Source organism: Diabrotica undecimpunctata, chromosome 5, assembly GCF_040954645.1.
Source record: "Diabrotica undecimpunctata isolate CICGRU chromosome 5, icDiaUnde3, whole genome shotgun sequence".
NCBI classification, from domain to species: Eukaryota; Metazoa; Arthropoda; class Insecta; order Coleoptera; family Chrysomelidae; genus Diabrotica; species Diabrotica undecimpunctata.
In genome coordinates this window covers 141,508,951-142,541,803 of record NC_092807.1, presented here as the reverse complement: position 1 = coordinate 142,541,803, position 1,032,853 = coordinate 141,508,951, and the positions used below count along the sequence as shown (strand labels likewise).

At 32.9% G+C, this 1,032,853-nt stretch overlaps 6 protein-coding genes and 1 long non-coding RNA gene across 9 annotated transcripts; 4 read left to right on the top strand and 3 right to left on the bottom strand.

Annotated features, from left to right (window-relative positions):
* Positions 1-335,529: 335,529 nt before the first annotated feature.
* wb (wing blister) lies at positions 335,530-935,750 on the top strand. Its single transcript, XM_072533566.1, has 37 exons — positions 335,530-335,542; positions 336,411-336,748; positions 571,542-571,784; positions 597,772-598,026; positions 615,683-615,919; positions 622,448-622,747; positions 623,997-624,137; positions 632,898-633,183; positions 633,399-633,716; positions 642,810-642,979; positions 645,847-646,061; positions 650,277-650,401; positions 650,515-650,684; positions 653,049-653,226; positions 860,476-860,582; positions 862,099-862,279; positions 866,625-866,764; positions 870,317-870,544; positions 874,185-874,364; positions 879,186-879,493; positions 881,201-881,450; positions 885,857-886,025; positions 888,451-888,672; positions 890,530-891,481; positions 894,032-894,273; positions 896,541-896,816; positions 901,316-901,500; positions 904,377-904,624; positions 907,900-908,130; positions 909,734-909,887; positions 911,904-912,299; positions 914,286-914,656; positions 918,419-918,710; positions 922,905-923,189; positions 928,557-928,722; positions 934,408-934,767; positions 935,562-935,750. The coding sequence occupies exons 1-37, from the start codon at positions 335,530-335,532 to the stop codon at positions 935,729-935,731; spliced, it is 9,102 nt and encodes a 3,033-aa protein (XP_072389667.1). The 3' UTR covers positions 935,732-935,750.
* LOC140441900 (uncharacterized) lies at positions 683,826-699,276 on the bottom strand. Its single transcript, XR_011951048.1, has 2 exons — positions 699,112-699,276; positions 683,826-684,353 (listed from the first exon to the last, which is right to left on the bottom strand). It is a non-coding gene; the product is annotated as an uncharacterized lncRNA (long non-coding RNA).
* Positions 935,751-947,628: 11,878 nt separating the features above from the next.
* LOC140440814 (uncharacterized) lies at positions 947,629-949,342 on the top strand. The gene has a single exon (XM_072531177.1). The coding sequence runs from the start codon at positions 947,737-947,739 to the stop codon at positions 948,775-948,777; it is 1,041 nt and encodes a 346-aa protein (XP_072387278.1). The 5' UTR covers positions 947,629-947,736; the 3' UTR covers positions 948,778-949,342.
* A 4,127-nt stretch (positions 949,343-953,469) lies between these two features.
* Positions 953,470-957,620, bottom strand: RpL29 (ribosomal protein L29). Its single transcript, XM_072532879.1, has 4 exons — positions 957,489-957,620; positions 957,285-957,338; positions 957,167-957,231; positions 953,470-953,627 (listed from the first exon to the last, which is right to left on the bottom strand). Exons 2-4 carry the CDS (start codon positions 957,319-957,321, stop codon positions 953,508-953,510), a joined length of 222 nt encoding a protein of 73 aa, XP_072388980.1. The 5' UTR covers positions 957,322-957,338; positions 957,489-957,620; the 3' UTR covers positions 953,470-953,507.
* A 674-nt stretch (positions 957,621-958,294) lies between these two features.
* Positions 958,295-958,600, bottom strand: LOC140442497 (uncharacterized). Its single transcript, XM_072533565.1, has one exon. The coding sequence runs from the start codon at positions 958,598-958,600 to the stop codon at positions 958,295-958,297; it is 306 nt and encodes a 101-aa protein (XP_072389666.1).
* Positions 958,601-963,507: 4,907 nt separating this feature from the next.
* Rrp40 (exosome complex component Rrp40) lies at positions 963,508-964,571 on the top strand. Its single transcript, XM_072532877.1, has one exon. It carries the CDS (start codon positions 963,648-963,650, stop codon positions 964,341-964,343), a length of 696 nt encoding a protein of 231 aa, XP_072388978.1. The 5' UTR covers positions 963,508-963,647; the 3' UTR covers positions 964,344-964,571.
* A 7,733-nt stretch (positions 964,572-972,304) lies between these two features.
* simj (transcriptional repressor p66-beta simjang) lies at positions 972,305-1,032,356 on the top strand. Of its 3 annotated transcripts, none has more exons than XM_072532874.1 (10): positions 972,305-973,112; positions 995,596-995,889; positions 996,509-996,824; positions 1,001,165-1,001,359; positions 1,006,998-1,007,066; positions 1,014,002-1,014,094; positions 1,014,151-1,014,361; positions 1,015,725-1,015,864; positions 1,016,876-1,017,137; positions 1,018,352-1,032,356. In XM_072532874.1, exons 1-10 carry the CDS (start codon positions 973,075-973,077, stop codon positions 1,018,576-1,018,578), a joined length of 1,845 nt encoding a protein of 614 aa, XP_072388975.1. In that variant the 5' UTR covers positions 972,305-973,074; the 3' UTR covers positions 1,018,579-1,032,356. The 3 variants fall into 3 exon arrangements, with proteins under 3 accessions (XP_072388975.1, XP_072388976.1, XP_072388977.1); XM_072532876.1 differs by lacking the exon at positions 972,305-973,112 and adding an exon at positions 973,388-973,498; XM_072532875.1 differs by lacking the exon at positions 1,006,998-1,007,066 and having other exon boundaries at positions 972,308-973,112.
* Positions 1,032,357-1,032,853: the final 497 nt, after the last annotated feature.

Here is a 1,032,853-nt window from a genome sequence, read left to right as displayed (position 1 = left end):
TTAACAGTCCGCATCTGTGGTCTTGTTGTCTTGATAAGTCGTTTTAAAAAATATGCAATAAGGCTTATCTTTACACAATTTAATTCCTTTGGTTTGTAACCAACTTATTGTCTCGTTGGTTTTACTTGTTTTTCTGCTAGTGATTCAAAAAATCTTTTTGTGTTATAATATTTACATTAATGGGTCGTTTTTGTCTACAAGTTTTCATTATATTGCTATATTCCCCAGGTGAAAATATATTATGTTGCCTTTTAAGTGCCCATTCCACATATCCAAAATTACTATCATTTGAAAGAAACGTATGACCTGGAACTAAAAATCTCAACCTTATAGTCTTTAAATGCTGTGATTCCTCTAGAAGATATTTTAACAGAAGTACTATTTAATGTTCCTGTTTTGAACCCCCCAAGAGTTGTTTCGCAGAATAATGTGCTGAACTTTATCGCTAACATTACAGAAAATGTATTTTTTTTCCTGCCTGTCCTTCGTGTCATAAATGAAAAGTGGATTTTTGTGCTTACCTGCATAAATTCCACAATTATATACCCATAACTGTCGTTTATAAAATATAATATTGGAAGTTATGCGAGGTAAAGGCAGCGTTTGTTCTAAATCGAAGGTCAGAGTTTCTATTTGTTCATCTTCTATTGCTTTGATTAAGTCAAGGTTCATTTGTTTTCTTTCTAATTCAGCTTGTTCCAAATGCAGTTCCTGTTGTCTAACAATATCCTCTTTTGCATCATCTTTAATACTCTGTATCTTAATTTTAAAGGCATCACATTTATTGCATGTATCTTTTTTTGGCTTTTTTAGCCGCAAGTTAAAAACATTCAAAAAAACTCTTTTAAAAGTTGAGAAATTGGCAGGATTTTTACTTTTTGGTTTGTAAACATTATACATTATTGATAAAGTAGTTCCTTCTTGCAAAAATTCTTGGTCCATTTTACGTGCTCTGCAGTAATGAGATAAATACCGTGGAAACTGGTTTATATGGTTAACTATAATATTTCTTTCATCTTCTGACATTTTGGTGTGCCCTCCGCAGACTCCTCGCTTATCAAGTGTAGTCAAAGTTCTTACTTTTTGAAGAGCAGTATTTATGCGTTTAGTTGACATTTGCAATGTATTGGTATACATATTTCTACAAACTACTACTATATTTATAAATTATTTCCTTGATAATTGTCGCGCTGCAGGATTTGTGGCCTGCAACTTTTTTCTCTCTGCGGGATGTTCTCTAACGGATGTTGATATAAATGTAGTAGAGAACAACCAGATGCAAGAAAGGAGATTGGATGACAGAAGAAATCTTGGAAATGATGGAGGACATAAAAAGGCAAAAGAATATCAACATAACCCAGTATCAACAGCTGCATAATCAAATAAGAAGAAAAATAGGAGAAACTAAAGAGATTTATTTCGCTGGAAAATACCAGAGGGGCCTGAGGGACCTAAAGACGAGGGACCTGAAATAACAAAGTCAGAAGTTACGCATGCAGTTAAGTCCATGAAAAATAATAAAGCTGCTGGTCCAGATGAAATACCAAGTGAATTGCTAAGACTGGTCAATGAAAAAAACATAGATCTTTTATTCCAACTACTGAACACAATCTATTCCACAGGAATCATTCCACGTGAAATGCTGACATCAACATTTATTTGTCTACCAAAGAAAGTAAATGCCAAAGAATGTAGTGATTATCGAACGATCTCTCTAATGTCACATACCTTAAAAACCCTGCTAAAAATCACCCATAATAGAATACACGCTAAGCTGGAGATAGATATTAGTGATTCCCAGTTTGGATTTCGGAATGGAGTGGTCACAAGAGAGGCACTATTTTCTTTTAACGTGCTGACCCAAAGATGATTGGATGTTAATCGAGATCTTTATGTATGCTTTATAAATTAGAACAAGGCATTCGATAAGGTAAACATGACCGACTTATAGAAGTACTCAAAAACAAGAATCTGAATGTGAGGGATGTAACATTGATATCAAATTTATACTACAGCCAACGATCAAATGTGAAAATTGGAAGAGAAGTGTCAGAAGAAGTGGAGATAAGGAGAGTGGTCAGGCAAGGTTGCATACTGTCGCCGTTATTGTTTAATGCTTATTCTGAAGAAATCGTACAAGAAGTTTTTTTTACAGTCATAATAGCCGACAACTTTTAAGACTTGGAAAAAATAATGAACAAAATATTAAGATATCGTGGAGAATACGGACTCTCTCTTGACAACAAAAAAACCAAATTCATGAAAATTAGTAAGAACAACAATACAAACGAAATATTAACGGTAGGCGGTCAACAGATTGAGAGAGTAAAAGGATATACTTACTTGGGAACGATAATCACAGAAAATAACGATTATACTGCAGAAATAAGAGTCAGAATTGAAAAAGCACCTGTCAACTTTGTGAAAATGAAAAAGATTTTATGCAGCAAAGATCTGACATTGGCCCTTAGAATAAAGGTAAATTAATGTTATGTACACAGTGTCCTCTACTATGGAGCTGAATCATGGACATTAAACCGGAATACAATAACTCGATTTAACGCGTTTGAAATGTGGAAATTTAGAAGATTGTTAAGGATTCCATGGGGAGATAGAGTCACGAATGTAGAAATGTTAAGGAGAATAGGCAGAGAGAGGGAAATGGAAAATACACTAAAAGAAAGGAAATTGCAATATCCCGAACATGTGATGAGAGGCGAAAGGTACAACATCTTGAGACTCATGATTCAAGGAACATTAGAGGGTAGGAGAAGCGTAGGAAAAAGACGCGTTTCCTGGTTGAAGAACCTGGAACCTGAACCCTTATATTTTACGAACCCAAGTAGGCAGTGAAAACCAATAAATTTTTGAACTAAGAGGGAATGCAAGAGATGAGTGCAATGTGAATAAGTTAATATACAGCTTTTAATATAATTTTAATAATTTGTAAAAATGTTAAAAAAACTGGATAGATATTTATTGCTTACCACAATTTAAATAAATGATGAGCTTCCAAAAATAAATTCGCCGGCTTTGTTCTATCGCTCCCTAACTGAATATTTACTGGAAAATTTAATATTATTCCGCCAACAGCGTCCATCGAAAAAGTTACTTTGTTTTTGAGTTAGAGAATAACTTCCTCCGGGAATTACGAGGAAAATCGCTGATATGAATATTAAATTCTACAATGTGAACGTACATATTCGCTATATTTCATGACTGTATGTATTTAATTGATGCACATACGTGCAACGGGATTTTAGGACACTCTAATAAAGAACTTTTGCAGATTAAAACCTTAACATAAATTATTTAGGGGATACTTGTGCTTAATTAAAGTCTTTTGCACTTTCTTTTATTTTTATTTTTACACAATGTTGTTCCAAGGTAAGTATCGAATGTTTCTCTAATTCTTAACGCTCCTTAAAAAAAAAACTATTATATGACAGGCACCCAGTTTGTATCAAATAAAGTCACGGAAGGCGAATGATCAGAAGTTCATAAGACATGAGAGGAAGCATATATGAGGAACAGAGAAGATGCAATATTAGTTGCGAAGGAAGATGAAAAATTAATCTTACATTCTACATCAGTGGTGCTTAGACTTATACTGCATGGGATCTACCACATAAACTGCAAGCGTCTGGAGATCGACAGTTATACCCTGATTTTAAACCAGCAGGTGTAATTCAAATTTACCACACCGCAATGTTTGTTTGTAATTGGTCCAACCTCAGGACCACATACTTTACACATACTCTGCAGTAAAATTCATTGTTTATTTTGTTATTAATATAAAAATTACAATACAATAAATACACTGCAACATAATACAATATAAATTAAAATGTAATATTCATAAGTATTTAAAACGTCCAATATACATAACTTACTTTACGAAGATAAAAATGAAAAACCACCAACTCGGATTATGTTGTACATTTTCATTTTATTTTAAAATTTATGTTTTTTGCGTATATTACATATATTTAATAAGATTAATGTGAGGTTTTTAAATATTTCAAAAATAAAAAAGGAAATTCATAATTGGGATTCGAACTCACAACCATCAGCGTATGAACCAAACACGTAAAGGATTTGCCAATTAGACATGACACTAACGGATTTCAAATTTGACAGTTCTCGGTAAAACAGTGATTATTTTGAAATACAAAAGCCTAAAATAATTATAAACGTTTAATTTTAAATAATACAAAACATATCACATAAATAATAATATTAATACATATTATATTATATATATATATATATATATATATATATATATATATATAATATTAAATATATATATACAAAAGGAACATTTTTATTCTCGAGAGAGGAAGAGAGAGAAAATATATCTTCTGTCTCTCTTACTCATTATCTTACATATGTAATGGTTTCACAGATTCACTCTCATGCAAATTTCCAGCGCCGACCGTGCGTATAGAAGTTTAACTTCAAAAAAATGAAATAACCACATAAGCAGAATAGAAGAGATTCGTGTCGTCAAAAGATAGCAAAAGAAAAGTCACCAATCAGCAAAAGAAATATCGTAAGACCGCACAAAAGATGGAGTGATAACCTTCCATAGAGGTATTAATCCGCCAAAAAAAAGCAGAATTGCTTATAAAGAGGAAGAAGCAGAAGAAGAAGAAAATTATCTTTTTTATGTATACTTATGTATATATTTTGCATTATTGTGATAGACTTCTAAAGTTAAAAATGTTTGTATATATATTCAGGGATTTTGTTCTGGCTAATTGGCTTAGTTCCAGTGCCATAAAACAAAACACACACACACATATTTAGGGATTCTACAGTATTCACTGCCTTCCCTCGCTCAACCGTTTCCATCTCTCTCTGTTGTTCCATTCTTTATCGTTTAGGTCTCTTTTACTCATGGTGTCGTCTACTTCGTTCTACCAGGATTTTCGGGGTCGTCCTCCTTTCTTCCTTCCTATGGGGCTCGATTCGGTTATTCTATTGATCCATCTGCTGTCGCTAGTTCTTCTTACATGTCCGTACCACTTCAGTGTTTTTTGTTCTATGTATGTTAATATGTCTGCTTCTATTGATGTTCTTTGCTTTATTTCGTCATTACTTCTCCTATCCATTCTTGTTACTCTACAGCATCTTCGCAGGCATTCCATCTCTTTTACTGCTGTTTTTCTTGTTTATGATCAAATTTTCAGTCCCATATGTCATAATACTTCGCACTAATGTTTTATAAATCTCTGTTTTTGTCTGCATATTTAGGTGTCTATCCCACCATACTGAGTTAAGTTGTCGGATTGCTGTTTTTATTTGTCCTAACCTTTGTGTAATTTTTTCCTCTGTTGTTGCCTTTTTCGTGATTATAAACCCCAAGTATTTGAATTTATGCTTTCCTTTGATTGTTACATTGTCAATCTGTAGATCTTCTATGTCTTCTTCATTTGTGGATAGGTACTGTGTTTTCGCGAGGTTAATATCTAGGCCAGCCTTTTTGTAGTTTCTTCATCATGTAGCTGAGGTCGTCTTGGTCTTGTGCAATCACTACTTGATCGTCTGCAAAGTTTAACGTATATAGGTATTCGTTCCGTACCGGTACTCCCATGCCTTCACATTTTCTTTTCCATGTAGTCAAGGCTTTCTCTAAGTATATTTTGAATAGGGTTGGAGATGTGACACAACCCTGCAGGAGCCCTTTTGTTGTGGTGAAGTCTCCTATGATTCTAATTCCCATTTTAATGGACACTTTATTTTCTTTATACAGAGCTTTTGTAGCTTCTATGAGTTCCATCTGTATTTCTAATTTATACATTGCCTTTCACAGTTCTAACCTTTCTTCACAGTTCTAACCAACTACAGAGTCATATGCCTTTCTAAGGTCCACAAATGCCAAATGTTTGTAATTTCGGATATCTCAGATGTACTTTTTGCCATTTCATGCACTATTTCGTCTGCAGTTTTTCCACAGTGTCCGTTAACCCAAAGTAAAATTACTGTTTTCTTTGCGTATTTTAGATCATATGATAATTTTTAAATGTCAAGAATAAGAGTTTTGGAATTGATCTAATGCAATGTCTTCACAAGAATTCCTGCCACACTAAATTAGTGTTTTTTGTATAGTAGCAACCTCGGCAGTTAAAATAGAACAACAATTGAGAATGCGATATTTTTACCATAATTGTTGTTTTACACAAAAAATTTCTTTAATTTTTGATCCGTCTGTATAACAGTCTGATGGTTAAAATAAATCAATAATAAAATATAACATGTTTTAAAATTTGTATTTTTTTGCTATAATTATTTTATTGCGTTTTGCACTTTCCATTACAATTCATCTTTTTGTTTCAGAGTCGACCGGGTCGTAGCCTGCAGGGTGAGTCGAACGCAGAACCCATCGTTCGACCATTAGCACACTACACAATTTCCCGCTACATCGACAATCCACGGGCAAATTTTCTTGTCTAAGTGCGATTGACTGGATATAATTTTAGTGTAAGGACAATATTGATTATCTAATTAATTGAAAAAAAAACAGTGCAATTTTTGAGTATTTGCCCCACAGCAAACAAGGACTACATAACACTGCATTTCTGTATAGTAATTTTTTTTCTAGTTTCTCGTTTTTAGCTTTTAAAGTAACTAAATTGTTATATAATGTGGTTTGGTTTGATATGTCCAAATATTTAAATATATAATAATACAATATTAACATTAATACACAATACAAGTATGTATATAGTGTGGAAACCACTTATGGAAAAAATTATTTAAGTCCTTATTTTGGAAAACGCTGGAACCGTTTAAATTCAAATTTACGCTTTTTAAATATAAAATTAAATGTGCAACTTAATCTCAATGAACTCTATTATATTGGGTCTATTACGAATAATAAACGATAAAATTTTGAAATTATGTCTAATTTTCTTCAAGACAATAAGATAAATATTCGAAATATTCTCCAACTTTTTGTTTGTAGTAACACAGTCTTCTACAAAACTCGTCCCAAACTTTGTCTAAAATTTAAGGTGAAATCTTCCGTATTTCTGTGGTTATCCTTTCTTTGAAGTTTGCAATGCAAGTTGGCTATGTTTTATATATCTTGAACTTGAGATAAACCAACAGAAAAATCCAAGGGCGTATGGTTTGGCGATCTAGCCGACCACTTAATAGTACCTCTCCGTAAAATTTATTTATTGAGTAACATTTCCTCTTACTATTAACGCATGAAGTAAAGATAAAGAATGGTTGAGTGCTATGTTTGGTCTGTACTTTTGTATGGAGCAGAAGGGTGGACACTAAAAGTATCAGGTATGAACAGAATTAAAGCATTGGAAATGTGGATTCACAGACGGATGCTGAAGATACCTTGGACCGTAAGAAAAACTAATGAGGAGAAGTATTAAGTAGGGTCAACAAAGATAGAGCATTGTTTAGTATTGTTAAACATCGGAAAATGTCTTATCTGGGACGTATAGTTGTACAAATATTACAACTAATCCTTTAACGCAAAATAGAAGGCTGTAGAGATGTAGGAAGAAAACAAGTTTCTTGGTTAAGAAACATTCGTAAATGGACTGAGATATCAAATACAGGACAATTATTTATAGAATCAAAAAAAAGTACCATGAGCTAGTTTATTTCCGTTCAGCTTATTCATAATTTTTTTTCAAAAATGCATTGTACGATCTGGATTGTCTTATTTTAGATTCTGTACAAAAGTCAGTTTATATGGATAAAGTTTTCTTCGTGGGGACACTTTAGGATTCAATTTTGACGTTATATTCTCTGAGACTTAACAAAATATTCAATTTTACATCATCTTCCACAAAGTGCTGTTTTTTTTTAAATAGTAGAATTTTGTACAAAATATTAGACAACTGAGCATACTTCTGATTAAATAAGTTTGCCACTTCAACTTCACTTCTTTAATTATTGTTGAAATATTCCTTAACCGATCATTAATACAATCTCAATTCGAGTTTTAGTTAAATATTTCATTATTATTTCTATAATAAATTAATTTTTAATTAGTAATTTACTTTTTCAATGTAAAATTTTAACACATCAGCAACTGGCAGATAAAAATCCACACTAATTGCCTATTTAGTTTAATTATAAGCATATCTAGACAGGTTTTAGCTGTCTACAGAACATGTGAACAGAACCCAAAGTATTGATAAATAGTTTAAAAATTTGTTGTCCAGATATGGCAAATTAAAAAAAAAAACATTTAAAGCGTGATAAATTATTATTTTAAAAATTTGACCTTGTGTTATTCATAAAAGACCTTATTAGATATAGTTGGTTCAAGTCCAGATTCTTAAGGAATTTTTAAAAACATCAAAACATACAGCGTTTCATCGAATATACTAGCCTTGCGTGAATCAATCTGTACATTTAAATTTATGTTTAAAAAACTCACTTTTGTTTCGTGGGGGGGGGGGGGGGTAGAATGGCTAGTTGTAGCTAGTTGTATCGTCACGTCTGAGGTGTCATGTGAGAGGGTTTAACAAATAGAATAGGATGACTAAGAAAGATTACACTTTGCGGCATGCTAAAGAAGCTTCAGACAGCTTCAGTATCTTTGCTACTATCGGGCCAATCGTGACGTGCGAGGTATCATATGATAAGATTTATTACAAAAATTATTCTTTGCCCCTTTCACAATGTTTTATTTTACTTTATTATCGTATTCTATTTGTTAAACCCTTTCACATATCACCTCATACGTCACAATACAATTATTTGTTCTACCCCCATTACAAAACGTTCAATATGAGCAGAATAAACCTTAGATTTTGGTGGATGCGACGAGGCGAATTCTTCTCGGTGCATCCACCAAATCGCATATTTTGCGATTAAAAAACATAACTCTTAAAAAGTTCTTACCTAATCTTACTGGTTTGCACAAAAAGGGCACTATAAACTTATATTTATTAAATGCTCTCATATCAAAAGCGGGACAAATATTTGACAGATCGTAGAGCACTATTATATACATGTGGAGTAAATCCTTAACGGATTTTTGAGGGTTTCTGAAACAGAGATATTGCTTCGTCCCGTATTAATTTGTCCTGATTTTTGTAGGCCAGGTGTTCGGGAAGTCTTTTTTGAAACTAAATATTTCTTTTATGCACATCTAACACTGTTGTAATTTATATTTACACATTTCGCAACGTTGGCAAATTATGGTCAAAAGTGAAGTTAAACGTTTAGTACTAAATTAAAAATATTTCTAAATAGTTTAAGATGTTCAAATGGATTTATTTGTATAATGGACATAATCTAAAGCGGCTGAATTACTGCGGAAAGTTCAGAATCATAAAACTCTTCCTTTCTGTAGACTGCAAAGCAGGGAATTTGAAACAATCAAACATATCTTACATGTAAATGAGGCACTACCTATATTTGAAAACTACCCAGTAAAAGTAAAAACATATGATACTTATCCACTTGACCTGTACAAGCTGATAAAATATTCCAGAATTCTGTCTGTTATTTTTGTCTGTTATAAATCTTTTTCGAAAATGGTTATTTTTCCAAAAAAAAAGGCCCAATTATAAGTGGTATAGACAAATCAAGATACACAGAAAATCGTTGGTGTTATAAATTTACTATATTTTTTTAATGAACGGTCCTCGGAAACTATTTGTAAAAGCTCTAAAAGTGTTGAAAATTATTGGGAGAAATGCCACAATACAATCAGAATCGCAACGTGATTTTTGGACTCTTAAATATATAAAAAAAAAAATCCTAAAAGGAGTATGCAAAATGTCCGACTGAAGTTTAAACCTTGATCGTAGATAAACAGAATTTTGGCTCAGGATGAGATAAATAATTTTAATAAGAAACTAGTGAAAAATTTATTTTTGTACAAATAGAGACGATTGTATTTTTAAAACATAATTGATTTATTTTATATTAACCCAAGAGGGTAAGTAAAACGTTCAAACGTGTTTTGCTTCTACTTAAATATTACGAAAGATCATTTATAAATGGCTATTAAAATAGCATCAAATTGCGGAAAATAATTTTTTCGTTAATTTTTGCACCCTAAACTCAAATCTACCAGACACCACTGATTCGGTTATTCCAACACAATTGATTTATAATTATCTTTGTTTTGTCAATCTAACCCACAAAATTTGGTAAATTATCATTTCACAATTATTTATCACCGTCTACAATGGGACTTATTGATGTACAGCTGCGATATAATAACAATAATAGTATGAAAATACACACGCTCAAATTTTGGTTTATAAACAGAGATAATAAATGTTTGTTATTCTGTTTTGCAGTGGATTAATTATATATATATATATATATATATATATATATATATATATATATATATATATATATATATATATATATATATATATAACAAGCATAAAGCAGTTGGACAGTAGATGGCATAACAATGGAACTGCAACACTCACCAATATTACTATTGTATATACTAGCAGTATTCACAGAAGCATTTTTCACTTATCACATACTAGATTTTTATGCGCGGTATTTACACGCGGCGCTCTAAAACCAAATTAAGACAAGCGAAAAAACGACATATGTTCTCTACAGAAGCCTACAGGTAAGAAAGGTGAAAAACACGTCTATTCTCTACGGGAACCAAAATCACAGAGAGAGAGATTTTTCGTTTGCTTTGTCCAAGAATCTCTGTACCTCGCGGGTAGGGATAAAAATAGGTAAAAGAGATTATTATTTAGGGTTATTTTAAATAATGCTTTCAATATTGGCGTTAGCAATTATAGGAATCTTCTTTTTAGAGTGCCATATCCCTACGGAACGTCGGCGACTACCATGCTTATAATATTTTTATACTGATCTCGGTCTTGCGCTACGTGTAGCAATTGGTCCGCTGTCAAACCTGTCCACTGCCGCAAATTCCTCAACCAAGAGAGTTTCTTCCGTCCTATCCATTTCTTTCCTTCGATTTTACCGTTGTGAATTAGCCAAAGGAACTCATATCTTGGTCCTCTGATTAAATGTCCAAGATATTCTAGTTTACACCTCTTAATAATATTTAATATAGTTCGTTGATGTCCCATTCTTCGAAGAACTTCTTCGTGTCTAGTTCTGCTAGTCCATGGAATTTTTAGTATCCTTCGTTACAACCACATCTCAAACGCCTCGATTTTATTCATGATATCGGCGTTTAAAGTCCAAGTTTCACATCCATACAAAAGTACAGACCACACGTAACATCTTGTAAACTTTTCACGCATTTCCAAATTTAATGAGTTATTGGATAATAGAGGCTTGAATTTTTGAAATGAGTTTCTTGCCTGTTCAATTCTACATCGAATTTCGAAGGATGGATCTAGATTTTGGGTAATCCAACATCCAAGGTATTTGAATCTCTGAACTCTCTGCAGCGGTTGTTGGTTTAATATCAGTTGGGTTGCGCCGATATCCACTTTACTAGTCACCATGTATTTAGTTTTATCGATATTTATCGACAAAACTAAATACATGGTGACCAGTAAAGTGGATATCGGCGCAACCCAACTGATATTAAACCAACAATTATAGGAATGATACAATGAAAAATACAACATTGTTTTTCGCATGTGAAAAATTAAACAGTCGCACAGTGAATATCACCTCACTGTAAGTTTAATAACAAGATTATGGAGGTCAGCTGCTTAGTAAGTTTGTAGATTTCCACTTGTTCGTTAATAGTTATGTCAGAAGAAGAGAAGACTGCGCTAATATAAAGCTGAGTCCTATATAGATTACTGTATGGCACATGTCATAGTTAGAATATTCTCTAAAATTCTAATAGATATATAATGATTTTATCAAAACAAACCGAGCAGAACAGAACTTTATGCAATAAGCAAAAATAAATTCGAAACTTATTAGAATAGTATGCAAGAAGTTAAAAATTTTTATTATTATAATACTACAGAATGTAATAAACATACAACATACCTAAAAAGACAAAAGCACAATACAACAATATAATACAACAAGCTGTAAATCATAAATTTAATTGCATTGAAATAATTAGCTTGAGTTGAAATCTAAAACAAGCAATTGGACTTCGTAATTTCTAGGTTTTCGACTTTTCCATAAGCGTCGATTGATGTATCATATCTACTATTTCTGTGACTAGAATATGGCACTTCCGGTTACAACTTTTTAACCGGAAGTGATATAAAAATGCGAAGTATATATTTGTTCTCATCGTGTATGTCCACGGATATACAGATGGACGGGAAGACAGGTATGAAACCGAAAGTATATATTTGTTCTGAATGAAACTGAACTTTTATGCGCTGTTACTTGGCAATTATATAATTGGATCTATAATTAGATTTTTAGGAATAAAGGCTTATAAACTAAATTCTAATATTTCTATTTTATATAAGCAAAAAATATAAATACATTTTACGTTTAATCCTACAATAGCCCTTTATAGGCATTGCAAATCCGAAACAATATCCTTATTTATCTATTTTGTTAAAGCGATTCACTTACAGTTGGATCGACATTATTTTACATACTTATTACATTAAGACCCAAACGACATTATATAACTAGAGAAACTTTTTATACTGACTTTTTCTATTCTGCAATCAACTCAACATAAAATATTTTCGTTACAATCTCAACCAAAAAAGTTAGGTCCTAGAATAAATGAAGACATTGTGTGAAAGACAATATGTACTTTTATCACTACTATCTAGTATATCTAAATCTACCTTTATCAATGTGAAGATGTAGCCTAATGTAGCTAATAAAACTAGGTAATTTGTTTTGGCAAGCTCGATTCGGAAGACCTCGTTGTTATCGTTAATATACTATTGAAATGTCATCCACGAATATTTTAAATAAAAAATATTATACATAAAATAATTTTTCAATTTTTTTTATGTATAATATCTTAAAATATTGTTTAAATAAATAAAACTAATACGTATTGTTTATTTATAATTACTTTTTTAAACAAAAATAAAAACTATATTATATTTTCTACAGAAGTAAACAGTTTATTTCGATTCGATCGTATTAGCTATGAAGTAAATTATGACAGAATATAACGATGGGTTTTTGACAAAACAGTGACCAAACTCAAATATTTTTTATGAGACAACTTTTTCTTCTAGTAACTTTTTGGCTTATGCAATGAAACTTCTAAGAATATAATAAATTAGTACAAAAAAAACATTCTAAATTAAAAAAAAATGTAATCTAACATTTTTTTATTAAATTGTGTAAGATACGATATTTGGTTAGACCTTGTTTGTGTAAATTTTAGTTTAAACTTGTCGCTTACGATAAACATACGATAATTTTAAGGTATTATATATATTCTTATCTATAAGAAATAATATAAATAGAAAAATCTACCAAAAAAAGATCTACCATCTGGATTAGTAAACTTACTACAAGTTGACATTTTTGTTGCGAATACAAAATTATTAGTAATTTTATTTTTACCAGTTAAAAAGAAATAAAAAATATAGGTTTTGTTTTTACCAAAGGTAATAAAATACAAAAAAAAGTAATAAAACTTACCACAACTGTTAAACAAGAGATTTTATCAAATCTGCCACTATATATCGGCCAGGACAGTTACTTAATAATATCGTAAGTGACAAAACAGCGAAGGTTACCAAATGGCTTATATTATTTTATTATTAACTATCATATGTCGGTACTACCTTGTTGTTTACGATATAAAAATTGCAACAAAAAAACTGTAAGTAACCGATATCAAAAAGTAAGTTAAAAATCTTATTTTTGTCAAAATTGTCGCTTACGATGTTTTGTCAGAACCCTGATATCTTCTGACATTTTCACAAATATTGTATTGCAGAATTTCTGAAGTCCAGTATTTGAAAGTAAATAAAAATTATACACTTGTAGAACTGTTTAAGGCATTAAAATGAGGGTACTTTTGTTTTAAAGACAATGATTTATTCAATTTCAGCTTCAATTCAGCTTTTTCAATTTTTTTTTTAATTTGAAAAATATGTCCCTTGAACCTTTAAGTATCATTTTTTTTTTATTTTTCGTATGGATTACAATAGTATCATTCTAAATTTTTTATATAGAGACTCATAGGCAAGAAGATTTAGAATTTGTAGACCATAAATCATTGCTTATTATCATCAGAATCATCATTTTCATTCTCTTATATCCCTATTATAATTCTAAATTTTATATTTTTTGTATTTCTAATGTTTATATCCGGGGTTACACCAACCAACAATCATCTCCTTCATAGCTATATCTTTATTGAAATTTTTTTACCAGATATTATTTGGTGTTTCTCTTATACTACCTGCAGGAACTGCAATTCAGCGATTATTTGCATGTGACTATTGCTATTTGTGGCTATTGGTCGTCTTCAGTACGGTGCAGCCAAATTCAAAAAGGAGCATGTTAACTTGGGCAAGGATCACTACAGGAGCAATGCGACCAATTTGTGGCATTGTACGAGTAGTTAAAAGACCCTGATGGTTCCAGGAGTGGGAATAGTAATCAAAAATAAGTGGAAGAACAGGGTTAGAACATGGGAACCAATCAACGAGAGAATAATTAAAATGCATATAGACATATACGGTAAAGAGACAGTGATACTCGGAGTATATGCACCAACAGACGATTCTCCGAGAGTAGAAAAAGAACATTTCACGGAACAATTCCAAAATCAAATAGAGCTAACTAAAAAGATCAAAAAATCAAATAGAGCTTAACGGCAGAACTGGAAGAAAAGAAAACGATAAAGTAGTGGGGAGATTTGGAGAGGATGAAAAAAACGATAACGGAGAACTTCTGATTGAATTATGCGAACTAAACAACCTAAAAATCACCAATGGATTTTTCAGACATAAAAATATTCATAAATATACATGGACGCAAGAAACACGAAAGCTGAAATCGATAATAGACTACATAATAATCAAACAAGATACCACAATAAAGATCAAAGATGTGCGAGTCAAAAGAGGAGCAGAATGTGGAACAGACCATAGACTACTGACAGCAAAAATGAGCATTAATTGGAAACATAACAAGACCCCCTCCACAGAAGAACCGTTGAACACTATAAGAGAAAAACAATACAATATAGAACTACTCCAAGAACAATCAATAAGAGAACTATACCAACAACGTCTAGACCAAAAATTAATAGAATTCAGATATGGCAACATCGAAGAAATATACGAGCATATAAAGGCGAGTATAAAGCAAGCAGCATTCGAAGCACTTGGGGAAAAAGAACACATAACAAATAAACAGCACTATTATGAAATAAATGAACCAACAAAAAGAATAATTCAAGAAAAAAAGCAACTATAGAGAAAATGGCTGACTACAAACAACGATGAAGTTTATAAATAAGATAGAGAAGTGAGAAAAAGATAGAGAAGTGAAAAAACAAATAACACAGCAAAAGAATGAAGAATGGGAAAGAATCTGCTTAAATATTGAAACATATATAGGAGGTACAAGAACTTCGGAGTCATGGAAAGTACTGAGAGGATTGAAACAAAACTCAAAAGAAAAAATTAAATTGGGAAATATACACGACAAAGAATGGAAGGACTACTACAAGGAACTATTAACAGAACAAAGACCACAATTCATTGGAAAAGAAAACAGGCGAAGACGAAGCAGATTCCCACAACAAGAAATAGAAATAACAGATAGGGAAATAAGAACGGCCATAAAAGCAATCAAAAATAAGAAAGCACCGGGACCTGGAGGCATCTCAGCTGAGCTTATAAAATACGGATCAAAAAAATTACACCGGATGATACAATGGATATTTCAGAAAGCCATAAATGGAGAACAGCTCCCAAAGGAATGGACGGCGGCATATATGACATCTATATTTAAGAAAGGAGATAGAAAACGATGCGAAAACTACAGAGGAATAAGCGTAATATCATCAATAGGAAGATTATATGGGAAGATACTGCGAGAAAAGATAGAGCAAGCGATAAAAGGCAAAATCGGAGAGGATCAGGCAGGCTTCACGGCAGGAAGATCATGCATAGACCACATATACACACTGGAACAACTGTTGGAAATGAAAAAAGCAAAAAATAGAGATATACACTTGGCATTTGTGGACCTGAGAAAGGCGTATGACTCTGTACCAAGGTCAGAACTATGGGAGGCAATGTACAAATTAGAAATACAGACGGAACTCATAGAAGCTACAAAAGCTCTGTATAAAGAAAATAAAGTGTCTATTAAAATGGGAACAAGAATCATAGGAGACTTCACCACAACAAAAGGGCTCCTGCAGGGTTGTTCCACATCTCCAACCCTATTCAAAATATACTTGGAGAAAGCCTTGACTACATGGAAAAGAAAATGCGAAGGCATGGGAGTACCGGTACGGAACGAATACCTATATACATTAAGTTTTGCAGACGATCAAGTAGTGATTGCACAAGACCAAGACGACCTCAGCTACATGATGAAGAAACTACAAGAAGAATATACCAAGGCTGGCCTAGATATTAACCTCGCGAAAACAGAGTACCTATCTACAAGTGAAGAAGACATAGAAGATCTACAGATTGATAACAACGTAACAATCAAAGGAAAGGATAAATTCAAATACCTGGGGTTTATAATCACGAAAAAGGCAACAACAGAGGAAGAAATTACACAAAGATTAGGGCAAACAAGAACAGCAATCCGACAAGTTAACTCAGTATGGTGGGATAGACACCTAAATATGAAGACAAAAACGCAGATTTATAAAACATTAGTGCGAAGTATTATGACATATGGGGCTGAAAATTGGATCATAAACAAGAAAAACAGCAGTAAGATAGTAGCAACGGAGATGGAATGCCTGCGAAGATGCTGCAGAGTAACAAGAATGGATAGGAGAAGTAATGACGAAATAAAACAAAGAACATCAATAGAAACAGACATACTAACATATATAGAACAAAAAAGACTAAAGTGGTATGGACATGTAAGAAGAACTAGTGACAGCAGATGGATAAAGAGAATAACCGAATGGAGCCCCATAGGAAGGAGGAAAAGAGGACTACCCCGAAAATCCTGGAGGAACGAAGTAGACGACGCCATGAGTAAGAGAGGACTAAACGATGGAGAATGGAACAACAGAGAGAGATGGAAACGGTTGAGCGAGGGAAGGCAGTGAATACTGTAGAATCCCTAAATATATATATATATGGTTCCAGGGCAACAACTAACAATAACCACGGAGTAAGCTACAGCTACCCGAGGAAAGGAATTCCAAACTTTAAAACGTTAGATAGAAAATAACAAATAGAAATAATAAATGTTAATAAATGTTAATAAATTAACAAATAGAAAAAGTTAATGCGAGTAAATAATAAAAACAAATAATAAAAGTAAAATGTAATGGCATGTCTCGCAAAACAAGAAAACAAAAAACAAAATAGGTTTATCGATGGAGGGCAACCGTATATTACATTTTACTTTTATTATTCACTCGCACCAACCTTTTCTATTTGTTTTAAACGTTTTAGCGTTTGGCATTTCTTTGCTCAGGTAGCTGTGGATTCTTCCGTGGTTATTGTTAGTTGTTGCCCTAAAAACCATCAGGGTCTTTTAACTCTAATGCCACAAATTGATCGCACTGCTCTTGTAGTGATTCTTTCTTAAGTTAACATGTTCGTATTCTTAATTGGCTGCACCGTACTGAAGACGACCAATAGTCACAAACACGTATATACGGTTGCCTTACATCGATATATCTATTTTGTATATATTACTTCCATGAAACATCTGAGCATTCACTTTATCGCCTCAAGGACGAGGTATTGACGACGTATTTAATGTACGTAGAGGCGAAAAACAATTTCCGTGGAGGATTCCAAGACTTTACAACTTCTTTGTGGAAGCACGCTTTGTGCACCGAAAAACTGTTTAAAACTTAAAACTTACAATCTTTTAAATACAAATTTCCCTACTTAAATATTAAGAATGATTCTAGAGATAAAACATTTTAAATATTTTCTACAACTGTACGTGGTTTTATTTTTAAATGCCTGTATTTTATGCCATTCTTGATAAAACCAAAAATGATCTCATGCTCATTAAAATATTAATGCTTTATGAATCGATTTTGTCCATAAATAAAAAGTTTATACTTTGTGATGTACTGGTTCTTCACTATGTAGTTTATCTCAATATACTATATCTTTTATATTTTCTAGTTATATACCAATTTATGCTATTATAAATTTTCTTAAATTTTCATATATTTTTTGGAAATTATTGCAAATATTTTAAATTTATATCTACCTGTAGAATGAGGTCTTCCGAATTAAAAAAGTTGTAAAAGTTCCGAAATTTTTGAAATTTAGGAGATTGCGTTTGTCAAGTCACACAGCTCTGTACTGCCGAAAATTTGAATATTATTATAGCGATGTTGTATTAAAGCAAAATTTTTGAATATAGTAAGAGATAAATCAGTAAAAAATGAAAAGTGATGCTACTTAAACGAGATCAAATCATGTAAAACGTTAAAACTATAAATTTTGTCTATTAAATTTACTTTAACTGAATGTGCCTAGTATTATAATTTTTTTGTTTTTATAACTATCGGCGAATTAACTTTATTACCAGAAATTAAAAATGTTAAATTTGTGTTTAAAAAAGGAAATAATATGAACATGATATTTAAATATTAAAACAGAACAAAAAAGTGTGGTAAGTATATAAAAAGTTACAAAAATTAGCCATAGATATGTAATCGTACGCAGAATACAGGACACAGTTGACAAATTATGTAAAAAAATAATGGTCAAATTAAAAATTTCAGAATAAAATTTAATGTAACAAGACGTACCAATCAACAAAACATCTTGAAAGGAAAAGTCCGAAATAAACAATAAGAAAAAGACTACTTAAGGAAATTAAGGAAACTTAATTATATATTTTAAATATATATATATATATATATATATATATATATATATATATATATATATATATATATATATATATATATATATATATATATATATATATATATATATTGTTGAGATCTGCTTTATGATGTTTTATTATTGATTAACACTAATTTAATTAATCCAATTATTTAATTAATTAATTCACTAATTTATGCAGAGTCATACAATTCAATTACTATTAAAAATTCTCAGGGTGCCTTTTTACTTTTACTTTAATCAGTTTACTTTATATATCTCTTCTAGTGGGTTCAGTATCTCCTAGTTGCTCATAATCGGGATAGAACAGGAAACGGAACTAACATTAAAACAACATAAATATGCACACAAATTATTATTTATTTTCAATAAGCAATACGGTGAATGTTAATAAATAACTTTTTGTGGGCAATTATCTTTCCCAACAAACTCCTATACTCTAAATTTAATTTTAATTAACAAACTATCTATTGATCTGTTTTATAATAATAACTACTAAAAAAAATGTCCATATAAAATATAATTTATTCACAAAAAAATAACTCTTTAAAACTTGGAATCTTAGTTCGTATGCTTATATTTGATTTTATCTTTAGAATATCTTAAAGTTTTCTTTCATTCAAATTATTTGACTGACCTTTATTTTTTACACCAATGATGTCTCCTCTCGATCAAAACACAGTTCCTTCCTTGATTGATTATGTCCGGCTACCATCAAATCTTTCCCGTTCTCAGCATCGATCCAAACCGCATACCAGCAAACTACTCCTCCGAAAACACAAGCCCAAGCCTCTTTTGACCGGTACTCTTTATTCACAAATTCTCCTTTCTTTCTCAATTAGATCTCGTGGACTATGCAGACTCAAAAGAGGTATTAATCTTCTCGTTTTTGATCTGCTCTCAGCTTCCACCTTTTTCACTAACAAACGAAAAAAAAAAACACTGGTACTCCGATTGACTACACGAAAACACGTCTTCTCTTCTGGTCTGCCGGTAACATAAACATCTTTTCAATCTCCCCAGACAAACCTTCTCAACTCTCTCATTCCCCATCATTCCTTTTTAACCAATCATAAGCATTCATTTTTCCCACTTATTTTCGATTTAGAAAATTTCCAACATAATATTTAAAACAAATAAACTACTTTCACTCAAATTACTTTTCAGAAACCATTAACAATTTTGCCTTTTTCAACAGAAATAAGCTTCCAAACTCTTGTTATCTCATATCTAAATCTAATTCTTATTTACTTTCGAAAAATGTCCACCGCAAAATACAATTACAAAGTTTATTCCATAAATCTATAATTATACGGGTCCATTGTCCTTTCACTATTCACTCAGTCTTTCATGGAACAATGTTTTCTCTTATGGTCTATTACAAATAAGTACAGGGTTGTATTTTAACTTATATGCCCGCGGTATACTAAAATAATAAAAAAATTCTTTATTCTATTTCTGATCGATAAACTGATCCATAACAAATCCCCGCCTTGTTTTGAGATACAAATATTCTTTTTTTTTTTAAGTGTAACCAAAAAAATATTATTTTCTCTCAACACAAATTTTTCTTTTGTAGTCATTTTATCCTATCCTAAATTTTTATTACTCCATCTTAAAATCTATACTATTTTTATTCATGGTATTTGTACACATCCTGGATATTGTAAACTCCTCGTATCTTTTCTGATTCTACATGTCTAAGAACATAGCTGTTTATTCCATTTTCATTTTGTATGATGTATGGACCCTTGAAAATAGGCATTAGCTTTGCACACACGTCCTCCGTGAGATTTGATACTCGTAACGCCCTTACAAGCACCTTTTCTCCCTTCTGGAAAGTCACTGGTCTTCGTTTTCTATTCTGGATTTCTGGAACACCCTGTATATTATTTAAATTTTGGATTTCTCAAAATATTCTGAACATATCTTATATACAATACTTGAGTACATAAATTGGCTACAACAACACACTAAAAACCTAATAAGTAATACTGATTATTTCTTGATAATATAAAAAACAAAAAACACATTAATGTCGGTACAGAAGATGTTTTAAATGGTTGCCACGAATGTCTTGGCAATATCCCAATTAGAAATTTCCTCCAACGTTACTTAACATTTTAGGCGTGACCGATCTAATCGCAAGCGTTATTCGACATTTTAAATCAAAAAAGTTAAGGGGTTTAGTTTTGTATATAATATTTTTGACATATCCCTATAAAAAGAAGTCTAATGGCGTCAGATCAGGAAATCGTGTTGACCATTTCATCGATCCTAGCCTTTCTATCCACCGATTTAGAAATATTCGGTACTGGCGAATATTAATTTGGTACTTAATAAGTTGGTGCTTTATCTTGCTTAAGTATTTCATATTCGCTGGAAGTGGTGGGTTTGCTGGATCAAGATATAAATTTTACAAAATTGGTATGACATTATTTTGGAAAAGTGCTAAATAATTATCGACATTCAAATCGCCATCTATGCAAAGGATATAATCTCCAACAAATCCTGTCCATATAACAACCTTTTCAGGATACGGTGTGTATTCTTCTCTCATCTAGTCAGAATTTTCCCTAGATATCAAACACTGGGACTGTTTTTCGACTAGAAGTATGTGGGTTTACCTTAAACTCAAGCATGTTATCCAATTTGGCATCATCACTTTGGCATTTTATTTTACAAATTGTCCCTTAGACATAAATGTAGGCTGCAAATTTGGAAATGTTTCATGAAATAAGCGAGCAACATTTTATTTGTGTTCGTGTGTTGCCTCCATAACCAATCATCTGTAGAACCGTTATTTTGTGCATTAGCTCAAATGCAATCAATCTGAAAACACATGGCTCGCTGCCAAGATATTTGCGGCCAGCAGTTGTGGCTCTCCTATACTCAGAAAAAAATGTATTTTTTTTTTTTTTTTACATTATTAAGAAATAAATAATGTCACTTATTAGTTTGTTAGTTTTCCAGTTTGTTGTAGCAAATTTCTTCACTCAGATATTTTTTTAACGTTACTTTTAAAATACTTAATTCTTCGATTCAATTGTCTAAAATTGTCTTAGAAATCCAATAATTAAATAATATGCAGGATATTGTATTTGAAATAAGAAATTTGGTATACAGCACTAAGACATAACACAATCTGTATCAAAAAATGCCCAATAGTGTAAACGTTTGCATTGAAAACCTCAAATTTTCTCCATTTTCTCTTCATTCAAGTAAAAAACAGCGAAAGAGGTCGATTTTTAAAATTAGCTTTCGCATTTCTGAGATAATTTTAAAATATAACTTTAGCAGCCTCTAATCATGACATCAGCCAAAGTTCTATAAATAAAGTATATGGTTACATGAACTGATGTAATAGAAATCCGTGATAAAAATAGTTATAAAATATCATTAGCCAATATCCAATTACTTGAAAAGATAACGGATATGGGCCCGGAATGATTGGCATAAACATTATAGGCTCAATTTTCGTAGACGAAAATCTCACTGGTCCAAATATTTAGACTTGTTACATAAAGTAGTTCCAGACTAAATTGCACTATTTTCAAATGAAGCTCAGAAACTTAGAAATTCCAAATTAAGCATTGTGGTATTAATAAAACCGAGGTAATTCCCCTTATAATACAACCGTTCATAATTATTTGAACGAAATCCTTCCCAAATCAATTGGAAGTAGGGGCTTTATAAAATAGCCAGCTAAGTCGACAGATTTTTCTCCGCTGAATTTTCTTTTGTTGTGAAGATATATTAAATCAAATGTAAATGATACTTGATTCAATAATATCGACGAACTGACGAGATTAATTAGTACTCAAATTCATTCAATTTAATCTGAAACTGTTGAAAACGTGCTTTATGAATAAACAAGGCTTGGCTTATTGCGAAGAATGCTTTGTTTCTCTTCTTAAAAATTAAAAATAGTTTCTTAAAACTGTCCAACTGATTTTTTGAGGTTTAACACCCTGTATATAAAAAACTAACAATTTTGAAGAAATAGTGATACATATTGAACCCAAACTGAGAGGACTGGAAATAAATGAAAATAAAATAAAACACATGAACCTAGGCAAAAAAAGAAGACCCAAATGACACAACTGACAGTAGATGCACACAGTTTAGAAGAGGTTGAAGCATTCAAATATTTGGGAGTCTGATCAACAGAAGAAATGAAAATGTAGATATGAAAAGAAGAATTCAAGCGGAAAATACAGCGTTTTATAGAAATAAAAAAATGTTTAGAGATATGAAGATAATCCGAAACACAAAAATGAACATCTACAAAACGACCATAAGACCAATAGTAGTATATGCTGCAGAAACATTTACATTAACATCCACAAGGAAACTAAGTTCCTGTAGCTGGCTGTATACCATGTATCACAAAAAATTTAAGTAAAAATCCTTAATAAAAGGTATATATAAATTAAAAACCCAAACGGGCTATGTCATGCAGACAAAACGTTTTCGGAAACTATGTTCCATCATCAGTGTCTAGGTGTACATGTTTTGAGCCACTAAATATCAGGGTAAAAACCCTGATATTTATCTATTAATTATAATAGATACATTTTAACGGATTTTTACCCTGATATTTAGTGGCTCAAAACATGTACACCTAGACACTGATGATGGAACGTGGTTTCCGAAAACGTTTTGTCTGCATGACATAGCCCGTTTGGGTTTTTAATTTATATATACCTTTTATAAAGGATTTTTACTTAAATTTTTTATTTACATTAACAGCAAGACAAGAAGAACACTTAAAAGGTTTTGAGTAGATGGTATGGACACATAATGAAGAGACATGATCAATCCGTTAAGAGTTATAACGGAATGTATACCACCAGGCAAAAGAACCAGAGGCATACCTAAACTAAAATGGAGACAACAAGTGAAAGAAGACTTAAGAAGTATGGAAACTAAAAATATAGAAAACACAATCAAAGAGAGAGAAGAATGGAGAAAAGTAGTGGAAACAGCGAAGTCACACCAGAAACTGTAAGAGGATCCCCCACACAAAAAGTATCTTCAGGTGAAAACAGCTTCAGCTTTGGTATATATATATATATATATATATATATATATATATATATATATATATATATATATATATATGTTTCAATACTTTAATTTTTTAGAGACCCTGAGATACTTTAAAATTGAAAAATTGTTCAGAATATAATCGTATGACACACTATTGGCTTTTATACCGTATTTTTAATGTATTTTAATATTTATTTTAAAACAAACACAGATTTAAAATGGTATGTCAATTTGGATGTTCCAAATGTACATTCAGACTTTTCGTTGCATTCCAAATATCAGGTATTTCATTATTGTGACAGCGGACGTGATGGCAACGGAAGAGGTAAATTTACAATATAACTCCAGCGCATTTTCCATTATCCATATCCAATTTCGAATGGATAAACTAAATTAAGTCAATTAAGAGTTAAAAGAGTATAAAACAGAATTTTTATATCTACTATTTGGACCGACGAGTTTAATAAATAATACAAAAAATAGTTAGTAGCCCTATGATTGGAAATAAAGGTATTTTGAATGTTTTTGTGGAAAGGAAAATTCTTTTAATGATGAAGGTTGGTATTAAAGTTATAAGTTATTATTTATTTTCATTTATTAATTATTTTATCTGCTTTTCTTTCCTTAGACAAGTTATATTTAATGATATATCATTTAATGTAAGTACTCGGTATTAACTAATTAAAAAAATTTTAAATTTTTAGTCAAAATTAATAAGTTTGCTAACCACCAAAAATTTGAAACAAAATTTAAAAATAATTGAAATATTAAAATTAATTATTACAAAATATTTTAACTTTTACATGGTATTTGTTTCAATTGGATCAAATGTAAAATTTGTATCTTATCGGCGACTTACATTTTTTTCTGAAATTTATTAATGTCACAAATTAGAAACACTTGTCCAACTTACCCTTTGTACTAAACTTTAAAGTCCTAAATGTACATAAGTATAAATGGCGTACAGACTGAGATCACAAAAAAATGGAAAGCTCCATAAATGTTTATTTATCCACTAACAAAAATAAGTAAAAATATTAGTCTAATAAGTGGATTCTTTTCTTAACCCTTCCCTCTCTATTTAACAGTTCTTTCTCTATTAGTTGAACTTTGATAAAATAAAGGCAGATATTAAGCACAGTTTTATTAATTAATTAAATCTTGCCTAAGTACTTTCGCTCCCTAAAGCATCTTCAGGGGCATCTGAAATAAGCCAAGAAACGTTTTTGTAAATGAAGAAATTGATTAACCTCGATAAAAACTCGAAGTTAATGGATGATAAAAGTTTGTGATTAACGTTTTAGACTTACTTCGTCAATTTTGAGCTATCTAACAATCTCAGAATGTCATAAACATAAGATTAAACATGAAGTTGAACATAACACTACACTAGACAAGGACAAAGAGTTTAAAATTATTTAAAACAGTCGAAGCTACATTCTGATCGGCAACAGGAGAGAGAATGGCTCCCGGTATTAACGGAAATGTTAAGGTGAGATGTTACATTTATGACATCTTGGATGGACAGTCACAGTCATGTAGATTGCAAAACAAAAGCACATTTCAAAATTTTATGTAACTAAGCATTGACCAAAGGTGCAACTGACACTACTATAGGAAATTAGCTGATGAAATATGACATATAGAATATTTTAACTAAATTGCATAATCCATATTTCACACTTAAACCTGTCTATAATAATTAGGGTTAGTTTGAGAGAAATTGAAGTGGACATAAAGGATGACTGCAAGAAATAGACTAAACAATTTATTAGACAGTGGGTGGTTGACTACAATAAAGGGGTCTACCAGGCACTATCAATACTGTAGAAAAGAAGAAATCTGACTATGAAATTAAAATACTAAAAATAAAAAAATCAAAATTGAAAGCAATGTATAAATTGGGTATAATTCAAGTAGTTAAATTAAATTAATATGTAAAAGCGTTACTCAAGACCAACTGACCAACAGTGGGAGATGTTAAAATATACATCGAGCGAAAGTACTTGGGCAAGATTTAGTTAATAAAACTGTGCTCGATATCTGCCTTTATTTTATCATATATATATATATATATATATATATATATATATATATATATATATATATATATATATATATATATATATATATATATATATACTTACCACAAAATCGTAATTCTTTCATCTAAAGGTCATCTGGTTCGGACAATGTGCCGAAATTCCTAATCGTGCTTCGTGATTTGTATCCATCTTACTCTGAATTCTGCAACTCTAAAACAATGATTTAATGGGGCTCTAGCTTCTTTTGCAATGTGGTCCACATACTTTCACCAGGCTCTTGATTTTTGCACCGTTCCCTACGATGACAACTTCTCTAGACTAATGCATTATTAGCTTCTACATACCAGTAAAGCGATAAATTTTGCACCAAAAATACTGGTAAAACCATGATTTTCACCGAGTTACCACATCAATAAAGGATTACTTTTACATGAAATAACTTTTTTCGTGAAGTAAACGTTAAGATAGTTACAACTTTATCACGGTTAAGAAATATGGGTGCTGCGATATTGAATCACAAAATATATAGAATTAAGTATGAAATAGTACATTAGGCAAATGGCCTCCCTAGCTTTGTTGTCACATACAAATTTTTTTTGTTAAAATTTTCTATTAACATTTTGCATAAATGCAGCTGAATTTTGTTAAGGCAGCGTTAAGTTTCCTCCTTTCGGGTGGTTATATGCTTGTTGGCATAGAGCATTACATTCAAATAACCCAATGAAATTAAATCCAATGGTGTTAAATCACACGATCTAGGGGGCCAATCTTGATTACAGAGACAAGGGAGTACACAATCAGGAAAAGTCATGCGGTTATTGAATTGTTTCACATGCCTCCTGTTGAAAAAAAAAATGTCCTCTATATCAATATCATCCATTTTATGCAGCAGGGAGTCTGTTATTATGTTGCGATATTAAGCATTGATAACAGTCACTGCTTGACAGGCCTCATTTTAAAAAAAATATGGTCCAGTGATACGTTCAGCCCAAAATTATTTGCATTTTTCCATTCCATCATTTTTGCATTAAACAGCTGGTTGAAAACCAGCCTCTATGTAGAATGTTAATGCCAAGACGAGGTAACAGCAGCTAAGTATGCTGCACTTATCTGTTCTACTGATAAACTTTCAGGTATAACACCAATAAATAAATATGTCATGAACAAGTGGTTCAAAAAGTTTGTACGTGCAGGCAAGGAGCGCTATTGGGTTGTAGTTTTGCGGTTGGTTTGCTGGTTTACCTGGTTTTAGTAGGACTATTATCTTTAGATAATAGTCCCCTCGGTTTGCTGGTTTACCTGGTTTTAGTAGGACTATTATCTTTAGATAATAGTCCTACTAAACTCGTTTAAGAGATTATTAGCTGTGAAGACGTCCGCGAAAAATTTTGACAGCCATCTACTTACATGTTTACCAGTATTGATAAGAAATTTTGATCTTTTTAGAAACTCTTTAGAAAATTAAGTAACGCTAAGACGTAAAAGTTTAATGGAAATTTACTAATAAAAATTTTATTGGATTATTAATTAATAATTTGGCGACAATGAGAGAAAAACTAAGAAAGAAAGATGTAAATATGAATTTAAAAATCATACTGAAAAAAGATAACTAGAGAATAGTTTGGGGACAAGAGACGGCATATGTCCAAAAGTGGATAAAATAAGTCACGATAGGCTAGAAGACCAACAAATAAAAATAATAAACAAAATGGCGTAAAAAGAGACAACAGTAAAAGCATTCAATATATTTTAATATTTCGTCACCCTAAAGTGCTAATCTGCTAAGTCCACTTTTAATATAAAATAATATTTTTGCATGGTTAGAAAGCTAGTTTGCTTTTTTCCATGAGCTGTTAACCAACCAACTCCTAGTTATGCCAGAAATACCATCTATTACCTGATACGAAAATCTGCTATCTGTAAGAATCTGGATTCGTAAAGGTAAATACTGCTAAGTCATCGGTGTCACGCCATTTCATGTCTAGACTCGCTACAGCACGTTCTCAAATTTTTGTCGAGAGTACATTCAAGAGATACAGATTCAAGTAGCATCATTGAATACCCAGCAAAGAGTAAGAAAAGAAAAAAAAACGTTTTTAAGTGCACGAATCAACTTGGTTTGTACAAAAAAATAAACGATTACGGGCAATAGGAAAGGGATATTTAGGCAAGAGAAAAAAAGAAGAAAAATGAAACTATGAAAAACCAAGGGAACCTCGAGCTATGAAACCGAGATGCAAAAAGGGACAGCTGCTACAAAATATCTGTCCTTGACAAAACAGGACAGACATCAGATATTTGAAGCATTTTGGAAAATGATCTGGGGGAAAAAGACATTTATAAACCGTCATATTGTTTCTCTCAAAAGGACAAGAAATCGAAAAAAATCCAAGGAGACAAAAAGGGGATAAACGCTGCAATATTTTTGCAATATTTTTTTGCAAAGTCAAAGACTAGAATCTTAGAATGTGTAGAACCATGTTTTTGAATCCGCTGGGAATCAAGAGATGGACAGTTCATCATTAAAAAAACATTTCTGAAGCTCGCGCTCCAAGTATTTTAAACAAAAACTCTTTAGGACACGTAAATGCTTATCTGAATTTTTAAAGAAACACCTATTAATAGAATGGAAATCACAACAATCTCTCTACGAGTTCTATGTTAACGAGTGGTGCAAATTAAAAAAAATGAACCTATTAATAACCACTTTTTCAAATCCCTTTGGAAATGAGAATTTTGCCTTGTTCTACCCGAAAAAGGATGAGTGTAAAAAACGCATCTGTTTCAAGAATGGAAGTATTTCGGAAGATAAAAATAAAGCACACATTTAAAGAAAAACAGAAGCCAGAGAAGAAAAGAAAAAGGACAAAAAGATGAGAAAGTATGTGTTTACAGCCAATTTACAAGCAGTGTTGGTGGCTCCAAAATCAAACGTCAGTACGCTTTATCATACAAAGCATAGAAATAATTTATAATACAAGCTGTGCTTCTACAATCTAATAAATAGTAATGTATTTTGTTATCTTTGGAATGAAGCCAAAGGTGGTCTAAATGCCGAAGAATTTGCAAGTATTTGAGTATCATTTTTGGAAACCCACATTCTTCCTGAAATTGCTATGCAAAAGAATAAGTGTTATGGCCAATGCCCTACTGAATTTAGCAATAAATCATAATATAACAATAGAACAGACATTTCTTGAGCCTGGCCATACACAAATTGAAGTGGATTCTGTCCACTCAGTGATAGAACAAAAGCTAAAAGATAGGATAATAAACGTACCTACCGATTATGTCACCGACTGCCAGCAGGCAAGAAAGAAACCAGCTTCATATAATGTAACTTATTTAAGTTTTGACTTCTTTAAGAAATTCAATGCAGTTCAGTTTTTCAAAAGTACCCAACCATGGAGGGTAAATGGCGATGCAAAAGTTACCGATATTCACCCGAAGGACAAATTCACTATAAGTTGCATTTTACATAAAAATGGACAATCTTCCTCAAATACAATCACTACAAAATCTACACTCAGAAAGGCGTAAAATAACCGCGCGAAAATATGAAGACCTACAAATTATTAAGAAGACTTTGCTCTTTGATTACACACACATGCACACATTTTACGATGATCTTCACCATGAATAGTGAAAAAACGTTCCATTGTTATTTCCGATTAATGATAGTAATCTACTTTTTCAATAACTTTAATTTACGACTTGGTTTTCATTTTGTATTAATAAACTCATTTTATTTTAGAGCAACAAGATCTAGTTTTATTTTAAAAGATCCTTGAAAGCCTGTGAAGTCCATTTTTACTACGGCTTTTAAATAGCGAAAACCTGCTATCTCCAAAATTAGCACTTTTTAGCTAATAACCAGAATATATCTTGTAAATTTCATCAGCATATTGTAAATAAAGACATTTCTAAATGATAAAGTTAGTAGATTGATATTTTAAACAAAAAATTGTATTTTTACAACGTTTTTTTGCTCTCCTGTAAAATTAGTTAACATGGACTTAGCAAGTTAACACTTTAGGGTGACGATTTATTATTCACTGTACCGTTATTATCAACAATAATATTATTTTTTTTTATTATAAGTTAAAAAAACGCGCATATTTTCAGTGTGACATTTATTTGCAAAAATAATTAACTTAATTAATTCAATTAGAACATTTTATGTTAAAGAGGATGACACAGACATTGGTTAAATTATTTTAAATCAATACTAATTATATTAGTTGAATTAATTATTTATGTTTAATTTTATTAATTACCTTTAGTGATCGTTACCACAAATACAAATGTGTCATAATAAATAAACAATGGGTAATGGCGACAAAATAGTATTTTAATGGTAAATCTATATTAAAAAGTATTTCGTATTAAACACAAAAATTCACTTAAAAAAATAGATGAATAGAGTACTAATGTTTTAAATAAAAGTTTAAGTTTGTAAAAATGTAAAGGTAAAAATTCCTGTAATTTGTAAATTTTGGAAAAAAAGTTAATTTCTACATAAACTTCCTTTTAATCTCAATATATCCCAGTTATCCCAGTAAAAATCATACATCAAAGGGTATATAGACTGTGTGAAGAAAAATCAGCCGTGCACAGTTTGGTTTTCGATACACAGTGGGTACGAGAGAGGTTCTCTTTAGCATCTTCTTCTTCCTTTGCCCTATCCGTTTTGGACGTTGGCTATTAACAAGGCTATTTTGACTTTGTTTACGGCACCTCTGAACAGTTCGGTCGATGTTAGTCCGAAACATTGTCGCAGGTTATGCATCCATGAGTGTCGTCTTCTTCCCGGTCCCCTCCTACTGTCGATTCTTCCTTGGACTATTAACTGTAGCAGCCGGTAATTAGTATGCCTCATGACATGTCCGAAGTACTCAAGCTTCCGTTTCTTTACGGTGAAGACTATTTCTTTGCTTTTGCCTTAGTGATGTGGTCTGTCCAGGATATCCGAAGAATACGGCGATATATCCACAGCTCAAAGGATTCTAGTTTCTTCAGGGTGGCTTCCGTTGTGGTCCATGCCTCTGCTCCATAGAACAAGACCGGGAAGACATAACACTTGACCAGTCTTAATTTTAGTTCCATTGAGATTTTGCTTGTGAACCACTTTTTCATATTGTTGAAAGCGTTTCGCGCTTTTTCAATTCGTGATCTTATTTCTGTTGACTGGTCCCATTTTGTGTTGACTGTGGTTCCAAGGTATGTGTAGGTCTCCACTTGTTCTATTTTTCGGTTTTTTAATGTCAATTGCATCGGAGGTTGTTGTGTTCTGCTGATGAGCATGCATTTAGTTTTGGTTGTATTGAGTTCTAAACCATATTCTTGACTTACTGTGTGTATGCTTTGCATGAGTCTTTGAAGCTCGTTGCAGTCATTGGCGATAATAACTGTGTCGTCAGCATATCTAATATTATTGACTACCTCTCCGTTTACTTTGATACCCTCCGAAACTTCTCCCAGTGCTTCTCTGAAGATTTGTTCAGAGTATATATTGAACAGGAGCGGCAAGAGGACGCATCCCTGTCGTACACCCTTTTTAATATCTATTTTCCCACTGTGTAAGTTGCCCATCTTTATCTCAGCACTTTGGTTCCAATAAAGACTGGTTATTATACGCAGATCCTTGCCATCAATATGCATCTTCCTGAGCATTTCCATGAGTTTATCATGTTTGACCTTGTCAAACGCCTTGGAGAAGTCGATGAAGCACAAGTGGACGTCCTTGTGCATGTCTCTGCATCTTTGAATTAAAACTTGCAGACTGAAGATCGCCTCTCTTGTGCCCAATGCCCTTCGGAATCCGAACTGTGACTCCGATATATTTGCTTCGCATTTGTTATATATTCTATTGTGTATGATTTTGGTGAAAACTTTGGTAATGTGATTTATCAAGCTTATTAAGCGGTGTTGATCACAGTGTTTTGCACTTGGTGTTTTAGGTATGGCTACAAAGGTCGATCGAAGCCATTCCTCCGGAATCTCCCCTTTGTCGTAAAAGGTGTTAAAAGGGCCTGTCAGAAAATCGAGGAAGTGGTCATCCGTTTCGCATAGGAGTTTTATGATCTCGCTCTGTATGTTGTCGGGACCTGGAGTTTTGTCGTTTTTTTAGCGATGAAATGGCTTTTTCCACTTCAGACCTTAGTATTTCGGGTCCAGTCATGTCGTCATCTTGGTCCACTGTCGCTCTGCGTTTATCGTTAAAAAGTCGTTCTACGTAATCTTTCCATGTGTCAATGAGCTTCAAGTCGTCTGATATAAGGTTACCGTCTGCGTCTATTAGTGTCGGGTGGGGATTATTGGTTTTCTTTTTAGTTGTTAATTCTTTGATCTTTTTGTGCATGTTGTGGTAGTCATATCTTCTGTCGCACTCTTTGATTTCATCGCATTTCTTCTTCAGCCAGCGTTCCTTCGCTTCCCTTATCTTTGTTTTTATATTGTGACTTGTTTCTTGATACTTCACTTGATTTTTGCATTTGTGTTGTCTTCTTTCTTCCATCATATCAAGGATTTCATCCGTCATCCATTCTTTCTTCTTTACGCGCTCCTGTAACAGAAGTGTCTTGTTTGTCATATCAACAGCTCTTTTTATTTCTTCCGTTTAGCAACTGCGTCTTGTGCGGGTTCACTCAAGTTTCCAATGTTTCTTCTTAAGGATTCCTGTACTTGTTATTTAATGTTGGGATCCTTTAATTTCCTAATGTTTATCTTGGTTTTGTTAGGCTTCCCTTCTATACGTTTTAGTTTGATTTCCAGTTTACCCACCACTGGGTTGTGATCCGATTGAGCGTCAGCCCCGGGATAGGTTTTCACTGATGTGATTGATTTCTTTAGCATACAAATGCTATTTGAACGATGCAGTGGTGTGAATTGAGATATTTACGCATGCTTCATTGATTACCATAAAGTGTTCGATACAGTAAAACATGACAAGCTGATGGAGATATTAAGAAATATTGGAATAAACACCTGTGATCTAAGAATTATTAGCAATCTTTAGTGGAATCAAACATCGTCTATCCGTACAGAGGCAGGAGAATCCGGTGATAATGATCAAAATCAAACGTGGGGTCCGACAGGGATGTATACTATCACCTTTGCTGTTTAATATATACTCTTATGGGAATTCTTTCAGAAAGCAGTAAAGCCGGAATTCGAATTAACGGAGAATGTATCAAAAACATCAGATACTCAGATGACATGGTGTTATTCGCTGACAGTTATGAAGCCCTTCAGGAGTTAATTAACAGAATCACAAAAGTCAGTCACATATATGGACTTTTACTAAACATTAAAAAACCAAATGTATGATGATCTCTAAGAAGGAACAGCAAATTGAAAGAATCAGTGTGAATTATCAATTAATAGAAAGAGCAAAACATACACCTACCTTAATTCGAACGTCAATAAAAATTTGGATTATTCCCTACAAACAAAATGTAGGATAAAGAAAGCAAAATCTGCATCTTAAAAAATGGATAAGCTATTTAAATGCCATGATTTATCAGTACCCATAAAAATCGGGTTACTAAGATGTTATAGTTTTTCTATACTATTGTACGGAGTTACGTACTACGTACGTAGTTTAACAAAACAACCACAAATCTTTTTACAGCAGCAGTTTACAAAATACATATTGCCATGGTGGTCGCCAACATTCGAAACGGATATACACTACAGGAAGAATCCTCGTGTTTGTTTATTTTTGATCCATAAAATAAAATTTCACTAAGAGTACTTCTAGATACTCGTTTTCAAATATATTATTATACATCTATAAGTCATTCCACTTTGTATTCTTTCCTTTGGGATTCTACTTGTGGTCACCATACGTGTCCATCTCACGCGAGCTTGTTGTATATCACCATATTTTTAACTATAGCGTTATGTATACTTGTTTTGTTATCTTTTTTGATTATTCGATTCGTTTATACTTGAAGACTTAATGCACTCTGCCCAAGTCTATTTCTTAGCTTGATCGTAGCATGCAGTGTTTCTTTCTATGAGATTTGTACTTACAAATAATTATATACCGTACAAGCCTTTCATTATCATCATTTTGGCTTTACAACCCTGCGTGGTCCTCTCTCCAGTCGTCCCTATCCATCGCCTTTCTCCGCCAAGCACGTATTCCCATACTACTCGTAGCTTTATCGATGTTAACAATGAACATTGTTCTGGGTCTTCCTCTATTTCTCTGACTAATGGGTCTATCAAGGAGCATTTTTCTAGCTAGGCGTTTTTGTTCTATCCGCATTACATGCCCTATCCACTTCAGACGTCCGATCTTAATATATTTTACGATATCAGGTTCCTGGTATATTCTATAAAGTTCGAAGTTATATCGTCTTGTCCACATTCCATTGTGATTAACTGCTCCATAGATTCGCCTTAGTACTTTGTTTTCATTATATTTTGTTAGAGTCCAGGTCTGTGAACCATATGCGAGGACTGGGCGTATTATGGTTTTGTAAAGTTTTATTTTTGTATTTTTCGATATAATTGTGGATTTAAGGAGATTAAGCCAAAATGGCATCTGTTGGAACTGCAAATTCTGCGAATCTGCGGTAGTATTATTTTCAGTGTTAAGGAGAGCTACCAGGTATACAAATTCGTTCACTGTTTCGATGACGGCGTTTTCTATAACAAGTGTTTGTAGGATTTGTTACAGATACTTCGTTTTGTTGCTGTTTATTAGTAAAACCATTTTAGTAGCTGTGTGTGTGTGTGTGTGTGGAAAGATAATGGCACGGAATCAAGTCCATTTGCCACAGAAAGTTGTATATAAAACTTTTCTTTTAATATAAATACAGAGTTATTAAAATTTCTTTAAATCTGCTTTAAATTTCTATTTTTACTTCTTTAATAAAATTTACTAGAAGCTCTAAGGTGTTTCTATTGGCAGTTAACAAAATGTATGATAGATTTAATGGAAGAAAATATTACGTTTTAATCAGTTTACGAATTAAATCATCGGATTTTTTTAAATGTTTTTTGCAACCGAAGAATATATGGTTGAGATCTCCGTAAGAGTTCTGATCACAACTACAGGCCGATGATTGTATAATGCCCAGCTTAGCAAGGTGCAATGGAAATTGCCCATGATTGTTTTAAGTCGAAAAACACTTGCCGAAAAGAATTTTGAAGTGGAATAGTTAAAAATATATTGGGGTGGAGATGGTAGGGTTGGATGTATTTTAAAATACGTATTTTGTGAGTTTTCTACAACGTTTTTCCACTGTCGTTCCCATTTTAGGATTATTTTATTTTTTATCAAATTAGAGACATTTTTTTTGTAGCTGATTATATTAATGCTATATACGCCTTTCGTTCAGCTCTTTCCGTTCTCCCAACAATATTGATATCATCAGCATAGGGCAGGATTTGCACTGATTTACTATATATTAAACCAGTGGATGTGATTTGTGACATACCTATTACTTTTCCAGAGCCAAATTAAACAGTGTACAGGAGATAGGGTCTCCCTGATGCAGCCCGTTATTTTTGTTAAAGGTTTAGACAGTTCCCCCTGAATTCGTAGTCTACATTCAACTTTTTCAAGAGTTGGTTTTATTAAATTTACCAACTGATTTGGTATTCTTATCTCTTTCATTACTTTGAACATTTCTGTTCTATTCACAGAGCCGTAGGCTGCTCTGTAGTCTATAAATATTAGATGAGTATTAATGCCATATTCCAGTGTTTTTTCCAAAATTTATTTCAGGGTTGCAATCTGATGAACTGTTGATATATCATTTCTGAAACGAGCCGGGTATTTTCCTTACAAAGTACGAGCCTTTACTTCTTGTTAATTTCCTTTTAAAACCAATTGTTATTGTTACACTGCAATGCATAAATAATTCTTGTCTACATATACCTCTTTTTTCTCATGCTCCTTTTGTAATAACCATATGTTCAATAATAGAACAATCGACGAGTAACTTGTTTTCATAACAAAAACATTCATTTTGTATTTTGAGAATGTTTTCCGAAGTGTACATCGAAACGTCAAATAAACGTAATGTTAAAGTAAAATTGTGGCTTGTTCCCAACAAAAGTAGTAAATTCTATGATAGTCGATCCAGATATATAGATACCTACCGAGATATTTGGTGCTATCATATTGGCAATGATTGGTATATAGTATTACTATTTGGTACTTTGTCATTACGGGTTACTTGTACAAAAGACACTTCTGATTGAACTTGCTATTGATCTTTTTGTTGACTTGTTTTCCGTTGTCCAACCAGGAGAAGATGTCCAAAATTGTAATGACATTAAGTAAAAACAGATACTATTAAACAGATACACAAAGCTGGGCAAGTACTGCTATGTAAATGTATGCTTTTAATACAACTGAAACTATAATAAAATTGCGTATTTGCTATTTGAAGGATGCTTAGGAGAGTAAAGTATTTAATACGCACACAGCTCATAGACAAATACGATTGACACTATGTATTGTATAAGATAGACAAGAATCACTTTAATGTGTATAGCACTAAGAAGTCTCAAAAGACTATAATGTATTTAGATTAATGAAAGCAAAAAGATAAACGATAAACTATTTACGGAAGTAGTTAAATTAATTAATTAAAATTATATCGAACTCTATTTTATAGGGATGAATTAAATTGTGGTTATATTCATTTTCGGATGATTTGGCAAATGTAATATTCAAATCCACATCACTTATTCCTGAATATTTCTTACTACTTCCGTAAATGGGGTTCTATCTAACGTAAATGTATAGAAAAATATAAATTTTGTTATACTCATAACTTTTTATTTAACAAGTTTCAGTGAAATTTTGTCGTATATTTGTAAATGTTGCAATCGGCCATGAATAGTGGTTTATTAGAAAGGTGTATTTTCTGTTTAGTATATTTTATTAAAGAGGAATAGAAATAGCAAATGTAACCAACACTGTGAGAAGTCAATTTTGCACCAAAAGTCTGGTGGGAAATCCGGGAAAGGATCAGGTGATTCCGTTATTGTTAAAAGTAAGATCTTCCTTATTATTTTTCAGACTTTTGAAATATCTTTTGTACTGTAAATAGCTTATAATATAAGTTTTAGTTTAAGAAAAATACCGCAGAGTCTGAAATAACAATATTAATTGTAGATACGTATAACAGTTAATAAAATTAAATATTTTGCATTGTGGTCATATAGAGCTTACCAAGGTTGACTGGTTTTTAAAAATAGATATTTATTCGTAAATCAATTATAACAAATTTATTTATATTTTGTTATTAAACTTTTTATTTACAATTTTCAAAATTAGAGTATTTAGCAGAGTATTTATTAAACTTGCAGATAAAACTGTCTTTGTGGGTGTTGCCTAACAGTGTCGGTTCACCTTAATTCATATATCGAGATCTTCAACCTACTTTTGCTTGATTCAAGCTTATTATGTTTGGGGCGTTGACCCCATACTACGATTAGCTCATCGCCATGTGACCTTCATATATATCAAATACAAATTATTATGGGTATAGTACACCATCTTGTCGTATTCCTATATATCATTTGGTAGTTGTGATCGTGATTCATTATCATGCAACCTCTTCTGACCATTGCCGAACATAGATCTCTCCCATTTTTCGCCACTCTTCACGGTTCTGTGCGTCTTGTTGTCATTTCTTAGATATTCGTTTAATGTCGTCCATCCAGCGTGTTGGTGGTCGTCCTTTGCTGCGTTTGTCTTCTCTTGGGCGAAAGTCAATTAGTTTTCTAATTCATCTTGAGTCTTTTAGTATCGCTATGTGACCTACCCAATTCCATGTCCGCTTGGCTACACGTTCGACGACATCGGTGATACCTGTTCTTTTCCTTCGGTCTTGGTTTCTTATGTTGTCTTTTTTTGTCACGCCGAGAATCGATCTTTCCATGCGCTTTTGTGCCACTCGCATTTTTAGTGCTGTTGTTTTTGTGAGAGTGAGATTTTCTACTCCGTATGTCGTAATAGAAAGAACGCATTGATCAAATGTCTTCCGTTTCATAGCTATCGGGATGTTGCTCTTAAAGATATTTCTTAGTACGCTTAGTAGATTTCATGGCCGAGATATAAGTACTTTTCTGTCAATTCTACCACTTGATTTTGGATGGTTAGGTGTTCGCTGGGAACCAAATTTGTCATAAATTTGGTCTTACGGATGTTCATTTTTAGACCTATTGTTGAAGATACGTTTTCTAATTCTTGTAGCATTTATTGTGCTTCACGCAGAACTTCGGTAATAAGTACTATATCGTCGGCAAAACGCAGATGATTGAGCATTTCTCCGTCTACTTTTATTCCTCTATTTTCCCACGATAGCATTTTAGAGGCGTATTCGAGGACCGTTATAAATAATTTAGGTGAGAGAGTTGCGCCCTGTCTCACACCTCACTTTGTATGAATTATATAAATGTTATCGTGATTATTAACCTTAATATCTAAGTATCTGTTGAGTGATATAATTGTACTTCGCATGATTATCTTAAATTTGAATAATAGTACCAAATTCGTAATTTTTCCAATTTCTATTGCATATCTTGTAACAATATAACTACCCTCGGAAAGCTGAGTGACAATGTGCAAGAATAAAACTCTAACTTTCTTGGAGAGTCAATTATTTTGCACTCAACTGACTCTATGGCTCTATTGATATAGATGCCGGGGATCAAACCCGTTAAGTTTCAGGCAGCTGTTGAGTTTTGCATGGTAGCTGTTATGCTGCTGCAATTTTTATCTCATGTGTGCTACATCACGAGGCTCAGGAAGCTTCACCCAACAAAGAGGAACAAGAAAATCGTATTAAGGCCAAAAAAAGTAAAATAATAAACCTTGTGTTAGCAGCACCGTAAGTTTTCTTGCCATATTTTACTATGACTACAACTAATTACAATTTTAACAAAATATGTAATAGGAAATAACAAATGGCAAAGATTAAATAAATACAATAATTATTAAACAATTTAATTAAATTACATTAAAGATTCTAGCTACATATACAAAAGATCAATAAGAGATTTAAATATATAAATAAATTGACTTGCTTAAACATCCATTTAAGTACACAAAACATGCAGAAAAAACATTGTCACCTTCATTATTTGACGGTTTAAAAGTGAATATTTGGAATATATGTGTATTTTCCAAAGAAGATTTGTGTACCTATGATTAATTCGGGATTCTCTAAGCGCTCTTAAGAAAGATCTTTGCTGCACTGAGTCAAATGCTTTCTCAAAGTCTACAAATATTAATACCAATGGCTTGTTGTATTCTATAACTTCCTCTATTAATTACTTTTAGATGTTCATTCCTTCCAAAGTCACTCATATTAGTTTGCTCTATTGGTTGGTGAAAATCCAGCTTAACCCGCGATCGGTACCGCTTATGAATCTCCCCCCATAGATACCGTGTTAGATTTTATCTAACATAATAATGTTTTTCCATTTTTTAAGGTATTTGGTACTTGACAGTATTTTTCATAGCTTATATTGTTATTTTATTTATGTATTTAATATATTTATTGGAAAATTGAACGACTGCTATGATAAAATATAATTTAGTATAACAAATGTTGCAAATGACAACTTTATGCAATTTTTTTAACGGTTTTATTAAAGAACTGTTTACAACCAAAAAAATTAACAACAAAAAATATCAAGTTATTCATTTAGGAATCTTCTCCTCTGTTAATATAGTCAGCGCAAGTCAAAACTGTTTTTGCAATGTGCTCTTTACATACGGATGTCAAACATGGATGACGTCGGTGCTGAGTAAATCTGTTTTTTCTCTTCGGGCAAAAGAAACAACGAAGTTTCGCATTTGCTTCATTTAGTTCGGTAGCATCAACTGGAATGGCTTTATTTCCTAGAATATTTCTAATTGTTTGCCTTAGTGGAATTGACAGTGATGTAATACTTGATCGACGAACAATATGGGGCTTGGTAAGTTGCTTAGCAAGATCTGTCAGATATATTCTTCGTTTAAGCTTTGTGTCTGTACTGTTATAGTAAACAATTTGTGAACGTATGCCAGCAATATTGAGTAAAGAACAAAAAACGGTTAAAGGCCAATGGTTGCTCATGCTTGTAGTCGAATATTCTATCTTTAACCTGTCCACCACATCAACAGCTCCTTTTGTTAGATTATAGAATGTTATGACTGAAGATTTCATTGCATCGCCACTTTCTGGATCAATTTCATCATCTTTGTGAAACGTCGACAGCATCAGAACATTTCTATTAGGTTTTGGTACTTATAAGATAAGAACGCAGTTATTGGAATCGACTCCCCAAGCAAACATGCTGCTATTTCTTTTTCTTAAAAGTATTTAAAAAAATTGGGAAAACCTCTCGCTTGTTCTTACGTAATGTGCTAACTAACGTCATACGGTGGTTGTGTACCAAGTCATTAGCCAAAGATACAGATGTAAAGTAATTATCCATAGTTACATTTCGTCCAGTACCACTACAATATCTTAAAAGTCTTGTTACAACACTATAGGCATCGTTCTTTAGTTCATATGGACCAGTTGGTTGTTTACCTGCATAAATTAAATGTTATGTGTATAAAACATTCGAGAGTCTACAACAGCGTAGATTTTTATGCCATATTTCGCAGGTTTATTTGCAATATACTGGCGGAACTTGCATCTTCCTCTGAAACCCTCAAGCATCTCTTACACTGTTATGTAACTACCCACCGAGTAATGTTGTAAACACTTCCCAACAAAGTTATCCAGAACGTATCGCACAGGCGCCAAATGATCTTCTTGTATTTTTTTTTACTATAGATTCAATATCATCAAACCTAATAGCTTGTACCAAATCGTGAAAACGACGTTCCGACATAGTAGCAGCAAAGTATTCTGGGGCCGTTCCGTCCGTGCTCCAAAGTTCTGAAGTATTTAAATGTTGAGCTCTTTTTACACCAGCAAGATATAAAAGCCCGACAAATGCACTCATTTCGACAAAATCTATAGGACTGTAATGTTTTGCGTTTCTGGTCAGTCTAATTTTTTAAAGTTTCTCGTTGGTACAATCTGTAATATATTGAATGATTTCATCCGAGAAAAAAAGTTTCCAACAATCCAATATTCTTTTGGCTTCTTTTGCAACACCTTTTACACCTGGTATCTGTGTAACAATATTTTGAGGGCTGGTTTTTCCAACTTTGTTTTGATTTTGGTGCACTAACCATTTAGTAACATCTTTTCCAGTATAATAGGGACCACTTCTTTCAGATCTTTCTAAATTTGATTGTGTAGAGGCAGGGCCTTGTACATTTTCTTTATTTATTTCGTCACTTGAGAAAGCGGCCTCTTAAACATATGTGTCCGATTGATCGACTTCATCTTCATCGGGGAAAGAAAAGTAATACAAAAAAAAATTAAAAATGTTAGATAAATTCTAACAGCGGTACTCATCGCGAGTTAAGTTCCAATTTCCAATGTATCGATAGGTTTCTGTTACATAAAACTGATTTCCACGTCATAATAGCCTTACGTGATATTTCGATCCTGGTTATTATCTCTCCATCACAGTCACAATTTACATTTAATTAGCTGCCAAGGTATTAAAAATGGCAAACCTTGATATTTATATTATTATATACTAACGGTATTATAAAATAAACGTTACACCTCGAATAAATCAACATAAATGATTGACATTTTGAAATAATAATTAAAGATTATTGAAAACATTTAATTAAATTATCTTGGTTAAGACAATTTAAATAAATGAATTAAATTGAATCCAATTTTATTAATTGAATTAAATTTAATAGAATTAAATTTTAATTTGATTGAATTATTTTGATTAAATAATTTAATTTAAATAATAAAGTATTACTATATTATTACATAAAAACAGATAGACGTTTCTATTTGAAATCAGCTTAAACATTTAGAAGAAGTACTGAATACATTTTGTTAGCAGTGAAAATAAAACCAAATGGAAAGTAACTAAATGAGCACAATGTAAATTCCAAATGCCAAATATTTAGCTACCTAAAGTTTTCCCACATCTACCAGTATTTTGAATTCACTGAAATTTGTTTAAACTCTAGCTTTAAAAGAAACCTTAAGTCTAAAGTTTTCGTACCATTTTTTACTGTAGTATTCCTCAGTATGTTTATACTTATAACTATAAGGATTTCTAGTAAATTCTAGAGCGCTTTTTAAAATAAATGAATATAGAAGAATGCTTATTTTGGTAACGAATTATTGTTTTTGTGAAGGCTTGTGGGCAAATCCCATTTGTTATCCATATCGTCTGATTTTAGAAGCAATAATAAACATATCAATAATTTTATAAAACATGTTAGAAGTACAAACACTACAACACTTTTTTGGTACAAAATTATTTAAACATATCATATAAGATTTTCATATCATATACGCTTTGAAATTTTTAAACATGCTTTTGTTTGAGTCTATGATCTATTTTAAAATACAAAATATAATTTTATGATACATGCATGATTATTTTTGAACCAAGGGTACTTTGCCCATAATCACTTAAACCTGCTGCTTTTATTTGTTGTTATGAATAATAAAAATCAACGTTTTTTATAATATTCTACATTATTATTTAATGTCAAAATATTTTTTAAACTATCTAAAAATTTAATCAGACAGACGAAATATAAAATTTCCGTCTTGAATATCAAGACGGAATAATGCCACTTTTAGATCGCTACTTCGGGTCTTTAAAACGTTTGCTCACACGTCTTTAGATTTACTAAATTCTTCAATGTTAACATTTTGCACTTCGTTTTTTATCAATTTTTGTCACAAGTGCTTTGTAGTATTAAATGATTCAAGCTCTTGTACTCAGAAGACATCTTTGCACATGCTCTAGATGAAGCACAAGAAGGAATAAAAGTCAATGGAAAAATCGTGAACAATATCAGGTATGCCGATGATACAGTACTGATTGCTGGCAGTGAACAAGAACTACAAATTCTGTTAACCAAAGTAGTGCGAGAAGGAGAACTATACGGCCTTAAGGTGAATGTAAAAAAAACCAAAACAATGGTAATTTCAAAAAAACACACACCAGTTATAAACATACTAGTCAACAACAATCTAGTTGAACAAGTGAAAAAGTTTAAGCATCTAGGCTGTTGGATACATGAAACCTTACACCAAGAACAAGGGGTTAAATGTAGAATAGAACAGGTAAGAAACACCTTCTTAAAGATGCAACAGTTACTCACTACCCGTAATCTTAATTTGTCCCTACGATACCGCATGATAAAGTGTTATGTATATAGTGTACTATTACACGGCGTAGAAGCTTGGACGTTAACATTCAGCTCGTTACGACGTTTAGAGAGCTTTGAGATGTGGGTATTTCGTCGTATGCTGAAAATTCCATGGACCGACCGCGTTAGAAATGAAGAAGTTTTAAGGCGTATGAATAGAGAACGTGAACTCTCAGAAATTGTCAAGAAGCGTAAAACGTCTTATCTTGGACACATATTTAGACACGACAGGTATAACTTCCTTCAGCTCATTATAGAAGGAAAAATAGAAGGCAGACGCGGCCCGGGTAGACGACAAATGAGCTGGCTGCGCAACATCAAAGATTGGACAGGATTAGACTTTCAAAGTTTAATAAGGAAAGCCCAAAATAGGGAAGACTTTACTGAGGTCATCGCCAACCTTCGCTAAGAAGACGGCACCTAAAGAAGAAGAAGCTTATTACGTTTCATCGATAATATTGATGAAACTCAAAGAAATAACGAGAATCTTCTAATAAACGAAACCAACGTCGAACAAGTGGACAAATATGCATGCCTGGGAACAATGATTAACTCCACAAATGATTACAATCAGGAGATAAAAATAAGGATAGAAAAGGCTAGAGCAAATTTCAACAAAATGAGAAGAGTTCTATGTACCAGGGATTTAAAACTGGAACTAAGAGTTAGGTTGGCGAGCTGCTATGTTTTTTCGACTTTATTTTATGGAATGGAATCTTGGACCTTGAATGCGACATCAATGAAAAAACTGGAATCATTTGAGCTGTGGGTGTACAGAAAAATTCTGAAAATATCATGGACAGAACACGTTACAAACAAAGAGGTTCTGGGAAGGATGAACAAAGAAATAGAAATTTTAAATTCAATAAAAACAAGAAGATTAGAATATCTCGGACATATTACACGTGGAGAGAAATACACCTTGCTCCAACTGATTATGCAGGGAAAGATCCAAGGAAAGAGAAGCATAGGGAGGCGTAGAATGTCATGGCTGCGCAACCTGAGAGAGTGGTACGGTAGAAATTTATCCATGCCTATGCCGATATGCTTCATTTTTTATTTAACAAAATTGAATACAACTTTTATATAATTTCTATAAAAATGAAACAGTATAATTAATCGAATTATAAATATCGAATTATCAAAAAAATAGCTAATATATAAATAAAATTGTCCCAAAAAGCGTTGTACTTTGTTGAGATTTTAATGTTTTTACTAAATAGAGTTAATAATAAAAGTATACTGGTTACGGATTTGCCCAATGGCCAGTTTGAAATTTTTGTGTAAAAAAACCTTTTAGCAACTACTTAGATTTAATCTTTTTGTGGGCTTTAATATTTATTACATATCACGTGAAAAGTAATTTAATTGATATCATCTTCCGTTAAAAAATAATTAACTGTTAATAATTCTGTTGATTCTTAAGCTAGTTCTTTAGCTCAGAGGCTGGGGAACTCTTATCGATGTGAGTTGCTAGGAAGCTCATGGATCGAGCTTAACTCCAGTACTTTTTTAAACATTCTAAGTGAATCTGCGACTTTGAATTGGATTTCGAGAGTTAATTGAGTGGTACGGTAAAAGATAGGCTCTTAAGCGGTTCGGTCAAGCTTATTCAACATACAATAATTTTTAGTCGTATTACAGTAAAAGAAAAAGAAAAGACTTACAATGTATGTTAATGGATAAATATTTAGTAGTCTGCAAGAGGAATGAATACTGATTATTTTGTACATATAAATCTACATAAATTGTTGTTAAATTGATGTTGGAGTATATTAAAAACATAACATAACTAAAAAGCATGTTGTCGAGACCAACAAAAAGACCTTTTCGCCGCATTTATAGAGTAGGAGAAAGCTTTCAACAAAGTTAAACATTACATTCTCGAGGAATGTCCAAAGCGGAAAGGACTCGACCAAAATGATATTATTATAGTGAGAAATATACAGGCTGTGGGAATAGCACAAATATGCAACAGATAAGTAAAGATGAAAATCATGCGTGGAGTGAGGTATGGATGTATTTTGTCTCCTCTAATCTTCAATCTGTACTCTGAAAGAATATTTATTGAAGCTTTGCACCAAACTGAAAAAGGTATTCTACTAAACGGTTACCGGCTAAACAACATCAGATATGCAGATGATACCATAGTGTTTGCCGACAACTTAGAAGACCTACAAGTTCTTATGAACAAGATCACATATTACAGTCAACAATATGGACTCAATATAAACGTTAAGAAGACAAATCTTATGATAATTAGCAAGAAAAGGATAACAGAAGGTCAACTCTATGTCAACTAGTCCCCTGTAGAAAGAGTGACGCACTACACCTACCTCGGCACCATATTAAATGAAGAATGGACCAATAACCAGAAGATTAGAGCACGCATCGGAAAAGCTAGATCCACCTTCAATCGGATGGGGGCCTTCTTTAAGAGTCACAACCTCTCTCTCGATACAAAAGTAAGAATGCTGCGATGCTACGTCTTCTCTATTCTTTTTTATGGTGTTAAGTCGTGGACGTTGATCGAAGATATGTGCAAAAAACTGGAAGCATTTGAGATGCGGCTATATCAGAGAATACTTAAGATCCCGTGGAGTGACCGAGTCACAAATGAGGAGGTCCTCAGAAGAATGAATAAAAACCGAGAGGTACTGACCACCATCAAATCTCGAGAGTTACAAGTTTTCGGACATATTATGCGAAATGAATCCAGATATGCTCTCCTTCAAGCCATACTGCCAGGAAAAGTATTTGGAAAACGAGGTCTAGGAAGAAAAAGAACATCTTAGTTAAAGAAGCTCAAAATCGGGTTCAACACAACATCTGTGCAGCTTTTCCGCGCTGCTGCAGATAAGATATGATTGCCATGATGATCGCTAACATTTGTAACGGATAGGCATGTCAAGAAGAAGAAGAAGTAAAGGTGTGAGACAAGAATGTGTACTTTCACCATTACTATTTGATATATACTTCGAAGAGTTATTTAGTGGGAAGAGACAGAGAATCCCCATTAAAAGGATATAGACAGCATATTTGGAGCATAGACTATGAAATAAGAAGTACAAGTTATTGTAGTTGATTATGAAGGTTAAAATTGAAGGAAAACAGGGTCCTGGTAAAAGACAAATATTCTGGCTAAAAAACTTGTGTTCCTTTTTCCGCGATGGTATTAGAATGGATGTTTAATGGGGGCAATGAAAGTATAAGCTGAAATGACAACTGCGATACATAAAAGGATTCTCGTGCATTACCAAAAAAGTACAAATATAGCATAAAAAGAAGGGGAAACATAAAAATGGCTAAACCTTGTAGAGTGCAATGTAAAACTGAGAGACCGGGTGTTCCGAAAAAGAGAACAAAAAAATATAAGAGCAGAAAAAAATTTTGCACAAACATTCACAACACATATTGGGTAAATTTTTTAAGTCTTAAAGACGAACAATCTTATCAAGACGCAACCATCACGGTAGTTCGGCGGTTATCCAACAACTTTTTTTGTTCTGTAGCCCTCAGTTTCCAATCTGGCCAAGTTTCTCAATTTTGAGAATTTTCTATTAAATAAAAAGTGAAATTTTCGTGAACATCGGATCACTTCTTTTGCGAGGAACCACATTCGCATAGATATAATAAATCAATATGTTTAAACACTATGAAGTCTACTTGTAAAGTAACTTACAGTAGGTATTTACTCAACTAATACAGTATACAAAACACAAGAGGGCTGCGTACAAAAGATCCCATGATAATTTTGTTCAAATTTAAGTATTTTGTTTAAATTGCTTAACTGAAGATGATATGAATTATATTACAAATACCTAGCTTCATGTTACAGATCGTCCAAGAGCTAATATTTTTTAAATTGTTTCATTATTTAAGTTAGGTTGATACATAACTAATATTGCTAGGAAATTCGTATAAAATAAGGAAATCATTAAACAAATCATTTTTATACTAAATGAAAATACGGAGATACAGATATTAGTTGGTTATAATACTCCTTAAATTTTATAAATTTTTTTATTGTAACCGTATTAAGTATGAAAATGATATATATTATTCAGGAGAGTTCAAAACTGTTGACCAAATATTAGGAAAAATTTTACGGTCTCTCTTAGCAAAATTATTTATTGAAATGTCCGTGTGTGTTCTAAGTGGAGTAAAGAAAATGTTTATTTAATAAAAAGAAATAATGAGCTGCTTTTGTTTTGTATTTAAATAACCTTTACCAAAACATAGAGCAATATCGTGGAACCTCAACAGAAAGAATGGTGACGCCAAGAGTTCCATGGGATATAATGTCATCGAATGCCATAGTCTGCGGAATAGTACGCATTTCGATGCGCATCGCCCCGCCTCGAATTTTCCCATTGGCTCTTGACCTGGAAATCCCTATTTATCGCTCGAACAGCGCATATAAATATTGGCGATTTTCAGGTCAGCAGGTCAGTTCCTCACGGGCTCTCCGAGAGTTTAGTGCTCTCGGGGCTCTGCTTCCTGCATTTAATTTTCCATACTCTGTGGCTGAGAATTGTTTCAACTTAACTTGGTCTTTTTATTTCGACGAAGAAATTGTCATGTAAGAAATATCTTGCCTTTTTCAATTCAAGACACGAAGATAGATATTTTCCAAGTCCATAACCCGAAAATGGACTTTAGTAGAGGAGCTCTCGACAGTATATTCGAAGCCCTCTACGGAGCACCCGGGGATATCAGAAGGTGGTTAGACCCTTATTTGTTCCCCGAGGTGACAATAAGGCGTAATTTAAAAAAAATCTTGTTTTTAATTTATTGATTACAAATGCTTTTGACTGAATAAAGCATGAATCGCTTACAGATATATTCCAAGACGAAAAGAAGATCAAAATTTACCTCAAATACCTGGTGAAAATCATATCGAAACTAAAAATCTTCCAATATACAGAGGTCTATTTAAAAAAGAACCCATGAGTCCACTGTGGTTCTGTCTAGCGATGGACCCTCTATCCCTTCTACTGAACTCTACTGACTTAATAGACTACAAGGCCATGGGACGTTTTACGGGGTCATTTGACCCACTATGAATCAGATATAAATCAATATTACAGTATGTAATAACAACTTACAGTCAATTTTATCGGTACAGGTGACTACACAGGTGGTTGCACATGAATTGGCTCCCGCTTGCAGGTAATAAGCTCTCTTCAAATGTAGGTAGGTAGGCTTATGCATTTTATTAGGGTGGATGGCCAGTTAAAACTTTAATGTTTCCATCATTCTTTAAATTCGTATACCCTGCCGCAAACTCATTTTAAATTAGTTTACTGATAGTTTTTTTGTCTTGCTTAAACTTCATCATATCGTCGTAGAAAATGCAAACTACTGAAATGTTAAGCGAACGGGGAAAACCCATGCTAGTGGCGAACAGTTTTAAATATAATTTCCACAAGTTATTGTGGGGAGAATCGAAGCGAGGGCAGTGTAAACACCGAGGATGTAAGGCGTATGTGAACATGGAAACTTCCTCACCGTTCACAGTGCTTGACTTTGATGGTGAGCACAATCATGAAAGCAGCAGTCTGGAAAAGCTGAAGCGCCAGAAACTCAATAATTCATTGAAGAGAAAGGCCGTTGAAGATATTTGTGGAAAGCCCATGAAATTTCTTCACAAAGAGGTGAACTGTTCTGGCATTAATACGCTTACTGTGAGTGATGTACATCTAAGGAACTGCATGTACCACAGTCGCAGAAAGCTGTTAATGAAACTACCAACAAGTGTTAAGGAAGTCCATGAAGTGCTAAATATACGAGAAGTCAAATGTTTCCCTCTCCTGATATGTAGCTTCTTCGAATTTATAATAATTTTAAACTGTTTGTTCTTTGTCTCGTGTTGTGTAAAAAATGTATCAGTTAATGTTTATGATATTTCCCATATATTGTTGGATAGCCTAATTTTGGCGAAATGCCCCTGAAGATGCTCTAGGAGCGAAAGTACTTGGGGCAAGATTTAATAAAAATGTGCTCGATATCTGCCTTTTATTAGTTAAAATTCATTTATTCGAGCATTCAATCTTACATCACCTCTATCAAAAGCCTTCTAGTAGTTGATGAAACAGATATATACTTTTTTCTGGCGATCTAGGCATTTTTGAATGTGTTTGAGTCGGAAACAACGTCTTTCTTGTCCCAATGCCTTTCTAAATCCGACTGAGAGTCACTTATGTCTATTTCACATTTTTTTAAAATTCGATTCTGTTTTTAGTTGGTGACTAATTAAGCTAAACCAGCTATGAATTCTAAGTTAAGCCATTCCTTTGGCTTCCACTCCTTTGATACTTTCATATATTGGAAGTTAAAAAGATATGTTGTACTTTTATGTTGTTATCATGAAAGGATTGTTAGTCTATGTGAATTTAACTTTAATTATATGAAACAGGTGGCGAAAGATTCAGAAACTGGGCTTGGCAATGGAATATTCGAAAGAATCAGACATTTCGTGTTACTTCAAATAAGTGTTTGGTCTCTCTTTTTTGGACTCCGAAGACCTAGGCCGATTGTTTTGCAATTGATTTTGTAGGAATCTCACCTAGACCTCCGGCAGTTCAAAAATTTGCAAATTTCTTGGTGGAGAACACATTGCAGAAGACGCCAAATTTCCATCTATCATGTGGACCGCAAATAGTACCTCTCTACAAAGAACGACGAATTCCTGCAAGAGTTTTCATTCAAAATTCAATTCAATTCCGTGTTTTATACTTGCCATCCGAACATTTTCCAATTTTTGGAGGTTCTGAAAAATGTTCAAATATATACCAATATTAAAGAAAGAAGTAGTAGTATCCCTAAAAGAGTATACCGAAAACCAATACGTCTTAAAAGAAATTTCATTGAACGCCAAATACGTCTTTTGCAGGAAAATCGTATAACTGCTTTTGAGTTTATAAAAATTATGTTAAGAATGCATCAACCGGTATAGTCTGTAAGTTGCAGTTTCTTCACTAAATAAATTGTAAACGACTACATTTCTAATTTGTGGTGCATATTATACCTCTTTTTTTTTGGTCAAACATTTTTTTACGGGATTTATAACTTAGGTAGGTAATACAAAAATAATGACGGCGACCTAATGCATTACAAAAAAATTGGTAGCAGTAGCAATTTGATACAGTACAGCATTCATACTTATAGTTTCGAATCGTTATTTATTCTTCTTTTTAATGTGCCTATCCGTTACGAATATTACTGATCATCATAGCAGTCTTTATCTTATCTGTAAGAGCGCGGAAAAGCTGCACAGATGTTGTATTGAACCAGATTCTGAGGTTCTTTAACCAAGATGTTCTTCTGCTTCCTGGACCTCGTTTTCCAAATATTTTTCCTTGCAGGATGGCTTGAAGGAGAGCATATCTGGATTCATTTCGCATAATATGTTCCGAAGAACTGTAACTTTCGAGATTTGATGGTAGTCAGTACCTCTTGGTTCTTATTTATTCTTCTGAGGACCTCCTTATTTGTGACTCGGTCAGTCTACGAAATCTTAAGCATTCTCCGTTATAGCCACATCTCAAATGCTTCCCGTTTCAGCACATATCTTCGTTTAAGGTCCACGATTCAATACCATAAAAAGGACAGAAGAAGACGTAGCATCGCAGCATTCTTACTTTTGTCTCAAGAGCGGTTGTGACTCTTGAAGAAGGCCCCCATCCAATTGAAGGTGGATCTAGCTTTTCCGGTAAGTGCATTAATCTCCTGGTTGTTGGTGCATTCTTCATTTATTATGGTGCCGAGGTTGTTATAGTGCGTCATTCTTTCTACAGGGGATTGCTTGACGTAGAGTTGACCTTCTGTTATCGTTTTCTTGTTAATTATCATAAGTTTTGTCTTCTTAACGTTTATATTGAATCCATATTGTTGACTGTAATACGTGATTTTGTTCATAAGAACTTGTAGGTCTTCTAAGTTGTCCGCAAATGCTATGGTGTCATCTGCATATCTGATGTTGTTTAGCCGGTAACCATTTAGTAAAATACCTTTTTCAGTTTCGTGCAAAAGCTTCGATAAATATTCTTTCAGAGTACAGATTGAAGATCAGAGGAGACAAAATACAGCCTTGCCTCACCCCACGCATGATTTTTACATAGTCAGTGTGTTCACCTTCAACTCTGAGATTTGCTGTCTGATTCCAGTAAAGATTTCTAATTATTTTCAAATCTTGGTTGTTAATTCCTGTTTCTTTTAGTATTTGCATCATCTTGGCGTGCTGTACTCGATCAACCGCTTTCTCGTAATCAACCAGAAAGTTTTGACATTCCATGTACAGATCTTGATATTCTTCCTGCACTTCAATTTATTATCTTTTGGTAAACTCAAAACTATCCTCCCCGGAGACCCAATCGGAGGACTTACTTTGGAATTTATTTTAGTATTGAGCATTGCTATGATTGATTGACCAGGGCGTATCGCTGTCGATTTTTAATGGAGTGTTTGCCCTACTTGTGCTTCCCCATCCTTATGCCGTTGATCAAATCTTTGGTTCATCCGCCTTGGAGGCCGATTTTACAACCTCATGACAAAAGAGTGCCCTACCACTTACCAACTCATCCGCCCGTCAGTAAGTGGGGGAATGACTCGCCACACTAAAGAATACGAGGTAGAAGGAAATATAGTGACCCGTCTGCCCTCGGAGACCTAATAGCCATTCGGGATCGGAAGAAACAAAAGTTTCTTTTCAACAAGTCACTGGACGGTACCTAACTCACGTTAATTTACTTACAGACTATTTACTTATTACTCTGTATATAGAGTAGATTGTAAACATGCAATGTAACAATAAAAAAAATTATCTCTAGATATTGTATTGTTTTTAAAATTTTCTGAGAGTTAAAATAACTGTTATTTCCAAAAATTATTATATTTATTTTTATACACACAAGTTTTTCTGTTTTTCCAAAAAAAAACTAACTTTTTATGAAAACTAACATTATTGAATTATAATTTTTTCAAATTTTTAAAAACCTCTAACGAACTAAAAACAAAAAGTCCTTTGAATAGAAGAAATTGTTTTCTATCTGTTTTATATTTCCATAACAGCCTGATCACCAAAACCAAAATAACTTGTTTGTATGAAAACAACGTCAGGGACAGTGCATGTTGAGTAAAAAAGCTGATGCTGATGGCATATAAATTAATGGAAAATTCAGTAGGAAGGTCCATGTTATGCAAATAGTCGAGAATAGTTAAATTCAGACATCCAGTTTAATTTATTACCTGGAATGTTTGCATAGCTGCTTTCATTTTAAATTTACACAGGTTATTAATAAGTAGATTTTTTATTAAAGTGGTCAAAAAGGTAAAGTGCAACTGTAAAACTACAAAATTGTTTATGTATGAAAATGGTTTATTATTTATGATTTTCCTTATTTAAAGAGCTTAAAAGCAAAAGGCATCCAGTTTTTGTCAAAAATAAGATATTGCCCTCTACCGCATACGAAACCTTTTATGGTTTCAAGATCATAAGAGTTGTAATATGCATAATATCCATCACGCTTCGAAAATTCCTACTTTATCATAACTAATATTCATTATACAGTGCATCCGTATGTTTGGTTGCGTATAGCAGTCAAGGAAAAGATCGTCATAACCTCATTCATTCGTACACGTAAAATGACTTCAGTTTGAAGAAATACTTTTTACCGAAGTAGTGGAGGTATTTGTTGTAAACATTTTTTTTAGAAAACAGGTTTTCTAAAATCCACATTCTTACCTGGTTTTATGCTATCATCTATTATCAAAATATATATCTCGGTCTAGCGCACACAGGCGTTAAGTGACTTTTTTGGCAAAATGAGTTAAATGCATTCAAAAAAAAAACTAGCAAGCATTTTCGTATAGTATTTTTCATATAAAAATGCGTGCACGTCATTCAAGATTTACGACGTCAGAACCCTACAGCGTTGCCAAAACATCAAAACAGTTAGTAAATGAGGAATTTTTAAAATGTCAACTATTTGTCAAACTATTATATAACAGTAAATACAGTTAGTTTTAAGACTACTGCAATACACTAAAATACATAAGAAAACATTTTAATACAAAATTATATATTCTAAATTTTAAACTTACCTCTATTTAGAGCATTAATAGTAAAAACGTCCCGCCATTATTTCTTGTTCAAAATAATCTATCTTATATGAAAGCTTATCAGCTTTCTATAGACTATTTAGTTGTTTTGGCATAGCACAATCACAATATAAAAAAATAATTAGTTTTTAAAGCTATTAATCTAATGTTGATATGTATTTATAAATACAATTTATTAATATATAATATATTATGATCAAATGGTGTAAGAAATCAAAACATAAACAAAATTCTTACTCTAAAAAAGCGGCAACACTTTAAACAATTTTGCCACACGCTGAACTGTCAAAAAATTTGAAGTATTCCTGTATCAGTTGCGTACAATTGTCTAATATATTTAATTAAAATTATTATTTTGTGCAATATTAGACTTGAGTTATTTTATAAAATTTATATTATTAATAATAACAAATGTTTTTGGTTATTTAATCAATATAATTCTAAAATTCCCAATATAATGATGATTACATTTTTCTGACTATTATACCATGTTGACGCCTATAAAAGATCGAGCAGTTCCTTATGGGTTTCGTATTATTAGCTGTGTTAGGAAAATTTGAACTCTAAGGTTGATGTTCTGGAAATTTTAAATATAAGTGACGTCACTTTATATAAATTGTGACGTGCACGCATTTTGATATGAAAAATACTATATGCACACTCGTGCTAAATCCTAACTATAATTTTAAACTAGCTAACGAAACCTAACGAAAGTGGTAAGTAATAATAAATTGTAGGAATCTAGCACAAAGGTTGCAAGAGCACTTAGTACGTTTATGCTTCTTGTGCAATAATTACAAGTGAGTGAAGTGAGCACTTGCCTCTTTTGTATTTTGAGGTTATGGCACAATGATAGTTGCAAAGTAATGTGATTTGATTTGTGAAAAGTGATATAAAATAATTTTAATTATAATTATGACCTTCAGATTGCAATAGATAATACTAATGGCGTTAAATAATGTACGAAACGAGCTTATAGGTATCGTAAGGAGTCTCAGTAAAGACATCTTGTTTCGCTTAAAAATAATTATTTATTTTAGTTGCCACAATAATTTCGGCATTAAAAAAAACCACTAAAGGAGTACCAGATAATGTAGAAGTTGATATAACAGAAACTATTGTTTTGAATCAAAAACAGGAAACTGATGAAGCAAACGAAAATTTGTGTGATGGAAACATTAATCACTAGATTCAAGAAATTGATTCATATAATGGTAGTGATCCTGTTGAATTTTATCCCTATGCTTCATCGGGAAGTTATTATCATTCGTCAGAAGAAGACAAAAGATGACGAACTGAATACAATACCAAAAAAATGTCGACGAAGAAAGGCCAATAAAAAGAAAAAGTAATGATCAATTGCGAAATATTTAGGTATTAGTAATAAAAAATACAATAAACGCTCCGGAAAGGAAATTACAGAAAAAAATCCTCTTCCTACAGATTGCTTAAAGGGCTAGTTTAAATGTCAAAAACTATTTTCTAAAGAGCAAAGAGCACAACTGTGTGCAGATTACTAGAGCTTAATAGACTTTATGAGACAACAAACGCTGTTCTTTAATCCAAATAGTGGCTGACCTATTAGACCCGATGCTGGGGTTTACAGAATCCTAAAATCAAGTAAATAATATAAATAATTTTTTTTCTTATGTTGAATCTATGTGTTGTAAATGCTTGGATACTCTGGCGTAGAAAAAATGAGCAAAATTGTTATATACGATTGTTTGACTTCAAAAAAGCTGTTTCTTAAAATTTATGTTAATCTAGGAAATCACTACCAAGAAGGAGAGGTCGTTCAGTAGTACAAAATCAGACTTTAACGTCTAGTAATCAAAGAACTCCATCTGTGTTAACCAATTTAAGAATTCCAACATAAAAATAAGAACAAAAAAATCTCCTGCAAGGTATCAAGAGGTACCGTCAAATTCTGTGCGCATGGACAACATTGAACATATATGCTAGAATGGCAAAAATATCGCTAACAGTGTCAAATATGTACAAAAAAAAAACATACACCAAATGTGTAAAGTGTAAAGAATTTTTATGTTATAAAGAAAAAATGATTGACCATATACTCATCTCAAAAAGATGGGCAACAGACATAACTAATGTCAGAACGTATCGCGGGGCGAACTCTGACTCAGATCACTATCTTGTAGGGGCAAAATTACGGCAGAAAATAGCGACAGTAGCAAAAGGGAAAAATATTCTAATCAAAAAATGGAATGTCGAGGGATTCAAAAGCGCAACAAAGAGACAAGATTACAGAAATGCTCTCCAAATAAAACTCAACCGAACTAGAGAGGAAGATACTGCAGAGGAGGAATGGAGACAATTAAAAACAATTATAACGGAGTCAGCAAAGGAAACTGTCGGAAAAGCCAAAAGGCAAAGAAATGCGGAATGGTATGATGATGAATGCAGAACTGCAGTAGAGGAAAAAAGGCAAGCTAGGCTTAACCAACTTCAAAGAAACACAAGAAATAGCAGTGAGATTTATAACGAAAAAAGAATACAAGCGACTAGAATATGCAGAAGAAAGAAAAAACAAGTACAAGAAATCGTAAAGCATAACAACAGACGCGAAAGCAGAAAATTCGATAAATTCATAAAAGAATGCACACAGTCATTTAGACCAAAACTAACGATATGCAAAGACAAGGACGGAGAACTACTAACAGAGAAGTAAAAAATTATAATGAGATGGAAACAATATTTCGAAGAAAATCTAAATGCAGACAACAAAAATGAGCAGAACGAGACAATATATTATACGGCGGTGCTGCACATCGAAAATCCGAGTTATGAAGAAGTAGTTCAGATAATAAATAAACTAAAAAACAATAAAGCACCAGGAGCGGACGGAATTTCGGCAGAATTATTAAAGCATGGAGGATCCGAACTCTGGGAAAGAATCAATTACCTAATAACATTAATATGGACGAAGGAGCAAATGCCAGAGGAATGGACAGTTGGCCTCATACAGCCAATATATAAAAAGGAGATAAGAGGGAATGCCAGAATTATAGGCCAATTACATTGCTAAATGTAATATACAAAATTCTTTCTGGTATAATCTACAATAGATTATTAGAATACTCCGAAAATATAATTGGTGATTATCAAAATGGATTCAGACCAAATAGAGCCACTATAGATAACATATTCATACTAAGAACGATACAAGAAAAAGCTTATGAATACGACATAGACCTATATAATATGTATACAGACTTTAAACAAGCTTTTGTTAGTGTGAAAAGAGACAGAATGCTGGAAGACCTTTTTAATCTAGTTATACCTAAGAAATACATCAGCCTCATAAAAATGACGTTGCAGGGTTCAAAAGCCGCAGTCAGAGTAGATGGAGAACTGACCATGCTATTCAACCTAGTTCTTGAGGCAGTCATCAGAAAAACCAATATAACCGGCCATATAAACACCAAATCAGTACAAATTACTGCATATGCAGACGATGTAGCCATCATTAGTAGGAATAAGCCACGACTAATGGAAGTGTTCAAACAAATTGATTCTGAAGCAAGAAAAAGAGGTCTCAAAATAAACGAAGCAAAAACGAAGTATATGACAGTTAAAAGAATATCTGACAATGAAAATAATATCACAATAGACAACTATACTATCGAACGAGTGGATGCCTTTACATATCTCGGCACAGAAATCAACCAGAAGAACTCCGTAAGTAGCGAAATTAATGCACATATTTCCAGCGGGAATCGTACATACTATGCTAATAAAAGATTGATGACATCGAAATTATTAGACAAAGGAACCAAAATGACTATCTACAGAACACTGATTAGACCCGTAGTAACCTATGGATATGAAACTTGGGTAATGACGAAAAAAGATGAAGCCCAACTCAGGACATTCGAGAGAAAAATACTGAGGAAAGTATTTGGCCGGGTACAAGAGGAAGATGGCACATGGAGAATCAGGAGAAACGACGAGGTTAATGAGTTAAATGAAGGTTATGACATGACAAAAGACAGTTAAGATTTGATTTCACGTACAGTGCGTTTGTGTATCCGCTTATACGTATTTCACCCTAAAAGGGATCTTCGAAGCGGATATTCACAACCGCTCTGAACGTGAATATAATCTTTCCTGTCATATTAGAAGCAACTATAAAATTGCTTCGATCTGGACGCAATAACGAGATCTGATAAATAAATCCGTAAACTAATTTTCGAAACCAAGTTCAGATTTCCGCTTTAATCTAGAATTGCAAGGCAAACCAGACGTTGATAAAGATGTTATTAGAGACATGGGGAATCTAAAATTGCATTCCACAACATATCTCCTCAACTAAGCAAAAAATCCTTAGCGAATTGGTTTCTCGTATTCATAAAGAGTAAATCGGAATTAAAAAGAAAAGACTTAATAAGTATTTTTGAAAAATTTAAACGCACAATGAAATAATACATTATTACTGAGGTCCGAAAGTCCCTGAAAACTTCCATAATGTTTATTTGAATAAATTACAGGGGTGAAAAAGAAGAGAAAATTTAATGTGATTTTTAATTTCAAATATCTCATTCAAAAAAACTTTTTCTTTATTCTAAGGGCCTTTCTTCCTCAAAAAAAAACACCCTTTATAAATATGTATTTATTTTTTATATTAATAATAACTAAAAATTCTTAAATGAATTTTGTTGTCAAGATCACAGTAGTTGAAAAGAAAAATGTGTTAAATGATTTCTTAAAAACCTGTCAAACACATTAAATGTGTATTTTAGTAACTTCCAGGTAGGGTTTAATTACAGTATAAAAACTGTAGATAGTAAGATAAAAACAAAGATTTAAAACGGTCGGCGTCTTCTTTGAAATGGAAAAAGTGGTGAAGTTTCTCGGGTTATTTTAGTATGACGATGAAGCCACGTTGCCAAACTTCAAAGATTTGCGTCAACAAACATAAATTAAATTATTTTTTAATTTTTACAGTTTTTATCGTTTTTACTTTTTCGCTTTTTAAAGGCGTTCCATTCAAAGGGATTTAGAGGGGAAATAAATACAGAACTTTTTCTTTACTGTAGGTAATAAAGTCCATATCAGTTATATATGTAAGCCATTATCAGTGGTAGAGATGAACAAGTATAAATATTTTATGAGAATATACTACAATAATCAGGATTAAAGATATTTTAAATTTCTTCTTTTTGTGGTGCAATAGGCTGAGCATCATGTAGGCGTTCGTGCTGGTTTTCGAGTTCACAGTGTTCTCCATCCGCTGTTCTGATTTTTGTCAGAAAAATTCTCGGAAATACAGGGATTAAAATAAGAATTTCATTAAAAAATGTATTAGAAAAAAAATGAAGGCCTCAGTTGTTTGGTGAAAGTTGTAGGTTTTTTTGAAGGCAACTTTTCTGAAGATCTTAGAACATAGCAAATTAGTTTACTGTCTATATTAAAGCATTGCCTTATAAGGTCAGTAGATATAGAACGAACTTTTTCTGTGTCTTAACACATTTTTAGTGACAGATTGCAAAAGTTTTTGATTGAAAATTTTGTAAAAAACGAGTGTGGCAGTCCAGTGGGACCGGGGACCGGGACTTGCCGGTGGAAGTTACACTTCTATACACGCATTCGCCGTTAAAAATTTATTTGGGAGTCAATCTGCACAATCATTACATATGTAATGCTATAGGTAAGATATAGCAGAAAGAGAAACAGAACAACTTACTAACAATTAATAAACAACTTTTGACCTGTAATAAGTAAATGAAGGATTGAATCAATATTTTGATGAAAATGTATATTTTTGTTTTCATATATGTATAAAAAAGTCCTCCCCGACTGGGAATCGAACCCCGGTCTTCCGCGTGACAGGCAGGGATACTGACTACTATAGTACCGAGGACATGACAAAAACGTATTTCAAAATTGACAGTTCTGAATCATACAGTGATTTATTGGGATTATTATTTTGAAATACAAAAGACTAATATAATTATAAACATTTAACAAATAATACAAAACATATCACATAAATAATAATATTAATAAATATTTTATTATACATATATATTTATCTTATATATATATATATATATATATATATATATATATATATATATATATATAAGATTATATGTATATATATCTTTATACAATATATATAATAATAAATTATATATATAAAAGGAACATTTTTATATTCGAGAGAGGAAGAGAGAGAAAATATATCTTCTATCTCTCTCTTACTCATTATCTTACATATGTAATGATTTCACAGATTCACTCCCATACAAATTTCCAACGTGGAGCGCGCGTATAGAAGTATAACTTCAAAAATATCTTTATATATCAAAATCTCGTGTCACGATGTTTGTCCAAGCTAATATTCAAAAACCACTGAACCGATCGCAATAAAATGTTTGTGAAAGTGTATTTGTTGGTCCAACTTAGAAGATAGGAGATTTTTTATCTTGATTAATGACCCTTATTTTTTTTTTATTGTAAATTCAAAATGTTTTATATGACTTCACCTCTACAGTTTTAGTTCATCTGACCCGTTTGTTAAATTTCATTTTACTATATTTTATAACTACATATAACAAACGTCATTTTATGTTTTTGTAACTTTTTTATGAAAAATCGAGAACCACCGAATTTGGCTTATTTTGATTTTAAAATAATTATTTTGGTCCTAGGAAGGTCTAATAAGTGAGAAAATATGATGAAATTACAAGGAGAATAGTAGAAACAACGGTTTTATTTTCCCATAAGTTACATTATACCCTTATAAAAATGTTTTATAAGACACTACCTCTACTTCGTCTAGACACTACTCTACTCTTAACAGCATTGGACGACGCCAGAGTAGATTCAAGATATGCTGCCCTCCTTAAGAATATATACGATGATGCTACTTTTCACGTAAAAATAGATGATGATCTGGAAACTATGAAAATAGACCTTGGCAAAGACGTGAGACAGGGTGACACCATCTCACCCAAGTTATTTACTTTGGCATTAGAAAATGTCTTCAAAAAACTAAATTGGGTCGAAAAGGGATTAAAAATAGATGGAGTATATCTTAACCAAAAGGTGAAAGAAATAATAAGTTAGACTTACTCACAATCAATCACTTGATTGTGAGTAAGTCTAACTTATTATTTCTTTCACCTTTTGAAATGGACTCACACAAGCAACACATTCATGATTTTTATATCTTAACCATTTGCGTTTCGCAGACGACATAGTACTAATAAGCACAGATATCCATGAACTAAAATCAATGCTACAAGATTTAAATCACAAATCGAATCAAATAGGATTAAAAATGAATCTCGACAAAACAAAGATATTAAGCAACAGCCTAGAAAACATCACGATAGATAACATCAATGTAGAAAAGGTAGAACAATATATGTATATATCTAGGACATGCAATTAAAAACGAAAAGGAAAATCAAACCCTAGACATTAAAAGAAGGACACAATTATCATGGGCTGCTTTTGGGAAGTTGAGCTTCATTTTAAAAGACAGAAAAATCCCAATACACTTTAAACGAAAAACCTATGACACTTGTATACTACCAGTTGCAACTTATGGATTGGAAACTATGGCAATAACAAGAAAAATGGCAGAACAATTAAGAGTAACTCAACGGGCCATGGAGAGGGCCATGTTAAATATAAGCCTCAGAGACAAAATTACTAACACCGAAATACGTCGAAGAACTAAAGTAACCGACATCATGGAAAAAATAGCGACATTGAGATGGCAATGGGTAGCACATGTAGCAAGACAAGACACCAACAGATGGTCTCATAAAGTGACATTCTGGAGACCTCGAGAAACAAAAAGAAGCGTGGGAAGACCCAAAAAGAGATGGATAGACGATATAACAGCTGTAGCTGGAAAGCAATGGATGAGAATTGCAAAAGATAGGGAAGCGTGGAAACAATTGGAGGAGGCCTATGTCCAACAATGGATGAATGAAGGCTGAAGAAGAAGAAGACCTCTACTATGGTGGTAGTTCATTTAAACATAAAGTAAGGTTTAACAAACTAACTTTACGTCTATATGCTTTTTTAGTTTCGCATAAACTCTAGGAAAAATGAAATTTTAAAGAAAATGGTAAAAGCAGTTTTATTTTCCGATACAAACATTTATAATCTAGTGATCTATACCATATACCATTAGATAGCTGTACTTTTATAGTGTTTTTTGGAAAAATGCGATTTTTACTAGACAGTAAAATAATTTTATTTTTGACAAAATTATGTATGATTATAAATTAATTTTTTTTTAAACAATCAACTTTTATTTACAATAAAAAACGATTTTTCCGCATTTTCTCTAAAATAAAGTTAAAAATATAGGTTTATGCAATAATTCAATACATTTTAACACTAATAAATATAATGAAAGAATTCTAAATAAACTTAAACTTTAAAATCTAGTGAGACTGTTGAAAAATGTTAAAATCTAATTGAGTATATTAAATCCATAATATTTTCCATACATTTTTGTCGTAATTGTAATATATTTTAAACGTAACTTATGATAATTTATAGTCGTTAAGTTGCGCCAAATGTAGGCAACTTACAGTTGTTGATTTAGAAAACTGTTAGATGGTGGGCGAACAGCACATTTATTACTCAAGCTGCCATTCATAGCAAACCAAATGCAATATGTAACATTAAAAAAAAAAGTGTAATGGTTGCAGTGATGCAAACGAGTTGTTATTATCTGGGATACATGGACAATGGCTCATAAAGATTCACTCGCAGCATTACATAGAAGTATGCATAGATTTAAATGGTAGCGACAAACTATTCGGTGATGCCGTATTACTACTGTCTGGTAACTTCCGACAGACATTACCGGTTGTTTCTCGCTTTACATTTGCGGATGAAATAAATGCATGTTTAACACAATCATAAACGTCAAAATGTCGAAACATATCGATTGACCAATAAAATAAGAGCACAAGTGCTAAATGATGTATCGGCACAAATATTGTCAAAATATTTGCCAAATATTGAAAACTACATCCAAATACACAGTGCATCAAAATTCTAGATAATTTCTGCACTTTTGTTGAAACCAAACATGAATTAATTTTAAGCGTCTTCCCGGCTACATTGAATAATTACTTGAATCATAATTGGCTATTTGAGCGCGCAATTTTGGCGCCGAAAAATTTTAACGTTAATGAAATATTAACTTCCAGATTCAACAGTGTTACCAGGTTATCTGATATCTTTTAAATCAGTCGACAGTATTCTTAATGAAGACGAAGCCGTAAATTATCCAAAAGAATTTTTAAATTATCTGGATATACGGGGGATGTCATCACGGATTTCATGATATTTAATTAACTCTGTTAAATAAATTGAACATAATATTTGCCGTGTAATAACAAAGCCACAGCAAAGCGTGGCTGGGTCAGCTAGTTTAATTATAAATGCATACTACAATGTTCTAGATTCTTGGTTAATATCAGTTTTGTGTGTGATTTTATTTGTTTGTATGTTAAAAATAAATATGTATAAAACATAAATGTTTATATTCAATAATTTTTTTTATTCTTGAGTATTTTTAATATGCATATGCGTATTTTTAGTAAAAGTAATGCATATATTATATGCGCATCTTCTGGTAAAGTTATGTTACATATTTTCTGATTTCTAGTTATCACAAAGTTTCCTATTAACTAAAAAAAGTGTTTTAACAAATTAAATGGTATGTTGACATAGAAAGTAATATAATCTTAGGAACACTTCATTTCTTGCGTGATAATATACACCATTATATTGTATAGTATCGTTATTGTTAGTTGATTTAGATACACTGTGATGCTGGGCCTGTAAGAGATTGTTTGGGTAAAGCCGACAACGCCGCATGTCTTAAGTAACTGGCTAAGAACTCGAAGTCATCTTACCTCAGTTTAAATCTTCTTATCGTAGACGTAGAGTCTGTGACCGCGATCTGGTTGGAATCCCGGCCACGTGCTTTATTTAAAAAACACGATACATAAGTAAACAAAAGACTGAATTTTTCGTGAATATATCGGCAGTGTTGTTGTGACCAACGAAAGCGAGTGATTGTTATGTGTAGTTTACATGGTATTTAATTAGTTTTTAGTGAAAAATGTTTAAAATGTATTTAAAATTTTTCGGTACATTGTTATTGTTCTTACTGATTTTTGGAGAATGCGGTGGTAAAATGAAAAATCGTACAGGAAAACAAGGTGAGTCTCATTTTCTTTATAGTACTTCTTATGATAAAATTATTAAAACATTTATAAAAGAAAAAGTTTTCGATACCTGTAAAGTGTGAAAAGGGGGCATTTTTTAAATATACCAAAAAAATTGATTAAAAATTATTGTAATAATGGCAGCTCGAATCATAACATTTTTGAGAAATAGTGGTCACCATTTTTTTCAATATTGCATTCCAATTCGTTCCAATATTAATTTTTTTATATCACCTTTAATTTGTTTTAATTTCAACCAATTCTTTTATTGATGCTCTGTTTTCGAACAATGATATGTTGTAACTTCAAGTAATAGTCTTCAGTTAAGAACTAAAATTTTATATTAGCGTTTATGAAAATTTGTTTAGCGCCCAAAAGAGATTGAGGACTTTTATACATTACAATATTAACTAATTTGCTGCTAAACTTTTTTACATTTTATAGCGCCTACAGGTCAATTTTATGTTCTGAACTTATAGATTCTATAGAACCTACGGTTCTGAACATTTATTAATAAAAAATGTTAACATTTTGAGAGGATCTGTATATTTTTTTCATAAAACAATGTGAAATAATGAATAGTAGGTACATTAATTTTACAAATACCGCATCCAAAAGTTGTGTTTGTTTTATAAATATTGCGTCTGTTTTGTTTTAAGGAAATTGGGTAATGCAGAACCGAAATATTTTGTGAAACAGATCCTGGAATTTTTCGAAATAATGTTCCTAACTTTGTCTTATCAGGTTTTGGTTGTCGAGGGTTTAGTAGTCTATTTCTTGTAAATCCTTTCTCTTTCAACAAACTTATCCTCGTTAGATTGAATTTTATTGTGGTGTTGAATTCTACATAAAATCTACATGCTTTAGAGATTGAATCAGTACCTCATATATAAGTATTATACTGCTAAATTGCTTTAAGGAACTTCTATCATTATATATTTTTTTTGCTGCAGAATAACGACGTACCCATTTTGTAGGTTGAACGCCATAACAATTTGAAGCTACTAGAACGATGGCATTATCCTTCCACTGTATAATTATTATAATCTTTATCAGACCTTGTATATGAATCAACGGATCCTCTAACTGATTTTGGTATTGAAGTTTTTTTGCCAATTTACTCATGGCCCTTATCAGTGGAAGTCTACTAAAAAGTTGCCAATAAAAAAGTAAAATTTTTGATCTGAATAATGATGCTTCATCCTCTCGGCAAAAGGTGTATCTACAGATCTACCTAGCCCCAAATTACTCTCTCCTAATAAGGTTCCTTTCCCTTGGTTAGGGTCAATACCTACAAGATAACCATTTGATACATTTTTAGACAAAAATTTAAACCCATATCTAATAGGTTTCCCTTGAATACGCCGTTTAGAGCTATGGTGGCTGTAGTACGTTACCATGGATTCATCAACTGATACTGATATGGTTTCACCAACCGGCACATATTTTATAAATAAATTGTTTAAATATTCTATGAGTCATCTTATTTTAGCGAACTTATCATTTTTTTGTAGCTGAGTGTTATCTAAAAAATGTCAATTATGCAAAATTTCTTCTTTGCAAAAAGAATGTTCTGTTTGTGAGATCCAAATCCAAACTCCAGTACATATAACATATTGACGGTATTAGATTTTTGTTTTAATACAGGGCAGCGACAACCGCTTATACGTATTTCTATCTCTTTATGTCTCGTCAAAACGGTATAGCCACTGCTCTGAACCAAAACAAAAATCTCTCCCGTCCTAGACAATAGTTATTAAAATAACTATATACGGACGTAACTACGCCATCTAAAAACAAAAAGAGAAATCAAACGATTTCTACCTAGCGAAACCGAATTCAAATTTTTACCACTGTTTTTCCTAAAACTTACGAAACAAACAGCTGGATAAATTACTCGGCAAGGGAATTTAAAATTGCATTCCACATGCCGTTCATCCTGGTCAATATTCGTAGTGAATTCTGTTTCTGCTACTCCAAACGAAGTAAGTAATAAAACATAATGACGGTATTAGATTTTTGTTTTAATACAGGGCAGCGACAACCGCTTATACGTATTTCGACCTCTTTAGATCTCGTCAGAACGGTATAGCCACTGCTCTGAACGGTATAGTGAATTCACTACGAATTTTGACCAGGATGAACGGCATGTGGAATGCAATTTTAGATTCCCTTGCCGAGTAATTTATCCAGCTGTTTGTTTCGCAAGTTTTAGGAAACAGAGTGGTAAAAATTTGAATTCGGTTTCGCTAGGTAGAAATCGTTTGATTTCTCATTTTGTTTCCAGTACATATCTTTTCTGGGCCTATGAGAATAACAAGAAATCAGTACGATTGCAAAGAATACTGAGTTCTTCAATCGTAACCTCAAATGATGTGTTTGAATTTTTGTGTTGGGCATAGTTTATAGTCTCGTCTTTTATGTATTCAAAGAAAGTCTCACAGCGAAAAAGTGTAAAAAAATCGATTGCACTTTCACAGTGAACATTATTTCGATTTGAAAGTGAGATATTTTCTTTATGTTTATTTTGGGACAAGTAGCCTCTTTCCAGTGGTTTTGTTTATTTGATTTATTCGCTCTTTTATTATATTGAGTCACATTTATTAAAAGTTCATCATCGCTCGTCGAGAACATATCTTCAGCCTCTTGTGTCTTCAAGAAAACTTATTAGAAAAATCAGTGAAATTCACATCATCCGATTGTTTGGAATCTCCATCAAAATCTTCAGCTGGAGGATAAATTTATATGTCTGCAGAATCAAACTGCTTTTCATTTAGGTCATCGATTAGATTGTTCAGAGTATTAGCTCGATTTCTTTCCATATAATGTTTTCAGATCCATAATTCCAAACTAAAAAGAAAAACCTCAATTAGCAGCATATACAGAACAAGTTCCATTTTTGGAACATACAAAAACTAGAGGTTTCTCGGTATATTCAATTTGAGGTTAAGCATTTAAACGATACAGATATATTGTATAGGCATATAATATTACTTAAACTTACCCCTAAACGCTTCAAGGACGGAGAACATAAAATACTTTAATATAAAAAAAACTAAAATGTCAATATTAAGTACCCACATTAATTTTTATAAAAATAGTAAATATTGGTTTAGGACATATCCTTACAACTTAATAATAAATATATTTCGGGTACTAGCTTCATATAAACTTATAATTAGTAATATAAATATATAATTACATACCTAAATACATAAGTTGTCTTTTTCCGATACGGAGGCATCATCATCAGTTTCTTCATATCCCACAGAAATAATAATTGGTTCTATTGTTTCTTATATTAACATATCGAGTTTCCAGAATATTTCTTACTATGCTGTGACACGCCTTATAGCTTTTTGCCAATTGTCAGATGAAAATTTTGATATATCAGATAATAGTTGACGAACAATTATTATTTCTCGCAACCTAACCCTTCATTTGAGCCCAGATTAGTTCTATGGGCTATATATTTGCTATTCCATCTAGATTATACTTCTTTAATTTTGGTGAATACTGTTTGCATAGCTGCAATAACTCTTTTTAGAGTGAACATTTTGCTGGCATTACTATTTCTTTGGTTATTAGCCAATCCAAGAGTTCTTGCTTTTTCCATTTAGTGTTAGGTAACGGTTCTTTTAATCTTGAATGGTAATTGGCATTGTCCCTGACTAGGGATTGAAATATTCCTCAAAAACATCAGCAATCATTGCCTTATGGTAGTCGTTCGTAGAATTTGAAATAAAATCTAGCAAGCCTCCATCAACAAATCCTTTATCTCCTCCAATATGAGTTATAATTATACGCCGACCTTTACCATTTGGAAATTTTAAGCCCATAGAGAAACCTTTTATAAATGCCTGACGAACATTTGTAACCGGTTAATCTTGCCAAACTTTTTTTATAAAATGCCCTTCATTTATCCGTGTTTCATCTAAATAAAAAATATTTTTGCCTTCTCTCCTCGATTTTCAAATTTCCCTTAAATATTGCCTCCTCCAACAAATAATTGATTCTTTCTCTATGAGCGCAGATTTTCTATTGTTATTCTCATAAACAAATTCTAATTCACGTAATGTTTTCCAAATTTGATCTCTTTTAATGTTTGGCAAAGATTCGTCTTCATTAATGTCTACTAAGAGTGTATCTAAAGTAAGAATTTGTTTTGGAAGTAAAATGAATGAACTTTGCTTCGACTCGATTGTTTCACAGTATAGTCTATATCCCCGTTGACGTTTTATGTGCTTCTGTAATACTTCCAATCTTCCGTTACTTTAAGTCTATAAATAGTTGCTTCTACAACTCCGGTCATATCTCAACACTTAGAAACTATACTACAAACAGTACTTGTAAAATGTTCATTTTCAAGAGCATCATGTAAATTTAACACTAAAGTTCTCATTTTACGTTTACGTTATGTCACGTTATGTCGTTTGGACTTTGAAATCCTTTCTAAGAAAGTTGAGAGCTTGTAAATTGACCCTCTCCTTTTCGGAAATTATAAATATTTTGTACAACTGTTCTAGCCACAATTAATAAGAAGACAGAAATTTGGATTTTAAGTGATCTTAATGCAAGAACTGGAAAGAGCTCCAACAGTGAAATAATAGGGAGATATGGAGAAGACATTCTGAACGACAATGGTCAAATAATAGATTTTTGCGAGGCACATTCTTTGAAATTATTAAATGGTTTCTTCCCCCATAAGAATATACACAAATTTACATGGACGCAGCCTACCAGGAATTTAAAATCAATAATTGACTATTTCATTCAGCGTAAAGATTCTAAACTAAAAATGAAGGACGTGAAGGTGTTTAGAAGGCCAGAATGTGGAAGTGACCACCATATGATTATTGCAAAAGTAATGGTGACATTTAAGAGAGAACAATCAAGTCACAAAAATGATGAAGTAACAGACATAGGAACAACCATAGAAAACATAAAATATAACCTGGAAAGCTTTAAACAAGATTCGACAAAGTTCTTATATAAAATTAGAATAGCTCAAAAAATAAAAAATATAGAAACAAAGGACTTAGACCCTGAAAGTCTGTATGAGGTAATTAAAAAATATATTCATGAAGCGGCAAATGAAGCACTGGGAAAAGTTGAAAATCGGAAAAAAGGAAAACCTGAATGGTTGTCAACGGAACTAGAAGAGAAAGTTCTCAAGAAAAAACAAGCATATCACATATGGCTTCAATCCAAAGATCCTCAAGACAGAGAAATATACGCTAAATGGAATAGAGAAGTTAAAAAAGACGTGGATAAGGCGAAAAATATAAACTGGGAGGCTAAGTGTGATGAACTGGACAGATTTATGGGTGGAACAAAAGTGGCACAAGCTTGGAAAACATTAAAGCAATTTAGGAAAAATGAGAAAAATGAAGACAACATTTCTCTCATAAAGTTAAATGAATGGGAAGAATATTATACGAAACTGCTGAAAGAGGATAGAGTAGAGTACAGATGGGAAAAGATAAGGGAATTAATAGACAACAGAGGCGAAAGACAGGAAATCCCTTTAATAACATTATCTGAATTGACGGAAACCTTAAAAGAGGTTAAAAACGGAAAAGCCGCAGGGCCTGGAGACATTCCCATAGAGCTGGTTAAATATGGGCCGACTGCACTTTTAGAATTAATAGTAGACCTTTTCAATAAATGTATGTGTACCAGGAAATTCCTAAAGATTGGAATAAATCTTATATAAGCTCCATATATAAGAGAGGAATAAAAGAGACTGTTCCAATTATAGAGGTATTAGTATGACGAGCTCTGTGGGCCGGTTGTACGGCAGAATATTAAAGAAGAGGGTTGAAAGACAGATACAAGATATTGAAGAACAAAGCGGCTTTCGTACCGAGAGATCCTGCCTTGATAATATATTTATCCTACGACAAATAATTGAAAAGCGTGTCGAAAGAAGTAGAGAGACCCATTTGGTATTTATAGACCTTGAGAAAGCATATGATAGTGTCCCGTTAAAGAAAATGTTTGAGGTCCTCGAAAGGTCCGGATTGGATTCGACGTATATCCGGGCGATATATAAATTGTACGAAAATGCAGTTAGTTGTGTAAAAATTGGAACCAGAACCTTAAATGAATTTAAAGTCACTAAAGGCCTAAAGCAAGGATGCTGTTTGTCACCGACACTCTTTAAAATATACGTGAAGCATTGAGGAATTGGAGAAATAAATGTAGATTTATGGGCTTCGAAGAGGGACAAGAAACTCTGTATACATTGTTGTTTGCGGATGATCAGGTGGTGGTTGCAACCGATGACGAAGATATAAATTATATGAATCGAAAATTATTTGAGGAATATGCCAAATGGGGGCTTACTGTAAACATAAGCAAAACAGAATATTTAAAAATTGGAGGAAATACCACAGATCTGAGGCTTGAAAACGCAGTCATAAAAGGCTGCAACCAGTATAAATATCTAGGAAGCATCATATCAGCAGATGGCAGAGTTAAGATAGATGTACAAAACCAAATAACCCAAGGGAAAAAATACATCCGAATACTAAATTCATTACTGTGGTCTAATAAAATAAAGATGCATACCAAACTTCGCGTATACAGAGCAATTGTAGAACCAATTACCACATATGGTGCCGAATGTTGGACGATGACAAAGAATGAACGAGATAAAGTAGACGTTGTGGAAATGGATTATCTTAGAAGGTCATGTCGAGTATCGAGAATGGAAAGAATCAGGAATGAGGGAATACGAAACCGTACAGGAATTAAGAGATACTCTTAAGACCACCAAATTCCTGGAGAAGAGAAATTACAAAACCAATGCAATCTAGAGGCTTAGAAGAGGGAGATTGGAGAGATAGGAAAAGATGGAGGCTGAAATGCGGGAAGCGGCAATCGCCGTAGGACCCCCGTTATATGATGATGATAAATATTTTGTGCCTGTAGAGATTACATACTTACAGTTACTAAATTCAGTTCGATTTCATTCGATTTTATTCAATTCAATTCGATTTCATTCGATTCCATTCAACTCAATTTCATTTGATTCTATTCAGTTCGATTCAATTCTAATTCATTCAATTTCATTCGACCTGATTCGATTCGATTTTATTTTATTCGATTCCATTCGATTTGATTCCATTTTATTTGATTTGATTCGATTCAAGTCAATTTGATTTAATTTTATTTCAAGTCCGGGGATAGGAGTGGTAAACTTTTTTGTATCTTTTCTAAAGTCTTAAAATTAACATTATCGGCAAAATTTAACTTGTTCATATGATTTTTAGAGGGTCAGTGGTACTTTCGTCTCTAACGACTGGAGTAAAGATTTTTTATAAAATTTTAATCGTTACTACAAATTTAATGGAGTAGTATTTCATTTTTAATAAATAAGATAATACAATTTTTCCACGAAGAAGTATTATAGTACCTATGCCCTGAAAATTAAAAAAAAAAAACATTTTAAATTTTATCCCGAAATACTTCTTTTACGAACTTTTATCATTTAATCCTGAAAAATAATCGATTAAAATTAGTGACAACTTCAAATTTAACAAGGATGGTTCCGATCTAACTAGGCTACATTGTATACTTAATTTGTTGACTCTTTTGAATGTTTTTGATGCTTTCCTCCTGAAGTTACCTGAACTAACGTGGTTAAATTTATCAGCAAGAGAAAATACATAATTAATATTTGGCCTCTAAACAATATTTTAAAATATCTAATTATGAACGAGACAGCCTAATCGTTTTTGAAAAGCAGCCAAATCTTTGTTGTGTCTGCAGATGCAAACATGAAAGAGGACGATAGAGATGTGACGGTATTTTTAAAGACATAGTTAAAACTATTGCCGTGCAGAGAAATAAATAAAACAAAAGTATGCAGGTACACGCCACAAATGCGGTAAATGTCAATATAATTTATTTGAATTGCATTTTAAAATAATATTAAGTCAAAACGAGGTAACGTAATTTTGAAACCTTTGACAGCCATATATAAATTGAAATTTAATTTATATAGCATAGCAAAAACCATTTATTTTCCGATGAATCAAATTGTAAATGAAGATTAGGAAAATTCTAAACCTTTGACAATAAATAAGAAAGATATAAACAAAAATAGCGCATAAAAAGATCCATTTTAATAAATTAGACCAGTATGACATCAAAATATTTTTTTGTAAATTAATAATATCGAAAAAGTTATTTATTGTACAAGACGATAAAATTGTACTTTATCTTCGAGAGCGTTTTTTAGCGTCGAGACGCTAATTATGCTCGAGAAGATAATGCGATTTTATCGTCGTGTGCAATACAACATTTTTTCTATAGCAAGACTTCAAGTTCAGGTGAAAAATAGAATTTCAAAGAGAATTGTAATTTTTAGCACAAAAATCGCAATTGTGTTGCTCCGTTGCTAGGGATATGAATTATTCTGTATCCAATATAAAATCAATCCAGTACCTCGAATCAAGTGTTTAAGCAAACGAGTACAAGTTGTAATGCTCCAAAAATAGATATTTCTAATAATGTTAATTGTAAAATTTCAGTTGTTTCTAATCCTTAATGTGTTTGAATTTGTAAATTTTATTGAATAAAAAAAAAGTTAAAACATTTTATCTACTCTTGCTGTTAAAGTGTCACTTTATCTACCCTTGCGGTTAAAGTGATACTTTATCTATTCAAAACAGTTGTTAAAGTGTTGCTATAATACGTAGAGGTGGTCTACCTCTGTTTTTTCTATCTGCTCGTGGTTTCCACACTGCAATTTTTGGGTCCACTGCTTGTTACTCATTTTGGATACATGTCCTGATCAGTTCCACTATTCTATGCGCTCTATGACATCTTTGACACTTGTCCTTTTTTTTATTTCTTCATTTCTAACTCTATATCTGAGAGTCAGTCCAGCATTTTAGATTTATCTTCTTCTTTTGTCCTTCTCACTTGGGAATTTTTCCACAATAATTAATCCTGGAGGATTTTTACGCAACTTATGGCCATCGTGTTTCTCCTTTCTTAATTGACTGAGTGCGAACTTCAACCAGCGGTTGGAAATTCGAAATTAGATTTGCGTATTTATTTACTTGGTTATTGACAACAAGATAACCACTGCTAAGCTTGTTTAAGCTAGCTTCTTGGTGATCCGCCTTTGTTGAGCTAAAAGCACACCCTTTTTTTTGTTTCCAGAAGCTTCAACACTGGTCTCTTTCACCTTTTTGGTTAGGCTAGAGCCATTTTTATAGAAATCCGCCACTGGTCGTTGAACCGAAGAGACAATGCACCGTACATGGTGTCGACTTATCAAGAGCAACACTTTGCGTGTTTGCTCTCATAGTAGTTAGTACTAAGAAAAGTTCTTAGTTATGATTTTTGTTTGTTTTTTGTTCGATTCGGTTTTATTATGTACTTTAACATCTTTTCATGCTATCTCATAATACTAACGCTGTTACAAAAGCTAAGAAATGCCACTGTTGTTCCAATTGTAAGTTCTGGTTGCCCACGAAAACTGTTCCTACTTGACCAGTTCTTTAACGTGGGCGTTGTGTAGCATTTTCTTTTTCATAAAGTAGGTCACAAAAACCAATATAGTTTATATCTTTTTGCCTTTTAAAATAGTAGTTTAAACCACTTCAAGGTTTTGTTTACTTTAGCAGAAAGTTGTTTTCAAACGGGAGAACTATTTACTGTCTGAGAATATAAAGAGCTTATCATGAGGTCGCTCTGAAGAAGACAAGCGGATGAAATATGCATATCAGCTAAGGGTTTTACACTGTAACGAAATCAAACCTAAACCATCTATTTTATTTTTATATTAATATATACAGTCTGTTTTTTTTCTTTCCGCTTACAGATATTTTAAGAATATTAAGAGTCTTTCAATAAGGATTGACAACTGCTTTGTTTTGAACTCGGCATTAGAAATACAGAACAGCACGACACAGTTTATTTATCGTGTCAAAGGTATTAAAAATCAATGAATTAATATTCCGAAATTTGAGGATAAGGCATCTGAATAATAAAGTAACATTACGTTAAATTTTTTAAAAGAAAAATCTATCATGTAATGACACAATTAAGAATTAGTTGTGAAATGAAATAAACTTGATAATGAGGCATACAGCATATGCAAACGAAACTAAATAATGAATTTTAATTAAGTATATATATATATATTCAGGGATTCTACAGTATTCACTGCCTTCCCTCGCTCTCAACCGTTTCAATCTCTCTCTGTTGTCCCATTCTTCATCGTTTAGGCCTCTCTTACCTCATGGCGTCGTCTACTTCGTTCCTCCAGGATTTTCGGGGTCGTCCTCTTTTTCTCCTTCCCATGGGGCTCCATTCGGTTATTCTCTTTATCCATCTGCTGTCGCTAGTTCTTCTTACATGTCCATACCACTTTAGTCTTTTTTGTTCTATATATATGTTAATATGTCTGTTTCTATTGATGTTCTTTGCTTTATTTCGTCATTACTTCTCCTATCCATTCCTGTTACTCTGCAATCTTCATGGCATTCCATCTCTGTTGCTACTATCTTACTGCTGTTATTCTTGTTTATGATCCAATTTTCAGCTCCATATGTTATAATACTCCGCACTAATGTTTTATAAATCTGTGTTTTTGTCTTTATATTTAGGTGTCTATCCCACCATACTGAGTTAAGTTGTCGGATTGCTATTCTTGTTTGTCCTAATCTTTGTGTAATGTCTTCCTCTGTTGTTGCCTTTTTCGTGATTATAAACCCCAAGTATTTGAATTTATTATTTCTTTTGATTGTTACGTTGTCATCAATCTGTAGATCTTCTATGTCTTCTTCACTTGTAGATAGGTACTCTGTTTTCGCGAGGTTAATATCTAGGCCAGCCTTGGTATATTCTTCTTGTAGTTTCTTCATCATGTAGCTGAGGTCGTCTTGGTCTTGTGCAATCACTACTTGATCGTCTGCAAAGCTTAACGTATATAGGTATTCGTTCCGTACCGGTACTCCCATGCCTTCACATTTTCTTTTCCATGTAGTCAAGGCTTTCTCTAAATATGTTTTGAATAGGGTTGGAGATGTGGAAGAACCCTGCAGGAGCCCTTGTGTTGTGGTGAAGTCTCCTATGATTCTTGTTTCCATTTTAATGGACACTTCATTTTCTTTATACAGTGATTTTGTAGCTTCTATGAGTTCCGTCTGTGTTTCTAATTTGTACATTGCCTCCCATAGCTCTGATCTTGGTACAGAGTCATACGCCTTTGTCAGGTCCACAAATGCTAAATGTATATCTCTATTTTTTGCTTTTTTCTTTTCCAACAGTTGTTCCAGTGTGTATATGTGGTCTATGCATTAACTTCCTGCCGTGAAGCCTGCCTGATCCTCAACGATTTTGCCTTTTATCGCTTGCTCTATCTTTTCTCGCGGTATCTTCCCATATAATCTTCCTATTGATGATATTACGCTTATTCCTTTGTAGTTTTTGCATCGTTTTCTATCTCCTTTTCACCTGTTTTTTTCACCTGTTAATAATATAATTTTTTCACCTGTTTTTGACATCCTTTTCGTGAACTATTAATTGTATTATTTTCGTCCCGCATACATCTAATCGTATTAAAAGATTTTGCTTTCTTTACACTATATTTGGCTAGTTTTTATATTTTTGGTTAACCTTCCCTGGTATTAAGTTAATCGTATAGATTTATATACGTTTGGTTCTGCTTTAACTTCTTCTGCTTATACTTTTGCATCTATACCTTTTTGTCTGTATCTATTTTAGTTAAATATCTATAATTTTAAAAGTGTATATCCCGAATCATCTTTGACTCTCTATATTTAAAACCAGTCTATTTCTGTGGAAGCAATTCCTCGAGTAACAGTTCCTTTTGAACATGTTCTTTCCATCACTAAAGATCATTGACTCGAGTTCCCACCCCTACGCAAATATTAAGGAACCGCACCTGTGTTTTCAGAAGCGGGTTTACATTTATTAGGTAAATAAACGGCATTTTCCCAGATTTTCCTTCGTGTTAATGGCCTAATAACTGGTGATTGGATGACTGTTCTCTGAGAACATGCTTATAATATAAATTAACAATGGTTCTTTAGAAAAAGATGCAAATTGATTTGGTTGTGAAAATTGAACGTGCATAAAATAAACACAGGATTGAAAAATACACTATACTTTTTCTTTTATATACAAAAGCTTACAACTTTATAATTTATTATCTACAAAAAGGTTTAAAAAATAAACGAACCGGAATTTAAATGGTGAATTTGTGAATTGAATGATATTATTGGACGTCATATTGAAAATATTTTAGTGATCTTCCTAGAAAAGGGCAGAGAATGTAATATGATTAATTTCCAACGAGTTACTAGTGTACTAGCAGACTGTATCTCAACCACCGGTACACTCTTCTCCTTTTTCTCGCTTTATTGATAGGCTCATGTCTGTTCTCGTTCGGTTTTAGGCTTAAACTGATATTGTCAAACCACCTTTCCTAGGGCGATCCGTCCTTTGCTATTCTTGCTGTTCTGTTTTCTGACATTTTTTTCTATAAATATGTTGATTCCATTCTATATTTATTCTTCTTTATGTCTTCAGGTTCTATTCCACATCTCGCTCTTATTCTTCCGGCCGTAAACCGTTACTGCTCTTCTTGCTCTGCCATTCTTTCAATTTTTTTTGATGTTGTTGTTTTATTGTTAATTTGAGTTTTGTATTTAAAAGATTTATTGGAATTAATGGGTTTTTTCCTATCTACTTTCTTAAAGGACATCAGCATGATCGCTTTCCCCCCCCCCCCCTTCTTCTGGTATGCTGTTAGTGGTTTTTGCTTTTTTTATGAGAAGTTGATGTTGTCATCCTTAATATTCATCTCCATACTTTAAGGGCTCATTTGTTATCTGATCTTTTCTTGATGATTTCCGATTTTTTAATTTATTTATTTCTTATTTTAAGTCTTTTTGAAATATTTCAACTTGTTCATTTCCTGATAGTACAAAAAAATTAATTAACAGGAAACCTGTCATAGAAAAATTAAGTAACATTAACTGGTACATATTACTATCCTTTTAAAAGTAACAAAAACATAAGCGATTAGTAACCATGTTAGGTAATATGAGTCTATCGTCTATGGGTGCCGAGTTTCGGCACCCATTTTGGAGCCATTATCAAGATTGATACGGTTCGGTTCGAGTTCGGGGTCTCAATCTGCCTACTCCCCTCACTCGAGACGTACCAGTATCGTGTTCTATATTACAAGAACTGTCTCTCGGCACTGAGGTCTCAATCTGCCTACTCCTCAGTGTCGAGTGAGGTTTCATCCATTATCAAATTAAATATTAATGGGCTCAGCGAATCTCCTTGTCTAATGCCAGTTTTATATTTGATGGGTTGCGATAGTTTTCCTTTACATCTTACCATAGCTATGTTATCTTTATATATATTCTCAATGGTTTTTACTAAATCCAGTCATATTCCCTTTTCATATAATAAAGGTATCGCGTCCCGAATTCTCAGTCTATCAAACGCTTTCTTCAAATCTATAAGATACATATATGCTGGTTTGTTGTATTCCAGCGACATTTCCTTTATTTGTCTTATTACAAAAACTGCATCCGTGCATGATCTTCATGTCCGAAATCCTTGCTGTTCCTCTTGCAGAGATATTCGTTCGTTTATTTTTGTCGCTATTATTCTTGTTGTCAATTTGAGTGTTGTATTTAATAGATTTATTGCTCGATCATTATTGGGGTCTTTCTTATCTCCTTTTTTTAAGAAAATCACCATGATCGCTCTCCTCCATTCATGTGGTATTCTGTTCGTGGTGATTATTTTATTAATAAGAAGTTGCAGTTGTTGTACAAGGTGATCACCTCCATATTTTAAGAGTTCATTTGGTATTTGATCTTCTCCTGGTGACTTTCTGTTTTTTAATTTGTTTATTCCTTCTTTCACATCGTTTTGGGAGATTTCGGTCTTTTCCTCAGTTATTATATTTGGCGTTTCTGGTAAAGGTTATTCGTTTTGTTTTTTAAACATTTCTGTCAGGAAGGCCACCCGTGTATCCTCTTGTGTGTGTTCTATTTCAACTAGTTCTTTCATTTCGCTTCTTTGTTGTCTTATGAAGCGCCATACTTCTTTCTGTTGTCCATAGAAATCCATCTCTAGTCCTTTTGTGTATCTTTCCCAGTAATCTGTTTTTGTTTTTCTTACCATTTGATGAGTTTCAGTTCTTATTCTTTTATATTCTTCATATGATTCATTCGTTTTTTCTGACTTATATTATAGGAAAGATTGTCCTCCAGACAAAAGAGACTTTTGAGGGGCATCATTATTCCTTGAACAAGATTCCAGCTGATGGTTAACATGGTCGCCGTTGACAATGATTCCATCTTCAAATTTAATGGGCAAATCCTCAATGTTCAACTAAACAGAATTATTTTCAAGTTGGCATTTTCAGGACTTTCTTCAGATTCGCTTATGTATAAATCATCATCACTATTTCAAAAAGCTGCTATTTTTTATAATTTATCATCAGTTAGAGGTCTACCGGTAGTCATAATTACTCTGCAAAAACGCTATGTATCAGGTCTGATACAAAACTTAATAATCATGGAATTTTGTCGACAATAGTGTAACTTCAAAATAAATAAAAAAATTTATAGATCTCTCTTATCTTTAGATTTGACTTAAACTTTGACATAAACCAGCAGTAAAATAAATAAATAAAAGTTATTATATTTTTTCTTTACTGATAATTTATAACGTTTTAATATTTTTCCTACTCCTTTAAGGTCTAAGTTGAAGTCTCAATATTTTTCTGGATTCTATATTCAGTTTTAAGTTAAAATTATGGCAGATTTACTAGATTAAATTCATGTTAGAACCGGTACGTGAACTATCACGATCTTACGAGTTGGCTGTGAATTCGAAATGCTGTTTATGCAACAATTATGAATTAGTTTTCGCTTGCACATCTGGTCCATTGAACATTGAAGAGCGACGAGAAGAAGAAAACAAGCTAACGTAGACATGGCGCGTCAAAACCATTTAAACTTGTACGGCAACTTTACTCTACGATTTGCATGTGATTATATCGGAAGAAGAACGTAGGAGGCTTTAAAGTTGAATGATACACTAGAAAAAGTTATTTATCGGCAGTGAGTGCATTTATGCACTTTTATAAGTTATAATACAAATGTGTCTGTTTGTCAATGTTTTTGGAGTAATTAAAATCAATTTTTTAATTGTTTGTATAAAAATATTTACGAAAACAAAATTCTAATTTAAAAAATATATTTGCCGTGTATTCAAAAAATGTCTAATAACATGACATCTCCCTTTTTTGGTTTTTTGGGCCCGTCTTATCCCAAATCTTCGTTACCATTGAAGCTTATTGTATTTGGTGCTCATTGTTATTTCCTATACCCAGTCTTGTTATTTCCTATACCCAGTCTACAATTTTTATACTTTCTAGAAGTCTTTTGAGAGACCAAACGGCAGGAAAATGGGGACAGCACGTGCGGGAGGTAACTCGGAAGGCTGCGAATAGTGCGGCTTTGTTTAGAAGGGTGATACCCAATATTTCGAAAGTAGGAGGACCTTACACGGTATTGTGCAGTCGATCGTCCTCTACGCGGCACCAGTCTGAATTAAGGCAGTAGAGATAACGGCCTACAAGAGGCTTATGACACGGGTAGATAGAACAAGTCTGTTGCGAGTGGCATGCGCCTACAGGACTGTGTTTGCGGCAGCCTTGTGGACCATCACTGGATGTGTTCCGTTACATGTTTTGGCGGTGGAAAGAAAAGAGCTCTATAAGAGAAGGGACCTAAACCTCACTATGGCCGCGAGAAGACAGGAAAGGGAAAGGTCAATTAAAAGATTGTAAGAAATAAACTAACACGGAGGATTTGACACAGTGGACAAAGATGATGATCCCGAACATAAGAGATTGGGTGGAGTGTGTCCACATGCACTCGTTTTTTTTCCCAATGCAGGTGCTCACAGGACACGGGGGTTTTAGGACCTACCTCTCTAGGTTCTAAGTTCGGGAAGGCTGACACAGATAAATGTCAATACTCTCGGACCCTGTGACACATACGATTTTAAAGTGCAACAGTTAAATAGTAGGAAGGAACATTGAGAGAAAGGATTGAGGGAATGATTGAAAATAAAGCAAGTTAAACTAGTATACACAACTATATCCGTACAGTGATTAAGAAAAGAAAAAGAAGAAAGACATCTGGACCAACGGCAAAGGTAAACTGTGTGTCAGACTGTGGGGAAGAAGGAAATGCCCATCTGGGAGTAATGCCGTACTAGGAGTGATGAGGCTCTTCCTGGAACAAGACAGGGAGCTCCTTGCTGACAGTCTGTGAATAATTCAACGTAGTGCTTCGGAAGTTATGCCGGCCTTACAGCGGCCATTCCGCTTCCGGATCGCGGGATGACAGAGGAGAGTCTGGTTTAGCAGGTAGTCGTTCGGCGTAGACTGGGCGACGAGAGAGCGTTTTAAAGTACCTCGGTGACTATCGCCGGTAGTACCAACAATGAATCCTACACTAAGGTCAGTCAGGCGAATTCCTGGACTGAGATGTCTTTTGAATATTCCAAACACCCATTTATAAAGGCAAAAAAAGATCGTAGAATATTAATAGGCCGTCCTAGAAAAAGATGGACGGATAATGTTGAAGCCGATGTATCTACGATTCGGGTACAACAATGGGGAATGGAAGCGCAAGATAGTAGAAGATGGAGGGCCATAAGGGATGCGGTGAAGACTCACTCTGAGTTGTATGGCCAGTCAAGCAGAAAATGAAGAAGAAGGAGAAGTTCAAGTTTGTACAGGTCTTTTGCTTGGTGTGTTCAAATATACGAGGGTTTCCTGTTTGGTGACCATATAGTTTTTTCTTTTGTCGTCCAGCGCCTTGCAATCGCATAATACATTTTCCTAGTTTCTGGTTCTTTATCGTAGAATTTATAGCCAATATTTCTTACTGTTACTTTTCTTAGTTTATTCTATTCTTCGATAAAGAAGGTACATCGTACTCCTAGGCATCATTCTTTGTGAACATGTGGGAGAAATAGTAGAACTAGGGTGATAGCAGGGCATCAGGAGAGATATTATGCCTCAACCGGCGGTTCCGTCCTGATGTCTGAAGTGACAGAGGAGAGATTTTTAGTTGGAAACTTACTATCTCATAGTAAGACAAGACAAAGTCTCCTTAGCATCTTGTCCTGTCACAACTTCGTTAAGGTATTAGCAGCTCAACACTATCTAATTACAATTGTCTGTATGCAGATTTTACTTTTTTCCTTTAAATATGTAACAAAATACTTTTCTTAGAAGAAGGTAAAGAAAATTACCCCTCTTCGATTTGAGATATCCAAATCAGAAGGGTTAGCATTGGCAGTAGAGAGTGCTTTTTGAAGCGAGCTCCATCAAATCAGCAAAGGATGTAATATTCATAAGAATAATAAACATATTAGATGCCACATTTGTCTCATTCACCAAGTTTTAACTGATTGCACCCTAAACTGGCAAGAAAAACCAATGTTTTTTTAATTATACATTTTTTTTATTAGTATTACATTTATTTTATTAACTTTGATCAGATAAAATGCATATATCGAGCAGAGTTTAATTTAATCTTGTCCAAGTACTTTCGATCCCTAGATCATCTTCAGGGGCATTTCGTCAATTGCGGCCTATCCGACAAGAACAAAATGTCATAAACATATAAATGTAGACAGGAGACAGAAAATTCTGTCATTCTGTCATTCTGTCTCCGGCTTCTGCAAGTAATGTAGCCTTTCTTAAATAATTTTAAAGTGTTTGTTTGTCCTTTTGTAGTGTAGTGTGATGTACATTTATATGTTTATGACATTTTGTTCTTGTCGGATAGGCCGCAATTGACGAAATGCCCCTGAAGATCATCTAGGGATCGAAAGTACTTGGGCAAGATTAAATTAAACTGTGCTCGATATATGCCTTTTATCTGATCAAAGTTTATTCGAGCATTCAACCTTATATTTATTTATTTTATTACATGAAAAAGGTTTAACAGTTTTTGCCTTTTAATTTTTGGATTATTGTAAAAGAATTATATTATACACAAAGGGTTTAACGTACTCCTGCACCATAGAAATCAGTGTCCTCATTTTGGTCAGATTTAGAATCTGGTTTAGTGTCATTTCGAAATAAATCACAAATGACATAAAATTCAAAATCAACCTAAATAGAAACAAAACGATTGGTTTTATCAAAGATCCTGTAAAATTTCACCACTAAAACATTTTAAAAAATATGTTATGTATGGATGTATTTTTTTTTCAAATAACTCGCCTTATATCCTGAGTTGTCAAAGGAAAATATTTTACGGAATATATTTTTATTGGTCCATTCAAATTTGTGAGTTATGCTGTTTGTTATATTATCGTCGCCTTCAATTTCTTCAGATATTATTGGTTTGCGTCTCAATGTTGCCCTCTTCCACAAAAAATTAAACTTCATCTTCATCCTTCTCTTGTATCAGTTGTAGCAACTTTACTGTACTCAATCCGTTTCTTTCATGAAACATAATTTTCTAATGATTAAATATGATAACACACACAAAAATCAAATTAAAACTAAGGCTGAAAATTATATCTGCACGATATGTCCTCCGTATAATAATAAAGCAAGTCAATTTTTAAGTTTTATTGGTTTAAAATCAATCTGCCGGCCGTAGGTACCGTCTATAATTTTATACATCTCTCATACAGAACTAAGCAAAGGAAATAAAAAATTCCAACATATTTCAATTTAGAAAACACATATTTTTTTATCATTCGTTTCAAGAACATCCAACTATAACTATTTTTTTATATATTTTAAATTATAGATAATTATTACAAAGAAATATTTTTGTCAGTGTATTGAAGGAAGATCCGTAGGAGGGTTTTGGTTTGAGGCCTACAATATCCGACATTTAGTGTGGTTAGCCCACGCGTATTATCGTATTAGCAGATTAACATGACGAACGTATAATCACCCAGGTAGGCACATAAATTACTGTTGTCTGTTATTTCGGGTAATCTGATCGCGATTTTGCCGGTTTTGTAGTGGACGATCTTTCGATTCGTACCTTTCTTAGGCCAGTAATAGAATAATGACGAAAATACGATAAAAGCGTCATACCAAATGTATCATACCACCTTACCAACACACACGTACGTTAAGTTACTTATGATAAACCGGTGTTGGCAAAAATCAAATATATCAAAAATATACAAACTACTAAATTGTTAGCTAAAATTTTAAAACATGTATATAAAGTTAGTTTTACTACAGTTCACATTAAAACGAATAGTACAAAAAATTATTAGTATAGAGTTTACATTTGTGTTTTACGTCAATTGTGTTACAATTTGTGTGTGAGATTTCGTTAGAGAGTAAGATTTTGTCCATAGTGGAATAGGTTCACTTTTCTATACTTTTTTGAACGTCCAAATGGTCCTTCTGGGACAAATGAAAGTTTCGCAAAGAATGTTTTAACAAGTCTATTTAAACAATTACGTCGACTATTTTGGACGTCGATAACTTGCTCACGACAGATGATTTACGAAATTTAGTCGTCTTGAATTTATCTGCAAAAAACCTAGATAACTTATTGGTGATGCGATTGACACTAGTTGAGTAAAATTATTAATATTCCGACTGGGTTAAACTTTCTGAAGTGCAGCTAGCGGAAACAGGAGCTTCGAGCTCATCCAATGATCGATTCGAACTGATCTCAACTCACCCTCTTGACCCTCGACGTATAGGAAGGAACAGCAGTACAGAACCTGGAGGCCTTTGGCTTTGATAGTCTTGACTAGTACTAGTTTTTTCCATTTTTTACGGTTCTTCACTAGTATTTTTCATTCTCTTGTCCTCATTTCTTTTATGTCGGTTCGGATGGCATCAAACCACTTTCTTCTTGGTCTCCCTCTTCTTTTTTCCCTTTGGCATTTCATTTGGCACTAGCCAAAACGTGCTCGTTTATGGCAACATATGGTTATTTATTATGAACCAGCAGAATTGCTTATAAAGAGGAAGACAGAGTTAACTGAAAATACACATGCCACAATGTATAGATTTATTTATTCTTAATCCTATAGATCTCCATAATAAAAAATATAATTAAATAAATGTATACATGTATATATAATATATATACATATAAATATAATAATATATATATATATATATATATATATATATATATATATATATATAATAAATATAATATAAATATTTCACTTCCTACAAAATATACTTTTACTTCATTATTTTATTACGCAATACATAGATTAAAACCTGCTGTAGTTGAACATTGCAGACCTGTTCTATTTTCCATTATAAGTTTGAGATTTGCTGCATAAATATTGGTGAAAGTTTGTAAAGTTGAAATTAATATGGCATTAATATTCAGTATTTGCATAGCTTTTCCTTGTTTATACAGTGAAACTTGGATAATTCGAATCTCAAGGGACCGTTAAAAAAATTCGAATTATCCAAAAATTCGAATTATCCAAAAATTCGAATTATCAAAAAATTCGAATTAAAAATATATCCACAAAAAACAAAGATGCCTACAAAAACATCTGCAAACGATAAAAATCAACAATAGTTGACCATTTTTATCGCTTGCAGAAATATCGAATTATTTTATCGTTTGCAGAATTATCCAAAAATTCGAATTAAAAATATATCCACAAAAAACAAAGATGCCTACAAAAACATTTGCAAACGATAAAAATCAACAATAGTTGACCATTTTTATCGATTGCAGATGTTTTCGTTACAATTTTTGCCCGAATTTTGTCAACCGAAAAAAATGGGCCAACAAAATTCGGCCAGAATACCAATTAAAGCATTTGCAAGCTATAACAAATGGTCAATTATTGTCGATTTTTATCATTTGCAGGTTTTCTCATTGGTATTTTTGGCCAAATCTTGGCCGAAACAATCGGCAGATAAAAAATTCCCAGTGAGAACGCATCAGTAAAACAATAAAACATTTTGTCTCAAAAAATTTATTGAAAATAAGAATACATGTTTGTTACAATTAATGAAAATAGACTAATTTTTTCCGAAGAAATCCGAAATTTTTAGCTGCTTTTTAGAATTTAACTTCTCGGTAATGACAAACGATTCTAAGATGTTCAGTGAACTAAAAATAGAGTGACTTACATCATTTTTACTTTCCAAGTACCGTTTAAGTTGCGTAATATGGTGTGTTGCTTCGGCCGCACTCGGAACATGTATTTCTCCCGCCACTGATGATGCGTCGTCTTCATCACTCTCTTGTTTTTCATCATTGTCCTTAAGCACTTCAGCGATGATCTCTGTATCGGTTATTTCACCACATACTACAACATCTTCATCCACGTTGACAAAATCTTCATAAGAGATGGCAGGATCAGAAATGATGTCCCCCCAGCAGTCAACTGAAAGCAGCTCTTCTGTTAAATTGTCGTCTGTGTTCTCCTCCTTTTTTATAAAACCAGCTCTTTTGAAACAGTGTTTGATCGTTTCAGGTGTTACTTGGTCCCAAGCTTTCTTACACATTCGAGATGCTTGTAGAATGTCTAACTTTATTTTAAGGGTGTCGCAATCTTCCAGCAATATGTTTTCAACCAAAAAACGTCTGTAAAAATGTTTAAAATTTTTTATTACACCCTGGTCCATAGGCTGGAGAACTGAAGTCATGTTAGCAGGAAAAAAAATAACTTTTACATTTTCCATCAGTGGGATAGTGGTGTGTGCCGTACAATTGTCAATAAACAAAATAACTTTTCTTTTTTCTTTTATGAACTTTTTGTCTAATTTTTTCAGCCAGTTCTCGAAAAGATCACTAGTCATCCAAGCTCTTGCGCTGCTCACATATTCCACTGGTTTTGACTTGACGTTCTTAAAACAACGCGGATTAGCCGACTTGCCAATCATCAGTAGAGGCAGTCTTTCCGATCCGTCCATGTTTGCACCAATTAGGAGAGTTACTCTTTCTTTACTTAGTTTTCCTCCGTGACATTTTTCGTTTTTAAATGCTAGCGTTTTGTCAGGAGTGCATTTAAAAAAGAGACCCGTCTCGTCAACATTAAAGATATCTCTTTCATCTATACCCTGAATCATCTCTTCCAAATTTTTTTTCCACTGGTTGGCTTCTTGCTGATTAACGGTCCCACTTTCTCCACAAATGGATTTGAAAGAAATTTTATTGCGTTGTTTAAAGCCGTCGAGCCACCCTGTACTCGCCTTAAAATTATTTTTCCCCATTTCAATAGCAAATTGTTCAGCTTTGCTTCTTATAAGGGGACCACTCACGGGAATCTTCTTATCCCTAGCTTGTTTGAACCATTTTAACACACAACTGTCTAAATTTGGATTTTCTGGCTCCCTTAATCTTTTTCGATCTTTACCGCACTCACTTTCACTGTTGAGAATTTTTTCTTTATTCTTCAAGTAGGTGGATAATGTGTTAGGAGGAATTCCAAAGTCCCTGGCAATCTCAGATTTTTTCTTCGTCCCCTTTTCTACTTCTCTAATTGCCGCTATTTTTTCCGATAACGTTAAAGTTTTGTATGTTTTCGTATTACCATGCGACGACATCTTTACTCAATACGAAGTGACTTGACGTGATTTGCGGTGATTGCAATTGCAACGCCAACTCATCTCAACTGAAGGGGCGTGCCAGATGGGGTAGAACCTAGGTGACAGGTACGGGTACAATGTACAATGGCCTTGAATGCCTTGAAAACAAGTGGCACGTTAGAACAGAAAAGAATACTACCTCTTTTAGCGGAAATTTCCAGCATGAAATTGGCATTTTTAACTTTTTAACTTGTAGAAAAGTTCGAATTATCCAAAATATAATTCGAATTATTCACGACTTTTTAACATTACTTATATAGGAAATGCTAGGGACCAGAATAAAAATTCGAATTAAAGAAGATTTCGAATTAACGAAGTTCGAATTAAGCAGGTTCTACTGTATTGAGATACCAGGTCTACCCCAAATATCTGACTTTCCAGAAGCTTCTGGGTGTATGAGCGTAATCAGTAACCTTTCAAGAACTTACCTTATATCGAAGTTACCAACGAGAAGTGTCTGTAAATAGTTGTATTATCTTTAAACATGACAAAGAGACGCATTTGCATTTAATTTTGCTTTCAATAAAAAAAAATATACAGAAACTATTTACAGGATACAAAAGCATTTTGGTAATGAATTAATGAATGAGCTAATTAAACAGATCTTGATGGTCCCACCAATATGTCCCCATCAGAAAGAAACCATCTTCCAGTATAAAAGTGCCGATGAACGTGATTATTAAAATAAAATCAGTTTGTTACTAAAACAACGTGTTGTAGATAATCAGAATTAAATGCAATAGTATTTGTCATTGCTCCGCAATATTCTATCCGTTTATCTTGTTGTTATTTATTTATCTTCAGTCTCAATGAAGTTACCAACAATCGATTTAAAATTGACCTGTCTCCTGGGCGTTCAGGAATTTAAAATTATTGCCGCTCCGTGGTAATTTGCCAAGCATCACCATAAATTATTATCATTTTTCTAAATAATTACACTATAATAATGCCAAATCTCTTTGTTCGCTTCTAATTAACTTAACGAAACTATTCTGGTTATAATAAATGAACCCCAAAAATTAATGTGATTCCTTGATGAACATCTATGACCTGTATACTTATTTTATAGTTCATTATTCCAACAATACAACGATAGCAGGTTAAACACTTATTAGGGTATACGGGTATTGTACGCAAATGTTTATCTGAAAAGAGTAGTTTAAATTTGAAATATGTATTACCATTGTAGAGCAAATTAGTTTCTTTTTTAATAAGTTACGGCATGTTACTATTAAAGTGATACTATTTTATTGGGAATAAGCCACAATTGAAGGTTAAAATAAGTTTATTGACGTTTCAATTTCCACTTCGGAAATCGTTCTCAAAATAAAAACATTAATAAATTAAACAAATTTTGTTTTTTTTTTAAATTGTTTAACAAGATATCAATGAAGATTAATTAATTACACCTCATTACAATAAGACCCCTCATTTTTATGGAGTACCGAAAGTTCATAAAATGAATATACCACTTAGACCCATTTGTAGTACCATGAATTCTCCTTGTAGTGAACTATCAAAATTTTTATTAAATATTATACATTCATTTGTAAATAAAAATGACACATTTATAAAAAATACACAATTTTTAAATAAATTATCAAATATTGAATTTAATTCAAATAATACTTTGGTAAGTTTTGACATAAATAGTTTATTTACGAATGTGCCATTAGATAAGCCTTTAAATATAGTCAAGACAAAATTAGAGAGTGATGATACATTGGCAACTAGAACAAAACTAAACATATAACTATAATGAAGATATTGACATTATAAACTGATAATACATATATTCAACTAAATAATGAATTCTATAAACAAAATTTTGATCTAGCAATGGGCTCTAGTTTATCTCCATTGTTAGCCGATATATTTATGGAAGATTTTGAAACAAATTTTATTTCTAAACAAAATTTAAAACCCACATTATGGTGGAGATTATGTAGATGATGTGTTCTCAATATGGCCTCATGGATCACAGTTGTTGGACACATTCCTGAATAATATAAACGATAAAGAAGAGAAAATACCAGTTACCATATTTACTACACTATATACATAGCAGATAGATTGATGAATTAACCGAGAAGAGGAATCCACAATTTGCATTCCACGACCTGTCGATCCACCACGGCAAACATCCTACGCGAATTGGTTTCTAGTACTGAAAAACATGAGTAAATAAATAATGCAGAAAGACGTTTGAGATTTAATTTCAATGCAAGGCTCCTGCCATCCCCTTATATGCATTTCGACATTATTAAGTCTCCTCAGAGTGACTTATGCAGAAGCTCTGGTTTGAAAATAAATATCTCCCATTCTCAGATTCCTAAAAATGTAACTGAGTGTTAAATAAATAAGTTAATAAGGTAGGTGGAACACTTATTTCTTGACCAAATGCTACGTTTTAACTGCATTGAAAAAGTAAATAGATGATTTTTGTTTTTAATCTATTTAGTTATGGTGTACCTTTCTGTTATTTTATGTATCGTAGCTATAAAAACTGTGGCATTATAATCTATAATATAATGTAAGCCTAACGTCCGGTCCCACCAACGTGATCTAAGTAAAATCTTACCTAAGTTTTGCTTAGTCCAAAAAATTTCTTAGTTGTGATTTGCGTTCCACCATACAAGTTTTTACTTAACTTAACCAAGAAAAAACTCAGAAAAAAGTTCTCAGAAATGCCAACTTTGCAAAATTGTCCGACATTCTTAAATTCTTGACTCGTTATTAATGCAGAAACAACAAAAAAAGAAGAAAAAGAAGAACATTTGTGTCATTTTTGATGCTGTCTTTAATTCAATATTTATTGTAAATGTAAGTGGTGACCTGTGTTCTTGTGTATTTTGATATTTTATTTTGTAGCTAGTGTAAAATAAATATAATAGTTTAAACTATAGTACACACTATATTGTATATATACACACACGATAAACTACACACTTCGGTGGAATTTACAACAACAAAAAAAATATAAAAATAAAAATTCTATCAACACAAAAACATCTACGTACGCTATATACACACTATAAACTATTATATACTATATACTACTTTTATACTATAGATTACTATACTACGATATTACGATATACCATACTATAGATTAAATAAGAATATAAAAATAAAAAATCAAATTAGACCGAAAAATGCGAGTTAACCTAACATCGACGATCAACAGAAGAAATTTAACCTCACTTATCTGTCAATATCAGAGACTAAACAAAAGCAGAAAAGACTTCAAACCGAGAACAACGATGTGTAGAGATAAGGAAGGTAATATATTGACAGAACAGCAAGAGATACTAAGTAGATGGACAGAACATTTTACGGAAAAGTTTGAAGGAGATCGGAGAGAGACGACCCCTGACATACCATTAGACCAAGCAGACAACAGAGAAAAGACTCCACCAACAATAGCCGAGATTAGAGCAGCAGTAGAAAAATTAAAGAACAATAAAGCACCGGGATCGGATCAAATAGCATCGGAGTTACTAAAGGAAGGAGGAGACGCACTACAAAAAACAATACATGAATTGATAACAAAGATATGGTCGAATAAACAGCTACCAACGGAGTGGAATAGCGGTATTATTGTACCACTACATAAAAAAGGAAATCAGTTAGAATGTGGAAACTACCGTGGAATCACGCTGCTGAATGCAGCATACAAAATAATGTCCAATGTCATTTATGAAAGACTTAGACCACACGCTGAAAAAATAGTTGGCAAATACCAAAGTGGCTTCTGTAGACAGAAGTCAACAATAGACCAGATATTTGTTCTGCGACAGATCCTCGAAAAAACAAGTGAATATAACATCGACACTCATCATCTCTTCATAGACTTTGAAAGCGCATATGACAATATAAACCGAGAATTCTTAATAAAAGCAATGAAAGAATTTAATATACCAACACAACTAATAGAACTGATAAAAGAATCTCTAAAAGTAGAAAGTAGAATCCGGATACAAAATGAATTAACGGAAACAATAGATGTGAAAAAGGGACTACGCCAGGGAGACGCTCTATCATGCATCTTGTTCAACATCGTGCTCGAGAAAATACTGAGGGACACAACAGTCAATACACGAGGAACAATCATTAATAAAAGCGTGCAAATACTAGCATTTGCAGATGATGTTGACATAATCGCAAGATCAAGAAGAGAAATGATAGAGGCATACAACCAAATAGAACGAGCTGCACAAAATAGTGGTCTTAAAATCAATCAGACCAAAACAAAACATATGCAGGTAAGAAAAAACGCAGAAATAGGGCAGCCACAAAATATAACAATAGGAGAATACAACATAGAGGAGGTAAAAAACTTTATATACTTGGGATCCCTAGTCACGTCTGATAATAACGTTACGGAGGAAGTGAAGAGGCGAATATTTATTGCAAATAAATGTTACCATGGCTTAATTAGACACCTAAGATCAGATAACGTCGCAAGAAAGACAAAATGCCAAATATATAAAACCCTAATAAGACCGGTACTCACATATAGCTCAGAAACCTGGACACTTACTAAAAGAGAGGAAACGTTGTTAGCCACCTTCGAAAGAAAAATCTTGCGACACATATATAAGGGCACAAAAGAAAACGGAATATGGCGAAGACGATACAACTCTGAACTATACAAAATATACCAGGATCCGGATATTATAACATTCATCAAAATAGGACGGCTGCGTTGGATAGGACATGTAGAAAGAATGGAAGAAGGCGAAATACCAAACAAAATATTCAAACAGATGCCAGTAGGAAAAAGAACAAGAGGAAGACCGAAACTGAGATACTTAGAACAAATAGAAAATGATATAACAACCTTAAAAATAAAAAACTGGAGAAAAAAAGCACGAAACAGATCGGAATGGAGAAGAATCCTAGAACAGGCCAAGACCCAAAAAGGGTTGTCGAGCCAGTGATGATGATGATATCTGTCAATATATGACAGAAGATGAATTTCAATGCACGCTCCAAGTTAAAATTTTTGCTTAAGTCGTCATAGTAGGTGACTTAAGCTTAAGCAAAAATATTTGTACTTAAGTAAATATTTTTAGTTGGTGGAACGAAACTCAACGGACTTAAGTTAAATTATTTCTTCAGATCAAATTTTCACTTAAATCGAGTTGGTGGAACTGGGCGTTAAGCTTTTAAGAATATATTTAGTTTAAGAGAACTGGCCTATTCCCTTTGTGATTTTGCACACAATCATAGTAATTCACCGGCTCGTGGTCTCTGTACTGCCGCTGACCTTTTTTGCGGAAGCCGAAAGCCAAAGACCGAAATGTTATTGTTGTCCACTCGTCAGCGAGTTTAATATCAACAATAAAACGAAATGATTGCTGTCACCGAAGAAAATTTATCCTTGCAAAGTAGCGGTGCTTCTCGGCACTCAACAAATCAGCACATGTGCGATTATCATTTTCTGATGACAATAGACACGTGAGTAATGGCTGGTATACCGTTATTGTTAAGTTAATTTTGTCCGTTATTTAGTGAGGAAATAGGTCATTATGCCATTATTTGACATATAGTGTGTAGATTTATGGCACAACGTTGATATTAAACGCACAGATGCCATAGTTGGGGAAAAGTAGAAAATCTCCGTAACAAAAGAAACATAATTATGGAATTTTGAATTATTTTTCTAATGCATAAATTAAGGATTTACAATTTATGCAATCTAATAAAGTACAAAATGATACGAGTGGTGCAATCACAAACGGACTTTACAAAAATTAAAAGTTGGTTTATTTCGTTTAAACGCAAATAATTTGAAAACTCCTTACTCTATCGCATTGAGAAAAAATGATGATATTTACGTAAAAAATAACAAAGAATAAAAAAACATGCTGAAATGATTAATTACGACAGTGGCGTATTTTGTGAGAGTGAAAAAAGAAGTCTCTATTCCTAAAGTACGCCTATGGTAACAGCGGAATACTATCTTTTAACACTAGTTAGAGTATTATAACATGTATAAACTGTTTGTCAAGTTTATACAAAAAATATTGGAAGGTGTTAAAATAATGGGCTAAAATCATTTTAGAATTTTTGTAATAAAACACTCTGTACCTCGATAAAAAGAAATATTTGTTGCAGTTTCGCAACGAGATATAAACATTTATATAATACTAACAGACTTTGTGGTAGTTTTGATTCTCCCCGTATATCAAGATTCCATGTTCAAGGGTGCATCTGTGTTAAAAACTACATATTACGAGACGGGCCATCTGCAAAATGACACACATTTGAGATAAGAATAGGAAGAGAGTCGAGTTTTATCTCTCAAACCACACACATGTGTGTGCGTTTGGGTTAAGAGTACCTTAAGACTTTGCATCGGTCCTTTGACCGAGGAAGTCGTTTTGTGTAGAAAAGTTACATTATTATGAATTTGGTGGTTCCTGGTGTACGTCGATGAAGACGTCGTTGGTAGCGGTTGGTGCTGTGATTTATGGGGTAAGCTACAATACACCATAATTTTGTTGCTGCATATATCAAGTACGTTTACTTGGTATATAGATGTCATATTTGCTTCGAACTTTTATCTGTTGTGCCGCGATCGCGATTGAACTTGATTGAGAACATTTCATTACCTTTATGTAGATTTGTATATTTTTCATATTATAATAATTTCACTATTCTTTTTGTATATATATCACAGTGTTGTGTATTTTATTACCTAATATTAACTCATAATGTGTATTATGAGTATACTTTTGCATTGAGTTTAATAATTTGTTTTTATATGACATATATATTCATATTTTTTATTTGTTGTATATTATTTCTATCTATAACGTGGTATATATATACAATCGACAGTTTTGTTTTGTTTATGGTTCTCTTTTTGTGTGTAAGTTTGTACTTAAATATATTCTTCTTCTTTTAAGTTTATATTCTTCTTTATTTATAATTGTAGGTATATTGGGTTATGTATATTTATGATTGCTTTTACTTCGTGTTAAAATAGAGTTTTATACAGTCCACTTGTTTTCATTTCTTTTATTTTAATATACATACCCAATCTAAAAAGGGGGAAACCAGCGTGTTCTAGATTGAACAAAATATCTTCTCTCCCCCTTCAGGATGACCCCAATTGTTATATTGAGGTCATCGTATGTGCAGAACGCAACAATATTTTATTTAAATGTTTTAGGTTAAATCTTCGTATTTTGTGCTAAGGTTTCTCCAGTTACTATATGGACAATTCTTAAAGAAACACACTGTATAAAATCCTTGTGTGATAACATATGGGAACAACCAACTAAGACATACATATTGTATATTAGTATAGCTATAATCTAGAGCCTGTAGAGACGAAAATTTCCTCAAAGAATGAAAAGCGGAACTTACAAATACCAAAAAAGGGTGACAAAAGATATTGCGAAAACTCTCCAGGAAAAATTACACTTAGAAATACCATAAATAAATTAATAGCAATATTTATAAACAACTGATTGACAAAAAGTGTGAAATTAATGTTAAGGAGGCAACAAGCAGGTTTTTGGACCAAACCGATCATGCATAGACTAAATCAATATACTAAGAGTAATCGCAGAACAGTCGCAGTAATATAATTATCCACTGTTCATATGCTTTGTGAACTTTAATAGAGCCTTTGATACGCTCACAAATGGCCACATGGAGAGCACTAAGGCCAAGTCACTATCTGACCCAATAGATGGGATAAATGGAGTAAAACAGGGCTGTGTTTTATACCCTCTTCAGCTTAGCATTGTATTGGATCCATATTAACACAAAGGTTAACCCTAATAGCGGAATTTACTGGGGATTAACCAACAGACTAGAAAAACTAGATAACGCTGATGATATATGTCTTTTAAAGCATACAAAACAGGACATGCAACTAAAAATAAACAAATTAAATAAAGAATCAAAGAAGGTTAGTCTGAAAATAAACATCAACACAGGAAATCTGGAAAGAACCAGCCTGTTGTGATCAATAGCTAGGAAATTTGGAGTGGTGAAATTTGTAAATCTGGGCAGCATCGTTAACCATAATGGTGGTACAGAACGTGATGTGCAGGAAAAAATTAATAAGGCTCGTAATGCGTACAATATTTATACATATAATATATGGAAATCCAGGATTTACCCAACTAAAGTAGCATTCAACACAAAAGTAAAAACTGTATTACTATATGGCTGTGAAACGTGGAAGATATCAGCACCCACAGTATACCAATTACAAGTTTTTATTAATAGAGCATTACAATATTTTAACAATTTCCTTAACAAATGCGAATAAATACATTATGTGATTATTGACATCTTAATTGATACTGTCAAGTGCATTTCAAAGTTTTTCTTAAAAATTTAAATATGTAAACGATAATTTCTTCAGTTCTGAACGTATAAATAGTGAATAATAATAAAATCAAAATCCTATTCGATAAATAAAAATTAGTGAACTTATTGGAGAAAATCTGTAAGTAATTTTAATCTAATTAGATACTTACTTCAGAAGTTCATATTATTTATATTACTTGATGTCATTAAACCATAAAAATGGATGATGTTAATAGTCCAGGGGCATCGAGGCCCCAAACGTTATTGACATCATATAAAACTTCTTCATATTCTGTAGCGTTAATCAATTCAACTCCAAAATTCCCATCCAAGAAACAAGCTATTTTATACAATGCTCTGGAAAACGCCAAACTTGAGGAATATCTACTTGCACTGGGAAAAATTATAGAACCAAGATATATTATTTTTTCATTAAAAATTTCAAATCACCGTATTTGTATCTACCTAGCTAGTGAAGAATTAGTAGAAACTGTCATGAATGCTGACAACGGAAGAATAACTATCAATCAACAAATAATTTATGCTCGACGCTTGATTACACCAAATGAAAGATTACTGATCTCTAATGTTTGCCCTAGTATTCCTCACACCTTCATAGAATCTGAACTTAAAAAGTTGGCCTCAATTTATTAACTCCAGTTAATTTTTTACTAATAGGTACAACAAACCAAGGATGTAGACATATACTAAGCTTTCGAAGACACACATTTATCTCTCGTTTGGAAGCTACATTAATTCCTCCCTGAATTGTCATAAACCACGATCAAACATCTTATCGTATTTTCTTATCTTTAGAAAAACAGATGTGTTACTATTGTAACCAATCTGACCATTTTGTAGCAAATTGTCCATCCTGTACAAATCCAAATCAAAACTTAACAACAACAGTGCCAACTACTAAAGAAAATTTTACAAAACCAATGCAAAAACTGAAAAAATCCAAAACTATGAATAATTCTGAGACTATTGCTAACAGTATGGAACCCGTAAAAGATTTTATTACTAATAAACTTATAACACCGATATTAAATTTTGAACAACTAACTTATTTTTTTGAAATTGCTTTAGGATCTCCAGATAAATTGAGTCTATCTATAAAAAAATACAGAAGACACATTAGGCTTACTTAATCTGTTAAAAGAAATCTATCCCCACGTTATATAAAAAAAAAAATGAAATTGCGATGTACTAAAATAATTAATTCAATTACTCGACAACTAAAGCCTCAGCTCGATAGCGACTCCTCCTTTATTCTAGAAAAAAACTTTCCAAATCTCTTGTAATATCTGATTCACTTAGTTGTCTGACATCAATTTCTCAGACGTATCCTTCTCATCCAACATTATAGCCAATTAAGTTAATTTTATACCGTATATACCAAAACAATTTGATAGTAGAGTTCCTCTGGGTACGGTCACACGTTGGAATAGAAGGCAACGAAAAGGCAGATAGTCTAGCTAGGTCCGCAGTAACCAATACAGCCGCATCAGTGGAAAATGTAACGGTGCATTTAGATTTAAAACCTTACTTAAAATCAAAATTGCACGATGTTTGACAAAACCGATGGAATAGAAGCACCACTAAATTGATAGAAATAAAATCTTCGGTCCTTCCATGGAACTTCTGGCCTTTAAAGTGACAACATCAAGTCCTAATAACACGTCTCAGATTAGGACACACTTCTACAACACATGATTACTTGTTGAAGAGAAAAGAGGAACCTGTGTGTTTTGTTTGTGAATATAAAGTGACAGTGAAGCACATTTTGATTGACTGTCCAATATACTCAGTTGAAATACTATATCACCACATTACTAAAACATTAAAAGAACTTCTAGGAGAATCTAAATACTTTTTTAATAAAATTTAATACAATTCATCAATAATTAAAATATATATTGTATACATTATTATGTAATTGATATTTTGTATATGCCTATGTATGTCTTTATCACTTTTTGTATTTTTCTTATGCTAATAACCCTAAGTGGTTGAAACAAAATAAATAAAAAAAAACATCTTAATTTTTTCTTATAAATACGACATTTTTGTTTGAAATCGATATTGACTATCTGCGCGCTATAAAATTTAAAGTCAACTATAACACAATATTTACAATATTTAACCTTATATACAATATTTAACGTTCTACTACTGAAGTGGTGCCCACATGACCCCCAACTAAATTCAAATTACACTTTGTGACTCCAACTACCTTCAAGTTACAGACGTCGATCGTTTCACTTATTGATTAGTTCTTCAGTAGTGTGGCATTAAGTTTATATCTAAAGTTTAAAATGGGTAGAATCCCGAAGACCAAGCGGAAGAAAAGAAAATGATCCTGCTTTGTCAATAATTGTCATAAGCAGTACTATATTCGTGAATACACTTGTATTGATAAGATGATCATAGGTTTAAGAGGTCGTATAAAGTTTCGCTTGCACATGTCAAATAAACCCAAGTATGGTCTGAAGGTCCTGATTCTAACTGATGCCCGTACTCATTATTTTTTTAATGGATACATTTATATCGGCAAAGGCAGGGATGTCAAATTATTAACAGATGAAGAAAGATGTTTGACTGTAAACCGTATTCATTTTACAAATTCCCAATTGTCAATAGAAGCACGTGAAAGCCAAACAGGGTTGTACTGATGTGTATCATATGATTTTTAAGAATAATTACTTTTGAAACTGTTAGTGTAAGAATTTCTTGAAATTTAATCATTATATCACAATTAATCTAAACTCTAAAAAATAACACGACCAGTAAATAACTTAACAATAACTATAACATAAATATAACACAATATATTAACTGAAAAATCAACACCATACAATTTAAATTTAAAATGCTGGCAAGTTTGGATCTGTAACACGAGAATCTGTCTGGCTTAAGGTAATACATTATATTTAATAGACTCTTGACGAATGAGACCACGAATATCAACACGTGCTCATGTTTACAGATGGGAATTTGCTAAACGAATGTACTTTACCAACCCAATCTGTGGTATCCGTGTATTTTATAATGAAACCAAAGGGGAATAGACACCCTGGATAAAAAATGTACAATTTACAGTTTAAGTAGGCGTTGACATATGGCGGTTTTATATTCCATCATTGATATCGCTGGAGTCATATATATTACACCAAAACTATCTAGAAGTAAACAACATACAACGGGCAGAATTTGTGAAGTTGCTCGCCAAACAACTCGTTAAACGACATTTAAATACAAGAATTACCAACCAAAGACTTCCAAGAGAATTGCAAATGAACATGTAAGTAGAACACTGAGGAAACCGATGATTGATGAAAACTTGCCTTCCGATTTGAACCAAAAACGAAAAAGATGTGAACCCTGACCACGAAAAAATTATACAAAAACTAAGAATTTATGTAATGTTTTTAAGATATCAATGTGTCATAACTGTATAGCTAATGTTTGTAAAGAATGTGCAAAGTAACTTTTTATCTAAATTCCAATATTGCCAAAGTTTATGTGTTAATTTGTTAATTTATTTGGTTTATTTAGTTTTTCATATTTTGTATACTTTATCTACAATTTTTCATAAATATTTTCTTACCATTGTTATCAATAAAACAATTACAATATGTTTAGTAAACCGTTTTATTCTGTAGGATATTTTGGCATGACATTTTTAGTATGTTTGATAACTCCTAACAATATAGAAGTATTATTAAAAAATGCCTACACTAATGTAAAATGTATCAAAGAAATTATATTTAACATAATTTGTCATATTTTTAAAAAATGTTGGCAATACCAAACAAAAATTACAAGGGGTCTACCTGGCACCACAACAGTAGTTATGTTCCAAAAAGTACACAGTCAATAGTAGAAGGTTAATGATTGTAGAAATCTGTAATGCAGTTGATTATTAATTTAACCCAAAGTCTACATAATTATTGTCTCAATGAATCCGTTTTCCCAAAATAAAAAAAACTTACATTGCTAGAAAATTATTGACAGAAATGAAGCGGTTAATGAATCGTTTAGTTGAGAAGCTTTGAAAAACAGAACTCTCGGAAGTTTTTATTCTCGAAATTGTTTCTAAAAACAAAATAGGCAAATAAGCATTTTTGCTATGAGTATTTGCATAAAATTCAGTGTAATACCTATAATATTTTCGATAATATCGTATTGTTATATTAAACATGAATTACTAGGAAACTGGACCAACAATGCATAATAATTGTGGGCAAATTATCAGATAGAAATGTCGTCCTTATATGATACACATTGTAAGTGCTCGTTCAAATAATCACGAATGACAAATGACGTGACAACTTCTTGCTGAAGAAGGACTAATTTACTACTACTAATTTAGGTCTTGATATAAGAAATGAGCAGGAAGTGGGAAGTCCATTATTCTTTATTATTTGGACATTTCCTTTATAGGATATAATTACATGTTTCAGATATTACGGTCATCGTGAGACAACGTAGCTTGAATTTGGTTGGGCAAAGGAATAAAATGCTCAGTATTGATCCAAAGTTAAAAAGTATATTATACAGTATACTCCCTCTATAACGAACATGGTTATTACGAGTTTTCGCTTATAACGAGGCAAATTTGGTTATAACGAGAGAAAATAAGATCGAAAAACGTGTTTTTTTACGTTTTTGGCCCGGCTGTGGCCATAAATAAATACCTTTTTAAACGGCCTGGCAATAAACTTAACTGCCGTCCGCAATAAACTTCTATACAATAAATACAACTGTTTCAAATCTTTAGAAAATGATAGAATGATACTGGTCAATTTAAAACAGTCAAAAATGACAGACTTCTTCCAATTGCAGAAGCAATAGTTTATGTTATCCTTGAAAATACGCTTTATACATTATGTAGTTGGAAAAAAATTTAAGCACAGATTTTTTGTTTTAACGTATATCATTGACAATAAAAGTAAACAACTCTTTTTTCTTTTAATGTATTTCATTGACAATGAGAGTAAACAACTTTTTTTCAAAAACGGATCAAACAATATTTATTAGCATCTTATATTGCTCCGAATGGCATGACCATAGGAAGCTAATGTTTTAGAAAACTACATATTCATATGTATGCACATTATTATTGTTGTCTGATATAACGAGATCGGCTTATAACGAGGTAATTATTCTGCCATTTCAGTTCTCGTTATAGAGGGAGTCTAATATATATATATATATATATATATATATATATATATATATATATATATATATATATATACTTTCGAGTACGACCTTTCTTTAAAACATCTTTCGAGTTAATATCTCATTTCTATTTTGTACATTTTGAGTTGTTATGTAAAATATAACAAGTTGTAAAAAATCGAATAAACATGGTAAAAACTATATATGGAAATATGTGATTTATCAGTTTCGAAGATATATTGGTAATAATACATTCAAAAGCAACAGTCGATAGATTGGAAGAAAATCTAGAGAGCGAGAATGATAATAGAAAAGGCGTCGTATATCATGGAAATTGGTTGGCACTTCAAAAAGTAGAAAGCGGGTATTGGATATATTTGAATTTCATACACTGCGTTCAGAATAAAGAGTTTTAGAATGCTCATTTATTGTTTACAGACAGACGAAAAAAACCATGACATTTTGTTTATTTAGCCCCGAATTGATCGACGTGTATACACCATAGAAAGCAATTTATTTTAAATATGTAAGATTTAGTGAGACAAATTTATATAAAAAAAAAAATCGGTTGCCTGTAAAGTCGGTTTTACGGGCGAAGATTTTACGTGACAACGTCTTTTTCTCGGTAGAATATTTATTGATATGAATATTATTAAATTGCACAATAGGAACAAGGAATTGAATGAAAATAAGAATTGCACAAATTTTAACTATAGAAATATATTTTGTTTACTAAAACATTGTACATGTAAACGTAAACTTAACTAATTTCTATTTGAGTGATTTTGTTGAGGATAGGAGATAATAGGAGAAATATGAAATGAAAGGAAGTGTTTCTGCTGTAATGTGTCTTGAACGCCAAGAACGCTCGAGAAAGACAGAGACACAAGCACGCACCGATTCAACGCGCCTAATTCTCTAGTGCTGCGCGCGCAGCGGACCGATCATGTTTGAGTGGGAGAGAGACGCAAGGCATTCGCCGGTCCGGCGGGCCTCTCTCTCGTTCGGTGACTCATCGTAACAGACGTGAGCGGGCGTTACACTTTTTCATGAATGACTCCGAGCCACAACCTAATTTAAGACGTTGTCAGGTCAAAAAACTATATATTTCGTTTAATCTTGTCAAATCAGCTATAATTTAATACCAGTCATTATTTAAAAACTAATTATTTCATTTGATATTATGCTTTTCTACCTGTTAGTTATAGTCTAAGATCCCACTGCAAGATCACTACGTTCCTAAAGTAGTTATAATCAAATTCATATTTTTACATATAAAGGGTGTTTTTTCAAGTGTAAACAAGTATTCATAATCATTCACATGATTATCATATAATCATTTGGCAATATAATTTAAATATCATTTCTGGCATATGACCGTCATGGCTGGCTCTGACATAGTCTAATCTAGAGGTCCAATTTTCGATCACTTTTTCCAATATTTTTGTCGCCGTATATCGGCAACAAGGCGGCGAATGTTGTGCTCCAAGTAGTTACTCATTTCATGCTTATCGGCGTAGACTACCACCTTGGCATATCCTAACATAAAATAATCTAGCAGTTTTAAATCGCACGATATTGGAGGCCAATTCACGGCCCGAAACGTTAAACTATGAGGTTATAAAACGTTTTCTTCAATAAATTAATTGTGACAAGAGCTGTGTGACATGTTGCGCCGTTTTATTGAAACTACAGCTTCTGCACATCATGGTTGTTTAATTGGGGAATGAAAAAAAGCAGTACTCATGGCTCTATAGTGGTCACCATTGTAACTGTAACGTTCTGGCCAGCATCGTTTTTAGAGAAGTACAGTCAAATGATATCACCAGACCATAAAACACACCAAACAGTCAGTTTTTCTGGATGTAGTAGTTTGTCAACATACATTTGAGGATTATCTTAACTCCAAATAAGGCAGTTTTGTTTGTTGACCTAGCCATGTAACCAAAAGTGAGCTTCATCGCAAACAAAATTCGCTTACGACAATCGGAATCAACGGCAATGTCGTTTTGGATTCCATGAATCTATGAATCTATGCCTTGCTAGTTGATGATGTACCTTCAATTCTTGCGTGATTTAATGAGTTGTATTTTGTAACAACGCAAAGCAAGATCGTTCCGCAAAATCTTTCATAAAGTGGATAGACACGTATTCAACTTCTGTGCACGATGGCAGATAGACTGATTCGGATCTTCCTGTATGCTACGCTCTACAGCAGCATTCATATCATTTAGAGTAAACGTAGTGTAAAAACGTTCCATAGTTAATATCGAATTACTTGTTTTAATGGACTATTATATTGACCATAAAATGGACGTAGTGCGTGATACGTATTTCAAACAGAACCACAATTTTCAAAAGAAATTTGTGCAATTTGGAAGCGTTATTCGTACGTCTAGTCTAGTTATGTTGAAATGCGAAATCGAACCTAACATAAATCACTTGACAGCTGTCAAAATAGCTGACAGTTAAAAAAGTGTTACCAACTTACATTGATATACCTCTAAAAAACACCCTTTAGTACAAGATCCCACTGAAAGATCACTACATTCATAACGTAGTTCATCAAACTCACATTTTTAGATACATTTAAAATTAGCAGAATACATTAATACTAGATTTCCAGTCAAAAAGGGGTCAAAATATCAAATATTTTTAATACAATTGTAATTAGTTTTTGACAAATACTTAGAAAAATAAACAAAAGTAAAAAGTAATAATAGAGTTGGGGCGCAACGACACTGGATTGATAAGTAATGATATGTATATCTTTATAATATCTATTTACTCATGCTTTAAAAACTCACACAACTGACTCTTTAAACCAGTAGCGTTGCGCACTAGCTGTACATTGTTTTATCTTTGATACCTCGGGTTTTTAACAGCTGACAACCCTAATTTTTGACCATTTTTTTTTTCAGGCAAACTTATATCATCAATAAGCTTTAATTAATATATTTAAAATTAGGAGAATACATTGATAATAGGTTGCCAATCAACTGAAGTTGGCTGGTTTTTAATTAAAAAGTTCAAATTGTTTTTGGTCTTATCAGACTATCATCAGTGAAAACATCATTAGCAATTAAAACTAGCCACATAGTAACGTCTAATAATCCTTAGCTTACATATTGAATTAACCTAATTTTAAAATTGATGTGACACGAAAAAAGCTTTCACTTTTAAGAGAACATACTGATCCCACTGATCCCTACTCGAAACAAGGACGTGTGAGTCCAGAGAAAGAATTCGGTTGGTGAGTATCTTTTGCTAGTTTAATGACGTAAATATAAATAAGGTTGAGGGATTCAAATACCTCGGAGCATATTTTAATAAGACCTGATTGACAGAATACGAAATAAAACAAAGAATTCAACAAATGGAATATTTTGGGAAATCGCAATTCAACAGAGTGGGATAAAAATATCTACAATGAAAATAAGAGAAGAGTGATTACAGCCACGCTTTAATCAGTTTTAAGCTATATCTTGGAATGCAGACCCAAAAAGAAGACTTTTAGCCGTAAAATGAGTTATATAAGAAAAAGAATATCAAAAATAGAAAGAGGAATTAATCAGTAAATAACAACTCGAATGAAAGGGCAATAATGGACAACTGCAAGGAGCTTGCGAACTCTGGAGATTATATGACGGTATGGGTGTACTGTAGTGTCTGTTAATCTTCTTCTTCAAGTGCCATCTCCGCGGCGGAGGTCGGCAATCATCATAGCTACTCGAACTTTTGAGACGGCTGCTCTGAAAAGTTCATTTGATGTACATCCGTACCACTCTCTCAGGTTGCGCAGACATGACATTCTCCGCCTCCCTATGCTTTTCCTTCCTTGGATCTTTCCCTGCATAATCAGTTGGAGCAAGGTGTATTTGTCTCCACGCGTAATATATCCTAGATATTCCAATTTTCTTGTTTTAATTATGTTTAAAATTTCTATTATTTTATTCATCTTTCTCAGAACCTCTTTGTTTATGACGTGTTCTTTCCGCGATATTTTCAGAATTCTTCTATACACCCACAGCTCGAATGATTCCAGTTTTTTCATTGATGTCGCATTCAAGGTCCAAGATTCCATTCCATAAAATAAAGTCGAAAAAACAAAGCACCTCGCCAACCTAACTCTTAGTTCCAATTTTAAATCCCTTGTACATAGCACTCTTCCCGTTTTGTTGAAATTTGCTCTAGCTTTTTCTATTCTGATTTTAATGTCCTGAATGTAATCATTTGTGGAGTTAATCAGTGTTTCCAGATATGCATATTTGTCCACTTGTTCGACGTTGGTTCCGTTTATTAGAAGATTCTCGTTATTTCTTTGAGTTTTCGTCTTCTTGACATTCTTGTTAGAGCATACTCTTTTCCATACTCCGCTATTCTGGTCACCAGTCTCTGAAGATCTTCAATATTTTCGGCCAAGATCACAGTGTCGTCCGCATATCTAATATTGTTAATGGGACTTCATTCACCTTTATTCCAGCTCTTTCACCCTCAGGACGTTTTTTAGGATTTCTTCGGAGTAGGCATTAAAAAGAATTGGCGACAATACGCATCCCTGTCTCACTCCACATCTAATTTTAATTTCTTCTGATAGCTGTTCGTTAACACGTACTTTTGCTTGCTGTTTATAGTATAAATTTGATATGATGCTGAGGTCGTTGTAGTCAATCTTCTTTGATTTTAGGACATTCATTAATTGTTTATGTCGTACTTTATCGAATGCTTTATTATAGTCAATAAAACATACATATATATCTTGACTGACGTCCAGGCATCTTTGTATCAGTATATTAAGTGAAAAAAGAGCTTCGCGCGTTCCTAGGCCTTTGCGAAAATCAAATTGTGTATCATTAATGTCTATGACCAGTTTGTGATATATTCGATTATGGATGACTTTTAGTAGTAACTTTAGCACATGAGACATCAAGCTAATGGTGCGGTAATCGCATGTCTGTCAATAGTTCGTCCCAATTCGTTGGAATAAAATAATCATAGACAAAATACGATAAGTAAATAAAAATGCACAAGCAACGAGTAGAGTGACAATCACAGTTGCGGACTCTGTATCTGTCTCAAATATAAAGGAGAAGAAGCACTTGAAAATACTTAGAAAAAGGTTATGAAAGTAGCTCAGAATAAACATGAAGTAAAGAAATTACTAGACCGTGAGGGAAGAGAAAGGTTTTTATCAAATAATACAATTAATACATAAAAAGAGGACAATATGTGTCTAGAAAAACAAGTTATGGTATGTAAAAAAATCCGGTTATTACTATGTTAGAAATTCAAACATTATGCAGAGTCTCACATACTCACATATTCACATACCGACAACTGGCGAATAATACTATAACTTATAGAATAAACTCATCATCATCATCATCATAAGATCTGGAGGAAGACGCTTAGACAGGACATGTCGGTAAAGGGCATTAATATTGATACGACTCAAGATAGAAACTTATGGCGAAATGTAATTGGGGAAGCCTACCCCGCATATGGATAAAGGCAAAGAGAATTATGATAAATACTAGAATTAACTAATGTTACAAATTTGTGGGAGGTTTAATTTAAGAGTTCTTTGAAAATTTTGAGGTTTTGGAAATTTATAATTAGTGGAATCTGTAAGACGCCACCTGACCAATTAAGATCCAATGTGAATTAGAGCAATTTTGCTATGACATGGCCAATTTGTTGCTATTAACTACTACTACTACCTGAGACTCGTAATGGTAGTTATACTTAGGAATATATTAAATCGTACTGAAGAAAAATATGCCTAAAACGACTAATTTTATTTTAATCTGCAACTTTATCTGTATCGATTATAAAAAATTCAGCGTTTATAAAAATGCGCTAATCCGGCCCATTATAACACCCCGAACTTTCTCAAAAAATCTCCACAGTACACAATCGAGTTTAACTTACCTAAGCTGCTTTTATCTTAATGACACGTCATAAATAGAGATGTTGAATAAAGGAACAGGTTTAAACCATTTTATTTTTGTGTAATTGTTTTAGATACTACATTGTTCTCTTTCTACCTGTACCTGTGAAAGGAGATTTCTGAACTGATAAAAGGTGTACATTATTATTTGTATAGGGTGATTTTTAACCACGGTAAATATTTATTATTCAGCAAGTGCATAAGAAAATATTTTGGAACAAAGTTGGTCATCTTTAAAAAAAATGGCAATAAAAATATTTCATTGAAATAATTGTTTATAAATCAATTTCAAAATATAAAAGCACGAAACATTAAGCGTTTGACATGGAGAGTTATGTAAATAGTACCTTGTTAATAAATCTTGGTTATCAGAAAGATGACCGGCTTCTCATTTAACGTAATGGACTAAGTCTGATTACAATGGGCGAAGGTTTTAAAAACCTTTCCAATTTGTGTGTATTTGTCCCATAAGAAGTTAAACATGTTGGTTTTTTAATTATTTGAAGAATAAATAAGGACTTTTGGTTATTAACAAACATTATGTGCGATTGGTAATATTTGTTGTTCGAGAATTTGTGAGGTAAGAATATCAAAGTATTAAAATATTTACTACGAATGTTCGTAATTTATGGTTATGATATTGTTTGATTAAAACTTTAATAATTTTTTGCTTTATTTTAAGGTAGTTTGTTGTTGTTTTTATCAGTATTATTTCAAAATAAATCAATGAACCATTGAATTTATTAACGAAGTTAAAAAGTTAAAAATATTTAAATTAATGTTTTATTATTTTTTAGGTGCCAGCGATTTTATCCTGTAAAAGACTAAAGATATTCGTTTTCTCGTAGTTCAAGTTGTAATATAACATTATGTGGAAACTGTTTTATTAAATTGCCATAATAAGTGTTTAATCAAAATGTTTTTGAATGTTGTAATAGTTTTGAGATATTTTTTAGATCTGGGCTTATAACGGCTAGTAAACAGGTGTTGATGATATCCAGTATTACTGAATTTGTTAGTAATTACCACAAAACTATTATTAACTATTTAAACTACGAGAAAACGAATATATTTAGTCTTTTATGGGATACATCACTAGCATTTTAAAAAGGATAAAAACATTAATTTAATTTTTTTTTCCGTCGACCATCCATTTATGATTAATTTTAACACCCACAAAATCATTGATTAATGACCCCTATTAATGAATGATTTTCTATTAATGAACGATTTTATTATTAGCAACACAACATGCATTGCTTGTATAATAATTTAACCACATTTAACGCTCTGTGATTGGCAGTGACCTGTGGTGTAGGCAACCAAACATATAGGTACCTATTTATATTCCCACTAAAAAATTATTTAAAATGACATACCCGCTGTAAGTACTGTCTGTCATTGTATGTCATTATTTATCGTTAAGTAAATAAAAATTTAAACTAAGATATTTTTATTTCTGAAAAGTTCGGTCGACGGAAAAGTTTTGTAACGAACTCGTGAATTAAAATGGCGATTAACAATCTCGAACATTAACGCACTCGCTTCGCTCGCGCGTTAATATATCTCAATTGTTAATCGCCCTTGTTAATACACTTGTTGGTTAAATAACTATTAAATTCGTAAATAAATTCAATGATTCATTATTAATTTTAAAATAACCCCGATCAAAACAACAACAAAATACCTTGAAATACAATAAAAAATCATTAAAGTTTTAATCAAACTATAACATAACCTTAAAATATCAATATTCATAGTAAATGCCTTTGATATTCTTACCTCACAAATTCACGAACAAAAAATAATACCAATCTTACAGAATGAATGTTCATTACCAAAAGTCCTTATTCATTCTTCAAACAATTAAAAAACAATAAGGTTAATTCGCTTTATTGACCTGAGAAGGGTCTCTGACTGATTACAAAATAAACAACTATTATAGTCTAATACTAGCATATGACACATAAAATCAAACGACGTGAGACGTATAATACATATAATGTATATAGCGTATTACTATACCCTTTATATATATATATATATATATATATATATATATATATATATATATATATATATATTGTTGTACTTTTGAATGTCCATAAGCAATAAAAAACCGATATACAAATTTTATTACTTAAATAAAAATTAAAATTATTGATATTTCATAAAGACACGGGCATATAAATTTTCAAACATCCTGTATAAGACAAAATATGTATTTTAAGTTGTTCGAAGAATTGTTCATTAGGCCTCAGAGACAAGACTTTCAAATATTATCGATAAGAAATTTAAATAAGTCGGTTATTGTGGAATGGATTTACCCGGAATAAAAGTGTATATAGAAAGTGTAAACAATAGACCGGGATTTGCGGTGGTTTTTTCTCCCCGAAAGATTATATCGGTAAAAGTTTATTAACAAAAGACATTGAATTAAGAAACAGGTATCGTTTGTAGCTATTAGTAAGAAATATTTGTAAAGCAGATAGATTTAGTTAGAATAATTAAAGAAGGTTGTTTTCTGGAATTACCCGAATGACGTTTTATAGAGAGAGTTGGTTGGTAACGAGATACGTCACAGAGGTGGATGATTTTTATTGGTCAATTTTTGAATGCAAGGAGGTTGGTTTTGGCTATGAGATAGGAGAGAGAAAAAAAGGTTAGTTAGTCAGTTTTAGTCGTCCAAGAAGGAAGGAGCTTTGTGATTTGTGTTTGTTTGAAGTCCCGAAGACGTAATTTACCGGGTGTGTTTATTTGCTGTGTAAAAGCTGACCAGTGTGAGGAACGGGGTACAGAGAGATAGAAAACCAAAGGGTATAAGAATTTTAATAGCAGACGAAGCCGGAAACATTTGGAGTTGTAAACAGGCGCGGAGATTGGCTCAAAGGGAGGCTGCATAGACTAACACGAGTTGTTGGGTTGCAGATACAGTGACAGATAGGAGAAAGGTGTACGTCATCTGGACCACAATAGGAGCAGAAGCAGAGAAAGGATTTTTTTGTTGTGGCGTGGCCATAGAATTGCAACGGCAGAGAAGGAAAGGTCAGTCAATTTTCATTAGAGCCGGAGTGTGATTTTCATTTATTAATTAAATAAATTGAATAAATAATAGAGACAGTTAATTTTGCGATCACTTAAAAAAAAAAAGAATTATAAAAAGAGCTTAGTTATAACACATATTAAAAATCAATGTAAAATAACATTTGGGTCCATGATAGAAAACAACTTCTCATATATTTAAAGTTAGTATATTGCAAATATTACAGGATTGATTGTTATATAAAATTTCATTAAAATAAAGGACATCTCACATATAGTTCAGTTGAAATTCTATGTATTTTGTTCAGGTCATATTACCTATCCCGATTAGGAAGCCAATTGGAAAATATTTTGAATCCACGATCAAAGGTAAATAGTACAATTTAAATAGCCTGAGATTGTAATTAATTAATGCTGATTTATTGTGATTAATTGGAGATTAGATCATTTAATAAATATAGACAGGATTTTTCCTAAGTAAGCAATATAATACAATTTAAATAGCATAACAATATATATATATATATATATATATATATATATATATATATATATATATATATATATATATGCAATGTATAGTAAAAAGATCATGATGTCAGGTCAGAAGTGCACTAGATAATACTTTATATTTACGTGGATTATATGCAAAACGTTTATTATTTTAAAAATTTAATGACTGACTGTAGATGACAATTGATTGCGACGGGCAAATTTACTAGTAATATTATATAAATATGCGGTTTTTTGTTCTAAAAATATTTTTTTAATACTAAAAAACTAAATACTCTAAACTAAACTCTTAATACTTAAAACTAAACTATTAATACTAAAAAACTGAACCGTCCAGGTACACCCGAAACTAGGTCAAGGCCATAATTTTCGGTAATGGTCTTCCAGGCCTGTAAAACTGACCGAATCAAACCTTCTTTATCTCGTGGCGCTGCTCATCAATCTTCATCAGTTCCCATATGTTTTCAATGGGGCTAAGATCTGGCTACTGGCCACGGAATTGTTGCCAATTCGTGTTCTTGCATTGAAGCTTGAGTATAAGCAGAAGTATGGCATCTTGCATTATCTTGCTGAAAACGCCACACCTCTGGATATAAAACATGAGCCGTTTCAAGAAGAAAACCATTTAGGATGTCACAATATTTCGCACTATCAACAGTACCATTAACTATACAGAGAGGTGTAGCACCACGCTGAGATATTGCTCTCCAAATCATTATTTTAGTGGGAAATTTGGAAATTTGAACGGTAACATTTTCTCTTGATAGGACTTTTAGATGATTTGTACCAAGCTGGAAACAACTTTCATCAGATATAAAGACATTATTAAAATTATCTTCTCGAAAACGTTGACAAAAATCTATTTTTCGTTGCCTTTGCAGAGGTGTCATTGTAGGGATTTATGATTCCTTGATATGTAGCCTTGCTTTTTCGGTGACATGCGGACAGTTTCTGGGCACATTTTTATTCTTCGTTGATTTCCAAATCTGGTCGCTAATTTTCGAAACCCTAGGCGCGAATTTTGTCGTCCTAAACCGACTAAAGCATTTAAATTGTTTCCGCGAATCTTATGCGGTCTACCGGAAACTGGTCTATGTCTCATATCTATTCCATTTTTTATCCTCTTTATTGTCTCATACACTGCACTTTTTCGGAGTTCAGTCAATTGCACTAATTTTTTAACGTTTCGGACACACTTTCTATACAAATATTCCACCAATTTTCTTTTTACTACTTGCGACATTATTTCACAAATCTTGACTGTTTACAAACAACAATATTTGACAGATGGTATTGTTATGCGATTTTGTCCATAACCTACTATCGGCACAACCTACTTGATGCATTACTTTTGTCTTAAAATGTTAAAAAAAGGAAATCTATTAAAATTAGGAAAAATATGTATAAAAATATATATAAGGACTATACATTATTTGTCTTTTCAGTATTTTTGTTAGAATTCTGCAATTTGTCTTTCTTCTGAACTATGAAATGAATCAATCAGAATTCTTATGTTCTCTCAGCAAACATTTTCTATTATTTTATCGGTCCCTGTTTGTATCATGTAAAAATTTTTCTGCATGACTGTCATGTATATAAAATATAACTTTAAATTCCGGTCATTCCAATTTTAAATTTTAAACTCAGGACTGACCCACTAACAAACTTGTAAAAAGTTGAAGTCCACTTTTCGTTCTCCTCGCCGTATTTCTTCCACAAAAAAGGTTGATGGCATTCGAATGTTAAAATGCTGTCGTCGGGCGCCGGGTAGGATATTTTTTATGCAATATCGTGCTTAAGTGTGTCGCCTACCGACAATCAATGAACCTTTCCACATTGACTATTTTCTTTTGTGAGGCACCCCAACAAGTGTTACATTGTCGACCTGTCGTAGTTTGGAATGCGACATAAATTCGTTTTGTATTGTATATTTTTTCTTTTTCTGGACCTTCTTTTTGAAGTATGGTTTCCGAAAGACTAATGGCACGAGGCGCCACTTTAGCATACAAGGTGAAAATATAAATTAATGAAAGAAATTTTGGAAAAATGTTAAAAAAAGACAAAAGGAAAATTGATGAGTTTGATGCAGCTCAATTGTTGGTAAATTAAAAAAAAAACTGTTATTAATAAAAGTTTTTATTTTAACCCGAAAGACATAATACCAATCGATGACAAACAGATTTAGTCAATACTTGAGACTATTTAATAGATAATTTTTGAAAAAATAAGAAAAAAAAATTGAAAAAAGTTGAAAAAAAAATAACTCTTTTATTCGGTTACAACAATCAAACGACTATAGTTTGCCTACTACACAAATACGAAAAAATCTGTAAAAATAAACAGGTTGGTGTCAAAAAAATAGCATTCAGAAAAAAAAAAAAAATAAAACATTAAACACACGGGTAAACACATCCTTCATTCATCTATCTGGTCGTCATCGTCCGTCCCAGATGATTCGGTTTTCAGGTTCTCTGTCATGGCTGCATCACTTGTGACACGGGTGTAAAAAGGCGTTTGGTCCATAGGAACGAATTGTGTTCTCAAGATTTGGAATAAGTGAAAATTTGGAAAACTCGTTTGGATAGCTTACCCAGCTTTATAAAGTATTATTTGTGGGAACAAGTGCGGTCTTGCCTTTCATTAGTCTTTTTTAGAGTTCTTTGAATACTAGTAGTTTGAATCAACCCTCCCAAATAGGTATTTTCAAATTTTTGTCACCTATTTTGTTAAACTTTTGTTGTTTCTTCATCCACTTCTGTATTCCTTTCCAGTTCGTATACATTTTCCCCTCTGTAATAGCTTTTTTTTCATATTTCTTTTCCAGAGAGTGGGGTTTGCACTTTTTCTATTTTTGGTTACAGGAACAACTGGGAGCTCTTCCGTGAGCTCTATTTTGACTACAGGTTCAATGTGTTGTTTTTTTTACAGAGGCACGTTTCGTCTTTGGATGCTTCCTCCTAGTTGAAGGTCTTTATTATTACTATTAAAACAACTTTCATCAGAGATTGTAGGTTCACAGTCTGACGACGTTAAATTTTTACACGAACAATTAAACCGCATGAAAACGCACGCCACGCAGTAATAATAGCGACTAACAAGTCAAAACAAAACAGCTAACCTGACAACCCAGCGCCAACAGAAGATGACCTTGCATTCCACGAAAATCGCCAAGCATTCACAATCGTTTGGTGCAAAAAGGATGCAGGTCCAGAGCTGCACCGTTCTTGCACCAAATGAGTGAGGAGGCATATCCATAAAAACGTATAATTCCCTTATGTATTATCGGATCTGTATCGTTCTTATACCAGTCAACCCGCCAATTTTTTTAATTATGGTATATGTTTCCACCCAAAACGGTCTAAATATAGAGCTGCATCCTTCTTACAACAAACTCCTCAATTTTATTACTTCTGCTGTGATTCGCTTGATAATAGACACTCTTGTCTTTATTTCTTCTATGATAATCGAGACTTTCTCTAACCTTCCGAATACTTACGAGGCGTAATAAAAGTTTAAAAATTTAATTTGCTAAATTTACGGCTCGCTACGCTAAAATAATCTTAGAGCTTTAGACCCTTTTAACGTTGTTTCAAGATTCGGCCCAATGCCGCATAGGTATAAGAAAAAGAAAAAGATTTACCTTTAAGAAACTGACAATTCTAATTGTCCATGTTCATTCGTAATCTCTGAGAGCCTGCAAACATTTGAACTTTATTACAACTATAATAAAAATCCGTAAAATAGTTTCGAAACACAATTCAGATTTCTGCCTTAATCTGAGCCTTCTAAAAATTGCAGGTCAAAGCAGACGTTGATAAAGATGTTAATAGAGACATGGGAAATCTAAAATTTGCATTCCACGACATGTATCCTCAACTAAGCAGAAATCATTAGCGAATTGGTTTCTTGTACTCATACAGAGTAGATCCGAATAAAATGAAAAAGACAGTCAAGATTTGATTTCACGTACAAAGCGTTTATGTATCTGTTTATACGTATTTCGCCTTAATAAGGCTCATCAGAACAGCTATTCATAGGCGTTCTCAACGTGAAAAATAAATCTTTTCTGTCTTTAAGAAGCAACACTAAAATGGCTTCGAAACGGACGCAATAGCGACATCTGATAATAAATCCGTCAAATAGTTTCGAAACACAATTCAGATTTTTGCCTTAATCTGAGCCTTCTAAAAATTGCAAGACAAAGCAGGCGTTGATAAAGATTTAAACAGAGATATGGCGAATCTAAAATTTGCATTCCACGAATTTTCATTTTATTAGGATCTACTCTGTATGAGTACATGAAACTAATTCGCTAATGATTTTTGCTTAGTTGAGGAGACATGTCGTGGAATGCAAATTTTAGATTCCCCATGTCTCTATTAACATCTTTATCAACGTCTGCTTTACCTTGCAATTTTTAGAAATCTCAGATTAAGGCAGAAATCTGAATTGTGTTTCGAAACTATTTTACGGATTTATTATCAGATGTCGCTATTGCGTCCGTTTCGAAGCCATTTTAGTTTTGCTTCTTAAAGACAGGAAAGATTTATTTTTCACGTTGAGAACGCCTATGAATAGCTGTTCTGATGAGCCTTATTAAGGCCAAATACGTATAAACAGATACATAGACGCTTTGTACGTAAAATCAAATCTTGACTGTCTTTTTCATTTTATAATAAAAATCTTGATAAAAAAAATACTTCAGCCACGTAGTTCACCGCCGTGCGTTTGATTTGTGGATACACTGCCGCCAAGTCTAGTTTGATTTTGTGATTTTTAAATTCGTTTAAAAATTTGACATTTTTTAAATCGAGATTGGTATTTTGGTACCACAGTTAAATTTACTCTAAAAGAGCAAGCTAGGGACTAGGGAAAATTTAGAAAAATCGACTGTTTTATTAATTACAAGAAAGCGATACTTCAAACGTTCTAGAATAAGTGAAAAAAATTTTATAACTTTACAAGTTTTTCCTTAAAATATTTATCTCTTTCACGAGCGCACTAACTTAGTTATAGTCCTCACGCATTTATTAAATCGAGAAATAAAACAATAATAAATAATAATAAATAACTCCCTGCAAAGTAATAATTCTTACAATGTTTCTACGCCCTTCCAACAAGTTTATGTTTTTTATGTTTTGTACTCTTCTCGATTTACCTCTAGACCTTAAAAATTAGAACCATTTTATTACTTTTAAAACAAATTATGTTCAGGTGTTCTTTTACGAGTAAAAAAGAGATTGCTAAAACCCTAAACATAAAATTTTATTGAACAGTTAAAGAACCCTAGTAGTATGAGTTAGTTAGTATACGATAAGAAAATTGATTTTATTGGTTTAAACCCACAGCCAAATAATACCATAAAAAGTTAATTTATCTTTTATTGAGTTGTTTATATGTTTAAATGTAAATGTGATTTTTGGCTTATAGATTTTCATACAATATCACAGGTATGTCTTTGATAATTAAAAAAAGTAGAACAGTACGCGTTACTGTCGACTAGCATGTCATAGTATGTTTTCTGTATTTTTTAAATTTAAATAATATATTAAAAATTAAATACCGTAATTTTATTATTTATTTAATTATTTCATTTCAAATCAAACCATAAGCCTGATGTCTCACACACTTAAATTGTTTTTAAAGATCATTCATAAACGCATTTACAAAACACTTGATATGGATATTGAAGAAACTCAATTTGGATTCCGTAATGGCGTAGGTACCCGTGAAGCTCTATTTGCATTCAACGTACTAATCCAGAGATGCTTGGATGTGAACCAAGATATGTACGTCTGTTTCATAGTCTACAAAACAAAGCAAAAGCAAAGCTCAAAGCAAAACAACTACAACACAATGACCTTCGAATTATAACAAATCTATATTATAAACAGCAGGCACACGTACGCATTAATGAACAAACATCAGAAGAGTTCGAAGTTAAAAGAGGAGTGCGACAGGGGTGTGTACTGTCACCACTACTATTCAATGAAGAAGATACTATCCTCTGAAGAAATTAGAAAAGAGCTCTTGAGGGAGAAACAGCAGGAATCAAGGTCAATGGAACACCAATTAACAACATTAGATATGCGGACGATATTGTCATAATAAGAGACAACCTCCAAGACCTCCAAAAGCTAATGAACAAGATAGTTGAGTATGGAGAAGAATATGGATTATCAATAAACACCAAGAAAATCAAATTTATGAGGATATCAAAAACCCAAAATAATGGTGAAAGCCTGACAATTAACGGTAGTGCTTTAGAACAAGTTAAAAACTACCACTATCTTGGCACAATAATTAATCACACAAACGATTACTCCAAAGAAATCAAAGTTCGAATAGAGAAAGCACGTACAAACTTCAATAAAATGAGAAAGGTACTTTGTGCAAGAGAACTAAAATTGGACTTGAGCGTTAGACTGGTGTTATATTTTCTCGACTCTGCTTTATGGGATAGAAGCATGGACACTTAACGCGTCGACTGCTAAAAAGTTGGAAGCATTTGAAATGTGGGTGTATAGAAGAATCCTGAAGATATCATGGACGGAGCATGTAACAAACAACGAAGTCATGAGAAGAATCAACAAAAGAATGGAAGTATTGAAAACCATCAAGACACGAAAGCTGCAATACCGGGGCCATGTTATGCGTAATGAGAGATACAACCTACTTCAATTGATTATACAAGGGAAAATTCAGGGCAAGAGGTTGCGTAACTTGAGGGAATGGTACGGATTCACATCAATTGAACTATTCAGAGCAGCAGCATCTAAGATCAGAATGGCCATGATGATTGCCAACCTCCGTCGCGGAGATGGCACGTGAAGAAGAAGATTGATTCGTCGATGGACTGGTGAGTGCTCTCAATCATCGCCTTTACAAAAGTTTGTTTTAAACAAGAAACCACTTCATCGGGGTAGTATGTTTTTGACGTATTACCATTTATTGTACGATTATTCTAGTATGACTTAAATAGCAGGAGGATACAGCGGTCTCTGGAAATAGCTGTTTTTATCATGGAATTCGAAAGTGACTCGTTTTGCAACCAGTAGTGTGAGGTAGATGGGACTTTATTGTAACACATAACCACAGTAGAACCTACCAGTGTCATTTTGTACATTTCGTGTTAAATTGCTAATTTCATCTTCTTACAAGTGCTGCTATTCTTTGGTTTTCTGGTATTCTTTTCTGGTATCTTTTTTGGTATTCTTTGGTATGTCCAGGAAACAATACGCATAAAAAACTACGCAAAAATAATCATTAGGGCGAGAACTTTTATTAATATTTAGCTTTGTTATACCTTCTCTCTGGATAAGAATTTTCATCGACCAAAAGTCTGTATTTGATATATTCTACTGTGCAGTCAATTTTTCTCTTTTCACCTCATCTTCTCCCTCTATTCTACAGTCTATTACTCACTATCCTACAGTTTTACGTTCATTAGCATTTTGAGATACTAGATCTTTAGAAACCATTGCGAAATTAACGTATTTCACAGCGTCAATGATAATTTGTTTGTCGTAACATTCAGTTAATTTACGAAGCTATTTTGGATTTTATATTGATTTTTCTTTCACCCTTTAGATTAATGAAGTGTTAACTACCTGTAAACGAACTTTATCTTATGATAGTTTATTACTGTCAAGATATCTAATAAAAATTGAGACGCAACAAAGGAGCAGGTTTAGAATAACGTTATTAAGACATAGATAGAATATATTTATACTTATTCCATCGTATGTCCTAGATATTTCGTTCGATACAAAAAATTAATCCGGAAAGTAACATACCGTTAGGCTGTTTTATAGGACCACCCATTAAAACTTTCCGTGGTGTTTAATTTTCGAATTATCCGTGTGAATGCAAGAAGGTCTTGGTAATGTGATCGACGGATTAATGGTTCCCAAAAAAATTAAAGATTTAAATTTATCGACCAACTCGATGGCAATTGATGTATTATAACGTAATTTGTTGCGCAAACCGCTCAATCACTCTATCAGAAAAGGCACTCAGAGGCGTTACTTCACATTTTGGTGGTGAGTTTCCCGACAGTGAATGTTGTAATTGTCAAATTTTGCAACTATGCTGCTTGGTAGTAGATCGGCTATATACTATATGACTATAATAGACTATAAAAAATGTAGGAAGATGAACGATCAATTAGGTTGGCAAAGTTACTACTATTTGGAGCGTAACAAGCAATGTAATAAATTGCAATTCGAAGGACCACCCTCTAAAGTGGGAATAAAAGAATACAAGCATTATCAAATATGTATTTTAATGACTAACTTTGTTACTATAACTAAATTAAGATCTGGTTAAAGTTTTTTCGTAGAGTTCTTATATTTATACCATCTATTCATACAAGTCCGCGAGGCACAAAACACTATAGCACAGTTACAGTTTAAGGTCACTAACTAGGATATGAACTAATGAAGTTTTCTTTAGTTGTAATGAACTTAATTAACAATAAGGGTTTGCGAAACGTGTAGCTTCTAAACTATAAGCGAGATATACAATAACTATATAATATACGTAAGAGTTTTCACTCTCAAATAATTAAAATCAGCGTCCAAACCTCGCTGGGTTTAAGTTGATACTAACTATTAAACGCAGCGTCCACCCTAGGTGGATTCTCGCTTCTTACTAACTACATTTAAATTATAATTGCAATACTTACCTGGGGGTTGGTGGGTGACAACTCCAAAATTTCTATTAGTTAGATGAAACCACCTTTTAAATGTTTGCTATTCGATGATTTCCATAGATTCTAATAAAAATAGCTTAAATTAACAAAATAAAAAATACAGACATAATTCTAAATGACCTACTTCAGACTTACAGTTATCCTCTCCACAACTAATTTAGTTAAAGACTATAAAGTGTAATAAGTGTAATTGCATACCAAAAATAGACCCCTTAACAAAGGCATTCTGCAGAAACAGCTGTAGTGATAATAATTTATAATAAATTCTATGGGTAAGTGTTGAAAACAAAAGTTTTCAGTGTTTTAATATTAAATAAAATGAATTTCCATCAAGTAACGGTCGAATTCAGCACTTAATGAAGTAGCTAGTGCATATTGACAACTAAATATAGACAAATATACTTCTGTTACTTCATAAAGGTACTATAATTTCTTAGTTATTCATTAAGAAACTTTTCTAATAAATAATATGGTCTTTCAGATATATAGACTTTACGAAACTTTACGAAACCTGGTGAAAGATGTTGCAGATTTAAGTTGTAAGGGGAAATGGTTATATATTTTTTTTTTTTGAGAATATAATTGTTCAATTTTTCATATGCGGAAATCCGTGTTATTTTTCGCTGTATTAATTACTGTTGACCCCCAGTAGCAACAGACGTGCTCTCTTGACTGTTGACTATCGCTAGCAACAGAGTTACTCTCTTGACTGTTGACTTTCGCTAGCAACAGACGTACTCTCTCGTTTGTTGACTATCGCTAGCAACAGAGTTACTCTTTTGACTGTTGACTTTCGCTAGCAACAGACGTACTCTCTCGACTATTGACTGCCACTAGCAACAGACGTACTCTCTTGTCTGTTGACTATCGCTAGCAACAGACGTACTGTCTCTCTACTGTTGACTGTCACTAGCAAGAGACGTGCTCTTTTGACGGTTGACTTTCGCTAGCAACAAACAATCTCTCTCTCTCTCTCTCTCTCTCTCTCTCTCTCCTCTCTCCGCGAAAAATCCCTTTTTTTGAATCGTAGAGACAACAAACGCAAATGTGCTCTATCTCGTGATCTTAGTGTTAGTACCGCGAGAGACGTGTTGAGAAGCCGGTAAAGACAGCTTCCCACGTACGAAGAACAACCGCAAGTGAAAGCCTATAAATACCGCAAGTTTGTGTGTAGCAGCAGTATTGGTAAGACTTTTACTTGGTTTGCTATTATCGGTATAACCCTTTACTACCTATCCTAATTTATTCGAAGCAGCTCTACGTAATACAGTTCTCATACACTGAAATTTTATTAATAATTTTACATATGTACACCTTTTTTTGTACAATAATATATGTAAAAGTTTTTAAAATATAAAAAGAGGGAAGCGTTAAAGTTTCGTGTTAAGGGAAGCGTTAAAACTTCTTCAATGTTTTGCTCTTCTGAGGTCAAACAGACACCGTATGGTTCTTTTTTATAAACGAAAAATAACATCAGATTGGGCAGCTGTACTAGACCCAAAAAGGAATACCACATCGAAGATAAGACTCGAACAAAGAAAAATACTTGTTATTTTGGAAGATGCTAAACTGATTTCCTTTGAAACATATCTAACTACATAGCAGGTTAAGGCTAGTTTCTTATCTAACAAATTGATATAAAGGAACCATTTAATGTTGCTATCTGGATGTTATTAACGAGAAATGGTTGAAGAGCTCCTTTATAGGATAAAGCTACTGTCTTATCCACGTTAAAAGAAAGTAAATTAGAGTCGGGCCAGGTTTTTATTGTAAGTAGATCAGAATTTATGGTTACATGACGAGTTGCAATATTAAAGTTGCTGCAGGTAATACTGTTATCATCAGCAAAGAGAAAAAAGTTTCTATCTATTTCTAAATTATTGATGTCATTTATAATGATAAGGAAAAATAGAGGAGCCAATGCTGAACTTTGAGGTGCTGCATATACAATGCTTTTGTGACTAAAGTCAGTATCATTTGCTCTAAACAGTTGTTTCTATTCTTTAAGTAAGAATCAATTTAAAGAAATAGCTCGAATCCCATAGAAATTAGGTTTTTTATCAAAATGTCGTGATTTGCACAATCAAAAGCTTTAGCATAGTCACAAAAAGAGTGGCAGTGTAAAAATTATTGTTTAGTGCTTGGTAAACCTCATGTAGCACAGAAAACATAGCATCGCTGGTACATTAATTAAATAAAAAGCCGAACTAATTTTGTGATTTTTACTTTTAACGAGAAAGGACTAAGTTTCTTTTGCAATACTTTTAGAGCTTCCCAGACGATTTTGATAGTACGCTTTTTTACCTGTTTTGATAAGTTTTCGATAAGGTTTCTCTGCACGTGGTGATATACTTACTGACATAGATTTTGATAATAAATTTTTTGATGTAAAGTAGTGAACGTATATCCTTAGATGATATGCGAATACCTTTGATAGTCCAGAGTTTGTGATATTTTGGCTTAATTGTAATTAAAGAAATGATTTATTGAAAATACAGACATAAAACACTGAAATTATAGTCCACGTACAAAGACAGAAAGTGCGCCCAGAATTCTAGCACAAATTTTGGAATTTACGAAAGTTCTGGGTGAAAAAAATCGTACCTAAACGTAGGAGGGTTTGCTGAGAGTGTTGAACTTGGTATGTACTGCTTCATTAACAGATAGACCAGCATTAATAATTGTAGAACAGACAAAGGGTGAAAAATCTAAGACAATATAATCAATTATGGTAGATGTTGTTTAAATAATGGCTATAGGAGAAATATTGTGCATTATGAGACCATACGATTCCAATATATTGACCAAGGAGAGTTGGGTAGCATAAGCAGCAGCAAATCAAAGTCACAGCATAGAATTTTTCTGCTTTTATTGGACAGGTCATCTAACAAATTTAGCATGTTCTGAAAACATAGTTGCATGGAAAAGTCAAGTGATCTATTAATGCAAAGAATGTATAGATTAAGTTACGTGAGCATTTCTGAATTTCGCCTTTCTAATCGTACGAGCAGATATTCTTCTTTGAATAAAATTTTGTGGTTGTCGAAACTTTCTAGTGATCAAGGCGACAATTTCACTTGTGTTTAGTAAAACTACTATTAACACTACGTTTGAAGTATACACCAAATATATATACTGAACCGTAAATACAAGAAATGTAATGAATTCGTGGATGGGACGATAGTGCTCTTGGATTTTTAGCCGATCCTTGACTAGTGTTACCCAAATTCAAGAACAAGACGAGACTTAGACAGTCTTCGTATTGATCTTGCGGCAATATACCTGGTCTTGGTCTTGGTCTTGGTATTGGACTCCCGGTCTTGGTCTTGGTCTTGCAGCAAGGGTTTTGCAAGTCTTGCAGTTACCTATTAGCCTATTGCTATTTATTAAACGTTACTTTAGATCTTAGAACAAAGTAACAGATTAAGTACGTTTTAAGCTTGAATTAACATAGCCATAATAAAGACCAACCAAATTAATAAATGTCTAAACAACTGGCACAGAGTGGGGTTTGAAGCCACGATCTAAGCGATCCGTGCCTATGCTCTAACTAACTCGGCTATCTACCATGCCCCACGGAAGTCAATCTGTTTCTTAATAAACGTATGCATTTACTAAGCTTACATGTACTAAAACATGGTTAAAACACAAAAAAAAAACAAATTAATGATACAAGCATGCCTGTATTTTAAAGATCATTATCTGGCTAGAAAGGGATTGATGGACATGATGTGCAAAAAATCCACATACATGTATTAAGGACATAGATTTTTTAGGTGATAAGATAACAAACTATAATCCACTTATTAAAGCAAAATAAATGTTTTTACCAATCTTATCTCTACTTTTATATAAAAAACTAACTTGAAAAAATAAAGAATAGGTAAAAAAGCAATGATAATCAAAACAAGTTATTTTAAATTAAGGAGATACCTACTTAATAAATACATTAATTTACCAAAATAAAGTAGTAGGTACATAATATATGTAATTGGTAATAAGGTAATAAGTATATTTTTTTATCTATCCGCTTTTCCCAGCGGTTATTAAAAAGCTTGTGATATCTCCACCGAATTTTGGTTTTTCAGGAAAAAATATTGAAGAAATATTTGTAATTCCTTTTTGTGAAAAGATATTAGATGCTTTCTTAAACCTGGCGTGTTTCTGTTGTTCATTTTCATTTCAACCTTTCTATGTAGGCAAAATTTACACAAAGCAATTAGGGATGCATGAATTATTTCGAAAAACTCATCAAATTTGCTTTTAGGTCTTTTAGATCTATAACTCTAAGGCTCACTACTCCGGCTAGAACTATTTGAATCTTTTTCCCTCATGTTAAATTGTAAACTTGTCACTCTGGGAACAACAAGGATTAGATGAAAAACAATTATAACATTAGACTTAAAGGAAAGCTCAATTGAGAATGAAGTTAAGTGATGTCGAAAAAGTAACGACTATACTACTAGTTACTTTATGTTCGTTACTATCCAATACCCTTAAGACCCGTTTACACGGGTAGAGTAATGATGCAAGTACTTGGTAGAGTAGAGTAACTCTACCCGTAAAAACGCTCAGCGCAGTAGAGTGCATAGTACGTGGTAGAGTAGAGTGACTAGCAACATGTGGCAAAGTAACTCTACTCTACTACCACCACCACCGCCAAAATATCCACTCGCCTGCGCACTCTACCCATGGAACGCGGTCAATTCTGGTAGAGTAGAGTAGGTAGGAGAGTGCATAGGGACGCTGTCATTCCGTCTGGAATTGTGTTTTGTGTAAATAGTGAAAATAAAGTTCACCGAAGATGAACTCCATTTCACTTTCACTTTAAAACTTGTAGACATGTATGGCGAATACCAGTGTTTATGGAATTTAGGTAGTGTACACTACAGAAATAAAAGTATGAGGCAAGCTGTGGAGGATGAAATCGTCGAAAGAATGGCAAAAGGGAGCTTTGGAGTAAACGAGCTCAAGCAAAAAATTAAGAATATAAGGTGCACTTATAATCAAGAGTATTTAAAAATACAAAAATCAAAAAAATGGGGTTCAGGTTCAGCCGATGTATACGTACCGAACGTGATATGGTTCACTCCTATGGAGGCAATCATGAAAGGTGCAAAAAGAAACAAGAAAACTGAAGGCTCACGGGCAAGTTACAGGTTTTTATTACTTGTTAATAAAAAATACAATAAGAAATAAAAAATGTATTATTATCAAGATAAACGAGCTGAGGCCCCGTGTGTCTTCCTTCTTTTAAGCCACTCTCTCATCCACTCTTTTCGTTGTTACAAAGCGACCTCAGTTACAAATGCATTTGCAACAGTAGCTAAACAATTTGGAATCAATTTTCTTTTTCTTGAACTCATTTTGTACTAAACAAACACCTACTCCACAGTATACTAGCAGAAGTACTATACTTGTAACTCTCCTCGTGTGAACGGTATCAAGCCATTTTTGGTAGAATAGCGAGTAGAGTCGACTCTACTCGCTACTCTACTCTCGTAGAGTAGGCTTGTAAACAAGTCTTAAGTATTTAAACAAACCGAGAATTATATATCGTTAATACTTCGTTATTCTAAATACTTCGGTATTTTGTTTGCATGGTAGACGACATTATCTGTTATTAATTTGTCTCGTTACTTTATTTTGTTTAACCGAATGATCTCATCGCACACTCAGCAGAAACAATGTATAGTCTTAGGCCGACAAGATTTGTTTATTTACATTCCTCTTGACTAAAATAATGTGAAAAAAATTAAATTATTAAGTGGGTTTCCGTAACAATTATATTTTTTATTAGCTAATAGGGTGACATATTTTAAAAAATATAGATACGATATTACTGTCGGCGTCGCAATGCAAGAAGATTATTTTTATGATTAGAGCGTGGCTATTCTCAAAATATGGACAATAAATTTTAGAGCGAAGAAGTCGTCTGCTGGAAAAGAATGTACAAAATATTTTATTTTTACATTGTAAGTATGACCTCTGAGCACGTGTTAAATGTGTTTTTTTAATGAATATTTTGATTCGGTATTTATGTTTATGGTATTGTTTGTAATGCGCATAAGTCCAGTTTTTCAAATTTTTATTACATATTTTTTGCGTCTCATAGAGTCTTTAAGCATATACCTACCCGAACTACTATACTCGCTAAAACCACACTTAGTCCTAACTGCAAGACGCAAGAGTCTCGCAGGCTTAGTCTTGTTCTTGCTTAAATCTTGCACGGTTAGTCTTGGTCTTGCTAAAATTAGGCGGTCTTGGTCTTGGTCTTGGTCTTGCAAAAACGCAAGAACAAGACCAAGACTGCAAGACCAAGACCAAGACCGATTTTGGGCAACACTATCCTTGACCCTCTTGCCAGATTGATCGATACAATAAGGATGCTTTGCTTTTTTCAACCACAATATTCACCAATACCTAGAACTAAAAGGTATAAAGTGTGAATCAAAGAAGTATCACAAAACATACGACCTTAATTAATTAGTGTCTAATATGGTATCAAATAGTATTGGATGTTATCTGTTAGTGTCTTATTTTAATGTATATATTAAAGCTTTTCTTATTCTACCCCGCCTATGTTTAAAAGGCATGTATTCATACCTGCATTACTATCACGAAGGTTATTTGCGGTTTTGTTCCGGCAGGAAATAATATCCCTATTTAAAGATTACAACATTCTCAGGTGCTCTGTAATACCATCCTAGCCATAAAGAAATATTCAACAATTTCATACTTATAAAAATTATCATTTTCTAGTAATTTATTTTTAACTCTCTAGCTGCCAGCAACATGCATGTATTTCATTACAAAATAAACTTTAGAACGAGAAAGATGAAAATAAATAATATTGCATAAGTAAAAATAAACTACAGATACAATTTTTTAAGACAAAGAAAAACATTTTCCCCTTGTTTTTCCACTTGTTAATTATTGTTTGAAACATGTTTTATTTGTAGACCAGGGCGAATCTGTGAAAAACCGACTAAATTTGGATGTGAGAGATGGTATTCGCATTTCTGCAGCAATAGTTAGGTGATACCTTCAGTAATGATAATTAACGTATCCTCCCTCTCAAATAGGTCGGAAACATTAATAAAAAAATTAAAGTATTTAAAAATTACTAAAAACATCGATTTTTTTTCACTTTTCTTGCTTTATAACTTTAAAACAATTTATTTTAGAGTAAAGTCGTAATAAAATAAAATAGCGACAACTAAATTTTCTATAAGATACAGCTGTTTAAAAATGTTTTAATTTATTACCCTTGCTGCAAAATAGTAATAAAGACAAAAAACAGAGGGTGAAACAAGCATTTTCTTATTCAGTGCCTTTCAACCACTTAGGACCTTCATAATTTCTCTAGAAAATCTTTGTAACATAATAAAACAGTCCACCAGATTTTATTAAAATCGATTTAACACATTTTGCTTAATAATTTTGCAATCTAAATTTTGTTTAAGTTGAATTGTTTTAAAATAGTGCATAAAAAAAACTAGACCATATAAGACTTTACCATTTTTTGTACTTATAAAAACGAACATAACCTATCTAACGTACTTTATATGATTAAAATCGAATTATTTGGTCGGCCTCGAGAATATTTTAAAAGTATAAATAATTTTTTGGCTTACAAACACATTGAATTTCTTGGTAACTATGAAATTAAATTAAATTAAGGAAACGGCGTTAAAAAAGGCTCGGCAGGACGTTTCTGATAGAAAAAGTAAATTACAAGCAGTAGTTCCCGAGATAAAACCGGTCAAAATTGACCGACATTTGCGCAACATATCTTATATTAATAAAAACCATTGCTGGTATTTTGCGTGAAAAGTAAATAAAAAATAGGTTGGAGCAAATTGAATTTAAAATATCAAAACAGGTATACGCAAAAAATGTATTTTCTCGGATTCACGTGAAGCAATTTTCTTCATTTTTTTTAATCCGACGTAACTTGAATAGAGCGATCTAAAAACAAATTATTAAATGCCGGAGTTGCTGTAAATTGACAATGAAGGGAAAAACAAAAGCATTATTTCAAAAGTTTTAGAAAGTACCTTCGTTTTTGTTTTTTAAAAATGTGTGTAGGTGCTTTTGAATAGAATAGAAATATGCTTTATTGTCACTGAAAATTGTACAATTTTATCGACAAAGCTTACAAAAAGTCAGAGAAATAAAAATAACAAAATTCAAATTTACTAAAATTACATAAATCGCTCATATCACAAAATAAAAGATAATAAAATATACAATCCATTGCAAAACTTAACTAAAATGCAAATTGCATAATAAATCCTTACGAACAAATAAGTTTTAGTTGCTGCATGTGATAACCAAATATATATATATATATATATATATATATATATATATATATATATATATATATATACATATAAATACATTAGTTGCTTGTACCTAAAGTACTGTAATTTCTTTCATTAAGAAACTCTTCCACTGAATAATATGGTCTTTCAGATAGATAGGCTTTAGTCAATTTACGGAACTTGAGGAAAGAAGTTGTAGATGTAAGTTGCAAAGTGAGATGGTTGTATAATTGTTTTGCCGAATATAATATAGATTTCTATACTAACTCAGTGGACGGGATCGGTAAATATACATCACAGGTTGAATTTCTGATGGAGTGGTCATGATTAGGTCTTACTGGAAAACATGTAGGTGTTTAAACGAATTAAGCAAACAGTTTCTAAAATATAATAGATCGGAAGTTATAGTTACATAAGGAGTTGCAATGTTAGAGTTCTTCAGGTAATGCTGGTGTCGTCATTTATAAAGATAAGGAAAAGTAGTGGACGCAATACTGAACCTTGTGGCACTCCACCTACAATGCTTTTGTGACTAGTGTCAGAATCATTTGCTATAGTTGTTTCCTACTCCTAAAGTAAGATTGGAACCAATTCAAGTCTTCTTCTTCTTCAAGTACCCTGTCCTTTCAGAACGTTGATTACCATCATAGCTATCTTTATGGATAGTCCATCGGAATTACAGGAAGATTTGCTTTTGATATTAGTGATTGTTTAGATCAGTTCAGATTTATCAACTGGTCTTATAAAGTATGAATTCGCGACTTTTCCGAATTGGGGAGATAGGAAATAGGATCTTGTTGTGGTAAAATAGTTGATGTTATATTTTTACTTACATTAACGAAGTATTCATTTAGATTTTCAGGAAGAGAAAATGATTGAGCTGTGTTAGTTTTATTTCGAATATCGTTTATATGGACAAAAATTTCTCTTGCAATATTTTTAGAGCTCTCCAGACGATTCTGATAGTACTGTTTCGTTAAGTTCTGAGCGGAAAAAATCTGAGAAAAGGAGTGGGAAATCTGAGGAAATATGATCAATTGTAGTAGATGTTATTTTAGTAATTCTTGTAGGAGAATTAACGTGCTTTGTAAAGCTATACGATTCGAATATATTGACCAAGGATAATTGGGTAGCACAAGCAACAGAGTAATTAATATTCAATTCACCGCATATAATATTTCTGCTTTTATTGGGCAGGTCGTCTAACAAATTTAACAGGTTCTGAAAAAATAGTTTCGTTAAAGAATTAGGTGATCTATAAATGCAAATAATTGAATAGATTCTACAGTGATTTTAATTCGCGACATTTTTACACTCCAAAATCAATATTATTTCGCCTATTCAATTTTTGAAATCTCGCAAAAAAAGGCACGATTATCTTCGTTCCGGGTGGCGGCACTATTTCTTTTATTCAGTTTTGAGTGTTAAAGAGTAAAAAAAAATGGTCTGAAGAGTATGCCCTTAAATTTCAAAATCAATGTGATTGGCATCAAAAAGGTGAATATTTTCAGTGAAATTCGTCATATCTACACTATTTTATTTGTATTAAATATTATTCAGTACATTCATTTGTTATTTTTATCCTTAAAATATTTAATGATCTATTTTATTAATTATATACTGTAGTGATATTTTTGTTAATTAATTTATTTCGACAAGTAATGAAAATCGATTGACCTACAATAAAAATTTATAGATATTATTTGTATAGTAACTCTCAATCAGCTGATTTCTCATTTCTTTTTGTGGACGTCCATGATATTTGAGCCACCTTTTTAATTGCGATCATACTCTCTTCTTACTAAATACTTAATCTTTGTACTGTATTCAATATGTCATGAAATAAATGTTGTGTCTGTATAAATTATAAAGAATATACATTTCTACTTACTATATTACATATATAGATTTAAACAACCTAAGGGGTGTAATTCTTGTTTAAAGAAATCCAGACTTCGAAAATAAATATCCTTCACTAGATATCTTGACGTCGCGTCCGGAAACTAAAAATTCGTTTTCCAAACTTTATCTATTTCCACCTCTTTTCGTGTCGGCTGCAGGTACATTGTAGACTAAATAAAATTTAGGATCTCATCTGTGGTCTTCCTGTGTTTGACAACCGTTTATATAATATTTCAAATGCACTTACGTGGCAAATTGTTACAAATAACAATATCGGTTATTATTGTGGTATACCAGTAACATGTAGTTATAGGGACGTTTTATTAAATTTTCAATAAATTATGTTATTTATACTGCAGAAATATTGATTATAAATTAAATAATATTACCTAAAACTGTATGATCAAATATTCCTTATTCTTCTTTAACGTCTCTTCCTGTCCCTTATTTTTTATTCCTTCTCATAGTTTCTTTTTTTTTTTCTTAAGTTATGGGAGGAGTCTCGTCACAAACGGGCGGCTTAAAAGAGAATTTGTCTCCATAAGGTGACCAGTTAATACCTAGGAGCTTAGAGAAGTCATTAACTAAGTCAAGATTGACTTCTGAAGTGGAGACCATATTACGTTTATCTGAAAAGGCACGAGAATTTGAATATATTTTATAGAGTTGGAAACCATGAGTGTTCAGAAGCAAGCATAGTGGAGAATAGAGTATGTGCAACCTTTCCAAGTTATTGGCGCTGGTCAAGATATTGTCGGTATTTGCAGAATTTTTTAGAGTACAAGAAGACACTGGGTACTTGGTTTGGTTAGCAAAAGTTGGTACCTGAGGGGCAGTAAACGACGGAGTAGGCACGTTACATTAACGTTCACCATATCAGGAGGCGGCAAGACAGACCGAACCATCAAAGCCGGAATATTGTTGGGTCATGCATGGGCTGTTGTTACTTGGCCCTCTACGAATGGTAGAGGTAGAGATAGAGATAGAACAGAAGAAAAGGCAGGTGCGACTAAATCTAATGAATTAGATTGTTGGATGGTATGAGTAAGAACTGTTTGTATTGAGAGAATTTTGATGGTAGCCGTGTAAGTACGATACTGTGAGAGGAGTATTTGATTTTCGTGTATTAGTGAAGGAAGTATAGACGTATTCGAAGGAGGGACGATTTTCAAAAAATCGGCAGATACATCACCTTCTTCACAAGATGTTGCAATTGATAATGAATTGATACATTTTTGTGTTGGAATTTTATTTAAATGTAAAAAAGTGGGAGCGGATATATTTTGAGCTTGAATAAAGAGTTTAGTAGCCTGGATTATATATTGACCATTTAAAAGTTCAAGTTGCGAGATACCTTGAATTTGTATACGAGTTGGGGGAGGTATATTTGCCAATTCCACTGGCACACCGCAAGGAGGCGGTACTGGAGTTAAGTTCTTTGGTCTACTGATTCTACTTATGTTTATTAGTGGTTTTATTTTACAACTTCTTCTTAGTTTTTATTCCTTTCTTGCTTTTCCTTACTTTCCTTTTTTTTTCACATTTTATTTAAAGCAATGGGTTCGTTGGTGGTAGCGTTTATATCAGCCTAGTTGTTTAGGAAACATTTAAATAAATTTTAATAACTTAGAATACATAACCAAAAAAAACCACAAAAAATACAGAAAACGGTTTCGGCCACCAAAAAAATTATAAAAAATACTAACAAAAACGGGCGCAAGCCAACAAAAAAAATTAACAAAACCAAAAAACCCGGCCACGTAGAGCCCAAACCCTTGAGCACGAAGTCTTGATAGCGGAGACTTGAGACCCAAATAAGCAATTTTAGTTTCACGAACCAGTTATAAGAGGATAACAGGACTAAAGCGCCTAACTCTAGCCTGAAGTTAAATCGTACAGGGTACCATGTTGAAGTTATATTACTCAGGAATCCCACATAAAGAGCATTTGGCTGATAGTCGTGCCCCTTTTGTATGTTAAAGAGACTATATGGATAAACTTTACTTTTGAACTTTTATTAAACACTTTAAAGTTACTCTCGTGAATTGAACATTAGAAAAATCTACTTATGAATATTAATAACACAATTATAACAATTTACATTGATATTGTTAGTAATATTAACAGAAGTGGCAGTATTGAAATTAGTCTTAGACTTGTCAGTACTTTTACTATTTTTTGAGGTATTAACTTGGTTGCGACTATTTTCAATCTGTGAAACTATGTGAATTTTATTTCTTAAAGAATTTTCTACGTATCCCTCAGCTACATTAGCGGATTTCCATCCTTCGGGTCTTTTCAAGTTGGTTATAATACCATTAATATCAGCCAGTAAAGTGGCTGAGCTCCTTCGTAGACAGTGCCCGGTGTATTCTTTGGGATGCGGTAATTTAAGAAATTTAGCAGTAGTGCAGGCGATTTTTCATTTATAGTATGTACATTTTTATCATATTTTTTAAATAAATCGTAGACCAATTCATACCTCTTTCTTGACTTTACCGGCAATAATTCATAAATAGCAGCTTAAGCAGTTTCCCTAATCTCATCTGGAATCATTTCGGCTTCACTTTCACTGCTGATTTCCATTTCTTGGAAATGAAAAAGGAAAAACTGAGTGAAAAACACACGAATCTTAAGTGACAAGCGTTGTCATAATAAAATACAAAGTTGATGTGCCATCCCGAAAGTTCTATTTTCGGGATGGCTGCAGAAAAATTTGTAGACAATTTAATTTGCAACAAATAATGTCTAACACAGTTTTCTGTAGGATTGCTAGTTTACAAAATACACGTTGTAACTCTTGGCACCCCTTATTACAAGATGGCGAGTATTAAAGAGCCCAGCTAACTTTGGAGCTCTGTAAAATACAGAGAAATTAATAAAATAAACCAATTAGCAGCGAAAATTATTCTATGAAAAACGTTCTATGATATTGCTCTGAAGTCATTTTACTGTAAAATTACCGGAATTTTTAGATATTTTTGTTTTATAACTTTTTTATTATCCATTTTACGAATAAAAGTAATAAACATTAAGTTGTAGACAATTTAATTTTCTATGACAACATTTTTTGTAGGGTTGCTAGTTTGTTTATGTTTCTTCGCCAATTACGCTAGACCAAGATGATGAAGAGAAGTGAGTGTTGGGTACGCAATGGCAAAATTCAAGAAAGTGGGGAAAGCTTCAAATAGTTTGCCAGTTACTTTTGGCAGTGTAACGTGATATAAAAATGGAAAATGTGCGAAAACGACTAGTTCTATTTATTCAAATGCAAGAAGTAATTTATAATGCTTTAAAATTAAAAAAAAATGAACAATTGTTATTAGATTTAAGGAAAGTGCAAGAACGTGTTGCTGCAATGAAGGGTATTTATGTAGGCACTACTGATTACTGAATATTTATTAGCTTTAACCTAATCTAATTTTAATGTTTAACTCGCTCAACTATAAAAATCATTGTTGAAAAGAGACGGTAAATACTTTATTATTTATTAAGTAATTGCTACGATTTATCGAGACAAGGGCAAAAGCGGTTGAAAATTTTATAACTTTATTTGACTTAATGCAATTGAATATTAATATTGTATTCATTGTAGAATTTGGTGAGTCAGGTAATTTGTTTTAATGTGCATATTAATGGTATTTACATCAGAAAGACAGTAAGCTAAAGAAAACATTAGAATAAAAGACAATTCGGTCGCAAGAAACATGAGAGCTGAAATCGATAATAAACTACATAATAATCAAACAAGATACCACAATAAAGATCAAAGATGTGCGGGTCAGAAGAGGAGCAGAATGGGGAACGGACCATAAACTACTGACAGCAAAAATGGTCATTAATTGGAAACATAACATGACCCCCTCTCTACAGAAGAATCGTTGAACACTATAAGAGAAAAACAATACAATATAGAACTACTCCAAGAACAATCAATAAGAGAACTATACCAATAACATCTAGACCAAAAGTTAATAGAATTTAGATACGGCAAGATCGAAGAAATATACGAGCATATAAAGGAGAGTATAAAACAAGCAGCATTCGAAGCCCTTGGAGAAAAAGAACATATAACAAATAAACAGCACTATTATGAAATAAATGAACCAACAAAAAGAATAATCGAAGAAAAAAAGCAACTATACAGAAAATGGTTGACTACAAACAACGATGAAGTTTATAAAGAATATAGAGAAAAAGATAGAGAAGTGAAAAAACAGATAACACAACAAAAGGCTGAAGAATGGGAAAGAACCTGCTTAAATATTAAAACATACATAGGAGGTACAAGAACTTCGGAGTCATGGAAAGTACTGAGGGGATTGAAACAAAACTCAAATGAAAAAATTAAATTGGAAAATATACAGGACAAAGAATGAAAGGAATATTACAAGAAACTGTTAACAGAACAAAGACCACAATTCATTGGAAAAGAAAACAGGCGAAGACGAAGCAAATCCCCACAACAAGAAATAAAAATAACAGATAGGAAAATGAGAACGGCCATAAAAGCAATCAAAAATAAGAAAGCACCGGGACCTGGAGGCATCTCACCTGAGATTATAAAATACGGATCAAAAAAATTACACCGGATAATACAATGGATATTTCAGAAAGCCATATATGGAGAACAGCTCCTAAAGGAATGGACGGAGGCATATATGACATCTATATTTAAGAAAGGAGATAGAAAACGATGCGAAAACTACAGAGGAATAAGCGTAATATCGTCAATAGGAAGATTATATGGGAAGATACTGCGAGAAAAGATAGAGCAAGCGATAAAAGGTAAAATCGGAGAGGATCAGGCAGGCTTCACGGCAGGAAGATCATGCATAGACCACATATACTCACTGGAACAACTGTTGAAAAAGAAGAAAGCAAAAAATAGAGATAAAAATTTGGCATTTGTGGACCAAAGGTCAGAACTATGGAAGGCAATGTACAAATTAGAAATACAGACGGAACTCATAGAAGCTACAAAAGCTCTGTATAAAGAAAATAAAGTGTCCATTAAAATGGGAACAACAATCATAGGAGACTTCACCACAACAAAAGGGCTCCTGTAGGGTTGTTCCACTTCTTCAACCCTATTATTAAACGAGAAAAACATTACCTACTTCCCAGCTTCTTTAACAAAATTTACAACGAAGGAAGAATACAAGATGATTGGTTGGAGTTACTGTTTATAACATTAGCAAAGAAAAACAAGTCCATTAAATCCAGCGACTTTAGAGAAAATTAGAAAATTTTTAGGGAAGATTAGGGGAAAAACGGCCTAGGACCGAAAAAAGTCGCAGAGAAATCGTATCAGACTCGTCCTAATAACGCAATTACCAAAGTTTGGAGAGAGTATCTATTATAAACTTTTTGTCGACGGGCACTCTAACTATAAAGATAATGGCTTGTTCTTTCTACCGAAACTGGTTTTGTGAAGTGTCGAAGGAGTAGCTTTGCGAAGTATTTTTTTTTCTGCAGACTATTGCGGAATAAGATTTCCATCTTTGGACTTAATTGTTACCTCCATTTGTGTATGTCTTAAGCGCTTAGTACCGCTGACATGCGGTAGACTTATTTGTACATCGAAACGATATGATAAAAGTATTTGCTTAACAGGTATCTTCTTTCAAATAAATGTAAAACTAAAATTTACCAGCTATTTATCTGTCAGTTTTTTTACTAATTCGCACTTATTACTGAAGTCGCTTTGGAGACGTGTTGACTGTTCGAAAGACCAATCACTACCGTTTGAATTATCTGAAAAAAAAAATCCTGGTACTAAAAATACTACTCTGATTAAAGAAGTGCTGTTCTCTTCAGCACTTCCATCATTTGTTCATGCCTGACTCTATCGAAAGCCTTCTTGTAGTCAATCAGGCATGCAAAAACATCACAGCTGACTTTTTACATTTGCAAAATAATACTTGCACGCTAAATAAAGCTTATCTCATACCAACGGCGTTCACAAATCCAAAATGATTGGGCGCAATTTGTTCCTCGTATTTACGGTAAATTCTTTTGTGGGTGACTTTTAAAAACAGCTTCAGCAGATTAGCATTAGGCTTACGGTCCTATAGTGTTCACAAACTTTTGCTCCTCGTTTTTTTTGAGCAATAGTACGAACTCCGATTTGAGCCACTCTACTGGTATTTCTCCTGCCTTGTATATTTCATTAAATATTTCAGTTAATATTTTTATTTGTTCTACATCTAATAGCTTCAGCAGTTCTGCAGAAATTTCATCAAGTCCCGGTGCCTTTCCATCATTCACTTGTCTGACTGCTGCCGTTATTTCTTCTGGTAGAATTTAGGGACCTACATTTTCTTCAATGGTGGGTTCTTGTATTGTTCTAAGGTCGTGGAAAAGTTTCTCTAAGTATTCTTCCCATACCTTCTTTTTATCTTCTTTGGTTATGGCAAGTTTGTCTTCATCATTTGTTATTTTTCCGGTGTTTTTGGAACTGTCCAGCTATTTCCTTCACCTTTCGATGGGCATTGAAGTTATCATATAAACTCTAATACTCCTCTATTTCTTGACATTGTTCTGTTTTGTTTCTCTTTGGCTTCTGTTATCTTTCTTCTGACGATGGTATGTATTCCCTTATATTCTCAGAGATTTTCTTTATTTTTTTTTCTCTGATCCATAAGTTCAAGTATTTCATCGGTTATCCACGATTTCCATTTCTCTGTATCTTTCATCAGATATTGTTCTTTCAATTCGCTCACTGTTTCTTGTATGATGGTCAGACTTTCCTTTATAGTTCCTGCATTTCTGCATTTTAGCACCTTTGTATTGAGGTTTTCACTCACCTCCAGTTTAACATTGGGATCTTTCAGTTTTCTAACATCATACTTTTTCATCGACTTACTTGTAACTTGCCCCCATAACCCCCGGGTATGTTTTGACAGATATACAGCTGTTCCTATAGCTCTTATTTACTAGCATGTAATCAATGATTTCTCACAACCTTTCCCACAGAATCCTGTGGAGATTTTCAGGTGTACAATTTCCTTGGGTGTAGCTTAAACCAGGTGTTCATTATTACTAATTGATTTGCTTCCGCAAAAATCTTCAATGTATCTCCCTGAACGTTCTGATTTCCTAAATGGTCTAACTTCAGGTGATGTTTTGCTGGCCCCAACTTTGACGTTGAAGTCACCTATGACAATTGTTAGGTCTTGCTTTTTCAACCTTTTTACGGCTTAATTAATGCTATGGTATAGTTATTCTACCTCTTCTTCGTTTTTTCTGTTGTAGGTGCATACACTTAAATTATATTGATGTTGATTGGTCTTGCTTTCATTTGTATGACATTCACACTTCTTTTCTCAATCTAATGACGATACCTAATTCAGATTTGCCGTTATTTATTCCAGAATAGTAAACGTGGTGTTCCCAAATATTTGCGGTTCCTGAACCTGGCCAACGCATTTTGCTTATTCCCAGAATATTTAATTTCATTTATGCTATTTCTTGTATTACATTATGGATTTTACCTTCCTGTGCCATGGTTTTCACGTTCTATGTGCCTATTCTGATGTTTTTTTGCATTTTAATCTTTTTGTTATACTTGTAACTGCTCCTCCCGGAGATCCGATTGAGGTGCTTACTCCGGAATTGAATTTCGCTACCAGCATAGCCATTTGGGTATTTACATGTGGGATTTTAATAATCCACGGAGGAATGCTGTGTCAATTCATTCATCCAATAGGGGTGAAGGTGGTGGGGAGATGTTATTTTGAAAAGTTGATTTGAAATTATTACAAAAAGTGTTTTTGTAAGCAAGAATTGATGGAAGCGATGCCACTCTTGAGACACATGATAAACTAAGAATTTGTCGTCTGAAAGATAGTGATGGTTCGTCCAGTTCGCAGTATGGGCTTTCTACAGGCGTTGTTCTGTAAGCTCTTAGAATTAATCTTGATACGGTGTTATATATAGTATTTAAGCATTTTAATATTGAATGGCGGCAGATGCATATGCAACACATCCGTAATCAATTTTCGATCGAATTAGGCTTCTGTATATTTTTAGTAGAATCAGACCCTCAGATCCCCAACACTTATTTGCTAAGCACTTCTTCTTCTTGCAGTACCGTCTCCTATCGGAGGTTGGCTTCCATCACAGAAATCTTTACTTTGTTTGCTGCAGCTCTGAACAACTGTATTAAACTGCACCCATACCACTCCCTTAAATTTCGCAACCAGGAAATCCTCCTACATCCCACATTTCTCTTTCCCGAGATTTTTCCTTGGATTATGAGTCTAAGCAGAGAGTACTTTTCTCCTCTCATTATGTGTCCCAGATATTCCAGTTTTTTCGTTTGTATGGTTTTTATGACTTCGCATTCCTTCCCCATCTTCAGCAGAACATCTTGATTTGTTACTCTTTCTGTCCATGGTATTTTCCACATTCTCCTGTAACACCACATCTCGAATGCCTCAATGTTTTTGATGTTTATCTTTTTCAGTGTCCAGGCTTCCATACCGTACAGCAGAACGGAGAAAACATAGCACCGCTAAGCACTTAATAAATATAAACCCTTTTGGCTATATAGTACTTTCTGGTAATTACTTCTTATAATTTTTTAAGTAACCACGTATTATATAAATTTATATTTCAAAACTATTTGTTACAAGAAGGTATACATTTATAATTTACCTTTTGTGTTTACTTATTTAGTTAGGCTGTTGCTTTATGGACTTTCCTTTCAAGGAACAATATCAGAGAACTTGTTCTCGTGATTTATACTCATTTGATGTCTACATTTTCAAGATCGGAGCAGAAAATAATAGCCAATTGGTAAGGCTGTAATTATCGACAGTCAAAAGAGTTGCATTCGATGGAGATGACTTATAATTACCAATAAAGCGGAGAACAATAGAGAATTTTTCATTTGCAGACCTGACTTGGCAATTTGTGTTGAGAATACGAAAAAGCGTTAGCTTTAAAGGAGTTCGTTCAACATACAAAAGAAACATAAAAGTAGGCCGATTGAATTGTGTGCGCTTTTAGTAGTTTTATTAAAATGCTTTCAGTTAAAATTCAGGTTTAATATTTTAAAACTTTGCTGTTTATTAATTTAATGTCTTGCACTTCCAGTCAACATTTTTCTATATTAGGATTCTGAAACAATTTTATTGTGGCATTTCCATATTATTTAATAAAGGGTATTTGTTTAGAGGCATAAAACTTTGAAATGGAATAAAACAAAGCTGATTTTTATAAATTGACATGAAATTGACAATTGACTTTATTCGAAAGATAACCTTTTGGCATTATAATTTAAATATGACTTCTGGCATATGACCGTCATGGCTGGCTCTGATGTAGCCTAATCTGGAGGTCCAATTTTCGATCACTTTTTCCAATATTTGTCGCCATATATCGGCATTAACGCCTCCAAGTGATCAATCGTTTCATGCTTATCGGCGTAGACTAGCACTGTTCCAGAAATGAACATTGTTTTTAAAATATAAAATAGAATAGTCACTTCATCAAGTTTGTTCGCGACCCCGACTGACTGGCGTCGTCTCACCCTCTTAAATATTTTTTCACACCTAAATAAAATAGGAGTAATCTTCACGCATCAAGTAGTGTTTTATCAGTTCAAGCTCACACATTGCCATGGAGGCATCGAATTTTTAAACACTCTTAATTCACGTATTAAATATTTCTCTCCGCCAAAATCGGGCATTTTCTCAAACCGGTTTTCTTTTACGTGTTATAAATAAAGAATTTTTTGATATTGTATAGTAAGCTACGGCCGTGTTGGGCCTCTCTACTTTTAAAAGATTTAATTATAAATCGATAAACTCAAAAGTGCTTTATTTCTCTGGATATTTGCTCATATTAAGGAATCCAAAGATTTCCAACCCTCTTATGTAGGTAGCCAGTTATAAGGCTCCCTCAAGCACCTTCACATATAGCCTCATAAAATAGTCTAGCAGTGTTAAATCGTACGATCTTGGAGGCCAATTTACGGTCCGAAATGTGAAACTATGCGGTTATCAAACGTTTCCTTCAATCAATCAATTGTAGATTAAGCTGTGTGACATATTTCGCCGTCTTATTTAAATGACAGCTCCTGCACATCATGGTTGTTCAATTGGGAAATGAAAAGGGTAGTAATCATGGCTCTTATAGCGGTCACCATTGACTGTAACGTTTTGGCTATCATCGTTTTTGAGAAAGTACGGTCCAATAATTTTACCAGACCATAAAGCACACCAATCTGTCAGTTTTTCTAAATGTTTTGATTTTTCAACATACATTTGAGGATTATCTTAACTCCAAGTAGAGCAGTTTTGTTTGTTGACGTAGCCATTTAACTAAACGTGAGCTCCATCGCTAAACAAAATTCGCTTATGAAAATCCGAATCAACGACAATCTCGTTTTGGACCCACTCACCGAAACTACGAATCTACCCCTTGCTATTTGATGATATATCTTCAATTCTCGTGTGATTGAATGAGTTAGCAAAGATCTTTTCGCAAAATCTTCCATAAAGTGTATGGACACGTATCCAACTGCTGTGCACGATGGTAAATAGACTAATTCCGGTCTTCCTGTATGTTACGCTCTATAGCAGTAATAACTTTTTCTATACGGACGGCACGACACGTCTGTGGATGCATATTATCATTTAGAGTAAATGTGGTGCAAAAACGTTCCATGGTTAATCGAATTACTTGCTCTGATGGACTATTATGTTGACCAATTATGATAGTGCGCGATACGTATTTCGAACAGAACCACAATTTTCAAAATAAATTTGTACAATTTGGAAGCGTTGTTCGGGCGTTAAGTCTAGTCATACTGAAATACCAAACCGAACCTAACATAAATCACTTGCCAGCTGTCAAAATGGCCGACAGTTAAAAAAGTGTTACCAACTTACATTTTATACCTCTAACCAAAACACCCTTTATATTGAATGGAAATTAATACATTTATTTTAAAATGCGACGAAGAGTATAATTTATAAATAAATAGTACCTAAACTATTATTTAGTTATTCACGGAGAACTATAACCCATAATAAAGCGTCCTCGAAAAGAATTACCCTTTGATGAATGTCCGTGAAATTATATTATTAATCATTTTTGTTTTTGTGTCAACGAAAACTGTTATTACTGAAAAAACTTCCAACGACAAGAAATACTTTTCGATAAATAACAGACAATATAATCACTTCTAGTTCTATGTCCCCAAAGATTCTAATTCCTAATAATGCGCGGCGAAAAAAAAAACTCTAAATAGTAAAAAAAAATTAGTGATAACAATGACGTGAAAAAGAATATTTCTATTTATGTAACCACGAATATTATAGCTTTTCGTACTACTCGGGGAAACTAACTCTACAATGGGTAACGACAAACAAAATCATTTCTGTTTGTATTTCCACTAAAACTGTTATTGCAACCAAAGGTTCAACGAAAAAAATTACTCTTCAATCACTTCTAAGTCTGTGACCGCAAAAACTATAATTTCTAAAAATACACTGCGAAAAAAGTAATTCTCCAATGAGTGAAGGGGAAGAAAGTTTATCCTGTTTGTGTATCTGCTAAGACTGTATACCATTTTCTAGAAATGAGCTGCAAAAAAATTACTCAATACGCTATAGCGAAGAAAATCACTTCTAATAATATGTGGTGAAAACTAACGTACCTGAAAAATTTATCGTGAGAAATATTGCTAAATGATTGAACTTTAAATGTTTAAATTTAGACCTTAATTTTTAGTTCTAATTGCTATTGACCTAAATAATATCAAGCATGAAGTCATCATGTATTTCAAACCAATATTTATTTCAAACCTATAGAAGCATTTTGAAAATACCATGGACCCAACAAGTTACAAATGCAGAAGTGTTAAGAAGGCTTCAAAAGGATTGCGAGGTCATAAAGCACATCAAAACAAGAAAGCTGGAATATTTGGGCCACATTACCAGAGGTGCGGAATATGAGATATTAGAAGCGCTGACATTTCTGCCAGTCCTATAAGCGCGAACGGGTCATTTTTGACCCGTATGATCCAAGTCGAAAATGTAAAAGGAAACTTGAAACAAAATATCATATATTTATTTGATAATTAATAATAGCAATAAACAAAGTGAAAATCTAATATAAAACATTACTAGATAGTGCTCTTAACTATATACATAAGGAACATACACAATATTGTGTAGAAGTGCATTTTTTACAAACAGACAGTTTTTTTACACTCGTGGCATTTTACAAATGATTTGTTTCCAGAGCACTCTGATATAATTTCACAACGTGTTCGCTTTTCTTGAGGTTCATCGATTTCATCTGGGATGGCAGTTCGTTTGACAGCAGCTCAAGTCCCTGCGCATTTTTCTGAGAGTTCTTCTCCTAGCTTTAGAATATAATTTCTGCGACTTATTTAATGATTTATATAAGATCCAGGCATTTATTCCAGCTAAGTCCAGTAAATTGTAAAATGTGTGAAGTGGCCAACGCCTAGACGATGTTCTCACTGATATTTGCGTGCCATTTGGTCCACTACATCAACACCGTATTTTTTCTCATTATAATATTTAATAGTATCAGGTTTCTTTTTGTCAGTGGATGCAATTTGTACATCCAAGTGCATTGTATTAAGCATGACCACATTTTTGTCGCTTTTGGCCTGATAAACGGTTAATGAGATATCACCTGTCTTTAGAAGTATTGTACTGTATAAATTTTCTTTCGCGTACTTTACACAATCCAGGATTTCACGTCGAGCTTTATTCATAGCACCAAGGAGACTAGTACTATTCGCTTTCAAAAATTCAGCCAGTGATAGTGACGTGCAGAAATTGTCACACGTAATATTTCTTCCTTTTTTTAAATATGGTTGCATCAACTTTTTTACCACATAATCACCGAGGCGCTCGTTATTTGGTCTCGCTTCGTCTTTCCCTAAATACGGAAAGGCGTTGACAATGTAGTTTGTGTCTTTGTCCACGGCCATCCAGAATTTTTGACAATATTTATCGGGTTTTGAGGCAATAAACTGAGTAAACTTATACCTACATTTCGATGGAAACAGTTGCTCGTCGACAGTGATGTATGGTCCTGCAAGTGAAGCATTGCCGCTTTTACAAAAGCATTGCCCCACTTCTCGGACCACAGCGAATCCAAATCTATACCTTTAGTACCCAAGGCTCCTCGTACATATATTATAGCTATAAATGCTTCTAACTCTTCTGTTGTTAGAGACAAAGTATTTAAAAGAACTCGGCGTGCTTCTTGAATAGTACAGTCGGTGATATGATTTAAAATTTTATCGTCAATAAGAAGTCGCCAAGCACTGTTACACGTTTCATCGACACGACGTTTGGCATATAGTGTAGGCCCGGAAAGTTCCTTGAACACGTTTTGATGTGCTTTTCTACAAGCAGATGCATTATACAATGCTTCGATCTTCCAAAGTGTACCATCAGGAGCTATAATTTCTGAGCCAACGGGAATTTGAGAAAGAACATCATAATAACATCCTTCTGCTCTGACCGGTGGTTGACTACGGCCACGTCTACTTCCAGGTCCACATAAGAACATATAACATACCTTTAACAACGTTACTCTCAGACTAAGGCACTATCGGTTCCTTGTCGTCGTCTGACGTAGAATCAACTTGGGCTGGTTGTTGCCACTCTTCATCAGATGAAGAGTATAATACTTCGCCTTTTAAAATCTCATTCATTGCATCAACATGTTGTTGTTGTTGTTGATGAGTCAAAGGCCGATTATTGATGGTCACGACACTTTAAATGTAGTCAATAAAAATAAAAAAACACGTACCACCACTTCACTAGTTCAAACTCGACTGAACGGAACGACACGAGAATCACGAGATCGAGATGCGATGGACGATCTGGCGAACGTAAGTATGGTATCCCCTCCATTCAAACGGTATTACATATTTTGACATTCTCATTCTATTGCCATAAGTTATAAGTAGTAAACCCCTAAATTCCAATATAAATTAGTATGTATCAATGTAAATAATTTATACTAATATAGATAGCTGGGTCAAGAATGACCCATCCGCGCTTTAAGGTATTTTCGTAAAAAAACAAAAAATTAGTTATCATAGTAGATATATAGTTTTGTATATATAATGTACCAGATAATTCACAAAATGTCATAAAAATTTAGGGCTATAGCAAGTATAGAATATTTACTGCACAGAGATGAATTTCGAAATACATGGTAAAATCAACGGTAAAAGATCCATAGGAAGACGAAGAAGTTCCTGACTAAGAAACCTAAGAGAGTGGTATAGTTGCAGCTCAGTAGATCTTTTCAGAGCAGCCGCCAATAAGGTACGTACGGATAGCTGTGATGATAGCCAATCTCCGATAGGAGAAGGAACTACAAAAAGAAGAAGAAGAACATTAAGACCTGGGTAAGAAATAGAAGAGTAGAATGGAAACGATCATATAAGTCGAACGACAACAAATAGAGTAGTAATTGCAAGATATGGTTCTCCAATAGGAAGTCGATCAGTAGAAAGACCACGAAAATTATGAAACGACAACTTACTTGAGGTGCATTGAAATACAGACAGTCATCTCTGCATAAAAAGAAGAAAAAAGAAGTTGTATATTAAATGAAAATAAATAAACTTAGTTTTGCGATTAGAAACAAAAACATGTGGGGTTACCGCATATGCAAAGGGAAAATATTATTGGTCTTGTGCAGCAAGGAATGTCTCAGAGGGTCATAGCGGCCATGGTATAGCGTTGTATCAAAAACTTATGCTAAGTACCAGGAATAAGTAACACTTAAGAATAGATTAGGATAAAGTCGTCAAAAAGTAACATGTCGCCATGATCGTTCCATTGTTCTAGTAGCTAGAAGAGATAACCAACAAATTATCACCGACAGCTCCAAAGGAAGCTTTTAGAAGCTACAAGTATAAGTGTTTTAGTTGAAACGATAAGAAAAAACTTCATACTCTAGGATTTTACATCAGTTTAGAGTACGGCTTCCCGAGTTATACAGGCAGCTGAAAATTGATCGCCTAAATTGATGTCTTCAACACCAAAACTGGAATATAGAAAATTGGCAAAATGTGCTATTTTCAGATGAAACCAGGGTTTATGAAAAATCAGATGACCGAATAATTTGTGTATTTAGAAGGCGAAGAAGACAAGCAACAACGGAAATTGCCAGATCTATACACAGATATAAAGCAGGAAGTTTTATGTTCTGAAAAGGCATTATGATCAATAAAAAAACTCCTTTAATTTCCATCCAACCAACTTTAACCGCTCGTAGATATGTTGATTTGGTTCTAGAACCTGCACTTATGCTCTGGAGAGGTGCAATGGGAAAAAATTTAATTTTCATGAATGATAATGCACATATTCCTCCACATGCCAGCAGAGTGACTACAGACTTCCGTGAAGCAGAAGATGTCACCGTTATGGAGTGCTTGCTCATCCGACTTTAATCCTATAGAGCAATTGTGAGATATGCTTAATAGAAGAATTAAAGCTTACCGGAAGAATCCACAAAACACTGCACAGCTGGTACAAGCTGATGAATTTTGAGTTTCTACAAGCAACTGACAGTTGCTATCTCACAGATACTCCGTATAAGTGCTTCGAATTGATCGGAGACAAGGGTATTAATGGCTGAATTAATTTGGAAAGGTGGATGATAAGAGTTGGTATGCAAGTAACTATTGGTATGGGTGTGTTTTCGATAAGAGAGTTATGAAAACCTTGGGATTGGTTTTTCTTTACGATAACGTCGAGAAACGGTAAGGATGAATTAGTTTCTACCTCCATCGTTAACTGGATACTAGGATGTATACCATTCAGATGGGTTTGATAGCAAATCAAAGCATCCTTACCATGGTGTCAAATGACGAATGTATGGTCAACATATCGTAGCCAACATGTGGGTTTGAGCATTGATGTGGATAGTGCTCGGGTCTCTAGTGGGGAATCCATTATGGCACCATTTATTTGTCTGCAGAATTGATTTTGGAAGATAAAATAAGTGTTGGACATACAATGTTTAATGACAGATAAGTGATCTTGCTACATACTCTATTTAGTTTGTAGAATGTTAAGAGTTTCATCTATAGGAATCTTTGTAAAGAATGAAACGATATCGAAACTTACTAGAATGCCTGGCGGGTGAGATAGGGTATTGTTTAAGAAGTTCGATGAGATGAAAAGAATTTTTAATAAAGGGTGAAGCAGTTACGGCGAGAGACTGTAGAGTTTTGGTCAAGTACTTTGTCAATGGTTGAGTAGGGAAGTTTTATGCACTGACAATGGGAAGTAAAGGAATATCGGGTTTGTGAATTTTGGGTAGGCCATATATTCGACGTGTTTTAGTCTTCCAGAATATAACACAAAGTTTGTTCCTAAAATCTAGCTGTCTTTTTTTTACCAAAAAACGTCAAAAATATGTACTTTTTGATTTTATTGGCTGAATACAAAAACCAGCATTTTTAAGTTTAAAATCATCAACAGACTTTTAAATGGCGAAAGGCAAAATATAAAAGTTTCTGGAGTTGTTTGTTGCTTTGTAGACTGCAAATAAGTGGCGTAGCGAAAGAAAACAGGACCAAAGAAGGTGTAGCCCTAGCAATATAAGAAAGTTAAGATCAAAGACAACAACAAAGATTAAGATAAAGATGAAAGTCCTGAACATTATCGGAGTATACGGCCCAGGAAAGTCTCAGACAGTAAGGAAAACATTATATGACGAATTTTTGTTCGAATTGACAACCAAGTAATACCCGGAAAAGACATAACAAAAATATAACGAGAATGTTAAAAACGAGAATGGAGAACTCATGATAAACTTCGGCTGCACATTTTCATATCAATTATAAAAGAAAAATAACAATTAAATATTGTTACCCTTCTTGCAAATAACTTTTATCTGTCATCTTGAATGTTCTGGAACAACTTCTTCTTTTACGTCAAGGGACTTTCTATGTGGGATAACTTTCGTAAAACTATATTGTTTATTTTTGATATTGTTTATTTTGGCAAATAATCTATATTATATTTTTTACTTTATACAATGTTATTAAATTACAACAAAGAATGAAATGTAAAATTTGAATATAATATAATGTTTCTTAATAATAATTTGAATTACACCGGGCAAATTGACTTTAATTATTTGATGAACAGATAATTGTTTCTTGTTTTATTACTAACAAGCCTACGATGATTTGTCAATAACTAGTGAATTCGAAGAAATAAACTTTTATCCTTATTAATAAAAATAGCTTTAAATTGTGTTTCTTCTCCATTGCATCGTGCGGCATTTTTTCATTTCGTAAAATACCTGAAATAACACAACTTTTTCCCCAGACGTGTCTCTTTTAACATTTGAGTACTTTAGCGACTACCATGCCATAACCATCTTTAGCGGAATCCAAAAGAAAGCGAAGAAGAATCAGTCGTGCGAATTCTCGAGATGTTGTTGAAGGCAACAACACAACAATTCCCATGATATCGTAAACATGATCGCTCATCGCTCCTCGTACGGTATGATTCCCCTTTTGGTACCAACGGGACAACATTAAATGCAACAAGAACAAAGTCATCGACCCAGAACCAGTACCAGTATAGCGAGTGCAAAAAGTTCAAAGGATACTTAAGAAGATGATCTGAAAAGATAACACATGCGCCACTAAAAATGTTATCTAATACGAGCTGATTTTTTATTTTTAACTTTCTTTTACCGAAAAATTTTTAATTCGTTCATAAATTTTTTAATTTGATCAAAAAGCTTACTAATTCGAATAAACTAATTTAGACTGGTATAAAAGTTGAATAGACTAGAGAAAATAGACAAGTTAATAAAATGTTCTCTTTAAAATTAAATAGATGTTACAGGATGTCCCGAGATATGTAATAGGGATAATTGTTTGTAAGTAAATAATTACAAGGTTATCTATTAAGAAAACAAAAATAATAGATTCCATGACATAACGTCTTTAAATGAAATCTCATTTAATGAAGATTACGTAAGATGAACTCAAGAGTGCGGATGATATACTCACCTTGTCCGATTTTACCTCGCCTTACATTGATAATTTCGTTGAAAATGTGGATAACTACTTTGCTTACCTGTGGATAATTGCTTTGAACTTACACACGATCAAGAAAAATTTCATGTCTGTCATGTTTAATAGAGCCATGCACGTGTCTGACAAAAAAATAATAAAATGGATGTTTTTTTAGAATTATAGAACTTTGAAATGGAATAGAACAAAGAGGATTTTTTCAATTGACATGGAATTGAATTTATTGAAAAGATTAAATTTTTTGGCAATATAATTTAAATATGATTTCTGCCATATGACCGCCACAACTAGCTCTGACGTAGTCTAATCTAGAGGTCCAATTTTCGATCAATTTTTCCAACATTTGTGGCCGTCTATCGGCAATAACGCGGCCAATGTTATTCTTCAAGTAGTCGATCGTTTCAGGCTTACTGGCGTAGACTACTGACTTCACATATCCTTACAGAAAATAGTTTGGCGGTGTTAAATGTGGTTACCAAATGTTTCTTTCAATAAATCAATTGTGTGACACATTCGCCGTCTTGTTCAAACCACAGATCCTGCATTTAATGGTTGTTCAATTAAGGAATGAAAAAGTAATCATGGCCCTATAGCGGTCACCATTGACTGCAACGTTCTGGTCAGAACCGTTTTTAAAGAAGTACGGACCACCAGCCTAAAAAGCACACCAAATAGTCAGTTTCTGGATGTAATAATGCCGTATCTGAATTATCTTTACTCCAAATATGGCAGTTTTGTTTGTTGACGTATCCATTCAACCAAAAGTAAGTTTCATCGCTAAACAAAATTCGCTTATGAAAATCCCCCATTCACAGAATCTACGCCTTGCTAGGTGATCGTGTAGCTTCAATTCTTGCACGAGTTGGATTTTGTAAGCACGCAAACCAAAATCTTTCCGTAGAATCTTCCATAAAGAGGATAGACACATGGTGGTGGATAGACTGATTCGGGTCTTATTTGATGCTACGCTCTACATCAGCAACAACTTCTTCAGTACGCACTGTATGATGTCTCTGTGGATGCGTATTATTATCTGTGGATGCGTTATTATCATTTAGAGTAAATGTGTTTCAAAAACGTTTCATGGTTAATCGAATTAATTGCTCTGATGGACGATTACGTTGACCATAAATGGACGAAGTGCGCGATACGTATTTTGGACACAACCATGATTTTCAACATAAATTTGCACAATTTGGAAGCGTTGTTCAGGCGTCAGTATATTCATGCTTAAATGTCAAACCAAACTAAACATAAATCACTTGACAGCTGTCAAAGTGGCCGTCAGTTAAAAAATTGTTGCCAACTTACATTTCTATACCTCTAAAAAACCACCCTTTAAATTGCTGCAGAGTCTGTAATACTGATGAAATTTAAGACATTCATAAAGATCTGATCAAAAAATTTACAACTTAAAATTAACTTAAATTTAAAAATAAATTTGCGAGGTCAGTTTGGCCACAACACTAAATTTATTACGAAATCTACCCGTCTTCTTCTAAATATTCTAGATTATAGATTTCAATTGATGGTTTGACCTCGCAGAGCTCTCCACTACATTTTACTCTATATCTATGTTTGTAGTTTTCGGATAGGCTTTAGAAACCTCCTTCCAACCCTCTTCTGAGTCGAGACTTTCGGTTCTTGCTGAGCTTTTCCAAGCTTTTCCTGTCTACTTTTTAGTAATTCATTTTCACCTTCAAAAGCACGGTCTGTAATAGGGTCAAAAGGGTCTTTAAATGAGTGAGACCACGTTGTTCCTCTTCCTTGTTTGCTCCGTTTGTTTATTTCTGGACCATCCTGATCCCACGAGAGGCTAGAGAATGGCTGATCACTTTCGGCACCGTCTGTAGGGAGAAGGCTAGTGGAATCAAGAGGTAGCTTTATAGCGGGAATTCGCACTAGTAGAAAACTAGTGTACTAGTAAACAAACTCTTTACCCCACAATGTAGTTTTAACGCTGCGTTAACAATTTGGATTACGTTGTTTCACTACTCGCTTTTTATGCAGTATTTTCTTTCAGTTTCCATCCTCTTGGAAGGCCAATTAAGTGAAACGTTGTAATTATACAAAAGTTTTAATTCACGTACTTCAAATCCCGTCCTGCATAAAGTTTGGATTTGAGTGTTGCAATTATATATTTGAACGAATGTTTTTTGTTAAAATTTTAAAATCTCCCAATGAGAACAATTTAAGTGTCTCTTGGAATAGAATAAACAAAATTTAAAAAATATTTATTTTATTCAGCCCAGAGTGTGTTGGGTAATCGTTTCTCTGTACATCTTATATATGTATAAGTTCCTAAAATTATTATTAAAATTTCGAACGCCAAAACAAACTAAGTATTTGTTTACAATAAAAATCATGAGATTATGGGCAGAAAATAATAAAATATTGTTTTACAGGCAAAAATTATCCATTACCGATCAAGCTTTCAAATAAGCCAGTAGTCTTGGCATTCTTATGCCAGTCCTAAGGGCTTTGGCCCTTATTACTAAAAATTTTCAGTTTAGTGCATTAAAAGTTAAGTAAAAACGCCTCCTTTGTTCACTCGCCAAAGTATGAGAGCGGATACATTAGTTTTTTTGGTTTTTGATCGCTAGGAAACCTACCATGGTTTAGTTATTATTGGAAAAGTCTTTATTGTATTAAAAGAACCAGCAGGTCTACAGTGAAAGACATCTACAACATACTAAAATACATAAAGAAAACTTTTTAATACAAAGTTATACATCTAAATACTCTACTCTATACTCTAAATTCTTTAACTTACCTCCTTTAGACCATTTAATAGTAAAAACGTCCCGCCATGTTTTTTTTCAAAATAATTTATTAAAGCTTATCAGCTATTATCAGCTTTCTACAGACTATTCAGTTGATTTTGGCATAGCACAATAACAATACACAACAATAATTAGTTTTTAAAGCTATGAAGCTAAATTTAGTATGTATTTATAAATTTTATTTATTAATATATAATATATTGTAAATCAAATTGTGTAAGAAAACAAAGCAAACAAAATTCTTATTCCAAAAAACGGCAACACTGTAAGAAATTTTGCTAAACGCTGAACTGTCATTGAAATTTTAGTATTCCCGTATCAGTGGCGTACGATTGTCTAATCTATTAAATTAAAACTATTATTTTGTGGAGTATTAAACTTAAACGGTTATTTCATAAAATTTATATTATTAATAATAACAAATATTTTTGGTTATTTAATCAATATAATTGTAAAATTCTCAATATAATCATTCACCTATAAACGATTCGTACGATTTCGATACGAAAGTTCCATATAGCTGTCGTATTATTACCTGTGATATGGAAATTCGAACTCTCAGGTTGATGTTCTTCAAATTTTGTATACAAGTAGCGTCACGTATAAATCGTGACGAGAAATGTTTTTACTTTAAAAAATAGTGTAGTTCAGTGCTAATGATTTTTGAAGGAGTACATCCAATAATTTTTATTTATGATTCGATTACTATTATTTTGTTTGTATACAACACTAAATTTTGTCTGTAGATTATAGGAAACAAACCAAACAAAACTACTTATCATGATATAATAATAGCCCAGGGTAATTTTCAATTTCCATTTTTTTTAAATAACATTCAATATTAAAATGATTTTAAAAAAATATGTTTCCCAGGTCATCGAGTGAACTTATATTAAACTTTCTATAAAGATATCCGAAGGCATTAAATTGTAATGGACACTTCTGTTTGTAAGATCTAAATGAATATGTCTAATTAAATCTATGTTTTGTTTAATAATATATATAAATATGGCTTGTAAGAGACAATTTTGTATTGCTTTTAATTTCTCTAACAGCATTCTTTTCTCTTGGACCACATATATAACTAACAGGTTTACTTAGCGAACATAAGAGGTAAGTGTGATTAATACTTGTTATTGGTCTATATATGTATATTGGTTATTGTTTTTTGTTTCTAATCTGTATTGTGGTTTTGAGTTTTCTTTGACTCTCGCAAAAAAGACAAAGTGGCGCCCTTTTTGGCAAAGGAGCTCGCACATATCTTATAGAAAATGTAATGTCACTCAAATGCGTAAAATTTACATGAATATATTCGTCTCGAAATTACAATCACTTCATATCATTGCACCTACTCTGAATTTTGAATAATAATGGCATAAATTGTACAAATTGTAATTAAAGTTTATAAAAATCAGAATTTTAAAGTCCATAAAACTGTCATTCATAAATACTCTGAGTCTAGTCGCTATTGAAAACAACTTAAACCAGCGTGAGCTAAGCCGTTTAGAGGAACTATGTACTTTTGTACTTTGCCTCGTTCATTTTGTGTACCTCAAACAGTCTTCTTCATCTGATGTGTTAAAACGTTCATATCGGTAAATATTTCTTCCACAGCCACCGAATTACCCCTACGGTATAACCCGAAAAGGTTTCCACGACCTAGTTTCCTTTCTTGATCCTGAGCTATTCTTAAAAAATAGTACAGTTACTAGTACCGGTCGATCTTGTTTCACATCAACGTGGAAGTTAGTTGGTCTTTATGCATCTGTCTTCATGTATATATGTATCAATTTATAACATTTCTGATTTTGTGGGTCTTCACTATTTGGTTGTACGAGTACTGTACGCTGCTGATAGGCTAGTACAACTCACAAATAAATTTTAATAGTTGAAAAATGGTGACGCGTTAGTCAATCTAGAAAATAGTGAGGGTATCTATATGATATAATTTTTGCTGTGTTGTCAAGTATTTCTTCAAGTTAGCATAATATAGAGTTGGAATAACGAATTATTTTAAAATTAAAATGACAATCGTTTTGAAAAATAAAAGTTTGGGATCTAGACCATGAGAAATAATTTTTACTTAATGTATTTAAATTTACTACAAAAAGTTGTACAATATATTCCCTATATACTATTATGTATTTTATTATTTTTTATAAAATGAACGAACAGTTATTTAGTTACATTATATTAAGATATTGATTAAACATTATTTGAAATTATTCTCAGCAAACATGATTATTAGAATATGAAGCCAAACTTCTAACTATTATAAAATGGCGAAATAAAATTCCGAATACAAAAATAATATCGGGTTATTGAATAGAGATTTATTAAATCCTTCGAATGTTCAACATAATCATGCATTCCAATGATTTTATTTTTGTTCTCTCTCTTGGGTTAATCAGGAAATTTTTGATTTATTTTACATGAGGTAATCGCCATTTTTTATTTAACATGTGTGAAGCAATTCTTTTATTTCAAAAGGCAAATTGCTCATTGTGACTTCCGAGCTAACAAATAAAAGCAAACAATAAATTTATTGTCTACAGCGGTGTACTAAACAACTTTTTACTATGGGTTTGAATAAAATATTTACAGAAGCAAAATACAGTGTTGGCCACTCAGAAGAGTCCAACCTGATATTTGGCAATATATATTAAATTTTAACCTTTATTATACCTTTATTATACCTTTAATTTTAAATATGGAATATATCATATGTGGCATATCATTAGACATGAATTTCGCTAGAGAATTCAGGCAACCATGATTTTTTTTCGTATTATTTCTATTCTTTTGAAAAAGTATCAATTTTGTGAAAGTGTTAAACGTCTTAAAAACTAATCGTAGTGTCTTCATTTTGCTAGTGTTAATTTCAAATTTTTCTCGTCGCTTCAACAACTACATTAAAACGAAATTTGCAGCAATAATAGGAATATTAATAAAATATTATAAAAACGTGTAGCGGGAAACTGGCTACAAGCTGCCCAGCGTAGAGAACACTGGAAAGAACTGAGGGAGGCATATGTCCAGCAGTGAACGCGATTGGCTGATTGATAATGATGAATAGGAATATTCATTATCAACCAATTATCATCATTATCATTCTGGCTTTACAACACTGCATGGGTCCTAGCATCCTCAAGAATTTCTCTCCAGTCTTCCAGTCTTCCTCGTCTTCTCTAACTCATGGGTGTATTAAGAAGCGTTTTTCTAGCTGGGTCAATTTGTTCCATCCGCATTACATGCCTTATCCACCTCTGATGTCCTATCTTAATATTTTCGACTATCTTATGATTTTCGACAGAACGATGTCTGGACAGAGAGCAGACCAAACAAATCGTGTGATTTAAACCTTGTCAAGACTCAGTAACTATCCGAGCAGTGTAGGGCCGTGCATTATCATGCATAAATATTGCTTCGTCTCCAAGAATAACTATAAACGGTGAAACGTGGTCTTCTATCAGGTAACTATGCGCAGTTAACATATTCTCATTCTCGATGAAGACTAACTTCGTGCGAGCGCCAATCGAGATGCTTCCCTATGCCGTGACTGACCTTTCATCAAATGTTCGTCAACACATGATTGAGCGTATCTCTCTCCTGGACATCACCATACTCTTACACGTTTTTCTGAACCAGTAAGATAGAATCCCCAGTCATCGAAAAAATACACGACTCCTGTATTATCCAAGCGAACTGTTCTATTGCAAAATTCAATCTGCCAATTCGGTGTTCAGGGAAAAGAAGCTGTCGAGTTACTCCAGTTCGAGAAGAAAAACCAGCAGCATGAAGTCGCCTCCTAACTATCCATACACTTACATTTACATTCAATACTTTTTGAAGCGCCATACATACTCGTTGCATATTCGACGTTGCGTTTCTTGCAGTTGCCCTCTTCTAACGCCTCCACAAATCTTGTCGCCACAACAGAACTTCTATTTATATACCAGCCCTTACCCCAGCTTAGGAGCCCTGTTTATCTCAAACCCGTATCGAAACAGTAAAAACAACAATTTTTTTAAGCAGTCCATTAGTAAACTATGTTACAACCGAAAGTAGTTAACAGAGAAATAGAATATTCTAAAATAAATTCAAATTACGGGGTGACCCTAATTTTATGTTTGGCAGTGTATATTCATAAAATTCTGAGCAGAGACGTCCCTCTAATTATTTTATATATTCAGTGCAGTCTTCAGTTTTAAATTGGCAACACGATTCGTCTCTACACTTACCCCCTTTTTTAGTCCTCAGGTCAGAGTACTTTTAATACAGAGGAGAATTCAGCAAAACGTATAAAACATACTTCAGGTTACATGACACTAGGGCAAACGAACTGCGAGTTATTTCAGGAGATTTTCTAAGGAAGAAAAATCCCCGAGCTGCATAACAGGATGTATATAATTTCATCTACAATTCATGAAGCCATGCCAAGTATAAAATTTCGTTTTATGAACAACAACGACGATATTTATTGCCGAACTTTCTTGGAGTTTTCAATAACAGCGGTTTAATAATAGTAACGATTTAACTTTGACTGTACTTTAATGGTTTATGAACAAACAGAAACAATAATCGTTAAAGTAAGTTAAGTTCAGTGTTTTATTGATTTGCTGAACTTCGAAATTAAAAATTAAAATCGACCGAAATGTGTATCAAGTAACTTAAAACGGAGGAGAAAGAACAGACAAGACAAATTTGTAATACGCCAGACTATTATGACTTTTAAGACTCCCTAGTAAATTACCTATTTTATATATAAGTAAATATACAGTGTGTTCCAACAAAAAATTCCCCCCCCCCCCCAGAAACTCAGAAACCGAGAGTTTCTTTAAAATTTCATTTATTATTGGGACGGGGACGAATTTTTGACGAAGTGTGATTGAGTGGCACATCATTTGAAAGGTATTTTTTTCCCTACAAGACACTTTATTTATTTTTTAATATACGGAGTAACTTTTAAGATAGTTTTGGATTTTGCTGATTTATTGGTTGAACATTTATAATAACAAAAAACATGAAATTTCATCAAATTAAACAATTAAATATTCGGAATGACCTCCTCTGGAAAGTAGCGTCTGTGAGTATCCATGGCTTAACTCCCTACAACTGTATAGGAAACAATCTGATTTTTATGGGTACTGATGAGTCATGACATTTGAATAGGTTAGCTATTTTTTGAAATGCTCATCTTGCTTTCTCTATTTTGTTCATTATGAAAAAACATAATTAACTCCTGGAGAGCTTCATAACTGTTAGCAAACACCATCAGCTTTACCATCCTATACTGCTTCTTAAAAGATTTCCTTAGAGTATATGTTGAACAGTAGGGCTGATAGTATACTTCCTTGTCGAACCCCACACTTAATTCTAATACCATCGGATTCTCCTGACTCTGTACGGATGGACGATGTTTGATTCCAGTAAAGATTGCTAATAATTCTTAGATCACAGGTGTTTATTCTAATATTTGTTAATATTTCCATCAGCTAATTTATCAGTCAATATAAACTTGTTTCATAAAATTTAATAATTTTTTGGTTTATAAATTTGTTTAACTTTATCTGTATACAAACATTTATTACATACACACAGTGTCACTCGACACTGAGGAGTAGGCAGATTGAGACCTCAGTGCCGAGAGACAGTTCTTGCAATATAGAACACGATACTGGTACGTCTCGAGTGAGGGGAGTAGGCAGATTGAGACCCCGAACTCGAACCAAACCGTATCACTCTTGATAATGGCTCCAAAATGGGTGCCGAAACGTCGAGTTTTAAATTCTCAACGGGTTCTTCCCGAGAACTCAGTAATTTTCATATATATATATATATATATATATATATATATATATATATATATATATATATATATATATATATATATATATATATATATATATAAATATATATTTAAATATATATATATATATATATATATATGTATATATATAAATATATATATATATATATATATAAATATATATATTTATATATATATATATATATATACATTGTATATAAGTAGCATCCTACAGTTTAGGACATAGTTTCATCTGATGTATATCTTTATACATCAGATGAAACGACTGAACGATAAAATTTATTTTCACCAAAGTGTAATAAGCACCGCTAAAAATTTCTCTGTTTAAAATACTACTTGTTACGTCTATGTAACTGGTTAGGGTATTAAGTTTTCATAATAAACAGGCCTAAAGAAGTATTTTACCTTTCTGCTTTCTTTCTTTGAAAGTGTCGAATATCATAGGACTTGTTGACACCCAAAAGTGCTGTTAAGCGTTACCTTCTAAGAAAAGTCTGGGCCTCCTGGTAGGAGGTCCGTGAAATCATAGATATCTTACAAATTTACTAATATTTTTCTCGGGAGAGCACCTAACGGTAAACAGCTTTAAAATTTATTAGTTTATTACAAAATAATGGGAAGTGACGGAGATTTTTGTATAAAAATGGTTGTATTTTATAGAATGCAATGTATTAAAAATGAATAAGGTAAACACAATAAAAGTAAGTAATAAATAAAAATCTTTGTGGCAAAATTTTTCTAAATTAAAATTTTGTAGGAAATTTTTGCGGGATAACAGAATAATAAAAGCCAATATTTATATATGAAGCGAATATATAATAAAAAGTAATTCTAGAGAAAACAAATACAAAAAGGGTTTTAGAAAAGAAAACATACACCATTTTAATAATTATAATAATAAATTGATAAAGATTATATAATAAACTAAAGTTTTCGTAAAGTTATTTACAAATATTAAAATTTATGTGAACTACGAATGGTTGGAAAAAATAATACAACTGTATAACGTAGTATTAAAGCAAGAATTGTGGAACTATAATAGACAAGGTAAAATGCTAGAGATCGTTCGGAAAACTATTCCCATGAGATTTTTTGCATAATCACTTCCATGAGATACCCCAAAATAATTTTTTTGGGCTCGGATAAATTTTTTTACGTTATTTGGATTATTATGAACAAAAAATATCTGTAGTAAGTTTTCTCTAAAGTTGACCATTTTCGAGTTATAAATAATTTAAAACTGCAAAAAAAAACGCAGTATAAGGATTTCCAAAGCTCAAAAACACAAGTAAAAAATATTAATTTTGTAATTATCAAGTACCTAAATTGAAACTCAAGCCTTCTGCTATCAGCTTCCGTTGAAAATTCTGGGCTAATTTTATTTTAAAACATTGTTTTTAATTGTTAACGAAGCGCCTAAGGTAGGGTGATCGCTCATTTGTACAATGATAATTCAAACCAGCAAAAATGTGTGCCACAGATCTTATTTCTCTCTCTAATACACGCCGACATGCAATAAATATAAATATATACCTTTATGATGGTAAGTGAAAAATCGAAACTATAGGTACATATTAACGAAAAAGTCGTCAAATACTATTGGGATGTCATGAACTCCCTTAAATTTTGCTTATTTCTTTGAAGTATTATTAGATTGAATTTAATATTAGTAAACATAGCGTTTCCCTATCTGATCTTACTTACTTTTTCAATTCAATGAGTATCAGTTTTATGATTTTTATTTAAAAAATAGGGTACACGTAAACTCATCACCAATTACCATAAATACCCTCGTACATAGTACAAACTCATCACCGCCATAAAAGTAAGGATTTTCAAATAGACCCCCAGAGATTGGTAAACTCATCACTGGCCTACCTGCACCCCGTGGCAGGTATACACCATAAACCCCTAGCAAACCGCTAAGATTTGGTAATTTGACAGAATAAATCTAAAATAGATGTATTAAATGCAAATGTAATTTATTGGTTTTTATTTGGGAATTTCACAAAATTCTATTAATAGCTACCTAAAACTATAAGCCTAAAAAAATGTCTCTTCATTTGCCCTTGTTCCTTTAACGTAGATAGTGAGCTGCTTATTACGTTTTGAGCCAAAGCGGATGAAAAATGATAGATATCAATAATTTCAAATTTAGAAAGATTCTAGAATCCATTTGCTTTTGTTGGCAATTGCAATAAGAATATGAAAATTAATATTTACAAAACTGTTAGATACAAACCAAAGTATGTGTATAAAATAATATGTATGTTACTTATGTATTACCCATTTCAGAAAAATACGGTAATAATAATAAGTGTGAATCGGTGTAATATTGAAGATGTTGTTCTATTAAATACTGCCTAAATCATGCCACATGCAATTTTTCGTATAGCCAAAAATAATTTTTGGTGATCGACCACTTAATTCTAGAGAACTTCGCTATTTTTCTTACTTGACACAATTTCCATGTTTCATGAACGGTGGTAGAGTGAAACACCCTGCATATTTAGTAGTTTAAATCCAAACACAAATGTGTATTAATATTGTTCTTTAAATTTTGTTAAAAAATACTTCACATTTCTCTTGCTAGATATTTTTACTAAAAATTCAAAGTGCCAGGATTGGAAAATCATTTAGTATAAATAACTTTTTTTTGTCTTAACCATAAATGGATCATTTTTTATAATTCAATCAAGTAATTTTTCACATGAAACGTAAAAGTATGCAAAAAACTTATTAAAATTTTAAAACTAAAGAAGACTTTATTTTATGTAATAAAATCCAGTTTTCTGAAAATGACCAGTATGTGTTTATATTTCTATAAATATTTTAGTTGCGGAATAAACAGATTTCTAATTAGTTAATAAGTTGAGGACTATTTCCGATATAAACGAAAACAGCACATGCTCATAAATATTTTCAATATAAATTCACTATTGAAAACCTATGCAACTTATTCAGATCTCAAAACCGCTTAGATTGGCAGATACGTCGAATAGGTCACACCGTAAAAAACTCGATATTAATATCTATTTTAAAGCAATTTGCTTAAAATAATTTCTGAATTTAATAAATTACCACATAAACGAGAAGTGTAACAGGTAGCCGGCAATCTTCCGCATTAGAAACCAACGCTTTGGCGCAAAAATACTGGTGATGAGTTTACCAATGTGCGGTGATGAGTTTACATATCTCCAAAGGATGCCGGTGATCAGTTTACTATATCTCGGAGGGTCTAATAATTTTATGGGGGGCTATAAAGTGATGAGTTCGTGCACATCCAACAAATAACTGTTCAAACAATTAAAAGGAAAAAAGAAGAGAAAACATACCACTAAGGAAAAGATCGAGATTATTTGTTTTTCTGCCTTGGGGCCCATCAAGACATATATATTCCTGAACTGTACCCTGACTCGTATCAAAAACTAAAAACATCTTAGAGTTTTATCGATTTAAGTTTAATGGTATAGAAATTCTAACGGACTCTAGATGCACTTTTATTTTTTTCATTATTTCGTCAAGATTTGGCAACAGCAGATATTTTTATAAGTATATTTATCCTATAATTATATATGCTCAAAATATGTGAAATTTCTGAAATAAACAGAAAAGTCGTGATCAATTTTTAAACCGCGAATTGTTATACCATTGTATGGTCAGCTAATAAAAAAAAATACGAAACCTGTAAAGAACCGCAAATTGGCAAAAAATAAATTTCTCAGTCAACTATAATCAGACGTGTCTTTCACAATCACTGATTACAGTGTTGCGTGAAGAAGATAATTTTCCAACTCACAGTTTAAAGAAGGGCGAAGAAGTATCCATTGTTTTATTACTTTATGGTATACGGACGAAAGATTACTTGAAAAGTAATACTCAGTGTTGCCATATTATTAATAAATTCTAAGGATATACACTAGTCACCGTTTGAAAATTATTGATACAGTAGTTGCCAAATATGAAGAACCAAGGGCGCGCATTTATGATACTTCGAGCACGCCCATCGGTAGATACAACTGATACATATACGTTACTTAGAATATTGTGAAACAGTGGTGTGCATATTTTGAGACATGAAATAAATGAGTAACGCTATAGAATAAAATAAAAAATCATTATTTTCAGGTAATATATTTTCAACCATAATTACTATAATAATTTTATTTTTTAAATTAAACCCTCGTTATCTTAATCATTCATTTGGAAAAAAGAATATTTTGTAACGTAACAGAAAAGTGACTTGGCTATTGTATGGTATTTTTATAAAAAAAATACCGAAATTTTATTTTCAATAACTATTTAGATAAAGTAATACAGAGTTATTTATATTTTAGGTTAATATATTACAACACAACTTAAGAAACTAATAATCGCCTTTAAAAAGTATAACAATCTAAATTATCTACAAGTATTAACATTATACTACACTGATATTCATATTTGTTCGTCAGAAGTAGACTCACAGTCACTGTCACTGGAATAGTCTTTAAGATTAATGACTAAAGGATTAATTTCCTAATATAGATCAGTTTGTATTTCTCTTTTGTCTTTTCCATTCCTCAATACCGATTTCATTAAATTATTCTTCTGCTAATTTTCTTACGTCCTCAAGTTTAAACGTGACATTCCTTTGACTGAAATTATTCTTAACCGTTGCCCAAATTAATTCGATCGGGTTCAAGTCTGGGTGATACGGGGGTAACCGTAAAGCGATGTGGCCGTATTCTCGGCACAACTCATCAAATACTTATATTACATATTACTTACTTACTTACTTACTCCGTGGCGTTACAACCCTTGGTGGGTTTTAGCCGACTCGACAACATGCCTCTACTGTTTTCTATCTTGAGTAACCTCTATCCAATTCTCCACGCCTATTGTGCTTAGGTCTCCTGCTATATTATCTCGCCACCGGAGACGAGGGCGTCCGCGTGGTCTCGTTCCAGTTGGGACTTCCTTCCACACCAGTCTTAGTGTTCGTTCGTCAGAATGTCTTCTGAGGTGTCCTGCTCATTGGAGTCTTCTGGACCTTATTTCTTTTATGATGTTGGTGTCTGGGTAAAGTTCTTCGAGCTCTTTGTTAGTTCTTATCCTATACTGTCCTGATGCTTCATCCAGCACAGGGCCAAAGATCTTCCTTAGGATTTTTCTTTCCCAAATACATAGTCTCTCTTCGTTTGCCTTTTTGATCGTCCACGTTTCGCTTCCATACATCACAACGGGTCGTATGATTGTTTTATAGACCTGTATCTTCGTACGTCTTGTTAGTTGTTTCGATTTTATAAGATTTTGGAGAACAAAAAGACATATGTTGCCGGCCTGGATCCTGTTGTTTATTTCTTGTGATCCGTTATTGTGTTTATTTATTGTTGTTCCAAGATACTTGAATTCTCTAACGCGCTCAAATTTAAAGTCATGATGGTGATGTTCTGACCGATTCTGTCTCTGCTTTGGTTATTGCGGCTCATATACATATATTTCGTCTTGTTTTCGTTGATTTGGAGCCTCATCTTCTCTGCTTCCTTCTCGATCGATATCGTCTGCAAATACCAGTAGTAAGTTTGGTCCTTCTCGATAAAATACTGTATTCGGTTTTTCGATTCTTGCACTTCTGATTATGTGTTCCAGAGCTAAGTTGAAGAGTTGTGGTGAAAGTGCATCTCCCTGTTTTACTACATTGTTTATTTCAAATGTCTCCGAGTATTGCTGTCCAACTCTCACCTTACATCGTAACCGTTCCATACACATCCGTATCAACCTGACTAGTTTTTTTGGAAAGCCAAGTTGCTGCATCGCTGTCCACAGTCTGGCCCTGCATACTCTATCAAATGCTTGTTTAAAATCTATGAACATCTGATGAAGCTCACGATCAAACTTCCAGCATTTTTCCATTATCCGTTTTATTGTGAATATTGATAATCTCCAACGATTCCTTCTGTGTATGTTTTGTTTCTTTCTAGCAGGATGTTTGCAAAAATTTTGTAGGTGGTGTTTAGGAGTGTTATTCCCCGGTAGTTAGTACATTGCTTTTTGTTTCCTTTTTTTGTGTATTGGTACAACAAACGATTCTTTCCATTCATCTGGCATTGTTTCTTCTCGCCAAATGTCTTGCATTACCTAGTATATAGAGCAGTACAACGCTTCTCCTCCAAGTTTTAAGCATTCTGCGGGTATACCATCGCTACCTGGCGTCTTATTATTTTTAAGTTTTTTAATTGCCTGTATTACTTCTTCGTATGTCGGGTATTGGTCTTCTATTTCAGCTGTATGTACCTCTATATTTGATATATTTCTTCTAGATTGGTCGTTCAATAGTTGATAGAAGTATTCCTTCCAGGTTTTTAGGATTTCCTTGTCATCAGTGATAAGCTGCCCGCTGTCGTTTTGAAGGAAGTTTCCTGTTCTTGCTTGGTACCCGGTCTTGATATCTGAAACTCCTTTGAAGAATTGTCTCGCTTGTTTGTTGCATGTTACATATTGGTCCTTATGAAATTTAATGAGTTTATATAATTTTGGTTTTAAACTCCAAATTCGGCATTTCGACAATATTCATTCATTGACGACATTCATTCATAACCTTGTTGAGGAGTATTTTCCCGTTGCCCCCGTTGTATCCGTCACTGCTCTATTCAGAGTAATACATAATGATAATACTTACGCAAAATTTACCAATATGTGATTGGTAACAGTCTATATACCAGTCTTGTCATTTAGGTCATCTATTATAATTTTGATTTCATTTTGACGGTATGTGCCATAAGCAGATTCCAATTTTTTATAAAATTGGTCCTTTTGTTCATCTTTCTTTCTTAGATTAATGCATGTACATTGATTATATTCGAATTAAAGAATTTTCTATTTATTCTGTAGTTGATTGGTTTAAAGTCAAGAGTGTTTATCGTGCTTTGGTTTGAAATACGAAAGCAGTTCCGAATTCTTGTGTGGTGTGTTGACAGCTGTACTATATTTTTTGCTGTCTTCTGTATCGTATTCTTTGTCCTATCCACCGCACTTTCTGAATGGCTGTAATATTTGACTTGTACTTGGTTAGCTCTTCACAAAGCGTAAAGTTTCCCTTACTATACAAGTTGATACCATGCTTATACAATCCAAATAAAGATTTTTGGGTCATTTTCCTTGGTTCGTAGTTTCCTTGGTTCGGTCGTTGTCATAAATTCTGTTCGGTACGTTTATCTTTGGATTTCTTATCAATATTTCTTTAAGAGATAATAGTATTAGTCTTATGCCCAGCGTCAAATCTGGAGGGTCGGGGACTTTTCTGTTAGGATTGCCATACTAAATATATTTTGGTTCACGAGTGGTATTTTATTTCCCACCTACCCGCGAATGCTATGACCGGTTAAGATATTCCCCTTTCCGCCACCTGAAAATGCGTCCAATGGGAGATAAGACAACACCCACACGGAAAGTAAAATTAAGAGAAATATAAAAGATAAAAAAAGGGTAATTAAACTAATTACAGAAAAGAAAAAACAACAAATAAAAATAGAGAGAAGATAGTTAATATTGAAACCTATCTACACAGCTAAATATAATATACATTTAAATTATTAGTTTATTCTATAAAAATCACATTTGCCTCAAGTACAACTGTAAGGAAAATAGAGCGTTCGACAACAATGCACCTATTATTTCCATCTGAAATACCAACAAGCAACAGCATCAATTTGTTCGCCAGAAATTAATTAATAACGAACAAGTTCTTGCCACCTTACGCTTGTTACAATCTCATTTTGTGAAATATGGGATGTTGTTTTTTAATGTCAACGAAAGTGACAGTTATGAGATCAAGTTGGCGGAGATGACTCTCATTGAATTAAACTCACCTGGCTTTTTTAACAGGCACATCATCAATTTTATTTTTAATATCTGTTCTTGAATATTAGGTGAAATGCCTAATGATGAATGGCACCAAAGAATAGTTTTAGATACAATTTAATATAGCAGCATTTATAATAAAATTATAATATATTGAATTAATAAAAGATGACAACAATTACATCTCAATAATCGTATACACCTATATTAACACCTGTGTTAAAAAAAGAAATACTTAAACAAATATATAACAAAAATAAGTAACCTATGTTCTGACCGATCCTAACAAACTTCTACCAGCACACACAAGCCAGCGTGTTAGAAAAACGGCCAGGAATCTCCGTAAAATTAGAAACGACGAAATTGCAATTTCCTTAGTCTCCGACAGTCCCTTGCGCATCGCCCCGCCTCGAATTTTTCCATTGGCTCTTGACCTGGAAATCCCTATTTATCGCTCGAACGGCGCATATAAATATTGGCGATTTTCAGGTCAGCCAGGTCAGTCCCTCACGGGCTCTCCGAGAGCTTAGTCCTCTTGGGGCGCTGCTTCCTGCTGTTAAAATTATACTCTGTCCAACCATACCCAGTAAATGGACTTGGGTAGAGGAGCTCTCGACTGCGATATTCGAAGCCCTCTACAGAGCACCCGGGGATATCAGAAGGTGGTTAGACCCTTAATTGTTCCCTTGAGGTGACAATATCAGGCTATGCTAACAGTCTCAGAGGTAGAGGGACAGAGCTACCTTCAAAAACAATAAGATTGGTTTATGGCAACATATAACACCAGAACATTGATAGAGAACGAAAAACTTGTGGAATTTGAAAACGAGCTGCTAAAGTATATAAAATGAGATTTACTTGAGTTATCTGAAGTATGGAGAAAAGGTGATGAACAAATAACAAAATCGTGAGGAAACCGATTGCATTGTAGTAAAAACATTTCTGATGGTGACATCAAATTTATGGTAAATAAAAAATACACAAAGAATATACTTACAATTAAAATTATAGGTTGTAGAGTTATATATCTTATCTATAAAGTAAGAGCACAAATTCAATTAAAGATCCTCCAGGCATATGCTCATACCAGGGCTTACAAAGACGAAGAACTTAAATGGTTCCGCCAACTATTCTATACTGATGGTAAACCTATACGCCAAATTAGGCTACAATCAGGATAATTTGGAGTTTCCTGTTGGACCTCACGAATATGGTGATAGAAACTAACCGGTTCAAACTCTTATAGAATTTCTTCTGGTCAAACACAGGTTATAATATGTCATGAACACTTATTTTAAAAAAGTTCCCAAAGAAAGTGAACTTGGCGGTCAACAAATGGATTAAACAAGAACGAACAGACTTTATATGTACTAAAAAAAAAGACGTTGTTCAAGGCATACCTGTATTAAATTAATTTAAAACCAGAAGTGATCATAGAATGGTTAGAGCTAAAATAGTCTTGAACGTATAGAAGGAAAGAAGAAATAAGGTAATAAGAACTAAAAATGTCACATTCACTGCGATTACAAATACAAGGGCATACCAGGAAAAAAGAAACCTAAAGACCTGTAAAATAAAAAAAAATATTGAGTAGCTTAACGAAACGTTGGTGGACGCCCTGAAGAAAGCACAGAAGAAGTGCCAACAATGAAAAACTTTCAGAAGACACAAGAAATCTAATGGTGAAAAGAAGGGAAATGAAAGATAAGCACACAACGAACATTTCAGAGCTAAGGAATTTAAACAAAACCATTTCATAAGAAGTTCGGAAAGACATAAGGAACTTTCCTATAAACAACTAACTCTGTTCAACTAACATTGAACAAAAAAGCCTAAAAGTTCTAAAACTGGAACGAGAAATATATATAAGTTAAAAAATCAACAAGCACATGACACCTGGAGTGTTTTGAACTGGTAAGTGAAATGATGAAACTAGAAAGCGAATGCATTATACCTGCATCTTGGCCTGAAGCCTGAAGGAATTGTACCCGAACAATAGAATAGTGCTGTTATTATAACATTGCATAAAAAGGAGATGTAACAAAAATTAGACACTACAGACCGATCAGCGTTATCTCATCATAAACTCTTTAAGAGAATTTAGGAGTGGCTTTGGAACAAATTAGCACCTACAAGTAATAACGAATTCCTTGATAGAGAAAGTTATAGAATACAACAATCCGTTGATATTAATATCCGTTATAATAGCACAACAGCTCAACAGCTGCAATAAGAATGTACCATGGGGACACATTTCTCTTGGAGAAGGGTATTAGGCAAGAAGACACCATATCTCCTAAACTATTCACTGCTTTATTACAAAGTGAATGAGAAATATAAAATTGGCAAAAAAATTTTGTCAACATAAATCGAGAGTTTCTGAAAAGCTTGAGGTTTGCAGACGACATCTATCTAAATCTACCCAACTACATAAAATATATAACTAAATAAAGAAGTCAGGGATATTAATGTTCAGGGATGTACAACAGGTCAGGGTGACAGAAATAATGAAGGATAGAGCCAGGATTAAATTCGCATAACTGGAAAACCACCCTAGTCTCATACTGCGAGAGATCATGAGATACGACAAATTCCACCGTTGAAAACATAAAAGGCGTAAACAACAAATAGCGGAAGAAATTAAGGAACTAAAGAAAGGCGAAGACAAACGAAATAAAAAGTAGTGAGAGAAAACAAAACAAATGAGGGAGAGAAAATCAAAAGACCCGGGAACGTAGGCCCCAAACACTTAAGCACCAAGTCTCCGAACTGGACGTAGTCAGGATCATCATAAGTGGCTCGACAATCCATTGTGGATCTTGGCCTGCTTACAAAGAAGTCACCATACCTGTGGATTCCTAGCAACCTCCCTCCATCTTCTGGATGGAGGGAGTTATCAGTCCATATCCTTCGTGGTCGTCCTCTACTTCTTGTGCCCTCTGGTTTTGAAAATATTAATCTCTTCGTTTATTCATGATCTGACATCGTAGCAATGTGTCTAGCACATCTAAATCTCTGCGCTTTAACGAATTTCACAATATCTGGTTCGGTGTATAACTGATATATTCAAAGTTGTCTCTTCGATGCCATAGCCCATTTTCATTTACGGTCCCAAAAATCATTCTAAGAATATTTCTCTCAAAAATACCAAGAAGTCTTTTATCATTTTGAGATAATGTGCACGTTTCAGCCCCATATATCAAAACTGGTCTTATTAAGATCTTGTATATATTGAGCTTTACTGCAAGTTTTATATTTTTATTTTTTAACCCTTAAATGCCCAATCGGGGTCACTATGGGACCCCAGACATACATTTTTGGCTATAATATCTTTATTTGAAACATTTGGCAACCGCGCAATCAGGTATTTGTGTGGACGTGTCTCCTACGTTTTCTGTTAGTATACCACGAACATTCGTGAGGTGCAATGGTCTGTAAGAGAGATTTAGATAAGTGGGGTCTCGCTGTGACCCCGATTGGGCATTTAGAGGCACCAGAATATTTTTATTATTTTTAACATTTTTCGTCAGTTTACATTGAAAAATGGACCGTAAGAGAATGAAAATGACAATAAGCGACCAAGAACATGAAAAAATTATCCGAAATATAGAAGAAGGGATATCAGACTCCGATTTCGACTATGAGATTACCGACGAATCAGATAGCGAAGAGCAAGATGTTTTTGAGGAAAATGTTTCGGAAACTGAGGACAATTTAGAAGTCAACAGTGACGAGGAATCAGATGCAGAACCTACCGAAGTGGACGATAATATTAGTGAGGTTAGTGGTCCAACATATACATCCAAATCTGGAATGCAGTGGAATAGCCTACCTTTCGTGAGATCCAAGAGGCAACAAAAAAATATTATAAATGTACATCCAGGCTTAACAAACTATAGTAAAAATTCCAACACGTTTTTAGACTATTTCAATTTATTTTTGACCGAAGAGATGAAGAATGTCATATGCCTTCATACTAATGAAAAAGCTGTTAGGCGTTATCAAGAGTGGAACGAAAAACATCCGAATAACAAAAAAGAGTGGACGGTACTTACCAACAATGAACTGGATAGCTTTTTAGGAGCACTTATCAAAGCTGGTGCTTTAAGGTGTGGGAAAGAATCGACACGAGAGATATGGTCTACAGACACCTCAATACGCCGGTCATTTTTTACAGCCGCATTCGCTAGGAACCGATTTGAAGAATTATCGAGTTTCTTGAGGTTTGATGACAAAGTGACCAGGGTGGAGCGGAAGGAACAGGATAAGTTAGCGGCGATACGAGTAATTTGGGACATGTTCGTCTCTAACTGTGACAAAGCCTTTGAACCATACGAACATATAACCGTTGACGAACAGTTAGTGAGTTTTAGAGGAAAGTGTCCTTTTAGACAATATATAAAATCAAAACCTTGCCGCTATGGGATAAAAATTTGGGCTGCCGCGGATGTTAAAACATCTTATTTATCAAAACTTCAGGTGTACCTTGGAAAACTACCAGGTGGTAGAATAGAGAAAAATCAGGGATTTCGTGTTGTGAAAGATCTGGTGGAACCATATCATGGCAGTTGGAGAGGAATTACAACTGACAACTTTTTTACCAGTGTTCCTCTTGCTCAATATCTTTTATCTAAAAACCTTACTTTACTTGGGACCGTCCGCAAAAATAAACCTGATACACCACCACAACTAAGTTTGACAAAAAGACCTGCGGAGTCGTCAATATTTGCTTTTACTAAAGAATTAGCTATGGTTTCGTACATACCTAAAATGCACAGGATGGTACATCTTCTTTCAAGTCAACACGATAGTGATATAATTTGTCAAGACTCTCAAAACAAACCCTTGATGATTTTAGACTATAATAATAACAAGGGTGGTGTTGATAATGCCGACAAACTGATTAGGGAATATTCCTGTAAAAGAAGAACTGCTCGTTGGCCATTCAGGCTCTTTATGAATATTATAGACATATGTGCACTAAATGCCTATATTTTATACATTGAAAAAAATCCTGATTGGAAGAAAAATAATTTTTCACGAAGACGTATTTTCCTGTTACAATTAGGGGCTGAGCTTGCTCGAAACAACATGGAAAAAAGAGCGAAATATATAAAACATAAAACCTATGTAAAATCTGCTCTAAAAGATTGTGGCATACCAATGGTAAACCCAACTACCGAAGTTGCAACTCAATCCGTCCATTCAGCTAAGAAACGTGCTCGTTGTTACCAGTGTCCGCGAAACTGTCACAGAAAAGTGAATACCGTTTGCTCTTTTTGCAAAAAATTTATATGCCAGGTGCACAGAAAAGAAGAAAAAACTATTGTATGTAAAAATTGCAACTAAAAGTTATATGCTTATATTAATATTTAATTTTAATTTTGTTCGAATTGAAAATAATTTGTTTCTAGAAAAGCCGTTAATTTTGTATGAAAAATAAATAAAAATTATTCAAATATGCTTAAAATTATTTTTAACCGTGTTTTCCTTTTAGTCAGTGCTAAATGACGTTACTAAATTGAAAATTTTAGTGGGGTCCCTAGGAGACCCCACATGGGCATTTATGGTTATTTTCATATCACGGGCATTTAAGGGTTAAATGTTTCTGGAGACCGTGAACAGTTCTGTTTGCTATTGCTATGCGTCTTTTTATTTCGTCGTTTATTGTTTGTTGCGTTTACTAGAGACACAAGATTGAATTCTTTGACTTGCTCAAAGGTATGGTTGTTAATTTGAATTCTCTGTTGGATATTTCGGGGGTTTTAGAAATCAACATATATTTGGTTTTTTCCTCGTTGACTACAAGTCCTAATTCACTTGCCGCGTCTGCAAGCCTTGTAAAACACTGCTGCACCATGTCTCTCATACTTCTGCCCGCTATAACTATATCGTCAGCGAATGCGAGAATTTGCGTCGATCTATTAAAAATAGTTTCATTCATTCTAACATTTAATTGTCCGATTGCCTTTACCAAGGCAATATTAAAGAGGACACACGCCAGCGCGCCCTCTGTCTTAGACCATTATTAATGTCAAAAACGTTTTCTCCTTTAATTCTAAGGCATGAGCTTACGTTTTGCATTGTTAGTTGGGCCAACTTTTAACTTAGGTGGGGTCTCAAAGTCTATCATTGCATTATATAATACAGTTCTTTAGTCACTGTCATAAGCTGCTTTGAAATCAACGAAGAGATGGTGTGTATCTATGTTATATTCTAGTGACGACTTTTTTAGAATCTGCCTATGTACTTGAATTTGATGTGTAGTTGATTTTCCAGCAGTAAATCCGCACTGATATTGACCAACAATACCCTTTGTAAAATGCTTCAAATAATACATTGCCTAAGATTTTATACGCAGATGCTAACAGAGTAATGCCTCTATAGTTCTTACACTCCATTTGATCACCCTTTTTATGCAACGGACATATTATTCCCTTTAGCCACTCCTCTGGTACCAATTCAATCTGCCATATAAGGATTATTAGTTTATGAATTGCTGCAAAAAGTTGATCACCACCATGTTCATACATTTTCGAACAGATTTCATCGATTTCTTGGGCTTTATTGTCTTTGAGTTATAGGATAGCATTTGACACTTCTTCTCTTGTTGGGTCTTTACTATGCTGTTGACGTTGTAGATTTTGTTTATTGTCTATATTGTAACCTTCTTCAATATCGTTTATATTTAGATGTTCGCTGAAATGTTATGCCCATCTGTTAAGAACTAAAATTTAATGTTTAATCGTGGTTTAAGTTCTAGACGGCTATTATTTAAGAATTCGTAGTATTTCTTCGTTTCATTTTTATCAAATAAACTTTGTATCTCATTGAGACTGTTCTGTTCGTATTCGCTCTTCTTACGTTGATGGATCCGTTTTTTCTCTCTTCTAAGACGTCTATGCTCTTATTGTTTCTCCGTTTACCACCTGCGTCGATGGTTTTTTGATATGCTGCGTTCTTTCTATTAGTGGCCATTCCGCACTTATGATCAGACCAATGATTTCTGTTTTCTAACTTGGTTTTGCCCAATATTTCAACCGATTTTTGTAACACAATATCTCGTGTATTTGCTCATAGTTGGTTAATGTCTTCTTCTTTTGCTAAGTTTTCTGTCCTTATTTGATCTTCTATTTGCTGTCTGTATATATCTGCAATGTTGGGATCTTTTAGTTTATTAATGTCGATTTTTTTCTCCCTTTTCCCGATTTCTTTTTTTAAATTGGACATTTTCTCTCTTTTAAATTTTTATATTTAAATCTTTTTAAAATTGATGTTGTTCTATATAGTCGTTAATTTTATGACATTTTTTGACAAGCTATAGCTAAAGATTATTTTAATATTACCAACTAATTTAATTTTTAAAGCTCTATCTTGACCATTCCCAGATTATTACTAACGTTGTCCGATAAAATATCTAGTCTTAAATAACCTCTCAGCCGGCCTCTCAAGACAACTCACATCATTGTATTTATTGTCTTTATTATACCTCATTTCCGCTGATGGAATTTAATCAGGAGCCCAAAGTAATATAAAAAATTGTAGACGATGCTTTTCTTTGACGATAAATACCTGGAAGGGTCTATACACCAAATGATCCTTAATAAGCTAGTCATTAAGCGTCACGAAAGATGTCCCAGCCATAATAGTCCTTAGAAAATATAAATTTAAATGAGTTATATTCTTTACAGATTTTTTAAAGTGAATTATAAATAGTATACAAGATGTACAACTAAGCAAATTATTTATAATGGATGTTTCAGTTTGCATAACTAGGTATTTAATTTTTTTTCTTTTCCTTTTTTTCATTTCTCTTATTATTTATTATCGTACCACAGCAAACTAGTTAATTGTTACATTTTGTGTTCTCCTCATACCAGTTATCTCTTAGATTGTGCTTAGACTATATTCTATTACGGATCTCATACCCGCATAAGAAAGTCATAAAAAATGAGATAAAGTAATAAAATTAATATCAAAAATTTGTATCAATGAAATAGTTGGTGTGCTGTTTAACAGGTTTGACTTTTGGAGTATTTTAAGAAATATCTACATGACTGAAATAATATTTTAACTTTATCAAATACAGCTTGCCTTCAGACGAGATAAGAAAAATATCCATTCGGTGGTTAATACATATCATTTCGGTCGATACGAGATTAGCGTACTCTGAATCGACCGCGTCGATTATCGTTGAGCCGAGCTCTCGACATCCCCTTTGATGTCTTCTTCAGGGCTTCCGAAGTCTCAGTCTTCCGAGCCTCCAGACACTACTACGCTGATCACTAACCAATGCATTACTGGTGTAATAACTAGTAATGCATTGGTTAGTGATCAGTTAGTAGTATGTCGAAAGTTCTGAAGAAGACATCGAAAAGGATGTCGAAAGCTCGGCGCAATGATAATCGACGCGGTTTAACCCGGAGGACTGTTGAGTTTAATATTAATTCCTGTAATAGTATTAATCTTAGCTCTAGGTTTAATAAATGTATATCTTTCTCTTCTTCTACTTCCTCTTTTTAACCAATTCTGCTTGTTTACATTGTGCACCTGTTCCATTTTCTTCTAATGTCTTCACTTTCTTTCAATCTCTTAGCGTATTTCCTATAATTCATCTCAGTACTCTTATCTCTGCCATCTGTCAAGTCTTGTTTGTGAGTCGTATGTCATTATTGGTCTTACCCGGGCTTTATAAATTCTTGACTTCATCTCAGTCTTAATGTGTCTGTTTCGCCATATAGTTGGTTAATAAGGCATCCTGTCAGTCTATTGGCTGTTTGTACTTGATTTCTCAATTCTTTGTCCAGGTCTCCATAGCTGGACAGTGTAATTGTAAGGTTATATATGTTTATCTATAAGGGATTAAAATAGCTATTGCATATCCACACCTAATCGCCATCTTCGCCTGTCTTGAGCACCCCCTTCTTCCAAATTGTTATGCTTCATGATTTGCCTGGTATTTCTACTTCAGGGGATATTCTTGATCTTCCTTATCTTTATTGAGTCGTCTTATTTCTTCCATTTCTAGATATCTGAACCCTTAAAAGCCTTCCTTTCTATTTTATCAGTTAACGTGTCTGTGGCGTTGAATCTATATATCTAATGACCTCGTGGTAATTCTGTCGTTCCTTAATATTCTGACACTCCTTCAAAGATAGTCAATCTCTACTGCATCTAATTTTCTCTTTGTTTTAGCATTTAAGGCTCACACTTCACATTCATACGGACATAGTCCCTAAATGCTCTTCTAATCTGTTGTATGCCAATCTACCATACCAAATTAAAACTATCAATTACTTTATTTCCCTATTCAATTCGGTGTCTAATTTCCTTCTGTCCTAGACCATCTGTTGTCAAAATTGCCTCTAGATATTCAAACGATTTTACCTGTGTTATCTCCATGTCATTACCATTCAAAAACCTCAAAATAAGCTTCAGAGTTTACCTCTAAATATTCTGGTTTTGGCAAACCTATGTTAAGTTCTCATTCTTTATATTCTCCGTATAATTAAGTGGTTATGTAGCCATCTTCTGCTGGTATCCTCATACCTTCACAGCTGCATTTCCACCGATATGATACTCTTTTTAAATAGTCATATGATGACCAATGAAAAGTCGTAGATTTAGAATTACGGAATAAAATTTTAACATTGACGACCATAATTTTATCTGAAAGCATAGTACACTCAACTTACATACAAGTTATTATTGGGTAAATAAACGCCTTGGAAGCGTTTACAAGAGAAACAGGGACGATGAAACAGAACCTAAAAAATTCTTGTTCTAATATACATTTGTGAGATATCGATACTTTCAACGACAGATAAAAAGAGGATATTAAAATTAGAGGAAATGTCCTCATGCAGATAGTATCGAATAAGAGTATAGTACAAAGAAATCGCTAAATCCAAAGGTGTAATCCTGCAACTAAAATTAAATTTTTATTAAAAATCCTTTATAAAAGGTATATAATTTAAAACATCCCAATCGGGCTATATCACAAAACGTTTTCGGAATCCATATTCCATCATCAGTGCACTAGGTTGGTATACATGTATTGAGCCACTAAATATGTGGGTAAAAACCCGTTAAAAATTGTTATTTAAATTTGGTTTACATTATATGGTAATACATTCTATGATGTTAAAGTTACCGTTGAATAGAATGTATCACCATATAATGTAAACCAAATTTAAATAACAATTTTTAACGGGTTTTTACCCACATATTTAGTAGCTCAATACATGTATACCCACCTAGTGCACTGATGATGGAATATGGATTCCGAAAACGTTTTGTGATATAGCCCGATTGGGTTGTTTTAAATTATATACCTTTTGTAAGGGATTTTTAATAAAAGTTTTTGTTATATATGGTATACAGCCAACTACAGGAAGTTGGATTCTTGTGGATTAAAATTAAATACCTGCGGTTAGAAGTACATCTATCCAAAGCAAACCTCTTTGCACGACTTATTGTATTGACTTAACCTAAAGGAAGAAAAGAAAGAAAACTGGCACCAAGATGCATGAAATTTACTATTTTTTCTTTTTGTTTTTTTGTTCATCTTTAAATTTTCAAGCAAATATAGATTTTCTGTGAAAAATCACGGTTTCTAGTCATTGGAGGATTGTCCTATATACATATAGTTTTTTCGTTGAAAATACTTGCTCTTTGTTCAGTTATATGGTTTTTCAAATTTCTGCCTGTCTGACCTATATAGCGCCTATTTTATACGTATCTGATTTGCAGTTTTTAGCTTGATTATTATGGATAAGCAGAATATTTACCAACGAACTCCCGTTTGTTACTTAACTTTGTTCTTGATATTACTTTTAAGTTTACGCTGTTACATAGACTCATTAATGTGATAACTACTTGCGCTTAAAGTTTTTTAGACAAAAACGTTAATAAATATAAATGATATTATGCTATAAATACACACATCAAAATAATCTAGGGGACAAAAACAAAATGCCAGAATAACAGAAGGATTTCAAATAATTTATTTCAAATATTTTTAATAAAAAGTTATAAGCAAGTGTCCTAAATGTAAAATAAACAATTTTTTTATAACTATCGCAATAGCTCTTAAAAAATTAAACGAGAACTTCATAAATAAAAAAATGACAAACAAAAAAAAATAAAAAAGCTAACTTTTTGCCCCTTAATTCCCAACAAAGTAGTCTTTAGGTTAATTTAGTATACAATATAATCTCAACTGTTGATTACTGTCCTACATCTGTAAGGCAAACTCAAGATCAGATAGTCAATGTCTTCCAATTCTGTTCCACTCCATTGAAAGGCCCTTAAACAGTTGCTTCTTTTATTGAACTCAATCTTTTGTTGTATAATGCGTCTGTCCAATATATCCAATACGTGCCCAATTGGTCTTAAATCTGGCGATTGTGCAGGACATGGTTAAAATCTCAATTTCATTATCTTCAAGAAATGTTCACACGACACGTATACTTGGCAGTATAAGGACGCTGATTGTCGTGCAGTAATTGAAAATGGGGACCAGCTTGTTATGCAAAGGGTACAACAATAGGTTTGAGAATAATAACTCGGTAGTCTGTTGCATTTAGAAACCGTTCCAGACAAATGAGATTAATTCTTCCACCAAGTGTGATGCCAGCCCATACCAGTATACTGCCGCCTTGTTGTCTATGAACCTCCTGCACAGTGGCCAATCGTTATGCATTGCCAGATCGTCTCCACATTCTTGTCCTTCTTGTATGTTATGCAAATCAAAATTAGCACTCATCTATGAACAAACTACAGGCCCACTCACGTCTAACCCAATTTGCGTCTTCTTGTACCCACTGAAGTCGATAAGCGCGATTTTTTCTGAATAACACAGGCACTTTCACAGGTCTTCAAGCATTTAACTTTACTTCATGCAGTCTATGTCTAATGGTTTGGCCACTTACAAACATTTGATGGGTCTCTTGCAGCCTCATTTGTAATTGTGATGCAATTGCAGTGCGATCTGCAAAGACTTCAACCTAATATAATGGTCTTCAATCTGATTGGTTTTTCTTGTACGGCCTGTATGACTTTTAGCAACATCACCAGTTTCTTGACACCCTAACCACAAACGACTAATGACATTACTGTTCGTGTGGAGGACCTCAGCAACGTCTTTTGACTTCTGCCAGCTTGAAGCATTCCGATAGCACGCCACTGCATTTCGCCATTTAAATAATGTCTCTCCATTACTGGCAATTAAAGAACTTACTAAAAATCCACATAGACATCGAAAATCACGTACCAATAAAGAAATATTACTTTATATCTTATAGACAAAAACGCATATTGAAGTTTTGTTAAATTTCTATAGCCATTCTTACCATCATTACCTTTTAAGTTGATACAATAATCGATATAACAACAAAATAGTTTAAAAATAAATTTATTTTTGTATTTGCAGCTAACATTGATTTAAAGCTATTAATATAGATGGCCCCTAGATTATTTTAATGTGTGTATATTTGCATATCAGATTTGTAAAGTTTAACTGGACAAAATACAATCATAGTATCCCTATTTTAGATATCTAAAACCACTAAAGAACGTACAGCTATGCTTACTAAAGCAAACACTATGCAAATCTGTTGATTTTATCGAGTTGAAGCAGCTGATTGAATTCCGAAGATGTCGGACTTGTAATAATGGTGGATAATACTGTTCGATATTATATTGGAAACAAATTTACATAAACTTTTTATGTTTACTATAAAGAAACCCTTTATAGTAAAAAAGTTAAATTATTATCGTTGTTTATTGAATACGATATGGTACGAAATAAAATTACAATATTTGATAATAAATAATAAAGCTTCTTCGGCATTTCTTTTTGATTTTATAAAGTCTACATATAACAACTTATATTCATTTAAAATTTCCACAGCAAAGGGCGTAAATCAGTTTATATTTATTCTTTACAAAATCTTATAGATAACATTTAAGAGTTACCTGGATATTCGCAATTCGCGAATAGTTTTCGTTGAATTTTTGTCCCATTTGGTATATAGGAAATACAATTTTTAATTTTTAGTCTTCTAAATTGACTGAAGGCTTCCACAAGTATTCTAATCCACCGTTATTTATTAGTACTGCGGTTTTTCCGTTTGTGCCAGGCGCTTTGTTATTCTTTAGCCACTTGATAATATCCAAAGTTTCTCCCATTGTTGGTTCTTTTACTTGTTGTTCTCATCATCATTATTCTGGCTTTAAAACCCTACGTGGGTCCTAGCTCCTCCAGAATTTCTCACCAGTCGTCCCTATCCATCGCTTTTCTCCGCCAAGTACGTATTCCCATATTTCTCATGTCTTCATCGATGTTATCAAGGAACCTTGTTCTGAGTCTTCCTCTTCTTCTCTGACCAATGTGTTCTTCTCTGACCAAGGAGCGTTTTTCTAGCTGGGTCATTTTGTTCCATCCGCATTACATGCCCTATCCACCTCAGACGTCCTATCTTAATATGTTTTACGATATCAGGTTCCTGAGTTCGAAGTTGTATCGTCTTCTCCACACTCCATTGTGCACGCAACTGGTACGGCCATTCTGACTGCTCTTTACTGGATGGACAAGATTAATAATTATTTGAACTGGACACGTAAAGTAAGAAGTAAGTTTAATTTGATATAGCTTAACCTTAAAATTCGCATATTCTCTAAGAAAAAAAAAATTATTTTAAATGTGTATGACCCACCAATTCATCAACAACTTTCAACAGTTAGAGATATACTTAGTGACTATGTGCTCCGCAATGCCAGGTGTTCGTGAACGAAACATTACGTGAAAGACATATTTCTAAGAATTAATTCATTAAGGAAAACAATCATGAAAATTAATGACGTCTTTCGGATAAAGGATCATTCGTTCTATTTATACAAGAAGATTCTATGGGTGGACAAAATATTAAACGTAATATGATGATTATTTTCCTTAATAAGTTAGGGAAGTCAATTAAAAAAATTCATTATCGATATGAAAATTAAAGTAAAAAACTTATATTCAACGGTACAGAAAAAAGTATTAGCTGTTAAAGGCAGTATTTGACAAATTTTTGTATTTTGTATTTTCTATTTAGATGGATCCTGGATAAACGAAAATCATACTGTTTCAAAAATATGAATAGATAAAAATATTATATAATATTATACCTTAGTTATGGTTTATAACATATTATTGTGAATATACCACATACTTTGTTTTATATTCAATTATAGTGTATTTTTATGTATGAGAGAGTAATAAAACAATAAATTATGTATGCAAATCCCTAAACTGTTGATACGGGTGACTCAATGAAAAACAGATATTTGTCAACAAGTTTACAGAAGTATATAGGAAAACAATTTTAAATTGAGTATGACCACCAGGTATAACGGTTGGAGCAGAATAGAATACAATAGTTGTGAGTGTTATTAATCCCTAAATAAGGTTGCCAGTGTCGGAGTGATGGAGGTTAACAGGTACTAATGAATTTGCAAGAAATGTAAGATGTTTATTTTATTGGTTATATATAACCAATAAAAGTTTAATAAGTACCTACCTATTTGCAAAATAAAGTTTAATTCTTTAGATAAAATAAAACGTTTTATTTTATCTATTTGCAAAATAAAGTTTAATTCTTTGCCTATTTTCAAAATAAAGTTTAATTCTTTAGATAAAATAAAACGTTTTATTTTATCTGAAATGAGTGCATTCCACGAAGTAAGGGTTTCAACAATCAAACATTTAATTCTTTAATTCCAGGAATCTACGACAGTAATTGACTAGATAATTACCTTCTAAACTTATTCCACAGAAAATGTGATAGTGGGTTTTTCCATTTTGTATATAGGAAGGTCCAAGTGGCGTATTCAAAATTCTTAACAGTTCACTAAAAGTAGGTACTTCAGTTGCAAGGTGCAGTTTATTGTGTATACTAGTGTTATGGAAAATTTGGAAGTGCCGTGTAAACGCCGAAAAATTGGTCCTCTAACAGTTAATGAAAAAACATTAATATTTAATTGTTTTAAATCATTTACAGACAAACGTTTATGTGAAAGTGTTGATAAGACCGTTGAGTTAGTTAGCAGTATACTTGGTGTTGGGAAATCTACGATTTACAGAGTTATTAAAGAAGAGAAATGTGGTAGTTTTCAAATGTCACGTAATGCTCCAGGGAAACCAAAATTTTAAATAGAATATCATTTTAAAGAAGGACTTCGACGGAAAGTGCATGAATTCTTCTTTAGACAAGAATTTCCAACATTGGATAAAGTTCTTGTCTCAGTTCGAGATGATAAGGATTACCCAGAAATGAGTCGAAGTACGTTATGGAAACTTTTAAAAGAAATAGGCTTCCGCTGGAAAAAGAATCCCAGAGAGTCTATTTTATTAGAAAGAAGCGATATTGTCATATGGAGAAGACATTTTCTAAGAACCATAAAGGAAATGAGAAACCAAAAAGAAAAATATTTTATCTTGATGAAACATGGATCAACGAGGGTCATACACCAAATAAATTTTGGCAGGATGAAACTGTTACAAGTCAAAGGCACGTTTTTGTAAATAACTTATCTACTGGTTTAAACCCACCATCAGGAAAGGGACGCAGGCTGATAATAGTACACATTGGTAGTTCAGACGGTTTTGTTGAAGGTGGTTTATTAACTTTTGAATCAACTCGTACCGGTGACTACCATGAAGACATGAACGCTGATGTCTTTCAAGAATGGTTCGAACAAATGATAGATCTTCTTCCTAAGAACTGTGTAATAGTAATGGATAATGCAAGTTATCACTCCAGACTTATAGAAGGACTGCCCACAACCAAGTGGTTAAAAAAAGACTTGCAGAATTGGCTGAGTTCAAAAAATATTACGTACCATCCCGGATCTATAAGAAAGGAACTTTATTCGTTGTGTGCCCTTCATAAAGAAAAATTTAAAAAATACGAAATTGATGAAATTGCCAAAAATCGTGGAATGACAGTACTTAGATCCCCACCATATCATTGTGAATTAAACCCGATTGAACTGGTATGGGCACAGATAAAGAGTGAAGTTTCAAGAAAAATACCACTTTTAAAATTCATGATGTTAAACAGTTGTTTTTGGAGGCCGTAAATAATGTAAAACCTGAAAACTGGGAAAAGGCAGTAAATCACACTATTAAAGAAGAGGAAAAAATGTGGAAGCTGGACAATATTACTGATAAAATGATCGAGCCAGTTATTATAAATCTTGGTTCTGAAAGTTCATCTTCTGAATCTGATTTGGATTTGTAACAAGTAGCTGTAAGTTTTATATTAATATTTTTATTCATCTATTTAACATACCTTAGACGGTTTTAAAAACTCTTTTTCTCTTTTGTAATTTTTAAAAATTAAAAAAAATGTGAATTTTTTAAAACCCTTTTTAATGTAGGCCAGTCAGTTCTAATATAGTGTGTGATAAAAGAGGTCACTTTTGTTTACATACACATAACACTTTATAACACTGAAATAATTCATTTATTTTTTACAATTATTCAAAGTAATTTTTCAATTAATCTTGAGCACGCCCATGGAGTGGTCGGAGCTACCAGTTAAAATTATGCTAATTACTCTCTCGTTCATAAAAATAAACTATAACTGCATAAGTATAATTTATTAGCGGTTAGTCATTTATAAATTGAGGCATACAATTAGTCCAGTTTAGTAATTAGTTAATTATTGTAATTATATGAATTAATAATAATCAGCTTTTAGAAAATTGTAGCAAATAGTAAAAAATATCGTTTTTTGGGTGTAATATATTATAAAACCATTTAATTCCGAATTATCCACTTACCTACCAATATTCTACAGGTGTTTCGTTATATTAAAAAAAAACATGGTCCACTTTAGTGAGTATATGGTACTATGAAGTGAGAATATTTTGTAATAATGCACGTACACTTCCATTCCAATATTGATACATTTTAATGATACGTGCATCTGTCAATTGTTAATTACCTTCTTAACGTTTTCGCAACCATCAATTATTCCCTTTCTATTTAACTAGATTTTTGCGAAAAAGTATCAATTTATTAAAAGTGTTTTTTAAAAACCTCTTAAAAATTAAACGCAATGTGTTATTTCGTTTATTTGTAAAATATGTGTTTATCACATCAAAAAAAAACATTAAAATAAATTTTTATAAAAACTTTGTAAGTAGGTAGTTATTTGGAACGTTTGTATGTTATTTCTGCTAGTACACTAGTTTACAGTGAAACAATGCAAGCAAGTTATTCTCCTATGACCCTAATGCTCCAGATCTTCCCGAAAGCACTCTGATGCGCTATAGAGACTCTATATCAACTAACTGCTTGTCATGTGGGAGTTCTTGGTACAAGAACTCCAACACGAAATCCTACCTCGAACAATGCAGGCCAGCATGATGCGCTTTATTCCCACCATCTCTAGTAATTTATCATCGATTTGTATAGCTTGCTCGGGCTTCGACTATCCTCTCTGGGCTATGCCCAGTTCGGTGACTCAGTGATCGAGTACGTGGCCTCTTTTCCCGTTTTTTTTTGGATTTTTGTGTTTTTTTGTATATATATTTTTGAGGACTGTCTCAAACATATAAAATCAACGTTAGTCACTGCAATGACTTGGGAGATCTTCTAACTCAGCAAATTTTGTTCTGGCTTTTTTCTCTATCATATCCAGTACTCTTATTTATTTAGGCCTGTGAACAGGAACTGTACAGCGACTTATCTGTGCACGTTTGTAGCTTCTCTACTACAGTTGTGTGCTTTTGGTTGCTATGACTTGTGTGTCCTCATGCAAGAAATCCATATATTTAATTATTGGTAGTATGATACTGTTTCTTCTTCTTCTTTTTATGTAGACATGACTCTGTCTGTTTTTCAATGTGCCTCTAGTAAGTTGTCCTTCCATCGTTTTCTTGGCCTTCCTACTGATCGTATTTCTATTGAGGAACCGTCCCATGCCGTCTTTATTATTCTATTTGTTGTCATTCGGCTTATATGATCGTTCCATTCTACTCTTCTATTTCTTACCAAGTTCTTTATGTTCTCCACCTTGCATCTAAGTGTTATTATTTCTGTTGTTTCTAACGTCCTTTTTGTCCTCTCTGCGTCAGGTCCTGTTTCTGCCGCGTATGTTATTATTGGTCTGATGACTGTTTTGTAAATTCTTCCTTTCATTTCTTTCCTGATATTTTTATTTCTCTATATTGTTTCTTTCAGGCAGCCTAAGGCTCTGTTTGCTCTATTCGCTTGATCTTAAACTTCAGTTTCGAGCTAGATAATGTGATGCCTAGATATTTAAACTCCATCACTTGTTCTATTAATCTGACCTTCCAGCTCCAATTTACATAATAGTAAATTTCCTGCTGTAACTATGAATTTTGTCTTTTTTAGGGAAATTAACATGTTAAATTTTCTGCCGGTTATATTAAATTGGTGCAGCATACGTTGTAAATCGTCTTTAATTTGAGAGGGTAGTATTGCGTTTTGAGCATAGTAAATTATTTTAAATTGTTTTTCTCCCATTTGGTATCCGTTTCATGATGCTGTTTATCAGTGCAAATTTTGTTTTCATAGCTAATTTGCTTCTTCTTCCTATGAGTCCTCTTATTGCAGCTCTGGCCTTTGATGTGTTCTGGACTATCGCTTTAACATGTGGTGTGCATGTTAGACCTAGACTCATTGTGAAGCGTAGGTATTTAGCTTCCTTTTGCCTCTCGATGGGTCTGTTTTGTACTGTTAGCTGTTCTGAGTGTTCTCTTCTCTTTTTGAAAAAAATCGCTTTGGATACTACATTATGTATATGCTATATAGGAGAGGTGATAACACTGCCCCGCAGTGGTATTCCAGCTTCCGGGACTCCGTGTTAAGATAAAACTGGACCCATCTTTACCCTGAATCTCCGGTCGCTTAGGTTGTGCCTGAATATTTTTACGCCCTACAAGTACGAACTACGACATTATGCCTACATTAATAATATTATTATAATGATTATAAAATCAGATAAGAATGATTTAAGGATCTGATTTTATGATTATAGAGTCATAAAATCAGAACCTTAAGACCAAAGCGATTTAAGAGTTATGTAAGCCACCACGTCATATGAAATTATAGAGTCTAAAAAACCGAACCCACTTTATAGTACAGTGAATGAAGGTAAAAATCAACTATTACCTCCGATTTCGGTGAACCTCCATCGATTTGCATGAAAATTTGGGATTGAGTATATTTTACCCTCAACTTTAAAAGTGACATATGCTCAACTTGCGCTTTTTGCATTTTATAGGTGAAATCCACCCCTTTTGTTAAAAATGGTAAAAAATGCAGATTTAAGCATTCTGACATAAGTAATCTCAATTAATTAAATAAAATAAATATTTTGCAACATTTATAAGCATGATTTATGATTTTAATTAATTTTTCAACCCTTTTAGCAACTATCCCTTAAATCGAAAATCATGAAAAAATCATTTTTTATATTTCTGAAATATCAAATCGCATATTAATATTACCCAAATAGTTTCTTTAACGTTTATGATATAATTTTTGATTGACTATGAAATTTCAACCCTTAGAAACCACTCCATTAAAGCAGAATCATTGAAAAAATTAATTTCATGAAACTAATTATTTAAATAATACATTCCTGAACTGAAATCTCATTTACTAAGTATTATAGTATTTATTTATTTATTGCGTAATTTTGCACCCTTAAAAACTACCCTTTGTCATAAAAATAATGGAAAATGTTTTTTTATTAGGTTTAATAGCTTTAATTATTTAGAAACTTTTTTATTGGTTATGATAAACTTTATTAATATATTCCATACTTTATTAATATTATTCTTTCCGCATTTTCTGAACAATTTTTTCTGTGCTTATGTGACTTATAAAAATTTAATTTGTTAATTAAGGGGAAAACGTATTAAAATAAGTATTAAAATATATGAAAAGTTCATTCATTTTTTATTTAGCTCTCTTCACCAATTTCTCCTTTTTCATTAATTAGAGGGCTATTTTGGCAATTGTATGATCCGCAGACTGCATTGCAAAATAACCCTACTCTTCGAAACCCGCAAGAAGCGCCGTACCCTTTTTTGCAGTTGCAAAAAATCATTTTTAACAATTCTTCTGGAGCAGATGGGTTGGGATTTTTAGTTGGAAACAAAGACACTTCAATTTTGCACCATCCCCAGTCAACTGGACGAATGTCTTTGTTTCCAAGCCATATCTTGGTTTGTAAATAAACTCTTTTGATGTGTTCATCCAATGCAGCAACCGTTGGGACCAGAGATGAAAATTTTACTGCATTATTTTTAGTGGTAGCCTAAATAAATAACTCGTTACGCATCTGTTCCAGATAAGCTGATAGGTCTTCGATGCGTTGTAGTTTACTTATATTCACATCTTTTGCAGTTCCGTATAATAATATTGTACAGTACCTGCCAGCTTCTAAAATGGCATCGATATCAGCGGCTTTATTATAAAATATATCGATCTTCTCTCTCAAATGAGGTCTTTTGTCTAGGAGATCGATAATTTTAGCTAAGTTATTCGTCCGACTATCCGACAAAGTAGCAAACGCAGTAGAATTTATGTTCAATGCTAAATATATGGATGTTTACGCTTCGGCCGCTTGCATATAACTGAGTTTTTGCTCCTCCCTTTATCGATGAAGTGACCTTGAACGTTGCAGCTGTATCTGTTGAGTTATACTGAAATATTCAATAGACACACAGCATACTAGAAAGTCCCACTATGTTTTTGAGCAGATATACAGAATTCCTTCCACTAGCTTCTATCTTCAAAATATACATATACACATCCACGCATGTATATTTCGTGAGCATATACCTATCGACACGTCTACTTCTTATTACCTATCTTTTTTCCTGTATATACTGTACCGTTTTTAAATAAAACGAGCGGTTCGAATTTATATAAATATATTTATTTATAAGTTTCCAGAACGATTATATCTTATCAACTCTACTCATAACATCATTACATATATATACCAAAAGTTTTATTCTAGAATCATCTACAGTAGTCCCACCTCTAATTCATTGTTTGACGGATCGACCTCACGGTTCGTAGACTTACTACGGTTGCCTCTTCCGCCTAACCAATGAACATTAAGCCCGAAACTGTACTCTCGTGACGTAATTCTTCCCCTTTAACCAATCAACACTGCAATCTACCTGCCCTCTACATTAAGTTTCAATTGCGAATAAATGGGTTTTGTATTCTTGTGTACTCTGGTGACGTAACTCAAGCATCCCCACCCCAGTCGGAAGAGGCAACCGTAGTAAGTCTACCAACCGTAGAGTTCTAGTGGCTTTCAAAATGCAACCGTTACACGGGCCACGCCGAATGCGTGTTCGTAACAATACACATACAAAATCTCTACTCCAAAAATTTTTCTAAAAAAATTTTATTGATTTTTTTTCAATAACTCCGTTAATTTTTATGATATCAGATTCATTCAAAAACCATTTGAAAGGTAATTTCAAAGGCTATAAACTCGTATTAAATTTATTCTTTTAGATCCCTTATTTTTTTAAAGATAAAAGTTTAAAGTGCCCCGGTTACATGGTTCCCGTAGTAATTTTTAAACGTTTTTATCTCAGTTATTTTTTATCCTACAAACATATAAAAAAATTGAAATCTTTGTTAAAAAAAACTTTAAATTTTGTTTTCTATAATTTTTTAAGTATGTTGAGTATATATGGAGTTATTCTCAAAAGAAAATGAAAGTTATGAAAATTTGGAAAATTCCGATTTTTTTTAAATCAATTTTTTTTTCAGAAATATGCATTCCAAACCGGTCAAAATTTTTGAGGTCATTGTTTATGCCAAAAAAAAAGTATTATAGGGATTACTATAAATTTTAATTTTTGTGGAAATGGCGTATGTTTTATTTTTCACTTTTTCCAAAAAAATTCGAAAGGGTCCTCTTATTTTCATCATAGCTTGCTTACTTTTGATGCTATCAACTTCTTCTAGAGCTCATTTTATAGGTATTTCTGAGTACTTTGAAAATTGTTCAATAAATATCTTTTATAAAATGCATTGTTTTCCCGTTATTTAGCTTGAATATTCAGATTTGAGTACTCGCCGAAAAAAAAAGTACATTTAATTACCTATTACTCACTTTGAATTAATATTAAAAGGTTTTTCAAGCAAGGTATTTATTCAATTTTGGCAATGACAACTTTTTTTATAAAAACTTATAGTTTTTGAGTTATTCATGAAAAACCGCTTTAAAACATGAATTTTTTTCACGAAAAATCAAAATCTTTGATTTTCAATAACTCAAAAAGTATTGATTTATTTTTATAAGATAAATTTTGTTTAGATTTGGTTCCTCTATCGATTAGAGGTATTATTTTTAATAAAATAACTTCCATCCCCGAGAAGGGGTGGCATCCACCACCAGGGTAAAAGCGCAATTTGGCACCATATCACTTTTGTTTCTTAAGGTATCCTCTAACTACTCACCAATTTTCATGAAAATCGATGGAGGTTCAACGAAATCGGAGTGAAAACCTTCAATGACTGTACTAATAGTCCTCCATGATGAGCTTTGAGTCGTCACATGTGGGAAAGGGATTGTTGGTTATCAAAGCAGTTCTCGAATAAAAATCTAATGATAAAAATTTCATCGATATTTATGTTTGAGCAGTTAATATTTAGAAGCTTCTTAAAAAACAAATTTACTAAGATATTGTTTAAAAATAATTCAAAAATAGGAACTACTATTTAATAAATTATTGGGCATATTATGAGCAATACTACCAAAGGTAAGATTGATAACAGAAAGTTTCTCTGAATCTCTGACTTGTTTACTTGTGAAAGTGATTTATTGACCAGGTTTTTAACAAATTAGTTCCTAATTTATACACTATCTGAAAGTTTTGTGATTGCTCCATTTTAAATAATGCTCCAGAACTAAACTTAATCAACAGTTTATGTATATCTCTATTTATTTTTAATTAAAGTGAAATAAATAATGAAGACAATTTGTGGATAAGCCAATTCGTTTTAATCTTTTACGAAAAAAACATATCATTAACTACCTGCTGTGGCGTTATTTCTGATTTATTTTCTACCTTATAATACAAAAATTTTAAAATTCAAATTAAAAATAATCATGTAACACGCAGGACCACATCCTACGAGTCATATATTTTCCTTCGTCGATGTTTAAGGTGTAGAAATAACTAATTATTTTATATTTATTTTACATTATCGAGATAATTTAGATTTTTAGTTGCCATTCTAAAATTTAGTGGTTGACATTTAAAATTCCGGCTGTAGAAAGCAAAATTTATAGACGTTATGTAGTAGAATTATTGTGCAGTTTCAATTTATTCGGCAAACAATTTGGTAGTGGTAAAATAAAGTGCTACAGTAGGCAGTTCTGTAGACTAGCTCAGTTGTGGTTTGATTTTATTTGTCCAAAAACGGATTTTTTACATTTTCAAATTTTTACATATAAAAACCATTTTGTTTGTTACAAGATTAGTAAGTAATCTTTTATTATCACCATTTAGCTCTTTATGCAGTGGCATTATTATAAATTTCATTACCGTGAAATTTTCTAATACGAAATTCAAATAATAAAAACAGTTCTGATAACTTCAAAAGTATGACCATCCTTGGACCAGCTTATTTTAGGCTGAAAATAAGCTGGTCTTATATAAGTGATATAAAAGTAAGTTTATACAAATTCGTGTTATATAACAATAAAACACTGAAAATTTTGGTTTTAAAACTTTCACAAAATTTATTACAATATTCTATAACTACAGCTGTTTCGGCAGAGTGCCTTTCTCAAGTGATCTATTTTTGGTATATATTTACACTTAATAGTTTTTAACGAAAAAAGTTGAGGATACGAGAATTGTTTGTCTCAAGTTGGTCATTCAGAATTATATCTGTGTTTTTTAAGTTGTCAATTTCCTTATATTCTAATAAAGATGGCATAAGGCTTCTATTTTATATGTGAAGAATTTGAAATTCGCCATTAAAAGAATGATTATGATCTAGAAGGTGAAGTGCGTATGAAGAATCTGTTTTTATATTATTAAAAGCCCTTTTATGTTCTGCTATACGTTTGTTAAAAGTTCTACCAGTTTGACCGATGTAAGTTTTTGGACAGTCGTCATATTTAAGTTTGTATACACCTCTGTGCAAGTGCTTTTTATTTTCTTTTTTATTTTTAATATATTTGCCTAAGTTGTAGTTTGTTCTCTTTTTTATGTGTTTGGCTATTTTTGTTGATATTTTGCCTGTATATGTAATCGAGCAGAAGGTATTGGGTTTTTTCTCTGGTGGCGAAAATACTAATTTCGGTGCTTTCTTGTGTAGTTTTTGATTTAAAATTTTATTAATTGTTTGTTTGTTGTACCTATTGTTTACTTCTATTGGCTTAATGTTATTTAATTATGCCACAAAGTTGTATTTTGACATCGGCATTTCTGTTAGTCTATGTAATCTATGTTACACCGCATGTTGTTGCCATGTGAAACCTTCCTTCTCCGATACGGCTGAAACGATTTTTATAAAATTTTACATGCTTACTGTAGGTTTGAAAATAGATTGTTATCTATTTTTCATACCCCTAAGGAAAAAAGTATTTCACCCCAAACATTTTTTTTTATTTTTTAAACAAAAAACAGTTACGTTTTTATGATGTGGCAATAAAAAATACATACAGCCCTTAATTTTCACCCCTCTATTACAAATCCTTTTTTTAAATAGCGATATTAGTGTCACAAGGTTAGTTACCATACTTCTCCCAAATTTTATAATTTTTGGTTATTCTTCCTTTTCACTGTATCTTTTAATTTTTCTATATTTGTGGATCATAACTTCCCCTCCTTTAATTATATTGTTTTCCCATTTTGCAAGACATGCCATTACATTTTACTTACATATATCTAGTTGATTTCTGTGTGGTGAATCATTTCATGCATTTGTCTAAAACCGTGAAAATACATCCTTCTAATTATATTTGTTTTAACCTTTTCTTATATATCTTGATATATAAGTAAATTAACTAACCAATTAAGATGTTTAAAATAAATGGAAGTAGGTCCGTAATATAGTGCTATCTGCCAAAAATGATCTTAGTCATTTAGCATCCGTCCTTGGCAGTTAACTAAAGGCTTTATTCGTTTATCTCTACTGTCTCCTGTTTAGTCATTCAATTATCCAGTTTTTATTCAATTTATATTTTGTCAAGGGGAGCAGGATCGCCGGATCTTGATTCAGTTTAGTATATGCAAAATGATCATTAAGTTTGATTATATTTTATTTATATTAATTTATTATTGTGGCTGGTGTAAGAATTAAATATTAAAATGTTTAAATTTTAATGAATGTTAATGATTATGTATAAATTTCAAGAAACAGTACTTAGGAGATAAAAACACAGGGGATAAAAATATTGAAATATTATATTCGGGGCACACCGACGGAAATGATGCAGGAACAAAGCAGATACATTGGAAGGGCATAAAGGAAAAAGGAATACTGATAAATATTTATTGAAACCTAAATATTAGAAATACTATTCTTCTTCTTTGTTTTGATTTAGATCTTTCGATATGTTAATATCTCTTGAGAAAGAGTACTTACAACTATCCTTCTATTTCTTCGGGGGCCTATGTTGCGAACCCTTTCCAATTGCGTAATATTCTAGCGCAATTAAAATTAAATAAAAAATACTCAATTGCTGTTTAATATATGACACTAATAGCACTCTAGTATTTAAAACATAAGAAACGAGTGTATTTATTATATATATTAAGTTATCTGTTCTAGTAAAAAGGCCATCATTTCTAGTTTTATTTTTGGATGTAAGTTTCGTTGTATTCACACGTGTTATGCCAAATTTTTAGACTTTATGTTATGTTATTCTTTTTATATCTTCTTATAGCATTTCTGATTCTAAAAACAAAATCTACTAAAAATATTGTAATATTTATTAACATACTAGCGGACCCGACAGACTTCGTTCTGTCAAATAGATTTGGAATATGGCAGTTTATTTCTTTAATTCTCCTGAACAGAACCGTCACCATGATGATAGGGCGGCTGTGAGGGTCAGCTCGGGTGACCTAAGTATCTTCGCTTCCAGAACTTTGGCCACCCTTTTGGACCCACTAAAAACCCGGACTGGGGTATCTGCCAGAAGGCTTCAAACTAAGAGGGGAACTTAAGGTTCAAACTTGATTGAACAATAATCTAAAGGGATAGTGGGAACCTAAAGGCGACAAATATTTATAAAGTGGGTGCTTCAATGACAAAACATAGAGATAATTAATTATTTATTAATAATATTATTAACATAATAAGACATATATAAGTATTTTCAGTAATCACTTTATTGTAAATCAAGTGAATCATAATTATTAACAAAAATCTGTTTTATTTTTATTGTAGTGCTTTATGATATACAATGTTTTTTGTTTGATTACCTGGTGAATATGCAAACAAATTTGATGGTTTTCCAACACGGGAACAGGCAACATACAATTGACCATGTGAGAAACATGGGTTTTCTAGATTTATATCGCAAACACCTAATGATTGCTCCTGAGACTTATTTATGGTCATAGCAAAAGCAAGCCGCACTGGAAACTGTAGTCGTTTAAATTCAAATGGTAGATCAGTCGGAATCATTGGGATTCGTGATATCAAAAAGTATTCTCCTGTATACTTTCCTTTCAGTATAGTTGCGTCTATCACGTTGTTCAATAATTTTTTTATCGCTAACAGTGTGCCGTTGCAAATATGCGGTTGGTATATTTTTCAACATTATAACTACCGATCCAGCCATTAATTGAAGATTGTGAGGTGGCAATCCTGGTAAATCCAGCGAGTTTAAAAATTCAGGCGGATAGTTAACGACATCATCTTGATTAGTAGCCGAATCAACTGATTTATATATCCTCAATTCGCCTGTAATTTGTTCTTGAATTTTGAAATTTAATTCATTTACATCTATGTTTTTAGCAGCCAATATAGCCCGTTCGCTCGACCAATCATGGTTTCTGTCATTTTGAGCAACATCTGGAAACACCTTTTAAATAAGTTCATCTTCTGATCGAGTTAACTGACAAAAATTTTGAGGAAAGTTAATGCAAACAGTCAAGGTGTCTACAGGAAATTTGCCATTACCAATGTCAAAGAGTTGTTTAGAGAATATGTCTCCAGATTGGTTATTTTGCAACTCGACACGCATATTCTTGCTTAAGTGTAATACCTTGACATGTTTCCACAAATTGAAGGACTTTAAACATGCATTGAGTTCATCAGCTGGCGTTGATCGTGGAATCACTGGCAATGTTTGACAATAATCTCCTGTTAATAAAATCATTGCACCACAAAATGGGTTATGATTGCTCCGTAGATCTTACCTGTTCCCGTGTTGGAAAACCATCAGATTTGTTTGTATATTCACCAGGTAATCAAACAAAAAACATTGTATATCATAAAGCACTATATTAAAAAAAAACAGATTTTTGTTAATAATTATGATTCACTTGATTTACAATAAAGCGATTACTGAAAATACTTATATACGTTTTATTTCATTATTCTTTATTACATCGGTTATTAACCTTATGTTAATAATAATAAAAATAATAAATAATTAATTATCTCTATGTTTTGTCATTGAAGCACCAACTTTATAAGTATTTGTCACCTTTAGGTTCGCACTATCCCTTTAGATTATTTTTTAATCAGATTTAAACCTTCAGTTCCCCTCTTAGTTTGAAGCCCTCTGGCAAACATCTCAGTCGGAGTTTTTAGTGGGTCCAAAAGGGTGGCCAAAATTCGTGGAAGCGAAGATACTTAGGTCACCCGAGCTGACCCTCACACACCGCCCTATCATCATGGTGACGGTTCTGTTCAGGAGAATTAAAGAAATAAACTGCCACATTCCAAATCTATTTGACAGAACGAAGTCTGTCGGGTCCGCTAGTAATTTAATATAAACTTTATTGAATAGCACTAGAGTTCAAATTGACTCTACATTTAGTTAAAAAATATTTGTATGGGAAAAAGATTTATGGACAAATTTTAATTTGATTTATTTATTTATTTATAAATGATTTTATTTATTTATGGAAAAAAGATCATTGCAGATCTATTTCTAAGTAATAACTGTATTAATGCTTTCTGGGAAATGTCAATGTTTTACACATATACGGAGTGTAAAAATAAAGTTGTTTTTTCGACTTATTTTGCAACCTCCTGTGGAATTTATTAAAAGGAACACACCCACATTGTTTGGACAACAGTGAGTGCTTGTAATTTAATATAAACTTTATTGAATAGCAATAAAGTTCAAATTGACTCTACATTTAGTAAGAAAATATTTGTATGGGAAAAAGGGCTGTTTTAAGATTTTCCCGGAAATTACTCGAATTTTTCTTGCCGTAAAAAGCATCCTTAGACTTCAAGGAACATTTTAAAAAAAGAATTGTTAAGATTGGTCCATGCGTTGTTGAGTTATGCGCTTACCAACACATTTTGCGATTCATTCTTATATTATGGATGAAGGGTACAGGGAAAATGACGGACGAAAATGAAATAATTAGACCATATAGTGACACAAACTGGATACTATTTCATGTAAAAAATTCACATTGATGAAAGAGGTTAGTCAGGATGTAACACATATTTTTATATTTGTTATACAGAGTAAAAAAGGGGGCATGTCCGAGCGCTACAGTAAAAAAAGGAGGGATATCAATGTGAAGGACGCCGACGAAGCGGTTAATACATTTAGTTTGTTCGTGGTTCAGAGGTGTTTAGAGGTTATATACGTTTGTTAACTGACCTGAAAGGAGAGTTATCAAGTTGTAAATATGTCTAGTAAGAGTGACCAATTTATGAAATGTGATGTTATGGACACACGGGAAAATAATGCAAAGAAACGTAGAAAATATGAGGTAATTCATGAAGTAGATAAAAAATTAAATAGACAAAGTCATGGAATAGGATCGGATTGTAAGTGCTTTAGGTTTAAGTGTTTTCTACATTAGAAAGTTCAAACTCATGGAGTCGGCAGATACCCAAAATATATACTCATGCGGATTAATTATTGTACAAACTGTACAGCTACGAAGACCACGAGTATCAGAGGACTCTGTACGTATTCATGATGCCTCCTTTAGTTATAGAATCCTTTATAATTTAAATGACGAAACACAAGAAGTTCCAGTATGTCCGAAGGCCTTTTTGGCATTCCACGGAATTGGGAAAAAAAGTTAGAAGTTCTACAAAAGTCACTAAAATTAACAGGTCACGCTCCAAAAGATACTAGAGAAAGACATGGAAACCATCGTCACTAAGTTTCTATGGAAATAAAAAACTGTATAATGCAGCATATAGGGTCTTTCAGGGACAGAAAAAGTTATTATTGTTTGAAAGACTCGTCGAAATTATACTTATCTGAGGATTTAAATATTAACAAAATGTACACAATGTACGTAGAAAAATTTACCCCGAGTAAATGTACCCCGAGACTGTTGCCATACCCTGATAGGGATGATGTTGGTTCACTGCTTCATCACTATATCTACAACTATCTTGATCGAAAAGTACGAAACTTGAATATTTTCTGTGACTCGTGCGAAGGACAGGATAAAAACTAAACTGTTCTTCGGTTTATTCATAACATAGTTCATCATGAGAAGAGACTGGACTCCTTTTCCTGTTAGGGGACATTCCTACCTGGAATGTGACAAAGGTTTTTGACTCAAAAGCCAAACTTTTTCAAGACTGGACAGAAGTATATAAAACTGCTAGACGAAAGCCATCACCATTTTATGTTGAAGAATGTCCTCAAGAGTATTTTCGAAAGTGGACTGAATATTTACGCAAGCATTATAAAAATAAATGTCCTTTTCTAACTCGACCCATCCGCGAGGTAAAAGCTGTTAGGATTCATCCTCGTCTTTTGTACTACAGAACAACATTCAATGGAACTTGGAAGACCACAGCAAAGATTGACTACCTCCAAATTGCCAGAATTGGAATTTGAGCTACCTCCATATGCTTATAAAAGTAAAACTCTCCAATTAATTAGTTTTATAAAGCTTACTTTTGTTATTTTTTAGCACTTCTGCCGATTAGTCAAGCGAAATATGCAGACCTGCAGCATCTAAAAAAATGTGGTTGAGATGCCCAACGTTATTTTAACGAACTTCCGCATCAATAATTTAGAGACCCAATACACCCAAATCGCGTGTAGACGCTATAAAGTTCTTTTACATAAACATTATTTTTATAATAATCATTGTTTGTTTTCTGAAATGAAATGCATTTTTGTAACAACGTTGTTACTACTTTTCTTGACATATCTCCTTTTTTACTTTAATATTTTGAATTAATGTGTAAAATTTCTAAATGTTTGGCAAAATAAAGAAAGTGGAATAATTTATGTTTTTGCAATTCAACTGAAACCTTATATTTAACCTCTAGTAATATCTTGTTCAATGTAAATGACAATACTATAATCTTTGTACCGTTTTGAAGTTATTAAAATCGCCTTACTTCAGAATGTATTTCTGACATACCTGTACCTATTTCCTGTATTTCCTTTTTTCTCTGTACCCTTCATATTAATATACTGTTTTCTAAGATATAGTTAACCGTTTTTACAAAAGTGGACAATGGTAGATCTCTTTTTAAAATCCACCCTGTACCTCCTCTCTATATTTTTTCGATTTAAAAATCAGTCAAGGTGGCGTTTAAAGGATCAACGCATTATCTGAGGTGGAGTCTAGGCAGGTCGGTGTTAATAATAGGCAACACTAATTGGAACATGACGGCTCTATTAATCAAAATACAGAATAAGTAAGGATTTGGGGATCATTAGATAAAGCATTAAAAGCATTCCGAAGAATAAAAAATCTTTAGACGAGAGAGACTATGCGGAAGCCGTCGCGGAAGATTCTTAGATTTCTATTTAAAACGTTTTGTAAAGCAGCATTTAATATTGGGATTTTAGATCGATATGGCGGCATTCAGAAGTATACTTAAAAGATTTTATTCTATAGGATATAAATTTGAATTTTTAAGTAAAATACCATTTATTGAAAATACTTTAGATACAAATATCAAAAGATGTAACCTAGGTTTCAGATCTAAGAATGATGAAAGAAGTTGTCATATATACGAGTATATATATATATATATATATATATATATATATATATATATATACAGTATACTCCCTCTATAACGAACACGGTTATTACGAGGTTTCGCTTATAACGAGATACATTAGATGTCCCGTGAAATTTCTATTGAACTATAACCGTCTGTAGCGAGGCAAATTTGGTTATAACGAAAGATATATTATAAATAAGATCCAAAAACGTGTTTTTTGGTAAGTGTTTTTTACGTTTTTAGTCGGGTCGTGGCTATAAATAAATACCTTTTCAAACAGCCCCTCAATAAACTTAACTGCAGCCCGCAATAAACTTCTTTACAATGAATAAATACAACTGTTTCACATCTTTAGAAAATATATGATAGAATGATACTGGACCATTTAAAGCAGTTAAAAATAACAGAGTTCTTAAAATTGCAGAAGCAATAGTTTGTTATCCTTGAAAATACGATTTATACATTATGTAGTTGGAAAAAAATTTAAGTAAAGCTTTTTTGTTCTAACGTATATCATTGATAATAAAAGTAAACAACTCTTTTATGTTTTAATATATTTCATTGGCAATAAAAGTAAATAACTTTTTTTCAAAAACGCCATTCAAACAATATTTATCAGCATCTTATATTGCTCCGAATGGATTCACTATAGGAAGTTAATGGTTTAGAAAACTACAGATTCATATGTATGCACAGTATTATGATTGTCTGATATAACGAGATCGGCTTATAACGAGGTAATTAGTCTGTCATTTTAGTTCTCGTTATAGAGGGAGTCTACTGTATATATATATATATATATATATATATGAAGAGCTTAATGTGAAACAATGACAAGCCACACACGAGTTCAAAAAGAGTTAGTGCTATGATCGGTTAAAGTAATAGTATAACAAGCCACTAAAAATTTATTTCAGCCCGTCGTTAATAGATGACGCTACAAACCTAAGGTAACAGTGTTGCATAGATCTAGTTTGTCTTAGTATCTACTCGACATAATGACAAGCCACATCAAAATGGCGAACATGGGCGAAAGCGATTCAGATATTTCTGGGAGTTCTGACGATTCTAGTAAGACAAATACTGAAGTTCAGTCGACATTCGATGACAGTGACCGTGATCCTGACTATGTACAATCTAGAAGTGACTCAAGTGATGAAAATACAGCGGTACGTAATTTTTTTTGTTAAATGTGGCTTGTCACATTATTACCATTAAAGATTAAAGTATGATTGTTGTGGCTTGTGACATGGCTTGTTATATTATTGCATTTTGTTGTAGGATAATGAACAAGGTCCGTTAAGAAAAAGGGCAAAACCAAACACACCCGACAAAACTCCAACAAGTCGATGGAGACAAATCAATGAACACTGTTATTCAAGATCAAAAAGAAAAATTCGACGAAATTTAGGGCAACCATATGTAAGCGACAAAATGAAAAAAAATGTGCCTGGTCGAGAATTGGGACCGCCTTGCAGTTGCACTAAGAAGTGTAGGGAAAAGCTTCAGGGCCACGAGAGCAATATTTTTAACGAATTCTGGAACCTCGGTTCATGGGAGTTACAAAATAGCTACTTATTCGGATGTATAGATATTGTTAAGAAGAAAAGGTCCTACCGAAAGAAGAAAAAACATCAAGAATCGCATAGAAAGAGCAATGCAGTCTACTCCATTAATGTTAATGGTGAAACTACACGTGTCTGTAAAACAGAATTTTTAAATATCCACGGACTTCAAGCTTCTAAGGGCAGAGTAAATAACATTGTTCACAAGAAGATAGAAGGAAATCTAGTGTCAGAAAGAGACAACAGAGGAAAGCATACCGTAAAATATTTTGTACCGAGTATAATATTGGATTCAAGCTGCCAAAATCAGATACTTGCAAGACATGCGACGAAATTAATATCCAAATAGAGTCAGCAAAATCAGAAAAAAATGATTATAGCGAATTAACAACAAGACTTAACTTGCACAAGTGTAAGGCTCAGGCAATGCAACAACTACTGAAGAGCGAAACAGCCCAGTCCAAAATTGATAACAGGACATGTGTTATATCGTTTAACTTGCAGCAAGCGTTACCGATTCCCAAATTAACCACTGGTCCTGCATTTTATTGCAGGAAAATCTGGATATATAATCTAGGAATCCATGATTGTGCGGAAGACGCTGGTCATATGTTTGTCTGAGCGGAAAACATTGCAAAAAGAGGAAGTGATGAAATTGTATCAATACTCATAAAATTTCTAAGCTCAAAGATAGGTGAAGTAGAGCATCTCGTTTTCTTCACGGATAATTGTCCCGGGCAAAACAAAAACTGGCTTTTAATGTCTTTACGGTTCCAGCTAGTGAAGGAACAAAAGTTTAAGTCTATTACACACCATTTTTTAGTCAGCGGACACACTCACCTTCCCTCCAACAGGGATTTTGCTCTTATAGAAAAACGACATAGAAAGTATGCTCCGCTTGTGTACTCTCCTGAGGAATGGCAAAAAATTATAAAAGAATCTAATAAAAAGAAGCCCTTCAACTTAACTGTTATGAAGCAGGAAGATTTCCTCAATGTACAACCACTCTTAGAGAACATTAAAAATTGTACTCGCACTGATGACCAGCAATCTTTGGATTTTTCCAATGTTTTTTCCTTTTTGTTCAGGAGTGATAACAGACAAGCATTTTACGTTAAATATTCTGTGAATGGTACCTACAACCCCGTTAGTGTTGTCAAGAAGGGACGTCCTAATGTGCTTACTGTATCTGCTTTAAAACAGAAGTATATTGAGCCCATTCGGATTGCAAAAAAGAAACTCGAAAATGTAAGATCATTATTACCCTACATACCTTCAGTGTATCATATATTCTACAAGAGTTTACAAGAGGATGTCAGCCCTGATGTTGCTGATGAGGTCGCCGAGTTGGTTGATTAAATAAGATTTTGGGTACTTATCATTAATGTAATAATGTAACAAGCCACATTTTTGTTAAATAAAGACTGTTTTTATCTCAACTTTGGAGTAATTTTATTAATATTGTTATAAATATAGTTCCACAGCGCAACATGCACCCGCATATCTAAATTAAAACAACAAAAGTTGTTACTGGAATTTATAATATTATTTTTAACATTCAAAGTCAAATATCTCACTTTTGCCTTTTTGAGGCTTGTCATTGTTTCACATTAAGCTCTTCATATATATGACAAAATGTATATCTCACTTTAAATTCGTACTGATGTGGACTTATTCCTCAATTGCTCAAAATGATTACTGATTAACTACACATGACGGAACCACTCAGTCCTCATGAAGAATCTTTGGTCAGCTAAATGACCACTTTTTCAGAAACTGCACTTCACCAAAGAGTTCAATTTGGCACCTACTAAGTTATCGATATTATTCTGAATCAATTTTTTTGCTACAATTCATGACTATGTGATGACTACTGATCATAACAAATGCATCCATTATAAGATTAAAAAATATACTTAAAATCCCATTGATACGTACGCATACGTATACACATAATAATATACGTTAAACAATTACTTTCCTTGTTGCAGTGTTTGAAATTTTATAGAACTTTCTCATAAAAACTTATCTACTAGCGGAAACGAAAGCAAATACTCTTTGTGTCTCAGATAATAGCCGGTTTGTTACATTTCTTATCTTTATTGTCTTTCAAATTGCTTAAAACTTTACGATATGCACCGATAGACTCCCAGTACTACCTAACATTACGGGGATTACGTTAACCTCGGAAACTTCTAAAGATAAACAGTGGTACTCAGTCTCCGTTCATCCAGTTGGCTGTTACTATTTAAATTCAATGTTTTCCGCAGGTGACTGCATGTGTGTTTTATTTCTAGATTATTATATAACAGGACCGTATTATGTTAAAAATCTTGGTGGCAAATCTATTTGTCATTAATAAAATAATGTCATGTATATTTCGTACATAATCACTAAAAAACGGTTAATTAAAATGTTAGATTTAAGTTTAGTAGACACATAGCGTATACTGTTAAATTAAGTATTTATACAGAGTGGTTCTTTTGGAGTCTTCATTAGACGTTTTGGAGAAACTGGACTGGATGTTTTGTTAGTTTTGTTGTAACTTGTGACGGGTACCTCCTCTAGACAGTAGACTTAGTAAAACTTGGGTTTAATTTAACGAATTAATAAACAATAGCGACACATAGATGCACGCCTTGTATTCGATTATTCGTCTTATGTAGGTCTCGTAGGTGTGCAATAGTATTTTATTTGACTACCGCGTCGACTACCAGACAACGCTCCCAGGAGTTTTGCCCTTTTTCTTACCCTGTCTAGGGTGTTTTGTAGGTCAGTTTCCCAGTTGAGAGTCCTATTAAAATGAATCTCAAATAGGACACCGAGTTTCTAAAATCAAGGTTTTCTCATAGGAGGGTTATCTGGCCCTAGGCATTACGGTTGTAGGAAGATTTGAATAAGATTAGTTGAGTTTTTGAGGAGTTAATTGTCACTCTCCATCTATTGCACCACCCTACAATTCTATTCAGGTAGTTTTTAGCTCTTTCAAATACAGACGGTTGTCCCTGCGTTGCTCTATATGATCCTGCAGTAAGGAGTGCAGTATCGTCAGCATCTCGCTATATAGACACCCATCTAGTTCAAGGATGGGGAATGTTACTGTTATAGACTGTTAACACCATTGGAGCTAGACTTGCGCCCTGGGGGACTCCAGCTTGTGGAGTGAATAGTGTGAATAGCGTGTTGACAACTATGATCCGGATAGTCCAATTAGAGAGATAGGAATGTATTAGACATATAGGAAGGTGCAGTTTTATCGAGTATATACCTAGACTATTTTCTATAGGGTCACTTATAAAAATACCGTTTATAAAACACAACGGGCCAATATTCTAATAATTAATTAATTGTAACAAATATCAAAAAGTGTATTAATTTTATAAAAATGAAATTGATGTCCACACTATGCAGTTGTAACTGTCTAAACTTCTCTGTATTAGCATGGCCGGTCTGTCCCTGAACATCCAGACAGTTAATAACAGATGAAAAATGATCATTCGCTATTATCAGATTATATCTGATTTGTCATTTGTCGTAAATAATGTACCTCTGAATCAGTTTATCTTTGCACAGGATAATCGAACATTTATATTCAACGACCAAACGTTTTTAATCTTATCAAGGATTTAATGATGTCGAATAAGTTATAATATTTTTTTTATTTTAAATACATACAACACAATATTGATGAATAGAGTTCGGATTTAACAGTACAAAGAAATGCAAAAAATGCGCATAAAACATAACAATTTTATGAAAAGAAGCATTTTATTATACTAAAAAAGCATGTAAATTTTTAACAAACCACTTTTTACAAAAATTTTACTAAAACATATATATTAATTTCTAAGCTTAGCTTAAATACTAGTAAGTACCTATTCTAAATTTTAAAATAAAATAGAATAAACAAAAAAAGTAGATAACTGAAACAAAAATTCTTTAACCTAATTTTTATCAACACACCTAAGATAAGGGAAAATATATCATTTGTGTTTAAAGCATGAAATAACGCCTGTGACTCAAAATATTTTTATAAATCGAAAAACTTCTTTCAACGTCCACAATGGTTATCGGTTGTAGCATTTGAAAATTCTTTGGATATGTATTGAAAACCCCTCGTATTTGTTAAAATATCAAAGAATAACCTTAGTGTATTTCTGTTTCCTTTCGTACGTATTAAAACACCGAATTCTTCCAATTCATCTTTACGTCGCCGAAGTTAATGTAAACCATTTTATAGTTTGTTTATATTTCACAAGATGCGTACTTTGTCGGTATTCTTTGATCGAAGCCTTTTTTAGGATATTCTGCGTTTCATGTTTTGTTTATACCAAGATTGTGCGAATGAATTTAAAAGATTATTATATCACTCTCAGTAAAGCTAGCCGCTGATTAAGGCATGTTTAGTTTTGTTGGAGTCCGAGTTTATTTTCAAATTCGTAATCTTTTCGTTTTCCTTTCTTTGTCATGGAAATGTAGTATAAAGTGACAGTAGCAGTTGAATGTGTAGTATTGAGCAGATTTACAACAGTTTTTGAAGATGACGTCATGTTGCCGTTGGACTGTGCCTGTTTCAGTCTTTAAAGGAGTCCAGTTTTCGAGGTTTGTTCCAGCCGGTGCTGGCTTCCACCCTCATCTTCTGGTCCCTGGTCATCCCAGATCTGCCTCCAGAGGTTTTAATGTATCCAGTTCTTGACCCTAGACATTGTGCAGAGTGAGATTTAGTGAGGTTGAAGTAACTTTTTCTGTGTTTAAATTTCAAGTCAAGATAGACATTTTTTTTTTAAAATACTAACTGCTTTCATTATTTAAAAAGATAAATCTTTACTTGTAATAATTTTTTATTTGCCACAGTTTATAGCCCAATAAAATGTGTAAGTTATGTAGCAATGCCCACTTGTAAACGAATAGGACACATGTAAGTTTTTCTTTGTTATTTTTGGTATACATTTTTGTAACTATATCATATATATTTTGTACCATCTAATATTTTGTAACTGTTTGTATTGAGACAGTAATAAATGTTTAATTTATCTCTCTCAATCATTTTGTTTATTTTAGAAAAATCTCCTAACCCCTGTTTGTGTTCTTTATTTTAAGAAAAACGAGCCTTTTTTCCTTTTTCCAGCAAGATTAGGATTCTTCGAAGCAGCGTCCTTATTTCAAATAGCTAGAGGTCTTTCTTGTTGTTTTTATTTGCCATTTTGTCCAGGAGATTTATGTAAGTATCCATTTGTTTAATTTTTTTTTGGTAGTTGCCCCATCTAACCCATTGCCATTTACTTATCCACGACCCAGCTCTCCAAATAAGCCCTGACTGCGTTCGCACAGTTTCGTTTATTTTGCTTGCCCTATCTCTGCCCCAATAATTTCTGTCCCCAATTTTTAACCCTTATAGCCATACCCCATGTGGTAGGAAATACATAAATTTTTATTCTTACTCACCACAAACAGTAACAAAAATACAGATCGTACAAAAAATACATTATTAGTAGTTATACTTATACTTTTATTCATAATTTATACATAATTCAATACATCTTTGAGTTTTGTTAATACTATCTGACCAATTTTTCCAGGGATACCTTCCGTCTTTTGTTTCAAAACTTTTATTTTATTGTTACAGTCCCAAAACAAAAGTGGCTTTTGATAAAGCAAGATTTTTTTGTAATTCTGTTTTTACCTAAAACATCTCGACCATCTTTTATTGATTTGATAGCCAGTATCTTGAAATTTAAATACTAAGCATTTAAAATTCTCGATATATTCGGCTTAGTATAAAGTTTCATCTATCCATATACCCCACCGAGTTAATACTGGTTCAGGTGGTACTGAAACGTTAGAGAATCTTTCTCTAAAAAGTTGCATTCTAAAGCAGCTTTAATGAAAATTGTTTGCCATTTTTTATTAACTCATTAACAAGTGAAAATTGCAGTCATATAGTCTTAGCAACGCGATTCATGCCGTTTGCTAGACAAGTAGCCTGAATTATTTTTGGATAAAACACTAAGATTTGATGCTGTTTTGATTTAATATGGTGGAGCGTCGGAAAACATTAATACTATTTTATTGGTGGGCAGAGGCTTGAGAAGATAAAAATTAGTTAAAGATTTATTTAAGAATATTCCAGTTTTTTTGAGTACATTAAATTACCCTTTGTCAAGATTTCTTCGTGAAGTACGCATATGATTAAAAAAATTAGCAACGTACCTTCGACAAATATCTGTAGTCTCGTCCACAGTAAACAATGTGTAATTGTTCCCCACTAGTGTTTTTTTCCCACTATTGTTGAGAACGATAAAAGTACGCAAGACTGCATACCTTGGACACATACTAAGAAATAATAAATATAGCCTTCTGCAGGTCATCATGCAGGGTAGAGTCGATGGCAAAATGGGAATAGGTAGAAAGAGGAAGTCATGGCTGCGAAATATTCGAGACTGGACAAACATGACTGTAGACGAATTATTCCACGTTGCAAAAAACAGAGAAGCTTTTAAAAATGTGGTCGCCAACCTCCGTTAATGGGGACGGCATAGGAAGAAGAGAAGAGTGTTTTTTTTATGGTTTCCTTGTAAACGCAATTAAATACGCAAAAAAACATAATTTTTTGCAGCGTACTTTCATCCAGCACATGTCTTTGACAGTACTTTTCCAAAAATGATTTAAAGCATTGCACTGCATAAATCAAAATTAAATTTTTGCTATTCGCTATATCGCGAAGTTGATTATAGGGATTCAGGAAATGTTTGATGCTTACATTTATATGTATTTTTTTAGGGATTCTTCTTCTTCTTGTAGTGCCTATCCGTTTCTTCTGGATCATATTATTATGTTTGCTCCATGTTACTTAGCTTTTCTCAAAGAATCCGTGCGACTGTCTCCTTTGTTTCCCTATCTTTTAGTCTTCTCATATCATATTTTTTGTTACTATTCTTTTTTGTAACATGAGCTGACGATACGTCAGCACCGAGGTAACTTTTAACGGATAGGCATCCATTACGGAATCTCTTGTTCACCATTATGTAATCAATTTGATTCTTTCTTATGTTTCCTGTTTGATCTTGCGGAGAGACCTAAGTATACAAGCGTTTTGGTGGTAGTTTGAAGAACGTATTTAGTTTTATAAATTCTTCTTTCTCTACAAATAGTTTTAATCTTTTCATTTCTCTTTCCTAGACCAAAATCACCAATTAATTCACCGCTTTTCCCTTTAAAAATTTTCGCATTCAAGTCACCCATAATAATAGTTATATCTTCTTTTTTTTTAGGGATTCTTAATGTTAATAGATTATTACATGTACTATATTTTATTTTAATTTAATTAATATTACTATTTCATTCTTCAATAACCCTGTTTAGTCTATTTTTTACATTCATACTCTATGTCCACCTTAGTTGCCCCCAAACTTACAGCCAAATTATTAATGACAATTTTGAGTGTGAGATCTGGATTATGCAATCAAACTTTATATTACAAAAAAAATTTTATCAACCATCAACTTTGAGTTTTTTCGTTAGAAAAGATGCTCTTAGAGCGAAAGTACTTGGGCAATATTTAATAAAAAACAGTGCTCGATATCTGCCTTTTATTTGATTAATGTTCATTTATTCGAGCATTCAACCATATATCACTTTAAATAAATATCTAGTTGAATTTAAAAAAATATATATAGTAATTAAAGAATCATCTTATCCGTCAAATCACTAGACAAGAAAATCGTTGTACCTCGTAGAAAATTAATGATTGCATGTGCAATTTCTTACGGAGTGATTATCCTTTTTTCTTCTTATGTATAGTAAAAAGAAATTTCTAAGCTTATACGTGACGTGGAAGTGTACAAAATTATATATTTGTCAGGGATAATTTTCTGTATTGCGTGGTTAGAAGTTTGAATGGAATGGCTAGTATAACAGCAATTTTATATGATACTTAAATAAAAGTATTGGATTTATTGCTACCATAAACGTGATAAAATCCTAAAAAACTTCCTTGTACTCGCACACGATAATAATACGTTATGAAAATATATTATTTTGTAGTGATAAGTAATCCTGAAATAAGTTTCTGGATTTTGTGGTAAATTTCTACTGCAAATTTTATTAAATATTGTAGATTTTCATTATATAAGATATTTCGCACTAAAATAGAATTTATCACAATTAGGTTTAGAAAATCACAACAGTCGTGTGGTACCCGTTTTTGTCGATGCATTGATGGATGCGTTCTTGAAAGTGTAGACTCTCTCCAATATCGTTCTTAACTTGGGCGCATAGGTCGGGGTTTATGCTCCTATACACGAGCCTTGAGGTATCCCCGTCGAAAATAATCGCAGATTGATAAATCTGGGCACCACTGAGGTCAATGAACATTACCAAACCTGGAAATACGGTGACCACGGAAGAGAGGTCGAATAAAGTTCATCGTTGCTCTGGCTGTGTGGGCGGTAGCAATACAGTACTGCAACACTTTTTCTTTATCTGTCCATATGTTTTCCCATTTTCTAACAGCTACATCGTCACTGCAAAGAGAATCATATTCATATGGTTGCAAGGACTTATCTGAGCGTAGTTCACTACTTGGAAAATACTTTGGAATGGATCAAATAGTGCCACATGCAAAAGTATTATAAATGGAAGTTTCGTTAATAACGAAAATTTTGTAAAAACGCTGAACTACATACTAATTTTTTTCCTTGTAGTGCACTAGTTAATTCTAGTAGACTGAAAATTAATATCCGAGACCAATAAAAGCGTAAACTAGGTTTTGGATTCCAAACTATTATAAGATATACTCCTAAAAATGCTTAAACTTGAATGCTTCTGCCACGCATATTTGCTGGACTCGATAACAATAGCGACAGTACAGAGTTCTTCATCAAATAACTTTAGGAATATTGTTAATTTAAAGTTAATATAAATTTTTGTATTTGGTCCGAACACTTCATCAAAATAACTTAATTGTTCTCAGTTTTTTTCACTTTTACTTCATGTGTATTTCGTTTTACTAAAAGTGTCGTTTTTGGACAAAATGCTTGACAAAGGCAAATCATCATCACTAGACGAAAAACTCCAAAACGTAAAATTGTGGAACAGTGAATATTGTTATTTACAGTAATAAAATCTGGATCATTTGTTCAGTCGTTACTATCATACTCATCAAAATAAGTATTCGTTTTCTTTTTGCTCATATTACCATTCTAGTTGCGAGCTCTGTATTATATTCAGGTCATCTAGATCTTCTGACCACAAAAACTGTATAAAATATCATAACATGACCAATACGTAGGGGAGACCGGGGCAGCGAGGACCAGCTAAACAAAATGTCTTTATATAATTTCTGTTTATTGTGGTATAATTATAAAAAAATATATATAAATATAAATATATATATATATAATATATATAAATATGTTATTCTGTTACAAAATGAAAATAAATTTTAACATTTGTAAGATCAACTTGACCCAACATGTTGGGTCAACAAAATTATTTAATTTCACAACAATAAACAACAAGCATCTGTCATCGACACAGAACTGAATTCGATTCTTGCCAACCTACTAATGTCAAACTGCACACGAAATTCAAAATATTTGTATACGTCATGATTCTGGTCCTATTTAGACCGGTGGTCCTCGCTGCCCCGGTCTCTCCTACGTCTGAACCCTACAGTATAAGTCCCTAGTCTAGTTATACAGACACGGTTAAAGACGCGACCTGACAAAATGTGGAGCACCGTTCTTCATTGAAGAAGAGAAAAAGAAAATATAAAAACTGGAACCAACGCAACGTGGAGTATCGTTTTTAAAACGTTCCATTTATGGCCAGCGCGTCCAGTTCTATTGTTTGTCGGTAAATTAATATGGTTCCAAAAAAAGTGGGAAGCTGATGTATAGCACGTACTTATCCATCCAACCCTTCCAACGTGACTTGGGAGAGGTACGGCCAGTGTCTTGTTAATTTTACTATAGAGTGGTCTAACGAAGTTATGTTGTAATTTTTATTCTTCTTCTTCCTTCTTGTATGTAAGCCTTAAAGCCTCTTTTTTTTTCAATATTAGCCTCCTAAATTGTTTAAATTATCGCAACATCTTTTTCTTGGTGTGTTCATTTGGTGACTTATCTCGTGCTATTCGTACTATTCTATCCTCTGCCATTCTACTAATGTGTTCGTTTCACTGACACTTAGATATGTCAAGTCTTGTCTCCGCCGTTTATGTTAATATAGGTCCAATTGCTGCTTTATAGATTCTTGTTTTTGTGTCTGTTGGAATTTTTATCATTGTATAAATTACCCAATTTTTACCGGCAACACTGGTGGACAAAACTAAACTTAATTTTCGTTCTCGAAGGGAGACGCTCCATTGGGTTGCCAACTGTAAGTTCAATGGCCAACTGTGTTCTATTTTCTTTGCGCTTATATCTTTGCTTTTCTGTTTCACTGTCACTGTCACTAGACTGCATTTTAATTTCATACCGGTTGAAAAATTTACCAGTATCTTATAAAGGGTTTTGAGTAAACTGTTTTGATTGTGTAAAGCTTTTCAGTAAATAAATTACCTATAACAGTCACCCTAATTTTCAGCAATTTTATATTTTTAAGTTAAAGTTATAGAACGAACGAGCACTGTTGACCTTTAAACTTTGTTTTAAAGGATTATACACACTCAAGTGTTACTAGATTGATCTTCAAGAAAAAAATGATAACTTGACTAGGCTCCCACACTAAATTATAACGATATGAGTCAGCGGGGACACTGAAGAAAAGGGTGTCTGTTAAGTCTGCAGCTCACGATCAGTCGCAGTCTTTACCATATGTGGGTGGAACGCGAAAATGCCAGACGATTGATCATGGGCGTAATTAAAGGGGTGAAACTAACTCAACTGTTAGTTAACTCAACTAATTAGGTAAAAGAGATTTGTGACAAATTATTTTATAATATTTCTTTTCTTTCTATTATTTTCGTATAATTTTAAAAACATAGTATCTGTTTTAGCAACTTCAAGTAATAGTTTCAATACATGACCAATTACAATAGTATGTAATCCAAACTACCAACTCAATAATTTTGTATCCTACCAATCCAAAACTTACATTCACGAGCCTAAATATGTGTCAATATATTATTATCTAACGGGAAATTTAATCATTAATAATTTATTAGTAGAAAATTGATTTTATTGTGGTTTATTCTAATATTGATTGATATAATTCTTACCTGTAATAAAATAAAATTTATAGAAAAGAAATTAATTATAATAATCAAAATATATTTAGCTCATCTTATCAGATTTATATTTCATTAAGTGACATCTTATTTAAATTCCGTCTGGGTCGTCTACTATCGGAGCTTAGATATCATCATCTGTATAATGTCTTTTTTCTTATCTCAGGCGAAACAATTCATGTCCCTGATACTTATAGCCCAGTCAAGACAGACATTCAAGGTTACAAAAATCGCATAGAGCTAAAAATTGGTACGAATGTTTTTGATACTACTATAAATCAAATGAAAAAAGTTATCAATCTGCACATCTACAAAAAAATATTCATGGTCAAAGGTTGCAAATCTCGATATTTTTTGCGTTTTTTCCCAAACGGTGGGTTTTTAAAAATACATCAGATACAAATTGTAGATCATGCAATTGTATATATAAATTACCTATATACTTTTTCTCTTAAGAGTCACCGTTTTCGATATAATATGATACGCTCAGAAGCACAATGGCCTAAGTGTAAAATTGATGTTTTGAGATATCGGCAACTAAAAAATTGAGCTAAAGTTTTGAGTTTTTTTATACATTATATGAGTCGAATGAGCAAAAGATTAACAAAAAAATCTTCTAATATAAAAAAAGTTAGTTAGGCCACTATGTTAAATATTAAGCTTGTACGAAAAAACATAAAATTTCATTTGGATTTGGGTCATCTATTCATCTGTTTCCGATCCAATATCATTATCTATTGCCTCCACGTTTGTCTTCAGGTTTGTGTAGAATTCAGGAGAGATCTGCGGAATGTAAGGAAGAAGACTCTGAAGGTCTTTATATTTTAGTTACTCTATGGGTCTTCCAGCAGGATAGAGGATGTGCAAGTAGAAGTCTTCTCTTTTTATCTGAAAGACGTCTGTTCTCTTATTGAGTCAACAGAATTAAATAATACACTCTCGTTATTAGAATATTTAAAATAAATTGTGAAGGGCTCTTCTGCTTTGAACATTACCCACTGTATTTTAAGGCATTCTACTTTTATATCTTCCTTTTTTTTCGGTTTCTAAGTAACTTCTTTAGGTTTTCAGGACAGTTGCAATTTTCAGACATCATTTTAAATATCTGAAATTTATTATTCTTTTTGGAATAACTAAAACTAAAATTAACTTTTAGCTAATCGGCTGGCAAAAAAATGTCTTTAAAATATCGTTTTTGTTTTTCGTATCACTTCAAAGTATCTGTCACATGGCAAATGTAAGTGAACGGAAACTAGAAACTTGTGATGTATGACTGTGGGACTGAAAGTATTGGAGACAGTCATGTATGTACAAATAGGTTCCAGTTTAATATTTCGATTCTGACCTTCGCATTGATCGCTTTACAAGATCAAAATCGGTGTATTAACATACGTTTTTACGTAGTGTAAAATGCCAGAACCAATTTCTTGTGGGCCACGTGAGGCTATGCTTCATGCCATACATACATGTGTATCTGACCTGTCGTTAGATTGTGGGATCTAAATACTAGAAGTAGTTCAAGTTTTCATCAAATCAAATCTTATATACTAAAACGCTAAGCCCTTTTCTTGTCCACCACTTTACTCAAAAACCATATTAGATAATTAAAATATTTTTTCAGAATATTATTAGTATTACGTATGAGATTGTCAAGATATACTTTTGGTACAAAAATTCACTTCCGGTTTTGAGATGACCGGAAGTTAAAATTTACTTTAAGTTTTAGACCCCACAATGTATATATGGATCGAAAGGTCTCGTCAAGACGAATCTAAATATGTACTTCCGGTTGCGATCCGACACCAGAAGTGACCTGAAACGTGCATAAAACGTCAAGATAGAGCAAATCTGACACCGGATTCGTGATCAGCATGCAAAATTAACTGCTAAATGATATCCATGTCGACATTGGATGAACTAAAAATTGCATTCCGGTTTTGAGGTCGACTTCCGGTTTCGTTTTTATTAGTCAAGTCAATAGAGAATTCAACGTAGAGTTGAATATATATATATATATATATATATATATATATATATATATATATATATATATATATATATATATATATATATATATATATATATATATATATCAAAAATTTCATTTAAAAAACTCGATGTCGAGTTGGTCCGCTAGTGTAATTAGTATTGTGTTATCTTTATCCTTCACTGCATCCTCCTTTATTCCACTTCGAGCTGCTTCTGCCTTCCGTAGGTGTAACTCTTTTTCTGTTCCCACTATAGCCGCAACAAGAATCCTAATCGACAGTATCTGTAACCTGATTTAAATATCTCAAAACTTTTTGATTTGTATGTGCACAGTGAAGAACCAGAAGTGAAGGTATCCAAATTTGTCTTTTCGAAAATATTTAATAAAGATTTTAATGTCCATTTCCATTATCCTCTTACTGACACGATGTTCATGTTATAAACGATGTGACGCTTATAACATGAAAATAAAAAGCTGTGTAGGTGTAGAAAAAAGGATTCTTCAGAAATGTTCTTTAGAATATACACATTTATTCTGGAAACCTGTGAGGTGGTGTAGTTGGCTGGTTTTTTTCCTGATAGGCTTACTCCACGATCTATTGTGATCTTGTTTAATTCAATACTATTCAATAATAAAAAAACGGTACTATTGGACATTACGAAAGCGGCGTCGATTCTAAGAAATTTGAAAAATTTGAAAGAAAAAGTCTGCCAACCCCGTTCTATTACGTATTCTTATCTAGTTGATTACCAAACTACACTTGGACTTGATAATTTACCCGAAATAGGTGTTAATGAGCAGAAGCAGAGGTTGGAGCAAGACAAGTTAATTGCACTCACGTGTTGTTGTGAGTATATTGTTGTGAGTATACTTTTGTACCTATTTTGGAGCTTTATAGATCGAAGGAAGAAAGCAAATTCGGATGGTGATTATATCTTCTGGAGTAGAGTTAACCTTTTAAAAACTTTAGCACAATGAACTAAATCTTGTTTCTCAAACATTTTAAAAGCTTTTGTTTTACACCTCCCTAAAATGCTGATGTGCCACATTCAATTATTACCTGTAAAACGGTATAACTTCGAAAAAGCAATTACTATTTAAATGGGAATAAGCCACAATTAAAGGTTAAAGTACGTTTATTGACGTTTCAGTTTCCACTTCGGAAATCGTTCTCAAAATACAAACATTAGTGATTTCACTAATTATCACTAATGTTTATATTTTGAGAACGATTTCCGAAGTGGAAATTGAAACGTCAATAAACGCACTTTAACTTTTAATTGTGGCTTATTCCCATTTAAAATGGTAATTACTTTAAAATGCCACAAGAAAATAGCTTCAGAACAATATTAAGAAACCGTTATGGGCCCAGCGTTATTCAAAATTTTCGGAGATTGTATAAATTCTATATTTGAAACAGCAGTTACACTTTTATATTATATTTCCTGACTGATATTCAAATTTACTGGTTTTTATAAAAATAAATATTTTTTTCGGTTTGAGTTCGAGCATTAAGTAATACCATTAAATCAACTTTATTACTGAAAGCAACAGTTGTACTTAATATGTTAGTCTGTAATATTGCTGTATCAATTATCAGGGCATCAGCATCATTATCAGCTTGTTTCGTAAAATCATTTTCATTGGTAAATCTTTCCGCTTCTTTATTCTTTATTACATATTGCTCTATGTATTTACTTAATGCACATTGTAGTGTCAATATATAGCTGTCCTTAACAACCATACCAAATGAGCCTACAAGATCTATAAATATTGTGTCAAATGTGCTGGTTGTTTAGTGTTGATTAAGTGCTTATGCCTTTGGAAATTGTCGCATATACTCACAAATTCCTCTACATATTTCTAACCAAAAATAACATTTCCTTATCTTTTTGTACATTCTATGTATTCCTGCATACCTCTTGTTGGTAACATATAGAAATCAGTAATTATAATTATTCCTAACTTCCAAACTAATCTGTTTTTTACTATATATATTTTTCTTGAAAAATTTTAAGATCCTTTCATATTTCTTCAATAACTGGTCAGTTTTTTTTAATATTACTAATTCCTTTATGTTCCTCTGTGCGCACAGTTGTATCAAGTCTCTCAGCGACGCTCGCAGTGCAAATAGTTATCGAGACTCTTGATATGTTTAGCCTTTGATCGTTAATCGATAATCTCAAATCAAATGAATAATATCTATCTCTTCATCATACAATATATTATGTATGTTCCGTATGTACTTTAGCATCATACTTTTGCATAAGCCCCACGTAGGGAGTGTTTTCCATCTTTGGACATTCACCAACTCCTAATATTTCACGCTTTTCTGGCGGAGATTCCATCGATTTCACGTGATTTACTAACTTTTGTTTTTTTTAAGATCGTGTATCATTTTTTCATGTTGTGCATGTGAAACTAAATATTCTTTTGCCAATTCGCACACGTTTTCTCCAATATCTTACTTTAAAATGTTCAACGGAGAGTGCTAGATCATTGGACATATCGGTTTATTAAAGTGCCGAATGAATGAGAATATACTGAATTCTGCTCTAAGACTGAACAAATATTCAGCTAGTAGGCTGTTTTAAAAAATGGTCTTTGTTAAATTATTTGCTAACGCAGGTGCTCACAGAACACGGGTGTTTTGAAGGTTGAAAGTAAAGCAAATTGGACTAGCGTACACAGTACTCAACTATATCCGAGTAACGATCAATAAGAAAGCAGAGGAAGAAAGACAGCTGGACCAACGGCAAATGTAAGAGGAAATGATGCTATAAGTAAAGGAAATACGTTTTTGATAAGAGACGAAAAAGTGAGTTAGACTGTGTGTGTTAGACTGTGAGGAAGTAGGAAATGCCCGGATGGGAGTGATTTATTACTAAAAAAGCCAGTTTTTGGGACAAAAATAAAAATAAGGAAAAGGGACAGGGTGCTTTCTTGCTAAGTACCTCGAGAACTATCACCGAGATTATGAAGAACGAATTTTGCCTAAGGTCAGTAAAACGGTAAACTGAGAAGATTTCAGACCCTCCTCTATATAGGTGAAAATAAAAGATTCATTCTAAGTAAAACCGTAGCAGATTGTCATTAGTTTAAGTCCTTTCTTCCTGCAGTTCATTTTCTATAAAATATACATAAAAAATAGACATATGGAATAAACATGAAGAACGTATCTTTACTTATCATCTAATCGTAATATTCAGGTAATGACAGATAGTTACTTACATGATGCCTTCTAGAAATAATCTTGTAAACGATACATATTTATCATACTTTTCCACATTTGTAGATATCACAGGCTACTTTTTTCGATACGCTCTCCTTTTAGGATTTATTTTCTATTTAATTGAATTTCCTGACAGGTCGCGTAACTTTATGCAATACTTTCAATATATAAATCATGTTTAATCAATTTAATGCAGAACCAACCGGTATAACTTAGCAATAAACAGGATTAATATAAGTCATTGGCTTATCCAATGCGTTTTGCACAAAGGATTTGGAAAAGAAGATTATTATATAAAGAAGATTACGTAATTAGTTTACGCAGTTGCGGAATTTTATATGCATTATTGTTTTCTGGCGTTGGTGATGCTGCCGTTAATTGTGTTTTATTTACTATATTTTATTTGTGTTCAGTATTTGATCACCCTTTATTATTTAATCTAATTTAATTTTACATATACATGTAATTTAATTGGTCTATCTTGTTGGAGATCTTCCTCGTGATCTTCAGTCTTTCCATGTTTTCTGTGTCTGCTCTCATAACATGTCCAAAGTATTTTAATTGTTATTTTTTTTTTATAGAATTTTCCCTTCAGCTGCAATGGAATTTTTCTGTCACATAACACACCACTAGTTTCTTTCCAGTTCATCTAAACAACCCTTATTCTACTGCATGCATCTGTCTATCTCTATCTTTTTCCTCATTACTCTGTAATACCGATTTTAGGTACTATTATGATCCAACACTAATGAGAACATTTTTAAGTGATTTTGTTCACTTTTGTGCGTAATAAGTTGAGTTTCTTTCTTTTGAAAGAATGTGTTAACAATCACCATATATTGCTTCTGTTGCCTCTTCTGTTGCTTCTTCAAGAATATCATTTATTCAGTTTCATTTCTAGTTCCAAAGTCTAGTCCTCCAATTATTGCTTTAGATTCTATCTTGGATTGGCCCACATGTGCAATATAATTAGCTCCGTTTATGACTTTTTCCTCTGATAGAATCTTCATCATCATCACCCAGTCCTTTGTGTCCACTGCTGGACATAGGGCATCTCATTTTTGTCCATTGTGCTCTATCTTGAGCACTTTTCATCTAATTTCTTGACATTTTCTTGAGATTGTCAGTCCAACGAGTAGAGGGTCCTCCTCTACGTCTTTTGTCTAATCTCGGTCTCCACTCAAGCAATCTCTTTGTCCACCTTTCATCACTGATTCGGGCGTCGTGTCCGGCCCAGTTCCATTTAAGTGTGGCAATTCGGGAAAACATCGGTAACTCCTGTTATTCGTCTTAAGTCTTCATTTCTAACTCAGTTACGAAGCGATATACTCAGCATTGACCTTTCCATTTTCCTCTGAGCCATTTGTAGCATTTTAGAAGTTTAACTGTCAATATTAAAGTTTCGGCACCATAGGTCATCACAAACAACACACATTGGTCAAACGTTTTACATTTTAAAGAAATTGGTATATTGCTTTTAAAGATGTTAATGAGTTTTCCATAGGCTGCCCATGCTAGGTTTATTCTTCTTCCCATGTTCGAATGTTTGATTGTATCTAGTGATCTTTATTTCGTGTCCAAGGTATATGTATTTTTCCACCAGCTTAGCTTTGTCTACAATATTGATATTTCTGCTAGGTACTAGGTTTGTCATAAAGTTTTTTTGGAAATGTTTATTTTAAGACCCACTCTGGCATACAGTAACTGAAGTTCATGTAGCATTATACATATCTCCTTGAGGTTGTTCGAGAATCTCCTTGAGGTTGTTAAAATTTGTTAATCTTCCTTTAAACCGTCAATGTTCAGGCCTTTCTCTTCCCAGTTAAGTTTTTTACAAGCATATTCTAGTACTACGGTGAACAGTTTAGGCGATAAGGTATCACTCTGTCAGGCTCCTCTGCCGATTGGGATATGATCGGTGTTTTTATGTAGTTACACCGACATAGTTGCGTTCTCGTATGCATTGTAAAATAACCTTGTATATCGGTAGTCAATGATCGAATGCCACTGAGTATACCTCACAATTGATCATAGAAAACTCTTCTTTGATTTTGTTTTTGTAGTTTCTCTATATGCCAGTGTTTTTTGGTTTTGCTGCTTGATGCCTTCCTTTAATAACTTGTTTAAGTCCTCCGTGGGTCCGTGCTTATAATCTTATCGGATCTATAATAATTTATTCTAATCTCTGTTTAAATATTTGTTTGTAGGTTCTGAATATTTGGTTATCGAAACTTTTTAAATTATATTGTGGTGTATCTAATTCCATTAGTTTGTTATTTTTCAATTGGTTTTTTTGGTACTTGGTATTTCGAATTATGGGTATTAGCAACTCGGTTTTTATTAAGTAATTATTTCCATATTCCGCATATCGATATACTTTAACGTCATGCCTTTGTATCCTGGTATTTTGTTTCAATATCAAGTCATCTATTATTGTTCTTAAGTTTTTTGTAATTTATGTCCATATGTATTTATATATATATATATATCTTGGTGTTTGTAGAAGCTGTTAATTATGCCAGTTATATTGGCAGATATTTATTAATTTCTTCCCATTATCAGATAATAACTTTGTATAATAACATTATTGAGAAATAATAGTTTTAGATACCCTGGATCGGTATTACGGATATAAAGGAAAGAAAGAAGAATAGCAAATGCATATGGCGGAAATTAGAATGCTAGATGCTGTAACAATTTAATATTTGCTTAAAGGGGGTTGAAAAGGGGGAATAAACAATTACTGGGCTTGGGGATTGGTAAGCAAATAAATTGAAACGTTTGCGAACAGCTACTCGTGTTTTGGTTGGAGAGCTGAGTCATCGATAAGGATTCCTTTATTTCGGGAGGACTGGAAAGACTAACTACAAAAAAAATACTTACAGAGATGTCGTGGGCAACACTGCACAAGAAGATTCTTAAACTATTTAAAATATGACGCCGTTTAAAAAAATCCTCTCATCATCATCATCATCATCATTGGCTTTTACAACTCTTCGTGAGTTTTTGCCGCGTTTACTATTGCCTTCCATTGATTCCGATCCTGTGCTATTATTTCCCATGGCCTTACCTTATCTTCTCCAGGTCTTCCCTGACTGCGTCTTTCCACCTTTTTCTAGGCCTTCCTGTCGATCTTCTACCATCTGGTCTTTCCCAAAACACATTGCTAATCAGTCTGTCGTCATCACTCCGTACCACGTGGCCTGCCCATCTTAATCTATTGGCTTTTATGTATCTTACGATGTTTCCTTTCCCGAAGAGAGTCTCTATTTCATTGTTGTATCTGCTCCTCCATTCATTTGTCACGCTGTCCCTGCAAGGACCATATATAATTCGCAGGATTTTGCGTTCCCATACTAACAGCTTATTGATTTCTTTCTTTCTCAATGTCCATGTTTCACTTCCATATGTCACTGCTGGTCGTATTATGGTTTTGTAGAAAGTAATAGTTAAAGAATGATTTATTCCCCGCCAGTATTCGTATTTCAACCTCCCGTTCTCCTGTGTTTTCACTGGTAATTGTTGCTCCTAGGTATTTGAATTCTTTGACCACCTCAAAATTATGATCGTTTATGATAATGTTTTGTCTTATTCGCTGTCGTTCCTTTTTTGATACGACCATGTATTTAGTTTTTTCTTCGTTTATTTTCAGGCCTACGCTTAGTGTTGCTTCTTCAAAGTTCGATACTATATCCTTAACTTCCAGTGTTGTCTGTGCTACTGCATCTACATCATCTGCAAATGCGAGAATAATCTTTGCTCCTCTGGCAGTTATGTCTGGTTTGACTCTGGTATAGATTTTTCGCATTGCATATTCCAATGCTAGGTTAAATAGTAATGGGGACAGCGGGGCTCCCTGTCTGAGTCCGGTGCTTATGCCGAAAGTCTTTGAAGTTTTGCCTCCTATTCTAATTTGTGCAAAGGAATTGTTGACACACATTCGCGCAATCATGGTCAGCTTCTTTGGTACGCCTCCATCATTGCACTCCACAGTTTTAAACGATCTATGGAATCATATGCTTGTTTGAAATCTATGAAGATCTGGTGTACTTCTTTATTATATTTCCAATACTTTTCTAGCATTTGTCTGATAGTAAATATTTGGTCGATTGTTGATCTTCCAGGCCTAAAGCCGCATTGGTAATCGCCAATAATTTCCTCTGTATATGGCAGTAATCATTTTAGTACAACTGAAGAATATAATAGATAATAATAATAAGAATACAACAAAAAAATCCTCTCGGTACTTGGAAATAAACAGAGCTTTTTCTCTCGTAAAAAAAATTAAGGGTGAATGTCTTTTTAAAAGAAATAATTTTAATCTGCTGACAAGGATATACTGACTCTCATATGTGAAATACCAAACTTTTCTGAATAATTATTAATTATAAGTTTATTTAAAAGAAAACTAAAATATGACAATTAGCTGATTCATAAAACTTATATTTATTTATGAACTTTTTAATTCATCATGAAAGCAAATCTTAGTATATTACAAAAAAATGTTTATTTGGAAAAATTTAACAAAAGTACTTTGCTTCACTCGCTGATTATTTATTTTTACGTTACAAAACTCATTTGAATTAAGCCAGAATTTGCCGATTTTTGAAACTATAACCGAAAATAATGCTTCCTCGTTCAGACCCCAAGCTGTTCTCTTTGACTACCACACTAACGAATTCCCCATGACAAAATTCGTCATGACTTTACCAAAAATTTCGACTGCTCTGGCAGCCGGTCCACCAAGCAGTGGTATCATCCTCAAAAATCATTCTCTTCTTGCCCGCATCAGAGGAAAAATTGTTGTTTATTTTCTGCGTAATATCTAAGCGGAACAAAGATCAATCGAAAAAAAGCAATTATAATTATTATGAAATTATGAATAGACTCGAAAACGTTTACATTACATTACATCGTAAAACGAAAATGGTACAATCTAAGCATTGGTTAAGATGGTTAGGACATGTTCATCATTAGATGTTGATCACACAATACAAATGTTGTTTTGTAAGTTACTAAACGGAGTAGGAAGGACCTGGACAAATAGGATGATGACAAATTCTTAAAAGCTACTTAAAACTTCTGGGCTTTTAGTAATTTTTAGAAACTGCATTTACATTTAAGAAATTAACTCTATCTTGTAACTTTATATATCACCAATTTATATGACCTCCCATTTAATACAGCGCCGCTGTCGAAAGGTTAATATCATTTAGCGGTATTATATTTTTCAACCCGATTTATAACGCAGTACACTGACAATATTGCTACAAATGGATCGTAAAACGTACCGGGGCCATAATAACTCTAATAAACCATATGATGTTAATTTTCAATTATCTTTATGGTAAGTATTACGAGAACATTTGGAATGAAAGCACCTATCTATAAATTTTAAATCGTTATAAATAAAGTTGGCATTTATTAATACATAAATTATCAAGAGGTTAACATGTTAAGATGTTATAAATGGCGATGTTTATAGTTCACACTTTTTGGGTTATATTTATATATATATATATATATATATATATATATACATATATATATACATATATACATATATATATATATATATATATATATATATATATATATATAAAGGAAAAGACAGTTAAGATGTCTCTTAACATCTTTATCAACGTCTGTTTTGCCTTGCAATTCTTAGAAGGCACAGATTAAACAAATAGGAAGATAAATGAAATTCAATAAGTTTATGATAATAAATAATCGTACCATTTATTAAATTAGCAAATCAAATATAAATTTTAATTAAAACATAAACATATACCCTATGCTCTACTACATATGATTAAATCTAAAATTCTTTACTGTTTATACACCAATTATCAATATTATTTTTGATTCGTATACAAAAGAAGATCTCAGAAATTAATCTGTTATGAAAACAAACAAACCAAATTAAATGACAAAATTTACATTGATTGTGTGACCGTTATGAATGTGGTTGAAAATCTTTTATCTATTTTAAATCAGACTGACCTTTTTCAATTCACACACTCTTTCTAATGGCTCCTTAGTTATGTTCTGCTGGCTTGTTGCTGGATGCTTATCCTTGGATGCTGTGCAAAAACCCCGTTCTCCTGAGCTGTTTGAGTCTCTCACATCCACACGAACGCCCCTACAGTATCTCCAACACCTCCTGAGTAATCCTATACCATAGGACACATCTACACAATTATTATTATCGTTCACAAGTAAACTTTTTTTCTTGTTACTGCAGGCTATGGCTGCCCAACTTTCAACCCACTCGTTCCACTCTTCAGAACACAAGGCCGCTATCATGCCAGCAGAACCCCTCGGCGTCTCTCCGGTCTCACTCTTTTACTTTTGACCCGTCATCACCTAGCATCATTTACACCACGCCAGTCTTTTCAACCAATCACATTTCAACTTATTTATTAGAAAACTTTTTAAACGTCACAAATTATATCATTAGAAATTTCCAAGTCCCATAAACAAATCTCCGTTTTCGTGTACATTCTTATCACATAAAAGAATCTGAAAATTGGTATGGATTATCTGCCAAAACGCTTCCGTATAATCTATAGTCTTGAATGTTGAATTTTTGTATACAAAGATTTTTACTTGAGCATTCAAATAATTTACCCATAATCTCTCTGCCTTTTGGAATTTTCAACAAAAACCATTACTCCTTTTATTTACCGGGTTTTTAACAAGACTTATTCTATTCATATTTTAGAAGGTTGAATTTATTGGTCGATAAAATTAAATCATATTCTGATATTATTTTAAATATTGTCGACCAAGTCCAAACTTGTTTGGAGGCGTGTTGGCTAACTATATAACGAATTTTAACAAAACTCCAGAGGAAGGCGTTAATACCAACCTAACCGGGCACCAGATACTCCTAAAGCTCTTGCTGGTATCACATTCGTATTCAGTATCAAAACTCCGATAAGTTTTTTAACTTTGAATAAAAACGCTCTTTTAAAATGCATTTTTCTAAAGCAGTTTGTCATTTCTTCATGATCAGGTACGGTCACAAAGTTTGTAGAGATTACTACGATGCCCAAAACTGCATTCAAATCCAATTTACTTTACGGAAAATCGATAATGCAGAAAAAACATATCTAAAATGGAAATAATACAAAATACAATGTTGTATATTAGGTTGCATAATATATTTCTTCAAAAAACGAGTTATCATTGTATAAATATGTAAAAATAATCATAACGAATATTCGCATTATTGAAAGGCAAGCATTATTGAAAGGCATAAATGAATCTAATTATACCTAATAATTCTAAGCCTCCCCAATTTTTTTACAGTTGCTTATACTTTTATATTTATTTTGCATTTTGTCATTATTGCTTTATGACTTTATAAAACTAATTTCGTTTTATTTTATTTTTCAGGTGGAAAATCAGGTGAGAATTTTATTACATCAATTTCTAATTGAAATAAATATATACATATTTTCTAGTTGGGTATAAAAATATAACATTAAAAAAAAATTAACAAGTATAGACACAGTTTTGGAAATCTATCATTATGTCATATATTTGGAAATAATTATATATAAATACTAGCTGCAGCTTGGACTATTAGAATTCAATAGTGTGTAAAAAACTAACAGATGAAACCTATTTTGACAAAATACTATTGAAAAAAGATAGTGGAAACTTAACAAGCAATAAACAAATAGCTTTTCGCCTTTACAGAATCAAAATCCCACGGCGGACTAGTACGTTGTCGACATTATGCGTGCTTCAAGCGTTTATTGAATTTTTAAATAGCTTTCTAGTTAACAATATTGCAGAATAGGCGAGTCCCGATTTCGTTAAATTCGGATTATCCATTTAAGAGATAGTTAGACAATTCCAGATTTTAGTCCACTATGTATATGTATATCCGTTTAACGCCACACAACAAAAATTAGGGGAGAAAAGGATGACCCAGTTCTTTGAGTAGTACCATAAGACTAAGGAATCTTAGAGAATTACTTTGGCTTATTACAGATATTTATTATTTTACAGCCAGTTAGCAAAGTTTTCAAAGCTATAATGATCTCAACGTCCGATAAAAGGAATATTGTTGAGAAAACGTTTGCTTAAAAATGTACATATATTTGAAAACTATTTTTGTCAGAATTTACTTTGAAACACACCTTTTTTATTCTTAAATTGTACCTCTTTTTCGTGGTATTTGATTTGTTATTTCGTGTGGACAGTAAGAAAATAAACTGTTTTTCTATCGCCCTCTATTGTTTTGTACGTGACCGTTTTAGCTTGTTTGAAATCGAACCATCTTTCAAGATCAACACCCCATTATATTTCTATAAAAATATTTATGAAGCAACTTAAAGGAGCCGAAAAAAAAAATACCGCATTTTATACATTTTTGTTAACCTTTCTCTTCCTCTCTCTTTATATATATATATGTATATATATATATATATATATATATATATATATATATATATATATATATATGTATATATATATATATATATATATATATATATATATATATATATATATATATATATATATATGTATATATATATATGAAAGTAAAAGATTGCATTTCATTTCAATCGGAACTCCACCATTGCTCTACACGTGTTTCGAGTTATTCAACTCATCATCAGGAGCACTTGTGGAAGTTCAACTGAATTTATTATCAGAAAGAGGTCTCTGGACTTCTTGTTACTTCATATATATATATATATATATATATATATATATATATATATATATATATATATATATATATATATATTATACATTCAAAAAATGTACTGTCAATCTTGTACCGAATGTCAATGTAAATAGTCAATTATCACTTCCAACATCAGATTATCATTTAACATTCCTATAGTTCGGATGTAGAAAACTCTTTCGACTAGGGACTTAAGTTCCCTGTAGGCAATCTAAGTTTATCGGCATATAGCCAGATAACTTAATATTTTCAAGTATGGTTTAATCCAGTTAAACACAACCACTGTTTGGTTTTGAGGTTATTTTGCCAAGTACTACACAGTAAGTAATTAACCAAATTTTTTTATGAGGAGCAGATATTCTAAATGCCTTTTATCCACTTTGAAATTTTGACAAATAGAAAAAAACTGCTTTGCATTTGGCAAAAAATTAAACTGATATACCTAAAATGGGGATGAACAAACATTCAAATATTATACCTCTAGGCTAAAAATCTAGTATTGATAATATCCCAAAAAACGTGGAAAAACTGTTGGACAAACTTCATTTAGATTGTCATCCTGGGACAAAACGCATTTTGATTGTCTACACAAAGTAGTATGACTATTTTGGTAGTAACGATGTAAAAAACATAAGTAGTTTTATAAAAATAGTATTTTATTTTTAACTACAAAATAATGTTTTAAAATAAATTCAACAGTAATGGCATTTTACATGTAATGATATGGTCATCATTATTGCAATCGCAGCAATCAGCTCCTCCGATAACGTCATCATTCTCAGTTTCACCAAGGTTAGCTTGATTGTCATTTTGCTCATCACAGTCAGAGAGAATTGGTTGTAACCATGTTAGCTCAGGATCGTTAACCCAATTTGCCCTTGACAGTTTTACTAATAATTTCGAGAGGCTCTAGGGTTTTTTTGCTTTAATTTCGTTTTGAAGTTCTACAGCAGCTAAGTGTAATGTAGAAAGCTTCCTTACACGTTTAAGTAATGTTTGGAAATGGTTAAATGGATCATCATTTCTGTAAAACAGCTCAGTTTTAAGCAAAATTAGCAAAAGCAAAAATAAGCACATTGTTGTTTTGTGATCTTTTAATAATAATTCGTTTGGTTAACGCAGTTTTTATATCGTAAACAATCCAGTCCCTACCTAAGTCCCTAAGTTATTTAACTTCTCCCTTCTTGGAATAAATGTCATTATATTGTCTTGATGTTTTTATTGTACTGTAGGATCGTGTCACTTTTTCTATTGGCAAATATGAATGTCCACGTACCGAAAAAATAACTACCATAGATTTAATATTTTATGGGGCATCTCAGTACAATAATAGCATGAGCATATACACCATGTGCATTTTTATTCTGCCCCGCACAACCATCTGCGAATAGTCTCAACTGTTTTGTATCTGATCCAAATTCAGATTTATTAAGAAAATCACGTAGGGCAGAATTTGTTTCTGCAGATCCCTTTTTTACTTTTGATGTTCAATGTAGGTGCAGAAAACTGCCCTATTTTATGGGGCATCTCTGTACAACAATAGCATGAGCATATACATCATGTGTGCATTTTTATTCTGCCCCGCACAACCATCTGCGAATAGTCTCAACTGTTTTGTATCTGATCCAAATTCAGATTTCTTAAGAAAATCATGTAGGGAGAATTTGTTTCTGCAGATCCCCTTTTTGCTTTTGATGTTCAATGTAGGTGCAGAAAACTGGCTTTGTAATATCCACGTCGGTTACATAAAAAGACAACTGTTGGGCGTAAAATACATCTTTCGCTAAGACTTGAACCCGCTGAAGGTCAAAACAGTGTGTTCCGGTTTTTTCATTTCATTTATTAGCTTAAAAAATGTTTAGCGGGTATTTCATATACAAGTAGAGAAGTTCTTAGTTTGTCAATTTTAGTTTTGTCTCTGTAAAGTCAATTCAACAAATCATGCTCGGAATATCACTGAGAGCCAAGAATAGAAACACTAAGATAAGACGTAGAACGAAAATTAGGGATATTGTGGAAGAAATTACAAAAATGAAATGGCGCTGGGTAGGTCACGTAGCTCGATATAATGACAACAGGTGGACATGGATATTTCTAGAATGAAGACCAAGGACGACAACAAGAAGCATGGGGAGACCTCAAAAAAGATGGATAGATGACATAAGAACAGTGGCAGGCAAACAGTGGATTAGATTGGCGCAAGATAGAGAAAGATGAAAGCAATTGGGAGAGACCTACATTCAGGAGTGGATGGAAAATGGTTGACAAAGAGAAGCCTAATAGAAGTTTGGGTTCTAACACAAAAGCTACATACGTCAGTAGTAGGGCTTCCAAATGCAATATTAAACTGACTACTAAAGATCCTACTAAAACAATGGTAATTTACTTTTAAATTCTCAACAGTACTCTGATTGTACAGATTCCATAAAATAGTAATATTATTTTCAGATGATAGATGATCACGCCCGTGATGACTTTCATGTCCTTTCAAACTGGCTATAAATTTTTTCACAGCTTCAAACTTATTAACATTCCTGAAGGACCGTTTGTCCCCTCCACGCTGCTCAATATAACCACTGCCACATTTCATTTTTCGAGAAATAGTAATTACGCATCTCTGACACACTAAATATGGATAAGAATAATTTCTGGCAGATCTTAATTTTTTGCTCATTCTTTCAAACCTAAAATAAAGAATATTACATTCATATTGTATTTTTCACTGTGTCAAACATCTACACAGCCACCCTTGTCTTGATATGGTCTTCGGATACTTCATTACATCAAAAATACTTTCGATTAGGGTGGGTACAGGAAAAATCAACAAAATGTTCAAAACTAGGATAATGATTTGAATGCCTTGAAAAGAGAATAATATTAAAATATAAACGACAATAACATAAGAACTTAAGGTGCCATTGGCTAAACAATACCATAATACAAATATAACCTATAAATCATTAAGACTTACCATTGATTATACTGGTTTATAATCAATGGACTTACCTAATATTGCTTTTACGCTCTTTAGAAGTGAGATGTCTTTTTCTTTTTTGTTTGCTACCACGATCCGAATCACCAACTACATGATCTTCTGTCACAACTACAACCATTATTTTATATTATTTCGTCGAAAAGCGGAAAAACAAATGTACATAAAACAAACTTGTTCAGACAGCAACTACGCAACGACCGCCAACGACAAACAAATAGCAATTAGTCCACGGCGCACGGACAAACTTCGGTTAGTTCATCTACCGTCAATAGATATACTGCACATAGAAAGTCCAAGATATTTTTTCATTTAATTTGCAGGCAACAAAATGCATTTAGAATGTCTTTCGTGGCATAAAATGGTAGCTCTATACATATAGTTTGCGATGAAAATCTGCTCCTCATAATAATAGTCAGAATTTTACCTTACGTTTTTATTAATGTAGTGGGGTTACTTGCTTTTAGGTTCACTGAAGATGGACTGATTAGTCTGAAAACGTTTTAAACTTACTTCGATGTTCGATTTTTTTAATTATTAACATATTAAATATATTTTTAACATATTAAATTTACCCAGGAGTGACAGTTTTTAGGTTTTATATTCAGTAAAACCTAACACAAAACATTACAATCATAATTCACTACCTACATCAATTGAAAGTTTACTCTGCCGTACTGCTGACTCATTACACAAGAACAATGGGGGACACCCCACATCCTCTACCGAATGTTTTGGAATTCAGCTCCATAAAACATTTTCCAATAAATATTAATATTTCGGTTAAAAGATGACGTAAAAACAATCTAAACCCAAACCCGAGCTGTTTAAAAACTTGACACGCCCGCTGTGATCTGTAAAAGTCTGAAGAAGTCAAGCCCTTTTCAGCGGATAGGTGAACGCTTCTTTTAGTGGTGTCAGGACGACGGCATTGTTTGAAAAAAAGGGGGCGAAAACAGTGACGTACCATGTACCAAGTCAATTATTGATACAATTGAACCGGTAAGATTAAAAACAGTGTAAGTCCAAAAATATGATTTCGAGTAAATAGAAAGAAACTTTTTATGTATCCTAAATATATATATATATATATATATATATATATATAAACTAAGGTACATTCGAAGAGTGGTGGGTTTTTCGGTCAACGTGGAGAAATAAAAGACAAAGAAGGTGGCTACTTCATCTATTTATTGAAGACGTTTCGCTTTCTGTTTAGAAAGCATCATCAGTTCATCTAAAAAGAACAATGTGAAAATACCTCAAAAAGACATGTAGCAGTCAATGATATTAAATTTGTTAAAAAGCTTCCGATAATGGAACATTCAGAGATAAAGTTGTATAAACAATTAATTGAAACTAGGTACAGTTTACAAATTAACAAACTTAGCACAGCAAAAGAACATGTGATACTAATACATGTATATAAAAATTTTGTTATAAAAACTTAAGTAAAAAAGATTAAAATTGATGTGTAAAGAACTAGAAAGATCATGAGATGTACTTCCAACAATGTATTATCAGTAAAATTGAAATTTGACTTTAGGTAACATTATAAATTAGTTGAGATTAAAATATAATATTAAAAATAAAATGAAGTTACCAGTCTTTAGCTTACTGAATGCAGCAGGTAAATGAATTAACAGGTGGTAACACCCACGCCAACACCGTGACAAGACAATGACCTTGAGGTCAAAAAGTGACAGAACATCAAGGCGAAATACCAACCTCTAATTTATGGTAAATTTGGGTGACAACTTGTCATTATAAGTCAAAAAGCCAAAAAATGAAAGGAAAAGGTGGTTAAAAACACCATTTTCCTCCCAGTGATTGGTTCAAAACTCAAAAACAAAGCAAGCGGGGTCAATTAAAAATATCATATATTATAATATCTACGTTGTGACTGGTTAGCCAGCCAACAGGTGAAGATTGATTTTATATATATATATATATATATATATATATATATATATATATATATATATATATATATATATATATATATATATATATTATAAATGTATCATAAATGATACATATGTAAAGATATGTATCATTTTTCGCTAAACATAAAATATAAGTTATAGAGTAGCATTATTTTTTAATTCATTGAACCTATTAAATTAAAAAGAAATATATTTTTTAAGTTTTAACAGCTTTACTGTATCAAATTACCTCAAAAGGGCGTCAAAATTTTTCGAAAATCAAAGATTCTCCCTACTACTGGTACCAATACTTTTATACGGCATTAGGTCGCAGGTCATTATTTTTGTATTACCTACCTAATTTATAAATGCTGTACAAAAATGTTTGACCAAAATACCCCGCCTTGAGTGGTAAGTTTACCTTATCTGTGTAGCGACCTGTGCCGATAAAAATTGATGGCATAGTTTTTAAAGTTGGTATAACATAGTATTGATTTATATGTGATTTATACCGTGTCAAATGACCCCTTAAAAATGTCTCATGGCTTGTAGTCTATTACGAATTTTTATCTGCAGTTTATCTGCGATGATACAAAAGTATCAAAATATGTTTCATAGTTAAATTTATCATATATTTTAGCCTTTAGCAACATTTTTCATTTCGCTGAAATTTTTTTAATGCCTATTTAGACTCCACATCTATATTGTGGACTTCGCATCAAGAAGGGGCAGCTCAGATGCATTGAGTGACGGCGATAAGGAGGAAATATTGTTAAAATTATATACAAATGAGGTAAAAATGAACAAAATACGTTCTTACATAAAATTATAGAAGCTAAAACTATTGTCAGGAGACGGAAAAAGATTGCTGAGAATAGTACGCAAAATGACTTACATTTTGTTTATTATGTCCTTCATGGGTACATGTAAACTCATCACCAATTAGCATAACTACCCTCCTACATAGTACAAACTCATCACCGCCATAACAATAGGGATTTTAAAATAGACCCGAAAGGTTGGTAAACTCATCACTGGCCTACCTGTACCCTGTGGTAGGTATAGTCCATAAACCCCTTGCAAACCAAAGATTTCTCTAAGGAATTCCACAAAATCCTATTGATAGCTACCTAAAACCATTCGAAAAGAAAAATTTCTCTCTTTATTTGCTGTTGTTCCTTTAACATGGATAGTGAACTGCTCATTGATTACGTTTTGAGCCAACGCAGACGAAAAATGATCGTTCAAATTTCAATTGCGAAAGACTCAAATCAAAAAATCAAATTGCCTTTTGTCGACTTGTGTGACGACCGGGTGTAAGGCTAAATGTGATACAACTGGTGAGTAGATTTTATACCGTTTTTTTAGTTGTTTCGCACTGGTGGCGGATCATTCTGATCAAACAGAAAAAAATCAGCTTACTTAATTTCTTTACGTTAACTGTACAAGATGTTTCTTGTAGACAAGGCATAATATTACTTTGCTGCTTTAACTGATAACCCTTTCTGATATTACATTTTTAGATTTCTGAATAAATTATCAAAGTCACATTGTCACTTTACATTAACGGATATCTCTTGTATTTTTGGCATTCTTGAGAATTTACTTTACTTGGCGAAAGCAGAGGCATATTACATGGATGGTACATTTCAATATGCTTAAAATATTTTCTGACAATTATTTACCATCCATGGCTTATTAAATGGGCATTACATGTCTCTTATATTCTGTGTTATTCTCGACAAACACATAGAAACCTACGTCACGGTGTTTACTCAATTAATTCGTTGCTCTGAAGAAGTTGGTGTTGGGTTTTAAGTCCATCAAGACTTATGGCTGATTTTGAAATTTTGATTCACAAGGCCGTAATTGCCGTTCCGCAATCTGCGAAGTGAATTGGGCGTTTATTTCACTTGAAAGTGAAAGTTGGTTTCGCAAAATTCAAAAATTTGGCTGAAATAAATAATTAGCTTGCTATTTTTCGACCCAGAATGAATCGTCGATTGTCTTATTTCCCTCTAACTGTTTGGGCATCCCAGTCGAGCCATATATATCATATTGTCATCCCAATATCCGCCCTTTTGTATTTATGCTTTTACAGTATTAAGAAATGGTGTAAATAAAACTGCAGAGTTTCCATGTACTTGTCCGTACACTCACTAGGAAGGTCAAGCAGACTGAAGTCATCTTACGTGAAAAGTTAGAAGAGCTGAGTAGAGATTTAGAGATAGTGTAAGCACTCCTGACCACGGCGCAGTAGACGAAATTTGGTTTAGTTCCCACTTACATATATACTTACATATATATAATTCCACTTACAATAGAACCTTTCTGCATTTACGTGAATTTGACTCCGCCTTCGCGCAGCTTCATGGTCAGGAGTGTTTGAACTATTTTTAGAAACGAAATTTTCGATTACGAATTTGTGAGATTTGTGTCGTACAGATATTATAAAACCTTGTAAAAGTAAATCATGCTGCAAATAAAATGTTTTTTTTTAATTCTACGCTCATTATTATTCTTATGAAATTCAAAACCCATTTTTTTCAATTTTTCACCGTAAAAAAATTAGGAACGGCTTATATAACCATATTAAGCCGAATGACAACAAATAGAGTAATAAAGATGGCAAGACACGGTTCCCCAATAGGAAGAGAATTATTTAGAGATTATTTATTTTCTTTTGCCTACTCACATAGATTTTCTGATTTTTCAAATTTTCAGATTTCTTCAAATTGGCGAACAATTTTAAATTCAGTTCCATGTTTAAAGTTTTTAAGACATTTAAATTTTTTAATTGTGTTGTTGTTTTTACAGGATAATGTTTTATCAAGTGAGCTTTGACCGTTTATAAAAGCCAGAAAGGTGTACTTGAGCATTTTGATGTATTCTGTCACAATAAATAGATTTCCAATTAGATAATAATTTGGGGACTATTTCCGATATAAACGGAAACATCACATGCTCATAAATATATTCAGTATAAAGTTCACTATCAAAAACCTTTGCAACTGAATTTTTAGGTCTCAAAACCTCTTTAGATTGGCAGATTAATAAATTACCACATAAATGAGAAGTATAACAGGTAAAAGGCAATCTTCTGCATAAGAAACCACAGCCTTGGGGCAAAAATGCTAGTGATGAGTTTACCTATCTACAATGATGAGTTTAATGATCTCCAAAGGATGCCGGTGATCAGTTTATTATATCTCGGAGAGTGTAATAATTTTATGGGGGGCTATAAAGTGATGAGTTCATACACGTCCTTCTCCATCAAACCAAGCGAATTCCAGTATGTAAAGCAGTATTTTTGAGCATTTGAGTTCAGTGTTAACCTAATTTTCACGTAATTTTACAACTGGAGTTGTGGGGTTTTAATCCAAAATAAACATGGCAGATTATGTATTTTAAAATGACGAATTAGGAACATCTTTAAAAAAATGTTTTTCTACTCTCTTACTAGTAAATTGTATATTACCTACTATTTGGATGCTAAGTAAATACATCAAAACAGATACTCACACGTAATGACTAGCACGTAATAAAGAAAATTACGCTTCAGTTCTATAAAAATGTGTAATATCACATAAGCCTTGTAAGTCAGTTGGTCGAGTTACCATGAAAACGAATTAATTAGTGGTAATTTAAATACAGATAAATAAAATGAGTTCATCGAATAGTGAAGATGAATTTAGTAGCACACCACCCAATATTATGCAGTTAGCTGCGAACACTATCGAGAACCTATTACCAGAAAAATCTAGAGGAAGATATATGAAAAGGTATACCAGCAATTTATGGATTGGCGTACAACAAATAATGTAAATTCATTTTCTGAAAACGTACTCTTGGCTTATTTTGGAGAAATCGCTAAGAAATTTAAACCATCCTCATTATGGGCAATATATTCTATGCTAAGAAGTGTTATAACTTTGAAAAATAATGTTAATATTGAAAATTACCCGAAATTGCGAGCTTATCTAAAAAGGCAATCAGAAGGTTTTACAAACAAAAAAATCTAAAATTTTACATCCTGATGAAATAAAACTTTTTTTAAATGGATCCTGATGTACAGTACTTGTTAATAAAGGTATGTTATTTAAAAGTATAACATAAATGTGCCTACTTATAATACTTTTATTTTAAGGTTATTGCAATTATTGGAATATGTGGAGCTTGTAGGAAACAAGAGTTAAAAAATCTTAAAATTTGTGACATTGGCTATTTAAGTACCATGTTATTGGTTAAAATTGCTGATACGAAAACCAAAATATGTAGATCTTTCGTTATTTCCGGAAATTTCTATAAAATCTGCAAAAAATATATAGAAATTCAACTACAGATTAGCGATCCGCAAATAAATCAATTTTTTCTTAATTATCAAATAGGTAAATGTACGAAACAGGGTGGTAGGCTTAAACAATATAGGCGGTGTTCCTAAACAAATAGTCGAATATTTAAAGTTACCAGATCCCAAAATGTACACAGCTCACTGTTTAAGACGAACTTCTGCCACTATTTTGGTAGATGCCGGTGGTGATTTAATGGCTCTTAAACGACATGGCGGGTGGAAATCTTCAACAACGGCCGAAGGATATGTCGATGAGCCAATAAATAATAAGACGTCAATAGTCAATAGAATTATAAATTAAATTGAAAGTAATTTACAAACTAAAATAAAAAAGACAGCAAAGATTTGATTTCACGTATAAAGCGTCTATGTATCTGTTGATACGTATTTCGACTTAATAAGTCTTATCAGAACAGTTATTCATAGGCGTTCTCAACGTGAAAAATGAATCTTTTCTGTCTTTTAAGAAGCAACAATAAAATGGCTTCGTTATGGACGCAATAGCGACATCTGATAGAAAAATCGGTAAGATAGTTTCGAAAAAAATTCAGATTTCTGCTTTAATCTGAACCTTCTAAAAATGCAAGGTATAACAGACGTTGATAAAGATGTTACTAGAGACATGGTGAATCTAAAATTTGCATTCCACGACATGTCTATCAACTAAGCAGAAATCCTTAACGAATTTGTTTCTTGTACTCATACAGAGTAGATCCGAATAAAAATTTGTTTCGAAACTATCTTACTAATTTACAGACCTTTACATACACTGAAAATACCAATGTCCAAAAAGAACACACCGTACAGTTTACGTCATCTCACCATTCACCACTTATTATTGAACAACCGCCAAACTCGGATAAGGGTATAGTTCTAAATAATTGCCAAAATTTTACAATTAATTATTATAAATAAATGTTTAATTTAAATTGTTCCCGAATTTTGTTAAATAAATAAAAGTTGCTTGTTATACTTTTTATTTTTATAAATGAAAATAATCGTAGAAAAAGTATAGTACACAACTTGAGTTGTAAGCTTATTACATGCTTGTAAAATTACTGCGCTCGCCCCTACGCGGCTTGCGCGCAACTTTTTTACTCGCATGTAATAAGCTTCTTACAACTCTCGTTATGTAATACATATACTAATTTTGTATTGTATGTGTATTATAATAAAACGATCAAATATAAAAAATATAAATTTGAAAACAAAACAAAACATCACGATATTTTATATTTGTGTTGAAAAAGGGGCTTAAAATAAGGTTATACAATTTAGGAAATAGCACTTCAACGACATAATAATAATAAAACGAACGGATATAATTTTAAAAATATCTTTTAATAAAATTGAAAATTATTTTTAAAAATTTTAATGGACGGTATCATCCGACAGGAAGTTTATATGTATTAATAGACGGACTGAGATATATATAAAAATATCGTTGCCAAGAAAATTCAGTTATTAAATAAGATCTCGTTTGAAGCTGTCAAGAAGTAAGGTTTATACTCTCCTGGATTATGAATTTTACTACATATTTATTTTTTTGTGATTTATTACTATTTATTTTATCATAATTATTAAGATCATCATAGCTCCTCAATTCTTTTCGATGCGCTCTTTAGTAATTTCATCCATATCTGTTATATTTTTTCTTTTCGACGGTAATTTCTTATTTCCTTCTAATTTCTTCCATCCAGTCAGATTCTTTGGTTATATTTTGACCCTTCACTAAATTTTTTCTTCTAATGCCAAGGGGAAGATTGTCTTATTCGACGTTGTCAGATTCGTCACTCATATTATGAACCCCTATTTCTCCGGGGACATAATTTGGAAAGCTTTGGGTCTAAAGATAATCCTCATCTATGTCCTCATTTTCAGTTTAATAGTCAAACTGAGTGAAAAGTGGAACTCGCTAGGTCATCAGAAGCTATAGCGAGTGTTTTAGAACGTGTCCCATAAAATTCAATGGTAGTTATATGCAGCAATTCTAGAAAATCTTTCTAGAAATTCTAGAAAATATTTTTCCGGAAACCCTCTTTAGACAGATGAAAAATTCGAAAAATATTGATTTTATAGAAAAAAGTTTTCTTATAGCAATGAAATGAAATTAAATTTCCTACGTTCTCATTATGCTGCAAAATTTAAATATTATTTACAACTATGCAAATATTAATACTGAGATATGCAACTGCGGAGAACTATTATTTACTTCCTGCACAAATCGGCGCAAGATTAAATATGTATGTCCGTATTTTTTTTTTTACAAAAATCCCTTATTTAAAAAAAAATTCTAATCTGTAATTTTTACTAGATATGCTTCTATACTAATCTCCTCTAAAATGTTTTTTTGCAGATAATTTTGCCTAGTTTTAAGAACCACTTAGTAGATTTTTTCACACGCTAGAGGACGCCGATCTATAATTCAAATCTATTTTCTTTCCAAAAATTTTGCATGCTCATATATTGTTTATACACTAACCATATCTTTGTAAATTCGTAACTGCTTTACTCATTATCAACTAGCCTATATTTGTCCACTGCTGAATGTAGACCTCCTGTAAAAATTATTACCTATTTAAGCTTCTTGCATGAAATTTGTAGTGATTCACTTTATATCTGGATTGGTCCATCTATCATCCGTCAATCTTGTAAATTATCCGAGCCCATTTAGCCATGGCTATCTTTTCAACTGCATCCGTTACTCCTGTTATTCTTATTATTTCTAGGTTTGGTACTTTATCTCTTATGGTAATACCTAACATTGATGTTTCCATAGCTTATTGTGTAGCTCTCATTTTATTAATTGTTCCTTTTGTCAGATTTAGTATTTCTGTATCATATGTATAATACATTGGTTAAAAACCTTTGTTTTTAAACAAACTGGAATATTAGACTTCAAAATGATATTCAATATACCAAATACAGCCATCCTTCTTTGTATTTCAGTTGTTTGATTAGCTCTGCCTAAGCGAAACTCATGCCCTAGATATTTGTAAGCTATTAATTAGTCGATGCTATGACTTTCAATCTGAATTTTATCGCTGACTACAAGGTTGGTAATAAATTTTGTCTTTGAGGTATTAATTTAAAACCAACTATTTTTGATGCTACATATAACGTTTACAACATTTTTGTAGCTTTATCAACTCTATTAGATATCATCGGCAAATCTTAGGTGGTTCAAATCCTCTCCATTTATATCGCATCCCATAATATCCTCACGCACCATTTGCTTAAACATATATTCGAGTAGAGCTGTAAACAATTTCGGGGAGATAGTATCACCCTTTTTTAATTTCATGTTCTATTTGGAACTTTTTGGTATCTTCTTGAAGTCGGACGCAAGCTGTACCAGTTTCTTAGATACTCTTAATGAAGGCAATATATCGGTAGTCGATACTGCAGTCAACCAACACTCTAAACATTTTATGCTATGTATAGTATCAAATGCCTTTTCATAGTCTACAAATATAAGAAAGATAGACTTGTTGCATTATGTGCACTTTTCTATTAGCGTTTTAATAACTGGTAGATGATCATTTGTCCCCTAACTGGAGCAGAACCCAACCTGTTTGCAAGGTTGCTAACTATCCAGTTTATTCACAAGCCGTTTTATTATCTTCATAAATAGTTTGCATGCATGGGAGAGTAAACTAATAGGTCTGTAGTTCTTTAGATCTAAAATGTGACCTTTATTATGCATTAAAGTTATTATGCATTATACCAAGAGGGTTACTCCTCTTGTCAAACAGACATTAAACATCTTTTACAACACATTTATTAACATTTCTTCTTCTTCTTTGATTTTTTCCATGACTATTTCATCTTCTCCAGGTAATGTATTGTTTTTCATCTCAGAGAGATTTTTTTATGTCCTCTTTTATGATATCTGGAATGTCTTCTCTTTTTTATTAAATTTGCAAATTTACAATGTGTCTTCACTATGTCTACACAGTGTCTCTTCAATCTTTGTCTGACTTCTGGTTGGAGGTGTAGTTGCCTTGCTTTCTCATTGGGGTGGACTGGCAGGTGTTCTAGAAAGTTTCTTGTTAGTCTGCTGATTTCTTCTGCAACACATGATATACCAGAGTCATCATGCAATGTTTTGTTACTAACGTACCACGGGTTGAAAATCATCTTAAATATCTTAGATTGGATTCTCTGAATGATTTTGGTATTAGAAGGCTTGGCATAGCCCCATAGTTGCACTCCATATGTCCATATGGGCTTTATTATGCACTTATATACAAGAAGTTTTATGCGGGACATTTAGCGAGAAGAACTGACAATAGGTAGTCCACTAGAATTGGTATACCGACAAAAGGACGTGGAAAAAAGGACGCATATTATTAATGAAATACTATAAATAGTTTATTTTAATTGACAATAGCAATTACCCCCGTTTATCCCGTATATATAATTACAGAAAATGATTCTACCTAACCTAAAATCGGTTACGGTAAAAGTAAAAAGTGAAAAATATTTATATGAAAAAAACTTACCTTCACACTTTATCCAGGCTTAGGACTGGCAGCAGAAGCTGGCGTGTTTACAAGTTTTTTTTTATTTTTTTTTAATTTTTTCCTTTTTTTGGAATTTTTTTGTCATTTTATTTTTTTTTGTTTTATTTTTGATATTAATTTTTTTTGTATTTTTTTTATGTTTGCAACTAAAAATTGTGAGCAATGCCTCTCAAATATTCTAAAGTTGGCCTGACAGCATAATCGGCAACAATAGCCCTTATCCTGTTTGCTGTATCTTGATATTTTCTTTTGCGTGGAGGTACATTGCCCGAAATGTACTGCTCTATTTTCAAAACATTTAAATCATATTCTTTTTTTAGAGAATTAATAAATTTCCAAATATTCGGATGTGCACTATTGAGAAGAGAAGAAAAGCTGTTGTGCCATCCTTCGACAGCATTATTAGTTCGAGGTATATCTTGGTCTGCCAAATCGTAACAAATCCATACATTTGCTGGAAAAAGGGGTTGTCTTCGATTTCCTCTTCTAGCTAATCTCCCTATCCAAGTGTCTTCAAAGTAATTAATCAGCGGCACTAGTAGTTCTTCATTTTGTGTATAAAAATCGCTATTGAGCAACTCCTCGTACACTCTGACTACATGGTTGTCTGGAACAAACGCAAGAGCTGTCAATTGTCTTAGGTGAAGGGCGAAGTCAGGATTCTCAATATATCTACGTTGCAATCCGGCACTTTGAATATGGCGCCACATACACTGCGAGAAATGAAAAAAACATCCGCGGATTCTCACATTTGGGAACTCAGTTTGTGCAGCATTCATTGCCGCTCTTTCAAAGTCCATCATTATTGTTAGAGGGCGCAAGGCCGGATTCAACACCTTTAGTTGCTGAAAAACACGTGTATAAGTCTCTTGTGTTTTGTTCGTTAGAAGTGCAAATACAGTCGGGATTACATTACTGTATCGCACTCCATGAATTGTGTATATTTGAGAAAACAATGGTGGTGCTGAGTTAAATGTTCCATCGGCATACCAATGATCGCATTGTTCCATAAATCTTAAATTTCTTTGTGTTGAAAATAACAAAATACGTTCTTCTTCTGGCCCGCTATCAAATAATAGAAATAGTTCACCGCCTGTAGTTGTTTTATATTCTTCAGGAAGCACAAGTTCTTCTAAATTTCTCGAATTTGCGGGCGTACCTTCTAGCTCGTTCCGAACTCTTTGCACAGTTTTTTTTTAACGACGACACTGATGGAAGTTGTGCCGTAGCAGCTAAGGAAAGTCCTTGAGAAATTTCACTTACTACACCTTGGGTGGAGTGTTCCAGTTATTGTGCAACTTCTTTCATCCGGTTACAAGCTTCTTTTGCTTCAATCTTTGCCGTGTCTGCAACGTGATTATGTTCTGTGGATTTTGTAATTTCATCCACAACGGTATGCACTCTTTCTGTACATTTGCACTTATTATAAGTAGCACACTTCCAAATTGTCTTTTCACCAATCACTCGCTCTTTTTTATGGAGAAATCCATTATAAAGTAACAAGTTGTTGCCTTTTTGGCTTTTCACAAACGCTAACACCATCTTAATAGACTGATATCAATTTGTAAAATTTTTTCTTGTTAAGAACAGAATAAATTACCTACCGCGACAAGTTTCCCCTATATAAACAATTTGGTTAATGATGTTTTGTTATATCGGACCTTTTGTAATATTCATTTCTTAAAAACAATTATCAAACAATTAGAAAGTTTTATTTTCTTACTAATCGTTTCTATTTACATTCTTAACATTACCTGCGGAATTTACCAACCTTCCGGTTCGCGTTAAACCCTCATAAGACCCCTTACTGGGCTGGTACTTGGGTTTTTCTAATCCCATACATAATTCTGATAATATGGAATCTAACCTGTTTCAATACCAGAAATCTTGAATCAACATTATATTAGTATTTATTATTTTACTTAAGATATTTTAGTCCTAAGCCTCGATAAAATGTGAGGGCAAGTTTTTTTCATATAATTATTTTTCACTTTTTACTCTTACCGTAACCGATTTTAGGTTAGGTAGAATCATTTTCTGTAATAACATATGGGGATAAAAAGGGGGTAATTGCTAATGTCAATTAAAATAAACTATTTATAGTAATTCATTAATAATATGCGTCCTTTTTTCCACGAGTCCTTTTTTCGCGCGTCCTTTTTTCGCGCGTCCTGTTTTCCGCGTCCTTTTGTTGTAGATTCACTAGAATTACACTGTAGTATTCAAGAGGCGTCAAGATCTCAAGACCTCCAAATTAAAGATGGGACTATGACATAAGGAAACAAGCTGGTACAACATGGCACAGAAAAGCGAATTTTAGACAGTCGTGGGCAGAAAGGAAGAATGAATATGTAAGGAAGGCTGCACTATTATCGATAAAATATGCTGAGAACGATGATGATGATGATGATGATGATGATGATGATGCAAGAAGTTTATTATCTGTAGATAGCTGCGATTTTTGGCCGATTAGCCAATTCATTTGACGTATTTTCATATTAATCTTGGTTTTTTTGCCAAGATGTGTGCTCTCCAAGTAAGCTTTTGATCAAGTGTCATTCCCAGGATTTGGCTTCTGTTTTAACTGGTAGTAATATATCGTTCAGTGTGATTATCGGGTATATGGCGTTTCTATTCGTGAATGTAATTTGATTAGAGTTGGTGTTGTTAACTTTGATTTTTCATCTATTCATCCAGTCTTTTAGTAGATTCAGATGTATTTAAAGGTTTCCTGATGCTACTTGAGTGTCATCATCGATGGATAATATGGCGATCTGCGAACATGGCTACTGTAGTAGTATTTGTTGTTGGGATATCAGCCGTGTATATAAGGTACAGTAGGTGACCAAGGGCAGTTCCTTGAGGGACAATAGATTTTATGGGATAGTAATTAGAGATTTCTGTAAGGAATCTGACGTTCCACGTTGGAAATTTGTATGGGAGTGAATCTGCGAAACCATTACATATGTAAGATAATGAGTAATAGAGAGACAGAAGATATATTTTTTCTCTCTTCCTCCCTCGAATATAAAAATGTTCCTTTTGTATATATAATTTAATATTATACATATTATATAAAGATATATATACATATAATATTATACATATAATAAAATACTTATTAATATTATAATTTATGTGATATGTTTTGTATTATTTATTAAATGTTCATAATTATATTATTCTTTTGTATTTCAAAATAACAATCTCAATAAATCACTGTATGATCCAGAACTGTCAATTTTGAAATACAATTGTGTTATGTCCTCGGTAGTGTAGTAGTCAGTATCCCCGCCGGTCACGCGGGAGACCGGGGTTCGATTCCCAGTCGGGGAGGACTTTTTTATTAATGTTATTACATTATTGTCATTTTTAAATACTTATGGATATTGCATTTTAATTTGTATTGTATTATTATATATGGAATTAGGTTGCACTGTATTGTAGTGTATTTTTTTATGTATATTATTGTCATTTTTAAATACTTATGAATATTGCAGTTTAATTTGTATTGTATTATTATATTAATAACAAAATACACAATGAATTTTACTGCAGAGTATGTGTAAAAAAATTTTGCATTCAACTCCTTTTATACATATATGAAAATAAAACTATACATTTTCATCAAAATATTGATTCAATCCTTCATTGTTAGTAAGTTGTTATTAATTCTGTTTCTCTTTCTGCTATGCCTTACCTATAAAATTACATATGTAATGATTGTGCAGATTGACTCCCAAATAAATTTGTAACGGCGAATGCGTGTATAGAAGTGTAACTTCCACCGGCAGTCCCACTGGACTGCCACACCCGTTTTTTTTTTCTTCGAGGCATACATTAATCTTTTTAACAATCGTATGACATTGTTTTGAGTTGAGTTGAGTTGAATGAGCTTTGCGAAAACCAAACTTGTGTGCTGGGATGGAATGTCTTCTAAGTGTATATTTTGAACTTTTGGTATTTGACTTTAATAAGGATCTTGAAGTTCTCCTCGTTAATAAAATTCTGAGTAATATTCCTTATTTGTTTTAGTTTCTTCCTTTTTATTTACAAGTTTGCAGAACCTTTAAACTTTTATTTTTATCAATGGTTTGAGCGATGTGTTTAGTGCTGTAATTTCAGACTGTATATATATGTAGAGTAAAATATGTATTTACTTTTAACACCATACAAGATAATTATAAAAAATAGCATTTTATTGTAAAATCGGACCAGCATCAAAAAGTTATTGTTAGATTTATTTTGTACAAGTTATGTAAATAGATAAGAATGATTTTAACATACAATTCACCAAAACTTATGAAATAACCTCTATAATGTAATAAAACTTTATATTAGAAGTATGGGAGATCTAAGTGTTTTCTAAATTTAAAATTATGTATATGGTGTCCTATTTTAAAAACGTATATTTGGTACAAACTGATAATATTATTTTACATCCTAAATGTATGAAAATAATATAAAGTATAATGTAATGTCCATCCTTGTTATAGTATAGAGCTTGCGAGTTGAAAATCTAACCAACATTCAAAATAAACGGTTATAGACCTCTTCAGTTAAAAACATATTTAGTTGTTTGTTTACATTGGGCAATATTATTAATATTAACTATAAGGTACTTAAATTTTATGAAGATTAACAAACCAGATTGCTGTTACGACGTATCTACTCTCTCGAGAAGATAATGAATACGATTTTCTTCAGCAGGTAAATACGTTCGAATTCTTGTCACGTATACCGAATTAACTCACTTCGAATTAAATTGTGTTTTCCTTTTTAAATTAATTTTAGTTTAATTGCTTAATTTTGCACTGACTCTGCTATAAATAAAACATAAATTTTAATACAAATCGATTTTTATGGTGTTATTAACTAATTAGGCTGTAATTAATCCATAATAAAAATACCAGTGGCAAGATAATTAAACAATTTTTACATTTTGTAAACAGTTAATAAATGAAAGAAGAGAACAAAACAACATTGAAGAAGAATGGAATATCATCAAAACGACAATTACAAATATATGGCAAAGGAAACATTAGGTGAAACCTCAAGCCAAAGAAACGAAGAATGGTTTGACCAAGATTGCCAACAAGTAATAAATAGCAAAAATATAGCTAGACAGAAATGTCTACAAAGGGATTCCCGATCGAATAGAAAGGCATATGAAGAACTCAGAAAAGATGCAAAGAAAATATGCAGAAGGAAAAAGAGAGAAATGTTGAATAGAAAAATACAACAAATTACAGATTATAATAACAGAAGAGAGGCTAAAAAATTTTACAAGGAAATCAAGCAATGCACCCAAGGATACATAACAAGATCAACAGTTTGCAAGGACAAAAATGGGGCAATTATCAGCGAGAAAGAGGAAATAATGGAAAGGTGGAAGGAGCATTTTCAAGAGCTGTTAAACCCAGAAAAAGAACAAAACGAAGATGAAGAGATAATTCACCACACAGCAGAACAACTAGTTGAGCAACCAACATTGGAAGAATCGATAAACGTCATAAAACATCTAAAAAATAACACAGCACCTGGCACAGATGGAATAACTGCAGAACTGATAAAGAATGGAGGACATGCGCTATGGAGGCGTATCCACAAACTAATCGACCGCATATGGACACTAGAAGTCATCCCAGAAGATTGGAAAGTGGGAATCATACTTCCTATGTACAAAGGGGGAGACAAACGACTCTGCAAAAATTATAGGGGCATAACAGTTTTAAATGTCATCTACAAGATATTATCAGGAATTATATATAGCCGCCTGGAATCGTTTTCGGGGGAGATTATTGGTGAATACCAATGTGGCTTCAGACCAAAGAGGTCAACTATAGACCAAATACATATGTTAAGAGGTATACATGAAAAATGTGTTGAATATAACATACCTATTTACAACTTGTATATCGATTTCAAACAGGCGTTTGATGGAGTAGATCGACAAAAGATGTTAAAGCAACTATCTATGTTAGGGATACCCAATAAGTTGGTTAAACTTATACGAATGACTCTGGAGGGTTCCAAAGCTATGGTGAGAATAGATGGAGATATGATGCAGGCCTTTGATATTGAAAATGGAGTTAGACAAGGGGATGCCTTATCAACAACACTTTTTAATCTAACTTTAGAAGTTGTTGTTAGAAAACTGGATGTAAACGGCTGTATTAATACAAGATCTATGCAAATATACGCATATGCGGATGATGTTGCCATAATAAGCAGCAACAAAAGGGTATTGAGCGAAAAAGTCATAGAACTGAAACGAGAAGCTGCTACGTTTGGTCTATATATAAATGAAAGCAAAACAAAATATATGGAGTGCACAAAATCGAATGAACATGAGAATCTGAAGGTAGACAACCATACCTACAAATATGCCTCCACTTTTCCCTACCTAGGCTCAATAATAAATGACAACAACAACATCAGTCAAGAAATACAAGCACGGATTCTTAGCGGTAATAAGTGTTTTTATGCATACAAAGACTTAATGAAAAGTAAGTTACTGAATCGTGAGTCTAAGCTGAGAATCTACAAAACAGTAATTAGACCAGTGGCCACATATGGATGTGAAACGTGGACCTTCTCAACCACTGATGAAAATCAACTGAGAATATTTGAGCGCAAAATACTAAGGAAGATATTTGGACCAACCCAATGCAGCGATAGTTCGTGGAGAATTAAAATGAACCACGAGCTGGATGAACTAATGCAGAGGGCAGATATTGTCAGATTTGTAAAATCACAAAGACTAAACTGGCTTGGTCACCTAGAAAGAATGCCAGATAATCGAGCTGTAAAAGTAGTCCAGAGATGGAAGTCCCAAGGAAACAGAACAAGAGGAAGGCCCCGTAAAAGATGGATAGACGACGTAGAGAGTGATCTTAAAACCATGAACATCAGGCAGTGGCGAAGGAAAGTATCCGACAGGACAGAATGGAAGAACATTGTTAAGCAGGCCAAGACTCACAAAGGGTTGTAGCGCCATTAGAAGAAGAAAGAAGAACAAGAAGAAACAGTTAATATAGTGTTCGATTGGCGCGGTTTTAAAGACTTGGAAGAAATACTACATAGAAGTATATAAAAGAGAAACGTCGAATGTTAATCATCAATCACAGCACTAAGGTGTGCACTTGATAAATCCATAATACACCTTAAAAGAAATAAATTACCTGATTGGTATGATATCACGACTGAGCTTTTACACAGCATGAGTAAACCTTTCTCCAATTAATGTGGAAACTCCTCTGCAATCAGGTATAGATAATAGGCAAATGGCTTAGTGATTGGTGTACTGCATAAGAAAGGTGCACTTACTAATTTCACACTTGAGTAAAATTGTATTGAGAATAATCAAAAACCGCTTGGAGACATATCCAGATAGATTAATATCACAAAACCAAGTACTCTTCGTTGAGCAAAAGTAAAAGACAGCAAACACGCCATAAGTCATTGATAAAGCTCGAGAATACAAATTTTTTATGACTATCAGCTTTCTCGATTACTAGAATGCATTTGACTATATAAACTGGAAAGTTTTGTGGAAAATTCTACGGTATCTCTAGCGCAAGCAAAAATATTTCAATCCTGAGATATGCAGACGATATTACTCGTAACAATTGCTTACTACAGCTAGTGGAAACCGAAAGCAATATATGTGGTCTCAAGACCAATAAACAGAAAATAAATATGCTGATTGATTACTCAAACTCACTGCAAATGATTGAAAAATAACTACAAGAAAGAACAGACAATAGGAAAAGAATTGGCGCCTTCAAAATGTGGAAGAGGAGTATGAAGAACAATACAAATTAAAAAATATGATAAAATGTCTAGACGATGACTAGAACGATGAAATAGAATTTCTAGATCTAGAGGATCTATTAAAAATAGGAACAAGAACTAAGAGATTATAGGAACAGGGTATCTATTTTACAAGAAAAGTCAATATATGAAAGACTTCAAGCTGAAATTATTGTTGTCGACAAGATAAAGAGAGAGAAACAACCAAACTCTCAGCAGAAATTATTAAAGGGAGTTGTTATAAAGAAACCTGAAAATCAGAAAAGGAAAATGGATGAGATTGATAATAGCGAAAAAACAAATGTAAAGAAACAAGCATTTATTGATGTAGGTAGATGATAAATCAACTGTAAATATAAAAACTCCAATTACACAGGAAGCTTCAAATACAGGTTTAAAGTGTGTTGCAATTTTACCAGGTACAGTATAATATTTTTATTAATCTAATTTATTGTCTTTATTTGTTATAAAAATGTTCTAACACTTAGTTTATTTAAAAGTCTTTATTTGTACAATATAACTTATTTATTTCACACTAATAATAATATAATTTATTTACATTTATTCCAATACGCGCGTTACATTTTAAAAATTCGACGCGATATTATCTTCAGACTGCCCCACACAATGAAAGTCCCGCTATATATACCAAAACAGCCGTTAGCATGAAATCTCTCGAAGCCCATGGATGTTGACCTGAATTGCCAATGAACGGGAACCCAGACTGGTTTTTATAGCGGCTCGCAGAAAATACTAGAACAGAAGTGAGAATAAACAATGTTTACAGGTTTTTAATATGACTCATATTTTATCGTAACAATAGGTTCTTACCAGGTTTCATCTTCTGAAAATGACGACAGTTCAGATTCTGATGAAGAACCAACGCCATGTAGAAGAATAGATCTCCTAGGTCTAAAAATAGAAATAAAAGAAGCAGAAAACAAATAGCCTATAACTTGAGTGGCAAGGAGATGAACAGAAATAAATTTTGGCAACTTGTAATTTTTCTAATGAACATAAGTTATGTTGTATGCGCAATTGTATTTATAGAATATTAAAAAATGGCAAATATTAAAAAACTTAATAAAAAGTTTAATTAAAAAAAAATCAATCTTATATCGAAATAGAGAATCTGATAGATCTCAAAGATGTAAACATACATAGAAAAATAAAGATAGAGTTTAATGGAAAGATTTAAGTATAGTCCCGAAAAAAACAGATTAGAACGCGGCTCTAATTATGTTAGTATGTAATGAGAATTGCCTTTCTAAGACAGGAAAAAACAATAAAAAGGGAAAAAGAGAATAAACTAGAAAAATAAACTTACATTATTCTGACTGTAGGCAAAAAGGTTTAATGGAAAATAATCTATGGAGTATAAAGGAAACTTTAGCAAAATGATATCTTTAGTGTAAAAATATTGAAGAAATCCTCTTATATTTTTCATTTAAAGTAATAACGACGTCATTTTTTAAACTTGAATTTGTGATAAGAACATAATCCTAATCAAAGTGTAGAAATTTAATTTTTATTTAGTTTTAGGATTTCTTATATTACCTCGTTTTTTAAACCCAAAAAAACAACTTTAAACATTTTTAACTTTTCGGTAGCATACTCGCAACCGACATCCTATTATCTAATTCTGGAATTTACCCTTTTGAAATACCCACATTCCCAGCAATGCTTGGTTCAAGTGTATCGGGGCCCATTGTTCCCAATAATGGGCGCCAGTCTCTTCAGGACCCCTACAGCCGAACTAAAGCCACTTTCGCTTTGATGTTTATGACCCTCGTAAATCCATGTAAAGATTTTTTCTGGTGGAGCGTTAATTTGTCTCATTCTGAATAATATTGCTTCGACATGCTATAACACTGATTCTTGTGGAAATTCGTTTACTAGGTGTGGATATATATTTACTTAATGGATATGGAGACCCAACAGGTGACTTGTACAATAAATAAAAACTTGTGATATAAGGGGTGTTCATAATTTCAACTTAAAGAAAGGAAAACTACACATGCTACATGTTATTTTTTATCTTAATCTTTTTTTTATTATTTTCAATGTATATTTACAGTCTACTCATAACAATGCATTGAGTAATTAGTAAATGTGATAACAATATTGACATGTTTTGGGTATCGTCCAGTGACAGTTCTCGAAAAGTTTCATTATTTCTTTTTTACCATTTTTCAATTTTCTCCTGAGAACTTTGAGACTTTTTTTATTTACAATCGTTTGTTGGATTTGTTAACTTTTATACTTTCGGTTGTCCATCCTAATAGACTTTTGTATTCTTTTACTTATCTCTCTAAGGGCAGAGAACAACCCAACACACTGTTATTCTAGGCTAAGGGTGCGTTCATAACGGAGACCATCGCACCGTCTCCTCGCCTAGAGCATAGCACTGACGGCGAACGCTCGCATTTAAAGTAATGCATTTATTTTACCGAAAATCGACTAAATGATACCATCCCATGGCCCGAGCGAGGGTCGGCGCCTCGTTATGAACGCACGCTAAGTTTATGATGTTCTTTGCTTCTATTACTTTGCATTTTTCTTCTATCTTCCATTAATGCTTGTGTTTGGGGATTTATTCTTTCGTTATATGATTTCTTTGGCAATGTATCTTCTGGCTTTCCTCTATAGCTTCTATTATAATGCCCTTAAGGTTGTTGATTGTTGTGTATTCTTATTGCTTTCGAGAATGCTGTTGATGCATGCAGGTATGTGTATATTTCTTTTTGATCATGCGATAACTCTCTTTCCCAAGGTTTATTTCTAATGACGCACTCACCATTCTGTGGTCGCTAATTGTTGAAAACTACTTCAAGACTGTAACATCTTTAAAGATTTGCCTCTTGTCAGTGATCATAAAATCGATCTCGTTCTCAGTTTTTCCATGCGGCCTCTGCCACGTCCATTTCCGATGTTATTTTTTGTAGAAGAAGCTGTTCATTTGGAATAGATTTTTTTCCAACAGGAAACCTGTTTCCCAAATTAAATCCTATTTGTTGTTGTCCTGAACCTGACCGTATTGTTTCACTGATTCCTAGGATGTCAATAGAGGGCCTATTCATTTCCTGGATGGTGTTATGGGATTTTCCAACATCGTACATGATGGTCACGTTCCATGTCTCTATATTTATGTTTATTGCTAAAATTTTTACAGTACCACTTAATATTAATGTAGTATTTGTTTTTTCGCAGAAATTTTGCTTGTTGATGACCTGGGACGCTTTGTGGTCTGTTTGAGATATGCCTCACCTGCCGGATCTTGATTTCCGGAATGAACTACGGAACAACAATAGGGTGGTTTCCCGTTGCCTTCCCTATTGCAGTACCACAACCATTTAAACTGCTCCAGGTTTGCTTGTGGTCCTCCAGTTTTAAGCCAATCCAGGATCATTTACTCTGCCCCCTGAGCTACATTTCAGTAGTGCTATCCATTAATAAACTATTAGTAGAGGAGTCCTGTCCAGAACATCTTTTAAATGTATTTTATTTTCTTTTTTTTATATATACACATATTAACTTATTTGTTCAAATATCAGGAACAGTAGATCATATAATAATTATAGTTATTTCTTTTTTCTAATTTTGATCCTTTTATAAAATCTTGCTTGAATCTTTGTAGTGATATTGATACATAACCCGTCGGTCAATAAGTACCGGGTCTAATTAGTAAAACAGTATTTTTTGCAAAAATTATTATTTATTCTTTAAAATAATCTCCTTAAGCGGCGATACACCCTACAATTTTCCAATTTTTCGATCCTACCCTTGTAAAACGATTTATCTTTTCCTTCAAAATTAGCTTTAGTTTCGGTGATTACTTCCTCATCGGAGCGATATCTCTTGCCACGGAGCATTTTTTTAGATAATAAAGAAAGTGGTAATCGCCGGGGCCAGATCTACACTAAGCAGGGGGCAATTCAAAGCCCAATTCCTGCGTTTTTCCATCGTTTTCATTGACTTGTGACACGGTGTATTGTCTTGATGAAATAAGTTTTTCTTGAAAAAATGAGGCTTTTTCCTTGCGAATTTAGTCTTCAAACGATCCAATAAACCAATATAGTAGTCGCTGTTCCTTGTTTTTCCATGTTTCAAATAGCCAATGAAAATAATTCCTTGAGCATCCCAAAATACAGAAGCCATAACGGTTCTGGCGGTTTCTTGTGTGTTTAGTCGCTGTGGGTGGCTTTCTCTGGGTGCTGCCCACTGAGATGATTGACGATTTGATTTGGAAGTAAACTGATGGATCCAAATTTCATTCATGACACACCGATGCAAAAACTTCGACTTATTCCGATTAAACATGTCTAAACAGCACCGAGATTCATCAATGCATTGACGTTTTTGCTCTGAGGTGAGAAAACGTCGCACCCATTGGGAAACCAGCTTTCTCATACCCAAATGTTCATATATAATAGTCAACATGCTACCCTTTTATACCCCATGAGTGTCAGCTACCTTTTGAAACTTCACTTTACGGTTTTCCATAATAATTTTCAACATTTTTTTGTTTTCGGAAATAACTGCATCATTCGGATTTCCGGAGCGCTTAGGATCACTGATTTATCACTTCTCGTCAGTTCCGCTAGCACTTTTTGAGCTATTGCTCAGTTTACCGGTATGCTTTCCCATCAAATAACAGTAATAAATCAACGCACGAAATAGTTTTGAATCCATTATTATGAAAATCATAAAAGCAAATAATAATCCGAATAACATGAACATTTTCTAGGACTACCAAATTATCAAATGGAGAATCATTAGAGTCGCCATCTCATGATTAGCCCCGGGACTTTGACTGACGTATTACATATTAAAAAAAATCTTAATGTTAATTAATCTTAATTAGTGACAATTGTGTTTATTAAGGTATTAGGCGAGACAAACACAAGCAAACTTTCGTTTCAACTACATTAGTAAGCTAATTTTCTAATTTGAATGTTGTTGAAAGGAATGATGGTAAGGGAAAGTTTTTCTCTTAACTGTTAAAGTGGAAAAAACTTTGGTGTCGTTTTTTGTACAAAAAAAAATAAAATTAAAATATCAGATTTTCGTATTGTTTAAGTGATGGCTAAAAAGGAAATAATGCAATATTATTTAAAAACAATAAATTCCTATTTTTATAGTAGGTTACAAATAAGTTGATTGCCAAAAACAGGTGAGTTTATATTAGCTCAACCAAATTAAACTCAAATGCAGCAAAGGATGTAAATAATACCGAAGTGGCAATATAAATTCAACATCATGCCATTATATTGCAGTGCGGACATTAGCCTGTGGAATCATCAACGCCGCGAGACATACTACTCGCTCAACAAAATCAAGCTCTAATTCAGGAAAGTCAAGTAGGGGCACTTAATGAAATAAATTATTACAATGCATAGAAGCACCTAACAAAAGCTAACAAAAATCTTTAGTATACAATTTCTCAAATACAGAAAATTTTTTTAAAAATGTGTAAGCAGCTAGAATACACTAAACAACAACGTGAGACATAAAAGGTACTAAATATTATAATTTATGAAATGTATAAAAAAGAGTTGGAGAAAGAAAATGAGTGGATACTTGTCATGAGTATATAGATTTGACCATTTAAAAGAGTCCACTTTGATATTTCGCCATATTTATTGGATTTTTTGGCAATAAAATGAAATAAATGCAAATTAAATAAATAAATTTTATGCCTCTGCATAATAATTGTTTTTGACCACCCGTTAACTTTCAATTATTTCATTTCTAAAATGTTCCCGATGTTCTTTTGTTAAAATTCTGTAGCTAAAACCCCTTCCTTCGTTCTGCTTACACGGAACAAATGTCCTAGCAATACTTACTTTCTTTTGGGCTGCCAAAATATTCTTCGCTATCGTTCTTCCGATAAATAATAAATATATTTGTACTTACAAATACTGCAAAACTCAACTACAGCTAACTTCACTATATCGGCATTTCTAGTCCAGAAACTGCTACCACTTATTAAACTACAAAGTAAAAGAGAAAGGTCCCAGTACTTGGCTGTATACCATAGTTTAAAAAAACTTACCACGAAGTAAAATCTTCTGGTGTATAACAGTATATTTTTTTTTATTAAAAATGATTAAAATTTATCCAAAAGCATTGCAATTATTCTCGGTCCAGTCGGACCATCATCAGTGAGACATTTTAAAAAATAGTTGAATTTAGCTACTGAAATAGGTTTAAAAATCTTTACATTAGATGACAATCATTGCTATATTTATTACAGTGATGACACAAGGTCCATGTTATGAGATTTCACCTAAAGGAAACATACTTTTTTCCTGCTTGAAAAAGGGACTAATTTGCCAACCGGGTATAACACCGACTAAACCGAAAACATTTTGAAATAAATGTAATCCTTTTGGATAAATTTTAAATATTTTTTAATAAAATACACAGTTTTTTTACTTTTTAAACCCTTATTCATAAAATTACTTTTCACCGTTCAAAAAACTGTCGGTGCTAGTTCACTTATCAGGATTCGATGTTCTTCTCTCTAAGGTCAGCCACAGATAATTTGCTTCATTGCTTTCAAAAATCCATCCAAATCAAAATTCTCCTTTCTTTCTCATCTCTTCAACCAATAATATTATAGTCCTTCCAAACTCACCCAAATTCCTATATTACTAGATTATTACAGTTTACTGTAATGCATTGATTAGTGATCAGTGTAGAAGTGTCGGGTGGCTCGAGAGGCTGAGACCTCGGAAGCCCTGAAAAAGACATCAGAGAGGACGTCGAAAACTCGACACAGTGATAATCGGCGCGGTTCAACCCGGAAGCCTGTTGAGTTTAATATTAATTCTTTAATTCTTGTAGTAGTATTAATCTTAGCTTTAGCTTTAATTTTACTAACAGCGGAAATCTTTCGGAACATACACACAACACACACACATGAAAGTTACTAAATTCTTGGGAAAAACCGCGTTTAGAATGTAATACTCGACGTTTCGGCACCCATTTTGGAGCCATTATCAAGAGAGATACGGTTCCGTTTGAGTTCAGGGTCTCAATCTGCCTACTCTCCTCACTCGTGATGTACCTGTATCGTGTTTCATGCGATGATGATGCTAGTAATTTTTATGTAGCTCACGATAGCCTGACATGCAGTTCTGTAGCTCACGTTGTAATTTAAAGGTTCAGAATTGAGGTCATTGATAAGAAAATGATATAATATTCCATGAACCAAATGCACAACTGGACAAAACCATGAAAAATTAAATTTAAAATCCAAGTTCGTTTATATTGAGATCATTAAGAGGAATAATTAATAATTATATTCCGGTCCAAATAAAACAAGAGCAGAGCGTGTAGCATTTGCATTTTCCTTGATACATATTTTGAAATCCCCTCGTATATGTATTAAATTGCAATCCCCTTATACATTTATGAAAATAACGAAGAATGTTTTCCATGTTTCTCTGTTCCTACCGTACGAGTTAAAACCCAAATAGTATTTCGTTCTTTTTACGTCGCCGAAGTTATTGTAAACCATTTTAAAGTTTGTTTATATCACGGACGCAAATTCTTTGATATTTTTCTTTGATCGAAACCGCTTTTAGGATATTCTGAGTTTCAAATAAATATTCCAGTTTACATGTTTTGTTTATGCTAAGTTAAGCAAATGAATTTTAAAGATTATTAGATCACTCTCGCTGAGGCGTCGTCAAGAGCGGTGGGCCTCAGCGTTATGTCCAAAATTCTACGTCGAATTTGTATGGTTTTCTCATTCTTCTCAGCACCGGATTTTCATGGAAATCTAGTGTGTAGTGGAGTATATAATGGCAGTAGAAGTATATCATAGTAGCAGTTTAATTATAGTTACAGTTAGAGTAAAATTTGAAATGTTACCATTGTGTCCAGCTGTACCTATTCCTGTTTTTTAAGAAGCCGAGTTTCCAAAGTTTGTGTTTCAGTGCCCCAACTTTCTTTTGTTCGTGTTCAGAGATTTCCAATCCAGTTTCTACCCCCAGAAGTGTAAGTGCATTTTTTTTAGTGAAATTCAGGTAACTTTTTGTGTTTTAATTTTGAAGTAACGACAGACATTTTTTTTTAAATAATAATTGCTTTCATAACAATTTAAATTTTGATAATTAATATTGTAGATCTCATGACAGCTATATGACAGCTCCTATGTTTTATTATTTTTTACATTGGTTTGTTGTGTTTTTTAAAAAAGGTTAACCTCTTTATGATAGTTTTATTTAAAAAGATAATTCTTTACTTGTAATAATTTTTTATTTGCCACAGTTTATAGCCCAGTAACATTTGTATGTTTTTGTAGCATCTCCCGAGTTTGTAAAAGGATAATGGCATGTAAGTTTTCTTTATTATTTTGGTATAAGTACTTGTAACTATTAATATAGTGTTTTTTGTGCCATCTGTATTTTTGTAACTGTTTGTGGTGAGACACAATAAATGTTTTATTTATTTCTCTGAACCATTTTGTCTTTTTATTTTAGAAAAGTTTCCTAACCATTTTTGTATTTTTAATAATTATTTCACTAGTTATAACTAGTTGTTATCCACAAGGAAACTAAGTTCCTGTACTAGTTGTTGTAATCGTTTAATGTTTAAATTGCTAGAGGTACTTCCCTCGTGTTTTATTTGTCCATTTGTTCCAAGAGATTCATGTAAGTACCCCTTTGTTTAATTTTTGTAGTTGCCCCAATCCAACCCCCTTGCCATTCAACTTATCCACGACCCAGCTCTCCAAACAAACCCTGAGTGCCGTTCGCACAGTTTCGTTTATTTTGCTTGCTCTATCTCCACCCCAGTAGTTTCTAGCCCCAGTTTTCAAACCCTCTATAATTATACCCTATGTGGTAGGCAAAATAATTCGTTACAAGCGTAGTGCGTGAGTGTATACGATAGTAAAAATGTATAAGTAACTAATAAATGGTTAGAAACTAAAGAAAATAAACAACTTATTCGTTGTTTTAAAGAAATTTCAATAGTAATCGAACAGGAAAAAATATTTAAAAACTGATTAACAGTAATTATCTTTGGTAATAAATTATATATGCAAATGCACTTCTGACCGTCTCGTATATTTATTCCGGCGGCATTTACTTACACGTTTGTAGGTACAAAACGTATTTCTTCTTATTTTACGTGGCAAGTGTCAACGGTGGCAGCGGCACGGCAAAGCCACAAAAAGGCGCACCTCCATTTGTTCTTATTTTGATAACGACCGTTAAAGGCGTCGAGCGTAATTAGCTAAAAAATATTCGGCGGTTAAAAATACACTTCCTGGTAACGTTTCTGTAAGTTAAAAAAAAGATCCAATTAGTAAGTAAAGTGTTCTTTGATTTTTTTATGGTTTAAAGATGTTAATATTTCGTATAAACTTTTTATTACTCGTGTGAGATCACCTGGGAGGTCCCTTCACGTTTATTCCTTCTTTACTGTCACTGGTAGTACTAAATAATCTTGTTTATGATATATATATATATATATATATATATATATATATATATATATATATATATATATATCATCATCATCATTCTCAGCATATTTTACCGATTATGGTGTAGCCTCCCTTATAATATTCATTCTTCATATCTGCCCACGATTGTCTAAAATTCGGTTTTCTGTGACATGTTGTATTATACCATATGATATATAGATATATATATATATATATATATATATATATATATATATATATATATATATATATATATATATATAATATATACAGTAGACTCCCTCTATAACGAGAACTGAAATGGCAGACTAATTACCTCGTTATAAGCGGATCTCGTTATATCCAAAAAAAAATAATATTGTGCATACATATGAATATGTAGTTTTCTAAAACATTAACTTTCTATAGTGAAACCATTCGGAGCAATATAAGATGCTAATAAATATTGTTTGAATGGCGTTTTTAAAACAAAGTTGTTTACTTTTATTGTCAATGAAATGCATTAAAACAAAAAAGAGTTGTTTACTTTTACTGTCAATGATATATGTTAAAACAAAAAATCTGTATTCTGTAAATATGTATAAAGCGTATAAAGTTATTTTGTCATTTTTGACTGCTTTAAATTGTCCAGTATTCTATCATATGTTCTAAAGATGTGAAACAGTTTTATGCTTATTCATTTGCGTTTTGTGCGTTTCAGAAAGCATCATCACAATATGAAAAAACCACACAAGCATGGAAAAGTTGTTACATGTGTTACCATAAAAAGATATGTAGCAGTCAGTGATATTAAAGTTGTAAAGACACTTAAGTAAATGGACATTATATGATTACAATGTATAAACAATAAATTGAACTAAATAAGTTAACAATTTGTTCAAACTAAGCACAGCAAAAAGAACATGTGGTTTTGGTTTTTATATAAAAAATGTATAAGTAAAAAACATTGAAAAAGAGAATAAAGAACTAAGAAAAACCTAGATGCACTTCCAACAATACAGCAATAGTTATGATTTGATTTTAACTTTAGGTAGCATTATTATATTAATTAATATTGAAATTGAATAATTTAATGAAAATGAAATTACCACTCCTGGCTTCTTGAGTGCTGCCGGTAAAATGGTGTTTTATTAAGACAACCACGCCACCAACGCAAAAGACAGTAGAACCTTGAGGTCATTAATTATGACAGAACAGCAAGGTGAAATACCAACCCTAATAATAGAGCAGTTTAAATGATAAGATGAGTTTGGGTGACAACCTGCTTGTAAGGAACCAATAAATCAGCAATCGGTCAGGAAATAAAACTCTATTTGTTCAGTCTCAATATTTCGTCACGATTTTGTGACTTCTTCAGGAGAAAACTGTAAATGTATTAGAATAATTAGTTATTATATGTAAACACAGTGAATATTTTAATACTTATAACTATAAGAATAAAAATTTAAATTTTTTTAGCATGACTTGACCAATATAACAACTTTGAGATTGACTGCAATTTATTCTATAAATTATATTACTCGTTAATGAATTTGGAGTTTTAACTTTTATTTTTGAGAATAACCTTGAATTTAGAAGTGGATTGTATTTAATTAATTTAATGTTCGGAAATGTTTTGAAAAGTGGGACAATTTGGTCTGTTAAATTTTTTATGAAAGGTATTTTTTTATATGAAACTGGTTGTGGATTATGTATTAAAGCTCCATTGTAAAAGTTAGTGATATAAATAAAGTTTTTTAATATATATTTTGGGTAGCCATTGTTTAAAAACATTTCAAAAAGTTTCTTTAAATTGACATCTAGGAAACTCCGATCACAGATTGTCGTTACACGATTTTTCATAGATACAATTGTGTTGAATTTTTGATTTCTATGATGATTAGAATAATAATTTATAAATCTGCCGGATGCAGTATCTTTTTGATACCAATCTAATATCATTTTGTTATCATTAGTTCTTATGACTTTGGTATTTAGAAAAGGTATACTATTTTCATTTTCATATTCGACAGTGAATATGAAAATTTTAGCAACAATTATTTTCTTCGTCTTCTCTCTCAGTTTATTTTGTTTTCTTATTTTTCAAAGTCTTTCTGCTTCAAATAGATTCTTTGTTTTGTTTTTTTTTTCTTTCATCAATTCTAGCGTTTCTGTATAAAATTCCTTTTTGTCTTCACACAGTTTTTGGAGAATATTGGTTTTGGTGACTCATTTTTCTCTCTTTCTCTTTTTCACTAAAGTTTTTCACTTAGTTTTACACTACAAAGTGATTGTAGTGTAGAACCACAGAATAAATAACAATCAGAATGCCCACTCTCAGATGCCGCCTTTGAAGTTTATCAGAACGCCAACGCCATGTTTTAGACGGAAACATAGACTCGAATTGAGAAATTTGTGACAAGCTACGACAGAACTGTAATTTAAATTTTTAGAGATTAATAATTTAGTACATTTGAAATAATTTAATTTATCCTTCAACTAAAAGTACGAATAAAATAGTGCATATTATGTCTGTAGTTGCCGTAAATAAATTAAACCGGGTTAATTTGTCTATGCACACCAGATAAAATGTCACTAAACAGCACTGGTTCCGACTAAAACATGGCTGATTCCGTCTGCGCGAACGAGATGCGCGTACTTATTTTTTCAAGCAGAGTGGGCATTCTGATTGTTTATTATTCTGTGATAGAACTAAGAACATTGGCTTTAACTGTTGCTACATCTGCAGGCTTTTTATCTATGTAATGTGCAACTGTTTCATTAGATAACAGCACTTCAGGATTGATATTACTTTTTTGCCCAATTATCTCATCCAGATAATTACTATATTTAAATGTTTTGTGGCCTCTTCCTGTTGTTTTACTCTCATCTATATATTTCTTAAAATTTCTTTCAATTACTCGTCATCTATTTTCACAGTAACATGCATTCAAATTAACATAATGTAAGGCCGATAAATATACGAAGACGGTTGCGTTTCGATTTAATTTAAGTCTCTTACCACTCCCTAACACGCGTTTCTGGGTCTACCCGTCATCAGAGAGAGTTTGTAAGACGACTCAAACTAAATCAAAACGCACCGACTACTCTGGCAATTATAGGAAAAACAATTACCAAAGTATGCTACTAGAGACCTCTGGTGAGGAAAGAATTGCTATCGACACATTTAACTTCATAATGTAAGGCCTTTAGTTGTTCTGCTACCTTTGCTCACATTATTTTCATGGAATTCATTTGGAAACTCCCTACCCTATCTCGGTATTTTTTTATAAAAATCTATCAATGACAGTGTATGGTTGTGGGTCCAAGATATACTGACTGAAACACTTGGTCGATGGGCTTTGGTTTACAATTATAAACTTCTCTAAATATGAAACAAATGTAAACTTTAAATGCGGTTTAGAATGTGTTTCATTATTATTTTGTTAAACTTTCACTTTAGACGAAGGTATTCTTTTGAAAAAATGTAAGTAGTACTTACCTTCCATATTAGAAATATATTTGTTTGATTAAAAAATTATGAATCTCGATATTAACCAAAAATGTTAGGTTAGGTTAGATTAATTTGCTTTCGATCAGCAAATCGTTCGTGCAGCATAAATTTTGACTTCGGTCAGGAAACAGTCTAATTTCGCGTCTGTGCAGAGTGTATAGTTTACAAACGGTAAGCAAACCACTGCAGAAACAAACCTAATAATTTATTTTGGAAAACGGAGTTTTCATTGTATCATCTAAATCAATTTTCAAGAGACTAGAATAATCGTACTCAACGATGTCACTTTTTCGCTGTCACACTTTATAAAACTTAAGTAATTTTTGTTAATATTATATTTCCTGTAACTGCCAAATACTTATTATATATCCAATATTGTTTTAAGGAGATATTATCTTGATAGATCGTATTCAATTTCAAGCCGTAAAAAATCACCTTATCGTTCTTTTAATAAACGAGAATGTAATGTACCAGGAAGTTAAAAATGTATCCTATCAAAAAAGTCGCAAGAAAAAATGTATCCTTTTATTTTCCTAAAGAAAAAGAAAGTATTACTTTGAAAACAACATCAAATATAATGTGACCATCAGTCTAACTTGAAGAAAAATTACATAACGTTATTTAGATAAGATCGTTCTAATTCTGTACGAGACAAAAGATAACGAAGTTGACAAGGGGAGAAAATTTTGGTTTTTGTAAGCACCACTTACAATCATTCAATTATGTCAAACGCAGACAAGTTAGAGGGCGTTGTGAGTAAAGTTTCATAAGCCGACGACAAGTGTCTAGCATGGACGCCTAAAGCGAAAGGAGGAACTCCCGCAACAGAAACTTTTAATGCAGCCTTTTAACCTTCGTAAAAATTTAACAAAAACAAAACACTTAAAATAATTATTTAATCGTATGGAAATAGGTGATAATGCTCCAATATTTTGACAAATTATAGTGCTCTGCTTGATATGGCATTTAGGACTACTTCGAAGTGGTAGTCGTGGAATTTACTATAGTCATTGATTATAAACCACACCCATGTGTGGTTTATAATTAGACTTAGGCAAATATGCAAATAAAAAAGTATGAAATATGCGCATAAATATGCAGTATTTTATGCAAAAATATGCAGTATTTTATGCAAAATATGCATATTTATCTAAAAAATATGCATGTAATAAAAAATATTTACAATATTTTTTATTTACAAAAATACCTACAATATTATAAATACATAACATATTCAATTATTTTAACATATAAATATTATTTTGAATTGTGGTAACAATAGATTATTAAATGATGTTCAAAATTTTCTAATAAAAACTTATAGCTTCTATATGAATACATATATTTGTAAATAGAAAAACTTCTTTCGACATCAACTGATGTAACTGGGGCATTTTTCAAATTTACTCTAATAGATGGTTCTAAATTAAGTGGTTCGGAAAATGTCCCAGCTAGTACTTGAACTACTTCAGAAACAACCTGGTAACCACTATGTTTTTCCATGGTTACTTTAAATTTTTGAAAAATTTCCTTTCCTATAGTACCTTTAACGTTTTGACACAAAGACTCAAATTCTTTTATTAAAACTACTCTCTAACAATGATAATTTTGAGGATTCTAATTGAGTTATAGTTTTCTGGACAAAACTATAATTTGATTTTATGAATGACAGTTGCTGTTAGAGGATGTTATTTTGAAAGGCTTGCTTAGCTTCTAATAAAGATTGGCAACTATCATCCGTAAAATGGTTAATTATTTTTTTTTTAATCAACAAAATGATCAGCATAGAAATTAGCTTGCTTCCAACCATATTCCCCAACGTGTTAAAATGGGTTGCGGTGGCAGTGGAACAGCAGGAAGCATATCTCTGTAACATTGTATTCTTACAGGTGATTTCAGGAATACCTTTTTGACGCTCGCTATTAAACTGTTAACTAGTGGAAATTATTTTCTTACTTCCTCCGCAACTCTGTTTATTCCATGCGCTAAACAAGTGACATGTATTAAGTTTGGATAAAATATTTTTTAATTTTGTCCTGCTTTCACCACATATGGTGCGGCATCAGATAAAATAAGGAATATGTAACAATAAAACACTGAAAACTTTGTTTTCAAAACTTCCACAAATTTTTATTTTAAATTCTTATCACTACAGCTGTTTCGGCTGATTGCCTTTCTCAAGTGATCTGTTTTTGGCATGGGTTTACACTTTATAGTCTCTAATGAAATAAGTTGAGGAGGGGAGAACTGTTTGTCTCAAGCTGGTCATTCAGAATTATATCTGTGTTTTTTAATTTGTTGATTTCCATAGATTCTAACAAAGATAGCTTAAGGCCTTTATTTTGAATGTGTAGAATTTTAAATTCGTCATCAAAAGAATGATTATGATCTAGATCTTAAAATTCTACACATTCAAAATAAAGGCCTTAAGCTATCTTTGTTAGAATCTATGGAAATCAACAAATTAAAAAACACAGATATAATTCTGAATGACCAGCTTGAGACAAACAGTTCTCCCCTCCTCAACTTATTTCATTAGAGACTATAAAGTGTAAACCCATGCCAAAAACAGATCACTTGAGAAAGGCAATCAGCCGAAACAGCTGTAGTGATAAGAATTTAAAATAAAAATTTGTGGAAGTTTTGAAAACAAAGTTTTCAGTGTTTTATTGTTACATAAAATGAATTTCCATCAAGTAACGGTCGAATCCATCAATTAAATAAGGAATAATTTATCATTAGGCACAGCAGCAGGAAGAAAAAAGTTTGCTAATGCTTCTTGTAGAAACCGTGATATTGTTAAAGCGTTGGTTTTTTCCACTTGCTTACAGGAAATTAAATACGATTTTGGAAAGGTTTCATCGCTAAGTACACTAATCAAAAAGTGCACAATGTATCTTTCTGACGAGTCAGTGGTCTCGTCCACACATATGTAAAAGTAATTATTACCTATTTCGGCTTTTATGTTGTGGATAACTGAGGAGTATAACAACTTGACATTATTTCTCTTTAGAGTTTGTTCACTGGGAATGTTTTGTTTGCAATAATTTTTTAAAAAGAACTAAAGTTTTTATTAGATAATTTTGAAAGCGGTATATTAGAAGATACTAATACACGACACAAGTCTTTGTTAAAAATTTCTTGTTTGGTTTGTTTTTTGAAACTTGACTGAAAGCACTTGGACACTGAAGGTTGATATTTTTCACCGGATATTGTTTTTACTTTTTTAGTTAAATGTTTCGCGGTTCTGACATGCTGATCTATTTGAAATTTTTTTTCAGACAAAATCTAAAAAAGAATATAAATATTCTATAGTTCTACCCATTTTTAAAATCTAAGATTGTAGAAATAAACTAAAAATGAACCGTTTTTGCATAACAATTAAAATATTTAAATGAAATCAAATAAAAATCGGTGTAGTAATCTGGAAAATGTCAAGAAATGTATGTACAAGAAAGAAGAACCCCCAAATATTTACTGTGAGCATAAAAAAGCACCTAATTAAGTCCAATATATATTGTTACGAACATGCTTTCGGCATGGCCCATGTAACAGTTGCATCTCGAAAACGCTTCGAGAACTTTCGCGATGTATCGAGTGCGAGAGAGAACAACCGGTCACGTAGGCGAATTAGAGGTGGGACTACTTTGGATTATTCTAGAATAATACTTTTGGTATATATATGTAACGATGTTATGAGTTAGTTTTAGTTGTTAAGATATTACCGAACTGTAAACTTATAAATAAATATATTTATATAAATTCGAACCGCTCGTTTTATTTAAAAACGGTACAATATGTTTTTGTTTTTAGCAAAATTAAAGCAAACTATGCTATTGTTAGAAAAAAAAAATGTTAGCGACCTTTCAGTAGACTATTGAATGATTTGAATTTTAAATAGGTATCCTATTTTTTATCGCAAGGAGTTTAAAAAATGCTTGAAAAAAGAAAAAATACATCGATTTATTGCAAACTAGCGTTGTGTCGGTACTTTTCTTAAACATAATCTCCAATTTTAAAATCTTTGTTTGTACCACCGTGTAAATTTTTAAAATAAAATAAAAAATAATACGTATGTACTTACAGTTTTGCCACAACATGAGCAATAAACTTTATCCATATCCATAGATAGCTCTTTGTAAGGTTTTATCCAAGTTGAAACATTGCTTATTTTCGGCATTTTCAAAGCTCAATAATTATTCACAATTAAAAATACACATTGTTTACGCCTCCAATTTTACAACAAAAGTGAAAACAAGTGAAACTGACCGTCAAAATAAAAATTTTTACCTAGAGACATAAACTGGCAAACACAAACCCTTAATGCCAGGACAAAACGTGACAAAACTATAAGCCGCTGTCTTTTATTAGTTACTATATCAAGAATTTGAATACCAAGTGATTATAAAACAAAATTAAATATTTGCATTTTCATGCTATCTGTAAGTTTGAATATAAAAATATATAGTTAACACCAAATTTTCAAATTATATGCACTTTATGCTCACTTTTATAAAAATATGCAAAATTGGACATTTTTGCATTTTTTATGCATTATATGCAAAATATGCAATTTGCATATTTGCCTAAGTCTATTTATAATCAATGCTATAGTGGAAATCACATTCAGATGACAGTGTAAGGATATAGGATAACAGCGTTGCCAATTCTACTGCCATTGTAAATTTTGCTACTTTTTTATAAAATAAGCAGGGAAAAACTCAGAGTAGACAGATATGTTTAGGTAAGTTAAAAGTTTTAATAGAATATTTGTGAATAAAATAAAGGGTTATAATTCCTAAAAGGAAGTTTCTAATAAATAAGAGGCAGTGACCTTGGATGTTCCAACTATATAATTTTTTATTATATAATCGTGTCAGGTTGTGTCGAAAGCTCTTGATAAGTCAAAGAAAACCGCTAGAGATTTTCTCCTTAGGGCGAATGCTTCAGAAATGGCACTTTCCAAATCTATGATATTATCTATAGTTGACCTTTGCTCTCTAAAACCACTTTGTTCTGGAATAATTAAATCTTGTCTCTCCAGATGCCATCTTAGTCTACTATTAATAATTTTTTCTGTTAACTTACACATGGCGCATGTTAAAGATATCGGTCGGTATGACTCAGGACTTGTTTGAATACTATTAGGTTTTTGTATAGGTATTACTGTAGATTTATGCTATTTTTCAGGAAATTTGTGCTGTAGCCAAATAACATTAAACAGATCTAGAAGTTGTTTGCGAGCATTAACTGGAAGGTGCTTGATAAAAATACTAGGAATATCGTCCGTGCCAGCGTTAGTTTTTTTGAAATTTGATAATGCTTCTGTATACTCTAATTGAGAAATGGGTAAATTTAACGCTTCATATGTGTTAGGTATATTGCTAATTTTCTTATTTTCTTCTTGCTATTTATAATTAACGAAAGATTTTTTGTAAATAATATTACTGGATCGGTTTTTGTATGTGTTAGCAAGAATTTTGGCAATCTCAGTATTACTACTAACTGCCTTTCCATTTACTCGAGGCTTTTAATATTCTGATTGCTATTCAATCCAGATATTCTTCTGACTTTGTTCCATACTTCAGTCATGGGAGTGTTTGCATTTAATGTTGATATATAATTGAGTCCATGACTGGAGTTTGGCATTTCTAGTCTTCTTGGCTACAGCACGTTCTTGTTGTGTATTCAATTTTATCTCAACAGTTTTGTAGCGCTTGTATTTGTAAAAAGCTCTTTTGCTAGATTCGACTGCATTTTGTATTCCACCATGGAACAGGGTTGCGACAGGTTTTTTCCTTGTTGTTGTATGCTGCTGTAACAAGTTTATTCACTGTCTCGTCTATATTTGAGGTGCTTTTCAATGTGGTCATACCGCTTTTGATTAAATTTGAAAAAAGATTCCAGTTAGGGTTTTTTAAATTTCATTTTGGAGTAAATGTCTATCCACATTGGTGTTTGTTATTATGCATAAAAAGTGGATAGTGATCACTGTTGTATAAGAAGTTGAGCCTATCCCACGTGAGCTATGCGGCCAGACTTGGTTCGCATATCGTAAAGTCTATACATAAAGATTTACCGTATTGTATATTAAATCTAGTGGGCCTGCTGTCGTTTAAGACTGAAAGGTTGGACTGTTCAAATATCTCTTCCAGCAGTCTTCCCCTAGTATTTATAGTAGAAGAGCCGAATAAAAAGTTTTGGGCATTAAAATCGTCCAAAAAGTCTAGGTTTGGAAATTTGTTGTAAGAGTTTAGTTAATGTAAAAATAAAACACTGAAAACTTTGTTTTCAAAACTTCCACAACATTTATAATAAAATCTGTGTTTTTTAATTTGTTGATTTTCATAGATTCTAACAATGATAGCTTAAGGGCTTAAGGCCTTTATTTTGAATGTGAAGAATTTGAAATTTGTCATTAAAAGAATGATTATGATCTAGAAGGTGAAGTGCTTATGTAGAATCTGTTTTTCTATTGTTGAAAACCCTTTTATGTTCTGCTATTCGTTTATTAAAATTTCTGCCAGTTTGACCGATGTAAGTTTTTGGGCATTCGCCACATTTAAGTTTGTATGCACCACTGTGTGAGTGCTTTTTATTTTGGCTCTTGTTGTTTTTAATATATTTGCCTAAGTTATTATTTGTTCTGAAAGCTGGTGTTATTCCTTTTTTTTATGTGTTTGGCTATTTTTGTTGATATTTTGCCTGTATATGTAATCGAGCAGAAAGTACTCTGGGTTTTTTTCTCTGGTGGTGGAAATGCTAATTTCAGGGCTTTCTTGTGTAGTTTTTGATTTAAAATTTTATTAAATGTTTGTTCATTATATCCATTGCTTACTGCTATTTATTGTACTTAATGATATTTAATTCTGTCTCAAAGTTGTATTTTGACATCGGAATTTCTGTTAATCTATGTAACATACTATGATAGGCTGCCAGTTTATGTTGTGTGGGATGGAATGATGAATTGTGTATAGTCGTATCAGTATGGATAGGTTTATGAAATATGGAGAAGTCATGTTTGTTTTTAAGTCTGATAATTTTTTAACCTAAAAAATTTATGGATTGATTTTGTTCTGTTTCTATTGTAAATTCAATATGACTATGAAGTGAATTAATATACGATAAAAATTAGTCAAGTTGCCTCTTAGCTCCTGTGAAACATACCAGTACGTCGTCTACGTATCTCCACCAATATAAAAATTGTTTGAATATGGGATGTTTTGAAATCTTATATGAAAGGTATATACTAGTATTATGGGCTCACATTGGCAACCTTTTCATCATAGGAAAAAATAGTATTAAAGTATAAATATTACAATATTAACGTAAACAGTCGATAGAAAGAAAGGAGAAGTTCGTCCTTACATTAAGATATGTAAGATTTTCATATAATCGGAAAGCGGTAAATTTTCGTAACTAATCTCGCTTGTTAGAATAACATAGTTATTCTCGTTAAGAATAATTTTTATACAAAATGGCTGATATTTCGACAGTAAATGTATTAGAAACAATGTAAATCGCCTAGAGTCATAAACAAGAACCAATTGTTCGCATACGCTACGAATTCTAATGTGTGCGCGATAAGCAACAACCGAGAAAATCGACATGCAGACCACCGCACACTTCTAAGGCCAATAAATTACCGACGTAGTATTTTTTGTTGTAAAGATTTGTAAACAAAACCCTGATATTTAAATGAGCCGGTTCATGTTTGCAACTCGTAAATCTGAATCAATATGCCAATTACCATACGTAATTGGACGATAAAAATTATTTTTTCGTGTATAATTGAAGTTCATTACCGGTTTCATGTCTCGTGCCATTAAATCAGTTAGTGGTTAGGGCATTTCGATTCCGAATCGGTTTTTGTATGATTTTCAATGAATTTATGAGTATGAATGAAGGGGCAAACGAAGTAGATTAGTGTCAACATTCTACAAAATTCCGGGACCGTAAATATTTGATTATAAGGTTTCTACGCGGCTTCGTATCTTACGTCAATTATTTGGTAGGTATGTAGTATAATAATATAGTGTGTAAAAGCCAAATGGAATAAATTCATTATTTAGGTTACTGTACATATTTATTAAAAATCCCGAAACACGTGAAATTTAAATTATAACTTGACATTCTTTAACGTGAAAATGCAACCCCTACCTTCAACCCCCTTAGAATGACAGGTACAACCCCCAATTTTTAAAATAGGAAGTATAGGCTTGCGATATATCGTTTGAAAGGTCTTTTCATTCTCCATTCAAAAATGTTGTCACTTTCAAGTTTATTAAGATTAATTAAGATAAAATAAATTAAAATCATGTGGTTACCGAAATTCGCTAAAATATACTCAAAACTTATTTCCCGTTTAGGTCTTGATAATGAACAAGTGAACAAAAACCATAGCAATGTGGTTTTTAGATGGTAACCATTAAAAATCTTTAAAGAATTTCCGTGGCAACGTTATTTTAACACGCATTAGTAAATTGTTTTATTTAAGTTGTCAGTATAGTCTAGTCGCGGTAAGATGTATGGTAAAACGCTTTAAATACGGCATTGATTAAATCTTGTCTTATCTTTTTTATAACCGACCGCAACCGGACTCTTGTGCGAAACATTTACTCGTATGTTGGCAAACAGTTCGTTTAGTGAAGGATGTTTGTTGACTGGCCTATAAATAGTTCCCCATGTGTATGAAATTATTAATTAATGTAAGGTTCTACATGTGCTGGTTCACTGAGATGTATGCCCTTACCTTATCTCTCAGGTTTTGGGTATCTCTTGCGTAATATGCAGCAACCTGTTACGATAACTTTTGGATATTTTGAAGTCGGTTCCCAGCTCTAGCCTCGTTAAACCCCGTATTAAGGCTTGAAACCAACTCCTACTCATCCAAAAGTTATTACAAGTGTTTAGTTTGTTTTGAAGCCTGTCTTATTTTTAATATATTTTTATATGTATGCTACGAATATTTTATTTATTTCTGAAATAAGCAGTGATAACATAATGACAGCTACAGTTGATTGGATGGTGAAAAAATATCTCTCCTTCTTATTTTTCGATGACGAAGCTACACCAGAATATTTTCGATCGATTGGCCCAAATATGGTGTTTCCTAAAAGGTCCACACTTAGAAGAAAGGTCAAATAGCGATTTGAACAGCTTAAATTAAATCTTAAGAAACGACTACAATAATTTTCATCTAAAATGTTATTTATCATTAATGGATAGAGGTCAATAATTGCGGGTAGGAGTTACTACGGGGTCACTATCCATTATATAGACAACGATTGGAAATATCGATCTGTAGTCCTTGACTTTATAGCATCACGCGGACGACATAATCTGGAAGATATTGCAACGATTTTCCACGAATGTGTATTGGCATATGACATAATTGATAAAATACAGGGTATCACGTTCGACAATGCAACTGCAAATACCAAATTTATGTATCATTATCATCATCCAGCCTTCATTTATCACGTCCACTGCTGGACATAGGCCTCCCTTAAACTCCTCCATTCTTTGCGATTTTGTGCTCTTTAATGGCAATTTTCCGTGATACGCCTGATGTCGTCAGCCCAACGTGAAGGTAGTCTTCCTCTACTACGTTTGTCTGCTCTTGGCCTCCAATGTGTAATTTTGCTCGTCCATCGTGAGCCATGCATTCTCGCTACATGGTCTGCCCAATTCCACTTTAGTTCCGCTAAGCGTTCCACAACATCAGCAATACTCATCCTTCTTCGCAGATCTTTGTTTCTTATTCGGTGCCGTAACGTCACTCCCAGCATAGACCGTTCCATTTGTCTTTGTACCACTCTCAATTTCGAAGCCGTAGTCTTGGTTAGAGTCATAGTTTCCGCCTCATAGGTCATGACCAGTAATACGCACTGGTCAAATACTTTTCTTTTGAAGCTAATTGGTATGTTGGCCCTAAGCGTGTCCCGCAGTTTTCCAAAGGCTGCCCAAGCTAAAGTAATTCATTTTTGGATTTCGGATGTTTGTGTATCCCTGCTGATTTTAATTTCGTGACAAATAATTATGTTTCTCCACCAGTTCTACCACTTTGTTTTGAATAGTTAAATGGTTATTGGGGACCATATTTGTCATAAACTTAGTTTTGTTCTAAATTCATATCTGTATAATATTCATCAGATATGAATGCATGTATGAACTGAGCAAAACGCTGCCACACTTTGATTCAGACAATCAATATTTCCGGTACTTTGCTTACATTTTGAACCTTGGTGTACAATATCTATTAAAGAAACCGGACAAGAATAGTAGTATGAAGCCTATGAAGACGAAACTGAAGAAAATGAAGAATATGAGCCAAATATTGTTGACTCACGTATAGCTATCAATAAAATTACGCAGTATTTTCAGTAAAATCAAAATAAGTGATATATTGAAGAAGAAGTTTCGGTCTGCTTGTGAAGCAACTGCCGTGCTCAAGTCTGAATCACATACCTGACTGTCCAACGAGATGGAATTCCGCACATGATATGATTTGGATTTGGTTAATGGCAAATATTTTTCCCTTTTATTATTCGCAGCGAATAATAAAAGCAAAAGCAGCATTCGTTAGAATGAGAACCATTTTCAACAGTCGAGACATATCATTAAAAACAAAAGGCCGCCTATTGAACTGCTACATATTCACAGTTCTGCTCTACGGAATGAAAGCGTGGACACTGACTGTTGCAACTATGAATCGGCTCGAAGCTTTCGAAATGTGGTATTATAGGCGCATCTTACGTATATCCTGGGTTGACAGGGTTACTAATGTGGAGGTCCTGCGTAGAATGGGGAAAGAATGTGAAATTCTCATGGCCGTCAAAACTAAAAAGTTGAAATATCAAGGACATGTAATGAGAAATCAAGAACGTTACGGCCTTCTCCAGCTGATTCTCCAAGGGAAGGTAAATGGTAAGAGTGGTCCGGGAAGAAGACGCATTTCCTGGCTTCAAAATTTACGAAAGTGGTATAACACGACTACCACTGAACTGTTCCGCGCTGCAATAAACAAAGTAAAGATAGCCGTGATGATCGCCAACATCCGGAACGGATAGGCACTTTAAGAAGAAGAATGGCAAATGCTCGAAAAAATACATAAGTTTCTAATAAACTTCAAACTTTTGTCAACGAAACTTGGTGGAGAAAAATATGTTACATTACTACTAGTCATTGTATCATTCAATCTCTTGCTCGATAAAATTGAATCCATCGTGAAACAATTAGATGAGAAATCTAATCAATCTGAAGTGGATAAAAGGTTTATTCTGGGTTTTTAAGCAGCTCGATCAACTGGATTTATTGTATCTCTTTAATTTTAGACCCAAGACAAAAGGCTCAGACTTTTGACATGACATTATGGAGGAAGCAAATTAAAACAGAAAACCTTCACAAATTTAATGAATTTTTTAAAGAATATAAAACTTTATACCCAGTGAATAAATCTCTAGAATCACAAAGAAATAACAAGAAAGTATGTAAATATGATGAAAATAAAGACTTAATAGACTTTGAGAAACTGTATGCATGCCCCTCTACTTAATCCGGATCTTGCCATCAAGGCTTAGTTATTGACGAGTTGGAGTAGTATCTAAGTAAACCCAGAGTCACTAGCTTGAAAGACATTTTAGAGTGGTGGAGGACGCAAACAGAATATCCGAAGATTGCTGATTTTTTTTCAATACATGCAACTTCAGTACCTACTGAGAGATTACTTTCTAAAGTATTATTAGTAATTAGAAAACATAGAAATAGGTTAAGTGATGAGTCAGCCAGATGGTTACTTTATGCTAATTCTTGGTCAAAAAGATTAATATAAAGTAACAGTAATGTCAAAAGCTCTTGTGTACTGTTCTGTAATTTAAGTTGTGTTGGGACAAGACCAGGTGTATTGGGGCAAGACCATGACTAAGACTGTCTAAGTCTCGTCTTGTTCTTGCATTTGGGTAACACTAGGCCAAATTATAACAGAACAAAACCGACTAGATAATGGATACAAGAAAGGAATGTAGAAGCTGCATAAGTATAATGGGAGAGTGCAGACTATTAAAATTAACACGATATTAATCACGAAACGATTGACGAAGTACCGCCAAAGTTTTTGTGTGGGTTATATACTCTTTTCAATGAAATTCTTAAATAATCTTTTTGAAAACAATTTCCGTAGTGGAAATCGAAACGGCAAATTTTAGTTCATCAAAACTGTTATTTTAATTACATGCCACAGGAAAACAGTTTCAGAACTTTATTAAAACAGTAATGTTTCTAGACACCGTTAAACATAAGGTTAATTTGCCACTTTTTTTACCAATCATTATTAATTTTGCCGTAGATGTACCATAAATGATTAAAATAAAAAGGTGATTTATCATTGTATGTACTATGTATGTATGTATGTATGTATGTACTATCATGCACAGTACTTTGTTTTTATTTTTTATGTATACACGAAATATTTTAAAAATTTATCAATAACTTTTCTACAGATGTACTACTGCTTATCCTTTTTCTGTTAAAACAAAACTTCGATCCAGTTCCTAAAAGTTTCCTCGACTTTATTTTAAAGTAGATACATGTTACCTGATAGGGGTTCATTGATTTTGTGTCCATTAAAAACGACATTTTGTATACGGAAGGAATGAAGGGTAAAAGTAAGGTGCGGTTTTACCGACTATATTTTCCAAAAAGTTACACAAATATAAATTGATTTTTGTAATACGTTTTTAATTATGTATGCCTAATGGTCGCATTTATACAGGTGATTAATAATATAATAGCTAATGAATGTGATGTTTATCTTCATTGTATCTATACCGAGTGCTTAGTATTTCACAATATCGATATAATGGTAGATATTTTCGACCAATAATTGACATCGATTCATTGACATCAAAAATCCTTTTTATCAAGTAAATTTTTCGGAAAAATTAAAATAATGATTAAATTCGATTTATATTAATTTGTCAAAATTTCAACACAGTTTGTATAAGGTTTGTATTTTGTATCTTTTAGGTATCGTTGAATTTCAAAATTTGTAATAAATAGTATTAATTTTTTAAATGCATCTTGCTAAATAGGCACTTAAATGAAATGAAAAGGAACTTCAAGAAATTTTGATTATAAATGACCTTATGGAAAAGTGCCCCCGGTTAAATCTGCCCAAACTTTGCCATGCTGTAGTATTCGACGTAGTCAATAGCACCAAGACAAAGCCTTGGTGCAGAATGCAGACCCTTATGAATATAATTGGACTTTGAGAATGTAATTGGTATTTGCTCTATCGTTGAGATTAATTCTGAAGGTCACTTGGAGGTCAAAATGGCTTCTTTATGAAAATAAGCATTTTTTCGTCATAACAAAGGTCTACATTTTTTAAAAGATCTGTCACGAAGACATTTATCTGAATTCACTTGAAGGTCATCTCAATATTAGATTAAGGATAAATAAAATCGGAAAATGTATAGGTTATTCATGCGACTTGTCCGTTGTCCACGTCGAACTTGTATATTGCAATACAATACTAAATAAAACCCGTCTTCTTCTTCTGCCTCTGTTTTCGCCACGGTACCACCGAAAGGTATTATTTCACGGTGGAAGGATTGAGCAATTGATTTTCCTTTATGTTGTTGAAGTCATTGCTTCTCTCTAAGATCCTTGATGACTTCAATCGCGAATGTGCTGATTGTATCCCAAGTTGCCTTCGATGAAAGCATTTTTTCTACTATGATCTCCGGTCGAATTTTGTGTTTGATAACTGCTTCTAGATTGCGCAGCAAGTTGAAACGAGGAGACACGAAGAACACGTGTTCCGCATCTTTATTGATCCTGAGGCAGTCGTGGTCATTCACTATCCTCCTTAGATATGTCGGTACCTCATTTAGGTTAAAGCTCGCACAATGTCATTCCAGTTGGCAAAATTGAAAGCATTTTTGATGTCCAGTGTGCCCACCAGACAATACTTTTTCGTACCTCTCTTCCATCTAGTCCCTTCGATCGCCACCTTTGCTGTTTTAACGACAAGATCAATCTCATCAAGTGTTAAGTGTCCTTTTTGAAAACCATACTGATTCAACTTCTGCTTTGATTCTTTGATGGATTATCCTTTCTAATATTTTGCCAGCTGTATACAGCATATAGGGTGGATGATAAGATGATGGTCTCTCTGGTGGTTTCTTCCCTTTTGAGAGAAGCACCAATCTTTGTTGCTTCCATATGTGCGGAAAATTACACTCGTTGAGGCATGCATTGTAAACCTCCAGGCACATTGCCGGTAATTTTTTGATGGCTGCATTTAAAGCGATGTTTAGAATTCCATCTAAGCTCGGAGCTTTATTATTTCCTACTCTATTACACGTCTCTATCAGTTGATCTTCCATGATTGGCGGGATTTCTTCAACCTCACACTCCTCGGTTAGATGATAAAAGTTTTGTTAAGGGAATAGCGTAGTAACGATCTTCTCTAGAAGCTGAGGGATGTAAGCGTCGGCAATAAATGGTTTTTCAGGTGAGTCATGACCACCTTATATGACCTGTCCTATGAATCATTCTCCATCTCATTGATAAGTTCCATTCAGCATTGCCTTTTGCTGTGTTGTCTTTGATTGCCTTATTTAGTCTTTTGCGGGCGTTGTTGTACTCTGTTACTAGATCTGCAGAGTTTTATGCTCTCCAGCCACGCTGAGAAGCTCGTTTGATTTTTTATGCAGTCTTTACGTAGAGCAGTGATGCCCAAACGTGCCCAAAAAACCTCTACGATTCTTTTCATCAATTTCTCGGTCTTGTTTTCAGAGTCTCCAGCTGCGCATTTGGGTCGCCATATAGAGCTATTGTGAAGGCAACTGCATCCAAAGATTTCACCCTCTACCTAACTGTATTAGTTCGCGTATGTCTGCTTCTGGTACTCTGTCCAATAGATACTTCCCATATTAACACATTATGGTCACTGGCTGTGCAAGTATCTAATACCTTCCAAGAACAGTTCCCCTTAACGAGGCAGGTGCTATGCAATGCAAGACAACATCTAGCACAGGAAAATACTGTTTCGCATCCTTAGTCAGTCGATCCATAAAGTCAGTAAATTAATAAAGTCAGTAAAAGTCATAGCAACTGTAAAAATGCATACCGTCTACCTTTCCATTACAAAGCCATGTAAAATGTGTGTGTGTGTGTGTGTGTTTGCGCGCGCGCGCCTGTGTGTGTGCGTGTATGTGTATGTGTACGTGTGTGTGTAAGTGTGTGTGTGTGTGGATGTGAAATTTAATATAATATTGCGAGTATGTATTTTTGTTTTGAAAAATTATTTTTGATTTAATATTTTCATGACCTACCTAATAAAATTACACATAATTTTTGTTGCAATTAATGTTTGGCTCAAATAATCACGAATAACTCACAAATTAAAGCAATTAGGTATAAGAAATGATTAAAAAATAATAAACTACCACAATAACATTTCACTCCAATACTAAAATACAGGGTGTTCGATTTAAGAAAACTCAACAAATACTCATTCCAAGTTTCGACCTATCCTGTATATCTAATTAAATATTTCGCTATGTTAATAATTTTGGACATTAGACATTGGTACACTATATTCAAAATCATTCCAATATGGATAGATTTTTTGATGTCAAATCTCTTTAATTCTACGTGTTAATATTGCTTCGAAGTTAATAAAAAAAAATGGGTGTGGCAGTCCGGTGGGACTGCCGGTGGAAGTTACACTTCTATACACGCATTCGCCGTTACAAATTTATTTGGGAGTCAATCTGCACAATCATTACATATGTAATTTTATAGGTAAGACATAGCAGAAAGAGAAACAGAATTAATAACAACTTACTAACAATGATGGATTGAATCAATATTTTGATGAAAATGTATATTTTTATTTTCATATATGTATGAAAGGAGTTGAATGCAAAATTTTTTTACACATACTCTGCAGTAAAATTCATGGTTTATTTTGTTATTAATATAATAATACAATACAAATTAAACTGCAATATTCATAAGTATTTAAAAATGACAATAATATACATAAAAAAATACACTACAATACAGTGCAACATAATTCCATAATATAATAATACAATACAAACTAAAATGCAATATCCATAAGTATTTAAAAATGACAATAATGTAATAATATTAATAAAAAAGTCCTCCCCGACTGGGAATCGAACCCCGGTCTCGCGCGTGACAGGCGGGGATACTGACTACTACACTACCGAGGACATGACACAGATGTATTTCAAAATTGACAGTTCTGGATCATACAGTGATTTATTGAGATTATTATTTTGAAATACAGAAGAATAATATAATTGTGAACATTTAATAAATAATACAAAACATATCACATAAATAATAATATTAATAAATATTTTATTATATGTATAATATTATGTGTATATATATCTTTATATAATATATATATATATATATATATATATATATATATATATATATATATATAGTATTAAATTATATATACAAAAGGAACATTTTTTTATTCGAGAGAGGAATAGAGAGAAAATATATCTTCTGTCTCTCTCTTACTCATTATCTTACATATGTAATGGTTTCACAGATTCACTCCCATACAAATTTCCAACGTGGAGCGCGCGTATAGAAGTATAACTTCAAAAAACCGTATTATCTTTTAAACTACCTCGTATAACATTGCAAAACCTTATATTGTAAAAATGAGAACATCGAGATGAATTTGAAAATATAAAAATATACAGGGTGGTCCATTAAAAAAAGATAAGCAGTTCCACTCTGTCAATATAGGTTGCCTTGTATATTTGAAAATATATTCAAAGTATCCACCTATCTATGCTGCGAACTTTTATCTTAATAATATTTCGTATATTATTTTTTTCGTATATCTTTCGACAAATAAGCAACTGGACTTTCTCGCACTAATGCCACACCCTGTATAAATAGAATAGGTGAAAATTGGCCAACTAAATAAATATCTAATTAAAGAATGGAAAAATAAAAAATATAAGTTTGATGCCTAAGCAACAAGTGCTTAAACCCTTGAACGAACAATAAGAAGACTTTTGTTTTTTTCGTGTTTACTTTTTTTGCTATTAATATTTTTGCGTATATGTAGAAAGTACCATTTTTTATTAGACATTGTTACAGAAAGACCAAATATCCTAACGAATTTCGCCTTCGAATATAAAACGGTATAGACATTATAAAAACTACCCTTTGCACTTTATAATACTCTGAGTTGAAAGCTAAAAGCTCCGTGCAATAACATTAGAAAAGGATTATTTCCTGTTATTTCCTATTGAAACGGTGGTTAATCAGCATATAAAAGTTTGAAAGCAGAAAGAGCTTCATAGGAAAATACTTTGGGACTTTTAGCTGTCTATTGAAAAACGACACGGGCAGTAATAGAATTTTTTATTGGGCCAAACTCGGGGATTAACGTTTAATCGGTTTCATTGCTCTTTTTATTATTGTAAATGGTATAGTTTTATATTGTATCATTTTAAAAGTTCAAAATTGTATGTCATTGATAAGAAGACAAACAAATCTATTCTTAATCATTTTATCAGAAATGACCTGACTATCGCCAGTTGTAAAAACAAAACAAATATAAAAATATTTATGGGAATTGTACGTCGATAATTTATTTTATTTGCGAATAATATTTTTAAAATATAATATGTATTTTATAGATTTGTAATTATAATATAGATGCTAAAGTATTCGTTCTATGAGACTTAAATATTTGAATTATTTAAATTTGAATTTTAATGTTACACATGTCGAAATTGCTTAAGTATCTGGCAGTACCTGCTAAGTAAAATTGAATTTGAGGGATAATGAAATAAAAGATAACGAAGATATAGGATTATATTTTTTAATAATATCTTAACACGTTCGCTGCTATCCAAAAATGTTTATAGACCAGGGAAGTAACCATTTTTCCAAGACACTCTTTGATGCAGATATCTGATGCGGACACTATTTGTTTAAAAATTATCAATAACTTTTCTGGAAATGCAAAAATACTTGAATATCACGTAAGAATGGGGACAATATCACAAATATTCATCAAACTGAATGAAATTATAACACTAGAAGAAGAACAACAAGGTTTTAGGTCAAGAAGATCATGCTCCAACGCTAATTATAATGAAGCAAGTGCAAGAGAAATCATTAGAATACAACAATCCGGTATATGTTTTGTGGACCTTATAAAAGCATTGGACCTGGTGAAATTAAAGCACGTTATCAACTTATTTTACGCAAGAGAGATACCTCTAGGAATAATCAAAGTACAAGAAGAACTAACTGACCCTATTGAAGCTGGCAATGCGATAAGACAGGAAGATTCCCTGAGTCCTCTATTGTTCAACCTGATTATGGATGAAATAATAAAAAAAATAAGAACTAAAAAAATGGTATCAAATAAAAGAAAATCAACTTAATCAACTAAATCAACTCAAAATAATCTGCTATACAGACGACGAGATACTACTATTTCAAAGTAAAGATGATTTACAACGAATTCTGCACCAATTTAATATAACCGCCAAAAAATTTAACATGTTAATTTTTCCAAAAAAAAAAAGACAAAATGCATGGTTATAACAGCAAATTTACTAAGATATAAATTGGAGCTGGAAGGTCAGATAATAGAACAAGTGATGAAGTTTAAATATCTGTGGACTTCGGCCGCCCAAATTCAAAACCTAGTACCTATGTGCTTTTGATAAAAGTTTAGAGGAAAGCGAGAAAACACTTGTTACTTGGCTGTAGAAGATGATGAAGTATATTCTAGAATATTACTGTTACATTTCGTTAACAATTAAGTATTCTTTGTCTTGAGGAATAAATTGTTCTAAATATTCGCTTGGAGCAAGTTCTACAAGCAATACTTTATTGGAAAATTGAAACATGATGATAACTCGGAGTTATTTACAAATTGATAAGTATGTTCACGTACTAGGTTATAATTTTGTATTGTGATGCATTTGTAGATTATTAGTAATATTATTTGGTTACTCGTAAGGTAGTAAGGCGAAATGTGAAAAATTATAATTCCATACATTACATTAAAATATTTATTCTTTCATTTTGAGTTACAACTTGAAACTACATTCTACAATATAAAAAAATATATAAAACAAATAAAATACGAACTTCTTTTTAAATAACAGCTGCTACTTATGGCTGACAAAATAAACCGTAACAATTAAAACGTCGTGAAGTAAAGTTAGCAATGTTCGACCAATTCACCTGTACTGACTAAATCAATGGAATTATCATTTATGGTTAAAGTGATCCAGAATTGCTTTCTGGTTTAGGCAGAAGCTGATGAATAACTTCCACTGTATTTTCCGGACTTGAAGGATTGGCGTTGACGTCAAAATAATCTACAAACTCATTTGATGGAAGATCTATTGGTGGAATAAAAACGGGATCTGCGATTGAGTCGTCATCGGAAAATATATCAGAAATATATTTCTCGTCTTCTTGAATATCTTGTAAACCATCACACCTCTCGCCAGAGTAGTAAATGAGAAATTTTCCACCACTGGGGAATTTCAACTGTGTTTATATCAGGACGGTCAGCTGGTATATAAGTGCTTGTGCTGCATATATTTACATTAGTAGGCAATGTTCTGAAATAAACAAAACCGTCTATAATAATAAGGCAAAAATATCCACCAACTACTTATACAGTAATGAGCGCACTAATAACCGGCAAATAACGCAAAAGATGGAAAACATTAAGTTCTGAGATCAAAAGAGATGAACCTAGTGGAGGTGTTAAATTTAGCGATAGTAACTTATAGATTGACATTAATTGACTGTTTCCCACCTTTAGACGTAGTGGACGAGTTTGAGAAATGCCACTGTCACAGTGACAGTTTTGGCTGACATAATCCATATAATGTCAACATAATATCACATATAACATATAGTGACCTATAATGTCGCAACAATCAATGTAATATCAATCTATAAGTTACTATCGCTAAATTTAACACCTCCACTAGGTTCATCTCTTTTTATCTCACAACTTAATTTGTTTTCCATTTTTTGCGCTACTTTGCCAGTTATTAGCGCGCTCATCACTGTATAATAATAAAAACATATAAAATCATCAGCGAGACGTAATTATTACTTACGATATATCATGATACTATGATTAAGAAGATAAGATATTGCGCATAAGTCGTGACGTAATTGGAGAGTTGCACGTTCGTAATGTCAGTTTTTTGTATGTGTCAATAAATAATCTTTAATAAGTAGTTTGGGGATATCCTTTTGTGTACGATTATTGTAATTATTAAACCTTTATTTAATATTGTTATTTTGCTAATTGAATAATTTCATCACAGAATGCATAAAAATCCCATTTATTTTTAACAAGAATTCAAATTCTACTCTCCAATGACGGCATGCGCGAACACAACCGATTTTGTGCTACGGGAAGATCCTATCTTGTTAGTCATAGTATCATGCGATATATGGTGAGATATCTCAGGTTCTTCGTCTCTATCTAAACCACTCTTGCACCTCCTGGCAGCATCCAACATTAATTGGGTCCGACGGTGGTATTGGGACATTATACTGAATAGATTCAAACACATTGTTTGTGTCTATGCTTTTATAAGCGACTTTCTGAAAGAAATATTCATTAACAGCAAGTTTAGTAGTTAGTATCAGTATCCCGGTATTTGTCAATGGAACATTTCACAATCTGATCCTACTACTCATGTACGGCACAGCGAAAATAGCTTTGCCTCTATAGGTCACGAAATAAACATTGTAGGTACGTACATTGTATTTATTTACTGTGACCTTCAGAGATAGAGCTGTTTATGCTACGCTGTATAATATTATTCATTACATTACTAACAACATAAGGGGATTTATGTATGTGAAAATTTTTAGAATGTCATAATCAATAGAGATCTAGAACAATATTGCGCAATTTCACTCAACTCCGGTGAAAAGTTTAATACGAATTGATTTAAATAATCGCAGTGCCTATGAGCCATCACAGCTCAAGATCAACCGTAGAGTGCGTTCAGCAATTATAATAAGGCATTCCAATCCGTAATAATAAGGTGGCTCCCATTACCCACTGGCTCTCATTACCCCATCAGATATGCCTAGTTACCTATTTTCCAAATCAATCACCTTGACAATAATGAAAATCAATTGTTTATTACATGTTACTAATCGATTTCAACCAACCTGCGACAAACTTAACTTAAACATAGTTGGTATATTTTAATAAAATTAAAATAACAATTTAGCCTAAAAGACGTAAACAAAAATATATTTACGATATATTAGATTTCTCTGAGTAATTATACTACTCCTCACACGCGTTGTCTAAATTACACTGCCCAAACCCCAAACCAAACAGTTTGTCTTGTAGCTTGTAGTCTAACCATAGAATAACCGAACACACATAGAAGCGACACAACAGTCCAAAAGCGTCTACCATTTTTGTATACGCATGCCCGATTCTGGTTGTTTAACTGTCAAAAACACGTGCTTATTCTTTAATTCTGGTTGTTTTCGATAGTCCGTAGGCGTCTATGGTAAATACTCGACACAACAAGTGTTGTTTGTTGTTTGTTTGGGTTTATATGACTGCGGACACTAAATCCATTCGCCAGACACAACAAGTGCATTTGACCATTTATATAATTTATTTATAGTTAAAAGGTTATAGTTATAGTTTATAGTTATAGTTAAATATATAAGTTTATAGTTATAGTTTATAGTTAAAAGTTTAAATTTTTATTTTAAATGTCTGGATATATTTGTGCGATTCGCGGATGTTCATCTGCGACAGGAAAAGGAATAAGTTTATTTAGATTTCCTAAGAATAATAACAGGTAATTACTATTGCTTTGTAATTATTATTAGTTATTACATAATAGTATTGGTTTGACTTTCGAACAGTAAGCCGACGCCGACGTGTCTGTCCGGCAAATGTTTTTTAAATGTATTCATTTTTTTCGAATCCTGAAAAAACTAATAAGTATTTTTGAAAAATTTAAACGCAGAATGAAAGACTACATTATTACTGAGGGCCAAAAGTCCTCGAAAACTTCTATAATGTTTATTTTAATAAGCTACAGGGGTGAAAAAAAAAGAGAAAATTTAGTGTCTGATTTTTAATTTCAAATATCTCATTCAAAAAAGTTTTTGTTTATGCTAAGGGACTTTCGACCCTCGGTAATAATGTAATCTTTCATTCTGTGTTTAAATTTTTTAAAAATATTTGTTAGTTTTCTCAGGATTCCAAAAAAATGTTAAAAAGCATTGGCCCGAAATTTTGCGCCTACGCTCTTAAACGAAACAAAGAAATTACTAAAATGCTCAAACTAAAAATTGTTGGAAACATAATTAGACCGATAATTGGGAAAATTTTAAAATTACAACAGAACAAGACTTCAAAATTGCAAAAACATGGTTGCAAATAAACAAACTTATATTAAATTATGAAAAAACTAAATAGGTACTCATCTACTTTTTGCTATATACAAAAGTTGTCTGCCAATTTTTAATTCGTTAAATATAAATAAAAAAGATCAAATATATGGATCGAAGTACATAAAATATTTAGGAGTTTTAAATGGGAATTACAAATAAAAATATTAAAAGTTTATTTGTTGCATATCTCAATATTTAGTGACATTTTTGTGACTTAGTCAGGAGAAAACTGTAAATTTATTAAGATTAGATATTGACAAAAGTCAAATATTTCATTACTTACAATATACTTAGAATATACTAATACTCTTATAGTTGTAAGTAATAAAATATTATTTACAAATACAGAAAAAGTTCTTTGTTTAAAATTTGTTCTGTTAAAAATTTGTAGTGTCAAAGTGTGGATAGAAGCGTGCAGACGAGAAGATTTGTTATTCAAAATGGATTCACTTTATAATAATTACAGGATTTGTGAACTGCATTTTGAAGATAATGTTATTGTAAAAGGAAATAGAAGAAAAACATTGGCGCATGACGCAGTACCTTCAATGATCTTTGTTATTTATATTTAACGAATTAAAAATTGGCAGACAACTTTTGTATATAGCAAAAAGTAGATGAGTACCTATTTAGTTTTTTCATAATTTAATGTAAGTTTGTTTATTTGCAACCATGTTTTTGCAATTTTGAAATCTTGTTCTGTTGTAATTTTAAGATTTTTAGTAATTTCTTTGTTTCGCTTAAGAGCGTAGGCGCAAAATTTCGGGCCAATGCTTTTTAAATACAATCATTTTTTTCGAATCCTGAGAAAACTAACAAATATTTTTGAAAAATTTAAACACAGAATGAAAGATTACATTATTACCGAGGGCCGAAAGTCCCTTAGAATAAAGAAAAAGTTTTTTTGGAATGAGATATTTGAAATTAAAAATCACACTAAATTTTCTCTTTTTTTTTCATCACTTATTAAAATAAACAATATAGAAGTTTTCAGGGACTTTCGGCCCTCAGTAATAATGTAGTCTTCCATTCTGCGTTTAAATTTTTCAAAAATACTTATTAGTTTTTTCAGGATTCGAAAAAAATGAATGCATTTAAAAAACATTGGCCCGAAATTTTGCGCCTACGTTCTTAAGAATTTATATTGTGTGATATGCCCACTGACTATTAATTTTCTGGTTGTTAGCTGTCATTGGCGGCTTGGCTACGTAACTTCAAAGGACTGTCCCTTCTCTGTGTTCGGTTGTTCTCTGAAAAAAATGAAAAACCAAGTATGGGAATTTTGCTGCTTTAAAACCTAGCACCTCCTTGTATTTACTGGGTTATTAATTTGCAATGGAGCTGTACTGTGTTTTATATTTTTGTAAATGCATTTCAGTCGAGTACTTACTAGGTTTTGACATTGTATATCTTTAAAAATACGATTCCTACGACAACCGGAATAAGCGCATTCGATAGAGAGTTTTCCTAGTATGGGTACACGTAAACTCATCACCAATTACCATAAATACCCTCGTACATAGTACAAACTCATCACCACCATAAAAGAAGGGTTTTCAAAATAGACCCTAAGAGATTGGTAAACTGATCACTGGCCTACCTGCACCCCGGATCAGGTATAGACCATAAAATCCCAGCAAACGGCTAGTTTTTGGTAATTTAACAGAATAATCCAAATCCAGATGTCTTAAATGCAACTGCAATTTATTGGTTTTTATTTGGGAATTCTACAAAATTCTATTGACAGCTACCTAAAATCAGGCGAAAAGAAAAATTTCTCTTCATTTGCCCTTGTTTCTTCAACATGGATAGTGAACTGCTAATTGATTACGTCCTGAGCCAACGCGGACAAACAATTATGGTTATCAATAATTTCAAATCTCAATTGCGAAAGACTCTAAAAAAATCGAATTGCCTTTTGTGGACTTGTGCGACGAAAGGGTGTAAGGCTAAATGTCATACAACTGGTGAGTAGAAATTTTATACCATTTTTGTTTAGTTGTTTCGCACTGGTTTTCGCGAATCATCCTGATCAAACAGAAAAAAATCAGCGTAATTGTTAACTGTATAAGATGTTTCTTGTAGGCAAGGCAAAATATTACTTTGTTGCTGTAGATTACCTTTTCTGATATTACATTTTTAAATTTCTAATTAAATTGTTAAAGTTACATTGTTATATATATATATATATATATATATATATATATATATATATATATATATACAGGGTATCCAATTAAGTCGGCACCATATGTGAAACCTTTTTATTTTTAGTTTTATGAATTTTGTTATATAAAATAATTATGTTACATAAAAAGTTTTGAATGATCTAAAACCTAGAATACAATGATCAGATATTGTTGTTTAACGAACCGCGTAAATGACTGAAGAATACTAATATCTGATTCTGATGATTGAAGTTCTAGATCATTCAGAACTAGAGAATAATTTTTTTTTCATAAAACTAAAAATAAAAAAATTTTCCATATGGTACCGACTTAATTGGACTCCTTATATATATATATATATATATATATATATATATATATATATATATATATATATATATATATATTAAAAAATCGATAAACGCTTGTAGTCAACGTCAACGTCAACGTCAACTTGTGATCAGTTAGACACACAAAACACAACTATTTGGGTGTGCTGCTGAAGATAGGACAAAGAAGTACTCTTTTTAGTCTACCAAGCTTTCGTAAATCTTTATTTGCATCATCAGGGTGCTACAATAAACAAAATTAGTACAAATTACAGAATAAAAATTATTTTGTATCTTACACTAATTGAAGTTAGTTGTCATGATGTTTATAAAATGAAATGAACAACTCATCTGACATGTAAAAAATTTGCTTTTAAAAGCACTCTAATTGTGGGATCTTTGTACAAGTCATTGAAATATAAAGTACAGGAAACTGTACTTAAGCATTTTGATGCATTCTGTCACAATAAATGCATTGCTGATTACTTCAAATTTAAAAATTTCCGCCAATGATGCCATAAAATGTAAAGTTTTGCACGTGTAAAAAATTAAGTTTCCTTCGACTTCAATGCACTAATAGCACACTCAAGTTTTTAGCTTTTCGTATTTTTTAGACATAATATATTTACTTCCTGTCCAAAATCGTCTATTATTTTCAAGATAGTCAAATGACGCCAAAACAGTAAGACTTAGACCGAATGTATGCTTAACAAATTATCTCGAGAATTCAATGAGAAATATAAAAATGCAATGAAAATCAAATAACGAAGTTGGGACTACTTCCGATATAAACAAAAATAGCACATGTTGACCAATATTTTCAGTTTAAAGTTCACTATCGAAATCCTATGTAACTAAATTTTTAGATCCCAAAATCATTTAGATTGGCAGATACATCTAATAGGCCACACTGTGAGACATTGCTTAAAGCCACTTGCTTAAAATAATTTCTGAATTTATTAAATTATCCTATAAACGAGAAGTATAACAGGTAAGAGGCAATCTTTCGCATTAGAAACCAGGCAAAAATCCCGGTGATGAGTTTACCTATCTGCGGTGATGAGTTTACCAATCTCCAAAGGATGCCGGTGATCAGTTTACTATATCTCCGAGGGTCTAATAATTTTATGGGGGGCTATATAGTGATGAGTTCGTACACGTCCCCTAGTATAGGACACATCTGAAAAAAGTGATTATGAAAAATATGTCCCTTACTCGGTTTTGAATTTAGACGGCCGAAGATAGACACCATCTATTCTTTTTAAAAGATTCTTGTGAAATTTGGTACATTGTAACCTTATATTTTAAAGTAGCTTATTCCCTTCCATTTAAATTTATATATTTACTCTTTTATTTTATATATTTGTAATGTACGATCTACATTAATCAATACATTTTTATCTCGTTCCCCCTAAAAAGTATTTACATTTTTTTATTGTTTATATTCGCTGTAGATAGTCATTACTCTATAAATTTTCTTATTTGGTAATGTTAATTTCTGATAATTTATGAATTCATTAGCTGAAGAGAGTCGGCCAATTAAGGAATATAATCAGAACAAGCCGCAGAAATAGCGTCGAATTTTTATTGAACGACTGGTACTTTGTGCTGAGAATCTCTGTGCATGCAATTAAAGAAATGTATTGCATTTTCTGAATCCAAGAAACGGGTTTACATGTACATTCCGCTTTCTTTTATGGCGTCGTAGGAATTAGGAACTTGGTTAAAATTAAACGGTACATTTTTTCCTATATAAATATTACAATTTAGTTAAAAGCTGAAAAACTGTATTTATTGTATCGTTTTATGAATAATAAAATAGAGCATTTTGTAAGTGTAAACTTATGGAGGCAGGATTGAAAAGAATATAGAATTTTAATTTGGTTATACCATGAAATTGATTAATGCAATTTAAGTTGCAAATAGGGTTCAGACGGGACCGGTTTTTGATCAATCTCGTGTTCCGCACTTTTCCATTTGTATCATCCCACAGCTATTTTCCAGCGTCCCGTCCCGTATCCCGCTGTCACGCAAATGTACTTAAATTATATTTTCTAAATACGTAATTATAAATTTAAAATAATAGCATAAAGAAAAAATTAATATTTATATTTTTTTTTGAGCATATTTTGTTTTTACAAATTGTATTAACAATTAAATATCAAAATTAATATTATTAGACCAATTTAATAATTACTTCAGTTTTTACAAGTGGTACATTTTCCTGTACAATGTATTGTGTAAAAAATACTATTTGCTTTGACTTCCTCCCATTTAAATTGTTTCAGACGCAATTGGCTGTGAGTTTCGCCGGTAGCGCTCTCTAGCGGTTTGAAACTTGTACTTTTCTTGTAAAACCGGTGTAAGTGAAATATGACAAAACGAGAAAAATAGATATTTATCTAAAAATACACAAATTAGGAACTGAAATATTATTGTAAACTGATTACTGAACAAATACACAGAATGAATAATAAAAGTAATTACGCTTTTTTATTTTATTTATTATAATTATAATATTTAAGATAAGTTCCTGCGACTGGATGACTACTTACGCAAGAGGCCATTGAGAAAATAAAGAAGTTTATGTGAAAATGTTTAAAGGTTAAAGGTTATTTTTCCACCTGCTGTTTTCATTTTTCATTCAGTTACTGTTTACTGTTTTTGCTCAGCGATATTTTTTGTGTGCGTAGGCCTTAAGGCGGAGTCCCATGTATCCGACTTCCGACATCCGACATACGAAAATCGTCTGTTTTCGTCGTTGCTCTTTGGAAGCTAGTCAGATGGTTGCGATTGTCGTATACGAAAATCCGTATAAACTGTCAACTCTCAATGGTCTATTTTTGACGTGACAACGTCTTAAATTAGGTTGTGGCTCGGAGTCACTCATGAAAAAGTGTAACGCCCGCTCACGTCTGTTACGATGAGTCACCGAACGAGAGAGAGGCCCGCCGGACCGGCGAATGCCTTGCGTCTCTCTCCCACTCAAACATGATCGGTCCGCTGGTGCAATGCTATTTCTCCTACCATCGTCCTATCCTCAACAAAATCACTCAAATAGAAATTAGTTAAGTTTAAGTTTACATGTACAATGTTTTAGTAAACAAAATATATTTCTATAGTTAAAATTTGTGCAATTCATATTTTCATTCAATTCCTTGTTCCTATTGTGCAATTTAATAATATTCATATCAATAAATATTCTACCGAGAAAAAGACGTTGTCACGTAAAATCTTCGCCCGTAAAACCGACTTTACAGGCAACCGATTTTTTTGTTTATTGTTTGGATGGTAATTGCCACTTTGGCGTAGTAAAATAATCCCTTCCCTTCCGCATTGGAAATAATCCCTTCTCCTGCTTTGAATTATTCAGTTTATTATGGATAACGTAAAAGAAACTATGTAGACTCAATAACTTATGTGCAATTAGGCATTCTAAGGTAATTGCAATATTTATCAATATCATTTAGAGTCATTTCCTGCAATAGATTATTAAAAGCCCCTTGTGACTTTCTTTGCTTAAATATTTCACGAACCTAATATTTTCTTTGCCGAATTGTACATTTTGTTTTTTTTTGCGAATTAAAAGAAGTAGATATAATAATAGTGTTTTAATAACTTTATGAACATAGCTTCTTCGATTAAAATTAATGTTTCATTAAATTTAATGTACAGATGTTAAACTATTGGAATACAATTAGGTTACAAAACATTCGTTTTATCGGAAAAAGTTAAAATAATTTCATCTTTATCCGATGTCCGAAGCATAGTTAAAAATTTCGGATGAAATTCGGCGCGAAAATATTCTGATTCAATTCTGACCAATGAGAATACTTTCGGATCATCGTGTCGTCGGAAATCAGATACATGGGACTCCGCCTTTAGTGCTTAGATATCAATTTGTTTGAATGTTATCAAAATGAATATTAAACATTACACTGGATTTAAGTCTATATCACAATATATCCCATTTGAACCAGTTACACCAAAAAAGGGGAAATATTTAGTTGATGCAGGGAATGTACGCAATGTTTCGGAATATAATAGCTGCATCCAGGCCTCAGGTACATAACTTGGGCTCATTCCTGCACCAGATTTTCTTCCCCCAAGAACGTGATCACTGCAAATTAAATGATGACTTTTTGGAGTCCATAATGATCGATCCGCGCTACAAAATCAATTATTTTTTTATTTTACACCATAGAAATATCATGTTGTTTGTATTATAGGTTCTTTCTTTCTTTCTTCCCTTCCTTTTACCCTAATAGGGTGTCGGATTAGGTGTATTATAGGTTATTTACTTAATTTTTCTTATTAATAGCAATAATCCACTTTTATCTTTGAACTGTTTTATGCTTGGCAACAGGAAATGAATAAAATTTACAATCACTGTTATACATAGTATTTTTACATGTATCAATACAACAGCTGCTATATCTTTTTTTTTTTTTTGAAAAATCCATATTCGCCAAATTTCAAAATTTCAAAAGTTAAATGCAGAAAACTGCCACTGGTGAAAACTGTCAAATCCCCTCTACTCATCGGCTCACAGCGAATACTATACAAAATCTTTTGGTGGATGCTCCACCTTCTAATTTAATATTTTTTTTGTTAATAAATTACTTTTGGTTAGACTGAAAATCGCTGTAAGCTTTCCTATTTAAAATGGAATTTTGGAATTATATACGTAATTTTGGAGTAATATTTTTATTAAATTATATTATTGATAACAGTTCCTATTAATTTACAATTTGTCTTAACATCGGTATTTAATTGTGGATGCACTGATGGACCAATGAATTTTTGACAGCAAACATCTAATCGCTAATTCGAATTTATAAAAAGAAATGACACGTCTATTAACACACAATTCAGACCATTTATCATATGTTTCACGTAATGTTGTATGGATGATATAAACCGTAGCTTTTAATTTGAATTAAATTTTCTTAATAACGATTGTCAATATTGTTAAAAATAATGGAACCTACTTTACTCTTCATAAAATTTATATTTTTTGACAAAATACGTAAACGACTGAAATAAATTAATATCTGATGATTGTATTTTAGGTTTTAGGACATGCATAATTTTATAAAGCATAAATTTTTTTATAAAACTAAAAATAATAAATAGTAAAAAAAACTTCCACAAAATGTATTATAATTTATTATCACTACAGCTGTTTCTATTTCAAGCAAGCAATTTAATTAAACCCAACATGTAAGACATGTTCACATTGTTCACCCCTAAGAATTACGTTCGAGTGTAACAATTCATTGGAGTGAGGTGTATTAACTCGAGTAAAGAATAGCTCCGCTGTAACCGTATCTTCTCATTTTGTAGATTAGTCCTTTATGTCAGACTCTGTCGAAAGCTTTGCTTACATCTAGGAAGACAGCTTCTGTGAATTGTTTATCATTAAATCCAGCTGCTATTTACTCTGTTAATCTGAGTACTTGTAGCTCACTGGAGTGTTCTGATCTAAAACCGAATTGGTCTTCGGGTATTATGTCTAGTCTGTCTGTTTCAGTTTGGAGTCTGCTGAGTACTACTCTCTCTACAATTGGCCTGTAGTTTTGCGGGAATGTGCTGTCTTTTCCAGGCGTTGATAACATTATGACAGGGGCTCTTTCCATCTATTTGGGAATTTCTTGAATCTTAGCATCGCATTGATTATATTTATTAGATATACTATGGCTCTCGCTGGTAAGTATTTTAGAGCCCTGTTCGCTATTTGATCGGGACCAGGTGTCTTTTTCGGCGAGCTGTTTTTAATTAGCCCGTTTAATTCCTCCGGTGATCTAGGAGGGACGATTTCGTTTGGGTTTTCGGGTCTTTCTCTTTGTCTTTCGACTTCTTCTATAAAGTCGATGTCCTCGTCTGGGTGGTAATTTAATGTACACTCTCTCTCGAGAGTACTCCTCATTACCTCTGCTTTTTCCACTGTGGTGTAGTGTAGACTATTCCGTGTTCTTCATGTAATGGAGGAATTAGCTTTCTGTCATTTCTCAGTATTCTCTGAAGCCTCCAAATATTTTGCATATTTGCATGTCTGTTATGTGGTTTTCCCAGATTTCACTACGGTGTTGTTGTAGTGCTGTTTAACTCTTTTGATTGCATTTTCTTCTTCCCACGTTCCTAGTTCTAATAGGATATGGTTGTGGTCCGTTGTGCCTATTTTTGGTATGCGTTTACACTTTATAATCTCTAACTGAATAAGTTGAGAAGTGGAGAACTGTTTATCTTAAGGTCGTTCCTCGCTATTTTGGGCATAGCTAAATTCCAATGTAAAAGTTTAAATAAAATAACGCAAAAACTATCGCATATGTTGAAATTATTCTTTTTTTATACGATAGGTCTTAAAAAATTCTAGTTCCCCAAATTTATAAATTGTTTAAAAAATATTTTTTTAAATTGTTTTTTATTTCAAATAACGTTAAAAAAAATTTACGAAACTTACGTCAAGAAAGTTACGTCACTAGATTTTTTTCCACTAACTTTTAACATGAAGTGTAACACAAAGCAGATATTTTGTTTAAACTTTTTAAGAAAAGATCGAAGCTCTGCTAATAGTTATCACTAGACTTCATTGCATATTTTGCATATTGTGCATATTTTATGCAAATATTTCATATTTTGGCATATTTGTATAAAAGTTTGCATAAAGTGCATAAAAGTTCAGATTTTTATACTGTATTTGAAAATTTTTAAACATACCAATTTATTTCAATTCTTGTATAAAATTTTGTAGTCATTTTAATCAAGAAATGATCTAAGTACGTAATCTCTACAGGTACAAAACATTTACAATTTCAAAGAAGATCAATTTAAGTAGCCCTCAACATTCTTAGAAAGTCTCGGTCACTGAGGCATTCAGTTATTGGATAATCGCTAAGGGTTCGCTCATTTGCATTTTATGATCTAATCCCCAAATCTATCTACAATTTATTGTATCTTAACAGCAGGTAAACGGCTAATAGTTTTGTTCCTAATTTAGGGATTTTCCAAAATCTCCCAGTTTATTGAATTAGGTACCTAAACATTTCTAATTTGATGCTCAGATTTGTAAATCATTTTTGTTTTGATATTCAAAGCGTAAACACTCGTTGTGCGTAACAAAAAGGAAGATTGGGATTTTATAATGCCTAAAACAACCAGTGCTTCAACTTGGATTAAACCTTATAAAGAGCTGTCTATGGATATGGGAAAAATCTACTGTTCAGTCTATGGCAAAATTGTAAGTATCTAATATTTTCTATTAAATATCTAATATTTCATACATACAGGGTGTTTCCAAATGACACTTACAACGTTTGACTGTAGATACTTCTCGAAAAATTGAACAAAACGATATAGTTAATGAGGGGTCAAACTTATTTACTTTTCGAGATACAGGGTGTTAAAATTAAAAAAAATTAAATTCTTTTAGTTAATAACAACAATAACTTTAAAACCAATAAACGTATTTACTTGAAATTTAGTACTCGTAGGTTGTTTTTAAATGAAAAATAGCTTCCTTTAGTGAGAAAAAATTGTCCATGGTACAATACAATGGTGTGTATTTAGAAAAATTTTTCACCTTTACTTTTTTTTATGAAGTCAGCTATTCTAAAACACAATTATTTTTATTGTAATTGAATTAACAAAAAAAAAAACTTTTGTTGAATTTTAAAATAAGTTATATGATGTACTAATACTAATGGTTAGTAACAAAAACTAATTTGTGGATTAATACTGCATTTAAAACACTTAGCGAGTTTTTTTTTCCAAACCAGTTATTTGATTAACCAAAAACACCTTGTATATTTTTATATTTTAAAGGTTGGGTTAAAATAAAGGTTTTTATTTTTATTTATAGATAGCATGTGAGAAGAAATTTCAGATAGACCAACATGTGAGAACTGCTTCACACATTGCAAAAAAAGGAAAAATAGGAGGAAAACATCAAACTTCAATGGCTAAATGTTTCCAATCTACTTCAAAAAAATTAGATGAGCAAGAAACTTTTAATGAAGACTTGTGTCGCGCATTAGTGTCTGCAAACATACCGCTTTCAAAATTAGCAAATGTAAATTTTAGTTCGTTTCTAAAAAAATATTGCAAACTTAATGTTCCAAGTGATCGGTCTCTAAGAAGAAATAATGTGAACGGGCTATACTCGTCGGTGTTAATTAATATTAAGGAAGAAATTGCAGATAATTATTTTTACATATCTGTAGACGAAACCACTGATTCCTCAGGAAAGTATATTGCTCATTTATTGATTGGTGTTCTTAAAGAAGATACCTTACCAAAATCTCATCTTATTTCATGCCAGCAACTTGAGAAAACAAATGCTTTAACAATTTCGCGTTTTATACAAGAAACATTAGCAACTTTTTTTCTTCCGACAACTATTCCTTCTAATAAATTACTGCTTATTTTATCGGATGCTGCTCCTTATATGGTGAAAGCAGGACAAAATTTAAAAATATTTTTCCCAGATTTAATACATGTTACTTGTGTAGCGCATGGATTAAACAGAGTTGCAGAGGAAATACGAAAAAAGTTTCCTCTTGTAAATACCATGATATCCAGTGTCAAAAAAGAATTTCTTAAATCTCCTATAAGAATTCAACTTTAGAAAGAAATGCTACCTAACATTCCTCTTCCACCACAACCTATTTTAACGCGATGGGGAACATGGTTAGAAGCAGCTAATTTTTATTCAGATCATTTTGTTAAAATAAAGAACATAATTGATACGTTAACAGATGAAAGTTCCCAATCTCTTTTGGATTCTAAACAAACTTTTCAGAGTAACTTGCTTCAACAAGAACTTTCATTTATAAAATCAAATTTTAGTTTTGTTCAAAAAACAATTACTCAGTTAGAATCACCAAAACTGTCATTGTTCGAAAGTACAGCATTAATAAAAGAATTTGCGTCATGTTGTCGGAACGTTAGAGGTAATATTGGAAAAGATATTTTAAAAAAATTTGAAGCTACTATGGAAAAAAATAAAGGTTACCATATTCTTTCTGAAGTAGTCAGTGTTCTAGCTGGAAATATTTCGGAAACAATTAATTTAGAACCAAATGTTTTGGTTAGTTTGAAAAATGCTCCCGTTACATCAGTTGATGTTGAACGAAGTTTTTCCATATATAAATATATGTACTCAGACAGAAGCCACAAGTTTTTGTTAGAAAATTTTGAACACCACTTGGTCATTTACTGTTACCATAATTCTAAATAAGTTTATTCATACTTAAAAATGATGTAGTTACTTAAAATAAATGTAAATCTTAATGAATAGTAGGAAATATTTAGTTATGTACACTTTTTTTTTAAATAAAATTGTTACTATTTTACGATTTTTTTATTTATTTGTATGCATATTTTGTAAAATATTTGCATATTTTCGGGTAAACACGTGCATATTTATGCGCATATTTTCTACATTTTTATTTGCATATTTGCCGAAGTCTAGTTATCACTCTCGGTCAACACAGGCTGTCCTTGTTGTCGATATTTAGCTACCAGGTATATAACCTACTCTCTGGGTAGAGTCATAAATGGTCATAAATAATGTTGTAACGAAAACGAGAATTTAGTGCTTATTAATTTTTTTTTAAATCTAGACTAGAATTAGTTTTAGAATCAAATTGTATTTTACCCAGTATGCAATATTTACTGTACAAAGACCATTGTAATGATTGTTTTGTATCTTTGTTAATTTAAATAATTTCTGTTCTGTCATTTCCGATGCATTTCAGTGCATTGCTTTATATTAACCCATTCAAAACACCCTTTCTCTGTATAAAATATCAGGAAGCAATAAAAAATGCCGGTGGCTTTAAAAGTTGGTGTTCCCGACTTGTTATCCAATTTCGTTAAAGATCCAAACCGCAATACATCTCGAAAAGTCTTGCAGTAATTTACTGGCTGTCGAAAAATAGGTCTTTCCTTTTAATTGGACATCGAAACCCATGTTCAACTCTCGGCAGATAGCAGTGGCGTGCCGGTCATTTATTATTCTCTACGATTGATTCAATCAGGAATTTAGAAAGTGGTTTTAAACACGCGAATATCCGAACTAAATTCCGAACTAATAGCAATTTAGCATTTATAAGCATGCTTTTGTTTTCATATTAAAGATATTTTGTTTTTAAATAGTTTTAGTGTAAAATTAAGTGTTTGTTTTTATTTAAAGGTTATGTACATTTATAGACTTTGATTAAAAACGAAAATTTCTCAATTTTAAATTGGTAAGATATAAGAGCGTATTAGTCAATTGAAAAGTTACATTAGGGTCAATTGAAAAGTTACATTGCATTTTTGAGAGGACGCATTTTTATTTTTTTTTTGTTGTGTTGGGGGAGTAAGAATAAGCTTAAGTTCAAGTTTGTGAGGTCGCCACCCTAGTCCCCCGGCCGCCATCTTGGAAAAAGGGGGCCAAAGGGTTTTCGCGCTGTATCTCGTAAAGTAGTAAATTTTATTAAGAATTATTTATAGAAACTTGAATTGTCTACAACTTTATACCTATTACTTTTTATCGTAAAATAAAAAATAAAAAGTTATTCACAAAAATAACTAAACATTTTAGACATAGTATAGTATAATAGAAGTAAAGTTATAGACAGCGCGAAAACCCTTTGGTCCACTTTTTTTAAGATAGCGGCAGGGGGAGAAGGGTGGTGAGCTCACAAACTTAAACTTAAACTTAAGATTTTTTTTAATTTAGATAATAGGTTTAAAATTGAATAAAGTAATTTTATTGTTTATTTATTATTTTTATAAACTTTAATAAAATTAATAAAGTTTACATGTTGTATAACGCTCACACCACGTCACGTAAATGTACTCTTCCAATTGTTTACTATGACTATGACTTTACTCATTATAACTGTATATACGGATTTGTCAGTTCTAATGTGCTGTTTGGAATATTACCCGTTTTCCCAAAACTTATTAATTTCCACGGCCGGTCCAGTCAATTTGACTAATTGAGATCTTCATAATTTTGGGCGCTTTTATTTCGTAGAGACTTAAAATACTGATTAATAAAAGAATACAATAATTATGGGAAATTTGTATGTTTATAAAAAGAGTTTTGACATTATGCCTGAATGATAATATTTGATCTGATTATATGTACTAACCTACAGTTGACTTGGCTATATGCCGGTCCTGTCAGCTGGGATAGCTGTGATAATTATACAACAATAGAGTATTTACAAGGGATTATTCAGTTTTACAGCTGTTATTAAAATAACTTTTATAATGAGACACTAAATTTCTGGATACAGTATACTTCCACACTTCGTCTTATGCCGCCAAATAGGGCGCATAACGAATAACACATAGCGAAGTGTGTTGTCACCATAAGATTTTTTTAAATCTAACAGAAAGTACACACAACCAAACTTATATGGAATCACCTTGTATTTTAAACCAATATTTATTTCTTTTGAAAAAACTTGTTATTGTTGCGAATAATAAAGGTTTTTATTAAAAATTAACAAACTGATAAAACAATCAGATAACACAGCTCGGTTCGTTATAGATTATTTACTTTTGTTGTACATTAAACTAATATAAATAAACTTTGCGTTCAAAAACGAAAATATGCCTTATGTGAGGTTAACGCAGGCGCAAAGGGGAAAGATTATTCGTCTTGTGGAATAAGGAATGTCTCAGAGGGTCATAGCGGCAGTGGTAGGCGTAACACAGGGAGTTGTGTCCAAAAATTATGCTAGGTTTCAGGAATTAGTAACACTTAAGAATAGGCTAAGACAAAGTGGCCAAAACGTAACAATGGCTGGCCTCGAAAACTAAACCATTAGAAATTGGCAAAATGTTCTATTTTCAGTCTAAATCAGGATTTGTAAAAATCAGATTATCGACGAATTCGTGTATTTAGAGAGCGAAGAAGACAAGCAAAACCGGAAATTACTAGATCTCTTCACAGATATAACGGAGAAAGTGTCATGTTCTGAGAAGGCATTACGATCAGTATAAACTACTACTACTACTAAGGATTTCCACAGTTTTCACTGTCTTCCTTCACTCAACCGTTTTCTCCAATTTTCCCTGTCATTCCAGTCTCCATCTCGCAGGGTTCTTTTCTCCATAGCCTCGTCGATTTCATCTCTGAATGACCTTCGGGGTCTTCCTCTCTTTCTTCTTCCAATCGGGCTCCATTCTGTGATTTTGTTTATCCAGCGTCCTCTGTCCGCTCTTCTGACGTGGCCGTACCAGGATAGTCTCTTCTCCTCTATATAGTCGATTATGTCTGATTGCACTCCCATTCTCCGCTTAATCTCTGCGTTTTCAATGCTGTCTCTTTTTGTAAGTCTACAGCTTCTCCTCAGGAACTCCATTTCTACTGCTCTTATTCTACCTCTATTTCTCTTGTTTATTGTCCAGTTTTCGGACCCATATGTCAGGATACTTCTTGTCAGGGTGTTATATATTCTCTTTTTTGTCTTTATCGTAATGTTCTTATCCCACAACACTGAGTTTAGTTGTCTTATACAGTTTCTTGTTTGTCTCAGTCTGTTGTTTATATCTTCTTCTGTTGTTCCCTGGTTCGATATTATGGTTCCTAAATACTTGAATTTATCTGTTCCATTTATTTGTCTTCCCTTGTCTATCTCTAGGTTTCTCATATCCTTGTTTTCTGTTGTTAGGTATTCGGTTTTCTCTAAGTTTATTTTCATTCCGTTGTTTTTATATTCTTCTTCTAGTTTTCTGAGCATAAAGCTGAGATCTTCTTCATCTTGTGCGATGACTACTTGATCGTCGGCAAAAAAGCTTTGCCGACGATCAGTATAAAAACTTCTTTAATTTTCATCCAATCAACTTTGATAGCTTGTAGGTATTTTGATTTGGTTCTAAAAACTGTAGTTATAGTGTATTTTTATGTATGAGAGAGTAATAAAACAATAACTTATGTATGCAAATCCCTAAACTGTTGATACGGGTGACTCAATGAAAAACCGATATTTGTCAACAAGTTTACAGAAGTATATAGGAAAACAATTTTAAATTGAGTATGACCACCAGGTATAAAGGTTGGAGCAGAATAGAATACAATAGTTGTGAGGGTTACTAATCCCTAAATAAGGTTGCCAGTGTCGGAGTGATGGAGGTTAACAGGTACTAATGAATTTGCAAGAAAAGTACCTACCTATTTGCAAAATAAAGTTTAATTCTTTAGATAAAATAAAACGTTTTATTTTATCTATTTGCAAAATAAAGTTTAATTCTTTGCCTATTTGCAAAATAAAGTTTAATTCTTTAGATAAAATAAAACGTTTTATTTTATCTGAAATGAGTGCATTCCACGAAGTAAGGGTTTCAACAATCAAACATTTAATTCTTTAATTCCAGGAATCTACGACAGTAATTGACTAGATAATTACCTTCTAAACTTATTCCACAGAAAATGTGATAGTGGGTTTTTCCATTTTGTATATAGGAAGGTCCAAGTGGCGTATTCAAAATTCTTAACAGTTCACTAAAAGTAGGTACTTCAGTTGCAAGGTGCAGTTTATTGTGTATACTAGTGTTATGGAAAATTTGGAAGTGCCGTGTAAACGCCGAAAAATTGGTCCTCTAACAGTTAATGAAAAAACATTAATATTTAATTGTTTTAAATCATTTACAGACAAACGTTTATGTGAAAGTGTTGATGAAACCGTTGAGTTAGTTAGCAGTACACTTGGTGTTGGGAAATCTACGATTTACAGAGTTATTAAAGAAGAGAAATGTGGTAGTTTTCAAATGCCACGTAATGCTCCAGGGAAACCAAAATTTCAAATAGAGTATCATTTTAAAGAAGGACTTCGACGGAAAGTGGATGAATTCTTCTTTAGACAAGAATTTCCAACATTGGATAAAGTTCTTGTCTCAGTTCGAGATGATAAGGATTGCCCAGAAATGAGTCGAAGTACGTTATGAAAACTTTTAAAAGAAATAGGCTTCCGCTGGAAAAAGAATCCCAGAAAGTCTATTTTATTAGAAAGAAGCGATATTGTCATATGGAGAAGACATTTTCTAAGAACCATAAAGGAAATGAGAAACCAAAAAAGAAAAATATTTTATCTTGATGAAACATGGATCAACGAGGGTCATACACTAAATAAATTTTGGCAGGATGAAACTGTTACAAGTCAAAGGCACGCTTTTGTAAATAACTTATCTACTGGTTTAAACCCACCATCAGGAAAGGGACGCAGGCTGATAATAGTACACATTGGCAGTTCAGACGGTTTTGTTGAAGGTGGTTTATTAACTTTTGAATCAACTCGTACCGGTGACTACCATGAAGACATGAACGCTGATGTCTTTCAAGAATGGTTCGAACAAATGATAGATCTTCTTCCTAAGAACTGTGTAATAGTAATGGATAATGCAAGTTATCACTCCAGACTTATAGAAGGACTGCCCACAACCAAGTGGTTAAAAAAAGACTTGCAGAATTGGCTGAGTTCAAAAAATATTACGTACCATCCCGGATCTATAAGAAAGGAACTTTATTCGTTGTGTGCCCTTCATAAAGAAAAATTTAAAAAATACGAAATTGATCAAATTGCCAAAAATCGTGGAATGACAGTACTTAGATCCCCACCATATCATTGTGAATTAAACCCGATTGAACTGGTATGGGCACAGATAAAGACTGAAGTTTCAAGAAAAAATACCACTTTTAAAATTCATGATGTTAAACAGTTGTTTTTGGAGGCCGTAAATAATGTAAAACCTGAAAACTGGGAAAAGGCAGTAAATCACACTATTAAAGAAGAGGAAAAAATGTGGAAGCTGGACAATATTACTGATAAAATGATCGAGCCAGTTATTATAAATCTTGGTTCTGAAAGTTCATCTTCTGAATCTGATTTGGATTTGTAAGTTTTATATTAATATTTTTATTCGTCTATTTAACATACCTTAGACGGTTTTAAAAACTCTTTTTCTCTTTTGTAATTTTTAAAAATTAAAAAAAAATGTGAATTTTTTAAAACCCTTTTTAATGTAGGCCAGTCAGTTCTAATATAGTGTGTGATAAAAGAGGTCACTTTTGTTTACATACACATAACACTTTATAACACTGAAATAATTCATTTATTTTTTACAATTATTCAAAGTAATTTTTCAATTAATCTTGAGCACGCCCATGGAGTGGTCGGAGCTACCAGTTAAAATTATGCTAATTACTCTCTCGTTCATAAAAATAAACTATAGTCTCTGGAAAAGTTCAATAAATTTAATTTTCATGCATGATAATGCGCCTGCTCATACCACCAGAGTGATTATAGACTTCCTTGAAGCAGAACACATCACTGTCCTGGAGTGATCCGCTTGCTCACCCGACCTTAATCCTAGAGAGCAAGCTAGTACAAACTGCTCTTGAAGAATGAAAAAACCTGCCACAACAAAATATTGACAATTTGTTTAGGAGCACACGCAAATTGAAGCTTGCATAAGGTTTAGGGATGGGTACACTGACTACTAAAAAAAACACAAATAAATAAAAACAATTTAAACATTAGCCGTTTCGTATTGAAAATTTTTATGTTATTGGACAGACACGAATTGAGGACCAAAATAAAATTTTAAGTAAGGGTTTACTTTTATACCTGAAAAAATCGCACGAATTGAGGACCAAGACTTCAAGAAGGTATAAAATATTATTAAAAGTACGAATCCCAATAATCGTAGATATTTATTGTCTATTTAAGAAAAAATATTTTAAACATAAAAGCGTTACACATATTTACATTTAATATTTATAAAAATAAAAGAGGTACACATATTTACATTTAATATTTATACTTTATGAAAACATGATGCAAATTTTACAAAATCTATTCGTCTCAACAAACCGTTATTATATTCCGACAATTTAGAAGTTAACATGTCTAATCTTCGCCTAACAATTTTGTTCTTACATTTAACAGGCTCCTTAACGCTTTGAATACGAATGTAAGTATCTGTTTGAAAATTGTTCAAAACGTTTACAAATAAATACAACGAAGGGTGCATCGAATAGAAATTTGAATTAAATCCAGAGTGAAAGGACTCGCATGCATTTGTAGAATTTTCTGTAGTTACAGCTGCTTCAGCCCAAAGTGTTGGTGGAAATAAAGAATTTTCACCAACATAATTGTCTATTAAATAGTCCGCAAAATCTACCGCAGCTTTATGCAGATGATTTGGCTGAAATTCAGCCAAATCCAAAGCAAAACATTCTCCAACCTCCTCTGGTTTTAAAAAAGATAGTCCAAAAAGACACCTCAGCCACTTTCCACTTTCACTGTTTCCATCTTGATATTCTTTAGCCAAGCCTAAACTCTGTATTTTTCTGTACCAAGCTTGGCCAAGATGAAATCTGCATCCAACGATCTTTGTGGTGGGCCATTGTGCAGAAATTGTTTTATGAATAGCTAATTCATAATCAGCTACAATAATTTTTGGAGCAAATATTAAATTAGAATTGCGACACTTTTCTTTAAGAATAACAAAAAGTTTTTCATATGTTGACCTAAGTTTATTCGGTAATAAGCAAAAGGCCACAGGTATATAATGTCCGTTTTCTACAACATGAAGTGTGAACAATTGTAAAAATTATTTCGTACAATATCGAAAAGTTCCATCAAGATACACTTTGTCACAATTACACATAAATTTTAAATTAGTGTCACACGAAAATACCACAATATTGTTAATATGATCAGTAGCCAAGAGAAACGGTTCATTTTTTATTGTGTTTAAATTTAATGTTTGTAAAATATCTAACGCATCGGAAATACAGGTTGGTAAACGCGGTTGGATTTGACGTCTCTTGTAATACATATTATTTCTTACGTAGGTAATGTCTTTTCTTGTCAAAGAATTCATAGCATCACTGTTTTCCCTTATTACAGAATGGATAATTTTTGTTGGCCGCCCTGTGATATCTTCTATGGCTTTCCGTTTGCTTGCCGTACTCAAAATTTGTCTATTTAATTTCTTTATATCATTTTCATGATTGTGCACTGTTTCTTTTCGGGAAACTGTATTATCTACACCTAGCGTAAACAATTTTGCGTTACATTTATTTACCGTACATGTCCAAAACTTTTCACCACTTTTAAGCACTTTTTTTTCACGATACTTATAATCATCCAACACAAGTAACCAGTTTCCCTTTTCACTTAAGATCATTTTAATTTCACTCATGTTGACCACCTTTCAAGACAGCTCAAAATAAACTAAATCTAAAATAATATTTTATTATTAAATATTTCCTTACTCACTTCCTTACTTATTTTGGCTGTTCAGGTAGCGGTCCTCAATTCGAGAACACCGAAATCTCCTTCGGTCCTTAATTCGGTCACTTATTTTTTCTGTTCAGGTAGCGGTCCTCAATTCGAGAACACCGATGTTATTATTCTTAAATCAAGTGGTTTCAGTTTATTATTTCAAGAGTTTACCGTTTTCTTTAATCTTTTTTTTTTTTATTTATTTACGCTGTAACCACCAGGGTTATTAGCAACCTAAATATATAATACAGGTAAAGTTATAAAAAATTACAATAATTGATACAGTCCTGAGTCTTTAAGATAACTTATTGTGTTTTTAATGTTCATGTTTTTTCCTAGGGCTTCTTTTATATTATTTGGTATAGTGTGCTTCTTTCTTGCTGCTTCATATGTTTTGCACTGAGTTAGTATATGCTTCACGGTGAGTGTTACTTGACAATTTTCACACATTGGCGGCACAGTTCGCGTAAAGAGGTGTTTATGTGTAAAGTTACTGTGTCCTAATCGCAAACGTGTTATTCTCACTTGTCTATTCGCTGTGGGTTGGAACCATGGTTTCACTAATTGTTTGATTTCCTTGAGTTTATTTTGTGATGCACTCCACTTATTTTGCCACGCACTTAACACTTTATGTTTTATTTCTGACTTAAAGTCATCTGAAGAAACCTCATTAATAAGAATGGAGTCCTGGCTGAAGGATGCTAAGCGTGCTAGTTCATCTGCTTCTTCATTTCCTTGTATACCTGAATGTGATGGAACAAATATGAAGTCAACAGTGATCTTATTATTATTTAGAATCTCTATTTCTGATTTGATATGTGAGCCAATTGGATTATTGGTATATAAACGTTTGATAGTGTGAAGTGAGCTTAGTGAATCGGTTATTATGAGAGACGGGGACCGTTTTGACTCTTTTATGTGGATAAGTGCTTGTAATATTGCAAACAACTCCGCAGTATATGACGAAGTAATGGGCTTGAATTTAAATTTTAAGGATGTATTGGGTGTAAGGATGGCTGCACCAACACCGTTTGAAGATTTGGATGCGTCAGTGATTTTTATAAGTTTCCATTTCTGTTAAGAATGATTGTTTGATCAGGTCTGTTATAGTCTCACGTTTTTTATATATACTAAGGTTAGTATTAATCTTGGGAATCGGTATTAACCAAGGTGGAGAAGTTAGGAAATTTGTTGGGAGAATTTCAGGAAATTTAAGATGTAGGTCATGAAGGTTTCTTCTAACTTTTTCGTAAAATGGTGGATCTAGTCTTGTTGTAGAGAAAGTGTCTTGAAATCGATCTGTGAACGTATTGGTATAAGTAGGGTGTTCTTTATTACTAGCTATTTTAGAGGCATATGAGAGAGAAAGGTATTTGCATCGTAAACTTAGTGGTGGTTCTCCTGTTAAGCATTGTAAACTTTCAACTGGTGTCGTTCGAAACGCACCTGTAGCTATTCGTAGAGCTGTGTTTTGAACAGTTTCTAATGTTTTCAATACTGATATTTTACTTGATGAATAAACTATCGCACCATATGTATTGGTAATTAAATTGCTTTAATAAAGTAAATATTCTTTGACCTCGTATGCTGTTTTTTTAATAAGAAATATCAGAAGATTCCATATAACTTTAGTTGCGTGTAAGTTGAGATGCTAGTAATTAAATATTTCTTTTATTTCTAAAAATGCAACTTTAAGACTGCAACTAAATTTATTATAGTAACATCTATCTGTTTAAAAATATTTCAGTGTAGATTGTTTTATTAGGATAAAATTGAGGATGTTGAACAAAAAGAATTATGTTAATAGCTTTCTCGAACCTGCATTTATTAACACAAGCATGAAAGTAAAATGTGGAACTTTTAATATTTTATGAACCATTTGTTCTCTCAGCTCAACTGCTTTCCATAAAATTACACCGAGAACTTTCCGAGAAGTAATTCGGTGGCTGGATTGCGATATCGGCGTGTCCATCGTGCACTACGCTGCAAAAAATAAGCTATAAAAACAGTTGAAGGCTTTGTTGCTGGAAACTTCTCGTACTTACAGGGTTATTGTCCGCTAGTTTAAAAAGTTTTTCAGCTTCAAACAAAAAAATGTGTCAGTCACGGAACGCCCGGCGTATGTAAAACATCAAAATTGATGGTTTATTGAAATATTTTATAATTAAGGAAAGTCAAAACATAAATATGGAGTAAAATAATTAAGCATTTAGAGTTTTGTTAATACAATAAATAAATTTTTGATTACAATTTTCAATATTTGAAAATAATATTGATGCCAGATAGTATATTAGGCCAGTAAAAAAAGCTGAAAAAACAGGTTTTGAAGGTTCTAAAAGGTATATAACGGATAGTGTGGGAGCCTTATAACTGGCTACCTACATTCGAGGGTTGGAAATCTTTTGATTCCAAGCCTTACTTCAAAGGACTTGTGAGTGGATGTATCTCCATAAGTTTGGTTCTTCAGTGACCGTTGAAGGATAAGGATTGTTAATGTGAGCAAATATAGCTCCAGAGAAATAAAATTCACTTTAAGTTTATCGACTTATAATTAACTATTTTTAGAGTAAAGAAGCCTCAACACGGCCGCAGCTGACTGTACAATATCAAATAATTCTTTCTTTATCACACGTAAAAGAGAAAACCGTATTTATGAGAAAAATGCCCGATTTTGGCGTAGAGAAATATTTTATACATGAATTAAGAGTGTTTTAAAATGCACATGCCTCAAGGGCGGTGTGTGAGAACGAACTGATAAAATACTACTTGATGCGTAAAAGTGAAGATTACCCCTCTTGTATTTAGGTGTGAAAACTATTTAAGAGGCTGTGGCGCCAATGAGTCGGGTATCCCGAGCAAACTTGATGAAATGACTATTTTACTTATTCTACACTAAGAAAAGTCTAAGGAATTATATTTTAATTTTATATTTTAAAACGATATGTTCATTTCTGGAACATAGACTGCCCGCGTTGAAGTATTTACTTCAAAACGAAAGAGAGAGTGATTTGAGAAAGTAAGCAAACTTAACTTAAATGTAATTTAAGAAATAACTATTCCTAAACTAGAGTAATACATATAAATGTGACAAAATTTAAAATTTTAATTTTCTACTTTGTCCACAGGAAGAGGACAGAGTTTTGTAATGGGTCTGTTAAAATATCCATCTCTAGTCTTTATTTTAATACTACGGACCTTATCGTTCTTACCAGTAAACAATTCAACAATTCTTGCCAATGGCCAGTGTAGGGGTGGAACTTTATCTTCCTTTAATAGATGGAAGTCGTTAACTTCAAGGTTCTTCTGTGGTGTTAACCACTTGGGGCGATTCTGAAGTTGATTAAGGTAATCAATTTTCCAGCGTTTGGCAAATGATTGCTGAATCTTCATGTAGTTTTGCCAAATTGTTAATTTATTGTTAGGTATTTCCGTCACTATCTCTTCAGGAAATGACGTAATTGGTTTTCCTATTAGGAAATGTCCTGGAGACAATGTGTTAAAGTCATTTGGATCATTTGACATAGCACAAAGAGGGCGTGAGTTTAGTACTGCTTCTATTTGTGCGAGAACTGTGCTAAAGGCTTCAAAAGTTAAAGTGGTATTGCCTAAAAGCCTTGATGAAATGACTATTTTACTTATTCTACACTAAGAAAAGTCTAAGGAATTATATTTTTATTTTATATTTTAAAACGATATGTTCATTTCTTGAACAGATAGATAAAGACGTACAGCTGATTTTGCTTTTTTTCAACAATTATAAAAAGTGAAATAATCATTTTTAGCCTACTTATAAAACGTTTTATGCCAAAATCAGGCAGGTTGAAGTCTAGCCTGGAATTTCATTCACGGCCAAACGGTAGGCCATTGAATAGCGAGGCTTTATCTATAACTTTCGGTCTTGCTAGTCCTAAAGCTTTCTGTAGTTCACTGTCTTTCAACCCATTGACAAAGCTGCCTCTAAATAAGTTATCCGCACATCTGCTTCAAACTCCCGTAAATCTTCACTTGCTTGTTGAATTCTACTCCTTAGTTGTGTTTGGTAGACTTTTTGTTGATGGGGATATCATAACGTTTTTCTAGTAGAGTGAACAAGGTCTGGTAACATTTTTCTTGTCTCTCAGCAATCAATTTTAAGATATCCGCAGCATCACTTCGTAAAGCAGCAATCAACGAAACAGCCTTTTTGGTGTTCGGTCCAATCATTGATTGTCGCAATTGCTTCAAATTGTCTAAAGTATATGGACCAAGAAGACTTTCCATCTAATGGTGGTAATTTAAATCACATATGATATGTCATTTCGTCTCTTGGTGAATCTTTTATCACAACAGGATCTAAAACTATTGCACTTAGCGGTGGTAGCACTTTCGTATTAGTTATCATGCTCTCTAATTGTTTGATCTTCTCTTCTATGTTGTTTTCATTTTTCTGTAGTCTATTGAATGTTCTGGAAACTTCTTAAAATTTTTGAGAGTATATACTTCTTTAATTATTTGGGAAGTCTCGTTAAATCGTCTAGACATATTTTCAAATTTCTCGTCGTTTTGTCTAGCTGCTTCTCAAACATTTCACGGCGAGAGATTCTTGGCACCCTCTGATGCTCAAACATCTGCCCGGTATTAAGTGCCGAATTGTTTAGATTTCCTTATATAATATAGAAGACTAAAAAGACAATCTCCCGGGGAAAATAATGCGGTAGACCCCCATCGCAGTACAGTTCAGTACTGTGGTACTACGAAACTTATTTTTTCGCCCCAAAGTCTGATTTTGATAGCCAGACTAAAATAGCGATGGGTAAGACACATGCAAGCCAGAATGACGGATGGACGATGGACAAAGAGTTTATTGGAATGGAGACCAAGAGAAGCGTCGTTCAACGACCTACACGATGAGCTGACGATTTAAGAAGTCAAAATAAAAAAGTGGATAAGAGTGGTGCAAGAGACGGGATTGGAAACACGAGGAAGAGGCCTACGTTCAACAGCGGACTTTTGAGGCTGAATGATAATGGACCAATATATTTTAAAAAACAAAAACAAATACTGAGAATTTTTTAAGTTATCTTTGGATCTAATGAAATCGTAGGCTTCCACGGCCAGAGTCAGAATTATAGTTTATTCGTCTTCCGGGTTTGGACCGTGTCATTTGTGAGTGACCCAAAAGTGGGTTCATCTCATAGAGATGAACCCACTTTTGGGTCACTCACAAATGACACGGTCCAAACCCGGAAGACGAATAAACTATATCTTTGGATCTTTTCTAATATTTCAAGAATTAGTTTTATTTTTAAATAACAAAAGTCTATCATTTATATTTCATAATAACTGATCTTCTATAACAATAAAGAAACCTTTAAATAAATCTTAAATAAATAGTAGATGATTATGAAGAAGCTATTACTTTTCAAAAATTTCAAAGTTAAAACTAAAAAGATAAGTTGAAAAAGTTTTGTTATTCTTCGAAAAATATTTTCTTACAGCCTCTCAGTTTGTAAAACATAACTCTTTGCAAATAAACTGTAAATATATCAAACAAACTGTAGCTGACTATTCAGTTAACGATCTAGAAGCCAACTACAAGTTTTGTTGATTTTCAAAATCTCTTTGTAGATGTGAGCATGTCGATAGAAAATTTTTTGTAAATCTCTTTTAATAGTATATAAAAACTACTATCACCATATTGGCGAATATCTAATTTGACGCTTATTTAAACAGCTTTCCCGAAAACGTCAAACCCTTAATGTCATTTGCTCTTTTGTGGACCTGATCTATTTATTAATACAACAGAATGAGCCTTCCTGTATAGCTGAACAGCTCTTTTGTATTGCATTAACTGAGTCTTGACCATTGATCATATATAGCACAATCTTAAAGAATAATCTAAAATTATTATAAGTTTCCACCGACCAAACTTAATCGATCAATTAATAAATCAACTAATATTTTGCGAGGAACAAAAACAATTGTTCAAATAAAAAATGGATAGTGTAATAAAACATAAATGTATATTCAATTTATTTAAAACACAAGCATTAAATTTTAAATGTCTTAAACATAGTAGTTATATCTGTCTTGTCATATTAATATGAAAAAAATACAGGGCCCATGCATGCATTCATCTTTAATGTATCTTCACAGGAAGAAATTCTGGTTATCAGGCTTACACAGTTCTTTGCTATTTCCTTAGCATCCTTATCTATTTTACCGTCGTAACTATTTAAATCTTCGTCAATTTTTTCAAATTGTAATTTTCCATTGACATCTATCAGACCATCTTTTTCCATTATGCATTTAGTGAAACATAATAGGTCGTTAGTTATTTTTTTCATATCTAAATTTTGCAAATAATCAGAAGAAAGACCATTCGACTGTAGGCATTCATTTATATTATGACTTTTTTTGTTCATATTTGCAGAAATTAAACAAGAAATCTAAAAAAAAATAGATTTGTTTTATGTACAACCTTCAATAGATTCAAAAGTCTTAAAATAATTATTCTCAAGGTGGATTCACAATTCATTAGTTTATAGGCATAGAAAATACTTAAAATAAATTAAATTACATTAACTTTAGTTTATAATCATCATCATTCAATCTTCGCTTATCCACTGCTGGACATAGATCTCACTCATAATTTTCCATCTATTTCGATCTTGTGCCTCTCGTATCCAATTCCTATGACAACGTTTTAGATCGTCAGTCCAACGTGTTGGTGGACGACCTCTGCTTCGGTAGGCATCATCTCTTGGTCTCCATTCCAGTATCCGCTTTGTCCATCTATTATCTGTCATTCGAGCCACGTGACCTGCCCAGTTCCATTTCAGTATTGCTACTCTCTCTACTGCATCAGCCACTCCTGTTCTTTGTCGTAGCTGGCGATTTGGGATCTTGTCTCGTAGTGAAACGCCCAACATAGCACGCATCATCGCCCTTTGACACACACGGATCTTTTGAACTGTTCTCCTTGTCACGGTCAGCATTTCCGCACCGTAAGTTAACAGTGGCAAAACGCACTGATTAAACGTTTTTCTTTTAAGGCATATTGGTATATCAGACGATTTGAAAATATGGTTCAGCTTGCCGAAGGCTGCCCAAGTCAGTCTTATACGACGGAGAAGCTCAACGGTTTGGTTATCTTTTCGTATGCGAATCTCATGACCTAGGTATTTATAGGCCATTACCTGGTCTATGGATCTTGTTCCTACGCATATATCTTCGCTGACTACAAGATTTGTCATTATCTGGGTTTTAGATATATTTATTTTCAATCCCCCTTCTAGCGAGGAAAGGTAGAGCTGATTTAAAAGCTCTTTGGCCTCATCTATCCTATCAGCTATTAGTACAATATCATCTGCAAACCTTAGATGGCTAAGCTTTTCTCCGTTTATGTTTATGCCCTTGTCGGTCAGTTTTGCCCTTTTACATATTTATATTCCAAAAGCGTAGTGAACAGTTTCGGCGATATGTTGTCCCCCTGGCGTACTCCACGTTGTATCGGGAATTTCTGGGTTTGACGATCACCCACTCTAACACTGGCTGTTGCGTTTTGGTATATGTGTTTAATTATATTTATATACCGATAGTCAATTCGGCATTCTGTCAAGTCTTCCAACATTTTTTGTTGATTTACGGTGTCGAATGCCTTTTCATAGTCGACAAATATTAAAGCTAGTGGTTTATTATATTCAGTGCATTTTTCTATAAGATTTTTTATTACCAGTAGGTGATCGTTTGTTTCATAGCCTTTTCTAAAACCCGCCTGTTCTATGGGCTGATAAAATTCCAATTTATTTTCTAGTCGTTTAGTAATTATTTTTGTAAATAGTTTATAAATATGTGAAAGTAGACTTATGGGCCTGTAATTCCTGAGGTCGGTAGCATCCCCTCTTTTATGAAGTATGATAATTTCTGCGTTATACCACTGGGTTGGTGTTATTGCTTCCTGCAAACATCTAGTGAATAGTTTGGCAAGGACCTGCCATAATCTTTTTCCAGCCACTTTCAAGGCATCTGCCACTATTTCATCGCTTCCGGGGGACTTATTGTTTTTCATTTCTTGCACTGACCTTCGAACTTCATTGGGTGTTACGTCCGGTAAAATTTCAGATCCCTGATTGATTATCTTGTAATGATCCACTCCGGTTACATTGCTGTTCTTTGTATAGTTGTCTATAAAAACTCTCTATCGTGTTCATAATTTGAACTCTATCCTCAATGATTTGTCCCTGTTCATTTCTTAATTTGTGGACGTTTTTTCTTCCAATGGACATGCTCTGTCTGAGTACTTTCAAGCTTTTGTTTTCTTCTATTACTCTAGTTATTTCCATCGTATTGTATCGTCTCAGATCTTTTCTAACTTCCTTTTTAATTTTCTTATTCAAAATTCTTAGTTCATTTTGGTTATGATCCTGATTTTCCCTAAGTTTTCTTCTTTCCTCTAGAAGATGTTTTGTGTTGTGGCTTAATTTTTTGTTATTGTTTTCAGGACGAGGACAGTATTTCTTTTCAGCTTCTTTCAATATTTGAGTAATATTATTGTTCATTTCATTGATGCTGATATTCTCTAAGTCGTGTGTATCCAAACTAGTCTTAATATTTTCTTCGTAAAGTGTTATATCTTCTGGGAACAGCCACCTTCCACTTTTCTTTTTGATGATTATTTTTGTTCGTTCAACTTGTGTTAAAAGTGGTTTTTGCTCTAATTAGTCTATGGTCGCTCCCTGGTGAAAATTTATTCAATACTGTTACATCCTGAACAATATCTTTCCGATTTGATATTATGAAATCAATCTCATTTTTTGTTCTTTGCAGGATGATACAGGATGATACATTTAAAAATACTGAGCAAATAATGAATTTGTGTTTGACTTTGAGCAAAATCAATTATTTTATGACAAATCGTTGCTTTTCTATTTTTTTTTTAAATATAAAGGGCGTTGAATTTCTTGGGATTTTCATTAAAATTTGGTTATAACCCTTAAAATAGCCTGTAAAACACAAAAAACTTTATATTATTGTAACTAGGGGTGAACTGGATTTTAAATTTAAAGTAAAATACAGGGTCTTTCAATAAAAAAAAACATTTTTGATGCGGTAGTGTCATCGAAGACCTTGCATATTTGTAACTAATAAAGCTTATGGCTATCTCCTATTTTTGTTTCTTCCAAAGAAGTTTTTTTGGTGCCTCCTATAATAACAAATATAATGAACATATGAAGGGCACACGGCTTAAACCATGAAAGTCCAAAAAACATGGTTTATGTGACTTATATTGTCTGTGGTATGTCTCTGGTATCTCTTTCTTTTGGTTTATCATACATTTACTAAAACCATGGAAGTAACAAGTTATTTGAAAAAAATCAATCGTCGAACAGGGATTAAACATTGATAGTCACAGTGCTGCAACGTTAAAACAATGAAAGTCCACAAAAACACACTGTCAAAAAAGTTAGGTTGGAATTTTTCTATTCATAGTATTGTTATGTCAATTGCGAGTATGACTGACGATTTTCGTAAATCTATTTATAATACACAAAATATCACATTAAACTAAATAATATTATGGAGTGCACAAATAGCAAAAAGCGGATATACACTGGTGAGGGATGTGGTGAAAAAGCTTAAATTACAAGGACATGAGACTTGGGAAAGTTGTGAATTTGTGAATGCAAACGCTTCCAGTGTTTCAAAAATATATCCGACGCAGAGGGGCAATCTATTGTGACTACGTTCAATTTATTGAAAACAAGGTATGAACAAGAAAGTTATCTTTGTGGTCTTTTAACCACACTTGACATACAACGTAGAAGACCGAGAAAACCGGAAGAAACTGCTACATTAAGAACCAAGGTTTACTGCTATAAAATACGAATTGGAGGCGATCATGTACGTGAAATACCAGTATGCTATAAAGCATCTCTTTCCCTGCATGGCATTTCTAGCCAGAGGCTACAATATTTGCAAAATAGCTTAAAAATTGATGGTACTATTCCTAGAGACAAACGGGAATGTCATTCTAAAAGTAATAAATTTTCATCAGAAACCGTTTTCTTAATGAAGCACCAAATTGAGACTATACAGAAGAAAATCCACAAGGAAAATAATTCCTGCAGCTGGCTGTATACCACGTATAACATCTGAGCAGAATCAACATCTGATCATACACAGAAGACATCTGAGCGTAAAGGACATTACAATTTACATGAGAGCCAGAGGATATATCTCTCTGATGAACTGAATGTAAGAAAACTCTGGGATCACTACATTGAAAAAAATCCAGACAATAAAGTATCATATCAAGAATATAGGAAATACTTTAATAAAAATTTCAACATTTCTTTTGGCTATCCGAGGATGGACACTTGCTCCTATTGTGATCAATTTTTGACAGAAATTAAATGTATAAATTCTCAACTAAGAACATGTACATATGAAACTGTGAAAGAAGAATTGGATGAAAAGATTAAAAAATTGGAAGTAGAAAATAAACTACATAAATTAAAAGCAGAGAAATTTTATGCAATAAAAAAGAGTGTTAGATTGTGTGCTCGCAAAGATGATACTGTAACTAGTGTAACTATGGATTTTCAAAAAAATTTGCATATTCCAAACATCACAACGAATGATGTTTATTATAAACGACAACTTAACTACTATTTATTCAATATTCATCAACTGTCTGATGCCGAATCATTTTTTATGTCTATGATGAAACAGTGGGTAAAAAAGGTGCCGATGCTGTGGTTTCACATTTATTTGACTTTATATGCAATTATATATTATATATATGTTTATATACAATGAATTCTCAAGTACAAAAGTTGACCATATTCTGTGACTCATGTGGAGGTCAGGATAAAAATTATACAGTTTTTAGATTTCTTCACTATATGGTCCATGCCTGTCATCGCTTTACAAAAATTATTGTTATATTTCCTATCCGTGGCCACTCTTATTTAGAGTGTGACCGCAATATGGTTTTAATTAATCAAAAAGCAAGGTTTGAGTTACCTATTGAGTGGGCACAGCACATTAGAGAGTCTAGAAAGAAACCTAAACCATTCAATGTCACGGAATGTATTACAAATCATTTTAAATCTTGGACTGCATTTTTGACTTTACAAAAAAAGTGTCCCTTTACAGGCAGATTAATATCTGAGATTACCATGCTGTTTATTTTGTTGTTGATCTTCTCTTTGACTTCTTCTCTTGTGGTTTTATCATTCAACTTCTGGATGTCCGGACTTGTTTGTGTTTTTCTTTTATGGACTATTTTCATGTGGAGTTTGAAGCGTCCTAGTAAAAGATTATGGTCTGATGGAAAATCTGCTCCCGGATATGTTTTTGCGGATTTTATGGAATTCTGAAATCGTTTGTTGGTGATCAATCTCGTTCCTAATCATTTTTTTTTGGACAGTCAGCTGAAGGTTTCCAGGTGTAGAGTCTTCGAGGTGCTAATTGGAAAAAGGTGCTTAGTATTGCACTATCCGTTTCCTGACAGAACTGAACAAAGCGGTCACTTTTATCATTTCGCGTTCCTAGTCCAAAGTGTCCCACAGTATTGCCAACACCTCCTTTGCTCACTTTGGCGTTGAAATCTCCTAGCAGGAGGCCCTTTGCGACCAGTTAAAATTATGCATAAACGTGTGAGTGTAATAAATTGTGTATTAGTGACACAAAACTCAAGTCAGTTTTGAAAAATAGAAAAATTGTAAATAGTGAAGTAAAGCTCGCACAATATAAACCTAGACCTTGTCCTAAAACTAAAGATCTTCCTGGGGGATGTAAGTATAAATTTGGAGACATTATATATAAAACTCGTAAAAAGAAAGAACATGTTTCTGTAGAATAGTGTTAAAAAAATAAAAGACATACACACATTCGAAATTTCCATGGTAAGTATCTGGAGACTTTTTAAACATATTGGGGAAGAGCTAGTATGGTTTATAAAACAATTCACTTTTTATTAAACTACAATAATTAAAAAAAAAAAAAAAGAACAGGCTTCATTTGTTTATTTAGACGAAACGTGGATTTTTTTCTAAAGGTGAGGTACAACGAATTTCGTAGAACGAGAGTATAAAATCAATAAAACACCGAGGAAAAGGGACATATCCTAGTGCATGCAGGTGGAAAACATGGTTTTATTAATGGAGCGGATCTTGTGTTTTCGTCAAAGTCAAAATCGGTGTTTATCACGATAATGAATATGTTTGTGAAATGGTTGAAAACTGCTTCCAACTTTACATGAACCATTGGATATTGCCCCATACCACTCGGAAATTTCAAATTCTTAGACAGTACATAAAATGAAGGAAGATAAAAAATGAAATTATTTAATTTCCTCAGAATTCTTTTAAGTCGGAATTACTACAGTGAAAAAGACCTCCCCCTACCATTGTGAATTTAATCAAATTGATCATATTTGGAGTCATGCCAAACTTACTATGATGATAACTATAAATATTGGACGTAACAGTTACAGTGACGCAGCAGTTTTGGAAACACGGCAAGAAACATAAATACTGCTACTCCTGCAATTTGAGAAAAAGTGGGCGAAAATGTGAAACGTTAATAGAAGAATGTATGAGAAAAAAACACATACCTGGCTAGCTAATACAGCAATTCCTAATAATAATAGTATCAGTTTAGTCATTGTAACAGCGCAATCACAACTCGTTTTATCCAATTATATAAATGTAACTGATATTAAATTTATGTATTTTTTATTTTAAATAGATTTCCTATATCTTGTGTTATTAGGTGCAAAAATGTGGTCATTATCGCAAATTATTACATCATTAGCAAATATTTTATTTCAAATAATCTCGTTACCATATGATAATTTACGTTATTAAAATATATTTAAATTATTCTCTTATTATTCTCTTAAGATAAGTATCGTAAGAAATGGATTATTAATTAATGTACTACCTTATAGAAAGGTTTTAATCCTTCTGAATGTGGACGGCCATAGCTCAGCCAGCGGTAAGATACTGGCTTCATAAGCCAGAACGCACGAGTTTGAATCAGGGTACCATTAACGACATTTCTAAAAAACAATATTAGCCGTTCACCGTTTAAGAGGGCACGCAAAGCCGTCTGTCCCCTAGGATAGTGTGTATCGACTCTAGCTAGTTGAAACAGTGTTAAAGATGCAATTGGCGCCGGAACCTGTCCGAGAAGATCTCACCGGCAAAAATGCCATACGATATTATTATTATCAGATTTAGCCATACGGCTCACACTCCCTCTAAGGGGAAAATTCACTCATCCCAGATACTTACGGTATCAAAAGAATTGAGCTCTGGTGGGACTCTTTCAGTGTTATCGAGCCCTAGGTGACTTGGTATGCTAGAGTATCTCCCAAAAATTTTTGTACACATCTGGACGTCGCAAGGAGTACAGCTTTTGGAGATGGTTTGTTTAAAGAAGCCCCAGTTTGATAGCTATCTCTTGATGAAGGATCTTTCCAACTGAGTCGTGCCGTTCCTTATATTCAGTTGCAGCAAATGCCTGACAGCCCCCGGTAAGATGTTGGATGGTTTCCTGAGCTTCACATCCATATCGGCATTTGTCATTATGGACCTGAGGCTCTTTGACGATATATTTCAGGTAATTTTTGGTTAGTATAACCTGATCCTGAATGGCCAGTAGTGAACCTTCTGTTTCAGGGAACGTCTTTCCTGATGTCAGCCAATAGTTCGACACTATATTGTCGACATGGTTTTGACTGACCTCATTGGGATGTCGCCCGTGCAGAGGTTTACCCATCCAGGTGCGCATTTTTTCGTCCTTAGTAAGATGGTTTATGCGCATTTCTGGTCCCTCAGGCTGATCGGTGTTGTATCATCTACTGCACAAATCGCGCGATGTAGAGTAGATGTCTCAGCCTGCACCTGAAAATAAATTCTTAAAATATTAACCTGTTTTTCTAGTTACTCACTTATATCCACTAGTCCTCGTCCTCCTAAATACCCTGGTAATGTCGTTCTTTCTACAGCACTTCGAGGATGGTGTTTTTGTGCCTTTCGCTGAAGATTTTCTATATCCGTTTTTGTCCACTTAACAAAACAAAATATGTAGCATGCGTAGGTGTTTAGTGCCCTAAACAAATTTTTACTGTTAAGGTGTGAACAAAGCAGCTGTTTTACCCTTCGTATAAACTCAGTAGTTATATCAGTTTTCATTTGCTTATGGTCAATCTTCCGCGCTTGCTTTATTTCAAGGTATTTATACATATCATTTTCACCCATGGCCTCGATGTTCTGGCCGTTTTGCATATCGAATCCGCCGGGCTGAATCTTTCCTTTGATTATATTTAAGACGGCACTTTTTAAGACCAAAGTGCATACTAATATCATTATAGAAATTTTCTACTGTTTTTAACATCTGATCCAGGTGGCTTCCAATAGTGGAAAGCCAATAGTTCTAAATCATCCATATACAATACATGATTAAGATTTGCAACAACAGCAGTGTTATTTTTGATGTTAAAACCTGTGTCAGTTGAGTTTAGTATCTGGGATAGGGGGTTCATCGCTAGACAAAAACCAAAGTGGGCTCAACGAATCTCCTTGAAATAGGCCCCGGTTGATTGCAATATTCTTAGTTTCAAAATTGTTTTCACCAGATATTTAGAGGTGGATTTTTGTCTTCTAATCTGACATTATATGTTTTAAAAAGGTCACTATGGTATCATCGACGTCATATATTTTTAATATATCTATAAGAACGCCTTCTCGGCATTTTCAAAAAGCGTATTGTCGGATTTTCGTTTATTACTAATTTTGTGTCTCCTTAGTCGGCCTGAGTAAACGGAAAGTTTTTGTTTTAATGTATCCAGTCGCTGTTGTGCTGTGTTGTTTTTTGGATTATATTGTGAGTGTTTTGCGGTGGTTAGCATTATTTCTTTAGCTCTTCTGATTACTTTTCTACTTGGTGTTCCTCGAACATATTCCGTGATTTGACCGATGTCCCTACGTAATATAGGTATATCAATATTACAACCCACTATAGCAAAGTGTGCAAGTGCAGCACTTGCACTTGTCAGGTCAACTTATAAGAATCGATAATAACAGAACACCTACAGCAGAACACTTGGTGAAATTCTGGTGGGGTGTCTACCAGTAAAAGGAGTCAGAAAGATGTGCTTAGACGAAGTAAGGACTAATGCTACAGAGATGTTGAGAGTGGATAAATGGAGGAGAACAGACGAAAAAAGAAATGCTGCAGGGGGCCAGAACCAGATTGGGGCTGCAGAACCAATGGAAATGGTAAGACTCAATTGCTAGTCTCTTGGTATTTTCCTGTCCCCTATGCTTATTTAGATTTCTACTAGCAGAAGAGAACTGCATTGTTTCCCACGCTCTTTTATCATTTCTGATTAGGGATTAGGCATTTAGCAAGAGAGCGGGACGGCTCTTTTCCATAAGCTGGAAGTGGAATAGCAAAAAAATTATGGCATCAAATGCCTTATATGTCATTGTACTTCTATGTAAAGTGTCATGAATATCGTCTTTTTCATTTCAAAGATATTTTCTTGGTTACATACTTTATCCCAAACCTGTATGTAGCTGTTTATTAGATTTCTGAAGACGACAGACTAATGTCATATACAGAATACTCCCTTGTGGTTAAAACACTCAAATAATAAATTAATATTTTCTGTTTTCATTGTAGATTTTATCTATATTTCTTTATCGTTCATATACATTAAGTGCTTCTCCAATGACTCTAATCCATGATTTATTTGAAAGGGAAATATTTTCTTAATTTAACAAATATACAATACTTATTTCTACGTATTTTAAATACCTTTAATATTGGTAAGTGAATAAACAGCGAAAACTAATCTTATAATTATCCATTGGTCTACAAACCATAAAAATAGCGACGTTCATGCATTACTGGCGAATAAACACATCTGCCAGACCGTCTGGGATATTTATAACGGCATGTAATATTATAGCTACCTATATCTATAGCCAAGACAAGGTGACTACCTTTTTCCTGCTTTAATAGTACTGGCGCAAAATGTTTAAGTTGTCAGAACAAATTTTGATGTTCCGAGTTTTTATACAAAAATACAATAATATACAAAGTTTAACTTTTAATCTAGAGCTGGCAAATATGGTGTTAAAAGATACAGAATATGCAAAAAAACATTAATTCGGTGTCGAGTCTCTCGATAGCTGTATCTGTTTATGACATTAAATTTTTATCAATGTAGATAGGAAGTAAGTGACTTCTCCTCAGACTTTGCCCAATTGATTTCAGACGTGATATATGTCTGCACTAATGACAAATTTATTCGATTTAGAAAATATTAACGTTCAGACGTATCCTTCAAAATTTGAGCTTAACAAGTTGCAATAGTTTAACAGCCTTAACTTTTGGAATCGTTAATGAGCTATTCAGCCTATATTCTGTCGATACCCTAAAAATAATGCTGAACAGTATGGATACTCAAATTTGTGAGTTGTCCCAGAAACATAAAAAAATCCAAAAACAAAGACTTTCCTTTCAAAGACTTCTAGATTTCTTTTTGTTTTTCTGGCATGACCCATTTATCGCATCCATATCATACTCTTGGTATGATAATAGTTTTGTAGATCGTGTTTTTAGATCTCCAGTGTATTTTTTTGGAGCAGAACACATGGGTGAGTGAAAAATAAGCTTTGTTTCCTTTTACTATTCTTCTTTGAATTTTTGGTCCTTCTATTCTATCCGTGTTTAATACAACTCCTAGATATGTGAAACTTTCTACACTTCCAATATCGTCCTCTAATTCAACTATTTGTCTGTTTCCTCCAGCTGTTGACTGCGTTGCCGTGTCCTTGCTTTAATCCTTCGACTTTTGAAAAGTTCTCAGTAAACTCATTTTGGATTCTGACAGTTGCTGTTGACGAGTCCATTGTTGCTTCTACTAGTCGGATGTATATTTGGGGAATGTTAAAGCTATATAATATTTGATATAACTTGTGTCTATTAATTAAGCCTTCCTTGTCAAAAACTGTTTGATATTCCCCAACAATAAGTTAAGTTAATTGTTATAGTCGTTTGTTGAGTATGCAAGTAAAAACTTTGTACTCTGTGTATAAGAGAGTTATGCCACGATAATTTTCGCATTTCATGTTTTCTCCTTTTTTATAGATTAGGCATATAATTTCGGTTTTACACTCTCTATAGATCTTTTCATCATTCCAAATCTTGTTTATGGGCATATGAATTTGTCATACTAGATTTTCACTACCTAATTTATACACTCCGCGTCATAGAAAACGGGCCACCCCAAATATTTAAAATATTTCCGAAATTATTATTTATTGCTACAAAATTAAGCATTTATTTTTTTGCATATTGATTTAATATTATTTTATTTTTAATGTATCTTGGGTTATTTAAGTTAAATGGGTTGTTGCGAAAGCAAACCGACCCTGTAACTAGATTGACGATATTCGTAGAACCTATAAAACAAAACAATTTTGAAAAAAAGTTGTTTACAACTTGATCAATTTTTGGAGGAAGCGATTGTTTTGAGAAATGTATGATATTGTAAAGGGTTTTAATGAGTTTTAAATGCATCTCAGTATTACAGTAGCCGACTTAGTGTGAAGTAGTCTTGAGTTAATAACGATGGAGAATTTTCAAAAATCGATTGAAATTGTAACGTTACTGGGAAGTGGATTAAGTCAAAGACAAGTTGCAAGACAATTGAATGTTAGTCGTTCGACTGTACAAAGAACCCAGCAACGATTTATTGTGACAAGATCTCACCAACGACGACCTGGTACAGGTCCAAAAAAGAAAACAACGGCTAGGGAAGATCGCGTCAGTGAAGCACATCAATCGGACAGCAGACGATTGGAAAAAAGTATTGTTTACGGATGAGTGTAGAATGTCTATGTATGGTAAAGACGGACGCAGTAAGGTGTACAGATGGGCTAGAGAACGTTTCGCTGGTTGCTCTCGGACACCACTGGTTGCTTTTGGTGGTGGTTCAGTAATGTTTTGGGCAGGAATTTCTTTTGATGCGCATACGGATCTCGTCGTGATCGACAGAGGTGCGTTAACAGCAGTAAGGTACATTACGGAAATCTTACAACTTCATGTGATGCCCTATGCTGGATTTATTGGAAACGAATTCCTGCTAATGCAGGATAATGCGAGACCACACACGGCAAAGATAGTAACGAAGTACCTTGACGAGGTTGGTATTCCAAAAATAGACTGGTCTGCTAAAAGCCCCGATTTAAATCCTATTGAGCATATATGGAGTCTGCTAAAAAGTCGCGTTAGGCGTCGCATAGCTGCTCCAACAACACTTGGAGAGCTTCAGATGGCACTCATTGACGAATGGGCCAGTTTTCCCAAAGAGATATCCAAAACGTTATAAATTCCATGCCAAATCGAATGAGGAGTGTCATCCAGATTCGAGGTGGCAATACCCATTACTGAAAATGGATACTAGCTTTTTTTTAATATACAGTTCATTGTTGTTTTAAAAACTGTAAGTTGATTTTTCCAATAAATTTCCAATTTTTCTTAATTTTTTTTATTTTCCATTGATGTTTTAAATTAAATTTTATGCTAAACCAGTTATTGATTCAATATACAAAAAAATAAATGCTTAATTTTGTAGCAATAAATAATAATTTCGAAAATATTTTAAATATTTGGGGTGGCCCGTTTTCTATGACGCGGAGTGTAGTTCAGAGGGATGTTGTCAATACCTGGGGCCTTGTATTTATTTGTGCCCATAATGCTTGTTTTACCTCTTTCATCATCTGGGTTTCTATATTATATATTTTCGGTGTCTCTCTTAATGTAATGTAAGTTTATAAGGTCTTAATTTTCTTGCGTCCCTAAAAGTGTGAAAATAGGTTTTCAAGACTAATTTTATTTCTTTTGGATCGCTGGTTTGGTTATCTGCTCTTTTGATGTCTGTAAATTTGTTCTGGGTTGGTATCCTATTCTTAAGTTGCTACTTATAGTGCTCAAAAGTGAACCATTAATAATTAGATTCTATGGCGTGCTGTATAGTAATGGGCATACTATGGACAGTATACCGTACCAATAACTCAATACTATTATTAGTTAATATTATTAACAGACGCGTTACAAATATCAATTAAATTATACTTAAATACGCTCTACAGTGTAGTAATTAAGAGAAGATATGGAAATATTGATATTTCCCTTTAAAAGCAATGTACATGACAAAATATTTAGACAAATATCTGCATCGCGATGATTAGGTCAATTAAAGAACATGACGTTACTTATTCTCGGAAGCAAAGCAATAATCACAAGAAATAGAAGAATAAACAGCATCAGTCGCAATGGAAAGCAAAAGCATATAGTTAATTCATATTTCCGAAGGATAAAATAGAGTAGCTCTAAGATGCTGCTTTTTCATTAACCTTGCTTTTGTACATTTCCTACGGTTATATTAATAAACCTGTTGACCCTGTTTTATTTTTCTTAATTTTTTTAAGTACAGTAAAGCCTCGATATAACGGACCTTTATTTAACGGACTTCGGATATAACGGACAAAAAATCCGGTCAAATGCAGAAAAAAAAACGCACTGTTAATACATGCTTAGCCCGTCCCATACCACTGTATTTTACAAAAATTTCAATAAAATTTAGCGTAAGAGGACACATTTCGAGATATTTTCAAAAATTGGTTTTTCAAAGAATTTGTACCTTCAGTGAGAAAATTTCAAGAGAAGAAATTTGGCAATTGGGCCAGCAGAGGTGAAATGTTTATTACTTTTAGACAACGCTTCTGCTCACCCCTCTGAAAATATTCTATGTTCATAAGATGGCAACTTTAGCTGTATGGTTTTGTCAAAAAATACAACATTACTTAATCAACTCATGCATCGCAAGTTTTTAGACGAAGTAATGGTTGTATTGCACGATAGAGATAATGCAGAATATCCAAGAGGACAGCGTAGCTTGCAAAACTTAAGGTCTTACAATTTAAAATCAACAATTTTTAATTTTTCTGCAGCATGGGAGGATGTGAAAGAACAAACATTAAAAAATGGTTGGAAGAATTTGTTTGATGGCCAAGATGCATAAATATAGAAGGCTTCGAAGTTACTGATTTCTGTAGGACAATACATAATAATGCAGGAGAACATGTAGCTGAGGAAGATGTTTTGCATTGGCTAGAAGTAGATCTAAAGAAAGTGACCCTGGGCTAGAGAAGGTGACCCTGGATATAACATCATGACGGAAAGTGAAATAGCAGATGAAGTTATGAACCTAAAAAGTTAGGATGAAAGTGAAGTTAGCGAAGATGACAAAACAATACTGCCAAAATAAAATTATCAGAGGTAAGATCGCATCTCGACGCTCTAATAGCATTTATTGATTATATTCATCAGATAACGAAGTTCAACTGTATTCTAAGCATTTTCGTAATTTTAGAGTTGATCATAAAAAAAACAGCAAACATCAAAATTGCAAACGAAACTTGATTCCTTTTTCAAAACATGATTACCGACAGTAAGCGCGTCGATATCAACAACAACGTCACTTCACGACGAATGTCCGAAGACAATTAAATAGAATTTTGTTTGTGTTTTGTATTTTATATATATATATATATATATATATATATATATATATATATATATATATATATATCTGAATACAGTGTACATATATATTAAAGAAAAAGTGTTTTGATTTATTTTAAACATATTTTTATATAACGGACTTTCGGCTTTAACGGACTCGCCGTTCCCCCAAGTAGTCCGTTATATCGAGGTTTTACTGTACTTATGAAATCAGAAGTCCTTTATCTAGTTTAGAAACCAGTAATTGAGGCGGTGGCTAGAGTAAGGGCCTATAGGAATATGGTTTCTTCTTCCGGAGAACACAGAATTGAATTCTTCATATTGTTTTTGTCAGTCTACTAAATTTTTCTACAATATTACGGTTTTTTACGTTGGTATAACCTTTTTTTAGTGAAGTCTTGAAACAGTTAAGGAAGATTTGTGCCTCTAAAATAACTTTGTTTTTGATGAATTACTGACGATGTGATTGAGGTTATGTTATATTTTTAACTGTTATTTTAAGTGTGTTCTTAAAGCAATGGCTAGTCGTAACGTTATTTTAGAAAATGCAGCGTCAAAAGGTGCCAAAAAGAAAATTATTCAGAAAGACCACTCTTCTAGCAGGTTGTATGGCACTACGGGAGCCTTCAGAAAGATACAGGAATATGAAAAATCGCAAAATTAGCTTTTAGCAAAATTAGCTGGTTGCCTTTCTCAAGCAATCAGTCGAAACAGCAGTAGAGACAAGAATTTAAAATAAATTTTGTGGAAGTTTTGAAAACAAAGTTTTCAGTGTTTTATTGTTACATTTCTAGAAGTTTCTCTGTCTTTTGCAACGTGGAATAATTCGTCTACAGTCATGTTTGTCAGCCATGACTTCCTCTTTCTACCTATTCCCTTTTTGCCATCGACTCTACCCTGCATGATGACCTGCAGAAGACTATATTTGTCATTCCTCAGTATGTGTCTTGCGTATTTTTATTGTTTTCAACAATTTGTCTCGACCTATCCTTCTCAGCACTTTCTCATTGGTGACCCTGACAGTCCATGGAATTCTCAACATTCTCCGGTATATCCAAAGTTCAAAGGCTTCAAGCTTCTTAGCTATTTGCTTTTAACGTCCATGTTTCTACCCCGTATAATAGTTGGGGCCAGACGTAACATTTAACAAACCTCAGTCTCAGCGCAGTATTCAGATTTTTGTCACAGAACAATTGCTTGTATTATAAGAACGCTGTCCTTGCCATTTCTATTCATACCCTGATCTCTTGGTCTGGATCTAATTCTAATTCTTAAGACATATATTCTGTTAAATCTTTAAATGCTTGTTTCTCAAAACACACTTTTGGCAAATAAGCCCTTCGTCTAGCTACAGCCTTAATTTGTTTATTATTCAGATATGCAATATAAATATGAATTCAAACGCAAGAAAGTAACGATACTAAACTAGTAAACTATAAAATGTAAATACAAAGAAAATTGTAGCAAATGTATGTATGTATGAAAAGCAAAAAATCTAAAATATTGGAAAAATGAGAATTGAAATACACTCGTATAAATGATAGAGTATTACGTAGAAAGAATGTAGGAGATATTCGAAGTACTAAACGATTATAGAAAATAAAGTAATATTAACGATTACTAACGATACAGCAGCAATGGAAGAAAAACAAATAATTTTTTATTAGAGCTAAGAAAGTAGCACATTAGATGTGATCTCTATTAACAAAAATAAAGTAACATTTTGAATGAATCAGTTTTTTGTCTGTACATATTTTTGTCATTTTTAAAATTGCCAACAAAATCTATGTGGTAAAAATTATTCAATGAACAACCATAAAATTGTACAGAATACAGATAACAGATTGTAAAGAATAACGTAGTAAGCTCCTGCACTATAATTTTGATCCAATCGAGTCCGCTGGTGAATCAACTCGTTCAGTACAAGTTCAAAAGCAAGGTTGCGTTGGGGTAGGTTATAGATTTATTTCAGCAATCTGGGAGATGGAATTCGTAAAGTTAAACCATAAATTTTGAGACAACATGGCAACTTCCAATAAACCACCATCAATGCCCGCTTTGATGGAAACTTTTTACTATGAAAACTTGAGGTAATTGCCCGCAATATGCATCTGGCGGGATCGTAAAATTAGTGATATATGAATGTGAATGGCATTTAACTACATTTTATTACCTATTTTATAATAACTGAAAATAAGTTTACAGTAGAAACTGATCATTGGGTGCTTGCTTACAGAATAAGTTCCCATAAATGCAAAATAATGCACGAATATTTTTCTGAAGCTATTTTCTTGTGGCATTTTAAAGTAATTACTATTTAAATGGGAATAAGCTACAATTAAAGGTTAAAGTACGTTTATTGACGTTTCAATTTTTGCACGAATGTGATTTTATTTATTAGGAAGTCAACATAACCATTACTAAGGAGAGTTCATTGAATGCTTTGTCTCAGGGCCGCCGCTAAGGTATTGGCCGCCCGTGTGCAACTTAATGCATGGCTGCCCCCCTTCCTACACTTTAGACATACATACTATTATTTAAAGAAATGTGCAGAAGATGCATAATATAACAATAATAATTTGTAAATAGGTAAATACTTACTTGAACATTTAGACTAATCTCCATGATCCAACGTCCATATATTATTCTAATGTATATCCTAATGTGTATCCTAATATCCCATCCCAATATCCTAATTTAAACGTCCATTTAATTAAAATAAACCGTGAATAGAAACATAAACACATAAAAAAACTAAAAACGCACTTTTTGGGATTTCGTCTCGGTCCAATATCTGTCCAATGTCGCACACAATTCATGTTCTATAAATAACATTGCTAAAGCAGAAAGTCTATCTTGCTTCATTGAGGATCGCAAATAGTTTTTAATAATCTTAAGTTTTGAAAACGAGCCCTCACCCGTAGCTACAGTAACAGGTAGAGTTAGGAATATACGTACTATTATAGTTTTTTCCATTATTTGGTTCAAATAACTTATTGGATGATCCTCTAAAAGCTAAACATTGTTTATATAAAAATTTTACAATTGATAATAATCTTTCAACAACAGCGTTCCAATGTTTTTTCTTCATTTCATGTAATTTTTGATGAGCAGAGTCACCTATTAATCCTTTTTTTAATGCTGTAGATAGTTCAAACAGTTTTTGAGAATATTTTATATGAGCTGCATCGGATTCAGATCTTTTTAAAATAATAGCTAAATGTTGCCAGTCACTTACCCCATTTATTCCACTAAGTAATTGTCGGCTGCTTTCATCACAACAAAACAGTTTACAAGGTGCACAAAAAACACTATTTAGTGATAATGAGTAAAGTAACCACGGGCGATGAATTTGGTCTTGATTAGGTAATGTGCGATAATAATAAAATTCTGAAAATTTCCTATTATTTGTATCTCTGGGGAAGGCAATTTTTGTAAATTGATAAGGAAAATTTTCAACAACAAATTGAACTTAACTTGAATTCATATTTGCAGGCCATTTTCCGGGATCATCTGAAACAAAGTATATGCTGGAGCTTCCTACACTGCAAACCAGATTAACTGGAACATTAATTGTTCTGTCTTGGTTATATTCAACTGTTTGGTACTTTTTTCTATGGTTTGGACTTGAACCCGCTTGAAGTTGAAGGTCCTAAATTTATATCCCAGTCTTCTATATTTTCATGTAAGTTTTTCATCAAAGATAATTCCAGTGCACCGCTAAGTTTTTTTTTCTCCTCAGTTTTTGCCTCTTTTATTTTTCAATATTGAAAGCCTGAAAGTCATTTTCTTTTTCTTTCGGACATTTTGAAATTATCACTTAAGAACGAAGCCGGGCGAATTTAACAAAATAAATCCAAAAACACTTTACACACACTAAAACACACAAATAAGTTGTCCAAATAATGTTTCTCCAAATAATATCTAGCCGTAACGCGTATACGAATAAAATTGTTCTGCTCGACGTTACTTCGAAATACAGTACCTACTGTGCAAAAGAAACGGGTACACCACTATATTTTACAAACAAAATCGTTTATCGAAAGCGTGTCTAAATTGATCGAATTCTCAACTAAGACTGAACATAAGACGTAATAACCCATCTATAAACATAACCGTAGGAACAATATTATAACAGAAACTTTACAACCACTTGCCTAAATTCTTGTAAAGTATCTACGTGTGGAATCCCAAATAACCGAAGTCCGACAGCCGCTAGCCGCTTTAAATTAAAAAGTATTTCCGAAACTGCTTTATAACTGTATCTGCAAAAGATCGGCAGTTCATACAATAAATAATATTTTCTGACATTTTTTTTAGATTAGGATGAAAAAAAAAGAAATATACATGATAATTGAAACGCATTTGAGTATTATCACGTACTGAAATCATTACTATTTAATTATTTGAATTTATTTTCGTTTTAAAAAAGTATTATCATCAGTGGACTGCTTTTGGCCGCCCCTGTTGTTGGCCGCCCGTGTGCGATGCACACTTGGCACACATGGTAGCGGCGGCCCTACCTTGTCCAATAACTGAAAATTATTCAAATTTTAATATTGAAATAATTTATATTGTTTATGAATTACCTACAAATAATGTAATTAGAAATGTTTTTAGCCGATATTTCAATTTCCAATTAGTCTTTTTCGACTTTTGTGTTCACCTCTCAGTGCTCATCGTAGCAATATGCATCCCCATCTCGATGTTCATTCTATCATTGTTTACAATATTTCTTTAATTTTTGTCTTTCATAGGATTCATTAATTTGTTTTTCTGTAGCGCATGCTTGTCCCTAATACTGCTTTTTCAATGTGTCATTATATTACTTGATCTTTTTTCTTTATTAATTTTCCAAGTAAAGATTTTCAATCTGTCCTGTTTTGACAATAATCTCATAATAAGTTTTCTTATATTCTAAACCATTTACTTATTAAATATATCTGGTAAGTCCAAGAGTTTCTTTCTCTTAAATCTTCTCACTTTCTTTTTGTTGTCCAGTGTGTTTACAGCACTAGAATTTGAGTAAACTTCTAAACGCTTTATATGTCTCTCACTAAACTTTTTATTTCTTCGCGCACAACACTCGCTGAAATATTACAATGGATGACTTGTACGATTAACAATCTTTCTAAAGCCATTCGATTAAAATCTCACTCAAAATGTACACCCTCACAGTTAAATACCATAGGTCCAATCATTTATTTTCTAGTGATAGTCAAGATTTTGTTCCAAGAGCCAGCAAAGTTATCTGATTTTTAATCCAAATTGTTTTCATTTATTGAAGATGTAGTTCCTCCAAATAAGTTGTGTATCAATATGAATTCCGAGATATATATCGAATTGCGGTATAATTTGATTATTTAGGTATACTGGAAGGCATGGCTGACAATTAATTGTAAAGGTTACATAGTTCGATTTAGTTTCATTACCCCTGATTCGTCATTTTCTTAACCACATCGGAATGGTGTTTAAGTGGTCTTCTAACATTCTATATGCTTCGAAAAGATTTTTGTGGGACGAGAAGATGACGTTGTCGTCAGTAAATGTTGCTAAGAGAGACTTGGCTTTGCTAGAATTTCTTACTGAGCAGAAGAGAGTAGGTCAGTTGTGTTTAATAGGTGTAAAAGTTAACCAAGCACACTACCTTCAGGTACGCCGGAGTTTATAGGTCTCAATGCTCTTATAGTGTATTTTTATGTATGAGAGAGTAATAAAACAATAAATTATGTATGCAAATCCCTAAACTGTTGATACGGGTGACTCAATGAAAAACAGATATTTGTCAACAAGTTTACAGAAGTATATAGGAAAACAATTTTAAATTGACTATGACCACCAGGTATAAAGGTTGGAGCAGAATAGAATACAATAGTTGTGAGGGTTACTAATCCCTAAATAAGGTTGCCAGTGTCGGAGTGATGGAGGTTAACAGGTACTAATGAATTTGCAAGAAATGTAAGATGTTTATTTTATTGGTTATATATAACTAATAAAAGTTTAATAAGTACCTACCTATTTGCAAAATAAAGTTTAATAATAATAGTCTCCCGTTTTATACCGCTGTCGCGGCTTTGGGAGTATAGCAGGGTAGTCTGCTATATCTAGGGCCTACGGTATACAAGGAAGGTAACATGGCCAGTGCTACGCTTCAACCGTCTATTATTACCCCTGGTTTTACCCAAGGTACTCATTTTTATTCAGGCTGAGTCGACCTGGGGCCTATAGACATTTTTAAAATGTCTAGATGTTCTTGCCGGCGGTGGGATTCGAACCCCGGACCACCGGCTTGTCAAGCCGGTGTCAAGCATCCTACCGCTTGCGCTACGCAGGCCCAATAAAGTTTAATTCTTTAGATAAAATAAAACGTTTTATTTTATCTGAAATGAGTGCATTCCACGAAGTAAGGGTTTCAACAATCAAACATTTAATTCTTTAATTCCAGGAATCTACGACAGTAATTGACTAGATAATTACCTTCTAAACTTATTCCACAGAAAATGTGATAGTGGGTTTTTCCATTTTATAGGAAGGTCCAAGTGGCGTATTCAAAATTCTTAACAGTTCACTAAAAGTAGGTACTTTAGTTGCAAGGTGCAGTTTATTGTGTATACTAGTGTTATGGAAAATTTGGAAGTGCCGTGTAAACGCCGAAAAATTGGTCCTTTAACAGTTAATAAAAAAACATTAATATTTAATTGTTTCAAATCATTTACAGACAAACGTTTATGTGAAAGTGTTGATGAGACCGTTGAGTTAGTTAGCAGTACACTTGGTATTGGGAAATCTACGATTTACAGAGTTATTAAAGAAGAGAAATGTGGTTTTCAAATGCCACGTAATGCTCCAGGGAAACCAAAATTTCAAATAGAATATCATTTTAAAGAAGGACTTCGACGGAAAGTGCATGAATTCTTCTTTAGACAAGAATTTCCAACATTGGATAAAGTTCTTGTCTCAGTTCGAGATGATAAGGATTACCCAGAAATGAGTCGAAGTACGTTATGGAAACTTTTAAAAGAAATAGGCTTCCGCTGGAAAAAGAATCCCAGAAAGTCTATTTTATTAGAAAGAAGCGATATTGTCATATGGAGAAGACATTTTCTAAGAACCATAAAGGAAATGAGAAACCAAAAAAGAAAAATATTTTATCTTAATGAAACATGGATCAACGAGGGTCATACAGCAAATAAATTTTGGCAGGATGAAACTGTTACAAGTCAAAGGCACGCTTTTGTAAATAACTTATCTACTGGTTTAAACCCACCATCAGGAAAGGGACGCAGGCTGATAATAGTACACATTGGCAGTTCAGACGGTTTTGTTGAAGGTGGTTTATTAACTTTTGAATCAACTCGTACCGGTGACTACCATGAAGACATGAACGCTGATGTCTTTCAAGAATGGTTCGAACAAATGATAGATCTTCTTCCTAAGAACTGTGTAATAGTAATGGATAATGCAAGTTATCACTCCAGACTTATAGAAGGACTGCCCACAACCAAGTGGTTAAAAAAAGACTTGCAGAATTGGCTGAGTTCAAAAAATATTACGTACCATCCCGGATCTATAAGAAAGGAACTTTATTCGTTGTGTGCCCTTCATAAAGAAAAATTTTAAAAATACGAAATTGATGAAATTGCCAAAAATCGTGGAATGACAGTACTTAGATCCCCACCATATCATTGTGAATTAAACCCGATTGAACTGGTATGGGCACAGATAAAGAGTGAAGTTTCAAGAAAAAATACCACTTTTAAAATTCATGATGTTAAACAGTTGTTTTTGGAGGCCGTAAATAATGTAAAACCTAAAAACTTGGAAAAGGCAGTAAATCACACTATTAAAGAAGAGGAAAAAATGTGGAAGCTGGACAATATTACTGATAAAATGATCGAGCCAGTTATTATAAATCTTGGTTCTGAAAGTTCATCTTCTGAATCTGATTTGGATTTGTAACAAGTAGCTGTAAGTTTTATATTAATATTTTTATTCATCTATTTAACATACCTTAGACGGTTTTAAAAACTCTTTTTCTCTTTTGTAATTTTTAAAAATTAAAAAAAATGTGAATTTTTTAAAACCCTTTTTAATGTAGGCCAGTCAGTTCTAATATAGTGTGTGATAAAAGAGGTCACTTTTGTTTACATACACATAACACTTTATAACACTGAAATAATTCATTTATTTTTTACAATTATTCAAAGTAATTTTTCAATTAATCTTGAGCACGCCCATGGAGTGGTCGGAGGTACCAGTTAAAATTATGCTAATTACTCTCTCGTTCATAAAAATAAACTATAGTACCGTACCGTAATTTATTTGTAGATATCTGTCTGTTATGTGGGATTTGAATATCCTATAGTATTCAGATGGTAGTTGTTTTTTAATTTCATACAGCAAATCGGTATCTTCTTCTTTTGGTGCTTATCCTCTGTGGATGTTGGCAATCACGTTGGTCCATACAACTTTGTTGACAGCCGCTCTTAATAGATCTATGGTTGTCATTCCTGCCCACTGTCTGATGTTCTTCAATCACTATTTTCTTCTGCGCCCCTGAGATCTTTTGCCGTCTATCTTGCCTTGTAAAATTAGTCGAATTAGTTGATCCTTCTCACTGCGCATCACATGCCCTAAGTATGTCATCTTTCTGATTTTCACGATACGCATAATTTCCAGATAAGTATGCCACACTTTATTAGAAGCTTGTGTCATGTCCAAGAAGACTTCAGAACAATAGCGCTTTTCCTCCAGATGCTGATTTATGATATTAATAAATCTGTGCACTTGGTCAATTGCAGCGTGTTTTTGACAAAAACTAGTTTTCTTCTAGGAAAGAACTCAATATCTTAGTTTCTCAAGTCTTACAAGTAAAGTCGTCCCAGGAACGCAACTCAACAATATTGGCAATATCATTTTAAAGTCGTCTACTTTAAAATGTATAATGTCTGTCTGAATTGTCAATATAAATGAGTCAGATAAAATTAAATTATCAGAAGAATTTTTCACCAAGTAACAAAAAAACAAAATTTGTTTAATTTAATAATGTTTGTATTTTGAGAACGATTTCCGAAGTGGAAATTGAAACGTCAATAAACTTACTTTAACCTTTAATTGTGGTTTATTCCCATTTAAATAGTAATAATTTTTAAAATAATTCCTTTGAAATTTAACAGTAGGTATAGAAACAGCATTCCTTTTTTTTTTTTTTAATATAATTTTCTTCTAATCCTATAAATCATAATTTCAAATGCGCGACCACTATGAATACCATATGTTCAGTTCACACAGTGTAGTTTTTATAAATACTTCCAATAAAAAACAACATGTCAAACGGTAGTTTTGATTTGATATGAATCGTTATACCTTCAGATTTTATAGCCTTAGCCGGACGCTCGATCGTATCGTGTTTAATATCTACAAATTCAATTTAGTTCTGTAATTCTTCGATATGTTTTGCTCCTCTAAAAACTGACGATTTGATTCGATTTCATTTTAAGACATCTTTATTTGGAGATGTAATTATCGTTAACGATTTCTTCGCCGGAGACAGATGTCATCTGCAGACCGTGTTATGAGATGATAGTTATGATTGTTTCCATTAAAATTAAATAAGGAAAACAAGCCAGTAGCGTTATATCTAAATAAGTACACTGTTATTAGAAATATAATTACGAGATAAAATATGTTATATGGAATTAAGCCACAATTGTATTTTAATGAAAATTTCGACTTTCATTCCAGAAATTGTTTTCAAAATGGTGATTTTAAAATAGTGAGCTGGTGTAATAATATTACATGTTATATCTTTGGATATCATGATATTACTGATTATTCACCCATAGCACCCAGTATTAATAATTTTAACAACATATGTACATGGGACGCAATCCAAAATGTTTGGATTGCACGTATTTTATCAATTACACAAAATTAGTCAGGAGTCCGGCCCCGATATCTAGCAGATCATACAGCCATATACAGCTTTATATCGGTTCTGACAAATTTGTTAATTACTGGTAGTTAAAATTAAAAATATAATTTAATTTTTATACTGTTTGCAACTTAAAGTTAAATGTGACAGTGTACTGAAAATCGTAGAATTCTGTGAGTACAAAACTGCATTATTAATAACCTTAAAATCAGAAGTTTAAAAGGCAAAATATTTTATCGATTTCAATTCAACTTATCGATTATCGAAAACAACTTTTTGCTGGTTCTTGTTTCTAACAAGTAATTAGGCTAGGCTGCTGTTCAATTTTATTAAGTGGCCAGGTCCGGCTTCAGATCCTCTGTGCCAATGTACATAATTTCTCAGCGGGAAGATGGATGAACCGGAATCAGCTACTAACTCACGAAATATACCCACTACGTCACATATATCTTACTCCAATCCATTAAACAGTTTCAAATATCCTTCAAAAGACCAAGGTATTATACTTTCAACCATACAAGGAATAAAAGTTTTCGAATATATAAAAGCTATACGTTTCTACGAGTAGGCATGCAAGACTCAGAATACAGCCACGTACTCAGCTTTAGGACGCAAATGTTCATAAGTCCTTTAGAAAATGCATCAATTCCTGACTTATTTCTAATCTCATTCGACAATACATCATATCGAAAGGTAAAAGAAACAATAAATTAGACTTACTCACAATCAATTTAATTTAACTATCCAGACGACCGGTTTCGCTTTCTACAATATGCAAAGCATCTTCACGTCTCGATACAAAGTTAAATAAATGATGCTGGTACTCTATTAATTGATGGTCGAAAGAACATGGTTCAAACTATCCTGTATTGTTGTTTGGAGAACTCAAGTCAGCTATTGTAATTGTTTGACAGTAAACGGGGAAGTTCTTGAGGAGACAGATTTTATCCAATGAAGTAGAGATAGGTGTAATGTAATTGTTTGTTTGATGAAAGTAATGTTCTATACCATTGAGTTATTTAAAAGTTATTTATATTTATTCTAGAGATATATTTATGAAATATGTGTTATTTATGGAGATTTTATTTTAGAAGGTGACTGTTGTGAGACAATGAATGAGATTAGATGTACAAATTGTGTGGGTGTGCAATTCTATTAACTTGTAAATATCAAATTTCTTTGATAAAGTATTGCTGTAATATGTGGCAAATGGTTGTAAAGTCCAATAATTAAAGTTTAAAGATTAAAATTAGAATTGAGGACACTTTAACACACACAGAAAACACACAGAAAACACTTAAAAAAGGGGACGAAACAGACATTACATTTAAAAAGGGGAGGATTTGGAAGCACTACATCTCTTACTTGATGTAAGATGAGCTGCTTCTTTGATTTTTATCTTGTGCATGTCTGTTTCTTTCATGACTATTGATCCATCTAGCTATTGTATTCTGAGCTCATTGTCCCAGATATAGTTTTGGACGTTTTGTTCAAACGTCGTAAATAATTTTTATGTTACTATTTTTATGTCGAGATATTTTGTGTTCGAAGACTGTCACCGAAGGATTTTTGCATAGCCAAGTTTACTGCCGGTTACGAAGCTTGTGAGCTTTAGATTTTTGAATGTTTTTGCTTTATATTGATAAGAGCGTAGGCGCAAAATTTCGGGCGAATGCTTTTTCAATGCATTCATTTTTTCGAATCCTGAGAAAACTAATAAGTATTTTTGAAAAAATTAAACGCAGAATGAAAGATTACATTATTATCGAGGGACAAAATCCCTTAGAATAAACAAAAAAAAATTTGAGTGAGATATTTGAAGTTAAAAATCACACTAAACGTTCTATTTTTTTTTTTCACCTCTGTAACTTATTAAAATAAACATATAGAAGTTCTCAGGGACTTTTAACCCTCGGCAATAATGTAATCTTTCACTCCGCGTTTAATTTTTAAAAAATAGTTATTAGTTTTCTTAGGATTCGAAAAAAAAATGGATGCATTGGCCCAAAATTTTGCGCCTACGTTCGATAGCGTAACATATCCTTTAAAATAAAATGTTTTTAGTGCTTAATTCTAATGCAAATAGTTTGCAATGCAAGTTTTGTTTATAATTATTTAAATAAATTAAGGGTCAAATTTAATTTAGCAAGATTTAAATAAAAAAATTTCCTTCAACTTTGCAGAAAAAAATCGTAAAAACCTTGATAAAAACATGAACTACCGCAGCAGTTAAAAAAGTAAATTGTGTACAAGAATGACCGATTTTTCATTATTTAAACAATGATCCCGTTTGGTATCCCGTTCCCCAATGATAAAATTTAATATGTTTTTACAACTGTACCGAATTACATTTTGATTTTATTTGAAGAACACCTGGGAGTCAAATACCTAGAACGAGCTGTAGAAGAAGACCTGATATGTCATATTGATATGTCACCCGCGTAGACGAGACAATACCTATGTAAAAGGGACTAATCAATATTTGTGATTTGTGAAAAATGTACATTTTTTATATTTTTATATATAATTAAATAAAAAACAAACATTTCCACTGGAATAATATAGAAATATTTACTATTTGAAGTCAAATAAATACATCCTAACAGATAAAAATACTACCCTGTATATATTTCGAATATTTTTACTGCATAAAATATGTCTACCAAACATTTCTTCCATCCTTTATGAAATATGATATTATCATTATACGTCTCATTACTTTGTCGGCATATGCCATGTTCCTAATAATCTCATACAAATTTTACTCTATTCGTGATTTATCGTTATTATTTAATAAATCCGAAAGGTTTTAAATATGTTATAATGGAATCATATATACAATTTTGGATGGGAATTTCATTAGCTGATTAAAATATTGTGTTTTCTATTATTATTGTAATAATATGTTAATTTTTTAAATTATATTAAATAATTATATTAATGGTTGTTTTGTTTGTACAAAATAAAGTAAAACACCAGTTTTGTAAATCTTGATGATGCAATTCTGTATAGACACGACGAAAAGCTCGGGTTCGTTCGGAAAAATATTCCCATGAGATTTTTTTACATAATCACTTTCATGAGATACCCCAAAGAAAGGCTGAAAACGTCGCCCAAGCGTAAAGTTGTTCAAATTTTTTCAAACAATTTTTTTTAACGACATTATAACAATAAATTTTTCCGGTGCGGACAATTATTTTTTAATTTTTTGAATCATTCTGAACAAAATAAGTTTGTTGTAGTTTTTTTTTGTAAACCCTATCGTTTTCGATGAATCTTCTTCTTGTGGTGCCTATCCGTTACGGATATTGGCTACTAGCATGCCAAAAAAATGGAAACTGAAAAAAGTCACAGTGCTATGATATACAGAAAACATATATAACAAATAATGGCAACCTGATGTTAAAACAGTCATTAAAAATAATGTTGACTTGGCCTCAGTTGTTTCTCTCAAAACAGCAACAGGATTAGCTCAATTTATTACTAATTTGATGATGAACTAATAGTAATGCGAGAAAATCTCTCCACAGTCAAGATAATTGCTGATGTTACAAAGGAATATAGTGAGTATAAAAAGTTTAAGAACTACAAATAAATCTACAAATCACAGAAATAAATTTTAATAAATATTTTACTTCAGTAGCTAAACATATTAGAAGTTCTTTTAATTATATAAATGAAAATGATTTGTAGAAAGATGTACACTCTCCTTGCGACTCTTTATTTTTATTACCTGTTAGTGATACTGATATCAGAAATATTTTGCATAGATTGAAAAATTCACACCGATTTTTATTTGTTAAACAAAAAAATAATTGTGGAAACAATTGATACAATTATTGACAAATTAATTATACTTTATAATAATTGTCTTACTGAAGGGATTTTCCCAGATGTATTAAAAGCAACAAAAGTGCTACCAGTGTTCAAAAAGGGAGCTTTAGATGAAATTGGAAATTATCGCCCAATCTCAATCATTCCCATTTACGGCAAAATTTTTGAAAGTATTCTCAATAGTTCGTTTGATAAGGTATCTAGAAAAACACAAAATACTTCACTCTAATCAATATGGCTTTAGAAAAAATTGTAGCACTACACTATAGTGTATGTTTATGTATGAGAGAGTAATAAAACAATAAATTATGTATGCAAATCTCTAAACTGTTGATACGGGTAACTCAATGAAAAACAGATATTTGTCAACAAGTTTACAGAAGTATATAGGAAAACAATTTAAAATTGACTATGATCACCAGGTATAAAGGTTGGAGCAGAATAGAATACAATAGTTGTGAGGGTTACTAATCCCTAAATAAGGTTGCCAGTGTCGGAGTGATGGAGGTTAACAGGTACTAATGAATTTGCAAGAAATGTAAGATGTTTATTTTATTGGTTATATATAACCAATAAAAGTTTAATAAGTACCTACCTATTTGCAAAATAAAGTTTAATTCTTTAGATAAAATAAAACGTTTTATTTTATCTGAAATGAGTGCATTCCACGAAGTAAGGGTTTCAACAATCAAACATTTAATTCTTTAATTCCAGGAATCTACGACAGTAATTGACTAGATAATTACCTTCTAAACTTATTCCACAGAAAATGTGATAGTGGGTTTTTCCATTTTGTAGGAAGGTCCAAGTGGCGTATTCAAAATTCTTAACAGTTCACTAAAAGTAGGTACTTCAGTTGCAAGGTGCAGTTTATTGTGTATACTAGTGTTATGGAAAATTTGGAAGTGCCGTGTAAACGCCGAAAAATTGGTCCTTTAACAGTTAATGAAAAAACATTAATATTTAATTGTTTTAAATCATTTACAGACAAACGTTTATGTGAAAGTGTTGATGAGACCGTTGAGTTAGTTAGCAGTACACTTGGTGTTGGGAAATCTACGATTTACAGAGTTATTAAAGAAGAGAAATGTGGTAGTTTTCAAATGCCACGTAATGCTCCAGGGAAACCAAAATTTCAAATAGAATATCATTTTACAGAAGGACTTCGACGGAAAGTGCATGAATTCTTCTTTAGACAAGAATTTCCAACATTGGATAAAGTTCTTGTCTCAGTTCGAGATGATAAGGATTACCCAGAAATGAGTCGAAGTACGTTATGGAAACTTTTAAAAGAAATAGGCTTCCGCTGGAAAAAGAATCCCAGAAAGTCTATTTTATTAGAAAGAAGCGATATTGTCATATGGAGAAGACAGAAGAAATGAGAAACCAAAAAAGAAAAATATTTTATCTTGATGAAACATGGATCAACGAGGGTCATACACCAAATAAATTTTGGCAGGATGAAACTGTTACAAGTCAAAGGCACGCTTTTGTAAATAACTTATCTACTGGTTTAAACCCACCATCAGGAAAGGGACGCAGGCTGATAATAGTACACATTGGCAGTTCAGACGGTTTTGTTGAAGGTGGTTTATTAACTTTTGAATCAACTCGTACCGGTGACTACCATGAAGACATGAACGCTGATGTCTTTCAAGAATGGTTCGAACAAATGATAGATCTTCTTCCTAAGAACTGTGTAATAGTAATGGATAATGCAAGTTATCACTCCAGACTTATAGAAGGACTGCCCACAACCAAGTGGTTAAAAAAAGACTTGCAGAATTGGCTGAGTTCAAAAAATATTACGTACCATCCCGGATCTATAAGAAAGGAACTTTATTCGTTGTGTGCCCTTCATAAAGAAAAATTTAAAAAATACGAAATTGATGAAATTGCCAAAAATCGTGGAATGACAGTACTTAGATCCCCACCATATCATTGTAAATTAAACCCGATTGAACTGGTATGGGCACAGATAAAGAGTGAAGTTTCAAGAAAAAATACCACTTGTATGCCAAATGTATACCATGTACCAAATTCATGATATTAAACAGTTGTTTTTGGAGGCCGTAAATAATGTAAAACCTGAAAACTGGGAAAAGGCAGTAAATCACACTATTAAAGAAGAGAAAAAAATGTGGAAGCTGGACAATATTACTGATAAAATGATCGAGCCAGTTATTATAAATCTTGGTTCTGAAAGTTCATCTTCTGAATCTGATTTGGATTTGTAACAAGTAGCTGTAAGTTTTATATTAATATTTTTATTCATCTATTTAACATACCTTAGACGGTTTTAAAAACTCTTTTTCTCTTTTGTAATTTTTAAAAATTAAAAAAAATGTGAATTTTTTAAAACCCTTTTTAATGTAGGCCAGTCAGTTCTAATATAGTGTGTGATAAAAGAGGTCACTTTTGTTTACATACACATAACACTTTATAATACTGAAATAATTCATTTATTTTTTACAATTATTCAAAGTAATTTTTCAATTAATCTTGAGCACGCCCATGGAGTGGTCGGAGGTACCAGTTAAAATTATGCTAATTACTCTCTCGTTCATAAAAATAAACTATAGCTATATAAAAAATTGTGAGAGATATAGTTGATGGCTTGGAGGAAGGTAATTTTCTGTCTTTGACATTGTGTGACTTCTTCAAACCTTTTGACTGTGTTTCGCAAAAATTACTGTTGAAAAAAATGCATAAATACGGTATCAGAGAAAACACACTTAATCTATTTAGATCATACTTAACAAATAGAAAACAGGCAGTTTTTCTTAATAACAGCTATTCTGAGTTTACCACTGTCGAATATGGGGTTCCTCAAGGTTCAATATTAGGACCTACTTTGTTTCTTATTTACCTGAACGATTTATTTCACTATACTTTTCCTATAAAATGTGTTTGCTTCGCAGATGATACTGCGAAAAGCAAAATACGCATATAAGCAAAAAACTGGTTTGTACATAATGGGCTGAAGCTAAATGAAGAGAAAAATCATAATTTGATTTTTAGTTCCGATTGGAAGTATATCTGAAGAAATAGTGTTAAACTATTAGGAATCTTTCTAGATGATAATTTGGATTTGAGTGTTCATACAGATTACTTAAATTCTAGACTTGCTACAAGTATATTTTTAATACGCACCTTACTTTATATGATTCTTAAAAGTACCCTTATATGTTACTTTGCACTATTCTATAGCCATTTACAGTACGGAATAACTGGGGAACACTGTAAATCTTTATTTCTGGATTTAGGTAATATGTCACTATCTTCACTCTATATATAGACGCTGATTGAAATTCATGCCAACAAAGGTAAGTTTAACATAAACTCCAACTTCCATGATCACGATACAAGATCTAAAGATGCTATTAGAGCACAACGTTTTAGGTTGACAAAAAGCATAAAAAATTCGACTGATGTTGGTTTGTATAACTTTTTGCCAGATGAAGTAAAAAGTCTTTACTTGTTATCGTTTAAGTTTAAAATCAAATCACACTTTTTGAAATATTGTTTTTATTCAAAAATGGTGTACCTATGTAAGTACAGCTTTTACACAATAGTACTAGTTTGGTCAGGGTATAAGCATTGTTATAAGCCTATTATGATGATATTTCATGTTTTTATATTTATATTTAGTGTGTTTGTCGTTTCTTAAATTGTTAGTATTAAATATCTGTTTGTAATGTTTAAATTCGCAAAAATTTTATATGTATGTATGTAAAAATTTTGACTATTCCTTTGACTTGTCAAAAACAAAACTATTTTTGTATATTGACTAAATAAATTCTCTTTTATTCTATTCTATTCTATTCATTATTTTATATAGTGTAACAAAAAGAATTTATCTTAAATTTATAGGATTGTAAATTGATATTTGAATAAATTATTTATCCAAAATGATAGTTCTGCTTATTTTTTTTTTATAAAAAAATTCCTCTTACCTCTTAACTTTCTACTTTAGCTTTAGCATAGACCTTAAGAAGGGAGTCCGCTATATTTTCAAAGCACAGTTAGGGATAATCGAACAAATATAGGTTGAGAATGGTTGAACATATTTTAAAATCTAATGAAAGTTTAAAGTAAACTGCAACTGTCAGAGATAATCAAGCACAGCACTATCCTTCTGTTAGATCGAACCACATGCAGATGTTTTGACTCTAAAATAATAACTTTTGTTAGTTTAATACTTCCCGTTCAAAGTCTATTTATTTGTATCGACTAAAACAAATTTAAAATAATTATAACATATAGCATAGCTCTACTAATCGCTACATCTTAGTCACGTTTTTATATACACCAATTATTACTGAAAACATTTCGTAGATTTCCCAAACTGATATTTAACATACTTTATAAAAAAACCGTTATTAAGTATTCTCATCTAATATTAATTGAATTTTTCAGGGCTAAAATTTCTGAAAAGCCATCGTGGAGGCATCGGCAGCCACCCCCCTCGACGTTCCACCCCTCTAGCAGGTCTCTGGCCTTCAGTTTTTAATTTGGCCACAAAGGCTGCGATCACCGCTAACGCCACTTGTGGGGAAAGGGGCCGAGAGGAGTTCTGTCGAATAGCGGATAACGGCAAAGGACGGTGCGGTATTTGCGACAATTTCAGCCCTGATCCCGGTAAAAGGCATTCTATTAATTTCGCTATTGATGGGAGTAATCGCTGGTGGCAGAGTCCTGCGGTGTATTATGGACCTCACTATGAATACGTCACAATAACAATCGATCTTAAACAGGTAAGTTTTCCTTTACGTAGTGTGTACGTTGGAAACATTAATTTTGAGAAATATTTACTCAACAATGTATACACCATTCTGTCTAAACTAGGCACCATAAAGAACTTAAACAAATTGTGTATCATTATCATTAGTAAATTATTTTAACGTATATCAATTTTAACCTTTGAGTAATCAGGTACATGCAAATTACATGAACAGTCGGTGGGGTCTGTGATGCCCAGCTTTTATTTTACACAATACATTAAAGAAGATTAAAATGAAACATTTTGATATATTATGTACAATCTTCTTTTATTTCATTTCTAATACATTTTAACCATTTTAAACCCAATGATAAAATAAACATCTTTAAGAAAATGCAAAAAAAGTTAACAAAAATGTACTTCTCTTACATTTAATAAACAAAATTTTAATCCTAATTTCAATTTTTATTGCAGTCTTCGCAAATCGATTCGACGTGGTCTAAGCATAGCCATTTTTGTTATTTAACACAAAAATATCGTGTTATGATTTGGACAATAGATACAACGACCTCGTGTATTTGGACGCAAAGGCGCTGGATCTGCATGTACTCTGCTTAATTTTTGGTCGATATTTCTTATATCCTTTTGTAAATGAGGGTCTCCCGCTCTAGTTAGCATATTCTCTCTTGTCAAGGCTAAGCCAATTAATTTCAGAAACAATCTTCGTTCCGAAATTAGGTAGTTTTCATTTGCATTACATTTATGTATGAGGTGAGAGTTTATGCCTGCAATGTTGAGTAAATTATAAAAAATGACCATTGGCAATGTTTGGTTGTTTCTACCTACGTTATAAGCTGCACATTTCTATCGACTGAGGTAACGCCCGATTTTGTAATGTTATAAAAAGTAATAATATTGAGCCTACACGCATCTCCAGAATCTTCATCAATTGAGTCATCATAGTGAAAAGATGATAACAGCGTCACGACTTTTTTTCTTTGGGATATACGACACCAAAGTAATGGATGTGGAAAATGCAAATATAGACGAGTACTGTGGTCTGCTGGGATCAAGAAGTTCCTTTGGAATCTCCCTTTTATTTTTTCGAATTGTTCCAACAATTGTATACAATGGTTATATTTCTAGACGATCGAAACACATATTCTTTCCACTAAATCGGTGGTTTTAGTACTAACGCGATATGGCCCTGGAAGCTAAGCTCCAACGTATACTTTCATATTTACCGTTTAAAACTATTTGGCGATCACTAAGGAAAATATTTTTATGCCATATTTGGCTGGCTTATTCGTGATGTACATGCAAAGTCCGCAACGTCCACGAATTGCAAAAAGCATCTCTTCTAATGTTAAGTAGGATCCAGGAACGTAATTAAGTTTGCATGTCTGATTTAATTGGTCAAAAACGTTTCTTATTGGTACAAGTTTGTCTATGATTCTTCTTTCTTCTCTAGTATTTACGTCATCAAATCGCAAGCAACGTAACAAGAATACAAATCGCCTATGAGGCATAGTAGCTCGAAACACCTCTTCGCCAGTTATATCAGCAGCCCAAAATTCTTTACAATTTCGGCGGCTTGCTTTGAAAATCTCAGCTAGGTATAGTAGACCAATTAACGCCTTTATTTCCACAGTATCTGTAGGTCTGGCTTTATTCGGATCTGCATAACTGTTTCTTAGTTTAGAAATAAATATGTTTGTGTTCTGTACAATGGTTTCGAGAATCTTATCATCAATAAAACATTTCCAACACTCTATTTCCTTTTGAATCTGGTTAGTATGAAATTAAATTAGAACTTCTCGTCCGAACATTTTTTGTGAGCGCATGTTTTCTCCAGGATACCCCATCTTTTGCATAAGTTGCAGGTTCCTCCCGAAATCCTTCCTACAATTCTGTTTCCAATTATTCCTCTCATTCTTATGTGTCTGTGTTGTGGTCAGTTTCTTTGCACCTGTCTGATTCTGGCTCGCTTTTCAAATCAATATTTTCTTCTTCTACTTCATCATAGAGCTGTTGTAATCTTTGAATTTCTTTCAGGTAAGGATCCATCACTGAAATCTGAAATACAAGAACAAAAAATTAAAGGCTGGAACATTACTATATTTATATATAACCGTAGGAATTAAAATACTTACTTTATGTAGGTTATACTTTCAAAAAAAAAGTAAAAGAAATTTACTTGTCGAACTCACAAAAGTTACTCGAATAGTCGGGTAGAGTCTGACATAACAAAAGTACAAATAACTAGCGAACTATTATACACTAAGGCAATCCCCGTTGTTGATTGTTAAGGTCGCGGCATATTATCGTGCACGTATAGTTTCCGGCACGTAGCGTTTCCACTTCAGCAATTGGGCTGCGCGTTCACATTTTCATACATAGACCGTTTCAGTTTGGTTCGGTGAAGATATGATCTCGCTTTTCTCGAAAAAATTATGTGCAATTTCTCTTCTACGTAACGATGAAGAATGAAAAACTGTGTTAAAAAGAAGGTTTGAAGTACATCCAATGCTAAGAGAAAGGAAGAAGGAATGTGAATACTGGACTTTATACAGAGAATTAATTGATGACGATACAAAATATTATGGAAATTTTAGAATGAATAGGATTCAGTTTAAATATGTTTTAAATTTAATTTCACCTTCAGTTAAAAAACAAAATACTACATTCAACGAAGCCATACATATCAAACCAAAAAGTATTTTTAAAAAGAAGAGGTATCACTTCCGTACAAAAGTCCTAATTGTTTATTACTTCCGTGATTAATTGTCACAAAGCAATAAAAACACATGCATAAATGACAAAATAGCCTCGAAAATTTTTTTTTTAAATACTCTATCAAAATCAAACAAATACCTAAATAAACAAAGGGGGGAAAACGACGGACATCTAATTCACATTATCCTTACCAACCGGTTACGACTCGTTACGTAACCGTCGGCATCAGTAAAATATTGTTTTCAAATATACTGAACGGAAACGAGGACCATGTCATCAACGTTGAGGTCCTACAGCGTATGACAAAAGAAAAAGAAGTGCTTAATTTAATTAAGCAACGTAAGCTTGAGTACCTCGGCCACGTGATGCGAAACGAAGAAAAATATCGAATTCTTCAACTCGTTATGCAGGGTAAAGTATTTGGCAGAAGAGGACCGGGACGCCGTCGTATCTCGTGGTTGAAAAATCTCCGACAATGGTTTGGGATGATCTCAGCGGAGCTGTTTCGCAGAGCAGTCAACAAAACCATGATAGCCTTGATGATTGCCAACATCCGGACCGGATAAGGCACTGAAGAAGAAGAAACATTAAGTGTCTGAAACACTATGTTCCGGACAGTGTGCGTTGTTCATATTTAAAACCATTTAAATTATATTTTTCGGAAACTAAACGCTATGTGCTGGAAACGCAACGTGCACGATAATGCCTTTATCACGACCTTTAAGGTCTTTAATGCACGACCTTTAAGGTCATGGCATATTATCGTGCACGTTGCGTTTCCAGCACATGGTTTTAAATATGAACAACGCACACTGTCCGGAACATAGCGTTTCAGACATTCGACATGTGGACGGAAAGGTACTGACAAACGCAGCGCACACCTACATAAAATAAGCAGTAAGGCATTAGAAATAAATTGTTGCTGGTCCCATAGGCCCCACCCGACTACTCAAGCTTATGGTTGTATTCAAATTTCTCATATTACCTAAATTTTTTCAGTTCTCTAAAAAGATCATGTAAGATAGCAGAGTATTTCTAGATTTTTTTAAGCATACCAGTTGTACGAAGATGCAGATGTGTTTGTCCTTACACCTCGCCCTGTTGCCTTTGTTTCGCGCACCAGTCATAGGTCGCTGATTTTTTCCTTGGAGAACAAGGTTTGTTCTTTTCTTTCTTTTATATTCTTTTTTAATGAATCACCCAGAAATTTGATACAAATGAAAGTTTTGTAAATACCGTTTTAACAAGTATATTTAAAACAGTCACAACTTTGAATGTATGTGCATAAAAAACTAAATAAATTGACACGAGTTGAGTAAAATTATTAATATTCAATTTAGTTTAAACTTTCTAAAGTGTGGCTAGCGAACAGGAGCTTTGAGTTCACCCAATGATTAATTCGAACTGATCTCAACTTGCCCCTTGACCCTCGAGGTATAGAGGATCTGTTTACATTTCGCGACCTTCAACTCTCCTTTCGTTGGTAAAATTACCAAAGTTCTTTTGAATACTTAAACCTTAAAACTAATATACAATGTGACATGATAATATAATACAAAATGGAATAAAAATGATAAATGTTGCTAAAAACAGTAGTTTAGCAGTACGTCTTTTATCATTTAGAAATTTTAAAAGAAATATCCATTTACTCTAGATATGACTTTGATTGTTTACTCAATCTGTAAATATTTAGTTGACAACATATTTCCCATTGCTCGGAACCATTCTTATTTCTGATTTTTTGTTTAATCAATACCTTAAGATTCGTATGAGTTCTCTGTAAAGATCTCTTTGAAGAGTCAGAAGAACATGCTGCTTTGGCGGGCTGGTCTACGTTTCATTGCCCAATATACCAATGTGGGAGGGAGCCTTGGATAATTGTGACTGTGACTGTTATGTTCTCATATAGTCAGTTGCAGATGTGTATCTCTGGGACAAGATTTTTTCTGAAGATACATCTTGTATAATGCATCGAGGAAAGGGAATCAGTGCATATGGCGATAGTTTTGCTTTCATTTGAAGTGGAACGAAGTGCAGTCTTTAATACCTGAAATATTCAATTCAATTCTACGATTTAATCACTGCAGCTTGTAGGTAATTGCACAGATTAGTCGTTATCGATGTAGATAAAATTTTGTCAAATTATGTTGAGGATGTTTTGAAAGGATGCTCTAACGATAAAGTTCATGGTTTCTGTTTTATGGAATCTGCATAAATCAGTGTTGAATGCTGGAAGAATGCGAATCACTGAAGCTGCCTTAGGAATACAATTAGTAGTAGTATTTGAAAGGTTAATGATATCTAAGGGAGATAATATTTGTGGTAACGTGAGTGAGTGATTCGATGCATTTGCTGGAGAAACTGTATGGTATTATATGATTTGATGGTTTAATTTGCAAAGTATGTAAGAAAAAGTTGTTTTTTTCGTCTTCTTAGATGAAGTGGTGGCTGTGAAGATTCGATACAAATACTTTCTAAAGGGCTTGATTCATAAGCATCAAGACACAGTCGAAGGGATGTTTTTTTGGATTGTGTTTAGAGATTTTGGTAAGGAGCTACTGAATATCGTATAAAAAATACTACCATAGTCTAGGTAAGAGCGAATTTATTTTGAGGAATTATGCATCATCTGCTCTTCAAAGAGTAACCAGCAAAAAATTTAAATTCATTCACTTAAATATTTTAAGCTACTAGTCAAAACTGACTTCTGAAAGTATTAAATAGTTAGTTAGTTTCCGAATAAAGTCCGTTTTGAGTTATAGGGTATTACTAAAATAAAAAAGACTATAGTCATTCATTCTAAGTAAAAATAAAGTACTGCTTAAAACAGAGCTCTAAGTTAAATCAATATCTAGAAAGTGCTTCTCAGAGTGATGTCTCACGGATATGGAATAGGTTTCTGAAGACAAATTCGATACAGAATACAGCTCATTCTGGTAGATCCCAAGGTACCAATGAGCAACAGAATAGATATATCAGAATTTCTATACGGATAAATTCTTCTATGTAAAGAGACTTCAAGCATGCAACAAGAATCAGACTATTGTTGGCTACAATAAGAAGAAGAATTTAAGAGCTAAGTTTGAGAGTCTTTGGCCAATAAGAGTTCCTCAGCTACAACCTAGACATATTTTGCACCGTCTTTAGTGGGCCCAAAAATACATACAGCTCCCTCAATAGTTTTGGAATTTTGAGCTTTTTTAAGACGATACCAGAATTTGTTTAAACAGTGATAGCTGGCGAATTCGTGTTTGGCAAGACCTAACTGGAGCTGCACAATCAGCACATGTTCGTCCCATACTTTCTTTCGCTGGTGGAGTGTTTAATTTTGGACAGATATTGTGGCAGGTAAATGCACGGAATTCGTGGTTATTGACGGGACTCTAATAACAGAACAAAGGTACACCACACGTATTTTAGAACATCATATCAAATTTTGGCGAGAAGAGCTGAAGGAGAAAAGTTTGTATTTATGAATGATAACGCCCACCCACATAGGACTTAAGCGATTAATGACTATCTAGAATGAATAAATGAATGTATTCGCCTTTTGGAGTGGTCTGCGATGTCACCAGACATGCCTGAAGGAATTTTTTTAGAACCCATCATAAAGTTACAATTGCCTGTAGAGCAGAATGGAAGAATCTGCCACAAAAAATGATTGATCGACTGGTTAGCAGTATTAGAGGTCAAATCCAGGCTTCTATTGATGCTCGTGGTGAAAATACAGGATATTACAATTTTTTAATATATTTTAATTAGAAATAAATTTTTTAGTTTTTTATTTTTTATTTTTTAAAAAATCAGTATCTCTTTTGAAACGAAAATATAAGTCCACGTTATGTTTTTTTATTATTAGTGATTTGTAACGTATAAATAGTTTATGAAAATAGTTAAGAATAGCGAAAATTTTGGGTGGTACAAATCTTTTGAAACTATTTGTATATTTAAAAATATGATAAGAAAATAGGTAAAAAATACGTTTTTGTATACTGCTGCAAAAAATCATTCCTTTAGTTAAAAATAAGATTTATTTAATTTCAAATTAAGTACTAAAAATTCAAATTGTAGTCTAGTACAGCAAGTATATCCACAATATGTCACCTTACGTTTTCATAATTGACCCTACAATGGACACAATTGTTCTCCATAAATCACTCTGTGGAAGACGTGTCATTAGAATTAGGACATGCACGGGGGACAAAGACGCTCCAACAATGCCAAACAATCTGAATAGCTCTGAGATTTGAAGTGGAGAATACTCGTAGAACTTCCACAGGCGGTTGAAGCGATAGGGTCAAGACTGGAAATAAAGCTCGGATTTAAAATGTTTTAGATATTTTGTTAAAAATCACTTAGATTTTAATACTCATATTACCCACATAATACATTACGGTTTAGGTCAAATTATATGGTACTATATTATAGTTAGGCAGACATCTGAAGTGAAAATACAAGACACCGGAGTATACAGGGGTATAGAATTTGACTGGAATCATTACTTACTGAAATCTCGAGCTCAAATTTCGTATAAATATAAAAACAATTAAATCTCAACCGTAAATAATGAAATAACTGAAAGGAAAGCAGAATTTGATACACACTTTACGATCACAGCACACGAAGACAATATCAGAACAGACTAGACCAGAGACTTAATAGTACATAATATGTAAACCACCTAAAGCTTTGGGAAAAGAACAACAAACCTACCGACAAACAAATAAAAACATACTATGAAGTGCTAAACTAAAATAACAAAAACAGACAACAAGTTGTTGCTCTGGAATCCTCAGAGAATCAAATTGGTCGCATTGCTCCTGTGCAGTGACAGTAGCAAAAGCTAAAGCAGAAGCGTATAATAATATGTACGATCAACTTGATATCAGGGAAGAAAAAGGCAAGATTTATAAAATAGCCAAACTTAGAGCAAATAAAGCAAAAGATTTTAATCAGATTAGATGTATCGGAAATAAAAATAGTAAAATACTAATTCACGAAAAAGATGTCAAAAAGAGATGGAAAAAGTACTTTGACAGGTTATTAAATGAAGAATTTGACAAACAACTAAATGAGTTAACAGAGACAGTAACAGCAATGGGGACCAAAATAACAAACAAAGACGTGTCTCAAGCAATTTAAATAACAGCGAAATTGCAGTGTAATATTCCGTAGTACTTAATGTATGCTGATGATAAAGTGTTAGTAGGAAATAATGAAAGCGACTTAGAACAAGCTCTTGAGGAAAAATGTTTAAAACTTAGTAGGTCAAAAATAGAGTATTTGGAATGTTCATTGAAAGATGGAGTATAAATATTATTGATATGAGTATATAATTGTTGTCAAGAGGAGTAAACATGTGTTAAGATGGTTTGGTCATGTCCAATACGCAGAATTTCTGATCTGCAGATTCGTGGAAGTAGTAGGAGAGGTAGATCAAAAAAGGCCTGAAGGAAAACGCTTAGGCAGACAAGGTCTCTCGGTAAAGAGTATTAATATTGATATGGCCCAAGCTGGACACTTATGGAGAAAGGTAATTAGGGAAGCCGACCCCGCATAGGGATAAAGGCACAAATAATGATGATGATGATGATGATTGTTGACGGTTTTTTAGCCACGAGATACGACGGCGTCCTGTTCTCATTTTGCCAAATAGTTTGCCTTGCACAAAAAATTTGATATCTTTTTTCTTTACGAATTATGTGTCCAATGTCTCTCCATCTACTCATATTCTAATTGTTTGTACCATTTTACCAGGTCTTGTGTCTTAGTATTTTAATTACAGCATCTATTAACCTAGCCTTTGGTCTAACCCTTTTTTGTTTTTATCCTTATAATGTTTATTTTGGAGAGCTCGAGCTCGAGCTTTTTAATGATTATTGTGACAGTATATTTCTGTGTTCGTAAATCTTATATCATTCCAAAATATTTCTTCGCCTCCTTTGTAATTTTTTAAAACGTTCCGTATCATAGCATAATATTTTAACACAATAATTTCCATATAAATTACCCACATTTAAACCACCTAGAATAATGGAACAATACTGAATTAATAAACCCCTAAAATATCCCTTCAGAACCGACTTTGAAATTATAGTACAATAGAACCGAAGAGGCCGAGCCTAATATCAACCTCAAGTGCGTGATGTCTATGTTAGTTCTGGTTAAAACTTATAGCTTAGTTAGGAGTTTCGGCGGTTGTAGTGGTCGAGGAAGAATTTGTACAGGTTAAGGAGTTCTCAACTCACAACTATAATTCTAGTTTGACAACTTATAGAGGAGCGTTTGCTGTTTGCACAGTTTGTGTACATATATTCCTTGCGTTAGTGAAATATATTGTTTGCAAAAATTAGCTATTGACGAATAACGTAGTTATAGCGAAGTTATGTGAGGTGGAATTATAATGAGAAATAAACGCGTGTTAGGCGAAAGTTTCACATAAACAATACCAAATTAATTTACGTAATTTAATAATATTCTCTAAATATAAATCTACATAATTTACATGCAATAACAAATAAACAGGCAATAACAGTTTTACTTTTAAATGATCACAATGGCTGCTACTCTATCCAATTAGTTGATAAAATCTTACACAAAAACCTCAATAAACATTTAGAAAATACAACATATTCAGCACATTTATCAACTACTGCAGTGAATATATTTTTCAACCATAGAAAAAATACTTGTTCAGTCATCCAACCATTTTCGGATAGTAAGACGTCTCTGGATACTCACTTGTACCGAACATGTACCCTTTGCCCTTGTTGAGTATTAAAGTTAGCAATATGGATCCGTTAGCATAAACAAATGCCAAAACTGTTGCTGTTTTCCGTCAGTAAGTGCTCATCAGTAATAGTGTCGGGAATGTTTTTCTCTTCATAATATCGTTTTAACTTTTCAAGATTATACTTTTCTTTGCAAATGGAATCTCGATTTAGAAGAAAAATACCTGTTTTTCTGAAACAATTCACCACAACAGGTTCTCAAATACTACGCCAAGCTTTTTCCAAAAGGTTGAAAAAATCGCATTTTGTTAGTTGTTTTCCTAAATTTATGCGCTGCCAATGTGTTAATAAAAATCAAGTCCCATGAAGACTTGAGTCCTTTAAAGATAGACATATCCAAAGGCGGCAATATTGCAGAAGTATGTGGAGGTAATTTAAGAATAATTACATATTCTCTGATAGCCAATGCATTTAGTTCGGGTGAAATGTGCGATAAATTACCATCGTAAATAAAAAGACCAGGCCTTTCAACGCAATTTTCCAAAAAAAATTTTTAACCATACAAAAAATACTTGTTCAATCATCCAACCATAGTAAGATGTTTCTGAATACTCATCTGTACCGAACATTTTGTCCCATAACCTTTTGCCATTGTCGGATATCATAGGTGGCAATATGGATCGGTTGACATTAGCATATGCCAAAACTGTTTTTGTTTTCCATTTTGAGCCCGCAGTTTGCCTTTTGCCGATTTCAGTTACAACCTAAGTACGGCTCGGGTCATTATTAAAAGCTGTTTCATCTGCATTCCATACCCTAGCAAGGTATTGATGCAGTTCCAAATTATTCATAATAGTTTTCAGTCGATCAAAGAAATCGTAAACAACAAATGGGTGACTTTTTTGTCTTACACGTGATGTTTCAATTATCTCCGGTTTAATAATAGAAAGTCGGTTGTGTTTGGAAAAATTCAGAAACCAATCTCCACCAGGCTTCCATTCTTTAAATGGTGGTTGCAGAATATGTTGCTGAATATATAACTGTACAGTGTTAAGTATTTTTTTGCAAGAAAGTTCAAATCTCCAATTACCCACAGTTGTTATCCAAAAAGCCAAAATGTTTTCATCTTCTTTATAAAGATGGTTTTACCACCTAGTTACACCTATTTAAATAGAATTTAATTTTTTTTAAGTAAACTCTAGTAGGTACTAATTTTGTTATTACCTTGTGCGTGTCCTGCCGCTGGTCTACCTTTCCACCGATTCACTTTTAATCTAAGTGTCGACTTACTGCTTCGTCGAGTTGTAATGCTCCTTGTGAATAACTACTTACGACACCACGATTGAGAGTCTTTTTAATATATTTTCTTGGCAATTTTGAACCCAAAGAATAAGTTGTAAACAAACTAACCTAACAACTCTTGGAACCACAGTTGCCCCGGTATCGCCGTCCACAGTTGCACCGATCACGTGTCATGTCGTGGTAATTAGGGACCCCTTCTCAATTACCAAACTATTTTTCTCATGCTCTGGTTACCACTGCTTCTGTACTTTGAAATTTAACTCAACTCAGGCGCAATTTACCTAAATAAATCCACATGATAGAATTTCAGTTGCTAACTGAATTTTTGTTTTGGTAGCTGAATGTCTCAAGAATTTCTTACTAGTTACTACCAAAGAGATTAAACAAGAATGTACTGTAAACTTTATAATATATTGTTAATTTAAAAAACATTAATGGCCGCCACAGTTACCCCATTTCACCCTAATTATTTTAGTATCAGTCAAATATTCAAAGTTATTTCCACAAAAATATTTGTTTTTGTTGTTTGTTTGTGTATCAATATTGTGATTGACTGGCCTTTATTTTCAATAATCTATGAATCTGTCAACTAATAGATGTCAAATTTTTACTGTATCACGTATTTTTTCTAACAAATACCTTGTGTCCTATGTAGCATGAAACATAAAAATTGTCACAATAATCGACAAAAGCCACAAAATTATTTAAAAATAGATACTTATCACGTTTCTTCTATACTAAAATAGATCAAAAATCCTTCCTGTATCTCCCAATATATAAACATTGACAGAATTACGCTGTTGTTTTTGTTTTGTGGTATACAGTGCACTTAAAGAGAGTTTTATTTTTATTTTCTAGAAGTTAGCTTAAAAAAATCTATCCACACCTTAGGGATATAGGTTTATCCGAAAACAAAAACACATCTTTGTTTACACACATTAGCCCCAGCTCTTGTGTGCCCTCGGATAGTGTACAAACAAGTCTTATATATAATCCGAAAGGTAGTGACTCGTACACGCTCCAGTTTGTAAGTTTATTATCAACTGAAATTTGAGATGGGTTATATAGCGAAAACCCATTCATATATTTGAGTGATAATTTACAGACAAACATTTGGATGCCAAAAAAAATAATCTAATTCCTCTATCATATCAAACTGTGACAGCTTGATCTTAATATCTTATATGGAAACAATTTTAAATAACAATAAAAAACAAAATAGTATATTAGTTTAGTGGTACATTTTTAGCTTTACACATAAAGCTCCAATAAATAATTTATAGCGGAGCTATAAATTATCTTAATATATTATATATAATAGATTAGAGTAAGTTGGTAGAAAGAAATAATAGACACCCGAAGAAAAAGAAGAAAAATAATCAAAATAAAAAATGGAGTAGACAAGGAGATGCGCTTTTAACGGTACTATTTATTCTCTCACTAGACAAGATAATAAAAAAGCTGTCGAATGCAGAAACTATAAACAAGAATGCAGTACAAATAATAGGATATGCGGGCGATATAACCATAGTAGCAACAGCCAGCCAGACAACCAAGCCAAACTGAGAGAACTGGAAATAAATAATGAAAATAAAACAAAATGCATGAAAGTAGGTAAGAAAACGAAGAACAAATGACATAACTAACAATACATGCACACAGTTTCGAAGAGGTTGAAACATTCAAATATGTGGGAGTACTAGTCAACAGAAGAAATGAAAGTGTATATATAAAACGAAGAATTCAAGCGGAAAATACAGCGTTTTATTGAAATAAAAATATATTTAGAGATAAGAAGAAAAGCCGAAACACAAAAATGAAAATCTACAAACCGATCATAACACCAATAGCTAGTATATGCTGCAGAAACATTTACAATAACAGCAAGAAAAGAAGAGTAGGTAACTGAAAATTTTTGAGGGAAAGACTATCAGAAAAATTCTGGGACCAAAGAAAGAAAACGAAGAGGATGCAAGACAATGGACTAATCACGAAATACAAGAATGGACGGGTCAAGAGAAGATAGTTAGAGAAATAAAAGCACAAAGAATTAGATGGTATGGACACATAATGAGAAGAGAGAAGAGCAATCCGTTAAGAGTTATAACGGAATGGATACCACCAGGTAAAAGAACCAGAGGCAGACCTAAACTGAGATGGAGACTCATTACTATTGATTTTACTACACACAAAACACAATTCTTCACTAAAAACTGCCTATTCACAAACTTAAGCACAATGACTTTTGCTCCTACTACATCATTCCACTTGACATTGATGGGTACTAACTGATTTTTCATACCATCTTTATATCAGTTAGCCCAAGACTCCAGAACAAATCAGAGGTAATTTAAGTCGAAAAAACTTCACCAGTTACAGGGGGTCATGTAAGATGCCCCCATCTTCAGTTTTTAATAATCAATAAGTTAAGTAAGTCTATTGCATTTACCTTGATAAAACCATGAGGATTATATTTTAATACGGATGTCCTTCGAAAGTTTTTTTAAGTGGCCATACAATGTTTTTTAACAACTTTTTATGTAAGTAGTAAAAAACCAACGTGTTATTTCTATATATTTAAATTTTAACTTGTGTTTTTTAATATTGGTATTTTTACTCTCTCTTTTAGTTAACTGATGATGGAATGATTTAATTCCGAAAAGATCTTCTTAAAATAAAAATTTAAGCTTGTAATAAGCAATTTTTTTATACCTTAATACACACAAACACCACGTGCTTTATAATGTTAGTTTTCATTGCTCGAGTGCGAATATGATTTTCGGTTAACTGGGATGAAAGTCTATGCAAAAATATTCTCCTATTTATAGTACCTTTATTTTTTAAATAAAAAAATACCAAGGAATTCACCTCAGGCGTATTCAGCATAGAATAAAAAATTACCAATGGCCATCTTGGCGTATTTCGAGTACCATATGAAGAGCACGTTTTATCTAGAGTTTTGACTCCACCTTTACCAATATTGAAATTCATAATCATCTAAGGTCTTCCTGAAACTATATCGATTTTATTAATATGATACATATCGAATTGGATCTCTATTAACTAGTGGTGCTTTTTAAAACTTAACTCCATTAGACCATGACTCTGAGGATGACTTTGTAAGCCGAAAGTGCTCATCTAGGAAATAAATTTTACACAATTAAAAAATACTTTTTTTTGATTCTTGGCTTGTCATAAGTTTGTACAAAAATATATCAGTCTTTTCATTTAACATATATAATTGCTTCTTTATTTATAACTTCGTAATTCATACTTTAATAAATACAGACAATAATATTAACGTATTTTGAGGTGATGCTTACAGAAATATTGTATGCACTAAAATCAACATATATTCTGGCGTTATTTCCTCAGTGACAAAAATAATGCAACTAGGTAGTCTAAGTGGATTACTGTGTGCATGAAGATATATGGTAGTTCCGTGAATTGGGCCAGGAGCCACTCCCAATTTAAAAACGCTCGGAATTTGAACGTGCTTGACAAAGTAACTGGCAGATTTATATCTGTGCCTCTGAGTTGGATTTACCCTTGTTTATAAATAAGTCTTATTCATTTCTTTGCCTCTTGAGGATCTCAGATATGCATGGTATTCAGCAGTTGAACGCGTCGAGAAAAAATAAACAAAAAGATACACCGGGAGTTGATAAATTACTTTTTGGGTGTAATTTGGCTGTTAACGGGATAATATGTTTCCTCCAGGTTGAAACCGCACGCTATAAATAATCTAAAGACTCTATGGTGATCCAGCTGGTTTATCAAAACCACTTTAGAATAAATTGCTTAAATCTAATATAATTTTCAATAAATTAGCCAACATAAGAAAAAAATATATTATTATTTTATATATCGACTACACATTTGTAAAAATTTAAGCCTTAACTGGAGGATCCTTATTTTCATGCACTGACATCTGGACGTATTGTCGTCTACTGTACACATGGACGTATAAACATAGATGGACCCAGCAATAAGATACCTTAAACACACACTGTTTTGAAGCTTTGATATTCCTAGACAAGGGGGTAAAGGGGAGTAAAACGGGTATCGATAGACTGTGATACTTCCTCAATGAGCATAAACGTGCTTGAATTTTTACTCGCGGGGATAATTATTCAGACGTTAATAATTGGAAGTAGTAATAATGTATAAAAACACGTTTTTATAGAAAAAATAAAATACAATTTTATTTGCTTTAAAATTAATACAATAAATATAGTATTTTTAATAGGTATCAAATAATCCTACGATAAAAAAAAACAATTAAAAAATATACATTTGTCAAATTTAAGTACATACCTATATTTATTGATAATTGTATTAAAACATATTTTTTAAAATTGTGACAAATTTGTTTTAATACAATATGAATAGATTCCTCGTAGTAAGGGTTTCTGCTACAAAAATATGTATTGATCATTCCAAAGCTGGAATTTGACATAAAATTATTTGCAAATATACCTACTTATTAAAAAGTAGGCGTGAAAATGTATAAATTATTGGAAAGCTATTTACCGAACAGAAATATTAAAGTAAAAATGGTAAATAGACATAATAGAAGACATTGGTATAGAAATAAATTTTTATTGATTGCGAAATAAAACAGTCTTAGTAAGAACGCTTCTTATGCGCACGGTCTTAGCATCTAAAGTAGTCCTCGTTTCATGATGAATTCCAATTTTAAAATATTTCTCAAGAACCAATTTTAAAAGTTGCATAGAGTGAGCATCGATTGCATCTTCATCATACATATGGTCACCAAAATGCTCATAGATTGATTTTGGGACATTTTGTATGGTTTTATTAATCAAAATATTCATAAGGTTTTTAACTAGTCTGTTGTAGATATTTATAGTTTTATTAAAAAATCTGAAATATTTTTCAGCTTCCTTACAAGTTTAAATAACCAAAAAGGATGCTTTTGAAAGGTTTTTTTATACTGTTTTCTCTGTTGAAGTTTAGAGTAAGTTTCATCATTAATCAATATTATTTGGAAACCTACATAGAAAAATAAATGAGTTTTATTCATTTCACTAATTTATTGTTAATTCATAAGAAATATTAAATTAAAAAGCTACTAAACAGATCTTTTTAATCAGATGATGTCTACTTACAATTTAAAAATGTCTACTAATTTCATGAACTAATATCTTGTTCAATACATTAATTAATATGAATAAACCCAATGGTACGCCTATGAAAGACATATTTTAAAATGTAAATACACAGGCTTCCTCAGTTCCTCATCTTAAATAATGTAAACAAACAGTACTTACAAATTAAATGAGACATTGGGATGTAAATATTTCGTTTTTTTTTGCAAATGCAAAAACTGTAGCACCATTATTATAATTTGTTTGTTTCAATATTTACAAATATCACTTAAAATACAGCCAAAATATCAAAAAACAACTTTTCTTCATCTTGGGTAAAAAGTAAACAAACATGGACATGACATGGAACAGCATTTGAAGTTTGACGTAGAGCCATAAGACATAGAAATGTAAACACCGTTGCCATTAATAAATAGGTTTCAGTGCTTCTACATATAAAATAATTGGTTGATATCTGTTATACGCTATTATTAAATGATATGCACACTATGTGCACATTTGATGTTTTAATTACAATTAAATATATTAATATAAGTAATAAATTATTATTTTGGTTTGATAGCACCTGTAGAGTATAAAATAAATATAGTAATATTTTCAGCGATACGTGAATAAGATATTTTAATAAAAAAATGTGACAACATTTGAAGGTGCTGAGAATGTGACCTAGTCAAATAATTTTGGCTTAACATTTTTATGTAAATAACTGAGTCCATCTGTGTTTATACGTCCATGACTGTACATAACTGACTACACGATGAGAATGGGGATTATTCGATTATTCGACGTAAATTAAGAGAAATGAGGAAGAGTAAGAAAACTGGGTCATCTACGGACAGTGTTTGTGAACCCACCTTGTGATATTTTGACTTAATGTTATACATAAGATCAAGAAGAGGTTCACGCTGGAACATCTTCAATGGAATCCCAGGAATCGGAAGGGGATAGTCAAAGTGAAATAATGGTTAGTCATATATTTATTATTCTTTATTTTGGTCCGTTTTAACAAAGAAAAAGACACATGTAATTTAAAAAAAGATAAATATGGTAGACCTTTTTGATTAAATTATTAATTTTCGTTGATCATGTCTTCTTGAAATGATATTCGTCCTTCATTACTATAGTATTGGGTAAATGCTTTTCTGACATTTTTGGCAATATCATTGTAATAGGTCCTTCTGTTTTGTAAACCTTGCAATTGACGAGGTTCTTCACGCCAGTCACCATCTCGAATGCTCTGATTACGATTACTCTCGTCGAGATCAATAGAGCGACTGTGTATGTACGTAGAGCTATTCCTTCTTAAAAAATTATGTAGAACACAACATGCCATGACTACTGTCAACTTTTTGGACATTATTAAATGAAATTGTGCTCAGTAATACTCTGAACCGAGAAGCCAATATACCAAACACTTTTTCAACCACTCTTCTTGCTCGACATAGGCGATAATTAAAAATTTGTTCATCGCGACTAATACCAGTTAATGAATAGGGTTTCACTATATTTTCTGTGATGCTAAAGGCGTCGTCTCCAATAAAAATGTGTGGAAGTTTAATTGGTAATTTGGCGAGATTATTAGGAGGCGGTATATTTAAAGCATGGTTTTCAAGTTTATCGTAAAAGTCGGTCTCTTGTAGGACACCCCCATCAGAAATTCTACCATTTATTCCGGAGTATACGTATATAAATTCATAATTAGAATTTACAATGGTAAACAAGACGAACCTTTATAACTGTAGAAAAGAGAACCACTATTGCGGTTTTTTAATCGCAACATGCTTGCCATCCATAGCTCCCAAGCAATGTTCAAAGTCGCATAAAGTTTTAAATCCGTCTGCTATTTCCAACCAATCATTTGTGCTTGATGGAAACTGTAAAAAAATTATAACAAGAGTAGGTATATAATAATATAAAATCATTTTTTTTTAAGGATGAACCATCACAATCATTAAGCAAGCCATCAACTCCATTAAGTAGTTGCCGTTTACTGAGTAGTGAAAAAAGAGCAGGTTCACAAACAAAAATACTAGTTTAACTCAAAAAAGCATAGTTTTTAGAAGCAGCTAATATTGCTCTTGCAGCTCCACAAACACCAACATCTCCATATGCTCTGTTTGGAAAAAGTGTAGCACTGAATCTCGAATCCATGGACCTACGACAACGAATTTTTGCACAGAAAATAATTTCCGACGTTTTGTTTTATAGAAAATTAGGAAGGCTTACGGATAACTGTGCCTTTCACTTACCAACTTTTGTATCGTCATTGCCTGCTTATTCTACCCCTGCTGTTTAAGACACCTATGATTACAGGCAAAATCAAATGAATTATTATGGCCATCAGTTTGCAACACGACCGATCACATCAGTTTTTCAGCAAAATTCTTTCCCAGAGCAATCCACATCAACTACACCACACTTATTAGCAGCTAATCAGCCACAACGTGTTCCTCTCTCTCACTCTCAAGGTACATCATCAACAAGTAATACAATAATGGAAGATACTACGGTTAACCTTTCTGAGTTTGTAATTATAAAAAATAATGCTAATAGTACTAAGTAAGCACTTCAATTATTGTACTTACACAATAAAGCTTTTAAGTAGGTAAGTCTTTTAATTTGCTAAATAATAGGTAATATATGTACTTAAGAGAATAAAACATTTTGAAGAGATGCTGTGGGGAGATTGCACAACTGAACTTTAAATCTTCACCACTTTGACCAGTTGCTAAGTATCGTAGCGTGGCGATTAATGGCTCTCTGCTACTTACCGATTCTCTCATGTGTGTGTTCTTTCTTTCGATTCTAGGGCCAATATACCCTAATAATGTTTCAAATGCTTTATTATCCATTCGCAGAAAATTGTGTAAATCAAGCGGTTCTCTTGTTTCGAGTTCTCTAATTAAATTATTATGTGAGTACTTTCTTCGTTCTAATAACCATTGTTTTGACCATAGTCTTTTTTTTTATCATCAAATAAAAATATATATCCTCCAATTATTGCTAGTTGCTTTTTATTATTCATAAAACCAGTAGATCAATCATTCAGAAACCAGTAGAACTGAGAGATTTGTCCGTGAATATGTAGCGCCAACGAATTTGTCTGTAGACACATCTGTCTGTATGTATATAGCTAACAACGGATCTGTCCGCCGGACATATCCTCCGGATAGATACGTATGAGCATAGGGTCCTTAATACTGCGTTTCAAACGTTAAAATCAGTGTAGTTGTAAATTGCACACGGGTTTGCCATATTTCGCCCATTCTGTGAATTATCATAAATAAATCCTCCTTTTGTGTTCAACAGCAGTCAGACTAACAGCGGTAATCCTCTACAAGTACCTGCCTAATACTTTCATTTCCTTCTTTTTCTCAGCAATCATCAAACAGTTAGTAATTTTCCGATCGAATAATTATTTTTTCTTTCAATTCACTCGTGAACGGTCAACAAAAAGAGTGTTGCAGACTATTTTATTGTTAAGAACGGTACAGAACCTGCAACAGATGCGGTAATTTTCACATCTGGTAGTAGTTCCTTTTTTGTGCAACGGAATATAAATTGAGGTACACCAATCAGATGACCCTTTTCCTGAATTCCAAACAGTGACACAGATAGAATGGATGATATGTAATCCTTTGTTACCTATTAACTGTAGTATTTCACCTGGTATTGAATCAATTCCTGGGGATTTATTTCTCTTTAGCGATTTAATTGCATCTTTGACTTCAGCGAGTAAGACAGTCGGTTCTTAAGGGTAGTCAGAGGGCTATAGATTTTCTGCTGGTACCTCGTTATTTTGATATAGCTCGCCACAGTAGTTTCGCCATGTTTCCAATATTTCGGCAGTATCGGTCTATAGATTGCCTTCCTTATCTATTACAGACTGTTGCAGTTTCGCAACGATATATAAACATTTGTAATGAATTAACAGACTTTTTAATAGTTTCGATTCTCCCCGTATATTTAAACTGAGATTTGCCTGTACGAAAAACACAGCGGCTTTAAGAACTAATTTCCAAGATCAGCCATCTGCGAAATATCACCATAGGGATGCATTTCATACACAATCAGAGTCGAGTTTTATCTCTCAAACCACACACATGTGTATGGGCGTTTGGGTAAAAGGTACCCAGAGACTTGGCATCGGTCCTTTGACCGAGGAAGTCGGTTTGATGCAGAAAAGTTGCATTAGGAATTTTGTGGTTCCTGTTATTCGTCGGTGAAGACATCTTTTGCGGTAGCCGGAGTGAGTGCTATCTTTTCATTGGGTAAGGAACAATACACCATAATTTTGTTGCTGCATGGGCTAAGTACGTTTATTTGGTGCCCAATTATTACATATTGTGTCGCGATTTTGAACTTTTGAACTTTATTCAGAACATTAAACGTTATTACCTTTACCATTCCTTTACGTAGATTTGTATATTTATTAGATTATAATAATTTCACTATTCTTTTTGTATGTATATCACAGGGTTGTGTAGTTTATTACCTAATATTAACTCATAATGTGTATTATGAGTATACGTTTGAATTGAGTTTTGTAATTTGTTTTTATATGACATATATATTCATATTTTTATTTTTTTTTATAATATTTCTCTGTATAACGTGGTATATATACCGAATTATTTTATTGCTTTCGGTCAGTAATTTTTTTTAGAATCGACAGTTTTGTTTTATTTATGGTTCTCTTTTTGTGTGTCGTTTCTCGTATTGACTAATAGTTAAGTTTGTACTACATATATTCTTCTTCTTTTAAGTTTATATCCTTCTTTATTTATAATTGTATATTGGGTTATGTATATTTATGTTTAATTTCACCTCTTTTTAAAATAGAGTTTTATACAGTCCACTGGTTTTCATTTCTTTTCTTTATTTGAATATACATACCCAATCCGAAAGGGGGAAACCAGCGAGTTCTAGATTGAACAGAATATCTTCTCTCCCCCTTCAGGATGACCCCAATTGTTATATTGAGGTCATCGTATGTGCAGAACGCAACACAGACCACGTTTGAGATTTAAATTCTCTGGTAAGGAGTTTGATCGTCTGAAATAAATCCCTCGGTTCATTTCGACAGTCATGTTTCTCTATCTTTCTGCATATTTGAGAGACGTAATCAGCTTTGGCTTTGCGGCACTGTTTTCTGATTTCTTTCGATAACGCTCTGTATTCATCGTTTGTTCCGTATCTAGTTTTATGTTCTTTTCTGCGTTAAATCATAGTCCACGTATTATACGGCCCGTGGAAACCACTGTTTCACATTTTTTTGCAGCCTCTCTCGATAGAAGATGAAACTTTTTTAAAGGAAAAATTTTTAAAAAGTTTCTTGAATATTTTTTGTCGATTTTCTTCGTTGAAAATTATGTAAATGCTACCGATATCGTTTTTCATATTGAAGTTTAATAGATAATTTTTAAAGCAATATTTCACCGATAAATCATTTCACTTATTCGGTTAGTATATCAACAACTACACACACAATTTATCATTTGGTAAAACCATAATATTTGACAGAAAGGTAAAGTATCTAGAACATAACTTAAATGCTCGTATTTTTGGGTTAGTATAACAGTATAAAGAATCATCCGAGCGGTAAATTTTAAATTTGGTTCACCAAGAAAACAAATTTATGGGAAAAATTTCATTTATTTACGGTAATAAAGAAGTCGTGTCATAATATTTATTCAAAGGATGAGATAGCGATGTCGCTTCTAACAAATAACCCTATTTCGACGCTCATCTCGAGCACAAAACGGTTCTCACGCACTAACCGATTTTTCTTTTTCGTTGCGTACATCGAAGATGAGGGGAAAATGTGGATGGAAAGAATCCAAATCAAGACTTTTACGAGATGAGAGAGGCTTAACGGAATATTATTATTTTCGTTCTTGTCTTTAAATCTTCTGTTGTTCCAGTAATATTCATTTGGAAAAAAATGTCAAGCTCCATTTTAATATCATTTTAGTATAATTTATAAATTATCTTGTTCATTGTAAAAAATTACTAAAATAAAACTAGAACTTTATTTTAGTTTATAAAATATGTTTTATAGAGAAGTATTATAAACATGTATCCATCATGAGGGGAAAAACATGACAGATAATAGATGGACAAAACGGATACTGGAATGGAGACCAAGAGATGATGCCTACCGAAGCAGAGGTCGTCCACCAACACGTTGGACTGACGATCTAAAACGTTGTCATAGGAATTGGATGCAAGAGGCACAAGATCGAAATAGATCGAAAATTATAAGGGGGATCTATGTCCAGCAGTGGATAAGCGAAGATTGAATGATGTGATTATAAACATGCAACAGGCGCAGTTTCTATTTTTATCAATTTTTATTTGTAACACTGATTTATTTGTCATTTTGTCCTAATTACTTGAGGAGCCATATTGCTCAGGAAATATGTTAACTTTCTAATTAATTTAAAAAAGAGTGCTGATAGCAATATCGAATTTTTCAGTTACATCTCTGAAAGATGCACTCTGGTGACCAACGAATCATAAATATAATAATATCTGTTCATATTCTCCAAGCTTTCCATTACCTCCCGCTTGGTAATGAAAATATTGTGAATATCAAGTGGTTCGCAATATCTTCAGCAACATCACGAATAACACGAAAGTGTTCAATAAATTCACAATAGTTGTAACTTGACACCGTTTCTTCAAGATAATTCTTGAATCTAATTTTTAGGCCTTATGCGGTCATCTAGAATTTGTAACAAATCTTCATCCGACGACAATTCTTCAATATCAAACACTTCTTAATCGGAAGAAGAACTTTCAGAAGATTCCTGAAATACATTTTTTTACAATATGTTTTATAGACCTGACAAATGCTTTCGATCGCATCCACGTCGAAGACGTCTTACACCTACTGTATAAAAGAAGCATACCAAACAATATTCTACAAACCATCGAAAACATCTACTTCCATAATCGAATACAGGCAAAGATAAATGGAAAACTAACACAGTGTATATCAGTACAAAGTGGAGGCAGACAGGGTGACTCGTTAAGCCCACTTCTCTTTAATATAATAATGGACGAAATAATACAAACAGTACGTAAAGGTCATAGCTACAGAATGGGGAACAAAGAAATCCAAATATTATGTTATGCAGATGACGCCGCATTAATCGCCGAGACAGAAGACGAGCTCCAAAGATTAACACACATCTTCAATAAACAGCCAAGAAATACAATATGATAATATCGGCAGAAAAAACCAAATGTTTGACAACATCTAAATACCCACTACGATGTAAAATCGAAATTGATGGGAAGATAATAAAGCAGGAAACATCGTTTAGATATCTGGGAGTAGATATAACTAGTTACGGAGATGTTGAAGAAGTACGACAACAAAGCTTAAAAGCAAGTAAAGCGGCGGGATCTCTTAATGACACAATCTGGAAAATCAAACACCTAAGACAAGGCACAAAAACAAGAATCTATAAAGCAGCAATTAGACCTATATTAACATACACGGCAGAGACAAGACCTGACACATCTAAAACGAGACGACTACTAGAAACAACAGATATGAAAATATTCCGACGAATATCAGGGAAAAGTCGTTGGATAGGGAGAGAAGAAATGGCATGGTATATTACTCCGGAAACAGTAGTTCTCAATACAGACACGGCGTAGCAGTTTTCGTATCTAAGTCTATGATGCAGTCGGTCATTAATTTTACTCCAGTATCAGATCGGCTCTTATTTCTCCAACTACAAACAAACACAAGTAAACTAAATATCATACAGATCTATGCACCTACTGCAGATAAATCCGAGGACGAAATTGAACAATTCTACGAAGAAATCAATCAAGTATTAAAATCGACGAAACCACGAGACATCACCGTAATTCTAGGTGATTTTAACTCAAAAATTAGTAAAGGAAAAGTGGCAAACATGTAGGAGAATACGGACTCGGTAAAAGAAATGAACGAGGTGACAGACTACTTCAATTCTGCCAGGAGAATAACATCTAATACATTCTTCAACTTACCAAAGAGAAGACTTTATACGTGGAAATCACCCCAGGACAATGGCGAAAGAATAATTCGAAACCAGATTGATTTTTTACTGATAAACGAACGATACAGAAACTCCTTAAAATCCGTTAAAGTTTACCCAGGCGCAGATGTCTTTTCAGACCATAACCCTCTAATAGCGCAAATGAGCATTAAACTAAAAAAATTGGAGCAGAAAAGAAGAGCAAATCAGATAGACGATTATGTAACCTGGAGGTAAAGGAGAAACTGCAAAAATGTATTAATAATAATTTGAAAATACTTCATGAAAAAGAAACATCTCAGCTAACGAACAACATAGATAAAAAATGGCAAAGCGTAAAAATGGCGATAACAGGTCCTGCGAAGAAAATTCTGACTAAAGAAAAACCAAAAATAAAGCAAAAGTGGATGACTGATAAGATCCCTCTTCTCATGGACAAGCGGAGAATAATGAAAGGAAAAAAACGAACAAAGGTATAAACAAATACAGAAAGAAATCAAAATAGAAATCAGAATAGCAAAAGAAGATTTTTACAAAAGAAAATGTGAAGAAATAGAGCAATTGCAGGCAAAACATGATATTTTTAATGTACATAAAAAAGTGAAAGAACTTGCAGGTACACAAAAACGTAAGCAGCCAAATACCCTGTATAATGTCAACGGAAACATAATAACAGAACTAGAAGAACAGTTGAAGACATGGAAAAACTATATTGAAGAACTCTTTGCAGATGATAGACAACAATCTAAGCTAAGTAACATACAAGGAGACGAAGGTCCAGAAATAACGGAAAAGGAAGTAATGTACGCACTAAAAAGAATGAAAAATGGTAAAGCCCCAGGTCCAGATGAAATACCAACGGAAATCCTTAAACTAATAGAAAAAGATTCGATTCACATTTTAGTTGAACTTTTCAATAGCATCTATACATCAGGAAAAATACCACAAGAATGGCTTTTATCCACCTTTGTTATTATACCAAAAAAGATAAATGCCAAACAATGTAGTGATTACCGTACAATCAGTCTGATGAGCCATGTACTGAAAATATTCCTGAAAATTATACACTCTAGAGTACACAGAAAACTGGAAATGGACATCAATAACACCCAGTTTGGATTCCGAATTGGACTTGGAACAAGAGAGGCGTTGTTTGCACTGAACGTTATGTCTCAAAGATGTCTTCACATAAATCAAGATGTATTCATGTGTTTCATAGATTGCAACAAGGCCTTTGATAAAGTGCGGCATGATCACCTAATCAGACTCCTGACAGAAAAGAATTTAGATAAACGAGATATCCGACTAATAGCAAATATGTACTACAATCAGAAAGCAGTAGTGATAGTAGAGAATAATACCACTGAAGAAATTGAAATAAAGCGAGATGTGAGACAAGGGTGTATACTGTCACCAACCCTGTTTAATCTCTATTCCGAAGACGTAATGAATAGAACACTCTGAGCAATCCGTAGGTATTAAAATAAATGGTGTTAGATTAAACAAATCTGAGATTTGCCGACGACACCGTTCTGATCGCAGAAACACATGAAGAGCTACAGACATTGGTAAATAAGATAGCAGACTGCAGCAAAGAATATGGACTATCTTTGAACATAAAGAAAACTAAATTTATGGTAATATCGAAATCAACACAAAATGTCCAAAATTTATATTTACACAATGAAATTATCGATCGAGTTAGCAAATACAAATATTTAGGCACTTTTATAAATGAAGACAACGATAGCTCAGCAGAAATCAAAATAAGAATAGAAAAAGCTAGATCCACATTTACTAAAATGAAGAGAGTGTTCTGCGGAAGAGATTTGAGCCTTGAAATGAAACTTCGCCTGATGAGATGTTACGTACTTTCTGTGCTGTTCTACGGAATGGAGTCATGGACGTTGAAAAAGATTGATACCAAAAAATTAGAGGCATTTGAACTGTGGATGTATCGCAGAATCCTGAGAATATCATGGACCAAGAGAGTCACAAATTCGAGGTCTTGAGAAGAATGAATAAAGAAAAGGAAGTCATATTTACGATTAAAAAACGAAAACTGCAATACTTGGGACACATTACAAGAGGCGAAAGATATGAACTGCTTCGAATAATTATGCAAGGGAAAATAGCAGGAAAGAGGTCCATAGGAAGAAGACGAAACTCCTGGCTAAAGAATCTACAGGAATGGTATAGCTGTAGCAACAACGAATTGTTTCGGTCAGCAGTTTCGAAAATACGTATAGCCTTGATGATCGCCAACCTTCGGAACGAAGATGGCACTTAAAGAAGAAGAAGGGAGAGAAGCGAAAACATAAGAAGAGCATGCCATATAGAAGACATAAATGGATGGGTGAAAAAACGGAAACAGGAGTGGAACGAACACATTAGTAGAATGGCAGAGGATAGGATAGTACGAATAGCACGAGATCAGTCACCAAATGGACGAAGAAGTATTGGCAGACCAAGAAAAAGATGGTCCGACAATTTCAGCAATTTAGAAGGCTAATATTGAAGAAAAAACAGGCTTTAAAGCCTACATACAATAATGAAGAAGAAGAAGAAGACTTTTTTTCACTTTATAAGTTAATTATTTAATCATAGTTATATCACGGATAAATAGCATTTTGGATATTTAGTCCAAAAATTTATTCAATAAAAAATAATCAATGTAAATACACCAAACGTTGGAATTGAACAATAACCAATAAATAATCAGTTCAGTATTACTTAGTGAAAAATATTTACTATATTTATAGGTTAAGAATAAAAAACCTTATTCTTAACTACCTACAGTTAGTACACCTGCGTCAAACTATTAGTTACTGCTACTATTTCACTAGACTATTTTTAACTGATAAAACGTCATACAAAGCTTCTTCCTGCCCGCGATTTGTCAGCGACAAAATTATGACAGACCCGTGACAAAGGTGTCTGATAATTCTATTGTTGTCAGTTTGACAAACGTCATTCAATTTTGGACAGATATAATGAATCCAGACGAAAAATCAAGATTTGGATGCCATTTAGGTGAAGAAATCAAAAAATTGGTTACGGAAAATGTCCCATTGAACACGCAGAGGTCCAGAAGCTCTATTTGGACCCAATTTTCGGAGTATCCACTGGTGAGAAATTTTACGCTTTAAAGATGTACTACCATAACGGAACTAGCAAAAATTCTCGAGGATTATGCCTTCAACATGAAAAAAGGCAATGGCGAAGACTATAAAGAGTCGTCTGTAAAGTAAATGTGGAATATTACAGCAAAAATGGTACAAGAAAAATATTTTACGGAGTATGGCATAAAAATCGACCCTTTCACAGATATATCTTTCAAATGTGCAAGATTGACCAGAGATACCAAGCGGAGGCAGTTTCAAAGTATTTAAGATAACAGAAAACTCAGTTCAAAAACAATATCCACCGAAAAACTATTAAAAATCTTCCAAAGCTACGACGAGGAAACCCCAATGGAGCACAAAAAAAGTTTTTTCACCTTTGCTCATTTGAACTTGCTTGGAGAGGCAATGAGGCCGTAAACTGTAAGAATCACTTTTTCCAGAAGGAATTTGATGTTATGGTAGAATTTGTGGGCCGAATGGAATACAACAGCATTTTTTCCAAAACAAATTCAAAAGTTCCAAAAGTTTGGCAAGCAGCAAATAGCTGGTAAGAAATTCATCAAATGAAAATTTATGTCCAGTTAGATTATCTTTAAAATGAATGGAAAAAAGGCGACCAAAGATTTTATCAGACGTCCATCCCAACTGGAAAGATGGATCTTGGTTTAAACACTGTCCACTTGGAATCAACACCACTAAGTGGACAAAAATGTAAAAAAATTGGAATAGACACAAAAAAACATAAAATAACAAACCATTTTCATCGATCCTCAGCTGTGTCAGCCTTGTTCAAGCAAGGTGTTTCTGAAAAGGATTTAATTAAATTAACGAGTTAGTCAAATGCAAGCTTTCTAAAACCATATCTGCAGCTGGATTCCAGTCACCACCAGAAGTTAATCTAAAATCTCAAAACAACAAATGAAGCTGGACCTTCGAGTTCCCAAATGCTACAGGTCAATAATACACAAAATCGTGCTTTGGTAGAAAAGAATGTGCAAACTACTATATCTTATAACAATTGTATATTTAATATTGTTAACAAATAAATAAAGATTATGTTTCGTTGATATGGTTCATTAATTGTTTCATGAAATAGTCTTGTCGAATATCATTCGAGATGATTTATTTACCGGCAAAATTTTCTTATGGTTTTATTCAAGTTTGTTGCCTTTTGGCAATTTTCCCTTATGAAATTTTGACAAATACGATATGTCAAAATTTAATTCGCGAAAATTGCCAGGCAACAAACTTTCATACCAGTCGAAAATATTGCCGGCAAAATTTTCTCTCTTGTGCGTTGTAAAACCGTTTCCAACTACTGCAGAAACAAACCTATTATTATAGGATCTATTCTACTGTCAATACTATCAAATAATATGGACGCATATGCCTCTATATTCTTGGATAGTATGATCCAAGTTCCCACATGCTGCAATTTGTTCCTATGGGCAATAAAAGTTGTCGATTATCGGAAGATAAGCTCTAGGGGCACCTCAAATTGAGGCGTTCTTTGCAAAAACCTCATAATTTCAGTTTTTTTTTTCGGAAATGGACTTTCGCCATCTATGGATTGAAGGACTAATTACCTACGTTCCTTGCGTAAGAAAATTCCATTAAAACCACAGTAGTCCAAGATATAAGCGACAAAAATATAGGCGATTCCGCATAAACCCCATACGTCAAGCGCAAGTTCCTGCAAAAACCGCAGTTTTTATCCCTCGGTTAGTGTTCTGGGGTATACCATACCCCAGGTACCCCTTTTATTTATATAAAATCGAAAGTAGATGAAGTAGCGTCTTCTAACGCCTAGTAGCTGTAGTTTATACATGTTTTCTCATGATGACCTTGTTACCAGATCTACATACAATTTCAGTTTGAATTAGGAGTTGCTCAAAGACGTTTGGGGTGTGTGATACCCAGGTACACTACTGTTGTAACTTTTAGTTGTTTTGTGTTCTAGAGGTAAATTTACATATTTTTGATATTTTTTCGAGATGTACTATGATTTTTATTTTTCTTTCAGCGATACTGAACTATAGAATAATTATTATGTCTTACGAACAAGAGCAGGAAAGGTTAAAACGTTTATGGGCGGAGTTTGGCAGTATTTCTGACGATGATAAATCGTTTATTGATAGTAAATCTGAGGAAGAACAACCTGCATTAAAAAGTCGAGAGACAATCCTATTGGAAGAAAGGGTTCAAGGAGAGACAGCACACAAAAGGGAGGATTCTGAAGAAGTGGAGGCTGAAGAAGAAAGTAATTGGGCCAATTTCTGGTACTAAACATAATATTACTTTCGATAACTGATTTACCAGTTATCCGGTCATGATCAATCTACTTCAAACTCATCATCTTACATCGGTTGGGACAGTTAGGAAGAACAAAAGGCAAATTCCAACAGCACTTCTGAACACACGAGGAAGAGAAATTCACAGTTCAAAATTTTCCTTCAAAGAAGTTATAACGGCTGTCTCATATGTGCCAAAAAAGTCAAAAAATGTAATCCTCTTTTCTACATTGCATCATGATGATATTATAATTGAAGAAACTAGTGAAAAGAAATTACCTGAAATTATCGACTTTTACAATTCAACCAAAGGCGGTGTAGACACATTGGATAAGCTATCTGCTAATTACAGCGTACCAAGAAATAGTCGTCGTTGGACTTTGACACTATGTTTTTCGTTTTTGAATACAGCTGGAGTGAATGCTCAAGTTATATATAAAACAAATATAAAAAACGATAAGTCAAAGCCCTTCCTTGCTTCGACTACAACGTGATAATCAACAACCAGAGGACCTAAGCGACGTAGGACAAGCAGTAGATAATCTGTTTGTCCAAGAAATAAAGATAGGAAGACTTTTTACATATGCATGCGATGTGATATTCCAATTTGTTTGGAACAGGCAATAATGACATGTTCAAATTGCGACAATTTTGAGGAGTCGTAACTTTTTTATTTTTTAATGTATTTTGGCGAACATTTTATTCTTTAGTTTGTAGAATCTTAGGCTATAAGTTTATTTAGAGTTTTGTGATCAATAAAATTTTTCATAATATCTGAGTGTATTATTGTTCACTCGTATTTTTTGACTAGCATAATTACAATATGTTGGATAAATTATGTTTACCATCTAACATAAGACTTTTGTTGATCGGCCTATGGTGGAGCAGTACGGCAAGAGATAAGGGCTTGCGGCTCGGTGATACTCCTCCATAGATCCCTACTTTTACAGTGTCATATTTAATTTATTTGAATCATAAATAAGTAGTGCACCAAGATTAACCATTTTAAATGATTAAATTTTAACTTTAATTTAAACGTTAATTTAGTTTGGGGTATGACATACCCCGGAACACCTCTTGTGCTAAACTATCTAGGCACACTAACGCAGGATTAATGACTACTGGTGTTTTTGCAGGAAATTTTATCGCTTGGCTATCAGTATGTTTTTATAGGCTAACGTTCCTTCGAATAGTTGTGTTGTGTAATTTTATAAGTAAACACCATAAACCAATTTAGAACTAGAACGACAAAGTTCAAGTAAAAATGTGCTATTAAAAAATTAAAGGAAGATGCTGAGACGTACAGAGATAAAACAGGCAAGAATGAAGGGACAAAAACATGTTAATTATAAGTGCATAAAAAAGCACAATTACAAATGGGTCCCAATTGCAGCTACGTTACACATATTAATTGTAAAATGATGAGTGAAACATTTATATTCCTTTTAGGTATTCACGGTTTCAATGTTATTCTAAAATTATTGATTAAGAGAAATCTCGAGTTTTCGATCACTTTTATGCTTTGGAAACTAAAAACGAACAAGATAGTTATTTGGCAGGTAAAATTAATCGCTTTATTTAAACAATTAAAATATTAACAAGCATATTTCATTGTAGGGCTAATATCTTATCACATTCCAAAGAAAAGAAGAAGCCGAAAAAACGCTGAAATTAGGGATGTTGTACTAACAGAAGTAGAAAATGATGCGCTAAGCCAAGGTAATGTTCCGCAAACACTCAAAGACCAACGTTCTGCTGCCTATAATAAATTATAAAATAATGTTGGAAAAAAGAGAAGAACCAATATGTGTAAAGGCTTTTTGCGGTATTCATGGAAAAACATATGAAAGGGTTCGAAGACTACAAAAACATGTCTTTAATGGTGGATCAGCACCAAAAGATAAACGAGGCAAGCATTCAAACCAACCAAATAAAACGGCAGAAAATACATTGGCATTGATTAAGAGCCATATCAATTCTTTTAAAAACCGACAGTCTCATTATTCAAGAAGAAAAAATCTGAATACCTACTACCTTCCTGAGACGCTATCTGTGAAAAAGATGTATAAAATATTCATAGCAGAACATCCCGGTATAAGGTCTTATAAAATATATTGGAAAATATTCCATACCGAATTTAACCTTAAATTTGGCTTACCGAGAAGTGATACATGTGGTACTTATTGAGAAAGAATTCCACTTACGGAAAGCTGAGAAGTTTTATGAACTAAAAAGAAAATATAAATTAAAAGCATGTGATGATTCAGAGAACTACAGTTGCTTGTTATTTGACTATATGCAAAACATTCCAATGCCACATCTCGTACGTACCAATGCAGTATTCTATGCTAGGCAGCTATGGTTATACGTATTTGGTGTGCACAATGATGGAAATACTACTGCAACTATGTTATCTTGCGATGAAACCATTGGAAGAAAAGGACAAAATGAAGTAGCTTTATTATTGTTGTATGAGGTGACGACAAAGAATCTTATCCTAATAAGCGACGGATATGCAGGACAAAATAAAAAATATGTTCTTATGAAATTTTTGTACTTGCTTGTACGTGGTTTACACATGTTCTATCACACATGTATTTCCTACTCGAAGCCATTCATTTTTAAGTTGCGACCAAGATTTTTCGTTGATTGAAAAGCATAAAAAATCTGAAACCGTCGAAATGCCTAAAGAATGGGAAAACGTAATCAAGAATGCTAGGAGCAAACCATCACCGTTTACTGTAACTGATGTAAATCAGTCTATGATATTTAACATTTCAGAAGCAGTAACTCCATTTTTTTCTTAAATCAGCTCGTCCTCCAGTGAAAATCAAAACTGCGCGAATGTTGAGATATTCAGTTGATGAATCTGGGGTTGTTTTAGTAAGACAGACTTTTACAGGTAGCTGGGAAAAATCCCTTATAACAAACAAACGTGGTATACCGAATGAATTTGAATTTAACCCTTTATATAGTACACGTTTTGATATTCCTCAGGGAAAAAAAGAAAACCTTAAAGATTTAACCCAATATTAAAAAAAAAACAGAGGCTCAAAACTTTTATAACGAAATGCTCACAGAATCTGGTCATCAGTCTGAAAAGATTACCGATTTAGGGTATAGAGATATAAGTTTTCGTTCATTTTTTATTTTGGTTTATTACTACAAATATGGTTTTTCCTATAAATTAATGAAAATTTCTTACAAAAACCCATATGTCAAATGAATAAAAAAACCAAAGGAAAAAATAATGTTATTTATATTGTAAACTGTGTGTAATCATCAAAATAATAAATCACTAATTTGAGAATTTCCGTAAACTTAATACGGTTCAATTAAATAACTTTTTTTTTAAATATCTTCAATGCTGTACGCCTCAATTATATTACACATGTTGCTAAAATCGATTGGTTGTTCCTTGTTACGTGAAGAGGTGTAACATGTAGGTACTCTACCACTTATTCTTATCTATAACTGACAAATTTAAACTAAAAATGATAAGTAATAGTAAAAATTAAAAATAAAGCGACTCCTGTCTAAACATTTATTACTTTATAAATTCAACTACTACAAAAAAAAATGTACAGGCCAAACCTTCAAAATTCCCACGTCCAATAAATTCTTGTTGAATCATAAGGTTGTACCTTTTTTACAAATCGTGTCAAATCAAATTTAAAGATAAGGAAGTACTTAAAAATCAATTAGTAACAAACCAGTTATGCATTCTTTAAATAACGAATTAAAAGAATAGTACAGTATTCCTGGTGGGATGATTCTAGTAGTACCGCCTTTATTGTTTATTTCGTCTATTATTATCTATTATATCTTATTATTATATCTATTATCTATTATAGTACCAAGTTAACTCTGTTTAACATTATAGTTCTGTATTAGTTCTGTCAATAATTCAAATAGGCGTATAATTATTTGTAATCTGTAAGCAGAGCAGCATTTTGTTGTGAGTTTTAGTAAATTTATTTTTTTACTTTTTTTGTTTTTTATATAAAATTGTACTAGTCAGTCCAGTGAAATAAGCAAAAAAAGTACCGTGCTTATGACACTGGAACGACCAGGCCAACGATAGTTTCTTTGAATAGATATTTTCAGTAGATTTTTTCTACTTAATTGGCTATTAACTAATTAAGGTCAAAAAATGGTTCAATTAAAAAAAGAAAAATATTTGCAATAAAGTGATTTGTTATATTCGTTCGTATAAATATAAAACAATTAAATACATATAATATGCATATTATACAGTTTGTAGATTATTATACACCTATATACATAAATATAACTAAATATCGTCACACACTATTCCCGTGTTCGACCAATAGGTTTTAACGGGTAATGAGTAAATGTTTTTTTTTGGTTTTTGAGTGACAAATGTAAAATTAACTTTGATCAAATAAAAGACAGATACCGAACACAGTTTATTAATTAAATCTTGCCAAACTTTCGCTTCCCAGAGCATCTTCAGGGGCATTTCGTCAATTTTGGCCTATCCAACAATCTGTTGAGAATGTCATAAACATTCAACATGTCAACAATTGTACATTACACTACACTACACAACGACAATTAGTTTAAAATTTTTTTTAAATAGGCGAAGCTACATTATGGTTGGCATCAGGAGAGAGAATTGATGATTGAACCTTACAGAACTTGCTACCCACAGATCTTCCTCGACGAATAGAATTTCCACAATTTATTATGGATAGGACAAATGCAAATAACAATTTCATAAGCAATATTCTTTTTACTGATGAGGCCACTTTCACACGTCCTCCTCTATATTTTCTCCTTCTCAAGGATGTAGTCATCATCAGTGGCGTTACAGCTCTTTATGAGCCAAAACCTTCTTCAGAACAATCCTCCATTCGCCCCTGTCTCTGGCAACTCTTCTCCATGCTCTAATTCCGATAGACTTCAAATCATTTTCTAGGTTGTCTTGGTACCTAAGTCTCGGTCTTTCTCTTCTTCGTTGTCCGATCGGCCCTCTTCGGTCAAAAACTTTTCTGACTATGGCATCTTGCTCTCGTCTGATTACATGACCTATCCATCTGAAGCGTGCTACCTTAATGAATTTTACAATGTCAGGTTCTCCAAATCTTCTATACAACTCAAAATTGCGCCACAAACCTTGTTCTTTTATGCCTCCATATATTCGTCTTAGTATTTTTCGCTCAAAACGTTTGAGCAATTCTTGGTCATTCTGTGTTAGTGTCCAAGTTTCTGAGCCATATGTTAGCACTGGTCTTATTAGTGTTTTGTATACAGTCAGTTTAATTTTTCTAGGCATTTTTGAGGCCATCTGTCTTCTTAAGCCATAGTAACACTTATTGGCGAGCACTATTCTTCTTTTTATTTCTTCACTGACGTTGTTATCTTTGGTTAGCAGCGACCCTAAGTATATGAAGGTGTCAACACCTTCCAGTTCTAAGTCATCAATTATTATTCGTGTAGGTGTCGGGTTGCTTGACCTAGTGCAACACATATATTTGGTCTTTTGAACATTTATATTTAGTCCCATTCTGTGTGCAGATGCTCTTAACGACCGAAATGCTTCAGAGATTCTGTGGACCTACCTATGATGTCTATGTCATCTGCGTATCCGACAATTTGTACTGATTTGTTAAAGATAGTACCATTCGTAGTAATCTGCGACTCTCGAATTATTTTTTCTAATGCCAGGTTAAATAAGAGACACGATAGTCCATCACCCTGTCTTAGTCCATTTTTGTAATGGAAGGGTCTTGAGAGATCGTTTTGGATTTTTACCATGCTCTCTGCACCTGTGAGTGTAAGTTCAGTTAACCGGACAAGATCAAATCGAATGCGAAATTCTACCATAGCAAGTAGAAGTTTATTTCTATTAACGGAGTCGTATGCGGCTTTGAAATCAACAAATATGTGGTGGGTGTCGACGCCGAACTCTAGGGTTTTTTCAAGGATCTGCCTCAATGTAAATATCTGGTCCGTTCTTGATTTATTAGTTGGACAACACTTTATATGCCATATTGAGTAGAGTGATGCCTCTATAATTATCACACACCATCATGTCTCCATTTTTGTGTATAGGACACAGTACACCTAACTTCCAGTCTGTGGGTGTTTCTTTCTGTTGCCAGATTGCAGTTATCAGTTTATGCATGTGTTTCATGAGGGGGTTGCCGCCATTTTTGAAAAGTTCGGCAGGGAGATTATCCGAACCGGGAGCTTTATTATTTTTCAGTGTCTCAAGGATGTAGTGGCATCATATAATTTGTTTGACCATTTCTGTCCAATTATCTCTCTCCTTCTGCATTCTCTTCTTCTAGCTATATGTCCAAAATATCTCAGTATATTTTGGTTGATATTTGTAATGAGTCTAGTTTTTATGTTAAAGTCTGCTAGTTATTTGTGCGTTGGGCGGTCCATGGTGTGCGCAACATCCTACGGTAGACCCACATTGCGAATACCATTATACGCTTTAAATCGGCTTTTTTTATTGTGCTGAAGTTTCTGAAGCATAGGTGGCGATAGGAAATATCAATGGTCGAACAAGGCCTATTCACACGCAGAGGTGTATATAAATGGAGAAATTGTCACATTTGGGATAACGAAAATCCACATGCGGTCAAAGAAGTACACTTTCAACATGAACTAAGAATAAATGGTTTTGTGGAATTTTTAGATATAATTTAATAGGTCCCTTTGAATTACTTGCAAATTTCAATGGCAATTTTTCTTCTTCTTCTTTTTATTTTTATATAGACATGACTCTGTCTGTTTTTCAATGTGCCTCCAGTAAGTTGTCGTTCCATCGTTTTCGTGGTCTTCCTACTGATCGTCTTCCTTTTGGGAAACCGTCTCTTGCCGTCTTTACTACTCTATTTATTGTCATTCGGCTTATATGATCGTTCCATTCTACTTTTCTATTTCTTACCCAGTTCTTGATGTCCTCCACCTTGCATATACGTCGTATATCTGTACTTCTAGCTCTGTCCCATAGTGTCTTACCATCAATTTTTGCTGTTTCTAACATCCTTTTTGTCCTCTCTGTGTCAGGTCTTGTTTCTGCCGCGTATGTGATTATTGGTCTGATGACTGTTTTGTAAATTCTACCTTTCGTTTCTTTCCCGATATTATTGTTCTGACGCTATTTTCTTGACGCATTTTAAAGTAATTACTATTTAAATGGTAATAAGCCACAATTAAAGGTTAAAGTACGTTTATTGACGTTTTTGTTAAAAAAAAAAACAAAATTTGTTTAATTTACTAATGTTTGTATTTTGAGAACGATTTTCGAAGTGGAAATTGAAACGTCAATAAACGTACTTTAACCTTTAATTGTGGCTTATTCCCATTTAAATAGCAATTATTTCCCGATATTATTATTTCTCCATATTGTTTCATTCAGCCAGCCTGCGGCTCTGTTTGCTCTATTCACTTTATCTTCCTCCTCAGTTTCGAGCTATCCGTAGCTAGATAATGTGATGCCTAGATATTTAAACTCCATCACTTGCTCTATTATCTGACCTTCCAGCTCCAATTTACATATTAGTAAATTTTCTGTTGTAACCATGCATTTTGTCTTTTTTGGGGAAATTAGCATATTAAATTTTCTGGCGGTTAAATTGGTGCAGGATACGTTGTAAATCATCTTCACTTTGAGAGAGTAGTATTGCGTCGTCTGTACAGCAGTTTATTTTAAGTTATTTTTCTCCCATTTGGTATCCTTTTTTAGTTCTTACTTTTTTCTTATTTCATCCATAATCAGGTTGAACAATAGAGGAGTCAGGGAATCTCCGTGTCTTATCCCATTGCCAGCTTCGACAGGATCGGTTAGTTCTTCTTCTACTTCTTCTTTTGTTGTGTTGTTTTGGTAGCTATTTTCGATCGTTTTGATTATTCCTAGAGGTATCTCTTTTGCGTACAGTAAGTGGATAACGTCTTTTAATTTGACCCGGTCAAATGCGTTCTTAAGGTCCACGAAACACAATTCGTATCCGGAATTTCTTCAAAATACACTTTTTGATGAACTGGAAGAATTACCATTAAACCAAAGAAGAGAAATTTGTTTTATGCAAGATGGCGCCCCACCACATTTTCCCTTGGTAGTGTAAAATTACTTAAACAATCAGTTTCCTGATAGATGAATGGGGCAAGAAAGTGAGTTTCCATCTCCTGCTCGGAGTCCTGATTTTAGTCCCTTAGATTTTTATTTTTGGGGACATATGAAGATACTTGTGTATGCTCAAGAAATATATTTTTTAGTAGTTTTGTATTAAGGAGTATGATGCGAAAATATGGAGTTGATTCCAATTTACTCCACTTAGCCTCTTCTAATCAAATCCGACTCTCACCTTCACGTTGGTGTTCCCTGTTAAACCGAGTAACTCAACTGGAGATCCGGTATTCAACCCGGGTGGAAGGTTGGGTCGGCAACGGACAAGAGTGGGTGAACTGGTCATCCAAGTTGGGGGTTGGGCAGTGGGTTAACACCCCCCCCCCCTTTAAAAATTCTTCTGTTATGGAAACTTTAAAACAATCAGCCGGACGGATTTTTTGTCGACGACTTGACAAACAAAATTTTAATGAAACGAAACGAAAGGTTAATGATATTGGTTTATTTACTTGGAATGTGCTATATAGTGCAGGTAAACTAAGAAGTCTGCCCAATACACTGACGTCTGAATATTCAGCAGACATCATAGCACAAGAAATCAGGTGGAGAGTTAGTGCTAGCCTAGAAAAAAAAAGATACACTCTCTACTATAGGGGAGATAAAAATAATCATATTTTTGGCGTGAGATTTATACTGAATAAACGATTGAAATCAGAAGTCAGCTTTCGATTCAATAAGTCCAAGGATATGTAGAATCCGAATTAAAGGCAGGTTCTTTAATTACAGCATTATCAATATCCATGCTCCCACTGAAGGTAAAGAAGACGAGGAGAATGACATATTTTACGAGAAACTGGAAAGCACTTACAGACAATGTCAGAACAACGACATAAAAATTATTATTGGTGATTTTAACGCTAAAGTCGTCCAAGAGAGTATTTACCGACCCACGATCGGTGAGCATAGTCTTCATTTTATTATCATATTAAAATTTCAGAGAAGCATTTATTAGATAAGGAAATTTTTGTATTAATTCTTTTTGAAATGTATTAGCAGCAATTTTATTAACCAAACTAATTTTATTTGGTGAGTTTTTTTTTAACAAAAAATTTTTTTCTTTCTAGTTCAACTTTGTAAGATATTTTGTCTTTTTTAGCAGCTCTTGATAATAATTGTAAACACAATTGAAAGCTCGAGATAATAAATAGTTAACCAATAGCCCCTTTTATTGACTCCAACCCATCCAAAACATTTATATATTTTTTCCAAACGAGTCATATATATATATATACACACATATATATATATATATATATATATATATATATATATATATATATTGTCATACTTTTTCTTTTCCAACCAAAGAAAAATAAATTAAAAAAAATCCATCGAAATAAAATTTTAAGAAATCATAAACAAAAATGTATATATTAATTTAAGATAAGATTTAGTGTAGATAAGAATAGAAATTTGTTTGGCAAACGACCTGTTTCCGTTGCAAACAAAATTATCAAAAAACCTTTGTTTAGAATTAGAAGACATTTTACCTGTAAATTAATCTCTTCATTGTTTGTAGAGTCGAGTATTAAATGACCATATTCTAATCTTTTGAAATATGTATAAATGATGTATTGAAAAAAACCAATTTTAAAGTAAGCTATTTAGTTTTCTCTGAAACCGAAATTAGGCTTTTCCAATATCATAGTAAACACAATTTAAGCTTTTTGATTGGACGGTCGTTTTTAAATGGGAATTTGGGAGTCGATGATGAGACAGGAGAAGTCAGTCATATTTTGGTCATCGAAAGGAAACAGTTGTGTGTCTCAAGATAGGGTGTGGTTCGTGAGTTTGGATACCGGCGTAACGAAAAGAAGTGAATAGTTTGAAGAAGGAGATAACAAGTAGATTAAAAGAGGTCTTTGTATCTACCGTGGGCATTTTATAAAGTATATGTGAAAGTATTCTTACGGCATCAAGTTGACAAAAGGAGGTCCTGGTGTCATAAATAAGTAGCGGAGTTTGGAGAAGTGAATCAGGTGTTTTTTGTGTAGTCTGAAGGAGGTTTGCAGAGACGTAAAGAAGGAGCCGAGGTGCCAAAGAGGGGAGATCACATCTTTGAGGAGACTGGACTTTTCTGGGTATGTTCCAACATACAACTCAAGAAGAAAATAAACTGTAAGTGTTTGTACAATTGAATTTTATATCTGTGAAGGATCGTTTCGACATCATGGTCATTAGCAATAAAATTTAAGAACTGAGGTTTTGTTAGGCTAATCAAAAGTTTAAAGTTTTGTGGTTTCTTTTTTTAAGTAAAGAAAATTTTAAGTAAAATTGGTTTTTCACGTAATATAAATGTATGTAGCTTTATAATCTTCTTATCATAATAATTTGATTTATTTTCTTGTATGCTGATTGATAAGATAACGACAGAATTTAATAATTGTTTTATTCTTTCATATGAAATAAAGAAACGTAAATCTTTGTAATATAATATATTTGTATTCTTATCCTTTTCTTCTCTCCCGATAAAAGACAACTAGAAAATCTTTTGAATCCATCGAACACAGGTAATATAAGGATTATTTTACTTTTGATAACAAATAAGTTATAATTCTTTTTTATTGGCTCAATAAACTAAGTTTGAACTCAAAATAAACAATCATAACAAATGGCCCCCAACGTGTAAGGCGTAGAAAGTATTTCTAGTTAAAATTTAAACGGATAGAGAAAGAAAGCAGATTGATTGAAAATTTATTTGCCGATGGTTAAAGTTTATAATATTTGCTTTTATGACATTACATTTCAAATTTCTATAGGTACAAATTTTTACATGATATAATTTATGATATTTGATTGATTTTTACAACTGACAAAAGTTTTAAAATTTTATTGCATTTATTTGAATTTATTGCATTTGGGATAAGAGGAAAAGTTTTCATCTTTGCAACATTACTCGAATTTCATATTTGGCGGGGATATTATTGCACAAATTTCAAAGCTTCATATTTGGCGGGGATAAATATTCTAACGAACATGTCGACCACAAGGAGTCAAAGCAAAACGCAAGAAAGGAAAGAGGATAAGATAGAAGAGGAAACAATTACTGATGAAGGATCGGATAATGAAGGAAATGCTACAATAATGGAGGAAAGAAAAGAAACAGGGATGTTAGAAAAATTATTAGCAATGATGCAAATACAGACACAAACAATGAATGAAACATCAAAGAAAATGGATAGAAATCAACAAGAAACATCACTAAAAATGGATGAAACAAAACAGACAATGGAAGAAAACCAACGGGAAACAAAACAAACAATGAGCAATATAGAGCAGCGTCTGGAAAACTATGAACAGGAAATTAAAGGATGTGTTGAGGGGATAAAGAAAGAACTGATACAACAAATAGAAGAGATTAATGAAATTAAAAATGATATGAAAGAACAAGAAATGAGAATTAAAGATAATTTGGAGGAATTAGAAAGCAAATTTGAAAATATAATGAAAGAAGACGAAAAAGGTACAATTGAAACAGTGGTATTTGAAGAAGTCTGCGAAATGGAGGAGGCAGAATACAAAATAAATGTGTGTAAAGAAATTGAGGAAACAGAAAGAAAATTGATATGTGGAGAAGAGAAGGAAAAGGAATTGGGTGTAATATTGAGAAAGTATGAAAATTTAATAAATGAAGAAAACAGAGTAACCAAAAAGTATGAACATTCATTTGAGGTGAAAGACTTAGGAAATTTTCGATCGAAAACTTATCCGATCCCATATAAATACCGACAGGAGGTGAAAGGAGAAATTAACAAAATGTTAGAAGATCAAATCATAGAGAGATGTGACTCGCCGTACATCAACCCAATCGTGATTGTAAAAAAAAAGCAGTGGAGAATTGAGGCTCTGTTTGGATGCCCGGAATATAAATCAACACACGGTATCTCAATATGAATCACCTCTCAACATCGAAGCTATTTTTGGGAGAATTACGGGAACACACATGTTTTCTAAAATTGATTTGAAACATAGTTTTTGGTTAATACCGTTAGCAGAAAGATGTAGAAATTACACCGCTTTTTCAATCGATGGTATTGTATACCGATTTAAAGTAGTACCTTTTGGATTACAAAGTGCGTGTGCAGCATTGGTAAGAGCACTCCATACAATATTAAATAAATATGAAGATTTCATAGTGCACTACATCGACGACTTACTCATTTTTTCACCAGATACATCAAGTCATTTGGAACACATAAAGATTATTTTGGGAGAATTGGACAAGGCCGGATTAAAACTGAATATTGAAAAATGTCAATTTTTTCAAAAAGAAGTGATATATTTGGGATTTAAATTGGACACACAAACAGTTAGTTTAGCCGAGGACCGGGTAAAACTCATAGATGAATACCCAAGACCAACGAATTTAAAAACATTGAGAGGTTTTCTCGGGACGATCAACTATTTTAAAAAACTAATTCCTGATTTAAGCCAGAAGGAAATTCCTCTGATCAAATTATTGAAGAAGGGTGTTAAATGGAATTGGAAAGAAGAACAAGAGAAAGCTTTTCAAATTTTAAAAGAGGAATTCTCGAAAGGAACGAAAATATATCACCCCATGTACAATTTGCCTTTCATACTACGAACTGATGCATCCATACAAAAATTTGCGGGAGTTTTGTCGCAAATACAAAACAATCAAGAAGTGCCGATTTGTTTTATTTCCCGGGTGACAAAAACACACGAAAGAAAATACAGTGTGACTGAACTAGAGTTTGCTAGTGTACTTTTCTGTGTAAATAAGTTAAGATTTTATCTGTTGGGAGCAAAATTCACAATCGAAACTGATCATGCAGCTTTGGTACATATAATGAAAAATCGTCTGGTTAACAATCGTATACATAGAGGGCATTTTGTTACTACAGGAGTATGACTGAGTTTCGATATATAAAAGGAAAAGACAACATTATAGCCGACGCTCTCACAAGGGATGAAGACTCGGGGAAAAAGGAAGCAATTGCTTTTCATGTAGGATTGAATATTTTGACACAAGAGGAAGGGATATTTTCGTTAAACGAAATTAGAACAAATCAAGAAGACCTGGAAGAAAGAGTAAAAAGAAGAGCGGAGAGGGAAAACGGTATATTTTTCAAACGAATTGATGGAAAGGAACTATACGTGATAACACAGACATTGGCAGAAAGGATCATACAGAAATTACACGAATACAATGGACATATCGGTAGCAGAAAAGTCTGGCTGGTTTTTCGAGAAAACTATATTTGCCGACAAGATTACCGCATCGCAAAAGAAATTACACAAAAGTGCCAGATCTGTCAAAAATATAAAATTAGAAATTTCAAAAATGAAAACGTTACAAAAAATATTATATCCCGGAACAAATTAGATATTGTAGCAATAGATATGTTAAGCGATCTAATTATGACGACGAAGAGGAATAAACATGTTTTAGTCATGGTAGATGTGTTTTCCAAATACGTAAAATTATACAGTTGCCGTACCACGAAAGGGGAAGAAATAATGAGAAAAATCGACAATTTTATAGCCACCGTAGGAACACCAAGAAGGATTCTTCTAGACAATGCAACATATTTTAGAAATGATCGTTTCAAGGGACAACTTCGAGAACGGGGGATAGAGACAAATTTTGTTAGCATCAGACATCCACAGAGTAATCCTTCGGAACGTTTTATACAGTAAGTGACGAAGTTTCTACGGATTACAACAGAGGGTCAACATCGACGATGGGATAGGAAAGTCGCCGAAGTAGAAACATATCTAAATACCATCCCGAGCACTGTAACGAAAGAGACCCCAGAATATATAATGAAGGGTATAATGCCACTAAGACCATGGGAAGATAGAGAACAAAAGGAATACACACAGATAATGGAAAATGTGCAGAGGAGATTGCGGAGAGCAAACGAAAAATATATCCAGAGGCAAGACCAAGATAGAAAAAAAAGACCAGTTACTTTCAAAAAAGGTGAGAAGGTTATGGTGAGAGCATTGCGCGTGTCCAACATACCTAGCAACGTGTGCGGAAAGTTAATGCCTGTTTTTGAGGGTCCGTACATAGTAAACAATGAGAATGGGATAAATAGTTATGAGTTGAAGCACATAGAATCAGACAAGATTAGGGGAATTTATAATATCAACGATGTTTACAAATATTATGAATAAAATGCTGGTATTGTTTTTGCATAGAGAAAAATCGCTGCATAATTCAGTAATTTTTATCATATGCAAAGGCGGGGATTTGTCATACTTTTTCTTTTCCAACCAAAGAAAAAAAAAATTAAGAAATATATTAAGAAATTAATAAGAAATCATAAACAAAAATGTATATATTAATTTAAGATAAGATTTAGTGTAGATAAGAATAGAAATTTGTTTGGCAAACGACCTGTTTCCGTTGCAAACAAAATTATCAAAAAACCTTTGTTTAGAATTAGAAGACATTTTACCTGTAAATTAATCTCTTCATTGTTTGTAGAGTCGAGTATTAAATGAGCATATTCTAATCTTTTGAAATATGTATAAATGATGTATTGAAAAAAACCAATTTTAAAGTAAGCTATTTAGTTTTCTCTGAAACCGAAATTAGGCTTTTCCAATATCATAGTAAACACAATTTAAGCTTTTTGATTGGACGGTCGTTTTTAAATGGGAATTTGGGAGTCGATGATGAGACAGGAGAAGTCAGTCATATTTTGGTCATCGAAAGGAAACAGTTGTGTGTCTCAAGATAGGGTGTGGTTCGTGAGTTTGGATACCGGCGTAACGAAAAGAAGTGAATAGTTTGAAGAAGGAGATAACAAGTAGATTAAAAGAGGTCTTTGTATCTACCGTGGGCATTTTATAAAGTATATGTGAAAGTATTCTTACGGCATCAAGTTGACAAAAGGAGGTCCTGGTGTCATAAATAAGTAGCGGAGTTTGGAGAAGTGAATCAGGTGTTTTTTGTGTAGTCTGAAGGAGGTTTGCAGAGACGTAAAGAAGAAGCCGAGGTGTCAAAGAGGGGAGATCACATCTTTGAGGAGACTGGACTTTTCTGGGTATGTTCCAACATACAACTCAAGAAGAAAATAAACTGTAAGTGTTTGTACAATTGAATTTTATATCTGTGAAGGATCGTTTCGACATCATGGTCATTAGAATTAAAATTTAAGAACTGAGGTTTTGTTAGGCTAATCAAAAGTTAAAAGTTTTGTGGTTTCTTTTTTCAAGTAAAGAAAATTTTAAGTAAAATTGGTTTTTCACGTAATATAAATGTATGTAGCTTTATAATCTTCTTATCATAATAATTTGATTTATTTTCTTGTATGCTGATTGATAAGATAACGACAGAATTTAATAATTGTTTTATTCTTTCATATAAAATAAAGAAACGTAAATCTTTGTAATATAATATATTTGTATTCTTATCCTTTTCTTCTCTCCCGATAAAAGACAACTAGAAAATCTTTTGAATCCATGGAACACAGGTAATATAAGGATTATTTTACTTTTGATAACAAATAAGTTATAATTCTTTTTTATTGGCTCAATAAACTAAGTTTGAACTCAAAATAAACAATCATAACAATATATATATAGAAAATAGCTTCTTTCGCATAATTTATTTTAAAGTTGAAATGTAAAATCATATAATGAAACCTTCCCTTTATTTAACACCATTACGCATAACGAATTATAAATTTTCGTAACTTACTTATTCGTAATAAGCCCTAATCTTATACAGGGAACTTTGTGGATTTTGCTAACTTTTGTTTAATCTACTAATTATAGAATAACCCGTTTAATTGTGGAATTGTAGAACCTCGAACCAAACCCGCTGAATCAAAACGTTTCAACAAATACTAAGCTGATTAAAATCCTAATCCCTCATACACAAGTGACACACTCTCCTATTTCCATATCTACAATGGTATAGTATGAAGCATTATGGTTGCTTATCAGAGTCGGCTTCTTATTGTTATGTATACTTTAATTCCATATTATATTCTATTTTTTTTTAATTCTTATAGAAAAAGAGAGATAAGGATCGAACCTGTATTAGATTACAATTTAGATTAGTAAGTTAGTAGTAAATGGAAGAAGGATATATTATTTGTGGAGATAAAGAAATCTAGAGAGAACAAAAATTACATGACTGCAAAACTTGCAGATTGGTTTGATTGTAGCTCCTATCAACTATTTTGTACAATTGTAACCAAAAATTTAAACAACTACGATGATCGTCAAACAAAAATTCAATTACAAAAAAACATTGATATGTAGCTGCTTTTCAAAAACAAAACTTTCTTATAAGATCCAATGATTACCAAATTTTCATTGGTACCATTTGGTTTGGTTTGGTTACCATTGGTAACCAAAAAATTAAACGGCTACGATGATTGTCAAACAAAAATTTAAATATAAAAGAACATTATTTATTTTGAAAAGCTAGCTGCTTTCTAAAAACTAAAAACTTTTTTATAAGATCCATTGATTACAGCTAAAGCGTAATGTAAGCTTCCACAGCTAGAGTTACCCGGCTAGAGGTTATGTAAAAGTGGACTCCTTACAATTTGTACCACCATAAAGGTAATATAATGGTAAAAATACATAGGTAAGTGTATATATATCTCTCTTTCTCGCGCCCTCTTTCTCTCTCTTTCTTTCTCTTTTCAGCCCTAACCTCCTTGAGGAAATGTAGGTCTCTGGTCATTTTTGTTAACTCATCTTCTCTTCTTATGGTGCCCTATCTAATTGTGTGGCTCTAAAGAGTGCATGGGCATCGAGGTTCGTCCAATCTCTTATGCTTTTAAGCCATGAGTATTTCTTTCTTCCGATGCCCCGTTTTCCTTCTATCTTCCCTTCCATAATACGCTTTAAGAATTGGTACTTGGAATTTCGAAATATATGACACAGATAAGTAGTTTTTCTTCTTTTTATTATTGGCAGCAATTCTCGTTCTCTGCCCATTCGATTAAATACTTCGACATTTGTTGTGTGATCTGTCCAGGGAATTTTTAGTAGTCTTCTAAATATCCACATTTCAAAGGCCTCCAATCGGTTCATCACATTGGCCTTTATGGTCCAGGTTTCTACACCATATAGCAGTATGGATTAAATGTATCATTTTACAAAGCGATATCGAAGCGTTAAGTTAAGGCTGCTGTTGCTTATCTGCTACGTATCTCCATGTCTGGATCTAGATCTTCAGTTATCCAACTACCGAGATATCTGAATTTGGGGACCTTTTGGATGTTCTTATTGATTATTCTTATATTTAATTGCATATTTCGTGTTCTGCTAACCACCATTACCTTCGTCTTGTCTATATTAATCTTCAAGCCCAGTCGTTCTCCTTCAGTGTTTATTCTATCTATTAGTCGTATGTAGCGCTTCTTGGCTATCAGCTATTATGACTGTGTCATCAGCATAGCGAAGAAAACTAATAGTCTGTGTCTGTTGATTTTGATTTTCCATCTTCAGTGTCACTTAAGGCTCTATCGAAAATCGTTTCAGAGTAAAAATTAAAAAGGAGGGGTGACAGAACACGGAACTCATGGATAGGTTTTTTGGATCCATCTTGTTAGGAATCATCCTCGTGATCTTCGGCCTCCTACCTTTCCTTGTTAAATAAGTCTTTTCCATGTTTCTGTGTCTACTCTCATAACATGTCCAAATTATTTTAATTGTTGGAGATGGACTTTGTTGGAAAGCCGTTTCCTGACCTTAAGCTCATTTAAAATTGAATTATTTGTCCTGTGGTCGGTCTTCGGAATTTGTAACATTCTTCTCCAACAGAATATTTCAGTGGAGTCTAACTTTCTTCTTTTCGCTTAGTGTAAGGTCCAAGAGTCCTTTTATATTTTGGCCGTCTTTCCTACGGCGACTTTTGCTGGATCACATCTGTTGCAGTTTAGCAACTATGTCTAAACATTTGTAATATATTAATAGACTTTTTGCTAGTTTTGATTCTCCACGTATATTTAAACAAGATTGCGTGTACAAAAACACAGCGGTTTTAAAAACTAAACATTACAAGCCGAGCCATCTGCAAAATAACACAGACGTGTATTTAAGATAAGAACGAGTTCCATATGCCAAATGGGTCAGACGAGTTTTATCTCCCAAACGGTACAGACGTGTGCTTGGGTTAAAAGTACCTTACAACACTTTGTTTTGGTCTTGTGAGAGAGACAGTCGTTCCATGCAGTAGGGGTGGAGGCTGGTCCATTATCAATACTTTTGTGGTTCCTGTATGTCCTTGAAGACGTCTTTTCGATAGCGGTTGGTGCTATCATTTCATTGGGGTAAAGTACAATACACCATATTACCTTGTTGCTACATGGATTAAGTACGTTTACTTGGTGCTAAATTATTACATAATGTGTCGCGATTTTAAACCTTTTGAACATTTTACTTTCTTGCTTTTATACATTTAAAACTTTTTTTCACATTTTACATGTTACTAATTGTAATAATTTCATTATTCATTTAATGTTTATTTTATTACTGATTATACCTCTGAATTGATTTTAATAATATTTGTATTACGTTCAATATAATTCATATGTTTTAGGTCTGATTGCATTTTGTGTGCCTTTTATGAACAAGGTTTGTTCATTTTACCACGGATTAATTATACTATTATATGTGAGCATATTTTTACTCTGTAACGTAAATATTAATGTATGCATTATTTTTAATCATACTCAACCATGGCAATCGAATTCTCAAATTCCTTTATGGTTAATGTGTTTTTACAACCGATTCATCGACATCCTGTATCCAGATATTCTTGTTTAGTTATAATTGTGTGTTTGTTTATGTATATTTATGTTTGATTTTACATTTTTTTAATCTTTTTAAAATAGAGTTTCATATAGTCCTCTGGTTTTAATTTTTTTCTATTTTAATATTAAAACCAAAAGCGAAAGAGAAAAACCAGCGAGGTCTAGATTGAAGGTAGATATTCTTCTTCCTTTCTGATGACCTCAATTGTTATATAGAGGTCATCCTATGCGCAGAACGCAACAACATCTACGTTTCATTTGTTCCTATAATGTGTTTGTGATCAATGATCCCAGATATGTATAAGCTCACAACCTCAAACCGGTCAATTGTGATTATGCGTGAAAGATTGTTATGTAGTCACTATTATGTTTAACTGCAGACCAAATATTTACCTTTTACTTAAATATTTACATTTTGAACCAGTAGTACTAGATCAATAAACTCTTCTTGACTATTTGTAACAAGGACTGTGTCGCCTGCAAAACGGAGGTTGTTTATTTTTCGGCCATTTTCAGGGCAGATTTTCAGGGAAAAAGTCAAGATGGTTATGCAAAATGTGGATTTTGAGGCTCTTTAAACATATCTAATAAATTAGCTACTAGAAGCTCGTAATTAGGGTCTTTAACCTTACCTAAAAAGTTGGTTACAACTTCTTTGAATGTAATCCAAGCTTCTGTTTGCTTAGTAGTCATCTTGTTTTTAAAGGTGGAGTCGATCATCAGTTTACTAATATCTGGTACAACAAAAACACCTTCTTTCAATTTGGCTTCTGATAGATGGGGAAACTTTCCACTTAAGTACTTGAAACAAATAGTATGCAAACCACTTTTAAATCTCCACAGATCATCCAATTGTGAGTTGAATAGCTGATTTACTGTAGAAGATTTTCATATGTCTCTTTATAGCAATAGAAAGTGAAGCATATTTGTTTCCATTGTGTAAGAGTAAAGCTTGTTTTTGAAGAGTCTATAAAAAGCCCCCAATCATCCTTAATATACTCAATAACAAACTCATTCATTAGACCACTAATGTCATGACAGTAGACCAAATTCCCTTCCTGCCTAAAAGACTAAGCAAACTGTTGATCTCTGTACCTGTACTTGTAAATAGATGTACCAGGCGACAACAATTTTTTTTATTTTAATCTTGTGCCAAGCAATTCTGATTTTTCCTTTATTAAACTCAAATCGCATACTAAAGTCATCTAACTCAGCCTGTGTAAACAACTGTGTTTGTAAATTTTCTGAAGAACACCGAAATTCACCATCACTTCTACTTTCATCAGATTCTGATTCACTAGTATTTAAAATGTCATCAATACGAAGAGGAGGCTCAGGGAGTGACAATTCAGGCCCATGCTCTATCGGGCGGATAACAGACGGGAGGTTAGGATAAACAATCACTTTCTTATTTTTGGAGTTATATCCAGAAACATCGACAGTACAAAAATAACAATCATTTGAAAAAAATTTTTGCTCCCTCAATATCATAGGCACTGCAAGTCTGAAAGCTTTTTTTCTTTCTTCGACCACTTCCTTAAATCCTAAACACAAACACAACATACATTGTGAGGAGCCCAACCTTTGTCTTGGTCACCAATTTTTACACCAAAATATGCAAAATACACATTTTTTACAAAGTCGTGTCTCTCATATTTTTTTAATAACAAAATCACCACAGAATTGACACGGAACAACATTTTGATGACATTAAATCAAAGGATGAAGTAGATAACATAGAGGAACATCTTTCAGATTCAGATACTGAACAAGAGGACGATAACGATGATTGCGAAGTGGATGTAATACTAGCAAAAGTTTCACGGATTGCTACTTTTATAGGCAAAGATGGAGTGTTCTGGAAATAACACTGCTCGGTACAAACGGTAAGAACTCCCCAATTTAATAAAGTTTTCACTTACCAGGTGACAAAGTATGTGACAAGAATGCCAAATCCATAATTGATTGTTGGAATTTATTTTTTTCCGAAGATATTTTAAACATTATTGTTGAAAGTACGAACAAATATATAGATCAAATGAAAGAGATGTATAACAGAGCCCGTTCTGCTGAAAATACTGATGTAATCGAAATAAGAGCTTTACTAGGATTGTTCTATTTAGCTGGGTGTTTGAAAAGTAATCGGTTAAGCACAGAAGAGTTGTGGGAGCGAAAAGGCAGCGTGGTTGGAATGTTTTGGTTAACCATGTCGCAGCGACGTGTTTTATTTTTGTTAAGATATTTTAGATTTGATGATTTAGAAACTCGAGACGAAAAAAAATTGTCTGATAAGCTAGCGCCTATAAAACAATTGTTTACAAGTTTTGTAAAAAATGGCCAAAATGCCTACACAATTAGCGAGTATGGCACTATAGATGAAAAACTTGAGGCAGTATATTCCTTCCAAAACGAACAAATATGGATTAAAAATCTTTGCTTTAGTTGATGCAAAAACTACATATACATTAAATCTAGAACCATATGTTGGTTTACAACCAGAGGAACCCTGTCATTTAAAAAATGATCTAGTTAGTATTGTCGAGCATTAATTGGTTCAATATCGGGTACTGGAAAAAACCTTACGTGTGATAATTGGTTTACTAGCTTTGAGCTTATTACAAAACTTTGTCGTGATCAAAATCTGACATACGTAGGTACAGTGAGAAAAAACAAAAGTCAATTACCGTTGGAGTTTATAAACACCAAATATCGATCTGTTTATTCAAATATGTTTGGATTCCAAGAAAATACTACAATAGTATCCTATTGTAGTATTTAGTATTTAGTAAAGGTGAGGTGGACACCGTTGACGAACTTTGTGCCACGTATAATGTAGCTCGAAATACCCTGAGATGGCCAATGATGATTTTTTATTCACTTATGAATGTGGCTGGAATAAACACCCAAGTTATATATCTCGCTAATAATCAAAACAATAATTTGCCTCGTAGAATATACATAAAACGTTTGGCTGCAGAGCTAATCGACCAGCATCTAAAGCGTCGCTTCATGTGGAAAATATCTCTCCAGCTATTCGCAACCGACGCCAAGAAGTGGCTGGAACTTCAAGTGAACTTCCAAGAGGTAATCCCGAAAATTTATATATTAAAAAACAATGTAGTTTTTGCGTTAAACTCAGAAAGACTCGTTATTTTTGTCAAAAGTGCAAAAAATGTATTTGTTTAACACATGCCCAGTTTCAGTACCCTGATTGTATATTGCACCCACATAATATTTAAAAGTGCAACTCATAGGATCAAGTTTGACAAATAAATCTTATATTTCAATGTTTTGTACCATCAATAAAATAAAAGTTAATTTGCATGAACCCTTGTTTTATTTTTCACAATTCATGAACATCCATCATTTATTAATTATTTTGGAAGGTTATATTATTTATTGGGCCCAAATTACATTTTATTGTTTAAGTGATATTCATAAAAAAGTAAAGCTAGATAATACACCAGTAGATATTGTTTTGATTTTCTAATTAATAAATTATTGAAATTTTGGGTCTGTCAGACTTGGCGCCACTGCTGGTTTTCCGATATGGGGAGCCACCAGTGCAGAGTTAAATAGCTAATCTTTTGTGACACCCTGTGGTGGTAACACCCTGTATATTCATTAATTTTATTCACAATAAAAAGGACAAATTGATTAAGTATTCCAGCCGTACATTGTTTTAACCTTTAAATAAAAATATCTTATACAAGCACTATGAAACAAAGTTTGGTTTCGGGCTGGCACCGTTTCTGATCTTTATTCCGCTTTTTGGTATACGTCAATCTCGACACTAATTTATTTCATTGGAAATGGGATACGTAGCACTATACCACACCAGAGAAGCGTTAAAGTGAGTCTAACCAGATTCCTTGAAAAGATCAAACAGCCAATTACACTTCAATTCTGTTTAATTATCGAGAGCATCGACCAGGTGTCACAGGTAGTAAGTTGAGGTATTGAAATTCCTTTTAAACCTATTATATATTTGTACAGGGTTGTCAATTATAATTTACTTTCATTAAATAAATACATCTTAGAAAAATATTATATGCAAAATACATTCGGTAGAATAATTAGAGACAGAAACGAAAATATTTAAAAAGGTTCTTCAACTGTTTTCTTGTGGCATCTCTAAGTTAAATGTTATATTTTTATTGGATTAAGCCACAATTGATTGTAATAAAAATTACAAATTTAACCCTTTACCGCATTATGTGCCATAAATAACACAAACCAAAAAAAAAATTTAATATTTTAACTCAATTTTTGTCGTATCTGCATGGCAGCTCATATCTGACACGTACTAATAGTGTACGCGCAAGATATGCGGCTTAGTTCTGACGGCGAGATAGGCAGCCGTGCGCAGTTTCTAGTTCATTCTTGTTGAAATTCTGAACAACGTGAAACAGTGCTCGAAGTTAGAGGTTATCTACCAATGTTTCATAAGATATTAAATGGTTTACTGAAGTATCTTCATATATTCGTCTAGCTGAATTTTTTATATCGTCAGTAGTTACTTTAATGGTTCCTATGTCTGTGACTGAAGACTTTGGTTTTTTAATTTAGGGTCTGGAACGGATTTACTGGAGTATCATTTGGTGGAGGGGTTATAATTTCAGAGCGATTTCGTTTGGTTGAGGGAGGATCGTCGGACATTTGTTGAAAATCATTGCTTTCTGTAACATGAGTAGATGGTAAAATATGGATATCCGGTTTAGTCGATAGTGTAGGAGCCGAGGAAGATATTTTTTGCGTTAAAGGAATGTATTCATTGTCTATTGGATCAGTTGAAGTAGTTGGAGCAGCATTTTGTGTTTGAGATGTTTGAGTTTCCTTAGTAGTTGGGCAATTTTCAGCCGAATGTCCCGCTTGCCTGCAGTTAGTACATAGATCCTTCTCCATTACAAGAAATATACGATATGATGTCATTTCGTAATTCACAATTATTGAGTCGGGTATTGATGAGACTGGGAGAGAAATAAAAGTATGCCTTCTGAAACTGAAAATGTGTTTGTAATTAGGATTTGATGTACCAATTTTTAAAAAATTTATTGGAGTTACCAAAGTTAATCCCAAATTAGAAAGTGCATTTTCAATAATTGAATGTGGGATTGAAGAACAAACATTTTATATCAATAATCTTTCATTTGGTGACATTAATTTACGAGCCTGAATTTTTTGGTGGTTTACAGTAATTATCCCTTTGTTAATTTGTAGAAATTTGATAGTCTTCCAACTTTGTATTTTTCACCGCAGGAAAAACTATTGCTTGTGTTTTGGATGGAAATTTTGATTTGTGACAGTTGCAAAAGATTGTTTTATATTTGTATTTGATGAACGTTGCTCCAGTTCTTGTTCAGGGGCCCCAAGAGGCGAAAAATTATCCATTTTTGATTATTATCATCGATAACTCTCAGTCCTGTTTCCTCGATATCAGAACTGATAAACGGTAGCAGTAAAAAGTTGTTGCTTTATAACCAAAAACTGATTTTTGTTTACGTGGATTTAAGTTAAATGTTAATTATTTAGATTAAATAAATATTTGTACTCACAGATTTTATACTTGTGGTGAGAAAAATCACTTAGATTCACTTTGTATGTAAAAACGTTCAGATCTGAAGAAATAATCAATAGTAATACCACTAGTGATTCAATTTTCGCGATAAGTCTGTTGATTTACTTCTAAACAAAACTGAGTTGCTTCAAAACACCACGAGTCCTACAGATCCTATTTCTTTAAGAAACGTTTAGAAATAAAAGACAGACTTATAAGCTAAATTAAATCACGAGTGGTATTTTATTAGACTATTTCATGAACAAAGTGATAGGTCAAAAATTCAGTAGAATGAGAGGAAGGAATCTAATAATAATACATTTGATCTAGGTAACCCAAATCTACCCATTTTTTGAATAATTCACAATTAGTCATAATCATGAAATATTTATTATAACTATAAATAATTTGTTATAATTATTTTTTACCTATAACAATAAATAATTTGTACACGAAAAAAATACATTATTCTCGACTATAATTATTATAAACGGTGCAATTGTAAAAATTTTGAATAGTATGACCGTTATTAGGTGGATACAATGTATTGTTGCTATTATTACTTGATGTACTTGGAGTATTCCTAAAAGTATTCACTATGTTCTGACGATGTTCAGCACTAAGATGTAAATACTGTTTCATCGAGTTCGAACTTCCATGTCCAGTAATTTTCATAGCTTGTTGTTCACTAACGCCAGATTGTAGTAACTGACTAACTGCAGTGGCACGATTAGAGTGATTCGTTATGTTCACTTTTTTAGTGTCTAATCCTATCTTTTCTGCAGACATTTTTGTCCATTAATACCAATAGGATAATTCTTGTACCAATTACTATTATTATATTTATTCCACTTGCCATTCACAGTCAGAAAAAGTCTATCATTTTTAATAGTTTCCTTTTTCGATATAAGTTTCCGGTATAATCTCACAGGACACATTTCAGGATTCTTCAAATTTTGTGTAAGCCATTTATTATCTGCACAGTTTTTATCACCACCTTGGCGGGTTTTGGAGAATATCGGGTTATATGCAATTCTGTTTGTTAAACAGCCTTTGTTGTTAGTCTCTTCCTTGAAAAGGAAGCTAATTCTTCAAGCTAATTCTACGGCAGCTATATGAAAAAACTTCTTTTGTAGTCCCTCTGGCGTGTCTTCGTCCCATTGTAAGCACATATTTTTATATTCATCCGAAGTCATAGCGACAGAACTCATTTTCCTTTTATCGGGTACAGTTTGCAACAATTTTCTCTTACTATCACGAGCCGCTCTCGCTTCCTTGAAGGTTATATTTTTGAAGGGATCAATATGTCTCTGATACTCACAGAAATATTTTTCTTGTACCAATTTTGCAGTAGTGTTCCATATGGTTTTAATAACACTCTCCTTGTAATCACTACCAACAATTTTTCGCATGTTGAAGGCCCAGTCTTTTAGAATGAATGCTAGTCTTTCGTTGTTATTTTCTGCATCTAATTTGTAGTTGCGATCCACACAGAACATCATAAATTGTTTAGATTTTCTTGTGTTACTCGGTATATTTTCTTCAATGTTTTGGTTTATAACTTCGTTTGAAGTACCACCGAAACGACTCATTTTGACGTATACAGCTACAATAATTTTTTTGGCAAACGTCAAACTTTGCTTTGCGATCGGTATCCATGGTTACGTCGTTGAAAACACGAAGCTGATAGACCAATCAGAATTGAAAGACAGTTGGTGTTTTCGCGATAACACAAGCTGTCTTTGGTTTGTGATTGGTCAGATTATGTGAAAATTTTAAGATGAGTGAAATAGTCGTTTAAATATTTAAGTTTTTAAAAGAAACTTTTAAGTGCGTCTTATTTTTTTTTTTTTTTATTGTATAATGGCTTTGGCATAGCCAATTAGCCAGACTATTTGTGGTAATTACAATTTTTGATTTTATTACCTAAGCCTATTTATAATATAAATTTACAGAAAGTAATATGTTGGTATACACATTCAATTTTTGACATATTTACAAGTTTTGATTTGAATACCTAAAACTAGTTATAATTTAAATTTACAGGATGTTATATATTCGTAGATACATTTTAATATCTGTTTATTATTTGAAAAAATAATTGTATTTAAATTGACAGGCAATGAACAATTTAGCTCAATTAGTTTTTCATACATCATTTTGATACTTTGTTTTTACTGTCCACACTCCAATATAAAGTGCTGCAGATCTCCCACTTTACCACAGGAGCAATAGGGGTTATCAGTAATACCTATGCTGTGTTTGTATGCAGGAGTGAGTGCGTGGTTTGATCTTATTCTGTTTATTGTTTTTATAAATAACCTATTTGTCTCATATTTGTACCATCTCTCATTGGGTATTAGTGGTTGGCAAGCTCTAAAGTTTATTCCAGTTGTACTTTGGTTGTATAAACGTTGCCATCTTTGTTTGCAGTTGTTTCTACTGATATTATCTATGTCTGCTACTGGAAGAAGTATGTTGTTTATATTATGTTTTGGTTAAAGCTGCAGATTTAGCTAATTTGTCGACTTCTTCATTTCCTAATATTCCAGAGTGTCCTTTCACCCAACAAATAATAATCGAGCTACCTGCGGAAATAATATCATAATGTAACTTCTTTATTTCTATTTCAATATGGTTTAGGTTTTTTGTGGTTTTGATAGAAGTGAGTTTGTCCATAATGCTTCTACAATCAGTCAGAATGATATAATTATTCATACCATTAAAGGCTATATATTTTAACGCAAGATATAAAGCTGATAGTTCGGCAGTATATATTGAAGCTTCATTGGGCAATCGACATGATTCTTTGTAATCAGAATTCCAGTGATATATTGCACAACCCGTTTTATTTTGAATTTTAGAGCCGTCAGTAAAAATATATTGAAATGCAGGCCACTTATCTTTAATTATTTTATTGATCATACTTCCTGGAAAATTTGAATCCATATAATATGTTTCTATTATCCTAGAGAAGAGAGTCTTAGGAGGTTGTGTATAAATTGGTGGTATTTTATTTTGATACAATTGTTCTTCAAATATTGTTAGTTTCCGATAACTTTCAACGTATATGGGAGTTTTTTTGTTACGCCAATATTTATGGTTTAAGTCTAATATATTCAAGTAACGAATATTTTTTAAATAGCTGGAGTTTTTTGATATAGCTCTAGCTACAAACTTATCTGTACAAAACTGTCTGCGTAGTGTAAGGGGTGGCTCTTTAGCTTCAATTTCAATAATACTAATAGGAGTAGATTTTAAGTAACCAAGACATAGCCTCAAACATTTATTCTTCTGGGTTTCAATTTTATTAAGATGTTTTGTTGGCGCACACCCATATAAATGACAACTATAATCGAAAATTGGTCGAATCATTGAGCGATAAAATAGCAATGCAATATTCGGGTCAGCTCCCCAATTGGTTTTACAAAATGCTCTAAGGATATTCATGGAGTTTTCCGATTTTTTTATAATAGAATGAATTTGATCCTTCCATAACAGTTTACGATCCAAATATGTGCCTAGATATTTTACACAATTTTTGATTGGAAATTCTATTTTTCCTAATTTAAAGTTACCTTGGGGAGTTTGGCGTTTTTTGGAAAAAAAAAACAAATTTCAGTCTTTGTAGTTGATATTGATAAGCCTAGAGAATGGTAATAACTTTTTACACAATCTAGTGTAGATTTGAGTTGACGTCTACAAATGTCAAGGGTATTATGAGAGGTATACAACACAACATCATCTGCAAACTGCAATATATTAGAGTGTGGAGGTACTATCTGTTCTATATCTATATTATACAATGAAAAAAGAAGTGGACTTAAAATACTACCCTGTGGTATACCTATATTCGTTAGCCTTGGCGTTAAAAGTGCCTCATTTATTTTTAAGTAAGTCCATCTATTCTTGTACAAGGATATAATGAAATCTGAAATTTTAACTGACATTCCAAGATATAACAATTTCTTATGTAGAATATATAAATTTATGTTATCAAATGCAGAGGTTACATCTATAAATGCTGCAGCTGTTGATTCTTGATTTGTGAAATTGACCTGAACAGAGGAAACTAGTGAAGTGAGAGCATCCTGTGTAGACCTGGATTTCCGGAAGCCATATTGAGATTTGGGAAGGATATCTTCGGATTCAAGCCAGTAATCAAGCCGATTTTTGATTAATCTTTCTAGAGTTTTTAGTATACAAGAACTTAAAGATATAGGTCTGTAAGACTCAACGTTGTTATCTGGCTTTCCTGGCTTCTTTATAGGTAATACAATATAGTCCTTCCATGTTTTGGGAATTAAATTCTCATTTTGCCATATATTGTTAAAAATTTGTAATAATAATGATTTGTATTCTGTGGGTAAAAAATATAACATAGAGTATGATATACAGTCCATCCCTGGAGACGAATTATTATTTTGTTCGAGTCCATAATTTAATTCCCACAATTCAAATGGTTTTTCTAGATTTGAATATTCTCTGGAAACGGTGACTGTAACTTCGTTTATTTGATTTGGTACCCAAGGAGGTGAAATTTTCAAGTGGAAATCTTCTATCCATGCAGCTTCGCAGTTTATCGGGAGTTTATTGGACTGTTTTCGGTTTTTGTAGCGATGTACTTTCTTCCAGACGTCGCTGATTGGACTGTGGGAGTTAAGGCTTTCGCAGTAGTTTATCCAACTTTGTTTTTTTCTATTTTTAAAAATTTTCTTTGCTAATGCATCCAATTTTTTGTATTCAATTAAATTATGAATATTGGGATTTGTTTTATAATGTCTATAGGCTGTTTTACGGTTATTTGCAGCTGTTTCACAGTTATTATCCCACCATGGTTTTGGAATCTTTTTTGTAGGGTATATTTTGTTTTTTGATACTTTTGGAATAGCAATGGATGCGCATCTATTTATTTCATTGACTAATTCTTCATAAGTTTGAGGAAGTATTTCTGAAGAAAAGTTGGATGAATACAGATTCCAATTTGCTTTATTTAGATTCCATCTTTTTTGTGTATTGTTACCAGGTGGTGTTGCTTGTTTGGAATTTTCTAAGGAGATGGTCAAGGGTAGATGGTCAGAACCATGTGGATCTTGAATAACAGACCAAGTTAATTTAGATATAATGTCCTGGGTGCAAATTGTTATGTCGATTGCTGATTGACTGGAACTCAGTGCAAGAGTTGGAGAACCATCATTTAAGTATATTAGATTACATTGTTCTATCGCCTCTAATAAAACTTTACCGTGAGTATCATTAGTTTCGCATCCCCATGCCATATTGTGAGCGTTGAAGTCCCCTCCAATGATGAATGGCGGAGGAATGTGTTGAAAAAAATGGATCCATTCTTCAACTGTTACTCTAATACGTGGTTCTTTGTATATGGATATTATATGTATAGGTTTATTGATACAAGAAAGTTTAACAGCCATGCATGTGTAAGTAAAATTATAGTTATCTAATAAATTTATTTCTTCTGCAATTATTTTATCTTTAATTAAAATTGCTGTACCTCCATAGCCATCTGGGCGATCAGATCTAAAGCGTCTTATTTGACTGATTTAATAATATATCTAAGTTCATATTTAAACTTTTCGTAATTTAATATCCCAAATACAACTTAATTTCGTACATTTAATTTCATTTCGTATTAACACGGCAGTTAGTGTATTAAAACGAAAGTTATTTAAATCGAAAGTATTCGTGTTCAGAAAAAACCGATTTTGAAAAAAGTTAATATCAGTTCTCATTATACATAATATATTTTCGCTGTGTCCTATTATTCATAAAACGAATTTCCATTATAATCACCTTAAATGGGGGAAAAATCGTGCGACGGCCTGGCGACGTAAATTGGGAAGAGATCAAACACCAAAAAAAGGAGGCAACCGAGCAAGAGCAAGGGGAAGCCTCCTGACCCATTGGAGTGTAACAATTCGCATTCCTTACGTTTGAACTTTAAATTATCTCCCATCGTCTGCTTTGCTCTGCGGACTTTTTCTACTTAGTTCGGGGATTAACTGAAAAAACGGTAGAAAAATTATTATCTACGTTTCCCTTTCTGCTTACCTTCACTTCCAGGAAAATATTTAAAATTAATAGCAGACCATTGAAAAACATTTTTGAATATTAATTATATAGAGGTATACAAGGATTTTATCAGATTGTTTCATAAAATCATCTCAATCGGCCTTGTTATAATACATCACAAATAACATGGATTATTTATGTTAATAGTCGATCTGTTAGGCATTATTATACACTTAAATGTTTAAATTTCGTCACACACTATTCCCGAGTTCCAATAGGTTTTAACGGATAGTAAGTCATTTTTTTTTTGGTTTTCAGTGTAAAAATGTAAAATTATTATATAGATAAATAAATTATATAAAATTTTTAAAAAATTCCAGAAAATTTTTAATACCAAAATTGTTTTATTTGCTCGTTTAAAAACATTTTATAAATTGCATTGCTGTCTCTTGCTCTTCTTAATGCTTTTACTCTCTCTGGAAATTATTTTTAAATTATCAATAAAATGTTGGAGAAACTTGGTTGTAACATGTTCGCCCAAACTTGTTCGATGTAGTTCATATCCAGAAAAAATGATTGGCCCTCCATTCTTGTAATTCCATGATTATCTATCTATTATTTCACAATTTTTGTAAAGTGAAGATGAGCATTCTCATCGATAAAACCGAATCTGTAACCTATAGCACCAGCATTTTAATGGCACTATTATTGGCTTCTCTATGATCCTGTCACGATATCTTAGAGCCGGCATTGTTTTATTAATCAAAATAACTAAGTCATTGCGCCTATTATTGCGCCGATTTGGCCATTGACCGAAATTTATACCTACAACGCGTTGTGAATTTCGTTTATTTCTCACATCGCGTTTCGGGTATTTTTGACGTACTTCGAACGAATTTCGCTTTATGGCCAATATAAGTACCCACAAAGGGAAATACAGAAATCGCTTATCGAATCTTACCCGTAACACGAGTTTTTTCTCTCTTGTCAAAGAGTAAGTCTCTGTAATTACTATTTAAATGGGAATAAGCCACAATTAAAGGTTAAAGTACGTTTATTGACGTTTCAATTTCCACTTCGAAAATCAAAAGAAATTGAAACGTCAATAAACGTACTTTAACCTTTAACTGTGGTTTATTCCCATTTAAATAGTAATTACTTTAAAATGCCATAAGAAAATAGCTTCAGAACAATAGCTCTGGTAAATTATTGTCAAAAAGTCTCTAAACATGTTTTATTGTTAGGAATGGAGCATGAGTTAAAGAAAAAATAAATAAATATATATATATATATATATATATATATATATATATATATATATATATATATAAACGTCTATTGGTAATATACAAACGCATGAGAGTGCTCTTAAAAAGTGTAAAATTCTATAAGCGTTGCAAGTGTCTGGAAGTTCTATCTTTAGAAAATAGAATCACTATATTAAATTAATATTATATTTATTGTTTATTTGTGTAATTATACAATTTATCTATAAAATCATCAACAAAAAAATAGAAATAAAAAAATTCTAACACATTTAAGTTGGTTTCTTGAAGGCACAAATAAAGAAAATAAAATCTAATTTTTTTATGCTCACTGTTTTATTATATTTTCTTGAATAGTCATATTCAAAAAATTAAAATAGCAGTAGAAACTCACTTAATGTGATAAAAAGTTTTCAGGAAGTAAAACTCAGAAGTACTTCGCAAATAAAATGCTGCAAACATTATTTCCACAACTTTATTTTTCACTAGTAAATATGAAATCTTAAAAAACTTGCAAATGAATCAAGAGGTAATTGCATCTCAGCAGTAGCGTAGTTTCCTTTCGCCTCTGTATTAGAGACCTTTTATTTTCAGCCCCAAAGATGGGTGGTCTTAGCGAATAAGAGTAATTTACATCAATGATCGATGATGATATAGAACTTCCGCACTACTGAGTGCCGAAGAGTGCACATTGTTCTGGAACTGCTTTTCTTTTTGTTTTATATTGACTATTATATTTTTCTGCAAATACACCACAATAATCAAATTTACATATCTTTGACGTTTATATATTATATTTATATACTCTATTGGCACTTTTTGCATACAATTTTAATGTACATAAAACTAAATAATACATACAATTAAATCTAATATAGTATCTATTAAAAAATAAATACGTACATACATAAAAACAAATACATTTATACTTATTTTATTTTTATATTTTATTATACTTATATTTTTGAATATATCCTTTATATACTTATTTTAAATATGCATATAAAGATAAAACAAGCGACTGGTCTTCAAAAATCCAACACAGCTAGCAAACAGGGGAACGTTATTACAGATAAAAATCAAGAAATGTGCATACAATCAAGAAATACATACAAGAACTCTTTGATGATAATAAGTCCACACAACCTACCTGCTACATATGTAATGACCACTTAAAAATCACATCAAAAAAGTGGAAAAAGCAATATCACAACTAAAAGATGGCAAAGCTCCTGGACCTGACAATGCATATGCTGATCTCATAAAGCTATTTAACACCGACGGTACTCAACGACTAACAAAAATATTCAATGACATATATTTAAACGGAGTAATACCAAGATCAAGTTTCAGAGAAACCTAAGGCCAACGAAGCATTGGGACAGTGGAACATCGAGAACATAAAAAATAAGGGAATCCGAGAAAATTACAAACAAGAAAATACAGTAGACCAGAGCAATGATGTCGAAAGGCTGTGGCAACAAATGGAAAAATCAATTATGGAGTCAGCAGAACTAATAATAGGAAAAAGCAGGAAGAGAACAAGGAAATGGTTTAATATATAATGTCAAGAAAAACTACACGACACACAGATAAAGCGAAACATTATAAACAAGGAACAGCAGAAAGTAAAGAAAACTATGCAACTTCACGTCGAGAAACAAGAAAATTAATTAGAGAGAAAAAAAGGAAGTACGAACAACAGATATATGAAGAAATGGAAAGGAATAGGCAACAGTCAAATAGTCGAGAACTGCTCCAAACATGGCAAGAATATTTCAGAACTTTACTAAACATACATCAAGAGGAAGAACATGGAGAAAATATATATTTTTGGGTGGACCTACCGGTCTTCTTCTTAAAGTGCCTTAGTAACTCTGTCAACCCAGGATATACGTAAGATGCGCCTATAACAGCACATTTCGAAAGCTTCGAGCCGATTCATAGATGCAACAGTCAGTGTCCATACTTCCATTCCGTAGAGCAGAACTGTGAATATGTAGCAGTTCAATAGACGGCATTTTGTTTTTAATGATATGTCTCGACTGTTGAAAATGGTTCTCATTCTAACGGATGCTGCTACCGGTAGAGAACCCCAAAATAGATGAAACATTGCAAGCAATTAACAAATTGAAGAACGGAAAAGCTCCAGGATCTGACAATACACTGGCTGAATACCTTAAGTACGGAGGAAAAACTCTACATAGACAAATACACAAACCAATAATACTTATATGGAAAGAAGAGAAAATACCAACAAAACGGCACAAAAGTGTAATAATCCCCATCCATAAAAAGGGAGACAAAACCAAGTGCTCTAATTATAGAGGCATCTCCCTACTTAATACGGCATATAAAATCTTAGCGAACATCCTATTAAGTAGGCTGACACCGTTTGTAAACAATTTCATGGGGAAATAAAAGCCGGCTTCAGAAAACAGATCGACCATAGATCAGATCTTTACTCTTAGACAACTGCTTGAAAAAGGATGGGAATTCAATAGAATTATCCATAATCTCTTCATAGATTTCCGGCAAGCGTACGACAGCATTAAAATCAGCATTAAAAAAAGCATTAAAAGGGATCAGATGTGGAATGGAATGGCAGAACTTTCAGTTCCAAAAAAACTTATCCAGCTTGTTAAGTTATGTGTGAATAGCTGTAAATCCAGAATACGGATAGGTAACAAACTCTCAGAACCTTTCGAAATAATCAGTTGCCTGAAACAAGGAGATGCGCTATCACCTCTCCTCTTTAATATCATCCTGGAGAAAGTAGTAAGAGCAGCATAACTTAAAACAGAATTACTGACAGTAAATGGACCAAAATTACTACTAGCATACGCAGATGACATTGATATTGTGGAAAACACAGTCGCCAATGTGAAGGAGACTTTTAATAAATTGGAGGTAGAGGCAAAGAAAACTGGTCTAAGGGTAAACGAAGAGAAAACCAAATACATGTGCATCAACAGACAAAAGGGACTAGATGGAATAGGGCAAAATGTTACAATAGACCCATATAACTTTGAAACAAATGCTGAGGTCAAGCAGATATATAGAGTGAGCGATATAGTCCAAGAGATTAAATCCCAACGTCTAAGATGGGCTGGCCATGTCCATAGACTCCCTAATAACCGCCTTGCCAAGCTAATATGGGAGGAAGCCCCCACAGGAAGAAGGCGCTTAGGACGTGACGAATGCGATGGAGAGACAATATATGGTCAGATCTAAGAACAATGGGGCTACCCATTGACCCAACTATTATGGACGACTGTTCAGGATGGAAGCAAGTTGTGGAGTCAGCCAAAACCCACCCCGGGTTGTAGTGCTACGAGAAGAAGAAGAATACTAAGATCATGGCCGAAGTCAATGTTTATTGCTCTACCAAAAAAAAACAAAATCCGTATCCTGCAATGATTTCCGGATCATCAGCTTAATAAGCCGCATTTTAAAGTTATTTCTAAAAATCATACATCAAAGATATAATAGACTATGCGAAGAAAAAATTAGCCGTACAGTTTGATTTTCGGAATGCAGTGGTTACGAGAGAGGCTCTCTTTAGCATATAAGTGCCATTTCAACGATGTGAATTGCGATATTTATGCATGCTTCATTGATTACCATAAAGCATTTGATACAGTAAAATACGACAAGCTGATGGAGATATTAACAAATATTGGAATAAACACCTATGACCTAAGAATTATTAGCAATCTTTACTGGAATCAAACATCGTCTATCCGTACAAAGGCAGGAGAATCCGATGATATCAAAATCAAACGTGGCGTCCAACAGGGATGTATACTGTCAACCTTATGTTTAACATATACTCTGAGGAAATCTTTCAAGAACTAGTAGAAGATGTTGAAGCCATAATTCGACTTGGCAATTAAGGATGTGGCATGTGTTTTATTAATGTTTTTGGTGGCCGAAGCCGTTTTTTCTTAGGGCTGTTTGAAACATTGTGGTCTCTCTCATTATTGCCTTGATTTCTTCTGTTAATAGAGCTACGATTATCTAGACTTTATTATATGTTGGCCACTATTTGCTGTTTGGGTCTTATGTGCTTTCATCGATGGAAAACCTAAATATCTCTAGCAATATCGGACTTGGGTGGTTTTCAACCTCAGTAAATTTTGTTCTAGCTTTTACTTTTATTGTGTCTATTACCCTTATTTGTTTTAGTTCTTTGAACATTAACCGTCCAGCAACATATCTGGGCACATTTGCTGCTTCTTTGAGGCTGTTGTTATGGGCTACGTGTATCCCCTTTTTGTTGCTGTTACTTATGTGTCCCCATGCGAGAGATGTACATGTATCACCACTACCACTACAATAATGATCAATCTTAATTTGATTTTTATTAATAATTTGCTTCTTCTGCCTTTGAGTCCTCTTATTGCAGCTCTAGTCATTATCCTTTTTTGTGGATTGTTGCATTGACATGCTGCGTAAATGTCAGTCCTAGGTATTTTGCTTCTCTTTTCAATTCGATGGGACTATTTTGCACTGTTAGTTGTTTTTCTGTGTTATCTCTTCTCTTGTTAAAGATAACCGCTTGTGTTTTCTCTGGGTTTAAAGATATTTTCAACTGGGTACTCTATTCATATTATCTAATGCCGTCTGTAGATTATTTACCGCTATCTCTAGGAGCTGGAATACCTACCACTACAATAAGGAGCTGAAATACCTGTGTCATCTGCATAAAGGCTTAGTAGTGTCCCTTATGCTTTTGGGGCGTCGGCAGTGCATATTGTCTACAGTAGGGTGACAGGACAACAGTGAGGTACTTCAGATTCCGGGGATACGTGCTCAGATAGTCCTTACTGGATCCTGGTCCAAGTACGAAGAGATTATTCTCGTCATAGCGTCACTGTATTCGTAGTCTCCCAATTTGTACGTCATTCCTTTATGCCACACTATGTCAAAGGAATGCTACTCCTATGTACTCCCTGTCGTTGGATCCAGCTGTTATGTACTCTGTTGCTCTAAGTACTTGCAGTTCGCTAGGGTGTTCTGCTCTAAATCCAAATTGAGCTTTCGAGATTAGTCCTAGTCTGTCTATTTCTGATTGGAGTCTGCTTAGTATTACTCTTTTTACAATATTGCTGGAAGTAAGCTAATCGGCCTGTAATTCTGTGGGAACCGTGAAAAATAGACGCACACACAAATATAAAATACACATAATCAATAGACAGTGACATAACTGACTCATTATACATTGATATTTTGTTCTGCGACTACTGTACTAAAAGTTTTGCCTAAGCAATACCCCGGAGAGCTAGAGCTTGGCACGAAATGTGCGCACTGTGATATCTGACAACGATTTCCTCCCGACTTGTGGGATTAAAATGAAAAATAGATGACCCTAGAAGAGAACCAAGAGTCACCAATTAAGTGACCTTTCTGATTATATAAATAAATATATAAAGTGAACAAGTGCAAAGGTGATTTGATTTCAGACTTTGTCACTGCTCCTAATTAGTCCTAATGACCTCAACAAAGTCCTTATATTGATAAGAATGTTCAATATCGTCTGTTGCTATTAAAATAATACAAGAGCTCTGGGTATCTCGACTATCCAAACAAAAAGGGATGACCCCAAAAGAGGGCTAAGAAATGAATGAATCTTTTGATTCTATTAGCAAAATATAAAGAGAATGAACAAAGAGGAAACCTCAGTTTGATACTATGTGTCTGCTCCAAATTGGTCTTAATGACCCAAACAAGGATCCTACCATTGTTATTGGAATGTTCGATGTAGAAATTTAAACATCTTTTTAATGTGACTACAAGCACGTGATAATTAAAGCTCACTTGTAATGATCTAATAGGACCAAAAATGGGAAAACTTATAAATTTAAAAAATTGTTTACATTTAAATGTAACTACTAAAAAAAAAGAAATTTCTATACATTATTTTTATTTTTATATTATGGTCGTGAGAATTTAAGCCATCCAGTGAGAATTTTCCCGTGGTGATGTCAGGTTTATGATTTACTTTGTTTTCCTTTATTGTATTCAATTTTATTTCATAATACATAATACACACATGTTTGAAAAAGTGCTTAAAATTAAACATATATAAAAACGAATCAATATGTGATGTTATTTGCATTATTGCCTTAAAATATTCGCTCTCTAATTACAAGGTATTTAAAATTTTAGGTCTTATTTTACATACAGTTCAGCCCTCAAAAATAGATTTGTTTTTTACTCCCTACGAGGTTGTTCTAGCTAATATCTGGTATAAATTACGCAACAGGTGATTCTATTCCTGAATAACTCAAAATAATATCGCCATAAACCCACTAAGAAGTCATATAGGATATAAAATTAACTATTACGTTTTTGGAAAACTGCTCTTAAAGCATATTAGATCAGTGGTGGCACGTATTGCAGATATTTTAGATAGTATATTGGAGAGCGATTAAAAACTTTTTGATTATTGTAAGTTATTTTATTCCCATATGGAAAAATACGACTGAACACAAGAAAGCGTATTTTTATCACTTAATTTATTGTTTAAAAAAATTTAGATCATTTTATCTATTATTTGTCTTTAGGGTGCGCAGCATATTTGTTTGACGACTCGTTTTGAGTTGATCTTAACTTTTCGCTACAAATATATACAGAGTGTACCAAACCTCTGCTTTTCTTTTGTTATGGCTAAACTATAGAGTATATAAAAAATGTTTATAGTAAAACTGATATACAGAGTGTCCAGAAACTCTCCTGACAAACGAAGAACACAGATTACTCAGATAATTTTAAGACAATTTAACCTAATTCACCTTGTCCGAAAATGCTTCCAAGTGAACTAGAGCTGTTTAAAGATGGCGCCTTGTAATTAGTTTTTTTTTAAATACCTCCAGAACACTTCTATTTAGAAAAACGCAAACTGGCACGATTGTTTATCCTCCATAACTTTTTTGTCTTTATATTTTAAGCATTCGTTATACTAGAATATTAAATTTTCAGGTATTCTAGTACTAAAAGGTACTCTTACTAAGGTAATCTCTAAGTCGATAGGATACACCGTTTTCTACAAAAATCGATTTGAATATTTTTCGTTTTTTCGTCATGAAAGTTAAATAGATATTTTTTGTTCTAGTTGGCTGTGGACCTGTCAACAGAAGTATAAACTACGTTTTTCAGTGTCAAATTGTGGTCAGTTCGAGAAGTTTGCCTTTTAGTTTTTTACTTTGTGGCATTCAAATATAACAATTTCAATTTAACAAAAATTGTTTTTACTAATAAGGAATACGCTAATATATTTTAGTTTGTGGTGAAATGAGGTGTAACGTTCTAGCAGGACAATGTAGATATCTTGAAAAATTCTCCTATCGTGATTTCACATAGAAGTTGAGAAAATATATTAATCAGATCTAAGTAACCCAATTCAGTTTAAAAATTTAAAATCTTTTAATAATAATAATTATTGCTTATTGCTCAATGCGATTATTTGTTTATGACATTGAAAATATCGGTGTAACTAGAACACGCTTACCGAGACGCTGACCTAGTAAAATTTGCAATGTAATCAAAAGCTTATTTGTTATTGTGTACAAATTATATTAGTAAAATATGAATGGATAAACAAACGCACGTGAGTTAAATACCTGGAGAATGACGGAGGTAGATCATTAAGAATTAAGAGTTAACAGTCGAAGCTAGTGTTGTCATCTGTCAACTGGGTACTCTCTTTATTATTGTACTTAGAGAGCCGATAAAGTAATTATGAGTATCCAGTGAGTTCGAGTTAATCAACCCCATGCAGGGGGTAACCTATCCCTAGAGTTCCACTATATGGAACTCCTGATGAAAGCAATATAATAAACATTATATGATTATCCAACATTATTATAAGAGCTTACGTGAAGAAATCAAATGATAATGGGTTAAAACTAATAAACTTTGAAAGCACCAAAAACATAATAGTAGGAGGATCAAGATTTCCCCATAAAATGATACACAAAGAAACATGGAAATTCCCTGATAATGAAACCGTTTACCAAATTGATCAAATCATGATAGATATTCCAAGCAGTCTTCCTTCCGACCTCATGGATGTCAGGAGCTACAGAGATCCAAACAAAGATAGTGGTCACTTTTTTGTTATGGCAAAAATCAGAGAAAAATATGAAACAAAACAGAATTGATCATAAATAGAATGTTGATAATCTGCGTATTGCAACCGTTGCAAGAGAGTATAGGATACAAATGGATAAGGAAATGGAGAGCTTGTAGGCGGGGAAAAACCAAACTAGTTAAACAAAACCAATGATTTGTTGAAGAGTTCAAAGAAGCAACAACAAAAATAGGCCATACCTAAAGACAATTTAAACTGAATCCACAAGAATACAAAGGAGGAATACCAGACCCTAAGAAGAGAAGAAAAAAGATTACATAGAAGAAAAAAATGACAACTTGAGGAAAAGCAGCTCTACAGAAATCTAAACTAAACAAGCAAAGAGTTTAAGCCCAGAATAGGGAACTGTAACATCAACTATTCGTCGAGTTCAAGCCCGCATATGACAGTGTCAAGAAACCAGTACTATACCAGAAAAACTTATCCGATTAACAAGAATGACAATATCTAAGGTAAGACGAAGCCAGTATTGGGATACAGGGAGAAAATTCTCGATCCTTTCATATAAAGGATGGGCTCAGATAAGGGGATGTGCTGGCTTGCTTTCTGTTTAACATTTCTGGGACACACGAAAAATGTGTTAAACAAAAAATGTTACAACAAAAAATGAATCGATGGACAGAATACATATCACAACTTTTTGATGACAAAGATAGACAAGAAATCTCAAACGAATATACAGATGATACAGGGCCTGATATAATCAGAGAAGAAATAGATTATGCAATCAAACAAGCGAAAAGTGGTAAGGCCCCCGGTCCTGATGAAATTCCCGTAGAACTGCTCAAACTTATGGACGATGAATCTATTTAAATACTCCTAGATCTATTTAACACAATATATAGAACTGGAATAATACCTAGGGAATGGCTCCGTTCGACCTTTATACTACTGCCAAAAAAGGCAAATACAAGGGAATGCAGCGAATATCGTACGATAGCCTTGATGAGTCATGCTCTAAAACTGTTCCTGAAAATAATCCATAATAGGATCTATAGGAAATTAGACGTAGACATCAGTAACACTCAGATGGGATTCAGAAAAGGGCTGGGTACAAGGGAGGCTCTGTTTGCAATGAACGTTCTCTCACAGAGATGCTTAGACATGAACCAAGAAATTTACACCTGCTTTATTGATTTCGAAAAGGCCTTTGACAAAGTACAACATGAACCACTAAGACAAATTCTAATAAAGAAAAATATAGACAGCCGAGATATTCGAATTATATGCAACCTATATTGGAATCAAACAGCAAATGTGAAGGTTGAGGGTAGGCTAACAGAAGAAATTCAAATCCGTCGAGGAGTCCGGCAGGGATGCATCTTGTCGCCACTTTTATTTAATCTGTATAGTGAAGCTATTTGTGAACAAGCACTCGAGGAAGAAGATCTTGGTCTAATAATAAATGGTGAGACGATCAACAATATGAGGTATGCTGACGATACGGTTCTAACGGGAACGCTAGTAGAACTACAACATCTCGTTCAAAGTCCCAATATATACTGTAACAGTTACGGCTTGAAAATTAATTTGAAAAAAACTAAATTTATGGTAATCACGAAATCAAAGAACATCAGAGCTAATCTTGTAATAGACAATACAACGATTGAGCGTGTGTCCTGTTATAAATATCTAGGTGCTTGGATCACAGACGATACTGATCAAACAAAAGAGATTAGATGTAGAATAGAAATCGCTAGGTCAGTCTTTAATAGAATGCGCAAACTCTTTTGCAATCGTGATATCAATATAAAGTTACGAATACGAATGCTGCGGTGTTATGTCTTTTCTACCCTGTTGTATGGAGTAGAGGCTTGGACACTAAAACAGTTGACCACAAAAAACATCGAAGCTTTCGAGATGTGGTGCTATAGGCGCATTCTCAGAATATTATGGATGGACCGCGTCACTAACACGCAAGTACTCCAAACTTTAGACAAAAGATGCGAAATTCTAAATGAGATAAAAACTAGAAAGATGGAATACTTGGGGCACATTGTGAGAGGTGAAAAGTACGAACTTTTAAGAAATATCATGCAGGGCAAAATTAAGGGCAAAAGAAGTGTGGGAAGAAGAAAAATATCGTGGCTTCGTAATCTACGTGAATGGTTCGGGTGTAGTTCGATTGAACTTTTTAGGCGCGCTACTAACAAAGTCGCAGTGGCCATGATGATTTCCAATCTCCGCTAGGAGTGGCACGAGAAGAAGAAGAAGGACACACGAATTAGAGACGGCAGTAATATTGACAACAGATCAATATAAATCTTAGCATACACTGATGACATTGACATAATAGGGTGTAGCAAGCGAGGTGTTGAACAATATTTCCAAGAATTGAAAACAACGGCGAAAAAGGTCTGTCTAGTTATCAACGAAGGAAAACGAAGTACATGTTGGTTACTAAGGATCCTTAAACTAAACTAATCCCATAAGACTACAACGGGGAGTAAGACAAGAAGACAACATCTCTCCCAAACTATTTAACCTTGCTCTAAAAGACATTTATAAGAAACTAGAATGGAACAATAAGGGTATCAACTTTGACGGATCATACTTAAACCACTTGCGATTCGCAGATGACATAGTTTTAATAGCCGATAATATCCAAGAACTAAATGATATGTTACAACAATTAAATGCAGTTTTAGGAGCCGTAGGCTTAAAAATGAACTACAGCAAAACTTACAGCAAAAATACTGAGCCGAGACCAGACCATAACAATACAAAATAATACCATAGAAAATGTTGAACATTATGTATATCTAGGTCATATTATCAAACTAGGAAAACTAAATCAAGATGCTGAAATTAAAAGAAGAACACAACTGGCATGGAGCGCTTTCGGCAAATTAGCATATATCTTGAAAAACACCTTCATTCCTGTAAACTTAAGGAAAAAGGCTGCTAAAAAATTAGAAACAAAGCAAAGAGCAATGGAACGAATCATGCTTGGAATATCACTAAGAGACAAGATTAGAAACACCGAGATAAGACGTAGAACGAAGATTAGGGATATTGTGGAAGAAATTGCAAAAATACAATGGCGCTGGGCAGGTCACGTAGCCCGATATAATGACAACAGGTGGACACGGAGAATTCTGGAATGGAGACCAAGGACGACAACAAGAAGCATGGGAATAGCTCAAAAAAGATGGGTAGATGACATAAGAACAGTGGCAGGCAAACAGTGGATTAGATTGGCGCAAGATAGAGAAAGATGGAAGCAATTGGGAGAGACCTTTATTCAGGAGTAGATGGAAAATGGTTAACAAAGAAGAACACTAAGGATCCTATAGCAAATGAGGAACGGAAAACAGTATTGGGAAGTTATATCTTTGAACGTGATACACCTATAGCAGCAGATTCAGAGGTCGATCGTGAATTAGGTGGTTATATGGAGTTGAGACCGACTTAGGGATAATAAAAATCAGAAGATTACAATACGTCGACAGAAAAAGAAAAGAATTGCGACGAATCTTTGCGAGCCAAAGATGAAGATGATGAAAATTAAATGCTTTAGTGTCAAAATTTAACACTGCATTTTACTTAGATCCAAAAACATCGATTTAAGTACTGGCAAAATAAATTTCTCTGATGGATCAGGCAAGCAAAAAATATTTGCAAAAATAAAAAGAGCAGTGATATATTTTTTGTATAGGTAAAATTCATACAAATTGAGTCAGAACATTTAAAAAAACTATCAGCAATATACAAAGTTAAGTAAGCAAAAAAAATTTGGCGTATTAAAAAAATTTAAACTTGCTTAATCCTCTTAGAAATTCCATGTTGAAATTACCCGGCGCTGGTCCACGCCCGGCGATGAGATGAGACATATAAATTGCTTTCAAGACTCGCCGCACTAACGAGTTCGGGAACTGAAAACTTTCAAATCTCAGCCTAGATGCACTTCATAACTTTATGTTTCAAAATAATTTATTCTTCCGCCGCTACTTATAACTTCTCTAAATTGTGCGACTTTAAGGGTTTTAGATGTTTTAAGAGGACTTTAAAAATATTAAAGTATTTTTTAATGTAATGAATATGAATAAAATTATATCATGCAAACAGAAGAAGGTATTGGATAAAGACAAAAATGGTCTGTAGTAAAATAAAAGTTATGTTTATTTATATTATGTAGTTAGTACGCACAACTAACAAAGTTAAGGTGATGTATATATATATACATATTCAAGATTCTTGAACTCCTAACTGGAGCATAGAGCTTCAGTGAAAACACGCCATCGGGCTCTGTTTTGCGCTAAGGCCTTCACCTCATTCCAAGACTTTCCTTGGCCTCTTATCTGGTCCATTATGGATCTTCTCCAAGTTTGTACTGGACGACCTCTTTTTCTTTTCCCTTGGGGATTCCACTCTAGAGCAGCCTTTGCGATACTGGAACTATTAATGGAACTAAGGTGATGTAGTGCAACAAAATTCACCGATATAAACATTTAATAGCAACACGAATAAAGTTTCACAATTCTGAAATAATCACAAACAAGCAAGAACTAAAAAAAATAAACTAATGATCTCACAAAACGTTGCGCTGTAAATAAGAAAGTTTTGTGAAAAGATCTCACAAAACATCACAAACCCTGGACTACCAAAGGTATCAGCATATCGGCCAAGAATATGCGTTCACTACTGTACATCAAGAAATTTACTACCAACGTCTTTGTAACTGAATATATCTCCAAGTACAGGCGAATCTATCTAAAACTTATCAACAAAGCAAAGGTTTGAAAATTTTTATTTCTTAGATAACACTATATTTTTAGTATTACTGGTATAATAATATGATTATCACTTATTGAAATTGTGTCAATGATCCTAAGTAGCTATTGAGGTACGTTAACCTAAACCAAAAAAATTAAATCGAGATGAAAGTAGGACTTCTCTCACAAAAACACAGCTTCGCGTAAAAATAACTTCTGCTGGCAACATATGAATTCATCTATCAATAACTATTTATTTTATCCTATCTCCCCAATTTAAAAAAGATCTCGAATTCATTCTTTATAAGACCAGTTGACAAATCTAAACTGGTTCAAACAATCAGTAGTATCAAAAGCAAATCTTCCTGTAACATTGTAAAACTTAAAAAAAAAACTTAAAGATCCATTAGTACAGGCAGAGCTAGAGAAAATACTCAATGATACACTCAAAGAAAAAATCAGTGAAGCACCTGCGGTAGCAGAAGAATCAGTAGAAAATATTGGCACACCTTTAAAGCAACAATCACAACTATACAAACAGAACAACTACAAGACAACACAAGAAAACCAAAGAATACATGGATGACAGAAGAAATCCTAGAACTGATGTACGTAAGAAAATCTTACAAAAACCGCAAATAAAACCGAAGTAAAAAATAAAGAAATCCAGAGAACCATCCGAAACAAAATCAAGAAAGCCAAAGAAGAATGGATGAATAGCAGATGTAAGGAACTGAGGGAATTACTTAAAATACATGACTACTTAAATGCATACAAAAAGATTAGGGAAGTCACAAAGATGAAGAAAAAATTCACTACAACAACTCTAGCAGATGATAACCACAAATGACAATACTTGATATATTAACATCGGAAGTTACAAAAACAATCAATACGGCAAAGCCACGAAAGGCTTCACGTCCAAATGAGATATACGTAAAGATGATAAAACTTATCAACGAAGAAAATCTTCAGTCCCTACCATTACTATTTAACAAAATGTATACCACTGGATTCTCCCAGAAGACTGGCAAATAAAAATAAAGCAAATAAATGCTCACAGTTCAGATTAATTAGCCTGATGAGCCATTTTCTACTTAATACAGAACTTCAAAAAACAGAAAACTTTGGAAAATACTTATTTTTTCATTAGGCTAAACAATCTGAAATTTTAACATACGATCTCGTCATTACACATTATTCTCTATTTATAAAATTGCTGTGTGCTGTATGCTGTAAACGTTATATTTGTTTTATTTTTAACTTAATTTGAAAGTTTCCTTGAGTTTATTAGTTTATATAAATATAAAAATATTTTATGAAGGTTATATAAATTAAAATGAAGTAAGCTAAACTATTATCATGTTAATGCGTGTATATAGTAATTTGTTTATTTTAGTAAATTCTCGAAATATGAAATGAAGATGGCACTAACTACTAAAGAGTTAATAGCTTTGTTAGAAGAAGTCTGTAAGATTGTAAAAATGCTGACTCACTTAATGTGGTTTATTTGCCGCCGAGATTAGATTAGAAACTTTCTGATGTAGAAGACATTGATTAAAATATTATTTGTGAAGAATCAATAAAATCGGATATTGCAGGTACATATGAAATACAAGTGATTGGAAATTCTGACGATTCTGATTATGATATTCGTATGAACCACAGATAAAACGTCCAAAGAAAAAACCAGGCAAAAATAGTAAACCAAATTTATCTCAAGTTGTAACAACAGATACTCCTTCGTGCTCAGTAGTAATTCAACATCAGTCTGATTGATATTTAGACAATATAAAAGCCAACTATGGAAGCAAGTCATATATTGGAAGTTTTTTCACTCTTTTTTGATAAAAAAGTAATTGAGAGCATTCTATATTTTACAAATATTTATGCATCGCAGAATAACCGTCACGATTTTGAAATGAATAACATAGATTAAAAAAAAAGATTAGCATATGTATATTATCTGGTTCACACACTGCTTTAAGTTGATATGCATTGGTCAAAGGATGAGGATAAAGAAATGCACATTATAAGAGAAAGCATGAGCCGACATAGATTTATATTTATAATTTATAATAGTGAAGAAACCGTTACATCAGTGACAAACTTAGTACATGGACGTCAATCGAAATTTGCTTTACCAGATGAAACCAGATTCGACAATATTGGACACATTAAAAAAAGAGACGATATTGCAAGAATGTAGGATGTGCAAAAGTAATACTATTTATTTATGTAAAAGGTGTAAAATGCATCTACACCCCGAATGTTTCGAAAATTTTCACCTTAAAATTTAATTTACATTTAAGATACAATATTTTCCTTTATTAAAAATTGTACTGTTTTCCTTGAAAATGAAAAAAAAATCTTTTTGGTTGTAAATTAGTCTTAAATTATGTGTTTTTAATCCAATCTAATAAATTAATTGCCAAATTTCTCTTTGTATATTGAGCGGCCGTTAATGGGTTAATACTATATAAAGAATAAACTTGCCTCAAATTTACTTTACTTACCTCAAAACTATTTTAAAGTTAATAATAAAGTCTATTTAATAAATATATTCCCAAGAAATAGAACACACTACGCCTATGCACATATAAAATGTGGAACGAATAAACAAAAATATCATATTTCTCTCATTTCCATTATTATATAGACCAGCAAAATATTGATAAGTTTACCGATCTGTCAAACTATTCAATGAACTTGTCTCACTATACACCAGTGAATCGCACCAATTTATATTGTTACGGGGGCAAATTTTATGGAACTTATCTTACTTTTGGACTTATTTACATGGGCGAAGCATACACAATAAAAATGACCCCGGTAAGAATTTACTGCTGACATTTTACATGGTTGTCGCTACCGTTTAGTTCAGTTTGTAGATTAGTCACCTTTAATTGAAAAATGTTTGACTATATGTCTTTAACTATGGTATTGGGAAAAAATAATTTGGTTTAAAAACAAACAATAATTGTTTTTAAACCTTTAGCTGCTAACCAAGCCCAGGTAGCTTGGTTAACCTTCGTCTTCCCGGGTGGGGTACAGCTGTACCCCAGATACACATTTTTTCTAATATTTTTGAAATTAGCGCCTGTTTCGTTTGGCTAATTTTATTTTGTGTCCATTAGGGTATTGCAAATAATATCCTATTCATAAAATCAGTAACGATGTTTCAAATTAAAAACAAATATGGGAATCTGTATCATCTGTATTATCGGTGGCTTTGAAAATTACAACGCGCATGTCGCAACTCTAAGAACAGAACATCGAACGAAATAGATACCACAGATAAGATGGTAAAGCAATACTCTGCTCGTAGGATATGCAACCCATGACCAATGGCAGTGTTTGGCCAAATATTGGGTATTTCTGGCCTGAACGCTTACATCTTATGGTGTATCAAGTACCCGGATTCATCTAGAGAAAAAGATGATAGACGTAATTTTTTACTAAATCTAGGAGAAGCTTTAGTAAAAGAAAATATTACCAGGCGATATAATGAGGGAGTACGATTGAGTAAGACGTCGAAGCAGTACATGCAAGATGTTGTTCCAGAGTTGGCGCTGGTGAAGATGCAAATGGAAGCAGCCTGTGAACGATCTTCAAGTGGACGTTGCTACTTATGTAGTCGAAATAAAGATCGTAAATCAAGGCAATTTTGTAAGCAGTATAAAAATTTTGTATGTGCAGTACACCATATCAAGGAAGTAATTTGCACCCGATGCCAAGAAACTTCAGACTAGTTTTCGGTCATAAGATTTATTTTTTATTCCTACAGTTAATTTAATTAAATGATGAAAAATATTTTTTTGTTCGATATACCCGTTAATGTAATAAAAATTTGTTAATTTAAGATTTTATTTCATTTTCTTATAATAAAAAGTAAATATAAGCATTTTTTTCTCAAAAATGGGGTACAAATGGAACCCACATGGGACTCCATGTAATTTTACCGACGTGGGAATACGAAGGTTACTATGCTAGCTTGTGATGTTTTTCCTCTAATTATATTAAGTTTGTGTCAGTTCTAGTCTAGTTCTATAGTTAGTAGCTAGTACAGTTCTTCTAGTCAGTTTTCTTCAACAAAAATCAGTTCAGCAGATATTTGGTTAGAAACGGACTGACATTCTTGTTCATCGCCACTTTCATTACAGTGCTCATCATCCACTTCAACTTTCACAGTATTAAGAGCATCGTCCATATTGTCGTCTGTCTACCGGCACTTTCTCATCAGATGGAATTTCTTCGTACCACTTAAGTAGCTTGGCCTCATGTTGTTTATCCATCTAGGCAAATAACCACAAAGCACTTCTTGTAGAACTGTATAGATATCTGAGTACAAAAAGACTCTTAGACACAATAGTAGAAAATTATATTTGGAAATGTTGACCTATATTTTCAGATTAGATTTTATCTAACAGAAAAGATGACATGATTGGTCGCGCATTAGATTAATAATCAAAAGTCAATTCTACTCATTATTTAGTTACGCTGTTTGGTGTCCGGACATGCGCAGTACTACACTCTTTCTTGAGTCACTTACGAGTAGAAAGCTATGTTGCCAAATTTTTTATCAAGTTATCAAGGAAAAGGATAAAATGTTAAATTTTTTCAAAAAGCGCGACGGATCCCGGCTTAACGATATGTGGTTCATAGTATATATTGGACAGTTGGAAAGAATCGATTAATCAAAACAAAACTTAACTTATCTGTTGATTAATTTATTTTTTATCGAACTATATTAAAAATAGTTACTTTTTATCAATTAAACAGCAACATTCAAAGTATGTAAAAAACCATTCAAATAAGATCTGATCTTTGATGTTATGCGTGTTACGGTAGCAAAGAACGTGCACTTTCGCTACAGATTGCAATAAAAACCATATAGCTGTGAAAGTGTCTAACGGTTAATAAGAGTGTATTGCTGCTGATAAAAAGTTTAGTACGTCCATAAATAATTGTGTGGTGGCATAGAACTCAAGAGTTCAATAATGGTCAGATATAGGCTTGACGTATCGTATAATGTTCCCACGTTTCAATGAGTCCCTTTCATCAAGTGTATTTCCCAAAGAGCACTTAAAGTAAGCAAACAGGGTTGGATTTAACGAATTTATAGCATCTATTAATTTCTTAATCTTGCTTTTTATTATTATTTAGAAACATTTATTTTTTTCCACGAGACAATTGTTAGAGATTATTATACAATTATTAGAGTTTGGATAAACACCAGACGGTATTTTTTATATGCAGGTGAAAGCACCGTTGCGTTGATTCAAACACACCCAAATTATTTTGTTGTTAATTATTATATGATTCTTTTTACGTAATTCTACGAATAAAAAATTTTGAGGTTTATTGAACTTTATATGATTGAATATCCGAATAGATGAAGAATATACAGTGTACAAAAAGGGTGTACATATGTGAAATTATAAATATAATTTCAGTAAATGAGGACTGTATTACATAGGGCTGGTTCAAATAAATTAGGATATGTGGTAAAAGGTTATACAGATTATAGCAAATTAAGTTTATATAAAGTCTTACCAATTCTTCTGCTGCACATACACACACTCGCGGTATTTAGAGGCTTTCAGTCGCGGTTGTTCTTCATACGGGGAAACTGTCCGGTTACCGGTTTCTGAAGACGTGTTTCGCGGTACTAACACTTAGATCACACGAGATATAGCACATTTGCGTCTGTACACGATTTAAAATAGTACTTGCGGTATTTTTCGCGTAACTATAAGCGAGAGAGATAATTAGAGTAGAGAAAAAGCGTGGTAAGTCTGTACCAAGCGATAGAGAGATAATACGTCTGCCTAGTAGGACTCAGCAGACGAAAGAGAGGACGACTGTCTCTAGCAACAGTCAGCAGTCAAGAGAGAGTGTCTGTTATCATCGAGAGACAACAGGCAAGAGAGTGTGACTTTCTTTGCTATCTTACAACTGTCTGTATTTCTAATGGAGTGGGGTTAAAATGTGAGTAGGAAGGGTTGGAGAACGGGAAATAATTGTAAAATTGTGGTAGAATGGTAGCTAGTAATACAGCGAAAAAATGACATGATTTTTCGCATGTGAAAAAATTGAACATACAGATCAGGTCAAAATCTTAAGGGGAGTGAGACAGGGGTGCATAATTTCACCACTGATATTCAATCTGTACTCGGAGCACATTTTTGAAGAGGCTCTAAAAGATATGATGAAGGGATCTCAATAAACGGATACAAGTAGAACATATGAACTAAACATATATACAAGCAAAATCAAGCTAATGATTATCAGCAAGGAAAACATAACTGGAGCAAATTTGTATGTGAACCAAATAAGAATTAAACGTGTTTCACAGTACAACTACTTGGGAACTATAATATAATCAATGAATTGTTGGACAATACTCGAGAGATTAAATGTCACATCGCAAAGGCAAAAAGTACACTCTTGACTATGAGCTCTGTGTTCAAGGGCCATGACTTTACCCTAGAAACAAAAATAAGCTTCTGTACGGAGTAGAAACGTAGACATTGAAGGCGAAAACTCAAACATCAAAACTTCAGGCTTTTGAGCTATGGTTCTACAAAAGCAATCTAAAGATACCATGGACAGACTAAGTCACCAATGAAGACGTACTACGGGGATGAACACAACCGCGGATTTGGTCAACATCGTGAAGGGCTGTAAGCTGTAGTACTTGGGACATATAATCAGAAATCAAGGAAGATATGAGCTACTCCAATGCATTTTGCAAGTTAAAATTTAAGGAAAAAGGGCCCCAGGACGAAGAAGAATGTCCTGGCTTACTATCCTGAGAGCATGGTATAGAAAGACTCCAACACAGCTATTCTGTATGGCTACTCTGCGTTGGCTATTATTAAGTTACCAGGCTGCTGGAATGCTTCTCGATCGGACCATAAAACAATTTCTCGAAACAGTATATGACCGAAGTATTCTCGTTTTGATGGTGTTGATCAATACTCGTTATTTGTGCACAGGTTCGTTGAATATATATGCTGGCCTTTTTATATATATATATATATATATATATATATATATATATATATATATATATATATATATTTGACATTTAATATCTAGGTTTTATATCCATAAAGCAAAGTGGACTAGACGTAGTACTTTAGCACTCTTAGACACATGTTCAACGAAAGACTTTTGCATAATACTCCATCTATTAATCATTAATGAATATTTTGAGTGGCAGTTCTATTCTGGTCGAAATTTTCTCTTTGCTCTCAACCCTGCAATCAATCCAACTTCCCAGATATCTAAACTGTTCCTTCTGTACAAAAACGTATGTACACAATAATTGAGATTATTAATTTAATTTCAGAGTATGAGAAAGGGCTGATTAAAAATAGGTAGGAGAGAATTATTAAGGTTATACAGACAATATAATCAAGTTCATAAAATTCTTACCAATATTGCTGCTGTATTCACTTGCAAACTCGTAGTCTGCATATAGGTAGGGTTCACACGCGTGTAAGTAATACCAGGTGTAGAGGAGTCAAGCCACTAAATATCTGGATAAAATCCCTTAAAATGGTTCAGAATTACTTGTTATGTGATTAGGTGTTACGTTTTTGTTGAAAAGATGTTAAAGTTCAATATTAATAGATAAAATGCACGGCAACGTAGATTCTTAAAATGAAACAAAGAAGGGGCAAAAGTATATAAAACCAATAAATTAAATAAATTTTATTAAAAAAAAGGCAGAAAATGTGGAAATTGGTAGTTTTATAATGTCCAACCAGGTGTTAACAACCTAGAGGAGTTCATGTTAAAACTTTTAAAGATATAATCCTCTTCCTCTATCCTTTATCCTTCGTAAGGATGTGGTGACGTTATTGTATTTGACGAATGGTTGCTATCCATTCTTCTCTCTCCTGGAAGCGGTGTGCTGCCTCAGACAGAGAGTAACCGGTAGCGCACTTTATTTGATCTGACCATCGGAGTGGCGATCTTCCTCGGGTTCTTTTACCATCTACCTTGCCTTCAACCACCAACCTCTCCATACCTTCCATTCGTCTGGTAATGTGTCCAAAGTACCTCAATATATTTTGGTTGATGATTGTGGTAAGCCTAGTATTGATGTCGAGTTCTGTCAATATTGAGACATTTGTGCGATGTGCTGTCCAGGGTATGCGCATCATTCTAGGATATACCCACATTTCAAAGGTCATTATACTTCGTGAGACTTTTTAATGGTCCAAGTTCCTGGAGTTCCAGATTTTAGTAAGTTTAAAAGATATAATAGGTATACCTAAATATAAATATTTAAACAAACTATAGAAATATTTTATCAAATTGCTTAAAATAGGAAGGTTGTGCTCATAATTTCCAAATACCTTTTTTTGTGTTTCATGTATACTTAAGATATATCGCTAATTAATCATCAGACCCAAGACACGCTATTGTTTTCAATGTCCTTTTAGGGATTCTTCTTCTTCAAGTGCCATCTTCGTTCCGAAGGTTGGCGATCATCAGGGCTATACGTATTTTCGAAACTGCTGACCGAAACAATTCGTTGCTGCTACAGCTATACCATTCCGGTAGATTCTTTAGCCAGGAGTTTCGTCTTCTTCCTATGGACCTTTTTCTTACTATTTTCCCTTGCATAATTATTCGAAGCAGTTCATATCTTTTGCCTCTTGTAATGTGTCCCAAGTATTGCAGTTTTCGTTTTTGATCGTAAATATGACTTCCTTTTCTTTATTCATTCTTCTCAAGACCTCGACATTTGTGACTCTCTCGGTCCATGATATTCTCAGAATTCTGCGATACATCCACAATTCAAATGCCTCTAATTTTTTGGTATCAATCTTTTTCAACGTCCATGACTCCATTCCGTAGAACATCACAGAAAGTACGTAACATCTCATCAGGCGAAGTTTCATTTCAAGGCTCAAATCTCTTCCGCAGAACACTCTCTTCATTTTAGTGAATATGGATCTGGCTTCTTTTTCTATTCTTATTTTGATTTCTGTTGAGCTATCGTTGTCTTCATTTATAAAGGTACCTAAATATTTGGATTTGCTAACTCGATCGATAATTTCATTGTGTAAATATAAATTTTGGACATTTTGTGTTGATTTCGATATTACCATAAATTTAGTTTTCTTTATGTTCAAAGACAGTCCATATTCTTCGCTGCAGTCTTATTCACCAATGTCTTAAGTCTTCAAGTGTTTCTGCGATCTGAACGGTGTCGTCGGCAAATCTCAGATTGTAATCTCAGTCAAAAATAAGTTTTAAAACTGTTCAAGTAATTATTTTTATTCCAGTTAATTGGTTAAGGTTCCGAATAAAGAGTATACATCTGACCAGTTCAATTTTTACAGCTAAAATGTGGTTTTTCGTTTTCTATTCTTAGCTGTCAGCTATCAATCTCTGAGTCCCATCTTCCATCACTACATTTCTCCATTTCTTTCTTGGGTTTCCTCTCTTTTTTTCCACCCTCTAACCAATATTCTTTACTTTATTACTTTGCATTCTTTCTAGATGTCCATTCCATCCTAATCTACGTTTTTTACTAATTTTGTGATTGTGAAATTAGCATACAATTGGTACACTTCTACATTAGTTCGTCTTCTCCATTCTCCCTCTACTACTTTTCCTCCAAATATTCTTAGATATTTTTTTCTCTCTCATGCTTCCACTCTTCCACTCTCTTCTGTAGGGTTTTTTTCATAGTCCATATCTCGGCAGCGTATAGAATTGTGGGTGTAATTATAGTTTTGTGTACTCTTATTATTGTATTACGAGATATATCTTTGGCTTTAATATTTTGTTCATGGCCCCAGCACATCTGTTGCTCTTGATCAGTCTCAGGTTGATTTCAGTTTCCTTCTTACACGTCTGATTTCAAAAAGGGTACCTATATATATATATACATACATCGTTTCTTATTCTTCCTAGATTGTACATCATCAAATGCAAGAAGTTATGTATAACGTTTTAATTATTAAAAATAAAGCAAAAATGGACAATTTTTAATGAAGACGCAGGAACGTGTTGCTGCTGAATAATTAATAGTTTTAGCCTAATCTAATATTAAGATTAAGTTCTTTCAACTATACAAATGTTGAAAAAAATGGTCAATACTCATTAAGAGTGACTAAGGAGTTCTTATAATTTATCGAGACAAGGACTAAAACCAATTTAAAATGTCAAAACTTTAGATTATCTAAAGTAATTTAATATTTCGTGGGTCAAGTAATTTGTTTGATGTGAATTTTAACGATATTTAACGATTAGAAAAGCATCAAATTGATCCTAAGCTAATTTTTTTCATTTTTCATTTATTGTTGATTCCATCCTTTTTTCAATGTCTTTGTTAATTAAAAGGAAAAAACCGTAACAAACAATAATGAATATTCAAAAGTTGCGTTCTTATTGTAAATAAAATAGTTAACATACCCAACATACATAAGATAACAAGCTGTCAGAACGGACTTGGCAACAATGTTCTGAATTTGTTAAAGACGTGCATCTCCTTCTTGTACTTACTTTTTTATCACCTGCACACTTCGCGGCTCTTCGTCATTTTAGGCTAATGTAATATTATTAAAACGGAATCAATCCTACAAATTTTGATAATCATTTAATTCTCTCCTCAATAAATGATGGGGTTACTACTTCCCTTTTTTCTTTTCACAAAACTGCAATCTGTAGCTTTATAATTCGTTAAAATCTTATTCAAAAGAGCTACTGAGGAAAACTAATTAGTCATAGTGACGTTTTTATATATTACTTGCGAAGGAACTCACTGGTTTTTTTTTGTTGTGTATAACAACTTTAAGTATCATTTATCAATAATATTTTATTGTGTACCTGTATGAGTTAGCGACTAGTCAAATTCGAAATGTACATATGCCTATATTTTCCATAAGCCACTCATGTGTAGTACAATATGAGTATGTTGTGTAAAATTTACGGCAATTGAAGATAAATTTGTTCCATAATCTCTTTATCAGGAGCTACTTTATCAATAATCCGTCATTCTAAACGGGTAAGTATCTCTATTGCCGCAACGTAAACAAGATACTTAAAATTTAAATCATTGCAGACATTACTGCTCTGCATAATAGTACATAAAATATTCGAACATATTTCTCGTCGTTTAAATTAATTTTGACACCAATTCAAAAAAGGAAGCTAATTAAAATACGAATTTCAATTAAAATTTCAAAAAAATTGAAAATTGTTTATTTTATTCTTCCCTTTTACCTATAATTTGTTTAACAGGAAGAACAATTTCTCATCTAAAATCTCTCTATTCAAACAAAAGGAAATATTTGGATTAATTCATTACTTAATTTGATTAAATTAACTTTAATTTTTCTCTTTTGGACATTTCATATGGACGTTTTTTGGAGGTATATTCCTCTTTTTCAGGTTTTTATTTACTCCATTGGTTTATAAGTATTTTTACTCCTAATAAATACCAATACATTTTAACTTGACTTTCTCCTTTTTTGTTGTACGTAATTACTTTGTTTACTGTCTGAAACCTGTTGTTCTTTTAAATATTCTGAGCCTTCATCGGTTACATTAATGAAAAAGTCTTCTTGATTTTCATAATTTTCGCTTTATAATTATGTTAATTTAATTCGTTGTTTAACTCCTATACAATCAAAGGTTTTTATTTTTCAGTTTCATTATTCTGCACTTTGTGCTATGATCTATTTTTAAGCCACAATATGTTTCTCACATTTGCTACTGAAGAAGTGTTGGTAATCACTAGACTTCGGCAAATATGCATATTGCATATTTTGCATATTGTGCATATTTTATGCAAATATTTCATATTTTGGCATATTTTTATAAAAGTTTGCATAAAGTGAATAAAAGTTCAGATTTTTATACTGTATTTGAAAATTTTTAAACATACCAATTTATTTCAATTCTTGTATAAAATTTTGTAGTCATTTTAATCAAGAAATGATCTAAGTACGTAATCTCTACAGGTACAAAACATTTACAATTTCAAAGAAGATCAATTTAAGTAGCCCTCAACATTCTTAGAAAGTCTCGGTCACTGAGGCATTCAGTTATTGGATAATCGCTAATGGGTTCGCTCATTTGCATTTTATGATCTAATCCCCAAATCTATCTACAATTTATTGTATCTAAAGAGCAGGTAAACGGCTAATAGTTTTGTTCCTAATTTAGGGATTTTCCAAAATCTCCCAGTTTATTGAATTAGGTACCTAAACATTTCTAATTTGATGCTCAGATTTGTAAATCATTTTTGTTTTGATATTCAAAGCATAAACACTCGTTGTGCGTAACAAAAAGGAAGATTGTGATTTTATAATGCCTAAAACAACCAGTGCTTCAACTTGGATTAAACCTTATAAAGAGCTGTCTACGGATATGGGAAAAATCTACTGTTCAGTCTGTGGCAAAATTGTAAGTATCTAATATTTTCTATTAAATATCTAATATTTCATACATACAGGGTGTTTCCAAATGACACTTACAACGTTTGACTGTAGATACTTCTCGAAAAATTGAACAAAACGATATAGTTAATGAGGGGTCAAACTTATTTACTTTTAATAAACGTATCGTTAATAAACGTATTTACTTGAAATTTAGTACTCGTAGGTTGTTTTTAAATGAAAAATAGCTTCCTTTAGTGAGAAAAAATTGTCCATGGTACAATACAATGGTGTGTATTTAGAAAAATTTTTCACCTTTACTTTTTTTTATGAAGTCAGCTATTCTAAAACACAATTATTTTTATTGTAATTGAATTAACAAAAAAAAAACTTTTGTTGAATTTTAAAATAAGTTATATGATGTACTAATGGTTAGTAAAAAAAACTCTTTTGTGGATTAATACTGCATTTAAAACACTTAGCGAGTGTTTTTTTTTCCAAACCAGTTATTTGATTAACCAAAAACACCTTGTATATTTTTATATTTTAAAGGTTGGGTTAAAATAAAGGTTTTTATTTTTATTTATAGATAGCATGTGAGAAGAAATTTCAGATAGACCAACATGTGAGAACTGCTTCACACATTCCAAAAAAAGGAAAAATAGGAGGAAAACATCAAACTTCAATGGCTAAATGTTTCCAATCTACTTCAAAAAAATTAGATGAGCAAGAAACTTTTAATGAAGACTTGTGTCGCGCATTAGTGTCTGCAAACATACCGCTTTCAAAATTAGCAAAAAATGTAAATTTTAGTTCGTTTCTAAAAAAATATTGCAAACTTAATGTTCCAAGTGATCGGTCTCTAAGAAGAAATAATGTGAACGGGCTATACTCGTCGGTGTTAATTAATATTAAGGAAGAAATTGCAGATAATTATTTTTACATATCTGTAGACGAAACCACTGATTCCTCAGGAAAGTATATTGCTCATTTATTTATTGGTGTTCTTAAAGAAGATACCTTACCAAAATCTCATCTTATTTCATGCCAGCAACTTGAGAAAACAAATGCTTTAACAATTTCGCGTTTTATACAAGAAACATTAGCAACTTTTTTTCTTCCGACAACTATTCCTTCTAATAAATTACTGCTTATTTTATCGGATGTTGCTCCTTATATGGTGAAAGCAGGACAAAATTTAAAAATATTTTTCCCAGATTTAATACATGTTACTTGTGTAGCGCATGGATTAAACAGAGTTGCAGAGGAAATACGAAAAAAGTTTCCTCTTGTAAATACCATGATATCTAGTGTCAAAAAAGTATTTCTTAAATCTCCTATAAGAATTCAACTTTATAAAGAAATGCTACCTAACATTCCTCTTCCACCACAACCTATTTTAACGCGATGGGGAACATGGTTAGAAGCAGCTAATTTTTATGCAGATCATTTTGTTAAAATAAAGAACATAATTGATACGTTAACAGATGAAAGTTCCCAATCTCTTTTGGATTCTAAACAAACTTTTCAGAGTAACTTGCTTCAACAAGAACTTTCATTTATAAAATCAAATTTTAGTTTTGTTCAAAAAACAATTACTCAGTTAGAATCACCAAAACTGTCATTGTTCGAAAGTACAGCATTAATAAAAGAATTTGCGTCATGTTGTCGGAACGTTAGAGGTAATATTGGAAAAGATATTTTAAAAAAATTTGAAGCTACTATGGAAAAAAATAAAGGTTACCATATTCTTTCTTAAGTAGTCAGTGGTCTAGCTGGAAATATTTTGGAAACAATTAATTTAGAACCAAATGTTTTGGTTAGTTTGAAAAATGCTCCCGTTACATCAGTTGATGTTGAACGAAGTTTTTCCATATATAAATATATGTACTCAGACAGAAGCAACAAGTTTTTGTTAGAAAATTTTGAACACCACTTGGTCATTTATTGTTACCATAATTCTAAATAAGTTTATTCATACTTAAAAATGATGTAGTTACTTAAAATAAATGTAAATCTTAATGAATAGTAGGAAATATTTAGTTATGTACACTTTTTTTTTTTTTTAATAAAATTGTTACTATTTTACGATTTTTTTATTTATTTTTATGCATATTTTGTAAAATATTTGCATATTTTCGGGTAAACACGTGCATATTTATGCGCATATTTTCTACATTTTTATTTGCATATTTGCCGAAGTATAGTAATCACCAATACACTCTTCAAATTACCACACAGAAGGTTGTACACATGGCGCTCACCCGGTGACACGCAATAGAATCTCATAAGAAATCAGATTGACTATATTTTAATAAATAAAAGATTCAAAAACTCAATAACATCAGTGAAAACCTACATCAGTGCAGATATTAAGTCAGACCATAACCCACTTGTCGCTAAGTTTCGTCTGAAATTAAAAAAAATCCACAAACCTAATCCTATAAGATACGATCTCAAACAACTAAGAGATGATGACATAAAGCAAGAAGTACGGGAATATCTGAAGAACAACATATCTAAGTTAGAAGTAGTTAATGATATTGACACAGAAATAAACCACTTAGAAATCATTGGGAAGGAAATATTAGACCAATACCTGCGACCGAAAAAGACAAAAAAGAAAAAACCATGGATGACCGACGGTATATTACTGATGATGGACAGAAGAAGAGAATCCAAGCAAAAAGACTACGTTGCATATCAATTTCTAGACAAAGAGATAAAAAAAGCTGTCAGAGAAGCTAAAAATAGAAATCTGGAAAAACAGTGTGAAGAAATCGAGATATTGGAACGTAAACACGATTCCTTCAACCTTCACAAAAAGATCAAAGAAGCAGCAGGCATCTATAAATCAAAAACGCCGGGACACTTAACAGACGACGCTCAAGGAAATCCAATAGTTGATATTGAATAAACAAAAACAACATGGATGAACTATGTGACAACAACATTTGAAGACGATAGAAATGTCACCATCACACAAAATAAAAATGCCGATACCGGACCACCTATTCTCGAAGCGGAAGTAGAAGCTACTATAAACAACATTAAGGAGTGAAAAGCCGCAGGACCAGACGAGTTCTACTCAGAATTTTTGAAAATTATGGATAAAGACGAAGTGAAAAGACTTACCTTGATCTTCAGCAATATATAGCAAAGTGGAAAAATACCCCAACAGTGGCTAATATCAACTTTTATAACAGTCACTAAAAAACCCAATGCCAAAAAATGTGAAGATTATCGAATAATAAGCCTTATGAGCCATCTCCTGAAAATTTTTTTAAAAATTATACATAAAAGAATATATAAAAAGTGTGAAGAACACATGACAAACACACAATTCGGCTTCAGGGATGCATTGGATACTCGAGAGGCACTTTTTGCAATACAAGTTCTCTTTCAAAGATATGGAGACGTGAATTGTGATATATATGTGTGTTTTGTTGATTACCAGAAAGCTTTCGATAGAATAAAACATGACGAACTGATGAAAATATTAAATTCAATTGGTCTAGACAGCAGAGATCGCCGTATAATAAATAATATCTATTACGAACAAACTGCAGCTGTTAGTGTTGGGGATCAGTTAACAGACGACATAAAGATAAAAAGAGGTGTGCGACAGGGATGTATATTTTCCCCATTATTGTTCAATACATATTCAGAGCACATTGTGAACCTAGCGCTAACGGACATAGACGAGGAAATACTTATTAACGGAGAACGATTGAACAACATAAGATACGCTGATGATACTGTCATTTTTGCAGACAGTCTTGAAGGTCTGCAGACACTTGTCTCTAGGGTGGCAGAAGTAAGTAGCAGGTTTGGGCTTGATTTTAACATCAAAAAAACCAAATACATGGTTATAAGCAAAAATAGGATACCACCTGGTCAATTACTAGTTAACCAACAACCTATAACACAAATCACCAACTTTTGTAATCTGGGTGCAAAATTAAATGAACCAATTAGTTAGGAAATTAACATAAAGATCGAGAAGACAAGATCAGCTTTCGTCAAAATGAAAAAAATCTTTAACAGCCACGATATAAAATTGGAAATAAAAGTTCGTTTACTAAAATGCTACATATTCTCCGTTCTTTTATATGGCGTGGAGTCATGGACCTTAACTGAAGCATTACTGAAGAGACTCGATGCATTTAAGATGTGGTGCTATAGACACATGTTGAGGATTTTCTGGACAGACAGAGTTACCAACGTGGAAGTGCTACATAGAATGGGTAAAGAGCGCGAACTAGTCGTAACCATAAAACGTCGCAAACTAGAATACCTGGGCCATATAATGCGCCATAAACAACGATACAACCTACTTCGGACCATACTTCAAGGTAAAGTGCATGGGAAAAGAGGTCTAGGACGAAGAAGAATATCCTGGCTGCATAACCTGCGAAAATGGTTTAACTTAACCACTACCGGACTTTTCAGGGCAGCAGTTAACAAAGTCAGATTAGCCATGTTAGTGTCCAACATCCGTAACGGATAGGTACCACAAGAAGATGTTTTTCATTAAATGCTGTCTCAGTCAAAGAAGGTTCCCGATTACTTTGGAAACTTGTCTACTGCTCGTATAAGTTTTTAAACGGTTAGCCCGCCCACTGTGTGATGTTTCTCATTCAGGACAATCTGTTTACAGCAAAGAAATGAAAGTCCGTCAAAAATTTGGTCCTTCTAAAGCTTCTATAGCGGATCAAACCCCAATATTACAGATTACATATTATTAAAAAAAAAATTATTTTCCTTGTCACACTTAATTGTTCATATTAAATTTGTTCGTTAATGATAGTGTATTTTCCAGGTGTATTTCATCTCCCGTAATACTTTTCCCCTTCATTTTGTTTTATTGGTCATTTTGATCCATTTTGTCGACTTTGGGAAAGTTTTATTCCGTTTAGCGTTTCCATTAAATATGTATTGCTAAAAATATTTTGAGCATTTTTTTTAATCTTAATTACTTGACATGTTTGTACTCTTATAGGTATTTTTGTTATCGTTAGGATTTGGCATTCTTTTTTGGCTACCACTGAAACTATATCTAATATTCATCGTGAATCCCAGTAGTCTTCTTGTATGTCTCTTATTTTTGAATTAACTTGACATATATATAGTTTTTCTGGTGCTTTCTCACTTTTGTCTTATATATGCCTGACGGTTTTCCCATTGAAAATCTGACAAAATCGACAAAATTCTAAAACCAAGAGGAAAAAAGATAATATTTACCCCCCCCCCCCCCCCCCAACATAAACTTTCATTTCTTGTCCGATCAATCAAAGACAATCTTTCAACTGAAAAACACGAAGTTTATGAAATTCCTTGTGCAGACTGCCCTCGATCCTATATAGGCCAAAACAAATCAGTCCACCCGTCAATCAAAATCCTACTGTCAGAAATGTTCGTGCCAACCCCCGCACCCATCCTCGTGCCAATCCCCACGCTAACCACCACCCAAGCCACATCACCGTCTACGGTATGAATGAACCTTCCTCTATTCCCAGCACCAGTAATGCATTGATTAGTGATCAGTGTAGTAGTCTCTGGGGGCTCATGAGCTGAGACCTCGGAAGCCCTAAAGAAGATATCTTAGAGGATGTCAAAAGCTCGGCGCAATAATAATCGACAAAGTTCAACCCAGAAGACTGTTGAGTTATATATATATTGACTTTTGTGCAGGAGCTAACAGAAGACCATGCAGATCATAGAATGGATTTCTATGAAGGAATGATGCAGAAATGAAATAGATGTTAGATACAATTATTTTTCTGATAAATCAACTCCCACTTTGAATGGGAAGGTTAACCGATAAAACTGTAGATATTGGTGAGCAGAGAATTCTTATTGGATGCCTGAGACTCATACTCAGTATCATCAAAAGATAAACGTTGGGTATCATAGGTGATCATATTATTGGTGCTAGATTTGTAGATGGAAATTTAACAGCCGCAAAATATTTAAGCATGATTAGAAACAAAGTTGTTTCTGCGTTGGCCTACTTATATCCCAACACAATAGATCCAAACCTACCGAAGCAAAATATCTAGTTCCAGCAGGACGAGGCAAGACTCTATTATGCTTTAATGGTAACAACTTACTTAAACTAAATCTTCTCCAATAAATGGATTGGACAAAGAGCTAATATTTAGTGTCCAGCTAGATCACCAGATCTTACGCCCTTGGATATTTTTCCGTGGGATTATCTCAAGAACAGAGTATGTGTAACACAGCCAACTAACATTATAGACATCAAAAAAAGAATAACTACAGAAATATGGAATATTTCACCTTAAACTTTAAACAAAATTCTGGATGAGTTTGCAATAACTAAGTAGGAGACTTAGTTATTGCCAACAATAAAGTGGAGAACATTTTGAGCATTTATTGTAATTAATAAGTGTAATGTAAAGAAAATCATACATAATTTTAAAAGTTAACTTTGTATAATTTATAGAATGTTTTAATAACATAACAATATACAGGGGTTTTATTAAAAATAAAAATATGGACTAAACCAAAATTGCGTGAATCACACTGTACGAGTCACAGCGTTTTTTTATAATTTTGTAATATAAGTACACAAATAATTTTATTCCATAAGTGGTTTCCATACTGTATAAAAATATGAGTTTTAACCGTTTCTAAATCACTGGTTTTAAATCTTTATATAATTTATTTCGGAAATTATTTTTACTGCCTTTTTAATTATCATTCTAATATTTATATATTCTTTTTTTTTGTTTCAGGTACGTTTCTGAAGCCAAGATCTTCCTTTTTGCAACGTGTATGTTACTGAAGTCTTCCAAAGAGGAGGCAGTTTTTTCGTTCTAGTAACAAAATAATCATGACAAAAATTAAATGTAGCAAAAGTAAAATTTTGGTTATGTACTGCTGGTATACTAATATTGTAGATTGTATTTACAGTCGGAAAAATGAAAGAATACTCATGAACGATCATTGATTCGTATGCATATCATCGATGATTCGTATGCATACCTTGGACACATACTAAGAAATAATAAATATAGTCTTCTGCAGGTCATCATGCAGGGTAGAGTCGATGGCAAAAAGGGAATAGGTAGAAAGAGGAAGTCATGGCTGCGAAATATTCGAGACTGGACAAACATGACTGTAGACGAATTATTCCACGTTGCAAAAGACAGAGAAGCTTTTAAAAATGTGGTCGCCAATCTCCGTTAATGGGGACGGCATAGGAAGAAGAAGAAGCTATGACCTTAGTTATATAAATTAATTAGTCACCTCTTTTTCATTTTCGCAGAAACTGCAGTAAAACATAGATCACTATCTGATTTGCCCAATTAATTAAAGTAATGCTTAGGAAGATTGTAACATTTTTTTAAAATCTTTTAATTTTTAATTTTTAATTTACGTTCCGTCAACAAACTAATGATACGCTACTAAGTTTTGCGTTTTAAATTTTTAAACTGCTTTTGTTACTATCTTGTGAAAGCGTGACCGATTCTCATACGCCACTGAGAGCTATATAATTGCAACCCTCTTTAATTGCGGAGGTTTAGATGCCAAAGCATCTCCAATTAGACACCCCATACTTTCTCTTATAAATTTTAGACTTCTTATCATAGGACCATATGTCATCGGTATTTTCTTGGTTCTGATAGAGAGCTGGTACTTCAAGGGTGAAGACCTACCTCCTCTCGCGATATAAGTTGTAACGAAATATTTTGCCTACCACATAGGATATTGCTATAAGGGGTTAAAAATTGGGACAGAAGTTACTGGGGGTGGAGATGGGACAAGCAAAATAAACGATACTTATGCGAACGGCACTCAGGGCAACTACAAAAATGAATCAAAGAGGTGCTTCCATAAATTTCCTGGAACAAATGGACAAACAAAACAACAGGAAAGACCTCTAGCTATTTAAAATAAGGACGCCGCTTCGAGGTGACAAATTATAACGATTACAACAACTAGTTGTAACTATTGAAATAATTATTAAAAATGCAAAATATATCTTTTTAAATAAAATTCAATAAAGGGGTATAAACTTTTTTTCTAAATAAATAACATAAATGGTTAAGAGAAAAAAATCAAACATTTATTGTTGTCTCACCACAAATGGTTACAAAAATAAATGGCACAAATTACTAGATTAATAGTTACAAAGATAAATACCAAAATAACAAAGAAACACTTACTTTGTCCTATTTGTTTACAAACTCTGTTTACAAGTGGAAGGTGCTACAAAACTTACAAAGAAATTGTTAAAATGACAGTTATGGCCACGCCCTAATACATATAATTTTAATTATTACAAATTCTTAAATTTTAATAAAAGCAATTATTATTATTAAAAAACGTCTATTTTTACTTTGAAATTTAAACACAAAAAAAAGCAAAAAAATTGTTTGCACTAAAGAGCACTTTAAAAGATTTCTGGGGTTACCTTCTCTGCCACACGGTCAAATCCATCTGCAAACTGTGAAAGATGCTGTGAGACGGCTTCTTAGGACAAATACAGACTTGAGGTTGAAAGTTTGGGAAACAAACCTTGGAATGGGCTTCTTAAACAATAGGAACAGGTAGAATTAGACTGCAACTAAACATTGAACTTTACAATTAACTTTACTCTGCTACACATTTGCCATAACAAAGAAACAAATAGAAAACATTTACGAATCTGAAGAAAATATTCGTACTAAACGCTGGAAGCAGTTGTCTCTGACAACGCCTCAGCGAGAGTGATGTGATTCTTAAAAATTATTCGCTTCCCAACTTAGTATAAACAAAACATATACGGTTAAGTTCTTATTTCTTTGACGCACAAAAATCCCAAGGCGGCTTCGATTAAAAGAAATGCCGAGAAAAAACGCATCTGTGAAATATAAGAAAAACTTTAAAATGGTTCACGTTAATTCCAGCGACGCAAAAAAGGATTGAAAACACTTTTGGGTATTTTAACTTGTACGATAGGAACTGAAATACACTAAAAATATTCTTCGATGTTTTAAATATATACGAGGGGATTTCAATATATACCAAAGAATTTGCAAATGCTACAAAGTCGATTTTGATCTAAGTGTACTAATCTTGGTGTATTTCTATCAAGAAATATATAGAGGTAATACTTTCAAATTGGTTTCTAAGTTAAATACCGATTTATATATTCCTAGTAATTCTAATACAGTACTAATAAATTCGTTATCAGTTTGTTAGTAATTAGTTACAAGTTCACTAGAGTCAGTCAGTTTTCAAGAAGCAGAGAGACGACAACGTATTGTAAGTTACTTATTTTACCTTTGAAACGCTTAAGAGTTGCTGGACCCTTAACAAATAAAGATCATATCTTTGTCGCCTATTTAATTACTATAAGTCCAGAGTAATTAAGGACGACTACTTTAACTTCAATTTAATATCTTTCTTTCTTTATCGTTTAATAGTGAGAGTAACACACAAATCGTTCTAGCTAAATAGAAATTAATATTTGTCATCTCCATTCATCTTTTTCAGATAATTATCAAAGTTTTGGGTAATTATGTGTGCTTTATCAGCAACTTATAAATTTTCTATTAGTTCTTTCAGTGTAATCTCCATTAAAAAAGCATCAAAAAGCATTCATGTTTGCTGCGGCCATAGAAACCCACTAGTTGTTTCGAACATATTCTATAATTTATTAAGTCCTACAATTGAGAATGGATAACTATTTATAATTTATTATTCACTGAATACGTTTAAAAAGCAAACTCTCCGAGTATGTTCAAAATGCAAACTACAAGTAAACATATTTTTCCCTTTTTTTTTCCTTAAATCCATCATCCGATGCTTAGCAATGTTAATTTAAGAGCTTATTATCCGAAAGACTCTTAAAACAATTCGTGTCTTGTAATTAGGTACATCAACATTATAAAAGCATCATTCAAAAGCAATTACAACAAAAGGAGAAAGAGAAAATGTCTGCTGCAAGAAAATTTCAGGGGCGGTTCCGACAATTTATAGCTTTCGGTGGAGTTAATCTATTAGACTGTTAAAATTGTTAAATTACTATGATTCTTATTAATTACTTAAAAAGATATTGGCATGCGGCTTTAATTATTGAAATGTTTTGTTTTATTGATATTTATATCTGCAGATCTAGGCATATGTCTAGGCCTATGTCTATTTTTTTTATAGATGACATCGGCGTTACAAATTTGAGTTGTAAATTTTGTGATCTTGTCATTATAAAATTCATTAAGATAGTAGGCAGCCTTAGAAGAATAGGGCACGTAATCAGGAGAGAGAAAAGTGCAACAGTCAGAAAAGTTTTTAGTCGAAGAGGCCGATGAGTCAGAGGAAGATGAAGACTATGGTAGCAAAACAAACTAAAGAATGATTTAAAATTTATTAGAGTTAGAGCATGGGAAAGAATTGCAGGGACGAATTGTTCTTAAGAAGGCTTTGGCTCATAACTAGCTGTGGCTGTAGCTGTGATGCTACTGACGATGATGATGATATATCTAAAAATGTTTCACCATTCATTGAGTTGTAAATATTATATCTTATTTTATAAGATTTTAAAAAGTTTAACATATTATTTATTAGATGTCATTATGACGTGTCTAAAAAGTTCACCTCTAATTTTTTCCCTTTTCACGATATTCATGTTAAGAATAACAATATTAATCAATCTGTAGGTGTTTTGTCAGTTTATCTATCAGGTCTAGCCTAATGCCAATGTAGGATGCTCTCTGAGGATTCTTATTATTGATATCCAGAAGCTAGCAGCGGAATCTACCGTGGAACAAAAGCTAATACCTGTCAATAGCTATAAAATACACATTATGAAAATTGTAGAAAATAATTTATGTTAAGGATCACTGCCTGAGGATCGCCAAGCCCCATCTAGAGCTGGTACTAGATGTGACAGCTTACATGTATATATGTACAAACCAATAGCAACACCAGCAAGCGACTCGGTAAAAAAAATGGGCTATTAAAAAAAATCGGTTGCCTGTAAAGTCGGTTTTACGGGCGAAAATTTTACGTGACAACGTCTTTTTCTCGGTAGAATATTTATTGATATGAATATTATTAAATTGCACAATAGGAACAAGGAATTTAATGAAAATAAGAATTGCACAAATTTTAACTATAGAAATATATTTTGTTTACTAAAACATTGTACATGTAAACTTAAACTTAACTAATTTCTATTTGAGTGAATTTGTTGAGGATAGGACGATGATAGGAGAAATATGAAATGAAAGGAAGTGCTGTAATGTGTCTTGAACGCCAAGAACGCTCGAGAAAGACAGAGACACAAGCACGGAAGCACACACCGATTCAACGCGCCTAATTCTCTAGTACTGCGCGCGCAGCGGACCGATCATGTTTGAGTGGGAGAGAGACGCAAGGCATTCGCCGGTCCGGCGGGCCTCTCTCTCGTTCGGTGACTCACTGTAACAGACGTGAGTGGGCGTTACACTTTTTCATGAATGACTCCGAGCCACAACCTAATTTAAGACGTTGTCACGTCAACATATGCATGCCAATCTTGTAGGGAATATCTACGAGTTCAAGTATCTGCACAATTTAAAATCGCAAATCAATACCGGCTAATTAAAAAACAATATTATCTAAAAGGTTAGATGAAATACCATCTAAAGCGAAGCCAAACGGGAGATTCACAACCAAGAGTTAGTTGTAGATTAAGTCGGTAATAAAACACATGAGAACTTTCGTCAGCTCACAGAAGAAGCTCAACCAACAATGATAAGCAAAATCGCACATACTGTATGAGTTTCTTCTTCTTCTTCTTTATTTTTATAAGCAATTCTGCTTGTTCATTGGCAGATTAATACCTCTATGAAAGGTTGTCACTCCATCTTTTGCGCGGTCCTCTGATGTTTCTTCTGCCGATTGGTGACTTATCTCTTGCTATTTTAACGACACGGGTCTCCTCCATTCTGCTTATGTGGTCATTCTTTTTTTCTATTTTGTGTAAATTCATTTATACAATTTAGGTTACATTTTCTTCTAATGTTTACTCTCATCCCTGCTGTTTCCAGTAGCCTTTGCGTTGTGGCTGTGTCGGGTCTTGTGTCTGAGGCATATGTCATTATTGGTCTTACACTCGCTTTATAAATTCTTGACTTCATTTCAGTGTTAATGTGTCGCCATATAGTGTTATTAAGGCATCCTGCCAGTCTATTTGCTTTTTGTACTTGATCTCTCACTTCTTTGTTTAGGTCTCCATAGCTAGACAGTGTAATTCCCAGATATTTTATTTCCATTACTTGTTCAATACTGATGCCATCAATTTCTATTTTATATCTGGTTGGTTCTTTGCTGACTACTATTGCTTTAGTTTTCTGAGATGAAATTGTCATATTAAATTCTTTTGTTCTTATGTTAAATCTTTGGACCAGTCTTTGCAGACTATCTTCATCTTGGGCTATCAATATTGCGTCGTCTGCATAATAGAGTATTTTGATATCTTTGTTTCCCATTCTGTATCCTGTTCCTTTGTTAACGGTTTTGATGATTTCATCCATGATCAAATTAAAAAGCATGGGGCTCAATGAATCCCTTTGTCTTATTCCGCTACCTTTTCCTATAGATTCTGTAAGTTATCCATCTATTCTGACTTTACAGCTTTACAAGGACATCTTCTACATCAGACAAAGACGAAGAGGAAATAGAACAATTCTATAATACTTTAAACGAGGTGATGAGAACAACAAAGAGACAACACATTAACATAGTAATGGGCGACCTGAACGCCAAGATAGGTCAGGGTAAAGTACATTGATAGGTCAACTGGACACAATGTGGTTATCTTTCAAATTTGTTCAAAAACGCCGTTTTACGGATCTCTTGGATGAGAGACGGCATAAAAATAAAACAGTGACTACTCTTATTAAAACTGGTACATTACATTGAGTATAATTCACTTTTTCGCAGCAAATTTGCCGGTTTTTCAACGCCGACCCACGCCGCGTGTTGTCTCTTCAGAAATTCCTCCAAACCTTATTAACTTCACTTACTGCACAATTAACTGCCACAATACTACACATTTTCACATGAAAAGGGACGAAAAACGAAAAAACATTGCGAATTTGAAGCTAAATTCGGAATGACACTGAAACCAACTGCCTTTGACAGCGGCCTCACTGAGAGTCAGTAATTTTTAAAAATCATTCGCACAACTCGGTATAAACAAAACATATAAACGAGAATACTTCTGTTTACTTGACGCGCAATATATCCTAAAGTGGCTCTCTATCAAAGAATACCGAAGAAATATGCATCTGTGATATATAAACAAACTTTAAAATATGTTTGTTATAAATCTCGGCGACGCAAAAAAGGATTGAAATAATATTTCGGTGTTTTAACATACAAGGTGGTTTGAAATGCTACAAATTCCGATAGACCAAACTGATTTGTCCATCTGTAAATTTTGATTTTTCCATTGGAGACTTCGAAAATTTTAAACTAACATTAAAAGCTTGTTTTTTGTAAATTAATACAAATGAATCAATTCACAATAATTTGAATATTATAGTCTGAGACTTTTTCAATAAATCTCAGTGGATAAAACAAATTTCGCACGAATTAAATTTGAATGTGTCAGAAGTCAAACATTGCATTTGGCTTATTATATGTGGAACTCAAAAGATACCTCACGTAACTTCGGATTGTAGTAAATCGGCGAAGCCTAAGTAGGGGTATTACTGTACAACATATTGTACTTTATTTTTATCCGTATTTAGTTATATTGAAACGTCAAGGAATATCTTTTGAGGATAAGGATTTGTAATGACAGTAGATTGATTATGTTTTATTACTTCACGAACCTCATGTTAAAAAGTGAATCGACTTGAATTTGGAATATTTTTTACTCCGTTGCATTCTTAGTAACACGAGATTTTTTTTATTTTGCTGTTAGATATGCGGACTGCATTATTTTATTAACCATTAATCTGAAGGATCTCCAGACATTAATAAGAATTGTAGAAATCAAAATTGTCTAGTTTGATGTAAAAGTCAATGTTAAAATTACAAAATCTATGGCAGTTAGCAGGGACTATGGCATTTATAGCACCTGAATCTACATCAAAAGTATAGTTTGGTTTAAGATATAAGAAATTTGGCCTGAGGCTGGTGGGATGACCCAGTCGACCGCAGTATTATAATAACCTATTAATGTTACTAATCCCTCAATTATTGTCTTTGCGACGGGTAGCAATAGTTTTGGAACAACTTACTAGGATCGGAGTTTATATTATTTACAGAACTGCCTCGTTACCTATTAGAGCAAATAAATTGTTAAAATTAAAATTTCTACACAATGCTTCGTATTAAAAAAATTTTGCTATACACAAATTACTCATCTTTGCTTACTCATCTGATTTACTCATTTGAAATTAAGTAGCTTGGAATCAATTATTACTTGAATTGTATGGAGTAAGAATATTATCTGTTTTATGTCGTTTTCACTTAAATAATGTAGCGAGATTAAATAAACCGAGCAGTTCGAATTTATATAAATATATTTATTTATAACATCGTTATATATATATATATATATATATATATATATATATATATATATATATATAAATATATACCAAAAAGTATTATTCCAGAATCTTCTGGGGTAGTCCCACCTCTAATTCGTTGTTTGACAAATGGATTTCTACAGCGCTCGATACATCGCGAAGGTACTCGATGCCATTTCGAGATGCAACCGTTACATACGCCATGCCGAAAGCATGTTCTTAACAATAAAATGGACTTTCGATAATGAAGCTTTCTATCTTTAAATAAAAGAAAATTAAAAAATCATTAGCAAGTATATTAGTTAAAGATAAAGTATACCTCTTATTATTATTATATAGCTTTACACATTATAATTCTCGTGCTAATAGGTATTTAGGTATAATTAGGTATCATTTATTTATCTAGAAAACATAATTTATGATACATTATGAAAGGGTGCAAACATATTCAAGTTTGACGTTTACACATTCAGGCAGTTATTTGCTTGCATTTAGATGTGCTAGTGCTAAGTGTAACATCTGATGATGTCAAAGAAATTATTAGTAATGTTTATCAAACAGTAAAAGAAGATAATCCAAATCCAGAAGACGGTAAATTTCTCATCAAGACAACATCTCGATTGACAAGGATGCCATATACAACAGTGTGGAAAATTGTTACAGATAGAATTCAACCTCGTAAAAAGCGGAGTGACTTTTCTACATATAAAGCAGTAAATGAAAAAGACGCTGAGATAATTAGAAGAGCAGTTTATGATATATATTCAAAGAACCTAGTTCCAACGCTTAGTATGATCTACGATCAACTTGTTAAATACTATTCTATTACGTATTCGCCTTCAACTTTATCAAGGTTTTCGAATCACATTGGTTTTCAATCCAAAAAAATAATAAGCGATTATCAATAATGGATTCCCCTCGACTTACGATGTTACGTTTTTTCTGTCTCACTATATGGCTGTGAGAGTTGGACAGTGGACTCTGAAATAGAAAAAAGAATAGATGCCTTTGAGATGAATATATACAGATGAATGTTGAGGATTCCATGGGTACAAAGAGTTACTAATGTTGAGGTACTTCGTCGCATGTGTAAACAAAAAGAATTACTTAGACTAATCAAAGAGAGGAGAATGCAATACTTGGGTCATGTGTTGAGAGGCGAAAGATACGAAATATTTCAAGTTATACTAAAAGGAAAAGTACAGGGCAAAAGATCAGTAGGCAGACGCCAGAACTCGTGGCCGAAAGACCTGAGAAGATGGTTCGACCGCTCATCCTCAGAAATCTTTCGTGCAGCAGTTTCTAAAACTACAATTGCCATTTGGATCGCCAACATTCGAAAGGAGATGGCGCCATGAGAAGAAGAAGATTGGATGTATTGGAATTCAAACCTGTAAAAATAATTTCATTTTGGTAATCTTTCTGCTGTACATATTCCAATGCTTTTCGTATTGCTATAGCTTCAGCTGTAAAAGTAGATGTATGTTTATGTAACTTAATTTTGTTTTGTACCTGATTGGGTATTACAAAGGCGCAACCTGTGCCATCAGTATTTTTTGACCCATCGGTATAAATTGCGCGGAATTTTTGATGTTCCGCCAAAATTTGGCATATAACTGTATCATTATAATATGATGTTAATTTGGAATAATCAGGAATATTTACATCATATAGAACAATATAGCCAAAGTTATCAAATTATGTTTGTGTTGTTCGTTGTGGAGTTACATTTCTTCTTCTTCTTTGTCAACCATTTTCCATCCACTTCTGAATGTAGGTCTCTCCCAATTGCTTCCATCTTTCTCTATCTTGCGCCAATCTAATCCACTGTTTGCCTGCCACTGTTCTTATGTCATCTACCCATCTTTTTTGAGGTCTTCCCGTGCTTCTTGTTGTCGTCCTTGGTCTCCATTCTAGAATTCTCCGTGTCCACCTGTTGTCATTATATCGGGCTACGTGACCTGCCCAGCGCCATTTCATTTTTGCAATTTCTTCCACAATATCCCTAATCTTCGTTCTACGTCTTATCTCGGTGTTTCTAATCTTGTCTCTTAGTGATATTCCAAGCATGATTCGTTCCATTGCTCTTTGCGTTGTTTCTAATTTTTTAGCAGATTTTTTGGTAAGGGCTACTGTCTCCAAGCCGTAAGTACAAACTGGTAGTATGCATGTGTTATACACCTTTTTCTTTAAGTTTACAGGAATGGAGGTGTTTTTCAACACCTCCATTCCTGTAAACTCCATAATTTTACATTTCTTAGTCCATCGCAAATAGGAGGAGAGTTTTTTATTTTCTAGAAAGGGTTAATTAAATAATATTCATTTAGCTTAAATATATTGTTAATGATAGGTGATCCTTTCCTTTGTAATTTAATCATCATTTTTTCTGCTAAAAATGATCAGAGTCCTAAGGGAGGTTCGTTGGCTTCTGCTTTTAGGAGTTCGAGAGGGGTAGATTTCATTGCTTCTATACATATTCTTATTGCTTTGTTTCGTATAATATCGAGTTTACGTAGGTTAATTTTATTGACTGTTCCATAAAGTGTACAACCATAATCAATGATTGATCTCACATAAGGTCTATAAAAAAGTAATGCTGTTTGGGGATCCGCTTCTCACCAAGTTCGCATAATGGGTTTTAGGAAATTCAAACCTCTATTGCATTTTGTCTCAATCTGGTAAATATTTGTCTAGTATAATTCTTAATTTGCATTGGTGTCCACTGGGAAATCTATTTCATTTATAGTCACTTTCTGAATTGTTTACATGTTATCTGGTAAAGATTACTACTTTGGATTTTTCTACGGTGACTTGTACACCTAAATCACTTAGAATGGGTCCCATAGTTGAGTTTAAAAGGTTGATATCCTTACTATGTACATAACCAACAAAATCATCAGCGCTCTGTATAATAGTTGCTTTAGATAAGAAAGTGTGTATATAAGAGGTGTAAATATTAAAAAGGATTTTTGCAAGGACAGATCCCTGAGGTAACACCAAAGTTACAGATTGGTATTTTACTTTGTAGCCATTAGGTTCTCTGAGTCCTACTTGTCTGTTTATATAGAGCTTGCATATGGTGTTAGCAACTTGTACTGGAACTTGTAATTGTATCATCTTTTGTCGTAAAATAAACCAGTCAACACTATCGTAGGCTCCTTTATTATTCAAAAACATCGATCCACAGTATTCATTTTCAGTTAGGTTCATTTGGATATCTGTAACCATATGTGTCACTGCATCGATGGTACCAAATCGTTTTTTAAAACTATATTGTGTAGCTGGAAGTGCACAAGTAGTATTTAACAACCATTCCACTTGGTTTTTAATTATTCTTTTAAAGGTTTTAAATACACATGGCATAAGTGCGATAGGTCTGTATCAGTCATATAGATGTGGTTTTTTTGTTTGGCTTACGTATGGGTATTACAGTCGCTGTTTTCTATTGTTTTACATTTTCGCAGTTGATCCATATGTCATTTAAAATTTTGCTTATTAATACCTTATGGAGAATCTTCGTATTCTACGTATTAACAAGCTGTCAGAAATATTTCTACAAAATCCTAACTCCTGACTCACTACTCATTATAATCAATTTAAGCTATTTTTGAACATATACTGGCAGGGCCATTCCAAATTGGACTGAATAATTACATGTTGTGTCAGAATTATAGAGGCATCTCTTTACATTGTTCGGGATACAAGATACTCACAAACATCATTAATCGAAGACTACAACCTCTCACGAAAAAAATCATCGGGAAATATCAAGCAGAGTTTAGGCAAAATAGATCTACCATTGACCAACTATTTACAGTTAAACAAATACTAGCCAAAGCATGGGAATATGACATGGACGTTTACAATCTCTTTGTAGATTTTAAACAAGCCTGTGATTCGAACAAGATTGGAAGAATTTGGCATACCATCAAAATTAATACGACTAGTGCAAATGACAATGACAGAAACAGAAGCACAGGTATGTATTCAGGGACAGATCACTGATGCGTTTACGATAATGCAAGGACTGAAACAAGGCGACGGACTAGCTCCAACCCTCTTTAATCTTATTCTTGAATATGTAATTAGACGGTTGACGGTGAGCGGAAATAACATACATACAAACAAGTCTACCCAATTAGCAGCATACGCAGATGATATAAACATAATGAGCAGAACAGTGAATGCAGCGGAAGAAACCTACGTTAAGTTGAAACAGAGTGCAGAAGCAGTAGGACTAGCAATAAATATAAATAAAACAAATAGACCAGATCAAATAGACCGGTGCAACAACACTTTATTGACTATATAGAACATGTAAATAGATTCACATACCTAGGAATGGATCTGGTCGCAAGCAATGAAGAAGAACCGAACATAAATAGAAGGCTTAGTCTGGCAAATAAAGCCTATTTTGCGATGGCCCACATATTCAAATCGCGAGACGTACACCGGAAAACAAAACTTCGGGTCTATAAAACAATAATCAGGCCCATAGTTAGGTGGTTGTGAAACATGGGTGGTGACACAGAAATCTGCCAATGCATTAGATGTGTTTGAAAGAAAAATATTACGTAGGATACTGGGCCCAATAAGTGAAAACAACAACTGGCGAATTAGGTATAATAGAGAAATATACGAGCAATATAGCGAACCAACTCTAGCACAATACACTAAACTGCAGAGATTATGGTGGGCAGGGCACGTGATCCGCATGCATGAGAATAGAATCCCCAGAAAATTACTAAATGCAAGAATGCAGGGAAAAAGACCTGTTGGAAGACCTAAAAAGAGATGGGAAGACGAAGTCGATGAGGATGCCAGGAACTGCCTGGGAACGCGTTCATGGAAAAGAACAGCGGTAAATCGAGATGATTGGAGAAACCTGCTGAAGGAGGCCAAGGCCCGTTTCGTTCTGTAGTGCCATTGTATGGAATTAGTAAAAAAATAGATAGGAATCCGCCTTTTATTGGAATATATTATAATAAAGTTTCGTTATCTTAGTAAAACATTTAATTAATGATCAAGGCATCAAATACCTAGAACTTTCTATCGCCAAAGTAAAATTTATTAGCAAACAGAAACTTAGTATTTAAAGCATGAAGCACACCCTGTAAAATGCAGAATAAACATCGTAATGCTTTTAAGGAAACAATACAAATTATATAAGCAGTAAACTAGCGGAATAGTTTATCTGAGTTAAGTGAATATGTACGAAGATGCAAGATAAAGTAGAGTTTGATACTAATACCCTTGCGTTCCTGAACAAACTAAAACAATACGAATTGTTTTAGTTGTTGTATAAATAGTAGACCTGTTGAAATGAGAGTTTCTCTTAGATGCCATAATTTGGTTTCCATTAAAAGTATGACTTGGTAATATTAAAAGGTAAATAATAGACAAAATTAGTTTCAAAGTTTTTTGTACGATAGTATATTATATTAAAATAAATAAGAGCGACAGCAGTTAGAAACGAAGACCTAAAAAAAAGTAAATTATTAAGCAAAAAGAACATTTAAATATCGAAGATATAAAATACGGCAACACTTATTATTCAATTTTAATTTTACTAATAAGACCTAGAAGACAATTTTTTTAAGTTTTACTAAAAAGACCTAGAAAACAATCTTTATTTGCTCGGTTGGAGTAAAATCTCTATAAGACATTACGTACACCATACCGGATAATAGTGTGGAATTTCTACTAAATAAAACCTCAACCTGTTAAGAAGGATATTGTAAAAAATCTATGATAGTGCATTTCCATATTTTTCCCTCTATTCCATGTACTTTCCATCGCATCTACTTTACTTTGCTTTATTCTAAACTATAGCATTTTAGATGTGTTCTTCCGCTTCCGCTCCAATCTTATCTTACATTACAATATTTTTTTGCTACGTAGCATTAGTTCAAACAGTATAAGAACTACAAGAATCCATACGTGGTGTAAAAAGAGCACGAAAACAGTGACTCGATAATATTAAAACGGGATTAAGTAGTAAACAATAAATAAGAAAGAATTTGATTGCAGAAATTATTACCGTTGGATACCGCATCTGGTTGATGTGCATATTTTTTTTTAATGTCCTTGGCATAGCTAATTGACCAGACTATTTTGTAAATTGTATTCACAGAATAACAATCAGGGTTCGAGTTAGTACTAAATGTAAGTTAAAAGTAAATTAAAAAATAGATTTTTTTTAAATTTTAATTTTAATTTTTTTTTTATTTTTATTTTTATTTATTTTTTTTATTTTTTTTTATTTCCCTTTATTACTTTTTGAGATTGTATGTAATATGTGTATATATTTTTTATATATTTTTTATTTTGTTTCGGTCATCTGTAAGTTTTCATAAAAACATGTAATATTTCCTTGTTGGTTTACACATGCTAATAGGATATGTGTTAAATCTCCATATTTACCACAAGTACAGTTTAGAGTGTCTGCTAGATTCATTTTGTACATTCTTGAAGGTGTTAGAGCATGATTTGACTTTAGCCTATTAATAGTTTTAATAAAACTTCTGTTGGACTCTGAATGAAACCACCTTTTTTTAAGAAGTGTGGGTTGCCAATATTTAAAGGATGACTGACTTTCGGATTCCGTATAATTGGCTTGCCATTTTAATTTGAGCCGATGTTTACTACATACATCTATATCTGACACTGACACCATCGGTAGAATATTGTTATCTATGGTTTCTCCGCTTGATAATGCTTCCTTTGCCAAAGCATCTGCTATTATATTACCCTTTATCCCACAATGGCATTTGATACATGCGATAATAACTTCTCCTCCGAGCTTTGAAACCTCGTAGTACAATTTTAAAATCTCTATATCAAGATGAGTCAATTTCTTGGATTTATTTGTTACACATAATCTTTCTACTGCACTTTTACTGTTTGTAAATATTACACAGTTCTTCATTTCCTTTGTCAAAGCGTGAGAAAGAGCAAACTTTAAACCCAGCATTTCGGATATGTAGATGGTGGCTTCATCAGGTAACTTATATTTATGCGTTGTCAAGAATTCTGTGGATATACTGCGCAAGCAGTATTATTTTCTTTTTTTTTTTGAACCATCAGTAAACATATACTAATAATTAGGCAATCTCTTCTGAATTTCTGCGTTAAACATGGGGCCTTGGACATCATTGGGAAATTCTGTCTGGATTTTTTTTGAGAACAGCTCGAGGCATTTCAGTATAAACTGGTGGAAGATAACCCTTATAAAGTGACCTCTTTGAATTTAGACAGATTTCTGCAACTTACCGCCACGAGTGGAGATTTTTTCTTAAATCAGTACCTTTTAGTCAAATCTAAAACAGCCAGATTGTGTATATCTTTGAGAAATACTTGGTTTCTGCTAATGGTACGTGCTATATATTTGTCGGTAAAAGACTGCCTCCGTAAATTCAATGGCGGTTCAACAGCTTCAATGTCCATTACATTAATTGGTGTAGATTTCAGATACTCAAGGCACAAGCATAGGCACTTATTTTTCTGTACCTCAATTTTTGTTAAATGGGTGTTCGAAGCGTTTCCATACAAGTGACAACTATAATCGAAAACTGGTCGTATCATAGATCGATAAAACATTAAACTAATGTTGAGATCTGCATCCCAGTTTGTTTTACAGAAAGCTCTTAGGGTATTCATAGCTTTTTCAATTTTTTTAATGATATGTTGAATATGATCTTTCCACAAAAGTTTTCTATCTAAATAAGTTCCCAGGTATCTGATACAGTTTTTAATTGGAAATTTGAATTGACCACAATTTATATACCCTTCTGGAATTCTATGTTTTCTAGAAAAGAAGCAGATTTCTGCTTTGGATTCTGATAATATTAATCCATTTCATTCATAATATGCATGTATTGTTGATATAGCTGTTGTTAAATTATTTTTAAAAACATCAATTGATTTGTCTGATGAATAGATTACCACATCATCTGCAAATTGTAGTATTTTTGTGTTAATAGGAACAATGACTTCTAAATCTTTATTATATAAAATATATAAAAGTGGACTTAAAATACTTCCCTGTGGCAGGCCTATACTGGACAGTCGAGGAGAAAAAATTTTCTCATCGATTTTTAAGTAAATCAATCTCTCTGAGTACAAAGTTTTCAAAAAGGATGTTATACCTATAGGTATCCCGACTGACAATAACTTTTGTGTAAGGATATCCAAATTTATATTATCAACAGCAGATGATACGTCCAGAAATGCAGCTGCTATGGATGAGTTTTCCGTGAAATTGCCTTGAATTGTTACGAGAGCAGTTGATTTGTGGATTTAAATTTGAGTGTGATCGAGTGGATTTAAATTTGCGAAAACCAAATTGGGAGTTTGGGAGAATGTCATTAAATTCTAACCAATGTTCTAATTTATTTTTAATTAGTCTTTCCAGGGTTTTAAGAAGACAAGAAGCTAGAAATATTGGGCGATATGAATTGTGGTCGTCATCACGTTTGCCAGGTTTTCTTATAGGTATTATAATATACTCCTTCCAGCTTTCTGGAATTGGTGCTTGTTTTTGCCTGTTTAATTGCTATTATTTAGAACATTAAGTAGATGGATTTTATATCCATTTGTCAGGTTAGAGATCATAGAATGTCTTTACATAATGAAAGATATATTGTCTTTACCAGGAGCAGTATTGTTATTTTGTTTGAGGACCCTTCTTAGTTCTCATAGATAGAATGGACGATCTAAGCAAAGGTTATCTCTAGAAACAGTGGCTATGGAGTTGGTAATATCATTCGGGACCCAATATGGTGAAATTTTTTGGTAAAACTCTGTTATCCATGATTCGTCCGGGTCAATAGGTAAGTTATTGGATTGTTTGCGATTTTTGAAGCAATTTACTTTCCTCCATACCTCCTTAATTGGAGTATATAAGTTAATTTTCTGCGTCGGGCTGTTTCCTGGCACGTTTTGTCCGACCAAGGTTTGGGAATGTGATGTTTGTTGGTAACATTCGTGTATTGTGGTATTGCTGTATTGGCTAAGAAGTAGAAGTTTTCAATTAGATCACCATACGTCCTGGGTTGGTTTAGAGATGTAAAGAGTGATGGATGTGCATGTTAAAATTTAGAATATTAGTTTAAAATATTAAAAATTTTTATTTAAAGTCCTTTGTAAAAGGTATATAATTAAAAAACCCTTTTGAGCCACTTCACAAAAAAGGTTTTCTGACTTACTAATCCATCATCAGTGCATTTACCAGGTGTACATGAGAGGTCAGTAAATATGTTAGTAAAAACCCTTAAAACATTACAAAATTGGTTATTTGTTTTATCTTTATTATAAACTTGGTGTAAAAGTAAGGATAGAGATTCATTGTTAGTTTGTTAATCGAACACAAAATTGCGAAACAATCAATTTTGAGAATTCGGGTATTTGTTTGGTTTTTGAAGGACGCGAAGACTATTGGTTGAAGAAATGAGGATGGAAGAAGAAATTTGGATGTTTGATGGAATTTGAAAGCCGAGATGAATATGATCAGTTGCTGACCTTAAAAGGAAGAACATTGAAACCTTCGAAGACTATTCCACATCCAACCTAAAAAGCGGTTCTCATGTGTCTCAAGCGAAAGGTTTATAATCAATGTGTTTTACCTGTACAAACTTATGGAGCAAAGACTTTAACACTCACTCAAAAATCTGCGAATAAAATCCAGAGTTATACAACGAGCCATGGAACGTGCAATGCTGAACGTGAGCCTTCAAGACCACATAACAAACCAACAAATCAGGCAAAGATTAGGAGTTCAAGACGTCATCGAAAGAACTACGACGCTTAAGTGGAACTGGGCAGGGTACTTAAACAGAACACAAGATGGACGGTGGATAACACGTATTATGGAATGGAGGACCAGAAACTATAAAAGAAGCCGAGGACGACCACTGACTAGATGGACCGATGATATAAAACTAGAGTAGCGGGGAACTGGCTACAAGAGGCCCAGTGTAGAGAACACTGGAAAGAACTGTGTGAGGCCTATGTCCAGCAGTTGAATGCGATTGGCTGATTGATGATGATGCTTGTACCTACAAACCAGTTATTATTTATCGGGAGAATCATAGACAAGGAGATTTCTGGCAGCCAAAATAGATCGAAAGGATCGTTAGGACGTTTTGAGCTAGATTCCGTCTAAGCAGACCAAAAGAAGAAGTTTAGCTACAGCGTTTTAGATGCACAAATATTAGGGACATATCAGAATTAAAAGTTAACCATGTGTTGTGAGAACAATATTGCAGAGGTATAAAGTTTGAAAAGAAAAAAATTATAAAATAATCTATTTAAGTTTTTCTTTTGTTAATTTTCGAGTAGTATTTGTTGGTTCTAAGTGATTTGTTTATGCGTATAAATTTTTTTTTAAATGATTCTACCATTATACTTAATTGTATTAAGCAGAATTTGAATTTTATTTATTTCCTTCTACCCCTGGTTAGTATTGAACTAGCTAGGCAAAGGTATTTCTGAATTTAAATAAGAACAGTGAGATATAATAAATGTCTATTATTGTTCTGAAGCTAGTTTCTTGTGGCATTTTAAAGTAATTATTATTTAAATGGGAATAAGCGACAATTAAAGGTTAAAGTACGTTTATTGACGTTTCCATTTCCACTTCGGATATCGTTCTTCGAGAAAAATAAATGAAGAAGTTCTGAATAGACTAAATATGGAAAGACATTTATTGAGAACAACTACAATAAGAACAAAAGTTATTTGCATGACTTACTAGGCAACGAAAAGTACTACGTTCTTAAGTTAATCATTAAGGGTAGAATAGAGGGAAAACGAGGTATCGAGAGAAAAAAAATTGTCCTAAATGCGATATTGAAGACAGCGTTGTGATATTCAAATACAAAAATGTGATACGACTTTTTAATCCTTATTCTTGGAATTGGCATATCCAAAACCACAAATTTGTTTGTCTTTCCTTCAAACTGTATTCTATCAAAAGGCTGTTATGGTATATGTTACTTATTGTTACTTATTATTATTTTCAATAACACAGTTTGTTAATTATATCTTTCGGATAGTTTGTGTTAATAATGCTATTTTTATATTTTTCTTTGTGTATACCTTCTTAGAATGGTGCTTCTTTAATTGTTCTCCTATATCTGATAATTTATTTTTGATATTTCTTGTTTATATTTTTAATTATTTTAAATATACCTAAACAATAGTCATGACAATATCCTCTGAACATTAAATAAATTTTTAAAGATGTTTTGAAATCTGAAGAATTTTATTTAGTTGTTTTAATTCCTGCATATTTTATTTTAATTAATTTAAATGTTAGCAGGTGGCAAAGCTAAAGTAAGGAAATAAAGCATGTCTGCAACTGCACCAGTTGGAACACTCGAACAAGATAGATACCGACAACGAATAAAGCTATAAAACCAAAAAAGCGTAAGTGGGTGAGTGAGAGAGTGTTCTTTTCAATATCGTGCGAATACAGTGATTAATGGTTCATGGCTCGCGCGATCTGTGTATGTTTTCTGCGGTTTCGCGGTTATCTAGATTGCGTTTAACTGTTGCCTCGTTTGTTAAATGAATTATAAATAGCCAATCAGATCGGCGGGAGTTCTACAAAGGATGACCTTTTGCAACACGATTTACGCCAATATTCGTTTGTCCTGGAATTTCAACGTAAACAGTACTGTTTTTTCGGCTATAAAAATACTTTTTTTGATTTCGTAATTTTGTAAAAATAACAACGATTTTTTAAATTGAATTAATTTGTCGTCTACCTCTCTCTCTCTCTCTCTCTCTCTCTCTCTCTCTCTCTCTCTCTCTCTCTCTCTCTCTCTCTCTCTCTCTCTCCCTCTCTCGCTCTCTACTACTACTACTACTACTACTACTACTACTACTACTACTACTACTACTACTACTACTACCTTCTCTCTTTATGAAGTATTTGGCGCTCTCGTTTCTTAGCTAAAAGTAAAAGATGGCTAATTGGCTGGGTCAGCCTGCTTGGTTGCTTCTTAGTTTATTATCTAGCTTTGGCTTCATTCTGTTCAATCTTAGATACTATTTTGGATGTGGCGCTGACCAGTGTTATCATCTATTTAGATCGCCTTTTTTTGGTATTTTAATGAATACCATGGTACAATGAACCATTGTTTCATTGTATTCATTGTATCATGAATGAATACACCTCGTTCCATTTCTTTGGTAGATCCTATACATTGTCGGCATCCTATATATGTCGGCCCATACATTGTTAAGGAGTTTGTGTAACATTTCTGTGTTTATTAAATCTATCGGTAGGTTGTCATTTTCCGTGACTTTACCATTTTTTAGTTGTTTCAGTGTTTTTTAATTCTTCTTTCGTAATTTAATCTGTCTAACGTATACCTCCTGTCTTTGATTTTCTTCGTCTACGTCTGGTGTTGTTTGGAGTTTACTTCATCGAAGTATTCTTTCTATTTTTGTATTATTTCGTACTCTGTTTTAATTATATATCCTTTTTTATCTTTGATTTGTTTATTATTTTCTGGCTTGCTTTTCAACTGCTATATATTTTTTTCTTTGTATTCACTTTCTAGCGCTCTTCTCTCTTCAGTTGCTTCCTTTTTTAATATTCCTTCTTTAATTTTCTTCCTTTCTTCTATTAGTTGTAGTGTGCCTCGGAATATTTATATTTTGTTTTCTCTTTTTTCATCCCAATAGTTTCGTTTGCAGTTTTTGACATTATGACCTTAAAGTTCCTCCATGTTTTCTCTAATGTTGCCCGTCACTAAAATTGAATGTCCAAAGGCGTCGCTGACACTTGACTTGAATAATAAATGAGAGGAGTATGTTATTTTTTTTTATTAATTTTCAATATTTTTTTTGTAATATGTTGACTTTCTTTAAAGTTTTTTGTACACCGCCCCACCCAAGAATTTCATATCTAATTCTAGACTCAACTAGTGCATAATATAATATTTGTATTTGTTCTGGCTAATTGGCTTAGTTCCAGTGCCATAAAACAAAACACACACACACACACACACACACACACACACACACACACACACACACACACACACACACACACACACACACACACACACAATATAATATTTTTAAATATTTATAAGTCTTTTTTAGATTTGAGAAATTTAAACTTTGGAACTAAAGCTCTCAAACATTTTGTTATTTCATCTATCTGGACATCCCATCTTAAATAAGAGTCAAATTTTATTCCAAGATATTTTATGGTGTTACTTGATTTTATAATTATATTTTCCCTCGTGTTAATTATTGTTATACAAGTATAAGAAGGTAGTGTTATTAATAGGTAATTAATTGTTCAACTTTTATAATTAAACCGTTTTATTAGTTTAAGCATATTTAATTTAATTTGATTCTTTAAATGTTCCCAATTGTCTGCGCTATATAAAATTATATAGCACAGACAATTGGGAACTATATTATAATTATTATTATTAAAATTCATTCAAATTGGAAATTATATTTAATTTTTTTTTATTTAAAGAGATTCAACCTCATAATATATATATATATATATATATATATATATATATATATATATATATATATATATATATATATATATATATTAGAAATGATTATTTCGACCAAAAAATAATTTATAAATAAGTTCGAATTATCGGGTAAAGTGGTCTGTAATGAAAATCTTTCGTTTTTCTAAATTACTCAATATTTCGCCATTTATTTAACAGCTTCTTCAGGAGTAAACTAAAACAATTTGAACATTACAAAAAATGGCGTACAAATACATTTTAAAACACTTACAGAATTTAAAAGATTTCGCAAATAAAAAATGACATTGAAGTATTTGAAATATTGAATGTCAAGATTAAATTGTCTTAAGCACGTTCGTTACAGCTATACGATAAAAAATTAAAATTATTTCAAATGTAAAAATAAAAGAAAAGTTAGAAGAATAATATTTCTTTGATGAATTATTAAGGTTAGTTATTAAGATGAATGTTGGCTATTTTGAATATTTATAAATTTTGTTCAATATGTTACAATATATGTTACTTAACTGTCCAGTGTCCGTTTTATAATTTAAAGTGTTTTTATTTTTGTTAATGTAATACATCTCAAGAAATAATCTACTTTTGTAGTTATCAGTCTGTGCCAAAATGTGAGCTTTGTTATAGTCTAGCATATGACCAGTGTTTTCATAGTGCTCAACCACTGCACAAGTATTAACATATATTGTAACATATTGAACAAAATTTATAAATATTTAAAATAGCCAACATTCATCTTAATAACAACTAACCTTAATAATTCATCAAAGAAATATTATTCTTCTAACTTTTCTTTTATTTTTACATTTGAAATAATTTTAATTTTTTATCGTATAGCTGTAACGAACGTGCTTAAGACAATTTAATCTTGACATCCAATATTTCAAATACTTCAATGTCATTTTTTATTTGCGAAATCTGTTAAATTCTGTAAGTGTTTTAAAATGTATTTGTACGCCATTTTTTGTAATGTTCAAATTGTTTTAGTTTACTCCTGAAGAAGCTGTTAAATAAATGGCGAAATATTGAGTAATTTAGAAAAACGAAAGATTTTCATTACAGACCACTTTACCCGATAATTCGAACTTATTTATATATATATATATATATATATATATATATATATATATATATATATGTGTGTGTGTGAGTGTGTGTGTGTATGCTAATTAAGGCTTACGCATGGTGTTTAGTATTTAACACCTAATACACGTGTATAATCTAATAAGGAATTATTGGATTGTCGCAAGGCAGTGTTCCAATTAAGACATGAATTTGGATTGGGATTGTCCTCCGTGGTAATCGAAGATACATACCGTGAGCCCATTCCTCTTTGGGCTTGTAATGTGATGTCAGTGTAAATTACCTATATCCTATATCTGATACCATGCGTCGTTCTCACTGTAGTGAGTTCTAACTCCCTTATCCTTACCCTCAATTGATAGTCGGTAATGGGTTCATCTGATCGGACTAATAACCGTCATATTATCTTATCCTAAATTATATAGTCCCCTAAAGATAGACGTTAATACGTAATAAATGTTGGCCTAAAACTATTTAGGCGACCCATGCCGATTTTATAGAGAAGAAAACACATTTTTGGAAATGCCACTTATAGATGATTGAGCATAAATTTTAGGAAAAAACATTAAATGTAGATAAGAAACACAATTCATGCGAAACAATTATGTATTTATAAAAACATATTGCACTATTCGAAAATAAAAAAAATAAAAGTAGCTTTGTTAATTAAAAAAAGTTATAACAAAATAATATATATGTTATTTGTAATTAATGTCTAGTATTTCCTCCTGGAATCCTTATAATAGCCCTTATACATCTTGGCATTGTGATAATTAAATTTTGAAAATGAAATTGGTCCAATTCATCCCATATTGTCTGAAGAGTCAGACTAAGCTCAGAAAATTGTTTGGGAAAGGTAACCAAACTTTTTAGTGTATCCCATAGACGTTAGATTGGATTGATGTCGGGGCTGAAAGCTGGCCAATTCATACGGACAATTCCGACGTCTTCTAAGTATTCATTGACGATTAGAACCTTCATTCACAAAAACTAAGTCAGTAAGGGCATCGGAACTCATACCAACCCAAACCGTAACTGAGCCTCCTCGATAAAATATTCTGTTGGCATTATTGCATTGAGCAAATCGTTCTCGTGCTCTTCTCCAGATTTATTTGCGACCGTCTGGTGACCTCAAGCAAAATCTGGTTATCCTAGAATAAAACAGTACTCCAATTTGCGTAATTCCAATTTTTTGTGTTCCCTTGAAAAAGCAAATCGAGCTCTACGGTATTTCACAGCTGTGGACATTTTGCCAGCTCAATAATTGAAGTAAGATATATGTTTCTTAAAAACAAAAAACAAAAATCGATCATTTTCTGCGGATGTTGCTCTCCTAGGGCTTTCTCATGACCTTCTAATAGTTGTCGTTTTGATTAAACCGCCAAATGGCTCTTTGAACAGCACAACGACTTACACCTAGCATCTGGGCGGCATAATATTGTCTACGACCATCTTACACTAAAGTCGCGGCTCTTGCTGCATCCGTTGGTGTTAATGTAATGTCACTTTGTAATACAAAATTGGTCTGGTTGTTAAAATAAGTACGATAAGAAATTTTCGAAGTTAAATTTTTGAAAAAAACATAAATTCCTATCGTTTGCAAGAAATGCCATAAAAAATTTAAACACAATGTATGTAAATTAATAATTGTACTTATACAAGCTTTCTCTCAATTTGAAAATGCAATATAAACGCGCGTACAGACCAAAATTGCAGTTACTTTAGCGAACTGCTCGCTAACTATTCCCGAACAAGACGTTTTCACGAAAAATGAATGTGATTCGCGAACAGTTCTATTGAAGAGTTGGATGCGGTTCGCATTTCTATTGCTAATAATGGATAATGATTAATTAGTTGGTTGTGCTGCATTTCTCTATATTAAAATGATTTCTGATAAACAAAAGAAAAAGTATAGAAATTTATTTAAAAGTATTTCCGTTTATGGAGGACCTCATTTATTGAGAGATTTGTAAATGGAGGATAAGTGACTATTTAATAATTTTAACCATATGAATGCATCATATTTTAAAGAATTAATAAATAAGATTGGCCCACTTGTATCAAAACAAAATACGAACTACCGCAAAGCAATAACAGTCCAGGACTGACTCTACGGTTTTTAGCAACTGAGGATTGGTTTACTAGCCTGATGTACCTGTTCAAAATATTAAAATAAAGTATTTCAACAATAGTACGAGAGGTATTGTGAAGATGAATAACAATAAAAAACAGCACGCTGAAATGTAACCTCAAACTAAAGTAAATAATAAACATAACTTCTTTTTGGTTTAAGCATGTTTCAACATGTTGTTCGCGAACAAACCCTATGATGCTACCGCCACGCAAGCGAACTTTGACCAAACAGCGAACTGGAGAATGGAGAATATGTCATGGATCGAATTTTTTGCACCTGAGTGTATAGAAATAACCACATATATTTGTAATAATTCACCTTGATCACTTGTTCATAGACGGTGATTATGTGTTTCTTATCAGCGCTACAGATGACGCCGATGACCGATAGAAGTTTCTGTGTTAGCGACGGCGGACACTGGTATCCTCTGGATCTGGAAAATTTCAATGATCTGGCTGGGCTGAGGTGCATTTAATAAAAGGACCTCAGTCATAATCAGGAGAAGATTTTTGCCAATTTCTTCTTCTTAGGGTACATGTCCGTTCCGAACGCTGGCGATCATTCTGACTATGATGGCTTTGTTGGATGCTATACGGAATAGCTGTGTTGAAGATATTCTTCTTCGTCCTGGGGTTCTTTTTCCTTCAATTTTACCTTGCAAAATGCATTGGAGTAGCTCATATCGGCCTTGATTTCTCATTATATGCCCCAAGTAATGCAGCTTACAGCCCTTCACGATGTTGACCAAATCCGCAGTTGTGTTTATCCTCCGCAGTACTTCTTCATTGGTGACTTTGTCTGTCCATGGTATCTTCAGGATAATTCTGTATAACCATAGCTCAAAAGCCTGAATTTTGATAGAGTTTCCGCTTTCAATGTTCACGTTTCTACTCCATACAGAAGCACTGAGTACAAGTAACATTTAAGGAGCATTATTTTTGTTTCTAGGGTGAGGTCATGGCTCTTGAAAACAAAGTTCATAGTCAAGAATGCACTTTTTGTCTTTCCGATGCCACATGTAATCTCTTGGGTATTGTCCCACGACTAATTGAATATAGTTCCCAAGTAGTTGTACTGTGAGACAGGTTCAATTCTTATTTGGTTCACATACAGATTTGCTGTGTTATGTTTTTCTTGCTGATGATCATTAGCTTGGTTTTGCTGGTGTTTATATCCAGTCCATATGTTTTACTTATTCCGTTATTTTGTTCATTAAGTTTTGCAGCCCTTCTATGGTAATGGCAAACACTATTGTATCCTGAGTTGGTTAGTGAACTCCATTTATTGAGATGCTGTCATCGATATCTTTTAGAGTCTTTTCAAAAATGTGCTCCGAGTACAGATTGAATATTTGTGGTGAAATTATGCACCCCTGTCTCACTTCCCTTAAGATTTTAATTTGTATATTCTCCATCTATTTGAAGCACCGTTGATTGATTCCAATACAGGTTAGCTATTATTTTTAGGTCTCTTCCGTCAATCCCTATCTTCTTCGGCACTTCCATCATTTGTTCATGTCTGACTCTATCGAAAGCCTTCTTGTAGTCAATCAGGCATGCAAAAACATCACAGCTAATATCTCTACATTTCTGAAACAGTACCTGCCCGCTAAATAAAGCTTCCCTCGTACTAATGGCGTTCACAAATCCAAACTGATTCTGCGCAATTTGTTCCTCGCATTTCCGATAAATTCTTTTGTGGGTGGATGACTTTTAAAAACAGCTTCAGCAGATGGCACATCAGACTTATGGTCCTAAAGTCTTTTCAAACTTCTGCTCCTGCTTTTTTGGGCAATGGTACGAATTTTTCCTGCCTTGTATATTTCATTAAATATTTCAATTATTATTTTTATTTGTTCTGCATCTAATAGTTTCAGCGGTTCTGCAGGAATTTTATTATTACCAATTGATTTGCTTCCACAAAAATCTTCAATGTATCTCCCCGATCGTTCCGGTTTCCTAGTCCAAATGGTCCAATTGCAGATGATGTTTTGCTGGTTCCAACTTTGGCGTTGAAGTCAATCATCACAATTGTCAGGACTTGCTTTTTCAACCTTCTTCTTCTGTTCCTTCTGTTGTAGGTGCATACACTTGAATTATATTGATGTCGATTGGTCTTGCTTTCAGTTGTGTGAGCATTACTCTTGCTGAGATTGGGATGAAGTTGACAACAGATTTTGCCAATTCTTTTGTCAATATAATGCCGACACCTAATTCGTGTTTGCCGTTATCTGTTTCAAACTAGTAAACGCGGTGTTCTCCGATATTTGCGGTTCCTGAACCTGGCCAACGCATTTCGCTTATTCCCAGAATATTTAATTTCATGTGTGCCATTTCCTGTATTGCATTATGGATTTTACCTTCCTGTGTGATGGTTTTTACGTTTCATGTGCGTATTCTGATGTCTTTTTTGCATTTTAATCTTTTGTTATACTTGTAACTGCTCCTTCCGGAGATCCAATTAAGGTGCTTACTCTGGAATTAAATTTCGCTGGAAGAATACCATTTGATTCTACTAGGACTTATCCAATCCGGATCTATAATGAAGTGTCTTATCCCAATCTTTCTTCCTCATCTCTATGCCGTTGACCGCTTCCACGGTTCTTCCGCCTTTGAAGCCAGTTTCCCAACTTCAGGACAAAGGGATGCACTACCGTTTACTAACTCCTCCAGCCGAAGGTGTTGGCCAGTAAACATTGCTTATATCGGCAATCGCTTGGTGGAATTTTCGTCATATCTGGCTACCCTCACTTAGTTTAGCCCAACGCAGTTGCCCGGGGTGTGGCACGTGAAGCCATAAGTGAGAGTTAGTTGTCTTATGAGGACCAGTTGTCAAAAACGATTTCCCGTCTATCACGCTAGATGTGGTCGTTCCGATAAAAGATGCTACCTCTATAACATAACTCTACACCCCCATCACAACAATATTTTTTTGCCAACACATCAGAACAATACTTTGGCAAACATTTTTTTGTAATGTAATGATGTGCTTTACTTATTTTAATTTTAATTTGTGAGTGTCAGTCTTAATAATACTCGTTTTAATAATATGTAAAATATATTATTATTATATTAATCTTATTTAAAAATACTGTGATTTGGTTTTTATATTTCTACCTACATATTTTTGCCAATCCTGTAACAGATTGCAGATTGCAGATAGCCGAATCCTGTAACAAAAAACTTTCTAGTTTGATATTATTCTATAGAGAAATCACAAAACTTTTCACTTCTTTTATTTTTACTTTTATCTTTTTTATACCAACTTTTGCTTTGCGTGTTTAATAAATAAGAACAAAAAGTGCATGGGTTATCTTTTATATTTATTACATAAATATTATTATGAAGCGCAATTTATTCTGTCTAGTAAAACTTTTACACTTAGTTAAGAACAAACGTTATGAGTAACTTTACGATCCGTGACACAAACACGAAGTAAATAGAGAATGCCTTTCTCGACACTAATTGCATATTTTCTATTTTACGTACACATAGATGGAAAATTTATTTCCAGTTTGAGCTGAATTGCTGTTAAACGATCTTATTTTCAGCCGTGTAAAAAGCAAATTCAGGTAAGAGTGTAATTCCGCTGAACTATTCGGTGTGACCGGTCAAAGCGGCGTTGATGTGGTTTCGATGGACATGTGCATAGTGGACCACACACGAAGTTGTGAGGATGAGGAACGCTGAGATAAGAATACCTGATACAGAAGGGCGGTACGTAACCAAAATCATTGAACTTTATGGGAACTTATACTTTGAACCGTTCGATTAAATGTCTTAATGAGTACATAATTTTTATGTACGCACACGCTATGCGTATATTCATAAATAAATAAATAAAATATTCGGAGAAACTTATTTTGAATTTTTTTCAACGGGGTAAATATGGTTAAAATATTATGGTGACCATACTGTAGAAGTATAAGACATGCTACGAACGAAAGTAAGATATACCTAGTTTTCTATATGTGTGTACTGAAAGATCTCAAGACTTTCTTGTGATAAAATCTATATTGCGGTATAAAGGGTGTCCAGAAACTCTCCTGACAAACGAAGACCGGAGATTTCTCAGATAATTATAAGACAATTTAACCCAATTAACCTAGTCCAAAAATCCTTCCTAAGGGAGCTAGAGCTCTTTGAAGATGGCGTATTGTAATTAGTTTTTTTAATACCTCTAGAACGCTTCTATTTAGAAAAACGAAAACTGGTAAAATTATTTATCCTACAGAGTTGAATCGATTTCATAAATTGCTAATTTCTAGTACCGATCATAGGCGTTCGTTTTAGGTAGATCAACGGTTATTTTAACTCATAACTTTTTTGTCTTTGCCTTTTAAGCATTCGAGATTCTAGATTATTAAATTTGTAGGTATTTTAGTACTAAAAGATACTCTTACTCTAAGTCGATAGGATACACCGTTGTCCAAAAAACCAATTTGAAAATTTTTTAGTCATAAAAGGTAAATTAATATTTTTGCACTAGTTGATTTTGACCTGTCAACAGAAGTATAACCTACGTGTTTCACTGTCAAATTGTGGTCAATTTGTAAAGTTTTTAGTTTTTTACTTTGTGGCATTCAAATACAGGGTGTTTTAAAAAGGTATGTCATAAATTAAATTACGCATTGCGGGGACAAAAATAAATTGATTTAATCCAACTTACCTGAGTACAAAAGTGTACACAAAAAAAAGTTACAGCCCTTTGAAGTTACAAAATAAAAATTGTTTTTTTTTGCATTATCTGCTAAACTACTTGACATTTTGTAATAAAAATGGACACATTACTTTCTTGTTCTGAAAGCATTTTTCATACAAAAGAAACAACAAAATCTAAGGACACAAAAAAATTTTAAGGGGGGTGTGCAGCCCTAAATCCCCCCAAACTTTGGAGTACGTTCAAATTAAATGAATTTTGTGGCATCATTAGTTTAACACATTATTTTTAAAACTTTTTCGCCTCTTATCCCTTTTTTCAAAAAACAATTTTTATTGAGTTACGGCCCTTTTCATTAACCTTTAAAAATTACGTGCAGTTAAATAAATGGCTTAAATGAATTAACAAGTACGAAAAATTCCTATAACCTGGTGTATAAACATGATATTACAATAAATGTTCAAAATTACCCCCATTTTCTTCAATACACATTCGGTATCGTTTTAATAAGGAAAACCGAATGCGCTGAAAAGTCATATTTTTCTGGCAAAATTGATTTGCAGCTTCAATTATTCTAACCGTCAATTGTTGTTCGTCCTCTATTGTTACAGAATACACTTTCTCTTTCATAAACCCCCAAAAGCAAAAGTCCATGGGGTTAAGACATGGACTTCTGGGTGGCCAAGAAATAGGTGCGTCACGACCCCTTCCAATCCACCGACCAGGATACTGCCTGCAAAGGTTTTCCCGGACTTCATTACTTTAATGCGGTGGAGCGCCATCATGTAGAAACCACATATTTTGCCTAATTGCAATATTCACTTCTTAACCAAAGTTAAATGCATATCTGCCATTTCCTGAAATGAGTAGGCCATTGTAATATCAAAATTTTTTATATTAATCTTATTCACACAATAAATGATAGCTTCAAATAATTTACTATTATTGATGGAACTGTTTGTAATTATTTTATCCGTAGAAACTAATTGTAATTTTATGGCCAACTAGGAAAAAACTAGTTTTTCAAAAAAGTGATAGGCAAAAGAGTCAAAAAAGTTTTAAAAATAATGTGTTAATAACTAGATTCTTAAAGACTTCTTAGTTCCGTTCAGGAACTTAGAGAATCAGAAAAAGAGAAATAATTTTACAAAATTATCTAAAGTCTAAATTCCTCGAAAAATACCAAATAAATAAATATGAAAAAATATTCTAAGTTCGTTTATGAACTTAGAAAAATCTGAAAGAAATAACCAAATAATTCAAATTATCCTGTTATTAAATCAAAAATAAATATCTTACCAACATTTTGTCAAAAATAGCCCGAAAAAAGAAGAAAAATATGAAATCGTACTAAGTCGAAAATACGATTTAATTCGAAATAAGATATTTCGCGAGAAATATCCCAAGTCGAAAAAGCTAAAATAAATACAATTTAAATATAAATTAGACTAAGTCTCGCTAGAGAAACTTCTAAAATAAAAGCATAGCGGTGAGGTGCAATAAAAATCAGAGTTTCTGGAAACTAAATCAACCAGAAGGTCTCTAATGCTAAGAAGGCTGGTTCTGCGGAGCCCTGTCCAGACCAGAACGAATTTTTGGCCGTCGTGCACCTATACGTATATGAAATTAAGTAGGTCAACTGCTCCATGGCGCTCTGCCATTGGAGCTTGCACGACAGCCAATGCTCAATTTCGGGCAATACCATTGGCTGCAATTATCGTTGCAATTCGACCAATCGTAAAGCCGGAATTGAATTTCAATTTCGGGCAATACCATTGGCTGCAATTATGGTTGCAATTTGACCAATCGTAAAGCCGGAATTGAGATATTGGCGACACTAGCTCCTTATGGGTCAAAGTTGTCTTTTTGGCATAGCTAAATTCAGTAATAAACAGCGAGTATATACTTATTTCTTGTCGATACGAAATCTACTGCATAACTAACTACTATAAATGAGCCGACAAGATCTAGAAACCCCGCAAGTCACGTTCTAACGCCGCAGTACGATTTTGTCGAATTCTTCAAAATTGATTGTATTGGCACCATTCGACCAAATCGGCGCAATTTTGACGGCAGACAAATAAGTCAGTCTGCAGCAGTATAACAGAGTTGGTTGGGTCGTAAATTTGATCGTGTATATTTTGACAACGACGAAATTTTCGAACATCTTACAAAAGGGGATCAAAAATCAAAATTAGTAAAGAACTGCAGCAAATTCGGTGCAGGATCGAAGAAAATGTATAAGCCAAAGTTATAGTATTGTCAATTGCTATATTTTCGGGCGATCAAGATTTACCAAGAACGTAGAACAATAAAATCATTTTGAGTAGCTCGAAAAGCTACTGTAACTGTTCCAGATTAGGAGTATATACTTGCGGACATTTTATTCTCAACAGATTGTGTAAGACGCAACATGCTATCACTCATATCTCAATTGCTCCTAAATTAACATTTATTGTCATATGAAATATTCGAAGTCTAGCAGCCCGAATTACAAAAAAGTTTTCAATTATTCGACGTGCTCGTGACAGTCTGTAGTTGAAAATAGCTCTTTCTCTGCGTAAATTTCTCTTGCGAAATGGTTTAAGCAAGTTTTTCCCTAACGAATCATCCCCGACATAGGTAAGGTAGTCAGTTCACTGTTTTGTAACTTTTCTGTATTATTGAAGAACGCATAATTGTGTCCTGCTTCTGGATAAGAGGTGTTATTGCTGATGGAGATAACAATTCAACGTAAATAGATGCATCCATTCAAAGGTAATTTCTCCAATCATCTGGATATAATGGCAATTATTCTAATAAATATACGTGACTGTACATGTATGTCTTTTCAGCAACCAACCTTTGCACTAATACCTACGTTTCTTGTATTTTTTCGTTTATTTTTGTTTATACAAAGAACAAGAGCCGCTAAAAGTATATCGGTATCTGACATATTTCTGATTACTTTTTTATTCTGTGTTTATAATTTAAAAGTAAAACTCGTACTGTAAAATCGGTACGTTTGTGTTCCCATCTGATTTTTAATATAATTGTACTGCAATTGCATTAGACAAAATCGTACTGCGACGTTGGAACGTGAATGGCGTGCTCACGTTCTAACTATGGAGTTGCTCCAGGCTAACTTGGAACGGGTAGCTCTTTTGAAACGACAGAGTAAAACACAGGTTGAAATAAAAATTAATCTATTAGTTTTAACGTATATACAAAAATAAAGAAATAAAAATAAAATGTACTCTAGGTCCCCGTCTGGATCCCGCAAGAGTGGATTCCCCGGCGGACGCCTGTAAAAAAAATTATTATTACTGACAAAAATAATGGAATACGCGAATTCAATCGCACGCAGACTTGTGCTCGCCTCCACTTCAATCCAGCGGAAGCGCCAAACGCACTCGCAAAATTCGGTCGTGCAGATCCACGCCATACGGTAACGTTCAATGCACGATACCCACGGGTTCTGCTTGATTGAGGATAGAGTATAATCCTCAGTACGGAAGTCTCTCTGTCCGGGTCGGCTCGCAGATTCAATACACCAGCGAGCCAGGGACCTTAGAGCGCTAGCCACAAGACTCACTTAATTCCGCCAGTCGCTCGCCTTAAATAGCCGCTCCGGATCCCACCTCGTCGTGTCGTCGTGGAAATGAGTGCGCGATTATCGACACTCCCACGGTTCGAACTGTTGAACGTCCAGCGCATCGTTACAAACTAAGGAGTTGCTGCGTACTTATTCATAGATTCCGCCAACGGTGCGCTAACGAATTACCATCTGATTCTTAGAATGACTTGGTCTCACCAAAAATGACTTGTATATCGTTTCAAAACAGTAATAAATAAAAAGCGCGTGAGTCCAAACAAAAAAATATATTCTATAATTTATTTTTAAAGTTATGCCAGTTTTAAAATAATAAAGATTAACTTTATTAAAAAATTCACAGAAAGCAAGAAAACAATAAAAATAAAAAAATAAAATATCGAATCAAATCTTTAAATATTGTACATAGAACTACCACAATCAGGTTTTTTGTTGAAATGCTCTATTAAAAAAATCTAAAAGGTATTAATGCCTATACGCACCATTGGCTGAAAAAGGGTTAAAGCACTGTGTGGTCTCTTTAACATAATTTATGACACTAGCAGATTACACTGATTGACTTAAGTCGACATTTGTCACAATACCAAATAAACTTGCAACTGATTAATCGGCACTATAATAATTAAGATTACTTCTACGTTTGGGAAAACAAAGTAAAAGTACTGTCTTGCTTACTGCCCACCCGATGCTTAAACTTTGTATATTTAAATAAATAAATTATAATAATTACTGCAGATATTGATTAACAATTATTAAAAGTTTAGGTCCTAACAGCAAGCATAGTATGACAGCCTAATCGTTAAAGTTTAAACAGTTTGGATAATGACAGCGCATAAAATAAAGACGGCAAATTAAACCATCTTAAAAGCGTTGCGTGATATAATCCATCTATGTATATCCGAAAAGAGTTTAAAAGCATAACAAAGCTTCATCGCCGTTTTACTTCGGAATTACAGACGTTCACTGTTGTGATGGATCTTTTAATAACCGAATTGCGAAGATGAGTTTAAAATAAAACAAATAAGTAGAAATGTAATAAACGTATTAAATGCTTTTCGAAATAATAAAAAAATGTATAAAAGAAACAGTATATATATATATATATATATATATTATTGTGATCTGCTTTATGTTGTTTTATTATTAATTAACACTAATTTAATTAATCCAATTATTTAATTAATTGATTCACTAATTTATGCAGAGTCATACAATTCAATTACTATTAAAAATTCTCAGGGTGCCTTTTTAATTTTACTTTAATCAGTTTACTTTATATATCTCTTCTAATGGGTTCAGTATCTCCTAGTTGCTCATAATCGGGATAGAACAGGAAACGGAACTAACATTAAAACAACATAAATATGCACACAAATTATTATTTATTTTCAATAAGCAATACGATGAATGTTAATAAATAACTTTTTGTGGGCAATTATCTTTCCCAACAAACTCCTATACTCTAAATTCAATTTTAATTACAAACTATCTATTGATCTGTTTTATAATAATATCTACTAAAAAAATATGACCATATAAAAATATAATTTATTCACAAAAAAAATAACTCTTTGAAACTTGGAATCTTAGTTCGTATGCTTATATTTGATTTTATTTTTAGAATATCTTAAAATTTTCTTTCATTCAAATTATTTGACTGACCTTTAATTTTTTTACACCAATGATGTCTCCTCTCGATCAAAACCACAGTTCCTTCCTTGATTGATTATGTCCGGCTACCATCAAATCTTTCCCGTTCTCAGCATCGATCCAAACCGCATACCAGCAAACTACTCCTCCGAAAACACAAGCCCAAGCCTCTTTTGACCGGTATTCTTTATTCACAAATTCTCCTTTCTTTCTCAATTATATCTCGTGGACTATGCAGACTCAAAAGAGGTATTAATCTTCTCAATTTTGATCTGCTCTCAGCTTCCACCTTTTTCACTAACAAACGAAAACACTGGTACTCAGATTGACTACACGAAAACCACGTCTTCTCTTCTGGTCTGCCGGTAACATAATAATTCTTTTCAATCTCCCCAGACAAACTTCTCAACTCTCTCATTCCCCATCATTCCTTTTTTAACCAATCATAAGCATTCATCTTTCCCACTTATTTTAGATTTAGAAAATTTCCAACATAATATTTAAAACAAATAAACTACTTTCACTCAAATTACTTTTCAGAAACCATTAACAATTTTGCCTTTTTCAACAGAAATAAGTTTCCAAATTCTTGTTATCTCATATCTAAATCTAATTCTTATTTACTTTCGAAAAATGCCCACCGCAAAATACAATTACAAGTTTATTCTTAAATCTATAAAATTATACGGGTCCCATTGTCCTTTTACTATTCACTCAGTCTTTCAAGGAAAAACTGTTCCGTCACGGATCAATGTCTTCTATTATTCTAACTATTACAAATAAGTACAGGGTTGTATTTTAACTTATATGCCCGCGGTATATTAAAATAATAAAAAAATTCTTTATTCTATTTCTGATCGATAAACTGATCCATAACAATATATATATATATATATATATATATATATATATATATATATATATATATATATATATATATATATATATATATATGTATATATACGTATATGTCAAATATATGTAAATTTTAATTTAATGTCGACGACCTGAGCCTAGCAACGCCATCTGATAAGATTTTGAACACCTTATCAATTTTCCTCAATCCTCACCTCCAATATACACGTGAATTGGAGAGTGAGATATGCGATCCCTTTTTTAGATATCATTTACACATAGGATAAAATACTGGGCACCACGTGCTACAGAAAAGAACCGGCTAGCAACCGTTTCTAAAATTACCACTCTGCACATCCAACCAGATATAAACATAACCTAGTACAAGCCCTTAGTCTTAGAGTACATACGTTGACACATTCGCTATACAAAGATGAATCTCTAAATCCACTTAAGTCCACTCTAATTAATAACTCCTATCCCATCATTGTCATTAATAAATATCTATTTTCTCAAAGTTACGTGCATTCTATTCAGAAGCCCTCAGTGGCGAAAACTTAGCGTCCATTTCTGATTGATTAAATCGCTGTCAACAAAAGATGGTAATTAATGTAACAGTGGCCGAGTCACCTGGCCAACTTTTAGATGTAAGTATGGGAAATACATAAGGAATATATATTTAGTGTTGTTTTTCTACAAAATGTTAAAGCTGCAGTAAAATAGACGATATCTACTAAAAACTATACTAAACAGTTTAAAATTAATTGTATTATTTATACGGATATGGAGTGTCAATTTGGAGATACTATTTAATACTAAAATTATTCATATCTTGTAAAATACTTGTAAGTTAGTACAACCCTAGATAAAAATAATCCCCAAGAGCACTTCTATCAAAATGCGAAGTAATATACAGAACGTTTTATTTAAAATAAGGAAGTTTCACTCAACTCCCAGTAAAACCTATCTACCTTTTAAATGCGCTTTACAACAAATACCCTTGTCAAAATAATGTATTATAGAGAAATATTTGAATTATCTTTTTATTGTATTTAAGTTAAATTTTGTAGTGGACAGTTCTACTGAAACCTCACACGTGAATCTGTGCAATTTCTTTTAAACGACCAATACCTCAGCGTTCGCCAGCATCCGTTCGGTGTCCGCCGTCCACGTTGCGCGGGTAATCAGCGATATCAAAGAAATTGAGTTCCCGTTTGTGTTTTTATTGGACGTCCGTGTTTCTCCCTGATTTATGGTTCCGCACACCGCCACTTGGAATGTTATTGTTTCAACAGGCGCACTCTCTGCATGGTAATACTGGTTGGTGATTGCTGGTTGGGTATGTTTACGCGAATCCTTTTGCTACCGTACGGGGTGATACTTTTATAAATATTTTTATGGCTACTTTTTGCGTGAATGTCTCATATAATTTACAATAAACTTGAATGTCTTTTTGTTTCCATTTATGGCAAAATGTGTGTAAATTGGAAAATTCTACGGTTCTTATGAAAAAATTATCCACGTTTGTAAGTTTTATATAGTAAAGTCTTTCCATTGATCTTTGTATTGTTTTATTGCAAAGTATAAGAAAGACAAAATAGTGTTTTAAAACCTTGAAACATTTTTTGGTTATCTTTGAACTTTTTTGTGCTCATTCGTGAAACATTAATACATTTCATTTCAAATCACCCTTCGCTTTACGCCAATTTTATAGGCAACCAGTAATACGACATGGTGTGTTGTTATCTAGACACTGGTCAATAATTAAAACAATTACGGATAATCCTAAAACTGTTGCTTTTGACTACAAGGGTAACAAAATTGAACAAACTACTTCAACCGTAACAAAATCAACAATGTTAACGAATGACGGAGAAAACAATACACCTAAAACTTCTTACGTTACTAGACAAGACCTAAACCCATTTTTCCAAAAAAAAAGAACAAGCAATTATCATACATTCTCACCCCAATCTTGTGTTATTGGACTACGTTAAAGCAGTTGGAAACATCGTTAATCCCAAAAATGTTTATTTTGTATCGAAAATCTCAAACAACTGGATGTGTATCTACTTATCGAGAACCGAGCTTGTAGACCAGCTTATATTAGAGCATTCCACTGTAACTGTAAATTCCGTTGAGCTGAGATAACAAGACTAATTTGTCTAGCTAAGAGAATATTGATATCAAATGTCTGTCCATCAATACCTAATGAGGTCATAAAACAGGAACTCAAAGATTACGAACTTCAAATGGTGTCGAATATATCATTAATAAAAGCAGGTATCCCAGGAGATGAGTACTCGCATATGATGAGTTTCAGACGTCAAGTCTACGTTACTCCAGCTACTGAGAACTACGAGCTTCAAACGTTACTTCTAATACAGCATGAGAATATCGCATATAGAATATTCTTGTCCACAGATCGTATGGAGTGTTTCCTTTGCAAACAGCCTGGACATATAGCAAACAAATGTCCTAACACAAATACACAAAACAATCTCATTGCCGCAATTAAATAATTTATCATCAACATTGTCAACAACTACAATAGTTAATACAAATTCTGAGCACCTTCAAACAACTACAATATTACCAGCACCAGGTTACAAACGACTGCATTTATCAACTAATGACACAGATTCTCTTGAAGACCAGGCATCCAAAATTAGCTAAGAAGAAACCTAGGATGCAGTTCACAAACGAAGCTATTCTATCAACAACACAATTAAGGCAAGACAATTATACAAAATCTCTGTAACACAAATCCGAATGACTATACGTTAACGGCTGATCAGATTATTGAATTCCTCGAGAACTCATTTGGCAACAGCAACCCAATAATGGAAGCTCTGCAAATTATTACAGATATACAGGTCCTGTTGGACGATATGTATAAGATATATCCTTGTTGAACAAAAAGATCTGTTAAGGATAGAGTTACTAGAACAACGAAAAAATTAAAGACATATTTCATCACAGATAATAGCAACGCTGAAGTATCACAATCATCCACTGACGACAATTATCTCTCAGTTACATTACAAAAGTCACAAAAATCTACCTTTTAATTTCTTAGTTACTTTCAAATTATTTTAATGATATGAAAGAATTAAACAATTGATCGCAGAAACAGATGGCACCTCAATTTTCTTTCCATAGATCTGTTTTCTACACATTACATACTCACTACTGGCATTAAAGCAATCGCAGTCTGTATCTGGTGCCCCAGCAAAATTATGGTATGTAGCATTTACGTACCACCCAATTACAAACTTTCAGAAGAGGAACTGTATGATTTAATCCATTAACTCCCCACTCCTTATCTTCTTGTGGGTGACTTCAATGCACATAATATTATGTGGGATTCTGATAAAATATTTGGAGGGCAAAAAGTCATTGAAAATGTATTGAATTGTTCTAGCACTTGCCTATTACATTCTATTTCTACTATTCTGGTACATTTTCCGCAATGGAGTTGAGCTTTTCTGACCCAAAGTCATCATCTCTATTAAACAGGCATGTCCTTGATCGTCTCTTTGATAGCAATTACTTTCCAATTCTGATTTCCAATAGCGAGAATAAATCTAGCAATTATCGTATTATTATATCCAAATGGCGAAAAACTTTAGTTTGTCAGTCAAAAAAAGTATTTCGAGAAAACAACCATTTATTGTTTTTTCAACTCTGGAGGTTAAAAAATAAACAATAAACGTATAGAAAACATTTTAATTAACTTATTGACAATTTTGTTAGTATTTTTGTAGTAAAAAGCCAGAGTAAAACCTAACAAACTATTAAAAAAACGATCTGAAGTAAATTCTCTCCATCATCAATTAGGGGGTCTTCAGCGTATTCGTCATCATTGTCTTCCTGTTGAACAGCGTCAGCAGTAAAATTTTGATAAAAAAGCTTTATTTCGGGGTTTTCGAAATACTGGGATAAATGAAGAAGGTCGTAATATTTTGCAGCTGGTATTGGAAGTTTTCCATTGTACAAATTTTGTAACGTGGTAATTACTGCAGTGGCAGCGCCTTGATTTTTCTTTGATTTTTTGCAAGGTTATTTTTCAAGGACTGAGGATGCATAAGATACGAATCGATCTCGTGGGAAATGGACATTTTCGGGGATAAAGTGATAATGGGTAAACAGTCCAATTTTGAAAAACTACATCTACTTCGCAATCAATCACTGTAAATGGAGAGGGTTTTACCCGAGTATTCCTTAGAACCTCCCTCCAGTCTTCTGGAACCTCTGTATAGGATTTTTGTTTAACACTGCTCATATTCCGATCGCATTCCATGTAATTTAAAACGTTTATATTTTGTTACACCAGATGATGTAAAAACCGGATAAATGTATAATTTTTATTTTGACCCGCACATGAGTTGCAAAATATACAGAGTTCTTTTTTTGAAAGACCATGGTCATAGATTCCATTGTGATTGATATCATGGAAAGTTTTCGGTAAATTTTTTTAAAGTATAAAAACGCTCACCTCTCTTAAGATACACCTATCTTTCTGTCTGTTTTGTTTGCAGATTCTGACTTGTTCTCCTTTCTCAGTGGCGGTTTTAAGCTTCACCTCAAGCGCTAAAATTTGTGATTTAAAGGAATCACATGTACTACAAGAGTCCTTAGGTGGATAACCAAAGGAAAGGTTGAAGTTGTCCTCCAAAAACCCAAGAAATGATTCATACGAAATTTTATGTTCTGGATAGTTAGTTAAGTACATGGTATGTAGCTTTGAAATATTTAATTCAGCAGCAAGGTAAATTTTGTTGGTGCCCTTTAAAGAATACGTTTTGTTTGGTTTCTTGTAAAAGTTTGTGGGGTCTTGTTGAATTTTTTCCACAACAGTCAGTGGGAGATTTACCAGCACTAAGCAGAGCACCCCTTATGTACCTAACCTTATCCTCACTAATACCATGAAGGGACATGAACGCTTTTAAGCAGACCTGAACATCACATACAACATTGTCTTTTACCAAACGAACTCTATATGAAAATGAAGCTGCGTTATATCTAGGATCTGCATTTCGAAGTCGTCTTTGAACTATAGGCAACACTGTAATGAGGCCACTCAAATAAGAGTTCTGCTTTTCTCTATCTCCCAGCAGATTATACTCTCGAATGATTCGTTTTCGTCCCTCTTCTGGTATATTCTGAAAGCATTTAAGTCTTTTGCACAAACAATCCGGCCCAAGCTCCTGAGACGCTGCTCGCAAATCTCTCAGAACATCCCTAACTCGACCTGTTGTTTTTCGTTTCTTATTCATTGGTTTTCTGAACGAGTCATCAGTTTCACTGCAACTGTCTGAGTAGTCACTTTCCATTATTCTTAAACACAGGTACATAAAAAACTGACAAATAACACGCTCTCGACAGTACAAAGAGATAGCTTTGTTGCTGAACAATAACTAACAGACTGATAAGTGTACAACACAAATCCCGGTAACTGATTACTACAATATTATTTGACTCACGGGGTTCTTCCACACACGCGCATTGATATTGACTGACGGGGTTTTTACCCAATGCCGCATATTTTCTAACGTGGATTTTAGTAGATCGACGGTGTTTTGTACAAAAACAAAACAAAGTATTCGTTTGAAGTCACTGGATAGCGTCATCAGCCCGTTTCTTGAAAAAATTGACTAACGGGGTTTTCCCCGTTATATATATATGTATATATATATATATATATATATATATATATATATATATATATATATATATATATGTGTGTCTGTATGTGTGTGTACAACATTTCTTTCGAAATTAATAAATAACGGTACTTTCGGAAAACAGTTGCGCATTCATTAAATTTGCTTGTTTATTTCTTCAAGGAGTGACAAGCTTCTTTAAGAATCTGAGAGCAATTAACATTTCTAGCACTAATTAATGAGATAAATGTTAGAGATTTATAAAGTATCTATGTTTTTGTACCTGAACTAGTACGTTAAGACTGGCAGTTTGATGTTAGGACACTATAAGTAAGTTGTGTGTATTTATTTAAAATAAAAAATACTAATACACAAACATGCGTCATTAAAATAAATTAGTCTAATAAAAAAGTTTATAAGAGCTACAATAAAGTGTACAACTAAAACCTATATAAGTATTAAAACTATATGTATATAAATTTTTCAAAAAGTATTATGAATACAAGAAGTTAAGAGGGACATGAAAAATTTATTTGTGTATTATTATTTTTATATATTTTTTCATTGTTTTAGCAAACGATATAAGTGTGATATTGTTATGAAGCTATTTTCTTGTGGCATCTTAATGCAATTTACTATTTTTGTTGGGACAGCTACATTTTTACTATAAAATAAAATTTATTTGACGTTTCAATGTCTACTTCGGAACTCGATTTTGATAATGATATTATTATTTTGCGATATTATAATCATTTAATTATAATATGTACGTTAAAAGTTATTATCCCTATTTTTTTTTTAGATGAGTTACCCTCCATAAAATTCACTTCGTTGTCTGGTAAAGAGAAATAATTTCTCTTTACCCCGCCTTTTTAATGTACCACAAGGTGAAGAGAATATCCTGTGAGAGTTTTGACAATATAAACACGTGATACTAACGTCGTCGTTTGTTATTAAGATCATATAACGTATGGATTCTAACATTAAATTGTTTATGTATGCAAATACGTGTTTGGATTGAACCTTTTTTTTTTTTTTTTTTTTTTTTCGTCTTTATAGAGGGGGGGTCTGGAATCTTCAAAAGACATCTTAGTCCAGGGCGCCGCCTGACTAACTTTAGTGCAGGATTCGTTCTTCGTACTCCCGGCGATAGTTCCCGAGGTACTTTAAAATGCCCTCTCGTCGCCGAGTCTACGCCGAACGCCTACCTGCTAAACCAGACCCTCCTCTGTCATCCAGCGATCCGGAAGCGGAATGGCCGCTGTAAGGCCGGCATCACTTCCGAATCACTACCTTTATTCATTCATTCTCCATTCATACACATCCACACTCTATTCATCAGCAAGGAGGTTCCCTGTCTCGTTCCAGGTAGCGCGTAGAAGACACTCATCGCTCCTAGTTCGGCATTATTTCCAGATGGGCATTTCCTCCTTCCCCACAGTCTGACTCACGCATTCCAACTCACACAGTGTGACCCACTTTTCTAGCTTCACCTTTCAGCATCATTCACTCTTACCTTTAGCGTTGGTTTAGCAGTCTTTCTTCCTCTTCCTTTTTCTTGATTACTGCACGGATATAGCTATGTATATTAGTCCAAACTAATTTATTTTCAATCATTCTCTCAATCATTTCTCTCACTGTAACAAAATTCACACCTGTCTCTCTCTCCATTCTGTTCCTTTCCACTATCCATCTGCTGCAATCTAACATCGTATGTGTCACAGTGTCCGAGTATCCACAGTATAGGCATTCATCTGTATCAGCCTATTATACTATATATCTGCTCTACCTCTTGCTCTTGTTAACCTTCTTCTCATCGCTATACACACATTTCTTAGTGCCTCGATGTCCGCATTCCACCAATATGGCATCCTGTTGACATCTTGGCGACCAATCTTGCTTCCCTCCATCGCTTCTTTAATGACTCTCTCCAGGCTTTCCACTGTAGGTGATTGACCCTGCATTATGCTCACTCTCCATTTAATTAGTTCCTCGTATACTTTCCAGTCATTCCCATCGCCGCATCTGCCCATCGACGTCCCGGATGCACGGACCGTGTTAGTGGTCCCCTTTCCAGTTATCGAGAACTCAATGTATTGATGTTCAGTTCCAGTGTAGTCTGGCAAAACCTTCCAACCTACTGCTTTCGCCGCTATTTCTTGTGTCGCCATGGTCACGTCGATGTACGTACCTGTACCTCTCCTAACAAACGTAGGTTCCAGACCTGTGTTCAGAACCACTAGGTCTAGAGCACCCACCCAGTCAGTTAGTATCCTGCCGCGAGCATCGGTGATGGGAGATCCCCAGTCCGCTGCTTTTGCGTTAAAATCTCCCAGCACTACGTATTCTCCTCCTGTGTTTCCCACTTCCTGCATGATCTCGTCTATCTTCATCTCGTACTCGCCCACCGTCACGTTTGGAGAAATATAACAGCAGACCAGTCGTACCCCCTCCATCCGAACAATCACATATCCTTCTTTCGGCTTAATTTCATACACTCGCAGTTTCCTATTGTAGATTCGTACAGCAGCTCTCCCGGTCGTATCTACAAACCATCCTCTTCTTTTCACCGCTGTTGGATTTGGTTCCGCCGTCACCAGCACATCGATGTTCTTTTCTACTGCGGCAGTCTCAGCAAGATCATGTGCTAGTCTTGCCGTTCCCACATTAGTTTGGAGCACTCTCAGCTCTCGAGTCATGTTTTCTTTGTTTGCCATTTCTAAACCTTGAATTTCTTTCGCGCTCTCTTTTACACTCTCATACTCTTGGGACTAGTCCTCAGTTATTTCTATTTTCAACCAGTCGGTTGAACTTTGGGCATATTCTTGAATTTGCCACATGCCCATTCACGTCGCAGTTGAGGCATCTGGTTGTTTCTTCCTTGCATTCCAGCGCTATGTGACCCTCTTTGCCACATCGGAAGCAACATCCTCTTCTGTTCTGTCCCTTGCAGTGCCATTGTTTGTGTCCAAAGGCAAGACATCTCAAGCATCTCGGTATTTCTAACCTTGATTTTATCACTCGGCAGGATGTGTAGTCTACTTTTATTCTTTTCATTTGCAAGATCTTTTCGGCAACATCTTCATCCACATCGATCACGGCACTCATCATCCCTCTTACTGCGCCTCGTGTTTCGGTCCAAATTTTTATAATGTCACAGACCCGCTCTTTTCCAGCTGCTTCCTCTGTGGCCTTTTGGATCTCTTCCTTTGTTATATTGGGTGGGATTTCCTGTATTAAGAGTCTTTTCTTCACGATGCCTCCTTTTGCCACTGCTCTCGACACGCATGTATTATCAGAGAGAAGTTTCTTCACTTCCTCTGCCTTTTCCCGTCCTCCGACCAACTCCAGTGATATTCCTTGGTCTCTAGTCTGTCTGATCCTTTTAATGTCAATGTCCTTTCTTCCTGTCAGCTTGTTTTTTACCTCTGTCATTAAATCCACAAAGGATTTTTCTTTGGTTTTATTGATGATTACGACTCCATTTTGTTCTTTGGACTTGGTGTTGATATTGGTCCACCTTCTTGTTGTTTTTTTACCTAGGAGCGTGATCGTTACATCTCTTCCTCTTACAGCCCATTCCATAATTTTTCTCGATGTCTCAACTCCCAGTGCTGCCGGTGTGTGGATTCCCAGGTTTTCTCTTCCCAGCTCCTCCATCTTCTGTACCAGTTTCCTGCATGTTTTCAGGAACTTCACCGGCATAGGTTCTTCCTTTTTGTTTGGGAGAAGTTTAAATCCATACTTCTCCTTGTGGATCCACGTTCCATCTTTATGAACAGACATCGTGACTTTCGTAGTTCCCAGGCCGCCCTCCTCATCCACCTCCGCTGGAGCACCTGGTAGCTGCGGAAACATAGCTTTGGCCTTTTCCATGGCTTTGTTGTCCTCGTCATTGTTGGTGACAAAGACTGCCACGTCTCCTGTTAATTCTGAGATGTTACCTTCTTTCACTATAGTCCTAGTGAAGACCTCCTCTGGCCAGTCTTCATTTAGAAATTCTATTGTTTCCTTCTCTTCCTTACATGTTGTCATCTTATTTGTGATAGCGTCTACCCTTCGTTTAATGGCTTCTGGATTCTCTAGATCCACTTGAACCCCCATTGTCGCCAACTTCTTAACTTTCAAGGGTTCCATGTTGATCTGCACACCTCTGGATGTCATGCATACAGACTTTCTTGGAGCCTCTTCTTCATTATTTTCCTCCACTTCCTCGATATAATCGAGCATCCGATTTCTCAAGATGTCGACCTCCCTCTTTATGGATAGCCTTGTATTTGGCACCTTTCTCATAAGTTTCCCGAGTTCCGCTACGCTGTCCTGGAGACGCTGCAACTTTGATCTAGTTTTGTAGTTCAGTGGCTTCCCCTCTTCCTCTAAACTGGACGTTTCTGTCCTGTTGCTTGTTTTTCTTTTTCTTGACCTCCTTTTTTTCCATTCATCGTCAAAGCTGCATCTGCTGTCTGAGCTGCTTGCTGCTTCGTCTTCCTTTCTTTCGTTTTCTTTCCTTAAAATCTCCTCCCTCATTTTATTTTTTTCTTCCTTCTGCCTGTTTTCCCCTTTCTCTTTTTCTCCTCCCTTTATTTCTTCCTCTCTCTTGGTTTGCTGATTTTCCCTTTCTTCCCTATCCTTCCCGCTATTTCTGTTTGTTTTATTTCTATCTACAATTTCTTCCACTTCTCTTCTCCAGTTTTTCTTCCCTTGAGTTTCATCCCTTTCTTTCACTCCTCCCCTTCTACTTTCTTCTTCATCTCCACTGTTCCCTTTTCCGTCTCTTTTATTTTTCTTTTTCTTTCTCATCTTTCTTCCCACGAGTTGGGTCGTGCTGATCGGTCCAGTGGGGCAGTGCGCCCTTACCCCACCAAGGCTGTTTTCCCCTCAGGTTCGCCACCTCCCTTGGGCATCGCTTGTAGCCCACTTTATTACCCCTGGGCCATGCACCTCTTTGGCACGATGGTGTTACACCTTGAGGTTAGGGAGGCGGTATATTAGGATTATGCATAGCCGCCTGCCCTATGCATATCCGTTTGTATGGATGTTAAGAATCTAAATTAATAAAAGTGTTAATTAATAAAATTGACTTGAAATTTGGTGGATGGCCGGAGATGAGCCACGGTGACCAATCCAGGCTCATCTGCGCTCATCCTACTGTAGGATGGGTTTTATTATATAGGAAGAAATGAAGATTTTTATTAAAGAAATGTGTTTGGATAATTTGGAAAAAAATGTAGTGTCTTGTGCACCCGGTACACAGACGCTGGACGTTAGTTGGATTGTACTTAGCTTTATCGGTCGTGCTCCCCGGGATATATCCCACAATAGAGGGACCAAGACTGATGACTAGCCTTTTCTACCACGGCGAGGTTATTTTATAGCCCAAGATGATTATCTCATTTTGACCTAATTTTCTCGCTACCATTGCTTCTTGGATTTCAACACTTCAAACTTCTATTTGGAAATCTTCGTTTTATTTTTCTAACTATCTGTTAATCCCTGGAGATGTCGATACTACCACATAAGCTTAACAATGTTGTCAATAGCCTTTTGAGGACCATCTACTTTGAGTAGTTTTTCTTTATCATATGGACTAGAAAATACTCATAACAAGTCTGGTTTTATTCTGGACTTCTTTCAGGATCTTGGCCAGTGTGGCATATAATAGTTCGTTTGCAAAGGGTCCATATAAGCCTGCATATAAGCATATCGATTTGCATTGCTATACCTGTAGGATATCCGGGCAAATCACTAAATTTAGTAAATCCTTTACCATGTATTGTTTTTTATGGGGGATTTGGTTTATTATTGCATTCACTACAATGAGTACCACGTTTTCTGATAAAACTATACCATATGTACACATTTTTACACCTAGACTGTAATTTCTTCCCTGAATATTCCTGAAAGAAGTGAATTGTATGCAATGCAGCCACTTCGATGTCGAATGGAAAAACGCCAGGATATGGAGGTATAATTTATCTACCTGGGTATGCAAGACCTAGACAATCGCCTTGTTGTTCTATGAATCGGGGCTTAAATGGACAGCAGTCTGTATGTACATTGATCTGTTTTTGAAAACAACGAATCGTCTTTAGGTGATGAGTTTTTAGCCATCGTAGGTTCGTAGTCGTAGGGATTTCTATACATTGTTTTATCGGATTTTGGTGTATATTTGCTAATTTTAAAACCTTTACCAGCCTTCTTGTATCTATACAAAGAAATTCCTTCTTTGATTTTAACTAATAGACTTTTCGTTTAGATTCATTTGGAAATGCGTCACTATAAGCTTGCCAAAACAGGACATCCTGATGTAGACATCTATTGGGAGATGTTATATAAATTTGCCTCTTAAAAATTGTGTCGTGAGAACATTTTCTTCATCTTCAGTTGAATCAGTTATGCTGGTACCATCTTTGTGTAAATCTTTAAAAATATGTGAAATTTATTCAAAGCTTCTTCAGCTTACTCAGGATACAGAGAAAACAGGCAAAAAAGAGACTTTCCATTTTTTATAATGGTAAATTTTGGGCAATTAGATGATTCAAATCAGTTTCCCATACATCGAGGGGAGCATTATCTAAAAAATTGAATGTTACACATTTTTCATCAAAATTATCATCATTGTTGTTGTATTTTGGATCAAAAGTTATATTATCCATAAAAACTATAACAAAATGAGATTTTCTGTTGCTATTTTATCCATTTCCTTAACCAAATTTCAAATTTTAATATATATGAGATCTTAACGGAATTTTTCATATATTGTCATTTTGACAGTTTTGTTATATAAATAATCAACTGGATGTATTTTCATGAAAAAGGTACTTGGGGGCACCGTAAATAAACCCACAAACTGGCACATATACAAAACGTGATTAAAATGTTCATAAGTAATTGTCAAAAACACTATAATCCCGGTTCTTATCTTACCGTTGATAATTAGTGTCATTGCGTGATATGCTTTCGATGTGGAAATAATTTCGTCTTCACTTAAATCAGTTGTACTGGAAGTAAATTATTTAAACAGATTAGCAATAAAGTTTGTTGCACTACTAATTTCTACATCCGACAGCATCCAATTATGTGGTAACATCTTTTTGTAAGTCTTTACAGAAATATCCAATTTATTCAGATCTTCTTCAGCTTGCTATTATTCATGATCTATTAAATAATGAAAAGTGATTTTCTGTTGCTATTTTGTTCATTTTTACCTTAAAAATTGGATATTTATAAGATCTTAACGGAAAATTTTGATATACAAACTAAATGTCATAATGACATTTGGATTGAACCTGCTACACTGTAGTTTCTTATACTAATATTTGAATAAGTTCTATCAAAGTACAGAAAATTTACTTAAATTTATGATTATTGCACATGCTATTACAAATATTTTTCTTATCTTATGTTAAAAAAATGGAATTAAAAAAAAACGTTAAATATTATGTTTATATGGGGTTAAGTCACAATTGATTGTAATGAAAATTACATTTTTAAATAATGTTTGACGTATCGATTTCCGATTTCGTTTTCCGATCTGCCATCATAGTATTTTGGTTGATAAGTATTTTTTCCACTGGCACAGAGCTACATAAAAAGAAGATTTAAAAAAAAAAACTATATTTTTTATTGTATGGTTTTTTTGTAGTTATACTTCTATACGCGCGCTCCATTTTGGAAATTTGTACGGGAGTGAATCGGTGAAATCATTACATATGTAAGATAATGAGTAAGAGAGATACAGAAGATATATTTTCTCTCTCTTTCTCTCTCGAGAATAAAAATGTTCCTTTTGTATATATATTTAATATTATATAATATATATATATATATATATATATATATATATATATATATATATATATATATATATATATATATATATATATATATATATATATATATATATATATTACTTATTTTTAGTATTATTTATTAAATGTTCATAACTATTTTAGTCTTTTGTATTTCAAAATAATAATCTCAATAAATCACTGTATGACCGAGAACTGTCAATTTTGAAATACGTTTGTGTCATGTCTAATTGGCAAATATTTTACGTGTTTGGTTCATACGCTGGTGTATGTGAGTTCGAATCCCAATATGAATTTCCTTTTTTATTTTTGAAATATTTAAAAACCTCACGTTAATTTTATTAAATATATGTAATATACGCAAAAATGCTAAATTTTAAAATAAAATGAAAATTTACAACATAATCCGAGTTGTTGGTTTTCTATTTTTATCTTCCACAAACGTTTTTTGAAGTTATACTTCTATACGCGCGTTCGACGTTGGAAATTTGTGTGGAAATTTACCATTATCATGGTAAATTAAACATGCGTAAGTTATGTATATTGTCATTTTTAAATACTTATGAATATTTCATTTTAATCTGTATTGTATTTTTATATTAATAACAAAATTAACAATGAATTTTACTGCAGAGTATGTGTAAAAAAATTTATTGGCATTCAACTCCTTTTGTACATATATGAAAATAAAAATATATATTTTCATTAAAATATTGATTCAATCCTTCATCTACTTACTATACTCTCATTACAGGTCAAATGTTTATATACAGCAAACGATGCAATATATACCTGTATACCTAATTCATTTTCTCTTTCTGTTCTCTCTTACCTATAGCATTACATATGTAATGATTGTGCAGATTGACTCCCATATAAATTTGTAACGACGAATGCGTGTATAGAAGTATAACTTCTACCGGCAGTCCCACCGGACTGCCACACCCGTTTTTTTTTTAATGGAAAATCTCAACTTAGGCTAAAGCTGACTTTCTTTTGAACACCTAAAAAGGTATAAAAAATACAAAATAGTTTAACTAAACTATAAAACTATATAACATAAAAAAGAAAATGATAACTCTTGCAAGTAACAAGCAATCATTTAAAAAAAAATCTTTCATTGATTCATATTTGGGTATACTTTCCCTTGATTTTCCGAAGCCGAAGCTTCTGTTAATTCTCTAACGGTCCTCTTGTGCGTGACAATGGTATGCTGTTACATATGCCAAAAGACTGGTTTCGGGATTTTCAACAACTTGACTTAGTTGGTCTTTTGATAGATTTATAGTTACAGGGGGCTCTGTCCATAAAACTTTCTAGCAGTCGTTAATCTCAAAGTGCTCCTTAAGGTCGTGGCATATTATCGTGCACGTTGCGTTTCCAGCACATATCGTTTCCGAAAAATATAATTTAAATGGTTTTAAATATGAACAACGCACACTGTCTGGAACATTGCGTTTCAGACACTTGTTCAGTATATTCGAACACAATATTTTACTGATGCCGACGGCTGCGTAACGAGTCGTAACCGGTTTGTAAGGATAATGTTAATTAGATACCCGTCGTTTTCCCCTTGTTGTTTATTTAGGTCTTTGTTTGATTTTGATACAGAGTATTTAAAAAAAATAATTTTCGAGGCTGTTTTTAATAGCAATTTAATAATAATTAATAGGTTTAACAATTATTTTAGAATGAATAGGATTCAGTTTAAATATGTTTTAAATTTAATTTCACCTTCAGTTAAAAAACAAAATACTACTTAACGAAGCCATACATATCAAACCAAAAAGTATTTTTAAAAAGAAGAGGTATCACTTCCGTACAAAAGTCCTACTTGTTTATCACTTCCGTGATTAATTGTCACAAAGCAATAAAAACACATGCATAAATGACAAAATAGCCTCGAAAATTATTTTTTTAAATACTCTATATCAAAATCAAACAAGTTCCTAAATAAACAACAAGGGGAGAACGACGGACATCTAATGCACATTATCCTTACCAACCGGTTACGACCTATGTCCCGGACAGTGTGCGTTATTCATATTTAAAACCATTAAAATTATATTTTTCGGAAACTAAACGCTATGTGCTGGAAACGCAACGTGCACGATAATATGCCACGACCTTTAGAGTTAAAAAATAATTGTGGTACTACGAAATGTCGTTAATCTTTGTAATTGGCTACTCTTCAAAATTCTTTCTAATTTCAGTTGTCTTATGTGTTTACGTTTGTCAAATAACATTGCCAAAATAATATTCTCTGGACTCCCAAAGTATCCATTTCTTTGAATATTTTATTGAATATATGTCTTGCACCATAAATTCATGATTGTTGAGCCTTAATGCAAAACCACATGGGCGCATACTCTTTCATTACAAAATGGCTCAATATTCGTAAATTTTCTGAGTATTTGTCGGTTGCTACATATAACCAAAGAATACGGGAAGTAGTAGTAAGCCAGCGAGAATAAACTATTTTCCCAGGCTGTCTCTTAGAAAGTTGTTCTGAACAAACACCACTTTTAACTGTTTAACAAATATCATACAGGTACTTTTGATCTGTCCTGCGGAATTCGTTAACTGACGATTCTATTACTGAAAACGAAGCCACAGAAAGAGTTTCGGAAACTTGCAGTCGTTTTCCAAGTTGCCCGGAAAATGCACATGGTCCACGGGTGCTGGCACGGGTCCAGTTTTTCAAATAAATGTCTTAGAAGCAACTCGTTGGCTCTAAGGCACAGCCGACGAACTCTAAGTCATTGAGGTCCAAATTACATTGTTTTAAAAATATAAAATTTTATTTACCATAGTCATAGCAGTGTCAGAAGTAGGACAAATATGACCCAGATACTCAGAATCAGGTTCTTTTAAAATTAAGATATGGTTTTTCACCACAGTCTTTTTTGAATTTTCCTGGAACACTAAAGCCGTGTCTTTTCGTCCATCGAAGTAAAGACCACCAAGAAATAATGGAATGGAATCGTCCTGAACCTCAATTCTTTTCTTTTCTGTTGCTCTTCTTATTTTGTTTTTATCGATGACATTTGTTTTCCTTTGCGGATCTATGACACCAAAATCTAGTAGCATAGCTGATGCAATAGCTGCTCCTGCCCGGTCGGAAATCAAATACCGGTCAAGGGTTTCAGCTAATCTTGGTATTTATTTCAGATTACGTTGAATGTCCTGTGATGTACTGAGCAAATTTGATAAGCTAGATTGTAAGTTAAACACCTCGGGCAACGTTAAAGTACTTGCATACGAAATGGAAAAATCTGCGCCAAAATCTTCAGTGTCAGATTTTTCACACACATCTGTTATGATCCATAAGAAGATTGATATTTTTCGTTGACTATTACAGTATTCGATTCTGAAATATGTGACGAAGCCATTGTGAAGGCTTTTTTCTGCTTTTGCAAAAGTCTCTGGGACTCAACTTTATCAAGGGCAAGGGCAAGTTCTTTGGTAGACCAAAGAACTTGCACAGAAGAGCCAAAAAATGCTCTTTCTAGACGAGGTACCTAAATAAATATTTTTGCTAAGAAAATTTATTAAATTAAAAATTAATGAGAGTTACTTATATTTTTTTGTGTAATTACATGCCATAGTTTCAGCATCCTTACATTTACATGTCAAACAATCTATCACTGCTACTTAAAAATGATTTCAATTGAGATTTGTAACTGGTAACATTTTGTCTTTTCTTGAATGGTTTAAGAATTTGCCTTCGTTGTTCTTGATATTTTCCCAATAAAAAAATAATTCTTTGGTGGCTTATACTTGGAATTGATATTTGATCCAAAAAAAGTATATATACATACATATACATATATTACATTAAATACATACATATATATATATATATATATATATATATATATATATATATATATATATATATATATGTATATTTGTTACAAATTGTGGAATCATTCTATGAGACATTATATAGCAACCAATCTACTCTAGATATAGTTGAATATCAGCAGAAGAAGGTTCAAAATCAGGGTTCCGAAGATATCCCAGAAATCTCCTTGGACGAAATTTACAAGGCTCTAAAAAAGATGAAGAATAACAAAGCTCCGGGGGAGGACGGTGCCGTCACGGAAGCGATAAAGCGATAAAGATAGGAGGCTCAGTACTGATAGCCAAAATTCAAAAGCTCTTTAATCTATGCCTATGGAATCAAAAGACCTGAAAAGATGCAGACCAATCAGTCTCTTTAACCATCTTTATAAATTATACACCCGAATAATAACGAACAGATTAGAGACAAAGCTGGATTTTTACCAACCTCAGGAACAAGCCGGTTTTCGCCCTAATTACGGCACAAACGATCACCTGCAGTGTCTAAAAACCCTGATAGAAAAAACTAACGAATATAACCGTCCCTTGGCATTAATATTTGTAGACTTTAAAAAGGCGTTTGATACAATGGAACTACCGTCCATCTTAAGAGGACTACAAGATTGAAGGGTCGGCCACAGATATTTTAATATAGTTAAAAATATATATGAAAATGCCACAACAACCATAAGTCTACATTCAGCAACTAATAAAATAAAGATAAAAAAGGGAGTCAGGCAAGGTGATCCCATGTCACCAAAGCTGTTCATTACCGTTCTTGAGTATGCATTTAAAAGACTAACATGGCAACAGAAAGGAATATCCATCGATGGAGAAAGATTAAACCATCTACGTTTTGCGGACGATATCGTGCTTCTGTCAGATAATCTGAGAGAGATCAAAGACATGCTCTAAGAACTGAATGACATACTACAAGAAACTGGGCTGGAGATAAATTTCGAGAAAACCAAAATGATGACCAATATGGTTCCCAGCGAAGAGATACAGATCAATAACAACAAGGTAGAATTAATCGATAAATACACATACTTGGGTCATGAAATTAGAATAACCAGAGACAACCAAACCTGCGAGCTAAATAGACGAATCACGTTGGGATGGGCGGCATATGGAAGGATGAGAGACGTTTTTAAAACAAATACCCCAATTCACCTGAAAAGGAAGGCATTTAACCAATGCATCTTACCAGTCTTGACCTACGGAGCAGAGACCCTAACTTTAACGAAAGCTACTGCCGAAAAACTGAGTGTAACACAAAGGCGAATGGAGAGATCAATGCTGGGCCTGACCTTGAAAGATCGGGTGAGAAATGAGGAGATACGCCGACGAACTGGCGTAGACGATATTATACTGCGAATCAATAAACAAAAGTGGAGGTGGGCTGGACATGTTGCTAGAATGGAAGACGGAAGATGGACGAAGAGATTATTGGAGTGGAGACCAAGAGCCGACAAGCGAAGTCGAGGCAGACCACCCACCCGATGGACCGACTACCTAAGGAGAATAGAAACAAACTGGATTGCAGCAGCTAGAGATAGAGAGAACTGGAGACGTTTGGAGGAGGCCTATATCCAACAATGGATGTGAAAATGGGGCTGGATGATGATAATATATGTATATATGTATATATATATATATATATATATATATATATATATATATATATATATATGTGTATATGTGTATATATATATATGTTACGAGCAAAGCCCGAAATTGGACAGTCCTAGCATTGTACGAAAATTATTGTCCACTTCTAGCATTGTACCCCCAAACTGTACAATGTCCGAAATGATCAAAATTAAAAATGATTATCGAAACGTTCATCGATTCGAATCGATTTATTATTGATAAGCGACACACCAAATCAAAAATCGAACATTTCTTGTTAATTATTTGATATTTTTCTATTTTCTATTTATGTATAGAGTTCTTCTTTTGCGAATCAATGTGATAAAAGGCTGTGTCAAACTAAAATATAAATAATAAGAATTTGTTCTGCAATAGAGTAATAATGTGAGTGAAACATTTTAAAGCTTCAAGAGATAGATACATCACTATACTTTAATATAGAGAAGATGTTTGTGAATCGATATTATGTCATATTCTCCCAAACTTTGACGAATGGCTACTTATTGAAATTCGAACATTGTACAGCAATTCTTTTATACAAAGTCCGACGATTATGTCTATTTCGGAGACTGTACAGTAAAGGGGTACAATGCTAGAAGTGGACACGATTTTCCGTACAATGCTAGGATTGTCCAATTTCGGACATTGCTCGTAACATATATATATATATATATATATATATATATATATATATATATCTGTAAAATTACTTAATTAATTAAGTAATTAATGAATACTTAACACTTATTTTGCTTGGAGTTTCACTCGCTATAAACGAAACGAGAAGCACTAATAAGTCTAACTTATTTAAAATAATCTCATTACCGCATTCCACACCTACAAATGAGAAAAGTTAGTAGCGGTGGCGAGTTAGGTCCACGTTCATATCAAGTCCTCTCTCACGGGATAAACTTTTCATTATATTCGAGAAACTAAGTAATTAACATAATCTAATTGAATTACTAAGTAGTTTTAAATGTTTTCAAGTGTCTTTGAGGGTTATAATTATACTGAAGTGTAAGCTGCAATTTATCTAAATGGATCTATCTTGAATGTAAACAAAACACGAAACTTCAAAGCGGCTTTGTAATAAAAAGAAAGCAAAACTTTGCTTCAGCGTTTTCGTCTTTCATGTCGAAAGAGCTTCTTGTTGCACTAGACAGATTTATAAGGTAAACATTAGCCAAGCCAGTAAACAAAAGAAAACTTTGATTAAAATTTCGAACAATAGGTGCGTCGGGAAGCTTACTTGATAGTTTAATTGTGTTTTGTAAGTCTGATAAATACTTTTTCGATTTAAATGTTAAATTTTCTGTTGAATATACATTTTCAATTTTCTGAAAGTGTTCGAATATGATCAAATCTTTTATGGTAAATTCAGTGTTTATTATATATATATAAAAATTGATGTATACTGTTTTTATCGCCTTTTTCTAAAAATTGGGATACGATGTTTTTATAACCATAAAGATATACATAAGGGAACTTGGAAATCTCCTGATAATGAAACGATTAACCAAATAGATCATATAATCATCGATGCAAGACACTGCTCTAACTTATTAGATGTTAGGTCTTTTAGAGGAGCAAACATAGATAGTGATCATTTCATTATCTAGTTAAAACACGATTTAAAGAGAGAATATCCAATTTAAAAAAGGAGATGGGAAGAAGGAGAGAAAAAATCGACATTAATAAACTAAAAGATCCCGACATTGCAAATGTATACAGACAGCAAATAGAAGACCAAATAAGGACAAAAACTTAGAAGAAGAAGAAGATATTAACCAACTATGGGCAAATATACGAGATATTTTGTTACAGAAATCCGTTGAAATATTGGGCAAAACCAAGTCAGAAAAAAGAAATCATTGGTTTGATCATGAGTGCGAAATGGCCACAAATAGAAAGAACGCAGCATATCAAAAAACCATTGACGCAGGTTGTACACGGAGAAAAAAAGAAGAGTATAGACGTCTTAGAAGAGAGGAAAAACGTATCCATCGACGTAAGAAGAGGGAATACGAACAGAACACTCTCAGTGAGATACAAAGTTTATTCGATAAAAATGAAACGAGGAAATACTACAAATCCTTAAATATTCGCCGTCGAGAATTTAAACCACGATTAAAAATTTGTAAAGACACTAACGGTGAAATTCTACATGATAAAAACTCAGTTCTTAACAGATGGGCACAACATTTCAGCGAACATCTAAATATAAACGATATTGAAGGAGAGTACAATATAGAAAATGAACAAAATATACAACGTCAACTACACAGTGAAGACCCAACAAGAAGAGAAGTGTCAAATGCGATCCTAAAACTCAAAGACAATAAAGCCCCAGGAATCGATGGCATCTGTTCGGAAATGTATAAAAAAGGTGGTGATCAACTTTTTGCAGCAATCCATAAACTAATAGTACGTATATGGCAGAATGAATGGGTACCAGAAGAGTGGCTGAAGGGAATAATATGTCCATTGCATAAAAAGGGGGATCAACTGGAGTGTAAGAACTATAGAGGCATTACTCTGTTAGCATCTGCGTATAAGATCTTCGGCAATGTATTATCTGAAAGACTTAAACATTTTACAAAGGATATTGTTGGTCAATGTCAATGCGGATTTACTGCTGGAAAGTCAACTACACATCAAATTCAAGCACATAGGCAGATTCTAGAAAAGTCGCTAGAATATAACATAGAAACACACCATCTCTTCATTGACTTCAAAGCAGCCTATGACAGTCTGAAAAGAACTGCATTATATAATGCAATGATAGACTTTGGAATTCCGCCTGGAAAGTTAGTTAAGTTGACCCACCTAACAATGCAAAACGTAAGCCCATGCGTTAGAATTGAAGGAGAAAACTCTACGTTCTTTGACATTAATAATGGTCTAAGACAGGGGGACGCGTTGGCGTGTCTTCTCTTTAATATTGCCTTGGAAAAGGCAATCAGACAATTAAATATTAGAATGAATGGAACTATTTTTAATAGGTCGACGCAAATTCTCGCATTCGCTGACGATATAGTTATAGTGGGCAGAAGTATGAGAGACATAATGCAGTGTTTTACAAGGCTTGCGGACGCAGCAAGTGAATTAGGACTTGTGGTAAACGAGGAAAAAACCAAATATATGTTGGTTTCTAAAAACCCTCGAAATATCCAACAAAGAATTCAAATTAACAACCATACCTTTGAGCAAGTCAAAGAATTTACATATCTTGGATCGCTAGTAAACGCAACAAACACGACAAGCGACGAAATAAAAAGACGCATAGCAATAGCAAACAGAACTGTTCACGGCCTCCAGAGACATTTAAAAAATAAAAATATAAAACGTGCACTAAAGCTTAATATATACAGGACCTTAATAAGACCAGTTTTGATATATGGGGCTGAAACGTGGATCTTATCTCAAAATGATAAAAGACTTCTTGGTATTTTTGAGAGAAAAATTCTTAGAAAGATTTTTGGGGCCGTAAATGAAAGTGGGCTATGGCGTCGAAGATACAACTTTGAACTGTATTAGTTATACACCGATCCAGATATTGTGAAATTCGTTAAAGTGCAGAGACTTAGATGGGCTGGACACATTGCTAGATGTGATGTCAGATCACGAATACACGAAGAGATTAACATTTTCAAAACCAGAGGGCACAAGAAGCAAAGGACCACCACGAATGAGATGGATTGATGATGTGGAAGAAGACCTACAGATTCTAGGGGTTAGAAGATGGAGGGAAGTTGCCAGGAATCGACAGGAGTGGCGACTTCTTTGTGAGCAGGCCAAGATCCACAACGGATTGTCGAGCCACTTATGATGATGATGTTTTTATAACGGCATTTGCAACTTGCAAAGGCGTGGATTACAATGTTGCCACTAACACATGTTTTTTTTTGTGGATACTTATAATTCTTTAGAAATAAGTTATTGTAAATTTAAGTGGTGATTTCAGCAGAATTTGCTACATTATTTTTTTTGTTTGGAAAACATTGTACAGTAAAATTATTAATTGGGTAAATATGCAAAACTAGTAAAACCATGGCAACAGCACTTACATTAACGTCATAAGTCTTTTGCTATGTCAAACCCCCATCTAACGATTCTAACGTGACTAGTAGCACCGCCGCCATTATAAACGGCTGGGCCCATGCAAATCACTCTCCCCACCCGTCCTATTCTACTTACGCTACTATTGGATTGGGTATATATTGTGTGTATCATTGCAGTGTTGACGCTCGAACTGTAAGTTTGTAATTTGTAAAACCGGTGCAGTGGACCGTGTGCGTCTAGAGAAGTAATAGAATTTTGTGACTTGTTAGTAATTGTTTTATAATAAAACTTTATTTTTCAGATATTATGAATTATGAAAAAGATCAAAAAAGATTGTTAACACTTTTTGAAGAAGTTTCGACGGGTGATGAGTATGGTGATGAAGAGGAATCGGGAGAAAAAGATCATGTAGAAGAAAACTTGGAGGGAGGCTATACGAAATAGGAAAATGAGGAATTAGGTGATAAGACAGATTTTGCCATTGGTACATATTTTTTACTCACTCAAAGTGAAAATATTTTTCTGCAGCTTCCGGGTTCAAAATAATGTGCCTACAGAAAACCGATATTTTAGATGCCTGGAACAATCTATTTGATACTAATATGTTGCAAATAATTGTTGATGAGAACAATACAAAAATATAAGCAGAAAAGTAGAAGTTCAGTCGCGATCGGGATATATACCCTACAAACATTAATGAAATTCGTGCCCTTTTAGGTCTCTTATATCTTGCAGGTGTAAGAAAGTCAAGTCACCTTAATACAACAGACTTGTGTAATAATACAACAGAAATTTACTAAAGTACATGCGAACTGATGATACAATGCATGATAGAGTTAGTTTGGTTAAATTAGCTACAATAAGAGATCTCATTACCCAGTGGAATGAAAATCAGAAAAAATGTTTCTCTCAATCGCTATACGTAACCGTGGAAGAAAAGTTGGAGGCTTTTAGAGGACGATGCTCGTTCTACCAGTACATACCAGGCAAACCCAATAGATACGGTATAAAAATATTTGCACTGTTTGATACGAATATATTTTGTACCAGTAATATGGAAGGATACGTTGGCAAAAACCAATTGGGTGGTCCATACTATCTAGAGACTAGACCTAAGGCAGTGGCGGAACTGGCCTGTCAACATCTCTACGGATCTAAGAGAAATGGTACCACCGATAATCGTTACACCAGCGTCGATCTTGGTTTAATCTTGAAGGAAAATGGTTTAACTCTATTTGGAACAATAAAAGTAAATAGAAGAGAAATTCCTGCATATTTCTCTAACAATCAAAGACGACCTATTGGCTTTACGACTGTACGCTATTACTATACTACTATACGACTATTTACGACTTTACGCTATAGACGACTACATTTGATTTTAGTTCAAGAGGGACACTAGTATCATATAAACTAAAACAGAACATAATAGTCCGGTAAAATAAGGATGCAACCTCGGAATGAAAGATAATAAGCTGAAAATTTGCATACGTCTTTATTTTGATGGTATAAAACTTACCTTAAAAGTCTCATATAATCACGTGTCCGCGACTTAAGATATTTAAGGTCAAAGGTCACGAAAATGAGTTTTCTGTAAATATCTCGTTTCCCTTACACTTTATGACATTTAAGGTGGTAAGAAAAATTGTAGAATGGAAAATTCTCTTCAATTTTTGTCTCAAGTACTTTTATGTACCTTCAACCCTTCTTAAGATAGAGCGCAAAGAGTGGGGGACCGCTTACCTGTGTATACGGTAACGCGAAGTCAGCCAGTAGGATTCAATAAATAATAAGTTATATAGTTAATTATTTACTTAAAATACTATTATTATCATTAAATTTTTATTATTTAATAAACTATATTTATAGATATTAATTATAAAATATATATTTTTTATATAATATATATTTTATTATTAACAAACATACAATATTAAATGAAATATTTTAAATGAACTTTAATGATATTTTTAACAGCTATATATACGATAAATTAAGATCAAGTGCAGAATTCAACAATAATCATTTTTATATTGAATTAAATACTGAAAAAATAATATTTATTATTTTTTTAAATTATATATTTATTTATTAATCCAATAATCGATTTATTAAAGTTATAAATATAATATATATTCTTTTATTATGTATGGTTAATATTTTTGTATTAATTTTCTTCATCATCGTCTTCTTGTTCTTCTTCCTCTGACTGCTCAATATCGGATTCATCATCATCATCATCAAGTGCAGAATTCAACAATAATCATTTTTATATTTAATTAAATACTGAAAAAATCATATTTATTATTTTTTTAAATTATATATTTATTTATTAATCCAATAATCGATTTATTAAAGTTACAAATATAATATATATTCTTTTATTATGTATGGTTAATATTTTTGTATTAATTTTCTTCTTCATTTTAGCGTTTAGACATGATTGTCCATTACACTGCCCACAAATTAAAGTACATTGCAATCCTGATTTCCTGCATCCGCAATTAGAACCACAACTTTTCTTGCAATTGCAAAATATTGTATTCAGCAGTTCTTCTGGTGCTGGCGATAATAATGTTGTTATTGGTTCCAGAAATTCATTTTGCATTACCCAGCCGAATTCTTGGGGTTCTAAATCATTTCCCAACCAAATTTGGGTCTGATAATAGACACGAATGATATGCTGACCAGCTGCTGCACTTGAAGGTGGAAGACTTGATAACTGCACTGGTTTGTTGAGTCTTGTTGATTTGATGAACTGGGTGTATCGAAAAGAGTCTATATCGTCTTCTGATGTTGGAGCATTATACGCTGCTAAGAAAATACGTACTCCATTTTCAAATAATTCTTGTACAGAGCAGTTTTTTTGTTGAAATAGTTGAGGTGACTGATGTAAATGGTGATTTTTTTCGAACATTTTTTAATCGATATTTTACCTTTCCTATAAATCGCAGAAGTCGTATCACATCCACTAAACGCGTGTAAAAATAAGATGTGTTTCTTAGAATGAGGTTATTTATCAAAACTTTTTTAAAAAAAATTTCTTGTTGATGTGATTGAGCTCTTCCTATCAAGATAACTAGCAAATCAATATCTTCTCCTACAATGACGGAAGTTTTTCCTACATGTTCAGACTCTGCAATAGCTGTTTCTACAATGAGAACATCAGCATCATCTCTGGCTTGTTTTGTAGTGATACTAACAGCTTTTAATTTGTCGATAAGCATGTCTATACCGTTACCGTATAAACAGGTAAGCGGTCCCCCACTCTTTTCGCTCTATCTTAAGAAGGGTTGAAGGTACATAAAAGTACTTTAGATAAAAATTGAAGAGAATTTTCCATTCTACAATTTTTCTTACCACCTTAAATGTCATAAAGTGTAAGGGAAACGAGATATTTGCAGAAAACTCATTTTCGTGACCTTTGGCCTTTAATATCTTAAGTCGCGGACACGTGATTATATGAGACTTTTGAGGTAAGTTTTATACCATCAAAATAAAGACGTATGCAAATTTTTAGCTTATTATCTTTCATTCCGAGGTTTGCCCCCTTTTATGCCTTATTTTACTGGATTATAAGTTCTGTTATATTTCACTAAGCACCACGGGGACGACGTTGATTCTGTAACTGGAAAACCGGAAATCATATTAATATATAACAGCACAAAATATAGTTCCTCATAACTTGTAAAATAATTTTTATTTTTACAGAGTAAGAATATAAAACATTGAAATTTTATAATTCAAAAAATGCTTAATGTATATTAATATTTTCCATTAATTTTTGTCGTGTAATAATTTTGAATTTTTTAGAAATTTGTGTTATCGAAAAATTTGATGTAAACAAGGTTTAGCATTAATATGCATTGTTAATTTAAACACTGGTAAATCAATTTAATGCTTTTACCATTTATTGGATGTGTATAATGTCATCAAAATAGAGATTAATTTAAAATTCTTTAAAATGTTTGCAGTTTATACACGTAAAATAAATATTGTGTTGTTAAAATTGATTTTAACTTAAAGCTTTTAAATATTTAACTAATGACAAAGATAGTTTCGAATATACACACCAGATGTAATGACTGCAATGTTCGCTTTTGAATAGCATGTATTGCTAAATCAAACAAATGAATTATATTGAATTAAACATTTTTCAAAGCTTGTTTTAAGTTACAGGGTTAGATATAAATATAATAGTCTAGTAGGGTTCGACGAAAAAAAGGCCTAACTGTGCATGGCGAACTGTCCCAAATTTTATTCTTCTTACTTTTGGGGGGGTCAATGATAGCCTAAATTTAAAATTCGCGACGGAATCCAACTGTTGCGTTAACCGCCATCTTGAATTTTAAAATGAAAAAAGAGAACCATTTTTGCTCAATATCTCCGCTATTTTCAATTTTTCGACAAAAATGGTAGGAACTGAAATTATTGCAAATACGATTTCCTACAATTTCTCTTCACAATTTTTGTGTGCGGTCAATATTTTCCAAATTAAGGGGGAAAATAGTGGAAGGGGGTAGGGAAACCTAATTTTCGAATTATCTCATTTACTTTTAACTTTACGACATGATTTTGCATAAAAATTTTGATTTCTTTAATTTTTTTGCTGAAATCAATATTTAAGTTTATAAGCCTAACGAACCCTAGACGGTGATGTCATCAGTACCAAGCCATAAACAGGAACGAAAGTATGATTTTAAATATTGATCTTAGTAAAAAAATTAAAGAGATCAAAATTTAATAAAATATATTTCTCTTCATTTTTGCTTGTGTACATTAATGTCATAAAGTTAATAATAAACGAGATAATTTGATAATTAGGCTTCCCCTTCCCTTCCACTATTTTCCCTTAACTCAAAAAATATCGACCTGTACGAAAAATTTGTAAAAAAGAAATTGTAGGAAATTGCATTTGCAACAAACAATTTCAGTTTTTACCATTTATTTTTGAAAAAGTGGAAAATGGTGGAGATATTGAGCAAAACGGTTCTTATGTAAAATCAAGATGGCGGGTGACGCAAAACGGTTCTCCTGTAAAATCAAGATGGCGAGTGACGGCGGAATTCAGTCGCAATAATAAATTTACACTACTATTGACCCACTTTTACACTACCTAGGGTAGTTAAAGGTAAGAATAATAAAATTTTGGGCGGATTGCCATGCAAGGTTAAATGCTCTCCCGACTGGACCATAAGATAGGACATATTCATAGGACTATTCGGAAATAAAACGTAATGAAGTCGTTGATAACTTTGCTAATCTTTCATTTATCATCACATAGTCTATTATTGCTTTCTAACTGCATATTTTATGCTTTGTTATATTGTGGTGATTCCCATATATATATATATATATATATATATATATATATATATATATATATATATATATATATATATATATGTATATATATACATTTATATATATATATATATATATATATATATATGTATATATATATATATATATATATATATATATATATATATATATATATATATATATATATATCTTTAAGGAATATGACCGTTTAATTTAATATAAAAAAGTGCACTCGTAAATGAATGGGATATTTTCGGTCAATTTGGAGATAAAAAAGACAAGAGTTGTGATACTTTATCTATTTATTGAAGACGTTTCGCCCACTGTTCAATGGGCATCATCAGTTCACCTAAAAGAGTGTTATTAGCGATACATCTAATATGAAAAACAATTAAGTAAATGATCTTACCTTTAAAAGATCTGTAGCATTAAGATGTTATTATTGTGAAGAAACATCAAAAATTAAAACACAGTGTCACTCGTCACTGTGGAGTAGGCAGATTGAGACCTCAGTGCCGAGAGACAGTTTTTGCAATACAGAACACGATAATGGTACGTCTCGAGTGAGGGGAGTAGGCAGATTGAGACCCTGAACTCGAACCGAACCGTATTACTCTTGATAATGGCTCCAAAATGGGTGCCGAAACGTCGAGTAATAAATTCTCAACGCGGTTCTTCCCGAGAACTAAGTAATTTTCATATCATCATCATCATCATCATGTGCAGCTTTATCAACCGTTTCCAATTACGGTGCAGCCTCCCTTATTTCAATGATTCATAAGGGGTCGCGAGGCATACCTTACCACGCTGCCTCAGGTCGGGTTGGTAAGGGGCAAGTGTTGTCGTACAATGGCTTTTGCCAGTAACCATTGAGTTATATTATATTAATTAGATTTATAGTTCCATCGTTGATTAAAATCAGTTTCCCAGACATCGAGGGGAGCATTATCTAAAAAATTGAATGTTTCACATTTTTCATCAAAATTATCATCATTGTTGTTGTATTTTGGATCAAAAGTCGTATTATTCATATTCATAAAAACTGCAACAAAATGAGATTTTCTGTTGCTATTTTATCCATTTACTTAACCAAATTTCAAATTTTAATATGTATGAGATCTTAACGGAATTTTTCATATATTGTCATTTTGACAGTTTTGTTATATAAATAATTAACTGGATGCATTTTCATAAAAAAGGTACTTTGAGGTACCGTAAACAAACCCACAAACTGACACATATACAAAACGTGATTAAAATGTTCATAAGTAATTGTCAAAAACACTATAATCCCGGTTCTTATCTTACCGTTGATAATTAGTGTCATTGTGTGATATGTTTTCGACGTGGGAATAATTTCGTCTTCATTTAAATCAGTTGTATTGGAAATAAATTATTTAAACAGATTAGCAATAAAGTTTGTTGCACTACTAATTTCTACATCTGACTGCATCCAATTATGTGGTAACATCTTTTTGTAAATCTTTACAGAAATATCCAATTTATTCAGATTTTCTTCAGCTTGCTATTATTCATGATCTATTAAATAATGAAAAGTGATTTTCTGTTGCTATTTTGTTCATTTTTACCTTAAAATTTGGATATTTATAAGATCTTAACGGAAAATTTTGATATACAAACTAAATGTCACAATGACATATTTTAATATATAAATTTTCATATATATATATATATATATATATATATATATATATATATATATATATATATATATATATACGTCTGTTATACAGTTTTAAAAATTGAACTGTATCCACCATATCTTGACAAAATCGAATTCATCACCTCTCCCGTTTCTGTTCTGTGGCCCAATCCGAAAGTTCCCACTAAGAGCCCTGATCAAATGGATATTCAGGGTTAAAAATATTTGCATGCAGCTAAAAATTGGTACAAATATTCGAGTCAACATCTTAAATGAAAGGTGAAATGTCCCCCATCAATCCCTATACGTACAAAAGAAGTTATTTCAGGTCAAATATTCAAGGTTTTATCTCCAAAACATGGACCATCTCCAAAACAGACGCAAATCTTCTGCTCGTCTTCGAAAGGAAGATACTAAGAAGAATAATGGGCGCATTCTGTGAGAATGGTATTTGGAGAAGGCGATATAATTTCGAATTGTACGAGAAGTATAAAAAAATAGTAAATGGTAGAGATGTAATATCCTTCATAAAAATAGGTAGGCTTAGATGGGCTGGACATGTGTCAAAAGCAAATGAAAATTACCCACCCAGACGAACTCTATTATCGGTCCCAGTGGGAAATAGGAGTAGAGGCAGACCACGACTGAGATGGAGGGACGGTGTGGACGAGGACGCAAGGAAAATCGGCGCGGCAAATTGGCAACGGTTGGCGATGAACAGAAACGACTGGCAAAATAGACTGGGGAAGGTCAAGGCTCAACTAGAGCTGTAGCACCACTGATGATGATGATTCAAGGTTTTATGCGTTTTTCAGCCAAACGGTAAGTGTTATGATAAAAATCAAAATTTTCAGACAAAAATTGTGAATCATGAAATCTATAAAAGTTGTCTATATACTTCTTCTTGGGAGTCACCGTTTCAGATATATAACTACTAAAAAAGTTGAAAAATCTGTTTCACCCACAACATGCACACGTTTCCATGTCACCTGCGAGGTAGTGAACTTGGCGCGTTTTTTTAACGTTTTGCTAATAGGCCTACTCCACGATCCATAGTGATCCTGCTTAATTTAATACTACTCTAGTAATTCAATATACTCATATAATACTTCTGCTTGTTCGTATTTGTCTTAGTCTTCGTCTTCTTCTTCTTCTTCCTGCTCTTCTTCTTGTTGTTGTGTTTTTTTCCTGCTGAGTGGAAGTAATTTGTTCTAGTAACGTTCCATCAGATATCTCATCGCTGAATGAGTAAGTTCCATTCTGAATCTCCAGTGGAAAGTATAATTTCATTTAGATTTTAATAGAGGATTTTCACAGCGATTGGGATTAATTTAGCATTATTTGTTAGATGAATCTTTGAATTGTTATGGGGGCTATCTATCCGTTTATTACGGAAAAAAAGTTTGAATCGGCATTCATAAATATTCCTGAGACGCATACTACCAAATTATGCTCAAAATACCGGACAATTGCTATGATGCCATGTGCTGAAGGTGTTCCTGAGGATAATTCATGATAGAATTTATAAAAAATATTATGAATATAGTGACAACCAACAACATATATACAGTGAGGCCATCTTCAAAGAAACTCTTCTTCTTAGAGTGCCGTCTCTCTCCCTACGGAGGTTGGCAATCATAATGGCTATTTTTATTTTTGAACTTGCTGCTCTAAACAAATCAATCGATCTGCTTTGATACCAATCACATAGATTCTTTTACCATGAGTTCTGCCTTTGGCCAACAGATCTTCTTCCTTGAATCTTTCCCTGTATTGTGAGTCCCAAAAATTCATATTTTGGTCCCCTCATCACGTGGCCTAGGTATTCCAGTTTTCTGGTTTGTATAGTGGTGATTAGTTCTGTTTCTTTACCAACCCTCTCCAGTACTTCTTTATTTGTAATTCTATCAGTCCATGATATTTTTAATACTCTGCGGTATAACCAGAGTTCGAAAGCCTCGATTCTTTTTAAATTGCATTTTTTAATGTTCAAGTCTCAGCTCCATATAATAATATTTAAAATATATAACAGCGAATAGTACGTAGTCTGATATCCAAATTTAGATTTTTGTACGTTAGGAGTGGCTTCATTCGTATAAATGCCGATCTGGCAATCTCTAATTGCCTGTTTATTTTTGCAGTATGATCATTGGTTTCATTGATCAGTTTCCAAGTACTGATATTTTTCTACTTGTTCTATCACGTTACCATTGATTGTCAAGAGGCGGTGTATATTTTGTGGTCTTTTTGTAATTAGCATGTACTTCGTTTTTTTAGCGTTTATAGTAATTCCCATCTCAGCATTATTCATACTCAAGCTTTTGATAAGATGTTGTATATCTTCTATACTCGTTGCTATGATCACAGTGTCCTCTGCACATCGTAAGTTGTTAATTAATTTTCCGTTAATGGTAACTTCCGCTTTCATATTATTGAGCGTGTTTTGGAAAACGTATTTATGATTTTTCTGTCAATGCGCTTGAGAAGAAAAAGAAAAAACTCTAAAACTCTAAACTCTTAAAGAAACTCTAGAAGATTTTAAAGCACTGAACGACTGAACTAAAACTGTCACAATATGGCAATAGAATGAACTTAAAAAGACAAGATTAATGGTTATTACAAGACATCTGTGACACAACGAAACAATACATATCAATAATATTTAAATAGAAAGAGAAAACAGTGGTCGCTGGTCCTGAAACAATTGAGAGATGAAAAAATTAGAGACATTTGATCGCTGGTGGTCTCGTAGAATGTTGCGTATGTCATGGATAGACAGGGTTACCAGTATTTAAATCCCACGCAGAGTTAATAAAAGTGAGGAAGTCCTTCAAACTACAAAAACGAAAATTTGTATATTTTAGGCGTATCATAAGAGGTTCAAGATAGAGACAGTTGATTAGAGAAAGTAAAATTAAAATTAAAAGAGATATAGTAAGATGGCGAGAAGGCTTTTGGTTGCGAAATCTGAGACAAATGATTTAGCTTGAGCTGCATTCAACTTTTTAGAGCTGCCATAAATAAACTGAAAATTCCAATATTGATATCCAACCTTCGATAGAAGCCCGAACTTAAGAAGACTCTGATTCTAATGAGTATGAAATCAGTTAACACTATTATTATAGTAAGAATTATTTTAATTATTACCAAGACCATATTAGTTATATATCATTTATAGAACAGATTTTTATAAAGACATTTCATTTAATTACTAACCCTTAACGCGTCTTACTATGTATAAAATGAGACTTTTCTTAAGAAATGACTGCTTTTAAACTAAGTAGTTAACTCCACTTAAAACTTCTCTCAGAGCGCTAATACTAATTTTAATATTGTTCAGTATGAAACCCGTTTATAATTACAGAAGCGCAGGTGTAGGGAAAATATTTACACGTTGCATTAAATGCAAGAGTTATTATACAGACCGCAGTAGCCGCTTGTTTGCTAAAATAGTTTACGGAAACAATGGGCTTTAAAATTAACGTACCTTAAAAGAACCTTTCTCCTAAAAAAACTATAATATTTAAAATGGTTCGAGTTATTTGATTCAACGAGAGGATAATTAAAATGCATACAGACATATACAGTAAAGATACAGTGATAATCGGAGTATATGCACCAACAGACGATTCCCCGAGAGTAGAAAAAGAAAATTTCACGGAAAAACTTCAACAACAAATAGAGCTAATGAAGAAGAACGTCGAGATAACTATAACAGGAGACCTTAACGGCATAACTGGAAGGAAAGAAGACGATAAAGTAGTGAGAAGGTTTGGAGAGGATAAACAAAACGATAACGGAGAACGTCTGATTGAATTATGTGAACTAAACAACCTAAAAATCACCAACGGATTTTTCAGACATAAAAATATTCATAAATATACATGGACGCAAGAAACACGATAGCTGAAATCGATAATAGACTACGTAATAGTCAAACAAGATACCACAATAAAGATAAAAGATGTGAGAGAGATACGGTAACATCGAAAATAACTGAAGAAAAAAAGCAACTATACAGAAAATGGCTGACTACAAATAACGATAAAGTTTATAAAGAATATAGAGAAAAAGATAGAGAAGTGAGAAAACAAATAACACAACAAAAGAATGGAGAATGGAAAAGAACCTGCTTAAATATTTAAACATACATAGGAGGTACAAGAACTTCGGAGTCATGGAAAGTACTAAGAGGATTGAAACAAAACTCAAAGGAAAAAATTAAATTGGGAAATATACAGGACAAAGAATGGAAGGACTATTACAAGGAACTATTAACAGAACAAAGACCACAATTCATTGGAAAAGCAAACAGGCGAAGACGGAGCAGATCCCCACAACAAGAAATAAGAGAAAAGCAATCAAAAATAAGAAAGCAGCGGAACCTGGAGGTATCTCACCTGAGCTTATAAAATACAGCTCAAAAACATTACACCGGATGATAAAATGGATATTTTGGAAAACCGTAAATAGAGAACAGCTCCCAAAGGAATGGACGGAGGCATATATAACATCTATAGTTAAGAAAGGAGATAGAAAACGATGCAAAAACTACAAAGGAATAAGTGTAATATCATCAATAGAAAGATTATATGGAATGATACTGCGAGAAAAGATAGAGCAAGCGATAAAAGGCAAAATCGGGGAGGAACATACAGGCTTCACGGCAAGAAGATCATGCATAGACCACATATACAGACTGAAACAACTGTTGGAAATGAAAAAAGTAAAAAATAGGGATATACATTTGGTATCTGTGGACCTGAGAAAGGTGTGTGACTCTGTACCAAGGTCAGAACTATGGAAGGCAATGTACAAATTGGAAATACAGACGGAACTCATAGAAGCTACAAAAGCTCTGTATAAAGAAAATAAAGTGTCCAGTAAAATGAGAACAAGAATCATAGGAGACTTCACCGCAACAAAAAGGCTCCTCCAGGTTTGTTCAGCATGTCCAACCCTATTCAAAATATACTTGAAAAAAACCTTGACTACATGGAAAAGAAAATGGGAAGGCATGGGAGTACCGGTACGAAACGAATACCTATATACGCTAAGCTTTGCAGACGATCAAGTAGTGATTGCACAAGACCAGGAAGACCTCATTTACGTGATAAAGACTCTACAAAAAGAATATACCTGGCTGGCCTAGATATTAACCTCGCGAAAACAAAGTACCTATCTACAAATGAAGAAGACATAGAAGATCTACAGATTGACAACAACGTAACAATCAAAGGGAAGGATAAATTTAAATACTTTGGATTTTTAAGGCAACAACAGAGGAAAAAATTAAGCAAAGATTAGAACAAACAAGAACAGCAATCCGACAACTCAATTTAGTATGGTGAGATCGACACCTAAATATGAAGACAAAAACACAGATTTATAAAACATTAGTGCGAAGTATTATGACATATTGGGCTGAAAATTGGATTATAAACAAGCAAAACAGCAGTAAGATAGTAGCAACAGAGATGGAATGCCTGCGAAGATACTGCAAAGTAATAAGAATGGATAGGAGAATTAATGACGAAATAAAGCAAAGAACATCAATAGAAACAGACATACTAACATATATAGAACAAAAAAACTAAAGTGGTATGGACATGTAAGAAGAACTAGCGACAGTAGATGGGTAAAGAGAATAACCGAATGGAGCCCCATAGGAAGGAGGAAAAGAGAACGACCGCGAAGATCCTGGAGGAACGAAGTAGACGACGCCATGAGTAAGAGAGGCCTAAACGATGGAGAATGTGACAACAGAAAGAGATGAAAACGGTTGAGCGAGGGAAGGCAAGGAAGGACGCAAGGAATTTAGAGTTGAATCAGGGTGCGTTTTTCTAAAAATCGAATTTTCCTAATTTTTCTCAATTTTTCCAAGGTAAAATTTGTCGTTTCCACGACCTACTGATGTGCCATTTTTGAAAGTTTTTTTTTCGCGAAAGCTAACAAACTTTCAAGTGGCATGAAGGAAAAAATCACGGATATTGACCCATTAAAATTAGATGTTTATGTCATAATTAACACTCTTAGGGCACAAGTAGTTCTTATGTCAAAATTTTTAAAACCAGATTCGATACTCCTCTATCGATTCGTAAAATGGCATAAGAGAAAAATTATTTTACGAGAGAAGATTTTCTTTACAATTGAAAATTTAATTTCCACGAAAATTTCAATGTGGAAACTCCACAGTTTTTACATATTTTAGACTTGATTTCATATTAATTTCATATTTCAGTTCTTTCAAAGGCATAAGGGACAAAATCGTGGTTTAATTTCGTCGGAAGTTCTACGTTCTAAGACTTCTGATTAGGATGCTGGTACACACCTTAACTTTTTTTCTTTACTTTATTATCATCATAGCAATCCCATGGGATTATGGCTCACGCTTGAGAGTGAATGTGGAGAATAAGAGCATTGCACAACCTGAGTTACGTCTTTCTTGTTCTTGTTCGGTGTTTCTATATTTTAATTAATTTAGCAGTTGCGTTTACTGTTATCATTGAAATGTCTTATAAGTTGTTCAAATTCATTTAGCCTCATAGAACTCTTTTGCATAATATGATTATCATCAGAATTCCAAAATATACGTTTATTAGGATATTTTGCATATTTTCTAAGTAACAGCACCAGAGAATAATTTTAGGTTAGTTAGCTTAAAGATTTTTTCGATCTCGTGAACAGCGCACTAGCAAAAATGGGGGGTACACCAAAATTATTCCACTAATTAAGGGTTTTCATTTGACACAAACCTTGAGCTTAAATCACGATTACGTTTTTTTTACCCCCGACTATGGTAAAATAAAAACCTCTTAATCAATTTTTTAATAGCTCTATATTTAAATACAGTACTTTGAAAACAGCATATTAAAAAAAGTTGTATTTTTAAATTTTGAATTCGATATCAAAAGTTGTTGTCTGAATATAATATTTACATTTTGTATACGTCTTCAAAAGACCTCCAAATTGGACATTATTATGTAATAAGTTTTTTGTAACTTGTGTTATATTTTGATCAGATGTTTAAAAAACAGACTTGCTCTAAGTAAATATTTTCCAACGGGGTTTATGTCTTCAGTATATCTCTTTATTAATATGATTTTCCCATCGAAACTAAATCTAGATTTAACGACCAGTCCACAGCCGGTTCACTAACCTGAATAACTTAATTGTATTCTTAGTGTAAGTAAAACTCATCAAACTCTCGGTTCTGGTCTATTATCCATTCCTAATATTTCCAAATGTTGACAACATGTTGCTTCGCAGACTAATAAAGACATTTACAAGCCTAATGGTTTAAGGACCTTCCGAAGTCGTAATGAAATAATTAGTTTCTCTACTACCAACGGTCGTTTATGGGCTTTTTAAAAGCGGGTACCAATAAATTGATGCTAATAAACATAATTTCCCGTTTTAATAATGAGATAGTAATTTGTTTTTATGGGATATATGTTAAAACTTTTAAATATTTGAAGGTTGTAATCAGTTTATTCAAAATTATTTTTGATCATTTTAAAATACACTGACTATTTAAAATCAAAAGCCGGGAACTGGATTTTGCTTTTTGATAAACTCTTTTTTACTATATTATTGGATACACGTAAACTCATCATCAATTAGCTTAAATGCCCTCGAAGATAGTACAAATGCATCATCCGGGATTTTAAAATATACCCGGAGAAATTTGCAAACTGATCACTGCCCTACCTGCACCCCGTGGCAGGTAAATGGTTACAAACCGCTAATTTTTGATAATTTGAAAAAATAATCTAAATGTCAATGTTGCAGTTTCGCAACTGTTAATAAACATTTATTAAATATTAAGACTTTTCTGGTAGTTTTGATTCTCCCCGTATATCAAGATTTCATGTACAAGGGTGCATCTGGGTTAAAAACTACATGCTACGAGACGGGCAATCTGCAAAATGACACAGATGTGTATTCGAGATAAGCGATGCATCTACACAATCAGAGTCGAGTTTTATCTCTCAAACCACACACATGTGTGTGCGTTTGGGTTAAGAAGAGTACCTTACCACTTAGCATCGGTCCTTTGACCGAGGAAGTCGTTTTGATGCAGAAAAGTTACATTAGGAATTTTGTGGTTCCTGTTATTCGTCGGTGAAGACATATATTTTGCGGTGGCCGGAGTGCCATCTTCTCATTGGGTAAGGAACAATACCATAATTTTGTTGCTGCATGGGCTAAGTACGTTTATTTGGTGCCCAATTATTACATATTGTGTCGCGATTTTGAACTTTTGAACTTTATTCAGAACATTAAACGTTGTCAATTGGACATTTTGCTTTTGTTTTGTGTAGTATTTACTCTATTCTTATTTTTTGTAATATGTCATTCCCGATTATAATTTGAATTGAGTTTAAATATTTGTATTTGAATATATAATTTGAGTTGAGTTTGATATAATTCATATATGATATTTTTGATTGCATTTTGTGTAACTGTATTAACGAGGTTTATTCATTTTATTACGAATTAAGTATATTATAATATGTGCTTATATTTTTCACTCTTTCACGTTTAATATCAATTTTTTTATATGACATATATATTCATATTTTTATTTCTTTTTTGTATAATATTATTTCTATCTATGGTTTGTTTATGGGTCTCTTTTTGTGTGTCGTTACGTATTGATTAATATTTAAGTTTGTACTACATATATTCTTCTTCTTTTAAGTAATATATTCTTCCTTATTTATAGTTGTATATTGGGTTATGTGTATTTATGTTTAATTTCACCTTCTTGTTTAAAATAGAGTTTTATACAGTCCACTGGTTTCATTTCTTTTCTTTATTTGAATATACATACCCAATCCGAAAGGGGGAAACCAGCGAGTTCTAGATTCAACAGAATATCTTCTCTCCCCCTTCAGGATGACCAAAATTGTTATATTGAGGTCATCGTATGTGCAGAACGCAATAGTCAATGGAAATAAAATAACGAAGTTGGGGACTCTTTCAAATATAACCGAAAATAGCACATGCTATTCAATTCAATAAAAAGTTTACAATTAAGAAATGTTTACGTCTACGTCTAATTGGCCACTCACCGGAAGACTCCAGATTTAAATATATGAGTTAAATTTTAAAGCATTTGATTAAAATAATTTCTGAATTTAATAGATTACCAAGTAAACAAGCAATGTTTTGCATTAGAAACCCGCGACTTGGGCAAAAATGCTGGTGATGAAATTACCTATCTAGGGTGATGTGTTTACAGATCCCCAAAGGATGCTGGTGATCAGTTTGCTGTATCTCGGAGGGTCTAATAATTTAATGGAAGGCTAGAACTTGATGAGTTCGTACACGTCCATACTATTTGTCTTTTTATGCCATTCCAGTAGAAGTAAGCAGTTATTTTTTCCCTCTATTGAACAGGACAATACCATGTTGTCTCTGTATTACAAATATTTGTTAATTGATGTATATAACACTTTTTGTGACCTCGCAAATGGCCCAAATATTTTTTTCCTTATTTTGATCAAACAGTTAGTTCTTTATATCCAATCTGCTTAATCTTTTGTTTTTAGTGCCATCCAAGGAATATTCAAAATTTATGTTTCGTAACAATGTAACTCAAGATCCGTTATTAAAAGCACATGAATGTACCGCATTTTAAAAGAAATAAAATTACTATGGTTAACAAACAAGTCACATCAGTTTCTATTCAAGATTCATAAGACACAATTATTTTGTTAGATGTTTATTTTCTACCGAATAAGATAAGGCTGATAATTTCAACGAATAATTGTTTAACATTTTAATGGCGGCTTTAAGAAATATTGACTGGCGTCCAAGAGAAGACAAACGCAGCAGAGGACGACCACCAACACGCTGGATGAACGACATTGGACGAATATCCAAGAAATGGCAACAAGAAGTACAGAACCGTGAAGAGTGGCGAAAAATGGGAGAGACCTATGTCCAGCAGTGGACAGAAGAGGTTGCATGATAATGATGATTTAAGAAATATTTGGAGTAAGCAGATAATATGTAATAGGTCTTTTGATTTTGATATATTTTAATTGATTTTGAATTAAAAAAAAAAAATTGCTGCTGTATTTTGTCTTCACCATATTGTTCCCACTTTGGGAACGTTGGCATGTAAGGTACTATGTATTTTCTAAAAATAAAATAATTAACTGTTTTAAAAAAGGTTTATTATTAGCACAAATGTCATAAAATAATTTAAAATAATATAAAATATAAAACAATTATTTATTCATCATCATTCTGGTTTTACAACCCTACGTGGGTCCTAGCCTCCTCAAGAATTTCTCTCCAGTCGTCCCTATCCATCGCCGTTCTCCGTCAAGCACGTATTCCCATATTTCTTATGATTTCATCGATGTTATCAAGGAACCTTGTTTTAGGTCTTCCTCTTCTTCTCAGACAATTATTTATATTAAGTGTATGAAATTGGTCGAAACATTCATTTTTATGAAGTCGCTTTCCACACTTACTGCACTAAAGTCTAGTATTTTTATAGCACACAACACAACGCTCTTGGTTATTGCCTTCGGGAATGTGATTTATCCCGTCAAATTTTATGTCGCTTAGAACAGGGCCAGATGGACCGCCTTTTCTTTTTCTTTCACCTGATTCTGCTTTTACAAGTGCTAGGCCAACGTTTCTGCGAAACTCAAGGTGTGTTATATTTATTCCTGCATTTACATGTTGAAAAAAGCGAAAAGCTACCGCAACCGTCAAATTCAACGCATGAGCAAACAAGTTTCACCACCATTTTTTTGATCTAAGTCGGGGACGATAATCAGCAGCTAAACGATCAAAAAAGTCAACACCACAGATTCCAATTGTTACGAACATGCATCGAGCGTGGCCCGTGTAACGGCTACATCTCGCAAGCGACTAGAACTTTCCAGCGATATCGAGTGCGAGAGAGAACAAATCGTCACGAAGGCGAATTAGAGGTGGGAATGTTTTAGAACATAGTAACTTTGGTATATATATGTAACGATGTTAGGAGTTAGTTTAGTTGATAAGATATATCCATGTAGAAAACTTATAAATAAATATATTTATATAAATTCGAACCGCTCGTTTTATTTAAAAACGTTACACAATGTTATATTGTCTTATCAAATTTGGTTGAGTTACATCTTTTTTATGTTTAGATTTCACTCTTTTGGTTGTATTTTGAACAGGGGTTACTACAAAATGATTACTTGCAACTATTACAGGAGCATTTTCATTCCGATTGACACAAATAACATAAGCCATCTGATTTGTAATCATAGGTCCCTCGATCTTGTTTTTTGATGGTTGACGATGAAACTAAAGGACGTTTGTTGATCATATTTTCTCGAATTGTACCACAAACCCGTATACCAGTTTCTGATAAACTTTTCAGAATAATTACTATTTAAATGGGAATAAGCCACATAATATAAATTTCAAAAAAAAACAAAATTTGTTTAATTTACTAATGTTTGTATTTTGAGAACGATTTTAGAAGTGGAAATTGAAACGTCAATAAACTTACTTTAACCTTTAATTGTGGCTTGTTCCCATTTCAGAAGGAAGTAGCTGGTGAAAAAATTATCAAAATATACAACATATCTGTTCGTACTTTGCAGAATTATTAACATATTATTTACAACTCGAGTTCCTAAGGGAGTGTGAGCATTTCCCGATTTTCCACAGAGCATCCATAGTTCCATAGTTTGAATCCGAATCTAATTAGTTTAATTTTTATAAAAATTTTAGCTGAGTGATGACCATGATATGGAACCATTGATTTATCAATGCTTACATGTTTATGAAAAACTCCAAACTGCTGAATATTAATTTTTAATTTTTCGAAAAGTGGTAAAACTTTAGGTACTTTTGAGTTAGCTAAATTAGATTTGTCAAAAACGTGTTTTCGCAAAGATTGGAACCTGCGTGTCATCCGCCGTTAACCAGTAGTCATTTTAGCCGTGTAGATTATGATATCTGCTAATCAGGCGCAAGCCAATAGACTGTCTTCATGAATGAATATCTTCATTAGAAACTGTAAAATTATGAAAATGTTGATCCCTTCGAGCGGAAGTTTTGCTTTGATTACGTATAAAACTAATAATTTCTGGGGTAAAAAACAAAGAGAATATTTCAAACTCCGTTTTATCCATATGATCGGCTCCTACTTTAGGTGGATCTTAGGCTTCTTGCTGTATTACCACTTATTCAGATTTCCTCCATTTTTGTGGTGCTTGACTTCCAACTGATTCTCCTTCGTCATCTGATTCAACATCACCATCATGAATTTCTACCTCTAAAGGAACCTCTATTGGCATGCCAACCACGTCCAAAATCTGGTCCTCAAGAGTGTCAATATCTCAGTCTCCTGAAGTGGTAAGAAGTATTACAACATCAATGTTGGAGGATATTGAGTTCTCCACATCTTCCAAAGCATTCCGTAATAGTCTGCGTCGGCGTACGGATTTCCTAAAATAATGAAATATCTAAGAAACATGGTTCAACGATTAACACTGTACATGTAAAATACGACTGTATTATTTTACATAATATTTTGTTTTTTTCTCAAATACCTTCGGTGCTCTTAGTAAAAAATATGAAAATATATGTATCAAAAGAAACTAAACCAATAGATTTTTATTTTCGGTTATGTACTTACTTCAAGAAAGAAGAAAGAGTTAAGAAAAACTGAGAAAAATTACTTTTCTAAACTGACTCATAAAATGTTTCTGTATCCCTTCTAATTTTTTAACGTATACAATACAGACAGAAAAAAAAACAAGCGCAGATCTGTTCATCTTGAATAGCTCTGATCGACTATTTGTTATTCCTAAATTCCTATCATCACTTGAAAGGCGATTACACTAATCGCTATTGCCCTTGAAAACTTACGAGCTAACAGAAACGACATTCCCATTTTGGGACATGTCTGATTGAATTTTTTTCAAAAAGTAATTAAAGAATTCAAGCGCAGTATAAACTATTTACTAAGGTGGTCAATTGGCTACCTTACTTAAAAAAATAATAGTAATAGAAGAATTTTTGCGGACTTGATGACAAAAACCGTAAAACGAATAAAAAAATTAAATTTTTGTGCTTTATACTTTTTTTTAAGAAAATGGACTTAAATCTAAGTAAATTTTTTTTGATAAACTAGCAAGCACCTTACCTTTACAAAACATATGTAGTGCAATTTACAAAAAGAATTGCATAAACAATCCTAAAAAAATGTTTTAATAGGTGTTCCCCAAAGTGGAAACGTTGGCAGTTAAAAGGTTAAGATGGTAGGACACCGTTGTATTACTGCTTAGAGGCTGCTCCAAGACTATAAACTTAAACATAAAAAATGGAACCCTAGAATCATAACTTCACGTCTTTAGAAGACCAAACAGTCTTCTATGCAAGTGTGTCTTGAATTCTTTATACACGTGTAAAAGTTACCAACAAACAATACAAGGGAAAACAGAAGGATACATCTGACCAAAAAAAAAAACCAAAAAATTCCAAAATCTATGAACAATCAGCAATTATAAGAATTGCCAAAAGACAGAGACTAGAATGGCCGGGTCATAGTGCTAAAATAAAACCTGTGATAGAATTGTAAAACTGTTGATATCACTGATACAGGTAAAAAGAGAACAAAGGAGAGCACATCAAAAATGGCTAGAGTCGTTAAAGGAAGATCTGAGATCTCTAGAGTTCAAGATTGGTAATGCTAGCGCAGGACAGAACAAAGTATATACACAATATCTAATAATCCAATGACACAAAATAGCATATAACTGTAATGCTACAACTTTCAACAAAAGTCATGTAGAGTCTTGTGACTAATACAGTGTCTGAATAATATGGATACTGTTTTGTTCGCAACTCCCATTCGTTTTAGCTGGTTTTGCTTAACTGCCCGACTAAAGCTAACATTTTATATTTATTCCATTATATACTCATTCAGTTTAATTGGTCTATTTTTCGAGATTGCATTAATTTATTACTTGCTAACCGTGAACTGTAAAAATATGGGTGTAGTTCTAAAATAGTCATAAAGTTAGGTAGATGTTTTATGAAAGATATAATAAGAAATTCAGTGAAATAATGTGAATGCTACAATGCTATATATTATTGTAAGAAGTGGCAAAGACATTTTTTGAAAGAAAAAAATAAGAAAATATCGTAATTAGGATAGGCTTTAAATTTTTATTTAAGATATTTTTTGCTTTATACAAATTTTAAACTAATACAGTACATATCGCTTAACCTCGCAAGTGTCTGTCTTATAATTAATTGACTTTTATTTTTGTTTATAAATATGGTACATTTTTGGAAACAGTCTTTTTTATGGTTATTTTTTATATCCAAGATCTTCTGATAAATTAAATATGTCGCCTGTTGTGTTGGCATGGTGTACTACTGCATAATAAAGTTTCTTTGTTCGGCAATCACTTTTTTGCTACGTTATTCTTTGTTTTAACCACTGCTATGTTTGCCCTATATACTGCAATCATATTCGAGACAAGAAAGTTGGTAAATGAGATGACTGATTTAGAAGCGGTGTCTAATCTTTAAGCTTCGAGAATAATCTGTAATTGAATATGCTAATTCATTTAAAGAAAAATTTAAGTGGGTATTTAATCCAGGAAAAATGCTCTTCAGATTTATGGGTTAATGAAACAGTCAGTGCCACCAACTTCCACTTACCAAGCTGGTAAAACATTTTCAGCTAGCAAAGTATGGCTAATCGGGTTTAAAAAAAGAAATGCAGTTCATAATATCAAGATCACAGGGCAGATAAAGCAGCAGCAAAAATATTTCCACACTATTGTGCCGATCAAGTATTTAACGTTGATGAAACGCATCATTTTGATGAGTCGCCTGCCATAGGTTAACATTACTAAATTAATTTACATCTGACCTCACTCTCAGAGCATTATCCGTGGGGTCCAAAGTCGCTTGAAGTTAGTTTTAGTGCCATATTAAATTGTTCACCAAGTTTGGTTGCAATCAGATGTACGGTTTCTAAGCTACAATTTTCGGCTTCAGATGGACGCCGCAAGGCAACGCAAGGTATATTTTATACCGGATTGTATAGTTTGACGTAAAAATTGCCTCTTGAAAATCAACTTACAAATAAAAATGCTTTTGCGAAATATAAAATTGTAAAAAGTTCTGATTGTCAATTAATTTTAACCCAATAAAATGATTAATTACTAAATTACAATAACACGACCTATGCACAGAAGACTCAGTAACTATATGGGGTGGTCTTTAGGTAATTTTACAAAAAGAAGCAGTAGATTCTACACTTTACGATTTAAGTCAACTTCCTTTTATTGTTGAAAATTTATAACGGGGATTTATATTTATATCATTGTATTCATGATACATTTAAAACCAAAGTTAAAATAATTATTGTAAAAGCTTCAAAACAAAAAAATGTTTAAGTAAAACCCCAAGACAATTTTATCCGGCTATGATTACTCAACGTCACCAAATTACTCGTACAATATCCCCACTGAGGTTGATCTTCAAAATAAATTGGAAGTTTAGGTCGTTTTTATGTGAGTCGGCTGTTGATTTATAGCCTAAATTATTTTTAATACTCACGTTAGTAGGTCTTTTTAACAACCTCATTTGCGTCTCGAAAAGTAGTCCAAATGTATACGTATAGGGCAGAAAATTTCCTAAATAATGAGAAGTGATGCTGTGATAAGCATAAAGCAATCATTTATAGATGTAGTTTCTCTTATCCGCTGGAAAACAAATGAGGCGAGTTGTAAAAATGTATTCAATTTATGTGAGCCACTTGGGGGTCGTAAGAAAGTTGTGTTCTTATACAGTTCTGGTATGAAAGATAATTTAAATAGAAATCCGAGCAATTTAGAGAATATCCAATAAAAAGGTATTAAGGTGTAGGTTTAAATTAAATCAGATTTTTACGTTTACCAAAATTTGTTTAGATTTGTTTTTGTTACAATAAAACATTATAACTTTTTCCAGTAAGATCCATTAGGTGTTGTGGTATGTTTTTAACTGATGGAATTTTTAATTTCTCATATTTTGACTGATATATTCTAATTCTATATTGAGATATTAATTTTATCTTTCTTTGTAAAATCATTTATTTTTATGGGGGAAATTTTGTTGATTCGAAAAAAAGACAATTAGAAATCTGTTAAACCTATTTATTAAAATCTAATTCCAAAAATATGTTTGGAGTGTATCCATAACTAACGCTCCGTATATTGTTTTTTTAAACTGATTAGAGCTATAGAGCAGGCATCATCCATTTTGTCACAATTCTATTCCTGATAAAGCTTGTAAGAGCTTTTAGCTCCTAATATATAATTCACGTTGTTCAGTGAGCGTAGTCTTCGTGTAAACCACCACGTTTATCGGAAATGGATAATTACTGATAACATAACATATTCCACACCATCACATCGTTTATCCTGATAGTCTAGTAAAATTGTATCAAAATAACTTTATAGGTCAAACTATACAGGGTGTTAAGTCATTAAACGGGCCATAGGAAACTCAATGAGAATTTTTAAATTGTTGAATTCCTGCTTCCATGATTATTTTACACAAAGTGATAAGAAATTATTTGTAGAGGACTAAAATATGTATTGAAAACAAATGTTAAAATTGTTCTACGAATGAAACGTATTACAAAATTTTGAAGAAATATAATACATTTTTCATTCTACCCCTAAAACTCAGGCCACACGCAGTGCAAGAATGTGTATGACGTGTTGCGTTTACTCATATTGATGTTTCTGATATTTGACAATATTTGAATTGCCAAAATTTTTATTTTGTGATTTATTGTTTAAAAAAAATCCAGTTGATTAAAAAATGTACAATGACAATTTTACAAAGCAATATTTATCGTTTATAATTTAATCATAAAATAAAAATATTGACAATTCAAAAATTGTTAAACAAACATCTTACATCAATATGATCAAACGCAACACGTCATACACATCCTTGCCCTACGTGTGGCCTGACTTTTAGGAGTGGACTAAAAAATGTTTAAGTGGCCTTAAAAATGTTTTCATTGAGTTTCCCATTGCCCGTTTGACGATTCACCACCCGCTATATACGAGTATCACTAATGATACCGGTTGAAAACAGAATCCTATTAAAGGCATTTCTAATTATTAGAAAATCCTAGAAACAACAGCAATATAATACCATATAATATCATAAGAGTAATAATTATTAGAAAATCCTAGAAACAACAGTAATTTTTATTTTGAATGTTAAAACTTGCTTTTTTTCTATACAACTAGGTATATTAAACATTATTCTTCATTAACAAGACCAGATGCACTTTGTTTGTTGCTCAGCCAGTTTGGTGATGAACATATTTACCCTTCCAATTATTTCGTTTTTTCCTATTTTATTTACATGGTTGTTCTATTTACAGTAGATTTGCAGATATACAGATTCCCTATCCCCTAATCTGCATTTGAAACAAATTTAAGAGTAAGAAACTTATAATTCATATAAAAACCTTTAAAATTGCGAATTTTTAAATGCAAGATAAGTCAAAAATTTCGATTTGTTTTAAATGTTAATCATCATCATCATCATTAACTAGCCTCTAACGTCCACTGCTGAACATAGGCCTCTCGCATGTTTTTCCACTTAGTCCGATTTTACGCCATATGAATCCAATTTGTAGTCACTCTTTTCATGTCATCTGTCCATCTCGTTGGGGATGAATGTTAATAGCCTATTTAAAATGAACTTGAAACTTTCATATTACGTGAAATGTTGCCACTTATGTGATTATTGCCTAAAATATGTTTAAAATTTTAATGCGGTCTAATTTAAAAATTATTTTATTTGTTTATCACAATGAAGCAAAAGGAGTAAAATAGTGGCTGAACATCTTGGTGAGTAGAAAACCGAAAGGACGGTCCGCGTCTCCGATAAACTAGAGATGTTTACAGTCCAATGTCTAGTTTCGGTCTGTGTTCCCTTGGTATGGAATATGCACAAACCCTCTGACCACTCTTCTTAGGCGGTCTGTACGTTAGTGGGGTAAGTGAGGTGTGCATCCCCATAAATCAACGCTATTATATGGTGCTTTTGAAAAGCGGTAGTTTAAATAAATGGTTTATAGAAATATGATATTTTGTAGCGTTTTCTGTGCTTTCGAGGCAGTTAACAAATAACTTAAAGACACGTGAATTTCTTTGAACTTAAAAACAGATTACCCTATGCTAGCCAGTTTGAAAATGAGAATTTACGTAGTGTCGTCTCATCTGAAAATGTAGTGGTCTTCACACCTTTTGATCCTCGTACGCTCTGCAGAGGACTTCGAATATCGTAGTCGAAGAACCCTCTGCCCAAGTCCATTTACAGACATGGGCTTATAAAAATATGACTTCTGGTATCTTGTCTTGAAAAAGACAAGATATTTCTTACATGACAAGTATCTCTTAGTCGAAATACTGACTCTAAGAGAGCCTGTGAGGGACTGACTTGGCTGACCTCGATCCAGGGTTTTTACCTTATTTGGGCTATCGCCTCTTCAAGGAAGGGTACTCTTTTGTTGTGTAGTAATGGGAGTCTGGTAAACGTAATGATGAATGCTTGTGGAGATGTAATGGATTGCTAAAAAGCTGGAGCTTAGAAGGTGGCGTGTGTGTAGACGATATGTTGTGAAGAAGCGCACAAGAAGAATTATTGGCGAGAAGGCCAAACAAGTCGAAGGAGGTACTTCAGGGGTTACCAGCCATACTACGAACGGCTCTTAATCAGCGTTTTTGACATGCACTTGTTAGCTGCGATATTTGATGGGGAATGATTCTAGAATATTAAAATACTCATTGGAAACTTCGTGTCCAGTGTTGTGTAGAAATTTAGCTGGAGGAAAACTTTTCTTTCCTAGCCTATAATAGTATATTTCTAGAATATACTATTAAACAAGATCATATTATAACACCGTAATAAAAATATTAAATGTAAAATAAATAAATACTAAATTATTTCCCAAACACACAATCAATAATAAATCATTAATAAAATTGAAAAGTTCACTTTTAGTCCCATGTTTTATTATAGCACACAATTTTATTATTAAGTCAGTAGCTTTTAATATTGTTACATCGAAAATTCATAAGTTAGTATTTTAATACCTTATTACACTACACAAAGTTGTTTTATTCATATATCGTTGTAATCCCTCTAAAAATTATGGTCTTAAGTATTTATTTCCTAAATAAATTCATTCCTCGCTGCGGTAGAACATTTCTCTAAGGATTATGCAGTATATTAATTAGTTTGACAGGTCTGGCAAACCCAAATCGATTTTCCTAGATAAATCTCGTTTACCAGACAATATGCCCTTTAATCTCGCCTCAACATTAGCTCCCATCGGCGATGTCTCAACTATTATAACCCAGGTAAATTTAAGGGCTTTTATATATTTAAGCAAGATATTCCGGTTATTAGCACACATAGTTGACTATATGTAACATTATATTTGAGATAAACTGTTGCAGATATGGCTTCTGGATTGTATCTTAATGGTGGTTGTATTTATGTTTACTAACCCAGAGCAGTATAATTGTTGTTTAATGGTTTCCATATTTGTTTAATTTCCTCCAGGTACGAAAAAATAAGTTTAAGAGAAAACCTTTCCTTTTTTCTTGATTTTAAATAAAGTTCATATTTTATCTTTATATAGCTACCCACATCAAAAGTATTGGAAACGACCTAATTCAAAAATGAAAGGACGATTTCACTAATTAAGTAAGCGACTGTAACTAATGTTGTATTAGGTATATTATAATGTAATATTTGGTTTGTTAATCATTTTTAGATAAAATAAAGCGAGTTTTTGATACATTATACAGTTCATGTCATGGTCCTTTGAGTCGGATGTCATATTAAAGAGAAGCAGAAGGTCAATCCGGACAAATAATTTATGAGCAATAACGCCATCGTAAGCAATAAGCGGTGCAAGCACCGCTTATTGCTTACGATGACGTTTAAGTCTGTTCCTTTTTTCTTCTCATTCCTAGATTTATACAGAAAATCGTCATGATTTTCCTGGGGCAAACACATCATCATCACATTTGACATCATAATATCAACATTAGTAGAAATAGAGTTAAACGATTTAAAAAATGCACGTAAGCATTTAGAGGTAGCACTAACTAGGCTTTAAACATTTTCAGGTATATTTACTAACAATAAATAAATACAATTTAAAAAACTGGTTGAATAAACGCGAATCGAAGATTTTGACGATTCAGAATCAGATACTGGAGAATTAGAAAACTTTGAGACAAACTATTATGACAAAATACAAAGGGGATTAAAAATTATTAAATTAAACAATTAAAGACAACAATGCCGTCAGACAAATAAAATATGGAAAGGCACCGGGACTTGATGAAACAGTACGGGACTTGAGTACAGCCTCCTTTGTTGGTTATTAATGAGCCCAGATACACAAATTTATCTACAACAGCGATATTGTTTATCATGACCAGATGATTTTGATTGTTGTTAGCTCTGTCAATTATCATGATTCTCGTTTTATCTCTGTTTATTTTAAGGCCCATCGTTAAGCTTACGTCTTCTATCCGTTGTAGCAGGTGAATCAATTCAGCTTCAGAACTAGCGAGGATAGTAGTATCATCTGCATATCTCAAGTTGCAAATCTTCTTCCCGCCAATGGTGATGCCACCGTTCCAGCCCTCAGTAGCTTTCCGCATTATCCATTCACCATAGATGTTAAATAGAATTGGGCTTAGTATGCAGCCTTGTCTCACGCCCTTTGTGACCCTGAAACTATCGGTTAGTTCCCCATTTATTCTAACTCTGGCATAATTGTTATTGTACAGGCTTTTAATTAGCAGTATCAGATGATTGTGAACTTCCATTTCAGACAAAATCCAACACATTTTACTCCAGTTGACCAAATCGAAAGCTTTACTATAATTTATGAAGCACACATATGTTGTGATGTTGAATTCTCTGGATTTTTCTACAATCTGCCGTACGTTTAAAATTTGTTCTCTAGTACCACGTCCGGGGACGAAACCTGCTTGTTTCTCCGCAATGTTAGGTAGTAAAAAGGGCTTTATCCTCTCGAGAATTATGTGTAAGAGTATCTTACTGCAATGCGCAATTAGAGCAATTGTGCGATAGTTGCTACATAAATCTTTCGCTCCCTTTTTATGTATGGGAATATATAGTGATTGTGTCCAGTCCTCAGGCCATTTACCTGTCTCCCACACTCTTTGACAAATTTGATGTATTATATCCACTCCAACGTCATCTAGGGGATTATGATAAGTGGCCTTAATTTAGGCACTTAAATGCCACACTCATTCGTGAGGACTGTAATATTCCAACGGTCAGATTTTCCAAATTCCTATTCCAGATTCTACATCTGGAATTCTGGAAGTCTACCAACGAAAATTATGATGTTGCTAGGAACTCAGTTAAAGATAGATTCTAAATCGAATCATCTAACGTTAAAAGTTGATATAAAAACATTATTCGAGCTACCAGTGGTTTTTAGGAAATATAACTTTAAAAAGACTTTTTTCAGTTTATGTGTAAACAATCACAAGATAAACAAAAATTAGATTCGCATAAATTTGAGCCTTATGAGCATAAATATTAAGATGAAGTTGAATCAATAAAATTAATTGAAGAATAATATTCGGCTTTCGAAAGTACGTGGTCAATGCAATTGTGTGTATTATCGATTTCTTGTATACATGAATGACCAGGAGTAGCAAATTTCATTGTACATAATTTTTTTAAATTTGGATGCTCTTGTATAAAATACCCTAGAACGTGAAAAATCATTGAATTCCTATTCTGCGAAACACAGTTATCTGACCACAAGATTAGTTCTGTTATATTGGGATTATCAGCTAACACCCTGTCTAATATTTTGTAAAGTGCACTAGCGACGTCATTAGCAGATCTTCCCATCCTTTTCTCTGTCCAAAGAGCACAATACACATTCTTGGAATCAAAAAAGTACGCAATAAGATTGTAAATGTTTAAATTTGTAAAAGAAATTGCTTACTTCTTCTTTTGGTAAGCTTAGCACATTTTGGAGATCGGAAGTCAACACTGGAGTGAGTCCTACCCTGTTACGATTTCTTTCTTCTCGAGCAGCATTCTTTTTATCATTATGTTGCTGAAATATGGTACGTTTTTTATCAGAACACCTATTCTTCCTTACCAATAAACGATACTCTTCACACAAATCGCACCTATCCTTTTTGGGAATGTGAAAATATAGGTTAAAATTATTGCAAAATATTTGTCGATATGCAGATTCTAATACTGGATATACTTGTTTTTCATCTGCAAAACTTTTATATAATTGATATATTTTTTTCACATTCAATGATGAATCCGGATACTCCTTTCCTATATCAGCTCTGCAGTAATGTAAAGGAACGTGAGGGAAAATGACTTGCTCTCATCTGACATAAATTTTTTCTTATGCTTGCCTTGATTACTCTTGTTTGTAGGATTTTTTTCTCGTGTGCCGTATATACGAGGCGTGTTTTTTAAGTAAGTACCGTTTTGGAATTAAAAAAAGACGTGCAAAGATATGGCAATAATTTTATTTTTACATGAAAGCGTGTACCTTAATCTACTTTTTTACATAATTTCCGTGAATATTGAGGCACTTGTCATAACGTGGCACCAGTTTTTGAATACCCTCCTGATAAAATTCTGCCGCCTGACTTGTTAACCACTGCATCACAAATGTTTTGAGTTCGTTATCGTCTTGAAGACGCTGACCGCCCAAGTGTTTCTTCAAGTGCTGGAACAAATGATAGTCGCTGGGCTCCAGATCAGGGCTGTATGGAGGATGATCTAGAGTTTCCCATTTAAATGATTTGATGAGATCTTTGGTCTGATTAGCCACATGTGGACAGGCATTGTCATGCAGCAAAACGATACCCTTACTCAACTTGCCACGTCTTTTGTTCTGGATTGCACGACGCAGATTTTTCAATGTCTCGCAATAAGACGCTGCATTGATTGTCTTATTACGAGGCAGAAACTCCACTAGCAATACTCCTTGTCTGTCTCAAGAAACTGTGAACATGATTTTCCGGGCAGAAATTGTTTGCTTAAACTTCACTCTTTTGGGTGATAATGAATGTCGCCATTACATGGATTGTTGTTTCGATTTTGGTGTGACCACTACTGTGTGTAGGCCACCCACGTTTCGTCACCAGTAACAATTTGGTCTAAAAAATCTTCACCTTCACTGTGGTACCGCTCAAGGAAAGTCAATGCACTGCCTAAACGTTGGGTTTTTTGCAAATCCATCAACATTTTTGGAACCCAACGTGAATACAATTTCCGGTAATTCAAGTTCTCGGTAACAATGCGATACAAAACACTACGAGAATACTGAGGAAAGCAGTCGGACAATGATGAAATTGAAAAGCGTCTGTTTTCTCTCACCTTTTCGTCCACTTTCTACACCAAATTTTCACTAACGACCGAAGGACGCCCACTCCGTTCTTCATCATGCAGATTTGTGCGGCCATCTTTAAATGCTCTCACCCATTTCCTTACCATTTCATCACTCATAATGTTTTGTCCGTAAACTTCAACGATCTCACGATAAATATCGATCGGTTTTACGTCTTTAGCACTCGTACAGAAATCGTATAACAGCCCGTACTTTACAATCAGCGTGACTCACGATTGTTGGAGGCATCTTAAACACTGGAGTAAACAAGTATACAATGAAGAATCAGACTGTAATGGCGTCAGCGCGTAGACAAGAGATGTACGTAACCAGCGCTCATGCGTAGAACGCCGACCGTAGCGCTGCGGCGGCGGAATCGCAAAACGGTACTTACTTAAAAAACATGCCTCGGATATAGATTTCTGGCTTATTGATCATGTAGCCGCAATAGAACAATTTACAAACCTGATATCACACTTTTAACTTTGATATCAAAGAAAATACTTAAATGTAAATTTTCTTCGCGATGTGGCTGCTTCTTTTCCCTTCTGTCGTCGTTCTGGTAGAAATCTCTTTTATTTTCTTGACAGACTTTGCTGGGACTATTTTATTTCTTATCGATACATATTCCAGTGCTTGATCAAAGAGTTTCTTTCTCTCGTTGCACTTCCAATTTTATGCGTTTCTGTGTTGCCTACAACTTCTGTTTTCTTCTAAAATACAAAAATATTTTTTTCACTACTTACATCAAAACGATAATATAATAATAATAAAAAATTCTCCATATTTGTAAAAACTATATTTTTTGTTACCAAAAGGGGTTATCATCTTCCACTCTATAAAATAACAACAAAAAGAATAGTTTACGTCTAAATGAATTATAATAATTATTGATGATAATATTTAATTAGCATAACCTCAATTGGTAATTATTATCTTAATATTGAGGTACTTGACAATCTTAATTATTTTATCTTTCAGTTTCACTACTTAAATCGAATGGATTGTAATCCTTGTTCTTCACACTGTCATCACTATTATCTTCAAAAAACATTTTTTGTTGTTTCAACTTATTTAAAAATCATGACACTCAATACATAAACTTATTCACTAATCGCTAGATTATCATTCTGTTTACAACCTATATGTGCTGCCACCTACTAACAAATTCAAACAATATTATCTTCGCACATACAACCTTGTTACATTGAGAGGTCTGAAAATGGAAAATATGTTACATACTACCTTGTAATATTGAGCCAGCGAATATATTCAAAAATTGTTATATTAATATTAATTATGTGAATATTAGATATTAATCAAACTTACCTGGTAATCACATGGACTACGTCGAATTTCAGTGTACTATATGGCGAATGATTTTGCAAAGTATTCACCAGAATATACACTCGCGATCATAAAATCCGGGTCACCTTGAAAATCACCGATATTTCATTTTTAACGAGCTTTATCGTAAATAATAATAACACAAATACAAACTAATGCATGTTTCTGGGAATTGTTGTCGGCTTAGCGGTTTCATTTGCAACAAAGAATTTCAATAGTGCCGATTTCGCGGGAAAGCGCACACTTCCCAAAATGAACGGTACCTGTAACTGCCGCTTGTTTTAAATGTCTCATTTGTACTTCGACTTTCTGTTCAAACGCAACGAACAAACGTTTATTATTGCCACCATTAGTGTTTATTAGTGCCATTATTAGTGTTTATTATTGTTTATTTTTTGCCAAAAATACCCTTGACTGTTGTTAAAACGGCACAAATTGTTGCGCTTGTGAAAGACGGTCACACTCAACGGATAGTCGCAAGCGTAAGCCTTTCTACGGTTCAACGAGTGCTTCAACGCTTTCAGGAGAAGGTTTTGCTATCCAGACGACCTGGCTCTGGGCGAAGAAGAATGACCACATTACGAGATGACCGTTTTCTTGTGTTTCAGGCTTTACGAAACCGGACCTCAACTGCGATTATGCATCGAAATCATCTACAGGAAGTACGAAATCGCAATGTTAGCATTGCAACAGTCAGGAGAAGATTTCGTTCTTTTGGACTATCTTCTCGGGTAATGGCTACAGGACCGCCACTTCGCCTGGCGCATCGAGTTGCACGACTAGCTTTTGCTCGACAATACGCGCATTGGGGAATTAACGATTGCAGCAAAGAGTTATTCTCAGATGAATCTTGTTTCTGCCTAACTGGATCCGATGGACGTGTAAGAGTTTGGAGGAGAACCGGTGAATGATTTTCACAAGCTTGCATTGCTCCAAGAATGCCATTTGGTGGAAGCTCGATCATGGCTTGGGGAGGTGTATCTTCCGATTTCCGCACAGAATTACCCTTCATCGAAAATGGGTCCTTAACTGCACGAAGGGACATTACGGAGATTCTGGAAGAACATGTTATGCATACCATGGCAAGGCTTGAAGAAAACGTCGTTTTATGCAGAACAACGCGCGAACGCACGTTGCCACGATCAGTATGCAATACTTGGATGAGGTTGGAATTACGAGGTTACACTGGCCAGCTAGGTCTCCGAAACTGAATCCCATCGAACATATCTGGGACGATTTGTAAAAACGTATTCAACCCCCAACATCTCCTCCTAACAACGGACAGGAGCTTAAGGATCTGTTAATGAGAGGGTGGAATAACATACCATAACAAGTAATCCGGAGAAAAATTGAGAGTATGCCCCGTCGTCTGCAAGAGGTCATTATTAGAGCAAGTGGAGGCAATGCACGATATTAGTCATTGAAATTTCACTGACATTTTACCACATTCTGTATTTTCCATTTTTTTCGTATGCCTGTTTTATCAACAATTTAGTTTGTTTTCTGCTTTTTCAATAAAAAAATAGTTTTTTTTTCTTTCAAAGCAAACATTGATGGCAAATAAAAAATACGTTAGCCTATGATCGCGAGTGTAGTTGAAATTGATACAACTGCATATCAGTGTATACGTAACACTAAATCGAAGTGTTTATTATCCAAATTGGGCAAAAAATAACCTACAATATATTTAGAAAATTAAAGTTACTACAAATATTATTTGCAGATGAACGGGATAGGTTCTCAACTGGGAATTCACAATTACTAAAACTTTCAATAATATCCAAAATACACGTAGAGTGTTCTTCAAAAAATTTAGTAGTTGACTAGAAAAAACTTTACACCACTCCTAAAAGTGAGTCTTCCTCACCCCCACTCTATTAATTATATATAGTTTCAGGTAACAACACAAATATATAGCCGGTAAGGTAAATATAAATTTGTAATATATGTTCGTATATATGAAAGGACTTATACCCACAAACGAAAAACTCTTTGTTGAAGTAAAGAAACGACATGACAATTGGGTTATACTCGTTTAGTCTAATTGAACTTTACAGGTATAGTCTCGTATGATTCGATACTTTTTACGATAACTTATGATAACCAAAAAACTCTAATAGTATAAGCGAAGAGAATAATTCCACTCGAGTATTCCTTTAGTACCGCGAATGGTCTTAAAAGTAAATCTTAAAAGGATAATGAGAATGATTGGGCATTTGTACGTACCGTTAATTGGTAGTGGTTACCATAATGGGCATAAGTAGTCGACTCTTTGTTCAGGCTAATTTGCGCACCAATTTAAAATAATTTAGGATCAGACAATAGAATGCGTCGTAACAGTGAACCTGTTCGATACTTTTGCGTCGTGCGTTTTACTACAGACTTTCCCTACATGGTACTAACGTGATACTGCATTGTTCCACATAATTAAAATTTTTCGTTTAAGAGGCATTGGGTCCGATCCCTATAGTAAAACTTAAAGAGTTTAATAAGCTTTAGGGATAATATCAAGGAATCTGCGAATCAAAACAGATAACAGTCGGAAAAACATTTAGTTAAAAAGGCTACAAGACAAGAAATTTTTGAACCCTCAAAATTAAAAAGAGAAAGGTGAAAAATGTCTCATTTATAAGACTAATCAGTAATATGTTTTCGGAGAAATAAATAACGTAAATTAATTTTAAGACATAAAAGTCACCGCCAAATACCGTGAAACCCGTAAACGAATAAGAGCTGAGATAAGAAAAACTAAAGAGAAATGGTTCTCGGAGAGATGTGAAGAAATCGAACAGTGCGAAAAGGTATACGACTTTCACAATATGCATAAGAAGATAAAGGAACTCACAACAAAGAAAAGCTACAATATTTTATCGAAAGGGCTATGCGATGATAATGGAAATCTACAACTAGACCCCGACAAAATAGTTAGAATCTGGGAAACTTATGTGGAACAACTGTTTAATGATGACCGTCCTAGTGGGTATACACTGAGCAATGATGATACTGCCCCTTCTGTTCTAAAATCAGAAGTGGAGAATGCTATAAAGGATCTTAAAAATAACCAAAGACCTGGCAACGATAACGTATACGGGGAAGTATTGAAAATGCTGTGCGAAACAAACAGTCAATTTCTAGACTCACTCGTCAGACTCTTTAACAATATTTATAACTGCTGTAACCCAGATTACATTCCGAGAGAAGACAAAAACATCCCTGAAGTAATAATTGAACCTAATAAGAATATAACTGAAGCAACCACAATTGGAAAGAGAAGAAGCAGAGGCAATATAGAGAGAGTAAGTAGGAAAAGAATTAGAGACGTTAGTAAGTGGGCGGATGAAAATTCTAAAACAAGTCTAAACCTGGGACTTGAACATGAAAATCGAAAAGGTATTCAAATTAAAGGAAGACAGATGGGTGCACCATGCGCAAACACATGTAGACTAAAATGTGCTACCAAAATAGCTAAAGAAGATAGAGACCTTTTTTTCAATGAATTTTGGAAGTTAAAAGATCATACGAGAAAGTGGGATTTTATTGCTCGTCATGTGAGACAGGTTGCCAAAAAATAAGTAACTATTACTGCAGAACAACGGTCTCGAAGAAATTACTCTCGAGAATATTACTTCTACATTCGCAATGAAAAACAACGTCTTTGCAAAACTATGTTTTTGGAAACCCTTAATGTTTCAGAAACTTGGATCACTACAGCATTAAGGAAACTGAAAGATGGTGGATCATTAGAGGAAGATAAACGTGGAAAGCACACTAACAGACCACATAAACTATCACCAGAACTTATAGACAATGTAAAAAATCACATAAATCAGTTTCCTGTAGTACCTTCCCATTATATCCGTAAGAATAAGATGAAGATGTACCTTGAAGAAGGGCTAACTATCCAGAAAATGTACCGATTGTACAACGAGCATTACGAAAAAAGTAACATCACTACAGCTGCCACGTCACGCCAGTATAGAGATATTTTCAATGAACAGTTCAATATTGGGTTCTTTAAACCAAAAAAGGACCAGTGTACTGTTTGTTCTGTTTTTAATATGGCTAGTGATGCTGAAAAAGCAAAATTGCTCGAACAATATGAGTCCCATATGAAAAACAAAGAAGTTATCAGAAACTTAAAAGACATAGACAAACAGCTTGCACTAGATGATAAGAGCTTGTGTGTGGCTTGCTTTGACCTTCAAAAGGTTTTAGCTACCCCTTTGTCTAACGTAAGTGATTATTACTACAAAAGCAAATACTCTACATATAACTTTACAGTTTATAATGTTGGAAATAATCAGGGTTACTGCTATGTATGGCACGAGCAGGTGGCTAAAAGAGGTCCTAATGAAATTGCCAGTTGCCTCTGGAAATTTTTAGATCTCAAGGCACAACAAAGTGTTAAAACGATAATATTCTACTCAGACAACTGTGAGGCACAAAATAGGAATCGTTTTGTGTTTTCGATGTTTGCTTTTGCTGCTGCTCATTTTCATATTGATATTGTTCACAGATTTCTGGAAAAAGGCCACACAGGTATGCATGCTGTTATCGAAAATGAAAAGAAAAGGCAATCGGTTGTATATGTGCCAGAACAGTGGGTTACATTAATTAGAATGGCTAAAACTACAGGAAGAGTTTATGATGTTACGGAAATGTCCCAAGATAATTTTTTTAATTTTAAAAAACTGACTGATACCGAGAATTGGAAACTTGACAACGAAAAGAAATCAATAAAAGTTAGCAAAATACGAGAAATAAAATTTTCGCATGAACACCAAAATTCTATAATGTTTAAATACGAATTCGATGATGGTTTTAGAGGTTGTGACATAAAATTAAATCGAAAATGCAGAGGACGGCCTTCCACTACTATCAAATTTCCACCGAAACTGTATGATGCACCATTACCAATTGAAGAAAAAAAGCTAAAAGGATTACTGTGGCTGTGTAATACCGGCAAAATACCCACAATGTACCATGGATTTTATAAAAATCTTAATTTAAAGAGTTATGTACCTCCTAAAGTCGAGCTCGAAGTTGATTCAGTTGAGAGCGAAGAAGAGTCGGATGAGGAAAATTGAATTAAAATATAAAACTGCAAATTATATCAGTAGCTTCTTCAAAATGTAGCATTTTATATAAATAAAGTTAAGAAACAAATAATTCTGGTATTTATTACTTTAAAAATATCTCCATCACATTTTTATAATTATCTCAATTACATAAAAAATGAGTTACTACAGTCTTCGTTGGACCAGTCGATATATCTTCCATTAAATACCTAAAAGATAATTTAGATCAAAAGGTTTCGTTAGAAGAACATATCAACTTATTATTCATTAAGCCTTTTAAATTACTTGGATTTGTCACAAGAAATTGTCAATATTTTTGTATTAGTACAACTACTAAATTCGTTTATTATGGCCTTGTAAGATCCATCTTGGAATATTGTGTCGTTTGGTCACCCTACTTTCGATGTTATATTGACATATTAGAGGCTCAACAATTACAGTTCAACATAGGTTTTGCGATGAATTTGGAAGTCATAATATTGTAAATTATAATTATACTAATATTAAGCAACTACTATTATTATCATCACTTAGTTCGACGGGGTATTTTAGGTATTGTTGCAGTACATTCTATGTTTAACATGGCGTCTTCAAGTAGTTGTACGAATTTCTTTGCTTATTATGCAGAGATTTCTAAAAAGTTGATGAAGTTCTACTTTAAATGTGTAGCACTTCTCTAATATTTACCTCCATATAAAAATTTGATTTGTTTTGACTTTTAACAGCAGAAGCATTGATATTTTACGATTATCTTCTCTGCGCACCATAAGTACAATTTGGTAGAATTTACTTGTCTTTAATTGTAACCACTCCTTTTTCTTTGACATTTTATACTCTTCTTCTGATTGTGTTGTTACTACTCTTTGTTAAAATGTTAGTTCCTTCTTGTTGTTATTTCAGCACCTTCTTTGTCAACACAATGTTCGTGTCGTCACAACTACCTCATTATTTGTTTGTTTTATGACTTTTTCGCACGTTTTCCGGTATTGCTATATGACTTTCTTTGCGCCTACATTATTATGTGTTATTTTGTTTTTATTATTTGTAATTCTTCTTCTTAGTTTGATTTTTACTATGAAGTGATCTAGATTTACACCTCGACGATATCTGAGATATGATTGTAACATAAAATTGAACTCTATCTTCATTTTATTTATGTAAACATGCATGTCAAAACACTGCAAGATATTTAACCAATGTTGTTTTAGTAACTACATACATTCTTTATAAAGTAGATTGTACGTCAAGAGGTTTCTGTAAACAAGATTACCAACAAAAACTGTTATATTAGCTTTTATTAAACTTTATCTTAGTATCCAGTTATCAACTGTCTTGATCAATACCGGCATAGTACAATAAAAACGTAGAAATAAATTTCTGGAATATTATTTCCCACTAACTTTCAAATAATTCAAACGCCACCAATGCCTATTGTGCCTACTTTACTGCAAGGATCAGGGATCAAAAGCTCAATGCCAAGTCGTACAATGAAGAGAGCGTGACGTCACGATCTCTTACCGATGCACGTTTCGATGCGATTCCAGGATGTTGAATATTAAAATGGGAACCGGATAAGTGTAGGCTAAACCTGATAATTTATATGGAAATGTAATTGAAGGAAAAAATTGGGTCCATTGTTTCGAATGCTTTCGTAGAGTTACTGGAATTGAAAGATTTGAATAAAGCGTTTAGGCAAAGTAAGTTTGAAAATAAAAGAAATGGAGTGAAATAACAGTATTTTAGTATTTAAATTTTTACATTTCTGTTTTTGTGCAAAAATACGTACGGATAAAATATACAGTAGGAATTGATTACGGGATAGTATAAAAATTAGTTGTAAAATAAAAAATGCTTATCACAATTTGTACTAAAACCTACAAGAGTGATTTTCTTGGACTATTTGCAAAGCAAGATGGATGGACTTTAATGGGAGGGTAGAAACAAATGAATTTAGCAGTTGAAAAGTCTAAGTCAATTGAAAAATATAAAGAAGTTGTTAAAAATGCTCAGAGCAGACTCAAAGATGTAATACATATTCTGTATAATATAAAAGTTTCCCTAGATATCATAAAAACTATTGAAAACATTTAAAAAAACAATGAAGTCAGCATAGATAGATAAATTATAGAACCTATAGACATAAGAAGCGGAATGAGAAAGGGGGACTGATTGCGGCCTATCCTCTTTAATTTATTTATGGATAAAATCATCAAAAGTGTCAGTAAAGAAAGAGGATACAGAACAGAAAACAAAGAGGTAAAAATACTCTGTTACGCAGATGACGCAATATTAATAGCCCAAGATGAAGGTAGTTCGCAAAGACTGTGGCCACAGATTTAATATAAGAGAAAATTAATTTAATATGACAATCCCAACTCTTAACTTAAATCTAACTTAAACAAGTAATGGAAATAAAATACCTTCACCTTCACCCTACACAGCTAGACCTACACGGTCTAGCTGTGTAGACCCCGACAAAGAAGTGGGTGATCATGTACAAAAAACAAACAGACTGGCAGGACACTTTAATAATACTTAATGACGAAACTGAGAAGATAAAGAAACAGAATTTATAACGCAAGACCAAAGACAGCCACACCACAAAAACTATTGGAAATGGCAGAGATGAGAGGACTTCCCGTGTATATATATATATATATATATATATATATATATATATATATATATATATATATATATATTGATACGATTAGGGTTTATAGAAAATAATTTATAAGTTATATACTACATAATATTAGATATTTGGTTGTTTTAAATAAATTATATACTAGAGAATTTAATAAAAATATATTTATGTGAGGGCATTTTTAATAAATTAGCATATAATAATTGTAAAAAGTTGTATTTTAGTAATTTTAATGTTGTAAATAGATTTAAGTGAGCCATGTGCTTAGGCAACCAACTATACAGTGGATTGACAGATAGAAATTAATCATAATACGAATATAAGTGGGGTTATAATAATAATGTTGGTTTGAGGTGTTTAATTTATATATATTTGATGATTTAAATGTTTATTCTGATCTGAAAAGCCTAAATGTCAACAAAATTATTAATAGAAAAGAATGGAATTCTCTGGATCTCCGGAGATGGCCATGTTTGCGAGATGGTTTGTTCCAGAAAATTCAGACATGTATATAATAGAACAAATTGGAACATGATCTCTTACCAGATGGTTCTAGAAATCCAAAAACATATAAATACCCGTGATTTGGATTCAAGATGGCAGTTTTTAGTTAGAAGTCAAGCAGTTTATTATGAAAGTTAGTAGAAGATAGACACAATTAATTAGTGAAGTCAATTGTTCACAGTTTTAGTAAATCAGTCAAGCAGTTTTATAAGAAATATGAAAGTTAGTTGGAGATAGTCCAATTGTTTAATATAGTGAGTTAAATGAAGATTAAAAATTATGCATATAATTTAATGCACATTTATAATTATACACAAATAATTATTGAAGATTAAAAAAAAGTATATTGGAAGAAATTAAATTATATTATGGTTGGAGATTAGTATAAATCAACTTATAATAAGTGGGTATTGGTATATTGAAAAGAAGAATAAATATAAATGCTGTTTGCTGGTTTGCTTGGTGGTATATAAATGCTGGTGAAGAAAAATATATCTTAAATTGGTAGAAGCTGATAATTGGAAAAAGAAATTGCACAAAAACAAGGATAACCGAAGTACGAAGACATTCAGTGGTGATTAGAATATATATAGTGGAAAACAGTTCATTTAGGCATTCAGTGAAAGAAAGGTACAAAATTTTGTTAATATAATTTAGTTAATGTCATAACAATTTCAATTTTGAAGATAGTTTGTTTAAATTTTACATTGTCTATAGAATTTAATTAGTTTTATAAGAGTATCAATTTAAAGATAGTTTATTTTAAATTTACATTGGCTAGGTTAGATATATATGTGTGTTTCATAATAGTCATAATAAAGATAATTTAAAAAAAGTACTTACAAGCTAATTCTTTGAGAACCGCGATAAAAACCCTATATATTATATTATTAAAAATACTCATTGCTCATCATTCAAACAAAAAACACATAATAACAATTTGGCACCCAACGCGGTGGCTCTCTATTTAAAAGAATTAGTTTGGGAAGATAAGTGCTCTCATATAATTAAATTAATTATCAGTAGAAAGGAAAAATTATAGATTTTATTTTTAATTATATTTGAACAAGTAAAGTCTCAAAATGTCTCAAGGAAAGAAAGGTACAAGAAGCAAAAAGAATGAAGAAGATGTGGAAGTAGAAACACAACCTATACAAGAGGAGAGTTTAGTTCAAGTTCCACAAGATACTGCAGAAATGAATCCAGAAAGAGAGGAAAATGTCAATATGGCAGCTTTGATGTCATTAATGATGCAGATGAACAAGACAATGGAAGAGAATTCAAAAGAAATCAAAGAAGACATGAAAAAAATGGAACAGAAAATGGAAGAGAATTCAAAAGAAATTAAAGAAGACATAAAAAAATTGGAAGAGAATTCAAAAGAAGTCAAAGAAGACATGAAAAAAATGGAACAGAAATTGGAAGAGAATTATAGAAAATTAGAAAAGAAAATAGAAGATAATAATAATAAAATTGTAAAACAAATGGATAAAAAACTTGAAGCTGCAGAGAAAAAAGTAGCAAATGAAATAAAAAGTATACGGAATGACTACAAGAAACGGATAGACAATGAGAGGACAGAAGTAAAGAGGATTATTCAAGATAATAAGATAGATATAGAACAGAAAATAGAGTTACAGAAATGTAACTTAGAAGTAAAAATTAACGAAGACAGGAGAAACACAGAAGAAAAATTAGACGATATACAACAAAATATCCAAATAAATAGTAATCAAATAAGAAATGTGGAACAGAGAATAGATGATATTTCACAAATGAGAGACATAGGGAGACCTTACTTAAATTTAACAAATGAGACTGGGATTAAATTCTCTGGTAATATAAAAAATTTGCATCCAAGAGTATACATAAATAGTTTAAAACATAAATTAAGATTTGTGAATAATATTAATGATATTAAAGATTATATTAGAATGACATTAAATGACAATGCAGCAACTTGGTTTGCTAGTATTGAAAATGATTTAGATAACTTTCAAACATTTGAAAATAAATTTTTAAATTATTATTGGGGTGAATTAGAGCAAGCCAAGTTTAGAGAAATTCTATATTTTGGAAAGTGTAATCAAAATTTAAAATCAAATATGGTAGATTATGCATTGAAACTGATAACAGTTGCAAAATATTTAGAACCACCACTTAGAGAGGATGAAACAGTCTTAAATGTATCTAGACATTTTGATGCTGATGTTGTCCAAACAGTAACTGTACAAAATATTCAAACAATAGATAGTTTTATTAATTTTATTCAAAGAATACAAAGAGGCAATATGACAAGTAATAATAACAACAGAAAAAACAATATTAACTTTCAATATAATAAAAATGATAATCAACAATATAGACAATCATATAACAATAATACTAGGTATGGTAATAATTTACAAAATTTTAATAATAATAACAGTAATCAAATTAGACAAAATTGCAATAACAATACTAGTTATAATAGACAACATTTTAATAACAGTACTAATAATAATAGACATGATTTTAACAATAGAAGAAATACAGAGCGACCTAACTATAACAGACAGGTAAATTGTGTTCGAAGAAATAGAAGCTGCGAAGACAGGGAACGAAGTAGTACAAGTCAGGAAAATGTGAGTAGAAGTCATAGTAGGGAAAGACATAGGACATCAGATCCAAGTGGTCAGATACAATCTGACAATTCTAATAATCAAAATTTTGTGCAGTAAACTTTCTGAATTAAAAGTTAGGCCATTGCTATTATGAAAAACCTTCTGAATTTATTTCTTTAGATGAAGAGAAAATTATTGAATCTATTAATTTAATTTATATAAATGCTTTGGCCAAAAATAAAATGATTAAGATTATGATAGATACTGGTTCAGAAAGTACTTTAGTCTCGGAGAATTTTATTTTTAATACATTAAAATTATCAGATATAATAAAGATTCCAAAAATTAAAATTGTTGGTGCAAATAATAAGAAGTTGGGTGAAATTGATAAACTAGCCAATTTTAAAATTAATATTCTTAATAAAGAAATTAATATGCAAGGATTTATTGTCAAGGATTTATGTGTTGATATATTAATGGGAAATGATGAATTGGAAAAGAAGAAAGTAAAGATAGATTTTGAAAAAAAAATGGTAACTTTGGAAGGGCAAATAATTAAATTTATGCAGAAAGATGAGGTGGAAGAAGGAATAAGAGTTGATAGGATATTATTAAAAGAAAATAATGATGTTTATGAAGAAGAAATGTATTTTGATGATAGGGAAATGTCCCAAAAGAATGTAAAGAATAATTATTGTAGTGAATATTTAAGGAATGGAAATTTTAAGCAGATGGATGCCTACGAGGCGGAGTGCGTAAAATTGGAAGCAAGGAATAATGAGTACATATTGAAGAATAATGTGATTTGTAAAGAAGAAGATATGATGAAAGTTTTAAATTGCCCTGAAGAATATAAATCAATAGTCATTTCCATATTGCAGCAACACAAGGGACTTGTCAATAAAGAAAATAGAATTGCACAGAATTATATCCATAGTATAAGAGTTAAGGAGGAAAAAGATTTTAAAACAAAATCATACCCAATACCATATAAATACAGAGAAGAAGTAAACAAAACAATTAATAATATGTTAGAAGATGGGATCATTGAGAAGGCAGATACACGTTTTATTAACCCCATAGTAGTAGTACGAAAAAGATCAGGTGAAATCAGGTTATGTTTGGATGCAAGGAATATTAACAAGATTACTGAAAAGCAATTTGAAGCACCAATGAGTATAGATGGAATATTAGGAAGAATTACAGGAATGTCATTTTTCACTAAAATCGATTTACAGCATAGTTTCTGGTTAATACCTCTAGAAAGAAAAAGTAGACAGTATACAGGATTTCAGATAGATGGAGTAGTATATCAATTCAAAGTAGTACCATTTGGACTTCAATCATCTTGCAGTGCTCTATGTAGATGTCTTCATGATATTTTGGATCAATATGAACATTTTGTAATTCACTACATTGATGATATATTAATTTTTTCTAAAACGGCTGAAGATCATGAGAAACACCTAAAAATTATAATAAATAGATTAGACAAAGTTGGGCTAAAAATAAATCAAGAAAAATGTACATTTTTTCAAAAAGAAGTAATATATTTAGGTTATAAACTTAACACTAAGGGAATCGAAATGGATCCAGAACGGACACAAGTCATTCAGGAATTTAAAACACCACACAATTTAAGAACTTTAAGAGGATTTATTGGAATAATTAATTATTATAAAAGGATGATACCAGATCTAAGTATAAAAGAAATTCCATTACTTGAACTACTGAGAAAAGGTGTAAAATGGAGATGGGATCAGAGAAGAGAACTAGCATTCCAAGAAATTAAAAACATTTTTCTGTCAAATTTGAAAATATACTATCCTGACTACACACAGCCATTCATATTAAGAACAGATGCATCAATAGAGAGATTATCAGGGGTATTATTACAAATACATGATGGGGTCGAATACCCAATACAATTCATTTCAAGAATTACAAAGCCACATGAAAAGGGTTACTCAGTTTCAGAATTAGAACTAGCAAGTATAATACACTGTGTCACAAAATTAAGATTTTATTTGTTGGGTAATGAATTTACAATAGAAACAGATCACCAAGCTTTAACGTCTATATTAAATAACAAATATGGAAACAGTAGAATACATCGGTGGAGTCTAATACTTAGTGAATACTGCTTTGAAATCAAATACATTTCTGGAAAATCCAATATAGTGGCAGATGCTTTATCAAGGTTAGAAAATACACCACAAAAAGGGCAGCGAACAATAAAAATTGGATTAAATCAATTAGTAGAAAGTACTGGATTATATTCTAAAGAAGAAATTATAAGAGATCAGATCAATTTGAGTGAAAAACAAAAAGTCCTTAGGAAAGATGGGGTATATTATAAAATAATAAATGGCATAGAAGTATATGTAATAACTAGAACTTTAGCAAAGAAAATATTGAAAAATTTACATAACAATTATATGCATATTGGTTCAAGAAAGCTATGGATGCTATTTAGGGACAATTATTTTGCAAAGAATGACATAAGTATAGCAAAAGAAATTACTACCCAATGCCCAATATGTCAACTAAACAAAGAAAAGAATTTCAAAAACCAGAACACATATAAATCTAATGTTGTATATGAAAAACTAAATACAGTTTCCATGGATTTTATTTCAAATTTAGTTCTCAGTCCAACAGGAAAAAAGCATATACTAGTGATAGTTGATTTATATACAAAATTTATTAAACTATATCCCTGCTCTAGAACAAATGTTAAAACATTAAAATTATATATTAATCAATTTTTCGAAGAAGTAGGACCATTTAGAAATTGCATAATAGATAATGCTACATATTTTAACAACCAAAAATTTCGGGCATTTTGTGAGAAAAAGGGAATCAGCATTCATTTTACAAGTATCAGACATCCTCAGGCAAATCCTGCAGAAAGATATATTAAAGAAGTTATAAAATATTTAAGGATACTGTGCCAAAATCAACACGAAACTTGGCAGCAACATATACCACGAGTAGAGTATTTTTTAAATAATACACATAATTTGAATACAGAGGAAGTACCAGAATATTTAATGTTTGGCCATATAGGAAACAGAAAGTGGATTAGTGAATATAATCAGGATATGTTAGAACAAGTAATGCAGAAAGTGAATAACCGAATTAGGAGGAAAGCTGAAAAATATATCAGAAGACAAAATCGAAATATAAAAAAACCAATCACATTTAAAAAAGGAGACCTAGTGTTAATTCGTTCACTTAGAAAAAGTAATGTTAAAGAAAACCGTTGTAAGAAATTACAACCAATGTTTGAAGGTCCATATACAATTGAAAATCAGAATGGACTAAATAGTTATGTGTTAATAGATGCAGAGAACAGACTAAGAGGCATATTTCATATCAACGACATTTTTCAATATCATGAAGAGATTGAATAATATTTTCTATACCTTTAACACAAATATAATAACACTAATAACTTACTGATATATCCATTTTATTCAATAGACTTGATTTGTTAAATGGTAGATGGTAGATTTCATTATTTTGAATCAATTTGACATCATACTTGTTGAATTTTGTATATATGGAAATTAATTTGTACCCTAAAAATCATAATTTGGGGTTAGACACAAAATTGATACTATAATTGCTATAAAAATGTCTTTCTAATATAATAAAGTGAAAAAACTTACCAATTTATATTGATGAAGTTATTTTGAATGGAAATAATTCCTAGATTTTGTCTATAAATAAACAGAACACAATATCTATTATATTTTTAATTAAGGTTATATTTTATTCTCTGATATCGCATCCATTGCTCCATTTGACATGACAGTTTGACCATAGAATAGCCGAACTGTGCTCCGTTGTTCTCTGTTTTGACATAGACAGCGAACAGGGATGTATTTAACACATTTTAAATAATAAAAAAAAAAAAAAAAAAATTAATTTATTAAATTTAATAAGGTATGAGAAAATTAATATTTAAAAAAATAATAAGTAAATTATTTATTTTAAATATTATTTTGGGGTATTGATACGATTAGGGTTTATAGAAAATAATTTATAAGTTATATACTACATAATATTAGATATTTGGTTGTTTTAAATAAATTATATACTAGAGAATTTAATAAAAATATATTTATGTGAGGGCATTTTTAATAAATTAGCATATAATAATTGTAAAAAGTTGTATTTTAGTAATTTTAATGTTGTAAATAGATTTAAGTGAGCCATGTGCTTAGGCAACCAACTATACAGTGGATTGACAGATAGAAATTAATCATAATACGAATATAAGTGGGGTTATAATAATAATGTTGGTTTGAGGTGTTTAATTTATATATATTTGATGATTTAAATGTTTATTCTGATCTGAAAAGCCTAAATGTCAACAAAATTATTAATAGAAAAGAATGGAATTCTCTGGATCTCCGGAGATGGCCATGTTTGCGAGATGGTTTGTTCCAGAAAATTCAGACATGTATATAATAGAACAAATTGGAACATGATCTCTTACCAGATGGTTCTAGAAATCCAAAAACATATAAATACCCGTGATTTGGATTCAAGATGGCAGTTTTTAGTTAGAAGTCAAGCAGTTTATTATGAAAGTTAGTAGAAGATAGACACAATTAATTAGTGAAGTCAATTGTTCACAGTTTTAGTAAATCAGTCAAGCAGTTTTATAAGAAATATGAAAGTTAGTTGGAGATAGTCCAATTGTTTAATATAGTGAGTTAAATGAAGATTAAAAATTATGCATATAATTTAATGCACATTTATAATTATACACAAATAATTATTGAAGATTAAAAAAAAGTATATTGGAAGAAATTAAATTATATTATGGTTGGAGATTAGTATAAATCAACTTATAATAAGTGGATATTGGTATATTGAAAAGAAGAATAAATATAAATGCTGTTTGCTGGTTTGCTTGGTGGTATATAAATGCTGGTGAAGAAAAATATATCTTAAATTGGTAGAAGCTGATAATTGGAAAAAGAAATTGCACAAAAACAAGGATAACCGAAGTACGAAGACATTCAGTGGTGATTAGAATATATATATAGTGGAAAACAGTTCATTTAGGCATTCAGTGAAAGAAAGGTACAAAATTTTGTTAATATAATTTAGTTAATGTCATAACAATTTCAATTTTGAAGATAGTTTGTTTAAATTTTACATTGTCTATAGAATTTAATTAGTTTTATAAGAGTATCAATTTAAAGATAGTTTATTTTAAATTTACATTGGCTAGGTTAGATATATATGTGTGTTTCATAATAGTTATAATAAAGATAATTTAAAAAAAGTACTTACAAGCTAATTCTTTGAGAACCGCGATAAAAACCCTATATATTATATTATTAAAAATACTCATTGCTCATCATTCAAACAAAAAACACATCATAACAATATATATATATATATATATATATATATATATATGTATATATATATATATATATATATATATATATATATATATATATACATCACTACCTTGAATACCTATAGAGCAGAGTATGGTCGCTTGGGACGTCACTGTCGGTAAGCGTTGAATTTGAGTTATTGGCCAAACATGAACCTTAGCCATGACCCTAATCATTTGTCAACTGTCAATTCTTCTTTGTCTGTCAACTGTCAGTTTTACTTCTTTTTCGTAGTTAATGTCGCAATGAAGCCACTGACCAATTGGAACAAAGTCCTGTCCACCGATGCCACAAACGATCTGTTTGCTCTTTCTTATAAGCAGCTGTTAGCTGTCACTTCAATTGTCAAATATTCCTTTTTGCGTCGATTGTCCATTCTTATTCTTTTTTTTTTTCTATCATCTGTCAACGTCAATTCTTCTTTCTGGTCTTTTTGGTCGAGTTCTTCGTCAATTCTTCTTTTTTCTTTCATCTGTCAACGTCAAGTCTTCTTCTTTTCATCTTTCAAGTCCATTTTTCTTTTCCATCTGTGAAGTCTTCTTCTTTTTTCACGCGATAAGTGATAATAACTTAGTGGAAACCCCGTCCGCTCCTTTTATTTTTGCGAATTTTTATTTGTTAAAGTCTGTTTGCAACCTACTATATATTATATCTCGCTACCTTGGAAGAAGACCGTCATATTTTAAAAAAAAGTGAAAAATGGCATATGTTATTGAACATATTTTAAATATAGATTTTATATTTTTTAGTGTGATAACGTCATAAAGTTAGTTTATGCCTCTGTCTGTCAGATGGTAGAAGTGTCGTTATTGTTAGCAAGATAAATAAAACAATTTAATTCCTAATTTTGCACAATAGTGTCATATTTGAAGACATGCCGTCCTTTCTCAAAAACCCAATAAGATAGTTAATACCATACTTTCTGTAAAGAATAATGCATTCTTTTAAGTTGTGTTAGTTTTGTAAAAAAGTTAAGGGTATTTTTAAAACGAGTTGTAGTAATCTTTTGTGTTATATAAGTATTTTAAAAAGGTAATAGAACTTTTTGAATTTTTGAACCCAATTATCTACATTTTATTTCAACTTATGACTAAAAATGCAGTTAGAATTATTTCAGATTATAAAAATGTGTCAATGATTTACGTGTAGACTCATGCTACAGTTAACTTTTGTCAAAAACAATGAAGAGAGTATCTTATGAAAATTTATTGAATGAATTTTTAAATGAAGAAGTATTTTTTTAACTATAAGAGTTTTTATACTATAGCGTCTTTCTTATTTTTTTCATATTCTTATTCTTATTTTTATGTGACAAATTTACATTCGTAAAAAACAAGTAAAACAACTATTTTTTAAGAACAACGTCAAAACTCTAATGCCATAATTTTTATGGCATTAAATAAGATTAAAGAAGTATGGAATTGACCATAAATTTTTACAGGCTAGTACATACCAAAGCCAAAATATTAGCCTGATCTCAGCTATGGGTGACGTTTTATAATATTTTTAAAATTTATCAAAATGAAGCCATCGGTCAAAATTAAATGAACAATAGTGCTCTTTTACAGTTTTTCTTGTGTTTTTTGTTTCTTTTTTCTTGTTTAGTAAGTAAGTTTTAATGTTAAGTTATCGTAGAGTTTTTATAACATCTAGAAAAAACTTACAAATTGTCTTTTGAACTGATGTTCAAAAAAGCGAAACGTATTCAAATAAATCAATGAAGTAGTTGACGACTAAGAAGAAGAAGAATAAAAAAAAAAAGAAGTACTTGTGACTCGTTTGGAAAATTTATATAACTGTTTTGGATGGTTTGGAGTCAATAAAAGGGCTCTTGGTTAACTATTTTTTATCTCGAGCTTTCAATTGTGTTTACAATTATTATCAAGAGCTGCTAAAAAAGACAAAATATCTTACAAAGTTGAACTAGAAAGAAAAAACAATTTTTGTTAACTCACCAAATAAAATTAGTAAATTAGTTTAGTAAATAAAAATTGCTGCTAATACATCTCAAAAATAATTAATATAAAAATGTCCTAATCTAATAAATGCTTCTCTGAAATTTTAGTATAATTTTAAAAACATTTTTTTAATACAAAAACAATTGAATTTATAAATAAGTTAAAATAGCAGCCAATTACAAATAAGCCTCAATGTCATAAATGCCAACTTAAAATTTTTATTTTTCACAATTATATTGCCAAAAATAAAATTTTGTTTAAAAATTCTTTTTTTTTTGTTTAGTAACAAAAAAGAAGAAGATTTATTCACCATTGATAGATGTCTGAAACAATGTAACAGATAGATGGAAAATTAAATCAAAATGTGACATTTAACAAGTTTTATACATAATTTATAAAGAAAGAATATAATTATAAATTTTGCTTAGATTTTGAATTTCTGATCTTTTGTTTAAATTATTATCACTTTTGCTAATACAAACCATTTCCAAAAAAGTCCTTTTGAATTTATTACTTTCACTACATAAAATTTTAATGTTATCAAAATCCATATTATGGTCTTTATCGATTACATGCTCTGCCAAAGCACAAGATGGTTTTTTAATTCTGCAATCAGTTTTGTGAGAAATAATGCGATTTGAAAGATTTCTTCCGGTCTCACCAACATATTCAGCCTCACACTGATTTAAAAAACGAATTTAGTATAGAGCATTAGTTGTACTCAGGAATGTTGTTCGGAAATTTATCCGAACATATATATATATATATATATATATATATATATATATATATATATATATATATATATATATATATATATATATTACTCACTATATACATATGTATGTATATGTATATAGTATATAGTTTCACTGCATACGGATTATTATCCTTAGGTAAAAATTAGTTTCTACGAGATAAATTTTCCTCATCAATGTCATGGTGACGACTATCATAAACAACTTCGTTTCGATAATCCTTAATAGCAAATTCCAATCTGCTATTTCCTATAAAGCCATAAACCCATCACAAACATTGAAAACCAATTTTTGCTGAAATTTAATTTCCATATAAATTATTACGATATACATACATTTCCATTTTGGAAATTTACTTTAAACCGATGAATTATTAGTTGGACCTCCAAAAAATAGCCATATTTTGAAAATTTGTTTTATTAAAAATGAATTTGTTATTTTCTTTAAAGTCAAGTTTATTTAAATTTTATATTATTCATCTTATTAATTGCAATTTACTATTGTTAATGGAAATAAACCACAATAAAAAAAGTGGAACAGTAGGCAGTACTGTAGACTAGCGCAGATCTTCATACTCTGTTTTCCGTATTTTTAAAATTTAAATAATATGTTTAAAATTAATAAAGTAATTTTATTATTTATTTATTTTATATATTTTAAACAAATTTAATCAATTATTATGTTTGCTCCTAACGCCACCTGTTAACGTAATAACCAAGTATACGTTGTTTACTTATGATTGTGACAAACCTGTCAAATTCAGACCAAATATTAATAAAATATAAATAAATGTCATTTAATAGTAAATTTAATTATTATATAAACTAAATAATAGAGAGTTTTCGTGCAAACAAATACGTATACGTAACGTATCTTTTTGACATATAAGCATGCGCATAAATGGTTTAACTAACGTATGTAGATACGTATTACCTAACGTAACGGGCTGGTACGTTACGTTCATACGCATCCCTATCGGGCCGAAGGTAACCGAATGCACAAGGGGATCTTACCCGATTACCAAAATTTCAATATCCACATTTCATAAGCACATGTGGTCAATCAAGCCAATTTGTAATGTTCCAACGAACATTCATTGGACGTCAATCTATGACGTGCCAACGAATATTCATTGGGTGCCAATTTGTAACCCTTCGAGGCTCAATTTGTAACATCCCAACATTGAGCTGCTGTTGTCAACTTGTAACCACAAACCTTAGTTTGCTGCTACAAGTTGACTAACATCACTAACAACGTTGGAGCGACAAATCGTTTCCCGTTGGGACCAATTTTTAACGTCATAACCCCTAATGTATCAATTGCCAAATTGCTACATTAGACGTTATACGAAACACTCCCTGGCTAGCTCACTCAGAACGTGAATATGGCCTACTCTAGAGCAACACACACAAACAAGTAAAAAGAAGAAACAATACACAGTTAAATTAACACATGTTTATTAAAATATTAAAAAAAATGACAGAAAAATACATGTTTAAATATGATATTGAATTTAAATAAAAATTATTCGACTTCTTGCTACAGTGTTACATTATAGTAAAGGAAAATGTTTGTCACCAAATCCTAGGTTTTATCCTGGTCTTTTCTGATATGGTTGTTAGCAAGCCATGTTGTTATCTGTGGATTTTCTTGCCCTGGAGTCAACTCTCCTATCGGAATAATAGTGCCATTCTCAGGCCGGTTGATCTTCTGGATATTAATATAATTTGACCCGCACCTGAGAAATGTATCCCGGAGGTTGACTCCTAATTCAGGAGACGACACAACAATTGGTTATTGTACTTTTATAGAAGTCATGAAGAAAATCGATATTTTTAGAAATAGAAGCCATTATATCGACTTTTGTATCGAACGGGAAGGGGGAAATGTCAACAAAAAGGAGTCTTTGACAGACAGTTAACCAACAATGCAATACAGAGAATAAAGATGGCACTCGTTTTTTCACATTTGTGGTTAAGTATATTTGTTTTGATTTTTATAAATAATGGAAAGTAGTAGAAACCGACGAAAGATGAATTGTTCTTGTTGAAGGAAGTCGTAGGCAAGAACCTTTACGACCATCCAGAAAGGTGGAATTTAATCCAAAAGCGAAAAATATTTTTACATTTTATATAAGACATGGTATCAAAATTAAAGCGGCCGTATAGTCGTGCAAGATGTGGAGAAGAAGGGCATCTTCTATGTTTCGTCTTCTTTATGATCAATAAAGGCACCTACATTTAATATCGCGTCCATCTCAAAAATTAAAAATTATTCAAAATAATATTTGTTATTTATTTAGAATATCAAAAATAGGGTTAAATGACAAAAACAAGACTGGCACTGACAATTTATTAGTTAATCACTAATTCGATGAGGGCAACACCATCGTTACGTTGCTTGCAGAACTTTAACTCTCAACTTAACGTTCATCTTCTTCGATACGTTAGTTCTTCACATATAGGGAGATACGTTACATTAGGTAGTTAAAAAAACTCCCTAATATGTTTAAAAATAATAATTGTATTTATATAAAATTATCTTAAAACGAGATTTATTATAAAAATTTAAACAGATGGTTCAATGTTGTTATTAATCGGATGACATTTATGACTTTTATTAAATTTTGTCAATCGTTACGAACCGAATCTTTTAGCGACAGATATTCTTTTATTTTTTTACTCGAATCTTGTAGCGACATATATTCTTTTAATTGTTTACTTTTTATTTAATATCTATATGTAGTATGTTAATGAAATTGCTAGGTTTAAAGCTTTTTATAGAAGACTTTTAATTTTGGAGATGCCTATGTAAACTTTATTTGTTGGTGAGAGGTTGTGTAATTGCGTTTATAGAAGAATGGAGTGTTTTGTTTTAAGTAAGTCAGTTTTGACTAGGAGTGGAAGGTGGTCTGGCATTATTGAGTCACCTACGATACAGCTGTCTTCGAATTTGATAGATATACCATTGTGGCAAAAAAACTAGCTTCAGTGTTGGTGATTCTATCGATAGGTAGATCTATCTAAAAGAAAATCTGAGATATGTCTGCCGCTAGGATTAGTGTAGGAGTCACCGAATTGTGTATGCCTGGTATTGAAGTCGCCCATTAGAATGACTCTGTTCAGTGTGGAAAAATACTCAATCAAAGCTTCGAAAGGGGCACGTTTGGATGTTTAAAGTAAGCAATTACAGTTGTTGTAGTATTTCTATGGAGCAGGTCTACTGCGAGATAATCGATGTTTGGGAGTTCAATTTTAGTAATCAGAAATAAGAGTGTTGCATAGAAGCAAATAGATGGGAAATGATCTAAAAAACTGAATAGAAATCTACCTCAGGATTCCATCATCTTGATTGTTGTGTATATTTAGTATTAACTATGGTTTTTAGAATTAATTAATTACTTTATTTTGACTACTGTTTAGGAGGTTGATGGATTCAAGATCGAAGAGCTTTTATTTTAGTATTAGTCGTACAAAAAGACTGAAGCTTTAATAAATATATAAGTGATTGCAAAATAGAAAACTTGGAGCTGGGTAAAAAACCAATTTATTTTAAATATTTATTTAAGCATTTACGCATTGTATACAAACATAAATTTAAGATTTCTCACTGTCAGAATATGTTTATTTTATTATCATTGATTGAATGTTAAATGTCAACCACATTTTATCTCGGATATACCACTTTTTAATAATCTTTCTGTATAACATCGATTTAATGCCCTTTTCTACATTTTACAACAACACTATCAAAATGTCCATTTCTACCAATATACTTATTGTAATATGCCGTACAGTTTGCTAAATTAATTCAATAGCGTTGAGTTCACAGTGAAATAATATAGTCTTAACACTTTATCCTTTGTAATAATTCAGATTTTATTAGTTTTGCATCATACTTGATGTAGTTTGTTGTCAACCAGGTAATGTAATAATTTCCATTCTATTTGAAACAGTGTAAGCTTACTTTCCTAAAGAATCACTGTGATATGAGGCATTGTCTATCACAATTAATGATGGCTCTTCTAAATTGGGAACTAATTGTTCACTTATCCTGGAACATTCCTTGTTCATTTTCCCATGATAATCGGCTACTTTAGATTTTGAGCAAAATAATAAACTTGCTTCAGTAACAAATCCTTTGGTAGCGTGAACAAGTATAAAACGTTTATCACCATAATCTTCTGGGTTACGTACACTTTTAAAAGTGTTGTCTTGCCAAGAAATTGTTTTATTTTCTTTGAAAAAGTCGTAGTTTTATCCAATCAATCAAAGTCTCTGGGATACATACTATTAAGATTGTTCATATAATGACGAAGGAACTTGTTCTTAAAACAGCATTACTGGTGCGCTCATATAATGCTCGATTATTGTCCGTTTTGAATTTAAATCTCAATTCCAAAATAGTAACAGATATTTTTTCAATAAACACAACCTTTTTTTCCATTAACACATTGATTTTACTTTGTGGGGTAACATGTTTCTCTAAAAATAAAAACATATACAAGTACAGAATAAATCGCATTGTTTTAACTAGTTCAATGTAAAGAAAAGAAATTTTTTCATGTGCTAATTATATTTTCTTTTTAATTTAAATTTTATCTGTCAAACTTATGAATTATTATTAAGAAAATTGACTTAATATTATGCATTTTAAATAGTTTTGTTTAGTTTGAGAACAAAGCCTTTATTTTTATTGCTTTTTAGAATTGTTTTAATTGAGAAGCACGTGTGAATCTCGTGGCCACAAATAACTTTTGAATTCATGGAGCCATGTGATGCACATGTCTTTGGGATAAAAAATTTGAATTACCTAGGTAGTGATGATAAAACAAGTAGTTCTTCGTCAAATGAAGGTGTTCAGTAAAACAAAAGACCAAAAATGCAAAGTAATGTATAAAATTTCCTTCAACGTCACAAAACAAGACCATCCATTGAAAATGTTTTTTCCTTATATCGACTGCCAGATGATAAAAGCTCTTCAGAAGACGATTGAGCATAACAGACCCTTGGTGGAAAAATATAGATGGCCAGAACTTATTACATATAAGTGTTCAAAACTCGAGTATCAAAGCTGAGTTTTTTGAGGTGTATGATAAAAAACTTCTCGACTATTTTCACTTATTTGTGGATGACGATATTATTGAGTGGATTGTGCAAGAATCCAATTGATATGCACATCAGAAGTTGAATATAGGTGGTCACGGTCCAAAACCTGGAATTCATAAGTGAGTAGATACAAATACCGAAAAAAATGTGTTCGTATTGGTCAAAAAATCCATTAAACGAAAACAAAATAAAGTGTCTTATGTCGCGTAATCGTTTTGTATTATTACTTGCCAACTTACAGTGAAATTACTTTAGTGGCAATGAAAACCGTGACAAAGAACTTCAACTGTATAAACTAGCCTGAAATACACTAAGGGTATGAGATGCAACGATACTTCTTGTGACGTCAATATGTTCAGTGTATGAGATGTACACTAGCTTCTCATGACGTTTAACGTGTTAAAGTACTTTCATCAATATTTTAGCTAGCTGTAGATATCGATCCATTTATGTTTTCTAAGTCGAAATACTTCGTTAAATATAAGTTTAACACAAGTTATTGTGTTTGAGAATTTAATGATTTACCAGGCATACTCTAAAAATAAATATATTTCATCATCACTCGTTGACATAGTTTTAGCCACATTTAAATATCTAAAGGTCATTTTAGAGGTTATAGTATATTATTTTTCGTCATTAGCTAATAAATAAATACCTACCTTAATAACAAGAGCACAAAGGTAAGTGTTAGTAGTTACAACAACCGTTTATTAAAAGATATTTATATTTAAACTGCGGAAATGGATATAATATTTAAATAACATGAACATCATTTATAAAACTACAACCATCAGAACTGTCAAAACAAAACTTACAATTACAAGTAGGTGAATCAATCACCAACAATCTTTGTTCGATGTATGTTGTTGTGTATGAACATGTGGCTCAGATTCATCGTTTTAGTTTCTGTTAGTAGGAAAGAGTCGTAATATAAAAAATAATTCGTGAATAATATTATACTTGTACACAGATCCCGCGGATGATTTGTATATGTTAAAGTTGTAAAATGAATTTATTTTTATACGCCACTGGTACCAACCAACGTAACATTACGAATGCAGCACGAGTACTTTGACGATCTCAAATGTAACGATACAATTTATATTTGTCTTTATGACCCGACGTTTCGTGGGAATCGTTCGGTTATCAGATAAATTATTCATTAATGCTATAATTACTTTGTTAACGTTTATTTGACGTGATAATACGACAGCTTGAAACCAATAGCTTTCTGTACAGGGTGTTCCAGATCGTGCAACATACAGTTTTGCAATTTTATTAAAGCGAATAATGGCACATTGATGTTACAAATATCATAATAAAGCTTAATATAAAATAAAGAAACTATCGCGATAATTCGTTCAATTATTGTAAGGTTATTTTAATTGCTATTGTTATTGTTCTGCAGTCTTCTTGGACATCACACAAGCTTTTGATAAAGTGTGGCATACAGGCTTGCTGTATAAAATTAAATAACAACTACCATCTGAATACTATAGGATATTCAAATCCTACATAACTGACAGACTTTTCCAGATAAAATACGGTACGATAGTAACAGCATTAAGACCTAAAAACTCTGGCGTACCTCAAGGTAGTGTGCTTGGTCCACTCTTATATCTATTATACGCGGCCGACTTACCCAATTCTGATCAGTGTTCCTTGGTAACATTTGCTGATGACACCGCCATCCTATCATCGCACACAAATTCGATCGAAACATCTAGAAGGTTCTTCTTCAGGTTCCTTCTCCTATCGGAGGTTGGAAATCATCATCGCTCTTTTAATTTTATTGGCCGCGCTTCTGAATAATTCTAATGAGCTGCTACCGAACCACTCTCTCAAATTTCTTAGCCAGGATATTTTGCGTCGTCCTGGGTTTCTCTTCCCTTGTATCTTCCCTTGCATAATTAATCTAAGTAATACGTACTTCTCGTCCTTCATTATACAACCCAGATATTGAATCTTTCTAATTTTAACAGTTTTTATGACTTCACATTCTTTCTTCATTCTTTGTAACGATATTCTGTGGATTCTCCTGTAGCACCACATCTCAAAGGAGTTTAATTTTTTGATTTCAGACTGTTTTATTGTCCACGCTTCCATGCCGTATAGTAAAGTAGAAAAAACGTAACAACATAGCATTCTTGTGCGGATCTCTAGATTAAGGTTACGGTTGCAAAGTAAGTTCTTCAATTTTATGGACGTGTTTCTTGCCATTTCTATTCTAGATCTGATTTCTTTTGTTTGATCTCCATCTTCGGTTAGCCACGTTCCTAAATATTTATATGTTGTTACTCTTTCGATCGTTGTATTATTGATGATCAGGTTATCTACATTTTGTGTTTTTTTTACGCATATCATTGATTTCGTTTTCTTGAGATTCATTTGCAGTCCGTACCTTTCACATGCATCGTATACATGTTGTATTATGTACTGTAGATCTTTCATGTCACTTGCAAATATGACCGTATCGTCCGCATATCTAATATTATTAATGCTATTTCCGTTGACCAAAATACCTTCCACAATATCCAATAAAGCTTCTTGAAATATCACTGCACTGTAGACGTTGAATAAGAGTGGTGAAAGTATGCACCCTTGTCGAACTCCTCTAAGTATACTTACTTTCTCTGTCAGTTCTCCTTCGACCCTTATTTTTTCTTTCCGATTTTGATACAGATTCGATATAATTTGTAGATCTCTACTATCTATGTTTTTGGTCTTAAGAATACTTAAAAGCTTTTCATGTTGAACTCTGTCAAAAGCTTTTTTAAAGTCTATGAAGCAAGCATATATGTCCTGATTCATATCCAGATATCGTTGTGTCAGAACATTGACTCCGAATAATGCTTCTCTAGTTCCTAGGCCCATTCTAAAACCCATCTGTGAATCACTTATTTCTTGTTCTAATTTCATGTGGATTCTGTTATGTGTGATTTTAAGGAAGGTTTTCAATGTGTGGCTCATTAATGCAATTGTCCGATAGTCATTGCAATCTTTAGCATTTGTGATTTTTGGAATCGTTACAAAAGTTAAGAGAAGCCATTCTTTGGGTATGTGTCCCGTCTTGTATATGGAGTTAAAAAGGTCTACCAAGACATCAATATTATCTTCATCAATTATCTTCAATAGTTTAATTGGTATATTATCGGGTCCTGGAGCTTTTCTACCTTTTGTGTGTTTTATGGCATGTGTGTAACCTAGAAGGTTACAAGTCCACTTAAACACCATTCAGATGAGGTTAATAAAATGGCGAATCAAGGTTAATGAAAGTAAATCAAACCATATATTTTTTACAACTAAACGTCTGACATATCCACCTGTACAACTAAACAATCAAGATATACCGCAATCCAATAGTGCAAAATATCTTGGTATTCATCTTGATAGACGACTTACTTGGAGAAACCACATCTTCAATAAATGAAAACAACTCGGACTCAAATTACGACAATTTTACTAGCTATTTGGAAGAAGATCTGAACTATCACTAGAAAATAAATTATTAGTGTATAAAGTAATTCCAAAACCCATCTGAACCTATTTAATTCATTAATTAATACCTAATGAAGTCATACATCGTGATGTCTTAGTGAATGTTGTGCGCGAAGAAATAACAAAGTGTAGTGATAGGCATTTAAAGCGGTTAGAAATTCACCCAAATTTTAGTGCGGTAAACCTACTGGACAACAGCAGGGAAGTGAGAAGACTTAAGAGACACAAACCCTTGGACTTACTTGATAGATTTTCATTAGTAAATTGTTTAGAATATAAGGAAAAAAATTGTTTTAATAATAAATTTAGTTAAATTTAATAAGGAAGGTACCAGCACTGGCAGTTATTCTTCGCTCATGTTAATTTCTCTGTTTGAATTATCAAATTTGATTATTGTCCAAACAGGACAGATTGCAAATCTCTATCTCTACAAATAAAATTCTGGAAGTGAGACAATGGGTAAATATGTAAATTTTTATGATTTTTGAGACAAATGTCAAAATAATGTTTAGTTTATTTAATCCTGAGTTTCTTCATGAGTTTCAGGTTAAAACTCATTGGTGCCCCTTTTGTTTCGCAGTTTAGCTATAATCAGTATTTCTTGTTTTTCTTTTGTCACATTGTTATCTAATTATTTATTATCTATCTATCTATCTATCTCACCATCTTACACGAGTGCTAATACATAATCCTGTAATACATAAGGACCGGAAATAAAACAAAAATAATCAAGAAAGATAACGCCAAAAATTATGGTAAAGACAGATCAACAATAATGTACAAAATTAGTGGAACACGCAAAACTATATATCAGACATTCTAAACTGTAACGGCATCCTTCTTATAAAAAGAAAACCCAATTTTTAGGTGGCAAAAGATACAACATTTTTAACTTGTTTCGTTTTATTAGTAGTTATGTCAGAAAATTTCTGTGACTTTTATAATTTCTCATATTCCTCTAGAAGCTTCAGATAAAAGTCGGTGATTCTTCAGAGTAATAATTGGTGTGATTAATCACAAAGGTCAACAGAATAAAGAAGGATATTGGCGTACTACTAAATAGTTGACTTATGATTGCAAATTGATCAATTTTTTTTTATTTATTCTTCAATGCGTTAGGTTTTTACTGTTTTTACTTCTTTACTGTTGAATTTTTTACTCATTATTGTATAATATCTTATATACTAAAACGCTAAGCCCTTTTCTTGTCCACCACTTTAGTCAAAAACCATATTAGATAATTAAAATATTTTTTCGGAATATTATTAGTATTACGTATGAGATTGTCAAGATATACTTTTGGTACAAAAATTCACTTCCGGTTTTGAGATGACCGGAAGTTAAAATTTACTTTAAGTTTTAGACACCACAATGTATATATGGATCGAAAGGTCTCGTCGAGACGAATCTAAATATGTACTTTCGGTTGCGATCCGACACCGGAAGTGACCCGAAACGGGCATAAAACGTCAAGATAGAGCAAATCTGACACCGGATTCGTGATCAGCATGCAAAATTAACTGCTAAATGATATCCATGTCAACATTTGATGAACTAAAAATTGCATTCTGGTTTTGAGGTCGACTTCCGGTTTCGTTTTTATTAGTCAAATCAATAGAGAATTCAACGTAGAGTTCAAAAATGTAAGTTCACGAAATTATCATTTATAGTTTTTGAGTTATTGATAAAAATATTTTTACTTCCGGTCATTGTATATATTGTATATTTTTCTCGCAAAATAAAAATTTCATTTAAAAAACTCGATGTCGAGTTGGTCCGCTAGTACATTATTATTTCTAGACGAGTCCTTTTCCTCCATTTCTTAACCTAAATAATCTAGCATAAAGGTTACAGTTTTGTTGCAATTCCATCGGACTAACATTCTTTATCCATTTCATGATAAACTTTTAAAATAAAATGGCACGGCGGTACCAAAGAAATGCATGAACCCATTACGAGCGCCTGCAGTGATTGAGATTTCTATCAAAATATCTTATTGTTTTTGTTTACTAGTCGGCTTATTTATTTGACTTTATCATTTGATAATACACTTAAAAGCCATTGTTCATGTAATGATTATTTTTAAATCATTAATTTAGAATATTCAACTTTTATAATAAACATGTGAAAAATATTAAATTATAATGAAGAATGCATAGAATGAAGGAGTATAAGGACGTCTTAAAAACAACATTTCAAGAATCTTAAAAAAGATACATGGAACAGACAATTCTTCTATTACTGAGGAAGAAAGCGAAAGCAACTCTATCCAATAACCAAATTCAGAGTTCAATGGAATTTGAATGGCTTTTACAGCCAGATCGAAAACTTAAAAATATTAATCAATGAATTCTCACCTTTAGTAATATGTTTACAAAAAAACGACTTTCTAATAATAATGTAAAATTGAAAAACTATACACCCTACATCAAAAATAGACCGGTGTAGCAAATAGCTAGCGGTGGTGTTGGCATATTTGTGAAATCTACGGACGAGTACAAAGAAATTCCGTTAGATACAAATCTGGAAGCTGTTTCAGTCTCAATAGTTCATCATTTCAAAATTAACATTTGCAGTGTATATTTACCACATCCGGAAGAATCCATACTCCTAGAACTACAAAAAGTGATAGAATAAATTCCATCTCATAAATTAGTTTTTGCTGACACGAATTGTCATAACGAATCTTGGGGATCTGCAAAAACTGACAAAAATGACAAAACTCTATTAGAAATAGTTAACAACCTCAAACTGACGCTATTAAACACAGGAATGTCTAACGGTTTCAACTCATACAGTGGCACGTTTTCAACCATTGATTTATCCCTCAGCAATTCAACTTTAGCACCACTACTTGAGTGAAATACACTTTCACACTTATTTGACAGCGACCATCTACCAATTTTGATTACTCATATTAAAGACACAAACATTAATACAAAACCATATAAAACATGGAAATTATAATCAGCGGACTGGGAAAAGTACACTAGTTTAATATTCAAAGTATTAGAAGAAATAAACATCACAATAACAAATTTTAGTGGTATCTTAATAGATTCCGCCAGAGAAGCAATTGGAAGAACTAAAGTTACCACAAAAACACCTCTACCCTGGTGGAATATCGAAATAGAAACTTCTTTGAAACAAACAAAACACTCCTTTAATATATTGAAAAAACACAATTCCGAAACTAACTTAGCTAGATTTAGAGCGTTAAGAGCCAGATCCAGATTTCTAAACAAAAAATCTAAAAAAGAAAGCTGGGTCAATTATGTCTTATCAATAAATTTATTTACACCAATAAGTGGTATTTGGCAGAAAATAAGGAAAATAAAAGGCTCAACCAAAATTATTCATATCGATACCATTGCTACAGATAACTTAATTACTTCAGATAAACTAGAAATCTTAGCTGATCACTATCAACTATATTCGAACAATGATCAATAAAACCCTACATTCTTAAAACACAAAGAAAAAACCGAATTGTCACAAATCAAAATAGAAGATATTTTATGCCCTCTCAATATACCGATTAGACTAGACGAGTTAAACGAAAACCTAGACAATGCTAAAAAACTTCTTAAGGACCTGACGATATTCCAACAATATTTATTGAGAAACTACCTGAAACAGTAAAGAAAATTTTAGTTGACACAAACAAAACGTTTCCTTCAATATGGCCTCAAGCAATTATAGTTCCTTTTCTAAAAATGAATAAGCCAAAAAACTTACCATCCTCCTATCGTCCAATATCTCTCACCAGAAACATTTGCAAAGCAATGGAGAGAATATTGAGTAAGAGACTGAAATGGCACTTGGAAAGAAAAAACTTTTTACTCTAGTACAAAGCGGATACCGTTCAGACAACTGATAACATTGTTGCACTAGAATTTGAAGTTCATAAAGCATTTATAAATCAACAAAAAGTAATCGCAATACTTTTCTACATCAAAAAAGATTTCGACACAATATGGACGCATTATATCCTCAAAATTATGAAAAACTGAAAAATAGATGGTAACTTTCTCGCTTTCACCAAAAATTTTCTTCAAAACAGGTCCATACAAGTAAAAACGAATGGATTCATGTCAACATCGAAATCACTCCGAAATCAGAATCAAGGATCGGTCTTAAGTCCACTATTATTCCTAATGGCAATAAATAATATAACAAACCACATAAAGTTTCTCGTAAAAGCTAATCTTTTTGCTGATGATCTAGTAATATATGTTGAAAGTAAAAATATGGAATTAGATACGCAAATTTTACAGAAAACAATAAACAGCTTAGAAATGTGGTCTTTTAAGACTGGTTTAACTTTTTCAACTGAGAAGACTAAAGTAATAATGTTTGACAAAACAGAGCAGAATACAACTTAAACTTTTATCTAAATGGTCATTCTCTGAAACAAGTCCGCGAAATCAAATTTTTGGGTGTAATATTTGACTCACAACTCACATGGACTTCATACATCAACAATTTGATGAAATCCTGTAAACAAACAATAATCCGACTAAGAGTTTTATCCAATCATAGATGGGGTTCAGATACTAAAATTCTTCTAAATTTATATCAGACATTAATAAGAAGCAAACTCGACTACGGATGCATCTGTTATGAAACAGCAAATAAAAATCAACTAAAAAAACTGGATGTTATTCAAACGACATCTCTCCAATATGAAGCCTGCAAGTGCTAGCAGGAGAAATGCCACTATACCTCATACCTCAGAAGACAATATATATCACTATGCTACGCTTCAAAAATTCTAAGCACTTCAAAAATATTCCAAGTATTATACCTTTTATGCAAGTTTAGTATCGGAAGAATCACTAGAACAATACACAAATTACACCACCAAGACAGTACTATTTTTCGAACGAGTTAAAAGACTACCGTATTATATCAATCAAATCACCTTGGCATCCATAAAAATATACCAGACACCTCCCTGGACAGTTTCTTTACCAATAGTAGACCTCTCCTTACTTAATTATGATAAGCATTCACACATTTCTGCTGAGGTCAGGCTTCAGTATCATGCAAATTTACTCAAATATTCCACTTACAAATTGTTCCTCACTGATGCCTCCAAAGATTGCAACGGAGTAGCAGCTGCTACTGTATCAGAAAACGAATTTTCGGCCACTAGATTAACTGACGACTGTAGTATTTATACCGCAGAGCTACAAGCAATACTTGACGTACTAAATCATTGTAAAACCACAAATGAAAAACAAATAATAATATTATCGGATTCATTAAGGTCTTTATAGGCTATTAAATATGATTATCATATATTATTTATATAACAGCTCCAATTTTCTGGGAAAACCATATCATTTATGTGGGTTCCATTACATGTTAGAATAACTGGTAATGAGCTAGCAGACAAAACAGCGTTTAAAGCAATAAACAAAGTGAACATTCCGACTACAACAGATATACCAATATCAGATACTAAGACTTTATTCACGACTCATGTAAATAAAATCTGGCAAGAAATATGGGATCAAACAAACACAAATCCTAAAAGAATCAAACCAGACGTATCGTCAAAAAATCTTCCTATACCATCAAAACGAAAAGACCAGGTAATTATCAGCAGACTCCGGCTTGGGCATACACGACTTACGTACGGCTACATAATCTCCAAAGAACCACTACCAATGTGCCAAAGATGCCAAACACCTTTCACAGTCAATCATATAAGACTGTCCAGAGTACACCTCAGCCAAGGCGATATTCAAGATACCCAACAGCCTGAAAGAAGCACTGGTTACAAAATTCAATGATGTTTGTCTTTTTTAAATTACTGTAAACTCTATAATCAATTATGATTATGATGTAGATACATGTACATTTTACCATTTTGTTGTAAGTAACGACTTTTAAAATGTACCTTATTTTCTCTATTTGTATCATAAATCTACCGCTAATAACTCCAGTGGTTGATGCGGATAAATAAAATAAAAAAAGTCCACCCTAAAATTTGACAATATTTCTATAAAAAAGTATCACTTTGTTTAGTTATTTGAATTGTTAGTACCGTTCAAGAGCGATATTAAATAGGTATTTTTTAAGTTTGTTCGAAATGGTCATTTAATGACATTGGTAAAAAAAGAATTACTTAGAATAATCAAAGGAAAATACAATACTTGGGCCATGTGTTGAGAGTTGTAGATATGAATTACTCCAAATCATATTGGAAGGTAAAGTACAGGGCAAAAGATCAGTAGGAAGACACCAGAACTCGTGGTTGAAAGACCTGAGGAGATGGTTTGACCGATCATCCGCAGAAATCTTTTGCACCGCAATTTCCAAATGTACAAATGATATTTGGATTGCCAACTTTCGATATATTTTAATAGTGACCAACCCTAATGGTTCTTATGTCTAGGAAGGAAACCGAGAAACTCACATCTCCTTTCTCTATTTTAAACTGAATCTCCAGAATTAAGCTTAAATGTGTTAACCAATTCATTAGTTTGTTTTAATTGGTCCAGCTACGATGATGGCAAAAAATTATATTAACAGACACATGTAGAAAAAAAGGAGGAAACATTATAGGCGAGCGGTTTACCCCTCAAAAGACGCTTAGAAACAGAATATACCGACTAAAATTCTTTTTGCATTCCTAATGCACCAAACCTTTTTTATTCGATTCTATATATTTTTCCAAGATGGAATGTATTTTTTTTTAATTTTTATAAGTGGGCCGGCAATTGTTATTAACAAATAACTTATACAAAAAAGCGATTTCACCGAATTGCTTCGGAATCAATTTTTTTAGGTGTATCTCATCAAAATAAACACTTTTTCTCTCTTGATAATTTTTCAAAAAATGCTTCCTTTTCGAGTTATTTGCATTTTTTTGTTGAAAAAATGCCTTAATTAGTGATTTTTGGGATTTTTTTTCTAAAAAACTACTAAATGAATTGCAATTCTACAAATAGCTTTATAATCTTTAAACCGTCGAGTACAAGTTAGAATATTTTGACAAGGATAATTTTTTTCTATCTTGCTAAAAACGTAAACCCAAATATTTCGAATATGCCTTTCGAGCAGTCTACCGCTAAGTGTGTACAGCGGTTGCGGCGATACAGGCGTGCGGCGCGTAGAAATATTTGTTTAAATTTAAAAAATTAATTCAATACAAATATTACGTACAATTTATTAAAAAAAAAAGATATTTCTAATTATTTTTATATAGACATATTATAATTAAAACAATTAAAATTAATTTTTTACAATGCTATAATAATCTAATTTTTCTTTTAATATACGTGGTGACTATATTATTGAATGTTTTATTACAGTGAAATACATTAAGCAATATATAATTAATTTTCATTGAAAAATATAATAAAATTAAAATATAATATTAATTATATATCGTTTTCATTGTCAATAATTTGAAAATTTTCGTCAACAGCAACAGGATTTCCATCTAATAAGCTGATTTCATTGTCTTCAATACTTCTTTAACATTTTTACAATTCTCTGGTGTACATGCACATCCTGCGCAGCATTCTAAATTATAGGAAATACAATTACAATTTTTCGTAGAACATTTTCCGGTACATGAGCAGAAATACTTTTGTAACATATCTAAACTAGTTTCGCCTTCAAAATAATTAAAATCGAAACAATTATTTTCCATTGTCCAACCATGGGTTAATGGATCAAGAGATAAAATAATATTGTTTTTTGCATGAATCCATTCATTTATTTGCCACTTTGCTCTTAAGTAATGTTGTAATAATGCTGGTTTCGAAGGTGGTAATTTTTCATTAGATGCATTTTTTTAGCGCCTACAGCACCTCAACCGCTGTACACGCTTAGCGGGATACTTTCGAAAGGCATATTCGAAATATTTGGGTCCACGTTTTTAGCGAGATAGAAACCATTTATCCTTGTCAAAATATTCTAACTTGTACTCGACGGTTTAAAGATTATAAAGCTATTTGTAAAATTGCAATTCATTTAGTAGTTTTTTGGAAAAAAAAATCCCAAAAATCACTAATTAAGGCATTTTTTCAACAAAAAAATGCAAATAACTCGAAAAGGAAGCATTTTTCGAAAAATTATCAAGAGAGAAAAAGTGTTTATTTTGATGAGATACATCCAAAAAAATTGATTCCGAAACAATTCGGTGAAATTGCTTTTTTGTATGTTATTTGTTAAGAACAATTGTCGGCCCACTTGTAAAAATTAAAAAAAAATACATTTTATCTTGGAAAAATATATAGAATCGAATAAAAAAGGTTTGGTGCATTAGAAATGCAAAAAGAATTTTAGTCAGTTGATGCTCTGCTTATAGGGGTAAACCGCTCGCCTATTAGGCATATTGTTGAAGTTCAAGACTATGAGAAATCAAACAGAGAGAGACTATAGAGAATTAGTAGGAATATTCAATTACACAATTCATATCTAATCTTGTGAAAAAATGTTAAATTAATAAATAAAGCCAAACTACGAATTTTTTTCTACTAGTTTTAGTTTATGTTATTATTTCTCAATATCAAGATTTGTAGCGTGAACATTTTAATCGTAGCGTAATATGCTAAACATGTCAAGCAAGAAACATCTTAATACGGCTTGATTTAAATAACAAAACAGAACACAACCCAAAGCACTCAAAACTGTTAATCGAACTCGAGTTAAGAAATACTTGTGAAATATAAAAGGAAGCACTTTTAGACTTCATTAGGTACATCAATATGTATTAATCTTTTACTATAAGTACGTGGTGACAATAGTATTTAGAAATGGATAAAACTGTTTTCAATACGTCAGCGCATTCGCCATTTATTAGGAAAACTATTATGAAAAATATAATAAAAAGAGATTATAACAAAATTTGCTTTTAACAAAATTAAATAGGCAACGTTATAATTTTGGTAACCAATCAATGAAACAAATAAAAAAAGCTAATGAACGTCTAGACGGAACAGGTTAAAATAATAATTATGGAAGCCAAGGTGAAAAGGTCAGACGATAATAAATAAGAAATAACTAAATGCAACTTAAAGTACGACTTCCAAAGTCGAAGTTCCATAACTTCCGACTCCTGATAAAAGAGGAGCATAAGTAACCTAATGTCCAAGCTTTAGTCTTTTGATGGATCCACAAGTCGTCAAACGATGAAACTTGCCTCAAATACGGATTTAGATGATGCTGTATAAGAGTGGTTTACTTCAAAAAGATTCCAAAGAGAACCCATTTCTGGTCTGATTTTGTATGAAAAGCAGTTCAATTCAACGAAAAACCCGGAGAGCTGTCATATTTTCAAGCAAGCACAGGCTGTTTTAAACGATTTAAGTCGACTGGTTTCTTGCTTTTACCAATGACAAGCATGGAAAATCAGTTGCTGCTAGTCGCATTAGCACAAGCTAAGACAGTGATATGATTATTGCTGATTTTAGGTGCAACTGCTACTGATTCACGACTTGATGTAAGAGTTTTTCGTGGCCAAGCTTTTTCATTAAGCCCAGTTTCGTCTGCCTTAAATTAAGGAAGTTACTAAAGGAAGAAACTTACGTCCACCAAAACGTTTACAATGCATTGAATCGTTTCAAGAACAAAATTTGATTGAAATATGGTTCATATTTCTTTCCTAGATGGCGCCGTTAGTTCTAAGAAAGTAGTAACTCGCCAAATAAAATTAAGTTTGTTAATTTGCTGCAAAATAAATTTAAAAATCATTATCAGAAAGACTTTTGGATCTAATAAATGTCTCACCTTTTTTTTTAATTTTTAAAAAAAATATTTAAAAAAAAATTTGAATTTTGATAAATTATAAAAACATTAAACTAGCAAACCAATAGGAAGTACAAATAACCGTTAATGACATGAATGTCAACTTCGAGAGAAAATTCTCAATTCAAGCCAATTATACGGAATCCGAAAGACAGTCATCCTTTAAATATTGGCAACCCACACTTCTTAAAAAAAGGTGGTTTTATTCAGAGTCCAACAGAAGTTTTATTAAAACTATTAATAGGCTAAGGTCAAATCATGCTCTAACACCTTCAAGAATGTACAAAATGAATCTAGCAGACACTCCAAACTGTACTTGTGGTAAATATGGAGATTTAACACATATCCTATTAGAATGTGTAAACCAACAAGGAAATATTACATGTTTTTATGAAAACTTACGAAAACTAAATGTCTGTTTCCCATTTCACATAAATGAATTAATTTTCTCTGGAAACGTAGGAATCTTTAATTGTATTTATCAGTTAATAAAAAATTGTAAATATAAACTTTAAACAATATAATGTACTAACCATAGGATTAAGATGAAACTTGTAAGCAAATTTGCGAACACACCAATCATGTAATAAACCTTTTAATACGAAAAAATGAAAAAAAAATCTTTTGTTTAAATTATTATCACTTTTGCTAATAAACACTATTTCTAAAAAGGTCCTTTTGAATGTAATACCTTCATTATACAAAATTTTAATGTTTTCAAAATCCATTATATTTATGATCTTTGTCAATTACATGCTGTGCCAAACCACAAGATGGTATATTTATTCTACAATCACTCTTGTGGGAAATAATACGATTTGATAGATTTTTGACGGTTTCACCAACATACACAGCTTTACACTGAGTACAATGAATTCTATATACTGCATTTATTTTATCTAATTTATTTATAGATGTGTGCGTATACATGTATGTATTTTACACCAAATCTGTACGGATCATACACCCCGTGCGATAATGACATAGCTGCTGCCCTATGTCATGCACTCAGTTGATCTGCAGATACTTTTTAGTTAAACCTTATTCGTACCTGTCCTGCATATCTACAGAAACGTACCCGGCTAAGATATAAATAATGAGCAACGCAGTTGAAGAGATCGTAAGTTATATAAATTAAATATTTATGAAAAGTTGTGGTAGAAAGAAGGAAAGATAAATTTAAATCAAAGACAAAAGAAAGAAAAGTTATGAAAATAAATTAAAATTATTAAGGCATATACTTAGAATAATTGTTGACAGGTCATAAGTTCGTAAAAAACCTCTTATACCATTCTCAGAAAAATATTGTGGCAAGACTATGATAAAAAATTTTTTAATCCCTTCTACAAACTGCAAAATATTATACTGTAAGACTCTAAATGCTGACACAATGGTAAATAATGAAAATATGTCGAGACTTCTTCGTACAACTTCTTTCCTAGTGTGATATCACCTATTTAAAAAAAAGTGTATAAAATCTCCGACGTAATATTCAGACTGAGCAGCACACGGTTTTACCAAAAATTACAACTAGATACTTGATGCGACATCGTATGTATGAGAGTCATTTGCTCATAGCATGATATGATATAATGTTCATATTTAAATCAATGAGGATGAGAGGAATGTCTGAGCTGACTAGTTTCTTCAAAAGAACCGTTACCTACTCCAGTTCCTAGTTCCTTGCAGTTTTGTTTTCTTTCCATTGGAAACCTAGTTTTATATCGATTGATTCGTGTCTGTGATGTACTGTCCATAGAGGCGATGTAAGTACGCCTCTGGTAAACCTTTTATAATAAGTCTAAATTTATATTAAAAAAAGGTGTCGACCAACTGCTGAGAGATTGTGCAACCACATAAAATATTTTTGTGATTATTTAATTAAAAAGACATTTCTAACTGCGATAAGATGTGGATACGGCCCATAAATTTATTAATTTAGTAAATTGATACAGCATGTCGATGTAAAAATATAAGAATTCAAGTTGAAAGGAGTTCTGAAGACTATTGATTTTGTATTAAAGATTTATGGTTTCCTTAAGCGAATTTTAACGGGAAATATAAAATGTAATGTGATTCCTAGTAATTAGGAAAAAAACAGACAATAGTTGTTATTGAAACAATATTAAGTGAGTACGTATTTGTTTTATTAAAATAATATTTATTCTTTGTTCTTTGTATATTTTCTGCTGATGCTCTAGTCACTTCAAAAAATCTGTGATAAGAATAACCTCACTTTTAAATATTTATGTTGGAACCTCTGACAAAATATTTTGGATAATCTGCCAAAAAGAAAGTAATTGTATTAAAAGATTTTGTGAAAGTGCTGAAGCAGACCGATTTTTATCCCAAAGGATTCATCTTTTAACGATATAAACATCTGCCATGTTTTAACTCTATCCCTTCCAGTACCACCAACCCTTAATTTTATATAAGAAATACAACATCCTTGGCACATCTTTAGATATGTATTTTGTTATAGAATTCAGGCATCCATGATTTTTCTTTTCCATTCATACTCCACATGTTTTACTAGTGTTGACAATTTTTTCCATAGCATAACTATTCTATCGCAGATGTTGAAATTGTATCAATATATTTTGAAAATGTAAAGTGAGCAAGAAAAACAGCGAAATTATTTCTTCTAATTTCATCAAGGTAAGCAACTTATTGCAATTGCAACAATGAATATCACTTGAACTTATATATTGGCTTCGTTGATTATGAAAAGGCATTCGACTCCATAGAACTTTGGGCAATAGAGAGAGCTATGAACAACTGCAGGATAGACTCCCGATACAGAATGCTCATACACAATATTTATAAGAAAGCTACAATGAAAATACAAATTGATGCGAAAACCAAAGCTATACCAACCAACAGAGGAGTTCGCCAGGGAGATGTTATCTCACCAAAGCTATTCACACTTGGACTTGAAGACGTGTTCAAAGACATTAACTGGGCAGATAAGGGAGTAAATGTTAATGGAAGAAAACTGAGTCATTTAAGATACGCTGATGACATTGTAACATTCGTTACAAGTTTCAAAGAACTACAGACCATGATAACGCAACTATTTCAAGCTTCGGAAAAGTTGGTCTTAAGATGAACTTGGAAAAAAAAATAATGACACATTACACCAAACATTCCAGAAATAACATTGAACGACATAAATTTAGAAACAGTAAGCGAATACATCTACCTGGGACAGATAATGAAAATTAACAAAGAAAACCAAACTGCCGAAATTGCCAGAAGAATAAGGTCAGTGTGGGCAGGATTTGGAAAACTGAGTTGGATCTTGAAAAGCACTAAAATAGAACAGTATTTGAAAACCAGAATTTACGATCAGTGTATCCTCCCTATACTCACGTATGGTTCACAGACGTGGACACTCACCAAGTCCAATATGGATAAAATAGTAAAAGCACAAAGAGCGATGGAAAGATCAATGCTCGGAGTGAGACTTATAGACAAAAAAACAAACAAATCGATTAGAAGCAAAACGAAAGTAAAAGACGCAGGAGAACATGCTGCCAAATTAAAATGGAGCTACGCAGGACACAATGCCCGACTGAAGGATAGGAGAGGGAACCACGAAATACAACAGTGGAGGCCATAGTTAGGAAAGAGAAGCAGAGGAAGACCACAAGTGAGATGGGCTGATGATATTAAGAAAATCGGAGGACACAACTGGTAGCAAGTGGCGCAAAATAGAAGACACTGGATTGATTTGGTGGTGGCCTATGTCCAAAGTTGGATTACTGAAGGCTGAAGAAGAAGCATCTTATTACTCAACCGCATTAAAACTTCATGACACAAGATCAGTAACTGATAAAAAAAAGGTGGGAAAAACACATTCTGACTGAAGTGGCACAAGTACCAGTTTTAGGTCATGTTAATTTGAAACCTACTTCAAGTACTAAAAAAAATACCTGAACAATCTGATTTTTCGCTGTATATAAGCTGTTTGTTAAGATAATCACATTGCGACTAACAAACGAACTGGATAGTTCTCAGCCTCGGGAGCAGGCAGGATTTAGAAGAGGTTATAGCACCATAGACTATATACACAAGTAAAAACACTAATTGAAAAATCAAACGAATACAATGTAACACACTGGATAGCTATGATAGATTACGAGAAGGCATTTGACTCCATAGAAATTAGGCCATTCTTAACGCCATAATTAACAATAGCATTATAGCACATAGCACTTAGAAACGGCAAGAGAAATGGTACAGGAATTCGTTGTAGCTACAGAAAATATAGGTTTAAATATAACCATCTCGAAAACAAAAATAATGACAAATTTAGTACCCAACCAGAACATCAGTATTGGTGAGCAAGAAGTAGTACTTGTATGAATTTACAGTGGTGATGTACTTGATGTAGAACTGATGATTTACAGTGGTGTTGCGAATGAAAACAGATCAGAGTGAAAGACCTAGTCGCCCTGTTAATACACAGAAAATTTTTACACCAAGTACAAAAATGTAAATATACCTCTGAAAGAATAGTAAGTGTAAAACTGGATGTCAAACCTCTGAATGTGATAGCAATCTATGTACCAGAGAACAACACAAATATCACCACAAGGGAAAACTTCTACGAACACCTTCAGACTGTAATAAACGAGACATTAAATAATGAATATATAATCATTATGGGTGATTTTAACGCCCTTGTTGGCAATAACATAGTTCGAGGAATAAAACAGTGATATAATTAAAATATCAGACATGAAAACGGAGACTATCCAATGGTTGTACGTGCAAGTCTGTAGCTTGAAAAATATAGAACTTATTACAATTATTGATTACAAGTAAAAAACATATCCCTTTTTCAAACGTCTATTTTGTAAATAATTTCGATGAAAACACAATATGCATTTAACTTTAGTTTAGAGCAAGTTTAATAGTTTAAATATTTATCCTCAGGGATAAACTAATTAAATAACTTTTTATTTTGTTAATAAAATTTATAAATTAGTGCAAAAAAACTGCTTTTTTTGCAAATATCTTTATATCAAGAATAAAGATATTCTTGATATAAAAAAATGATATAAATATTGTTAATGTAAAATATAAGGGAAAAAACTTATAGACAAAAAATCAAATTGTGACCATAAATTATTGTTTAAAAAAATCGCAAGGTAAAAATACAAGTACTTTTTCATCTATTCGTCATCTAGTAACCCCCACCTATGTTTTAAAAGCTTCAGATATCTGCGAAAAATTTTTCGACCATTTTTTAACCAGACTGCGCAAATGATGGAGTGACAACCTTCCATATAGGTATTAATCCGCCAAAGAACAATCAGAAATAGAGGAAGAAGAAGAAAAAGACTGCTGTTTCTTACAGCAGTTTTCTTCAGTAGACAGCAGTAAGATAGTAGCAGCAAAGATGGAATGCCTGGGAAGATGCTGCAGAGTAACAAGAATGGATAGGAGAAGTAATGACGAAATAAAGTAAAGAACATTAATAGAAACAGACGTACTAGCATATATAGAACAAAAAAGACTAAAGTGGTATGGACATGTAAGAAGAACTAGCGACAGCAGATGGATAAAGAGAATAACTGAATGGAGCCTCATAGGAAGGAGGAAAAGAGGACGACCCCAAAAATCCTGGAGGAACGAAGTAGACGACGCCATGAGTATGAGAGGCCTAAACGATGGAGAATGGTACAACAGAGAGAGATGGAAACGGTTAAGCGAGGGAATGCATTGAATACTGTAGAATTCCTGAATATATATAAGAAGAAGAAGAAGAACTCAAGGGAAAAATCGGTCTTGGGTGGGCAGCATATGGAAAACTAAGAGAAACTTTTAAAAGTAAGCTGTCCACATGCCTAAAGAGAAAAATATTTGATCAATGCGTCCTCCCAGTGTTGACATACGGAAGAGAAACATTTACTCTAACAAAAGTCGCGGCTACCAAACTAAGAGTCACATAGAGAAGAATATATATATATATATATATATATATATATATATATATATATATATATATATATATATATATATATATTCTTTATCTCTGATGAATTACTTTAAACTACAAATTGCCTGAAAATATTAAGTATTAATATTTAAAATTCATTTTATTGTTAACTTCAAACTATAAATAATTTTGTGATAAATAAAAATAAATTATCGTTAATTTAAAAAGTTTAAATGACCTCTTGATATTCAAATCTGATAGAATCTAACTGTAGTATTTAACCCTACAATTTTCAAGATACCGCAAAGCTATCTCCTAATTAAATTTTCTTTTTCACAGCGTTATTTTTATTTATTCTAAGCCATGGTATTATTATTTCTAATACTACTTAAAGGTGGACATTTAAAAACGAAGAATGCACCATTATTACTCCACCCAAAGGTAGCTCGGTGGACAAAATTCCCATGAAGGTAACGTTTGGTAAATATTTCTTTTACGAGCCGTCTCAGATGCATACCATAAAACTAATAGGCTATAAGTGTTACTCAAATATTTTTTATTCAGATGGCTTATACAGGGTGAAGTTTGATATATGAAAGGTCCGATGAAACCTAATTAAATTAATACATATAAATGTTAGTTTTGAATAAAATATAATTACTTTTATTTAATGTATACATATATAATTTTTGGAATTTGTTTACTTCCATTCTATCTGCATTTTTTCTTTATTGTCTTTCTTTTTACGTCATTCTTATTTCAGACTATCTGACATTTTTACGACGTAAACCGTGGATGTATTTAAATCCTACACCACATTAAAAAAAAATCTAGTATTATTGTTATTGTAAAGTTAAAAATAAATACGCGTTTTTTTTATTTACATCTTTATTTACAGCGAATAATTTATTTGTTTATTAGTTTATTTGAATCTAACTGAATCTCATATTCTTCCTGATGTTCGAGGAGAAAAGTTTTCTTCGATCCAACTTATGCATCAATGAAATCTGAAAATGTGGACTGTTTATCCAGTTTAAATAATTTTGTTCCTTTTTATGTTAATCAGTGTGAATTAAATTACCGATTTATTTTCGAGTTTATTAGTTTTGGTTTCATAATTAATTTTTCATAAGTTGATTTTTGTGAGTGGAAGAGAGCATCTTTCTGTGCAATATGAGTGGAAAGCGGAAGAGAGTAATTGTATCTTTAGAAACAAAAGTGAATGTGGTAGTGGATTGGCCCGGAAGACTATGAAGAAAGGAGACCATGAACAAACTTCTGAGGCCTTGTTCTTGTGATTTTCACAAAAGAGAGGTTTGGGCAGCCCGATTGAAGAAGCTTGTTGAAGGAGGCCAAGGCCCGATTTGGGCTGTAGTGCCATTGGATGGATGGATGGGCAGCCCGATTAGTGATCCAATACTTCAAGTAAAAGCTATTGACTTCCAGAAGAGGTTTATGGATGGAGGAGAAAACTTTTGTACTAGTGAAGAATGGATTGACTTATGGAAGAAGACACATGAGATCCGACAATTGAATATTTGCAATGAAAAACTTTCTGCTGACTCAACTGAAATTGGAACATTTAAAATTACAAGACATTATCCTTAAAGATGGACTAACTTCAGACCAAATATTTAACTGTGATGTGACAGGCCTTAACTTTAAAATGCTTCCATCGAAAACACTAGCTGCTAAAAATAAGGGAACTGCATCAGGTTACAAAAAAAGCAAAGAGGGAGTCACAACCATGATTTGCAACAATGCTTCTGGTTCATTAAAATTAAAACCTAAAAAAAATGAATGGACTGTAACACTTTTAAGGACTGGTTTTTTAATGCCTTCATGCCAGTCACTGATGCCTACCTAATAAACAAAAATCTGCCCCGGAAAGCTTTGTTGTTGTTGGACAACGCACGATCCCACCCAGATGCGAGTGAATTGATTAGTGGTGACTTAGGAGCTGTGTTCCTTCCATCTAATGTGACGTCTCTCATCCAACCTCTAGACCAAGGCGTTATAGAAGCAATGAAGAAGAATTATCGGCGGAAGCTTTTTCAGGTACTGCTAACTAGCTGGATAAAGGGCTGACTGTAATTGAGGCATTGAAGAAGATCACGGTTAAAGATGTTTGCTATTGGATTGCATCTGCTTGGGATGACGTAAAAGTGTCCACTGTTCAGAAGTCGTGGAAAAAATTATTTAAGATAGACAACAAAACACAAGACGTTTAAAATGAAACTGTAAAGTTGATTTTGTAGCCAACCTAGCCAATCAATTATCAGTGGAACAAACAATCGGAAACCAAGACATCATCGATTGGATGAATCTAGATGTAGAAATGGAACTGACAGATGATGCAATTGGCAATCTACTTCTAAACGTCACTCATGAAGAAGAAGAAGATACAGATGAGATAATTCAAAAGATTTCTCATTCCGATGGATTGATGTCCCTTGAAATAGCTCTCGCATATATCGAGCAACAAGAAGAATCAAAACCATTAAACGTCCTCCATTTTCGACGTTGGCGCATCATCGCCGCCTCAAAAAGAGCAATGAAGTTGAAACAAAAATCAATCAAAGACTTTTTTAAACATTTATAACATTTGTAACATTTATCTTTTATACTACTTTAATATTAGTTTTTAGTTATTAAAATAAATACATTAATCATTATTTACGTAGGTACACATTTTTCTATCAGTATAACCAATCTCAGTGTTAACCGAGTTTTTTCGGAATCCGAGGTAGTCACGATCCCAATTACCTCGCACAATCGCGAGTCTACTGTATATACTATATATTACTATATATTATATAATATTACATACTATTTCTATTCTATTCTATAATGAATGATATAGGTACTTCATTATATAGTATTATTCTTTATTCTTTTGGATTTAAGATATTTGTGCGTTTGGTGAGTAGGTTTAGTTTGTACTACTCATGCTACAAAAAAAATAAAAGAAACAATGAACATATATTATGTCTTATTACAACAATAAAATATATGTAATGATTAATATTTAAAAGCAATAAAATATTTCTTAATTAGATGACTTTAGTAAAGACCATCTGACCAGACAATTAAAATATTGCCACTAAATAAATTGGCCACATTAAATAGTTACTTGGGATAAATGCATCTAGTATATATTTGTCAAACAAACTTAAATAAATCTTTACTGGTATTGCAGAATTAATATTAGAGATAAACAGCTTCAAGCTAATTACATTCAGGAAACATTATAATTAGTAGTAAATTTGCTTCCGTGGTCCATTCCTCATCGATTTAGTTGGTTAATTACAGTTTGATATGATTTGACATTATGTTTTAATAATCTTTTTATTAATTATTTTTGATTGGGGAGAAAACAAGTTTTAAAAATGGTTTTATTAATAATGGTCTCTTCTTATTTCCACTTCCTTTTTGTATTTTTTTTATTTTTATTTAATAATTCCTATATTATTATGTATATGTGCATGCATAAGTTTGTGTATGTGCGCATATGTATATAGTATCCCTATATTTAATATTGTAGCAAACAGTATTTATTATACCATGTGGTCCATATGTATGAAATAAATTCATTTTTAGCGTTATTATGTACTTTTAAAAAAAAACCTGAAAAGGTTGATTTTTATTCTTTAATTGACAATTTACAGTATGAAAATAATATACCTCTCCAGCACCCCCTTTGAATTATGAGCACCCCTTCGAAAATTTTAAATAACAAAGGTGGTTGTATGGCACCTTGTTAGAAAGGAATTTTAGTCCTCTGTTTAGCAATATGAAGTTTTTTAAGTTTGGTGCAATCATAACTGAGAAAATTGATTTTTAAGATGTAAGATAATGTCTCTATCACAAAACTTTAGGTTGAATGAAGATAATAATGTCACATAATATTTAGAATGTAAATTTTTCAATGTAATTTTCAATTAAATTAAATGTTCAAAATGACCACCATTTACTTCTTGACAATGGCCGAGGAGATTTTGGAATTCTCGCACAATATTTGGTACGACTTCGGGGGTTATTTTGTTAATTTCTTCCGTTATCCTAACTTTTAAATCAGCAATACTGTTTTATCTATTAAAATATACTTTAGATTTTATATAACCCCATAAGAATTAATCGAAAGGAGTCAAATCGGAGGATTTAGCTGGCCATTCGATCGTTCCACGTCTTCCAATCCACATATTGGGAAAAACCTCGTTTAAATAATTTATAACTATACGTGCAAAATGCAGTGGAGCTCCATCTTGTTGGTAGTAAATAAATCGATCTATCTCATTTGGATGATTAACATCAGAAAAAAGTCTTGATAATGTAGACACTAAAAAGTTAATCAAAAAAACTAGATAAACCGCACCATCAACTGTGCCCTCAAAAAAATAAGCACCAATCATTTTATTGTTAATGATACCAGCCAAACGTTAACTTTTTTAGGATATTGCCTGTGAGTCTCACATGCCCAGTGATGATTTTCTCTGTTCCAATATCTACAGTTCTGTGTATTAACTGTTCCTTTTAAATGAAACGTCGCTTCATCAGAAAAAACTATTTTGTTTATGAATCATCATTTCACAGAATTCTTGCCTTCTATCAGGATCATCTGCATTTTTACATTATTGACGGCGGCAAGTCCTTGAGTTGTCTTATGCGGATTTTCCTCAATCTCTAGAAGTACATCTAACTTTTTTTCATCAGTAAATTTAACATATCTACCTGGTTTTTCAATATTTTTTTCATCTCCAGTATAACGAAACTTCTTTTCAATTTTGGTAACTATAGACTTCAAAACTTGTTGACCAGGGTATTTATTATTAAACGTTTCATGAACCTCCTTTTTGAGTTCTTGTTTTATTACCATACCCAATCATAATTAAAATGTCTATTCTTTGAGTCTCGGACAAATGATCCATAATTAAATTTAATACGCGCACAAATATTATACTGACGTTTATTAATAACTTTAAATACCTAAATGGCAGCAGCCTACTAGATTCATCTTCTTCTTAAAGTGCCTATCCGTTCCGGATGTTGGCGATCATCACGGCTATCTTTACTTTGTTTATTGCAGCGCGGAACAGTTCAGTGGTAGTCGTGTTAGACCACTTTCGTCAATTTTGAAGCCAGAAAATGCGTCTTCTTCCCGGTTTTACCATTTACCTTCCCTTGGAGAATCAGCCGGAGAAGGCCGTAATGTTTTTGATTTCTCATTTCACTAGATTCATATCAATTGTATATTTGGCTTTTTGACTAATATTTTATTATCTTCAAAGTTTTTTTGGATGACGGAAAAAATTAACAAAATAACTCCTGAGGTTAATAAGACCCATGAACTGAAGAGAAAAATTGGTCTAGGGTGGGCAGCATACCGAAAACTGAGAGAAACTTTTAAAAGTGACAGAACACATAGCTAGAATGACGGATGTGCGATGAACAAACACGTCATTGGAATGAAGACCAAGAGAAGATAAGGGAAGCGTCGGTCGACTATCTACAAAACAAAACAAAAACTGGATGAGAGTGGCTTAAGATAGACGGGTTTAAAAACACAAGAAAGAGGCCTACGTTCAGCAGCGGACTTTTGAGGCTGGATGATGCAATGGACGCAATAGATTTAGATGCAAAAGTTGGTAACGGTACTGTAGAGGGAGTAACTGGTGTGTACGGTCTGGGTGATAGAAATAAACTAGGTGAAATATTAATTCAATTTTGCTGTAACGAATATCTCGTCATTTAGAACACCTTCTTTAAACTACATTCTAGAAGACTCTACATTTATAAATCTCCACAAGAACAACAGCTAAACTTTTGTTGCCATACCAAAGAAAACAATTTCCAAAGTTTGGGAACACCACAGACTAATCAGTTTAATGAGTTATGCCCTTAAGGCATTTCTGCGGGTAATCCATTCGAGGATGTACTAAAAATGCGAGAATATAAGTGGGATTACACAGTTCGGAAACATTAAAGTATTTGGCACCACAAAAGCGTTACTTTCTTTAAAGTTACTTCTACAAAAGTGCTATGCTATGCTATTTTTATATGCTTCATTGACCATTCAAAAACCTTTGATAATATTAGTCACCAGCCACTTTTAGAACGATTACAGAAAACCAGTATTGATAATGTGAGATATGAGAATCAAAAGAAGAACAGTATTGCAGCCAGTCAGCCGAAATTTGCAATAATAACTATATTTTAACGGAAGCTTCTATTTAGTTCAATATTTATGTTGGAAACATGTTTCAACTAGCTTTAGAAAATTTTGAACAAAATTAATGAATACGGTGAACAGTTAGGTCGTATCAGTAAGCATATAATTGAACACGTCATGAGGTTAACTACTTATCTTAAGCTACATTAAATGAAAAATGTAATTGTGATGAATTACATACTAAAAGGTGGGATTAACCATGCCAAAACAATATTTTGAAAATCAAGAATCTTTTTCTCTATAGACATTAACCACTAAGTATAGAATTTTGACGTGACAACGTCTTAAATTAGGTTGTGGCTCGGAGTCACTCATGAAAAAGTGTAACGCCCGCTCACGTCTGTTACGATGAGTCACCGAACGAGAGAGAGGCCCGCCGGACCGGCGAATGCCTTGCGTCTCTCTCCCACTCAAACATGATCGGTCCGCTGGTGCGATGCTATTTCTCCTATCATCGTCCTATCCTCAACAAAATCACTCAAATAGAAATTAGTTAAGTTTAAGTTTACATGTACAATGTTTTAGTAAACAAAATATATTTCTATAGTTAAAATTTGTGCAATTCTTATTTTCATTCAATTCCTTGTTCCTATTGTGCAATTTAATAATATTCATATCAATAAATATTCTACCGAGAAAAAGACGTTGTCACGTAAAATCTTCGCCCGTAAAACCGACTTTACAGGCAACCGATTTTTTTATATAAAAATGATTGCACGTTAATAAAGATTTACGACGTCAGAACCCCACAGCATTGCCAAAACATCAGAATAGTTAGTAAGTGAGGAATCTTTAAAATGTCAACTATTTGTCAAACTGTTATATTAACAGCAAATACACTTAGCTTTAAGACTACTGTAACACACTAAAATACATAAGAAAACATTTTAATACAAAATTATATATTCTAAATTCTAAACTTACCTCTTTTAGAGCAGTAATAGTAAAAACGTCCCGCCATTATTTCTTGTTCAAAATAATCTATCTTATATGAAAGCTTATCAGCTTTCTACAGACTATTTATTTGTTTTGGCATAGCATAATCACAATACATAACAGTAATTAGTTTTTAAAGCTATTAACCTAAATTTAATATGTATTTATAAATAGAATCTATTAATATATAATATATTATGATCAAATTGCCTAAGGAATCAAAACATAAACAAAATTCTTACTCTAAAATAGCGGCAACACTTTAAACAATTTTGCCATACACTGAACTGTCATTAAAATTTGAAGTATTCCCATATCAGTTGCGTACAATTGTCTAATATATTTAATTAAAATTATTATTTTGGGGAATATTAGATTTAAAGAGTTATTTCAAAAAATTTATATTATTAATAATAACAAATGTTTTTGGTTATTTAATCAATATAATTCTAAAATCCCCAATATAATGATGATTACATTTTTCTGATTATTATACTATGTTGACGCCCATGAAAGATCAAGCAGTTCCGTACGGGTTTCGTATTATTAGCTATGTTAGGGAAATTTGAACTCTAAGGTTGACGTTCTGGAAATTTTAAATATAAGTCACTTTATATAAATTGTGTGTGTGCAACGTTTTTACTTTGAAAAATGGTATACTAGAATAAGTGTGCTCAAATGTTATATCTTGCCTATTGTGTTGTATGGAGTCGAATAGGAATAGTGGATAGGATCGAAGTCTTTGAGTTGTCGACCACTGACCTCAGAAATAATGAAGTTTTGAGTCGTAGAAAGACAATTGTTGATACCAAAACATACTTAAAAAATAAGCGAAAACGAGACCTGGTAAAAAACAAGCTAAAAAATTCAAATGTAGACGAAAATTATAATCAAATGAAAAAAATTGATCTCTAAATTGTTTGCGACAATTTTGTAACAACATTATACTACAGCATTGTTTAACATATTTTCTATTTTATCCTTAAATACATATGTAATGTTTCTATAAGATTTCTAGAATAAACAAATAAATTTAATTAACTTTTCAATTACAGGTGTACCAAATTGCCTACGTCATAATTAAAATGGCGAATTCCCCACGACCAGGAACTTGGATTTTAGAACGTTCCATAGACGATCAAAATTACGAGCCTTGGCAGTATTTTGCACGAACAGACAAAGAGTGTCTCGAACGTTTCGGAATTCCAGCTACAAAAGGAAAGCCGCACTACTTTACCGACAACGAAGTGATATGTACTTCTTTTTATTCCAAGTTGACTCCTATGGAGAATGGAGAGGTAAGTTTAGAATAAGCGAAATAGTTTTCAATCGTTTAAAAAAATGTGTGTTACATAAGCAGTTGTAAAGTCTTTTATTTATTTATAATTATTTATATTTTGTTGTGAATTCTTTAATTTATAATGTCTTGTTCTTATCTTAATTTACTAAAGGTTCAATATTTATAACACTTACGAATTTAATTTATTTTCTTTATTTATATTAATTTATCTTACAATAATTTATATATCCGAACGTAACAATTAAATTCGCGAGCGCGTCTTCAGAATTAACTGACTCTTCAATGAAAAATCCATTATTATATATGAAAACACAACGGGCCTAGAATTCAGGAGAATCCCTCTGATTTATACTAGAAGGTAAATGTGGGTCATCGTCTGACCGGTTTTCTTTCTGCCAGCTGGTAGAATTATCTCGTACAATCTACAACATATTAGTGAATAAAAAAACATGTTTACAGGTTTTTAAATATGACTCATATTTTTACCTAACACAGTAATTGTAACACAAAATATGCTTTCAGGATATAAGGAAGGCTTGCAACTGTATTGGAAAGTATACACTATTATATCTCTAAAATAGATCTACATATTGATATTAAAGACAAGGTAACTAACTGTTTTTTGACACTTTTTGATACAGGGATCTAACAACTGTGTTTTAATAAATTTAGTGATAACAATGTGTAATAAAAAAAATATACAAAACATTAAAGTCACTTTTTACTTATAAACAATAGAAAATGGCCATTTGATTTTAAATACTACAGGTAAAGACCGGCAAATTATATGGAAAAGTGACACAATTTTATTGAAAAAGCAAAGAAAAAGTTAAAACTTAAAATGAGAGTTCGTAAAATTATTTTTGTTAATTCATTGCTTAATTATTGAAAAAATGCTTCAATAGTCGATTTTTTGAATAATATTAATAAGTCATCTAAAAATGTACAAAAAACTTGTGAGAATGGGGACAATATCACAAATATTAAGCTTTAAAAAATTCAAGAAGTTTCATTTAATAGTTATTGGAAAGCTTAAAAAAAAGTTTATCCTAAAAAGCTTTTATCTACACTGTTATTATGAGTAAACTATTGGGTCTATATGAATTCTGAAAGCTCCAAATTAAAGAAAAAGGCTTATTTTATTGAATTAAATCATTTAACGATTAAAATGTTAATGTTAAATATTGTAAAATAGGTTTGCATATGGTTTTAAGCTTATTATTCTTCTTATTCTTTTGGCATTATAACCCTGGATGGGTCTTTGCCTGTCTGGCTATGTCCTTCCATGCAGATCTCTCTTAGGTTCTTCTCCTCCATTGCCTTATATTCATGGTTTTCAGGTCGTCTTTCACGTCATCCAACCATCTCGTCCTGGGCCTTCCTTTTTTCCGCCTTTCTACCGGCTTCCACAATAACATCTTCCTTGTCGTTTTCGTGACTTCTTCTCGCTGAACATGTCCCAGCCATGACAGTCTTTGACTTTTCACAAATCTTACAATGTCATACCCTTCATTCAGTTCATTAACCTCGTCGTTACTCCTGATTCTCCATGTGCCGTCTTCCTCTTGCACCGGCCCATATATTTTTTTCAGTACCTTTCTCTCGAATGTCCTGAGTTGGGCTTCCTCTTTGTTCGTCATTACCCAGGTTTCACAACTATAGGTTACTACGGGTCTAATCAAAGTTATGTAGATAGTCATTTTGGTTCTTTTGTCTAATAATTTCGATGTCACCAATGTTTTATTAGCATAGTATGTACGATTTTCACTGGAAATACGTGCATTAATTTCGCTACTTACGGAATTCTTCTGATTGATTTCTGTGCCCAGATTGTAACGAAATATTTTGTCTACCACATAGGGTATTACTATGGGGGGTTGAAAATTGGGGACAGAGGGTGTGAGATAGGGCAAGCAAAATAAACGGAACTTATGCGAACGGCACTCAGGGTTTATTTGGAGTAGCTGGGTCGTAGATAAGTGAATGGCAAGGTGATTGGATCGGGACAACTACAAAAATGAAACAAAGGGGTACTTACATGAATCTCTTGGAACAAATGGACAAACAAAACAACAAGAAGGACCTCTACCTATTTTAAATAAGGACGCCGCTTCGAGGTGTCAAATTATAACGACATATGTGAGAAACAAATTGTTTTGGGGAAACATTTAAAAATTGTAACGAAAAGTAATTAAACATTTAATTTTCAATTTTCAAACAGTCTCACCACAAACAGTTACAAAAATAGACAATACAAAAATACTATATTTATAGTCACAAAAGTAAATACAAAAATAACAAATATAAACACTCACTCTCGTTACTGGGCTATAATTTATAGCAAAAATAAATTATTACAAATAAAAAATTATCTTTTTAAATGATGAAAGAAATTATTAATAAAAATGTTTATTTTTCTTTAAAATTTAAACATAAAAGTTACCTTGATTTCACTAAATTACTTTTGGGGGTGGAAACTAAACTTAACTGGAATTTCTGGGGGGTAGAACTAGGCTTAAACTCTCTGCCATACGAAAAAAAACTGAATATCACACTGCGAATTATTGAGGTTGGAAGTTGGGGCACTGGAACACAAACTTTGGAACTGGAAACTTTTCTCCTTAAAAAACTGGAACAGGTAGAACTTAACACAATAGCAAAATGTGGTTATTTTTCAAAATCTCACTTAGACTGCAACTATACATTGAACTGCTACTATTAACTGCCACAAAACTACTTATTTTCCATAAAAAGGGACAAAAAACGAGAAATTACAAATTCGACGAAACATTTGGACTCACGCTGAAGTCAACCGCTCTTGACCACTCCTCGGCAAGAGTGTCGCAATTATCTTTCCGGCGAAACCTTCTCAGCGATCTAAATGGATGTTTGTTTGAAATGCTGTATCGAGAGGCTTAAATTAAAGAAAAATATCAAAGAATATGTGTCCGTGATATAAACAAACTTAAAAAATGTGTTTATATCTACTCGGAAACGCAAAGAGAAAAACGAACACCAATACTTTGGTGTTCTAATACATATGAGAGGATTTCAATAAATACCAAGGAATTTACAAATGCTACAAGATATGTGAAAGCATCCACACGTTCAATAGTATAGCTGCCTATTGCTATATTATTTTCATTCTCAGATGTTCTTTTGATGGCCATACTTAGTTTTTGTTTCGTTTATTTTAAGCCCTCTTTTTTGTACTTCAGGATCAATTTCCTTGAACGTTTCCATTAGTCGTGTCTTGCTTCTACTAATAATGGCTGGCGACATCGTCTGCATATGCAGAAATTTGTAAACTAGGTTACTTGAATGATTCAAGAACTAGATTGAACAGCATAATTGAAAGTGGTTTCTGTCTCACCCCCATGTTGATGTCAAACAGGGGAGATAGTTCTCCATCTAGTCTAACTGCGGCTTTTGAACCCTGCAATATTATTTTTATGAGGCTGATATATTTTTTTAATATACCTAGATTTCGGAGATCTTCCAACATTTTGTCTCTTTTCACATTATCAAAAGTTTGTTTAAAGTCTATATACATATATATATATTTATGTATATATATGTATATAGATATATATATATATATATATATATATATATATATATATATATATATATATATATATATATATATATATAAGAAAAAAGAAGTACTTGTGACTCGTTTGGAACAAATATATAACTGTTTTGGATGGGTTGGAGTCAATAAAAGGGCTATTGGTTAACTATTTTTTTAATCTCGAGCTTTCAACTGTGTTTACAATTATTATCAAGAGCGAAAAAAGACAAAATATCTTACAAGGTTGAACTAAAAAGAAAAAACAATTTTTTGTTAACTTACCAAATAAAAATTAGTTTAGTAAGTAAAAATTACTGCTAATACATTTTCAAAATAATTAATATAAAAATGCTTTAATCTAACAAATATTTCTCTGAAAATTTTTATAATTTTGAAAACATTTTTTTAATACAAACAATGTTTTCAAATTTGAAAAAACGAATTTAGTATACAGCATTAGTTGTACTCAGTGTGAGGCTGAATATGTTGGTGAGACCGGAAGAAATCTTTCAAATCGCATTAGACCATATTATGGATTTTGATAACATTAAAATTTTATGTAGTAAAAGTAATAAATTTAAAAGGACTTTTTTGGAAATGGTTTGTATTAGCAAAAGTGATAATAATTTAAACAAAAGATCAGAAATTCAAAATCTAAGTAAAATTTATAATTATATTCTTTCTATGATTTATATATAAAACTTTTAAAATGTCATATTTAATTCTCCATATATCTGTTACATTTTTTCAGACATCTGTCAACGGTGAATAAATCTTCTTTATTTTTTTGTTACTAAACAAAAAAGAATGTTTAAACGAAATTTTACTTTTGGCAATATAATTGTCAAAAATAAAAATTTTATGTTGGCATTTATGACATTGAGGCTTATTTGTAATTGATTGCTATTTTAACTTATTTATAAATTCAATTATTTTTGTATTAAAAAAATGTTTTCAAAATTATAAAAATTTTCAGAGAAACATTTATTGGATTAAAACATTTTTATATTAATTATTTTGAAAATGTATTAGCAGTAATTTTTACTTACTAAACTAATTTTTATTTGGTAAGTTAACAAAAAATTGTTTTTTCTTTTTAGTTCAACCTTGTAAGATATTTTGTCTTTTTTAGCTCTTGATAATAATTATTGTAAACACAGTTGAAAGCTCGAGATTAAAAAAATAGTTAACCAATAGCCCTTTTATTGACTCCAACCCATCCAAAACAGTTATATATTTATATATATATATATATATATATATATATATATATATATATATATATGTGTGTGTATATATATATATATATATATATATATATATATATATATATATATATATATTATATGCTTTTATCCAAATTCGTTGTTTTGAAATACTGAATATTTGAAGAAAATGTACTCACATTTTAATTTTGTTAAAGGCTTATGAGTGATCAACCACTAGTAATTTACATCATGTAAGAATTCATTTAAAAGCTTCGAGAGTTGTAAATTATGTTATTCTACATTCTATTGGCTGGTTAGTTTATTAAAAGGCATATTTCGCATATTATTCCACGTATTTTTACCAAGAAGATGAGAAATCACCTTCATTATCGGTCTTATAAATGAAGAATTTAAAAGGATATCTTATCTAAATCAGATCGGCTAATCTAGTTAGATATAATTGGTTTAAAGGTACTTTTTCCAATTAATTATAATCGAACATGAAAAGAATATTCTTGGAACGGATGCTTGTATTCCATGATGCATCTACATATTAATAACTTCTTTATCATGTAATGTTTCTAGTGATAGTTTAATGAAGCCACAAATACATAAAAATGTTTTTAATTTATGTGGTAACATCAACACCTGCAAAACATTAAAGCACTTCTTTTAATCTTTAATTATGCAATTACAATTTCTTATAATTTGGTATACTTTCAATTCATTTAATCAACGGAAGCAAATTATAAGATATTATACGTTATATAGAAAAAATCAACGAAACATAACCTTATTTTAAATCCTTTTTGTTCTGAATTAGATATATAGACAATAAACATGAAAAAATAAATGAGGAATTCATCAGACTGCATATCAATCAATTAATATTAACAAAAATAAAGCAGTCTCAAAGAAAAGTGACAATAAAAACAAACCTAGGTAGTGTTGTATTATTAACTAGTAATTTTGACCGTCGCATGCGACAAGGATTCAATCAATTGCTATCCACAGTTACTCCTCAAATTTCTAAAGTAATAAACTTCTTGCATGTAAGCCAAGTAAATAAAAAGTAGAATATGGTACTCTTCTAACCTGACATCATGTTTTTCACTGTATCCGGTATATATATATATATATATATATATATATATATATATATATATATATATATATATATATATATATATATATATATATATATATATATATATGTATATATATATATATATATATATATATATGTATATATATATATATATATATATATATATATATATATATATATATATATATATATATATTCAGGGATTCTACAGTATTCACTGCCTTCCCTCCCTCAACCATTTCCATCGCTCTCTGTTGTCCCATTCTCCATCGTTTAGAACTCTCTTACTCATGGCGTCCTCTACTTCGTTCCTCCAGGATTTTCGGGATCGTCCCCTTTCCCTCCTTCCTATGGGCTCCATTCGGTTATTCTCTTTATCCATCTGCTGTCGCTAGTTCTTCTTACATGTCCATACCACTTTAGTCTTTTTTGTTCTATATATGTATATATATATATATATATATATATATATATATATATATATATATATATATATGTATATATATACATATATATTGATGACACGCTATATACATTATTATGTACTATACGTCTTACCTCGTTTGATTTGATGTATCATATGCTACGATTCGGCTAGTTGTTTATTTTGTACTCAGTCAAAGGCCTTCTTCAGGTTAATAAATCAAATTTACATAGTGTATTATTATCATCAATAGTGTCATGTCATATCTCGTATGTCGCTATACGTTCATTAATAATGAGTGTCCTTTTGGTAGTCGCCTTTTCTCTTTTTTTTGTTTTTTTCAGAATTTTATTAAGTGCTTTTTAAAGCTTTTTTTTTCTAATTAGTCACGCCTACGTATTGTAAATATTTAATGATCTTGGAAAAATTAGGCGAATGATAAGAAGGTATGGGAGCTGATGTTAGAACAAGCCAAGACTCACTAAAGGTTGTAGAGCCAATGATGATGATGAATTTTTAATAAGAATGGTTTCAACTCAGCTGTTTTTTCTGTTCTTACTTCTTATTTAGATAAAAAGTAAATAAAAAGTAGGATATGGTACTCTTCTGACCTGACATCATGTTTTTTTTTATATCCGGTATATACACTCAAGTGCAAAAAAATCTATCCATTCATTATTTCTTATTTATTTGAAGTTGTATAATTTTAGAGACATTAAATTACGTATGTAAATTTAGGTGTACCCTCGTATACGAGAAATAAAATAATATTTTTAATATTACTTTTTATATTTCTTAAAACAAATTGGTATTTCAGGTTTTTGTCAAAAAGGGTCTGAAGCAAGTAAATATTTATTGAATATTGTTTTTAATTCAACAACCATACTAGTGTAGTGATTTTATTTTCAAAACGTGTTATATTTTTATTTAATTATCCTTCCTAAATGTTTCTAACTCCGACAGATGCTGCAAGGGCAGTGACTTTAGTTCAAGATGGTCGTAGCCAATATTATGCAGCTGAAATGTTGGGTGTTAGTCGATCTTCGGTTCAAAGAGCAGTTCGTCGTTTTAGCGACACCGGTAACTTCACAACAAGACCAGGATCAGGTCGTAGAAGGGTAACATCCGAAAGAGATGATCGATTTCTGGTCTCATCATGTTTGAGAAATCGGCATCTAACTTCAGTTGAACTGGCAAATTGTATGAGCGAAGTGAGAAATGTGGATGTAAGCAGATGGGCAGTTCGTCGACGATTTGTAGAAGGTAATTTATTATCCAGAAGGCCAGCTCTATCTCCAATACTATCCATAGAACATCGCAGAGCTCGCCTTGCCTTTGCAAGAGAACATGAAAACTGGAGTGATGCAGATTGGAGCAATGTATTGTTCTCAGATGAGTCCAGATTTTGTCTAAGGTCACCAGACGGGCGATATTTTTAATGTAATATTGCGGAAAGGATAAGTTATCGGGGGGCTCCGTTATGGTTTGGGCTGGTATCAGTTCAGAAGCCCATATGATTTAGTTATTGTAGATAGAGGTTCTATGACTGCTGCAAGATACATAACAAGTAATTTAGATCAGCATGTGGTACCTTTTGCTCCTTTCATTGGACCTAATTTTATTTTTATATCTATATATATATATATATATATATATATATATAATCAAGAAAGGGGACTGAGCATAGATCATCCTCATGTTGGATTGTGAACTGTAATAGAGGGTCATAACTATTGAATACATTTAAGATTTCTGTAGATCCATTGCTACGAATAGCTAGGATTGTCATTCACATACTTTTTTACAAAAGGAATATGAAAGGAGAATTCTTGGATCACCATATCCAGTAAATGATCCATCACATAACAGGCCAAAATGGGAGAGATAGTATCTCCCATAGGAGTTTCTTGTGTTTGTCTAAACACAGTATTATTGAATGTGAAATAGGTGTTATTAAACAAAAAAGAGATGAGTTTTTTTGAAGTACACCAAGCTGATATTGCAGTGAGAACTAATAAAATTCCAATTGTTTTCAATAGCTATTAAAGCTGCATCTAGATGTACATTGGTGAATAATGAAACTACATAGTAATATTTATTCGAAACATATGCATTGGTTAAGATCTCAGGTAAAAAAGATGCTATTAAATTAGTAGGGGCACCAATACATGCAACAATGGGACGAACTGCAAGCTGTGGTTAATGGATCTTGGGCAACGCGTAAAATTTGGGTATAACACCCTTGTAGCTAGTTAGTTTTTTCTTTGTAGCCTCATCTATTTGCCTTGAGCCACACAATTCCTTAATGAGGTTGTTACATTTGGTTTGAACAGTGTTAGTTGGATCTCTGTTCAATCTCTCATATGCATTATCAGAATTGAGCAATTCAAGGCATAGATCTAAATATCTCTGATTTTCCAGAACTATAGTTACATTACATTTGTCTGAAGGCATTACAATGATGTTAGTGTTTTCACTAAGAAACTTATGAGTTTTTTGTAACATAGCTCTGAAAAAGTAAAAGCTATTTTTGTTATTGTTTTTATGTAAATAATCGGTAATGATGTACGTAGATCCAGCTATAAGTACGTCCCTCTGATGCACATCAGTGATAGAATACATAATTGTTTCAACGTCAGCCAACATATCCTTAATAGGGATGTCTTTCCCTAAGATAGATTCTATGCTAAACTTAGGACCTAAAAACAAAAATCTAGAGATATCATCTGGTAAAGTTACATTGGAAAGGTTCTTAATCCAGCCCGGCTTTGTCTTTAGTTTTAAGTTCAGCTCAAGATTGAATAGCCTATTATATTTGTTAGTGTTACTTAATTTGGTTTTGTGAAAAGTTCTGTTATATACAACTTGTTGTTTACTAGAAAAGTTATTAAAAATGAATTCAGAAGTTAATTGAATGATGTTTCTTTTGAATTTTGATAAGTTAGACTCTAAACTGTGAATGACTTTAATGCAATTTGAAATTTCTAAATTCAAAATTCTGTTTTCTAACCTGGTAAATTGTAAAGTGTCCTTTGTCCTGTCTTTGCAACAATTTTGTGATGGATGAAGTGGAACGTGTAATGTGTGAAGCTGTGATGTTGGATGATCTACAGCGTAATAGAAAACACCTCTTGTTGTATTCTCTTGCAAGTTTTTGTTTGGTCTTAGCCCAATCCTTGAGTGCTTGTACTGCGAGGTCACCATAACGATAAGCGATGTTTTGATAGAATCCCATGCCTTAAAAAATCCATTCTTGCTTCTTATTTAGATAAAAAGACGTTACTTTTTAGGAGTGTTAGATTGGAGACTCTATTTTCACAAGTACTTTCCTTTCCCTTATAGATCCATAGTCGGAATTACTACTGGTTTTATTTGAGTTGTTAGAACCCATTGGTCGCATATGCAAAAAAGCATATCTAAAATATATAACATCCACAACAGAAAGTAGTATAATCACTATAATCATATAAATCAATATAGAACAAAAATTAAGCCGAAAGTAAATTATATAACCATAAAACACTGAAAACTTCTACAAAATTTATTAAAATATCTTATCACTACAGCTGTTTCAGCAGAGTGCCGTTCTCAAGTCTTGAGGAGAGTCTCAGGTCTTCTCGACTTGAGAAAGGCACTCTGCCCGAACAGCTGTATAGTGATAAGATATTTAAATAAATTTTGTGAAAGTTTTCAGTGTTTTATTGTTAAATAAAAAGAATTTCAATCAAGTAACGGTCAAATCCATTACTTATTCGGAAGTAAATTTGTATTAAAGTTAATCCATAACCATAAACATTGTAGAATATTGAGTAACATGCAACTCGTTTTGTAAAAAGTAATAAAGATATGCTATAATATATCTCTAAAAATAAGAATACATCTCCTTCATCATCAATTTTATTGTACCCGCAATTTTGGATTAATTTCATGAAATTTATCACTAATTAAAGTTATATCTGCTGCCATCAATTCTCGAAGTAAACTGTGAGAATTGGAAACAGATAAGGTTTAATGAAGCGAGTCAGAACTAACTACTACGATGTTAAAAAATACTCGTTATAGGAGGTTTCACTATAGGACGAAGAGGTTATAATCTATAACGACTTCAATCGTTAGTTATTATTAATTGCATTTTGCTTCAATGAATTACTCTGTAATCTATTATGGTTTTTTATATCGTGATGGCTATATAAACTTTAAATAGTTGATAGGATAGAAAATTATAATCATAATGTGCCAGATTTTCCAATTCTTAACAAATAATTATAAAATACGTGGGGCAGTAAAGCAAAAGAAGGGAAATGGTGGTAAAGAGGTAAGGAAAATCATTTTGAATGAAGAATACAATTTAAAATGGTCTCCCCTTCTAGAAAATGTTTTGTATTTTTCTTAATACTTAACGATGAAATCTCATCCACCCGTCTAAAAATAGAAAGTAAAACACTAAAAAAATGCAAATAAAATTTGAAACGCAAAAGTTTATTTTTTGGGCAGCGAGGTTAAAATAGAAAATAAGATTCAGATAAATATTTCACCTATTTCAAAGCAATATTCATGTGACGCCTACACTTTAATAGCTTACTCTTTCATACTAAATACGATTGACAGGTCGATTAGTGAAACTATTCTAAAGCATAATTGAATATTTGCTGAACCAGAGCCGCGAGCTGAGGTTTTTGGGACAATGAACGCATACAACAACAAACTAATCCCGTTCTTCTCAAACGTTTAAAATTACATACAACTTCAAATAATTTTAAGGAGTTACTGGTATTTTTATAAAATTACTGCAAAATGACCACTGTTACACTGCATTCATACCATTATTCTGTTTGTCTTTATCACTAGACATGATCGGCTTTCCTTATCGAATGTTTTCTTAAGTTTCTATTTCGGCTTAACATATTGGCTACCAATGTAATTTAGTACCAAATATTTATTGTTTATTGTGTCAAAGACAATGTAACAATAATATCAGAAACACTATTTTTTCTATCCAGGAAGACTACGAAAATGATGGAACGATGGAACTTACTGGAGACACATTAAAAAACAGACAGAGTCATGTCTATATAAAAAGAAGAAGAAGAAGAAGAAAAACTATTTTTGCTAAATATTCAAGTTAGACAAACGTGTACAGGTGACAAGGTACACAAATTTTGCAAAAACGTATATTTAAAATTGTTAGATGCCGACAAACACACAGTCCCTATCCCTTCTACTTTTTTTTTCGTCTTTATAGAGGGGGGTCTGGAATCTTCAAAAGACATCTCAGTCCAGGGCGCCGCCTGACTAACTTTAGTGCAGGATTCGTTCTTCGTACTCCCGGCGATAGTTCCCGAGGTACTTTAAAATGCCCTCTCGTCGCCGAGTCTACGCCGAACGCCTACCTGCTAAACCAGACCCTCCTCTGTCATCCGGCGATCCGGAAGCAGAATGGCCGCTGTAAGGCCGGCATCACTTCCAAATCACTACCTTTATTCATTCATTCTCCATTCATACACATCCACACTCTATTCATCAGCAAGGAGGTTCCTTGTCTCGTTCCAGGTAGCGCGTAGAAGACACTCATCGCTCCTAGTTCGGTATGATTTCGACATACAGTGTGACCCACTTTTCTAGCTTCACCTTTCAGCATCATTCACTCTTACCTTTAGCGTTGGTTTAGCAGTCTTTCTTCCTCTTCCTTTTTCTTGATCACTGCACGGATATAGCTGTGTATGTTAGTCCAAACTAATTTATTTTCAATCATTCTCTCAATCATTTCTCTCCCTGTAACAAAATTCACACCTGTCTCTATCTCCATTCTGTTCCTTTCCACTATCCATCTGCTGCAATCTAACATCGTATGTGTCACAGTGTCCGAGTATCCACAGTATAGGCATTCATCTGTATCAGCCTTTCCGATCCTATAGAGGTAGGCCCTAAAACACCCGTGTCCTGTGAGCACCTGCGTCAGGAAATAATCCAGTCGCCTGTGGCCACAGTCCACCCAATCTCTTATGTTCGGGATCAGCATTTTCTTCCACTGTGCCACATCTTCCGTGTTGTTCCATTCTTCTTGCCATCGTTCAACTGACCTTTCCCTTTCCTGTCTTTTCTCGGCCATAGTAAGGTTTGGACCTCTTCTCTCAGAAAGCTCTTTTCTTTCCACCGCCAAAACATGCAACGGAACACATCCAGTGATGGTCCATAAGGCTACCGCAGACACAGTCCTGTAGGCGCATGCCACTCGCAACAGACTTGTTCTGTCTACTCGTGTCATGAGACTCCTACAGGCAGTTATCTCTACCGCCTCGCTCCAGACTGGTGCCGCGTAGAGGACGATCGATTGTACAACACCGTGTAAGACCCTCCTCCTTTCGGATTTGGGTCCTCCAATGTTCGGCATCACCCTTTCCAACGCAGGCGCACTATTCGCAGCCTTCCGGACCACCTCCCGCACGTGCTCTCCCCATTTTCCATTCTGGTGCAATGTCACTCCTAGATACTTTACTTGTTTCTTAGGTGTTAGACATGCTCCCGCACATTTTAATTCAATATTTTGCCTATTCCTTGTCCCCTTCAGAATGATGGCTTCGGTTTTCTCTGTCGCAAGTTTCAGTCCGTGCTGCGTTATCCATTTCTTTACGACTCCGCCTGCGTTTCTAACCCGGTATTTGAGATCTGGCTCATCCCGGGCCACTACCAGTACGGCGAGGTCATCCGCGAATGCGAAGGGGGTTGTACCCTCTCCGTATTCACAGTGTATAACCCCGTCATATGCCAGATTCCATAGCGTCGGGCCCAAGACAGATCCCTGGGGTACCCCGGCCGTCACGTCCACGATCGTGCCCTTTTCCACCATAATCCTTCTCTCGGACAGATACTCCGCCACCACATTTATCAGGTAACCAGAACATTCTCTCTCCTCCATTGCCTTCATTACCTCGTTCCACTGCAACGTATTGAATGCATTCTTAACATCAAACAACAGCAGAGCCGCCCAGCGATGTTCATCCCCTCTGTTGCGCAATGCTTCGATTATGTTATATGTCGACTGCTCCCGACATCAATACACGAGATCTGGCTATTCATTTGTAGTTTAGAAAAATGGAATATTATTTCTATTAAAACGCTATTAGTCATCAGAGAAAAACAAAACCCCAGAGAGAAAAATAAACAGACCAACAGAGGATAGTTCGTAGCTCTAAAAATTCGATAAACATTGCAAATCGCCACACTGTGTGGTCCCCAAGGGTATAGGACCAAAAGAACATTAATAGAATCCTCACATAGATATTCTACCAAAAAAATAACAAATAATTTAAAAAACGGCTTAGGCCAAAAAAAAAGTTTTAAAAAACTTATAAAATCCGGCAAAAGGCAACCAAAAAAATAAATAAAAAACAAAACACCCGCGCAAGTAGGGCTCAAACACTTTATAACGAACTGGATGTAGTCCGGAGGGGAGACTTGGGGCCCAAGCAAGCAATTTTAGTCACTAGAGGATAACAGGAACAAAGGGCATCCTGATGTCCTGAATTTGAATCGGTTAGGGAACCACGTTGGAGTTCTATGACCCAGGACTCCCACATGAAGAGCATTTGGCTGATAGTTGTGCCCCTAACGTGCATTAGAGTGCTATATGGGGGAAAGGGATAGTCTGGAGCATTGGAGCGCGGTTGTGTGTCTCTTGTTTTTAACTCGAGTTAATACACCTCGCTTCAATGAATTGTTACACCCGAACTTAATTCTTAGGGGTGAACATGTTTCACATGCTGGGTTTAATTAAATTTCTTGCTTGCTTGCTGAAACGCTATTCTAATAGATTTTAAGTGTTCATTGTGTCGAATTGTTTTATAAAATAACATTAAGTAGCTGCAGCGAATTTCTGGTCACTCTTTGTAGTTTCTACTATGTCTGAAAAACAAATGAACCAATGACTGACATGGTATGATAAAATCTTATCGGACGGGGATAATACTTCTGATATCGAGGAACCATTTGAGGACAGCGGACGTGTATATGAGATGTTAGACGACGGTACCGAGGAGAGCAGTGAGGAGGATGTAGAAGATGAACCAAAAAGGACAGAGTTTAAATCTATTGAGGGAGGTAAAGAATGGGGAGAGGTAAATGGTGCAAACTTAAAAGATTTAAACCTTGAATATGTTGCCTGTGAGAGTCCATTTCAAATAGGTAGAAAGAAATAAGAATAAGACTTACAATTAATTTATTCTACCGCCAAGTACCGGTTTCGCATAACATAATTTGCTATGCATCTTCATCATCTTCTTACCATGTATCTTAAGACCTGAAAATGCATAGCAAATTATAGTATGCGAAGCCGGTCGTTAGTGGTAGAATAAGTAATAAGAGTAAGTCTTATTCTAATTTTTTTTTAACTATTTAAAAGATTTAGTATATTCTGGAACGGGAGGAGATAATACTGTCTTAGACTGTGATATCAGTCCAATAAAAATTTTATCTGCTATAATTGATGATAAGTGTTAGACCTAATTAGAATTCAGACGGATATTCTGATAACCACACTAATGATCCCAATGATCGACTAGCCAAAATTAGACCACTAGTCGATATTTTCTTATACACAAATATAAACACTCATAAACTCCCAAAGAAGTTGTCGTAATTGATGAATCGATGGTACCGTTTAGAGGTCGATTAATTTTTAAGCAATGCATTCCTGGAAAAGCTTCCAAATATGGTGTAAAATTATTTAAAATTGATTCTTATTATGTGATTATATGATTTTTAAGGTTATACTTACCGCGTTTAGATTTACGAGGGTCAAATGAAACAGAAAAAAGTGAAGAGAGAACGAGTAAAATAGTTGTTTATGAATTTCTTAAAGAGTATATTGGATGCGGCAGAACTTTAGTAGTAGATAATTTTTATACTAACCAACAATAAGCTCAAATGTTAGAAAAAAGCTCTATTTTTTTTAATTGGAACAATAACAAAAAACGTTAAAAATTTACCAAAGTCTATTCTAGGACCTAAAGAGATGAAACGTGGGGAAATTGTAGGAGAGGAAAGTAAAAAAGGATATGTAGTTGGGAATTGGAAGGATAAGAGGAACGTAAGGTTTCTATCAACAAAACATACATTGAAAATGTTTGAACTTGATTAAATCATTGTTCAGATTTTATAATTTTTTGTAACTTGCCTATCCGTTACGAATGTTGGCGATCATCATGGCAATCTTTATCTTATCTGCAGCAGCACGGAAAAGCCTCACAGATGTTGTGTTGAACCAGATTCTGAGGTCTTTAACCAAGATGTTCTTCTTCTTCCTGGACCTCGTTTTCTAAATTATTTTCCTTGCAGGATGGCTTGAAGGAGAGTATATCTGGATTTATTTCGCATAATATGTCCGAAGAACTGTAACTTTCGAGATTTGATGGTGGTCAGTACTTCTCGGTTCTTATTCATTCTTCTGAGGACCTCCTCATTTTTGACTCGGTCAGTCCACGGGATCTTAAGAATTCTCCGATATAGCCACATCTCAAATGCTTTCAGTTTTCTGCAATATCTTAGTTCAAGGTCCACGATTCAACACCATAAAAAAGGACAGAGCAGAAAAGGATCTAGCTTTTCCGATGCGTGCTCTAATCTCCTGGTTGTTGGTCCATTCTTCATTTATTATGGTGCCGAGGTAGTTGTAGTGCGTCACTCTTTCTACAGGGGATTGGTTGACGTAGAGTTGACCTTCTGTTATTCTTTTCTTGCTAATTATCATAAGCTTTGTTTTCTTAACGTTTATATTGAGTCCATATTGTTGACTGTAATACGTGATTTTGTTCATAAGAACTTGTAGGTCTTCTAAGTTGTCCGCAAATACTATGTTGTCATCTGCATATCTGATGTTGTTTAGCCGGCAACCATTTAGTAGAATATATTTTCAGTTTCGTGCAAAGCTTCGATAAATATTCTTTCAGAGTACAGATTGAAGATTAAAGGAGATAAAATACAGGCTTGCCTCACTCCACGCATGATTTTCACATAGTCAGTGTGTTCACCTTCAACTCTGAGATTTGCTGTCTGATTCCAGTGAATTCCAGAACAACTCGAGTATTTATGTTCAAGTAAATGATACAAGAGGATAATATGGAAATTAAAATAAATGGAAAGGATCTGAACCTCCTAAAATTTGCTGATGACATCGTTATAATATTCGATAGAGTTGATAAAGCTATAATAGTGCTAGAAACGCTTTATGAAGCATCAAAAACAATTGGTCTTAAATTTAACACGTCAAAGACAAAATTTATGACCAACCTTGTAGTCAGCAATAAAATTCCAAATAATAGCTTACAAATATCTAGGGCATGAGATTCGCTTAGGCCGAAATGATCAGACAACTGAAATACAAAGAAGGATGGGTCTCACATGGGCTGCCTTAACATTTTCAAGTCTAATATTCTAGTTTGTTTAAAAAGAAAGGTTTTTAACCAATGTGTTTTACCGCTCTGTGTTACCAATGTCTTTATCGGTACAGAAACACTAACTCTGATAAAACGAACCATAAATAAAATAAGAGTTACACAACACGCTATGGAAAGATCAATGTTAAGTATTACCATTAGAGAGAAAATCATCATCATCATCTTGGTGCTACAGCCCTTAGAGGTCCTCGACCTTCTCAAGCTTTGTACGCCATTCTATTCTGTCCCTCGCTTGCATTTTCCAGTTGCCGACTCCGATCTTCTCGGCATCTTGTGTTACCCCGTCCATCCACCTTAGCTTTGGTCTACCCCGTCTTCTCATTCCTACGGGTTGCGCTGTTAGAATCTTTTTTATCATGTTTGACTCAGGGGCCCGGGCTACATGTCCTGCCCACTGCAGGTGGTTTCGCTTAATTATAGTGGTAATATCTTTACCACCAAACGTATGCTTGTAGATATTCTGCAGTTTAAAGTTATATCTAAGCCTCCATACTCCGTTCTTACAGACCGCTCCGAATATCTTGCGTAGCACCTTTCTTTCAAAAATGGATAGAGCGGATTCATCTGTTTTCGTTAGCGTCCATACCTCTGATCCATATGTGAGAACGGGGACTATCAGTGTTCTATACAGCCTTATACGAGTTTTTTGAGACAGACGTTTGTTAGCTAAGTACTTTGATAGACCATGATAACACCTGTTTGCAATTATTATTCGCCTTTTTATTTCCTCAGATGTGTTATTATTGGGGTTAACCGATGTCCCTAGATATATGAACTCTTTAGAGATTAGAGAGAAAGTACCAAACCTATAAATAAGAAGAAGACTAGAAATCACCGATGCAATTGAAAAAATCGCCATGGTTAAAAGGGCTTGGTCTGGATATGTTGCCAGATTGACGGGTGATAGATCGATTAGAAAGATTCTGGAGTGGCGACCAAGATAAGAGGCATATTGAAGCAGAGAACGACCACCGACTAGATGGACGGATGATATAAAGCGAATCACCAAAAAGTTGATGCAAGAACCTCAAGATAGAAATAGGTGAAAAACTTTACGAGATGCCTACGTTCAGCAGCTTTAGGTATCTTATAAGATGTCTAAAGAAAACAGAAAAATGCAAATAAACGAAATTGGACAAAAAAGAGGAGAGACGATTAAAGAAATGAGAGCAATTAGTGCAAAAGGGAGAAACATAATTAATTTATAAGCGTCCTTACTCGACGCAATGAGTACAAGAATGATGGTAATTTATATGGGTAAATTGTTGATGCATAGTGGAATATAAATATTCCCAGCATCGCTCTGAATGGCTTGATTAAGCTTGGGTATACAATTTATTTTAATTGCTATCGACACATTTAACTTCATATTTCCTCACTAGAGGTCTCTAGTAGCATACTTTGGTAATTGTTTTTCCTATAATTGCCAGAGTAGTCGGTGCGTTTTGATTTAGTTTGAGTCTTCTTACAAACTCTCTCTGATGACAGGTAGACCCAGAAACACGTGTTAGGGAGTGGTAAGAGACTTAAATTAAATCGAAACGCAACCGTCTTCGTATAATTTATAAGCAACAAACAATAAAACAAACAATCCGACGCTGAAAGACATATAGATTAATGCGAAGAAGAAGAAGAAATGTCATCTTGGAATTTCTGTGTTGGCTAATCCAAAACTAATTAAAATAAATAAGAAATAAACACCTGTCCCGTTTTTTTTCTTGAGATTTTATCACAGGAGATGTCAGCATTTAAGTCACACTGTATTCATAAATATATATTTACGAGTAAAAAGTTGATGTTTGGTTCAATAAACATATCAGTTATAATCCACCTTGTAGACGACCGCTAAGCTCTGTAAATTATCCCTCCAAAAAATGTAGTCGATCAATCAAAACTCATTACCGTGTATTAAGCAGTTACAAAATGGATCACTGTTAAGTCTAATAAAAAAATACATCCATGTAGAATCATATCTTAATGCCAAGTCATCTGAACCACTGACAAGAATCAATTATATCGTAATCGGAGAATCAATTTGAGTTCCAATGTAATTGTAATTGGAGGAATTCCTGTTGGTTACACAACGGTGAGAAACGCATTTTTAACTCGATTGTATTTAGATAGAAAACAAGTTATATTAGTGGCAAAAGAAAATAAATAGCTTGTAAGATAGAAGTACAAAGAAGATTATAGTTTATTCGTCTTCCGGGTTTGGACCGTGTCATTTGTGAGTGACCCAAAAGTGGGTTCATCTCGACGTTTCGCTACAATTGTATGTAGCTTCTTCAGGAGAACAAAAAAGAAAAAGAAACAAAAGACAAGAAGATGGGTAGTTAGCAACGGTAACTCAGTTACTCAACGCAACCAGAGGCGAATACTAACTACCAAGATGGGCATTTGGTCACAGTAACTCAACTACTCAACGCAGCCAGAGGTGAAAACCAAATGCCAGGACAGGGATTCACGTCCAACAGCTCAGAACACTAACGCGTCGAGAGGCAGGGAGTGAATCCAACGATTACTCCGCTACCGCTCTATTTATAGTCGCGGTGACCTGTCGTGTCGGGACGTATCGGCACACTCCGTGGCGCGAACGTCAAGAAGCGCGCGCTGGCCAATCATGTGGCTGCATCGTGGTAGCGGGACCGGACGGCGGCTCTAGACTGGGATTCCAGATGGGAGACAAGTAGTATCCTTCCTCTCGATTGATATTATGTGGATTTTTTCGGATCTCTAGAGATTCGCGGATTTTCCTGGAATAAAAGAAGGGGCTCTTAGAAATGATATGAGTTTTTTCGAACAATATGGAATGACCGGTTTCTTGGCAGTGTTCTGCAACTGCAGAATGGGAGAAAAGACCTGATCGAATGCATCTTTGATGCTCTTGAATCCGAGTTTTGACGGAACGACCAGTTTCGCCAATATACACTTGTCCACATGAACAAGGAATAGAATAGACACCACAGGAAGATAGGGGCGGTAATGGGTCCTTAGGAGAGGGTAGATATTGTGAGATTTTCTTGGGTGGTCGAAAAGTAGTCCTGATACCTTCCTTGCGAAGAATTTTGCCAATCCTATCAGTGACACTTCGAATATACGGAAGAAAAGCCACAGGAGTATTACCCGAAGATTCTGAATTTGTCGTCCTAGGGTGTAAAGGGGGATGTAGATGTCGGTGTGTAATATTTTGAATTGTGGACTTGGAGTAACCGTTGGCGACAAGGGTTTTTTGCAGATGGCCAAGTTCTTCTCTAAGGTTGTCAGGTTCAGAAATCGAAATGGCCCGATGGATGAGAGAGTTGATCACAGAATTCTTTTGGGCAGGATGGTGGTGTGATGAAGCATGTAGGTAACGATTCGTGTGAGTCTTTTTTCTATAAACAGAGTGACCCAATCGGCCATTGGGCTTGGAGGCCTACAAAGAAGATAATAGTAAAATAACAGCATAAAATATCTTAGTTATTTACAAGTTCGTCTGTAGAATTATCGGCAATATTTTTTATTATTTTTATAAAACTAATTTTTGATTGTTTTTATTTATGGCTGCAATGCTGGACCAAGCTTTAACAGAGATCTTTTATTATGAACAAATAGAAAATTTATAATATGTAAGAAATTATTAATTTTTAAATTTATCTCATCTAATATAAACGAGTAGATTAAGAATATCAATGACTTTTTCCATTATTCTTGTTATAAGATTCTATTAGATAATACTTAAATAAATCGAGAAAGCAGACAGAAAAACAATAGGATTGTGTAATACAGTGACACTGACAAATACTAAAAATAAGATCATAAGAAACCAGAGAGATTATACAGAGTGTTTCAAAAAGGTATGTCATAAATTATAATCACGCATTCCGGGGACAAAAATAAATTGATTGAATCCAACTTACCTTAGTACAAGAGTGTACACAAAAAAGTTACAGCCCTTTGAAGTTACAAAATAAAAATTGTTTTTTTGCATTATCTCCTAAACTACTTGACATTTTGTAATAAAAATGGACACGTTACTTTCTTGTTCTGAAAGCATTTTTATTACAAAAGAAAGAACCAAATATATGCGCACAGAAAAATTTTAAGGGGGGTGTGTAGCCCTAAATCCCCTCAAACTTTTGAGTACGTTCAAATCAAATAAATTTTGTGGCATCATTAGTTTAACACATTATTTTTAAAACTTTTTTGCTTCTTATCACTTTTTCGAAAAACTAGTTTTTTCCTAGTTGGCCATAAAATTACGATTAGTTTCTACGGATACAATAATTACAAACAGTTCCATCAATAATAGTCAATAATTTGAAGCTATCATTTATTGTGTGAATAAGATTAATATTAAAAATTTTGATATTACAATGGCCTACACATTTCAGGAAATGGCAGATATGCATTTAATTTTGGGTAAGTTGGATCAGATTAAATTATGATTTCAATAAACTATCGGGAATATCGTAGGTGAATGTCAAGGAAATAGTGCAGCAGCCGCAAAGCGTTATGCAGTAAAATACCCCAAATTAAATACACCCGATAGACGATTATTTCTGACCATTGATCATCGTTTACGGGAAACGGGTACATTCCAACCGCAAGTTGCTGGCAATAGTGGTCGTCCAGTAATGGATGCAACTGATGAAGACATTTTAGAAATCATCGAAGAAGTCCCTGGAACAAGTACAAGGGTAATAGCTGCTCAACTAAATGTTCCTCACGTAAGGGTTTGGAGGCGTTTGAAGGATCACTTGCTACTCTCAGTTGGATTTTGCGATTGGTTGTTAATGGAAAACACTCGAAATGTTAATTTTATTTACCGACGAAATATCTTGTTTACCGACGAGGCTACCTTCAGTAGAAATGGAATAACAAACCATCATAACGAGCACATTTGGGTCGACGAACATCCTCACGCCAAAAAACGACTCATCACCAAAGAACTTTCAAAGGTAATGTTTGGGCAGGAATTGTGGATAACAATCTAATAGGCCCAGTATTTCTTCCCAGCAATTTAACTGGTGATAATTATTTGCAGTTCTTGGCAAACGATTTACAAGAGTATTTGGAAGAAGTGAATATTGCAATACGGCAAAATATGTGGTTTCTACAATATGGCGCTCCACTGCATTACAGTAATGAAGTCCGAGAATAGTTTTGCAGGCAGTATCCTGGTCGCTGGATTGGAAGGGGTCGTGACGCACCTATTTCTTGGCCACCCAGAAGTCCAGGTCTTAACCCCATGGACTTTTGCTTTTGGTGGTTTATGAAAGTGTATTCTGTAACAATAGAGGACGAACAACAATTGAGCGTTAGAATAATTGAAGCTGCAAATCAATTTCGTCAGAAAAATATGATTTTTCAGCACATTCGGTTTTCCTTATTAAAACGATACCGAATGTGTATTGAAGAACATGGGTATCATCTTGAACATTTATTGTTATATCATATTTATAGAGGTTATAGACATTTTTTCTACTTGTTAATTCATTTAAGCCATTTATTTAGTTGCAAGTAATTTTTTAAGGGTTAATGAAAAGGGCCGTAACTCAATAAACACTGTTTTTTGAAAAACGTGATAAAAGGCAAAACAATTTTAAAAATAATGTGTTAAACTAATGATGCCACAAAATTCATTTAATTTGTAGATTTATTTGGTTTGTACACGACGTGAATAGAGTAAATATTGTTTATATTATATAATAACATGTATAGCACACGACGAGAAAGTTTTTGTTAATTATAACGTGGTAAAAGTCTAAATCATACAAAGAGTTTATTTTGCAATCAAACTACCAGATAAACTTCACCTCTGTCTTTTAGAGTTTATCGTGATACATCAAAGTTTTTTCGAGAGTCTTTTAACCAAATTCATCAAAATATGGAAAACTGATCCTTAAGTACAACAAAAACGGAACCAAAAACACAATCCGTCAAATAAGGACCAATTGCCAGGACACAAATGTTGGATACTTTGCCGTAATCTTCACTAATTGTTTGGGAAAAGCTTATTGAATTTCTTTCCTCAAAAGGTACAGTATCAAATATTGTAGGAGCATGGAACTCTTAAAAGATATTCCTTCGATATAACTTATAAGACCCCAAGGAGTTTGATTCAGCATGGGTTTGGTTTTATTAAGTTGTACTTAAGAGAAGAATAAAAAGTAATCGATTGATATATCACATTTAATAACAAAAGAATATTTTACATAACAACTACAGTGGAACCTGCGCATGAATAATTCGAATTTGGTATATCTTGGATAATTCGAACTTCTACAAGCTAAAATGCCAATTTCATGCTGGAAATTTCAGCGAAAAGAGGTAGTATTCTTTCCTGTCCTTACGCGCCACTTGTTTCAAGGCATTCAGGGCCATTGTACATTGCACATTGCACCCATGGTATAATTAATACAAGGTATGATATTGCGCATGACATTTGACAGCTGGCCCAGGAGTGTGACGTAGTCAAGACCGCTCGAACCCATTATTACAGCTTAACGTACACATTAATTTTGAAATTATGGTCAAAAATGATCGAATTTTTTTTTAAATGTTTTGTTTTGGTTATAATTGAATAAAAAATATATTTTCAGTAGCGTAAAACCTTTACTTTTCCTGGGGGTTCAGGCAAAATATTTATTTTTGTTTTCATACACATACTAATAATATACGCACTCTTTTTGTATAGGTAAATAGTAGTAGATTTGCGTATTTTGATTCACTGTCACTCATTTCCAAGCAGTTTTTCTGAAATCAGAACAAAATAGATTACAATAAAGAAAAATCTGATTTATAATTATTCAATATGGTATTTTGGATCTATTTATTTTTAAATTTAGTAAAATAAAAAATATACACATTACTATAACCCACCGATTATTATATGCAAAATTTACTTACCAAACAATATATAATATGAAAATAAGGCACAAATTAGTTCAAAAGCAAAACACAATAAATATCGACTTCAGACGACTTTACACCAGCAAGACAGAAGGCTTGTATAAAAACAAAAGTTCGACAATAATATCGATTATCAATGGTGACGACTGCAAATTGCAAGTTATGAGATAATAAATATATTTTAAAGTAACTTAATACTGACTAAGTCATCTATTTTATAATAGAGATAATTTAGATATATGCTGGGTTTTAATCTCTTGATTACTGGTACAGCTCGATTATCTGGCATTCTTTTTAAGTGGCCAAGCCAGTTTAGTATTTGTGACTTTACAAATCTAACGATATCTGAGCTCTGCAGTAATTCATCCAGCTCTGCATTAATTCATTTTTATTCTTCATGAACCATCTCTATTTTTGAATGTTTTTTATGTGTTAAAAATAGGTGCTTTTAAAAACATTTGAATAAACTGAGTGATGTGCATAGTTATGCAACTAGAAAAAACTCCATTATAATATCTTTCATTTTGTAGATTAACGGAGACCCAGAATTCATATGAATATATCTGTTTAAAGCTTTTTAACATGTTACTGTAAAATTGTTGTTATTTTTTTAGACAGCAACCTTAAATGGTTCTTTCATATCGATTTGTATAAGAAACTAGTCTCAGTCTGCTATGCAATTTGCAATAAGATCTGTTTCAGAGAAAATCAATTTAACATCTTCCAAAATAACATATTTTTCTTTGTTAAATCATGTTATCATTATTAAAGTATATAATGTTATCATTATTAAACAATACTAAGATAATTTTATGTGTGAAAATTACAAGAGATGTCATTTAAAATATTGTGCAATATTGTGTGACCTCACTACTACATTCATATTCGATGGCCAGCTAGCTCATCCGATCTAAATAAAGTTAACTTTATCATTATTTATTTTGATTTTCTGTTAAGTTCAGTATATACATACAAATTTTGTGTACCTTCATTACCACTTTTTGTATCTTTTTAAACATCTGAAATATCAAACTCTGTAGTATAAGTTGGTTAACATGTACCTACCTACGTGTAATAAAAGATAATTAAAACTTGTTTTATAAAGGATATCTATGTTAACAAAATAACTGTACCAAAAATCAATAAATTTAAATTAACTTCCAAATTTTATTTATGATTAAATATTATAATAACATAATTTTATTATCTCTTTATAATTACTATAATTAAATTAGAAAAATTATATAAAAACACTTAAAATGAAAAGTCTTTCCTATAAAACTACATTCAAATGTTGCGTGAAGAAGCGGTCTTGACTACGTCATGCGCGACGCGAACCGATTTTGGAACATTATGTATCATACCTTGTGTTCATTGTACCATGCATTGCACCCGTATGTGGCACTTAAATTCTCCCCCACCCGGCACGCATCTTCAGTTGAGTGAGATACGTTGGCGTTACAACCATCGCAAACTTCGAACATTCAAAACTTTGACGTTATCGGAAAAAGAGTAGGCAATTAAAGAAGTAGAAAAGGGGACGAAGACAAAATCTGAGATTGCCAAGGCTTCGGAATTCCTCCACGTTACACCTATTTGAAGAATAAAGAAAAAATTCTCAAGAGTGAAAGTGAGTGCGGTAAAGGACGAAAAAGGTTAAGGGATCCAGAAAATCCAAATTCAGACAGTTATGATAAAATGCGTTAGACTTTCACGGCCATCGTCTACCTTGTTAAACTGTTTGTTCGGGCTGTTAGGCCGTTGTCTTCTGAGATTAGTTCTCGACTTTTCGCCAACACTAGGGGTTGGAATCTTCTGGAGATGTTACTACTTCGCTTGTAAGCTGAAACTGACTGGTCCTATTTAGCATATCTAAATAGAAAAGTTTTTAAGTTATGAGCAAAAGAATGAGTTCGACGTTTTGACTGTTTATTTAAAAATATTTCCACTAAAAAATTGATGAATCTGAAATTGATTGGTCTATAAACCAATTATTAAAAATGCAGTTTGTAGAATCATAAAACCTTTGTTCACAGAACTAAAAATGGGCCTAAAAATGGCTGAGCAAAGGTCGAACGTTTGTAGAAAATCTGCCATGCTATTTTAAAATTGCTTTAGTAGGAAAATATTTCGATTAATTTTTATTTATTATCTCTAATGGAAATTAACGACAATTTGATTTCGAATTTTGGCAGTTTATGCTATTGTTTTTTTAATATAAAAAAAAAGTTTCTTACAGTTCGATTGAGTGAGTCAAGTGTTAGATTTAGGGAAAAATTTCAGTAATTTTTATATGAAAAATCTAATTAAAAAAAAACTTTTTCAGATTCACACATCTTTAATCCAGGGACGACCGGGTGCAAATGAAACTAGTCCTGAGCTTTCTGAATTTACGAAAGCTCGCTTTGTACGACTTCGACTAATGGGCCTTCGAGGAACACAAGAACCAATGCCACGATGGTTGGCGCAGGATATCTGGAAAGAAAAGCGCCTATTTTACTCTATCAGAGATATTAGCATTGGAGGTCAATGTGTTTGCAATGGTCACGCGGAAAATTGTCGACATAACGTTGCATCAGGCGTAAGTATTTTATTTTTTAAATATGAATATTATTCTAATCTCTTTATTTTGTTTAGTAAATGGAAAATATGTAAAACATTATTCCACCTAATTTCATGACGTATATGAATTATTTTCATATAAAAAGGAAACCATTTGCTATTTGACAGTTCACAATTAGCAGTAAGTTCTAAGAGACCAATTTTCTAAAGGAAATTTTAACAAAATTGTTCATAAAGTCCGATATGTTTTCTTCATAAATTTTTTTTAATTAAAATTAATGTACTTAAAAAACAAATCTTACAATAAGTAAATTGTTACAAAATAGAAAATGTTATCGTACACTGAAATCATATTTTATAATATAACTGTAGGGGAGACCGTGGGCAGATGTAACAATTTCTGTATTATAGTTTATTCGTCTTCCGGGTTTGGACCGTGTCATTTGTAAGTGACCCAACAGTGGGTTCATCTCGACGTTTCGCTACAATTGTATGTAGCTTCTTCAGGAGAACAAAAAAAGAAAAAGAAAACAAAAGACAGGAAGATGGGTAGTTAGCAACGGTAACTCAGTTACTCAACGCAACCAGAGGCGAATACTAACTACCAAGATGGGCATTTGGTCACAGTAACTCAACTACTTAACGCAGCCAGAGGTGAAAACCAAATGCCAGGACAGGGATTCACGTCCAACAGCTCAGAACACTAACGCGTCGAGAGGCGGGGAGTGAATCCGACGATTACTCTACGACGTATCGGCACACTCCGTGGCGCGAACGTCAAGAAGCGCGCGCTGGCCAATCATGTGGCTGCATCGTGGTAGCGGGACCGGACGGCGGCTCTAGACTGAGATTCCAGATGGGAGACAAGTAGTATCCTTCCTCTCGGTTGATATTATGTGGATTTTTTCGGATCTCTAGAGATTCGCAGATTTTCTTCCATATCCAATAAAATCCACAGGAATTATTTTCCTTGTGGATTTTATTTTAATATTTATAACCTCCGGGAGAATCAAATCCAGCTTGAAATCTTACTTGAAAATTTTAAAATCAATTAAGTCGAAGAAACCATTAACAATAAAATGAACCCAAAGAAGTATACTGGTCACGATCTCATTACAACTATAATACTGAAACAATTACCCAACAAAGGGCTAAAGTTTTTAACGCAAATCTATAATTCCATTCTAAGGACCGGTCACTTCCCGATACAGTTTAAACTAGTGAAAGTCATACCCATCCCCAAACCTAGGAAACCTTTAAACAGCACCACCTCCTATAGACCAATTAGTCTGTTGTCAAGTCCAGGAAAACTATTTGAAAAGCTCTTTCTCCTAAAATTAGAACCGCTATTGAAAAATCTTCGGATAATATCAAATCATCAATTCGGTTTCCAAATGATATCCTTCTTCTTCTTATTGTGCCGTCTCCTTTCAGTTGGCGATCCAAAAGGCAATTGTAGCTTTGGAAACTGCTGCACGAAATATTTCTGTGTTGTAGTTCTTGTGCGTTGCTTGCTATTAGGATGGTATCATCAGCGTACCTGATGTTATCTATGCTGGTTCCGTTATATCTTCATTTTGTTCTCTGTAGCAAATTCTATCAACTTTTTTCCCTTTTCATTTGATTTCTTATGTAAACTTTATTCCCTGGTTATTGTTCTCTATATTTCCTCTTTTTCCGACTTTTGCATTCATCTCACCAATGCAAATATTTATATCATATATGTATATTCCCTATTAGGGTGCTTAGTTTTTCGTAGAACTCTGTTTTGATTGTTAAATCTTTATCTTCAGTGGGCGCATGTACTTTAATGATGTTTATCTTCGTATACTTTTTTCTTACTCTCAAGTAACATATCCGGTCTGATATTGATTGAAAATTATTTTAAAAAATTAAAAAGCTAAAGCAGTTAGACCAGATTTTTGGCCTTGTAGTTTATATACCCTTTAAAAATTTTTATTGATTTTCTTCCATTATTTCCATTTACTTTCTCATATTTTAGCGTATTGCTGCTTCTTTTTAAATTAAAATTTCAAAGTATGTACATAAGACACAATTAGTTTATATAAACGGTGCACACCTTTTTTCCTAGAATTTGATTAATTTATCTCTATAATCAGACAATGCAATTTAATAATTCTAAGTAACACTGAAATATTTTTTAAAAGCCTATAAATTATATGCTCCACAAAAAATAGCCAACAGTAGTCTCGAACATATCATATTAATTCGTTAATTTAGTAATTAATGAAATAATACCAACACTCAATGTTCACAGCTATGTTGGCCTATTCATATCAACTGCAATCAAACTATTTCAATTTTTTGCAATGACGAAATACACTATCAGTTCGATAAGTACATTGATATCTAGATATGGAGTTACGATACCTACCTCAACATAATAATTGCATTATAGAAAACAAATAGAAAATCTGTTCTCTCAAATATTTTCCACCGTTTTTAAATTCAAAGTCGCTGCTAATAATGTTTGGGTATAGGTTTAGTAAGGAAAAACTCCCGGAATATAGTTTTAATATCTTCATTTCTAAACTTTTAAGTAAATGTTGCTTTCTATTTACTTTGTGAATGATCCCATGATTTTACTGTAATTATATGTTTGGAACACGTAGAATTGGTTTTTTAGTTGTGAAAATTTGCTTTTTCTTTAGTTTAACTTATCTGATCTACATGTATTTTTGAACATTTACCACAAGTGATTTATTGTATGCCTGCACTTCTAATTTTTTATCTTTAAATATTTTTACAGGCAAACCTATCAAAATATTAACTTTCTCATGTTTTGTAAAGTTTTGACGCTTATTTTTTCTGTAAATATCTGGCCATCACAATGGATAGAACACTGTTATTAAAAAAATATCTAGAAAACACTGCTGCCAAAATAAACACTCGAAATAACATCATCCACAAATTATGCAGAACATCCCGGGGAGCAAATGCCATCACTCTCAGAACATCAGCTCTAAGTCTGGTCTCTTCAGTTGCCGAATACCGGTCTCTAGTATGGCTCAACAGCAGCCATGTATCAAAGATCGACATCAAACTCAATCAAACCATGAGGATTATCAGCGGATGTATTTAAAACACCCCTACTCAACATCTCCTTGTTTTGAGTCATATTACACTTACAGACATCAGTAGACAAGAGAGTCTCCTAAAGTAATGTAGAAACCCCCAGCTACCGATACATATAGATGTCCAGATATCGCATGGAAGCGGCTTAAATCTAGATCGCCCCCACTTCTTACGGCTAGACAACTACATGAGGAAGATTTCAGAGCCCAATCAAAATGGAAGGAATGCTGGGAAACGGTAGCACCACCACAAATAGCAATAAACCCCACTAAGCGCGTACCATGATGATTGCCATGATGGTCGCCAACATCCGAAACGGATAGGCTCGACAATAAGAAGAGCGCCTACCAGGTATGGAATTAACTTGCTTTGAGTGTAAGTCTCTAAACACTATTAGAACATCCCATAAATGTTCATGAAATACAATCATGCGACTGCGGAGAACCTCGCCAAACCATTGAACACATTGTGATGGAATGTCCGCTGACGCCACCCTAGAACCCTTTAGAGTCCAATGCAGAGACATCGTCTTAATGTCAATAAGGCCCCAAAGTTGGAAGTCTTACGTTGCCATGCAGGGTATCTGTTAAAAACTTTAATCACACGAAATTCTTAACAAAAATGTAATAAACGTCACTGATAATGGACTTTTTAGTCCGAAAACGTTCTGATGTGATGTAGCCCTAAAGGGTCTTTTTAATTATATACTTTTTAAAAAGATTTTTAAATAAAACTTTTGTGACTTATAGTATATAGAGAACTACAGGAATTTTATTTTCCTTTGGATATTTTAATTTTGTCTAATCTAATAGTTTTATTTGTTGTTTAGTATAAATTGTTTCCCTCCTTTGTCTTATAAGCTACTACTAAATTAATTTTTCCTTTACCTGATTGTATTTTCCAGATTGATACCTTTTCAAATTTCGAGTCATTCATTTCTATTAGACTATCGTCATATATATTTTTTTAATTTTTCCTGCTTTATATTTCCATTCCCAGTTTCGTTATTTTTTCATTTCATATTATAAGTAGCTTATCCATCTTTGTCGTTGAATCCGATATTATGATTTACCGAAGTACATTTTTATATCTCAATAATTATTACTTGTGTTTTGCTGGTTATATCCGTTATTATTTTTGATTATTCTGCCCGTTAAAATATTTAGTAGTGTTAAACTATCTTCTTGTTTATCTATCACCACTTCAAAGTGACTTATCTTAAGCCATTATAATTTTCTACGGTATTTCAAATACTTACTTACTCGGCTCATTGTATCAGTTTCATCAGTTTACGTTACGGAATTAATCCCAGTTATCTCACTGACTGTGGTGACAGTAAGGCTAGAAGAGGTCAAGTAATCAAAGCTAGCAGACTGGATATGGTATATAATACGCGAAACAAGGTAATGAGCAAGAAGATTCGAGTCGAGAAGAAGAGGCACTGAAGAGAACTGTGTAACAAATTGGATAAGGACGTATCTAGTTAAGGGTACAAAATCGTAATGAACCAGTTCAAGCTGTATACTCTGTATAAGATGCCACTGGACAGGAAGGTTGAGGTTAAGCGAAAGCTGTTCCCACCCGGCCACTATCATAGAGTTCAGTGGGACGCCGAAGCTGAACGAATTGTACCTTTTACCTTAGACGAATTTAAAAAGGCGTTAGGTGCCCTAAAGCCACAAATGGCTCCAGGATTTGATCAAATACCACCAGAAGTGGTGAAAAGCATCGACAGTTTGGAGCCAATGTGGTTTTAGAACACATGAATGCACTGCTTCAAACACAGCGTTTTACAGCAAATTGGAAGATCTCGAGGCTCGTTCTAATCCCAAAGGGGGAAGACAAGTGTCGACCAGTTTGCGTTCTTGCAGGTCGTGCATAGGTAAATTATACGGGAGGCCTCTAAGAGAGCGATTTGACACAGTCATTGAAAAGTCAGTACAGTTTCAGAAAAAGCAAGAGTACAGAGATGCGCTGATGGAAGTCTTCCGGGAGTTGTGGGAGATGAGGGCTGACCAGAAGTGGGTGATTCTACTGCTGTTTGACGCCTGGAATGCTTTCAATGCCCTAAAATGAAAAGAGTTAATGTAGGCTTTACGAGAGAGAATGTGTCCGAGTTCCTTGAATAATTTGGTCTCGGATTATCTGTCAGATAGGATAACTGTGGTAGAAAAGGACGTGGTAGTTGACGGCATTGTTGGAGTGCCGCAGAGATAAGTCCTAAGAACCACGCTGTGGAACCAGGCATATGACGGGGTTGTGTGTCAACAATACGGAGAGATTGTATCCCCTTTCGCACTTGCGGAAGACCTCGCTATGCTGGTAGTGGCAGGGGACAGGAAGAACCGTATTCCCCAGTCCAGTGATGGATAAAAATGTATGGTCTAGAACTGTATGGTAAGGAAAGGTGTTTGGAAGGCAGCTCATCCGAGCAGATAGAAATAGTGTGTTGAGGGTGGCATGGAGAACAGTATCTACCAAAGGGCTGGGAGTTATCACCCATGCACATGCTAGTGAAGGAAGTTTGCAAAAAACTAGGGAAAATGGCCCAAAAATGGAGAGATTTATTTTGAAAAATTTTATATCGGATACTAAGGCTCCTAAAGACTTATTTTGAAGAGGAAGGATAGACGTTTTAATGCGTAGCTATGCCTATACATATACCCCCGAATAACGTGTTTATTTGCTTTGTTTTTTTAATATATTTTTGTTAAAAAAAATTATTTTTGACTTTAAAAGATGACATTTTGTTAGGAAATTTAATTTGAACAACTTTTCCATACATGTCTATCTAAAAAAAAGTGCATAGAGTTCAGTCAAATGCACCCTTTCTCAAAAAACGCACTCTTTAAATGGTAGCACTCCGTGATTTTTTCATAATTTGGGTCCATTGATAAAAATGAAACAATAAAAGTCTTTTATTGTAGCCCTACATAATCAGTAACCTACTATGTTACAAACTATTTTAGAATTCCAGTCTAAAATCAGATAATGCACTCAAGTAATTCTTCTTATTTTCCTAATATTCTTTAAACGTCTCTATAGCACATGGTCAAGAAAAAACAGCCAACAGTAGTCTCGAACATGTGACATTAATCCATGAATTTAATAATTGATGAAATAATAGCAATACTCAATGTTCAAAGCTATGATGGCCTGATGTTATCAATTGCAATAAAACTAATTAATTGCAATGATTTTCACTACAGATTTCATAATTATCTCGATATCTACATACTATAATTTTATCAAGTCTGGGAACTACCTAACAATCAATTATTATCATTCAAACGTGTAGTGAATACGATATATATTTTTTTTATTTTTAATCTTTCTTTTACTTAGGTTTATCATGTAAATTTTAAACTGTAGTGACTTACTGGGTGGTCCGATAAGTAACCTCCTTTGAATAAATACTTTTTAGCTCAATATAACGATTACAGCGATTTTTCAACTTGTTTATTTCGCCCGGATAATATGACATTCAGAAGTTCTGTCAGATCTAGAGAATATGCGTTTGTCTCGTCAATTATCTCTCCGTTCCAGCTGATTTTTTTTTATTTACGAGCCATTTCGTCACATTTGGGAACACATAAAAATCGGAGGGGGCCAAATCAAGAGAATAAGCCAGATGAGAAAGCAATTTAAACCCAGACGAATGAATTTTTGCAATTGTCACAATACTCTTGTGAGCGTTATGTCATACCACTTACCACTTTTTCTTGTTCATATTCTCACTGAATTCTTGCTTCAATTTGCGCATTAATGTACAACAATATTGACTATTTAGAGTTTTACCTTTTTTTTAAATAGCCAATTAAAAGTATGCCTTTCTTCTTCTTCAAGTTCTGCTTCTATTGGATATTGGAAATCTTAAACAGTTCAGAAATCAGTTCATATTTTTCACTTCTCACATAGTTGCTATCATCAAGTCCTCGTAGACACTTTGTCCCATGTTATCAAATCCACTGGTAACTTTAACATCTTAAGATATAAGATCGAATAATGTAAAATAAATTTTAACCAATAATTTTTAACGGGTTTTTACCCAGATATTTAGTGGCTCAAAACATGTACATCTAGACACTGATGATAGAATATGGATTTCGAAAACGTTTTGTTATTGTGATATAGTCCGATTGGGTTTTTTAATTATATACCTTTTATAAAGGATTTTAATAAAAATTTTTCTCACATAGTGTCCCAAGTATTTAAGTCTGATTTTCGTTGAGTTTAAATCTCCACATTGTATTCCTAGTTTTTCGAGAACTTGTGCGTTTATTTTGCGATCCACATACCATTCCTATCCGTAGCGTTGATATTGATATTGCATTTACAAAAAATTTTCTCATTCTATTAAACATTGACCGCGCAACTTTTATCCGGCATCTAATTTCTTGTGTTGGATGAGCATCTTGTGTTATTTCTCATCTAGTTGTAGTTTATCTCTGATATTTTGTACTTTCGTAATTATCATGAACTTAGTTTTTTTCAGATTTATTTTTAATCCATAAATGTTGTAATCCATTTTATTGAGCTGTTAAGCAAGGTGTTGCAGTTTTTTAGTGTTTCTGCTACTAGGACGGTGGCGCAAGAAATATCTTATGTTATTGAGTGGCTCACCGTTTGTTACTAGGCTCCCACTGATTTCGGTCAGCGCTAATTCACAGATGGCTTTACCATATAAATTAAACAACTTTATAGAATATATTCTTGGTGCACCCCAGCGAATCTGGATGCCCTCCTTCAGTTCTTCTTCAACTTTTAATTTCGCTGTTTGATTCCGGTATAAGTTACATATAACATATCTGCTTTTTTTGTTTCTGTCTAATACTTTTTTACAAGAATAGAGTTAAAAAATTACGCTGATGCCTGAATTCTCCAGAGGTATATCTATCTAATGATGTGCGACACATCGTATATTCTTTATTTAAAATTAAAGATTTGTGGCACTGGAAGAGAAGGGGTTGACAAATAATAGATATCTATATTGTTAAAAGAAGTCCTCTTTGGAACAAAATTTAATTTGTTTTTTTAGCATTTTTACAAAGTCAAATGAATATTTCCAAATATCAGGATGGACTCTTTTAAGTAGCCGAACCTTTATAATATGTACCTCATCATGATTAACTTGACTACTCGTTACTGATTCGTGTGTCCCATATACTTTGAAAAAAAGTCCCTACAATTAACTTCATTAACCATTCTACAGTTAATATATTTAAAAAGGTAATTTAGAAATCAAAAGATTAGATATGGATCAACTTAGAAATCCCGAGATAAAAGTCAAGCTTACAAATAGCATTAATAGTAATGTTGCTTTAACAACCAATACTGATGATATTGAAAGAGACTGGATCAACTTAAGGGGCGCTATATGCAACGGTGCGAAAGAAGTCATTGGTGACTACGAGCGGAAGAAGAAGAACGAATGGATGACAGATGAAATATTACACCTTATGGACAGAAGGAGGGAAAATAAGAATAATCCCAAACAATATAAAGAACTGGATAGAACTGTCAGCAGAAAGATAAAAGAATCCAAAGAAAAATGATTACAAGAAAAATGTCAAGAGATAGAAGAGCTAGAACGAAGACACGATAGTTTTAATATGCATAAAAAAATCAAGGAGTTTACTTATACTTACAAGAATAAACAGTTTGGTAGGTTAATAGACGAGAACAACAAACTTATTGTAGATAAAGAAGAACAGTTGCAGACTTGGGCAAATTACGTAAAAGATTTGTTTACGGATTATCGTCATATTTCTACGAACACTCTTGATCTGAATGGACCAAAAATATTGAAAAGTGAGGTGATAAAAGCTATAGATCAAACGAAAGATGGGAAAGCAACAGGATGCGATGAAGTACCAGTCGAATTTTTATAAGTTTTTAAGAAGAACAACCTGAATGTAGTATTGGAACTGTTTAATAAGATATACGATATTGGTCAAATTCCATCGGACTGGTTGAAATCTACATTTGTGCCTCTTCCCAAGAAATCGAATTCTAAGACGTGTAGTGAATATCGCCTTATAAGTTTAATGAGTCACACCCTTAAAGTATTCTTGCGTATTATCTATTCCAGAATACGAGCAAAATTAGAACACAGCATAAGTAAAACACAGTTCGGTTTTAGATACGGTTTTGGAACTCGAGAGCCGCTCTTTGCAATACAAGTCTTGATTCAAAAATGTCTGGATCAATAGAAAGATGTTTACGTCTGTTTTATCGACTATGAGAAAGTATTCGATACTATCAAACATGACAAACTCATAGAAATATTACATCTTACAGGACTTGACACTAAGGACATCCCGATTATAAAAAAATCTATATTGGAATCAAACAGCCCACATGAAGAATGGACATATGGTGAGTGAAAACGTAACCATTTCGAGAGGGGTTAGACAGGGCTGTATTCTTTCGCCACTGCTTTTCAACCTGTACACGGAACAAATATTTCTAGAGGCACTGGAAGAGTATAACGAGGGCATCAGGATTAATGGCGTACCAATAAGTAATTTTCGATATGCAGATGATACTGTTATACTGGCCGATAACATCGAAGATTTACAGATGATGCTAAATAGAGTAAATACAACTGGCAACCAATTTGGACTGAAGATCAATAGAAAGAAAACTAAATTTATGGCGATCAGTAAAAAGAATATTCAACATATCGACCTGAATATTGAAGCCGAACGTATTGAAAGAGTACACCGATTTAAATATCTGGGATATACAGTAAATGATAAGTGGGACCCAGACGTAGAGATTAAAATCCGAATTGAAATAGCAAGATCCAAATTCATCAAAATGAGAAAGCTCTTAAGCAACCGCCACCTAAGCGTTAACCTCCGATGGCGCGCCACGAAATGCTAAGTACTCTCTATGCTACTTTACGGAGTTAAAGGGTGGACGTTAACAGCAGCAACTATAAAGAAGTTAGCGGCTCTAGAAATGTGGCTATATCGACGCATACTGAAAATACCTTGGACAGACAGAGTGACCAACACAGAGATATTAAGACGAATGGGTAAAGAGGTGGAATTGTTAACAACGGTTAAAACAAGAAAAGCGTCATACCTGGGCCATGTGTTCCGTATTGATAAGTACAGTCTGCTACAGCTTATCGTGGAAGGCAAGATTGAAGGTAGAACAGGTTTGGGTAGAAAGAAGAAATCCTGACTGAAAAACTTGAGAGGATGGTTTCAAATACCAGAAGCTGCGAACATAATACACGCGGCACAAAACAGAGAAACCTATTGTTTGATGGTCGCCAACCTTCGGTAGAAGACGGCACATAAAGAAAGAAGAAGAATTTAGAAAACTTTATAAACCATTCTATAATTCAGAATAAATATGCTCAATCCCGTTTGGAGGTCTGGCTAGTATATCACAAAGACAAAGATCCGAATATTCCAGTCAAATGTCAGTGTGCTACTCTACAAATGTGAAACCTGGAAAGTAACAAACATCACTATAGACAAACTAGATCTTAGAACTAGAACTAGATCCAAATGGTAATTGTAGCTTTGAAAACTGCTGCATGAAAAATTTCTGTGGATGAGCGGTCAAACCATCTCCTCAGGTCTTTCAGCCACGAGTTTTGGCGTCTTCCAACTGATCTTTTGCTCTGAACTTTACCTTAAAATACGATTTAGAATAATTAATATCTTTCACCTCTCAACACATGATCCAAATCTTAATCCAAATATTGTATTTATCTCTCTTAAATTATGCTGTTAATAAATGGCTACGAAGAATTATTGGTATTGTTTGGGTTAACATCATCAAAATCGAAAACCTGAGAGAGCAGAAGAAAATGAAATTAAAGTCCAGAAAGTTGGTTGGATCGGCCACTAACTTCATAAAAATAGCTCCGCTATTGCAAAGACTGCCTAAGAGTAGAATCCCAAAGAAAAAAAAGAGAACTCCCACCAAAAACTTGGAGATCAATTATGGACAAGGCGGGAGGTGAAGAAAAGTCTTGGAGCGAGTTGAAGACCTTAGACTTATGTCCACTTAAAGGTTCAAGAACCTTAAGGAACGTAAGAGACTAAGAAATGTAATGATACAACTAGTCTCGTACGAACATGTCAGAAGAGCTCGGGCTGGAAATAGGAAGAACCTGAAAATTGTTTGGAGATGAAGTAGATGAGGTAATAGAAAGAAGACAGTACAATTTTGAATAAAAAAATTTTAAAAATTTACTTTTATTTTTTACATATTTTTGAATTTCTATCTATCCGCCACTGAATATTGGGCATGCTGCTTATCTAAAAGTTCAGCGCACGACATGACGTGTGCGATGACAACATTTTTCTGCCGACAACAACTATCCTCATTAAATTAGTAGTTGCTCAACTTTGTGAAATTTCAGGTGAGCACTCGTGTCGGTCGACAGGAGACAAAAAGACCGAAAAATATCCCGCAGTAGAGTCAGACATACCATAAAAGTCGATCGCAGCGCCAATGCCTTTCCGAGAATTGTAGTCTTGCCATCTTTATTTGGTATTATTCGATAGTTATCGTGTGGGAAAGCCATCAATCTAAGGGTTATACCCATCGTACCATCGATGACCATAATTGCCGGGTTGTTCTTACTTGATAAACATGAGAATGGTAAATAAGATTTATTCATTTTTTGTTTTCATATAGTTTTTGTTTTATTTTGTTTGATCATGCATCTAAACAATGGAGTTGCACAATATATTTAACAAATAGGCTTGAGTCGGAAAGTCAACTCGTTGCAAAAAGAAATCGTTTATGCCACTGTTAATAATTATTTTTATATAAAGCTTTTTATATATAGATCAGTGTCGAAGCCTTTAAAAAAGGTTAAAAGTCAAAAAAAATTATAGTAGAATGAAACCTATTGGAAAAGAAAGAGAATATGCTAAAAATGAAAGAAAAAATAAATTCCACTCCATCCGAGGTCAGGGAAGTGAGAGGGGCGAGTTTTTAAGAGTAAAAATCGGTTTATCGCGATTTTCGGCGAAACTACAAGTGCTATGGAAAAAAGTTAAATAGTAAAGTTGTAGGTAACAAAAAAATCTACAACTTTTGTATTTACACTTTTTCACATAACCTCAAAATTTTTGTGGAAAATTAAAAAAACTAAGTTTTTGATTTTTTACTTTTATCTTTTACAAAAAAAATTTTTTTTTACGAAATTTGGTGAAAACTTGCCTTAGTATGTACCAAACACACTGTAACTTTTTGAAATTGAAAAATTTATTTTTTTACCTGATATTCATTTAATATCGAAAAAGCTCCCTATTTTCAATCGAAAATTCACGCCAAGTCATAATATCAGTTTTTTTAAAAAAGTCGGTGGGCTTTTTTTTTGTTGAAATCTCTACTTTCCGATAGTGTAAAAAAATATATAATTACTATGGGAAATGTTCTCAAAAAAATTAAGTTAATAATTGGTTAATAAAGGTTTATATTTGATAAGATATCTACAATATTATAAGAAAGTTGTAGAATTTTCTTTTAATTAAATGCGTACATACTTATTTATTGCAAAACTATCGTAAATTCATTATTAGACGCTAAAAATTTGTCAAGTTTGGCTAACATTTTTTATGAAAAAGATGCAAATAAACAAGATATCGCAAAAAATGGATTACAATTAAACAAATCTATTTATAAGTTTTATTTTTTTTAATTTTAGTTGTTTAGTTTTTTTTTTAAATAAAAGGGGGAGTGCGACAGGGAGACACAATTTCGCCAAAATTGTTTACAACATTATTAGAGCATATGTTTAAGAACGCAAATCTGAGTGAAAAAGGAATTAATGTCAATGGAGAAATGCTTAGTCATTTGAGGTTTGCTGACGATATTGTCCTTTTTGCTGACAGAATCATGATGCAGTATCGCAACTGGAGAAACTATACCTAGCCTCCCTACAAGTAGGATTAAAAATCAACCACACAAAAACACAAATCATGACAAATCTTGTGTTAAGCGAAAAGATTTCAGTAAATGGCATGCATATTGAAGAAACCACCTCATATAAGGACTTAGGACATGAGATACGCATAGGAAGAGATAATCAAACGTGCGAACCAAGCCGCCGCATAGGACTCACTTGGGTGGCATTCGGCAAGGTAAGCTATGTTCTTAAGTCAGAACTGCCTATGTGTCTTAAAAGAAAAGTCTTTAATCAGTGGGTGTTGCCAGTACTTACATATGGTGCAGAGACATTTACACTAACCAAGAAAGTAAGAAATAAAATTTGTGTTACCCAAAGAGCCATGGAACGATCGATGTTAGGCATTTCTCGTAGGGATCGGATCACGAAGAAGGAAATAAGACGGAGAACAGGAGTGACAGATGCCATAGAAAGAATTATGACCCCTAAGTGAAACTGGGCGGGGCACATAGCTAGAATGTCGAATAACAGATGGACACAATGAATAATACAGTGGAGACCGAGACAAGAAGCACATCGAAGTAGAGGTCGTCGACCAACGAGATGGTCTGATGACATAAAACGGATCGACAAAAATTAGATGCAAACAGCACAAAACAGAAATACATGGAAAAGACTGAGGGAGACCTATATCCAGCAGTGGATAGATCCGGGTTAAATTATGATGATTTATAAGTGCAAAAATGATTAGCTAACGCTGAATCAATTACGATTTCAAAAATATCAATTGGCAAAAATCAAATCATCTTTCGTATTGGCAAATCTCCCACCCACAGAAGGTGCAGCAGAACAACATTGTTACAGGGCATATTATCAGTTTCAAACATGGCTGGGCAACGAACTGACAGCAACAGATTGGGGCTGAAAACAACATCAACGGGGCATTATGCCCAAATTTACAGAAAAGGAATTGATCCCGGAAATACTGCTCAAAATTATTTGCTGCAGCTGTGAAACTGGATGTAACAATTTAAAATGTGGTTGCCGAAAACATGGTTTGAAATGGACAAATTTATGTTCAAGTGCTCTAATGTGGAGGAAAAAGCCTACGAAGAAATTAATGATAATGATTCTAAGCATGTGACAGTTTTCCAGTCGGAAATAACTGCAATCCTTCACTGCGTGGAAGAAATAGAAAGGCAGGAAAGAACGTTCTGTTCAGTTGCCATCTTCACAGATAGTCAGGCACTCAATTCTGTATAGGTCAATTCTAAGCTAGTATGGGATTGCGTGTGTGCCCTAAATAAACTAGGAGACCTTAGCAAGGTTACGGTAGCCTGGGTACCACGGCACGGGAGTCATAAGGGCAATGAAAAAGCAGATGAAATGGCCAAACAAGGCTCATCAATGCCATTCATTGGACCGGAACCCTTCTGCGGCGTTGGAAAATCAGTAACAAGAACGGTTACAAGGAAGTGGGTAGCTCAAAAATCTCTGAAATGGTGGAGGAATTCACCAGGACAAAGACAGGCGAAACAGTTCATTACAGAACATTTGCCAAAATTTACGGCAGACCTAATAAGCAAAGACAGGAAAACAGTCAAAGCCATAGTAGGTCTTCTAACAAGGCACTGTAAGCTGAATAGGCACCTGAAGCTGATGGGATTATCAGATGATGACCTGTGCAGATTATGTCATCTCAAAGAAGAAACAGCAGAGCACATTTTATGTCAGTGTGACAGTCTGGCAAATGTGCGGTTCTTTGCATTAGGAGAAGAATATCCACCGGCAAATAGCTACATGGCTACAGTCTCCAAGCTACTAGACTTTATAAAAAGGGTCAGGCTAGAGAATATTATCTAGGACTAGAGGACCACAATAGATCTGAAAAGGTCGCAGTGGAATAGGCCAAAAAGCCACCTCTCTAAATCTAATCTAATCTAGTATCAAAAGCAAATTTTCTTGTAGTACTGAAGGACTATCCATAAAAATTTTCTTAAAACTCATTTGAGTTCATTAATGTCTATGTCCAATTTTACGTTTTGAATCTTGACAAAGGCAAAGGTTTCCTGTCGAAACGTTGATTGCTATGGAAAATAAAATCTAGTTCCACATGTAATATATATCTTATTGAACCTAAACACAAGAAATACTAATTTTATATTAAAATATAGTACGCTTCAAGAAACTCTAAACTAATATATATATATATATATATATATATATATATATATATATATATATATATATATATATATATATATATATATTTACAGGGTGAGTCATAACTATTGGGACATAGACTAAGGACAGGTTATTTGGACCAAAATATGGCTATTGGGCCAAATATGCCTTAATAAAATGTTGCTGAGAAAAAGATACAGGGTGTTAAAGTTAATTTTTGTTTTTCGTTTTTTGCTAATAGTTTCACTGTATGTTTATAAATTGCTATCCAAATTGGCACAGAGGCATAATCTTAGACAAGAAATAGTATTTTATTTACAATTCCACTATCAAATACCAAACTAATAAACAAAGTTGCAACTAACGTAAGGTTTCCGTTTTGACGATAAATCAAAACTAAATATACTTTAACTTAAAAGAACTCACAAAAACTCAAACTAAATGTTCTACATGGTCTCCTCCGATTTCTATGCCTTTTCTAATTTTTTTTATAAAGGATTTTAGGACGTTAAAAAAATATTATTCTGTCCCCTTATAAGATTAGCTGCATTTTGAATGTATCTCCAAAGTTCGTCTCGTGTATTAATTTCATTGGCATAAACTAAGGACCTCATATGTCCCCAAAAATAAAAATCTAGCGGGTTGTACTCAGGACTTCTTGGTGGCCATTGAAAATCATTGCCTCTGCCAATCCATCGTTGAGGAAATACGTCATTAAGATGATTTCTAACAGCTAATGAAAAATGAGGTGGCGCTCCATCCTGCATAAACCACATTTTTCTTCTTACATCCAGTGACAGATCATCTAAAATATCACTAAGAGTATTTTCCAAAAACAATAAATAAGAATCTCCATTTAAATTCGGAGGAAGAACATAAGGCCCTAGTAGTTGGTCGCCTATAATGCCACACCAAATATTCAGTTTAAACTCATGCTGAAAATGTCTAGCTTTAATAGCATGCGGGTTTTCTTCTTCCCAATAATGACTATTTCGCCAATTAAAAACCCCTCGTCTGGTAAAAGTTGCTTCGTCGGTGAACATAATATTCTTAATAAAGTGTCTGTCATTGCGATGTTTATTCAGAATACGTTGGCAAAACTGTAACCGTCGTGGAAGATCTGTTGGAAGTAAATTTTGAACAGGAGTGAAGTGGTAAGGATGGAGGTTCTATTTTTTTAGAATTCTAACAATAGACGACTGACTTACTCCTATTGCTGCTGATAGATGTCGTGAACTTATTTCAGAATTTTCATCTACTCGAACCAAAAGTTTATCTTCTTGATTAGGTGTGATTTGTTTCGGTCGACCACCCCGATTTTTAGTGTGATATGACCCAGTTTCACCTAAACTACGATATAATCTTGCAAAAGTTTTGTGATTTGGTTGCCTTCTGTTTGCGTATAACATTCCATACCTTCTGGCTACCGAGCGACCGCAAAAATTTTCTTGTGCGTATACGCAAATCATATCTCGCATTTCTTCATTAGTAAAATGATTGTAACGAGGCATTTCAATCAAAAAAAGTAATGATTACTTTTAAAAAATGCAATATTACACTACACTGTCACATCAAAAATAATTTACTCTGAACAAATGACATTTACAAACAACAATTTTCTGACAGTCCAAAGCATACTTTTCATAAATGAAATAATATTTGAAATCCTTTTTTAAGACTCTAAGCAGTTCGACTGCGTTTTTATCGAAAACGGTTGAAATTATCATGTTTAAACAAGAGTACCAATTTTACGTAAAAATGATGTTTACGTCATATTTTCTAATAAAAATTACTAAAAAGTTTCATCAGAAAAAGTTTAGACTCAATTTGATCATTAGGAGTGATCCACGTGGCGCCCTCTATGACAAAACGTAAAATTGTAAATAAAATACTATTTCTTGTCTAAGATTATGCCTCTGTGCCAATTTTGATAGCAATTTATAAATATACAGGGAAACTATTAGCAAAAAACGAAAAACAAAAATTAACTTTAACACCCTGTATCTTTTTTCTCAGCAACATTTTATTAACGCATATTTGGCCCAATAGCCATATTTTGGTCCAAATAACCTGTCCTTAGTCTATGTCCCAATAGTTATGACTCACCCTGTATATATATATATATATATATATATATATATATATATATATATATATATATATATATATATATATATATATATATATATATATATATATATGTGTGTGTATATAAATCATAGTTTGGATTAGTTGGGGCGTAATTTGCTAATATATTTTAAAAACTGTATTCTGAAAACAGCTACCAAAGTGTTAGCCGGTGGAAACGTCAAATAACGAATCTTTTTAAAGTAACTTTTTTAAATAATTTACAAATAGACATTAAAAATGCTGAGATTTAAGTAAACACTCTGAGCTATATATGACTATGCAATTGTACTTTCGTTTTCAAATTGAATAATTGTGTTGTATGGTGAATGTCGGCGTTTAAATGTTCTGATTTTCTTATATACTAAATTTTGTATTTCAGCATCCGGAATGTGAATGCAGTCATCATACGTGCGGTCCAAATTGCGAGAAATGTTGCCCTATGTATAATCAACGCCAATGGGGTCCCGGATCCGCTAGAGATGCCAGACAATGCTTGCCTTGCAACTGTCACGGCCACGCTACAAGTTGCCACTATGAAGAAGATGTTGATAGATCCGGCCTTAGTATGGATATCCACGGAACGTATCAGGGTGGAGGTGTATGCGACAACTGTACGGTAAGGCTTTATTAGAAATGTCTATTTTGAATTGTTCAAAATTTTCTGTTAGAATATTTAAATTCAAATCGTATTTAACATTTGAAAAGTCTAACTGCAATAGTTGCGTTCTCCACTTTTTGAAATTTTACACAGACCGAAACAAACAGCTGAAACAGCGAATACAAGATTTTATGGTGTTTTTAACTTTTTTGCTTAATATTAATAAAATATGTTTGAACATTCTTAAAATTCGTTATTTTCTGTGAAACAAAATTGTTGAGGAGAATGTAAGTTATGCTTTCAAGCTTTGTTATATAGCGTATTTGAGATGGGTAGTTTGGCGTATTGGAGGAGGATAGTTTTCATCCACAAGGAAACTAAGTTCCTGTAGCTGGCTGTAAACCATGTATCACATAAAATTTATTTAAAAATCATTTATATAAATTATATACCTTTAATAAAGGATTTTTAAATAACTTTTTTTATGCTTAGTTTTGGTATATCTTGGGACTATAGAACTTTATATCTTGGTAATTAATAAACATGAAAAAATATTTCATTTTTACAGTAAAAAATGCAAAAAATAAGTAATTTAAAGTAAGGATGTAAATAAATATAAAGAAAGAAATAATTACAAATAATTGAAGTACTTATTGACTAGTTTTATCCAAAAGCCACGTCAGTTAATATATATATATATATATATATATATATATATATATATATATATATATATATATAAATTAAGGAACACTCGATGAGTGGTGGGTTTTTCGGTCAAAGTGGAGAAATAAAAGACAAAGAAGGTGGCTACTTCATCTATTTATTGAAGACGTTTCAAGGTAACACACTTATAATAACTTTTCCATGGATGTTTGGTTTTTCATATTGTTCTTTTTAGATGAACTGATGATGCTTCCTGATTAGGAAGCGAAACGTCTTCAATAAATGTAATAAATATCTTACTTATGGCGTTGTCTACTTTGTTCCTCCAGGATTTTTGGGGTCGTCCTCTTTCCGCTCCATTCGGTTATTCTCTTTATCCATCTGCTGTCGCTAGTTCTTCTTACATGTCCATACCACTTTAGTCTTTTTTGTTCTATATATGTTAGTATATCTGTTTCTATTGATGTTCTTTGCTTTATTTCGTCATTACTTCTCCTATCCATTCTTCTTACTCTGCAGCATCTTCGCAGGCATTCCATTTCTGTTGCTACTATCTTACTGCTGTTTTTCTTGTTTATGATCCAATTTTCAGCCCCATATGTCATAATACTTCGCACTAATGTTTTATAAATCCGTGTTTTTGTCTTCATATTTCGGTGTCTATCCCACCATACTGAGTTAAGTTTTTGGATTGCTGTTCTTGTTTGTCCTAATCTTTGTGTAATTTCTTCCTCTGTTGTTGCCTTTTTCGTGATTATAAACCCAAAGTATTTGAATTTATCTTTTCCTTAGATTGTTACGTTGTCATCAATCTGTAGATTTTCTATGTCTTCTTCACTTGTAGATAGGTACTCTGTTTTCGCGAGGTTAATATCTAGGCCAGCCTTGGTATATTCTTCTTGTAGTTTCTTCATCATGTAGCTGAGGTCGTCTTGGTCTTGTGCAATCACTACTTGATCGTCTGCAAAGCTTAACGTATATAGATATTCGTTCCGTACCGTTACTCCCATTCCTTCGCATTTTCTTTTCCATGTAGTCAAAGCTTTCTCTAAGTATATATTTTGAATAGGGTTGGAGATGTGGAACAACCCTGACGGAGCCCTTTTGTTGTGGTGAAGTCTCCTATGATTCTTGTTCCCATTTTAATGGACGCTTTATTTTCTTTATACAAAGCTTTTGTAGCTTCTATGAGTTCTGTCTGTATTTCTAATTTGTACATTGCCTCCCATAGTTCTGACCTTGATACAAGTTTATAAAACAAGATATTCGGTAAGAAAGACAGTTTCTTAATACTGGGGAAAAATCTTATATTTAAAATATGGGCTTCTTCTGCAGCATGACATTCTTCCCCGTCCTCTTTTCGTATTTTAACTTGTGTTCCATCCAAAATATAATTTTAAACATCTACAGTGTTATTTGCAATAGTCTAGCCCAGTATTCAAATTTTTTATGCAGGTTGGAGGTTTTATTCTGACAACCACAACCATCACTTACAAGACGAATAATACTGTAGATTAATAAAGAGCCTTAACCTTCTTAAGCTTTGTGCATCACTTTGGTATGTCCCTTGCTTGATTCTACATTTGATAGCACCGATCTTCTTAGCATACTGTTATGCCGTTTATTATCCTTCAATTTGGTCTACCGGCTGCGTTTTTAAAATATTTTTACACACCTGTCCACCTCAGGTGATTTCGCTTCATGATTTTTTTCCACCAAACTTATGCTTATAGATATTTTGTAGTTTTCACAGGCCGCTCCAAATATTTTGCTTAATACCTCTATTTTAAAATTCGAAAGAGATGATTCGTCTGGTTGGGTGTGGGCTCATATATCTAATCTATATGCAAGAACAAAAACTCAGTGTTCTATACCGTCCTATATGAAAAGACCTGCATTTGTGAGGTAAGTAATTTAATAGACCATGATTTACATTACCTATTTGCAATTATGATTCGATTTTTTTTATTTCTCCTGACGGGATTATTAAGTCCAACTGATGTATCTAAGGTTGGAGATCAAGGCTACATATTTGAACAATCATAGAGGTAAGACAGAAATCGTATTAGACCTTTTGCCGACTTCATTTATAGTCTAAACATTACAAGTTATATTTTCGTTTGTAAGCTTGCATGTAGAATGGCCGTTAAGAACACAAAAGTTCTTCTTCTTATTCTTTTTATGCAGACATGACTCTGTCTGTTTTTCAATGTGCCTCCAGTAAGTTGTCATTTTACCGTTTTCGCGGTCTTCCTACTGATCATCTTCCTATTGGGGAATCGTCTCTTGCCATCTTTACTACTCTATTTGTTGTCATTCGGCAGTTTTTGATGTTCTCCACCTTGCATCTACGTCGTATATCTGTACTTCTAGCTCTGTCCCATAGTGTCTTACCATCAATTTTTCTAAGTGTTTTTATCTCTACTGTTTCTAACATCATTTTTGTTTTCTCTGTGTCAAATTGTGTTTCTGCCACATATGTTATTATTGGTCTGATGACTGTTTTGTAAATTCTGCCTTTCATTTCTTTCCCGATATTTTTATTTCTCCATATTGTTTTATTCAGGCAGCCTGCGTCTCTGTTTGCTCTATTCACTTAGCTATGTGTAGCTAGATAATGTGATGGCTAGATATTTAAACTCCATCACTTTTTCTATTATCTGACCTTCCAGCTCCAATTTACATATTAGTAAATTTGCTGTTGTAACCATGCATTTTGTCTCTTTTTGTGTGAAGTGAATAAAGGAGGGACTGAGAAGGGTAACTACAAAGAAAAAATCAAGAAAATACTTACATAGATTTCCTATGCAACAAAACACAAGAAGGTTCCCAAACTATTTGAATTTGGACGCCGTTTAAAAGAATCCTCTTGCTGGATAGAAAGAGAGGCTTTTCTTTGCTAAAAAATATTAAAGGGTGAAAATATTTTAAAGGAAATAATTCTACAACCCCTAGTTTAGAGAGAAACATTACATATTTATTATTACTTCACATCAACAGTTATTACAAATAATATTAACAAAATTTATCAACAAAACTTACAATGGCGCTATTTGTAGCGATTTACAACAAGCTCCAGACGTTGGGGTCACTTATGGGAATGTAAATTATTATTACCAATGAAAATTATCTAAATTTTTCAATCATCCTAATGACTAAAACCATAAATTTTTCAAGTCCTAGTAGACACTTCGTCTCAGGACCAGCAACTTCATGTGGAGTCATACGTCGCCATGTTATCTTATCCACTGATAACTTTAACATCTTAAAATATAATACCAAGTAATGCCATCTAAATTGTAAAATATAACTTTTAACGGGTTTTTACCCTGTTATTTAGTGGCTCAAAACATGTACACCTAGACACTGATGATGGAACATGGTTTCCGAAAACGTTTTGTCTTCATGACATAGCTTGTTTGGTTTTTTAATTTATATACCTTTTATAAAGGACTTTTACTTAAAATTTTTATAAAGGTTTTTCTTATTAAATTGTTTGAAATTAATTATGTTTTGTAACTCTGGAACACTGTTTGGTATCAGGACGGTGTCGTCCGCGTACCTATTTTTATTTATCGTAGTTCAGTTAATCTTTATTCTACCTTAGGCCTGGTCTAATGGCAAACTTCTTTCTTAAAACTGTTTCTCGTATTTTTTGTTTCTACCTGTTTTTGCTCCAGTTTTGTGCACGTTAACGATATCGTATTCATCGTTTAATGTTGTTCGAGGCAATTAAATGAAAAAAAAAAGAAAATTATTTGAAACATATAACACCTAAAAAAATATAAAGAATACACCCATAATGATATTACAGCGGTTTAAAACTCTCTTGTAGTCGCATGTTTTACCCCAGTTTTTAAAATATATCACATCGCTTAAACTCAATTTGTCCTAAATGTTTTCTATGCTATGCATCAAAGTACGTGTTTGTTTACGTCGTGATGCATTTTATTTTAAAAAGTATGCAATTTTTCTCGATGGAAAAGCACTCTAAATTGTTATAGAGAATACAGCAAGATTTATTCTCAATTTTCGTTCCACTATCACTCAATGTTTTAATGCTCTTTTAAAAGCATAGGATGTAGCATACATCCCAGAAAACTTATAGTAGATTTAGTAAAAACTAAAATGTTTTCGGAGTATTAAAAAGATATAATTTGAATACGAATTGGTATTCTACAAAATACACTTTTTTTTTCAGATTACTGATCAACTCTTCGATTTTATATGTCCAGTCGGTATGTAGAAAAATAGCTTAGCGAAAGGTTGTTTATGAGTACAATATTCAAATGCTCCTGCTGAAAAACTATGAAACAAAAAATTTCAGAACGAAAAATCGAAGTTTTAGGCCTGTATTTTTTAATCTTTTATCCTGAATAACGGTTAATTAGTTAACAATATTAAATTTCCGTTCAAAAACTGTCTTTAACAGAAGTGCCAGACTAACAGGCATATATACTCAATATATACTCAAGGAAAAAACCTCATAATACCATCTATATATTTTTTCCTGGTTTTTCCCTCATAATTTACTATGGAATCACTAACAGGAGAATTTTACTGTCATCATGGCATGTATTTGTCTTTTTAAAGACGAATTACATGTTATGATCTTTTCTGACGGATATTCTCAAGTTAAAATTGATTTCATGTAATCGAATGAACTATCTTATAAGTAAAGTCGTCCCAGGAACGCAACTCAACAATATTGGCAACTAAACAATATACGTATAATGTATGTCTGAATTGTCAATATAGATGAGTTGGATAAAATTAAATTATTAGAAGAATTTTTAACTAAGTAACAAAAAACAAAATTTGTTTAATTTACTAATGTTTGTATTTTGAGAACGATTTCCGAAGTGGAAATTGAAACGTCAATAAACGTATTTTAACCTTTAATTGTGGCTTATTCCCATTTAAATAGTAATTAATTTAAAATGCCACAAGAAAATAGCTTCAGAACAATATTAATGTACACCTAGACACACTGATGATGGAATATAGATTCCGAAAACGTTTTGTGATTGTGATGTAGCTCCATTGGGTGTTTTAATTATATACCTTTTATAAAGGATTTTAAATAAATTTTTTGTGATACATGGTTATACAGCCAGCTACAGGAACTTAGTTTCCTTGTGGATATTAAAAAGACAAACTTCGTATACAGCGATAGAAATGCATATTCCAAATATTTGGTCCCATGTTTTGAGCAAGATAGAATCCATGTATCCTTGTCAAATATACTTTGTACTTGAAGGTTTAAAGATAAGAATGTTTTTTATAGAATTTCAATTTATTTAGTGATAGATTTTTAGAAAAAATCCCATAAATCACTAATAAAAGCTGGTTTTCAACAAAAAATTGCTCGAAATAACTCGAAAAGGAAGCATTTTTCGAAAAATTGCCAGGATAGAAAAGTATTTATTTCGATGAGATACGTCTAAAAAATTACATTAAAAATTAAAAAAATACATTTGAACTTGAAAAAATATATAAAATCGAAAAAAAAAAGTTTGATACGGTAGAAATGCAAAAAATTAGTCTATTTATGTTCTGCTTATAGGGGTAAACGGCTCTCCTATAAGTATAGTAGTTAAGTTAAGGGACGCAATACCTATACAAGAACGACTAGCTGTTACTCAGTTACTCTTTAAGTTTTAGCCACCGTAGAATCTTACCACAGTTTGATTTATTTAGTGTACACAGTATGAGTTTGGTATGACAAATGAATCTAGTGAATATTTCACTTCAAGTAAAGGAAAACTGTCAAGACAGATATATAATTAAGATATATTTTGATTTATTTTAGTTTTTAAATAAATAAATATATGTGTATGCTTCTACTATAGTGGTAAATAAAACACACATATGTTACAGGATTTTACTATGGGTATTAATTGCGAAAAATGCCTCCCAGGATATTATCGACCCACTAACACCCCACCTGATGCGGAAAAACCTTGTGTCCAGTGTAACTGCGAGGTCTCTGGTGCTGCCAGTACTTGCGTACAATATGGAGAGACAGCTGGAAAATGTAGGTGTAAGGAAGGTTATACTGGAGAAAAATGTGAAACCTGTGATGTTGGTTATACAGGTTTTCCCGACTGTCAACCCTGCCCTTGTGATGCTAAAGGAGTTAAAGGAATCGACAAATGCGAAGAAGGATGTATTTGTAAGGTAAGAATTTGTATTTATGGGATCGTAGTGAATAATGTACAATATGCGGACGATATAGAAAGTAATAATATTAATTGCAAGTAATCTAGATAGAAGTAAATTCCTTGTATTCATCAGCAAGTCAACCATTGGCGTGCAAATCATAGTTTCCAGTAAAATTGTTCATCATAAAATACAAGTACTTGAGCACTTACACTAACAGCAATCATGATTTTTCAATAGAATTGAGATCATGAATTCACATTACACGTAGATCATTTTTCAACTAAACCTGTAGTACGAAGCAAAAGTAAATTTGTTAATACAAAATTAAAAATGATTTTATTGAAAAATTTCATGATTTCCTAATTTTCACCTAGAATGGAGAAAAAATTAATAATTTTATTTTTTTTTATGTTTTTCGACGTTACAACGATATACTAAAGAAAGCACGTTCTTTATATAGTATATACAAAGACAACATTCCAAATGAACAATACGGAGTTTATGAAATTCCTTTTGCAGACTGCCCCGATCCTATATAGGCCAAATAAATCGTAGAATCCAAAATAGGATTTATGAACATTCCGTTTCTGTTCGGAGTTCCGACTAAGTTTCAGCTCTAGGTCAACATCATCTTCATACAGGTCACAAAATTGATTTTGAAACCTCCAGAACCATAGCCCCCATCTGCTTTTATAAACCAAGAATTACCCGAGACGTAATATATATATATATATATATATATATATATATATATATATATATATATATATATACACAAACAACACAGTTTATAAGGGTTGCAGTCAGAAAATTGGCCGGGATGTTAATAAAATCATAGACACTCAACATTATTAACATATGCTTTTATAAATAATCTCAACGACTAGTAAGTTGCACTGAAGATTTGTGATATTTTATAAATATTAACATTTTTTTTCTTATTACAGTGTCTTGAAAAAGGAATAAAACCTTTCCGAAAGCTAGACACAAAGTCATAAGAGTGTTTCATTAACATCCCGGTCAATTTTCTGACTGCAGCCCTAATACACTGTGTTGTTTGTTTATATTGACAGTCACTAATATCCAGTAATTCTTATATATATATATATATATATATATATATATATATATATATATATATTTGCAATCATGATTTTTTAATAGAATTGAGATCCCGAATTCACATTACACGTAGATCAGTTTTCAACTAAACCTGTAGTTGGTGAAATTTTTATTCGCTTTTTACACTTTTTTTTATTTTTAGGAAAATGTTGAGGGCAAATATTGTGATAAATGCAAATCAGGTTATTTTGGATTAAGAAATGACATCGAAGAAGGCTGTCTGCCATGCTTCTGTTCTCAAGTAACAACTCTGTGTGAATCGGCATTGATTAAGAAACAAACAGTAAGTGCAAGAAATACTAAACCATTTTACATTTTGTATATTTTAAGCCTAATTAGTTTTAAATGAAAGTTTGTTACCATCGAACGATCCATCAGAAGCAGTGGGTGCCAATGGGTAAGAATATAACTACCTTCGAAAGTTGCGAGCCAATGTAAAACAATATAACTCACAACTTTCTTTGGGAGCCAATTGTTAGGCCTCGTCTACCTTAGTATCTCAGGCGTGAGAACGTCTTATCTTAAAAGTAAATGTGAAAATGAGTTTGGCAGGGACAAATAAACTAAGATATTAACTAATTATATTTATTGTGCATAAATAAAATATAAAATTGAAATTCTAATATTAAATTAAAAAACAACAAAGCAAATCTTGCTTACATCTTTACAAAAAGATTATAAAATGATACTTACGGCAAATATTGTTGTGTCGTTAAGTAGTTGGTCAGGATTGTAGAATGTAGTTGTTGGTTTCATATGTTACTGAATCTAGTTACTTGTGTATATATATATATATATATATATATATATATATATATATATATATATATATATATATATATATATATATATATATATATATAATGTTCCGTTTTTTTAGTTTTTTTAGTTAGTTTAGTTTTCCGTTAGTACAAATATTAGTGAAAGTAAATTGATTGGTGATCAGTGTAGTAGTGTCTGGGGCCTCGGAGAATGAGACCTTGGAAGCTCTGAAGAAGACATCAGAGAGGATGTCGAAAGCTCAGCGCAATGATAATCAACGCGGTTCAACCCGGAAAACTGTTGAGTTTAATATCAATTCCTGTAATAGTATTAATCTAGTTCTAGGTTTAATTGACCTATTATCCTATTTAATGCGGTTTCAAAGATAAACAACCATAAAGTGTATAAGTCCCTCAGTAGTTCCGAGTTAAACAGTCGTTTTCACTTAATACCCAGCAATATAAGTATTATTAGTAGTATTAGTGGAGTTAATATCACATGCACATTTAAGAAGTATTAACTCCATGGAAAGACGTAAAACCGCGGTGTGGCACTGTAGTCAGAGTGTTTATGCTATTTCACATTGATCGTGTGTGTTTAATAACCTTCTAAATAATGTGTACCAGAACAGATAAATTTTGAAAAAAGCTTTAGAAAAGCATCAAAAGGTATGCTTTACTCCTTTGATGCAATGGAGTACTGATTCTGTGGAAAACAACCAAGCATTCTCCTTTTCATCGGCGATAAATGGATCTAACCTCAAAATAGGTACGTCTTAACAAATTTATTAAAAATAAAAATAATTAGTCTTCATTATTACATAAAAACTTAATACGAATTCACAAGGAAACTAAGTTCCTGTGTTTGGCTGTATACCATATATTAAAAATTTAAATAAAATCCTTTATAAAAAGGTATATAACATTTTATATACCTTTTTATAAAGGATTTTATTTAAATTTTTAATACGAATTATTAAAAATAATATGTATTAAAAATGGAGTTAATATACAATAATTACTTTAAACCGACAGACTGTATTAACTCCATAATTCGGTTTATAACTTAAATATTAAATGTACTTATCAAATTAGGATAACAGTAATTATGTTTCAGGAAAAGTCGGCGACCCTGATGAAGGTACAAAAAACCAATATATGCTTATTAAAATGATTTCTAATGTGAAAATTGCGTCACCTGTATATTGCGAAGTTGTTATAGACAATGTTTTGCCATCTGTTTCAAGCAAAGGTATAACACAATTATTTTGGGATTTGTAATTAAATAAAATATGTATATGTTTTATAATTTTAGAAAATAATTTGCCCATATCCTTACATGGAAATTATATGAATCCACAAGTCTTAATACACAAAATGTTGTAGAACTGTCTCAACAACAGGTATATTTATTTATACTTCACAATTGCCTATTTGAATTTAATATTTTTTGTTTAGTTTCAGAAAATGGAATCGTTGCACAGACTGCTTTACCCATTACGTGTAGTCCTCAAAGTATGGCAATTGTAGTGGAAAATAGAGAAGAGGTAGATCATGCAGATTTACGCTTGGAATCCGATGACTCTATCAAGGATAAAACATACGGACCAACTGACAACAAAACAGATAATTCTGAAAAGTCAGATAATCAAAAACTTGGTAACAAACGCCTAATCAAGAATACAGTTTTGCAATCGAAGCAACTTGGAGCTCCATGTAAAGAAACCTGTAGCATTAGGTGCACAAAAACTATAACTGAAGATCAAAGACGTTGCATACATTCTGAATTTTGAGATCCTAATAAAAACATCGACATGAAAAGACAATTTGTAGCAGCAATGGTAGAATGCGTACCAGTGAGACGTATCCGTAAACGTGAGCCTGTCAATAAAATTCCAGAATGCATCAAACAAGGCATTCAAGATCATATTAGCAAGTTTCCAACTATAGAATCGCATAATTCTAGAGAGCGTTCTCAGAAAAAATATCTTGGTTGTGAACTAAATATTACCAGAATGTATGAGATATACAGATCTGAGTTAATGGAAAGCAATACACCCGAAGAAAACATTGCTAAACTTTGGCTGATTTCGAAATATTTAACACAGAATGATGAATGTGACAGATTAAATTTGGCCAAAATTCAGATGGTAGAAGGAAGAAAATATTGAACAAGATTATCAACAACATCTTGTGGAGTCTAGTAACAGGTATGAATTAAAAAGACATGATAAGGAAAGAGCAGCAACAAGTGGTGGAACAATAAAATTATTGACAGTGGATTTACAGAAATGTCTGCCAACGCCTGTTCTAAGTAACCAGCAGAGCTTTTATAAGCTCAAGTTATGGACATAACATTATACGATTTCAGACATTTCAGGTAATGTTACGTCTTGCATGATGTGGGATGAATCAAAGTCTGGACTTGGAGCAAACGAAATGGCTTCGGGCTTTTTGAGGTGGACTGAAGCTATAAATGAAAATGTAAGAGAGATTACTGTGTGGTCCGAAAACTGCCCATCCGAGAACAGAAATATGATAATGATGATGCTTTACTTTTGGAGTATCCACAGATAAAAATTATAAATCACAAGTTTTTGTTACGTGGCCATACCCATTTAGAAGTGGACAGTGATCATTCTCTTATTGAAAGAGAACGAAAGAAAACACCTTTTTTAAAAATCATGACTCCCTGGGACTGCCAGCAGCTAGCACGACTTTGCTGTCGTTCTAAAGCAATCAATGTAATTAATATGGAACTAAATGACTTCAAGGATTTTAAGACTCTTTACAACAACAACTGTTCACCTTTTATTATAAGGAAAAAGGTTCAGCAAAATACAGACTTTCTCATGTCAGATGTTGTCCACTTGCAAGTACGCAGCAGTAATTTAGGGTTTTAAAATTTATCCCACTCCGATAAAGTAGATGAGGATTTAAAAATTTTCCTTTGAGTTTCGTTTTTTTTTTTAAATTTGTTTACTCATTTTGTTTTACAGATATGACTTGTTTATTTCATTTAATCACATAAAAAGAAGTTTCATTTATCGTATTATCTCCAGATTATTTATTCATGTGTGTTAACTTACCATTATATTATATCCTGAATATGGTAATTGTTTTCTTTCTTTAAAAAAAATAAAATTCTGAATATTTTAAAAGGAAACTTTTTAAATTTATTAAGCAATATTAATAATTATCCTTTGACGTTAAAAAAACTATATGATATTTGCAATGTGAATCAGAAAACTTTAATTAATTTTTCTTACAAAAAAATTTTTTATAAAATTTATGGTATTTTAAAATAGCGATAATTTTTGATCTCCTGATGGTATAGTCTTTTATTTGAAACATATAAAAAAAATTCTGTCACAAAAATTATTGACTAACCTTTTAATTCACACACGACGATGTTTCCTTTCGACCAAAACAGCTCCCCCTTGTTGATTATGTTATGTTACCAATCAAAGCCTTCTCCGTTCTAAGTATCAACCTATCAGCATACCAGCAACTCTTTCTGAAAAACACGAGCAGGCCTCTTTTACCAGTACTCGTTCAACAAACTCCAAAATTCTTTCCTCTCTTTCATATACTAACAATCTCCTGAGACCCAAGTAGTTTTTTTACTTGGTGTCGCAAATATTTCTAATAGTTATAGTTCTTGTGACTTACTCACTTGGACTTTATAGAATCAAGGAGGTATTCGACTTCTCAACTTTGACTTATTTCTCGTTCCACCTTTCAGCCACCCACTTCTAACAATTAACACCACTGGCACATGTTTCTTAACTGACTACACAAAACTTCTACTGCTTCTTTCGGATCACCATCACATAATAGTCTTTTCTACTGCAAACTTTTAAAACATTCACTCTCTTTCATCCCCATTCCAACCTATCAGAAAATTCCTATATCCCTCTTCTTATTTTACATCAGAAAAACCCAAGCATCGCTTCTAAACAACGTTCTTTGAAATTGATAACGGTTTTATTTTATACTTTCTAAATACAATAACTACCTGATGGCTTTGGCTTTTCCCGCGAAACAAAACCAAAGGCTTTTAAAATATAATATCTACAAATATCGAGAAACAAATTGTCTATTCACATTTAAGTATTTACTAATGTTTTTTAGTCCGTCAGGGTAAAACTCATTATGGATAAACCCACTGTTTAAAACTAACTTATAACAAATATTTACAAATCGATGTACAGGGCGTTGCAAATTTATGTGCCCGCGTTCTATAACCAAATAAAATTTTTATTCTATCTTTGATTGATAAAATGAAACACAACAATATATATATATATATATATATATATATATATATATATATATATATATATATATATATATATATATATATTTAAGGCTATTTTTATACCTGTTGACATAATAGCACGCCATTGTTAAATTAACACCAACCTTCTTAATTCAAGCTTGGTTCAATAATTTAAATCAAATATTTAAACACTTTCCCCTGTAACTACTGTTTAAATTAAAATTATACGGTTTATTCCAAAACATGAAGCGCACAAAAGCCCAAGCAAACTTCATTGTAACACAGGAAAATCTAATTGCGACTTTCCACGGACAGCGTACCAACAAAGGGCGTCGGTGGGTATAGTTCTTTGTTAAAGTAATGAGCTGAAATAAATTTCGAAATACCTCTTTCATCTCTAGCAACTATAGGTTGGAAATTAAATGGTTGTGCATTCCATTTTTAAATTTTAGCTTTTACTGGATATGCTGATATACAATATCAGAAATATATAGTACGAAGCAAAAGTAAATTTGTTAATACAAAATTAAAAATAATTTGGAGTCAATAAAGGTATATAATAAAACGTAAAGTATATATTTTATGCTCTGCCAAAAATACATAGTGTTGAAAAACATTGGAATGAGATTTCACAACACACTAATATTGACTTATTACATTTCAAAACACTTATCAACTTTGTTTTTGATTCTAATATTTTTATATTTAATGGTGTATTTTATAAACAAATTTTTGGTAGTCCTATGGGATCTAGTCTTTCACCCATTCTAAGTAGCTACGTCATGGATGATGTTATCAGTGATTGTATCAGTAATTGCACTTTTTTCATTCCTTTTATTAAGAGATATGTAGATGATTTAGTTTTGGCACTTCCTAAACACAAAATTAATGAAACAGTCAACATTTTCAACAGTCATAATCAACATATACAATTTACAGTTGAGGAAGAGGTAGATAATTCTCTACCATTCCTTGACATGAGAATTGTAAGAAATACAGACAATATGTTGAAAACCAGATGGTTCAGAAAACCCATATGTAGTAATAGATTTATAAGCTATAACTCTCACCATCCAAATAAGATGAAAATGAACCTTATAACAGGATTAAAAGAACGTGTTTTAAAACTTTCTCATCCAGATTATCTACAAGAAGATCTTCAATTATTAAAAAATATTCTAATTGAAAACTCTTATCCTCCAGATATGCTACATAGGATGCTTTTTTTTAATATTGGTAATATAAATAATTTAACACCATTTTTTGCTCAATCTCAAAACATTGTATCTAACAATCAGAACATCTATTATCATTCACTACCTTTTATACCATCATTAACACCTAAATTAATACAAACACTAAAGGTTATTGACAATATAAAAATAGCAACAAAGAACATCAAAACTATTTCATCTTTATATTCTAAAACTAAATATCCTATAGACAAATTTAAAAAACGAATTTAGTATACAGCATTAGCTGTACTCAGTGTGAGGCTGAATATGTTGGTGAGACCGGAAGAAATCTTTCAAATCGCATTATTTCTCACAAAAGTGATTGCAGAATTAAAAAACCATCTTGTGCTTTGGCAGAACATGTAATCAATAAAGACCATATTATGGATTTTGATAACATTAAAATTTTATGTAGTGAAAGTAATAAATTTAAAAGGACTTTTTTGAAAATGGTTTGTATTAGCAAAAGTGATAATAGTTTAAACAAAAGATTAGAAATTCAAAATTTAAGCAAAATTTATAATTATATTCTTTCTTTATGATTTATATATAAAACTTGTAAAATGTCATATTTAATTCTCCATATATCTGTTACATTCTTTCAGACATCTGTCAACAGTGAATAAATCTTCTTCTTTTTGTTACTAAACAAAAAAGAATGTTTAAACGAAATTTTACTTTTGGCAATATAATGGTCAAAAATAAAAATTTTATGTTGGCATTTATGACATTGAGGCTATTTGTAATTGGTTGCTATTTGAACTTATTTATAAATTCAATTATTTTTGTATAAAAAAAAATGTTTTCAAAATTATAAAAATTTATAACATTTATTAGATTAAAACATTTTTGTATTAAATATTTTGAAGATGTAAGCAGTAATTTTTACTTACTAAACTAATTTTTATTTGGTAAATTAACAAAAATTGTTTTTTCTTTTTAGTTCAACCTTGTAAGTATTTTATCTTTTTTAGCTCTTAATAATAATTGTAAACACAATTGAAAGCTCGAGAATAAAAAAATAGTTAACCAATAGCCCTTTTATTGACTCCAACCCATCCAAAACAGTATATATATATATATATATATATATATATATATATATATATATATATATATATATATATATATATATATATATATATATATATATATATAATGAACCAGAAGTATTTGCTGACAACGTAAGGAAGTAAACGTTAAATAGTGGGTTTGCAGCAATAAAAAATGAAACGTGTACTCTTTTAAATTTTTATTCCAAGCTTTCGGACATTGGTTATGTCCTTCATCAGGGAGCTACAAATGTAATTAATAAATTGTTGGCGTTGGTATAATTAATTAAAAATTACAACCTCATTAAGTTTGTAAGTAGAAACAATTTTTAATTAATTATACCCACGCCAACAATTTATTAATTACATTTGTAGCTCCCTGATGAAGGATATAACCAATGTCCGAAAGCTTGGAATAAAAATTTAAAAGAGTACACGTTTCATTTTTTATTGCTGCAAACCCACTATTTAACGTTTACTTTATATATATATATATATATATATATATATATATATATATATATATATATATATATATATATGCTGTCACTATTTTTCCGGGTTTGACTCCGCGTTGTAAAATGCTGGTTTTCTTGAAAACCATTGTTTTGGCGACGTTTCGGCAAGGTCTCACTTGCCATTCTCAAGCCTGGTGGAACTACTTCTCGTCGTTACTCGATTAGTACTAATTAGTACTAATTAGTAATTAGTACTAATCGAGTAACGACGAGAAGTAGTTCCACCAGGCTTGAGAATGGCAAGTGAGACCTTGCCGAAACGTCGCCAAAACAATGGTTTTCAAGAAAACCAGCATTTTACAACGCGGAGTCAAACCCGGAAAAATAGTGACAGCACATATAGCTCCCGCGGAAACCTCAAAACAAACATATATATATATATATATATATATATATATATATATATATATATATATATATATATATATATATATATATATATATATATATATATATATATATATATATATATATATATATATATATATATATATATATATATATATATATATATATATATATATTTAAACCTAGAGCTAAGATTAATACTATTACAAAAATGAATATTAAACTCAACAGTCTTCCGCGTTGTTTCTCCTTTTGTGCTTGGAGGCACATACTAAAGCAGAAATCTGAAATTGGTTTCGACAATTAGAAATATTCGGATTCCGTTTCGTGATTTATCATCAGATATCGCTAATGCGTCCATATCGAAGCCATTTGTGCTTCTATTATGACAGAAAAGATTGTTTTCACGTTCAGAGCGGTTGTGAATAGCCGCTCCGAAGATTCCTTTTAGGATGAAATACGTATAAGCAGATACACAAACGCACTGTACGTGAAATCAAATCTTAACTGTCTTTCCTTTTATTTCGGTATACTTTTTATGAGTACTAGAAACTAATTGAGGAGATATGTTGTGGAATGCAATTTTAGATTCCCCATGTCTCTAATTACATCTTTATCATCGTCTGTCTCGTCTTGCAATTTTTAGAAGGCACAGATTAAAGCAGAAATCTGAATTTGGTTTCGACGATTAGAAATCTTCGGGTTTCGTTTCGTGATTTATTCCGAAATTAATTACATTTTTCTATAAAATTATCTTTAGTTTTTTATTAAAAAGTTAATTTATATTAGTAGTTGTATTTAAATGTACGTATATTTTCTTGTATTTTCATCTTGTTTAAAATTTTAGGTAAATTCTCTTAAAGAATGGATGATAACCGATTTAAAAGTAACAAAAGTGGTAAAACCAAACTGGAACGGTCAAAGTGTTTTTTCGCTGGGTAACTACGGAGACTTTTCAGGGAATAGCGGTGACGGAATGGGGACAAGATCTTTTTACTGGCTGGCACCTGAAGAATATTTGGGTAACAAACTCGAGGCTTACAACTCCAACTTTCTATTCAAAGTTCAGTGGGTGGTGATGAGGGGAGACACCAGTGGCGAACCGACTAGAGGGCCAAATATTGTTCTTATAGGTAAGCAAATATGTCTTAGAAAGACAAAGGAATTGCTTTAGGTTAGATTAATAAAAATGGTCCAGTAGGAGACGTAGCGTTGCTATGACGTTTTATCAGTTAAAAATAGTCTAGTGAAATAGTCTCTAAAATAGCATGAAAATAGTAAAGTAATTACCAATAAAATTGTTGCATTTTAGGTCGAAATTTATACATACATGATTTGTTTGTTTTAGGAAATGGGATGAAAATAGGTTACGGTGACGATATTCATACTTCGTCCAAGATGACATTCCAATTGAAACTTAACGAAATAGGCTGGTATCACATTCCACAAAATATACGGGACGTTACAAAGATTAATAGTACTGTTTACCATGGTGCATTAGTGACAAGAAATGAATTTTTGAAATTACTTAGTAATGTTTCTAACGTGTTACTAAGATCTACATTTCATACTGACCAGATTGAATCATTATTGGAGGAAGCTGCCTTAAATATTGATGATGATGAATATGGATACAGCAGTGTAGAGCGGTGTTCCTGTCCTTCTGGTAGGTAATTGTATATATTTATGTGTGTAAATCACTCAATACATTAGCGTCCGTTAAAACAACTAAGTTATTATATTACCACAGAAAGCATCGAATCGTATCCAGGCATTTTAAATATCATTAATAGGCCCGATCGTAACTGGCCGACCCAGCTCACATAAGATCCCCGTACAAAATCGTACGGGGGTACGATTGTCGTGTTTATGCTTGCTGTTTAGGCACCAGACGATCGGGCCTACGATGACCATCGTTGTCACTTAATTGTCACGTAATTATCGAATTGTAATATAAATTTTCTTTTAAGTTATGATAAAAAAATATGTAACATAATCTATAATTATTGTAACATATTTTTAAACAAACAACATAATTGCAAACAATTGCACGGTTGCCCAAATAAATTTTAAAAAATTCGTAAAATTCGAAGAAAATCACGTGAGATTATTTTATAACTGATACATAAAAATAAGTTTTTATGACGCTTTACCAGGTTGCAGTAATAAATAGTAATGTTGATAGTGAGTCTTTGGACATTGTTTTTTTTACTATTGGAATCGCCATTATCTAGAAGAACTGAAATTGATAGAAAAAAAATTATTATGAATGAAAGGCCTACTCCAACATTGCGTATTGACCAAAAAGATGGGAAAAAGGTGCGTACTTTTAATTGCTCTTGGTATAATGTCTACAAATGGTTGTCTGGAAGTATTACGAAAAACAGACTATATTGTTGGCCGTGTTTGTTATTTTCTAATAAGAAATGTATATAGAATTGTGAAGGATACTTTGATTTAAAAAACATGTCTGCCTCCTTAAAAAAACATTCCAGTTGCAAGGAACATTTAAGTAATTTCCTGTCCTTTAAGGATATACAGAAGAGGGCGTTTTCTATTCGCGATTTGCTAGACGAAAAATCAAAAATCGCAAAAATTAGATACAACGCAGAAGTTAAAATGAACAGAGAAATCATTAAAAAATTAGTTAGGGGGGGGGGGGTCATGACCCCGTGACCCCTCCCTCTGGATCCGTCACTGATTACTCATAGCTATGTAATTTGCTGGCTTGGCCTACCCAAAATTTTACCACACCAGCCGCCACTGGTTCATTCCCGATAAAAAACTGAGCTTTATTTTTTAAAATGTTACCTGAAATAGGAGCTTGTCTGCTTCGTTGTTGTTTAAACCAGATGTGCAGAACTTTTTCAATATCAGAAAATTCACTCATTTTAAGGGTTTTTCTGTCTTTAGAATCATTATTTACAGATTTCATAAATTTTTCGATTTTGTTTTTGTTTTTCTTAATATCGTACACTGTATCATCACTAATATCTGTATCATCACTAATATCATAGAATCTAGATATCGCAGTCGGCACCACACTCGCATCTCTTAATAATATCTCATATAAGTATCTTTTTGAGAGTCAGCGTTTTGTGCTGAAGCATCCGATAAGAAAGTAGACACGGCGGCAACCTTGACGAGAGGTACGTCGGACTGCCGAGCGTGTCGGATTGCAAAATGCCGGGGTATCACGCGTGTACTGTACTACCTAATGGAAGAGTTCATAACTGTCTTTTTTACCTAACTTCCCGTTAGATCTATTAGTGGAGACTTAGAAATATGTATGACTGTCTCTTGACAATCAAATCTATATTCTAAAACGGTTGATTTCTCCAAAGTTTTTATGCAGTGTACGCTTTCAAGATACACATCGTAAAAACATAAGCACGCATTAGCACGTGATGATAATTTGGAGATCCGTTGTACAGAGTTGGAATAAACCAAAGCGTTCATATTTTAATTAAAGCCTAAATTCAGTTTAAACCTTATATTTCGTAGTACATGCTTCGATGTCATTAATTATTATACATGTTGTTTTAAAAATTAAAAGTCCATCAATCCTATGGCGCTACAGCCCAATTCGAGTCCTGGCCTCCCTCATCAAACCCCTCCATCCGTTACGGTCAGTAGTCATTGTCCTCCAGGATCGACTGATAGTGAGATTTCTAGCGTCCTCGTCCACGTCATTTTCCCATCGCTTTCTTGTTCTTCCAATAGGTCTCTTCCCCTGCATTCTTGCATTTAACAGTTTTTTGGAAGCCTGTTTTCCTGTATCCTAAATACATGGTCTGCCATTGAGGACGCTGTAGGCGGACGTACTAAGATAAAGGAGTTTATACATTATCATATATTTCATATCTGGAACAAGCACTCAAGCTGTGGAAAAGAAAATGCATGGGAATCCCTCTCAACGACGAGACTATACTGTACACCTTATGTTTCACTGATGACCAAATACTGATTGACTTGACTCTAGAAGCTTATAGAAGAATATAACAAATGGGGTCTCGAAGTCAACATTAAGAAAACTGAAACCATGTGTATTGGAGGGACAAAGCAGTCCATTATATTAGACGATGGGGTATAAATTAGACAATGTGATGAATACAAGTACCTGGGTATGAAGATAACTCAAGATGGAACACTCGATGCTGCTATAAAAGACAGAAATATACAGGGTAGAAAAGCCATATCCATGATGAGCGATATTCTGTGGGACCAACCAATATCTAAAGCGAACAAACAACTCATATACAACACCATATTTAAAAGTGTAATCACATATGGCAGTGAAGTTTGGCCAATGAAACAAAGAACAGAGAAACTGTTACTAACAACAGAAATGGACTTCTGGAGAAGAGCAGCAGGCAAATCAAGAAGAATTGGATACCAAATGAGAGAATACGAGAAATGATGGCAGTCAAGCATACAATAGTTGATAACATAAAAACAAAACAGTTAATATGATACGGCCATGTACAGAGAATGCCAGATGACAGGATTCCGAAACAGATTTTGACGTGGACACCACAAAAAAAAAGAAAAAGAGGAAAACCGAGAAGAATCTGGAGAGAGGGAATTGAAAAAGAACTAGAAGAAAGAATCCCTCCAGGCCTATGGTTAAATAGAGAAGAATGACGGTTAGGAGTCGAAAGGCGTCGGAGAACGCTGTGAACCGATAGTAGTAGTAGTATATATTTCATAATTGTATCTGATTCTTCACCTATTGTTCTCATTTATAGGGCCTAATATTCGTCTCAGTACCTTTCTTTTAAAAGCAGATTTAAAAGCTAAAATTCAGAAAGGCAGAAGAAAAAAATCGAATAACAGCTGAAACACTCAAAGAAATGGGAGAATTATTGACGGAAGTAATGCTTAGAATTTGCAATGAGATCTGATATACCAGAAAGTGGCCAAATGACTGGGGTTAGCTCACGTTTTTCTCCATATATAAAAAAGGTTCACCGAAGGATGGCAGTAATTACCGTACAGTAGCATTGATATCACACGCGAGCAAAGTACTTCTAACCATCATCAATGAAAGACTAAAATCAATTCTCTTACCACAAGTTCCCCAAGAAAAATGCGGATTCGTCCCAGGTAGAGGAACAAGAGAACATACTCTTAATATTCGCCAAATTATCGAAAAATCTCGAGAATTTAACGTAGAAATCTATTTATGCTTTGTTGACTATTCCAAGCCCTTCGATACCGTACAATGGGATAAACTATGGCATATACTTTCGAGAAATGGGTACGCCAGAACATCTTATCTATTTATTACAAAAACTATATGTAAATAATACTGCTAATGTAAGAGTTAATAAGGTGGTTTCGAAAAACTTCAAATTAAAATCGGCAGTTCGACAGGGATGTATAATATCCCCTATTCTATTGAAGAGTTAATAATGTGCTTTCGAAAAACTTCAAATAAAAATCGGGAGTTCGACAGGGATGCATAATATCCCCTATTCTATTCAATATACATAGTGAACATATTATGCGTCAAGTTTTTGAGGAATGGCAAGGTGAAGCAACGATAGTAGGAAGAAAAATCAAAAACCTACGTTATGCTGATGACACTGTAATATTGGCGTCATCACCAGAAGAACTGGAACAAATTATGAATAGGCTAGGCACGGTGAGTACAGATTATGGTTTGAAAATACATATACAGTAAACCAAAGTGGTGATCATCGATAGAATCAGAAACAACCAAGCAGAGATAAGAGACATGGCAGGTTACGAAGTGGTCAGGCAATTTAGATACTTAGGCTCCGTTATTACCAACACTGGATAATGCGAAGGCGAGATCCGTCTACGCTTCACAATGGCCAGATCGGCAACAGCCAAATTTGGAAGAACACTGACTTCACAAAAAACACAGAATTACGCCTTGTTCGAGCATTGATATTTCCTATCGCCACCTATGCTTCAGAAACTTGGATAATAAAAAAAGCCGATTCAAAGTGTATAATGGCATTTGAAATGTGGGTCTACCGTAGAATGTTGCGCATACTATGGACCGCCCATTGCATAAATAACTTAATTCTAGCAGAACTTAACATAAAAATTAGACTCATCACAACTATCAACCAAAATATACTGAGATATTTTGGACATATAAATAAAAGAAGAGAAGACATGGAGCGAATGATAGTTGAAGGTAACCTAGCGGGTAAAAGATCCAGAGGAAGATCTTCAATACGATGGTCGGACCAAATAAAGGATATGACTGGTTACTCATTCTCCGAAGCAAAAAAACAACACGCACAGGAGAGAGATAATTGACCAGAAATAGTCAAACAAATTACATGACCCCACTACATCCTTACGAAGGAGAAAAGATGGAGGAGGGAGGACCTTTCTTTCAAAAATGTCTATGCGGTTTACCTATTTTTGAATCATCTCCCAAGTTTCATATCCACAGCTCACTATCGGTCGGATTATGGTCTTGTAGATTCGTATCTTAGTTCTTTAATATGCGTCACGTGATTTAAATATCGGGCTCATACAATAGCAAAGTATGCCCTATTGGCTAGGATGATTCTTCTGCTAAGCTCTGCATCGTCAATGCCACTTTAATTTTATTGTAATACTAATTTTAAAATCGAATTTACATTGTTATTCTTCTGTTTGAAAACAGGACATCGATATAAAAATTTTAGATTTTCACTGTAAGTGTTTAAGGTCAGACTTTTATTTTCAGGCTGTTATTTTCCGACAAATTCCGAAGCTTTTTAATTACACATTAAGTTGTTACTGATTTTTGGATGAATGTGCATTAATATCATTCCGTTGAAGAGGAAAGTATGTCACGGACGAAGTTGCTCGTGCACATGTGGTAGTGCGACTATTCTTTGCCATTCCGAATTAAACGTAATATAGAACTCAATGAGTTCCGTTGTGTATAAATATTTTTATAAATTAAACAAAAAGTTTAGAAGAAGTGGACAAAATGGATGTACAAATAATGGGAATAAGCGAAACAAAAGATAGGGAGAGGACATATCAATATCAACGAGAAATATGGCCTATATGTTTCCGAAGTACCGCAGGGACACAGAGCATAAGGAGTAGGTATAAAAGTAAATAAAAAAGTGACCAGAGGACTTCGCCAAGGCTGCTGCATTGCACCTACACTCTTTAAGATTTATGTGGAGGGGGTTTTGGATATTTGGAAAAGAAAATTTGAACCTATGGGTGTTAAAATTGAAGACCATACACTGTACAGCTTGCATTTTGCTGATGACCAAGTAATACTTGCAGAAGATCAAGATGATATCCACTACATGTTACGAAAAATAGATGAAGAATATACTAAGTGGGGCTTATCAATTAATCCATCAAAAACAGAGTACTTAGTAGTGGGAGGTGAAGGAAAGCACTTAGAACTAGGAAGCAAACAAATTCAAAATACTGATAGCTATAAATATCTCGGTGTAAACATTACAAACAATGGTCGGAATACAAAAGAAATAGCTACTAGAATTGGTCAAGGAAATTCAGCAATACGTCAACTAAATAGTATACTTTGGAATAACCACATCACCCGAAACACAAAAATTAGGATATACAAAAGTATCATAGAAAGCATTGCTACATATGGTTCAGAGCTTTGTGTAATAAATAAAAATGACGCATCCAAAATAAAAGCAATGGAAATGAATTATTGAAGAAGATGTTACCAACTCACTAGAAGAGATAGAGTAAGGAATACTGAAATCAGAGAGCGTATGAGCATAGACATTGACGTCCTGGAAACTATAGAATGCAAAAGGCTGAAATGGTATGGCCATGTAGAAAGGATGAATGATCAACGATGACCAAAGAGAATGTTACAGCGGATCCCCACCAACCGCAGGAAAAAGAGAAGACCAAGAAGATCGTGGAGACAAGAACTAAAAGGTGCAATGGAAGATAGAGGTCTACAAGTAGATGACTGGAACGATCGCAAGCGTTGGAAGCTAGGTTGCGAGAAACGGCGGCAGCTGTAATAAACTCGTTATATCGTTATATATATATATATATATATATATATATATATATATATATATATATATATATATATATATATATATATATATATATATATAAAGTAAATAAAAAAATATAATCAAGGATAACAAACTGAGAAGCAGTATCATCTATAATAATTACAGCCCAAATAGAATTAAAAGACTAGATAGGAATAGTACAAATATACGGACCAACAGAAGAAAATGCAGAAGAAACAATGATAGAACTCTACAACAAACTCCAAAATGCATTAGACAAATTAAAAGAGACAAGAAAAAAATTATCTTAAGAGATTGGAATTCAAGAGTAGGTAAGGACGTAAATAGGGGATTAGAATGTATTGGACACTATGGGGAATAAACATTAAATAGAAATAAAACTAAAATGCTAGAATTCTGCCACATGAATGACATGATAATAGAAAGCACATTCAGCGAACAAACTATTGAAGACAGATATACATTTGTGGTTGAAGAGAGAAATGCGAAAAGCTTAATCGACTATATAATCTATACGAGAAACCTACCGAAAACAAAACATACAAAACATCTTAACGGAAAAAGAGTCGTAACTATCCACACAACACATCATAGTCACTGCCAATTTGAAGATGAAAAAAATGGAGGACGTGGAAAGAAAAGAGTACAAGAAAGTAAAGGTAAACAAACTCAAAATAAAAAATGTGCGGGAACTTATCAAAAATTAAACTAACCAAAAAGATTGATACAAATAGAGGGCCAAAAAGAAACATGGACAATGGAAGAAAGATGGAATACTTACAGTGAAGTGTTAAAGAAAACAGCAACTGAAGTGTGTGGAATCAAAAAATGTAATCAACAGCCGAAAAAGACAAGATGATTCAATAATGAAGTGAAGGCAGAAATAAAAAAGAAATAAATGACATGGACAAAATACATCGGAACGGGATTAGAAGAAGATAAAGAAAAATATTACAGGCAGGGACGAGTGGTAAAAAAGACAGAAACACAACCAAAAGCAAAATCATGGAAAGAATTCGGAGAAGAACTACAAGAAGTATATGTAACAAATAATAGAAACTTTTGGACGACAATACGACACATGAGGGGAGGAAAAAACATAAACGCAGTAAGAGATACATCAAAGCAAATACAAAAAAAAAACAGAATAAATAGCTAGGGTATGGAAACAATATTATGAGAAAAAAATTTACACCGAAGTAATAAAGGAAGACAATGTAATAAATGCAGGCAAAGAAAAGATAGAGCTCGAGCAAATACGTAGAGAAGAAGTACTAGATGGATTATCAAATATAAAAATAGGCAAGGCAGTTGGAGATGATGAAATTGAACCGGAAATGGTAAAGTACATGGGAGAAGGAATCAACTGGCTATAAAAAAATATATAAAAAGGCGTGGGAAAAAAAATAATTCCTGGCAGAACAACATTATCTACAGTTATCTAAACGCTTAAAGCGACCAGCGATTTTGAATATCAGTTGTGCGCGCCAAATCAATTTTTTGGCGTTGATTTTTAATTAGTTAATGTTTGTCAGGGTGTAAGTGAGAACTTAAAGTGTCAAAAAATTTTACAAGTTCTTTGTTGTGGTAGTTTCTTGATTTAAAATGGCAAAAAGTATGCCGGGATCTTCAAAGTGTGAAAAACAGGAAATATTCCTGCCTCCAGACATAGTATTTTAAAAATTCCTATGGTTAATACGGGACGAACAAAGAGAAAGCGTTGCAAAATACACTTCGAAAACAAAATTAGAAAGCAGACAACATATCACTACAAAAAATATCCTGATCAACTCGGATTTTGTGTTGAATGCTTTGAAATGCTTATATGTGAATCAAAATCAATTCAATATGTGAATCTTTCTGTATTTTATAAAATAAATAAACTTATTTCTAAAATTCCGTTATATAATTATTTTTCTAGAAAAACGTTCTAATTTGCCGTGTGCCTATCGGAACCAGTCAGCGATACACCAAAAATTCTTAGCCAGGTGCGCATGACTCCCATCGGAGTCAAAAATTCAAACCACATTTTATAAATAAATATACACTTTATTTAATTAATTTAATAATATTATATATTCTTATATCAATTACAATGATATTTTAGAAAAAAGTTATTACCGCTCCTGGGTAACACCTCTCGCAAAAAGCGATATTTGCCATTTTGTACATTTCTCATGATGATATCAATAATATTTAACGCTTCCATTAACGCTTCCATTAATTTTCATTGTTACAGTCTATTCTTCAAAACCTATGAAATTTCGATTTTAAGATTTGGAAAAAAATACAAGGCATTTAAAATATGCCTAAAAACGCTGAATTTAAACTTTCGCATTACAAACGATCTAAAACGTTTAAAACTGATATTTTTAATTGCACAGGTACGTTTTTTGAAACAATGCTATAAATTTCACCCAATACCGTCTTCGTGGAAGCATTTCCCGTGATATGAGATCAATAGTAATATAAAAGTTTAAATTCAGCGTGTTTTATACATATCTCAAATGCCTCATATTTGTTGCCAAATCTCAAAATCAAAATTTCATAGGTTTTGAAGATTAAACTATAACTATAACTAATATTTACAAGGGAATATATTTTTTCTTGACAAGGGCATTTTAAATATGCCTGTTTCAAATGGTTTACGATAAATATTACTTTTTTATTGAGTTCTCGAAACGATTAGAAAATTTATTGTAGACACATTTCTAAACACGCTTTTATTATTTTAGGTTACACTGGATTATCCTGCGAATCTTGTTCATTTGGCTACGTTCGAATTCTCCCTAACATGACGACAACCAACATCGAGCAAAGCTTTTGCGTCAAATGTGATTGTAATGGTCACTCTCCATCCTGCAACTCTGATACAGGGGAATGTTCCTGTCAGCACAACACTATGGTAATTTCGTAAAACATCTATTATGAAATTGAAAGTGGTTACTTGATTTAGCGACAGTACGTTTTGAAATACAATGGAATCTGATTTGAAAAACTCTAAATAATTTACTTTATTTTTTTACATATAAAGAATTCTTTTTTTATTTATAGTTTGTAATTTGAAATTGGTAAATAAAAGTAAAATACTAGTGACGAGATTGGATAGGTTTGGATTTTTTTTACATTTTTTAAACATGTAATAGGTACTACTTCTAGTCATATGGTCACCTTCATGATTTGCATTTTTTTTATACTGTAGACCAATTGTCTTTCCGTTGCATTTTTTTCCCTAGAAACTACCGATTTCTGAATATGTTAAACTACATATTATATCAATCCAAACTAGAGAGCTACTTCTTTCCCAAATTTTAGATGTAAGCGCAATAACGTCAGCAGGGATAGGAAGCGATTATAACCTAGTGTCAAATCCGAATATATAAATTATATATATATATATATATATATATATATATATATATATATATATATATATGTATATACTTATATATAAGGAGCAACGACAAAATCAATAAGCAATAAAGAACAATGGAATGGAGTGAAATCCTTCTAACACTGTAATTCTTGAAGATCTTTAACTTTTTACGTTTCGGTGTAACGTTTAAGGCTATTTTTATATTACAAGTACATCTGATTAAAGCTGTTTATACATGGATTAAGTAAATTTTACTATTATCTGTCAAATACGAATACACTATGTGAGTTTTTGATTTTCTTAACCATTTTTTTGTAAAACTGGGTTGCTTTGTTTACCATCGGAATTATATTACTTCACATGTAAGTCACTTTTCATTAACTTTTTACATTAATTTTTCACTCTATTAGGAGATGCCATTTTTTATTTGGCATTCGCTTTTAAGTTAAAAGAGCCTTTTTTCCTTCTAAGAGCAGCTTTGATCTTACAAATATGGACTGATGTTATTTTGTAAATACAAAACAAAACGTTTCCCTTAATATATGGAATAGTTAATTATAGCTTGTTTTTCTTTTCTCCCCTTATCTCACTCAGATCTTTAAGAGTTACAGTATGAATGAAATGGATTTCACCCCATTCTATTGTTTTTCACCCAAAAAAATGCACTCTTGCCACACATGTACATGATAATAATTGAGGGAGTCAGACGTAAAAGGGTTTAAGTGCAGTTTTTATAGTTCTGATATATCAGCGTCAAAGTTGTTTGAGTTTTATATATTCTAAGAATGATGAAACTAAAATAAGTCTAGTGTAGTGTTATTACTCTTACTGTATCCATTCTTTTTTTTTTAATTATTGAAAAAATGTACTTGAACTGTTACGTGGTCTTTATACATGTTACTGGTAAAACCGTATAAGTGCAGATGTTAGCTATTACTAATCATCTTTTAAGTATTCAACTAAACTTTATTTTGTAAACTTTTAAGTACAGTATCATTTGTAATCCGACTCTAAGAAAATATCTTCTTCGACATCGTTCCCGTCGGCGTCGTCTCTGCTGGCAGCTGTTTCTGCTAATTCCAATTTTGCATCTGCCGTTGATGTTCCAGTATGTTTCAAATTTCGGTAAAAGGAGTGTTGATATAAGGGAATGTAGTCCAAGAGCAAATTTTTATATTTGGCATCCTTAATTGGTAGCGTCGTGTCATTAATAGGGTTCAATTTGAAGAGCTGGAAAGATGGACGTCCACTTTGTGCTTTTCCCATAGTAGACATCCAAAACTCAATATCCTGGTTTAAAGTATGCTTGTACCTGAAACTTGTACTTTGACCAACGGAATCCTTTTTAGGATCTTTCATTATTTCATATAGGATTGAAAACGAGTAAGAATTCTCTGTCGTCTTGTTGTAAACTACAAACTTTAAGAATGTATTTTTCATAACACGTTTCCAATCTGCTGAAACAAAAACTTGAGGAATTTGTCGTTTCTTCTTTTCAATTAAACCAAAACTGCGGTCACACTCCATATTATAGGTGTGACCAGGTTCCAGAAACTTGTGATGGATCTCGGTGATATGAGTAGCTTGAAAGATGACAGTTTACAGATGTTTTTGTTTCTATTCTGCCCTCCACAAGAGTCAATATTTGCAACTATCTTTGTTACCTTGAGGGGTAGACACCTGATAAATTTTATCAGACATGAGCGTATTTCCTGGGAACCTCTTGCAGCAATTGTTTTATTCCATGAAAACATATGACTTTGTCTAGTAAGTTGTATATATAAAAATTGTACGTCCATAGTTGACGAAGGTAAAGTAGCTTTAATGGTGTTGGCAATGTCTGTTGCAAATCGAAACAAATAACGACAGTATTCTCAACATTTTTGTATTTTTCAATATCTAATGTTTTAGAATCGTTTGCTTCCTTAGCTTTTCTCTGATGTAGTTCTAAATCCCGTTTAGCGTTTGAAATGATTTCCTTATTTTCAGAATATTTTATGAAGTTCTGAAAATTGTCACAGCGACTACATGTATCACTATAAGGCTTATGAAATTTCAAATTGAACTGTGTGTTAAAGATAAATCGATAATATGATTCTTTCACAGGTTCTTCATGTTGTTCATTACAAAATTCCTTATATAGTATAAAAATGGCTCTGATACTTGGCTCCCTCATCTTGGCAACAATTGGTGCCACCCCTAATTACTAGGTTAATTGTTTACTGTATGTAGAAAAAAATGTTTCAAATATGATATCTAAAAATACAGAAATAAATGGTGACTTTGAACCGGAAAACAGTAAATTTTGTAACCCAAACTAGTAGCAGATAAATAATTTCTTTTACCCTAACTTTATTTATCTTATGTGTATGTTTATTTCGTTTTAAAATGTATAGGGAGAAAAATGTGAACGTTGCGCTCCTGGTTTCTACGGCAATCCAATCCGGGGCACTCCCGATGACTGCAAAAAGTGTGCCTGTCCTTTAGAGAACGACGAGAACAACTTTAGCCCCAGCTGTCAACTCGACTACTATGCCGAGAGGGAAGAAGATGAGGGCAATTACGTCTGTACTCAATGTCCGAAGGGATACACGGGGGATCACTGTGAAATGTAAGTTTTATGGTTTTTTTTAGAGGTACGAAATTCCTTATTTTAAGGAACTTTATAAAGTAGTCTTCAGTGAGAATCTGTAAAGTATCTAGTACGTTTAATCCTTGGTTGTTTTTTGCGATGTAATATCAGTTATTATTCTAAATATTTTATATAAACTACCTAATCTAATGAATACTATTTTGCATGTTTTATTTTTATATTTGATATTTTGGTCGAATTTCCTGATCCCCTGATAATAGTTTCTGAAAGTTCTTATTCATTTTCCTTTTTTCTCACTAATTTCCTTGATAAATAATTTACTTATTTCTTGTAAATCCTTTTTTTTTATTTTTTGCCATTTCTCTTCTCTACACGCTCTTTGATTTCAGCAACATGCCAAATCTATAAGTCGCTCGCCTACAATGTTGCTTGATAACCTTGTTTCCACAAATTCTTCTCTAAAGCTTCCAGCAAGCTCTGACCATCTCTAGTTTATCCAAAGTCGCTTTTGATATGTTATTATATTAGCAATATTTCAATATTGAATGACGTAAAAATAATTTCTAAATAAATCTCAAAAGTAGAAAACCGAAGATTTCTATTGATGAAACCAAAATTCAGATTTTTGCTTTAATCTTCGCCTTCTATAAATTTGCAAGGCAAAACAGACGATGCCAAAAGATGTTATAGAAATATGGAGGATCTAAAAGTTGCATCCCACAACATATCTCCTAATCTAAGCAAAAATCTTTGGCGAATTGGTTTCTTGTACTCATACAAAGTATGCCGAAATAAAGGAAAGGACAGTTAAGATTTGGTTTCACGTATATTGCCTCTGTATATTCGTTCCTATTCGAAATCCTATGAAGACATGTTTGTATTGAAGCACTGAGTGACAAATAATCCAAAGAGGCCTGGTACGAAAATTAAAGAAAACTTTCTAAATAAACCAAAAATAGTGAGTGTAAAGTACACCATTAACACTTCAAAAGGAGTATCATAAAACAGGAGTTTTGCCAGTAGAAAGAAGAGGAGGCGACAGTACTTCACAAAAAACAGAACAAAATCAATTTATAAAAAGCAAGCTATAACACATTTCATTGAATCTACTACTTGCTGCGAAACTCATTATGCCAGGAATAAAACAGTTGTGATACGATATTTGCCTTGTGAACTAAATATATCGAAACTGTGGAAGATGTATATTTCTACAATAGAGGAACATCTAAAAGAAAGACAGTGCTTCTTCAGAACTATTTTTATACGACAATATAACATTGGTTTTTGATAACCAAAAGTTGATGTATGTTCACAATGTCACCAATTTTAAAAAAAAAATTAAAAAATCACAAACCCACAAGAAAAAATGAAGATAATTACAAAACAGCCCGTACACATACTGCGTAGTAAAGCGTTTTATGAGTTAAGAGAAAACAATCGCACAGTACCAATATTTTTCTTTGACTGCCAAAAGAATCTACCGCTACCAAAGATTCCAGACGGCCTTCTATTTTAGTAAGCAAATAAATTTGTACAATTTTATAGTTGTAACTGGAAATTCAAAGTCCCTACTTAACCCTGAAATAGTAAAACCGTTTATATGGACAGAGAATGATCGCCAGAGGAGTTCAAATAAGATTGTTTTCGCTGTTTATTATACATTGACAAACCTTAATTTTGATGAATGGGTAGAGAAAGTGCGTTTAGTGGTTGATGGTTGTGGGGGCCAGATTAAGAATATCACAATGGTTGAAATGGTTCAATATTGGCTACAATGCTGTACTCCATATAAACTTCATATAAAGTGTATAGAACTCGTATATACTGTAGTCGGTCATTCTTTCCTTCCCCCTGATCGAGTAATTGCTCAAATAGAAAGAAAAGTTAAAGGTGCCACTATAATTAATTGATCCAGTGACTGAAAAGGTGAGATGCAAAAAGTTCTTAAAAGTCCTGGATCATGACATTTTTGTTTTCAACCATCTAAACGATTACTATTTTCAAAAAAAAAATAAGAACGGGTGTGTTTATGTCACAGGCGAACCGTTTTATAAAAATGTGCTTTCTAAGGCCACGAGCATCTGCAAGAAAGGAAAGAATGTTACTCAAATCCAGTTACAACCATCCTGAAGATCGTCCTGAAGGTACAGAAGGCGAAAGTATATTTCATTTATCTGATACTGAAGACATTAACTTAATAATTTAGTTTTTGTTTATATATTCATTAAAAGCAATATTTTCCAAATTTAGTTTTATTTTATTACGACCCTTTTTTGTTAGTATCACACACGAGGCTATCAATGTTATAAGAAATACAAAATCAGTTGAGGTTCATTAAGATGCAGCAGCAGACATATGCAACTCTCACGTGCAAAAGAAGACATGTCTAATTTGTAAATAAAAATATCTTTTTACTAACAAATCTAATTTATGTTAAAGATAGAAAATTTTTTTTGTTTTTTGCGAATTACTCAAAACAACTTATAGGTCAAATGTCTGGTTTTAAATTTATACGCTTCATTAAATCGCAGAATATAACGAAAAAGTTATTATCCAGATTTAGCCATACGGCTCACACTCCCTCTAAGGGGAAAATTCACTCATCCCAGATACCTACGGTATCAAAAGGATTGAGCTCTGGTGGGACTCTTTCCATGTTATCGAGTTCTAGGTGACTTGGTATGTCGGTATATCTCCCAAAAATTTTCGTACGTATCTGGACGTCGAAAGTAACACAGCTTTCTGCATAATCTTATATAGATGTTCATTTAGACCCAGCTTTTTTATGTTTTCTAGGAGGCTCTTCGGGATGACTCCAGTGGTAGAAAGAATAATAGGTATCGTCTGGGTACTTTCCATTCTCCATTGTTTCCTGATTTGTATTTCTAGATCTCTGTATTTGGCGATCTTTTCGTTGTATTTAACACGTAAATTATTGGTGTTGGGTATCGCCACATCAATAAGTGTTGTTTGCCTAGTAATTTTATTAACTAGTATGAGATCGGGTCTATTATGGGCCACTGGTTGGTCTGTAAGCACAGTGCGGTCCCAGTATAGCTTGTAGTTGTCATTTTCAAGCATTCTATCAGGGACGTATTGATAATAAGGAAGATGGTCGGTTTGGAGAAGTCCCAGTTTGTCAGCTAGTTCTTGGTGGATAATCTTTCCTACTGAGTCATGACGTTCTTTATAATCAGTACCGACAAATGCCTGGCAGCCACCGGTAAGATGTTGGATGGTTTCTTGGGCTTGGCATCCATATCGGCATTTGTCATTTTGGACTTCAGGATCTTTAACAATATATTTCAGGTAATTTTTAATTGGAATAACCTGATTCTGAATGGCAAGTAGGAAACCCTCAGTCTCGGGAAACATCTTTCCTGATGTCAACCAATAGTTCGACGCTGTATTGTCGACATATTCTTGGCTGATCTCATTAAGATGTAGCCCATGCAGAGGTTTACTCATCCAGGCGCGCATTTTGTCTTGCTTAGTCAGGTGGTTTATGCGCATTTCTTGTTCCCTCAGTTTAAGCGGCGTCGTATCATCTACTACGCAAATTGCTCGATGTAAAGTAGATGTCTCAGCCTGTACCTGAAAATAAGTTCTTAAGTTAGCAATTTGTTTATCCAATTGCTCGCCTATATCCATAAGTCCTTTTCCCCCTTGATACCGCGGTAATGTTGTTCTCTCTACTGCACTACGTGGATGATGTTTTTGCGCCTTTGTGAGAAGTGTTCCTACTTTCCGCTGAAGACCCTCTATATCCGTTTTTGACCACTTTATAATACCAAATGAGTAGCTCAGCGCGGAACAGGCGTACGTATTTAATGCCTTAAACAAATTTTTACTGTTAAGATATGACCGATTTAGTTGTCTTACTCTTCGCACGTACTCCGAAGTTAGTTCAGTTTTCATTTGTTTATGATCAATTTTCCGCGCTTGTTTTACTCCGAGATATTTGTACATATCATTTTCACCCATTGCCTCGATGTTTTGGCCATCTTGCATATCGAAACCTCCGGGCTGAACCTTTCCTCTGACTATGTTTATTATACGGCACTTGTCTAGTCCAAAATTCATACTGATATCATTTGAAAAATTTTCTACAGTTTTTAGCATCTCATCTAGGTGGTTTCGAGTGGAAGCCATTAATTTTAAATCATCAAAAAGTTGTTATTATTATTAGTCTCTTAAGATAGATAGAACAATAATATATTATCATTATTACAGTTGTGATGATGGATTCTTTGGAAATCCAATGGAAATAGGCAATAGTTGTCAACCTTGTGATTGCAATGGAGGACCTTGTGATAGAAAAACTGGTCAGTGCCTTAGTTGCAGAGGAAACACTGAAGGTATCTGATATTTAATACTACTTATTCCTTACTCTAAAATCCTAATATATATATATATATATATATATATATATATATATATATATATATAACTAATTGCATTTTGTTTTTAGGTTGGAAGTGTGACAAGTGTAAACCAGAACATTATGGAGAACCGTCACAATTTAATTGCAAGGCTTGCGAATGTGACTCAATCGGGTCCGTGTCAAGGCAGTGTAATAATGTAACGGGACAATGCGAATGTAAAGAAAAGTTTATAGGAAGAATATGTTCGGAATGCGAGGTAAATTTATTTTATGTTTGTATTGTTGCAACATTGGATATTATATACTCTTAGTTCATTACTTAACGCGTTCCAGACAGTATTTTTAAATTACGAACGACATTGTTACAACCAACAATTATTTATATATTAAATTTTATATGTATATTTACAAAATATTACAAATAATATGAAGGCAATACAAATATATTTAAATTCACTGTCAAGTATTGTATATTACCGATTGAGACCATATGCGGAACAAATAGTTAGGGGATATCAATGTGGTTTCTGCACTCAGAAGTCCACAATACATCAGATCTTCGTCTTGAGGCAAATCTTGGAAAAGACCAGTGAATTTAATGTAGACACACATCATCTATTCATTGATTTTGAGAGTGCCTATGATAGCATCCATCAAGAATTTCTGATCCATGCACTAAAAGAGTTTAATATTCCAACTCAACTCATTGATATAGTAAAAGAAACACTTAAAGTACAAAGCAAAATTCGAATTCAAAACGCACTAACAGATGCAATCCATGTGAGAACGGGCCTACGACAGGGAGATGCCCTATACTGTATTCTATTCAACATAACATTAGAGAAAATAATTAAAGAGTCAAAAGGTAACACCAGAGGAACAATAATAACCAAAAGTGTACAAATATTGGCATTGGCAGATGATGTCGATATCATAGCTAGAAGCGAAAGAGAGATGATAGAAGCATTTAATGCTATGGAAAGAGCGGCACAAAACAGTGGCCTAAACATTAACGAAATAAAAACCAAATACACGAAGGCCAGCCAATCTACAGGCCAAAGACACCTACAGAATCTGACAATAGGAGACTATAACATCGAAAGCGTGAAAAATTTTACATATCTAGGTTCACTAGTTACCGCAAATAACAATGTCAGTGAATAAGTTAAGAGAAGAATACATATCGCTAATAAAACATATAATGGACTAATTAAACATCTAAGATCTAACAACATCACAAAAAAAACCAAATGCAAAATATACAAGACCCTGATAAAACCGATCCTTGTATAGAGAGACATGGACACTGTCGAAAAGTGATGAGAACCTATTAGGTACGTTCGAAAAAAAAATCCTTAGACACATAATATATAAGGGGGTGAAAGAAAATGACATATGGCGCAGAAGATATAATTTTGAACTATACACAGCATACAATGAACCCGAGATCATCACATCCATAAAGATTGGACGTCTGCGCTGGATAGGCCATGTTGAACAGATGTTGGAGACTGAAACACCAAAACATATAATGAGACAAACTCCAGAAGGGAGAAGGTCAAAGGGAAGACCCAAACTAAGATACATGGAACAAGTGGAACAAGATCTGAAAACACTTAAGATTACCAATTGGAAAAACAAAGCAAGGAACAGGACAGAATGGCGGAAATCCTAGAACAAGCCAGGACCCAGAAAGGGTTGTCGAACTACTGATTATGATGAAAAGAAATATATATTACAGTGGTACAGTTACGAATTATTGGTGCATTATTGCAATTAGTAATGAGGTTTACAGGTCTCGGTCGTTTCTTAGGTGGAGAACATAAAGGTGCGTTTTTTGTGGCAGTTGAGAAACTCTGCTCACAGTAGAAATACTAAACTTGCAAGCTGATGCAACTCTCTAAAATAGTGTTTTTAGTATACATAATTATTGTATTATCTGCTCTAAAATACTTTCTAAATATATTTAAATAATACGAGACCTACATACCTCTTTTATGGCTTCTAGTGGTAGGTAATAATGGACTACCGTTCTTCTTTTCACTCTCAAAATATTTAATTAAATTTGCAATTAACTGATTGCAATGGCTGGTCAAATAAGACGGCATTTTTGTTGTATAATACAATTTAATTAAAATATTCAACAATTTGAATTAAAATCAAATCGAGAAACTAAAGTAACAGAATTTAGTGTAGACAGTTTATATTTTAACCAACTTCACAACTATAAAAACAAATCTTATATAACCTTCTATAGGACAACACCACATGGGTCTGACACTTATAGTACAGTTCTGACACTTATACTTTCACACTCTTGAAACAAACAAAGACAAAAAGAAACTGTAGCCGGTAGCCGATGTGATAAATACGTATATGTTTTTTTAGGAAAAATTAGTTGAATTTGCCTGCCATCAAGTTTGTACCAGTGGGTTATAATGTCATTAAATCTATGACGTGCATCTCTAAATGTTTGAATTGTCATTTATAGTTATAGTTTTATATTTCCATTGTTTGTATTGTTTTTTAATTTCTTAATATTAAATAAATAATTTCTTTCTACCAACTCTTTTTAATATATACGTTTATCTAATTTTAATTCACTTTATATTTATTTTTAGACAGGTTTTGGAAACGTCACTGCGTTGTGTGTACCCTGTAGCTGTAATGCAATAGGTTCAGTTTCTGAAATATGCAATACGCATACCGGCATCTGTGATTGCAAACCAGGAGTAGAGGGTTTTCATTGCGACGCCTGCCAGAACCTCTTTTACGGATTCTCCGAGATCGGCTGTAAACGTAAGTTAAATGAAATGTTTATTGCATGCATTTATTTTGGTATTTATTCAACTGTATACGAATATTAGATATTTGAAATTCATAAAATATTATACACTTACACGAGTCAGAAATAGAAATAGAAATGTCAAAAAATGTCTGAAATGTAATCTGTGAAACTGAATATTACTACACAAGCTCTACCCATAATAAAAATTATTCTTTGGTACAGTTGGTTGTATACGACATTCAGTTTCTGTACGTTTACTGTTTAAGTTTTAAATCCTGAAAGATCATTTTAATATATTAAATCGGTACTGAATGATAATTATTTTTAAATAAATAATTCAAAACTATATTTTTAATTATCCACATTAGTCATACAAGATTACTAGCAAAGCTTCTTAGCTAGTCTATTAGCTACAAACAAGCAAAGTTCTAATAGTATCTTTTACATATAGTATTGTATAATAAAATCCTATCAATTACTCGTTTATTACAGTAAAATGTATTTACGGGTTAATGTAGTATTGTAACAAAGATAGAAGTGTTTGTTGAACGCTAATGTAACAGAAATAATAGAACATGTAACAAGAATTATTAGAAGTGTGCTCACAACACAAAATATGTGAGATTAATGCACAGGCAGTTGAAAGTAATAAATTGAATTGATCTTACAATAATCGTAAAAATGGCAAAAATCGGGCAGTTTATTTATTAGACAGGTTTATAGAATCTGACTACATTTGCGACAAAATACAAAAATTGCGTACGAAAGCTGCACTCTTCACCTATAAAAAGCATTTTTACTTTGGTCGATAGGACACTCCGATCAAAAGATATCGACTTTTTACTGTCGAGTTGATACAAATTTTATTTAACATTTATTTCGCGCGCGGAACTGACATTAAAAATCGCCTCTTGCTTCAAGCGTTATTTTTGAGAGAACGGTTCGTTCTACGCAAAAAGTGCTAACAAACATTTTTGTTTAAAATTATCTCAGCTACATTTTTTATTGACAATATTTTTTTCTACGGCGTATTTTTGCTAAATCGGTGGATTTTTGTTAAATCGATTTTTTTGCGTTTTTATCCCCCTACGAGGAGGGTTTTAGGGGGAAGCCAGGGGGATAAAGTGATAAACATTATCTTTTTAGAGGTCCCAAAATTGATATTCTTGGCAATATTCAGCTTGTTTGTATGATTTTTAGGGGTCAAATCTCTGACCACTGGACTATTCCTGGTTTAGGCCAATTTTTAATAACTGAAATCTTGTCTGAATCAGTTTTAATTCTTTTTTCTGAGACGATATGTGCTTAATAGTATGCCTTTCTGTGAAATAGTGAAGATTCCATATAAATTAACTTTAAATTGGTATTTTTCAATCTGTCAAATACCTCTCAAAGTTTTTCAGATGTTCATCAAGATGGTTTTGGACATATCATCAAGATGTATTAGACATGTTTTCCAGGTAAGTCCTCTTAAAACCATATCCATCAGACGTTCAAACGTAGCTGGTACATTACAAAGACCAAATAGTAGAATCTGGAACCTGTACAGACCACGACCAGTTGAAAAAGCTATTCTATCTCAATCATTAGAATTAACTTCTACTTGCCAGTAGCCTCTTTTTAAATCTAGATCGAAAACCATTTAGCACCAACCATTAAACCGTGTTTAGTGTATCATCTATTCGTGGCAATGGATAACTGTCTTTTTGTGTAACCTGATTTAATCTTCTATAGTCTACACAAAAGCGACTAGATCCGTCTTTCTTGGTTACAAGACTTCTGGTGAACACCAGGGGCCCGAAGCTTCTTCGATAATATGGGCGTGATGAGTAGTACCAAACCTTTTTCCAAATTCTGCCATTTTCTCTGCCTCTTTTTCTCATAGAAGGTGTTTAAACGGAATAACTTCTCTTTACTGGGGAGATTTACGAGCTTATTTCCGCTGTGATTTCTACATCTCAGTCCAATATATTTGTTGTCTGTTGTTTTAGTTTCTTTTCGTGTTACCGTTAAAATTTCCCGTAATTTTTCCCTCATAAATTTCTCCATCATCTATAGAAGTTGATGCATAACAGTGAATAAGTTGAATGCTATATCTACGATTTATTTCCAGTGCCAGATACATAAACCTATTAGAGACCTTGGAATTTAGTTATTAAATAAGTTTCCAATTTTCGTATGTACCATGTATGGTATGTATGTAAAGCTTACGCCTCCTATAGCTTATTTATTTCCTGAACTGTCCAAGGTGTCTCTTAATTTTAGTTGATTCTTTGCCTATAAACCTCGTTTTGCATAAGCTTAAAAGGTCTCAGTTGATATAAAAATCAAACTTCACCAGAAAATATACGAAAACTTTGATAAATTAGATACTAACACTTACGAGATAAACGAACAATGGAAAACACTAAAAAACTGCCTCCTCGCTCCATGCAAAGAGATATTAAAAGAACCGACACGAAAGAAAGACAATTGGATGACCGACGAGATACTCGGCATGATGGAACAACGAAGACAAGCCAAGAAAAAAGACAGTCATAATTACAAAATCATTAACAACGAAATCAGAAAAAAGATAAGAGAGACAAAACAAACTTACTATGAGGAAAAATGTAAAGAGATATAGGATCTTCAGAACAAATACGACTTATTCAACATACATAAAAAGGTTAAAGAAATAGCAGGACTGCAAAAAAGAAACCACAACACAACTCTTTTAGATAAAAATGGAAATACTATGATAACGACTGACGAAAAACTAAAACGATGGGAAGAGTATATGGAAGAGCTCTTCGACGACGAAAGAGGAAACCCACAAGACTTGTCTTTTGAGGACAGAGAAACAAGTGTAGAAATTACAAAGGAAGAAATACTGTATGCACTAAAGAACACCAGAAACGTAAAAAGCCTGGGGCCAAATCAACTGCCTATTGATATCCTGAAAATAATAGAAAATGAGTACATTGATGTCCTCTTAAAGCTTTTTAATAAGATTTATCAATCGGGTGACATACCCAACGAATGGTTGACCTCAACATTCATTTGTCTCCCAAAAAAGAAAAATGCTAGAGAATGCACCGACCACCGTACCATAAGCCTGATGTCTCATACACTTAAATTGTTTTTAAAGATCATTCATAAACGCATTTACAAAACACTTGATATGGTTATTGAAGAAACTCAATTTGGATTCAACGTACTAATCCAGAGATGCTTGGATGTGAACCAAGATATGTACGTCTGTTTCATAGACTACAACAAAGCTTTCGACAAAGAGCTAATGGACATCCTCAAAGCAAAACAACTACAACACAATGACCTTCGAATTATAACAAATCTATATTATAAACAGGAGGCACACGTACGCATTAATGAACACACATCAGAAGAGTTCGAAGTTAAAAGAGGAGTGCGACAGGGGTGTGTATTGTCACCACTACTATTCAATGCATACTCTGAAGAAATTATGAAAAGAGCTCTTGAGGGAGAAACAGCAGGAATCAAGGTCAATGGAACATCAATTAACAACATTAGATATGCGGACGATACTATCATAATAACAGACAACCTCCAAGACCTCCAAAAGCTAATGAACAAGATAGTTGAGTATGGAGAAGAATATGGATTATCAATAAACACCAAGAAAACCAAATTTATGAGGATATCAAAAACCCAAAATAGTGGTGAAAGCCTGACAATTAACGGTAGTGCTTTACGAACAAAGTTCGAATAGAGAAAGCACGTACAAACTTCAATAAAATGAGAAAGGTACTTTGTGCAAGAGAACTAAAATTGGACTTGAGAGTTAGGCTGGCAAGGTGTTATATTTTCTCAAATCTGCTTTATGGGATAGAAGCATGGACACTTAACGCGTCGACTGCTAAAAAGTTGGAAGCATTTAAAATGTGGGTGTATAGAAGAATTCTGAAGATATCATGGACCGAGCATGTAACAAACAACGAAGTCATGAGAAGAATCAACAAAAGAATGGAAGTATTGGAAATCATCAAGACACGAAAGCTGCAATACCTGGGGCATGTTATGCTTAATGAGAGATACAACCTACTTCAATTGATTATACAAGGGAAAATCCAGGGCAAGAGAAGTGTAGGAAGAAGAAGAATCTCATGGTTGCGTAACTTGAGGGAATGGTACGGATGCACATCAGTTGAACTATTCAGAGCAGCAGCATCTAAGATCAGAATAGCCATGATGATTGGCCTCACTTTATGGCCTTAAGTTCTTCTTACAACTCTTCTAGGTTATCTTCTGCTCTCATGGTTCTGATCTTATATGTTTCGACGTATATTATGTGTGTACTCAGCAAATTTTTAGTAACTTATATTTATTAAATTAATTTCATAGAAAGATGTTGACTTAAATATGCAACTTGGAATATAAAATATAGTTTTTCTAATAAAATAAATTGTTAATGATGCCGTTAAACATTAGCTGTTTTGTTTCGGTACAATTAATGTGGTAAAATATGCAGCATCAATTATATCTACTGCTATGACTTGGATATATGCAAATTTATCACCAACTTGGATTGGAATATGCTCAAATGTAATTATGAACGTGGTTACGGGCTTGAATTTGCGCTTAGTTCATATTATTCCTGTCTTTGAAGGAAAAATATAGCGATTCATATTAGCGATGTGGGAAAACTACAGTTGCTAATATCTTTATAGTTATATCGAAATTAGAATTTATAATGTGGGAAACTACGATCAACTTAAGCGTGTAATATATTTTTGTTGCTAAGGAACTGAAGATCTTTAACAGTTTACGTAATCTTGCATATAGTAATATCTTAATAGCAAAGTATCAGCTGCTTTTCTGGTTTAAACCTATATTTTACTCGTTTAAAGACATTTTTAATAACTTACCTTTATTTCTAAGATTATTTGTACCTCTTGATACCTATTTTATAAAGAACGCAACAGTCCAAATTAGCACAAAGAAAAGATCAGAATCATGCTGCCGACCTCTGGCTATCTTGACGTTTTAATTTTTTTACTCACAACTGCCCTTAACTTTTGATTTCGCTGTACCACGATATTATCTCTGCCATCCCATCTACTGATAAACAGATCGAACGACAATATTCGACAACATACAATGCCGCTATTTAATTTAAACTGAAATCCTTTAAAAACAAGCCGTACATAATGCCTGCTAGGAATATGAATTAAGTAAAAACTTACTTATTGAATATTTTCTATTTACTGGTGAAAAAAATTCTAACTTGCCTGTATTTGAAAGAAATGTAACATGTAACTCTAAATGTGCCTCGAGTATGATTTCACTCATCGAAAAAAATCCATGAAATAAACTATAAACACCCTTATTCTTATCTTTTTGAATGAAATAATATTTTATAGTAATTTTTTTAAAAATAATAATAATTGGAGATTTCAACATTGATTTCAAAAAAGCTTCAAATGAACTAAACAGTTTCCGTGATCTAATTTCTACTTTTGGCTTAACCGTAAAAATGTTAATGAATTTACTAGAATCACAACTAGATCAGCAACTTGTTTAGATAACATCTTAACAAACGTAAGCAGTGAGATAGAATGTTGTGGAATGTTTACCCATATATTTCTGATCAGCTTGCTCAATTTCTCTACTTAAAAATAAAATCTGAAAAAAATCTTAGTGCTAATACATACAGAAGATATATAACGTAAGAAATGGCATCCTGATATTAGAACAGTCGTTAAGTATCGTTGACTGGGCTTCAGTTGTTTCTCTCAAAGTAACTCACAGCAACAGAATAAGCTCAATCTATTACCGAAATATATGTAAAATTAACTGAACTTCATTTTCCAATAAAAAAAATTTGTTGCTTTGTTTGCACTGAACGTTATGTCTCAAGGATGTCTTGACATAAATCAAGATGTATTCATGTGTTTCATAGATTACAACAATGCCTTTGATAAAGTGCGGCATGATCACCTAATCAGACTCCTGACAGAAAAGAATTTAGATAAACGAGACATCCGACTAATAGCAAATATGTACTACAATCAGAAAGCAGTAGTAAGAGTAGAGAATAATACCACTGAAGAAATTGAAATAAAGCGAGGTGTGAGACAAGGGTGTATACTGTCACCAACCCTGTTTAATCTCTATTCCGAAGACGTAATTAATAGAACACTCTCTGAGCAATCCGTAGGTATTAAAATAAATGGTGTTAGATTAAACAATCTGAGATTTGCCAACGACACCGTTCTGATCGCAGAAACACTTGAAGAGCTACAGACATTGGTGAATAAGAAAGCAGACTGCAGCGAAGAATATGGACTATCTTTGAACATAAAGAAAACTAAATTTATGGTAATATCGAAATCAACACAAAATGTCCAAAATTTATATTTACTATCGATAGAGTTAGCAAATACAAATATTTAGGCACTTTTATAAATGAAGACAACGATAGCTCAGCAGAAAAATAAAAAATAAAAAAAATAAATAAAACAAAATAAAAAAAAGTAAAAAAAAGTAAAAAATAAAAAATAAAAAAAAAATAAAAAAAAAAGATACAAAAAATAAAACAGCAAAAACAGAGTAAACTAGTAAGTAAGTTTCTAACATTCCATGCAAAATAAGAATAGAAAAAGCCAGATCCATATTCACTAAAATGAAGAGAGTGTTCTGCGGAAGAGATTTGAGCCTTGAAATAAAACTTCGCCTGATGAGATGTTACGTACTTTCTGTGCTGTTCTACGGAATGGAGTCATGGACGTTGAAAAAGATTGATACCAAAAAATTAGAGGCATTTGAACTGTGGATGTATCGTAGAATCCTGAGAATATCATGGACCGAGAGAGTCACAAATGTCGAGGTCTTGAGAAGAATGAGTAAAGAAAAGGAAGTCATATTTACGATCAAAAAACGAAAACTGCAATACTTGGGACACATTACAAGAGGCGAAAGATATGAACTGCTTCGAATAATTATGCAAGGGAAAATAGCAGGAAAGAGGTCAATAGGAAGAAGACGGAACTCCTGGCTAAAAAAACGGGAATAGTATAGCTGTAGCAACAACGAATTATTTCGGTCAGCAGTTTCGAAAATACGTATAGCCCTGATGATCGCTAACCTTCGGAACGAAGATGGCACTTGAAGAAGAAGAATAAAAAAATCACGAACTCATAGTAAAGCTCCAATTTGTTGGTTTGATAGTGAACTAATAGTAATGCGAGATCTTTCCACAGTCAAGATTACTGATGTTATAAAGGAATATCTTCTTCTTCTTCAGTGCCTTATCCGGTCCGGATGTTGGCGATCATCAAGGCTATTATGGTGTTGTTGACTGCTCTGCGAAACAGCTCCGCTGTCATCCCAAGCCATTGTCGGAAGTTTTTCAACCACGAGATACGAAGGCGTCCCTGTCCTCTACTGCCAAACACTTAATATAACGAGTTGAAGAATTCGATATTTTTCTTCGTTCCTCATCACGTGGCCGAGGTACTCAAGCTTACATTGTTTCACTAAATTAAGCACTTTTTTTCTTTTGTCATACGCTGTAGGATCTCAACGTTGGTGACATGGTCCACATACGATATTTTTAGTATCCTCCTGTAGATCCTCATCTCGAAGGCTTCAATCCGCTTTTCAGTTGCTTGCGTCAGTGTCCAGGCTTCAACTCCACATCGTAACACTAAAAGAATGTAGCACCTCACTATCCGCATCTTGGTTCCCAAACTGAGTTCACTGCAGCACAGCAAGTATCTCAACTTGATAAATGTAGACCGTGCCATTTCAATTCTGGATCTAAGCTCTTGATCGTAGTCCCATTGTGAGTTGAGGGTAGCTCCGCGATAAGTAAATCTGTCGACTCTCTGGATCTCTTCGCTACCTTCCATTAGTGCCCCGGGATCTAAATTTGCACGGCTGACAACCATGAATTTAGTTTTTTTTAATATTAGGGTCTAGTCCGTATGTTACGCTCACAGTTCCCACTCGGTCTAGTAAGGCTTGTAGATCATTTAGGCTGGTTGCTAGTAACACAGTGTCATCGGCGTAGCGGATATTATTGATGTATTCACCGTTCACTCGGATTCCCATCTCTAGGTTTGTGAGGGATTCAGTAAAAATTTCCTCAGAGTATATATTGAAAAGAGTCGGCGAGAGCACGCAGCCTTGCTTTACTCCTCGCATGATCTTCAGTTGGTCAGTCAGCTGGTCTTCGACTGTTGTAGGGCGGCGACCATCTTCTGGTGCTGAAAACGGTCAAATGCTTTGTCGTAGTCAATAAAACAAATATAGACATCACAACTGACATCGCGGCATCTCTGAAGTAGGACTTTGTAAGGTGAAAAGTGCTTCACGTATACCCATGGAATTGCGGAATCCAAATTGCATTTCACTGACATTTTCTTCGCATTTCTTGTAAATTCTTGCATGTATGATTTTAAGAAAAATCTTAAGTGCATGATTCATATGGCTGATAGTTCGGAAATCTTCACACGTTTTCGCAGATCGTTTTTTTGGTAGTGTTACAAATGTTGACAATAGCCATTCCTCTGGGATATTACCTGAATCGTATATGGCGTTAAACAGTTCAGTTAACTCCTTCGTGCTCACTTCACTCATCACCTTAATAAGTTCAACAAGTATTTTATCTGGACCTGTGGCCTTACCATTCTTAGACTGTTTTAAAGATGCTTTCACCTCGCTTTCTAGTATTGTTCTGAAGCTATTTTTTTGTGGCATTTTAAATTAATTACTATTTAAATGGGAATAAGCCACAATTAAAGGTTAAAATACGTTTATTGACGAAGTGGAAATTGAAACGTCAATAAACGTATTTTAACCTTTAATTGTGGCTTATTCCCATTTAAATAGTAATTAATTCGCTTTCTAGTATTGACGGCCCTGCCATGCAATTTATTTCTGGAAGGTTACCTCGGTAGTCCCAGAAAAATTCTTCGATGTACATTTTCCAGGTCACCAACTTCTTCCCGTCTTTGTTTATGAGGAGGTGTGTGTTTCTCCTCTTGTATTGACCAGTGGCTTCTCGAATCTGTCGGTGGATATTTATATAATCGTGTTTCACTTGGAGCTCTTCGATTAGTTTACATTTTTCTTGCATCCATGTCTCCTTGGCTCTTCGTACTTTTTTTAATTGTTTGGTTGATTTCTTGGTATTTCTTCCCGTCTCTGTTTTTCATTATTATCCTTTGGTCTATCATCTGCAGAATGTCGTCAGTCATCCATTCTTCATTTTTTACTCTTATTTTCTTTCCCAGATGTTCTTTTCCCGCATTTAGCATGACGTCTTTGATATAAGTCCATTTTTGGTCTACACTCTGTTCTTGTTGTTTAGCGGTTTCTAGTTTTTCTCTCATTATATCTCTTACGTTCTGATGAACTACGGGGTCTTTTAGAGTGTCATAATCCTGGTTCTGTTTAGGTTTACTTTTGATGAGTTTCTTTAGTTTGAGTTCTCCACTAATTGGTTGTGGTCCGATGAGACGTCTGCTCCAGGGAAGGTCTTCGCCGAAGTCAAGCTGTTCTTGAAGCTTTGGTTAATGAGAATAAAGTCTATCTGGTTTCTGATGATATTGTTGGCTGAATCTGCAGGTGACTTCCACGTATGAAGTCGTCTCGGGGGAAGTCTAAACCAGGTGTTAGCAATGGTAAAGTCTTCTTCCCGACAAAATTGAATAAGTCGGTCTCCTCTTTCGTTTTTCTTGCCTAAGCCGTGTTGTCCGACGATGTCTTTTATTTTGCTTTTGCCAACTTTGTCATTGAAATCACCCATGATGATGGTAAGCTCGTTTTTCTTGGTATATTTTAAGACTTATTGTACAAGTGCGTAGAACTCCTCGATACTCTCTTCTGGCTTTTCTAATGTTGGAGCGTAAATTTGAATGATGTTCGTATTAACGGGTCTGCTTTGCAGCTTCATCAGAATGGCTCTCTCAGAGAGAGGTAGCACGCTGATCACAGCCACTATATTCACAAAAGAATATAGTGAGTATAAAAAGTTTAAGAAGCACTATAAACCAACAATATAATTAAAGAAAAAACTGGCTTATGAGAATTTCTTTTCCAATTCAGAAAATATATCTCGTGACAGTTGAAAAATTATAAATTATTACAGAAATAAGTTTCAAAATAAAAAACTCTATCCAAGCGCGATTACATCAAACGATTTCAATAATTACTTTACTTCAGTAGCTGAACATTAGAATTTCTTTTAATTCCACAAATGAAAATGTAGCCATAGATTTTTTGAAAGATGTACACTCTCCTTGCGACTCTTTATTTTTATTACCTGTTAGTAATACTGAAATCAGGCCTAGATTGAAAAATCCTGCACGGATTTTTATTTCTTAAACAAAAAAATAATTCTTGAAACAGTCGATATAATTATTGCCAAATTAATTATACTTTATATAATTTTCTTACTGAAGGGATTTTCCCAGATCTATTAAAAGTAATAAAAGTGCTACCAGTGTTCAAAAAGGGAGCTTTAGACGAAATTGGAAATTATCGTCCCATCTCAATCATTCCAATTTTCGGCAAAATTTTTGAAAGTATTCTAAATGTTCGTTTGATAAAATATCTCAAAAAACACAAAATACTTCACTGTTATCAATATGGCTTTAGAAAAAAGTGTAGCACTACATTAGCTATACAGAAAATTGTGAGAGATATAGTTGATGACTTGGAGGAAGGTCATTTTGTGTTTTTGGCATTAGGTCACTTATCCAAAGCTTTTGACTGTGTTTCGCATGAATTACTGTTGGAAAAAATGCATAAATACGGTATTAAGGGAAACACTTTTAATCTAGGTAGATCATACTTAATAAATAGAAAACATGTAGTTTTTTTTAATAACAGCTATTCTGAGTTTAACACTGACAAATATGGAGTTCCTCAAGGTTCGATATTAGGACCCACTTTGTTTCTTATTTATCTGAACGATTTATTTCACTATACTTTCCCTATAAAATGTGTTCGCTTCGTTGATGATACAACTATCATTAATACTGATATTAATCAGCATAATTTAAAAATTAAAATAGATAGTGATACCCAGAAAGCAAAAAACTGGTTTTTACATAATGGGCTGAAGCTAAATGAAGAGAAAAGTCAGAATTTGATTTTTAATTCCCATTGGAAGTATATCTCAAGTAATAGTTTTAAAATATTAGGAATCTTTCTAGATGATAATATTTAATACGCAACTTAGTTTATATGATTCCTAAAAGTACCCTTAGAATGTGCTGCTTTGCACTATTCCATAGCCATCTACAGTACGGAATAACTGTTTGGGGTAATTCTTGCCACGCAGATCGAATTTTTAAACTACAAAAAAGAGTAATGAGGATACTTGCAACAGTGGAATATAAGGGACACTGTAAGCCTTTATTTCTGGATTTAGGTATTATGTCACTACCTTCACTATCTAACGTTACTAAAACCACCAGTTTATTAGGGCTGCTTTCAGAAGGTTGGCCGAAATGTTAGAGAAATACTCTTTTGACTTTTTGTCGAGCTTTCGGAATGGTTTTATTCCTGTTTCAAGACACTGTAATATATATAAAAAAATGTGTAAATATTTACAAAATATTACAATTTACTAGTCGTTGAGATTATTTAAAATAAACTTTGACACTCAACATTAAAAACAACAAATATAAAATATAATGGACAAAATATTTTTGGAGAACAGAAAGAAAAAACAATGTGATTAAAGTGTAATTAGTTGTTCTTAATATTGTATTTATTTGTTTTCCAGAAGCAAGAGGCCCATATTTGGGTAGTTTTGATTTTTCATTATTAACCTGTCTTAATGGTATGCAACCAGTTATGCATACAAGAATATTTAGAAGTTAATATTTATTTTATTTTTGATGTTTTTCCAGTAAATAACAATAAATGTTGCTCAATTTATCTATGTCAAACTTTTTATTAATGCAAGATGTACTGGATTTTATGAAACACATTTCCAAGAAAACACGTTTTGCATGGTATTTTTCTTTTGCAAAAATATAGGAATCCTCGAAATTGAACTTGTTTCTCGACTCGAAATTGTTTCCGAGTTATTGCATGTTCTGCGAGTGCACATGCATTTATTTTATTGGTTTTTATGTCACTGCGATGTGATATCACCCTACTGTGGAAATTATAAAATGATTCTTCGACGTAAACGTTGTTGCAATTGGCACACGGTATAGAATAAACAATATTCGATGACTCCTGTATTGTAAACGGATCTTTTGTCTTTGTGTATAACTTCGATACCGTTTTCTCATTCTTAGTTGTAATTTTCAAGCCATTAACATTTTTGAAAATGTTTATTAGCTTAGGCGTCAGACCTGGAATAACTTATGGTAAGGAACAATAAGTTATTTTAGATGGTATTATTGAAGTGTTGTATTTCAATTGTCGAACCTCATTGTTATGAAGATTGTGGTTGTTGGAAAATTGTGAAGGAAAAGGAGAACCGAAAATGAGTTTATTTAAAAGCCCTATGGGGTAGGAGTTCTCTAGTAGTATAGATTTCAACTTTTTTATTCTTTTGTCCCTATTTGATATTTCGTGTTTTTATATTTTTATTTAATGCGTTTGTCGTTTCTTAAATTGTTAATATTAAATATCTGTTTGTAATTCGCAAAAATTTTATAGGTATGTATGTAAAAATTGCCACTATTCCTTTGATTTGTCAAAAACAAAATTATTTTAGTACATTGAGTAAATAAATTTTATTTTATTTTAATAACTATGTAGTAGCGCTTCTCTGTAGCTATAACAAAAACAAAAAACATATCAATTTTTTCATGTCTTTACAATATCAAATAAAATTTTATACTAACTCAATCTTATATTTATTACATTAATAATTATTTTATTAATAGTAAGATATCTTGACGTTCTCGAAATAAATGAGCAGGATGAAAATTTAATTAGCGGCGAACGTTCAACGTTAAATGAACTTCATAATGAGAACATATCATTATGAATCTTATATAACTATAAATATATCTGTAACGAACTTGTTAAAATGAACAATTTCTTCATTCAGGTATAGTTACAGTTACTTTGAAACTTTGATTAATTAAAATCTTATATCAGATAATTTATTTTCTGTAATATGATATTAAGTTCGAATAATAAATTCGGATTTTATTCAATAAGTAAAATACATTGGTGTATCAATAAAATTACATCTTAATAAGGAAATTCAGTCTTTTATGTTCGTAGAAAAAGTTATTAAGATCAACGGTTAACGGTTTGATTAGTCTACCTGCTTTTTAATTTTATATATATATATATATATATATATATATATATATATATATATATATTTATATATATATATATATATATATATATATATATATATATATATATAATATATATATATATATATATATATATATATATATATATATATATATATATAGGTTTAGAGTCTAGAGTTTAGAGTATATATATATAGTTAATAAGGTTTGGAGTCCGTGTAGGGTGTCGTTTGATTCTAAAAAGTATTGTTGCAGAGATGATTAGCCTTGTGTAAAAGAAAATAAGAGATAAGCGGAGAGACCGAATTTGGATTAGAAACTGGGTTGATACAATGTCCTATGTGGTCGTCCTACAGATCCCTTCCAACTGGGTTTTTACTTCTGATTGTCGCGTCTTCTTAGTATTTTCATTTTTGCAGTTTCCAGCATTCTTCTTGTTCGAATTATGTCAGGTTAGGTTTTCGTATTATGTAAACATCCCGCAGCTCTGCTCTATTCACTTATTCTTATACTTATATATTAAACCTTTCGTAAGGTAGAGTGATGTCTAAGCATTTGAACTCAATCTACTATTCTATTACTTTTCCTTTTAGCTCTGATTTGCTTCTCAGTGGGTCCTTTGGCAAAATGGAGCAGGTTTTTGTTTTGCTGAACTTGTAAAATTTCCTATTATTTATCTTATAGTTATTTCTTGAGGATTCTTCTGTTCTTCTTGTTAGAGGTGTCGTTCTCTATCAAACATTAACCATCGTCATCTCTATTTCGTCATTGTCGACGGCCTTTCTGTATAATGTTCTGTTCATTCCTTACCATTGTCATATGTTCTTTGGCTAAAAAGTTCTGCAACAGCCTGCACCTATTTTACCATCACCCTTTCCCTGCATAATCAGCTAAAGAACTTGGTATTTTGTACAGCTTTTTAACTTTCTGAACCAGTACAGCTACATCTCTTTTATTGGTGAAAGATCGATGAACACTATTTTGTATAGAATAGAGATAACTATCGAAAACTATCTACTTTTGAAGGATATGCCCACAAGGTCACTCTAATCGCATTTACACAATACATAACTTCTTTTTTAACAAATAAAAGTTATTTGCAAACAATATATGATAATAAGGGACGAGTGACTAAAAAATAATAAACTGAAGGGTCATTGGTAAGCATCATAAAAACTACTGAAACAACTAGAAAAAGTACAAAGCTTGGTACAAATGAAGGAGAATAAAACATATTGCTGTATAAATGTCTCCCAAAATAATTAACAATCCAGTATTTTATTTAATTCCAAACACACAAAAATATTATGACCTCTTAACCGCCCCAGAACAAGCGCGCTCTCGTCTACCCATGGAAAATGAGAGAGCCTTTTTTCTGTAAGATTAACATATAATAAAATCACATTACGTATGCGACTCACGGCATTATGCTAAAACACACCAACCGCATTACATTTACATTTTGACAAAAACATTTTACACCCTTCTACAAGTTCTACTTAATTCTCCTTCAAAGAATTTTTGTATCCTATCAGACTGTCGAACAAATTTAACTTTATAAATTGATTTCCAATATATAACCAATAACATTCCCTTTAACATGCGAATAAAATGTTCCACTCTTGCTTGGCTTTACATTTACACCTACACCTACTCGTGGTTTTATTCAAAATAAGTGGGAGGATTTTTGTAAAGATGAGAAATCCTTTTGTTGGTTATATTTATAACTGCTATAATATTCTTCATTGTACGTTCACCGATATTTTATAAGAATTAAACACAGTTTAAAAATTGCTATTTTATTATATCTGGTAATAATTGGTATTAAAAATAAGTTTTACATAATAATGCTTTAAAATTCTTAACTTTTTGGTGGCTCAACTGTATTAATATATAGTATTTTTCATATAAAAATGCGTGCACGTCACAATTTATATAAAGTGACGTCACTTATATTTAAAATTTCCAGAACGTCAACCTTAGAGTTCAAATTTTCCTAACACAGCTAATAATATGAACATCATACGGCACTGCTCGATCTACGAATTATATTGATTAAATAACCAAAAACATTTGTTATTATTAATAATATAAATTTTATGAAATAACTCTTTAAGTCTAATATTCCACAAAATAATAATTTTAATTAAATATATTAGACAATTATACGCAACTATAATTGTTTAATTGTTGCAAAATTGTTTAAAGTGTTGCCGCTTTTTTAGAGTAAGAATTTTGTTTATGTTTTGATTTCTTACACCATTTGATCATAATATATTATATATTAATAAATTGTATTTATAAATACATATCAACTTTAGATTAATAGCTTTAAAAACTAATTATTGTTGTGTATTGTGATTGTGCTATGCCAAAACAACTAAACAGTCTGTAGAAAGCTGAAAAGCTTTCATATAAGATAGATTATTTTGAACAAGAAATAATGGCGGAACGTTTTTACTATTAATGCTCTAAATAGAGGTAAGTTTAAAATTTAGAATATATAATTTTGTATTAAAATGTTTTCTTATGTATTTTAGTGTGTAGTAGTCTTAAAACAAAGTGTATTTACTGTTATATAATAGTTGACATTTTAAAAATTCCTCAATTACTAACTACGCTGATGTTTTGGCAACGCTGTGGGGTTCTGACGTCGTAAATCTTGAATGACGTGCACGCATTTTTATATGAAAAATACTATATGTATTTATTCATATCGTGTCGATAAACAAAATAACAAAGGAAACTGTTTATTTTACTAGTATTATTGTATATTGAAAATTGTTGTTGAAAGTAAACTAATTATTAATCAACTTCGTCTGCAGGTGGATTTGTTAAAGATGCTGGATTACTGTTTTCTACGAAATCGAAGAGTGCAGACTGTCATGATTCTATGGATAAAGAGTCTTTTAAAAAGTGGGTCTCCGAAAAGCTGATACCAATGTTGGAGGAACCATCTCTAATTATTATGGATAATGCCTCGTACCATAGCTCTTTAATAGAAAAGTTACCGAATGCCAGTTGGAAAAAATCGGACTTACAAGAATGGTTACGAGCGAAAAAAATAATTTTTGACGACGATTCGGGCAAGACAGAGCTATTGAGTCTTTGTCGCCAGAATAAACCACAAAATACCAGGTACGTTATAGACGAGCTACTCCCAGAACATGGGCATCAGGTTTTGAGATTGCCTCCATATCACTGTCAATATAATCCGATTGGGTTGGTCTGGGGCATTTCTAAACAATACTATGATCGTCATATTCGAGAACATGGACGTGGAGATGAAACAGTGAAAAAAGTTTGGGGCGATGCATTAGCTGAGGCAACACCTGCAGTGTGGGCGAGTTGTGTTAACCATACTGAAAAATTAATTCAGGACGACTGGGCAAAAATGGTCACATATGATAAAAATGAAAGTAGGATTATCATCGATTTGGCAGAAGATTTTAATGATGAAGACAGTTCCAGTGAAGACGCTGACTGATTAGCTAATTAATCAAGATCAGTACGTTGTAACAGTTCAGAATTCGCTACAGTGCTTAAAACTTAAAAAATCTGTATCATTTTTTAATTAAAGTGGGTTAAATAATTAACACTTTTTTGGGTATATTTCAAAATCCTTTTAAAATGTACTTTTCGTTATATCCTGTCCTATTGTACTGCAAGCTAGAAAAATACTTCTTCGCAATGTATACGTATATTCCGTTATTAGAAATTTAATAAAAAATAATTTATAATTTTCTTTTATAACTATTATTTCGTTTGACATGCTACATTTTGCTCCGCCACTGGAGGAGGTAAACGAATCGAGCTTAGACAAGGAAAGACAGATGAAACAACTTATTGCAAGTGTTTTTACACGCACACGCCAAGAACGATGAAAACGATTATATGTACTTTTTATCTTTCAATTCTAAAATTGTGGTGTATTAGTAAATGGAGTATTGCAAATACATGAGAGGAGAAATTATTCACTGATAACACTCTCAATACTAACACTAAAAAATTAAATTAATATAGGATTATCATTTAAAACTAAAATTGAAATGAAAATTAAAATTGAAATTAGTGAATAAAGTCTGTTGGCCACTGTCTCTTCAATCTTCGTCTGACTTCTGATTGGAGGTGTAGTTGTCTTGCAGTAATCATGGCTCTATAGCGGTCACCATTGACTGTAACGTTCTGGTCAGCATCGTTTTTGAAGAAGTACCGTCCAATGAATCCACCAGACGATAAAGCACACCAAACGGTCAGTTTGTCTAGATTTAATGGTTTCTCAACATACATTTGATTATCTTAACTCCAAATAGGGCAGTTTTATTTGTTGATGTAGTCATTTAACCAAAAGTGAGCTTCATCGCTAAACAAACTTCGCTTATGAAAATCGGAATCAATGGCAATCTTGAACCACAATTTTCAAAATAAATTTGTACAACTTAAAAGCGTTGTTCAGGCGTTCTATTCATTCTGAAATGCCAAACCAAACTTAACATAAATCACTTGAAAGCTGTCAAAATGGCCGACAGTTAAAAAGTGTTACTAACTTACATTTCTATATCTCTTAAAAAACACCCTTTACTACTCCAAACCATTGGTCAGCAATTTGACGCGTAGTAGCAAAACGGTCCCACAGAGCCAGTAATCTAAAGCGCCTATCTTGACGCTCTGTGGTACGCCTCGGTTGGCCAGTTGGTCTTCTGCGTGTTCCTCTACCTTCGTTTGTCCACACACGACAGACACGCATAACCGTCATTGCCGTACAATTAACACGACGGCCAATTTCGCGATACGACAAACCCATATATCTATACGCAATAATTCTACTCCCGTCAAAATCGCTAATATGGTGGTAATTTTGGTGTCTTCGAATTAGAGGCATTTTCTTACAATAAATACAATTAGACTGAGAAATAATAACTTAAAATTTCTATACGAACCGGTTTTCACAAATCGGTCTCTTCACAAACAAATTTAAAGATAAAACTTTATTTTTACAAAAAGTAGAAAAGATAAAACATTGGTATTGTTATCATAGCATGTTTTAAATATAGTCATTCTGTTGCCAAAAAATTAAGTTCAAGAAATTATTCCTTCCGGTTGTAACACTTCTAAATGTCACTGAGTATATATATTACAGAACTATTAAAACAGAAAACTGCTCTAACTGGAACACAGTCAAAGAGGTGAATAATACCAATACCCAAAACCATTACAACTACCTCCCCATCTCTAGATAATAGTTTGAAAGAGAATTACTGAATGAAAATCACGTGAGTGCTTTCAATAAATAATCTGGTCAAGTTGGTTATTTGCTTTACACGACTACAGACACAGTTTGTGCTGAACCACTAGTGAATGTAGCTTCAATATCAATATACGTGTTGATTTTGGTTTTGTTGTTTACACGTGAATGAATTATGTGGGATGATACCCTACTACCTGTTTGACTTTTTAATGTAATTACAATATTTCCCTTGAAAAGCATATATATATATATATATATATATATATATATATATATATATATATATATATATATTTTTACTTTTTACTTATTCTTATATATATATATATATATATATATATATATATATATATATATATATATATATATATACCCAGTACCAACCTTATATAAAAGTAATGTCGTTTATGAAATACCGTGTTTAGGATGTCAAAATAGCTACATTGGTCAAACATCACAATGGCTAAAACAACGCATCACACAACATAAAAGTGATTGCCGCTTGGGAAAAAATACTTGCGCAATGGTTGAGCACTATGAAAATACTGGTCATATGCTAGACTATAACCAAGCTCACATTTTGGCACAGACTGATAACTACAAAAGTAGATTATTTCTTGAGATGTATTACATTAACAAAAATAAAAACACTTTAAATTATAAAACGGACACTGGACAGTTAAGTAACATATATTGTAACATATCGAACAAAATTTAAAAATATTCAAAATAGCCAACATTCATCTTAATAACAACTAACCTTAATAATTCATCAAAGAAAAATCATTCTTTTAACGTTTCTTTTATTGTTATTTTTATTTATACATTTGAAATAATTTTAATTTTTTATGGTATAGCTGTAACGAACGTGCTTAAGACAATTTAATTTTGACATTCAATATTTCGAATACTTTAACGTCAGTTTTTATTTGCGAAATCTTTTAATTGATGTGAGTGTTTTAAAATGTATTTGTACGCCATTTTTTATAATGTTCAAATTATTTTAGTTTACTCCTGAGGAAGCTATTAAATAAATGGCGAAATATTGAGTATCTCAGAAAAAAAAAGATTTTCATTACAGACCACTTTACCCGATAATTCGAAAGTATTTATATATATATATATATATATATATATATATATATATATATATATATATATATATATATATATATATATAAACGAAGATGTTATAGAAAGCAATTAATATATAATTTGTATTTCTTTTTAAGTGACATGAATAATCAATAAACATTATACTGAAATAATTAAAAGGTAAAAGAAATAATAAATTAGACTAACTCACAATCGTGATTTATCGTTAATTTATTATTTCTTTTACCTTTTGAAATGGACTCACACAAGCAACACACTCATGATTTGAAATAATTAAATTTTAATAACAGGCACCGCCTCAGCCTGATATTTCAATAAAGAAATGTATGTAGGTATCTTTAATTCCCAATTTGTTGAGAACGATATAGAATTAGAAAGATATGTCCAAAATTATTAATTTAAGATTTATCGATCACAAAGTAAAGTTATAAGTATAAGGAATAAACTTTAGACTCCCAGTGCATATTTATTTACAGTGATCAAATTATTATGATTATTGCAAAAAACGTTGTATTTAGGTGTTTAATAGAGATTAAAACTAAATATAAGCATCTAATGATGTGAATATAATATAAAAATCAGGAACACGTTCTTTTACAAAATTTTAAAATATTTTTTTTCTTTGACCTTAAGGTTAAACACAAACAGAGCGGTTTGCCCCTGGTCGGCTGCCGCGCGGCTTAAAACACATTAGGCGGTTTAACAGTGGCAGTAGTTTTGCCATTGTATTCGGTGTTGTCAGATTTAGTCGAGTTTTGGACGTAGAATGGTATGATGTCTCTAGAATCATCTAGTGAAAGTGACGACGATTTGTTTTTCCTAATAAGTGCAAGTTTACTTCATATTAGATCAAAGAAGAAGAAGAAACGCAGGTATTGGATACATCCCACAGTAAATGAACGAAAAAATAAAGGAATGTTTTACACGTTAGTTAAAGAAATTAAAGATGACCCAGAAAAGTTTTTTAATTTTATCCGATTGTCTAAGCAATCTTTTCAAGAGCTATTAGAAATTATTAAAGAGTCATGTTCAAGAAATAACATCCATATGAGAGAAAGCATATCACCAGAAGAAAAACTAATAATAACACTAAGGTAAGTTAACTACGTAGTTGTCACATACTTTTTAAGTATCTTAAAAATATATTTTATTATGTATGCATTATTTATGTGTTTTGTTTATTTAGTTTTTAACAACGTTCCTCCCGTTTGTTGTATTTTTTAAATACAAAAAAAATATAGGAAAAATACATTTTATAAAATAAATTTTTAATTTTAATTAATTTATCGATATCTATAGCTTCCATAATATGTACAAAATTTGGCAAACACTCACAAAAGCAACCAAATAAAACCGCTGCAAAACAGTCACACGTCTGTGTTGAAGCACGAGATATCTATTACTGATGTGCCGCCAGAAGTCATAAAACCGCCGACGGCGCATGGTACTCAGCATAGGCCGCGCGGCGTATGCTGAGTACACACGGCTCGTCTGTGTTGCACAACATAAATAACAGCCTAAATAACATTTTTTTTTTTAATATTTCGTGTGACCTCCTTTAGGTTCGATGACAGCTTTGACTTTTCTTGGCACGCTTTGAATGGTTTTCAAGCACTTTTCTTTTATTTTATGGTCTCTGTGCAGGTGCCAATGAGTCTCTCAATTAACTGCTACTTATTTGTGACAGTTTCTTGGACAATCCCTCTCTTCATGAGCTCCCATAGATTTTCAATCAGGTTGAAGTCTTGGGAACTACCTGGCCACTTCAGTATTTTAATTTTCTTTTTTTCCAGGTACGATGTTACTGTTTTTGCCTTAGAGGTAATAAACGTAAAATCTTCCGATTCGCCAAACCAGTCTTTACTTTGTGGCAAAAGCTTTTTTTCCAGAACTTCAATATACTGATGTTGGTTCATCCCCCCATACCATACTAAGATCTTGTGAGGATACTTTACTCTCTCGACTATGCAATCCTTGTGATATTTTTCACTCACCCATCTTCGGAGAAGGTCGCTTGTCCATGAGTATCTCCACTGTAGACTCATCGGAGAAACAAACCTATGAATAAAAAATAAAAGATATTTTTTTAGAATAAAAACAGTGGTTATGGGGATTTAAACTTTAGTAGTGATGTAGTTTACTTTATTCCAATCCTCAATTGTCTAATTTTGGTGTTCTTTGGCCCATTGCTTTGCTGCATTGATTATTTTTCATCATTACGACAGTCAACTTTGCCTTTTTGATAGAGCAATATGAACCTTGCTTAGCAAGCCTTCTGCGAACATGTCAGAGACTGGCATCCCAGCTTCACGAATAAGTCCCGTAAGAATTTTTCGTGTTTTCTTTTGTTGTTTACGAAGATATCACTAATTTTTCTCTCATCTCTGGGTGTAGTGACAGACTTTAGACCACATTTTTGGGCACGAGTCAGGGGTTTGTTGGTATCAATTTTTTTCTTGATGTTGCTCACTTTTGCTTGCGCTACTTGATACTGTTAAACTATCTGACGTTGGGAAAGCTTTGTATTCCATAAAAGTGTCTTTATCTCCACTATTTTAGTTTCAGTAATGTCTTTAGCCTTACCCATTAAGATTTTTTTCTCAAAAATCGATATTTTTTGAAAATGTCTATAAAATTAAAACTGATAGGTTTTTTCACTCACAATCATCACTAATACTCGTACATTATTAAAACATACTACATAGATAAAACGATATTAACCTTTAAAAAACAAAATAAAAATAGATATAATAAATAATAAATTAAATTCTAACCTACAAGCGCAAATTCCCCGCAATGTGTATGTTTTGACCATCGAGTTAGAATCTATGGAGAAGCTATGAGCATATTAACGTGTGTATTAAAAACGGCGTAGGTAGGCGTCGCTAACGGTGATACCAATATGGCGGTGGGATCATGGCCGGACTCAATAATATTAAAACTACTATAAAAATATGACTAGTTATTCAGAAGATTTAATCATAATCTACAAAGTGCAATACATTTTTAATAAACTATGATTTATTTATCCCGCGGTAAACACTAAAAACACGATATATTATACATAAAGATAAATTAATACAGTCAAATACTATTAATTTATTCTCTGAAGTACGGGCCATTACTTTGTTTACATATTTGTATACTAACCTGTAGAACGTTATTCCTGAAGATTTTTTATTAACATTGATTCTGCCACTGCAACTACGTTGAGAACAAGAAACCATTATTATGCACTATCACAATATATTATTACAGTTTCTATAAAAGTATTATAAAACTAAAAATATTCGAAAAACAACAAACGTAAATAAACATATACGATCTGTCAAAAGTGTCAAAACAATATGGCCGAAGTGAGGTCGTTTTTAGTCACGTGATGCCCTCTCCATAGATTCTAACTCGATGGTTTTGACATAATTTGACACAAATGACATTTCTAGAGCTGTCAATGTCAAAAAAGTAAAGTTATTAGAACAAAACATATTGGCATCACCTAATTGCATAGCAGTATAAAAAGCAGTTTATTCTGCAAAGCAGAATAAATGTAAAAAACTTAAAATTTTGTGACTGATTATAATAATTTGATCACCTACTGTATGTTATACTTCATAGATACTACACAACACAACAAGTAAGTTGATTCTAATACAACTAATAAAATACAAACAATAAAATAAACTCGTAACCAACATTACTAAAATATCATCATCAACATATTTACATAAAACTGTAAAAGGTGCGAATACCATTAGTTCAGCAGGCGGATAAATGTAAAAAGAGATAAACCGTATATAATTGATAACATAAAATATTTCAACTTGTTCGCAAACAAATATCATTCTCATATTAGACCGAGAAAGAAGGTTTTAAGTTTTATAGCTACAATAGATTATTGTAACGATATATGCTAGATCTTTTAAGAATTATAATTTGCGAAGAAATCACATAAGATGGTACTTTTTCACGAAGGGCTTGAAAGAAGACATCGTTATGAGAGAAGAGAGCATTTGACTACAGCCATAAGAAAATGAAAAAGGGAAAGGTCAATGGAAAAATGGCAGGAAAACTGGAACGGCACAAGGTGTTGTCCGGTGGACTAAGATGCTGATCCCGAGCATAAGGGACTGGGTGGACTGTGGTCACAGGCGACTGGATTACTTTATGACGCAAGTGCTCACAGGATACGGTGTTTTAGGGCGTATATTCATAGGTTCGGAAAGACAGATATACATTGCATTGTGTGAGAATTGCTCACACAATGCTCGAGTGTAATAAATAGATGGACAGTGGAGAGAAACAAAATGTATATAGGTACGAACCCTGTGACTGTGATAGATATGATTGCGAAGATCACAGGAAGTAAGGAATGATGGAATAGTGTACACAATTACATCTAAGCAGTCATTAAGAAGAATGAAGAAGAAGATAAACGGCAACAGGACAAACTACAGAAATAAGTTCTAGATAAGAGAAGAGAGTGTTCGAAAAGTGTCGTCAATCCTATAGCGGTCATCCCACTTTCGGAGTCGGTACGTACGACAGTCAACTTCGCTTAAATAGGAGAGGGTGGTTTTAGTTGGTAGATAAGATAACAGGAATGCATTCGTTTGTAGAACCTCCTTCTAGGGGAAAATGAGCTTGGATGTCCTCTAGCCTGAATCCAATACACGCCAGAGATACATAGGGATGGGTTAACCTGATACGGTTTAGAAAATTTCTACCCCATAAGAAAAAAAAATTGTTTCGCTTATAGTGTAGACATAAGTTGTACAGCTACTTAATATTCTCTAAAAGTCTTTCTTCTCCAATATTTGCGGCTCCTATAACGATATTGTTTTCTTCCGGAGTTTTATTTATTTTCATTTTCTTCAGTGCATTCTGTTGCGTTCTGCACATACGATGACCTCAATATAACAATTTTGGTCATCCTGAAGGGGGAGAGAAGATATTTTGTTCAATCTAGAACTCGCTGGTTTCCCCCTTTCGGATTGGGTATGTATATTCAAATAAAGAAAAGAAATGAAAACCAGTGGACTGTATAAAACTCTATTTTAAACAAGAAGGTGAAATTAAACATAAATACACATAACCCAATATACAACTATAAATAAAGAAGAATATATTACTTAAAAGAAGAAGAATATATGTAGTACAAACTTAAATATTAATCAATACGTAACGACACACAAAAAGAGAACCATAAACAAACCATAGATAGAAATAATATTATACAAAAAAGAAATAAAAATATGAATATGTCATATAAAAAAATTGATATTAAACGTGAAAGAGTGAAAAATATACGCACATATTATAATATACTTAATTCGTAATAAAATGAATAAACCTTGTTAATACAGTTACACAAAATGCAATCAAAAATATCATATATGAATTATATCAAACTCAACTCAAATTATATATTCAAATACAAATATTTAAACTCAATTCAAATTATAATCGGGAATGACATATTACAAAAAATAAGAATAGAGTAAATACTACACAAAACAAAAGCAAAATGTCCAATTGACAACGTTTAATGTTCTGAATAAAGTTCAAAAGTTCAAAATCGCGACACAATATGTAATAATTGGGCACCAAATAAACGTACTTAGCCCCATGCAGCAACAAAAGTATGGTATTGATCCTTACCCAATGAGAAGATGGCACTCCGGCCACCGCAAAAAATATGTCTTCACCGACGAATAACAGGAACCACAAAATTCCTAATGTAACTTTTCTGCATCAAAACGACTTCCTCGGTCAAAGGACCGATGCTAAGTGTCTTAAGGTACTCTACTCTTAACTAGTCTTAACCCAAACGCACACACATGTGTGGTTTGAGAGATAAAACTCGACTCGGATTGTGTAGATGCATCGCTTATCTCAAATACACATCTGTGTCATTTTGCAGATTGCCCGTCTCGTAGCATGTAGTTTTTAACCACGATGCACCCTTGTACATGAAATCTTGATATACGGGGAGAATCAAAACTACCAGAAAAGTCTTAATATTTAATAAATGTTTATTAACAGTTGCGAAACTGCAACACATTCCGTATTTCCTTCGCTGATTTCTCTATTTACTGAATTTTCTAATTTCCTGTCTCATCTGCCATTCTCCTCGTTTCGGCGTTGAAATCATCATACATTAGGATATAGTCTATTATTGTAATATCATTTAGGGCTGAAGTAATGTTATCTTAGAATTAGTATATTTCCTAGTCCGCATGGCCACTTGTTCGGGCAAATTCTAGTAGAAACACTTTTTATTGATATAATTTTGTTTTCGTATTTATTGTGTAATTAGAAGCCAACGCCTCTTATTGTTTCAGTTTCACTACTTACCTGATAAAGCAAATAACCTGATTTCAGTTTTTTCAGGCTTTCCCCTCGTTGTTAGTCCTCGCCAATGCCTATCATAGTTCATTTGATTTTCGGTATTTCTGCTTCCATCTGTAAGATTCTTTCTTCTGTAGCTAGATATCTAGCATTATATGTAGCGAAGTTGAGCTATAAGGATTTTCCAAGTTTAGTACGTTTACCTGTCATAATCTTGTCTCCTTCAGAATCCATGGGACAGACTATCAGATTAGTGCGAGATTCTGAAAATCTTTTTCTACTCGCCTGGCGTTATATAGTCCGTCTAGAAAGTACATATTTGGTGATAAAGATTAAGTTTTCATTTTTATTTTAGGTGTTTAGCGTGCTTTTAAAACCTGCTGGGCTCGCCAAGACATGTTGGCCAGTTTTTAATTTACATTTACTTAATTTCAGTCGTCAAAGCAAACATTTATGATAATAGGGTGCACCAACTTGAAGGTGAGGTTGAAAATTGAGTAGGAGAGACTATTTAATGATCACTACCCCACTAGACTCCCTTTTTCGAGGGATAGCTTTGTAGATTTGATATATAAACGTTATTGCAGAATTATAGTTATGGGTTCATTCAATTTTTTGAGTATTTAATTTTTTTGGAGTTTATGAAGATTTGATGAAGATTTTTTTCCATTTATTAGAATTTCCTTAGTCATGTTATTTTGTCCAAACGTTTTACTGGCACGCTAATCTGAAACGTCCTATCTACCAATTGAGCTATTTTGAAAAAAATGTTAGTTGCTGCGCCATCTGTAACAATAATGATATCAAACTGTATTTTGAATGAATTTGATTTGTATATACAATTTATGGCATGATCCACGAAAGTAATTAGTTTAAAGCTTGCATGAGTTTTGATAGATGGGACGATTTAGCTTGGGATTTTATTAAAAACCTCAGATAGGACAAGATTTTTTATAACTAACTTTTATTGCACTTATAACGAGACATTGTTTTACATATAAAATAAAACTTAATATAGCCCTCCAATGTTGTAAAAAAACCTAAAATTCTCCATTTTGGTCCTCTTCAGCTATCTTTACTAATTCCTCGGTTAGATGTTCGTGTAGGTGGAAGTGTCACACCAGTATTAAATGCCCATTTAATTTTTGTAATTTGTATTTTAAACTGAAATCTGTTCACTCATAGAAATTTCTAATCCCTAATGCTACATCATTCGGTTTTGTTGAATTTAAAACACATTGAACATAGTCATTAAAATCCCAAACAGTTTTGGCCCTCTTTAATAATTTTTCTACCTGGTAGTGAAAATGATCTGCGGACATAAACGTGTGTCAAAGTATTTTATGGTTAATTATTTTAAGTTCTTCTTAGAAGTGTAAGTACTTCTGTAGAATTTACTATATAGACAAAAAAGCTGAACAAACACCAATTCTTGTTCTGTCACGAGCAATTATCCAGCCAAATTGTTAAGGATTCTTTATCCCTGTTTTTTAGGAAGTAGACACTATATGTATCTTCTTTTTTTTTCTTCCTAATTAAATATTCCTTCGTGCCACAAAATTCCTGAAGGACGGACGTTTCTACCTTTCCACACAGTAACAAAACTTTCGTTAAAAGCAGTTATGCGTCTAGTAAAAATATTAAACATACCTGCTTTTGAAAGCATAATCACTTTCTTAAAATCTGCTGAAACTGAGATCTTATGATTTTAGTGGCGATTTCGCATCTCTTTCACACTCTTTCCTGGCAGTAATATATTTATTTCTGTGAGATATATAGATTTCACACACTATTCAATTGTCTAATTATCTGTTGGATTGATATAATTGGTTTCGGTCTTATGGAGATCATATGATGTATACTGGAAGCACTCTTCACAGCCAAGTTACGCAAACGATGTTGAGTTTTGTAATTTCTTGACGATAAAGCTCATAACTACCCTGACAATCAGGATTCTTTATTTTGTGGTCATTGTACATCATTGTAATTGAAATATCCGATGGTACGTATAGACGATTGGGAGCATGCTTCCGACGATAATGGGACAAGGTAGGATGAAAAGACTTTATATGTTCAACGATCTGATGATTGTCAATAAAATTCAGAGCTGGTCGGTGCCCTCGTTGGTCTTGCTTGCCCTATAATAATAATAGCATTATTATTACCAATTCCTATTATTTTTCAAAAATCAATCATTACTTTTGTCATAGCCTGACGTGGCCAGGAAAAAGTTTTACATACTTGCATATCTAATCCGTTAGCATCCAGGTAATATGCTACGCGAATCAGTTCCAACAGTATTTTTTCTTTTGTTTAGTTGTTTAACATTACCGTGCACAAACAAACGTTGTGCTTGCTTGTTAAGTTCCCAATACTGCATGTTACTTTAACATCCAGTATAGAAACTTGGACTTTAAACGCCGATATCATGAATAAAATCAAGGCGTTTAAGATGTGGTTGTATCGAAAGATACTAAAAATTCCATGGACTAGCAGAACTAGAAACGAAGAAGTTCTTCGAAGAATGTGGCATCAACGAACTCTATTAAATATTATTAAGAGGCGTAAACTAGAATATCTTGGACATATAATCAGAGGACCAAGATATGAGTTCCTTCGGCTAATTCTCAACGGTAAAATCGAAGAAAAGAAATGGATAGGACGGAAGAAACTCTCTCTTCTCTCGTTGAGGAATTTGCGGCAGTGGACAGGTTTGACAGCGGACCAATTGCTACACGTAGCGCAAGACCGAGATCAGTATAAAAATATTATAAGCATGGTAGTCGCCGACGTTCCGTAGGGATATGGCACTCTAAGAAGAAGAAGAGCGACAGATGATAATTTCTGCTTTTTTCTTTTGACAGGTCCTTTCTCATTTTTTGTTCTGTTTTTAATAGTTCCCTTTTTGGTGTACATCTTAAAGTGTTTGTTTTCAGCAATATCTATGAACGAAGTGACCATGTAATTGACAATAGACTTCACTAATTGATAAACAGACGCATATTCTTCGACTAAACTTTCATTATCAGACATAGCTGGAGTGTGGGACAGGCAGTGGCCATTTTCATCATTGATAAAGTATTCTTCTGCAGACTCTACAGACGAGGACTCGCTACAAAAATCGTCTTGCTTTGGATCGTAGTCGGGACTATTGTTAACATTTTTGGTATTGACAAGCTTTTTATTTGCATGTAGACGTTCTCTTAGTTGTCTATTTAAGGCAAATTTTAGTCATTTGATGGCCACGACTGGTGAAAGCGTTGGTGGTCATACTAGAATAAAACAAAGCAATACTTGATACACTTTTAATACGTTACTAAATAACTATTAACTAACCTAACTACTGCAATCATAAGTTAATTTGATAGAAACTAAAAAGTGCTAAAACAGGAGTACATAATATGTAGGTTGTTCCTAAATTAATCAGTAATAGAATGATCTATGGATTGTATTATTAAAGTGTTTAAGCGAGTTTTGTATATTAGAGATTTTGCAGTTACATTTATAGTAAGTTCCAGCTCCAGTACAGTAAATATAATGAAAATAAAAATGGAACTAAATATAAGAGGCACTTAAAACAGTCATGGAGGTACTATTATCTGGCACAATATCTACATAATAATCATTAATTGGATACTTACTTCGAAGTACAAATCAAATTTTCTACACTAAAATCTGACATTACCGGAAACAAACCTTTCGATTTTTAGGTCATGTTGTTTTTAGGTGAAATGCTGAATATGTCCTATCTATTACCTAGGACTTGCTAGATTTTAAGTAGCATAACATATTGCAATACTGACAATAGATATCTGTTACATTTCAGGGTTGTAAGGATTAGATAGGACGTAATGCTTAATAATCAGGTTTTAGTTTGAACTTAGGATAACAAGCATCACTTCAGAACAGCTATTTAATGATAGTTATGACAGCTCAGCTTTAAAAGTACCACCCAGGACCGTTAGGAACAAAATTGCGAATTTGTCAGTTAGAACCTTTCAGCGTAGCATTCCAGTTTATTATTATTCATTTTTTCTTAAAATAAAATACCAAATAATTCTAGTTTTTTTTACTATTTTGACATATTGCACTGTAGACCTAATACATCACTTAGTTTGTTGGGTATATTATACAACATGCGCTTTAACGTTAATGCTGGACATTTCTCTAATATATATTTGATTGTTAACTTTTCTTCACAGTTGTCACATGTTGGTTCTTGTTTGTTGGAAAACACATGGCTATTTTAGTTAATCGCGTATGACCCAGCCAGAGTTGCGTTAATATTACCTGGTCTCTCCGACTTGTTGGTGATGTGGGCCAGGGTTTTATAGATTTTTTACTATCGCGTAGCTTGGCCGATGAAACTTTCCACTTTTCTTCCCACATATATCGCACTTTACGTTTGACCGCTACTTTCACGTCCGCATTCGTAAATGTTTCAGTACACTCCGCACTATCACTAGTTGCAGCTTCTTTTGCAGCGTTGTCTGCCTCTTCATTTCCCTGAATTCCAATATGAGATGGTATCCAGAAGAATATAATATTTTTTCCATTCAGTTGTGTGTGTGTGTGTGTATGTGTTTTGTTTTATGGCACTGGAACTAAGCCAATTAGCCAGTACCCCTGGTCCATTCAGTTGAGTGTATGAACTTCTTATTTTATCTCGATGACCAAAGGATTAGTTGGATAGAAATATTGGATTGACTGTACGGAACTTAGAGAGTCTGAGAATATAATATAATTTGTATTATTGGATGCGTTGACAGCAAGGGTGGCCTGTTATAGAGCATATAGTTCAGCAGAGTAAATGGAGTACTTTGAAGCGAGTTTGTATTTATTTGTCGATATTGGGGTTATGACTGCAGCACCAGTCCTTCATTTGATTTAGATGCATCTGTGTATATATGTGTAGAATCCTTGTAATTGTGAGGCATATCCTTGAAGGCGGATTTGATTGGGTTTGTTGAATGTTTGTTGAAAGAAATGAGGCGGGTTGGGCACTGAGGGTTCTTTATTTGCCATGGAGAAATTGAGGACGATTGGAAGGGAAAGCATTCTATGAACGTGTAGTTTAATTGATTTAAGTAGCTTCTAATCCTTGCGTAGAAGGTTTTGGCCGTTCTTGTCTTATTTATGAAGAGATTTGGGAACTTTTCTGTAAAAAAAACTAATATTAATACCGAGAAAACAAGCATTATACCGAGAACATCACTCAACTGATTAAATTTGAAACTAAATTAATAAAAAGTGTGATAATATTAAAAGAATTAATGTACAGATTAAACGAAAAAAAAATATAACACATACCTAAACAACAAAATAGTAAAAATTTGAAGATTTTAACTGATCCTATCCATAACGATAACTGACAATAAGAAGTTTCAGTGATTCACATAAATATGTTTCCAAATTTTGTGATTATTTAAAATTTAATTGGGATAATAAAATGAATGGTATAATAATGCCTGGTCTATATCATATATATGAATCAAACCTACGCATCCATCCACTACATTTTAACATTTTATTAGTATTTACATGCCTTCAACTAAAGTGATCTTGAAAATAAAAAGCAAATTAAGATATCCAATTAGCCAGAATATTAAGCAATCAAACTGATCTAATAGCAATAATTAAAACAGCAAAAACGTTGTAAACTCCAATCTAGATAATAATCTGGTCATTATGTTTATTTAAAGTGATTTAAGATATTTCCATTTAAATACTCGAGAAATAAAATATAAAGTATGTAGTCATAAAATATTGGCAATTTTTTGTTGGTATATCGGTTTCCCAAACCATTGTTACGTGGCCCGGTTATTTTTGTGCTTATCCTTCGTGACCCACCAATTATTGTTCATACCCTGGTGTGTGTGTACTAGAAAACATAGTTAAATATTCATTATAGTGTTATATATTTTAATAAAGAATCATTAGCTCAAACAAAAATGTAATAAAATAAAATAAAAATCAAATACTTTATTAATGAGAAGTGTGCAGTTGTTTCTGGTTAACTAAAAACTTCACGTTTGGAGGAAAAGATGTTAATGTTATCCTCAGGTCCGGTTCGACTTCCAAACGGTTCCTATATTTATTTTTGAGGAAAACCAGTGTTGAAAACACTGCCTCATACTTATAGGCCGTAACAAAAGGAATTAGAAACTTAATCGTTTTTTTCTATTAAAACTGGGTACTCTTGATGGCAAGACAGCCAGAAATCTATCAGAGGTATTTTGTCAAATATATCTTTGAGTGCTGTATATATCACACAATAGTTAAATTACTGACGCAAGACAGCCAGAAATCTATCAGTGGTATTTTGTCAAATATATCTTTGAGTGCTCTATCACACGATAGTTAAATTACTGACTCAATATCTAAATTCGGAAATCCTGTTTTGGATTCTACGTCCATTGTAAATGGATTCCTTATCCATGCTTTGTTGCTGTGTATGGGGGAAAATATTTCTGCAGATTTGCCTCCAATCTTAGCAGGTCTTCCTTGAAAGCCGCTGAAATCTCATCCGGCAATGAATTCACGTTATACTATTTCTGTAGTTTTGTTTGCTTTGTAACTTCCTGCTTCCTCGCGACCTGTCCACAAATTAAGTATTTTGTTGCAGCTTCTATCTTCTATTGTACTTTAAATACAGTGGCATTGCTACCTTATAATGTCATATTTAAATTGTTCAAGAAGTCAAAAGTATCGCAAAGATAGGCTACCTTGATTGACCAATTGATATCATGAAAACTGTCTTTAAATTGAAATATTGCATCCCTAGCCGTTGGGGATGCTGTTCTAAGAATATTGAGATTTCTTACTTTAATTCAATAGGTCTTTTTAAAACATTCCCTTTTAATAGCCAACGCACTTCGCCGTGTAAAAGAAGATGTTCTGTTTACTTCCCATTTCTTTGCACAAATCAGAAAATATTCTTGAGTTCAGTGGGCAAGATTTTATAAAGATTATAAATTTTACACACTCTTGCATACATTCGGTTAAAAGCAGTGGCATTTTTTTGACAGCTAATGCCTCTCTATGGATGCTACACATTCTGGTGCTACGGCTTTGATCCTCGGAAAAAGCCCAGTACGCGTGCCTGCCATTGCACATGTTTCATCGCTAGTTAGTCCCACACATGTATTCCATTTAAGTCCATTGTCATTTATGTAACTATCAATCAGATTAAATATTTCTTCATCCGTTGTTGTTATTAAGAGAGATTTACAAAGTAGAAATTCTTCCTGAATAGTATTTTCAAAATCGTATCTTACAAAACACATTAGATTAGCATTATCTGATATGTTTGTACTTTTATCAACTTGCAAGGAAAAATAGTTACACTTCTTTAAGTGACCTATAATAGGTTTCTCAATATTATCTGTCATCTCCACAATCCTACGCTTTACTTTGTTATTTGATAGAGCCAACGAATTCACTTGCTTTTCCTGCTTTTTATCACATATCCGAGATACTACTATTTTGATTGCTGAAACGATTAATTTCTCGGCAATTATGTGAGGATAACCGGTTTCAGCAATTAATTTTGGTATTTCATAAGAAGCAAGTACAAGGTTTTCAGATTGAGCGTCCTGAGAAAAATTCAAAGATATAGTCTTTTTGGTAACTATTAACTCTCTCTTTTTATTTATAAAAAATCTATTGACTTACCACTGATTTCCTGGTGCTGTAATTCCAAGTGCCGCTTCAAGGTTTCATGGACTCATTTGAGAGTGCAGCATAACAAATAACACCGTTTGTAATTACCAGTCTTACCTGCCTCTGGATGGACATTACTCGATTGTCTATTATTATTGTCGCTCTTAGAACTTCTCGGCTATAGTACAGATCGACGGTCTATTTGTGCAAGTCTTAAAACCTGTACTTTGTTTTATAATCCTATTGTGTTTATCCATCGTCAAATTCAACGTATTCAATACGCACGAAAAATACGCGCTCTCTTGCTTGACACTAAGCTTAAACTGAATGGAATAAAAGAAGCAGAATTTTGTGGATGTGGTAGTATAAGGTTATAATAAAAGCAGTGGCGCCAGTCAAAGCGCGACCTTAAAAAGCAAGATGTGAAACGGCGAGGCGGGACCACCAGGCATTTGGTTTCGTGGTTCGGTTTTGGGTCTCGACACACCATTTGGGAAACTCTCTATATCCTATACTTACTGCTAGTACAAAAAATGTTCATAAAAATAAAATCGCTGTTTTCTGAACCTTCAAACGATTCTTTTATTTTCATATGTTGTAAATGTGCCGAAGCAATTTACGCAGGGTAGGTCTAAAATAGGAACAAATATAAGGACAAAGTTAATGTTAATACTTTCTCAATAAACTAATAAAAGTATTCTAAGATGTAAACTGTATGGATTTTTAAGTGAACTTAACTTCTCCAATAAAATGAGTAAAAGCGCCACTAAATAAGGGGGTCTGCAAGTGAACATACAAAGACGATTTTTCACAAGCTTTTGAAACACGTATGGGGTTACGATAGGTAGAGTCACTGACATACCTACCTAATTTTAAATAAAACGCTGAAGAAGACTGTAAGTGATGCCAATTTATACAATGGGAGAACAAACTTTATTTTAATCAATGCAAATTATGGCATACGCTGATGATCTGGACCTAGTAAATAGTTAGTCGATAGATTTTGTTTATTTCTCGTAATCAAAAATGGCAAAGTATCCTTTTTAAAAAAGAGTCCGATACAATGACCCTAATTTTGAAAAGAAAGTAATGGAAATATTTGATGATGATGAAGAATGGAAAAAAAACTGATCCAGAGGCTGGAATAACGGAATTACTTAAAAATTTTTATCAAAGCTCACAAACCTTATTTTCTTTAGGGTCTAATACAGCTGTTAATGAAATGTTAGTAGCAATTTATGGTCATTGCCGTTTCAAAATGTATATGCAATCAAAACTGGCGAATTATGGATTAAAATTGCAATGTCTTGCGAACGCCAGAAGGTGTTTTATTTATATTTGTATATCATACATATCTATATTGTGGTAAGGGTAGTAATAGTACTGGACTCTCTAAAGCAGAAAAAAAACTTGGCAGTAACCGTAACGTGACTACAGATAATTGGTATACATCAATGGAATTAGCACAAACTCTTAGAACTAACGGTCTCGCTACACGTGCCGAAAAAAAACAAGGCAGTTTTATTTCTTTCTTTCGTTCAGCATTCGATAGTTTTATCGCTTACTGGGAAAGATGAAATAAATATATTTTATAACAACACCAAAGGTAGTGTGGATTCAATGGATCAAAAATGTAGTGTTTATTTTTCAAGTCGCCGAACCCGTCATTAGACAATGGCAATCTTTTTCGAATTCTTGACATGAGTACAACAAATTCATTTATTATACACCAATCACACCGTGATAGAGAACTTTTTACTAAGATGGAATCCATGAAGGTTGTTGCTAAACAGTTGATTGAACCATATATGAGAGAACGCTTTATCGGTCGTACCCTAGAGCAGAAAAATGTGTTTTATGATGAAACTAATGCTGGTTCATCCGACAAACTAATACGAGAAAATCGAAAAACTTGCTCCAAATTTCCACCAAAAAAGGAGAGGAAAACTGCATGTCTGTGTTTTTCTTGCAAAAGACCTATGTTTGGAGTGTTCTAAAAAATTTTGCATAGATTGTGCGGAAAGCCAAGTGCAAAATGACCCGTAAATTACCTGTACACGTTTTTTTACTTTATTTAGGTTTTTTATGTTTAAGTAGAATTTTTATGTTTATTTGTCATTCAACATTTTGTATATGTATGAATTTTTATTATTATTAATGATTTATCTCAAGTAATATCTGCTCGTGTTTTTTCATTTAACATTTTCAGAAAATATATTTTAACAGAAATTTTCAAAACAATTTGATGTCCTAAAAAATTGTTGTCTTCAATGGTTAATTATATTTAACATATAAATATATAAATTATATATTATATGTTTATAACATATATAAATATGAAAATAGCTTTTTTTTCAACAATGCATGTTTTTAATTGTTACATACGAGGTCTCAGGGAAGTGAACGCCGTTTGCGCCCAAAGTATTCACCACGTCAGTATCTGTATATGTATATATATATATATATATATATATATATATATATATATATACATATACAGATACATATATATATATATATATATATATATATATATATATATATATGTATATATATACATATATAATGTCATTGTTACACTTCAACAATCTGTAAGAAGGCATACCTACTCCTATATAAAAATATAAACCCATACAGTGGTTGTTGTGCATGAACCAATTTCTCAACATTAATGACGTAAGTTCAATTAATATCGTTATCTTTTCACCGCTAACAGGACTCGACAGGCGGCACGCAGAGTGCCTGTATTTAAAATTTTCGATAAACCAGCCCACTTGGGTCAATAACATCGAAGTGATACCACCAATAGAAATATTTATGGAGTTTGTACACAATTTTTAAGTAAATGTTTATCATTTTTAATTGAATCGAGATCATTTTCTATTTATATCGTCTTAGAAGGATTTCTTTTCGTAATTGAATTACTTTTCGAGTGGTTGAGAACAGACCAAACACATGCCAATATAACAACTGTGCTTGTGTACAAATTTATGTTGACAAAACGTGAAACTGGTAAAGTTGTGTGTAATAAGCCGCCCTACTTTAAAATATCCAAATAACGCCAGAAATAAAAATAATTTCCATAGTTACATTACAATACGATTTACAAGAAAACAACATCAGAATATCAAATCAATATTAAAATAATTTTTTAAGATTATTCACTTCAGAAGAAATTCTTGACAGTGACTTTCTTCAAATAGTCTATCAAATATAGCTAGTGTCGGACCTTTTCTAACTTGTTTAAAACAATTATATGCTAAAGTAAGGACGTAAAATAAACGATAACCAAATAAGAAATCTACAGAGAGACTAGTTGGAATAACATTTAAGATAACATAAAAAACCTTTTCGAAGTAACTCTATATAACCGTATTTACCCTTCTGTTAGGGGATGGATATCACCTTATCAACATGGCTTTATAGATAAATGTTCTACTGTATCAAACTTGGCTGTAATAACTCAATATATTTCAAATGTTTTGGATGTATAAGGTCAAGTAGATGTGATATATACTGATTTTTCTAAAGCGTTTGATTAGGTTGATCACAAATACCTTCTCTTTAAATTATCAAATTTGGGATTTGCTGGAAACATTTTAAAGTTACTGGAAAGCTATTTAATAGGTAGGAACCAATTTGTATCCTATAATGGTTTCATATCAGAATTAATCTGTACTACATCCGGTGTTCCACAGGGATCAAATTTAGGTCCATTGTTGTTCCTATTATATATCAATGATTTATTTTTAGATACCAATAACAGAAAATTGTGTTTTGCGGATGATCTTAAAATATACTGTGAAATTAAAACAATTGCTAACTGTATAGATTTACAGAACGATCTAAATTATATAGATACTTGGTGTGTAAAAAACAAACTTTTGACGTGACAACGTCTTAAATTAGGTTGTGGCTCGGAGTCATTCATGAAAAAGTGTAACGCCCGCTCACGTCTGTTACAGTGAGTCACCGAACGAGAGAGAAGCCCGCCGGACCGGCGAATGCCTTGCGTCTCTCTCCCACTCAAACATGATCGGTCCGCTGCGCGCGAAGCACTAGAGAATTAGGCGCGTTGAATCGGTGCGTGCTTCCGTGCTTGTGTCTCTGTCTTTCTCGAGCGTTCTTGGCATTCAAGACACATTACAGCAGAAACACTTCCTTTCATTTCATATTTCTCCTATCATCGTCCTATCCTCAACAAAATCACTCAAATAGAAATTAGTTAAGTTTAAGTTTACATGTACAATGTTTTAGTAAACAAAATATATTTCTATAGTTAAAATTTGTGCAATTCTTATTTTCATTCAATTCCTTGTTCCTATTGTGCAATTTAATAATATTCATATCAATAAATATTCTACCGAGAAAAAGACGTTGTCACGTAAAATTTTCGCCCGTAAAACCGACTTTACAGGCAACCGATTTTTTCTTAATGTCAATAAGTGTAAAGTAGTAAGTTACTCTAGAAGGAAAACAAGGTTGATTTTAATTATGTAATTCAGGGGTCAGATCTTGAAAAATGTAATAGCATTAAAGATTTAGGAGTTATATTTGATTCAAAATTAACCTTTAACAACCATATTGAGCAGAAAGTATCCGATGCTATGAAAATGTACGGTTTTATCATCAGAAACTGTAGAAATTTTAGCGATATAAGACCGATTAAACTGCTGTATCTATCGCTGGTGCGAACAAAACTAGAATATTGTAGCTTAATTTGGTATCCCATTTATAAATGTTATATGCAACAGATTGAAAAGGTACAACGGAAACTTAAAATATTTAGCTTTTAAAAGGAGTATATCCTGTCCATGGTTATGATTACGATTTGTTATGTAACAGGTTTAATATTGTAAGTTTAGAGTTAGCAGTAATATATTAGGTCAAATTAGATTTAATGTGCCAAGAATTACTTCCAGGTCGACTATAGTGTTTACTTGTCCACGTGCGAGAACAAATATGTTACTGAAGTCACCCATTTATATTATGTGCAATAATTATAACAAAATATGCAACCATTGTAATATTTTCTCATGCTCAATTAATCATCTGGTGGATACCGCACTGGTTTATGGAATACATTAGATTGTTAATTTTTTTTGTGTATTTTTTTTGTGTATTTTTTTTTATTTCTTGTATACGTAGTAATTTGTTTAATTATATTGTTCTAACTCTTTATTTTGTTTTTCATCTACTTATTTTTTGCACTTATTTTTTTACTTAATATTTTTGTATCACCTACTAATGATTGTATACTAATTAAAAATGTATCTTAAATTTTTACCCTAGAAATGGGAAACTGTTGGGTAATAAAGCTATTATTTATTTATTTATTTATTTATTAGACTGAGAGGCAACAAATAAATATCTTTCAAATATTCTAACTTTGTAAAAATCGATTAATGGACATGTGCAAAAATGTGATTTTGGTTGTTCAAAGACGAATTAAAACAATATCCCGTATTGTGAGTAAAATTATCTATATTACATTTTCTCCTATCTAAGACATATTCGACATTTTATAAATAAAAGCAAAACCTAATTTTCCGTAACGTCGCTGGTAATTCCTTCAGAAAATATGAAACGTCGGGCACGTCCGGAAGACATCATCTGACGTGTAACAAACGCAAAAGGAAGAAAATCGCGAAAAAAGCAGCCAAGAACTCGGGCACAGGCTGTCGACTCATAATCCCCTGAAAATCCCTACCGGTTCATGAATTATCTAGTGTAGTGGTCGCTGCTTCTTTTAATTTCGGCTTAATTCGAGATGAAATCCATTAGAGATGGATAGAGTTACTACATAATGAAAAACTGCTACTTGAATGCATAAAATATATCAGTAATAGGAAAGACAGTTAGGTTTAGGTAGATAGTTTAGTTGAATATACAGAGGCACTATACGTAAAATCAAATCTTAACTGTCTTTTCTATTATTTGTATTTACTCTTTATGAGTACAAGAAACCAAAAATTCTTGCTTAGGTGAGGAGATATGCTGTGAAATGCAATTTTTAGATTCCCAATATCTATCTTTTCATCTTCTTCAACGTCTGTTTTGCCTTGCAATTTATAAAAGGCACAGATTAAAGCAAAAATCTGAAGATTTTTCCGTCAAACAAGAAATCTTTGGATTTCTACTTTGTGATTTTATATCAGTAATAGTTTTAAGAAAGAAAGAAAGAGTTTAGAGTAAAAACAAATCTGAGAGTTTTTGAAAAAAAGGGTAGAAACTGTCTTTCTATAGAAACAAATCGTTTGTCTTCTTCTTCATGTGCCTTGTCCGTTCCGAACGTTGGCAATCAACATGGCTATTCTGACTTTGTTTACGGCAGATCGGAATAGTTCAGCAGATGATAATCCGAACCATTGCCGCAAGTTTTGGAGCCACGAGTGTCTTCTCCTCCCTGGACCCCTTCTGCTGTCTATTTTCCCTTGAACGATCAGTTGTAGTACTCTATATTTATTATGTCTCATAACGTGACCCAAGTATTCCAACTTTCTTTTCTTTATACTTAATTTATATTTAAATGGGAATAAGCCACAATTAAAGGTTAAAATACGTTTATTGACGTTTCAATTTCCACTTCGGAAATCGTTCTCAAAATACAAACATTAGTAAATTAATTTATTTATACTTATTCCTACCTCTCTCTCTTTACCTATCCGGCGTAGTACCTCTTCGTTGGTCACGTGCTCAGTCCAGGATATACGTAATATACGTCGGTAAGCCCACATTTCGAAGGCCTCTACTTTTTTCATCAATGTTGCGGTCATTGTCCACGCCTCCATTCCATATAACAAAACCGGGAATACATAACATTTCAGAAGTCGAATTTTGAGAGGTAGGGTGAGGCTTTTAGAGGTGAAAATTTGCTTCATGCTAGTGAACGATGCTCTTGCCTTTTCTACTCTTATACGTATTTCCTTCGCTTGATCCCAATTTGAGTTACCTGTTGTTCCCAAGTAGATGTACGAATCCACGTGTTCAATTCTTTCATTGTCTAATATCAGTTGCTGTGCTGGTTGTTGGGTTTTGCTTACTAACATCCATTTGGTTTTTGTGATATTTAGTCTGAGTCCGTATTGTGCACTTGTTTTTTGTATCTTACTCATTAGGCAACTTAGTTCCTCCATGCTACTTGCTAGAATCACAGTGTCATCAGCATACCTTATGTTATTAATTATTTCTCCATTTATCTTTATGCCTTCTGTGCTTTCCTCCAGCGCTGTCTTAAATACTTCTTCTGAGTATATATTAAAGACAATAGGAGACAAGATACAGCCCTGTCGTACCCCTTTCTTGATCTCAATTTTATTGGTCAATGTAGATCCTACTTTCACTTTAGCTGTTTGGCCCCAATAGAGACTCGCTATTGTTCGAATGTCTCTGTAGTCGACTCCGATCTTATGGAGAACTTCAATTATCTTTTCGTGCTTTACGTTATCGAATGCTTTTGCGTAGTAACAAAAGTAAATCGTTTGTAACAAAACAAATTAAGCCCAAGTATCTAAAACATAATATTATTTCATATCTAGATTAGTATAATAGACCTGAAATGAGGTCTAATACGTAAAAACTTTTAAATCAGTTAATTAGAACCAGCTGTTATTTCAACTAAATTAAAAGGACTTTAGACAACAAAAGAAAAAAATGAAGCCTACAGAAAGATGCTTACCTGACGAACTAGAACAACTGTAGAGAATTACCAGACAAAGAGAAGAGAAGAAAAGAGGATACACAAAAGGAAAAAACGAAAATACCTAAATAAGGAACTTAAATATATAGAAAACCTCAACAGAGAGAAAGAATTCAGAGCATTTTATAAGAAAGTTAACATCAACAAAAAAAACTCAAGGCAACCACATGACAATGCAGAAGTCATTAACAACAAGGAAAGATGTGTTGAATAGATGGGTGGAATACTTTAACCAGGCACTTAATATAGAGGAAGAAGAAGAAAACCTGGAAGACGAAAGAGATGAGGTAAGGGGAACAGACAAGAGCGAAGAAGAACCACCAACGATTCTTGAAGTTAAAGATTAGCCAGAAACAATTCACTCGGAATAGATAATCTCCCAGCTCAACTATATGTAAGATGACCATGATACCATAATGGCATCACAGCAGCTTATAAAAGAAATGAAGACACAGAAATCCTTCCCCAATGATTGGAATATTTGCACCATACACAAAAAAGGAGATATCTTTGAATGCTCTAACCACAGAAGAACGGATAGTAGGAAACTACCAGGCTGGTTTCAGAGGTAGTAAATCGACAATTCATCAGATTGCAGCCCTGAAACAAATTTTGGAAAAAATACTGGAATGTGGCATTGATATCACATATTTATGGACTACAACGCAGCCTACGACTCTGTGAATAGAAGAGAAATGTTCAAAGTTATGGAATACATTAGAATGCAGAGCTAGGAATACCAAATCAGTTGGTAAATTTAACAAAACTAACTCTTGAAAAAGTTGAATGTAGAATACGAATTCGGGGGGAACTGTCTGAACCTGTTAAAATAGATAGCGGGCTGCGCCAGGAAGACCCTCTCTTATGTATACTGTTCAATCTGGCTCTGAAAAAAGTAATATGTATGTGACAAATCACAACCACTGGTTCAATATATAAACAAATCAGTGCAAATCCTGGACGAGAGGCGTATGTAGCATTAAAAGAACCAGCTACAAAAATGGGTTTAATAGTAAACACGAACAAAACGAAGTATATGAAAATAAGCACGCAACCACAAACACTACGATCACATGTTAAAGAAAACGACGTCATCAAAGCAGTGAACGAATTTATATACCTGGGAGCGCTAATTAACACTGAAAATAATACAACCACAGAGATAAACCGCAGAATTTGCACGGCCAACAGATGCTATTTTGGGCTTAATCTCCTCCTTAAATTCACAATTATATCTAGAAATGCAAAAATAAAACTCTACAAAACAATAATACGCCCAGTCCTAACATATGGTTCAGAGACCTTAACTCTAACAAAATTTAATGAAAACATGAAAAGTACTTAGGCGAATCTATGGAACAGTGAATGACAATGGAGTGTGGAGAAGACGATACAACATCGAACTTTATACCAGGAACCTGATATCGTAAAACATATTAAGATAGGACATCTGATGTGGATAGGGCATGTAATGCGGATGAAACAAAATGACCCAGCTAGAAAACGCTCCTTGACAGACCCATTGGTAAGAGAAGAAGAGGAAGACCCAGAACAAGGTTCCTTGATAACATCGATGAAGACATGTGAAATATGGGAATACGTGATTGGCAGATGAATGTGATGGATAGGGACGACTGTAGAGAAATTCTTAAGGAAGCTAGGATCCGCGCAGGCTTGTAAAGCCAGAATGATGATGATGACAAAAACAGCAGAAGAAGTAATATACCAAATACTACATCCAAGATTTAATTTTAATGAACGTCAATACTGTGGCATGTTTAAGATCATATTTAAGACAAAGAAGTACAAATTTGTAAATGAATTTACTATAAAGTTAAATCGCAGAAACAAATGGGACAAATACACCATTGTAAGCTAAATAAGAATGCCATCAAGGGACTGAAATACAGTGTACGGGCCTAGAACCAGACACTTACCATAGCGTAGACAAAATGCCTGGTATGTTCAAAGCGTAAACTTATCCCATCAAAGCAGTGAAATCACCTATGATTTTTTACAAGATGGTAAGTAAATGCTTAGAAAAAAAACCTCCAAAAAAGAACTCAGAAGATTTAGCATCCATGATAGAAGGAAAAAGAAAGCCTATCTAAGAAAATAGAAAAATATATGTCCGGTTAAACAGAGTCCCGAAAAGAAGACGCGATAGATCAGAATTTGTGGTAAGTAAACTAATTTGTCTAAAACAGTCTAAAGTCATGCCTATAGATCTGGTGAAATATGGTTCAGATCAATTTATCGAATAAATTACAGATATTTAAAAAAAAAGTCTTCGGGATGAAGAGAGCATTCCAAAAGATTGACATTTGTCATTCATCAGTTCAATATATTCAAGAAGGGATATAGAAAGTTTTAAAACCTTTTTAAACTTATTGTAATTACAAAAAACTATTCCAGTGTAATTAAGTAAAAAATATCTTTTATAATACCAAAAATAACATAAAATATAACCGGTTACCATCCATCTCTTACATAAAGTCTCATGGATTTAATTCATTAGGCTCATTTATAATGGTTGAAAGACCAGCGAAGAGCCTTAAAAACTGAATAGTAATGAAAGGAAAATATGATGAGGAGGATTATGACATATTTTGGTATAATGGTAATAAAAAATACGTTATTTTAAATCGGGCTATCTAATTATCAATGACAACTGGGGCGTACTTTCGTAGAAAACAAGACTGCAATTATTCGACATAAGTTACAGTTTTTATATCATTTACATATAATTTCCATTGATGTATCTTTATTAAACATTAAGTATTTAATTTGGAACAACTCAAATACGTTTTGGGCAATTCCGCGTAATCGGAGTGGCGTAATTTCACGCAGCGCAGATTTACCCTATACGAAATGTATAGTAGTGTCCTGAATTTCATATGCTGTAACGATAAGACTACCAAAGAGAATTGAAATACTATTGTAAAAATAATACCTCAATTAACCATGGGAGCTTATCGTCTATACCTTACCTAGCTCAGTATCTCAAGGGTGAGTTCGTCTTGTCTTAAACTAGGGATTGAACCTGAGTTCTCAGTTGATAGCAAATAAGACAAATTTTAACCAAACATATTTATTTAAATGAATAAAAAAACAATAATTAACCCTGCCAAAGCTTAACAGTTAATATTAGTTAATAAAGTGTTACTTATTGCTTCGATGGGCTGCTTGTGTGTTCTAGCTGTTAGGTCCTCCAATTAGAAGTTGTGGCTTCTGGAGAGAGAGCTGCAGTCACACGTGGCTGTATGTCCTGATTAGTAAAATTGAATGTGGCCAATCAATTCAATCTGGTCAATTCAGTTGTTGATAAACCAATATTTCCAATAAATTCAATGAATCCAATAAAATGTCCAATAAACCAGTAAGGTTTTGATATGTCCAATAAACTAAAAGATAAGGAACAACTCGCATTAGAAACACATCAAAAAGAAAGGTTTAACTTCCTTGCCATCTTACAAAATTACACTTAAACAAATAGCATATGGCAAGGATAAAATGAAATATGAATGTTACTACTTAGTTAAATTCTGTTAAAGAGTCCTAATGCATATATCAGAAAAAAAATGTGCTTTCGAAAGAAAGTAAGGTTACAAATATTGGAAATGTGGTCAGAATTATAGAATAAATATTACAATGAAAGTACTTACCCCAAGAGAATTTGTAGATCATAAAAATGAATCTTATAATTTTTGCCTTCTTTTATAAATTTCAAAAAGAGGCAAAAAATAATCCCACTACAGAAAAGTTGTTTTGACAGAAAGTGGGAGACTGAATGAAGTTAGCACAGATGTCATAGAATGTTGCTATAGATATCATGAAACTAGCTTGTCAGTCAACACGGAACAGAATAGTCTGCCGAACAAAAGTGAGAGGGCAAATATTTATTCTATGGGACAGAAAGAGAGAAAATAAACACAGAGGAAGAAAGGAAAAAACATTTTGTGGGCGCCAACTATTTTGTGAAAAATAGTAAAAATTAAACTGAAGATAAAAAAATTAATAAATTAATAAAGAAATTAAAATGAAATATTTATTAAAATATAAATTAATAGAGATGTGACGTTTATAACGTTACAATGCCAAGAGCTTACCATAAAAGAAATAATAAATCCAACTATGAAGAATGTCAATTAATAGCTACAATAAAAGCTGTATCGGAAGTTGACCGAAGTTTTGGTATACTAGAGTCGACATTACGAGGTAGAATGAAAATATAAGATTCCAAAAAAGGAAAGTTAGGCCGAAAGCATGTATTTTTTGACAAACATGAAGTAGGATAGACGAAGTAAATTTTAAAATTATCCAGAATGTTTTTTGGATAATTTTAAAATAAAAACATGTTTTTAATACAGAAAAAAACGACAGGAAGAGATTGCTTAGCACTATTTATAAAGCGAAATACACAGATCAGGCCTGTATGGACACTTTCCACTTGTTCCTCTGTATAGTATCCACATCTGTCCCGTATGCATAGTTTTTCAAAAGTTCCGGATATGTGTTTTTAGGTTATGACTAGAACAAAACTGCAGAAACCTACCTGATATCAAATATGATAATATTTAAAATACGATGCACTTTACAAGGAAACACAGAATGTCACTAAAGAATATTACAATCTCTAAAAAACTGTTTATTTACTTTTACGCGGCAAAAGTAACACAACCTCGTGACACAAACAAATGGCAACTGACATTGAATTTATTTCTTGTTTCTTGGCATAGAACTATATCATCAGTGCCACCTAGGAGAATGAGTTAGAACTACTCGAAAAGAAATCTATACGGAAAAAAATCAACTGTCCACTTGTGCCTCTGTCCACATGTGCCTCCCCTTTCCCTATCTAAATTTATTGCCCAGTTGTTTTCTTTTGGTAAGGATGTGCTTCTGCCATGTTAGTCGTTTGTCAAGATGGATATCTAAGTATTTTGTGTCGTTTGCCTTACTTAATTGCTTGCCATTGAGTGTAACTGGAGGGCATTCACCTCGTTTCATTGTGAAGGTTAGATGTATTGACTTGGTCTCATTTACTTTAATTCGCCATTTTTTTAGCCAAGTTTCTATTTTATTTAAGTGTTTTTGTAAATTTTCTGATGCTTTTGTGGGTCTAGAGTCCATGGTCAGTACTGCGGTGTCGTCTGCAAAAATAGCAACTATTGTGTTACTGCTGAATGGGAGGTCTGCAGTGAACATCAGGAATAAAATAGGTCCTAGTACGCTTCCTTGTGGAACACCTGCTTTGATAGGGTGGAGCTGAGTGTATTCATCGTGTTTCTTTACCAGGAAGTATATATCTAATAGGTAGGGTTTTAGGAGTGGAAAGAAAGGATATGGCAATTGTTTCTTTATCTTATAAAGTAGGCCTTCATGCCAAACCTTATCGAAGGTTTGACAGACGTCTAGGAAGGCCGCTGAGAGGTAGAATAGAAGCTTTTCGAATATCTTGGATATAATCGGCAGCACTTATAGGATTTTAGGTCTTCTGGTTTTTTTTCCAGGTTTTGGTGTCAGGATAATCTGTGAAATTTTCTATTGACTCAGAAAGTAGCCTATTCTGATGATGGCGTTGAAAATTCGCTGCAGATATTTGTACCGTTTTATTGTACATTCTTGCAATAACTTGGAAGTTATTGCAAGTCTGTCTGTTATCAGATCAAACCCTGGGGTTTTTTTAGTTTTATATTTTTCATAACTGTATTTCTCATTTCGATAAGCGTCAAGTTTTTATTCGGTAAGTCCAGTTAAAGCGGGGCTTCTAAAAAGTTATGAATCTCGCTATAATTGGTAGGGAGTTATTTATAATGGTCCGATAATGTTAAGGTAATATATATGTAATAAAAGTGGTACGTAAACTGGGGATTTACTTCCTCTAATATTTTGCATTTTTCGAGTTTAGCAAACAAAAACATTTGTATTAACTCCATACCGAGCATAAAAATTCGAGCACCCTAGTAACTTAAAGCCGGAAACGGGTCATTAAGCTAGCAACATGAACGTCAGAGTAAAACACACTCATTTAATCCCCAGTAACTTATACAGACACGTGCCTAATGCCCGCAAACGTTGCAAGCATAAACTTCCAGACAAAAATAACATAATAAAGCTTCGATATATAAATTTGCAACGTGAATTCAAAATAATATTCGTTGAACATTAATTATTCAGGTTCAAAGTTGATGAATAACTACACGTTAATGTGATACGTGAGATGGGAAAGGTTATATTAAACGACCTGTTATTTTTTTATAAAAGTTGAGATATTATACAAAAATTCTACAGCGATTCTTTTGACTTTTGACGTCGTCTGTCCATCGTATAGGTGGTCTACCTCTGCTTCTTTTGTCAGTTCTTGGTCTCGATATTGTAACTTTTTAGGCCCACCGCTCGTCATTCATTCTGGCCACATGGCCCGCCCAGTTCCACTTTAACTTTCCCCCTTCCCGATTCCCCTTTTACTTGCTCGTCTTCAATAATATTAATTTGTGTTTCAGGAGTCAACTGAACGTTCCCTAATATGTCTTTTCTATTATTTTCTTTATTGACTGATTCCTTTGGTATTTTCTCGCTTTCAATGACATTAATTAGTTTTTCTGGGGTCAATGAAATAATTTTTAAGAAATTAATTTTCTTTCCTATAACAATAGTTTTTGCTGTTTCGTCGAATATTTCTTTCCTGCATTTTTAGTCAGTGCTTTTCTTTTCTTCAATAATTGTTAATTCTTTTTCAGCATATTTCCTAGGGCCAAGAAGTTCTGCTTCGGTTCCAGTATCTTTAACTATATCTTGTATGTCCAGAATTACCCCTTGTAACGTATCATCAGCTTCATATTGCACTTTATTTTCCCATCCATCTTCTAGAATGAGGTCTTCTTGTATATCGATTATAATGTTGGAGGGTTTTGTCAATATTTTGGGATAGTAGAGATTTCTGATAAATATGGGCATAAAGATATAGATATTTGCATAAATATCTGCTGTTTCTAACATCCTTTTTGTCCTCTCTGTATCAGGTTTTGTTTCTACCACGTATGTCATTATTGGTCTAATGACTGTTTTGTAAATTCTGCCTTTCGTTTCTTTCCCGATATTTTTATTTCTTCATATTTTTTCGGTTTTCCTTTTGAGATTTCTGAATCTTCGCTGTCAAAATTTAAACTTTCTTCATTATCATCGATATTTTCATACGATAACTCTGAATTACTCTCGTGATTGGAATAAATATGCTCATTCTATGAAACAGCATCTATGTCACTAACATCACTAACAATCTCATACCACTTCATAACAGTTTCTTCATAACATAACATCTTCGGCCAAAAGAGAAATTTTTTTCAAGGAACTAGCCAACGCTCACAATAACGACTTAGTAACACGAACAGATAGGTGTCTCACAAGCTACGATCACTTTCAGCTTAACAAATATGTAGAGTCAACGAGATCAAGAGAAGCGTGGAAAACGATCAAAAACCTGAAAACAAACAGAAAAGAAGTGAGTAGAATATATTTAATAGAAGAAAGATGTTGAATCGAACATTACTAACAACTTCTGACTGAAACAAGACCGCAATTCACGAACACCATTACAACAATATATGAAGTGGAATACGATGAAGACGATGAAATAATAGTACAGGAAATCGAAGATCGAAGTCTAAACAATCGAAAAACATGACTATGTCTTCACCTTATTAAAGGACATGACTTACCACCAAAGTGGACAAAAGCACATATTAACAACATCTACAAAAAAGGAGATAGAGAGAATTGTTCAAACTACAAAGGGCTAAGTGTCATAAATTTACTTTCAAGACTATGAAAAAATAATAAAAAATAAAATTGAAAATGAGATAACAGATGTAGAAGAGCAAAATGGTTTTCGTGCAGGCAGATCCTCTATAGATAGCATGTTTTCTCTAAAGCAGATTATTGAGAAAAGATTAGCCCACAACCTTTCAACTCATGTAGTCTTTATAGATCTGACTAAGGCACACGATAGTGTACCACTTTTAATGCTCTGGATAGCAATGGAAAAACAAGGAATAAATAAAAAAAATATAAAAGCAGTACAACAGCTTTACAAAAATATGACCAGAAACAAATTAACTAGACAAATTCCTATTAGTAAGGGTCTAAAGCAAGGCTGCTGCATAGCACCTACGTTCTTCAAAATATATCTGAATGAAGAGCTCTCAGTGTGAAGAAGAAAATGCTGCAATATGGGCATTCCAATCGAAGACGAGAGATTGTACACGATACACTTTGATGACGACCAAGCCATTCTAGGTGAAGACGAGAGCGATATAGACTATATGTTTAGAAAACTGGAGGAGGAGTATACCAACTCGGGCCTTACGATTAATATACAAAACACCGAGTATTTAGTTACAAGAGAAAAATGAGAAAGCCTACAAATTGAAATTGAAATGGGAACTATAAAATCAACTGGAACCTTCAAATACTTGGGGGTTCAAATAACATCAAAAGCAGTGAGTAACGAAGAAATACATTCTAGGATTGACCAAACAAGAGAAACCATTAGAGAGCTACACGGACTATTGTGGAATAATAAATTAACAAAAGAAAATTTATAAAACAATAATAGAAAGTATTGGGTTGTACGGCGCTGAACTTTGGGAAATCACTCAAAAAAACAAATCAAGAATTAAAGCAATGGAAACGGACTATTGGAGACGATGTTGCCGGCATACTGAACTTAATAGGGTGAGGAACGTAGATATTAGGAGAGAAATGGAAATTGACCTACACATAATAGATACTATCGAAGTCAAAAGACTAAACTGGTATGGACACCTGCAGAGAATGCCTGAAAATAGATGGCCAAAAAAGATTAAAAAATTGACTCCGCCCACTAGAAGAAAACGAGGTAGACCAAGACGGTCATGGAGAGAATATGTCAAACAAGCAATGATCGCCAGAGATTTAAAAACTGAAGATTGCTTCGACATAAAACGCTGGAAGTTAGGATGCGAGAAACGACGCCAGCTGTAGAAGACTCTAATTTTAATTATAATTTAAAGGTGTTAACAAGCCAATACATTTTTCTTGTACCACACAATAAAACTCTGCTTGGATTTGAGCAGAGGTTTACCTTTTTTTATAAAAATCGCGTATATATAAAAATATGTTAATGCCCTGAAGAACCATAAATACGAAAGGGCATAATTATTTAGTCAATTAGTAATTCAGAAGTTAAAATAGAATAATGTGCTAATATGACAACAATTATTATTAATTTATCAAAACCTATTTTTATGTCTTTATACAGACACGTGGGTGTTATTTCTTTACACCTTTAGGACTTTATACCCGCACAAAATAAGTGTACCGCGGGTGCATAAACAGGTAGCAACATCAGGTGACTTAGAAATTGCCGACCAGAGGCCGTCGCGTTTGTGAGATTATCACCCACAGGACATAAATATATTTTTAATACCCTTGGTACATAAATAACTATCATATCTTTGTAATATTTCACAGTATATGTAACTATGGTTATTATTTTTTCTCAGTTACAAAAATGTTAATATTATTTATGAACGCTATGTTTATGTTGTAAAGAAAAACGCATTAGTTAGTTTTCGTGATGAGAAGCGTTAAGAATGAGCTTTTAATGAGATCGTGCAGGTTACTCGATAAATATACTCCACCTCTTTTCATACAAACACGAAACAATTCATTTTTGCACGGGTCCCAGCAGCCGTAAGCAACAAAACATTCAAGAACATATTTAACATTACATTTGTTTAGACCACCCACGGAAAAACTCAACACCCAAAAGGATTAAGTTAATGTACATATATATGCTCCTGAAATAATGATCGTGATGGCTATGTTACAGTTTAGAGAGAATTAGAAGGCTTAGGAAGATTTAGCAGTTATTAAATGAAAATTAATGGAATTATAAGTGAATAAAGTTTTATGTTTTATGATGATTGTGAACAGTTGCATTAGCATAAGTTTTTGATCTCGTGATGAACAACTTTCAACTGCAACAAAATATGTAAAATGCGTAGGCGTGGCCAGAAATTTTCTTTTTTGAAATTTTGAAAAAATGCATTTTTTCAAAATACCTTAGTAAATACCTAAGTATTAGTGATACAAAAATCTTAAAAAATAAGAAAATATAATCTATGCGAAGTACTGTTTTGTTCACAAATGCAATAGGTCAATACATCATTAGAAAATTCAAGTAGTCAAATACATTATCCTGGCTGAATGGATCAAGTTATTCAAAGCCATTAATTAAATAAAAAAAGAAAATATAGGTTTTGCTTTTCTGGACATTTTGGTTTTTTGTTTTTCTGTAAGACAAAAATTGGTTAAGATATTGCATTTCAAAGTTTGCATACACTCGTGATTATTGACTCGTTCAAACCCTTTTAACTGCAACCATTTAAAAATAAGGGTGCAAAACCTGGTCCAAGTTCTTGCCGACCTGTCTTCTTATTTTCATGTCTTTTAAAAACATTCGAAAGAATAATTAAAAATAGATTTGAACATTGGCTAGAACACGATGGTATACTTCCAAGTTCCCAATATGGTTTTCGTAAGTCAAGATCCACTCAAGATGCAACTACAGCTCTAGTTACTTCAATTCAGCTTAATTTTACATCAAATAAGTCTACAGCACCTGCGTTCCTTGACATTACCTGGAGTATTTTAAGCCAGATTTTATATGACCTGTATAACAGATCTTGAAGTTAGTATACCCAACCATACAAAAATTCTTCAATATGCTATGATGTTGTTTTATATACAGCAGGAAAATTGTTTAATACCTGTTAGGATAATTTGAAAGTCACATTAGAAATCGTAAATCAGTGCTATAAAGAAATAGAATTTTCAATATCTGACACAAAAACTGAGGTGTGTTACTTTTCACAAAAACATAGAGTTCTACAAGGCAATCTTCTTCTTCTTCAAGTGCCATCTCCGCGGCGAAGGTCGGCAATCATCATAGCTATTCGAACTTTTGAGACGGCTGCTCTGAAAAGTTCATTTGATGTACATCCGTACCACTCTCTCAGGTTGCGCAGCCATGACATTCTACGCCTCCCTATGCTTCTCTTTCCTTGGATCTTTCCCTGCATGATCAGTTGGAGCAAGGTGTATTTCTCTCCACGTGTAATATGTCCGAGATATTCCAATTTTTTTGTTTTTATTGAATTTCAATTGATATTGAAGGCAATCTTAATGTAGGAAAATTTAATTTCCCTATAAAAACTGTATTAAGTATCTTGGTACCTATCTAGACAGAAAATTGTTATGGAAAGATCACATTCATCAAATTGTTAAAAAATCATAAAACCCAATGAACATTTTAAGAGCTTTCTGTAAAACAAATTGGGGTGCAGACCCAAATATTGCTTTGATGTTTTACCGTAACATGATCAGGCCGATTTTCGACTATAACTGTCATTTATTTGGATCAGCGGCCAATACACATCTAAACAAACTTGAAGTTCAAAAAAATAAATGCCAGAGATAATGCCTAGGTTATTTAAAATCCACTTCAGTCCAAATAATGGAAAATGAAGCGGTGGAACCTCTATTGCATTTACGCCCCCAATTTCTTAGCGACAAATTTACAATCCGAATTAGGTCCAAAAATTGTAAATACGTTCAAGATCTTCATGAGCTATCAGTTTTAGACCTCACCCATAGGTACTGGAGAATTAAAAAATCTATACCTTTGATAGAAAGCTATCTAAGTATGGTAAAATATGACGATATTCTCTATAAAAGCCAAATTCCGCCCTACTACGGTGAAATGGCAAAAACACTATTTTTAAAAAGGTTAAAATATGTTACTTAAACTCATATTTACTCCCAAATATGTTTAATATAGTTATTAAATAAAAATGGACAAATTATCAGTTCATTTTTACTGAAGGGTCAAGAGATGCAAATGGAACGGGCTCTGCAATGTTACACAAAAATAAAAATTACCATCACCAGTATAGCTTACCCAGTGAATGCTTAATATACGCAGCAGAAATGATGGCAATAATGTTTGGCTCTTCAGTATGTAGTACTGAATCCGACTAGCAACTATGTTATATCTACTGACAATAAAAACGTGGTCGACAGATTTAATAACAGTCAAACACATAAACTATATTGAACTGAAAATTCTTAAAATTCTGTATGAAACTATACAATTAGGATTAAATGTAACAATTACATGGATCAAGGGCCATTCGGGAATAAAAGGCAATGAAATCGTTGACAATTTGGCTAAATCAACATAGGTATATGCTTGGAGAAAAAATAAACAAAAATTTAATTCCAGCGACAGATATTGACACCGTTAGTAGACAAAAACTTAAAAATAATTGGCATTTGCTTTACGGAGAATGTAAGACTGGCTTAAACTTATATCAGTGTAACCCTCAAGGAGATGGTTTTACACAGAATCTAATCGACATTTTATAAAGACCATTAATCGGCTGAGAGCAAATCATGCTCTTACGCTATTTTACATGCATGGAATCGACTTATCAAATACTCCCAATTGTACTTGTTTCAAAATAGGCGATCTAACACATATTATATTAGAATGTGATTTACAAATTAATAATATAAGCGAACTTCATAAGGAATTAATAAATTCTAAGTGTTGTTTTCCAATAAACCTTAATCTTTTATTATTTTCAAATAATATGGAAATTCTTCATTGCATTTACAAACATATTATAATAATGAAAATACAAGTTGTAAATAGTGTATAGGCATCATCTGTTAATATAGTTTGAAAAAAAATGTATACCACAAATTAATAAAAAAACAACAAAAGTATTAAGAAAATAGAACTAGACCAAAAAATAAAAAAAAATCAAAAAAGGAGCTAAAAACACAAAAAAAAACAAAAAAAATCAAAAAAACAAACAAAAAAAAACTGAAAGATAATAAAAGAATAAAAAAACAAAATAAAGATATACCAAAACAAAATTTATGTATCTATAAAAATATTAGTTATTATGTAGTAGTAACATTGATAACTGATAACAAGAAAATTTTGACTATGAATCTGCAATCAATAATAATTAAAATTCAGTCGACTTTAACAACAAACAAAAACAAGTTTGGCTAATTGGCTCTGCCAAAGCCACTTAAAAAAAATGTTAATTGACATTCATTCACTTTAAAAGATAATTTGAATCAATTACGCGCTATAATTTAGAATTAAACGATTTTTTCTCTAATAGCGGTAATTTTCACCCCTAAAAAATAAAAGGCAACCAACGGCACAAATTCAAAAATGAAGTGGAAGGTAAGTAGAACCTAAATCTAAAAACCACACAGAACTCTACTGACCCTTGGCAGATGTAGAAGAATGTGCGGTAAGCAAAGGGGACTTAACCCCAAAATGACCCTATGATTATACACAAGAGTTATTAGACCAATGATAACCTATGGCTCCGTGGCGTGGTGAACAAAGACGCAGCAAGTGGGAGCAATAAGGCTGCTAGGTAATACAAAAAGGCTAGCATGCCTGTGTATTACGGGGGTCATAAAAATAACTCCTACAGCAGCGTTGGAAGTCCTGCTGAATCTACCACCACTTCATATCTTTATACAGGGTGAAGCCAGATCAGGGATGCACAGAATAATCCATAGTCAGAGACATATAAGCCAGATGCATGGTGCTGACAACAGAGAGCTAATCGAGGAGCTAAAAGCCGATATTGTGATGGGGCAACCTATCTATGCAACAGCTACGAGATATAGCTTTAACAATAAGTTCACAAATAATATACCAGGAACGGAAGACTGGAATGAAGGTGTACCTATACAAGCTGCTGCTACCTGGTACACGGATGGCTCAAAAATATCGGGCGAACGTTCCGTTTAGTTGCCATCTTCACAGATAGTCAGGTAGCACTTAAGGCACTTAATTCTGTAGAGGTCAATTCTAAGCTAGTATGGGATTGTGCGTGTGTGCCCTAAATAAACTAAGGGACCGTAGCAAGGTTATGTTAGCCTGGGTAACAGGGCACAAGGGTCATAAGGGCAATGAAAAAGTAGATGAAATGGCCAAACAAGACTCATCAATACCATTCATTGGACCGAAACCCTTCTGCCGCGTTGCAAAGACAGTAACAAGAACGACTACAAGGAAGTAGAAATCTCTGGAATGGTGGACATTCATCAGGACAAAGACAGGCGAAACAGTTAATTACAGAACATGCGCTAAAATTTACGGCAGACCTAATAAACAAAGACAGGAAAACAGTCAAAGCCATAGTAGGTCTTCTAACAGGGCACTGTAAGCTGAATAGTCAGTTGAAGCTGATGGGATTGTCAGATGATGACCTGTGCAGATTCTATCACCTCGAAGAAGAAACAGCAGAGCACATTCTATGTCAATGTGACAGTCTGGCAAATGTGTGGTTCTTTGCATTAGCAGAAGAAAATCCACCGGCAAATAGCTACATGGAAGGTACAATCTCGAAGTTATTAGAATTTTTAAAAAGGGCCAGGCTAGAGAATGTTATCTAGGACTAGAGGACCACAATAGATCTGAAAAGGTCGCAGTGGAATAGGCCAAAAGGCCACCTCCCTAAATCTATATATCTAAAACCTAAATCAAAATTTTCATGTAAGTCGGTGGTGATACGGAAAATTACAGTGTCGCCGTATTTCACGTTCATTTACTGGTCTATATATGATGCTGGTGACAATATTTATGCTGAAATAGTACTGATTCTAATTTGAGAATCGGTAAGAAAATTAAGAATAATAGAAAGAACAAACCAATTCTAGCAACGTTATGTTATAAACGTTACTGACATTTCGCTTAATTCTAATATTAGATTCTAATTTGGCTAAGGATGAATGGATGGCGATAACGATGTTGTTTCTTCTTAAATTTTTACTGTAAAAAAGTTGTTGATTAATTTTAGAAATGTCATTACTGTTATCAGAACAAAAGATATAATAAAAAAATAACATGACATAGTATATATTCGGCTAAGGTCATTTGAGTTTTATTTATATAAAATTAAGTTGATGAACTATCTATATTATACGAAATAAAATCAGTGTAGCTCATTTTATCATAATAAATTTTCCAATTACAAATACGAAAGTTATATTATTGTTCAAAGCAAACACCCACGGCTACCTGATTAATTCGGTCGTTATATATTTGACACCTACTACGGCATCTCATCAGCTTTAAACCAATTAGTTCCAATTAATGACAATAATTAATTCATCAGAATCGGAAAAAACACGTTGTGTACAAACACGTCATATTTGCCGTTGGGGAAGGATTGAGTTATTTGGTTATGTCTAAAAGATTAATTACATAAATTTTAAACAAAAGTTGGTAATTAGACATAAAATGAGTTTTCATAATAAATTACACTGGCCAACAATGAGAAAACTTTTTTCTACAAATTTCTTAAATATTATATGGGGTTAAGCCATAATTAACTGTAATGAAAATTACATTTTTAAATTACGTTTGACGTTTCGATTTTCACTCCGGAAATCTTTTTCAAAAAAATAATTATTTTAAAAAATTACGGGAAAATGTATAATCAGCAAGTTTGTAGGTTGTGTTTTTTAAAATGACAGTTGACTCACTCCGCCTCGTCTTGTAGGTAATACCTAGCCTTCTTTTGGTTGACAAAAAATTTGAGGGTGGTGTCTTTACCCTTGGAATATTGAATTCTGACTGTTTTCTGTGTTTTATGGTTGTATTTATTTGTATAAAGTATGTTTAGCGTAGATTATATGTTTATGTTATGTGTGTTGCATACGTATTGTGTATAATTGTAGATGATGTCTGCTACTTCCTTTAATCCAGGTGTTACAAGCAAAGCTCGGAATTGGACAATCCTAGCGTTGTACGGATTTGAGTATTGACGAACTAAAAGCTGCAATTAACACCTCTACCTCTAGATGTACATGCTACTCCTGGTCATGATTTTATTACATACGATATCATTAAAAATCTACCTAAGGTTGCTCTCAAATATATAATAAAAATATCGATTGGAAAGGATATTGAACAGTTTAAACAAGTCACCATTTGGTTAATATTAAAACCTAATAAAGATAGAAACTTAGCTTCTTCCTTTTGTCCTATATCCTTAAAATCGTGTAGTATATGATAGAGTACAATAATCTCTTATTTACTACTCAATATGGTTTTAGGAGGGAATATGGTACGTTGGATGCAGTAACACATTTAGTTATTGACATTCAAATAACATTCTAATAAGTATCTTGCCTTTATATTTCTTGATATAAAAGAGGTTTATGACACTTTTAACCTAAATATACTTAAACAAAATGGTCGATATTGGTTTGAGTGAAATGACTGCCCTAAATATATTACAATTATATTTCTCTTGATGTATGTATATATCAAAGAACATAGCAATGTATTGCACGGTCCAAGAATTGTTTATTATGGATTGCCTCAGGGATCGGTACTTAGTTCTACATTATTTAATATATATTCTTTCAATATTCATTCTTCTTCTTCAAGTGCCATCTTCGTTCCGAAGGTTGGCGATCATCAGGGCTATACGTATTTTCGAAACTGCTGACCGAAACAATTCGTTGCTGCTACAGCTATACCATTCCCGTAGATTCTTTAGCCAGGAGTTTCGTCTTCCTCCTATGGTATTTTCCTTTTTCCTGCTATTTTCCTTTGCATAATTATTCGAAGCAGTTCATATCTTTCGCCTCTTGTAATGTGTCCCAGTATTGCAGTTTTCGTTTTCTGATCGTAAATATGACTAAATATTCTCAGGATTCTGCGATACATCCACAGTTCAAATGCCTCTAATTTTTTGGTATCAATCTTTTTCAACGTCCATGACTCCATTCCGTAGAACAGCACAGAAAGTACGTAACATCTCATCAGGCGAAGTTTCATTTCAAGGCTCAAATCTCTTCCGCAGAACACTCTCTTCATTTTAGTGAATATGGATCTGGCTTTTTCTATTCTTATTTTGATTTCTGCTGAGCTATCGTTGTCTTCATTTATAAAAGTGCCTAAATATTTGTATTTGCTAACTCGATCGATAATTTCATTGTGTAAATATAAATTTTGGACATTTTGTATTGATTTCGATATTACCATAAATTTAGTTTTCTTTATGTTCAAAGATAGTCCATATTCTTCGCTGCAGTCTGCTATCTTATTCACCAATGTCTGTAGCTCTTCAAGTGTTTCTGCGATCAGAACGGTGTCGTCGGCAAATCTCAGATTGTTTAATCTAACACCATTTATTTTAATACCTACGGATTGCTCAGAGAGCAATATTCATTCACTTTTCTCTAATTTCTTCAAATGTATCCAATATGCAGATGATATCTGTATATACTCCATTCAAGATACTTATTATGCTGGCATTGGGGCTCTAGAAAACGTTATGAATACAGTGGTTACATGGACAAAAGAAATACCTTACCCTGTGTGGGCGTACTCTGTGGGTAGTTAAGGAATATAAATCTTTGGGTATCATACTTAACACAAAATTACTATGGTTCAGTCATATACGTTAACTAATAAGCAAAAGCGAGAAAGGTTTTGCATAACAAATCGAAGTTGGAGCGCAACCCCTAGTATAGCTTTAATGTTCTATAGAGCCTATGTTGCGATCCATCATTGACTACGGATGTTGCTTATAGGATCTTCAAGTAATATCATCCTTTAAAAATTGATAGAGTTCAATATAAATGTCTCAGAACTTGCATCGGTGGGATGATAATATATCCTCACCATTGAATGCAATACTTAAATGTAATAAATTTCCTTTGGATTTACGCCGTCAGTTATTATAGCAAAAATATTTGTTAAAACTGAAAGTCCGGGTTAATTACTATTTAAATGGGAATAAGCCACAATTAAAGGTTAAAATACGTTTATTGACGTTTCAATTTCCACTTCGGAAATCGTTCTCTAAATACACAATGTTTGTATTTTGAGAACGATTTCCGAAGTGGAAATTGAAACGTCAATAAACGTATTTTAACCTTTAATTGTGGCTTATTCCCATTTAAATAGTAATTAATTTAAAATGCCACAAGAAAATAGCTTCAGAACAATAATAAAAGTCCGGGAGTTAAACATGATCAATACTTTAAGTCACATTGTGAAAGGAAAAAGAAAAAAATTCTTCCCCGCTAACACAAGAATTTACTGGAGCACGAATGGAGTCCAAATTTTGTTTGGTATTAAAAAATTACAATACATGTACACCATACCTTTTAAATATTCAATAAAAACACACAGAATTATAATTCTCAAGTTGACTGAATCTCTTCAAATAAATCACATCCTCCTAAAATTCATACTGGCTGATTTCTATAACAAAACTCTTATATTTACAGATGGATCTAAGACGAAGGAAGTTGTTGGTTGTGGGGTAGATATCTAAAATACAAAGCAATCATCAATATATAAATTACCATCTGTTTGTAGCATTTATACTTACTGCCAAGCAGTGTTACCTGCAATAAAATACTCGAAGGAGTAACAGATTGTAAATCTGCATTAGACTCTATAAAAAATACAAAATTTGAAGAAATGGAGTGTCCTATGTTATGTCGTTTAAAAAACAAGATTGCAAATTTAAATATAACATTTATTTGGGTTGAGAGGCCATGCAGATATACCAGGGAATGAAAAAGCAGTACAAAATGGAGCTTGTTGCAATATTTATACAGTAAGGGATATATTTAACTCAATAAAAATAAAATAAGGCTGAAATTAGAACAGCAATGGGAAAATATTGTTGAAAACTCACAAAATACGTATTTCCAGATACACTCCACTTTACCACTCCCACCCCAATACATATTCAATTACTCAACGACCAAATTCTTCTTAGCAATTGTATTTCGCCTAAAAACGAATCATGGTCGATTCCCGTCGCCCTTATTTAAGCTTGGCATATTACCGCCGTAAGATGTTTGTATTTCGTCGTATGCTGAAAATTCCATGGACCGACCGCGTTAGAAATGAAGAAGTTTTAAGGCGTATGAATAGAGAACGTGAACTCACAGAAATTCTCAAGAAGCATAAAACGTCTTATCTTGGACACATATTTAGAGACGACAGGTATAACTTCCTTCAGCTTATTATAAAAGGGAAAATAGAAGGCAGACGCGGCCCGGGTAGACGACAAATGACCTGGCTGCGCAACATCAAAGATTGGACAGGATTAGACTTTCAAAGTTTAATAAGGAAAGCCCAAAATAGGGAAGACTTTGCAGAGGTCATCGCCAACCTTCGCTAAGAAAGCGGCACCTAAAGAAGAAGATATTACCGTCCCCATCCTGAAGTTGTGATATAAGTTCTTACGGAGATCTTAACCATATTTTCTTTGGCTGCAACATATATTTAGAAACACCTAATAAATTAATTAAAACTCTTATTGAAATGAAATATTTGCTTCCGTTAAGTCTATCACACATTTTGTCAACTGCTAATAGAGAAACCTTAGAATTACTAATAAATTTTATTAAATATGTAAAAGTAGAAATATAAATTAGTATAACTTTAGTGACTTATACAAATATATACCATGCTTCGTATTAAAAAAAAATTGCTATACACGAATTAGTCATCTTTGCTTACTCATCTGATTTACTCATCTGAAATTAAGTTCCATGGAATCAATTATTATTAACCATCACAAACAATTTTCATGTTCAACGGACTCATCACTTGAATTTTATGGAGTTGAAATATTATCTGTTTTGTCGTTTTCACTTTAAATAAAATGCTAAAATAATAAAGCTTTCTATCTTTAAATAAAAGAAAATTAAATCATTAGTAAGTATATTAGTTAAAGATAAAGTATACCTCTTATTATTATTCTATAGCTTTACACATTATAATTCTCGTGCTAATAGATTTTTAGGATATTTAGGTATAATTAGGTATCATTTATTAATCTAGAAAACATAATTTATGAAACATTACGAAACGGGGCAAACAGATTTAAGTTTAACATTAGCACATTCAAGCAGTTATTTTCTTGTATTTAGATCGATGGTTAAATCACGACTATTCAAGTAAAACATCTGGAATCGGTGAAGCTAGTGCTAAGTGTAAAACACGTTTACATTTATCTGATGATGCCAAAGAAATTATTAGGATGTTTATCAAACAGTAAAAGAAGATAATCGAAATTTAGAAGACGGTAGATTTCTCATCAAGGCAACAGCTCGATTAACAAGGATGCCATATACAACAGTGTGGAAAATTGTTACAGATAGAATTCAACCTCTTAAAAAGCGGGGTGACTTTTCTAGATATAAAGCAGCAAATGAAAAATACGCTGAGGTAATTAGAAGAGCAGTTTATAATTTCTATTCAAAGAACCTAGTTCCAACGCTTAGTATGATCTACAATCAACTTGTTAAAGACTATTCTATTACGTATTCGCCTTCAACTTTATCAAGGTTTTTGAATCACATTGGTGTTCGATACAAGAAAATCAATAAGTGGTCTTCAACAATGGATTCCCCTCGACTTATTAACTGGATAAACGAATACTTGGATGCTATATCTAAATTAAGAGATGAAGGAAGACCGATATTTTATCTGGATGAAACATGGTTCGATACCCACGATACTGCTCATAAAGGTTGGATAGACGACTCTATTAAGTGTGCACCCAATTATCCATTTAATAGAGGTCAGCGAATAATTATTCTGAACATTGGATCCAAAAATGGCTGGCTTTGAGGAGAAAGTTTTTTACTATCGACAAAAAACATTAAAGATTTAAAGCTGGATTACCATGAAAATATGACGAGTAACTTGTTTAAGGATTGGTTTGAAAAGAAAGTGTTGCCAAATTTGTCTCCAAAAAGTGTCATTGCAATGGATAAGGCGACGTATCACAGCGAACAAATTAGAAAAATCCCCAGTGCAGGCTCGACGAAAAAACAAATACCGGATTTTTTGTATGAAAATGATTTGTACTTTGAAGAAAGATATACAAAAAAAAAAGAAATGTTGGAAGTTCTTCACACAAAAGTATTTGAGAAACAGTTTGTTATAGACGAATTAGCCAAACGTGATGGTCATATTATATTGCGATTACCTCCTTATTACTGTGTTTTCACCCCTATTGAATTAATCTGGAGCCAACTTAAGGTAAGTTTATGGCGAAACAATTGCTGTCCCAAATTTAATAGCCAATCGGTATCACATGTTGTAGAAGAAATAAAAAAGATTTCCCCAACACTGTGGCAAAATTGTGTTTCACGTGTTATAAAAACGGAAGATCATTACAGAACGTTAACCTCACATATTAAACCAATAATTATAACATTAGATGATGACGATTCTACTGAAGATGACAGCTATAGTGACATAGAGTTGTGATTTGTAATTATTTTCTTTCATCTTAACTTCAAATTTTATTTTTTTATGTTATTGTTTCTAATTTTATTATGTTATCTTTTTTAATTCTGATTTTTGCTACCACTCTTTTAATCTTTTACTGTTATTAACATTATTTTCCTTAATTTCTTTAATTTGTTCATTTCTCTTATTTCATTGTACATAATAACATACCTATAACTACATAGATATAAATACGTATTAAATATATGATATTATATTTAATTTTATATTTAATATTCCAACCCTATTAAAATATTATTATGTACTTAAACATTTTTGTTAATTTTAGCGAATCCGCTCCTGGAGGGTCTGTTGTTTGTTATTATAATACTAAATCGGTAGGGTGATCCACCATCCACACCAGCGTCAGGCAAAATTTCTTATATCTTGACGGAAACTATAATAGTCACTGCAACGAACACACTTCGATTACACACGAGGTTAAATGCGAAATATCAAACAAAAGAATACCTATACATCATTAACAATAGATTAGTACAAAACATAAATCCAATATTGTTTAATATGAGTAATGAACGAATGAAACGAATATCAAGACCAAAAATTACACATGAGAGTAGTTAGACAGAGACCACCAACTAAAAGAAGATAAGATAATTTATCGCTTAGTCGCGATCATCAAATGTGGAATTGCAAAACATCTATTAGAAATAACTTTTGAAAATATGAATCTAAATGAGTATACTTTTTCAGATGCCAATTCTAGCATCGCATAAAGTAGATATTTTCTGTGAGATAATCTTAAATTACTATTTGATTTTCTCGAGATGCATAATATTAATCGATTATTAAAATGGATATTCCCATTTACTTCCTTGGTATCTAGTAAATAGTAATTTAAAAAGTAAATTAAAGAAGTGTCATGATTTTATCGCTTCTTCCAGCTAATGTTACCACAATAAAATGAATAAATAAGTGTCAATTATCATATCAGTGGTTCATTTGACATGCAGTGGCCTTAACAAATGAATTTCGAGCCTGCAGAGAGACCACACGTGAATTTAATAGTTTTTATAGAATTGGAATTAAATCCGACCTACTGACTGGTAATCAAAACTGAATAATTTTCACGTACTATCATTTATCTTTTTTAATAATTATTATGGGAAAGAAAAATTATACCCTAAGCGGGATAGATAAGAAATGGGTCATAGAACAAAATCAATGAGAACCAATTAAAACACCACATCACGGCAATAATTAGATAGCATTTTTGATTCATGAAATTATAAGGTCATCTATATATTAATTATTTACATACCAAGGAAATTACTGGAAATTGTAGAAATGAAAAAACAATCAGAAAATAGTCAAATAAAATATCAAATAATCATACATGAACTAATATAAAAATCAAAGTTATATTCTAACCTGAAAAGGTCTGAATAAACAATAATGCTAAAATGAAAATGGTAAATAGGAATCAAGAAATAAAAAAACAATAGCTCAGTTGATACAATATTAGCACCGACTAGGTCTATAGTAGAAGAGGCAAGCTCGACTGACCGATGAGAGAAAATCTACCTTCTTTTATGTAAAACAAATCCTTTGTTTTACGTAGCAAAAGTGGAATTTCCCTGCATCGAGTCAATTAGAAATTTGGATTTGGCCAAACTTGGAATTCCCAAGTATATTGACCAATATCCAAATTCCTTGATGTTATTCCACAAGTTATTGTCGGGAGAATTGAAGTGATCGCACCTTGGATGTAAGTCGTATGTGAAAACGGAAATTTCTGCAACATCCAGAGTGCTCGACTTTGCATCCACAGCAGTCTACAAACGCTAAACCGCCAAAAACTTAACAATCCACTGAAGAAAGAGGCCGTTAAAGACATTTGTGGGAAACTCATGAAACTTCTTAATAAGGAAGTGAGCAGTTCTGGCATTAAAACGCTTACTGCGAATGATGTACATCTGATAAGTAACTTCAAGGTGTTACCGAAACTACTAACGAGTGTGAAGGACGTGCTAGATACAATTGAACTAACGACGAATAAAGGAGAGCAGTTCTTATGGACGCTAATTTCGTGGTGCTTCGTGTATTTTTGTGCAATTTAACTACCATTGGACGAAACCCAAATACTACGATGTATTTTTGTCAACTGTCTACTGTTCGCGTACAGATGAATGAACACTACGTTTCTCTTGTATATGTGTTGCTTCCAGTTCTTGAAAGAGGAGTGTACGAGTAGAAGCATAATTTTTTACCCGGCCGTTCTGTATGTGAATTTTGGAAATAGCAATTTACAAAGCAGTTCGCTAAGTTTTCCCAAATTCTGATTTAAAAGGATACCGTTTTATCCGTAAATAGTACGTCTCCATAAAAACCAACGAATGTATGCGAGATCTTCCATTCAAACATTCATTTCTTTATTTTATACTTGTCATCTGAACATTTTACCATTGTTGGAGGTTCTGAAAATGTTTAAATAGATACCTATATTAAATCCGTAAAATAGTTTCGAAACACAATTCAGACTTCTGCCTTAATCTGAGCCTTCTAAAAATTGCAAGGCATACCATCAAGTGTTTTCATCTCTGCTGTTTTTAACATCCTTTTTGTTCTCTCTGTGTCAGGTCTTGTTTCTGCCGGGTATGTCATTATTGGTCTGATGACTGTTTTGTAAATTCTGCCTTTCGTTTCTTTCCCGATATTTTTATTTCTCCATATTGTTTCGTTTAGGCAGCCTGCGGCTCTGTTTGCCCTATTCACTTGATCTTCCACTTCGGTTTCGAGCTTTCCGTAGCTAGATAATGTGATGCCTAGATTTTAAACTCCATCACTTGTTCTATTGTCTGACCTTCCAGCTCCAATTTACATCTTAGTAAATTTGCTGTTATAACCATGCATTTTGTCTTAGTTGGAGAAATTAACATGTTAAATTTTCTGGCGGTTATATTAAATTGGTGCAGCATACGTTGTAAATCATCTTCACTTTGAGAGAGTAGTATTGCGTCGTCTGCATGGCAGAATATTTTAAGTTGTTTTTCTCCCATTTGGTATCCTTTTTTAGTTCTTACTTTTTTTATTATTTCGTCCATAATCAGGTTGAACAATAGAGGACTCAGGGAATCTCCCTGTCTTATCTCCACTTTTATTGTGTTGTTTTGGTAGATATTTTGGATCGTTTTGATTATTCCTAGAGGTATGTCTCTTGCATTCAGTAAGTGGATAACGTCTTTTAATTTGACCCAGTCAAATGCCTTTTTAAGGTCCACGAAACATATTATGCCGGTTTGTTGTATTCTAATGACTTCTCTTGCACTTGCCTCATTATAAATATAGCGTCGGTGCATGATCTTCCCGGCCTAAAACCTTGTTGTTCTTCTGCTAGTGTTATAATTTCATTCAATTTATTTGTTATCACTTTGGTTGTTAATTTGAGTGTTGTGTTTAATAAATTAATTCCTCTGTAATTTTCCGGGTCCGATTAGTCTCCCTTTTTGAAGAGAGGTATTAGGATGCTTGATCTCCAAGGAAATCTAGTTCCTGTAAATTTAGGCTCATTAGCTTAATGGGTGACTAACTAAAAATATTTTTAAATATCATACAGAATCGAATTTATAAAAAATGTGAAATAAACAAACCTGCGACTCAAACACTCATTTAAAAATGCCTCGATCTCCAGAAAAAAGTATATGTTTCATCGACTATCAGAAGGCTTTTGATAAAGCCCATTATGAAAAATTATTTTATGAACTACAGAAAACGAAGCTAGATAAAAAAATATCCACATAATTCAAAACCTTTATGGGAACCACAAATCAGCCTTAAAATATTCTAGCCACACTACTAAGAGCATCCGTATACAAAGAAGTGTCCAACAAGGCTGTGTCATGTCTCCATTGAGATCTAACTCTGAATTTTTATTCAAACAAGACCCCAGACGATCAATGGTCATGGGGGAATAAATGGTAAATAGAGAGTTAGAACAAAAATTAAGAAAAGAAAGACCTCGTACCGCCACATATTGCGAAATGACAAATATAATCTGTTACGAGTAATAATTGAAAGGAATATAGAGGATATAGTTCCTTACACCATTTACAGTAAGTGTTCAAGCAAGACACAAAACTATCAGTAAACTAATTTGAAATAAGTCTGCAGCGAAATGTATACGAAGTTAAAGGATGATGGATAAATCCAATTTCTAACTGGCCATCCACACCAATAAAATCCATCAGCTACCTACCTAAATTTTTACGCAAACCCCTTTATCGGTAAAGGTCTCCTTACCTGCGAGCGGGAGCCAGTCATGTGCACCCGCGGCAAAAGAGGACGTAGGGAAAAAATTTAAACAACAATTGGTGGAATGAAGAATTAAAGGAACTTATACAATAAAAGAAGGAACTATAGAATATATGCCTAGCTAGCTAGAGCTAGAGAAGACTCAGAAGATCAACGCATGTAGAAAAGATACTGCTATCTAGACAAGAAACATGTAACGAAAACAAAAAACCAAAACTAGGAAAAAAGATGTCATGAGATTGATGGTTTATTAGAGAGTTCCAAATCTAGAATAGCATGACAAACTGTAAAAACTTAAAAGTACAAAAAAATAACTCAGCAGATTGAGAACAAACACGGACAAAAGTGGGAAATATAAACCAAATTCCAGTAGAGGATGGAGTTGAAAAGTGAATAGTTTTACATATATAGGTGTCCAATTAGATATAATCTTCTTCTTAAAGTGCCTATCCGTTCCGGATGTTGGCGATCATCACGGCTATCTTTACTTTATTTATTGCAGCGCGGAACAGTTCAGTGGTACTCGTGTTATACCACTTTCGTAAATTTTGAAGCCAGGAAATGCGTCTTCTTCCCGGTCCTCTCTTACCATTTACTTTCCCTTGGAGAATCAGCTGGAGAAGGCCGTAACGTTCTGGATTTCTCATTACATGTCCTAGATATTCCAACTTTTTAGTTTTGACGGTCATGAGAATTTCACATTCTTTCCCCATTCTACGCAGGACCTCCACATTAGTAACTCTGTCAACCCAGGATATACGTAAGATGCGCCTATAACACCACATTTCGAAAGCTTCGAGCCGATTCATAGATGCTACAGTCAGTGTCCATGCTTCCATTCCATAGAGCAGAACTGTGAATATGTAGCAGTTCAATAGACGGCATTTTGTTTTTAATGATATGTCTCGACTGTTGAAAATGGTTCTCATTCTAACGAATGCTGCTTTTGCTTTTATTATTCGCTGTTTAATTTCTGTTGAGTGGTCCCATTGGCTATTTAAATTGGTGCCTAGATATGTATATTGCTCGACTCTTTCGATATTCTGTTGGTTGATTGTAAGTTGAGCGTTTAGTATTGGTTTAAAAAAAAAAAAAAAAACCAATTAGATATAATAATAAGCGATAATGTTATAAGTCGAAATTACGGGCGACCAGCACTCAATTTGGGCTGTACCCTAAAGAAATTAGAATAAGCGAGAAATTTTCTGAATAATTGTTTGCTAATTTTGTTCACCCTATCACCAGTGGCTGTAGCAAATTTTCACATGTTTACACGTGCTTATCACAAACTATGTATACAATACATTATTCTCATATTTATTAGGGGTTAAAAACTTTGAAGGCACATATCTGTCCTTATGGACCAAATGGCAATCTTCGGTAACCGGGGCGGCACACAAACATAGTACCTTGATGAGATAAGGAACCGCGAGCGAGATCCGCGGTACTCACAGTACCCAACTCACGCGATCTTCAATCTCATGATTGTCTCTCGGTTTTAGTTTAATCTCGAGTTTTACAGCTGCAAGTCACGAGTTGCTCGGTCGATTTCATCTTCCGCGATCCGGTGTTCGCGTTGTGGATAAGTGCGTTGAGGTTTTGACGCTTTTTGTTAAAGTGGTGGTCAATATTGGATTTACAGTGTAGTTTAAGGTTATAGTCAATTGCAATTTTTTTTAATAAGAATAATAGAAAACTATTAGATATGCAAAAAATACATTCTTGTCTTTAATATTTACAAAATTGCAACAAATTAATTAACGTTTTCAGGAAGTAAAAAATAATTGAGATAAAAGAATTTATACTCATATTAACATTTTTCTTCTTTTAAACACTAAACAAAATCTATGTCTCGACAATCTAACCAATATTTATAAAATATTAGAACGAACAATAAACATTCAAAGAGATAATTTCATGTATTGAAATTTAGTAAATTAAAAAAGCCACACATAAAAATAGGTTCAATCAATACCTATTTGATTCCAGAAAAACTAAAATGGTCAAAAATTTTATATACACACTATCAAATATGTTTTTTTTTTTTTTTGTTTAAGTTTAATATTTTTCCGTATTTAAACTTCCATTACTTAAATTTTCAACATAATATTCTTGCTAGTTTTTTAATTTATTAAACGTCATTTTTTGATCGTCTAATAATGCCTCATACTAAGAGATCCATTTATTACATTTCAATGGGTTTTTACAAAGATAACCTTTATGAATGATTTTCGTTATTCATGCATTCCCATTTATGGCTCTTTGCCTCACTATCTTTTTGATTCTTTCTACCCAATTTCTCTACACCACTGCGGTTCTTCCTTTCATTCTCCTATTTAATGGAACATAATTTATTTCCTATTTTGGTCATCATAGGTGTGGCTAGTTTTTTCTAGTGTGGGTTCCAATGGGAAAAATTGTGCCCCCCCTCCCAAATATTTTTTTAATTTTCAACAATGATATTATGAAAAATATGGATGGCCACAGTCACATATATAAAAAATACGTTAAAATGCAGATTGGCATTAAAAATTTATTATATCAACACATTATAGGTAATACCATTCGTCGCTGGAATGGTACGATTTTTTTAAATTATTCAACCACACTATCTTTATTGATATTTGGAGCAAGTTTTTGTTCAAAAAAAGGCACTATTGGATATTCCAAACAGTCTTGTAGCATTGTTGATCGAAATATCGAGAAAAAGTTTTTTGAACAATTGATTTTTGACCACAGCAACTGCCTCAGCCCGACAAGCCCAACGTGTTTAAGATAAAGATTTCAAAGTTTTTAATATAAAATATAAAATATAAAAATAAACGAATGGTGTTACACCAACAAATTCGAAAATCTTTGGATTTTCAATATCATAAGCGCAAGTGGCTACCAATGCTAAAGTAAGACAATCAGCATAGCTCATTAATATACAAAATTTTAATATTTTTCTCTTTACATCTTTTCTGAACACCAGTAAAGTTTCCTGACATCGCCGAACCTCCGTCAAAGCATACAGCTTCAACATGCTCCCAGAAATATTCATATCATGCAATGTAGAATTAATTCTTTCAACATTTCAATATTATTAGCCTTTCAACTGGAAACGTACTATCTTTAGAGATATATGTAAAAACAATAGCATTCTGCTCGTGGCGAGTGACATCAGAAATCTCACTTGCAATCAAAAAGAGGCTGCTATTTTACTTCCTTCTGAATATTCCTTACATTTTTTAGAGAACATAAAAGATCATTTTGAATGTAGTTGCTAAAATAAGTGCAGTTTTTTTGGTGCCGATTCCAAGTATGCCTTAAATGTAAGGTCATATTTTTTAAGAAGAATATTTACTTTAATTTTTAATTAAAAAAAATAAACAATCAAAAACAAATGACTTTAATCTAAATAGATGGTCGTGGTTGATAGTCTCTATTAATTAAATGAAAAAGCTAACCTTTTATCTTCACAACTGTTGACTTCACCTTATTCTGCTTCGATTGTGACCTGTCCACCTCGCTCGTACTTCCAGTTTCTACAAATACGTCTGTTATCTCCTCTGCCTATCCTTTTCGATGAAACAATTCTACAACTGCATTAATCTTTGCCCAACTCATCACTTAGACTCCTAACTCCAGGAACAAACTCCTTCTCTTCAGACAAGGATATCTCAACCGATCGACTTGGTCAAATATAAACTATAAATCTTTTTTTTGCCTACAGTATGTCGTCTATTTCTTCAACTTCTTTTACCTGCTACCAGAGCTGGACCTCTTTCCACAAACACAAAACACAACTTTTCACAAAATTTACTTTTTGGAAATTCTAATTGGCATAGTCGTATCAGAAAAACAGTAGTGTCCGTCTCCGGGTCTTCAATCCACAATCCTTATTTCTTGTCCTGACAGGACTCACATCGACCTCTCAAACCTGTCTCCATGTTTTCTAAACCAATCAGAACTCACAAATATCCCTCTCATTCCAGCCGTTTTCTACCAATCAAATTTGAATATAATTACAAAAAACCAACTGCTACCAAAAACCCATCAATCAAACATTTCTTAATAAAAGGTCTTAAAAATGTATTCAATTTCTAAGAAAAAAGGATATGTAAATATCTGCTTAAACAAATTCACTAATCCTATAGCTTTATACATTTTCTAATTTTTCGTGGTACGCCTTACAATACAAAGGTATTTTACCATTTTATTCAAATTTTCTATTTACAAAATACAAATTGCATAAATGGTCGAACAACCGGTATTGCCCTTTTCTCCGTGAATGTCCCCACAATTATGATTCACTAATAATTCGGAAAAACACTTAATATCCCTCATACCTGGTTTATATTTTACAAACTTAATATTACTGTGTACAGGGTTCTGCGATTTTGTCGGTCGGTAATTTGATTTTGTCTTAACATTTTTTTTTTATTTTTTCAGAAATTATATATATTATATATTATAGATATCATGCAAAATAAAGTATTTGAAAGCTCGAATGTCAGCTGACAATCAGCTGGTGAGATTTAAGGAAAAGTTTTGTAGATGCCAACATAAATGTTATGATATAATAAAAGAAGTTGAAGAAGAAACCAACAATTTAAAAGTAGAATACGGAAGAATCAATTTTGTAGTATTAGTGCATGGTAAATTTGGCTTAAGTTGCAGATATCAGTTCTCTTATTTAATGCATTAGGTTGTTTCAAAATATGACACATCTCCATAAACTGTCTCCTATTAAGGTTACGTTCTCTACAGAGAATTCTAACATCATCAAAATTCACAGTATGTTTGGTGTTGATTGCATGTTCTGCAAGGGCACAAGTATGTTTAGAAAGTTTAATGTCACTACGATGTGAAGTAAGGCGTCCTTTAAGGGAACGGCCAGTTTGACCAATATAACATGCATCACATTCAGAACAGGGTATCTGATAGACTACATTCACTTGTTCCAAAAAGGAAAGAGGCGTTTTAATTTTAGAAAATAAGTTCCTGATTATTTAATAAGTTTCCTTATTTCACATCGTAGTGACATTAAACTTTCTAAACATACTTGTGCCCTTGCAGTATATCAACTGTCTCAATAAGAGACAGTTTATGGAGATGTGTCATATTTTGAAACAACCTAATGCATTAAATAAGAGAACTGATATCAGCAACTTATGCCAAATTTACCATGCACTAATACTACAAAATTGATTCTTCCGTATTCTACTTTTAAATTGTTGGTTTCTTCTTCAACTTCTTTTATTATATCATAACATTTATGTTGGCCTCTACAAAACTTTTCCTTAAATCTCACCAGCTGATTGTCAGTTCTGACATTCGAGCTTTCAAATACTTTATTTTGCATGATATGATCATAACAGTCAAGATCCCTAGCCTTGCCGTTGTTAATATAACATTTCAAAATTGACAATTACATTTTTTGATAGATTTTAGAATCAATCAATGTTTTCAAAAGTTAAATTTAAAAAATTAATATAAAATTACTTTAATTGGGAATCTTCCGGCGTTCTGTGTTTCTGTATTTTTTGCTGATTTATTTAATAGATTAATTTTTTATGTTTCTTCACAATAATAACATCTTAATGCTACAGATCTTTTAAAGGTAAGATCATTTACTTAATTGTTTTTCATATAGATGTATCGCTTATAATACTCTTTTAGATGAACTGATGATGCTCAATGAACATTGGGCGAAACGTCTTCACTAAATAAATAAAGTAGCACAACTCTTGTCTTTTTTATCTCCAAATTGACCGAAAATATCCCATTCACTTACGAGTGCACATTTATATATATATATATATATATATATATATATATATATATATATATATATACTCCGTTTGTGATCACCCTTATTACTAACTTCATGCTCCACATGAACCTTCATTAGTTTACTGTTGATTTTTTTTGTTTTCGCACCATTAAGTCAGTAACAATCCAGTAACCCTTGGTTGAACTTAAGAGACATTAGGCGACAGAAATGTACTTCCGTAATTTTGACTCTGTCTAGAACGCCTTTCTAAACTATATTTAAATACTTCTACGTGCTAGTGCGCTGTAGTACATTAGTTAATTGAGATATTACGGCTTAAAACGAATGTCGTAGATAAATCAAGATTTTTAAACGACCGCCGTTTTCTACTTCTTTAGTGTTCAAGGTGTTGTGTCTAAGTTTTACGAAAATACAAGCAATGATTTATGAGCATGTTCAGAGAAAATATAATAATCTTGTCTTTATTTTTTTTTTATTAATATTGAAAAGAAGAAACTTTAATTTGATATTGATTTATTATCAAATTATTTCTTTATTAATAGTTGTTATTGAAATACATTGTAAATATACTATGAACATGTACCGTAATTTTGGGTGACTTTGACTCATTTTCGAAGTTTAAATGTAGATTTCAGTATTCTGAATATATAACAGTATGTTTCTTTATTTATTTGTATTTGAGTTTTTCAATGTACTTTTTTAGAAAAATTACACAAAACGCAAAGAAGCGCTTACTTTATTATTAAAAAAATAAATATGTGGCGTGCAAAGTCACCTGCCAGTGTCGGGTGACTGTCTTAAGCTACATTTTACATTTATTCTGTATGATTATTATTGTTTGGGCTAAAGTCACCCTACAAGATGAATCAGAAACAAACATTATGTTTGGTATAAAAAATATTTATTTAAATTTCAAACAAAAAAAAACTAAAACTAACATGAAACTCTACATTGGGTCCTAAGTTTACAAAAAACATAATTTCTTATCAAAAAATGAAAGATAAAATGATTTACAAGCTTTTTTTTTAATCTCGAAAGAAATATCGGTTATTTCCAAGTTCCAATGGCTCTGTTAAATCAATATTATCCAAGTGGTAGGATTTTTTTACGGTGGCTTTTTTCGGGCCATTGCCATAAACTTCTTTCACCCAGTACCATTACTTGCACCCAACCGTAACAGTTATTACTACCTCTTACAAATCCATGGAATTTTCCTGGAGCGTCTACAATTACGAAGTCTCCAACGCGAATGGAAAACTCTTGTAGATCTGCATTATTCCTATAGCTCTCATAAAATGCAAAATTAGACGTAGTATCTGCAGTGTTTCCAAAATCTTCTATTTTATTGAAACGTTTACCGTCTTTGTTTCTTTTACCGTCTTATGTTTAGGCAATTCACTAGAACCAGCTGGAGCAATGGTCGCTTGTTCAGAGATTTCTTGATCTAGACTACTGCCAAGTACAACTTCGTTATTAACGTCTCCGAGGACCTCATTTTGTAGATTTTCTTTCTCTGTTTCGCAAATCTGATTATTGGATTGATCTTTCAATGTTACGTTTTGCTGCCATTCCAGTTTTCGTTTTTGATTTTCTTGTAGTGCCATTTTGTTTTACTATCTTCTTCTTAGACGCTTTTTTTGCAACTTTAGCATCGTGTTAGTTTTAAACATCATCAGCACAGATACTTTTTCCTGCTGCTATTTCTATTTTTCTTTTTCTTTTAACAACTCCATTATCTGTGGACTGTAATCCCCTTTTTTCTGCAAAAAAATTTAAAACAGCGTCACTTACTACTTACGTTGTACTCTCTAAGGTACTTGCGCAGCATCAGTTTCATAGTTGAGAATTCTGGTTTGTACTTTCTCTGCATTTCGGAGAAAAATGCCACATTTTCTGAAGCCACTTTTCAAATTTTTTTCGCCATTTACACTAATTATATCAACCAGTTTTTTCACAAGGCTGGGAAAGGTGCTTTTTGGGATTAAGATGGTGTTAACATTCAGTGTTGTGTATTCTACCAAAATATTTCGCCAAGCTATTTTCATTGGTCGAAAGTAGGCGACATCCAATGGCTGTGTTAGGTGCGTAGAATTGGCAGGAAGACACACTAATTTAATTTTTTCTGCTTCAAAAAGCTGTAAAACTTTTAATGATATATGGGACGATAAATTGTCACCAATGAAAACTTTAATGCCTGGAATGTCTTTCAATGTTGGCCATAAAAGAGAAGTGAACCAGTCTTCGAAACAAGCTGTGTAGAACCATCCGCTTTTCGATCTGTTGTACCGTGCCCCGTTTGGGCCAGTTTCTACCCAAGTAGACGACAGTTTATTGGATTTATATACGACGTATGGAGGTAGCATTACTCCAGCCACATTTCCACAAAACATTAGTGATGTTGCCGATTTACTAAAATTCATCATTCTTTCAGGATATTTAGTTTCACGTTTTGTTGAAATTTTCTTGTTGCCGGGGTCGTCACTTAAGTTTCTTTCACCGTAGTTCCAAATGTTAGCTGGGACATCGACGAGTTCATTCTCCAATTTGTTAAAGTAGTCTCTTATAGTGGTTTCACTGATTTCTGCTCTCGATCGTTTGATGTTGCTTGCAAAACGTTGAGTTAACAACGGATTTCGTTTAAGGAAAGCATTTAGCCAGTCTTTTCCTTTTAAATTGCTTTATAATTCGACCATCATGATATAAATAATTTTTCACTAAACTTCGTAAATCTGTCTGATCCAATGGAAATCCGTATAAAGATAAGCTACAAATATCTGACGACCATATTGTTCCGTATGCCTATTTTTTAATCTATTTTTTAAAGTACTTACTGTAAGAAATGAAGCAACTTCATTGGGACCTTTTCTAGCTTGACCCTCGTGGTAGGTGTAAAACATTCCTTGTGTTTTTGCATATTGTGAATTTCAAAAACGTTGTAGATTAGTTGACGTAAGTAAAAAGTATCTTGTACAAGAATAAGTGGAAGTTAATGATTTTGCACATAATCAAACGTCAAGCTACATACAGTGGCATCTGTCTTGCATATCTATGCAATTTTTGCCATTTTATTGTAGAACTTCTTTGCACGTCTTTTATGTACAGATAATTCCGCAACGGCCACGCGTTGCGCTGTCTCGTTTGAAGATGGACTTTTATAATTTTTATTTGAAGATAGTCCAAAAGATAGTGAAAAATATTCCTGGGAAATATTTAAATAAAATTTATACTTTACTGAATTATTATTATTATCAGGAAATTTGACACAAAATAGGTCATACATCATTCGCAGATTCAATTTTTTGTCTAAGTAATGCTTCTCTTTCTCTGTATAATGTTAATCTCTTTAATCTGTTCTAATGTCTCTTAATCTGTTCTATTAAATTTTCAGACTTAGCATTCCCTGAAATATTTTTTCCACGTTTATCTAGTGGTGCTTTTCCTTATACAAGAAGCTTAGAAATTCTTCGAATTTTTTCATGACTCACAGTGTGAATTCCCATGAAAGCTTTTTTACAAACAATAATTTTGCCACCCGAGCCTGTCACGTTGTAATGAATGTTATATCTTCTATTCTTTGGATTTTCAAAGAATACAAACATTTTTAAACTGATTATAGCATTTCTGCAAAAAATTTAATGAAAGGTGTGAATGAAAAATTTTATTATTTGAATGGATATTTCCTTTGTATGTGTACCTATTTGTTGCCCACCTATCTAACCGTGATCTTTGTCTTGTGTGTTACAATAAAGTCGCTCTGATGAACCCCTAAGTGTGAAAAGTGTCCTCCCTGTACAATCCTGAATGAATGAATACTAATATTTGTATGCAATTACGTGGATAAAGGTTCTAAACAAGTCTAAAATACAAAATAAAAAATTCTTGCGGTTCGCTTTTTGGTTGAAATCTCGGTTTTTTCGAAGGTATGTATTGAGCTAGGGGATGATGGGGTAGCTTTTGGGGACAGAAATAAATTTTTTCTTTTCATAATAAATTTGCAATAAATTATAGTGTTCGATTGAATTCGGCCTTATAAAATGGATATGCTAACTTTACAGACATTGGTTCGAATCTACGTGATACAGCTTAATTATTGATTTCAAGTTCGATCTCACTAATCAATGCGACATTGCATCTTGACGTTAAATAGTTTATAATAGACAATTATCATATTCACTAATTAACTAACATATGCACTAATTCCCGAAGGAATATATAAATCGCACGAAGTTATTTCCAAAAATTCAAAAATTGCTACTGAAAAATGGGAACTAACAAAATTACAACTTTTAAGAAATTTGCCATAATTTTTATCGTGTTGCAGGTCATAAAAAATACCGGTATTATTACATAATATATAAATAAAATAACAAAGGTATAAATAATATCAATGATTTTATATTTTTAAAACCATATAGATAACTACATTTTTAACAATCTTGGAAAACATAGTTATCAGTATTTTATTTAGTCCTAAAATATATGAAAAGTTGCATGTTTATTGAAAGTGTTTGATGATAATAATTATTGATTTCAATATAAACCAATAGTACTTGACCTAATTTTACTGCTTCAATTGAAAATTGCACTCATATCAACGTTTTAAGCACATCAAAATCATCATAATATATAAGAATAATAATGTCAAATAAAATTAATTATATTTTAAGAAGAACTAAAACTATCATGAATGTGTTGCTTGTGTGAGTCCATTTTAAAAGAGGTAAAAGAAATAAATTAGACTTACAATCAATTTAATTTTACTACCCAAGACTACCGGTTGAAACAATTAAATTAGCATACTGTGGTCTGTTCGTGAAATTTAATATTTTATTTTATTATATTTTAATTTAGTGTATTCTATTTTATTCTATTTTATTTTATTTTATTGAATTTATCCTATTTTATTCTATTTTAATTTATTTGAATTATTTTACTTTATTTTATTCTATTTGTTTCCTTTTATTTTGTTCTATTTCATTTTAGTTTATTTCATTTCATTTCATTTTATATTTAGTTCTATGTATTTTATTTTATTTTATTATAATTATTTTTATTTTATTCGATTTTATTTTAACTTATTTTAATTTACTGTAATTTTATTTTATTGTATTCTGTACTATTTTACTCTATTTTATCCTGTTTTATTCTGTTTTATTTAATTTTACTCTATTTTATCCTGTTTTATTCTATTTTATTTAATTTTACTCCATTTTATTCTAATTTATTTTATTTTATTTAATTATTATTAATTATTCTATTTAATTCTATTTTACTCTATTTAATTCTATTTTATTTGACTTTATCATAATTTATTTTATTTTATTTTGTTTTATTTTATTCTATTTTAATCGATTTTATTTTATTTATTTTTTTTTTTTTAATAATCAGTTTCTGACTTATCGCTAAACTTAAAATCTACCTACCAATATATACACACACTCAAAAATGTTTTGCATAATGTAATATTTTCAAAATTATCCACCTTATCTGGTAAAATCTATTTTTTTTTTAACAAAATACTTTATTATATATATAAAATTGTATGTTTTGAAAAAAACAATAAACAAAATTTAAAGGATTAACAATTTATTATCATTATTTATAATATGTATTATAAATATATTTTTTTAAATTTGTACAGATATAGGAACCAATACTTAATATACCGTATTTCCACCTCTTGTATCAATGCAAGACTGAATGCGATGTCCCATGCTTCTTATAAGTGTATTAATGTAGTTCTGGTCCATGGTACCCCATTCTTCAATCGCTGCTATTCTAAGGTCTTGTAGTGTCCTTGGGGGTGGCTGCCGAGACTGAATTTTTCTTTTGAGCATATCCCATCCGTGCTCAATGGGATTGAGGTCAGGTGAGCAAGGTGGCCATTGTAATCTGACGATATCTTCTGTCTCTAAAAAATCTGCCACATGTCTCATACGATGGGGAGGCGCATTGTCGTCCATAAAAATAAATTCTGGACCAACAGCTCCTCGCCACAAGCGTAAAACAGGCCTAAGAATGGTATCAATATAAATTTGTCCATTCATGTTACCAACAATAGGAATTAAAGGAGTTTTATTATTTAGCATGATGCCGCCCCAAAACATTATGGAGCCACCTTGATATGGGACTCTTTGGACAGCTTGGTTAAGTCTATCCTGTCGATTTGGGTTCCTCCAAATCCTAATTCGGCGATTATCCGACAAAAGGCTAATTTTGGTTTCATCAGAAAATAACACGTTTCCCCATTTGTTGTCATGCCATTGTAAATGTTCATTGCACCATTCCAGTCGAGTCCTTTTCTGCTCTAACGTAAGCTTTGGTACAAACAATGGTCTTCTTGTAAATAAATTCGCCGAATGTAACCTGTTTCTAATAGTCTGATCGCAAATTACAATATTATGAGCTTGCTGGAGCTCTCTTCTAATAGCTGGGGCAGTCATAGTGGGGTTTTTCCGGGCAGTTAACGTTAAAAAGCGCTCTTGGACATTGGTAGTAATTCTGGATCTTCCGCTTTTTGGACCATCGCTAACAGAATTCGTCTCTCGATTTTTTTTCACAATCCGAGACACATCACTCTGATTAACTCCAACCCGGACAGCAACGTCGACTTATGTGTGGCCTTCTTCAATCAAAGTAACGATTCTAGCTCTGTTGAACTCAGATATCACTTGTCTATTCATATTGTTTACTACAAAGTGAATAAAACGCAAACCAATTTTTACAAATATCGGTTTTCGAAAACTGATGAACACAATATGAATACTGAGAATCTTTTCGACGATTAAGAAACAAAAAACAAGCAATAAAATACATTATTTTAGTAGACAAAAAGAAAACAGCGCAAAAAATTTCAAATGAGAAAGGTTCAGTGGCGTTACAGATAATATGCAAAACATTTTTGAGTGTGTATATATTTATGTGGCAAGTCTCCCCTTAAGAAAAGGTAAATTTCAACGTTGTCGTTGGTGATAGTTCAGCTTTTTGCATTGCGTTTTCTCTCGTGAAATAAAGTCATTATCGATTCACCAGGTGAACAGCTAAATTAACTACAATGTGATGCCGTTTGTGTGTGGAAAATAAAGAGAGCCTCATTGACATAAATATCTTCCCATCTGATATGTTGAAATTTCATCGTTATTATTTGGATCAGCAATACCAAATACTAACAGCTATGTCGATATATCAATATATTAATACTGACATTTATTTTGTTAATCATAGCTTCCTTTATTAGTCATAGTATGCCGCCATCGATTAGTTATTGCGATTTAAAATGACAAAAAAACTGATTTTAAAGTCCATCAGTACAATTTTTTGAAAATTATTTTTTACACAAACCTTTTCCTGATAAACACAACAAAACGTGTGTGGCAGTCTAGTGGGACTGCCGGTAGAGGTTACACTTCTATACACGCATTCGCCGTTACAAATTTATTTGGGAGTCAATCTGCACAATCATTACATATGTAATGCTATATGTTATGTCGTCTTTGCTTTCTGTTAAAATTATTTGATCAAATCCAACAAAAGGCTATGGATATATTTGTCGTCAATTTTTACTCCCATCTGTCCACATTTCTTGTTTCATATTTCTTATTCCAGAAGATGTGACGCATATTCCTCTATAATTATTTAGGTCTTTTTTGTTTCCTTTTTTATGTATGGAGCTTAAGTAACTCTCCATTCTTTCGGTATATTTTCATATTGTTGCATTTGTTAAATATTTGTTTTTCTTTTTGTATCAAGGCCAAAGTTGCGTGTTTTAGCAATTCTGTAGGTATGTCTCCAGGACCTGTTATTTTTTGTTCTTTTTATGGAATTTCTTATTTCGTTTTCAAATATATCTGCAACTTGTATTTGCCTGTCTCTTATTTTGTAAGTTGGGGGAGTATATAGAAATCTTTTTTCTTGTAATAACTATGGATAATATGTTAACAATATATACATATTTTTTTATTTGTGCTAGATGTTTTTCTTGTTCGTAACTGTGACTTTAAAATAGAGTAATTTCCACAGATACATTATCCAAAAGTTTTTTACGTTGTGGACTCTCTTAGTAGGTCAGAGTAGACACTAAATATCTGTGACATTTAGTTATGATATCTTTGTTCCAAACGTTGTCATGTCAATAAACTTCACCAACAACTTTCTTACACGGAACTTAATTAATTTAGTAACTGTTTTCCAATATATACCCACCACACGTCACTTAGTATTTCCTATTCACGAATAACCTATGCAGCATTTTGCATTTCGTGTATCATGCTTTCATCATAAATCTGAGTTCATCTAAAATATAGATTTTTTAATAGTCGTCCTATAACATTATTTACCACATTATTGTGTCTCCATGTGTAATTCCAGCTTGGGAAGACAACTGATAGCCTCTAATAATGCTTTCCTTGTGCTGTTCGGGGCTCCCGTAACATTCCCTAACGGCTGCCTCTGTAGAGCTCTGAGCTCAAGTCTGTGCTGTGCTGTGCTGCTCTTTTTCTAACCACGATACTGATCCATGTGTGTCACCATTGGTCGTATATGCTGTAATCGATAGGTTAATATTTTATTTGTAGCAAACAAAATATAGTTTAGAGAAATAATCTAAAAACGGTCTTGAAGTTTACAATCTCTGTGTTTAAACGTGTTGGATCAACAGGGGAATATTGTAACAGAGCTATGATAATTTTAGCTGTTCAGTTTTTTTCTATTGTAAATTTTAAATATTTTTAAGTCGTTTTCTAAATATAATCCACCGGTTGTAACTTCCAATCATTGAATTTTTATTTTGTACAAGTACACCCCACAAATGAAGTCATCAAAAATACCTTATCGGTTGATATCTAGTATGTACTTAAGATAATTTTTAAGTATAATATGCGTAACGTGTGCGTTGATATGCAAATAAAAGTTTTGAATCAGTTCGTTTTACGGGTTTTTCAAACTAGACTAGCGTATTTTATTTCATTCTTTTAATTTGGATAAATTTTTTAAATATATACTTAAATAAAACTGAATTTGATCAGTAATGTAGTTATGGTTTTTCCAGAAATTGTTTTCAGAAAAGTTGTTGAGTGGATAGACGCCGCTATTCCACACTAACCTTGATCAACTTTTTCCATTCGCAATAATTACGTAGTAATTGATCGTTTACAGTTTATCGTCACTGAAAATCACCTTTAAAACATGACTGTCAGAACTTACCTAAATCTTAACTCGAGCAAAAAATATTAGAGAACAATTTCAGAAGTGGAGATTCAAACGTCACTAAACTTATTTTAACCTTCAATTGTGGCTTATTCCCATTAAACTAGTAATTACTTTAAAATGCTACAATAAAATAGCTTCAGAACAATACTAACATTATTTATTTTATTTCGTTTTCAGTTGCAGAATGTTCTTGGTTATTTTTATTTATTCGCTGCAATGCTTCTATAAATATGATTTCATGAATTTTGAATTAAAATTATTCTTTAACTTTTTTGTTTTGGCATTTTATTCTTGTAATTAGGGCTTACAATACCGAACTAAAATCTGAATACCGGTATTTCATATTTAAAATTTGAAATATCGGGATCCGCACCGGTATTAAAACCGGTATTATTAATAAAAAAATTACTAGTTATATTTTTCTCTTTGACTTATTAACAAAAATAATGTATGAAATCCAATAAATATTGTTCTGAAATGAGTAGATATTATTTATGTTATTACAGATAGAGTAGGAGTAGATAGATACATAAAAACGTGCACGTAAAACAAACATATTAAATTCTATGTTACATTTTACATATATTAGTCTCGTTATAAAATAATATTAATAACATTTTTTTTATAAAAGTATGCTTTTAAAAAATATAAACAATTAATCGTTTCATCATCAAACGAGGACCGCATTTTCGCACAAATATAACCAGCCGCCGAAAAATCTCTTTCTGATTCTACACTTGTCGGCACTATTGTCATTAAGAAATCATACACATTTTGTAAATACGTTCCCTTTGTTGCTGTATTTTCAAAAAAAGTAGTTTCATCTTTTATTTTTTGTTCCAGACCTGAATTTTTTTTAAAACGCAGGCACGGGTGAAGTATTTAATGTTTCATGTATCGCTGTCTCTAGTTTTTTCTTTAATGCGTTTACGTTTACCTTGTCAGATTCTAATACTGTTTTATTACTGATTTGGAAAGATATTGGAAGGGATGTTTCTTGCACAACTTCCATATCTTCTGTCTCTTCTAGATTTTCATGTGTGAGCCGTTTAGTTAAGCTTACAATTTTTTTAATGATTGTAAATTTTGATATGCGTTTAAATACTTCTTTTAGTATTTGTGATAATTCAGCTTGTCGCAGTAAAATTCGAGATTTTAATGCTTCCAATAATTATAATGCAATTGCAGATTTTTGCTGGGAAAGAGTATCTAAGATAAATGTTAAATTTTTTTATACATACTGTTTGTTCTATCTTGTTTGACTATCTAACTTTAGCGCTGGCGCTGTTTCTTTACCTAATTGTTCTCTCACTTACTTTTGTAAATAACTGGGTTTTAAAAATGATAAATATTTATACATACAGCTAGAAATTTTAATAATATCAATGTATTTGCATTGTATTTTATTTCTCCGAAACCGCATAATTGTAACGATGATACCATTATTACATTTAATATAGATATAAATGCAGATAAGAAAAAATATGCCATCAAACGGATATGACATAGTTTTAGATATTTCAAATAAAATAGACAAAGAGTATAAATCGCTTTTCTATCGAAAATTTAAGACCAAAAATGTTTGCAATTATTAAAATTGTTTTCTTTAATGGAATTATTTTTTTTTGAGTGTGTGACCAATCCAACTCCACTTTCTGGACTTTATTTGATGTTCTATCCTTTTTTGTTCGGTCAGGTGTGGTAGATCTTCTTTTCTGATGTTAGGCCAGAAAATACGAACAATTCGTCGTAGAAATTTATTAATAAAGACCTGCAGTTTATCTGTAAGGGTTTTTGTCACTTTCCATGTTTCACATCCGTAGAGTAGAACAGACATGGCATTTGACTGAAATATGCGGATCTTTGTTCTTGTAGTATACTTACCAGGTCTCCAAACAGGGTTGGCATGCTAAAAGCTCGTTGAGCTTCTCGTATCCTCATATGAATATCGTCCTCTGTACCTCCGCTTTCTGTTATGACACTTCCAAGATAAGTAAAGTTTTCCACATTTTCAATCTGCATGTTGTTGATAGTAAATAGCGTGTTGTTTCTTGCATTTACTCTCACGGATTTGGTTTTACTAATATTGATTTTTAAACCAACTTTATTGACTTAAGTGGAAAGTGTTTCCAATTGATCAGCCACATCTTGGAACCTTTGACCCAACAGGCAGATATCGTCGGCATATTCCAGATCGCTATGGCGTGTGGTTAACGTCATTGTATCCCTCTTGTGTCGGAGTCTAGTTTGGAGAGAACATAGTCTACTGCTATATTAAAAAGAAACGTAGAAAGCACGCATCCCTGTCTGGCTCCAGTAAGTATGTCAAATGCGTCGCTGTTGATTCCAGTATGTGTCATGCTGCATTTCGCCTTAGTGTACAGTGACTTTATAATAATTATATTATTAATATATTAATTATTATAGTATAGTATAGTAATTATACTAATATAGTAATTATTTTTTCGAAAGATATCTTTAACTTTTTTAGATTTTCGGAATGATATTGTAGACAGCTTAATAGCTCTGTCAGTAAAACTGAACACAACACTTCTTTTATGCATTATAGATGCGTTGGTATAAAAATTTAGATATCTTCTGGACTAAACATCTTTTGTAAACCAGTTAGTTGTTATCACCAGTTATTGTTGTTATATTCTAGACTTAAATCAAAAAAAGTAATTTTGTTTTCTTCTAGTTGATAAGTAAATGGAATGTTATTATGAAAGTTATTGTCAATTTTTGTGGAATATATTATGTATTCGACATATCGTTTATCTTCTTAACGTTCTATTGACGTTTTCTCACTCCATTGTCTCAGATTCTTCAGCCAGGACGTGCGTCTTCTCCCCTGTCCTCTTTTGCCTTCCACCTTCCCTTGTATGACCAGCCGCATCAATTCGTATTCCTTGTTTCTTAGTATGTGACCAGAGTAGCTCATTTTTCTTTTCTTTATAGTTTTGAGTATTTCTTTATCTTTTTTCATTCTTCGTAGCGTTTCTGCTTTGTTATGTGTTGTGTCCAAGATATTTTCCACATTCTTCGATAACACCACATTTCAAAGTTATTGAGTTTTTTCTCTGTCGCCTCTGTAATTGTTCAGGCCTCAACTCCATACAACAGGACAGAGAACACGTAACATCTCAATACTCTAGTTCTAATTTCTATGTTGAGTTTTCCATTGCATAATATTGCTTTCATCTTATTAAAAGCACTTCAAGCTATCTTAATACGCCGTTTTATTTCCGTTCTTCTATCCCATTGTACTTTGTACAATTCTTCTGAATACATATTAAAAAGTAAAGGGGAAAGCACACATTCTTGTCTTACTCCATGATTTATAGGTACTTCTTTCGATTTTTGTTGGTCTATTTGTATTATGGCTTTCTGATATCGGTAAAGATTGGCAATGATTCTCACGTCTTCGTTATCTAATTCTGTGCTCTGTAGTATTTTTGCCATTCTTCGGTGTTGTACTTTGTCGAAAGCTTTTTCGAAGTCGACTAGACATACGAGTACGTCGCAATCATTTATAGAAATGTATATTTGAAATTTAATTTAGAGATGACAGTTGTCTCTAATATTTCCATTACTAAATTTGTTATTGGTGCTGAGATGGGCAAACTCATGGCTACTCCAGAAATCTGAGAATAGTATTCATTTTCATGTTGGAAAAATGTTGAGCTGCGGCAGAATTTTACACCTTCTAAAAATAGCCATTCTTTTGATTTTGAAAATGTATAGATTTTGGAAAAAAAACAAAACTACAACAAAAGATGCCTATTAGAGATGATTCACATAAAAAAATCAAAATACTATCAATAATAATACTAATATCAAAGATCTTTCCAATGTGTATCATAATTTAATAAATTCAGTTGTTTTTAATTATATTATATTATACTATAAAGATTATGTACATATAAAAAAGTATACAGTTATATGAGTATTAAATCGTAACACATAAAATTAGTAGATCTCAGTTAAAGTAAAATAATTTAAAGTTACACTTTAATATAAGTTTAATATAATTTTAAAAAATTGCAATTGACCTACTGGTTTTTACAGAACAAATGTTTTTAACTATGAAATATGTTAAAAACCCGTTAATAAGATTATAATGAAGGAAGAACTGTTCGCGATAGTGTTGTTTTCATTATTTTTTAATCACCATGGTTACGAAACAATCAAAAGTGTCAGTGTTAGTCCTAATGAATTATTTACTATTTTTGAACCCATATATTACAAGAATTTAAGTTTACCGGAAAACTCTGAAGATTTAGAAGAAAACAGAAACTCAAAGAAACTCTTAAAAAGAATTGCTAGATGCAAGCGGTATGCTCAATATTACCAGCAGCAACCTCATTACCGACATGTGTTTAATTACCAACCAAGTAATGATGGTAATTTTTATCAACTAAATCCAAAAATAATTCCACCACGATATGTCATACCACAGCCACAATATTATGTACCAACCAGATGCAACTCATACTGTTTGCCTTGCCCTACATCTACGTGCGGAAGAAGATGCCCATTCATATATCCTACCAATCTTCCTTATAAAACAACGCATACACCAAAAATGACAACTCGAGCACCGCATACAAAACCTACGATACCTCGTACTTCTAAAACCACGGCACGAACATCTTTAAAAACTACTCCAAGATTTCCCTGGCGAACCAGTTCAAGAATTACTTCCAGATTTCCATCAAAAACCACTCCAAAAACAAAATCAACAACGAGATCGAGATCGAGAGCTACATCCAAGGCCACCTCTAGACCAACTTGGAGAACCACTTCGAAGACTACTTCAAGAACAACGTCCAGGACGAGAACGACACCTAAATATAAGGGTACGATAAGAATTTTTTCTACTAGAAGCAAACCTACCAGTTCTAGAAATGCTCTCATTATTGTACTAAAAAACCGTAAGTTTGAAATTAATAGTAATGGGCAATATTTCCAAGTAAAACTACTTACAATGGCTAATAAGCTTTGCTATACTAATTACTAACAATGCATGCTTTAAAAATTTTTACAGCAAAGTTCTACTTGCAACGTTTTAAATTTCAGCCAATAAAGCAATTTTAATAAAGCATGTCACTATATTAAATTATATTATCTACGCATATGCCTGTTATACTTTGTGCTTTGTTCTAATTAAAGTTTTTAGTATTAAGCAATAGAGACTTAACGTGAAATAAGTAATTAATATTGTTCTGAAGCTATTTTCTTTTTAAATATTAAAGTAATTACTATTTTAATGGCAATAAGCCACAATTGAAGTTTAAAATAAATTTAGTGACGTTTCAATTTCCACAATCATTTTTAAAACACAAACATTAATAAATTAAACAAATTTTGTTTTTTGGTTACTTGGTGAAAAATTCTTCTAATAATTTAATTTTATCTGCCGTATTTATATTTACAATTCAGACATATAATTTACATTTTAAAGTAGATGACGTTAAAATTATATTGCCAATATTGCTGAGTTGCGTTTCTGTGACGACTTTATTGTAAGATAGTTCATTCGATTACATGAAATCAACTTTAACTTGAGAATATCCGTCAGAAATAATCATAGCATGTAATTCGTCTTTAAAAAGACAACCACATGCCATAATGACAGTAAAATTCTCCTGTTAGTAATTCCATAATAAATCATGAGCAAACAACCAGGAAAAAATATAATAAAATCATAATACTATCACGACATGGTGAGTATTTGGTCTTACATTTAATAGTGTACTCTCAATAAACACCAAATTCTGATTTTATATGTATTTTATTTAAAAAACATACATTATGTATTCTTGATATGTTACTGACTTACTAATAGAGGTATTATGCTTTTATTAACTTCCTCTTTTAATATAGGTAACCAGATCCTACTGCATTCTGCCGAGGAATTTGCGACACAATTGGTCTCATTTCGCATAATTAGAGCCGTTTCTTTGATTTTGCTCTTTTTACCATCTGATCTGTTTCTTTTAGGACTATACTTGAATCGTTCCGTTGAACACTATGTTCATTGTCCCATGCGTGTTTACATATTTGAGATCTATCAAATTCTCTATTTTTAATATAAAATTGATGTTCACTTATTCTAACATTTAATGACCTTGATGTTTCACCTAAATAAAACTGATCGAATTCGCAAGGTATTTTATAAATACAATTATTTGTTCTTTCTTGTTCATTATTAGGTTTAGTTTTAGATAAAATAGATCTCAATGTGTTTGTTGTTTTGAATGTTGTTGAAATGTTTTTTATTTCCCATCTTTTAAGTTTTTCTGATAATGCTTTTATGTATGGTATTGTTATTTTCCTCGTATGATTCCTTATGTATGCTGTAATATCTCGTTCTGTTCTGTTCCATTCAGTCAATTGTTGAAAATTCCGTATTTATGAACAATAAAGGATAATCTGTTTTTAGTAAAACAGATGTTAACAAATGTTTCTCCTCTAAGAACGAATTTTTTCGTTAGAACGAATTAGATTTAATGACTCCCCTTTTAATATTGATATTGTGATTTGATTTGTAATTTAGATATCTGTTGGTGTGTGTTAGTTTTCTATACACTATAGATTCTATAGCATATTCAAGGAATAATACAAGGGAAATAACAATACCACATACAAGGGAAAACCCTCACCAACCCCACAGACTACAGACCACCAATCGTACAGACCTATTTCTTTACTGAGCACTTCTAGAATTCCTAGACGCTCACCTTGCCATTCCAGACTACCAATTCGGATTCAGGGCTGAACACTCCACTCAAAATGCATTGGTTGAAGCAACAACATTCATTTTACAATCACTTAACGAAAGGAACCACATCATAGGCATATTCCTAGACGTCCAGAAGGCATTTGATCAGGTCTGGCACACAGGCCTGGTTGAAAAACTCCACCTTGCTGGATTGCCCACACCTTTTGTTAAACTAACCAATTCCTATCTCTCTCATCGGACGTTCAGGATCAAAGTAGACGACTACTTATCCACACCCTTCACGTTACTAGCTGGAGTACCCCAGGCGTCAATACTTGCATCAATATTATACACAGTCTACAACAGTGACATCCCCCGCCCACAGCATAGATCGGAGTCCCTTCTACTTTACGCTGTAGACACTGCTCTCCTCACGTCAGGATCACACAGAGAGCGTAGACAATTGTCTGTATTCGAAAGAGCACAAAACCATCTAGATAGAGTTATTAGTTGGTGCAATAAATGGAGAGTGACCATAAATCCCTTCAAAATACAATTAATTTTATTTAAAACTTCAAATTGTCGCGATGTCCAGGGCCGAATAACCCTGTTAGGAGAGGACCTTATTCTCAGAAACTCGGTTTTCTATTTGGGAGTTCATTTTACCAGGACTCGCAACTGGAAAACCGACATTCAAGATACCCTAGATAGGGTGAGAAGGAGGTCTAAACTCCTAGCAGTGTTAGCCGGTAAACTGGGCAAGACGTCATCCAAAACATTATTGCACACCTACAAAACATTCATTAGACCTATCATCGACTACAAGGCATGCATCTACGCATCTCTTAAGACCTACGAAATCAATGCCATTATGGAAACCGAAAGAAAAATCCTTAGATTCAGCATGAGGCGGAGCAGGCTATATCCATCAGCACACATACATACACTGGCAAACACCAATTAAGGACAGAATCCTATCCCTCAGCAGGAGGTATGTCCTTAGAACCATTCTAGGATCGAACAACCGAGCTAAACGAATACTTAAGACTCCCTGGTCTAAAACATCATTCATCACGTTTGTTACACCACCACTACTCCACAAAAAAAAGGAGTACCCCTTCATTGAAGAAGCGTGAAGCTTAAACAAGGTTAAAACTCTGGAACCAATACCACATACATATCAACAAGTTTTATCACAAAAACTTAAAAAGATAAAAAAAATTCCAAATTTCAAAACAACAACCACATTTGAAATGTGGTCATTAAGAAGAATGATGCGCATACCTTGGGTGGATAGAGTTCGAAACGATGACGTCCTTAAGAGAGCCGGCGTGGAAAGAGAACTCTTTAAATTAATTAAAAAACGCAAGATTGGTTACCTTGGGCATATATTGAGAGGAGCAAAATATGAAATACCACAGTTAATCCTACAAGGGAAGATCGAAGGTAGGAGAGGAGCCGGCCGCAAACACTTATCCTGGTTAAGAAATATTAAAGAATGGACAGGAATACACAATACAGGCGAGCTGTGTCACGCCGCCAAGAACAGAATTCTAGTAATGAGATAGTCGCCTACGCACTTTGGTGTATGGCATGTTAAGAAGAAGAAGAAGAAACACATTGAGATCTATTTTATCTAAATCTAAACCTAACAATAAAGAAGAAGGAACAAAGAATTGTATTTATAAAATAGCTTATGAATGCGTCAATTTTATTTAGATAAAACATCAAGGCCATTAAATATTAGAATAAGTGAACATCAATCTTATATTAAAAAGAGAGAATTTGATAGATCTCAAATATGTAAATACGCATGAGACAATGAACATAGTGTTCAACGGAACGATTTAAGTATAGTCGTAAAAAAAACAGATGGTAAAAAGAGATAAATCAAAGAATCGGCTCTAATTATGCTAAATCAGACCAATTGTGTCGCAAATTCCTCGACAGAACGCAGTAGGCTCTGGTTACCTATATTAAAAGAGGAAGTTTATAAAAGGAAAATACCACTACTAGTAAGTCAGTAACATACCGAGGATACATCTTTTATGTTTTTTAAATAACATATATACAAAATCAGAATTTGGTGTTTATTGAGAGTACACTAAATGTAAGACCAAATACTTACCATGTCGGAATAGTATTATGAGGTTTTTTTCCTTGTTTTTTCCTCATGATTTACTATGGCATCACTAACAAGAGAATTTTACTGTCATCATGGCATGTAGTTGTCTTTAAAGACGAATCACATGCTACGATTTTTTCTGACGGATATTCTTAAGTTTTCTCTCTCAAGATTTCATGTAATCGAATGAACTATCTTACAATAAAGTAGTCCCAGGAACGCAACTCAGCAATATTGGCAATATCATTTTAAAGTGGTCTAATTTAAAATGTTTAATATATGTCTGAATTGTCATTATAAACGGGTCAGATAAAATTAAATTATTTGAAGAATTTTTCACCAAGTAACGGAAAACAAAATCTGTTTAATTTATTGTTTCTATTTTGAGAACGATTTCCGAAGTGGAAATTGAAACGTCAATAAAATTATTTTAAACTTATTGTGGCTTATTCCGATTAAAGTAGTAACTAATTTATAAATTTCTTAATTACTCAATTTAATAACTTTATGTTTCTTCACTAATTTAAACATTTTTATGGTCATTTATGACCATTGTTAAACATAGGCCTCGTGATTCCTTCCCCTATCGGATTATACTTATAGCTATCCGCATCTTATTGGCAGCTGCTTTAAAAAAGTGTACTGAGCTGCAGTTATACCACTCTAGAAGGTTTCTCAGTCAGGAAATCCTTAAAGAGCTTTTGAAACTGTTCTGTTATGACATGTTTGCGTTAAATATTATTTTATATGGTATAAAACCACAATTGATTGTAATGAGAATTACATTTTAAGTTTATTTTGACATTTCGAATTAATAAGTCTTAATATTTCATACGTATTAACTCTGGTAATACCTACACCTAATAGCCCGGTCAATGAACACAAAATAATGTGAATGTAGGAGATGTTAAAAATGCTCAACGCGAACGTCTTGGAATTGTCATCTAACTTTCCTTAACATGTTAGACGTGACCGATCTAATCGCAAGCAATATATATATATATATATATATATATATATATATATATATATATATATATATATATATATATATATATATATATATATTTATATAGGTATAAGTTGAAGTCTAGTGGCGTCCGATCAGGCGATCGTGCTATCTTATCCATCGTTCTGGAAATATTCGATTGAGGCACCGCCGAATATTGATTTACTAATGAGGTCGTACTCGATCTTGCTAAGACTGAAAATGTTCGCTGGAACTTGAGGGTGAGCTGGATGAGGATATGTTTGTCAAAGTTAGTTGTTATTACATTATTTTGGAGAAATGCTAAATAATGAACCCTTGGAATATAGGCCGCTTTGGAAATGTTTCATGAAATAAGTGAGCAACGTACCTTTTGTGTGTATGCGTTATCTATATAACCAATAATCTGTAGAAATGTTATTTTGTGTATTTTTATTAAATAAACCATTGTCCTGATATGCAGTTAACGACTTAATTCAAAAGACTGTGAAACCAAAACTACTGTCATGTAGACAGACAACAATTTGCTAATGTTTAGATTAAAGTAAACAAAAAAAATATTAAAAATTCTTCTTCTTTAAGTTCCATCTTCTATCGAAGGTTGGAAATCATCATGGCTATGCGGACTCTGTTGACTGCCGCTCTAAAAAGTTCTGCGCTACTGCATTCAAACCATTGCCTTAAGTTCTTAAGCCAGGATATTCTTCGTCTTCCCACATTTCGCTTTCCTCGGATTTTGCCTTGAATAATAAGTTGTAATAATGCGTTTTTTTTGCCCTCTCATCACGTGTCCTAAGTACTTAAGTTTTCGTCTTTTGACAGTTAATATTATTTCCACCTCATTTCCTATCTTTCTAGTTACCGTCACGTCAGTGGCACACCGAGGGGGGGGTTTTGGGGGTTAAAACCCCCCCCAAGACCCTATTCCGACACGGTTACTTACACATTTTAGGGACTAAAAATGGAGGTAACACCATAAAAAAAATTTTGGTGACCAACCAAAAACCCCCCCCCCCAGAGGCAAATTCTAGGTGCGCTACTGTTCCACGTTTGACATTAAAAATAGTTTCTTGTATTTAATATCAGTACAAATAAACGCTAAAATAGTTTTTGCTTGCTTTGTGTTGTAACCTCGGAAACCTTTTTTGGATGGTGCTAGAAAGGTCACCAATGGAGACACTGCGGACGGCAGCCAGATGGTTGGTGGAAAGCGAGTCGTGGGTTCGAAACTAGCTTTTGGAACCGGGAATGGGCCCAACGGACGAAATAAGTAAAGATAGAATAAGAGATATTGGAAAAGATGCAGAAATAAACAAAAAGATAGATGGGTAAAATTATCAAAGATAAGATAAGATAGGCCACTTAATTTTTTGGGGTTTAAGGACAAAATTAAGAAACCTTAGAAAAGAAAAGAAATAAAGAAAGATATTTTGGTTCGGAGACCAAATATAAGGAAAGATCTCAACAGTTAACTATTCAATAAATTTGGTCAACACTCTACATAAACAAATAATAAATATATTAGGTGGACTCCGTATATCTACTTACCTACGAAACTTAATCGGCCTGATCTTTTTACTGGTCAAAGGTATAGTATAGTATAGTAATATTTAAAGGTAAAAAGCAAATATTCAGAGTTATGGTTATATCAGGATACTTTGTTAGGAGCCGACAAATAAAATACATACATAAAACAAAAACAATATATTCAACAACACAATGATGTCGGTAGCTGAATGTACATACAAGTAATAAAAATACACCATCAACTATGAAATGGTGGTGTACATATAAAAATAAGCAGTAATATGAATAATAAGTACCTTTACAAATACAACAATATAATAATGCACAGGTTCAATTATCAGCGAAGAGAGCCTGATAGTGAGTAAGAAAAAATTCAACCAAGGTTGATTAAAGGCCTCTCTTTGCTGTTTAATGGCATATCTCGAGACACTGGGTTAAAAATGCATAACAATTATAGCAAATAACAAAAATTAATCAAACATAAATTTACGAGAATACAAAAAGGTTACCGAAATAAAAATTTAACCAAACCGCACTTGGTTAAGTTGATTATCTATCTCGCACTGTTATTCAATGATGGAGAACAAAATGTTCGTAATTATGTTTATTGAAATTTCTTAGTAGCTGGTGCAAAGTTCGTAAGAAAATATTGAATGTAAAAATCAGTAGTTACTCTCAACTACAGGTGAAGACATGGATGAACTTAGATTCGCCCAGATGATTGAAAAAAAATATGATAGAATACCATATTATTCTCCCAGATAAGTGGAGATACTAAGATTATGGTAACTTACAGTAATTCCTGATGACTGCTGCACTATTTCACTGAAGTTAATTTAATTTACTATAATTAACAGATTTAATTTAATTTAATTTACTATAACAGATTTTATTCTAGTAAAAATAATCGAGGTGTCCGAGCGTTTCTTTTGAACATGCTCCCATTTATTCATTATTGAATTAAGTATTCCATTTCGCTGTTCCAGGCTGTATAACTGATTTAAGTTATAAGGTATCTAAGATATAAGTTTATTTAAGCGACTACCCAACATGCAACTATAACATAAGAAGAATCGACATTGACCATTTAATTTTAAATAAATAACACTTTGTTAAAAAAAATAATTTTTTTTTATAAACTGACGCGCCGCTGAACTTGAACACATAACTATCCATAACAATTAGTTAGAAATCCGTAACAGCATACATAGTTATCTCGCAAATATGTATACACAGGCTTGCAACCGGCCATAAGGTTGTCTCTGTCCTTTAGCGTGGATAAAATACATGGCACTTAAGCTACAAGGAAAGTAGAATATAAAGTTGTTTATGTGCCACTTTAAGATATTTTCAGAGCAAATCTTAAGTGTTTCTCCCGCACAATGTAACGAGAAAATAGAAAAGATTATTGTTTGAAACAGTTTGGTTTTAATTTTATATCTAGTTAGTTTAATTGGTAAATAGGTTTTACAAGCAATGCGTTTTTAGGCACATTTCAAATGACTTACATTTGTTGCCAAAACTTAAAACCGAAATTTCAGGCTACATGTTTTGAAAATTATAGTGACTGGTCATATTATTGATCTCATGAGAATGGTAAAAAATTGTAACAATCGCTAAACGTTTATTTATTTAACCCCTTATAGAAATTGAAATCATTTGCGCCAAAATTGAAAAATTGCTATCTATTGCTATCTATTGCTATCTTTACCTTTAAAACGCATTTTGATTTGTGTCGATAGAGCACTCTGATCAAAAGATATCGAATTTTTACAGGCGAGTTGATATAACATTGATTTCGGACGCATATCTGACATTGAAAATCACCGGTCGCTTCAAGCGTTATTTCTAAGAGAATGGTGCATTCTACAGAAAAAGTGCAAATAAACATTTTTGTTCAAAATTATCTCAGCTACATTTTTTATTTAAAACATTTTTTTCTACAGCGTACAGATTTTTGTTAAATCGATTTTTTCCGTGTTTCCCTCACTCCGGGGGGCGGTTTTATGGGAAAACCGGGGGTCAAAAGTGGTAAACTTTTTTACATCTTATTTGGAGACCCAAAATTGACATTCTCAGTAAAATTTAGCTTATTGGTATTATTTTTAGAGGTTCATTGGCTCTAATAGGTATTAAAATTTAAACAAGTTAGTACAAAAAGTCTTAGTCAACTAGGTAGAATATTGTATATATTTTTTTAATATTTTACACACCAATACCCTAACTATTAGGTATTTTGATATCTCATCCAATATTAACAAATTCAGGATCAATTTAGATTATTATGTATTTGTTTTTTTTTCGAAAAATTCGTGTTGATTGGGTATTTTCACGGCCAACCTAATAACAATTTCACCATATTTTTGTTGCTATTATTTTTTGATCATCTAATATAGATGATCTCAAATCACAGCATGAAGCTATACCTTACATTCTTATAAAAAGCAGAGCAAAAAAAATAAAGAGTAATAAGAGTACCGACGTTACAAGTAGCCAGTCTCGTTTCCAAACCCAAATTATGTAATTTCGTTTACATTTTTGTGAACCATTGCACTTTTCACTACTGGAAAAATAATTTTGGCAACTCTTTTATTTCAAGATGATCTTTAATTGAAAAATGAGGACTCCTTGAAATTTTGATATCATTTAAAAAGTAAGTTTTTGTACAAAAAAAAGTTAATAAGTAGTGACCGGCACCGAGTGTGGTACATCCTGTATAATGACTTTTAATATCTACCCACTATTCTAGTGCATAAAATTTCTACTAACGATAGTATTGTTGTACTCAGCATCTAAGATAAGCTTCTATTTTGCAAAGTAAGTGAGGTTGAAATTAATATTATATTTCAGGAAATAATGTAATTTTATATTATTTGATTACAAATTTTGTTTAAAAGCGTTGACCTAAGTAAATATTCATGAAATAAAAGTATATTACATATTCTTATTATCTTATCATTTTATACATATTAATGTAATCATAATCTGTTTTAGGTTCTCTTATTTTCTTTAAATTTGCTCTGTATTTTTAACAACCTGATCTTCCGAGTCACTTACCTGGAAGAATAAATTTCTTATTTTTTTAGACATTCGTATTATTTTATTTCTGTTGAACGCACAATAATAGAGAAACAAATAAACTTATAGTAAAGTAAAAAACTTCTGGTGCAAAATGAAATTTTCTAAATGAATTACCGTTTCATCAGAACGTTTTCGGTCTTATCAGACCTTCATCAGTGAAAATTGAATATGTTATAGAACATAAAACAAAGACAGTTGGCAATTAAAACTAGCCACTCAAAAAGGCGTTTAATTTTGAATATATTTAAAATTAAAATTGAAATGACATGAAGTCGATGTTAATAGATTTGAATTAAAGGGAACATACTGACTCCTACTAGAAACGGAAATGACGTCTGAGTTTTACCGAAGATACCAGCCAACTGGTTGATTGCTGGTCCTAGCAGTTGGCTGGTGAAAAATAGTCTTCCAATTCTCAAAATCTTCTTTAACAGGTTAAGCCCAGTAAGGTATAATGTTCGTGACGCACCTAATCTTTCTCGTTGGACGACGTGGTACACATTTATTATATTGATTGATTTATTGATTACACTCGCGTATGTCAGAAGAGTGCTAGATCAGGACAAAACCAAATGTGTAATAAACTCATTTGAGACATATAAGTCTAAAGAGGATATATCCAATACTTCTTCAAAAGGAAAACCAGCTTCTCTAGAGAAAATTATGTATGATTCTACAGGCTAGCTTAGGACTGGGGTACAATAAAAACTATGGAAGTTCATAAGGGTACCTTTTTTATTGAAACCAGTAAAAATTGGACAGAGAGAACATAATTCCTTAAGATGAATAAGTCTGATATCATTTGTACTAAAGGCTCTAGAAAAATTGCTCGATTGGTACTTAATGATTGTGTATGGGTTGAAAGTATGAAACATCAGGGACAATACGAATCTAGAGCAGGATTCTCTACGGAAACGGAAACGGATTGCATTATCTTGTTTAGAGCGTGGAGTCATCATCATCATCATTTTTGGCTCGACAATTTTCTGTTGATCCTGGCCTGCTCCAAGGTTAATCGTCATTCTGTTCAGTTTCTGGCAATGCCATCTTCTGATTACCTAAGTCGGTCCCAACTCCATCTAACCGTCTAATTCTCGATCAGCCTCTGCTTTCTGCTTCTTCGTCCTATAGGTGTTCCTGTCGTTAGCTTTTTAGCAATCATGTTGTCAGACATTCGTATTATATGCCCGGCCCATCGAAGTCGCTGTGTTTTAGTGAACGTTACATTTGGTTTATTATAGAGATGGAACAATTCAAAATTAAGTCATCGTTTATAACTCCAAATATTTTGCGGAATATCTTACGCTTGAATATTCCCAGAAGCCTTTCATCCTTTTGCGGTAGAATCCATGTTTCCACCCCGTATGTCAGAACCAGCCTCAGCAGTGTTTTGTATATACTAATTTTATTTTTTCTTTGGATATTTCTTGAGTGAAATTGTTCTTGGCTATCTGGTATAGGCGGGATTTTGTTGAAAGGAATAGACGAAACAAACAAAGTTGCTGGAAGACTTAGTGTCACCACAGGTAGCCAGAAGATGTCCACAAGCGGAAGTTTTATTTATTCTCTTGTGAATTCTGGCCACAGATGGGTTAATAATTAGACTCAGCAACGACAGACAGCATGTACTTTTCTATGGGGATGATCTATTATCTTAACCCTCGGCAAATTCAATGGAAGTCAGAAATAAAATGCAACAGGTTCTGGCTGTAGTTACAAAATGGACCAATTTAGGGTTTAATGTAAGCCCCCAGACCCCAAAATCATGAAATTTTTCAGAAGGAATATAAGGCCATTCGATCCTCGAAACCTATCTGGTGAGTTGGGTGAAGTAAAATTCATTGGGGTAATATTAGACTCGGAGTCTTAGTTGAAATCAAAAAATATAACGAATAACCAAGATAACGGTGACCATCCTAATGGTAGCCACATGCACTCATGGAAAAATGTGAGTTTTAAAGCCAGACATATTATACTGGATTTATATTATGGTGGTAAATCCACAAATAAGGAATTACAGGGTAGAGAAGATACACAATCAGGCTGTAGAGTTATACTTGGTACAACACCGTGTTTAAAACCACAGAAGAATTGGGTTTAGGTAAATACAGAGTGGTGGGAAAACATTAATTCCACTAGGAGAATATACCTCCGTATTTTAGACAGATATTTATCAAGCTTACATTGCGCAGGAGCAGCTAACATGAGAGCTTTTGAACTTAAACAGATCAATATATGCGTAGATAGTTAAACGGTTACAAAGACTTCTAAGAACCCTAATGTAGACTCTAGGCTAGTGCGGAAATACCGAGAACTCTATAGACTGGCGAAACATAACAGCGTGAAACTGACGTGGTACCAATATTCTACCAATCAACTAGACCTGTACAAGATGGTACAGGGTTACAGAATTCTGGAACCGATATCATAAATAAATAGAATATGTACAATAAACTACTTGTCTTCAGTACGGCCGGTTTCAGTAAAAAAATATGAAATGATGGGTTAGGACATAATTGTAGGGCAAACCATAAAGAAAAATTTGGCCAATTACACTTCAGTTATGCCTAATGAAATACATTACATTGTAATAAATTTTAAACAACGACATAGTCTATCTACATGGGCTTATTCCGGGTCTTTATCGACAACGTATGCACTCTACTGTAAATTGCAAAGCTTTAAGCAATTTATTGTTATCCTATTAGGTTACATTATTAATGTAGCATGTAAAGTATCTATGTAATAAACATTTTTATTGTCCATCTTGTAAGTTTTCTTGCGGTCATCTCAGTACGAGAATATTCCCTTTCATCAGTTGAAAGAATATTAAATGCACATGTAACACAGACATAATAGACTGTATTCAGTCGCTGATTTCCGTATAGTAAACTATTCATGAAATATGGAGCGTGTTCATCTTAAATGCTGTGTATATTGCCCGAGTAGGCTCTTACTTTAGCATAAGATATTTCTCACGGACAATCAGAAAGTAATTTATAAATGGCACAATCAATAACGTACTGGGATATAATGACAAAATGTTGAAGGAATTTATTAGTATTAGTGTAGTTGTAAGGCGAGTAATTTCCATCTGGTATATGTTTTGTGAGTATATTTATGACAATAGTTGTTTAGTGGAAGTAACCTTGATCAAATTTGTTACATTTTTTGCTGGAAGAGACTCACCGGATGTTGTGATATGTTGGATGAAATAGTGTACATATCTCGTCTATTCTAGTGGTTAACTATTAATACATTAACTATTAGTATAATATGTTGTTGCCATCGAATTGTTACAAGGAGAGCCAAGCTCAATGTAAAGATGATAAATAACAATATTGAAAATGATTTGACATTTAGAATATTTGGAAGGGTATTATACGTAAAAATAAATTAATTTGATATATACAAGGTGTCCTGCATGGATCACAGTAGATACTGTAATGATTATTTTGCCTACCACATAGGGTATTATTAGGGGGGGGGGGGTTGAAAATTGGGGACAGAAATTACGGGGCTAGTGATAGGGCAAGCAAAATACACCGAAACGTTGAGAACGGCCACTCAGGGTTTATTTGGAGAACTGGGTCGTGAATAAGTGAATGACAAGGGGACTGAAATGAGGTTATCACCAAAAATGAAACAAAAGGGTAAATACATGAATCTCCTGGAACACACAAAACGCAAGAAGGTTCTCAAAGCTATTTAAAATAAGGACGCCGCTTTAAAGAATCTTCCTGCTCTTCCTTTCTAAAAACACAAAAAGGGGTTAGAAACTTTTTTAAAATAAATAAACAAAATGGTTTAGGGAAAAAATTAAATATTTATTGCTGTCTCACCACAAACCGTTACAAAGTAAATAGTACAAAAATACTATATTAATAGTTACAAAAAATAAATACGATAACAAAGAAAAACACTTACTATGTTCTATCATTTTACAAACTCTAGAAGTTGGAGATACTACAAAACTTACAATTGTTAATGGGCGACAATTTGTAGCAGAAATGAATTATTACAAATAAAAAAATATCTTTTTAAGTGAAACTATGCATAGAGGTTGACCTTTTTTAAAAACAAAACAAAAACAAGATCTGTTATGATTAGGTATTTACCAAATGTCCAAAAATAAAGCTAGCTGTCAGATGTCTACACTAAATTTTAAAATTGGGAACAATTCATAGACAGCTAAGCCACACCCTAAGATCTACAATTTTAATTATTACAATTTCTTAACCTGTATGAAAGCAAAAAAAATGTATTTTTACTTTAAAAGTTCAAACAAAAAAAGTTACCTGGGTTTCACTATGTCATTTTTACTTTAAATTTCTGAGGTTGGAACTGGACTTCACTGGAGATTTACTGCCATGCAAAAAATCAGAGAATCAGTCTAGAATGACTTTAGACTGTTTAGACAGACAAATTGAGGATAAAAACTGTTCACTATGACGCTAATTTTAGACTCGGCTTCTTAAAAAACTGGAACAGGTACAACTGGATACAATGGCTACATGTGGTTATCCTTCAATGTTGTTGTAGACGACACAAATCTCTTAGAAAACATAGAAACAGTGATTACACTTTCAAAACTGACACAGTACATTGAGTATACTTCACTATTTTCAACAAATTTGCCGGCTTCTGGACGCCGACACCCTCAGCGTGTTCTCTTTTTAAAGTTTCTCCCAAACCTTACTAACTTCACATAAAACTTTACACTGCTACACATTTTCCCATAAAAAAAGGCGAAAAACGAAAATCCAATACTAATTTGAAGCTAAATTCGGACTACGAAATCAACTGCTCTTGACAGCGGCTTTACAGAGAGTGATGTAATTCTCTTTAAAATTCATTTGCCCAACTTGGTATAAACAAAACATATAAACGGGAATATTTATTTAACGAGCAATTTAGGCGGCTTAACGATCAAAGAATACCGAGGAAATATGCATCTTTGATATAAAAATAAACTTTAAAAATGTGTTTATTATCAACTCGTCGACGCAAAAAGGATTGAAAGAATATTTCGGTGTTTTAACATATACGAGGGGATTTTAATATATACCAAAAAAACTTAAAAATGCTACAATACTGATCTAAGAAAAGACATAAGATGTCGCATGCAAGTTGCACGGCCACGTTTAACCTTTCAGGGATAACGTGACATGATGGTACACAAAATGTAACGTCGCGTAAATCTAGAAAAGGACCAAAGAACAAATATTTTCGGAAAAACGGTCTAAGAACTTGTCGATTCTTTAAATATATAATTAAAATAGACAAAAAAACATTTGCACACGAATTTATTATTAACTTGTATTTAAACTCATATTTTGAAAATAAAAGTTAACAGATGTGTCTTTTTCACGTTTTGAGTACTATAAAACACAGACACTTAAATTAAACAAATACAAAACAACTATTTCTAAGAAATTAAACAAAGACTAAATAAAAAACAAATGTTAGAGATGCGCAAAGTAGAAGCATGAATGAACGGAAATAAGTCAGTCTTCGATGCTGTCTTCTGAACTACCGTCCTTTAGGCAGTCGGAGCAAATGCATTTTGCGTGTTCTAAGCATAAAAATTTTTGGCATTTTTGATAGGTATATCTGGTTTGCCTATTTTTTGTCTGCTACAGTAAAAACAACGACCTCGGCCATTAGGTTGTGGATTTGGTGAGGGAAAAATGTTTTCTTCAATCCGGCAAATTTCTTTTATTCTTGACCTAATTGATCTAGGAATACGTTTATTCTAAAATCGACTTTGCAGATGATCGTTTACTAGTTCCATACCAAGAGCTTCTAGAAAATATCTTCTAGGCATTTTATCTGTCTCATTTGATTTATATTTCTTTATTACAAATGAATTTATACCGGCTACATTCATTGCGGAATAAAAAATGGCTATAGGCCATCGGCGAGTGGCTCGAACGCAATTGTAGGCAGCACACATTTTATCAACTAGATCTACTCCTCCTTTGGATTTATTATAGTCATTATAGTGCCTATCATAGTCAGATGATGTTCGGTCAAAAGAAAATCGGCCAAGCTGAGGCCCGTAAAAAAATTGTCCATTGTTACATTTCTGTGACTATTTCACTCATCTTAAAATTTTCACATAATCTGACCAATCACAAACCAAAGACAGCTTGTGTTATCGCGAAAACACCAACTGTCTTTCAATTCTGATTGGTCTATCAGCTTCGTGTTTTCAACGACGTAACCATGAATACCGATCGCAAAGCAAAGTTTGATGTTTGCCAAAAAAATTATTGTAGCTGTATACGTCAAAATGAGTCGTTTCGGTGGTACTTCAAACGAAGTTATAAACCAAAACATTGAAGAAAATATACCGAGTAACACAAGAAAATCTAAATCTTATATATGGAGACAATTTATGATGTTCTGTGTGGATCGCAACTACAAATTAGATGCAGAAAATAACAACGAAAGACTAACTAAATTCCTTCCTCTCATTCTACTGAATTTTTGACCTATCACTTTATTCATGAAATATTCTAATAAAATACCACTCGTGATTTAATTTAGCTTATAAGTCTGTCTTTTATTTCTAAACTCAACTGAGTTTCTTAAAGAGAACACCACTCGTCCTACGGACTCGTGGTGTTTTCAGGCAACTCAGTTTCGTTTAGAAGTAAATCGACAGACTTATCGCGAAAATTGAATCACTAGTGGTATTACTATTGAGAACCAAATATAGGACTTCAGAGGCGAGGAATGAGGGAAATATTGCTCGTATCAACTTTATATGGACCAGGTGGCTGTTGTCCACGTACACCTTTAGATTTGCGGTATAAGGAAACTTAGCGTCTACTAATGCGTAGATTTATACGCCATATTTATTAGGTTTATTGAGCATATATACCCTAAAGCCACACTTGACACGAAAAGCTTCCAGTTTTTTATCTACTATGCTGATAATGAAAAATGTTTAGGTAAATTTGAATTAAACGAATCGAAGAATTCTCTCACAGCTGCCAATTTGTCATATCTTTGCCTCTCTAATCGTGTTCGTTTATCATCAAAACGGATGTGTCTGAGCAAAAAGTATGTGTCTTTTTTGCAGATTTATTACTGAGATTTTAAGAAGACGGTTCAATACAGATATTCGTGTTGTCTACAATGGTTTGCAAAATCTCTTCAGTAAAAAAAAAACTCCAAATCTTTGATGCGCTTTTCATATGTAGTACTTCCGTAGTTACTCCAGAAATTTTTACCTTCATTAAATTGTCACTGCGAGTTCGTATCCGGCGGTTTCCTTCCATTTAGTTGTTCCATCCTTACCAATGAAATGCGGCACTCTTTGTAGAACATTCAAGACTTCTGAGATTGGCTCCTCAATTTCTTCTTCCATGTCGGTGTCGTGGTTGTTTATCTCTTCGAAATCTCCTTTCAAACTAGCATCGTCATCGTCAGGTTCAACTTCTAACTCAGAATCAGAGAGAAATTTCGCATGAAGCTTTTCAAGATATGCTTGTTGATTTTCAAAACTCATATTAAAAAAATCTGTAAAAAAATAAGTATATGTAAAAATAAGTAACATACGAATGGTACGTTTTTGTATTTTCTCCTTCCTTTTATATGAATTTGAGGCTTAGACACTTAGACAATCGAACATTAAAAATCTATGGAACAACCGGTCTAAGTGGCGATCGGAAGTCGGAAAACGGCGGAGAACGTTATAATCCGACAAGTAGTAGTAGTAAATATACAGATATAATTCTAAATGACCAACTTAAGAAATACAGTTCTCTCCTCCCCAACTTTTTCAGTTAAAGACTGTATTAAATTATAATAAATTTTGTGGAAGTGTTGAAAACAAAAGTTTTCAGTATTTATTGCATAATTAATTATTTTTATTTTCATTTCCTTTAGTTATGATCTCGTTTTGTATAATAGTTATTATACAATTGAAATATCCGCTTATGAACTTTATATTCACAAACCACTTTGAAACTCATTTAAAATACATATAAGATATGAGCAAACATAGCAGTTTTTGATATTTAATATAATATAGCACACTTTCCTTTATGATTTACGATAGAATTTGAAAAAATACCCAAATAAACGAAAAAAAATCTGAATTTTATATTCTTCTACTTTGATACAAATAAAAATACAATGCAGGCGAATTTAAAAATGAAAAGTAAAATCTTTATAAATTACATAACATTTGAATCTTGCTGATAAGTACAAACACGCGATTCCGTTACACTTCCTGGTCTACTATTGCACGAGCGTTTATCGCATTTTTGCCGTTTCCTTGTGGTATTAAAGGAGAAAAATAAGCCTTTTGTTCTTAGAAACATGCTGCGCTCGCTGACGGAGAGTGATCAATCAAAAATACATTGCCCTAATGAATGGTCTTGTTTATTTACAATTTTAATTTGGACCATTCATTTGTTGTGGAGTAACAAATTGATCGCCAGAGGCGCTGGCTTGAATAAAGTTTATCGACAACAAATTCTTGATAGGAGAATTCTGAATTAAACATAATTTAAGTAAAATAGGTCACGCAAGCAATATTTTTTGTAAATTGATAAAAGAAACTGTTGGGTACTGTGGTTACCCAAGTATAATTTAATTAAGGTAGATGCAAAGACCTGTGTAAAGTCACTAAATAAACAATTAATTTGCCACGGCACTTTGAACTAGTTAAAACACAGAAAGAATTTAAAGCGTTTTAAACCCATAAACATACTTTTTAGATTAAAAATTGAATGTCAAACCATTAGATTGTAAATAGGATTGTAATTTTTGTAACCTCACCCCTATTTTTTGGGCTAACTTAACCGCCCTAATACAGAATGATGATTTTGATATACAATTTTATATACCCCATATAATGCAATAAATCTAAATTTGTAATAATATATGCATTTTATTAGTTTTAATTATTGTCGCATTTCATAACATGTTTACCTGTGAGAATAAAGTATTTATCTATTTAACTGTTCAGTTCTAATAACGAGTTATAATTAGAAAATAAATCTACTTTGAATGCAACATATTTCGTATAATAGATTGTGCATGTTATGGGAATTACATGGGAGATTAAGCGCAAATACGAGAGATTAGCCAACGTATTCATGTTCGGTTTATAGAAAAGCGATTTACAAAATAAATTCATGTTATAGTATTTTTAATACCTTAGCTGTAATCATGGACGTTACAATACAATATAAATATTTAAATTTTGAAAACTTCTGATAGGTACAAAGTTATGGTTATGCCAAAAATTTCCTTAATTGTAGTTTAAAGTTACGTAATTATAATATTTCCTATCTGGGTTTTAATTGTTTAGGCCTGAGCCTCTTCAAGGGATGGGGTACTCCTTTTTTTTTGTCGGAGTAGTGGGGGTGTGGTAAACGTCGGTTTCTGAATTTGTGAGTGTTGAGGAGTAGTGCACTACTAAGGAACAGGGGAAAGTAGAAGATGGTGTGTGTGTGGACGACAGACGAGCGCACAAGAGGAAGTGGGGAACTTTTGCGTAGCATGCCAGTTCAGGTACTTCGGGGGTTACCAGCCATACAGTAGGAACGGCTCTTTATCAGCGTTTTTGGCGCGCAGTTTCTAACTGCAATATTTAATGGGGAATGATTCTAAGATATCAAAATACTCATCAGGAAGTTCATGTCCAGTGTTGTGGAGAAGTTTTGCTGGAGGAAACGGAATTTTTCTTATGGGAAGCCTGGTGAGTATTTGCCCTCGGCGGTTGCAAGGCGTCTTTAGTGTTTGTTTGGCTCTGTTGTTCGAGCCAGCTATGGTTCTTAGGACATACTTCCTGCTGAGGGATAGGATTCTGTCCTTAATTGGTGTGATGTTGGCCAGTATGTATATGTGAGCTGATGGATACGACCAGTCCTTCCTCATGCAGTATCTGAGGATTCTACGTTCGGTTGCCATTATGGCATTAAGTTGGAGGGGCGTCAGAGAGACATAGACGCATGCCTTGTATTCGACGATTGGTCTAACAAATGTTTTGTTGGTGTGCAATAATGTTTTTAAAGATGTCCCACCCATTTTACCAGATAGCACTTTCAGGAGGTTAAACCTCTTTCTCATCCTATCTAAGGTTTATTGAACGTCGGCTTTCCAGTTGAGAGTTCTTGTAAAACGAACTCCCAAGTAGGAAACCGAGTTTCTGAAAGTAAGGTCTTCTCCCAAAAGAGTTATCCGGCCCTGGGCATCGCGACAATTTGAAGCTTTAAAAAGAATGGTTTGTGTTTTGGAGGGATTTATAGTAACTCTGCATTTATTGCCCATATGCATTTATTTTTGTAATAAGGGAGATGTAGATCATAAGAAAAGTGACTTATTTTTTTCTTCTTTTACGCAAAAAAACAAATGGTTTACTGTTTAGTTAATCCATTTCGATCTAAACATGTTTAAAATAGAGTCTGCAACAAAATATTAATTAACATTATATATTTAATAATGAATAATGAAATATGCACTATAATAATATATACCAAAAGATTTTAAATATTAAATTATATCACATAACTCAATTCAGTGGTTCAGTCTCATGGATTTTAATATAAACATTTGCTTAACTTAAGTAACATCATAATACTCACAATATTTTATATAATCTGTTACTCAGATTAATCAAATTTTAAATAAAAGGAAGCCTCCGTCTGAACTGTGACACAAAAGGGAGCTGCATACTACGATTGCGAATGACCTCCATATCAGGATAGAGGTCGTCCCTGATTAAGGACAGAACTTACATTAAGATGGGATAAATTGTGATAAGACTTCCAATGGGAAAGAAATGAAATTTAAATTATGGGGAGCCTTGATTTGGATTCACAACGCGAAAAACTGGGACCCTAACTAAATGGAGAAAATACAATGTCAAAAATGCAAAGAAGTAAAAGATACAAATATAAAGAAACAAAAGGTATATAAAAGATCATCATTCATCATTCTGGCTTTACAACCCTACGTGGGTCCTAGCCTCCTCAAGATTTTCTCTCCAATCGTCCCTATCCATCGCCTTTATCTGCTAAGCACGTATTCCCATATTTCTCATGTCTTCATCGATGTTATCAAGCAACCTGGTTCTAGGTCTTCCTCTTCTTCTTTGACCAATGGGTCTATCAAGGAGCGTTTTTGTGGCTGGGTCATTTTGTTCCATCCTCATTACATGCCCTATCCACCTCAGACGTCCTACCTTAATATGTTTTACGATATCAGGGTCCTGGTATATTCTATAAAGTTCGAGGTTGTATCGTCTTCTTCACACTCAATTGTCATTCACTGCTCCATAAATTCGCCTTAGTACTATTCTTTCGAAACATCTTAACATGTTTTCATTATATTTTGTTAGAGGCTAGGTCTCTGAATCATATGTTAGGATTGGGCGTATTATTGTTTTGTAGAGTTTTATTTATTTTGTTGTAGAGATTTAATGAGGAGATTTAGCCCAAAATAGCATCTGTTCGCCGTGCAAATTCTGCATCTCTGCGGTAGTATTATTTCCAGTGTTAAGGAGCGGTGCCAGATATACAAATGCGTTCACTGTTTAAAAAACAAAAGATCTTACCCTTTGAAAAGGGTCTCAAAACACACCTAAAACGTCTTTACATCTAGATATGTTAATTTCGTCTTCTCAACGGAAAATAAAATAAAACTGGGAAAGTGTGGCTTTTTATACACCAACAAAATTGCTTGGGCAAAATTTCCGGGTATTATTAAAATTATATAATCGGGTAATTAAAATTCTAGGTTGGTCCGATTTTTCGGTAAATTCTGTAAAGGCATTATATAGAATATTTATTTATTTATTTAATTAACGGATATACCATTTTTACAGAAATATGACGTCAACCTTTACAAAGCTTATATATAGGTTGCGTTAATAAAAAACAAACCAAAATTAAAATCAAACAAAATTCAATTAAAGTAGTAGCCTAAGTTATTAAACAATGCTCAAAATCTCTCAAATGATTTCTTAAATGTTGCTGTAGATATTCCAAATAACTCTAAACTATTGCTGTGCTCATTGGCAGTTCGTAAAATTCTTGTAATGGGTTCATTTTGGCCATAATTCGTAGTGTGGAATGGAATGTTGAAAATCTCAGTGTTACGATTTCTTCTAGTATTAACATTAAAATTTATTAAACTTAGTAACTCTGGATCTTGAACATATCCATTTATAATTTTAAAAAGGAAACATAAATCCGCTTGACATCTTCTATCATGTAGAGATTGGATATTTAGTATTGACAGTATATCATCATAAAATATGTGTATTGATGTCTAATAAAACCAATTTTGTAAGCACATACCCTCAAGAATTTATTTTGAACTCTCTCGATACTGTAGATGTCACTGTTATATGAAGGAGACCAAATGAGAGAACCATACTCCAAAACTGATCGAACTAAACTACAGTATAACATTTTTAAAGTTTGTACTGAAAACTGATTACAGTTTCTAAGAATAAATCCCAACATTTTTAAAGCTTTAGCTGAAGATTCGTTAATGTGATATTTAAAAGTTAGTTTAGAATCAAAATTTATACCTAAATCTTTAATATTATGACGTGCCTCTAAAGGTACATTATTTATACAATAATCATAATTTACAAACTCTCTTGTTCTTCCAAAAGTAATTTTAAAACATTTTTGTATATTTAAGTATAGCATGTTTAATAAATAGAAATTATAGCATTTTATGGTACTACAAAGACGGTTTGGTTGACGGAATTTTCTGTTTAATTCTGTTTTAATATTTTCTATAGTTTTAGAAAGGTATTTTATTAGCCATATTCACATAACCAACTAGCCACAATAAAAAGCTGATTTAATTGGAAACGGTTCTCTATACTTAATCTATAATTAGGGCTAAAATAAGTGTTTTATGGCAAAACACTAACGTTTGCCTGTTTGTAAAAACCGTCTAAATTAAAGTATCTCCAGAAAGATTTACCTCTCTAAAGAAAGACCTTTAATTTGTGGTGATATTTCTCTAAGATACTTTACAGATTACATTATCTATACTTATATTATATAAAATTTACATCATCTTAAACTTGTAGTGCTGTTGTAAACAGTACAAAAAAGTATGTTTGGTTCCATCCTTTTGACTTAAATACTATTTATTAGTTTTTCGCAAACACCCTGTAGAGTTAGTTACCCTATTACAGACAATATTATCCATATAATATGTAAAATTTACATCATATTAAACTTGTAGTGCTGTTTTGTTCAGTCCAAAAATTTTTTTTGGTTCCATCCTTTTAACTTAATACTATTTGTTAGTTTTTCCCATTCCCATGTTTCAATTTTTGTTGTAAATGTATAACATTTACACAATCATCATTATGGCAAATCACTTTCTACACGGAAATTTATAATTTTTCTCTTATTATCTGTACCACCTATGTCGTAAATAGAAAGATATTTTAATGTTGTCCAGTAATCATACATATCGTGAGGAAGTTGCATGCATCTTCAATTAGGTGAGATTAGCTGCTACGTACCTAAATAATTAGATTTTACTTAGCATTAAATGAATTTAATGTATGTGTACAATATTATAATAATTCATGTTTGTAATAGATATTAAAGATAATAAACCTAATCATTGAAGGCACGCATATGCTCCCTATTAAAATGTATTAAGGTTTCGAAAATATTGTCTACGGAAAAATTATAAGATAAGACTCTAATATTATACATAAAGGGTTGTCACTCAAAAGAGTCGATCCTTATATTTTAGCCATATTCATGGGATTCGTCGAAAATGTTAAAACAAGTCGATTTTTATTTCAAACGACATTATGTTTTAACGATATAGATATCTGTCATTTGTCAATCCCCTCTCTTCCAGTAGGACAAACCCTTAATTTTAATTAGGAATATATCATGTGGGGCACATCATTAGATAGGTATTTCGCTAAAGAATTCAGGTATCCACAACTTTTTTTTCATATTAATAATAAATTGCCTTTATTTAGTCTGTAAAAATTTACAAACACGAGATACATGAGGCGAAGTCTAGCTAGAGCTACTCCACTTAACCTCAAGTTTACAAAGTTAGTTTTAAATAAGTAAAAATGAAAAAAAAAAATGGTTTACAAATTGGCATAAATAATAATATAATATTGAAATGATAGAAATAGTCATGTGGCTACTAGAAAAGTAATATAAAGAAAATAATTTGTAATGTTATGTGATAAATAATATGAATGATAAATAAAAACAAAAGAAATTCAGATGCAAATTCTGATGAATTATTATGGATTATGACTTTTTGATAACGATTTACTAAATAAAATTTGAAAAACTGTAAGGAGGTATCATCAAATCCAAAATATTTTAATTTAGCACACAGAAGAGCGTGATCAATAGTGTCGAAGGCTTTAGAAAAATCAAGCAAGATGACTGAGGTTGCTTTTCCTTCATCAAATGATCGAAGTATATTATCTGTTAAGTCAAGAAGCAGGGTCGTTGTACTAAACTCTTTTCTAAAGCCTGTTTGTATATACGTAACTAGATTGTTTCTAAAAATATAATCGTATATCTGTTTATAGATAACATTTTCTAAAATTTTTGACAGTCCCGGTAGAATGCTTATTGGGCGAAGATCATTAAGTGATTCAGGTTTATTTGATTTGGGCAGTGGTTTTACCAAAGCGTATTTCCAAGTGTCCGGAAAATAACCTACCTCCAAACAACAATTTATAATGTGCGTATTATAAGGAGCAGTAATAGAAAGGGAGAGTTGTAGCATCTTTGCATGAAATGTTATCACATCCAACAGCTTCCGATTTTAACCCTAATATAAGTGATTTAATTTCATCAATAGTGGCCATTTTAAATGAGAAAATAATATCTGGGTTGAAAATATTTGACTGATACCATTGGGTTGTCTCAGGACAACAATTTACAGGGCTAAAGACAGATGTAAAATAATTATTTATAGAGATAGGATCGTTAAGCTCCTGAGAGATAACTGATTTATTTACAATTTTGAATAACCTCATAGCTTTCTAAAGATCTTTTTTATTCGAAGAAGCAGACCGATAATTTAAATAACCATTCTTCTCCAGACGGACTGCGTTAGTAACTGCGTTTCGAAGATCTTTATAGTAATTATAGTCTAAGACGTTTTTAGTTTTCTTATATTTGGCTAAAGCAGCATTACGAGTTTTCATCATATTCTGTATTGTGGGTATTAGCCACGGAGCACGGTGGCTTTGTAATTCTTGATTTAACATAGGGAGCATGTTTATCAAACAGCGAAACTAACATATTATTGAAAATTCGAATTTTATTATCTATAAAATTTTCGTACAGTATATTATCCCATTAAATTTTTTCCAGATCTGCGTTAAAAGAAGATATTGAAAAGTTTTTGTAATTTCTATATATTACGTCTAATCTTGTGAAAAAGTAATTTTCATCTGTTGCTTTCTAGACGCAGTACGTATTTTGCGTCTAGAATAATCTAGTTTTTAAATAGAAAACTATTGTATGCAAAAAAATTCCTTGTTACCGTTGTACCAACTATTGGCACCCCTGAAATTATATGCCACTGTGCTTTGTATTTCCGCGCGTGCGTTTTAAGCATACCATACTTCACGGAGCCCCTACTGGAAGCAAAGATGCCGCAACACCAACTGGGTGGATGAGAAGTGAACTGTTTTTACCTGTTTTGCATCATTTTGGCCAACATGAAAGACCGTCAAAGGAGCACCCAAAATTATTATCGACAATCATGAAGGTTACTTAAGCATAACGGCAATAGATTTTGCGAAGCATTGGAAGCATTCCTTCAAGCTTTCACAAAAAAAAAATTATGCAGTGGATTTCGAGCTACTGGCATAGAACTGTTTAATGATCAAATATTTTCTGATGACGACTATTTATCATCATACATAACAGATAGACCAAATCCAGAGAACAGACAACAGACTTCGTCAAACAGTGGTCAAATAGCAACATCAGAGGAAAACTCTCAAACATTACAGACTCCCAAAACTTAAGTATCTCCAATTATTGAAAAAAATGTGCGTTCATCAAATTCAAGAACATCAAGTGAATGCAGAAACGGAATCTCAAAAATCACAGTCGGAATTAATATTAAAGTGGCCACTGTGTTAAGCCCCAATGTCAACAATTTTAACTCCCGAACGGATTTGCCCTTACACAAAAGCCAAGGACTACTAATGGACACACCTTTCAAAGAAAATTTAGAAAAAAAAGCTAGGATTCGAAAAGAAAACGTCAATAAAAAAATTAAAATAAATTTAACTGAGAGACAGGCTGTAAAAACCTTGTATTTAGAGAAAGCAGATCATCCAGTAACGAAAGTGTCGGTTATCAAGAAAGTTTTGATTCGCCAAAAGATTTTGATTTGGTAGAAACCAATCCACCCAAAATTTCAAAAGGAGACTATACTGTTGCAAAAATTTATGACAAGACTAAGGCAACCTGTAGGCATTATATGGTTCACATTGATGACATTTATTAACAAGTTAACTGCAGTGTCGGGCCCATGGTACAGACACCACAATGTCCCATTACGCCACGACGAAAACATTACATTTTATATTTCATGTACCTGTGTAAAAGTATGTAACTTATTAAAACATTGTGAACACAAGAATGGTGTTCCTTCACACTCTGTAGTAACTTTTTTAGTTTTATTCTTTACTATGCTATTATACGACCTTCATTTTTCATATTTGCTTCGTAACATGATTTGCAGTATCTTCGTATTTTATGATTATGTCCCTGGTCCTCACTTAACTCGTGGCATTTTCTTTTCGGAGTGACCAGAGAGATGAGATTTGCTGAACTGCTACAACAGAGAAACTTTAAAATTTCTTTGCGAAATTCAACCACACCTATTTTATTACCAGCATCCTGCATACATAAAATGTATACAATCACTACTAAAGTATTTAGTAATAGCTCTATTGCTATTTTTCTGTACCACTTAACCGTTTTACGTAGTGGACTGGAATATGCTGTCATAACATCTGATAAGTCAACTCCAGCTTTGCCTGTATTGTAAGCTAAACCCATTTTTGGTTTTACTAAAGAAGTTGGTTTTTTTCTTTGTACATTTTCAGTTTCATTTCAGAATGGAATGGCAAGTAGTATTCCTCTTTTATTCTCCATAGCTGCTATTTCACCTACTTTTAGTTTATTGTTAGCTACTTTTTTTATAATTTTCTGTTTCGTCTGATTGTTTCTATCAGATATATATTTATGTCTAGCAGTTTATTTGCTAACTTTATACTGGTATACCAGTTATCCGTACAAACAGTTCTATTCGCATCTAATATTTGTGTGCATAACTTCATAACAATGCCTAAAGGGGTAGTTTTTTCTTATTCTAAGGTTTTACCAGCGTATATTTATAGATTATATGTATAACCATTTTTACAACACAATTTAAAAATTTCCATATTTATATCGTTTTTGCTTGTTGTACTGTTTCACCAGTAGCCCGCCTCTAAAAGGAACCATTGATTCGTCCACACACACAATTTCTCCAGGTGCGTAAACAAATTGATAGTTTTTCAAAATTAAGTTTACTAAATTATCTATTTTGTGTAATCTGTCTCCCTCATTATTTGAAAAGTGAATCATTCGCAATAGAATTTCAAACCTATTTCTAGGCATAACACTTGATGCAAACCCCATTTTGAACAAGGGAACTTGAGTTAAATAGTCTGACAATGTTGGTAATTTTACAAATCCCATCCAAGCTATCAAAGCAAAAAGCTTTTTTATTTCAACAGTATCTGTGAGATTTCAGTTGTGTAGCCTAGAAGATGAAGGGGTGTCGGCATTGACCAGTGTTTGCGTAGGGTATAAGTTTGTCTGATTTGCTATCATTTCAAATATTGAGTCACTAACTATAGCGGAAAAGAACTCTTCTGGTTTACTCACTGCTAACATGCCAGCTACATCACTGTTAACACCAGCTTCAATTGAAAAAATTGTACTTGATTGCTTTTTGGTTCTGCCCAATCATTATCTACTTTCATTGATATTCCAACATCACACGTCGATAGATTCTGATGATTCTCATTATCTTGTATGTTTAGTGCTAAAAATAATAAAGTGTTAAACATTTTCAGCGCATTCATCTTCAACTACAAATATTATAACAATGGGTACAAAAATATATAATACTTAGTAAATCAACTCGATAGCTGATAGGATAGATGAGGCCAAAGAACTTTTAAATCAGCTCTACCTTTCCTCGCTAGAAGGGGGATTGAAAATAAATAATATATCTAAAACCCAGATGATGACAAATCTTGTAGTCAGCGAAGATATATGCGTAGAAACAAGATCCATAGACCAGGTAATGGCCTATAAATACCTAGGTCATGAGATTCGCATAGGAAAAGATAACGAAACCGTTGAGCTTCTCCGTCGTATAAGACTGACTTGGGCAGCCTTCGGCAAGCTGAACCATATTTTCAAATCGTCTGATATACCAATATGCCTTAAAAGAAAAACGTTTAATCAGTGTGTTTTGCCAGTGTTAACTTACGGTGCGGAAACGTTGACCATGGCAAGGAGAACAGTTCAAAAGATCCGTGTGTGTCAAAGGGCGATGGAGCGTGCTATGTTGGGCGTTTCACTACGAGACAAGATCCCAAATCGCCAGCTACGACAAAGAACAGGAGTGGCTGATGCAGTAGAGAGAGTAGCAACACTGAAATGGAACTGGGCAGGTCACGTGGCTCGAATGACAGATAATAGATGGAAAAAGCGGATACTGGAATGGAGACCAAGAGATGATGCCTACCGAAGCAGAGGTCGTCCACCAACACGTTGGACTGACGATCTAAAACGTTGTCATAGGAATTGTATGCAAGAGGTACAAGATCGAAATAGATGGAAAATTATGAGGGAGATCTATGTCCAGCAGTGGGTAAGCGAAGATTGAATGATGAAATCAACTCGAAAGTTTCCAGTGTTCATCTCCAGAATTATCATAGATTTCATAGGAATTAGGTTCATAATTACAATATATAATTGAATCGTCGCTTTCATCTTCTTCGTCGGACATATTATTTAGTATTTGTTTAAGTTCATAATCTGATAAACCTCGTGTATTTCGTGAACTCATTGTGTAACAGTAAATACTAAATTATTTAAGTGATTCAACATGTATCAACAAGTACTCCAGCTACACTAAATCTCTGTGTGGTAGTGGAGTGCCAAAACTCTCTCCCTATTTACCTATTGTACGAAGTTGGATCGGCGTGGCGTGAAGTGACTTTCAAACTCTTTCTAGGCCATGTCGGGCCCATCGGGCCGGCAATCAAATATTGACATTTTTTTCATTATTAAATCCTTTTGGAAAAATTACAACAATGACGTTAAATATCTAACAGTAATAATTGTCAAGGTTCAGTTGGCATGTAGGCCAAATTAAAAATATAGCTTGGCAGTTAACTTGTTTTAAACAACTATGATGTTAGTTTTATGAAACGCCATAACCAAACACGATATTTTTTAGTAAGCGACCCCGGTTTTGTTCCCACAAAAGGCACAGTCGTAGTAGAGGAAGATCACAAAAACGGTAGCTAGACATCAAAGGAAGAGTGAGAAACCCACATAAAATAGCACAAACAAAAAAGGATGAAGAACTCATGGAGAGGTCTTTGTCCAGTAGTGGGTGCAAACAAGCTGAAAAACAAATTTAAAAAAAAATCAAAAATATTAATTTACTTTACATGCCTTCGGATTTCAAAAAGTTTGATTTAAAAAGCTTAGCAGAGAGGGTCTGTAGTTAAGTTTCGCGCCTTTTTATTGAGCCAGTCCGGCCCTGGTAATAATATACTTAATAATATTAAGATTAAATACTGTGTATTCAATGCCAAAATATAAATTACTTCTAAAAGATAAATACGAACAGAAAGTAAAGTGTTCACTCGATATGTATAAAATAAATATGTCTAGCTTTTTTAACTCCTCCTACTAATAGCAACTATTACATGTAATTATTTTTAACAAGCTTAGAGATTCGTTTACAGTTAGACTTACAGTTACATTTAAGTACAATTAATAGGTCAAAATCTGAATAAACTTTTGTTAAAATTAAGCCTCGATAGCTAAACCAAACTTTTATATTTATGAACTGAATACAATCGATCACAACAAACCGTTTCATGAAGTTGTATATATACTTCATGTCTTGTTATAACTCTTTTTAGTTTGAAGGAGCGTTCGTTATCTGATGGCATGCACTTTTTAGTGTCCCGTATCTTAAAAGGAACATTACCTTGCCGTTGTAGCGATTGAAAATCTGATAGGCTTTCACACTGCGATTATATCGATGAGATAGATATTAGATTTATATTAGGCGTGGGATCAATCGATAGATGATACTTTTAAAGTTCAAGCTGCAAGTGTGTCACTTCTTCATTTCGCAGTAATCTGGTTTTTAACATTTATTGAAAGATTTGTTATTCATTTCAGTGATGATTTCAATGACAAATTACTTGATACTTGATTAGTAACAATATTATATTGCCGTATTCACAAGGTGTTGCTGAATGCATTATTGATATGTACTTAATAAAGTTAACCAACAAAGTGATAACTGTCAAATAGAATTTCCATGACTCGCTATACAATAGTAATTAAAATTAGAATACAAACATTTAAAGCTATAGAATTTTTCATATAAAAATGATTGCACGTCATTCAAGATTTACGTCCGAACCCCACAGCGTTGCCAAAACATCAGAATAGTAAGTGAGGAATTTTTAAAATGTCAACTATTTGTCAAGCTGTTATATTAACAGTAAATACACCTAGTTTTTAGACTACTGCAACACACTAAAATACATAAGAAAACACTTTAATACAAAAGTATATATTCTAAATTTTAAACTACCCCTTTTAGGGCTTTAATAGTAAAAACGTCCCGCCATTAATTCTTGTTCAAAATAATCTACCTTATATGAAAGCTTATCAGCTTTCTACAGACTATTTAGTTGTTTTGGCATAGCACAATCACAATACACAACAATAATTAGTTTTTAAAGCTATTAATCTAAATTTAATATGTATTTATAAATACAATTTATTAATATATAATATATAATAATAATAGTCTCCCGTTTTATACCGCTGCGCGGATTTGGGAGTATAGCAGGGTAGTCTGCTATATCTAGGGCCTACGGTATACAAGGAAGGTAACATGGCCAGTGCTACGCTTCAACCGCCTATTATTACCCCTGGTTTTACCCAAGGTACTCATTTTATTCAGGCTGAGTCGACCTGGGGCCTATAGACATTTTTAAAAATGTCTAGTTGTTCTTGCCGGCGGTAAGATTCGAACTCCGGACCACCGGCGTGCGAGGCAAGCATCCTACCGCTTGCGCTACGCAGGCCCTTAATATATAACATATTAATATATAATATATTATGATCAAATTGTGTAGGAAATCAAAACATAAACAAAATTTTTACTCTAAAAAAGCGGAAGCACTTTAAACAATTTTGCTACACGCTGAACTGTCAATAAAATTTGAACTATTACCGTATCAGTTGCGTACAATTGTCTAATTTATTGAATTAAATTTATTATTTTGTGGAATATTAGACTTAAAGAGTTATTTCATAAAATTTATATTATTAATAATAACAAATGTTTTTGGTTATTTAATTAATATAATTCTAAAATTCCCAATATAATGATGATTACATTTTTCTAATTATTATACCATGTTGACGCCTATGAAAGATCGAGCAGTTCCGTATGGGTTTCGTATTATTAGCTGTGCTAGGAAAATTTGAACTCTAAAGTTGACGTTCTGGACATTTTAAATATAAGTGACGTCACTTTATATAAATTATGACTTGCAACGTTTTTAAAAAATGGTATAAATAGCTTAATAACTATTTACTGCAGCCAATGAAGAAAAAAAGCTAAAAAATCTTGTATACAGATATAAGGGGTAGCTCATGAAAAATCCATGAGGATGTACAGCTAACTTTATTTTGTTTATTTTTCTTCTTAAATCTTAAAAAGGAAAAACACAGTTTTTTGCCGATAAAAAGTTTATTATATATTCTAGAGAAAAATGTTTTCAATAAAAGTTGTACATCATAAAAAGTTCGTTATTTTGAGTTTTCAAAATAAAATACACAAACAATTGACCGAGATAATTATAAAAAACACTTATTTTTATAGTAATTTATAAATGGTAAATAAGTTATTCAATTTGTTTATTTCAGAGAGTGATTGTTTCAACAACTCTACTTATCCAAATAGTCACTGTAGAGGTATTTTGTAAATTGTAATTATTGATTTTTTGAGGCTTCGTTTTTAAGGTATATTAAAAAATCTCAAGATTCTTTATTAAAAAACAGTATAAAAAAGGGATAACTTTTTAGCTTATAAACATTTTTAATAACTTACTTGGGCATTTTTATGTCATATAGTTGTATGTAGGCTCAATGAAAAGCTGGTGAAAAAACACACATTTCAAAAAAAACCTTAACCTTCTATGACCAATGGAGAACCAGATAACATTTTTTTTTCCTATAATCATATTTTCATTGTTTATTAACATTAAGAGCTGAAACTTGAACAATTGTAAAAGAAAATCTAAATTTTATGATCCAACTGATAGCATACACAGTGAATAACTAAAAAGTTTTAACCCGTTAAAATGATGGTACTCGTAGAATAACGCCACGGAAAAGTGGAGGGGAGAACTGTCAGCTGCAATATCTCAGCTTGTTTCTTGTTATTGGTCGGTCTGTTAATTGTTGGTGTGCTTTTTTACCGACTCTTCATTGAGCCTACTTACAACCGTGTGACATAAAAAAATATCAAGTTAATATAAATGTTTAGAAGCTAATTAGTCAGCTCTTTTTCAAACTGTTTTTTAACCCTTTCTGTCCCAGCCGCCGTATTTTTATAGACGTTCGAGGTGTTATGGTCTCAATTTATCAAAGCCGAAAATATGCGTTGCTTATAAAATTTTATACCCATTGGTGTCCCAATGCCGTAGAAATATGTCAGAAAATGTTAGATTATTATTCCCAAAACCGCAAAATTTTAACACCTAAGACAGATCATGCGGACCCATTGCCGTATATATTTGTTCACATATTTTAGATATGCTATATTGTAGCACTGGTGGCAACGCTGTTACATGCATAGGTCGAAGGTGAAGCTGCAGGTCCGTCGAACGACTTCACGTATTAAAAATTCAGTTTAAAAAATCATTTTGGGCACAACAGTCGCAATCGTGCGCTTAATATGAGTAAAGCACGTGGTTCTAAGCAAGTGTAAAAGGTATGATGAGTATGGAAACTTTTGTGGGCTATCAAAACAGGACTATGACGATATTTTCGCGATGTTAGACTCCAATGAAGAGCCATATGTCTCTAGTGGCAGTAAGTATAATCCCGATTCGGATGAAGATGACGAGATAAATAAAGTTATATTTGATGAGGTCCAAAATAGCAATAATGAGTTATTTGACGAAGAAAATCCCCTTGATGGTGAAAACAGAAACAAAAATAATAAGTCACCTGAAGTGATTCAAGATAATTTGGCCTCAAAGTAAAATTTGGTTCTGAAATGGAACAAAACTTCATTTATTTCCGTAGTGAATGATTTTTATGATAGAGAGACCGGCGCACACTTTGACTCCATACAAGATAAGTCAGATGCTTTAAGTTATTTTCTTTTATTTATGGACACAAAGATAAATGAGATTATTGTCTCTAAACTAACAAATATGCCTCCGAGGTTTATACAAATAAAAAAAAATAAGTGGAACGAAACTGATATCAATGAATTTTACGTCTTGTTGGGTGTTATATTCCTAGCCTCACGACATGGAAAAATTAGGTAAAAGAAAACTGGTCAACTGATAAGTTGCTTCATACACCAATATTTTCCGAAATAATGTCAAGGAATCGTTTCTAAGTAGTCATTAGCATGCTACACATTTTAGATAATGCTGAGCAAAAATAAGGTGGGTGATTCTTTTCACAAACTGCAAAAAGTGTTCAGTAAAATTACAACACAAAAATCTTGCTATTGACGAGAGCTTAGTTCTTTTCAAGGGGCGTTTGAGATTTAAACAGTACATAAAGACCAAACGCCATCGCTTTGGAATAAAACTTTTTTTGATATGTGGCTGCGAGACAGGACATGTATTAGGTGTTATTGTCTATACTGGAAAATCGACAGATATTACTCTGTTCCAAGATCTTGGAATATCAGGCTCAGTCGTAGCAAATATTATGGAACCATATTTGAATAAAGGCCATAACCTGTATACAGACAACTGGTACACTAGCCCAACTTTGTGTACATATCTGTATAAACATAAGACTAATTCCTGTTGTACAGTCCGTGCTAATCGTAAAGAGATGCCCAATTTAACTCAAAAATTATCTAAATGTGAATCTATCTCGATGTGTGCCGAAAATATGCTCTGCGTAAAATGAAAGGATAGGCGTGATGTTATAATGCTGACTACTTTTCATGAAGATCGCGTGGTTACGTTAGACAAAGTAGATTTCAAGACGAAAGAGCCCGTACAAATAACAGCTGTTGTTGTAGATTACAACGAAAATATGGGTGCAATAGATCGATCAGGTATGATGTTGAGTTCCACGGAATGTGTAAGAAAGACCACAAAATTGTATAAATAGCTATTTTTCCACATGGTTGATCTGTCTCTTCTTAACGCACATGCACTATATTTGACACAGTCTTCAGAAAGGCAGATCTTGCAGATTATCAACTCACCATTATAGGGGTACTTGTTGATAGGTAAATTTGTAATAATTGTTTTTTTATTGTTCACTTATTTCTTCATCCTGTTTTAGACATAAACAAGAAAAAACAACAGAAGTATAAACTCTTTAATCAAGAATCCTCAAAAGGCGACATTTTCCTAGTTCAGTTCCTGATAAGAAAATGAAGTGATGTGTCGTTTGTAGCCACAAAAAAACACCAGAGAAAAAGAAGCGAATCGAGATACATGTGTGCAAGATGCGGAGTCGGCCTTTGAGTAGTAGTTTGTTAAACAAAAAGACTCATTAAAAAACATTTTTTGGTCATTTATTAGTTTATTTATATGCGACGTATATATAAGGCAATGGGACTCTAAGCATGAAAAAATCTTTGGGATTGAGGGACCAACATACAAATTAAGAACCGGGATAGAAAGGGTTAATCACAAATTTAATAAAATGTTGAAGTTTTTTAATAAACCTTATAAATGAAGCCTTAAAGAATCGATTGCGATTTATAAAATACCTCTATAGTGACTGTTTGGGCAAGAACAGTTGTTGTTTAAATAATCACTCTCCGGGATAAACAAATTGAATAACTTATAAAACTATTTGGTCGATCTGTTTGGAATGTGGAATACTTTAACTGCCATTAACTGCCACAATTTTAAGTAGTTAGGTTATATGTGTTGATGTAAAAAACAAAGTTATGAACATTTATACATTACTACAAAAATAAGTGTTTTTATAATGATCTTGGTCAGTTGTTTATGTATACTTTTAAAATAAAGAAGTTTTTATAATCTACAACTTTTATTTGAAAATTTTTTCTCTACAATGTATAATAAACTTTTTATAGGCAAAAAACTATGTTTTTCACTTTTTAAGATTGTTTAGAAAAAACAAAACAAAATCAACTGTACGTCTTCACGGATTTTTCATCAGTTTGTTTTTTATTGAATGGGGTAAAAAACGATCTAATCGTATATATGATGGCGTATTTACCATTTACTAAAAACCTTTCTTAGGTACCTTCTTAAATATCTGTTTTCAAATATTCAAAATTTTTAAATATTTTATGTGAATCGTTTAACTTTTCCATTTACAGCCTGTGCTAGCCGTCAGCTTGTATGTAAATTATAACATACAACAATTTTTATGTTTTGTTTCAGTTAACAACGAAACTATCGGTATGTTAAATATCGGATGTTCTGTCTATAATTTTATAAGTAGTAATTGTAAGTGAGCATAACAAATCTATGGGGATTAACACCTGCATAATTTAAAACTTGGCTACAGCAAATTACAGCACCATATCAAGAGTGTTAATTATTCGAGAAGAAAAACGGTGTACCGACTGATATAAAAAATTAAATATAATTTGGTAACAAGGATTTAACATGCTTTAAATTTATTTCGAATACAAATAATTAATTATAAAATTTAACAACAATTTTAAAACATACAATCTTATTAATGTGCTCATATCACTCTTTCTTTAGTATCCAGTTATCTTCTTTGTATGTGTGAGCTTTCGCTTCCTTCTCTGTCTAGGTGTAAAGTGACACTAGTATATTAACTACTTGGAGGAAAAATGGTTTATAATATAATTTCCACCATTAAAACAGCCTTCAGGTAAGAGAGCATCTTAAGAAATACATAATTTATATAAAAATGATTATGTGGACGCACACAATCGTTTCTAAATGATCGTAGAAGTCTGTACTTTCTCTTTTAAACAAGCATGCTTAAAATTACTCCAGAGAAAAATGTCACAGAATAACAAAAGAAAAAGTCTAAGGCTTAAACTAAAAGTAAGATTAATTTGAATTAACCGATCTAAATTTACCAAAAATGAGTTTGGAAGATCGACAGACAAAAACTATATTTTAATGACATTTTTTTGCCAGATGATTGGTTGAAAGTTATTTGAAGCTCAAAAAAGAATCATAAATTTCAAATAGTTAAAATGACCTTTGAAAATTTCAAGAGTACTAAAAAACTAGAGAAGTCTATCTGCTGATTCAGCTGTTGATTCATCTGCTGTGTTTTATTTTGCTGTGCAAATACATTTCGACATAATGTCAGGATATTGATTAATTCCGTTATTAAATAGATTTCTCGGTTATTTGACACTCAAAAGAATTAAATTTTTTCTCAGAAATAAACTTCGAATCTTAATAATTGCGTTTTGTTGTATTTACTGCCGTAAACGCAATACGTAGAATCAATTTTGTTGAGTATTGTATTTGTAACTATATGATTCATGTAATGCATGACTCGATGTATAACCTCTTCCAAATAAACACGTTTTGGCATGTTTTTGGAAGACATTATGTCCATACAGACCAAACAAGCATCTGAGGTTGCTTGTACTGTTTCTATTGACAGACTAAATAATTGTATCCCCTTCTGAAATAAGAAGAATATAGTAATTTGAGTATTTTACATCTTTAGGTATGTAGTCGACTTCCGCTCAGTCGACACATTATTAAATGTGAATAAAGACCGTTTTTTAAACAAGATCTAATGTATTATTTTTATTAGTATACGCAGAAATATAATATGCTATTGTTATAATGAAAAATGACCAGCAAGGAAACACATTCTTTTACGCGCCGCCAATGAGCGAATTCAAAATTTCCTAGATTTCATGATTGGCACATGATTTCGAATACATTTCACCACTTACGGCGCGTGATTTGGGAGGATGAATTTTAATTTAGTATTTGTCAGACTATATAATATAGTGTGATGCCTAGATATTTAAACACCATCACTTGTTCTATTATCTGACCTTCCAGCTCCAATTACATTTTAGTAAATTTGCTGTTATTACCATGCAATCTGTCTTTTTTGGAATTAACATATAATAAATTTTCTGGCGGTTATATTAAATTGGTGGAGCATCCGTTGTAAATTATTTTCACTTTGAGAGAGTAGTATTGCGTCGTCTGCATAGCAGATTATTTTAAGTTATTTTTCTCCCAATTGGTATCCTGTTTTAGTCTTTATTTTTTTATTATATTTTCCATGATTAGGTTAAACAATAGAGGACTCAGGGAAACTCCCTGTCTTATCCCATTGCCAACTTTAATTGGGTCAGTTAGGTATTCTTCTACTTTTACTTTTATTGTGTTGTCTTAATTATTTCCTAGAGGTATCTCTCTTGCGTACAATAAGTGAATAACGTCCTTTAATTTGATCCTGTCAAATGCCGGTTTGTTATATTCTAATGATTTCTCTTGCACTTGCCTCATTATAAATTTAATGTAAAGTCGCTTCGGCGCATGATCTTCCCGACCCTTGTTGTTCTTCTGCTAGTGTTATAATTTCATTCACTTTATCTGTTATCACTGTGGTTGTTAATATTAGTATTGTGTTCAATAAATTAATTGCTCTGTAATTTTCCGGGTCCGATTTGCCTTCCTTTTTGAAACAAAACAAGAATGTAAGGACTAATTTAAGCAAGATCAAAGCAAAAACTCATATATTTTTGTAAGAGATATGAGTTTGCATAATTATAAGAATTCACTATGAATAAATGTCAGTAACGATACTTGAGCCTGTGATATTATCGATGCATCCCTACGATAAATAACGTAACAATTTACCACGGCTATCTGCAATCTTCCGACCGACAACGCAACGGTCTGAATGGAAATTCCTGGATAATTACCTTGTATGTTGGGCTATGCGCTTGCAGAGAAATACCTTTATTGTTTCTAATAGTGTTAAAACTACACTACTATGTATACCTGGACAGCTTATAAATTTAACCGTATTCACTACATAATTCATACATTGGTATTATCGATCTATAAACAAAAGATGTGTATGAAACAAAAGTAAATTGAAAAACAATGCTTATGACCGGTTTCACCTACGACGAATAGTAGTCTATTCGATGAATAAAGTTATTCGACCAATAACTGACACATCTACATTTTACTAACGTCAATTCAGACTTATTCTATGAATAAACTCAAAATAATTCACTTGTTCATTATCGTCCAAATAGATATTTATTCTTCGAGTAAACTGACAAGTTAACCTTACTTTAAATATCTATAATATGTTATAATAAAGAAAATTCGTCAGTATATTGAATATTCGGTCAAAATATTGAATATTCGGATATTCAATCAACGGTTTAACTTAATTATCAAAATTGTATTGCAGGTAAAAGTGATTATATTAGATGATATGAATTTTGTGTGCATACTATATATTTAATTTAGTAGAAGTAGAGGTAGAAGTAGAAGTAACAATTTTATTTAATTTGACGATGTACATTTTAAAACTAGGTTTAGATTATCTAAAAACTTAGTAGATCAGTTATAATACTTGATAGATGAGCATCAAGATTTCCGGGGGTCCTTGGAGCGATAGATTGCATATATATATATATATATATATATATATATATATATATATATATATATATATATACAAGCCTCTGAAGCGTACATAACACAACAATATTGTTCTGAAGCTATTTTCTGGCATAGTTTCAGAAGCAGTAAAGCAAGTAAAGCGGCGGGATCTCTTAATGACACAATCTGGAAGAACAAACACCTAAGACAAGACACAAAAACAAAAATCTATAAAGCAGCAACTACACCTATATTAACATACACGGCGGAGACAAGGCCTGACACATCTAAAACGAGACGACTACTAGAAACAACAGATATGAGAATACTTCGACGAATATCAGGGAAAAGTCTGTTGGATAGGGAGAGAAGCGAAAACATAAGAAGAGCATGCAATATAGAAGACATAAATGGATGGGTTACAAAACAGAAACAGGAGTGGACCGGACACATTAGTAGAACGGCAGAGGATAGGATAGTACGAATAGCACGAGATAAGTCACCAAATGGACGAAGAAGTATTGGCAAATCAAGAAAAATATGGTGCGATAGTTTAAACAATTTAGGAAGCTAATATTGAAGAAGAAACATGCTTTAAAGCCTACATACCATAAGGAAGAAGAAGGTGAAGTTTCAGAAGTTGAAGCCTGTTTAAAATTTCCTTAAATTATTTCTCTTAGAAAATTACTTTCACACCACCTATGGTATATACTTTGCTAGAAGCCTTAAAAATAACCCATAAGCAACGAGCGATTTGTCATGCCTCTTCTCAACAACGAAATAGCTCGTCATATGTTCCTTGCTCTTATTATCTTTCATTTGTTAAATAGAAACCTTTCCTCTTAACAAAGAAGTTAGTTTCTATTGTCGAACCACCCAGCCTACTTTTTAAGAAAAGCGGAGATGTTGGCTTTTTAGAGAAAGTAGTAAAGATAGAAATAAGACCACACCAGACTTGTCAATTAAGTACCATTTTCGCGTGGCACTCTTCGGCCAATACTCCCACTCTTTTTTTATCCCTAGCTTGTCTAAATATCAAGAATCGAGTTCATTTCCGACGTGGTTCCTGTCGCATGCGGTTGTCTTCATCAAACGGTGGTAAGTGTATTTTCAATTCACCGTTATCCATATATCTTCATACAGCGCTTCCTACATTAAATATTTTCTCTTTTGTCATACAGATGTCTTCCAATTCGAGGACACTGATTCAATTCTGTTTGCCGTTTTTCTTTCCTCCTCCGTCGATTCAGTTCAGTCTAGTCTAGTGTGAAAATTGATTACCTGTACCTACATTAATTTGAGAATAATGTGCTGATTGAAGCCACCGTAATTCGTTACCTTACCTAAATCATCTACGCCGGTTGAGACGTCCCAATATACCTGTTGCGAGTGCAACTTGTCAAGTGCCTTTATCGAGACCATTCTATGAAAGAACGTCATTACCTGTGTCGCCGACGGTATTGTGAGTACCGATATTTTTATGAACTAAAGCTCATCTTCGCTACCTAAATCGTTAGGAATTGATTTATGACTCCAGTTCAGTGCATTTACCTTATTTATGGTTTGTTTAATTTGAATCCAAACGAACGAACTATTAATAGTATAATGCTACTGTGTATATACATACGATTTATGAACAGATTTGTTTTATATGTAGGTTATATTTATGATAGATTTTATACACATATTTGAGGTGATCACAATCAAACATTTTAGTAACCTCATGTTTACGTATTCTCAAGGCATAAAAATCACTTATTTGTATATTTCAAGTTATACCAAATATTGACGTAGATATAACTATAATATTCCTTGCCTTTTTATTATTCTTGGGGATACTAAATTAATCATAATTATTTTTCAAAAAAATATTTTTTGTTGTATTTAATAACAAATTGTCTCGTGCTCTTGTAACTTATCTCGTGCTATTTAACTGTTCAGTAGAATTGTTATAGCGCTTTTACTTTAACTATACCTCAATATAACCTTGTTGATGAACTATTTGCCTTTTATTTTTTTTTTATTATGATGATAATTTACTGATTAAGTAAAGTAAGTTTTTTTTATTATGTATATATATTTATTTCCTGTGCATGGTGTATCTCTTTCAGACATTATTATTGATGTATACTACGATTTGATTAATTATATAAACAGTGTATATGTGGCAAAATATTAAGTGTGTACCGCGTAACCATAATAACTTTTCTCTCACGGTTTATTTTATTCTCGCGTGATTACCTTAATCGTACCTTATCTTTCTCGTTATCCTATTTTATATGTCGTAGGTTTCCCTGTTCCACTAAAAATAGGGTTGTGCTCAATTATTTCCTTCTCTTTATCTTCTAACTTCTCTTCTCTTTATCTTTAGTACTCCACTAACTAATTATTTGCAATTGAGCTGTAATAATAGCCCCGACCAAGAGACCTCTACCAGACTGAAGCCCGAGCCTAGTACCGTTCCCTGGGTAACCTCTACTCTGTCATTAAAGAGTGTACAAAGTATCCTATACAATTTAATATTTTTATTAGGGAATAATCTTCCACAATCTTACTTTAAAATAAGTTTATTTTGACGTTTCGATTATCACTTCGGAAATCTTTCTCAAAAATCGGTATTTTGAGAACTAACAATATTTTACCATGACGCATGTTTGTGATTGAACCAGCCAGTGTCTGTTTTTTGTTTTCAAAAATGTCTTTAAATTTTTAATTATTGCAATCAGATTTTTCTTTTCTTATTCTAAATAATTTTTGGTGGTTTCACGTTTTCTTTCCATTTTTAGTAATCAAACAAAGATCAACCAATAAGAAAGATTATAGGTTATGGATATGATTATCATCAATCAGCCAGTCCCGTCCACTGCTGGACATAGGCCTCCCTCAGTTCTTTCCAGTGTTCTCTACACTGGGCCACTTGTAGCCAGTTTCCCGCTACTCTTTTTATGTCGTCGGTCCATCTAGTCGGTGGTCGTCCTCGGCTTCTTTTATAATTTCTGGCCCTCCATTCCATAATTCGTCTTGTCCATCGTCCATCTTGTGTTCTGGCTAAGTGTCCTGCCCAGTTCCACTTAAGTCTCGTGGTTCTTTCGATGACGTCTTGAACTCCTGATCTTTGCCTGATTTGTCGGTTTGTTATGTGGTCTCGGAGGCTCACATTCAGCATTGCACGTTCCATGGCTCGTTGTGTAACTCTTAGTTTATTCGCAGATTTCTGCGTGAGTGTTAAAGTCTCTGCTCCATAAGTTTGTACAGGCAAAACACATTGGTTATAAACTTTTCGCTTGAGACACATGGGAATTGAACTTTTTAGAATATGGCTTAGTTTGCCAAATGCTGCCCATGTCAGGCCTATTCGCCTCTGTATTTCATTTGTTTGATTGTCTCTGTTTATTTTGATCTCGTGTCCCAGATATTTGTAAGTGTCTGTTTGTTGTATGGTATTATTGTCGATAGTTATATTTCCACTCATTACGAGATTTGTCATAAGTTTAGTTTTCTCAAAGTTTATCTTTAATCCTGCTCTTTCAGACAGACTTTTAAGCGAATGTAGCATAGAAACCGTATCCTGTAAGTTATCTGCGATTAATACGACATTATCTGCAAACCTCAGATGATTTAATCTTTCTCCATCTATATTGATGCCCATATCTTGCCATTGGGTGTTCTTAAATATTGACTCTAGAGCTGCCGTGAACAATTTTGGTGAAATATTGTCTCCTTGTCTTACTCCTCGACCTAAGCTGAATTTTTCTGTGTCTTCGTGTAGTCGTATACTTGATGTAGCGTTCTCGTAGATGTTTTTGATTAGTGACGTGTACCTGTGATCTATTCGGCTTTGATTTAGGGCTTCCAGTACGGTTTCAAACTCTACAGTATCAAAAGCCTTCTCGTAATCGACAAATGCAAGAACCAGTGGTATGTTGTACTCGATGCATTTTTCAATTAAGATCTTTATGGTGTGCAAATGGTCATTTGTGCCATATCCTCTCCTAAAGCCTGCCTGTTCTTTGGGCTGATAGAAATCAAGTTTAGGTGTTAGTCTCTTTGTTAAGATTTTCATAAAGAGTTTATACATATGTGTCAAGAGGCTGACGGGTCTATAATTTTCTAATTTAGTAATATCACCTTTTTTGTGTAACAAGACTATCACTGCATTGTTCCAGTCTTTAGGAATCGTACCCGCACGTAAGCATTTATTAAACAGTTCGCTTACTGATTTTAATAGAATTTCTCCTCCTGCTTTTATTGCCTCAATAACGAGTCCATCGTCACCAGGCGATCGATGGTTCTTCATTTCCTTTAAAGCTGATCTTACTTCTGACACAGTAATGGGTAAAAGTATTTTGGTATTGGTAGCGGGTAAGTACTCCTCCACAATCCCAGTGGAGGATAGACTTATTTCAAGGATGCGACCCTGCCCTACGCGAGCCTTGATTGTCTCTCAACTCCTATGGAGAGAAATCATGTCCTAAACCCATTCCTACCCAATACCTACTATCCTACCAATTTCCCAAACCAACTCACCAACCCGCCTGGCAAGCGTGGTGTTTAAATGCCAAAACCCCTCAGCATGAATGGATATGATTATAGTGGTAAATAAATTTAATGCGCATGCGTCAACGATTATATTTGGTGGAAAAATCATTACACTAGAAATTATTCGACGAATAACTGTGGCGTACAAATAGTTATTGAAGCGCAATAAAATATAATCGACTAATCAATGTTATTCACCGATTAATTTGATCTTAGTGACACCGACCCTTATATTTAATAAGGGTCGGGGTCCAAAATAGATATATTTCAAGTACAGTTCAAAACCAAAAGTAAAATTAACTTACCGGAAAATGTGAATATAACTAAGTTTTTCTCTATGGTAAAGTTACATTGTTGTTGGAGTTTATAAGTCGTGCTCCGAAATTGTTTGTTCCTGACGTTTGGTATGTAAATGCGGCAAACATTATTAAAGGAAGCGCATACAGACGTGACGTCATATCGTTTCCGTTAACCACTGTGGATCTTTCTTGGATTTCCGAGCTATATGTAGCCGACATAATCCTCTGGAATTTATCAATCGAACCGTATCGGTATTGAAATTTTTGGATCCGTCTGAGAAGTTCTTCTAGTTTGTCGTATTAAGTGTCACATCCTGTTTGGATGCAGACCTTCTTCTTTGAGATTAAAAGTAATAATTTTTTTTTTAATTTGCAGTAGGTGAGAGGTAGAATATAATTTGATATATGATTACAGTAGCGATGTGAAACAAAAATCGAAAAAAAGTAATATTATGTGAAGTAATAAACAGAGGCACAACCAAAGGAACGATATCGGACTGGGTAAACAAATGAAGCGTGACCACTGGTACGAACAAACAGACCTCAAACATTCGAAGGCTTTTACGTATACATAAACCTTTGAAGAAGATATCCAAAGATGTACTGAACATGAATGTGAATCATCTGCAAATTATTGTAGGTCTCATAGCAGGACACTATTGCTTCAAGGGACACATAGATATAATCGGACTAACAGAAAGCGTGGATTGCAGATTTTATCAGGCTTTCTGTGTAACTGCCCAGAGTTGGATAGGATAAGACTCAATACATGTGAGCATTATCAACGGGAGTCCTACGACTTAATAGAAGTGTCACCAAAGATCATAATAGATTTCATTAAACAACCTGGGCTGAGAGGAGACCTTTAAACTAGAGATGAACCACAATAGACTTGTTTGGTCGAGTGGAAGGGGGGAGACTGGTTAAGCCCCACTCATATTGAACCTAACACAACCTATAAATAGAACTCTAAATAAAGGAATAAAAGAGAATGCGTAATACTACGTCCGCGCTGAATTAGTGAGATTACGTAGATTACTCCCGTAATGTAAACAGAAACCGCCACAACGGATGTAATAGGTAGTGAGCGTCAAATAGCAAATTGTGGTGAATCACTCACACATTCCATCGCACACGTTTACGCTGAGAAGTTTAATTACGTAATTTCACGTAACCCGCCTAACACTAGTGTCTACTGCTTGTAATATACTAGTTATTATCGCAATTTTAAAAACACCTTATTTCGTCAACCCGGAGTTATGTACCAATCATGTGATACTTATATGTTATCGAAATTGTTTAGAATAACGATTATTATTCTAAACAAATCTTTTCTTCGGGGCTTCCGAGATCTAAGTCTCCCGAGCCCCCAGACACTACTACACTGATTACTAACCAATGCAACACGGAACAGAGTCCGGTTCACTTAAACCGTCGTTGGTGACGTGATTTAGGTGGAGGTTGGCAGCGTGGGGATTGGCGCAAGGGTTGTCGCGAACATTTCTGACAGTAGGATTTTGATTGGCAGGTGGATCTAACGATATTTTGTTTATGAGAAGTCTCCATGTCGAAGACAACCGTATGCCGTCATCTCTTTTATAGAGTAAATTTGGCCTTTTTTTCAATTTCTATGGCTTCTCGGATAATTTTTGGTTTATAGAAGCAGATGGGGGCTATGGTTCTGGATAACATGAACAACCACAGTGATAACAAATAAACTGAATGAAATTATAACACTAGCAGAAGAACAACAATGTTCTAAGTCGGTAAGATAATTTATAATGATGTACTTATAATAAGACAAGTGCGAGAGAAATCATTAGAATACAACAAAAAGGCATTTGACAAAGTCAAATTAAAGGATGTTATCCACTTATTGTACGTAAGAGAGATACCTCTAGGAAATAATCAAAACAACATAATAAAAGTAAAAATACAAGAAGACCTAAGTGACCCAATTAAAGCTGAAAATGGATTAAGACAGCAAGACTCCCTGACTCCTCTATTGTTAAACATAATAATGGATGAAATAATAAAAAAATAAGAACTAAAAAAGGATACCGTTCAAAATCAATTTTTGACCTGTATGAAGATGGTGTTGACCTAGAGCTGAAATTGAAACGGAATTGTGAACGGAAATGGAATGTTCATAAATCCTATTTTGAATTCTACAATTTCTATTTGGATCGGACAAGAGATGAAAGATTTTGTTGTCAGTTAGACCATTGATGTAAGGAAAAATAGCTTTCGTATGATGAGAGTCTGAGCATTTGGTTTGAGATTGAGTGTGAGATTGATGTCTGTGGATGCTCCTATTAATGTGATTTTAGCGGTAACCGTTTTGGGTGAGGGTTTGTTTTAAACTAGAGAGTTCAGCGAGTCTACTTGCATCATCGCAAAGGCGTATTGATCTTGTTACAAGGATTGAATTAATTTGTGAAGATGGATGATGAGAGTTGGCATGCAAGTATCGATTGGTATGGGTGGGTTTTCGATAAATAGAGTGATGAAAACCTTGTGTTTGCTTAAAAGTTTTCGAAAAATTCGAATTGTATAAACATATTTGTTGTTATAGCCTTTAGGAAAAATAAATGAAGACAAAATCAAAGATAATGATAATGATTTGTTTTTATTATCTTTTATCGTTTTATGTGCATGACCAGAATCAGACCTGCTATAATTATATCAGAGGTACGATAATACAACTTACAGTCCTTACGCCCCCTTTTACGATCCTTTCAGCTACTACAATTTATTCCAGGTATCTTAATGGAGGACTATAATAGAGTTGTCGATATGCATTTTAAGATTGCCGGCAAATTGCTTTTTTATGAATCATTTGGTTCCTAATTCAGAATTTATAAATTGCTGTTACGCAATAAATGAGAGTATTTAAATATAAATTGGTATTTTCGTATCTGCTGGATTTGATCTTTTATTAAGTTTTAAGAAATTACATTAAGTTATTAGACGGACAAGTGAAATTTGTTTAATCTGAAAATAGTTTAATCTTGATAATAGACCAAAAATTTGCCAGAAATGGACAGTGAGGTGCACGTTTCCTTTCAAGTTTATCTTTATCAATGGGAGTAATTCATGTTTTATATTCTGAAGAAATTGATGGAAATATTTTCTTGTGCCTGTTAATTACTTCAAAAGCTTTATTAATTTAATCTATTAATTCATTTTACGATTAGTCCACGAAATTTTTGACATGCTCCCAAACGTCAAGGTTTCTTTTTTAACTTTAACCAAAAAAGGTTATTTTAATTGCACAATTCTGCATCTGATTTCTTAAGTATTGTCAAAATCTTCATTTAATCACCAATGTTAAATTCACTAGATCTGGTAGATTTTGGTGTCACCATGGGTTTACCAAACAAATATTTAAGGGCTTCTTCGTGTTATGATTTTTCTTCTAACCATTCTCCTGTTTTAATAGAAATCAGTTCAGAAATTCTTTACATAAGACCATCTGCTACATCAACTAACAAATCCACAAACTGGGAACAATTCAGACAATTACTATGTAATAAATTAGAATTAAATATCTCACTAAAAACAAAACCTGTAAATTGACAATGCCACAGAATACTTTAACCAATCCATACAAGAAGCTGCATGGGAATCAATGGCAATGGAGGAAATAAACCGCCCCACTCATGAACTATCCAATAAAATCAAAAATTACTGAGAAACGAACATTAAGACGTAGATGACAGCTGTCGAGAGCACCGCAAGATAAGACCAATCTGAATAGAGCTACAGCATAGTTAACTGCGTTATTTTTCGCCTACAGAAGCTACCGAGTACTCACTCTGGAAAGCAACCAGGTGAATAGAACGTCTTCAATTCTTCAACCCTCCAATCCGCACTGAAGATCTGAAGATGGCGCATGGGCAAAAGTCAGTAAAGAGATAGCCGAAATTTTTGCTAAATATCTCATAATGATTTTCCAGCTTTTCCTGCAGATGAACGTATTAATATAGATATTGAAATCCAAATTTATCTAGAATTTCTCTATTAACTTGAAATTCTTCTAAAAAAATTACATTGAAAGAAGTCAATAATATTATTTACACTAAATTAAACCCCAATAACCCATGGTATGACCTAATTACCGTAGGAAGCTTAAAGTAATTACGAAGAAAAGCCCTGGTTTATCTCCGACAACTATATAACGCCGTATTAAGAACAGGACATTTTCCTCGAGTTTGGAACTTAGCCCAAATAATATTAATTCCAAAATCCGGAAAGCCTTGGAGGAAATAAAGCCTTACAGACCTATTAGCCTGCTCCCGATTCTATTTAAAATACTGAAAAACTGCTGTTATCCAGAGTATAGCCAATTTTAGCTGACAAACAAAAAATACCTCATCCTCTGTTTGTCTTTAGGCCACAGCACGCTACCTCTAAACAAATTCACCAGGTTTACAAATACGCCAATTACTGGAAAACAGAAAATATTCCCTCTTCCTCATTTTTGATTGGTCAGCCAAACCCTAAACTTTAACCTGTAAACCATGAATAGAACCAGCAAGCGAGGAGCTCCAGTAAAAAATATGAATAAATGGGAGAAAATCGACTAAAGATGATGTCTACTGCAACCAATGAAAAAAAAAATATTGAAGATATTCTCATATGTCAAAACTGTCCCCAACGGTGTATCCTCGAAGATTTATGGTTTAAAAATTAAAATAGGCTGAAATGCTGTAAACAACTTGCCTGTGTGTGAGAAAATAAACCAAACATACGTATTCTTTATTGAGACCTGCCTCTTCTAGCACTTTTCTCGCTTTTGAAAGTTGTATAGTGATAAAATTAAATAAAAAGTATCTAAAGGGTCAAATTTAAGTAAACTGGACCAAGGCTGAATATACAAGTTAATAATCAAGGAAAAATAAATCTGTGATGACACAAAATATTTGGCTGTTGGAGCAGCTAAATATTTTGTGTCCTCACAGCTCCATTGAAGACTCTTTAGAAATGCGAATAATAGAATCAGAATAATTATAAAAGTGTACAACTTCTGTTAAAGAAGAAGCTTTAAAAAATTCTGCACTCGACTACGCAGCTCTCGACCGTATCAGACACTTCACATTCTGCGTAGTTTCTATCCGATACCTTCGCTATTCTTTCTAGATAGGCCCTGAAAGATGTCTCTCTATGCTAGTGTGTCCATTCTTCCTGGCACTCGGTTATGTTGTTATTCACGAAGGTTTCTGCTCTTTCCTTCACGACCAGGTCACCGTTGATGTTGTGCTACCCTTAGCAGTGCTTTTCTTTGGGATTTTTTCTAGCATTCTTCTATATTTCATGATGTTTAACACTTGTTGCCATACCGGTGCCGCATATAGTATAGTAGAGTAAACCACTTCCACTAAAATTCTCCTTTTGGCAGTCCCTGAACCTCTCTTCTGCCTTGCGAACGACGTACTTCACGTGCTCACCAAAGGTTCGCCTCGTATCTAGGACTACCCCCAAGTACTATTATTACTACTTCTTTTTTGGCAGCTAATATGCTTTCTCCCTCCATTGCAAAAACTATATGATCTCTGGCACTTGCACCATTGAGAATGATAGCTTCAGTCTTCTCGGCCGCCAGTATGAGGTCCCTGCTTCCCATACACGTCTTCACTTTACTGAGGGCTCGGTTCGCTCCATGCATAATTGACCAGTTTTCGTTGAGCTCCACCAGCATCACCAGGTCGTCCCCATACGTGATATAATACACCCCTCAAGAATAGAGGACACCATGCACCTGCTCCTAGATATCTTCCACTAGATCCTGCTTATGGCATCTACTGCAGATGTTCTTTTCCTAAACCCAGATTTTAGTGATAGTCAAATATGCCACTTTTTCCATTATCTCTCTCCAACCTTGTCTCACGAGGCTCCTTTAATTCCTTTCCCAGTTTTGGGTTAAGTATGATATTTGCCGTTTTCAGATCTCCTAGGAGATGTTGTCTTCTTAGCAGGTTGTTCATAATCTCCTGTGCCCACTGCTCCTTGATGATGATTTTTAATACTTCGTGTACTACCTTATCAGGTTCAGGCGTTTTACTAGCTTTCGTCACTTCTTCCTCCGTAAATTCAGTCACGGGTGTCTCCACTTGGAGGGCGTAAAACTTACTTTCTCCCTCTCAGTAAAAAAACCCTTGGTCAGTTCTACCCTTAGACTGTCCTTGATTTTAAAGAAGCCTCCTATTTCTTTAAAATCCTTGACAACTATTCGGTAGGCGTCTCCCCAGATATCCCTTTCAACATTTTCGGAAAGTTCTTTCCAACATCTTCTTTGTTTGCCATTTATTAATCGCACCAGCTCTTTCTTCATGGCTTTTAGTCTTTCTACCTGCTCTTACATCGTGCGGTCTCCCTCTGTCTCTCGTAGCTTTTCTTCTTAGCTCGATGCAGCCAGTCATAGTATGACTGTATAGATCTCATACCATTTTTAAACTTCAATACTACACTTTTGTGTCACTTGATACTATATATATATATATATATATATATATATATATATATATATATATATATATATATATTGCTGACCATTTTTTATATTTTATATATTTTTTATGTTGTTTATTGTTTTTATGTAACTAACTGTTGACTAAGTCCTATTATATTCTTTAATTCTCTACAACCTAACACGGATTGTGAGTATAAGACCCTAGTCCCTTCAATTCATTCATATCACATCTTTGTTTCCTGCTTGAACAATTTCCCTTTTCTTCGCTGCTTTTGTTATTTTCCTCCTCGATTCCTGACTTTTTGCTGATTCTAGCATTCTCTTCCTCGATATCAGTCCTCGTAGGTGATCTGCCTAGGGAGCCCTCCTTTCCAAGATCTTAGGTTCCCCTAGTTTTTCAAGCTGTTTCCACTCTGTGTCCTCGTGCAGATCGTCATCGTTTTCTTTTTGTTGTGTTTTATTAAAACTTGTCGGTTGTTTCTTATCCATATCTGTTCCCACGCGTCGGGATGAACAAAGGTTCGTCTGGACAGTGCTCCTTTATCCAGCTAAGGCATTTATCACCCCGGAAGGTTGCCAGGCATCCCGGGGGCACCACTTGCGACTGCTTTTGCGCAGTTATTCCTCCCTGGTCACGGTGGCTCACGAGCCTCTTGATTTGCCACGGTTTTCTCCGTCAGCAGTGACAGCAACGCTTGTATACGGTGTTCCTCAGTGTAGCTGCTCACCCTACACTGTGGGTAGATGGAAAGGATAAAAGATGGATAAGAAGTGGGTGATGCTTTCTGATTGTACTTGGAGTTCAGGTCAGATGTATCTTGGGAAATCTTGGTCGTTGACCATTTGGTGACTGTGATAAATGTCGCAGACATGGAAGGTGACAGTTAAGGGTCTTCAATTTTTGTCAGGGATTAGTACAATCAGAGGAAGGTTTTTTGGGGAGGAAGACGCAGCAATTGGGAATGATTGTTGCGCCTTTTAGCATATAGCGGCGGAGTCCGGCGCCAACCTGATGCACCGACGGTTCTTGGTGGACTGTTCTTGGTTTCATCGGTCGTGCTCCCCTCACATTAGTAGAGATGAAGACCGACTACTCGGCCATCCACCACGTCGAGATCATTCCACAGACCCAAGTTTTTTCCGATAATCCTTTTATGTATGATATTATTTTCGTCGTATAGTGTGTTATTTAAAATAAACTTATTTTAAATCAAAATTGTCGTTAATTCCACGTAAAAATATTAAATTGTTCAAATGACCCTGTAATGAACTTTTATTTAGACTCAAGTTCTATTCATCTATTTCCCAACACTGATAAAAATTATAATTCAATTAAAAAAAAACAAACTAAAAGCAATAAATAGAAGAAAATTGTGTAATCAGAATAGGAATTGTAAATAAAAACTTTAACTACTAACAATTATATTCAATATTTCGTAATATAGTCGACCTAGTTTTAAAGAAACTGTAAAAATCTTTATCAGTAACCATAATACCGATCTAATCTTATTTTTTCAGTATGAAGGGAATTAGTTGATAGTAGATTTCGAATAGAATAGTATCGTTTTTTTTTTAAATAGTTTTTTAGTTGTCAGCCAACGTAGATGTCGATATAATTTTAACGCATAACTTTCTGTAGTAAAAATGTCTAAGATTTATGGGAAATATTTGTCTATATACAGGGTATACCAAGTTATCGTTTCCATGCAATATTCCGCTTTTTTTCAAAAAAGTAGAAAAACGAAACAAAAACCTCCTTTCATTTTTATTTCAATACACTTCTAAAGAGTTACAAAAACTTTATTTTCTATTAATCCCTCTTCAAAATTTCCTCCAAGTATATACACTCCACACAATAAGTGTGTTTTTTAATTACACCTTTGTATGTATATTTTAAATATTTAACTACTTTGCTTTAGATATATGTATATCATAGTCAGCGTAGACATAAAAGCAACAATTCATACTCTGTATGTATTGGTACTATAGTTTATTTTTATGAACGAGAGAGTAATTAGCATAATTTTAACTGGTAGCTCCGACCACTCCATGGGCGTGCTCAAGATTAATTGAAAAATTACTTTGAATAATTGTAAAAAATAAATGAATTATTTCAGTGTTATAAAGTGTTATGTGTATGTAAACAAAAGTGACCTCTTTTATCACACACTATATTAGAACTGACTGGCCTACATTAAAAAGGGTTTTAAAAAATTCACATTTTTTTTAATTTTTAAAAATTACAAAAGAGAAAAAGAGTTTTTAAAACCGTCTAAGGCATGTTAAATAGATGAATAAAAATATTAATATAAAACTTACAGCTACTTGTTACAAATCCAAATCAGATTCAGAAGATGAACTTTCAGAACCAAGATTTATAATAACTGGCTCGATCATTTTATCAGTAATATTGTCCAGCTTCCACATTTTTTCCTCTTCTTTAATAGTGTGATTTACTGCCTTTTCCCAGTTTTCAGGTTTTACATTATTTACGGCCTCCAAAAACAACTGCTTAACATCATGAATTTTAAAAGTGGTATTTTTTCTTGAAACTTCACTCTTTATCTGTGCCCATACCAGTTCAATCGGGTTTAATTCACAATGATATGGTGGGGATCTAAGTACGGTCATTCCACGATTTTTGGCAATTTCATCAATTTCGTATTTTTTAAATTTTTCTTTATGAAGGGCACACAACGAATAAAGTTCCTTTCTTATAGATCCGGGATGGTATTTGGAGCCAATTCTGCAAGTCTTTTTTTAACCACTTGGTTGTGGGCAGTCCTTCTATAAGTTTGGAGTGATAACTTGCATTATCCATTACTATTACACAGTTCTTAGGAAGAAGATCTATCATTTGTTCGAACCATTCTTGAAAGACATCAGTGTTCATGTCTTCATGGTAGTCACCGGTACGAGTTGATTCAAAAGTTAATAAACCACCTTCAACAAAACCGTCTGAACTGCCAATGTGTACTATTATCAGCCTGCGTCCCTTTCCTGATGGTGGGTTTAAACCAGTAGATAAGTTATTTACAAAAGCGTGCCTTTGACTTGTAACAGTTTCATCCTGCCAAAATTTATTTCGTGTATGACCCTCGTTGATCCATGTTTCATCAAGATAAAATATTTTTCTTTTTTGGTTTCTCATTTCCTTTATGGTTCTTAGAAAATGTCTTCTCCATATGACAATATCGCTTCTTTCTAATAAAATAGACTTTCTGGGATTCTTTTTCCAGCGGAAGCCTATTTCTTTTAAAAGTTTCCATAACGTATTTCGACTCATTTTTGGGTAATCCTTATCATCTCGAACTGAGACAAGAACTTTATCCAATGTTGGAAATTCTTGTCTAAAGAAGAATTCATGCACTTTCCGTCGTTTGGTTTCCCTGGAGCATTACGTGGCATTTGAAAACTACCACATTTCTCTTCTTTAATAACTCTGTAAATCGTAGATTTCCCAACACCAAGTGTACTGCTAACTAACTCAACGGTCTCATCAACACTTTCACATAAACGTTTGTCTGTAAATGATTTAAAACAATTAAATATTAATGTTTTTTCATTAACTGTTAGAGGACCAATTTTTCGACGTTTACACGGCACTTCCAAATTTTCCATAACACTAGTATACACAATAAACTGCACCTTGCAACTGAAGTACCTACTTTTAGTGAACTGTTAAGAATTTTGAATACGCCACTTGGACCTTCCTATATACAAAATGGAAAAACCCACTATCACATTTTCTGTGGAATAAGTTTAGAAGGTAATTATCTAGTCAATTACTGTCGTAGATTCCTGGAATTAAAGAATTAAATGTTTGATTGTTGAAACCCTTACTTCGTGGAATGCACTCATTTCAGATAAAATAAAACGTTTTATTTTATCTAAAGAATTAAACTTTATTTTGCAAATAGGCAAAGAATTAAACTTTATTTTGCAAATAGATAAAATAAAACGTTTTATTTTATCTAAAGAATTAAACTTTATTTTGCAAATAGATAAAATAAAACGTTTTATTTTATCTAAAGAATTAAACTTTATTTTGCAAATAGGTAGGTACTTATTAAACTTTTATTGGTTATATATAACCAATAAAATAAAGATCTTACATTTCTTGCAAATTCATTAGTACCTGTTAACCTCCATCACTCCGACACTGGCAACCTTATTTAGGAATTAGTAACCCTCACAACTATTGTATTCTATTCTGCTCCAACCTTTATACCTGGTGGTCATACTCAATTTAAAATTGTTTTCCTATATACTTCTGTAAACTTGTTGACAAATATCTGTTTATCATTGAGTCACTCGTATCAACAGTTTAGGGATTTGCATACATAATTTATTGTTTTATTACTCTCTCATACATAAAAATACACTATAAAAATCTCTAAGTTTTTTAAAGTCTCAAGTCATTTGACATAGCGGTTTAAATTTGTTGTCTTTATTTCAATTTTTTCCGAAAATACTGTACATAATTTAATTGTTATACCAATATTAAGGTCTCTGAAGGATTATTAGCATCTTAAACCATCGTCATCGACAAGGCTTGCATCTCAGCTTCTCCTACAAAGTGATATTGAGAGTCCTAGTAACAAAGCCGGCAATCTCCATCATTTTGACGTTTGAGTAAAACGTAAAACAATGATATGCCTTTATTTTAGGTGCTATTGAAACAAATATAGTTTAAACTTTAAAAAATTAAAGGCAAATATCGAGCACAATTGTAATAATCAAATCTTGCCCAAGTACTTTCGCTTTCTACAGCATCATTAGGTGCATTTCGTCTAATTTGGGCTAGCCAGCAAGCACAGAATGTAATAAACATAAGATTGAAACATAAATTGTACATAACACTACACTAGAACAAGGACAAACAGTTTAAAATTATTTAAAAAGATTCTACGCTACATAGAAATAATAGCCCAAATTTGACGAAATGCCCCTGATGATGCTGTAGAAAGCGAAAGTACTTGGGCAAGATTTGATTATTACAATTATTATGCTCGATATTTGCCTTTAATTTTTCAAAGTTCATTTATTCGAGCATTCAACCTTATATCAAAATATAGTTTAGTTTATAAGACAATGGCAAATGACAGCAAATAGTGAAGAAACTTTACCTAAATTATTAACAGTTTTTTTTTAATTGGAAAAAATAATGGAGAATGCCGGTTTTGATACTAAAAGGTGTATATTACCGGTTTTGATACTAAAATTCGGCAAGAATATAATAAAAAGTTTTTATGTTACCTTGGAGAGTTTTACAGATAATTTTATTTATGATAGCTCCTAAAAATAAAAAACAGTAACAATTTAAACCAAGCAATAATTTAGGAAATAAAATATTATATATTATACTAAAATAGAAGGAAGATTTAAAAAAAATCGCACAAGTTGCTTCCTCTATTATTTCTTCAGTATCTGGAACTGTATCAGCACTTCCTTTCTAAGCCGCTAGCAGCTTTATTTGATTATTATTGAAGATAATATCTTCAAAAAACTTGAGTTCCTCCATGGTTCTCCAAGTATTTCCAAAGTGCTTGATGAGAAGTTTATCACATCTTTAAGATGAATTTACTTTTTGCAGACCACCTTCTATAATAACCGGGTCAATCAAATAGATCGTACAGCCTTTCTTTAAAACACTTTTAAATGTTTGCAAATCATTTCTATATTCTGTATTTATAGTTTTGCATTTTCCCACGGAAAAGCGGTTTGCATTTTTAAAAGAAAAATGCCATGTACCAGCGTGTCTAAAAACACTTGAGATTGTTTCTTTCCAATTAAACACTTTGTAATTTTGCCCTTAGTGAGTAATTGTAGCTATTTTTTAAAACAATTTCAAATTCTTTTTTGAGTGCGATATAACTTCCAGTTTTTTAATATCTTTCTGAATATTGCCAAAGACCCTATCAGTTGGCAAGAAAGATTGGCCTACCACCGGAAAAATTACCTCAATGTTTTGTACTTTATGAAAGCCATTTGCAACATATACCAATTAGCGTAGTGTTTTTATTTTGTCCACTGCAGCCATCTGCCATTAGCCTAATGGTGGTTATTTCAGAGTGAAAATCAATTCTGTTAAGCCTGTCAAAGACAGCGCAAGAAATTTCGTTCGAACCTTTTCCAAATTCGCCCTCCGTCCAATAATACGAAAATACATTTTTTTGAGTAAGCTTTGAATGAGAGATTTCCTAGACTATGGTAAAATTATACAAGTACAATTGCCTAGAGTAGTAGGCACTTTGGTCGGGGACCTTAGGAAGCACAAGGTTTTTTTACAATCGAAAATAGTGTTATCAAATCATCTCGTGACTCTTTAAGCAACTCAAAAACTGCATTAGCTCTTATGAATTTTTCTTTCAACAATAAATTTTGCCTTCTCTTCTTCATCTATACATCTTTTAATTTTTTTCTGCAAACTCTGCGAACTAAAGTATGATGTTTTTACTTTCTCCTCTGGAGAACACTGAGTAATATATATTTGGAACATCTTTTATATTGACAAATCAGAAGAAAGGTACATGTGGAAGAGCGACAGTAATGCGATTCAATACTTTTAAAAGTATTAATAAATTTTTGAACTGATTCGTGTTTTTCTTTAAAATTTGCAGTTTTCCTGATACTCACTCTTTTTTCCGTATGTGCTTCTTCTGTTTTTACAAATGATTTCATAATGTATGTGAGGCGATGTTTCGTAATATTTAGTTTGTTCAAAAAGACTTTTTGGCAAATTGCTAAGCGTTTGTGCCCTCCAATTAAAAACTGGCAGGACCTTGGTCTACCTGGCTTTTCGGCTATACGAACGTTAACGGATCCACTGCCCTTACGAGTCCGACACCAAAATGAAGGTACCACGCCACGTATACCAGAAACGTTTCGTGGGGCTTCACCTTCCCCGTAGTACCTGTGTTGCGATTACCGCACCTACCCGTTATCCCACCCACGGGCGGATAGGCGAAGCAGGCCGAGGAATTTCCACCTCTTGGAATGAGAGTAGAGTGGTCCCACGAGAGTCTCGTCTCGGATACTAGGAATGTAGACCGGTGACCGTGTCGCCTAAGCGACCGTATGCGTTTCCACCAACCCGACACCTCAAGCGACGGCTCTCTACTTCTCAATTCCTACCCATAAGTCGCCTCTTACGACAGGCAGGGCCTTCTGACCTCGGCCGTATTCTTGTCTCCGCGAGCCGAACGAAGACTTTTGGCACACTGGAATATTTTGCTTCATTATATTATTCCTTACAAAGCATTTCACAGACGTTGTTTTGCTTCATGTTTACAGTTTTTTGGACGGCGAAGTTTAAGTAGTTGAACTGTACAAAATTTTAGAATAAAGGAATCTTGTCTAATCTTGTCCTTAGCTGCATAAAACGTATCATGAAAACGCTTGATATCTCTCATTCTTAGAGAAGAACATTTGTAGGCCTTCGTTTTGTGACCGCAAGTAAGGAATTATGGTAACTGTGATATAGAGTACCTTAAAAAATAACATTTTTCAAAAAATATTTGTAATAATTACCTTATAAAATTAACAGTAGCTTCAACAAATCATTAGTTTTTTTTCTTAGTTCTTTTTGATTAGTGATCTGCTATTAAACCTAAACTTTCGAGAAAAAACTACAACTAAAATTTAAAGAACGTACCTCATTTTTATTTCGTACATTTTGCCGCCATGTGGACGGATTGCGAATTCGTTTGCGAGCTTTGTTGTTTTCAACATGAGTTGTAACAGTTTCCATTTTAAAATATTAACAAAATAAAAAAAAAACAAACAGCTTGACACCTTGGTTGAAAAGAAACTACGAGAACTTATAACGAAAACGACTCCAGCCGCCTCCTAGTGATATATCACATGGTCGCTGCGAGGATTCTCATTGGTCAAAGAGGACATTGCCGACTTTGATTCTAAATCGTTCATAGAGATTGCCGAGTTTGATTCTTAGGCTAAATTTATATGGTATTTTATAGATAATTTATTCTTATTCTCTTTATTTTTGTATAATGTTTTAAAATACGAATATTTTGATGTATCCAACTTAATTTTGGTAAAAAGTGGGGAGATTGCCGACTTTTATCCTACGACCCTCATTTCTCTCCTACTTCTTCCATGAACTCTTCACTCAGTGTCAAAATCATCATAAGATGGCTGTTATTAAATATAAACATAATAATATAAAAAGTTACTAAAATAGAGACAGAAACTACAGCTAGAAAAATAAAAACAGACAGAAACAAAAAAAAAATATATTTTTGAAAACAAAAAAGTGAAATAAATGAAGAAATTATAAGATGCGATATCATCATCATCATAAATCATCCCTAATTCATTGTTGAATATAGGCGTCATCTAGATATTTCCATCTATTTCTGCCTTGCGTCTCTATGATTCTATTGGTTACAAGATGCGGTGTTGAAGGAATAAATCAGTTTAACTAAAACAGAATAGCATGGATCAAAATACAATATACAATATATAACTAAAATTACTAAAAGAAAGCAAATTCGTTCGAACAGCAAGCAGCCATTGCCAAACAGGAAAGGGTGGTTGAGCTCGTGGATTTTCTAAACGGCTATGACCTTGACAATATCTGCGCGTCAGGTAAGCGTAAATTTATACTTTGCGCATGCATGAGTCATAGCCATTAAATAATACACTACCTCTAGAAGTTATGATGAAAAGATATATCATACATATATCAGATATATCAAAAATCATGGCCAAGGCGATAAATAAACAAATGGCTTGGGATCTATTGAACTAATAACAAAAATATTCATACTAATTAAAACATTGCTTCCCCTTATAACATGCAATATATAAATACTTTAATTATATTCATATAGAATGTCTTCCGACTTGATTAATGGTATATCGGCAGCCCGTAGGGATATAAATAAAACACCGCCACAACTTTCGTCCAGCTACATTGACATTGCCGATATTTGTAAGAAAGAGGTACAAATCTGTGGTAATAACTACAAGCGGCCATAAATTGTTTCGATTCGATTAGGAAACAAGTGGTGACAACACGGTAATAAATAAGAAACGAAGTGGCTTCGCGATGTCACCTTTTTATACTTTATGACTTGTTTGACTATTATGTTAAATGCTCTATATATATATATATATATATATATATATATATATATATATATATATATATATATATATATATATATATATCGTGTCGTCACGATGTTTGACCAAGCTAATATTCAAAAATCACCGAAAAGATTGTATAAAATTTTATTTCAAATCCTTTATAAAATGTATATAATAAAATACCCAAACGGGCTATATCACAAATACATTACAGAACGTTTTCGGAATGTAAATTCCATCATCAGTGTAACGAAGTATACATGCTATGAGCCACTAAAATATATGGGTGAAAACCCGTTAAATGTTATTAATTTATAAATATGTTACATTATATATTATTGCAAATTAGGATGTTCAAGTTACCGTTGGAATTGCTAACATGGCAACGTATAGCTCTACATGGGTTACATGGTCCTGAGACAAAGTGTCTTCGAGGACCTGTTGATAACAACTTATCATTTTCTTTCTAACGCATTAAGTTAGATGTGACGGAAAAAGCGGTAGGTCTGTGATTAAATACACAAACATTGCAGCGTTACATACATAAGCGGTCTATTCCTAACCTACGTTTGATTCGTTGATATTTAAAATGCGCACTTTCTAAAGCCAATCAATTACGCGAATTACGAACACTTCGTGTAAAACTTCATTCATGTTTGCCATCCTTTCGAAGTGACAAAGAGTGAAGTGATCGTTGTCGTTGAGGTAATATTTGACATTATTTCACAGCGCTGTGCATTATTTTGTGTTTTGGATTATATATTTGTTCATTAAAATATTTTTAAAATACCAAGATATACGGAGAAGGAACTAGTACTGATAGTAAAATTACTGAACTGTTTTCATTTAGAAAAGAAAGCTGGACAAACTTTATTACCAATTTCTGCTGTTCGTGAGGTAGGTTTAAAATTATGCTGAAAATGATATTTTTTTACCTACAGACTGTTTCAAGTTAAGAATTCACAACTGAACAGATAGGCCAGTGCATTTCTTACGGGCGTATGTTGCCAATAGTTCACGGGACTATGCAGGGCCGGCCGAAATAACCCATTCTTTATTTATATTCAAATTTTTATTTATATTTTCCAATGTTAATCAAATTTATTTTAAAAAGATAGGTACGTATCTATTTAATAAGCTTAACGACTACAATTACTTATAAATATGGTTACATTTTCAGGGAAGTGATTTTAAAGATTATTAGAAAAATGTCTTTATTAGTGGTTAAAATATTAGGTTTTACGCAATTGGTTAATTATTATGGCACAGGTAATTCTGACAGCTTAGGTGTCAACTCTCAAAATTATTTATAAAATATTACTTTCACAATAGTTAATAAATAGAAAGCAATAATAATTAAGATATTGTGCTTAAACTTCCATTATCGGGCAAGCCGGGCTAACAGGCCCTAACAGTAAACAATATTGATTACTTTATAATTGACTATTAATAGTTTTCTAATTCTCTTTATGTACTTAGTCATTCCAAACAATAGTGTCATTTGGAAAGCACATTTGGAAAGCAGACAGATTTATGAGTTATAGATAAATGAGCGGTATGTTTTTCAAAATAGTGTAATTAGGTGAAGTGGAGATTATATGTTTGTCTGTATACATAAGCCCAAACTGCCCGATTACGTTTTTAAATTCTTCTGCCCGGACAAGGGTTAAGGCATAACCATCGCGCACTCAAATCTCAAGTGTAAAAAATTATATTGTTAAAATGGATCCAGTTTTGCCGTTTAAAAGTGGTCAAATTTTACATCTGAGTGCTAAAAAAGTGATCTTAAACGTAGTGAGATACCACATTAATTTGCTTCGAGATGAAAGTCAACGTATTGTATTCGACAAAGTATCCGCGATGACAGGAGTGTCAGTTCGTACGATTCAAAAAATCGTACAGGAAGACAAAGAAGGTGAGCTTTCTGAGGTAAAAACAAACAGAAAAAGAACCCGTTGCCGAAACAACTCCAGAGACTATACTTACGATGAAGGTGTTCGTATCGGCGTTCGTCGAACAGTGCATAGTTTTTTTTTTGAAAACATTCCTCCTACTTTGAATCGTCTTCTGCCAAAAGTGAACCAAGACGAAAACTTGCCAAATTTTACCCGCAGTACAATGTACAGGTTGTTAAAAGACATGAACTTTGTTTATGCAAAACGTGATAAAAGTGCCGTGCTAATAGAACGTCCTGATATAATTGCATGGAGGCATGGATATTTAAGGGCCATTAAACAATATCGGGCTGAGGGCTATGACATTGTGTATTTGGATGAGTCATGGGTCAATGTGGGGCACTCGGTTTCCAGAGAATGGAAAGACAAAACCGTCACCTCGGCAAGAGATGCGTTCATAAAAGGGCTAAGTACTGGACTAAAGCATCCCACTCAGCGTGGACCACGTTTCATCCTTGTCCATGCCGGAAGTGAAAATGGTTTTGTAAACGGTGCTGAAATGTTTTTCCTTGCAAAAAAAAACAGCGCTGATTATCACGACGAAATGGACGGTCCGTGTTTTGAGAACTGGTTTGAAAACAAACTGTTGCCCAACTTAGTTCGAAAAACGGTTATTGTTATGGACAATGCTCCATATCATAGTGTAAAAACCGAGTTGTTGCCTAACCAATCGTGGAATAAGAATAACATTATGGACTGGTTAAGACAAAAAGACATATTTTTTGAAGAAAATTATCTGAAGTGCGAGCTTTTGGAGGTAGTCGCGCAATTTAAACAAAATTTTGATAATTACAAAATTGAAGAACTTTGTAAACAACAAAATAATGTCAAAGTGCTTCGTTTGCCTCCATACCATTGCGAATTAAATCCAATTGAAATGGTATGGAGCCAAGTAAAAAGGCATGTGGCCGTAAATAACAGCACCTTCAAAGCGAAGGATATGGAGGACCTCATAAAAAAAGCGTTTTCAAATGTTACGTCTGATAACTGGAAAAACTATATTCAACATGTAATGACTCTGGAGAAAAAATTTTGGGAAGTGGACGGTCTAATGGAAGACGTAACTCCCATAGTTATAGATTTATATGATAGTAGTGACAATTCCGATTTGGATATGGACGAAGAATGTACATAGTTTTTGATAATTGTAATATTGTAAATATATAAATGTCAAACTAAAAAACCAAATAATTTGTTACATTTCTATGGTTCTGTTGTATTTTTTTTAAAATATACAGAAGTTTTTATTGTTTTTTTATGTTTTTTACTGACACTAATAATATCTACCACAATACTCACTCAATTTGTTCATTAAACAATTAAGAATATTTTTAAGAGTCTGATGATGACCTAAGCCGAAATTTAATAAATAACTGTTGTGAGAAAAAGACATGTCTTTAATTTTTATTTTTCAAAAAAACAAAAAAAATTTAAAGTTACCTAAGTGAAAAAACGTCTAATGTGCAATATAACATGCAGTTCGGCCCTGCTTTTTCGCTGCAACTCCACTACTCTCGCCTATCTCAGTCTATCGGTAGTTCTGGCATCACCGCTTCCCATAAGGCTCCTTTATGAATTCTTAACTTGACACAGACAGTAGTGTCAACGTGTAACTGAGACTTTAGGAATTTCTTTGCCAACTATAAGACGATTGGCAAATGAAGGTAACGAAAAAGATTCTGATTATTGGAACACAATGAACGAATCAGTATCCATTAGTCTTGAACCCAAATTGTTAATAAATAAATGAATCGAATCAAATATCAAATCTAATTGAATCAATTATCGAATCGATTATCGATTTGATTCAAATCGAATCGAAACCATTATCAAATAGAATCGATTATCGAATTAAATGGATTATACAATCGAATCGATAATCGAAACGAATCGAAGCGAATAAAATATCGAATTGATTATCTAATCTAATCGATTCTCGGATTAAATCAATCAATCAAAAATTGATTATCAAATCGAATAGAATCGAGTTTATCGAATCGAATCGATTTTCCAATCGAGTCGATTATCGAATTAAATCGAATCTAATAGATTATCGAATCGAATATCAAATCGAATCGAAGCAATTACCGAATCGAATCAAAATACAATAAAATAGAATAAAATTAAATCAAATAAAATACAATAAAATAAAATAAAATACAATCGAATCGATTATCGAATCCAATAGAAATAAAATAAAATAGAATGGAATAAAATAAAATAAATTAAAGTAAATTAAAACCATCGCTCCTTACTTAGACAGTAAGAAAGCTATGTTTCCTCTCCTCGGTCACTTCCGGAGTGCCACATCCCCTTTTTTTGTTTCAGATATATCATTAGTTGATATGTCGCCAAATAATTAAGTATATTAGTTACATAATAAAAATTTTTGAAAACAATTTGTGTTTCCAAAAAGTGGCGGCAAATTATTTAATTGTATACCTAGAAGACGAACCAACTATGCTTGTATTATATACGATTATATAGAAAACAATAAATGGATCGTTTTGTTGTCATTTTTAAATGTTTACATATTTATAAATATAATAAACAATATTGTTTACTACTTAATTCACCTTGCAATAAAGTACTAGTTTAATGCCATAAGCTTTTCACCTGCGCCTAAGTATGATCCTGGCATTTGTCAGATTCTTCAATAATTACATGAAATAATTTTCGAAACATCCAATACATTATGTGACGTCATAATTAATGACGCACTAAAAGACTCTGAGAAGAACCATATATACGTATCTATACCATATACCATCCATCAGATATCAACTTTTATTAGTTATATATGAAGTGTTTTAAAAACTGTGATTTTTATTCGAGGATAAAATATTTTTATTTTTGACATTGAAAATTAATTTAAAGAAATATGATTAGAATTAAAAATAATTTTAAAATGTTCAACATTATTTATTTACAATAAAAGAACTCTTTTTCAACATTTTCTCTGCAATAAAGTGAAACAATTCGAAATAAACTTAAATTTGAAAATCTACTGAGAATATTAAAATTTAATCGAGTATACTAAATCCCTAAAATTATTTTCTATATTATATTTTTATCGTATGTATCGTATGTTAGAAAGTAAGCTCTATTATATCTAAAAAAGTATATTTTATATAAAAAAAAATTATAATAATTTACAGTCGTTGAGTTGCGCCAAATGCAGGCAACTTACAGTTGTTCTAAGCAATGCGGAGAACTGAGATACCATTTTACTTAATATTTCCTTAAAGTAACGATTTAAATTCAATAATATTCAATATTAACATCTCAAATTCAAAGTAATGATTCTAAACTAATTTCAATATTTACTGAAAATCGAGCAACACTGTTTTGTAATTTTATATTTCAAATTATTATACAATTTCAAAAATATAATCATTTAAACTTTGATTTTTTGTATCACGCATTTTTATTTTGCATGTGTTAGAGGAGTGAACGTAGCATACAATAGTTGATGACATAAAAACAAAACAGTTAATATGGTACGGCCATGTACAGAGAATGCCAGATGTCAGGATTACGAAACAGATTTTGACGTGGACACCACAAGGAAGAAGAAAAACAGGAAGGCCGAGAAAAAGCTGAAGAGGAAATTGAAAAAGAACTAGAGGAAAGAGAAATCCTTCCAGGCCTATGGTTAAATAGAGAAGAATGGTGGTTAGTAGTCGGAAGGCGTCGGAGAACGCTGTGAACCGATAGTAGTAGTAGAGGAGTGAACGTTTGTCTTCAACTTTGACGCGTATAGTCCGAGCAGTTATATAAGATCGGACTATTCTCAGGAATGGGATGGGCACTGCGCTCGGTGGAATTTTTCGATCACTCTAATATGCCAGACCTGGTCGAATGCTTTTTGTACATCTAAAAATATGCCAATAGCTTGTCTGTTGTGCTCATTTATTGCCTGAGAAGTGAAGGATGCTGCTTATACCACTGCATTTTGTGTGGAGTGGCTAGTTCTGAATCCAAATTGGAAGTTTGGGATGATTTTGTATGTTTTTAGGTGTTCAATAAGTCTTTTCTTTAGGATCCTCTCGTAGATCCTGCTTAGAGTGTTTATCAGTGAAATTGATCTGTAAGATTCAGCTCTCGTAATTGGTTTTCATGGTTTAGGGATCATGATTGTGCTGGATACCTACAAGGTGTAGGAAAATGTTCCATCTGAAGGCAGGCAGGCTGATAGTTTCGGCTAGTAGCGGGAATATGGCTTCTGGAAGTTGTTTGACGCATTTCCTGTGTATGCTATCTGGGCCCGGGGGCTGTGTTTTTATCTAAGTTACACAGTTTTCTGAAGGTTTCGGTGTCTATTGGCATCTATCTCATGATAGTTGGGCCTTTTTTGGGGGACTGAATTTTTCAAAAGATAGTCGATGTTTTGCTCGGTTACTACACGGAATCTCGTTGTCCGAAGTTGGGGTTTTCAGGAGTGACGAATGGGCTTGGAGTATTTTTTAAAAGATTTCAGCCTTGTCTAGTGGATTGGTGATTATTATATTTTATAGGTAGGTACTTCTATATCTCTCAGGAACTAAATTTATGAAAACTAGAGTTACGTAGAATTTTAAGTGATATCCTAGCTTTTTATTTTATATATCAGATCTACGAGGTCAAGTACCAGTTGAAGCTAAGTTAATATTTAAATAAATTCAAAAAATCCATTTAAAATAGATCTTACTATTATAATAATAGAACTATAATAATCGCTATTATATAATAAAACTGTAATTGAACTGACCAACATTGCTGCGGTAAAAGCCAAATTCTTCAGAAAATATATAACAAAGATTGGGAGTATGTTTTTTTTTCTGTTTTTCCTAAGAATAGTGCAATTATTCAACAACTACTCTACCTACCAGAACCTCAAACAATTTTAATATCTATTTATAAGTCTCGACTACACCTGACCGAACAAAAAAGGGTAGAACATCAAATAAAGTCCAAAATGTGGGTTTGGATTGGTCACTCACTCAGAAAAAAAAATTCCAGTATTGCAAAGATTGTCCTAGAGTGGAATCCCCAAGGAAGAAAAAAAGAGGTCGTCCAGTACCAACTTGGAAAAGATCCATCATGGACGAGATAAGAGGTCAAGGAAAGTCTTGGAATGAGGTGAAGGCCTTAGCGCAAAATAGAACCCGATGTCGCGTTTTCACTGAAGCTCTATGCTTCACTTAGGAGTTCAAGAACCTTATATATATATATATATATATATATATATATATATATATATATATATATATATATATATATATATATATATATATATATATATATATATATATATATTACAGGATCCAACTTGTAAATACAATATATTTTAGGGACGGCTATGACCGTATTCCCGTTCTCCTCCGCCAATCCTCCCGGTCCAAGGCATGCTCCTCCTCCATCGCTCTTCTAATTTCGTCATTCCATGAGCGTCGAGGTCTACCTCTTTTTCTTCTTCCAGGGGGTTTCCATCTGTGAAGTTTTTGGGGCCAACGGTCGTCAGGCATTCTCAATAGGTGTCCAAACCATTTTAAACCTCTTTTTTCTATTCTGTCAATGACCGTTTCTGTAGCATCCATGTTATTTCTTATAGATTCGTTGGTCTTCTTTTCGAGCCTTGATCTTCTAGCACTTTTTGTCAAATAATCCATTTCAACTGCCAACAATCTTCTCTTGAGGTCTGCATTAATTGTCCATACTTAAGAGCCATAACAAAGAACTGATTCAACCATGGTGTGCCCTATTCTTTTTTTGTTCCTTTTGGAAATGTTGCGATCCCACCATAATGAGTTCAGACAACTTACAACTTTACGTCCCTGATTAATTCGGTGTTTAATTTCTGTTTCTCCAAAGGTTTCTGCTCGTTCTCGGAGAAATCGAATTAATTTATATAGAGTAAAAAGACGACGTTTGTGCACAAACAATACTAACTGAGTACTTATATCTATTTTGCTCAAGAGTAATTTTTACAATGCGAAAAAATAACTTTTTTATATTTTTCTTTTTATATCTTTATATAGGATATTCTTGATAACTTTTCCTTTCTGATGTTCATTCTCTTAAGGTGCTCATTCGTTCTTCTTTTATATTCAATAATCAAGTCATTCGTGCCATCGGCTAGGTTGTTCCTAGCTTTTGTTTCCTAGTTGTTGTTCTGATCTTTTCTTGTTTTTAAAAAAGTAGTAGATTCTTACATTTTATTATCTACTATTGTAAAAATCAATAAAATATGAGGGGTAACAAGCTTGTATTACCCACTATATATCCAGGAATATATATTGTTTCCATTTTTGGCCCGATTTATGTTTTACCATAGCTCACCGTCAATAAATGACGACAATCAATATTTTAGATAGGCTGTAATGAAACTGTTGTCACTCTCACAATGTACAATATCTGTTAACCCATCAACCATCAGATGACTAGACAAAATCATCAATCACACCCGCAGTAATTTTCAATCAAAATCTGTCGACACCTAGACAATAAAAGAAATCACAATACATCGGTACAAAATCCTTTTCATACGAAACATAACCTCGATTAATTGAATTATTATTATGAATAGGTTCCGATTTGAGCCAGAGGCGGAGTAAATAAGAGTATTATGTGGAAGTAGTTTATCGTTTAACGACGATTATATATTACACTAAACAAAATATGCATATATTATCTTTTGTTCTCCTAACTAGTAATACAAAATAAGTGGTAAAAAAAGATTAATGAGAACTGCAGAAATGAAAGAATTAAGAACTGTAAGAGGAATTTCTCTGAGAGATATAGATAGAGAAACTGGAGTCCAGGATGTGGTGAGATGTCAGAATAGTATACTCAATCTAAGCAAAAGATACGTTCTCTTCACTATAAACATGCCACATGGACAATAACCAACACGATTTATTGACATTTTACACGCTTTTATTTTGATTTCGGCTTAAAATGATTCCTTTTAAACCCGTCTAAATATTTTGGGCGAAAACAAGCTGTTGCTACAATATTATGTTTTATATTTGTGATAATATAATAGACATTTTATTCTTCTTCTTCTTTAAGTCCCATCTTCTATCGAAGGTTGGAAATCAACTTGGCTATGCGGAATCTGTTGACTGCCGCTCTAAAAAGTTCTGTACTACTGCATTCAAACCATTCCCTTAAGTTCTTAAGCCAGCATATTCTTCATTACTTCACCTCAATACTAATTACATCAATAACATCTTCATCGATGAGTTTTAATAATTCGATTGGCACATCATCTGGTCCAGTAGCTTTACCCTCTTTTGTGTTTTTTTTTATGTACAATTTATGACATTTTATGTACAAGCTTATACAGGGTGTTTCAAAAAGGTATGTCATAAATTAAATCACGCATTCCGGGGACAAAAATAAATTGATTAAATCAAACTTAACTTAGTACAAAGTGTACACAAAAAAAGTTACAGCCCCTTGAAGTTGCAAAATAAAAATTGTTTTTTACATTATCTCCTAAACTACTTGACATTTTGCAATAAAAATGGACACGTTACTTTCTTGTGCTGAAAGTATTTTTCATGCAAAAGAAACAACAAAATCTAAGCGCACACAAAAATTTTAAGGGGTGTGTGCAGCACTAAATCCCCCCCAAACTTTTAAATACGTTCAAATAAAATGAATTTTGTGCCATCATTAGTTTAACACATGATTTTTAAAACTTTTTGGCCTCATCACTTTTTCGAAAAAGTAGCTTTTTCCTAGTTCACCATAAAATTACAATTAGTTTCTACGGATACAATAATTACAAACAGTTCCATCAATAATATTCAATAAATTGAAGTTTTTTTATTACATTTATTATGTGAATGTGTGTATTTCACATTTATTATGTGAATAAGATTAATATTAAAAATTTTGATATTACAATGGCCTACACATTTTAGGAAATGGCAGATATGCATTTAACTTTGGGTAAGTTGGATCAGATTAAATTATGATTTCAATAAACTGTCGGGAATATCGTAGGTGAATGTCAAGGAAATAGTGCAGCAGCCGCAAGGCGTTATTCAGTAAAATACCCCAATCGAAATACACCCGATAGACGATTATTTCTGACCATTGATCGTCGTTTACGGGAAACGGGTACATTGCTGGCAATAGTTGTCGTCCAGTAATGGATGCAACTGATGAAGACATTTTGGAAATCATTGAAGAAGTCCTTGGAACAAGTAGGTACAAGGGTAATAGCTGCTCAACTAAATGTTCCCAACGTAAGGTGTTTGAAGGATCAGCTGCTTAAACCCTATCACTTAACAACGGTTCAAGAGTTATTGGTTGAAGATTATCCTAAAAGGATTGTATTTTGCGATTTTTTGTTAATGGAAAACACTTGAAATGTTAATTTTATTAGAAATATTTAGTTTACCGACGAGGCTACCTTCAGTAGAAATGGAATAACAAACCATCATAACAAGCACATGATCCGACGAAAATCCTCACGCCAGAAAAACCACTCATCACCAAAGGGCTTTCAAAGTTAAGGTTTGGGCAAGAATTGTGGATAACAATCTAATAGGCCCAGTATTTCTTCCCAACAATTTAAATGGTTATAATTATTTGCAGTTTTTGGCAAACGATTTACAAGAGTATTTGGAAGAAGTGAATATTGCAATAAGGCAAAATATGTGGTTTCTACAAGATGGCGCTCCACCGCATTACAGTAATGAAGTCCGGGAATACCTTTGCAGGCAGTATCCTGATCGGTGGATTGGAAGGGGTCGTGACGCACCTATTCCTTGGCCAACCAGAAGTCCAGGTCTTAACCCGATGTACTTTTGCTTTTGGGGGTTTATGAAAGTGAAAATGTATTCTATAACAATAGACGACGAACAACAATTGAGGGTTAGAATAATTGAAGCTGCAAATGAATTTCGTCAGAAAAATATGATTTTTCAGCGCATTCGGTTTTCCTTATTAAAACGATACCGAATGTGTATTGAAAAAATGGGGGTCATTTTAAACATAATTTATTGTAATATCATATCTATAGAGGTTATAGACATTTTTTGTACTTGTTAATTCATTTAAGCCATTTATTAAGTTGCACGTAATTTTTTAAAGGTTAATGAAAAGGGCCGTAACTCAATAAAAACCTGTTTTTTAAAAAAAGTGATAAGATGCAATAATATTTTAAAAATAATATGTTAAACTAATAATGTCACAAAATTCATTTGATTTGAACATACTCAAAAGTTTGGAGGGATTTAGGGCTGCACACTCCCCTTTAAATTTTTCTGTGAAAAATTTAAAGGGGAAAAATCTCTCTTTTTTATGAAAAATGATTTCAGAACAAGAAAGTAACGTGTCCATTTTTATTACAAAATGTCAAGTAGTTTAGGAAATAATGCAAAAAAAAACAATTTTTATTTTTTCAAAGGGATGTACAGGGAACTTTTTTTGTGTACACTTTTGTACTATGGTAAGTTGGATTTAATCAATTTATTTTTGTCCCCGGAATGCGTGATTTAATTTATGACATAACTTTTTGAAACACTCTGTATAAAGAACTTACTTACATTTGCCTAGTTAAAATTTAACAAGCGGGGCTTAGAATTTTGGAGGTGTGTGTATAATTTTCGATAAAAAATCCATATAACTTAAACGATTTTATCAAGTACTGTATTTTGTGGGTTGCGTTGTTTTTACTAATGTCTACATCATTTTCAATTTCATTAATTAGTAATCACTATCTTTACGATTCTCCGAAGCTAATAAATATCTGAAGAATTTTAGTATACATTAAATAGAAATAGTAGTGACTAATGCAACGTTTCTACACAATCTTTTGAAAATAACAGGTTTCTAAATATCCAGTGCTTAGAGTTAACGTAATTAAAGTACAATTTTTATCATTCAAAAATTATTCTTAATATCCGTAGAATGGTATAATAAATACTTTCAAAAAAAAATAGAGTACAGCAAACACTTACTTTGTGCATGCTTATATTCATCAGAAATTGTTTTGTTCATAATTTCCTAGTTGAAAATTAAATAATAATTAAAAAAGTTAAAAGAAATAATAAATTAGACTTACTCACAATCAATTTAATTTAACTATCCAGACGACCGGTTTCGCTTTCTACAATAAGCAAAGCATCTTCAGGTCTCGATACAAAGTTAAATAAATGATGCCAATACTCTATTAATTGATGGTTGAAAGAACATGGTTCAAACTATCCTATATTGTTGTTTGGAGAACTCAAGTCTGCTATTGTAAATGTTTGACAGTAAACGGGGAAGTTCTTGAGGAGACAGATTTTATCCAATGAAGTAGAGATAGGTGTAATGTAATTGTTTGTTTGATGAGCGTAATGTTCTATACCATTGAGTTATTTAAAAGTTTCTTTCAACCATCAATTAACAGAGTACCGGCATCATTTATTTAACTTTATATCGAGACCTGAAGATGCTGTGCATATTGTAGAAAGCGAAACCGGTCGTATGGATAGTTAAATTAAATTGATTGTGAGTGAGTCTAATTTATTATTTCTTTTACCTTTTGAAATGGACTCACACAAGCAACACATTCATGATTTAAATAATAATTGTATTAAATTCCCAAAGAATATAGTAGTTATTCGCGTTCTCAGACGACTATAGGTGGCAGCATTTGTTTTGAAAGATGGCGGATGAAATAGGGATATCGTTTATTGACATTGTAAATTTGATAGGGAATTTTAGATTCCTAGTTGGGCAAGCCATTTTAAATTCCAACCATATTATTACTTGTGGAATATTATCATGTAGTGGAAAAACCGCAGTGATACAAGCATTATGCCTTTAAACGAGCAATTTGAGAGGAGTACCTCACCAACTACAAGTGAAAATTGAAGTGATTGATAATATTAAAAATGTTGTTTGTAATTTTACATGTAAGGCTGGAAATTCAGGCAAATGCAAACATATAATTGACAGATTACTATATATTTTCAGTACGTGGTTACATAGTGATTTGATAAAAGTAAAATAACCATTTTGCTATAACTTCATCTTTATAATTCCTTTTTATTATTTATAGGCATATGAAAAATTGGAAAAATTAAACACTACAAACATCAACAACAGTGGGGAAAATTAAAAAAACATAATAGGTATGAAAGTTTGGTGCCAATTAACCAGTTTTGGTACATGAAAAAAAAACACTGCAAAAAGAGAATTAGATACGCGTCTAGCAAAGCCAGCAGATACTGAGATATTGAAGATATTACTCTCCGGGGCAGAAGATTCAGAATTAAGTATGACTTTAAAAAGTGTGGTTCCTATACATCAAGACACAAAGTTCTATGAGGAAGAAATGCTTCAGATATCTCACAGTCAATGTCACAGTATTATTGGCAACAATAAAGTTTTACCAGTCTTTGCTGATACATGGGCTACTGACATTGTACTAGAATATGATTTAGCTATATTTTATACAAATAATGGTGAAGTAACTACAGTAATTCTGTTGAAATGTGTTTAGCTACGCTAAACCAAACTGGAGAAGTGTGGAAAGACCTGAGGCGACTAAGAGTAACTGCAACCACTTGTTACCATTTAATTACATATAGTAAAAATAAAAACCCAAATTGGCCACTTAAAGTCAACCAATTGTATAATTTGAAATTTTAAAGGAAATACTGCAATATTGCATGGGAAAAAATATGAATGAGTTGCTTTAAAAATGTATGAAAACATAACTCAAAGTAAAGTTGAACATTTGGGAATTCTTATCTCATTATGATGTACCATGGCTGGCAGTAAATGTCGATGGAATTGTTTCAGGAAAATATTGCGTAGAAATAAAGTGCTCTCTGGCAGGCAAAATAAAATCTATACAATCAACTTTACGTGACTTAAATGCATAATTGAGGAAAATAATATTACTTTAAAGAAAAACCATCTGTATTATGGACAAGTACAATTGCAAATGTTACTTACCTGACTACAAATATGTCATTTTGTACTATTTTGTCCATTCGATAAGTCCACAATTATTATCAAAGTACCATTTGATGTACAATTTATACGAAACATGTTAAAAATGTTAGTAGGCGTATATTTTTACAATGTATTGCCAGTTTTATTCCAATTATATAAATAAAAAACTTGTTTTAAAAGATTGTTTTATTTTTTATAGGTACTTTTACTTGGAAAAAATATTTACACTTCACTACACTCACATCTGTTAATTTAGATGTGTACAAATATACAATTTAACTAATAAAACTAGTCCAAAAAATAATAGAACAAAACAGAATTCCTCAAGAATGAAGATCAAGCATCCTAATACCTCTCTTCAAAAAGGGATACAAATTGGACCCGGAAAATTACAATTTATTAAACAAAACACTAAAATAACAAATAAACTGAATGAAATTATAACACTAGCAGAAGAACAACAAGGTTTTAGGTCGGGAAGTTCATGCACCGACGCAATATTCGACGCTAAATCATTAGAATACAACAAATCGGCATATCTATGTTTCGTGGACCTTACGAAGGCATTTGACCGGGTCAAATTAAAAGACGTTATCCACTGTTCGCAAGAGAGATACCTCTAGAAATAATCAAAACGATCGAAAATATCTACCAAAACAACAGAGTAAAAGTAGAAGAAGAACTACCCGATCCTATTGAAGCTGGCAATGGAATCAGACAGGAAGATTTCCTGAGTCAACTATTGTTTAACCTGATTATAGATGAAATAATAAAAAAAGTAAGAATTAAAAAAGGATACCAAATGGGAGAAAAACAACTTAAAATAATCTGCTATGCAGACTACGCAATACTACTCACTCAAAGTGAAGATGATTTACAACGTATTCCGCACCAATTTAATATAACCGCCAGAAAATTTAACATATTAATTTTCCCAAAAGACAACAGCAAATTTACTAAGATGTAAATTGGAGCTGGAATGTCAGATAATAGAACAAGTGATGGAGTTTAAATATCTAGGCATTACATATCTAGCTACGGAAAGCTCGAAACGGAAGTGGAAGATCAAGTGAATAGAGCAACCAGAGCCGCAGGCTGCCTGAATGAAACAATATGGAGAAATAAAAATATCGGGAAAGAAACGAAAGGCAGAATTTACAAAACAGTCATCAGACCCATGCATATGACATACGCGGAAGAAACAAGACCTGACACAGAGAGGACAAAAAGGATGTTAGAAATGTCCACGTAGATGCAAGGTGGAGAACATCAAGTACTGGGTAAGAAATAGAAAAGTAGAATGGAACGATCATATCAGCCAAATGACAACAAATAAAGTAGTAAAGACGGCAAGATATGGTTCCTCAATAGGAAGACGATCAGTAGGAAGACCACGAGAACAATGAAACGACAACGACTACTTGTCGTTATCGTTTTACTAAGTATTAGTGCAGAAAGGTTAACAATACCGGAAATAATATTTATAACAGAGTCTATATAAGGAACTAGGAATAAATTAACTCTTGCTTTTATAATTTTAAAGATCTTGTGTAGTTCTTTCAACGTTTACTCTTGCTGAAGCAATTTCAGCAGTACAAAGAGCATCTTGCATTGATAATTGTGTTCTTTTTTCCAAAAGTGGCGGTCTTATTAATTCAATCTTCTTTTCAATGCTTTATTTGGTGTCAATTTGTCCAATAATCTTGATTAAATAAAAATTTCTTTGTCTGAGATAGAGCCACCATAAACAGGACTTACAAATGTAAATAAACCAGATTGTGCTATCACAATCATAACTTTTAATGTGTGGCACCCTTTGCAGTGAGAATAAGTCATTACACGACACTTGATACACTTGCTTTTGCGTAAAAGTAATTCTGTGTAGTCCAAAACAATTCTTGTTTTAGGAAATTTCTTAAAACTAACAGGTATCCTATTTTGAATCTCTTCTTTTTCTGGCCAGGGGATTGCAGGTTTTAATACTTCAGAAAGAAGTTCCACCGTGTTTTGAAAATAATTTTTACATGTGTTTGCCGAGAGACCAAATATAAAGGCAATGAAAAGTGAGGTCAGTTTTTAACTTAACACTAGAACAATACGTTGTTTTAGCTGAAGGAATAATGATTTCGAATTTTTATTTTCTAACAAACTAGCAGCTTCACAATTTTTTTCCAGCGCAATTAGGGTGGATATTCCAGTGAATGCATTTAAATCACGATTTGTTTGTATTGAATTTTACAAAGTAACTATTTTGCCTTTACTTAATACAGATGGGGTCACTTGGATAACCTTCTCTTCTGTCTTGATTTCCAGTGAGTGATCCCGTTATAACTCTGGACTATTTCGGATGGCTTCTAAAACTGCACTAATCGCTGTATCTGTATTTATTTTTGATTGCATCTTCTGTAATTGTTGACATTGTTGGATCTGAGTCCATCATTACATCTTTTTAAATAGATACTGTACTAGATAGATGCCTTTTTTGGCTCGTTTTGATCTTTCTTGTCGAGATGATTTTTAGAAGAGGACAAGGTCCTCTTTTAGTCCAAAATTTAGTCCAAAAATCGAATAGGTAGATTTTCAGCTGGAAATGGAAAAAAAAAAATTTTAAAATCGTTTAAAAATATGCTTTTTTGACGTGTAATTTGTAAACATTCAGTCACGAATAACTTTCAAAAATAATGACTTTTCGAGAAAACTAAAAAAACTATGGAGAAATGGTGGAACGATTGAGGATCGGGATATATGTATATAAGTGTATATTTAAAGTATATAGAAAATCGCTAAGTTATTTTAAGATTAATTTTAATTGAAAAGACAATAATATAAATTTGAAGTAGAACTGTAAACGCCTAAAATATCACACTTAACTTATTTCGTAAAACCCAATACCGTATTAGTCACTACCACAAGATCTGGATTTTATCTCTAATTGAGAGAGTTCACATTACAATGATAGATTACCATGCAGTTGAAAGAACCTGTGTTGGGTGTTACGTAATAAACTCGAAAATTACCTTCACCTTTTTCGATGACAACTTTATTCTAACAATAGAAAACAGAAGTCGGACATTTATATCTACCTACACTTAAATATAGAAATACAAAATTGGCTCAAAATAGAGAACTAAGTAAATGGTCTTGTATCTAAAATTGTCTGCTTGTAAATTTGTATATCTCTCACCGTTTTATCTCGCATTTAGAGGATGTTGATGTGAATGTTCTATCAAAATTCTTACGCTCGAATATAGTTTCGGAAGATTTAATACCTAAATATCCCCTGTGGTTATCGTAAATAGAATAAGATAGAAACAAACATTTTTCGCTCAGCCATATACAAGAAAAGCAATCAGGATGTAAGCAATAGCGATTATTTTTACAGATGTTCAACCTAAATCTGAAAGACAAATATGCACTTACACAATATAAAAAAAAAACAGGGATAACTATATTAATGAACAATATTGAGAGGTAGTTTTTTATTTGCTTTCTTTAGTTGATCGGCATTTGCGACGAAACGAAGTTACAAACAATAGAATGATAATCTTTCAACCATTTTTTTTCCTTTTTCTTTCGGAGCTATTACTCAAAAAAAATTTTCATATCTTTAAGATATATTTATACCATATAATATATAATATTATTCAAGATATGTATAATATATAAAAAAACCATCGGTATTGCGCGTGAAAAATACCAAAAAAATTAAGTTGAAGGAAAATATCAAACAAATCCAGAACAAGTGATGGAAACTGAATACTTGCGAATAAAACTGTCAATCTACGGAAAAGTGGAAGGAGAAGTACAAAAACAAGTGAACATTGCAAACAGAGCAGCAGGATGTCTCAACAACACAATATGGAGAAACAAAAACCAGGATATATAAATCAACAATAAGACCGATAATGACGTACACAGCGGAAACAAGAGCAGATACGGCGAAAACACAAAGACTACTGGAAACAACAGAAATGAAAGTCTTACGAAAAATAACAAACCAAACTCTAAGAGACAGAGTAAAAAGTGAGGAAATACGAGCGAGATGTGGTATAGAGGAAATAAACGCGTGGACCAAAAGAAGAAAAGTGGAATGGAATCAACACATCGAAATAATGACAGAAAATAGAATAGTTCGAATAGTAAGAGACAAATCGCCAAATGGAAAAAGATCATTGGGACGTCCGAGGAAAAGATGTTCAGACAACGTCAATTGAGGCTAAAAACCGAAGTAAAACAGGCATTAAGCCTATTTATAAAGTAGGAAGAAGAAGAAGAAAATATCAAAATTGCTATACGTAAAAAATATATTTTCTCAGCTTCCAATGAAGCAATTTTCTTCATTTTTTTCTGATGCAACTTAATGAGGGCGGTCTAAAGAACGCATTACCAAATGCTGGAGATACTTTAATTTTGTTCTAAATAAATTTATTTCTTTACATTCCAGTTGTCAGAGTCAATTAATCTGGGCTTGGGTTCTCCTTGAGTCGATGTATGCTCGACGTCCTACTTGAATCGTCAGAGACCAAAATGCCACTGAACTTCTAAAAAGCGTACGAGCAAGCTGAATTTTTCAGGGAATATTAATTTTGGGATCCCAAAAAATATGCAAAAAAGTTTCCCCTAGACTTCCCCTAAAACCACCCGCCTCGTAAGGGAAAAAACAGAAAAAATCGATTTACCTAGAATCTGTGCGTCGTAGAAAAAAATATTTTAAACAAAAACTGTAGATAAAAAATGATAATTTTGAACAAAAATGTTTATCAGCACTTTCTGTGTAAAATAAAGCATTCTCTTAAAAGTATCGCTTCGAAACCAATTATAAATAATATTTGTATCAATTTGACGGTAAAAATTCGATATTTTTTGATCACAGTGTCCTATCGACAAAAATCAGAAAGCGTTTTAAAGCGTTTGTTGCCAAAAATCAAAACCGAAATTTCATGCCATAGCTTTTCAAGCTTGGGCTTCAGCAATGAAAATTCTATGGTCACCTCTTAAAGAAAAAGTGATAAATTTGAATGATCTCATGAGAATCGTAAACAATGGTAAAAATCGCGCAACTTTTATTTATTTAACATTTTTATAGAAACTGACTTTAATTGCGGCAAAATACAACGATTACATAAGAAAGCTGCACTCTTTGCCTTAAAAAGGCTTTTTGATTTTTGTTGATAAGATACTCTGATCAAGAGATACCGAATTTTTACCGTCGAATTGATAAAATTTTATATAAAATTGATTTCACGCGCGTAGCCGTGAGATCGAGAAAACAATTTATTTTACACAAAAAGTACTAATGACCATTTTTGTTCAAAATTGTGTCCATTTTTTAATTGAAATATTTTTTCTACGACTAACATTCATGATAGATCCATTTTTTCGGTTTTTTTTAACCTACTAGGGGGTTAGTTTTAGGGTTCCAAAAAAAATTCAGCTTAGCCTTATGATTTTTTGAGGTTTTAATAAAATTAAAGCATCTCCGGCATTTGGTAATGCGTTTTTTAGATGGCTCTATTCGAATTACATCAGATTAAAAAGAAAATTTCTTAATTGTTATAAGCGAAAAGTTATAAGCGAAAAAAGTTGAAAAAAATAAATGTTTTTCGTAATTTTTAAATATTAAAATTTTTTGAATAATATTTAATATAATGAAAAACGTTGAATAATAAAAGGCTTGTTTCCCCCCCTTTTTTGTATTTATGGCTATTTTGCGGCTAGGGTAATAAATGAAAACATTAATAACTAGCCGTATCTTATCAAAAATTTAGTTGATGCTATTTTATTTTATTACGACTTTGCTCAAAAATGAATTTGTTTAAAGTTACAAGCATGGAAACTAGAAAAAATCGATATTTTTATTGATTTTTAAATATTTTATTTTTTTTTATTAATTTTCCCGACTTATTTGATAGAGAGGATAAGTCAATTATTATTATTGAAGTTATCACCAAACTATTTCTGCAAAAATTCGAATGCCATCTCTTAAATCCAAATTTAGGCGTTTTTTCACAGATCTGGCCTGGTCTAATGCAATTTTTAATATATTTGTATTGCTCTCCCACACTTTCAAATAGAAAACAAACAAACTCTGTTGTCTATTTTTTATCTATCCATTGGTGTCGTTATTTCTGTTTTTAGATAATAATGGTACTAGTGCATGATTCACTCTGATGTACTTTTACATCTGGGAACTGTATACGAGAATTTTTTTTGGACATTATAAAGTACCTATATAATATCTTTATGACCTCAAAATCATTTACCAACTACCGAATCATTTATTTTTTCCTGCATTTTAAATTGTGCCAATTTTCCACACTCACAAATTTCTCACTAAACTAAACTTTTGCCAGCAAATTTCTCTCTAGCTTTAAATGTTTTATCTCTATTCTATTTCTCATACATTACGTGATGTGATTAATGTAATGCTTCTTTTTTATTCATTTCTAATTTACTTTCATTGAAAAAGGCTCATGTCGACTCTGTACTCTTTTGAACTTTTTTAATGTCATTATATTCACATTATACTCACACATGATTTTTTTAAAGTTCCCTTATTTTCATAACTAAATTTGTAAAGAATGGTTACATTATAACACTGCAAAACCTAAAAGTATGCCTCTGGTATATAACAAAATATATATTTGTTACTAACGGTCTTAATTTTTTCCCTGCCAACAATATCTTATCATTTGATAATAGTGAACAAATGTTATCCTAATGAGCCAATAACACGCATGCTATTAAATTCAATAATAACCATAATCCAGCATAATAAATTATCATCATAGTATGATGGAAAACGTAATTTATAACAATATTTGTTTAGTAAACAATTTAGTTCTATTTAAGACGCCGCAGGTGCCTCGGGCTCTTCCTAAAACATCCTTATTCTATGCCTTATTCCTTATTCGTTGTTAATATTCAAATTCAATCTCCTACAGCCTTAATTTCATTCCGTAAGAAACAGGACCGGAGTTTTATTTAAAACTAAGTTGGAACTAATAATAGTCCGTCTAATAAAGACACATATGGTCGTTTATAATTTTAATTATAATTCTAAATAAAATTTAATGTATATCATGAAAATAAGTAAATAGAAATAGAGAAATCGTCCAAATATCGACAAAAAAGACGAAAATTACGGTTTTGAAAGATAAAGACTTCATAAAAAGTAATAATTGAAAATCGTCCATCAGAACAAAGGTCGTTCGAATTACCTAGGACAGCTTTTCCCAAGCGATGGTTCGCGAATCCCTTAGGGGCTTGCGGTCTATATGAAGAAGGTTGTCTACTTCAGCGAATTGAGCGAACGGAGACTTTGCTGGAATGCACAGTTTTGTGCTTCTTCAACTGCTGTTTCTTCTTTAGTTTCTAATTTAAATGCAGCACAAGTTGGTCATATTGAAAGTTATAATAAGGTACCTTCTCGTCATAATAAAAGTAAGTAAGTTTTTTCTTCTTGCCATATTGGCGCAAGGGATTCATTGCAGCAGGGATTTTTGGCTCTATCGTACAATGATTTGATTTGATTTGATAATCCTTGCTATTGTTGTAGTTGGCCAACCAAAAAGATCCCCAGATCCTAAGAGTCTTAGGCCTGCCGCCTTCTTAGCCAATTGGTCAGCAATACGGTTGCCTTTATTCCTATCGTGTCATTTAACTCACCTTAGGATAATGGTATGACCATCCGACGCTTGAGTTATCATTACTAATTATTATTATAATAATTATTACATATTTAGTATTACTAAATCTGATGTGAAACGTGGTTTATTCAAGGTTAGTAGAGCTTATCTGCTATCTGTGCAGATTATTATAACTTTCCCGGCTATACCTTTTTGGGTTATTTCTTTTGTGGCTATGGAGATACCAGGCAGTTCTGTCTGAACTACGCTGGCATTTTTGCCTATACCCCACTGTATTCTTAGATTCAGTAATCTGAAGTATATCCCGCATCCTGAGCCTTCTTCCATTTTGAGGCCATCAGTGTATTTGCAATATTCATTTGCCACGTTTGTCTCACTATACTGTCTTATTTCGATTTTGTAGGGTTGGTCAAAGACAAAATTTCGTTTAATTGAGTGGCAGCCTATCTGTAGCAGGGATAGCGCATCCAGCTCTCTCCGCCAGAAACGAGTTCTCAATTGTCCCATTCCTACATCAAGGTTTGCACCAGCTGAGCGTAGTCGCATCATTGTCACCAGCGCCACCTCTTTGACATATATGTCTAGAGGCGTAATGCCAGTGACCAACTCCATTGCAGCAGTTGGTGTTATTTTCATGGCACCTGTTATATTTATGCAAGCCATCCGCTGAAAATGGTTTAATTTGTTATTCGCTGTTGGCTCTAGAACTTTTGGTACCCAAGCAATAGCTCGCTAGGTTAGCATTGGCCTAATGACAGCAGTGTAGACCCAGGCGATCATCCTGGGCGAAAGGCCCCAGGTGCGTCGACATCTTGTTATGGTGCCTATCCGTTACGGATGTTGGATACTAACATTTCTATTCTGACTTTGTTGACTGCTACCCTGAAAAGTCCGGTAGTGGTTACGTTAAACCATTTTCACAGGTTATGCAACCAGGATATTCTTCTTCATCCTGGACCTCTTTTCCCATGCACTTTACCTTGAAGAATGGTCCGAAGTAGGTTGTATCGTTGTTCATTGCGCATTATATGGCCCAGGTATTCTAGTTTGCGACGTTTTATGGTTATGACTAGTTCGCGCTCTTCACCCATTCTATGTAGTACTTCTTCGTTGGTAACTCTGTCTATCCAGGAAATCCTCAGCATGCGTCGACTGTTCGTATATAACTGTATAACTGGTCGAACTGTATATGCTCTTTTAGCTCTACCATCTAAGTGTGAGTTCCATGTTAACTTCCGGTCAAGGGTAATACCATTGTACTTCACTTTGTCAGAAAAGTTTAGACTGTAGTTTAGTTGGAGGTATGAAGCTCGTGATTCTTCTTTTTCTAGTGTACAGGACCATCTCTGTGTTCTTATAGAGCATCAGGGTTCTTAAGCATACCCTGATATTTCAACATTACAGTAACATCTAATCTATTTTCACAAACACTAGCACATTTGCCATATATCTATTTACTATTATAATAAACTTTTATCTAATCCTTTTAACACATTTTCTTCTGGTTCGTGATTGGTGCTCTGGATATCTCAGTTTCTTTTCAGTTATTTCATCACCTACTATACTAATATAAAATCAAAAATTGTTCTTTAGCTTAATTACGTCTTATTTCAGACGTCAATTTTGCTGGTTTTCCATAATATAATTACCATACATAAATCAGTTAACACTTAATTCTTTAACATTCAACTACACAACAACTGTACAACCAATCAACACAAAGAAAATTTTTCCAGGTACCAAATGTTATCTTTTAACATAAAGGGCTTTATTATCGCCTATGTTTACATTTAACCAGCTTTCACAATTACAACCCACTACATAGTGTTATACACATACATTCATACCCTGTTCTTTCATTTACCTTTGCCACTCTTTCATTTGCTTTGTCTTTATTAATTAATACAACTCAGCATCATACACATAACTTCCAGTTAATTTTTAGGTACCAAATGTTAATTTAAAACATATAGGGCCTTATCAATATTTTATTCTATCCTTGTTCCTTTAGGTACATGTATTGACACTTACCTACTTCAGATTCAAATACTTTTTAAAGTCATTCCGTACATACAATTGTTTTACAATGTTTTAACATAATTTTCAGGGTACATTACACGTCAAGCCCAACATATTGATGTTTACTACTGTCACAAGTAACAATCAATAAAATTTTAACATATTCCTTTAACATATTGTTGGCTAGTGTCTTATTAAGACACTACAAGTTACATTGACTTGGTTTGTTCATACATCGGTCCTAAAATTGTCATTTTAATCAGTTGACATCTAGAGTTCATATAGAGACATCGTCTCTGGATCAGTAACCCCCAAAATTGGAAGTCTTGCGTTGCCATGCAGGGTATCTGTTAAAAATTTTAAGATTGCACCAAATTATTAACAAAAATATAAACAGCCCTTATATTAGACGGTGGGGTAGAAATTAGACACTGTGATGAATACAAGTACCTGGGTATGAAGATAACTCAAGATGGAACACTAGATGCTGCTATAAAAGATAGAAACATACAGGGTAGAAAAGCCATATCCATGATAAACGGCATTCTGTGGGACCAAACAATATCTAAAGCGAACAAACAACTCATATACAACACCATACTTAAAAGTGTAATCACTTATGGCAGTGAAGTTTGGCCAATGAAACAAAGAACAGAGAAACTGTTACTAGCAACAGAAATGGACTTCTGGAGAAGAGCAGCAGGCAAATCAAGAAGAGGTCGGATACCAAATGAGAGAATACGAGAAATAATGGGAGTCAAGCATACAATAGTTGATGACATAAAAACAAAACAGTTAATATGGTACGGCCATGTACAGAGAATGCCAGATGACAGGATCCCGAAACAGATTTTGACGTGGACACCACAAGGAAAAAAAAAGAGGAAGACCGAGAAGAAGCTGAAGAGAGGGAATTGAAAAAGAACTAGAGGAAAGAGAAATCCCTCCTGGCCTATGGTTAAATAGAGAAGAATGGCGGTTAGGAGTCGGAAGGCGTCGGAGAACGCTGTGAACCGATAGTAGTAGTAGTAGTAATAAACAGCAAATTTTGTACCAGTTTAAGGGTTTTGCCCAAATATTTAGTGACTTGACTCATGTACACCTGGAGAGTATTTAACCACATTGCTTGTTTAACCTTAGTCAAAATTTATTCTTTACGTTTGCATTTACTAAAATGGTAATACTTATTCTAGATAAATGCACCAATGATGGAGTTTTTAGTCCGAAAAAATGTTCTGCTGTAATGTAGCTCGAACGGGTATTTTTCATTATATACCTTTTATAAAGGATTTTTAAATAAAACTTAAGTTATTTGTTTTGTTCAGCCAGGTACAGTAATTTTATTTTCCTTGTGAATTTCCTTATTTCTTTCAATAGCAGATCCACTACGTTGTGGTTATTTAACAAATCGCTGTAAAATATCATTAAATTTGATATTTTACAGCGATTTCTGTGTTTGCGACATAATTTCCAAATAACAAAAGAAAAGTCGGATTCTTTGAACTTAAAAACAGACATGTGCTAGCCAGTTTGACAATGAGATTTTACTGAACAGAAAAAAATAATATTTTTAAAGTAGATAAGTAGTTAGAATATACCATTAAATAAGATCATATAGTACAGTAATAAAGTAAAAAAAATGTAAAATATGAAAATAAATACTAAATACTTTCCCAAACAACTACTATACGTTAATTTAAAAAATATTTCGTAGTTACAGTTGAATTGGTTTGTAATTTTAGATTCGTATGCCACTTTTAGTCTAAAAAAATTCGTGGAAGCCCAATATTTGGAAATTTCTTCTACCTACAACTGTAGAGGTGGCGTCTATAAAAAATCTTGAATTTACAATTAAAAATGATAAGGGTTATTTATATAGATAAAAAATATTACACCTTTTAGTTGCACCAATCAATACACTTCGTGCGATTTCGTACGTCCTTTATAGTATCCCCCTTCAAATATTACTGAAAATATTCTTCCCTGGAAAATTACCTAAGGATATCACAGATAAATATTTTTCAATGAAAAATATAATCCCGCCCTGAAAATAGCTTTTATAAAACTAATCGTAACATAAAAACAAACTTAAATGCTGCATACATAATCCTTAATTTCCATATAATTGAATAAGTATTTAAATATCTGGAGTAAACGTTTAGAATTATGAAATAACTCATAACCATAAAATGCAGTTCCGCCAGTTATGTCGTGTAAGAATAAAATAACATCTTGACAAGTTCTTGTACACAAATATGTTACAATAAAATCTAAATAACTAGATTAGGTATACATGATTTATGTAGTTTGTTCATTTTAGTAGGTAGAAAATTATGTACCTTATAAATAAAACTTTTTGTATTACCGTTGAGTAAGTCTGCCTGCAGTAAATGATATGAATCATAATCTTTGATTTACAACGGCAGTAATTTTAATGTTCTTTATGTATATTATGGATAAATATATGAAAACAATCAATTTACTAAAATAATTATCGAGATACGAGACAGATAGGTATGAATAAAATTTAAAAAGTATGTGTTATACAGATAGCACGATGATACTGGCTTGTATTTGGAAATAGTTACAATATTTGATATATAAACAAGATTTTGTCAAAGATAAGGGTTACGTTGAAAGAAAAACAAAAGATGTTATCAAATTATTCTTGTGATTGCCTATCCGTTCCGTATGATAGTAATCATCATTGTTTCTGATACTTCCGTCTTATCTGAAGTTTCTCAAGGTATCCAGTATCCATTAATGCTTACAAGTATCAATAGCAAGAAAACAAGCAATTTTATTGATCCCAGCCTGTGAGATTTTCACACACCTAATAATGGCATTCGGGTGCTACAATTTATTAGAGTGAGGAGTATTATCTCGTATAAATCAGAAACCCCTCTACCTCGCCACAATACTCCTAACCATCCTCCGCCCCAATACTCCTAACCATCCTCCGCCCCACGCTAGCACGACGATGCTCTATGAAGACTTCAAATCAGCAGAATTCTTGTTATGTGAAAGCCGTGAGTACAAGGATTCCTGCATGATAACCTACCCCAAACTATGCAGGACAACGTGAGGCGCTTTAGTCCCGTTATCTCTAGTGATTTAACACCGAACTGTATTCCCTACTCGGGCACCCGGCTAGGCTCAGTTCGGCGATTCGGCGCTCGAGATTGTAGACACCTCTTACTCGCTTTTTGGGTTTTGTTAGTATTTTTTTGTTGCTTGCGCATTTTGGTAGTTTTTTATTAATTTTTTTTCTGGTGACAAGCCGTTTTTTGTGTTTTTTATAGATTTTTTTGAGGCCTGTCTGAAACATATAAAATCAACCTTAGTAAGTACACTGAGGCTGAGTAGTATTTTGAATGTTCTTGGAACTTTGGCTTTAAATATGCTATACAGAAGGGGTGATAAGATTGCCCCCTGTGGTACTCCTGCTTTCGGGGTTCTGTGTTCAACTAGGAACTGATCCTATCTGGACCCTGAACTATACTTCTGAGATTAATCCTAGTCGGTCTGGATGTCTGGTTTGGATGATTTGTTCTACTATCTGCTGACTGCTTTAAATAAGCTAATCACCTGTAATTTTGCGGAAATGTGTGGTTCTTTCCTGGCTTCGTTATTAATTACGTAGGCTTCCTTTCATTGTGTTTTTGTGGAGCTTGTGAGGAGACTGTATCTTAGTATACAGCATTCGACCTGATAGTGATTTCGTTTGGATCAATTGCTTTTTTTGGTGAACTTTTTTGATCAGTTCACTTATTTTTCTGAGTGATGTGGTGTGTAATATTTGTTCTTGGTTTTCGGGCATTTCTAGTTTTATTTCTTCGACTTCTTCGATAAAGTCTTCATCTTGGTCATAATTTTGTGTACTCTCATAGTGTTCAAAGACTGTTTCTAATCACCTTGGCTTTCTATTACATAAAGTAGACGATTTCGTTGTCTCCGTGTAGTAAGGGAATGTGTTTTTATTGTTTTTTTAAAGTTTTTTAGTGTTTCCATATTTCTTGCATGTTTCGGTCTCTTCCTTCATTTCTTTTACGTAATTGTCCTACTTTTAGCTTCTTACTTGTTGAATCAGTCGGGTTGTGCTATTTGTGTCTTACTGATTTCGTGTTCTTTTGGCTCTCTTTTTTTCTCTGTTCTTTTCTATAATTTCTTTTAATTCCTGATAAATGTCTAAATCTTCCCATGTGTTATTGTGGGTAAAAATCGTACCCTTGGCAGAAATTATTAAAAAAAAATAATTGTTATAAATATATAAACAAACCTAATCGACTATCAAAGGGTTACGAATTTCTCATGGAAATGAAATCATTTTCCATGAGCAATTTACACGTATGCTTTGAATACACGAGGTTGCGCGTTATTCGCGCGTCGGATAAAAATTGCTATAACTTTCTATCACTCAAATTTGAAAAGTTTAGGAAAATTTCTTTAAATATTAGATTTTAATGCAAAATTGGTTACCAAGGGAGATTCAACAACTAATAAAATAAATTTTTAATCGCTATTATATATTTTTTTATCAAAATTAACAGTTCGGACAAATCTTATTTTTACGGAAGTCCATGGCATATTTCATCAAAATTAAAAATCGAAATATCTAAATTGAGCCAAGGTATCGCGACTTAAATATAAAATTTAATCTTAATCTTAGGGCCGATTGGTCGAACGCTAATCAAAACTTGATTGTAATCAAATATTTAATTAAAATCAAATACGTCACATTTTGAGGTTATGTTGACTGATTTATTCTATTCAATTTTATTATTTTGCGTTTTAATTTAAAATAAACCATAATTACACTTTTTTTGGTGTTAATTTCATGTTTTTATTTACAAATCAATAATAATAACTTTTCGAAGTAGTTGAGCACGCTCTGAAGTCGTCTCTTGACCTTTTTCTGATCGTCTACCGTACAGCCCAGAAGAGTTGATTCGAAATTCTTGTCTGTGGCACCTTGGACAACACTAGCAAAACAGGCATTCATATAATTTTCACATTTAGATCTAGCCAATTCAGCGTCAGATTTGAGCCCCATGACGAGTCCATCGATCAATTATGAAATAAAAATGTTTGCTTTTTCTTGTTTATTTACATGTCCCCCAACCTTAACCAAAAAATTTTGGCCACTCGCCTATATAAATAATAATATGTCCATAGCGTACTGATAGAACAAGTTAACTTAATTCAAGTATACGCACCAACAACGGATAAGAATGAAGAGGAGAGTACCTTTTTACATGGAGTTAGACACAATTTTAAGATCTATTCAAAAAGAAGACATTACAATATTAATGGGGGACTTTAATGCTAAAGTCGGAAGAGCAAAAGTTGACGAATATGTTGGGGAATTTGGACTAGTTGACAGAAACGAAAGAGGGGATAGACTTGTGGATTTTGTCAAAATGAACATTTTGCATTAATGAACACAATGTTCCAACTACCCGACAGAAGATTATACATTTGGAAATCTCCTGCAGACAACAAAGATCGCATAGTCAGAAATCAAATAGACTATTAGTCAAAAATAGATACAAAAACTCAACTAAAGCAGTAAAAGCACATCCCGGAACAGATGTCAACTCAGATCATAACCCGCTGATAGCTAGAATGCACGTGAAACTCAAAAAGATTGTAATACCTAAAAACAAACCAACGTTTAATTACACAAAATTAAGAAAAAGAGAAATACATCAAAAAGTAATCCAACAAGTCAACTCAAATCTAACAGAAGTAGGAGAAGAAATCTTAACATAAGAAGATGTCAATGAAAAGTGGAGCAATGTAAATAAACTTGATTGCAATAACTATCGTCCAATCAGCCTGGTTCCTATTGTCGGCAAGGTCATGGAATCGATTATTTCAGAAGCTATGTCTGAGTTTCTTCTTCAAGAAAATATCATCCCTCACCAACAGCATGGCTTTATCAAAGGTCGTTCAATGATCACAAACTTACTTCATTGTGTAAATGATTGGTCATTATCTTTAAACAATCGGAATCCTGTCGATGTAGTCTACTTAGACTTCTCCAAAGCTTTTGACCGTGTTCCAAAATGTCGATAACTAGCTAAATTGGATCACTATGGTATCCGCGGAAAGTTGAACATTTGGATTGAAGATTTTCTATCCGATAGATACTTCAGGGTTCGTGTTGGGGAAGACCACTCACTAGATAAGCCAGTCAAGAGTGGAGTCCCACAAGGATCAGTACTTGGACCGCTACTATTTTGTGTCTACACTAGTGATCTTCCGCTCATCGTATCCAGTAAGGTTTCCATTTACGCTGATGACACGAAATTATATGTGAATCCAACTATTAACCAACATGTTCTTCAACAAGATCTTGACGCAATATTCAAATGGTCCTCAGAATGGTTACTTCCGCTTAACATTGAAAAATGCGTTGTTTTACATATCGGCAAAAATAACCCATCACTACCGTACTTTATTAATGGACATCCCTTAAACTCGGTAACCTCCCACAATGATCTCGGAGTGATAATTAATAGTGACTTAAATTGGTCTGATCACATAGTGTCGGTGTGTAAACGTGCAAACTCGAAACTGTTTTTGGTCCGTAAATGTTTTACACGTATATCTCTAACTTCTGTTAGTAAACTTTACTCAATATACGTTAGACCTATTCTTGAGTTTGCCGGACCAGTGTGGAATCCAGATCTCATTCGCGATAAGATCCTACTTGAAAATGTTCAGCGTAAAGCTACAAGACTGGCATACGGTCGTGTAAGACCTAACTATGAAGATAGATTATCCATGGCTCATCTTACGACATTCGAGCAGCGACGTCTTCGAGGTGATCTAATTATGTCCTTCCGTATTTTAAAACATAACTTTGGGAACCTAAGCACCATATTCACTTTGAATCAAGACGAAAGATTAAGAGGCCATCGATACAAATTAAAAAGGGAACAAACTACTGCAAGGTCCAGGGTGAACTTCTTGCCAAATAGAATCTTTAATATCTGGAACAATTTGGATCAAGACACCATATCGGCAACTAGTGTTAACATCTTTAAAAATAAATTTGATAGTGGTTTATTTTATTTATAGGATTTTTTTTTCTTTGACAGCATTATTTATTTATTTATTTATTGTCTCACCATTCAACTTTTGTATGATATACTTAATTGTTTATGTTTACTTAACTTTATAATTGGTATTAGTTTTATAAGGATGTTTTTTATTTTTGATTTTTGGGCATAACAGGAGCTCGCTCCTCTGCCCTTATTTGTAATATAATAATAATAATAATAATAATATTCAGAAGGCATTACTAGAAGAAAATATATTTGTCTTGCAAAGACATACAAAAAAACAAAAGTGGGTGACTTCAGAAATTCTAGCATTAATGGAAGAGATGAGAAAAGCTTTAATATTCATAAAAAATAAAAGAACTAACAAATACCAAAAAGCGAGCACACTATGGGATACTCAAAGATGATAATGGTAAACTCATTGCAGACATCAAAGATAAACTAAGATTTTGGCAAGAATACATAATGAAACTATTCGACGATGATAGTAATAATAATGTGCGAATTAGAACAGGCAATTAGAAATGCAATGACAGCAAAATCAGTAGGCCAAGATCAGATACCCACTGAGCTAATTAAATGCATTGACGAAGAAACACTGCATATACTTTTAGATATGTTCAACAGTATATACAACAGGAGTAATACCCGAAGATTGGTTGCTGTCCACGTTTGTAACACTACCAAAGACAGTACATGCGACAGAGAGCTCCCAGTACAGAACAATTTCCTTAATAAGCCACACATTTAAGATATTCCTCAAAATAATACATGGAAGACTATACAAAAAAATAGAAGAAGATGTAGATGACACCTAGTTTGAATTCAGAAAAGGACTAGGAACGAGAGAGGCTCTGTTCGCTTTTAACGTTCTCGCGTAAAGACGACTAGATATGAACCAGGATCTCTATGTCTGCTTTATAGATTATCAAAAGGCTTTTGATAGAGTACGACATCAGAAACTGTTAAAAGAAAAGAATGTGGATAGTCGAGATATACGGGCTATTGTCAATCTATACTGGAATCAAAAAGCAAAGGTTAGAATCGAAAATGTCGATACAGAAACTATAAAAATCAAAAGAGGTGTTAGACAGGGTGGCGTGCTGTCTCCATTCAATCTGTACAGCGAAAGGAAGCAATATCAGAGGAACAACAAGGTATATCAATAAACGGAAAAATCTTGAACAACATAACATTCGCAGACGACACCGCTGTTTTTTGTAGACAGTCTAGAAGCACTGCAGCGCTTAGTAAATAGATTACATCAAATCAGTATAAAATATGGACTACAAATGAACGTTAAGAAAACCAAGTGTATGATTATTTCTAAGCAACATACAGTAGGAAGGCTAGATATCGAGGGAAAACAAGAAGAAAGAGTGAATAACTACAAATATCTGGGAACCTGGGTAAATGAAAACAATGACCAAGGTAGATAAATAAGGACACGCATTGAAATTGAAGGACAAGCATTTATAAAAATGAAAACGATGTTTGTTAATCGATACCTTCCTCTGGAGCTGAGGATAAGAGCCTTAGGATGCTACGTGTTCTCGACTTTGTTGTATGGAATGGAAAGCTGGACACTAAAAGTTATTCAGAAAAAATTTTTAACGAGGCTCTTTACGGAATAGACGAAGGCATCCTTCTAAATGGTGAAAGAGTAAACAATGTTAGATATGCCGACGACACCATGGTGATAGCAGATAGTTTAGAGGGACTTCAGAGGCTAATGGACAGAATAAACGAGTACAGTCAACAGTACGGACTAAACATTAATACCCACAAAACCAAACAAATGATTGTCAGCAAGGAGAATATAAATGGGGCTCATCTATACATTATTGGGACGCAGATAGAGCGAGTAAAACAGTATTGCTACCTGGGAACTATTATAAACGAACAATGGAGCAATGTACAGGAAATAAAGTGCCGCATAGGAAAGGCAAGAACGGTCTTTAACAAAATAAGCGCCATCTTCAAAAGTCACAACATATCCCTGGATACAAAAATGAGACATTTGAGATGCTATGTTTTCTCTGTGTTGTTATACGGGGCGGAGGCATGGACGCTTACAGATACCACTATTAAAAAACTTGAAGCATTTGAGATGTGGCTTTATAGAAGAATGCTGAGAATATCATGGACAGCAAGGATCACGAACAAGGAAGTTCTAGAAAAAATGAAGAAGGAACCAGAGATTGTGTTTACGATCAAACGCATAAAATTGCAATATCTGGGACACGTTATGAGAAATCAGCACCGTTACTCCCTGCTGCAGTCTATATTGCAAGGTAAAGTCAAAGGTAAGCGAGGACCCGGTAGAAGGAGAATATCATGGCTGCGGAATTTAAGAACATGGTTTAAGAAAACCTCAACGGAGCTGTTTCGAGCCGCAGCGAGCAAGGTCATGATTGCCAATATGATTTCCAACATCCGAAACGGATAGGAAACAGAAGAAGAAGAAAAGTGCGAAACATGAGTTATTAAGGCTCATAATACAAGGTAAAATCAAAGGTAAAAAATTCATAGGAAGACGAAGAATTTCCTGGCTAAGAAACCTAAGAGAGTGGTATAGTTGCAGCTCAGTAGATTTTTTCACAGCAGCCGCCAATAACGCACGGATAGCTGTGATGATAGCAAACCTCCGATTGGAGTAAGAACTACAAGAAAAGGAATACTGTACTCAGAGAGTTCTCACTACGTAGTTTTAGAAAGTTATTAATACTTTTTATAAAAATAATAGTCTATAGTTTTATTGTAACGAGTTTTCAATAATTATATCCCAGCCTATCCTTTACAGCTTTTACAGTACCTAACTGACTAAACAAATTAAGTGATTTTCTAGTCTTACATGCATTAACTTGTTTTATTCTAAATATCTAATCCACTAAGTAAAAAATAGTAACTTAAATAATCTGATAACACAAAAACCACTTATTTCAACTTGATTAACGCAGTAAACCTACTAATGCGTAACAATTTAATTTGTATTCATCGTACGCTGTTTTAAAATATCTTTCATCTACTTGTAAAATAACTTGTTTAATGATTATCAAATATAGGACTGATGTAATTTTATTCTATTATCGAAGCACTTTAGGTTATTAGTGTGTATTCTAAAACAACAATCAATCAAAATGCCATAAATATTCTTTATAAGATAATGAAAACTTTAGTTAATATTTTATTGAATTAAGTCAGTAGCGTCTAACCTGTCTAACATTTTATAAACTGTAATTCCTTAGGCCGTTGTTGGCCTTTTAGGGTTAAAGTAACATAGCCAATCGTTTTTATTTTAATAGGTTTTTTTCGAATAATTTTTGGAGATTATTATCAATTAATATTTAGTTAAGATTAGTTTAGTAAAACGCACTAAAAATCGTCGAAGAAATATCATAGTCAGCATTAAAACTCGGTTAAAAATACTTGATATATGATATGACAGTTGGCCACTTACAAATTATTAGTGAGCCAAGTGTTTTCAAAGAAGACTTAAAACTTCAGCGGCATTTATTGATCTCTCGGCAGCTTACGATACAGTATGGAGAAAGGGCCTTATATACAAAATTCTCCGTGCAATCCCCTGTAAACCAATAGCACGCCTAATAGATAGCATGTTCAACGACCGAATGTTTCAAGTAGTGATGGGCACAGATATCAGCCTACCAAAGAAACTTAAGAATGGCCTACCACAGGAGTCAGTGCTCTCTCCACTACTATTTAGCTTATACCTAGCAGATATGCCGGAAACACAGTCAAGAAAGTTCGGATACGCCGATGACTGGGCCCTCGCTACACGATGCAAATATATTGGGCAAATATTTTCGCAAGTGGCGACTTCAACCAAATCCATCCAAAACAGAAGTTAGTTGCTTTCATCTGAACAATAAACTTGCTGGAAAGGAACTCAACATACGGTTTGAAAATACCACACTTACCCACAACAAAACACCGAAGTACCTGGGCGTAACACTAGACAGAACGCTATCATTTAAAGAGCATTTAACAAAAACTGCCCAAAAGTTGAGTACAAGAAATAACATTATACAGAAGCTCTGCGGTACCACCTGGGGAGCATCGGTTTCCACTCTCCGCTCTACTGCCTTAGCCCTTGTTTTCTCGACCGCTGAATATTTTGCTCCAGTATGGCTACACAGTCCACACGTAAAAAAGGTCGACAATCAGCTGCACAGTACTATGAGGATGATAGCTGGTACAATTAAATCAACTCCAACCCAATGGCTTCCAGTATTAAGTCACATCCCACCTCCACATTTACGACGAGTCGACGCACTTACACGTGAATACAAAAAGATCATGAACAATATAAACCTGCCGATCCACCAAGATACCGAGGATGCACGAAATACCCGTCTCCGTTCTAGAAAACCACCAATAAAAACGGTAAGAATGATACATGAGGAGTTCAACATCACGAATGCATGCACGAAAAAATGGAACGAATGGCAAAATAACATGCCCTGCATTACCACAAGCCACCAGGTTTTGATCTTCCACGCAAAACATGGTCCACTCTAAATAGGATCCGAACCAGACATGGCAGATGTGCATACATGCTACATAAATGGGGAAAGAACCTGTCTCCTTGATGTGACTGTGGGGAGAACCAAACCATCGACCACATTATTCAAGAGTGTCACTCAAGATCCTACAATGGTAGCCCTGAAGACTTCCTGTTTGCAACTTCAGAGTCAATTGATTATATAAATACACTTGATGTTTGTTTGTAACTATTTAAATTTTGTAAAATGCCTATATTACTAGTGTTTGTGTATTTGTTCTAAATGTGTTGTAATTGCCATACGATAAATAAATAAATAGTGAGCCAATCATTGAACATAATATAGTGATTTGAGTAGTGTTACTCAAATCACTATAGATATTAAGTTAATCCCATGTCTTGCCTCACCATCACCTATCAGGACTTCTTTGATCTTCCTCTTCTACTACATTTTTGCTATCCATGTGCCATCTTCGTTACGAAGGTTGGCAACATAAGTGGATCCAAGGAGGGTGGCGATGGCCCTCTTTCAAACCATGTGATTTATTTTATTTTTTAAACTTAGTTCAAGTTGTATTAGAAAACTCAACTTTAGATATTAAGTATTGCGTACGCTTGACTACAGATAGCTGCTCTGTAATGATTTCTGTTACTGTCAGTGCAAAAATTACCTTCAAAAATAACGATATTAATGCTGTGTACTTATCATGCTTCAATCATATTTTAAATCTTTTAATCGGTAAATCTTCATCACTTCATTCTGTAAGAAATGCGATTGAAACGATGAAAGAAGTAGTTTCTTTTTTTGAAGATTCGTCAAAACGCAATGCAGTTCTTAAAAATATGATGGGCTATCAGCTTAATGATTTGTACGAGACGGAATGAGTTAAACGTCCAATGGAGTTCTTCAATTTCGAGAATCTCTGCCAAAATTTCACGAATGCCTTGATACATATCTTGGTGGAGTGACCTACAAACTGCTGCAAAAGCAAAGATATTAAAATCTGCCATATCTGAAACTGACTTATCTGCTTATTAGTAGTCCCTTCTTACACTTTGCCATTAAGTCGTTTTTTTCAAAAATAAAAAATCGATTTAATATGAGCACGTGATATGCTCAATGATGTTTTGAAAATCTACCATTATTATAAAAAAATCGTATAAGTAATTGTAATTTAAAGCGGGTAATTGATTCAAATTATCTTTTAATTATCATTAAACAACATAATTTAAGATTTTATCACAGTTTAACCACTAAATCTGACACCCTAGATTAGTTTGAATTAAAACAATGTCATTGAATACCTTGTCTTCACTGATTTGCATGGAAATTTGGATTTAGGTTGTAATTACCCTCCACTTCAAAATTGGACTTGTGCTATTGATTCTTTTTATTTTTTAGGGTGAAAACGACCATTAGTTAAAAAAAAATCATATAATTGTAAATTCAAGTAGTTTGGAATTATTTAATTATATAGGGGGTTTTTGTGTAATACCAGAATTTTGGTTTTGGAGAAGTTATTGTCCAAGCCCAGCCTGTGACTTTCTTCTGATAATATGTTCATCAATATTTTTAGTTGGTCATCTGTTCCTGCTAATACTACGGTATCATCAGCATATCTTATATTGTTAATGATGATTCCATTGCCTCTGGCACCTTCAGGGCGATCTTCAAGAGAAGCTCTAATTATATGTTCGGCAAATACATTAAATAATAGGATAGATAAAATGCACCCTAGGCGCACTCCTCCTTCTATGTTGATGTATTTGGTGTTTCCAATGTGTTGATGTACTTGGTGATCTCTGTTCGAACACATCCTGTGTGGTTCCAGTATGTATTACTTATGATAGTTATGTCGCGTCCGTCCAATCCTACTTCTTTTAGCACCTCAATCAATTTTCCGTGTTTGATGCGGTCGAAGGCCTTTCTATAATCGACAAAGCACACATCCAGCCGTTTTTGAACCTCAAGATACCTTTCTGCCATCAATGTCAATCCCATAATTGCTTCTTTAGTGCCTGTACCCTTTCTAAAGCCATATTGAGAACGACTCAGGTATTTTTCACACTTATTGTGAATTCGGTTATAAATTATTCGCATAAAAATCTTAGCGGCATGACTCATTAGGGATACAGTTCGATGGTCTTCACATTAACTTGCTTATTGTTTTTTAGGTTAGGTTAGGTTAGGTTGCTTTTTGTTTTTTAGGAAGAGCTATATATGTGGATGTTAGCCAGTCATGCGGTATTATGCTATGTTCATATATAATGTTGCAGAGTTATGTTAATTTCCTGACAGCATTATCACTTAGGTGTTTAAAATGTTCGGCTGTTATTAGGTCTTCGCCGGGTGCCTTGTTGTGCTTTGCGTCTTTTACTGCCTGCAAAACGTCTTTGGTGAGAATGTTTACTTTTTCATATGTATCTATTTATGGGGGCTCTTCTGTTCTCTGATCACCAAATAAATCTTTAAGATATTGCTAAAATATTTCTTTCTGTTTTTCAGGGTCTAATTCCATTTGGTTTTTCTTGTTTGTTACAATCGATAGGTGTTTAGGTTTCCGTATTCCAACTACTTCCTTAACCTTTCTGTATAGTTCTCTATATTTATGCTTCATTTGCAAATCTTCTACCTCTTTACATTTTTCTTTCATCAACTCTTCCTTAGCTACATTTATTTTTTTCTCAATTTCCCTGTTGAGTTCTTTGTATCTTGTTAGGTTTTTGTTTTTTACCATCTGTCTCCTCTCCATAATTTGTAATATTTCGTTTGTCATCCATGGTTTTCTTTCTGTATACTTTGGTCTGCTGCCTCCAAGACAGTATTTTTAATTTTCCCCCACATGTCTTCAATGTTTTCTTTTATTGTCTTCTCCTTAGTGGGAGCTATTGTCTTAGACTCTAGACTCTAACTGCGTGTCTATCATGTCTTCATACTTCTGTTGCTATCCTTGGTCAGCACTACTCCATGCTATTCTCTGACTGGGTTTAGCCTTGTCTACTCTTTTAAGTTTTAATCGGATAGTTGCAACTACAGGATTGTGGTCTCAATTTATGTCACAGCTTGGGTACGTTTTTACATTTAGAATACTATTATGGAACCTTTTGTTAATTGTAATGTAGTCGATTTGGTTCCTCACAATATTATCTTCGCAATCTTGAGGAGACCTCCACGTATATAGACGTCTTTTAGGTAATTTAAACCATGTGTTAAAAACCACCAGGTTGTTCTCTTGGCAACAGAATAACTAATACAAAAATATGGAAAAGAACAAAGCAAACCAACATATCTACTAAAATCAAAGAAAAAATCTAAATGAATTGGTCATACTTTGAGGAAAAATCAAAACAACATAGCGAAACAAACACTTGAATACCAACCAAATGAACCAAAGGGGAAAAGAAAGAGAGGAAGACCAATCAATAGATGAGAAAGACCTACAACGAGAGAACAAAAAAAATTGGACTGACATTGTGCGAAGTCAATAACAAATCATGAAATAGAAGAAAATGGAGCGAATAGTAACCAATTGGTCCAGAGAATGAATAAGAAGAAGATGCGCTGACCCGGCCAGTCAGCAATCTTATACTCTGTGTCAAGTAACGCATAAACGCCCAATACTCCAGAAGAACGGATGGAACTGGAGAGGGAGTATGTACAATAATTTATAATATACCTACATATATTATGAAGATTTTTTAACAAATGTCACAAAACTTACAGGTAAACTTATACCTGACAAACCCAGGTATTCAAAAAAATTATTTAAGAATTAGGCCTCCAGGTTCAACATATCGCCATCTTATTTATGTGCTTACTGTAGCCAAAAAATAGAAAAAAAAATTGCATCGTACAAAAAACAAAATACATAAAGAATAAAAGAATATTAAGTGCAAAAACTTATCACTTATAATGATATGATATTTCATATTTGTATATGAATATTAAATATTGTAAAAGGAAGACTATATTATTATAATATTTTCAATGTACAATTACGTAAGGACCATCCCGAATAATATTCGCATAACAAACCAAAAATTACATAAAAACTATATAATAAACATAATACACCTAATTTATCTCTTTAATGTAGGTAAATTGTTAGTAAATACATTAGATGTACACAAGAAAAGTAATTCCCATTATATCTTATTTACAATATCTATTATACTTTAATGCAGAACCATGGTAGATAGATAATAATCATTTACCACTGTATAGAGGCAGCCACACTGCGAGTCATTCATAAGCTTTTAATTTTTTCTCTTCGGGGAGGTCGCTTTTATCAACGTTATTTATTAGGTGAAAGTTTTTTTTCTGTTCTAAATTACAAGATAATACGCTACGGCTATTTTTGGATCCAGAAGTGAATCTTTTAAGGCGGGATGTTCAAAGAAAGTTTATTATTTATTTTAAGATAAAAAGCATGTTGCGACATGTCATTAAATTGGGTTTTAACACAATTGTATTACTTAAGTTGATCTTTATTGCTTTCAGATCTTTAATAATGGCTTTTTAAAAAAAAAATTACAAAGTTTTGTATTTTAATGACTGTTTTCATAGTTTTTATCAAATATTAAAACTTTAACTGTAGAACTGTGAATTAAAATATTGTTCTGAAGCTATTTTCTTGTGGAATTTTAATATAATTTACTATTGTTAATAAATAATTAATTAGAATTACAAATATTGAAATTAATGACAATTTTTCCACTTCCACCTCTTCAGAATATCATTGATTTTATTGATGGTAGAATCAAATTTCACATCCAACGAGATATTTAATTAAAATTTAAAAAATGTATGTTCTATTTAGGACACATTTAGGTACTTGATAGGAAATTGACATGTAAAATGCATATTATTTACATTTAGACCGATGGATAAAATGGTTAAATTTTTTAAAAATGATCACTAAAACTTGGTGGGCACCTGGCGTTGAAATCGCTTTACTTATTCTATCGTGCCTATATCAGATCCATATTGGATTATGGATGTGACTTATACGGCTCTGCTAGTTCACAGATTTTAAACAAAATGAATATCTTGCATAAGTCAGTCCCTACGTGTATGTCTTGATGCCATGAAAACAACTTCAATTATACCTGTTCATATAGAAATTGAGCCTCATTTGAATCACAGAAGGCAGTTCCTTGCAGACAAATTTCTTTCCAAAATATCCAAAACTGCAAAATCAACAGGTAAAACTTCCCTGATGATCATGAAAAAGTTTTTTGCAATGGTACTTATTTCTTTTTAAAATATTTCGTACAGTTCTAGCACTAATACCAGTTTTTCTTATTAGGATGCTGTTACAAGGACAATTGATTTCACCTAAACTACATACGGCAGTTTCACGCTGTTCCCGTTTTACATTAATTGCACGAGCTAGTTTTGCTCGTGCAAATAATGGCAAATTTGTAAATAAACTAAGTATGTTTCTTCTTCTTAGAGTGCCATATCCCTACGGAACGTCGGCGACTACCATGCTTATAATATTTTTATACTGATCTCGGTCTTGCGCTACGTGTAGCAATTGGTCCGCAGTCAAACCTGTCCACTGCCGCAAATTCCTCAACCAAGAGAGTTTCTTCCGTCCTATCCATTTCTTTCCTTCGATTTTACCGTTGAGAATTAGCCGAAGTAACTCATATCTTGGTCCTCTGATTATATGTCCAAGATATTCTAGTTTACGCCTCTTAATAATATTTAATAGAGTTCGTTGATGTCCCATTCTTCGAAGAACTTCTTCGTTTCTGGTTCTGCTAGTCCATGGAATTTTTAGTATCCTTCGATACAACCACATCTCAAACGCCTCGATTTTATTCATGATTGTATTTGTCATGGAGCTTTTCTTGGTAGATTTAGTGCAGTAGTTTCCCATTGCTTTCTGCACCGCAGTATCACAGCCAGTTAAATCATTATGGGATGTATGTAAGTATGTTAAAATTTACTAAAATATTATTTGAATTAAGTTCAATATTCGATATAATTTATTTAAAAAATGTTGTATATTTCTCTTAATGTGATGTAATCAGTAAACAGGGATAATTCATGGTTCTACAAATAGTTCTAAGTGATGTAGCTATTACCTTTATGAACTCTCGGTATTCCATAAAAAAGAGGTGTCTTGCTGTAATGAGGTGTAATTAATCTTCTTTGATAATTTGTTAAATAATCTTTAAACTTGAATAAAGTTCTATATATCCTGTATTTCAAAGACTTTGTTGGATTCTTTGTTAATTTTGTATAAGGTTCGTTTATTATTATGTCCTTAATTTTGCTTTCATATTGAATTTTTTCCATTATTACAGTTGGATACTGTTGGATACAGTTCGACACATAAACGGAGTAATACCAAGATCATGGCTGAAGTTAACGTTTATTGCTTTACCAAAGAAAACAAAATCCGTATCCTGCAATGATTTCCAGACCATCAGCTTAATGAGCCATATTTTAAAGTTATTTCTAAAAATCAGTCGTCAAAGGATATATAGACTATGCGAAGAAAAAATCAGCCGTACACAGTTTGTGCTACAAGTGCTATTTTAACGATGTAGAGATATGAATTGCAATATTTATGCATGCTTCATTGATTACCATAAAACGTTCGATACAGTAAATTACGGCAAGCTGATGGAGATATTAACAAATATTGGAATAGTGACCATGAAGACGTGAATCCAGAAGAAATAAATGACGAAAAGGAACCACATATTTTAAAATCGAAAATAGAAACCGCAATAAAAAAATTAAAAACTGGAAAATCTTAAGGAGAAGACGGAATCACGGCGGAAGCACTTAAAGAAATGGGGGATATAGGAATTGAAGTAATTTTCAAACTGTGTATGAAATCTGGAACACAGGACAATGGCCAGATGATTGGTGTAGGCCCACTTGCATACCCATCCATTAAGAAAGGCTCACCAACTGACTGGAATACCTACCGCACTATAGCCCTGATCTCCCACGCAAGTAAAATTCTGCTAACTATAATTAACGAGAGATTAAAATCAATACTTGTACCACAGATCCCACAAGAACAATGTGGATTTGTCCCTGGAAGAGGTACACGAGAACAAATTCTCAATCTCAGACAAATTATAGAAAAATCTAGAGAATTTAATGTAGAAACATATTTGTTCTTCGTCGACTACTCGAAAGCGTTCGATAATGTAAAGTGGCATAAAATGTGGGTAATACTGAGAGAAATGGGTACCCCCGAACATCTAATATAGCTACTGAAACAACTGTATATCAACAACACAGCAAGCGTAAGAGTCAACAACATATACTCCGATAATTTTAAACTAAAAGCCGGTGTTCATCAAGGATGTATTATCTCTCCCACGTTATTCAATATATATAGCGAACACATCATCCGCATTGTATTCGACGCATAGCAAGGAGGAATATCAGTCGGAGGCCGAAAAATCAGCAATCTCTGCTAAAAATCGCAAAATCGAATAACTCAGTCACATCATAAGGAACAGGAAAAGATATGGGTTACTGCAATTAATTCTACAAGGAAAAGTAGAAGGAAAACGGGGGACCAGGAAGGCGAAGGATTCCTTGGCTGAAAAATCTACTTACGTGATTTAATACAGCAACCACAAATCTTTTCAGAGCAGCAGTTTGCAAGATACAGATTGCCATTATGGTCGCCAACATCCGAAACGGATAGGCACTACAAGAAGAAGGTTACAGTTGAATTCCACTTGTCTACTAGTAGGGTAATTATGAAGTCGTCATTTTTTAAAGTTCTTACAGCCTTTAGTTCCTCTATATGGAATTTTTAAACATAAATTGTGGCATATTTCCAATAAAAATAGTAATTGAATTAAAATGCCACAAGAAAATAACTTCAGAACAATAATTAACATTTCTACTTTAGCCATTTAATTATCACTGAAATTAATAAGCATGTTTAAGTTCAAGTGAATATGAAGAAATTACTGGGAACAATACTGGGAATGACTAATTAAGAATATTTGTAAATTTCTAATGCAGCTACACTACTCTTTTGTTGCCAAAGCAAATAACTGCAAGCAAAATTTTAATTGATTTTGAGCACTTGTTAAGCAAAAGAACTTTATAAATACACTTATTATTTTCTCTTCACTAATTTGTTGTTGGTGTTAAGATTACCATTTTAATTGCTATTTATCGTCAAGCAATTTTTCACACAAGTACTTCCTTGTTGTGCATCGAAGTATTACTCTTTCTCTCTTACCATAATAATGCTGAAGTATCGAAACTGTTTACACCATCAATACATATTTAATCAGCTACCCACCTAAAGACTAACAAGCGAGTACGTTGGCACTTGAACTCGGTTAACAAATAACTACCACCTGACTTTTGACGGGCTGTTCTCATTCAAAAATTCTTCAATCAGTTTTCGAATACCTTTTCTCAATTTCTGACAACGAATCAATAGTTTTAGTCGAAGGCCTAATCGTTCCACCAAGTTCCTTTCTGTTAAAAGTATCTAAAAAATATTTTTATACAATGTTATTCGTACTCTGAGATCTCTGAGTTTTTAAAAACTTTAACTGCTAAAATATAAAGTATTTTAAATATAATATTATAAATGATACTACCAATATTATAATAAAAATAAAAAATTACTAAAACTATGAAAATAATGAACAATAAAAACTATGAGTAACAATAAAAACTATAAATGATTTAGTGTGAAATTGCACATTGCACGCTAAGCATACGCCAACGTTACATTTAGAGCACATCGTTCTCATTATAGACTTGCACGTTTTATTTGCACATTTCTTTTTCTTATTTTCCGGAGTAGATACCAGAAAATGGCTAAGATTGTCATACCTAATATCATCACTAACTCTACTATTAGTGCTGGATGATAAGCTTAACGATGGTCGACCTAAAGTTTTAGGTGGATCTAAATTGTAGCTGTGTCCAGTTGTGGCCAGACTGCTTGTAAATAATCCACGCATTTTGTATTGATACATCAATACGCCAAGAAAAAATGCACCATCACCATTTTTTACTTATTCACTACCTGGCTATATTTTCGTCCATGAGATCTGTCCCTCCGATTGCTAAATTGTATTTACCGATAACATAGAGTCTAGGAACTAAAATATTTTTCTTTTCTTTTCGGGAGAAGAAAAATACAGGGCAGCGACAATCGGCAATCGACGATCGGTCGAAATACGTATCAGCGGTTGTCGCTGCCCTGTATCAAAACAAAAATCTAATACCGTCATTATGTTTTATTACTTACTTCGTTTGGAGTACCAGAAACTGAATTCACTACGAATTTTGACCAGGATGAACGGCATGTGGAATGCAATTTTAGATTCCCTTGCCGAGTAATTTATCCAGCTGTTTGTTTCGCAAATTTTAGGAAACACAGTGGTAAAAATTTGAATTCGGTTTCGCTAGGTAGAAATCGTTTGATTTTTTTTTTTGTTTTTAGATGGCGTAGTTACGTCCGTATATAGTTATTTTAATAACTATTGTCTAGGACGGGAGAGATTTTTGTTTTGATTCAGAGCAGTGGCTATACCGTTCTGACGAGACCTAAGGAGGTCGAAATACATATCAGCGGTTGTCGCTGCCCTGTATCAAAACAAAAATCTAATACCGTCATTATGTTTTATTACTTACTTCGTTTGGAGTACCAGAAACTGAATTCACTACGAATTTTGACCAGGATGAACGGCATGTGGAATGCAATTTTAGATTCCCTTGCCGAGTAATTTATCCAGCTGTTTGTTTCGCAAATTTTAGGAAACACAGTGGTAAAAATTTGAATTCGGTTTCGCTAGGTAGAAATCGTTTGATTTCTCTTTTTGTTTTTAGATGGCATAGTTACGTCCGTATATAGTTATTTTAATAACTATTGTCTAGGACGGGAGAGATTTTTGTTTTGGTTCAGAGCAGTGGCTATACCGTTCTGACGAGACCTAAGGAGCTCGAAATACGTGTCGGTTGTCGCTGCCCTGTATCAAAACAAAAATCTAATACCGTCATTATGTGACATGAAATTTTAGTTTCGAGTTTTGGCAACAAGTGTAGGGCAATTGAAATAATCTTAAATACGCTGGATTTGAACTTTCATATAACAAGCGATCTAAATTGTTTGAAACTTTTTTTTATTTAAACTAGTAGGTGTTTCAAAAGAACCAAGCTTATGTTATAAACCGCACCCAATACCTACCGTCTTCTTGGAGACATTTTCCGTGACTTGCGGTCATTTGTAAGGTAAAACATTAAATTTTGCGTTTTTTAAAATCGTAAAAAATGGCAAAAATTTATCTTGTAATTAAATAAATACTAATTTAAGTATTTATTTAACACCTTTATAAAATCTAAGTTTATTTGCGGCAAAACACAAAAATTGTATACGAAAGCTGAACTCTTTACCTTTAAAATTCATCTTGATTTTTGTCGATGGGTTACTTGAATCAATAGATATGACATTTTTAATGTCAAGCTGATCTCAAAATTAAAATTCTCGACAAATTTCAGCTGGTTCGGATGATCTTTAGGGCTCAACTCTGTGACGACTAGACTATTAGTATTTCAAGCTTGATCAGCTTGGTAAATGTCGAAATTATATCGCCTCTTTTAAATAATATTTTGATATAAAAGATGCTACCATATTTTATGTTGAAGAATCTTTCTTTAAAACATTTTTTTAATCACACGTAAGCACTGGTCTGATCAATGTTTTATAGATCTAGCATTTAGTTCTCCTGGTAAATGAGTCTCTTTTTGTATGTCTGTAAAGTTCGTTTTAAGCTGATTTGCTAGGTAGGTTCTATGCTACCTGTTAGGTTCTATGCTAATTTCTGCCTTTTGTTGTTTTCTTTATATTCTAGGGATCATAGATATATTAATTCTGGGATGTCTTCTATATTTTTCATCCCCATTTTGATAGTTTGGGTGGTTTCTTGTTTATTATTTATTGCATATATTTCGTTTTATTCAAGTTCACCTTCAGTCCTATATTTCTATACAGGAGAATGTTTCTGAGCATTTGCCGCTGCTCAGATGAATAGACGGAGTGACGCAAAATACTGAGAAGATTCGTACTTCTAATTGAAAAACCCAAGCACATGACAGTATGGCTCACAAAACTTAATAAGGTTGAGGCTTTAATGGCTGAAGCACCACTATAATGATGCTAACGCTATTATTAATAATCTCTTATATCGTCGTCTTGGTAGTCAACAGGCGTAAACCACAATGTCGTGAAACTGAGAAATTTGCTTTCAAACATTTTTAGGCCAATAAATTTCAATTGTTTTGTTTATAACTTGGTCATTTTTTAAGATTTATAGCTATAACTTTAGACTAGCATACTTTATAGGATTATTTAGAAGTATGTTAATTATTACAATTTTCTGTTAAATATTTTTTAAGTTACGTGTCATACGTCCATTGAGCCCTGAAAATTAGTTGCATTTGTGTAAGTGTTAAAAGAATTATGCCTCTAAAATACTTTGAAACTGAAACTTTTAAACATAATAAAAAATACTTGTTTAGAATAGTTTTTTACATAAATGTTATTCTTTACTATGCAAGCTTGTGATACCTATATAGATAATATTAACAGCACAAATATTTGTTTAAAATAAAACAAAAATTGAACTTTTAAATTTATTACATACTATTCTAAAAAAACAACGAAATAAAACTAAATTGAGCTTACGTTATAATAAAGACTTTACTAGTCTACATCACTTTCTGTATCACTGCTTTTACGAGTAGCATCTTCATCAAACTCTAAACCTTTGTAGAAGTCGTGGTAGGTAGATGGAATACTACCTTTCTCACATATCTCTAACAAAGCTTTTGATTTGCCTTTCTCAATTTTGAGTTTGGCTGCGTATAAATTTGATACATCTATCGTGGATTGGTTTCGAAGTTGTCATCGATTTATATTCAGAGATTGGAAGTGGTCCTCACTCAGTTGATATTTATAGTAAATAGTTGCACGTTCACTTTTGCGATATTGAAACCACTTAACATTTAGCCATTTAACTCTTTCTCCGCTTTCAGAAATCGTTTTGTTTGTTTTAAACTGATTACTGACTAAAGTCAAGAAAATCGGTATGCACCATTTTAACAACCTTGTAGTAAGGTTTTCTGGTTTTAGCGGTACGAGCCACCATATATCATCCTTCTGGTGTGAATACATCTACTTTTCCAGCTCGAGCTTCTATAGCAGAGTGTATACTTCCATCTCGGAGTGCCCTAATTCCATAAATTTCTGATTAATGATATTAATGGGCATATGTTCCACAGCACGCAAAAACATTGCAGATATAACAGATTTGCGATTCTGGCCTAACGCAGTGTCAGAATAGAAGGTTATTTCATTTTTTTTCTCCCAACGACATCAAGAAGTTCCATAGGCAGGTGGCGATTTTTGATGCACCCTTTGAACCAGAACCTTCATGCCACATATAATTAGTAGCCTCCCTAACAGCCAGATTATACAATGTAAAATTGTAGGTCTTTAGTTTTTTTAAATAATATAGTTGTCCTGCTTGTAAACTTAGTGCTAACAGTATTTTTTCTAGATCCATACTACAGCATTCAAATGTTGAATATAACTTAGCTTTGGCTTTGTCATTTTGCTTGTGCTCTCTGGCCTCTTCTTTGCGTATTAGGTGCAAGTTGTATGTTTCTTCACCTGTTTTTTTTTCTATCGACTTATTTTTGTATTGAGTGCAAAAGTCGCACTTATTTTTTTGGTAATATGGAAGCCATAATTATATTCATTTATGAAAATAGATTTATAGAAACTAGCTTTTTCGGGAACTACATTACGCTCCCTGCAGTATTCTATATAATCTAAGTAGAGCCGAGTTTCACTCAGCCCAGATGGCAAGTACATTCTCTTACTACTGCTCCGACAATAGTGAGAAGCAACAACGGGTAGAGATTTGATGTGATCCCTAATTAAGTTTTTCACTTCATCGCTTTTTTTGTTAGGGGTTCTTTTTTACCCCTATGGTCTATTTTTGTGACACCTGTGGGAGCCAACTTTTCCACTAAAGTTCGAACTTTTTTTTCAGAAATATCGTATGTTCCCAAAAAAAAGTTTCTTACAGACTCTATGGTTTTTTCCATTAATACTAACAGAATATTCTAAGGTTCGTTTGGTTCGATTACTGTCACCCATGTACCTTCTTTTTACAGGAACACTTGTCACTTGTTTACCAATAAACGACCATCTAGCTCTTTCAGTTTTCAAAGTTAGGTAGTCAGCCAACAATTGTTTCCGTATTTGCCTGTTAATATTAGTCGTGCACTTGTAGTGACATTTGCAGTTAACTCCTTAACTTTTTTTGAGCATTCCGTTTCCACTTTTCTTGATTTCGCTGGCGCTGCCTGCTCAAATTTTCTGTTGGTAAATCGGAATTAGTGCTCGCATCATCGCCTGTAACAAGTTACATTACATATTATTTGACAAGATTAAAGTAGTCGGGCTGTGGTTTAAAAGATTAACAAGTTGTTATTGGTAAAAATAAGAGACATACCTTTAAGAGTCTGTGAGTGTTATAACAATATTATTAGGTTAGGTATATTGAGCATTAGATTCGTCATGCTTTTGGATATCAGTCTCGGAAGCTGAATATAAGTTTTCTGTAAAGTTCTCAAAGACAGCTGTAAAATGCAAGATTTATAATATTAGTAATAGGGAAAGTTTCTATAATAAGCAAAATAATAATAAGTACCTTCAGAGTGTAAACTGCGATAAACATTATGAATAATATCAGCATATTTCGTTAGTTCATTTAATTCGTCAGGTTTTTGAATATGGAGTCCAAGCTCTGCATATTCCTTTTGTGAGATATTCTTATCATCCACTGTAAAAATAAAAGATTCATATTATATTAAAACAAAAGTCCAATGGCCCAACTCAAATGTTTACAGCAAGTTTTTATTACAAATAAAATAAGCTTAAACAAATACCTTTAGAGTTTGTACTTGGTATAACATTACGAAGCTCAGTGTACATGGCATGTTGACTAGATTGAACAGAGCCTTTCTCCTTTATCCTCTGTTCTGATTGTCCCTGGGCTTCCTTGGCTCCTACTTAAGTGTATTTTGCACATAAATGTAGTATTAATTATGTATAATTGCTTACCTTCGGGGTTTTCTTGATTTAAAACTGCTGCAAGAATTCGTTTTCCACGTACGCAACTCATTATTTTCTTTACTTTTATCACTTCCTACACATTAACAGAAATATTTCAAAAATAATAACTTATAGTAAGTAACTGTTTAACAACGAAAGACAATACAAGACTACCTGCTAAACTGTAAAAATACGTGGCAATGATTAAAAAATTCTAAAGATTTTTCCTGATTAATAATGGTCGCATTTCTAACACGACCCTATCATTAGGTAAAGTAACTGTAGTCAAAGGTCGTATGCCACATACACCTCTTGTCAACAGAGAGACGGATATAAAAAATTATTTTATTTTGGAAAGTCAATAGACATATGTTGCTTGCTACTACTGACTGCTTTATGATATGTGTATTAAGCCTATTGGCAATTTACAAAATACCTCACTAGGAGATATTTGTGGGTAAAATCCATTGACCACAACATTTTTTGACGAATTTAAAATAATCTTGCGTACTTACCTTCGATTCATAAAAATTGTGGATTACGCCTCTTGACCACCAAGGCGACGATATAGAAAAATAATTTTTTACTCATATACATAAAAGTTGCATTTAATATATTAATAGAAGCAGTTTCAATATAATATAATTCGCTTATTTTTCTACGCATAACTTTCTTTATTATTATTTAAAATTAAGCTATTAATGTATTATTTCTTAGACGTTAATCTTCATAGATCTAAACACTCTGATACACACGCGCGCGCACCTTTGTACTTGTACATATATCATCCATCATATTATTATTGTGATAATAAGATAATTATTCGTTGTCCTTTTTGTCCAAAAGCATTTCTTTATTGTAGAAATTTTTTTTCTGGCTTTTTGTGCCTATAATATTATCAATGGTGGAATGATTTTAATCATGGCTAAAAGAGCATTCTTAACCCATTGAGTGTAAAATGTGGGTTTGATATTCCATGACTTCTGAGCATTGAAGAACATGTATTCAAGTGTATATATAAAAAGATGAATGTTTTTAAAAATCGCTCAAACTGGGTCTTAGGTCTTAACAATTATATTTAGTTAAAATGATTATAATTTTAATATTCAGACAATTTAAAATCCATATTTTATTGATAGGTTACTAGCTAATATATTAACTATAATTGCACTATTTGGGAGAGTACTTCATCGTTTAAAGGCGCAGAAATGGGGAAAGACGTATGAAAATCCAGTGACGTACACCCACTTTTATTTTAACGTTAATTATATTATATTTTTCAAATATTAATGTTCGAAATAGGTCACAATATATTTATTTACAAGTTTTTACTGACGTTTCAATCTCTATATCCAAAGACCACTTTCAAAGATATAAATGATAGTTATATTTATTTTATTTGTTTATTATTATACACTGTGTCTGTAAAGTATAGAACAAATTCTTTTTTAGCTAAACAGAGCAGTTTAAGAAATAATCCTGAAACACGTCGATTTTTGATTTTAATTTACCGTATTTTAAAATAATATTCTAATATACAGGGTGAATTACTTTCGAGTAATGACGTCACCGTCATTTTTTTTAAATGAAACACCCTCATTTTGTCTCAATTTTCGGATTACTCTAGCTGAGCTGATACAAAAGTATTGTATTTTTGTCCACCCTGTACCAATTTGAATGAACATGTGATACATTTTTGGATTAACTCCAATAAAACTCAAACCAACTAATCACAGAATATAACTAAAAATTTACTATAAAACGACAAACTACAACACTCGTATTATCAATAACACGTGTTATCAATAACACAAAGTTATCGCATAAACATATTTACAAAATGCAACACATGCACTACCCTCAGAAACGCCAATGTAAATGAACGATTGTTGATGGGCACTTGCTCGGCAAAAACCAGTTTTACGGCTTTCTGTGGGTCGGAATTTGAACGGAGTTCCGTCGCTAATTCCAAAGTTGCCAAACGATTGAAAAATAATGTTTTAAAATATCGATTTTTATTTTATAAATTTAAATATGTAACGAAACGGAACATATAAATAAAATTAATTTAATTACAATTTTGTGCTTAATTTTTACTATTGAAAAAATCATGTTTTTTTGGTATTTTTATGAGGGTAATAATCGCTGCGTGGAAGAATACAGATTTTGTATGACCATAATTACCACTTGTGAACAAGAATTGGCTACACTGTACGACAACTCCTGGTCAATTTTTCTATAGAGAAGCACAAATAAATATACTACTTATATATTGTGTAATTTCTTATGAGAAAATGCAAATTGCAATTGAGAAAACGGGTAGTTTTTGAGGACCGCTGTGTACATTTAAATTTGAGGATATTCAGCGTTTAAACGATGAATCACTCTCCCAAATAGTGAAATTATAGCATAGCTAATATATTCAACGACCGTTTTAATTTATATATAAAACCAAGGGACAGAGTCAGTAGCCAATGGGTTTCCTTAGCAGTAGGCCAAGGAAACACATTGGCAAGAATCAGGCTACTTCATATCAAGAAATAACAATACTTATATATATTTAGGAACAAAAGATACTTCTCTAAACGAAATAGCAATCGTAATAAACAAAAAACTTTCCCATATCATCAACGAATATAGAAAATCAATGACACAATCGTCATAGTTAGCACAGTCTTATAAGCAATAAGGATTAAGATTTAAATTTTAACACATTTAAATTAAATGTCACACCGATTTTATTATACAAATCATACACCATTTTCTGACCACGTATAATCCGTAGGATATAACAAAGTCAAGCCCCAAAAAAAGAAAGGAACTGAAAAGAGCAAATGAAATTGATAGGCAGAAAATACCCTCAGAAATATTACAAAATACACACTTAGAAAACTAAGTAGCAAAACTAAGAAACAACTTAACTTCAACAGGCCAGAAAAAATAAAAGTAGGCAGACCAGAACATACATTGTGGAGAAGATACCACTCGCACCGCTCAGAAATAAGAGATGGGCCAGGATCACATGAATTATTCTTTTTGAAACGTTAAAAAAGGCAGTTGATCCACGACAAGAGGCAGGAAAAATAGTGAAGTACTATAAGGTTATATGCATAGACTTAATAAGAGTATACTAGGCATCGTGAGCAAAATAGTGAAACGCTGATCACTCGACCGGTAGTCTATCTCTCTTTAGCACCTAGCATAATAAATACACCTCCCACCTCCAGCGTTCCATTACTCCCATCTATACTAGTTTGGTAGATCATGCACGTAGGACCGACAAAGATAGCTAGACCACGCAAAGTGAATATTTTGTCGTTTCACCTCTATTCACAGAGCGACCCATACCTTACCTAGTCTATTCTTATTATGTATATGATTGTATGTGGCTTTTTTTTAAGACATTTGATTTATATTAATGTTTTACTTCTTTGACAAATACTATTTAAAGGAAAGGAAAATAATAATCAACACAATAACCTGAATTAAGACACGAAATAGAAATCAGTTTTCAAGAAGTAGAGATAGCCATAAATTCACTTAAAAATAGAGAGTCACCAGGACCAGATGTAGTAATCAACGAGCTTCTAAAACACAGAGGAGAAAGTATAACCCTAGAGATGACAAAACTTATTCAAAAACTAATATTGCACTTCAAGAGACCAGACCCATGGAGAAACAATATAATAATACCAATGTTTAAGAAAGGAGATAAAGAAGACCCCAACAATTATTATAGATATATAAATCTACTGAACACCGCACTTAAGCTTACCACAAAAGTCCTAACCAACAAAATCGATAAACTAGCAACTTTATCAAATGAACAAGGATTCAGATCCGGAAGATCCTGCGTAGACGCCGTATTTGTACCAAGATAAACCAGAGAAAAGGTCATCGAGTACAATAAACCAGCATATCTATGTTTTATAGACCTGACAAAGGCTTTCAATCGCATCCAAGTCGAAGACATCTTACACCTACTGTATAAAAGAAACATACCAATCAATATTATACAAACCATCGAAAACATCTACTTCCATAATCGAATACAGGCAAAGATAAATGGAAAACTAACACTTCTCTTTAATATAATAATGGACTTTAATATAATAATCTTTAATATAATAAATAATACAAGCAGTGCGTAAAGATCATGGTTACAGAATGTTTACAGAAAGATTAACACACATCTTCAACATAACAGCCAAGAAATACAATATGATATCAGCAGAAAAAACCAAATGTATAACAACATCTAAATACCCACTACGATGTAAAATCGAAATTGATGGGAAAATAATAAAGCAAGAAGCAAGGTTTGAGAATATATATATATATATATATATATATATATATATATATATATATATATATATATATAACTAGTTACGGAGATGTTGAAGAAGAAGTACTACAACAAAGCTTAAAAGCAAGTAATGCTGCGGGATCTCTTAATGACACAATCTGGAAGAACAAACACCTAAGACAAGACACAAAAACAAGAATCTATAAAGCAGCAATTAGACCTATATTAACATACACGGCGGAGACAAGACTTGACACATCTAAAACGAGACGACTACTAGAAACAACAGAGATAAAAATACTTCGACGAATTTCAGGGAAAAGTCTGTTGGATAGGGAGAGAAGCGAAAACATAAGAAGAGCATGCAATATAGAAGACATAAATGGATGGGCGACCAAACGGAAACAGGAGTGGAACGAACATATTAGTAGAATGGCAGAGGATAGGATAGAACGAATAGCACCAGATAAGTCACCAAATGGACGAAGAAGTATTGGCAGACCAAGAAAAAGATGATGCGATAATTTAAACAAATTAAGAGGCTAAAATTGAAGAAGAAACAGGCTTTAAAGCCTACATACAAGAAGGAAGAAGAAGAAAAATACCAATTTAAACGAATTCTATCTTTTTTTGACATTAATCTTCACTGCAAATAATGACACAAAATGTATATTAATATTACATTATTAAACGTATTTGCTCTTTATTTAAAATAAATTCATGAATATTTTTAAAAGTTCTGTTCTAACTATCAGAATTATCAACAAACTGATGTTGCGTACATTAATAAACGTGCAAATAAATTCTAGGTTAATATATTGAAACAACTGAACTCAACACCGCTACTAGTTCGGTGCAAACACTCTCTGTCTATATCATTCTTGATAGCATCTTTAATTAGAATAAGGTAACTCCACTAGATGAAATCGTTTCAAGCACTAACGAAGAGGGAAGGAAGAGAATACCGGCAACGAAGGCGTGATCTAAAGAATCGGTATCGCATGTCTTTGAGATCACTCGTGAAGATCTTAAGGCGTATGATAATTGAGCTGGAATCGATTTCAGTCAGGGTGGGCCAGGAAGTGTGTGCTCGATTCATAACTTAAAATATTATCACTGTGATTATGATTTTTAATTTGCATGTGCGCCATAAATAATGTATAATAAAAGCGTACGAATTTTGATCATGCTTTTGATTGTCGATGTAGTTATTGCCGCCTGCATCTTAATTATTATAATTGTAAGAGGATATCTTTAGTCATATGGACATAAAATGAATAGTAAACGATTCGCGGAATAATTATATAACGCTTGGGAACAACGTTAAAAAAAGGTAATAGGTTTATTTAACCAGACTATATCTGAATCTTAATGCAAGTAGTTAATTTTGCATTTGCATATTTTTACAATATAAAAACTGATCTACAAGTGAATTAGGATCCTTAATTTGGTTATGACTTTCGACATAGAAAATATCTTCAATTGGCTCTAGGTACGTAATAATTAAGGTAATTATGTTCCAACCAAGCATTGTTACTTGGAACGTAAAGTCTCCAAACACAAGAGAGCAGGGAATTACAAAAGAGCTTGTAGAAAAAAATATAGACATAATGTGCACTACAAGAGACGAAGAAAAAAGGAAAAGGTCAAATTATGCTTGATGACTATCTGATGATTTACAGTGGTGTTGCGAAAGAAACCAGAGCCAAAGAAGGAGTCGCCCTGTTATTACACAGAAAATTTTTACACCAAGTACAAGAATATAAATATATCTCTGAAAGAATAGTAAGTGCAAAAGTTAAACTGGATGTCAAACCTCTGAATATGATGCACCAGAGAACAACAGATACCATCACATGGGAAAACTTCTACGAACACCTTCAAACTGTAATAAACGAGACTCCAAATGACTTTAACGCCCGTGTTGACAATGATATAGTTCCAGGAATAAAACAGCGATATAATGAAAATATCAGAAATAAAAACGGAGACCTTCTAACGGACCTCTGCAGCATAAACGAAATGCGTATTAATAATACATTTTTCCCTCACAAAGATCAATACAAATACACTTTTAAAAACCGTAGAGGACAAAGATCTATGCGAAGCGATCATAAATGGGTAATGTGCAAAATCCGAATGAAAATACATATAAGTGATAACAAAACACCAGAATATACCATAAAGATAAAAGTCGAAAGCTTACAGGATGACTCCACAAGATACCTATTCCAAAAAAGAATAACCGAAAAAAGCACATATATCACAGAAAATGATGGAGTCGAAAAAAGCTGGACAAAAATTAAGTCTAATATCTTAGCCTATACCAAGGAAGTTCTTGGTGAAACAAATATAAATAAAAATAAATCGTTCCCAAGGTGAAGAACTCCATGGTTTTATACAAAAGCTAAGGAAAAATGCAAAGGAAAGAAAAAAGCTTACCTGAAATACATGTCAACCAAAACACAAGATGCATACCATAATTACAAGACAATTAGAAATGAAACACATGCACTTATAAGAAAAATAAAAAATGATCACTGGTATGGAATGGATGAAATATGGCGCTTCATAAGAGGTCAAAGAACGGAAGTAAAGGAACTAATGGAACCAAAACACCTAGAAAAGGATACGTGGATTGACTACCTAAAAAAGCTCTATGCAGAGGAAGAACAAACGATGCTAGAACCGAAAACACTAGAAATTACTACAAATGAAGAACGTAATATAAATGTACAGGAAGTTCGGAAAAACCTGAAGAACAAAAAAGCAGCAGGTAAAGACGGGATACCAAACGAATTACTGAAATATTGTGGAGCAGCAATGACAGAACAATTAACAACATTAATTAATAAAACTTTAAAACACAATAAAATACCGGAAAAATGGGGAACGAGCGAACTAATTCTACTATTCAAAAAAGGAGATAAAAAGTAGCCAGAAAAATACAGAGTTATAAACTTGTTATATACTACGCTAAAACTTACAACTAAAATTTTACAAGTGCTAATAAATCAGAGGATAAGTTTAGCAGATGAACAACAGGGTTTTCATAGTGGAAGATCGTGTACAGATGCAATATTAGTTATAAAGCATATTACTGAGAAATCACTTGACTAGAGTATAATAAACCAGTATTTCTGTGTCTGATTGACCTAAAGAAAGCGTTTGGCAGAGTAAGACTCAAAGATGTAATCTATCTTCTGTATAATAGAGAAGTTCCCCTTGTAAAACTATCAAAAACACCTACCAAAACAACAAAATGGAAGTAAGAATAGATGGACAACTTAAAGAAGACAACTCCAAGAAGGCGTCACGGGTAGCGTCACGAAATAGAGGTTCTTCAATCGATTCACTACTCTCGATCAATTCGGTTCTAGTCATGACTGCATGAAAAATAACTAACAAAATACAGACATTAGATTAAGAGTAAAAAATAAAAAGAATATCTGTCAATAAATTGACAATTGACAAGAATTTATCAAAGACTTTCATGAAAAATAACTAACAAAATACAGACATTAGATTAAGAGTAAAAAATAAAAAGAATATCTGTCAATAAATTGACAATTGACAAGAATTTATCAAAGACCGAGTATATATTTCTTCGTTACGTTAATGATGGTATTGCTGATGTATAAAGTAGGGCTTGTATAATATGTTGAAGTGCTCTTGCCATTTTTTATAAAGGTGTATCTTGTCACTTATTGTATCTATAAATTGATATTTAAATGAATGATTCCTTTCAAATCTATCTCATATTTATTTAGTTAAAGCCATAACACCAGTTGTGTTTTTTTTTTTCTATTTTAAATAGTTATGTTAATTCTACAACTTCATCTATGATAGCTACTAGTAATCTTATCAGTTTATACTTTATTATGAGGAAGAAACCAATTTCCTGATACAAGAACTTTTAGTTTGCTCCATTAGATAGTAGATTCATTGAGCCCAGTGCTCTTTAATTTGATCATGGATGAAATCCTCAAAAGCATTAACAAAGGAAGAGGATACAGAGTGGGAAACAAAGAAATCAAAATACTTTGTTACGCAGACGACGAAATATTGATAGCTCAAGATGAAGATAGTCTGCAAAGACTGGTCCGCAGATTTAACATAAGAGCAAAAGAATTTAATATGTCAATCTCATCTCAGAAAACCAAAACAATAGTAGTCAGCAAAGAACCAACCAGATGTAAAATAGAAATTGATGGCATCATTATTAAGCAAGTAAAGGAAATAAAATACACTGTCTAGCTATGGAGACCTGGACAAAGAAGTGAGAGATCAAGTACAAAAAGCAAATAGACTGGCAGAATGCCTTAATGACACAATATGGCGAAACAGACACACTGTGTCTGAGATTACCCTTAACACCGAGATGAAGTCAAGAATTTATAAAGCCAGTATAAGATCAATAATGACATATGAGTCAGAAACAAGACCCGACACAGAGACAACGCAAAGGCTACTGGAAACGGCAGTAATGAGAGTACTGAAAAGAATTACAGGAAACCCGCTGACAGATCGAAAGAGACGTGAAGAGATTAGAAGAAAATGTAACGTACAGTGTATAAAAGAATGGATACAAAATAGAGAAAATAATGGAATAACCACATAAGCAGAATGGAGGAGACCTGTGTCGTCAAAATAGCAAGAGATAAGTCACCAATCGGTAGAAGAAATATCGGACGACCGCGCAAAAGATTGAGTGACAACCTTCCACAGAGGTATTAATCCGCCAATGAACAATCAGAATTGCTTATAAAGAGGAGAAAGGAAAAAGAAGAAGAAAAATGTTCCAACCACTAGAACACTTCGGAACGTTAGGAAAATTAGGATCCACTCTAAAGTGAAAAGGTATAAAGCTATTAAGATTAGAATATGGGACGTTAGGAGAATGTTCATGACATAAAAAAACCCCAAAAGATCACAAGAGAAATAGAAAATTAAAAGTAAAAAATAATGAGTGATAACAAAATATTATGAGACAAGTCAGCAAAATGTATTAATGTATACAAATCAACTTAAAACAAATTAGTTTAGAATGTAGTCAGAAACGTAGAAACATATGCCGGTATATTTTCTTCAATACTAGTACGCAACGTTATATATAGTCGGTTCGCTATATTTACGCGGGTTTCGGATTAAAAATTTTATTGTAAGTACCCAGTTTTAATTACCTGCTCTTTGGGGAAATATCAACTGGTCAAATGAAATGAAAAATAATCCATAACTTTTTTTAATTAAATAATAATGGAAAATCTTTTATATAATTGACAGTATAATAAGGAGAATAACTTCATTAAAGGAGTCTAATGTGGCTAATATAAACCTAATAATAATTTTATATTACACTTCACACAGAAAATATGGAAAATATGTATATTTGTTCCATGGAGAGAATTTCTAATGAAAAATAAAAAAATTTAACTTGCCAATAAAAATGAAAATCAGTCATTATCATCAAAAATATCATAATCTTCATCATCATCACTGTCATCACCATTAATTGTTATTATGATTGGACTTATTTCGTTTATTTTATTTTCACGAGTCCACCAATCTTCTATTAGTTTCTCGCACTTGAATATACAGTTGCACCACACTGGAGTTACAATTGAAAGTGCCTTTCGCCAAGTTTCCCGAACTGCGTCGTCGCTATAACCATTAGGCCCAATATGGTTGTCATAATATTGTTTTGCTATTCCCCATATATATTCGATGGGATTCAACTGGCAATGATACGGTGGCAGACGTAAAACTTGATGACCGCAACTTTCAATAATCTCATCCACAACAAAGGTTTTTGGTTTTGCGTGGATATTTGCCAAGCGTAATAATTCTGATTTTAAAATATGTTGTGTAAATGGTATATGTTCCTTTGTCAACCATTCTTTAATTTTATTAACAGTCCAAGAATTCGTTGGACTTTTGTTTAATACTTCAGAGTGGTAAGGTGCATTGCCTAAAATAATTACGCTGGGCTCACTTAAACCTGGGAGAAGTTTTTCATGTAACCATTTTACAAACATTTCTGTGTTCATATTATCGTGATAGTCACTTGATTTTGATTTAGATGAAAATATTAAATCAGCACCTTCTATAAAACCCGATTTCCCTCCTGCATGAAAAATTATGTGTCGCTTCCCTTCTCCATCAGTATGTTTGATAGACTTTACGTTATCATCTTGCCATATTCTCTTGGTTGCACCCCTAGAAAATATCCATGTTTCGTCTAAATATATAAAATTTGCCCTTTCTTCTTTTAATTTAGAATATTTTCTTAGAAAGTTAATTCTTTTATGCACAACAGAACTTCTTTCACAAAGGGCTTTTCTGTTATTCTCCTTTTGAAATTTGAAACCCAAATTATGTATCACTTGCCATAGACTTGTTCTGCCAAATTTCGTCAAATTTTCTATCTTTTAATTCCGAGAGAATTGTATTTAAGGTCACATGTTCCTTGTTGGCTCGCATTCGATAAATGGTATCACGAATTTCAAATTTTTTTCCATCTGGAATATCTTTCGTTTTCAATGATAGGCGAGTTTTTCGGTGATCTTCTTTCGGCCGTTCATTATTGCGATTTTGTAATACTCCTCTTAGTTTGGTTTCACTAATTCCTAGAGCATCACATACGCGTTGTTGAACAGACATTACCGATTTTAAAGGACCGCCATTTTCTTTTTCATCCGTAAAATACTTATGTACACTACAAATTAGACTATCTACATCTAACACACGGTTTAGGCATTTTTAAATATTTCCACCAAACATACAATGTCAACACTGGCAAAGAATCAATTCAACTGCAATATTGTAACAAATTTATACCTACCCTAATGTTATTTTAATGTATTTTAAAATATGACCATTAATGCAGTTTTTACCTAATTTTCTGGGAAGTCGTTTACTGCAACTGGTTATCAATGGGTCATTAGCATAATTTTGTTAATCCGAAACCCGCGTAAATATAGCGAACCGACTTTACTTACATAGAACGCAATATACTTACATAGAACGCAAAACACCCTCCCCACTGGAACCACGTTCGTAGCTGAAGTTGGCTTCTCGAACCTCAAACGAATAGTGACTTAAAAAACTTTTCCTCCGCAGTTCTAACTTCCTACGATCTTTACGGGTATGTCTCAGATTTATTATGCGCGTAAAAAATCTTCGACGCTCCCTGGCCTATATTGATTGCAAAGTCAATTTTATTTTATTATATAAAAGTTATTATTTTAAAATTATTATGAGCGAAACAGAGAAAAACGAATTAAAAAGAAAGACAGCTATTTTTCAATTTCTAGCTAGTCAACTATTAAGACCTGCTAAAAGTTATAGGCGAAAGTATGGGCGAAAAAAGCAAAAACTTTCGATTTTTTTTAGATTCCAGCAAAAAACTAGACTCATATGGAAAATGTCCATTATGGTCTGCTTTTCGACAGATTCCACCTAGAATAACAAAGATTATTCAAATTCAAAAACGCCTATTTTCTATAAGCCTATAAATCAATTGTTTGGTTACTAAAACTAAAATACTTTTTTAAAGAATTAATCTAAAATCCTTTTTTATTATAGCTTGTACCTGTGACCCTGACGGATCGAAATTTCTAACTTGCAATCAGACCACAGGAGCTTGCTTCTGTAAGCCACATTATACAGGAAATGAATGTAATTCATGTGAGGTAAGTAGTCCAAATATTATTCCAATTATCTGATTATCATGAGTATGCCTAAGTTTAGGTTGTTACAGTATATAGTTATATATACATAGTTATATGTATAGAATGTAAAAAACTTTCTTTGAAAAATCTACTTTATTATAGTTTGTTTTCATCAGATTGCGATCAAATTCGTCAAAGAAAACGCTAGAGTCCAATAGACCATACACAGATCCAGTAGCGCACCTAGAATTTTCCTGAGGGGGGTTTGGTTGGGCACCGAAATTTTTTTAGGCTACCTCCATTATTTTGAGTCCTTAAAATTTATAATTAACAGTGTCGGAATAGTGCCCTGGGGAAGGGGGAAGGTTAACCCCCAAAACCCCCCTGGGTGCGCCACTCCACAGATCCAGTACAAGATACATAGATCTAAAATCTATTATATAGAATGCAATGCAAGCTGGCACATTAGTTTGGAGCATTGTTAAATATATATCATTATTCTGGCTTTACAACCCTGCATGGGTCCTAGCCTCCTCAAGAATTTCTCTCCAGTCGTCCCTATCCATGTCTTCATCGATGTTATCCTCTTCTTCTCTGACCAATGGGTCTATCAAGGAGCGTTTTTCTAGCTGGGTTATTTTATTCCATCCGCGTTACATGTCCTGTCCACCTCACACGTCTTATGTTAATATGTTTTACTATATCTAGTTCCGGGTATATTCTATCAATTTCGAAGTTTATCGTCTTCTTTACACTCCATTATCATTCACTGCTCCATAGATTCGCCTTAGTACTTTTCTTTTGAAACATCCTAACATGTTTTCATTACTTTTTGTTAGACTCTAGGTATCTGAACCATACCTTAGGACTGGGCGTATTATTATTTTGTAGAGTTTTATTTTTGTATTTCTCGATATAATTGTGGATTTGACAATTTGACACACAAAATAGCATCTGTTCTCCGTGTAAATTCTGCGGTTTATCTCTGTGGTAGTATTATTTTCAATGTTAAGGTACTTTCCAGGTATAAAAATTCGTTTACTGCTTCGATGGCTTTGTTTTCTATAACAAGTGGTTGTAGGATTTGTGGTTGCGTGCTTATTTTTATATACGTCGTTTTGTTGGTGTTTATTATTAAACGCATTTTTGTAGTTGATTCTTTTAATGCTACATACGCCTTTCGTACAAGGTTTTCCGTTCTCCCAACAATATTCATGTAATCAGCATAGACAAGGACTTGCACTAATTTAGTATATATTGAACCGATGGTTGTGATTTGCGACATACATATTACTTTTTTCAGAACCAGATTGAACAGCATACATGAGAGAGGGTCTCCCTGGCGCAGCCCGTTATTTGTTTTAAAAAGTTCAGACAGTTCCCCCTGAATTCGTACTCTACACACAACTGTTTCAAGAGTATTCCTAGCTCTTTTATTGCTTTGAACATTTCTCTTCTATTCACAGAGTCGTAAGCTGCTTTGTAGTCTATAAATATGTCGTGAATATGTATTGTTAGTAACTGTTCCTATTTATAGGATGGATACTGGAAGAAAAACAAAGTGTGTACAGAATGCAAATGTAACATATATGGTACAATTCCCAACACTAACTGTGATAAAGAAACTGGAAAATGCCTATGCAAACCGGGTGTTACGGGTCAACAATGTACTAGCTGCTTGCCGAACCACTATGGTGATATCAAAACAAGCTGTGAAAGTAAGTATATAGCTGAGTTGTAGTTATATGTATATATTGGCCATAATCGGAACGAACAAAAGGTTTTTTTTACTTTTTTAAATAATTTTAAATAGTCGAAAGCTTATTAAAATATATATATTCAATATGCGCTTGTGGTAAGTGTACGTGGTGTCTTACAAATGCAGGACCACATATTGGGATTCAGTGCAACTGTTTTTATTGTATTATAGTTATAAATATTATCGTTTAAAAATAAATTTTACAAGAAAATAATTAATCTTTTATATGAAAATCAAATATATACTTATTAACTTTTTTGGAATATAGTTATTATTTTTACAATTACTTTTCTTGACTGAAAAATAGTACAAATATATTTTAATCAAATTAATTGCTATGAACTCTGTATATTTATAAATAAAAATAGTAAAATTAAATATGTAAATTGTAATATGTTAATTGTATATACAGATTAATTCCATAATTTTGAATTATAATTATACAAAGTATATATATCCACGAATATACGACTGTTTTGGATTATTGCAACAACGAATATTTTACTGTGCAAGTAGAAGTATGAAAGTAAATTGGTCTAATCATTATTCCAATAAAAGGGATCTACTGTTAGTATGACATCTAAACTAAAATTATTTCAGATAATAGTTGTTCAGATAGACGCAAAATTTATTGTCAAATTTAATCCGAAAATAACAAAAATTTTTACGCAAACGCTCCTACAAATTAATAAAATGACGTCTAAAATGTGTTCATCAGATATTTGAGTTGGTTTTCGGTGACATGTAAACACCAAAGAGGCGTGCCGGGTTTCTTTGATATTACACTATTTTATTACTTTATTAGGTACTACAACTGTAATGAAAAGAAATATACTATTTTTAATATAAATGAAAAGAAATTGGCAAAACGATGGTTCAGAAACCAAAAAAAAATCTATTTCACTTTGTTAGTTTTAAATATTTGTTAGCTTTGAGTGGATGTACTCTTAAAAGTTTCGAAAGTAACGGGTATAACATACCGGCTATTGATAGTTAAAGTACCGAGTCGTTACAGATATTAAAAAGTAACGAAAATTTACATACAGTTTCATATATCGCCGACTGATTTTAGTTTTAAAAACCGTCCGTATAGAGGTGTCCGGTGAAGAGAGGTGTCCGTTAAGAGAGAGTTTAGTGTAGTGTATTTGTTTATTGAAGCCAAAAATGCCGAGACGTGTTTTAGATGTAGACAGGATAGCGACGACAGTGATTATGGCTGTGCATCTGATGGTTAAATTATGAATAGTTTTAGGAGAATAAAAGAATAAGTAAATTTTTTTTATTTTTTTAACACTAATTGAATATTCGACTCAATAAATTACACTATTTAATCACTTAAGTATTGTTACACTTCGTTTAAATCACTTAATGCCAAAACCAACTTGTTTACAATACTAAACTCAACGATAGTAATTATATACTTCAAAATCTGAATTATAACTGTTGTATAAACTATCAACTCTATATTTATATCATAAATTCATATTTAAATCTAAGGTTTATATCTGTCATAACAGTATTTTGAAAATGGGGAAAATTTACTATTGTACAATTCAGCACATTGGACCATTTAAATATAAAGTAAGAAAAATTAATTTTAAAAATAATGAGCATAATTATTAAGCATAGTCTTGACTTTTAAATAAAAATTAATTTTTTGTAAAATTTATTGTTAAAAGATATTATTTATGACAATAATACATAAATATTTAAGTTACTTATCATTTCATAATATTTTCTACTTATAATAAGAGAAAAGTAATATTTTACAAAATAAATATTTTTTTTTAAATTGTTTAAAAAAATTACTCGGAAAAATAAACAATTCGCAAATTAACCAAATGCATTTTTATGATCTATACAACTGTCATCGAATGCCATAGTCTGTGGACTAGTACGCATTTCGATGCGCATCGCCCCGCCTCGAATTTTCCCATTGGCTCTTGACCTGGAAATCCCTATTTATCGCTCGAACAGCGCATATAAATATTGGCGATTTTCAGGTCAGCCAGGGCAGTCCTTCACGGGCTCTCCGAGAGCTTAGTGCTCTCGGGGCTCTGCTTCCTGCATTTATTTTCCATACTCTGTGGCTGAGAATTGTTTCAACTTAACTTGGTGTTTTATTTCGACGAAGAAATTTTCATGTAAGAAATATCGCCTTTTTCAAGGCAAGACACCGAAGATAAATATTTTCTAAGTCCATAACCCGAAAATGGACTTAAGTAGAGGAGCTCTCGACAGTATATTCGAAGCCCTCTAAAGAGCACCCGGAGACAACAGAAGGTGGTTAGACCCTTAATTGTTCCCCCGAGGTGACACAACAAGGTACCTCAAATTAAAAAAAAAACATCAACATGGGCGTTCATCCACAATGTGGAAGGGAGACTAAATGGTAATACGAGGTTCTCGGGAAGAATTTGAAACTCGATACTCCCCTCACTCATGACGTACCAGTATCTTGTTCTGTAGAAATACAAGAACTCAATCTGTCTACTCCTCAGTGTAAGTCGAGTCTCAAGTGTGAGTCACTTCTGACTCGACAAGTGTAGCTTCACGTTATGGTGTAGTCTCATATGTTCATGGTGGAGAATTTCAACCCAAACCGTTAGAAGAAGGTTGCATATGATTGGCTTGACGTTCATCTCATCCAATACTAACCGGGGAACATCGCGGATTGAAAAGACTACGGGCTGAAGAACACCCCAACTGGACAATCAACTAATGGCGAAACTGTTTATTTACAGATGAGTCTAGGTTTCGTATTAACAATTCCGGTGGACGTATTTTGGTTTGGAGGGAAAGAAGAGAGATGTATAAAGAACATTATAGGTTGTATACTGTTTTTGGGAAACGCTTTATTTGCGTTTGGAGTGGTATTTGTTTTGATGGCCGCACCGACTTAGATATTCTGGCAAATGCTAAAATGACTGCTCAAAGATATAGAGATATACAGTATACTCCCTCTATAATAAACACGGTTATTACGAGTTTTCGCTTATAATGAGGTACATTAGATGTCCCGTGGAATTTTTATTGAACTATAACCCCCTATAGCGAGACAAATTTGGTTATAAAGAGAGAAAATAAGATCGAAAAACGTGTTTTTTTTTACGTTTTTGGCCCGGCTGTGGCCATAAATAAATACCTTTTTAAACGGCCTGGCAATAAACTTAACTGCCGCCCGCAATAAACTTCTGTACAATAAATACAACTGTTTGACGTCTTTAACAAATATGATAGATAGAATGATACTGGACAATTTAAAGCATTCAAAAATGACAGACTTCTTCCAATTACAGAAGCAATAGTTTATGTTATCCTTGAAAATACACTTTATACATTATGTAGTTGGAAAAAAATTTAAGCACAGATTTTTTGTTTTAACGTATATCATTGATAATACACTCTTTTTTGTTTTAATGTATTTCATTGACGATGAGAGTGAACAATTTTTTTTTTCAAAAACACCTGAAATAATATTTTTTAGCTCTATATCGATCTTATATTGCTCCGAATGGCTTCACTATGGGAAGCTAATGTTTTAGAAAACTACATATTTATATGTATGCACAGTATTATTGTTGTCTGATATAACGAGATCGGCTATAACGAGGTAATTAGTCTGCCATTTCAGTTCTTGTTATAGAGGGAGTCTACTGTAGTTATAGAATTAAGAATTGTAAACGAAAGATTATACCATAAAGGTATTGACAGAATGGCGTGACCAGCCCGGTCACCTGATATGTGAACTGCATAGAACATGTCTGGGCCGCTATAGAACAACAAGGCACAAGTGAAGCTGTGAAGCACATATAGACAACTTTGGATCAAAATTTTTTGTATGCCTTATTAAGAGTAGGTACACCTAATAGAGTAAGAAGTTTAGTTTGTTCACGAGGTGGTCCAACAAAATATTATAATTTTTTATGTAAGTTTTGTATGACAATTATCACATTATTTTGGATTTTGTAGAACACAATTTTATGTTATTTTATTTTAATAAATTATTTTTCTTGTTAAAATATTTTATTTTTGCTTTTAATTATTTATATAAGTATACAATATTTTAGAAGACGTCCCAGACCTATAAAATCTTAAAATATAAACATCCTGTCTGTTTTATTTATTCGCATACAAATATTTTGAATTATTTTATTTTTCATGAACTTTGTTGCATTAATTTTATTTTTCCTATCAATATTGCAGTAGATAGGAATTTGTATTAGTTAAATATTTTCATCTACAATTAAAAATTACTGAAATTTATATAAGTATAATTAACCTTTAACTTCTTCATTTTCTAGGATGTGACCCTTGTGATAAAAAAGGACACATTTGTGATCCCAACAACGGCAAATGTATTTGTCCTCCGTTGACCACTGGCACTGAATGCGAAATATGCGTAGATAATGCTTGGGGTATCGAGGAAGGAGTAGGATGCAAGGTAATCAGCACTAAATACTTTAATATAATAAATTTGCAAAAACACATTAATAACTTTAAACAAATTCGATAATTAGTTATAATCTACAGAACATAAATCATTCTAACATTAATAAGTTTTTAATTTTAGTAAATAAGGTTATACGTGATGTTGTTTTTACAAATCTTACAACTTATGTCAATTATACAACTGTGTTCCAGGCTGAAGTTTTTGCTTTGGTAGCCTGCTTTGATGAGATCCTGAATGGAGACCACAAAATAAAGAGAATCAACATTTACAATTGAGTCGATGGTTCTTTACCCGTGCGTCATTAATACTTGGCGAGATAAAGCACATACTTTTTATGTATTATCATTGACTTCCACGCATGAAACCAAATACAAACCAGCTATCGCCTGTTATTAAGTAAAGACACAATCATGTTATTTTTATGAACGTTCTCAGTACATCGAAGAGACATCGAAAGTACAAAAAAGACGCTTGAGGACGTTTTCAGATTTTAAGTAAAATTTGTGACGTTTCTGGTTTGTTCACTTGGGGCTGTCAGTTGGTTGAACTTTTGCTGTTTATTTTCTGTCCTGTTTTTGCATTTAGAAGTTATTTATATTACATCAAATTTTATAATGTAATCCGTGATAGGAGCAGTAGCCACTTTCTGTCACTTGCTGTTGTGTGAAGTAAATCTCCGACTTATTTCGTAAACTTTAAATGATAACGCACGGGTAAAAAACCATGGACTTAACTGTATATAGATATCCAAGCGGTTGTTCTGACCGTAAAAATTCTCACCTCAAAATCAAAACTGTCGAGGAACTGCAAAGATTTCCTTAACAACCTGACAAAAGACAACAAATTGTATTTAGTATGGGTACCGGGTCATAAATGAACGGGGAATAAACGAGCAGATTTGTTGGTAAAACAAGGATCGAGAGAAATCTTTGTAAGCCTAAGACAGTAGCTCAAGGTAAAATCCAAACAAAAAAATAATCAAAAGTAAGCTTATTGATTAAGAACTCTGGCACTTGATGAATCACAATAAAACGGTCACCGAAATGCGAAATGGTGGCTGGATATTATTGTTTAAAAAAAACACCTATACAAAATAGGTAAGGTGAATGAACCATGGTATAGAAAATGCAAAAAAGAAGAAGAGACTGCCACACACATCCTATGCCATTGTAATGTGCCAAGTCATGTGTGGCAGGAATTCACTGGTCAACTGAGAATTGAACCAGTCGTACAAAACTAGTTGTTGCCTGCCTTATTACGAAATATTTAAAAGTGAGAGGACAGTATTGTATCTAATTTGTTGAACAAATGTCCGTTTAATTTTACCATTTACCGACGCCTCTAAAACCCCAGATGGACATGTTGCTGCTTACTATGCTGATGAAGAAAACTCCTACAGCATACACTTACCTACAAATTATAGTATACTTACAGGCGAGATCACAGCTATATTAAAAGCCTTAACTTTCACAGCTATATTAAAAGCCTTTTCAAAACGAGTAACACGATAAAGTGCGTCATCATTACAGATTCACATAATGCATTATTGAAATTAAAGCAAATTTGTACAACAAATCCCATTATGCAAGCAATAAAAATTAATTAGAAATACTTCATTCCATGGGAAAGGACGCAGCTTTTATTTGGGTACCATCGCACACTGGAATCTGGGGAAATAAAAAAGCAGATCAACTAGCAACTACAAGCCGTATCAATTTAGAAGATACTACAAAAATTACAAAATATCCTTATAGTGACATGAAACATCTGATTAAAGTTCATTGCAATAACATTTGGCAAAATTACTGGGAAAATTCAGCAACCAAATTAAACCCAATGAGTCCAAAGGTGAACAGCTCTTTTGAACCCACAGGTAGACGAGAACAAGTAATTATAAACCGTTTAAGAATTGGTCATACTGCTGTCATACACAAATGTTTAATCAGTAAAGATCCACCACCAATTTGCAACAACTGCCCCACTTAGTTGACAGTGAAACACTTCCTGCTTTACTGCCCATGTTTCCAAAATCAAAGAAGAATGCATTTAATTTCAGAGGACCTCCAATCCATCCTGACAGATAAAAATTTAAATTTATTAAAATATTTAAGAGATATAAAATTGTATTATACTATTTAATGTACATATTCATTAAAACTATTGTGTTTGTCATCCCAGTAATAACCCTGCGTGGTTGATGTGGAATAAGTGTTTTAAATAAACAAAAAACGGGTGGGCAGTCCCCAGTGGGACTGCCGGTAGAAGTTATACTTCTATACACGCGTTCGCCGTTAAAAATTTATATAGGAGTCAATCTGCACAATCATTACATATTTAATGCTATAGGTAAGAGAGAGCAGAAAGAGAAAAATAATTAGGTATATAGGTATATGGTGCATCGTTTGCTGTATATAAACATTTGACCTGTAATAGGAGTATAGTAAATGAAGGATTGTATCAATATGTTAATGAAAATATATATTTTTATTTTCATATATGTATAAAAGGAGTTGAATGCAAAAAAAAATTTTTACACATACTCTGCAGTAAAATTCATTGTTTATTTTGTTATTAATATAAAAATTACAATACAATACACTGCAACATAATTCAATATAATAATACAATACAAATTAAAATACAATATTCATAAGTATTTAAAACTGCCAATATACTTACTTTACGAAGATAAAAATAAAAACTCGGATTATGTTGTAAATTTTCATTTTATTTTAAAATTTAGCATTTTTGCGTATATTACATATATTTAATAACATTAACGTGAGGATTTTAAATATTTCAAAAATAAAAAAGGAAATTCATATTGGGATTCGAACTCACGTACACCAGCGTATGAACCAAACACGTAAAAGATTTGCCAATTAGACATGATACTAACGGATTTCAAAATTGACAGTTGTCTGTCATACAGTGATTATTTTGAAATACAAAAGCCTAAAATAATTATGAACATTTAATAAATAATACAAAACATATAACATAAATAATAATATTAATATATATTATATTATATATATAGTATTATATATAATATAATATATTTATAATATTAAATATATATACAAAAGGAACATTTTTATTCTAGAGAGCGGAAGAGAGAGAAAATATATCTTATGTCTCTCTCTTACTCATTATCTTACATTGTACAATGGTTTCACAGATTCACTCCCGTGCAAATTTCCAACGCCGACCGTGCGTATAGAAGTATAACTTCAAAAACATTTCTCTTTTCTTTTTAACAGTTCTTTTTTAGATGCTTACTTCTTCTTTATCAATATATTCATTTAGCAAGTGAATTAATTATTACAGTAATGCTTAGAATTCTAATTTTTATTTTTAATTGAAAGCTCGTTGATGCATATGATAATATGCTAATAGGACGGTATTAAATTTGTAAGACCGGACCAAATACAACATAATCATCTTTATTCTAAAATATAGCTTTTTCTCAGCGGTAACTGCCACTGTAATTAACTAAATATATGTGGTACTAATAATATTAACACATTCTAATTATTTTAGCATTGTAATTGCTCAATTACTGGTACTTCTAGTCAACAATGTAACACCAACACAGGAACTTGTACTTGCAAGATCGGGTTTGAAGGTAAAAAATGTAGTTCGTGTAGTTTCGGCTACTATGATTATCCCAACTGCAAAAAATGTAATTGCGATCCCATCGGCACTGACGGAGAACAGTGTAAAGACGGCCTTTGCAAATGTAATAATGATGGATCTTGTAAATGCAAGGTAAGTGTTTTCATGTTGCTGATATTTATATTTGGATCACTTATACTTACTAATTCGCTTTTTTAAGTTCTTTGCATTAGTTCTAGGTGTAAGTCTAAGTTTGTATTAGTTTCTGATTATAAGCTTTACACTGAAATTTTGACTCAGTTTTGGTACTTCGTATTATTACCATAAAGAAATCGTGAATTGTTGCCATTAATTTAGCATTATAGAACTATTTTAATGTTAAAAGCGTTATCGTACAGCTTAATAGATCAGATATAATGGCCACTCCACTATTTAGATAAAAATCAATAATTGAGAAAGTGATATACCCTTTCAAAAATTGGATAAAGGTTTAAAAATCAGAGGTTAAATTGGATAAAGGTTTACTTAATAATTGTGGTTCATTTCTAACAGGATATTTGCTAGATTCCTGTTCCTGGCTAAGATTCCAATTTCGTAATAGCATAAAGTCTCCAAAAAGATGCTGGGAGTATTTTTTAACAGAAACAAATATGATGTTTTTGTACTATCTTCTAATGTTTGGTTCTGTGGCGAGTCCGCCTACATCTTCTTCTAGAAACGTTTGTCCTTGGTGTACCACCATTCGGAATTTCGGATCCATCTCTCGTAAAGTCTTTCCTCTTTACTAATCCCATGACTTTGCTCCAAAACAGAAGCAGGCAAGCGATTAATTACAAGTACCCTATCCATCAACTGCGCATGTGCAATGTTTGAAATGACATATCAAAAGTGACAATCTTCCACCTAAAATAATCTGAGCAAATTTATAAAAACGATTTAGGCATAAAAACCGAAAATTTTAAAATATTTATTTCTACAGGTAAGTACATAGTTGTTACATTCATAACTACAATATAGAGTGTATAAATATAAATTATACAAGCTATAAATAGCTTGTACTCTCAGTAATACTTAAAAAAGAAAATCCACATTAATATAATGGATATTGGCGATTATTGGCTGATATGAACCGACGAAATTTGGTTATTTTGTTGTAGTAGTATATGGAGATTGTTAACTTTGTACCAGATAATTTAAAATATATATTTAACATAATATACGCTTATGAGTGAAGATAAAGATTATTATAGGTATATTATGAATGTGTTGCTTGTGTGAGTCCATTTCAAAAGGTAAAAGAAATAATAAATTAGACTTACTCACAATCAATTTAATTTAACTATCCAGACGACCGGTTTCGCTTTCTACAATATGCAAAGCATCTTCAGGTCTCGATACAAAGTTAAATAAATGATGCCGGTACTCTATTAATTGATGGTTGAAAGAACATGGTTCAAACTATCCTGTATTGTTGATTGGAGAACTTAAGTCTGCTATTGTAATTGTTTCACAGTAAACGGGGAAGTTCTTGAGGAGACAGATTTTATCCAATGAAGTAGAGATAGGTGTAATGTGATTGTTTGTTTGATGAAAGTAATGTTCTATACCATTGAGTTATTTAAAAGTTATTTATATTATTTATTCTAGAGATATATTTATGAAATGTGTGTTATTTATTGAGATTTTATTTTATGAAGGTGACAGTTGTGACAATGAATAAGATTAGATGTACAAATTGTGTGGGTGTGCAATTCTTTCAACTTGTAATTATCAAATGTCTTTGATAAAGTTCTATTGAAATATATGGCAAATGATTGTAAAGTCAAGTATTTAAAGTTAAAAATTAGGGACAATTTAAGACACACAGAAAACACACAGAAAACACAAGGGGGACGAAACAAACATAATATGTTATAGATAGATAATGTAAAATGATAAAATAATATAATAGATAACATAAAAACTCATTTTCTCCAAGTAAGAGATGTAGTGCATTCAAGTCCTCCCCCCTTTTTAAATTTAATGTTTGTTTCGTCCCCCTTTTAAGTGTTTTCTGTGTGTCTTAAATTGTCCTTAATTTTTAACTTTAAATACTTGACTTTACAATCATTTGCCATATATTTCAATAGAACTTTATCAAAGAAATTTGATAATTACAAGTTGAAAGAATTGCACACCCACACAATTTGTACATCTAATCTTATTCATTGTCACAACTGTCACCTTCATAAAATAAAATCTCAATAAATAACACACATTTCATAAATATATCTCTAGAATAAATAATATAAATAACTTTTAAATAACTCAATGGTATAGAACATTACTTTCATCAAACAAACAATCACATTACACCTATCTCTACTTCATTGGATAAAATCTGTCTCCTCAAGAACTTCCCCGTTTATTGTGAAACCATTACAATAGCAGACTTAAGTTCTCCAATCAACAATACAGGATAGTCATTCATTGTCTTACAACTGTCACCTTCATCAAATAAAATCTCAATAAATAACACACATTTCATAAATATATCTCTAGAATAAATAATATAAATATCTTTTAAATAACTCAATGGTATAGAACCATTGCAGAAAAAATTTCTGCAATGGTTCTATAGCAGAACCATTTTTTTTTCTGCAGAAAAATTAAATCCGGTTTGTAATGCCCAATTTTGAAGTCGATTTAACATAAGTTGTAATATATTTGTTGCTGAAACTAGGTTATTAGATTAGGTGTAAATAACAATATCGTCCACGTAAATGCTAGCTTTAATAGGAGCTCTGATTACATTTATGATGCTAATAAAAGCCACTAAAAATAGGGTTGGACTTAAAATGGATCCTTGAGGGATTCCATTATCTAGCATTTTTGGAGAACTTGTGATTCCATTTATTCTAACTTTTATAGAACGATTACTTAAGAAATTTTTAATAAAAGCAATCATGTTACCTTGAATTCCATAATTATTAAGTGTTACTAATCTAGAGTGTTTCCACGTCCTATCAAAAGCCTGGGTTATGTCAAAGAATATTGCAATCAACTTCTGATTGTTTGCAAAGGCTTCATTGATTGAGGTTTGCAGTGAAATATGATTATCTAATGTAGACCGTCCCTTGCGAAAACCACTCTGAAATGGGGTAAATAATCTCTTTTATAAACTATAAACAGAACTTTTAAAAACTCATTGATTCCTCACCTGAACGACTGCAATTGAAATAGATCTTCTGGTTATCTGGATCTTTGATTCCTTCGGATTGTTCATAGCGCACACTGTTTTCCTCTTCCTCAAGCATTAACCATGTTGTATACTCTAAAAAAAATTTGAGAAAGGAAAATAATTTTGTTATGATAAATTTTATCAGTCCTACAGTCCAATTTTTATACACGTGCAAACACAATATCAAAGATCAAAGTACAATATTCGACAAGGCAAGATACCGCTCAAGATTTTCATTTGAAGGTTCGCTTCAAATGCAGTCGCCTCGCACATGCGCAGCTGACGGATCGGGTCCCTGTAACTAATCGCTCCTCAGAAGCAGGGCTATTTGATTTGAGAAGACTTTTGATCAATTCCATCCTTGGAGATCTCCAAAATAAATTCTAAATTAAGAACGTAGAAAACTAATTTAATAGAGTAGAAAATTACGTTACAATTGAACGAATTTCCGTATTCTTCAGATTTTTTATCATTGTATAAATTAAGCATTATACTAATTATATACTTCACAATGAAATTTACAACACTTTCATACAATTTAAATGGTGAATAATAGTAAACTTAATTTTTAAGCAAAATGTTCAAGGAAAATATTGTAACGAGTGCAAAATTAACCATTACGGACTTTCAAAGGAAAACACTAAGGGTTGTACAGAATGTTTCTGTTTCGGAAGAAGTTACACATGTACAGACGCTCTCTATCACTGGAATAAGTCGACAAGATTAGAACGAACATTAGAAGAAGATAATCAGGTAAGTGTTACACTAGTCTTTATCCTGTAACTTTTGTTTAATTTTTTTTTCAATTACAGACTTATCACGTATCTTTCACTGCAATATAGTTAACATATATATATATGGTGAAAACAATATTTTCGTTTTAAGATGGTGTTAATGTCTTATGCATAATTTGTCGAATGATACCCACATCAAACTGATTTGACTGTTTATCATCTATAAGGCTTATTAGAATCGTACTACAATAAATTTGGAAGGCTTATTACAATAATATGGATTTTTTGGCGATGCTATTTTCATTAATTTCAAATGAAACGTTTTTAAGTTCAGAATCAGATTTAGTTGATAATTTTTAGGTAAATGAAATTGGAGATAGAGGCGGCCAGTTTCGCTACACTTGTGTGGGGCTTTGTCGGCATCAGGGTAGGTTGTTGATTATGGTAACTCAATAATTCAAGTACTCAAGGTGAAATGTGAATCCGTTGAAACTACTCTGCAATGGCTTTATGTAGATGGTTGCTGGATGAGTCAAATATAAGCAGCGATGACATGAGAGTCTACGTGTATGAATCACGAGTGTGAATTCACTACTGTCTTATTTTATCTTCTCTTGATTTCCGACAAGGTTTACGTCAGTGGTATGAATTGGAACTAATTACAATACAGGTTGCAATGGTGCACGAAGTTGTGCTGATTTTGTGTGAGGTGATTGGACAGAGTATTTTGTTAAAACCAATTACAAAGAATAGAAAAAATAGTCGTTGGTGGATAAGGAAATGGATTGCTGAGAGATTTCGATGCAGATTGTTAAGAATTTTCTTAGGAGCAGTATTTTTAGTATTTAAATCACGAGACGTACATCAAAAAACAGAGATACGAATCTACAAGAGCATAATCCAACCGATAGTGAGCTATGAATGTGACACTTAGGTGTTGACTCAAAAATATGTAAATCGCATAGACATCTTTGAAAGAAAGGTACTGAGACGAATACTAAGCCATATAAATGTGAACGACAGGTGGCGAATCAGATACAATTATAAAATATATAATATATCTCTTTGAGCCACCATGGTACACGCGATGTACCACCTTTTTCGGTATTGCTAAGCGACGATGACCTTATAAGTGTACCAGCTTTTTAAATCGTTGTCGCTTACATTGCACTGTAGCATTGCAGCTTTCAGTTTTTCGACCAATGTAACAGCCTTCTACTGGAGACTAGGCATACACACTGGCATGCTTAAATCCAGATTTTATCGCACTCTGTATATCACAAACTTTATTATATTTTCAGTGAATCGTGTACTGAATCTTGTTGACAGTTTTTTATTAATAAGTGACTGAAAACTGAAGTATTTACAAAATAATAGGGAAAGTTAATTGGGGAGGTTTCCGATTGCCTTCCTCAATGATTTTTCTTTCGTGTGAGGTTTACTCCTTGGGAATGGATATGTGAGAGGATTTTTGCAGGTTTGCATATCTGAAGTAAATCTATCTCATTCCGGGATCGTACAAGACTATCTACCCGCTACCACAATCCATACAGTAGGTACTGTAAATATGTCTCGCCGATATCTGCCAACTTTTATGATTGATAAAAAAATGAATAGAGGAGAGTATCAGTAGTTTACTAGCGATTCTGGACTAGTAGTAGTAAAATGGAAGGATAGGAGAGCAGTACATATACTTTCCAACTTCGACAACCCTGAAGATGTCAGTGAAGTGAGTCGAAAAGAAAAAAATGGCGACAGACGTCTAATACCATGTCCTCGTGCTGTAACTGATTACAATCAAAATATGAATTTTGTAGATAAATTTGACCAGATATTATCAAGTTACAGAATTGATCGTTGCAGTAAAAAATGGTGGCATCGAATATTTTTTTTATTTATTAGATGCTGCGCTTGTAAATGCATACTCCCTTTACAATTTGATGAACTTGCCTAAAGTAACAGCAAAAGATTTTCGCCGTGCTGTTATTAATGGATTATTGGCAGACCAAATTGTTTCTAAACAGAAACTATCTAATGGAATGCCATTAGACACAATACAAATCAAAAAATCAAAGCCATTTGTTCCCATTAAGGTGCGACTACATTCTTCAGAACATCAGCCACAGCGAAGTTCAAGAAGAAGATGTGCTTTGTGCAGCACCAAAGACAAACAAGTTAGGAGTGAATGGATTTGTTTTGTATGTAAAGTTCCGTTATGTTTATCTAAAAGTAAATCATGCTTTCAAGTTTGCTTTTTTATATTATATTACATTAGTTTTGTCTGCAAATGTGTACAAACTGGTACGGTGGGACAAAATCTGTACCACCCCATAACTAAAAAAATAAAAACTTAGTTGCAAAAAACATCGGATTGTGTATCAATAGTAGATAATTAACCCCTTGATGTGTTTTTCTTTATCAATTTGTGAATAAAAGTATTGTTGCTCCACTAGGGCATTTTTTGCACGAATACTTTTGCTCCTCAAAGAGATATATATATATATATATATATATATATATATATATATATATATAAAGAACCACCTTCATCTCAGTATGTCCGCCTACAGCATCTTCAATGGGCAGGTCACGTATTTAAGATGGAAGAAAATAGGCTTGAGACCAACTTGAGACAAACAGTTCTCCCCTCCTCCACTTATTCAGTTTAAGCGTAGACTGCAAACTTGACTGGAAGCTCAATTTTTTTACAGATATCGTTTAAAGCAAGCATAAAAAGTGTAGGACTCAATACCGACCCTTAAGGAACGCCATTAGTATGTTTGAAAGTCCTAGAGATTTTGCCATTTTCTTTTATTTACGTTAAAGGTTTTATTTGTTAGAAATTGATTAATAAATGAAGATATACTGTACACTGAGAAGTTTTATTGTGATGAAAAGTGTTCAGTATAGGTCAATACACAGAGAATTAAAAAAAATAAAATTTGAGTGTAATAATTCTATATAATTTTGTATTCCATCAATTAAAGATTTCTTTACTACAATGTTTAAACAATTTTAAGACGCATCTTATTAAAATCGAGCTGTATATATATATATATATATATATATATATATATATATATATATATATACACTCAGGTGCAAAAAAATCGATCCATTCCTTATTTCTTATTTATTTGAAGTTGTATAATTTTAGAGACATTAAATTACGTATGTAAATTTAGGTGTACCCTCGTATACGAGAAATAAAATAATATTTTTAATATTGCTTTTTATATTTCTTAAAACAAATTGGTATTTCAGGTTTTTGTCAAAAAGGGTCTGAAGCAAGTAGATATTATTTATTGAATGTTGTTTTTAATTCAACAACCATACTAGTGTAGTGATTTTATTTTCAAAACGTGCTACATTTTTATTTAATTATCATTCCCAAATGTCTCTAACTCCGACAGATGCTGCAAGGGTGGTGACTTTAGTTCAAGATGGTCGTAGCCAATATTATGCAGCTGAAATGTTGGGTGTTAGTCGATCTTCGGTTCAAAGAGCAGTTCGGCGTTTTATCGACACCGGTAACTTCGCAAGAAGACCAGGATCAGGTCGTAGAAGGGTAACATCCGAAAGAGATGATCGATTTCTGGTCTCATCATGTTTGAGAAATCGGCATCTAACTTCAGTTGAACTGGCAAATCGTCTGAGCGAAGTGAGAAATGTGGATGTTAGCAGATGGACAGTTCGTCGACGACTTGTAGAAGGTAATTTATTATCCAGAAGGCCAGCCATATCTCCAATACTATCCATAGAACATCGCAGAGCTCGCCTTGCTTTTGCAAGAGAACATGAAAACTGGAGTGATGCAGATTGGAGCAATGTATTGTTCTCAGATGAGTCCAGATTTTGTCTAAGGTCACCAGACGGCCGAGAAAGAGTTTGGAGAAGACACGGAGAGCGATATTTTCAATGTAATATTGCGGAAAGAATAAGTTATCGGGGGGGCTCCGTTATGGTTTGGGCTGGTATCAGTTCAGAAGCCCATACTGATTTAGTTATTGTAGATAGAGGTTCTATGACTGCCGCAAGATACATAACAAGTATTTTAGATCAGCATGTGGTACCTTTTGCTCCTTTCATTGGACCTAATTTTATTTTTATGGACGACAACGCGCGTCCTCACCGTGCTAGAATCGTCAACCAATATATAGAGGAGGTGGGAATTGTCCGTATGAACTGGCCAGCTTGCAGTCCCGATCTCAATCCCATAGAACATCTATGGGATATGATGGGAAGACGTCTTCGAGCACGAGTACCCCGTCCAAACAACTTGGCTGAACTTACAGCGGCTCTTCAAGAAATATGGGACCAATTGGATCAATTTGATATCCAGAGGTTAATTACCTCAATGCCTAGACGTGTACAGGCTGTTATAAGGGCCCGAGGGGGAAACACTAGATATTAATTACTTATCAATGTTTTTCTTAATTTCAGAAAGTTTTGAATATTCTTGTATTTTTGAGTTTTGGCGTATGTCTCTATAAATAAATGATTTTTTTGGATAATCTGTAAAAATTATTTTAATCTAACATATACTTTTACATATATACCTGATTTAAAACTAATATCTTCAAACGTTTTCTTTTTTCAGCAAATAATACCCATGGATCGATTTTTTTGCACCTGAGTGTATATATATATATATATATATATATATATATATATATATATATATATATGTATATATATATATATATATATATATATATATATATATATATATATATATATATATATATATATATAGAAAATTGTTTTCAATATTTTTTATTGTAACCATCTCTACAAATAAAATTTTAATATACTAATGATAAAATTAATTAATTTCTAGGTAACTGAAGACGAATTAAGTTTACCAAAATCATTCTTGGGTGATATAACCCCTTCTTACGGCGGTTACCTAGCGGTGGATAATTCCGGAGGCAGGTTTGATGTAATTTTAGAGGGAAACAATGTTCAAATAAGATCCCTAGGAAATCACAATGATCTACAAATGACCGAATCGACAGAGTTTGGTAACTGGATAGTTTCCTCCAATAATTCGGATTTTCCCACTGAATGTGTTGATAAATTGAGTAGATCTTGTTTTATGGTTATTCTGCAGGACGTTACATTATTTATTATAAAAGCTAATAACAGGTTAGTATTTTAGAGATTTCTTGTTGATTAAAAATTATTTTTTAATTTATTAAAAGTGATTAATTCTAAAACATCTAGAATCCGGAAAGTCAGAAACGTTTGTATTACTTTCAAAAATTGTTTGTTAATACAGACCAATACATTTTTAACATCGCTACAACTTAAAAATCACAGTCGGTTTTAAAATTTAAAATTTCCGCTCTCACGCTTTTCTATATGTTTGATCTGTCTGATTTCTTTTCTATTAAAATTCAACTCTTATTCGATAAAAGTGGTAACCTTCATGTTTATTGGTGTGTTTACAGGTTCTCGTGAAATTTTACACAATATAATAATATTTCTAATACAATTTTAACTTCTGTATTTTTGTTGACTGAAGAGAAATTCTTGGGAAGGCCCACGCAGAGTTGTAAACTCATCTTAATATTTATTGTTATTAAAAAAAAATAAAAATTTAAAATTTACCTGGGTCAAAATTATATCATGATGTATCTACATACAAATTTAATGTTGTATATAAAATAATGGTTATTAAAACATGCAAAAAACAATTTAAGGGATATGCCCTCTCAAAAAACGCTAACACTGCACTGCACTGGGTACACGTAGAAGAAAAATAAAACTGATAACAAGTGTTTCCCCCTGTGTAGATCACCATCATTGAAATATTCAGTATAATTATTGTCTGTTTTTGCAGGATACATAAAAAAAGGTAAAAACTTAAGGTCGCGGCATATTATCGTGTACGTATAGTTTCCGGCACGTAGCATTTCGAGCGGTTCGGTGAACATATGATCTCGCTTTTCTCGACAGAAATTATGTGCAATTGCTCTTCTACTTAACGATGAAAAAAGTAAAACTGTAGTAAAAAGAAGGTTTGAAGTACATCCAATGCTAAGAGAAAGGAAAAAGGAAGGTGAATACTGAACTTTATACAAAGAATGAATAGGATTCAGTTTAAATATATTTTAAATTTAATTACACCTTAAGTTAAAAAAACAAAATACTACATTTAACGAAGCCATACATATCAAACCAAAAAGTATTTTTAAAAAGAAGAGGTATCACTTCCGTACAAAAGTCCTAATTGTTTATCACTTCCGTGATTAATTGTTACAAAGCAATAATGATTTATTGCATAAATGACAAAATAGCCTCGAAAATTATTTTTTTAAATACTCTGTATCAAAATCAAACAAATACCTAAATAAACAACAAGGGGAAAACGACGGACATCTAATTCACATTATCCTTACCAACCGGTTACGACTCGTTACGTAGCCGTCGGCATCAGTAAAATACTGTTTTCGATTATACTGAACGGAAACGTTAAGTGTCTGAAACGCTATGTTCCGGACAGTGTGCGTTGTTCATATTTAAAACCATTTAAATTATATTTTTCTGAAACTAAACGCTATGTGCTGGAAACGCAACGTGCATGATAATATGCCACGACCTTTACAGTGACTTAGGGGCATGTTCAGCCTCTTTGCCCTTCCGTATATTTGTTATGGATTAAGTATAGTACAGTAGTATTTGTTCCACTTTTTACTGCTTCATTATCATCTATAACCTCCTGTGACAATTGTAGGCAATTTAACTTAAAAATCATATTTATGTAGTCGAACAGACTATTGAATTGACATAATATCGATAGTATAGTATGTTAAAATGCAACAGTTTTTCTAATTTAAGTTTATTTTTAAGAATTAAGGAAGTCCTTCTGGATAAAGCAAAGAACGAAGTATCAGCTTATCTAATAACGCATTCTGTAGAAAAATGTGAATGCCCACCTGAATACAAAGGACTTTCTTGTGAAGATCCAAACGAAGGATACTATCGTTATTTTCCTAAGGATCCAGAACTATCTTGGATAGACCGTGTTATTGGAATAGCCAAACAATGTGAATGCAGAGGACACTCAAACGAGTGTGATCCAGAAACTGGCCATTGCAAGGTAAAATCTTAAGCTATGCTTATTTATCTTAGTTTTTATCTTCAGCATATTGAATTACCGTTATGTTAATAAGATAAATTTGTTTCATCGCTCTTTGTTTCTTCTGGCAGAGTCGACATATATAATCGATTACTAGCATGATCTTATAGAGGTTTGGTAAATTTACAGCCAATTGTACTGCATGATACCTGCTTTTTTTCATACCTCGGAGGTTGTTTTTTCAGGAGCTCGAGAAAATTTTTATCCAGCAGTCTATTGTGTTTTCCATTAAAGTTCGTGGAATCGTTAAAAATACATATGAGAAATCTGGACTACTTGGAGGGCATAATATCCTGGGTTTTTTATTATGTGCCTTTTGCTTATGATTGCTTCAACGGAAGTTGCTTGGTTTTCACTTTCACCTCTGAAAGATGGTAATTACTGTTGTTCTTTGAAGATGAAAAATCGAAGCTCCTGACCAACTCTTCCATCAATATCTGAACTGTCCATTTATTAGCCTAAGATTACCTGGTGCATCTTCATATTTGGGATTGAGTTAAGAATCCTCTTATGTTCTACCTGCCCATGTTTTCTACCACTATGGAGGCATAACATCTCCATCATTACTTCCCTTTTAATTACTATAAATCAAGAATTGGAATTCCTACTAAAAAAGCTATAGCTAGCAAAGTAGTTTTAAATTTCTCTTCAGATATTTATTATCTGTTTATATAGATATAATAGATATTTCACTTCAATCGAGATATCAATTCTGATGGTTCTGAAACTGCTTTCTTTTTCAATGTCTATATTATTAACTACACTTAATGGAACTGAATGTAAGTATAAAAAAAAAAGATTAATGGCTTAGGAGGTGGAAATTGTGGTGTATTTCCAGTAAATATCAATTTTGGTGCCGTTCATTCTAGGTGGGATACGATTCTCCCACAAAGACATAAGAGAATTGGAAATCCCCTGATAATGAAACGGTTAACCAAATAGATCATAGTCGTGTAGTTCCGGTATTTTAGATGTTATTCACTTTTTTACTAAGTCCTGCTTTCATCAATATTTCAAACAATATTTTTAAGAGTACAGTATCATAGGCCTTCTCTACGTCAACGAATAGTCAACGGCTAATAAGTTGGTAAATTTCTGACTGTTCTTTTGTCATTAATTTGTTGAAGTACAAATATATTATCAATACAAGAACTGCCAGCACGAAATCTACTCTGATCGTCTATTTCTTCATAATGGTTTTCGAATCGTTCCTTTATCAATCGACCGTATACCTTCCCAATAAGCTAATAACACTTATACCTCTGTAATTTTTATATTTCTTTTTATATCATTTTTTGTGGATGGAATTTATACATGCCAAACTTTTGGACTGTTTTCTTGTTTGATAAGACATTTATTAAAGATCACCGACAACAATTCTATTAGTATTAACGGTGCGAGCTTTATTAATTCAATGGGGATTTTTCCAGGTCCTGTGGCTGCCCTGTTTTCCATTTCGTCTTATTTCGTCCATACTGATTGGTTGTACTTCTTCTTGGTCTATTGGATCTGTTCTGAAGTCTCTGTAATTTATTTCGCAATGTGGTCTTGCTTCCTGTAATAGCGATTTATTCTTCCCACTCTGAGATAACGTATGGTCCTAAAGTTTTGGGAAAAATTTCACCTGATCTGATTGAGAAGCAAAATGCATTTAACAAAGAAGGCCACGGAATTGAAATGTCATCAGTTATTGACATTTAATAAACAAAGCAAAATATTTTGGTTTGTGCTCTGCAAAATATCTTATAAAATTGATATTCGTCGAGGTGTTTATAATAACGTTGGGCGAATGTGGAAACGAGATATTGTTAATATTTATCGAGATCAAAACATAAGCAAATCGACAATTTATCGCACAATCAGAGAATGTGAATAAGGGATACCATGTGTTAACTTGCGTAAAAGTGGCCGACCGCAGATTATGAACCATATAAGAGAGGCAAGACTGATTGAAGCAGCTAAGAACAAAATTGGGGTCTCACAGCGAAAACTGGCCAGAAGATTTTATGTTGGAAAGACTACAGTATACAGGACCCTATCGAGTAACAATATTATCTACCGGAAAGAAGGAAAGCTCCAAAATACACAGAGGATCAATTAGAGAGAATTCCGAGATGTTGCCGCGCGTTAAGGCGAGTGCATATCTTGCTTCATGTCATTACGCGAGTATCACAAGGGACTGGTACGAAACTAACAACATTACCTTTGTACCGAAAGCAGGCAATCCCCCCAACCTACCTCAGGCTCTTCCAATTGAAGAGTTCTGGGCAATATTAAGTCGGAAAGTCTATAATAATGGATGGGAAGCATAAAATCAGGAACAGTTAAGACGCCGCATATATACAAAAATTAGAGAAATTGACGCCGAGGTCGTCCAAACAATGATGCAACGTGTCAGGGGAATTATTAATTAATTAATTAACAGGCGAAAATAATGGTCCCTTGTCTGTCATTTGAATTTTGATTTATAATAAGGATAGTTAAGTTAAATTGTTGAATAATTTAAGATTATTGTGGTCAGAGTTATATGCTTTTGAAATTTTTCCCAAAACTTTAGGACCATACGTTACTTACGGGCTTTAAGCTTCCTGTTCTTTGTGATCTTTTCTGAGGTTTTCTATAAACTTTCGTGCTTGAGATACTCGAGGTACGCCCATATATCTGATTATTTCTGCACATTTTTTGTTCCACGTTTCATTTTTTCTTCTGGTCACAGATTTGTTAACTTCCCTAGTCTAATAAGGGTATTCTATAACCTAAATGAAAAATTGGCTGGATTCATTTTATTGTATCGCCAATATACCAATATATAAATCGATTGGCAACACTTCTTTTCACAACTACATCTTGACTTGTTGGAGGATACTAAATATATTTAGCTTGTGATGTATCGTATTTATTGATTACTTTTTACACACGGACTTTCAGATGTCATTACTTATTTAAATTATTAATTAATTACATGTTTATGTCTTAAATTACTAACACCGACTACGAAGGAAATACTATCATTATTGACTGGCTGGTTGAACGACTAGACAATGTATAATATATGCCTGAATTGTTAATATAGATGAGTCAGATACAATTAAACTGAACCTCGATTATTTGACGGTTTACTATATAATATATTCACATTTGATGAATTAGTTCGGTTATTAGGTAAACGATATTATTATAAAACTGCTGAATCTTCAAGGTTGAGCTAGAGGTACAACAAAAATATTTTGAAACTAGACACGCATGTTAACAATATGTGTGCCTAGATTTGTGATTGAAAACAATTTACATAAGTATTTTTTCGGGTTTTTTATAAATCTTAATATCCTTGAAATATGTCTGTTTATATATTACACTTCTCCAATCTTCTACATTTTGTGTTTGTAGCTAGATTCGATAGGCTTTCTTTTTGTTATCTACTAACTCTCTTATATCTTGAGACCACCACTGTGGATCTTGTTTCGCACATTTCTCTTATGCCATATGGCCTCTTGTGCTGCATTATGTATACAGTCTTTTATTTGACAGTATAGTTCTTCCATCGCCTTTTTTCTATACAATATTTTGTATTTTTGTAGTCAATCTGAGTTTGTAAAGAAATAATATCCAATCAAAAAAAAAAGAGATGAAGTTAAAATAACTGCATATAATGCCATATATAATACTTTGGGCGTAAAATGCAGGGCGCAAGACCAAAAGGAATGCCACGGAAAAGATGGGAGGATGAAGTGGCAGCGGACGCGCAAAATTTGCTAGACGTGAGAACCTGGAGAAGATCGGCGCGGGACTAACAAGGTTGGAGGCATAGTTTGGAGGAGGCCAAGGCCCGATTTGGGCTGTAGCGCCATTGGAGAGAGAGAGATAATACTTTGGGATATCACCTAAGCTATTTAAATTGGTAAAACCCAGTTGACATAATACGTGACATTTGACAATAAACGTGATATAAATAAAACATAACATTTGACAATAAACGTGATATAAATAAAACATAACATTTGACATAAAAAGTGACATTTGACATAAAACTTGACATTTGACATAAAACGTGACATTTTAAATAAAACAGGACATTTGACATAGGTAGCATATAAGGCAGTCAAAATGTTTGTGTTAAATTATTTAACTGACTGTTCACTACCAAACTGAAGAAAACCATAAAATAAAGCATTTTTGCTTTTATAAACACTCATTGTTTCATTCATTTAGTAATTATCAAAGCTTTGGCGAGCTTTAAAGTTAACATTCATATTTAGACATTGTATTATTTATTTAGGAGTTCGAGGTAATGCAATTTTGTACATGCTCTCGTTAGCTTATCACTATTTTTTCAATAATAATAACTCAATATTGTGTTTCTTTTATAGAATTGTGTTGATCACACAACTGGAGAACATTGTGAAATATGTGAAGAGGGTTATTATCTTGATCCAGAAGAAACATGTAAACCTTGCCTTTGTCCATCAGCTCAGCAAAATAATGCACAAAGTTGTAGACCTGAAAATGATGGTGGTTTTGTCTGTCAATGCAAAATAGGTAAGTTCTGAGGATTTAATAACTCTATTCCATATTTGATGAAATAAACAATACTGCTAAAATAATTTAGAACATCGCAACGAAAAACTTATGTGACTTCGCAATGAAAATATTATGATAGCCGCTATAGTAGACTAATGCAGCCAATACAGATTTAGTACTCACTGTCTATAGCTCAACCGACTTCATTACCAATAGGCCAGTAAGGGGGAAAATGCTGAAAAAATCTTATACACGTTTTTGAATTAATGAACAACGTGTGGGCTCCCTTGCCTGAGAGAAAGAGATGGTAACAGCAGACGCCAGTCTGCGATTGCGTTTGTGTTTGTTTTGGGGAGATGGATAGACGAATGGCTTGCTAAAAAGCAGTAGTCAGTCAGTGTGTTTGTTATGTTTTTTGGTGCGTGGTGGTGTTGGTGTTTAAGATTGATAGCCATCCGTGTAGTTCTGAGGGGGTACCTTTCGCGAGTTACCAGCTATACTGTAGGAACGGCTGTTTTCAATTGAACATTTTGGCATGTAGATTGTTACCATCTACGATATCTTATTGGCGTCGCTCCTAGGCCTACTTCAGGAAGTTCGTTTCCAGCCAAGTTGGGAAGTTTGGCCGGGAGGAAGGGTACTTTCCTACTGGGGTGCCTAATGAGTATGTGTCCTAGGCGGTGGCAAGAAGTTTTTAGAGCCTCCTTTGCTGTGATGAAGCTTGCTATGGTACTGAGAACGTATTTCTTGTTGAGAGTTTGGATTCTGCTCTCAATAGGTGGTATGTTCGCCGCCAGTTGGTGGATAAAGTGCCGACGGAAAATCAGCACTCCTTCTCATATAATCTTTCTCAAGATCTTACGTTCAGTGACCATAATGGCATTCATTTGGCGGTTGTTAAGTAAGGAAAAAAACGGCCCTGTACTCAATAATAGGTCTGATGTAAGTTTTGTAGGTGTGGAGGAGAGTCTTGCTCTGTGTCCCCCAAGATTTGCCTGATAGGGCCCCCAAGAGTCCAGGCCTTCTTCTCATTCTGTTTAGAGTGAGATTAAGTTCAGTTTCCCAATTGAGGTTCGTCTGAAATTGAACGTCCAAGTAGTTGACTGATCTCTGGAACGGGAGTCTGTATCCGTAGAGGTATATCAGGTTGCCCTCGTCTTCGAATGGTTGGGTTGAGAGTGATTCTCCATTTGTTGCACCATTTGACGACTTTGTCAAGTTGGCCTTAAGACCTACTGAATGAAGAGCGGCTCCTTATGTGCCTGAGACGAGCAGTGCTGTATCGTCGGCATAGAGGAGGATGGTTTCATTTTGATCATAGGGGCGGGGGAGGTCGCTGTTGTAAACTGTGTATAGGATTGGTACTAAAATTGAGCCTTGAGGTTGCTGATTTTAACTCTTATTGTCCGATTGGAGAGATATTAGTGGATGGTTTTTAGAAAGGTGGTTGGCAGTCCAGAGAGGCGGAGTTTTTCAATCAGACCTGCATGCCAGACCTGATCGAAGGCCTTCTGGACGTCTAGGAATGTGCCTATGGCTATTTTGCCTTTTTCGTTGATTGAGCATGAGATGAAGCTTGCTGCTTCTGTCAATGCATTTTGAGAGGAGTGTTCAGCTCTGAATCCGAATTTGAATTTTAGAATGATATTGTTTTCGTCTAGGAATTCTACGAGTTTCTCCTTTAGACCTCTCATAGACTTTACCTAAAGTGTTCAGTAGAGAAATTGGTCTATAAGATTCGGTGCTGATTAGGGGTTTCCCTGGTTTAGGGATCATTATTGTACTGGTCACCTTCCAAGGATTAGGAAAGTAACACAGTAGAAGGCATGCATTGATAATGTTAGTTAGCAGTGGGATTATACTCCCTGGGAGTTTTTTCTGGGCCAGGTTTTGGAAGGTTCTAAAAGGTATATGAGGGATAGCTAATGAAAAACCCTTGAAGACGTACAGCTAACCAAGCCTTTTGCTTTGTTTTTTTTTTAACAATTATAAAAAGTGTAAAAATTAATATTTAAAATAAACATCGAAAACAAGACCATACAACAGAGGGTGCGATAGGGAATAGAATGGAAATAACGGAAACCATCCAAACATCAAGCTACATTACCTGGAACATGTTATGCGTGGAGAAAGATACTTAGTGCTTCAATTGAATATACAAGAAAAGGTCCAGGATAAGAGAGACTTAGGAAGGAGAAGAAACTTATGGCTGGGTAACTTGAGGAAATGGTACAGATGCACATCAATTAAACCATTCAGAGCAGCCGCATCTAAGATCAGAATAGCTTTGTGGTGGATATGCCACGTAAAGGAATACAAGTACATCAGAAAATCTGGGACAGTTTCTTAACTTATACGGTTCTCATCATTACCTTTTTAAGTATGCTTTTAGTTTAAATTTTAATTGCTATATAATTCGTTCATTTATTTTTTTGTGTTATAGGTTACACTGGAAAACATTGCGACGAATGCGACAGAAACTATTACTCTCCCACTAATTCTACAGAATGTATATCCTGTAATTGTAATAAATACGGTATTGTTCCCGGAGATTTGGGTGTGTGTGATAAAGAAGGACGATGTACTTGCCAAGAAGGATTCACTGGTGACAAATGTAACCAATGTGTTAAAGAAAGAGAATATATCGAAGGTGGCGTCTGTAAATGTAAGTGATAACTAAATTATAAATTTGAATATTTCAATTAATCAAATCTACAATAAATATCATAATAACGTTATATACATATATATGTATATATATACATGAGTTTCTAAGTGACAGTTAAGGTAAAAGCCCGCGAAATGGTTATAGCTTTTAATTGGTAAAATTTGTAACGATTATTTTGCCTACTACATTGGGATCATTATAGGGGGTTGAAAATTGGGGACAGAAATTACTGGGGTGGAGATAGGGTAAGCAAAACAAACCGGAACGTTTGCGAACGGCTACTCAGGGCTTTTTTTTGGAGAGCTGGGTCGTAGATAAGTGAATGACAAGGGGACTGGAATGAGGTAACTACAAAAATGAATCAAAAGGGGTACTTACATGGGTCTCCTGGACAAACACAACATAAGAAGGTTCTAAAGCTATTTGAAGTAAGGACGCCGCTTACAAGAATCTTCCTGCTGGACGAAAAGATAGGCTTTTCTTTCCTGAATTTCACTAAATGTTATTTTTTTTTTTTCTTTTAAAAGTTCTGGGGTTGGAACGGGACTCAGATTCACTGCAACACAAACAAATGCATCTCACACTGCAAAAATAGCCTGGAATAACCTGGGACAAATAAAATGAGGGTGGAAGCTGGGCACTGAGACGCAACCTTTGAAACTTGGCTTTTTTAAATTTTAAAAACTCTAGCGTAATCGAACCATGTGGGTATTTCTTAAAGTTGTTAAAACGCCGCTCTTCAAAACCCTTAGCTGAGAGACGGCACGAAAACAAAACAGTGATTGCTCTTGCAAAAATTGACACATTACATTCGAGTATAATTCACTTTTCTACTAACAATTTTACCGGTTTCTTCAGACAACCCACGCCGCGTTCTCTCTTAAAAAACTCTTCCAAACCTAACTTGAATTTACTTCGGTCTGACGCTCTGTCGTACCGGCTTCCTTTGTTGCGTCTCACCCGTCGTAGCAGTTAAAGGGACTAGCCAATCGGAATTATTATCAAAGACGCGCTGCAAGGGGATTCAACCTTAACATGGCTTGGGTTTAAGATTCGATGAATTTTTGAAACGCAAAATATGAATTATTTTATTACGCAGTGAATTTTTTGTTCGATGAGTCCAGACGCTTACGTCACAATATAAACAGAAACTCAACAAAATTATATACATTGCCCAGGGGCGTACCAAGAAAAAATTTTATACCTTAAATATTCGATAGTTATAAGGAATTTTTACATACTACAAATTAAACAAATAAATGATACTTTCTTGTAGATATTAACTTAGTAAATTACTAACAGTGTAGTGTAGCGCGATTTTTGAAATAATACGATCAAAACTACACCGTCGGCGTCGTTCTTTAGAATAAACTGCATATGAAACAATTGAGTAGTATATGATCGGTACGGCGGCACGTCTATATCTAAGACCCTCCACACACGGGTCGATCGATGCTGCGTTTCGAAGTTTGCGCATCATACTCGTCATGTACGATACCGGCGACTCGAGCGTCTGCTCTTTGCACATCGGTCGATTTAGTTTGAACGTGTATAGCGACTAGGAACGTACTCTGTGCCGACGCATTTTTTAACCTTACTATACCGGCTATTTTATTTTTATATTAATATAAAGAACAATATCATAATTAATATTTGATAAACTTTGGAAGTCAGTGACTTTAATTACCAAAAAAGGTTGTACAAATTATATTGTTTAGTTCAGTTTATGCGCAGTGTATAACAATTAAGTGTCTCTAGAAACACATGTTTTATTACACTATGTAATTAGTTTTGGTGAAAACTAAATTATGTAATAGTAATAAGTTAATCATAATATTAACATTTTTATTTTAGCCTGTGATGAATGCACTATGAAACTATTTGATGAAATCGATAACATGAAAATAGATATAGAAAATGTTTACGAGATGTTTAAAGATGGTATTGGGCCACCCTGGAGGAATCTGACCGATCGTCTAAATAAACATAACATGTTATCCAAGAAGTATAACAAGAAAGACGTTGAGTTCAAAAATCTGTTAGAGTCAAACGACATTAATAAATACGAAGCCACAATAAAGGAGCTTGAAAAGAAAATGATCCAGAACAATGAAATATTAGAAGATAATATCAACAACATTGACAAATTGACTGACGGTTCAAACAAACTGCTGAAAGAAACTGGGGAAGCCAGTAAAAAATTAATAAACATTATTGATTCTTTAGACAACTTTGGAACAAAACAGGTTAGTTTGAAAGACGCATTAACCAGGGCTCGTAAGATATTAAAAGAAATCCAACAACGTTCAAAAACGATAGAGAAATTAAATGATAAGAAAATATTTGAGTATTGCACTTCGATTAATTTAAAAGTTGACAAAATATATGGCAAAGTTCCAAAAACACCTCCACGAAATATCGAAGATTTAAAAAATAAATTAAATGCTCTTTTCGATCAGTTGTCATACACAGATAATTTGTCCAAAAAAGCAGATAATAAAAATACACTAAACGCCCAACGTTTAGAATCGGTCAAGGAAAAATTTGAAATAATGAAAGGCAAGAATAAGCAACTCACTAATACCTTTAGCGATATTGTAAATAAACTAAACGCTACCGAGGACGTCCTAGAAGCTTTAGAAACAGTTTACACTGACCTGATAAATATATCAAAGTTTGCAGAATATGACGAACTAGATAATAGAGTGAAACGCCAAATGGAAGAGATACCTAAAGCACAAAATTTATATGACAAGGCTGTGAAACATGTACAAGAGTTGGAAACAAAAGTTGAGGATTATCACAGGTTAGTACAATTTATAATTTACTTATACAACTTATATATTTGGGTAATTTTTTTTAACAAAAATCAGTTTTAGCTTTACTTTCGACACGTTTTATTTTTGTACATTTATAAATTTATTGTTTGTTAAAAAATTTAGTTTTCGTATACTAACAAGAAAATCATCATTATTGTCATCACATCATCATTATCATGATCATCACCATTATCATCATCATCCAGCTTCTCGCGTCCACCACTGTATACAAGGTGTTTCAAAAAAAGGTAACCCCGTCTCTAGGGGTTAAAAAAAAGAAAAATAGGTAAAAAACTGAAAAATAATTGGGGTTTGCTTAGTAAAAAATTTTTGTAACGCCATCCGTTTTCAAGATACAGGGCGTTGAAGAAAAAAATTTTTTTTCTTCAACGCATTTACGCATTTTTTGCGATTTTGCCGAAACTACTGGCAACATTGTAATGAAATTTTATACGAATATGTTTTGGAAGTTGATACATCCCATGAATTTGTTTTTATATCTGATTCTCATAAAGGGCGCTACTTACACGGATCGTACTAAGTATTAGTCAATATAACTTTTTTAAGAGTATAATTATTAATCAAAATTTCAAGTACATAAACTTAAACATTATTCAATTTTACACGAAAAAGGTACTCTTGGTAAAACTCGATACTGTGTACCGTTTTCGGAATATTTTGATTTGAAAATTATGAAGTAATAATTGATGATGGTAGAAATGATAAAGTTCTAATAGGTATACCTCTATTTTCTCCAAGCGTGCCATGGAAATCTGACATTTATTGATTGTTATGACGATAAATCAACAATAATTAGAGTTTTGAAACCTTGTTATTTGTAAAATCAAATCAAAATGTACTCAAATGTTGAATAAACTGACATGTTATTAACCTTAGGCGAATGTTTAGGATGTTCTAGTGCAGCTGTGACACGTTATGCAGAAAAGAGTCCTAGAAGAAACTTACCAAGTAAAAAAACATTTAGAGCCGTTGAACAACGTTGTCGAGAAACTGGGAATGTGAGACCAAATAAAATAAATTCTGGTAGACCAAGAACAACAAGAACAATTAATAAAGAAAATAATATTTTAAATTTACTTGATCAAGATCCAACAGTTAGCGTAAGGAATATAGCAAGACAAACAAATACTTCTTCTTCAAGTACTTGGCGGATACTGAAAGAACAGCAATTACATCCTTATCATTACAGACAAGTCCAAGAGCTCTTGCCAGATGATAAACTAAACTAAATTTTTTAAAATGCATTCTTTTTACGGACAAGGCCACCTTTACGTGACAAGGTATGTTTAACTCCCATAATGCACACTACTGGTGTGATGAGAATCCACGAGTCAGGAGGGTATACATTACCAACACTCATTTAAAGTTATGTTTGGGCAGCAACTTTAGGTAAAAAATTAATAGGTTATCATATTCTACCTGGAAATTTAAATGGTGATATGTCCCTTTTTTTTTAAACAATTCCTTAGTCGAGATATTAGAAGATTTAACGCTAAACGAGCGAAGATCTTTATTTTTTATGCACGATGGCTCTATATGCTCCACCACACTTTGATAGAAGGTGTCGTAATTGGTTGAGTAATCATTTTCCGAATCGATGGATTGGTAGAGGTGCAGAAACTCCGATTCATTGGCCTCCTCGGTCATGCGATTTTAACCCTTTGGACTACGCAGTTTGGTCGTATATTAAGGAAACAGTCTATGCTACAGAGGTAAATTCACGCCAAGAATTGGAAGAAAGAATTCAACGTCAATTTAATGACATCATAGCTGATCCCCTACCGTTTAGAAGGTTAATGGAATCTTTAGAAAAAATAATAGACTTGTGTACTCGCGAAAACGGAGGGCATTTTGAACACTTACTGTAATTGAATTTTATTTTATGTTCTTAGTTATTAATTTATTTTTCTTCTTGTGAGTTTTGTTTAATTACTAATTATTTTATACCAGCATCAATTATTACTTCATAATTTTCAAATCAAAATATTCCGAAAACGGTACACAGTATCGAGTTTTACCAAGAGTACCTTTTTCATGTAAAATTGAATGATTTTTAAGTTTACTTGAAATTTTGATTAATAATTATACTCTTAAAAAAGTTATATTGACTAATATTAGTACGATCCGTGTAACTAGCGCCCTCTATGAGAATCAGATATAAAAACAAATTCATGGCATGTATCAGCTTCCAAAACATATTCGTATAAAATTTCATTACAATGTTGCCAGTAGTTTCGGCAAAATCGTAAAAAATGCGTAAATTTTTTTTTTCTTCAACGCCCTGTATCTTGTAAACGGATGGCGTTACAAAAATTTTTTACTAAGCAAACCCCAATTATTTTTCAATTTTTTACCTACCCTAGAGACGGGGTTACCTTTTTTTGAAACACCCTGTATAGGCCTCTTCCAAACGTTTTGCATTTTCCGTTTGCTTTTTTTTTGACAATTACATTTGTAGTGCATTGTTATTAATATTACTATCATTTTTTATTTACTTATATCGTTCATATTTTTAGTATGTTCAACTTTACGAAAGACGAATGGAAAAAAATTAATGCTAGTGGAGCCTATGAAGCCATTATAAATGGTATAAAAGAAACAAGAGACCATTTGGATAGTGCCAAAGAATCTTTAAAGCAAGCTCAAAAACTTATACTGCCTGAGATAGGGGATAGCATTGTAACTCAATCCAATCTTGCGCAAGCGTATTCTGATAGATTAAGACAAAGAATAACTAATTTAAAGGATCTTTCTAAAAGTAAGTAGTTATTGTTGTGAAACGTGTTATTATGCATATGTACCATATTAAGTGCTAAAATACTGAGGTGTTAAGGTGCTATAGTTTGTTTGTTCCACAGATAATTTAAAGCAGATAAAGTACTTTAGGCATAAACTTTATGGAGTTTTTAGTTTAGAAAGAATAAAAACGTTTAAAGGGAGCGTTTTATATTATTAGTTTTTATATTCCTATTTTGCCCAGTGCATGAGTCATAAAACATAACAACGTATTTGAATGTCCTATCTGAATGTTCATACAAATGTTTCCCAAGTCATGAAACTAGATCTTTAAAACCCCTTCCACCATTAGTCTTATAACAGACGTGCATATATGCAGTGTTGTTATTAAAACAATGAATGCTAAAGTTGTAAATATAAAGATTCTTCTTATAATAGGCTATTGAAGTTGTGAGTTTGGGAAAAGGCAATGCCTTTTGAAGGTCAAATGTGCAAACATATTTATCCTGCGAGGCTTTCTCGACATCTTTTTTCAGTTCTGTGCGCGCTTGTTCTGCTCGCCTTAAGTACAGTTCTCTTTCTGTCTTTAAAAGCGGCTGTCTTTTTCTCATTCATTGTAGCAAGGATTTTTGAAATAACTTGTCATAGTTGCTGCAAGTGTCCTTTGAAGAAGGTTTAAAGTGCAAGGTACATTTTTGGCTAAGGACTTAGTAGTACGTAATATTTTTCTTTCACAGAATTTCTGTTCTCACTATCACATTTCTCTTTGTATAAATCATACATTTTTTTTTTAATATTTAAATCTGAACTTAAGTATGTTTTGTTTCCATTGTTCTTTCTTGTATTGTGGCTTTGGTAGCAGAGAAATTACTTTATATGGTCAATAACATCTGAGCGTCAATTTTGCGCGACGCTGCTTTTTCCCTTGCGTCAATAACGGCAGTAACTTTTGTTGAATTTAAATATCTGTATGATCTTCCCCAACTTATTTGTAACATGGTAAGAAAATAGGTCTCACAAACCCTCAGCTGATTATTATGTTCATCTGGAATAGTGTACTGATATATCTTTGATTTTGCTTCTTCTAATCCGTCTCTTGTCCGACGTCTACTGACAGTTAAGACCTTAACTAAGCCCCGCAAAATATAATTTTGTTTTGAGTAATCTGCCCGTTTCCAAAATGAATTAAAGAATGATTAAATATATCTTTAGAAGGGAACTTCTCACGGCACTTTTTGGTGCATTTACAGTCATATCCAGAGGAAAATATCTTCGCTTGCATTACCTTATTACTACGAGATGTGTACTCCTTACGGGCTGTTACGATTCAACTTTCTTTTGTTAACTTTCAATAGAAACACTGTTGAAAAAACTTTCAACAGTCAATAGAAATAATTAGACAAAACTTTCTGTTCGTAAATATCTTGCACTAGAGCCAATTTATTTTAAATGTTTGATTTTATCGCCCACTGTCATCAAGCATTAAAATATTCTTTTTTAGTCTCTAGGCGTAGTTAAAAACTTGTTAAATCAATATTTCAGAGATTTAAATACCTTTCTCTCTTCATGTACTGAGTTGAGTCAGATCATGAGAAATGCTTTCGGTTAGAAGGTTCTTGGGCGGACACCTCCGTTTTACTTTGGCTGACAGAACAGTCTTGTTATATTCAGATGAAGTATCACCTTCTAAAAAGAATATATCAAATTAGATGTTTACTGCAATAGGTCAGGTTGTGATACAGGTTTCAACTAATATCAAACATTTTGAGTAGCAATCCTAAACTAAACTATAACAACATTATAATATTTACCTGTGTCAAATTCGCCTAACGACCACTCTTCACCTGATCCAGATGAAATATCCATCGCATAATACAACTAGCCAACAAAAATAATGTCTAATAAACTGTCAAACTATATATATATATATATATATATATATATATATATATATATATATATATATATATATATATATATATATATATATATATATATATATATATCAAACACTACCTGGACTTAGTTCTGTAGTACTCTGACAGAAAATAACAATCTGTCAGTAAACACCAGAACTTGTGTGTGTGTGTGTGTGTGTGTGTGTGTGTGTGTGTGTGTGTGTGTGTGTGTGTGTGTGTGTGTGTGTTCATATAATTACGTTATACCTTCACTTGAAATATAAATAATGGATCTATTATCGCAAATCCTAGTTTTAACTCGATCTTTTACTAAATGTTTAAAATTATTATTTGTTAAATCTTTAGTTTTGACTACTACCATAGTTTACAGATCTACATGACATCAAGCGTAAAATAGACCAACTAAAATACGGCATACTGGAAAATGGAAAAAATAATAATGAAAATTCCCAGCATATACAAAAAACCAACAACTTCCTCACCCAAAACGATAATATTACTAGAATGGAAAGAGCAATCAAAAACGCGAGTGAAATTTCTGAAACAATGCGAGAAATTTATAAAAAGACAGACGATATTGCTTTCGACAAACAGTTTAATTTTGATAAGAAGTATCAGAAGTATCAAGACCAAATTGATCCTAAAGGTAAGTAAAACCAGTATAACCATTAGGTTGGATGTAGTAGATAATAAACCTTATTAATTAATTGCTAAAATCTGGACTTCAGCTGGACATAGGTAATATACATTGAGGTAACTGTGGCAACTGCGAATTATGAATGTTCTTTTAAAAAATCACAAATACTCACAATGAACTTTTATTTACACTAGCAAAGATTTTAGTTACAATTCAAAATATATTATTCAGACTTCAAATACAATTATACTGTCAGACTGTTAGACTTTAAATACAAATATAACAAAAAGAGAAATCAAACGATTTCTACTTAGCGAAACCGAATTCAAATCTTAACCACTGTGTTTCCTAAAATTTGCGAAACAAACAAACAAAAATTTTTGCTAAGTAGAAATCGTTTGATTTCTCTTTTTGTTTTTAGATGGCGTAGTTACGTCCGTATATAGTTATTTTAATAACTATTGTCTAGAACGGGAGAGATTTTTGTTTTGGTTCAGAGCAGTGACTATACCGTTCTGAAGAGACCTAAGAAGGTCGAAATACGTATCAGCGGTTGTTGCTGCACTGTATCAAAACAAAAATCTAATACCGTCATTCTGTTTTGTTATTTACTTCGTTTGAAGTACCAGGAACTGAATTCACTACGAATAATTTTGACCAGGATGAACGGCTTGTGGAATGCAATTTTAGATTCCCTTGTCGAGTAATTTATCCAGCTGTTTGTTTCGCAAATTTTAGGAAACACAGTGGTTAAGATTTGAATTCGGTTTCGCTAAGTAGAAATCGTTTGATTTCTCTTTTTGTTTTTAGATGGCGTAGTTACGTCCGTATATAGTTATTTTAATAACTATTGTCTAGGACGGGAGAGATTTTTGTTTTGGTTCAGAGCAGTGACTATACCGTTCTGAAGAGACCTAAGAAGGTCGAAATACGTATCAGCGGTTGTTGTTGCACTGTATCCAAACAAAAATCTAATACCGTCATTCTGACAAATATAACAGATTATTATCACATTAATTTCAGATTAAAAAAGGTGATTTCACAATGCTTTATTTATAATCATTACACTTACTGAATTTGCTGTTTTAATAAGTCGCAATTGGTGTTGCAAGGCTCCGGAATATTCGGTGCTGATATGCGGTAACTTTTTATTGAATTCGCGTGGTCGAATATACTGGATTCTAGCGGTCATTGTACTATAACTTACTTGTTTTCCCGTATATTCCATCAGTTTTTCGTAGAATAAAAATAGATATAACCAGTGGTATATTCCATGACATCCATGTCATAGATCCGTCTCATAAGACAAAAAACAAATAATCTAGAAGGTATATGATCGATTAAAAAACACTACCTTTAACGGAAGCTGTTAGTCGGTTTTCTTTTTTAACAGGAGTAGCAGTGGCAATAGTTGAACGTATTGTGCGTGAGAAAATGGTTTTAAACCTCCAGCTGCAAATCAGCGCTGACGACAACCTGTTAAGTTGGATGAACCCCAAAAAATCCTCCGCAGACATTCATGTTTATCAACCTCTAACTCTCAAATTTACGTGAATTATTATGAAAATCATTACAAGATCTTAACTTTCGATATATAAAACGATGCCGAGATTATATCATGGCGACGTAATTATCTACGCTCAATTCATAAATATTGTGCGACAAAACGAAAAATTTATTATCTCGACGAGACTTAAGTTAACTCCGGACATACAGCCTCCAAAGCTTGACAAGATAGAACAATAACAAATGCACAAAAAGCCTTTCTTCTTCTTCTTCTTGTGCCACTCCTATCGGAGATTGGAAATCATCAAGGCTATCCTGACCTTGTTTACAGCTGACCTAAAGAGTTCATTAGTGGTACAGCCAAACCACTCTCTCAAATTACGCAGCCATGACATTCTTCGACGGCCTGGATTCCGTTTTCCTTCTATTTTTCCTTGCATTATATTTTGAAGTAATGCGTATTTATGTCCTCTCATCACGTGACCCAAATATTCGAGTTTTCTTCGTTTGATCGTTGACAAAATTTCTGGGTCTTTTCCTATCCTTCGCATTACTTCAAAATTTGTAACTCTTTCAACCCAACTTATCTTCAGCATTCGACGGTAGCACCACATCTCGAACCTTTCAATATTTTTTATATTGTTCTGCTTGAGAGTCCAGGCCTCTACACCGTATAATAGCATATTAAATACGTAGCTCCTTAGCATTCTTAATCGGAGAGGGATGCTTATATCTCTGTTGCAAAAGAAATTTCTCATTTTTATGAAAGTGGCCCTGGCAATTTTGATACGTCTTTTTATTTCATTGTTTTGGTCTCCAGTTTCGTTTATTGAAGTACCCATGTATTTGTAACTTGACACTTTTTCAATTTGAATATCGTTTATGCTAATATGTGTTGGTTGTATCATGTTCTTACTGAAGACCATATACTTAGTTTTTTAAAGCCTTTGTCGAAGGTTTATTGGCAAGATTGCGGACGCCGTTAGGAAAGAGCCAGCGTCTACCTGTCGCTCGTATCGGCAGCGATACTGGTTTTCTGCAAAATGGTGTTCTTGTTTTTATATCGAAAAAACTGGGGACTATCATGAAGACATGAACTCCATATGATTCGAGAAGTGGTTCAAGAACATTATCCAACGTCCAGATAGTAGCTCTGCCATAGTATTGGATAATGCATATTACCACAGCCGCCTTGTTAAACGCATTCCAACGATGACTGATAGAAAATTCATCATGCAGAGCTAGCTACGAGAAAAATGTATTTGATTTACAGAGGATATAGTCAAAGCAGAACTAATCAGAATAATCAAGGAGTATCGTTGTAGATATCGTCAATATGTTATTAATTTAAATTTTGACACTGTTACTGATCCTACAAATTAATTGAAAGAACGCTATTGACCATGTATTAAAAATAGAAGTGAAAATGTAGAAGCTGGATGGTATAAGGAAATTAAACCTGTAATAATAAGGATCGGCGCCAACGAGGCAGAAGACTCAATGAATTCTCAGGATTCTGATGATTTATAAACCAAGCTATAAGTCAAAAATTTAATGTTTAATATAAATATTTTTAATGTTTAATATATATAATAACGGATTGATTACGGCTGTCGCCACTTCTCCGCCCCCAATTTCCTTCTTTTTCTGTCATATGCAGTTGCCTCTTCTAAACCTCTTGCCGCCATTGCTTCATCAATGTCGTTGCGCCAACTTCTCCTTGGTCGTCCTCTCTTTCTTCTTTCTGGAGGGATCCATTCCAGTACTCGTCTAGGCCATCTGTACTCTGGCATTCTTTTAACATGTCCGAACCAGATTAATTGTCTTCTTTCTATGTCATCATTGATATTTCGCTCCATTTTCATAGCTTTGGTTTAATATATGTTTAATATATGTTTAATATATGTTTAATATAAATATTTGTTATTTTTTATCCAAGACGGTTATTCCAAGAATAGATTTACTTTTTTGTGCTAAATATGCTAGGTATGATAACGATAATTTTAAATGACAAAATATAAATTAATTTTAATTATTGTAGGATTTATCTATTCAACTATTTATTAATCTTTTAAAAATACATAAAAGGCGTATTTACGACTAGAATAAAATCGTGGGTCAGATACTCAAGCGGCCCAGACTTCACTGTGAATGATCTAGCGAATTGATTGTTCAAATCCTGACCAGAAAACAAAAAGGGTTAAGTAACAGTATTAAGACTAAATGGTCTGCTGCTTGGCCTAGATTACGCTGGTGTATCGGATATACTTAAGGATAAGCAGTACTACAAAATATAGGGGTTTGCGGCTTAGTGTTACCCACTTCACATTACATCCAAGTATTAACGCTTAAAAAACCAGAATATAAATAGTTATAAATAAAAAATAGTTATAGAATAAATGTCTCAAATAAATTCAAATTTCAATACAAGACTTTTAAGATGTCTTTATGAAACGCCACTGATAAAAAGTAAATAATTACGAATTCGCATGAATTGTGCTGACCAAATATTAATTTGCTAAAACTTATCGTGAATTCGTTTGTTGTTACAGCTGGCTCACTGAAAAAGACCGCATATTACCCATTAAAATGTACGGAGAGCTATCAAAATGTTGTGAACCGATATTATTTGGATTATTCTTATTAGTAAACAGCGTATTTAATTTACACCTCGTACAATTCGAATATCGTATTACATGTATTAGTCAAATTTTTCAATTTCTTGCCAGAGTAATTGTAGGCTATCTCTTAGTGTCGTGGGATATTGGCATAGACTTAGAAAGCGCAGTTGCCACACTTAGCTCAATGTATATTACCTATGTCTAGCTGAAACATTTATTTACTGTATATGCTCTTTCTTTGTATTTTATATATAGACGTATATTTCTAAATTTTATTACTAAGTATCATTATCTTTATACATTAATATATGAATTAAATCATGTGAACTATGTAATGCAGCTATCTCTTGCATCCCATATAAATACCGAGTATATTTTTAGAAATCACGCATTTGAACTCAGATTTAAGGATAGCTAGAGAATCGCTTGTAAATTTAAAAGTTCCACAGACCTCCAAGAATGAGGAACAGAAGAGTCAAGATGTAAAGGATAGATTGAACAACATAGACACAAGACTAAACGAGTTGCAGAATTTAATTAGCTTAGTAAAACAACAAGTAGATGGGGTAAGTGAACATTATTTACACCGCTTTGCTGTGATACAGAGCAATAAAATTTTAATTACTAATCTCAGCTCAACTACGTTGTTTATTTGAATTTTTTTTTTGTGTTTTTACCTCCCTACGAGGGAGATTTTAGGAGGAAGCACGGCGGTTAAAGTGGTAAACTTTTTGCATCTTTTTTGGGGTCCCAAAATTGATATTCTTGGCAAAATTCAACTTGTTCGTATGATTTTTAGGGGTCAAATCTCTGACGACTGAGACAACTAATTTTTGAAAAATTTAACTCCTGCCGCGCTATCAGGATTAAAGTCAACATTTTATTCTGTTTTGTACGCCACTGAAGCAAAATAAAACATTTTTTTAAATTTCTGTTTGTGGATAAAAAGAATCGGATATAAATAGAAAAACGTTTCTTGATAATTCTTGATACATCAAACAACACATTTTTAAATTAGATTTAAATAGTTTTAAATAGTCCGGGTCGTATAGTCGCACTGGCTTGGAAAAATATTCTGATTTCATATTTTTGCACAATCTTACTTGAAATAGTCCCTTTATAAAAAAAGTACATTTTGTCCTTAGAAAGTGATGGTCAAAAATTGTTTAAACAATACAATTTGTCAAATCTATGATTTTTGTCTTTTAGTTGTTTAGGTTAAGCAAAAAAGGTGCTTTTAGTGACTTTTCTCTAAAATGCATCGTTTACTCGTTTACATCGTTCAACATCGTGAAAAATTAATATTTTTCAGTTTAGCAATCTTTAAATTAAACCTAAAACTACCGCTTTAAAGATCCCGAAGAGTTTTTATCCATGACTTTTTTGCAACGCAGTTTTTTAATTATTAAATAAAATGCTAGGAAGACAACTCGCACTGTTTGTCCGGGACGGTAACTCCTAGCGCCACCTAGGAAATAAATCTGAACTACCAACTGACATTTCAATATACTGAGTCAATCATCTTTTATTCTTGAAACGTTACGTTCAATTAATAATACTAATAATATTAGAATATTGAAGTCGTCAAAGAATTTAAGTACCTGGGAGCGATCAAAACATCTGAAAATAAATATGAAAAGGACGTATTACTCATTAATGACCGTACTTAAATCAAAAATACTCTCAATACTAGCAAAAATAACAAGTAGAGTGTACAAGACAATAATTCGTCCCACAATAACGTAATAACGTATGGAAGCGAGGCATGTACTCTGAACCAGCGGGAAACGACAAAATTACTGGTACTGGGAAGAAAGATACTGCGGACTATCTGGTTATGTGTGTGTTGTATGTACTTGAAAAAAGTGGACTGTAAACACTTTTAGCTGTATTACTACTAATAAATAACACTTCTTGATCTTGAAATATTTATTATTAATAGCATTTATTGACAAATTGGAAGTACGAATCTGACCTGTTGCGTACCTTCCGACCTATCTTTTTTTTTCTCTGTTTGATTCTGCGCGGTGGGTCATACACTTACAATCTGTGCTCTGATGCATCATAGGCGTGCGAAATAAAAATTAAATGTAATATTAAAAAATATGAACTAAATACAATAATGGCCTTAACACTATCTATGGGCCTTGCAGAGAAGAGACAACAGGAGAATGGAGAAGAAGACACAATGATGAAATTCAGACAGTATATGGAGATGAAAACATAGTACGTTACATTAAATCAAACCGAATAAGATGCTCGGGCCACGTACTAAGATCGAGTGACGAAAGACTCCTGAACGCCACATTCTGGGAAAGGCGCGATGGCAGAAGGTCAGCTGGTCGACCACGAAAGAGATGGAAATGGGAATACAGCAATGGGAAATAGCTGCTCAGGACCGACAACAATGGAGATAAATAGTAAACGCGGCCAAGACTCACATAGAGTTGTAGAGCCAAATGATGATGGTGATAATGAATAATATTAGAGGAACCACCAACGATTCTTGAAGTTATTAAAGATGCAATTAAAAAACTAGCTAGAAACAAATCATCCGGAATAGATCATCTCTCAGCTAAACTATATAAAGAAGGTGGCTACGATACCATAATGGCAATACGGCAGGTTATAAAAGAAATATGGACACAGAAGTCCCTCCCCAATGATTGCAATATTGGAATACTTTGCACCATACACAAAAGGAGATATCTTTAAGTGCTCTAAGCACAAATGAATTACGCTTCTAAAGGCAGCGTATAAAATATTTTTCACAGTACTATGTTATTGTATGGCACCATATACAGAACGGATAGTAGGAAAATACCAGGCTAGTTTCAGAGGTGGTAAATCGACAATTCATCAGATTGCAACCCTGAAACAAATTTTGAAAAAACACTGGAATATGGCATAGATACTCATCACATCACTACAAGCAGCCTACGACTCTGTGAATAGAAGAGAAATGTTCAAAGCAATAAAAGAGCTAGGAATACCAAAAATCAGTTGGTAAATTTAACAAAACTAACTTTTGAAAAGGTTAAATGTAGAGTACCTAGTAGTAAACCTTTTAAAACAAATAACGGGTGGCGCCGGGAGACCCTCTCTCCTGTCTACTGTTCAATCTGGCTCTGGAAAAAGTAATAGGTATGTCACAAATCACAACCATTGGTTCAATATATAATAAATCAGTGCAAATCCTTGCCGATGCTGATAATATCAATAATTTTGTTATTGTTATTTTTTTGACTTTTTGTAAGCTTTGTCCATAAAATTGTACAATTTTCATTGACAATAAAGCATATTTCTGTTCTATTCTATTCTAAAATTTTGTAACTGTAATCGTATTTTCTTCGCTAATAGACGTGAAATAAATCAATTCGCTGCGTTCCTATCAACAACATTGAAATACTTTAGGTGCATAAACATTATACATTCTTTTTAGGTGGAGGTTCCAATGAACTTAACAAACTGCTTTATGTCTTACCGAGTACCAAAGAGACAATATTTCCAAAGTCTTTCAATAACGTTTAACTGTAACAATTGCTGGTTATTCAGATGGTGGAATAGTTTGACCAATGAAGAATATTTATCCATCAGAGTAGAAAATAACATTCTTGTTGTGAAAGTTAAAGAAGTCGATACCGACATCGGAGAAATATTAAGTGAGGAAAATGTTGTGAATCTACAAAAGTAAGTATATATTAATATATCAAAAAACCAAATGTTCTAGTTCAGCGCATCAGCTTACTGTTATTCCAACTGCTTAACACCTTTTTATTAAGCTTAATATTGGTGGCAAAAATATCATCTTGGATGCAACTTATGTTCCGCCAAGATATGATATTAACATCTATTTGACCCACTCTACTACGATTGAAAATAATGCCACACAGAACCCTGATTTATTGTTCTACTTATTTGGAGATTATAATTTGACTTTGGCTTTGGTGGACTTCATCTGATGAAGATGGTTGACTAACTCACTGCCTTGTGGGTTATCCTGCTACGTTTATAAATTAATATTTCTCTTTTTTAGATTTAAAACAAGTTAACCACATGCATAACTCTCATAATGTATTTTTAGATTTATTATTTTGTAATCATACTCAGTCAGTAACTATAGTTCAAGCCTCTGATTTAATATTAAAGAGTAGTAGTTTAGAGATACTACTTTTAATGGCTCTCATACACTGAATCATACTTGGACTTTAAAAATGCTGATTATTGTATGTAGCAGGTTTTGGTTGCCCATACTAAAAAATAAGTCAGCCACAAGAATCTTGTTACGTTAGCCCACTAGCTACTCTACTGATTTCCATCCTAAAGGCGGTGTTTTGACGTTACTGAACGTTCAGATGATTCCACACTACAGTCCCACGTCACGAAAGGTCTGCGTGCCGTTTTCGAGACAATTCCAAAATGTTCGAGCGGCGGCGGCGCTGATAAAGTTCCAGAACGACTGAAGGGCTTATATATAGAGATACATTAAATTGTAGGAATTAGTCTAATAAATAAATTTGGGACGATAAAAAATATTATAAATTGTGTTTCTAATGTTAGTGTTAGAAGATGTAGATAAATTAAAATATATGTTAACAGATTGTAAATAAAACCTAAAATGACATCACAATATACCAACATCGATATATTAATACAAGATCAGGGACACATTATCTATACATACATAATATACAAATATAAACACATAATACACAAACATACAACACATACACAACAAATGATAATTTAATATCGACCCCGAGGTACAACATTAACCTCAGAATTTTCTTCTCAAAACATGGCTATCTGCCTGCAAGATCGAGGCCGGGTAATTGCCTGTTGAATTTGGCCAAAAATCGCAAACTATATACAATGACAGGCATAATAACCTCCTTATTTTAATTTTAAAATCCTTTCTTTTTTGAAAACGATTTCCGAAGTGGAAATCGAAATAAAGATACTATTTAACTTAGATATGCCACAAGAAAAAAGTTTCAGAACCACTTCTATTCTAATTCTGTCCTTTTGGTCCTAATACAAATTTCTTATTTGTCTCAAGTAGTTTCCATTCAGGCCAGTATCTTGTAGGGAATCTATCATTTCTGAGTGACTAAAACAGTCGAAAGCCCTTTAAAGATCGACTAAACAGAGAAAGATGTCTTTTTGTTGGTCAGCACTTTTCGCTCAGTACATGGTGGTTAAAAAAGAGCCTTTCTTGTTCCCATGCCACTTTGGAATCTAAATTGTTTATGCCGAATCTCCGCCTCACATTTTCTAAATATCCTGTTAAAAGAATCTTACGAGTATTATTCTGTATATCCGCTTATACGTATTTCACCCTAAAAGGGATCTTCAGAACGGCTATTCACAGACGCTCTGAACGTGAAAATAAATCTTTTCTGTCTTGGTAGAAGCAACTCTAACATGGCTTCGTATGGACGCAAATAGCGACATCTGATAATAAATCCGTAAACTAATTTTTCGAAACCAAATTCAGGTTTCTGCTTTAATCTGTGCCTTTTAAGAATTGCAAGGCAAAACAGACGTTGATAAAGATGTTATTAGAGATATGGATATATCTCCTCGACTAAGCAAAAATCCTTAGCGAATTGGTTTCTAGTACTCATAAAGAGTATACCGGATAAAAGGAAAAAGACAGTTAAGATTTGATTTCGCGTATAGTGCGTCTGTATATCCGCTTATACGTATTTCACCCTAAAAGGGATCTTCAGAACGGCTATTCACAGACGCCCTGAACGTGAAAATAAATCTACCAAGACAGGAAAGATGGATAGGACAGGAAGATAGCAGATGGATGGTGGCTTTCTTTCTCGATATAAGAAATGTTTTTAATAGTGCAAGCTGGAAAATTATTGCCAGAGTACTGGGCGACTTGGGGATATCTCCATATCTCCAGAACGTGGTCAGAAATTGGCCATTGCTTTGGAATATTCTTTAGAATGAGATTTTGGAGGCAGATCTGGGCATTGGTAAATGCGGATGACCTGGTGGTACTGATGGAGTACAACGAAAACTAATCAATCACTCATCAAAGTAAAGACGTGGATGGGAAGCAGTGACCTCATGCAGGCAGCTGAGAAAACTGAAGCTATGATCCTCAAGGATTCGAGAGCCAGAGACCATATAGTTTTTGCACTGGAGGGAGAAAGAATCTTACCTGCCAAAAAAGTGAAGTACTTGTGGGTAGTCCTAGATACGAGGTGAACCTTTGGTGAGCACGTGAAGTACGTCATTCGTAAGCCAGAGGAGAGAACTTCGGTGCTGACAAGAATTATTTCCAATGCGGGAGGATCAGGGACTGCTAAAAGCAGAATTTTAATGGAAGTGGTTCACTCTACTATACTCTATGCGGCACCGGTATGGCAAAAAGTACTTAACATCAAGAAATATAGGTGAATGCTAGAAAAAGCTCAAAGAAAAGCACTACTAAGGATAGCACGTGCATACAGAACAACAGGAGTCTTACCTGTTGGTGAAGGAAAGGGCGGAAACCTACGTGTAGGATAAGCAGGAGAAAATAGTAGCTAGGAATAGCAGCAGGGTATTAATTTCAAATATTCCAGACGAGATGAAATGAAGCGAGAGAGACACTAACTATTTTTTCACCCAGTTCCTATCAGGACCTACCTATAAAGAATAGGGAAGCTAACTGTTAAAAAGTTAAAGTAGGTACCAAAGCTTGCAAAGCGTAATTAACAGATTAAAAATCCAATCAACCGGAAAAGGGAAATAGAAAATCAGGAAAACATATAATTTGTTAAAATTTGGTATTACTTTCCATCTAAATATTATTCTGAAGCTATGTCCTTGTGGAATTTTATTATAATTTACAATTTAATTTAATCGCAAGTTAATTCTTAATAAAACTGGGTAATTAGTTTCCATCTAATTTTCTTTTAATGGATAAAAATTAATTGTCGACCTCATTGGTTTTGTTGTTATAGGACTGGTTCGATGTTAAAAGTCCAAATAGGACAAAATGAGAAGGGAACATTTTTAGATACGGCTTTTATTTATCCTGATCACAGCTTAGAAATTGGTTCAGAAAGTGAAGCTACATCTGCAAAAAAATCAGCAAAAAAAGCTTCTTATATTTACAAAGTAATATTAAATGGAGAAAACTTTGGAGTATGGAACTTTAATAAAACCAACGGCAAATGCATTGGTCAACGAAGGTAAGTAAGAAACTAATAAAATAAATTAGTTTAGTTATAAAAAATAAAATAAAATAAAAATAAATATAAAAATAAAAATAAAAATAAAAACGTTTATTGCCATATTAATAATACATTTTAAACTGTTAAGTATCTTATTTTTCTTCTCGACGTCCCGCTCTTGCACCGCCTGCTGTGGATGGTTCTTCCTTTTGGATTCCTGGACTTCTGCTGTTGGCTTCATGGCTTCTTCTTCTGTAGGTACTTTTTGTGGCATCGTACCTACTTACCTGGTTGGGTGTTCACGGCTTCTGCCCGGTTAGTCCCTGATCAGGTGGTCGATCAGGTTGTGGATGTTTCTGAACATCCTCTGGACCTTGTTTTTCTCTAGGATGTCTCTGGTCTTACGAAGTCTTCTTGTGGCCTGGTGGAAGAAGTACCTGGTCCTTCTCTCGGCTACCTCCCTTAGTGGTGTGTATTGTAGTTTTTCTTTGATGGTCGCGTTGGTTCTTCTTTCTTTCCATGTTGATCCGTCTATGATCCTGTAGCATGATGTCTCTGTGGCTTCAAGTCTCCTCCAGTTGGTCTCCGCTATTGAACTCCAAACTGGGACTGCAATAGTTTACTACGTTATTTAAAGATAAAGTTAAGTTTTATAATGTTGTAGCATGTTTTTGTCCACTTTGTATATTTTATAAATTTCGGTCTAAGGTTTTATTTACGTTGGTAAACACCGCTAAGCAAAACGAATTCTCCCTCTTTCTCTTACTCAATTTTAAAATATCTGAATTATATAGGGAGTTCATTTCCGATAGATCATCTGAAAGTCAGGTCGAGATTCTAATTTTGGCGGTGAAGAGCAGAGAGCACCATTCTGGCAATATAGATGCTTTTTTAAAGAAGATTGTACTTTTATTTTTGAGAAAGCTATTATGGTTTTCTTAATTTCTGGTTTATCTCTTGTTATCAAGATGATAAAACATGTCCAGCTGCCTACTTACAAGAGTAAAGCTGAACTCCAGTTTCCGTCAATTCATTTAGTTATTCGCTGGAGAGCAGCTCATCCAGTTAGTCATTATTAAATGGACTCGTATAGACTACAAAGTGTATGGTGAAAACAACCATACGTTACTGTAACTCATTTTTGTCATTTTGGTTCTGTATTAAAAAAGAATAACATAAAGTGAAATTTTCTTAAAGAGAATTTGCCGACTTAAAGAGAAAATTAGGTGAATTATGGGATAGTGTCAATCCTTAGTAAGAACAATGCCAGATAGGATTACCGCGGTTAAAAAGGCGCGTGGCGATATAACCTCATATTAAAATAGTAATTTTTTGAACTGTCCGAACATTTAGGTGCCACAATATTTTCGTTTATTTTTCCGCCAATGCTGCAATTCAAAGTTTATAGAGCCAAGCCATTTCAATATTTTAATATTAATAATAGGCTTTATTGTATTTTTGATCTCGTCCTTAATCTCTCGTCAATAAATTTTCGTTTGTCCAAACATTTAGTTGTTAGGACTTAGTACTTATATCTATACTGCCCAATGCTATTTAGAAATTAAAAAATAATTAGAAAAATAATATATTCTTTATGAAACATATATTTTTGTTTATTTAGGAACGTTTCTATTGACGAAAGCCTTAATAATCTCTACGGGGGAAAAGGTTACTTCGAGTATGGAGTCAACAACAACTTAGATCCGAGGAAATTCTCAATACAGTTCAAAGTTACCACTTTTGATGAAAATGCCACCCTTTACGTTGTTGCTGATGTAAGTATATCATATATATCTACCTATTCTAATTTGCTTTTACTAATGGTTTAACTGATTTTTTTACGTGTTACCGGTATAAACCGGTCATACTTCAGCCATTGGCTTATTGTACATTGTATACCTATGATGTAGCGTGTGTGTGTGTGTGTATGTGTGTGTTTGTAGTAATTTCGTTGTTAACAAATAAATCTGGCTTATGATTACATTTACGCATTAAAATAATGAAGCTAATAAAGATAGAAGCTTGAAGTATAAAAATCGGCAACATTGCCTCGTTCGAGGTAATTGTAATTCTCCGATCCCCTCCGCTCCGACACGTAGACTCCTAGACAGAAAAAGAGAAAACCATTTAGTAACACATAACAACGCAAGGGATATGCAGCTCCGTCCGTCGATTTTTGTTTTGCTTACATACACCCGGTTCATTTCTTATAACATATACTCGACAAAAATGCACTGACCATTATAAGGCGGTGCATTTGTATCGGTTTTTAATAATGTGAACAATTTTTTGTGGTTGAATTAAAAATAAAAGGGCATTCCTCTAAAAAAAAACACAAAATATATACTCTTATTCAAAATAAAAAATAATTCCTAATAAAATAAGAAATAATTCTTTATGCTCTACGGAAATGATTCAAATATTTGACTTTCTACGGCTGAACAGTATCCCAATCTGTCATAAAAACTTCTGCTGACAAATGTAAGAGTTTCTGCTGTAATAGAATTGAAGACTTCTCTTATTTGGTTTCTATTTAAAAGCCCAAAATTTGGATATTCATCCAAATTTTGGACTCTAGCCTCAGGATGCTCGTAGATGATGCTTTTTAAAGGTCTCCAAAAAAAGAAATCCATGGGTGTAAGATCTGGAGATCGCACAGGCTACTTAATATCGCCTATTCCACTGATCGGGACTGAACTCGATTCGTGAAAGTTTTGTTTAAGTACTCCCTAATTATTCGAGCATTGTGAACTAAACAGCCGTCTTGATGGAACCAAACATTCTCCAGATTTACATCAGGAAGATTGAGAATAGCGGGAAGAACATGATTCTGTAACAAATCTAGGTATACTCTACTGCACCTCTTATGTGGTCTCCTAAATTGCCAGTCCAGACATTAACTTTTTGAGGACGTTGAGTTCGGTAAACAACTTCTGTGCTGGTTTTCCCGCTCCCAATAGCTTGTAATGGAAGGTTTTTGTCTCCCTACTAACGAAACAGAAGATTCGTCATTAAATAAAATATTAATATAATTGGGTTCATCATTATCCTTCGTTATTAGTGTTTCACAAAACTCCATTCTTCGAAAGTAGTCATCTGGATAAAGCTGCTGCGTTTTCGCAGCATAAATAACAAGCAATATTTAAAATAATTGTAACCGTGCTTTTTCCACACTTTTGTTACAGTAACATTGCTAACATCGAACTCCCTAGCAACGCTTCTACTTGAACATGTTGAATCTACCTCGATTGTTGCACAATTTTGTGTATCCCGGTATTCTCTTTCCTCAACTTTTTCTGGTGACACTTCTTGAGTGTGACATTTTCTGCAATTTTTGAGGCAATAACAACTCTCAAAATTTTTAACAATATTATGAACTGTCTGTAGGCAAGGAATTGGCCTCCCTTCAAAAAACAAAGAAAATTTTCTGCGGCCATATAAACAAACATGTTGCTTAGAAAATAAATTAAAAATCTACGCTATTATTGCTTTAAACAACCACCAACCACTGTATAATGACAAATTATTGGCGACGGAGCAACGGACGTTCGTGGAAAGTCGACGGCGCGCAGTGTTGCCATTTATAGTGTGTATATATAATTTAAAACAACGCACTGTATAACGTATTATAATTTCTCGACTTGAGTTTAATATTAATTCTTGTAATAGTATTAATTTTAGTTGTTTATATATATATATATATATATATATATATATATATATATATATATATATATATATAATAAATATTCATTCAAAAAATATATAATTTATTTTGTTTTGTATTGCAGTTTGATAAATGCACCTACGCTTATATCTATCTGCGCGGTGGTGAAATTCATTTCTTTATGATGTTTAATGAAACCGAATACACAACTTTAAAGGGTGAGAAAAAAGTCAATGACGGTCTGGAACATTCCATCGTGCTAACTTGGGTAATAGAAGCCAAAAGGTATTATAAATTAACCTTGGGAGTAGATAATGATATGCCCTTCCCAGAATCAACAAAAGCAGTAGATCCTATAAATTTCTTCAGAATAAGAAAGTCCAAACATTACTTAGGAGGTATTCCACCTACATTTAATAAGACTTGTATTCCCATTAGAGAGCCACCTTTGCTAGGATTTTTGAAGATGGAAACACAGTTAAGTAATGCAGGAATTTCTTATGGAATTACGCGAACTAAGGTAAGTCAGTTTGTTTTGTTTTTCTACCAGGGAGATATAGTAATATGAATTTGCTAGCAATCTTCTTCTTACATGTTGAAGATACATCTATGTTGATCGTCTTCGCTGTTTTTCTTGAATCTTATTAACATTAACATATCTGTTACATCAAATGTTTTTTTAATTTTCGCACACTAAGATCTTTTTGCTAGTACAAAAAGAAGCCCAAAAGTATTGGCCTTGGTTAGTGTGATGACACGTGGTCGGGCTTATAGGATAGGTTAACTCTTTAGAGTGGAGGTTAGGTTAGAATTAAACAACTTATATCTATCGTGTCTAGATTCAGAATGGTTTTATTTCCTCTTCTTTACACCTGTCCGTCACGTCACTCTTACAATGCTACCAACCTGAGTGCGTTCCGAATATCACATCCCCCTCTTTTTAAAATGACCAAATGTAAATAAATTTCTGTAATAAATAATTTAAATAAACATTTATGAATTTCCTCAATTGTTTCATACATCCTTTACCCCCTTTATTTTATAATAAAATTACTTATAAATCTAATCTATCAGGTTTTTTAACAATTCGACCTGAAGAGGTTTGTGGAGGTAAGTTTATTGGAGAGTGGTGATCAGAATGATTATCAGAGACACTTTCATGATTTTGTGACTCACTATTTTCAGATTCGTTATCTGTATGTTCATCATCAGAAGTTGCAGGAATGCGAACTAAAAATTGTCTATTTCTCACCATTTCTGACCCAGAATCTCTTAATTTAATCGAGTAGGTTTTATCTCTTAATTTATGTGTGATAAGACCTTCTCTCAATTCGCTTTTATCTTTTTCTTCTGTTGAGAACTTGAACGTATTATGGATTTTGAACCCTTCGTCCCCTATTAATTGTAACAGTTTCGCGCAATGGGTTATTTCAGGTTTTTTTGTTAATTATGTTGCTTGAAGGTAGTTTTTAAATCTTTGTATGAAGAATTTCCAGTTTTCGTATATATTACCTGACATTTGCATTGAGTTTATTGCTGCCTTGAATTCCATTTCACTTTTATACTCTTCTTAAGTCTTAAAGTATTCGGTTTGGTTTCAGATTTGGTTTTCAGCACCATGTGATGACACGTGGTCGGGCTTATAGGATAGGTTAACTCTGGAGAGTGGAGGTTAGGTTAAAATGAAACAACTTATATCTATCGTGTCTAGATTCAGAATGGTTTTATTTCCTCTTCCTTACACCTGTCCGTCACGTCACTCTTACAATGCTACCAACCTGAGTGCGTTCCGAATATTTACTTATTTATATACATCAGATTCTGATTCATATACACATAACATATCTGTTACATCAAATGTTTTTTTAATTTTCGCACACTTAAGATCTTTTTGCTAGTACAAAAAGAAGCCCACAAGATATTGCCTTGGTTAGCAGTGATAGTCCACGGAATAGTAATTTATCTAGTAGATGTCGGTACTTTTCCTATTTTTCGTTTAAGATCAACGTTAAATATTGTAGATATCATAAATATATGCATACATTTTCATTGCATACATTGGCAAAAAGGTCACTCATTTTATAAATATATTTTATATATATATATATATATATATATATATATATATATATATATATATATATATATATATATATATATATATATATATATATATATATATATATATATATATAGATCGTGGTTACATGCCACGAAAACTACGTTTTGATTTAAATTTTGACACACCAAGCTCAAAAGGTACGCCATCACTGTATTCGGGAATACTAGTGAAAATGCAATATTTGAAGTTAATGTTATGTTAACTTCTGTTATGTTATGTTAAATTAAGTTATGCAGATGAATGGAAATGATTATTATAGCACGATGAAGTCGTACGCATTATTATGGTTTATCAATGTTTTTTAATTGTATACTTTTTGTTTATTTTGTAAAATTAACCATTTTTTTCACTTTTCATTTTTAATCAATTAATTTTTTATTTCAGACTCTCTCATTTAACCACGTGTGGATAAAAGAGCAAGGATATTTATCACTAAATTATGCCAAAGAAATCATTCAAAATATAAGTTTTATTTTGAGGCCGGTGGTGGATACTGGAACTGTAATCAAATTTAATGAAGCTCAAAGCATATCTATGCAAGACGGTAATATTTTAGTTGACGGTGAAAAAATTGATTTGAAGCTTAAACAGAATGACTACAACAACATAGAATTGGACTTGGGCACCAATAAAGCGATAAAAATAAATGGTGTTTCAAGTACAGTTGCTAATCCTGAAGAAATTACGATAGAAAACTTACAAATAGGAGGACGAGGTTTTGTTGGAGGAATTCGAGATATCATCATTAATAATAAGTAAGTTCTCTTTATATGGTTTTGAAACTATTTTCTTATAATAATACTCTAATAATATTAAAATTCCACAAGAAAATACCTTCAGAATATGTAGAAGCGTATTTTATAAGATTTTTCTATGTGTTACATGCTTTTACCTGAATTGGAGGCCTTAACCTTGACGAATGCCACATATTAACGACTTAGTCCTGTAAATGAACGTCACCACCGAATTGCATGACAATTTGGACTTAATTTCTACTTAACTTAAACTTTTAGACTTGTGCGTGAATTTGTGGTTGCATTTTTAGGGTTGAAAGCTACCTTTATTAGAAAAAAATCGTGTAATTGTAAATTAAAGAGGGTAATTGATTCAAATCGTATTGTAATGAAGTTGAATGAATGTCAATTTTTTTTTAATCCCTAAATTTCACTCCCTAGATTAGTTATAGTTAAAACAATGTCATTGAATACCTCGTCTCCACTGATTTGCATGAAAATTTGGATTTAGCTTGTTCTTCTATTTCTTCTTCTTCTTTCGGCATCATAACCCTGGATGGGTCTTTGCCTGTCTGGCTATGCCCTTCCATTCAAATCTCTCTTGGCCCCTTCTCATATTCATGGTTTTCAAGTCGTCTTCCACGTCATCCAACCATCTCGTCTTGTGCCTTCCTTTTTTCCGCCTTCCTACCGGTTTCCACTATAACATCTTCTTTGTCGTTTTTGTGTCTTCTTGTCGCTGAACATGTCCCAGCCATGACAGTCTTTGAGTTTTCACAAATCGTACAATGTCATGCCCTTCATTCAGTTCATTAACCTCGTCGTTTCTCCTGATTCTCCATGTGCCGTTTTCCTCTTGCACCGGGCCATATACTTTTCTCAGTATCTTTCTCTCGAATGTCCCGAGTTGGGCTTCATCTTTTTTTGTCATTACCATAGGTTACTACGGGTTTAATCAAAGTTCTGTAGATAGTCATTTTGGTTCTTTTGTCTAATAATTTCGATGTCATCAATTCTTTATTAACATAGTATGTACGATTTCCACTGGAAATACGTGCATTTATTTCGCTACTTACGGAATTATTCTGATTGATTTCTGTGCCCAGGTATGTGAAGGCATCCACACGTTCAATAGTATAGTTGTCTATTGCTATATTATTTTCATTCTCAGGTGTTCTTTTGATGGTCATGTACTTAGTTTTTGTTTCGTGTATTTTAAGCCCTCTTTTTTGTGCTTCAAGATCAATTTCTACGAAAGTTTTCATTAGTCGTGTCTTGCTTCTACTAATAATGGCCACATCGTCTGCATATGCAGTAATTTGTACTGTTTTAGTGTTTATATGGCCGGTTACATTGGTTTTTCTGATGACTGCTTCAAGAACTAGGTTGAACAGCATGGTTGAAAGTGCGTCTCCCTGTCTCACCCCCATGTTGAAGTTAAACAGGGGAGACAGTTCTCCATCTACTCTAACTGCAGCTTTTGAACCCTGCAGCGTCATTTTTATAAGGCTGATATATTTTTTTGGTATACCTAGACTTCGGAGGTCTTCCAGCATTTTGTTTCTTTTCACACTATCAAGAGCTTGTTTAAAGTCTATATACATATTATATGGTTCTATGTCGTATTCATAGGCTTTCTCTTGTATTGTTCTAAGTATGAATATGTTGTCTGTATTGTCTCTATTTGATCCATTTGATCCATTTTGATAATCACCAATTATATTTTCGGAGTATTCTGACAATCTAGTGTAGATAATGCCAGAAAGGATTTTGTATGTTACATTTAGCAATTTAATTGGTCTGTAATTCTGGCATTCCCTCTTATCTCCTTTTTTATATATTGGTTGTATAAGACCAACTGCCTATTCCTCCGGCATTTGCCCCTTGGTCCATACCAACTTTATCAGGTAATGAATTCTTCCCCAGAATTCGGGTTTTCCATATTTCAACAATTATCCCGAAACTCCGTCCGTTCCTGGCGCTTTACTGTTTTTTAGTTTCTTTATTATGTGAACTATGTACTTCTTCATAACTCGGATTTTCAATGTGCTGCTCCGCCGTAAAATATATTGTCTCGTTTTGATCATTTCCATTGTCTGCATTTAGGTTTTCCTCAAAGTATTCTTTCCGTCTCATTATATATTTTTTTTTCTCTGTTAGTAGCTCTCAGTCCTTGTCTTTACATATTGTCAATTTTAGTCTAAATGACTTTGAATTTGTTTTTTCAAAGCCTCTCTTTTTTTTCTCCTGCTTATTCTAGTCGCTTGTATACTCTTTTCGTCATAAATTTCTCTATTTCTTGTGTTTCTTTGAAGTTAATTAAGCCTAGCTTGTCTATTTCCTCTACTGCAGTTCTGCATTCATCATCATACCATTCCGCATTTCTTTGCCTTTTGGCGTTTCCGACAGTTTCTTCTGCAAATTGCGTTATTATTGTTTTTAATTGTCTCCATTCTTCCTCTGTAGTATCTTCATCTCTGATTCCGTTGAGTTTTATTTGGAGAGTATTTTGATATCCTTCTGTCTTTGTTGGACTTTTGAATCCTTCAACATTACATTTTTTAATTTGGCTATTTTTCCCTTTTGCCACTGTCGCGATTTTCTGCCGCAGTTGTGCCCCCACAAGATAGTGATCTGGGTCACAGTTTGCCTCGCGATACATTCTGACATTAGTTATGCCTGTTGCCCATCTTTTTGAGATGAGGATGTGTCAATTTGATTGGCTTCATTGGTTCCTGGTATTTTCTATGTTCCTTTATGGATCTTTCTCTGGAAGTTAGTGCTGACAACTGCATAATTATTTGCTGTTGCAAATTGAGCAACCCTCAATCCATTTTAACTGATTTCATTATGTTAACTATGTTTCCCAAATATGTTTACGAAAGTTTCTTCTTTCCCCAGCTTAGCATTAAAGTCACCTAATGTTATAACAGCATCGTGTCTTTGGATTTTATCACATACTTCCTGAAGTTCTCCATATAATCTTTCAACCTCGTCTTCATGCAGTTTTACCTTTAAGTCTTATGGTGCAAATTCTCTCTGATATTGGTGTAAATGCGATAATGGCTTTTTGCAGTCTTATGGTTACTATAAACCCTACTCCTCTTTCACGTTGTCTCATTTCATGTCGAGAGTAGTATAGTGAGAACTTATTTTTACGAATTTCTCCCTGGCCATTCCATCTTATTTCCTGCAGTGCCAATATTTCAACCCCGTATTTTTCAATTTCTTCTGCCATACTTATCATAGCTCCTGCCTTTAGGAGGGTTCGCACATTCCAGGTTCCAAATTTTAAATCCATAACCATGTTCATTTTTCTTTGCTGAGTTCGTCATTGTTAGATCCGTCCGTTTGTTTCATTAGCCATTGTATTCGCAACAATTGAGTTTTACAGGGAAGGGTTGTTAGCCCTTCGCTCAACCCCCTATTCATCGAAGGACCAAGGCTCTCTTCTTCGTCAGCCCTGACCCCACCTTCCACTGTGTTTGGTTACCCAATCTCCAGTGGGTTTGCTCAGGTTACCGGTGTGTACCAACTTGAGTGATGCTAACAGGATACGGAATCATGTATTGTGCTTCACTGCCCCTTTACACACCTTTAGGTTGTACGTACCCTTCATTTTAAAACTGATGTTGTGCCCTTGTATGCTTTTTATTTTTTAGGGGTGAAAAGACTCTAAAACATCCCGATCTGTAACACATTGTTATTTTTTGTAAAATTGTGTTAAACGTTATAAACAATATAACTATGAAATATATTTAGAACGATTTTTCTATATTTTAGGGGTCTTTCATTCGATAATACTACAGTGGAAAAGTTCGGGAACGCTACTATTGGGAGGGAAGAACCTTTGAAGGAATTTGAACCGCAAATGCGAAGTTTAAGTATGGCAAATACAATGCAGAATACTGAAAGATGTACAGAGTTTGATAATACCGATATCGAACAGGATGCCATAAAGTTTGGAGACAAACCTAATAGTTACACCTACATTAAAACAAAATTTTGGAGGACAAACTTCACAATGCAATTTGATTTTAGAACTTTATATCCAAACGGTGTTATATTTGTTGCTGTAAGTAATGATATTATTAGTTAGTAGTCAGAATCTTTAGTATGCTCGTTAGTGGCATATTTTAATTTTTGATGTCTCCGATGTAAAAAAGTCTATAAAAATATCTACTTATTCTTCTTTTGGTCTCTACGCTGTAGCGCTGAAAGCGTTTGTGTTGGTTGTAGACTTAGGGATCCTTCTTCCGTTCTTATTATAGGGCTGATATTAGGTACGCCGCATCAGTTTGTTACGTAGCTGAGCCATAAGTATTGTTTACTAATTAGAAAGTTGTAATTAGAATTACAATTCATTTGATATAACCAAATAAACACCCTCGGATCAAGTGAGAACATGACGTAGCAGCTGCAGCTATGTCGCTAACTATAAATTTGTTAATTGAACATAGCACACACACACATACACCATGCTCAATCGGAAAATCACGAGACAGCCGTGCCACCACTGACTGATAATACGATGACATTGATGCGGCGACTACTGCGGTCTCCAATCTCACCATCGTACACAGGAGATGCATGGCATAGAAAAATATTGCCCAAATAAAGCCCCAGAGATTTGGAGAACTCTGGAGGAGTATACCATTATGGTATAGTATGGCCGCACTGCCTTGCCTGAAAATATTTCGTCCCAACTTCAGGAAATAAAATGGACTAGAGACAAGAAGAGGTGGTCCGGAAGAGAACTCACAAATGAATGATTCTTCTGAGTCCGCAAATAAAAGTATAAAGAGAACGAGCAGAGAGGCGACTCGGTCTCTTCCCAAAATATGTCTCAATTTTCTAAAGGTGAACCTTTAGCTCAGTTAGATCACTTCCGCAAAGCTTACTCTTGCTATGAGAAAGCTTGCTTAACAATTTGTTAATGGAATATGTACAAGCCAATTGGCTGCCTTACGACCACTGTAGAACAGATGGTTTCCAGATAAGAAAAAGCATCTACAGTTTTAATGTTGTTTTTATGTCATCTCATCAGGTGACCCAAATATTCGAGTTTTCTTCGTTTGATCGTTGACAAAATTTCTGGGTATTTTCCTATCCTTTGCATTACTTCAAAGTTTGTGACTCTTTCAACCCAACTTATTTTCAGTATCGACGGTAGCACCACATCTCGAAACTTTCAATATTTTTTATGTTGTTCTGTTTGAGAGTCCAGGCCTCTACACCGTAAAATACCGTGTTAAATACGTAGCCCCTTAGCATTCTTAATCGTAGAGGGATGCTTATATCTCTGTTGTAAAAGAATTTTCTCATCTTTATGTAGGTAGCCCTGGCAATTTCGATACGTCTTTTTATTTCATTGTTTTGGTCTCCAGTTTCGATTATTGAAGTCCCCAAGTATTTATTACTTGATACTTTTTCAATTTGAATGCCGTTTATACTAATGTGTGTTGGTTGTGTCATGTTCTTACTGAAGACCATATACTTGGTTTTTTTTATATTGATACTTATGCCATAATTGTTGCAGGCAATATTTATATTTATAAGTAATCGTTGTAATTCTTCTACTGTTTTTGCAACTAGTGCAGTGTCGTCTGCGTATCGAATATTATTTACAACCTCTCCATTGATTACGATTGGTAATCTAGAATGGAATCTAGATTCAGTTATAAGATGGAAGAACACACAAGTTGTTTTATTTATTTCCAAGTTCCTATATATAGTAATTATCAGCTAGGAAGAACAAACGGCGCGTCTTTAGTATTTCCGAATTTAGCCTAGAAATTGTGGTGTAGTGTTACACGTCTGAGTGCTAACAGTAGACACTCCCGGTGAATTGTGGTTGTTTAGTTTACACTCGTTTTTGTTAAAATTGCACGTTCTCGCCAAAGATTTTAGAGCAGTCACATATTCCGTGATACTCTCTGACCCTTTCTGGACCCTTAATATGAATTTATAGGTCTCTGTTAATAATGACATAATGTCAAACCCTTCATAGGTTAACAAATACTGGGGCCATTTATCTTCCTCAATATTATACACTTTTATTTTGTTCTTGAAAACCTGAGTATAAACTTTCCACGTTGACTTAGTACTATCGAACGCTGGCATATGTAAGTTTCCTAAGGAATTCACTAATTGGTATACCTGGGTTGCCTGAAGGGCCAAAGATTTCTCCTCTCCGTATTCCGACATATTAATAAATAGGAGAGACACCGCACCGGTTGAAAATAATAAGACTGCTACGTAAAACAGACTTCACTGCACATGGATACTTAATAAGGACGTAACTCGTCATATCCTCGTCGCCAATTATTACTTCTTATTATGTAATTTAAATAAATAATAATTCAGAAATACTTAATATTTTTAGATTATATCAGAAATAACCACAATTAACCGGGAGTGTCTACTGTTAGCACTCAGACGTGTAACACTTCACCACACTCCTCCCCACTAATTTTACAGCTTCCCTATCTTTTACAAAACTAAAATTTTTCTAGGTTTTTATCGAACTATCAGTCTCTATTGCCGGTTCGAAATTATCATTTTCTGAATTAAGATTCCTGCTAATAAAATGAGTATCAACAGTTTCTGTTGCAATTTCCTTGTTGTTTAATGAATCAGTTTTTCGAATCAGCAACGTCTGAATTACATGTGGGACACCTTGGTTCTTTTCAAATGAAAGCTTTAGCTAAGAGTTACTTCTAGTGGTCAAATTCTTCTTCTTAAGGTGCCATGCATTTCTGCGTAGGCGTCCACCGTACATCGTCTTGTCAGGTGAAATGTTAAATATTCTGGATGGTCAAATATTTACTGAGATATTGAGTCTATTACTCAGAACTCTAAGGGTTGTTTACAAGTAAGAAATAAATCTGAAATAAAATCACCTTGATTTTGGTGGTCCATTTTTAGGCTTTATGTGGTTAGTAGTAGTTTATTCACATTCTAAATGGCCAGAAGTAGATCGAATGTCTAAAACTACAGCAGTCACAATGGGCCTCAGTGGATTTCAGAGAAATTCAGTAATTTTTGTAAAAATAACAATTTAAGGCATATTTGCACTGCTACATACCACCCAGCCAGTAATGACCAAGCTGTAGAAGAGCTCCACACATATCAACAGGCAAAGCTCCTTGTGAACTTATGTTTGGAAGAGCATTGACAACTCGTTTATCTATAATTAAAGATTCTGTTTTGATTTCAAGACAGAATAATAATTCAAAGACTGTTAAGCAGTTTTTGCCTGATGATCATGTGCAAGTTTCAATGTATGACGGTAAGTAAAATTGGTTGGAAGGGAAGGTTGTAGAGCCGATTGGTAATGTAATGTATGAAGTAAAAACACAGAAAGGCGACCTTGTAAGAAATGTTACTCAGATGTTGCCGATTCGAAAAACTGATTCATTAAACAACACGGAAATTGCAATAGAAACTGTTGATACTCATTTTATTAGCAATAATCTTAATTCAGAAAATGATCATTTCGAACCGGCAAAAAAGAGTTATAGTTCGATAAGACCACTTGTCATAAGACGTTGTTCTAGGGTTCCAAAACCTAGACTAATTTTAGATTTGTAAAAGATAGGTAAGCCGTAAGATTAGTGAGGAGGAGTGTGGTGTAGTGTTCAACTTCTGAGTGCTAACAGTAGACACTCCCGGTTAACTGTGGTTATGTTTAGTTCATACTCGTTTGATGTCAGTTTTTCCCGCTATAATGTGGGTATTGTATTAATTAGTTAACAAAGAAATAGACAAGTATTTCTGAATTATTATTTACTTAAATTACATAGTATGATGTAATAGAAATGGTTGACAAAATATTCTCAACAATATGTTGTGTTGACACCGATCATGATATGATCGGTGTCAACACCGTTCTGGTTAAAGCGGTATTAAAATGAGAATCTGCACTGGTTCCTACTACCACGTTAAGATAACAGGATCATAGCGACAATACGCTGTCCTGAGTTTGATTCAGTTAGGAAACCATGTTGGAGTTCTATTACCCAGGACTCCCACATGAAGAGCATTTGGCTGATAGTTGTGCCCCTATCCTCCTGTTTTTACTCGAGTTAATACACCTCGCTCCAATGAGTTGTTACACCCGAACAATTGTTTGGGTTCCTACTATCTGGCGACATTTACAGAACACTTTTTATCCTTGCATATTTATGGTAAACATATAACAATAATAATAATGTATAGATTAAATTAAATTGTAATTATATTTTTAATATGTCTGTTAATATTGCAGAGTAACAAGAGAAAAAATTATATCCTGTTGGAGTTAAAAGACGGTCAATTGCAGCTTAATATTGAAGGTAGAAAGAAACAGTTAAAAACTCTGCCGATAAGTTCAACAAGAATTAACGATGGACATTGGCATCATGTTCGATTAAGTAGAAAAATGAAAAAGCTTACAATCTTCCTCGACAAAGATACAAAACCAAGTAGAATTAATATTAGGCTAAAACCCAAAGATGAAATTTATTTCGGAGGAGTTGCGCAAAATTCAGAATACACTGAAATTCCAGATTTGGTAAGTAACTTAGTTTACAATATAGTTGTTTTCTCGACGTGTAAGTTTTAATATCATAATACAGATGTTTTTGAAATTCATCAATTAATTATTCTAATTCATTAATTATCTGTATCATCAGACGTTCATTAACTCCTCCTAAATAACCATTAACCCTTAATATGCTGAATTATTATATTTTTGGAAAATCATATATTTTCTGGTAAATTATTGTTCGTATGAGTCCTGTATTCAAGTTTCTGAGCTTATTTCCAAAACAAAAATTAGCTGAAAAAAGTTATTAGCTGTTACATAAGGAATAAAATAAGGAAAAATGCTAAAGGTATATTAAATTATATATTTAACACATTCGCGACCAACCTATTTTTAGGTCTGTCCAGTCAAACTGATTTTGGTTAAACATGAAATCCACCATTTTTGGGGAGGAGTATTATAATTGAACAAGGATTATAAAAAAAATGTTTTGGATAATGTCACACATATGTGACACTGGTCTATAGTAATAAAAATTTGAACATAACCCAAGTGTCACAAATATGTGACATAAACATTTTTAGCTACTACTTATAAAAAATCATTTATTTATTCAATATTAACAAAACTAAAAATTACTTCCAATAAAAAATAAAACATATTGTATAAGTTTAATTGTCTTTTCTGTGCCACTGTGCAGCAAAACAGAGTGTAGCCATAACCCAATGGGCTGTCCATCACTCCCCTTACATTCCTGGCATGTGTACCAGTTGACAGCCCTTTTCTTGGTTGCACTGCACTGTCGACATCTTTTCCGCTTATTTTCTTTTTTCAAGTTGTGTGCCGCAACAACTTTTTTTCTGCTTGGCCGTTCTGTTTGTCCCAGTAAATGTTTGATCACTTCCTCTCTAAACTGAAGGTACGACATCCTTGTTTTCTTTGACGTGTTCCTATTTTTATTCAACAACCAGTTGCCATTCCACATGCAAATATCTAGTAAGTGAAAGAAAACTTTCGTGTACCATCTCAGAAGTTTTCGTGGTGTGCCATAATATGTCATCTGGTCAATTCTGTCAATTCCCGACATAAAGGAATTGTAGTCACGAATCATTACTGGCTTCAACTTTTTCTGGCCTCTACGATTTTCAACTTCAACCATTTCGGAACCATGCTTGGATGAAATCATTATTACATTTCTCTTATCTTTCCATTTTAATACTATGATTGGACCTCTTCTTTGCCATACGACTTCTCCTTTCTTTAATTTTTTTATAACAACACTCTTTGGGTTACTTTTTCTATTTTTTCTTAATGTTCCACAAACGTAGGTCTTCTTTTCATGTAAAAACTTGGCAAGCTCATAACTATTGTAATAATTGTCCATGTAGATAGTGTGCCCCTTCTCTAAGTATTCAGTAACAAGTCTGTGAACTACTTCAAACGCATGCCCATTTTCATTTACTACTGTCCCCTTGCCGCTCTAGATTAGGAAATTTAGTAAAAATCCATCAGAGCTAGTAATCTCATAAATTTTTATTCCATATTTACTAGTTTTTTTTTGGCATATACTGTCGGAATATTAACCGCTCTCTCCACAGTAAGAGGGCTTCGTCAAGACTTAAGTTCTCTCCTGGATAGTAAACTTTAGAGATATTATTTATAATATGACTCGTAACGTTTTTAATTTTGTAAAGTCGATCTTGAACTTCTACGTCTTCCGGCTTGTAAAAACAAATATTTTGAAGAATAGCTTCAAACTTTGATCTGGGCATAGTTTTTCCAAATATTGAAAAATGATATAGTGGATCTGTGCTCCAGTATAAACGTAAGGAGGGGAGTTTAATGTTTCCCATTAATATGCAGAGACCCAAAAATTTTTTTAAGTCGTCAATATTTATATCCATCCAGCGTCTTAAAAAGGAATATTTTTTTAAAGTAGGGTTTTCTTTGCGTGAAGCAGCTCTGTGATTTGTTCACTCTACGATTTTTATCAAAAGCTCTTCATCAAATAGTAATGAAAAATATTGTATAGGTGTTGCATCAACAGGAATTTCTACTTTTATATTTTCTTGTTCAGTAAACTGATGTATCTCAATATTTTCCTCTACATCAAGCCAGTCCGCCTCATCATTTTCTTGTACCACATTTTCATTTGCATCATTCGCTTCGCCCTCATCATTACTCAACTCACCGCCGTCATTGCTCGACTCTCCCCCATCATTGCTAGTATCCTCAGTCTCTCTTCCAGAATGAGAAGGAGAATATTCACTTCCACTAGAATAAAACATTTCATCATTATGGTCCTCCTCGAATTCATATTCAATATTTTCGGCATTTCTGTACTCACTAACTTCCCTACTAGCCATCTCGGTCTCTAATTGAAGGTCTCGTGTACTTAGATGTCGTTTTGACATTGTTAATACGTCTAAAATAAATAATAAGTTATTACACGGTGTATAAGTAAGTTACATTCTTATATTACCTTTCTAAATTATACACAATTACGATACTTTTCATATTCGACGTTTTCATTCTATAAATTTACGTTCCATAAATTTACAGGTTATTTCTTCTTTTTTTAAACGTCCAAATCACAACCCAGCCATAGCGTGTGAAAGAAGGATTGTTTAGGTGGACTGTGGCCAAATTTAGACCCACTGTGATAAACCGTGCTAAAATTATTTTACATTTCATCACGTAAGTTCAGTGTCACACATATGTGTCAGCAGTCCTTACGAAAACTTCACCGTCACACATGTGTGACGGTTGGTCGCGAATGTGTTAAGCATAAACTATGTTTTACAGATGTATAGAGAATTATCTTGTATGAAACGGCTTATTGCAATCAATACACAAACCCAAGTCACACTTTCTACATCTGTCTTTTCTTGTTCGGAATGTTTATCAAGATGTGATCTTGTCTGTCAAATCTGACGGTGTCGCTGGTGCGACTACCGAAACTGCTTGAAATTGATTGTTTCGGTCAACCTGCACCTTTAGCTTCTGTGCCATACTTCATAAGATATGAAGTGGCTATATCTCTGCGAAGATCGATTTATTTTACTCAATTGCCGGACTTCTTATAAATATGCCAAGCGTTTTCCAATGATGTGTCTAGTAACCATGTAAATAATAGCCACCACCATTTTTTGATCTAATACCAATCCTGTAAGGTTACTATATCCCTCCCATCGATGAGTTATATTTTCCTATGAGACACTTGAATAATTTTCTTCTCTTGTTGAGAAAACCTTTATACAAGTGTCATTGGTTGCATGCCATGAGACGTAGACGCAGCAGCAACAATATTATTGTCGGACCAACGTACAAACATTATGCCATTGTTGCGTTCAATAACGCCATTACAATCACCCCGATCTGCCTGTTTTTGAAAATCAGTTTTCGAAGATAAAGGTATACTCTTAGGTAAACGATTTTCGCGAATAGTACCGGTGCTGCATATACCATTTTCTCGCTTATATCTCGTTTATATGATAAACTCCTTTTATTTGTGGGTAACCCACGCAATCTGTTTAGCAGTGGAGCAGTAGCTTTTTCATATAATTGTTCTTCTCTTTCGCTGGTTTTTGGGTTCTTTTTCTGATATATATCAAAATTAATTAGATAACCGTCTTTTGTTTAGCGACCATGTTTTAAATCCAAATCTGATTGGGTTTCCCCTTATAAACTGTTTACAAGAATTCTTCCCATAGTACCTAACCATAGCTTCGTCATAACATATTTCTTCTTCTGGAACGAAGTTCTTTATAAACTTGTATTGTAAATAGTCCGTAAGGGGACGGATTTCGATGAAAGTTTAATTGAAAATTATTCATTAACTGTTTTATTATCTTATATAATGAGGAGCCTATTGATTCTTCAATTTCTTGGTAGCTAATAAAATGCTCCTTGATTTTTAAGTAGCTTTCATTAGTATCTACAAAACTTAACTCAAATGAAAGTTGTTCCTTATAACTAATATCGGAATACAATCTAAAATAGTGCTAAAATATTTCGCTTTACGGGTACGTTGATCTTCTTCTTCGTCTTTAGTGCCTTATCCGGTCCGGATGTTGGCGATCATCAAGACTATCATGGTTTTGTTGACTGCTCAACAGCTCCGCGAAGGTCATCCCAAACCATTGTCGGAGGTTTTTTAACCACGAAATACGACGGCGTCCCGGTCCTCTCCTGCCAAATACTTTACCCTGCATAACTAGTTGAAGAATTCGATATTTTTCTTCTCGAGGTACTCAAGCTTACGTTGTTTCACTAAATTAAGCACGTTTTTTTTCTCATGTGCTGTAGGATCTCAACGTTGGTAACATGGTCAACATACGATATTTTTAGTATCCTCCTGTAGATCCACATCTCAATCCGCTTTTCTGTGGCTTGCGTCAGTGTCCAAGCTTCAACTCCATATAGTACGTTGAACGTAAAAAAAATATTTTATTTTTATATCGGCGCCCCTCAAAATCTGACAGACGGTCGCCCAGCTTGCCTGCCTCTTTATCCAGCGCTCACCACTACATCATCAGCAGATTCGTTTACTACCACGGTTATATGTAATTAAAACTTATCTTGCCATGATCATCAAAGTTATATAAAAGTTTTTTAACTTTCATTCTCACTTCAATATATCACCAAAGAATATAGAGACGCTTATAGAAGGATCTTTCACTGTCATTTTTAGTCTCGGCAAAGGTTATACACATGTTATAGAAAAGAAACAGAAGTTGATCAAGATTTTAGTTCCTGATTTGTACCACTAGGGAGCGGTCATGTCAGCGCTATTACTGCTTCTAAAATATGAAAGAGTGGGGCAAACAAAACTTTAGAATATTTCATGTGTAGATGCGGAGTAGTTTTAGAATAGCATTAAATTTTTGCGTTTTACAAATTTTTTTGAAGAAAATAAAATATTATTTTAACTTTTAATAACTGAATCTTTTTAGAAAAAATATTGTGATTCAAATTTTTAATTTAAATATGTACAAATCTACAAATAATATAATTAAAACTCTCTTCTTATAAACTATACATAAAATTAATTAAAAGTCAATTACTGGGAGAGAAAGCCCAAAAAAAAACAAAAATTATAGTCTAAGAATTTATTTTTATGGCAAATAATTCATTTTAAAAGCGATATTTCTTTTGCAAAGACCCTTGAATTTTGGAAAAAAGAATAGTTTGTTCCAAAATTCAAAAATCTCAAAATATTGTTTCTATTTCATATTCAGAATACTGAATCCTCCGATAGGTCAAATAATATGTGTATAATTGCAAATTAGAAAACAGTAATTATATTGTATTTTCTTTTTTCAACAAAACAACATTTCAAAATGCCGATTTAGCGGTAATGAAAATTGCGATTTCATTTTCGAATTTTTTTAGATGAGTCGTTTGCTTCCCTTCAGAGGTTGCATGAGGTCACTGGAAATTAACAACGAACAGCAATTTTTAAGAAATAACAAAAACGTACAGAGTTCTAATATAACATTGTGCTTTTCAAACGTTGAAGAAGGCGCTTACTTTGGAGGAGACTCATATGCTATATACAGTAAGTACCTACAATAATTGAAACATACGCTTATCTACTAAAGATAACTTAAATGTAAACTTAATTTATGTTTAGATAAATAATACCAGTAGTTTTTATTTATATTTTTTAATCTGATATGTTTGGCTATCGTTAAAATATTTGACAATATTCGCATTCCATTTAACCAATATCTTCATAATTTCGGATTCTTTCATTTTTTTAGTATATTGTAAATGAGGCCATTATTTGCAAAATTCGCTAATCGACAAAAGTTTCGAAAATATTTTTTTTTGAGAAGTTTATTTTAATTTTAAATAGGAATCGAATGATATAATCAGAATTTCCCAAAACTCGTTATTTAGCATACAAATGCTGTCGAGAAAATTACAGTTATTAGCAGAACTCGCTCTTTGCTTTGAATGTTTACCTGCAAAACTCGCTGTTAGCTCTACCACCAATGAAATTTGCCGGTTGTGTTGAAGAAATAAATTTTCAGTAGTTTATAATTATTCAAGCGATGAAACAGTTGTATTTTGGCGAATTAGGAACAGTTTTTTTATTTTTATGGAGTTAGTAACTGAAAATGGTTTTTTTTGTAAACCTAGTCCACAGGAAAAAGGACGCAAAAAAGTTCTTCGGTCAGAAACACATAAAAGGAATGTACATAAACTTGCTAGGTAAGTGCTTCATATTAAAATTTATTATTTTAGACTTCTGCGACAATAGTTTGAGGTTTTATGCAGTTTCACTTGTTTTTCACGTTTTAACGTTGGGCAGGGCTACAGAAAAGTTTATTAAAAGTTGTCGTATTATTGTACCACACTCACGATGAAGCAAGTGATAGATTTTCATGCCTACCTTTATCAGTCAAAAGATAAAAGTAAACAAGACCTTCTGATATTGGCTTGTAAGGAACATAAACCAAAAAGAGGGAAATCTAATCATGCTGCAGTATCCATAAAATACCATGTACGTTTGAGTGAGGGTAAGATGATTAAAGTATGTGCCAAGTCGTTTGTAGGAATCACAAATTTAAGCAAGGACCGCATACAAAGAATTATAAGAAATTTTTTTATCACTGGGGAGCTACCCAGGAAACATGGAAGTGGCAATAGATTGGGTCCAAAAAATGATGAAAAAAGAAACTACATTAAAAAATTTATATGATCCATAACATGTATAGAGTCTCCAGAGTCATAGTCTACTTGCCATGTGACTTGAATTTTAACCCAGATATGCCTAAAACCTACATCAAAATATTTTTTAATATTTTTCTCCAAATTTACGTGTTATATCAATTAACAAAAACTGGTATGTGGTATGAAACTAAACATTTAACATGTAAGCCTACGTTGCATTTTGAACACCTCATTTTTGCTCTATCGTGGCACAAACCACATCGAGTTGGTTTTTCCTGTGGAATTACTAAATGGTCTAGTCGATCATAGCGAATATCAATGTTTTCATTGGCTGATGGACGACCTCGAGAATACGAAGTAGGTTTTTTATTTTGTCGTAACAATGATGTTGCAATGCGTCTTCTAAATGATAACTGGTCCAGTTTTTGCCGCGAATAGAAATGCGGTAAAGACTAATATTTTGATCACTACGATCTACTCCGCCCATGTTTACATTATACTCATGTACGAGATGCGGTTGTTCTACCTGAAATGATAAATATTACTAGTATTACAGAGGAAGATTCTCTATTTTGTTTTATACCTGGATCGTCTTCTTCTCCTTCTGTGAATACCACTTTACAAGATGAATTGGTTGAAGTCCTGCTGAGTTTGAACAGAGCGTTACTAAATTATTGGCATGCCATTTTACTGCAATTATATTTTGATCAGCAATTTTTCTGTAGTCATATGTCCCTCTCTTTTCTTTTTTCATAATTTTTGAATTTTGTAAGTGTACCTACTCCTGGAAAACGATTTTCTCTAACCGTGCCAGTGGCTAAAAAGCTTTTTTCTCTTAGTTTTTCCATAAGGGGAATAGAGGTAAAAAAGTTATCAAAAACCAAGTGGAACTTTTCATTTGGACATTTTTTCCTTAACACATCAAAATATTCTAATACGACGCTTGCTCCGACTCCATAATCGGTATAAATTTTACTAATATTAGTTGATGATCCTTGGTATGGTTCAAAAAAGTAAATATAGCCAAGGCGTGATGTACCAACCCATAATTTGTAACCGTATCTGATGGGTTTACCATGTATAAATTGTTTGCATGAATGCCTTCCAAAGTACGGAACCATTGCTTCATCTACAAAATGCGTTGCCGTTAAAGGTCCGTACTTCATGAACTTCTTATTCAAATTTACAAACAAAGGCCTGACTTTTGCAAATTTATCTCCTTGTTCTAAGGTACAGTTATCTGTTAGATGAAAATTTGATATAATAAATTCAAATTTATCTCTCGTAAGAGCTTCTGTCACAAGTTGATTGTTAGCATCTCTGTCACGTTGCCAAAACATTCTCCTGCGAGGAATGTTTACATACCCACTCAATATGGGAGTTCCCAGAAAAGCTTTGACTTCATATTCTCGAACTTCTTGTTGGCGATTCTTCTGTGAAGCATATCGATAGTTTCTGACGTTATCAGATGTATGAGTTCTTCATAAAAAAAGGGAAAACCATTCAAGGTGAATCTTAGAATCATGTTGTTCTGGAAGTTCGTTTACAATGATACATTGGTCTTCCATCTGAATGTCTTCTTTTACCCAGTGGTAGATTTTTTTTTCTTAGACCCTTTAACTGTTATTTTTTCTCCATGCTCTGGTAATAAAATATTATCTTGATAATCGGTTACTAATGCGTCACCGCATTATTTTCCATCCATCCATTCCATTATATCCATCAACATTATATCTTCATCACCAGAGTCTTCGTCTGTTGGGACATCACATGCATTTATTGGAGGCATCAAAGTATTACTATCTACATTTGCTACTAAATTTTTTTCATCTTCTAACATACTAAGCGCATCCTCCAATGAGAAGCCCCTAAAAATAAATAGTATGGTATTTTCCTGTCGTACAATTTATTTTGTACACTAAAATCAAATGGCCTAACTCTTGTTATAAAATAATAATTTATCCAATTTATACATCTAAATTAAAATATAAATGTGTTTTCTACAAGTAAACACAAAAAGAATATTTTTTTGTATACATTATAACAAATATTTACGTACTTAGCAAATCGTATTCCGAATTCGGCCATGTTATAAAAACTGTAAACTTTATCACAATATTATCGCCAAATATTTCAAAGCCAGGAATTCACAACTACACTCTATGGTTGATTACTACATACTGAAAGTATTTAGGCGGTTATCAAGAAATATGATCCTTATAGATAATCAAGTTAAAAGATATTTGTGGTGTATAATTTATTATACTTCAGGCATATCTGGGTTAAAAAACTTTTCGAGCATTATCTTCGAAGAGTGCCTCAGCCTATGCATGTGAAGCTTAGTTATTTTCGAAAGTATGTGAATGTTAACTACAACATCGCTTTTGGAACTCCGCTGACTGACTGTTGTTACACTTGCTTGAGAACAAAGGAGCAATTGAAAGTAGCAACTTCTTTAGCTGTTCGGCAAAAGTTAGCTACTGAGCATCGTGTTCATATCGTAAAAGCAAAGGCTTTTTTTAAACTCCATAAAAATCCAAAACCCAACACAACTTACTTTTCGTTCGACTGCCCAAAAAACTTAGCACTGCCTAGACTGCCTGCTCAAGCAGCATATTTCAGCCAGCAAATAAACTATAATAACTTTACAGTTGTTGCTGGAACTTATTTCGATAAACTAAGACCAACAAATGTGGTTTCTTACGTGTAGACAGAAATTGACTCTCGAAAAAATTCTAATACAATATCGTCAGCTTTGCAACATGCTCTAAAGAATTTTGATTTTGATGTCAACATAGAAAGAGTACGTTTGTTCGCTGATGGTTGCCGCGAACAAAACAAAAATTCGAATATGATGGCAATGTTGGCTTATTGGTCATTCCTTTATTTCGCCTGATCGTATTTTCGGCTTTATAGAAAAAGGCATTAAAAAATGCCTATTGTCGTGGACATTAGTGGCTAAGAAGATTTAATCAAAACATTCCACTGTACGGAAAATTGGGATGTGTTTAATTGGAGGACACAAACAAAACGAGTTATTAAGCTGCCTAGTTCGTGGCACTTTGAATTTAATAAGTCAAAGTGGTTTAGTTTTTACAAAAAAGGCAACAATGTTCCAGTCCAAGGTGAACCTAATTAATTTTGGGTTTACAGATTTTTCTAAAATTCTGTAAGTATTTTAGGCTAGAAAATTTTAATTTCTGTTGCTAAAAACTCATTAGCAACATTAATAAAATTCTTTACGTTGTGAGCTAAACACTAAACACTACTCGGCCTTAATCGTTTTGTTCGATTTCCGAAAAAATTACTTTCGAGCAAAGAGCAAGTTTTGCAAATAATGGCCTCAAATAATGTTTGTCCTTAGGATACCAGTGTCACACAGTACCTATTTGCTTAATTTTTAATTTTGTTTACTTATGCCATTTTTATATCCACTTTTATTTTGTCTTACCTCACAATAAAACACAAATTAACAAAATGTGTATAGTGTGAGTAAAACTTGAATATACTATGAGTAAAAAAATTCATACGGAGCAATCGAACAGAAATTTAACAGTCGATATTATAAAAACAACGGTAAGTTAAACACTGATTGAAAGAACTGTCCGCATGTTTCAAATCACAATATTGTTGATTAACCATTTACCCGTTATTTAGTTCCCAGTTCCCAATAGAATGTTATATTGTTCAGAAGCTATTTTCGTGTGGCATCTTAATATAATTTACTATTTTCACTTATTAAGTTTTTAGTTTTATCAATGGAGCTCCTCCTCAAGGCTATCTTCTATGTATCTTCTTATAGAGAAAGCTTTCGTTTCTAACCAGTGTGCAAGAGCATTTTCAGCTGTTTTCATCTTTTATTGTGCTATCGTAAGTTTTGATATCGTTTCACTTTTTACAAATATTCCTATAGACGAAGCTCTAAACATTCTGAAAATTAAATACAGTATCCAGAAAGACTATTTATCTCTCATTAAATATTGTATGTCCAACACTTATTTCATCTTCCAAAATCAATTTAACAGACAAATAAATGGTGCCCCAATGGGCTTCCCATTATCTCTTCAGTAATTGTCAATATTTTTATGGAAGACTTTGAAACCCAAGCACTATCCACATCAATGCTCAAACCCACATTTTGGCTACGATATGTTGACGATACATTCGTCATTTGACCCCACGGCAGGGATGCTTGGGTGTCTTTTCAAACCAATCTTAATGGTATACATCCTAGTATCCAGTTTACGATGGAAGTGGAAACTGATTCATTCCTACCGTTTCTTGACGTTTTCATAAAGAAAACCAATCCCAAGGTTTTCATCAGACTGTTTATCGAAAACCCATCCATACCAATCGTTACTTGCATGCCAACTCTCATCATCCACCTTTACATATATAGGCCAAACAAATCACAGAATAGAAAATAGGATTTATGGACATTCCATTTCTGTTGGCAATTCCGATTAAATTTTAGCTCTACGTCAACATCATTTTCATATGATGGTCTCATATGATTTTATTCTGTCTTATTTAGCCTAATGTAAATATTATTTTTATTTTTTAGAAGAAGATTTTCAAATCAGCGAAATGTTAGAACTCAGCTTTGAATTTAGGACGTCAGAACAAAACGGTATATTACTAAGTGTTTCTAACCAGGGAGACTATCCCGCGTTATCCATAGAATTACAAAATGGTGGTATAGTTATGGCAGTAAACTTGGGCAATGGAGTTATTACCAACGTAACTAACAACCTCAACTCCGATATTGCTTTATGTAATAATAAATGGCACAACGTAACGGCGTTATATTCAAGTTCTGAATTAACAGTAAACGTTGATGGTATCAGAAAAAGTTGGGTCCAGAGCGATATCAATTCTACCATGGATGAAATGGAGGCACCATTGTACGTTGGAGGATTACCAGGTAAGCTTGATAACTATTTTAAAAGTCCGTACACATTTTTTATTTTATCCACAATATAACATACACATGGAAATTTCATGGTGACTGGTCAATGGAAGTGACAAATTTTATTGATCTCATGAGAAACGTAAAAAATGGCAAAAATCGCGAAACGTTTATTTAATTAACCCCTTTATATACACAAGCTACACTTTTCACCTTTAAAACGCGTTTTGATTTTTGTTAATAGGATACACTGATCAAAAGATATCGAATTTTAGCCGTCGAGTTTTATTTAAAATTTATTTCCCGCGCGCAACTGACATTGAAAATCACCGGCCGCTCCCAGCGTTGTTTCTGAGAGAATGGTTTATTCTACACAAAAAGTGCTAATTAACATTTTTATTCAAAACTATCTCAGCTATATTTTTTAATGAAAACATTTTTTTACGGCATACAGATTTCTGGTAAACCGATTTTGTTCGTTTCCCCCTCCCCCTACGGGGGGGCGTTTTAGAGGGTAGCCGGGGTGTGGGAGTTGGAAATTGTATTTGCATCTTTGTGGGCGTTTCAAAATTGACATTCTCAGCAAAGTTCAGCTTGTAGGTCAAATCTCTGACGACTTTATTACAAACGTATTCATAAAAGATTTTTTAGGTCGTAATTTGGAAAAGTCTACAGCTCAAACAACCTCTTTGAAACCTATAACTTATAATCTACCTTCAATACACTAACTGCATATCTTATATATCTACATAATGATATAGTTTATAGTATTTAGTATTTTATTGTATAGTTGTTATTATTTGTTTCAGATAACGCTCCCACCGGAACGTTAAAGTCACTTACAAACTTCAAGGGCTGCATACGAAAACTTAAAATTGAAAATCAACTAATGGATTGGTCCGATATGAAGGAACTGAATAATGTTTTATTAAATTCATGTCCAATAACAGAAAATAGTGAAAATAGCAACATACCATAAATATAACAAAACAAACGAAGCCAAATTATTACAATTTAACCCTTTAACGTCCAGGAAAAATAATAAAATTGAATTGTTTTATTGAGGCACGTACCATTTTATAAGTTTCAAAGAAGTAGCGAACGAACTGTGTTTGAACTACATTTAAAAAAAAGCTACTCACTCACTGGTAGCTAGAATATAATATATAGTATATCTCATATATTACTATAATATAGTAATTAGAGCGCCTGCATACAAGGAATGATAATATATATTTTTATATGCGCGATATAGTATATCTCGAGCATACCTCTTCGAGTGATATTACATATTTATACTAGGGCATATTTTGTTCCCCGTTATACTTCTCCTAACTATTGTGTTTGTATTTTATTAAAAGGGCAAAATGGAGCATGTTATTGGAAGCGTGAAATCTATATCTCTTCATTCTATAATTGTTTACAAACTTCTCATCACTTAGTTCTTCAAATAATTCAAATTCTCCACGTTCTGTTCTGCATTTTATATGACTAACTACCCAAAATCGTTTTTTTTTTATGTTACTATTCCTGGCAAGCAATGCAGCATCATAATTGGATGGTGTTATGCAAAAATAGTGAATCCACACAAGTCTGATTTTGAGGTAAATAGCTTCTATAATCTGTTGCAAATCACATGTTTTATTATAGTATACCTGTGATATGCCATTATATCAGTAAAATTTGGACTTACCTTTTCAACACAATTAAAAAAAATACCATTTTTATATATTATACCAAATACCAAAATTATTTCTGTGCAAAAAAAATAAAATGTTGGATAAATCCTTTTTGCTTTTTAGATTATACAAGAAAATAAGTTTTCTTAATTACTATTTAAATGGGAATAAGCCACAATTAAAGGTTAAAATACGTTTATTGACGTTTCAATTTCCACTTCGGAAATCGTTCTCAAAATACAAATATTAGTAAATTAAACAAATTTTGTTTTTTGTTACTTAGTGAAAAATTCTTCCAATAATTTAATTTTATCTGACTCATCTATATTGACAATTCAGACATACATTATACATTTTAAAGTAGACGACTTTAAAATGATATTGCCAATATTGTTGAGTTGCATTCCTGGGACGACTTTACTTATAAGATAGTTCATTCGATTACAAAATGAAATCAACTTTAACTTGAGAATATCCATCAGAAAAGATCATAACATGTAATTCGTCTTTAAAAAGACAAATACATGTCATGATGACAGTAAAATTCTCCTGTTAGTGATTCCATAGTAAATTATGAGGTAAAAACCAGGAAAAAACCTCATAATACTATCCCGACATGGTAAGTATTTGATCGTGCATTTAGTTTACCTTCAATAAACACCAAATTCCGATTTTATATGTTTGTTATTTAAAACGAATGAATTTTCGTTAGAACAAGTATTTTCTAACGAAAATTCATTCTTGGAGGAAAAACATTTGTTAACATCTGTTTTATTAAAAAATGATTATCCTTTATCGTTTATAAATAAGGAATTTTCAACAATCGATCGAATAGAACAAAACAACTTAGAACGAGATCCTACAGCATATACAAGGAATAATACGAGGAAAATAACAATACCATACATAAAAGGATTATCGGAAAAGCTTAAAAGGATAGGAAATAAATTCAACATTTCAACAACATTCAAAACAACAAACACGTTGAGATCTATTTTGTCCAAAACCAAACCTAACAATGAACAAGAAAGGACAAAGAATTGCATTTATAAAATACCTTGTGAATGGGATCAGTTTTATTTAGGTGAAACATCAAGACCATTAAATGTTAGAATAAGTGAACATCAATCCTATATTAAAAATAGAGAATTTGATAAATCTCAAATATGTAAACACGCATGGGATAATGAACATAGGATTCAATGGAATGATTCAAATATAGTCCTAAAAGAAACGGATGGTAAAAAGAGAAAAATCAAAGAAGCGGCTCTAATTATGCTAAATGAGACCAATTGTGTCGCGAATTCCTCGGCAGAATGTAGTAGGATCTGGTTACCCATATTGAAAGACGAAGTTATTAAAAGGAAAATACCAGTATTGGTAAGTCAGTAACATATAGAGAATACATCATTTATGTTTTTTAAATAACAAACATATAAAATCGGAATTTGGTGTTTATTGAAGGTAAACTAAATGCACGATCAAATACTTACCATGTCGGGATAGTATTATGAGGTTTTTTCCTGGTTTTTCCCTCATAATTTACTATGGAATCACTAACAAGAGAATTTTACTGTCATCATGGCATGTATTTGTCTTTTTAAAGACGAATTACATGTTATTATCTTTTCTGATGGATATTCTCAAGTTAAAGTTGATTTCATGTAATCGAATGAACTATCTTATAAGTAAAGTCGTCCCAGGAATGCAACTCAACAATATTGGCAATATCATTTTAAAGTCATCATCATCATCACTGACTCGACAACCCTTTTTGGGTCTTGGCCTGTTCTAGGATTCTTCTCCATTCCGATCTGTTTCGTGCTTTTTTTCTCCAGTTTTTTATTTTTAAGGTTGTTATATCATTTTCTATTTGTTCTAAGTATTAATTATTACTAACTAAGTATTAAAGTAATTTTAAAGTCATCTACTTTAAAATGTATAATGTATGTCTGAATTGTCAATATAGATGAGTCAGATAAAATTAAATTATTAGAAGAATTTTTCACTAAGTAACAAAAAACAAAATTTGTTTAATTTACTAATGTTTGTATTTTGAGAACGATTTCCGAAGTGGAAATTGAAACGTCAATAAACGTATTTTAACCTTTAATTGGCTCTTATTCCCATTTAAATAGTAATTAATTTAAAATGCCACAAGAAAATAGCTTCAGAACAATATTAAAAAGTTTTCTTAACACAGTAACCTACATACTAATAATAAAACATGTTTTATGATTACAAATTATAGGACAACATTTTTGATAATGGGTAATTAAAAATTTTAATATTATTTAAAAGTGTTTCAAATAATTTTAATCCTCTTCATCAAAGTCCACATTTTCTACTCCAAAACTATCAATCATCAATAGGGTCCAGCTGTTCTTAAGAAATTATAAAATGGTTTTAGATCTTGTGGTACTATATTTAATATTTCTCTGAGATCTTTAATTTTTTCTTTGGATAGTTGTTTATCTGTGTCCAGATACAACAGAAGAAAACGTACAGATAGTATATATATATATATATATATATATATATATATATATATATATATATATATATATATACTATCTGTACGTTTTCTTCTGTTGTATCTGGATTCATGTAGAGCAAGAAAAACTCGCTCTTTTAAAACTTGATCTTGATTTCATGAGTCTTGAACCAATTTACTTTCTTTTTTTATAATTAAATTATTAATTTAATTAATTAAATATATTTCTCCTCCTTCTATTTTGTTAACAACAAATTTGTTTTTTCTCCTACATTTAACTGAGTTATCTTCGTATAAGTTTTTAATTAATATTGCCAAATGATCTGGAACTCCCATCTCATGAAGAACTGTCCAGAGAACTTCCCACTTCACACAATCAAATGCCTTTTGGTAGTCTAGAAAACAGATTATTATTGGAATTTTAAATTCGCGTACTTACTTTAAGATATATTATATTTCACTAGTTAGCTATACTATGTCTTATAGTATAGCTTTTCGTGCGTGACTAGCTTTAATCGAAAATAATAACATTAAAAGTGTGAAATAACCTATTAGGTTATAGAGACCGGGGAATAGTGGCCCACTAAGCTTTATCTACAGTATTTTTGTAATTATTTGGATGATATTTTATTCCAGATTAAGGTAGTAAGTGAAAAAGAGCATTTTGCACTTTCATCGTTATTCGAAAATAAAAAAAAAATATTCTACGGGTTTTACAACCAAAAAGAAAATACTCTACGTGGCTATTATTACCCCAACAGGTTGGGTAATTATGACATAAGGCTACTATTACTCAAGAATACATAAAAGTATCCTAAATGCAATCATCGCATATACACTGTGTGTCAGCCAAATGAATAAATTAGCTAATAAATAAATGAGGGAGTATTCGAAAAAACGGTCGAACACGTCGATTAGTATTTATATTTGCACAGTTTTTTCCATAAAAACTTTTTATACGGGGTGCATCAGATAACGGTGGTCAATACCAACTTGCTTATTTTAAATAGAACACCCTGTATATTAATTAATTTTTAGATTTCTCAGATCATTTTAGACATTTTTTATATTCAATATTCTATACCTATCTTTGACTGTTTCGGAAATATTAAGTAAAATGCAAAAATTCACATTTTGAAAAGAAAATTATCTATTTGCCGAAAGTCGCTACAACATATTCAAAAACTTTTAAATAATACAAATCTAAACAATATTGTCAATGTAGGAGATGTTTAAAATGCTCCCCACGAACGTCTTGGCAACACCCTAACCGTAAATAGAAATTTCTTCTAACGCTACTCAACATCTCAGATGTGATCTATCTAATCGCAAGTGTTATTCGTCTTCGTAAGTCAGCTAAGTCAGTGGGTTTAGTTTTGTATACAATACTTTTCACTTATCCCCATAAGAAAAAGTCTAATGGCGTCAAATCGGGGGATCGTGGTGGCCATTCCATCGATCCTCGCCTTCCTATCCACCGATTTGGAAATATTTGGTTGAGGTACTGCTGGACATGGATTTGGTAGTGGGGTGGTACTCCATCTTGTTGAAACCATATCATATTCGCTAGTACTTGTGGGTTTCCTGGATCAGGATACAAGTTGGCCAACGTTGGCACTACATTATTTTGGAGCAATGCTAAATAATTGTCTCCATTCAAATTGCCATCTATGAAAACGAGACCTATGATCTGATCTTCAATAATTCCTGCCCACAGGTTAACCTTCTCAGGGTATTGAGTACTGACTTCTCTTATCCAGTGAGGATTTTCCCCAGACCAATAGGGGCAATTTTGCATGACCGTGAAGAGTAGAGGTGCACTAATCAGAAAACAAAACATGTTCTAACTGGATCACATTGCTGTCTAACATGGCCGTCATTTGTTCACAAAAATACCTTCTCCTGTCAAAAGCATGTTCCATGAGCTCCTGCGTGTGTATAATTTTATAGGGATGCATTTTGTTTTCTTGTAATAACCGATGAATAGCTAATATCGAGTACTGGGGCTGCTTTTCGAACAGACGTATGTGGGTGTTCCTCAAACTCAAGCATAACAGCCAATTTGGTATCCTCACTTATTGCATTGGCAGCTTCTTTTTATACCTTCCTAACATGGCCCAGCTTGTGGAATTGCTTCTCTATTTTACCAATTGTACCTTGAGATATGTGCGGCAAATCAGGAAATGCTTCGTGAAATAAACGAGCTACTTTCATTTGCGTCCGTGTCTTATCTCCATAGCCAATCATCTGTATAATTGTAATTTTGTGTATTTCTGTTAAATGAACCATTTTTCTGGCTTGCGGTTAATGAAATTCAAACGACTATAGCACTGGCAACTACTTCGCTCATGGAACAATAAAACATTGGCGTTTTAAACCAAAGTAAACATTTTTTTGTTTTTTTTTTAACATATCAATAAAAAAGAATGCTTAAATAGTTTTTGCTTAGTTTATCATTACCAAGACCTAAATGGCAAGAAGTATTAAGACAGTGGTAGCGACTTTCGACAAATAAATAATTTTCTTTATTAAATGGGAATTTTTCCATTTTACTTAATATTTCCGAAACAGTCAAAGATGGGTATAGGACATTGTATTCAAAAAATGTATAAAATGATCTGAGAAATCTATAAATTAATTAATATACAGGGTGTTCTATTTAAAATAAGCAAGTTGGTATTGACCACCGTTATCTGATACACCCTGTATAAAAAGTTTTTATGGAAAAAAATGCGCAACTATAAATACTAATCGACATGGTCGACCGTTTTTTCGAATACTTCCTAATTTATTTATAAGCTAATTTATTCCATTTGGCTGACACACAGTGTATGTATATTTTCCTTTCAGTGTTGGTACACGCCTTATGAGCCCAATTCCAGCACGAATTACAAATAAATCACATTTCTCCATTTTTCCCAAACTCCCCGCACATTAAACATTTGTATGTGAGTCCCATTTGCATCTTTGTCCTTGTATGCATCATCATTATCTTCATCTTTTGAAGTTATGTCCCTATACGTTTTCTTGTTTACCTTTTCCCTGGGTAACTTTACTCTCCTATCAACAACTTTATAGCTTCCTCCTTGAGCGCCAATATGCCGTCAGAAAAACATTTTCTGGTATTGCGCTTTTCTTTGTTGAGCTAATAATTTGAGGTTAAGGAGCTGAAGTTAAATCTTTTGTTGGTGTTCCCTGGTATTTATGGATTATAGGGACGTCATTAGCAAGATCATTAGTGCCATTGCGCTTTGAAGACGAGGTGGTTTATAGTCTTCTACGATAGAAACATTAGGATTATAACAACATATTACTGTAGCTTGAAAATCTTTTATAGCTTTTTCTGGAATAGTTACCCTAATGAACGTGTTATTAAAAAGCTCTGCAATTTCGGAAGGGCATATTTTTTTATACGGTAGTTCCTTAAATACTTAGAGCATTCTAAATTGAAAGCTGTATTCAGCGGACCATAAAAACTGGCATCAAGTGTTTGGATCATGTGTAATGTGTGTGGAGGGATGGATAAAAGTACAATACTTTTTCAATCATTCAATGGTTATCCATTATAAGAAGAACAGGATTTTCCATGCTTGTTTTCACAAATTTTTGGAAATGCTCTAAATACTGTACGAATAGTTCTTCTGTGATCCATTGTGTATTCGAAAAAACGTGAATAGCTCAAAGTGGCCCCTTTTTTGAAGTTTCTCATTCATTATTTTCCTCACAAAACAAACATGGGAGGTACATAAATTCCGATTGCGCTGAAAGCACACACCACTGCAATATTTCTACCCTTATATCAGTTTCTAAACTGATACCAAATCCCACTTGCTTCAGTCCCTTTTTGTCTAAAATCTTTCCTGCTGTCTGGACAGTAGAAATAGCTGTCTCGTCAGTGTTGAAAGTTCTATGGCCCTTAAAATTATACTTTGTACTTCTGCTAGATTATGAAAAAATATGGAGATTTCTTCTTTACAAAACGCTAAATTCGGTTTATGGATGTTGGTTCCGGCTTACGGAGAACCACTGAAGGATTTCTTTTCATAAAACTTATAAGATGTATGTATACCTATCTAAAGTCCATGCTGCAGTATTCCAGAGATATCATTATTGTCTAGGTTTCCAGCGAAGTAAATGCTTTTGTTGCAGTCCATAAATACCGGGCATATATCAAGGTTGTCTTGTAACATTTTATCTATGTTTCGTAATGGCTCCATGTAATCTATTTTACTAAATTGTTTTCTAAAACCTGCTTGCTCTAAAGTATGGTAAAGCTCTTTTTGTAATAAATTCTGTCAGTAGTGAGTATAATGGGACCTAATGGGTCTATAGTTCTGAAGTATTTGTGATAAGATATTTGTAAAGTAATATTATACTTGCATTAAATCAGTTTTGTGTCAGTTCCTGTTCTTTAAGACATTTGTTTAATAGAATTTTTATTTTTTTAATTAGTAGGAGTCATCCATATTTTGTCATTTCTGCTAATTTTCCTTTTTTTGTGTATTCTTAGCTTTTGGAGTTTGTAGGTGTATAGTTCTTCATAGAATTCTTCGGTTCATGATTTCATTTTGGTCGTGGGTTATCTTAATCTTTTGTCTTTATAGCCTAATAATTTTTGTGAATTTTTAGTAATCGTACTTCTAAATACCCCCGTGCTTATATTTTCGTCAATTTTGTATTGTGTTAACTTGTCGATATATTTAATAATATTTTGGATGTGCTGCATAATTGTCTTATTGAGTGTTTAGTAAATCAAATCTTCCTTTTCGTCCTGCTTTACTAAATCTGCCCTTTGTTGTATTAGTGTTTCGATACTTTTGCTTATTCTTTCATTCGCATTTTCATTATTTTTTTCAGCCACCTGTTCTTTTGTTTGTAACATTTCGTTAAGTTTGTTTTTGTTTACAGTATCTATTGAATCGTGCTGTTATTTATTGTTGTGTTTATGTTCTAATGCTCGTTGATGATCTTTTTTTTTTTGTTTCAATAGTTCTTTACCTGTTAAATGATTTTTCCTTATAGTTAATTGGATATGTCGATTAATTTGAAGTATCGTTACGTCAATTATTACGTCGATTAAATTTAGTGTATAGTACTTTAAGTTCACTGATACTTTAAACTGAATGCTGATGTTTTTAAAATATTTAGTATAAAAGTAAATTTGTGCTCCTCGCCGGTATGATTTACCTACAACCGATAAGAAAAATGACTTTATTTCTATATCTTCTATATGTGCCATATCAGAAGTAGGTATTCCAGTTTGGCAATCACCACAGCAAAATATTCTCTTAATTTACAATATCTATGAAATGTGTACGTCTCGGTCTATTAATTGGGAAAAATCATGTTGTTGGATTTCTGCAATATTTAAATGTGTATTAATAGTGTATTTTTATTGATGTTTGTGGTTAAAGTCATGTTAGAATACGTATTTTTGTATTATGGTGATAATGATTATATACATTATAGACATGCGAAAAATATATAGTGCAAAATTTAACTTTAAAAAACAGCTTTCCGTTGTGTTGACATTAAAGGGTTAAATAATATAGAGTATTATACCAATATTGTATTATAGTCAACCTCACTGCCATTGTATTGTACATAATTATGTATATACTTATTTAATTTTTGTACAACTGTCATAAATAAATCAAAGATGTAAGTAATTTGTTTGTACATATAGTAGGTATTTTCCTAACTTTCCTGAAAATAGTACTTAATGTGTACATTTATTTATAAAAAATAAAGCATAATTTTAACTGTAGTTATTTTTATTTCCCAACTAATGACAAGAAACTCGATCTAAAATTATTGTGGATGAACTACTATGGATGAACTATAAATCAAAAATTAAGAATTGTCGATGTATATAAAGAAAACAAACATCGAACTTTTTAGTTGTTTTATTTTATGTTAAAATAATTTCATTTTTGATAAAAAGTTTTGTTTGTTCTTAAACCCCATGAAATAAAAAATGATTGAATGGTTGATTGAATGGTATAATGGGTATAATCCATATTTATGTTGCGCCATCTATCGCTATAGCGTAATATAATATATTTAAGCTTTGTTCACAGCACATTAGCATTGGCACCTAGCAGTGCCAGTCCCGCGTTAACAAGTAAAATGACGATTGGGACATCGCCTAGTGCCAGGGTGCGTAACTATATATAGGTAATTCCAAGATGACTTGAAATGTTGAACCAGAAAAAATAGAAAGAAATTGTTTTTTCTTTCTTGTTAAATTTGGCGATAGACAAAAGTAATTTAATAAGAGACCACAAATTTAGTATTAGCAGTGAGGTTTTATAATAATTTTTGTTTCTTTTTTTTATTATTACGATCGTAACATAAATGCATCGAGCAAAAAGACAATTGTCTTTTTGCTCGATGCATAAATGACAGTCATATATACTTCATCTAATTTACTTACCATTGCACTTCATCCGCGTCATAGCCCGTAAGGTCACATGATACCAACACGAAATATTTAGGCAGTAGGTGTGTTCTTTTTTAGAATCACTTAGCTGAGTACACTGACATTACAGCCACTAGACATATTTTATTATGTACGCGTAGAAATAATATTTAAAGATTTCTATTAATGGTAACTTAAAGAAATACACAATAATATGTTTCATTTAATTTGTATAAATGCATTATAAAGCGTTTTTATGAAAAACATTTGTTCGGAACATGCTGTAACTGTAATCGAACGAAGGTGATATTTTGGCATAAATTGATAACACTTATTTGACAGTTGCGGTGTTGACACTTTTTATTTTACATTTTACATAAAATAAAATAAATATCTATGTATTCCACTTTACATCTTTATACGACTCATACAAGCGGCTCAAATTGTTTTTAATAAAATTATTTTTTAACTCTTGTTGTGTTTCTATTTATTTACATTAAATATTAATTTGTTTTGTTGTATTATCCACTTTTGCAATATTTTTGATTTAAAATGGATTCAGGTTTTTTTTTTACTTTGACAACTATGTCAACTTCGATCTCTGTCAATGATAATGATGTGCAACGGTAAGTAAATTAGATGGACTGTATGTTACTGATTAAATAAGGAAGTATAAACGCACACTAAATAAACGTAAAACTACTAAAAATATATGGTTTAATAATCTCTAAAAACAAATAATACGTTTCCAATTAAAAATGGACTTATAAATCTATGAAAAATACTGATTTTGAAAAGTGATAACGTAAGTGAGCTAAAGTAACATAAATGACAAATTTTGTGAAAATATTAAAAAAGGTGTATGGAAAGTGTGTAATAATATTAGGAAAAACAAATTCATTTTCTTTTTTCCTTAAACAGCTTATAAAATAATATGAAGTGTCATCATTGACCTCGAGAATGACACCAACGAAATGTTTTTGGTTTCATGTTTTGTTCCTTCATCATAAGTGAATATGCAAACAACAAATTTGTCCACATTCAGACACTTAGTTAGGTCTCTTATTGATGATAGTGTTTGTTTTTCTTCAGACTCCTTTTGCTGAGTTGTGGTTGTCGACTACAATTACTGTGTTTTATTACCATCCCGAGGATGGAATTCATCATTTTTTTTTAATGGTACCTCCACGACCGGGTGATATTTAGTTTTAGCTCTGACTTTTAAAATTAAGAAGATTCTCAGATGCATTCTGGCTAGCTTTCATAGTAACAGTCATTTTTCTTGATTCCACCATGGCATCGGTTTTCTTTTATATAATTTGGTTTTTCCTATGGATATATCAGGAGCTTTTGTAATAATATTAGTATATTGTATGTTAGTATCTATATTTTCTTCTGGAGTAAAGTTTAAGATGTACATAATTGGTTACAAGATGTTGATATAGTTCCCAGTCAGCGGGATCTACCTTCCACTTTTGATAGACAGGGGTGTTTGATGGTTTGGTTATAGTAGTTTTTAGTTGAATATTTAAATGAAGAACGTTGGAATATGAACTTGATTGATTGTTGTTAGGAGAAGAAATATAACCAACAGTATTTTCATTTATTTTTAAAAATATTCATATTATCGGGAACTTGTTTTGATGTATCTCCAATTATATTAAATAGTACTTACACTTCTTCTCCAATATGTTTACTAATTTATTTTTATAATAGCACTACACTTAATTACGACTTTATAGTTCTTAATTTATTCGGCATGTACCTACTTTTAAAACTATTTTTATAATTTCAATTATTAATTCCATAAGTTATCACACTAACTCTACAGTATTAATATATTAACCAAAACTAAGTTAAAGAATCGAATTTTGTAAGTTTTGGTGGAAGAAAAATTTACTTAAAGGTATCGTAAATATAGCTTGAATTAATTTGAATCCGGTCCTGAGTTTGTGTAATATCCCTTTCTTACATATCTCCACAGACCGAGTATGTATGGTTTGTGCATATCTCTGGATGCTTCCTAATGTATAGACAATCACTAATACAAACTAATATAAAATTACGATTATATATTATTTTTATATTACATATACATATATGGTTATTAATTTAATAATTGGTAATTAATTATTATTTTTAATTGTTTAATGTATCGTTTATTACAATAAATTAGAACTGGTATAAAAAATACTCATTTTGATGGAAAGAAATCAAAGCTGACGTAAGTATTATTTATTAATATTTACTTCAAAGAATAAGAAGAAAATTCAGGTTATAGGTTATGTTTTGACGTAAATAAATTGAAATTGTATTTATTATCAAATTGTCATAAGTTTTTTTAAAGAGCTTGAAAGCTTGAAGTAAATATATTATCTGAACTAAGTATTATGTCGAAACATTGGGGTGAGATTGATACACCATCATCGTCAGATTTTCCACTCCCAGATGTTACAGCAGATATTGAGAAAGCAATGGATAAATGTTGTTTGGCCGAATATGAAGATGATAGTGACCGGCAAACTGTAGGTAGCATTAGTTTACCTCCCTTGGACCCGTTAATATCATATGCCATTTCATTGCACAAATATGCTAGCGATATGACAGAGATGATACGCGTAGCAGAGCTTGCAACTGAAATGAATTTAATTCCACCTGAAGATGCTGCACCTCCAATGCCCATAATGCCTGAAATCGAATTAAAACATAAGCGAAATAATCTTAACTTTATACCCAAAGAAACTACAGCCTTTACAGAAGGAGAGGAGGTACAAATACCAACATTATCTGAAGCAATTGTTAAAAAAATATTGGCTAAGTGTATAGCTGCTATGTTTGCTCATATTGGTTATGAAACTACTCATCAAAGCGTTTTAGATGTTATGACAGACATACTGGAGTCTTTTTTGGAAAAGTTTTGTCAAAAAGTCATTGATTCAGCTGAAGATAGCTGTGCTGAAAATCCACTAAGTTTTCCTAGTAATATAGAAAAAGTTTTAATAGAAACTGGTATGGGTGGAATTAGAGGTTTGCATGATTATTATCAGATTAGAGTAGTAAACTATGTAAATGTTTTACAAAGAAGGTGTTTGGAATTAAATGAACACTATGCAGTACTTCTGATTCCAAAAAGTCCATCTCCTTCTGATAAATATAGTAGTATTGTTAGAGTTAAAGTAGATGAAGATGCAGGTGCTGTAGAAATAGAAAATCCAGAGTTTCACTTTGCTTCGTTAGACATAGATTCAGCAGTACTAGAATCTGGCTTGCAACTGTTGCATAGTTTAGAAGAAGCAGAGGAAAATTTACAAGGACTGGAAGATACTAATGATGAAGAAGCAATTTCAGCATCACCTGGAGTAGTTTCTATTCCTCCAGATGGAGATGTAAGCAGTCTATTTCCCTTTGCCAAAAAGAAACGGCTGAAGTAATTTTTACTACTAGTAATACCTGTAAATTCTTATAAAAGTGTAAAAAGTCCATGTAAATGGTTTTATTTTACGTGAAAGTATATATCAATTTGTTGATAATTAAATATTTTTTACTCTAACTATTAATGAAACAAACAATATGAGGTAATAAGAAAAGTATTATGATAGACATGGAGAGCATGGAAAAAAATAACAAAGCAAGGGAGAGAAAATTCACAAACAATAGAAACAGGCACAAATTCCGTGCTTTATCAGTAAGAATACTACTGATAAAGAGTAATTAAATAAAGAAAAATGGGTATTAATTCTTCCAGAATTATTAATATGGTCAACATACACTCACTGGCACAATTAACTGTCCATTTATTGTTTTCTTTTCCTCAAAGGTAGCTTTTACTATAAAATGTGGTCCAATATTGACAATTTCTGCAAATTGAGTGAAATCCAAAGTGGGTGGTTAATTGTGTCAGTGGGCATTTATAATTGTTTCATGGTATACATTTTGAAAATATGTTATAATTTGTGTATTTTGGCTGTTATTAATTAAAATTTTATTTTTGGTAATGAGTTTATTTACTTTTCCTCCATTAGTTTTTAAATAGAGTTCTTTATCTGAAAGTTTGTGCAAATATCAAATTTCATTACAACTTTTTATTGAAGATAGATGTGTAGTTGGAAGACAATGAATAGTATATTATAAAAAATAGACAAAGAGTTTTTTACATCTGCTTTAATTAAACGGCTCTGTGATAAAACATAGATACCAAACTCAATTATTACTTTTCACTATCAAACTCTTAACCCTTTTACAGCCTGTTTTTACTGCTGTCTTTGTTCTAATTATCTTTCAATTTTTTCTACCAACAGGACATCAGCATAAACTCTTTATTGTAAATCCATAAAGATTAATGGGCATATATATAGACTTAGGATTGGGTTCTAGGCTCACATAAAAATATCTGTTACCTATTAGGTTCTAACACTAGTTGTTACCACATCATACCAATATTTCACATACTAAGGTAAACTTCTTTCTTAATCAGTGTTATCTGCAAAACTTCCTACTTTTTTATAATTCCACATGATCAGTTGATGCTATATAAACATTTGTTTATTTATTTGTATATTTTTCCATCAATGCTTTGTACTTGTACTGTTTTGACTGTAATATCAATACATTTAGGGCCCATAACATTCGATTTCACACTGTTTAAAATTTTATATATACATAGCTGGTTTGGGGCTTTATTATTATGCTCTGTGGAAACGAACTACAGCAGCTATATAAACTGTTATTTCATAGATAGCAAATACACTACACTTACAGAATAATCATAATTATATTCTAAAATTAAAGAAGTTGCATATATGTACCTATGTCTTATAATATGCAATCTTTTCACTGGAGGATTGGAAGGTAAAATGAGATGACATTCTTTAGGATGTACTATGCCTATCTCCTCAAACACCCTGTAGGGATAGTAGTCTAGGCGGGAAAACATTTGACCTGGCATGGCAAGCTGCCCCAAATTTTATTTGTTAACCAGTGTACAAATAAAAGGGTAAATTTAAAATCGCAATTAAATTCCGCCCTTGCAAATGCGATTTCCTACAATTTCTTTTTTACAATTTTTTCAAGTTAGGGGAAAAAATAGTGGAAGGGAGAAAAGCATTATTATAGAATTACCTCGTTTATTATTTTATGACAAGAATGTACATAAGAAAAAATGAAGAAAATTATATTTTATAAAATCTTTCATTTTTTTGATAAAATCAATATTCATAGATTCGTTCCTGTTTATGGTTGCTACTGATGACGTCGCCGTCTAGGGTTCGTTAGGCTTAGGACCATAAATATTGATTTTAGCAAAAAAATAAGAGATCAAAATTGTAGGTATATAAAATGTAATTCCCTCTATTTTTGTTTGTATACATTTATGTTTATTTAGTAAGTTAATACTAAACGAGATAATTCAATAATTACACTTGGTCACTATTGGACCGCACGAAAAAATTTGCAAAGAAATTTAAAAAAATCGCAATTACAATTTAAGCCGGTATCATTTTGTCGAAAAGTTTAAAATGGCCGAGGTATTAAACAAAACTATAATTCGAACAAAATTATAATTCCTATATCACCTAAATGATGCAAGAGCTTACGATCGCGCTTTTACCGCATACGTACGACCTCAAACATTAATTTTAGCAAAAAAAAATAAGAGATCAAAATTATAAGTATAAAATATAGTTGTCTCCATTTTTATTTATGTACAATCATTTCTTAAAGTTAATAATAAACAATATAATTCGATAATTATGCTTCCCCTCCCCTTTCACTATTTCCCCCTTAACTCAGAAAATATCGATCGCACGAAAAAATTTGTAGAAGATTGCATTTGAAAAATTTCATTTCTTACCATTTTTGCCGAAAAGTTGAAAGTGGCGAAGATATTGAACAAAAATGGTTCTCCTTTTTATTTTCAAATTCAAGATGGCGTATATCGCAACAGTTGGATTCAGGTTCGATTTTAAAATTACACATTAAGCCGTTGAAAATTATCCGCCGAAATTCCAAATTTGCAAAGTAATATTTTGTTGAAAAATAAACAACGAGCTTGTTTCAAGCAGAAACAATTCAAATTATACTGAATGGCCTAGAACGGATAGAGGATGCCAGAAGTTGGGTATATCTTTGGGTAGGATTTTATTTAATTCAATAAATTCACTAAGTACCCAGCAGGTATCTATTGATATCTAAAATTTAAACAATTCAACGAATCTCTTTGAATTTTTTATCAGATCTTAAGCATTAAAAGACCCAACTTTAAGGAAAATTTCAAAGTATTAGTTCAATTTTTGTAATAGTTAAAAATAAATTATTTTTTTCGAAATTTTGCTATTTTTTGCATTTATCTAAACAACAAATAGGTATTACTATTTTAATTGGGAATAAGGCACAATTGAAGATTTATCTGTAAATAATCATATAAAAAAACTGTTGTGGACTAATTCTGGTGAAAAATGCTGAAAATACTGATACAAAAGGAAATGGAACTGGCTTTAGAAGAGGTAGTAACGGAAATGTAGTTTATCATTAGTAAAATAAATATTAGGTGCATACATATCTTGACAAATCTAATACTAAACTGTTTTAGCACTAATTGATGTTTTTCGACCCGATATTGACTGACATTAATGAGTTGTTTTGTGAGGAGATTACAGACTCATAAAATGGGGATATCACAGATTCTTTTGAAATCCTTACAAGGGAAGATTTGGATTAAATTGGGAAGTGCAGAGAACTCAAGAACAGAAAGTAAATTGGAGAAAAGATGAGTTTTGCACAATTTTCCAATATATAAACGTGAAATTAGAGAAGACACAGCTGTTAAAATAGTAAAAAAGTGTAATAAATAAATTTTTAATAAACTTAAGGGAGTCAAAATAAATTTCGGAGTATAAGATGGAATTTATATTTAAATAAGACACTTGGACGACATAAAAGTTCATTGACACTTGGGCGACATAAAGTTTCAGATCATTTAATAGTAGATGGGGAAATGGTACCCATTTTGTTAACCATTCTTTTTTATATCTAAATAGAAAACCAGTCAGATTCAGATTTAAATTTTGGTGGCTATGTTCAAGTGGTGGTTATTTTTAAATTTATTCCTTAAGTGGGAGCATCACCTAAAAAGTAAAACATGCTTTGCGTTTAGGAACACAGGTTGTCTTAGAATTTTTGTCAGTTTTCAAGAATAAAAATAATCATGGTTTTCTTCAACAATTTTTTTTCTCCTATAACTTATTGAAACAATTAAAAGCTGAATATTTTTCGCTCCTTCAACAATTCGAGAAAATAGAACTCAGCACACCGTTACAATCATCTGAAATAATGAAAAGACAGGGAACGAGTATCATATGATAGTTGTTTTGACAATACTTTATTTCTTTGACCAGATGATGCGATAATTCTGTCATTACATGTCATGCAGAGCCTATAAAACCGCAAAGATGTAACAGAACTAAAACGAGTACTGAATGTAGCACCTTTTCTAATATCTCAATACAATTATTACATGGGAGGTGTTGATCTACACAATAATGGTATAGTTCATTACACGATTGTTACAAAAGGGAAAAAATAGTAGTGGCCTTTATTTAAAATACTGTTGATAACTTACAATTATTTAACACCACAAAGATGTCAAGATGAATTCAAGATCAACAGAGTCATTGAATGTTTAACCAGTCTACAAGATTCAGATTGTACAGTCAGACAGTATATATGTGGACAAGTTGTAATGTCCTTATATATCCTAGGATTGTTTTGAAGAATATTATGGAAGTTAGTGTTTTAGCTAACATTGTGCTCACACAACAGTAATATTTTGTTTATTCCTGTATTATAGATAAAGATGGTTAGGGTCTGTTTAACATTGAAATGATAATCACACAATACAATGAATTGTTGAGTTCCTGGAAGAAGTATGACAAGAAAACCAACAAAGACTTGGTATGAGATCTTTAGCAAGACATGGCTCTGGTAGTTGTTCTGTGGACATTTCTGTGAAGAGGACTAATACATCTATGGCTCAAGATAGACACATATTGAGAAATGTAATTATGAAGCTGATGCCCCATAGGGATAATAATGACAAAGAGAATTAGGTTAATTTTAATTAAAACAAATTTGTTTTAGAAAATTTTATTACTAAGTAATGTTACACCTATTTTTTTCCTTTATTATCGCGCTCTGCTTTCCTTTCATTTGCACGCTTAAGTTGTTGTTTGGCGCTAAGATTGTGCCTTTTAGAGAACCTTTGGTTTTTTAAGAATTTGGCATCCATCTAAAAAAATAAAAAGTTATATGAATTAAATAATCTATAATAAAAAAAGGTATATATACTAAAATTACACGGGAGATTCTAAAAAAAAGTTAGTAGGTGAAATGGATAAATAATACTGATTGGTTGTTTTTAATATACACAAATTACTTTCATCATTTATTGATGGTAGCAATTGAAGAATACTAAAAGTATTTAGACCATAAAGTATAAGTGAGACATAGACATACAACAATAAAGCAACACTGGACGAAAGAGGTGTGTAGCAGCATGGAAAAATTTGTCCCAATTTTACCATTTTTTTTTATACACCTTTTACCCTAGGCAATGTTCACGGTGTTAACAAAGGTAAGTTGTGTTCTTCCTGATAGGTAATCATTAAACCACTTAACAATAATATGCTTATTCCAATACAGATAGTATCATGTGATCTCAAGTCAAGCGATACAAATATACAAGATTGGCCCTTATCAATATTTGTTCAGATCAGCTTTTATTGCTGCTACCCAGTCTAAATCCACATTGGCCTTTATTATATAAGAAATTTTCGTTATCTAAATGGTGCATGATTCTATTATTTACACATGTTTCCAGAGTCTTGGATAAGGCCAGTAAAAGTGAAATGGGTCGATAATTACTAGACAATGAGGTGTCACCTCCTTTATATATATATATATATATATATATATATATATATATATATATATATATATATATATATATATATATATATATATATATATATATAGTGGAACAACTTTTTTTTAGGGCACTGGGAACACTTTATGTAGTGAATGTTAAATTTACTAGAGTACTTAAAATAGTTGATAACTCTTTAATAGTATCAACCAATAACTTGTCTAGTCCACAGTCCACACCCAGTTTTACCCTTCAATTTATTTATTATATCTTCAATTTCCTCCTTTGTTGTGAACCCCCAAAAAAGATAATAGCTTGTGAAACTTATCAGAAATAGTCTATTTTGCTCACAAACAACTCACAGTCTATGGCTATGATTGAAGAATTCAAACTGACAAGATAGGACATGTTGCATGTAGTTTATCAAGTGGATTCAGGTAGGAAAAATTGTAACATCAATAGCTATTTTCATAAAAAATGCAGATAAGAGAAATTGCCAGGTCAATGACTATATGTAAAACTAATCTTACTTTTAAATATCTGTACTTAAGTTAACTTAGTTATAATTCCAAAGGAAAAATAAAAACAGATCTAGGGTTAAAAAATAATTTTATATTAAAAAATTGAAAAAGAAATTGTGGAAATTATACATGTATAGAAAGAAGAGAAAGACCCAGAAACAAGGTTCCTTGATAACATTGATGAAGACATGAGAAATATGGGAGTATCTGCTTGGCAGAGGAAGGCAATTGATAGGGACAACTGGAGAGAAATTCTTGAGGAGACTAGGACCCACGCAGGGTTGTAAACCCAGAATGATGATGATGAATGAATTTACCAGGACCAAAAGATCATAAACATAGAAGCATTTAGGAAAGAATAAAGATATATCAAAAAAATAACAAAAGGTAAAACATTCAAAAAGCCAAAATAAGGGTGCAAAACAGACTGAGGAAGGTCAAAGCTCAACTAGGGCAGTAACACCACTAATGATAATGATGAATAACAGAAAAGAATTTAGTAAAATGGGTACAAAAATTTTAGTGCTGGCCAAAAATGCTTTTCTTTCTATTCCTATAAACCTACTACATTACTTATATTGATATAGCTAAATTTGTATTTACAAGCTCTTTGGATAAACATAAACATATTTATATAAACATGTTATTTATTCAAAATTGAATATGAGAGCAAAAAAATTTTTTTCCTAATAATTATTTAATGTTTAATTAATCCTGAAGTGCCTGTGATCATTGAAGCTTACTTGGCATATTTTATACACCATTTACAAAAGTAAGCCAGAACTATATAACATTTTTGTTTTGGCCATTTCCTGTCATTTATAAAACAAAACAGCCACTGCATATCTTTTTAAATTTTTTTATGAGCAATCAAAACAAAATATTTAACAATAACCAACTTAATAAATCAACTAAATCACTAATAATCAAGAAGTTAAGAAGATTGTTTGTCTTTATATCAATTACAATTCAAGAAAATATGTATTGTAATGACATTATTTAGAGATTCACTGATTACTAGTCTGGCATTTTATCGTTGTTGTTCCATTTTTTTCTTTCACATTGGACATATAGGCAAAGAAATTACTTGACATCTAAAGATCAATTTCTTATATTGGCCCTAGTTGTCAGGTGTAGTTTCATAAGAAGCATCACTAATTCTTCAGGAATACCTTACAGTTATGTCATCAGCATGGTGAGTTGTGTTGAATATGATGTTTGAATTTACACCAAACTGGTAAAAATGAATAATTATCGCCTGGAACACTTTTGTACAGTATAATTCTCACACATTGGGTCGACTGTATTGACCACTCCTTTAGTGGAGTTTTTAGACTGTAAAACATCAAGTTGTTTTGTCAGAAAAGATGAACACAGACGAGTATATGGGGCTATCTTTGTTTTGGAATGTTATTTTGTTCCAAAGATGTTTTTGAACCACGATATAGCTTGTATACCAGTTTTCTGTGGTTAGGTTTCTATTTTTATTCTCAAAGACCTCTACCAAATTACCAACATCAGGAATCCGTCACTTGCTTTTGATAAGAAAAGCTGAGAAAATATTGTGATATTTCTGTAGTAATATTTCACAAATTCATTTTCAGTGGATCTTTGTACCAAACCAGGTTTTCATTACGGCAGAGAAAGGTGGGTTTTTAGTTTACTGTTTGGGTTTCAGGATCAATAGAGAGATCATAGGCATCATCTTCCTATTTGGAACATGAGTCAAGGTTACTTAATTAAATTGATTCAGTGGAACCACCTTTATCAATACTGCCTAGATAGTCACACTAGTTTATCAGGGTTTTTTATTAATGATCTGTTTAGCTTCTGTAATTTCGTATTAATACATTATCCTTAAAACACCAAAAAGTGGTATCAAACTGGTCAAAAGTTCAAATCATAATTGAGACAAAATGAAAATACTTTAGGTCTTGCTTGGCATATTTTGTACACCAAAATTTACACACAAAATAAATTCTGATCCCAAAGCACAGCACTGTAGCTTGCTCAATACATTGAAAACAATTGAGTGGGAGGTTACCTAGATAGGGGAGTTCAAAATTACCTTAGCGACCACTTAAGGGTTAAGTAAAATCTAAGTTAATTTTGTTTAGTTCGATAAACAAAATAATTCTTGCCCAATGTAAGAATTAAACATGTTTATATATTGTATTTAAGATCTTAGTACATCATCAGTTACTAAAAAGTCCACAGATTAAACAAGCATATTATTATTAAACAGTTAAAACGGCTTCAGACAATTCCACTTTATTCAAAAAATTCGGGAAGGACAATAAAAAATATTTGTTTTTCTAAGATACAATTATTTTGAAATCCCATTAGTTAGAAAATGTGAATTATTTAAAGTTTTTTACTTACCCCTAAGGTTGATTCATGACGAAACTGTTTTGGTTTTTTAATTCCGTTACGGTGAGCTTTGCGATCTAAAAAATTTAGCTTTTAAAACGAAGTTTGAAAAAATATTTGGTTTACCTACTTTGGTTATGATTTGTGTGATTCTTTGACTTGGCCATTGCTGTATAGGTAGAACCTAGAAATAAGAAATGTTTCAGAGGATATAAGTCAAAAATATAATTCACAGAATGTTGCAAAAATGTTTTAAAAGTATTTGTTTTACTTCGGAAATATAGAGATTAATGGATGTTAAGAATAAAATAAATATTAATTTAAACTTATTTACCTCCTCAGTTTTTCTTTAACTGTCAGACGTCAGAAGAAAGTTGGAATATTTTTCCATCTTGTGTCTGTCCATAATGGCCTTGTACAGAGTATAACACGAGTAACACGAACTATTGGCTATGGGCACAGACTATACGAGTCGAATTAATAAAGAAGAAATCTATTTTAAATTTTAAGGTTTTGTTTGTTGTCATTGTCATTTCTTTGTATCAACTTCAACGATTTTGTATTTTTTTTTAAATCCTATATGTGTAGCTTGTTATTTTTAGTTATGATGTAAAAAATATCAAGCATATAACTTTTTATGGAATCTTTAAATATGGTTAAAATAAAATTAATTGATTTGTGTTATACAAAGAACCATTCCTAACTCTTTATGTGTATCTGGATACTAAATATCATACAAATTGTTATATTAAATTAAACTCATTTGTCATTAAGTGTTAAATTTTGACAATTCATTTATAGTAACTTTTACTTCTTTCATTTCAAAATTTTGATTTAAACAATTTTCGATTAAAAGGAAAAGAGAAAATACGTACGTGCATCAGTTGTACCGTTTTTGTACCAAGTTGTACTATTGGATAATGACAATGACCTCAATGTCCTCAATTATCATTGCCAATGAAAATAAATTTTACACACAGAAAAAATGCTTTATTTATAAATTTAAAAAAATGCTACAGTATAAATTACAGTTATGCGTTAAAACATTGATTAATTTTATAATATTAAGTCAAAAATTAGATGTAAAGAGGTAACATGCAGTCATAACACATTATTTAAATATAAAATGTTAATTGTAATTCACCAAAGTCCGGAAGAAAAACCTCCCGGTGGAACTCGACCTTTTGGTTGTTGAGAAACTGGTTCCTTGGCTTGTGGAATCGGTGGCGGTACCACAGTTTTTGTTGGAGTCGTTGGAGATGCAGTTGGAGTATTTGTTCCTTCTAAAATGGAAGAACTATTTCTTCCATGGTCTTTTCGAGCTGGTTTTGATTCGTTTCCAGCATCACCAAATAAATTTGTATGGCCCCCGCCTGGAGGTCTTAAGACTCTACTAGAACTCCTGGAATTTTCATTTAAACCGGTGTAAATCCCTGTTGAACTCATTGTAAATGATTTACGACTAACTAATTTTAATTTTTTCTGGACTATCCTCTCCACAATTTTAAACTAGTTATTACCGGATTTTACTGCTTGCCCGCATACAAAACTACCGTCTTCGTTCCTAAATTAGATGTATGTCAACTGTCAAACGAGTTTTCACAAAGCTTACTACTTTTTTTATAACTGATTAAAAATAATCATTAACGGAAATCCAGATATCAGACACCGCGACCCGTTAAACTGTAATTAATTACGTATGAAAGTATTAGGAAATCGATTGTCTAAACCTCTGATCCCGGATATTTTTAATACCCCCAAATGTATGCAACCAATAATGAGGCAATCAGGAATCTATTCCATGATCAATAAAACTAAGTTAAATATTATCTCAAATATTCAAATAAATATGCGATGGAAGTATACTTAAAGTAATACAAAATATGTATTTGTCATTAATGACGTTATTATCTTATCTTATTAATTATTTAATTAATTAAAACTCGATTTTTTTATTTAAAGAAAGGGCCTGTTTAAAATATACGCCTAATAGTTATTAACCATACAGTTACGGACAATGTGTTAGACCTTTTCATTTTAGCGAATCTGCTGTGTCTACTCTATCCATTTTACTGACATGATCTTAGTGAGAACACCTGTGCAAAGTACATAGCCCTTGTGGTATAATTATACTCTACACTTGTGATGTTTCTGAGTTCAGTTTTCTGAAACTTGTAGGAGTAAGAGTATTTTTGTGTAGAGAAAGGAAGGTTGGAATATCCTGTTTTGTTTGTCTTTGCCACCCAAAACCCCGTTATTGCATATAGAATATTTTTTAAAGCAACAAGCAAGATATATGTTGTGTAGCTATCTCACTCTTATTATTTTATTAATATTGTTATTTTATTATAACAACATATTATGATCTCCAGATTATGTGATTTAAACAATAGTTGATAATGTAAACGTATGTACCTATTTTTTCATATTTTGAAGTTTTCAGTATAGACTTTTTGTTTTGTGGTTTTGGCATTGTTTTCTTGCTGTGTTTCGATTGGTATAACCTGATCACGTGTTGGACATTGACATCATAGCACACTACCACCTAGCATTGAAACTTCCGTGTTAAGGAATAAAACAATGATTGGCGCATCACCTAGTGATCGGGCGCATAACTATATACATGGCGCTAAATTCAAAAGTTTAGTAATATTACCTAGGATTGTGAACTCATTTTAAAGTAAAGGAAAATCGATATAATCCTAAAATAACAAGAAAAATCCTTATCCTATACGATAATAAATATTTTTCGTATACTTTTTGGGTTTTCTTGTTATGTTGGGACTATATTTATTTTCCATTACATTAAAATGCCAAAGTGGTTAAAAAAATTACAGAATAAAATATAGAATAAAATCTTTATTTATAAAAATGTTACAAGAAATGTTATATGTGTTACAAGAAATATTAATAATACAAGCCATGTGTAGTATAATTTAGTTTTCTTAATGTTGTGACAAGAACGGGTCAGTATTTAAATAATTGTTTTGTCATTCTTATCAAGTTTTATGTGAATAAAAGCCTAATTCTGCAAAAGACATTTTACTACAATTTTATTCGCATAAATTTACAATGGGGAAGTACTTTAGACCAGATAAACTAGAGGCTGGTCCAAACTGTCAAACTTCCACCAAAGAATTCAAACATTAGTAAGTATATAACATTCAAGAATTTTTTAGAAAGCAATGAATCTAAAGATAAATCCCTAGAAGGTAAAGATAAGTACATGCTTTTAAAAAATTAATCTACGATTACATAAGCGAAGCAATCAATCTGGAAAACCAATTGCTTTTTTCACACATACCCTCACAGATTCTGAATAAAAACATTATGCAATTGAAAAAAAAGCAAATGAGTTGAAGTATTTAAAAAAATGCAGACATTATCTGGTAGAAAAGCAATTCTAACCAATTACAGATTAAATCACTATTTGGTTTATATAGAATGACGGTATATATCAAATCTAACAAGGAGAACTAGCTTTACTTCACAAGAATTTATTAATTATCTACACTCTAAAGGAATATATTCAAGTAGAACAACACCATATAATCATGAAGAAAATGGTTAAGTCGAAAAATACAATGAGTTATATGGAAATTGGTGAATCTAGCATAGAAAACCAAAAATTTAGAATTCACTTAATGGAAAACTGCTTTACCATGTGCTCTGCACTATATAAGAAGTTTACTGTTGAATTGTTATATTATTGAATCAAGATAATGATGAAGGTCCAAATAACACACTAGAGAATTCCACTACTAAATAAATACCAGATGAGACAGAAAATTTACCTGTTCAAAAACCTGATGATAATGATGAACCAAGATTGGAAAATTCAGATTTTCATTCTAGCTGTAAATCAGCTGGAGCTAAAAATAAACCAAAATAGTTGCAATATTTTGTTCAAAAATAGGGACAGGTGAATGTAGTATAATTTAGTGTTCTAAATGTTGTGACAGGAACTTGTCAGTATTTAAATATTTTTTTTGTAATTCTAATGTCAAATTAAAGCCTAATAAGCAACAGACAGCCATCAGACATTCTGAGTTTTTTGTAGTACTTTCATCCTAATGCAATAACACACACTATCAGTGGTCAGTGAAAACTCTTACAGTCTGGCGTTCTACTCACAGAAAGAGAGAACTCAAGGACCCTGCTAAGTTGGAAACAGAACAATTAAATGATTTAGTTCTAGAAAGAAGTTTATATACATTTATACTCATACTATATGTTATATATTTATATGATAATACTTTTATTCTTATAATCAGAATCATAATGAGTTCCAGAAAAATATTCTGGTTATCAACAAAATTATGATTTTGATTAGATTAGCAAAATATTGCTTCTTGCAAAAAGAAAACCCAAGAATGAGGAATAACCGAATGATAGCAAATAGAAAAAACGAACAAAAAAAAAGAACAATGGATAAGGTAAATAATTTATTTCTAAGGTATGCTTAAAGTTTTCACCCAGAATGTAAGCTTTGCTAAAACCTGATATAGTAACTTTATTTGCTCAGTATAAACTCCAAACAACAGAGGATAATAATGTTTTTATGCCTGAAATGACAAACACAATTACAATCAACAGATTTTTTCACCAGTATGTCATCTTAAGATCAGACATCCCATCCCTGTCATCAACAGAATAGGAAAGATCCCTGTCAACACATTCAAATTTATTTATTCATAACTCTGAATGCCTTACCGCTGTCTATGTGGATGCAGGCTAATATACGGGACAAGCCGATTAAGTGTTACAACTTAGTGGTTAAGTACACAGTATTTTAAGATAATAAAATTAAATAATGTGAAATAAAAATATATTATGTACACAAACACATGCATGTACACATACATATATATATATATATATATATATATATATATATATATATATATATATATATATATATATATATATATATATATAATAAAGTTTTATATTGAGGTTGCAGTCATTAATAGTCATTAATATATATATATATATATATATATATATATATATATATATATATATATATATATATATATATATATATATATATATATATATATATAATTAAAGATGTAATGACATTTTAAAACCTATAAACCCAACAGTTAGTTCTATGATTCTAAAATCCAGCACAAACAATAAATATGGAAAAATAACATAACAAAAATAAAAAAATATGTAAAGTATTACCTAGTTACAATAAAAACATGAAGTATTTTACACAGTTAAGTTTCCAAACTCTATGGTACCAGTAACTCTTCTACTAATATTTATATATTTATTGAGGGACATATTAAATACATTTACATTTAGGTTGTTTAACAAAGATAAGTATCTATTCAGTGGGCTATTAGCACCATAGGTTGTTTTACAAAATGGAACATTAAAAGTACATAGATGAGGCAAACCATGGTATTATAATATGGTACTCTAAGACCAATCTCACTCACAAGAGAGGGACAGATCCCTCCTCATACTTAAAGCAGGCAAGCTCATAGACCTCTCCATGATAGTGTAGTCATGGTCTGCTAATCTAATCCAACTTTGAAAGGCGCACACCTGTAGAAATTTATGCCGAACCCTCTCTAAGGTGATGCTTTTTAAGATAGTTGTTGAACCACCACCTACAAATAATTCAAATACTAAGCTAAGTAAGACTGGTTTTATATATAATTTTAGGTTAAATTTATAAACTAATTTTATAGTAAAAGGTCAGATATAATGTGAATAAGAATATAGGTCAGTGGTATAATAGTTCTTACCTGGTCCTGGTAAAAACAAACTCGGAACGGCTGTTCTCGTAATACCGCTATTTCCAACATTGACTATATCTTCCTCTTTAAAATGACTAGCGCATACACGAAAATTGTTATAAATAGTTTCTTTTGCAGCATTCTCTAATTAGGGCTCTTAACAGCATTCACCCATTTATCAAACATATCCATTTAATGTCCTGGACTTAAAAAAGTAGTATCAAAGAATATAGACGCTTAAGCGTCTATATTCTTTGGTAGTATCCATGCAATCTGGAACACATCTTTTTTGTTCAGTTCTTCGTCTCTACATTGTTATTCCATGTAATGTGTTCGATTCCATAATAAAAAATCGTCGAAAATTGTACGATTTTGCACTATTTATACAAAAAATTTTAAATTATAAAAAATAAAACAAATACAAATATGGCGCCGTATTTGTCTAAACTCAACTTTGACTTGATCACAGCACACTCACTCCGTGCAGGAACGAGACTAGCAGCGCCACCAAGCGAATGGGCGCCTAATCCGAACATGATTTGACCTTGGCTATCCCTGTTACCAATCTAGGTGTAATTTATCTATGATTGACATGACAATGGAGGAATGAACGAGGCGACGAGTACCGAGTACGACAGAGCACAATACAAATACAATTTGAATTTTAAAATAATTGTAATAAATAAATTAAGGTTAGGTTATGACAAATTTGTATTAAAAAAGGGTTTGTTGTAAAAATGACCGAAATTGAAACTGTATTTCCGGGTCATGTTATAGAAAATGTTAAATCCTTGAGAGGTGTTACAATTTTGGGTCCAGGCCTTCGCCAGAATGAGGATAAACCAAACACCTTATGTGTTGCCCAGCCAGGAAAACTTTTCTATAAAAACCCTAATATATATTGGATCGAAGGAAATAGGAGAAGATATATTCCTAAAAAAGGTGATTTGGTGGTTGGAGTGATCATTAAAAAATCAGGAGATACTTTAAAAGTGGACATTGGTACTGCCGAGCATGCTGCCTTATCCTTACTATCTTTTGAAGGAGCAACCAAAAAGCAGAAACCTGATGTACAAGTTGGAGATGTAGTTTATGCTCGGCTGTTGAGTGCTCACAGAGAAATGGAGCCAGAGTTAGTGTGTGTAGACTCTTATTATAAAGCTGGACCATTAGGCATTCTCTCAGATGAAGGATTTTATACAAATGTATCTCTAGTATTAGCACAACAGCTTTTAGATATTGAAAATCCTCTCTTGAGAATGATTGGACGAAAGTTTCCTTATGAAATAGCTATAGGTGTAAATGGTAAAGTTTGGATTAATGCTAACACTACTAGTGACATTCTTAGTATAGTAAAAATTTTGGAAACCACTGACCAACATCTTAAAATACCAAATAGTCTTAGAGCTGCATCCAATATGAATTCAGCTTAATTTAATAATATAATAAATATAATTCATACCTGTATGTTTTTTTTCATTTGCTTAGTATTACCTTAATGTTTCATTTTACTCTTAAATTTATAGCACTGATTGTTTATAACAATTGGTGCTATAAAGTAAATTATGCATTGCATAAATTGTTTATCTATTTTACCTGTTTTCTTTCATACAGAAATAGTGTATAGTTTTATGTAGTCTGATTTAATAAACAGTCTAATACAATTAATCATTACTTTAATCTTGACATTTTTGAGCTATTTGCTAATTTTTCTAGTATACTCTAACAAATACCCTTGACAAATGTTCATAACCAGAAAAAATGTTGTTTATGGATAATGACAAGATCATTAAGTATATGATACTCATAAAAACCAAAATTAAAGAAATAAATAACATTCTTTATTGACCAACGTCCCAAATGGCCATTGACTGATGTCCGCAAGTACAAACCTGAATTATTAAAACAAAGATGAATTTTCCCGTTGCTGGAACAAGGAGACCATATGGCTGAACAGTACTCCAGTATAGACCTAACCAAAGAACAATAGGTCATTCTTGTGGATACAATTAAGAAAAAACTAGAATTTCTAGTAATAAAGGCTAGCATCTTTGACACCCTAATTAATATAGAATTAGTATGATCGACAAAAGTTAATTTCTCATCAAAAATTTATACCCAGATTAGTTACTTTAGATTATGTATTTTAGTGGCTGGTTATTAATAAAGTAACTTGACACAAACCTAGTAGTTTTTCTGGAGAAACTTATAAAATTGCATTTGTTGATATTCAAATATAGCTTATTATTTTGGCACCACTCTAACAAACAATTTAGTCCTCCTGCAGCAGTTCCTGATCTGAATTACTTTCAAAAATTTGAGATCATCAGGAAATTTTGTACAGCTACTATACAAAAACCATGTAACTATATCATTCACAAAAAATATTAAATAGGAGAGGAGAACTACGGCTCAGAAAAATTATAACCTTTTTGAATACAACCAGTGAAAGAGCTTCTCTACCAAGAAACAAAGTTTGGGTAGAATCTATTCAAAATTAACTTGGTATACAGTATTTCCTGATCAACACAATCAAATACCTTAGAGAAATCTATGTAAATTTAATCAGTCTGTATCCTGCTTTCAATGTTTAGAAAATCAAGTTGATAAGTTAATAGATTAGTCAAACTTGATATGTTTTTGGAGAAGCTATATTATTCCTGATATATAAGACCCTTACACATCCAAGAAATCTGCTTGCTAACTGGACAATCAAATAATTTTGTTATTGCAGATTCGATACAGATGCTGCGACAGTCTTCAATGTTATTTTTTTGGACGGTTTTAAAAATTGGAACAACATAGCTTCCTTTCCAGACAAAGACTTGTTAAATAGTAGATACAATGGCAATACAATTGTGCTTACACATTTTTTAGCAATGCTAGGAATACCATCAACACCATTTGAAAGCTTATTTGGAAGATCAGCAATTTCCTTAAAGATTTCTAGCTTTGAAATTTCTGTGCACTTATACTAATATTCATAACTTTATTTTTAAGAGGGTACAAAGTGTTTTAATTGTCAGTATAGACATATTGAAAAAATACCTTACACAAATTTGCCATCTCTTGACTGTCCATAGAAGTTTGATTGCCATAAAACATTGAGCTGGGTAGACTATGGTTAGACCTATCATTTATATACTTCCAGAAAGACTTAGGATTCTCCATTAGTCTTGCATCCAGACCTCTCATGTAGTTAGAAAAACAGATATTTGAGTCTATTACAGTCTAAAAGGCCACTGAGACAATTTTATATAGTTGTCAATAAATTGCTCTGCATTGTAAGCCAAATTCGTTCGTTTTTTAGCTAATTAATTTGCGTAAGTCCGAAGAAAACCATTTGGGAAAAGTAGAAGCGTGGTATTTTTTAAAGGTGCACAATAGGCAATATCAGTAAATAGAAGCTCATAGAACAATCGAACTGCATCATTTATGCCAATATTCCCTAGAGATTTTACCCTGTAATGATTTCCGGACCATCAGCTTAATGAGCCACATTTTAAAGTTATTTCTAAAAATCATACATCAAAGGATATATATATATATATATATATATATATATATATATATATATATATATATATATATATATATATATATATATATAGTAAACGGGTCAGAGATATGGACTTTCAATAAACATTAAGAAAACAAAATGTATGATTATCTACTCTAAAAAGGAACAGCAAATTGGTAGAATCTTAGAAATAATTGAATCCTAGAGAAATGACATTCCCTAGAAATAAAATATAGGATAGATAAAGCAAGATCTGCATTTCAAAAAATGGCTAAGCTATTCAAATGCCATGATTTATCAGTAGGTACCCATAAAAATTAGGTTACTACGATGTTATATCTTTCCTATACTGTTATACGGAGTTGATTCTTAGACTCATTGCATGAGGAATTATAATTTGACTATTCCTCATCAGCAAACTATCAAGGAAGGTTATTTTATCTTTAATCTTAACAAATGCTTTTAAATCTTTATGTAAATTATTTATTTGTTTTGGCCCAACCTTTTTTTATGAAATTCTTTATATCAATTAAAGTTTTGTCTTTGCTAGTCTCTTCTTTGATTTTTTGCAGTTGATTATTTGAAACATAATCAATATCTAAACAAATCAATATCTAAATCATTTTTTTATTACAGGCAATTCCGAGCAACATCTCGATAGCGTATCAGCTATATATAATTCTTTTCCTTTTTTATACATCAGATTATAATCATACTTCTGCAATTTAAATAACATTCTTTGAAGTCGTGGTGGCGCATTCATTAAAGGTTTCTTAACTATGGATATCAATGGTTTGTGATCAGTTTCTATATCAAACTTTGAAGCATATACATAATTATGAAATGTCTCACATGCCACCAGAACTCCAAGAAGTTATTTTTCAATTTGTGCGTAGTTTTGTTGTGTTAAAATTAAAGCCTTTGATATGTAAGCTATTTTGGGAGATAGTGATGGTAACGATGATTCTTGAACGAAGGACCAGTGGATGATGAAGCATTTGACTGCAATCGTGACCCTGTAGAGGATGACGACTATGTTTTAGTCCAAAAAGTCCAAAAATATATTTTATGCGCAAAACCAACAAAATAGCTGCCTCGTGTTTCATTTCCCCATTGTTCCTGATATTGCTTTGGTGGAGAAAGAAGACGTCAGATTTGTTCTTCTAAATCCAACGTCATTTCGCAATAACAAGAGGCTGACAACATCTTACGATAAATTTAAAATAAATTTTGGTCATTTAGACGTTCGCGAATTGGTCTTCTTTTCAAATATCAGCTCTTATGTTTTCTTGGGAAATAGGTAGGGGAAATGCGGGTATTACCGCCCAGCGGCAAATACCGCCCACTCTATACAATATGTTAAACATAGAGAAATAGTAACTTTGACAACGTTGAAGTGACGTCACGATACTACCGAGAGAAGCGAGCAACAAGATCGCCAGCCATAAGCACGTTTAGTTGTTTGACAGAGATAAACGTGTTTTGTGTGGTGCTGATATAATATTTACGTGCTCGAAAATAATTTGTAAGTAACTTATTTTTATACTTAATTTATTGATTTTTTTATTAATTAGTGACCGGTCCTCTTATATATATGGATCGAAACAAATTCTTTCAATATTTTGAGAAATAACGATTAACAATTGTTTTGCTTATAATATGGCGATGGCGGGTAATTTCGCCCAACTTGGGCGGTATTACCCTCCAGTGAGCGGTATTAAACATTAATTTATACATTTTTAATTTAGGATAAAGAATGCCAAAGGCAACGGTGAATTCACGGAAAAAGGCAACTTGGAGTGCAGAACAACTTCAGGAAGCTATAAATGCAGTTAGAAACGGAAAGGGAAAAAGGCAAAGTGCAAGAGAGTTTGGTAATATAGGATTTCTATTTTTTAATCCATTTTCTAATGTTTTTTTTCAGGTATCCCATATTCTACATTAAAAGATAGACTAAATGCCAACAATGCTTGTGCAGCACAACTAGGTCGTAATCCTATATTTTCCAGTGAACAAGAACAGCAAGTGGCTGATCGCTGCATCTATCTGGCGAAGATGTTCTATGGTCTAACGGCCACTGATTTACGAAGAATCGTCTACGAGTTTGCGGTTAAAAATAATATTAAAAACTGCTTTAACGATGACAAAAAAATGGCCGGTAAAGACTGGCTTCAAGCTTTCTTAAAACGGCATCCAAATCTTAGTTTGAGGAAACCCGAGGCAACCAGTTTAGGGAGAATTTCGGGTTTTAATGCTGAAAGTGTAGGCCTTTTTTTCAAAAATTTAAATATAGTCCTAACAAAATATAACTTTCAAGCCTGCCGTATATTTAATGTCGACGAGACAGGTATTACCACGGTGCAGGTGCCATCCAAAATTATAGCCCCAAAAGGTGTCAAACAACTGGGAAAAGCTGTAAGTTGGGAGAGAGGTCGAAATATAACTGTGTGCTGCTCAGTAAGTGCATCAGGGATATATATACCACCGATGTTTATTTATCCTAGAATCCGAATGTCAGATCAGCTCAAACGCAATGGACCGGTAGGTGCCATATATGAATGCTCGGCCAAAGGCTGGATGAATGAAGATTTATTCTTGATTTGGCTTAAGCATTTTAATAAACACGCATCTACTTCTAAGGACAACCCAGCATTGCTGTTGCTTGATAATCACAGCAGTCATTGTTCTTTATCTGCATATAAATTTTGCCGTGAAAATGGGATCATTTTGTTATCGTTTCCGCCCCACACGTCACATAAGCTACAGCCACTAGATCTGACATTCTTTGGGCCGCTAAAATCTGCCTATTCAAGTGAATGTTCTCTCTATATGAGACGAAATGTTCACCAAAAAATAATACCATTTGATATATCGGAAATTTTCAATCGAGCATTCGTTCATGTAGCCACCATGGAAAAAGCTCAAAAAGGCTTTGAAATAAGTGGTATTGTTCCATATAGACCGAATATTTTCACGGATGAAGATTTTTTGCCTTCCACCCTTTCTAACATTCCCGCTGTCGAACTACAACTTCCTGAAGCTAATATTACTCCCTATACCTCCAAACCAAATCGAGTACCTTCAAAAGATGCAGTCTTGGAAATAAATGAACCTGATGTTATTCCAAGTACATCAAAAGTCATCGAAGCTCAGGCAGATGTCGCTCCTTCATCATCAAAATCGGAGCTTATAAACGAGAGACAAGGAGATATATCTATTGAACAAATGACACCGTTGTGCGTAGTGAATGAAAATAAATTAAAAAAGAGGGGTAGAAAATTAGGCATTTCAAAGATTTTGACGGCAACTCCAGAAAAAAAAGAACTGGAGCAGAAAGAGAATAGAAAATTACAGAAGAAAGGAAAGCAAAAACTTCCTGTCAAAAACGTCAGCAAAAAGGTAAAACGCGCCACGAAGAAAGTCAAGTTTGACGATAGTTCTTCAAGTGCTTCATCCCACGATGAAATGGAAATTTGCAACGATCATAGTTCCGATGATCCCAACAGCGACATAGAAGAAGAATGCATGTATTGTGGTGAATATGGAAAATCTGAAATGTGGTACAGATGCGGAGTTTGCCATAAATGGGCGCATAAGGAATGCAGTGGTTACGATAATCACAAAACTTTTGTATGCGATTATTGCAAATAGAGTGTAGTTTTAAATGTTTTTATATTCGTTTTTTTTTAATTAAGTAGTTCTTTGAATATGTTTTTTTTACATAATAAATATATAGATGTTGTTTGTGAGCAAATAATTATTTTGTGTTTGATTTTCATATAATGTAACCCTGGGCGGTATTATACCATCACAGGGCGCAATTACCCGCATGGTCGGATAATTCCGCCTGAGTGTAGGTTTGTGAATATAAATGTAATACTCCGCAAAATAAAATAAATCAACACTTTCAGGCTTAAATAATTAGAAGTCGATAACATGACTGTATTTTGACAGTTGAAATTCTGTTTCAAGACCTATAGTTTTTGTTTAATTCAACCAATTGCTTAAGTGGGCGGCAATACCCGCACTTCCCCTATATAAGTATTTTACGAAATTATATTGACTATTTTTTTATTTTTATTATCCAACTATGGAATATATCATGTGTCTCACTGTGTACTAGTAACATATCTCAATGTGTACCGGAGGTGGTACACACTGAGACATGTGCAAGGTGGTTTTTAAAGTTACATAACCTTTTTGAATTAAAACTACAGGCCTTTATATTTGTGGAAGTGATACATAAAATACCAAAAATCATATTGGCTGAAGCTGTCAGTTCTTATCGATGATTAAAAAAATAATATCGCCAATAATTCATTTTTTTTTTCTCACTGTGTACCACCTTTACCTACACAAAAGCTAAACGTTTTAACGAAGTCAATGCTAAGAAGTCCAAACGGGAATAAATGAAAATATTAGTCCTAGAAAAGAGCCTGAAAAGAGAACATTACTCACTGAATAAATGTATCATTCAGACTTAAGCAAGTACAGATTTACTGGAATGGAATTTCCGTTGCTAGAGCCCAATCGTCAAAACTTATAACACGAAATTTCGATTTTAAGCTTTAGTAATAGTCCAGTCCAGTCGTCAGAGAGTTGACCCCTAAAAATCATACGAACAAGCTGAATTTTTCAGAGAATATTAATTTTATGATCCCAAAAAAGATGCAAAAATATTTATCACTTTTACCCTCGAGCTTTCCCCTAAAAACTCCCTGGTAGGGGGGTTATAATGCAAAAAAATCGATTTACCAAGAATCTGAACGCCGCAGAAAAAAATATTTTCATTTCTAGAGATCAATCTTTAAAGCCTATGACATGAAATTTTAACTTTGAAAATCACGGAAAATGCCTCCAAGAAGACGGATTTGGGTGTTGTTTATAGCATTAAAATTTATAACATTTGGTTCTTTTGAAAAACGTACTAATGTAATTGAAAAAAAAAAAGTTTTAAACGTTTTAGATCGTTTGCTATGTGAAAGTTTAAATCTAGCGTTTTTAAGCATATTTTAAATGCCCCACATTTGTTGCTAAAACTCAAAACTAAAGTTAATGCTATAAGTTTAGAAGGATGGGCTCTGGTAATTTGTTTGGTTTCTAAAATTTGATTATTAAAAAAAAGGATTATTAACAATATGTCGATGACTGAAAAGTAAATTAGATATTCTATAATCATCTGATTTTTGTAAATAGACATACATATTATGTACATCACTTGTTGATAGCTTTTTTATAGTTCTTCCTTGTATTTTCTAAATTTATATTGTATCTACATCAGAACTCAGGATGAAGGTAGTTTTTAAAAGAGTATGGATACAATAATATTGGAAGTTTAAAAATATGAAATAACCAAGGAATTGACAAAACACCTGGCCTGGCCCACTCTGACAGCCGTAGCCGTATATCAAAAGGTCGCACATGCATCTATTTTTTATGACCAGAAATATTTTTATATCCTACTATGACCTTGATCAACTAATTACATAAGATAATCATTCTTTCCGAATATTGTACTAAACAAAAATTCACCTGTAAAACATCTTTTATTTTTTTAATCATAGGGTACACGGCCAGACGAACGCATTAGTAAATAGCGCAATAGAAAGTGGAAGTGAGATAGATACGTCTAAAGAGTTTTGTTTTTGATTGGCTTAGAAGTTTACAAATGCAAACAACGCCGTCTAAAGATGAAAGATACAGTTTTGAACTCGTTCGAGTGAAAGAGATAACATGGTAGCTGCGGTTGATTGTATCGTGTGCCAAATGAATAAATGCAAAACGTAAAAAGCATCGACGGACGTCGTTCATCGAATATTGTAATAAAAGAAAGAGAAAAGGGATTATAATTGTCGGTGAGTCTTGCGTTAGTGTATAAGCTCAACACAAGGCCACGCCATATTGAAACGAATCAGTTGTCTGTTAATTTTGGCCCGGGGTGAATTGGTGTCTATCGCGCTTTTCAATTTTTCGTGTTTTGATAAAAATAATATTTTTCAAATTTCTTTGATAATGACCCTACCATAATGTGACATCGATTCTAATGCAGATTTTGGGAAAAGTTTTTATATTTTCGTAACAGGTAGAAAGATGATTTTTTATTCAGAAAAGTGTATATACATGCAGGAAGATAATCGATTTGTCAACGCGAGTTTAGATTACAATTTCGGTGCACTAATTGACCTAAGGTGCGTTCAACCATCACTTCATAAATGTACCATGTTTGGTGTCGTTGGAAGCGGCTTTTTCTGATTTAAATTGTGGTTAAATTTGTTTTGATGTGTGACTTTTCAGTGTAAAGCAAATTGTAAACAATTAAAATAGTGGATTATATCACGTTAATAATTGAAGAAAAACTCGATGACTTGGAACCTACCTACTGTATTTCATAAAGGTTTCTTTTGGGAATGGGGTTATCGTACATGCCGATTATCAACATCTTTTGATAATAATAATTAGCAACAGTAGTAGGGGGCATGAATTTGACTGAATAGCCTAGCATTCATATAATTATTTTTTCGTTTGATTGACTGCTAATCTACATAAATACTGTGATTTCAGATGCGTGGACTCTATTTTTATAAAAATAATTTGAATAATTCGTGCAAAAGGTGATAGTTCCTTTTTAGACTTTTATTGGAAACATGGATGTCGATGAAACTGTTGTAGATTTGAGTATTAGGTGGGTATTTTTTAGGAAATAAGAAATGTAATATAAATTATAAACTAACTTTGTTGTTTATCTCTATTATTGATGTATAACTGGAACGAAGCATAGCACAATTTATTTTAAGGAATTGTAAGTAAATAGTTTTCAACAAGACTCTTCACAAGTAATTAAACATAGTAATAAGTTTGTTTATATCAAGCAAAGGAAAATAAGTGAAACTGGATTTATATTTTTGTTTCTTTTTGATTGACATATTTGTGTCTAAGTCTATAGACACTAATAAAAGACAGACACACAAAGAGATTAGTAGAAGGGGTTATGTGACATTTGTTTACATTTTGTGATATTGTCTAAATTAACATCCCAGGAAGAGGATTGCCGCCAGCAAGTTATTAAAGGTATATACCTATTCAACTATTTTCTGATTATTAAACTTATGAAAGACATCTACAGACATATAACTTTAAAACTAAATGTTTTAGGATATTCATAGTTTAACTTACCTTTTCTACTTGCCTTTTTAATTGTGACTGATATTTTTACACTTTTTTAAAGTTAAACACATTATCAGTATGTCAAGGCTTTTATTTATGTGCTAATCAAAACATTGTTATACAATTTCCAATAGTTGGCCTAAATATATTGTATAGACATAAATAACTTTCATCAATTATCAATTGAACAAAACTAATATCCAAGCAAATATTCCCTCCAAATAATGCTGTTGGATTTATCTACAGGTTTTTATATCCAACACATCACATTGATTTTCTTGTTTCCACAATTTATTTTGTTATTTTTGGGTGATCATGTCTGAATTTATGTAATCAAACATTTATTTTGTATTTTTCTGATATGCTGTACTCATTTTTTGGAACCCTATTTTTCTGATTGCTGTGTGTGTGCAAATCAGAATTTTTTTTACATCTAGTATAGCATCTGATCCAAGTCATTAAATCTTACTAGTTCATCTAGTGTCAACATTGATTATTTTGATACTTCACTTGGGAACAAATGGGTATTCATTCACGGCTTTGTTTGCCAATTGCTACCTGAAATCTATTGTCTTTGTATGTTATATATTTCTCCATGTGCTGTTTTATGCTCCTATTTTGGTCCAGAAGATATGACATTTGTACAAAATATAAGCAACAAAGTAAACAGCTAAGCCAGTGCATCTACTTCGATAGTTTAAAAAATATATTAATGGTTCTAAATATAGAAATTAAGGAAGTCTGAAATATATTGATGAAAATTAAGCAAGCATTATGCAGTAAAAGACCTAAGTAGGAAGACTGAAGTAGGATTAAAAGTAGGGCTTATAAGATGTGTAAAATGTTGTTTATTAAGTATTAGACAGAGTGGCAGTCATAGCTCAATGACTAGGTATTGGCCAGGCAGCCTGGGTTCAATGTATTTTTTCAATTTCTAATTTAATTGAGCTGCCATTGTGCTTTAGGGGCAAGTAAAGCCATTGGTCCCTGCTACATAAGTAGTCTTTAACACTAAAACCTGAGCTAGGTTACACAAATGGAAGATGTACTATAAGCCAATTGACTGCAGTATGTTATAACAACAAATACTTAGCTTCCAAAAAAGAAGGACTTCTTGAAATTGTCTATATGTCTGTGTTATAATTCTTGAAATAAAAGTCCTGGAGTCTCGAAATTTGGTACAAAGATTCCTCTTAGTCCAAGACAAGACCCTTATTGAACTTAGCATTAATAGGCCAAAGATCACAAAAATTATAGATAACTCCTGATAGATAGCACATAGTCTTGAAACTTGGTATATTGTTCCTTTAGGAGATAAGTATATAGTATGTCTGTCAAGTCCTTCTGTACACCCTTCTATAAGTTTACTGGTAGTAGTATGGAATCATCACAGCAAACCTTCTTCTTTGGGTGCCGTGTCCGTATTCAGACATTGGCCTTCATCATGTTTACAATTTCCTGAAACCTTTCTCTGTCAGCTGCTGCGCGAAATAATTCTTCTACTGTGGAACCACACCATTGTCTAATATTACGCAGCCATGAAAGTTTCTTTCGACCAATCCATCTCTTTCCTTCCACTTTTCCTTGTATTATAAGGCGAAGTAGATGGTATTTAGGTCTTCTAATTATATGGCTGAAGTATTCTGTTTTTCTCCTCTTTATGGTGTTTATGAGCAGACGTTCTGAATTGATCATTTGAAGAACATCTTCATTGGAAGTGTGCGAAACCCACGATATCCTTAGGATTCGTCTATAGCACCACAATTCGAATGATTCTAACTTGTTTAGCATTGTGGTTTTTAACGTCTATGTCTCACAACCATACAATAGGATGGACCACACATAACATTTCAGGACCTTCTTACGAATATTCATCGACAGGTTTCTATTGCATAAAACTGGTTTCCAGGTTATAAAAGCCTTACGTGATATTTCGATCCTGGTTATTATCTCTTCATCAGAGTCAAAATTTACATTTAACCAGCTGCCAAGGTATTTGAAATGATTTACCCTTTTGATCTCCATTAAGAGAAATCAGACCTTGATCTATATTGACCTTTCCAACTGCCATCCACTTTGTCTTTGAAATGTTGATTTTAAGGCCTCTCCGATAACTTGCTTCACTGACTAGATTTAGTAATGTTTGGAGATCTTGTAAATTTTCTGCAAGAATGGCTGTATCGTCAGCGTATCTAATATTGTTGCTTACTTCTCCACCTAGTCTTACTCACTCTTGTCTGTCATCCAAAGCCTCCCTAAAGATTTCTTCAGAGAAATAAATTTCTTCACAGCAAATAACCACATGGAAAAGGTAGTAAGAGACATTTGCATTCTCCATTTATCAGAATAATAAGTATGTTGAGTAAGAAATAAGTTAGTAATGGCTGTTGAAAAAAGAAAATTGTAGTTCATTAAACATAATTTTCCTACTTCAATCTTAAGAATAAAGAATTTTTATACAAACCATTTTAAGAGTTCAAATCTCATAGTTAAGTATGCTTCTTTAACTTGATCGCTACAGGCAGAAGTAAATATGATGGTTGGGAAAGTATACAAAATATTTTTAAGGCAATTATATGTCAGAGAATATAATTCTTATCCATCTTAAGTATACTTGAGAGTTTTAAGTTTGTATCATTGGAAGTGACAGAAAATGCCGGTGGCTCTGTATATTTTATTGTAAATGGCTTAAAAAGAAGATGGACCATTTATTAACCATATCAATTTTTTGGCAACTAAGGTTTACCTGAGGCTCCATTTTAGAGGGCTGTTTTGGACTAGCCATGTAGACTTCTATCCCATAAATAATATAATAAAGCAATGCAATTTATTGGTAAGAAACAATGGTAGAGATATTTTTATCACCAGTATAGATATGTCAAGGTTACCACCTTATACTACTTCTGTATTTTAAAATGTTTTCTTTTCTACTTAGATGTAGGTGCCTTCTTTATTCCCTTTAATCTTTTGCTGTGGAAGCTGCCATATGGCATCTTATTTCTCAGTCTGTGTGAATGGCGCCATTTGGGATTATCTGCGTAATGCATATGCTATCAAAAATTTATTCCTTATAGGAGAGTGTTCTCAAATAAAGTTTCACAGCAAAAGTGTTAATATTTAATTTTTTTTTAATTACACTTTATTCTATAAAATATGATTGTTTTTGAAATAAAAAATTATGGGCCAGTTAGTATAATTAATGATACACCAAAAGTATTCAGTAATATACTTAATAACTGATTGTATAATTATCTTCCTGAGTTGCCTTATTGTTGAACAACAGTTAGGAGTTATAGCACTGTGCTGAATCTTATTCACTACTGTTGACTTTCTGGTAGAAGCCTTGGAAATTGGTGAAGGAGTACACTCTGTTTACATTGATTTTTCCAAAGCCTTCGACAGGTTAGGTTTAATTCCATCTCTTATTGATCCAACTTGAATAGTTAGTAATGAATGGCTCTGTGTTTCTGAGTTATTTACAGGTTGTGTTCTTTGTTCCATTACTTGTATACAATAAAACAAAGACTGTACAAATCACTTTGAATGCAGATATTTTTAGTACAATACTTTCATTTGATTTTTAATTCATGTCCCATTTTTACTCATAAGATTAAATTTGAATCTTTACCTGATCTGTTTAGACCAAGGTGCATTATTTTCACTCATTGTTTGAAATTTATGTAAAATATGAGTCATCTTTTAATTATAGACTAAACAAATACCTAAATACTAAAAGGTAACATAATTAATATGTTATCTTTGGTCATTATAACAAAACATAATGGTTCTTTTGCTCTTATCATTGTCTTTAATTATTATAATTTTTTAGCCATTAAAATATGTTTATGAGTCAGTTGTTAAACAGAGAACTACATTTCATACTAAATTCTTTTAATTTTATTAATAGTTTTAGGCATTAAGTTCTGCTATTTGTATTTGCCTACACAGTTTCCAACACTATTTATTTATTTATTTATTTATTTTCAACAGGCTCCTGCCCAATAAGATTACCAATGGTTACAATAGTTATATTCCAATATACTATAAATTTTCAATGTACACCTATCTAATACATTTTCGATGTACCTACATTTGACATTAATCACATAATTTAGTTTTACATATCAAAATGATGACTACCTATTCCACAGCCAATCAAATAAACACATGCCTGAGACCAGAAATGGATTCGGAATAATATTTTGTCTAATCTCTTTTTACAGAGAAGTACATGTAGATCAACTGGCTCAAATAGCTCAGGACACAAGACTGTAGAATTAATTATGCCATAAAGCATCTTTTCATCTTTAATTATTAATTGTCAGTCATAAAATGAGTGAATACCAAGTTGGGCTTTAATTTGATCATAATTTACTTGATTTAATTCAAAAGGTATACCCTGTTTATATGCTACATATTTCAAGAACTTGTGTTAAAGTGTCTCAATTTTTGATATGTTAATATTATAAGATCGTGACCATACACAAGAACAATATTCTAGATGAGGTCTAACTAAAGAACAATATAGTAATTTAATCGCTTCAATATTCTAAAAGTCTCTAGTGCATCTTTTTATAAGGCCAATCATTTGTAAAGACTTAAAGATGATTGACATAAAATGCGATTCAAATAAAAGTTTAAGAGTCTAAATTAATTTGCAGATCATGAAGTTCAGTAATCCAGTCAACAAGAATGTTCTGTACATATTATAATTATATTCCATTGGGTCTCTCGATCATACAAAAGAAACAGCACGACACTTGGATGCATGCAGGGCCACGAGATTCAACACTCACTTAACTGATCAAGATTGTGTTGAAGATTAACACAATCTTCTGTATTATTAATAATTGTGTAGAACTTTAGATTGTCTATAAAAAGAAGAAGTGAACTGTGATGGAAGCAATGGTGTATACTATTGATGAATATGTTAAATAACAGGGGCCCCAAATGAGAACCCTATGGGAATTCCGAATTAGCTTTAATCATTTTTTTTTTAAGTGTAAATATTAAAATATTGTGGTTGACCCGATCAAATGCCTTGGAGAAATCAGTATATAGTGCATGTACCCTACAGCTGCTCTCCAAAGCCTTCATGAGGAAGTCCACAAACACAAACATTAGTATATTACATTTGGTTGATCTGCTAGATTCCCAAATACAAATTGTTGGTCTACTAGCTGTTTTTCAAGTGAAGCTTTAAGATAGTCACATACAAAACATTTAAATAATTTTGGTATTGCACTACTTACACTAATGGTCCTGTAATTATTCACCAATGACTTATCTCCGTCTTTAAAAATAGGTGTTAAAAAACTATTTTTCCAGCATTCTGGAAATTCAGCTTTATTTAAGGATAGATTAAAAATGTGTCTGGATAATATATAACAACAATTCTTGAGAAAGCTGGGAGGCAATCGATCAGGACCAGGACCCTTATTTGCATCCAGTTCTGATAATTTTAAATAAATATCAGATATAGTTATGTTGAAACTAGTCAAGTTAGTAAGACCAAGTGAAGGTGAGTCACTGGGTATGATACATATTTGAGTGGAATAGATTGTAGAAAAATATTCTATAAAAAGATTTACAATATCTGGTCTGTGACTGGATTCAACACCACTATACCTCAACACAGCGGGCAAGGAGAGCTTATTTCTCCTTGAATTCATTCACAAATGACCAGATCCCTTCAAATTATTTCCTAGTGATAATTCTGTTAAATAAATATGATTTCTGTAGCTTTCAGCTTTTAACAATTTACAGTTGGACCTCAGCTAAGAAAAAGTGTCAGATAATCCAGAAGTGATTTAGATAAAAGATATTTTTTGTGAGCCTTCTTTTCTCTACTATCAGGTCCTTCAACTCTGAAGAGAACCAAGAAGAGAATCTATGTTTTGAATACATTTTAGGGGGATAAATAATTTTATACCTAAGTAAACTATATAAAACTATTTACAATTTGATTTAGTGGTTTTACTAAAAATAAATTATCCCATCAGAACTGTGACAAAAAATCAGTTATTTTCACATAATCAGCCAACTTAAAGTCCCTATATAAACCATCACTAACCAAACCACTATCATTGGGGCACCTCAAAAGAGCCCCATCTCCCTTGGAGACAGTTACATCAGCGTCATCAACCAGCACAAGTTGAGAATATTACTAGTTGCATTCACAATAGTGTTGGACTGAAACAAATTGTGGTATGCACATATACCAGACACAACCTACAAGGCTTCAATTTCAGATGCTATCTACCCAATTTATTCATAGAATTCTCAGATATACCCAGATTTCAAAGGCTTTAAGTTTTTTTAGAAGTGTACGCATTAAAATCCAACCTTTCTCACCATATAAAAGATTACACATACTTAATAATTATCTTACTAATCTAATTTTCAGTCTCAAAGAATATACTTGTCACATAAGATTTTCTTCACTTTATGATACAAATCCTTCTAATTTTTGGTTGACAAAAAAGGAATGTGACAAGGGAATTATTTTATGAACTCTATTTTTTACAATATACAATAGTTATGACAGACATGTTATCTATAAACAAAAATATTCCTTTTGTATGGTAAACTACTAAGTATAGGTAAACTCCCTCTCAAATAGCTCGGGAACATTAATAAAAAAATTAAAATATTTAAAAGTTACTAAAAATATCGATTTTTCTACTTCCGTTGTTTATAACTTTAAAAGTCATAAGCAAAAAGTCATAATGACATAAAATAGCGACAATAAATTTTCTATAAGGTGCGGTTGGTTTTAATTGTTTTATTACTGTTGCTGCAAAATTACAATAAATACAAAAAAGAGGGGGAAACAAGCCTTTTCTTATTCAATGTTTTTCAACCACTTAGAAAACACTTAGGACCTTTATAATTCGTTTAGAAAATCTTTATAATATACTTACTAAAACACTGCTACAAATTAAGATTGATTAAACAGATTTTGCATAATAATTTTGCAATCTAAATTAAAAAAAAAAAGAATTTTTTTAAAATCTTGCACAACAAAAATGGGCCGTATAGAAGTTTGCCATTTTTTCCCTATAAAAACGTACTTAGCCTATGTACTTTACTACTATACTATACTAACATACTTTATGGAATTGAAATCGGATTATTTGGATGGTCTCAGGAATGTTTTGAAGTTATAAACAATTTTTCGGATTATAAACAAATATAATATCTCGGTAACTATTAGCATAAGTTAAATTCAGGAGACAGTGGAAAAGACTCGGTAAGTCGTTTCTTATAAAAGAAAAAAAAGTTGAATTAGGAGCAGTGGTTCCTGAGATATAACCGGTCAAAGTTGACCGGCATTTGTGACGAAGTTATAAACAATAGGATGATGATAATCTTTAAAATACTACCTTTTTCTTTCGGAACTCTTTCTCGTTAAAAAAATTCATATTTTCAAGATATTTATAACATATACAATTTCAATACAAGTTCAATTTCATGAAGTATGTTATAGTCGGTTCACAATTTGTTGATAGCTCACTACAAGTTTAACCCTAATTAGAAAACTGAAATACAGAGAGGATAGGTAATACGATATAATAGTAAAAACCAACCTAAAACTGACGGTTTAAGACATTTTCGACTAACCCACCTTATATCTGAAGGAATACAATACCTTATAATCCTATTACGGGGGTATTTTGAATGGTTAGAGATGAACGACCAGTGTCGTAGAGTATATGATTGAAACATTTATTTGAACTAAATAAATATATTTTTTAAATTGTACTTATGTAAATTGTATTTTTTAATAAAACTTATTTATTTTATTCAAAAATAAAAAGTTTCTTGCCATTTGTAAAAGATACATTTATTTAATTAAGGAAAAAGGCGCCAAATGTCGCCTGGCAAAATTTCCAATGTGTTTTAAATGTATCCATTATTTTCGAATCCGGAGAAAACTAATAAATATTTTTGAAAAATTTAAATGCAGAATGAAAGATTACATTATTACTCAGGGCAGAAAGTCCCTGAAAACTTCTACAATGTTTATTTTAATATGTTATGTAACAGGGGTGAAAATAAAAGAGAAAATATAGTATAATTTTTAATTGAAAATATTGCATGCAAAAGAAACTTTTTATTTATTCTAAAAAATATTTCATTCTGCCTTTAAATTTTTCAAAAATGCTTTTTAGTTTTCTCAGGATTTGAAAAAAAATGGATACATTTAAAACACATTGAACATTTTGACGGGCGACATTTTGCGCCTTTCCCCTTTAATACCTTACGATTACAACTACTATTACTTACCTTATATAATTACGATTAGAAAACTATTCAAATTCAAAATAAATAGGATCAACTTCGGAATCCGAGTCGTCTTGAGGGTTAATAATCTCTACGGTCGCATCAATTATGTTATCAAGATCCCACATTTTTTGTTCTTCTTCTATTACATGTCTTACTGCATTATTCCAGTTTTGTTTTGTAATATGTTATAAAGACTCGTATAACAATTCACGTACAGCTTGTATTTTATATGACGTATTTTTTCTAGCCACATAACTTTTCATTTGTGCTCAAATGAGTTCAATTGGATTTATTTCGCAGTGGTAGGGTGGAAGTCTAAAGACTGTGATGTTTCGCCTTTCCGCCATTTTGTCAACTACGTATTTTTTGAACTTAGATTTGTGTTGCCGGGCAATTTTTAAAAGTTCTGCTTTTACCATTCCATCTTCGTAAGGCAGATACTTATTCCGCAGCCAGTCAAGAATATCCTGTTTCTTCCACGCATTCGTTAGAAGTCTTTCTACTAGTCGTGAATGATAAGGTGCATTATCTAATACTATAATTGAATTTGTTGGTATGTGTTCAATCATTTGCTCAAAATACTCTTCGAAAACATCAGCTGTCATCTCCTCGTGATAGTCTTTTGTGCTTTTGGAATGAAATTCCAACAAACCATGCTTAACAAATCCTTTTTCAGTGCCAATGTGAGAAATTATTAATCTACTGCTTTTACCAGAAGGTGGGGAGATACCAGTAGACCAACCTTCCATAAAGGCTTGCCTGGAGCTTAATATATTTTTATCTGACCAAATTTTTTTTAGAGTATGACCTGAGTTTACCCACGTTTTATCTTTGGTAGAAGATGGGCCTTTCTTCAACCCGGAATTTTCGTATGAATCTTAGATAATTTCTTCTCCAACATCATCTTCTCCTCCCGGTCAATCAAAAGTGATTTTCGGTCTGATTTCTCCCACCGGAAATTTAATTCTTTTAAAACTTGCCATAATTTAGTTCGTCCGATATGAGGCAAATCCGGGTCGTCTCTAACTTCTTGTAAAATTTTGTTTAGGTTTGGTATTTCTTTTTTGAAAAAAAATCCATGAATTTTCCTTCGAATACCATTTTTGGCAAATTCATCAATTTCAATAGGTTTTTTCCCTCTCTTTAAGTTTTCGTTTGTGTTTGGGTTAGCTATACCGTGTTTTTTTCTTTCTGATAGGAACCTATATAAAGTTGACTCTCCTACGCCAGTCATGTTGGCACAACTTTCGACTATGTTGCGAACAGTGTTTGTGGGATTCTGAGAAACCAGAGCATCGTGAACATTCAGGACAATAGTCTTCTCTCTTGGTGAATAGACAGACTTACTGACTGTACGCAACAGTACCGGTGTAAAACTTGATGATGAAGCCATCACAAACAATCCAACAAAACGAGCACGAGCGAAAGGTACGCATATGTTCGTAGGTATATGGAATAAAAAATCACTCACACACTGCATATAATTCGCAAAAGAAATATTCGAGACGCTAATTACTGCCGTAGACGCGGAAACACCGACGAGCCGTAAATTACATGCGATCAAAAACGTACTAAACAAAAAAATTGTTTTCGTTCGTAATAACTTTCACCCTTTCACTGAACCCTTTCAAGTTAAGTTTCGAATATAATTATATTATTAAAAATCTCGGGAATTCCATCTTAATTATCGTGGAACGAATAGTACCTTCGGATATGAATTCCAGGTTTTCTAGTAAAGTGATTAAACGCGAAGATTAGTATTGAAATATCCAAAGAGATAAGGTATTCTTATTTTTATTAATATAACATAATAACCAACATTAGTCGTGAAAGTTTTAATTGTTTTTTTGCTAAATATATTAGTATTAAAATATTATCAATATTATATATAACAGTATTAAAACATTTATTATTATTTAATGAATAAACGCCTTAGGAACGCCTATGATTTACGACCGTTTTATGAGTTTGAGGCATATTTCGTGCTCTCAACAATTTGTGAACGAAGAATAGATAGGTTATAGGGTTAGATAGGATAAGTACGTTTTTATAAGTAAAAAAATTGGCAAACTTCTATATGGCTAGTTTTTGTTGTGCAAGATTTAAAAAAAATCAATTAAAAAACAATTTAGGTTGCAAAATGATTTAGTCTAATACCGTTAAAAGATTGGGAGGATTATTATTGACCGAAGATCGTTCACAATTTCTTTCTTAAGATAATGACCAGTCTTTCCAGTCAGACATCTTTTATAGAAGAACACTCAATAACATCAACTGAAGTGAAAAAAATCTTTAGAGTAATGAAAAATTGACGAGATTGAAGACCTGCAACTCCTGCAAGTCTCCTAACTGAACTTTTAAAGTATGGACCGGACTCGCTACTACAACTACCACATCTACAAATGAATTTTATTGACATTTGTATGACTGTTGACTGTTTTACTGTGTTAGTTATAATAAAGATTTTCTAAACGAACATGTGTTTCTAAGTTTCTGAATGTTCTTTTTTCTAAAAGCGGTTTTAGGCAAAACAGTTTGTCAATATAAGACCTTCCCACACGGAAACCACTTTGCTCGTTCTCACCTGTAACTTGGAGTTACGGGTAACCAACATTCTCAGAGTTTTTTACACTTAAACCTCTACAGTTACAGCTATAGTCTTCTTCTGTTAAATTTTTATGAATGTTTGATACGAATGGTGTTTTCCATTCGGGTGGCAGTGCTTCGCCTCCTAAAACGCAATTAAATACAGAAGCGAGTAGTTGTAGTAGCGAGCCCGGTCCATACTTTAAAAGTTCAGTTAGTAGACTTGCAGGCCTTCAAGCTCGTCCATTTTTCATTGCCGTAATGATTTTCTTCACTTCAGTTGATGTTATTGAGTTTTCTTCTATAAAGATGTCTGACTGGAAAGACTGGTCATTATTTTCAGAAAGAAATTGTGAACGATCTTCGGTCAATAATAATCTTTCCAATCTTTTAACGGTATTAGGCTGATATGAACTTTTTCCTTTCTATTTCTTAGGGATTTTATTGTTCTCCAAACTTCGCTTTCTCTGCTAAAGCCTTTGTTCTGGTCTATTTGTTTACCCTTATTGTCCCATGTTTCTCATTTTTTGCCTTCAGCACTGCTTTTTTGACATCGTACAAAGTTTCAAGACTCTACGTTCTCCTCTAACCGGAGTTATCTGTAACTTTAATACCTTTGACATATTGATCCTAAGATCAATACGGTTCTTCTTCGTGTCAACCAGAACGTGTGTATAAAGTTTCGAGACTACGAATTTCCATTTAAGAGTTATCGTTTAGAAGGACAGACAGACGGATGGACATGCAATGACCCAATATCAAGAAGGATATGTCGAGTCTACAACCCAGATGGCTGTGTCAAAAACGAAATAGTTTATAATATAACAAACAGAAAAGAAATAATCAAAGACATCGAAGTACTCAACAAATTTTCAATAGGAAGCGACCACAAATTAATCCGACCTAAGATACTATTAAATGAAAAATTGGAAAGAACAAAGATGATCCTAAAAACCAGAAAAAAGAAATGGATTCCCCCAGAAAACAACGACCTGTATGAAGATACACTAACCAGACATATACAAAACTCGCAAGATGAAATATATGTAAATCAAGCAAATGATGGCATAACGAAGGCTCTTAAAGAAACGGAAAGTGAGTACTGCCCGACTGTTCTGACCCATAAAGAAAAACTAAACTAAGATACCAAAGAGCTATTAGGTAAAATAAGACAGCTGACGGAAAAATACGGCTCCAACTACAAAACAATGAAGAAATTAAATAAAGATATCCACCGGTCAATCCGAAAAGACGTAAGTAAAAACAATACAAGAGAAGTAACTAAAATAATTCAAGAAAACAAAAGTTTTGAGGCGAAATACGAACAACATAGGTAACAAAAATATGTACAAAATAAAAAACAAAGATGAAAACATTACTACTGGTAGAACCAAAATCCTTGAGGTTGTCGAATCATTTTATCGCCAAATGTATGAGAGCACCGACGAAAGACAAGATCAGCCCCTGCCCAGAATCACAAACCAGAGATAAGAATTAAAGCCAGAAATACCTCCATACGAAATCAAAACTACACTTTCAGAAATGAAAAGTAACAAATCCTTGGCGATGACGGAGTAGTGATCGAAGCGATCAAACTAGGAGGAAATATAATTATCCAGGCTTTGGCCAAGCTTTTCACCGAATGCATCTACCAAGAAAAAACTCAAAAATGGAACAATACAGTCATTATTTTATTACACAAGTAAGGAGACAACAGATATAAAACACTACCGTCCTATCAGTTTGGTTTCACAAATATAATATAAACTTTTCACAAAAATTATCAAAAAAGATTGGGCCTAGAGAACAAACTGGATTTAGATCGGGATACAGCACTAACGACCACTTATTAGTGATAAAGAACCTGATACAGAAGTCTGCAGAATACAACAAACCATTGGCACTGATATTTGTCGACTACGAGAAAGCTTTCGATACCATATGCCATCAGAAAATGTTAAAAGCATTGACAGAATGTCGAATAGACCATCGCTACACTAAAAGAATCAAATACAATCAAATACAAAATGCCACAGCTAGCGTAAGACTATCTGAACAAGAAACAAATAAATTCTGTATACAGCGAGGAGTACGGCAAGGAGACACCGACTCTCCAAAGCTATTCACGACGCTTTTAAAATTTACTTGTAAGAAGGCACATATGAACGAGCATGGTATAGACGAGCAGTCATTTGAGATTTGCAGATGACATCGTCCTTATAGCCGATCGTATGGATGATGTAATAATAATGTTTGAAAAATTATATCACGCTTCGTTGGAGGTCGGACTAAAGATTAATATGAAGAAGATGCAAATAATGACTTATTCTGGTGCTAAATCGAAATATTGCTGTTGATGGAAGGGATATTGTGCAGACTACATCGTATAAGTACTTAGAACCTGAAATTCGGTTGGGCAGAGATAACCAGGCATGTAAGCTCTCACGTCGCATAGGATTACCCTGGGCAACGTTTGGTAAATTAAACTAAACCGTATTCATTTTACAAATTCCCAATTGTCAATAGAAGCACAAAGGGTTTGTGAAAGCCAAACAGGGTCGTACTGATGTGTATCATATGATTTTTAAAAATATTTACTTTTGAAACTGTTAGTGTAAGAATTTCTTGAAATTTAATCATTATATCACAATTAAACTAAACTCTAAAAAATAACACGACCAGTAAATAACTTAACAATAACTATAACATAAATATAACACAATATATTAACTTAAAAATCAACACGATACAATTTGAATTTAAAATGCTGGCAAGTTGAGATCTGTAACATGAGAATCTGTCTGGCTTAAGGTAATAAATTATATTTAATAGCCTCTTGACGAATGAGACGGCGAATATCAACACGTGCTCATATTTACAGATGGGAATTTGCTAAATGAATGTACTTTATGTATTTAAATCGGATCTACACATCTGCCTCAAAAGGAAAATCTTTGATCAATGTGTGTTACCTGTACTCACTTATGGAGCGGAATCATTAACACTCACAGAAAAGGTAGTGAATAAGAATCGCGTGACTCAAAAGGCTATGGAGCGCCAGATTTTGGGTGTCTCTCTGTGAAACCGAATCCCAAACAAAGAAATATGTCGTAGAACAAAAACAACAGACGCCATCGAAAAAATTGCATTAATTGAGTAAAATGGAATTGGGCAGGTTATCGCCAAATATCAGACATTAATATCTGATATTATTGCGCCAGATTATCACACAACCGATGGACAAAACGTATTTTAGAGTGGAGACCAAGACAAGAAGCAATACGGAGCAGAGGACGCCCACCAACTAGATGGACTGACGACCTGAAGCGTGTTATCAATCAGTGGATGCAAGCCGCACAAGACAGAGACAGATGGAAAGAACTGAGGGAGACCTATGTCCAGCAGTGGACGCATACAGGTTGATGATGATGATGTCGAGTTTACAATAATTATGTAATTATTTAAATAAGCTTTAGTTTATTTCTTAAACTAAAACTATTGTATAAACATAATCAGCTTAACCTCAGTTTTATTTTATTTCCATTAATGTAATAGTTTAAGTGTAATAAAGTGGTTTGTTAAGTTTCTCCAGTTTATTAATTATTAAGCACCCGACAGGTCCTTAATAAAATCTTGTCGTTGTCCGTTTGTCTATCCGTCTTTACATTGATCACTATTGAAGGAAAAATCCTAGACTATTGAAATTTGGTATACAGTGATGAGTGTCTTACCACCCGGCAAAATAGCGGAAAGGATAGAAGACAGATTAAGTTGTGAGATAGTACGAGATAAGGCTAGTTATTAGACGTGTCTATTTGACTTCAGTCATAATTATACGGATGACCTCGAAAATATTTTATTTTAATAATTTCTGATGTTAGAATAAATGATTAAATATATTAAGATATATTATAGTAAAAAACAATAATTAGTAGCGATTTTAAATTATAAATCTTTAAGTTTATTTAATAATAAAAATAACTCAACTGAAATATTTGACCAAACTAAATAGGTATGTTCAGTCCGAAAACAATTATTGTTGTATGTGGAGTTGGCGTAATAGTTAGAGACGTTGTCTATTGATAAGAAGACTGGGGTTCAATTCACACCAAGAGTAAAATTTTTGTTTTACTCAATCAAAAATAATAGAAAATATGATACATATTAGGTAACAAGTTTTCGAAAAACTCAATATTTACAATTTATTTTTATTCCAAGTTTATAAAATAGAAATACAAAATATTTCAAATTTAATTCCAGTTTTACAGTCTTCAGTTGTGAATGGAAAATAATCCATTGAAGACTGTTTAATGTCAAATCCATCACTAAATTCTCAGTGCTAATATCAATTCCTCTGTACAGGTAATGATTTTCAAAACAATTGACGACATTGGAATGGATGCGCGCGAACAGCTACCTGCTTTATAGCTAACCAAATCATCAAGCCTTCAAGTTATCAAATAATAACACATCGAGAAGTGTTTTTTACGGTAAACAGAAACTTTTTATTGAAAAAACAATTCGCGAAAAGGATTTTAACGGTCAAGGAAAAAGTACAAATTGTTGTCTGGCATGTGAATGGATTATCAGACAACATGATTAGACAACAATTTGTAAATATGTTTCCAAATAGGCCGGCTCCAGCACGATCAACAATTCAGTATATTATACGTAATTTTTTTACTTATGGATCCGTGTTCGATCCAAGAGGAGTTCGCAGACGAAGGGAGATAAATCCAGATTTGGAACTAAGGGACACTTTGATTTGTGCAAGTATTGAGCAAAATCCTACCCAATGAACACCTCCTCTCGGAGAACAATGTGGAATTCCAAGATTTAGAGTAGGTGAAATTTTGTAAAGACATCGATACCGTCCCTATAAACTTCATAAACCCAACGAACAATTCCCTGGGGATCAATATAGACGTTTAGAGTTTTGTCAAACTGCAATGGAAATGTCACATCAAGATGAACATTTTTTAGAGAACGTTTTGTTCACCGATGAATGTACGTTTTCATGCATGGCCGTCACAATTCAATCAATGTTAGGTATTGCTCTCGATGAAATCCTCGTCAGATTTATGTCGCTCGTACCCAGCGTCTTCGAAACGTAAATGTTTGGGGAGGCATAATAGGGAATCATGTCATTGGTCCATTTTTTATAGACGGTATGTTGACTGGGCGGAAATACTTGGAACTTCTGCAAAATGAAATTGTCCCAGCCCTTTGCAATTTACCAATACCTTTCGATTCCATATGGTTTCAACACGATGGTTGTCCTGCACATAATTCTCGCATCGTCAGTGAATATCTCAGTGCGACTTTTCCTAATCGATTGATTAGTGGCCACGGATATTTTTTTATTTTTGTAGAATTTTTACTTATTTAAACATTCTTTAAAAGTTTTTACTTTATTTTCGAAAGTACGACGACACTGTTTTGTCAATAAGATTTTTTGTTTTAACTTTAGTTTTTGTTTAATTTTGTTTAGTGATTCAAAGCAAAACGATCTTTGCATAATTTCAAATTATTAAAAAAAAAAAAAGAAAACCACATGTGGGTTTTGAACTCTAATCGTCTGCGATGTCTATCGCAATGTAGAATTCTTACCACTAATCCACGAAGGATTTATAATTATTCCGTGACAAGAGTGTATGAAACTCTTCAAATCGTAGTAGAAATTATTCTTGGTTAATAATTTAAAACTTTAAAAATTCTTACCACTAATCCACGAAGGATTTATAATTATTCCGTGACAAGAGTGTATGAAACTCTTCAAATCATAGTAGAAATTATTCTTGGTTAATAATTTAAAACTTTAGATTAAATAATCACTATTAATTAAATTATTTTATTCACATTTTTGCTTTATTGTGGTCAATCAGTTTTTACTTTATACGAAATTAAAACACACATTCGACGTTACTCATAATAATTATGACCGAGGTGATTTAGCTCGAATCTAACGTCTAAAGGTGTGAGACTATCGATAGTGGTAATGTAATGTAATATAAATTATAGGTTTTTCCGATTATTTCTCACCTCTACGAGTTTCATCTCTTTTTATTTCACAAGGTAACTGTGTTTTCTATCTCTTACGTTAAAAAGCCGGGTGGTAAGACAATCATCACTGTATAGGTTCGTTTAGATGTAAGGAAGAACTATATTGAATTTTAGGTCCATACGTCTTCTACTACGTTCAAGAATTTTGTCGGGTCCTTCATAACTTGTATCGGATTCTTATAAAATAAGAAGTTACTATTTTTTCACAAATATTTATTTGTTATCACCAATTTGATTTGGGCTTAGAATTACGATGTTAAATATTTAACACTGTATATTCCAAATATTGAAAAGAAGATAATACCAAGACCTATACTAACAGTTTCCTTAAATATTAGTTAGTATAGAAAATTGGTAACCAGTCCAATACATTCTTGTAGAGTATCTATTTTATCTACTTTATCATCTATACATCTGATGAAATCATAGCCACGTCTGTTTATATACCTTTAGGAACTAAGTTATTTAAATGTGCTTAAACAAACATACTTATCAATAATTATGAATGTAATAAATATAGCATACACATAACTTTCAGATGTTTCATTATCAATCTTTAAAAATTAAATATGATAAGAGTATAAAAACATTGATTACATTTCCTTTATAAGCACTCACAACAGCATAAATAATTTTTTTAATAATTTGAATATAGAACAAAGATTCTATATTCAAATTTAACGAATTATACAGGATGTCACAAAAATATTGCTCATAAATAATTATACCTCGATTGTTAAGTCGATTTGGTCTAACTTAAGTAGGGGAGAGTTGGACAAAACCGGATACCAGTCCAAAAACTGACTGTATCTTGTGCTATGTTAGAGTAGCAAACGTTTTCTGCAGATTGAAATATTCTCAAATGACTTAAGTTTTATATACCAATGTCAATTTTTATAAATATTCTTAAATTTTTTATTTTTATGAAAACATTGAAAAATATCCGGTTTTGTCCAACCGGTATGATAAAACCTGGTAGTAACTTAATTACCATGTAAAAAGATTAATGGGCAGTAAATAAAATATTTATTGAAAATATGTGAACAAAAATCGAAAATCTATGAACAGAAATTACTGATTGAAATTAATGATGTAGAAGAAGTAAAAACTTCTTCTACATCATTATAGGCACTACAGGCTTCATGAGCCCGTTTGTTACAAGAAACACATTTAATCCAGCCCTCCTTCGCCTTACAATTTGAAAATAGTTCATTGTAGTTATATACGTCGACGCATCATCATTATTATTTTCTTCCTCTGAACTCTCAGAATCTGCAATAGATAATTTCGAAACCAATGTTGTTTTTAGTACCTACAGCCTTTTTACCACGTTTTTTCTTTTTTTGTCCGAATTTTCTTCTAACTCGGACTTATAAGGAGAGATAAGTCTTTCCTCTTCTCCTGTTATCGTTGGATGGCTTCCTGGTTGCCTTAGGGATCGGAAAAATCTCTTTTGGAGAGACTGAAAAATCACACATTTGTTTTGGTAATGTTTCTTGTAAACTATCAGATTTAGTGGTGGCTTGATTAGGAGATGAAGAGATGTTAGTATTATTTGCAGTGTGGGAGTTTAAGTAGCTACAGCTTGGTTGGGGAGAGTCGATACGGCTACAGATTGGTTGGGGAGAATCGATAGGTGGAGGTAACGGAGCTTTGGGTGTCGTAGATTCATCTTCTTGTATATTTAGTTCTCGCTCTGCAGTTTCATGAGGGAGCAAACATCCACTCAGGAAAATCTTTAGGATTAAGCGGATAAATTCCAGACTTCCTGAAACCATTTATTGCAGTTGTATAACTTCTTCTTCTTCTTTTGGCATCATAACCCTGGATGGGTCTTTGCCTGTCTGGCTGTGTCCTTCCATTCAGATCTCTCTTGTGTCCTTCTCCATTGTCTTATGTTCATTGTTTTCAAGTCGTCTTCCACGTCATCCAACCATCTCGTTCTGGGCCTTCCTTTTTTTCGCCTTCCCATGGGCTTCCATTGTAACATTTTTTTGTTGTTTTTGCATCGTTTTGTCTCTGCACATGTCCCAGCCATGACAGTCTTTGACTTTTCACAAATCTTACAATGTCATAACCTTCATTTAACTCATTAACCTCGTCGTTTCTCCTGATTCTCCATGTGCCATCTTCCTCTTGTACCGGGCCATATACTTTCCTCAGTATTTTTCTCTCGAATGTCCTGAGTTGGGCTTCATCTTTTTTCGTCATTACCCAAGTTTCACATCCATAGGTTACTACGGGTCTAATCAGTGTTCTGTAGATAGTCATTTTGGTTCTTTTGTCTAATAATTTCGATGTCATCAATCTTTTATTAGCATAGTATGCACGATTCCCGCTGGAAATACGTGCATTAATTTCGCTACTTACGGAGTTCTTCTGATTGATTTCTGTGCCGAGATATGTAAAGGCATCCACTCGTTCGATAGTATAGTTGTCTATTGTGATATTATTTTCATTGTCAGTTATTCTTTTGACTGTCATATACTTCGTTTTTGCTTCGTTTATTTTGAGACCTCTTTTTCTTGCTTCAGGATCAATTTGTTTGAACACTTCCATTAGTCGTGGCTTATTCCTACTAATGATGGCTACATCGTCTGCATATGCAGTAATTTGTACTGATTTGGTGTTTATATGGCCGGTTATATTGGTTTTTCTGATGACTGCCTCAAGAACTAGGTTGAATAGCATGGTTGATAGGGCATCTCCCTGTCTTACTCCCATGTTGATGTTAAACAGGGGAGTCAGTTCTCCATCTACTCTGACTGCGGCTTTTGAACCCTGCTACGTCATTTTTATGAGGCTGATGTATTTCTTAGGTATACCTAGATTACAAAGGTCTTCCAGCATTCTGTCTCTTTTCACACTATCAAAAGCTTGTTTAAAGTCTATATACATATTATATAGGTCTATGTCGTATTCATAAGCTTTTTCTTGTATCGTTCTTAGTATGAATATGTTATCTGTAGTGGCTCTATTTGGTCTGAATCCATTTTGATAATCACCAATTATATTTTCGGAGTATTCTAATAATCTATTGTAGATTATACCAGAAAGAATTTTGTATATTACATTTAGCAATGTAATTGGCCTATAATTCTGGTATTCCCTCTTATCTCCTTTTTTATATATTGGCTGTATGAGGCCAACTGTCCATTCCTCTGGCATTTGCTCCTTCGTCCATATTAATGTTATTAGGTAATGGATTCTTTCCCAGAGTTCGGATCCTCCATGCTTTAATAATTCTGCCGAAATTCCGTTCGTTCCTGGTGCTTTATTGTTTTTTAGTTTATTTATTATCTGAACTACTTCTTCATAACTCGGATTTTCGATGTGCAGCTCCGCCGTATAATATATTGTCTCGTTCTGATCATTTTCGTTGTCTGCATTTAGATTTTCTTCGAAATATTGTTTCCATCTCATTATAATTTTTTGCTTCTCTGTTAGTAGTTCTCCGTCCTTGTCTTTGCATATCGTTAGTTTTGGTCTAAATGACTGTGTGCTTTCTTTTATGCATTTATAGAATTTTCTGCTTTCGCGTCTGTTGTTATGCTTTACGATTTCTTGTACTTGTTTTTTCATAGCCTCTCTTTTCTTTCTTCTGCATGCTTGTATAACTGCGGATTTAAAAAAAGCCTCACCAAAGAGTTTCCCACTTCGTAAATTGTAACACGTCTTCCTGGATACTGGCGTATCCATTTTCGTACTTCTTTTCCATAATAGCTGTTTAAGGAAGCCATAAATGATACTTCAAGCGATTGTAGTCGGTGCGTAGTGTGCGGTGGAAAACATATCATAATAACATGATTTTCTTTGGCCAGATTTATCAACTCCAAGCTTTTTGTATGCGTCGCGTGTCCATCTAAAAGCAATAGAACAGGATTTTCTGGTGTTGGGTGAGTAAACTCGATAAACTTTTTAAACCACTTAATAAAAACATTTGTTTGGATCAATCCACTTGGTTGGAACTCAGCAAATGTTCCCAGGAGGTGCGTGGTCTAGAAGCTGTGCGTTTGGAAGCTTTCTAGAAAAAGTCAGCATTGTAGACATATAGGAACCACTTGCGCTCATACATATTCCGGCGGTAATCAAGGTTCCTCTTTCGGTGGAAATCAGAGCACCAATTTATCGTTTTCCTCTCATAGAAATAACTTTAGACTGTTTGTTGGGGACAGTTGTAATTCCTGTTTCATCAACATTCCATATGCGCTCAGGAGGAAGCTTGTGTTGGTCATAAACCTGTGTTAACAGAGTAAAAAACTTTTCTCCTATTGCTCGGTTAAATCCTAAAACTCGTCCAATTGAAGTACCTTCTGCAGTCCTTAATCGAAGATTTGGATGCGGTGACAAAAACGAATAAAGCCAACACTTACCAGCCATCATTTTGGTTGATGTTATTCTGTACGGCTAGTTCGTCAGCAAGAATTCTTAGGTCAGATAAAGTAAATCCGAATAGTCTGATTTCCATTTGTAAGATATGCGAAGCTAGCTCATCGTCTTGGGCAGTGCTAAATACAGGCTTGTACCGACCCAGATCTAAAATTATGTTTATTTAAAATAAGAAAACAGAAATAAATTAAAGGTAATTCCTACCCTTCTTACTAACTTCTTCAACAGAGTTACTATTTCTTACTTTTTTCATACGATCTTCTAAAGTGGATTGAGGAACATTAAAACTTTGAGGAGCTTTTTTGTATCCCATCCTATATTCTAGCACTTCAACTATTGCATTTTGCATGTTTTCTTGATCCCATGACTGACGAGTAGTTTTTCTTTTATAATGTTGTAGTTAACTAAAAGCAAAAGAACCGCTGCAGAAACTGGAAGTGGCAACAGGTCTGATAAAATGGGGTACCCGGTTTTTGTCGAACTCCTAAACGGCAAAAGTCCCCTATATGCAAAAGTACACCCAAATAGACAGGGGATGGTAAATATACAAAATAAAACCGAATTCATATGTAAAAATATATAACTTTTGAATTGAAACTTATAAATTAGCTCCTCTTATTAATCAATGTGTTATTTCAGGAATTGCACGTATTAATATACTTTTTTCTTTCTAGCAACAGATCATCAACTCCTCCTCCAGTTCCTACGATCTACAACCCACTAAGCTTAGCAAACAATATCCCAAGTTCCATTATTCAGCAGACGTTACCTCTTATCAACACTAGAAGGGTATTGAGACCTCGGACAGAGCCCCGGTCGTACGTGGAAAGTCCTGACGCCCTGATTAATGGTTTACTTGAAAAGCCCAGAACTAACGGAAATTTAGAATACAGCAGTGATTCTAGTGAAGGAGAAATGCCGCCTTTAGCACCCGTAAAGGAGTACAGCCCCGGAGAACTTAAGCAAAGGTAACTGTTCAATGTTGACATTCCAGAAACTGTATCTTTATCACATTTTTACTCGTGAGTAGCGGTGTTATAAAACTGAAAGAACATTTGCACCTGTATATTGATTACTATAAAAAATGATCTCAAGAGACCCTGGGACTCCCCCAGGGTCTTTCCGTTTTTGGCTAATTTCAATATTTGTTCGAGTTTATCTCCCGTAATAGCAAAACGAATTATGATTGATGTTATGTTTTGACCTGCGTTGAACAGAGTTTTAATGTAGCTCTTCCATTTTTTAGTGTTTCTATTGATAATTGATATTGCTATAATTTGCCACTTTTATCTGTTAAAATTCAACTGTTTTTGTCTCTGGTTTAGAAAGATTATTAATCTGATAAAATTAGAGCCTCTGATCAATTAGATCAAGAATTTCATTTGTCATCCATGATTTAATTTTTTTACTCTAGTGATAACGATTTATATATTATTCTATTTTACTGTGATGTGCTTAAAAGGGGAATAATTGTTTTCGATCTCCCGACATATAATCCAAAGTGTTTACACTAATAATCTTCTTTTGATCTGCCGACCTTAGTATTCTAGATTGAGCGAAATAGTCACAGATATCTTTTTATTACAGGGAACGGGGCTTAAGAAGACTGCGTGAAGAGTTAAGAGCAGAAGAAATGAAACTGGTGCTTCTGAAAAAGCTCAAACAATCTCAGCAACACAAAGAAAATGTCGCCGTTTTGCCGCCAAATATACCCGCTTCGGCTTTGCCACCTACTGGTCTACCAAGTGGTTTAAGTATCACACCGACGACTGTAAAAGTGCCACCTAAAGCTCAACAGTCGCCACAGATGGCACATTCTAGACATCCTATTTCAAACATGTCTCATAAAGCGGTCAATATGTCTGGTAATGGAAGTGGAACTCCGCAGAATATGATGCGACTGGTAAGTAATTTCAATTAAATTATCCATAAAGGCAATGGATTTATAAATGTTGGTTTTGTTGGTCAGGTTTTTCTTAAATCGGCAATTTCATAGCAATATTCGTAGTCATATAACCAAATAAAAAATATTTGTTTCTATAGCACTGTTTGTTGTTGTTTTCTATGAAATCAAATAGGTAAAGATACATCTTGACAAGACTGATATCATCCGTCCACATGGAACGACACGTTCTAGTAAACTAGAAATGTTTTTTGTCTCATGCTCATGCTGTGTAATCTGATGAGAGAGGAGTGAGGTGCGGGACAAACTTTTTACGTCGGAGCTAGGTTTTCTAAGAGCAGTTGGGGCATCAGTATTATAATCTAGCATCCTTACAAAGACGAGTCTTTAACACTGTAGCTTCTGGGCCATAATTTTAAAAATGTTTTGTCAACCCATTAAACTTTTTTGACAAAAAATATGATGAAAAATGTTAAGAGCACTTAAAATACATTTTTGTCTGATTTTGTGTGGTACACATGAGTTGCCAAGAAATATTTGGACGATTTTATTTTGGATAACCCACGTGCACCTCACATGGCATACGGTACGGATATGGAATAACCATAATAGTGATAACAAAACATTTATTTTTATAATCTTTTTATGTAACAATTATGTGTTGCAGATAAAACAGTCACAACAAATAACACCAGAATTTTTCTGACACTCAGGTCACCTTGTTTTTAATTTCTTCGTATTTTTCATGGCAATATTTCTGTCAAACTTGCTAGCATACTTTTTATAGCATATACTGCATCCTTTTTTTCAGTTTTATCAAGTGTACGCAGTAAACTATTAGCAACTTGGACATATATTTTTTTTTATCAGTTATTGGGTACCGAATTTTCACACAATTGTATGAGGCCATACATTTTGTAAGAAGTTTGATTAAAATGTTTCGGTACCACTTTACACCCTTATGAAGTGTTGAAACTGTTTAATCTGTTTTATTCTGTTTTGCTAAATTCACCCAATTATTCACAAACTCCACGGATACCTGCTTAGGTTAAATTTGTCTCCGTTAATTTTATACGTCTCACTCGTACTGTTGGCTTAAACAAGGCTTAAAGATTAAGTAACTAAGTAAGTACACAATAGCGGAAAAAGATTCTTCTTCTTGTTGTGCCACTCCTATCGGATATTGGAAATCATCAAGGCTATCCTGATCTTATTTACAGGTGATCTCTATAGCTCATCCGCGGTGCAACCAAACCAATCTTTCAAATTTCGTGACCATGATATTTTTTTAAGGCCAGAATTCCTTTTTCCTTCTGTTTTTATCTGCAGTATTTTTGTCCTTGCATTAAGTGGCTCAAGTATTATAGTTTTCTTCACTTTATACGACATAGCAAATCTGTCGATCTGTCGATTTGTGACTCTATCGATCCAACTTATCTTTTGTATTAGATGGTAGCACATCTCTAAGCTTTGAATATTTTTATGTTGTTTTATTTAAGAATCCAGGCATCTACTCCATATATTAGGGGGTTAAATACATAGCCTCTTAATCGTAGAGGGATACTTGTGTCCCTATTGCAAAAAAACTTTTTTTCAGCTTAACAAAAGTGGCCCTGGTAATTTGGATACGTCTTTTTATTTCATTGTTTTGGTCTCCACTTTCATTTATTTAAGTTCCCTGTAGTTTGGTACTTTCTCAATTTGAGTACTATTTATACTAATTGGCGTTGATTGTTTCATGCCCTTATAGAAGATTTATATATGTACTAATATACTTGGCTTTCTGTTATATTTTTATTTGTAAGCAGTCGTTGTAAGTCTTCTGCTGCTCTTGTAACTAACTCTTCATTATGCATATCGAATCTCCGTTGATTACAATTTCTTCATTTGCTTCTAAAAGAGCTTCCTGACAGATACTTTCACTATGACATTAAATAATAATGGTTACAAGTCACAACCCTGTCGTTCTCCTCTGCGCATTTCGATTTCTTGAGATTTTTGAGATTTAGATTTAGATGGAAGTTTCTTCATGGGTGGTGTAATTCTCAAACATTTTTGTTTTTTTTTTTGGTACATACATTCCCAGATACTTGTCGAAATGCAAACATAACGGTAACCACTCGCCTATTTTTGGATGCTAATGGGTGGAGTCTCCCTTTTATATATACTGAGGGTGTCAACTAAGATAAGCCTTTGATTTTCGGTGAAGTCAGGTGCTAAAGAAAGAGAGCCGAACCGTTGTCACAACAAATGTTTCGTCGCCAGTTCGCAATTGGTTAGCATAGACTAGTTTAGACTAGTAAATGGATGATTTTCAATTCTAAATTGGTCTTTTGGCTGCCTTTTTAGGGTACATTTCGATTTCCATTAAATGACAAAGGTTTCATATATTGTCCAGTTTTCACCTGCAATATAATAGCAAGGCTGGCAGTTATCCTGAAATATTTATCGTATTGGTGCCTATTTATCCGTTTTTTTATGCTCTGGTTGTAATGTCTACAAACCACAAAGCTTGATACAGCAGTCAAAAGTGATTCTTTGGCATAACTAACTTAAATATTTTTGATGCAGTTCAATCCGTGCCCATAAATGAAGTAACACAATATACCAAATACTGCTTTAAGTTCATCAATACCACTGTCCAAAACATCCAAAATATCATTGGTATAGGCTACAATGATCATTCAGGGAAAGATCCAAGGTAAACGTGGTCTTGGTAGAAGAAGAACATCATGGCTGAAAAATCTAAGACAAAGGTACTGAAAATCGACATCGTTATTTAAAGCTTTTGTCAATTAAGTCACGATAGCGAATATGGTAGCCAACATGATATCCAATTATCGATAACGGTCATGGAACTAGAAGAGGATAGGCTACAATGTCTCTGAGCATTTGGTCGCGGATCAGCAAGTTACATGTATCATATACAGTTTTGAAACTGAAACAGGATTAATTATCAAATTGTACAATTTATTGTAATTTTGTCAAAATACTGAGCAGTGCGCTCACCTCGCGGTTAACGCACGGTTATTTATAATTATTGTGGTTTATTTCCGAAAAAATATAGTTATGCGGTAAACTGATATGGATATGCTAGAAGAAAAATTTACGTGTAATAGGTATATAATTTTAAATGAATAAGTAGTTCTCTCCTCAGAGATTTGACGTTTAAGAATTATACGAACAAGTTGAATTTTGCTGAGAATTTTAATTTTGGTACCCCAAAATAGATGCACAAAAGTTTGCTAATCCTGGGTTTCCCCTAAAACCCCGCCTCGTTCGGAAAAGGGAACGGAAAACACCGATTTACCAAGAATTTATGCCGTGTAGAAAAAACTGTTTCAAACAAGAAATGTTAGCTTTTTGAACAAAAATGTTGTTTAGAAAACTTTGTCTGTACAATGAACCGTTCTCACAGAAACAATTCTTGAAGCGACAGCGATTTTAAAAAATGTCAGGTGCTTTAAATAAAATTTGTATCAAATCGACGATAAAAATTCGATATATTTTGATGAGTATCTCTATCGACAAAAATTAAAATGGGTCTTAAAGGTGAAGAATGCAATTTTCTTATGCAATTGTTGTATTTTGTCGCAAATGAAATTAGTTTCTATAAAGCTGTTAAATAAATAAACGTTTCGCGATTTATCCGATTCTTACGATTTTTACGATTCTCATGAGATCAATAAAATGTATCACCATTGACTGGTCGCAGTAGAAATGCTTTAAATCTTTAAATTTTTAAAAGCGTTAACACGAAACTTCGATTTTGAGTTTTGGCAACAAATAAGAGGCATTTGAAATATCCTTAAAAAACGCTGAATTTAAACTTTTACATTATAAACGTTCTCATGGTAAGCTCTTACAATGGAAATTCGATAGTGCCCGATTAATGGAAGTGATCAATTTTATTGATCTCATGAGAATCGTAAAAAATGGCAAAAATCGCGCAACGGTTATTTATTTAACAGCTTTATAGAAACTGACTTCATTTGCGTGAAAATCCAAAAATTACTTACGAAAGGTGTTCTCTTCACCTTTAAAACCCATTTTAATTTTTGTCGGTAGGACACTCTACTCAAAAGATATCGAATTTTTACTGTGGAGTTGATACAAATTTTATTTAAAAAATTGATTTCACACATCTTGGTTTGATGCATTTCAAGCATCCTTCATTGGAAAGATGCATTAACAGTTATAAAAGAAACATATAGCAAAAACAGCAATAATATCCAGCATTTGTTAGTACAACAACCAAACATTTATATTTCCTTTGTCATCTCTGACAGCACATTTTTGTAACGTTTTGTTTTAATTGCATTATTATGTAAATTTCTTAGCAACAACCTACTCCTCCACGTGCCAGTATTCACGGACCTCCTTTAAGTGCGTCACCAATAAACAATAGAACCAACTTATCAGTTCCTCAACCTCCCCAGAGGGCTTCTATGGGAAGGCCACCAAGTGGCTTTCCTCCAGGAGTTAAGGATTTATCGCCATCTGTTACTATTACTCCAGCACCAATGCAATCTAAGGTATGTATTGTTTTCATTAAGACTGTCTATTTTGCACAATACAATAACATTAATATAAAATAGTCGTATGCATTTTAGGCTTGCTTACATGAAAAAAAAAACAGAGGTCTATTACTTTCACAATTTAATATCATTATAAGTGATGGATTCGACCATTACTTGATGGAAATTCATTTTATATAACAATAAAACACTGAAAACATTGTTTTCAAAACTTCCACAAAATTTTATATATCTTATCACTACAGCTATTTCGGCAGAGTGCCTTTCTCAAGTGATCTATTTTTGGTATGTGTTTACACTTACACTTACATAGTCTTTAACTGAATAAGTTGAGGAGGGGAGAACTGTTTGTCTTAAGTTGGTCATTCAGAATTATGTCTGTATTTTTTAATTTATTAATTTCCATAGATTCTAATAAAGACAGCTTAAGGCCTTTATTTTGGCAAATTCTTCACATCCAACAAGAGTCTCCACTGCTCTAGCTTTTGTTCTAGACCGCTTTCACTATTTCCTACCAACACTATATCATCAGCATATACGAAATGTTACCCTGTAGTTTGGCTGTTATCTAATCCAACACTAATGAGAATAAAAAAGGGCTAAGCGCCGGGCCTTGGTGCAATCCTACTTTCACATGAAATTTATCAGTCTCTTCCACACTCTTTTCTTATTGAGTGCTCACTACAAACTCCGGAGGAACTCTATCATATGCTTTCTCAAGATCAATGAATACTATATGAGCATTTGTTTCTTTATTTTTCCATCAATTGCCTTGTAATGAAAATTACATCCGTTGTTGATCTGCCTTGAGAATGGGCCAGGGAACTGCATAATAGGCAAGGGAGCAAAAAAGGTACCCTGTTTATGACACTGAACAGGCCAGGCAAACGACAGTTGTTTTGAGTAGTAAAGACCTCTATAACAAAAACCTATATGTTTCATGCAGTCGATTTTTTGGACTTAGTTATTAAAAAATTAAGGTTTTTTTTTTTTGCATAGACTTTTAGTCATTCAGCCAAACTCAACATGTTAGAAAAAAGGTTGTCTGAGTTTATATTAAAATAAATATACAAAACAGTAAACAGGTAATAAACAGGGTCACTCTCTTCTCGCCTAGGTGCCCATCAAGGCATTTTTTTTTAACATACAACACTAGGCCACGGTAAGAAAGGAATGTAAACAATTGGGTTAGAGACAAAGGTTACGTTATTAACTAATGTATAATTATTTACATGGTTATTTTACTATCTTTTAAAAACATAACTAATAAATCATACACTGCTCTCGAGTCTAATGATAATAGGTACTGAAGGTTCCAAGGGGCTAATATATTGTGTTTATGTAAGTTATTTATTAATCTGGATGAAATTATAGTATTTCTGGGGCAACTGAAAAATATATGATCTAGGTTTCCTTCTTCTGTACAAAATTCACATTGATCATTATCTAAAACCTTAAGTTTAAATAAATGTTTGGGGTAACAAGCATGCCCAAATCTCAGTCTTATGATCGTGGTAACATATTTTCTAGGTACATTAAAAAACTTATACCAAGGAGTTTTAGGAATATCTGTTTGAAGAGAAGTGTATCTGTTTGGACTAACAATGGAATATTCCTTCCATATATTATCATATAAAATCATATAAAATCATTCAAAATGGCGTTTTTAATGTTTTTATCTTTTCGGTTTTTTATAAATGTTAATAACTTTTTTAAAAATAAACTTAGAACCTACATATTACACAGAATTTTGGTTCTTGTGGTGGTTAAAGTGTGACAAAAATTTCGGTACGATCGGTCAAATAGTTTAAAAATTATTTAATTTGTTTATCCCTAATTAATTTTTTTTCGCAACAATAAAGTCAGAAAATTATGAGGTAAAAATAACTTATGAAAGAAGCAGATTTTTTCTATCAACATTATTAAAAAAAAATAAGACAAACGATTTTAAATATTGCAAAATTATTCTGCAAGAAACATCGCGATTCTTTGCTTATAAACAATTAGAATAACTTTTTAACTGTTGCCTACACGAAAATTTGTTTTTCATATTTGGAAAGCTTCCCTTTTTTTACAAATCCTAAAAAGTAAAATCCCTTTTTTTTTAATTGACTGCAGGTTTGTTTATAACAATAATTAAGATATCTAATTAGCGTCATCTCTAAAATAATTTTGCAATATCTAAAATCAGTTTTCTTTAATTTCTTTTTAATAATATTGATAGAATAAAAATCTTCTTTCAGAAGTTATTTGTAGAAATACGGTAACTTTATCATTTTCTGGCCCATACTGTGACAAAAAATTTAATTGAATCAACAAATTAAAGAACTTTTAAACTATTTGACCCATCGTTTTGAAAATTTGGTCATACTTTAACCAGCACAAGAACAAACATTCTATGTAATATGAAGGTTTTAAGTTTATTTAAAAAAAAAAAGTTATTAACGTTTAATAAAACCGAAGTTTCCGACTTATTTTGCATTTTTCCAAGCAACAAATAAGGATCAAAACATTTAAAAAACGCCATTTTTAAGGTTTTTATTATGATTAATAAGCTTAAATTAAATTTGTTTCAAATGCTTCACAAATCGACTACAGGAAACATAATATGTTATATTATAGGTTCTTGTTACAGAGATCCATACTACTCAAAACAATTGTCGTTTGCCTGTCCGGTTCAGTGTCACTGTTCAATTACTCTCTCCCACATATATTTTCGTGATGTAGCTAAATAGTTTTATGACCTAGCAGTTTGTACATTGTTGTATATCTATATCTCCCTAGTTTTTGTAAACAGGTACTAATTTGTCCCACTTCCACAAGTCTGTTAAATAAACCTGTTAGCCATCTTGTTCCTGTCTCTCCTAATGCTGTCCATACTTACCCAGAAATATCATCTGGTCCAACTGCTTTTTCCTTTCTTTATTTTTTGAAATGCTCGAACCACTTCCTCTGTTATTTTGGTGACTATTTCTGTTAGTGTCTGTTTCAGTTATCATCTGGTTTTCTGTCAAAATTCTTCATTTAATAAGTAGATTTTCTATCTCTTTTTGTCATTCTTGTCCTAAACTATATTTTATTCTTCTTCTTTAAGTGCCGTCTCCCGATCGGAGGTTGGATATCATCTTCACTATCTTTACTCTATCTACTGCTGCTCTGAAGAGTTCTATAGAACTGCATTTAAACCAGTCCCTTAAATTCTTCAACTATGACACTTTCCTTCTTCCTATACTCCTTCCTCCTCTTATCTTTCCCTGGATTATCAGCCTTAGCAGTTCATATAGCTGTCTTCTCATTATGTGTCCCAGATATTGTAACTTTCTTATTTTTATTGTGTTTACTATTTCGCATTCTTTACCCATTTCTCGCAATACTTCCGTGTTAGTTTTCTTCTGTGTCCATGCTATTCTAAACATCCTCCTGTAACACCACATTTCAAAGGACTGTAACTTATTTATGTGTTCTTGCTTTAATGTCCAGCTTTCAAGTCCATATTGCAGTATCGAAAACACGTAGCATCTCAGTGCTCTTACTCTCAGTTCTAATCTAAGGTCTTTGTTGCAGATAATTGTTTTCATTTTTACAAACGCATTTTTTGCTATTTCTATCCTGACTCTTATTTCGGTTGTTTGATCATTATTATCTAAAATCCAGGTTCCTAGGTATTTATATTTATCAACCCTTTCTAAGTACATTTCCCAAATGTATGTTTGTTGGTATATTTGTTTTCTTTGTTATTTTCATGCATTTGGTCTTTTTTATATTCATTTTTAGTCCATATTTTTCACAGAAACTGTTTGTTTTGTTTAGCAGTAATTGGAGTTGTTCAGCAGAGCTTGCCATAATCACGGAGTCATCTGCATATCTTATGTTGTTAATAGATCTTCCGTTAATTATTATTCCTTCACTTTGAGATAGTAATGCTTCTTCAAAAATGGCTTCACTATATACATTAAATAGTAATGGGGGCATAATACATCCCTGCTTAACTCGTCTCCTGATTTCAATTTCTGGACTGGGTTCCAGTAGAGGTTTGTTATTATCCGTAACTAATAAGTAATAAGTCTCTATGGTCTATGTTTTTTGTCTTTAGAATTTGGACTATTTATATAAATAGTCTAATACTACTCTACTAAATATATTTTATTATTTCAAGTTAATATTTTTATACGTTTCTGCTTTAGGTTTATTATATAAACTGCCAAGAAAATAGGTCGGGTACAAATCTTCAAAACTACTACTACTACTAAGGATTTCCACAGTTTTCACTGTCTTCCTTCACTCAACCGTTTTCTCCAATTTTCCCTGTCATTCCAGTCTCCATCTCGCAGGGTTCTTTTCTCCATAGCCTCGTCGATTTCATCTCTGAATGACCTTCGGGGTCTTCCTCTCTTTCTTCTTCCAATCGTGCTCCATTCTGTGATTTTGTTTATCCAGCGTCCTCTGTCCGCTCTTCTGACGTGGCCGTACCAGGATAGTCTCTTCTCCTCTATATAGTCGATTATGTCTGATTGCACTCCCATTCTCCGCTTAATCTCTGCGTTTTCAATTCTGTCTCTTTTTGTAAGTCTACAGCTTCTCCTCAGGAACTTTATTTCTACTGCTCTTATTCTACCTCTATTTCTCTTGTTTATTGTCCAGTTTTCGGACCCATATGTCAGGATACTTCTTGTCAGGGTGTTGTATATTCTCTTTTTTGTCTTTATCGTAATGTTCTTATTCCACAACACTGAGTTTAGTTGTCTTATACAGTTTCTTGTTTGTCGCAGTCTGTTGTTTATATCTTCTTCTGTTGTTCCCTGGTTCGATATTATGGTTCCTAAATACTTGAATTTATCTGTTCCATTTTTTTGTCTTCCCTCGTCTATCTCTAGGTTTCTCATATCCTTGTTTTCTGTTGTTAGGTATTCGGTTTTCTCTAAGTTTATTTCCATTCCATTGATTTTATATTCTTCTTCTAGTTTTCTGAGCATAAAGCTGAGATCTTCTTCATCTTGTGCGATGACTACTTGATCGTCGGCAAAACTTAAGGTGTATAGGTATTCGTCTCTTACTGGTATGCCCATTCCTTCGCACTTTCTCCTCCATGGTTTGAGTGTCTTTTCCAAGAATATTTTAAACAGAGTAGGGGACGTAGCACAGCCTTGTAGAAGTCCTTTTGTCGTCTTAAATGGATTGTAGGCTTTATTTCCACATTTAATAGCTACTCCATTTAATAGATCTTCAAAACTATGGGTTAAAAATGCTTATCAGATCGTCGCTTATATATTATTCTACCCTATCTATATTGTTTTGTGTTTAATTATTAATTTCTAAGTTAACGTAACAAAAATAAACCACATAAAATAAATACAAGCATTGGTACTTGTTTAGTTGGTATCAGGTAATTAGTGTAGTATTACTTAAATTATCAATAGCCACGTTTCTAATCTATTTGTTTAGACGGTATTGTTTTCGCAATAATATTATTGAAAGAAATAAGACGTAAACATAGTTGGAAATTAATTGGAACCCTAGCTGCATTTAAAAACAAAATACGACATAATTTATGATGTTAAATTATACTGTAATTTAAGACACCGTTAAAGAAGTACATTTTATTAAATTTTAAATTCTTTATTTTAATGCTGCTCAGACTGTTAGTGGAGTAGAAAACAAAGGAATAGGGCATGCCGGACCTATGCAACCTAACCTTATTCAAGAGGTAATTTGTTATATCTATTTTTAAGTACTGAGACTTAATTATAGAAATGATAATATATGTGTAGCTGTACTGTACGTCTTAGGAGGTCTAAGTGTCTGAAGAGCTCACAAATGGGCCCTCCATCGACATATAATACAAAAAAACTGGCTGTTGCAATACAGACCCGTTTCCCCAATGCGACAGAGAAAACTGACGCAAAGCAGCAACTCCATATTTTTCTAACGGAGGGAGTTTATCGATCACGTGACCTCCCCTTTGGTCATTTTGGTCACGTGGTCGATAAACCCAGTTTATTAGACAGTGATGCAGGGATTGCTTTGCGTCAGTTTTCTCTGTCGCTCTAGGGGAACGGGTCTGTATTGCAACAGTCATTATATTTGTATTGTATGTCTATGGCCCGGCCCCGATCTACCATAACCATAGCTGTACTGTACTATATTAATAGACCAAGGCGGATCTGTTTTGAGGTGGCATTAGGATTTTTGCAGAAATAGTTAGGTAATAACTTCAGTAATAATAATTGAGTTATCCTCACTCTCAAATAGGTAGGCAACATTAATAAAAAAATTAAAATATTTAAAAATTTATAAAAATACCGTTTTTTTCGTACTTTACTTGATTATAACTTTAAAACAATTCATTTTGGAGCTAAGTCATACCAAAAGTAAAATAGCGACAATTAAATTTTCTATAAGATACGGAGAGTTAATAAGGTTTTACCACAGTTGGCCTCACATTCCTGAGGCCATCCAGGCCTGCTTGTTCTTATTCTGTTTATCGTTGTCCATGTATTGCGGGTCATTTTAAGGCCTGGCGGTTTCTGATCGATACAAGCTATTTGGTGTGCTTCCTGTGGTGAGTCGCTCTCCCATTGTCTTTTTCAGGCGTTGGTGAGGTTGAAATGTTCCTGATGTAAAGAGTTGGCTCTTAACAATGAGGGATATCTGTAGCGCAGTCTGTTTATTTCGATATCAAGCTTATCATGGTGGATGGGTAGTTGATGGTTAGCCTCGATTTTTCGATATTCTCTGAGAAGAGAATGACTTCTTCGCTGTTTCGGCGGTGGAATGTGACTCAGAATGGGAAGCGAATAGTTCGGTCTAATTGTACCTGAGATCATTCGCATTGTTTGGTTTAATTGGGTGTCAATAATCTTCGTGTGTTTGCCATTGAGCCATACCGGGGAAGTATATTCAGCCGCCGAGTATATATGTAAGTCCGAGAGCGGATGATCTGAGTACGGAGGCCGAGGACCCCCATGTGGTGCCACATAGCTTTTGGACTATATTATTTCGCGTTTTCAGTTTTGCTGCTGCTCTTTGTAGGTGTTCTTTAAAACTTAATGTTCTGTCCAGAGTCACTCCAAGATATTTTGGTGTGAGTTATGAGTGAACAATCTGTTTTCAAAGTAAACGGAGAGTTTTTTGTTGGCTTGGACCTTATTCAGATAAAAACAGCACACTTCGGTTTTCGTTGCATTGTACCGTAGTCTCCATTTGCGAAAGTATTCTCTCATAACGGTAAGGTCATCCGTTAGTACTGTTTCTGTAATATCCATGTTATTATGTCTTGCTGCAATGGCCCAGTCGTCAGCGTAGCCAAATTTCTGCGACGTTGTCCCAGCTAGATCCGCGATGTATAAATTAAACAGTAAGCGTGCCGAAACAGATCCCTGTGGCAGTCCATTGCTGAGTTCCATTTGGACACTTTTAAAGTTGCCCATTGTGACTTAAAAATGAGACTATCAATGAGTTTAGTTACCTTTTGACACTGGATGGCAAGGATTAGTTTGCAAATTAGTGCTTGTCTCCAGACAATATCGTATGCAGCTGATAGTTCAATGAAAGCAACGGATGTTTTTTGCTTTGAAAACCTGCTTCAATATGTGTTGTTAGGGATAAGATCTGATCTATGCAGCTGCGGTTAGGTCTGAACCTTGCCATTGATACCAATAGGTATCAATTCAAATATGTTTTTACTAATTCTGTTGTAGGTTAAGCGTTCCAACAGTTTATAGAAACAGCTTAGCAGTGCAATCGGTCGGTAGTTTTGGGGCTGATCATTTGCCTGTTCTAGTTTTAATATGGCTATAAATGGAGGCCTAGTATTTAAAAGGGTCGAAGGTTGGTGTTCTCAAACATTCCTTCATATCTCGTTGGCAAATAACGACATGTTACTAGGAAGTGTATTGCCCTCTCGGCATAAATCAGTTAGTGAAAAAAGGTCCGGGAGTGCGTAGCGACAAAAAGTGAATTGCCAGTCGGACTTTAAACAACGTAAATATCAACGTCTCAACGCATATTGCTCGGAGATTAAAAACGGACTGAACCAAGAAAGGTTGTATTATTGCTTTTTATAAGTTAGTCCTTAGCTAATAAATTTTTGGGGAGGAGACGTGTAGTTTTGTTTAAAATATTGGTTCCCTTAAGAAAATAATAACGCTTTAACTAAATTAGGCCAAAACCAATAAAATTTTGAGAGTGATTATGTAAAATCGCTCTTAAGTGGACTAAATTAACCGAGAATCGTGCAAGTGTGCATTGGAAATTGAATACTCGTAACCCCCCAAACATAATTTATTACGAAAAGGGACTTTTAAGTACACACACTTGACGTATTCGAAGCGATAAAAATAATAATTTCTAGACAGAATTAAGTGAAAATACACACTCGTCAAAAGTTTTAAATACAAGAGAAATTAACATGCTACAACAGTACAGCCTATTATGAACTCCATTCCCACCAGTGTCGCGTATTATAACCCGAGTAGCAAATAGCTTGATCTCTACTATTTTCCCTCCCTTCTCGTTCTTTACTCCATTTCGCTAATACGTACAATGTATATTTTGTATATTTTTATCTCATTCAACTCTCTGAATATAGTATGTGTTTTTCAACTATAAGCTGCGAACTTTGGGATTCTTAGCAGCCATTGCCTACTGAAGGACAGTCTGGTAGACAGTACTGAAAGACAGAGCAGTGGTTTGATTGCTCTCATGCTAAAAAAATGCCTGGGCCCCTACTACAGTGGTTTCCGTTACTGTCGTAAAAAAGTTGACAAAAGTTGATAATAAAAAGCTTTTCTTACACAATACTCAACTCAGCTTTATTGGGGTAAGTAAGGATATAGATGGTAAAAAATTGTATATCAAAATAGATAGATGAACGATAGAAATTATATAGATAACAAAATATAACAGTTTGACAAATAAAGACACTAAATACAGCTAAACTGTCAAACAAAATGGGCGTCAATAAGTTTTAACCTGAAACTTATGAAGGAACTCAAGAATAATTAAACTAAACAAACATTTGTATCAAAAACATCAAAAAAACACAAAAACACACGCCAGAAAACATATCAGCAAATTATCTACAAAAAACTTATCAAAATTGGCATATCTAGCCATAAGCTGCAAGAAAAGGTTATATATTCATAACAAACATAAAAAAATAAACAATAAACATTGTTTATTCATACTCAAAAATTTTTATTAATAAAAACATATTAATAAAAAGACATAATGACACATACTATCATTAAAAATCTTATACCTTAAAACAGATTGCAGTCATTTATATACTTTAAATGTTTAAATAATAGTCAATACAAAAATTCTTTAATCAAAACTTTAATATCCCTCAAAAAAATTAAAAACCATATGAATCTTTGACTACAATCTGAACGAAAATCATTGGCGATTGTTCCGTTTTACTTAAATTAACGGTATACCATTATGTTACATTTAGTAAATTACTAAAAAAACTAAAAATAAACTCTACAAAAAAATTATACAAATTACTGTCCCTAAGAAAAAAACATCGTCATAAAATATTCACTCACTATAGTTTGTTGAACTGTATAGAGCCGTAGACCTGGAGATAAACATATGCTCTTCAAGATGTTAAAATATGATATTTTTACCTCTTCGGCAAAAATATTACTAAGGGTGGTTGGTCTTGACGTGACATCGGGAGCTTGTGAGTGAATAGTATCGGAACAAGTGAATTGCCAGAGGGAGTATATAAATAGACAAAAAAGGATCTCTTACTATCGCAATTAATTAATAACGAACATTAAACGACTTACCACAAAATAGTGAATTTCTCTAGATAGTAACAACAAAAAATATGTACATACGTTTGAATATTCAAATATTAACTGGCAACTGACAACTAAAATGGGATTTTGTCTTTTTATAAATTAGGCCTAAGTTAATTAATTTTTGGGAAGGGGACGTGTACTTTATTTGAAATATTTGTTCCCATGATAAAATAATACTAAAGATGCTTTTAACTAAAAACCTATAAAATTTTAAGAGGGATTATATATAATTAGTACTTAAGTGGAATGGTTTAAACGAAAACGTATTTGTTTATGGAATGTTATAGCCCCAAACATAATTTATTACTAAAAAGTTCTTTTAAGAACTAGGGCCTTTTAAACACATACGCATTCGAAGCGATAAAAATTAATGATCTCTCTAGGAAAAGTCTTGAAGATACAGACCAGTGATAGAAACATTTAGCATGTCAGACTGTCTACATCTTCATGGGTTGAACTTGTTTTGTTTTATTCGCTTTTCAAGTGGATAATACAGTAAAAATAGTAATAAAAAGCGAAGGCAACATAAACAACAACGTAATCAAGACAAATACAAACAGATACACAAAGAAATTCGCCAGAAAATTAAGAAAGCAAAAGAACGTTGGATGGTGGAAAGGTGCAACGAAATAGAACAATTGCAGGAAAAAGGAGATAGTTTTGGACTACATAAGAAGATCAAAGAAATATCGAATATACACAAAGCCACCACAGAACAAGAATACGCAACGACAGAAACGAATACATAGAGTCAGAAGAGGAGATAGCAATGGCGTGGAAAGAATACGCAGAAAGACTTTTTAATGACGAAAGACCAACACAACCAACGCGCAAACTTCCTTCCGAAAACTTATCAGGGCCACCAATAATGCGAAGTGAAATAGAATATGCAGTTAGAACCACAAAGATGCATAAAGCAACAGTTCCAGATGAAATTAATATAGAAGCAATAAAACTCCTAGACGAGGAGAATATCGAAATCTTGGTAAAGCTGTTCAATAGAATTTATGATACTGGTTACATTCCGCGAGAATGGCTGCAGTCATCCTTTGTGATGATCCCAAAAACAGCTAATGCCACAAAATGCAATGAACACCGCTTAATCAGTTTAATGAGTCACTTGCTGAAACTTTTCCTTAGGATATTACCCTCAAGAATGTACAAGATACTAGAAGAACTTAGCGGGTCAACACAATTCGGTTTTAAGGGAGGACTAGGAACAAGAGAGGCAATTTTATGTTTGAACACTTTAATACAAAACTGTTTAGATCAACGAAAAGATGTCTACCTCACCTTCATCGACTACGAGAAGGCATTTGACAATGTTAAACATGATATCATGATGGAACTACTACATAGGGCCAACATTGACCAGAAGGAGATCAGAATTATTCAGAATCTATACTGGAACCAAATGGCAAAAGTGAGGATTGATCAAGACCAATATACGGATGAATTTGAAATCCGGAAAGGTGTCCGCCAAGGCTGCATACTCTCTACGATGTTTTTTAATTTATATGTTGAAAATATATTTGCGGAAGCATTAGAAGACACGGAATTAGGCATTAAGGTGAACGGCATACCAATTAGCAACCTACGCTATGCGGACGACACAGTGATTATAACTGATAAATTGGAAGATCAGCAGTTATTACTTGATAGGGTGAATAGCATAGGTAAAAAATATGGCCTCAAAATCAACATTTTGAAAACGAAATATATGGTCATTAGCAGAAACCCTCCAGAAAACCCGATAATATGCATAGGTGACGATCGCATAAAACGCGTGAAAACTTTTAAATAACTTGGCACCACAATCAATGACCAATCGGATCCACAACAAGAGATAAAAACCCGAATACAAATGGCAAGACAAGCTTTTGTGAAATTCAGACCGCTCCTATGTAATCAAAACCTAAATTTCGAAATACGCTACAGAATGGTCAAGTGCTACATATGGTCCATCTTGCTTTATGGCATGGAAACGTGGACTTTGAAAAAAACATCTATCAACAAACTTGAAGCATTTGAAATGTGGTCATTGAGAAGAATGATGCGCATACCTTGGGTCGATAGAGTTCGAAACGATGAAGTCCTTAAGAGAGCCGGCGTGGAAAGAGAACTCTTTAAATTAATTAAAAAACGCAAGATTGGTTACCTTGGGCACATATTGAGAGGAGCAAAATATGAAATACCACAGTTAATCCTACAAGGGAAGATCGAAGGTAGGAGAGGAGCCGGCCGCAAACAATTATCCTGGTTAAGAAATATTAAAGAATGGACAGGAATACACAATACAGGCGAGCTGTGTCACGCCGCCAAGAACAGAATTCTAGTAATGAGATAGTCGCCTACGCACTTTGGTGTATGGCATGTTAAGAAGAAGTAATAAAAACCTTCCAAAAAACTTTTTCAATAATTTTTTAAGGAATATAGTTAGGACTAAACTTGTTTAACGGTTGTATTTGTAACTTAATAGATTACTAATAATTAAATGGGACCTATTAAAAAAAATACCATTATTAAAAGAATTTAGAGTAGTGAAGATGCGCGCAAGTGTATTTCTGATTCTGTTATACAGATTAAACATATAAGATTCTTAAAAGAGCCTTAAATTGAAAACTTTTTTGTACAACTATTAAAAATTACAAATAATAGCAAAGAACTTTACTTTTATTTCCGTATTAGTAAAATTCTGTCAACTTCCTATACCAATCTATTTTCTACGAACGATTTCTGTCTACACATATATTATTATTATTGCATAATATTTTCTGCAAAATCTACAAGTTTGTTTTGATCTAGCAACCCTAAAACTGTTTCATTTTAGGAGAGGACAAGAGAAGATAATCAAACTCCTGCTCAAAGACAAGCTGCTGCCAAATTAGCTCTTAGAAAGCAGTTAGAAAAAACTTTACTGCAGGTATTTATTAATTTGATGTTTTATCAATAATAAACTAATTCGATTTTCTTTTTCAGATACCTCCACCAAAACCACCACCTCCCGAGATGCACTTCATACCCAATCCGAGCAACACTGAATTTATTTATCTTGTAGGTTTAGAACATGTTGTTGATTTCCTCACCAAGGAAACGAAAATACCGCTTCCTCCACAGACTTTCGCCTGTAGTCAGTGTCAATCAGATTTTACTCCTGTCTGGAAATGGGAATCGAGTAAAAAGAATAAAGGTAAGAAAATAAAATAGCATTTTTCTTTAATCTGGGCATTTGTTATAGCAAAATAACTAGAAATAGGACTTTTTTTTTATTTGGTCTCAGTCTCAAAGCAATCATCTTCCAAGTAAAAAATATTCAAACTAATCTTGTTCTATTGAAAATGTCGACATATATCTTAATCTGCTTTCTTTGATGAATTAAGATCATCAAACCCGTCTGAATGGTATACATCCTGGTATCCAGTTCACGATGGAGCTGGAAACTGATTCATCCCTACCGTTTCTCGACGTTATCATAAAGAAAAACCAATCCCGAGGTTTTCATCACTCGGTTTATCGAAAACCCACCCATACCAATCGTTACTTGCATGCCAACTCTCATCATCCACCTTCATAAATTAATTCAGTCATTAATACCCTTGGTCAGATCAATACGCCTTTGCGATGATGCAAGTAGACCCGCTGAGCTCTTTAGTTTAAAATAATCCTTCATCCAAAACCATTACCGCGAAAATCACATCAATAGGAGCATTCACAGACATCAATCTCCCACTCAATCTCAACCCAAAGACTCAGACCCTCATCATACGAAAGCTTTTCTTCCTTACATCAAAAGGAATAAAGACACTATTTACCCACCAACAAAAACTTTCATCTCTTGTCCGATCAGTCAAAGACAATATTCCAAATGAACAACACAGAGTTTATGAAATTCCTTGTGCAGACTAGACTGCCTCCGATCTTATGTAGGCCAAACAAATTGTAGAATCCAAAATAGGATTTATGAACATTCTTCATACAGGTCACAAAATTAATTTTGAAAACTACGGAATTATAGCCAAAAATTAATTAATTAGCGGTCAAAAATTAAAAATTTTCGCGGTAACTCCCACGCCAATCCCCACGCTAACTCCCAGACCAACCTCCACCCAAATTGTCACCTTCCACGGTATAAATGAACCGTCCGTTCCCAGTAATACCAGTAATGCATTGGTTAGTGATCAGTTTAGTAGTGTCTGGGGGCTCGGGGGACTTGAGACCTCGTAAGTTCTGAAGAAGACAGCGAAGAGGATGTCGAAAGCTCGGAGCAATTATAATCGACGGTTCAACCCGGAGGACTGTTGAGTTTAATATTAATTCCTGTAATAGTATTAATCTTAGCTATAGGTTTAATATATATATATATATATATATATATATATATATATATATATATATATATATATATATATATATATATATATATATATATATATATATATATATATATATATATATATTATATATTTCAAAATTATTTAACGTAACTACTTTTTATAATCCAAAATACTGTAATGTAATGTAATCTGCATAATTCTAATTAAGGCATTTTTTAGGATCTAAATCAGTCATCTGTGAGCAATGTGTGACAAATAACGTGAAGAAAGCATTAAAGGCTGAGCACACCAACCGGTTGAAGACAGCTTTTGTCAAAGCTTTACAACAGGAGCAAGAGATAGAGCAGAGACTTGCCCAAGTGAGTATGTTTCGTAACAAAACAAAAAAAAAATTTTTTCATATTAAACAAACCGAGCGGTAATTTATTATACTACATGGTTCCTATTCTGTATTGAACCGGTGTCTTTGTAACTTACTGTGTTATCATCTTAATCTAGTCGTTTATATTTCTTCTTCCTTTTTATTGAGGCGATTTGTTTTCATAGTTAAGAATTGTTTTTAATATACCGATACAGACTACAATATTAAAGACAAACAGAAGCTACCCATATTTCTATTGTTCCTTTTTGTGAGCTAAAATTGTTGAATTTGCAGAGGTATTGACTTCACTGTACAACTTTTATTTGAAACTTTTTTTGTATTCCTGAAATTAAGGAAAATAAGTGGGGGTCAAAATATAATTAGAAACCCTGTACAATATACATATCATATCAAAAGGACAAAAAAACCCAACTACAGTGCCTTAAAACTCTAGTTGAAAAGTCTATCGAGTGTAATAGACCCCTCATTCTAATTTTGACTTCCACAAAGCATTTGATACAGTGCAAAAAGCTATCTCAAAAGTACTACCAGAAAGCAGAATATATACAAGTATGCGAATAATATTCGAAGTACATATGAAAATTCTAACGATGGGATCGTCACCACTTTCCGGCGGCCTGCCTTCTGTATGCCCGCACTCATACCAACAATATAAAACGCTGTAAGCCATAACAGAGAACCGAGTTCGATCTGGTAAGAGCTATTACCTCGAGTCTCTGAGTACTGATCAGAATCTACCTTCCTAAACAAGACAATGATCAGTCGTTCCTCGGTTTTTGGGTATGGACCGAAGACCGTCCTTTGCCTCGCCCATCCGAGTATCGCTAATATTTATTTTTCACCGGTATCAACATCGGATCACAGCCATTTTTCTATTGCATGTCATTAAAGCTTTTTAAGCTTGAAATTCATATAGACTCATCACTGTAATGTTTACACTCTCAAATATATAATAAACTATTTCATATCAATTTTGTTGTGTTTTCAGAATGGAGTGTTTACGTCCAGCAGTCCGGCTCCATCGCCAGTAACTCCAGAAGCTTTACCGAAAGCTGTTACTCCGACTCCTGCTCCCCGACATGCCCCTACGCCTCCAGCACCTGCTCCTCCCCCACCTCAACCTACTCCACCTCCTCCACGGAATTCGCATCCACCCAGTCATTCTTCCGCATCTTCTGCCGCACAAGATAAATACACACAACAGCAGAATGCAGCAGCTATGCAGGCATTGCATCAGCAAATCTTGAGAAGTAAGTTCCTTAATTAATTAATGAATCTAAAAACTTTTAAAACATTCAAAAAACGGTTAATTTTGATATATCTAAGTTTTCTACTTCATTCTATTACTTTTGTGCTTTGAATTACTAGTGTTTTTATATTCCAATTTTCATCCGCCCCATTCTTTGCCTCATTCACAAATTTAAGAACACTTTTTTGTTCAAAGTCCTTTAAACACATTTCGGATCATAGTTTTTTCTTCGCATGTTAAATTTTTACGTTTCTTTTTGATACACGGTTCATTATTACTACTGTACGTCATATTTAATATTTGTCATCTAATTAAATTAAACTACATCTGTTCTCTGCTTTATGAAACCACTATCAGTGCGCTTACGAAACTGACTTACAGATAGTATAAAATAAAATAATTACCCGAACAATGGCGTTGTTGCCAGTTACATCGCGTTAATCTGGGACGAAGTTGTTTATCTCAGACATTATTTATCGTTAGAGAAAGATATAATCTACAACATTGCAGATAACTTTAACAGCAGATAAAATCACTCAAATCGGACAACAGGTTTAGGAAATTCGAGACATCAAAAATGTTCAAATTTTAAGGTGATGCGTTAATTTTGTAGCTCAGTGTATGATTCGTTCGGCGGTCAAGAACAAAATGAAATGACGCGCTACTTTTCAAGAACGATGTACCTTGCCCATCGAAATTAAGCCAAATGCCGGGTCATCATTTGATCGAAAACAACCAATAGAAAAAAAACTTATTGCTTAAAAATTATTATAGTTCTTTGGATCTTTACACTCAGTTTCAGACTTGTACGAATAGAAGAACTTTCATTATGGTGTTAAACATGCCCATGGTGCTGATTTTAATTTGGCTCAACAAATCAGCCTTTTGCACAAGGAAAAATCTGTAAAATTAGTAGCATAAAATAATATGTTTTTAAAAATGCCGCTGTCATTCTTTATTTTTTTTTACATATCTACTGAAAACGTATTTTCAACTGAAATTGTGTTTAATTTCCATTGAAGATACTAAATAATTTTAATTTTATTTAAGTAACTAATGGAAAAAGAGGTTTAATATTTGTATATAGGTATATTTTAAATATACCTATATATAAAGATTAAACCTCTTTTTGTGATACATGGTATACAGCCAGCTACAGGAATTTATTTTCCTTGTGGATTTTAAATGGAAGTATAAATCTTATAATCATTTTAGGTTTATCTGCTGGTGCTCCTCCCGCCGCGGCCGCACATATGCTCCAATTTTCTCCGTTGTTCTATCCTTACCAACTGGCAATGGCTCAAGCTGCTGCTAGTGGCAAAAATAGCGGTGGCGGCAATTTGGCCGAGATCCAACGAGCTGCAGATTTACACCGTCAGTACCTTCTTGACATGATCCCACCTCCAACCCAGCCGCAACAACGCCACAACTGGAAAACATGATGCGAGAGAAATTGGGAGTAAAATATAAACATTTCTATAATTGTGAGAACCTGTAAATTAGTCGTAAAATGTGAATTTTTAACCTGTACTGGTGGTTTCAGCTTTACCCATTTATTTATGACATTTTTTGGATCTGTATGACTTGCACTCTATAACCCAATTTTTTTATTCTTAGCTCTATTTTCCTCTTTTTCTGAAGATGATGGTAATTTTGATCTTTCTACTTTAATATTTGCCTTATCTTCCTCATTATTTTCTTATTCCTTCTGATCTTATCTAGACAAAATTGTTTTAAATCACTATCAAAGAACGAATCACTATCATTTTCAAGGCTACAGTAACTCAAGTTTCTAATTAGTGGATTGACGTTACTTTTAATGCCTACGTCCAGCTCTCTTCCTAAATAATTAACTGATCTCGAATCACATCCTGATATTGATTTTTTTGTTCATCCACTGTATTGTGATAAATAAATATTTAGTATCTTCCAGTCACATTCTTTTGGGCTACGCTACTTTTAACAATAGCCCAAATTAACTCGATGGGATTAACACGAGGGTTGAAGTGAGAACGAAAAACAGAGGTTATAGAAGAATTTTTTTTATTTGTCATTGCTTTATCGAAACAAAGTTTTCCATCATTAAACTCACTTCAAAAAACGAACCTGCAGTATGCGACAATATTAATATCTGCTATAACATAAACTTATTATTTACTAAACATATACTAAAGCTCATGTGAAGAGAGGAGAGGATTATCAACTCACCTCTTATTTGAGATGTTTTATCCTTAACAGCCTTCAATATTTTCACCTTACATTTTAAATTCTTGGGACAATTATAAACATTAAACACTGTCTCACGTGATTAACTGGTTTATAAACGTTTTTACTTCACTGCGTGGAAGACATTTGTAGAATCATTATCTAATATTTATAAATGAAACACTTTTATAATATTAGCAGATAGTCTCAGATACGTCAATAAATGAATGTCCAAAAGGCTCGCTTGGTTCGTCTAAATCGGCATTGGTATTTTTGTTGCATCTAATTGTTAATCTGCATCGGTACAGGTACCGATTCAGACCAACCGACAGAGCCCGAGGGTACACGAAGGCTATAAAACAGCATACATATTCGACAAACACAGTTACGGAGAGTACTGCTGCATCGCCGTTGATAGTCTGCACGAAGCATCAGGAACAAAGAATCCCAGGTCATAACTTATGTCTCATTATATCCTGAAAACCAATGTATCATTAGAAAACGTCTACGATAATCGCCCACTTCTACAAAATATGCCATTCTACTAAGTTTTCTCAGATTTTAATATTTCTAGGATACTCATGATATTTTCTAGACTACCTGTTTAGCTAGATGGATTAAATGTCGTAATATGCGGGATCTGGAACCCCAGTACAAGTGTAACGGAATTAAGTCCTCAATACAATAAAATAAACGTTTCTACATTTGTGAGTGGACTTAATTTGACTTTTATAAAATTTCTCTTCCAATTCTTTACATCAAATGTAACTTAAACGCAATATGTGTTTTTCAGTTCAAGAAGTAAATTTATATTTTGACTTGATAATCAATCGTAAAATGGAAGCTTTGCTACCTACATTAACCGATTTTTTATTTTCTTGTAAATAATAAAACAAATGAAAGTGAGACTTGAATGCTGCTATCAGAATCGTTGATATTTTTTTAGAAAGTCACTTTTATTTATATTGATTGTGATAAGTTTACAAAAGTTTATTTCTCTAGCACAACAAAATCGTTTAATTTCAAAATATTTCTCGTGCAAGTTTTAGAAACGTGTCTTACAGGTGATTTTAGTTGAGAATAATAATTGAAACCTGCACGATAAACCCATAAAAGGTATAAATATTATTTGTTTGAATGAAGTCATGTGATAGTGGCAAATTTGGAATTATATCGTCAAAGTTAAACGGAAATATGTTGACTATAACGTTATTTTCCTCCTAAATATCTGAAAAGTAATAATAAAAGTAATATGGCTTTAGCTACTTTCTGTAGGTTTAGTATAATTCATTCTTTAAGAAGACCTTCGTTAATTTCAGCTCTAAGCTGTTGTCTAAAATAGAATGGAATATCTAACATAGATACGTTTTACTCATGGTATAATGAACACAAGCCATGATATTGCGCATGACATTTGACAGCTGAGCCAGGCGTGTGACGTAGCCAAGAACCCTCGGACCCATTATGTAGTGATAGTTAACGAGTTTTTTTGACATTGTAGCAATTTACCACGTTTTTTCTTCAGTTAAAGCATTATAGTGTCTTAAAAAGTACCTGTGGTGTTTAGTTGCTGTTTAGTTATTATATTGTATAGTAGTTTTTTTTATAAAACTTGTAGTTCACTTGTTTTTAGTGCCTTGGGTAGCAATGAAGCAAAAACTAAGCATGTACCTCGACATTTGATGGAATGCACAAATATGCAATTCGTTCGGGGGCAGTACGTAACAATGATAACAGCAAAGGTAACACAATATAAATTCGAAGAAATCACAAGAGAACTTAACTGTGAAGAAGAAATACAGAAAAGAATTATGTCTGGCAACCGAGCTGTATATGCTCTCAATGGGTTTTTATGAAGCAAAAATATATCTCGAAGAGCAAAACTAAGGACATACAAGAGTGTAATAAGGCCAATAGTGACATATGCTTCTGAAAAATGGGTCAGAACGAAAAAGTACTAAGAGTTTTTATTAATTTGGGAGCTCAAAATCTGGTAGGAAAAACTGAAATGGACAATGGATAAGAACAAATATCGAGCTAACGGAGCTCTATCAAGAACCCAACATATTTGCTGTAATTAAGGTTTAAAGCATTAGATGGTTGGGCCATGTGCAGAGAATAATTCCATCTAGAATTCCCAGAATGGTACTAGATAGTGCATTGGCAGGCAAAAGAACTGGGAAAGAAAAGGGAGTGTTTAAAACATTGTGCAATATTGTATGACCTCGTCTTCTGACTCATATTCGATGGTCAACTAGCTCATCCGATCAAAATAAAGTTGACTTTATCATTATTTATTTTGATTTTGTGTTTCGTTCAGTACATACGTACACATTTTGTGTACCTAAATTACAAAGTGATCATTAACAAATTAAGAAGTATAAATACCTTGTATATTTGAAAATAATTTTAAAATTTTTAGCTGTACTCAACCGATTTTTATGTAAATACCACTTTTTTGTGTCTTTTTAAACAACTAAAATATTGAATCTGGAGAATAAGTTGATCAACCTGTACTTATGTGTAATAAAAGATAAATAAAACATGTTTTATATACTATAATTATTACTATAATTAAATTAGAAAAATTATATAAAAAACTTAATATCAAAAGTCTTTCCTATACAACTACATTCAAATGTTGCGTTAAGAAGGGTTCTTGATTACGTCATGCGCGAAGCGAACCGATTTTGGAACATTATGTATCATACCTTGTGTTCATTGTACCATGCGTTTTACTAACTTTTTTTTCCCCTGCCCTGCTCGATTCTCTTGCGTTGACTATCAAATTAGCTGTACTAATTTTATTAACTGCAGCTTTGAAACGTGGATGCAGAGGATATGTTAAACCATTCTCTCGTTAAAGCAGCTACGGAGAAGCCGTAACTGCGGCGCGTCGCTTACGGGGCTAACCTCTATTATCCATATTCCTTCTTTCCATGGTTTTAGCAAGGTTTTTACTGCCGGATGCCCTTCCTGACGCAATGGGAGCGGCACTGATAGTTACAGAGCTAATCTCTTTGGACCTTTTAATCTTTTGGACACTGTGCTATGTGGAATGGGCATAAGAAGATGATTATCGAAAGCCTTTTGGTAGTCGATAATACAAATAAATACGTCTACATCATACAAATGAATGACTCTACACATCCGTTTTAGTCTACTTAAGAATACTAAATGGGTAGCTACGCCCAGAATATTATTCCGAATTTTAAGATGACTTATGTATGACGTTTATTCTAGACCATTGGAAAGTTAGGTCAAAAATGTAATTGACCACCTAGAAAACTATATATTTTGAAAAACTACTGAAATAGTTATTACTAGTTGCTAAATGCTACCATGATTTACTTAGTCATGCAGATATCTGCTATGTCCAAAGACAATAGAAGAAAAGTTTATTTTTTACTAGTTTTTATTTCGCAAAATTAACACTTAATTAACACTAGATCTAAAATAAAATTTTACTCTATAAAAATACATGATACTTTGAAATTAAACGACAAAACAGAAATTCTGTTTAATAATTTTTTGGGGGATTAAATCTAGTCTTATTTTTTAGTATTAATTTTATTTTGAATAAAAAACAATTGGTTTCCTTCTATGTATTTCGATCAGTTGAATAATTAAATGCTTAAATCATAATTGGTAGTTGTCCAATAAAGTAATATATAAACAAGAAATTATTTTATGTCCTTCTATACAAAAAAAGATCCCTCCAAGATTTTCTCAGATTTGGTACTTTTTACGTAGTAATTACATTATTTGTTCTAAGAGATTTTAATCCCTAATTTTTCTAATTCATACGATATCTAGAAATGTAGTTTTTTTTTTTTATTTTTGACTGTTAACTGTTTTATATAAGATTTTTTTATTGTTTATAACTTATGTATTATATGTTTTTTAAAAAAATTCTTGTACAATGGAACTCCAGACATAAGATCTCAATCTGTTCCGAAAGTTTGGACAGGCTGTATACCAAACCAAGCTTTACCATAAGAAATAATGGAAAAACGATTAATCCGTTCTCATGTAAAAAAAATCTTCTTAATATGTTATATTAATGGGATTATCAAATTATTTAAATATTGTTTCAAGGACATTAATGGAAAAATAAATGTTATAGGTTTTTAAAGTTATTGTGTAGCATTGTATTATTTAAATCATTAAATCTACATAACATCAAACTCGTCTTAATGCCAAAATATAACGACAAAGACAAACAATTTTCTATTCTGTTGAAGTCCTTTATTAGAATTTCTCGTCTTTTACATTTTTTGCCTTGACACGCAGACAAGAAAAGAGGACTCAGTAATTAATGACTCTTCTGAGTATACAAATAAAAATATAAAGGAAACAAGCAGATAGGTGATCCCGCTCGCGGACTCTGCCTCTGTCCCAGATAGGTCTTAATAGCTCGGTAAGTAGCTTCGGCAGAACTAACTGTTGCTATGAAAAGGCTCGATTTAGCCTTAATATAAGAATCCTGAGTATACCAGGACCAAATAGAAAAATAATTTATCCACGTCATGATATATCAAATATATCCAGTTTTATGTATGCGTTCAGAGATACAATATCCTGCACTATAGAGCCGTAGATTACACGTTCTTTTTCAGTTATCACTGGTGGCCACAAATTGTTCAAATCGAAGTTCATTGTTCTCTTGTTATATTGAAAGTTATTCTTCCAGGGCTTTAGCACTTTCCATCTTAAAGAATGATGTATATTGTTCTCTTGTAAATAACTGTAGTCAGTTGGTCACGGCATTAAACCATTCAATAAACTTATTGGAATGTTTTTAAAATGCACCCCTTTGGTTTTCAGAGTTGAAATCACTAAATATTTCCTCTTGCAGTGCCAACTGGTGTTGTCCAAGAATAAAAGGGTGGTCTATCCTTCTTTGGTTTATGGTTTGGTAATGACCTCTTTTTTGTGGTATGTTTTCTTGTTTGACGTTTTCTTTGTTCAGTAAATAGAACAGTTTCATTATAATTGAAAACCTTGAACCATTATATGGTAAAAAGGTTTTTGATTATATTTATACAATTGAAAACTTGTTGGGGAATAACACTCAATTTGTTTTGCACAAACTCTGTAGCTTCTTAGGTTAGCTTCAATATAAGTGGGCGCTTCTTTCACTCTACCTAAGAGGTCTATTCTGACTCATCCCTAGGTTAAAATTGTCCCTTCAGCTCAGCCTTTTCAATAAAGTCTATTATGACCTTAGATGACACTCTATTAAGTCGTAGGGCTCGAAAAAGATTCGTCTTTGTCAACTCATATTAGTCCCTTCCTGGAAAAAGTTCTGTAAGTGGCTTTTCGAAATTACATTGAGTTGTATTGCATCTGTTATTATTTCCAACTCAGAGTGATGTTTCTTATCCTTTTGCCTTGCTTCCTGACGTCTTATCCACCTTCTGTATGCTCCTATGTTCTCCTCCCTTTCCATCCATATATGTAATGGAGGGAGGTTAAGCCTGACCTCCATGGAGGCGGTACTCGACATCGCACCTGTTTTGATTAAACATGCTTGTCGTTGAAGCTTATTCAGCTTCTCTTTGTTGGTCTTTTTTTGGCATTGAGACCACCATATTAGTACGTCATATGTAATCATAGGTCCGACTACAGTCATATATAACGAGTACATCTATTTCAGTTTCATACCCCATATTTTCTCACATTTCCTTCAACATGTCCAAAGGGAACACTTTGCTTTTTTGGTTATTCTTACCAAATTCTTACCAGAGCTACAGAAATGTTATCTAGGTTCCATCCTCTTGTGAAACTGACTACTACTGTGTTACTAGGATTGACAGAGAGTTTTTCCTTGTCGTTTAGGAGAGTTTAGTGTTCTTTGGAGTATGCTGGATAGAACATCACCATATTTCCCTCTTCTAGCCTGTACTTCTATCCCTTGTGTGTCAAGGAGCGAGATCAAGTCATCCACCAGGAGTGACTATCGGCGGGGATAAAGTACTCCCCCTGTGGACACCCTCTAATTATTTTGACCAAATCTCTCCTCGCAGGTCTGTTAGAATCAGCCTGTTTTCCAGTATTGCTTTGATCCAAATACATACGGTAGCGGATATCCCTTTTGATGATGCTGCATCATAAAGAGAATTTGATAGTGCATATTAAACGCTCCTTTTATATCTAGAAAGACGGTTAATGCAATATCTCCATTATTAATGGAGTGACTGATTTCCTAAACTACTTCGTCCAGTGTTGTTTGTGTTGATTTTCCTTCTTGATATGCATGCTGGTTGCCATTGAGAGGATGATCCCTCAATGGCCCTTCCTTAATATGTCTATCAAGACTGTTCTTCTAGATATGCATGCTGGTTGCCATTGAGAGGATGATCTATCAATCGCCCCTCCTTAATATGTCTATCAAGAATGTTTTTTACTGTTTTTATCAGAAATTACGTAAGACTGATGGGTCTGTATGATTTAGGTAGGGCGTTGTTTTGTCGTCCTAGTTTGTGTATGTACACTACCCTTACAATTGTCTGGTATACCCTAGTGCTATGTTAGCCCTAAAGATCTTTGTTAGGATGGGCAGGCAATAAGATGTCCAATCCTTTTTTGTAGTAGGACAGGAAATACTCCATCCTTCCCCTGGAGATTTAGATGGAGCAAAGTGGTTTATAGCGCACTTTACATTCTCCGGTTTGATGTTTATTGCAGACAATTTCCTGTCTACTTTCCTTGGTCGTTCTTTCAGTTTGAGTCTGCACATCAATAATTGTTGAACCTGGGAAGTGGTTCTGTAGAAAGAGCTTCTATAGCTTCTTAATCTTGTCGTATCAATTAAATTGCATACTGAACAAAACTCGTAGACCGAGCAAAATTTGCTGTATCCAAAAAATGACTTCTTAATTGCACGTATTCTAAAGTAGACACTATGTCGTGGAATGGAATAGAAAGAAATTTATTTGTATGTTAATGATTTTTTACTAAAAGAATATCTGTCGTCTGGCATAAAAAGTATATGTTCGACTGTTTTTCACAAAATAACACGATTGATTGATTTATTTTTTATGATTTTTTATGTGCATTAGAAGTCTATGTGTTGTGTGATTAAAAGTTCTTCATTCATTTTAATTAATCAACAAAAAAACTGCATGATAATGTAACGTCCATATATATTACTTGTTGTTTGATTCTAATGTTGTAAATATAACCTGAACATAAAGTCGCGATGTGTTTGTAAACATTCTGCTGATTCCGTTCCGTTGCGATCTATTTCACTTTTTTCCGATCCGCGTTAGTGTGCGGATTCTAAATGTGCTTTTAACTTAACTGTTAACGCTTAGACTACTGTTGATAATCATGGTTTAAATGGTATACTGAGTTTTCACTGTACTTTTTTTTAATATACCTATACTGACATTATTTTTTATATTTATTACGATAAAGAACAATCAGGTTAAACAAAAGTAAAATATTTTAAAGTGGCTAGTTACTAAGAAAAAATATCAAATCTGAGAAAATATTAGTTAAAATTATAATTATGCTTACAGTAGTTGGTATTTATAATTAGATTTTCGTTACAAAACTTTGATATTTGCCTCTGGCGATCTTTGTTTTTATACAAACCAGGTACTTGTTGCTTTTGTTTAGTCGTTCTTATTTTACGATATATTTTGTTACGGACGAATCATTTTGTTTCCAATTATGAAGCTGATTGATGATTTTAAAAGAATCTAAAATCTATTTTTATTTTGTATTAATATTTTTGATATGATTAGAGTACAAATTAAATTTGTAAGATATTAGAATAAATATTTTCTGTATACGGAAGCGATAAATTTTAGAAAATAATTTTATTTTATTTGAAGAACAAAATTAATGATAATATTGTTAAAACCTTTTCATTCATTATGTCCTGTTTTGCATGTTGAAACTGCAAATCAAGTCTACCTGTGCATTTTTCTTCGGAAGCCATGTGCAAAGGTGGACGTCGCGATCAAATATCCAATTCTTTTGTATGGTTGTAATACGACGAGAACGCTCTATTCGGCCTATCTAAATATAGTAGCGGCGTCCGTTGTTTCACCCAATCCCTTATATTTCTTAGCCAAGAATGTTGTTTTCTACCAAGTCCCTAAATTTTTTCTTGTACTATTAGTTTTGGTATCGAGTATCGGGGTCTTCTTAACATATGTCCCAGGTAAGATACTATACGATGTTTTACCGCATTCAACAATCGTTTTTTTATGCCATCCTTCTCAAAACCTATCATTTGAAAGGTGGACAGCCAACGGAATACGTAGCAGCCTGAATATGGTCCACATCTCGAAGGGTTAGATCCTATTTAAAGTCTTTACTTTAAGCGACCAAGTTTCGACTCCATACAACACAATAAGCCACGCATAACATTTAAGAACGAGTATTCTGGTACTTAATGGTAAGGTCCTACAAAGAAGATTCTTAATTTAAAAAAATGTTGTTTTGGTAGGACCAGTCCGCCCTTTTACTTCTTCGTCTTAATTTAATTTCTCTTTTAATGTAGCTTCCCGCGACTCGTTCAATTATATTGCCATTAACTCTGAGAACATATTGTGCTCTTTTACACTAATCACGATTAATTTTGTCTTGGCAATATTATTTATATATTAAAAGGCCATTGATATTGATACCTTGTGTCTCATTTTCTAAAGCTAGTTGAAATATGTTCTCAACATAAATATTAAACAAAATAGGAGAATGTATACATCCCTGTCGGACTCCCTTTAATATGTCAAAAGTGTCCATTAAGAGATAGTTATTAATGGGGATTTATGCTGATTGGTTTTAAGATAGTGCTTTTATTATTCTTTGTTAGTTCTTTGTTGTCTTTTTTTTCTTTCTTTTATCTATCAGTATATGATCGATTTGATTGGTTGTGGTTCTATCTGGTGAAATCCATGTCATTTTGAGTATGTCTATGTGGGAGGAATGTGGAACTTATAACCATGTTTTTACTGGTGGCAAAATTTATCAAGAACTCAACATTCTCGCCTCTTTCATTGTGCAATGGGTGTTTTCTGTTGTGACATAGAACTGCGGCTCCTTGCCTATTTTAGCATTCATATCACCCATTATAATCTTGATGTCATTTTTGGGCGCATTTTCATATACTATCTCCAGCTGTTGGTAGAAGCTTTCCTTTGTATCTTCTTGTTCTTTTGTTGGGCAGTGAATGTTATATCATTGTTAGGTTGAAGAAGTGGCTGCAAATTCTTAACTTGCATATCCTTTCACAAACTGCCAGGAAGTCTATGATTTTTGACTTAATTATATTATCGACCGCAAATGCAACTCCGCATTCTTTGCTTCCTTGTTCCTTCCCACTATATAGAATTGTGTGCGTTTTAGTGTCCCTGACACCTTTCCCCAGCCATCTTGTCTCCTGAAGAGCAGTAATCATGAGCTTATATCTTTTTAGTTCTTGCAGAAGTGCAGTTTGAGCTCCTGGTTTATTTAGTGTCCTCACATTCCAGTTTCCAAATATATAGTCCATGTTTCGTAACTTCAAACTTGTCGTTTCCGAAAGTTCCGTCCTGTATTCCGAGGCAAATGTTTAGGTTTCGTAACTGTGTTTTTTCCGGGAGTAGGTTGTCAGCCCACTGCGCAACCTTCCTCCTTTAGCCGGGTCTAGGACCGGCAGTGGTGACTCCTGAGCTACTCGGATCCACCCATGGCGGAATTTTATTGTTTCTTAGCTATTTTAAAGCTCTTCCTATATCACATCGGATACTATTTCAATGTAAAATGTGAAAAAACAAACAGTTTTATAAGTTACGGGACTGGCGATTTTGTTAATCGAGTGTTACCGATTTTGTTAATCGTTGTCTAAGGTAGTTTTTGTTAATTCGTGTCAAATAATTCTAAAACTCGATCGAAAAACGTATCAGGTTTTATTCGTTACTTGAATTTACCCAAATAAGTTGATATTTACTCTAGATCAGTGTGGTCCAACCTCAGGCACGCGGACCGCATGCGGCCCGAGGCTCGTTAAACTGCGACCCCCGCAAACACATTTCAAAAATATTGCCATTGATAACTTTTACCTGTTCCAACCCTGTCTAACTTTCCGTAATCTTGAGGAAGTGGTTAACCTTGAACACCCACTTCCGATGAGCGGGCAGTTAGCTTCAGTCACCTGCACGTGTCGTGTTGAATTAACAGTGGCGAATAAATTGAATGTTAAATTCAGAATGAGTAGTGCCAAAAAAAAAAATGCAAAATTTTCGAAGAGAATCGTACGTTCCAAGGAAAATGGGAAAATCAATATTTCTTCTTCGAATTAAAAGGCAAACTTCAGTGCATTATTTGTTGTCAAGTACTCGCGGTATCAAAAAAATACAATATTAGTAGGCATTATGAAACTCAGCACAAAACAAAATACGACAAACATCAAGGTGAAGCTCGCAATACTCTTGTAAAAGAACTTAGAAGCTAAATTGAATAAACAAAAATCTCTATTTTCAAAACCGACAGCTGTTCAATCATCAAGCTTAGCAGCAACATATGAAGTATGTTTGGAGCTTGTCAAAAGTAAAAAAGCATTTAGAGATGGAGAAATGATCAAGCGGTGTGCCGTTAAAATGGCGCGATCCTTTGGAGATGAAAAGATGGCCAAAAATTTTGAATGTGTTTCAGTTTCCCATCAAACTATCTAGAAGAGTTGATGAGCTGAATACCACTGATTTAAAAAAATGATCGACACAGTTCGTGATTGTTTGTACTACTCCTTAGCCCTGGACGAATCTGTTAATATTACTGAAAAAAATCAGCTATTAATTTTTGTTAGATGCATCGGTGAAGATTTTTGTGTAACTGAGGAACTTCTAAAACTGCACCACATGGAAGACGGGACCAAAGGTATAAATCTATTTGAAGCAGTGACGCTGTGAAAAATATAGGCGGTTTTCAAAAGTGACGGGACGCATAATGGAATTGGCTGGACTTTTGCAGGAAAATGGAGTTAACTGTGTCATGTTTTATTGCATTATCCATTAAGAGGCTCTTTGCAGAAAGATTATTAAAATCAACGATACTATGAAAACTGTAGTGCAGATAGTAAACAGCTTAAGAGGAGAAAACAGAGCTCAGCGACAGCGAAAATTCATCTCTTTCTTGGAGGAATTAAATACTGAATATAAGGACGTCCCCCTACATTCAGAGATACGCTGGTTGAGTGCAGGTAAATGCCTTAGAAATTTTTTTTCTTTAAGAAAAGAGATCTTACTGTTTTTTGAAACAGAAATTGTTATTAACACAGACGTATTTATAACAAAGCTTAACAAAACATTTCTTCATGAACTGGCATCTCTAACAGACATTACCTCCCACTTGACCATATTAAACCTACAACTTGGTTGGTCAAATTGAGACATTTTGCAAAAAACTTGATCTTTTCGAGAACTGGATGAAAATAAACGACCTCACACATTTTCCTGCGTGTTTCGAAATAAATTAAGAAGAAACCGTGGTTGATTTCTCGAGGTTTGCAAAAGTTCTTACGGAAATAAAAAGAGAATTCGATGAAAGGTTTTCGGAATTTGATGCACTAAAACCCGATCTTGAGCGTTTTAACAATCCAATGGGAGTCAACATCCAGAACCAATCAGCAGAATACCAATTAAAGCTGTGCGAACTACAGTCCGATTCGTTTTTTTCAAGCGAAGAAAAATGAAGACATTAGTACGTTTTGGAAGTTAGTGTCCAAGGATCGTTTTACTAAACTTCGTAACTTTGCGTTGAAACTATCATATTCAATGTTTGGTAGTACGTATATATGTGAAAGTACATTTTCTGCTTTGAAGCATATTAAATCTAAAACACGTAATCGCATGGAAACCGATTCTCTGTAAGCGTGTATTATACTCACTACGACTAGCATAGAGATAGATGTGCAAAAGTTAGTAGAGGATAAACCATTGCCTCAAATATCCCATTGATTTTTTATTTTATGTTAAATTTTAAACATAACATTTAAATTGTAAACCATAATAAAATACTTGCAAATAATATTTCGTTTGTATATTATTTTTTAAAATAAACTTTTTTTGAATGAGTCGAGTACTTTGGCCCTTCATAATAATTTAAAATTTAATACGGCCCGCAACGTCTAAAAGGTTGGACCCCACTGCTCTAGATTAATCTGTGCTAGGATAATTTTAAAGAAATTAACAATAAAGCCTCATGTTATTAATATTAACTATTTCAAAATGCCATCCTGTATTATAAATACAGATAATAAATGTTACAGCTCGTTGATGTCAGCTTAAGGGGCTTTCAGAGGTATAAACGTATACAGAGTGTCCCATTAAAAAGTTTCTAACAATCCCAGGCTCATATTTGAACCACTGTATATTTATATTTTTATTTAAAGAACATGAAATTGCGTCGTAGAGTTTATTAAATTTTATTCTAATGTAATGTCATCTAGTTATTTTGGATAATTTTACCCTTTAATAAAACACACAAGTTAAAAATAACTTTTAAAAATTTATTGCTTCCTATATTAAAATAGAAGGAAACCTCCATAAATAAAATCGTTACAAATATTCGTTTTGAAGTGGGGACCTGTTAATTTTATATTTGCTAGGCCAGTGAAATGTGTTGGCCTTTAATTTGATTTGCTAGCAGGAAACTGTACTGTATGGAGATCTTAAAAGTAGCTCCCATAAGAAACAATGCTTTAGAAAGTGAAAGTTATTTGATATGCACAGGGTAGATGACAATTTTGTGCTTACAAAGAATATCTATTTTATGAGATTATTCTGTGCGCAAAATTAAAAACGCTCTGTGAGAGATTTGATACTGGTGACTACATTTATGGCACAATTTTTACTGCATTTAATATAATCGTTGTTCAGTATCGAATCTTCGGCTTATGTAATAGGTGAACATTTGTAAATAAATGTTTCTACGATTGTACATTAGGAATAATTCTTTTTTAGAAGTACTGGTGCATAATATGCTCAATGAATTTAATATAAGGTGTTCTAGTAATATTTTACTATTTGTTTTATTTTTCCTTCTTGCAAATACAGAAATTCGTTCTTATACAGGTGGTAAAATAACAAAGATAATCGCACGTACGGTGCTATAACGTCACTTATGGATCTGATGTAATTTTTCAGGAAAAGCCTGTCAATTATGTTAAATGAATAAAACACGAAATCATACATTTATTAAAAAATATTTATTAAAATCGCAAAAAACATCAAACAAAATTTCTAAATTCTACATAGTAACTTTTCTATTAATAACAAAAATTAAATTGAATCATTATAAAAACTTTCATAGCATCTTGGCACGAGATTAGCCTCCAATAATTGCAGTAAATCACTCTTTTTACGTTCTGAAATTAGTATTTTGTTCTAAGCTTGCTTCAAGGTAATTTCGTCTATTCTTCGATTGCCTCTATTGTCCCTTTTGATTTCTCCCAATTTTCAGTTTTGTATGTGGTTCTATATTGGTAATTTTCAGAATTTTTGGTAAATCTAATACTTT

Bases quoted from the DNA above. Each gene is read 5' to 3' on its own strand.
- LOC140440814 (XM_072531177.1), top strand. From the start codon at position 947,737: ATGTCGAAACATTGGGGTGAGATTGATACACCATCATCGTCAGATTTT.
- simj (XM_072532874.1), top strand. From the start codon at position 973,075: ATGGATGTCGATGAAACTGTTGTAGATTTGAGTATTAG. The intron at 973,113-995,595 runs GTGGGTATTTTT...TTTTCTTTCTAG, and splicing joins GTTGTAGATTTGAGTATTAG to CAACAGATCATCAACTCCTC. The intron at 1,017,138-1,018,351 runs GTAAGTTCCTTA...TAATCATTTTAG, and splicing joins GCATCAGCAAATCTTGAGAA to GTTTATCTGCTGGTGCTCCT.
- LOC140442497 (XM_072533565.1), bottom strand. From the start codon at position 958,600: ATGAGTTCAACAGGGATTTACACCGGTTTAAATGAAAATTCCAGGAGT.
- RpL29 (XM_072532879.1), bottom strand. From the start codon at position 957,321: ATGGCCAAGTCAAAGAATCACACAAATCATAACCAAA. The intron at 957,232-957,284 runs GTAGGTAAACCA...TAAATTTTTTAG, and splicing joins TCACACAAATCATAACCAAA to ATCGCAAAGCTCACCGTAAC. The intron at 953,628-957,166 runs GTAAGTAAAAAA...TTATTTTTTTAG, and splicing joins GTCATGAATCAACCTTAGGG to ATGGATGCCAAATTCTTAAA.
- wb (XM_072533566.1), top strand. The intron at 653,227-860,475 runs GTAAGTTAAATG...TTTTTATTATAG, and splicing joins CTCCGAGATCGGCTGTAAAC to CTTGTACCTGTGACCCTGAC. The intron at 904,625-907,899 runs GTAAGTATATAT...TTGTTGTTATAG, and splicing joins AATGTTGTGAATCTACAAAA to GACTGGTTCGATGTTAAAAG.
- Rrp40 (XM_072532877.1), top strand. From the start codon at position 963,648: ATGACCGAAATTGAAACTGTATTTCCGGGTCATGTTATAGAAAATGTT.